Raw genomic sequence first — 1,136,420 nt, forward strand, 5'->3', positions numbered from 1 at the left:
ACTCTCATCACTTCTGTTCATCACCATAAAGCAATAAGGCAAGAAAAAGAAAAGTTTAGAAATCAAGCAGGATTTTTATTGGTATTGACAGAATTGTATACATTAAAAAAATCCATGTACCAATTAATCCATAAACTTTGAATAAATAATTGATTTATAAATGTCAGTGGATATAAGATCAGTGTACAAAAATATTTCAAGTCTATGTGCTAGTCAAAAAATAGAAAAATGAATAAAAATGTTTACAAAGGTAAAACATACTGCTTACATAGAATTAAAACTATAAGATAACATTAAGGGAAAGTGAAGATGATCAGCATAAACAGGCAATTACATCAGTTCATCAACTGGCAGACTAAGTCATATAAGTGTCAATTTTGTTAAGTTTATTCTCTGACATCAATGCAGTCCTCAGTATAATCCCAGAAGATTCATTTGTAAAAACTGTTAAGGGGAAGATTCTAAGCTTAATATGGAAAATGAAGAATTAAAAAGTTGGAAGGTTCTCACTACAAATTTTCCCAGAAAAATCTACAAGGCAACAATGAAGATTGAGATGACATCTTCAGCAATCTAAAGCAAATGAACAGATGGCATCTAACCTACCTGAATGTCTTGAATTACTTAGACCAGGCTAGGTTCCAGAATTCATAGTTCCCGCCCCTTATTAACCTAGACTGAAAACAAAGTGCTAACTGGTGATATTAGAGCTATTTCTAGATCACAACTGCCCGTCGCTGCTTCTCCCACACACACATCACAACTACCAGGACACGCAGACACTTCGCTGGTCCCTGAATGAGCAGGGTAAATATTTTCTCTGGCCACAGCAATTCATAATGGTTAGCAAGTGAGTCAAAGAGACTCAACTGTCATAATCACATGGAACTTTTGATAAAGATACTCACTCTCTTTCTGAGACTTCAACCAAGAAAGTGGCCTGGGTTCTCTCAGGCCCACTATGGAGAGAAATAGCCTGTCAGGAAGAATAACTAGTGTAGGAAATACATAGTCAAGAGGAAACATCCAGCTAACATGTTTTTAGCTCCAGTATCCAGCCAGACCTTAATCTAGTTATACTAAGGAATTTCTCAATCAAGCCAATAAATTCCCTTCACGGCTTACAAAAATAAAAGAATGAAAAGCCAAGCCAGAGATGGGAAAATTAATCTGAATACATATGCATACACATGCCATAATTCATGTATATATAATATATAATGTTTTATATATACATGTATATGTAATTAGGTATGGCAATACACATACTACAATTAAAAGCAAGCAGCCAAAAGAAAACTCTGCAAATAAATAAGGACTCAAAAGTGGGTGAAATGCTTGAACAGGTGTCCTCATAAGATATCTTAATACTGAACAAACATGGCCTCCCTGGTGGCACAAGGGGTTAAGCACCACACTATCAAGCAATCCGCAGCCTCTGCAGCACAAGTTTGATCCCCAGCCGGCCAAGGAGCAGCCCACGTGGCACAGCAGACCTCTCCTGTCTCTCCGCTGCTCCCCTCAGCAGTGGATTTCAATCAGTCTGCCTGCTCTGTTCCCCACTCTGTCTCTGGTCAATCCCTCACCCCCCATATCTCTGGCCTGTACCCCAGCTCTTATATGCATAAATAAATAAATCTTTAAAGAAACTACTGAGCAAACATAGGAAGTATTCAAAATTATTAAATACCAGGTAAATGAAAATTAAAAACAAAATATTATCAACACATACCCTGATGAACAGCTAAAATTAGAAAGTGTTGACCATGTGTGTAGAACAACTGGGATGTTCCTGCACTGTGTCTAGGCTTATAGGTTAATCAACCTTTTTGAAAAACTGAAATACCTGCCACATCTAAACAAAGTCTATCCTATGAATCAGTAATCTTTTTCCTAGAAACAATCATACACCAAGACAAATATGTGCCAAGGGTAATTAAAAGGCAAACTATGCAAGCTGAGAAAAGCCAAATTCATAACTATATATGCACAAATACTGTATTTCCGCATGTGTACATCAGTCAAGAGCAAGCAAACCCAATAAATTGTAACAAAAGTAAAAACTATGGTTGCCTAAAGCAATTACTGAAAAAAGTAAGTTAACTTCCTCAAATACTAGACTTTTTTTACTCTTTCCCAATTATTTAGTGATAAATGAGGTCAAAAGCAAACCATTACAGGAAAAGGGAATGTTCTACATTTACCGGGATGTATACATACATGTGAAATTTCATCAAATGATACACTTAAAGCTTAATGCACACTTAATGCATGTAAGAATATAAAAGCCTTAACAGATGTAGAGTCTCTTCTTTCAAAACCCTTGCACTTATTAATTTCTGCCAAAATTACTTACGAGGAAAGTTCTTAATAACTGATAACCTCAAAAACCTCAAAAACCATAGGTTCTCGTACTAAAAAAAAAAAAAAGAGGGAAAATATCGGGAAGGCAAGTTCCAGCATCTGCCAAGCTAGATGAAAATAAAATCATCAACTACAAAAGAAAATACAAACACCAGTGTGTCCATACCATAACGACTGCACACTAACGAGATCAATGGGTTAGTAAGAATATAAATAGAAGCTAATAAAAAAAAGTACCCCAGCCTCCACTTGAAAATACACTTCGAATCCCAATTGGATCCCAAAGACTGTAATGCAACTAAAATTTACATCTGAACCAAAATAAAAGCACTTCAAAGTAAAGCATGTGTTAGAGCTAAAAAGGTATTCAAGGGAAATTAATCACCTTAAATAGTCACACCAGAAAATAAAATCTGGAAATCAATGAGTCAGCAGTCCACTTTCCAGGTGAGGCTTTGCTTCTGGTATGACTTTTATTATGCACAATTAGTGAGGTCCATGGTTTGCATACACAGCATTGAGCTGTGAGATCTCAAACACCTCAAAAAAATGAAGCTTTCTACTTTTTTACATTCATAAGGTGACTTCATGGAGACAGCATAGGTTAATATTAGAAAAATTCTTGCAGGCATTCTTATAGTTCTTACTTTAATATTTTAATTTTCTCTGGTGTGAGTTTTCACATGTCTTCGAAAGTAGGCTGGGCAAACAAAGGCCTTCCCACACTCCTTACATTCATATGGTTTCTCTCCAGTGTGGCTTCTAACATGTCTTCGAAAGGATGAGGGGCAACTGAAAGCTTTCCCACATTCCAGACATTCAAAGGGTTTCTCTCCAGTGTGCATCCGGGCATGCACAGTAAGGTATGAGGAATGGCGGAAGGCTTTCCCACACTCTTTACACTCATAGGGCTTCTCTCCAGTATGTGTTCTCATGTGGATCCTAAGAGCTGAGGGATAAATAAAGGCTTTTCCACATTTCTTACATTCATACGGTTTCTCTCCAGTGTGAGTTCTGACATGCACTGTAAGGTGGGAGGAACTAATAAAGGTTTTCCCACACTCCTTGCATTCATAAGGCTTCTCTCCGCTGTGCGTTCTGAGGTGTTCAGTGAGGGATGAGGAGCGACTGAAGGTCTTCCCACACTCCTTACATTCATACTGTATTTTTCCTGTGTGGCCTCTCACATGTGCTCTGAAGGAGGAAGGACAGCTAAAGGCTTTCCCACATTCCTTACATTCATGGGGTTTCTCCCTACTTTGATTTTTCACATGTGTGTTAAGGGAAGTGGGAAGATAGAAGGCTTTTCCACATTCTAGACATTCGTAGGGTTTCTCTCCAGTGTGTTTCCTCATATGGATACTTAAGGAGGAGGGGCAATTGTAGGCTTTCCCACATTCCTTGCATTTATACGGCTTCTCTCCAGTATGTGTTCTCACGTGTACAGTGAGTTTTGAGGACTCACTGAAGGCCTTTCCGCACTCCTTGCATTCATAGGGCTTCTCTCCAGTGTGAATTCTTATATGTATTATAAGATGAGAGGAGGAACTAAAGGCTTTCCCACACTCCTTACATTGGTAAGGCTTGTCACCGCTGTGGATTCGTTTGTGTTTGGAGAGTGAGGAGGAGCAACTGAAAGCTTTCCCACAGTCCTTACATTCATAAGGCTTGTCACCGCTGTGGATTCTTTTGTGTTCTGTGAGGGACGAAGAGCAGCTAAAGGTTTTCCCACAGTCCTTACATTCATAGTTCGTCTTTCCGGTGTGAATCTTCATGTGTGCCCTAAAGAATGAAGAACAGCTGAAGGCTTTGGTACATTCCTTACATTCATAGGGTTTCTCTTCGGTTGGGGTTTTCACATGCTTCTTAAAACAAGCAAGAAAATGAAAAGCTTTCCCGCATTCCTTGCACTGATATGGTTTGCATCCAGTGTGAGACTTGATGTGATTCTTAAGGGACAAGTGATCAGTGAAAGCTTTTTTACACTCATGGCATTCATAGGATTTCACTTCAGTAGTTCTCTTGAGTTTGCAAAGATTTGGAATTTGGCTGAAGGTTTGTCCACCTTGACTGTTTTCATTATATTCACAGCTATTCTCCACCACAGGACCTCTTTTAAAAATAAAAATATACATTATTAGTGATAAATTTTTACCATTTTCAATTAATATGTTTTCTGTCATGTCAAAGTATAAACTGAAGGTTCTCACAGAGGACTCTGTAACAGCCAATGAGTTTTTTACTTTTGGAATTTCCTCATAATTACTCACAATTGAATGATTTGCCAAACATCAAGTATCTCAGTCTTGTTTGTGGAAAAAACAATCTTGTAAAAATTCTTTAGGAAATTCCAGTTTTTGATCTAGGCTTATATCCAGGTTTTTAAAATTTCATGGCATTTTACGTTTCTCTTTTAAGGCATTACTTTGTTTAGATGAATGACACTCACCTCAAGTATTTCTCATGGTTTTTGTTCTGATGATCAGTACAGTGGTATTCCCAGTTTTTGTGTGGAATGGATGGCAAAGCATCATTCCTTTTGAATGTTACTATTTTCTGCTCATTGGGTATTTTTTCTCCATAAAGATCTTGCAAAACAACTAATTCAATAGTTTCAAGTTGGGTCTCAGAACCTGAAACAAAAAAGGTACCTGTAAGCAAGGAACTTTCAGCATTGTGACCATTTCAGGACTTTGGAAATAGGTACAAGAGTTAAGCTAGCAAGCAACAGACTAAAAATAATCTCCATGAAGGCTGACACTGATGGTAACAAGACAGGGTATTAAGAGAAGCGAAACAGAAAGAAATGGGATGAAATGCACATGACCAAGGACTAATGTACAAAGAGAATATAGGGAAGGGCTTTCCCAAGAGCAAAGAAAGTATGAGAAGGTTGATTTTAAAAAGTCGAAATAGTAATCTATTGGAAGACTGGCTTCCTCGGTCAAAAGGAAGTTATGTTTTTCATTTATTTGACTTTTTCAAATATAGTGTCCCCCAACTAGGACAGTTTCTGCCATGGGTTCTTGCCTTTCTGATGCTCCCCCTGAAGAGGTGTTTGCTTCTCTCTGTCCAGGTTTTCCTCTTGTCTCCACCGGGAGATGAGAGAGGGTGTGCGCGGAAGATACCCTGTTCATGCAGAAAGGGGTAGCGATCGTGAGGGCAAACGAGGAGTAAAATACAAACATTGCCATGACACAGAGCCAACATTTTCATCTCCTCATACTCTATAAGTGTGTGTGTGTGAGTTAAACTGCAACAAAATGCTTGTCAAAATTTATTTAAGGAGGGCCTCCCCAGTGGCGCAGCGGTTGAGTGCTGGGTTGCGAAGCTGCCCGCAGCCTCTGCAGCGCTGGTTCGATTCCTGGCTGCTCCCCAGCCACCAGAGGAGCGTCCCACATGGTGCACAGACCTCTGCTGCCGCCCGCTGCTCCCCTCAGCAGTTTGCTTTGGTCCTTCTACCTGCTCTGCTCCCTGCTCTCGCTCTGGTGAATTCTCTCACCCTCCCATGCTTCTGACTATACCCAGTGCTTGTATAAATAAATAAATAAATCTTAAAAAAAATTTTATTTAAGGAAAATAAGCAGGGAAGGAAAAGGACAGTCTGTGATGTCTAGAACTGTCTGGCATGTATATCTAAGCCTCAGTATTGTTAGAAGCTTGTCAGATACCTTGTTATCCTGTTGGCCATAAATTATCTCACATGTACCAGACCTAGACAAGGGTACTCAAGACTGTGATAAAATGAAACAAAACAAGGTCACATCATAATTTTGTCTAAGGATGGACACAGTGACCCTGAAGTCCATCCCCACCCTTTCAACACCTCAGACGCCTCGCGGCTCTCCACCACAAGAGAGAAAGAAGATCAGTTCAATACCCAGATGTTTATTTTCATGGCGAGGCCACTAAGCTGTAAGGGTACTGAGTCAATGTCCATCTCTGTCTTCTCCACCAATGCATTCCAATTCCTCAGCCCAAATCCAAGGTCCTTTCATAAAATGCTATTTGTCTTTTAAACAACTAAATGAAGGGATCTTGCCATCCTTACCCAGTGAGGCCAGGTTCTGGAAGGTCTCCCGCATCACATCTCTGTAGAGGTTTCTCTGAGCCAGATTCAGCAGAGCCCACTCCTCCTGGGTGAAGTCCACAGCCACATCCTCAAAAATCACCAAGTCCTAAAACATCCCAGATAGTCTATGAGAAAGGCATCCCCCAGTATTTGTAGGAGGCTGAATGAGGCAGAAAATACTGGGAAATGGAGAATCAACTCACAGAAGGTCCAGCAGACCCCATGGTCTCCCCAAATCCACCCCAGGACCAGTCACCAGACCCCTTTCTCTTTCTCCCTAAACTTCCTCATCGAATCCTGTCTCACAGATTTAACAACACTTCTTTCTACAAGTCTGGAAACCACAGTTTGATGATGACCAATTCATCTTTTAATTATCCAGAAAGTCCAGAGCACTAGGAACAATGAGAGAAATGATCTAGAAGTGCAGTAGTTTACACAATGACACCAACAATTTCCCTGCCTCCTATCATGGCAATTAGCATGGCACAAAACACTGGGCAAAATCTAGATGAGATTTTAAAGCATGAAAACACTGAAGGACAGAGCTTTCCTTTTTATCACAAGCTTGACAGGCCCAGGAGCCAGCAGAGGCACACACTTCAGCCCAGGGTCAGAGCTGGCCATGTTATCTTGTCCTAGGGCCAGGCTCGGCAACTACTGCCACTGGACTGTGTCCACCTCCTAGCTGTCTCTCTAAATTTTACCTGAACGCAATAAAACATTTATTTATGCACTATCTATGGCTGCTTTTATACTGAATTGGCAGCATTTAAGTGCTCAGACTTTAATTGAAACTCGCTGGCCTTCAGAGCCTAAAATGCTACATAGCTAGGCCTCCCTGGTGACACAGAGGTTAAAGACACAGTGCGGGCCTCCCTGGTGGTGCAGCATGTTGAGTGCAGTGCTGAGAAGCTGTCCACAGCCTCTGCAGTACGGGTTTGATTCCCGGCCCGCCAGAGAGCTACCCACATTGCACAACAGACCGCTCCTGTCTTGCCTGCTGCTCCCCTCAGCAGTGTTTTTGGTCGCCTGCCTGTTCTATTCCCTGTTCTGTCTCTGGTGAATTCTCTTACCCTCCCATGCCTCTAGCCTGTACCCCAGTTCTTCTATAAATAAATAAAAATCTTAAAAAAAAAAATAAAGACACAGCACTATCAAAGTATTGCAGGCCGATCCCCGGCTGACCCACAGGGTGCAGCAGACCTTTCCTGTCTCCCCGCTGCTCCCCTCGGCAGTGTATTTCAGTGGATCCACCTGTTCTGCTCCCCACTCTGTCTTTGGTGAATCCTCTCACTGTCCCTCCAGTTCTTGTATGCATAAATAAAATTAAATCTTAAAAAAATAATAAAATGCTGCATTTCTCAGTGAATAATAAACAGGCTATTGATCCCTACTTTAAACACGCAGATCAATGACAAGGCAGAACAGCAATATTCTTCTGGAGAATTAGTAGCTTTTACATACCGGTGTCATATGGTTCCATGTCTCAGTGGTTGCTCTTTCCTCCTCCATGTTCCCTTCATGAGGAAAGGCAGAACGCTGAGAAGTTCAAGTTGAGGCAGGAGGAAGACATGAAAATCCAGATCTCACCACAGCCCCACACTGTCACCTGCAACACAGCCACTATAAGTGACCATTCCCGGCACACACATGCACAGCCCCAGGCCCTCGGCTCCCGTAAGGAGACAGTGCAACCTTATCTCCTCTAGAGAACAGTGTTCTGGGTCTTGCTGATGATGAAGAAAAAGAGTTAAGTTAGATAAGTTCACTTACGTCAAAATGATTTTAGTTATTGATTTGAACATGACAGTGAAAAATAGAAAGCCGTCTCAGAATACCTCCAAACGTGAGAATGTCCGGTCTGCCTCAAGGCCGTGACAGCACTACCTTGCCTTAGCAGGCTCCAGTGGGCTCCCCTGCAAATATTTCTTTCTTCTGCACCCCTAAGCAGGCTAACTAGCCATCAGTTCTCAGTCCCTGACCAGTGGACAGCCCCCTCCCGGCCCCCAGTGTCCGGAGCCGCCTGGAGCATGCGCCGTGTTGCGCAACACACGTGCCATTAATTAGTTTTCGCTTTACCGTTTTGCCTGCTGAGAAACCACAGGTGTTTCCTATTAATCAAATGAGACTGGGAGGGACGATGGGAGGAGCTACCAGGATAGAAGAGGAGAACCACGAGACGGTCAGGAGGTTATTGCGAGAGGAGGTCATTGCGAGAGAGGTTATTGCGAGAGGAGCAGAGAGAAGGTCAGGGAAGGTAGAAAGACAGGGAAAAGGAAAAGAAAGGAAAAGGAAAAATAAAGAAGCAAACGCTAGCGTCAAGTTGTCTCAAGCCCCTCATTTCAATCCTCAGCCCTTCTCTTTTCGTGCCTACGAGTCCCGCGGGTCGGGACACCCAGGACCTACAGTCCCTGAAACCTGGTTTTTGAGAAGGAGCCTCAGCTGAGTTTCTCATGCAGGAGCAGAGACGGCTGCGTGGTGAGCCCCGTGGACACTGGCCCGCGCAGCACTGCAGCCGCAGACCGAGAAGACTTGAAGGGAAGAGATGTAAGTAGTGACTACTTTCTAAGTATTTTCGGCGGGGCCGAGCAATGTCAGATGATGAAAGTGCAAGCTGTTTCTCTGAGGAGGATCAAGTGCGTGTTGTGAAGTCATTAGCAGCGGTATGTTCTTGCCCGTGTTATTAACACGCGCTGGCTGAGCAGCCCCTTGGGGAGGACAGTGTCAACGATACAGCCAATCCTCCGCAAGGAGGTTACTTCTCAGGGAGTCGCTAGAAACCAGATGTCTTCCAGCGAGTTTGCAGTTGCAGGATCTCAGGGCCAGCCACGCCAAGTGGCTCAGCTGCTGCTCTGACTCCCTCGTGCTGCCCGGCTCTGGTTGGTAATAACCCCACCGGGCACTCTGAGAGCAAAGTAAGTTTTCAATTCAAATGTTCTGTCTCTGAGCTCCTTCCGCTGACTCAGCCCTATATTTTGGACAGAGTCTCTCCTCAAGACCCTTACCCCCTGCTCCTGGTGTCATAGTTATTCGGTGACGTCACCCTGCTCTCACCACAGGCAGCCAGAGGTGTGGGACTGAAACAAATATCCAGAAGCGCCTGGATGTTCCTTCTCTTGTAAAGAATCAATCTAGTCCATCAAGCGTGCTGAGTTAGGCGGGGGAATCGTGGGCGGGCACAGGCCCGGCCAGTCATGAGCCATGCCGGAGGGCCGTGGGGCTGGGAAGACGAGGGACACCAGAGGGACTGCGTCCGCCCGTAGTCTGTGGTGCCCCCTCTGCTCGGACTCATGCCATGTCCACTTGGGCACCGCATGCCCACGGGCAGTTACCCTCTTCCGGGCATCTGGGGCCATCCCTGTGGTGTACAAGCAATGCTGACAACCGGGGAACCCCCAAGGAGGGGAAAGATAAACAGGCCTGGCCTGCCCGGGAGGACTCAGGTGGCTCTAGGAGGGAGGTAAGAGCTTTGAAAACTGCTTCAGAACTGGGCTCCCCTTCGACAGTCAGCCCAGGGGCCTGTCCTCAGTGCTGCTTCCCCCGTGCTCAGACCTTGCCTGGTAGAATCACAGCGCGCTCTGGTGAACAATCAAAGGGCCCACTCTCTGGCTGGGTCCTGTAACAGAGACACAAGCTATGTAAAAACACATCACCAGTAGGTGTGAGCATATAGCAGGTAGTCTAGAAACTCCCCTAGCTCGCCAGCTGCCTGACCCCCGCCACCCGAATAGGTTTGCGATCCATGCCCTGTGCACAGGCTTGAAGTCAGAACAGTGAAGCAGCCTGTGCAGAAACCTGCTGTGATCATAAGGGAAAGGCAAGCCAGTCTTTGAACCCCCACTAGCAAACAAGGAGCCAAAGAAGATTTAAAAATGGGTCCCTCCCCCCCTAAGCTTCTAAGCCTTTTTAGTAATCAGGAAAGTGATTAAGCGCCAGCTTTCGCCTCCTCTGTGCAGAGGTAGCGTCAGCCTGTTAGGTTCGTTTAGGAAACCAAAAGACCGAGGTCTAAAACACAGACAGAAGCCTCTCCTCCTCCCAGTGACCCTTTACTTTATGCCCGGGACTCACTGTTCCAGCTGTACCAACTAAGCTCAAACTCATGATTGCTGAACAGTTCTCACAGAGTTACACTGTTGGACTGTTTTCCTGGGTTCTGACCCTCACTTTGATTATTTAATAAATTTTGTCTATTATTGAGATTTTTATTTCAGTCAGCACAGGGATTAGGAGAGACTCACATGTATTTATCTTAGCAAGCCAGAGCTGGTTAGTGGCAGAATAGAAGCAGAAAATTAGACTAACTTTCAGAAAACACTGAAAATCCACAGTTGCTGTGGTGTGTGTGTAGAAATATGGCAAACTCCCCGAGGTGGAAAAAAAAAATCAGTATTAGCAGGTTAACTTGACTTAGAAGGTGGGAAATAGAACATCATAAATATTTAGAACAAAAACTGAAAACAGTGCAAAATTAACATTTTTTTTAAAAAACCATACACAGAATCAGAAGCTAACACAGTATTCTGAGAGAACTAATGAAGTCAACAACCCTAAGCAATTTTAAGAGCCAAAGAGCACAGATAAAATTATGAATGAGTCATAATTACAAATATGGCAGTGACAATATAAACTAAGGGGATAGGAAAACACACAGGTCATGAATGAATCTCTAGAGCGAAGTACAACCTTCCATGAATGATCTAAAATAAATACACAACCTGACTCCGTTCAGCCATTAGGAGAAACATCAGCCGTTTAAAATACATCCACAGGGAAGATGCGTTACACAGTTTTACTGGAAAACTCAGCAAAAAGCTGGGCCTGTGTGAGGGCGGGAGTGGGGTGACACGGCTCCGAAGAGGAGGCGCCCGCGCGCCCGCAACGCAGCGCAACGCCAGCCCAGCCCGGGGGATGCGCGCGGGGTCGTCACGATCCAGGCTCGTCCCCGCTGGGCCTCCAGGGCCGTCAAAAACTCAATATTCCGTTAGCGTCACCCCGCACAGCAGCAGGAGAAGGCGACGTGGTGGAGGCTCAGGGGAGAAAATTGAGGACGGCGCCTCGCAGGGGCGGACTCGGGGGGGCGGGGGGGGGCGCCATGACGCGCACCTGCCGGGGCCGGGCGCGGACGCTGAGGGGACCCCCGGCGCCTACGCGTCACCAGGCCGCGCCCGCGCCCGCCTGGGTGACGGCGGCTCCACACAGCAGGCCCGGCCCCGGCGGGCGCGCCACGGCACCCCCGCGCCCCGCGCCCGGGGAGGGGGCGGCCGGCTCGGGGCGGCGCCGGGGCCCACGCGGGGCCGCCCCCTCCCGCCCCCAGGCGCGCAGCCCGGCCTCCAGGACCCGTCCCCGCGGGGAGGGGCGCCCCGGCTCCCGCCCGCCGCCCGCCGCCTACTCACCGCGGCGGGGGCCCTCGGGCCTGGCGGCGGGGCCGGCGCTCCCGGGCGAGGGACAGGCGCGTTTCCTTAGAAAGACACTTAACGCGCCCGGGCCCGAGGCGGGTGTGCGGGACGCGCGTCCGGCGAGCGCGGGGCTTCGGCGAGGGCCGGGGAGGGAGCAGCCCCGGGACGGCCCCGCACCCCGCGCCCGCACCCGGGTGGGGGGCGGGCGGGGCACCGCGGTCTCCCCGCCCCGGAGGGCGGGCTGCGGGGCCGCGCGTCACCCGCCCGCCGAAGGGCGCCGCCCTGCCTGTCGGGGCGGGCCCGGGTGCCCGGAGGCCGCCCGGTCGCGGGGGGGCGCCCAGGCCGGCCGAGGCTCCGCGATCGGGGACGGCGCTCCCGGCCCGGCCCGGCCCGGCCCGGCCTCCCCCGCGCGGCCCGAGGCGCCGGCTCCCGCGGGGGGCGGGGGCTCCGCGGGGGGCGGGGGCTCCCGCGGGGGCGGGGCCTCCGGCGCGCAGGCGCAGAGGCGCGTCTGCTTCCGCCTCCCCGACGCGGCGGCGCGCGGGGCCCGGGGACGCCGTCACAGCGCCGGGAGCGTCTGCGGAGGCGGCCGGGCCGGCGGGCGCCGTCCCTAGACGGTGCCTGGCGGCGAGGGGAGCCGCTCGGCCGTCGGCGCGTCCGCGGGAATGTCACCCCAGGAACGGGCGGCCCAGCGCTGCCGGAACCCTCGCCCCGCGGCGGCTGCCCCTTGCGAGGCAGGGAGGGGGGCGCCCCTTTACTTGGGGGGTTCAGTTACCACGGCTCGTAGGCGCCGGTTGTTCTGGACGCCCCGTCTAGAGGAGACTTTCCGCGCGCGCTTCCTTTGCTCTGATGCTGACTCCGTAACGGCCTTTGGGCCAGGCCGCCGCGCGCTGGGCGTCAGAAACGATCCGCGCTGTCGTCATCCTCCGTCGTCGTCGCGGGATGCCCGGGTTCCCCGTCAGCCGTGGGCGCCGACCCGGGCAGCGTCAGCCCTGCGCTAGCGGACGGACCTGCTGCCTCGGCCTGGCGTCCCGGCCACCAAGATTAAGTCACTGCGTGGCGTGCCGCGGCTGGCATGGCGTCACGTCAGCCCCAGCTCAGCGTTTTAAAAAGAAGTGAACGGGCAAACCAATAGCTGACACTGGCTATGGGGACATTTAATATATTGTAATCTAAGTTATCAAATGTCCATGCCTCTGTTGAATTGATAGCCATTTGGCTGCTTTGCAACAACAGCTCTTAGTTACTTAACTTTCTAAAAACATCTGGCTGTCTATTCTGCAATGTTTTTTTTTCCCTTATGTCATTGTTGATTTTTGGACAGTATTGGATTCCTCCCCTCCAGTGTACTCCCCGGAGTTCTCCCACTGCCGCAGCCCGCTGATTCATCTCTCAGCCCTTGTGCTCTGCTAGCTCCTATTTTGAAGCCTCCCCGGCCTCCATTCTGTGCGCCCCAGATCTGTGGTCTGCTGGCAAGTTTTGTCTTTTTCCTACCCCTTTGCTTGGTCTCTCTAGATTTTGCATATAACTGAAACCACCTGATATTTATCTTTTTCCTTCTGACTTATTTGGCTGAGCACAGTCCCCTCCAGCTTCATCCATGTTGTCGCAAATGGAATGAGTTTGTCTTTTTTGCTAGCTGAGTAGCAGCCCATGGTGTCTATAGACCACATCTTCTTGATCCACTCATCTGTTTTGGGGTATTTAGGTAGTTTCCATATCTTGTCTGTTGTGAAGAGTGCTGCAATAAACATAGGGGTACAGGTTTCTTTATGACAGGGTGTTTTGTGTTCTTTGGGTAGATTCCTAGGAGTGGGCTCTCTGGGTCATAAGGTAGCTCCATTTTCAGTAGGAACCTCCACACATACAAGGAAGCTCCACATAGCTTCCATAGTGGCTGGGCCACTTTGTATTCCCACCAGCAGTGTAAGACTGTTCCTTTTTCTCCACACCTTGGCCAGTACTTGTTTTTTCTGTGTTTTTGTTTTTTGTTTTTTAATATAGGCCATTCTCAGAGGTATGAAGTGGTATCTCATTGTGGTTTTGATTTGCATTTCCCTGATAAGTGATGTTGAACATGTTTTCATCTACTTGATCATATGCCTTGTTTCATACACCTCGTGTCCCTTATTACCTTGCTCTAAAGATATGTTTATGCTATTGTTGCTCAGAGGAGGGCAAGGCTGGTGTCACTTCTGTGATTTCTAAAAAAATAGAAAGTGACAAGTGGTCACCCGCAGGTGAGATGGGGGTGGGAATGAACTGCAAATGGCACAAGGGTCTATCTGAGGGGACAGAAGTTTCTTCAGATGGGGTTGTGATGGTGCTTGCATAACGCTAAAGATGACTGGAATCATTGAATGTATATTATGAAAGAGTTAGTTTCATTTATGTTAGTCATGCCTTAATCTGATTTTTAAACCATTAAGTTTACATGCATTTTTCTTGGGGTTATTCAATGTAAGCTGAAAGCATTTGCCTTTCTTTTCAACAGTATCAGTACTAAATGCCAATATTGGTAGGCTCACTATATGCGCTCTGGATTAAATTTAAAAGAAACAAAGTGAAATGAGGCCACATCAAAAGTCTTTAGTTTACAACAAATTAAGGTTTTTGAGTGATTCACACAGTCCTTACTCTGTCTTAATCAGTTCCTTTCTAAGTCTAATTCCTTTCATGATATTTTCTTAATAGACATTAGTCTTAACCATCTGTTATTCTTTTTGGTTCCCATCAAAGCAGACGCTTTGCCAAGGATTCATGTACAAGTAATTTATTGAAAGGAACAAAGAACATTGTTGAGAGAGAGGAACGGATACAGCAAAGAATATATATCCATAAAGCTTGCATATTAAGTCAGCAAACACGGTAATTGAACATTTTTCATCCTTTGGAGAAATTTTAGAAAATGGTACACAATATCCAAACCTCATAATTATCCCAATTAAAGGGTGAAAGGCACGCTGTATACCACATATCGCCAGCAAGAGCTGTCTCTGACGGGGATACTTCCTTATAACATCTGCCACCAGGCACTGAACATTTTAAGTTCCGCGTGGCATTGGATGATAGCAGTCATGCAGTGGACATGGGAGGAATGTTGACAGCATTTACTACTCCATCAACTGCAGACTCACTTCTATCCATATTTTTCTTAAAAAGCGAGCTAAGTTCTATGCACATTCCAGTGTGTGCCTACCATGCCTCTATAGAGTCACAGAAGAAAATCAAATAAGAGCACAACTTTTATGCCATAGAATTCACCACTCCATATTGTAGGGTCTTGGCAGGTATATCTTTAATGTGCAGAGATGAGAAATAAAGATCAAGTAAAATAATGACATAAAAGAAAGAAAGAAATCAGGAAGGAATAAAGCAGCAAAATTAATGAAATAACTTCTCAGTGTTTTTCTTTGTGGCATATTACCATGAATCACATACACAAACTGCCTTTCAAAGCTAAATTGCTGTTTTGAAGTAGGAACCAACATCACGATTCTTATGAAATGTCAGATCGCAAAGTGAATGTCAGTTAGATGGGTTAGATTCAAATATAAATTAAAAGAAAAAACCTCTGTTTCTTCTTTTGAAGTGGGGGGGGGTGAATTAGAGAAAACACCAGAAAGAAATATTTCCAAATTGAAAAACCTGTGCAGAACAAACACTGTCGTGATGTGGCCACTGTGTGGTTTTCATCTTATGTCTCCTGGAAAGACAATGCACAAGCAAATGACGGTAAAGAATCAAACACTGGAAAGGTTATTCACTGGGGGAAGGATGTCAGCACCTGGTATAATAAGTGCTTTGAATCTCAAGTTAGAAAACTTTAGAACGGCTGCAAGAAGCTGAACAATGATGGGAAATTATGAATAGTATATGGGGAAGAAAAGTCAATGAGATCCTTGAAGGTGTTTAAGAGAATCTAATACAAAACCAATTAAGAGCAGACATATGTGTTTGGGGAATAGTAAAATAAAACATGACTTTAGGGGCAAAAAAAAATCAGTATATTAAAATATGCATTATTTACCTTTGGGGGGGTCACAGTGCCCTCCTGGCTCTGAGGTCAGGGATCCGTCAGTGACAAGAGGTCGCTCTGCTGAGCAGCCCCGCCAGGGCCCCCTTCACATCCTTGTTCCTCAGGCTGTAGATGAAGGGGTTTAGCATGGGGGTGACCGCTGTGTACATCACTGAAGCAATTAAGCTTCTTTGGGAAGTATGGGTCACAGCAGAAGAGAGGTAGACCCCCAGGGCTGTCCCGTAGAACAGGGAGACCACACAGACATGAGACCCGCAGGTGGAGAAGGCTTTGTACTTGCCACCAGTTGAGGACATCCTTATTAAAGAGGCGACAATTTGAGAATAAGAAAAGAGAATCCCGGTGAAAGGGAACATGCCCAGCAGGGCGGTGGCCACATACAAGCAGATGTTATTGATGAAGGTGTCTGAACAGGCCACCTTGAGAATCTGAGCTAAATCACAAAAGAAATTTGGAATTTCTGTGTCTATGCAGAATGTCAGTCGCATTACCAACAGAACATGAAACATGGAGATCCATAAAATGATGCACCAGCACACCAAAACCAGGAGGCCACAGAGGCGCGTGTTCATGATGACCAAGTAGTGCAGGGGGTGACAGATGGCCACAAACCGGTCATAGGCCATCACGGTCAGGAGGAAGTTGTCCAGTCCAGCAAATAGCAAAAAGAAATACATCTGAGTTAGGCATCCTGTATAGGAGATGTCTTTGCTCTGTGCCTGGATGTTCACTAGTATCTTCGGGATGATAGTGGTGGTGAAGCAGATGTCAACAAAGGACAGGTTGGAGAGGAAGAAGTACATGGGGGTGTGCAGGTGGGGGTCCGTGACGATGGCCAGGATGATGAGCAGGTTCCCAAGCACAGTGACCAGGTACATGGACAGGAACAGCCCAAAGAGGAGGGGCTGCAGGGCAGGGTCATCAGAGAAACTCAGGAGCAGGAATTGTGAGGTTTTTGTGTGGTTTCCTGTTTCCATGTAGTTCCTGTGATTTCTGAGGAGAGAGGCAAAAGCATGTTCAATCAACAGTCAGTTGGCTCCTTAGCTAATCACATCTTTGGTCTTCACTCAGTTATTGCCAGCCATTTAAATTTATATAATTTGGGCTTTTTACGATTTAGCAGACAACACTCTCTCTTTTCATTAACTGCCCATTGATTATGCTCACTGGTTATAATTCTCCCATATGAGTCTATGTACCTCAACCATTTACTTCTTTTCTATAACCCTTCTGAAATCATGCAAACCGTTGAGGTCTTTTCCATGATCATCTCTGTGAGTCCATCATTCAGTAACTCTGTCATATGGTTTAGACCTGGGTTTTCAACCCCAAGAACCTTAATTATATGACTTGATGATTCCTATTCATGTGAGTGCTGTCTCTTGTAACTTATTATCTTCCTGAAGATGTGGTTTTCTCTTTTTGAAATTAAAAAATGCCTCCATGTACAGTAGGAAATCAGTATGTAGTAACACTTACCATTACTATAACTGTTATGCTATTATTATTAATCTAATTGTTATCATTTTATGACAATTACTTTTGATATGTAACTCTCCTAAAGTCTAGCATAAAGTATGATTTAGCAAATGTGAGCTTGAGTCTGACTTCTGGGAATAGAATGTCAGTCTACTAACTATCTCTGTGCCCTGAAGAAAGTTATTTAACCTCACTTCACTGCAGCCACATCACCTCCATCATACCCTACATTGTAAGACGAATGAATGAGTTGAGATGATCCATGTGGTTTTCCTGGCATGGTTCCTATGCCATAGAGTGAACTCTTGATTGATGTGAGCCTCTGTTGTTAACACCACAGTTAACTCTGTCCTGTGTGGCTATCCCGTGTCAATATTCTATCGTGTGGAGCAGCCATTATGGAAGACACAAAACAGGTGTGTTACCTGCTTGAAAGCCATGAAATTCTAATAATTCCTCTTTGGAGACTTCAGACAGGTGGATTCTTCCAAAACAAAGGGAAAAGTATCTGAACCACATAAATAAGAGAAGGAAACACAACCATTAAAGTAAAACACAGCATCTTGAGAGTCTGTGCTTGAGGCTCCATCTTCCTGAGTGTGAATACTCTGTATCAAAGTCACTGGAGCTAAATGGAAAAAATTATGAATCAATAAAATATTCAAAATTTCATAAATCAAAAAATCATCCTAAAAATTCAAAGGCCAATATAGGAATAGAAAATAAACGTTCACATCATGCATAATAGAAAATGGGTATGATAGTGTTAGTGTTTGTAGAATTATAATAAATAGAGAAAAATCAGTGAGGACTAATTTATTCCTGATGAGCTGGGCCAAAATTGGCTTCTGAGAAATATGATTATCTTCACTGTGAAAAGGTTGAATAATTGTTTTTCAGAGTAAATAAGAAAAAGGTGAATATTTTAGACTGAGATAGCATAATTTGTCTTTGTCCTGTGCACTGTGGACTTGATTTGAGAGGCCAGTAATAGAAAGTAAAATTAAATAAAATGCATATGTATCTATTTTAAGAGAATAATACATCATGACCAAGAAATAACCATTCTAGCAACAGGAAGCTGTTTTAATATTACAACATGTGTTAGCACAGCTCATCAGAAAAGTAGATCAATTAGGAGAAACACTAACCAATAGTAAAATGCATCTGACAAAATATAGTCCATCAATGGTGGTTAGCAGTCAGGAGGGAACTTCTCAACAGATGAGGAAGCTTAAAGACAGCTTCTAAACCCAGTAAAGAATGGTTGGTTTAAACTTGCAGTCAACAGCATAACATACCTTAAAACACTGAAATATGTGCACTAAGTGTATAAATAATCCAAGGCACACTGCACTACCTTTAACCATTTAATGTATTGAAAGAGATTGGTAGAATAGGAAAAGAAAATTGTCCTGGGTACCAAACATCTGGAAAAAGCCATAATAAAGATGAGATTATGAATACAAAGGTGAATGAGCAACACCTCATCAAGACAGAACAGTTACACACTCAGCAGGTCAAGTCTGGAAAAATTAGTCAGAGAATAGAATAGAATAGAATAATGCCACCACAGTAGGAATGCACCAGAAAACCTCATCCGTGGCGTTTCACTGCTGAATGATTGGCTGGGCGTAGGGAACCTGGTAGGAGCCTACAGTTATGAGAAGGGGCAGAGAACAGGTGAATACTTTTTGGAAAATCGCTCTTCATGGTGAGGTACTCTAGGGTCCAGGTAAAGAAGAAAACAACAAGAGCTAGAAAAGGCTGATTTCAATAGAAAGTGAGCACAGATACCCCTTTGTAGACTAAACAAATATGGAGCTGCCCCGAAGTCACCCTCTGGAGGTCAAGTCCAGCATCTACTTTCTTTCCCCACTTACTTCTCGTTACCCCTCCCGGAGGCATCCTCACCCAGTGCCGGCTAATCCAGCAGCATCTGTCCTCAGTCCTATGCTTCTGGAAGCTCAACTGTGCTTCCATCTGGTTGGAATCAGACTTTAAATTGGGGTGAAAGGAACACATTTAAATTTTTCAGTCTCAAGGGTTGGATTTTTCAGAACTCTTAATTAAATAAATTGCCCCATTGTCTTTCTACCCTCTAAATAATTCTCCTCCCTTGGGTTCAAAATAGAAAGGACTGGAAAACTTTCAGCCAATGTCATGCCTGTGCAAGCAGCCACAGGGGGAAATAAATTTATTTCCTTTAAGGAGAAATTTTTCTTTCTTGGATTTGACTCAAATGTTAGAAAGTGTCCAAAAAGTTACAAGGCATTGCCATAGGGAAAGCTCAATTTCTACAGGAACCAAACCCACATCAACTTCCTGTTACATTCTTCTCTTGAAGTCTTTTGGAAACTTTATAGCAATTGTCCACCAAGTAGAGGGAAGAGGGTCTACTTGAATAAAAGCAGAGATGTTGCTAGTTTTCATTTTCAAAGGATTCCCAAAATGAGGCCAGAGAGCTCTTGATACTTGCTGGCGATATGGATGCATTTGTTGTTAAGGGTGGGGGGGGGTCCTCTAAAGGAGTAGGGGCATAAATAATCCAGGTACAGTGGGTGGAAGGGTGAGTATTGGAGAACTGTAGGTGGCAAATATAAACCACCTGTAAAGTATCTCAGGGAAGGGAGAAGAGAGCAAAAGTATAGTATAAAGGGAAGATGAACTACAGAAGAGTTTTTAAAAATCAGTAATTGAATATATGGGAACAGAAATAATTTCAAAAAGAATGATAGTATTTAGCGTGGGCATTTGAATATACAAAAAATGTCTACCTAATTTATACCATGACGCGTGCACTCTGAATCAGTAACAATCAATTGCCTATATTTCCAATTCATGGGCTCTGCGGGTTCATCAATCAAGGGTTAGAAGCAGAAGCGGAGCCAGCTTATATGGCTCCCAGTGAACCACTGGGGGAGCTTGTGCTTCCAGGCCCTGTGACTCTGGTCTCTGTGCTTTTAGAAATCTTCACTCCTAAAGAGAGAGCTCTTCTGGAGATGGGACAAACCCCACTGACCTTTAAGCTCTGCTGGGGCCTGGCACTTAAAGTTCCTCATGCCAAGCTGAGGCACCACCATCCTGGTCAAGATAACTGACCCTGATCATAAATGCCACCGTGCCCCCCGGCCATGGGCATGCACTGATACCCACCGTGCTCAAGTCTGTGACCGCGAGCAGCCCAAGGGCCTCCGGGGCAGCACCGTGCTGGGAAGGGGTCACTGACTGCCAGTTGTGCTGCCCATAGCAAGAAATATGCGTGCCCTGCTCCCTGCCCCTGGAATAAACTCTTAATTCTGAAGGAGAATTTGGACGATGAAGCTCAGCATTCATACAGTCCATCCATTGAGTTATTTGGATCAACACTAAAAATGTTGAGATAGAATTGACATTTACCTTATTAGTTTCAGTGTGCAACAAGCTGGCTTGATATATGTATCTGATGGGAAACAATCAGCACAGTAAATCTAGTTTATATCCATTACAACATATGGCTACTTTTTTTTTTCTTATAGTGAGAAATATATATTTTTATATATGTATACACATTTATATATTTCCATCATTGTTCATTTTGTGCAATGTTTGATTTCGTCTCTCAGGTGTAGTCCCCATAAAATTATCTCCTCCAAGACACCTGTGACCATCACCACAGGTGTGCTCTTCCCTCCCCTGTTCTGATGCCTCTCCCTCCCCCTCCCCTGCTGAATGTCTCCAGTTTATAGTTTGCCTGCTGGTTTTGTCTTTTTTTTTTTTCCTGATACTTTGTTTGGTTTCCCCATATTTCCCCTATAAGTGAAACCATCTAATATTTTTCTCTTACCTTCTGACTTATTTCACCGAGCATAATCCCTTTCAGCGCCATCCACATTACTGCAAATGGCATGAGCTTATCTTTCTTGATTGCTGAATAGTGTTCCGTGTCTGCACATCATGATCTCCAACATATGCCTAGTTTCGTCCACCACTATACAGTTGCCCCCTCACCCGATCTGCTCACCACTATCCACCTTCTGCTATGGTGGCTGCCATTTTGTTTCCTTAATCTACAACTTTGCTTTTGTTTTCTGTAAGTCTCAGGTGTACACCTTTATTTTCCAACACCTGTATAGGCTGCTTTTGGTTACTAGTGAAAGTCTAGTCTTCATTCAAAACCCAAACTGTGTATTATGTTCTGCTTTGTACTAACTACTTAAATTTAGACATATTCCAAAGACTTGCATTTTTGCTTCCAACATATTTTTTGTCTCATTTTACATCTTCATCTTATGTGTTTCATTTAACAAATTCTTATGGTTTTTGTTAATTTTACATTTGTATTTTAATATATATGCTTCCTTTGTAAGTTATAGATCCAATACTTTTACTATATATTTATCTTTTTGCAGCTTTCAAGGAGATACCTAGAGGGGAATCACTGGATGATATATCTATTTCCAAATCATTGAGAAACCTCTGTACTGGTTTTTTTATTGTGACTGAAGCAGTCTACATTACCACAAACAATGCACAAGTATATTTTTTTACTCCATATCCTCACCAACACGTGTTCTGGCCTATTTGATATGGGTAATTTTCAAAGGTGTGGGATGGTATCTCACTGTGATTTTGATAAGTTATAATGAGCAATATATTTCAGAAGTCTGTTGCCTATTTGTGTTATCTCTTCCTCATTTTTTTAAGTTGGGTTATTTATTTTCTCTTTGATGAGTTGTTTGATTTCTTTGTAGATCTAAACTATGTATGGTGAGCAAATATTTTCTCCCACTTAGGAGGGTGTTTTTATTTTTGTTTTCACTGTACAGAAACCTTTTAGTTAGATGTAGTCCTATTTGTATATTTTTGCTTTTGTTTCCCTTGCCATTGCAATCAAGTCCCCAAAGATATCACTGAAAACAACACTGTGGAGAATTTATTCTTTGTATTTTAAATCTTTGTATTTTATGGCTTCCTTCTATGTATTTTATCATTTCAAGTCCTACCTTCAAGGCTTTAATCATTATTGAGATAATTTTTAAATGTGATGTTAGTTAATGGTTTGTTTCATTCTCTTGCATGTAGCTGTCTAGTTTCCCAATGCTGTTGAGGAGATTTTCTTTTCTCCGTTTGCTTATTTGTCATAAATTAAGTGTCCATATAAGTTATGGGTTTGCTTCTAGCTCTCACTTCCATTCTGACAGTTAGTGTGTCGGTTTTCATTCCAATACCATACTATTTTGATTACTATAGCTTTGTAGTATAATCCAAAGTCTGGGAGGGTGGTACCTTCATTTTTCTTTTCCTTATGTCAGGATTGCTTTGACTATTTGGGGTCTTTTGTGTTTCCAAGTGAATTTCAGTTATATTGTCTCTATTTGAAGTATGTCATTGAAACTTTGATGGGAATTGCATTGAATCTGTATATTACTTTGCATGAGATGATCATTTTGACAATGTTAATTCTTCCAACCATGAGAAAGTGATGCCTTTCCATTTCTTTATGTCTTCTTGCATTTCTTTCAGTATGTCTTATAATTTTAATTGTAGAGGTCTCTCATCTCCTTTGTTAATTCCAGATATTTAATTGTTTTGGATGCAATTATGAATGGGATTGCTTTCTTGATTTTTTTTCATCATCTCAGTTGTTTGCATGTAAAAATGAAATAGATTTTTATACATTGATTTTTGTAACTGACACTGCTGTAGTGAAAACAAAATTTATTTTGTTTTTAATAGTACTTTTAGTGAAGTCTTTAGGGTTTTCTATGTACATTATAATATCATCTGCAAGTAATGATGGTTTTACTTCTTTCCCAATCTTTATTCCTTTTATATCTTTCTCTTGCCTAATGGCTCTAGTTAGAACTGCCAATTCTATCTTAAATAGTAGTGATGAAAGTGGACATTATTATCTTGGACCTGATCTTAGAGGAAAAGTTTACTGCTTTTCACCATTGAGTATGATTTTAGCTGTGGTATTCTCATATATAGCCATTATTATGTTGAGATATGCTTCTTCTGTCCCCATTTTTAAAGAGTTTTTATCATCAGTGGATGATGAATTTTGTCAAATACTTCTTGCATGCATTAATATGATCATATGATTTTTTTTTCCTTCTGTTGTGTGGTAAGTTACATTGATCTGTTTGATGATGTTGAACCATAAATTGTTCATAGTCCATCAAGGTCAGAAGAACATTGTCTAGTCCCGCAAAATATTAAAAAGTACACCTAAGTGAGATAGTCTAGATAAGAGGTATTTTTACTCCATGCCTAGATGTATTCTACATCTTAGTGAGGGTGGTGGAAGTGAAACAGATGTCTACAAAGGAGAAAATAAAGGGATGGAAGAAGGACCTAGACAGTCTCTCCTAAAATGTACATAAGAGTTGGGTGGGAGCTAGAAATGATCATGAGGGTGAGGATCAGCTTCCTGAGCAGTTTGACCAGGTATAAAGAGAGAAACACTCCAAAGAGGAGAGACTTTGGCTCTTAGGGGTGGGTTACAAAAGATTGTTTGGTTTCTGTCTCCCAGATGGCTGTGTGTCTGCTGAGAAAGGGGATATGAACACAGCATTGTTAATAGTCAACTATGGTCCCTAATGCAGAATTATTTTGTCCAAGATTTTTTTTTAATTTTTTTAAAGATTTATTTATTTATTTATATGAGCACTGGGTACAGTCAGAAGCACAGGAGGGTGAGAGAATTCACCAGAGCCAGAGTGGGGAGCAGAATAGGCATACTGGAGAAATACACTGCTGAGGGGAGCAGCGGGCGCGGCAGGAGAGGTCTGTCGCGCCATGTGGGGCCCTTGCCGGTGGCCGGGGATTGAACCGGCACTTCAGAGGCTGCGGGCAGCTTCACAGCCCAGTGCTCAATGCTGCATCACCAGGGGAGGCCCAATTTTGTCCAAGATTTTAACCCAAGTAATTTATGTCCTACTTTGGTCTTATAATCAAAATTTATTTTCTCTGAGCAAAATGGTAAATTTCCTTCATCTTTATCTGTGACAGTTACTTCATAGAAAATTGAGTTTTTGAGACTAAATCCCCTATTATGTAGGCATCTCCTTTACAATGTCATTCACATTCTCCCAGTTGGCCCTTTCAAATTTATACTCATGCAAATTCCCTAGCACTCTCATAAATCTTAAGCTTCATTTATCATTTTGATTTTCAGAACTACAAAATACCTGGTTCTTTCTTTTTAAGAAAAAAATATATTTTTATAATTGTGATAAAAACATATACTTTAAAATTTACCATTCTATCCATTTTTGAATGTGCAGTTTAGTGGCATTAATTACATGATCTTATCCTATGAATTTTAAATGCTTTAATTTTAGGAAATATATTTATATTTCTTTATTGCATAGCTATCTCAAAATAAAAAATGGTGAGTTCAATAATAAGAAAAATTCATCTGATAATTTTTAAGTTATTGATGCAAATGGTGGTTTGTACATATTTATGTGGGAGGAATGTATCTTTAAAGTAATAAATAGTGTCTTTTCAAAGTGATGTAGTGATCAACTGAAAATGATACCATTAAGAAATACCAACTAATGAACTAACAAGGATTGCTACTATGAACCATAATTATTTAATATTATTCTGATAATTCAAACAAATACATCAGGTGAAATACGGAAAGAGGCATAGCAATGTAAATTAAAATAAAAGACACTATTATTTGTAGATTAAATGCTGCAGATTGAAAGCCCTCAAACCTCAGAAGACACAATCTTGAAAGAGTCCTTCATCATAAATGTCGAGAAATCCCCTAGGGCAGTTGTTTTAAATTTTAAAAAATGCTTAAGTTTAACCTGGGTGGCTTGTTAAACTCAAATAGCTATGCCTGACCCTGAAGTTTCTGGTCTACAAGATCTGGGATGAAAGCCAAGAATTTACAAGGTTAACAAGATCCCTGGAGATGTAGATGTTGCAGATGTGGAGCCTACACTTTCAGAAATACTGCTTTTGTGTCCCTAGTATCCTACCTAATCACAGTAGTCTAATTATCCGCCCCCATCCCTTCACCACCACCATCATTACAAGGAGACACGGGCTTCTTCAGATGTCATCATGAAAGTCCTTGGTGCCTGGAGCTCTCTCCTTCAGTGACTTTCCCTCAGAAAGTACAAGGGAAATGCTCCAGTGAGGATTTCATAATCTGTAGTTCTTAGAGACCCATGTTTGTTTGCTTTGGATACACTGAGTGTTGTTTAAAGTTTTCAGTACCTGAAGCCTAAATTGTCAGCATGCCTCATTAAGTAAATTGTTCTGTTTTCATTGTGCTCTTTAATCAATTAGGCATCCTGGAGTAGGAAGAGAATAATAGAAACAAAACTAATGCCACTTACTGTTTCCCTGAAGACAGACACAGAGAGAGGCAAATTTCTTTCAGTTATTCCTTCTTTATCTGGTAATTTCAAACATTTATAGTCAAAAAGTCATTTTCATTAGGATTAATAAATTCCTTTATCTCACTGAAGGAAGTATTCCAGAACTTCTTAAGATGATGTCCTAATTGTAATTATAATTATAGAATAACAGTTTTATTTAAAAGTTTTTAATAGTTTCTCCCTGAGGGATATGCTAATGTTACAAACAGATGATAGCACTGACCCTCAGAATCCCATTGTAAGGAAATTACATGCATGAGAAAGGTCACTGTTTTAAGAAAGGGAAAGCTTGCATTATTGACATTGCTACTGAAGAATCAAGGATTTTGGAGGATGTAAATATCTCCTGGAATTTACTGAAAATTTCAGTTTACTCAGATATGAGGAAAAACAATTGTAATGGTGGTAGAAAAACTTCTGATGAGTTGATTAAAGAGAGTGAGAGTGTGGAAACAGGAGTAGCAAGGATAGACCAAATCTTTAAAAGTTTGGTATGGATCTTTGGGTAAGTTTCATTTTAATTCAAAGATTTGGAAATGTTCCAAATTCCCATGATGTTGGAAATTATAATATTTCATACAAGTAGTGGAATATACATGATGAAGAAAGGAAAGTAGTATAGATATCCCCAGAAGTTAAAAAGGACAGAGTCAAAGTTAAACTGGAGGTTTTCAAGAGGCAGTCACTAATACAATAATTATACAAATAATTTTTCAGTTATAAGTGTGGCTAATGTGATGGATGGCTTACTGTCCAATGAGAGCATAATCAGATATTACATTCCTGGAAAGGTTTGAAACTGCAATTAATTTAGGTATTATATCTGATTTTGTTTACATGGGGTTTAGCACAAGTGACTCCATTTTGGGCCTGTTTCCTCTTATTTAGCAATCCCCCTATTTTCATTGGACTGCTCTGGAAAAGCACTGCAGGCAAGAAGAAACTGGAATAACATATTCAAAAAAAAAACTCCAATTAAAAAAAAAATGCCAGCCAAGAATATTTTGTCCTGCAAAGCTCTCCTTTCTTTATGAGGGAAAAAATAAGAACCTTCTCAGAAAAACAAAATCAGAAGTTTGCTAACAGTAAACCCCCACTCCAAGAAATACAACAAGAAGCTTTAACATCTAAACCAACAGAGGGTAAACATGAACAACTAAACAAGGCATTGAATAGAACCACGAAAGATGAATAAAATGTCAATAGCAGACTTTCACATATCAATAATTACCCTAGATGTTAATGGACTAAACTCACCAATAAGAAGACACAGAATAGTATATTGGATGAGAAAACAATATCCAACCCCCTGCTGCCTCCAGGAAATACTCTCAGTTCCAGAGATAAACATAGATTGAAAGTAAAGGGTTGGGAAATAATTCTATAAGCAATTGATGCCAAAAGAAGGCAGGGGCAGCCATATTTATATCAGATAAAATAGACTTCAGTCTAAAAGAGGTGACAAGAAGCATAGATGGGCACATGTAATGATCAGGGGACATGCATGTACTTCAGCTACATGTGAGATGGTAGGGTAAGGTGGCAAACACACACAAGTAATGAGGGAAGGGCAGATAAATGGGACAGCCTGTGGGCAATCTGGTAAATGCAGATGCCCTGGTCATCAAACAGCAATCCTGAGGATATTAAATATATTTTTAGTAAACTTCATCATCTGTAGAATCATGAGAACAGAAGTACTTAAGCTGAGAAGGTGGTTGAAATGAGATAATGAAAAGTACTTATCAGAATAGATTTTAGGGCTTATTAATGGATCAACAATGTACACTACACATTCACCACATTAATAAGCCAGGTCAGTGTTTCTACTGATGAACTTTTCATACAGAAAAATAGACTTTCAGCATTAACTTCACTAAATGACAATGTTCACATAGTGTATCATTTTAAAACTCATGCATTTATTTATTTGTTATTAATAGAGTACCATTATTTTACAACTTTGTTAATATTTTGACATTATAGGATTTCTCTCTTTGGTGTGGTCATCATAGCTCTCCCACCACTAAAGCACACATAGTCCTCCACCACAGCCCACTGTTCTCTGACCCCATTCTTATCCCCCTCCCCTATTGAATGCCTCAGATCTATAGTCAGTTTTCAAAGGTTGGTTTTAATGCTTCTCTTTAGTTGATCCTTTGTTTGGTTTCTCTATATTCCACATGTAAGTTACACCATCTGGTATTTATTTTTCTCCTCTGGCTTATTTCACTTAGCATAATCCCTCCCAGCTCCATCCATCTTGCCACAAAAGGTAAGAGTTTATCTTTTTGATGACTTAGTAGTATTCCATTGTGTCTATATACCACATCTTGATTGACTCATCTGTTTTAGGGCGTTTAGGTTGTTTCCATATATTGGCTGTTGTAAATAGTGCTGCAGTAAACATAGGAGTGCAGGATTCCTTTTGGATTAGATGTTTCTGTTCTTTGGGTAGATACCTAGGAGTGGAATTGCTGAATCATATGGAAGATCGATTTTCAGCCTTTTGAGGAATCTCCACACTGTTTTCCATAGGGGCTGGGCCAGTCTGCACACCCACCTATAATGCCAGAGGGTTCCTTTTTCCCCACACCCTGGCCAGTATTTCTTGTTTCTTTCTTTTTCTTCTTTTTTTTTTTTTTTCTAATATGGGCCATTCTCACCAGTATGAGGTGGTATCCCATTGTTGTTTTGATCTGCATTTCCTTGATGATGTGCCCTTTGGCACATGTACCCTTTGGAGAAGTGCCTCGTTAGCTTTTCTGCCCATTTTTTCATTGGGTTGTTCGTTTTCTTTTTGTTGAATTGTATGAGCTCTTTGTCGATTTTCGATATCCACCACTTATCAGGTGTAAGGTGTGCAAATATTGCTCCTACTCAGTTGGGTACATCTTCATTTTGGCTACTATCTCTTTCACTTACAGAAGCTTCTCAGTTTGATGTCGTTCCAGTTGTTTATATTCTCATTTGTTTTCCTTGCTGCTGGAGATGAATCCACAAAAATATTTCTGAAGTTTATGTCGTGGGGTATTTTCCATAGGTTTTCTTCTATGTACTTTATAGTATGTGGTCTTACAGCCATGTCTGGAGGAGGGGCGAAGGAGGAAGGAGGGAGGGAAGGAAGAGGGAGGGACAAGGGAGGGAAGGGAGGAGGAGGGAGGGAAGCTGGTAGAAGACCTGGAGGAGGCACATGGCTGTAAAGAAGAAGCTGCACTTGCTTCTCAGCCTTGGTCTTGTGCCAGGGACTTGGGGGGCATGGGAGGAGACCCTTGAAAGAGACGGAGATGTTGGGAGAGAGCCCTGGGAGGCTGACAGTGGCAGACTTTGTCTTGACTTGAATTTTGATTTTGCTCCTTTCCTTCCAGACCTGCTGCCCCTTTCCTGTGGTTCCCACCATATAACTTGTGGCAGCTCTCAGGCCTCAGCTGTCCACTCTGGCCAGCCCCGTATGGCTGGGCATTGACCCACGAGGGGGTGGGAACTTAGGGGTTTGATTGGGAGACTATTTTAACTATATTCTTTCTCTGCTTCTCTCCATTGCACGCTAACTGTATTAGAATTCTGTTCTACTGAAGGTCTTATGCTCTTTATGTGGTGGATGGTAGAACCCATTTGGAGTAGATAGGTTTCGGGGTTCCAAAGTACCCCTCATTCTGGCTGCTGAGTGACTTGGTATAAAAAAGGGGAGTTGCTGATGTGTTGCTGCTGCAGATGTGGGAGGTGTAAACATAAAGTGAGCAGGAAAGGAGCTGTACAGCTCTGCTTTCTGTACTTAAACTGACTAAAGGAGTAAACCACATAAGTTCCAGAGTGTTCATTGTTTCTGGGATTTTAGTTCTGTGCGATACTGAAAATATACAGATATTATGCTGGATTTTTAACATCTAATCCTAAATTTCTGATATGTTGATAAGATTCTGGCATAAGAATGGATTTGAAGACATAGCGTAGTAGTGCGGCCTCAGGAAAGGTCAGCTAGTACATGCGAAAAGCACATTTGGTGCTAACAGCAAGGTTCTTTTGCTAAGCTTCCAAATGGTTTGATCACAACCCAAATACAGAGGTGGCAATGCTGTCAAGCTTGTGGCCGAGTAAAACTTCTTTTCTACATAGACTCACTAAGGCAACAGGTTGGCTAATTGTAAGACAAATTAGTCCCTGTCTCAAGTTCCTTTCTTCAGGCAATGGCATTAGTGCCCCAGATTTACTGAGTACAAGAGTGTCTCCAAGAACATTGAAAGCTTTGACACACAATTGCATTTTATGCCATTAGTGCTCAAATATGAAACTTGCTTGCCATGAAAATTTCCTTTCGTCTTCTGAACTCTACTGCATCGTAATACTTCATTCCACCTTCAATTAATGCTAAGGCCAGTACTGGGCTCTCCCAGGCCTGCAACACAATGAGCAACAGGACAATAACCGGGTTCTTCATAAAACTAGTTTTACAAGGGGCCTCTCTGGTGGCACAGATGTTAAAACGTGGCCTGTGGGCCTCCCCTGGTGGCACAGGCGGTTGAGCACAGCGCTGTGGGACTGACCACAACCTCTGCAGCGCCAGTTCAATCCCGGCCAGCCAGCGAGGGTCCCACATGGTGCACAGACCTCTCCTGTCTCGCCGGCTGCTCCCCTCAGCAGCGTATTTTGTCAGTCTGCCTGTTCTGTTCCCCGCTCTGTCTCTGGTGAATCCTCTCACCCTCCAACGCATCTGGCCTGTGCCCCAGTTCTTATATAAATTAACTAATTAATTTTTTTTAAAAAAAGACGCAGCCTGTGAAGCAGTCTGTAGCCGCTGCAGCACAACTTCGATCCCCAGCCAGGCAGCTGACCCACATGGCGCAGCAGACCTCTCCTGACTTGACTGCTGCTCCCCTCAGCAGTGGATTTCAGTCAATCTGCCTGTTCTGCTCCCCACTCTGTCTCTGGTGAATCCGCTCAACCCCCGCACCTCTGGCCTGTACCCCAGTTCTTGTATGCATAAATAAATAAATCTTAAAAAAATAAATAAATAGGGCCTCCCCTGTGTCACAGCGGTTGAGCGCAGGGTTGCAAAGCTGCCCGCGGCCTCTGCAGCGCCGGTTGGATCCCCGGCTGCTCCCCGGCCACCAGAGGAGGGTCCCACATGGCGCGCAGACCTCTCCTGCCGCCCGCTGCTCCCCTCAGCAGTGTACTTCGGTCCTTCTGCCTGCTCTGCTCCCCGCTCTGGCTCTGGTGAATTCTCTCACCCTCCCGCGCTTCTGACTGTACCCAGTGCTTGTATAAATAAATAAAAATAAATCTTTAAAATAATAATAATAAATAGTTTTACAATACCAAGCCAACAGTCCAGTTGCATGTTGGCACCATCATTCAAAGGCAAATCCAGAACATGCCTGCCCTCTATTCCCTAAAGAGTGACGTCATAAGTTCCTTAGCTTACAGGCCTCCCCTGGTGGCACAGGCGATTGAGTGCCACACTGTGAAGCTGTTCCCAGCCTCTGCGGCGGTTGGATCCCGGCCGCCCTGCAAGAATCCCACACGGCGGGCAGACCTCTCCTGCCGCGTCTGCTGCTCCCCTCAGCAGTGTATTTCGTCGGTCTGCCTGTTCTGTTCCCCGCTCTATCTCTGGTGAATCCTCTCACCCTCCTGCGCATCTGGACTGTACCCCGGTTCTTATATTGAATAAATAAATAAATCTAAAAAAAAAAAAGTTGCTTAGATTACTCTTAATGTCGTGGCAACTTCCTACTTCTCACATTCCTTTATAAACTTGCTTAAGGTCGCACAGGTTGGGCTGTGAGTAATAAGTACTCTCATGGTCTGTATGTAACTTCCACAGGAGCTGGAGGGTTCCTTAGAGCTGTGTTAAGTTAGTGGAAAACACTCATTGCAGTGAAGAAAAAAAAAAAAACTGAATACATGAAGAAACTGAGTCCTCGTCAGTGTTCTCCAATTAAATTCTCAGTGCTTTGAGGAATGAAGCTGGGGTCATGGAAATGAGATGACCCTTCTAAGAAGCAGCAACTCTTCACTCCAGTAATGCTGAGAAAATAGATTGAAAACACTGACTTTTACCCCATCCAGGTCAGACTCTTATAAAGTCCTGTTTGGATTCAATTCAACCCTCTGTGTCCAGGTTAACCGCTCTCCTATGGGCTTCTTGAAACGGTAATAAATTCTGCAGTCCACCTGTCTGGTCCTGCTGTGCCTGGCAGTCACCTCCATTGCCCTCAGGAATGCCATCAATGTGTGACCAGGACACACAGAACTGATTTTCTAGAGTGTTCTTTTGGTGCAGATTTGGTTATTGGAGGAAAGTCCTACATCTGGCTCCATTGTCAGCTCTCCAAGTGGATCCCAGCGTGTTGATTTGATACATTGCAAAGAGATGCCACGAAGAGTTAGTCCCTCATGTCACATAACCACTATTTCTGTGTTTGTGGTGAGAGCATGTACGATACACTCTTGTAGAAATTTACAGATACAGAATATAGTATCATTACCTACATGACCAGGCTGCTCATTGGAAACACAGGATTTGCTCACGATCTTAGTGGAACAGCTCTTCCTTTCTCCCCCTTGTGGGTTCCCTGTGGTTTGTCATATCTGGTATTTATTATGTTGCCATATGTTCCATTAGCCCCCAGGTTTTGAGTTTGCATCACAATGGATGTTGACTCTTCTCAAACACTTTCTCAGCATCAATTAATATGATCATATGGCTGCATCTTACCTTTTACGTACACTGAATTACATAGCTTGATTTTCAAACCATCCTTGACTCCCTGGTATAAACCCCACATGGCTGTGGTGTAAGGTGGTGCATGATCTTTTCAACACATTATTTAATTGGATTTACTAAGATTTTGTTGAGGACTTTTGCATCTATGTTCATTAGGGAGATTAGTCTGTAGTTTTCATATGCGGGGTGTCATCGTTTTTGGCACTGTGGTGATGATGGCCTCATCGAATGTTTGGTAGTCTTCCCTCTTTCTCAAATTTTTGAAAGAATTTGAGCCAGATAGGTATTAGCTCATCTTGGAAGGCTTGGGAGAACCCACTCCTGAAGCCATTTGGTCCTAGACTTCTGTTTCTTGGGAATCTAGATTACTGTTTCAATTTCCTTGCTTGTAATTTTTCTGTTCAGTTTTCAATTTCTTTCCTATTTAGTCTTAGATGTCTGTATATTTTTTTAGGACTTTGTCCATGTCATCTAGGTTATTGAACTAACTGGCTTAGAAGTGTTCATAGTGATCTCGTATAATTCTGTGAATACCTGAGAAGTCGGTTGCAATTTCTTCACTTTATTTTCTGAATGTATTTATTTGAGTTTTCTCCCTTCTTTTCTTAGAGATTCTAGCTAACAGTTTGTCTATTGTCTTCATTTTTTCCAAGAACCAGGTTTTAGTTGGATTAAGTTTCTGGACTGTCTCACTATTTCATTTTTTTTTTTCTGCTTTAATTTTTATCATTGTGTTCCTTCTGCTTTTGATTTGATGTCATTTTTTAAGAAAATTCTTTTTTTAAATAAAAAGTGTAACAGTTTTGACTGTTTAGGTTTTACATTCCTTGGTGGTTTTTTTCCCTCATGTTTCTTCAGGTATTTTGTGTTCATGGAACATTTACAGGATGCAAAACACTGTAGTTATTAACCTTTCAGTCCACTTGTATACAGAGTTTTCTGTCTACACAGTGTGTACATTGCTGGATTACAGGACGAGGTAACAGCTCTAAGAAGCATCTGCTAGATTGTATCCTGTTATTTAATATTGATTTGAATTGAACTTGTGAAATGTTGGTATAATAACTGTGATAGTTTGATGTTTATTGAAATAACATTTTCTTAATGTATTTTTGCTCTTAAATATGTCTTATTTTTTATTAAAGTTTTTCTTACATCACTGTAGTCCCCATAGGTCTCTTAAATATATATTTATACTGATTCCTCATTCTTGAAATAAGATATAAAATAGTTAAAATCAAATATATCCTAAGTCAGTGTGGAAAATCAAGAACTTTTTTGGCCTTTTAATTATTTTTTTTTAATTTTTACATCATTGTTCATTTTTAAACAATATTTGCTTCCCCCCACCCCCTCAGGTGAAGTCCCCATAGAGTTTCCTTCCCCAATGTACCCGTGCACCATCACCTCAGTCCTCTGTGCTCCTCCCTCCCTCCCTCTGATCCCACTCCCTCCTCCTCCCCTGCAGTATGTCTCTGATTTATAATTGTCCATTTTTGCTTTGTTGTGTTTTGTACTGTTATTATTTTTTTTACACTGATGTCTTATTTGCTTCCCCTATATTCCTGCTATAAGTGGAACCATCCGATATTTTTGTTTTTCCTTCTGACTTATTTCCCTGAGCATCATTTCTTCTAGCTCCATCCACGTTGCACGAATGATATGAGTATATCTTTTTGGATTGCTAAGTAATAGTCCATTGTGCATATAGACCACATCTTCTTGACCCAGTCATGTATTTTTGGGCATTTGGGTTGTTTCCAGGTTTTCCTATTGTGAATAGTGCTGCAATGAACATAGGGGTACAGGTGTTCTTTTGAATCAGTGTTTTTGTGTCCTTTGGGTAGATCCCTAGGAGTGGAATTGCGGGTCATAGGGTAGCTCCATCTTTAGCAGGTTGAGGAATTTCCACACAGCTCTCCATAGTGGTTGGCCCAGTTAGCACTCCCACCAACAGTGCAGGAGAGTTCCTTTTTCACCACATCCTCGCCACATCCTCTTGTTGCTTGTTTTTTGCTTTTTAAAGATTTATTTATACAAGCACTGGGTACAGTCAGAAGCTGGGAGGGTGAGAGAATTCACCAGAGCCAGAGCAGAGAGCAGAACAGGCAGACTGATGAAGAAGTACACTGCTGAGGGGAGCTGCGGGCAGCAGGAGAGGTATGCGTGCCATGTGGAACCCTCGCCGGTGGCCGGGGATTGAACCAGCTCTGCAGAGGCTGGGGCAGCTTCTCAAACCAGGGCTCAACTGCTGCGCCACCAGGGAGGCACACTTTTTTTTTGATATCTGCTGTTCTTACTGGTGTAAGGTGGTATCTCAATGTGGTTTTGATGTGCATTTCCCTGAAAATCAAGAATGTTTTTAACCCTCTACCACACCGCCTGCTGTGCCCCCTTCTGCCTCTCTCTCCACCCTGTCCTCCATGCCCACCTGTCCCCCTTGGTAAACATTATATTCTTTTTGGCTGAGTTCAGGATTTAGACTATTCTTTGTGTATGAATGCATTTTATATTTATAGTCCAGGAAACCATCTTATATCTCTCACTTTTTGACTTAATTTCACTAAAGATAATCACGTCAGGTTCCATCCACTTTGACCCAAATACCACTATTTCATCTTCACATCTGTGCAGCCCCCACTGAGTCTATAATCCACAACTTTCCTGTCCCTTTGTCCGTTGAAGGATCCTTGGGGAGGTGGAGGGAATTTTTAAAATAAGGACAGAGGGCATGATGGGCGTGCACCAGATGCAAAAGAAGCCCAAAGGCGGGTGGCCACGAAGGAGGGCAGGAAGCATGGCTACAAGGGAGAGTCCTCGTGAGGCTTTCGGTGGTGAGAGGAAAGACCTGCCCTGCACTGCAGACACGGGGCTTTGCTGTCACTGAGGAATGAGAAGGACAAGGTGATTTACTCACAACCCTGGGGTGACTCACGGGGCCAGAGCCACAATAAGAACGCAAGTACCTGACCATGGCTCCACAGCTCACACCCCCTGTGAAGCCAGAACAGGGCAGACAGCGGCAGCCACACACGCGGGCACTTCCTCCTGCAGGCCCTCCTGGCAGCACTAATTCAATTCCTAGACTCTCTCAGTACAGCCAACCAAGGAAGAAAAGCACACTTGATGCAGTGACTACAACTTGTAGGGTAGATAAGGACACAGGTTAGATCAACAGGTATTGAAAGATAAAGGGCATGAAGTCACTGTGGTGGCGGCACCTGAGGGAACAGCAGAAGGAAGAGGGTGGCGTGGCGGCAGGGCAGCATGTGGGGAGCAGTCCTGAAGACCCTGAAAACAGGTCAAGTGGCAGCCACCATGGCAGCAGGGGCCGCCTGGCCTGTCCACAGCAGCGTGACATGCAGGGGAGCGAAACTGGAGCAGAGAGACAGCATCTGCAACACCAGCGAATGATCCCCGCCGGTGTGGAGGGACGGGGTGCATGGGCAGTAAGGCTGAAGACTGCGTGGTCTCACGGGGTGATGATAAGGCGCCTCTTTCATGTCTTCTCCTTATGTGCTCTGAGCTCTCTGGATCTTCAGGAGTTCCTCACAGAGGCAAAACACCCAAGACATACAGTCATATTTGAACGGAAGGCCTGGCAAAATTCAAGTTCCACTGTGGCTCCCCGTTAACCCAGCGTGGGGTGAAGCACAACTTCTCAAGGCTCATTTCACCCTCCAGTAGGAGCAGGACTTCCTCTGACCTCGGTATCTGCCATAAGGAGTTTAAGGCCATTCAGAGGCGTCCTGGGTGGGTCTAGTCTGAGGCCACGGCAGGTGTCCTACCTCACGGCAATTGTCCTGCCACACGGCATTTTTCAGTGAGGTTTGATCAGCGCCCAAGTATCCTGAAAACACACGCCGACGCTGATGTGCCGAGTTATAGACAGAGAGGAGGCAGGTGCTGAGATTAGGCTTTTCTGCTGAGAAGCCTCTGCAAGGCCGTCTTGATATCCCTGTTCCTCAGGCTGTAGATGAAGGGGTTCAGCATGGGGACCACCACGTTATACACCACAGAGGCCACCACCCCCTGCCCAGGAGAACGGGAGACAGCTGAGCCAAGGTACACCCCAAAACCTGTCCCATAAAATAGACAAACAACTGACAGGTGAGAGCCACAAGTGGAGAAAATTTTGAACCTCCCACCTACCGATGGGACCCTCAACACTGAGGAGACAATCTGTATATAAGAGAAAAGGATCCCTGAGACAGGGACACCGCCAAAAATAGCCCCCAAGAAATACATGACTATGATGTGGAGGGAGGTGTCCTCACAGGCAAGCTTGATCAGTTGCGGGGGGTCGCAGAAGAAATGGGGAACATCGACGTGTGTGCAAAATGAGAGCTGTGAGATCAGCAAGAAGTGCACCTGGGAGTCCAGAAGGCAGCCGCAAAGAGACGCCAGCACCAGCAGGCCACAGAGGCGCGGGTTCATGGTGGTCAGATAGTGCAGCGGGTGGCAGATGGCCACAAAGCGGTCATAGGCCATAACGGCCAGCAGTGCACTGTCCAGACAGCCAAAAAAATACAAAAGGGACAACTGAATGAGGCAGCCCATGTGGGAGAGGGCTCTGCTGTGAGTCTGAATGCCTGAAATCATCTTCGGGACAGTGACAGAGGTAAAACCAATGTCAGCCACAGACAAGATGCACAGGAAAAAGTACATGGGGGTGTGCAGGTGGGGGTCAGAGGCGATGGCCAGGATGATGAGCAGGTTCCCCATCACGGCGACCAGGTACATGGACAGGAACACCCAGAATATCAGCGGCTGGAGTTCGGTGTCATCTGAGAGCCCCAGGAGGAAGAATTCCACGACACCTGTGTGATTGCGTGGCTCCCCCAGGCAGAGACAACTTTTGGAAACATAAATGGCAGTGGACAAAAGGGTCATCAGTGTGTGTACACTTTGGCCTCAGCTACCGTGAACACAGGTGAGGACTACACACATTTCAGTGTTTCTTGCTTGTGGCTAACCAGTTCCTAGACTCATTTCTTTGTCTTGCTCCCATTCACCTGTTGCTATGTGAGACTACTTTGGAAAGAATGGGCTAAGGAAATTAGAGAAACAGGTGATGTGGAGTTATTAAAAAAAAACCCAACGTCACCCTGAGAAATCTGTGCACCCCTTTAAAGGAAACAGACAGAGCAGAATACCAGGTTATCCCTTTAAATTGCCTCTTCTAACCACAGGGCACTAAATGCGATACAAATAATTTATTTTATGCAAATGCAAAGCAGTTAATTCTCTTGATTTAGACTATTTATGAGCACCCTAAGATCTCTGGAACCAAGCAACTGGCTCTACTTTCTTCTATGGGATGTTTGGCTGGTACAGGATTTAAGTCAGACCATTCCCTGTTCCCCTCAACCCAACAGCTGGGCTACATGTGAAGCTGCATCTTACAGCTGTGAAACAAGGCATGCAGAGGTGCCCACAGCTGGTGATGACAGCTAATACTGTGCTGCACATTTGGAAGTTGTTCATTGAAGCTTAGGCTGTATAAACCCTGTGTGTTAAAAATTAATTCCTATGGATGCTGATTTTAGCTTTACTGAAGGAAACGATATAAAATTGAACAACATGGAAATAACCTCCTTTAAATTGTGTCCAGGCATAGAAATGAATATATAAAGAAGGGTACAAAAAGGAAACGGGGACTTGGGTGAGGAAATGAAATGAAAAGAGGCCACAATGGGACCCACCTGGGGCTCCAGATTGACAGAGGAATTTCCAGAACACAGACGACAGGCTCCTGAGCATAACGGGGCGCCCGCACCCCACTCACCTTCCCGCGGGGACACCCCAGAGCCCCTCTCCTCGGACCAGGGATGGGCCTGGCGCCCTGGCCCGGAGTGACCTGCCTCGCTGTGCCCTCAGACCTCCTGTTGGGCCTCAGGAGCTGCTGCAAAAACCCCTTCACTTGGGACGTTTCTGGCAGCCAAGGCAGGGAGTGTCCCCGCCCCGGCCGCTCTGACCCGGCCTGGACACGCGCTGGCCGCGGCACTGGACGGTGGTCAGCACAGCAGGCCCCGGACGGGGGTGACGCCCCGCCCCAGACCAGAGCCCCAAGTAGCCGGTCCCCAGTTGCCCTCAACTTCTGTCCAACTTGGGGCGAACCAGAAGCCCCCACCAGCCCTCGTCCAGGATAGATGAGCTGGGACCCTGCAAAGGCCCCTTGAGGGCGCTGATACCCCCCCAACACGCGGGTCCCGGCCCCACCTGCCCCCCCCCAAGAAGCTCCCTGGGGCGCAGGTTTCTGTGCAGCCACCTCAGGTGCAGCCACCAGGGGCTCCTGACATGGAGATGGACAGGGAGCTGGGAAACCTGAGGTCTGCAAGAGCCTTCCCCTGCCTGAGCCCATGCCCTGTGCCTCCCCCGCGCCCAGGAGCAGTACCTCACCTGCTCCCCCAGACATCAGCAGGGGCAGCCTGCCCTGGTGGACACAGGCGGGGCGCGCCCCCGCAGGGCCCCCACAAGGAGCCCAGGTCCGCGGGGCGGGCGCAGCTGTCCTCACCCCTGCGCAGTGTCCCTGGTTCTCCACATTCGGGGCGCAGGGAGGCTTGGCGCATCCATCCCCCTCCCTGGACTGGCCCCTGGGCTGATGGCATGGGTGGGGCGCCCCCCGACGCTGAGTCCACACCCTGGGCAGGACAGAGCCTGGCTCCCTAGAGCCCACACAGCCCTGGCTGACGCCCCCTGTAAGCCTCGCGCCAGGGGCACAGCTTGAGGAGCCGCCCCAGCCATCCCTGCCTGGGCACTCACTGGTCTGCACCTGGCCCCTGCAGCTCCCTGGCCGGCTGCAGTGCCCTGGTCCCTCCCGGCGGGGGCGGGACAAGCACGGAGGCTCCTGACAGAGGGGAGCCAGCCTCAGGCATCCTCCCTGGCAGGCAGGGGTGGGGGGCGGGTCCTGGGTGAGTCTGCCTTGCTCTGCCCTGGAGCCCTGGCCTGGCTAGTTATCGCCCCCAGTGGCCGCAAGAGACCGATGATGTGGCATGTCGTGAGCCCGGCTGTCCCTGGGCACCTGCGCCCTGGAGACACCCTGGCGGTGCAGGGGGGGGGGGGGCGGGTGCCCGAGAAGGGCCGGGCACTGCTGTCCCCCAGGAGTTGACCCCGCACCAGCTTCTGACTCCCCGCGTCAGAGATTTCATCAAAACACCCTCTATTTTTAATGGAATTCGTGATCTTTTGGCTCAGACATCTGGAAATTCACTGTGTTCCTCATGGAAAAGTTTTAAAACAGGTTATTTTACAGTAAGAGTCTGAAAAGAATTCCATTTTTTCACTTAATGTTAGTCTTGACGAGTTTATTTAAGTGACAGCCGACTCCAATGTCGTCCTGTCATCAAGGAGTGGTGTGTCTTTTGGGTAATTTCTTTTTGTGGGTTTGGTTTCCCTCTTTCTGGTGATAAGCGATCTCGAGCATATTCCATGTACCTGCGGCCTCTCTCATGCCACATTTACTCTCTAAGTAGCAAAGCATCTGCTGCCCAATCTGGGGACGCTGAGATAGGAAAATGTTGTTACTCATCTGGGGTCCTCTGACCTGGGAGGGCCACGTGGCTAGGAGGGGACAGGTTGCGAACAACCCTAACTTTGATAGCTCAAAGCTGGGAAAGACAGGACAAAAGCAAAGTAATTGGGCCGTCTCTACCCATAAGTCAGGGCCTCTGCAGGGACATGTTGCTGAGAACATAGCAGTTTGGTGGGTTGTGGACCAAGTTGGGAAATAGGGGTTCATCTTTCCAGCACCTGTGATGCTTCCAGGTGTTCTAACACGGTGAATCCTGCCAAGCGGGCCACTCGGTGTGCTCACCATGGCCTTCAACCTCCTCTCCCCCTGCCATGGAGACCCCGCTCCTGGCTGTGCCCAGACCTAGGGGTCTCTCCACCCATAAAAGCTCAGGAAAACAATGATTCTTCTGAAGTTAGGGGTTGAAAAAACCTGAGACTTCATTCTTCTTGTCCCTTGCGGACGCAGGAAGAAGTGCAGCAAACCTCATTTCTACGTGTCCCCTGTGCTGTTGAGTGGGGACAACCACATGTGTCCACTTGACCATGAGAGTCCGCGTGGCAAGGAATGGAGGATGCTCTGGCTGGACAAGCGAATGAGCTGTGTCCTTCCCCCGCGCCTGAGGGCGCAGGCAGGCTCTGACCAGAGCTTGCAGCCGCTGCCCGAGCCGCAGCCTCACTGGGGTCATGTGAACGCTCTGGCTCCCTGGGAAACATAGGAAGCTCGAAATGGGGGTGTCAGGGCAGATATCTTCCTCATCCACAACTTCAGTGACAGAGCACGGCAGTAGAGGTGGCTGTCGTTTAAATAAACACCTTGACACAAATTTTAAATGAAAAGGTGGAATTTGTTTCAGATTCTCACTGTAAAATACTTTATTTTAACATTTTTACATGAGTGGACCTCCCCGGTGGTGCAACAGGTTGAGCACAGCGCTGTGAAGCTGTCCACAGCCTCTGCAGCGAGGGTTCGATTCCTGGCTGGCCAGGGAGATTCCCACATAGCAGGGCAGACCTCTCCTGTCTCGCCCGCTGCTCCCCTCAGCAGTGTCTTTGGTCTGTCTGCCTGTTCTGCTCCCCACTCTGTCTCTAGTCAATATTCTCACCCTCCCACAGATCTGGCCTGTACCCCAGCTCTTGCATGAAAATAAATAATCTTTATTTTTATTTTTTTAAATAAATTTTATTTTTATATTCCCCATATAATTGCAACCCCTTATTTTGACGCCAATCCCTCCGCTCCCCGCCCCCCAACCCACATAGAGTGTCTCAGGTTCATAGTTGTTTGTTGATTTTGATTTTTTCTTTCTTATAGTTATTCTTTTTCCTGGTCCCTTATTTAAGTTTTCTAGATTCCTGCTATGAGTGAGACCATCCGGTATTTTTCTTTTTCTTTTTGGCTTATTTCACTGAGCATGATCCCTTCCAGCGCCATCCATATTGCTGCAAATTGCATGAGTTTATCTTTTTTGATGGCTGAGTAATATTCCATGGTATATATGTACCACATCTTCTTGATCCAGTCATCTATTTTGGGGCATTTGGGCTGTTTCCAAAGCTTAGCTATTGTAAACAGGGCTGCTATAAACATAGGGGTGCAGGTGTTCTTTGGAATTGATGTTTCTGTGTCCTTTGGGTAAATACCTAGGAGTGGAATTGCTGGATCCTGTGGAAGCTCTATGTTTAGTAGGTCCAGCAATCTCCACACGGCTCTCCATCGTGGTTGGACCAGTTTGCACTCCCACCAGCAGTGCAGGAGAGTTCCTTTTTCTCCACAACCTCGCCAACATTTGTTGTTGCTAGTTTTTTTAATATGTGCCATTCTCACTGGTGTAAGATGGTATCTCATGGTCGTTTTGATTTGCATTTCCCTGATGACAAGTGATGCTGAACATTTTTTCATATGTCTGTTGGCCATTTGCATTTCCTCTTCAGAGAAGTTTCTTTTTAGCTCTTCTGCCCATTTTTTGACTGGATTATTTTCATTGTTGTTGCTGAGTCTCATCAGCTCTTTGCAGAGTTTTGTGATCAGTCCTTTATCATTAGTGTTGGGTGCAAAAATGTTCTCCCAGTTGGTGGGGTTTCTCTTTGTTTTTGTTATTGTCTCTTTTGCTGTGCAGAAGCTCTTTAATCTGATGTAGTCCCAGATGTTTATCTTTGCCTTCACTATCACTGCTTTGGGTGATGTGTCTGTAAAGATGTCTTTGATGTGCAAATCACATAGTGTTTCGCCTAATTTACTTCTATGTAAAAAAATAAATAATCTTTAAAAAATAAAGTATGTTCTTGCTTTGGCAGCACATATACTAAAAAAAAAGTAAAATAAATTTTTTACATGAGGAACACAGTGATATTCCAGATGTCTGAGCCAAAAGACCATGAATTCCATTAAAAATAGAGGGTGTTTTGCTGAAATCTCTGACAGGGGAGTCAGAAGCCAGTGCGGGGTCAGCTCCTGGGGGACAGCAGCGCCCCGGCCCTTCTCGGGCACCCGCCGCCCCCTCTCTGCATGGCCAGGGTGACTCCAGGGCGCGGGCACCCAGGGACAGCCGGGCTCAGGGCGCGCCTCGTCCTCGGTCCCTCGCGGGCCACCAGGGGCGATAACCAGCCAGGCCCGGGCTCCAGGCAGCGCGAGGCGGACTCAGCCCGGACCGGCCGCCCCGCCCGCCAGGGAGGATGCCCGAGGCCGGCTCCCCGCCGCCCGCAGCCTCCGCGCTCAGCCCGCCCCCGCCGGGAGGGGCCCTGGAGCCACAGCCCGCCAGGGGGCCGCCAGGGCCCGGTGCAGACCAGTGAGTGGCCCAGGCTGGGCAGGGAAGGCTGGGGCGGCTCCTCAGGCTGTGCCCGGGCGCAAGGCAGACAGGGGGCGTCAGCCAGGGCTGTGTGGGCTCCGGGGCGCGGGGCTCTGTCCTGCCCAGGGTGTGAGACTCCATGTTGGGGCGGCGCCCACCAGAGCTCTCAGCCCAGGGGCCTGTCCAGGGAGGGGCATGGATGCGCCAAGTTTCGCCTCGCCCCGAAAGTGGAGACCAGGGGGGTACTGCGCAGGGGTGAGGATAGCTGCGCTGCCCCTTGGATCTGGGCTCCTCCTGGGGGCCCTGTGGGCGGGCGCGCCCCGCCTGTGTCCACCCAGGGCAGGCCACCCCTGCTGGTGTCTGGGGGAGCAGGTGCTGTGCTCCGGGGCATGGGGGAGGCGCAGGGCCTGGGCTCAGAGTTCCTGGTTCCCCTAGGGTCTCCGGGGGCAGGTCCTCAGGGACACCAGCATTTCCACCTTGCTCAGGTGCACATGGCAGCTGCACCTGAGGTGGCTGCACCTCAGGCCCTTCCGGCCCTTCCAAGCGCCTCCACCGGCCCTTTCTCCCGGGGGGCAGGCATTTTGGGACCAGCTCCCCTGAGCGCCCTCAGGGCGCTCGTGCAGGGTCCCAGCTCATCCATCCCTAAGGAGGGCTGGCGGGGCTTCTGGTTGGCCCCAAGTTGGACAGAAAATGAGGGCAACTGGGGACCCATTACTTGGGGCTCAGGTCTGGGGCGGGGTGCCCCCCCACCCGCACCTGCTGTGCTGACCACCGTCCAGCGCCGCGGCCAGCGCGTGTCCAGGCCGGGTCAGAGCAGCCGGGGCGGGGACACTCCCTGCCTTGGCCGCCAGAAACGTCCCAAGTGAAGGGGTTTCTGCAGCAGCTCGTGAGGCCCAACAGGAGGTCCGAGGCACAGCCAGGCAGGTCACTCCGGGCCAGGGCGCCAGGCCCATCCCTGGTCCGAGGAGAGGGGCTCTGGGGTGTGCCCGCGGGAAGGTGAGTGGGGTGCGGGCGCCCCTTTATGCTCAGGAGCCTGTCGTCTGTGTTCTGGAAATTCCTCTGTCAATCTGGAGCCCCAGGTGGGTCCCATTGTGGCCTCTTTTCATTTCATTTCCTCACCCAAGTCCCCGTTTCCTTTTTGTACCCTTCTTTATATATTCATTTCTATGCCTGGACACAATTTAAGGGAGGTATTTTCCAGGTTGTTCAATTTCATTTTTCCTCCAGTGAAATTAAATCAGAATCAGCTGCCCTGGTGGCACAAGGGCTCAAGGGTCACCTCCAGGAAGCTCTCCAGGCCCTGCCACCAGCTCCATCCCAGCCAGGGAGCTCCCCACAGGGCATAGCAGACCCCTCCTGTCTCCCTGCTGCTCCCCTCAGCATGTGTTTCTGTCAGTCTGCCTGCCCTGCTCCCCACTCTGTCTGGGGTTCATCCTCTCATGCCCGTACCCCTGACCCCCTCCCAGGGCTTGTTGCTCAAATAAATAAAGCTAATTTTTTTAAAAAGGAAAGCAAGTCAGTCATCATGATAATGTGCTTTTCACATCTGTGGATTATGCAGCCTCTGCTTAAATTAGTTCACATGCACCCTTTTCCTTGCACCAGTGTTTGTTCCTGTAACCCCATCTTTCTGGATTTTCCTTGTGAAAAGGCACCAGCAGCTGCAGCAGAGGGGGAGGAGGTCTTGCTCTGGCTCAGTGTCAGTGCAGGCACAGGTGCATGCTCACTGCTGCTTTCCTTGCCTCTCCTTGTCTTGTCTCCTCCTTCCTCTTTCATCTCTCTTGCATCTTGCATGCTCTCCCCTCCCCCCGCCATCCCCAGTTGTGTGTGTGAACATGAATATATATAAGATATATTACGTCTACGCATGACCCAGCAGAAATGGGAGCAAGACAAAGAGACATGAGTTCTAGGAACTGGTTTGCACAAGCAAGAAACACTGAAATGTGTGTAGTTCTCGCCTAGGCTCACGGTAGCTGAGGCCAAAGTGTACACACAATGACGGCACTTTGGTCCACTGTCATTTATGTTTCCAAAAGTTGTGTCTGCCTGGGGGAGCCACGCAATCACACAGGTGTCTTGGAATTCTTCCTCCTGGGGCTCTCAGAGGACCCCGAACTCCAGCCGCTGATATTCTGGGTGTTCCTGTCCACGTACCTGGTCACCGTGACTGGGATCCTGCTCATCATCCTGGCCATCGCCTCTGACCCCCACCTGCACACCCCCATGTACTTTTTCCTGTGCATCTTGTCTGTGGCTGACATCGGTTTTACCTCTGCCACTGTCCCGAAGATGATTTCAGGCATTCAGACTCACAGCAGAGCCCTCTCCCACATGGGCTGCCTCATTCAGTTATCCCTTTTGTATTTTTTTGGCTGTCTGGACAACATGCTGCTGGCCGTTATGGCCTATGACCGCTTTGTGGCCATCTGCCACCCACTGCACTACCTGACCACCATGAACCCGCGCCTCTGTGGCCTGCTGGTGCTGGCGTCTCTTTGGGTCAGCCTTCTGGACTCCCAGGTGAACTCCTTGCTGATCTCACAGCTCACGTTTTGCACACACGTCGACGTTCCTCATTTCTTTTGCGAACCCCCTCAACTGATCAAGCTTGCCTGTGAGGACACCTCCCTCCACACCATAGTCATGTATTTCTTGGGGGCTATTTTTGGCGGTGTCCCTGTCTCAGGGATCCTTTTCTCTTACACACAGATTGTCTCTTCAGTGTTGAGGGTCCCGTCGACCGGTGGCAAGTACATAGCCTTCTCCACTTGTGGCTCTCACCTGTCAGTTGTTTGTCTATTTTATGGGACAGGTATTGGGGTATACCTCAGCTCAACTGTCCCCCGATCTCCTGTGCAGGGGATGGTGGCTGCTGGGGTGTACACTGTGGTCGTCCCCATGCTGAACCCCTTCATCTACAGCCTGAGGAACGGGGATATCAAGACGTCCTTGCAGAGGCTTCTCAGCAGAAAAACCTATTCTCAGCATCTGCCTCCTTTTTGTCTATGATGCCAGTACTTCTAGTGTGCATGTGTGTTTTCAGAAATCACCTCAAGATTCATCCATTTGACCTAAATATGACTGTTACATCTTCTTCACAGCTGTATAATATTCCATTGAACATGTGGTCCATGGTTTCTCTATTAGTTCACCTGTTGGTGAAACTAGGGTTGGTTCCATTATTTGGCAATTGTTGGTAGTGCTGCTGTGTGCATAGGTGTACACAGATCTTTTCATTTAGACTTTTCGTGGTGTTTTTTTGTTTGAATACCTAATGGTGCTATTGCTGCATCATATGAATTCCAGTATCAGTTTCTTGGGAAATCTCTGTACCATTTTCCACAGGGTCTGTCTCACTTTGGATTCCCAGCAGGAGTGGATGAGTGTTCCTTTTTCCCTGCAAACTTGCCACATTTATTTATTCTGTTCTTTTTTCCTATGGGCCAGTCTATCTCTTGTAATAGGCAATGTGGAACTTTCTCTCATTTGTCTGTAGGTCATGTGAATGTCTTCTTTAGAGAAGTACCTGTTGAATTCCTTTGCCCATTTTTAATTGGATCATTTGAGTCTTTGTTGTATCATTTTATATGTACTTGGTAAATTTCAGAAGTTAACCTTTTATCAGATGTATGGTATGCAAAAAATATTGCATATGGTATTATTACCTATAAACATTGTGTGAAACAGCTCGTCTTTACAACTTATCCATCTAGCATAACTGATTCTTTATAATGAAATACAAATGCACAAAAGGACTTATGGATATATGTGATGTATAATTTCATTTCAGAATTTCTTTTGTGCATGTTCATTTCTCTGTATTTCTCAGTCCAATCAAAACAAGGTAACACAGATACTGATACTAGGGTGTTTTGCTATAATCCTCCTCCATGCCCTCTTGATGCCTATGATTCTAGGACTTTAATTGAAAGGGTCTACTGTGCCTATAGTATTGCATGTCACATGTAAGTGATGCCGATAAACACACATAACCCCAAGTCTTTTTCCATAAAATGAGTTAGCAACTAAGAAGTAAGAAACACAATTAGAAAATATTCTTATGTTCCACCCATGTTGGGACTGTCTTAGTGGAGGAAACAAATTGAGTATAAGAGTAGTGGATCCCTGGGCCTCCCCTGGTGGCGCAGTGGTTGAGCGCTGGGCTGTGAAGCTGCCTGTAGCCTCTGCAGTGCTGGTTCGATAGATTTCCCGCCACCAGCGAGGGTCCCACATGGCAGCGCCCGCTTCTCCCCTCAGCGTGTATTTCGTCAGTCTGCCTGTTGTGTTCCCTGCCCTGGCTCTGGTGAATTCTCTCACCCTCGTGCTTCTGAATATACCCAGTGCTTATATGAATAAATAAATCTTTTAAAAAAGAAAAAGAGCAGTGGATCCCTGTGAATGGAATTCCTCCAAAGATGACATCAGAAAAATAAATTACTCTTTTGAGGAGATATCAGAATAAGTAAGGTAAAGTTGAGTAACATGACAAAAGAAATGAGGAATCCCTCACATTTATGCAGGAAGTTACGCTATAAAATCACTAAGCAGTGAAACTGAGACTCAAAAAGACAGATGAAAAATTGGCATCATCTCTTATTACGCATGAAAATAAAACGGACAAATTGAAGAATCACCTCACACCTGTGACAATTGCATTTATCCAACAAACAAAATAAAGCAAGTGTTGGGTAGGAAATGGAGAAAAGGGAATTCTTGCACAATGTTGTTAGGAGGAGATTCCTCAAAAAATCAAAAATAAGGCCTCCCTCCCTGGTGGTGCAAGTCGTTGAGACGCAACCTGTGAAACTATCACAGCCACTGCAGCATGAGTTCGAGCTCCAACCAGGGAGCTACCAACCTGGTGCAGCAGACCTCTCCTGTCTCCCTGCTGCTCCCCTCAGCAGTGTATTTTAGTCAGTCTGCCTGTTCTGCTCCCCACTCTGTCTGTGGTGATCCTCTCACCCCCCACTCCTCTGGCCTGTACCCCAGTTCTTGTATGCATAAATAAATAAATCTTTAAAAAAAAAAAAAAAAAACAACTAGTTGTAAAGACCGAACAAGCAGTCTGGTTGCACGGTGGCACCATCATCCAAAGGCAAATCCAGAAAATGCCTGCCCTCTTTGCCCAAAGAAGTGACTTCATAAGTTGCTTCGATTACTCTTGATGTTGTGGTAACTTCATACTTCTCACATTCCTTTATAAACTTGCTTAAGGTCACACAGGTTGGGCTGTGAGTAATAAGTACTCTCATGGTCTGTATGTAACTTCCACAGGAGCTGGAGGGTTCCTTAGAGCTGTGTTAAGTTAGTGGAAAACACTCATTGCAGTGATGAAAAAAAAAAAAAACTGAATACATGAAGAAACTGAGTCCTCGTCAGTGTTCTCCAATTAAATTCTCAGTGCTTTGAGTAATGAAGTTGGGATCATGGAAATGAGATGACCCTTCTAAGAAGCAGCAACTCTTCACTCCAGTAATGCTGAGAAAATAGATTGAAAACACTGACTTTTACCCCATCCAGGTCAGACTCTTATAAAGTCCTGTTTGGATTCAATTCAACCCTCTGTGTCCAGGTTAACCGCTCTCCTGTGGGCTTCTTGGAATGGTAATAAATTCTGCAGTCCACCTGTCTGGTCCTGCTGTGCCTGGCAGTCACCTCCATTGCCCTCACGACTGCCATCAATGTGTGACCAGGACACACAGAACTGATTTTCTAGAGTGTTCTTTTGGTGCAGATTTGGTTATTGGAGGAAAGTCCTACATCTGGCTCCATTGTCAGCTCTCCAAGTGGATCCCAGCGTGTTGATTTGATACATTGCAAAGAGATGCCACGAAGAGTTAGTCCCTCATGTCACATAACCACTATTTCTGTGTTTGTGGTGAGAGCATGTACGATACACTCTTGTAGAAATTTTCAGATACAGAATACAGTATCATTAGCTACATGACCAGGCTGCTCATTGGAAACACAGGATTTGCTCACGATCTTAGTGGAAAAGCTCTTCCTTTCTCCCCCTTGTGGGTTCCCTGTGCTTTGTCATATCTGGTATTTATTATGTTGCCATATGTTCCATTAGCCCCCAGTTTTTGAGTTTCCATCACAATGGATGTTGACTCCTCTCAAATACTTTCTCAGCATCAATTAATATGATCATATGGCTGCATCTTACCTTTTACATACACTGAGTTACAAAGCTTGATTTTCAAACCATCCTTGACTCCCTGGTATAAATCCCACATGGCTGTGATGTAAGGTGGTGCATGATCTTTTCAACACATTATTTAATTGGATTTACTAAGATTTTGTTGAGGACTTTTGCATCTATGTTCATTAGGGAGATTAGTCTGTAGTTTTCATATGCGGGGTGTCATCGTTTTTGGCATTGTGGTGATGATGGCCTCATCGAATGTTTGGTAGTCTTCCCTCTTTCTCAAATTTTTGAAAGAATTTGAGCAAGATAGGTATTAGCTCATCTTGGGAGGCTTGGGAGAACCCACTCCTGAAGCCATTTGGTCCTAGACTTCTGTTTCTTGGGAGTCTAGATTACTGTTTCAATTTCCTTGCTTGTAATTTTTCTGTTCAGTTTTCAATTTCTTTCCTACTTAGTCTTAGATGGCTGTATATTTTTTTAGGAATTTGTCCATGTCATCTAGGGTATTGAACTAACTGGCTTAGGAGTGTTCATAGTGATCTCGTATAATTCTGTGAATACCTGAGATGTCGGTTGCAATTTCTTCTCTTTATTTTCTGAATCTATTTATTTGAGTTTTCTCCCTTCTTTTCTTAATGATTCTAGCTAACAGTTTGTCTATTGTCTTTATTTTTTCCAAGAACCAGGTTTTAGTTGGATTAAGTTTCTGGACTGTCTCACTATTTCATTTTTTTTCTGCTTTAATTTTTATCATTGTGTTCCTTCTACTGCTTTTGATTTTATGTCATTTTTTAAGAAAATTCTTTTTTTTAATAAAAAATGTAACAGTTTTGACGGTTTAGGTTTTACATTCCTTGGTGTTTTTTTTCCCTCATGTTTCTTCAGGTATTTTGTGTTCATGGAACATTTACAGGATGCAAAACACTGTAGTTATTAACCTTTCAGTCCACTTGTATACAGAGTTTTCTGTCTACACAGTGTGTACATTGCTGGATTACAGGACGAGGTAACAGCTCTAAGAAGCATCTGCTAGATTGTATCCTGTTGTTTAATATTGATTTGAATTGAACTTGTGAAATGTTGGTATAATAACTGTGATAGTTTGATGTTTATTGAAATAACATGTTCTTAATGTATTTTTGCTCTTAAATATGTCTTATTTTTTATTAAATTTTTCTTACATCACTGTAGTCCCCATAGGTCTCTTAAATATATCTTTATACTGATTCCTCATTCTTGAAATAAGATATAAAATAGTCAAAATCAAATATATCCTAAGTCAGTGTGGAAAATCAAGAACTTTTTTGGCCTTTTAATTATTTTTTTTAATTTTTACATCATTGTTCATTTTTAAACAATATTTGCTTCCCCCCACCCCCTCAGGTGAAGTCCCCATAGAGTTTCCTTCCCCAATGTACCCGTGCACCATCACCTCAGTCCTCTGTGCTCCTCCCTCCCTCCCTCTGATCCCACTCCCTCCTCCTCCCCTGCAGTATGTCTCTGATTTATAATTGTCCATTTTTGCTTTGTTGTGTTTTGTACTGTTATTATTTTTTTACACTGATGTCTTATTTGCTTCCCCTATATTCCTGCTATAAGTGGAACCATCCGATATTTTTGTTTTTCCTTCTGACTTATTTCCCTGAGCATCATTTCTTCTAGCTCCGTCCATGTTGCGCGAATGATATGAGTATATCTTTTTGGATTGCTGAGTAATAGTCCATTGTGCATATAGACCACATCTTCTTGACCCAGTCATGTATTTTTGGGCATTTGGGTTGTTTCCAGGTTTTCCTATTGTGAATAGTGCTGCAATGAACATAGGGGTACAGGTGTTCTTTTGAATCAGTGTTTTTGTGTCCTTTGGGTAGATCCCTGGGAGTGGAATTGCAGGTCATAGGGTAGCTCCATCTTTAGCAGGTTGAGGAATCTCCACACAGCTCTCCATAGTGGTTGGCCCAGTTTGCACTCCCACCAACAGTGCAGGAGAGTTCCTTTTTCACCACATCCTCGCCACATCCTCTTGTTGCTTGTTTTTTGCTTTTTAAAGATTTATTTATACAAGCACTGGGTACAGTCAGAAGCTGGGAGGGTGAGAGAATTCACCAGAGCCAGAGTGGAGAGCAGAACAGGAAGACTGATGAAGAAGTACACTGCTGAGGGGAGCTGCGTGCGGCAGGAGAGGTCTGCGTGCCATGTGGAACCCTCGCCGGTGGCCGGGGATTGAACCAGCTCTGCAGAGGCTGGGGCAGCTTCGCAACCCAGGGCTCAACTGCTGCACCACCAGGGAGGCACGCTTTTTTTTTTGATATCTGCTGTTCTTACTGGTGTAAGGTGGTATCTCAATGTGGTTTTGATGTGCATTTCCCTGAAAATCAAGAATGTTTTTAACCCTCCACCACACCGCCTGCGGTGCCCCCTTCTGCCTCTCTCTCCACCCTGTCCTCCATGCCCACCTGCCCCCCTTGGTAACCATTATATTCTTTGGCTGAGTTCAGGATTTAGACTATTCTTTGTGTATGAATGCGTTTTATATTTATAGTCTAGGAAACCATCTTATATCTCTCACTTTTTGACTTAATTTCACTAAAGATAATCACGTCAAGTTCCATCCACTTTGACCCAAATACCACTATTTCATCTTCACATCTGTGCAGCCCCCACTGAGTCTACAATCCACAACTTTCCTGTCCCTTTGTCCGTGGAAGGGTACCTGGGGGGGTGGAGGGGAATTTTATAATAAGGACAGAGGGCATGATGGGCGTGCACCAGGATGCAAAAGAAGCCCAAAGGCAGGTGGCCACGAAGGAGGGCAGGAAGCATGGCTACAAGGGAGAGTCCTCATGAGGCTTTCGGTGGTGAGAGGAAAGACCTGCCCTGCACTGCAGACACGGGGCTTTGCTGTCACTGAGGAATGAGAAGGACAAGGTGATTTACTCACAACCCTGGGGTGACTCACGGGGCCAGAGCCACAATAAGAACGCAAGTACCTGACCATGGCTCCGCCGCAAACACCCCCTGTGAAGCCAGAACAGGGCAGACAGCGGCAGCCACACATGCGGGCACTTCCTCCTGCAGGCCCTCCTGGCAGCACTAATTCAATTCCTAGACTCTCTCAGTACAGCCAACCAAGGAAGAAAAGCACACTTGATGCAGTGACTACAACTTGTAGGGTAGATAAGGACACAGGTTAGATCAACCGGTATTGAAAGATAAAGGGCATGAAGTCACTGTGGTGGTGGCACCTGAGGGAACAGCAGAAAGAAGAGGGGGGCGAGGCGGCAGGGCAGCGTGTGGGGAGCAGTCCTGAAGACTTTGAAAACAGGTCAAGTGGCAGCCACCCCGGAGGCAGAGGCCGCCCGGCCTGTCCACAGCAGCGTGACATGCAGGGGAGCGAAACTGGAGCAGAGAGACAGCATCTGCAACACCAGCGAGTGATCCCCGCCGGTGTGGAAGGACAGGGTGCGTGAGCAGTAAGGCTGAAGACTGCGTGGTCTCACGGGGCGATGATAAGGCGCCTCTTTCACGTCTTCTCCTTATGTGCTCTGAGCTCTCTGGATCTTCAGGAGTTCCTCACAGATGCAAAACACCCAAGACATAGTCATATTTGAACGGAAGGCCTGGCAAAATTCAAGTTCCACTGTGGCTCCCCGTTAGCCCGGCGTGGGGTGAAGCACAACTTCTCAAGGCTCATTGCACCCTCCAGTAGGAGCAGGACTTCCTCTGACCTCAGTATCTGCCATAAGGAGTTTAAGGCCATTCAGAGGCATCCTGGGTGGGTCTAGTCTGAGGCCACGGCAGGTGTCCTACCTCACGGCATTCGTCCTGCCACACGGCATTTGTCAGTGAGGTTTGATCAGCGCCAAAGTATCCTGAAAACACACGCCGACGCTGATGTGCCGAGTTATAGACAGAGAGGAGGCAGGTGCTGAGATTAGGCTTTTCTGCTGAGAAGCCTCTGCAAGGCCGTCTTGATGTCCCTGTTCCTCAGGCTGTAGATGAAGGGGTTCAGCATGGGGACCACCACATTATACACCACAGAGGCCACCACACCCTGCCCAGGAGAATGGGAGACAGCTGAACCGAGGTACGCCACAAAAGCTGTCCCATAAAATAGACAAACAACTGACAGGTGAGAGCCACAAGTAGAGAAAGCTTTGTACCTGCCACTGGTTGACGGGACCCTCAACACTGAGGAGACAATCTGTGTGTAAGAGAAAAGGATCCCAGAGACAGGGACACCACCATAAATAGCCCCAATAAAATACATGACTATGATGTGGAGGGAACTGTCCTCACAGGAAAGCTTGATTAGTTGGGAGGTGTCGCAGAAGATATGGGGAATGTCTACGTGTGTGCAAAACGTGAGCTGTAAAGTCAGCAAGCAGTGCACCTGGGAGTCCAGAAGGCTGACCGAAAGAGACGCCAGCACCAGCAGACCACAGAAGCGCGGGTTCATGGTGGTCAGGTAGTGCAGCGGGTGGCAGATGGCCACAAAGCGGTCATAGGCCATAACGGCCAGCAGTGCACTGTCCAGACAGCCAAAAAAATACAAAAGGGATAACTGAATGAGGCAGTCCATGTGGGAGAGGGCTCTGCTGTGAGTCTGAATGCCTGAAATCATCTTTGGGACAGTGGCTGAGGTAAAACCGATGTCAGCCACAGACAAGATGGACAGGAAAAAGTACATGGGGGTGTGCAGGTGGGGGTCAGAGGCGATGGCCAGGATGATGAGCAGGTTCCCCGTCACGGTGACCAGGTACATGGACAGGAACACGCAGAATATCAGCGGCTGGAGTGCGGGGTCCTCTGAGAGCCCCAGGAGGAAGAATTCCACGACACCTGTGTGATTGCGTGGCTCCCCAAGGCAGAGACAACTTTTGGAAACACAAATGACAGTGGACCAAAGTGCCGTCAGTGTGTGTACACTTTGGCCTCAGCTGCCGTGAGCACAGGCGAGAATTACAAACATTTCAGTGTTTCTTGCTTGTGGCGAACCAGTTCCTAGACTCATTTCTCTTTGTCTTGCTCCCATCCACCTGTTGCTATATGAGACTACTTTGGAAAGAATGGACTAAGGAAATTAGAGAACAGGATGTGTGGAGTTATAAAAAAAAAAACCCAAAGTCACCCTGAGTTATCTGCGCACCCCTTTAAAGGAAACAGACAGAGCAGAATCTACCAGGGTATCCCTTTAAATTGCCTCTTCTAACCACAGGGCACTAAAAGGCCATCCAAATAATTTATTTTATGCAAATGCAAAGCAGTTAATTCTCTTGATTTAGACTATTTATGAGCACCCTAAGATCTCTGGAACCAAGCAACTGGCTCTACTTTCTTCTATGGGATGTTTGGCTGGTACAGGATTTAAGTCAGACCATTTCCTGTTCCCCTCAACCCAACAGCTGGGCTACATGTGAAGCTGCATCTTACAGCTGTGAAACAAGGCATGCAGAGGTGCCCACAGCTGGTGATGACAGCTAATGCTGTGCATTTGGAAGTTGTTCATTGAAGCTTAGGCTGTATAAACCCTGTGTGTTAAAAATTAATTCCTATGGATGCTGATTTTAGCTTTACTGAAGGAAAAGATATAAAATTGAACAACATGGAAATAACCTCCCGTAAATGGTGTCCAGGGATGGAAATGAAAATATAAAGAAGGGTACAAAAAGGAAACCGGGACTTGGGGGAGGAAATGAAATGAAAAGAGGCCACAATGGGACCCACCTGGGCCTCCAGATTGACAGAGGAATTTCCAGAACACAGACGACAGGCTCCTGAGCATAACGGGGCGCCCGCACCCCACTCACCTTCCCGCGGGGACACCCCAGAGCCCCTCTCCTCGGGCCAGGGATGGGCCTGGCCCCTTGGCCTGGAGTGACCTGCCCACTGTGCCCTCGGACCTCCTGTTGGGCCTCAGGAGCTGCTGCAGAAACCCCTTCACTTGGGACGTTTCTGGCGGCCAAGGCAGGGAGTGTCCCCGCCCCGGCCGCTCTGACCCGGCCCGGACTCGCGCTGGCCGCGGCGCAGGACGGTGGTCAGCACAGCAGGCGCGGGTGGCGGGGGGCTCCCCTGACCTGAGCCCCAAGTAAACGGTCCCCAGTTGCCCTCAACTTCTGTCCAACTTGGGGAGAAACAGAAGCCACCGCCAGCCCTAGTCCAGGATGCATGAACCGGGACCCTGCAAAGACCCTTTAAGGGCGCTGACCCCCCTCGCTGTTGGAGAAAAGCCCGCAGGCACAGGATTCTGTGCAGCCCCCTCAGAATCCTCCAGGGGCGCCTGAAAGCAAGATGGACAGGGAACTGGGAACCCTGAGGTCTGCAAGTGCCTTGGCTGCCCAAGCCGAAGGCCTGAGCCTCCCCGACGCCCCAGAGCACAGCACCTGCTCCCCAGACGCCAGCAGGGCGGCCTGCCCGGGGTGGACACAGGCGGGGCGCGCCCGCCCGCAGGGCCCCCAGAGGAGCCCATGTCCGCGGGGCGGGCGCAGCTCTCCTCACCCCTGCGCAGTGTCCCCCTCATCTCCACATTCAGGCCCGGGGAGGCTTGGAGCATCCATCCCCCTCCCTGGACAGGCCCCTGGGCTGAGGGCTCTGGTGGGCGCCGCCCCAAAATGGAGTCCCACACCCTGGGCAGGACAGAGTCCCACGCGCCCTGGAGCCCACACCGCCCTGGCTGACGCCCCCTGTCTGCCTCACGCCCAGGGCCCAGCCTGAGGACCCGCCCCGCCGCCCCTGCCCGGCCACTCACTGGTCTGCGCCCGGCCCCTGCGGCCCCCTGGCGGGCTGTGGCGCCCGGGCCCCTCCCGGCGGGCGCGGGCCGAGCGCGGAGGCTGCGGGCGGCGGGGAGCCGGCCTCGGGCATCCTCCTGGCAGGCGGGGCGGCCGGTCCGGGTGAGTCTGCCTCTGGCTGCCCGGAGCCCGGGCCTGACTAGTTATCGCCCCCGGTGGCCGCGAGGGACCAAGGACTTGGCGCATCGTGAGCCCGGCTGTCCCTGGGTGCCCGCGCCCTGGAGACACCCTGGCGGTGCAGAGGGGGGGCGCGTTTGCCCGAGAAGGGCCGGGGCTCTGCTGTCCCCCAGGAGCCGACCCCCCGCACTGGCTCAGGAATGCCATAAATGTGTGACCAGGACACACAGAACTGATTTTCTAGAGTGTTCTTTTGGTGCAGATTTGGTTATTGGAGGAAAGTCCTACATCTGGCTCCATTGTCAGCTCTCCAAGTGGATCCCAGCGTGTTGATTTGATACATTGCAAAGAGATGCCACGAAGAGTTAGTCCCTCATGTCACATAACCACTATTTCTGTGTTTGTGGTGAGAGCATGTACGATACACTCTTGTAGAAATTTTCAGATACAGAATACAGTATCGTTAGCTACATGACCAGGATCCTCACTGGAAACACAGGATTTGCTCATGATCTTAGTGGAAAAGCTTTTACTTTCTCCCCCTTGTGGGTTCCCTGTGGTTTGTCATATCTGGTCTTTATTATGTTGCCATATGTTCCATTAGCCCCCAGGTTTTGAGTTTGCATCACAATGGAGGTTGACTCTTCTCAAATACTTTCTCAGCATCAATTAATATGATCATATGGCTGCATCTTACCTTTTACGTACACTGAATTATATAGCTTGATTTTCAAAACATCCTTATCTCCCTGGTATAAAACCCACATGGCCGTGGTGTATGATCCTTTCAACACATTGTTTAATTGGATTTACTAAGATTTTGTTGAGGACTTTTGCATCTATGTTCATTAGGGAGATTAGTCTGTAGTTTTCATATGGGGGGGTGTCATCTTTTTGGCATTGTGGTGATGATGGCCTCATCAAATGTTTGGTAGTCTTCCCTCTTTCTCAAATTTTTGAAAGAATTTGAGCCAGATAGGTATTAGCTCATCTTGGAAGGCTTGGGAGAACCCACTCCTGAAGCCATTTGGTCCTAGACTTCTGTTTCTTGGGAGTCTAGATTACTGTTTCAATTTCCTTGCTTGTAATTTTTCTGTTCATTTTTCAATTTATTTCCTACTTAGTCTTAGATGCCTGTATATTTTTTTAGGACTTTGTCCATGTCATCTAGGTTATTGAACTAACTGGCTTAGGAATGTTCATAATAATCTCATATAATCCTGTGAATACCTGAGATGTCTGTTGCAATTTCTTCTCTTTATTTTCTGATTCTATTTATTTGAGTTTCTCCCTTCTTTTCTTAGTGATTCTAGCTAACAGTTTGTCTATTGTCTTTATTTTTTCCAAGAACCAGGTTTTAGTTTGATTAAGTTTCCGGACTGTCTTTTACAACTATTTCAATTTTTTTTCTGCTCTAATTTTTATCATTGTGTTCCTTCTCCTGCTTTTGATTTTATTTGTCTTTGATGGAGAAGGTTCATTTTTTAATAAAAAAATCACAGTTTTAACTGTTTAGTTTCTAAATTCCTTGTTGGTTATTTTCCCCTCATGTTTCTTAGGTATTTTGTGTTCATGGAGCATTTACAGGATGCAAAACACTGAAGTTATTAACCTTTCAGTCCACTTGTATACAGAGATTTCTGTCTACACAGTGTGTACATTGCTGGATTACAGGACGAGGTAACAGCTCTAAGAAGCATCTGCTAGATTGTATCCTGTTGTTTAATATTGATTTGAACTGAACTTGTGAAATGTTGGTATAATAACTGTGATAGTTTGACGTTTATTGAAATAACATGTACTTAATGTATTTTTTCTCTTAACTATATCATTCTTTTCTTCCTTTTTTCTTAATTTTTTCCTTATATCACTATAGTCCCCATAGGTCTCTTACATGTATCTTTATACTGATTCCTCATTCTTGAAATAAGATATAAAATAGATAAATTCAAATATATCCTAAGTCAGTGTGGAAAAATCAAGAAGTTTTTTGCCTTTTAATTATTTTTTTATTTTTTACATCAATGTTCATTTTTAAACAATATTTGCTTCCCCCCACCCCCTCAGGTGTAGTCCCCATAGAGTTTCCTTCCCCAAGGCACCCGAGCACCATCACCTCAGTCCCCTGTGCTCCTCCCTCCCTTTCTGATCCCTCTCCATCCTCCTCCCCTGCAGGATGTCTCTGGTTTATAATTGTTCGTTTTTGCTTTGTTGTGTTTTGTATGTTACTTTTTTTTACACTGATGTCTTATTTGCTTCCCCTATATTCCTGCTATAAGTGAAACTATCTGATATTTTTCTTTTTCTTTCTGGATTTTTTCAATGAGCATAATTCCTTATTTCCATCCACATTGCTGTGAATGGCATCAGTTTCTCTTTATTGAATGCTGAGTAATATCCCATTGTGTATATATACCACATCTTCTTGATCCAGTCATCTACTTTTTTGGCATTTAGGTTGTTTCCGATTTTGCCTATTGTAAATAGTGCTGCAATAAACATTGGGGTACAGGTGGTCTTTGAATCACTGTTTTTGTGTCCTTTGGGTAGATCCCAAGCAATGGAAGGGCTGGGTCATATGGTAGCTCCATTTTTAGTAGGCTGAAGAGCCTCCGGACAGCTTTCTGTAGTGGTTGGACGACTTAGCACTCCCACCAGCAGTGCAAGAGAGTTCATTTTTCACCACATCCAACATTTGTTGTTGCTAGTTTTTTTCATATGTGCCATTCTAACTGGTGTAAGGTGGCATCTCAATGTGGTTTTCATGTGCATTTCCCGGAAAATCAAGAGATTTTTTAACCCTCCACCACCCCGCCTGCTGTGCCCCCATCTGCCTCTCCTCCCCCTCCCATCCTCTGTCCCCACTGTCCCCCTTGGTAACCATTATATTCTTTTTGCTGAGTTCAGGATTTACACTATTCTTTGTGACTATTCTTTGTGTATGTGAATGCTTTTTGTATATATAGTCCAGGAAACCATCTTATATCTTTCACTTTTTGACTAAATTTCACTAAAGATAATCACATCAAGTTCCATCCACTTTGACCCAAATACCACTATTTCATCTTCACATCTGTGCAGCCCCCACTGAGTCTATAATCCACAACTTTCCTGTCCCTTTGTCCGTTGAAGGATCCTTGGGGAGGTGGAGGGAATTTTTAAAATAAGGACAGAGGGCATGATGGGAGTGTACCAGGATGCAAAAGAAGCCCCAAGGCAGGTGGCCAGGAAGGAGGGCAGGAAGCATGGCTACAAGGGAAAGTCCTCATGAGGCTTTTGGCGGTGAGAGGAAAGACCAGCCCTGCACTGCAGACACGGGGCTTTGCTATCACTGAGGACTGAGAAGGACAAGGTGATTTTCTCACAACCATGGGGTGACTCATGGGGCCAGAGCCACAATTAGACCGCAAGTACCTGACCATGGCTCCACCACACCCACCCCCTGTGAAGCCAGAGCAGGACAGACAGTGGCAGCTGCATACGCGGGCACTTCCTCCTGCAGGCCCTCACGGCAGCACTAATTCCCTTCTTAGATCTCTCAGTACAGCCAACCAAGGAAGAAAAGCACACTTGATGCAGTGACGACAACTCGTAGGGTAGATAAGGACACAGGTTAGATCAACAGGTATTGAAAGATAAAGGGCATGAAGTCACTGTGGTGGCGACACCTGAGGGAACAGCAGAAGGAAGAGGGGGCGTGGCGGCAGGGCAGCATGTGGGGAGCAGTCCTGAAGACCCTGAAAACTGGTCAAGTGGCAGCCACCCCGGAGGCAGGGGCCGCCCAGCCACAGCAGCTTGACATGCAGGGGAGTGAATCTGGAGCAGAAAGGAGCATCTGCAACACCAGCGAGTGATCCCCGCCGAGTGTGGAGGGACGGGTGCGTGGGCTGTAAGGCTGAAGACTGCGTGGTCTCACGGGTTGTGGATGAGGCGCCTCTTTCACATCTTCTCCTTATGCGCTCTGAGCTCTCTGCATCTTTAGGAGTCCCTCACAGCAGCCAAAGACCCAAGACATACAGTCATCTTTGAACAAAAGGCCTGGCAAAATTCATGTCTCCACCTTGGCTCCACGTTGGCCCGGTGGGGGCGCTGCATGACTTCTCAAGGCTCATTTCACCCTCCAGTAGGAGCAGGACTTCCTCTGACCTCGGTATAGGCCATAAGGAGTTTAAGGCCATTCAGAGGCATCCTGGCTGGGTCTAGTCTGAGGCCACGGCAGGTTTCCTGCCACACGGCATTTGTCAGTAGGTTTGATCAGAGCCAAAGTTTCCTGAAAACACATGCTGATGCTGATGTGCTGAGTTATAGACAGAAAGGAGGCAGGTGCTGAGATTAGGCTTTTCTGCTGAGAAGCCTCTGCAAGGCCGTCTTGATGTCCCTGTTCCTCAGGCTGTAGATGAAGGGGTTCAGCATGGGGACGACCATGGTATACACCACAGAGGCCACCACCCCCTGCCCAGGAGAACAGGAGACAGCTGAGCCAAGGTACACCCCAAAACCTGTCCCATAAAATAGACAAACAACTGACAGGTGAGAGCCACAAGTGGAGAAAGCTTTGTACCTTCTGCCTGCCGACGGTACCCTCAACACTGAGGAGACAATCTGTGTGTAAGAGAAAAGGATCCCAGAGACAGGGACACCGGCAAAAATAGCCCCCATGAAATACATGACTATGATGTGAAGGGAGGTGTCGTCACAGGCAAGCTTGATCAGTTGGGGGGGGTCACAAATGAAATGGGGAACATTGACGTGTGTGCAAAATGTGAGCTGTGAGATCAGCAAGCAGTGCACCAGGGAGGCCAGAAGGCTGACCCAAAGAGACGCCAGCACCAGCAGGCCACAGAGGCGCGGGTTCTGGGGGTCAGGTAGTGCAGTGGGTGGCAGATGGCCACAAAGCGGTCATAGGCCATAACGGCCAGCAGCATGTTGTCCAGACACAAAAAAAAAATACAAAAGGGACAACTGAATGAGGCAGTCCATGTGGGAGAGGGCTCTGCTGTGAGTCTGAATGCCTGAAATCATCTTCGGGACAGTGGCAGAAGTAAAACCGATGTCAGCCACAGACAAGATGGACAGGAAAAAGTACATGGGGGTGTGCAGGTGGGGGTCAGAGGCGATGGCCAGGATGATGAGCAGGTTCCCCGTCACGGTGACCAGGTACATGGACAGGAACACCCAAAATATCAGCGGCTGGAGTTCGGGGCCCTCTGAGAGCCCCAGGAGGAAGAATTCCACGACACCTGTGTGATTGCGTGGTTCCCCAAGGCAGAGACAACTTTTGGAAACATAAATGACAGTGGACCAAAGTGCCGTCAGTGTGTGTACACTTTGGCCTCAGCTGCCGTGAGCACAGGCGAGAACTACACACATTTCAGTGTTTCCTGCCTGTGGCTAACCAGTTCCTAGAACTCATTTCTTTGTCTTGCTCCCATCCACCTGTTGCTATATGAATACACTTTGGAGAGAATGGGCTAGGAAATTAGAGAAACAAGGAGATGTGGAGTTTAAAAAAACCCAAAGTCACCCTAAGTTATCTGCGCACCCCTTTAAAGGAAACAGACAGAGCAGGATCTATCCAGGGTGTCCCTTTAAAAATACCGCTTCTAACCACAGGGCACTAAAAGGCCATCCAAATAATTTATTTTATGCAAATGCAAAGCAGTTAATTCTCTTGATTTAGACTATTTATGAGCACCCTAAGATCTCTGGAACCAAGCAACTGGCTCTACTTTCTTCTATGGGATGTTTGGCTGGTACAGGTTTTTAGTCAGACCATTTCCTGTTCCCCTCAACCCAACAGCTGGGCTACATGTGAAGCTGCATCTTACAGCTGTGAAACAAGGCATGCAGAGGTGCCCACAGCTGGTGATGACAGCTAATTCTGTGCTGCACATTTGGAAGTTGTTCATTGAAGCTTAGGCTGTATAAACCCTGTGTGTTAAAAATTAATTCCTATGGATGCTGATTTTAGCTTTACTGAAGGAAAAGATATAAAATTGAACAACCTGGAAATAACCTCCCGTAAATGGTGTCCAGGGATAGAAATGAATATACAAAGAAGGGTACAAAAAGGAAACCGGGACTTGGGTGAGGAAATAAATGAAAAGAGGCCACAATAGCACCCACCTGGGCTCCAGATTGACAGAGGAATTTCCAGAACACAGACGACAGGCTCCTGAGCATAACGGGCACACGCACCCCACTCACCTTCCCGCGGGGACACCCCAGAGCCCTCTCCTCCAACCAGGGAGGGGCCTGGCCCCTTGGCCTGGAGTGACCTGCCCACTGTGCCCTCGGACCTCCTGTTGCGCCTCACTAGCTGCTGCAGAAACCGAAACCCCTTCACTTGGGACATTTCTGACGGCCAAGGCAGGGAGTGTCCCCGCCCCGGCCGCTATGTCCCGGCCCGGACACGCGCTGGCCGCGGCGCTGGACGGTGGTCAGCACAGCTGGCCCGGAACATGGGGGGACGCCACGCCCCAGACCTGAGCCCCAAGTAGCCGGTCCCTAGTGGCCCTCATGGTCTGTCCAACTTGGGGCGAACCAGAAGCCCCGCCAGCCCTTGTCGGGGATGGATGAGCCTGGACCTGCACAGGACCCCTGAGGGCGCTGACCCCCCCCACCCCCGCTGGTCCCGGCCCCGCCCGCCCCCCTGAGAAGCGCCCCTCGGGCTCTGGTTTCTGTGCAGCCACCTCAGGTGCACCCGCCACAGGTGCCTGACAGCGAGATGGACACGCGGGTGTCCTGCGGACCCGCCGCTGGCGACCTGAGGGGAACAGGGAACCCTGAGGCCAGCGAGCACCCTAGGCTGCCTGAGCCCACGCCCTGCGCCTCCCCCGCGCCCTGGAGCACCGCACCTGCTCCCCCAGACACTAGCAGGGGCGGCCTGCCCGGGGTGGACACAGGCGGGGCGCGCCCGGCCCCAGGGCCCCCACGAGGAGCCCCGGTGCACAGGGCAGGCGCAGCTGTCCTCACCCCTGCGCAGTGCCCCCCTGGTCTCCACATTCGGGGCGCGGGGAGGCTCCGCGCATCCAACCCCCTCCCTGGACAGGCCCCTGGGCTGAGGGCACTGGTGGGCGCCGCCCCGACCCGGAGTCCACACCCTGGGCAGGACAGAGCCCCGCGCCCCGGAGCCCACACAGCCCTGGCTGACCCCCCTGTCTGCCTTGCGCCAGGGCACAGCCTGAGGACCCGCCCCGCCGCCCCTGCCCGGCCACTCACTGGTCTGCGCCCGGCCCCTGCGGCCCCCTGGCGGGCTGTGGCGCCCGGGCCCCTCCCAGCGGGGGCGGGCCGAGCTCGGAGACTGCGGGCGGCGGGGAGCCGGCCTCGGGCATCCTCCCTGGCGGGCGGGGCGGCCGGTCCGGGCTGAGTCTGCCTCGCACTGCCCGGAGCCCGGGCCTGGCTGGTTATCGCCCCCGGTGGCCGCGAGGGACCAAGGACGAGGCGTGCCCTGAGCCCGGCTGTCCCTGGGTGCCCGCGCCCTGGAGACACCCTGGTGGTGCAGAGGGGGCGGCGAGTGCCCAAGAAGGGGCTGGGCACTGCTGTCCCCCAGGAGCTGACCGCGCGCCGGCTTCCGACTCCCTGCGTCAGGGATTTCTGCAAAACACCCTCTATTTTTTTAAAATAAATTTTATTTATATATTCCCCATAAAATTGCAACCCCCTTATTTTGACCTCAATCCCTCCCCTCCCCGCCCCCCGCCCTCCATAGTGTGTCTCTAGTTCATAGTTGTTTGTTGATTTTGATTTTCACTTTCTTACAGTTATTCATTTTCCTGGTCCCTTATTTAATTTTTCTAGATTCCTGCTACGAATAAGACCATCCGGTATTTTTCTTTTTCTTTCTGGCTTATTTCGCTGAGCATGATCCCTTCCAGCACCATCCATGTTGCTGCAAACTGCATGTGTTTATCTTTTTTGAATGCTGAGTAATATTCCATGGTATATATGTACCACATCTTCTTGATCCAGTCATCTATTTTTGGGCATTTGGGTTGTTTCCAAAGCTTAGCTATTGTAAACAGTGCTGCTATAACATAGGGGTGCAGGTGCCCTTTGGAATGGATGTTTCTGTGTCCTTTGGGTAAATACCTAGGAGTGGAACTGCTGGATCTTATGGAAGCTCTATGTTTAGTAGGTCCAGAAATCTCCACACAGCTCTCCACAGTGGTTGGACCAGTTTGCACTCCCACCAGCCGTGCAGGAGAGTTCCTTTTTCTCCACACCCTCGCCAACATTTGTTGTTGCTAGTTTTTTTAATATGTGCCATTCTCACTGGTGTAAGATGGTATCTCATGGTAGTTTTGATTTGCATTTCCCTGATGACAAGTGATGTTGAACATTTTTTCATATGCCTGTTGGCCATTTGCATTTCCTCTTCAGAGAAGTTTCTTTTTAGCTCTTCTGCCCATTTTTTGACTGGATTATTTTCTTTGTTGTTGTTCAGTCTCATCAGCTCTTTGCAGATTTTTGTGATCAGTCCATTATCATTAGTGTCCGGTGCAAAAATGTTCTCCCAGTCGGTGGGGTGTCTCTTTGCTTTTGTTATTGAAAACACCTTCTATTTTTAATGGAATTCGTGATCTTTTGGCTCAGACATCTGGAAATTCACTGTGTTCCTCATGGAAGAGTTTTAAAACAGGTTATTTTACAGTAAGAGTCTGAAAAGAATTCCATTTTTTCACTTAATGTTAGTCTTGACGAGTTTATTTAAGTGACAGCCGACTCCAATGTCGTCCTGTCATCAAGGAGTGGTGTGTCTTTTGGGTTATTTCTTTTTGTGGGTTTGGTTTCCCGCTTTCTGGTGATAAGCGATCTCGAGCATATTCCATGTACCTGCCGCCTCTCTCATGCCAGATTTACTCTCAGAGTAGTAAAGCATCTGCCGCCCCGTGTGGGGACATTGAGATACGAAAATGTTGTTACTCATCTGGGGTCCTCTGACTTAGGAAGGCCACATGGCTACGAAGGGACAGGCTGCGAACAACCCTAATTTTGAGAACTCAAAGCTGGGAAAGACAGGTCAAAAGCAAAGAAATGGAGACTTCAGGATCTGTAAACACGAAATAATCTAAAGAAAAAACATCTGGAACAAGAGCGGCTCTTCATGAAAAACAGAGATCAGAAGTCCCGGGAGCTTCCTGACACTTGGGCGCAGACCGGCTCCCCCGACACGGTCAGGACAGGCGGGTCCAGTGGCGGGAGCAGGCGGGCCTGCTCCTGCCTGCGTGTCAGAAGGCAAAGTGCTGCGAACCAAGAAGAACCAAATCCGGGGCGTTTCTACCCATAACTCAGTGCCTCCACAGGGACATGTTGCTGAGAACATAGCAGTTTGGTGGGTTGTGGACCACGTTGGGAAATAGGGGTTCATCTTTCCAGCATCTGTGATGCTTCCAGGTGTTCTAACACGGTGGATCCTCCCAAGCGGGCCACTTGGTGTGCTCATCATGCCCTTCAACCTCCTCTCCCCCTGCCATGGATACCCCGCTCCTGGCTGTGCCCAGACCTAGGGGTCTCTCCACCCATAAAAGCTCAGGAAAATGATGATTCTTCTGAAATTAGGGGTTGAAAAATCCTGAGACTTCATTCTTCTTGTCTCTTGCGGACGCAGGACGAAGTGCAGCAAACCTTATTTCTACCTGTCCCCTGTGCTGTTGAGTGGGGACAACCACATGTGTCCACTTGACCATGAGTGTCCCTGTGGCAAAGAATGGAGGATGCTCTGGCTGGCCCAGCAAATGAGCCCTGTCCTTCCCCCACACCTGAGGGCGCAGGCAGGCTCTGACCAGAGCTTGCAGCCGCTGCCCAACTGCAGCCTCTCTGCGGTCGTGTGAACGCTCTGGCTCCCCGGGAAACATAGGAAGCTCGAAATGGGGGTGTCAGAGCAGATATCTTCCTCATCCACAACTTCAGTGACAGAGCACGGCAGTAGAGGTGGCTGTCGTTTCAATAAACACGTTGACCCCAATTTTAAATGAAAAGGTGGAATTTGTTTCAGATTCTCACTGTAAAATACTTTAACATTTTTACATGAGTGGACCTCCCGGGTGGGCAGCGGGTTGAGCGCAGCGCTGTGAAGCTGTCCGTAGCCTCTGCAGCGCGGGGTTCGATTCCTGGCTGGCCAGGGAGATTCCCACATGGCGGGGCGGACCTCTCCTGTCTCATCCGCTGCTCCCCTCAGCAGTGTCTTTGGTCTGTCTGCCTGTTCTGCTCCCGAATCTGTCTCTAGTCAATATTCTCACCCTCCCAGGTATCTGGCCTGTACCCCAGCTCTTGTATAAAAATAAATCATCTTTAAAAAATAAAATATGTGCTTGCTTTGGCAGCACATATACTAAAAAAAAAAAAAAAAGTAAATAAAATTTTTACATGAGGAACACAGTGATATTCCAGATGTCTTTGTCAAAAGACCATAAATTCCATTAAAAATAGACGGTGTTTTGCAGAAATCTCTTATGCGGGGAGTCAGACCCGGTGAGGTTCAGCTCCTGGGGGACAGCAGCGCCCCAGCCCTTCTCGTGCACCCGCCACCCCCGCTCTGATCCGCCAGGGTGTCTCCAGGGCGCGGGTCCCCAGGGACAGCCGGGCTCACCCTGCGCCGTGTCCTCGGTCCCTCGGGGCCACCGGGGCAATAACCAGGCAGGCCCGGGCTCCGGGCAGCGCGAGGCAGACTCAGCCCGGACCGGCCGTCCTGCCTGCCAGGGAGGATGCCCGAGGCCAGCTCCCCGCCGCCTGCAGCCTCCGTGCTCAGCCCGCCCCCGCCAGGAGGGGCCCAGGTGCCTCAGCCCGCCAGGGGGCCACAGGGGCCTGGCACAGACCAGTGAGTGCGGGTAGGGGTGGCTGGGGCGGCTCCTCAGGCTGGGCCCTGGGCGCTAGGCAGACAGGGGGCTTCAGCCAGGGCTGTGTGGGCTCCGGGGCGCTGAGCTCTGTCCTGACCTGGGTGTGGGACTCCGCATCAGGGGAAGTGGGGCTCCCCCCAGTGCCCTCAACCCAGGGGCCTGTCCAGGGAGTGGGATGGATGCCCCAAGCCTCTCCGCACCCCGAATGTGGAGACCAGGGGGGCACTGCGCAGGGGTGAGGACTGCTGCACCCACCCTGTGGACCATGGCTCCTTGTGGGGTCCCTGCAGGCAGGTGCGCCCTAGCTGTGTCCACCCCTGGGCAGGCTGCCCCTGCTGGCTTCTGGGGGAGCAGGTGCAGCGCTCCCAGGTGCAGGGAAGGAGCAGAACTTGGGCTTCAGCAGCCTTGGGTGCTTGTGGGCCTCAGGGCTCCCAGTTCCCCTGGGGTCGCCGGGGGCAGGTCTGCAGGGACACCCGCGTGTCCATCTCCCTGTCAAGCACCAGTGGAGGCTGCACCTGAGGCGGCTGCACAGAAACCCGCGTCTCTTAGGGCGCTTCTCGGGGGGACAGGCATGCTGGGACCCGCCTCCCCTGAGCGCCCTCAGGGTTCTGTGCAGGGTCCTGGCTCATCCATCCCCGACAAGGGATGGCGCTGCTTCTGGTTCGCCCAAAGTTGGACAGAAGTTGAGGGCAACTGGGGACCAGCCACTTGGGGCTCAGGTCTGGGGCAGGGCGTCCCCCCATGTTCCGGGCCAGCTGTGCTGACCAACCGTCCAGCGCCGTGGCCAGCTTGTGTCCGGCCGGGTCAGAGTGGCCAGAGCGGGGACACTCCCTGCCTTGGCCGCCAGAAATGTCACAAGTTTCTGCAGCAGCCAGTGAGGCCCAACAGGAGGTCCGAGGCACAGAAGGGCAGGTCACTCCAGGCCAGGGCGCCAGGCCCCTCCCTGGTCCGAGGAGAGGGGCTCTGGGGTGTCCCCATGGGAAGGTGAGTGGGGTGTGGGCGCCCCATTATGCTCAGGAGCCTGTCGTCTGTGTTCTGGAAATTCCTCTGTAAATCTGGAGGCCCAGGTGGGTCCCATTGTGGCCTCTTTTCATTTCATTTCCTCACCCAAGTCCCAGTTTCCTTTTTGTATCCTTCTGAGTATATTCATTACTATCCCTGGACACCATTTACGGGAGGTTTTTTCCTGTTGTTTGTTTTCATATTTTTCCTCCAGTCAAATGAAATCAGAATCAGCTGCCCTGGAGGCACAAGGGCTCAAGTGTCAGCTCTAGGAAGCTCTCTCCAGCCCCTGCCACCCAGCTCAACCCCAGCCAGGGAGCTCCCCACAGGGCACAGCAGACCCCTCCTGTCTGCCCTCTGCTCCCCTCAGCATGTGTTTCTGTCAGTCTGCCTGTTCTGCTCCCCACTCTGTCTCTGGTGAGTCCTCTCACCCCCATACCCCTGCCCTCCCCACCAAGGCTTGTGTGCACAAATAAATAAAGCTGAATTTTTAAAAAGGAAAGCAAGTCAGTCATCATGATAATGTGCTTTTCACATCTGTGGATTATGCAGCCTCTGCTGAAATTAGTTCACATGCACCCTTTTTCTTGCATGGGTGTTTGTTCCTGTAACCCCATCTTTCTGGATTCTCCTTGTGAAAAGGCAGCAGCAGCTGCAGCAGAGGGGGAGGAGGTCTTGCTCTCTCTAGTGTCAGTGCAGCGAGGTACCTGCTCCCTGCTGCTTTCCTTGCCTCTCAGTGTCTTGTCTCCTCCTTCCTCTCTCCTTCCCCCCCCTATATATATATACATATGTGTGTGTGTATAAATGGGAATATGTATATGTAAGATATATTACGTCCATGCATGACCCAGCAGAGATGGGAGCAAGACAAAGGGAAATAAGTTCCAGGAACTTGTTTGCCACAAGCAAGAAATACTGAAATGTGTGTAATTCTCGCCTGTGCTCACGGCAGCTGAGGCCAAAGTGTACACACACTGACGGCACTTTGGTCCACTGTCATTTATGTTTCCAAAAGTTGTCTCTGCCTTGGGGAACCACGCAATCACACAGGTGTCGTGGAATTCTTCCTCCTGGGGCTCTCAGATGACCCCCAACTCCAGCCGCTGATATTCTGCGTGTTCCTGTCCACATACCTGGTCACCGTGACGGGGAACCTGCTCATCATCCTGGCCATCGCCTCTGACCCCCACCTGCACACCCCCATGTACTTTTTCCTGTCCATCTTGTCTGTGGCTGACATCGGTTTTACCTCTGCCACTGTCCCGAAGATGATTTCAGGCATTCAGACTCACAGCAGAGCCCTCTCCCACATGGGCTGCCTCATTCAGTTATCCCTTTTGTATTTTTTTTTGTGTCTGGACAGTGCACTGCTGGCCGTTATGGCCTATGACCGCTTTGTGGCCATCTGCCACCCGCTGCACTACCCGGCCACCATGAACCCGCGCCTCTGTGGCCTGCTGGTGCTGGCGTCTCTTTGGGTCAGCCTTCTGGACTCCCAGGTGCACTGCTTGATGATCTCACAGCTCACGTTTTGCACACACGTCGATGTTCATAATTTCTTTTGCGACCCCCCACAACTGATCGAGCTTGCTTGTGAGGACACCTCCCTCCACACCATAGTCATGTATTTCTTGGGGGCTATTTTTGGCGGTGTCCCTGTCTCTGGGATCCTTTTCTCTTACACACAGATTGTCTCCTCAGTGTTGAGGATCCCGTCGACCGTTGGCAGGTACAAAGCTTTCTCCACTTGTGGCTCTCACCTGTCAGTTGTTTGTCTATTTTATGGGACAGGTATTGGGGTGTACCTCAGCTCAGGTGTCTCCCGTTCTCCTATGCAGGGGATGGTGGCCTCTGTGGTGTACACCGTGGTCATCCCCATGCTGAACCCCTTCATCTACAGCCTGAGGAACAGGGATATCAAGACGGCCTTGCAGAGGTTTCTCAGCAGAAAAGCCTAATCTCAGCTCTTGCCTCCTTTTGTCTATGAAGCCAGTACTTCTAGTGTGCATGTTTGTTTTCAGAAATCACCTCAAGATTCATCCATTTGACCTAAGTACGACTGTTACATCTTCTTCACAGCTGTATAATATTCCACTGAATATATGGTCCATGGTTTCTCTATTCATTCACCTGTTGGTGAAACTTAGGTTGGTTCCATTCTTTGGCAATGGTTGTTCGTGCTGCTGTGTGCATAGGTGTACGTAGATCTTTTCATTTAGACTTTTCGTGGTGTTGTTTGTATGAATACCTAATGGTGCTATTGCTGCGTCATGTGTATTCCAGTATCAGTTTCTTGGGAAATCTCTGTACCATTTTCCACAGGGTCTGTCTCAGTTTGGATTCCCAGCAGGAGTGCATGAGTGTTCCTTTTTCCCTGCAAACTTGACACATTTATTTATTCCGTTCGTTTTTACTATGGGTCAGTCTATCTCTTGTAATAGGTAATGTGGAACTTTTTCTCATATGTCTGTAGGTCATGTGAATGTCTTCTTTAGAGAAGTACCTGTTGAATTCCTTTGCCCATTTTTAATTGGATCATTTGAGTCTTTGTTGTATCATTTTATATGTACTTGGTAAATTTCAGAAGTTAACCTTTTATCAGATGTATGGTGTGCAAAAAATATTGCATATGGTATTATTACCTATAAACATTGTGTGAAACAGCTCGTCTTTACAACTTATCCATCTAGCATAACTGATTCTTTATAATGAAATACAAATGCACAAAAGAACTTACAGAATATATGTTATGTGTAATTTCATTTCAGAATTTCTTTTGTGCATGTTCATTTTTCTGTATTGCTCAGTCCAATCAAAACAAGGTAACACAGATACTGATACTAGGGTGTTTTGCTATAATCCTCCTCCATGCCCTCTTGATGCCTCTGACTCTAGGACTTTAAATGAAAGGGTCTAGTGTGCCTATAGTATTGCATGTCACATGTAAGTGATGCAGATAAACACACATAAGCCCCAAGTCTTTCTCCATAAAATGTGTTAGCAACTAAGAAGTAGGAAACACAATTAGAAAATATTCTTATGTTCCACCCATGTTGGGACTGTCTTAATGGAGGAAACAAATTGAGTATAAGAGTAGTGGATCCCTGGGCCTCCCCTGGTGGCGCAGCAGTTGAGCGCTGGGCTGTGAAGCTGCCCGCAGCCTCTGCAGCGCTGGTTCGATAGATATCCCTCCACCAGTGAGGGCCCCACAAGGCAGCGCCCGCTGCTCCCCTCAGAGTATACTTCATCAGTCTGCCTGTTCTCTTCCCTTCTCTGGCTCTGGTGAATTCTCTCATCCTCATGCTTCTGACTGTACCCAGTGCTTGTAGAAATAAATAAATCTTTGAAAAAAGAAAAAGAGCAGTGGATCCCTGTGAATGGAATTCCTCCAAAGATGACATCAGAAAAATAAATCACTCTTTTGAGGCGTATCAGAATAAGTAAGGTAAAGTTGAATAACATCACAAAAGAAATGAGGAATCCCTCACATTCATGCAGGAAGTTACAATATAAAACCACTAAGCAGTGAAACTGAGACTCAAAAAGACAGATGAAAAATTGGCATCATCTCTTATTACTCAGGAAAATAAAATTGACAAAACGAAGAATCACCTCATACCTGTGACAACTGCATTTATCCAACAGACAAAATAAAGCAAGTGTTGGGTAGGAAATGGAGAAAAGGGAATTCTTGCACAATGTTGTTAGGAGGAGAGTCCTCAGAAAATTAAAAATTAGGCCTCCCTCGCTGGTGGTGCAAGGGGTTGGGACGCAACCTGTGAAACTATCACAGCCACTGCAGCATGAGTTCGAGCTCCAGCCAGGGAGCTACCCACCTGGTGCAGCAGACCTCTCCCGTCTCCCTGCTGCTCCCCTCAGCAGTGTGTTTCAGTCAGTCTGCCTGTTCTGCTCCCCACTCTGTCTGTGGTGATCCTCTCACCCCCCACTCCTCTGGCCTGTACCCCAGTTCTTGTATGCGTAAATAAATAAATCTTTAAAAAAAAAAAAAAACAACTAGTTGTAAAGACCGAACAAGCAGTCTGGTTGCACGGTGGCACCATCATCCAAAGGCAAATCCAGAAAATGCCTGCCCTCTTTGCCCAAAGGAGAGACGTCATAAGTTGCTTCGATTACTCTTGATGTTGTGGCAACTCATACTTCTCACATTCCTTTATAAACTTGCTTAAGGTCACACAGGTTGGGCTGTGAGTAATAAGTACTCTCATGGTCTGTATGTAACTTCCACAGGAGCTGGAGGGTTCCTTAGAGCTGTGTTTAGTTAGTGGAAAACACTCATTGCAGTGAAGAAAAAAAAAAAAACTGAATACATGAAGAAACTGAGTCCTCGTCAGTGTTCTCCAATTAAATTCTCAGTGCTTTGAGGAATGAAGCTGGGGTCATGGAAATGAGATGACCCTTCTAAGAAGCAGCAACTCTTCACTCCAGTAATGCTGAGAAAATAGATTGAAAACACTGACTTTTACCCCATCCAGGTCAGACTCTTATAAAGTCCTGTTTGGATTCAGTTCAACCCTCTGTGTCCAGGTTAACCGCTCTCCTATGCGCTTCTTGGAATGGTAATAAATTCTGCAGTCCACCTGTCTGGTCCTGCTGTGCCTGGCAGTCACCTCCATTGCCCTCAGGAATGCCATCAATGTGTGACCAGGACACACAGAACTGATTTTCTAGAGTGTTCTATTGGTGCAGATTTGGTTATTGGAGGAAAGTCCTACATCTGGCTCCATTGTCAGCTCTCCAAGTGGATCCCAGCGTGTTGATTTGATACATTGCAAAGAGATGCCACGAAGAGTTAGTCCCTCATGTCACATAACCACTATTTCTGTGTTTGTGGTGAGAGCATGTACGATACACTCTTGTAGAAATTTTCAGATACAGAATACAGTATCATTAACTACATTACCAGGCTGCTCATTGGAAACACAGGATTTGCTCATGATCTTAGTGGAAAAGCTCTTACTTTCTCCCCCTTGTGGGTTCCCTGTGGTTTGTCAGATCTGGTCTTTATTATGTTGCCATATGTTCCATTAGCCCCCAGGTTTTGAGTTTCCATCACAATGGATGTTGAATCCTCTTAAATACTTTCTCAGCATCAATTAATATGATCATATGGCTGCATCTTACCTTTTACGTACACCGAATTATATAGCTTGATTTTCAAACCATCCTTGTCTCCCTGGTATAAACCCCACATGGCTGTGGTGTAAGGTGGTGCATGATCTTTTCAACACATTATTTAATTGGATTTACTAAGATTTTGTTGAGGACTTTTGCATCTATGTTCATTAGGGAGATTAGTCTGTAGTTTTCATATGGGTTGGGGGTGTCATTGTTTTTGGCATTGTGGCAATGATGGCCTCATCAAATGTTTGGTAGTCTTCCCTCTTTCTCAAACCTTTGAAAGAATTTGAGGCAGATAGGTATTAGCTCATCTGGGAAGGCTTGGGAGAACCCACTCATGAAGCCATTTGGCCCTAAACTTCTGTTTCTTGGGAGTCTAGATTACTGTTTTAGATTCCTTGCTTGTAATTTTTCTGTTCAGTTTTCAATAGCTTTCCTATTTAGTCTTAGATGGCTGTATATTGTTTTAGGACTTTGTCCATGTCATCTAGGTTATTGAAATAACTAGCTTAGGAGTGTTCATACTAATCTCGTATAATTCTGTGAATACCTGAGGTGTCTGTTGCAATTTCTTCTCTTTATTTTCTGAATCTATTTATTTGAATGTTCTCCCTTCTTTTCTTAGTGATTCTAGATAACGGTTTGTCTATTGTCTTTATTTTTTCCAAGAACCAGGTTTTAGTTGGATTAAGTTTCTGGACTGTCTCGCTTTCATTTTTTTTCTGCTTTAATTTTTATCATTGTGTTCCTTCTACTGCTTTTGATTTGATGTCATTTTTTTAGAAAATTCTTTTTTTTTAATAAAAATGTAACAGTTTTGACAGTTTAGGTTCTACATTCCTTGGTGGTTATTTTCCCCTCATGTTTATTCAGGTATTTTGTGTTCATTGAGCATTTACAGGATGCAAAACACTCTAGTGATTAACCTTTCAGTCCACTTGTATACAGAGTTTCTGTCTACAAAGTGCGTACATTGCTAGATTTCAGGGCGAGGTAACAGCTCTAAGAAGCATCTGCTAGATTGTGTCCTGTTATTTAATATTGATTTGAATTGAACCTGTGAAATGTTGGTATATTAACTGTGATAGTTTGATGTTTATTGAAATAGCATGTTCTCAATGTATTTTTGCTCTTAAATATGTCTTCTTTTTTTTTCTCTTAAATATATTTTTTTGCTGTTAAATATAATTTGCTTTTTTGCTCTTTAATATATTTCTCACATCATTTTAGTCCCCATAGGTCTCTTAAATATATCTTTATACTGATTCCTCATTCTTAAATTAAGATATAAAATAGCTGAATTCCAATATATCCTAAGTCAGTGTTGAAAATCAAGAACATTTTTTGCCTTTTAGTTATTTTTTAAACTATACATCAATGTTCATTTTTGAACAATATTAACTTCCCCCACCCCCTCAGGTGTAGTCCCCATAGAGTTTCCTTCCCCAAGGTGTCCGTGCACCATCACCTCAGTCCCCTGTGCTCCACCCTCCCTCCCTCTGATCCCTCTCCTGCCTCCTCCCCTGCAGCATGTCTTTGGTTTATAATTTGTCTGTTTTTGATTTGTTGTGTTTTGTAATGTTATTCTTTTTTTACACTGATGTCTTATTTGCTTCCCCTGTATTCCTGCTGTAAGTGGAACCCTCCGATATTTTTCCTTTTCCTTCTGACTTATTTCCCTGCATCATTCCTTCTAGCTCCATCCACGTTGCTGGGAATGACATGAGTTTATCTTTTTTGGATTGCTGAGTAATAGTCCATTGTGCATATAGACCACATCTTCTTGACCCAGTCATGTATTTTTGGGCATTTGGGTTGTTTCCAGGTTTTCCTATTGTCAATAGTGCTGCAATGAACTTAGGGGTACAGGTGTTCTTTTGAATCCGTGTTTTTGTGTCCTTTGGGTAGATCCCTGGGAGTGGAATTGCGGGTCATAGGGTAGCTCCATCTTTAGCAGGTTGAGGAAACTCCACACAGCTCTCCATAGTGGTTGGCCCAGTTAGCACTCCCACCAGCAGTGCAGGAGAGTTCCTTTTTCACCACATCTTTGCCAATATTTCTTGTTGCTTGTTTTTTCTTTTTAAAGATTTATTTATACAAGCACTGGGTACAGTCAGAAGCTGGGAGGGTGAGAGAATTCACCAGAGCCAGAGCGGAGAGAAAAACAGGCAGACTGATGAAGAAGTACACTGCTGAGGGGAGCAGCGGGCAGCAGGAGAGGTCTGCGCGCCATGTGGAACCCTCGCCAGTGGCCAGGGATTGAACCTGCGCTGCAGACGCTGGGGCAGCTTCTCAACCCAGCACTCAACTGCTGCACCACCAGGGGGGCATGCTTTTTTTTTTTTTGATATCTGCTGTTCTTACTGGTGTAAGGTGGTATCTCAATGTGGTTTTCATGTGCATTTCCCTGAAAATCAAGAGTGTTTTTAAACCTCCACCACCCCGCGTGCTGTGCCCCACTCTGCCTCTCCTCCCCACCCGGTCCTCCATGCCCACCTGTCCCCCTTGAAAACCATTATATACTTTTTGCTGAGTTCAGGATGTAGACTATTCTTTATGTATGAATGCGTTTTGTATTTATAGTCCAGGAAACCATCTTATATCTGTCTTTCACTTTTTGACTTAATTTCACGAAAGATAATCACGTCAGGTTCCATCCACTTTGACCCAAATACCACTATTTCATCTTCACATCTGTGCAGCCCCCACTGAGTCTGTAATCCACAACTTTCCTGTCCCTTTGTCTGTTGAAGGGTACCTGGGGGGGGGGGGTGGAGGGAATTTTCAAAATAAGGACAGAGGGCATGATGGGCGTGCACCAGATGCAAAAGAAGCCCAAAGGCGGGTGGCCACGAAGGAGGGCAGGAAGCATGGCTACAAGGGAGAGTCCTCGTGAGGCTTTCGGTGGTGAGAGGAAAGACCTGCCCTGCACTGCAGACACGGGGCTTTGCTGTCACTGAGGAATGAGAAGGACAAGGTGATTTACTCACAACCATGGGGTGACTCACGGGGCCAGAGCCACAATAAGACCGCAAGTACCTGACCATGGCTCCGCCGCTCCCACCCCCCGTGAAGCCAGAGCAGGACAGACAGTGGCAGCCGCACACACGGGCACTTCCTCCTGCAGGCCCTCCCGGCAGCGCTCATTCCCTTCCTAGTCTCTCTCGGTCACAGCCAACCAAGGAAGAAAAGCACACCTGATGCAGTGACTGTCCTCGTAGGGTAGATAAGGACACAGGTTAAATCAACAGGTATTGAAAGATAAAGGGCATGAAGTCACTGTGGTAGCAGCACCTGCGGGAACAGCAGAAGGAAGAGGGTGGCGTGGCGGCAGGGCAGCGTGTGGGGAGCGGTCCCTGAGGACCCTGAAAACAGGTCAAGTGGCAGCCACCATGGCAGCAGGGGTCGCCCGGCCTGTCCACAGCAGCGTGACATGCAGGGGAGCGCATCTGGAGCAGAGAGACAGCATCTGCAACACCAGCGAGAGATCCCCGCCAAGTGTGGAGGGACGGGTGCATGGGCTGTAAGGCTGAAGACTGCGTGGTCTCACGGGGCGTGGATAAGGCGCCTCTTTCACGTCTTCTCCTTATGCACTCTGAGCTCTCTGGGTCTTCAGGAGTCCCTCACAGCAGCCAAAGACCCAAGACATACAGTCATCTTTGAACGGAAGGCCTGGCAAAATTCAAGTTCCACTGGGGCTCCCCGTTAACCCGGCGGGGGCAAAGCACAACTTCTCAAGGCTCATTTTACCCTCCAGTAGGAGCAGGACTTCCTCTGACGTCGGTATCGGCCATAAGGAGTTTAAGTCCATTCAGAGGCGTCCTGGGTGGGTCTACTCTGAGGCCACGGCAGGTTCCTGCCACACAGCATTTGTCAGTAGGTTTGATCAGCCCCAAAGTTTCCTGAAAACACACCCCGACGCTGATGTGCCAAGTTATAGACAGAAAGGAGGCAGGTGCTGAGATTAGGCTTTTCTGTTGAGAAGCCTCTGCAAGGCTGTCTTGATGTCCCTGTTCCTCAGGCTGTAGATGAAGGGGTTCAGCATGGGGACGACCACGGTATACACCACAGAGGCCACCACCCCCTGCCCAGGAGAACGGGAGACAGCTGAACCGAGGTACGCCCCAAAACCTGTCCCATAAAATAGACAAACAACTGACAGGTGAGAGCCACAAGTGGAGAAAGATTTGAACCTGCCACTGGTTGATGAGACCTTCAACACTGAGGAGACAATCTGTGTGTAAGAGAAAAGGATCCCTGAGGCAGGGACACCGCCAAAAATAGCCCCCAAGAAATACATGACTATGATATGGAGGGAGGTGTCCTCACAGGCAAGCTTGATCAGTTGGGGGGGGTCGCAGAAGAAATGGGGAATGTCTACATGTGTGCAAAACGTGAGCTGTGAGATCAGCAAGCAGTGCACCTGGGAGTCCAGAAGGCTGACCCAAAGCGACGCCAGCACCAGCAGGCCACAGAGGCGCGGGTTCATGGTGGCCGGGTAGTGCAGCGGGTGGCAGATGGCCACAAAGCGGTCATAGGCCATAACGGCCAGCAGTGCACTGTCCAGACACAAAAAAAAATACAAAAGGGACAACTGAATGAGGCATTCCATGTGGGAGAGGGCTCTGCTGTGAGTCTGAATGCCTGAAATCATCTTCGGGACAGTGACAGAGGTAAAACCGATGTCAGCCACAGACAAGATGGACAGGAAAAAGTACATGGGGGTGTGCAGGTGGGGGTCAGAGGCGATGGCCAGGATGATGAGCAGGTTCCCCGTCACGGTGACCAGGTACATGGACAGGAACACCCAAAATATCAGCGGCTGGAGTTGGGGGTCATCGGAGAGCCCCAGGAGGAAGAATTCCACGACACCTGTGTGATTGCGTGGCTCCCCAAGGCAGAGACAACTTTTGGAAACATAAATGACAGTGGACCAAAGTGCCGTCAGTGTGTGTACACTTTGGCCTCAGCTGCCATGAGCTCAGGCAAGAACTACACACATTTCAGTGTTTCTTGCTTGTGGCTAACCAGTTCCTAGAACTCATTTCTTTGTCTTGCTCCCATCCACCTGTTGCTATATGAATCCACATTGCAGAGAATGGACTAAGGAAATTAGAGAAACAAGGAGATGTGGAGTTATAAAAAAAAAACCCAGTCACCCTGAGAAATGTGTGCACCCCTTTAAAGGAAACAGAGCAGAATCTACCGGGGTATCCCTTTAAAATTGCCTCTTCTAACCACAGGGCACTGAAAGTGATCCAAATAATTTATTTTATGCAAATGCAAGACAGTTAATTCTCTTGATTTGGATTATTTATGAGCACCCTAAGATTCTGGAATGAAGCAACTGGCTCTACTTTCTTCTATGGGATGTTTGGCTGGTACAGGATTTAAGTCAGACCATTTCCTGTTCCCCTCAACCCAACAGCTGGGCTACATGTGAAGCTGCATCTTACAGCTGTGAAACAAGGCATGCAGAGGTGCCCACAGCTGGTGATGACAGCTAATTCTGTGCTGCACATTTGGAAGTTGTTCATTGAAGCTTAGGCTGTATAAACCCTGTGTGTTAAAAATTAATTCCTATGGATGCTGATTTTAGCTTTACTGAAGGAAAAGATATAAAACTGAACAACATGGAAAAAACCTCCCGTAAATGGTGTCCAGGGAGAGAAATGAAAATATAAAGAAGGATACAAAAAGGAAACCGGGACTTGGGGGAGGGAATGAAATGAAAAGAGGCCACAATGGGACCCACCTGGGGCTCCAGATTGACAGAGGAATTTCCAGAACACAGACGACAGGCTCCTGAGCATAACGGGGCGCCCGCACCCCACTCACCTTCCTGCGGGGACACCCCAGAGCCCCTCTCCTCGGGCCAGGGATGGGCCTGGCGCCCTGGCCCGGAGTGACCTGCTGGGCTGTGCCCTCGGACCTCCTGTTGGGCCTCACGAGCTGCTGCAGAAACCCCTTCACTGGAACGTTTCTGGCGGCCAAGACAGGGAGTGTCCCCGCCCCAGCCGCTCTGATCCCCCCGGACACGCGCTGGCCGCGGCGCTGGACGGTGGTCAGCACAGCAGGGCCCAGAAGGGGGGTGGCGCCCCGCCCCAGACCTGAGCCCCAAGTAACCGGTCCAAGTTGCCCTCAACTTCTGTTCAACTTGGGGCGAACCAGAAGCCCCCACCAGCCCTCGTCCAGGATGGATGAGCTGGGACCCTGCAAAGGCCCCTTCAGGGCTCTGACTCCCTGCGCTTTTGGGAAAAGCACCCCCAGGCACAGGTTTCTGTGCAGCAGCCTCAGGTGCAGCCTCCAGGGGCGCCTGACAGGGAGATGGACAGGGAACTGGGAAGCTGAGGTCTGCAAGTGACCTTGGCTGTGGAGCCCACGCCCTGAGTCTCCCCCGCCCCCCAGAGCTCCTCACCTGCTCCCCCAGACGCCAGCAGGGCTGCCTGCCAGGGGTGGACACAGGCGGGGCGCCCGCCCGCAGGGCCTCCACGAGGAGCCCCGGTCCACGGGGCAGGCGCAGCTGTCCTCACCCCTGCGCAGTGCCCCCCTGGTCTCCACATTCAGGGCGCGGGGAGGCTCAGCGCATCCATCCCCCTCCCTGGACAGGCCCCTGGGCTGAGGGCTCTGGTGGGCGCCGCCCCGACGCGGAGTCCACACCCTGGGCAGGACAGAGCCAGGCGCACAGGAGCCCACACAGCCCTGGCTGACCCCCCTGTCCGCCTCGCACCCGCGACGCAGCCTGAGAAGCCGCCCCAGCCGCCCCCGCCCGGCCACTCACTGGTCTGTGCCCGGCCCCTGCGGCCCCCTGGCGGGCTGTGGCTCCAGGGCCCCTCCTGGCTGGGGCGGGCCTAGCATGGAGGCTGCAGGCTGCAGGGAGCCGGCCTCGGGCATCCTCCCTGGCGGGCGGGGCGGCCGGTCCGGGCTGAGTCTGCCTCGCGCTGCCAGGAGCCCGGGCCTGGCTGGTTATCGCCCCCGGTGGCCGCGAGGGACCGAGGACGCGGCACGGCGTGAGCCCGGCTGTCCCTGGGGACCCGCGCCCTGGAGACACCCTGGCGGTGCAGAGGGGGCGGCGGGTGCCCAAGAAGGGCCCCAGCGCTGCTGTCCCCCAGGAGCCGACCCCCCACCCCCGCCGTGCCGCACAGGCTTCTGAATCCCCATGTCAGAGATTTCAGCAAAACACCCTCTATTTTTTTTAAATAAATTTTATTTTTATATTCCCCATACAATTGCAACCCCCTTATTTTGACCCCAATCCCTCCCCTCCCCGCCCCCCGCCCTCCATAGTGTGTCTCTGGTTCATAGTTGTTTCTTGATTTTGATTTTCACTTTCTTACAGTTATTCATTTTCCTGGTCCCTTATTTAGGTTTTCTAGATTCCTGCTATGAGTGAGACCATCCGGTATTTTTCTTTTTCTTTCTGGCTTATTTCGCTGAGCATGATCCCTTCCAGCGCCATCCATGTTGCTGCAAACTGCATGAGTTTATCTTTTTTGAATGCTGAGTAATATTCCATGGTGTATATGGACCACATCTTCTTGATCCAGTCATCTATTTTTGGGCATTTGGGCTGTTTCCAAAGCTTAGCTATTGTAAACAGTGCTGCTATAAACATAGGGGTGCAGGTGCTCTTTGGAATTGATGTTTCTGTGTCCTTTGGGTAAATACCTAGGAGTGGAATTGCTGGATCCTATGGAAGCTCTATGTTTAGTAGGTCCAGAAATCTCCACACAGCTCTCCACAGTGGTTGGACCAGTTTGCACTCCCACCAGCCGTGCAGGAGAGTTCCTTTTTCTCCACACCCTCACCAACATTTGTTGTTGCTAGTTTTTTTAATATGTGCCATTCTCACTGGTGTGAGATGGTATCTCATGGTAGTTTTGATTTGCATTTCCCTGATGACAAGTGATGTTGAACATTTTTTCATATGCCTGTTGGCCATTTGCATTTCCTCTTCAGAGAAGTTTCTTTTTAGCTCTTCTGCCATTTTTTGACTGGATTATTTTCTTTGTTGATGTTCAGTCTCATCAGCTCTTTGCAGATTTTTGTGATCACTCCATTATCATTAGTGTTATGTGCAAAAATGTTCTCCCAGTTGGTGGGTTGTGTCTGTTTTTGTTATTGAAAACACCCTCTATTTTTAATGGAATTCGTGATCTTTTGGCTCAGACATCTGGAAATTCACTGTGTTTCTCATGGAAAAGTTTTAAAACAGGTTATTTTACAGTAAGAGTCTGAAATGAATTCCATTTTTTCACTTAATGTTAGTCTTGACGAGTTTATTTAAGTGACAGCCGACTCCAATGTCGTCCTGTCATCAAGGATTGGTGTATCTTTTGGGTTATTTCTTTTTGTGGGTTTGGTTTCGATCCTTCTGGTGATAAGTGATCTCGAGCATATTGCATGTACCTGTGGCCTCTCTCATGCCAGATTTACTCTCTGAGTAGCAAAGCATCTGCCGCCCAGTCTGGGGAAACTGAGATAGGAAAATGTTGTTACTCATCTGGGGACCTCTGACCTAGGAGGGCCACGTAGCTAGGACCAGACAGGCTGCGAACAAGCCTAATTTTGATAGCTCAAAGCTGGGAAAGACAGGTCAAAAGCAAAGTAATTGAGACTTTAGGATCTGTAAACACAAAACAATCTAAAGAGAAAGCATCTGGAACAAGAGCGGCTCTTCATGAAAAACAGAGATCAGAAGTCCCGGGAGCTTCCTGACACTTGGGCGCACACCGCACCCCCCGGAGCGGCCAGGACAGGCGGGTCCAGTGGCGGGAACATGCGGGCCTGCTCCTGCCTGCGTGTCAGAACACAAAGTGCTGCGAACCTAGAAGAACCAAATCCAGGCGTCTCTACCCATCAGTCAGGGCCTCCGCAGGGACATGTTGCTGAGAACGTAGCAGTTTGGTGGGTTGTGGACCACGTTGGAAAATAGGGGTTCATCTTTCCAGCACCTGTGATGCTTCCAGATGTTCTAACACGGTGGATCCTGCCAAGCGGGCCACTCGGTGTGCTCACCATGGCCTGCCTCCTCTCCCCTTCCCATGGAGACCCCGCTCCTGGCTGTGCCCAGACCTAGGGGTCTCTCCACCCATAAAAGCTCAGGAAAACAATGATTCTTCTGAAATTGGGGTTGAAAAAACCTGACACTTCATCTTCTTGTCCCTTGCGGACGCCGGAAGAAGTGCAGCAAACCTCATTTCTACGTGTCCCCTGTGCTGTTGAGTGGGGACAACCACATGTGTCCACTTGACCATGAGAGTCCGTGTGGCAAGGAATGGAGGATGCTCTGGCTGGACAAGCGAATGAGCTGTGTCCTCCCCCCGCACCTGAGGGCGCGGGCAGGCTCTGACCAGAGCTTGCAGCCGCTGCCCGAACCTCAGCCTCACTGCGGTCGTGTGAACGCTCTGGCTCCCTGGGAAACATAGGAAGCTCGAAATGGGGGTGTCAGGGCAGATATCTTCCTCATCCACAACTTCAGTGACAGAGCAGGGCAGTAGAGGTGGCTGTCGTTTAAATAAACACGTTGACACCAATTTTAAATGAAAAGGTGGAATTTGTTTCAGATTCTCACTGTAAAATACTTTAACATTTTTACATGAGTGGACCTCCCGGGTGGGCAGCGGGTTGAGCACAGCGCTGTGAAGCTGTCCGCAGCCTCTGCAGCGAGGGTTCGATTCCTGGCTGGCCAGGGAGATTCCCACATAGCAGTGCAGACCTCTCCTGTCTCGCCCGCTGCTCCCCTCAGCAGTGTCTTTGGTCTGTCTGCCTGTTCTGCTCCTGATTCTGTCTCTGGTGAATATTCTCACCCTCCCACTGATCTGGCCTGTACACCAGCTCTTGTATAAAAATAAATAATCTTTATTTTTATTTTTGTTAATTTTATTTTTATATTCCCCATAAAATTGCAACCCCCTTATTTTGACCCCAATCCCTCCCCTCCCTGCCCCCCACCCCCCATAGAGTTTCTCTGGTTCATAGCTTTTTGTTGATTTTGATTTTCACTTTCTTATAGTTATTCTTTTTCCTGGTCCCTTATTTAAGTTTTCTAGATTCCTGCTATGAGTGAGACCATCCGGTATTTTTCTTTTTCTTTCTGGCTTATTTCGCTCACCATGATCCCTTCAAGCGCCATCCAGGTTGCTGCAAATTGCGTGTGTTTATCTTTTTTGAATGCTGAGTAATATTCCATGGTGTATATGTACCACATCTTCTTGATCCAGTCATCTATTTTTGGGCATTTGGGTTGTTTCCAAAGCTTAGCTATTGTAAACAGTGCTGCTATAAACATAGGGGTGCAGGTGCCCTTTGGAATTACTGTTTCTGTGTCCTTTGGGTAAATACCTAGGAGTGGGATTGCTGGATCCTGTGGAAGCTCTATGTTTAGTAGGTCCAGAAATCTCCACACAGCTCTCCATAGTGGTTGGACCAGTTTGCACTCCCACCAGCAGTGCAGGAGAGTTCCTTTTTCTCCACACCCTCACCAACATTTGTTGTTGCTAGTTTTTTTAATATGTGCCATTCTCACTGGTGTGAGATGGTATCTCATGGTCGTTTTGATTTGCATTTCCCTGATGACAAGTGATGTTGAACATTTTTTCATGTGCCTGTTGGCCATTTGCATTTCCTTTTCAGAGAAGTTTCTTTTTAGCTCTTCTGCCCATTTTTTGACAGGATTATTTTCTTTGTTTGTGTTGAGTCTCATCAGCTCTTTGCAGATTTTTGTGATCAGTCCTTTATCATGAGTGTTGTGTGGAAAAAGGTTCTCCCAGTTGGTGGGGATTCTCTTTGTTTTGGTTATTGTCTCTTTTGCTGTGCAGAAGCTCTTTAATTTGATGGAGTCCCAGATGTTTATCTTTGCCTTCACTATCACTGCTTTGGGTGATGTGTCTGTAAAGATGTCTTTGATGTGAGTATCACGTAGTGTTTCGTCTGTATTTCCTTCTATGTAAAAAATAAATAATCTTTAAAAAATAAAATTGTGTTTCTCTTGTCTTATTGCTCTGGCTAGGACTTCCAGTATTATATTGAAAAGCAGTGGTGAGAGTGGACATCCTTGTCTTGTTCCAGATCTTAATGGAAATGCTTTCAGCTTTTCACCATTGAGAATGATACTGGCTGTTGGCTTCTCATAGATGGCCTTTATGATGTTGAGGTACATTCCTTGTATCCCAAGAATTTCAAGGGCTTTTATCATGAATGGGTATTGCACTTTGTCAAAAGCTTTCTCAGCATCTATTGATATTATCATATGGTTTTTATATTTCTTTTTGTTGATGTGTTGGATAACGTTGATTGATTTTCGGATGTTAAACCATCCTTGTGTCCCTGGAATGAATCCTACTTGGTCGTGGTGAATTACCTTATGGATACACTGTTGGATTCTGATAGCTAAAATTTTATTGAGGATTTTTGCATCAGTGTTCATTAGGGAGATTGGCCTGTAGTTTTCTTTTTTTGTGTTGTCCTTGTTCGGTTTTGGTATTAGTGTAATGTTGGCTTCATAGAACGTGTTAGGTATTATACCTTCCTTCTCAATTTTTTGGAAGAGTTTGTGAAGGATAGGTACCAATTCGTCTCTGAATGTTTGGTAGAATTAATTTGTAAATCCATCAGGTCCTGGGCTTTTGTTTTTGGGGAGGTTTTTGATTACCATTTCAATTTCGCTAATTGTAATTGGTCTGTTTAGGTGTTCTATTTCTTCTTTATCTAGCTTTGGGTGATTGTAGAGTTGTAGGAATTTGCCCATCTCCTAAAGAGGTAAAGGACCTATACAAAGAAAACTATAAAACACTGTTAAAAGAAATAGAAGAAGACACAAAGAAATGGAAAGACATCCCCTGCTCATGGATTGGGAGAATAAACATTATTAAAATGGCCATCCTACCAAAAGCAATATACAGATTCAATGCTATTCCAATCAAAATTTCAATGTCATTCTTCAAAGAAATAGAACAATTATTGATGAAATTCATATGGAATCACAAAAAACCCCGAATAGCCAAAGCTCTCCTGAAAAAAAAAGAAGGGAATGGAGGCATCACACTCCCAGACTTCAAACTCTACTACAAAGCCATAATCATCAAAACTGCATGGTATTGGAACAAGAACAGACATACAGACCAATGGAATCGAATAGAAAATCCAGAAATAAACCCACAGATTTATGGTCAACTAATCTTTGACAAAGGAGCAAAGACTATGCATTGGAGCAAAGAAAGTTTGTTCAATAAATGGTGCTGGGAAAACTGGGTCGCTACATGCAAAAGAATGAAGCTTGACCACTACCTCACACCATATACAAAAATCAACTCAAAATGGATTAAAGAACTAGACATAAGACCTGAAACCATAAAATACATAGAAGGAAATATAGGCGAAACACTACGTGATTTGCACATCAAAGACATCTTTACAGACACATCACCCAAAGCAGTGATAGTGAAGGCAAAGATAAACAGCTGGGACTACATCAAATTAAAGAGCTTCTGCACAGCAAAAGAGACAATAACAAAAACAAAGAGAAACCCCACCAACTGGGAGAACATTTTTGCACCCAACACTAATGATAAAGGACTGATCACAAAAATCTGCAAAGAGCTGATGAGACTCAACAACAACAAAGAAAATAATCCAGTCAAAAAAATGGGCAGAAGACCTTAAAAGAAACTTCTCTGAAGAGGAAATGCGAATGGCCAACAGGCATATGAAAAAATGTTCAACATCACTTGCAATCAGGGAAATGCAAATCAAAACTACCATGAGATACCATCTCACACCAGTGAGAATGGCACATATTAAAAAAACTAGCAACAACAAATGTTGGCGAGGGTGTGGAGAAAAAGGAACTCTCCTGCACTGTTGGTGGGAGTGCAAACTGGTCCAACCACTATGGAGAGCTGTGTGGAGATTTCTGGACCTACTAAACATAGAGCTTCCACAGGATCCAGCAATCCCACTCCTAGGTATTTACCCAAAGGACACAGAAACATCAATTCCAAAGAGCACCTGCACCCCTATGTTTACAGCAGCACTGTTTACAATAGCTAAGCTTTGGAAACAACCCAAATGCCCAAAAATAGATGACTGGATCAAGAAGATGTGGTACATATATACCATGGAATATTACTCAGCATTCACAAAAGATAAACACATGCAATTTGCAGCAACATGGATGACGCTGGAAGGGATCCTGCTCAGTGAAATAAGCCAGAAAGAAAAAGAAAAATACCGGATGGTCTCACTCATAGCAGGAATCTAGAAAACTTAAATAAGGGACCAGGAAAATGAATAACTATAAGAAAGTGAAAATCAAAATCAACAAAAAACTATGAACCAGAGACACTTTTTGGGGGGTGGGGGGCGGGAGGGGAGGGATTGGGGTCAGAATGGGGGGATTGCAATTGTATGGGGAATATAAAAATAAAATTTATTAATTAAAAAAAAAAAGAAGTTAGCTCCATAGGTAAAAATAAATAAATAAATAAAATTGTGAATGCCCTGGCAGCACATGTACTAAAAAAAAGTAAAATAAAACTTTTCCATGAGGAACACAGTGAATTTCCAGATGTCTGAGCCAAAAGATCACGAATTCCATTAAAAATAGAGGGTGTTTTGCAGCAATCTCTGACGCGGGGAGTCAGAAGCCAGCGCGGGGTCAGCTCCTGGGGGACAGCAGCGCCCCGGCCCTTCTCGGGCACCTGCCGCCCCCCCTCTGCACCGCCAGGGTGTCTCCAGGGCGCGGGCACCCAGGGACAGCCGGGCTCAGGATGCGCCGCGTCCTGGGTCCCTCGCGGCCACCGGGGGCGATAACCAGCCAGGCCCGGGCTCTGGGCAGCGTGAGGCCGACTCAGCCAGACCCGGCGCCCCGCCTGCCCACGAGGATGCCCGAGGCCGGCTCCCCGCCGCCCGCAGCCTCCGCGCTCGGCCCGCCCCCGCCGGGAGGGGCCCGGGCGCCACAGCCCGCCAGGGGGCCGCAGGGGCCGGGCGCACACCAGTGAGTGGCCGGGGCGGGGGCGGCGGGGCGGGTCCTCAGGCTGTGCCCTGGGCGCAAGGCAGACAGGGGGGTCAGCCAGGTCTGTGCGGGCTCCTGTGAGCCTGGCTCTGTCCTGCCCAGGGTGTGGGACTCCGCGTCGGGGCGGCGCCCACCAGCGCCCTCAGCCCAGGGGCCTGTCCAGGGAGGGGGATGGATGCGCCCAGCCTCCCTGCGCCCTGAATGTGGAGACCAGGGGGGCACTGCGCAGGGGTGAGGAGAGCTGAGCCCAACCCGCGGACCTGGGCTCCTCTGGGGGCCCTGCGGGCGGGCGGGCCCCGCCTGTGTCCACCCCTGGCAGGCTGCCCTGCTGGCATCTGGGGGAGCAGGTGAGGTGCTCCGGGGCGCAGGGGAGGCGCAGGGCATGGGTTTGGGCAGCCTAGGGCGCTCACTGGCCTCAGGGTATCCTGTTCCCCTCAGGTCTCCGGGGCGGGTCCACAGGGACACCCGTGTGTCCATCTCTCTGTCAGGCACCCGTGGAGGCTGCACCTGAGGCGGCTGCACAGAAACCAGCGCCCGCGGGCGCTTCTCTGGGGGCAGGCGGTGCTGGGACACCGCGGGGGGGGGGGGGGTATCAGCGCCCTGAGGGGGTCTGTGCAGGGTCCCAGCTCATCCATCCAGGACTAGGGCTGGCGGGGCTTCTGATTCGCCCCAAGTTGGACAGAAGTTGAGGGCAACTGGGGACCGGCTACTTGGGCTCAGGTATGGGGCGTGGCGTCCCCCCATGTTCCGGGCCTGCTATGCTGTCCACCCGTCCAGCGCCGAGGCCAGCACGTGTCCAGGCCGGATCAGGGCGGCCGGGGCGGGGACACTCCCTGCCTTGGCCGCCAGAAACGTCCCAAGTGAAGGGGTTTCTGCAGCAGCTCCTGAGGCCCAGCGGGAGGTCCGAGGGCACAGCCAGGCAGGTCACTCCAGGCCAGGGCGCCAGGCCCCTCCCTGGTTGGAGGAGAGGGGCACTGGGGTGTCCCAGCTGGAAGGTGAGTGGGGTGCGTGTGCCCGTTATGCTCAGGAGCTGTCGTCTGTGTTCTGGAAATTCCTCTGTAAATCTGGAGGCCCAGGTGGGTCCCATTGTGGCCTCTTTTCATTTCATTTCCTCCCCCAAGTCCCGGTTTCCTTTTTGTCTCCTTCTTTATATATTTATTTCTCTCCCTGGACACCATTTACGGGAGGTTATTTCCATGTTGTTCATTTTCATATTTTCCCCAGTCCAATTAAATAAGAATCAGCCGCCCTGGTGGCACAAGGGCTCAGGGGTCACCTCCAGGAAGCTCTCCAGCCCCTGCTACCCAGCTACAGCCCAGCCAGGGAGCTCCCCACAGGGCACAGCAGACCCCACCTGTCTCCCTGCTGCTCCCCTCAGCATGTGTTTCTGTCAGTCTGCCTGCCCTGCTCCCCACTCTGTCTTTGGTGAGTCCTCTCACCCCCGCACCCCTGCCCTCCATCCCAGCCTTGTATGTACAAGTAAATAAAGCTGAATTTTTAAAAGGAAAGCAAGTCAGTCATCATGATAATGTGCTTTTCAAATATGTGGATTATGCAGCCTCTGATTAAAGTAGTTTACATGCACCCTTTTCCTTGCATGGGTGTTTGCTCCTGTAACCCCATCTTTCTGGATTTTCCATGTGAAAAGGCAGCAGCAGCTGCAGCAGAGGGGGAGGAGGTCTTGCTTTCTCTTAATGTCAGTGCAGGCACAGGTCCCTGCATGCTGCTGCTTTCCTCACCTCTCCTTGTCTTGTCTCCTCCTTCCTCTTGCTCTCCCCCCCCCCCGTTGTGTGTGTGTAAACATGAATATACATAAGATATATTATGTCCACGCATGACCCAGCAGAGATGGGAGCAAGACAAAGAGAAATGAGTTCCAGGAACTGGTTAGCCACAAGCAAGAAACACTGAAATGTGTGTAGTTCCCGCCTGTGCTCACGGTAGCTGAGGCCAAAGTGTACACACACTGACGGCACTTTGGTCCACTGTCATTTATGTTTCCAAAAGTTGTCTCTGCCTTGGGGAACCACGCAATCACACAGGTGTCGTGGAATTCTTCCTCCTGGGGCTCTCAGATGACCCCCAACTCCAGCCGCTGATATTCTGCGTGTTCCTGTCCACGTACCTGGTCACCGTGACGGGGAACCTGCTCATCATCCTGGCCATCGCCTCTGACCCCCACCTGCACACCCCCATGTACTTTTTCCTGTCCATCTTGTCTGTGGCTGACATCGGTTTTACCTCTGCCACTGTCCCGAAGATGATTTCCGACATTCAGACTCACAGCAGAGCCCTCTCCCACATGGACTGCCTCATTCAGTTGTCCCTTTTTTATTTTTTTGGCTGTCTGGACAGTGCACTTCTGGCCGTTATGGCCTATGACCGCTTTGTGGCCATCTGCCACCCGCTGCACTACCCGGCCACCATGAACCCACCCCTCTGTGGCCTGCTGGTGCTGGTATCTCTTTGGGTCAGCCTTCTGGACTCCCAGGTGAACTGCTTGATGATCTCACAGCTCACGTTTTGCACACACGTAGACGTTCCTCATTTCTTCTGCGACCCCCCTCAACTGATCAAGCTTGCCTGTGAGGACACCTCCCTCTATACCATATTTATGTATATCATTGGGGCTATTTTTGGTGGTGTCCCTGTCTCAGGGATCCTTTTCTCTTACAAACAGATTGTCTCCTCAGTGTTGAGGGTCCCATCGGCAGGTGGGAGGTTTAAAGCTTTCTCTACTTGTGGCTCTCACCTGTCAGTAGTTTGTCTATTTTATGGGACTGGTATGGGGGCATACCTCAGCTCAGCTGTCTCCCGTTCTCCTATGCAGGGGATGGTGGCTTCCATGGTGTATACTGTGGTTGTCCCTATGCTGAACCCCTTCATCTACAGCCTGAGGAACAGGGATATCAAGACGGCCTTGCAGAGGCTTCTTAGTAAAAAGTCTAATCTCAGCACCTGCCTCCTTTTTGTCCGTAATGCCAGTACTTCCAGTGTCTAGAAATCACCTCCAGATTCATTTATGTGCCCCAAGTATGGCTATTACTTCTTCTTCACGACTGTGTAATGTTCCACTGAATATGTGGTCCATGCTTTCTCTATTCATTCACCTGTTGGTGAAACTTAGGTTGGTTCCATTATTTGGCAATTGTTGGTAGTGCTGCTGTGTGCATAGGTGTACACAGATCTTTTCATTTACACTTTTAGTGATGTTGTTTGTATGAATACCTATTGGTATTCATAGGAATTCATTGGTATTCATAGGAATTCCAGTATCAGTTTCTTGGGAAATCTCTGTACCATTTTCCACAGGGTCTGTCTCAGTTTGGATTCCCAGCAGGAGTGCATGAGTGTTCCTTTTTCCCTGCAAACTTGCCACATTTATTTATTCCGTTCGTTTTTACTATGGGTCAGTCTATCTCTTGTAATAGGTAATGTGGAACTTTCTCTCATATGTCTGTAGGTCATGTGAATGTCTTCTTTAGAGAAGTACCTGTTGAATTCCTTTGCCCATTTTTAATTGGAGCATTTGCGTCTTTGTTATTTCATTTTATATGTACTTTGTAAATTTCAGAAGTTAACCTTTTATCAGATGTATGGTGTGCAAAAAATATGGCATTTGGTATTATTACCTATAAACATTGTGTGAAACAGCTCGTCTTTACAACTTATCCATCTAGCGTAACTGATTCTTTCTAATGAAATACAAATGCACAAAAGGACTTATGGATATATGTGCTGTGTAATTTCAGATTCAGAATTTGTTTTGTGCTGTTCATTTTTCCGTATTTCTCAGTCCAATCAAAACAAGGTAACACAGATACTGATACTAGGGTGTTTTGCTATAATCCTCCTCCATGCCCTCTTGATGCCTCTGATTCTAGCACTTTCATTGAAAGGGTCTAGTGTGCCTATAGTACTGTATGTCACATGTAAGTGATGCAGATAAACACACATAAGCCCCAAGTCTTTTTCCATAAAATGTGTTAGCAACTAAGAAGTAAGAAAAACAATTAGAAAATATTCTTATGCTCCACCAATGTTGGGACTGTCCTAATAGAGAAAACATATTGAGTGTAAGAGTAGTGGATCCCTGAGCCTCCCCTGGTGGTGCAGCGGTTGAGCGCTGGGCTGTGAAGCTGCCCACAGCCTCTGCAGTGCTGGTTCCATATCCTGCCACTGGCCAGAGGATCCCACATGGCGCACAGGCCTCTCCCGCAGCTTCCATTGCTCCCCTCAGCAGTGTACTTGTCAGTCTGCCTGTTCTGTTCCCTGCTGTGGCTCTGGTGAATTCTCTCAACCCTGTGCTTCTGACTGTACCCAGTGCTTATGTAAATAAAGAAATCTTTAAAAAAAGAAAAAGAGTAGTGGATCCCTGTGAATGGAATTCCTCCAAAGATGACATCAGAGAAATAAATTACTCCTTTTGAGGAGATATCAGAATAAGTAAAGTAAAGTTGAGTAACATCACAAAAGAAATGAGGAATCCCTCACATTTATGCATAAGTTACGCTATAAAACCACTAATCAGTGAAACTGAGACTCAAAAAGACAGATGAAAAATGGGCATCATCTCTTATTACTCATAAAAATAAAGTGGTCAAAATGAAGAATCACCTCACACCTGTGACAATTGCATTTATCCTACAAACAAAATAAAGCAAGTGTTGGGTAGGAAATGCAGAAAAGGGAATTCTTGCACAATGTTGTTAGGAGGAGATTCCTCAAAAAATTAAAAATAAGGCCTCCCTCCCTGGTGGTGCAAGTCGTTGAGACGCAACCTGTGAAACTATCACAGCCACTGCAACATGAGTTCGAGCTCCAGCCAGGGAGCCACCCACCCAGTGCAGCAGACCTCTCCTGTCTCCCTGCTGCTCCCCTCAGCAGTGTGTTTCAGTCAGTCTGCCTGTTCTGTTCCCCACTCTGTCTCTGGTGAATACTCTCACCCCTGCATCTCTGGCCTCTACCCCAGTTTATTTACCCAGTTGTATGCGTAAATAAATAAATCTTTAAAAAAAAAAACTAGTTGAAAAGACCGAACAAGCAGTCTGGTTGCACGGTGGCACCATCATCCAAAGGCAAATCCAGAAAATGCCTGCCCTCTTTGCCCAAAGGAGTGACTTCATAAGTTGCTTCGATTACTCTTGATGTTGTGGTAACTTCATACTTCTCACATTCCTTTATAAACTTGCTTAAGGTCACACAGGTTGGGCTGTGAGTAATAAGTACTCTCATGGTCTGTATGTAACTTCCACAGGAGCTGGAGGGTTCCTTAGAGCTGTGTTAAGTTAGTGGAAAACACTCATTGCAGTGAAGAAAAAAAATTGAATACATGAAGAAACTGAGTCCTCGTCAGTGTTCTCCAATTAAATTCTCAGTGCTTTGAGGAATGAAGCTGGGGTCATGGAAATGAGATGACCCTTCCAAGAAGCAGCAACTCTTCACTCCAGTAATGCTGAGAAAATAGATTGAAAACACTGACTTTTACCCCATCCAGGTCAGACTCTTATAAAGTCCTGTTTGGATTCAATTCAACCCTCTGTGTCCAGGTTAACCGCTCTCCTATGCGCTTCTTGAAACGGTAATAAATTCTGCAGTCCACCTGTCTGGTCCTGCTGTGCCTGGCAGTCACCTCCATTGCCCTCACGACTGCCATCAATGTGTGACCAGGACACACAGAACTGATTTTCTAGAGTGTTCTTTTGGTGCAGATTTGATTACTGGAGGAAAGTCCTACATCTGGCTCCATTGTCAGCTCTCCAAGTGGATCCCAGCGTGTTGATTTGATACATTGCAAAGAGATGCCACGAAGAGTTAGTCCCTCATGTCACATAACCACTATTTCTGTGTTTGTGGTGAGAGCATGTACGATACACTCTTGTAGAAATTTTCAGATACAGAATACAGTATCATTAGCCACATTACCAGGCTGCTCATTGGAAACACAGGATTTGCTCACGATCTTACTGGAAAAGCTCTTACTTTCTCCCCCTTGTGGGTTCCCTGTGGTTTGTCATATCTGGTCTTTATTATGTTGCCATATGTTCCATTAGCCCCCAGGTTTTGAGTTTCCATCACAATGGAGGTTGACTCTTCTCAAATACTTTCTCAGCATCAATTAATATTATCATATGGCTGCATTTACCTTTTACGTACACCGAATTATATAGCTTGATTTTCAAACCATCCTTGTCTCCCTGGTATAAACCCCACATGGCTGTGATGCATGATCTTTTCAACACATTGTTTAATTGGATTTACTAAGATTTTGTTGAGGACTTTTGCATCTATGTTCATTAGGGAGATTAGTCTGTAGTTTTCATATGGGTGGGGGGTGTCATTGTTTTTGGCATTGTGGTGATGATGGCCTCATCAAATGTTTGGTAGTCTTCCCTCTTTCTCAAATTTTTGAAAGAATTTGATCCAGATAGGAATTAGCTCATCTTGGAAGGCTTGGGAGAACCCACTCATGAAGCTATTTGGTCCTAGACTTCTGTTTCTTGGGAGTCTAGATTACTGTTTCAGTTTCCTTGCTTGTAATTTTTCTGTTCAGTTTTCGATTTCTTTCCTATTTAGTCTTAGATGGCTGTATATTTTTTTAGGAATTTGTCCATGTCATCTAGGTTATTGAACTAACTAGCTTAGGAATGTTTATAATAATCTCATATAATCCTGTGAATACCTGAGATGTCTGTTGCAATTTCTTCTCTTTAATTTCTGAATCTATTTATTTGAGTTTTCTTCCTTCTCTTTTTTAGTGATTCTAGCTAATAGTTTGTCTATTGTCTTTATTTTTTCCAAGAACCAGGTTTTAGTTTGATTAAGTTTCCGGACTGACTTTTACAACTATTTCAATTTTCTCTCTGCTCTAATTTTTATCATTGTGTTCCTTCTACTGCTTTTGATTTTATTTGTCCTTTTTTGAGAAGGTTCATTTTTAATAAAAAATATCACAGTTTTGACTGTTTAGTTTCTAAATTCTTTGTTGGTTATTTTTCCCTCATGTTTCTTCAGGTATTTTGTGTTCATGGAGCATTTACAGGATGCAAAACACTGAAGTTATTAACCTTTCCGTCCACTTGTATGCAGAGTTTTCTGTCTACACAGTGTGTACATTGCTGGATTAAAGGGCGAGGTAACAGCTCTAAGAAGCATCTGCTAGATTGTGTCCTGTTATTTAATATTGATTTGAACTGAACTTGTGAAATGTTGGTATAATAACTGTGATAGTTTGACGTTTATTGAAATAACATGTTCTCAATGTATTTTTGCTCTTAACTATATCATTCTTTTCTTCCTTTTTTCTTATTTTTTTTCCTTATATCACTCTTGTCCCCATAGGTCTCTTACATGTATCTTTATATTGATTCCTCATTCTTGAAATAAGATATAAAATAGATAAATCCAATTATATCCTAAGTCAGTGTGGAAAATCAAGAAAAATTTTTTTGCCTTTTAATTAATTTTTTATTTTTAACATCAATATTCATTTTTAAACAGTATTTGCTTCCCCCCACCCCCTCAGGTGTAGTCCCCATAGTTTCCTTCCCTAGTGCACCCCTGCACCATCACCTCAGACCCCTGTGCTACTCCCTCCCTCCCTTTGATCCCTCTCCCTCCTCCTCCCCTGCAGGATGTCTCTGGTTTATAATTGTTCGTTTTTGTTCTGTTGTGTTTTGTACTGTTACTTTTTTTTTACACTGATGTCTTATTTGCTTCCCCTATGTTCCTGCTGTAAGTGAAACCATCTGATATTTTTCTTTTTCCTTCTGGATTTTTTCACTGAGCGTAATTCCTTCTAGCTCCATCCACATTGCTGTGAATGGCATCAGTTTCTCTTTATTGAATGCTGAGTAATATCCCATTGTGTATATGTACAACATCTTCTTGATCCAGTCATCTGCTTTTCAGCATTTGGCTTGTTTCCAGGTTTTGCCTGTTGTAAATAGTGCTGCAATAACCATAAGGGTACCGGTGGTCTTTGAATCAATGTTTTTGTGTCCTTTGGATAGATCCCAAGGAATGGAATGGCTGGGTCATATGGTAGCTCCATTTTTATTTGTTGTTGCTAGTTTTTTTGATATGCGCCATTCTCACTGGTGTAAGGTGGTATCTCAGTGTGGTTTTGATGTGCATTTCCCTGAAAATCAAGAGATTTTTTAACCCTCCACCACCCCGCCTGCTGTGCCCCCGTCTGCCTCTCCTCCCCATCCCATCCTCCGTGCCCACCGGTCCCCTTGGTAACCATTATATTATTTTTGCTGAGTTCAGGATTTAGACTATTCTTTGTGTATGAATGCGTTTTGTATTTATAGTCCAGGAAACCATCTTATATCTTTCACTTTTTGACTTGATTTCACTAAAGATAATCGCATCAAGTTCCATCTGCTTTGACCCAAATACCACTATTTCATCTTCACATCTGTGCGGCCCCCACTGAGTCTATAATCCACAACTTTCCTGTCTGTTTGTCTGTTGAAGGGTACCTGGGGAGGTGGAGGAAATTTTTAAAATAAGGACAGAGGGCATGATGGGCGTGCACCAGGATGCAAAAGAAGCCCAAAGGCGGGTGGCCACGAAGGAGGGCAGGAAGCATGGCTACATGGGAGAGTCCTCGTGAGGCTTTCGCTGGTGAGAGGAAAGACCTGCCCTGCACTGCAGACAGGGGGCTTTGCTGTCACTGAGGAATGAGAAGGACAAGGTGATTTACTCACAACCATGGGGTGACTCATGGGGCCAGAGCCACAATTAGACCGCAAGCACCTGAACATGGCTCCGCCGCTCCCACGCCCTGTGAAGCCAGAGCAGGACAGACAGTGGCAGCCGCACACGCGGGCACTTCCTCCTGCAGGTTCTCATGGCAGTGCTAATTCCCTTCCTAGACTATCTCAGTCACAGCCAACCAAGGAAGAAAAGCACACCTGATGCAGTGACTGTCCTCGTAGGGTAGATAAGGACACAGGTTAAATCAACAGGTATTGAAAGATAAAGAGCATGGAGTCACTGTGGTGGCGGCACCTGAGGGAACAGCAGAAGGAAGAGGGTGACATGGCGGCAGGACAGCGTGTGGGGAGCTGTCCTGAAGACCCTGAAAACTGGTCAAATGGCAGCCACCAAGGCAGCAGGGGCCGCCTGGCCTTTCCACAGCAGCATGACATGCAGGGGAGCAAATCTGGAGCAGAGAGACAGCATCTGCAACACCAGCGAGTGATCCTCGCCGAGTATGGAAGGATGGGGTGTGTGGGCAGTAAGGCTGAAGACTGCGTGGTCTCACAGGGCGTGGATAGGCACCTCTTTCACGTCTTCTCCTTATGCGCTCTGAGCTCTGGATCTTCAGGAGTCCCTCACAGCAGCCAAAGACCCAAGACATACAGTCATCTTTGAACAAAAGGCCTGGCAAAATTCATGTCTCACCTTGGCTCCACGTTGGCCCGGCGGGGGCGCTGCATGACTTCTCAAGGCTCACTTCACCCTCCAGTAGGAGCAGGACTTCCTCTGACCTCAGTAGAGGCCATAAGGAGTTTAAGGCCATTCAGAGGCGTCCTGGGTGGGTCTAGACTGAGGCCACGGCAGGTGTCCTGCCTCATGGCATTCGTCCTCCCAAACGGCATTTGTCAGTAGGTTTGATCAGTGCCAAAGTTTCCTGAAAACACCCGCCGACGCAGATGTGTTGAGTTATAGACAGAAAGGAGGAAGGTGCTGAGATTAGGCTTTTCTGCTGAGAAGCCTCTGCAAGGCTGTCTTGATGTCCCTGTTCCTCAGGCTGTAGATGAAGGGGTTCAGCATGGGGACGACCACGGTATACACCACAGAGGCCACCACCCCGTGCCCAGGAGAACGGGAGACAGCTGAACCGAGGTACGCCCCAAAAGCTGTCCCATAAAATAGACAAACATCTGACAGGTGAGAGCCACAAGTGGAGAAAGCTTTTACCTTCTGCCTGCCGATGGGACCCTCAACACTGAGGAGACAATCTGTGTGTAAGAGAAAAGGATCCCTGAGACAGAGACGCCCCCCAAAATAGCTCCCATGAAATACATGACTATGGTGTGGAGGGAGGTGTCCTCACAGGCAAGCTTGATCAGTTGGGGGGGGTCACAGAAGAAATGGGGAACATCAACGTGTGTGCAAAACATGAGCTGTGAGATCATCAAGCAGTGCACCTGGGAGTCCAGAACGCTGACCCAAAGAGATGCCAGCACAAGCAGGCCACAGAGGCGCGGGTTCATGGTGGTCAGGTAGTGCAGCGGGTGGCAGATGGCCACAAAGCGGTCATAGGCCATAACGGCCAGCAGTGCACTGTCCAGACAGCCAAAAAAGTACAAAAGGGATAACTGAATGAGGCAGTCCTGGTGGGAGAGGGCTCTGCTGTGAGTCTGAATGCCTGAAATCATCTTCGGGACAGTGGCAGAGGTAAAACCGATGTCAGCCACAGACAAGATGGACAGGAAAAAGTACATGGGGGTGTGCAGGTGGGGGTCAGAGGCGATGGCCAGGATGATGAGCAGGATCCCCGTCACGGTGACCAGGTACGTGGACAGGAACACGCAGAATATCAGCGGCTGGAGTTCGGGGTCCTCTGAGAGCCCCAGGAGGAAGAATTCCACGACACCTGTGTGATTGCGTGGCTCCCCCAGGCAGAGACAACTTTGGGAAACATAAATGACAGTGGACCAAAGTGCCGTCAGTGTGTGTATACCTGGGCCTCAGCTACAGTGAGCACAGGCGGGAACTACACACATTTCAGTGTTTCTTGCTTGTGGCTAAGCAGTTCCTAGAACTCATTTCTCTTTGTCTTGCTCCCATCCACCTGTTGCTATATGAATCCAATGGAAAGAATGGACTAGGGACTGGGCCTCCCCCGGTAGCACAGTGGTTGAGCACTGGGCTACGAGGCTCCCTGCAGCCTCTGCAGTGTCGGTTAAATCCCCAGCCAACGGAGAGGGTCCCACATGGCGCAGCAGACCTCTCCTGCCGCCCGCTGCTCCCCTCAGCAGTGTATTTCGGTCCATCTGCCTGTCTGTTCCCCGCTCTGGCTCTGGTGAATTCTCTCACCCTCCCGTGCTTCTGACTGTACCCAGTGCTTGTATAAATAAATAAATAAATCTTTTAAAAAGAGAGAGAGAGAGAGAGAATGGGCTAAGGAAATCAGAGAAACAAGGAGATGTGGAGTTTTAAAAAAATCCAAAGTCACCCTGAGAAATATGCGCACCCCTTTGAAGGAAACAGACAGAGCAGGATGTATCCAGGGTATGCCTTTGAAATTGCCTCTTCTAACCACAGGGCACTAAAAGTGATCCAAATAATTTATTTTATAAATGCAAGGCAGTTAATTCTCTTGATTTAGACTATTTATGAGCACCCTAAGATCTCTGGAACCAAGCAACTGGCTCTACTTTCTTCTATGGGATGTTTGGCTGGTACAGGTTTTAAGTCCTACCATTTCCTGTTCCCCTCAACCCAACAGCTGGGCTACATGTGAAGCTGCATCTTACAGCTGTGAAACAAGGCATGCGGAGGTGCCCACAGCTGGTGATGACAGCTAATACTGTGCTGCACATTTGGAAGTTGTTCATTGAAGCTTAGGCTGTATAAACCCTGTGTGTTAAAAATTAATTCCTATGGATGCTGATTTTAGCTTTACTGAAGGAAAAGATATAAAATTGAACAACATGGAAATAACCTCCCGTAAATGGTGTCCAGGGATAGAAATGAATATACAAAGAAGGGTACAAAAAGGAAACCGGGACTTGGGTGAGGAAATAAATGAAAAGAGGCCACAATGGGACCCACCTGGGCTCCAGATTTACAGAGGAATTTCCAGAACACAGATGACAGGCTCCTGAGCATAACGGGGCGCCCGCACCCCACTCACCTTCCCGCTGGGACACCCCAGACCCCTCTTCTCGGATCAGGGATGGGCCTGGCGCCCTGGCCCGGAGTGACCTGCCTGCTGTGCCTCGGACCTCCTGTTGGGCCTCACTAGTTGCTGCAGAAACCCCTTCACTTGGGACGTTTCTGGCGGCCAAGGCAGGGAGTGTCCCCGCCCCAGCTGCTCTGACCCAGCCTGGACACGTGCTGGCCGCGGTGCTGGACAGGTGGTCAGCACAGCAGGTGCGGGGTGGGGGGGCGCCCCGCCCGAGACCTGAGCCCCAAGTAGCCGGTCCCCAGTTGCCCTCAACTTCTGTCCACCTTGGGGCGAACCATAAGCCCCGCAGCCCTAGTCATGGAAGGATGTGGCAGGACCCAGGCACAGACCCCTTGAGGGCACTGACACCCCCCCACTGGCCCCCCACCGAGCCCTGGCCCCGGGCCCCACCCAGTCCTGGCCCCCTCCCGCCCCCCCACCCGGAAGCACCCACAGAGGCTCTGCTTTCTGTGCAGCTGCCTCCTGTGCAGACTCCAGGGGCACTTACAGCAGATTGGACAGGCAGGTGTCCCTGCTGATCAGCCCCAGGCTACCACAGGGGAACAGGGAAACCTGAGGCCCAGGAGCACCCTAGGCTGCCTGAGCCCGAGCCCTGCCCCTCCCCCACGCCCCTGAGCACCACACCTGCTCCCCCAGACACCAGCAGGGGCAGCCTGCCCAGGGGTGGACACAGGCGCCCGCAGGGCCCCCAGGAGGAGCCCCGGTCCACTGGGCAGGCGCAGCTGTCCTCACCCCTGCACAGTGTCCCCCTGGTCTCCACATTCGGGGCGCGGGGAGGCTTGGTGCATCCAACCCCCTCCCTGGACAGGCACCTGGGCTGAGGGCGCTGGTGGGCGCCGCCCCAACACAGAGTCCCACACCCTGGGCAGGACAGAGCCAGGCGCCCCTGAGCCCACACAGCCCTGGCTGACGCCCCCTGTCTGCCTCACACCAGGGCACAGCCTGAGGACCCGCCCCAGCCGCCCCCGCCTGGCCACTCACTGGTCTGCGCCCGGCCCCTGCGGCCCCCTGGCGGGCTGTGGCTCCCAGGCCCCTCCCGGCTGTGGCGGCCTAGCACGGAGGCTGCGGGCGGCGGGGAGCCAGCCTCGGGCATCCTCCCTGGCGGGCAGGGCGGCCTGTCCAGGCTGAGTCTGCCTCGTGCTGCCCGAAGCCCAGGCCTGGCTGGTTATCGCCCCCGGTGGCCGCGAGGGACCGAGGACGCTGCGCGCCCTGAGCCCGGCTGTCCCTGGGTGCCCGCGCCCTGGAGACACCCTGGCGCGTGCAGAGGGGGGCAGCAGGTGCCCGAGAAGGGCCGGGGCGCTGCTGTCCCCCAGGAGCTGACCCCGCGCTGGCTTCTGACTCCCCGGGTCAGAGATTTCAGCAAAACACTGTCTGTTTTTAATGGAATTCGTGATCTTTTGGCTCAGACATCTGGAAATTCACTGTGCTCCTCCTGGAAAAGTTTTAAAACAGGTTATTTTACAGTAAGAGTCTGAATGAATTCCATATTTTCCCTAAACGTTAGTCTTGACGTGTTTATTTGAATGACAGCCGACCCCATGTCGTCCTGTCATCAAGGAGTGGTGTGTCTTCTGGGTTATTTCTTTTTGTGGGTTTGGTTTCCATCTTTCTGGTGATAAGCGATCTCGAGCATAGTCCATGTCCCTGCGGCCTCTCTCATGCCAGATTTACTCTCTGAGTAGCAAAGCATCTGCCGCCCCGTCTGGGGACACTGAGATAGGAAAATGTTGTTACTCAGCTGGGTCCTCTGACCTAGGAGGGCCACGTGGCTAGGACGGGACAGGCTGGAACAACCCTAATGTTGATAGCTCAAAGCTGGGAGAGACAGGTCAAAAGCAAAGAAATTGAGACTTTAGGATCTGTAAACACAAAGTAATCTAAAGAAAAAACATCTGGAACAAGAGCGGCTCTTCATGAAAAGCAGAGATCAGAAGTCCCCGGAGCTTCCTGACACTTGGGTGCAGACCGGCTCCCCCTGCACGGCCAGGACAGGCGGGTCCAGTGGCGGGAACACGCGGGCCTGCTCCTGCCTGCGTGTCAGAAGGCAAAGTGCTGCGAACCCAGAAGAACCAAATCCGGGGCCATCTGTACCCATAAGTCAGGGCCTCCGCAGGGACATGTTGCTGAGAACGTAGCAGTTTGGTGGGTTGTGGACCACGTTGGAAAATAGGGGTTCATCTTTCCAGCACCTGTGATGCTTCCAGATGTTCTAACACGGTGAATCCTGCCAAGCGGGCCACTCGGTGTGCTCACCATGGCCTTCAACCTCCTCTCCCCCTGCCATGGAGACCCCGCTCCTGGCCATGCCCAGACCTAGGGGTCTCTCCACCCATAAAAGCTCAGGAAAACAATGATTCTTCTGAAATTAGGGGTTAAAAAACCTGAGACTTCATTCTTCTTGTCCCCTGCGGATGCAGGACGAAGTGCAGCAAACCTTATTTCTACGTGTCCCCTGTGCTGTTGAGTGGGGACAACCACATGTGTCCACTTGACCATGAGAGTCCGCGTGGCAAGGAATGGAGGATGCTCTGGCTGGACAAGCAAATGAGCTGTGTCCTTCCCTCACCTGAGGGCGCAGGCAGGCTCTGACCAGAGCTTGCAGCCACTGGCCAAGCTGCAGCCTCTCTGCGGTCATGTGCACGCTCTGGCCCTCTCCGAATCATAGGAAGCTCGAAATGGGGGTGTCAGGGCAGATATCTTCCTCATCCACAACTTCAGTGACAGAGCACGGCAGTAGAGGTGGCTGTCGTTTAAATAAACACGTTGACCCCAATTTTAAATGAAAAGGTGGAATTTGTTTCAGATTCTCACTGTAAAATACTTTATTTTAAAATTTTTACTTGAGTGGACCTCCCCAGTGGTGCAGCGGGTTGAGCACAGCGCTGTGAAGCTGTCCGAAGCCTCTGCAGCGCGGGTTCGATCCTGGCTGGCCAGGGAGATTCCCACATAGCAGGGCAGACCTCTCCTGTCTCGCCCGCTGCTCCCCTCAGCAGTGTCTTTGTTCTGTCTGCCTGTTCGGCTCCCCGCTCTGTCTCTAGTCAGTATTCTCACCATCCCACAGATCTGGCCTGTACCCCAGCTCTTGTATTAAAATAAATAATCTTTATTTTTATTTTTTTAATAAATTTTATTTTTATATTCCCCATATAATTGCAACCCCTTATTTTGATGCCAATCCCTCCCATCCCTGCCCCCCACCCACCATAGAGTATCTCTGGTTCATAGTTGCTTATGGATTTTGATTTTTTCTTTCTTATACTTATTCTTTTTCCTGGTTCCTTATTTAAGTTTTCTAGATTCCTGCTATGAGTGAGACCATCCGGTATTTTCCTTTTTCTTTCTGGCTTATTTCGCTGAGCATGATCCCTTCCAGCACCATCCATGTTGCTGCAAATGGCTTGTGTTTATCTTTTTTGATGGCTGAGTAATATTCCATGGTGTATATGGACCACATCTTCTTGATCCAGTCATCTATTTTTGGGCATTTGGGCTGTTTCCAAAGCTTAGCTATTGTAAACAGTGCTGCTATAAACATAGGGGTGCAGGTGTTCTTTGGAATGGATGTTTCTGTGTCCTTTGGGTAAATACCTAGGAGTGGAATTGCTGGGTCATATGGAAGCTCTATGTTTAGTAGGTCCAGAAATCTCCACACAGCTCTCCACAGTGGTTGGACCAGTTTGCACTCCCACCAACAGTGCAGGAGAGTTCCTTTTTCTCCACACCCTCGCCAACATTTGTTGTTGCTAGTTTTTTTAAAATGTGCCATTCTCACTGGTGTAAGATGGTATCTCATGGTCGTTTTGATTTGCATTTCCCTGATGACAAGTGATGTTGAACATTTTTTCATATGCCTGTTGGCCATTTGCATTTCCTCTTCAGAGAAGTTTCTTTTTAGCTCTTCTGCCCATTTTTTGACTGGATTATTTTCATTGTTGTTGCTGAGTCTCATCAGCTCTTTGCAGATTTTTGTGATCAGTCCCTTATCATGAGTGTTGGGTGCAAAACTGTTGTCCCAGTTGGTGGGGTGTCTCTTTGTTTTTGTTATTGTCTCTTTTGCTGTGCAGAAGCTCTTTAATCTGAGGTAGTCCCAGCTGTTTATCTTTGCCTTCACTATCACTGCTTTGGGTGATGTGTCTGTAAAGATGTCTTTGATGTGCATGCCACATAGTGTTTCCCCTAATTTACTTCTATGTAAAAAACAAATAATCTTTAAAAAATAAAGTATGTGCTTGCTTTGGCAGCACATATACTAAAAAAAAAAGTAAAATAAAATGTTTCCATGCGGAACACAGTGATATTCCAGATGTCTGAGCCAAAAGACCATGAATTCCATTAAAAACAGACAGTGTTTTGCTGAAATCTCTGACAGGGGAGTCAGAAGCCTGCCCGGATCAGCTCCTGGGGGACAGCAGCTCCCCGGCCCTTCTCCGGCACCCGCCGCCTCCCTCTGCACGCACCAGGGTGTCTCCAGGGCGCGGGTCCCCAGGGACAGCCGGGCTCAGGGCGCGCAGCGTCCTCGGTCCCTCGCGGCCACCGGGGGCGATAACCAGCCAGGCCGGGGCTCCGGGCAGCGCGAGGCAGACTCAGCCCGGACCGGCCGCCCCGCCCGCCAGGGAGGATGCCCGAGGCCGGCTCCCCGCCGCCCGCAGCCTCCGTGCTCGGCCCGCGCCCGCCGGGAGGGGCCCGGGAGCCACAGCCCGCCAGGGGGCCGCAGGGGCCGGGCGCAGACCAGTGAGTGGCCAGGCAGGGGCGGCTGGGGCGGGTCCTCAGGCTGCCCCCCGGGCGCAAGGCAGACAGGGGGCGTCAGCCAGGGCTGTGTGGGCTCCGGGGCGCCAGGCTCTGTCCTGCCCAGGGTGTGGGACTCCGCGTGGGGCGGCGCCCACCAGCGCCCTCAGCCCAGGGGCCTGTCCAGGGAGGGGGATGGATGCACCAAGTCTCGCCGCGCCCTGAATGTGGAGACCAGGGGGACACTGCGCAGGGGTGAGAAGAGCTGTGCCAGCCCTGTGGACCGGGGCTCCTCCTGGGGGCCCTGTGGGCGGCCCGCCCCGCCTGTGTCCACCCCTGGCAGGCCACCCCTGCTGGCTTCTGGGGGAGCAGGTGCTGTGCTCTGGGGCATGAGGGAGGCGCAGGGCATGGGCTCAGGGTTCCTGGTTCCCCTAGGGTTGCCGGGGGCTGGTCCTCAGGGACACCAGTGTTCCACCTTCCTCAGGTGCACCTGGCAGCTGCACTTGAGGTGGCTGCACAAAACCTACACCTCCACAGGAGCTTTCCGTGGGGGGGTGGGGGTGGGGAGGGGGAGGCAGGCGTTTTGGGACCAGCTCCCCTGAGCGCCCTCAGGGAGCCTGTGCAGGGTACCAGCTCATCCATCACCAAGGAGGGCTGGCAGGGCTTCTGGTTCACCCCAAGTTGGACAGAAGTTGAGGGCAACTGGAGACCTGTTACTTGGGGCTCAGGTCTGGGGCGGGGTGCCCCCCCCACCCCGCACCTGCTGTGCTGACCACCTGTCCAGCGCCACGGCCAGCACGTGTCCAGGCCCGGTCAGAGCAGCCAGGGCGAGGACACTCCCTGCCTTGGCCGCCAGAAACATCCCAAGTGAAGGGGTTTCTGCAGCAGCTAGTGAGGTCCAACAGGAGGTCTGAGGGCACAGCCCAGCAGGTCACTCCGGGCCAGGGCGCCAGGCCCTTCCCAGGTCCGAGGAGAGGGGCTCTGGGGTGTCCCCGCGGGAAGGTGAGTGGGGTGCGGGCGCCCCTTTATGCTCAGGAGCCTGTCGTCTGTGTTCCGGAAATTCCTCTGTCAATCTGGTGCCCCAGGTGGGTCCAATTGTGGCCTCTTTTCATTTCAACTCCTCACCCAAGTCCCGGTTTCCTTTTTGCATCCTTCCTTATATATTCATTTCTATGCCTGGACACCATTTAAGGGAGTTATTTTCCAGGTTGTTCAATTTCATATTTTTCCTCTAGTCCAATTAAATCAGAATCAGCCGCCCTGGTGGCACAAGGGGTCAAGTGTCAGCTCTAGGAAGCTCTCTCCAGCCCCTGCCACCCAGCTCAACCCCAGCCAGGGAGCTCCCCACAGGGCACAGCAGACCCCTCCTGTCTGCCCTCTGCTCCCCTCAGCATGTGTTTCTGTCAGTCTGCCTGCTCTGCTCCCTGCTCTGTCTCTGGTGAGTCCTCTCACCCCCGCACCCCTGCCCTCCATCCCAGCCTTGTATGCACAAGTAAATAAAGCTGAATTTTTAAAAGGAAAGCAAGTCAGTCATCATGATAATGTGCTTTTCAAATATGTGGATTATGCAGCCTCTGCTTAAAGTAGTTCACATGCACCCTTTTCTTTGCATGGGTGTTTGTTCCTGTAACCCCATCTTTCTGGATTTTCCATGTGAAAAGGCAGCAGCAGCTGCAGCAGAGGGGGAGGAGGTCTTGCTCTGGCTCAGTGTCAGTGCAGGCACAGGTGCATGCTGGCTGCTGCTTTCCTTGCCTCTCCTTGTCTTGTCTCCTCCTTCCTCTCTCATCTCTCTTGCATCTTGCATGCTCTCCCCCACCCCCCGCCATCCCCAGTTGTGTGTGTTTGTAAACATTAATATATATAAGATATATTATGTCTACGCATGACCCAGCAGAGATGGGAGCAAGACAAAGAGAAATGAGTTCCAGGAACTGGTTTGCACAAGCAAGAAACACTGAAATGTGTGTAGTTCCCGCCTGTGCTCACGGCAGCTGAGGCCAAAGTGTACACACACTGACGGCACTTTGGTCCACTGTCATTTATGTTTCCAAAAGTTGTCTCTGCCTGGGGGAGCCACGCAATCACACAGGTGTCGTGGAATTCTTCCTCCTGGGGCTCTCCGATGACCCCACACTCCAGCCGCTGATATTCTGCGTGTTCCTGTCCATGTACCTGGTCACCGTGACGGGGAACCTGCTCATCATCCTGGCCATCGCCTCTGACCCCCACCTGCACACCCCCATGTACTTTTTCCTGTCCATCTTGTCTGTGGCTGACATCGGTTTTACCTCTACCACTGTCCCGAAGATGATTTCAGGCATTCAGACTCACAGCAGAGCCCTCTCCCACATGGGCTGCCTCATTCAGTTATCCCTTTTGTATTTTTTTGGCTGTCTGGACAACATGCTGCTGGCCGTTATGGCCTATGACCGCTTTGTGGCCATCTGCCACCCGCTGCACTACCTGACCACCATGAACCCGCACCTCTGTGGCCTGCTGGTGCTGGCGTCTCTTTGGGTCAGCCTTCTGGACTCCCAGGTGCACTGCTTGCTGATCTCACAGCTCACGTTTTGCACACACGTCGACGTTCCTCATTTCTTTTGTGAACCCCCTCAATTGATCAAGCTTGCCTGTGAGGACACCTCTCTCCACAACATAGTCATATATATCATGGGGGCTATTTTTGGCGGTGTCCCTGTCTCTGGGATCCTTTTCTCTTACACACAGATTGTCTCCTCAGTGTTGAGGGTCCCGTCGACCGGTGGCAGGTACAAAGCTTTCTCCACTTGTGGCTCTCACCTGTCAGTTGTTTGTCTATTTTATGGGACAGGTATTGGGGTATACCTCAGCTCAACTGTCCCCCGATCTCCTGTGCAGGGGATGGTGGCCGCTGTGGTATACACCGTGGTCGTCCCCATGCTGAACCCCTTCATCTACAGCCTGAGAAACGGGGATATCAAGATGGCCTTGCAGAGGTTTCTCAGCAGAAAAGCCTAATCTCAGCACCTGCCTCCTTTTTGTCTATGATGCCAGCACTTCTAGTGTGCATGTGTGTTTTCAGAAATCACCTCAAGATTCATCATTTTGACCTAAGTACGACTGTTACATCTTCTTCACAGTTTATAATATTCCATTGAACATGTGGTCCATGGTTTCTCTATTCGTTCACCTGTTGGTGAAACTAGGGTTGGTTCCATTATTTGGCAATTGTGGTAGTGCTGCTGTGTGCATAGGTGTACACAGATCTTTTCATTTAGACTTTTCGTGATGTTGTTTTTATGAATACCTAATGGTGCTATTGCTGCATCATATGAATTCCAGTATCAGTTTCTTGGGAAATCACTGTACTATTTTCCACAGGGTCTGTCTCACTTTGGATTCCCAGCAGGAGTGGATGAGTGTTCCTTTTTCCCTGCAAACTTGCCACATTTATTTATTCTGTTCTTTTTTCCTATGGGCCAGTCTATCTCTTGTAATAGGCAATGTGGAACTTTCTCTCGTTTGTCTGTAGGTCATGTGAATGTCTTCTTTAGAGAAGTACCTGTTGAATTCCTTTGCCCATTTTTAATTGGATCATTTGCTTCTTTGTTGTATCATTTTATATGTCCTTTGTAAATTTCAGAAGTTAACCTTTTATCAGATGTATGGTGTGCAAAAAATTTGAATATGGTATTATTACCTATAAACATTGTGTGAAACAGCTCGTCTTTACAACTTATCCATCTAGCATAACTGATTCTTTGTAATGAAATACAAATGCACAAAAGGACTTACAAATATATGTGATGTGTAATTTCAGATTCAGAATTTCTTTTGTGCATGTTCATTTTTCTGTATTTCCCAGTCCAATCAAAACAAGGTAACACAGATACTGATACTAGGGTGTTTTGCTATAATCCTCCTCCATGCCCTCTTGATGCCTCTGACTCTAGGACTTTGTTTGAAAAAGTCTAGTGTGCCTATAGTATTGCATGTCACATGTAAGTGATGCAGATAAACACACATAACCCCAAGTCTTTTTTTCCATAAAATGAGTTAGCAACTAAGAAGTAAGAAACACAATTAGAAAATATTCTTATGTTCCACCAAAGTTGGGACTGTCCTAATGGAGGAAACAAATTGAGTATAAGAGTAGTTGATCCCTGGCCCTCCCCTGGTGGCTCAGTGGTTGAGCTCTGGGCTGTGAAGCTGTCTGCAGCCTCTGGAGCGCCGGTTCGATAGATATCCCGCCACCAGCGAGGGTCCCACACTGCAGCGCCCACTGCTCCCCTCAGCGTGTATTTCGTCAGTCTGCCTGTCTGTTCCCCACTCTGGCTCTGGTGAATTCTCTCACCCTCGGGCTTCTGACTGTACCCAGTGCTTATATGAATAAATAAATCTTTTAAAAAAGAAAAAGAGTAGGGGATTCCTGTGAATGGAATTGCTCCAAAGATGACATCAGAAAAATAAATTACTTTTTGGAGGAGATATCAGAATAAGTAAGGTAAAGTTGAGTAACATCACAAAAGAAATGAGGAATCCCTCACATTTATGCAGGAAGTTACACTGTAAAACCACTAAGCAGTGAAACTGAGACTCAAAGAGACAGATGAAAAATGGGCATCATCTCTTATTACGCATGAAAATATAATGGACAAATTGAAGAATCACCTCACATCTGTGACGATTGCATTTATCCAACAAGCAAAATAAAGCAAGTGTTGGGTAGGAAATGGAGAAAAGGGAATTCTTGCATAATGTTGTTAGGAGGAGTTTCCTCAAAAAATTGAAAATAAGGCCTCCCTCCCTGGTGGTGCAAGCAGTTGAGAAGCAACCTGTGAAACTATCACAGCCACTGGAGCATGAGTTCAAGCTCCAGCCAGGGAGCTACCCACCCGGTGCAACAGACCTCTCCCGTCTCCCTGCTGCTCCCCTCAGCAGTGTGTTTCAGTCAGTCTGCCTGTTCTGTTCCCCTCTCTCTGTCTGGTGAATCCTGTCACCCCCCACAACTCTGGTCTGTACCCCAGTTCTTGTATGCGTAAATAAATAAATCTTTAAAAAAAAAAAAAACTGGTTGAAAAGACCGAACAAGCAGTCTGGTTGCACAGTGGCACCATCATCCAAAGGCAAATCCAGAAAATGCCTGCCCTCTTTGCCCAAAGGAGTGACTTCATAAGTTGCTTCGATTACTCTTGATGTTGTGGTAACTCATACTTCTCACATTCCTTTATAAACTTGCTTAAGGTCACACAGGTTGGGCTGTGAGTAATAAGTACTCTCATGGTCTGTATGTAACTTCCACAGGAGCTGGAGGGTTCCTTAGAGCTGTGTTAAGTTAGTGGAAAACACTCATTGCAGTGAAGAAAAAAAAAAACTGAATGCATAAAGTTACTGAGTCCTCGTCAGTGTTCTCCAATTAAATTCTCAGTGCTTTGAGGAATGAAGCTGGGGTCATGGAAATGAGATGACCCTTCTAAGAAGCAGCAACTCTTCACTCCAGTAATGCTGAGAAAATAGATTGAAAACACTGACTTTTACCCCATCCAGGTCAGACTCTTATAAAGTCCTGTTTGGATTCAATTCAACCCTCTGTGTCCAGGTTAACCGCTCTCCTGTGGGCTTCTTGGAATGGTAATAAATTCTGCAGTCCACCTGTCTGGTCCTGCTGTGCCTGGCAGTCACCTCCATTGCCCTCAGGAATGCCATCAATGTGTGACCAGGACACACAGAACTGATTTTCTAGAGTGTTCTTTTGGTGCATACTTGGTTACTGGAGGAAAGTCCTGCATCTGCCTCCATTGTCAGCTCTCCAAGTGGATCCCAGCGTGTTGATTTGATACATTGCAAAGAGATGCCACGAAGAGTTAGTCCGTCATGTCACATAACCACTATTTCTGTGTTTGTGGTGAGAGCATGTAAGATACAGTCTTTTAGAAATTTTCAGATACAGAATATAGTATGATTAGCTACATTACCAGGCTGCTCATTGGAAACACAGGATTTGCTCATGATCTTAGTGGAACAGCTCTTCCTTTCTCCCCCTTGTGGGTTCCCTGTGGTTTGTCATATCTGGTCTTTATTATGTTGCCATATGTTCCATTAGCCCCCAGGTTTTGAGTTTGCATCACAATGGAGGTTGACTCTTCTCAAATAGTTTCTCAGCATCAATTAATATGATCATATGGCTGCATCTTACCTTTTACGTACACCGAATTATATAGCTTGATTTTCAAACCATCCTTGTCTCCCTGGTATAAACCCCACATGGCTGTGGTGTATGATCCTTTCAACACATTGTTTAATTGGATTTACTAAGATTTTGTTGAGGACTTTTGCATCTATGTTCATTAGGGATATTAGTCTGTAGTTTTCATATCGGGGGGGGGTGTCATCGTTTTTGGCACTGTGGTGATGATGGCCTCATCGAATGTTTGGTAGTCTTCCCTCTTTCTCAAATTTTTGAAAGAATTTGAGCCAGATAGGTATTAGCTCATCTTGGAAGGCTTGGGAGAACCCACTCCTGAAGCCATTTGGTCCTAGACTTCTGTTTCTTGGGAGTCTAGATTACTGTTTCAATTTCCTTGCTTGTAATTTTTCTGTTCAGTTTTCAATTTCTTTCCTACTTAGTCTTAGATGGCTATATATTTTTTTAGGACTTTGTCCATGTCATCTAGGGTATTGAACTAACTAGCTTGGGAGTGTTCATAGTAATCTCGTATAATTCTGTGAATACCTGAGATGTCGGTTGCAATTTCTTCTCTTTATTTTCTGTATCTATTTATTTGAGTTTTCTCCCTTCTTTTCTTAGTGATTCTAGCTAACAGTTTGTCTATTGTCTTTATTTTTTCCAAGAACCAGGTTTTAGTTGGATTAAGTTTCCGGACTGACTTTTACAACTATTTCAATTTTCTTTCTGCTCTAATTTTTATCACTGTGTTCCTTCTACTGCTTTTGATTTTGTCTTTTGTAGAGAAGGTTCGTTTTTTAATAAAAAATATCACAGTTTTGACTGTTTAGTTTCTAAATTCCTTGTTGGTTATTTTCCCCTCATGTTTCTTCAGGTATTTTGTGTTCATCAAGCATTTACAGGATGCAAAACACTGAAGTTATTAACCTTTCAGTCCATTTGTATACAGAGTTTTCTGTCTACAGAGTGTGTACATTGCTGGATTACAAGGCGAGGTAACAGCTCTAAGAAGCATCTGCTAGATTGTGTCCTGTTATTTAATATTGATTTGAATTAAACTTGTGAAATGTTGGTATAAGAACTGTGATAGTTTGACGTTTATTGAAATAACAGGTACTTAGTGTATTTTTGCTCTTAACTATATCATTCTTTTCTTCCTTTTTTATTAATTTTTTTCTTATATCACTGTAGTCCCCATAGGTCTCTTACATGTATCTTTATACTGATTCCTCATTCTTGCAATAAGACATAAATTAGTTAAAATCAAATATATCCTAAGTCAGTGTGGAAAATCAAGAAATTTTTTTGCTTTTTAATTATTTTTTTATTTTTTGCATCAATGTTCATTTTTAAACAATATTTGCTTCCCCCATCCCCTCAGGTGTAGTCCCCATAGTTTCCTTCCCCAAGGCACCCGTGCACCATCACCTCAGTCCCCTGTGGTCCTTCCTCCCTCTCTCTGATCCCTCTCCTGCCTCCTTCCCTGCAGGATGTCTCTGGTTTGTAATTGTCTGTTTTTGCTTTGTTTTGCTTTGTGTTTTGTACTGTTACTCTTTTTTTACACTGATGTCTTAGTTGCTTCCCCTATGTTCCTGCTATAAGTGAAACCATCTGATATTTTTCTTTTTCCTTCTGGATTTTTTCACTGAGCATCATTCCTTCTAGCTCCATCCACGTTGCTGTGAATGGCATTGGTTTCTCTTTATTGATTGTTGAGTAATATTCCATTGTGTATATGTACCACATCTACTTGATCCAGTCATCTGCTTTTCGGCATTTGGGTGGTTTCCAGGTTTTGCCTATTTTAAATAGTGCTGCATAAACATAGGGGTACAGGTGCTCTTTTGAATCACTGTTTTTGTGTCCTTTGGGTAGATCCCAAGGAATGGAATGGCTAGGTCATATGGTAGCTCCATTTTTAGTAGACTAAGGAGCCTCTGGACAGCTTTACGTAGTGGTTGGACCAGTTAGCACTCCCACCAGCAGTGCAGGAGAGTTCTTTTTTCACCACATCCAACATTTGTTCTTGCTAGTTTTTTTTTTTTGATATGTGCCATTCTACCTGGTGTAAGGTGTAATCTCAATGTGGTTTTCATGTGCATTTCCCTGAAAATCAAGAGTTTTTTTTAACCCTCCATCACACCGCCTGCTGTGCCCCCTTATGCCATTCCTCCACATCCGATCCTCTGTGCCCACCTGTCCCCATTGGTTACCATTATATTCTTTTTTCTGAGTTGAGGATTTAGACTATTCTTTGTGTATGAATGCTTTTTGTATTTATAGTCCACAGAAACCATCTTATATCTGTCTTTCACTTTCTGACTTAATTTCACTAAAGATAATCACGTCAAGTTCCATCTACTTTGACCCAAATACCACTATTTCATCTTCACATCAGTGCAGGCCCCACTGGGTCTATAATCCACAACTTTCCTGACCCTTTGTCCATTGAAGGGTACTTGGGGGGGTGGAGGGAATTTTCAAAATAAGGACAGAGGGCATGATGGCTGTGTACTAGGATGCAAAAGAAGCCCAAAGGCAGGTGGCCACGAAGGAGGGCAGGAAGCATGGCTACAATGGAGAGTCCTCGTGAGGCTTTCAGTGGTGAGAGGAAAGACCTGCCCTGTCCTGCAGACACGGGGCTTTGCTTTCACTGAGGAATAGGAAGGACAAGGTGATTTACTCACAACCATGGGGTGACTCACGGGGCCAGAGCCACAATTAGAACGCAAGTACCTGAACATGGCTCCGCCGCTCCCACGACCTGTGAAGCAGGAGCAGGACAGACAGCGGCAGGCACACACATGGGTTCTTCCTCCTGCAGGTCCTCACAGCAGTGCTAATGCCCTTCTTAGACTCCCTCAGTCACAGCCAACCAAGGGAAGAAAAGCACACTTGATGCAGTGACGACAACTTGTAGGGTAGATAAGGACACAGGTTAGATCAACAGGTATTGAAAGATAAAGGGCATGAAGTCACTGTGGTGGCGGCACCTGAGGGAACAGCAGAAGGAAGAGGGTGGCGTGGCGGCAGGGCAGCATGTGGGGAGCGGTCCCTGAGGACCCTAAAAACAGGTCAAGTAGCAGCCACCATGGCAGCAGGGGCTGCCCGGCCTGTCCACAGCAGCATGACATGCAGGGGAGTGAATCTGGAGCAGGGAGACAGCATCTGCAACACCAGCGAGTGATCCCCACCGAGTGTGGAGGGACGGGGTGCGTGGGCAGTAAGGCTGAAGACTGCGTGGTCTCAAGGGGCATCAATAAGGCGCCTCTTTCATGTCTTCTCCTTATGCGCTCTGAGCTCTCTGCATCTTCAGGAGTCCCTCACAGCAGCAAAACACCCAAGACATACAGTCATCTTTGAACGAAAGGCCTGGCAAAATTCACATCTCCACCTTGGCCCAGCGGGAGCACTGCATAACTTCTCAAGGCTCACTTCACCCTCCAGTAGGAGCAGGACTTCCTCTGACCTAGGTATCAGCCATAAGGAGTTTAAGGCCATTCACAGGCATCCTGGGAGGGTCTAGTCTGAGGCCACAGCAGGTGTCCTGCCACATGGCATTTGTCAGTAGGTTTGATCAGCCCCAAAGATTCCTGAAAACACATGTGGACACTGATGTGCTGAGTTATAGACAAAAAGGAGGCAGGTGCTGAGATTAGGTATTTCTGTTGAGAAGCCTCTGCAAGGCCGTCTTGATGTCCCTGTTCCTCAGGCTGTAGATGAAGGGGTTCAGCATGGGGACGACCATGGTATACACCACAGAGGCCACCACCCCCTGCCCAGGAGAACGGGAGACAGCTGAACCGAGGTATGCCCCAAAACCTGTCCCATAAAATAGACAAACAACTGACAGGTGAGAGCCACAAGTGGAGAAAGATTTGAACCTGCCACTGGTTGATGAGACCTTCAACACTGAGGAGACAATCTGTGTGTAAGAGAAAAGGATCCCTGAGGCAGGGACACCGCCAAAAATAGCCCCCAAGAAATACATGACTATGATATGGAGGGAGGTGTCCTCACAGGCAAGCTTGATCAGTTGGGGGGGGTCGCAGAAGAAATGGGGAATGTCTACATGTGTGCAAAACGTGAGCTGGGAGATCAGCAAGCAGTGCACCTGGGAGTCCAGAAGGCTGACCCAAAGAGACGCCAGCACCAGCAGGCCACAGAGGCGCGGGTTCATGGTGGCCGGGTAGTGCAGTGGGTGGCAGATGGCCACAAAGCGGTCATAGGCCATAACGGCCAGCAGTGCACTGTCCAGACAGCCAAAAAAATACAAAAGGGACAACTGAATGAGGCAGTCCATGTGGGAGAGGATTCTGCTGTGAGTCTGAATGCCTGAAATCATCTTCGGGACAGTGGCAGAGGTAAAACCGATGTCAGCCACAGACAAGATTGACAGGAAAAAGTACATGGGGGTGTGCAGGTGGGGGTCAGAGGCGATGGCCAGGATGATGAGCAGGTTCCCCGTCACGGTGACCAGGTACATGGACAGGAACACCCAGAATATCAGCGGCTGGAGTTCGGGGTCATCTGAGAGCCCCAGGAGAAAGAATTCCACGACACCTGTGTGATTGCGTGGCTCCCCCAGGCAGAGACAACTTTGGGAAACATAAATGACAATGGACAAAAGTGTTGTCAGTGTGTGTACACTTTGGCCTCAACTACTGTGAGCACAGGCGGGAACTACACACATTTCAGTGTTTCTTGCTTGTGGCTAACCAGTTCCTAGAACTCATTTCTTTGTCTTGCTCCCATCCACCTGTTGCTATGTGAATCCACTTTTGAAAGAATGGGCTAAGGAAATTAGAGAAACAGGATATGTGGAGTTATAAAAAAACCCAAAGTCGCCCTGAGAAATCTGCGCACCCCTTTAAAGGAAACAGACAGAGCAGGATCTATCCAGGGTATGCCTTTATAACTACCGCTTCTAACCACAGGGCACTAAAAGTGATCCAAATAATTTATTTTATGCAAATGCAAGGCAGTTAATTCTCTTGTTTAGACAATTAATGAGCACCCTAAGATCTCTGGAATCAAGCAACAGGCTCTACTTTTTTCTATGTGATGTTTGGGCTGGTCCTGGGTTTAATCATACCATTTCCTGTTCCCCTCAACCCAACAACTGGGCTACATGTGAAACTGCATCTTAGAGCTATAAAATAAGTCATGCAGAGGTGCCCACAGCTGGTGATGACAGCTAATACTGTGCTGCATATTTGGAAGTTGTACATTGAAGCTTAGGCTGTATAAACCCTGTATGTTAAAAATAAATTCCTATGGATGCTGATATAAAATTGAACAACATGGAAATAACCTCCTTTAAATGGTTTCCAGGGATAGAAATGAATATACAAGGAAGGATACAAAAAGGAAACCGGGACTTGGGGGAGGAAATGAAATGAAAAGAAGCCACAATTGGACCCACCTGGGGCACCAGATTTACAGAGGAATTTCCAGAACACAGACGACAGGCTCCTGAGCATAAAGGGCGCCCGCACCCCACGCACCTTCCGGCTGGGACACCCCAGACCCTTCTCCTCGGACCAGGGATGGGCCTGGCGCCCTGGCCCAGAGTGACCTGCCTGGCTATGACCTTGGACCTCCTGTTGGGCCTCACTGGCTGCTCCAGAAATCCCTTCACTTGTGACATTTCTGGCAACCAAGGCAGGGAGTGTCCCCGCCCCGGCCACTGTGACCCGGCCTGGTCACGCACTGGCCTCGGCGCTGGACTGTGGTCAGCACAGCAGGTGCGGGGGATGGAGCCCCCGCCCAACCTGAGCCCCAAGTAAGGGGTACCCAGTTGCCCTCAACTTCTGTCCAACTTGGGGACAACCAGAAGCCCCACCAGCCCTTGTCCAGGATGGATGAGCTGGGACCCTGCAAAGGCCCCTTGAAGGCGCTGACCCCCGCTGGTTTCAGCCCAGCCTGCCCCCCAGAGAAGCGCCCACAGGCACAGGTTTCTGTGCAGCCGCCTCAGGTGCACTGGTCACTGGTGCCTGACAGCGAGATGGAAACTGAATGGGGAACCCTGAGGTTGTAAGCTCCCACAGCTGCCCGGGCCCACGCCCTGCCCCTCCAAGGCGCCCCAGAGCACCGCACCTGCTCCCCCAGACTCCAGCAGGGTGGCCTGCCCTTGGGTGGACACAGGCGAGGCACGCCCGCCCACAGGGCCCCCAGGAGGAGCCCCGGTCCACGGGGCAGGCGCAGCTCTCCTCACCCCTGCGCATTGTCCCCAGGTCTCCACATTCGGGGGGCGGGGAGGCTTGGCGCCTCCATCCCCCTCCCTGGACAGGCCCCTGGGCTGAGGGTGCTGGTGGGCGCCGCCCCGACGCGGAGTCCACACCCTGGGCAGGACAGACCCAGACCCGGCTCCGCGGAGCTCACACAGCCCTGGCTGACACCCCCTGTCTGCCTCACGCCCGGGCACAGCCTGAGGACCCGCCCCGCCGCCCCCGCCCGGCCACTCACTGGTCTGCGCCCGGCCCCTGCGGCCCCCTGGCGGGCTGTGGCTCCCGGGCCCCTCCCGGCGGGGGCGGGCCGAGCGCGGAGGCTGCGGGCGGCGGGGAGCCGGCCTCGGGCATCCTCCCTGGCGGGCGGGGCGGCCGGTCCGGGCTGAGTCTGCCTCGCGCTGCCCGGAGCCCCGGCCTGGCTGGTTATCGCCCCGGGTGGCCGCGAGGGACCAAGGACGAGGCGCGCCCTGAGCCCGGCTGTCCCTGGGGACCCGCGCCCTGGAGACACCCTGGCGGTGCAGAGGGAGGCGGCGGGTGCCCGAGAAGGGCCGGGGCGCTCTGTCCCCCAGGAGCTGACCCCGCGCTGGCTTATGACTCCCCGCGTCAGAGATTTCAGCAAAACACTGTCTGTTTTTAATGGAATTCGTGATCTTTAGGCTCAGACATCTGGAAATTCACTGTGCTCCTCCTGGAAAAGTTTTAAAACAGGTTATTTTACAGTAATGTCTGAAATGAATTCCATTTTTTCACTCAATGTTAGTCTTGACAAGTTTATTTACAGCCGACCCCAATGTCGTCCTGTCATCAAGGAGTGGTGTATCTTCTGGGTTATTTCTGAAAGGTTCGGCGCAATAAAGAAAAGGAGAGCCAGGCTACATTTCTCAAAGGGAGGGAAAGTTTATTGCACCCCGGACCTCAGGCACCCAAGATGGGAGTCAGTGAAGCTGGGCATGTTGTCAGGGGGAAGCAGGGTTTTATAGGGTAAGGAGGGGTCAGGTGGGAAGTTGGGCTCCTGGGGGGGGGGGGGGAGGAGTTTGTAGGGCGTGAAAAGGTAGAGGTTCTTAGTCTGAGAAGAGACTCATAGGGGGAGGGGGGGAGGCTCACTGCCTGAGTCCTCCAGGCAGGTATCCTCATTCCTGCCCCCCAGGTGGGCTTCTGGGTAGGCTTTTGCATTCTGGCCTGCTGCATGGACCTTTCATACAGCCTTTTGTTGATAGGAAAAGGGAAGATGGTTCTTTCTTTGGCTACTTCCTGCTGAAAAGGGGCAAAGACCAAGGGGGTGGCTCAGGCCTGGTTATGAGGGTCTTCTGCAGGGATGGGAGAATATGGGTGGAGAAGGAGTTGGTTAAAGGTGGTAGGAGACATTTCCCGAATGCGAGCCTGTATGAATTTTAGGAGGCAAGGAGGAAAAAAGAAAAAAATAAGGTTATTATTAATATTGGCCCTAAGAGTGGGAGTGTTATAGGACAGGGAGAGGGGCAGCCTAAACCCAGCAAACCTGCCTATTCTAAATGGGTTCTGCCATCCGCCGCATCAACACAAAACATAGGAGACTTTAATGGGAAGGAACTTTAATAAAACTAGGAAACAATACAGGAAAGGCAAAGAGTCTAGTTTCTAAATGAAGCACCCAAAGTGACCCGTCCCCTCATGGGTAAAAGTCCATCCAAATGGGATTGGCCCAGAGCAAAGCCCCAAAGCCTGCCCCAAGTCTAAAGCACCTTCCAGTGGGGACCCACAGCAAAGGGTCAGAAACAACCAGACAAGCCCGGAAGGAAAAGAGCAAAATCAACATCAAGATAAAAGCTGCCATGGTCACCTCCCCTTGGGTCTCACCCACATCTGTGTCACCCCGTCCCCGACCAAAAGACAAGCGCAGTTTCTTCACGTGTCTCTAGGCTCCATGCGCCTCCTCCAGGTCTCCTGGCTCCATCCTGCTTCCTTCCTCAGTCTCTTCTGCAGCTTCTCCTCTTCCTGCTCAGCTCCACCCTCCCTTGGGTGGGGCAGGGAACCCCCTTTTCTGGGGACCACCCTGTTACAGGAGGAGCCATGACACTATAGGATTTTGAAACCTTGTCAGCGGAGAATTGGAGTCCCCGGTTTTACTAGTAATAACATTCTTCCCTGAGAAACAGTGAGAAACAGGCAGGTACCCCCTTTATTAGCTGTTAAAAAGTCCAGAGCCCGCCGGTTTTGGAGAGTGACCTGTGCCAGGAAGGGAAGCTGTCTTTGTAAAGATGCTAAAGACACATAGGTTTTTTCTAAGGAGGTATCTATTCTTTCATGAAATTCCTGGGCAGTAATTAGGCTGTGTCCCAGGGCCCCACCTGCCATACTTGCAGCTGCTATCGATGATGCCAGGCTGATTCCAACCATGATTGAAAGAAAGGCTGCCCGCTTAGTCTGATGTGGTGAGAATAACCAGCCTAGCTCAGACCATCTGTACAGAGCTGACTGTGGGACCTCGAGGACTTGGTTACATGGGCCTGGAGTAGCAGAATTAATACACCGAGAAAGAGAGCCATTGCACCAAAAAAATTTTCCTTTGCTGTTGTTTGGAGCACAGAAGTAACTGAAATGTAAGAAGTACAGGAATGAAAGCTGACAAGGGCATCAGTTTGATAGCAGGGGTAGCTGCGATTGGAGTCCCATAGGGGGACTGAGAGTTGGGAAGTCTGGCAAGCAGCATCTGCTATTTTGGTGGTAGTGGTATTGAGATTGATTGGAACTGCCACCAGTAGGGGTCTCTGCAGGGAAGCGCAGAGGACAAGAGGAGGTATTAGTCCTGAGAGAGTCATTTAGGAAGGCTATAGCATTTTGGATTATATGAATCCAGGTTGAGGGTGTCTCGGTCTTTTCTGATGATGTTAGCTAATTTTATAGGATTTGTTCTGAATGGAGGATGTCCTGGGAGACTTGGACTGTGGCATTTTGTGTCGGGATATATTCCCTTGAGATGGACAGTGTTGCCACTGGAATACTGGAATGCCAGCCAGTGCACACCGCGGCTTGGACTCCCTGTACCCAACGTTGGTCCCAAGGATCTGAAATAGCAGAGCTAACTTGATTCATATTGAAGCCCGTATTATGACGGACCAGAGAGAACATTTGGCCTTTGTCTGGAAGGTGCACTGTGCATGACTGGTAAGGGCACCCCCCATATTCTCTATAGGTATTTTTGCAGTGATCTAAGGTTTGATGGTAAAGAAACAAAACAAGGTGTTCATAGGGTTAGTAATCGATGAAAGAGTTAGGGTGAGAGTGATGGGTGCTGTGCATCTGGCCTGTGGGCACCCCGCAGTACCCACCTAGTGGGTGGTCTCAGTGGATCCTGAGACAAAGGTCTCCCTAACTTTGAATTTCCATACACAGGACACTGAGCTAGGGGAGATTTTGACAAAAAATGCACATCCTAGTAGGACCCAGGTTATAACATACATACTGTTTGTCTTCAGGGGCACATTTGACCCGTGATAGATGGTGCCAGGAGGGGTGTCCCATAAGTTTTACCGCTGTAGGCGTGAGAATGACCGTGTGTGGGCCGGTCCACCGAGGCTGCAGTGGCTTTGGCTGAAGTGATTTGAGCAGGCCTTGGTCTCCTGGATGCAGTGGTGGGGAAGGTTGGTTGAGGAGGTCGAGATCCGAGGCAGGACTGGGTAAGTACTGGTCTGCATGTTCCTGGAGCAGTTGCCTGAGTAGGGAGAAGTCAATGCTGTCTGGGTAGGTGTCCACGCAGTTGGTGAGCTGCAAAAGAAGAAGGTGGGCGAACCCCCCCTTGAGGTGACACGTGAGCACAGGTTTGAGGACGGGAACATATTTGTCAGACTTTTGTACTCAAGGAGGGGTGGAAGAAGAGCAGACTCAGGAATTGGCGCTCATTAGCTCCTAAGTCGGAGTGATGGAGGGGACTGATAGAGAATAGGGGAAAGGTCTGCAGCAGAGTCAGTTGTGAGAGCGAAAACCCTTGCATCCGCCTTGTTATTCCCTGTGGTAACCTAAGAATTGTCAGTTGGTGTCCTTTCAGTGGAAAATGGCGACTTCAGTTGGAAGCTGCAAGGCTATTAAGGATAAGTTTAGCGTTCATGATGGGGGCCCCTTGGTGGAAAGGAACCCCCTTTCCTGCCAAATCGCAGCATGACTGTGAGCAATAAGGCAGGCATATTTTGAATTTATATAGATGTTGACTTTCTTATGTTTGCTGAGGGTAAGGTCCCTGGTTAAGTGCTATGAGTTTTGTCTTTTGGGAGGTGGTTCTTCTGGGCAGTTTTTCTGTGTCGATTACCTGATCAATGGTAACAGTGGCCTAGGCAGCCCTCCGCTGACCTCGCGCACCTTTTCAAGAGCTGCCAGTCTACAAACACAGGAGGCATCTGACAAAGGAGAGTCAGTCTGGAGGTTTGCATTTCTTCCAGGATTTTAGGACATGAATGAATGGCAGAAGGTGGCCAGAGACAGGCAGGAGAGTGGCTGGGTTGAGAGAATTAGACTGAGTGAGACTCACTAGAGGGTTTTTTGATAAAAAAATATATGGAAATTTTGTAAGCAGGAAGTAGTTAGAGTGGAAAGCGAGTGGCGAGACAGGAGGTCCTGAAGGCGGTGCGGGGAATGTACTTGGGTGGGTCTTTTTAGAGTAAGTTTGAGGGATTTTCGGGTGAGTAGAGCTGTCGCTGCCAGGGCTCTAAGGCAGGGTTGCCAGACCCTGACAGTGGAATCCATCTGCTTGGAGAGATAAGCGACAGGACGCAGAGCTGGGCCCAGAGGCTGGGAAAGGACACCTGCCTCCATACCCCGACGTGCGGCTGTGAACAGGAGCAAAGGCTTTTCTGGATCAGGAAGGGTAAGGACAGGTGCCTTCAGAAGGATATGTGTGAGTAAAAGGAAGGTCCTGCAGACTCCCCAGGGGATTGGAGACGTCCTTCAGGGAGACTCTTGCTGCATTTTATAGTGGCTTGGCTAAGGAAGCAAAATTAGGGATTCAGTGTCGGAAGAATCCAACCAAACCTAGGAAAGAAAGGATTTGTTTTGTCGATTTAGGGGAGGGAAGGTCCCGGATGGCCTGTTTGTGGTCCACCTTCAGCTGTTTGGAGGAAGGAGTTAGTGGAAGACCCAGATAGACGACTGTGGGAACTGAAAGTTGAGCTTTGGATGGGGAGACAGTATCCTTTGGAGCACAGGAAGCTGAGGAGTTGTGCAGTGTGTTGCTGAGACAGTGGCAGAGAAGGACGGCAGAGGAGGAGTCAGCAACACACTGGAGGAGAGTGCTGGGTTGAACATTACATGACGAGAGGTCACTAGCTCATGCCTGACCAAACAGATGAGAGCTGTCCTGGGAACCCTAAGGCAGGACTGTCCAGGCCAGTTGTTGGGAGGTGTGTGACTGGATTTTTCCAAGTAAAAGCAAATAGTAAGTAACATTGAGGATTTAGAGGGATGGTAAAAAAAAATACCTTTGAGGTGAAGTACAGAGAAGTGTGTGGTAGAAGACGGTATATGAAATAGAAGGGTGTAGGAGTTTGGCACTACGGGATGGATAGGCACCACCACTTCGTTAATGAGGCGAAGGTCTGGAACTAGGCGATAAGAACCATCAGGCTTTTCAATGGAGAGAATGGGAGTATTACAGGGCGAGTTGATAGGAGTAAGGAGTCCCTTTCCCAGGAGTCGTTGGCTGATGGGTTTGAGACCCTGACGGTGAGTGAGGGAAATTGGAAACTGGGGGTGAGAGGGAAAAGAAGAGGGATCCTTGAGGCGAATGAGGACTGGGGCACGATGGGTGGCGACAATCAGGATAGAGATATTCCAGAACATGGGGTTGACAGTGGAGGGAGACAGTGGGTAGTCCTGAGAAGGATTAGGAGATGTTTGGAGTCGTGGGAGGATGAGAGCAGCACTAGGGTGTTGGAACCATGAGAGAGTAGCCCTGAGTTTGGTCAGAAGATCGTGACCCAGGAGTGGTGTGGGGCAAGAAGGCATGACTAGGAAAGAGCGGACCAGTGGTCCTGGGCTGAGAAGGAAGGCCATCAACTCCCGTAACTGAGGCCTGAGAAGGATAAACTTGACCGGAATAGGAGGGGCAGACAGAGAAGGTGGCCCCCGTGTCAGCCAGAAAGGAGATGGACTTACCTGCTACCTTGACCGTTACCCTGGGCTCCTCAAAGTTTATTGGAGTTGATGAGTCCGGGCCTCTTCAGTCCTCAGCCGCCGAACCCAAGACCGCCGGTGGCAAGAGTTGCAGGGGCTGGAAGGACTGGCCCACCACAGCCAGGCAGGGAGGGACAGTCACTTTTCCAGTGACCCTGGCCGTTGCAGATGAGGCACGGTCCTGGCGGAGGGCGGGGGTTGGGGCACTGTCTGGACCAGTGGCCTTCTCGGCCACATTTGAAGCAGGCTCCCGGCAGCAGTCGGTTGGGGCCCATGGGGCCCATTGTCGTCCTGTCGGGCAGCAGGCGCTGTGGTCATTGGAGGAGCAGGGCCTGGCGGTCTCAAGGCAGCTACTGGGGCCTGAGCTTGAAGCTCAGCCTTCTGGCGACTACGGAGTTCCCTCTCTGCCCTGTTCCGTTCTCCCGGTTGTTAAATACCATAAAGGCCATGTTCAGCAGGTCCCGGATAGGGGTTTGAGTACCGTCCTCAGCCTTTGGAAGTCAGGAGGGTTTTTTGAGGAAGACTGGGTAATCTCTCTGAGCTTATGAAAGTTTATAGGTTTAGGCGCTGCCGGTTGGAGACCAGCTAGGGGACAGGTCAGAGGTCAGGGTGGAAGAGAAAATAACATGTAATTATGACATGTATGGTCATAGGCTTGGATACGATAAGGAAATTTTTTTTGGTGTAGGTAGTGGGATCGTTTGTGAAAGAGCCAAGACAAGACACTTTTCAAGTTGGGAGAGATCAGACAGAGAAAGGAACATGGACTCTAACTCCTCCTTCAGTTCCCACCCACTTCCCTGCAGGGAGGGAGAAGACAATAAGCATGAGAGAGGGTGTGGCAGCTGGGAGGTGAAAAGAAAGGAGGGAGGGGCTGGATTGGGGAGCTGGAGGAGGTGAAGACTGAGAATCTAGAGGATTAGAGAATGCAGAAGAGGGGTCTGGAGAGGGCGAAGAGTGAGAGGAGTCTGGAGACTTAGAAAGTACGGCAGGTTTTCAGGAGGGAGGGAAGGGGCGGAGCGCAAGAGAAAGACAGCCTGGCCCTAAGGATCTCTGACCATTTTGCATTGCGGGGACAGAATTGTTTAGGTCTGTAAGGACCGAGAAGTCAAAAGTGTCATGTTCGGGCCAGTGGGAGCCATTGTCCAATTGATACTGAGGCCGTGCAGTGTTGCAGTAAAAGACGAGACGCTTAGGGCGTTATCTGGCCTAAGTCCCAACAGACCAAGGTTTGAGAGAAGGCATCCCAGTGGTGTGGCCAGGCTTGGCTTGGAATTTGCAGACCCCATGACTAAATCGGCTCCTTTTCCCAACCGACAGGGGGCACAGTGTCAGAAACGCAGCATCCCACGAGCCTGACCTGGCCTACACGGGGCACAGCCCCTGATGGCAGCGTCCCCCGGTCCGGTTCTAGCCAACAGGCAGGGGACAAACAAGCGAGGGGGACGTCTCCACCGCTCGGTTGTTGCCTAGACAGGGCATCTAGTCTGGACGGGCGTCCCCAAATCCAGGCCTAGGTGTAACGGGGCGGCTGACGTGGGCCCACGGTTTACAGGACAGCCGACCAAAACAGGAGGTTAGGAAAGGAGCCGAATAGCCAGAGGTGAGGGCCTCCCAGGAAGGAGGGTCAGGCAGGTGACTTACCCCAAGGATTAAGGCCAGTGGGGGGTGTGAGGTGTCTGCAATGGAGAGGAGAGGTCCCAGGGACGAGAAGGCTGCCCGGCGCCAGGGGACACGGCCTTCCCGGGTTTGCGGCACCAAGATGAAAGGTTCGGCGCCATAAAGAAAAGGAGAGCCAGGCTACATTTCGCAAAGGGAGGGAAAGTTTATTGCGCCCCTGGCGGACCTCACACACCCAAGGTGGGGTCAGTGAAGCCCCACACATTGTCAGGGGGAAGCAGGGTTTTATAGGGTAAGGAGGGGTCAGGTGGGAAGTTGGGCTCCTACTGCAGGAAAAGTTTGTAGGGCATGAAAAGGTTCCTGGGGCAGGTAGAGGTTCTTTGTCTGAGAAGAGACTCATAGGGGGAGGGGTAAGGCTCACTGCCTGAATCCTCCAGGCAGGTATCCACATTCCTGCCCCCCAGGTGGGCTTCCAGGTAGGCTTTTGCATTCCAGCCAGCTACATGGACCTTTCAATTTCTTTTCCTGGGTTTGGTTTCCATCTTTCTGGTGATAAGTGATCTCGAGCATAGTCCATGTCTCTGTGGCCTCTCTCATGCCAGATTTACTCTCTGAGTAGCAAAGCATCTGCCTCCCAGTCTGGGGACACTGAGATAGGAAAATGTGGTTACTCATCTGGGGTCCTCTGACCTAGGAGGGCCACGTAGCTAAGAGGGGACAGGCTGCGAACAACCCTAATATTGATAGCTCAAAGCTGGGAAAGAGGTCAAAAGCAAAGCAATTGAGACTTTGTAAGCACAAAATAATCTAAAGAAAAAACATCTAGAACAAGAGCGGCTCTTCATAAAAAGCAGAGATCAGAAGTCCCAGGAGCTTCCTGACACTTGGGCGCAGACCGGCTCCCCCGACACGGCCAGGACAGGCGGGTCCAGTGGCGGGAACACGCGGGCCTGCTCCTGCCTGCGTGTCAGAAGGCAAAGTGCTGCGAACCCAGAAGAACCAAATCCGGGGCCGTCTCTACCCATAAGTCAGGGCCTCGGCAGGGACATGTTGCTGAGAACATAACAGTCTGATGGGTTGTGGACCACGTTGGGAAATAGGGGTTCATCTTTCCAGCACCTGTGATGCTTCCAGATGTTCTAACACGGTGGATCCTGCCAAGCGGGCCACTCGGTGTGCTCACCAAGGCCTACCTCCTCTACCCCAGCCATGGAGACCCCGCTCCTGGCTGTGCCCAGGCCTAGGGGTCTTTCCACCCATAAAAGCTCAGGAAAACTATGATTCTTCTGAAATTAGGGGTTGAAAAAACCTGAGATTTTATTCTTCTTGTCCCCTGCGGACGCAGGAAGAAGTGCAGCAAACCTGATTTCTACCCGTGGGGACAACCACATGTGTCCACTTGACCATGAGAGTGCGTGTGGCCAAGAATGGAGGATGCTCTGGCTGGACAAGCAAATGAGCTGTGTCCTCCCCTGCACCTGAGGGCGTAGGCAGGCTCTGACCAGAGCTTGCAGCCACTGCCCAACTGCAGCCTCTCTGCGGTCATGTGAACCCTCTGGCTCCCCGGGAAACATAGGAAGCTCGAAATGGGGGTGTCAGGGCAGATATCTTCCTCATCCACAACTTCAGTGACAGAGCACGGCAGTAGAGGTGGCTGTCGTTTAAATAAACACGTTGACCCCAATTGTAAATGAAAAGGTGGAATTTGTTTCAGATTCTCACTGTAAAATACTTTATTCTAACATTTTTACATGACTGGACCTCCCCGGTAGTGCAGCGGATTGAGCACAGGGCTGTGAAGCTGTCCACAGCCTTGGCAGCTCGGGTTCTGTAACAGGGTGGTCCCCAGGAAAGGGGGAGGTTCCCTGCCCCACCCAAGGGAGGGTGGAGCTGAGCAGGAAGAGGAGAAGCTGCAGAAGAGACTGAGGAAGGAAGCAGGATGGAGCCAGGAGACCTGGAGGAGGCGCATGGAGCCTAGAGACACGTGAAGAAACTGCGCTTGTCTTTTGGTCGTGGACTGGGTGACACAGATGTGGGGGAGACCCATGGGGAGGTGACCATGGCAGTTTTTATCTTGATGTTGATTTTGCTCTTTTCCTTCCGGGCTTGTCCGGTTGTTTGTGACCCTTTTCTGTGGGTCCCCACTGGAAGATGTTTTAGACTTGTGGCAGGCTTTGGGGCCTTGCTCCGGGCGGATCCCATTTGGATGGACTTTTACCCACGAGGGGACGGGTCACTTTGGGTGCTTCACTTAGAAACTAGACTCTTTGCCTTACCTGTATTGTTTCCTAGTTTTATTAAAGTTCCTTCCCATTAAAGTCTCCTATGTTTTGTGTTGATGCGGCGGATGGCAGAACCCATGTAGAATAGGCAGGTTTGCGGGGTTTGGGCTGCCCCTCTCCATGTCCTATAACAGTTCGATTCTGGGCCAGCCAGGGAGATTCCCACATGGCGGGGCAGACCTCTCCTGTCTCGCCCGCTGTTCCCCTCAGCAGTGTCTTCGGTCAGTCTGCCTGTTCTGCTCCCCACTCTGTCTCTGGTGAGTCCTCTCACCTTCCCGTGACTCTGGCCTGTACCCACCTCTTGTATAAAAATAAATAAAACTTTAAAACAATAAAGTAAAATAAATAAAACTTTTCCATGAGGAGCACAGTGAATCTCCAGATGTCTGAGCCAAAAGATCACGAATTCCATTGAAAACAGACAGTGTTTTGCTGAAATCTCTGACGCGGGGAGTCAGAAGCCCGCGCGGGGTCAGCTCCTGGGGGACAGAGCGCCCCGGCCCTTCTCTGGCACCCGCCACCCCCTCTGCACCGCCAGGGTGTCTCCAGGGCGCGGGTCCCCAGGGACAGCCGGGCTCACCCCGCGCCGCGTCCTCGGTCCCTCGCGGCCACCCGGGGCGATAACCAGCCAGGCCGGGGCTCCGGGCAGCGCGAGGCTGACTCAGCCCGGACCGGCCGCCCCGCCCGCCAGGGAGGATGCCCGAGGCCGGCTCCCCGCCGCCCGCAGCCTCCGCGCTCGGCCCGCCCCCGCCGGGAGGGGCCCGGGAGCCACAGCCCGCCAGGGGGCCGCAGGGGCCGGGCGCAGACCAGTGAGTGGCCGGGCGGGGGCGGCGGGGCGGGTCCTCAGGCTGCGCCCGGGCGCGAGGCAGACAGGGGGGTCAGCCAGGGCTGTGTGGGCTCCGGGGCGCCGGGCTCTGTCCTGCCCAGGGTGTGGACTCCGGGTCGGGGCGGCGCCCCGCCAGCGCCCTCAGCCCAGGGTCCTGTCCAGGGAGGGGGATGGATGCTCCAAGCCTCCCCGCGCCCCGAATGTGGAGACCAGGGGGGACACTGCACAGGGTGAGGACAGCTGCGCCTGCCCCGTGGACCGGGGCTCCTCGTGGGGGCCCTGCGGGCGGGCGCGCCCCGCCTGTGTCCACCCTGGGCAGGCCGCCCCTGCTGGCGTCTGGGGGAGCAGGCGGGGTGCTCAGGGGCGCCGAGGAGGCACAAAAATGGGCTTGGGCAGCCTTGGGCACTAGCAGGCCTCAGGATTCCCCTTCCCCTAGGGTCACCAGGGGCAGTTCTGCAGAGACCCCTGGAGGCTGCACCTGAGGCAGCTGCACAGAAACCAGCTCCTCCGCGGGGCGCTTCTCTGGGGGGCAGGCAGGGCTGGGACCCTCGGGGGTCAGCGCCCTCAGGGGTCCTGTGCAGAGTCCTGCCTCATCAGTCCCCAACAAGGGCTGGCAGGGGCTTCTGGTTCGCCCAAGGTGGACAGAAGTTGAGGGCAACTGGGGACCTGCTACTTGGGGCTCAGGTCTGGGGCGCCCCCCGCCCCCTCGCACCTGCTGTGCTGACCACCCTCCAGCACCGCGGCCAGCGTGAGTCCGGGCCGGGTCAGAGCGGCCGGGGCGGGGACACTCCCTGCCTTGGCCGCCAGAAACCTCACAAGTGAAGGGGTTTCTGCAGCAGCTCCTGAGGCCCAACAGGAGGTCCAAGGCACAGCCAGGCAGGTCACTCCTGGCCAGGGCGCCAGGCCCCTCCCCAGTCCAAGGAGAGGGGCTCTGGGGTGTCCCCGCGGGAAGGTGAGTGGGGTGCGGGCGCCCCGTTATGCTCAGGAGCCTGTCATCTGTGTTCTGGAAATTCCTCTGTCAATCTGGAGCCCCAGGTGGGTCCAATTGTGGCCTCTTTTCATTTCATTTCCTCCCCCAAGTCCCGGTTTCCTTTTTGTACCCTTCTTTGTATATTCATTTCTATGCCTGGACACAATTTAAAGGAGGTTATTTCCATGTTGTTCGTTTTCATATTTTTCCTCCAATCAGATTAAATCAGAATCAGCTGCCCTAGTGGCACAAGGGCTCCAGTGTCATCTCCAGGAAGCTCCCTCCAGCCCCTGCCAGCAGCTCCATCCCAGCCAGGGAGCTCCCCACAGGGCCTAGCAGTCCCCTCCTGTCTCCCAGCTGCTCCCTCAGCATGTGTTTCTGTCAGTCTGCCAGCTCTGCTCCCTGCTCTGTCTCTGGCAAGTCCTCTCACCCCCGCACCCCTCCCCTCCACCCCAGGGCTTGTTGCACAAATAAATAAAGCTAAATTTTTAAAAGGAAAGCAAGTCAGTCATCATGATAATGTGCTTTTCATATCTGTGGATTAGGCAGCCTCGGCTTAAATTAGTTCACATGCACCCTTTTTCTTGCCTGGGTGTTTCTTCCTGTAACCCCATCTTTCTGGATTTTCCTTGTGAGAAGACATGGGCAGCTGCAGCAGAGGGGGAGGAGGTCTTGCTCTCTCTAGTGTAAGTGCAGCCAAGTCCCTGCTAGCTGCCCAGTTCCTTGCCTCTCCTTGTCTTGTCTCCTCCTTCCTCTCTCTCTGGCTCTCTCTCAAAATATATATGTGTGTATGTGTGTGTGTGTGTATAAATAGGAATATGTATATATAAGATATATTATGTTCCCACATGACCCAGCAGAGATGGGAGCAAGACAAAGAGAAATGAGTTCTAGGAACTTGTTTGCCACAAGCAAGAAACACTGAAATGTGTGTAGTTCTTGCCTGAGCTCACGGTAGCTGAGGCCAAAGTGTACACACACTGACGGCACTTTGGTCCACTGTCATTTGTGTTTCCAAAAGTTGTCTCTGCCTGGGGGAGCCACGCAATCACACAGGTGTCGTGGAATTCTTCCTCCTGGGGCTCTCAGAGGACCCCGCACTCCAGCCGCTGATAGTCTGCGTGTTCCTGTCCACGTACCTGGTCACCGTGATGGGGAACCTGCTCATCATCCTGGCCATCGCCTCTGACCCCCACCTGCACACCCCCATGTACTTTTTCCTGTCCATCTTGTCTGTGGCTGACATCGGTTTTACCTCTGCCACTGTCCCGAAGATGATATCCGACATTCAGACTCACAGCAGAGCCCTCTCCCACATGGACTGCCTCATTCAGTTATCCCTTTTGTATTTTTTTTTGTGTCTGGACAGCGCACTGCTGGCTGTTATGGCCTATGACCGCTTTGTGGCCATCTGCCACCCGCTGCACTACCTGACCACCATGAACCCACGCCTCTGTGGCCTGCTGGTGCTGGCGTCTCTCTGGGTCAGCCTTCTGGACTCCCAGGTGAACTGCTTGATGATCTCACAGCTCACGTTTTGCACACATGTAGACGTTCCTCATTTCTTCTGCGACCCCCCTCTACTGATCAAGCTTGCCTGTGTGGACACCTCTCTCTATACCATATTCATGTATATCATTGGGGCTATTTTTGGCGGTGTCCCTGTCTCAGGGATCCTTTTCTCTTACACACAGATTGTCTCCTCAGTGTTGAGGATCCCGTCGGCAGGCGGGAGGTTCAAAGCTTTCTCCACCTGTGGCTCTCACCTGTCAGTAGTTTGTCTATTTTATGGGACAGGTATTGGGGCATACCTCAGCTCAGCTGTCTCCCGTTCTCCTGTGCACGGGATGGTGGCCTCTGTGGTGTATACTATGGTTGTCCCCATGCTGAACCCCTTCATCTACAGCCTGAGGAACAGGGACATCAAGACAGCCTTACAGAGGCTTCTTAGTAAAAAAGTCTAATCTCAGCACCTGCCTCCTTTTTGTCTGTAATGCCAGTACTTCCAGTGTCTAGAAATCACCTCAGGATTCATTTATGTGATCCAAGTATGGCTATTACTTCTTCTTCATGGCTGTATAATATTCCACTGAATATGTGGTCCATGCTTTCTCTATTCATTCACCTGTTGGTGAAACTTGCTTGGTTCCATTATCTGTCAATGGTTGGTAGAGCTGCTGTGTGCATAGGTGTACACAGATCTTTTCATACAGACTTTTCATGATGTTATTTGTATGAATACCTAGTAGTGCTATTGCTCCCTCATACAAATTCTACTATCATTTTCTGGGAAATCTCTGTACCATTTTCCACAGGGTCTGTCTCAGTTTGGATTCCCAGCAGGAGTGGATGAGTGTTCCTTTTTCCCTGCAAACTTGACACATTTATTTATTCTGGTTTTTTTTTTCCTACGGGCCAGTCTATATCAGCATCATTTTAATTTGCATTTCTCTTGTGCTAGGTAATGTTGAACTTTCTCTCATATGTCTGTAGGTCATGTGAATGTCTTCTTTAGAGAAGTACCTGTTGATTTCCTTTGCCCATTTTTATTGGATCATTTGCTTCTTTGTTGTATCATTTTATATGTACTTTGTAAATTTCAGAGTTTAAGCTTTTTTCAGATGTATGGTGTGCAAAAAATATTGAAGATTATAAACATTGTGTCAAACATTGTGTGAAACAGCTCGTCTTTACAACTTATCCATCTAGCGTAACTGATTCTTTATAATGAAATACAAATGCACAAAAGGACTTACGGATATATGTAATGTGCAATTCACATTCAGAATTTCTTTTGTGCATGTTCATTTTTCTGTATTTCTCAGTCCATTCAAAACAAGGTAACACAGATAATGATACTAGGGTGTTTTGCTATAATCCTCCTCCATGCCCTCTTGATGACTCTGATTCTAGGACTTTAATTGAAAAGGTCTAGTGTGCCTATAGTACTGTATGTCGCATGTAAGTGATGCAGATAAACACACATAACCCCAAGTCTTTTTCCATAAAATGAGTTAGCAACTAAGAAGTAAGAAACACAATTAGGAAATATTCTTATGTTCAACCATTCTTGGGACTGTCCTAATGGAGGAAACAAATTGAGTACAAGAGTAGTGGATGCCTGTGCCTCCCCTGGTGGCGCAGTGGTTGAGCGCTGGGCTGTGACGCTGCCTGCAGCCTCTGCAGTGCTGGTTTGATATCCCATAACCAGCGAGGGTCCCACATGGCAGCGCCCGCTGCTCCCCTCAGTAGTGTATTTTGTCAGTCTGCCTATTCTGTTCCCTGCTCTGGCTCTGGTGAATTTTGTCACCCTTGCGCTTCTGACTGTACCCACTGCTTATGTAAATAAATAAATCTTTAAAAAAAGAAAAAGAGTAGTGGATCCCTGTGAATGGAATTCCTCCAAAGATGACATCAGAGAAATAAATTACTCCTTTTGAGGAGGTGTCAGAATAAGTAAGGTAAAGTTGAGTAACATCACAAAAGAAATGAGGAATCCCTCACATTTATGCAGGAAGTTATGCTATAAAACCACTAAGCAGTGAAACTGAGTCTCAAAAAGACAGATGAAAATTGGGCATCATCTCTTATTACTCATGAAAATAAAATTGACAAAATGAAGAATCACCTCACACCTGTGACGATTGCATTTATCCAACAGACAAAATAAAGCAAGCGTTGGGTAGGAAATGGAGAAAAGGGAATTCTTGCACAATGTTGTTAGGAGGAGATTCCTCAAAAAATTAAAAATAAGGCCTCCCTCCCTGGTGGGGCAAGTGGTTGAGATGCGACATGTGAAACTATCACAGCCACTGCAGCATGAGTTCGAGCTCCAGCCAGGGAGCTACCCACCCGGTGGGCAGACCTCTCCTGTCTCCATGCTTCTCCCCTCAGCAGTGTGTTTCAGTCAGTCTGCCTGTTCTGTTCCCCGCTCTGTCTCTGGTGAATCCTCTCACCCCCCACAACTCTGGTCTGTACCCCAGTTCTTGTATGCGTAAATAAATAAATCTTTAAAAAAAAAAAAACTATTTGAAATGACTGAACAAGCAGTCTGGTTGCACGGTGGCACCATCATCCAAAGGCAAATCCAGAAAATGCCTGCCCTCTTTGCCCAAAGGAGTGACTTCATAAGTTGCTTCGATTACTCTTGATGTTGTGGCAACTCATACTTCTCACATTCCTTTATAAACTTGCTTAAGGTCACAGAGGTTGGGCTGTGAGTAATAAGTACTCTCATGGTCTGTATGTAACTTCCACAGGAGCTGGAGGGTTGCTTAGAGCTGTGTTAAGTTAGTGGAAAACACTCATTGCAGTGATGAAAAAAAAAAAAACTGAATACATGAAGAAACTGAGTCCTCGTCAGTGTTCTCCAATTAAATTCTCAGTGCTTTGAGGAATGAAGCTGGGGTCATGGAAATGAGATGACCCTTCTAAGAAGCAGCACTCTTCACTCCAGTAATGCTGAGAAAATAGATTGAAAACACTGACTTTTACCCCATCCAGGTCAGACTCTTATAAAGTCCTGTTTGGATTCAATTCAACCCTCTGTGTCCAGGTTAACCGCTCTCCTGTGGGCTTCTTGGAATGGTAATAAATTCGCAGTCCACCTGTCTGGTCCTGCTGTGCCTGGCAGTCACCTCCATTGCCCTCAGGAATGCCATCAATGTGTGACCAGGACACACAGAACAGATTTTCTAGAGTGTTCTTTTGGTGCATATTTGGTTACTGGAGGAAAGTCCTGCATCTGCCTCCATTGTCAGCTCTCCAAGTGGATCCCAGCGTGTTGATTTGATACATTGCAAAGAGATGCCATGAAGAGTTAATCCATCGTGTCACATAACCACTATTTCTGTGTTTGTGGTGAGAGCATGTACGATACACTCTTGTAGAAATTTTCAGATACAGAATACAGTATCATTAGCCACATTACCAGGCTGCTCATTGGAAACACAGGATTTGCTCACGATCTTACTGGAAAAGCTCTTACTTTCTCCCCCTTGTGGGTTCCCTGTGGTTTGTCAGATCTGGTCTTTATTATGTTGCCATATGTTCCATTAGCCCCCAGGTTTTGAGTTTGCATCACAATGGAGGTTGACTCTTCTCAAATAGTTTCTCAGCATCAATTAATATGATCATATGGCTGCATCTTACCTTTTACGTACACCGAATTATATAGCTTGATTTTCAAACCATCCTTGTCTCCCTGGTATAAACCCCACATGGCTGTGGTGTGTGGTGGTGCATGATCTTTTCAACACATTGTTTAATTGGATTTACTAAGATTTTGTTGAGGACTTTTGCATCTATGTTCATTAGGGAGATTAGTCTGTAGTTTTCATATGGGTGGGGGGTGTCATTGTTTTTGGCACTGTGGTGATGATGGCCTCATCAAATGTTTGGTAGTCTTCCCTCTTTCTCAAACTTTTGAAAGAATTTGAGGCAGATAGGTATTAGCTCATCTTGGAAGGCTTGGGAGAATCCACTCCTGAAGCCATTTGGTCCTAGACTTCTGTTTCTTGGGAGTCTAGATTACTGTTTCAGTTTCCTTGCTTGTAATTTTTCTGTTCAGTTTTCAATTTCTTTCCTACTTAGTCTTAGATGGCTGTATATTTTTTTTAGGACTTTGTCCATGTCATCTAGGGTATTGAACTAACCGGCTTAGGAGTGTTCGTAGTAATCTCGTATAATTCTGTGAATACCTGAGATGTCTGTTGCAATTTCTTCTCTTTATTTTCTGAATCTATTTGAGTTTTCTCCCTTCTTTTCTTAGTGATTCTACCTAACGGTTTGTCTATTGTCTTTATTTTTTCCAAGAACCAGGTTTTAGATGGATTAAGTTTCTGGACTGTCTCACTATTTCATTTTTTTTTTCTGCTTTAATTTTTATCATTGTGTTCCTTCTACTGCTTTTGATTGATGTCATTTTTTAAGAAAATTCTTTTTTTAATAAAAATGTAATAGTTTTGACTGTTTAGGTTCTACATTCCCCGGTGGTTATTTTCCCCTCATGTTTCTTCAGGTATTTTGTGTTCATCAAGCATTTACAGGATGCAAAACACTGTAGTGATTAACCTTTCAGTCCACTTGTATACAGAGTTTTCTGTCTACACAGTGTGTACATTGCTGGATTACAGGGCAAGGTAACAGCTCTAAGAAGCATCTGCTAGATTGTGTCCTGTTATTTAATATTGATTTGAACTGAACTTGTGAAATGTTGTATAATAACTGTGATAGTTTGATGTTTATTGAAATAACATGTTCTTAATGTATTTTTGCTCTTAAATATGTCTTCTTTTTCATTAAATTTTTTCTTACATCACTGTAGTCCCCATAGGTCTCTTAAATATATCTTTATACTGATTCCTCATTCTTGAAATAAGATATAAAATAGATAAAATGAAATATATCTTAAGTCAGTGTGGAAAATCAAGAACTTTTCTGGCCTTTTGATTATTTTTTTTAATTTTTGCATCAATGTTCATTTTTAAACAATATTTGCTTCCCCCTACCCCCTCAGGTGTAGACCCCATAGAGTTTCCTTCCCCAAGGCACTCGTGCACCCATGAGTCCTCTGTGCTCCCCCCTCATTCCCTCTGATCCCTCTCCCTCCTCCTCTCCTGCAACATGTCTCTGGTTTATAATGTCTGTGTTTATCTTTTTTGAATGCTGAGTAATATTCCATGGTGTATATGGACCACGTCTTCTTGATCCAGTCATCTATTTTTGGGCATTTGGGCTGTTTCCAAAGCTTAGCTATTGTAAATAGTGCTGCTGTAAACATAGGGTTGCAGAGGCTCTTTGGAATGGATGTTTCTGTGTCCTTTGGGTAAATACCTAGGTGTGGAATTGCTGGATCCTGTGGAAGCTCTATGTTTAGTAGGTCCAGAAATCTCCACACAGCTCTCCATCGTGGTTGGACCAGTTTGCACTCCCACCAGCAGTGCAGGAGAGTTCCTTTTTCTCGACACCCTCGCCAACATTTGTTGTTGCTAGTTTGTTTAATATGTGCCATTCTCACTGGTGTAAGATGGTATCTCATGGTCGTTTTGATTTGCATTTCCCTGATTGCAAGTGTTGTTGAACATTTTTTCATATGCCTGTTGGCCATTTGCATTTCCTCTTCAGAGAAGTTTCTTTTTAGCTCTTCTGCCCATTTTTTGACTGGATTATTTTCTTTGTTGATGTTCAGTCTCATCAGCTCTTTGCAGATTATTGTGATCAGTCCTTTATCATTAGTGTTGTGTGCAAAACTGTTCTCCCAGTGGGTGGGGTGTCTCTTTGTTTTGGTTATTGAAAACACCCTCTATTTTTAATGGAATTAGTAATCTTTTGGCTAAGACATCTGGAAATTCACTGTGTTCCTCATGGAAAAGTTTTAAACAGGTTATTTTACAATGAGTCTGAAATGAATTCCATATTTTCACTTAATGTTAGTCTTGACGTGTTTATTTGAATGACAGCCTACCCCAATGTCGTCCTGTCATCAAGGAGTGGGGTATCTTCTAGGTTATTTCTTTTTGTGGGTTTGGTTTCCATCTCTCTGGTGATATGCGATCTTGAGCATATTCCATGTACCAGTGGCCTCTCTCATGTCAGATTTACTGAGTAGCAAAGCATCTGCCGCCCAGTCTGGGGAAACAGAGATAGGAAAATGTTGTTACTCATGTGGGGTCCTCTGACCTAGGAGGCCACGTAGCTAGGATGGGACAGGCTGTGAACAACCCTAATTTTGGTAGCTCAAAGCTGGGAAAGACAGGTCAAAAGCAAAGAAATGGAGACTTCAGGATCTGTAAACACAAAATAATCTAAAGAAAAAACATCTGGAACAAGAGCGGCTCTTCATGAAAAGCAGAGATCAGAAGTCCGGGAAGCTTCCTGACACTTGGGCGCAGACCGGCTCCCCCGGCGCGGCCAGGATAGGCCGGTGCAGTGGCGGGAATGCGGTGCCTACTCCTGCCTGCGTGTCAGAACGCAAAGTGCTGCGAACCCAGAAGAACCAAATCCGGGGAGTCTCTACCCATCAGTCAGGGCCTGCGCAGGTACATGTTGCTGAGAACATAGTGGTTTGGTAGGTTGTGGACCAAGTTGGGAAATAGGGGTTCATCTTTCCAGCACCTGTGATGCTTCCAGGTGTTCTAACACGGGGAATCCTGCCAAGCGGGCCACTCGGTGTGCTCACCATGGCCTTCTACCTCCTCTCCCCCTGCCATGGAGACCCCGCTCCTGGCCGTGCCCAGGCCTAGGGGTCTCTCCACCCATAAAAGCTCAGGAAAACAATGATTCTTCTGAAATTAGGGGTTAAAAAACCTGAGACTTCATTCTTCTTGTCCCTTGCGGACGCAGGACGAAGTGCAGCAAACCTCATTTCTACGTGTCCCCTGTGCTGTTGAGTGGGGACAACCACATGTGTCCACTTGACCATGAGAGTCCGCGTGGCAAGGAATGGAGGATGCTCTGGCTGGACAAGCAAATGAGCTGTGTCCTTCCCTCACCTGAGGGCACAGGCAGGCTCTGACCAGAGCTTGCAGCCGCTGCCTGAGCCACAGCCTCACTGCGGTCATGGGAACACTCTGGCTCCCTGGGAAACATAGGAAGCTCCAAATGGGGGTGTCAGAGCAGATATCTTCCTCATCCACAACTTCAGTGACAGAGCACGGCAGTAGAGGTGGCTGTCGTTTAAATAAACACGTTGACACCAATTTTAAATGAAAAGGTGGAATTTGTTTCAGATTCTCACTGTAAAATACTTTAACATTTTCACATGAGTGGACCTCCCGGGTGGGCAGCGGGTTGAGCACAGCGCTGTGAAGCTGTCCGCAGCCTCTGCAGGGTGGGTTTGATCCTGACTGACCAGGGAGATTCCCACGTGGCGGGGCAGACCTCTCGTGCCTCCCCCGCTGCTCCCCTCAGCAGTGTCTTTGGTCTGTCTGCCTGTTGTGCTCCCGCCTCTGTCTCTAGTCAATATTCTCACCCTCCCAGGTATCTGGCCTGTACCCCAGCTCTTGTATAAAAATAAATAATCTTTAAAAAATAAAATATGTTCTTGCTTTGGCAGCACATATACTAAAAAAAAAAAAGTAAAATAAAATTTTTCCATGAGGAACACAGTGATGTTCCAGACGTCTTAGTCAAAAGACCATAAATTCCACTTAAAACAGAGGGTGTTTTGCTGAAATCTCTGACTCAGGAATTCAGAAGCCTCCCTGGGGTCAGCTCCTGGGGGACAGCAGCGCCCCGGCCCTTCTCGGGCACCCGCCGCCCCCCCTCTGCACCACCAGGATGTCTCCAGGGTGCGGGCACCCAGGGACAGCCGGGCTCACGCCTCACTGCGTCCTCGGTCCCTCGTGGCCACCGGGGGCGATAACCAGCCAGGCCCGGGCTCCGGGCAGCGCGAGGCTGACTCAGCCCGGACCGGCCGCCCCGCCCGCCAGGGAGGATGCCCGAGGCCGGCTCCCAGCCACCCGGAGCCTCCTTGCTCAGCCCGCCTGCACCAGGAGGGGCCTGGGAGCCACAGCCCGCCAGGGAGCTGCCGGGGCCTGGTGCAGACCAGTGAGTGCCTGGAGGGGATGGGTGGGGCAGCTCCTCAGGCTGTGCCCCGGGCCCGAGGCAGACAGGGGGCATCAGCCAGGGCCGTTTGGGCTCTGGGGAGCCGGGCTCTGTCCTGCCCAGGGTGTGGGACTCCAGTGAGGGGGTGCCCCACCAGCACTCTCAGCCCAGGGGCCTGTCCAGGGAGGGGGATGGAAGTGCCAAGCCTCCCCGCGCCACGAATGTGGAGACCAGGGGGACACTGCGCAGGGGTGAGGAGAGCTGCGCCCGCCCCGAGGACCGAGGTTCCTCGTGGGGGCCCTGCAGGCAGGTGCGCCCCACCTGTGTCCACTCTGGGGCAGGCTGCCCCTGCTGGTGCTGGGGGAGCAGGTGAGGTGCTCAGGGGTGCGGGGGAAGCGCAGGGCATAGGCTCAGGCAGCTTTGGGCACTTGCAGGTCTCAGGATTCCCTGTTCCCCTCAGGTCACCAGGGGCAGGTCCGCAAGACACCTGCTTGTCCATCTCAGTCAGGCGCCCCTGGAGGCTGCACCTGAGGCAGCTGCACAGAAACCAGTGCCTGCAGGCGCTTCTCCGGTGGGCGCACTGGGCCGGGACCCGCCTCATCCATCCAGGACTAGGGCTGGCAGGGGCTTCTGGTTCTCCCCAAGTTGGACAGAAGTTGAGGGCAACTGGGGACCGGCTACTCGGGGCTCAGGTCTGGGGCGGGGCGCCCCACCCCCCGGGCCCTGCTGTGCTGACCACCGTCCAGCACCGAGGCCAGCGCCTGTCCGGGCGGGTCAGAGCGGCCGGGGCGAGGACACTCCCTGCCTTGGCCGCCAGAAACGTCCCAAGTGAAGGGGTTTCTGCAGCAGCTCGTGAGGCCCAACAGGAGGTCCGAGGCACAGCCAGGCAGGTCACTCCGGGCCAGGGCGCCAGGCCCATCCCTGGTCCGAGGAGAGGGCATCTGGGGTGTCCCCGCGGGAAGGTGAGTGGGGTGCGGGCGCCCCGTTATGCTCAGGAACCTGTCCTCTGTGTTCTGGAAATTCCTCTGTCAATCTGGAGCCCCAGGTGGGTCCCATTGTGGCCTCTTTTCATTTCATTCCCTCACCCAACTCCCGGTTTCCTTCTTGTATCCTTCTTTACATATTCATTTCTATCCCTGGCACAATTAAGGGAGGTTATTTCCATGTTGTTCATTTTCATATTTTCCTACAGTCAAATAAAATCAGAATCAACCGCCCTGGTGGCACAAGGGCTCAAGGGTCAGCTCTAGGAAGCTCTCCAGGCCCTGCCACCCAGCTCCAGCCCAGCCAGAGAGCTCCCCACAGGGCACAGCAGACCCCTCCTGTCTCCCTGCTGCTCCCCTCAGCATGTGTTTCTGTCAGTCTGCCTGCCCTGCTCCCCACTCTTTTGGGGTTAATCCTCTCACCCCGCACCCCTGCCCTCCATCCCAGCCCTGTGTGCACAAATAAATAAAGCTAATTTTTTAAAAAGGAAAGCAAGTCAGTCATCATGATAATGTGCTTTTCACATCTATGGATTATGAAGCCTCTGCTTAAAGTAGTTCACATGCACCCTTTTCCTTGCATGGGTGTTTGTTCCTGTAACCCCATCTTTCTGGATTTTCCATGTGAAAAGGCAGCAGCAGCTGCAGCAGAGGGGGAGGAGGTCTTGCTCTCTCTAGTGTCAGTGCAGCCACAGGTTGCTGCTCTCTGCCACTTTCCTCGCCTCTCCTTGTCTTGTCTCCTCCTTCCTCTTACTCGCTCTTGCTCTCTCCCCCGTCCCCCATTGTGTGTGTGTGTAAACATTAATATACATGAGATATATTAAGGCCACGCATGACCCAGCAGAGATGGGAGCAAGACAAAGAGAAATGAGTTCCAAGAACTGGTTCGCCACAAGCAGGAAACACTGAAATGTGTGTAGTTCTCGCCTGAGCTCACGGCAGCTGAGGCCAAAGTGTACACACACTGACGGCACTTTGGTCCACTGTCATTTGTATTTCCAAGTTGTCTCTGCCTTGGGGAGCCACGCAATCACACAGGTGTCGTGGAATTCTTCCTCCTGGGACTCTCCGATGACCCCTCACTCCAGCCGCTGATATTCTGCGTGTTCCTGTCCATGTACCTGGTCACTGTGACGGGGAACCTGCTCATCATCCTGGCCATCGCCTCTGACCCCCACCTGCACACCCCCATGTACTTTTTCCTGTGCATCTTGTCTGTGGCTGACATCGGTTTTACCTCTGCCACTGTCCCGAAGATGATTTCAGGCATTCAGACTCACAGCAGAGCCCTCTCCCACATGGACTGTCTCATTCAGTTATCCCTTTTGTATTTTTTTGGCTGTATGGACAGTGCACTACTGGCCATTATGGCCTATGACCGCTTTGTGGCCATCTGCCACCCGCTGCACTACCTGACCACCATGAACCCGCGCCTCTGTGGCCTGCTGGTGCTGGCGTCTCTTTGGATCAGCCTTCTGGAGTCCCAGGTGCACTGCTTGCTGATCTCACAGCTCACATTTTGCACACACGTAGATGTTCCTCATTTCTTCTGCGACCCCCCTCAACTGATCAAGCTTGCTTGTGAGGACACCTCCCTCCACACCATAGTCATGTATTTCTTGGGGGCTATTTTTGGCGGTGTCCCTGTCTCTGGGATCCTTTTCTCTTACACACAGATTGTCTCCTCAGTCTTGAACGTCCCGTCGACCGTTGGCAGATACAAAGCTTTCTCCACTTGTGGCTCTCACCTGTCAGTTGTTTGTCTATTTTATGGGACAGGTATTGGGGTGTACCTCAGCTCATCTGTCTCCCATTCACCTATGCAGGGGGTGGTGGCCTCTGTGGTGTACACTGTGGTCGTCCCCATGCTGAACCCCTTCATCTACAGCCTGAGGAACAGGGATATCAAGACGGCCTTGCAGAGGTTTCTCAGCAGAAAAGCCTAATCTCAGCACTTGCCTCCTTTTGTCTATAATGCCAGTACTTCTAGTGTGCATGTGTGTTTTCAGAAATCACCTCAATATTCATCCATTTGACTAAGTATGACTGTTATATCTTCTTCACAGCTGTATAATATTCCACTGAACATGTGGTCCATGGTTTCTACATTCATTCACCTGTTGATGAAACTTAGGTTATTTCCATTATTTGGCAATTGTTCGTAGTGCCGCTGTGTGCATAGGTGTACACAGATCTTTTCATTTAGACTTTTCGTGATGTTGTTTGTATGAATATCTAATGGTGCTATTGCTGCATCATGTGTATTCCAGTATCAGTTTCTTGGGAAATCTCTGTACCATTTTCCACAGGGTCTGTCTCTTTTTGGATTCCCAGCAGGAGTGGATGAGTGTTCCTTTTTCCCTGCAAACTTGCCACATTTATTTATTCTGTTCTTTTTTCCTATGGGCCAGTCTATCTCTTATAATAGGTAATGTGGAACTTTTTCTCATATGTCTGTAGGTCATGTGAATGTCTTCTTTAGAGAAGTACCTGTTGAATTCCTTTGCCCATGTTTAATTGGATCATTTGCATCTTTGTTGTATCATTTTATATGTCCTTTGTAAATTTCAGAAGTTAACCTTTTATCAGATGTATGGTGTGCAAAAAATATTGCATATGGTGTTATTACCTATAAACATTGTGTGAAATAGCTCGTCTTTACAACTTATCCATCTAGCATAACTGATTCTTTATAATGAAATACAAATGCACAAAAGGACTTATGGATATATGTGCTGTGTAATTTCAGATTCAGAATTTCTTTTGTGCATGTTCATTTTTCTGTATTTCCCAGTCCAATCAAAACAAGGTAACACAGATACTGATACTAGGGTGTTTTGCTATAATCCTCCTCCATGCCCTCTTGATGCCTCTGATTCTAGGGCTTTAATTGAAAGGGTCTACTGTGCCTATAGTATTGCATGTCACATGTAAGTGATGCCGAGAAACACACATAAGCCCCAAGTCTTTTTCCATAAAATGAGTTAGCAACTAAGAAGTAAGAAACACAATTAGAAAATATTCTTATGGTCCACCCATGTTGGGACTGTCCTAATGGAGGAAACAAATTGAGTATAAGAGTAGTGGATCCCTGGGCCTCCCCTGGTGGTGCAACGGTTGAGCGCTGGGTTGTGAAGCTGTCCGCAGCCTCTACAGCACTGGTTCGATCCCCGCCGGCCATGGAGATACTCACAGGGCGCTGCAGACCTCTCCTGTCTCACCCGTTGCTCCCCTCAGCAGTGTATTTCGTCAGTCTGCCTGTTCTGTTCCCTGCTCTGGCTCTGGTGAATTCTCTCACCCTTGCGCTTCTGACTGTAACCAGTGCTTATATAAATAAATAAATCTTTAGAAAAAGAAAAAAAGTAGTGGATCCCTGTGAATGGAATTCCTCCAAAGATGACATCAGAAAAATAAATTACTATTTTTGAAGAGATATCAGTATAAGTAAGGTAAAGTTGAGTAACATCACAAAAGAAATGAGGAATCCCTCACATTTATGCAGGAAGTTGCGCTATAAAACCACTAAGCAGTGAAACTGGGACTCAAAAAAAAACATGAAAAATGGGCATCATCTGTTATTACTCATGAAAATAAAATTGACAAAATGAACAATCACCTCACACCTGTGACGACTGCATTTATCCAACAGACAAAATAAAGCAAGTGCCTGTAGGAAATGGAGAAAAGGGAATTCTTGCACAATGTTGTTAGGAGGAGATTCCTCAAAAAATTAAAAATAAGGCCTCCCTCCCTGGTGGGGCAAGGGGTTGAGACGCGACATGTGAAACTATCACAGCCACTGCAGCATGAGTTCGATCCCCAACCAGGGAGTTAACCGCATCGTGCAGCAGACCTCTCCTGTCTCCATGCTGCTCCCCTCAGCAGTGTGTTTCAGTCAGTCTGTCTGTTCTGTTCCCCGCTCTGTCTCTGGTGAATCCTCTCACCCCCCACAATTCTGGCCTGTACCCCAGTTCTTGTATGCATAAATAAATAAATCTTAAAAAAAAATACTAGTTGAAAAAAACCGAACAAGCAGTCTGGTTGCACAGTGGCACCATCATCCAAAGGCAAATCCAGAAATTGCCCGATGTCTTTGCCCAAAGGAGAGACGTCATAAGTTGCTTCGATTACTCTTGATGTCATGGTAACTTCATACTTCTCACATTCCTTTATAAACTTGCTTAAGATCACACAGGTTGGGCTGTGAGTAATAAGTACTCTCATGGTCTGTATGTAACTTCCACAGGAGCTGGAGGGTTCCTTAGAGCTGTGTTAAGTTAGTTGAAAATGCTCATTGCAGTGATGAAAAAAAAACTGAATACATAAAGAAACTGAGTCCTCGTCAGTGTTCTCCAATTAAATTCTCAGTGCTTTGAGTAAAGAAGTTGGGGGTCATGGAAATGAGATGACCCTTCTAAGAAGCAGCAACTCTTCACTCCAGTAATGCTGAGAAAATAGATTGAAAACACTGACTTTTACCCCATCCAGGTCAGACTCTTATAAAGTCCTGTTTGGATTCAGTTCAACCCTCTGTGTCCAGGTTAACGGCTCTCCTATGCGCTTCTTGAAACGGTAATATATTCTGCAGTCCACCTGTCTGGTCCTGCTGTGCCTGGCAGTCACCTCCATTGCCCTCAGGAACGTCCTGGTGTGACCAGGACACACAGAACTGATTTTCTAGAGTGTTCTATTGGTGCAGATTTGGTTATTGGAGGAAAGTCCTACATCTGGCTCCATTGTCAGCTCTCCAAGTGGATCCCAGCGTGTTGATTTGATACATTGCAAAGAGATGCCACGAAGAGTTAGTCCATCATGTCACATAACCACTATTTCTGTGTTTGTGGTGAGAGCATGTAAGATACACTCTTGTAGAAATTTTCAGATACAGAATACAGTATCGTTAGCCACATTACCAGGCTGCTCATTGGAAACACAGGATTTGCTCACGATCTTAGTGGAACAGCTCTTCCTTTCTCCCCCTTGTGGGTTCCCTGTGGTTTGTCATATCTGGTCTTTATTATGTTGCCATATGTTCCATTAGCCCCCAGGTTTTGAGTTTCTATCACAATGGATGTTGACTCTTCTCAAATACTTTCTCAGCATCAATTAATATGATCATATGGCTGCATTTACCTTTTACGTACACCGAATTATATAGCTTGATTTTCAAACCATCATTGTCTCCCTGGTATAAACCCCACATGGCTGTGGTGTGTGGTGGTGCATGATCTTTTCAACACATTGTTTAATAGGATTTACTAAGATTTTGTTGAGGACTTTTGCATCTATGTTCATTGGGGAGATTAGTCTGTAGTTTTCATATGGCTGGGTGGTGTCATGTTTTTGGCATTGTGGTGATGATGGCCTCATCAAATGTTTGGTAGTCTTCCCTCTTTCTCAAATTTTTGAAAGAATTTGAGGCAGATAGGTATTAGCTCATCTTGGAAGGCTTGGGAGAACCACTCATGAAGCCATTGGTCCTAGACTTCTGTTTCTTGGGAGTCTAGATTACTGTTTCAGTTTCCTTGCTTGTAATTTTTCTGTTCAGTTTTCAATTTCTTTCCTACTTAGTCTTAGATGGCTGTATATTTTTTTAGGGCTTTGTCCATGTCATCTAGGTTATTGAACTAACCGGCTTAGGAGTGTTCGTAGTAATCTCGTATAATTCTGTGAATACCTGAGATGTCTGTTGCAATTTCTTCTCTTTATTTTCTGAATCTGTTTATTTGAGTTTTCTCCCTTCTTTTCTTAGTGATTCTAGCTAACAGTTTGTCTATTGTCTTTATTTTTTCCAAGAACCAGGTTTTAGTTGGATTAAGTTTCGGGACTGTCTTTTACAACTATTTCAATTTTTTTTCTGCTCTAATTTTTATCATTGTGTTCCTTCTCCTGCTTTTGATTTTATTTGTCTTTTTTTGAGAAGGTTCATTTTTTAATAAAAAATATCACAGTTTTGACTGTTTAGTTTCTAAATTCTTTGTTGGTTATTTTCCCCTCATGTTTCTTCAGGTATTTTGTGTTCATTGAGCATTTACAGGATGCAAAACCCTGAAGTTATTAACCTTTCAGTCCACTTGTATACAGAGTTTTCTGTCTACACAGTGTGTACATTGCTGGATTACAGGGCGAGGTAACAGCTCTAAGAAGCATCTGCTAGATTGTGTCCTGTTATTTAATATTGATTTGAACTGAACTTGTGAAATGTTGGTATAATAACTGTGATAGTTTGACGTTTATTGAAATAACATGTTCTCAATGTATTTTTGCTCTTAACTATATCATTCTTTTCTTCATTTTTTTCTTATTTTTTTTCCTTATATCACTGTAGTCCCCATAGGTCTCTTACATGTGTCTTTATACTGATTCCTTCTTGAAATAAGATATAAAATAGATAAATCCAATTATATCCTAAGTCAGTGTGGAAAATCAAGAAAATTTTTTTTGCCTTTTAATTAATTTTTATATTTTACATCAATGTTCCTTTTTAAACAATATTTGCTTCCCTCCACCCCCTCAGGTTCAGTCCCCATAGTTTCCTTCCCCACTGCACTGGAGCACCATCACCTCAGTCCCCTGTGCTCCTCCCTCCCTCCCTTTGATCCCTCTCCCTCCTCCTTCCCTGCAGGATGTCTCTGGTTTATAATTGTTCGTTTTTGCTTTGTTGTGTTTTGTACTGTTACTTTTTTTTTAAACTGATGTCTTATTTGCTTCCCCTATGTTCCTGCTATAAGTGAAACCATCTGATAGTTTTCTTTTTCCTTCTGGATTTTTTCACTGAGCGTAATTCCTTCTAGCTCCATCCACATTGCTGTGAATGGCATCAGTTTCTCTTTATTGAATGCTGAGTAATATCCCATTGTGTATATATACCACATCTTCTTGATCCAGTCATCTACTTTTCGGCATTTGGGTTGTTTCCAGGTTTTGCCTATTGTAAATAGTGCTGCAATAACCATAAGGGTACCGGTGGTCTTTGAATCACTGTTTTTGTGTCCTTTGGGTAGATCCCAAGGAATGGAATGGCTGGGTCATATGGTAGCTCCATTTTTAGTAGACTGAGGAGCCTCCGGACAGTTTTCTGTAGTGGTTGGCCCAGTTTGCACTCCCACCAGCAGTGCAGGAGAGTTCCTTTTTCACCCCATACACATCCAACATTTGTTGTTGCTAGTTTTTTTGATATGCGCCATTCTCACTGGTGTAAGGTGGTATCTCAATGTGGTTTTCATGTGCATTTCCCTGAAAATCAAGAGATTTTTTTAACCCTCCACCACCCCGCCTGTTGTGCCCCCGTCTGCCCCTCTTCCCCATCCCATCCTCCGTGCCCACCTGTCCCCTTGGTAACCATTATATTCTTTTTGCTGAGTTCAGGATTCAGACTATTCTTTGTGTATGAATGCGTTTTGTATTTATAGTCCAGAAAACAATCTTATATCTTTCACTTTTTGACTTAATTTCACTAAAGATAATCGCATCAAGTTCCATCTGCTTTGACCCAAATACCACTATTTCATCTTCACATCTGTGCAGCCCCCACTGAGTCTATAATTCACAACTTTCCTGTCTGTTTGTCTGTTGAAGGGTACCTGGGGAGGTGGAGGAAATTTTTTAAATAATGACAGAGGGCATGATGGGCGTGCACCAGGATGCAAAAGAAGCCCAAAGGCAGGTGGCCACGAAGGAGGGCAGAAAGCATGGGAGAGTCCTCGTGAGGCTTTCGGTGGTGAGAGAAAAGACCTGTCCTGCACTGCAGACATGGGGCTTTGCTGTCACTGAGGAATGAGAAGGACAAGGTGATTTCCTCACAACCATGGGGTGACTCATGGGGCCAGAGGCACAATTAGACCACAAGCACCTGAACATGGCTCCGCCGATCCCACCCCCTGTGAAGCCACAGCAGGACAGACAGCTGCAGCTGCACACGCGGGCACTTCCTCCTGCAGGTCCTCACGGCAGCACTAATTCAATTCCTAGACTCTCTCGGTCACAGCCAACCAAGGAAGAAAAGCACACCTGATGCAGTGACTGTCCTCGTAGGGTAGATAAGGACACAGGTTAAATCAACAGGTATTGAAAGATAAAGAGCATGAAGTCACTGTGGTGGCGACACCTGAGGGAACAGCAGAAGGAAGAGGGGGGCGTGATGGCAGGGCAGTGTGTGGGGAGCAGTCCTGAAGACCCTGAAAACAGGTCAAATGGAGCCACCATGGCAGCAGGGGCCTCCCGGCCTGTCCAAAGCTGCATGACATGCAGGGGAGCAAATCTGGAGCAGAGAGACAGCATCTGCAACACCAGCGAGTGATCCTCGCCGAGTGTGGAGGGACGGGGTGCGTGGGCAGTAAGGCTGAAGACTGCGTGGTCTCACGGGGCGTGGATAGGCTCCTCTTTCACATCTTCTCCTTATGCGCTCTGAGCTCTATGGGTCTTCAGGAGTCCCTCACAGCAGCCAAAGACCCAAGACATACAGTCATCTTTGAACGGAAGGCCTGGCAAAATCCACGTCTCCACCTTGACGCCACGTTGGCCCGGCGGGGGCCTGCATGACTTCTCAAGGCTCATTTTACCCTCTGGTAGGAGCAGGACTTCCTCTGACCTTGGTATCGGCCATAAGGAGTTTAAGGCAATTCAGAGGCATCCTGGGTGGGTCTAGTCTGAGACCACGGTAGGTGTCCTGCCTCATGGCATTCGTCCTCCCACACAGCATTTGTCAGTGAGTTTTGATCAGTGCCAAATTTTCGTAAAAACACACACCGATGTTGAAGTGCTGAGATATAGACAGAAAGGAGGCAGGTGCTGAGATTAGGCTTTTCTGCTGAGAAGTCTCTGCAAGGCCGTCTTGATGTCACTGTTCCTCAGGCTGTAGATGAAGGGGTTCAGCATGGGGACCACCACGGTATACACCACAGAGGCCACCACCCCCTGCCCAGGAGAACGGGAGACAGCTGAACCGAGGTACGCCACAAAAGCTGTCCCATAAAATAGACAAACAACTGACAGGTGAGAGCCACAAGTGGAGAAAGCTTTGTACCTTCTGCCTGCCGATGGGACCCTCAACACTGAGGAGACAATCTGTGTGTAAGAGAAAAGGATCCCTGAGACAGAGACGCCTCCCAAAATAGCTCCCATGAAATACATGACTATGGTGTGGAGGGAGGTGTCCTCACAGGCAAGCTTGATCAGTTGAGGGGGGTCGCAAAAGAAATGAGGAACGTCAACGTGTGTGCAAAACGTGAGCTGTGAGATCAGCAAGCAGTGCACCTGGGAGTCCAGAACGCTGACCCAAAGAGACGCCAGCACCAGCAGGCCACAGAGGCGCGGGTTCATGGTGGTCAGGTAGTGCAGCGGGTGGCAGATGGCCACAAAGCGGTCATAGGCCATAACGGCCAGCAGTGCACTGTCCAGACAGCCAAAAAAATACAAAAGGGACAACTGAATGAGGCAGCCCATGTGGGAGAGGGCTCTGCTGTGAGTCTGAATGCCTGAAATCATCTTCGGGACAGTGGCAGAGGTAAAACCGATGTCAGCCACAGACAAGATGGACAGGAAAAAGTACATGGGGGTGTGCAGGTGGGGGTCAGAGGCGATGGCCAGGATGATGAGCAGGTTCCCCGTCACGGTGACCAGGTACGTGGACAGGAACACGCAGAATATCAGCGGCTGGAGTTGGGGGTCATCTGAGAGCCCCAGGAGGAAGAATTCCACGACACCTGTGTGATTGCGTGGCTCCCCCAGGCAGAGACAACTTTTGGAAACATAAATGACAGTGGACCAAAGTGCCGTCAGTGTGTGTACACTTTGGCCTCAGCTGCCATGAGCTCAGGCAAGAACTACACACATTTCAGTGTTTCTTGCTTGTGGCTAACCGGTTCCTAGAACTCATTTCTCTTTGTCTTGCTCCCATCCACCTGTTGCTATATGAATCCAATGGAAAGAATGGACTAGGGACTGGGCCTCCCCTGGTAGCGCAGTGGTTTAGCACTGGACTATGAGGCTCCCCGCAGCCTCTGCAGTGCCGGGTAAATCCCCGGCCACTGGAGAGGGTACCCCATGGCGCAGCAGACCTCTCCTGCCGCCCGCTGCTCCCCTCAGCAGTGTACTTCGGTCCTTCTGCCTGCTCTGCTCCACGCTCTGGCTCTGGTGAATTCTCTCACCCTTCCGTGCTTCTGACTGTCCCCAGAGCTTCTATAAATAAATAAATAAATCTTTTAAAAAAAGAGAGAGAGAATGGGCTAAGGAAATCAGAGAAACAAGGAGATGTGGAGTTTTAAAAAAAAATCCAAAGTCACTCTGAGAAATATGTGCACCCCTTTGAAGGAAACAAACAGAGCAGGATCTATCCAGGGTATCCCCTTAAAATTGCCTCTTCTAACCACAGGGCACTAAAAGGCCATCCAAATAATTTATTTTATGCAAATGCAAAGCAGTTAATTCTCTTGATTTAGACTATTTATGAGCACCCTAAGATCTCTGGAACCAAGCAACTGGCCCTACTTTCTTCTATGGGATGTTTGGCTGGTACAGGTTTTTAGTCAGACCATTTCCTGTTCCCCTCAACCCAACAGCTGGGCTACATGTGAAGCTGCATCTTACAGCTGTGAAACAAGGCATGCAGAGGTGCCCACAGCTGGTGATGACAGCTAATTCTGTGCTGCACATTTGGAAGTTGTTCATTGAAGCTTAGGCTGTATAAACCCTGTGTGTTAAAAATTAATTCCTATGGATGCTGATTTTAGCTTTACTGAAGGAAAAGATATAAAACTGAACAACATGGAAAAAACCTCCCATAAATGGTGTCCAGGGATAGAAATGAATATACAAAGAAGGGTACAAAAAGGAAACCGGGACTTGGGTGAGGAAATGAAATGAAAAGAAGCCACACTGGGACCCACCTGGGGCTCCAGATTGACAGAGGAATTTCCAGAACACAGACGACAGGCTCCTGAGCATAACGGGGTGCACGAACCCCACTCACCTTCCTGCTAGACACCCCAGAGCCCCTCTCCTCGGGCCAGGGATGGGCCTGGCGCCCTGGCCCGGAGTGACCTGCCCACTGTGCCCTCGGACCTCCTGTTGGGCCTCACGAGCTGCTGCAGAAACCCCTTCACTTGGGACGTTTCTGGCGGCCAAGGCAGGGAGTGTCCCCGCCCCGGCCGCTCTGACCCGGCCCGGACACGCGCTGGCCTCGGTGCTGGACGGTGGTCAACACAGCAGGCCCAGCCCCGGACCTGAGCCCCAAGTAGCCGGTCTCCAGTTGCCCTCAAGTTCTGTCCAACTTGAGGCAAACCAGAAGCCCTGCCAGCGTTAGTCCTGAATGGATGTGGCAGGAACCAGGCACAGACCTTTTGAGGGCGCTGCCCTCCCCATGCCACCACCCCCCCCCCCCCCCCCCGCCCCACGCAATCCTGACCCGCCCGCCCCCCGCCCCAGAAGCACCACAGAGGCTCCGCTTTCTGTGCAGACGCCTCCTGTGCAGCCTCCAGGAGCACCTGACAGCGAGATGGACACGCGGGTGTCCCTGCTGACCAGCGCCCAGCGACCTGAGGGGAACAGGGAACCCTGAGGCCCAGGAGCGCCCGCGGCTGCCAGAGCCCAAGCCCTGCGCCTCCCCTGCGCCCAGGAGCACCTCACCTGCTCCCCCAGACGCCAGCAGGGCGGCCTGCCCGGGGTGGACACAGGTGGGGCGCGCCCGCCCGCAGGGCCCCCACGAGGAGCCCCAGTCCGTGGGGCGTGCGCAGCTGTCCTCACCCCTGCTCATTGTCCCCAGGTCTCCACATTCGGGGCGCGGGGAGGCTTGGCGCCTCCATCCCCTTCCCTGGACAGGGCGCTGGGCTGAGGGCGCTGGTGGGCGCCGCCCCGACGCGGAGTCCACACCCTGGGCAGGACAGAGGCCGGCTCCACGGAGCCCACACAGCCCTGGCTGACACCCCCTGTTTGCCTCTTGCCCAGGGCACAGCCTGAGGACCCGCCCCAGCCGTCCCGCCCCGGCCACTCACTGGTCTGCGCCCGGCCCCTGCGGCCCCCTGGCGGGCTGTGGCTCCCGGGCCCCTCCCGGCGGGGGCGGGCCGAGCGCGGAGGCTGCGGGCGGCGGGGAGCCGGCCTCGGGCATCCTCCCTGGCGGGCGGGGCGGCCGGTCCGGGCTGAGTCTGCCTCGCGCTGCCCGGAGCCCGGGCCTGGCTGGTTATCGCCCCCGGTGGCCGCGAGGGACCAAGGACGCGGCGCGGGGTGAGCCCGGCTGTCCCTGGGTGCCCGCGCCCTGGAGACACCCTGGCGCGTGCAGAGGGAGGCGGCGGGTGCCCGAGAAGGGCCGGGGCGCTGCTGTCCCCCAGGAGCTGACCCCGCGCTGGCTTCTGACTCCCCGTGTCAGAGATTTCTGCAAAACACCCTCTATTTTCTTTTAATTAAATTTATTTTTATATTCCCCATACAATGGCAACCCCCTTATTTTGACCCCAATCATTCCCCTCCCCGCCCCCCACCCCCCATAGAGTGTCTCTGGTTCATAGTTGTTTATTGATTTTGATTTTCACTTTCTTACAGTTATTCATTTTCCTGGTCCCTTATTTAGGTTTTCTAGATTCCTGCTATGAGTGAGACCATCCAGTATTTTTCTTTTTCTTTTTGGCTTATTTCGCTGAGCATGATCCCTTCCAGCACCATCCATGTTGCTGCAAATTGCATGTGTTTATCTTTTTTGAATGCTGAGTAATATTCCATGGTGTATATGGACCACATCTTCTTGATCCAGTCATCTATTTTTGGGCATTTGGGCTGTTTCCAAAGCTTAGCTATTGTCAACAGTGCTGCTATAAACATAGGGGTGCAGGTGTTCTTTGGAATTGATGTTTCTGTGTCCTTTGGGTAAATACCTAGGAGTGCAATTGCTGGATCCTATGGAAGCTCTATGTTTAGTAGGTCCAGAAATCTCCACACAGCTCTCCACAGTGGTTGGACCAGTTTGCACTCCCACCAACAGTGCAGGAGAGTTCCTTTTTCTCCACACCCTCGCCAACATTTGTTGTTGCTAGTTTTTTTAATATGTGCCATTCTCACTGGTGTGAGATGGTATCTCATGGTAGTTTTGATTTGCATTTCCCTGATGACAAGGGATGTTGAACATTTTTTCATATGCCTGTTGGCCATTTGCATTTCCTCTTCAGAGAAGTTTCTTTTTAGCTCTTCTGCCCATTCTTTGACTGGATTATTTTCTTTGTTGTTGTTGAGTCTCATCAGCTCTTTGCAGATTTTTGTGATCAGTCCTTTATCATTAGTGTTGTGTGCAAAACTGTTCTCCCAGTCGGTGGGGTGTCTCTTTGTTTTTGTTATTGAAAACACCCTCTATTTTTAATGGAATTCGTGATCTTTTGTCTAAGACATCTGGAAATTCACGGTGTTCCTCATGGAAAAGTTTTAAAACAGGTTATTTTAAAGTAAGAGTCTGAAATGAATTCCATATTTTCACTTAATGTTAGTCTTGACGAGTTTATTTAAGTGACAGCCGACTCCAATGTCGTCCTGTCATCAAGGAGTGGTGTGGCTTTTGGTTTATTTCTTTTTCTTGGGTTTGGTTTCCATCTTTCTGGTGATAAGCGATCTCGAGCATATTCCATGTACCTGCGGCCTCCCTCATGCCAGATTTACTCTCTGAGTAGCAAAGTATCTGCCGCCCCATCTGGAGACATTAAGATACGAAAATGTTGTTACTCATCTGGGGTCCTCTGACCTAGGAGGCCACGTAGCTAGGACGGGACAGGCTGTGAACAACCCTAATGTTGATAGCTCAAAGCTGGGGAAGACAGGTCAAAAGCAAAGTAATTGAGATTAGGATCTGTAAGCACCAAATAATCTAAAGAAAAACATCTGGAACAAGAGCGGCTCTTCATGAAAAGCAGAGATCAGAAGTCCCGGGAGATTCCTGACACTTGGGCACAGACCAGCTCCCCCGGCTGGGCCAGGACAGGCGGGTGCAGTGGCGGGAACAGGCATGCCTCTCCTGCCTGCGTGTCAGAACGCAAAGTGCTGCGAACCCAGAAGAACCATATCTGGGGCATCTCTACCCATCAGTCAGGGCCTCCGCAGGGACATGTTGCTGAGAACATAGTGGTTTGATGGGTTGTGGATCGAGTTGGGAAATAGGGGTTCATCTTTCCAGCACCTGTGATGCTTCCAGATGTTCTAACACGGTGAATCCTGCCAAGCGGGCCACTCGGTGTGCTCACCATGGCCTGCCTCCTCTCCCCTTCCCATGGAGACCCCGCTCCTGGCCGTGCCCAGGCCTAGGGGTCTCTCCACCCATAAAAGCTCAGGAAAACGATGATTCTTCTGAAATTAGGGGTTAAAAAACCTGAGACTTCATTCTTCTTGTCCCTTGCGGACGCAGGAAGAAGTGCAGCAAACCTCATTTCTACGTGTCCCCTGTGCTGTTGAGTGGGGACAACCACATGTGTCCACTTGACCATGAGAGTCCGCGTGGCAAAGAATGGAGGATGCTCTGGCTGGACAAGCGAATGAGCCGTGTCCTTCCCCCACACCTGAGGGCGCAGGCAGGCTCTGACCAGAGCTTGCAGCCGCTGCCCGAGCCGCAGCCTCACTAGGGTCATGTGCACCCTCTGGCCCTCTCGGAATCATAGGAAGCTCGAAATGGGGGTGTCAGGGCAGATATCTTCCTCATCCACAACTTCAGTGACAGAGCACGGCAGTAGAGGTGGCTGTCGTTTAAATAAACACCTTGACACCAATTTTAAATGAAAAGGTGGAACTTGTTTCAGATTCTCACTGTAAAATACTTTAACATTTTCACATGAGTGGACCTCCCGGGTGGGCAGCGGGTTGAGCACAGCGCTGTGAAGCTGTCCGCAGCCTCTGCAGGGTGGATTTGATCCTGACTGACCAGGGAGATTCCCACGTGGCGGGGCAGACCTCTCGTGCCTCCCCCGCTGTCCCCTCAGCAGTGTCTTTGGTCTGTCTGCGTGTTGTGCTCCCGCCTCTGTCTCTAGTCAATATTCTCACCCTCCCAGGTATCTGGCCTGTACCCCAGCTCTTGTATAAAAATAAATAATCTTTAAAAAATAAAAAAAGTTCTTGCTTTGGCAGCACATATACTAAAAAAAAAAGTAAAATAAAATTTTTCCATGAGGAACACAGTGATGTTCCAGACGTCTTAGTGAAAAGACCATAAATTCCACTTAAAACAGAGGGTGTTTTGCTGAAATCTCTGACGCGGGGAGTCATAAGCCAGCGCGGGGTCAGCTCCTGGGGGACAGAGCGCCCCGGCCCTTCTCGGGCACCCGTCGCCTCCCTCTGCACCGCCAGGGTGTCTCCAGGGCGCGGGTCCCCAGGGACAGCCGGGCTCAGGGCGCGCCGCGTCCTCAGTCCCTCGCGGCCACCGGGGGCGATAACCAGCCAGGCCCGGGCTCCGGGCAGCGCGAGGCAGACTCAGCCCGGACCGGCCGCCCCGCCCGCCAGGGAGGATGCCCGAGGCCGGCTCCCCGCCGCCCGCAGCCTCCGTGCTCGGCCCGCGCCCGCCGGGAGGGGCCCGGGAGCCACAGCCCGCCAGGGGGCCGCAGGGGCCGGGCGCAGACCAGTGAGTGGCCGGGGCGGGACGGCTGGGGCGGGTCCTCAGGCTGCGCCCGGGCGCGAGGCAGACAGGGGCCTTCGGCCAGGGCTGTGTGGGCTCCGGGGCGCCCGGTCTGTCCTGTCCAGGGTGTGGGACTCCGCGTCGGGGCAGCGCCCACCAATGCCCCCAGCCCAAGGACCTCTCCAGGGAGGGGGATGGATGCGCCAAGCCTCCCTGCGCCCCGAATGTGGAGACCCGGGGACACTGCTCAGGGTGAGGACAGCTGCGCCCGCCCCGCGGACCGGGGCTCCTCGTGGGGGCCCTGGGGGCGGGCGCGCCCCGCCTGTGTCCACCCCGGGCAGGCCGCCCTGCTGGCGTCTGGGGGAGCAGGTGAGGCGCTCCGGGGCGCGGGGGAGGCGCAGGGCGTGGGCTCAGGCAGCCATGGGCGCTTGATGGCCCCAGCGTTCCCTGTTCCCCTCAGGTCGCGGGGGTCGGGTCCACAGGGACACCCGCGTGTCCATCTCGCTGTCAGGCGCCCGTGGAGGCTGCACCTGAGGCGGCTGCACAGAAACCTGCGCCCGCGGGCGCTTCTCCTAAGGGCGGGCGGGGCTGGGACTCCTTGCGGGTCAGCGCCCTCAGGGGTCCTGTGCAGGGTCCAGGCTCATCATCCCCGACAAGGGCTAGCGCGGCTTCCGGTTCGCCCCAAGTTGGATAGAAGTTGAGGGCACTGGGGACCTGCTACTTGGGGCTCAGGTCTGGGGCGCCCCCCACCCCCGCACCTGCTGTGCTGACCACCGTCCAGCGCCGCGGCCAGCGCGAGTCCAGGCCGGGTCAGAGCGGCCGGGGCGGGGACACTCCCTGCCTTGGTCGCCAGAAACGTCCCAAGTGAAGGGGTTTCTGCAGCAGCTCGTGAGGCCCAACAGGAGGTCCGAGGCACAGCGGGGCAGGTCACTCCGGGCCAGGGCGCCAGGCCCCTCCCTGGTCCGAGGAGAGGGGCTCTGGGGTGTCCCCGCGGGAAGGTGAGTGGGGTGCGGGCACCCCTTTATGTTCAGGAACCTGTCCTCTGTGTTCTGGAAATTCCTCTGTCAATCTGGAGCCCCAGGTGGGTCCCATTGTGGCCTCTTTTCATTTCATTCCCTCACCCAACTCCCGGTTTCCTTCTTGTATCCTTCTTTACATATTCATTTCTATCCCTGGCACAATTAAGGGAGGTTATTTCCATGTTGTTCATTTTCATATTTTCCTACAGTCAAATAAAATCAGAATCAGCCGCCCTGGTGGCACAAGGGCTCAAGGGTCAGCTCTAGGAAGCTCTCCAGGCCCTGCCACCCAGCTCCAGCCCAGCCAGGGAGCTCCCCACAGGGCACAGCAGACCCCTCCTGTCTCCCTGCTGCTCCCCTCAGCATGTGTTTCTGTCAGTCTGCCTGCCCTGCTCCCCACTCTTTCGGGGTTAATCCTCTCACTCCGCACCCCTGCCCTCCATCCCAGCCCTGTGTGCACAAATAAATAAAGCTAAATTTTTAAAAGGAAAGCAAGTCAGTCATCATGATAATGTGCTTTTCACATCTGTGGATTATGCAGCCTCTGCTTAAAGTAGTTCACATGCACCCTTTTCCTTGCATGGGTGTTTGTTCCTGTAACCCCATCTTTCTGGATTTTGCTTGTTAAAAGGCAGCTGCAGCAGAGGGGGAGGAGGTCTTGCTCTCTCTAGCATCAGTGCAGCCACAGGTACCTGCTCGCTGCCACTTTCCTCCCCTCTCTGTGTCTTGTCTCCTCCTTCCTCTCTCCCTCTCTCTCTCCCCTCCCCACCGTGTGTGTGTGTGTGTGTGTGTGTGTAAACATGAATATACATAAGATTTATTATGTCCACGCATCACCCAGCAGAGATGGGAGCAAGACAAAGAGAAATGAGTCTAGGAACTGGTTAGCCACAAGCAAGAAACACTGAAATGTGTGTAGTTCTCGCCTGAGCTCACGGTAGCTGAGGCCAAAGTGTACACACACTGACGGCACTTTGGTCCACTGTCATTTGTGTTTCCAAAAGTTGTCTCTGCCTTGGGGAACCACGCAATCACACAGGTGTCGTGGAATTCTTCCTCCTGGGGCTCTCCGATGACCCCCAACTCCAGCCACTGATATTCTGGGTGTTCCTGTCCATGTACCTGGTCACCGTGACGGGGAACCTGCTCATCATCCTGGCCATCGCCTCTGACCCCCACCTGCACACCCCCATGTACTTTTTCCTGTCCATCTTGTCTGTGGCTGACATCGGTTTTACCTCTACCACTGTCCCGAAGATGATTTCAGGCATTCAGACTCACAGCAGAGCCCTCTCCCACATGGGCTGCCTCATTCAGTTATCCCTTTTTTATCTTTTTGGCTGTCTGGACAACATGCTGCTGGCTGTTATGGCCTATGACCGCTTTGTGGCCATCTGCCACCCGCTGCACTACCTGACCACCATGAACCCGCGCCTCTGTGGCCTGCTAGTGCTGGCGTCTCTTTGGGTCAGACTTCTGGACTCCCAGGTGCACTGCTTGCTGATCTCAAAGCTCACGTTTTGCACACACGTCGACGTTCCTCATTTCTTTTGCGAACCCCCTCAACTGATCAAGCTTGCCTGTGAGGACACCTCCCTCCACACCACAGTCATGTATTTCTTGGGGGCTATTATTGGTGGTGTCCCTGTCTCAGGGATCCTTTTCTCTTACACACAGATTGTCTCCTCAGTGTTGAGGGTCCCGTCAACCAGTGGCAGGTACAAAGCTTTCTCCACTTGTGGCTCTCACCTGTCAGTTGTTTGTCTATTTTATGGGACAGGTATTGGGGTGTACCTCAGCTCAGCTGTCCCCCGTTCTCCTGGGCAGGGTGTGGTGGCCTCTGTGGTGTACACCGTGGTCATCCCCATGCTGAACCCCTTCATCTACAGCCTGAGGAACAGGGATATCAAGACGGCCTTGCAGAGGCTTCTCAGCAGAAAAGTCTAATCTCAGCACCTGCCTCCTTTTTGTCTATGATGCCAGTACTTCTAGTGTCCATGTGTGTTTTCAGAAATCACCTCAGCATTCATCCATTTGACCTATGTACGGCTGTTACATCTTCTTCACAGCTGTATATTATTCCACTGAATATGTATTCCATGGTTTCTCTATTCATTCACCTGTTCTCTATTCATTCAACCTGTTAGGTTGGTTCCATTATTTGGCAATTGTTGGTAGTGCTGCTGTTTGCATAGGTGTACACAGATCTTTTCATTTACACTTTTCGTGATGTTTTTTGTATAAATACCTAATAGTGCTATTGCTGCATCATACGAATTCCAGTATCAATTTCTTGGGAAATCTCTGTACCATTTTCCACAGGGTCTGTCTCTTTTTGGATTCCCAGCAGGAGTGGATATGTGTTCCTTTTTCCCTGCAAACTTGCCACATTTATTTATTCTGTTCTTTTTTCCTATGGGCCAGTCTATCTCTTGTAATAGATAATGTTGAACTTTTTCTCATATGTCTGTACGTCATGTGAGTATCTTCTTTAGAGAAGTACCTGTTGAATTCCTTTGCCCATATTTAATTGGATCATTTGCTTCTTTGTTGTATCATTTTATATGTACTTTGTAAATTTCAGAAGTTAACCTTTTATCAGATGTATAGTATGCAAAAAATATTGCATATGGTGTTATTACCTATAAACATTGTGTGAAACAGCTCGTCTTTACAACTTATCCATCTAGCAGAACTGATTCTTTATAATGAAATACAAATGCACAAAAGAACTTACAGAATATATGTTATGTGTAATTTCATTTCAGAATTTCTTTTGTGCATGTTCATTTTTCTGTATTGCTCAGTCCAATCAAAACAAGGTAACACAGATACTGATACTAGGGTGTTTGCTATAATCCTCCTCCATGCCCTCTTGATGCCTCTGACTCTAGGACTTTAAATGAAAGGGTCTAGTGTGCCTATAGTATTGCATGTCACATGTAAGTGATGCAGATAAACACACATAACCCCAAGTCTTTTTCCATAAAATGAGTTAGCATCTAAGATGTAAGAAACACAATTAGAAAATATTTTTATGTTCCACCAATGTTGGAACTGTCCTAATGTAGGAAACAAATTGAGTATAAGAGTAGTAGATCCCTGGGCCTCCCCTGGTGGTGCAGTGGTTGAGTGTTGGAATACGAAGCTGCCCACAGCCTTTGCAACACCAATTCGATCCCCAGCCACTGGCGAGGGTCCCACATGGTGGGCAGACCTCTCCTGCAGTGCCCACTGCTCCCCTCAGCAGTGTATTTCATCCGTCTGTATGTTGTGTTCCCTGCTCTGGCTCTGGTGAATTCTCTCACCCTCTCGCGTTTCTGACTGTACCCAGTGCTTGTATAAATAAATAAATAAATCTTTTTTTTTTAAACAAAAAAGAAGTAGAGTAGTGGATCCCTGTGAATGGAATTCCTACAAAGTTGATTATAGCAGCACTATTTACAATAGCTAAGCTTTGGAAACAACCCAAATGCCCAAAAGTAGATGACTGGATCAAGAAGATGTGGTCCATATACACCATGGAATATTACTCAGCATTCAAAAAAGATAAACACATGCAATTTGCAGCAACATGGATGGAGCTGGAAGGGATCATGCTCAGCAAAATAAGCCAGAAAGAAAAAGAAAAATACCGGCTGGTCTCACTTATAGCAGGAATCTAGAAAACCTAAATAAGGGTCCAGGAAAAAGAATAACTATAAGATAGAAAAAATCAAAATCAACAAACAGCTGTGAACCAGAGACACACTATGGGGGGGGGGGGCAGGGAAAGGAGGGGCTGGGGTCAAAATAAGAGGTTGCAATTATATGGGGAATATAAAAATAAAATTTAAAAGAAGTAAAAATAAGTTACTCTTTTTGAGGAGATATCAGAATAAGTAAGGTAAAGAAGTTGAGTAACATCACAAAAGAAATGAATCCCTCACATTTATGCAGGAAGTTACGCTATAAAACTACTAAGCAGTGAAACTGGAACTCAAAAAGACAGGTGAAAAATGGGCATCATCTCTTATTACTCATGAAAATAAAATTGACAAAATGAAGAATCACCTCACACCTGTGACAATTGCATTTATCCAACAGACAAAATAAAGCAAGTGTTGGGTAAGAAATGGAGAAAAGGGAATTCTTGCACAATGTTGTTAGGAGGAAATTCCTCAAAAAATTAAAAATAAGGCCTCCCTGGTGGCGCAAGGGGTTGAGACGTAACCCATGAAACTATTGCAGCCACTGCAGCATGAATTCGATCCCCAACCAGGGAGTTACCTGCATCGTGCAACAGACCTCTCCTGTCTCCATGCTGCTCCCCTCAGCAGTGTGTTTCAGTCAGTCTGCCTGTTCTGTTCCCCACTGTCTCTGGTGAATATTCTCACACACACCCACATTTCTGGCCTGTACCCCAGTTCCTGTATGCATAAGTAAATAAATCTTTAAAAAAATGAAAATAGACATTCCATATCATTCATTTATTCCCCTCACAGGTTTTTCCCTGAAAAGACATTAAAACACTAATTTGAAGAGATTTGTGCACCAACAGCCAAGATTTGGAAACCTAAATGCAAATTGACAGATGATTGGATACAGTAGATGTGCTATCTATGATCTACAATGGAATAGTATTCAGCTATAAAACTTCTAAAATCCTGCCATAATTGTACTTGAGATGATTGCTATAATAGCCTGCATTTTTAATGTTGTTATCCATGAGAACACATGCATGAAGTATTTTTAAAAAACTGTCAATTTAGGAAAAAATATATGAAAACAAATTGTTGGATGTACAGGTGTCAGTTCTATAGAATAATTAGAACCTGGGATGTCATTCAAAGTGGCAAAAATATCCATCTCCAGTGATAAAATATATCTCCCGGACAGAGATGCACACCATGAAACAAGGGTATAAGGAACTTCTTGGAGACATATGTCTTAACTGAGAATGTATTTTTTTATGTTATTTTGTGTTCCAAGATTCTGGAGTTCAGGTATGTGTGCTTTTTGCTGTCTTTGTTTCTAGTTTAAAAAAGTGAATTATAGGGAAATTATGGTTCTTTGCAACTTTTCATATCTGCTTGTGTGTTCCTCCTTGGTCAGAATTCCCTGAATATGGAACTCAGAGTTTTTGTCATTAACTGATATCAAGGAAATTTGACATCACCAAGATGATGAGGTAGGAGACCTCACATGCTGCCCCTCCCACAAAGATACAAAACAAGGTAGCTACTCAAGAATAATAACAGCTCCTGATGCCCCCAGGAGTGCACATGAGAAATGTTAGCAATACACTGAGGAAAAGAACACAGTTGAGAGTAATTTCACAAAAAGGGAAGAATGAACAACTTCATGTTGACTTTATTATCCCACCCTTCAGGGGAGCTCTGTTAGCAGCCAGAGGGAACTCAACAGCTAGATTTTCCCACAGAGGTAAAGGAAGAAGGAGCTTGTTACTTGTTTCTCTGGCCTTTCAGTATACTGCAAGAAGAACTCAGTTCAGTCTCAGTCCAGCAAGGATGGCAAACAGCCATGTAGACATGGCTAGTAACAAGGAAGAAGACCAGGACTACCAATACCAGCCATGAGAAGAAGCAACTTTGACCACAAGTCACCACCTCTGCAAAGGAGATCTTACTACTGAGATAAGCAATAGTCACAAAGACCCTCTGCAGAGTCACAGCATTTCCCCCCATGTGGTACCACTTCCCAGATGCCAACTGCCTTGGGGACATGTCAACAACCAGCTCTGACTTCTGTAGCTGTGCAAATGCAAGATACCGGCTGAGGCTTCACAGGCTTGTTCCTAATGCCATGCATAAGATCAAGCAAATTTTTATTTCTTCTATTTGTGTGTAATTGTTTTGGGGGTATTTATATTCCACAGATAAGTGAGGCCATCCTACATCTGTCATCCACTGATTTCACTTGACGTTATCACCTCAAGATTCATCCATTTGTCCTAAATGCCACTGTTTCATCTTTCTTCACAGCTGTGTAATATTCCATTGAATGTGTGATCCACAGTCCCTCTATCTATTCACCAGTTGAAGGGCACTTGGCTTGGTTCCATGATTTGGCCATTGTAAACAGTGCTGCTTGTAGGTGTAGGTATTCCCCACTTGATCATGATATATGAAACTTTTACTGCATTGTTGAATTAAATGTGCTAAGTTTTTGTTGAGTATTTTGACATCTATGTTTACCAGGGATATTGGTTTGAAATTTTCTCTTATTTGTGTGATGTTTTGTCTTTGAAATTAGAAATTCCTATTGCAAAGGAATTCTTTGTGGTGGGTGGGGCAAGTGCTGTAGATATTCAGCCTGGTGTGGGGGTGGCAGGTGATTGGATGTCTCAGCCTGGGCTGGGGTGGCAGGCACTTCAGATATCTCAGCCTGGACTTGGTAGTAGCCTTTTCTACAAAGGAGTCTGTGTGATCCGAACTGGTTCAGGACATAGCTGTCGTGAGTTATGAGTCTCAGCTGTGAGCCAGTGGTCCTCACTGTGTCCTAAACACTGTAGCCCTCCTGCCATGCACCCTCCATTCTGGGTGTCTGCTTGTGTACCCTCTTATCCAGCAGTGTCGGTATTAGAAGCTCTGATATTTGTATGTGCCCAACCCTATAGCTGCAGAGGGCTCTGTACCCTGTCACTCCTCCCTCTTGTCGCCTGAACTACTCCATTTATTACTTTAAACAAGATTCATGTAGCATTTGTCTTTCCCCTCTCAGTTGGGCTGATGCTCCTATTGTATATGCTAATAATTAGTTTTTCCCTCGGGTGTTTTTTTTTTTTTTTTGCATCAGTTTTGTTGGGTTTGTTTTGTTGGAGGTGAGTCTGGTGTCTTCAATCTGTGGCCTTCTTGCCAGACCCCTCTCCCTTATAACATTTTGAATTATTCATTATCTTGCAGGTGAAAGGCATTTCACATTGATACATCTAGTATTTCCTTTCTTTCCAGAACCACTGGACTTTTGACATATTTCTGTATAGAGTCTTGAGTGAATATATGGCTTGCACTTATTATAATGAAAATTCAGCAGGACCTATTTTAACAAGTAAGTTTATTTACTGACTTTTAATATATACGTACACACACACAGAGAGGGAGGATTCAGATTCTTCCAAATACGCTCACTTTTCACTTTTCCTCTTTCATTAATACTATGAAGCCCTCTGAGATTGTGATAACAGGGACCAATTTCATTAATTACGACCTCTGTGCATTGAGCTCTTACGGCCATACTGCTGTAAATAACCAGGCTGTGCAGCCAACAGTGCAGGTCCTGCTCCCAGTGCCGCAGGTTGCAGTTGTGTTTTCTCCAAGAAGAAGAGTCACATCCACCTCAGTAGTCAGTGATGCTCTCATACTCCTGCCAGGCCTGAGAACAGATTCTGAAGCCGCGCTGCTTGCCGGGCAGGTGAGTTAGGACCTTGCTCTCTGTCGTGCTCCAGCAGAGAAACAGGGCAGCCCTGTGAGTATGGTGGAGAGATTGGTTGGAGAACAGACTGTCAAGTGCTTTGTTTCTAGACGAATAGGAGAGTTGGACTGAACCGATAGGAAAGTACTGATAAGCAAAATTTAGCTTAGAACAGCCCTATGGTTTAATTCTTGGTTCCCAAAACTCTCATCCAGGAGCCTGCTTTTTGTTTACACTGGTTATAACACCAAAGGTATCTCCACCAGGAAACAAGAGATGAGTCTTTGTTCCTGAACATGAAAAACAGATCAGGAAGGTGGTGATGGTTATAACACTGGAAATATCCCAGTCGCACAATGTTACAAACCTTCCCCTGCACATTCCAGGTGCAGAAGCTTCTTATTCATCATGCACCTTGTTAACTTTTATTGGTGTTATTTCCCCCCAGGAAATAAACATGTATTTTCATGTGGCAGCTGAAGGGGGGTGTCAAAATTTTCATGTAATATTAGTTCCCAGATCCTGGGTCAACAGCAGGCGGAAGTCAGCTTGAACACAGGTGCTGTCTCTTCCAGTCCCAGGGCTCCTGGGTGGGCTCCTCTGTCCATTCCTCTGTGGCCCAAACTGACATCCCCACACCATGGTGCTCTTCCCTTGGGTTAGTGCACCCACCGTGGCCAGCGGGCTCTTCCTGCATCAGGGGTCAGCAGGTTGAGATCATAGGCAGGAGTCACAGAAATTGCTGACACACGATGATTCAGGGGGCATTTCCTCATTCTTGACTTGCCTTCAGCTACTCCACTTCCTCGTTAGTTCTTGTCATCTATCGTCTCGGTCTAAGGGAGTGCTAGGTTCACAGTATTAGTTTCCAGTCTTTCTTTCAGAAAACAGATAAATAGTAGACATGAGCAAGTTTGTAATAGACTTCTGGGTGTGTTTGAGCCCTTATTGCTAAACAGTGAAAAATTTCAGTGCATGGTCCTCAGAGGCCTACAGGTTTTTCCATATTTAAATCTTTGGTCCATTCAGAATTCGTCTGTCTCCTTTTAATTTAATTGTTAATTGGTTTGTGCGCTGTGTGTGATTGACAGGGTCATGCCTTTAAGGTATCACCACACCCTGATGTCACCACACCCTTGGTGAAGAGACCTCCACCCGTGGAGGCACCAAGGCACTGTGGCCCCCACTTAATCTTGCATCTTCTTGTTCTATTTGTTATCTGTGTGACTCTGAGCACGTTGTTCTGTCTCTCAGCCTCAACATTGACATGTGAGTTGATGTGCAGCCGGGACAATGGCACAAGAATGTAGCTTGGTGGGGACTGAGCCCGTGGCTACACGTGTGGTGGGTGCATGGAGTAATGGGAAATCTCAGGTATTGATACTATAATTATCACCTAGGTTATAATGTGAGTCGCAACTTTGTTCCCTCTGGAGACTAAGAAAGCATTTATTTTTGCTCTCATATGAACTGTTTTTATTGATTTACCATTGGTTTACAAAACAATATCTTCCAGCACCATTCACACCTCCAGTCACCCCCTTCCTCTCTGTTAACCTCATTTTTTAAAAAATATTTATTTATTTATTTACAAAATAGCCAGGGTACAGGCCAGATGCATGGGAGGGTGAGAGGATTCACCAGAGACAGAGTGGAGAACAGAACAGGCAGACTGATGAAATACACTGCTAAGCAGAGCAGCGGGCGCGACAGGAGAGGTCTCTGTGCCATGTGGGACCCTCGCCAGGTGGTGGGGATCGAATCAGCCTGCAGCGGCTGAGGACAGATTCACAGCGCGGTGCTCAAACACCTGCGCCACCAGGGGAGGCCCCTAACCACATTTTTGTAGTCAGGGTCTAACAGCGCTTTCTGTTGAGCTGTGTGCCTGGTGTGCTTTCGTTCTTTAAATTCGTCATGTGATTAAAACTGTGTAATATTTGCCTTTCTCTTTTTGATTTAATTCACTTGGGGTTGTTATCTCAAAGTCCCACATATGCTGTGGCAAAAGGCAAGGTTTCATCTTTTTAAATAACTGCGTAGTTTCCATTGTCTTATTTATTTCTGGTTCCAAGAGCATATATTATGTTTGGCACAGAATAGGTTAGAAAAAAAATCCTTTAAAGAAATAGATTGTTCCTTGATTCACAGAAAGAGAGTGTTATCGGTGTGCCTTATCAACACTCAGTCGTCCTACCTGTAATTTCATGCCTTTCAAGGGATATTCTGGAGGACTAGACAAAAATGAATCAGTTCTTTGTGTATCTAATGTCACAGCTCTTCTAAAGGACCCACCATGTTCCATTGAACAGAATCTACAATATTTAATTTTAAAGAATTGTGGCAACAAAGTGTGTCTGTGTGAGAGAGAAGGGGGGGGGAGAGAGAAAGAGAGAGAGAAATGAAAGGGTAAAATAAGCACACAATAAGATGTTTAACATCACAGATCATTAATGAAATACAAATTAAAGCCACAATGAAATGCAACTAAATGCCCTTTAGGAAAACAAAATGAAGCAAAACTTAGATTGTGATTGGATTTGAGGTTTCAAATGACAGTTGCCTCAGCAGCAAAAACAAATAATAACTTAAAATGACCATAGTTAAGAAGACCAGGGTAGGGAATATGACAAAATAATCAATAAGAAAACCCGGGCATTTCTGTGACATACAACATTTCGAGGTAATAAACGAGATTATTAATGACAACACACATAGTAAAGACATTATGAAATTACTATGGACTTTACACAGCCTCTGAAATATAATAATAGCATATATTTATAAAAATGTATTTTATATGAAACATTACCTTCTATTTGCAAATATTTTACCTGTAATATAACACATTCAGAAGTGTAATTTTTTGCAAGATGAGAGAACAGATTCTTTGAGATTTTTCAGAAGTTCTCTGGTAAATCCTAAGTCAACTTGAGATCAAAAAATTTCTGTTGACAAATTTATCATGGGACACTGTTACAAATATCCAAAGTTTAAAACTCTTGACCAAATAAATGGGCAGGTCACTATGAAGAATACCCCTCCATTTACCAATGTTACAATATATTTTATTTTATTTTTTTTAAAGATTTATTTATTTATTTATTTATACAAGCACTGGGTACAGTCAGAAGCGCCGGAGGGTGAGAGAATTCACCAGAGCCAGAGCGGGGAGCAGAGCAGGCAGAAGGACCGAAGGACACTGCTGAGGGGAGCAGCGGGCGGCAGGAGAGGTCTGCGCGCCATGCGGGACCCTCCTCCGGTGGCCGGGGTGCAGCCGGGGATCGAACCAGTGCTGCAGAGGCTGCGGGCAGCTTTGTAACCCAGCGCTCAACCGCTGCGCCACTGGGGAGGCCCAGTTACAATATATTTTAAAGACAGGTACAGGAAGTAATAAACTTGAGAAAATAAAATATTATAGTTCTTTTAATAATGAGAAGACTTGGTTTTGTTAGGTAATCATAGACACGATAAAGAAAACATGACATCCAAAAATTATTTTGATGAGACACAGAATCAGACACAGGTGAACCACATAACATTTAGGAAAAAAATAGTTTACAGTGATGCAAGAATCTCCTTTAAATATAGGAAGAAAATGAATTTCTAGTTTGATAGGGACACTATTGATATAAAAATCTCAAATGTTGAACCTTATAATTAATGAGTAAATCATTTAATTTTAGCCAGCTTGACTACACTAAAAAGATTCTCTTTTCCTCATGATAATATTATCCAAAAATTGGTAGAGAAGGTCATATTTTAAAAAAATTGATACAGGAAAACTGGATTGGATAAAAATCTCTCTCTCTCTTTCTCTTTCTCTCTCTCTCTCTCTCTCTCTCTCTCTCTCTCTCTCTCTCTCTCTCTCTCAAATATCTTTTTGTTCTCAATTTCCTTTTAGCTCAATAATTATGCCAAAGTGGCCTGTTTTGGGTGATATATTCTGGGACCGTTCAGTAGGTTCAATTAATCTACTCATTTAGTTATGAGAAAAATACCCAGGTGTTTATTCTTCCTTGCTTCTCATTTTTCCTTTTTAATTTTTCCAAAGCTCAATAATGTTTTTACCCATCAGACAGTGAAGGCCTGTTGAAATTAGGGAGCTAAATATAAAAGAATTCAATTCCCCTATGAGAAAATACTGACTTGAAAATTCTTTTTTTTAATTTTAATTAATTTACTTTTTCTAATAATTCCCTTAAGACTTCCATTTGGTTACTTCACAATTACCAAATAGTTCAAGATGGTATTGAAAGTATCTATTTTCCAAAAAACACTGCGTCAGGCATTCTGTTATGCTTTTTCTTTCATCCTTCACCCAACCCAACCGTCCTTCCTCATACCCATCTTCTTCCCTCCCCCACCCTTTCCTCTCTCACCCCGTTCCCTGGGGCGATTGTGTTGAGTGTCATAAGTCAGAAAGTAAAGCAGAGATATTGGATGGTTTCACTCATGTGTGGACTGTAAATAAAATAAAACCTTTCATATGCAAAGAGTAGTAGGAATAAATCTTGAACTCAGCAAAAAGACACCTTAAGATGTCTTAAGCCACCTTAAGGAACAATGAAAGTTTTTAAATCCGGCTTTGGGATATCCAAGCTAACACATTCTTTAAATAAAATTGAGAAGTTAGGCTTGATAAAAAAAAAATTACTTTGCCAATATTTATAATTAAAATATATTTAGGCAGTTGTGAGCAAGAGAGCAAATAATTTACATGTAATATAACACAAATATTTTACTGTATAAGCTCAATCTCAGAGGTTTCCCTGGGATTGTGTTATAATTGAAGATAACACTGAAAAACATTTAAAATGATAGCATTCAAAATGCAATTACTGCTTTATCATCAGTGCATTATAAATTAACCTTCAGAATAGGTAATGCTGTGTGATTCAATGTATTGAGTAAAAATATATCTATTGAGTAAACATGCCAAGTTAACCAGGGTTAATCATTTATATATTTGTGATTATTTGAAAATACTTCCCTGACAACACAAGCATTTTTGAATGAACACTTAGCTCCCTGGAATGTTGATGTATAAAACCACACATTCTTGAAAACCCATTATTGTCATTGAAAACAATGACTGTTTTTCTCTCCCAGCTACCAGTAATTGTACACATTTCCTTTAAAAGTACAAAACTGGTATTTCACTGTATTCTTGGAATTGTTACCTTAACACATCCTTGTCACACTAATAATCTGTGCCTCAGATGATCTAACATGACTGCATAGAAACAAGTGATGTCGCAGGCATCAGTCTAGGAACAATGAATTTCCCACAATTGAGAAATATTGCTAAATGCTTATGTTCCTCAAAAAATATTTTTGAATTTGTTTATAAAAAATACACATGTGTAGCTGTGTGCCTCCATACTTATTTAGTTTATTCCAACACTCTATTTCTTTAAAAATAAGGGCTTTCAACTATATGGAACTACAGAATCAAACACATTTCTCTGAGCTCTTCCTCCTGGGACTCTCAGAAGATCTGGAACTACAGCCCCTCATCTTTGGGCTGTTCCTCTTCATGTACCTCGTCACCATGTGTGGGAACCTGCTTATCATCCTAGCAGTTGTCACTGACCCTCACCTGCACACCCCCATGTACTTCTTCCTCTCCCACCTGTCCTTGGCTGACATCGGCTTCAGCACCACCACCGTCCCCAAGATGCTGGCTAACATCCAGACCAATAGCAAATCCATCTCCTACGTGGGCTGCCTGACTCAGGTGTCTTTTTTCTTCCTTTTTGGGTGTCTGGACAGTCTCCTCCTGGCCGTGATGGCCTATGACCGGCTGGTGGCCATCTGCCACCCCCTGCACTACCGGGTCATCATGAACCCCCGCCTCTGTGGCTTATTGGTCTTGGTGTCATTTTTGATCAGCCTTCTGGACTCCCAGATTCATTGTTGGATGGTGTCACAACTTAACTTCTGCACAAATGTGGAAATCCCTCATTTCTTTTGTGATGTTCCTCAACTTTTCAACCTCGCCTGTTCTGATACTTCCACCAACAACATTGTCATTTTCCTTGTCGGGACGATCTCTGGCTTTATTCCTATTGCAGGAATCATTTTTTCTTACTCTAAGATTGTTTCCTCCATTCTGAGGGTCTCATCCTCAGGTGGGAAGTACAAAGCCTTCTCCACCTGTGGCTCTCACCTGTCCGTTGTTTGCTTATTTTACGGAACAGGCCTTGGGGTGTACCTCAGTTCAGCTGTCTCATCTTCCCCGAGGAAGGACGCAGTGGTCTCTGTGATGTACACTGTGGTCACCCCCATGCTGAACCCCTTTATCTACAGTCTGAGGAACAAAGACATCAAGAGCGCCCTGGGGAAGGTTGTCAGCAGAATAACCTGAGATCACTAGCTGTGCCGTCTTTCTGGATTAGCCACTGAGAAGGGCAGTGACAGAAAACATTGGAAACAAAATTCCCGAACCTGCAGTCACCTGGTATAACCCACAGGACTCTGATGTTTGTGTACATATTTATTTATCTTAGCATAGTTCTAACAGAATTCTTCATTCTGGACTCCCCATTATGACAAAGTCACATAGTATGTTTTCTCATTATTTTCGTCCACTACCCACCTATCTTAATAATGATCAGTCTTATTTATATAATTAGAAATAACAATACCTTTCCCTTTCTTACTAGTCATTGTTTCCATATTGTTCATAGTATTTTAAACATATTTACTAGAAAGTTATAAACACTATCTTTAGCAACACTCAATCTACTAATTTCTTGTCTTTCAATAACCATGAGTAGATTCAGAACAGGTAGGGTTACTATTTAATCTTTTGGTCGAAATGCTTTTTTAAAATTTTAAAAAGGGGTGTTATTATGCTTGGTTTGAATAAAGTTATTAAATGTGACTTTCCTACAAAAATATCTACGTAGATGGGGGGAAAGACCAGCGTGACTCTGGAGCTGTGATCCTCAGGAACACTGCAGACAGGCACCAGAGGGACAGGCACGTCTGATACAGCGCTGGGAAAAGAGAACCAGCACAACAGCAAGGATGAAAGCCAGAGACAACTGGAAAGGGAAGGAGAAACTGAGAGCAGAGAGACCGCAGTGGGGACAGTTCACTGGAAGGGCTCTCAGCTCTGTGCCCAGCAATCCCCCAGGATTCCCCTCCAACCTGAAAGGAGAGAGCATAATTCTCTGTGACAGTGCACCTGTGCCACTGTACAACAAGGGGCACCCAGGGGATCAGAGACAGCGTTCGGCAGGGGAGAGAGGCATAGTTCTTTTTTTTCCATAAATAGTTTCTTTTCCTGGATCCTTTTTCCTTCCCTAATATTGTCTTGAACAGGCTCCATCCTCTGTGATAGTCTTGGTCAACACAAAAAGCAGAGGCAAAGTTCAAATGCAAGCATTTTATTGAAAGGAGAAAGAAACACAAATGGGAAAGAGGAAAGAAAGACCTTAAGGAAAGCTTTTATGTGGGATACAGTAGACAATGAGCCAGGTTTTGTCCTCTTGGGAGATCTGGAAAATGATAAGAATGGAAACCTCGGCATCATCCCATATTAGGGACTGAAGAATTGGTCCACCCCAAATCTCTTTCCAAAGTCTGTCTCTGAGGGGATGTACTTCCTGTCACTCCTGCCACCATGTGTCGGGTAAACGAAGTTCCAGCTGGTGCTAAACATGGGCCCTTATGTAACAACTGAGAGAAGATCTTGGGGATTGTAGATGTGCTGGCATTTATTACTCCAAATAGTTACGACTGCAGACTTCACTGCACACTCAATCCTATCAACAGTCTTCTCAAAAACTGAACTAATTGATGAACAATTGCTGCAAATGTGTATGTGCCCCTTCTGCGGGTATCTTCGGAGAACCATAGAAATGAAAAAAACAACTGAAAGACACATTATTGCTTTATTCTGTTGCATGTTATCAGAGCTTAGTTGTTGTACCGTACAAATGCAATAAGAAATAACACTTAAAAAACATGTGGGGTGGGGAAGGAGGAAAAAAGGAAAGTGGCTAGAGCTAAGCAATTCTCAAGGGTTCTCCCCATTGGGGGAGACTATAAAACATATGAACAAACCATCTCTCAAACCTACATTCCTACTTTGAGATTGAAATCAGACCAGTCTCCTCCGGGAATGGCGCACAAAGAGTTTCAGATGCCAAGTTCTGGTCAAGCTAGTCCCAGTCTCTTCTGAAAAGGCTAGTGCAAAAGAGAAAACATACCAAGAAACATTTACCAGAAGTAATTATCTTCAGTTAAATGCAACACCCACGTCTGTAGGCGGCAGCCCCGGGGAGTCCTTACTAAAAGAGGAACTCAAGCACAATTTCATTAAGCACCGGGAAAGGTGATTCTAACGCTGAGCCAGCAGCTCGGATTGTGAGAAAACACTAAAATAGTCGCATTCCATTCATGAATAGCCCAAGATGGTCCGCTGCCATTGGAATTTTCAAGAATGCTTAAACATTGCTATGATTTTGGGATGATATTTGTATTATTTGCGTTTGCTTTCTTCATGGAAAAAATGTACAACCAAGGTAGGGTCAACAATTCAACAAATGAGGACAGGTATTAAGGATAGCATATCAGCACTCTGTACCCGTGCTAAAGCTAAGGTTGGAATCCTTTTTTTTCATATATTTTATTTTAGGGCCTCCCCTAGTGGCGCAGCGGTTGAGCACTGGGCTGCAAGGCTGCCCTCAGCCTCTGCAGCGTAGGTTCGTTCCCCGGCCACCAGCGAGGGTCCCACAAAATATATATATATTTTTTTTATTTAATATAGTTCTTACATCATATTTCATTTTTGCACAATGTATGCATTTTCATTTTGGTTATATTCCCCATACGATTGCACCCCCTTATTTTGACCCACCTCCCTCCTCTCCTCCCCACCGCCATAGTGTGACTCTGGTTTGTAGTTGCTTGTTGATTTTGATTTTTACTTTATTATAATTAGTCTTTTTCCTGGTCCCTTATTTAGGTTTTCTAAATTCCTGCTATGTGTGAAACCATCCGGTTTCTGGCTTATTTCTTTCTGGCTTATATCGCTGAGCATGATCCCTTCCAGCTCCATCCATGTTGCTGCAAATTGCATGAGTTTATCTTTTTTGATTGCTGAGTAATATTCCGTTGTGTATATATACCATATCTTCTTGATCCAGTAATTTATTTCTGGGCATTTGGATTGTTTCTTTTTTAAAAAGATTTATTTATTTATGCATACAAGAACTAGGGTACAGGCCAGAGGTGTGGAAGTGAGAGGATTCCCCAGAGACAGAGTGGGGAGCAGTCAGGCAGATCTACTGAAATACACTGCTGAGGGGAGCAGCGGGCAGACAGGAGAAATCTGCTGTGCCATGTGGGTCAGCTCCCTGGCTGGGGATTGAACTCATGCTGCAGTGGCTGCAGATAGCTTCATAGCGCTGTGACTTAACCCCTTCTGCCACCAGGGAGGCCCCAAAGTTGGAAATATTAATTGTGTAGGAGTGTACCAAAAATAGAACTTGCCAGCTGTAAAAAGATAAAACAAAAAACACTGAGTGAGTCACAGGAGTAACTAATAGAAATGGAAATGCATATATATAATTATGTTATCAAAATGCAATAAATTAAAATATTTAAGAGGATTCAGTATACTGAAACTGCAGCAACTACCTTCTGGACCCAAATGATCACAAACTACTGAGCCCAGAGACCCACAGTGGACAAGAGACTCCTCTGTTGACCAGCTTTCTGAGGGCCCCCTTCACATCCTTGTTCCTCATGCTGTAGATGAAGGGGTTCAGCATGGGGGTGACCACCGTGTACATCACTGAAGCAACTGAGCTTTTCTCTGAAGAACGGGTCACAGCAGAACTGAGGTAGACCCCCAGGCCTGTCCCATAGAAGAGGGAAACCACACAGAGGTGAGACCCGCAGGTGGAGAAGGCTTTATACTTGCTGGTGGAGGAGGACATCTTCATTAAGGAGGAGACAATTTGAGAGTAAGAGTAGAGGATTCCACTGATAGGAAACAAACCCAGCAGGGCAGAAGTCACATACAAGTAGATGTTAATGATGAGGGTGTCAGAGCAGGTTACTTTCAGAATCTTAGTCAACTCACAGAAGAAATGTGGGATTTCAGTGACTGTAGAGAATTTCATCTGCATAATCAGAAGAACATGAACCAGGGCAACCCAGAAAATGATGCACCAGCACATCAAAACCAGAAGGACACAGAGGCGGGGGTTCATGATGACCATGTAGTGCAGAGGGTGACAGATGGCCACAAACCGGTCATAGGCCATCAGGGTCAGGAGGAAATGGTCCAGTCCAATAAAAATCATTACAAAATACACCTGAGTGAGGCATCCTGTGTAGGAGATGCCTTTGCTCTGTGCCTCGACGTTCACCAGCATCTTGGGGATGGTTGTGGAGATGACACAGATGTCAACAAAGGACAAGCTGGAAAGAAAAAAGTACATGGGGGTGTGCAGGTGGGGGTCAGAGCTGACGGCCAGGATGATGAGCAGGTTCCCAAGCACAGTGACCAGGTACATGGATAGGAACAGCCCAAAGAGGAGGGGCTGCAGTTCAGGGTCATCAGAGAGCCCCCGGAGGAGGAACTGAGATGCTCCTGAATGATTTCCTGTTCCCATGTAGTTGGGGTGTCTGCAGCGAGAGAAGGAGCAGAGTTTGATGATCAACCAGCGGAAACTAAACCAAATGTTCTAGGAATGGAGATCTGATTTCTCTCTATAATGAATGTTAACACAATTATTCACTAATATACGTCAATGAGGAGGCATCAGTGACAACCCAAGTAATTAATTTCAGTTAATGCAACACCCATTTCCGGAGTTAGCAGCCTGATTGGTTCATAAGCATCGTGGCAGATCCTGTGTGTTGTGGACACCCGCACCCCACTCTGCTCTGTGGCGGGAACAGCACCAGATGCTACTCTTGGTGGATCAGGCAGTGATTCTGGCCCAACCAGGCCCAACAGTTTCTCCCCTGGGAAAGTGGAAATGACACTGAGATTGTGGATAATGATCTGAGGAGTAGACCTTGATGGGAAGCATCAGTCACAGCTCCGGGATGAGGAAACACCTTCCCTAGGACTGTGAAGTAGCCCCTAAGCCAATGACTAACCATCAAGCCAGGTGAGGCAATAAGGACCCTGGTCAAAGGATGGACATAGAGTCTGACTACTTGGCCTCAAGTCCTAGGTCTACATCCCCTTGGTCTTGAACAATATAACCTATGAACGCCTTGGTTTCTTGGTTGTGAAATAAGGTTATTAATTGCACTACTGTGTGACACTTCTGAGAAAGTTTTAAAGAACAAGTGTGCACACTAAAGGGCGCCAGCTTTCAAGTAAAACAAAATAAATTGTGTCAACCTACTGCATGCGTGGGGATCACAGCCAACACCACTGTACCATACACTTCAGAGGTGCTAGGAAACCAGATCTCAAATATTGTCACTTTAAGAGAATTGACCACTCTGAACTGGAGTGGTTTTAGCTAATGCTAGAGTAGGAATTGCTGTAATATATAAATTTAAAAATTTATATCAATAAATATAAAATTCATTAGCTTCTACAGTGTTAATTCTCAACTTTATAACCATTTGAAAATGATTATAATATTATGACTCAGTGAATATTATAAGCTGGGGAATGTAGTCTGCAAAGATGGAGAGAGTGAGGTAGACACTTAAACTTGGGTATCAGTGAGTGCTTGGTGTGTTTCCATGTAGAACAGAGAAACTCAGAGAGATGATGATGATGGATTTGAGGTTTTTAAACGTGGGGATCAGCACTGAAGTCTGCTGGTCTAAGTTATTGTGGTTATCATTTCCCAACAGATTAAGTCAAATCCTTTGCTACTAGTCTTCATCTTAGGTCACGCTGACGTTAGTGACAGCTGCACAGACAGAAAGAAAGGATCGTGCACTAAATGGTGCAGACTTGCAGTAGAACAAAGACGTCTTCTGGTCACCAATTCCCTTTGCTTTGCTTTATATTCCTCTAAATTTTTCTTATAATCTTACCCTTTCTCTAGGGATGACATTACTGATTTCTACAACTTGTATGCAAGAGATGTTGACCAAATACTGTTCTCTTTAGAGAAGCAAACAAATGGTCAGATAAAGTCAAACCAGTAATGAACCCCACAATTCTGACTGTAGAACTGAGGCTACCACGGGGGAGGAGAAGGGAGTAGGGAGGGAGCACCATGGGCTGTGGTCACAGGCTATGGAGGCTTTGGGGCTGGGTGTGGTGTGGTGACAACACCTGAAGGGGAGAGCCTATAATCATAAAGGATGCCGTAAACATATTTTGCATCAATAAAAATGTGGGTTTTCAGAAACATCATCTTCAATCAGTTGACAATGTAACCCTCGAGGTAGTTATTTTATTCTTTCAGAGTGGCGGGAAGACAGTATTTTGTCTCATCCAGATCATGGACCTAAATTTGTTGTTGTTTTTATAAGATATATATTTTACATCTTTTTTCCTTTTTGTACAACATAAGCTTTCTCCTCTCAGGTGTAGTGCCCGCGACATTCCCATCACCAATTCACTCATGCACATCACCATAGTCCCTGTGTGAGAACACATTCCCGCCCCTGTTCTGATCCAATGGACCTAAATTTGAACCCACCCCTTCTTAGCTTTGTGACTGTGGGCACATGCCCCTCTCTGAGGCATCAGTATGGGTGATGCTAAAGACACAGCCACATGAATGTAAAGAACCTGAGACTATTAACTCCTCGGCCCACTTTTTTCTTCTTTAAGAAGAACCTGACAAAATCCTGTGTGTTCAGAACAAGACTGTTGAATACCAACATCACCCCACCCCGGGGAGGGTGGCTCACGACAAAACGCTGTTGCCATGTTTGTAAATTCTGTGAGCACGACTTACCACACTGTCATCCTCACATGCTTTGTACCAAGGTCTCCAATTAGACCGTGAGATCTCTCATTAAGGAGGATAATAAGAATTAGAAACATCTGCAAGTTAAGTGGTATGCACGAAGAATGGGGAATGAGGTCAACTGCATGATTGAAAATAGAACTAATACCAACTTTTAGGGGTGAATTTAATATGAATATAATATGCAGGGGTGATTATAAATAAGCACACCTGAAAGTTAGATACAGCGTTACTTCCATAAAAAAACTTAAAAGTTACAAAGACACAAACCTAAACTTTTTAATAATTGCAATGAGCTCCTTGTCCCCAGCACCGTGTCCCTGTCCCTGGGCCACTGCTGGCAGAATCCCGTCACACGCACGCGGACACACGCTCCTCTGCCAAACACTTACCAAGTCCAAACGCAGCTCCAGACCGCAGCAGGGAGAAGGAGCTGCCGGCGCTTGGGGGGTGGGATGATAGAGGGTGGGGGGGGGGGGTCCCAGAAAAGGCACAGAAATGACTCTAGTTATGAGTTATGGAGGGAAATAGACCAGGCTCAGTAACATTATTTTTTTGGTCTTGGGTCAGTCAGCTTGGGGCGGAGGGCTGGGACAGGAGCATTTATCTTTCCAGGGACATGCAGTTTGAATTCTCAAAGCTCCCAATTATAAAAGCATCCTATTGTTACCTCCTATTGTTACTCTAGTTTTGAACATTTAGCCCTTAGGGAGATAGAGCGAGAATCATAACAGAGAGAAGACTGTGCTCTCTGTCCCCACGCAGGGAATAGAGGCCTGTTTTCTTTACACTGGGAATTCCTCTCGTAGGTATGCTCTTACTGTGAGAATCTTTACAGAATTTCCCCCTAGAGTGTGAGCTACCTAGTGCTTGTGAATCAAAATATTTTGATAACAATCTGTCAGGGCCTCTGAGTCTCTACAGCATCCTAAGCAGACCTGTCCTGTCAGACGTGACGGTGACCACAGAACATGTCGCATTGCTAAGAAATATGTGAGCACCACAGCCTGGGTCATGTTAGCTCACTGCTGTGCACAGACACTCCTCACATGATCTTATTTCCAATTTTAAAATGAGTAACTTAGTAAACAGAAACAGAAATTTACTAAGAGCATGTGTTCTAAATAGCAGTTTGAATTGGACCAGGGCTGAATCAGACCACAACGAAAAACATATCACAAGTTGAAAGTAAAAAGGGATCATTTATAAGCCACAGGGAATGGAGGAAGGTTTTTTGAGAAATAATTAGTCTCTACTTCCTACTGAAGAAAAATAAATCATAAGAGGAGTAAATTCAAAATTTATAAATACATATTTGAGCTTTTGGTGAAATCTGTAAAATGTTTTTATTTCAAATAAAGGCAATGATTATAATTATGGTGATAAAATTACAGGTGCTATTTTTAACTTTGCGTCAAATTATGTGACAACTTAGACCTTATATGTAAAAGATAAACCACAAAGGCAAAAAAGACATTGAAATGTATATGCCAAAGAATAATTGTATAAAATAAAATGAGCAAAGCTGACACTCTGAAATTATAAGTAAGATAAGTAAACATCAGGACCTCATTTAGAATTTGGAGATATTACCATGATGGAATCTTAGGGAGAGAAACACACACGGTCAATGACACAAGAAGCCTGGGCTGGAAGATGACACAGCAGGGCTTGCCGCTGCTTCCCAAGGCAAGAGAGAGGCTTCTGTGACTCAGAAGGACATAAAAATCTCTCTAAAGCTGTTGGGCTTTCATTTAAAGGATTTATAACGTAGACACACTCTACCTACCACACTGCCTGTGCAGTGCGTGTATTAAAGAGAAAAGTGAACGGAGGAAAATACTTCTGGATGTTCATATAGTTTTTTTTATGGCAAGTTGGAGTGTGCATACTTGCTGTATTACTCTGTTTTTTTCATATTAAAATATCTCAAAATAATAAAAGGGAAAAAAATCTACTCAAGATAAGAAATGTTGTCATTGTACACAATAGTAAAATCTACTCTTTATGTATTTACTTAATTTCCTTATGGAGGTAACATCGGGTTGCATTACTGCTGGTGTCTCAGAGGTTGGACTCCCCCTCAGGTCAGCACAGTCTTGCACCCAGCACCAAACCACCCAGAGTCCACTGCACAGTCATGTACTCCCTTCACTCTGTCCTCACCCCTCCCCCTCCCACCGCCAGATGTTTCTCCTCTGTATAGTCAGCTTTTTTTTTTGTAATTATTATTATTTTTTATTATTTTTTATTTTTTACATCATTGTTCATTTTTGCACAATGTATGCATTTAGAGTTAATATTGATACGTTGGCATCTGTAATTGCCATTTTGTTTGTCTTTTTTGTGATTTTATCCCTCAATTTAGTCTTCTTCTTGATCATTCCTCTGTTGGTTTTGGCTTTAGGACTTGTAAAATTTTTTGGAGTGGGGGTTTAGTTGTAATGAATTTCTGGAGTCTCTGTCTGAGAAGGTCCATATTTTTTCTTCATAGAGGAAGGAGAGCTTTGCAGGGTAAAGTTCTTGGCTGGCATATGCTGTCTTGAAGTTTGTTGAATATGCTACTCCATTCTCTTCTTGCCCGTAGTATTTCTTTGGACAAGTCTGAGGTTAACGTGATTGATTTTCCCTTACAAGTTATCTGTTTCTTCCCCCTTGCCAGTTTCATTATTTTTATTTTGTCTTGGACTCTTGCAAGCTTTACTACTATGTGTGTTGCTGTAGTTTTCCTTTTATTGTGGTAATTGGGTGTTCTTCTCGCCTCTTATATGTCTATATTTGTCTCCTTTTTCATGCTTGGGAAGTTTTCTTCAGTTATCTCCTTGAATAATTTCTCAGATCCCTTGTCTCTCTCCTCACCTTCTGGAATGCCTACAACTCTTACATTTCCTCTCTTCATGGAGTCTGATAATTGTCTAAGGGTATTCTCATTCTTCCTGAGCACTTCTCTCTCTCTTTCTCTTTTGGTTCTTTTTATTTTTGTATCTTCAAGAGCACCGATGCATTCTTCCATTTCCTTGGTTCTGTTTTCATTGCTTTTCCAAGAGCTCTTTGTCTCCTCCAGTAATCTTTTAGTCTCCTCCATTTCTTTTATTTCCTTTCTTAAGGTCTCATTTTTGTTCTTCAGTTCATTGATTATTTGTCTTCATCTCATTATACTTTTTAATTATGATGATTATTAATTCTCTATCTGACAAACCGAGAAGTTCTTCCATGTCATCGTTGTTGAGTTCTGGTGACTGATTTTCTTTTTGTGGTGTGTTCTTCTCCTGCAGGCTTGCTGGGTTATTTGTATTTTTCCTTCTCCCTGCTGTTTGCTTTCTAATTTGTTCTATGGGTTGGGACGTTGTGCCGCTGGTGTTTGTAGGCATCTCTTTGGATTGCTCCTTCAGGGGTGTCGGAAACTGTTAACTAGACTGAGACCAGCACTGGTAGACCAAAACTCCACCAGGGTGTTGATGCTGTGGCTGTGTTGCTGGGCACTGTCTCTTACAGTTCCCTCCCTCTGTATTTACTCAGTTCCAGCAGGAAATCAGTTAGTTGGTGATTTTGCTCTGGTCACTAGGTGGAGCTAGAGACCTGTACTTACTGACCTGTGCTTTTCCCTGCAGTTCTTTGAGAAACCCAGGGAGGGAGGGGAGCACCTTGACACAGGGGCTAGTGCTCACGCTGGGTGCTGTGTCTACCCAGTGTTCACCGGTGCTTTGCCCACAGCTGTGTGGATCCAGTGCCCTGAATTCTGCGCTCTAGTTCTCAATCTCAGGGTCTCAGATCCAAAATGCTGGCTGTCACCCTGTGCAGTGCCCACTGTTATGGCGTGTCCCACACCCGGAATCCTATGCCTAGCTCTAGTTCCAGAATGGGGTCTTGCTCCACACCTTGTTTCCCTTCTTAGCCCCATTTGCGTGGCCCACCCCCTCTCAGAGCCTGAGGGTGGTTTTGGAAACCCTGACTTCCAACTATTAGGAAGTTGGTGATTTTGTTCTGATCATTAGTTGGCACCAGAGAGCTTTCCTAGATCCTTCCAGAGCTGTGCTTTTTCCCGGTGGGTCTCAGGGAACTGAGCGGGGATGGTGTGGAATGGCTCAAGGCATGGGGTGCTGTGTCTGCCCTGTGCCATGTGTCATGGGGATCCCACGCCCCAAATTTCAGGCCCCAGGTCTCAGTTCCAAAGCCCTCAGATCCGGGACACAGGGAGAGCCCAGTTCAGTATCCACAGAAATGGTGCCTTTTGCATCCCGTTCCCATGCCCAAGCACCTGGTTTTTGATTACTCAGTGAGGGTCATTCACTTCAGTGGCGGTTCCCACGTGTCTCCCCAGGAGGCTAGGCTGTAGGCACGGGGACCTGGGCAGCCGCGACCCCCGTTTGCTTTCCAAACTCACGTGCTTTTCCACACAAGCTTACCAGCTGGCCTTGGGCTATTCGTAGGTCTCTCTTCGAGTCTTTATCTTCCTCTAATGGCTGGGGCCCAGAGCTGTTTGCTCACTTCCATGGCGATACCCTCACGGTTCTCCACAGTTCCCGTTCATGGGGTGCGGTGCCTGCAGTAGTTCCTTTCTGTTCCCAGTCCCGCTTGATCTGTAGTTTGTTCTCGTTGTTGTTGTTTTTTTCCTTTCTGTTGGTAGGAGTGTGCTGGCTTTTATGGCAACTTTTATGGCAACTTTCCTCCTCAGGCAGTTTGCTATAGTCACCCGTTTATTTTTCATGTCCTGATTTTTGCAGAGACCTGCCACTTTTTCTCCCTGTTAACTTTTTTTTTTTTTTTTTTTTAACGGGAGGACTTACTCGCAGTGTTTCCCCCGCCGCCATGTTGATCTCTCCAAGATTCTCTATAATCAGCTTTAAGGGTTTGTTTTCATATATGGCTTTTATTATGTTCAGATACATTCAATTTACTCTGACTTTTCTGGGGTTTTCATCATAATGTATGATGAATCTTATCAAGTGCTTTCTCAGAATCTGTTCATATGATCACATGATTTTTCCTTTCTTTAATTGATGTGAATTATATTGATCAAGAAGTTGAACCATCCGTGTATTACTGTTATAAATCCCACTTGGTCATGGTAGATGCTCTCTTCAATTCATTGTTGCATTGGGTTTCCTTTGATTTTATTGAGGATTTTTGTGTCTTTGTTAACTAGGGAGGTTGGTCTGTAGTTTGCCTTCTTTATGTTATCTTTTTTTATAAAAATGTCTTTGTTATTATAATAATGACGACCTCATAAAATGTATTTGGGAGAATTCCTTCTTTCTTTATATTTTGAAATTGTCCGAGCAGGGTAAATATTACTTCATCTCTAAAGGTTAATTAGATTCACTTGTGAAACCATAAAGTAATGGACTTTTGTTTTGGGGGGTTGGAGAGAGTTTTGATTATTTTCAATTTCCTTGCTTATGATCTTTTTTCAGATTTTCTGTTTCTTTCCTATTTGGTGTTGGATGAATGGATCATTCTAATGATCTGTCCATCTCATCTAGGTTGTCGAATTTGTTTGTATATAAATTTTCTTGGTAATTTCTTACTAGCCTCTGAATTTCTGTAGTGCCTCTTGTAACTTTTCCTATTTCATTATTGATTCTGTATTTGAATTTTCTCCCTCTGTTTCTTTGGGAGCCTAGTTAGAAGTGTCTATTTTTATTCTTTCAACTAACCAACTTTTGTTGTCATTGATCTTTTGGACTGCATTTTCTATATCTGTCTCATTTATTTCACCTGTTATTATTTCCTTCTTCCTAATGAATTTTGGATATTTTTGTTCCTTTTTCCCCCTAGTTCCTTGATCTAAGAACCAGTGTTGTTTGTTTGGTTTCTTCACACTTTCTTTTTAGGGCTACATTGCTATATTCTTCTCTCTTAAAACTGCTTTTGCAGTTTTTTGTTTGTTTTGGGACCAGTATGTGTTTAAACTGGAAGATGATACATATGCACATGAGAAAAATGTATATTTATCCCTAGAAATGTCTAAGAAACCCAGAACCTCTTGTTCTTTGTCTGTGGTTCAACTCTCCATTGGTGAATGTGGTTGTTGAAGCCTCTAACCACATATACATGTTCTCCCATGTCTGTTTTCACACTTGATAAAAAATGACTAACATGTTTTGTTGCCCCTTCATTTAGTAAGTATGTAATGATGAGTGTTATATCTTCCTGTAATGAAACATTAGATAGACATAACACTCATCAAAATACTGTCTCTTGTTACCTTTTTATGCTAGAAGTCTATTTTTTCTGATGTAAGTACAGCTGTTCCTGCCTTTCTTATGCAGAGAATGTGAGAATCAGTTTCGCAGCAAAATGAGAGCCAGAAACATTCAAAAGGGTGCCGGGGACCAGCCTCCGGCAAAACGTCTTGCCAGGGGTTCCTGAAAGGATGAGACGGCCTAGGCGAAAACGAAAGGGCTGAAACTTAGGGGCTGAGGGGAAAGGGATGAGGTAGAATGAGGAGACACTGACACTTGGTGAGGTGTTAGTATCTTCTGCCGAGAGACTCAGCAGGTCTTTTTTTTATTCATTATTAGTAATAATAATAAGGAAATACATTATCATGTGTAAAGCAAAAACAATTAGTATATTATGTTTCCCATAGACTACTGGCCCCTACAGGTCTCAGCTAGACAGCAGCTTTCAAGGTTAACAGATAATAAACCAAACCTAACATTAAAGCTACTTATTTTTTCATTTAGACAATTATTTAAAACAGTGAATAACTGCCAGTGCATCCCTATCAGCTAAAGCCTAAGCATCAAAGGACTATTCTATTCACATGACCTTCAGCCGGAGACCAGCTGCAGTTCAGCTATCAGAACTTTTTCTACCTAGAAATTCCTTAACTCAAATAGCTTCATATTAAAAACTTTCCCAAGAAACTTCAAGAGAAAACAAAATAGAAGGACCTACTATGATTATTGTATTGTAATGCTTGTCAGGCATGCTCAATAAGTTGTCTTCCATTGTCAAGTAGGCCAAATTGTTTAATAATTAGTTTTTAATTTTCCATGCCGTTTATTTGCAATATACTGATGCATATAATATAGTGCCTAATGTACTTTTTTGGGAAATTTTTTTCTTATTTATGACCAAGAACACAAAGTGAAGGAATGTTAGATCTTCATCCTCACGGTGTGAGGCACAAGGAATCTTCAGCCCCACGGTGTGAGGCCCTTTAGCTTCGGCCCCACGGTGTGAGGCCCTTTGGGCTTCGCTGCTTGCCAGTGTCTTATCTGGCTGGGGCATCAAGGCCTCCTGCAGCAAAAGGGGAAGACTAAAAAATAGTCAGTAAAGAATGGGTCCAGTTCACTGGAAAGGCTATCACTTACTGGAGGTAATACTACTATTCTGAGCTGGGAATTTGCTAATAATTATACGACTATAAAATTTACTAAAATCATTGAATTGATATTATTAATGAGCAAATTTCATGGTAGGTAAGTTATATATAAAGAAACTTTAAAAATTAATTTTAATGAATTTTCCATGAAATTATGCAAGGTTTGTTGAAAATAGCTTTACTTTTTCATGGAATCTACTAACAAACCATATTATGCTCATCAATCTGTATTGTAATCACGTTACCTTCCTGGTCCCCTTCTCAGGTTCAATAATGTAGAAATAAATATACATTGGGATAAATGTAATTAAATTGAAGTGAACTAAAATCACAGCAAATAAATCTATAATGCCTAAGAAATTATAAATTGGGTGTAAATTGGAAATCTGCATTTATTTCCAGTACATAGTTTCTTTTTCCACTGAATCCTTTTCCTTTCTTGATATTGTCTTGACACCACTCCCAGTCTTTAAGTTGGGGTTTAGTATTGATCCCACAGAAAGCTGAGGCAAAGTTCATGTGCAAATATTTTATTGGAAGGAAAAGAAACACAATGGGAGAGAGGAGAAAAGGATATAGGGGTGTAAGTACACTAAATAAAGCTTTTATGTGAGATAAAGTAGCCAATGAACAAGGTTTTGTGCTCTAGGGAAATATGGAAAAATGACACAAAATGGAAATTTAAACATCATCCAATCTATGGGACCGAAGAATTGGTCCACACTGAATCTCTTCCCAAAGTGTCTCTGAGGGGATGTACCTTTCTGTCATTTCTGCCACCATGTGTTGGGTAAAATAAGTTTCAGCTGGTGCTAACCATTGACAATTATGTGATTAATGTGAGAAGATCTTAGGAATTGTCAATGGGCTGACGATTACTACTCTGCACAGTTACTACTGCAGATTTCACTGCACATTCAGTCCTATCAATTCTTCTCAAAAACTGAACAAACTGATGAACGATTGCCACAAATGTGTACCTGCCACTTCTGGTGGTAGCTTCAGAATCATGAAAACAAATAAAACAACAAAAAAACCAGACCTTACTATGTTTTATATTGTTGCATGTTACCAGATCTTAGTTGTTGTACCATATAAGTGTAATAATAAGAAATAACAGTAAAATCAAAGGTGGGGTGAGGAAGGAGGAAAATATAGAAAATGGAAGGGAAGAATGTGAGAAAAGAATGATCTCCAAGAATAAGCTATTCTCAAGAGCTCTCCCAGTTGGAATATACTATAGGACATATAAACAACCCATCTTTCAGATCTAGATTCCTACTTTGAGGTTCATTTCAATTCATTTTTCACATGAAGTTTAGTACAAAGATAAGTTGAAGGTTCAGTTTCAGATTGCCAGCTAATTACCCATCCAGTCTTAGACTCTTCTGAAGAGAGGTGAGTGAAGAAAACATATCAAAGAACTTGTTCAGGAGATTTGAATACATGTGAAGAAATGGTAAACAGTTTATTAGAATTTTGGGTTATTTTTATTTGTTTTATTCATGGAAAAATGTGCTATTAAGTAGGGCCAAAAATTTCAGCATTTGAAGATAGTTATTAAAGAAACCATACCAGCAATCTATATCAGTGCTTCAAATCAGAGGTTGTAAATCTCATAAGAAAGTTGAGTAAAAGTAAACCTACTGGCTCTATAAAGGGAAAGAAAACAAACAAAAAACAAGGAGTGAGTCAATGAGGAGTAACTAATAAAAAATACATATGTAAAAGAAATAATATTTTCAAAATGAAATAAACATCTATTTTAGGGGTTGGGTACCAGCATATTGAGATTTGCATAAATATTCTCTGGACCCACAATGTTCAAACTTCACTAACTTCTGAGCCCAGAGACCCACAGTGGACAAGAGGCTGCTCTGCTGAGAAGCTTTCCGAGGGCCCCTTTCACATCCTTGTTCCTCATGCTGTAGATGAAGGGGTTCAGCATGGGGGTGACCACCGTGTACATCACTGAAGCAACTGTACTTCTTTCTGAAGAATGGGTCACAGCAGAAGTGAGGTAGACCCCCAGGACTGTCCCATAGAACAGGGAGACCACACAGAGGTGAGACCCGCAGGTGGAGAAGGCTTTGTACTTGCTGGTGGCGGAGGACATCTTCATTAAGGAGGAGACAATTTGAGAATAAGAGTAGAGGATCCCAGTGAAGGGAAGCACACCCAACAGGGCAGTAGACATGTACATGCAGATAGTAACAATGAGGGTGTCAGAACAGGCTACTTTTAGAATCTGAGCCAGCTCACAGAAGAAATGTGGGATTTCAGTGCCTGCACAGAATGTCAGCTGTGCAACCAAAAGAACATGAAGCAGGGCATCCCAGAAAATGATGAACCAACACATAAAAACCAGGAGGACACAGATGCGGGGGTTCATGATGACCGTGTAGTGCAGGGGGTGACAGATGGCCACAAACCTGTCATAGGCCATCACAGTCAGGAGGAAATTGTCCAGTCCAACAAAAATCATAAAAAAATACACCTGAGCGAGGCATCCTATGTAGGAGATGTCTTTGCTCTGTGCCTGGACGTTCACCAGCAACTTGGGGACGGTGGTAGAGGTGAAACAGATGTCAGCAAAGGACAGGTTGGAGAGGAAGAAGTACATGGGGGTGTGCAGGTGGGGGTCTGAGATGACGGCCAAGATGATGAGCAGGTTCCCAAGCACAGTGACCAGGTACATGGACAGGAACAGCCCAAAGAGGAGGGGCTGCAGGGCAGGGTCATTGGAGAGGCCCTGGAGGAGGAACTGAGGTGCTCCAGAATGATTTCCTGTTTCCATGTAGTTGGGGTGTCTGCTGTGAGAGAAGGAGCAGAGTTTGATGATCAACCCGCTGGAAACTAAACAAGTCATCTACCTTGAGGTTTCAGGGCTCATGTCCCTGTTTGGGCACCACTGCTGCAGACAGGACAGCCGATGACATTAATGAAGACTCAGAATCTAAATGAATTTGTAATAGGGGAAGCTGGGGAGAGAGCCATCGAGAGCAGCTCTGCCTTTCACTCTCCCAGTCCAAGCTTTTATTGAAGATATGAACAAGGAGCAAGAAAATAGCACTCAGTTGTATTTTTGCTTATACAGATTAATAAGTTACTTCTGAAAACAAGTTTTCCTGGTTAGTAGGGAACATGCCCAGAAGCCAGTACATCCTCAGAGAACAGGAGTCAATTCTGGGAAGAAGTTTTATTTGCAGAACTTCTAACGTCCTGGAGCTCCATCTGCAGAGTAAACAGGTGCTCTCCAAAAACTCCAGCTCCGTTTAGGGCAGCAGGCTCCCAAAAGTCATCACCTGTGCTTCCTTCTTTCTATGAACATCTTCACCCTCTTTTGAGTCTGCCATGACCATGATCCCCTCAGTCAGGTGGTAGCACATTTCCATTTCAAATGTATGTGATTATTGAAATTTTTTTCTTTCAGCAGAAATCTCTTTTTCTTTGCTCACTGATTCTAATTCTCCTATTAAAATCAATGAACATCAATCAGTTTGTCCTTGATTAAACATTGAAGACATTTGTTATTGTTAAGATATTTATTAGATTTTCCTACATAATGTCGACACTCCTTGAATCTAACAATTGTATAGTAGTGATTTATTCTTAGGATTTCAGTTGCACAACCTTAATTCTGTGACTGAAACTGGAATATTTGTGTATATAGGAGACAGTAAACTTTGTGGTTTCATTTTTTTCAAAATATGATTGAAATATTAACATTCTGGTGAGCTTAATAATGTCTGTGCACAGGATGATGTCAAGTCATTGTTGCTGGTATTAATATTTTCTATTTGTTTTGATGACTCATGTATGTGTATAAATATGTGTAAGGAACATGTAATTACTCAGGCATTTTACTGCCTTACAGACCTCCAGGGAAGACAGGTAGCTCGTAACTTTGAAAGAGCCCCACACACACACGTGATGTATCAGCTATGTGACCCTGAGCACAGATTGGCCCTGGGCTGGCTCTCCCTCATATGGCATAAAAGGGAGTAGCCCCACCTTGTGGGCTGGGATGTTGGCCACTTGTGGTTGCCTGCCTGCCTCCCTGCCTGCTGGCCACCTGTGTCCTCATCACCTGCTTCAGCATTAAAGCACGTCAGATACAAAAAGGCCCAATATTCTTTTTCCTTTTGCCCAAATCAACAGTAAACCTGCCCAGCCACGGTGATGAAGGAGATGTTGAGCCAGTCTCCCCAATCAGGAGTGTTGGACCAACAACATACTACTTTCTGGTCTTGAAAATGTCAAACTCTCACCCTGAGTTGTACTTAAGGAGTATTAACTATATCCTAACCTGCAAGGTGACAAATTAATTTCCAAACAGTGCTCTGGTCCAAAACTGCCCACCTGTCTCTAAGCAGGTGCCTCTGATTTTTATTTTCACCTTTTACTAATGAACATGCCTTTTTAAGATGAAAAAAAAAAAAGGGATGGGATGATAGTCAATCATTCTGTGTTATTCTTATAGCATAGAGCAGGTTGTATTAAATGTAAGCTTCTGTTTGTGTGTTTTGCAAACCCTGCATTTATCAACACGGCCCTACCCCAGGGCAGCATCAAGGACACGCTTCTGATCATGATACACACAGCTGGTCTCTCACCTCTTCAGGCCTCCACGCCAAGCTCCACCATACATGCTCCCCAGGACCCTTTCCGAGAGAGCTGCCTGGTGGTGTTTCTAGAAGACATTAGAGGGCAGCATGAGAAACACAAGATAAAAGTGTCCAGTATGGTGTGATGAGGACGGTTGCTCAGGGCCAGTCTCCCTTGAGGGAGAAGGGCTGTGTTAAAATCTGTGGCCCATGAAAGATGGTCCTCGCCTCTGGCTGTTGGGAATTTCATACACAACAATAACATGTCACTGTACCTGTGCAATGGCTCTTATCTAAAGACAAGAGAAGAATTGCTGGAGAGAAGGGAATCCATGTGCACTGCTGATGTGGGTGTGTATTGCTGTAGGTGTGATGGCGCAGCGGAGACCGTGAGGGTCAGCACATGGTGTGACGGTCACTGTGGGGTGTGGGCTGTGCCGACCGAGGGAGAAGGAGCAAGTGTGGGGGTTCTCAGAAGACTAACATGATCTGCCATATGACCCAGCACTGCCACTCCTAGTATCTACCCAAAATGGCAAAACTATTAATTCAAAAGGAAACTACACCCCATGTTTATAGCAGCATTATCTGTAGCCCCAGGATGGAGACAAAGCGCCCTGAAAGCTCGGAGCTGCCGGCTGGTCACACACAGAACCCACATCCGCAACCCAACCCGGCGGGGCTTCCCCCGGGGCAACATCTGGGTGCAGACAATGGAGGGATGAGGGAGGATGGGGCTGTTCTTCATACCCACCCCGCCCCCTCCCCACAGCAGCCCCAGCCCCCAGGAGGCTACCCTCTGCGCGGGGCCTGCCAGTGTGAGCCGAGTCACCCCTCCTGGGTCTGGGCTTCAGGACCGAGGCAGGCGCTCACCTCCCGCTCGAGGTGGTCCAGGCACAGCCCCGGAGGAGGAGGGGCACGGGCTTCCCATAACCCATAAAATACATGCTACTTAATTAAAACAGATACCACAGCTTTCCACAATTTAAAATCAGTGGTCATTAAACAGAGCTTCCAAAGGACAAGCATTTGAAACGATTATGGCTGGAGGGACATTTAAAGAATTATGATCCCAGTATTACCTCAATTTAAAAATTATGTAAATGATAACAATAAAATAAAAAATAAGAAATTAAAGTAAGTGCATAAGAGTCTGTGTTCCTGGATGATGAGAGGCAAAAGGGGCTCCATGGTATGGACAAGGACAGACGCTGCCCTATGGGGTCTACACAGATGTTGGCCTCTGTGTAATGCCGTGTGCCTAGACCCCATGTAATGGTGCGGGGCACTGTTCACTCCATATTTATTTATTTAAGCGTAGAATGTCTATCTCGAACTAATGGGCGATCTCAACCATGCATTGAAACACAGCCAGTTCCAATGAAAGTCATGCATGAGATAAGCAAGCCTGTTGACATCATGTTTAATTTTCTCCTCACCCCGATATCCCCTTCTAAATCATAAACCTTCCAGACAGGGAGGGAAAGAGGGTGGATAAATCAGGGGAACAGGTCAACTGTATGATGACGGATAGAACCAGACTTTTAGGGGTGAACTTAAAGTCGTACATGCAGATGTGGATTATAATGAAGCACGCCTGAAACATAGACTATTTATAATTCAATGTTACTTCCATAAAAAAACTTGAAAGTTAATAACAAAGTCACGAACCTAAACTTTTCAACAGTTTCAATGAGCTTCTTGTCGCCACTACCGTGTCCTTGTTGCTGGGCCACTGCTGGCAGAATCCTGTCACACGCACGCGGACACACGCTCCTCTGCCAAACACTTACCAAGTCCAAACGCAGCTCCAGACCGCAGCAGGGAGAAGGAGCTGCCAGCACTGGGGGGTGGGATGCTGGAGGGTGCGGGGGGGTTCCAAAAAGGGCACAGAAATGACTCTAGTTATGGAGGGAAATAGACCAGCCTCAGTAACATTGTTGTTTTTCCTGGTCTTAGGTCAGTCAGCTTGGGGCGGAGGGCTGGGACAGGAGCATTTATCTTTCCAGGGACATGCAGTTAGAATTCTCAAAGCTCCTAATTAAAGCCAGTCCTACTGTTGACCTAGTTCTGAACAGCTCAGCCCTCAGTGAGACAGAGAATCATAAGTGGATACTGCTTCGCCACTCTATTCCCACATGGCAAATTTTAGCTCAGGCCTGTTATTTACACTGGGAACTCTCCTCTCCTAGGTGTGATCTGACTATAAGGTTCTTTACAGAATTTCCCACTAGAGTGTGAGCTACCTAGTGCTTGTGAATCAAAATATTTCTATAACAATCTGTCAGGATCTCTGAGTCTCTACAGCATCCTAAGCAGACCTGTCCTGTCAACCGAGACTGTGATCACAGAACATGTCACGTTGCTAAGAAATACCATGTGAGCACCACAGCCTGTGTCATGTTAGCTCACTGCTGTGCACAGACACTCCTCACATGATCTTATTTCCCTTTCATAATAACTTATAGAAACTTTCATAACTTATTAGAAAATGGAGAACTTTACTGAATATGTGTTGTAAGTGGCAGTTGGAATCGGGCCAGGATGTGACTTCAGAGCACACGGAAATTGTTGCTTCATACTTTGAAGCAAAAAAAGGATTTTTCATAAGTCACTAAGAATGGAGGAAATACAGCATTAGGAAAAGTTGCCTTTCATGTAGAAATAGTAAGTTTCTACTTCCCACTGAAGAAAAATAAATCAGAAGAGGCGTACATTCAAAAATTTTCAAAACATATTTCAGCTATTAGAAGACACTATTCAAATGTCTGTATTTGAAATTAAGACAAAAATTTTCATTACATTTTAATTATGGTGGTGGTGAAATCACAAGCATAAAGATTTCTAACTCTGAATGCATAAAATTGTGTGACAAAAACAGACCTTATATTTAAAAGAAAAGCCACAAAAAATGACATTGAAATATACAAACGAAAAAAGTATTGTCTGGAATATTTAAAATCTGATCATCTGAAACTGATAACTCAACATGGAAAACTCAATGACAATCTGGGAGATATGACGATGATGGAATCTCATAGCGAGAAGCACACATGGTCAATGACACAAGAAGCCTGGGCTGGAAGACGACACCGCAGGGCTTGCTGCTGCTTCCCAAGGCAAGAGAGAGGCTCCTGTGGCTCAAAGGGACATAAAAATCTCTCTGAAGCTGCTGGGCTTTATTTAAAGGATTTATAACGTAGACACACTCTACCTACCACACTGCCTGTGCAGTGCGTGTATTAAAGAGAAAAGTGAACGGAGGAAAATACTTCTGGATGTTCATATAGTTTTTTTTATGGCAAGTTGGAGTGTGCATACTTGCTGTATTACTCTGTATTTTTCATATTAAAATATCTCAAAATAATAAAAGGGAAAAAAATCTACTCAAGATAAGAAATGTTGTCATTGTACACAATAGTAAAATCTACTCTTTATGTATTTACTTAATTTCCTTATGGAGGTAACATCGGGTTGCATTACTGCTGGTGTCTCAGAGGTCGGACTCCCCTTCAGGTCAGCACAGTCTTGCACCCAGCACCAAACCACCCAGAGTCCACTGCACAGTCATGTGCTCCCTTCACTCTGTCCTCACCCCTCCCCCTCCCACCGCCAGATGTTTCCCCTCTATAGTCAGCTGTAAGGGTTTGTTTTCATATATGGCTTTTATTATGTTCAGATACATTCAACTTACTCTGACTTTTCCAGGGATTTCATCATAAATGTATGATGAATCTTATCAAGTGCTTTCTCAGAATCTATTCATATGATCATATGTATTTTTGTTTTTTTAATTAATGTGAATTCTATTAGTCAAGAAGTTGAACAATCCTAGTATTCCTGTTATAAATCCTAGTTGGTCATGGCATATGCGCTCTTTAATCCACTGTTGCATTGGGTTTGCTATGATTTTATTGAGGATTTTTGTGTCATTGTTCACTAGGGAGGTTGATTGTAGTTTGCCTTCTTTGTGTTGTCTTTTTTTATGAATTGTTTTGTTATTAGAATAATGTTGCCCTTATAAAATGCGTTTGGGAGAATTCCTTCATTCTTGATTTTTTGAAAGTGTCTGAGCAGGATAATATTACTTCATCTCTGAAGGTTTGGTAAAATTCCCTGGTGAAACCGTATGGTAATGGACTTTTGTTTTGGGGGTTGGGAGGAGTTTTGATTACTTTCAATTTCCTTGCTTATGAGTGGTCTTCTGGATTTTGTCTCTTTCCTATTTGGTCTTGGATGAATGGATCATTCTAATGATCTGTCCATTCATCTAGGTTGTTGAATTTGTTTGCGTTAAATGTTCTCAGTAATCTCTTCTTATCCTCTGAATTTCTGCAGTGTCTTTTTATAACTTCTTCTCTTTCATGTTTGATCCTATGTTTGAGCTTTCTCATTCTTTTTCTTTGGGAGCCAAGGTAGTCGTGTCTATTTTTGTTTTTTCAAAGATCCAACTTTTGTTGTCATTGATCTTTTGCACTGCCATATATATATATATATATATATATATATATATATATATTTGATCTCTAATTTTTATTATTTCCCTCCTTCTACTGGATATTGGATTTTTTTTATTCTTTTCTTTTCCTAGTTCCTTGAGATGAGAAACAATATTGTTTTCTTGGGCTCTTTCCAGTTTCTTAATTTGGCCTGTGTTGCTGTATACTTCCCTCTACAATTGCTTTTGCTGTGTCCCACATATACTGAAAGATTTTGTCTTCATCATTTGTCTTGAGGTATTTTTTTTATTTCTTCATTAACCCGGCAGTCACAGTAGGCTGCTGTTCAGTTCTCGAAGGATAACAATATTTCCTGGTTTTCTTTTTGTATTTGATTTGTAATTAAGTATGTTGATGAACAGAAAAGATATTTGGTATGATTTCAATTGTCATGAATTTGCTGATGTTTGTCTTGTGACCAGTATGTGTTTAAACTAGAGGATGACCCATGTGCAGTTGAAAAAAAAAAAGTATATCATCCTTATAGATATATATGAGATGCATACCCTCTAGTTCTTTGTTTAAGGTGATTATGTCCTTATTTTTACCTGTGGTTGAACCCAAAACTTCTACATTTGGTGACAATTATTAAGGAAACCGAATCAAGAGTGTGTATCAGCGCTTCATATCTGAGGTTGTAAATCTCATAAGAAAGCAGTCCAGAAGAAAATAACTGACTGCATAAATGGCATAAAACAAACAAAAAAACACTGAGTGAGACAATGGGTAGAAGCTTATATAAATACACACACACACACACACACATAAATATGATGAACAGAACATTTTTTCAAAACAAAACAAAACTATATATATATATAGTTAAATATATATATATATATATATATATATATATATATATATATATATATTTGAACGGGGGTATTAGGATATTACTATTTGCAATAATACCACCTGGACCCACAATGTTCACTAACTTCTGAGGCCAGAGGCCAATAAAACACATGAGGCTGCTCTGCTGAGAAGCTTTCCGAGAGCCCCTTTCACATCCTTGTTCCTCATGCTGTAGATGAAGGGGTTCAGCATGGGGGTGACCACTGTGTACATCACTGAAGCAACTGACCTTTCCTCTGAAGAACGGGTCACATCAGAACTGAGGTAGACCCCCAGGCCTGTCCCGTAGAACAAGGAGACCACAGAGAGGTGAGACCCACAAGTGGAGAAAGCTTTATGTTTGCTGATAGAGGAGGACATTTTCATTAAGGAGGAGACAATTTGAGAGTAAGAATAGAGGATTCCAGTAGCAGGAAAAAAACCAAACAGGGCATAAGTCACATACAAGTAGATGTTATTGATGAAGGTGTCAGAACAGGCTACTTTTAGAATCTGATCCAGCTCACATAAGAAATGTGGGATTTCAGTAATTGTGTAGAATGTCAGCTGTGCAATCAAAAGAACATGAACCAGGGAAACCCATAAAATGACGAGCCAACACATCAAAGCCAGGAGGACACAGAGGCGAGGATTCATGATGACCATGTAGTGCAGGGGGTGACAGATGGCCACAAACCGGTCATAGGCCATCACGGTCAGGAGCAAAGTATCCAGTCCAGCAAAAACATTAAAAAAATACACCTGAGTGAGACATCCTATGTAAGAGATGTCTTTGCTCTGTGCCTGGATGTTCACCAGCATCTTGGGGATGGTCGTGGATGTGAAACAGATGTCCGCAAAGGACAAGTTGGAAAGAAAAAAGTACATGGGGGTGTGTAGGTGGGGGTCGGAGCTGACAGCCAGGATGATGAGCAGGTTCCCTGTCACGGTGACCAGGTACATGGAAAGGAACAGCCCAAAGAGGAGGGGCTGCAGCGCAGGGTCGTCAGAGAGGCCCCGGAGGAGGAACTGAGATGCTCCTGAATGATTTCCTGTTCCCATGTAGTTGGGGTGTCTACTACAAGAGAAGGAGCAGAGTTTGATGATCAACCAGTGGAAACTAAACCAAATGTTCTGGGAAAGGAGATCTGCTTTCATGCTGTGATGGATGTTAACACAATTATGCACAAATATAGTGCAATGAGGAGGCATCCAATGATAACACCAATAGTAATTAGCTTCAGTTAATGCAACACCCACTTCTTTGGCAGCAGCCTGATTGGGTCTTTAGCATTTGGCAGGACTTGTGTGTTGTGGACACCCCAACGCCACTCTGCTCCGTGGCAGGAACAGCACCAGGAGCCACTCCTGGTGGATCAGGCAGTGGTTCTGGCCCAACTGGCCCAACAGTTTCTCCCCTGGCAATGTGGAAATGGCACAGAGATTCTGCATAATTATCCCATCAAAGGCTAATCCTTGTTGGTAAACATCAGTCTAGGATCTGGAATGAGGAAACACCTTCCCTAGGATTGTAGTGACCCCTAAGCCAGTGACTAACCCCCTCTGAGGCATGACCCCTAAGCCAGTGACAGACCCCCTCTGAGGCATTAGTATAGGTAATGGTAATGACACAATATACACATGAATGTAAAGAACTTGAAACAATAACTCCTCAGCCCACCTTTTTCTTCTGTAAAAGAACCTGACAAAATCCTGTGTGTTCAGAAAGAGACTATTGAATACCAACCTCAGCCCACCCCGTGAGGGTGGCCCATGTTGCAGTGCTGTCACTGTGTTTGTGTATTCTGTGTGTATGACTTACCACATTGTTATCATTACATGCTTTGTAACAAGGTCTCCAATTAGACTGTGAGATCTGTCATTAAGGAGGATAATAAGAATTAGAACCACTGATAAGTTTATGCACCCAGAAGAATTTAAAAGTAATACTGCTATGACTGATGAGCTTATTCTAAAGACATAGTGTTCATTTCAGCCCATATTTCAACATTAATTCCATTTTCTTGATACCCCTCTCACTGAGGAGCCTATAATGGCTCTAGTGAAACGTGTCTCATCTCAGCCTTAAACATGAATGGGCCTCCCCCGCCTGATTTCCACGTGGAGTGTCCCTCAGGGGGGCTGGCTGGGGTGACCTGAGTCTTATCGTTCCTGCCTGTCCTGTCCTTTGGCAAAAACTCGGTACAACCACTCACAGAAGTTGAGCTTCTTTAATTATGCCATGTTTCTCACCGAGGAACATAAATAAAATGCCATTATTGTCAAAATCTCACGGTGTGGGAATACTGAGTGCTCTTCTTTAAACAAGAGATATGGAAAGGAAGTTAAAGCAAATTCAAACTTCTATTCTGTGTGTGCAGTGAGATTTTTTTCTTCATTGTGATCACACTGGCTTACAACACACTGTGTGATGCAGAGATACAGGGTCATACCCCACACGCACTACTGAGACACACGTATCCTCCACCAGATCCCAATATCACCTCTTCCTAGAGTGTTCTCCATGTTGCTGATATATTTCAAATACTCCACTCCATGGTCTGATATAGGCTATTAAAACTCAATAATTTTCATGTAAAATTTAACAATACAGTACAATAAATAAATAAAGTAAATTGGCCTCCTTGGTGGCACAGCGGGTTGAGCACAGTGCTGTGGAGCTGTCCGCAGCCTCTGCAGTGTGAGTTCAATTCCCAGCCGGCCAGAGAGATACCCACATGGCACAGCAGACCTCTCCTGATTCACCCACTGCTCCCCTCAGCAGTATTTTCGGTCCGTCTGCTTGTTCTGCTCCCCGCTCTGTCTCGGGTGAATAGTCTCACCCTCCCGTGCCTCTGGCCTGTACCCCAGCTCTTGTATAAAAATAAGTAAATCTTAAAAATAAATAAATAAATAAATAAAGTAAATAAGTAAGTAAGTGAGTATGTTAAGAAACAACTGTGTTCTTAAATGATAAAAGATCAGTTTCAGGCAATACTAGATGGATAAAGATAGAAATTACGGGCCTCCCCGGTGGCGCAGCGGTTGAGTGCTGGGTTGCGAAGCTGCCCGCAGCCTCTGCAGCACTGGTTCGATCCCCGGCCACTCCCCGGCCACTGGAGGAGGGTCCCACATGGCGTGCAGACCTCTCCTGCCGCCCGCTGCTCCCCTCAGCAGTGTACTTCGGTCCTTCTGCCTGCTCAGCTCCCCGCTCTGGCTCTGGTGAATTCTCTCACCCTCTCGTGCTTCTGACTGTACCCAGTGCTTGTATAAATAAATGAATGAATGAATGAATGAATGAATGAATCTTAAAAAAAAAAAAAGATAGAAATTACACTGTTGGTGTTTTATACAGATCTTGAATTATAGTGTTGTACTCCAGAAACTTAGGTAATGTTATAACCCAATGTTTTTTTTGTTTTTTTATATATTTTTACATAATTTTTGCACACTGTATGAGATTTTTTTCTTCATTGTGATCACACTGGCTTACAACACACTGCGTGATGCAGAGATACAGGGTCACACCCCACACACATCACAAAGGCACCCGTATCCTCCACCAGATCCCAATATCCCCCTCTTCCCAGGGGATGTATTTCATCTTGGTTATAGTCTCCATACAGTTCCCACCTCCCTTATTTTGACCCTCATCCCTCCTCTCCACCCTCGTTTGTGTGTCTCTGGTTTATAGTTGCTTGTTGATTGTGATCCAATATTTATCAATATATTTATGTAAATATATAATGTCCATCCCAAACTAAGAGGCAATATCATACCACATTGCAATGACAGTCACATCACCATAAAAGGTACAGTAAGAGAAGCAAGTCTGTTGACAGCATCGTGTTGAATTGTTTGATTTTCTCTCCAGTCTGCCATCCCCTTCAAAGTCACAACCCTCTCCAGAAGGGGAGGGGAAGAGCAGTGCTTAAACAAGGAGAATGGGGCCAACTGCATGATTGGAGATAGAACTAAGATCAACTTTTAGGGGTGAACTTTGTGTAGTATATGCAGGTGTGGATTATAATGGAACTTAGATTATTTATATTCAATGTTACTTCCATAAAAAATTAAAAGTGAAAAGCAAAATCATAAAGTAAATGTTTTATTAATATTTATTAGCTTCTTGTCACCACCACCCATGTCCTTGTTCCTGGGCCACTGCTGGCAGAATCCTATCACACGCACGCGGTCACACACTCCTCTGCCCAAACACTTACTAAGTCCAAATGCAGCTTCAGACCGCAGCAGGGAGAAGGAGCTGCTGGTGCTGAGGGACAGGATGATGGAGGATGAGAGGGTCCCAGAAAAGGCACAGAAATGATTCTAGTTATGGAGAGAAATAGACCAGGCTCAGTAACATTATTGTTTTTCTGGTCTTAGGTCAGTCAGCTTGGGGCAGAGGAGCAAAAAAAGGAGTATTTATCTTTTCAGGGAAATACAGGTTTGAATTCTCAAAGCTTTCAATTAAAAAAAAAGGCCTCTATTTCTGAACAATTTAGCCCTTAGGGAGATAGAGCAAGAATCATAACAAAGGGAAGAATACTCTCTATTCCCACGTGGCAAATTTTAGCTCAGGCCTGTTTTCTTTACATTGGGAACTCTCCTCTCCTAGGTGTGATCTGACTGTAAGGATCTTTACAAAATTTCCCACTAGAGTGTGAACTACCTAGTGCTTGTGAATCAAAACATTTAGATAACAATTTGGCAGAGTCTCTGAGTCTCTGCAGCATCCTAAGCAGACCTGTCCTATAAGATGAGACTGGAATAAAAGAACCTGTCACATTACTAAGAAATACAATGTGAGCACTATAACGTGTGTCATTACTGCCTTACTGATGTGCACAGACACTCCTGACATGATATTACTTCTAATTTTAAGATGAGTAACTTAGTAAACAGAAACAGAAATTTCCTGAGAGCATGTGTTGTAAATGGCAGTTGGCACTGGACCAGTTCTTGATTTCATAGTCCATAGAAACTTGTTGCAACACAATTTGAAAGAAATAAAGAGATAATTTATAAGCCACTGGGAATGGAAGGAATATAGCAATAGAAAAGGTATGGTTTTTTTTTGGAGAAATAATTAGTTGCTACTTCCTACTGAAGAAAAATAAATCATAGAGGAGTAAATTCAGAAATTGTAAATACATATTTGAACTTTTGGTGAAAGCTGTTAAAATTTTTTATTTCCAATAAAGATAATGATTATAATTATGGTGATAAAATTATAAGTGATAAAGATTTTTAACTTTGAGTTCATCAAATTGTGTGACAAAAAAATAGACCTTACATTTAAAAGATATACCAAAAAAGAAAAAAATGACATTGAAATATACATGCCAGACAAAGAATAATTGCATACAATGTTTAGCAAAGCTGATAGTCTGAAATTATAAGTAAATATCAGAAACTCATTTAGAATTTTGAGATATGAGGGTGATGGAATCTTAGAGAGAGAAACACACATGGTCAATGACACAAGAAGCCTGGACTGGAAGATGAAACAGCAGAGTTTGCTGCTGCTTCCCAGGACAAGAGTGAGGTTCCTGTGTCTCAAAGGGAAGTTCGTTTTCTCTCTAAAGCTGTTGGGCTTTATTTAAAGGATTCATAATGTAGACGCACTCTACTGTCACACTACCTGTGCAGTGAGTCTGTGAAAGAGAAAAGTGACTAAAGGAAAATACTTCTAGATGTTAATATAGCTTTTGATGGGAGTTGGAATGTGTGTACTTACTATATTACTCATATTTCTCACATTAAATAATGAAAGGGAAAAAATCTACTCAGGGTAACAAATTTTTTCATTGTATAAAATAATAAAACCTACTTTTTATGTATTTATTTAATTTCTTTATTGAGGTAACATTGGGTTTCATTATTGCTGGTGTCTCAGAGTTTAGACTCCCCTTCAGGTCATGACCCAGCACTAAACCACCCAGAGTCCACAACACAGACACGTGTTCCTTTCCTGCTCTGTCCTCACCTCTTCCCCCCTCCCTCTCTGGATGTTGCACTTCTGTAGTCAGCTTTAAGGGTTTATTTTCATATGTGGCTTTTATTATGTTAGATACATTCAACTTACTCTGATTTTTCCAGGATTTTTATAATAAATGTCAATGAATCTTATCAAGGGCTTTCTCAGAATCTATTCATATGTTCATATGTATTTTTTCTTTAATTGATGTGAATTATATTGAAGTTGAACCATCCTTGTATCCCTTTTATAAATCACACTTGTTTATGGTATATACTCTCTTTAATCCATCGTTGTATTCGGTTTGCTATGATTTTAGTGAGGACTTTTGTGTTTTGTTAACTATGGAGGTTGGACTGTATTTTTCCTTCTTTGTGTTGTCTTTTTTTTAATGGTTTTGTTATTAGAATATTTCTGCCCTCATAAAATGTATTTGGGAGAATTCCTTCATTCTTGATTTTTTTAAAAGTGTCTGAACAGGGAGTTTTGATTATTTTGATTATTTTCAATTTACTTGCTTATGATTGGTTTTCAGGTTTTCTGTTTCTTTCCTATTTTGTCTTGGATGACTGGATCCATCTCATCTAAGTTGTTGAATTTGTTTGCATTTAAATGTTCTTTGTAATCACTTCTTATCCACTGAATTTCCACAGTGTCCGTAACTTCTCCTCTTTCATTACTGAGCCTGTATTTGAGTTCTCTCCCTCTTTTGCTTGTGAGCCTAGGTCGAGGTGTCTATTTTGTTTTTTCAAAGACCAACTTTTGGTGTCATTGATCTTTTGGATTGCATTTTCTATATCTAGTTCATTTATTTCTCCTCTAATCATTATTATTTCCTTCCTCCTGCTGGATTTTTTGGGATTCTTTGGTTCTTTTTTTCCTAGTTCCTTGAGTTGAGAAGCAATGTTGTTTGTTTGGACTCTTTCCAGTTGCTTTTGGGGGGCTGTATGCTATCTACTTCCCTCTTAGAACTGCTTTTGCAGTTTTTGTTTGTTTTGTGACCAGTATGTGTTTAAACTGGAAGAAGTTAAATCTAAGATGGGGTGAGGAAGGAGGAAAAAAGGAAATGGAAGAGAAGAATGAAAAAAAATGGATGAAAAGAACCATATCCAAGAATGAAGCTATTTTCTCAAGAGCTCTCCCAGTTGGAATACACTATGGGACATATAAACAACCCATCTTTCAAATCTGGATTCCTACTTTGAGGTTCATTTCAATTCACTGTTCACATGAAGATTAGAACAAAGGTAGGTTGAAGGCTCAGTTTTAAATGGCTAGTTTATTATGCATTAACTTAGACTCTTCTGAAAAGAGAAGTTAGTAAAGAAAATACGTCAAAGATCTTGTTCAGAAAATTTGAATACACGTGAAGAAGTAAACCTACTGGATCCATCCAGTAGTAAACCTACTGGATCCATAAAGGGAAAAAACAAACAAACAAACAAAAACAATGAATGAGTCAATGAGGAGTAACTGATAAAAAAGAAAAAATATATGTAAGAGAAAAAATATTTTCAAAATGAAATAAACATCTATTTTAGGGGGTGGGCCATCAACATATTGAGATTTGCAATATATACCTTTAAGACCCACAATGTTCAGTAACTTCTGAGCCCAGACACCCACAAAAGACAAGGGGATACTCTGCTGAGAAGCTTTCTGAGGGCCCCCTTCACATCCTTGTTTCTCATGCTGTAGATGAAGGGGTTCAGCAAGGGGGTGACCACTGTGTACATCACTGAAGCAACTGAACTTTTCTCTGAAGAATGAGTCACAGCAGAACTGAGGTAGACCCCCAGGCCTGTCCCATAGAACAGGGAGACCACACAGAGGTGAGACCCACAGGTAGAGAAGGCTTTCCGCTTGCTGGTGGAGGAGGACATCTTCATTAAGGAGGAGACAATTTGAGAGTAAGAGTAGAGGATCCCAGCAGCAGGAAACACAACCAATAAGGCAGTAAGCACATACATGAGGATGTTATTGATGAGCGTGTCAGAACAAGCTACTTTTAGAATTTGAGCTAGTTCGCAGAAGAAATGTGGGATTTCAGTGCCTGCACAGAATTTCATCTGCATAATCAGAAGAATATGAACCAGAGCAACCCAGAAAATGACAAGCCAACACATCAAAACCAGAAGGACACAGATGCGGGGGTTCATGATGACCATGTAGTGCAGGGGGTGACAGATGGCCACAAACCTGTCATAGGCCATCACGGTCAGGAGGAAGTTGTCCATTCCAGCAAAAATCATAAAAAGATATACTTGAGCGAGGCATCCTGTGTAGGAGATGTCTTTGCTCTGTGCCTGGATGTTCACCAGCATCTTGGGGACGGTGGTGGAGGTGAAACAGATGTCAACAAAGGACAGGTTGGAGAGGAAGAAGTACATGGGGGTGTGCAGGTGGGGGTCAGAGCTGATGGCCAGAATGATGAGCAGGTTCCCTGTCACGGTGACCAGGTACATGGACAGGAACAGTCCAAAGAGGAGGGGCTGCAGGGAAGGATTGTCGGAGAGGCCCCGGAGGAGGAACTTAGATGCTCCTGAATGATTTCCTGTTTCCATGTAGTTGGGGTGTCTACTGTGAGAGAAGGAGCAGAGTTTGATGAACAACCAGTGGAAACTAAACCAAATGTTCTAGGAATGGGGATCTGATTTCGTTCTATTATAGATATTAACACACTCATTCATAAATAAAGGTCAATAAAGAGACTTCATAATGACAATCACAATAGCGTTACATTCGGTTTATGCAACACCCATTTCTGTAGTTAACATCCTGATAGGAGTCATTACTAAAAGAGGAAACCAAAGGCAGTTTCATCAAACATTGTTAATGGTGATTATAACACAGAGTCAAAAGGTCATATTATGTGAAAACACTAAAAGGTGTGTCACATTCATGAATAACCTACGGCAATCCGCTGCAATTTATATTTCAGGAGTCTCCTGAATGCTTAAAGAGAATGCTAGATGTGAAGAGAAAATGGGTGAGTTTTACTGAGTATCTGAAATATTCTCAATATTTTTCCATGAAACTACTGACACGAGATCAAACAACAAACCAGTCAAAACAACTATTAACTGATGAGTATATAATATAGTGGGATATAATCAAAAAGTACAGTCATTAGGAAGAAACCTTTAATGCCCTGTGCATTAGACAAAGTGCTGTCCGATTCTACTTTCTGCCTTACTAGTGATTAAATACTCATTGTCACCACCAGTCAGTCACCAATAAATGACAGGACACAGACAATCTAAGGAGAGTCTACAGCTATGGAAAAGAATATAATAGAAGTGCGGATTCCCCACAAAATAATTCCTGTGGAGGGAGGTTTGAGATTCTAAAATGAGAGAGAACAAGTCACTAAGAATTGGAGAAGATGTTCTTTAGAAGAAACTTTAGAATCTGAACTTACTAATAATAGTCATTCTCTAAAAGAGGTTTCAGATGTCACTACCATGTACAATGAGCATTTTAGGGAAAACAAATTTCCTCTGACCTTTATCACAAATTGGTCATTGCTCCCAGATCTATTTGCTAAACCATCAACCTCCGTGGTGTCCAGTTGAGAATCACTCCATGTCAGGACCTAGATGAAAGTTTCCTTTTATGAGGATAATATTTGCCTCCTGGGTAATACTGCTCCCCACACCCTACACTTTAGCATTTGGCAGATCCTGTGTGTTGCAGACACCCAGACCATACTCTGCTCTGTGGTGGGAATAGCACCAGGTGCCACTCCCAGTGGATCAGGCAGTGGTTCTGGCCCAACCAGGCCCAACAGTTTTTCCCCTGGGAAAGTGGAAATGACACTGAGATTCTGGATAATGATCTCAGGGGTAATCCTTGATGGGAAACATCAGTCACAGATCCGGGATGAGGAAACACCCCTAGGATTTTGAAGCGGCCCCTAAGCTAGTCACTAACCATCAAGCCAAGTGTGGCAATAAGGACCCTGGTCAAAGGATTCACATAGAGTCTGACTACTTGGCTTCGAGTCCTATGTCTACATCACCTTGGTCTTGAATGACATAATCCATGAATGCCTTTGTTTCCTGGTTGTGAAATAAGGTTATTAATTGCACTATTGCATAACACTTCTGAGAATATTAAATGTGTTAATGTTTTAAAGAATAATGTGTGCATATTAAAGGGCGCCAACTGGCAAGTAGAACCAAATAAATCCTGGAGACCTCCTGCACGCATGGGGATCACAGCCAACCCCATGACCATGCATTTCAAAGGTGCTGGGAAACCAGGTCTCAAAGGTTGTCACTATAAGAAATGACAGCTCTGTAAACTGATGGAAATGTCAGCTACTCAACATGAAGAATTGCTGTATTTTATAAAGTTAAATATATATTTATACCCATAAATATATAAATTCATTAGCTTCTACAATGTTATTTCTCAACTTTATAGCCATTTGAAAATCATTAATCTATAATATTATGGTTCAATAAATTTGATAACCAGGGAAATAATCTGCAAAGGTGGGGAGAGTGAGGTTGGCACTTAGACTTGGGTATCAGACAGTGCTGGCTGTGATTCAATGTAGAACAGACAGGAACAGAAAGATGATGATGATGATGATGATGATGATGATGATGATGATGATGATGAAAGATTTCAGGTTTTGGGGATCAGTCGCTGAAGCCTGCTGGTCTAGAGTCATTCTGGTGACCATTTCCCAGCAGATGAAGTCAAATCCTTACACTAGGCACCTTAATCTTACATGGCCCTCTACGGCAGGTTAGAGCTGCACAGAACTGAAGAAAGGAACCTTGAACTGTAAAGAAAGACTCTGCTCACCATTTTCCCTGGCTTTGTCACATATTCCTCCTATAACTTACCTTTTTTATGAGGGTGGCATTACTGACTTCTATAATTTGTATTCAAGAAATTATTGACTAAAGGTGAGCCTATATAGAGAAGCAAAACAATGTTCAGTTAAAGTCAAAGCAGTAACAACCCACAATTCTGACTGTAGAACTGAGGCTACCGCAGGGGAGGGGAGAGGGTGGAGATTGGCTGTGGGGAGGGAGCCCCATGGGCTGTGGTCAGGGACTGTGGGAGCTCTGGTCCTGGGTGTGGTATGTTGAGAACACCTGAAGGGGAGATCCTGTAATCTAATCAAAAAGGATGCTCTAAATGATTTTTGCTTCAATTAAAAAATGTGGGTCTCCAGAAATATCCTTGACCAGTTGACATTGCATCTTTTAGAGGTAGTTATTTTAACATATTCTTTCACAGGGACAGGAAGACTGTATTTTGTCTCATCCAGACAATGGACCTAAATGTGAACCCACCACTTCTTAGATTTATGACCTTGGAAGTTATATCCTCTCTGAGGCATTAGTATAGGTAATGATAATGACACAATATACACATGAATGTAAAGAGATTGAAACAGTAACTCCTCAACCCACTTTTTTCTTCTTTAAAAGAAACCTGATAAAATCCTGTGCGTTCAGGAGGAAACTGTTGAATACCAGCCTTACCCCACCCAGGGAGCTGGCTCACGTCACAACGCTGTCACTGTGTTTGTATGTTCTGTGTGTGTACGACTTACCACATCATTATCATTACATGCTTTGTACCAAGGTCTCCAATTAGACTGTGAGATCTGTCACAGGAAGTCTTGAGTCTTGAGGAAGATAGTGAGAATTAGAAACATCTACAAGTTAAGTGTTATGCACAAAGAAAAATCAAAAACTAAAACTACTGATTGATACTGCTTATTTCAAAGAGATATTGTTAAAAATTCAGCCCATATTTCAGTTAATTCCGTTTTTTTGATACCCCTCTTACTGAGGAGCCCATGATGGCCATAGTGAAACGCGTCTCATCTCAGCCTTAGACACATGAACAGGCACCCCCGACCCTGATATCCATGTGGAGTGTCCCGCAGTGGGGCAGGCTGTGGTGACCCACATCTCAGCGTTCTTGCTTGTCCATTGGTAAAAACTCAGTACAACCACTCACAGCAGTTGCGCTTCTTCAGTTATGCCATGTTTCTCACCTAGGAACATAAGTAAAATGACATTATTGTCAGAATCTCATGTTGTGGGGATAAAATGTTCTCCTCTCTAACCAAGATATATGTAAAAGGAAATTAGGGCAAATTCAAACCACTGCTCTTTGTGTGTGCAATGAGATTTTTCTTCATTGAGATCACACTGGCTTACACACATTGCATGATGCGGAGATAGAGGGTCATATCCCCACCACCACCACCGATTCACCTCTATCAGCTGCCAGAGTACAGTATCCCCATCAAGTGTTCTCCATGTTACTGAGATATTTAAAATACTCCACTCTATGGTCTGACACAGGCTATTTACAGTCAATAATTTATCACATAAAATTTAACAATAAAATAAATAAATAGATAAAGTAAAGTAAGTACATTAATAAACAATATGTTCTTAAATGATAAAAGATCAATTGCAGTCAATGGTATGGATAAGGATAGAAACGACACTGTTGGTGTTTCGTACAGATCTTGAATTATAATGTTGTACTCCAAAAACTTATGTGCTTATGTGATGTTTTCATCCAATATTTACTCAATATATATTTACTTAAATATAGAATGTCCATGTTTGTCTAATAAGCAATATCATGCCAAGCAATGAAATGACAGTCACATCACCATTAAAGTTATCAGTAAGATAGCAAATCTGTTGGCATCATCATGTTGAATTTTCTCTTCATGTGTAGTCCCTTTCAACATCATAAACCTATCCAGAAGGGAAGGGGAAGTCAGGCCAATAAATCAGGGGAACGAGATCATTGCACCATATAAGATAGAACTAAGATCACCTTTTAGTGGTGAAGTTAAGATAGCATATACAGGTATGGTTTATAATGATGTACACTTGAACCTTACATAATTTATAATTGTTACTTCCACACAAAAGTTAATAAAAGTCGTGAACCTAAACTTTTTACTAGTTTTAATTAGATTTTTGGAGCCACCACCCATGTCCTTGTACCTGGGCCACTGCTGGCAGAATCCTGTCACACACACGCGGACACACACTCCTCTGCCAAACACTTACTGAGTCCAAACACAGCTCCAGACCGCAGCAGGGAGAAGGAGCCCCAGCGTTGATGGGTGGGATAACAGAGGGTGCGGGGGATCCCAGAAAAGGCACAGAAATGACTCTAGTTATGGAGGGAAATAGACCAGGCTCAGTAACATTGTTGTTTTTCTTGGTCTTAGGTCAGTCAGTTTAGGGTGAAGGGGTAGGAAAGGAGCATTTATCTTTTCAGGGACATCCAGGTATGAATTCCAAACCTCCCAATTAAAGATAAATTATTTTGTTAATCTATTTCTGCATAACTTAACCCCTAGGGAGATTGAGTGAGAATCATAACAAAGTGAAAACTGTACTCTTATTCCTATGTGGGAAATTTAAGCTCAGGTATGTTTTCTTTACATTGGGAGCTCTACCTTCCCTAGGTATGATCTAACTGTACCATTCTTTCCAAAAATTTACCACTAGAGCATGAGCTACCTAGTGCTTATAAATCAAAATATCTGGTTAACAATTTTGCAGGGTCTGCTCCGTCTCATCCCATTAGCTGTGACTGGAACAACAGAACACTGTGGCATAACTAAGAAATATAATGTGAGCACCACTACCTGTACATTTTTAGCTTACTGATGTGCACAGATACTCCTGAGGTGTTATTATTTCCATTCTCGAGATGATTAATAGAGTAAACAGAAACTGAGAGGTTTACTGAGAACACGTGTTGTAAATGGAAGTTGGAATTGGACCAGGTCTTGAATTCAGAGCATATGGAAAATTATTATATCCCAATTTGAAAGAAAAATGGGATCATTTATAAGCCAATGAGAATGGAAGGAAAATAGCATTAGAAAAAGTAGTTTTGGGGAGGAATAGTCACTACATCCTACTGAAGAAAAATCATAAAAGGAGTAAATTCAAAAACTGTTAATACATAATTGAATTTTTGGAGTAAACTGTAGAAAAGTTTTTATTTTCAAAATAAGACAATGATTATAATTATAGGACAAAATTACAGGTGATGAAGATATTTCATTTTGTTTTGTTTTTAATTTTTTTTATTTTTTACATCACTGTTCATTTTTCAACACTATTTGCTTCCCCCCACCCCCTCAGGTGTAGTCCCCATAGACTTTCCTTCCCCAATGCGCCCGTGCACCATCACCACAGTCCCCTGTGCTCCTCCCTCCCTCCCTCTGATCCCTCTCCCACCTCCTCCCCTGCAGGATGTCTCTGATTTATAATTGTCTGTTTTTGCTTTGTTGTGTTTTGTACTGTTATATTTTTTACAGTGATGTCTTACTTGGTTCCCCCATATTCCTGCTATAAGTGAAGGCATCTGATATTTTTCTTTTACCTTCTGGCTTATTTCATTGAGCATAATTCCTTCTAGCTCCAACTACGTTGCTGCGAATGGCGTGAGTTTCTCCTTTTTAATTGCTGAATAGTATTCCATTGTGTATATATACCACAAAAGATGTTTAATTTTGAATACATCAAATTGTGTGACAAAAATAGACCTTACATTGAAAAGATAATCCACAAAAGAAAAAAAACAAAGTAAAATGTATATGCTAGGCAGAGAATAATTGTCCAGAATATTTAGCAAAGGTGATAGTCTGAAATTATAAATATCAGCATCTCAGTTAGAATTTGGAGATGTTATAATGATGGAATTCTTAGAGAGAGAAACACACATGGTCAATGAAATAAGAATATTGAACTTCAGACAAGACAGCAGATCATGATGCTGCTCCCCAAGGCAATAGTGAGGTTTTTGTGAATCAAAGGGGCTTTAATTTTCTCTCTAAAAGTTGTAGTGCTTTCTATATTTAAAAAAAAACTAGCAACAACAAATGTTGGCGAGGATGTGGAGAAAAAGGAACTCTCCTGCACTGCCGGTGGGAGTGCAAACTGGTCCAACCACTATGGAGAGCTGTATGGAGGTTCCTCAATGTGCTAAAGATGGAGCTTCCATGTGATCCAGCAATCCCATGCCTAGGTATTTACCCAAAGGACACAGAAACCTTAATTCAGAAGGGCACCTGCACACCTATGTTTATAGCAGCACTATTTACAATAGCTAAGCTATGGAAACTACACAAATGCCCAAAAATAGATGATTGGATCAAGAAGATGTGGTACATATACACAATGGAATATTACTTGGCAATCAAAAAAGATAAATTCATGTAATTTGCAGCAACATAGATGGAACTGGAATGGATCATGCTCAGTGAAATAATCCAGAAAGAAAAAGAAAAATACTGGATGGTCTCACTCATAGCAGGAATTTAGAAAACCTAAATAAGAGACCAGGAAAAAGACTATTTATAATAAAGTAAAAATCAAAATCAACAAGCAACTATAAACCAGGGATACACTACGGGGGTGGGGAGGAGAGAAGGGAGTAGGATCAAAACAAGGGTGGTGGAAGTTGTATGGGGACTATAACCAAGATGAAAATGCATATATTGTGCAACAATGAAAAATGGTGTAAGAAATATATAAAATAAAAAGTTATAGTGCTTTCTTCTAAAGGATATAAAATGTAGATACAATATACCTATCACACTGTGTAGTGAATGTGTAAGTAAGACAAGTGATTTGGAAGAATATATCTTCTAGATGTTAATACAGTTTTTTGTCCTCACCCCTCCCCACCCCTCTCTCTCTGGATGTTTCACCTCCCTAGTCAGCTTCAAGCATTTGTTTCCACATATGGATTTGATTATGTTCTAGAGTTTTCATCATAAATGTATGATGAATCGTATCACTTACTTTCTCAGCATCCACAGATATGATCATATTTTTTTCATTTAGTTGATGTGAATTAAGTTATTAAGTTGATGTGATTTTAAGAAGTTGAACCATCCTTGTATTCCTATTATAAATCCCACTTGTTCATAGTATACAATCTTTTTAATCCATTGTTGCATTTGGTTTGCTATGATTTTATTGAGGATTTTTGTGTCTTTGTTAATTAGGGAGGTTGGTCTGTAGTTTTCCTTCTTTGTGTTTTTTTTAATGGTTTTGTTGTTAGAATAACGTTGCCCCCATAAAATGTATTTGAGAGAATTCCTTCCTTCTTGACTTTTTTTCAATATTCTGAGCAGGCTAGGTATTACTTCAAATTTGAAGGTTAAGTAGAATTCACTTGTGAAACCATATGGTAATGGACTTTAGTTTTGGGGTTTGGAGGGAGGTTTGATTACTGTTTCAATTTTCTTGTTTATAGTTAGTTTTTCAGGATTTCTATTTCTTTCCTATTCAGTCTTGGATGATTGTATCCATCTCATCTAGGTTGTTGACTTTGTTTGCATCTAAATGTTCTTAGTAATGTCTTCTATCCTCTGAATTTCTGCATTCTGTTGTAACTTCTCCTCTTTCATGTTTGAACCTATATTTGATTCTTCTCCCTCTTTTTCTTTGTGAGTCTAGAGAGAGGTGTCTATTCGGTTTATTTTTTCAAAGATACAACTTTTGTTGTCATTGATCTTTTGCACTGCCTTTCATATATCTATTTCATCTCTAATTTTTATTATTTCCTTTCTCCTACTGGGTATTGGATTTGGGGGGTTCTTTTATTCTCTAGTTCCTTGAGATGAGAAACAATATTGTTTTGGCTCTTTCCAGTTTATTTTGGAGGTCTGTATTGCTGTATACTGCCCTCTTAAAACTGCATTTGCTATCTCCTCTAAGCTCTGCAAGTGGTGTCCTCATCATATTTTTTTTTTTATTTCTGCATTAACCCAACTGTCACTCAGTGGAGTACTGTTCAGTATCGAAGGATGAAAATATTTCCTTGTTTTCTTTTTCTAGTTGATTTGTAATTCAGTATGTTGATGAACAAAGAAGATATTTGATATGATTTCACTCTTCATAAATTCATTGATGCTGGTCTTGTGATCACTATCCTGGGGAATGCCCCATGTGCGCTTGAGAAAAATATGTATTTTGCCATACATGTATCTATTATACCCATGCCCTTTAGTTCATTGTTTAGGGTGATAATGTCCTTATTTTTATCCGTGGTTGAACTGCCCATTGGTGAATATGGGGTGTTGAAGTCTCTAAACACATTGCATTGTTGTCCAATGTCTATTATCATACTTAATAATAATTGACTAAGGGCCTCCCTGGTGGTACAAAGGGGTTAAGACACAACCTATGAAGCTATCCGCAGCCACTGCAGCACGAATTCAATCCCCAGCCAGGGAGCTAATATTATATCTTAGCGCAGCAGACCTCTCCTGACTTGCCCGCTGCTCCCCACAGCAGTTTACAGGCCCACACCTCTGGCCTGTATCCCAGTTCTTGTATGCATAAATAAATAAATCTTAAAAAATAATAATAATAATTGACTAACATGTTTTGTTGCTTCTTAATTTCCTAAGTATATAGTGATAAGTGTTATGGTTTCCTGTAATGGAACATGAAGAGAAAAAGATGTAACACTCATCAGAATACTGTCTCTTGTTACCATCTTATGCTAGAAGTGTATTTTTTCTGATGTAAGTACAGCTGTTACTGCCTTTCTTATGCAGAGGATGTGAGAATCAGTTTCCCAGCAAAATGAGAGCCAGAAACATTGGAAAGGGAAGGAGAGAGTGAAAAACAGTCAGTAAAGAATGGAGCCGGTTCACTAGAAAGGCTATCACTTACTGAAGGTGATACTACTATTCTGAACTGGGAATTTGCTAATAAGTACACAACTATAAAATTTACTAAAATCATTGAATTTATGTTTTTTTTTATGATGGGCAAATTTCATAATAGGTAAATTATAGTTAAAGAAACTTTGAAAATTAATTTTAAAGAGTTTTTCCATAAAACTATGCAAGGTTTGTTGAAAACAGCTTTTACTTTTCCATAGACTCTACTATTAAACCATATTATGCTCATCGGTCTGTATTGTAATCAGGATACATGTCTGGCTCCTCCTTAGGTTCAAAAATGTAGAAATAAATTTAAATTGGGGTAAACGTAATTGAGTTGAAGTGAACTGAAGCCACATCAAATAAATCTATACTGCTTAACACATTTGTTTCCAATAAATACTTTTTTTCTCTGATTCCTTTTTCCTTTCTTGACATTGTCTTGATACAACTCTCAGTCTTTATCCTCTGGTTAGTTTTGATCCTACAAAGAGCTGAGCCATAGTTCATGTGCAAACATTTTACTGAAAGGAGCAACACAGTAGGAGAGAGGAGAAAAGAAAATAGGGGTGTAAATACCCAAAATAAGACTTTTATGTGAGAAAAATAGACAATGATCAAGGTTTTATCCTCTAGGGAAATCTAGAAAATGACACAAAATGGAAACTGCAACATCATCCAACTATGGGACTGAAGAATTGGTCCACCTCAAATCTCTTCCCAAAGTCTGTCTCTGAGGGGATGTACTTTCCTGTCACTTCTGCCACCATGTGTTGGTTAAAATAGGGTGCAGCTGATGCTAAACATTGGCACTTGGTAACAACTAAGAGAAGATCTTGCGAATTGTAAGAGATGTGCTGACATTTATTACTCTAAATAGTTATCACTGCAGACTTTACTGCACACTCAATCCTATCAACATTCTTCTCAAAAATTGAACTAATTTATGAATAATTGCTGGATATGTGTATATGCCATCTATGATGAAACTTTAGAGAACCATGGATATGAATAAAATGATTGAAAGAACAGAAATTGTTGCAGGTATTCAGATTAATTGATGTATCGTACAAATGCAATGATAAGAAATAACAATTAGATAGAAGGTATGATGGAGAAGGAGGAAAGAAGGGAAATGGAAGTAAAGAATGAAAAAAAAAGTAGAAGAGAATGATCACAAAGAATTAAGCAATTCTCAAGAGCTCTCCCAGTTGGTATACACTATGGGACATAGTGTAAAGCAAACATATAAACAAATCATCTTTCAAATCTAGATTCCTACTTTGAGGTTCAAATCAAATCACTGTTCACATGAAATTTAATACAAAGATAGGTTTGAAGGCTCGGTTTCATTGCCAGGTGATTATCTATCTAGTCTTAGGTTCTTCTGAAAGAGAGGGGAGTAAAGAAAACATATCAAAGAATATGCTCAAGAAGAAATAAATACATGTGAAGAAATGACCAACAGTTTGTGATGATTTTAGTGTTTCCATGATGAAACAACATTTACAATTAAGTAGGGCCAAAAACTTCAACATTTGTGGACAATTATTAAGGAAGCCTCATCAGCACTCTGTATCAGTGCTTCAAATTTGAGGCTGTAAATCTCAGTAATGGTGAAAGAAATCTGACCAGAAGTAAACCTACTGGCTTCTTGAAGGGGATAAAACAAACAAAAAACTGAGTGAGTCACTGAGGAGTAATTGATATAAAAGGAAAAATATATAAAAGAAATAATGTTTTCAAAATGAAATATATATATGTATTTTAGGCAGGGTATAGGATATTGAGTTTTACAATATATACCATCTGGATCCACAATGTTCACTAACTTCTGAGCCCAGAGACCCGCAGTGGACACGAGGCTGCTCTGCTGAGAAGCTTTCCGAGGGCCCCCTTCACATCCTTGTTTCTCATGCTGTAGATGAAGGGGTTCAGCATGGGGGTGACCACCGTGTACATCACTGAAGCAACTGAACTTTTCTCTGAGGAACGGGTCACAGCAGAACTGAGGTAGACCCCCAGGCCTGTCCCGTAGAACAGGGAGACCACACAGAGGTGAGACCCGCAGGTGGAAAAAGCTTTATACTTGCTGGTAGAGGAAGACATCTTCATTAAGGAGGAGGCAATTTGAGAGTAAGAGTAGATGATTCCAGCAGCAGGAAACACACCCAACATGGCAGAAGTCACATACAAATAGATGTTATTGATGAAGGTGTCAGAACAGGCTACTTTTAGAATATAATCCAGCTCACAGAAGAAATGTGGGATTTCTGTGCCTGCACAGAATTTCAGGTGGGCAATCAGAAGAACATGAACCAGGGCATCCCAGAAAATGAAAAACCAGCACATCAAAACCAGGAGGAAACAGAGGCGAGGGTTCATGATGACCATGTAGTGCAGGGGGTGACAGATGGCCACAAACCTGTCATAGGCCATCACAGTCAGGAGCAAAGTATCCAGTCCAGCAAAAATAATAAAAAGATACACCTGAGTGAGGCATCCTACATAGGAGATGCCTTTGTTCTGTGCCTGGATGTTCGCCAGCATCTTGGGGATGGTCGTGGAGGTAAAACAGATGTCAGCAAAGGACAGGTTGGAAAGAAAAAAGTACATGGGGGTGTGCAGGTGGGGGTCAGAGCTGACGGCCACGATGATGAGCAGGTTCCCAAGCACAGTGACCAAGTACATGGACAGGAACAGTGCAAAGAGGAGGGGCTGCAGGGCAGGGTCGTCTGAGAGGCCCCGGAGGAAGAACTGAGGTGCTCCGGAATGGTTTCCTGTTTCCATGTAGTTGGGCTGTCTACTGCGAGAGAAGGAGCAAACTTGATGACCAGCTGGAAACTAAACCAAATGTTCTAGAGAAGGGGATCTGATTTCATATTATGATGGATGTTAACACAATTATTCACAAACATAGTTCAATGAAGAGACGTCATAGTGACAATCCTAATAGTAATTAACTTCTGCCAGTGCAATACCCACTCTCTAGTTAGCCTGATTGGTGTCATTGCAAGGACATTGCTTCAGCAAATTCAAAGTTGAAAAGACAGAAAAACAGAAAGAGAGATGATGTGATGATGATGATAGTTGAGCCTTTCCTATCTGGGGATCAGGCACTATAGACTGTGGGTCTAAAGATCTTGTGGTATCATTTCCAACTGCTGTAAGTCAAATCCTTATGCTGTGCACCTTAATCTTATATAGTGCTCTACGTCAGTTGTAGCTGCACAGAACTGACAAGTGGACACTTCAACTGTATAAAAAGACTTCTTACCATTTGCCGTTGTTTTGATACATATTCATTTATTTTTCTTATAATCTTGCCTGTTCTATAGACCTGGCTTCACTCGGTTTCTATAACTTGTATTCAAGTGAACACTGACCAATTGTGGGTCTATACAGAGAGGCGAAACAAGTGGTCAGATAAAGTCAAACCAACAACAAACCCCACAATTCTGACTATGGAACTGAGGCGATCAGAGGGGAGTGGAAGAGGGGAGAGAGGCAGTGGGGAGGGAGCCCCATGGGCTGTGCTCAAGGACTATGGAGGCTTCGAAGCTGGGTGTGGTGTGGTGAGAACACCTGAAGGGGAGACCCTATAATCTAGTCATAAAGGATGCTGCAAACCTGTTTTGCCTCAATAAAATATGTGGGTCTTCAGAAATATCATCTTTAACCAGTTGACACTGTAACCCTCAAGGTAGTTTTTATTCTTTCAGAGAGGTGGGAAGACAGTATTTTGTCTCATCCAGATTATGGACCTAAATTTGAACCCACTCCTTCTTAGCTTTGTGACTGTAGGCGCGTGTCCCTCTCTGAGGCATCAGTGTGGGTGATGATAGTGACACAACCACATGAATGTAAAGAACCTGGAACTATAACTCCTAGGCCCATGACTTTCTTCTCTGAGAAGAAACATGACAAAACCCTGTGTGTTCAGGTAGAGACTGTTGAATACCAATGTCACCCCATGCTGGGGAGTGTAGCTCACATTATCACTGCTGTTACTCTATCTGTATATATTCCATATGTACAACTTACCAAATTATTATTGTTACATTCTTTGTAATGATAATTATAACTATAAAGTCTCCAATTATATTTTGAGATCTATTATTAAGGAAGATCATAAGAATTAGAAATATCTGTAAGTTCAATGTTATGTGCTGAGAAAAATTAAAAACTAAATTTACTATGATTGATATGCTTATTCAAAGACATAATGTTAAAATTTCAGCCCAGATTTCAAAGTTTATTCAATGCCTTTTCTTGATACCCACCTTACTTTGAGGGACCCAACAATGACTATAGTGGAGCAATCTGATCTCAGCCTTAGACACCAGAAGGGCAAAATCCCTTGTTGTAGAGATAAATCAGTGCTCTATCTTACCAAGATATATTTAAAAGGAAATTAAGGTACTTTCAAACCTCCACTCTGTGTGTGAGCAATGAGATTTTTCTTTATTGAGATAACGCTGGTTTACAACACTCTACATGAGGCAGAGGAATAGCATCACCCCTCTTCAAATGCATGTGAACCCCCATAGCTTCCACTGAGGCACCCATATCCTCCACCAGAGTCATTGCTGCCAACCTTGATGGTTCTCTGCATTACAGACATCTCAAACACTCCACACTTTGTGGCCTGATACAGGCTTTTAACACTCAGTTATGTTCATCTAAAACTTACCAATAAAAGAAATAAATAAACAAACAAACAAATAAATAAATAAATAAATAAATAAAAGTACGTTAAGACAGAACTGTGTTCTTAAAAGATCCAATGCAGGCAACTATATGGATAAGAATAGAAACTACATTGTTGATGTTTTGTCCATATGTTGGATTATAATGTTGCACTCCAAAAACTTAGTAATCAATGTTTACTCATATATATTTATTTTAATATAGAATGTCTGTCTCAGACTAATGAGCAATATCATCCCAAGCGTTGAAATGACAGCCTTTGATTAAAATTATCAATAAGAGAAGCAAGTCTGTTGACATCATCATGTTGAATTGTTTAATATTCTCTTCCAGAGGGGGAGAGACAGTGGATAAATCAGGCAAAAGAGGTCAATTGTGTGATGAAAGATAGAATTAGACTTTTACTGAACTTAATATAGTATATACAGGTATGGATTATAGTGAAACACACCTCAAACTTAGATTATTTATAATTCAATGTTATTTACTTAAAAATCAATAACAAAGTCACGAACCTAAGCTCTTAAATAATTTCAATGAGCTACTTGTCACCACCACCGTGTCCTTGTTCCTGGGCCACTGCTGGCAGAATCCCGTCACATGCACGCGGACACACGCTCCTCTGCCCAAACACTTACCAAGTCCAAACGCAGCTCCAGACCGCACCAGGGAGAAGGAGCTGCCGGCGCTGAAGGGTGGGATGATAGAGGGTCAGGGAGTCCAGAAAAGGCACAGAAATGACTCTAGTTATGGAGGGAAATAGACCAGGCTCAGTAACATTATTTTTCTTGGTCTTAGGTCAGTCAGCTTGGGGCGGAGGACTGGGACAGGAGCGTTTATCTTTCCAGGTTAGAATTCTCAGAGCTCCCAATTAACAAAATTCCTATGTAATCTGTCTCTGAAAAACTCAGCCCCTAGGGAGACAGAGAATCATAACAAAGTGAAAACTGTATTCTCTATTCCCAGGTGGGAAATTTGAGGTCAGGCCTGTTTTCTTTACACTGGGAACTCTCCTCTCCTCCTGTGATCTGACTGTGAGGATCTTTACAAAATTTCCCACTAGAGTGTGAGCAACCTAGCGCTTGTGAATCAAAATATTTCAATAACACTTTTGCAGGGTCTCTGAGTCTCTACAGCATCCTAAGCCGACCTGTCCCATCAGACATGACATCACAGAACATGTCACATTGCTAAGAAATATCATATGAGCACCACAGCCTGTGTCATGTTAGCTCACGGCTGTGCACAGACACTCCTCACATGATCTTATTTCCCTTTTAGAGATGAGTAACTCAGTCAACAGAAACTGACATATTTACTGAGAACATGTATTGTAAGTGGCAGTTAGAATCGGGCCAAGTCTTCACTTCAGATCACACAGGACTGGTTGCATCACAGCTTGAAAGAAAAAATGATCGTGTATAAGCTACTGGGAATGGAAGGGACATAGCATTAGTTTACCATGGAGAAATAATTAGTCGCTCCTTCCTACTGAAGAAAAATCATAGGAGAAGTAAATTCAAAAGTCGTAAATACATATTTGAACTATTGGAGGAAACTGTTGAAATATCCTATTTTCAAATAAAGACCATTTTAACTACAGTGGTAAAGTCACATGATAAAATTTCTTAACTCTGGATGCGTGAAATTGTGGGACAAAAACAGACCTTACAATTGAAAGATAAACTCACAACAAAAGAAAAGATACTGAAATAGACACAGCAGACAAAGAATAAGGGCCCGGAATATTTAGAAAATCTGGTCGTCTGAAATTATAAGTAAACATCAAAAACTCAATGACTATCTGGGAGATATGACAGTGATGGACTGATAAGGAGAGAAGCACACACGGTCAATGACACAAGACCCTGGGCTCGAAGACGACACCGCAGGGCTTGCCGCTGCTTCCCAAGGCAAGAGTCAGACTCCTGTGGCTCAAAGGGAAGTTCATGTTCTCTCTAAAGCTGTCAGGCTTTGTTTTAAGGGTTTGTAATGTAGACCCACTATCCCTGTCACACTCCCTGTGCAGTGACTGTGTAAGTAAAAAAAAAAGTGACTGGAGGAAAATACCTTCTAGATGTTAACACAGTCTTTTTATGGGAAACTGGAGTGTGCAAACGGCTGTGTGACTCTATGTCTCCTATTTAAAAAAAACCTCAAAATAATAAAGTGAAAAAAATCTAATCAGGATAAATAACTTTTTTCGTTGTACAAAATATTTGAATCTACTTTTTATTCCTAATTTATTTCTTTATTCGGGTCACTTTGAGTTGAATTATCATCGGTGTTTCAGAGGTTAGAATCCCCATCAGGTCAGCACAGTCGTGGCCCCGCACCAAGCCACCCAGCTCCACTGCACAGCCATGTGCTCCCTTCGCTCTGTCCTCACCCCGTCCGCCCTCCCTCTCCGGATGGCTCACCTCTGTCGTCAGCTTCAAGGGTTAGTTTTCACATCTGGTTTTTATTATGTTCAGATTCGTTTTATTTATACCCAATTTTTCAAGGATTTTCATCACTAGTGGATGCTGAATTTGATCAAGAGCTCTCTCGGCACCTTGATATGATTGTGTGTGGTTTTGGGGTTTTTTATTCTTTCCTTTCCATTAATGTGAATTACACTGGACTGTCTTTGGATTACTTTTATTTCTGCCATCATTGTTATTATTTCCTTCCTTCTACTGGATTTTGGGTTTTGTTGGTCCTTTTTTCCTAGTTCCTTGAGAGAGAGACAAGATGGGCTTTTTGGAGGCTCTTTCTAGTTTCTTTATTGCTATATACTTCCCTCTCAGAACTTCTTTTGCTGTGTCTATGTTATCTGGAAGGTCATGTCCTCATCACTTGGCTCAAGGTATTATTTCATTTCTTCATTAACCCAGTGGTCATTCAGTAATGTTCAGTCTCCACGGATGGAAAAACCTCTTTGTTTACTTTTTGTAGTTGATCTGTGTCACTACATTTATGAACAGAGAAGATAGTTGCTATGATTTCAGTCTTCATGAGTTTGTTGATGTTTGTCTTGTGACCCAGCATGTGGTCGATCCTGGAGAATGACCCATGTGCACTTGATAAAAATGTATATTTGTTCCCATAAATGTCTCTTAGACCCATACAGTCTATTTTTTGTTTAGCATAATTATACCTTATTTATTTTCTGTCACAATTGATCTGTCTATTTGAGAAAGTGGGGTGTAGAATCCCTAATCACATATATGTGTTCTCCGATGTCTATTTTCAGACGTGGTAATAATTATCTAACATATTTGAGAAGTCTATTTTTTTCTGATAAAAGTACGCCTGGTCCTGCCTTCCTTGTGCCATTTGCTTGCATGGTGGTTTCCATCCCTTTTTTCAATATTACTTTCAGTGATAACCAATATACTGGGTCATGAGGTATGTTTCCTAGAGGCAGCAGAACTTTGGATTCTGTTTCCTAATCCAACTAGATACTCTGTTTCTTTTTCTTGGTGAGTTCAGTCCATTGATGTTTAGAGTGATCATTTATATATAAAGTTATTATATGCAATTTTCTCCTAGCTTTGTCATTTATTTAATTCCTTATTCTTTGTGTTTGTCCCTCTCTTTGGTGTGAATCCTGAAGCAGCTTCTAATATTCCTTGGAGGGAGAGTTTTTTAGGTGCGACCACCTTATTTCTGAAAGGTCCTTATTTCTCTCCTATTGAATGGAGAACTTTGCAGGATAGAGTACGCTTGGCTGGATTTTTTTTTTCTTGGAACATATTTAATATGTCACTCCATTCTCTTCTTGCCTGTCGTGTTTCCTCAGAGAAGTCTAATGTTAGCCTAATCAGTGTTTCTTTATAGGTTATCTGCTTCTTCCCCTCAACAGCTTCTTTGTTTTTTCTCTGTCTTTTACTCTTGGAGGTTTTGCTATTATGGGTCTTGCTTCAGTTTTCCTTTTATCTAGCCTTGGTTATCTTCTTGTTTCATATATTTCTATATTCATTTTCCTCTGTGAGTTTGGTATGTTTTCTTCCATTATTTCTTTACTTTTTCAAGTCCCTTCTCTCTCTTTCTTCTGGGACTTTACTGTACTCTCTTAGAATTATTTTCTTAAAACTTCCTCATCACTCTAATTGTCTTTATCCTAGATTATCTAATGTGAATGCATACACACAAGTAGATGTCACAGACACCAATGAAGAATTCTAGGAAAAATGAATTTCAGACAATTGAGAAACATTCGTGTTCCTCAAAAAATGCTATATATTTAATTTGTTCACAAAAAATATACACATGTAGCTGCATGCCTCTATACTTGTTTTGTATTTTCCAACACTCTTGTTTAAAAAAAGTTCCTCAATATGTGGAGCTACAGAATCAAACACATTACTCTGAACTCTTCCTCCTGGGACTCACGGAAGATCTGGAATGATAGCCTCATCTTTGGACTGCTCTTCTCCATGTACCTCATCACCATGTGCAGAAACTGCTTCTCATCCTAGCTGTTCTCGCTGACTCCCACAATCACACTCCTGTGTACTTCTTCCTCTCCCACCTGTCCATGGCAAACATGGGTTTCAGCACTACCATAGTTCAAAAAGGGACACCCAGGTGATCAGAGAAGGGAAAGAGTCGCAACATGAACTTCTGTCCTCTCAGAAGGATTGTGACCATCCCGGGGAGCCCAGGAAATCACTGACTCTTCCCCCAATCCATGCAACCTCCTGAGGAGAACACAGCACCATCAGTCTGTTTGGTGACTTGTTTAGTATGGCCATGGGGCATATATTGTACCTAGACATTTGTGCAGTTGGCTTCTAGACAATACGCTTCCCAGAGCCTGAGGACAAGCCCACCCCATATCCCAGCCTGAGCCTGGCCCAGCTCATGCATAGATTCTTTCACAGGGCTTCTCCACCACAGGTGCACTGACCCTCGGGACACATCCCCTGCTTCCCCTCCCGCCCACACATGGCAAATGGGCTGTGTTCAAAAAGAGAATGCAAGAAAAAGAGCCTGTTTCACCCGAGGGTAAGGCAAGAGCAGTCACGCCACCTACTTACACTTTTCTTTCATAATGTATTCTCTGGGGTTCTTTATCAAATAAAGTGCCTAACAAATTATGAATTTGGGGTAAATTTAAAAACTGCATTTGTTTCTAGTACGTAATTTCTTTTTTCTCCACATCCTTTTTCCTTTCTTGATATTGTCTTGATGCCACTCTCAGTCTTTTTCTTCTGGGCTAGTTTTGGTTGCCACAGAAAGCTGGGTGGAAGATTCATATGCAAACATTTGATTGGAAGGAGAAGGAAACACAGTGGAGAGAGAAGGAAAAGATACAAGGGTGTAAAGACCTTCAGTAAAGCTTTTGTGTGAGATGCAATAGGCAATGAGCAAGGTTTTATCTTCCAGAAAGATCTGGAAAATGATATAAATGGAAATCTCAGAATTATCCCATGTAAAGGACTGAAGACTTGGTCCACCCCAAATCTCCTCTAAAGTCAGTCTCCAAGGGGATGTACTTTCCTATCACTTCTGCCACCATGTGTTGGTTAAGATAGGGTGCAGGTGTGTGTGCTAACAATTGGCACATAAGTGATAACTGTAGGAGAACCTTAGAAATTGTAGATGTAGATGAGCTAACATTTACGACTCCAAAGAGTTACTACTGCAAATGTCACTGCACACTCAATACTATCAACATTCTTGACAAAAATTTAACTAATTTATGAGCAATTGCTGCAAACATGTACCTTCCACTTCTGATGGTATCTTCAGAGAACCATGGGGAAAAATAAAAAGAATCATTGAAAAAGCAGATCTAATGTTTGATATTGTTGCATGTTATCAGATCTTAGTTGTTGTAGTATACAAATGCAGTGATAAGAAATAACGGTTAAATAAAAACTAAAAATGGAATATTATTCAGCAATCAAAAGATATTAACTCATGCCGATCACAGCAAATTGGATGGAGCCAGAAGGAATGATGCTCAGTGAAATAAGCCAGAAGGAAAAGGAAAAAATATCGGATGGTTTCACTTATAGTAGGAATACAGGGGAACCCAATAAGACATCCGTGTAAAAATAACAATACAAAACACAACAAAGCAAAAATGGGCAATTATAAATCAGAGACATACTGTAGAAGATGAGGAGGGAGAGGGATCCGAGGGAGAGAGGGAGGAGCACAGGGGGCTGAGGTGATGGTGACGTGCGCATTGGGGAAGGAAACTGTATATGGACACACCTGAGGGGGTGGGAGGAAGCAAATATTCTTTAAAAATGAACAATGATGTAAAAAAATTAAATATATTTATAATAATTAAATAAAGAAATAGAAGGTAAGAAAAGAGGAAAGAAAGAAATTGGAAGGGAAGAACGAAAGAAAGAAAGAAAAGAATGGTCACAAAGAACTGAGTAATTTTAAGAGCTCTCCCAGTTGGTATATACTTTGAAACATATAAACAAACCATCTTTCAAATCTAGATTCCTACATTGAGATTAAAATCAAATCACTGTTCTCATGAAATGTAAACAGAGATAGGATGCAGCCCATTTCAGATGCCAGGTTACTTTACATCCAGTCTCAGCCTCTTCTGAGAAGTGGGATGAGGAAGAGAAAACACACCTAGGAACGTGTTCCTAAAAAAATGAACACATATGAAGAAATGGTCAACAGTTATCTATGTTTTTTGTATCATTTTTATTTCCTTTCTTCATGTAAAAAATATTCAACAAAAGTAAGATTCAAACTTCAACATTAATGACAATTATTAAGGAAACCATATGGACACTATATAATAGTGCTTCAGATCTAACCTTGGAAATCTCACTAATGGTGAAAAGAGCTGACCATAAATTGGATGTAGGGGCTTCATAATGGGGATAAAAAAAAAAAGCACTGAATGAGCCATTGAGGAATAAATAATATGAAAGGATATAAATAAATATATATGTAATCATATTTTCAAACTTCAATAAATAAAACATTTTAGGGGTATCTGCATATTGAAATTTGCAATAATTACCATCTGAACCCACAAAATGATTAACTTTTGAGGAAAGAGACCTACATTGGACATGAGGTTGCTCTGCTGAGAAGCTTTCCGAGGGCCCCCTTCACATCCTTGTTCCTCATGCTGTAGATGAAGGGGTTCAGCATGGGGGTGACCACCGTGTACATCACTGAAGCAACTGAACTTTTCTCTGAAGAACGGGTCACAGCAGAACTTAGGTAGACCCCCAGACCTGTCCCATAGAACAGGGAGACCACACAGAGGTGAGACCCGCAGGTGGAGAAGGCTTTCTGCTTGCTGGTGGAAGAGGACATCTTCATTAAGGAGGAGAGGATTTGAGAGTAAGAGTAGAGGATCCCAGCAGCAGGAAACAAAACCAATAAGGTGGTAAACACATACATGCAGATGTTAAAGATGAGGGTGTCAGAACAGGCTACTTTCACAATCTGAGCCAGCTCACAGAAGAAATGTGGGATTTCAGTGCCTGCACAGAATGTCAGCTGTGCAATCAGAAGAACATGAAGCAGGGCAACCCAGAAAATGATGAGCCAACACATCAAAACCAGAAGGACACAGGCGCGGGGGTTCATGATGACCATGTAGTGCAGGGGGTGACAGATGGCCACAAACCGGTCATAGGCCATCACGGTCAGGAGGAAATTGTCCAGTCCAACAAAAATCATAAAAAAATACACCTGAGCGAGGCATTCTATGTAGGAGATGTCTTTGCTCTGTGCCTGGATGTTCACCAGCATCTTGGGGACGGTGGTGGAGGTGAAACAGATGTCAACAAAGGACAGGTTGGAAAGAAAAAAGTACATGGGGGTGTGCAGGTGTGGGTCGGAGCTGACAGCCAAGATGATGAGCAGGTTCCCTGTCATGGTGACCAAGTACATGGAAAGGAAAAGCCCAAAGAGGAGGGGCTGCAGGGCAGGGTCATCGGAGAGCCTCCGGAGGAGGAACTGAGATGCTCCTGAATGATTTCCTGTTTCCATGGAGTTGGGGTGTCTGCTGCGAGAGAAGGAGCAGAGTTTGATGATCAACCAGCAGAAACTAAATAGTCATCACCTGTGTATTCCTTCTTTCTATGAACATCTTCACCCTCTCTTGAGTGTGTCCATGACCCTCAGCCCCTCGGTCAGGTGGTAGCACATTTCCATTTCTAACGTATGTGATGATTGAAACTTTCTTTCTGTTAGCAAAAATCTTTCTATTTTTGTTAATTGCTCACTGATTTAATTATCCTATTAAAATCACTGGATATAAATCAGTTTCTCATTTGATTAAACATTGAAGGCGTTTGTTATTATTAAAGACACTTATTATATATTCCTTGATAATATCGACACTCCTTGAATCTAACAATTCTATGGTAGTGATTTACCCTTAGGATTTCACTGGCAACAACCTCAATTCTGTGATTGAAATGTGAATGTTGGAATGTATATGAGAGTTAACTTTCTGTGTTTATTGTTTCTTTACTTTCCCAAATGTGGTTAAAAATGCATACTTGTGTGCTTAAAATAGCTCTATGCACAGGAGGATCTCAAGTTATTGTTATTATTACTATTCTGTTTCTTGATTAATGATATATATTTTTACATGTGTACCCAAATTACTGTATAGAGGTGTGTAAGGACCATGGAGTAACCTGCCTTCTGGATATCCAGCAAACAACAGATATCCCTATCTTGAAAGTGCCCCTCATGCACAACAATGCAGCAGTTATGTAACCATGAGCACAGCTGGCTGTGCCAGTCTGTATCACACACTATAAGAGGGAGTAGAACCCCTTACAGGTATTGGGGTTGGGGAGTAGGCTCCGAGGCTTGCTTCTTGCCTGCCTCCCTGCCTGATATCAGGTCACCTGCTTCAGCATTAAAGGCAGGTCAGATATAACTAAGCCTCCAATATTGTTTTTCGTTTTGCCCAAATCTACTGAACCTGCACAGCCAGGGTTGGCTGGATAACAGGTAATATTCTGAAAAGGAGATGTTGAGTCAGTCTTTATTGGACCAACAACTTACTAAACTCTTAGCCTCGGTGGTACACAGGGAGTATTAAATAAATCCTAACTTCCAAGGTGACAAGGGAAATTCCAAATAGAGCTCTGGTCCCAAGACTGCCCACTGGCAGGTGCCTCTAATTTTTACTTTCACCTTTTACTAATAAACCTGCCCTTCTGAAGTGAAAAACAATGGGTGACAAGCAATCGTTCTGTGTGGTCCCTGTAACATACAGCCGCCTTACATCACATGTAAGATTCTCTCTGTGTGTCTTGCAAATCCAGTCCTTATCAACACTCCCCTACCCCAGGGCAGCCATCAAGGACGTGCTTCTGATCATGATAAACACAGCCAGTCTCTCACCTCTTTCAGCTTCCACGCCACACGCTACTATACATGCTCCCCGGGAACCCTTTCATAGAGAGCTGCGTGGTGGTGTGTCTAGAAGATCCGAGGGCAGCGTGAGAAACACAGGATGAAAGTGTCCTGAGTGGTGTGATGAGGGCAGGTTCTCAGGGTCAGTCTCCCTTGAGAGGGGCTGTGTTCAAATCTGTGGCCCATGAAAGATGCCCTCATCTCTGACTGTCAGGAATTTCATACACAGCAATATTGAGGATGGAGATGGATTTGAGGCTTTCCTCCTGGGGATCAGTCGCTGAAGCCTGCTGGTCTAAAGTCATTCTGGGGCCTCCCTGGTGGTGCAAGGGGTAAAAATGCAGCACTATGAAGCTATCCCAGCCTCTGCAGCACGAGTTCAATCCCGGCCAGCCACTGAGGAGACCTACATGGCGCAGCTGACCTTCCTGTCTCCCCGCTGCTCCCCTCAGCAGTGGATTTCAGTCAATACACCTGTTCTGCTCCCCACTCTGCCTCTGGTGAATCCTCTCACCCCCCCACACCTCTGGCCTATACCCCAGTTCTTGTATGCATAAATAATATTTAAAAAAAGAGGCATTCTGGTGACCACTTCCCAGCAGATGAAGTCAAATCCTTACAGTAGGCACCTTAATCTTACATGGCCCTCTGCGGCAGGTAGAGCTGCACGGAACTGAAGAAAGGAACCTTGAACTGTAAAGAAAGACTCTGCTCACAGTTTTCCCTGGCTTTGTCATACATTCTTATATTTTTCTTATAGTCTTACCTTTTCTATGAAAGCTGGCTTTACTAGGTTTTTATGATTTATGTTCAAGAGAACACTGGGTGCTGGGTGTGGTGTGGTGACAACACCTGAAGGGGAGACCCTATAATCTAAGCATAAATGATGCTGTAAATGATTTTGCTTCAATTAAAAAATGTGGGTCTCCAGAAATATCATCCTTGACCAGTTGACATTGCATCTTTTAGAGGTAGTTATTTTAACATATTCTTTCACAGGGGTAGCAAGACAGTATAATGTGTCATCCAGATATTGCATCTAAATTTAACTCACCACTTGGCTTTGTGACTGTGGGCATTTTATTCCTGTCTGAGTTATTAGTATAGATTACTGTTTGACACAAAATACACATGAAGGTGAAGAACCTGAAACAATAACTCCTAGGCCCACCTTCTTCTTCTCCGAGAAGAAACCTGGCAAAATCCTGTATGTTCAGGAAAACACTGTTGAATACCAGCCTCAGCCCCACTCCGGGGTGTTGTCAACGCTCTTACTGTATTTGTATATTCTGTGTGTACCACTCACCACATTGTCATTTCATGCTTTGTACCAACATCTCCAATTACATTGGGAGACCTGCTATTAAGGAAGATAAAAAGAATTAGAACCACCATCGGTGTTATACATCAAGAAAAATTAAAATCTAAAAATAATATCATTGATATGCTTATTCTAATGACACGTATTTTTTTTGTATTTTTTTTAAAGATTTATTTTATTTATTTATTATATAAGCACTGGGTACAGTCAGAAGCCCGGGAGGGTGAGAGAATTCACCAGAGCCAGAGCGGGGAGCAGAGCAGGCAGAAGGACCGAAGTCCACTGCTGAGGGGAGCAGCGGGCGGCAGGAGAGGTCTGCGCGCCATGTGGGACCCTCCTCCCGTGGCCGGGGAGCAGCCGGGGATCGAACCGGCACTGCAGAGGCTGCGGGCAGCTTCGCAACCCAGCGTTCAACCGCTGCGCCACCGGGGAGGCCCTACGTATTTATTTTTTTCTCTTGATATCCCTCTTATTTTTACTGACCCAACAATGACTACAGTGGAACAATCTCATCTCAGCATTAGACACCGGAAAGGCCACCTCCCGCCCTTATTTGCACGTGGAGTTTCCCTCAGCCAGACGCTTGTGGGACTCTCTCCAGCTGTTCCTGCCTGCTCACTGCAAACCTTGGTACAGCCCCTCCCAGCAGCTGAGGGCTGTGATTTTGCTGTGTTCTTACTGATAAGCTTAAATAAAATGACATTATTGTCACAGTACCTTGTTGTTGAGATAAACCGTGCTCTTATCTAACAGCAATATATGTAAAAGGAAATAAGGGCAATTTCAAATACTCCACAGCCTCCACTGAGCTGCCCACAGTCCTCCACCAGAGCCCACTCCCGGCCCACCCCGAGTATTCTCCCTGCTGCAGGCATATTTCAGATACTCCACTCTTCATGGTCTGACGCAGATTGAACAGCCAGTGCTTCCTCATGGAAACTTGGACTCAGTGTGTGCTCATCCACGCGCCCTAGCATTACTAGTGAAACCAGGTACACACTATTAACCGTTAGGCCCACCTTTTCTTCTTTAGAAGACAGTCACAAGCTACAAAAGCGTCCGGTCTCCAGTCGCTCTTTGGTTCCTGAAAATTGCTCATGAAATTCTCCCAAATTTGTCTTTGTGTGTATTAGATGGCGCATCGTTCCGCTGTCCCAGTGGTCCAAAGTGGTGTCAAGATTTACTGAAAGGATGACATCGGGACATCTCATTTGGTAGAACCACCTGGACACTCTCTGCTGGCCACGCAGACCCGTAAAAGAGTGAGTTGTGGTTTCCTTTGAGTTTACTGTCATAACTTACTATTCGCCTCCTTCAGTTTTCTGACATCCTTAAAAATTAGTTTTAATTCATCAAGCTCTTAAAGTGTTAGGAGATATTTATGTATTAGAAAAATGATGAACACAACCTAGTTAAAAAAAAAAAAGCAGGGAGTAAATATTTAAAGTTTAAAAATAACTCAATGAATCAAGTATTGAACTTGAGAAAATGCTCATATGGATTGACCTCGCCTAGTCTTTTATAAACAACAGAAAAAGTCAAAATTCTGTCAACTCAAATTTTAAAATTGAAAACTCAGACACACAAAACGGCAATGTGGGTTATAAAATCACAGAAAATGAAAGTCAAAAGACCTTATCGCGTAAAAATCTATTCAAATTGTTTAAAACCTCAAAAACTAATTTTTTAAGAAAAATAAAATTTTAAAATGCACTAAGTGAAAGAAAAAATTGCAAAGTAGAAAAATATTAGCAGAGAGACAAAATAATGTTCTTGGGTCACAGGCCTTTATCACTACTCTGGACACTGCGTCACCATCTCTACATGGATTTCCCGTTTTAAAGACAGGCCCGAGGTCACACACACAAAAAAAATCATTAAAATTAACCTCTGTGTTTCCAAGTAGGATTAACCTTCAGTGATAAGGACTACTTATGATTTAGAATATAGTATAGAATAATAAATGTATAACTCACAAAAATGTGTGATACTTAGTGAAAAAATGTATCCTAATTTTGCATAATTTAAAATCCCTTATAATTTAACATTTCTTCCAAAGCATAAAAATTTGAAATGAACAGGGAACGATTAGAGGGACATTTAAAGTAAGTACGATCCCAGCGTTACAATTGAAAAATATGTAAATATAACAATAAAATACATAAATAGGTGCAGGAAGGACATAAAGAGGCTGTGTTTCTAAATGAAAAATGGCAAAGGGAGTTAATAGTATGGAGGACAGAAACTACATGTCGGTGTTTTATACAGATGTTGACCTGTGATGCTGTACACCTAAACCTTATGTAATGTTGCAATGCACCATTTGCTCAATTTATATTTATTTAAATATGGACTGTCTATCTCAAACGAAAGGGCAATATAAACAAAGCCTGGAAATCACAGGCACATTACAATTTAAGTAATTTATGAGTTCGGTTAATAAAGTTAATAAGATCAAGTTAATAAGATAAGCAAGTCTGTTGACATCATCCTGTTTGTTCAGTTTCCTCTTCAAACTGCCCTTCCCTTCAAAGTCATTACCCTACCCAGAAAGGAAGAGGAAGAGGCGTGGGTAAATCAGGGGTACAGGGTCAATTGTATGATGGGTAGAACAGGACTTTTAGGGGTGAATGCAGTGTGGTGTATACAGGTGTGGATTATAATGATGTACACCTGAAACTCAGATTATTTATCATTCAGTGTTACTTCCATAAAAAAACTTAAACGTTAATACAATCTCGAAACTAAACTTTTTATTAATTTCAATGAGCTTCTTGTCACCACCACCGTGTCCTTGTTCCTGGGCCACTGCTGGCAGAATCCCGTCACACGCACGGGGACACACGCTCCTCTGCCAAACACTTACCAAGTCCAAACGCAGCTCCAGACCGCAGCAGGGAGAAGGAGCTGCCGGCGCTGGGGGGTGGGATGATGGAGGGTCAGGGAGTCCAGAAAAGGCAGAGAAATGACTCTAGTTATGGAGGGAAATAGACCAGGCTCAGTAACATAATTTTTCTGGTTTTGGGTCAGTCAGCTTGGGGCGGAGGGCTAGGAAAGAAGCATTTATGTTTTTAGGGACGTGCAGTTAGAATTCTCAAAGCTCCCAATTAAAGCCAGTCCTATTGTTGACCTAGTTCTGAACAACTTAGCCCTCAGTGAGAGAATCATAACGAAGTAGAACCTCCTCGCCACTCTATTCCCATGTGGCAAATTAGAGGTCAGGCCTGTATTCTTTTCACTGGGAAGTCTCCTCTCCTGGTGTGATCTGACTGTAAGGATATTTACAGAATTTCCCACTAGAGTGTGAGCTACCTAGCGCTCGTGAATCAAAATATTTCAATAACACTTTTGCAGGGTCTCTGAGTCTCTACAGCATCCTAAGCAGACCTGTCCCATCAGACATGACATCACAGAACATGTCACATTGCTAAGAAATATCATATGAGCACCACAGCCTGTGTCATGTTAGCTCACTGCTGTGCACAGACACTCCTCACATGATCTTATTTCCCTTTTAGAGATGAGTAACTCAGTCAACAGAAACTGACATATTTACTGAGAACATGTATTGTAAGTGGCAGTTAGAATCGGGCCAAGTCTTCACTTCAGATCACACAGGACTGGTTGCATCACAGCTTGAAAGAAAAAATGATCGTGTATAAGCTACTGGGAATGGAAGGGACATAGCATTAGTTTTCCATGGAGAAATAATTAGTCGCTCCTTCCTACTGAAGAAAAATCAGAAGAGAAGTAAATTCAAAAGTTGTAAATACATATTTGAACTATTGGAGGAAACTGTTGAAATATCCTATTTTCAAATAAAGACCATTTTAACTACAGTGGTAAAGTCACATGATAAAGATTCTTAACTCTGAATGCATGAAATTGTGGGACAAAAACAGACCTTACAATTAAAAGATGAACTCACAACAAAAGAAAAGACATTGAAATAGACACAGCAGGCAAAGAATAAAGGCCCGGAATATTTAGAAAATCTGCTCGTCTGAAATTATAAGTAAACATCAAAAACTCAATGACTATCTGGGAGATATGACAGTGATGGACTGATAGGGAGAGAAGCACACACGGTCAATGACACGAGAAGCCTGGGCTGGAAGACGACACAGAAGGCTTGCCGCTGCTTCCCAAGGCAAGAGTCAGGCTCCTGTGGCTCAAAGGGAAGTTCATGTTCTCTCTAAAGCTGTCGGGCTTTGTTTTAAGGTCTGTAAGGTAGACACACTATCCCTGTCACACTCCCTGTGCAGTGAGTGTTTAAGTAAAAAAAAAGTGACTGGAGGAAAATACCTTCTAGATGTTAACACAGTCTTTTTATGGGAAACTGGAGTGTGCAAACTGCTGTGTTACTCTAGGTCTCCTATTTAAAAAACCTCAAAGTAATAAAGTGAAAAAAATCTAATCATAATAAATAACTTTTTTCATTGTACAAAATATTTGAATCTACTTTTTATTCCTAATTTATTTCTTTATTCGGGTCACTTTGAGTTGAATTATCATCGGTGTTTCAGAGGTTAGAATCCCCATCAGGTCAGCACAGTCGTGGCCCCGCACCAAGCCACCCAGCTCCACTGCACAGCCATGTGCTCCCTTCCCTCTGTCCTCACCCCGTCCGCCCTCCCTCTCCGGATGGCTCACCTCTGTCGTCAGCTTCAAGGGTTAGTTTTCACATGTGGTTTTTATTATGTTCAGATACGTTTTATTTATACCCAATTTTTCAAGGATTTTCATCACTAGTGGATGCTGAATTTGATCAAGAGCTCTCTCGGCACCTTGATATGATTGTGTGTGGTTTTGGGGTTTTTTATTCTTTCCTTTCCATTAATGTGAATTACACTGGACTGTCTTTGGATTACTTTTATTTCTGCCATCACTGTTATTATTTCCTTCCTTCTACTGGATTTTGGGTTTTGTTGGTCCTTTTTTCCTAGTTCCTTGAGAGAGAGACAAGATGGGCTTTTTGGAGGCTCTTTCTAGTTTCTTTATTGCTATATACTTCCCTCTCAGAACTTCTTTTGCTGTGTCTATGTTATCTGGAAGGTCATGTCCTCATCACTTGTCTCAAGGTATTTTTTCATTTCTTCATTAACCCAGTGGTCATTCAGTAATGTTCAGTCTCCACGGATGGAAAAACCTCTTTGTTTACTTTTTGTAGTTGATCTGTATCAGTGCATTTATGAACAGAGAAGATAGTTGCTATGATTTCAGTCTTCATGAGTTTGTTGATGTTTGTCTTGTGACCCAGCATGTGGTCAATCCTGGAGAATGACCCATGTGCACTTGATAAAAATGTATATTTGTTCCCATAAATGTCTCTTAGACCCATACAGTCTATTTTTTTGTTTAGCATAATTATAACCTTATTTATTTTCTGTCACATTGATCTGTCTATTTGAGAAAGTGGGGTGTAGAATCTCTAACCACTATTTATGTTCTCCAATGTCTACTTTCAGATGTGGTAAAAATTATCTAACATATTTGAGAAGTCTATTTTTTTCAGATAAAAGTACGCCTGGTCCTGCCTTCCTTGTGCCATTTGCTTACATGGTGGTTTCTATCCCTTTACTTTCAATATTACTTTCAGTGATAACCAATATACTTGGTCATGAGGTGTGTTTCCTAGAGGCCACAGAACTTTGGATTCAGTTTCCTAATCCAACTAGATACTCTGTTTCTTTTTTCTTGGTGAGTTCAGTCCATTGATGTTTAGAGTGATCATTTATGAATAAAGTTATTATATGCAATTTTATTCCTAGCTTTGTCATTTATCTAATTCCTTATTCTTTGTGTTTGTCCCTCTCTTTGGTGTGAATCCTGAAGCAGTTTCTAATATTCCTTGGAGGGAGAGTTTTTTAGGTGCGAACATCTTACTGCCTAAAGGTCCTTATTTCTCTCCTATTGAATGGAGAACTTTGCAGGATAGAGTACTCTTGGCTGGATTTTTTTTTTCTTGAAACATATTGAATATGTCACTCCATTCTCTTCTTGCCTGCCGTGTTTCCTCAGAGAAGTCTAATGTTAGCCTAATCAGTGTTCCTTTATAGGTTATCTGCTTCTTCCCTTCAACAGCTTCTTTGTTTTTGCTTTGTCTCTTACTCTTGGAGGTTTTCCTATTATGTGTCTTGCTTCAGTTTTCCATTTATCTAGGCTTGGTTATCTTCTTGTTTCATATATTTCTATATTTATTTCCCTCTGTGAGTTTGGTATGTTTTCTTCCATTATTTCTTTAGTTTTTCTTTAGTTTTAGTCCCTTCTCTCTCTTTCTTCCAGGACTTTACTGTACTCTCTTAGAATTATTTTCTTAGAACTTCCTCATCACTCTAATTGTCTTTATCCTAGATTATCTAATGTGAATGCATACAGACAAGTAGATGTCACAGACACCAATAAAGAATTCTAGGAAAAATGAATTTCAGACAATTAAGAAACATTCGTGTTCCTCAAAACTTGCTATATTTTTAATTTGTTCACAAAAAAATATACACATGTAGCTGCATGCCTCTGTACTTGTTTTCTATTTTGCAACACTCTTGTTTAAAAAAAGGTCCTCAATATGTGGAGCTACATGGGCCTTCCGGTGGCGCAGCGGTTGAGCGCTGGGTTGCGAAGCTGCCCACAGCCTCTGCAGCGCCGGTTTGATCCCTGGTTGCTCCCAGTCCACCTGAGGAGGGTCCCGCATGGTGCGCAGACCTCTCCTGCCACCCGCTGCTCCCCTCAGGAGTGTGCTTCAGTCCTTCTGCCTGCTCTGCTCCCCGCTCTGGCTCTGGTGAATTCTCTCACCCTCCCGCTCTTCTGACTGTACCCAGTGCTTGTATAAATAAATAGATAGATAGATAGATAGATAGATAGATAGATAGATAGATAGATAGATAGATAAATAAATCTTCAATAAATAAATAAATTCTTTTAAAAAAAAACTATGTGGAGCTACAGAATCAAACACATTTCTCTGAATTCTTCCTCCTGGGACTCAAGGAAGATCTGGAATGATAGCCTCTTCTTTGGACTGCTCTTCTCCATGTACCTCATCACCATGTGCAGAAACTGCTTCTCATACTAGCTGTTCTCGCTGACTCCCACAATCACACTCCTGTGTACTACTTCCTCTCTCACCTGTCCTTGGCAAACATGGGTTTCAGTACTACCATAGTTAAAAAAAGTGACACCCAGGTGATCAGAGACTGGGTTCAGAAGGGAAAGAGTCGCAACATGAACCTCTGTCCTCTCAGAAGGATTGTGACCATCCCGGGGAGCCCAGGAAGTCACTGACTCCTCCCCCAATCCAAGCAACCTCCTGAGGAGAACACAGCACAATCAGTCTGTTTGGTGACTTATTTAGTATGGCCATGGGGCATATATTGTACCTAGACATTTGTGCAGTTGGCTTCTAGACAATACGCTTCCCAGAGCCTGAGGACAAGCCCACCCCATATCCCAGCCTGAGCCTGGCCCAGCTCACGCATAGGCTCTTTCACAGGGCTTCTCCACCACAGGTGCACTGACCCTCGGGACACATCCCCTGCTTCCCCTCCCGCCCACACATGGCAAATGGGCTGTGTTCAAAAAGAGAATGCAAGAAAAAGAGCCTGTTTCACCCGAGGGTAAGGCAAGAGCAGTCACGCCACCTACTTACACTTTTCTTTCATAATGTATTCTCTGGGGTTCTTTATCAAATAAAGTGCCTAACAAATTATGAATTTGGGGTAAATTTGAAAACTGCATTTGTTTCTAGTACGTAATTTCTTTTTTCTCCACATCCTTTTTCCTTTCTTGATATTGTCTTGATGCCACTCTCAGTCTTTTTCTTCTGGGTTAGTTTTGGTTGCCACAGAAAGCTGGGTGGAAGATTCATATGCAAACATTTGATTGGAAGGAGAAGGAAACACAGTGGGAGAGAGGAGGAAAGGATACAAGGGTGTAAACACCTTCAATAAAGCTTTAGTGCGAGATACAATAGGCAATGAGCAAGGTTTTATCCTCCAGCGAGATCTGGAAAATGATAAAAATGGAAACCTCATCATTATCCCATGTAATGGGATAATGGACTGAAGACTTGGTCCACCCCAAATCTCCTCTAAAGTCAACCTCCGGGGGGATGTACTTTCCTATCACTTCTGCCACCATGTGTTGGTTAAGATAGGGTGCAGGTGTGTGTGCTAACAATTGGCACATAAGTGATAACTGTAGGAGAACCTTAGAATTGTAGATGAGCTGACATTTATGACTCCAAAGAGCTACTACTGCAAATATCACTGCACACTCAATACTATCAACATTCTTGACAAAAATATAGCTAATTTATGAACAATTGCTGCAAACATGTACCTGCCACTTCTATTGGTAGCTTCAGAGAACCATGGGAAAAAATAAAAAGAATCATTGAAAAAGCAGATCTTCTGTTTGATATTGTTGCATGTTATCGGATCTTAGTTGTTGTAGTATACAAATGCAATGATAAGAAATAACGGTTAAATAAAAGCTAACAATGGAATAATATTCAGCAATCAAAAAATATAAACTCATGCCATTCACAGGAACATGAATGGAGCAGAAGGAATGATGCTCAGTGAAATAAGCCGGAAAGAAAAGGAAAAATATCGGATGGTTTCATTTATAGCAGGAATACAGGGGAACCCAATAAGACATCCATGTAAAAATAACAATATAAAACACAGCAAAGCAAAAATGGGCAATTATAAATCAGAGACATACTATAGGGGATGAGGAGGGAGAGGGATCAGAGGGAGGGAGGGAGGAGCACAGGGGACTGAGGTGATGGTGACTTGCGCATTGGGGAAGGAAACTGTAGGGGGACACAGTTGGGGGGTGGAAGGAAGCAAATATTTTTTAAAAATGAACAATGATGTAAAATAATTAAATATATATATAATAATTAAATAAATAAAAGGTAAGAAAAGAGGAAAGAAATTGGGAGAGAAGAACGAAAGAAAGGAAGAAAAGAATGGTCACAAAGAACTGAGTAATTTTAAGAGCTCTCCCAGTCGGTATATACTATGAAACATATAAAAAAAAAACATCTTTCAAATCTAGATTCCTACATTGAGATTAAAATCAAATCACTGTTCTCATGAAATGTAAGCAGAGATAGGATGCAGCCCAGTTTCAGATGCCAGGTTACTTTACATCCAGTCTCAGTCTCTTCTGAGAAGTGGGATGAGGAAGAGAAAACACACCTAGGAACGTGTTCCGGAAGAAATGAACACATATGAAGAAATGGTCAAGAGTTATCTATGTTTTTTTTGTATTATTTTTATTTCCTTTCTTCATGTAAAAAATATTCAACAAAAGTAAAATTCCAACTTCAACATTAATGACAATTTTTAAGGAAACCATATCAACACTATATATCAGTGCTTCAGATCTAAGGTTGGAAATCTCAATAATGGTGAAAAGAGCTGACCATAAATAGGATGTAGGGGCTTCATAATGGGGATAAAACAAAAGCACTGAATGAGCCATTGAGGAATAAATATTATAAATGGATATAAATAAATATATAATCATATTTTCAAACTTCAATAAATAAAACATTTTAAGGAGTATCTGGATATTGAAATTTGCAACAATTACCATCTGAACCCACAAAATGATTAACTTTTGAGGAAAGAGACCTACATTGGACACGAGGCTGCTCTGCTGAGAAGCTTTCTGAGAGCCCCCTTCACATCCTTGTTCCTCATGCTGTAAATGAAGGGGTTCAGCATGGGGGTGACCACCGTGTACATCACTGAAGCAACTGAACTTTTCTCTGAAGAACGGGAAACAGCAGAAGTAAGGTAGACCCCCAGGCCTGTCCCATAGAACAGGGAGACCACGCAGAGGTGAGACCCACAGGTGGAGAAGGCTTTCTGCTTGCTGGTGGAAGAGGACATCTTCATTAAGGAGGAGATGATTTGAGAGTAAGAGTAGAGGATCCCGGCAGCAGGAAACAAAACCAATAAGGTGGTAAACACATACATGCAGATGTTAAAGATGAGGGTGTCAGAACAGGCTACTTTCACAATCTGAGCCAGCTCACAGAAGAAATGTGGGATTTCAGTGCCTGCACAAAATGTCAACTGCGCAACCAGAAGAACATGAAGCAGGGCATCCCAGAATATGATGAACCAACACATCAAAACCAGGAGGACACAGACGCGGGGGTTCATAATGACCATGTAGTGTAGGGGGTGACAGATGGCCACAAAACGGTCATAGGCCATCACGGTCAGGAGAAAATTGTCCAGTCCAGCAAAAATCATAAAAAAATACACCTGAGTGAGGCATCCTATGTAGGAGATGTCTTTGCTCTGTGTCTGGATGTTCACCAGCATCTTGGGGATGGTTGTGGAGGTGAAACAGATGTCAGCAAAGGACAGGTTGGAAAGAAAAAAGTACATGGGGGTGTGCAGGTGGGGGTCGGCGCTGACAGCCAGCATGATGAGCAGATTCCCTGTCACGGTGACCAGGTACATGGACAGGAATAGCCCAAAGAGGAGGGGCTGCAGGGTAGGGTCATCGGAGAGCCCCCGGAGGAGGAACTGAGATGCTCCTGAATGATTTCCTGTTTCCATGTAGTTGGGGTGTCCGCTGCGAGAGAAGGAGCAGAGTTTGATGATCAACCAGCAGAAACTAAATAGTCATCACCTGTGTATTCCTTCTTTCTATGAACATCTTCACCCTCTCTTGAGTGTGTCCATGACCTTGCGCCCCTCGGTCACAGGTGGTAGCACATTTCCATTTCTAATGTATGTGATGATTGAAACTTTCTTTCTGTTAGCAAAAATCTTCCTATTTTTGTTAACTGCTCACTGATTTAATTATCCCATTAAAATCACTGGATATAAATCAGTTTCTCCTTTGATTAATCATGAAGGCATTTGTTGTTATTGTAGACACTTAATATATATTCCTTGATAATGTCAACACTTCTGAATCTAACAATTCTATGGTAGTGATTTAGCCTTAGGATTTCATTGGCAACAACCTCAATTCTGTGATTGAAAGTGAATGTTGGAATGTATATCAGAGTTAACTTTCTGTGTTTATTGTTTCTTTACTTTCCCAAATGTGGTTAAAAATGCATACTTGTGTGCTTAAAATAGCTCTATGCACAGGAGGATCTCAAGTTATTGTTATTATTACTATTCTGTTTCTTGATGAACGATATATATTTATACATGTATACCAAAATTACTGTATAGAGGTGTGTAAGGACCATGGAGTAACTCAGGCTCTTACCCCCATTCTGGATATCCAGCAAACAACAGATATCCCTAATCTTGAAAGTGCCCCTCATGCACAACAATGCAGCATTATGTAACCATGAGCACAGCTGGCTGTGCCGGTCTGTCTCACACAGTGTAAGAGGGAGTAGAACCCCTTACAGGTATTGGGGGTGGGGAGTAGGCTCCGAGGCTAGCTTCTTGCCTGCCTCCCTGCCTGATATCAGGTCAACTGCTTCAGCATTAAAGGCAGGTCAGATACAACTAAGCCTCCAATATTCTTTTTCCTTTTGCCCAAATCTACTGAACCTGCACAGCCAGGGTTGGCTGGATAACAGGTAATATTCTGAAAAGGAGATGTTGAGTCAGTCTTTATTGGACCAACAACTTACTAAACTCTTAGCCTCGGTGGTACACAGGGAGTATTAAATAAATCCTAACTTCCAAGGTGACAAGGGAATTTCCAAATAGAGCTCTGGTCCCAAGACTGCCCACTGGCAGGTGCCTCTAATTTTTACCTTCACCTTTTACTAATAAACCTGCCCTTCCAAAGTGAAAAACAATGGGTGACAAGCAATTGTTGTGTGTGGTCCCTGTAACATACAGCAGACTTACATCACATGTAAGCCTCTCTCTGTGTGTCTTGCAAATCCAGTGCTTATCAACACTCCCCTCCCCCAGGGCAGCCATCAAGGACGTGTTCTGATCATGATAAACACAGCCAGTCTCTCACCTCTTTCAGCTTCCACGCCACACGCTACTATACATGCTCCCCGGGAACCCTTTCATAGAGAGCTGCGTGGTGGTGTGTCTAGAAGATCCGAGGGCAGCGTGAGAAACACAGGATGAAAGTGTCCTGAGTGGTGTGATGAGGGCAGGTTTTCAGGGTCAGTCTCCCTTGAGAGGGGCTGTGTTCAAATCTGTGGCCCGTGAAAGATGCCCTCATCTCTGACTGTCAGGAATTTCATACACAGCAATATTGAGGCTGGTGATGGATTTGAGGCTTTCCTCCTGGGGATCAGTCTCTGAAGCCTGCTGTTCTAAAGTCATTCTGGGGCCTCCCTGGTGGCACAAGGGGTTAAGACGCAGCACTATGAAGCTATCCCAGCCTCTGCAGCATGAGTTCAATCCCCAGCCAGCCAGTGAGTAGACCCACATGGCGCAGCAGACCGCTCCTGTCTCCCCGCTTCTCCCCTCAGCAGTGGATTTCAGTCGATACACCTGTTCTGCTCCCCACTCTGTCTCTGGGAAATCCTCTCACGCCACGCACCTCAAGCCTGTACCCCAGTTCTTGTATGCATAAATAATATTTTAAAAAAATAAAGGCATTCTGGTGACCATTTCCCAGCAGATGAAGTCAAATCCTTACACTAGGCACCTTAATCTTACATGGCCCTCTACGGCAGGTAGAGCTGCACGGAACTGAAGAAAGGAACCTTAAACTGTAAAGAAAGACTCTGCTCCCCATTTTCCCTGGCTTTGTCATACATTCTTATATTTTTTCTTATAGTCTTAACTTTTCTATGAAAGCTGGCTTTACTAGGTTTTTATGATTTATATTCAAGAGAACACTGACTAAAGTGGGTCTATATAGAGAAACAAAACAGTCTGATAAAGTCAAACCAGCAACGAATTCCACAGTCCTACTGTAGAACTGAGACTCCCACAGGGCGGGGAGCAGAGGGGAGAGAGGCAGTGGGGAGGGAGCCCCATGGGCTGTGGTCAGGGACTGTGGAGCCTTGGGTGCTGGGTGTGGTGTGGTGACAACACCTGAAGGGGAGACCCTATAATCTAAGCATAAATGATGCTGTAAATGATTTTGCTTCAATTAAAAAATGTGGGTCTCCAGAAATATCATCCTTGACCAGTTGACCATTGCATCTTTAAAGGTAGTTATTTCAACATAATCTTTCACAGAGGTAGCAAGACAATATAATGTGTCATCCAGATATTGCATCTAAATTTAACTCACCACTTCTTAGCTTTGTGACTGTGGGCATTGTATTCCTGTCTGAGTTATTAGTATAGATTATTTTAATGACACAAAATACACATGAAGGTAAAGAACCTGAAACAATAACTCCGAGGCCCACCTTCTTCTTCTCTGAGAAGAAACCTGACAAAATCCTGTATGTTCAGGAAAAGATTGTTGAATACCAGCCTCAGCACCACTCCGGGGTGTTGTCAACGCTCTTACTGTATTTGTATATTCTGTGTGTACCACTCACCACATTGTCATTTCATGCTTTGTACCAAGGTCTCCAATTACATTGGGAGACCTGCTATTAAGGAAGATAAAAAGAATTAGAACCACCCATAGGTGTTATACATCAAGAAAAATTAAAATCTAAAATAGTGTCATTGATATGCTTATTCTAATGACACGTATTTATTTTTTTCTCTTGATGCCCCTCTTATTTTTACTGACCGAACAATGACTACAGTGGAACAATCTCATCTCAGCATTAGACACCAGAAAGGCCACCTCCCGCCCTGATTTGCACCTGGAGTTTGCCTCAGCGAGACGCTTGTGGGACTCTCTCCAGCTGTTCCTGCCTGCTCACTGCAAAACTTGGTACTGCCCCTCCCAGCAGCTGAGGGCTGTGATTTTGCGATGTTCTTACTGATAAGCTTAAATAAAATGACATTATTGTCACAATACCTTGTTGTTGAGATAAACCGTGCTCTTATCTAACAGCAATATATGTAAAAGGAAATAAGGGCAATTTCAAATACTCCACAGCCTCCACTGAGCTGCCCACAGTCCTCCACCAGAGCCCACTCCCCGCTCACCCCGAGTATTCTCCCTGCTGCAGGCATATTTCAGATACTCCACTCTTCATGGCTGAAGCAGATTGAACAGCCAGTGCTTCCTCATGGAAACTTGGACTCACGTGTGTGCTCATCCATGCGCCCTAGCATTACTAGTGAAACCAGGTACACACTATTAACCGTTAGGCCCACCTTTTCTTCTTTAGAAGACAGTCACAAGCTACAAAAGCATCCGTTCTCCAGTCGCTCTTTGGTCCCTGAAAATTGCTCATGAAATTCTCCCAAATTTGCCTTTGTGTGTATTAGATGGCGCATCGTTCCGCTGTCCCAGTGGTCCAAAGTGGTGTCAAGAATTACTGAAAGGATGACATCGGGACATCTCATTTGGTAGAACCACCTGGACACTCTCTGCTGGCCACACAGACCCGTAAAAGAGTGAGTTGTGGTTTCCTTTGAGTTTACTGTCATAACTTACTATTCGCCTCCCTCAGTTTCTAACATCCTTAAAAATTATGTTTTAATCCATCAAGCTCTTAAAGTGTTAGAAGATATTTATGTATTAGAAAAATGGCAAAGACAACCTCGTAAAAAAAAAAAAAAGCAGGGAGTAAATATTTAAAGTTTAAAAATAACTCAATGAATCAAGTATTGAACTTGAGAAAATGCTCATATGGATTGACCTCGCCTAGTCTTTTATAAACAACAGAAAAAGTCAAAATTCTGTCAACTCAAATTTTAAAATTGAAAACTCTGACACACAAAACGGCAGTGTGGGTTATAAAATCACAGAAAATGAAAGTCAAAAGACCTTATCGCGTAAAAATCTATTCAAATTGTTAAAATCTCAAAAAAAATTTTTTTAAGAAAAATAAAATTTTAAAATGCACTAAGTGAAAGAAAAAATTACCAAGTAGAAAAATATTAGCAGAGAGACAAAATAATGTCCTCGGGTCACAGGCCTTTATCACTACTCTGGACACTGCGTCACCATCTCTATATGGATTTCCCGTTTTAAAGACAGGCCCGAGGTCACACACACAAAAAAAATCATTAAAATTAACTTCTCTGTTTCCAAGTAGCATTACCGTTCAGTGATAAGGACTACTTATGATGAAGAATATAATGTAGAATAATAAATTTATAACTCACAAAAATGCGTGATACTTAGTGAAAAAATGTATCCTAATTTTCCATAATTTAAAATGCCTTATAATTTAACATTTCATCCAAAGCATAAAAATTTGAAGTGAACAGAGAACCATTAGAGGGACATTTAAAGTAAGTATGATCCCTGCTCAGTGAAATAAGCCAAAAAGAAAAAGAAAAATACCGGATGGTCTCACTCATAGCAGGAATCTAGAAAACTTAAATAAGGGACCAGGAAAATGAATAACTATAAGAAAGTGAAAATCAAAATCAACAAAAAACTATGAACCAGAGACACTTTTAGGGGGGCGGGGGCGGGAGGGGAGGGATTGGGGTCAGAATGGGGGGGCTGCAATTGTATGGGGAATATAACAATAAAATTTATTATCTAAAAAAAAAAAAAGAAAACAATCAAAAAAAATAAAAAAATAAAATATATCCAGAAAAACTAAAAAAAAAAATAAATAAATAAAGTAAGTATGAGCCCAGCATTACAATTGAAAAATATGTAAATATAACAATAAACTACATAAATAGGTGCAGGAAGGACATAAAGAGGCTGTGTTTCTAAATGAAAAATGGCAAAGGGAGTCAATAGTATGGAGGACAGAAACTACACTGTCGGTGTTTCATACAGATGTTGACCTGTGATGCTGTACACCTTAACCTTTTGTAGTGTTGCAATGCACCGTTTGCTCAATATATATTTATTTAAATATGGAATGTCTATCTCAAACGAAAGGGCAATATAAACAAAGCCTGGAAATCACAGGCACATTACAATTTAAGTTATTGATGAGTTCGGTTAATAAAGTTAATCAGATCAAGTTAATAAGATAAGCAAGTCTGTTGACATCATCCTGTTTGTTTAGTTTCCTCTTCAAACTGCCCTTCCCTTCAAAGTCATTACCCTACCCAGAAAGGAAGAGGAAGAAGCGTGGGTAAATCAGGGGTACAATGTCAATTGTATGATGGATAGAACCGGACTTTTAGGGGTGAACTCAGTGTGGTGTATATAGGCGTGGATTATGATGATGTACACCTGAAACTCAGATTATTTATCATTCAGTGTTACTTCCATAAAAAACTTAAAAGTTAATAACAAAGTCACGAACCTAAACTTTTCAACAGTTTCAATGAGCTTCTTGTCGCCACTACCGTGTCCTTGTTCCTGGGCCACTGCTGGCAGAATCCCGTCACACGCACGCGGAACACGCTCCTCTGCCAAACACTTACCAAGTCCAAACGCAGCTCCAGACCGCAGCAGGGAGAAGGAGCTGCTGGCGCTGGGGGGTGGGATGATGGAGGGTCAGGGAGTCCAGAAAAGGCACAGAAATGACTCTAGTTATGGAGGGAAATAGACCAGGCTCAGTAACATTATTTTTCTTGGTCTTAGGTCAGTCAGCTTGGGGTGGAGGGCTGGGACAGGAGCATTTATCTTTCCAGGTTAGAATTCTCAGAGCTCCCAATTAAAAAAATTCCTATCTTCATCTGTCTCTGAAAAACTCAGCCCCTAGCGAGACAGAGAATCATAACAAAGTGAAAACTGTATTCTCTATTCCCAGGTGGGAAATTTGAGGTCAGGCCTGTTTTCTTTACACTGGGAACTCTCCTCTCCTCCTGTGATCTGACTGTGAGGATCTTTACAAATTTCCCACTAGAGTGTGAGCTACCTAGCGCTCGTGAATCAAAATATTTCAATAACACTTTTGCAGAGTCTCTGAGTCTCTACAGCGTCCTAAGCAGACCTGTCCCATCAGACATGACATCACAGAACATGTCACATTGCTAAGAAATATCATATGAGCACCACAGCCTGTGTCATGTTAGCTCACTGCTGTGCACAGACACTCCTCACATGATCTTATTTCCCTTTTAGAGATGAGTAACTCAGTCAACAGAAACTGACCTATTTACTGAGAACATGTATTGTAAGTGGCAGTTAGAATCGGGCCAAGTCTTCACTTCAGATCACACAGGACTGGTTGCATCACAGCTTGAAAGAAAAAATGATCGTGTATAAGCTACTGGGAATGGAAGGGACATAGCATTAGTTTTCCATGGAGAAATAATTAGTCGCTCCTTCCTACTGAAGAAAAATCAGAAGAGAAGTAAATTCAAAAGTTGTAAATACATATTTGAACTATTGGAGGAAACTGTTGAAATATCCTATTTTCAAATAAATATCATTTTAACGACAGTGGTAAAGTCACATGATAAAATTTCTTAACTCTGGATGCGTGAAATTGTGGGACAAAAACAGACCTTACAATTAAAAGATGAACTCACAACAAAAGAAAAGACATTGAAATAGACACAGCAGACAAAGAATAAGGGCCCGGAATATTTAGAAAATCTGGTCGTCTGAAATTATAAGTAAACATCAAAAACTCAATGACTATCGCGGAGATATGACGATGATGGAATCTTAGGGAGAGAAGCACACACGGTCAATGACACAAGAAGCCTGGGCTGGAAGAGGACACAGCAGGGCTTGCCGCTGCTTCCCAAGGCAAGAGTCAGGCTCCTGTGGCTCAAAGGGAAGTTCATGTTCTCTCTAAAGCTGTCAGGCTTTCTTTTAAGGGTCTGTAATGTAGACGCACTATCCCTGTGCAGTGACTGTGTAAGTAAAAAAAAAAAGTGACTGGAGGAAAATACCTTCTAGATGTTAACACAGTCTTTTTATGGGAAACTGGAGTGTGCAAACGGCTGTGTGACTCTAGGTCTCCTATTTAAAAAACCTCAAAGTAGCTCGCCCCGCCCCACAGCGGGCGGAAGGGCGCGCCCCGCTCTGCTGACCCGCATGGCGGGGGCTCGGGACGCGCACCCCCGGGGCCCCCGGGCCGGGGAGCTGCTGCTGCCGCCGCGCGCGCCCCGCGGAGCCTCGGCCAAGTGGCGGGCGCCGGGCCCGGATCCCCGGGGGCTGCTGCCCGCGCCTGCTGCGGAGGACGGTGCAGGCCCATCCGTATGTCAAACTGTTACTTGACGCCATGAAGCACTCTGGTTGCGCTGTTAACAGAGAAAGACACTTCTCTTGTGAAGGTTGTAGTGGAAATGTCAGTGGCGGTTTTGATGCCTCAACCTCTCAGATTGTCTTGTGCCAGAATAACATCAGCAGCCAGGCCCACATGAACCGCGTGGTCACCCATGAGCTCATCCACACGTTTGACCATTGTCGAGCTCATGTCAACTGGTTCACCGATGTCAAACATCTGGCCTGCCCAGAGGTGCGAGCTGCTAACCTCATATATATCTTTGTAGCTCTCCATTTGGTAAATAAGGCAAATAAATGACATTTTTTTGTAAAAAAAAATAAAAAAATAAAAAATAAATAAAAAACCTCAAAGTAACAAAGTGAAAAAAATCTAATCAGGATGAATGACTTTTTTCATTGTACAAAATATGTGAATCTACTTTTTATTCCTATTTTATTTCTTTATTCGGGTCACTTTGAGTTGAATTATCATCGGTGTTTCAGAGGTTAGAATCCCCGTCAGGTCAGCACAGTCGTGGCCCCGCACCAAGCCACCCAGCTCCACTGCACAGCCATGTGCTCCCTTCGCTCTGTCCTCACCCCGTCCGCCCTCCCTCTCCGGATGGCTCACCTCTGTCGTCAGCATCAAGGGTTAGTTTTCACATCTGGTTTTTATTATGTTCAGATACGTTTTATTTATACCCAATTTTTCAAGGATTTTCATCACTAGTGGATGCTGAATTTGATCAAGAGCTCTCTCGGCACCTTGATATGATTGTGTGTGGTTTGGGATTTTTTTTTTTTCTTTCCTTTTCATTAATGTGAATTACACTGGACTGTCTTTGCATTTCTTTTATTTCTGCCATCACTGTTATTATTTCCTTCCTTCGACTGGATTTTGGTTTTTGTTGGTCCTTTTTTCCTAGTTCCTTGAGAGAGAGACAAGACGGGCTTTTTGGAGGCTCTTTCTAGTTTCTTTATTGCTATATACTTCCCTCTCAGAACTTCTTTTGCTGTGTCTATGTTATCTGGAAGGTCATGTCCTCATCACTTGTCTCAAGGTATTTTTTCATTTCTTCATTAACCCAGTGGTCATTCAGTAATGTTCAGTCTCCACGGATGGAAAAACCTCTTTGTTTACTTTTTGTAGTTGATCTGTATCAGTGCATTTATGAACAGAGAAGATAGTTGCTATGATTTCAGTCTTCATGAGTTTGTTGATGTTTGTCTTGTGACCCAGCATGTGGTCGATCCTGGAGAATGACCCATGTGCACTTGATAAAAATGTATATTTGTTCCCATAAATGTCTCTTAGACCCATACAGTCTATTTTTTTGTTTAGCATAATTATACCCTTATTTATTTTCTGTCACATTGATCTGTCTATTTGAGAAAGTGGGGTGTAGAACCTCTAACCACTATTTATGTTCTCCAATATCTACTTTCAGATGTGGTAAAAATTATCTAACATATTTGAGAAGTCTATTTTTTTCTGATAAAAGTACGCCTGGTCCTGCCTTCCTTGTGCCATTTGCTTGCATGGTGGTTTCTATCCCTTTACTTTCAATATTACTTTCAGTGACAACCAATATACTGGGTCATGAGGTGTGTTTCCTAGAGGCCGCAAAACTTTGGATTCAGTTTCCTAATCCAACTAGATACTCTGTTTCTTTTTCTTGGTGAGTTCAGTCCATTGATGTTTAGAGTGATCCTTTATATATAAAGTTATTATATGCAATTTTGTTCCTAGCTTTGTCATTTATTTAATTCCTTATTATTTGTGTTGGTCCCTCTCTTTGGTGTGAATCCTGAAGCAGTTTCTAATATTCCTTGGAGGGAGAGTTTTTTAGGTGCGAACATCTTACTGCTTAAAGGTCCTTATTTCTCTCCTATTGAATGGAGAACTTTGCAGGATAGAGTACTCTTGGCTGGATTTTTTTTTTTCTTGCAACATATTGAATATGTCACTCCATTCTCTTCTTGCCTGTCGTGTTTCCTCAGAGAAGTCTAATGTTAGCCTAATCAGTGTTCCTTTATAGGTTATCTGCTTCTTCCCTTCAACAGCCTCTTTGTTTTTTCTTTGTCTTCTACTCTTGGAGGTTTTGCTATTATGTGTCTTGCTTCAGTTTTCCTTTTATCTAGGCTTGGTTATCTTCTTGTTTCATATATTTCTATATTCATTTCCCTCTGTGAGTTTGGTATGTTTTCTTCCATTATTTCTTTACTTTTTCAAGTCCCTTCTCTCTCTTTCTTCCAGGAATTTACTGTACACTCTTAGAATTATTTTCTTAAATCTTCCTCATCACTCTAATTGTCTTTATCCCAGATTATCTAATGTGAATGCATACACACAAGTAGATGTCACAGACACCAATGAAGAATTCTAGGAAAAATGAATTTCAGACAATTGAGAAACATTCGTGTTCCTCAAAAAATGCTATATTTTTAATTTGTTCACAAAAAAATATACACATGCAGCTGCAGGCCTCTATACTTGTTTTGTATTTTCCAACAACTTGTTTAAAAAAGTTCCTCAATATGTGGAGCTACAGAATCAAACACATTTCTCTGAATTCTTCCTTCTGGGACTCACGGAAGATCTGGAATGATAGCCTCATCTTTGGACTGCTCTTCTCCATGTACCTCATCACCATGTGCAGAAACTGCTTCTCATCCTAGCTGTTCTCGCTGACTCCCACAATCACACTCCTGTGTACTTCTTCCTCTCCCACCTGTCCATGGCAAACATGGGTTTCAGCACTACCATAGTTCAAAAAGGGACACCCAGGTGATCAGAGAAGGGAAAGAGTCGCAACATGAACTTCTGTCCTCTCAGACGGATTGTGACCATCCCGGGGAGCCCAGGAAGTCACTGACTCCTCCCCCAATCCAAGCAACCTCCTGAGGAGAACACAGCACAATCAGTCTGTTTGGTGACTTATTTAGTATGGCCATGGGGCATATATTGTACCTAGACATTTGTGCAGTTGGCTTCTAGACAATACGCTTCCCAGAGCCTGAGGACAAGCCCACCCAATATCCCAGCCTGAGCCTGGCCCAGCTCACACATAGACTCTCACACAGGGCTTCTCTACCACAGGTGCACAGACCCTCGGGACACATCCCCTGCTTCCCCTCCTGCCCACACATGGCAAATGGGCTGTGTTCAAAAAGAGAGAATGCAAGAAAAAGAGCCTGTTTCACCCAAGGGTAGGGCAAGAGCAGTCACGCCACCTACTTACACTTTTCTTTCATAATGTATTCTCTGGGGTTCTTTATCAAATAAAGTGCCTAACAAATTATGAATTTGGGGTAAATTTGAAAACTGCATTGGTTTCTAGTATGTAATTTCTTTTTTCTCCGCATCCTTTTTCCTTTCTTGATATTGTCTTGATGCCACTCTCAGTCTTTTTCTTCTGGGTTAGTTTTGGTTGCCACAGAAAGCTGGGTCAAAGATTCATATGCAAACATTTTATTGGAAGGAGAAGGAAACACAGTGGGAGAGAGGAGGAAAGGATACAAGGGTGTAAACACCTTCAGTAAAGCTTTTGTGCAAGATACAATAGGCAATGAGCAAGGTTTTATCCTCCAGCAAGATCTGGAAAATGATAAAAATGGAAACCTCAGAATTATCCCATGTAATGGGATAATGGACTGAAGACTTGGTCCACCCCAAATCTCCTCTAAAGTCAACCTCCGGGGGGATGTACTTTCCTATCACTTCTGCCACCATGTGTTGGTTAAGATAGGGTGCAGGTGTGTGTGCTAACAATTGGCACATAAGTGATAACTGTAGGAGAACCTTAGAATTGTAGATGAGCTGACATTTATGACTCCAAAGAGCTACTACTGCAAATATCACTGCACACTCAATACTATCAACATTCTTGACAAAAATTTAACTAATTTATGAACAATTGCTGCAAACATGTACCTGCCACTTCTGATGGTAGCTTCAGAGAACCATGGGAAAAAATAAAAAGAATCATTGAAAAAGCAGATCTTATGTTTGATATTGTTGCATGTTATGGGATCTTAGTGTTATAGTATACAAATGCAATGATAAGAAATAACGGTTAAATAAAAGCTAACAATGGATTATTATTCAGCAATCAAAAATATAAACTCATGCCATTCACAGCAACATGAATGGAGCCAGAAGGAATGATGCTCAGTGAAATAAGCCAGAAGGAAAAAGAAAAATATCGGATGGTTTCACTTATAGCAGGAATATAGGGGAACCCAATAAGACAGCCATGTAAAAATAACAATACAAAACACAACAAACCAGAAAATGGGCAATTATAAATCAGAGACATACTGTAGGGGATGAGGAGGGAGAGGGATCAGAGGGAGGGAGGCAGGGGGAAGCACAGGGGGCTGAGGTGATGGTGACGTTCCATTGGGGATGGAAACTGTATGGGGACACACCTGAGGGGGTGGGAGGAAGCAAATATTCTTTAAAAATGAACAATGATGTAAAAAAATTAAATATATATATTATAATTAAATAAATAAATAAAAGGTAAGAAAAGAGGGAAGAAAGAAATGGAAGGAAAGAACGAAAGAAAGGAAGAAAAGATGGTCACAAAGAACTGAGCAATTTTAAGAGCTCTCCCAGTTGGTATATACTATGAAACATATAAACAAACCATCTTTCAAATCTAGATTCCTACATTGAGATTAAAATCAAATCACTGTTCTCATGAAATGTAAACAGAGATAGGATGCAGCCCAGTTTCAGATGCCAGGTTACTTTACATCCAGTTCAGTCTCTTCTGAGAAGTGGGATGAGGAAGAGAAAACACACCTAGGAACGTGTTCCGGAAGAAATGAACACATATGAAGAAATGGTCAGTAGTTAGCTATGTTTTTTTGTATTATTTTTATTTCCTTTCTTCAAATAAAAAATATTCAACAAAAGAAAGATCCAAAATTCCACATTAATGACAACTATTAAGGAAACCATATCGACACTATATATCAGTGCTTCAGATCTAAGGTTGGAAATCTCAATAATGGTGAAAAGAGCTGACCATAAATAGGATGTAGGGGCTTTTTAATGGGGATAAAACAAAAAGCACTGAATGACCCATTGAGGAATAAATAATATAAAAGGATATAAATAAATATATATAATCATATTTTCTTTTTTTTTTAAAAGATTTATTTATTTATTTATACAAGCACTGTGTACAGTCAGAAGCGTGGGAGGGTGAGAGGATTCACCAGAGCCAGAGCTGGGAACAGAACAGGCAGAGTGATGAAATACACTGCTGAGGGGAGCAGTGGGCGAGACAGGAGAGGTCTGCACGCCATGTGGGACCCTCGCCGGTGGCCGGGGATGGAACCGGGGCTGCAGAGGCTGTGGGCGGCTTCGCAATCCAGTGCTCCACCGCTGCACCACCAGGGGAGGCCCTAGTCATATTTTCAAACTTCAATAAATAAAACATTTTAAGGGGTATCTGGATATTGAAATTTGCAACAATTACCATCTGAACCCACAAAATGATTAACTTTCGAGGAAAGAGACCTACATTGGACATGAGACTGCTCTGCTGAGAAGCTTTCCGAGGGCCCCCTTCACATCCTTGTTCCTCATGCTGTAGATGAAGGGGTTCAACATGGGGGTGACCACCGTGTACATCACTGAAGCAACTGTACTTTTCTCTAAAGAATGGGTCACAGCAGAACTGAGGTAGACCCCCAGGGATGTCCCATAGAACAGGGAGACCACACAGAGGTGAGACCCGCAGGTGGAGAAGGCTTTCTGCTTGCTGGTGGAAGAGGACATCTTCATTAAGGAAGAGATGATATGAGAATAAGAGTAGAGGATCCCGGTGAGGGGAATCACACCCAACGGGGCAACAATCACATACATACAGATAGTCATGAAAAGGGTGTCAGAACAGGCTACTTTTACAATCTGAGCCAGCTCACAGAAGAAATGTGGGATTTCAGTGCCTGCACAGAATGTCAGCTGCGCAACCAGAAGAACATGAAGCAGGGCAAACCCGAAAATGATGAGCCAACACATCAAAACCAGATGGACACAAGTGCGGGGGTTCATGATGACCATGTAGTGCAGGGGGTGACAGATGGCCACAAACCTGTCATAGGCCATCACGGTCAGGAGGAAATTGTCCACTCCAACAAAAATCATAAAAAAAAACATCTGAGTGAGGCATCCTGTGTAGGAGATGTCTTTGCTCTGTGCCTGGATGTTCACCAACATCTTGGGGACGGTGGTGGAGGTGAAACATATGTCAACAAAGGACAGGTTGGAAAGAAAAAAGTACATGGGCGTGTGCAGGTGGGGGTCGGCGCTGACAGCCAGCATGATGAGCAGGTTCCCTGTCAGGGTGACCAAGTACATGGACAGGAAAAGCCCAAAGAGGAGGGGCTGCAGGGCAGGGTCATCAGAGAGCCCCCGGAGGAGGAACTGAGATGCTCCTGAATGATTTCCTGTTTCCATGTAGTTGGGGTGTCCGCTGCGAGAGAAGGAGCAGAGTTTGATGATCAACCAGCAGAAACTAAATAGTCATCACCTGTGTATTCCTTCTTTCTATGAACATCTTCACCCTCTCTTGAGTGTGTCCATGACCCTCAGCCCCCCGGTCAGGTGGTAGCACATTTCCATTTCTAATGTATGTGATGATTGAAACTTTCTTTCTGTTAGCAAAAATCTTTCTATTTTTGTTAACTGCTCACTGATATAACTATCCTATTAAAATCACTGGATATAAATCAATTTCTTCTTTGATTAAACATTGAAGGCGTTTGTTATTATCGAAGATACTTATTATATATTCCTTGATAATGTCGACACTCCTTGAATCCAACAATTCTATGGTAGTGATTTACTCTTTGGATTTCATTGGCAACAACCTTAATTCTGTGATTGAAAGTGAATGTTGGAATGTATATGAGAGTTAACTTTCTGTGTTTATTGTTTCTTTACTTTCCCAAATGTGGTTAAAAATACATACTTGTGTGCTTAAAATAGCTCTATGCACAGGAGGATCTCAAGTTATTATTATTATTACTATTCTGCTTTTTGATGAACGATATATATTTTTACATGTATACCCAAGTCACTGTATAGAGGTGTGTAAGGACCATGGAGTAACTCAGGCTCTTACCTGCCTTCTGGATATCCAGCAAACAACAGATATCCGTAATCTTGAAAGTGCCCCTCATGCACAACAATGCAGCAGTTATGTAACCATGAGCACAGCTGGCTGTGCCGGTCTGTCTCACACAGTGTAAGAGGGAGTAGAACACCTAACAGGTATTGGGGGTGGGGAGTAGTCTCCGAGGCTAGCTTCTTGCCTGCCCCCCTGCCTGATATCAGGTCACCTGCTTCAGCATGAAAGGCAGTTCAGATACAACGAAGCCTCCAATATTCTTTTTCCTTTTGCCCAAATCTACAGTGAACCTGCACAGCCAGGGTTGGCTGGATAACAGGTAATATTCTGAAAAGGAGATGTTGAGTCAGTCTTTATTGGACCAACAACTTACTAAACTCTTAGCCTCGGTGGTACACAGGAAGTATTAAATAAATCCTAACTTCCAAGGTGACAAGGGAATTTCCAAATAGAGCTCTGGTCCCAAGACTGCCCACTGGCAGGTGCCTCTAATTTTTACTTTCACCTTTTACTAATAAACCTGCCCTTCTGAAGTGAAAAACAATGGGTGACAAGCAATCGTTCTGTGTGGTCCCTGTAACATACAGCCGCCTTACATCACATGTAAGATTCTCTCTGTGTGTCTTGCAAATCCAGTCCTTATCAACACTCCCCTACCCCAGGGCAGCCATCAAGGACGTGCTTCTGATCATGATAAACACAGCCAGTCTCTCACCTCTTTCAGCTTCCACGCCACACGCTACTATACATGCTCCCCGGGAACCCTTTCATAGAGAGCTGCCTGGTGGTGTGTCTAGAAGATCCGAGGGCAGCATGAGAAACACAGGATGAAAGTGTCCTGAGTGGTGTGATGAGGGCAGGTGCTCAGGGTCAGTCTCCCTTGAGAGGGGCTGTGTTAAAATCTGTGGCCCGTGAAAGATGCCCTCATCTCTGACTGTCAGGAATTTCATACACAGCAATATTGAGGATGGTGATGGATTTGAGGCTTTCCTCCTGGGGATCAGTCGCTGAAGCCTGCTGGTCAAAATTCATTCTGGGGCCACCTTGGTGGTGCAAGGGGTTAAAATGCAGCACTATGAAGTTATCCCAGCCTCTGCAGCATGAGTTCAAATCCGGCCAGCCAGTGAGGAGACCCACATGGCACAGCAGACCTCTCCTTTCTCCCCGCTGCTCCCCTCAGCATTGGAGTTCAGTCATACACCTGTTCTGCTCCCCACTGTCTCTGGTCAGTCCTCTCACCCCCCACACCTCTGGCCTGTACCCCAGTTCTTGTATGCATAAATAATATTTAAAAAAAAATAAAGGCATTCTGGTGACCATTTCCCAGCAGATGAAGTCAAATCCTTACACTAGGCATCTTAATCTTACATGGCCCTCTACGGCAGGTAGAGCTGCACGGAACTGAAGAAAGGAACCTTAAACTGTAAGGTTTAAGAACCTTAAACTGTAAGAACCTTAAACTGTAAGAAAGACTCTGCTCCCCAATTTTCCCTGGCTTTGTCATACTTCTTATATTTTTTCTTATAGTCTTACCTTTTCTATGAAAGCTGGCTTTACTAGGTTTTTATGATTTATATTCAAGAGAACACTGACTAATGTGGGTCTATATAGACAAAATAAACTGTCTGATAAAGTCAAACCAGTAACGAACTCCACAATTCTGACTGTAGAACTGAGACTCCCACAAGGGAGGGGAGCGGAGGGGAGAGAGGCAGAGGGGAGGGAGCCCCATGGGCTGTGGTCAGGGACCGAGGAGCCTCTGGTGCTGGGTGTGGTGTGGTGATAACACCTGAAGGGGAGACCCCATAAGCTAAGCATAAATGATGCTGCAAATGATTTTGCTTCAATTAAAAAATGGGGGTCTCCAAAAATAACATCTTGACCAGCTGACATTGCGTCTTTAAAGGTAGTTATTTCAACATATTCTTTCACAGGGGCAGCAAGACAGTATAATGTGTCATCCAGATATTGCATCTAAATTTAACTCACCACTTCTTAGCTTTGTGACTGTGGGCCTTGTATTCCTGTCTGAGTTATTAGTATAGATTATTGTAATGTCACAAAATATGCATGAAGGTGAAGAACCTAAAACAATAACTCCTAGGCCCACCTTCTTCTTCTCCGAGAAGAAACCTGGCAAAATCCTGTATGTTCAGGAAAACACTGTTGAATACCAGCCTCAGCCCCACTCCGGGGTGTTGTCAACGCTCTTACTGTATTTGTATATTCTGTGTGTACCACTCACCACATTGTCATTTCATGCTTTGTACCACGGTCTCCAATTACATTGTGAGACCTGCTATTAAGGACGATAAAAAGAATTAGAACCACCCACAGGTGTTATACATCAAGAAAAATTAAAATCTAAAAATAGTGTCATTGATATGCTTATTCTAATGACACGTATTTATTTTTTTCTCTTGATGCCCCTCTTGTTTTTACTGACCCAACAATGACTACAGTGGAACAATCTCATCTCAGCATTAGACACCAGAAAGGCCACCTCCCGCCATGATTTGCACCTGGAGTTTGCCTCAGCGAGAAGCTTGTGGGACTCTCTCCAGCTGTTCCTGCCTGCTCACTGCAAAACTTGGTACTGCCCCTCCCAGCAGCTGAGGGCTGTGATTTTGCTGTGTTCTTACTGATAAGCTTAAATAAAATGACATTATTGTCACAATACCTTGTTGTTGAGATAAACCGTGCTCTTATCTAACAGCAATAAATGTAAAAGAAAATTAGGGCAATTTCAAATACTCCACAGCCTCCACTGAGCTGCCCACAGTCCTCCACCAGAGCCCACTCCCCGCTCACCCCGAGTATTCTCCCTGCTGCAGGCATATTTCAGATACTCCACTCTTCATGGTCTGACGCAGATTGAACAGCCAGTGCTTCCTCATGGAAACTTGGACTCACGTGTGTGCTCATCCACGCGCCCTCGCGTTAGTAGTGAAACCCGGTAAACACTATTAACCGTTAGGCCCACCTTTTCTTCTTTAGAAGACACTCACAAGCTACAAAAGCGTCCAGCCTCCAGTCGCTCTTTGGTTCCTGAAAATTGCTCAGGAAATTCTCCCAAATTTGTCTTTGTGTGTATTAGATGGCGCATCGTTCCGCTGTCCCAGTGGTCCAAAGTGGTGTCAAGATTTACTGAAAGGATGACATCGGGACATCTCATTTGGTAGAACCACCTGGACACTCTCTGCTGGCCACACAGACCCGTAAATGAGTGAGTTGTGGTTTCCTTTGAGTTTACTGTCATAACTTACTATTCGCCTCCTTCAGTTTCTAACATCCTTAAATTTTATGTTTTAATTCATCAAGCTCCTAGTGTTAGAATATATTTATGTATTAGAAAAATGGCAAAGACAACCTTGTAAAAAAAAAAAAAGCAGGGAGTAAATATTTAAAGTTAAAAAATAACTCAATGAATCAAGTATTGAACTTGAGAAAATGCTCATATGGATTGACCTCGCCTAGTCTTTTATAAACAACAGAAAAAGTCAAAATTCTGTCAACTCAAATTTTAAAATAGAAAACTCAGACACGCAAAACGGCAATGTGGGTTATAAAATCACAGAAAATGAAAGTCAAAAGACCTTATCGCGTAAAAATCTATTCAAATTGTTAAAATCTCAAAAAAAAAATTTTTTAAGAAAAATAAAATTTTAAAATGCACTAAGTGAAAGAAAAAATTACCAAGTAGAAAAATATTAGCAGAGAGACAAAATAATGTCCTCGGGTCACAGGCCTTTATCACTACTCTGGACACTGCGTCACCATCTCTATATGGATTTCCCGTTTTAAAGACAGGCCTGAGGTCACACACACAAAAAAAATAATTAGTAAAATTAACTTCTGTGTGACCAAGAAGCATTACCCTTCAGTGATAAGGACTAATTATGATTAAGTATATAATGTAGAATAATAAACTTATAACTCACAAAAATGCATGATACTTAGTGAAAAAATGTATCCTAATTTTTCATAATTTAAAATGCCTTATAATTTAACATTTCTTCCGAAGCATAAAAATTTGAAATGAACAGAGAACGATTAGAGGGACATTTAAAGTAAGTATGATCCCAGTGTTACAATTGAAAAATATGTAAATATAACAATGAAATACATAAATAGGTGCAAGAAGGGCATAAAGAGGCTGTGTTTCTAAATGAAAAATGGCAAAGAGAGTCAATTGTATGGAGGACAGAAACTACACAGTCGGTGTTTAATACAGATGTTGACCTGTGATGCTGTACACCTAAACCTTTTGTAGTGTTGCAATGCACCGTTTGCTCAATATATATTTATTTAAATATGGACTGTCTATCTCAAACGAAAGGGCAATATAAACAAGGCCTGGAAATCACAGGCACATTACAATTTAAGTTATTTATGAGTTCACTTAATAAAGTTAATAAGATAAGCAAGTCTGTTGACATCATCCTGTTTGTTTAGTTTCCTCTTCAATGTGCCCTCCCCTTCAAAGTCATTACCCTACCCAGAAAGGAAGAGGAAGAGGCGTGGATAAATCAGGGTACAGGGTCAATTGTATGATGGATAGAACCGGACCTTTAGGGGTGAACTCAGTGTGGTGTATATAGGCGTGGATTATGATGATGTACACCTGAAACTCAGATTATTTATCATTCAGTGTAACTTCCATAAAAAACTTAAAATTTAATAACAAAGTCTCGAAACTAAACTTTTTATTAATTTCAATGAGCTTCTTGTCGCCCCACCCATGTCCTTGTTCCTGGGCCACTGCTGGCAGAATCCCGTCACACGCATGTGGACACACGCTCCTCTGCCAAACACTTACCAAGTCCAAACGCAGCTCCAGACCGCAGCAGGGAGAAGGAGCTGCCGGCGCTGGGGGGTGGGATGATGGAGGATGTGGGGGGTCCCAGAAAAGGCACAGAAATGACTCTAGTTATGGAGGGAAATAGACCAGGCTCAGTAACATTATTTTTCTTGGTCTTAGGTCAGTGAGCTTGGGGCGGAGGGCTGGGACAGGAGCATTTATCTTTCCAGGTTAGAATTCTCAAAGCTCCCAATTAAAAAAATTCCTATGTTCATCTGTCTCTGAAAAACTCAGCCCCTAGCGAGACAGAGAATCATAACAAAGTGAAAACTGTATTCTCTATTCCCACGTGGGAAATTTGAAGTCAGGCCTGTTTTCTTTACACTGGGAACTCTCCTCTCCTCGTGTGATCTGACTGTAAGGATCTTTACAAAATTTCCCACTAGAGTGTGAGCTACCTAGCGCTCGTGAATCAAAATATTTCGCTAACACTTTTGCAGGGTCTCTGAGTCTCTACAGCATCCTAAGCAGACCTGTCCCATCAGACATGACATCACAGAACATGTCACATTGCTAAGAAATATCATATGAGCACCACAGCCTGTGTCATGTTAGCTCACTGCTGTGCACAGACACTCCTCACATGATCTTATTTCCCTTTTAGAGATGAGTAACTCAGTCAACAGAAACTGGCATATTTACTGAGAACATGTATTGAAAGTGGCAGTTAGAATCGGGCCAAGTCTTCACTTCAGATCACACAGGACTTGTTGCATCACAGCTTGAAAGAAAAAATGATCGTGTATAAGCTACTGGGAATGGAAGGGACATAGCATTAGTTTTCCATGGAGAAATAATTAGTCGCTCCTTCCTACTGAAGAAAAATCATAGGAGAAGTAAATTCAAAAGTTGTAAATACATATTTGAACTATTGGAGGAAACTGTTGAAATATCCTATTTTCAAATAAAGACCATTTTAACGACAGTGGTAAAGTCACATGATAAAGATTCTTAACTCTGAATGCATGAAATTGTGGGACAAAAACAGACCTTACAATTAAAAGATAAACTCACAACAAAAGAAAAGACACTGAAATAGACACAGCAGACAAAGAATAAGGGCCCGGAATATTTAGAAAATCTGGTCGTCTGAAATTATAAGTAAACATCAAAAACTCAATGACAATCTGGGAGATATGACAGTGATGGACTAATAGGGAGAGAAGCACACACGGTCAATGACACAAGACCCTGGGCTCGAAGACGACACCGCAGGGCTTGCCGCTGCTTCCCAAGGCAAGAGTGAAACTCCTGTAGCTCAAAGGGAAGTTCATGTTCTCTCTAAAGCTGTCAGGCTTTGTTTTAAGGGTTTATAATATAGACACACTATCCCTGTGCAGAGAGTGTGTAAGTAAAAAAAAAAGTGACTGGACGAAAATACCTTCTAGATGTTAACACAGTCTTTTAATGAGAAACTGGAGTGTGCAAACGGCTGTGTTACTCTATGTCTCCTATTTAAAAAAAAAACCTCAAAATAATAAGGTGAAAAAAATCTAATCAGGATAAATAACTTTTTTCATTGTACAAAATATTTGAATCTACTTTTTATTCCTAATTTATTTCTTTATTCGGGTCACTTTGAGTTGAATTATCATTGGTGTTTCAGAGGTTAGAATCCCCATCAGGTCAGCACAGTCCTGGCCCCGCACCAAGCCACCCAGCTCCACTGCACAGCCATGTGCTCCCTTCGCTCTGTCCTCACCCCGTCCGCCCTCCCTCTCTGGATGGCTCACCTCTGTCGTCAGCTTCAAGGGTTAGTTTTCACATGTGGTTTTTATTATGTTCAGATTCGTTTTATTTATACCCAATTTTTCAAGGATTTTCATCATTAGTGGATGCTGAATTTGATCAAGAGCTCTCTCCGCATCTTGATATGATTGTGTGTGGTTTTTGGGGGTTTTATTTCTTTCCTTTCCATTAATGTGAATTACACTGGACTGTCTTTGGATTTCTTTTATTTCTGCCATCATTGTTATTATTTCCTTCCTTCTACTGGATTTTGGGTTTTGTTGGTCCTTTTTTCCTAGTTCCTTGAGATGAGAGACAAGACGGGCTTTTTGGAGGCTCTTACTAGTTTCTTTATTGCTATATACTTCCCTCTCAGAACTTCTTTTGCTGTGTCCCATGTGTTCTGGAAGGTCATGTCCTCATCATTTGTCTCAAGGTATTATTTCATTTCTTCATTAACCCAGTGGTCATTCAGTAATGTTCAGTCTCCACGGATGGAAAAACCTTTCTTGACTTTTTGTAGTTGATCTGTATCAGTACATTTATGAACAGAGAAGATAGTTGCTATGATTTCAGTCTTCATGAGTGGGTTGATGTTTGTCTTGTGACCCAGCATGTGGTCGATCCTGGAGAATGACCCATGTGCACTTGATAAAAATGTATATTTGTTCCCATAAATGGCTCTTAGACCCATACAGTCTATTTTTTGTTTAGCATAATTATACCTTATTTATTTTCTGTCACAATTGATCTGTCTATTTGAGAAAGTGGGGTGTAGAATCCCTAATCACATATATGTGTTCTCCAATGTCTATTTTCAGACGTGGTAATAATTATCTAACATATTTGAGAAGTCTATTTTTTTCTGATAAAAGTACGCCTGTTCCTGCCTTCCTTGTGCCATTTGCTTGCATGGTGGTTTCTATCCCTTTACTTTCAATATTACTTTCAGTGATAACCAATATGCTGGGTCATGAGGTGTGTTTCCTAGAGGCCGCAAAACTTTGGATTCAGTTTCCTAATCCAACTAGATACTCTGTTTCTTTTTCTTGGTGAGTTCAGTCCATTGATGTTTAGAGTGGTCATTTATATATAAAGTTATTATATGCAATTTTGTTCCTAGCTTTGTCATTTATTTAATTCCTTATTCTTTGTGTTTGTCCCTCTCTTTGGTGTGAATCCTGAAGCACTTTCTAATATTCCTTGGAGGGAGAGTTTTTCAGGTGTGAACATCTTATTGCTTAAAGGTCCTTATTTTTCTCCTATTGAATGGAGAATTTTGCAGGATAGAGTACTCTTGGCTGGATTTTTCTTTTTTTCTTGGATCATATTGAATATGTCACTCCATTCTCTTCTTGCCTGTTGTGTTTCCTCCGAGAAGTCTAATGTTAGCCTAATCAGTGTTCCTTTATAGGTTATCTGCTTCTTCCCTTCAACTGCTTCTTTGTTTTTTCTCTGTCTTTTACTCTTGGAGGTTTTGCTATTATGTGTCTTGCTTCAGTTTTCCTTTTATCTAGGCTTGGTTATCTTCTTGTTTCATATATTTCTATATTCATTTCCCTCTGTGAGTTTGGTATGTTTTCTTCCATTATTTCTTTAGTTTTTCAATTCTCTTCTCTCTCTTTCTTCTAGGACTTTACTGTACTCTCTTAGAATTATTTTCTTAAAACTTCCTCATCACTCTAATTGTCTTTATCCCAGATTATCTAATGTGAATGCATACAGACAAGTAGATGTCACAGACACCAATGAAGAATTCTAGGAAAAATGAATTTCAGACAATTGAGAAACATTCGTGTTCCCCAAGAAATGCTATATTTTTAATTTGTTCACAAAAAATATACACATGTAGCTGCATGCCTCTATACTTGTTTTGTATTTTCCAACACTCTTGTTTAAAAAAAGTTCCTCAATATGTGGAGCTACATGGGCCTCCCTGGTGGCGCAGCGGTTGAGCACTGGGTTGCGAAGCTGCCTGCAGCCTCTGCAGAGCCAGTTACATCCCCGGGAACTGTGCGAGGGTCCCACATGGTGCCTAGACCTCTCCCGCCACCTGCTGCTCCCCTCAGCAGTGTACTTCGGTCATTCTGCCTGCTCTGCTCCCCGCTCTGGCTCTGGTGAATTCTCTCGCCCTCCCACGCTTCTGACTGTACCCAGTGCTTGTATAAATAAATAAATAAATAAATAAATAAATAAATAAATAAATAAATAAATCTTCGAGAAATGAATAAATCTTTAAAAAAAAATATGTAGAGCTACAGAATCAAACACATTTCTCTGAATTCTTCCTCCTGGGACTCACGGAAGATCTGGAATGATAGCCTCATCTTTGGACTGCTCTTCTCCATGTACCTCATCACCATGTGCAGAAACTGCTTCTCATCCTAGCTATTCTCGCTGGCTCCCACAATCACACTCCTGTGTACTTCTTCCTCTCTCACCTGTCCTTGGCAAGCATGGGTTTCAGCACTACCATAGTCCAAAAAGGGACACCCAGGTGATCAGAGACTGGGTTCAGAAAGGAAAGAGTTGCAACATGAACCTCTGTCCTCTCAGAAGGATTGTGACCATCCCGGGGAGCCCAGGAAGTCACTGACTCCTCCTCAATCCATGCAACCTCCTGAGGAGAACACAGCACAATCAGTCTGCTTGGTGAATTATTTAGTATGGCCATGGGGCATATATTGTACCTAGACATTTGTGCAGTTGGCTTCTAGACAATACGCTTCCCAGAGCCTGAGGACAAGCCCACCCAATATCCCAGCCTGAGCCTGGCCCACCTCACACATAGACTCTTTCATAGGGCTTCTCGACCACAGGTGCACAGACCCTCGGGACACATCCCCTGCTTCCCCTCCTGCCCACACATGGCAAATGGGCTGTGTTCAAAAAGAGAGAATGCAAGAAAAAGAGCCTGTTTCACCCGAGGTAGGGCAAGAGCAGTCACGCCACCAACTTACACTTTTCTTTCATACTGTATTCTCTGGGGTTCTTTATCAAATAAAGTGCCTAACAAATTATGAATTTGGGGTAAATTTGAAAACTGCATTTGTTCTAGTACATAATTTCTTTTTTCTCCACATCCTTTTTCCTTGCTTGATATTGTCTTGATGCCACTCTCAGTCTTTTTCTTCTGGGTTAGTTTTGGTTGCCACCGAAAGCTGGGTCAAAGATTCATATGCAAACATTTGATTGGAAGGAGAAGGAAACACAGTGGGAGAGAGGAGGAAAGGATACAAGGGTGTAAACACCTTCAATAAAGCTTTAGTGCGAGATACAATAGGCAATGAGCAAGGTTTTATCCTCCAGCAAGATCTAGAAAATGATAAAAATGGAAACCTCATCATTATCCCATGTAATGGGATAATGGACTGAAGACTTGGTCCACCCCAAATCTCCTCTAAAGTCAGTCTCCGAGGGGATGTACTTTCCTATCACTTCTGCCACCATGTGTTGGTTAAGATAGGGTGCAGGTGTGTGTGCTAACAATTGGCACATAAGTGATAACTGTAGGAGAACCTTAGAAATTGTAGATGAGCTGACATTTACAACTCCAAAGAGCTACTACTGCAAATATCACTGCACACTCAATACTATCAACATTCTTGACAAAAATTTAACTAATTTATGAACAATTGCTGCAAACATGTACCTGCCACTTCTGATGGTAGCTTCAGAGAACCATGGGAAAAAAATAAAAAGAATCATTGAAAAAGCAGATCTTCTGTTTGATATTGTTGCATGTTATCGGATCTTAGTTGTTGTAGTATACAAATGCAATGATAAGAAATAATGGTTAAATAAAAGCTAACAATGGAATATTATTCAGCAATCAAAAAATATAAACTCATGCCATTCACAGCAACATGAATGGAGCCAGAATGAATGATGCTCAGTGAAATAAGCCAGAAGGAAAAGGAAATATATCGGATTGTTTCACTTATAGCAGAAATATAGGGGAACCCAATAAGACATCCGTGTAAAAATGATAATACAAAACACAACAAAGCAAAATTGGACAATTATAAATCAGAGACATACTGTAGGGGAGGAGGAGGGAGAGGGATCACAGGGAGGGAGGGAGGAGCACAGGGGGCTGAGGTGAAGGTGACGTGTGCATTGGGGAAGGAAACTGTATGGGGACACACCTGAGGGGGTGGGAGGAAGCAAATATTCTTTAAAAATGAACAATGATGTAAAAAAAATAAATATATACATATAATAAATAAATAAATAATTCAAAGTTAAGAAAAGAGGAAAGAAAGAAATTGGAAGGGAAGAATGAAAGAAAGGAAGAAAAGAATGGTCACAAAGAACTGAGTAATTTTAAGATCTCTCCCAGTTGGTATATACTATGAAACATATAAACAAACCATCTTTCAAATTTAGATTCCTACATTGAGATTAAAATCAAATCACTGAGGAGACGCTGTGAGTAAGATCTCCCATTAAAAAACGTTTATAGGGAGGAAAAGCGGCAGGTCCCAGTGAGAACTGGGACAGGGAATATAAACGGGTGACTCCAGCAAACTGCCCTAAGAAGAAAGTTGCCACAAAAGAGGACCAGAAGGGAGGAACGCGCAGAACCCTGCTCCCCTCCCCCGCCCACAGAGTCGACACTCTCCGACCGGCAGAGAGGAGGAAACAACAAACTAAAACGACCAACAAGAACAAACTACGCAGCAAGCAGGACTGGGAGTGGAAAGGAACTATTTCAGCCACCACACCCTGTGAACGGGAGCTGTGGAGAACCCTGCAGGATTCGCAGCAGCGGTGAGCGAACGGCTCTGGGCGCCATTAGAGAACAAGAAAGACCCCGGGAGACCCGCACACAGCCCCGGGGCCGCCGGTAAGCTTGCGCAGAAAAGCAGCGCACTTGGCGCGCTTGAAAAGCAAACGCGGATCGGGATCGCGGCTGCCCAGGTCCCCGCCCCTGCGACCTAGGCTTGCGGGGAGAGGCGCGGAGGCCCTCACGGGGGTGAAAGTCCCTCACTGAGTGAGCAGGAACCAGGCGCCCAGGCACGGGAGCGGGGTGCAAAAGGCACCATTCCCGCGCCACTGAACTGGGCTACAGCCCGCGTCCTGGACCTGAGGGCTTTGGAACTGAGACCCGGGGCACAAAATTCGGGGCGTGGGTTCTCCACGACGGTGGGGCACAAGGCAAACACAGCACCCCAAAGCCGTTGAGGTTTACCCTACCATTCTCGCTCTGCTCCCTGTCCCACGGGGAGGGGGTCGAAAAACAGCCCCCCAAGGACAATAGGAGAGATCTCTGGCGCCACCTAGCGACCAGAAAAAAAAGTCACTAACACCCCATAAAACAGGGAAACTTCTTAAGAAAAGACTTCTTGAAAAGGGCAGAAGTCTCCTGGAGGACCCAGTGGCCAGCTGGGAAGTTAGCCCATGCCAGGCCGCTTCCGACCAGCAGTCTGAGCCCACAGAGGGAGCAGGCACCCACGTCCGGGGCAGACAGGGTGCACAGAAGAGTGTGCCTGAGACCGGAGGCGCAGGGACTGCATCCCACTTCGCCATTTTAGAACAGGGACATTTCTTCAGTAAAGACTGCCTAAAACCAGCAGAAAGCTCCCCCAAAAGCCAGAGACGGCTCCTGGAGGAGCCAGAGGGGAGCGGAGAAGTTCACCCAAGATGCCAGCCAGTCCGAGCAACACAGTGTCCAAATGCATACGACAAATTAGAAAACAGACAGTAGGGAGTAGAAGAACCACACGCAACCTAACAACTCCTCGGGAAAGAAGCACACCCAAAAAGAAAACCGCTCCCCAGATTGCAATGACAGCAACTTGGAAGAACTTCTGAGCCTTCCAGAAAGAGAATTTAAAATTGCCATGATTAAAAAAGTGATAGAAGTCATAAAGGAAAACAATGATCAGAAGAAGGAAATTGAGTCCCTAAAGAGGGAAAACAATGGTCAGAAGAATGAAATTGAGTCCCTAAAGAGGGAAGTAAAAGAAATGCAGGAGATCAAAGAATTAATGGAGGAACTAAAGAACTCTGGGAAAAGCAATGAAAGCAGAATAGATGAAATGGAAGAATGAATAAGTACTCTTGAAGACAAAGAAATAAAAAGAACCAAAACAGAAAACGAAAGAGAAGTACGAAGAAAAAAGAATGAAGAAAGACTTCGGGAACTATCTGACTCCATGAGGAAAGGAAATATAAGAGTTATAGGAATTCCACAAGGAGAGGAGCGAGATGTAGGAGCAGAGAAAATATTCCAGGAGATAATTGAAGAGAACTTCCCAAATGCGAAGAAGGAGCTGAAAATTGATATACAAGAAGCAAGAAGAACACCAAACTTCCACGACGAAAGGAAAAAATACAGCAAGACACATAATAGTAAAGCTCCCAAGAATCCAGGACAAGGAAAAAATAATGAAGCTGACAAGAGGGAAGAAACAGATAACATTCAAAGGAAAACCAATCAGGCTGACATCAGACTTCTCTGAAGAAACACTACGGGCAAGGAGAGAGTGGAGGGACATAGTCAACAGACTCCAAGAAAACAGATGCCAACCAAGAATACTCTATCCCGCAAAGCTCTCCTTCCTCTATGAAGAAAGAATAAGGATCTTCCCAGACAAACAGAAACTCCGGAATTTCATTACGACTAAACCCCCACTCCAAAAAATACTACAAGGAATCCTAAAGCCAGAACCTCAGAGGGACGAATAACAACGAAAGAAGACCAAAAAAAAAAAGTTATTAAAAGAATAAATAAATAAAATCTCAGGAAAGACAAACACAATGGCAAATACAGATGCTAACATATCAATATTAACTCTAAATGTAAATGGACTAAACTCTTCAATAAAAAGACACAGAATTGCAGCCTGGATTAAGAAACAAAACCCAACCTTTTGCTGTCTCCAGGAAACACATCTAGCTACAAAAGATAAAAATAGGCTCAAAGTTAAAGGATGGAAAACAATCCTACAAGCAAATGGACCAAAAAAGAAAGCAGGAACAGCTATACTTATATCACATAAAACAGACTTCAAACTCAAAAAAATAAAAAGAGACCCCAATGGTCACTACATTATGATCAAGGGGACAATACTTCAAGAAGAAATAACTCTCATTAACATATACTCACCAAACGAAGGAGCACCAAAATATATCAGACAACTGTTGTCCTCTCTGAAAACAGACATCAGAGAAAACACATACGTAGTGGGAGACTTCAACACACCACTATCAACAACGGATAGATCAACAAGACAAAAAATAAGTAAAGAAACTAAAGCTCTAAATAAGGACCTAGAGCATTTGGGCTTAACAGACATCTATAGAACACTAAACACAAAAAAAATGGAATACACATTTTTCTCAAGCGCACACGGATCATTCTCCAGGATCGATCACATACTGGAGCACAAGACAAAAATCAACAGATACACCAAGATTGAAATCATACCAACCATCTTTTCTGACCACGAAGGCATCAAACTAGAAATAAACCATAAAAAGAAGGCAAGGAACTATCCTACCTCATGGAGATTAAAAACCACACTACTGGAAGACCACTGGACTAACGAGGAGATCAAAGAAGAAATTAAAAAATTCTTTGAATTGAATGACAAGGACACCAATATCCTAAATGTATGGGATGCAGCAAAAGCAGTAATAAGAGGAAAATATATAGCAATAGAAGCTCACATCAAGAAACAAGAAAGAACTCAAAGAAACAACCTAATCTCGAAGCTCAAAGATCTAGAAAAAGAACAACAAAAAAAACCCAAAACCAGTTAAGAAAAGAAATAATAAAAACCAAAGCAGAAATAAATGAAATTGAAACTAAAAAAACAATCCAAAAGATCAATGAAACCAAGAGCTGGTTCTTTGAAAAAATCAATAAAATAGACAAACCCCTAGCCAGGCTCACAAAGGAAAAAAGGGAGAAAGCACAAATAAACAGGATCATCAATGAAAGAGGAGAAATCACAACGGACACAGCAGAAATCAAAAGAATAATCAGTAACTACTATGAACAGTTATATGGAAACAAGTTCAACAATCTAGAGGAGATGGACAAATTCCTACAACTCTACAATCACCCAAAGCTAGATAAAGAAGAAATAGAACACCTAAACAGACCAATTACAAGCAGTGAAATTGAAATGGTAATCAAAAACCTCCCCAAAAACAAAAGCCCAGGACCTGATGGATTTACAAATGAATTCTACCAAACATTCAGAGCCGAATTAGTGCCTATCCTTCACAAACTCTTCCAAAAAATTGAGAAGGAAGGGACAATACCAAACACGTTCTATGAAGCCAATATTACACTAATACCAAAACCGAACAAGGACAACACAAAAAAGGAAAACTACAGGCCAATCTCCCTAATGAACACTGATGCAAAAATCCTCAATAAAATTTTAGCTATCAGAATCCAACAATGTATCCATAAGATAATTCACCACGACCAAGTAGGATTCATTCCAGGGACACAAGGATGGTTTAACATCCGAAAATCAATCAACGTTATCCAACACATCAACAAAAAGAAGTATAAAAACCATATGATAATATCAATAGATGCTGAGAAAGCTTTCGACAAAGTGCAACGCCCATTCATGATAAAAGCCCTTGAAATTCTTGGGATACAAGGAACATACCTCAACATCATAAAGGCCATCTATGACAAGCCAACAGCCAGTATCATTCTCAATGGCGAAAAGCTGAAAGCAATTCCATTAAGATCTGGAACAAGACAAGGATGTCCACTCTCACCACTGCTTTTCAATATAATACTGGAAGTCCTAGCCAGAGCAATAAGACAAGAGAAAGACATACAAGGAATCCAAATAGGAAAAGAAGAAGTCAAACTATCACTATTTGCAGATGATATGATAATATACATAGAGAACCCCAAAAACTCCACAGAACAACTAATTCAACTCATCAATCAATTCAGTAAAGTGGCAGGTTACAAAATCAACACGCAAAAGTCAGTAGCCTTCCTATACACAAACAATAAATCTGAAGAAGAAGAAATCAAAAAAACCATCCCTTTTATTATCGAAACAGAAAAAATCAAATATTTGGGAATAAATCTAACAAAAGAGGTAAAGGACCTATACAAAGAAAACTATAAAACACTGTTAAAAGAAATAGAAGAAGACACAAAGAAATGGAAAGACATCCCCTGCTCATGGATTGGAAGAATAAACATTATTAAAATGGCCATCCTACCAAAAGCAATATACAGATTCAATGCTATTCCAATCAAAATTTCAATGTCATTCTTCAAAGAAATAGAACAATTATTGATGAAATTCATATGGAATCACCAAAAACCCCGAATAGCCAAAGCTCTACTGAAAAAAAAAGAAGGAAATGGAGGCATCACACTCCCAGACTTCAAACTATACTACAAAGCCATAATCATCAAAACTGCATGGTATTGGAACAAGAACAGACATACAGACCAATGGAATTGAAAATCCAGAAATAAACCCACAGATTTATGGTCAACTAATCTTTGACAAAAGAGCAAAGACTATGCATTGGAGCAAAGAAAGTTTGTTCAATAAATGGTGCTGGGAAAACTGGGTCGCTACATGCAAAAGAATGAACGTTGACCACTACCTCACACCATACACAAAAATCAACTCAAAATGGATTAAAGAACTAGACATAAGACCTGAAACCATAAAATATATAGAAGGAAATATAGGCGAAATACTACGTGATTTGCACATCAAAGACATCTTTACAGACACATCACCCAAAGCAGTGATAGTGAAGGCAAAGATAAACAGCTGGGACTACATCAAATTAAAGAGCTTTTGCACAGCAAAAGAGACAATAATAAAAACAAAGAGAAACCCCACCAACTGGGAGAACATTTTTGCACCCAACACTAATGATAAAGGACTGATCACAAAACTCTGCAAAGAGCTGATGAGACTCAGCAACAACAAAGAAAATAATCCAGTCAAAAAATGGGCAGAAGAGCTAAAAAGAAACTTCTCTGAAGAGGAAATGCAAATGGCCAACAGACATATGAAAAAATGTTCAACATCACTTGTAATCAGGGAAATGCAAATCAAAACTACCATGAGATACCATCTTACACCAGTGAGAATAGCACATATTAAAAAAACTAGCAACAACAAATGTTGGCGAGGATGTGGAGAAAAAGGAACTCTCCTGCACTGTTGGTGGGAGTGCAAACTGGTCCAACCACTATGGAGAGCTGTGTGGAGATTTCTGGACCTACTAAACATAGAGCTTCCATATGATCCAGCAATTCCACTCCTAGGTATTTACCCAAAGTACACAGAAACATCAATTCCAAAGAACACCTGCACCCCTATGTTTATAGCAGCACTGTTTACAATAGCTAAGCTTTGGAAACAGCCCAAAGGCCCAAAAATAGATGACTGGATCAAGAAGATGTGGTACATATACACCATGGAATATTACTCAGCATTCAAAAAAGATAAACACATGCAATTTGCAGCAACATGGATGGCGTTGGAAGGGATCATGCTCAGCGAAATAAGCCAAAAAGAAAAAGAAAAATACCGGATGGTCTCACTCATAGCAGGAATCTAGAAAACTTACATAAGGGACCAGGAAAATGAATATAAGAAAGTGAAAATCAAAATCAACAAAAAACTATGAACCAGAGACACTTTTTGGGGGGTGGGGGCGGGAGGGGATGGATTGGGGTCAGAATGGGGGGTTTGCAATTGTATGGGGGAATATAAAAATAAAATTTATTATTTAAAAAAAAATAAAAAATAAATAAAAAATAAATAAAATCACTGTTCTCATGAAATGTAAACAGAGATAGGATGCAGCCCAGTTTCAGATGCCAGGTTACTTTACATCCAGTCTCAGTCTCTTCTGAGAAGTGGGATGAGGAAGAGAAAACACCTAGGAACGAGTTCCGGAAGAAATGAACACATTTGAAGAAATGGTCAAGAGTTACCTATGTTTTTTGTATTGTTTTTATTTCCTTTCTTCATGTAAAAAATATTCAACAAAAGTAAGATACAAAATTCCACATTAATGACAATTATTAAGGAAACCATATCAACACTATATATCAGTGCTTCACATCTAAGGTTGGAAATCTCAATAATGGTGAAAAGAGCTGACCATAAATAGGATGTAGGGGCTTTGTAATGGGGATAAAACAAAAAGCACTGAATGAGCCATTGAGGAATAAATAATAGAAAAAGGATTTAAATAAATATATATAATCATATTTTCTTTTTTTTTTAAAGATTTATTTATTTATTTATACAAGCACTGTGTACAGTCAGAAGCGTGGGAGGGTGAGAGGATTCACCAGAGCCAGAGCTGGGAACAGAACAGGCAGAGTGATGAAATACACCGCTGAGGGGAGCAGCAGGCGAGACAGGAGAGGTCTGCACGCCATGTGGGACACTCGCCGGTGGCCGGGGATGGAACCGGGGCTGCAGAGGCTGTGGGCGGCTTCGCAATCCAGTGCTCCACCGCTGCACCACCAGGGGAGGCCCTAGTCATATTTTCAAACTTCAATAAATAAAACATTTTAAGGGGTATCTGGATATTGAAATTTGCAACAATTACCATCTGAACCCACAAAATGATTAACTTTCGAGGAAAGAGACCTACATTGGACATGAGACTGCTCTGCTGAGCTTTCCGAGGGCCCCCTTCACATCCTTGTTCCTCATGCTGTAGATGAAGGGGTTCAGCATGGGGGTGACCACCGTGTACATCACTGAAGCAACTGTACTTTTCTCTGAAGAACGGGTCACAGCAGAACTGAGGTAGACCCCCAGGGATGTCCCATAGAACAGGGAGACCACACAGATATGAGACCCACAGGTGGAGAAGGCTTTCTGCTTGCTGGTGGAAGAGGACATCTTCATTAAGGAGGAGACGATTTGAGAGTAAGAGTAGAGGATCCCGGTGAGGGGAAACACACCCAATAGGGCAGAAGTCACATACATGCAGATAGTCATGAAGAGGGTGTCAGAACAGGCTACTTTTACAATCTGAGCCAGCTCACAGAAGAAATGTGGGATTTCAGTGCCTGCACAGAATGTCAGCTGCGCAACCAGAAGAACATGAAGCAGGGCAAACCCGAAAATGATGAGCCAACACATCAAAACCAGATGGACACAAGTGCGGGGGTTCATGATGACCATGTAGTGCAGGGGGTGACAGATGGCCACAAACCTGTCATAGGCCATCACGGTCAGGAGTAAATTGTCCACTCCAACAAAAATCATAAAAAAAAAACATCTGAGTGAGGCATCTTGTGTAGGAGATGTCTTTGCTCTGTGCCTGGATGTTCACCAGCATCTTGGGGATGGTCGTGGAGGTGAAACAGATGTCAACAAAGGACAGGTTGGAAAGAAAAAAGTACATTGGGGTGTGCAGGTGGGGGTCGGCGCTGACAGCCAGAATGATGAGCAGGTTCCCTGTCATGGTGACCAAGTACATGGACAGGAACAAACCAAAGAGGAGGGGCTGCAGGGCAGGGTCATCGGAGAGCCCCCGGAGGAGGAACTGAGATGCTCCTGAATGATTTCCTGTTTCCATGTAGTTGGGGTGTCCGCTGCGAGAGAAGGAGCAGAGTTTGATGATCAAACAGCAGAAACTAAATAGTCATCACCTGTGTATTCCTTCTTTCTATGAACATCTTCACCCTCTCTTGAGTGTGTCCATGACCGTGAGCCCCTTGGTCAGGTGGTAGCACATTTCCATTTCTAATGTATGTGATGATTGAAACTTTCTTTCTGTTAGCAAAAATCTTCCTATTTTTGTTAACTGCTCACTGATGTAACTATCCTATTAAAATCACTGGATATAAATCAGTTTCTCCTTTGATTAAACATTGAAGGCGTTTGTTATTATCGAAGATACTTATATATTCCTTGATAATGTCGACACTCCTTGAATCCAACAATTCTATGGTAGTGATTTACTCTTTGGATTTCATTGGCAACAACCTTAATTCTGTGATTGAAAGTGAATGTTGGAATGTATATGAGAGTTAACTTTCTGTGTTTATTGTTTCTTTACTTTCCCAAATGTGGTTAAAAATACATACTTGTGTGCTTAAAATAGCTTTGTGCACAGGAGGATCTCAAGTTATTATTATTATTACTATTCTGCTTTTTGATGAACGATATATATTTTTACATGTGTATCCAAATTACTGTATAGAGGTGTGTAAGGACCATGGAGTAACCTGCCTTCTGGATATCCAGCAAACAACAGATATCCCTATCTTGAAAGTGCCCCTCATGCACAACAATGCAGCAATTATGTAACCATGAGCACAGCTGGCTGTGCCGGTCTGTCTCACACAGTGTAAGAGGGAGTAGAACCCCTAACAGGTATTGGGGGTGGGGAGTAGGCTCCGAGGCTCGCTTCTTGCCTGCCCCCCTGCCTGATATCAGGTCACCTGCTTCAGCATGAAAGGCAGGTCAGATACAACGAAGCCTCCAATATTCTTTTTCCTTTTCTCCAAATCTACAGTGAACCTGCACAGCCAGGGTTGGCTGGATAACAGGTGATATTTAGAAAAGGAGATGTTGAGTCAGTCTTTATTGGACCAACAACTTACTAAACTCTTAGCCTCGGTGGTACACAGGGAGTATTAAATAAATCCTAACTTCCAAGGTGACAAGGGAATTTCCAAATAGAGCTCTGGTCCCAAGACTGCCCACTGGCAGGTGCCTCTAATTTTTACTTTCACCTTTTACTAATAAACCTGCCCTTCTGAAGTGAAAAACAATGGGTGACAAGCAATCGTTCTGTGTGGTCCCTGTAACATACAGCAGACTTACATCACATGTAAGCTTCTCTCTGTGTGTCTTGCAAATCCAGTGCTTATCAACACTCCTCTACCCCAGGGCAGCCATCAAGGACGTGCTTCTGATCATGATAAACACAGCCAGTCTCTCACCTCTTTCAGCGTCCACGCCACACGCTACTATACATGCTCCCCGGGAACCCTTTCATAGAGAGCTGCCTGGTGGTGTGTCTAGAAGATCGAGGGCAGCATGAGAAACACAGAATGAATGTGTCCTGAGTGGTGTGATGAGGGCAGGTTTTCAGGGTCAGTCTCCCTTGAGAGGGGCTGTGTTAAAATCTGTGGCCCGTGAAAGATGCCCTCATCTCTGACTGTCAGGAATTTCATACACAGCAATATTGAGGATGGAGATGGATTTGAGGCTTTCCTCCTGGGGATCAGTTGCTGAAGCCTGCTGGTCTAAAGTCATTCTGGGAACTCCCTGGTGGTGCAAGGGGTTAAGACGCAGCACTATGAAGCTATCCCAGCCTCTGCAGCACGAGTTCAATCCCCAGCCAGCCAGTGAGGAGACCCACATGGCGCAGCAGAACTCTCCTGTCTCCCCGCTGCTCCCCTCAGCAGTGGATTTCAGTCGATACACCTGTTCTGCTCCCCACTCTGTCTCTGGTGAATTCTTTTACCCCCCCACACCTCTGGCCTGTACCCCAGTTCTTGTATGCATAAATATCTTTTAAAAAAAATAAAGGCATTCTGGTGACCATTTCCCAGCAGATGAAGTCAAATCCTTACACTAGGCACCTTAATCTTACATGGCCCTCTACGGCAGGTAGAGCTGCACGGAACTAAAGAAAGGAACCTTAAACTGTAAAGAAAGACTCTGCTCCCCATTTTCCCTGGCTTTGTCATACATTCTTATATTTTTTCTTATAGTCTTATCTTTTCTATGAAAGCTGGCTTTACTAGGGTTTTAGATTTATATTCAAGAGAACACTGACTAATGTGGGTCTATATAGAGAAACAAAACTGTCTGATAAAGTCAAACCAGTAACAAACTCCACAGTCCTACTGTAGAACTGAGACTCCCACAGGGCGGGGAGCAGAGGGGAGAGAGGCAGTGGGGAGGGAGCCCCATGGGCTGTGGTCAGGGACTGTGGAGCCTCGGGTGCTGGGTGTCGTGTGGTGACAACACCTGAAGGGGAGACCCTATAATCTAAGCATAAATGATGCTGTAAATGATTTTGCTTCAATTTAAAAATGTGGGTCTCCAGAAATATCATCCTTGACCAGCTGACATTGCGTCTTTAAAGGTAGTTATTTCAACATATTCTTTCACAGGGGCAGCAAGACAGTATAATGTGTCATCCAGATATTGCATCTAATTTAACTCACCACTTCTTAGCTTTGTGACTGTGGGCCTTGTATTCCTGTCTGAGTTATTAGTATAGATTATTGTAATGACACAAAATACACATGAAGATAAAGAACCTGAAACAATAACTCCTAGGCCCACCTTTTTCTTCTCCGAGAAGAAACCTGACAAAATCCTGTATGTTCTGGAAAAGACTGTTGAATACCAGCCTCAGCCCCATTCCGGGGTGTTGTCAACGCTCTTACTGTATTTGTATATTCTGTGTGTACCACTCACCACATTGTCATTTCATGCTTTGTACCAAGGTCTACAATTACATTGTGAGACCTGCTATTAAGGAAGATAAAAAGATTTAGAACCACCCATAGGTGTTATACATCAAGAAAAATTAAAATCTAAAAATAATATCATTGATATGCTTATTCTAATCACACATATTTATTTTTTTCTCTTGATGCCCCTCTTATTTTTACTGACCCAACAATGACTACAGTGGAACAATCTCATCTCAGCATTAGACACGAGAAAGGCCATCTCCTGCCCTGATTTGCACGTGGAGTTTCCCTCAGCAAGATGCTTGTGGGACTCTCTCCAGCTGTTCCTGCCTGCTCACTGCAAAACTTGGTACAGCCCCTCCCAGCAGCTGAGGGCTGTGATTTTGCTTGTTCTTACTGAAAAGCTTAAATAAAAGGACATTATTGTCACAATACCTTGTTGTTGAGATAAACCGTGCTCTTATCTAACAGCAATATATGTAAAAGGAAATTAGGGCAATTTCAAATACTCCACAGCCTCCACTGAGCTGCCCACAGTCCTCCACCAGAGCCCACTCCCAGCCCACCCCGAGTATTCTCCCTGCTGCAGGCATATTTCAGATACTCCACTCTTCATGGTCTGACGCAGATTGAACAGCCAGTGCTTCCTCATGGAAACTTGGACTCACGTGTGTGCTCATCCACGCGCCCTTGCGTTACTAGTGAAACCAGGTACACACTATTAACCGTTAGGCCCACCTTTTCTTCTTTAGAAGACACTCACAAGCTACAAAAGCGTCCGGTCTCCAGTCGCTCTTTGGTTCCTGAAAATTGCTCAGGAAATTCTCCCAAATTTGCCTTTGTGTGTATTAGATGGCGCATCGTTCCGCTGTCCCAGTGGTCCAAAGTGGTGTCAAGAATTACTGAAAGGATGACATCGGGACATCTCATTTGGTAGAACCACCTGGACACTCTCTGCTGGCCACGCAGACCCGTAAAAGAGTGAGTTGTGGTTTCCTTTGAGTTTACTGTCATAACTTACTATTCGCCTCCCTCAGTTTCTAACATACTTAAAAATTATGTTTTAATTCATCAGGCTCTTAAAGTGTTAGAAGATATTTATGTATTAGAAAAATGGCAAAGACAACCTCATAAAAAAAAAGCAGGGAGTAAATAGTTAAAGTTTAAAAATAACTCAATGAATCAAGTATTGAACTTGAGAAAATGCTCATATGGATTGACCTCGCCTAGTCTTTTATAAACAACAGAAAAAGTCAAAATTCTGTCAACTCAAATTTTAAAATTGAAAACTGAGACACACAAAACAGCAATGTGGGTTATAAAATCACAGAAAATGAAAGTCAAAAGACCTTATCGCATAAAAATCTATTCAAATTGTTAAAATCTCAAAAAATAATTTTTTAAGAAAAATAAAATTTTGAAATGCACTAGTTGAAAGGAAAAATTACCAAGTAGAAAAATATTAGCAGAGAGACAAAATAATGTCCTCGGGTCACAGGCCTTTATCACTACTCTGGACACTGCGTCACCATCTCTACATGGATTTCCCATTTTAAAGACAGGCCCGAGGTCACACACACAAAAAAAATAATCATTAAAATTAACTTCTTGTGACCAAGTAGCATTACCGTTCAGTGATAAGGACTACTTATGATGAAGAATATAATGTAGAATAATAATAAATTTATAACTCACAAAAATGCATGATACTTAATGAAAAAAATGTATCCTAATTTTCCATAATTTAAAATGCCTTATAATTTAACATTTCTTCCAAAGCATAAAAATTTGAAATGAACAGAGAACGATTAGAGGGACATTTAAAGTAAGTATGATCCCAGCGTTACAATTGAAAAATATGTAAATATAACAATAAAATACATAAATAGGTGCAGGAAGGACATAAAGAGGCTGTGTTTCTAAATGAAAAATGGCAAAGGGAGTCAATAGTATGGAGGACAGAAACTACACTGTCGGTGTTTCATACAGATGTTGACCTGTGATGCTGTACACCTTAACCTTATGTAATGTTGCAATGCACCATTTTCTCAATATATATTTATTTAAATATGGACTGTCTATCTCAAATGAAAGGGCAATATAAACAAAGCCTGGAAATCACAGGCACATTACAATTTAAGTTATTTATGAGTTCGGTTAATAAAGTTAATCAGATCAAGTTAATAAGATAAGCAAGTCTGTTGACATCATCCTGTTTGTTTAGTTTCCTCTTCAATGTGCCCTCCCCTTCAAAGTCATTACCCTACCCAGAAAGGAAGAGGAAGAGGAGTGGGTAAATCAGGGGTACAGGGTCAATTGTAAGATGGATAGAACCGGACTTTTAGGGGTAAACTCAGTGTGGTGTATATAGGCGTGGATTATGATGATGTACACCTGAAACTCAGATTATTTATCGTTCAGTGTTACTTCCATAAAAAACTTAACAGTTGGGCCTCCCCAGTGGCGCAGCGGTTGAGCGCTGGGTTGCGAAGCTGCCTGCAGCCTCTGCAGCGCCGGTTCGATCCCCGGCTGCTCCCCAGCCACCGGAGGAGGGTCCCACATGGCGCGTAGACCTCTCCTGCCGCCCGCTGCTCCCCTCAGCAGTGTACTTCAGTCCTTCTGCCTGCTCTGCTCCCTGATCTGGCTCTGGTGAATTCTCTCACCCTCCCGCGCTTCTGACTGTACCCAGTGCATGTATGAACAAACAAACAAATAAATAAATAAATAAATAAAACATGCCTCTATTAAAAAAAAAAAAAAAACTTAACAGTTAATAACAAAGTCTTGAAACTAAACTTTTTATTAATTTCAATGAGCTTCTTGTCACCCCACCCATGTCCTTGTTCCTGGGCCACTGCTGGCAGAATCCTGTCACACGCACGGGGACACACGCTCCTCTGCCAAACACTTACCAAGTCCAAACACAGCTCCAGACCGCAGCAGGGAGAAGGAGCTGCCGGTGCTGGGAAGAGGGATGACGGAGAGTGTGGGGGATCCTAGAAGAGGCACAGAAATGACTCTAGTTATGGAGGGAAATAGACCAGGCTTAGTAACATTATTTTTCTGGTCTTGGGTCAGTCAGCTTGGGGCGAAGGGCTGGGACAGGAGTATTTATCTTTTCAGGGACATGCAGTTAGAATTCTCAAAGCTCCCAATTAAAGCCAGTCCTATTGTTGACCTAGTTCTGAACAACTCAGCCCTCAGTGAGAGAGAGAATCATAACGATGTAGAAATCCCTTGCCACTCTATTCCCATGTGGCAAATTTGAGGTCAGGCCTGTTTTTTTTACACTGGGAACTTCCCTTTCCTGGTATGATCTTACTGTAAGGATTTTTCCAAAAATTTCCCACTAGAGTGTGAGCTACGTAGTGCTTGTGAATCAAAATATTTGAATACAATTTTGTAGGATCTCTGATTCTAGCATCCTAAGCAGACCTGTCCTATCAGCCATGACTGTGATCACAGAACATGTCACATTGCTAAGAAATATCATGTGAGCACCACAGCCTGTCATATTAGTTCACTGATTGGCTTGCTGGCATGATATTATTGCCCTTTTAGAGATAAATAGCTTAAAAGGGAAACTGAGAACTTGTGTTGTAAGTGGCAGTTGGAATCGGGCCAGGTCCTGGCTTCAGAGCACACAGAACTTGTTGCACCACTGTTTGAAACAAAAAGGGATTTTTCATAAATCACTGAGAATGGAAGGAAATACAGCAACAGGAAAGTCGCCTTTCGTGTGGAAACAATAATTAGCTACTTCATGCTGAAGAAAAATAAATCATGAGAGGAGTAATTCAAAAAATTTCAATACATATTTCAGCTATTAGAAGAAACTATTCAAATGTTTTTTATTTCAAATTAAGACAACTTTAATTACAATGGTATAAAATCACAAGTGATAAAGATTTTGAATTCTGAATGCATACAATTGTGTGACAAAAACAGATTTTATATGTAAAAGATAAGCCACAAAGAATAAAGACATTGAAATGGATATACCAGACAAAGTAGTGTCCAGAGTATTTACACAAGCTGATCACCTGAAACATGGAAAATCCAGTGACAACCTGGGAGATATGACGACGATGGAATCTTAGGGAGAGAAGCACACATGGTCAATGACACAAGAAACCTGGACTGGAAGACGACACAGTAGGGCTTGCTGCTGCTTCCCAAGGCAAGAGTGAGACTTCTGTGGCTCAGGGGGACCTTAATTTTCTCTCTAAAGCTGTCGGGCTTTCTTTCAAAGGATTCATAACGTGGACGTACTCTACCTGTCACACTGCCTGTGCAGTGAGTGTGTAAAGAAGAAAAGTGACTGGAGGAAAATTCTTTCTAGACATTAATACAGTTTTTTATGAGACTGGCATGTGCATACTTGCTGTATTCCTCTATTTCTCATATTTAAAAAATCTCAAAATATTAAAGTAATAAAATCTAGTCAGAATAAATGTTTTCATTGCAATAATAATAAAATATTACTTTGTATTAATTATTTCACTGAGGTAACATTGGGTTGCATTATCGCGGGTATTGCAGAGGGTAAAATCCCCTGTCAGGTCAGTACAGCAGTGACCACATCGCCCAGAGTCCACTCACAGTCATGTGCTCCCTTTCCGCATTGTCCTCACCACCCTTGTCTCCCCTCCATTTCTGGAATTTTCACCTCTATAGTCAGCTTCAAGGGTTAATTTTCATTCATGGCTTTTATTAGGTTTAAATGTGTGCCATTTATGCCCTGTTTTCCCAGGGTCTTCATCATAAATGGGTGATGAATCTATCAAAATCTTTCTCAGTATCTGCTGATATGATCATGTGCTTTTTTCTTTCCTTCTATTTGAGGTGAATTATATTGATTTGTTTTAGGATGTTGAACTATCCTGTAATCCTGATATAAATCCCGCTTGGTCGTGGTGTATAATCTTTTTATTCCATGTTTAGATTTGGCTTGGTGAGGTTTTATGATGGTTTTTGTGCCATGTTTATTAGAAAGGAAGGTCTGTAATTTTATCTCTTTGTGTTGTCTTATATTTTTGGTTTTGGTATTAAAGAAATGTTACCCTCATAAAACATGTTTGGGAGAATTCCCTCTTTCTCCTGGGACTCACAAGAGATCTGGAACTACAGCCCCACGCCGTTGGGCTATTCCTCCTCATGTACCTCATCACCACCTGAGGAAACCTGCTTCTCAGCCTGGCTGTTCTCACTCCCTCCTCCACACCCCCATGTGCTTCCTCCTCTCCAACCTGTCTTGGCTGACCTAGGATCCAGCACTACCATAGTTCAGCAAGTCGCACTGAGGTGATAAGAGAATTGATTCAGAGGTGAACGAATCACAAGGTCAACCCCAGGTAGACTTTGGACTCTCAGATGTATCTGTGACCACCCTAGGGAGACCTGGAAATCACTTACTCCTCCCCCTAACACATGCAACCTCCCGACTTACTGGGAGGCTGCAGGAGACCACAGCAAATTTGGTCTGCTTGGTGGCTGGTTTAGGACTGCCACAGACAGGTAGTGCACACAGACATCTCTACAGTTGGCTTCTAGACAATATGCTTCCCAGAGCCTGAGGACAAGTCCACCCTATATCCCAGCCTGAGCCTAGCCAAGCTCAGCACATACACAGACTCCTTCACAGGGGTTTCTAGACCACAGCTTGCACAGACCCTAGGAACATCCCACTGCTTCCCCTCCTGCCCATATATGACATGTGGACTATGTTCAAAAGAGAATGCAAGAAAAAGAGCCTGTTTCACCCAAGGTTAGGGGAAAGAGCAGTCATGCCACCTATTTACACACCTTTCCTTCTGTAATGCATTCTCTTGGGTGCTCTGCCACAGATAAACTGTCTGCAAACTGTCCATAAATGTGTGGGTTTGTCTCTTGGCTCTAAAGTCTATTCCATTTCTCTGTGTGTCTAACATACTGTCTTTTTATTACTATAGCTTTGTAGTCTAGTTTGATATGTGAGTGTGATAAAATCAGTTAACCTTTATCACACCCCCCAAAGTTAAATCATTTGAAAAGTTAATGCCATTTTAATTTCACTAGTATTTTGTGTTTAGCATCGATTCATTTTGTTTTATAAATTTGGCGTTCTTCTTTCCCACATGATGTTTCACACTCATCTATTCTAAATTGAACAACACACAATTTATTCTTAGAAAATAAACCATTAAATCTAAAATCAACATATTTTATCAAGCAGAATATTCTCAAATGTAAAAAAAAGAAACAAAATTTTGAATCTCAAAAACATGTGCTCTGTGAAAGAGACAAGACACAAAGACCATATAGTGTGTGATTCCATTTATATGCAATATGTAGAAAAGACAAATTAAAGACAAAAAAGCAGATTAGTGCTTGCCTTTGACTTGAGTGAGCATGGTGATTAACTGTGGATGTGCAGAAAGGCATTACTGGAGGTGATAAATATGCTAAACATGGATTTTACTAATGAGTAAAAATCTGTGTAAGTTTACCAAAATCACTGGATTTACATTTCTGGTAGGTAAAGTTCATGGTACATAAGTTATATTTAAAGAAATTTAAAAATGTATATATAGAATAGTTTTTCTGTGGAATTATGCAAGATTAGTTGAAGCATCTTTTACTTTTCAATGGAAGCTACTACCAAGCCAGTGTTAGCTCATCAGTCTGTATTATAATCATATTTCCCAACTGTCCCCTCCTCAGTATCAAAATGTAGAAATACATTGGAATAATCTTAGTTGAATCAAAGTGAATTGAAGCCACGTCAAATAAATCTATACTGCCTAAAAAATTAAGAACAGGGTAGATCTAAATCCACATTTATTTCCAATAAATATTTTCTTTTTTCCCGAATCTTTTTTCCTATCTTGACATGATCTTGATGCCACTTTCAGGCCTTATAATCTGTGTTAGTTTTGGTCACTACAGAAAATTGAGCCAAAGATTCACATGCAAGCATTTGCTTGTCAGGAGAAACACAGTGGAGATAGGAGAAGGGGGTGTAAATACCTTAAATAAAGCTTGTAAGTGAGATTCAATAGCCAATGAGCAAGGTTTGATCCTCTTAGGAAATGTGGAAAATGATAAACATGGAAACCTCAGCATCATCCCATCCCATATATATATATATATTTACATCAAATATTTTCATCAAAGTCAGTCTCGAGGGGGTGTACTTTCCTGTCACTTTTGACACCATTTATTGGTTAAAATAAGCTCCAGTTGGTGCATTCACAATTCTGTAATAACTGTGAGATCTTAGGAATTGTAGATATGCTGACATTTATTACTCCAAACAGTGACTACTGCACGCTTCACTGCACACTCAGTCCTATCAACATTCTTCTCAAAACTTGAATTAATTGATGAACAATTGCTGCAAATGTGTAGCTGCCATTGTGTCTGCCATAGCTTCAGAGAACCATGGAAAAGAATTAAAAAAAAATTGAAAGAACAGATCTTATTATATTTTATATTGTTGCATGTTACCAGACCATAGTCGTTTTGCCATACAAATGTAATAAGAAATAACCGTTAAATAAAAGGTGAGATGGGGAAAGAGGAAGAAGGAAAAATGGAAAATGGAAAGGAAGAATGAAAGAAGACGGACAAAAAGAATGATCACAGAGAATTAAGCCATTCACAAAGCCCTCCGAGTTGGTATATGCTATGGGACACTCAAACAAACCATCTTTCAAAACCAGATTCCCACTTGGAGGTTGAAATCAAATGACTGTTCTCTGACATGTAACCCAAAGTAGATGAAGGCTCCATTTCAGATGCCAGGTTATTTTACATCCAGTGTCAGTCTCTTCTGAAAAGGAAGTGATAAAAGAAAACACATCGGGCCTCCCTGGTGGCGCAGCGGTTGAGCGCTGGGTTGCGAAGCTGCCTGCAGCCTCTGCAGTGCCGGTTCAATCCCCGGCTGCTCCCCGGCCACCGGAGGAGGGTCCCACATGGCGCGCAGACCTCTCCTGCTGCCCACTGCTCCCCTCAGCAGTGTGCTTCGGTCCTTCTGCCTGCTCTGCTCCCTGCTCTGGCTCTGGTGAATTCTCTCACCCTCCCGCGCTTCTGACTGTACCCAGTGCATGTATAAACAAACAAACAAAACAAACTGACAAATAAATAAATAAATAAAAAACAAAAAAAAAAAAAAGAAAACACATCAAGGAGTGTTTTTAAGAGGAAGTGAATACATGTGAAGAAATGGTAAACAGTTATCATTTTTGTGTTGTTTTCATATCCTTTCTTCATGGAAAAGTTGCACAACCAAAGTAAGGTCCAATCTTCTCCATTTGAAACAATTAATAAAAACACAACATATAGCACTATATATCAGTGCTTCGAATCTAAGCCTGGAAATCTCAGGAATGGTGTGCAAAAGGTCATGAGGAATAGAACTCAGGGACAGCATAAAGGGAATAAAGCAAACAAAAAAATTAAACACCGATTGAGACACTGTGGAGTAACTAATACAAATGGAAATACACACACACACACACACACATATATAATCATGTCTCAAGGTTCAATACATTAAGATATTTAGGGATATCAGGAAATTGAAATTTTCAATAACTACCCTCTGGACTCACAATGTTCACTAACTTGTGAGCCCAGAGACCAACAGTGGACACGAGGCTGCCCTGCAGAGCACTTTTCCGAGGGCCCCCTTCACATCCTTGTTCCTCATGCTGTAGATGAAGGGGTTCAGCATGGGGGTGACCACCGTGTACATCACTGAAGCAACTGAGCTTTTCTCTGAAGAACGGGTCACAGCAGAACTGAGGTAGACCCCCAGGGCTGTCCCATAGAACAGGGAGACCACACAGAGGTGAGACCCGCAGGTAGAGAAGGCTTTCTGCTTGCTGGTGGAGGACGACATCTTCATTAAGGAGGAGACAATTTGAGAATAAGAGTAGAGGATTCCAGTGAGGGGAAACACACCCAACAGGGTCGTAATCACATACATGCAGATAGTAATGAAGAGGGTGTCAGAACAGGCTACTTTTACAATCTGAGCCAGCTCACAGAAGAAATGTGGGATTTCAGTGCCTGCACAGAATGTCAGCTGCGCAACCAGAAGAACATATAGCAGGGCAACCCAGAAAATGATGAGCCAACAAACCAAAACCAGGAGGACACAGATGCGGGGGTTCATGATGACCGTGTAGTGCAGGGGGTGACAGATGGCCACAAACCGGTCATAGGCCATTACGGTCAGGAGGAAATTGTCTACACCGGCAAAAATCATAAAAAAATACACCTGAGTGAGGCATCCTACATAGGAGATGTCTTTGCTCTCTGTCTGGACGTTCACCAGCATCTTGGGGACGGTGGTGGAGGTGAAACAGATGTCGGCAAAGGACAGGTTGGAGAGGAAGAAGTACATGGGAGTGTGCAGGTGGGGGTCAGAGCTGATGGCCAGGATGATGAGCAGGTTCCCAAGCACAGTGACCAGGTACATGGACAGGAACAGCCCAAAGAGGAGGGGCTGCAGGGCAGGGTCGTCTGAGAGGCCCCTGAGGAGGAACTGAGATGCTCCTGAATGATTTCCTGTTCCCATGTAGTTGGGGTGTCTACTGCGAGAGAAGGAGCAGAGTTTGATGATCAACCAGCAGAAAATAAATAGCCATCACCTGTGGGTCCTTTTTTCTATGAACATCTTCACCCTCTCTTGAGTGTGTCCATGACCGTGAGGTTGTAGCACATTTCCATTTCTAATGTGTGTGATGATTGAAACTTTCTTTCTGTTAGCAAAAATCTTTCTATTTTTTTAACTGCTCACTGATTTAACTATCCTATTAAAATCACTGGACATAAATCAATTTCTCCTTTGATTGAATATTGAAGACATTTGTTATTATTAACGACACTTATCATATATTCCTTGATAATGTCGACACTCCTTGAATCTAACAGCTCTATAGTAGGGATTTACTCTGAGGATATCAGTCCCACAACCTTAATTCTGTGACCTAAACTTGAACCTGGTACATATGAGACAGTAAACTTTGTGTTTATTATTTTATTTTTTCTAAATATGATTAAAAATATTAACATTCTGGTGAACTTAATAATGTCTTGCACAGGATGATGTCAAGTCATTGTTGTTGGTATTAATATTTTTATTTGTTTTTGATAACTCATGGATGTGTATAAATATGTGTAAGGAACATGTAATTACTCAGGCATTTTACTGCCTTACAGACATTCAGGGATGACAGGTAGCCCGTAACTTTGAAAGAGCCCCAAACACACACGTGATGTATCAGCTATGTGACCCTGAGCACAGAGTGGTCCTGGGCTGGCTCTGCCTCATACAAGTATAAAAGGGAGCAGCCCCCCTTTGTGTGCTGGGGTATAGGACGCTCGGTTATTGCCTGCCTGCCTCCCTGCAACAGTGAACCTGCCCGGCCACAGTTATGAAGGAGATGTTGAGTCAGTCTCCCCAACATGGAATGTCGGATCAGCAACTTACTACTTTATATAGCCTTGAAAATATCAAATTCTTACCCTCAGTTGTCCTTAGGGAGTGTTAACTCTATCCTAACCTGCAAGGTGACAAAGGAATGTCTAAACAGAGCTCTGGTCCAAGACTGCCCACCTGCCTCTATGCAGGTACCTCTAATTTTTATTTTCACCTTTATTAATAAACATGCCCTTTTAAAATGAAAATTAAAAGGATGATATTCCATTGTTTTGTGTGGTTCTGGTAACATGCAGTAGACTTGAATTAAATGTAAGCTTCTGTTCGTGTGTTTTGCAAACCCAGCATTTATCAACACTCCCCTACCCCAGGGCAGCATCAAGGACGCGTTTCTGATCATGATACACACAGCCAGTCTCTCACCTCTTCCAGCCTCCACGCCCTAAAAAATAAGTAACTAAAGTAAGTGCATAAGAGTCTCTGTTCCTGGGTGATAAGTGGCAAAAGGGTCAGTTGTTAGGACAAGGACAGACACTGCACCGTGGGGTCTTACACAGACATTGACCTCTGTGTAATGCTGTGTGCCTAGACCTCATGTAATGCTCCTGTGCACTGTCCACTCCATATTTGTTTACTTAAATGTAGAATGTCTATCTCGAACTAATGGGCGATCTCAACCATGCATTGAAACACAGCCAGTTCCCATGAAAGTCATACATGAGCTAAGTCTGTTGACATCATCATGTTGAACTTTCTCCTCACCCTGGTGTCCCCTTCTAAGTCATAAACCTTCCAGACAGAGAGGGTAGGAGGGGTGGATTAATCAGGGGAACAGGTCAACTCTATGATGACGGATAGAACCAGACTTTTAGGGGTAAACTTAATGTCGTATATGCAGGTGTGGATTATAATGAAGCACGCCTGAAACTTAGATTATTTATAATTCATTGTTACTTGCATAAAAAACTTAAAAAGTTACAAAGTCACGAGCCTAAACTTTTCAATAATTTCAATGAGCTTCTTGTCGCCACCACCGTGTCCTGCTGGCAGAATCTGCTGGCAGAATCCCGTCACACGCACGGGGACACATGCTCCTCTGCCCAAACACTTACCAAGTCCAAACACGGCTCCAGACCGCAGCAGGGAGAAGGAGCTGCCGGCGCTGGGGGGTGGGATGATGGAGGGTCAGGGAGTCCAGAAAAGGCACAAAAATGACTCTAGTTATGGAGGGAAATAGACCAGGCTCAGTAACATTGTTGTTTTTTCTGGTCTTAGGTCAGTGAGCTTGGGGCGGAGGGCTGGGACAGGAGCATTTATCTTTCCAGGGACATGCACTTAGAATTCTCAAAGCTCCCAATTAAAGCCAGTCCTACTGTTGACCTAGTTCTGAACAGCTTAGCCCTCAGTGAGAGAGACACTCAGAAAGAAGTGGAAACTCCTCCCCACTCTATTCCCACGTGGCAAATTTGAGGCCAGGCCTGTTCTCCTTACACTGGGAACTCTCCTCTCCTCGTGTGATCCTAGGGTAAGGTTCTTTCCAAAATTTCCCAGCAGAGTCTGGGCTGCCTCTTTCTTGTGAATCAAAATATTTAGTTGACAATTTTGCGCATTGCTCATTGCGCCCAGGGACCCCTGTCAAGGAACAGTCCCAGTCAAGGCAAGGAGCAATGTTCTGCCAGGGTTGCCAGCATGCTCTGACCCTTCCTGGGCTCCGGTGCTCTCTGGAAGTACAGGCTGCTTCTCGCCTCAGTGGTTGCTCCAGCCAGTCCTGGCTGCTCTTCTAGCATCTTGGCCTTTGGGCAACCTGCCACAGCCTCTCTTCCTTACAATATGCACATGGTTTCCACACTGTGCACACATTGGGAAGCCCAACTACCTATTTTGTTGAAAACCCCTCTCTTCCCCCAGGCTCTGTGAGGGCGGTGATCAAGACGGGCCTGCTGTTCCATCTCGCCCAGCTCCTGTATTTCATCTGTTATTACAGACCTTAGACCTTCCTGCTACTGGAGTAATCAACATGCCAAGACTATCTTGTGCAACTTCTTTCTGAGGTCAGGAGCACACTCACCAGGAAACATCACAGTTACCATTGTTGCATTTCAGGAGCATCTGGATCGATATCAGCATATTTTCTGGAAGCATAGTAAATTTGTTCCACATACTCAGAGGGATGGGTCAGGCCAGGAAATTTGGATGTGCTCTCAACAACATGTTGCTTCTCCTGAGAAAAGGGTGGACAATCCACACAGACTTAAAAGTAAATACGTTTGGTGAAACGATGTAAATGTAAGTTTAGTCTGAACCTAGCACAATTTTTCAGTGTCGGCTCCACTGGTTTGTACTAGTCTTCATCATAACATGAGCAGAAATGAAAATTAGGAGCACAGAGCAATGTGTATAAAAAACACACTGAGTCATTAAACTAAAATTAAGCAATAGTTTTGATCATTTTTAATATTATAACCCTCATTACGAAGATCTTATCATTTGATTAGTATCATCAAGTTTCAGGATTTTTTATTATTGTAACTATCATACTTTGAGGGTTACATTCCGCCCCTCCTTGCCGACTCTCCACCCTGTTGGGGGGAAGACAGCTGGTCCAGCCTCTCTGGAAAATGCTATGGAGACTTCTTAAGAAAATAAAAATGGAAATTGTGGGGACCTCCCTGTGGCGCAGCGGTTAAGTCTCAGCACGATGAAGCTATCTGCAGCGGCCTGAGTTCGATCCCAGGCCAGGGAGCTGACCCACAGGGCACAGCAGACCTCTCCTGTCTCCCCGCTGTTCCCCTCAGCAGTGTATGTCAGTCAATCTGCCTGTTCTGCTCCCCACTCTGTCTCTGGTGAGTCCTCTCACCCCCCGCACCTCTGGCCTGTACCCCGGCTCTTGTATGCATAAATAAATAAAATAAATCTTTTTAAAAAATAGAAATTGCATATGATCCAGCCATCCCTCTGCTAAATAGTCACCCAAAGAATGTGAAAACTCTGATGTAAATGACTCGTGTGCTCTTGTATTCACAGCAGCATGGCCCACACTTGCAGGTCTAGGACCCAACCTGGGTGCCCACTGACAGACCAATGATAAGAAATTGTGGACTATATATGTGGGGGGTTGTGGGGCTAAAACAACTTAGTCTCTTCCTTGCCTTGCAGATGAGGATGGGGTTAAACAGAGAAGGGGCGCTGAAATGTTGCCATGGGAACCTGGCTACGAAAACCTCAACCAGACTCCAGGACCAAAAGTTATCCCTGGAACCGAGCATCAGTCCCACCTGTGGCCATTACGGGCTAATCATCAATTCTAAAGAAATACAGGGACTAATCTTGGCCTGACACCCTGAAAGATGACAGCCAGCACAGACCCGTGTCCCCAATCTTAGAGATACCTCACAAGTTCGCAGTGTAAGTGCTTCATCTGCCGCTGGAGCCAGGGTGAGTTCTCCCTTGCCCCCTGCAGTCCAGTGCAGGGACACTCAACAGCCCACCTCTCCTACTCTCCATGCTGCCTCTGGTGTGTTCTTCCACCCCACATCCCCAGCCTTTCCTTCTCTGGGCATTTCTTTTTTGTCACACAATAATGAAATATTATACAGCTATACAGCTATTTAAAATGATGAAAGAATGCCCCCTGGGACAAATGGATGAACTTGAGCTGAGTATGTTAAGTGCAATAGTTGAGAAAGCAAAGATAGATATTGGATGGTTTCACTTAACTGTTGAATATAAATCACTCAAAGGCATACTCGGGCAAAACGAAGCAAAAAATAAATTGGATTTAGTGAAAATAAATTGCTGGTTCCAGAGGGCACGGGGGAGGAGGCAGGGATTGAAGAGGGGAGTAGGGCGCCGGCCAGGAGCTTTGATGGAATGTGAGTGGAACACAGACCATACGGAGGAGTGAAAATGTAGCCCTCAAAGTATGATAGTTACAATAACAAAATAGCCTAAAACTTGATGATACCAATCAGATGACTACAGATTCACTAGAATCACTGCACTGGGAAATATCATGGTAAGTTATGCCTTAGTGAAACTTTGAAATTTTTATTTTAAGAGTTTTCCCTGAAATTATGAGAGTTGAAAATGTGTGTCTGTCAGAAACTCAGGACTTACTACCCCCTAGTATTATTATGCTGATCACCTCTATGCAATTGATTACCCTCTCTGTCCTAGGCCTCAATTTGTATGTCAACATTAAGGTCACATTGCAGTAAACGTAATTGAACCAAAGTGAATTGAGGGCACTTCAATAAACCTGTATTGTCTAACAAATGATAGCCTTTTAGTAAATTTTGCAGTCCTTACCATATTCCCAATAATTAATTCCTCTTTTTCTCCAAATATCTACTTTTTTTCATGGTATTGCCTTGTCACCCCTGACAGTTTTTATCACCTCTGTTAGTTTTGTCATGCACAGAAAGCTGAGCCCAGCACTCATATGCAATCCTTTTATTGGTGGGAGAAAGAAACACACACGGGAGAGAGGAGGAAAGGACACAAGCATGTGAATGCATCGAAGAAAGCTTTCTTGTGACATATGACTGTGGAGCACAGTGTTTTCATTCTCTAGGGAAATCTAGACAATGGTGCAAAATCCAACCTCAGCGTTAAATCTCATCTAAAAGATAAAGACAGAGCAGACGCCACAGCTCAGCACCAGGCCTATCTCTGGTGGAACATGGGCCCCTTGTCACGTCTGCCACCTGGTATTGGGCAGAGCGGTTCCAGTTTGTGTGGCTGGGGCGAGGCAGTGGTGAGCTCAGGTGCCAGGAGAAACGCTACACCATTTGCCACTCTGTCCTGCACCGCACATTCATTTCTATCAGCATTCTTCCCAGAAAGTGAAATAAGTTCTCAATGATTCCACAAATATGTAACTATCATTCTTGATGGCAGCTACAGAGAATCACAGGAAAGGAATAAAACAACTCAGAAGAACAACTCTGATTCTGTTTCATACATTATTCTCCCCACATCTTGGAGGTTCTATCTTGCAAATGCACGACGGGAAATCAAAGTCTAATAAAATATGGGTTGATGGAAGGAATAAAAGAAGGAAGAAAGAAGGGAGGAGAGAAGGAAGGAGAAACAGAGAGGAGAGATGGATAACAAAGAATAAAGCAAAATGCAAGTGCTTTCCTAGTTGGTATATTAATATGAATCATATAAGCAAACCACCTTTCAAATCTAGATTATTCTAGATTTCAAATCTAGATTATTAATGTCAACATTGATGTTGATCTCAAATAACTGTTCTTATGAAATGTAGGTAGGCAAAAAAAAAGTAACAAGTCATCTAAGTGACAACTTCCCAAGTTACAGTTCAAATTACTGTTTCTTCTTCTGAAAACTGGGGCGAAAGAGAAAATACCTCAAAGAAATGTTTTTAAGAATACATTCATACATGAGAAGAAAGTAGAGTCTTTGTTATACTCACTGCCTACTTTCCATCAGGAAAAACAAATATACAACCAAATTATAGGCAATAGGTATGAGACTGAAGGATGATCATTAAGGAAAACATCAGATCTGATATAAATGCTTCAAATCTAAGTTTGGAGTACTCAGAAATGGTTGCAAAAATGCTGACCAGAGAAAGAACTTTATGGACTAAAATAGGAAATGAAGGGAAAAAATACTGAAAGATGGTAAAGAGGTAACTAACATAAGGATGAATGGACAGAATAAAAAGAAACACATAACTTTTCAAAATAGAAGGAAGGAAGCATGTCTTTGAGGGGAGAAAAAGACCAGATATTAAACTTGGCAACATTGGCCTCTGGGACCCCAAAAGTCTACTAAGTTTTGAAGCCAGGGGCCCATAATGGACTAGAGGCTCCTCGGCTGAACAGCCTCCCCAGGGCCCCCTTCACATCCTTGTTCCTCAGGCTGTAGATGAAGGGGTTCAGCATGGGGGTGACCACCGTGTACATCACTGAAGCGACTGAAATTCCCTCTGAAGAATGGGTCACAGCAGAACTGAGGTAGACCCCCAGGCCTGTCCCGTAGAACAGGGAGACCACAGACAGGTGAGACCCGCATGTGGAGAAGGCCTTATACTTGCTGGTGGAGGAAGACATCTTCATTAAGGAGGAGACGATTTGAGAGTAAGAAAAGAGGATCCCGGTGAGGGGAAACACACCCAGCAGGGCAGTAGACATGTACAAGCAGATGTTATTGATGAGCGTGTCAGAGCAGGCCACCTTGAGAATTTCTGTTAGCTCACAGAAGAAATGTGGGATTTCAGTTCCGATACAGAAGGTCAACTGCATGGTCAATAGAATATGAAGCAGGGCCACCCAGAACATGATGGCCCAAGAAGTCAGAAGCAGAAACACGCAGAGGCGAGGGTTCATGATGACCATGTAGTGCAGGGGGTGGCAGATGGCCACGAACCGGTCATAGGCCATCACGGTCAGGAGGAGATTGTCTACGCCGACAAAAATCAGAAAACAGTACACTTGAGTGAGGCAGCCTATGTAGGAGATGTCTTTGCTCTGCATCTGGATGTTCAGCAGCATCTTGGGGACGGTGGTGGAGGTGAAGCAGATGTCGGCAAAGGACAGGTTGGAGAGGAAGAAGTACATGGGGGTGTGCAGGTGGGGGTCGGAGACAATGGCTGTGATGATGAGCAGGTTCCCAACAACTGTGGCCAGGTACATGGACAGAAACAGCCCAAAGAGGAGGGGTTGCAGTGCAGGGTCACTGGAGAGGCCCAGGAGGAGGAAACGGGGCATTTCTGTGTAGTTTCCTGCTTCCATGGAGATGGTATGTTCCCTGGGAAAAGAAGTAGCAAGATGGTCAGGGAGCAGCCAGCTGCCCCGAAGCCAGTCACCATGTTTGCTCACACCTTTGCCTGTATATCTGCACCTCACTCAATTGGGCTGTTCATTTCCACTTTCAGTGTATGTAATTATACAACAGAACAATTTAATTCAGAATAAACCTCTCTGTCTCTCTGTCTCTGTCCCTCTCTCTGTGTCACCCAGTCACTGTTTTAATTCTCCTGATCAAATCTCTAGACAAACCAATTTCTTCTCTGGTAAAACCCTTAACAACAACAACAAAAAAAAAAAAACTGAAGACATTTAGGGTCTTTTCTTGCATGATCTTCATCCTTACTTCATTCTAGAAACAGTTTCATAGAGATTTGGATGTGGAACGTCAACCCCAATAACCTTAATCCTATTATTTGATGCTTCTGATACGGTGGTTACATCTCACATCTCACATAGAAAGAAAATAATTTTTCTTTCTATAAGAAAAAATTATAGCCATTACCTTTGTCATGAGCATAAAAAAAAACCCTGCATGCACAATAGGAAGCTAAAAAATGAGATTTCTTATTTTTAATCATTATTCATCTATTTCTTTTGTGACAACTGTGTATCTATAACTCTCCCCAAATAAGGAAGGTGTGATTTAGAAAAGGGAATATCGCATCAGACTGAGAGAGCACTTCAGTCCACCAGGTGAGAGTGACTCTGACAACGTGCCTCCATCTCTCAGCTGCGGACGCCTTCCCTCTGCAACGGGCCCAGTAAACGCACCCACCCTGCAAGATCATAACTGAACTTATTCGGGTGCCCATGTCATTGTGACGTGGGGTTCCCGGGCCAGGGCACACGCTGGACCAACACGGCCCGCGCGCGTCACCCCCGGGAGTGTCCGCGCGTCTGTCCCGCGCCCGCCGCGGCCTCAGCATCTGAAACACACGCGGGTCTGCACCTCGTTGGCCTCCCACGGCCCCTCGGGGACCCCCGCCGGGCCCCGCTCTCTCCGGGACGTCCGCTGCCGGGTGCTTCTGAGAGGAGAGGCGGCACAAGGCCTCCGGAGGACGGGGCAGAAAAGCGCCCGCCCGTTCCCGGGCTGCGCGACCCGCCCGTCCCGCCGGCCGCGGAGCCCGTGAGGGGGCGCTGCGCCGCCCTCCCGCTCCCGCCGGGAGAAAACGGCCGAAAGGCGGGAAAGCGATCGCCGCGGCCCCTTTGACCCTGAACGCCCGTCCCGGGGCGCTTCCACGGCCAGCGCGACCGCGCGGGGCGAGCCGCCGGGTGCGGAGCGCGTCCGGCATGTACTGCCCGTTCCTCCTCCGTCTCCGGGGCCCTGCGCCGCCCGGAGCCCGCTCGCCCCACTCGTGGTGACGCGGCGCGTGTCCGCCCGTCCCGTCCCGTCCGGGCGCGTCCTCGCGGGGACGCTCCACCCGCGGGACGCACGTCCCCCCCCACTCCACCCCCCAGCCCCGGGCGTCTCTGCGCGTCCCGCGGGCCCAGCTCTGGCCCGGCCCCTCCCGGTCCCTCTCGGCCGCCCGCGCTCGGGTCAGGGCGCTCGGGCCGGGACCCACGGGCCGGTCCCCGCAGCCGCGGAGCCGGGGGAGTCCGGGAGCCTCCGCCCCGCGCGCCCCGGACCGTCCCCGGGTGCCCCGCGGCGGGGACTCGAGGCCCGGCACAGGGGGGAGCCAAGTCCTGCGGCCAAAAGCGCCCCCAGAACGCTCAGCGCTGCGGCCCCGCCAGCACTCCGGGCAGAGCAGCGTCGGGGGGAAAAGGGCCCCCCAGCAGCCCTTCTGCTTCCCCGGAACGTCTCCCCCAAGATGCTGCGGGGCGCCCCACCACCCCTCCGCCTCCCCCTCCCGCCTCCCCCCGCGGCGACCGGGCAGCCCCCGCCCCTCGCCCCGCTCTCCAGACGCGCGGACTCCGTGTTGCGGCGGCGGCCACGGGTGACCTGCGGGGCGCAGGGGCGTTTGCCCCCCGCGTCCCCCACTCGGCCGCCCCCCAGCCGCAGAGCCGGCCGCGGGGAGCCCGGACACCACCCCCTGTCCCCCACCACAGGCCGCGCCCGCAGCGGGGTGCAGAGCGGCGGCCAGAGCTTGGACACCCCAGCGCCGGGATCGAGCGTTCTGCGGTTTCACTAAAAGTAACAAAACTCACTTCCCCGTGTCAACTCTGCAAGCGCCACGAGCTAAAAACAGAAGAATAATCAAAAGTGCTGCCGGCTGCAGACGGCCTTTCCGACCCAGTCACATCTGAAAGGTCTGAGCCAGGAAACCAGGTTTTGAAAGCAAACTCCTAAGCGCGGGTGTGGGGGGACATCAGCAGGTGCCTCAGAACGTTGGTTGCAGTTTCCTTGGGATTTAGTATCCTAACTGTTATTTGCATTTTCCAAGTTTTATAACATCGGTATAAATGCTTTTTTAACTTTAAAGCACTGAAAGTATTAGCAGAATCTTAAATGTTGAGTAAATGACTAAGAAAATTAATTTTATAATAGAAGCAGCCAATATTTTACATAAAATATAATTCAATGAATTTTTTTAATTCAGAAAATGTCCCTATTGACTAACGATCTTTTGCAACAATATATAGTCAAAATTAGTTCTAATCCAATTATAAAATGAGAAATCAATACACAAACTAAAGAAATGGGGTTATAAATCAGATAGAGAGAACATTGTAAAAATTATAAGACCTTTTCACCTAAAACTCTTCATTGAATTCACAAAAATCTCAAAAAGGGACTTATTTTTAAAAGATGTATAAAGTACCAGACTGCATTTAGAAATGCAGAAAAATATGTCAATTAGCAAAAGATGAGCAGAATTACAAAATAGTTGCATCACAAGGCCTTCAAAACTCTTCTGGACACAGAAACACTTTGAATTAAATTAATGATGCTATTAATTAATAATAGGAAGTGGTGCCGTAGGTATACAAAAAACTAAAAGGATCTCTGATTTTCAGAGAGCACTGATTCTCAGAGTTATGGACTGCTTGAAGAACAAGAAATATAGTGTAGGTTTAATAAATGTAGATTTCAAAATAACGCATGATGCTTCATGAAAAAAAGATTAACTGTTTTTCAAAATTTTAAATCATTTGTAATTTAGCAGTCTGCCAAGAGGCAGGCATTTACTTCTAAAACAGAGAGAAATAAAAGCTTACAAACAAGTTAAAAAAAGGCTATTTTCCTGGATGATAAATGGGCAAAGCAGATCACTTATATTCCAATGTGCCTCAATCAATACTTATTTAAGAAAAAGAATTTCTCCCTCAAAACAATAGCAACTATCATGCCAAGCACAGGTACGAGGAATGGTAGCCGGATTCTGTTCAGGCCATAGACGAGACCAGCAGTCTCCAGCAGCGTTCCTGAATTTGCTCTGCCCCAGAAGAGCCGGGGACAGGGCCTGGCCAGGTGCCGTGGCGGGGTCACCTGCACAGGCAGGTGGAGCTGGACGTTGCTGGTCACGAGTGTGTTCCGTGCACCGGCGGGTTTACAGCGTGCACCCCCGGAATGGACCTGCTAATTCCGTGCTGCCTCAATATATTTAAGCAGCAAAACTTCATGAAAAACAAAGTCACAAACTTAAATTCTTTAGCAATTTTAATCAGCCTCTTGCAGCCCGTGCCCTATTCCTGGATGTTTGCGAGCAGAGGGCGGCTGCGCGCACCCCAGCACCAGCTCCCTCCGGGACACTCACCGGGGCGCAGGACCCGGGCCGCGGGGCAGGACCCGCCGCCGGGAGCGCGGGGCGGGGGCGCCCGGGGCCGGCGGAGCAACGCGGCGCGCAGCTCGGAGGAGGCGGCCTGGTCTCCCCGCGCCGGCCCCGACGGGCCTGGACGGGGCCTTTAAGCTCCCAGGCCGGGCGGAGCTGAACGCCCAGCGCTGCCAATTAAGGCGGCCCCGTTGCCCGTCTCTCCTCACACCCCAGCGGCGGCCGGAGGGCGTCTCCCGCGGGACCTGGGCCGCTGCTCCCGCGGGGTGCGGGCCGCGGGCTCCCCTCCGGGCGTGGTGTCAGGCTGGGACCCGTCCCCATCTTACAAACCCGTGAAAGCCCCCACGACAGGCTGGGCTGACGCCTCCTCGCCATTGCAGATGCTTTGCCAGAGACGACGGCGCGGCCCCCGGCCCGACGGCGCTGGGCCCGGCCGTCCCGCGAGGCCCGACGCCTGCGGTAAGTAACCAAGAGCGCGGGCGGCAGATGTTTGCGCCTCGTTCATTGTATTTGTTTTATTAAACAGCGTGGTTCCAAAAAGCCTGAAACATTTTACTGAAAACCTCACACACACAGTGAGCCCCGACCCCTGAGGGGGGACCCCGCGAGGTCTCGGGCACCGCTCAGCGCGCTTTGGGGCTGGGTTGGGGGCCCCCCGGGCCGGAGTCCACACGCGACCTCCCACCCGCGAACTCGCGGCCAGGAACGCCCGCCATCTTGGCGAGCCCCGGCGGCCAGTCCCCGGAGATGGCGGCGGCTCTGCCAGGCTCTCGGCCTGTGGGCCGCGGTCACGAGAGCCTTCCCACCCGAGGGCTGCAGCCCGGCACGCCTGACCGTGGGCGGTCACGTGGCCCCGGCGCTCGGCACACGTGACCAGTCATGGGGGACCCACACCTGGTACGCGTGACAGTAGCAGTCACGTGGCTCCCACACCCGGACACATGATTGGTCACATGGTTCACGTGCCCAGTACACGAGACAAGGAAGGTCACATGGCTCACGCACCTGGTACACTGGACAGTGGCAGTCACATGGCTCCTGCGCCCAGCACAGTACATGTGACAAGAGAGGTCATGTGGTGAGAGGTCATGTGGTTCCCACGTCCAGTACATGTGACTGGTCACGTGTCCCCCACGCAGGGTTGCAGTCACATGTCCTCTGTGCCCTGTACAAGTGACTGCTGCCCGCAACCAGGCTGGTTCCAGGGGGGCTGTCAGGGCAGTGTCCGTTGTGGGGCCTCTAAGCTATAGAACACTGTACCCCCCAAAAATCTGAGGACACATTTTTCTCAAGTGCACAGGAATCATTAGCCATGATTGATCACATACTGGGATAATATCCACAGATACTCTAAGATCAAAATAAACCAACTATCTTCACTGACCATGAAGGCATCAAACTAGAAATAGGGCCTCCCTATGGCACAAGGGGTTGAGTGTGAGCACTGTGAAGCTGTCTGCAGCTGCTGTAGCACAAGTTTGATCCCCAGCCAGGGAGGGGACCCACGAGGTGCAGCAGACCTCGCCTGTCTTGCCTGCTGCCCCCCTCGGCAGTGCATTTTGGTCAGTCTGCCTGTTCTGCTCCCCACTCTATCTATGGTGAGTCCTCTCACCACCCACCCTACATCTCTGGGCTGTACCCCAGCACTTGTATGCATAAATAAATACATCTTAAGAAAAAAAATTAGAAATAAACCATGAAAAGAAAGCAAGGAACCCTCCTACCTCATGGAGATTGAAACCCACGTGACTGGAAGACCATTGGGTCAATGAGGAGATCAAAGAAGTAATTACAAAATACCTTGAGATGAATAATAGTGAGGACACAACCCTCCAGAACATATGGGACACAGCAAGAGCACTTATAAAAGGAAAATATATAGCAATACAGGCTTACATCAAGAAACAAGAAAGAACTTGAATCCGAGGGCAAGTTAGGGAGAATTCGGCAGCCTCAAGGACAGTGCAGGTGGGGACCTCGGGAGAATTCAGGAAGGCTTCAGAGATAAGGGCAGCAAGAGGAATGTGTTAATGCTGGCCTTGGTTTCCTTCAGGTGATAAAGGGAGGTGGAGTTGGGGAAACGGAGAGTGGTTTAATTAGGACAGCTGACTCATTTATGCAACGGGGACATGAGAAGGGGTCAGCACTGAGACCCGTGGGCACCAGCCTGTTTTTTCTTCAATAGCTGATGTTTGACTTTCTCTTCCCTAACATGCAGGGGTGCTCATTTGGGAGACTGGGTCATAAAGATAAATCTATCAAACAAGGGGAAGATGCAACAAATGGGGAAAGAAAAACCTGTTAGATAAGGAATATGAAGATCCCCCATTCAGTAGCAGATGAAGTGAGACAGCCGAGAACTAACCAATCACAGAGAGACGGGTGGAGCTTCAGAACATGAGGGAAAGAAGGTCTATGTTCCCTGAGACACGACTCCACTTTGGCTCCCTAGCCCCTCCCTGGCCTGGTTTCATGGCCTGGGAGTCCCGCTTTATTTCTGTTCCTTTTCTCCTCAATAAACTTTTTCTTTCTCTAAACAAAACTGCCACTTCTCGTTTGCTTGCCTGAGCGTCTGTGAAGTTCCTGCTGCGGCTTCATGAGACACCAACCCGTGGTGGTCTAGTGGCTGGGGCTCAGCGCTGCCCCTGCAGCCTGGGATCTGTTTCTGGCTGGGAGACTAGGCCTGGCAGTTCTGGTATCAAACGCAAAGGAACAACCTAACTTCCCACCTTAAAGAACTGGAAAAAGAATGACAAAAAAAAAGCCAGTAGAAAAGGAAACAATAAAAAAGCAGAAATAAATGAAAAAAAAGTTAAGAAAACAATCCAAAAAAATCAATGAAATCAAAAGTTGTTTCCTCAAAAAAAAAAAATAATAGAGAAAAACATGAGAAAGCACAAATAAATAAGATTATAAATGAAAGAGGAAACATCAGAAGACACAGCAAAAATTAAAAACAATAATTAGATTACTATGAACAGTTATATGCAAACAAATTCAACAATCTAGAAGAAATGCACAAATTCCTACAACTTTACAATAGCTGAGCAGAGCAATTACAAGCAGTGAAGTTGAAACAGTAATCAAAACCCTCCCCCAAAACAAAAGCCCAGGGCCTCCCCCGTGGTGCAGCGGTTGAGCACTGGGCTGCAAAGCTGCCCGCAGCCTCTGTAACACCGCTTCGATTCCCGGCTGCTGGCAAGGGTCCCACATAGGGCGCAGACCTCTCCTGCCGCACCCACTGCTCCCCTCAGCAGTGTGCTTCGTCAGTCTGCCTGTTCTGCTCCCCGCTCTGGCTCTGGTAAATTCTCTCACCCTCCCACACTTCTGACTACCCAGTGCTTGAATAAATAAATAAATCTTTTTTTTAAAAAAAAGCCCAGGTCCAGCTGGATTTGCAAATGAATTCTACCAAACATTCAGAAACGAACTAGTGCCTATCCTACACAAACTATTTCAAAAAATTGAAAAGGAAGTGATAATACCAAACACGTTTTATGAAGCCAACATTACACTAATGCCTAAACCGAACAAGGACATCACAAAAAAAGAAACCTACAGGCCAATCTCTCTAATGAACACTGATGCAAAAATCCTCAATAAAATCCTAGCCAACAGAATCCAACAATGCATCAATAAGATAATTCACCAGGACCAAGTAGGACTTATTCCAGGGACACAAAGATGGTTCAACATCCAAAAATCAATTAGTGTAATCAAACACATCAACAAAAAGAAAAATAAAAACCATATGATCATATCACCTGATGCTGAGAAAGCATTCAACAAAGTTCACCATCCATTTATGATAAAGGCCCTTGAAATTCTCAGGATAGAAAGAACATACCTTAATAAAGGCCGCATATGACAAGCCCACAGCCAATATCATTCTCAATGGTAAAAAGCTGAAAGCCTTTCCCTTCAGATCTGGAACAAGACAAGGGTGTCCACTCTCACCACTGCTTTTTAATATAATTCTGGAAGCCTAGCCAGAGCAATAAGACAAGAGAAAGACATACAAGGAATCCAAATAGGGAAAGAGGAAGCAAAACTACCACTATTTGCAGATGATATGATGATATACATAGAGAACCCCAAAATCCCTACAGAAAAACTAATCAAAATAATCAACCAGTTTAGTAAAGTAGCGGGATACAAAATCAACACGCAAAAATCAGTAGCTTTCCTATGTGCAAACAATAAATCTGAAGAAGGAGAAATCAAGAAAACCGTACCTTTTACAACTGAAACAACAAAAATTAAATTCTTGGGAATAAGCCTAACAAAAGAGGCAAAGGGCCGATACAAAGAAAATTATAAAACATTGTTAAAAGAAATAAAAGAAAAGACACAAAGAAATGGAAAGACATCACCTGCTCATGGATTGGAAGAATTCACATTATCAAAATATCCATCCTACCGAGGGCAGTTTACAGAGTCAATGCTATTCCAATAAAAATTTTGATGGCATTCTTCAAAAAAATAGAACAAATATTGATGAAATTCAAATGGAGCCACAAAAAACCCAAATAGCCAGAGTTCTACTGACTAAAAGGGAAGGGAATGGAGGCATCACACTCCTAGTCTTCAAACTGATACAGTTAACAAGTTTGTCTTTCCCCCATTTTTTGCAATTCCCCTGATCTAGCATTAACAGGATTGATGACTTGTCTTTCCCATTTGTTGCAGCTCCCCCTCCCCTTGGGAAGAAAAAAAAAAAAAAAAGCTGGCGCCCACCGGTTTCCCTGTAGACCCTTCCCCCTCGCCCGAAGGAAAACAAGTTGGCGATCACCTGTCTCTGTGCCTTGACACCTTCCCCTTCCCTTAAGATGAATGAGCTGACACCTCTCCATCTCCCTGTTGAGCTGGCGCCCACTTGTCTCTGTGCGGACCCCTCCCCCCTCCCCTTTGCGGATGCCTACCCATCTCCCCCTGTATAAATACCCCTGCCCGCTGCCAAAGAGGAGGACGGTGGTTTTTCGGACATGAGTCTGCCTCCCTCCTCATTTGTCGACAAATAAAACCGCTTTCCTTTTCCTCAAACTTAGTTTCCTTTTATTGGCTGAGGGAAACTGAGGCCGGCGTTCAGTAACAAAACTACAAAGCCATAATAAACAAAACTGCATGTACTGGAACAAGAACAGGCACACAGACCAATGGAATCAAATAGAAAACCCAGAAATAAACCCACAGATTTACGGACAACTAATCTTTGACAAAGGAGCAAAGAATATGCAATGGAATAAAGAAAGTCTGTTCAATAAATGGTGCTGGGAAAACTGGACTGCTACATGAGAAAAAATGAAGCTTGACTACTACCTCACGCCGTGCACAAAAACCAACTCAAAATAGATTAAAGAACTAGACATAAGACCTGAAACTATAAAATATATAGAAGAAAAAATAGGTGAAACCCTACATGATGTACACTTCTGTAACAAGTTTAAAAAAAACACCACCCAAAGCAAAGACAGTAAAAGAAAGGATAAACAGCTGGGACTACATCACATTAAAGAGCTTCTGTACTGCCAAGAGTCATTAACCAAACAAAGAGACATCTCACTGATTGGGAGAAAATTTTTGCACACAATACTAATGATAAGGGACTAATCACAAAGATCTACAAAATGCAGATAAGTCTCAACAAAAACAAAGTAAATAACCCGGTCAACAAATGGGCAGAAAAGCTAAAAAGTCACTTCTCCAAAAAGGAAATGCCAATGGCCAACAGGCATGTGAAAAAATGTTCAGTATCACTCTTAATCAGGGAAATGCAAATCAAAACCACAATGAGATACCATCTCACACCAGTGAGAATGGCACACACAGTGATCTGAATAACACGCTGTAGGGTAAGGTAAAAAGTATCAGGCTTTTCTGCCCTCCCACCATTAGGATAGATGAGGGAAACCTGTGCTCCTGAATGCACGCCTGATGGCGGCACCTGAAGTGGGTACACCTGGGCTGAGAGACTGAGTTTATAAGGGCGGCATCATGGGGACGCCAGCAGAAGCCAAGAATGAACAGAAGCAGGAGAGCAGAGAAGCAGGGAGAACACTAGAGAAGGCCAGAGAGCCCAGATAGAGTGAAGACTTGCTTGGGGCTGGGAGGCCTGCCAGACTCCAGGCCCCCCAGCACCCCTACCTGCCATGTACCTGGTAAATCCCAATAAAAGCCCGAAAACCCACCAAGGTCTCCAGGACTCTCTCCTCCTTTACCTGGTCTGCTGGATCATAGAAAACCTTCCCTGTGTTGTTCCTGTCCCTACACACGTTCTTTGTAATTTTTGCTTATTTAATATGCAAAGCAACCCCTGACATGTGTATTGTTTCTCTTTTAGAAACGAGTAGCAGAAGTATAATTTACTGAAGACATATACTGTAAACGGTGGGCTGAAATCACAGAGAACAAACATGTGCATCCAGAGGGCATAGAAAACCACTGAATGGTAAGTTGAAAAGAAAATGGAAAATGTTGCCTTTTGTAAGTAAATACGAGAAGGAAAAGATAGTATTAGAAAGAACAGTACTTTCTCATGTAGAAAGAATAGATCTTTAAATCCTGAATCATAAGGAAATAATAATGATGACAGCAAATGCAAATTAAATCAACACTTGTATTTTGATGCATTTACTTTTGTGTACAGATCCATGTGCATTTATGCATTTATATTCAAAACTGGGGCCTCCCTGATGGCACCGGGGTTAAGTCTCAGTGCTATTACCCCCATGGTCTGAGTTCCATCCCTGGCCAGGGAGCTGACCACATGGCACAGCAGACCCCTCCTGTCTCGCCCACTGCTCCCCTCGGCAGGGTATTTCAGTCAAACCACCTGTTCTGCTCCCCACTCTGTCTCTGGTGAATCCTCTCACCACTCCCCCAACCTCTGGCCTGCACCCCAGCTCTTCTAAGAAATAAAAAAACATTTTATATTCAAAACATGATTTGACCTCTTGTAACAGGGGGCTGAAGCCAAAGGCTGCTACAGGGGGGCGCAGGTGAGGAGATGCAGTTTGAGTAAGGGTGGAGACTCTGATAGGTAATACAGGGACAGCAGAAGCAGCCCCCAGGATTCAGTGTTCGGGATTTCAGTGTTTTCAGATCTTCAGCAATTGCAGGGCAGCCGTTCCCACCCCTGCCTCACCAATCTTCCAGAAGGATCTTCCAGAAGGCTGCTGCTGGCCTCTGAAGGACTTGGAGAGGCTTCCAGCAGCCAACCTCAGAGAGGAAAGGTTTAGAGGCTTTGCAGGTGGCCGAGAGCGATTGAAACTGTTCCCAGCTTTGCCTCTGTTACAGCCTGGAGGACATGGTGAGGCGACTTGCTGGCTGCATGACCCCAGGGGCTTTTTGGATGCCACTGCAGCTGCGGTTTCCAGTGTCTGGTCTGGTGCTGCGTAAGGTGGGGCATCTCGGTGGCTCGGGGAGTGGCTGCTGTGCAGTCCTCTGCTGTGTTCGTGAGTAGGAACCTGGCCTATGTCTGGCTGCCGCCTGCTCCAGGCCTCAGTGGCGGGAAGATGCTATCTTGGGAGCCTTTTGTTTCGGACTTGAAAACACTGGACACGGCTTCTGGTGAGGTCAGTGGCCACTTGTGGCCTCAGTGACTCTTTTTTCCCCTCATTTGTTAAATAAATCCCATTACTGTTGTTCTCTGAGCCTGAGCAGTCTTGTAGTTGTGTGCGTGGGGGAGAACTCAGTGACCAGTAAAGTATTTGGACACTATCCTTAGCCAGTTTCAGTGCCCCTTGCTGCCCTGGGTCACTCCTGAGGCTTAAGCTAGTTTAAAATGTTATCTTGCACCAAATTTCAACACTTCTGATCACTGTTGTGGTGTTTACTACTTTTCTTTCAGAGGAATTACAGTTCTGTTTCGTTCACTATTGTTTTTAGTGAAATTGCACAAAGTTCCATACTGGCTAAACTTTGGAATGTCCATTTTCAGGGACTGCAAGCCAGTGCTGGGCTCCCAGCCCCCTTCTGCATCTCACTGGGTGAGTGACTTCAGACAAGGCAACTGACCTTGTGTTTCACTTTTGAAATGAAGGCCCTAATCCCGCCCACCACCTGGAGCTGGGGTGTGAAGTAAATCAGCCAACACCAATAAGATGCATAATATACTTCCTGTAACTCACATTTTGGATAGCTGATTTGTTAATAAGAAGCAAAGTTGCCTGCTATTTAGAGACTGGAAGTGGTGAGTTGCCAGAGCACATTGGTAGGAACTTGAAGGCAGAGTCTACGATGTTAGAGGTGGGGTGATAATCCCAGCATCCTCAGGGAAGCTTCAGGGGCTGCTCCTGGATACCAGCTCTGCCCAGGAAATGCAGCCCCAAGAGCTCTTTCTCTCCCCCCACCCCCAGGATGGTGGCTGGGGCAGAAGCACTGAGGGGCGTTGCTAGGTGCTTTCTGCCTTGGGAAGTAGGATCCCTGCTGTTCTCACCCTACCAGTCACTTGTTGAACCTGAGAATCTGGACATGCAGGCACCAACATGGTGGTCTGGGATTGATGTGGTGGATTACAAGATACCATATTGCAAAACTAAGAAAGTGTGTGATATTCAAATAAGTTAACAGACTGAGATGGGCACAGGGTTATCGATATTCTTGAGCCTTCTAATGATTGTCCTGTATTTTCTGGATTATTGGGAGAAAAGCTAGGGCAGCTGGCACAGGAACACCTGAAGGATACCTGGCAGGTGCTGTCTGCCCAAAACAACAGAAGTGTTTGTTGGCCATTTTCATTTCTCCTTTGCAGAAGTGTCTTTTTAACTCTCCTGCTCATTTTTTGATTGGGTTGTTTGTTTTGCTTTTGCTGAGTTGTGTAAGTTCTTTATAGATCTTTGGTATCGGCTCCCTACCCATTGTATGGTGTGCGACTATTTCCCCCATTCAGGAGGAAGTCTCTTTGTTTTGGTTGCTGTCTCTTTCGCTGTTTGTATTCTTTTTTGTTTTCCTTGTTTCTGGAGCGGAGTCCTCAAAGATGTTTCTGAAGTTTATGTTATACAGTGTTTTCTTGTTTTCTTCTACATATTTTATGGTTTCAGGTCTTACACCCCAGTCTTTTATCTTAAGTTGATGCTTGTGTATGGCGTGAGGTAGTGATCTAGTTTCATTCTTTTGCACGTGGCAGTCCAAGTTTTTCTAGCACCATTTATAGGAGACTATCCTTGTTGCAGGGTTTATTTTTTGCTCCTTTGTCATAAATTAGTTGACCATTATGTGCGGTTTTATTTCTGGACACTCAATTCTATTCCATTGGTCTGTGTCTGTTTTTGTCCCAGTACCACACTGCTTTATTATTTTGACTTCGTGTTGTAGTTTGAAGTCTGGGAGTGCAGTGCCTCTCTGCTTCCCCTTTTTCAGTCAATAGACCTTTGGCTATTTGGTTTCTTTTGTGATTCCATATGAATTTCAGCAGCTTTTGTTGCATTTCCTTGAAGAATGCCATTGAGATTTTTATTGGCATTCTACTGAATCTATAAATTGTTTTGGAGAGGATGGCCATTTTAACAATGTTGATTCTTCTGATCCATGAGCAGGGAATGTCTCTCCTTCTCTTTCTGTTTTCTATTCCTTTTAACATTTTGTAATTTTCCTCCTTTGTTAGAAACGAGGGGTGCTCTGGCAGTATTCTTAGGGGAAAATCATTCCTATGTGGAATTTTATCACTTCGGGGTCTGGTTGGGTTGATTCTCTGTATCAGATAATACTTTCTGACCCCTGCCCCATGCCCATTAAATCACTATGGAATTTATTGATTTAGAGTCAGTTTGGGTTGGTTTTCTGTAACTAATAATCCTTTCTGCCACTACCCCAGATTTCTGGAAACATTCATTGCTGGTTTAACAACTGGTCACATATCCCTAGCACCACCTATGGTTCTTGTCCTTGTTAGATCTTCTATCTACATTATTCTACCCCAGGCTTCCATCACCAAGATGCAATAAGGGAGGAAACTCTCAGGCCATTGTTTACCTTTCTGCTAGTGATCCTGGACTTCTCCTTATCACAGGTTTCTTCCTGATTTCCAAGGTTTAAACCCTTTCTAACATGTCAGAATTCATGAACTTGGAATCAATTCTCTTATCTGGCTAACATCCCCAAGTGCACAGAAAATTGCATACACAGCCTGTACAAACAAAGTTACACAAGACAAAGGGAGCCACAATAAAAACAACTGTAGAATCTAAAGTTTCTTTACTTTTACCATGATTGCCCCCTCTCCTTTTACACTTCAAGATAAATCAGAATATGTGACTAAAGCAATAACAACCCAATAAAAATTCTTAAGATTCTTAGGTGAAAATTATTATAGCTCTTGATAATCATTTACTTAAAAAGAAGGTGTCTGTGCTGTGACCAATTCCATTTGCTAGACCTGGATTAGCACTGCAGGGAAATTTGAATCTCAGCTACATAATATAACTGAGTAAGTCACTTGGTTTAAAAAAAAAAATCCTTTATAGAGTCTTTTTGATGGATCCTTGGACAGAGAAGATAGGGTGTAGATCTTCTGGATTATCTTCTCCATCACATGTCACATGACCCAATTATAAAAAATAAAGTTAAAAATCCAAATATTCACAACAACATGAATAAACCCAGGAAGTATATAAGTGAAATAAATCAGGTGAAGACGAAAAACATGATTTCACTCATTTGTAGAAGATATAGAAACTAGACAAAAGAATCATCAACAAAACAAACTCTTAGATTATAAACACAAAATAGCAGTTGCCGAAAGGAAATGGGAAGGCAATAGATACATCAGCGAAAATGTGGGGATTTTATGGTGTTGGACAGAAATTAGGCATTGGTTGGTCATCATAATGGAGTATCTACAGACCTGGGATTATGTGATGGTGCAGCTAAAACCTATGACCTTATACACCAATGTTACTTAAAAATATATAGGAAAAAAAAAGAAATATATAGGAAGATGCAACTGTGAATACCACACAGAGCGTCTGCAGACGGACACTGTGAGAACTTCAGAGAACTGCCTTGGGGTGGTCCTAATGCCTGCTTCTCAGGTCCCTTTCTCAGGCAACATGAGTGTGACGAGTAGGCTAAATTGCTAAATAAGAGATAACACTGAATTGCTAAATAAAAGATAACACTACAAAATGGATCCATTGTGCTAAGTTCCAGGCACTCAAACCAACACTTAGTACCTGATTTATGTGCAGTTCCAACCCCTTTCATCTGTAAAAGCTTCCCATTTGGTACAAACCTGAAGAACTCCCTCTACTTATTAGATGAGCTGTTACCAAATTAAGTTTTTTCAATAGAGCAAATTAGAGATTCAAATGTAAGTAGTTGTTTTTTTAGTACCACAATCATTTAGTTCTTAGTTACAAACCCTCATTTGATTTACACTCTCATCAAACATGATCCCATCGACCACACGAGCCACCATTGCAATGCAATAGTATTTGCATAATTATTTTTGAGAGGGCTTACACTGTGATCTATTTCTTATCCTGCTTATCCCAATATCTGGATGTGTTGTTTTAATTTCCAATGCCCTTTCTTGCAATGAAATTAAACTGATAGGTTCATGTCCTCCTTTGGTATTGCTCCAAACTGTTGGGGAACGGGTCCTACTTGCCACTTCATTGCCACGCTGCCCACTCCCTCTTCAACCACTCATCCAAAGTCTGTCTACGTTACTCACAATTACTTTCCCATATGTCCCCAGTGATATCACATCCTCAGTAAATTCTAAGAGATCCTTCAAAATGCTTGATTTCCAGCAGCAGTGTCAGCATTGTCTATAATCTCTTTCTGGAAACTGGAACTTTTCCCTAATGCATTTAATTTTGTTATAGTAATATGCTGACTTCAAAGCTCCTGGGAACTTTATCACATTAACACCTACTTCAGGGAGAAACTCCTGACTTGAAAATCAGATTCAATGAAGGTGAGGCAAGACTTGATTTCTTAAGGAGTCCTGGGAAATTTCTTTGAAGGAGGACAAAGAACAATTTTTTTAATCTTTGGAGAATATTCTTGTTGACTGCAAAGGTTTCAATTAACCAGATCAGTCAGGAATAATTGGAAGAAGGAAATTTGTCTCTCTCCACAGGCATCTTCAGGGAAAAAGGCAGCAGAATGTTTTATTTCTATTATTCGCCTTCTACCCTAAACAAACTTAATTGTTTCAAGAGTGGAGTTCCAATAAAACAATATTTAATGAGGTGCTCTGATAATTCAGCCTCCAAGGTCTGGGTAATTTTAAACAAGTTCCCAAGCCACCAAGGAGAGCCAGCTCACACCTACCAAATCTGGGTTCCTTCCCTGGAGAGCCCCTGTGTACGTATTAGGGAAAAGTCATTGAAGGAAAAGAGGCAGGGCAGCCAGAATTTTCTAAGAGAGTCAGTGTTTCCTGCCAACTACTGGGGTGAAGCAGGGGAGAGGTAATAGGGAATGGAGACCTTTCATCAGCCCACAGTGCTGGGACCCCACAGGAGCACAGGTCCTCTGTGTCTTCTCCAGCTCTGCAGCCTCTGCACTCCCTAAGCTGTCAGATCCTTGGCCTTCTTCCCAGATCTGCTAAATCAGAAACCCCACAGCTAAGCACTGTCCTTTTTGTTTAATAAGCCATGTAGGTGGTTTTAATGCACAAATGCAATTTGGAAGCACTTGTACTAGGGGATTTGTTTCAAGGGTAGTGAACGTCCCCCAGGACTGCATCTAGGACTGCATCCAGGCTCACCTGCTCCAGTCTCGTCTACAAACAGTGATACATGTGGCTTTCCTTTACGACTCCACACTCTTTTCTGTTTTCATCTTACACAGGTTTTCAGAGTTTCAAAATATTAGTTATTGTCCAGACAGGAATCCCTGCTAGTTCCTCAATGACAAGTCCTTGTTTCAGTGTACAAAGTCATAATTATTTATTGCTTTAAAAATATACCCATATTTTTGTAGCTTGAGGGGCTGCCTTCCCCTCTCCCCAGCTCACCTAAAACCACATTTGCAGCAATGGCTGTTAAAACTTATCAAACACATTTTTCTTCCTATTACATTTGCCATCCTTTGTCTTGATATATTCATGCATAAATTAATATAAAGAGACTCCCTCAAACTGAGTGTATCTAAATCCCTAGGATAATTATTGCATTCTTTTTAAAAAATATTTTTTTTATTTTTTACAGATCTTGTTAGTGTTTTGACAGTATAGGATTCCCACTCAGGGAATAGCGCACCAAAACCCCCGAGTCCCTCACCACAGTCCATGGTGCTCTCCCAGCCTCACCTCTACCTTCCCTCTCCACTCTCCGCCCCGCGGGACCCTCCTCTGGGCCTGCAGCGCCCACTCCTGTGTCCTGTCACGGCAAGGAAGCCTGTGTCTGCCTCACCTCCGCTGACTCCCCGTGAATCTCTCCTGCGGGGAAGTCAGAACCTCGGGGTCCCTCCGCACCCTGGGCCCCAACAATATCAAGGGCAGAGTAAGCATAAGGAACAATGTATCGGCCCCTAAAGGGCTTCGCTTAGAAGACACACTCTCCTCACTCCCGGCCTGCAGCTCAAACCACATCGCCGAGTCTGACTTTACAGGACACGGGAGGTGGGATTCTCCAGGGTGCCCAGCAACAGGGCACGAGGCACATCCTGAATCAGCAGTAACAGCGACTGCAGACGTGTGCACAAAATCAAACCCTGGTCAAGCCCCGCAGCTGTGGTCAGAAGGCGGGTGGCAGCTGAGGGAGGCCTGTTCCTGCCCCGCCTACTGCAGGGCGGAGCTGAGCTCAGCAGGCCTGGAAGAGGCTTCTGGGGAAGCCCTGGGGGAGGCAGCTGGGAGGAGAGACAGTGAGGAAGCCGCGCCTGCTCCTCAGCCTGGGGCTGTACCAGGTACTTGGGGGACACGGTCAGAAAGAGACGTGGGCAAGAGGCCCGTGGGGCCCTCCCGGCCCCTCTGCCCCTTCCCAGGGCCCCCCCAGAGGATGCTTCAGACTCGTGAGGCTTCCGGGCCTCAGCGGCCCTGCCCTGGGTGAGCCCTGCTGGCCGGGCCTCGCCCGTGCGGGGCTGGAACTCTGGGAGCCGCATCTGGAAACTCTTCCTTCTCCTCTGTCCGCCACACACTCGCTGTGCGATGGTTCCTTTCCCCTGAAGGCCTCATGCGCCAGCGTCTGCTTTGTCTTCGTGGGGGGGTGGGGGTGGCAGAACCCGTTTAGGGCGGGCAGGGGTGGGGTCCTGGGGTGCCCCTCATTCTGCCCACTAACAAGAACATGGATTGTGGGTCAGGGTTTGAATCCCGTTTTGCCACTTGTTTCCGCTGCAACTTTAGAAAGGTTTTTGGCCTTTAGGGCCTCCGTTTCCTCACTTGGAGAATGGAGAGAGTGATTGCTCCTCTCAGGACGACCACACGGGCGTGGAGCGCAGGGAGCGCAGCTCACCCGCTCCTCACACAGCAGCTGTGTTTTCATGCACGTTCCAACCCCCTCTAGCCAGGACAAAGAAACCACCGTCCATGATCCAACCACATGCACGCAAGCAGCACAAACCCACACCAAACACACAGCCCTGGTTCGGGGAACCATCCGTTATCTACAGAGCCGTAGCGGATGCTCCAAGTCCCCGGGTGGAACTCACAGTGCGGACAGAAGAAAACCCGAGCACAGCTTCTGGACCACAGAGAGAGCAGAAAAGTCATCACAGAGAGCCTGGGGCTGTTCGTTGTTTAAAAGGATTGAAAAGTGGGAGCGAGACAAGGCGGAGATCGAGGCAGGGAGAACAAAATGGCTTGACTGTTCCGGGAGTAAGACCTTCAGGCTAAAGCATGTCCCAGGAGCAGCCACCCTCGTTTCGTCCGGGGCCCGCGGCTCCGTCACAGACAGGAGGCTGCTCTGCTGCGGAGCCTCCCCAGGGCCCCCTTCACATCCTTGTTCCTCAGGCTGTAGATGAAGGGGTTCAGCATGGGGGTGACCACCGCGTACATCACAGAGGCCACCGAGATGCTCCCGGGGGAGTGAGAGACGGCGGAAGTGAAGTGCACCCCAACCCCTGTCCCGTAGAATAAGGAGACCACCGACAGGTGAGACCCACAGGTAGAAAGTGCCTTTTGCTTCCCTGCAGACGAGGTGATCTTCCTTAATGAGGACGCGATTCTCGAGTAGGAAAAGAGGATCACGACGAGGGGCAGGACACCCAGCAGAGCCGTCATAAAGTAAATCAGCGCGTCGTTCAGGCCGGTGTCTGCGCAGGCGAGCCTGAGGATGTGCGTCAGCTCACAGAAGAAATGAGGCACTTCGAGGGCGCCACAGAAGTCCAGGGGCATCATCAGAGAGAGGTGAAGGAAGGCGGTCATGATGCCCACGAGCCAGGTAACAAAGACCAGGAGGCCACAGACGCGGGGGTTCATGATGACCATGTAGTGCAGGGGGCGGCAGATGGCCACAAAGCGGTCATAGGCCATGATGGTCAGGAGCAGCGTGTCCAGGACAGGGAAAAACATGGAAAAATAGACCTGTATGAGGCAGCCCCTGCGGGAGATGGCTTTGTTCTCTGTGTGGATGCTCACCAGCATCTGGGGGACTATGGTGGTGCTAAAGCAGATGTCCACAAAGGACAGGTTGGACAGGAAGAAGTACATGGGGGTGTGCAGGTGGGGGTCGGAGCCGATGGCCAGGATGATGAGCAGATTCCCAAGCACAGTGACCAGGTACATGGCCAGGAACAGCCCAAATAGGAGGGGCTGCAGTTCTGCGTCCCCAGAGAACCCGAGGAGGATGAATCCTAAAAGTCTGCTTTGGTTTTGCGCGTCCATGGAGCTGCCGTACCTGTGAAGGAAGAGAGGACCCAGCGTGAGCTGTCAGGGAACCGGCTCCATCCGGACAGCGAGAGAGCTGGCCGAGCTCGTCCTGCGGGTTGTCTGGGAAGTTAGCCATTTGGTCTAAGAGTCGGTTCTCCTTTCAGTCATAAGTTAAATCCTAAAAAAAGTGAATTATCTCATCCCAACCCCCAATTGTAAGAACCGATTTTACGACAAAATCAAAATGCAATTCCACACAACGGAGCTCTAGCATCCGGGCTGCCTGCCTAAAGCGCCCACCCATCTCCTGACAACGCTGTGGAGTGTTCTGGGAGCCTATAAATGGGGCAGATCCGCATGCTGTGCCCCGGCTGGGGGCGTGAAGAAGGACAGAACTTCCCTGCTGAGGGAGGCCTTCAAAAGATGCAGGACTTCCACGCGGCCGCCAGGGGGCACCAGAACGACGCAAATGGAAGGACGTTGTGTTGCCACAGCCCTGGGCCCTGAGAAACGCCAGCGCCGGTTACTGAGGGTGTTCCGGATGAACCCAGGCTAAAGAGACGAGTCAACCGAAGGTAACGCATAATCTTCGGTTTCTTTTGCTTTAGATGAATCGTTAGGATAATTGTCTAAGGACGAGTTCTGTAAATTTGATCATGACGTAGCATCAGTGTTAATTCCCTGATTTTGGTCATTGTGTGTGGTTATGTGAGACAATGGCCTTGTTCTGGGGGATACTAGAGATGTAGAGGCAGAGTTCCCATGTCTGCAACACAACTTACTCTCAAATGATTCAAAAAAATCACTCACACACACAGGAAAGGGAGAGAGAAAAGTGCATAAAGAAAAATTTTAGTACAATAAAATGTTAACACTTGGGATGTCCGTTAAAGGATACCTAAGGAAACTGTTTAGTGTTCTTTCAACTTTTCAGTAAATCTGAAATGACATCCAAATAAACAAAATTTAAGTAGCACTTTCAGATCATGTCACAGTACAAAGAAGAGAAAAGGAAGAAAATCTGTGGGTGAAATATTGTGAGAAAACCCACACAGCACCACAGCTGAGGTCCCCCCAGTGACACTCACCTGCAAACCCCAAGTCACTGGAATTCAGTCTAAAGTGGTCCTGGGTGAAGCGCACACTGGCTCCCGGGCAAGCCCAGATCTTCTCTGGAAGGTGCTTTCATCTGAGGACTTTGGCTCAGTGTCCATAAGGGCAATTAGTCTGTGGCTTTCTCTCCTTAAACACCTGTGCACGCTGGTTACTCCCAACCTGCGCTCTTACTAAGCACCTCATCCATCTTTCACTTCTGGAGTGCCAACCCCTTTAAGTTCATAAGAATTCTAAAAATGCGATTTTTAGATTTTCCTCTGCCATGCCTGGGCAGGTACCGCCCTCCCTGTCATTAAGAATAAAAGGAAGTAGAATTAGAAGTGAACTTTTCTAATTCTAAGTAGAATTAGAAATGAACTTTTAACAAACATCTCTGATATACAGAGGATCATAAGAGGCTACTATGAATATCTTTATGCCAATGTATTAGATAACCTAGAAAAAATAAACAAGTTAGAACCATACAAACTTCCAAGATTGAATAAGGAAGAACAAGAAAACCTGAATAAACCAATTACAAGCAAGAAATTGCAACAATAATCAAGTCTCCCCCAAAAGTAAAAGCCCAGAAACAGTTTCCCCAGTGACTTCTACCAAACCCTTAAAGATGAACTATTACCTAATCTTATACTCAGTGACTTCCCAGAAATTGAAGAAGAGGGAATGCTTCCAAATCTATTTTATGAGGCCAGGATCACCCTGATGCCAAAAGCGGATAAAGGTCTGCTTTTACCCTGATGCCGAGTCACACACCATGACCGAGTGGATTTATTCCAAGGATATAGAAATGGCTCAACATAAACAAATGAATTAATGTCATCCACTGCATCAGCAAAAGTCATGACAAAACCATATGATCCTCTCAATAGGTGTGGAGGAAGCATTTGACAAGCGCCAACATCCATTTATGATAAAATTCTGCGCAAAATGAGGATAGGACTATCCCTCAATTTAATGAAGGCCACATATGCCAGACCCAAGGTAACATAATACTCACTGGTGAAAACCAAGAGTTTCCTCTAAGATCAGGCACAAGAAAAGGATGTCCTTTCTCACCCCTATTGTTGAGCATAATATTGGAAATCTTAGTCTTATTAGGCAAGAAAAATATATGAAAGGAATCCAAATTGGAAAAAAAAATAAAGCATCACTGTGTTCAGATACCATGATAATATACATTAAAAACCCTAAAGACCCAATAAAAACTATTGGAAAAAATAAGTACAGTAAAATGGCAGGCTACAAAATAAAAACAATGTATGTTGTGTTCCTATATGCAAACAGACTAGAGGAAAAAGAAATCAAGAAAACAGTCTCTTTACAATCACTGCAAAATTAAATACCTTGGAATAAACCTAGCAAGGCAAGTGAAAGACCTATATGATTAAAAAAAAAAAAACAACTGTGAGGTTTTATTAAAAGAAATGGAAGACCCGAGCAATGGAGAGATAGCCCTTGCTTATGGACTGGAAGTAATAATGTTAAAATGCCAATACAGATTCAACGCAAGTCAGTTAAAATTTTCATGGCATTCTTCAAAGAAATAGAGCAAACATTTCTCAAATTTATATGGCAACCCAAAAGACCCTGGTCAGCCACAACAACCCTAACAAAAAAGAAGCTGGATACCACATTCCCACACGTCAAACAGCAGTGCAAAGCAGTAGTAATCAAAACACTATGGCATTGGAATAAAAACAGGCCCCCAGAGCAATGGAATAGAACTGAGCCAGAAATACAGTGTTGCTGCAATAAAAAAGTGATACAATTGAAAAATGGTCACTATCAGTTGCTCTTAAGATTGTCTGTTTACAAAACTAAGGAAAGTCAACCTTAGACACAATTATACTAACATCATCAGCTTTCTATGTCCCTGCAAACCGTCAGTAGGGTAGTTTAGAGGGTAAAAAAGGTCCATTCTCAATGGTACTGGAAAAGCACAGCACTCCAGGCAGAGTGCTCATCCAGTCCTTATCTGTGGACTCAAAAGGTATCTACAACCTCTAGAAATATACAATGTATAGAAATCGAACCACAGTTGGGAGTGGAGGAGAAGCAGGTGTTTTTCTGGAACAGACTGTTGGGCCCACCCCCAGAGTTTCTGGCAGCGGACATTGGTGGGGTTTGAGAAGTGGGTTTCTAACAAGCTCCCAGGGCGCACGGGTCGTCTGCTCCAGAGGCCCACCTCGAGAACTGTGCCCTGGAGAACCAGGAAGGTGCTGGCAGTGGTCTGGAAAGCCTGAAGAAAACTGTATACCTGTGCTCACGGCAATTCCCAGTGATAGGTCACTGGTTTCGCGAAAAGGTCACTGGTTTCCTGAAGAGAGAAGGTGCTCCTGCCTCCCCCACTGCTTTCCATCCTTCTGCAGCAGGGCAGTCACTCCGGGAGCCGACTCACTGGGCTGTCACTGCTCCAGGAGCGGCACTGCCCTGCCCTGGGCACTGCAGACAGGCCATCGGGAAGGCACAGGGCATCACAAAGTCACGTCTGTGGGAGCTCAGGTGTGGGCTCCTGGCAGCGGTCAGTAAGTGATGGGGAGGTGTCTAGGCAGGTATTTATGGCTTATCAAGCCCAGCAGAACCATTTCTCACTGTTCCTCATCACATAAATTGCTCCTCTGACACGCTCCCTCGGGCAAAGGACCACCTGCAGAACACCGCCTGTGTGCCAATTCTCTCTGCAGGAAGGCAGCCCTGGGCACCGAAGCTCCACCCCCACAAACCTCCTCCTTCTTGGGAACGCTTTTATCTCTATTGATTTGGCCTTGAGGGAAATGCAGCACCTTTGTGAATGTGTCTCTGATGCAAAGCCTCATCTCCCCATGACCACCGTTCTCTGGGGCCCAGAGTGACACAGACATGTTCTCTGTGGACGAATCCCTGGTGGCTGCATCGTGACTCTCTACGCTTCAGGTTGGAAGATGCCATGGAGCTAAGTCAAGTCCTGCTTCAGGAGAGGAAGAGTCAACCTGCAAAATGTCCCTGCGCTGAGGACGAGCAGGCTCCTGGTTATGGACCCTCGGGAGCCAAGGTTAGAGCAGCCTGAGGGGGCAGAGGCGCACTGCACCCACACCCTTCAGTGGGGCCTGGTGTGGCGATACAGGGGGCCTGCTGTGGGTTGGCACGGGTCTGGGTGGCCGCAGGGAAGGCCAGGCCTCAGACCTGCCGCAGCGGCCCAGGGGGCAACAGGCCTTCCTCCAAGGCCTTAGTTGCTACAGGGCTCCCTCAGCAGGGCCTGACACTCCTCCTAAGACACAGGGCTGGGGGCTGCCTCACTGCCAGAGCGCTGGGCTGGCCTGCTCTGAGGCGGGGACCCCTGCCAGGGCTGCTGAGGCCGCCAGGCCACCACACGCCACGCTCAGGCCTGTGGGTGCTGCTTTGGCCCTGGAGTGTGTTCTCTGTGTCCAGCACACGTGTCCTCTCACCACACCCGTGATCAAGCGTCCCGGCAGCGTCCACCACCAACCGATCATCACGTCTGCCCACCCCCAGCCCCCCACCAGCCGTCACTCTGTCGTTGGAGTCTGAGGGTTTGTTACTGATTTGTTCCTTTTTTCCCTTTGCTTGATAGTTCACAAGCGAGTGGACTCACAGCACGTCCCTCTGCGGGCTCATCTCACTCAGCATCACCGCCTCTAGGCCCATCCGTGTGGTGAATGGTTTGTATTTTTATTTTTTATCACAGTTGTCTTTATTTTATTTTTTTAATGGCGATACCATCTAGTATGCACTTACGTCACACGTCCATGACTCAGGGGAAGACTCACACCCCCCACGGCCCGTCACCCCACCCTCCCCCACCGCAGCGCCCAGGTCTTTCACCGTGAACCAGCCGACCCCCCTTAGCCCCACCAGCGCCCTCCCCCTGACTGGCAGCACTGTTTCCGGGCTCGCCAGGCTGGCACTGGCTCTTCTGGGCCTTTTGTGGCACCACATGAGCATCAGGTACGATTGTTCTGTGAAGAATGTCACGAGCGTTTTTCTTGGGACCGCAGTGACTCCGTAGGTTGCTCCGGGTAGGAGGCCGTTCGGCGGCCACTGTCCTTCCAGCCCGTCGGGTCTCGGGTTAGCCACGTCTGCAGTTCTGTGTCCAGGGCCTCCCCTCCTTTTGCGGGTTCACTCCTGGAGTTTCACTTGTTGCTGTGATTGTAAATGGATCATTTCCTTCACCTCTTCCTCCGCTCACTGTTAGCGCGCGGGAAGCGCCTGGTTTCTGTGCAGGGACTTTGTGAGCGGCCACTCTGCCGAACCGGCTCTTTTGTTTCAATTATTCTGCAGTGTCTCTCTAGGCTTCTCCGCGGATCCTGTCATGTTATCTAACTAGTGGCCGCTGCTGCTTTTCCAATTTGGATTGTGTTTCTCGCTTTTCCTTGCCTGCCTGCTCTAGCCGGGCCTGCCGGTGCTCCCTTTGTTGAATACTAGCGGAGGAAGAGACCTGACTGTCTTGGACAAGCTGCCAGGGGAAAGCTTGCAGTTTTCACCATGGAGAGTGATGTGGGTCGTGGGCTTGTCATACGTAATTTTTATTATGTTCCTTTTAGCCCCAGTTTTGGAGGGTTTTCGTAACTAATGGATGTTGAATCTGATCAGATGCTTTCTTGGCAGCTATTGATATAATCATATAGCTTTTATCTTCCTTTCTGTTGAGGGGGTGAACTATTTCTTTTTTAAAGATTTATTTTATTTATGCTTATAAGAGCTGGGGTACAGGCCAGAGGTGTGGGGGAGAGGATCCACCAGAGACAGTGGGGAACAGAACAGGCAGACTGACTGAAATCCACTGCTGAGGGGAGCAGCGGGGAGACAGGAGGGGTCTGCTACGCCATGTGGGGAGCTCCCTGGCTGGGGATCGAACTCGTGCTGCAGTGGCTGGTGATAGCTTGATAATGCTGAGACTAAACCTCTGTGCCACCAGGGAGGCCCGGTGGCGAACTATTTTTAGACTCCAACTGTGGTGGCACCAGCTCTGTCTGCTCAAGTGTCTGGCCTAGCTGAAGCTTTTCAGTGCAGTGAGAATCTCAGGCCCCTGCACCCCATGCCCAGCACAGCTGCAGGGCCCAGGGCCATGTGAGAACCCATTGGTGGGATCTGAACAGCAGGCCAGGGGTTCACTTTTGAACACCATGCTGGAATTAGAAACATACCAATCAGGCTGGCGCGCCCCTGTGCCATCTCTGGCACATCGGTGGCACCTAAGGAAAGATTTGGACTCAAGAAAGATTTGGTCATTGTTTATTAGTAAAGAATATGAATCATCATTTGGCAGAATTTTTGAGGACTCCAGTCCCAACCTCTTGTCTAAGTGCACTGGCGCGTGGAATGCTTTACAATCCTGAAATGCGTCTCGGTGCGTGTAACACACGTGGACTTGCTACCTGTGTCCTTTCTTCTTGAAGCACAGACAGCAGTGCCCCAGGGTCATTTTGGCTACCTTTAGCGCATCCAAGAAATCCCTGTGCCTGCCCTGCCTGGAGTCCAGAGTCTCCAGGGTCCACGAGCCTGGGGTAGCCCGGGGAATGTCTACTCCTGGGGGGAGCTCTGTCTGCAGGACGGGCTGGAAGCTGCAGGAACACCTGGGCCTGTTCCCAGCTAGCCGGGGTGGTCCTGTGACAGCACATCTCGCCACCTGCCGGGTCCAGAGGCCTCTGCACGGACCCCCTGCTGTGGGACAGCCGCCTCCGCGGTGCCGGCCTCTCATCCATCAAGTCACAGCCGCCCGGTCACTCCCTCGTGGCCGAGCCTCCGGGGAAGGATTTGAATGTGAAACTCGCTGGCACCAGAGCAGATCTGCAGCCGCAGGGCCGGGGCTGCCCCGGGAGGACACTCTCGGCGTCCGCCTTGGTCTGATGGCGACCGTGGGTCACCCCCTTAGTTCACGCAGCCGCAGCGCACAGGGAGGCGCCCTCGTGCTCACGACAGCGGCTGCCTCCCCGCGGGGCGAAGCTCTGTTCACCTGCGGGCAAACCCCAGGGCGGAGGCCGGAGCAGGGGAGGGCGAGGGGTCAAAGCAGGGGAGGGAAGAGCACCAGGGACTGTGGCGACGCTCATGGGGCTGTGGTGGGGGCGGAATTACGGGGCCTGCACCTGAGGGGGCTCAGATGCTCTACCACGGGGAACCACGGTGCAGAAAACACAAATAGATAAACAGCACAGCGGAGGGGCTCCGTGGCGTCTTCCGTCACCTGCTGCTAATTCTACGAGACGGAAAGCAGAACAGAGAAAACAGAACAGCAGAGAAGAGAGATTTTAGAAACGAGCATTTGAGAGCGTTGACATCGTGGAAGCAGCCCGGGCCCCAATTGTGTTGCCAACAGGCTGCAGCTGCCGCGCGGGCCGGCCTGGGGGATACCTGGGGGCTGCCTGGGGCTGCCTGGGGGCTGCCTGGGGGATACCTGGGGGCTGCCTGGGGCCTGCCTGGGGCCTGCCTGGGCCTGCCTGGGGGATACCTGGGGGCTGCCTGGGGCTGCCTGGGGGATACCTGGGGGCTGCGGGGCTGCGCGGCTGTGGCCGGGGCGCTCGGGTCCTTCCTCAGCGCGAGGCCCGGAGACTCTGTGCCTCCCAAGGGGCCGTCGGGAGACAAGGGCGGCCCCAGGACGGGAGGAGGGTCTGCACCCCAGCTCTGGCCCGGGCGCCCCGCAAGGACGCAGCGGGAAACCAGCGCCGCCAGGTGAGACGCGGCGGGAAACGAGGGGCCGCACCAGGTCATGGGGGACCGGGGCCCCCCAGCGTGGGCCTCCCGCCTGCCAGGGGAGCCCCGCCCGGAGCCCCTTCTGGCTCCCCCACCTCTCTGCCGCCTGCCCAGTCTCCCCTCGGGGCCGCCGCGCCCCCAGGCCTGGCACGTGAGGCCGGGGTGCAGCCCCAGAGACCCGCCCCGCGGGATGGGGAGTCGCGTCCAGGCTGTTGCGCGCGGGGCGGGGGTCCGGGGCGGGGGTCCGGGGCGCGCAGGCTCCAGCCCGCGGGGTCTTCCCGCCTCCCCGGGCTCTCCGCGTCCCCAACCCCCCGCGGGCCCTGTCCTGTGGCGTCGGCGTCCTCGCAGCCGCCCCCGGGGCTCCCCCAGCTCCCCCCGGCTCCCCCGGCCGGAGACGCCCCTTGTAGGCCCGGCCCCCCGCGGGCGCCTGCGGGGGGGGGGGGGAGGCCCGGGTGGTGGCCGCAGAGGCCGAGGGCGGAGCCCGGGGGCTCCCTTCGCCCCTGACGGGGACGGCGGATCCGGGGGGGCCGGTGCTGCTGAAGCTCCTCGGCGTCTCGTCTTCCCGGGAGACCCCGAGACGCGACTCCCCGCACAGCCAGCGCCGAGGCGCAGACGCCCCGCCCCCGCCCCGCCCCGCCCCCGCCCCGCCCCCGCCCGCCCCGCCCCGCCCCGCCCCCGCCCCGCCCCCGCCCCGCCCCCGCCCCGCCCCCGCGCGTCTGTCCGGCCGGGACTCCCCCGCGGGCCGCGCCGCCACGTTCCCGTTCGCGCTTGGCCAGAAGGTCCCCGGCCCGCCGGCCCCCCGGGAGCGTCGCGTCGGCTCCCCTGTGAGGCCCCGCCCGGCCCGCGGCCGCCGCTGCCGCGCCGGCTCCTGGGTCGTTGTCTTCCCGCCGCGGCCGCGCTCGGTGAGGCCGAGGCCGAGACTGTCCCTCCCGGTCCCCGTCCCCGCGCCGGGTCTGTCTGCCTCCCCCTCGGGCGTCCGGCCCGCACTTCTTATTTGTTTGTTTAGTCGCCGGCAGGCCCAGTTTCCTCGGACCTGGAGGCGGATCCTCCCGCAACCATGACAGACACAGGCCGGGGTTTCAGCGTCAACCCCCCTCCGCCCCCCACGGGTCCCGTTAACGTTGCTCAAAAGAACACGCATTGTCAGAGTCGGGCCTTCGCGGTTCACTCCGCGCGCAGCGCCCGCTGTGTCACCCCCTTCAGGTCGTGTCCAATAACCCCCCTCAGGCCCCCAGGTCACGCTGTGACAGCACCTCTGTACCCTCAAGCTGTTTTCCAGAACTTCCTTCATCACACCCGTTAGTCCCTGACATTTTCCCCTTTGGCCCGTCCTCTCTCCCCTTCCCTTGTACCCTCAGCCGCCTCGCTTGCTTCTCAGAGTCCAGCACTTTTTACAAGAACATTCCTTTGTTTTCTCACCCGCTATGGAAACAGATATTTGTCTTTGTCATTCTGCAGGTGTTACAGAGCATGGTGAGGGCGCCCCAGAAACCCCCAAACCTGCCTCTTCTAAATAGGTTCTGCCACCCACCTCATCAAGACAAAACTCTCTAGCAGGTAAGACCTTTCATGGAAAGGAATTTTCGTGCACAGCAAAGAAAAGGGGAAGAAGGAAGTTTCCAAATCCAGCACCCGAAGTCCCCCCCCATCACGCGTGAATGCCCAGCCCAACAGGGTTGGCCCAAAGCAGGGCCACTGAGGCCTGAAAGCCTCCCCCAGTCTAACGCTTCTCCTGCAGAGGAGCCATAGAAAAGGATCAGAAAAAGCCAGACTAGTCTGGAAGGAGGTGAAGCTGCCTGCGCGCCAGGACAGGCATCTGCAGGATGGGAGAGGAAGGGCAGGGCGACCCCGCTTTCTTTAAAAGCAGGACAAGCGGACCCCGCTCTCCGTGGTTTGGGTCCTGCCTCATGTGCTCACTAGCCAGGGTCTGTTTCTCCCCGAGGCGGGGCCATGGCTGCTCGCCTTTGTGGATGTGGGACACTCTTCCCCCCTGCAGGACCGCTGCAGCGAGCCCCCGCCTCTCACCTTCGTCTATTTGGCTTAATTTTTGTGTTAGTGTTTCAGGTTGCTTTCCTGAGCCGCCTCACGTCGTGCTGTCTCTACCCTCTCCAGACACAACTGCTCCACCACTTCCCTTCTGTGATTTGGCCAATGACGGCTCTCACCTTTGGAGATGTTGGCCTTTACTTGTGAAATGGTCAGGCCTGTCGTGCACGTTTCCATTACATTATATTCCACAGGCATTTTACACACTTACCTTTTATTCCTTCTGAAAAAAATCTATCTCAGCACGAATGTTAAATACAAAAAAACAAAAACTGTCAAGGAAACAAAGGACTCAGCAGCAATCCCTGGGATTTAGTTGCTGTCACTGTCTTTCTCCCCTTGGGTGTTTAAGAAACGCAAACAATGTCGGTCCCTGGTTATCAGTGTCACACAGTAACATGTTCTGTTGATAAGAAAATTGTGTATTCTGTTACTTTTAATGTCTGTGGACCTGTGCCTGTGCGTGTCTGTGGGTAAGAGGCCAACGTTGTTGACCTCACTGTGTTCTCCTTGGCGTGTTCCCATTATTTTCTCCATTACAGGACGAGCCAGGAGCAGAAAGCATTTGCTTCGCGTCTAAGTCATGCCTCGGGCGTTTACAAACACTGATTTGTTCTCCTTTAGCCTCTCCCAGAAAGCCATTCTCCAGGCCAGTCGGAGGGAGAACAGCCAACATTTATGCTCATCAAGCGTTTCTTCCTTTATGCATTTCTCATTTGATGATTGGGGAAAGGAAGACCGATTTAATTGCTCCATGTCCTTCGTGTCTACCCCGTAATCATTTGGGGGGGGGGGTGTCATTTCCAGTGTTTCCAGACAGTGTTACTGTGAAGAAAGGGCTGGTGAACATTTTCAGACGTCAAGATTTATGTTTCAAAGCATTTCCTTAGGTCATCTCCCAAAAACAGAACCGCTCTATTTAGAGAAAATAAAAACATTTTGAATTCTGAAGGGTGGTAGGAACGATTTTCTCGATTTTCTCGGGAGCGGGTGCGCGGCCGCGTTTGGCCTCGTCCTCGCCGACATGTCCCTCCCCCTGTCCCCGGAGCTGAACACACAGGCCCCGCCCGCGCCCTCGGCCGCCCCGTCCCTGCGCGGGGCCGGAGTCTTAACTCTCCGCTGCTGCCGCGCTGCTGCTTCTGGCCGCGGGTGCCACGCCCCGTTCCCGCCACGATCCCCCCCGACCCCCACGACCCCCCAAGTCAGCGCTGGGCTCGGCTGTCCTGGGCCCGTTCCTTTCCCCACGCTTCTGTGCGTTGCTCGTCCTTGCCACGGGGGGGGGGGGGGGGGGGGGGGGGGGGGGAGGGGAGGTGCCCTGCAGCGTTTTTCTGTGCATCGGCGCTCGGGCTCTTTCACTCCCCCGCGGGCCTCAGTCCCTCTCGGCGTTTCAGGCCCCGGGGCAGCACCAGCCACTACCTGCGCTCAGCCGCTGCCCCCCCACCCTGTGCCCTGATGCGCCTCACGACGCGCTCTGCACGCAGTCCCGGTCCCGCGTTCTCCCTCCGGGCCACAGGACGGCGACGTCCGTTCCTGCCCGTCTGCTTTTGCCGCAAGAGCCTCCCCTTCCTCCCACCACTTCCTAGTCAGCCTGTTCCGCCGGCCGCGATTTTCCCACGTTACCACCCCAGTCCACAAGAGGGCGCTCTCCGTCTATACGCGACATATTTGGCCCCTAGAGCCTCTCCTTCCTCCCGCCACTTCCGTGTCAGCTTGCGCCAAGGACCGCGATTTTCCCACGATACCACCCCAGTCCACAAGAGGGCGCTCGCCGATTTCGCCCACTCTCATTTCGGTCAGGGAGCCTCTCCTTCCTCCCGCTACTTCGGGGGGGGGCATCGCGGCCAGTAGAGCAGGCTGCCACGGAAGTAGCGGGAGGAAGGAGAGGCTCCAGGGGCAAAGGGAAGCGTATATTGACGGAGCGCGCCCTCTTGTGGACTGGGGTGGTATTGTGGGAAAATCGCAGTCAGCGAGGCGCGCTGACATGGAAGTGGCGGGAGGAAGGAGCGACTCCTGGGGCAGAAGCAGGCGGCAGGAGTGGCCGGCGCCGTCCTGTGGCCCGGGGTGGGGGTGACGCAGGGAGGACGCGGTCGGGGCGGGGCGCGCTGCTCTGAGTGAGGCGCGGGAGGGGCGGGGCGGGGGAAGGGGCCGAGCACAGAATGATGAGGGCGGGGCCGCCGGGGAAGAGACGCGGGGCGGGGCTGAGGGCCGAGGGGGGAGCGCCAGGGGGCGAGAGCGCGCAGGGGCGGGGGCGCCGCCTGGCGGCGAGGGCGAGCAACGCGCCCAGACGGGAGACTCGCGGGACCGCCCCGAGGGGCGCCGCGCAGGCGCAGGCGGAGGCGGAGGCGGGTGGCTGGCGTGGGGCCCTTCGGCCGGCAGCTGGGGAGGAAACGCTGGGAGGAAACGCTGGGAGGACGGGCCGGGACGCGTCCTCCGCGCCTTGGTTCCTGAGAAGATGAATTCTCCCTCACACCGCCGTTCCGCAGAGAAGTTTGAACTTAAATTTTTTTATTTTGAATAGGAATAGGCACTCTGTATTTCGGAAATGACCTAGGAAATGCTTTGAAAAACAGATAAAATATATGTAAACATGTTCAGCAGCACTTTCTTTTTAGTAATAAATGGAAAAAATCCAAATAAAAGCTCCATGGAATGGTGACTTACAGCTATACATAAATGAAATGTAGCAGTTAGCTACAATAATTATTAAGTTTTTAATGTCGCAGGAAAATACTTACAAAGTTAAATGATGAAAGGAGAATATAAACCCTCAGAGATAATATAATTCCACCATAGAAGAAAAATATTAATGAAATACGCTCTCTCCAATCCTTGTGTGTATGAAGACTAGAATGGAATAATTATTACTTTGCATCAGGTAACATTATAAACACTGAAATTAGGCTCTTCCTGCATCCAATGTGGATTAATCTTGCCTACATATTGTTGAACGTGCCAAGGTAGAAAATAAACATAATGTGATTTATTTAAATGTTAAATACAAAAAATAATAAATAAATGTTAAATACTAGACAAAATTAAAATCATGTTTTAATTATACATTTCATGACACATCCTTTGGTGATATAATGAAGAGCAAGGGAAATAATTTTGATGGAGGATGATTATGACGTGTTGTGATTTTATGTTTCTTGACCTGGTCAGCAGGAGGGAGTTCATTTTGTAATTCTCAAACTCTACATCATTATTGCCCTTACACACAATTAACAATATGGGAAAAGACCAGGAAGAGAGTAAGCTAACTCAAACAAATATGTGCGCTTTGATGGAAAAATCATAGTTCAAAATATTGTTCATTATATTACTTTTCAAAATTTCCATGATGTGCACACTCCCTTTCATTATCAGAACCAGTCATCTGAAGCTAATGAAAACAATCACTGCTGAAATTGCCTCCCTGCTCCGTGGCAGGTGAGCAGTAACTGGTATATATATTTTTAAGTCTTCAGAATTTCAATGCAGTGATAGAAAAACATTTCAGGGTGAAAATATGGGCTCCTGCTGGTCAAGCAGGCGTGGGCAGAGCAGCCGCATTTGGAGTGTTAATGCCAAGGTCACCTCATTTATCTTAGTGAGGGGGTTTGGGTTTCTAGCCTGAACCACGCTCCTGCTAGTTTTCAAATCCAAATAACACATTTTATCTGTTTTATTCATTTTTAAATTTAGAAAATTATTCTGTTTAATCCAGGGCTTTGGCTAGCTTTAGTTTAAAAGAAACACAAACAGTGAAACAAGACAGGAATTCAAAGTCTGGGCCCCTTCAAGCTTTCCAAATACAAGCGCTCTGTAAGGCGGATATGCCTATGGGGAGAAGACAACAAAATTATGAATGGAGCCATGACATTTCATCAAACATAATGTTATATAACTGAAAGAGACTTCCTGGGGGTAGTGAATTTCCTTCACAATAAAAAGCAAACAACAGAAAAGTTCCTGTGTTCCAAATCAACTTGTCGCACATCAGAATAAATCAGTGTCCTGGCAAACGACTTGCTTTCATTTTCATCTCACCCTACAGCTCAAATCCTGATTCATTTCAGCAGAGACTCCACAGGCAATAGGAAAGACTATGGAAGTAAAACACTCCTTTACACACTTTTGTGGTATTTCCACATGAGTCTATATTCTGGGCAGGCCTGCACACCATACAGCTCAGAAGCACCATAACCCTCATGTTTGCTAAGACTCAAATAGGAAAATGGAAGAGGAAAAAAATGAAAAATTCTCTCTGGGAATAGCCAGGGGCATTAAAAGGAGCCATAAGAACGCAAAAAGCATTTAAACCCCCCTTTTTTAAAGAGGGGAATTTTTTTTTTTTTTTTGGCTTTAAGTATTTCACTCTAAAGGAATTTGTCAGCTGTCAATCACAGAATGTCACTACCACACTGGAGACACCTTGACAACGTCTATCCACATCCTCCTTTTTAACATGGTGAATTTCAACCTAACAATTATCACAACAAATTCACAGTCTAAAGCTCAACACATTTCAGGAACTTTGAAACTGAACTGGATACAAACCAAATAAAATTTACATCACAAACATTACCACCTTAGGCTGTGTGGACACTGGAGTCGTCCGTGTTGCTCTCACTGTTTTGAGGTTGACTCTCTTTGGGAGAGGCTGGGGGATTTGCCTCCACTAGTTCCCTCGCTGAGAGTCCATCCTTGCCCGTGCTCCCTGGGGTGGGGGACACGGACAAGAGGTCTTGCTGCTGGGCAGGACCCAGCAGGAGGTGCCACCTGTGGTTGATCTGGGGACCTCCTTGAGCCATGGAAAGATGAAGTGAACCCCAAAGGGACGGGAAGGTGGGGCTCACCTCCCTGTGGGTGGCTGAGGGGGAGCAGTTGGAGGGGGACCGCTGAGGGGGAGCAGTTGGAGGACCCAGCGCAGGAGGAGCTGGATGTGGAGGCTGGCAGGGAAGGGCCTGTTGGGGTTCATTTACATGCTTGGGGGAACACTTCCAACTGATGTAAGTCAAATCCTTGTGCTGTGCACCTTAATCTTAAAACAGTGCTCCACGTCAGTTACAGCTGCACAGAACTGACAAGCGGACACTTCAACTGTATAAAAAGACTTCTTACCATTCACCTTTGCTTTGATATATACGTTTATTTTTCTTATAATCTTACCTGTTCTATGGACCTGGCTTCACTCGGTTTCTATAACTTGTATTCAAGTGAACACTGACCAAATCTGGGTCTACATAGAGAGGCGAAATAAATGGTCAGATAAAAGTCAAACCAACAACAAACCCCACAATTCTGACTAGAACTGAGGCGATCAGAGGGAGGTGGAAGGAGTGGAGAGAGATAGTGGGGAGGGAGCCCCATGGGCTGTGCTCGAGGACTGTGGAGCCTTTGGAGCTGGGCATGGTGTGGTGAGAACACCTGAAGTGGAGACCCTATAATCTAGTCATAAAGGATGCTGCAAACCTGCTTTGCCTCAATAAAATACGTGGGTCTTCAGAAATATCATCTTTAACCAGTTGACACTGTAACCGTCAAGGTAGTTATTCTTTTAGAGAGGCGGGAAGACTATTTTCTCATCCAGATCATGGACCTAAATTTGAACCCACCCCTTCTTAGCTTAGTGACTGTGGGCGCGTGTCCCTCTATGAGGCATCAGTGTGGGCAATGACAGTGACACAACCACAGGAATGTAAAGAACCTGAAACTATAATTCTAGGCCCATGACTTTCTTCTCTGAGAAGAAATGTGACAAAATCCAGTGTGTTCAGGAAGAGACTGCCAAATACCAACGTCACCCCACTCTGGGGAGTGTAGCTCACATTATCACTGCTTCGAATAAAAATTGTCAGCACTTCAGAGCCCTGTCCTCGCCCCATGCTGCCACCCATCCCAGCGCGCAGAGCACCCATAATTCGAGGGGCGGCAAAACAGTGGTTACGAGGACTCTGGGTTCACATTTGTCTTTGTCACTTACTAATGGCGTGTACTGTGCACATGACTGACGCTGCTGTGCCTGCGTCCTCACCTGCTAGGATGACAACACACAGCCTGAGAGTTGTGGTGTGGGGTGAATGTTACACATGAGAGCTCACAAGTTTCTGGCATAAGCACTCAATAATCATTAGCCATCCCCCAAGGCCCACGAGAGTCATCAGGGTGGGCACAAAAGTGCTGGTGGTTTGGGGTAGTGTATTATGCAGCAGGGACAGGCCACCTTCATTTCATCACACTCAAGGGTGTGGGTTGCTTTTCGAAACTGCAAATCACATCAAACATCAATTAATTTCCATCAACTTCTAATTAACATCGATGCTGATATAGAAGGTGCTAATGCAACTGTGTCAGTACTATGTCATCTCTCAGTGCTACCCCTCGAGCTCTATATCCTACATCAAATAGTAGGATTCTCCTCTAATATGGCAATGGGATTTTTTTTTCCTGTACCTTTGCATTCAGGATTGGCAAGAGTTTTCAATTCTGATCCTGACCACCAGAAACAAGGCCCCACTTCGCTTGCATCACTTCAGTATGGCTTGCATCGATTGTTCCAAGTTGAACATCACCTCCTTGGGGATGGCCATACTAGCCATCTTATTGTTTGAATTTGTCTTTCCTTCCAGACTTTAATTTCTTTAGGGACAACATCACATCTTACTATCTTTTTTCCCAAACCTAGTTCAGTATAAGGCACTTAATTGTTATTTATTGATTTCCTAAATTAGGGGAAAAATTCCATAGTGGATTGGAGTTACCCAAATATTGCATAAGCTAGAGCTAGTTCCTGCAGGAGATGCTCTAAAAATTGAAAGCCACAGGGAGACAGAGACAGTGTAGAGCACAATTAGACTCCTCCAGAGATTCTCTAAGGCATGTCCTGAGGATTGGCAAGTAAGCACAAGGAGATACAAGAGCTCTGAGACCCGCAGGTCTAGTGGGGGAGTTTGGTTCTTCTGCCCTGATAATTGTTGTGAGGAGGAATGGGCAGGAGGAGCTGTCTGTGCTGGACTCCCAAGGGCCCTAATTAAAGCAGCCTTGCTCTACTCAGCAGGCGGCCTCCCCTTAGGCCTGGCCTCTAGGGCCCCTTCCCAAAACTAGGCCAAAGCTTGCTAGTTCTTCACTAATTAGCTTAGGAAAACTTTTGACAGGAGAACATGCAACACCTTCACTGATGATGTAGAGCTGCCTCATCAGTCGCCGGAAGACCTGCCAACAGAAGGGGCAGGAATTTCAGTCAGGTAAAAAACAGACAAAGCTCTGCGACTGCACACCCCTCCCATTTGGCACCATGATGTCCAACTGCTCTGTCAGTTGGTGGAGACCTGAGAGGCGGGCGCTGCCATCAAGGGGATGTGACAGGGTAAACACTCAACAAATGGTCTCCAAATGATAAACTGACTCATTTACCCTGTATCTGCTGCAGATGAATGACTACCTTATGATGGTGTTTGGAATACTGAAGCTAACCTATGTAAAATATTCAGAGATGCCATTTTCTTGGGTAAAGGACCTTCTTTTTTTAAGTTACTTTTTAATTTTTTTAATTAAATTTAAATTTTTTAAGTTATTTAAATAAATTTAAATTTATTAAATTATTTTTTATTTTATTTAAAAACAATTTTTAATTAATATAAGTCAAAACAATCATCCAAAGCCTGAGTTTGGAATTTGCCTTTAGGAAGATTTATCTATCTATTTATTTATTTTCCCAAGGAGTTACTGTATAGGTTTTCTAAAAATCTACTTTTATTTGTATTCAAGAAAGTAGCAGTGATCTAAAGATAAATATAAAGGAGCTTATGTGTAGCTTTAACTGAAAAGATTTTCTTGGGGGACAAAAAAATTTTCAGGGAATAAAATGTGCATAATTTCTAGTCTTTGGCTCTATTCAAATAATCTTGAAAAGAACTTAAAACAGGAAAAACAAAAAAAAAAGTATATTGGAGAAAATCTTTTAGCTTCTGATACAATAGCTATAAAAGTCAGTAAATACTGGCTAACTTATAGCCAAAAAAGTCATAAAACACACTAAGGGCCTATCTATTACTCTTCCTTTTAGCAATCATGCCAAGCTTTCAACAAAAAGAACTGCAAGGCATGTTAAAAGGCAAGAAAAACAGTGTAAAACAATAAAGCAAGCCTTCAGAAACAAGTTCAGCTATAGCAATGATTTTAGAATTATAAGAATAGGAACTTCAATTAACTATGGTTAATAAGTTGAAGACTATAATGGGAAGAGGAAATCGGTAATGTAAGCTGAGAAATGGGAATGTTGGAAAAGGATCAAAAGAAACTGCAAAAAATCAGAAATACAGGAATAGCAGTGAAGAACACCTTTCCTGGACTCATTATAGCAGACAAGGCAGAAAAATGAGTCAGTTAATTGACGATATATTAATAAAAACCTCCAAAAGTGAAATGGAAAGAGACTAAAAACAGATGAGCAGTATATCTAAGACTTGTCAAACAATTAAAAAAGGTATAACGAGAATGCCAGAAAAGAAGGAGACCAAGGAACAGAATATTTGAAATAAACAGTTGGTGAGAATGTTCCACCAAATGACAGACATGTCACAGATTCAGGAAATTAAAGAACATCAACCAGGATGAATACAATATAACCTAAGTATATTCTATTCAAATTTCATAAATATGAGTATACAATAAACCTAGAATTTAACAAAAACAAAAAAAATTAAACTTATCTAGAAATTCAAAATCTCATATTAACTCATGAAAGGAGAAAATACAAATTGAAATCACAAATTTTAAAAAGAATGATAATCAAGACTACATTTCAGAATCTAGGGATGCACTTGAAGCAGTGATAGAGGACAACCCACTATGTGAAATATGTGTCAACAAAACGAAAGATCTAGAAAAATTTTTTTAAAAAGCTAGAGAAAGTAAAGTAAGTCAAAACAAGCCTAAGAGTTAAAAGTAGCAACTACTAAAGAAACAGAAAACAATAGCTACAAGTAGACAAAATTCAATTTAAAAAAAAAAAAAACACCACTAGCTCATTTGACCAAGGGAAACAGAACACAGATAGTGACAAACAGACACAGTGATGACCACAGAATCAGAAAACATTTTAAAAATCCTGAGATACCTTTGCTGACCTCTATATTAGGCAACAGGCATCATTTCTTAGGAAAATGCAGGTCACCAACACTGATTCCATTCACACCAGAAATCTTAAAATCACATAGTTCAAATGGTGTATACATTATTCCATCACTTGAAATGGAAGGGAAAATTTCTAATTTCTCTATGAAACAAGTATAATAACCTGAGAGAGTACTAAGAAAACTGTGGGCCAGATGAAATTCAATGTAAAAGTCCAAATGAAATTCTAGAAGAGAGAACCCAACACCATGTTAAAAAAAAAAAACAAAAAAAAAACAATACACCATACACAAGTGAGATTCATTCCAGGAATGCAGGATTATTTGAATATTGAGAAATTTATTAATATCACAGATTATATTAAATCAGAGGAAAAGAATCATGATGCTCCTCATCATAGATGCTCAGAAAAAAAAAACAAATTCGACACCCATTCATAAAAAATATTCAATATATTCCTTTCTTGATATGATAAAATATATACCTTGGTCCTAAAAGACAGTATCTTAATTAATGGAAAAACAATGGGGGCATCTCTGCTACGAGACACTCTCTACCTCGGCTACTGTTTAAGTTGTACTAGGGGCATCCGACAACGCAACTTGACAAGCAAAAACAGAGTCATAAGAATTGGTAAACAAGCAAAGTTTTACCACTTTGCAGATAATATACAGTATATTTGGCAAATCCAAGAAAAGCAACAATAAAACTAAATATTCCATTAAGTAGAAAATTTGAACACAAGACTGGTAATTGTAAGATACAGAAACAGTGAACAGAGGGTGAAATGGCAGAAACCATCTCCTCTATTATAAGAAATGAAATAGTTAGGGAAAATTTAACAAGAAATGTACAAAACCTGTATAAGCAGATTTTTTTAACACTCCTGACAAACGCGGAAGTAGAGTTAAACAAATGGGGAGTCATCCCCTGCTCGGGGATAACGACTTCACATTATAGAGATGTTATGTTAGTTCTCCCAAGTTAACTTATAAATTCAAGGCGATCCCAATAAAAATACCAGCTTAGTTTTATGGAGGTGGACAATAGGAAAGTCCATTAAAAAAAACAATACTTAGGAAAACACTGATAAAGAAAACTCACAAGGCAGAACTACACATTCCAGATATTACAACTTATTACAAAGTCCACTGTAGCGCCAACACTGTGGCACGGGACATGAACAAACTGCCCAGAACAAAGTCCAGCACTGGAGCAACTACATATGGAATTCAGTACATGACGAAAACGACACCTGAAATCACTGTGGTAAAGATGTACTTTTTTAAATAAATGAGGCGGGGTCAATTCAGAAAAATAAATAATCCTACCTCACACAACACCAAAAAATCCATTCTATCATTTTTAGAAAAATGAGCATAGTAAAACAGTGAGACTTATAGAAGAAAATGTAGAATATCTTCTTGCTTTCAGGAGAGGCAAGTATTTTTTATACAGGAAGAGGTGTGCGGTCCATAAAGATCAGACATTAATAAAGATCAGACAACATGGAATCAAAAACACAAAAAGGGCAAGCCACAGAGTGGGGGAAATGCCTTAATTCATAAGGCTCACATCGGAATATATAAATCAATGAGAGAAAGACAGGTAACTTTAGATCATCTTGTCTAACTACATTTGCTGGAAAACAAATCTGCACAACCACCACTTTGGAAAATGGGCGTCATCTATGAAAACAAACGTGGGTCCCACACGGCCCAGTGACTGCAGTCTAAGGTCGCCGGGAAACGTGCATTTGTGCATGTTCACAAATATTAAAATATGCTCTTAGCAGCATTTTTCACAATAGCCCAAAGTTAAAAGTAAAATGTCTACCAACATACACTATTGTCTACCAAATAGTGAAACATTCAAATACTGAAACACAATAGCTAGAGCTGTAACAATACAATATGGACCAAGGTCAGAAAACTGGGCGAATTCAGACAGACACGAAAGAACCTACACTGCACGGTTCCCTCTGCACAGCACAGAACAAAAAGCCCGGGACGTGCTGCCAAGAGCCAGAATATCGGTTTCTGTGGAAAGCAGGAAGCGTGAACCCTTTGCACGCAGCAAGACGCATCAGGGCCAGGAGTCGTGCTGCTTCTGGCCTGACTGCATGTGTGTGAGAACTGAGCCGTATTTTCATGAACTAAGCACTTTTCTGTATTTCAGTAAAACCTGTTTTAAATGTTAACACACAGAAAAAGGAACTATTACATAACCAGTGCAGAAATTACTTTGGCATTTAAGCTGCACAGATCTTGGAACCCCACAATGTTACAACTCTGGAAAAATTCACCAATTGCCAAAACACACAATTTCTTAATGCAACACCATTCAATAACAGGGAAAAATGAAAACTGCACACCCGCAGAAGAAAGGGTAACCAAAGTGAGGTAATAATACAAAGGATCACCGGCTAGAAGTGAAAAGGAATCAACCATACTTTTCAATGGGCTAAATCTCAAGCCGCCCCCTAATAACCTGGCCACAGCTGTATCTAACTTGAAAGCTGCAGTGGTTTTCTAACCAGGTTTCTACCACCTGGTCCATCTTTAGCCTATCACCCCACAAGTCACTGATTCCTTCAAACAAAAGTTGGATAGCTGCGACGCCTCTGTTCAAAACCCTCCAGTGACTTCCCGCCACACTGAGAATGAGGCAAAATCCTTCCAGTTACCCCGCCCCTGCCCTCATGATCTGGACCTCCACAGCTCTGACCTCATAACCTCATGCAGCTCCCAGGCTTGCCCCACTTCCGTCACTAGCCCCTCTGCTGGCCACTGGCTGTCCCAGACACATTTCTTTTGATGACCTTTCAATTGCCAAGGGTAACGGCTCCCCACATTGTAACATGGCACATTTGCAGTTCATAGACAATCTACTTGAATGTCCCCTGCAGGCAAAGCTTCCCTGCCTACTCAACAGTCCTAGAGAACCCCCACATTCCCTCTCATCACCCCCACACTTACATAATGACAGATATATAAACTCCAGAGACAAATATCAGGGTCAAATAAAAGTACTACTAGCAGCTAACAGGACCTCAGACGAGGAACCCAAATTTCCTTGCCTCAGACCCCCCCCCATATGCAAAAGACACTGACCGTGCCCACTTTTGAGGGCTTTTGTAAAAATTAGTATACTTCTGTCAACAAACAAGTGAACAGAATATTTAAGTACATCAAAGATTTGAAAACAATTTAGAAACTTGGCTTAAAGAATTTTAAAACTCATATCCAACAATTAAAAATATAAGCAGATTATACTCACAAACGTAGCATTATAAAACCTTACTGATGACTGGAGCTGTGGGTTACAACAGCATTCTGCCAGGTGTGCTAGATCCCTCTCTCCACCTATAAACACACTGTGAAGCAGAGAAACAATGAGATATCCACAGCAGCTTAAACCAGTGATTGGTTTTATTTTTTTCTCATGAATCTGAGGTGTGGAAATAATAAATCCAGGGCTGGTGCAGACACGCAAAGCAACTGGGAAAGGCAGGACAGGCGTGACTCCAGCAGCATTCTCCTTCCCTGTGGCTTGCATCCTCATGGCCACAGGACAGGCCATTTAACAGCAGGTACTGGATCTCCTTCCAAGATGAGGAGATTCATATATATATGAATCTAAGGAAGAACCACCCTTTTTCAAGAGCTTTGTCAGCCCACACAGTGACAGCTGCCTCCTTGCCAATGGCCAGGCTGTGGAACATGGACTATGCTAGTGGTAAGAAAACCTCTAAGATATTTTAAAAATTAGCACACTTTTGGGCCTCCCTGGCAGCACAATGGGTTTAGCACCACACTATGAAGCAATCCACAACCTCTGCAGCATAAGTTTGATCCCCGGCTGGCCAGGGAGCTACCCACATGGCACAGCAGACCTCTCCTATCTCACCCGCTGCTCCCCTCAGCTGTGTATTTCAGTCAGTCTGCCTGTACTGTTCCCCACTGTCTCTGGTGATTCCTCTCACCCTCCACATCTCTGGCCTATACCCTGGTTCTTGTATGCATAAATAAATAAATCTCTAAAAAAAAAAAATTACCACACTTTTCTAATCTGACAAATCTTGGATTTTCTTCATAGAGATGATGGTAAAACGTCAGGGAAGCAACTAGAAGTATTTGCCACTCTGCCAGACAGGAGGTTGAAAACATTCTAAAATGTTTCTGTTGAAGACATGCTCTGCAGTCACAATACATCTGAACTGGTTACTGTTACAAACAGGTATTTAAAACAACCAAGTTACACACAACACATGATTCACATAGTCCACTGGTCAAGTCGGTTACAAAAAGGAAATGAGCATGTAAGAGTAAAATTATAGTAAGAAATACCACATACAAACCTTTCGTGATGAGACATAAGGATCAGAGGAGCATAACCTTAAAAACAAAGGCTAAAAGTTAACAAGCTGGGGGCCGTTTTCATGATGAAGACTGACAAATGCAATTCCATATTCACTAGAAGATTCCATTGGGATGTGAATTCTCGAAAGTGCAAGTAAGGGGGCTGTGGCTGAAATCATCGCCACACAGAACTGTCTACTGAGTTGAGTTCCCATGTTATTTACTTAAATTATGTTGATTATTATAAGTTTTAAGTAGCTAATTGTAATGAATCCCTATTTCATAAAAATTGAGATTGTTTTAGGTCTAGGTTCCTTAACTCACCTATACTGACACTTTGGGGCACATAATTCTTGGTTGCGGGGTGGGGGGTGGGGGGGGATGTCCTGCACACTGTAGGATATTTAGCAGCATGCCTGATGTTTTCCAATCACGTCAGTAGCACCCCCTGTAACCCCATTTCAATGCCTAAATATGTCTCAACAGATATTGATAAATGTCCCCTGAGGAGCAAAATCACCCCATTTGGAACCATCAAATGGGTAGACCAAAGTTGGGCAAAGCTTTTCTGCAAAGGATCGGACAGCAAGTATTTTAGGTTTTTGGGAACACGTGGTCTCGTTACATTTTTCTTCAAAAATATTAAAAACTACTCTTATTTGAGAGTCATAGACAAAAACAAACAGCTGGCCAGTTTGCTGACCCATTTACACCGCTTCCCACATACCTACTTACAGTTCTCTTTAGACTTCTCTCATCAGGAATATACTGAGACAGAGAAGTTTTGCTCAGATCATGAATTTACAAATATTCTCCCTAGTGTGGTATCGCATGTGCCCGGAAGGTACAAGGTGGTATTAGCACCATGTCAACATTAAATATCAAGCGGAGGGTTTCTCCCACAACCTCTTAAGTTTGTTAAGATCAGAACGTAGACTGCTGCCTTCACCATGTTATCAACAGATTTTCTTCCCCAGTGTGAGTCTCACAAATCTCCACAGTAATGAGAAAAAGCTCGAGTCTTTCCCTAATATCAAACATGTTTTCCCAAGTGACATGTATACTTTTGGGCCCCAGGAGTTAACAAAGGCTTCCTGCCTTCTTTCCATCTATGGTTTAAACCTTCCAATCTGAGCTTGCGTGTTTCTTATAGAAAATGTGTCAGTGGAGCCTTTTCCACACTGACGAAACATAAAGCTTTTCTCCACGGTGAGTTTTCACATGACTCCTGAGGGAGGAATGATCACTGAAGGCTTTCCCGCAGGCCAGGCATTCATAGGGTTTCTCTCCAGTGTGTATCCTCCTGTGCACATTAAGGTTTGAGCCTATGCTGAAGGCTTTCCCACAGTGATCACACTCATACGGCTTCTCGCCTGTGTGACTTCTCATGTGCGTCTTAAGGGTTGACTGATTGCGGAAGGCCTTCCCACACTGTCTACATTCAACACGTTTCTTTACCAGATGAATGCTCATGTGCCTCCTCCGAGATAAATAATCACCAAAGACTTTCCCACAGGCAGCACATTCATAGCGTCTCTCTTGAGTGTGTATTTTCCTGTGTGCAGTCAGGTTAGAGCTGGCGCTGAAGGCTTTCCCACACAGATCACACCCGTAAGGTTTCTCCCCTGTGTGAGAATTCATGTGTGTCTTAAGGATGGACTGATTTCTGAAGGCTTTCCCACACTGCCTACACTCAACAGGCTTCTTCACAATATGAACCCGCATGTGTTTTCTCCGTGATAAAAGATCCCCAAAGGATTTCCCACATTCTTTACATTCATAGGTTTTCTCTACCATGTGATTCTTCTTGTGCAAATTAAAGTTAGATTTCCATCGGAAGGCTTTTCCACACTGAGTGCATTCATAAGGTTTCTCTCCAGTGTGATTCCTGACGTGCTCTTTGAGATGTGAGGGGTGCTGGAAAGCTTTCCCACAGTCGTGACATTCATAGGGTCTCTCGCCAGTGTGTGTTCTTCGGTGTGCAATGAGGTGGCAGCTCCTGCCATACGCCTTCCCACACTGATCACACTTGTAAGGCCTCTCGCCCGTGTGAACTCTCATGTGTATCTTCAGGGAGGAGAGGGTTCGAAATGCATTTCCACACTGACTGCAATCAAAGGGCTTCTCTGTAAGGTGAGTTCTTGCATGACTCCTGAGGGCGGAGGGATCATTGAACGCTTTCCCACAGTCACTGCACTCATAAGGTTTCTCCCCGGTGTGTATTCTCCTGTGCCGTGTAAGGGAAGCACTTGTGGTGAAGGCTTTTTGGCACTGATGACATTCATGCATCTTTCTCCCATTGTAAATGCTCACATGTTGCGTTAGGTGTGACCTGTTCTTAAAAGCAACCCCATAATCCCGGCGGTGATAAGGTCTCTTGCCTGTATGCTTTCCCATTTGCTGAGCAAGATGAGCACCTGTACTGAAGGTGTCAAACAGGTGAGTATATTCAGTGGATTTCTCTCCAAGACCAGTTCTTTCCTGTAGATTAAGAGATAGTGCTGCTAAGGCAATCCCCACATTCATTATATCCCTAAGCCGCACCCCACATACACTGACGGATACAGGACACATCATTATGAGTAAGGGTTTCACAATATGCACTGCAAAAATACTGTTTCTGCCCCAATTCGGCTCTGTCAAAGAGAACAAGAAATTGCTATGCCCCAAGAAGACTCTTTATGGATTACCTGTACAAAGCTTTTTGGATATAATTTGTTAGCTTTTTAAAACTGAACTGAGCCCCAAAAGTCACTATCTGAACATAGATACAGAAATATTTACTCGCTGGACTATAAGCGAAGCTTCCACGTCATCAACTATTTGGAGAATGCCACTAGCCTCACGCTTCCGCTTCCTTTCTAACTCCGCTGCCCAGTCCTCTTACAAGATAGAAGTTCTGCAATTGTCCAAGGAAATCTTACCATTGTCACACCACTGGATACTTCCTTCCCAAAAATATCTTCCATAAGGATTGACCATTTGATTTTAGATGGAGTATCCCAGTCTGAAATAAATTGGGCAAATATAACTTGCTGGAAAAAAAAAAATGATATAGCAAGCAGATGCCCTTGCAAGCACTAACCCTTTGGAAGGAACACACAAATGAGTAAGAACACACAAATGAGTAAGAACACACTGAAAATTTTGCTGTGTGACATGTGGCAAAGACAGAGATAAGTCGATTCACTAAGAAGTAAATCTTCAAATACTGACACTGATAATGACGGGAAATTATGATCAAGAGTGTCAAGCATAACAGGAGGACAAAGAGCCGTGTGAACATGTCAAAATGAAAGACGACGGGACACGGAGGACAAAGGGCTTGCGAGAGAATGTAGGGACACTGAAAGATAAAGAACATTTTCAAATTCCCCTGTGGGACATTTGCTGCCGCATCCGCCCCGCCTGAAAAGAGCTGTATTGAGAGGCGCTTCCATCTGCCTGGTGCTTACCGGGACACGTGCCTGGCTGAATACCCCTCTCCTCCGTCCTCGACTCCTCTTCTTGCTCCAAGTGGGAGATGAGGCTGGGTTTGCCAACCTGGTACCCTACGCGCAAGGGAAACACATGGTGAGGGAGGACTTTGCACATGACAACACCTTCCCTTAGTCTGGGGTCGGGGATCTGGTCTTCAGGATTCTGAAGATGGCCAAGTCTGACTTAGGAGCAGCAAAATGATGGTGCCAATTGCTAAGGCGCACCGTGAAAGGCTTTTGTAAAGCACAAAACCACAAATACATGTTATGTCCTTTAAAGAACAAGAATTTCTTAACTCAGAAACCTACGCTCAAGCCCAGACACACCTGACAACCTCTCAGGTCAAAACAATGAACAGGTCTCTCTGCTCCTGGGAAGGTGACATAAGTGTGGACACCAGGTCAGTTTATTCACAATCATGTTCCAAATCCCCACACAATTCCTGGTCACAGCCAGGGCTTAAAGCAGCATCTGATTCAGAAAGAAGAACGAAGAAACGATGGAGGCCTTACCCACTGAGGCGAGGTTGTTGTAATTCTCCAACATTACGTCTTTGTACAGTTTTCTCTGAGAGGAATCCAGCAAGGGCCATTCCTTCTCAGTAAAGTCCACAGCCACATCCTGGAAAGTCACCGATTCCTGAAACATCACATACTCTGGGTCAGGATAAACATGTCTGCGTGCTCACAGAGGACCGGCGCTGAAGACTAAGCACAAGAAACTCCAAACAAAAGATTTTCAGATGGGGCCAAGGGAGTCTGAGTATTTACTTTAGACGTCAATCCCCAGACTCATCCCTGAGGTAATCTCATCATCTTGTGTCATCCGACTCTGATGAAATGGAACCCAATCTCTCTCCACTTCTAACCTACCCTGACTTTTTACTCTATTTTGAGAAAAACATCTGGCATACAAGCCATTCCCCCTAGCATCTCCAACACTAACACCAGGGAAGCCTCAAACACTCTATGGTTCTTTCTCTTGCTTCCCGATAACACTCAGGTCAGCCTCAAGTTCTCAAAATCTAACACGTGATGTCGGGAGCATTGTTGGAAAGTGCCTCTTCTGCCATGAGGGCCCTGACATTCTGGTGTACCTGGGAACCAATGTTGGTGAGCAGGTGAGTTTCCAGCTCATTACACACAAACAGGTCCAAATCCTGGGGATAGGAACGGTCTTTTGAAGGATGAGGAATTTCTAACTCCTGGATATAGGCAGGCTCCTGAGTGGACAAAGCTAGAGAAGAGAGGATCCATGAAAATTAAAACCTACTCAATATTCTATTCACAAATCAGAAAATTGCCCACACTAGACGTATGAAGTACACATCCCCAATGAACACACATACGATTCCATAATAAGTCAGTGTAGCCCTGATACACTCAGTGACAGAAAACAGATGACAGGCTTATAAACCCATAAAGAAAGTGACATATATTCTAAATTTGTGAGTAAAATAAAACTCTAGGAGGTGGAGCTGTTTTGCTCAGAATTACAAAATAATAAAATAGTGCAAATTACCAATTATTGTACTGTTCCTTCCTCATCAACTACACATGCTCCCTGCCCAACTCACCAAGACCCTGAACTGTAAACAGTCAACTGGGGGGCTCCCAGCGCTCCCATCCATGTCCATTGTATTTCATCCATCAGCAGCCCTCCCATGAGTGTGCGCCCCTGACCTCACAGAAGTGGTAGAGGTCACTGAGGTCATTTCTGAGGGTGCTCACCAACGCAATAACTTACCAAATGTGGGAGACAAACCAAGAGCTGTCATTCTGTGAGAAATCGTAGTAAATTTGCCTGAACCACGGCACTGGTGCCAGGAAGCTACTGTCCTGCTCCCACAGACCTCTTAAGTAGTTATCTGTAACAAAGGAGAAAATAATCACAAAGAGTAATTAAAGTATTTGTCTCTCCAGCTTTAGGGATAACTCTTTGTTTTTTCAGAATTTCCTTTTGAGCCACAAGTTGCCTTACATAAAGCTCCAGGCGATGGGATGGCAGTCCTGCCAGACCACAGTAAGATTCCAATTCTCTTCCAACTCTGCTAAACCTCCTCACTTGAACAGATTTTCTCTCATCAAGGCTCACCATGGATTAGGACATTTGGTAACCATGAGGATGGTTCATTTAGGGCCACGTGTTCTGGTCTCCCATGTGTTGGCCCCAGAGACCACCCCATGAGACACATCCGGAGGCCATCTCACAGGCTGTCATCATTAGACTAAGCTTCACCCTGGGGACAATGATTTAGAAATGTGCTCTCAGGACAAAACCTCCTAAACTAGTCTTGTGAGAGGATGTCTCTTTTCCCACCTGGCCAGCTGCTTCATCATTTCTACAATTTACTTGTCCAAATTCCTCTATTCCTCTGCTATTATATCCATAATGAACAGAAGACCATCCCTAGAAGATTTTAAACATCTGCCTCCTCCACAAAGGTACCTGGTAAGGCCAACTAGTCGGTGGCTTGTTACCCACAGAAAAAAAAGGGAATCCTAAAAGACACATTGCAGAGAAGTAATGAAGAACCAAAGAGAAAAGTGCAAGAACAAAAGAGGGTGGGTATAATGAAACTAAAAACAAATGACTGCCTATTATAATCATCATCATCATCATCTCTTCTCAGGTTTAGAAAAAGATAAAATTAAAATGCTTAACTAAATCAGGAGTGTAATATCAAAATCAAACTGAGCATGCAGGAGTAAGAATTCTTCAGAAAAGCACTAAAATAATAGACATAAGTAAATTCATCCAATATGAAAAAATATAAAAATAAAATTAAAAATATTGAAAGGAATAAAAGTGAGGGGGAAGGAAAAATAGAAAAAGAGAATTTAACAACCAAATGTATTAATACCTAAGATGATAATGGTGACACACTGTTCAGAGATGTCTACAACAGACTGATATAATGAGAGCAGAAATAAAAATAAAATGATGCTTTAAAAAAGAAAGTGTCCAAGAGAATAAAGCAAAGACACACAGAAAAAAATGAAATATCACACAATGATGTACAATTCAAGAAAAAGCGATATATGTAAATACATAGCCTAAAAATTTTGAAGAAAAAAAGATACAACTCTAAACAGAATGGGGAAAGCCAGCAGCAGAGCCCTCACCGAGTCAGTACCAGCAGACAACTCACTGATGACATGTAGAGTGAACACGATGAGAAAGCATTTCTTAACTAAAAACCCCACTACCAGGGCATACTGTGTTTCAGAAAAAGGTATCTCTGCCCACTGGGCAGTGAAGTTAACAAGTTACAGGAGATAACCAGAAAAAATGTGAAAGGATTGAAAATTAAAACAAAAAAATTCCTAAACAATGTACATGTAGGAACAGAAAACCACCAGACCACCTTATAGATGTAGCAAGCCCGAGAAATATGAGATATAAGAGCACTGTGCATATTAACGACGTTGATGATACAAAGTCAAATCCTTATAGACAATCAATAAACCCTTAAAAGAAATTTTATTATAATGAAGTAGAGAATGTGCATGTCCTATGACTGTGACCTTAAAGGATCTAAAATGATAGCTTTAAAAATCTCGCATCCCCGGTGGTGCAAGGGGTTAAGCACTATGACACTATCACCAGCCAGTGCAGCACAGTGCAATCCCTGGCCAGCCAGGGAGCGACCCACATGACTCAGCAGACTTCTCTGATCTCACCCGCAACTCCCCTCAGCAATGTGTTTCAGTAGATCTGCCTGTTCTGCTCCCCACTCACCATTCCGCCCCTGTGGCCTACACCCCAACTCTTGCATGCATAAACAAATAAATCTTTAAAAATAAATAAATAAAAATCCCCATGAATGGGCCTCCCCTGGTGGCGCAGCAGTTGAGTGCTGGGCTGCGAAGTTGCCCTCAGCCTCAGCAGTCCAGGTTAGATCCCTGCTGCTCACCTCAGCAGTGTACTTCATCGGTCTGCCTGTTCTGTTCCCCACTCTGGCTCTGGTGAATTCTCTTACCCTCCCATGCTTCTGACTGTACCCAGTGCTTGTACAAGTAAATAAATCTTTAAAAAAAATTTTTTTTTTAATTAAAAAAAAAATCCCCATGAAGAAAACTCCAGTCCCAAATGGTTTTTCCAGTACAGCTCAAGTGATACTTTTCTAAGGCAAAATACTCCACAATATGGAAAAAAAGAGGAAATGCTTTCACCTCATTTTATGAAGCTGGGATAAATCAAAAAACAGGCAAGGAAAATTTACAAGCCAGTTTTATTCAAACTGATCCAAATCACCAAACAACATATCAACAAACTGAAGCCAAAAAGTGATAACATAGGATGTATTCTTTTAAGCTATTTTACCAATGCAAATGTAATGCAACATGGGAAAATCAACTTAATTTACCACACTATGAAACAACTAAGAAAAATCAGTTTTCATTAATCCATTCAATGCACTAACAGTACTTAGCACATATCAAAGGCAACATATCTTTCAAGGTACTCAGAACGTATCAATGAACGGTAGCATAACAGACACTGAAAAAAAAATTACTTGTTGAGAGCTTCCACCTCTGCATGACAAAAAACACAAACTAAAAAAAGGAAACTACCTTTACCTGATACTCTCTTTAAAAAAAAAGCTTCCAACAAACCCCCTCAAGGTCAGAAAGGAAACCATGCCTCAAGTTTGCCTCCCAAACTCCATTCAAAATCCCCGAGCCAGTCAAGATTTATAACAATGTCAATATTCTCGAAATTCCCATATTGATTCAACACAAGATGAACACAAAATCCCACTGTGCAGACCTCTGTAAATTGACTCTGCAATTTAAGCCATAATGTACAGAATGGATGGGTGGTCATATTTTACCTACAAGATAGTCAGAAATTTCTAAATTAGAATGTGGTTTTTTTTTTGTATCCATATGGAAAAAAAGGATGATACTTACCAAACCAGGACCTACATTTTTGGGTAAACATAAACAATAAAATCCATAAAGAAAATCATGGGGTAAAGGCAGAAGATGCAATTTAGAAGCAGCACACAGATTTCTGAGGTTTCACTATCTCTTGCTAGGCCTAGTTTGGGGATTCACTTTATGGTTATTCTTTCGATTGTTAGTGTGTGTTTTCATATTTCTTTTGCATGTATGTCCTATATTCCGATTTAAAAAAACTGTGAACGTCAACGGATAAAGAGCACAAAATCAGATGGGAAAAACCAATGCAAAATATTGGTCATCGCAGTTAAGTATTAATGCACGAACACAAGTTAAATAACAGAATGTTGAAGCGAATCTTGAAATCTAGGTGTGGGCGACTGACATGAAGTCAGCTCAGTCACTACAACAGGTAAGTGCACCCCAAAGTTTAATTATAAAAGGCATCCAACACAAATGCTGAGAAAAGAAAATCCGAGTGCGTCGATGAGCATCTGAGGAAACTGACTACAAAGCAACACAGAAGCTAGTTTATCCGCGCGGCTCCCCATTCCTGACCCCCCAAAACGCCCTCCCTCCCCACCCCACGGCGCCCACTTTCAGGACCGAACACCAGCGCCGTCCCCGCTTCATGTGGCGCAGGGGGTGCCTTTCGGTCGTCTCTTCGCCAACGTTTCAGTCGCTGACCACAGGGCCTGAAACACGCCGCCCCCCGCTCGGCTTCCGGGCCCGAGGCCCGCGTACCCCCAGATCCCTCCCTGCGGCCGCTGGGGCCTCGGGACAGCGAGGGAGGGTCTGAGGCGGAAAGCGGGGCTTACACGGCTGAGGGAACACTCGGGGCAAGCAGAGGTCACGGAAACTGCCGCAGACAGGAAGAGAGATTTACGCGGGCGATCCAGTCAGCCCCGGGGGAACGGGGGGTCCCCAAAAGCTGGAGGAGGCCACCACGGCCTTCCCGAGCGTCCATGTGTGCAGCCGTAAACGCCTCCCGGGGATAATGGCTTCCGCCTCACTTCCGCCTTCTGAGCGCCGCGGAGCTACGGGCGGCCTGTAGCCGGGAAGCGCGGGGCGCAAGGGATCCTGGGAAATGTAGTTTGCAAGCTTAGGGGGACATAGTGGCCGTTGCACTGGGCTGAGCACCTTCTAATTGTTCCGGGGCTCCAGGACCAAGTTCCGAGGCTTGTTCTCTCTCATCTCCAGTCATTCCTTCTGTGGTCGCAGAATCTCGTCGCTTTAAGTATCGCTTATAAACGCAGGACTCACCTGTCCATCACAGTGCCACGCCTCTGCCCTGAATTCCACACAGAAGGAGCTGTTCTCTTCCCACTGGGATATTTTATAAACACTTAAATGTCACAAAACAAACTCCTGATTCCTCAAGATCAACATCAAATTCCTCAACATCAATATCCGATAATAACAAACTCATTTTTCCACATAGCCGTTGTGAACATCTTTCCAGCCTCTTGTTTGTCCCATAATCCGTCAGGGTGTTGGAGCAGGACTGGGCAGCTAAACTCTGGGCTGCTGTGGCTTTGGTGCAACAAAAAAAAAAGGAAAAATAATTTGTCTCCAACAGAACAGAGGAAGAGGGAGCTTAGAAATGAGCATCTTAATGATTTAAACCCTAAAATGTCTTGTGGAGTTAGTCTTTATACATAGAATCTGTAAAATAACCATAACACCACAGATGAGGGAATTTGTCAGTGAAGATAGACATCAGGTGCGGCTTTCCAGAGTATGAAAACCAGCAGTTAATTCATCTTGTGTCAGAATATAGACGAAGCTTGGGAATTAGGACTCTAATGACTCTTCCTCAATCAGCAAACAGCCTATCTATGTTAAAGTTCCTTTTCTCTGTCCTGTTGTCCCTGAACATCTTTTAAACACTCTAGCCTCCAGGGAATGGCAGAATCTTCATGTTTCCTACATTTTTCAAAAGTGAGTAACTCTCAGTTCGCCAGTCAATTTGGTCCCAGAAGTCATTTAACTATTACATAAACCCCATGACATGAGACTGATAAACACCACGCAAAATTTTTACTCTCTTTTCCAGACAAAAGGACTGGAAGCAGAATCTGTTATGCTGCATTCCTTCGCAGTTTGACAGGCAATTTCAGGTGTTTGACCTACTTTTACAACTTTCTGGAGTCCTGCATCTGAAATCTGAGGGGCTAGAAGTACTAATTTACTTCTCTTTTTAGTAAATTCAGAAACACCACTAGTTTGAAGAATAGCTGATGGTAAATCAGATTCCTTTTTCCTTTTCAAATGCTGCTTGTCTTTTTCTATCTCTTCCTTCTTGATCAGATCTTAGCTCTCCATCAATGTCCTGTTGTCTTAATTTTCTGAAATCTGCATCAAGAAACTGGTAGTTTTCCTCAGAAGTATCATAGAAACTAAGAGCAGGTTTTTTTCTTTTTTATAAGATTTTAATTATTTATGCATATAAAAACTGGGGTTACAGGCCAGAGGTGTGGGGTTGAGGGGAGCGGGGAGGTGAGAGGATTCACCAGAGACAAAGTGAGGAGCAGAACAGGCAGATCTACTGAACTACACTGCTGAGGGGAGCAGGGGGCAAGCCAGGAGAGGTCTGCTGTGCCAGGTGGGCAGCTCCCTGGCCAGCCAGGGATTGAACTCCTGTTGCAGAGGCTGAGGATAGCCACCAGGGAGGCCCTTTATTCCATTCAAATGGAATTTCAGCATTATAATCAACACCTCTTTTCCTTTTTCTTTTCTTCTGAATTTCTATGCCAACTGCTCAAAGGTCTCATCTCTTTTGGAGGACAGCAAGATGCCTCCCTTTTCCAACTGTTTCTCTCTTGCTTTCCTCTGTCTCCCCCCTAAGTATTAGCCAGGTGAACTCTGGCTTCAGAAAGCATCTCAAGGTCACCCTTATCCGTATCAATTGGATGAGGCTGGTTTTGTTTTTGGATTTGGATCTATTTCTCCAGGTTAGGTTTTTCTGGGATCATCCGTTGCTTCCTCTCTGTTGTCTCTCTGGGCAGCTTTATCCAAAGGAAATAGGAGAAAGTGCTCCAAGCACTGAGCATCATCCTTCCAAGGATGGGATCAGTGGTCCTCCACTAATTGGGATCAACATGGCCAAATGCAAAAGCTTTTCCTCTTCTTCTTTGGACCATTCTGTCTTCTTAATCCTTGGGTCCAGCTGCTCATACCATCTGGCTTTGCACTGCATTCTGATTTTCCATGCACAAGTGAGGCAACCCTAAACTGCTGGTTTTTCCCATAGTCATTACCACTGCGTTCAGAATTTCATCCTGGGTTTTCCTCCATATGCCCCCCTTGGTCATAATTCATGGCATCCTGGTGGCAAGACGTCTCAGCAAGTGAGTAAGAGGAGTTTCAGACAGGTAGTGTTGGCGCTGCAGCCATGGGAGGGAAGCTGGCATTTCCTCTGAGCCTGGCCTTCTGCTTTCAAGGAGTCTGCGCCCTCCATTTTTTAAAAAAAAAATGTTTGTATCATGGCTAATACTCAGGGGGGAGACAGAGGAAAGCAATGTTGATCTCTTTAACTTATAGGAAGAAAAGATCTGAGATGTCTTTGTTTTTGAATTCCAGAGAGCTTTTCTCTCCTTGTGGTGACATTTTCCCTTGAGGGCTCAAGATGTCCTCTGTAGTATTTTTCATTCTGCCAATTTTGCTGCTTAGAACTTTTCTTAGAACAACTTCTAACTTGTCCTTAGCAATAACTGAGATGTTGTAGAATCTGAGATGTTCCAGCCAATGGTGCTTTGCTTTTTTAGCTTCTCCTGGCTTGAAAGGATTTCAGTTGTTTGCCAGGTGGGGACTTCTGTACCTGTCTGGGAGTACTGGTTTAAGTTGCCCAGTCAGGGGGAGTTAGGGACTGGAGGAGGCCAGTTGCTGATAAGTGTTGCTGGCGTCTCGCTCCTTTCTAAGGCACTGCTGGTATTCTCCTTGCTGTGTCCCTGCCATAGGTATGCTTAGCGTTACTCTGACTTATTGGCTGCTTCTCCACCTGAGCGTGCAGGATTCCCCCTCAGGTTTTCAATCACTAATCACACTGATGTCTTGCCTTGATGTAAGTACTCTATGGAATCCTGTGCATTTTAATGGCTTTAATGAGATCTGATTTACACACTATACAGGTCATCCATTTAAGGTATAAAATTCAATGTTTTTTTTTTTTAATACAAGGGACTAGGGTGATGGTTCATGGGTGAATTGGTGGTGGGAATTTTACAGGGAAGACACAAGGATATAAAAGATATAAATAAAAAAAGAATAAATTAATAAAATAAAATATACTTAAGAGTTCTATGCACTCTTATGCATATGTTATCTTTTGTGCCTGGTTTCTTCTACTCAACATATTTTTGAGATTAGTCTATGTTATTCCATTTAGAAGGAATTTATTCTTATTACTGCATAGTGTCACACTGTATGAATAGGCACAAATTATTCATTCAACTATCTTGGACATTTAGATTGCTTATAGATTGGATATTTCACAAATACTTCTGCTATGAATATTCTTGTACATGTTTTTGTTGTTCACAGTTGTACATATTTTTGTTATATATATCTGCATATATATATAATTTCAGAATCATAGGAAATACATTGGTTACATTTAGTTGGTGTTATCAAGTCATTTTCTGAAGTAGCTGCACCAATATGCATTATGGCTTCTTGCCAAAATTTTATTGCCTAAGCTTTCATGTTGCCATTTTGATGAGTATGTTGTAGTATCACATTTTGATTTGTAATCTTTTTAATTTCATTTTGAGCTTTTAGAGATACAGAAAAGTTGAAAAAAGAAACAGTATGGAGATTTCCTGTGTATTTCTTACAGTTTCCTAATGTTAATGCAATCAATTTTTCACTTGTTTTCTTTATGTTTAGTGCTTTTTTGTGTTCTCCTTATAACTGTTGGTTTTGATGCCTACTTCTCATACAACTTCTAAAAGATTGTTCAAGTAACCATTAACTTGATTTCGTTGCCAACTCTTTGCATAGTGTTATTAACCTCATTCATGAAGGGAGTCTAGTGAAAGATAAAATTTTCATACTGTGGAAATAATCCCAGGATTCATTCTTTGCATCCCTGAGTCTTGGCCCTGTGGAAGCTTTTACCATCCTGAACTCCAGCCCTTAGAGACCATGTCTGATTCAGAGAAAACTGGTCCTTGGTCTAGAGATAAACCTACTATTTCCTTTAAAGTCAGACCCATGGGTCCAAGAACAAGATTCCCTGGGGATGGCATGAAACATGTAAGCAGAGAATGGCCTCCACCTTCCCCCTCCAGGTCGGGGAGTCAGCCATCAAGAAGATCCCTCCTTCTGTGAGCTGTGGTCCTTATGGGTTTGCACTGCCCTGGGGAAAGAGTGGGGCTAATGAGCAGCTTTGGAAATTGAACGCTAGGGCCACCGAGACCACAAAATGTCTACCTGTGGCAACATTAGTAAACGTCATTGTTCAGGTCAGGAAACAGCACATCTGGTCTCCTTCCTGAGATAATCTATTTTGCCAGGAGCTTGTGGCCTTTCTTGGTCCATCTGTTCTTCCTGGGAACAGGTTTTCGTCTTCAGTTGTCAACATCCACGGGAAAGGTGAACTGCTTATTGATGATTTTAGAGCAATCCGAAGTACTCTAGTAAATGCTATGAGAAATTCATCATGTTCTTCTTTAAGCTTGCTTATTTGGAAGCCATCCAAAGGGTAGGAGGATGTATGGTGGGATTTTAAGTTATAATGGTGGGATTTTAAGTTATAAGAGATATTATTTTCCCTGTATCATCTAATTTGTAATTCGTTTTCATTATTTCCATCTCTCATGCTGCCTCCTAGATCCCAGGGAGTACTTCTGCACCTGAGCATGCACTAGTCCCTTCAGAAATTGAACAAGTGTCTCTAGCTTTCTTCGTTTTGTGGGGGGTGGGGGGAATGTGGGTGGGGTTGATTCTCAATTTTCCCATCCCTGGTCCATGCCTCATCAATACCTTTTCAGTTTTTCTTTTTAAAATCCCTCCCAAAAATATTATAAAATATATTAAACTAAGCACAATAAAATAAATTCTGGAATTTCACCTTCCAGAATTAATGCTGACATTTTGCCATATTAGCTTTAGCCACATTTTTAAATAATAAGTATTGCACATACACATGGAATCTTCTTTTTGATTGTCATTTTTAACTGGTTTTAGACATCCATCTAAAGACATCTAGTCTTTAGACACAGAAAGGTCTTCCTCTTACTTCAGAAAGGACAGCTTTACATCATCATGGAAAAGTTCCATTTACTATTGTTTCTTTTCCTCCATCTCTCCCAGGGTTTACCACTCTATGGAATTTGGTGGCTATTTGCCAATCTGCGTTTAACACTCAGTACATGTGAATATGTTTCCACAAATGCTTACTGTAGAAAAAAATCATAACAAATTCAAATGCTCACTGATGTAAGAGTGTATGTTAAAATTAATGAACCAGAAATGCTTATGTCAATCTTCATAACTATAGGACACACTGGTAAGCCAAAACATGTTGCTAAAGCAAATATAATATCATATATAATACATATGAACATGTAATATACAGAGTCACATAGACATAGAGTGTTTGTGAATACATGTCCTCCAGGAGAAGATACATACAAAGCTTCTATCATGGTTACCCTGAGGCAGGGGACGTCAGCCCTGTGACTGGGCAGGAACACACTGGGATTTTAAGGAAATCTGTATGGTTTTATTTACTTTTTAAAATGAAGTAATTTTAAAATTAATTAAAATTAAGTCATTTTACAATTAAGGCACAGTATTTGAATTTGATCTTAGTGACCAGTAGGCCTAAGTCCTCACTGTCACTCTTTCTACTTTTCAGTATGCTTCAAATGTAACCCATAAAAATAAACAAAGGTTAATTATTTTAAAGGGTATTTATGTTGACATTAATTTCACCATGCTATGGCTGCTGTAGAAATTGCTTTTCTCCTTTAATAATTTTCAGTTTATTTTTTATATATCTAGAATGAGTGTAAATATTTTTATTTTGAATATTTAAAAAATGATATAATCGACATTAAAATTTAGCATGACAAAAGAGCATTAAGATGATATAAAACAGGGCCTCCCCGGTGGCGCAGCGGTTGAGCGCTGGGTTGCAAAGCTGCCCGCGGCCTCTGCGGCGCTGGTTCTATCCCTGGCTGCTCCCCGGCCATCGGAGGAGGGTCCCGCATGGCGCGCAGACCTCTCCTGCCGCCCGCTGCTCCCCTCAGCAGTGTACTTCGGTCCCTCTGCCTGCTCTGCTCCCCGCTCTGGCTCTGGTGAATTCTCTCACCCTCCCGCGCTTCTGACTGTACCCAGTGCTTGTATAAACAAAACAAACAAATAAATAAAACATGCCTCTATAAAAAAAAATTTTTTTAAATTTAAAGATGATATAAAACAGTATTAAAAGAGCCTGGCATAGCATGGCAGGGCCATCACGAGTGCACAGCTCCTTTCTCAGTTTACTTTTTCCATGACTTTATTTCACTGAGAGGGTTTCCAGAGGGCACTGAGCTCATGTCTCCTTTCTCAGTCCTGAGAAGTCCTCTTTCACCCTCTGTCTCAGACAAGAACCATTAAGGACTTGTCTCCATATAAACAGACAAAGACAACAGGAAAGGTCACCGGAGGGCGAGGGCGCCCACACTGAGACGGGGCTCTGCCCTTTTTATCTAGTCATTATTTCATCCCTGAAACTTCCCTGGATGCTTTTTACAGTTTTCTGTAAAAGTTTTCTCCTTCCTTCCTTCCTCACTCCCTTCTTTCCTTCCTTCCTTCTCTGTTTTTTTTCTTTACATCCATTCATGTGTTTAAAGACCATTTATTTTGGAAATTACTGGTAAGGAAGTGGTCAGGAACTTGCAAAACTTAGTATCATATTTCTCTCTCAAACATAAGAATTCTTAGGTAAAAGTAACCAAGTTTGACTATTTACATGTAGTTTATCAAATATTTTTCATATATTAAATGCCATCATTACTCTGAAAGTATAATTATCCAGGCACATTGCTTGCATTTTTCTTATGTATCTTTACCAATCATTCTGGGCATTTAACTGCTAATTGACCCAGCTTTAGGGGTAGCTAATTAAGAGACACTTTCTCTCCAGAATTCTGAGGATGACACACTTAAAATTGTTGTTTTGTTTTGTTTTGTTGTTGTTGTTGTTGTTGTTTGCTAAAGGCCCTTACATATCATTCTCTCTCCCACTTTTAAGCTACCAAAAATAAAGTTTCATTTTGATTTTAGAAAAGGATGTTCCAAGCTTTAAAGAGAAAATTGCAATAACACATTTCTCCAGATTACTTATCTTTCTCTCTCTCTTAAAGGAAAGTACCAAAGGATGTGTGGAATCTTCTCATTGTACCAGATTCATGACTAAAAAGACCACATGTTACAAATGATACAAATACAAGACTGGTTCCCTGAGTGACTTTATGGGGTAGAATCCCTGTATACAACATCTGTTAAAATCAGCCAGGTATTTGCATTTGTCTGACCTGTAGTAGATTTATACAAGTCTCCATTAATTAGGTAACATTTTTTTTAAAGATTTATTTATTTATTAATACAAGCACTGGGTGCAGTCAGAAGCACAGGAGGGTGAGAGAATTCACCAGAGCCAGAGTGGGGAACAGAACAGGCAGACCAATGAAATACACTGCTGAGGGGAGCAGCAGGCACAACAGGATTGGTCTGCACACCATGTGGGACACTCACTGGTGGCAGGGAATCGAACCGGCCCTGCAGAGGCTGTGGGCAGCTTCGCAGCCCAGCACTCAACCGCTGCACCACCAGGGGAGGCCCAATTAAGTAGCATTTTTTAATCTTGATCTTGGGTTATATAAACGTGTCCTGATTGGTATCAGCCAAGGCACACTCTGTGGGATCCTGGGAGACTGAAGACCAAGGAACTAGTTGGGATTGTTTTATGAATTAGGAAGACATTTAAGTTTTCCAAAGGGAAATGACGGAACCTGAGTAATTTCATAGGAGACTGAATTCTGGAGTTGGAAGTAGCAGCACTTAACAATTAAGCATGCCATTGCTGGTTTGACTTCTTGAATTAGATTCTTGATTCTGCTACTCATTAGCTGTTCATTTGTGCATCTCTTGCCTGTTTGCCTTGAGTCTAAGTGGCTGAGAATGATACCCAATTTTTAGGTTTTAGGGAAGAACTAATTGAACCAATTATTTTAAAATATTATTTTATGACTTCCCACTAAAATGAGCTTAAAACAATGACCAATCCAGAAGCATTAAAAACCCTTTAGTTACCAGACTGTGGCCATCAGATAATACCTATTACTAAAAAGAACCAGGGCTCCCTAGAGAAATGACTAGTTTATGTCTGAGACAGAAAATGTATTTCATTCCAAAGAGTAAGGGAGATATGAGACTCGTAGCTTCATTTCATAAAGATTCAGAAGACAAGGAGAATCTGTGGATTTCACTGGCCAAAGACTGGACAATTTGAGAATCAGTATAGATAATAACTGCAATGAATTGAGACCTATAAAATATTTTTATAGGAGGTTTATGATGATATAGTATTAATCTAGGAGTTTATGATGATACAATGTTCATTATTATCCAAAAAGTAATGAAGACAATAATAGAGATATATTTTCTCTTTCTTATAAGAACTCTTCCTCAGAGTAACTACCTAGTTGATTAGGGAAAGCTTCTCTGTGAAATTGTTTAGCCAATAAAAAGAGAAAGAATTACAATGTCAACATTTTGTAACTCCGATCCATTTATGAATCCAGGCAATAATTATTATAAGTAGGAAGACGAACAGTAATGTGCTTCTTTCTGAAAATATTTAAGAATGTTTCCGCAAATTTAAACTGATGATAATCAAGCATCTAGATAAGAGATAAGGAACTTTTTCAGTGAAAAGGCAGATAGTAAGTAAATATTTAGGTTTTCTGAGCCATAGGGACTTTATCACAAATACTCAACTTAGGGGGCCTCCTTGGTGGTGCAGGGGTTGAGACGCAACCTGTGAAGCTGTCGCAAACACTGCAGCACAAGTTCAATCCCCTGCCAGGAAGCTGACCCACATGGTTCTGCAGACCTCTCTTGCCTTGCCCGCTGCTGCCATCAGCAGTGTATTTCAGTCAGTCTGCCTGTTCTGCTCCCCACTCTGTCTCTGGTGAATCCTCTCACCCCCCACACCTCTGGCCTATACCCCAGTTCTTATATGCATAAATAAATAAATCTTTTAAAAAAAAAAAACAAATACTCAACTGAGATATAGTAGAAAACCAGTCACGGACAATATGTAAATGAATAACTGTGTCCCGGCAAAGCTTTATTTACAAAAATAAGCACAAGCAGGATTTTTCCATAGGTTATATTTTCTCAAACTGTGTTCTGTCAGCTTTAATGATTTTATTCTAGAATTATTTCCTTAGAGGTAGCTTAAGCTTAAGAGGACAATGTTTCACTATTTTCTTCTAACTACCCCTCTTGACAAAGAAGAGATGGAAAACAAAAATTGGGGATAATAGATGGTAGGAGAGAAGTTTTGTGAGACAATAAGGCATGAAAAGGAGAGGAAATAGAGGAGGGGGGAGGAAAGCAGGAGAAAAGATCTGTAACTCATTTGGTTTCAAACTATAGACACAATTAAAGGAGCTTCTCTCAATGTTTTCTCGTCACCTCTGTTTTTTCTGTCAGACCCATCAACAGCATGATCTCAGGAAACCTCTCACATCCTGCAGAATTCCTCCTCCTGGGACTGTCAGAGGATGAGGAGCTGCAGCCCCTCCTGTTCTGCCTGTTCCTGGCCATGTACCTTGTCACTGTGCTTGGGAACCTGCTCATCATCCTTGCCATCATCTTTGACTCCCACTTGCACACCCCTATGTACTTCTTCCTCTCCAACCTGTCTTTTGTTGACATCTGTTTTACCTCCACGACCATCCCCAAGATGCTGCTGAACATCCAGACTCAGAACAGATCTATCAGTTACACAGGCTGCCTTACCCAAATCAGCTTTGCCCTGACTTTTGTTGGATTAGAAAATGAAATTCTAGTAATGATGGTGTTTGATAGATTTGTGGCCATCTGCCACCCACTGAGGTACAATGTTATCATGAACCCTCGACTCTGTGGCCTGCTGCTTCTGCTGTCCTTTCTCATCAGTGTCCTGGATGCCCTGCTCCACACCTTGATGACCCTGTGCTTATCTTTCTGCACAGACCTGAGGATCCCCCACTTCTTCTGTGAACTAGCCCACATTCTCAAACTCGCCTGCTCTGATATCCTCCTCAATAACATCTTCATGTATCTAGTGACCAGTCTGTTTGGTGTTATTCCCATCTCTGGGATAATTTTTTCCTATGTTCAGATTGTCTCTTCTGTCCTCAAAATCCCATCCACTGGTGGAAAGTATAAGGCATTTTCCATCTGTGGGTCACACTTAATAGTTGTTTCCTTGTTCTATGGGACAGGTTTTGGGGTGTACCTTAGTTCTGCATCTACTCATGCCTCCAGGAGCAGTGCAATAGCATCAGTGATGTACACTGTTGTCACCCCTATGATGAACCCCTTTATCTATAGTCTGAGGAACAAGGACATGATGGGAGCCTTCAGGAAATTCATCTCAAGAATATCATCATTCCATTGATACATCATCTGTTTTGGGTTTATGCTGCAGGAAATCTGGTAGTGAGAAATAACAAGTGATTCAGAAAGCCCAGCCAATCTCTTTGAACACATGAGACCAGAGATCAAATGGCTAGGGTCAGGATTTGAATAAGAAATTTTGAAAGAGAGAACTGTCTTTCACAGGGCCTATTATTAACTGGAGATCTATTTATAATAGATATTTTCCATGGTACAATCCATAAGATGTCATCTCCAATCTCATCACTGAAAATAAGATCATATGCCATCTATGTATCTAATTCCTTGTTTGAGGAAAATCATTGCATGAAAACCTCAGATTTGCTATCTGTAGTGCATTACTGCTGAGAAATCAATCCTCATAAAAATGATAAACACAGAAAGCACACAATAAAATCAAACCGCTATGATTGTGATCTTTATCTTCCCTAGATTCTTAATACTTGTAATCCTAATGGTTTCATGTATTTTCACTAGTCTATTCATCAATCAAATATGTTTGTTTTCATTGCTGTGCATATCAGCTCTATACAGCTGGCTTTAGTAATACAATAAAATAAGAAGTAGGCAGACAAAGGTTGGTAATCTTCCTCTGTCGGACTTTGATGCTTTGAAGTCTTACTGAATTACTCCCCTGTAGATTCTTGATCTGTCTTGGGATTACAATGGCAATAAATTGTTCTGCTAATGAAGACCTTTGGAAATTGAGTCTCTAAGGACACAGTGTGTGCAACTTACCTCTGGCCACCTCAGTGAAAGAACCTTCTCAGAGAAGAAGCAACACCTCCGAGTCTCCTCTCACAGTCGACCCTTCCAGAGTACGAGTTTGGTTCCTCGTTCAGACCCTTTGCTCTTTCTAAGGACAGATCTTTGATATGGTCACAAAGATGGCTAGTGTCATTCCACAGTGGTGACACCAAGGTAACCAAATGTCCCTTAGTCAGGGTTTGCAAACGTTTAGCTACTTGTTCATCAGAGAGAGGCTGTGAAGACAGTATATACATATCCTTAGAAAGAGCAAAGGATTATGAAACATTTGCTCTTGATCACACAGGAAATCTTTGTTCCCACTCAGAGAAAGTGACCATGACTAATGCAAGTGTTAGAGTTATATTCTTGACAAGGATCAGAGGGAGATTATTCATTTAATTCTCCAGGGAGTGGATTTCTCTTGACTTGGTCCACTCCATGGACCCAGTTTTCTGCAAAGATACAGGCATTTTATCCAAATATCATGTCCGAGACAGAATTCTGTCCTCTCTGGGTCTATTGTTACCAGATATTGCATGGAATCATCTAGAATGTGATGCTATTCTGTACTAAAATCACGTCATATTCCATCTGTTTAATTTAACTGTTGGTGTGGGGAAATGATTGCTATGAAAATCACAGAGTGACTGTATGGAGTATCATACCTTCTAGAAAGTATGCCTGGATAACCACTACAAGTACTTAGGACAATGGCCAGAACTTAGTAAGTACTCAATATATTTAGCCACTATCATAAGCTCCATACCTTCCCTATATTCTTAAATCTTATAATCCCATTGGTCTTACATATTTTGCCACTTATTTCAGATTAGAATTTTTTGTTACATTTCATAGTCGATTTTTCTAATTTAACTGACACATAAAATGAATAATTATTCAGTAGGTATAAAAATGTTGGCAATCTTTTGCAGCTTATTAGATTTGAACCTTTTAAATGGCTTATTTATAAGAATGCATTTACCCTGAGTGATGTTTGGGATACATCCCCAATGTCTAGGGAAACAAAGGAAAAAGTAAACAGATGAGACTGCATCAAGTGGAAAGCCTCTGAACAGTTAAATAAACCATTGGTAAAATAAAAAGGCTACATACTAAGTTGAAAAATTATTTGGAAATCATTTATCTGATAAATGAGAGAAATTCATAGAGTTCAACAATAATCCCAAACAGAAAATATTCTCCAAAGAAAACTAAGAAATGGCCAATAGGTGCATAAAAAGATGTTGAACACCCCTTCTTATCAGTGAAATGCAAATCAAGCCCACAGTTATGGCATCTCATGCCTGTGAGAAAACTATTATCAAAAAGACAAGAAACAACAGTGTTGGAGAGGATTCCAAGAAAAGGGCGCCTTTATGCACTTGATGGGACTATAAATTGGTGTAGCTGTTATGGAAAACAATATGTAGATTCCTAAACAAATTTAAGAACAGAAATATTACACGATCTAGCTAGTCACTGAAGGATATTTATCCAAGCAATAGGAAAATACTAATTTGCGGAGATATACAGTCCCTTTTTTACTGCAACACTATTCACAGCGCAATGGAATATTCATAGTGCAATGGAATATTAGTCAACCATAAAAAGATAAAACCATGCCATTGGCAACAACATGTATGGACCTAGAAGGTGAAATAATGAAATAGATCAGATAAAGATAAACACTGCAGGATTTCGTACATATGCTGTAGATAAAGAAACACAAAACAACAAATGAAAAATCTAAAACCAAACAAACACTTAGACCAAAAGAGCAAAATGGTGGTTACCACAAGGCAAGGTGGGGGGAGATAGGTAAGTAAATTAGACAAAAGTGGTCAATTGCATAGTAATGCTTGAAACCTACGTAATGTTTTAAACGTGTTACTTCAATAAAAAAAAAGTATGAATTTTCACATTTGTCCTTACTCATTTTATATCGCTGTTTGTTACACATCTATGTGGATTACACACAGAGAAATTTAATTGAATAAACTTAATTGTATCACTGATGTCATAGAGGTTTGCAGCCTTAGGACTTTAATCAAAACTTATTAATATGCCTTTATGAGGGGGCCTCCCCGGTGGTGCAGCGGTAGAGCCCTGGGTTGCGAAGCTGCCCGCGGCCTCTGCGGCGCTGGTTCAATCCCCGGCTGCTCCCCAGCCACCGGAGGAGGGTCCCACATGGCGCGCAGACCTCTCCTGCCGCCCGCTGCTCCCCTCAGCAGTGTACTTCGGTCCTTCTGCCTGCTCTACTCCCTGCTCTGGCTCTGGTGAATTCTCTCACCCTCCTGCGCTTCTGACTGTGCCCAGTGCATGTATAAACAAAACAAACAAACAAATAAATAAATAAATAAAAACATGCCTCTATAAAAAAAAATATGCCTTTATGAGGAAAGGTACACTATGAAGAAGCATTTCCTCTAACAAAGAGAAGTTGAAAATAAGACAGCACAAAAAAGGATGTTGTCAAGATGAGGGGCAATCTTGGTTCCCTCCTTGCATCACCATCTCCCACTCCAGGAGCAAACTCTATTCTAAATGATGGATTTATTTTCTTTGAAGTTCTTTTGGGTTGAATTATATGAAATTGCCAGTATTTACTCATATTTGCCATATGAAACTAGCAAAAAGATTAGATGTCATTGTCTTATCACCCCAGAATATACTCCTGTCTAATTTTTAAATTTGCTTACTTACAAATTTGCTAAAGTTTTAATGTCACCTGGGAAGTTTTCACCTGGTTGGTTTTCTTCTCATTATTGCATTTTTGAGATGTAATCATGTTATGGGACACAGCAGCCACTAAGTTATTTCCAGTTCTATCTGCTGTGATTTTACATTATCTGTGCTGATTTTTCAAAGTAGATTCCCTGTGCTATATTAATGGAAATTTTTCTTGTAAGTAGCTTGCTGCTATTATGAATCAGCCTGTTTGAATATTCTTTTTCTTGGTGAAAATTATAGACAACTTTATACTTGCAATGAAATATTGCATATAAATCTGGATTCTCCTTTGAGTTGTTCCAAAGAGTTCTAGTAAGTGATTATTACACTTATACCCATAGTATAAAACCCTGGTACTTTTTATCATTGTCAATACATTTTCAAGTATATTGATAATCCAGTGGGTGTAAAATTATTTCATTGACAAATCTCATTAATATGTGGTTGAGAGTAGTTTAACATATTAACGCACATATTAACTCCCCTCTCTTTTACTTTTCTTCCAAATCATGTCTTTTGAGGAGAAGTATTTTTACATCTTGCATCTGCTCTGAGGGATACAGATTCAAACCTCCATAAATGTATGTTTTCCCACCTTGACTAGCACCAGTGCCCCCTACCCTCCACCATGTTCTATTGGATGTCCCTCTAGTTTAAATAAGATTGTGGTTTCTATAAACTGTTTTTCTCCTATTAATTCATATGATTAACTCAAGTTCATAATTTCAACCTTCAGTCCCTAAAGTGAACAAAATGTACATTAAAACTATTGTGAAAAGATTCAAAACAGCAATCACCAAAATCTTAAAAGGCAATAAGAGTTATATCTGTGTTGATTGGAAACAAAATTATCAGAGGAAAAAAAAAAAGGCTCTCCGGTATAAATATACATGGTGAAGATGAATTCTCAGGAGCTATTAATGACTTGTAGAGAGAAAACTCCTGAGTTTCCAAATTTTACTAACTTTTATCTATTTTAAACATATATATATAATAGATTTTTCAACTAAGATTGTGTTCAGTCTCCCTGAGAATGTTCGTCTGATAGAGGTCCCTTCGCTGTGTCTAGTAAAAGAAGACTAGAGTGCAGTTTTAGAGAAGGAGAGTGACCATTTGTAACAAATTTGAGAAAGAGATAAACAGACACAGAGGCAGAAATGGAGGTGGGAGTTGGCCTCGGAGGGTCAGCCAGGCACCCATACTTAATTCTGCCTTCTAGAATCTTGTTCTTTATGGAGTTGTACTTCCTTGGGATCTCAGTGATAATAAGAATATTGTTTGGGTAATGAGAAGCTTTGGAAATTGAACCTCTAGGGAGACAATGAATGCAACCTGCCTTATTCAGCAACTCTTCCTGAGAAAAAGTCACACACCTTAGCCTCCTCCAGAGCCGATCCTCTTGCACAGGACCCCATGTTTCACCCAGTCCCCCTGTCCTTCCTGAGGACAGATCACCTGCGTCAGGTAACCCTCATCCTTTGGTTACTATTTGGAAATGAAGGAGGGTGACTTAGTACCAGTTCACTCAGGGAGGGCAGTGAACGCAGCACATACCACAGCTTATCAGAGCCAAGTCACGCATGCACTTCCTGCCACCTCTCATTTTTTCACAAGTTTCTTGGCACCTTTGCACCAATATGCAAACACCTCTCATTTACTGATCTTGATGTCATTCTACTAAGACCAGGGTCATTGTCTTCCTTAGCAGACACTGATTTTTTTCTAAAACAGAGCAACTTATAAAATTCTGACGTTTACTTGCAATCTTGCAGTGGCAGTGGCAGGAAATATGGTGAAGTTCACCTTCCCTTAGCATTCCTGGCTCTTGGCATACCCTTGCAGAATCTCAGATCCTGACTGGGAGGTCTCTAAACTCCACACAGAATTCTCAGTTGCCTTTTCAATCTGCTACTTTTACAAAATTAGTAAATGTTTTAAATAGTCAGGGCAGTATATATAGTGCAGCATAAAAAAATGACCACCCATAGCCCTTGCAGAAATGAACAACTGATGGATTTTGCTGTATCCGCTTCAGGTGTATTTTCTGTCACAGAATAGTATGTGTACCAAGGAAACCCACTCTTTCTCCCATGTGAGCCTCCATCCCTCCCTGAGTTAGTGTTTCCCTAGGTGCTGCTGCTTCTTCGGGTCTGGAAAACCCCATCTGATGGTGCTGACGGTTCATCTTTCCTACCAAGTTAATTGAGATGGGACCCAGAAACAAAACAGGTGTTCCAGAATTCCTCCTTCTGGAAGTGACAGAGGATCCAGAACTGCAGCCTCTCCTTTTCATGGTGTTTCTGTCCGTGTACACGGTCACCATCCTGGGAAACCTCCTCATCATCCTGACTGTCGCCTCTGACTCCCAGCTGCACAACCCCATGTACTTCTTACTTTCCAATCTGTCCTTTGCTGACATTTGCTTAAGCACAACCACCATCCCGAAGATGCTAGTGAACATTCGAGCACAGAGTCAGGGCATCACTTATGCAGGCTGTCTCACGCAGGTCTATTTCATCTTGGTTTTTGCCAGTTTGGAAAGCTTTCTTCTTGCAATCATGGCCTACGACCGCTACGTAGCCATCTGTCACCCACTCAGGTACAACGTCATCATGAGCCCCTGCTTCTGCGGCCTGCTGGTCCTGGGCTCCCTGAGCCTGAGCATCACCGACGCCCTCCTCCACAGCCTGCTGGTGCTGCCACTGGCCTTCTGTGCACGCGTGGAAATCCCCCTTTTCTTCTGCGAAGTGGTTCAGGTCATCAAACTCGCCTGTTCTGACACCCTTATCAACAACATCCTAATCTATCTTGCAACTGGCGTATTTGGGGGTATTCCTCTGTGCGGGATTGTTTTTTCTTATACTCAAATAGTGTCCTCTGTTCTGAGGATCCCGTCAGCGGATGGAAAGTATAAAGTTTTTTCCACCTGCGGGTCTCACCTCTCGGTGGTGTCCCTGTTCTATGGGACAGGCCTGGGGGTCTACATTAGTTCTGCCCTGACTAATTCTTCCAGAAACACGGCAGTGGCTTCCATGATCTACACTGTCATCCCCCAAATGATGAACCCTTTCATCTACAGCCTGAGGAACAGGGACATGAAAGGAGCCTTGAGAAAACTGGTCAATAAGAAGCTATTGGATTTTCAGGAGGGTGTTTAACTGCCACATCTTTGAATACTTTCCAGTTGTCCTCAGTGATTGCCAGGTTCACATGCTGTGGTCAGAAAGCCCCTTTCCATGACTTCCATCTTTCTAAATGCATTGGAATGTTCTTGGTGGCTGTGGTCCGCCTGGAAAATTTTCCATGTGCACTGGAGAAGGCATCTTTTGCTGCTGTAGAAAGGCGTGTTTGTATGTCTGTAGGTTCTATGTGTTTATATTGTCTTTCAAATTATCTTTGATTTAGCCAAGGGTACCATCTATTGTTAAAAGTTGTGATAAATGTCTTTAGACAATATTTTAGAGAACATGTATTTCTCCCTTCACTTCTGTCATGCTTGCTTTAGGTATTTTAAGGCCCTGTTGTTTGATATCTACATGTTTGCAATTGTCCTAACACCTTGATTATTGCCCCTTTTATTTCTATTTCTATCTACCTGTCTGTTTTCTATCTGTCGTTCTTCATCTATTTTCATGGTTTTGATGTGAAGTCAATTTTTTTCTGATATTAACTCTCCCTTGGTGTCTATTTCTCTGGAATATATTTTCCATTCTTTCATTTCCAATCCATCTGGGTTTGTAAATCTCTACTGAGTCTCTCACAGCATATATGCACATCAAGTTTCTTTTCTCTTCCACTCTCTCTTATTTGGAGAGCTTAATCCACTTACTTTAAAAGTGCTGACTTTAAGGAGATAATTAGCTCCTCCATTTAAAATTTATTTCATCTATACCCAGTATAATTTTTTGTTTATTTCTTCGATTGCTAGCCTACTTTCTGTCTAGTATTTTGTTGTTTTTTAAATTTTCTTTTTTTGGTAGGGACAGTTTGTACTCCTTTTTCATTATCTCTTTGGAATATATTTAGATAACTTGGTTGTTACTGTAGGCAGCACATCGAACATGCTAAATTTATAGCAGTCTCATTGAATTCCTGCCATTTTTCCTTCACAAGCATAGAAAACCTCTGCTTTCCTATCATTCTGTCCTTTTTCCTTAATGTCATTGCCACAAATCAAACACTGTGGCCAATAGCACAGATTTGATTTTTTCATGTATCTTTTTAATCCAGTAGGAAAAAAAAGTGGAGCTATAAACCAAACTGGATGAAGGAATATGTAACTTGCTGACACATTTATCTTTACCAGAAACATTTATTTTTCAGACAGTCTTGTGTTGCTAATGGCTGTCTTCATTTCAAGCTGCAGGAATCCCTTAGATATGTTCATGGAGAAGGCTTAGTGGGAATGAGATATTTCAATTTTATCTGATAATGGTTTATATCTCCCTCATTTTGGAAGGATGTTTTTGGTCACATATCAGATTCTTGGTTGATAGTTCTATTGTTTCTGTTGGTACTTCAACTGTGTTATTCTAGCGTCCTCTGGCCTCCTGGGTTCTGACGAGATATTCGCTGTCAGTGATGCGTTGGTTTCCTCTTACATCTTGGCGATGAGCAGCTTTCAAGGTCTTGTGTCTCTATGGGCACGGTCAGCTTGATGCCATGTATCTTTGTGTTGATCTCGTTGATGGGACCTTCTTGGCCTTCATGGACTTCTTGGATTCGTAGGTTCATGTACACCATCGTCTTTAGGGAGGTTTTGACAATTATTTCTTCGAATATTCTTGACAGCATTTTCTCTTTCTCTCCTCTTTCTGGGACTCCCTCAGTGCATTTTTTCACTTGATAGTATCCCAAAGGTTCCTTGGGGTTTTCTCACTTCATTCTTTTTTGTTTGTTTGTTTGTTTCAGCTCTTCTGCCTCAATATTATAACATAATAGTTGTAGATATTAGAATCTTCCAGAGTCTGATTTTTTCCTAATTGTTGGAAACAGTAGTAGCATCTTTGTTTGGTGACTTTCCCATAGATATTTGCAAAGACTGTAATTTGTGCTGTGTGTGATCATTCAAATCTATATCCCTTACCTTTTTACTGTTAATGTTTTGAGGAATTTTCTTGAATGTCTGGAGTAATACAAACAACAACAAAAAAAAACATGGTTCTTTCCATCTTTATAGACTAGACATAACAACACAGTATGTTTTCAACAGTTAACCTCCTGGTTTGTACTGAGCCGAAAGACCAATGTGGAAGCTTAGAATCCTTCTGTTCCTTTCTCTCAATCTGACCTTCCCTGACATCAGACTTGCAAGTCAGCAGAGGCTTCATGCCTCAGGGAGGTTCCTAATATCACACACAAACAACAGACTTTTAAGCTCTGCAGAAACATTGAACGAGTCACACTATCTATTAGCACTTTATAAGATTCTGTTGCACTTTGGAGTTTTAAAAGTATATTTAATGTTAGAAATCTATAGGGAATGTATTTTTGATCTGGAATAAAAAGACCTTTCCTAAATTTCTTTTGTTTGAATATGCAAAGCAGTGTGTAAAATGTATCTATAGTTCCGAAAGAATGTTAACAGAATGAAACATACAAGACTATCACCTGGGTAAGGAAATAAAGCTATACCAGCACAAGAGAGTACATGTGAGTGTGTTCTAGTCACCTCACTTTTCCTCTCCCTGGTGCAAATACTACATTTAATCTGCATTTCTAATTTTGTTTAATGTTCTTCTAAAAGGTAAAAGCCTATAAAACTGTCAGTATTTCATGCTATTTGCCCTCAGAAATGATAAGATTCAATGTTATTATTAATCACCCCATCTATATCCTTATCTGATTTTATATTATGTTTATTCAATTAAGTTTGAATTAAAATTAAAGTGCTTTACATCATTGCATCTGCTTTGGGGATTATAGGCTTAAAGTTCTACAAGTGTATATTTTCACACCCCACCCACCACCAGTACCCCAATAATCCTCCTTATCTAGCTTTAAATTGTTTCATTTTGAAAAAGTTAAGCCCTAAGGGATGCATTTTTTATTTGTTTTATTTTTCTGTCTTTGGCTTAAAGGTATTTAAAGTGTATCTCTTAAAAAAACATGTATATAGTTGGGTTTTAGCTTGTTTTGTCTTTTTATTTATTGATTGACCCAACCTGGTCATCTTTATAAGAGATACACTTTGAATACAAAGATACAAAAAGTTTGAAAGCAAAGGAATGGAAAAGATATGTTACATAAATGTAACAGGCAGTGAAAACTAGCAATGTTAACAGTCAGACAACAGGATGCATCCAACAGGAATACATGGCAATCTTAGATTTATATGCATCAAACACTGGATGTATTACAGAAAACACAATTGGAATTCAATATTAAAATGTTATCATTTGTAAGTACAAATGCCAAGGGATAAATTTAATGGAATATTTGAAAATCTTTTACACTATAAACTTCTATACTCTAAACAATGTAGCAAACATGATTAAGCACAATTTTAATAAGCCCTAAATAAATAAATATACCATGTTAATTGATAAGAAGGTATACTATTGTAAAAATATCACTTATTCTTCCAAATGAATCTCTAGATTTTCTCAAAGTTCAATATTCTAACAATTACTCCAAAAAGCCAAGACAATCTCATACTAAAAGAACAAATCTGGAGAACTATCTTACAAAATATCAATCTCAGAGGAAGTTATATTAATTTAAACAATGTGGTACAAATGTTAAAAGCTAAACAAATCAACCAACAAAACAAATTAGTAATATAGAAACTGCTGACTACACATGTGTTGTCATGAGATTTAAGCCAAACAGTAGAGAAAAGGATTGTCTTTCCAATGAATTCTGCATAGTCAAATGACTGGGGGAGGACATAGTAGAGGTTTTGGGATACTGTGAATGTATCTTCTATGGCCAGGGTCTGAATTATTTGAATGTGTACAGATGTAAAATCTTGTCCAGTCAGCCAGTTAAGATTTGTGCTTTCAGGGGCCTCTCTGGTGGCGCAAGGGGTTGAGCACCACACTGTGAGGCAATCTGCAGCCTCTGCAGCATGAGTTCCATCCCTGGCCGGCTGCAGAGCAGCCCACAAGGCGAAGCAGACCTCTCCTAACTCGCCCGCTGCTCCCCTCAGCAGTGTACTTGGGTCAATCTGCCTGTTCTGTTCCCCACTCTGTCTCTGGTGAATCATCTCACCCCCCACGATCTCTGGTCTGTACCCCAACTCTTATATGCATAAATAAATAAATAAATATTTTAAAAAAGGAAAAAAAAAGATTTGTGCTTTCATATAATAAAAGAAGGAAACTGTGCAACAAATATTGTTGATTTTAGCACTCATTAATTTTAAATGCTCTCTTCTTCTATATTACAAGATAGGTATATTTGTGAAAGATATTTTAGTTTGTAGGGCTTTTTTGTATTTATGAATAAATCATTTAAAATATTGTTTTAAATATTTCCTGGTGAGAAAAAGAATATTTTATACTTGGATTAGAATTATTAGTTATATGGCAGTATCTATTTTTTGGAAAATTTCAAAAATTTGTTCCTCAGTGATTGAACCACTGTGCATTCCCACTAGTATGTCCTTGTCACCAACAGCACACTCTCAGAGACAATGCGCATAAAAACAAATTGGTTTTGGACCTCCCTGGTGGCGCAAGGGGTTAAGCACTGCACTATGAAGCAATCCACAGCCTCTGCTGCATGAGTTTTATCCCCAGTCGGCCAGAGAGCAACTCACATGGCACAGGAGACCTTTCCTGTCTCCCCTCTGCTCCCCTCAGCAGTGTATTTCAACCAGTCTACCTGTTCTGTTCCCCACTCTGTCTGTGGTGAATCTTCCCACCCCCCTGCATCTCTGGCCTGTACCCCAGGGGCTCTAGTATGCATAAATAAATAAATTTTTTTAAAAATTTGGTTTCTGGTATTTTTCTTATTATTAACAAGATTGGGCATCTTTTCACATATTTATAAGCAATTCATTTTTATTCTCTTAGTAGGTGTTCATGGATTTTTTACCGAGTTTTAAAAATTAATTCCAAATGATTGTTTTTATTACCAGGATATTAAAACTTGTCAGTAGTGTGCATTGCCAATTTCTTCTTATTTGTATTTTTATAGTGTTTTATGATTGAACACAAGGGCCATTGTAATATATAGTTGAATGTGTAAATACTTTCCATATGCCTGTGGGGTTTTTTGTTTGGTTGGTTTGTTTTTTGTGTAGAAGAACTGGGGTGTAGGCCAGAGGTGCGGGGGTGGGGGTGGGGATGAGAGTACTCACCAGAGACAGAGTGGGGAGCAGAACAGGAACATCCACTGAAATCCACTGCTAAGGGGAGCAGCGGGGAGACAGGAGAGGTCTGCTGCTCCCTGTGGTTCAGCTCCCTGGTCGGGGGTCGAACTCAGGCTGTGGTGGTGCCAGCATTTTTGGGCATTTCTGCATGCAGCTGTTGTGACAGTTTCCCTGGGGTGGGTGACTCCAAAGTTCAGATCATCAGGGTGCCCCTGGCTTGCAGGGTGTCTGGGCCACATGGGGGACAACCAGGCAAAGAAAGCCAAGTACGAAATTCTTACCAACTGGGACTCTCAGGGACAAGAGGTGTTCCCTGTGAATGGACAATGTCACCTACATACTTTCTGTCAGATGGTGCCTACGTGTATCCACCTTCGTCCACAGGGGGTTCCGTGCACCTGGCCGTCACATGTAGGTGTCACCCCAGCAGATAATAGTGACGTGGTGATGTGAACATGTGGATGTTCACAGTTCTGCACATTGTAGTCATGTTAGTATAGGACTGAAAGTTTACCGGGGGACCCCAAACTATTAAGGGGTGTATGCTTTAAAATGGAGCCCCAGGGCCTTCCCTGGTGGCGCAGCGGTTGAGCGCTGGGCTGCAAGACTGCCCGCAGCCTCTGCAGTGCGGGTTCATTCCCCGGCCACTGGCAAGGGTCCCACAAAAAAATAATTAATTAATTAATTAATTAATTTAATGGAGCCCCATATCCACTGATAGAGGCAAAGGCAGACTCTTAGTGTGATGGGTCTATCATAGAATTAGTGTGCGTAGAGAGGGCAGAAGAAAGGATAGTCCTAAAAAAATCCTGAAAATTACCCATCCCTTGTGGGCAAATGCCCAGGCACACTGGGTTGGCCTGAAACGATTGGGGCGGGCGGGGGGGGGGATCTACTGAGACACAGATGCTGGCCACAAATCTAGGACACCCTTGGTTAGGGAACCACAAGAAGGTGGCAAAAGGGGTGGGCAAGCCTGAGATAAAAGGAGTCAAGTAAAAGCACAAATCCAGGTACCAGCTGCCTTTGTCAGTCTGCCCACGCATCTCTTCCCAGTGTCTCTATGTCTCTCCTTTACCTTTCTCCTCCACTTCTCCTTCCTAGCAGTTCCAGGGTGCAAGCCCCACCACAGAAGCGGGAGGGCCTCAGCCCACCAGCCCTTTGTGTCAGGGTCCACCCAGCTCCAGCCTCTTTCCCAGCATGCCCCTCCACAAGCTGCATGCGAGTCTCACTGCACGCGATGCTCCACCCCTTGGATGGAGACTCCTCTGTAATCCTCTGATGCACGGGTGTCTAGTAGAACAGCATTCTCTTCCCAGGCCAAAAAAAAAAAAAAAGTGATGTGTACAAGTAGAATGATGTCAGATTAGACAGACCGAGGCCTTCATCATCTTTCCCTTTCTAAATACCAACAGGTAACATTAAGGCTGTCAACCATAGAAAATTCCCCCAAAAAACTATCTCCCATTTTGACATAAATGGGATAAAAAAGAGTTCCCGTTTTGGTTATGCCTTTTCACTTTTTGTTTTGGAATAATTTAAACTCACATAAAGATTGTAAAAATGGCACCAACATTCCCAGTTGGTGGGAATATGGCACTACATTCCCTAAAGCTTCCTTTAATGGGAATATCCTCTTCCATAGCCAATATATCACCAAAACCAAGAAACAGACATTAGAACAATACTATAAACTATACAGCTTATTGGGATTTAATCACAGAGTCACCTGTAGAGGAAGCACAGAAAAGATTAACTTTATAATTCACTTTGGATCAGATGGCACCTTTTGCCTAAACAAAACCTAATTTCATTAAAAGGAGAAATGGTTGCACTTGGAGATAAAAACAATTTATCTCTTCCCAATCATGATCATGTTAAACAGACACTGAAAATATCAACTCTCTATATATCTACAAATAGTGTTTCTCATAAAAGATAGTCACAGAGACTTAATTTATTTCTTAAAAAAAAAAAAGTCACTCTGGGACATTACTTTCCAGGCTAACCCACATGTATACAAGCATATCTTTTCTTCCTCAATTCAATGAAAGTGAAGTTCTATGTCCTGGCTCTACATTAAACCTCCTATGTTACTTTTGAAAATCCCAATGCAGGAGACTCATACTAGACCAATTAAATGCAAATCTCTGGTGGTCAGATCCAGGTAGAAGCACTTTTTACGTTTCCCCAATAATTCCAATCTGCAGTTAAGGCTGGAATCAGCTCTAAAAGCTTCTGCAGTTAAAAAGAAGAAGACTCAAGTTGATGTAAGCACAAGCTAACAATGAGCAGCAATGGGGAAGTAATCCCCATTGAGTTTCAAATCTAGGTTATTTTTAATTTGTGCAGCTCAGAGCTGAAGGTGTCTGCTTTCAATTGTCATGCAATATTTCTCTGAAGTGCTGTCAAAGAAACTATAAGAACCCAGAAAAAGAAAAGACAATCAGAGGGCACTTGCAAGACAACAGGCAAGATAACCATCTGTTGGTGGGAATATCAACTGGTGCAGCAACTATGGAAAATGGTATAGAAAACACTCAAAACAATACAAGGTGAAATACAATGCAATCCAGCAATGTTTTCCTACAAACTGTGAAAACACTAATAAAAAGATTTGGGTCCTCCCTAGTGACACAAGGGGTTAAGTCTCAGCACTATCAAGTTATCACCAGCCACTGCAGCATGAGTTTGATCCCCAACTAGGAGCTGACCCACATGGCACAGCAGACCTCTCTTGTTTCACCCTCTGCTCCCCTCAGCAGTGTATTTCAGTAGATCTACCTGTTCTGCTCCCCAATCTGTCTCTGATGAATCCTCTCATCCCCTGCACCTCAGGCCTACACCCCTGTTCTTGTATGCATAAATAAAAATAAATCTTTAAAAAAAATTTATGCACTTCTATGTTAACAACAGCATTATTCACAATAGCTAAGATATGAAACCAACAGAATTAATCACTGACAGAAAACTGAATAAAGAAATTGTGGAATATATACACTATATTCCATTATATGGTACACTATATTCCTGTGGTGGCTCCTGAGAGCAATGTGACTATTGCCACAATTTCTCATTAAAACAGAGTGGCTGTGCTGTTATGGTACATAAGTCCCTCTTCCCCTGTGTGCTGGACTGGACAGTCAATGATGGGTACGATCAGAAAGGAGCTTCTGACAACCTAAGACAGACGCAGTCCCCAAGGGGATTTTAATGGTTCCCACCTTTCACTTATGGAAAATAACTAGGAAAACAGGCCTGGAAGATGTTGAGGCACAACCAAGTCATGTTGTTAATCATTACTAGGCAGTAGTTTCACAATAAAGGAATGCAATCATGGCCAAGGAAACTGGTTCTATTGTTTTCAGTAAACGTGTAACCAAGTAGAATTATAGGAATAATAAGTAGAAATGGGAGCTATAAAAGTAAGATTATGATAGGTATATATAATCATAACAGTGAATCGCAAGACCTAGAACAGACCTCCACTGAGGGGGGTAATATATGAAATGTTCTTGATTTGTTCCTGATTTCTTGGTAAATAATAAACAAGATGTTATGTTGTTCATGTTTCACTGCATTTACGAACAATCTGATAAATGATTAACCACATACTGTGAAAAACATAATGAAGTAATCACTGTGAAAATGTATAAAAAGAGATGGCTGATCCTAATAAATTGCACTCAGATTTTCACTCTCCCTTGAGTGTGTCTGTGTGTCATTCTTGTCCCTCGCCCTAATTCCTTCGACCACCCTTTGCTCATTCTCGCTCAAACCCTGAGATTGTCTCAATCTCCCGCCGCCGCTGGGCCGGTCCGCGGCAATATTCCACTATAAGAGACAATACACAGATATTTTAAAAGATGAAATAATGCCTTTTGGGACAAAATGGATAGATCTTGAGATAATTAATGCTAAGTGCAATATGCCAGAAAGTGAGAGTCACCCGGTGGTTCTACTCATTTATGAAATATAAATAGGCAAAGTAAACAGGAAACACACAAGAAAAGTAACTTTGAGTCCATGAAAATATTGTGGCTACCAGAGAGGATGGGCAGGTAGTAGGGGATTGAAAGGAGTGTGATCAGGTATGGATATGGGAGTTTTGGTGAAGCATGATGTACATATGGAAGTGTCAAATTTATACCCAAAATTAAATATTTATGTATTTGGAAAATCAATAAAATTTGAGAAAAACAATCTGAGACATAGAGAAAGACCGCCATCTTGTTGCTCACAACAGTGGAGTATTGACCAACACAATATCCCATTAACATATTCAATATGCCTCAGCCTGGCATTGGAGATTCGCCTTTTGTCAATGTTTATGGTTTTGCATAACTGAAGGTCTTTCTAAACTGGCACTAAATCTATCAGTCAATTCAATGGATGTTTACTGAGTGGACAGATGAGTCCATAATCTGTGACCTCATAAAAGTTAATTTCTTAAAATGCCAAGGGAGAGATACCCAGGAATGCCAATGGGGGCCAACACGCAGAGCAAGGGTTTGGCTGCAGGGTCACTCATCCAAGGTCATTTTTTTTAAAGATTTATTTATTTTATGCATACAAGAGCTGGGGTACATTCCAGAGGCATGGAGGGTGAGAGGATTCACCAAAGACAGAGTGGGGAACAGAACAGACAGATTGACCGAAGTACACTGCTGAGGGGAGCAGCAGGTGAGCCAGGAGAGGGCTGCTGCACCATGTGGGTAGCTCCTTGGCCAGGGATTGAACTCGTGCTGCAATGGCTGCGGACAGCTTCATAGGCTGTGTCTCAACCCCTTGCACCACCAGGGAGGCCCTTGGGGTCATTTTTGTCATGTCAGATTCTACATCCTCCATGAACTCGAAGGACATCATTGTATCTTTACATAGTTGTCCTTTTTCACTTAAGTGGGGTTGGAAGCAGCGTTTTTTTTTTTTTCCTATGTGACATCATTGGGTGAATGTAGGGAAATAATTGGATTATTTCATGGGTCTTTAAGTGATAAGAAACACTGGATTAAAAAAAAAAATGGAAACTTCCTCCCTGAGTAGCCTTGGATTTCAGGAAGACAGAGTTTAGGAGACTAAGAGAGTTTGTTCCTGGACAAGAGGGTGTAGAAGAAGTTGGGGAACATTCAAGTTGCTGCAGGATTTGTCCTGAAGACCTTAAACAGTCAATTCAGTCTCCCGACTGCCATGTCACTGCCCCCACAGGAAACAGAGGTACTCGGGGAATAGAGGGGAAATCGTCAGACAATTTATCTAACAAGGAGTCTTGGGAATTGACTTCTTATTGGCTCAGAAATTGTAAATATTCCCTCAGTTCCTTCAATTTACCCTCCAACTCATCTTTTCTTCTTTGGGCCAAGAGAACACCTACCTGTGCCTCTATGAGGAATCCTCTGTCTCCAAATCCAACTTCATTCTCTTGTCTTTTCTGGAAGCAGGATCAGCAACATTGTTGTTCAATATCAAGAAGGGACTGAGGTCAAGTCATACTTCAGTGATTATATCAAGCCTAGTAAGTGGACTCGGAAAACATGAGGGTGGGAGAAAAAGGGGTGGGTGAGAAGAGGGAATGAGAGAATATGGAGGCAGAAAAGGAGAAAGGTCAGCCTCAGAGGCACTGGGAGATTCTACCTGGCTCAATTCAGCATTCAGTCATCAGACCTGACTCCAATGACCATTCATTGGTTTCAGGTTATCAAACCTTTTCCAGACTTTGTGATTTATAACACAGTTATTGTCTGAACATGTTTTGCCAGCCCACTTGAATATCTCAGAGAAGAGAGGTGTTTCTATCAAACTTCTGTAGGTGTGTTTCAGTTACTGCCATCATTAGGTTCTGAAGCTCTGGGGAATTCCGATCTTTCCAGGTAGAGAGACTCTGGACACCCATTCTAGGGTTCTATGGGATAGGAGGTCTGCTTCTGGACAAAGTCTCACCAAGATCTTCAAGAGAACACACGAGTCTCTGAGTTTTGGAGACTTAAATTATTCCCAAGAGTTGTGACAGAATAGGAACTAACCAAAAACTGCCATGTAGTTTTGGTGCACAGGACAGGAGACTGTCAGAAAACCACACAGATTCAGTTAGAAATTTAATCAATGAGGTGCTCGCTAACCCTTCCTGAATCTTTTAGTCAAGTCAAGTCAAGTCAAGTCAAGTCAAGTCAAGTCTGAATCTTTTAGTCAAGTAAAAGGTCATGGTGCCACAGAATGGTGTCATCTCTCACATGATGCCAACAAATGGAGCACAAAACCACCTTTGATGGGGTACTTTGTAGAGATATATAGAATTTACTGGAGGGTGGTAAGGGCACCAATGGACTTCAGGAAGAGAAAGTACAGAAGGTAGGACTGGCTCATTAGAAAGACTTATCTTTGGACTCTGGACAGGCATCTGGAACCATGGTCACTACTTAATAGCTGTAGATCCCGGACGCCCTGTCTCTTCTTTGAGACTCAGCTACCTCATGTATAAAATGAGAACTGAAATCCCTGCCTCCCAGTTTGCTGTTAGGATGTGTCATATATAGATAAGTATCTGTTGTAATGCTTGACAAACAGGAATTCATTCAATGATATGAAATGTGAAGAAGCGAGGAGACAGGAGATGAAAGGGAGGAAAGTAGGGTGAGGGAGATAGGCATATTATCCACAAAAAGCTGGTATAAAACTGAATTTTAGAGGGCTAGTAGTAATAAAGTATAAGGTATGGATCTCTAGGAGGCTCAGATTTTTCTAATGTGAAGGAAAACATTTGGATTTTTGAATTCTTCACCAGAGACCATAGATCTGCATTACTTTGGGGTCAGTGACTGGAGAATAATTGTATACCTTTGTTGGTTCTTGTTTCCTTAAATTTTCTTAGTCCCTGAAATTGTGCCTCCATTCCTGTCTTCACCCTTGAAGAACCTGTCCCTTTCTCCATTCTTTATTGACTGGCCTTGGGAGAGAAATACATTTTTTCTGCCTTCAGGGGATTCTGGAACTTAATTAAAAATTATTTAATCCTTGTGGTAGAAATCAAAGGCTGAGGGTGTTTTCTAGAAATTGAGGTGTGTTGTCTTAGGGGCGGGGGAGTGTGGCTAAAATGAGACTGTGCTTACTCTCTTCAAATTGTCTAATGTTGGGTTTTTGTTGGTTTTGTTTTTGTTTTGCTCCAGTATTCTAGAAATTCTCCCCCACAAGCACTCTCATCCACGTGTGATTGTTAAACTTGATGTTCTCTGGAGGAAGATGGTAATGTATTCCCATTTTGCCATCTTGCTGATATTACCAGTATCTATTCACTAAATGAAAACAGGATAAAGAAATCACAGAGTATGATCATTAAAATGTGCAATTATTTAGTATTCTCTTGTAACTTTTAAATAGTTTTGTTAGTCAAGCTTTCTTTTCTAAACTGTGTTTTTAATAATATGGAATTACCTGTTACTATTGCTTTAGTTACATTTCCCTTAATAGGTGTGCTTTTAAAATATCATGAATATTTCCTGATTTCAAGTATTATATCTTTATTAATGCATATTAAGTGTGCTTTTTAATAAATTCAAACATAAAGGAAGAGACTGATTACCTTTTTTAGGGATTTCTAGTTTTTCTTACATATTGTAAGCTTTTTTTCTGGTAAATTATTCTCTGTATTATTATAATGACATTATTTCCTTTTTACTGTCTTTCATCTCAAGTATGTTTTATTTGATGTTAACAAACTATCTTTATTTTGGTTAGTACTTCTTGGTATATCTATAGCATTTGTTTATGGTCAAACATGCTGTGTCATTGTGATTTAGGTATTTCTCTTTTATACCAGGGGTAAGAGGATTTTGTTCCTTTCTCTTACCTTAGTGTCTCTTTTTAATGCTTAAAGTCATTTAAACATTTCCTGTGATTGCTCATATAGTTTGACATATTTTCATTTGTTTCTTTGTATCTTCTTTTCTGAATTTTGTATAAAAATATATTTCTGTACTACTCCCATTATCAATTCAGAAGTGACATATTCTATATACATTATTTCAGTGCTTCACACCTAAACTTAATCATGAATACTATGTTATAGAAAGTCAAAAACACGTGACATGCTTTTCTCATGCAACTCAATGCAAGAAGCTCAAATCATTGTATTCTAATTCCTTTTCTTTTATATCATTTTGCCCAGTATTTCAGTCCATCTTGTGAACATGTATAAAATCAAAATCATTAAGCAATTTAAAACCCAGTGTTTGGGTTCTATTTTGTCTAATATAAACGAATTACTTGCTTGACCATTGTTTCTTGGATATCACTACTGTCTGTATTGATTTTTCTTTATTCTGGAGAAAACATTCCGCAGATATTTTTTAAACAATTTTGTGCATGGCACATTGTCTCCATGTTTGCCTGATATGGAAATATTAAGGGGAACATCCTGAAACCAAGCCTCAATTTATGAGCTGCTTTAAAATTTTATTGACTCAAGATGCAGTCCATATGCCAAATTGTGTGACAATAACTCAGAGGGAAAATTGGTTGTGATCTCATCTAATCTTCCAGAACATTCTTCATTGCATTCACAGAACTTCCCCTTTTTAATACTTTAAGAGGAATTATATCTATGGAACCACGGAACCAAACCAACGCATTAGAATTCATCCTCCTTGGACTTACAGAAAATCCAGACCAAGAAACTCTCCTCTTTGTTATGTTCCTCCTCATGTACATGGTCACGGTGGTGGGGAACCTGCTGATCATCCTGGCCATCAGCTCAGACGCCCACCTTCACACCCCCATGTACTTCTTCTTGGCCAATCTCTCCTTGGTGGATTTCTGCCTGGCCACCAACACCGTCCCCAAGATGCTGGTAAACATCCAAATTGGGAGCAAGTCCATCTCCTACCCTTGCTGTCTGACCCAAATGTACTTCTTCCACTTCTTTGGCATCATGGACAGCGTCCTGATCGCCGTGATGGCCTACGACAGGTTCGTGGCCATCTGCCACCCCCTCCACTACAGCACCATCATGAGCCCGCGCCTGTGCAGCCTGCTGGTCGGCGGCCCCTGGGTGTTCTCCTGCTTCATCTCCCTCACCCACATCCTCCTGATGGCCCGGCTAGTCTTTTGTGGCAGCAACGTGCTCCCGCACTACTTCTGTGACCTCACGCCCCTGCTCAGGCTGTCCTGCACAGACACCACCGTGAACCAGGTCTTCGTGCTGGTGGTGGCCGGCCTGGTGATCGCCACGCCCTTCGTCTGCATCTTGGCCTCCTACGCCCGCATCATCGTGACCATCATGCAGGTCCCCTCTGCGGGCGGCAGGAAGAAAGCCTTCTCCACCTGCAGCTCCCACCTGTCCGTGGTCGCCCTGTTCTTTGGGACCACCATCGGGGTCTACCTGTGTCCGTCGTCTGTCCGCACCGCCGTCAAGGAGAAAGCCTCTGCTGTGATGTACACGGCCGTCACCCCCATGCTGAACCCCTTCATCTACAGCCTGAGGAACAGAGACCTGAAGGGGGCCCTCAGGAAGCTTGTCAGCAGGAAAGTCACTGCATCGTCCTGATGGCCAGGACACCAGCGAGTTTCCAGGGAGGAGCTGGAAGCATCTGGGTTCCTGGGAAAAACTCTGACCTGGCCTAGGAGGGTGGGTGCTTGGAACTCTGAACTGAAGAAGTTTAGGAGGAAATATCAAGGTGGACATGGATCTATTCCTTCAATTAGTGTGACCATTGAGCATCCTTTTGGGTATGTCTCCTACTGTCTTCTAGAAAGATCAGTGTAGCCCTGCCCGATTGCCTTTACCATGGTGCAGAATCCACTTAACAACACTCAATAATTGTTCATTGAATAACTGTCCTGAGTTTGATGTTAGGTCCTGGCTATAGAGTGGTGAGCAAGAGAGAGAAATCCCTGACATTTGGGTTTGGGAGAAGATAATGGACAGTTCAGCCAAAGCAACCGGTATATGAATATGAGAGAAAAGACAGCATATAATAGGGGCATCTGGCAGAGTCTGGAAAGGAGAGTCAAAAGGTTACCTAGGAGACATGACGCAAAAGATAGGGTGCTATTGTTGAGGCAACATAGGAGGAGGAATATAAAGATGAAGAGAACTAGAGAGAAGGATACATTTGAGAAGTGAAAAAATCCAATGACCAGGGAATGCCAGGTCACAGAGTGCTGCATAAACAACCCAAGATGTACTCAAAAAAATTGTTCTGCATCCTGATTTCAGAGCATAACTCTGAAGGGGCAAAAAAAAAAAAGCAGTAATACTGTATTTTGCCAAATTTCACAAGTCTATATATGGGATAGCTATATGCCTTAGTTAATTTGACTTCCGGGGCCCAGGATGCATATCCTTTCTGTGGTGCTCCTGCCATACCTTCTGGGAGGCAGGGTGGAGTGTGCTAGGGAAAGCTTATGAAGACTCAAGGGAGAAAGAGATTCAGACCACACACTGCAAGAATGAGGAGCCCCTGTACGAGAACATTTACCTTCATAATCAAATAGAAAAATACCAAAGGAGACTCCCTGGCAATGCAGGGGTTAAGTCTCAGCACTATGAAGCTATTGCCAGCCACTGCAGCACGAGTTCAATACCCGGCCAGCCAGGGAGCTACCCACATGGCTCAGCAGACCTCTCCTATCTCCCTGCTGCTCCCCTCAGCAGTGGATTTCAGTGCATCCACCTGTTTCGTTCCCCACTCTGTCTCTGGAGAATCCTCTCACCGCCCCTGCCCCCCCCACCCCACACCGCTGGCTTACAGCCAGTTCTTGCATGCATGAATAAACAAATAAATAATCTTTAAATAAAAGAAAAATGTCAAAGGAACCGTGAATCTCTAAACCAGAAGGAAGCTTGGCCTCTCTCAGCTGCCAGGTTGTGGAAAGCAGAGTAGTAGTACTGCTTGTACTGGAAATGGGAGGTATTTGCTGTGTGTTTTCCTGCGTCGTTTTATATATTTCTTTGCAGTGAATCTTTCCATCGTTTAAAATCTCTTTGAAGGCCATGAAGGCTGCATATGCCCACTATGGAGTAACAGCATTGTTCAGGTGGAGATTAACAACTAAAATGAAAATAGCAGGCCAAAAATTTTCAAATGGTGCTGAGGACCTGACATCATCTTAACCACAGTGACTTTGAACAGTCATTTATTTGCTTTTGCTGTTTTCCTTCCAAGAGAATTAAACTGTGTTGTCTAAGTCGAACGAAAAGATCTGCCGCTGCATCTTAGAGAGATGATAAAAATGTAGTTGCTAGTGGATAATAGAACCCAAAATTTAAGAACATTGGAGTTTGTTCTGGGTTTGTTTTGAGTCTGGTTGTGATTTTTTTGGAATAATCAAAAAGCATGTACAAATCGCTCTACTAGGAAGTGTCCTCTGTTCTCCTGCCACATTTGAGCAAGTTGTCACAGTGCTGGCAGAGCAAGGTGGAGTTCTCGGAGACCTGAGGAACTATTAGAAGTTGGGTGCTCATCAAATTTTTAGAAATCTCATTCTATACATTCACCCCAATGAATGAAGCATTTATTTAGTACCTTCCCCGCTTTGTGCAATGAAAAATACCTCACAACAATAAAAATGTCTTAAGATTTTGTCAGCCAAACTATTTTTGTCTTGTTTTATATGAAGAAATTAGGGCCTCCCCGGTGGCACAGCGGTTGAGCGCTGGGCTGCAAGGCTGCCCGCAACCTCTGCAGTGCCGGTTCGTTCCCCGGACGCCGGCGAGGGTCCCACAAAAAAAAAAAAAAAAAAAAAAAAAGAAAGAAAGAAAGAAAAGAGAAAAGAGAAAAGAAAAAAGAAATTAAGTCCACTGACCCAGGAAAGATTTATCCTGGTAGCTTCTGCAATGTCAACTCCATTTCTGTCATCAACATGTTTTATTCATTCATTTATTCATTCATTCAACAGACATTTACCGAGTGCTCCCTCTATGCCAATTATTGTTTTAAACATTGAGAATAAAATAGTAAGGAAGGCACATTTGCAGCAACATAGATGGAGCTAGAAGGGATTATGCACAGTGAAAGAGGTCAGAAGGAAAAAGAGAAATATTAGATGGATTCACTCATATGTGGAATATAAAGAAACCAAACAAAGAGTCCGGAAAAAGACAAAATTTGCAAGTTGACCATAGGTCTGAGGTATACAGCAGGGGAGGATAGGAAGAGGGGTCAAAACAATTATGAGTCATCAACTTTGGATTCAGCTTCATTCCTGTTTTCCACACTGAGTTGCCTGAAATGTGCCCACCTTCATATGCCCTTCACTCCCCCTCAACCATGGCACTGTAGCTTTACTTTTGGGGTTTTTCATGTTTCTTCAAGATGAGCAGAAGAAGGGCCTCCCTGGTGGCATTGAAGTCTCAGCACTATCAAGCTATCACCAGCCACTGCAGCCTGAGTTCAATCCCGTGCCACGGAGCTACCCACATGGTGCAGCAGACCTCACCTGTCTCCCTGCTGCTCCCCTCAGCAGTGTATCTCAGTCAGTCTCTCTGTTCTGCTCCCCACTCTATCTCTGGGGAATCCTCTCACCCCCTCACCTCTGGCTTACACCCAACACTTGTATGCATAAATGAATAAAATAAATCTTAAAAAGGAACGGTGGGTGGAGGAAATACGGGGTGGATGGGAAACCAGGCCTCTCCTGTGAGTGCTCATAGTCTTGGGTGAGGAGGGAACAACAGTTCTGGGAAGACAATGTCCTGATTCTGTCTCTGCAACCAGGCAAAACTCTTCCCCACGCCTGAAGCCCACTTCCTAGTCGCTCATCTCAGTATCACAGGACTGCAGTTTGTAGCAAATTTTCCTCCGGCCTCAGGAGAAAATGTTGAGGGGGGCGGGGGGGCTCTTGTTCTGCTACTGCTTGCGTGATAACCAGACCAACACTCTGGGGCTCAATTGTGTGGTCCAGGGATCAGCCAGGAAGCAACATATCATCGGATATGTTGGTCTCCTGTGCCAGCCAGGGGCACTGGAGCTTCTGCCCTCCCCAGGTCTGTTTGTCTATCAGGAATGAACCACCATGTTCAAAGCTGCCCTCCCTCTCCTGGCTAAAACATTGTTAAGGAAAAGATCACCCTCAGGGTGAGAAACATGGGTGACCCTGCAGTGCGGAGAGTGGCCTGATGGGAGGGAGCAGGCCAGGCTTGTTCATTCAGTTGTGCTTGGAGGAGAGTTTGCCAGTGGAGAGCTGCTCTGCCATGTCTGGCTTTGCCCCAATCCAATTAGTAGAACTGAAAATGAATCCTGACAGCATTAACTAGGTTTTGTGTTGAAACAAAACTGGAGAGATCAGAGGCACTACTCAAAGTTCTTCAGGTAAACAAAACACCAGGGACTGAGCTCTTTGCTGAGCAAAGACAGCAGTTTCTTTACATACGGGATTCTCCGCAGGAGGGGGGAGAGAGAAAGAGACAAAACTTCAGAGCGGGGTTGGTGGGATAGGAACACGTTACCAATGCAGTAGACATTTGTCTTTATCACCTAATATCAGCAGTGCCATGTCATTACTCTGCCAATTTCCATTTGCTGGGAGAGCCACATGTCTAGCCCTGAATTAAAAGGAGAAAATTACACAGAATTAAATTGCAGCTGGAAAGGGCCTTTGGATAGAAGCCACTTCCGAGGTTCCTGACATGACAGCCTTCTCCTCGCTGTCACCTTCTCACATGGCTTGGCCACATTGTCCCCAGGGGTGGAGGACATTTGCCAGGCTGGACAGCGCACTGGTCTGGACACGTTCGTGAAGACTGGGCTCTGGATTGGTGTGTTTCCAAGTATAGACACTCTTTGGCAGAAGACACACAGTATTTGGACATCTCATGTCCCTGGATGCCTTTAAAGTGCAGTTTCCAGAGGACTTTTGTAAAATCTTAGTTCTTAGTCCCTCCCAAACCTCAGCCCACTCACCACAGCAGAGCCAGGGGCACAGCCCAAGGGCTTCACTAGTTGGGACAAACCGATTTGATTTCACATCTTCTTACTGTATTGTTTATATCAACGCCTGCTAGAATGTTGGTTCCTGGAGGCCAGTTCACCAATGACTCCATTGTATTCCTAGAACAAAGAGTTGACAGGAATAACACAACCACTCTGAACACTACCTCTCCATGCTCACCTCCTCCAAATGCTGCCTTGGTCCCTACCTGTCCCAAGGTCACCTCTGGCCTTGAGACTATAAATGTTTGGGGTTGTTTTATTTTTCATCATGAGTGCAGGGCCTACCTGGTGGCGCAAGGGGTTAAGCACCGCACGATGAAGCAATCCGCAGCCTCTGCAGCACAAGTTCGATCCCTGGATGGCCAGAGAGAAACCCACATGGTGCAGCAAACCTCTCCTGACTCGCCCCTGCTCCCCTCAGCAGTGTATTTCAGTAGATCTGCCTGTTCTGCTCCCCACTCTGTCTCTGGTGAATTCTCTCACCCCCCCACCCCGCATCTCTGGCCTGTATCCCAGCTCTTGTATGCATAAATAAATAAATCTTTTTAAAAAATCATGAGTGCAATATCTTTTTTTCTACACCCTGCCCTTTCATCCCTCTGTCCCTACCTCTGAGGGAATAATTGTAACGGGGGTCCTCAGAAAAGGGGGAGGTCCCAGGTTCCCTGCCCCACCCAAAAGGAGTGTGGAGCTGAGCAGGGAGAGAAGAAGCTGCAGAGGAGACTGAGGAAGGAAGGAAGCAGGAAGGAGCTAGAGGGAGGCCTGGAGGTGGCACATGGAGCCAAGAGACACATGAAGAAACTGCACCTGCCTTTTGGTCGTGGACGGGGTGACACAGATGTGGGTGCGACCCGTGGGGAGGTAACAATGGCGGTTTTTATTTTGATTTCGATTTTTCTCTTTTCCTTCCAAACTGGTTGTTTCTGATCCTTTTCTGTGGGTCCCCACTGGAAGATGGTTTAGACTGTGGCAGGCTTTGGGGCCTTGCTCTGGGCCAATCCCATTTGGATGGACTTTTACGCACAAGGGGGTGGGTAACTTTGGGTGCTTGATTTAGAAAAGATATTCTTTGCCTTTCCTGTATTGTTTCCTAATTATATTAAACTTCCTTCCCATTTAAGTCTCATATGTTTTGTGTTGATGCATCGGATGGCAGAACCTATTTAGAGCAGGCAGGTTTGCGGGGTCCGGGGTGCCCCTCTCCTTGCCCTGTAACATAATGACACAGTGGACTTTGCCCCTGCAGACCCCAGAAAGTCCTCATTGGAGACACCTTTCATGTGTCTTCCTCATCTTGCCAACCTCTGAGTACTGGGGGTTTCGTCTGGAGATTCCGCCCTTCTTCTTCTGTGTTCTAACTCTCTCTCTCTTTGGCAATAGCATTCAGATTTGTGACTTAAAGACTATTTAAATGCTAGGGACATCCACATTTATGTGTACAGGGAGCTCTCCCCTGTATTCCAGAAGAGCTATTCAAGTGTGCACTTGACATTAGCCATTAGCTAAATATTTCTAGAAACCAAAACGCTGATGTTAATCCCCAAATATGGACACAATCTTTCTTACCACAGTTGTTAGCAACACTGTTCTTGCATGTGCCTAAGAGTTTCCTCTCACTTACCATGGTCTTTTATTCCTTTCATTCTCTTGCATCCTATCACCAGTGTTTCAGGAGCCCCTGTTGTCTATACCATCAAAATACATGCAGCTAAGCTCCAGCACCAGCACCATTTCTGCCATGACACAAGGCAACATCAATTTAGAATTATTCAAATACCCCCAAACCTGGACAACCTTGCTTTTGTCTTTGTGTAGGAATATGTTGATCTAATATGCATGACACTACTTACTTGATATTTTCTTTTTTTAAAGATTTATTTATTTATGCATACAAGAGCTGGGGTGCAGACCAGAGGTGTGTGTTGGGCACAGGGAGAGGACTCACCAGAGACAGAGTGGGGAGCAGAACAGGTCGATCTACTGAAACACACTGCTGAGGGGAGCAGCAGGGAGACAGGAGAGGTCTGCTGCGCCATGAGGGTCAGCTCCCTGGCCAGGGATTGAACTCGTGCTTCAGTGGCTGCAGTTTAGTTTCACAGTGCTGAGACTTAACCCCTGGCACCGCCAGGGAAGTCCCTGATATTTTCTTTACTATCCTTCCACTTCATCTCTTTTCTCTTTCAGTCCTGTTGGACCCTTTGTAGATTCCTTATGAATGATGTAGATATTCTCTCCCTGAGCCTCTGCATCTTTCTCTCTCTCTCTCTCTCTCTCTCTCTCTCTCTCTCTCTCTCTGTGTGTGTGTGTGTGTGTCTCTGTCTCTCTCTCTCTTTCTTTCTCTCTCTCTCTCTTCCCCCTCCCATCACTCTTTCTTGTCTAGCAGATTCACAATTCCCCTCACCATCACTAGTCCTCTATTTCAAATTCAGTTTCCTGACTCCTGTGCTCTGTGATATTGAAAATATTAGGTAGCCAACCACCAAACCAACCCTTCACTTGTTAACACTCTCCTAACAGACTTCTTCAGCACTCACAGGTGTTCTAAGTTCATGAGTCCAGGCTGAGTGAAACTCCTATGGTCACCCATATTCCTCAAGGAAACTCTGCCTTTGCCTCTGGTTTCAAGTGCCTAATCTCCTTCTAGCACATTTAGTCATGATTAACTGGAAAGAGTAAGCACATCCTTGCTTATGAATGACAGTTCATAGACACCCACTCACTGGTTATGTCTGAGTTATTTTGATGTTACCTGCTGTGGCACCGCCATCTCATACCAGGTAGGTTCATCACCGAGTCAAGCAGCTGTGTTGGTGTTTCTATGCTCTCCGTTGTTCGTCGCCAGATTCCTCCACACTCCACTGCACTCCTGGGTCCTCGGCACCACGCCATGCCACGCACGCCATGCCACACCGTTTGGCCGAGTGCACATGTGCGGTAGGAGGGCAGTAAAGCCTGAAGCTTTTCCATTTTACTTATCCCACACCTGCAAACTTTATCATTTTTCTAATGTGTATTTCTCTTCATGGTTTGTGGAAAAACTTGTAAACAAGTTGCGCCAACTTGACCCCAACTATATCTTTGGCTACAATTCTTACTGGTCAACTTTTTAAGTGAGTGTGGTTAAGAGGTTAAGAATGACATTAAAATGTCTTGTAAGTTGACTTTCAAATATATCTTAAAAACCTTAGATTCACAAAGTTTATATGGAGAGAGCTAACATGTTGCAAAATAAACTTGTAAACACAATTAAAATATTAGTCATCAAAGGTTTTACATCTTTAAGTAAGCATTAAATGGACACTACCTTCACCCTTCATGCTGTGGTTGAAATATAATGGAATTTACTAAGAGTATGAACAACCCTACACACTATCGCCTTTCAGTAACTTGCCACAGCTAAATTAAAAATGCAAAGCCATAATGTTAGTGGATAGTCCCCCAATATGAAGGAAATAACATTAAAAGTGTTGGACAAAATTGGAAATGGTGTTTATAAAACTATAGAAAGGGAGTAACTGGTCTGTCTGCTTTGATGGCAATCAGAATCTGGGAATAGTGTAGAATCTGTGTTGTGAAATAGAGTGGATAAAAATTAAGATTAAGAAAACATGATGATACTTACCTCTCAGGGGGATACCATGATCACAAAGGTGGTTTTCCCAGGGCTAGGCTTATCCATTGCACTCCAGATGTGCTGACCCCTGCGATTTCCCCAAATGTGGGAAACTCGACTGCATAATTTGTGGTAGTGGGGGACTGCATTCGCGCTCGCCCCTGAAAAAAAAAAGAAAACATATGATGATTTTTGGGGCCTCCCTGGTGGCACAGGGGTTGGAGGCACAGTGCTACTGAGCTATCTGCAGCCACCACAACATGTAGTTTGATCCCCGGCCAGGGAGCTACCCACATGGCACAGCAGACCTCTCCTGTCTCCCCGCTGCTCCCCTCAGCAGTGTATCTCAGTAGATCTGCCTACTGGGAAGTAGTTCTGCTTCCCATTTTGTCTCTGGTGAATCTTCTCACCCCCCCCCCACACCTCTGACCTATACCCCAGTTCTTGTATGCATAAAAAAATAAATCTTTTAAAAAAATTTGATGACTTTTAATAAGAAAGACCCCTGACTTTGTATTCTCACAATACCGTAAGTAAGTTTATATTACCTGGACAACCTGCTGAGGGGAACATCAGGGAGTCAGTATTCTAGAGCATTAATTAGAGATGCATTTGTTTGCAACTTAAAAAAAAAAAAACAGAAGCCTGGAATTAATTAGAAAAGTGTGTGCATGACGCAAAGCATGCGAAAGGGAAGTGGTCAAAATGAGGTGTGGAGAGCTGCATGGCATCCTAGGGTTGGGGATCAGCCAACACCAGTTCCTATCTATAGTCTTTGTCTTGGAGGATTTGCACTGCCTAGGGATCAGCATGGAAAATTGCCTGTATAATGAGGAACTTTGGATATTGCATCCCCAGGGAGGGATAGAGAGATGGTAAAGAGGAGGCTGTGGCCACCTCACCCGAGCTCCTGCCCAGCCAGGAAGCATCACACTTGAAGCTGTTGTCAGACATGATCCTCCTCGCTTGCCTCAGTCTGGCCGCGCGCACCTAGGAGACATCTGCTGCCGTCAAAATCCAGGTGAGATGCTAGGCCTCACTCTCCGGTGATGCCAGCCGGGAAACCAAAATCGCCCAGATTATACCTTGTGAATAATGGCAGGTGGTTGGCTACAGCATCATTGGGTGATTCAGTGAGAATGCAGGCGTGAGATGACCGTGGCCAAGCCCTCCACGGAAGTCCTAATGGCCCGTCCTCCTCTTGGCGTGTCCTGTGTATGTCCGTCCCGGTGACCCAGCTCTCACTGTGCTGCGCTCCTGCTTTCTCTGTGCAAGGGCATATCATTCTCCCTCCAGAGCAGACACCTGCCCCTCCTCAAACATGCTGAGTGTTAGGATGTTTTCTGATGTTTCCTTGGTGAAGGTGAGCAAGGGGCTTGATGTCTCCACCTATCATTCCCATCACCTATTGTTTCTAGACACCCCATAGTGTAGAAGATGCCTGCATTATGCCCGCAGCCACCCTGGAAAGACTTTGAGACAGGAAGTAGAGAGCCAGAGAGACCCAGTGAGCTGCATTTCTTGCGTATCTATTTCTCTTGGTGGAGCTGCAGGACAGTAGCAGTGAAGATAACGCAAGTAGCAGTGAAGATAATGCACCTCACATCCTTAGATAAGTAATAAAAGTGAACATTGTGCCACATGAACCCTGGGTCATTTTTACAAAATAGTAGAATAATATCCATAGAGAAGGCACCTCTTCTGTATTTCCCCTCCATTCCTCTCCCCCCTCCCAGATGCAGACCACTTTGAATGTCAGAGTAGCTGCCACACATGACATTTTATTGTAACTGCATTCATAAAAGTGTGTGTGTGTGCATCTGTGAGAGAGAGAGAGAGAGAGAGAGACAATAAAAACAGGCAACAACATAATATCCATCAGTTAGAATATGGAGAAATAAATTGGGATGCAGGAATATAGTAGAATCCTTTCTTGTAGCTAAAATTAATGGGGCAGAGTAAAAATATATCAACTATAATAAGAGAATTAAGTGAGACATTTAATTGTGAAAGGCATGTAGTGTTTGGCTCTGTTAATATAAGACTTTAAAATGCACTTTTTATGGAATAATAATTGTACTAAACCTACAAGAGGAATGATCAAGTTAGTAGAGTGGTTTCTCCAGGAAGAGAATCATGATGTACAAACACATGTAGTGTTTTCAGTATCCCTTTGTTAATTATTGCAATAAAAAAACTCTGAGTGAGATTGGTGAAATGGATGAATGTCATACTGTGGAATGATGGTAACTAGCCCTTTGTTACTCTCTGTACTTTCAGATGTTTGAATAATCCAAAATGAAAGTAACATACTTCATAGGTTTAAAAAATATTTAAAATATTCTCATGCTATATACATATTGTCATGCAAAATTTGCCCTCTTGGTGCAAGAGAATAGTTGTATTGATTGTATAATTTCATATACGGGAGTCATATATCTGATTCATTTTATTACTTATGTGATTTATTATTTGTGTTGATTCAAACATCTAATTTATTTTATGTATTATTCATACATTAATTTATTTTATTAATTCATTTAATTGCTATAAATGTGATCATATATTCTTGCCTGATGAATACTCGCCTCCTTGATATTTCCTTTCTTCCTTCTGCACATGATCAAGAGTCTGAGCAGGGGTTTCAGCACATAAATGGTCTCTGAAAATGCACTTATGAGACTAGGGACTATATAGCACTTTCATACTTTCTACCTCAACTTGCCGCATACCTATCATCACCATCCTAGGAGTGAAACAGATCAGATGCTATTATTTATGGCAGAAAAAAATAACCCACATTCTGGGGTTCTGTATGGAAAGCATTACAGTGACTCCCTTTATTTCATTATTAGAACATCCCCATAAGATTTTATGGGGTTCCTCACACAAATGAAGACATCAGTCTCCTCACTATAACTGAAGAATTTCTCCCATTCACTGGAGCCTGAATTAAATTCAGAGCACAAATGTACACCAAGGCACAGCCACTTCTGCCACCCCCAAAGACAGGGTCTGGTCGGCAGGGACACTGGTGGTAGGACCTGATGGTGATGGTGTCTTAGAAATCTCTGTCTTCCAAGGAGTAACACATTCTTGACATTCACCATCTGTTTCCATAAGAACCTATGCATTTTCATTCTTTCTCATTACTTGTTTTATTTTTAACATATGCCACCTATCACCTTAGGGCAAGAACTGGTGATGAAAAAGACTTCATAAGTTCATTCTGGTCTTTCGGGAGTTTGAAGGCGTGGAATCATCGTGAAGGAATCAAATCTTTATTTTATTCCAACACTTAGTGCGAGGTCTGAGACAGGGAGCAAGGTCTGAGACAGGGTCCATGCTCTATAGAAATTGGAGCTAAGTGATTAGAGGAAGGAGAACAGGGAAGAGAAGAAGGATAGAAGGAGATAGAAGCAGAGGGGAAGATTTCAATATTTGCATAGATTTACAAAATAAATGAGAATGACGTTTGGTTCTTCTTTCCCCCTAGAACACGGGTTCTCAAATTATCAGTATCAGAATCAGGAAGGAAATTTGCAAAACACACATCGCTGATCTTCATGCCCCAACTTCATCACCACCAAGTCTGGAGTGGGGCCCGGATTCTGTGTTTCTTTTTACACTTAAAAAGGAAGGTTTATTAGGGAAAAGGGAGAAAGAGGTGCCTGCGTACTCACAGCTGGGCAGGAAAGCTGCTGCTCCTGCTTTGCCCAGATTTGGTGTTTCCAACAAGTTAGTTCCCTGATGGTCCAGCAGCTGCCTATGCACAACATGGACCTCAGAAGCCAAAGAGGGGGCTCAGGATTTATTCTCAGAGATTTACAGAAGCTCCAGAACAGAATCCTTCCTTTACAGCCTGTCCATGTGCCTGGCCCTGCCTGGGGAACCTGCTCGTCCCCTGCCTGCCATCTTGCTGTTGCTAAAACCACCCTGTCTGTCTCCCTCTCTGTGTTGGCCTTCCCTGGTGTGTGTTTCAGCCCCATAGTAACTAAGAGGCTTGTGAACATCAAGACAGGGCAAATCCGTTGGCTCAACAGTCTGTAATACAAATTGTTGCCCATTTTTTTTCTTGTATTAAAAATTTGGCAACATTTCTCCAGCCAGCAATGGCTTATGACCTCTGTGGGGCCATCTGTGACCAAGTGAAGTGGCTCAATTGTCTTGAGCACCCAGTCTGGGGTCTGCTCTCCCTGCTCTTTAACTCCCGCCTTCTCCATAGTCGAGGGCATTGCAGCTGCCTGCTCGAACAAGAGACACCCCAATTCTCATGTAAACTTCTCAGGGCATTGAGCTGGTCTTCTCTGACACCCTCACCAATAACATCCTGACATTTTGTTATTAGCCTATTTTGGAGTGTCCCTCTCTCAAATGGTCTCCTTTGTCTTGAGAATACCAAGGGGGAGTTTTTAAAGCTCTTTCCACCTTGAGGTTCGCCTATTAGTTTGTTGCCTTGTTCTATGGAGTAGTTAGTTGTTGGAGTTTTATGTGAGTTTTCAGTGACTGACTCTCCCAAGAAGAGTGTGGTGGCTTTAGTGATGCACGTTGTGGTTTGATGGACCCCTTTATCTATAGTCTAAGAAACAGGGACATAAATAAGCTAATTGTCAGGATGCATTATCTACTGTGGCAGCATCATCTGTTTCAGACTGGGGTTTCTAGAATGACTCAAAGTGACAGAATCCTGGGTGAGTTGAAATGCCTGCTTTTTCCATCTTCAAGTTCTTAAGCATGCAGACAAGACAACATAATGGCTAAGAACATTTCACCTTCTCCTTGGATCGTGCCTCGGCTTCCGTCTAGTTCTGTGATGTTTAACAAAGGATTTCAATTCTCTAAACTCAATTGCTTTGCTCAGATTCCCTAGAAGCAGCCACTGCCACAAGAATTTTAGTTTTATTAATATTTCTGCGTATCATTTTCAGTAGAAGGAAAGTTATAGAGGCAGAGAGGACATGCAAAGGACTTAAGCAAGACTGTGGTTGAATGTCGGTGCTCGAAATGAAATGTTCACTCCCTAATCCCTGAAACTGGTGAGTATGAATGAAAGGATTATTGTACTGCTTTGGAAAAAGACATTGGCAAAGGAGGAGTTTATTCAATATTATCTAGGTTTGGGGGGGAGTAAGTAGAAACACATGTATACTTTTAAGATAGATAGTGGAGAATAGACCAAGAAGAGGAGGAGGCAACGTAGCTGTGGAATCAGAAGTTGAGTTGATTCGATCAGTATTTGATCATTCTGGTTTTACAAGGCTGTCACTGTTTTAAGATGCATCTTTTCATAAAGTCCGGGACATATCTATATACAAGTTATCAGATAAATTAGTTTCCTTTTCACCTCGTTAAAGTTTGAAGTCAATAAATTATTTATCCTGTTTGCTATTCTCATTGAGCCTCTGAGATTAAATCATGTCAGGTTTGTCTCTGACGTATTTATTTTCAATGTTCTCTATTTTTATATGATATATGGTAATATTAGAAAATAGGAAACTTTTGAAGTTTTATTTTTTTAAGATTGATTGATTGATTTATACAAGCACTGGGTACAGTCAGAAGCGCGGGAGGGTGAGAGAATTCACCAGAGCCAGAGCGGGGAGCAGAGCAGGCAGAAGGACGGAAGTACACTGCTGAGGGGAGCAGCGGGCGGCAGGAGAGGTCTGCGCGCCATATGGGACCCTCTTCCGTTGGCCGGGGAGCAGCCGGGGATCGAACCGGCACTGCAGAGGCTGCGGGCAGCTTCACAACCCAGCGCTCAACCGCTGTGCCACCGGGGAGGCCCACTTTTGAAGCTTTAAAAAATATTTTCATTGTTTTTCCGGCTTTATTATGGTATGATGACACATAAAATTATATATTTAATGTGTAAGATGTACTGATTTGACATATATATTTATATATATCCATTGTGAGATGATTATCATAATCAAATTAATTAACTGGAGGGGATTATACCAAGCAAAATAAGTCAGAAAGAGAAAGACAAATACTGGATGATTATACTCATTCGTGAAATATAGAGAACTAAACATAGGGATGGTTAAAACTCAAAACAAATCAAAGCAAATCTAGAATTCTGACCATAGAATTAAGCTACCAGAGGAGGAGGTGGGGTAGAGGCAGAGGGAGGAGAGGTTCAGTAGTCTACAGCAGAGGGTCACAGGTATCCTGGTGGTAGGCGTGGTGGCACACTGAAGAGGTACAAATCTGTACCTCTAAGTCATGTCCAATGTTGCAAACCATTAACTCCATAAAAAATAATACATTGGGGGCCTCCCTGGTGGTGCAAGGGATTAAGCACCGCACTATGAAGCAATCCACAGCCTCTGTTTGCATGAGTTCTATCCCTGGCCAGCCAGGGAGCAACCCACATGGAGCAGCAGACTTCTCCTGACTCATCCACTGCTCCCCTCAGCAGCGTATTTCAGTCAGTCTGCCTGTTCTGTTCCCCATTCTGTCACTGGTGAATCCTCTCACCCTCCTACCCCACATCTCTGGCCTGTACCCCAGCTCTTGCATGTATAAATAAATCTTTAAAATAATAATAATAATAATAATACATTAAGAAATAATTGTACACTGACAAAAATGTGAAAACTAACACATCAATCCTATAGTACTTTTTTTATTTTAATTAGAACACTTAGATACAATCTCGTCACAGATTTCAAGTATAAATAGGATTATTATCAAGCATAATCATGTTTTCCCCCAAAAACTATCAGTCTGGTTCCACTTAGCATAATGTCACCCATGTTCACTCATGTCGTCATGAAAGGCAGAATTTGCTTCCTTTTTACGTGCATGTGTGTGTACCAAACCCTGTTTATCCATTTATCCTTCAGTGGTCACTTCACTTGTTTCTATTGTGAAGGATGTGGGAATAAGAATGCAACTGTGGATAACGCTTTAGGATACTGATTTGGTTTCCTTTACATCAGCACTCATACATACCTCACACCTAGAACTTGTGCTTTTATGTGAGGGGATTCGTAACATAAACTCCTGGCAGGGATTTTCTAGGTCAAAAAGTATGCATGGTTCCCATTTTGGTGGGTTCTGTTTTGCAAAAAGCTGTGCCCATGTAAACTCTCACCAACCACACACAGAAGTGCCTTTTCTTCCTAGTCAACACCAACCAAGGATTGTTCCAGGTTAAAATAGTATTTGTCCGTTCAGAGGCAAGTAAGTTAACCCATTGTTTTATTTTGCAGTTCTTTGTTATTAGTATAAGAGGATAGCATTTCATATATTTCTCAGCAATTTGTCTTCTGACAAATGCCTCATCCAGTCTCTACCTCCTTTGCCTAGATTTCAAATTCCATCTGACAGACGGACTTCTAGCCTCACCCGTGGAACGTGAAGGGGAAATAATAAGTCCCGTCTTACAGACTGTAGGGTGAGAACAAATTTGCTTTTGTTTGTTGTGGGAATAAAGGGGGAATTTAACACCAAGGGTAGAGACACATGTCTTAGGTTTCGTTCCTGTAAAAAGCAGTCTGCGCCTGCCACGCTGTCAAGTGGGAGTCCCTGTCCTTGGAAGTTTTCAGACAGGAACGAGATCTCCTGGCCAATTGCCAGAGACGCCCGAGGCTGTGGAGGGGCAAGGATGCCCTGTAGCATCCGCCATACTCAGGGCGAGGAGTCTGGCCAGGCTCAACTTGACGTTACCAACAATTTAATGAAAAGTTTCCTGAAATGCAATGCTTTGCTCTCACGGCTCAGTATGAACTCGCTGGGCACAGCAGGTCAGGGGTCCCTGCTGGGGTGACTGGTTGGCCAAGATGAGTTCTGACTCCATCCGGCCCTTTCCTCCCCAAACACAAATAATTTTCAAGCTCTGGCTTGAAAGCATCTCCAGAGAGATGTGCAGAGTGGAGGGTGGGCCCTCGGCCCAGGAGGTCAGTTCCACCAGTTCCACCTTCACACCTTGCTGTGGATTAGATTCCCCGAAAATTTTTCATCTATAACCAAAATTTTTGTTGCAAGAAAGTTTCTCCATCCCATAGCTACTGTATTCTCTGTTTCAGAGTTTAACATTTTATTTAATTCCATGTATAAGTGAGGCCATACAATGTGGGTATCTATTTTTTTTCTTTATTTCTACACTTTTATTAGTTCAAGCATGTTATATAAATGGAGTCATACATTATGCAACCTTTAGGGACCAGCTTTTTTCTCTCTGCATTATTCTCTGGAGATTCATCCAAGTTGTTACATATATCAATAATTCATTCATCCTTATTGCAGGGTAGTATTTCACCATGACGTGATTGTGCCACACTTTGTTGAACCGTTACCCATTGATGGATCACTAGGTTGTTTCCAGCTTTTGACTGGAAACATCGTAGCGACTGTGAACATTCGTGCAGAGCTTCCATGGGAATACAAATTTCATCTCTCTGGGATAATTGCAGATAACATTTATCTCTGGGATAAACAACTTCTGTGTTGTTTGATGGTTGTATGTCTGGTTTCATGAAACTTACTTTGGGCTTCTATGTCTGACTTACTGTGCTTGGCATGGTGTCCTCCAGGTGCTTCCATGATGTGCAAATGGTTGGATTTTCTTCTTTTTCATGGCTCTATAATATTCCATGTCATATCTATCTGTCTATCTTTACATATATGTGTGTGTGTATATATATATATATATATATTATATATTTATCTCACAATTTCTCTATCTGTTCCCCATTTATAGACAACTTAGGTTGCTTCTATAGCTACCTATTGTAAAAAATACTGTAGTGAATGTGGAAAGTCAGATGTTTGAGATACTGAGTTCATTTTCCTCAGATATATACCCAGATGTTGGATTTCTGAATCACATAGTAGGATTTTCTATATTTTTTATTTTTTTTTAGTTTTTATTTTTTTTTAGATTTATTTATTTATTTATTATTTATACAAGCACTGGGTACAGTCAGAAGCGTGGGAGGGTGAGAGAATTCACCAGAGCCAGAGTGGGGAGCAGAGCAGGCAGAAGGACCAAAGTACACTGCTGAGGGGAGCAGCGGGTGGCAGGAGAGGTCTGTGCGCCATGTGGGACCCTCCTCCGGTGGCCGGGGAGCAGCCGGGGATCAAACTGGCACTGCAGAGGCTGCGGACAGCTTTGCAACCCAGCGCTCAACTGCTGCGCCACCAGGGAGGCCCTTTTTATTTTTTTAATTACTTAATGTTTTCCTTCATGACATCTGTAATTATTCATGTTAAGTTGTCATTTTTGTTTCCTCTTTATATCTTCTTTGATTTGAGCAAAATTTCTTTATTTCTGCATTACTTCTATTACCAGTTTAGAGGTTACACATCTATATACATTATTTTAATGGTCACAACTAATCTGGTGTAATCATGTGGCTAATTACATAGAACTCCAACACACTCAATATTTTTTATTCTGCAATTAAACACTAGAGACAACACATTTAGTGTAATTTCCCATCTTTGCAGCTGTTGCTTTGTGTTTCAGCCTTTCTACACAGTCTCATTATTATTACTATGCATTTTAAACTCAGTAATTTGTTTGTATTTTTTCCACATCTACACCAATTTGTAGGAGAGCTGTTGCTACTTGGCTGTCCCTCCTATGTGTATGTAATCTGCTTTACCTTTGATTAAATATTTAGTAGATTTACAGAAATAGCTTAAAAATAGAGATGTATAATCTCTCGATGATCGTTTGGTGAGAGGACAAAAGAAGCTCCACTATTTAACCATGACATGTGTTATTATAAACATCTTACCTATGGTTCAACATGCATCACATAAAATGACATCACAATCAGCTCAGGTGGGGAATTGGTTGTAATATCATCTGATCTTCCTGAATATTCTGCACTGTGTTCATAGAACTCCTTTTTATTAATTCCAGAGGAACCATGCCCATGGAACCGCAGAACCAAACCAACGCATTAGAATTCATCCTCCTGGGACTTACGGAAAATCCAGACCAGGAGACTCTGCTCTACATTCTGTTCCTCCTCATGTACATGGTCACAGTGGTGGGGAACCTGCTGATCATCGTGGTCATCAGCTTAGACGCCCACCTCCACACCCCCATGTACTTCTTCCTGGCCAATCTCTCCTTGGTGGATTTCTGCCTGGCCACCAACACCGTCCCCAAGATGCTGGTAAACATCCAAATTGGGAGCAAGTCCATCTCCTACCCTTGCTGTCTGACCCAAATGTACTTCTTCCACTTCTTTGGCATCATGGACAGCGTCCTGATCGCCGTGATGGCCTACGACAGGTTCGTGGCCATCTGCCACCCCCTCCACTACAGCACCATCATGAGCCCGCGCCTGTGCAGCCTGCTGGTCGGCGGCCCCTGGGTGTTCTCCTGCTTCATCTCCCTCACCCACATCCTCCTGATGGCCCGGCTGGTCTTTTGTGGCAACAACGTGCTCCCGCACTACTTCTGTGACCTCACGCCCCTGCTCAGGCTGTCCTGTACAGACACCACCGTGAACCAGGTCTTCGTGCTGGTGGTGGCCGGCCTGGTGATCGCCACGCCCTTCGTCTGCATCTTGGCCTCCTACGCCCGCATCATCGTGGCCATCATGCAGGTCCCCTCTGCGGGCGGCAGGAAGAAAGCCTTCTCCACCTGCAGCTCCCACCTGTCCGTGGTTGCCCTGTTCTTTGGGACCACCATCGGGGTCTACCTGTGTCCGTCGTCTGTCCGCACCGCCGTCAAGGAGAAAGCCTCTGCTGTGATGTACACGGCCGTCACCCCCATGCTGAACCCCTTCATCTACAGCCTGAGGAACAGAGACCTGAAGGGGGCCCTCAGGAAGCTTGTCAGCAGGAAAGTCACTGCATCGTCCTGATGGCCAGGACACCAGCGAGTTTCCAGGGAGGAGCTGGAAGCATCTGGGTTCCTGGGAAAAACTCTGACCTGGCCTAGGAGGGTGGGTGCTTGGAACTCTGAACTGAAGAAGTTTAGGAGGAAATATCAAGGTGGACATGGATCTATTTCTTCAATTAGTATGACCATTGAGCATCCTTTTGGGTATGTCTCCTACTGTCTTCTAGAAAGATCAGTGTAGCCCTGCCTGATTGCATTTACCCTGGTGCAGAATCCACTTAGCTCTGTACAAACACTTTTGCTAGACTTGGTAGTAGGTAGTGGCCATAGCCTGGTAAGCAAGAGAGACAAGATTCTAATAGTTTGGAGTTTGGAGTTGAATACAAGAGAAAACAATGGACACTTAATCATATTAGAGCTGAATAGGAACACGGGGAAGGGGAAGGTTCAATAGGAACACTTGACAGTGTGTGGAAGCAAGAACAGGCAAGGAAGATGTCTTGAGAGGTGTGGCGCAAAGAATAAGATGCCAAGGTTGTGATATGAGGGCAAAGAGGACAGAGTGTCCGTCTCAAACAAAGAAATTAGCATGTATGAAGGTGAGAGATCAAGATTTTTTAAAAGGATGCATTTGTGAAGTGAGAATTCCAGTGGGTGACAGGGAGCATGCCAGGTCAAGAAGAGCTTTAGGACCAACCCAAGTATGTGGCTTTTCCTTAAAGAACCAGGCAGTTAATTTGACCTCTGGGGGCCAAAGTCAGGAGCCATGTGGATGACATGCATGATTCCAACCCTGCCCTGTCTCCTGGGGAGATGGGTGGTTAGGGGCATGTTATAGAAGGTACAAGGGTGGAAGAGTCAGACCCTACAGTACAGGGGCGGAGAAGCCACCGCCTGATGGCACGTGTCTTGATGGGTCTCTACACTAGAAGGAGGCTGATCCTGTCTCGTCACCATCTGGGCCTAGGAATGCACTCAAGCAGTGACACTGCTCATAACAAAAAAGAGGAACAAGTGATCGTGGCTTTTCTTGTGTCATCTTATTATGTTGCTTTGATTGTCTCATTTCATCATTTAAAGTCCTGATGAAGAGCTCTCATGACCACACTGGTGTCTCTTTTTCTTCCCCTTTTCCTAATAAACATGTCCTTTTAAAATGTGAAAAAATAAATAAAAATAAAGTCCTCGTGGAAGCAATAAATTAAACATATGCCTACTGCAGGGGAACCCTGATGTTCACATGGGGATGGACAGTGAAAATGAAATGAATTGTGACTCTGAAGAGGCCAAAGATTTTCAAAAGGTGCTGAGGAGCTGATGTCATCTCAAGCCGAATGGCTCTGAATAATTACATGTAGTTTGCTTTTGTTACTTTCATTCCAAGAGAATAAATTAGATGTTCTCAGCTAAACAAAGATGCTTCCAGATTTGACCCTTTTCATGTTAGTAGGCTGATGGTGGCTAATGTGATGAATAAAATGCAGAATTTAAAAATTTTGGTGAATAATCTGATTAATAAACTGTTGGAGTTTCCTGTGGTGCTGGTTGGGGATTTGAAGGAATAAGCAAAACTCAGGTGAATGGAGAACCACAAATCCCTCTTCTCAAGGTGCCATCCAATCTTCTCTAGGATACACGCAAGTAGTCACAGTGCTTGTTGGAGAGAGTTGGAATTTCTGAATTTGGGACTTATCAGAACTTGGCAACTCTGAGAATTTCGTGAAAACTGTTTTCGGTATCCAGTGTGAGCTAAAGAACTGAGTTAGCTGCCCGCCTATCCTCTGCAACGAGAGATACCTCACAGCAATAAAAATCTCTTAAAATTCTGTCAGTGCTTCTCTGTCTTATTTTGTGTTGAATTAAGGTGGCATGGCCTCCCTGGTGGTGCAGGGGTTAAAGTCTCAGTGCTATCAAGCTAACGCCAACCACTGAGGCATGAGTTTGATCCCCGGGCAGGGAGCTACCCACATGGCATGGCAGACCTTTCCTGTCTCCCCACTGCTCCCCTCAGCAGTGTATTTCAGTCAGTCTGCCTGTTCTGTTCCCCACTCTGTCTCTGGTGAATCCTCTAACCCCTGCATCTCTCACCTATGCCCTAGTTCTTGTATGCATAATTAAATAAATCTTTAAAAAAAAAAAAAGAAAGAAATTAAGGTTACAACTCCAGGGGGAATTGGTTCAGGTAGCCCTTGTAATATCAACTTCTGACACTTGTTGTACCAGAACTATGGAACATTCATTCATTCACTCAACACATATTTACCAAGTCCCTACTCTGCCAGTTTTTACTCTAAGCATTAAGAATAGAGAAGTAAACAAGAGAGAAAATAGCTCTTCCTTGTGATTACAAAGGTCTAAAATGAGGAAATTTTTGGCAGGTTAAACTTTCAGGTTTTTTTTTTTTTTTATTGACTTATAACCTGTGTATGACTCAGAATCGTGGGGCCACAGGGACATCATGGGGCCATAGGGACATCATGGGGCCATAGAACAGCGCCACCAAGGCACCATGGTCCTCCCCACGGCCCCCTGGCCTTCTCCCCACTTCACTATTTTACAGTTATATTTCTAGGGTTTATTTTTGGCTTGGTTTTGTCTAATAGTTTGTTTCTCTACATTCCACATTTGAGTGGAACCAACCAGTATTTGTCTTTCTCCTTCTAACTAATTTCACTTAGCACAATCCCCTCCAGTTTCATTCCTGTTGTTGAAAATGGCAGGAGTTCGTGTTTATATAAATAAAACTAGCTATTGTGTGTAGATCACGTCTCCTTAGCCCACTCTGGTGTTGGGCACTTGGGCTGTTTCTGTAACTTGCAAACTTGGCCACTGTAACGGGTGTGGTGAACATGAGTCCACAGATCCCTTCAAGTTCATGGTTTTGCCTCTTCAGAGAAGTATCTAGGACTGGAATTGCTGGTCATATGGTAGATCTATTACGAGAAACCTCATACTGCTTGCCATGGAGGCTGGACCAGTCTGAGTTTGAGAGTGGAACTTTCTGTATCGCGATATCCAACCAGTCCCTCACATAGCAGCATAGTGAGTAACAGAGCCTTTCCTGGAGATGAGGAAGACCTGGGCACAGTTAAGCAAAGCACATGGTGCCAGGGAACTCAGGGACAAGCGGAGCCGGAGTCTGTCCTGGGAGGGGACTGTGTCGCCAGTGAAGGGCAGAACTGGGCCTTGGAAAGTAACACTGACACTGCAATGGCCTGGAAGGCCCCCGGTGGGGGGGGGGGTGCTAGAATCCCAGAAACATAGGTCAGCTGACGAGGCCTGCTTCCCGACCGTGCCATCACCCAGGGACACGCAGGTCTCAGGCACCATTCATGAGTCACTTAATGATTTGGTCAATGATGGCCGATTGCCTCGCTGAGCTGAAGTTCCAGCAGTCAGTCCTGCTCGTTTCTGTGTCCCCAGTGCCCAGAAAGCCTGGAGAAGGGTCAGGCTCACTCTCCACAGCTTTGTCTAGGGTTTTTCATCTCCTCTTTCGATCTTTTTATAACCTGCATCGCCATTATTCTCTAATTTAAAGCTTCAGTTTTGATCGCATCAGTATTTTTATTTCCCAGGACATTCATGTGCTTTTCCAAGTTTCCTTGTATATCTTTGATCTGCTTTTCTTGTTTTCTCCCATTTCTTTGAATGTTTTTATCATGGCAGTTTTGAACTCTGTCTCTGACGGGAAGAACAGACCTTCCGTGTCCTTAGTACTGGGACCTGGGAATGTGTCCTGTCTCTGTGATGTAGCACTTCCCCGAGGACTAAGGTTGGCATTTGTTGTGTTTTTTCATCTCCCCAGTATTTGTTTCTAAAAATTAAGAGTGTGGGGCCTCCCTGGTGGCGCAGGTGGTGGAGGGCCACACTGTGAAGCTGTCCGCAGCCTCTGCAGTGCCGGTTCGATCCTGGCCGGCCAGCGAGAATCCCACATGGTGTGGCAGACCTCTCCTGTCTCGCCCACTGCTCCCCTTAGCAGTGTATTTCAGTCCTTCTGACTGTTCTGCTTCCTGCTCTATCTCGGAATCCTCACCCTCCCGTGCCTCTGGCCTGTATCCTGTTCTTGTATAAAAATAAATAAATCTTAAAAAAAAAAAAAAATTAAGAGTGTGAAACTTCTGCTTTTCCAGTAGATGGTGCTGCATGTCAGAAAAAACTGGTGTACAGCTGGGTCTCAGGTGAGTTCAGGGAGGTCCTTTGCAGGCCTCCCTGGAGGCCTGATGTCCACTGGGTGTTTGTTGCTCTGAGTCTGCCCTGTGGCCATTCAGGGAGCTTCCCAAGGCTGTACTGCTCTTGGTAGGGCCTCTGCTGGACATGACTCTGCCCCCCACATTTGTAGGGGACCAGCACTGCTGCTTTTGGAGGGACTTCTGCTGGGGTGATAATATTTTTTGATAGGTTGACTTCAGTGGAATATGTTATTTATTATCTGTTTCTTTTTATTTTTCAAAGTGTGGCCACTAGAAAACTCAAAATAGTCTATGTGAGTCCCATTCATTTCCATTGGACAGAACTGGCCTAGGGTGTTTCGATTGGAGAAGCAATCGTGTGTTCTAAAGGGGTTAGTTCGTCACAGCCATATTAAATGTACCACTGACCAGGATCAATACTTTCTTTTTTTTTAAGATTTACTTTATTTATTTATGCATACAAGTACTGTAGGCCAGAGGTGCGGGGGTGAGAGGATTCACCAGAGACAGAGTGAGTTACAGAACAGGCAAATTCACTGAAATACACTGTTGAGGGTGAGCAGCTGGTTGAGACAGGAGAGATCTGCTGCACTATGTGGGTAGCTCCCTTGCCGGGGATAAAACTCATGGCACAGTGGAAGATGATAGTGCTGAGACTTTAACCCCTGAGTCACCAGGGAGGCCCGATCAGTACTTCATTTATTAATAATAGTAATGAGAATATGCCTGGAGGAGTTAATGACTGTATTCTGGCCCAGGTCTTCTCTATCTCAGCACTCTTGACCTTTGAGGTCTTCTAGCTCTTTGTGGGGACCTGTTCTGTGCATTGCAGGGTGTGACTAGAGCTGCATTCCTGATCTCTACCCATTATGTGCCAGTAACACCTCCCCGAGTTGCGCCAACTAGAAATGTGGTTGTGTTACAGGGCAGGGAGAGGGGCAGTCCAGACACCGCAAAACTGCCTGCTCTAAATGGGTTCTGCCATCCGCCGCATCAACACAAAACATAGGAGACTTTAATGGGAAGGAACTTTAGTACAACTAGGAAACAATACAGGAAAGGCAAAGAATCTAGTTTCTAAATCAAGCACCCAAAGTTACCCGTCCCCTCGTGGGTAAAAGTCCACCCAAGCAGGATTGCCCAGAACAAGGCCCCAAAGCCTGCCGCAAGTCTAAAGCATCTTCCAGTGGGGACCCACAGAAAAGGATCAGAAACAACCAGACAAATGTGGAAGGAAAAGAGCAAAATCAAAATCAAGACAAAAACCGCCATTGTCACCTCCCCACGGGTCTCTCACCCACATCTGTGTCACCCAGTCCACGACCAAAAGGCAGGTGCAGCTTCTTCACACATCTCTTGGCTACACGTGTGCCCTTCAGGTCTCCTCCTGGCTCCATCTTGCTTCCTTCCTCCCTCAGTCTCCTCTACAGCTTTTTCTCTCTCTGCTCAGCTCCACCCTCCTTTTGTGAGGAGCAGGAAACCTGAAACCTTCCCCTTTCCTGGGGACCACCCTGTGACAGTTGCTCACCAGATATTCCATCCAAATATTGCTAAAAACCTCCCTCTTTCTCTTCCGCCCCCAGCACACACACACACACACACTTTGGGGACCACTGCTCTAAACAGGGGCATCATTGTAAGATCACTGCTCGTAAAACTCTTGACTTCTATGGCAGGAATTGTTTCCACCTTGAAGATGAGAAGCTGAGGCTCAGAGGGGTAAAGGGCTTGCCCAAGGTCACACAGCAAGATGGAAACCCAGGTCCACAGCCCTGTACTATGCTTTGGATAGGGCAGCTCCAAAGTGAGCGGCAGACACTGCGATCCCACTGGGCGCCCGGCCTCACTCTCTGAAGCACCAGCACTCGCCAACCCAGTGCCTGTGAGCACGGAGTCTGTTTTCTTCATGTGCAAGATGTCCCTGTACTAGTCCTGTTATAGAGCAACCCCGATATTAAACGGGTTCCTGGCTGTGGGTCCTCAGGTCCTCACCCTCGCGCTTTAAAGGGACTTATGAATACTCTACTACAGACACACACAAAAGGGTTAATAAAAGGTTTATTTACAAGAGAAAAGGAAATAAGGAAAATGTACAACTCAGGGAGAAAATAGGGAAATAAAGTCTTTCATGCGTCCTACCCGATCCGACGACGACCTGGAAACCCAAAGTCACTCTCCACCAGCTGCGAGCTGGTGGAGAGCCAAAATGGGGGGTCCCCAAAGCCCACGTGTCTGCCTTTTGTATCCACCTGGCTGCTGAACCCCACCCTCAGGTCCCAGCCACCTTCCCTTTGGTGGTGATGGGATTTGGAGTTCCCAGTGTCTTTGGCTTTGACCTGGGGTGGGGGTGGAGTCCACAAAGCCTATATGGAATTTGCTTTGGGACAGCCTTTTCCCCCTAACAGTCCCTGCCTTCCCTATGATATGATAAGAATCTAATTGCATTCCCAGGAATAAAGACAGAAAGGCAGGGTTCATGGTTTCTCATTTCCTACCACTTAGACTTACTAAAACACATTCACAGAGCAGTCCTCATTGCACACCAGTTTGTCCCAACTGCTTTATCCAGCTGTCCTGTGAAGTAGTTTCTCTCTTATCCCCACTGGCCAGGGAGAAGACTGAGGTTCAGAGAGGCTACGTAACATGTTACAGGTCACACAGCTAACAGGTGGCCAACTCAGCCTGAAGAATCCACACTGTTAAGCCCAGGCCTCACTTGAGTGCTCACTGGAGGGCTAATGTGCACGTCAGATACATCAGCCATGGTGGAGACAGCCCCACCCAAACGCTGGGTACCCGCCTCCCTTAGCCTGACTTGGGGGTCCTGGCTTTGTTGGACACAGACCCAGGCTGTTGTAGGATAATTGAACAGGACTAGTCCCTTCCCCCGCCCTCCTGTGTATTTCCCTGGGTCACACGGAAGGAAACAATGGAACTGCAGCTTAAGGACAATGGGCCAGCTCAGTTACTAACGCCCCTTCTGGGCAGAATTCCTGCATTCCCCTGGAGCGAGGACCCACGCCTCCCCATAGGCACAAAGTGGGGGAGCCCAGAAACCAGAAAACTGCTCCCATCTTCTGGGCTCTGGCTCTGAGGCTGGTGCCTCACTGTCCTAAGAGGTACCAGTCTCCCCGCCCTGGGGTTAGAGCCTCCTGGATTTCTCCCTCTCACATCAACTCCATTTGTACTGAGTATTTTTATTCACTCATTCATTCATTCATGTATTCATTTATTTAATGAGCATTTTCTAGATTTCTAGGAGTTGAAGAGAGGCGATAGAGCAAAGCCTCTTAGCTCCCCCTTCCCCTATTACTTGCAGCCACACTGGCCTGGGGGTTCCCACTGCAGCATCTCTGCATTTGCCCTTGTTTTTTTGACTTTGTCCCTTGAATGTGGCCTGTGCTCAGCTGCCTTCCCTGACCTCCCGGTCTGAGCTGTCCCCTGCACTGTCTCTCCCCCGTCTCTCCCCCCCTCCTAATAGTTATTGATACTTAGTGGCTTTGGTTGCATTTCTCTGCTTTTGGGTCTCTGACCCCCTCACCTCCCCCGCCCCCCCCCCACCCGCCCACAGGCAGAGAGATGCAGGACTGGGTGTCTTCTCCTTTGGTGGTTGTGAGCTTTGTATCTTGAGCACCGCTCCACCCCAGGTGGGGGGAGGGTGGGTCACACAGGCTGGAAAGAGTGAGTGGGAACACATAAAGCAAAGCAACCTAGCTAGCTGGTCAGAGGAGAGAGGCCAGGAGGCGCTAACAGGGGACAATAGGGACGGCTTGAGTGGGTCAAGGGCGGGCCATAGGGTCTTGTAAGTTGAACTGCCATTTGCCAAGAGGGTGGAGGGAACAGCATGTCCTACAGAAGGAATAGAAGGGATCAGCATGTTGGGGATAACCAAGTATATAGCAAAGTATGGTGAGAGACAGAGAGAGAGAGAGAGAGAGAGAGAGAGCACACAGGGAGGGGGATGCTGGAGTAGCAGAGAAAACCTCTTGCAGACAAGACCAGCTACAAAAGAAATCAGGGACCCTTCTTCAAAAATGATGAAGAATTATAATACACGACAGCAGAACAATGCACTCTGTGCTCGGCCGTGCCTGCCTGCAAGGCTATATTTGCCAGGCAAGAAACAGATCCATGCCGGGGTCATGAGAAACCATAGTTTTAAGTTGAGCAAAATGAACTGACAGAAGCCGCGCGGGGCGGGGCGGGCCAGGAGAAGCACAGGCCGGCAGGACCCCCTCTATCTGCCCAAGACCCTTTCTGATCCCCCTTTTGAGATATGTTCCCTTCCTCTGTGGCCCCACTGCGAGCTTGTTCAAATGCAGACCCTGAAACTGCTGGATTCAGCTCCCCATGTGCACAAAAACAAAAATAAAAATAAGAAAGATGGGAGGCGGGCCTCCCTGCTGGAGCAGCGTTGAGCGCTGGGTTGCTAAGCTGCCCGCAGCCTCTGCAGCGCGGGTTTGATCCCCGGCTGCCTAGTGAGGGTCCCACATGGGGCGCAGACCTCTCCTGCTGCCCGCTGCTCCCCTCAGCAGTGCATTTCGTCAGTCTGCCTGTTCTGTTCCCCACTCTGGCCCTCGTGAATTCTCTCACCCTCCCGCGCTTCTAACTGTACCCAGTGCTTGTAGAAATAAATAAATCTTTAAAAAAAAAAAAAAAAAAGATGGGAGGGCAGCCTACACACAGGGTCTGCAGGTTGAAGGAGGACATCGTGTGGGAGTCTGTCACAGGGCCCGGGATGGCCAGAGCTCAGGCCCTGACTGGGATGCCCTGACGGCTCCTTCTGCGGCCACGTCCGTGACTGAGGACCAGCCACGCTTCTGGACACAGAGGGGGAAACTCTGGGTGTTGAACAAATTCCTCCTATAGTGTCACTATAGCAGCATGAGCTATGCTAAAACTTCTAGAAAGTCCTCACTGCAGCTCTAGGAGGCAGAACCTATAACTATCTTCATTCTGTTGGGGAAAGAAGGTTTCAGAAGCTTGAGCTGCTAAAAGCACAGAGCGCTCTGATGCCCGACTGCTCTCTTTGTTAGGGGGAAAAGGCTGTCCTAAAGCTAATTCCATACAGGCTTTGTGGACGCCACCCCCACCCCAGGCCAAAGCCAAAGACACTGGGAGAGACAAATCCCATCACCACCCAAGGGAAGGTGGCTGGGACCTGAGGGTGGGGTGAAGCAGCCAGGTTGATATAAAAGGCAGACACGTGGGCTTTGGGGGGTTCCCCATTTTGGCTCTCCGCCAGCTCGCAGAGTCCGGCCAGCTCGGAGAGTGCCTTTGGGTTTCCAGGTCGTCGGATCGGGTAGGACGCATGAAAGACTTTATTTCCCTATTTTCTCCCTGAGTTGTCCATTTTCCTTATTTCCTTTCCCCTTGTCAATAAACCTTTTATTAACCTTTTTGTGTGTGTCTGTAGTGGAGTATTCATAAGTCCCTTGTAAGCGCGCGGGTGAGGACCCACAGCCAGGAACCCGTTCAATATCAGGGCTGCTCTATAACAGCTTCTGGCCGCAAAGTTTCCCCCAACGTGGTGATGAAGTTCAAGTTTGTGATACTCGACAGATCGGTGTTCAAATTGCCTGTGTTGTTACGGAGCAGGCTGAGGGGAGCCCAGGAGCCCCAAACCTCCCTGCTCAAAATGGGTTCTGCTATCAGACGCATCAAGATGAGTCATACTCCAGAGCGAAAGACCTTCAGTGGGACAGAACTGTAATACAATGAGTGTTCGACAGAGAAGAGAAGGAAAAAAAATAGATAAATAGATCTTACACGAAACACCCTAAGTTCCCATTCCCTCGTGCATCAATGTCCAGCCAAGCAGGGCTGGCCCAAAGCAGGACTGCAGAGGCCAGAAAACTTCCCACAAGTCAAGGCACCTTCTGGGGGGACCCACAGGAAAGGGGTGGAAGGGGCCAGGCAGGTCTGGAAGGAAAGGAGCAAAATCGAAATCAAGGTAAAGGCCGCCATTGTCAGCCCCACACACACACCTGCCCCAGGTCTCTCCCCACATCTCCCTTTCAAGTGTCTCCTTCTCTGTCCCCATGTCCCTGGTACCAGCCCAAGGCCGAGAAGCAGGCGCAGCTTCTTCCCGTCTCTGCTCCACGTGCCTCCTCCAGGGCTCCTTTTTGCCCCCATCCTGCTTCCTTCCTTCTCTCTTCCTCTCTTCAGCGTCTTCTCCTCCCTGCTCAGCTCCACCTTTCCTTGCATGGAGCAGGGAACCCAGAAACTTTCCTTTCCTGGGGGACCACCCTGTTACTGTGTGACTTTAGCAACTCACTCAGCCTCTCTGTTCTTGAAGAGGCCCTTGCTCAATCAGTTTCGTGCTGGATTTAATGGGCTCACTAATCTGCGAGCTTTTAATGTACATTCTGGAACACTGAGAAGAGGCCACAGACTTTCTCAAAGGTAATTTTACCCCTTTCTTTCTTCCAAGGACGCATTCCTCAGGGTCCAGAGCCCGGGTAGGGTCAACCCACCTGCAGGCTCACAGGATGTTCTCACTTCTTTTAGGATCAGAAGAGAAAAATAAATAAATATATGGCTTTTCCCCTCTATCCAAAAGTAGAGCGTTCCCATGAAACCTTTCCCGAGATGAACATGGTGTCACAGGAAGCAGCTGAATGCTGTTTTTGCTTTTTGCCTTTTATCACAAAAGCAAAATTCCTCTTCAAATTCCTTCTGGTTAGGGAAACCAGGCACTGACAAGGGTCTTTCATTAAATTAAAGTGGTTTAACGGGAACTTTTAAAACAGGGGGGGGGGGGTGATATCTATGCTCCCCTATGAATTAATTTCCCTTTATATGGAAGCGGTTGTGAAATATAATTTAAAAATTTTAATGGAGGAGGTGGCCTGGGAGGTCTCAGTCATCCATGGAAATGGAAAAGTGGCCCTGGGCCTGGGGAGACAGCCCACTGGACGCCCTCCCCACAGGCCCCGAGCCTGCACCTGCGCCCCCTTCTCGGGTCCCTGCCTTCCTGGGACCGGGCAGGCTGAACCAAGGGCCCGGAAGCCAATCAGGGCCTGGGAACGGGTGAGGGGATTCTTCCCAGCCCCACCCAGCCTCTGAGGGATTAGGCCTGTGAGCACATTTGATATGCAGGGCCTCAGCCACCTGCTGCCTGGCCCAGGGAGGGGTGCTGGACATGTCTGCGGGCTCCAGAGGGCTGCACCCAGGCCAAGCAAGGAGTGGCCCCGAAATCTTCCTGATGCCTTGAATGGCCGGCCCATGGCAGCACCCCCTCAGAGGCCAGAGGTGGCTCCTGGTGCTGCTGGCACTGAGATACCTGCTGCCCACAGGTAAGAGTTTCCTAGTGTCCTGAGCCTCCAGGAGGAGGGTATGTGGGTGCCCAAGGACCCAGGCTCTTCTTGAATGGCCTGTCCAGCTTCATCTCACCCAACTGTTACCTTCTCCTTGTCCCAAGCGCCTTGCCAGCAGCCCAGTGGCCATCTCCCCTCTCGTTTCCCCCCGCCCCGACTCTCCTTGTCAGCTGAGGGTACAATCCGCAGTTACTTGTCACTCGGCTGTCCAGCTCATCCCCTCACGTGAGGATTCCGGGAGGGCAGACACTGTCGGGCCCACCCAGGCGTCCCCAGTGCCCGTCACCGTGCTTGGCAACTGGCTTGGCCCCTGTGACATTTGTCTTGTAGCCTAGGTCTGATTTGCCGGCTTTGAAGGGGCAGGAAGCACAGTGGCTGAAGGCTTGAGTTTGGGGCTTGACCCGCGTCCACCACGTACCACCTCTGACCCCGGGGCCACCTGACAGGCTTTCTCAGTCTCAGTTTTCCCTTTTCCAAAATGAACCTGACTTGACAGTAGCCTCAGCCCTTGGGGCACTCTGAGAAGGTGCTGTAGGGGTGGGAGGTGATGCCTGGCCTGGGAAGGACAGCGGACAATGGTGTGACTGTTCGGAGGGGTGGGGGGAGTGAATGGCATGGCAGGGAGGCATTTTCTGGGTGCCCATCTGGGGAAACTGTTATAGAGCAGCCCCGATATTAAACGGGTTCCTGGCTGTGGGTCCTCACCCGCGCGCTTTAAAGAGACTTATGAATACTCTACTACAGACACACACAAAAGGGTTAATAAAAGGTTTATTTACAAGAGAAAAAGAAATAAGGAAAATGTACAACTCAGGGAGAAAATAGGGAAATAAAGTCTTTAATGCGTCCTACCCGATCCGCCGACCTGGAAACCCAAAGTCACTCTCAGAGCTGACCGGACGCTGCAAGCTGGCCGAGAGCCCAAAATGGAGAGCGAGCCCCCCAAAGCCCACGTGTCTGCCTTTTGTATCCACCTGGCTGCTGAACCCCACCCTCAGGTCCCAGCCACCTTCCCTTGGGTGGTGATGGGATTTGGAGTTCCCAGTGTCTTTGGCTTTGACCTGGGGTGGGGGTGGAGTCCACAAAGCCTATATGGAATTTGCTTTGGGACATCCTTTTCCCCCTAACAATTCCACACTCTTCTATGCAGCTGGAGGGGAGGCAGTGTGAGAGAGTCATGGTAATGTGTGCTTCAGAGATACCCACTTCTCAGATGACTCCATTTTACTCAGGGGAAAACTGAGGTTCAAAGGGGGTCGGTGTGCCCAGGGCCACACACACAAGACAGGGAGGGCTAGGCACCAGGCCCCCTCTTTTCTCTCCACCCTATGCTCCTTCCAACTCCTCTTAGAGGGTCACTGAGTGGTTGTTTACTGAGGCCCTTCAGCTCCCACAGTGGAAAGCGGAGGTGCAGGTGTCCACTTTCCTTGGGGGCCCCCTGACTTGGTGTGGCAGGCTGGGATTGGGGGGTCTGGATGGACACCCCTGACTCACCCTCACTGTGCTGTTCCAGTGCAGCCCTATCCCCTCCTGCCCCCGGGCTCCCTCACCTGGCCCCAGGGCAGTTGGCTGCCCGATGATCCCCACCGGGTGTGGGGCCGCAGGGCCTCCCTACGTGGGGTTTTGTTTTGTTTAGCCATGGTGAGTGTGTGCAGCGCTGCTTGACATCCCTTTATATGATGTGTCTGTGCGATTGTGTTAAGCCTCTGAACTTCCGGGGCACCCCTCTGACCCTTGCAGTGCCCCCCAGTATGAGTTAACGGGGGGAGAGGGGAGTATGGGGGGCTGTGTCTTCCTCTACCCTCCTGGGGCCCTGGCTGAAACCAGGTTTGGGGGTTTATTTTTATTTATTTGGGGCCCTCTTCACTAGGTGCCGTGTACTTTCCTGCAATCCTAGAAAACTTCCAAAGTAATAGTTCAGTTCCTGCCACGTTATAAACACTAAATCTTACCCCGGCTTGAGAACGGGGCCATGGCTCCTTGGTGTTAATATGGGGACTGACATGGCGCTAACCCAGAGCGAGCCTCCTAAGAGCTTGTAGCTGTCATCAGCAGCTAAAGTTGTTTGCTTCTTGTCTGAATCTGCGCTAAGCACTTTGCCCCATTCTCCCTCTCCTTCCCTCCCGCCGTCCCTCTGTGTCTCTCTCCTTCCCTCTCCACCTCTGGCTGCACTGGCCTCTGCTGGCTCTGGATCTTTCCAGCTGGCTCGGCCACAGTGCCTTTGCACTCACTCTGCTGAGGATTCTCTCTGCAAGACCTAAGCCTGGCTCCTACTCATCCTTCCAGCTGGGACCAGCCCCTCTCAGAAAAGTTGTTATAGGGTAGCCCCGATACATTTCCCCCTAACAAAGTAACACGGGAGATGCCCCCTATTGAATAATCTTCACTGATGTCATTGTGATGAGATGTGGGGTCCTTGGGGTACCTCTGAGAAAAGTTTTGTGCCCTTTCAGCAGCACAGGGCTAGTTTACTCAGGAGATGAAGACACGAAGATGTCTGTACGGACACAAGGGGGCGAACAGGCTTACTAGGAAGAGAGAGAGGCGGCAGGAGATCTTTGTCTGCCCAGGGTGGAAATTGCCCTGAGGGTCTTTTCTTCTTTGTGGAGGGTTCATTCCTTTGTAGGATTGTTATTCATTACTAAGTACTTCTAGGGTGTGGCTAGGTTGATTTTCTAGGGCCTGGGGTTCTCCACAATGGCCCCCATCTCCATACCCCACCTCTGGTCTGCACCTCTGGATATTTCCTGCAGCCTCTGACAACTGCTACAGCTGCTGGGCCTCAGGGTTTCTCATTCTAGAGCTGGTTTACAGCTGTGTTCATCATTCTACCCCCAACTCCAGTTTCTGGTCTTGTGATGCCTCCATCCTGAATGTTCTACTCTTAGTGATAGTTACATTAGTTTCCATCATTCCTGACACTTGAAGACTGACTCACCTTGCTTGTTGACTGGTTATGCCCCCACTAGGTGACATGCTTCCAGCAGGCTGGGCAGGTAGCTCAGACCTGAGTCCTGCTCAGCAGGGGCCTCACTGAGCTGTTTCCTTCTCTATAAAATGGGAGAAATAAAAGACGTTCAGTAAGGATTAAAAAAAAAAAACAATTCCTAGAGGGCTTCCTTGGTGGTGCAAGGGGTTAAATCTCAACACTATGAAGCTATCTCCAGCCACTGCAGCACAAGTTCAATCCCTAGCCAGGGAGCTACCCACAGGGCACAGCAGACCTCTCCTATCTCCCCACTGCTCCCTCAGCAGTGTATTTCAGTAGATCCACCTGTTCTGCTCCCCATCTGTCTCTGGTGAATCCTCTCACCCCAACACCTCTGGCCTGTACCCCAGCTCTTGTATGCATAAATAAATCTTTGTTTTTATTTTTTATTAATTTTTAAATTTTTTTACATCGCTGTTCATCTTTAAACACTATTTGCTTCCCCCACCCCCTCAGGTGTAGTCCCCATGGAATTTCCTTACCCAATGCACCCATGTACCATCACCTCAGTCCCCTGTGCTCCTCCCTCCCTCTGATCCCTCTCCCTCCTCCTCCCCTGCAGGATGTCTCTGATTTATAATTGTCTGTTTTTGCTTTGTTGTGTTTTGTACTGTTATTATTTTTCACATTGATGTCTTATTTGGGTCCCCTATATTCCTGCTATAAGTGAAACCATCCAATATTTTTCTTTTTTCTTCTGGCTTATTTCACTGAGCATCATTCCTTCTAGCACCATCCACTTTGCTGTGAATGGCGTGAGTTTATCTTTTTTGATTGCTGAATAATATTCCACTGTGTATATATACCACATCTTCTTGATCCAGTCATCTATTTTTGGGCATTTGAGTTGTTTCCAGGTTTTGCTTATTGCTGCAATAAACATAGGGGTGCAGGTGTTCTTTTGAAAAAAATCCTAGAGCACGTTGGGAATGCAGAATGGGTACTACATGTGGATAGTCCCAGTTTATTGTTAGGATTATTATTATCACATATCCCTAACACATCCTGACATATCATTAGAGATGAATCATAGTAATGCAATCCTCATTTTCTGTCATAGACTCCAGCTTTTGTTAGTCACCCAGCACATGCCTATTGACGAATGGCAGGTTTCTGAGCACAAAAGCAGGGTGTCAAGCCCCCATGAGCTCTGGACCCTGCTTGTGATGCCGGAATTGTCAGGCCTAGTCTCCCAGCCAGGAACAGATTCCAGGCTGCAGGGCAGTGCTGAGCCCCAGCCACTAGACCCCCCACGGGTTGGTGTCTCACGTAGCCGCAGCAGGAACTTCGCAGACGCTCAGGCAAGCAAGCGAGAAGAGGCAGGGCAGGTTTGTTTAGAAAAAGTTTATTGAGAAGAAAAGGAACAGAAATAAAGTGGGTCTCCCAGGCCAGGGAACCAGGCCTGGGAGGGGCAAGGAAGCCAAAGTGGAGCCGTGTCTCAGGGAATATAGACCTTTTTTTCCCTCATTATTCTAAAGTTCCACCAGTCTCTTTGTGATTGGTCAGTTTTCGGCTGTCTTACTTAATTTGCTACTGAGTGAGAGATCTTCACATTCCTTACCTAACAGGTTTGCCTTTCCCCATTTGTTACACCTTTATCTTTACGGTCTAGCCCTCCAGGTGAGCATCTTATCATCTGAAGAAAACCAGGACCATCCTTAACAAGATTATCTGTGGTGCTAGGATGTTTGTTTTTCCCAGTGGAATTGGTTTCATTTCCTTGCTCGTCCTTATCTCTGAAGCCTTCCTGAATTCTTCAGAGGTCCCCCCCTAGCTTGCCCTGTTTCACTTGTATCAAAACCTCTGAGCAGGCTGGGGAGCGAGGCACAGACCTGTCCCCCAGGTCTTCAGCCTACACACCCTGCTTCTGAGCTCACATGGCAGATGCAACAGCAGAGAAAAGATGTAAGTGAAGGAGGAGTCGGAATCTTGAAAACCCAGTTTCTTTTTGAAAGAGCAAGAGCAGGCCTTACTCAGTTCTCAGGAGGTGGGGGAGAGCCTGGAGCTGGCCCCACGCCAAGACACGATCACCTTAAAACCTCCAATCATTCCAGCCCAAATATTTGCTTCACTTGTTTTATTAAAAGAAAAAAAATGTTCCCTACGGTGCAGCCCGGACTCCCCACCCTGTCCGCACAGTTTCCCTATTTTTCCCCCAGGGCTGCCTTGGAGGGGTTGCAAAGGAAATCATCCAGCACCTCCCCAGTTCTGCAAGCCTTGTGACCGGGCCTGTTTGTGGAGGATTAGAGGGTGTCGGCTGCTGGGGCCTCCTGGCCTGGGCAAGGCCTGCCAAGAGGTGATTTAGGAGCCTCAGGCCTCACAGTGGGCGTGCTCGGGGCTCAGTCCTCCATGAAATGTAGGGAGAGGAAGGGAGTAAATCAGGGCCTTGGGGCCTCCCACCCCCTCTCTCTCTTTGAGCGACAGTTGAAAAGAGTGGCAGAGAAGGGGGTGGGAGGCAGGAATGAGCCTTCAATGGGGAAAGGGAAAAAGGGAAAGAAACAAGAGGGACAGAGACAAGGAAAGATATTGGGGGAGGAGAGAGAAATAAAATGAGGAGAGAGTTATTAGGTTTGGGGGTTCCTGGATTTGGGGGGGTTCTTTGTGGTATTGCTTGTCCTTTTTAGGGGAACTGCCTGATTATCCCAAAACTGGCCAATTTCAAGGACTTGCCTCCCTCTGGCCGCTTCTTGCTCTCTTTGGCCTGCACCCCCTGCCTGTAGGGGGCTGCCTTCGCCCCCTGGGGGTTTCTTGGCCCTTCCAGGGCTTTGTCAGCTCTTGTAAGTGTTTTCAGGGGTCCTAGGGGGAGCTGGCCATTTACTTTTCTTTAGCCATTGCCCTCCTTGCCCTAGAAGTCTAGCAGGAGAGAGAAGAGGAGAGAGGAGAGAGAAAACATGAGAGAGAAGGAGGTAACACATAGCGACGTGAGCTGTTTTCCTGCATTTCTATCCCATTTACCCGTGAGCACTTGGTGTTGCTCTCAAATATGTGCCCTGGACACACAAATGTGTGTTGTGAAGCTGGCGTGTGCTGTTGAGTTCTCAGACTTTTTAGATAAGTAAGCAGAGAGAAGCAAACTTTATTCAAGAAAGTAAGGAAAAGTTTATTTAGAGCAAAAAGAACAATAGCAGAGTCTCCAAAGCAGGGTTGCCAAGGAGGGGCGAAGATGTTGTGATGGTCTGTGTCTAGGGGATAGCAAAACCCATTCTTTCTCTGTTCTAAAGTCTCATCCTCCTATTGTGTGACTGACTCCACCTCTGAGTGGCTCCACTCCTCTGGGCAGACGTGCCCATTTCCCCAGCTCTTATCTTAGAGTTTCTATTTTTACCTCCCCTATCTAAGGTCTCCTAAAGTTTACTGTCCCAATTAGCCTCAAATTATAGCCTTAAAATTTACTGCCCTCATTAGCCCTCCTGAATGTCTCTGCCCTTTTCTTAGGAGCTTCTTTGGACTCTTCCAAAGTCCCTGCCTCTGCTGTCCCCAAAACTGCCTAATTAATCCTAAGTTGCCCTGGGACTCAGTTGGCCACAGTGTCCACATATTCTCAGGCCTGGCTGCATGTCTGAATGCCTCGGCAGTTTTCAAAACAATCACGGACCTCCCTGGCATCCTACGGGTTAGGTCTCAGCACTATCACCCCCAAGGCCTGATCCCCGGCAAAGAGCCAATCACAAAATAGGATGATGAGGTTTTAGAACAGAGAAAAAAAGGGTTTAAATATCCCCTAGACTCTGGCCCATAACAGCATCCTTTGCCCCTTGATCCCCGGCCAGGGAGCTACCCACAGGGCACAGCAGACCTCTCCTGTCTCCCCTCTGCTCCCCTCAGCAGTGGATTTCAGTGGATCTGCCTGTTCTGCTCCCCACTCTGTCTCTGGTGAGTCCTCTCACCTCCCCCCCACCGTACCTCTGACCCATATCTCTATGCAAAAATAAATAAATAAATAAATAAAATCCTGTGGTTCAAAAGGTTCCAGGCTTCCAATTTCTTTTAAAAGCTTGAGTTCTCAGCCACCCCAAGCATGGCTCCCAGGGAAGCAGAGCACCAGCCGTCCCTTCAGACGGGCAGAAGCCCTTCTATCTACTACAGTTCCCAGGGATGTCGGTCTGGAGCTGGGCCTGGGTGGGTACCACTGAGAAAAGTCTCATCGGAGCTCCCCTGTCAGCGGCTCAGCGAGTTCCCCCACCCCCCAGGCAGAGACCTTTAGTTACATTCCAGCGCAGGCTGACTGTGAAAGGGGAGGGAGGGTAAGGGACGCTTGCACAGGCACAAGGCGGCAGAAGGAGCTTCCCTGAGAGGGATGGGCTTGCCAGGAGAGAGGCCTGCAGCGTCCCCAGGGGTCCTGGAGGAGCGGCCTCTGAGGCTCTGCGAAGGGAGAGGCCAGTGAGGAGAAGCCCACATGGGCTCCGAGGTAGGAGGCTGCCCCAGAGGGACAGGTCTGTTGGAGGCCTGCACGGTCCCGGGACCAGGAGGGCTGCTGCTCGCCAGGGCAGAGATGGTGCGAAGACAACATCAAAATTAGTTCTTTGGTCCCAGTGGCCACATCTCCAGTGCTCAGCGGCTGTGCAGGGTCAGTGGACCCACTGCGGCGGGGTGCCCAGCGGGCCAGTGGACAGCACCGCTCTACAGTGAGACCTCTGGGGTTCTGCCGCACCCCAGTGACCAGCAGGTGACTCCACATCTCCCTACCTTGATGTCTTCATCTGTGAAATGGGTTTGATACCGGAATTGTCAGGTCTAGTCTCCCAGCCAGGAATGGATCCCAGGCTGCAGGGCAGCGCTGAGTCCCAGCCACTAGACCCCCCAGGGTTGGTGTCTCACGAAGCCGCAGCAGGAACTTCGCAGACGCTCAGGCAAGCCAGCGAGAAGAGGCAGGTTCGTTCATAGAAAGAAAAAGTTTATTGAGGAGAAAAAGAACAGAAATAAAGTGGGACTCCCAGGCCAGGGAACCAGGCCAGGGAGGGGCAAGGAAGCCAAAGTAGAGTCGTGTCTCAGGGAATATAGACCTTCTTTCCCTCATTATTCTAAAACTTCACCAGTCTCTTTGTGATTGGTTAGTTCTCGGCTGTCTTACTTAATTTGCTACTGAGTGCAGGATCTTCACATTCCTTATCTAACAGCTTTCTCTTTCCCCATTTGTTGCATCTTTAAATTTATGGCCCAGTCTTCTGGATGGGCATCCCTGCACTGAAGTTAAACAGCTGCCCTTCTAATGTGTCCATAAATTAAACCACTCTCCATTTCTCCAATCTCCGCCTCCCTTTACCACCTGAAGGAAACCAGGACCAGCGTTAACAATGTTGTCCTTGGTCCTGGCATGTTTGTTTTTCCTAATGGAATGGGTTACTTTCCCTTGCTTGTCCTTATTTCTGAAGCCTCCCTAAATTTTTCAGAGGTCCCCTCCTGCACTATCCCTAAAACTGCCTAATAACCCTAGCTTGCCCTGTCTCAGGTTGACTTAACAACAGTATTGACATCAAAGGACTCTTGGGATAATCCCATACTTCATAGACGTAGTGCACTAAAAACAGTGCCTGACACACGGTAAAACGGTACTTATTAACATTAAAATAAGCACTTAATATTTACATAATAATACATAATAATAAATTTTCTATATTATTCATATTAGTTACATTTTGTTAACATTATTATACACTCTTATAATGGTATTCTATATCTCAGTATATTATATGGTTATATTATTACATCTAATTATACATCATTACTAAGCATTCAGATAATTATATTTATTATTATGTATTAGATATAATTTGGATACCACATATTAATTATATAATGTAATATAACATCAATTAATATATACTATTAATATTACTATTATTTATTTTATGCTAATAATTATTTTATGCTTTTAGTTATTTATATTTTTGCTGTAGTTATCAGGGCATTAAGCCCCAGAGTGCAGCCAGAAAGGAGAATTTAATATATGCATGAACTGGGGTGCAGGCCAGAGGTGGGGGGGTGAGAGGACTCTCCAGAGACAGAGTGGGGAGCAAAACAGGTGGAGCCACTGAAATCCATTACTGAGGGGAGCAGAGGGGAGACAGGAGAGGTCTGCCGCGCCATGTGGGATTCTCGCCGCCCGGCCGGGATCAAACCTGCACTGCAGAGGCTGCGGACAGCTTCACAATGAGGCACTCAACTGCCTGCACCACCAGGGAGGCCCCACATGTACTTATATATAATAATAATATTATATTATTATGGATTTACTCCATTACTGTTGATGTTAACTAGGACCACCTGATATTAAGATGACGTCCGCCAGATTTTTCCACAGCAAATGTACTGTTTTCTTCCTTGTAATGAATGTTATTCATGGGGACATTCTTTGAGATCTATAAATGTGACTTACATGTAAACGAAAATTCTTTGAGACATGTAAATGTTCTGTACCTCATTAAACCTTTACTCACTGGTCTTCATTTCTGCATTAGTCAGTGTTTTCCAGAAAAAGAGAACTAAGATGTTGATCTGCATATCTCCATATTGATACATATTCTTTATTTACATATATATCCATATCTGTTGTTTCTGTATCTCCATTTTCATCTATTTGGAGAGAAATTGGCTCATTGTGCTATTGTGGTTTATAATAAGAAATGTATATTTGGTCTTCATCTCAATTACTGGCACAGTTAAATGCCACTGAATTTCCTAAGTATTGGGGGGTGGGGGGGTAAAAGATGTCTTTTGTGATAATAACAAGGCAACTTTTGGAAAGTTCCTAGGCTGGTTGCTAGGAGAACCAACCTGAAATTGAAGGGTTGCAGCTTTTGATCCCACCCCTCATCTCAGGGGAGGTTAAATCTGTGGGCAGGTTTGCAGTTCAGCTGAGAGGAACTAGAAGTGGCTTCATTGCCAATGGCCAGAGGCTTAATCAGCTGTACCTGTGGTTCTCAGCCTCTGAGAACCCCCAAATGCCAAAAGGTAGAAAATCTTCTAGTTGGGGCCCATGTGGAGGTGCTGGAGAGTAGCACCCCCGGAAAGGACCCTACCTGCACACTTCTTCCATCAGGCCACTCCTGGGCCACATCCTTTCAGAGGAAACTGGTAATACAGTAAGTAAAATGTTTCTCTGAGTTCTGTGAGTTGCTATAGCAAAGTAATTGAACCTGAAAAGTGCTTCAGGGCGTGGGAGATATATTTTGTAGAGCTGAGCTCTTGACCTATGGAATCCGACACTGTCAGTTTGTGTCCACACCGAGTTGGGGTGCTTTACAGGACAGCGCTCTGGTGTCCCGAGCATTGCTTGTTGCTGGGAATACCTGATACACATATTGAAAATCGGGGCCTGGGAACCCAAAAGTCCTCATGCAATTATTAAAGCTGGCAAGTCCCAAGATTTGTAGGATGAGTTAGGAAGCTGGGGGTCCAAGAAAGCTGATAGTGTCCTTCTAACAGGAAGACCCAGAAGAGCCAAGGTTTTAGTTTGATTCTGAAGGCAGGAAATAGTGAATGTCGCAGTTCAGACAGTGAGGCTGCATGAATTATCTCACTTGGGGGAGAATCAGCCTTTTTGTTCTATTTAGGTCTTCAACTGATCGGACACAGCCCACCCACAATCTACTTAGCCTACGGATTCAAATGTTATTGTCATCCAAAAACACCTGCTTAGAATCACCCAGAATAATGTTTGACTAAATATCTAGGCACCCAATATATCAGTGACATTGACACATACAATTAATCATCCCAGCATCCATCGATGATTCCTGTTCAATTAATTAACCCTGTGATGGTTGAAATATGTTGACTTTCTAGCTCTATCATTCCTTCATTTATTTATTATTCCTATAAGGAAAACTTGCTTTTCTCCCTCATTTAGTTATTTATCCATTGTTTACTTATATCAGCATAAACTCTTGATTCTTACTGCATTGGCTAAGTATCTTTGGTTACTATCTGGGTTTGTAAAGATGATTAAATAACCCCAGCCTTGGCCAGCGGGGCCCCTTTCTGGCTTGGCTTCTCTGTCCCATTAACATATCTCTGTTACCTCCTGCTACAAGATATTTCAGGTTCTTTATATGCCTCCCAAGACCGGACTCTGTTTTGTTCACTGTTTAGAACAGTGCCTAACACAGTTGCACTCGATAGGTGTTGAATAAATGACTCTAAGAGTAAGCGAGTGAATGAAAGAGTTGCTGGGTGGGGCTTGAGATGTGTCGGAACATTCCCTACATGTCTGCTAGACCTCTAGTCTCTGTGTATGTTTCCTCACTAAGATCTAGATGTATCTGCAGGTGGTTAAGGGTGTGTGTGTATGTCCATAAATTGGGGTGTTGACAACACATTTCTTTGTGTCTTTGTGGTTAAACCTGTGGACAGGTGAGTGGGGTGAGTGACACTGTTTGCCTGAAGAACATTCAGTATTTGGGGGTGAGTTCCTGATGCTGCCTGTTTGTGCCTGTGCATTCGGAGAGCTGTGAACACCAGGGGAGGGGATCTGAGGGAAAAGTGCAGAGTCTGAGTGAGGTGAAAGTGCGTATATTTAAGAGTAAGGAATTGTTTACTTTTGCTTGTTAACATCATTACTGTTAGGTATTGCTTTGTAAAAAGAAACCCAAGTAAACAAAAAAACAACCCTGACTATCTCAATAAAATCTGGTTGCACTACATGATTTAAGTTTTAGCTTGCTCTTTATAGTAATGAACAAATAGAGGATTAAGGGCTTTTAGGCTGAGGCTCATAAATTCCCCAGAGGGGCATAAGTGAGCTCAGAGCATCAGTAATCATCCCGAAAATTTATGAAGTGGATTTGGGATCTTAGACTCTCCCCCTCAACCCCAGAAAATTAATAGATTTCATCAAATTCTCAAATGGATCCTTGACCCCCCCCCCCCCAAATGCCCTTGCTCTAAGTAGTATAAATACGATTTTGGGATAAACGCGATCATTAGAAGGCAGCTGGTGCCCCTCATTGGGGGGCCCACTGGTATTCAGTGACTCTAAACTAGATTTGACCCCCAAGAGATATTTGGCAATGTCTGGAGATATTTGAGGTTATCATACTGGAAAGGTGGAGGATGCTCTGGCCTCTGCTGAGGAGGGGCCACAGACTCTGCTCTAAACAGCCCCTGGAGAGCATGGCAGCCCCCCACAGCCCGAGCTTGTCCTGTCAAAATATTAACATCTCAGGGGAACTACTGTGTGAGAATCTGCATTTCAAAAAGTGGTTTCAATGTGCGTTCAAGCCTAAGTAGCTCAATTGTTCTATTTCCAGCACTGACTGAGCTGTCAGGAGGGTGGGGAGGCTTGGCTGGTGCCAGGCAAATTCTGGTGATGTGACAGACGGTAGTTGTACTGTTTTCATGCCAATTAGTGCAGTTTCCAGAACGGGGTTGCTGGAGGACAACGGCGGCTGTTCCTTTGCCAGGATCGTGTCATTGCGGGTATTTACTGTTCAGGGCTTGTGTATAGAGGAATGCCTCTTCTCACTCCATTGGTGCTGCTGATTCTTCTGAATTACTGAAGAGCTAACACTGGTCCTTGCTCCTTTCTCTCTTCCCTCCAGGGGCGATTTCTCACCTGGACACCAGCGCGCTGCTCAGCCTGCATGCAACCACAGGAATTGTGGGCGATCACCATGTGCCCGCTGCTCAGCCTTCTGCAACGGGGCTGTGCCCAGGGGTGCCCTTCTCCCCTGGGAAGCCCTCAGGGACTTCCTCACCTCCCAGCCTCAGGAACTTGAGCAATTCTTCAGAGGATGTCAGGAGGTGGTTGAACAATAGAAAGATGCTGCGAAGGGCAGCAGTGTCCTCAGGGCCGCCTGTGAAGTCAGAGGGGCTTCAGAGCACGCAGAGGCCCAGCAGCAGAGACCAGGGATGGGACTCTGGAGGCCCCGGGGCCCCCCTGTGGCCATCGCCCACTGCCCAGCAGGACCCTCCACGCTCAGCACTGAGGCCACAGTCAGATTCCCACTCCAGGACCAGAAATAGCAGTAAGTCCTTGTTATTTAATCTTCCAAGTGGACATTTCATTACTTGTTTAAGTGATTTATTGTCTTTGGTTCTGCGCTCATTGGTTTGCCTGATGCTGGGGGTCAAATGTTGCCACGGTCAGGTCCATCCAGGCTTTCACAGTCAGTGAGTGAAGGCAAACTTCAAACAAGTTGCCATGATACATGGGTCATCTGGAGGAGAGGGGCACATTGGCCTGGCCTCTGATGGGTAGACCTCAACTCAGAATGGTTTTTACACGTTTGCAGGGATGGGGATGGGGGTGGGAAACAAGCCAAAAGTCACACCAAGCAAAAACCCACAAAGCAAAGAGGAACATTCAGCAGAGGCCACGTCCCCACAGACCTTACTCCAGCCTAAACTTTGTCCAGCACTGAGATGCATGATTCAGCTTGTTTTTCGCTTATTCTTTTTGCTTTTGTTGTGTGTGAGCACTGGGAAATTTTACATTGCACTAGATTTTAAGTTGCGTTGTGATCGTGCCAGAAGGTTCCTGGCCTCTGCTCAGAGGGGCACATCTCCCCCTCAGGCCTTGCTCATCACTGCCTCTCAGCGCCATCCTATGAGCTCAGGGCAAGAGTCCTGTGGTTCTTCTTGCTGGTCTTTGATCTTGGATTTTCTGGGTTTGGAGTCCAGCCCTCTGCTCCTTGCTCGATGCAGACATCCCAGGCATCCCACCTGGTAAAGCATGGCGAAGAGAGAGCAGCCTCTCCTTGGATCGACCTGAGTATTTAATACCGGGGATAACACGCGGGGGCACGTAGCACAGTGCTGGGGAAGCATTAGGAGGAAGTTCCTTTAATCAGTTTGCTGGGGACCCCCCAAGTCACCAACTCCTGGAACACAAGGTGTTCTTTGTGCATTTCCAGAGCACCTTGGCCTGAGCTCTTTGTCTGGCCCCACTTCAGCGCTTCCTCACAGCCCTTTCAAGCCACCTCTGTGGACACTTGGGATTAACAGTGGATAGGGTGTGCCGCTGGCACCCACAGTTGTGGTGGGGAGACCATGAAGACCAGTAGGGCATGAAGGTTGCCAGAACAATGGGGCCGTGGAGGGAGGTCTCCTGGCAACAGCTGAGGGACTCAGGGCCTCTGGAGGATGGAGGAAGTACAGGCCAACACCTGCATAGCTGGCCAGCCAGCCAGCGTTGGGCAGGGTGTTGGTGCCGGATATTTGGGGCTACATGTGGTGCCAGTTCCTGCCCCCTCTTTGTTTTCCAGCACAAAACATCAAGTTGCTACGTCTGCTTGACCCCAGATTCACTTGCTCACTCATTCAGCAAATATTTACTGGGTGCCTGCTTTGGGCCATGCTTGTGCCAAGCTTGAAAGACTCACAGCAGCAGTGTGCTCCCAGCCCCACTGCTCACGCAGGCAGAAACTCAAGAGCGTAAAAGCTGTCCAAAGGAAAACAGAGCTGGGGGCGCGGAGGGCCAGGGTGACTTCAGACAAAGTGCTCTTGGGAGAGATGATATTTGAGCTGAGCCTGGACTGTGAGGGGTTCTGCCAGGAGGGCATTTCAGGCAGCTGGCACAGCCCACCCAGAGGTCCTAAGAGGGGACAGTGCCTGGCGTGTCAGGGGACTTCAGCAGGCCAGAGTGGCTGCTGGCCGAGAAGGTGTCCTGTGAAATGAGGCCCTTGCGTGGAGAGGAGCTGCCTGGGGTGGGGCTTTGTATCAGTCATCAGTGGCTGCTTAACAAATTACACCGAAGTTCAAAACAATATTGGAACTTGACAGATCTGGTCCCAGGGTCCCAGGAAGTTGGTGACTCAGAGAGTCCCCAGCGAATGGCTTCCAGGAGCCATCCTCCTAACCTCATCCCCAGTTGTGTGGGTCAGGAATCTGGGTGCAACCCCTGGGTCCTCTGTCACGAGGTCTCCCACAGATACCATCTAGGTGACCCTCAGGACTGTTGCCATCTCAAGGCTCAACTAGGAAAGGATTTGCCACCCTGAGGACCATAGGCAAGATTCAGCTCCTGGTGGCTGTTGAATGCAAGACCCTCAGTCTCTTACCAGCGCGTGGTCAGAGACCACCTCACCTCCTGCCATGGGGACGGTCCTCTGGTCAGAGACCACCTCACCTCCTGCCACGTGGTCCTCTCTCCCGAGGTCACTGGCTGTATGGAAACATGCAAGTCAGCGTCACAGTTGTCCAGAGAGCCCAAGATTAAGATGGAAGTCTTTTGTAACCTAGTCACAAAGGCAACACACCATTGCTTTTGCCAGAGTCTATTCATTTAACTGATTCATTCACTCTCACCTACATCCAGGGAAGGTGACTCCAGGTGGCCAGCAGTGAGGCCACCGCTGATGCTTGCCAACAGCATCTCCTGGGCTGGAGCGCGGTGTGGGGCTCCACCAGAGTACAGAGAAGCAAACAGGTGCTCACGTGTGTTATTCTGCTGAGCTGCCTCCAGCAAGAGAGAAAGTCAAGGGAGACTATTCTGGTACTGAAGGATGCAAGGAGACAGTGCAGCACCAGAGGACAGGTCCATAGAGGGAGCTCAAGTGAGCTCATGAACCCCTCATCACAGGAGTGTGCAGGTGGCAGCTGCCCGGCCCTTGCTGGGGGCTGGTGGAGCAGGGCCTCACAGGCAGGGCAATCATGGGATAACATCTGCCTGTGGTACCATTGCAGATACCACTCTGGGGAGACTTCCCCTTGAAAGAAACAAAATCTTTAATCCCAGAGTGATCCATTGAGAGACTCAGCCTAGGACGTGGACCCATCTCCCTACCACTGACTGCCAGGGCTAAGGACTGGGAAACAACCCTCCTTAGAAATGGCTGCCGGCTCCTTGGAGGAGGCCCCCGGGAAGGTCAGCCACAGGACTGTGGACACCTTTGCTGGTCCATTCACCTATTTAATGAATGTGTGTGACTTAGGGGCCCTGGGCCCTCTAGAGCGTGGCAAGCAGGCTCCTGACTAGCCCCTGCCTGGTTCAAACCCTGCCTCTGCCTCCCCTTCACGAACCATCGAGCAGTCAGAGGGCTTCTCTGAGCCATGGTTTCCACAACTGTGAAAAAGGGGCAATAGTGAGTGACTCTTAGGTGTGTTGTGAGGCTGAAGCCAACAAACAAGGCCCAGCTGGGCACTTCCTTAACATGCCTCAGGGCTTGGAGAAGATCATGGTGGTGGCTGTGGGTGCTGGCCGTTTGCTGAGTCATCTATTCACATAGTCATTCAGCAAACGTTTATTGGTGCCTGGGCATCCACAGTCTCTGTGCTGCCTGCCAGTGGGTGTCTATGAGGAGTTAGGTCCCCTTGAGCTGCCTCCCAACTGGTCCCCTGGGGTGTGGGTCTCCTGTGGCTGCTGGAACAAATCACAAGCAAAAGCAATTTGGTACCTCAATGTGCTGGGGATCGGAAGTCTAAAAATGGGTGTCATTGGACTCAAATCAAGGTGTTGGTAATGCTGCAATCCTTCAGAGATGTAGGGGAGGGTCTGTTCCTTGCTTTTTCCAGCTTTTAGAAAGTCATCCACGTTCTGTAGCTCATGCTCCTTCCTCCATCTTCAGAACCTGTAGAGGAGCATCTAGTGTTCTCTCTCTGACTCTGACCTCCTCTGCCCTCACCATACCGCCCCTGGCCCTGGCCCCCCCACTCCCTCTTAGGGGAACCTCATCCACCTGTATAATCCAGATGTTCTCTCCATTTCGAGGCCTTTCACTGTGTCACATCTGCAAAGTCTCTGCCATATGCCATCACGTTCACGGGACTTGAGGATTAGGACAGGGACAGCTTTGGGGGGTCATTCTGCCAGTCACACTGGGGTGTCCCACCTCTGAACCCCACTGCCTGTCTCCAGATTCTCACTGCATAGTTCTCCCATCAGTGAAACTTCTGCCCAGGTCACTCTGGTCTCTTTGCTGTGGCATGCATCCCAGCTGTCCAGTGTTGCTGGTCCCCACCCTTTGGGTGTCTGCCCCACCCCTGTTTCACCAGGCCTCGGGATGACATTAATCCCCACCTTGTCGGTCTCCTGCCATCAGAGATGCAAGCGTGTTATCTCATCCCACACCTTCGCAGCCAGAGGTCTGGCTGCAGGACCGTCAGCTTAGTTCCCAGCTGCGTCCTCATACCCAGCACATCCCCCAGCATAACTGGAGTCGTTGCCCCGCCTCCCGCCTCACGGTTTCCTGTTGCTATGTACAGGATGTATTCGTTTCCTAGGGGTGCCCTAACAAAATACTCCAAGCTGGGAGGCTCTGACAGAACAGGTGTGTTCCCGCACAGCCCTGAAGGCTCAGAGTTCACCATTGCTGTGATGACTGTTGACTCCTGCGGAGGACTGGGGGGGGGGGGGTGGAGAACCTAGTTCCCCACCTGGTTCTGGGGTGGGGGTTGCTGAAAATCTTGGCGTTGCTTGACTTGCAGATGCATATCAGTTTAAAATAAATCTTTTTTTTTAAAAAAAGAAGTACAATATCAGCTCCCTGGAAATGATACAGAATATTATTCTAAGTGATACAGAATAGTATGGTTTAAACTTCGTAAGGTCCACAGATATTAAGTGTACACTGCAGTGAGTTTTTATAATAGTCATAAACAATGATTTTGTTTAAAGATTTATTTATTTATGCATACAAGAGCTGGGGTACAGGCCAGAGGTGTGGGGGGTGAGAGGATTCACCAGAGAGAGTGGGGAACAGAACAGGCAGATCGACTGAAGTACAGTGCTGAGGGGAGCAGCAGGCGAGTCAGGAGAGGTCTGCTGTGCCATATGGGTGGCTCTCTGGCCAGCCAGGGATCAAACTTGTGCTGCAAAGTCTTCAGACAGCTTCATAGGTTGAGCCTTAACTCCTTGTGCCACCAGGGAGGCCCAAGCAATGCTTTTTTTTTTTTGTGGGACCCCCGCCGGTGGCTGGGGAATGAACCGGCACTGCAGAGGCTGTGGGCAGCCTCGCAGCCCAGAGCTCAACTGCTGAGCCACCAGGGGAGGCCCAAGCAATGCTTTTTTTAAGTGCCATCATAGACTGCAGTTAGAGCCACTTTTCTGGACAACTGGATTTTGTCCAGGTTAGAATCTTTGGTATGGATGTAGATCAGCGGTGTCATTAAGAGTGATCTTGCTCCCAAAAACAGTTGGCAATACCTAGAGATATTTTTGATGGGCAGGCAGTGGGAGCTGCTACTGGCATCTTGTGGGTAGAGGTCAGAGGTAATGCTAAACACCCTGCAATGCACAGAACGTTTCTCAACAGCAAAGGCTTATCTGCCCCTAAAAGCCAATGGGGCCCCGGGGAGAAACCCTGGTATTATCTTTGTGTTCCCTGACTTGCAGAGGCCTTACCCAGCTTTTGACCTCTGCCTTCATGGTCATAAGTCATTCTCCCTGGCTATGTCTGTCTGTATCCGAATTCCCCCCTTTCAAAATGAGATAGTCATACAGGAATAGGGTCTATACTAAGTACCTCATTTTAACTCGATTGTCTGCAGAGACCCTATTTCCAAATAAGGCTTCATAACCCTCTATCAGTGATCTCAAATTCTCCATCCACCTGTGCATCCTCCAGAATTTACCAGATGTGTCTAGATTTGGAGTCGAGTTGGCTTGATCCCCCCATTAGGGAGTCCTGCCCTCCATGCACACAGAACACCCCTACCACAACAACAGTGCACCAGAGGGCACATAGCACACAGAGGGGTGCACAGGCAGGTAGAGACCTACTCTTCAGTCATGCATCTCATTCCTCTCTATCCCTCCGCACTTGGGGCCCGATGAGAGGTTAAGGGAGTGGATGCATCGGTCGGCTGCCTTTTTTTTGTTGTTGTTGCTTTGTTTTGTTTTTGCACATTCTGCATTTCAGTTACCTTGTGCGGCCTTCACGAGTGTAAGGAGTCCAAGAAGTGAAAACATGGAGATCACGCAGCCAGGCACTGCTGTAGTGGAGCACAGGGCGTGCTGGAAACAGGAAAAGGAGTTCACAGTTTATCTTAGGCAGGTGGGGGAGTTTCTCATACCAGGCAGGGGCCATATAAGCAGAGTCTTCCAAGGAATGTGCCAGGTGGAGAGAAGGGAGGGCTGTCCTGGCTGGCGGAAGATTCAGGTAAAGACGTGGAGGGGCGAAGCTGCAGCAAATGCTGCTGAGGGTGGGTTGGTTAGGCTGGGTTCGTTAGCATGGTGGAAACACCAGTTTAAGGGGGAGAGTGATGGGGCTAATGGGCCATTAAGCCCAGCCAAGATGGGACTTAAGAACCAGGCTGGAATGGTCAGGCTTGATGCTGACGTGATGAGAAACCACAGAAGAATTCTGCCTGGGGTGGGGCGGGTCAGTGCTGCATTTTTGAAAGGTCACTCTGTGGGGTGGTGGAGGGAAACTCCTGCGGGGTGGAATAGGAAACAGAAAATGAGTAAATACTTCAAAAAGTCAAGATGTGAGGGCCGGAACTAAGGACGGGTCATGAGCAGAGAGTGAGGAATGACTTAGAAGGTGGTGATGATGGAAAGGAGGGATTCAGGATGGAGGCTGGTCCCTAAGTTGCTTTGACCCCCAAAAGGTAAATTAAATAAAGCAGGCTTCCCTTATCAGCTCTATTTAGGGAGTCCTAGGACTTTATTTTTGTTCAACAAATATTTGAGGGCATACTCTATGTCACTCATGAGGGGAGGAGCCATGACTAAGGTAGACCCACTAAGGAGACAAGACAGTAGATAAGTGAACCAATGGATGATAAAGTTTAGAAAACGATCATGTGTTGGGGGCAAATAAAGAGGATGATGAGGTGACAAGCACTGGAAAATCAGGGCAGTGGGAGAGGGGTGAAGCAGACCTTTCTGAGGAGGTACAATTGAGTAGAGTCTTGAAAGGTGGGAAAGAGACAGTTCTGTAGAGTCCCAGGCAGAGGAAGAGCATGTGCCAAGGTCCTGAGGTGAGCAACACAGGCATGTGTGCCCGTTTCAGAAAGGAGACCAGTGTGGGAGAACGGAGAGAGGCGTGAAGGCGGGGGCAGAAGAAAACTGAGAGGTGGCTGGAGCCAGACCTGAGGGCCTTGAAGGTCATGGTGGAAAATTTGGATTTTTCTCAAGCTACAGTGTGAGGGCTTTGGAGGGCTTTGAAGAGGTGAACTGTAGAAAATGACTTGGAGCAGAGCTGGCAGGGAGGCGGTGAGTCCAGTGATGCAGGTGTTGTCTTTGGTTAAGTGCAAAAAACATTATATCCACAGATAGACTGTTGTGCAATAATATTTCATAAATTTCAAGTTGTTTAGAAAAAAGCAGGTATCAGAGTGTAATACGCACCCAGTGATGCGCCCAAAGTCTGCTCATCTTAACTGTATGACAATGAATTTTTCACATGTGTAACCTCCACACAACTCAAGGTATAGCACGTCCTCTCCCCTGGGCAGGGCTCTCGGCCTGTTGACATTTGGGGTGGGACAATTGGCCCCTGTCCACTCGATGCAGGTAACCTGGACACTTCTCGCGTTTCTATTTTTCTTTTGACCTCCTTCACCCATTTCCCCAGCAACCCCCACTCCCTGCCTCTGGTAACCACCAATTTGCTCTCTGCAAATAAAGTACGATTTTTTAAGATTCCACATGTGAGATCACACAGCATTTGTCTCTCTGTCTGACATATCTGTAACCTAGCACGACACCCTCACGGTCCATGTCTTTGTTGCAGGGATAGGATTTCTTTCTTTTTTACGGCTGCATAATATCCCATATGTCTATTGACTACATCTTTATCCATTCATTTGTCTGTGGACACTTGGGTTGCTTTGATGCCTTGGCTATTGTAAAAAACTATGTCTTCACTTTTGCAATGACATTGCTGGATCATGCAGTAGTTCTATGTTTAATTTTTTCAGGGATCTCCACACTGCTTACCATAGTGGCTGCAGTGATTTACAGAGTCACCAGGTCTTCCATTCCCGTATGGCTGGTGACACTGAGTTTCTTTCATGAAGGCGTATGTCCGTCCCTATGTCCTATTTGATAATTCTTGCAGTTTTTTTTTAAAAGATTTATTTATTTATGCATACAAGAACTGGGGTACAGGGCAAAGGTGGTGGGGATGAGAGGATTCCCCAGAGACAAAGTGGGGAGCAGAACAGGCAGACTGACTGAAATACACTGCTGAGGGGAGACAGGAGAGGTCTGCACACCATATGGGTTGCTGTGTGGCTGGGGACTGCGCTGAAACTTAACCCTTGCACCACCAGGGAGGTCCAATACTTGCAGTTCTGACATCTAAAAATGTTTGTAGGGATGATCAATTGTCCCCACTATTTGGGGTGGGGGCACAATGGACCCTGATTGAGAACTGCTCCTCTAGAAGTTTCCCTCCTGCACCTTTTGCACCCACAGAACATTATTTTGACTTTCATCCCACCCCTTAGTCCTGCCTGTTCTTGCACATATCATGAAGGGAAACATACAGTGCCTCCCCGTGTGGCCTCATGTGAGTCATGTGTGATGAATGTCACGTCTCATAGGGAAGCCATGAGAATCAAACAAATCACAAAGGTCTGTGGAGGGCAACCTGGAATGAGGCTGCCTGTTGGTGCTATGACTTAATGGCCGTGCCCTCAGCTCCTGGAGCCCTTTTCCCCGCCACCCAGATGCCCAGCATGGGACACGTGCTCAGTGGACATTGCTAGGATGGTCCCCGTCACTGCTGGCCTGTGCACAGGTTTGGATTCAGAATCCCTCCAGCCCTGGTCTCATTCCCCCTGCACCTCTGAGTCTGTGACGCGCCTCGCCCCTGCACAGAACCCGCCTTTCGGGACACCCTCTCCTTCCCTTCCTCCACCTCTGCCCCTTTCCAAGTAACATTTGCTCTCACTTCTCCATGCACCCCACTCTCCCCCGGGTGTTGGTGACACTGCGGGTGTCCGCCACCTTGCCCTCTGGCCCTGCTGCTCCTTCTCCCCCTCTGTCGGCTCAGCCCCAGCGTTGCTTCTCCAGCATCCCCATTCTCTGCCTGCACCCAGCAGGGCAGGCAGGTTTCTGAGAGGGGAGCCCCTAGCGCTCTCTGGGAACCCCAATTCCAGAGCACCAGCAGCAGAGAGGGGAGCATGGATTCCATGCCATCCCTGTCCCCAGACTTGGAGAGACAGACTGGAGAGAGGCAAAGGTAGCTGTCATTAAGATTACTGCAATTAGGGCCTCCCTGGCAGCGCAGGGGTCAAGTCTCAGCACTATGAAGCTACCCGCAGCCATGGTGGCATGAGTTCAATCCCCAGCCAGGGAGCTGACCCACATGGCGCAGCAGACCTCTCCTGACTCCCTGCTGCTCACCTCAGTATTTCAGTGGATCTGCCTGCTCTGTTCCCCACTGTGTCTCTGGTGAATCCTCTCACCCCCCCCCCACACTTCTGCCCTGTGCCCCAGTTCTTGTATGCATAAGTAAATAAATCTTTAAAGAAATTATTGTGATTAAACAGTAACATATCTTAAATGATGTTATTTACAACGTGAAATACTCAGATCCCAAACCAGCATTACCTAATAAAATGAGACCCCAAGTCACATATGTAATAGATTTTTTATTAGCTGTTAAGAGTAAAAAAATCTGGGGCAGTTAATTTTAATCATTTTTTATTATTATATTTATTACATGATTAACTCGTTATAGTCAACTATTTATTATTTCCATAAGTAATCCATATAAAATTCCTAAGGAGACAATTTACATTCTTTTCCTTGTATCTTCTAAGTCCAGTGTGCATCTTAAGTGTCATAGCACCACCCAATCTGGGCGCCAGCTGCCTGAGCTCCACTTAGCCCTCAGCTGAAAAAGTACATCCTCAGTCATTCCAAACCTGCTCTCAAGGTTTCTAATCACAGACCCAAAGATTGATTCTTTTTAATTAAGATTACAGAAAATTAAAATTGGAGTCCACAGTCACATCAGCCGTTTCCCCAGTGTTCCGTGGCCAAATGTGGGCCTGTTGGGGCGCAGAGAGGGAGCGTGTCTGCGTCCCAGAAGTCTGGCCAGTCGGCGGGCCAGGCTTGCCTGTCTCTGGCACTGGTGACGCTGGGGCGGGGACCTCAGCGTCACAGCGGGCGTGCCCTGCTCGGTGGACCTCTGCAGCACCCTGTCCAGATGCTGACAGCAGCCCATCGTGACCATGAACATGGCCCCCGAGATGGTCAGGTGTCCTCTGGGAGAGAAAACTACCCCTGGGGGCTCAGCATTCTAGATCTGAGCTGAGCTTGAATCTTAGCTCTGCTCTGCAGGGGTGTGGGGCACACGCCGTGGGCCATGTGGGGGGCTGTGAGGAGGCCAGCTGCCACTTCACGTGTGCGTTGTAGGCAAGCGCTTAGTAGGTCTTCAACACACAGTGGCCGGGCTTGCCCTTCAGGAGCTTAAGCCCATTAGCCCTGTATGCCACGCAGAGGAACAGGGCAACACCTAAGCCCGGACCCCACGGAGGCTACTTGTTGTGAAGTCCTAGAGAATCAAGGATTTGAACTGCTGAAGCAGGAAGAGTTTGGGGACCCCTGGGGCCTGGGGGCTGATCTTTCAGATTCTGATGCTTTTCTGGGGCCACATTTGTCCCTCTGGGCAGTGGGAGGAGTTGAATGTAGGGGGTCCCCCACAGGACCCAACAGCCTGGGCTGTGTTTCTCTGTGATTATTTTCTTAAGAAAGGGAGGTGCTGCCCCCAGCCTTTGCGATGCTGTGTCTTTGTCCCAGAACACTCGCTTTACCTCTCCCCATTTTCTCTGGCCCTGCTGACTCCAACTCATCCTTCAGATCTTGGGGTACCTGACACCTCCTTCAGGAAGCCTTCCGTGATCCCTGCCTCTCTCAGTCTGGGTCTGGCGTCTCCCACTAACCTCTGGGCTTCAGCCACCCCAGCCCCACCACCTGCACTTGTCCATGTGTCTGTCTTGACCAGCTTCTGTCTGTCTTGAGCGTGAATGAAAGGGACGGTGGCAAGCAGAGAGAGAAAGAGGCCAGCAGAAAGTTGTGTTGCGCATGGAAGGACTGGGGGTTTCTGTCACGACTGCAGGTCCATCGAGTCACTCCAGGTATAAGGCACAGGAGAGGTGGGAGGCCCCGGGATGTCCCCTGCCTGCCGCCCTCACACTAGTGGGGCACTGCGTGTGCCTCCCTGGGCAGAAAGACAAGCCTCAGTGTCAGCACTGGAGGCCTGGGTGGGCGCCAGGGAAGGTGGGGTTGAGAGCCTGGAGATTGATCATGGGGTGGGGAGGGGTTGCCCCGTGATCTCTGCTGGCTGAGGGCAGGGCAGAGGCATTTCCATGGCAGTTGTAACAGCCCCATCTGGCGTGGCCAGGCTGGGGTGCCGTGTGGCTGCCGAGAAGAGGGAGAGTCCCCTGTCCCTGCTGGCACCCAGCACTCACACGCTCTGGGGGCAGCTGAGGAGCTTGGTCAGGGAGCCAGAGGCTGCAGCAGCCCCTGGAGTGAACTTGTGGGGGCATAGAGGTGGTGGGTGGCTCTGGGGGCTCCTGGAAGCTACGGCAGGCGGTGCCCCACTTGTCTGGCAGCCAGAGTTGCCCTCTGGAAGCAGCCTCGCTCCCACACATTCCAAAACCCTCGGAGTCAGCTGTGCCTGCCCAGGGAGGGCCCACCCGCTCCTGTCTGGCAGTGCCAGCCCCCAGCGGGAAGGTGTCAGGTAGAAACGGGTGTCTTCAAAGAACAGGAAAACCAGACAAGCCTACAGTGTCCCTCGCTTCAGCCAGAACACCAGAGCCGGGCGGTGCCTAGTGGGTGGGGACACCCTCAAGGCCTCCCCACAGAGGGGATCCGTGCAGGTGTTGGTCACTGCCCGGGCGCTGAACAATGCCAGCTGACCTTTGGGAGAGGTGGCACCGCTGTTTCCCCCAGGGCAGGCCCTGCCCCTCTTAGGAAGCTCAGCAAGGCGTGTCCTCACCCCTTCCCAGAGCCAGAGCCTGCGGGCTGGGCTCAGTTGCCAGGGCTCACTGAGGGGTGAGGAGCAGGAGGATGGGCTGGGAGGGCCCCGGGCACCCGGGGCCCCGGTGGAAGCACCTGCTGGCTCTGGCTGCCAGTCTCCTCCTCACCTGTGAGCCAGGTAAGCAGAGCGAGCTGGGGTCAGCTGAGCAGTGACACAGATGGCTGGAGAGGGGCAGAGGCAACAGGTGCCTCGGGCTTTGGCCGCCGTCGGTGGGGTTGCGAGGTATTTGCTTTCTGGCAAAGACCTGCTTCATGTGGGTTGTATCTTTCATCCGGCTTGGGTGAGTTCACACAACCCCTTCGCTGTGAACCAGATGTGGGCCGGGCTCAATGAGGAGACCCAGGTACCACTGGTCACTCACATTCGTTCCCGGGGGTTACTCAGCCTCTGCTCTAGCACCTGTGCCCAGGTGGGTGTGGGTGAGTCTATCCTGGGCTCCAGGGGCTCCGGGCTGGCAGGCAAGGTGGGGGGGGGGGTGCCAGTCGCACAGGGTGCAAGGCTGAGCTGTCTTGGGGGTGCTGAATAAAGAGGTGTTTGCTTAAGCTACAGAGTGGCCTGGGGGTTCGCAGGGATGTCTACAGACAGGATGGGTGTAGAGGGTAGGGGCACTCTTGGCAGGGAGAAGAGGGAGGGCTAAGGTGGTGGCAGGGACTGCAGGTGCCTTTGGGGACTTGTGTGATGAGAGCACACTGAGCTGCAAGGCAGGGGCGCAGGGGGCAGGGCGGGGAGCAGAACCACACCTGTGGGTGTCAGTGGAGGTCTATGGAGGTATATTCTTGGGCCCAAAGGGGAACTGCAGATCTTTTGGTCATCTGTAGGTCAGTTTAGGCCTTGCTGCCCAGAGCAGGCCCCGGGGAGACAGAACCCAGCTCGGTGTGTCTGTGCTAGGGGCAGGGCCAGGCTCAGCACGCAAGAAGCTGAGGTTCTCCAAGTGCGGCCAGGGCTGTTTCACCCCCGCTGCCTCCTTGAGCAGGCCGTCAGGGCTTCTCAGCCACACACCTCTGGTGCCCAGGACAAACCGAGGCATGTAGGAGAGGCATGTAGGATGTACCAGGTGCCGGAGTATCTGTTCACTCACCCCTCCTGCGGGAAAGGCTAGCTGCCTTGCTGCTCCCTGCCCCAGCGGGGTGTGCCCCCAGAGCAGGGGAGAGCATGCCCGGCCCTGAGTCTCTGAGCTGGCATGGGCCCCCAGTGTGGGGCGGGGGAGCAGGTAGCTCTGCGGTTAGAAGCCATTGTGAGGCTCCACAAACTGCTTGAATGGTGGGCGGGTTTGCACAGCCCTGGCCTACCACCTCAGAGGGGCGTGTCCCCTGAGTTAGCCCCAAAGTTCCTCGAAGCAGACTGTTTAAACATCTTTCCCCAGACTCACTCAGGGTCAGGTGCTGGAGGTTGTTCTCACCCAGCAGACCCTTGCTTCCACCCAGGGTGAGCGAGGTGACACCCTCTCCACTGCCTCAAGCCATCACTCAGGCCAGGGATTCCTCTGGAACCAGCCACACACCCTGCAGGGTCTTTTTAAATTTTTTTTAAAGATTTATTTATTTATGTATATAAGAACTGGGGTACAGGCCAGAGGTATGGAGGGCGAGAGGATTCACCAGAGACAGAGTGGGGAGCAGAACAGGCAGACTGACTGAAATCCACTGCCGAGGGGAGCAGGGGGAGACAGGAGAGGTCTGCTGCACCACGTGGGTGGCTCCCCAGTGGGGGATCGAATACCTGCTGCAGAGGCTGCAGAGAGCCTCACAGGTTGAGTCTTAACCCCTTGTGCCACCAGGGAGGCCCCTGAAGGGTCTTTGACACACAGTGCTGGAGAGGCCCTCACTTCCTAAGCAGAGCTGAAAAGGATTCTCAGTGCTTTGCTGACAGGCTGTGTCCTTGGGCCGGACACGCCCCTCTCTGAGTCTCCCTGTCCCCACAGAGCAATAAAAAACAGGTCCAGAGCCGGGGAGCCACCCCTACTCCACGCCCCCTGCCCACTTCCCTGCTCCCCCCCTCCTTGCCCCAGGGGCCCAGACATTCCAAGACTCTAAATGACTTCAGTGCCATCACTCTGTGGATTTTTAACTTTTTCAGTGTGTTACAATAAATTGTTGTCCTTATTCTTTCTGATGATCAGAATGTCCCCAACTGGCCTCCGAGGGCCCCTGCGTGACGTGACAGCATCTCTGCCCTCTCGTCATCGGATGCCCAGCGAGGGTTGGGTGGAGGATGTCAGGGTTGATGCAGCGTGACCTCTGCTCATGAGGATTTTATATAATGTAATATAATTAATATCGTGTCATGTAATATAATATAACATAATCTATCATTGACATATAATAATGCACTGGCTTCAGGTGTACAACAGAATGATTCAATATTTTTATGCTGGTGATCATTACAAAATGATCACCACGATAAGTAGTTACCAGTTGTCACCGTAGAAACTTACAGAACTTTCTTCTTGGGAAGACAAATTTCAAGATTTATTTTCTGGGAAACTTTCAAATAGGCAGTGCAATGTTACTGGCTACCCACTGTACCATGTATTGTGCTTTTATGTCTGTTACACCCTCTGGTTAGACTTGAGCGCTTCCTTGCTTTCAGGCAGAATTATCTTTTGAAAATATCAACTGGCCACAACCTTGCCCTTGGCTTCAAACACTCCCGTGACCACCCATTGCCCTTAGAGAACATCTACCGTTTCTCACCTCGCCGTGGTCCCAGACCACCCGGCGGGTCTCACTTCATTCTTCAGTCCTGACGGCTCACCCATGGCCATGCCGGCTCCGTGCAGCCCTGAGTGGGTCAAGTTTATCCTAGCCTCGGGGCCAAGAGTCTTTGCATCTGTTGTTCCTTCTGCCGTGAACAAGATTTCCTTCTGAGCAGAAACTCCTCAGCCCCCAGGTCCTTCCTAGAAGTCTTCCTGTTCGCGCACTGAAAACGGCATTTCTGTCCCATTGTTGGGGTTAATTCCAAGTCCTCTTCACTCCTTGCTAGGACGCTGGCTTCTGAGCGCCCTTCTCTGGAAGATGACTGACCTATCACCTCAGCCATCAGTATTTATGAAACGAACACCTTCACATCAGGGACCTGGCGATTTTTCCTGCATGTGCTATTTTCCTGCTATTTGCCTCCACCGTGTCCTGTTAGGGTATCTGATTTCCAGTCACCTACGCGGTCATCTGCATCACTTAAATCCCGCTGTGACGAGTCCACTCTCTGTGGACTAGACCAGAACTTTAATGCCTGGTCACCTCCAGACACTATGTAGGTTCTGTTAAAGCTGGGGTTAAAGAGAGACAAGGGGGCCTCCCCGGTAGCACAGCGGTTAAGCGCTGGGTTGCAAAGCTGCCCGCAGCCTCTGCAGCACTGGTTCGATCCCCGGCCACCAGCGAGGGTCCCACATGGCGCTCAGACCTCTCCTGCCGCCCGCTGCTCCCCTCAGCAGTGTACTTCGTCAGTCTGCCTGCTCTGCTCCCTGCTCTGGCTCTGGTGAATTCTCTCACCCTCCCACGCTTCTGACTGTACCCAGTGCTTGTATAAATAAATAAATAAATCTTTAAAAAAAAAAAAAAAGACACAAGGGTCCCTTCCTGCCTGTGGATACCTCATTTTCCCACGCTTATTCACGGCTCGGTTCCTGAGCAAGTCGGAGCTCAAATCATCTGCAGCCTGCCTGCTCCTGTCTCCAGCCTTTGAATAGCTCCTCCTTGTAAATAAGTGTCTTTGTTTCAAAACTGTGTCCATGTTGATGCACCCCATGGCTGTCTGCTAAATTGATCAATCAATCAGTATCAGTCCAATCCATCCGTCTCATCTGCAGGTACCGATGCAACTGTGGTGCCCCCTAAGCTCCCCGCATCTGGAAGCCCCCCATGGCTGAACAGTGACCTGCCAACCCCTATGACGGTGTCTGCAGGTATGTCCACTTCACCCCACTGTCTCCTGAGCTTGTCTCTGTAGGAATCTTGTCTTCTGATCACTGCTAAATTATCCCTTTGCTGGAATAGCCTGAGAAGTTGGGACACATGGATCTCTCATAAAATGTCGGTCTCTCTGCCCTGTTTCTTCAGTATTAGAACTCAGTATCTGCAAGAACATAGAAACCATCCCATATTCAGGAAATTTTCAGTAATAGATAGTTCTTAATGATGACTGAGATAAGAATTCATGAAGAGTAGTCGCTGGTTCTTGGAATGGTCCTTGGCTGGGAGAGAGTAACCATCTTGCAGGGTGTGATATCGGGGGAAAGTTAAATTAACTCTGTCCCAGAGGCTCTTCCGTAAAGAGAGCTATTCTCTCTTAGAGACTGACCCACCTTCCTATAACCTGATTTTCCTTGACCTTAGCTTCTCTCTCAAGGTCAAACAGGAACCTCCAAAATGGGAAATATAAAAAGAGGATTTTTTAATTTTAGAAATTATATCCAAAGGCCACTGTTTTCAGATGAGGGAGGAGGAGCCAGGGGTACTTGGTAAATAGGGACAGGGAGGGAGAAGGAGCAGGGAACATGGCGGGGGCTCCTGTTTGGGTTGAGATCAGCATATATTAAATGTGATCTTGCACACAGAAACATGAACCTGCTAAACCCAGACACCTCATTGTAGTCATCATACTTTCTAAAATAATAAATACAATTTTAGCAGATGGAAGACTGAGCTGAGTCACAGTGCGATTACACTCTGATTTTCTCAGGAGGGGAAGGACTTACCTCTCCATCCAGAGACAAACAGGAACTCCAGTTCCACTTCCTGCTTCCATTTTCCAAACAACCAGGCAATCCTGTCACAGACCTGTCCAGCAGCATCCACAGACAATAAGGACCTCTGCTCTAGCCATTACCCAAGGTCCAGGGAGCAGACCAGTAGCCAGTGGGCAGAGTTACTGAAGAAGGAACAGCGATTGCCCTCAGAGCCTACACCCCATGTCCTCCCTCCGCCCACCCCCTGCTGAACTGCTTTGTTGTTTTAATTAGTTCTTCAGTGGAGTCTTTAGAGTTCTCTCTCTCTCTCTCTCTCTGTGTGTGTGTGTGTGTATCTCTGTCTCTCTCTCTCTTGCTCTCTCGCTGTCTCTCACCATGTCATCTTCAAATCATGATAGCTTTACTTCTTCCTTCCCAGTTTGGGTTCCTTTTATAGCTTTCCCTTGTTTAATTGCTCCAGCTGGGACTTCTAATACTGTGGTGAGGTGGCCTCCTTGTCCTGTAGCAGATCTTAATGGAAAGGCTTTCAATCCTTCACCACTGAGATCCCAGCTGTGGCCAATTTTTCAAGGGTTTTCATCATACATAGATACGGAATTTTATCAAATGCTTTCTTGGCACCTATTGATATGGTTTTTTGTCTTTTTTGTCGATGTGGTGAATGACACTGATTGGTTTTCAAATATGGAACCATCCTGTGTCCCCATAAATCCCACTTGGTTGTGACATATAATCCCCTTAATGCATTGTTGGATTTGGTTTGCTGAGACTTTATTGAGTACTTTTTGCATCTGTATTCACTGGGGTAATTAGTACATAGTTTTCTTTTTGTGTGTTTGATACTGGCATGTTGGCCTCATGCACTGTATTTGAGGTATTCCTTCTTTCTTGATTTTCTGAAAGACTTGAGTAGGGTAGGTGTTGGTTCGTGTTAGAAAGTTTGCTAGAACTTGCTACACATAGGTGTTTAATCAGTTGCCAGATTCCTCAATAATTGCAATAATTTGATATATTAAATCATTTTGAATATGAATATTTCAAAATGCATAAAAATAAAATAGTGAGGAATATTTTCCTGGTGCTGTGTAGACTGTGGTTATCTGAATATCATGTGCTCATGGTTGACTAAGCCGGCGGACCCCACGATCAGCAAGCACCTTTCCTGCTATTGTGACTATTCTGAGGGTTTGAGTTAATGTTTAAAAGGCAGTTATTCCTTATAGGAGGAATATAGGGGAACCAAATAAGACATCAGGGGGAAAATAATAACAATATAAAACAAAACAAAAACAGACAGTTATAAACCAGAGACATCCTGCACGGGAGGAGGAGGGAGAGGGATCAGAGGGAGGGAGGGAGGAGCACAGGGGACTGAGGTGATGGTGCATGGGTGCAGTGGGGAAGGAAACTCTATGGGGACTACACCTGAGGGAGTGGGGGGGAAACAAACATTGTTTTAAAATGAACAATGATGTAAAATATATGTAAATTTAAAAAAAATTAAAAGGCAGTTATTCTTTACATTTTTTCGCAGAGACAAATGAGGAAATTGTAAACCAGTGTCTGCTGAGAATTTTCCTCAACCCGTATTCTGAGCAGATGCGAGGATAAGGCCTCCTTCTCCTTCTCTTTCAGGGCCTGACGTGTCTGCGGCAGCCAGCACCATGGAGCCAAGTCACGGAGAACACAGAACCACCACGTGGTCAACCAGTAGCCCCAGATCTGTTGTGGTTCTGACCAGTTTGGGTAAGTGTGAGCTTTATGGGCCTATTCTGCTTGTCTCTGGGTCAAAAGCTGGATTACCTAAAAAAAGCAAAATGACTAGGTTTGAGGTAGGTTTTTTGACTTCTTGGCACTCTTCTCTGAGGATGTTAATTATTTTTTCCTAGAGCTTTTATTGACTGAACATGTTTGTTCCTCAACTTCATCATTTATATGATTATCAGACAATCAATTCTACAGACAAAAGTGCCATAGAGACAGTTGCATCCCTACCTCCCATAACCCAGGGTGAAGGATCTTTCCACATCAGAGACCATCTCTGAGACTTGTATTGGGATAGAGGCACAGGCAAGACTTGAGATGATATAAGATTCTTTGCTACAGCAGAAGGAGGGATCATCATCCTCGGCTAAGCCAAGTTGGTGAGAAGATATGAAAATGTGACCCCCAAGAAGACTCCCCTGGAGGGTCTAGCTTTCCTGATCCCAGCGGCACTTAGAAGTTCTTTTCCTCAAGGACAGAGAATGGGTTCAGAGAGGGAGGTGTATTTGAAAGATGATGAAGGTAAAAGAAGAATAATAATCTCACCCCCCTTCTACTCTTTCTACACTTCTTTACTCCTAAGTGACTTTGCAGTGATTCTTTGCTCACAAGACTTGGGGGGTCTAGAGTAGATTGGAAGTTATAAGCTGAAACTGGTTCCATAAGGGCAGGCTCCAAGAAGAAAAGTGAAGACAGGGTAAGGAAAGAAAGCCTCCTGCACGGGTCAGGCCCAGGTTGATCACGTTCCCTCTTGCACAAAGAGCCCTTTTTACAGGCTTGGAGAGACTGAACTCCCAGGGACAATTTCTCCTGAGCAGACAAGATGGGTCAAACCTCTCACCTCAGAGTGTCCCTGGGGCTGGCTAATGTGTTTCTTGGTGTCCAGAGGCTTGAAATGCCATGTGGAAGAGTTAACATTTTCCTTTCTGGGGAAGAAGGAAATAGTTTAAGTCAAAACCCCATACTGTCAGCCAGAAGGAATCCCCTTCTCTGCCATTTGCATATCTTCTACCAACTCAATTTTTAATCACAGGCCTGCCCACAAGAAGCTCAGAAATGGACACAGCTCTCACACTCATGAGCTCCAAGGAGCCCAGCACCAACCCCGAGTCCAGGCACACTGTGAGATACTCTTGGGAGACTCCAACCGCAACTGTCCCCATGAAGACCACTGTGGCGCCGGCTTCCCTTCAGGCCACGGTCACGGGGAGCGGCAGCCTCCCATACCTGTCCCCAGGAGGGTCAGCACCAGTCGCACCAGAGAAGACAGCAGCCACAGAGAGGACCTCAGGCTTTCTCCCGGAGGCTCAGGCCAGCCCCTATTCTGGGACTGCAGAAAGGACCACCGAGTCCTCAGGTGTGGTGTCCTCTGTCTTCCTAGAGATTACTCCTAAAGGTGCCACAGGGACTGGTCAGGAAAGCAGCTCAGCTGTGATTCCAGAAACAACCGGAATAAGTTTCTCCACGTGGCTTGGCTCTACCAGAGGGGCTACAGTGGACACACAGGTTTCTTTGAGTACAGCTTCCACTGGCACTGCTGACACTGCGACCATTCCAGAGCCTGTGGCAATTCGGAAGGAAGCCACGCGGTCCATGGCAGATAAATCTGAACTCATGGCTGAGCTGCCGGCCAGCCCCACAGTCATCCTGTCCACTGTCCCAGATGAAAAAGCAATGGCAATTGAACAACAGGGCCAGGCTTTCTCATCTGCTGGCCCCAGGTCAGAGCAAGGAGCTGGGAGTGACCTGACACTAGAGGCCTCCCATGTGGCCACAGAAACATTGAGTGTAACCTCCAGAGAACAAACCACATCAGCACCTCTGACCTCTAAAAGTCAAGCCACACTCAGCCTCGACGATGGTCTGGGAAGAAAAACGAGCACTTTCCCACCTATTACATCCCTGTCAGAGGAGTCTGAGAGTTTGGGGGGTGTCACAGATGTGACCAGGGGTGCTGCCTCTGCTCCCGGGCAGCTATCTTGGGCTTCAGCTGCTGCAGAGGTAGGAATTGCACATGTAACCACCGTCTCCACTCCTGGCGTCATCAGCTCCACCAGCTCCGAGGGAATCAGCTCAGTCCCAGCATCTGTGCCCAAGCCAGCAAGGGGTGTGTCTGCCCCAGTGCACCCTCCCCCCTTGTCACCCACAGCTGTCCCTGCCCCAACCTGGAACCCCGGGACTAGCACAGATGAGGCTGCAATCTTGGAGGTCACAGGTTCCCCTGCAGCCGTCTCTGCAGTGGGCACAACTGCAGCCTTGGCACCGAGCACTGAGCCCGGCTCTCTCTCTGTGCCCCAAGGCATCACAGCTGCCATGGGAAGCAGCCTGGCCAGGTCACGCTCACGCGCTTCCGCTGAGGAGATGACAGACAGCACAAGGGTGAGAACGCCGAGCCCTTCAGCCACGGCTGCACCTTTGCCTTCCTCCAGGACTCACTCTCCTGGCATCAGGGGGACGAGCGCCACCGGCCCTGACATTTTAAGTGGAAGTCAGACTTCCAGCAGACGAGACGCGGAAGCCACGCCTGTTCCAACCTCTTCTACTCACACTCCACCTGCAGAGCCTGGCCCAAACGGCTCCCCACCCTCTCCTCTGTATGACGCTCTGTCCAGTCCTCACCGGGGCACCGGGGGACCTGTGTCATTCCCCCCCACCACTACCTCAGCTCCTCAGGGGGACACAACTCCTCAAAAGCTCCCCATGGAGAACAAAATCAGTCTGGCTACCTCACAACCGCCGTTATCCATGGGGGACGTCGCAAGTGGGGTCACGTCTGCCGCAGCGGTAAGTAGCTCTACAGTGACTTTATCAGGGAAGCCAGATCTTGGCAGCACAGAAGCGGGGCAGAGCTCTCCCCAGCTTCCCACCCCAACGTCTGCAGAGCCAGGGGACATGTCTGGGCCAGAAGCAGCAACTCTGGGTGTGAGCCCGCACGGAGGAAGAAGCCCAGAGCCAGCGGCCCAGGAGCAAGGGCCGAGGACTCCCTCAACACAGGCGGGAGCCGCTTCTGGTTCCTGGACTGCAGAGCAAGAGTCGGCCTCAGGCACCTCCCTGTACACGCTAAGGGTGCCGTCTGCTTCAGGAGAGCCCAGTCGGGCTGCCCGGCCCCCAGGTACAGACGTAGAATCTGGGACAACTTTATCTTCAAGTCGGGAAAACAGCACCCACCAGGGAGGAGGCACCACCAAGCCCACCACAGAAAAAGGGGCGACTCCTTCTTCTAGAAACAGAGCAGGGACCACACCATGGGTGAGAGCTTCTGAACGCAAGCCTCTCCCAGCCCACGTGGGGCCATTCGGGGCCACATCGCCTGTGACTACCAACTCCACCATCGTGACAACTGTTTCCACATCAACGACCGTGTGGCCAGAATCCACAGGGACCAGGACAGAGCTTTCTTCTCCCCTGAGCACTGACCTGAGGGAGTCCAGCAGTTCCATAAATTCTGACTCAACCACAGAGACCAGCATCGTCCCATCCCCAGGCTCTGCTGCTATTACTGAGGGTCCCGGGACAGAAGCCACCACCTCCAACAGACTCTCCAGACTAGACCCTGCTCAGGCCACAAGGTCATCAGACATGACCACGGAAGAATCTGGAGGAATTAACATACACAGGCGAACAGGCCCTCCTGGGGCACCATCACTGCGTCCACTTACCTTGGACACCTCAGCCACGTCCCCCTTGGCAGGGACTCACTCAGCTGGGACTCAGGAATTTCCACACTCAGAGATGGACCTTGTTGTGAGTGAAAGGCCTGAGGACGTGCCCCGGACAAGCCCTTCCTCTGTGGGAGAAGCCCCTGCTCCCTCTTCCCTGGCGCCTACCTCGACCGCACCCTCGCCTTCGCAAGCTTTGTTGACGTTACAAGGACAGCATCCCTCCTCCCATGTGTTGAGCACAAGCTTGGTACCTGGGACCAGCTCACCCCCAACTTTGAGCAATACCACAAGTGAGAGAGGAGCTACCGACAGCACCTCCACAAGTGCAGGAGTTTACCCTTCCACAGACACCTATCAGGACAACAGCTCAGGGGCACAGAGTGTTACCCATTCCAGTGTGCCCCTGGCTGATGCCACGGATGTCTCCAGCACAGAGGGTCCCTTTTTTGATAAGACAATTGTGTCAGCCCTTACTCAGTCAGCAAGATCCCCAGATGTTTTCTCAGAAACCAACAATAAACCCTCTGCTTCTGCTCCTTGGACGATACTAACACATACAAGCTTTACTACGCACATCGGTCTTTCTGGAACAACAAAACTGAATGCACTTACCTTGGGCACATCAGCCCCAACCACTCAAGCAGAGACACAGGGTTTAACCCACTTGAAAAGGACCACACATGTGAGCAGTGGTTTCAAGGAGGTGTCGTGGGCAAGTCTTCCCTCTGTGGAAGAAACCAGCTTTCCCTACTCACCACCACCTGGCACTGCCCCCGCCTCTCCTCCTATGACTTCTGCACAAGGGCACAGAACCCCCTCTCCTGAACCCACAACCCCAGTTCTCACTGCTGGGCTGATGAACACCACAGACACGATGGGTCCAAGCTTGGAAACTGGGACTAGTTTGTCTCAAAGATGGAACCTCACCTCGGGGGAGATACCAACAGCTTCTGAAGTCACCGTAGGCAAAGAGAAAAAGTATCCTTTCTCAAAAATAGCAGTAACCCACGTGGGGACCACCCATTCAGGACACGAATCACCTCACCTTCTCCCAGCAGAGGCAGAAACTGGCCAAGCCACATCTTCCATGACAACTGTCTCCCCCGTGAGGGCAGACTCTGCTTCCACAGTGTCTACCTTATCTGAGGCTGCAAGGACTGAGGCTGGGACTTTTTTCTCCTTAAAACCTCAAATGAGTGAGACCATTATCTCCAAGGAGACCAGCTCCCCCACAGCATCCAGCATTGATATGAACACTGGTGTCACCGCTACGGTCTCCTGGACAGAAGTCACTTCTCCGGGGTCTGTTCCTTCCACAGCATCATCCCTGGTCTCCACAGACACCATTCCCAGGCCGTCAACTTCCCAAATCACAACAGAATTGGAAGAATCAACTATCACTGCCCAAACAAATCGTTCTGAAGTTACATCACAGGCTAAGATGGATTTGGGTGCAAAATCCACAACATCCTGGCTAGGGACCGACTCGCCTGTGAATCGGGAATTTCTGCAGACAGGAACGACCACACCCAGGGTCTTCCCCTTTGTGGAGGGAACCAGCACGCCGTCTTCCCTGCTGCCTTTACTGACAAAATCTTTATCACCCACGGTTTCCTCCATGTTACTAGGAAGTAACTTCCCCTCTCCATCGGTGACTTCACTCCTCACCTCAGGCCTCCTGAAGACCACAGATGCTTTGGACACCAGCCTAGAAATTGGATCTAGTTTACCACCCAACTGGAGCAGTCCATCAGGCAAGATACAGGCCACAGCTGAAGACACCACAAGCACAGAGGAAGAACACTCTTCAGTTGACACAGCCCTGACCCACGCAGGGGACACAGAAACAGGGCGTAGATCCCATTACAGCACACCAGTCACTTCAAAGTCATCCAAAGCCACCTCTGAGAAAACAGAGATGGAGATAGAACAAATATTCTCCTTGACACCTGGACTGAGGGAAAGTAGCACCTATGAGGAGGACAGCTCAAGGAGAGAAACAAGTACTGTCATCTCCGACGTGTTCTCGGGGGATTCAGATGAGGTCTCCAGGACACTGTTTCCCTTCTCAGTTAAAATATCTCCACCACTCCCTACTCAGTCAGAAAGAACACTGGACAATTCCTTAGAAACAGGCAGGAGCACTGGAACTTCCCTACCCTCGCCAGTATCAAGCACTGTGACCTTCAGGACTGAGACACACCCCAGCGGGACTAACAACCCGAGTGCACCTGTCATGGACACAAAAACCACAGATATTGGACACAAGAACCAAGCCGGGACAAAGACCAAATCAGCATTGACTCAGGCATTTCTGAGCAAAGAGATGACAACACATTCTGAAGAGCCGCTGGGCACTAGCAGTAAGACACCCGGGCAAGAGGACAGCTCCTCGAGCAGGACAGCCATCGATGACTCTGCTCAGTCTGTGAGCTCAACAAATATTGCCACCAGCATCAAAAACACACTTTCCATAACCAGCATGGAGGTTACACCTGAAGCAGTGACCATCACAAAAGAAACAAGACCCATGGTTAGCATGTGGGAGGACGCAGTAGATCTGGATGTATCCATAGATGCCCGCGGTGCAGGGCTTCTATCAGGAGTGACTCAGAGGCCTGCACATTCAGAGCTGACCACCACCAAAACAACAGGTCCTGATGCTTTGTCCAGGACTGACCCTCCCACATTGAGAGAGACAAATGAGTCAACCATCTCTGAGAGTGACCATCATGCGAACACACCATTCCCAGGTTCCACCAATGTCCCATGGAGGGACACTTCGTTCCCAACTGCCGTGACCCCAGTTACCACTCCCGGCTCTGTGAAGATCTCAGGCATGCTCAGCACAAGTTCACACACTACAACTAGTTCACCCCCAATTTTGAGCAGCACCACAGTGGACACAGGGACTACTTCTGAGGCCTCCACAAATACAGTGGCAACTAACCTCTTCCTAAGCACAGTGGAGACCAATGTGGGTCTCTCCACCCCTGGACAGGAGACCCTTCCCTCTCTTCCAGCTGAATTGGAGTCTTCACCATCTATTGCAATGGTGACTTCCTTCTCCAATAGGGACCCAAAAATTTTCACATCAATGTCTGCCTCTCCTAATAATGCAATGATTGACACACGGTCAGCATCTTCCCTGAGTAGCACAGAGGAGACCAGAAGCTCACAGAAAGCCCAGTCAGTAACTGATGAGATGACCATAACTTCTGATGTTAAAACTGGTACTAATAATGATATACTCAGTACAAAAGATCTCTCAACAAACAATCCATCCTTCCCTGACTGGTTTCAATCCACAATGTCAGCAGACATATCTACAGTAGTAACCAACAGACATTCGACCTCTGCCATTATGGTGGATCCTGAAGAAAAGGCCATCACTCATCAAACAGGTTCCCCTGAGGCTACATCACAGTCTACAGGAGACATGGACACATCAGCCACAGTCTCCAGTGCAGGGACTCACTCAGCTGTGACTCAGAGTTTTTCTCTTCCTGGGGTGACCACACTCAGGAGCATGGCTCCTGATGACGTATCCTGGACCAACCCTTCCTCTGTGGAAGACACCAATACTCTATCCTTCGCTAGGGCTTCTTCCATTATAACGTCATCTTTTCCAGTTTCCACATCACCAGAAAGTGACACTTCCTTCCCTACTGCTGTGACCTCAGTTCTCACTCCCAGTCCTGTCAAGACCACAGGCATGATCAGCACAAGCTTCCGCACTACAACCAGTTCACCTGCACATTTCAGCAGCAGCACAGTGCCAAGACTGACCACTGCTGAAGCCTCCACACATACAGAGGCAACTCACCTCTCCAAAAACACAGCTGAGACCAGTGTGGAGATCTCCAACTCTGTACATGAAACACATTCAGAGCCGGTGACTGGTACTCCTGCCATGGTGACTTATTTCAACAATAAGGATATGAGAGTTTCCACATTAATGACCGACTCTCTGGAAACTGCAAATATTGAGTCACAGTCAACATCTTCCTTGAGTAGAGTGGAGGAGACCAGCAGCTCCCAGCAGACCAGAACAATCACAGAGCAGAGTACAGTCCTTTCAGAAGTGCCCACTTGGGCTCCTGGTGAGACGGTCAGGACAGAAGTCATCACCACTGTGGACTCCACTCAGTCCATAATGTCACCAGACATCCCCACAGGAATCAATACCAGCTTATTCACCACGCCCACAGTAGAAAAACCAGGAGATAACACCACAATTGCCCAAGAACATTCCTCTTTGTCTACATCACAGGCTACACTAGACATGGACACATTAACCACAGCCTACCATGAAGGGACTCACTCAGCTGAGACTAAGAGTTTTCCACTCTCGCTGGTGACCACGTTCACAAGCACAGCTCCTGATAATGTGTTCTGGACCAAGCATTCCGTTATGGAAGACACCAATTCTCCATCCTTCCCTGGGACTAGATCCACCATGACATCACCTTTTCTAGTTCCTACCACATCACCACAGAGTTACATTTCCAACCCGACTGCTGTGACCTCAGTTCTCACTCCCAGATCTTTGAAGACTACAGACATGATCAGCACAAGCGCACACACGGCACCTAGTTCACTCCCACATTTGGTCAGCACAACAGTGGACACAGAGACCACTTTTGAGGCCTTCAGAAATACAGAGTCAACTCACCTTTCCCTAAACACACCTGACACCAATGTTGGGACCTCTAACCCTGTGCATGAAACTCATTCCTCATTCCCTGCTGAATCAGAGTCTTTATCCACTACATCTACAATGGGGACTTCATTCACCAATAAGGATATGACAATTTTCATATCAACCTCTGCTTCTCCAGAAGGTGCAGTGATTGAAACACAGCCAGCATCTACCTTGAGTAGCACTGAAGAGACCAGCAGTTCCAAGAAGACGGAGGCAATCACCAACAAGACCACAGTACCTTCTGATGTTACAACTGGTACTAATAATCATATGCTTGTGACAGAAGATCTCTCCTCTAACAGTCCATCCTTCCCTGGCCCTCTTCAATCCACAGTGTCATCAAACATCCCTACAGTAGTCAGCACCAGAAGTTCTATCTCTACCATTATGTTGGCAACTGCAGAAAAGACCTTCACTCACCAAACAGTTTCCCATGAGGCTACATCACAGGCTACACTAGAAATGGACACATCAACCTCAGCCTCCAGTGAAGGGTCTCACTCAGCTGCAACTCAGAGTTTTACACTCTCAGAGAAGAATACTAACAAGAGCACAGGACCTGACATGTCCTTGACCAAGCCATCCTCTGTAGAAAACACCAGTACTCCATCTTTCCTTGAACCTACATCCACCATGTCTTCACCTTTTCCGGTTTCCACCACATCACCAGAGAGTAACACTTCCTTCCCTACTGCTGTGACCTCAGTTCTCACTCCCAGTCCTGAGAAGACCACAGGCATGATCAGCACAAGCATACTCCCTACAAGTAGTTCACCTCCACATTTCAGCAGCAGCACGGTGCCGAGACTGACCACTGCTGAGGCCTCCACACATACAGAGGCAACTCACCTCTCCAAAAATACAGCTGAGACCGATGTGGGAATCTCCAGCCTTGGACATGACACCCTTTCCTCTGGTCCAGCTCATTTGCAGCCAGTGACCAATACTCCTGCAATGGTGATTTCTATAACAAAAAAGGACATGACAATTTCCACATCAATGTCTGACTTTCCAGAAACTGCTAAGATTGAGACACAGTCCACAGTTTCCTTGAATAGCACGGAGTTGACCAGTAACTATGAGCAGACCAGATCAACCACAGGGCAGAGTACAGTCCATTCAGAAGTGCCCACTGGGACTCCTGGTGAGAAGGTCAAGACAGAAGTCATCACCACTGGCAATATCATGGACTCGACTCTGTCTACCATGTCACAAGACATCCCCACAGGAATCATCACCACACTATCCACCTACTCCAATGAGGAAAAATCAGGAGATATTACCACAACTGCTCATTTAGGTTCCCCTTTGGCTACATCAGAGGCTACACTAGACATGGACATATCAACCAAAGCCTCCCATGAAGGTACTCCTTCAGCTGAGACCCAGAATTTTACACTCTCAATGGTCACAGCACTCACAAACACAGCTCCTGATGATGTGGCCTGGACCAAAATTTCAACTGTGGAAGACACCAAAACTCCATCCTTGCCTGGGGACATTTCCACCATGACAGCAACTTTCAGAGTTCCCACAACATTACCAGAGAGAGAAACTTCCTCCCTTGATGCTGTGACCACAGTTCTCAGTCCCAGTACTGTGAACACGACAGGCATGATGAGCACAGGCTCACACCCTATAACCAGTTCACTTCCACAGCTCAGCAACAGCACAGTGCAGAGACTAACTACTAATGAGGCCTCCACAAATACAGTGACAACTCACCTTTCCCTAAACACAGCTGAGACCAATGTGGAGATCTCCACCCCTGGACATGAAACCCTTTCCTTGCTCCCAGAAGCATCAGAGTCTTCACCCTCTATTCCTGCAATGGTGACTTCTTTCATCAACACGGATTTGACAACTTTCACATCAACTTCTACCTCCCCTGGAAGTACAATGATTGACACACAGTCAGTATCTCCCTTGAGTAGCACAGAGGAGACCAGCAGCTCCCAGAAGACCCAGTCACTCACCCACGGGACCACTGTACTTTCTGAACTTACAACTGGAAGTAAAGATATGTTCAGTACAGATCTCTCCTCTAATAGTCCATCCTCCCCTGGCCCTCTTCAACCCACAATGTCATCCGACATCCCTACAGTAGACACCATCAGACAGTCTACCTCTACCATTATGTCGGAAACTGCAGAGAAGGCCAGCACTCATCAAACAGGTTCCCCTGAGGCTGCATCACAGGCTACACTAGAAATGGACACATTGACCACAGCCTCCAGTACAGTGAGTCACCCAGCTGAGACTCAGAGTTTTACACTCTCAGAGATGAATACTCACAGGAGCAACGAACCTGCTGATGTGTCTTCAACTAAGTCTTCCTCTATTGAAGGCACCAATACCCCATCCTTCCATGAGCCTACATCCACCACGACTTCCACCACATCATCAGAGAGTGACACTTCCTTCCCTACTGCTGTGACCTCAATTCTCACTCCCAGTCCTGAGAAGACCACAGGCATGATCAGCACAAGCATACTCCCTACAAGTAGTTCACCTCCACATTTCAGCAGCAGCACAGTGCGGAGACTGACTACCAATGAGGCCTCCACAAATACACAGGCACCTCAGCTCTCTAAAAACACAGCTGAGACCAGTGTGGGGATCTCCAGTCCTGGACATGACACTCTTTCTTCTGCTCCAGCTTATTCAGAGCCAGTTACTGGTACTCCTGGGATGGTAACGTCTTTCAACAGTAGGGATTCAACAGTTTCCATATTAATATCTGATTCTCAGGGAACTTCAAAGAATGAGGCACAGTCAACAGCCTCCTTGAGTAGCACGGAGACCAGCAGCTCCCAGAAGACCAGTGCAACCACAGAACAGAGTACAGTCCTTTCAGAAGAGCCCACTGGGACTCTTAGTGAAAAATTAAGAATAGAAATCATCACCACTGGCAACATCATGGACTCCACTCATTACACAATGTCACCAGATATGCCCACAAGAATCGTCACCAGACTATCCACCTCTCACACTGTTGGACCACCAGGAGGTATGACCACTACTACCCAACCTGGTTCCCCTTTGTCTACATCACAGGCTACGCTAGACATGGACACATCAACCACAGCCTCCTATGAAGATACTCACTCAGCTGAGACTCAGAGTTTAATACTCTCAGTGATGACCACACACCTGAACACAGCTCCTGATGATGTGTCCTGGAGCAAATATTCCTCTGTGGAAGACACAAATACGCCATCCTTGTCTGGGGACATTTCCACCACGACAGCACCTTTTAGAGTTCCAAACACATTACCAGAGAAAGGTACTTCCTCCCTTGGTGCTGTGACCACAGTTCTCAGTTCCAGTACTGTGAACACGACAGGCATGATGAGCACCAGTTCACCTCCACGTTTCATCAATAGCACAGTGAAGATGCTGACTGCTACTGAGGCCTCCGCAAAAACAGTGGCAACTCACCTTTCCCTAAACACAGCTGAGACCAATGTGGAGATCTCCACCCCTGGACATGAAACCCACTCCTCGCTCCCAGAAGCATCAGAGTCTTCACCCTCTATTCCTGCAATGGTGACTTCTTTCATCAACACGGATTTGACAACTTTCACATCAACTTCTACCTTCCCTGGAAGTACAATGATTGACACACAGTCAGCATCTCCCTTGAGTAGCACAGAGGAGACCAGCAGCTCCCAGAAGACCCAGTCACTCACCCACGGGACCACTGTACTTTCTGAACTTACAACTGGAAGTAAAGATATGTTCAGTACAGATCTCTCCTCTAACAGTCCATCCTCCCCTGGCCCTCTTCAACCCACAATGTCATCCGACATCCCTACAGTAGACACCATCAGACAGTCTACCTCTACCATTATGTCGGAAACTGCAGAGAAGGCCAGCACTCAGCAGACAAGTTCCCTTGAGGCTGCATCACAGGCTACATTAGAAACAGACACATTGACCACAGCCTCCAGTACAGTGAGTCACCCAGCTGAGACTCAGAGTTTTACACTCTCAGAGATGAATACTCACAGGAGCAATGAACCTGCTGATGTGTCCTCAGCTAAGCCTTCTGCTGCTAAAGACATGAGTACTCCATCCTTCCTCGAGCCTACATATTCCATGTCCTCAGCTTTTTCATTTTCCACCACATCACCAGATAATGACACTTCCTTCCCTACTGTTGCAACCGCAATTCTTACTCCAAGTCCTGAGAAGACCACAGGCATGATCAAAACAAGTGTACACACTACATCAAGTTCACCTCCACATTTCAGCAGTAGCACAGTACAGAGACTAACTACTACTGAGGCCTCCACAAATACAGTGACAACTCACCTTTCCGTAAACACAGCTGAGACCAATGTGGAGATCTCCACCCCTGGACATGAAACCCATTCCTCGCTCCCAGAAGCATCAGAGTCTTCACCCTCTATTCCTGCAATGGTGACTTCTTTCATCAACACGGATTTGACAACTTTCACATCAACTTCTACCTCCCCTGGAAGTACAATGATTGACACACAGTCAGCATCTCCCTTGAGTAGCACAAAGGAGACCAGAAGCTCCCAGAAGACCCAGTCAGTCACCCACGGGACCACTGTACTTTCTGAACTTACAACTGGAAGTAAAGATATGTTCAGTACAGATCTCTCCTCTAATAGTCCATCCTCCCCTGGCCCTCTTCAACCCACAATGTCATCCGACATCCCTACAGTAGACACCATCAGACAGTCTACCTCTACCATTATGTCGGAAACTGCAGAGAAGGCCAGCACTCATCAAACAGGTTCCCCTGAGGCTGCATCACAGGCTACACTAGAAATGGACACATTGACCACAGCCTCCAGTACAGTGAGTCACCCAGCTGAGACTCAGAGTTTTACACTCTCAGAGATGAATACTCACAGGAGCAACGAACCTGCTGATGTGTCTTCAACTAAGTCTTCCTCTATTGAAGGCACCAATACCCCATCCTTCCATGAGCCTACATCCACCACGACTTCACCTTTTCCAGTTTCCACCACATCATCAGAGAGTGACACTTCCTTCCCTACTGCTGTGACCTCAGTTCTCACTCCTACTCCTGAGAAGACCACAGGCATGAACTACACAAGCATACTCTCTACAAGTAGTTCACCTCCACATTTCAGCAGCAGCACAGTGCAGAGGCTGACTACTACTGACGCCTCCACAAATACACAGGTGACTCACTTCTCCAAAAACTCAGCTGAGACCAATGTGGGTATCACCAACCCTGGACATGACACCCTTTCCTCTGCTCCAGCTCATTCAGAAGCAGTCACTGGTACTCCTGAAATGGTGACTTCTATAACCAATAAGGATATGACAATTTCCACATCAGTGTCTGACTTTTCAGAAACAGCAAAGGTTGAGACACAGTCAACATCATCCTTGAGTAGCATGGAGGAAACCAGCAGCTCCCAGCAGACCAGATCTATCACAGAGCAGAGGACAGGCCTTTCAGAAGTGCCCACTGCTACTCCTGGTGAGAAATTCAGGACAGAAATCATCTCCACTGGCAACATCATGGCCTTTACTCAGTCCACAATGTCACCAGACATCCCCACAGGAATTGTCTCCACACTACCCACCTCTCACAGTGTTGAATCACCGGGAGGTATTACCACAACTGCCCAAGAAGGTTCCCCTTTTCCTACATCAAAGGCGACACTGGACATGGACATATCAACCACAGCCTCCAATGCAGTGACTCTCTCAGCTGCCACTCCAAGTTTTACACTCTTAGAGATAAATACTCACAGGAGCAATGAACCTGTTGATATGTCCTCAACTAAGTCTTCCTCTTTCAAAGACACCAATACTCCATCCTTCGGTGAGCCTACAGCCCCAACCTCAACTTTTTCCGTTTCTACCACATCACCAGAGAGTGACACTTCCTTCCCTACTGCTGTGACCTCAATTCTCACTCCCAGTCCTGAGAAGACCACAGGCATGATCAACACAAGCATACTCCCTATAAGTAGTTCACTTCCACATTTCAGCAGCAGCACAGTGCAGAGACTGACTACTACTGACGCCTCCACAAATACACAGGCACCTCAGCTCTCTAAAAATACAGCTGAGACCAATGTAGGGATCTCCACTCCTGGACATGACACTCTTTCTTCTGCCTCAGCTCATTTTGAGCCAGTGACTGGTACTCTTGCAATGGCAACATCTTTCAATAGTAGGGATGGTACAGTTCCCATATTAATGTCTGACTCTCCAGAAACCGCAAAGATTGAGACACAGTCAACATCTTCCTTGGGTAGCGTGGAGGAGACCAGCAGCTCCAAGCAGACCAGATCAACCACACAGCAGAGTACAGACCTTTCAGAAGTGCCCACTGGGACTCCTAGTGAGAAGGTCAGGACAGAAATCATCACCACCGGCAATGTTATGGACTCCACGCAGTCCACAATGTCACCAGCCATCCCTACAGGAATTGTCACCAGACTATCCACCTCTCACAGTGTGGAATCACCAGGAGATCTTACCACTACTTCCCCAGCAGGTTCCCCTCTGTCTATATCACAGGCTAAACTGGACATGGACACATTGACCACAGCTGCCCATGAAGGTACTCACTTAGCTGAGACAGAGAGTTTTCCACTCTCAGAGATGACCCCTCACACGAGTAGTGGTCTTCATGTTTTCTCATGGACAACCCCTGTTTCTTTTGAGGAAACTACTTCCTCTGTCCTTTTATCTCCGGGTACTACACATTCTTCTGTTTCTCCAACAACATCAAATGATAGCCCTTTCTTCTCATCTCCAGAAACCTCGTTTATCACCTCTGGCCTTGGGAAGCTCTCAGACGTGTTGGGTACAAGTTTGGGAACTGGTTCCAGTTTATCTCCAGATATGAGCATCTCCACTGTTAAGAGTCTGATTTCATCTGAAGCTTCCACAAGTACAGGGAGTGTTCATATTCCCACGTTCCCAGCTGTAGCCTCTGTGGAAACCACCAGTTCTGGATATGAACAACTTTCCTTTGCCCCATACCCAATAGGCACTGCCTCTTCAGTGGAGGTGACCACTGTTTCCACATCAATACCTGCCTCCCTTGAGACCACAACTCTTGAGACAGAGTCACTTTCTTATCTGACTCTTGAACCAAGGGAAACAAGCGTAAATCTGGACTCCAGCTTATCCACCTCCACAAACGCACCTTCGTCTCCTCTGTCCACTTATCTTTTCCAACGCCTTAAGACTGATGCCACCTCTTCTGGGAAAATATTAGTATCAGACCAGCCTTCTTCTTCACAGAATACTGAAATTTCTCTGGAAACCCACTTTTATGTTTCTCATTCGGTAACAGAGTCTGGTCTTGCAACCCCCTTTTCAAAACCTGAGCATTCGGTGCCTGTACCAGAAAGTACTCATAGCCCGAGCAAAGTCATTCTGTCTTCACCTGGACCTACTTTAGTTGACACATTGAACACTGCTCTGTCAGAGGCCGTGAGTTCCTTGGCTACTACTGGCATTTCAGGTGCCAGTTCAGCTACATTCTCGGATAGTCCATTTTCCAGCACAGAATCAGGATCTGGGGAAACTATCATTTCAGAAATCCTACCTTCATCAGGTTCAACATCATTCTCCTCATCAACCTTCAGTAGTATTGACTCTTCAGCTGTCCCAGCCCTCCGTGAGACTTCTTCACCAAGTACTCCACTTATAATGGATACCAACCTTGAGGCAGAGACCATTACTACTGGAAGACCCTCAGTTACAGTCTCTACTTTGGAGACTTTGACCAAGCCATTCAGGACACACTTATCAACCGTTATGGATACTGGAATGACGGAGAGTATTGACGTGGGAACAGTGACAATTGTTTCTCAAGTTCTTCCAAACTCAACACAGATGACAAGTAAGGACTCACAGCTCCTATACTTCCATTATTTGAGGCTTATAGAAAATACCCTTTTTTCCTAAGAGGTGGAAAGGAGTTAGTTAGGACATTATAACACACCAGAAGTTCTTTTAGCAAACATTGATATATCCTCAGTTTGAGGCTGATATTGGGGAAACAAATATAAATAGGCAAGTGTCTGAATAACTATAGTACCATGATAGATGTTCTAGAAGTACTATTAATGCTGATGATAATAATAATAACAATGATGTGTATATAGCATTTTTTCTGTTAACCAGAGTTCTATTAAATTTTTAATCCTCATTGAGATACAATTTCAAGAAGGGTCTATTATAAGTCCATTATACAGAAAATAAACTCACGCACAGAGAGGTTAAGTAATTTCTCAAGATCACAAAGATGGTAAGTGATAAGAACCAAGATTATGCAGCACCTGGAATCTACACTTTTAGCAAGTAGCCTAGGTAGGAATGATCAGAGATGTAGAAGGAAAAACAAAAGATTCCGGCATCATGGAAGTCGCAATGGAGAGAGTTTTAGGAAGGAAGGCGAGGTCAGTTCTGTCATCTTCGAAAGGATAGCCAAACTGAAATGAGGTGAGAAGTTCTTTGACAACATGTAGGTCCCTGGGAATTCTTGGACATCCATGAGTTAGAGAAAACTGGAACTGCAGCTAAAGTAATACATAACTACAAGGGAGGAATTCCTCTTTGAGTGAGCATGTTTATATGTTAAAGAACAGAGTTAAAGCAAGTGAAAGATGAAATAAATAGGTGAGTAATTGAAAATTGAGAGAACAGTGTAACTCTGGAACAGTGTAACTTCTAGGCCAGGGCCTAGAAGGAGAAACACCATTTCCAAAAGTTAAGTTAATGAAGGAGAGAAACTCTTAGGGACTCAGTTACTCTGAAAACGTTAATTTGGGTTTACCTTTTGTTCTGGACATGAGTTTAAGGAGGCCCTCTAAATACTCTGTAGTGCACTGTATAGGAAGATGACTTGATTACCTGTAAAACTTGTTTTAGCAATTCACAGTAAAGTTAGACATGCTGGTGACCGTTGACCGATGTCTTAAATATGGCTCAGTGGTTTGGTCATAGGTGTTCTGTAAGCAAGGGATATGTGGAATGGTAAGAATATGAAAGTGTGGTTGGAAGGATGCAAGGGTATAGAAAGAATGGAGAGACAGAAAAAAAATGAAAGAAGAAAGGTTGGATGTTAAGAAGGAAGGAAAAATGAATAATGGATGAATGGAAGGAAGGGAAACTAGAAAGGGATTGAAGAAAGTAAAGATTAAAGGAAAGAATGATGAAATGTTGAAAGGAAATAAAAAAGGATGCATGGCAGAAAGAAAGCTTAGAAAGATGAGTAGAAGGATGGAAAAATAAAGTGGTAGGTGTAAGGATGGAAGGAAGGAAAAATGGTTGAATCTTTGGGTAGATGGGTGCATCACTCATGACCCACAGCCCTGACTTCATACTGGTGGAGTTGAGCTGCACATTCAAGTAGGTGGCTCCACTTAGACAGTGCTCGCTTTCTGGATGGGATAAGTTACCCCAGGTTCCTTCCTTACCCTCACCTGCAGGAACTGATGGCGTCACTGAGCACTTCACAGAGTCACCTAATGAAGCAGCACATGGAGGCACCACAGAACCATCTCATGTCCTGGAATCCACATCATCGGCTAGTCTTAGAGGTAGGTTCAACTTTGCTTACTTTCTAGTAATCCCTCTGGTGGCGTTTCATGTTCCAATGAGATGAAATATTTGTTTCTTTAAAATAAGAGTTCTGTGGGGTTGCTGTGGGCTTACATGTCTTAATCTGGATCTTTGTCAAGTGGTTTCCAAGTCGATGTTATCACTTTTCTTTCCTTCATAACTTTCAGCATGAGTTTAGTTCAGCTTGGATCTGTCAAATTCACAAATTCACAAATTCACAAACCCAGATAAATATATTTCTGAAAATTTTATGTATTTGTTAATATCTTATGTGTGTTAGAGACTAGTGACAAATGGAAGATTACAGATTAAGATACTTAGGCATTGTGGTTATCAAATTCTCAGTCCAGTAGGAGAGAGAGAGTGAAGGAATAGAATAAAGTTTTCCCAGCACCGTTTATTGAAGATACTTTCTACATTATATTTTTGACTCCTGTCTAATAAATTAGTTGCCCATATATGGATGGTCTTATTTCTGGGCTCTCAATTCTATTTCATTGATATTTGTGTCTTTTTATCCTGATACCATACTGTTTTGATTATTGTAACCTTGTACTATAATTTGAAGTCAAGGAGCAAAATACTGCCATTTTTATTCTTGTTTCTCAATATTTTTTGGCTATTTGAGGTCTTTATGATTCCATACAAACTTTTAGTGGTTTTGTTCTATTTCTGTAAAGAATGCCATTGAGATCTTAATAGAGATTGCAATGAATCTATATATTGCTTTAGGTAGAATGGCCATCTTGACAATATTGATATTTCCAATCCATCAGCATAAAATTCCTTTCCATTTCCTTGTGTCTTCAATTTCTTTTAACAATGTCTTACAGCTTTCTATATACAGGTCCCTCATCTCCTCAGTTAAGTTTATTCCCAGGCATTTTACACTTTTTACCGCAATGCAAGGAACTTGTTTACCTTCATTTAATCAGGGGCTTACACAATAGTTCACTGCATAACCTTTTCCTCTGAAAGGCACCCTAACTTTTCACAGAATCATTACTCTGCCTGAGAGCACGTATAAATAGCAGGGGATCTTCTTCACTGTATGGCTAAAAGAGAAAGTTCTCCATATTCATTCTGTTATTTCCAAGACTTTTAGAGATCAGGCTATTTTCCAATACATTTTAGAGGCTTTTTTCAACATCTAGGTTTTGAACAGTGATCCCCAATCACTTTGTTAGTTCTGTCCAGGTGCATTCATGAACAGGTGGGAAACAGAGTATAAATCCCTCTGGGAACCTCTGGGAGACAGCATAGAACCCCTCAAAAAGCAAAGTGGCTGGGGTATGCATCATGTAACTCCCTTCATCGTTGTCGGTGGGTTACTTGCTTCTAGAGATGATAGTACTCAGCACTTCTGGCCTGCCCCATGCACACTTAGGGGTGGTGTCCTAGAGACTGCCTTAGGGCCCCATTGGTGCTGCAGCAACAGTGAGTGCTGAAGGAGATATTAATGGGACATTGACATGGTTGGCTCTATCAGGTCACAAAGAAATGGGTCGCTGGACTTCAGGTGATAAACAATATTTCTATGGCAAACTTTGTGAGGCATAGCCAATAGTATTCACTGACTCTTTTCAATACAGAACAGAATTTTCAACCTTAGCACTTTTGACATTTTGGGGCAGGCAATTATTTGTGCATTGTAGGATCCCCAGTAACATTCCTGGCCTCTCTTTACTAGATGCCTGTAGCACCTTCCATATGTACATTGTTGTGACAATCAAAACTACCTCCTGACAGTTCCCAACGTCCCCTGTGAACAAAGCTGTCCCAGGTTGAGAACTACTGAGCTAGAGAATCCTCGTTAAGACTCCCAGAAGGACATTTTCTCCTTATATCTTTCCCGTTTCATCCTGGCCCCATCGAGATCCTGAAATTAATTAGGAAATTAATATATTCTATTAGTTACTAATGAAGCTTTAGGATTCCACCCATGTATTCATTTATCAATTCATTCTTACATCATTAAATTATATTCAACAAATATTTGTTGAGTACCTACTCTATGCCAAGCAGCCAGACATTACTAGACATTACCAAGTATTCTGTGAGGGGTTGTACAATATATGATAAGGAAATTTGAGAATTCAGAAATGAATTCTGACATGGATTTGTAAAGGTAGATTTGAGCTAGGGTTGAAGAAAAGTAGAATAAAAGGAAATAATGAGAAATAAGCACGGCGGGCTGAGAAGACAATTTGAACAAATGTTCAGGGCCTGGAGAACACATTTGGGGATAAAGGGTGGTCAAGAATTAATGAAAAATTTCAGCTCAAGATGAGACAAGAAAGGTAGGGGAAAACCTATCATACTTTCTTTCCCTTTCCAGAAGCAACCCAAGCATGTTCTAGGCAGCAATAACAGATATTTCTCTCCCTTTCCTCATAGGAGGAAAAAAATAAGCTATCGCCAGTCCAGTAAGAGGCCATCATTGTGTCTAAATTGTATGCCTGTCTGCAATTCACAGGACTACCTACAGGAGGGACAGAGAGGGTAGAAACCACGGTCACAGCCCTGGAAACCACCTCCACAGCAACCGCTGCTTCCTCTCCCGGGACGCTGACCCTCCTGGGAACATCAGATCATACAGCCGGCATGAGTCCACCAGGAATGGTCATCACCACCACAAGTGCTTCCCTTGATGGTCAAGATATGGCTACTGAACCTAGTGTAGGAACTAGCACAGCAGGTGCCGGGACAACCCCATTTGTCTCCAGTCGAGGACCAGAGACCACACCCTCACCGGTCTCCGCTTCTGAGACAGAGACCAGTGCCGCTGTCCGCGCTCCCACTGTTTCCTTTGGAGAGCCCAAAGCTTCGACCTCCGGGGTCACCCATGCTACAGGGACAGCCCTCACTGCTTCTAGGGCAACCCCGAATGTTTCCCATGGTGAATCAGGCAGCACATTCCCAACAGAGGTTGCCACTAGGGGAAAGGCCACTTCAGCGGTTTCAATTCCAACAGTTTCCCCTGGTCTGCCAGGGACAGAGAACTCACGGGTTCCCAGTCTTGGAGCAGAGACAAGTTCAGTTACTCCAACACTGACCGATGCCCTGGGTCAGCCAGAGACCTCGGCCCCACAGGTTCCCTTTCCTGGTCCACAGAGTAGCTCGTCCATTCCATCTCCAGCTGCTTCCCCTGGTGTCCTAGGACTGGTCACTTCCCCGGATACCAGACAGAGGGCAGAGACTAGCCCAGCTGTTCAAACACTGACTTTTTCATCTGGTATATCAGGGGTGGACATATCACTGGTCACCGGTTCTGGGGCAGAGAAGACCAGTTCAACTCTCGTGACTCTGACCGAGTCCCCAAGTGAGTCAGATACAACAGCCTCATGGGTATATTCTGCAAAGCCCAGCACTCCTGTTTCCAGAACAATCCCAAGTGTTTCCAGTACCAAATTGGACACCACATCTTCAGTAGCCACCAGTCCTGGAGAGGAAGCCAGTTCCACCAGCGTGCCAGCAGTGGTGACCTCAGTGGTCCCTAGTTATGGGACGGATTCCAGCAACCCTCTGTCAGCTCTGACTGAGTCCCTGCATGAATCAGAGACAACAGCTTCCTTGCACACTCGTCCTGCAGAGTCTAGCCCCACAGTCCCTGGGACAAACCCTGACTTGTTCCATCATGAAGCAGAGAGCTCACCCTCAGCAGTCACCAGCCTCGGGACGGAAGCTAGCTCAGCTATTCTGACCACGCCTGTCTCCCCCGGTGTGCCTGCCATGGTGACTTCGCAGGCCGTGAGCCCTGGGGCAGACACCAGCACAGTGGTGCCAACCCTGACTCTTTCTCCTGGAGAACCAGCAGCCACAGCCACGTGGCTCACCCATTCTGAGGTTCAGCCCAGCTCGGCCACCCCCACACTAACGGGCTCCCCCACTGTGCCAGGCGTGTCACCCATCACCAGTTCTAGGGCAGAGACCACTTCAAGTTTTCCAACTCTGACTGTGTCCTCACACAAACCAGAGCCAACAACCCCAGGGGTGGGCCATTCTGGGACAGAAGTCAGTCACAGTGTCCCGACTCCGACTGCCTCCTCAGGGGAGCCAGACACAACAGCTTCGTGGGCCACCCGTTCTACAGAGACCAGCCCAATGGTTCCCGGGACAAACCCCAGTGCCTCCCACAGTGAGTCAGGAAGCACCCCCTTGACAGTCACCCACCCTGGGGTGGAAGCCAGGTCTGCTCTTCCTACTCTGACTGTTCCCCCCGTTTTACCAGATACAGTAACCTCACAGGTCACTAGCTCTGAGACAGTTGTCAGTACGGCTGTGCCAACTCTCCCTCTTGCTCCTGGAAAACCAGCAACCACAGCCTTAGTGGCTCCGCATCCTGGGGTGCAGCTCAGCTCAACCATTTCAACTCTAGCTGTGTCCTCGACCATGCAAGGACTGGGGACCTCCCTGCTCACCAGTTCTGGGGCAGAGAACAGCACAAACTTCCCAACTCTGACTGCCTTGTCACGTGAACCTGAGACCACAGCATCATGGGTCACCCATTCTGGAACAGAAATTAGTTTTTCTGTTTTAGCTCCAACTATGTCCACAGCTGAGCCAGATACAGCAGTCTCATGGGTCACCCGTTCTGCAGAGACCAGCACACCTGTTTCTAAAACAACTTGGAATTTTTCTCCTGGGGAATCAGAAACCACATTCTCAACAGCCACCAGTTTGGGGGCAGAAGTCACTTCAGCCATTCCAAGTACAGCTGTCATCCCTCGTGTGACCTCACTGGTCATTAGCACCTCACCAGTCACTGGCACCTCACCGATCACTACCACCTCACCAGTCAGTAGCACCTCACTGGTCACTGGTGCCTCACCAGTCACTGGCACCTCACCGGTCACTAGCACGTCACCAGTCACTGGCACCTCACCGGTCACTAGCACGTCACCAGTCACTGGCATCTCACCAGTCACTGGCACCTCACTGGTCACTAGTGCCCCAGAGGTCATTAGCACCTCACTGGTCACTACCACCTCACCAGTCCCTGGCACCTCACCAGTCACTACTGCCTCACTGGTCACTGGCACCTCACCAGTCCCTACCACCTCACTGGTCACTAGTGCCACAGTGGTCACTAGCACCTCTCTGGTCACTACCAGCTCACTGGTCACTGGCACCTCACCGGTCCCTACCATCTCACCTGTCACTAGCACTTCGCCAGTCACTAGCACCTCCCTGGTCACTACCACCTCACCGGTCACTGGCACCCCACCAGTCATTACCACCTCACCAATCACTAGCACCTTACCAGTCACTACCAACTCACCAGTCTCTAGTGCCACAGTGGTCACTAGCACATCACCAGTCACTGGCACCTCACCAGTCACTGCCACCTCACCAGTCACTGGCACCTCACCAGTCACTACCACCTCACTGGTCACTGGCATCTCACCGGTCACTACCACCTCACCGGTAACGAGCACTTTGCCGATCACTAACACCTCACTGGTCACTACCACCTCACCAGTCACTGGCACCTCACTGGTCATTACCACCTCTCCAGGCACTAGTGCCACAGTGGTCACTAGCACCTCGCCTGTCACTAGCACCTTGCCGGTCACTACCATATCACCAGTCACTAGCACTTCGCCGGTCACTACCACCTCGCTGGTCACTACCACCTCACCAGTCATTACCACCTTGCCAGTCACTAGTGCCACAGTGGTCACTAGCACCTCGCCGGTCACTACCACCTCACCAGTCACTGGTGCCTCACTGGTCACTAGTGCCACAGCAGTCACTACCACCTCACCGGTCACTAGCGCCACAGCAGTCACTAGCACCTCGCTAGTCACTAGCACTTCGCCAGGCACTACCACCTCGCCAGTCACTAGCACCACAGCAGAGACCAACACGTCTTTTCCAGCTCTGAGCAATTCCTCCTATGCTCTAGAGACCACAGCCTCGTGGGCTGCCCATCCCGAGACAGAAGCAACTTCAGCTGTTCCAATGCTGGTCACTTCCTCTGGAGTGCCAGGTCCAGCAGTTTCCTGGGCCACCACCCCTGCAGAGTCTAGACCAACACCCGGTGGTCCCCAGAGTGAATCAGAGACCTCGGCCCCAGTGACCACCAGCCTTGGGGCAGCAGCCGTGTCAGCTGGCACACCACATGCGGCCACCTCGCTGGCCGCTGGTCCTTGGACGCAGGCCAGTGCCACGGTGACAGTGTGGACCCTCTCTTCTGCTGGACCAGAGACCACAGGCTTGTTGACCACCCCCTCCAGTGCAGAGACAGGCACATCCTCTCCTGCCTCCACGGCTGTTCCTTACTTACCGGAGACCACAACCTCGCTGTCCGCCTGGCCCATGTCGGAGGCTCGGACAGCACTTCCAACTCCGACTGTCTCCTTTGGTGAGCCAGAAACAACGGCCTCTCTCATCCCCACGCTTGTGACTGAGACCAGCAGAGCCAGCATAAGCCCGGCGGTCTCGGCTGGCCGTCCTGCAGAAGCGGCCCCTCTCTCCCCACAGCCTGGGACAGAGGTCAGCTCAGCGATTTCAACTCCAACCCTTTCTCCGGGTTCAGCAGAGGCCAGCACAAGCCAAGCGATTCTGACCACTCCCCCTGGGGTGCTCACACCGGCTGGCACCCCCATAACAGCCAGCGCACCTCGTACTGGAACTTCCCAGGGTGCAGAAACCTCACCCCCCGGGAGCTCAGTTGGGCCTCCAGAGTTTTCCACGACAGTTGAGGGGCACACTGTGGCCTTGACAGCATCAGAGACCCCAACACCTCCAAAAACCAGTCACGGAGGAGGGCCGAATCCAACCACCCTGCTGAAAGCCACAACTCTCGAGACCACTAATGTGGCTACCGTGGGGTCAGGCTCCACCACGGCCAGGACCACAAGCACCTCCAGTGCCCTGCCTGGAAGGCCTCTCGCCCCCCTGGCCACTCCAGAGACCTCGACCCTGGCCTCTGTGAGTGTGACTTCAGGAACAAGTAAGAATAACTCTCTCTATACACACACAGAGAGGCGAGGCGGGGGAGGGAGGGAGGGAGGGAGGGAGGGAGACAGGCATAGGGATAGATATTACGTGCATATGATACATGTATATTTTTATTTTAAGTGTGCAGCTCAGCAGCACTCATTCCATCCACACTGTGGGGTACCTGTTGCCACTCTCTGCTCCCACAGCATTTTTATCCCCCCAAGCAAGACCTGTGTCTCCATGACAGAGGCGATCACCCCTCTCCCGCCCTCCGGGCCCCGCTAAGCTCTGCTCCGCCCCTGGCTCCGTCAGCGTGCCGATTATAGATATTTCATGCACGTGGACTCCTAAGCATTTATCCTTCCGTGTCTGGCTTATTCCACTTAGCGTAGCGTCGCCAAGGTCTGCCCGCGCTGGCCGTGCGCCGGCCCTGCTCTGCCGCATGGGCGAGGGGCCCCGCCCTGCAGGACAGGCCGCGTGCCACCTGTCCCTGAGCCCTGGGGCTGTTTCCACCTTTTGATTATTCTGAATAATGCTGCGGTGAACAGGGTGCACAAGTGTCTGTCTGCGTCCCCTTCTTCACAGGCACTTGTGTGGACACCTAGACCAGGAATTGCTGCCTTATTTAGCTTATTGGTTTGCCAGGGCCGCCGAAGTCCCACAGGCCGGTGACCACAGAAACAATGGAAATGTGTCATCTCGTGATCTCACAGGCTGGAGGGGACCCCCAGAGGATGCTTAAGCACACACCTTGGGGGCCTTCCATCTGGGGGTGGGGGGAGCTGGGGTATTAATCCACTAAATTCCATCAATCATTGCTCTCTGGCCTGTTAACTTCCCTAAGACAGAGTTGCAGGAACTGCCGCGTGCCACAGTGCAAGAATAATTGTTATTTACCGATAACCTCAGAGAAGGCACTTAGGAAGGCTGTGCGCTGGTTCCACCCCCAGCCCTTTCTTAACCTCCTCCCTACCCCACTACCCCCCACCTCTAGCAGTGAGTAATGACACCCAGATGTCCCTAGCCCTTGGAACTCTTCCTCACTAAGTATGTCCCCAAGAAGGACAGCACCCTCATCCCCAAGGTTCTCAGTCCCAGAGCACCCCAGAATGCCCGAAGTCTCCATCTAAGCCGAGTTAGACTCAAGTGCCCATTAACGCTGAATCTTCACACTTAGCATTAATGAACAACATCTGCTCGTGCTGTTTTCTTTTAGCTCTGGTGACCCCCACCTCTGCTCCAGGACCCTCAGCATCGCTGACCACCCCCAGCTCTACAGGTAGGAACTAATCTCTAAATCTCTAACTCTTAACCTCCAAGTCCCTCCTGTGACTGATGAATTCCTCAGGGCCTGGGTCCTGATGCCCACCCGACCCAAACTGCCCCTCGCTTGTCTTTGCTCCCTAGTCTCTGGCCACACCAACCTTGTTCACCGTTTCCAGGACCCAAACACACTTTCAACCCCAGGGCCTTTGCACTTACCACTCTCCGAACTCAGCCGAGCCTGGTTCTTTCTTGTCCGAATTTCAGCTCAACATGCTCTTATCCAGGCAACCTCCGGAGACTAACATTCCCCACATCCCACAAATAACCAATCGCTATTCTAGCTCCATCATCATTTCCTTCAGGAAAATTATTGCTATTTGGGTTTCTTGACGGCTCGAGTATTTGTGTCCCGAGTCTGAACAAAAAAGTTCTTGGTCTCTCTTCTTCCCACCAAAATGTCCACAACCTGTCAGACTTCGGCCACTCCAAGCTGAAAGGGCTTTGAAGGTTCCCTTTGGAACTGCAGTCACAATCTACTGCAGAGGACTCTTCTCCTCTGGCCAGCTGAGGAGGGAGGACACCCCAGTCGGTCTGTCCCAAATTTCACTGCTCCACCCTGGCCGTGGCCTCCCGCACACGCGCACTGCAAACTGGAGACTGCGATGACCTCTCGCCCTCTCTCCCCCCACCTCCCAGCTGCAGGTGCTGGCCCAGCTCTGGTTCCATTTACACTCAACTTCACCATCACCAACCTGCTCTGTACCGCAGACATGGAGCACCCAGGCTCTGCAAAGTTCAACTCCACCGAGAAGACCCTCAATCTCCTGGTGAGAGCCCGTGGACGCCTATCCCTATGCCTTGTCCTCGCCCCCAGCCCCTCCGCTCACCGCCCTCTCCCTCCCACAGCTCGGGCCCTTGTTCAAGAACACCAGCGTGGGTCCCCTGGACTCTGGCTGCAGACTGTCCCGCCTCAGGTGAGGCTTCCTTTCCTTACAACACAAAGAGGTTCCCTGCCACCCCCAGCTCTCAGAGGGGGCTCTAGGTGACAGCTGGAAACAAGTCGTAGGTTACTGGACACTTGTAGGAATTCAGAAGCAGAAGGAGGCTGCCCTGGCTGAGCACGCCAGGCGGCTTCCTGGAGGGGGTGTCTGTCCACAACCTTAAGTGATCTGGACGAGCAGAGCTGTAGACTCTTCGTGCCGCCAGCTGGAAAGGCCGGCTTTGACACATTAGGGATGTGAAGTGAAGCCTGGCCACACCTGTGATGGGAGTGAGGCCCTGAGAGGACCAGTCTTGGGCCCTCCCTCCAGCTGCCTCAGCGTAGAGGGCAGCGGGCCCTGTGTCAGCACAAGCCCCTGACACAATGAGAGAGCGCTGTCCCGAGCCCACAGGAGCGGGGAGAGCGGCGCTGTCTGGAGAGGGGGTGTCGGCCTCATTCTGACAGTCGCATGTGCGTGAGCCACAGGAGCGTTGGCAAGAGCGTGTCAGGGCACGGGGTCTTCTTTTTCTTTGTCTGTGTGTTGAGGGAACATTAGCTGGCAGCACTGTGCAGGCTCCGGGCTCATGCTCCCTCACTCAGTGTCCACCTCATTCCACCCGCCACCGTGCCAGCCTCCATCCACCAGGTGGCACATCGAAGTCGGGAACAGAGGAAACAGCCCAAGAACGCAAGGGAAGTTCTTTGTAAGAGTGACAGTTGAAGGAATCAATGAATGAAAGAAAAAATAAAGAGGGCTGGAGAGAGGAAAGCAGGAAGGAAGGAACCGAGGGGAGACAATGGGGGAGGGAGGGGGATGAACTGGAGAACTGCTTCAGTGTGGGAGGGTGCACAGTAGGGTGTTTGCATGGGAGACACAGTAGGGTGTTTGCATGGAAGGCAGATGAATGGAATAGTGATGTCATCCGTGGTTCATGCTGGAGTCGGTGACTAAGGCCACACTGAGGAGTCTTCATAGGGTTTTGCACGACAAAACTTAAAAATCCCAGTGTCAAAATTCATGAAATCACATCCTGTCTTTGTCACTTGCTATGTGATGTTTGGGAAGTTCTTTACCATCTAAGTGATTTGTTTCCTCGGCTGGGTGGGGATTCTGCCAGCACCTGTCGTGCAGAGTTGCTGAAAAGGTAACGAAAGAGCCAAAGTGAAAGAGACCCCTGGTACACGTGGTAGATGCTCCATAAATATTAATTATGTAATCATAATTACAGAATAATTACAGAATAATTTCTGCGCTGCAGGGAAACCCTGGAGTTGGAACCAGACCCTGGTAGTCTGTGATTTGTTCTGAGTAGGGCTCCAATAAATGGGGGGATGGAAAGTTTGAAGTAATGGGGAGACCAGCAAGAGGTTGGCCTAGACCGGAATATTGCTTGACTGGGGGAGAAAGAAAGGCAGAGTGTCCATGTGGCCTCCTTCTTTTTCTGCTTTGACACGTGACATGGGAGAAGCATGGGTTCTGTGTTTTCAGGGGAGAGACAAGCTTATTTGAGGTACATGGAGGACATCCCTCAGGCTGCTGGTTATGTGGCCGAAGCTCACGAGAGAGGCCTTGGATTTCGTAATAATAAAATCAGTGGTTGAAACAAAGAACAAGAAGCAAGTGGCCCAGGAAGAAAAGAGGACAAAAGAATAGAAGCTGAGGTTGAGGGCTGGAGGTCACCAGTTCGTGGGCTGGGAAGGGCCCTGGGTGCGAGCGTGACTGAGGAAGCAGGTGACACGCAGTGAAAGAAATGTCACAGAAGAGAGGGGCGGTTGACCTGAAGAAGGGCCTCAAGAAGTATAGAGAAAGCAGCCATGTGTCCTGGATTGCGTGCCCATATCCCTGCCTCCTCAGGCCTGAGAAGGACGGGGCAGCGACAGGGGTGGACGCCATCTGCTCCTACCACACTGACCCCACGCTCCCGGGACTGGATCGAGAAGAGCTGTATGAGGAGCTGAGCCAGTTGACCCACGGCGTCACCCAGCTGGGCACCTACACCCTGGACAGGGACAGTCTCTGTGTCGATGGTGAGTGTGCACGGCGCAGCCGGGGCCCCTTGTCTCTGTACCTACACTTCTCAGCTGAGAGCGCTTTTCCAGCCCAGGGGACATTGGGCGATGCCCCGAGACAGTTTTCATGTCCTAAAGGGAGGGATGCGAGTGACATCTAGCGGCTAGAGGCCAGGGCAGCTGCTCAGCATTGCACAGGGCACGGCAGACCGTCCCCACGGGAGCCAATTGTCAGTGAAACTGCTTGAGACGGACTCGTGGCTCAAATACAAGCCCAGTGTTTCCTCGAGGGCTCATTTGGAAATTCCTTGAGGGCTCATTTGGAAATTCTTAGCACACCACGGGAGGTGTGTCGCCCCTTTCTCCATTCCCCTCTTATCTCCTGGATGAAATGCCTCCCGCTGATTCCCTCTGTTCTCACAGAAGCCCAGCTAGAGCGTGGGCCCTCTAGAGAGAGAAGCAGGTGGCTAAGTCCTGCATGATAGACTTTGGTGTCATGGTTCTACCTCGATTCCATTCCATTTCCCCCTTCATGACAGCCTAAGGCAATTTTCTAGGTTTCCAACAGGCCAGCCAGACCACACCTACCACAGGAGGCAGCACCACTTAGCACACACCCCTGGGTGAGCGCTGGGCAGCGCCCCCTGCTGGCAGTGCCCTGACAGCCATGCTACCACCTAGAGTAACCACGGTTACGGGGCTGATTCTGATCATCAAGGCCTTAGGTGCCAGGAAGGTCTTTATTTGCATTATTTTGTATTAATCTTACCCCAAATCCTGGGAGCTATGACATTCGTCATTAGAGAGAGACCTCGTCCTTTCAGACAGGAAGACATTTGCCCACAATGATCCAGTTGTCACATATGTTGGAATCAAGACTCAAAACCCAAACTGAGTCTAGACCCCAGAACCGCCAGGTAACACTCTGACCAGCCACCTCGAGAAAACCTCAGTTCTCAGCACAGGAAGGGGCACTAAAGACCTTTAATCTAACAGTCTCAGTTAGTCATTTCCCCGCTACATCACCTTGGAAATACCTTTACATTCCTAGGCTTAAATATAGCTTTTTTATTAGTAATAGCACATCCTGTGCTTTGTCCGTGGAAAGCATGATTCCGGGATTGGGACTAGCGGAAAGCAGTGGTCACTAGTTTAGATTAACGTAAAGCGGTGAGTGACCGCTCTCCGTGCTGTGTGTGGACAAGCCACGTGACCCTGCTGAGCTTTGTTGCCATCTCTGTAGAATAGGGGGCACAGATCAACACACAGGGTTGTCCTGATAACCCAGTGAGGTCACTCAGGAAAAGCCCACATCAGTCATGGACTCCTCTCGGTCAATCCTCCCGCATCTCTCAGGGGGCATCACAGAGGCGTGATCCATGACCCAGGGAGGCATCTGGGAAGAGTTCTCTCTCCCCCAACCCTTTCAGGCTCATACTCTTCATCTGACCTCCAAGTCCCTTCTTTTCCACAATCCCGCCACGTTTCCAGCTGTCACCAATATTCCAAACCAGATTCCCTTTCTTCCACCTCACCGCACTTACACCTGCATCTACCTGCCACAACTCTTTCCCTCGAGGACTCCAGGATCCCTAGAGGCCCTCGAGTTCCGAAACTCCTCTCTTCTCTTCACAGACTGCAGCCCAGGGCTGGGGTTTGTATACTTGTCTGAGGCACCAAAGCCTTTCTCCAAGGAGACTAGAGAGACCCCCCCCCCGGCTGGAGACAATGAGGCCTCAGTTGCTCCATCAAATTCATCTTTCCCTCTGCCCACATCTCAAAGTCCCCCTAGACCCTCAAAAGAACAGTTTGCAAATCCATGATCCAGAAATATTGCTGCGCTTATCTTCCCAAATCAGTGACAAGCCCACGGAGACAGTGACTAAAGCTTTGATTTCCCAGTATTTTAGAGACAAGGCAGAGTCACCTCTACATCATAACTATTAAACTGTGTGAGCTTGAAACTTCAATTTGGGGCTGGGGGCTAATGGTCCTTGGGCTGGGTCATGCACGTCCCTTCCCTTCCTGCACCCCAATTCCGTGTCCTCTCCTCATTCCAGGTTACACCCGCCGGACTTCAACCTCCACCCCCAGCCGTGAGTACCCAGGGGTCTGATGTCCCCACGCCCCAGGCCCCCTACGGCAAAGCAGTCCCTGAACCCTAGGACCCAGGGAAAAAGGCAAAGGACCTCGTGGTCTGACCCTCCCCGTTGCTCTCGGTGGCTGGCACTGCACAGCAAAGAGGCATCGGTGGCATTCCCAACCCACTCAGAATCCTCAGCTTCACTTTGGCCCATTTCTTTTCAGCTACTGTGACCTCCACCCTCCTCCCAGGGACATCCGTGGTCCCAACTCATTTTCCCAGCTCCACAGGTAGGTGCTGGTGTGCTCTAGCTCCTTCTAAAAAGCTAAGCTCTTTGGCTTCAAAGCTAGGGCCTGAGAACCTCCCTGGTGGCCTAGGGGTTAAGTCTCAGGCTGTCACCCCACGGCCTGGGTTTGAGCCCCAGCCAGGGAGCTACCCACATGGTGCAGCAGACCTCTCCTGTCTCCCCGCTGCTCCCCTCAGCAGTGGATTTCAGTGGATCTGCCTGTTCTGCTCCCCACTCTGTCTCTGGTGAATCCTCTTACCCCCCTGCACCCCTGGCCAATTCTTCATGTGTGGTGGTGGGGGGGTGTGGATGTGGAAGGGGTCGTATGGATTTTATCATGTAGGCAGATAGCTGTAACCACTCCTGCAACCAATGACAAGATCGTTCTGGCACCACAGATTATTATTTTGTGATAATAAAATAAAGTTATTTTTACTTTCAGAAAGTTCTATCAGTGGAACCGCACAACAACCACACAACACGCAGCTCCGGGGGCAGCTGTGGTGGTTGTTCCCTCAGTGTGTGCTCTTGAAAGCTGCTGGCTTGTAACGGTCCCATCACCTGAGGTCGAATAGGTCAGAAGTGGCCACCTTGCGGCCTGGGGTCACCTGTGTCGAAGGCAGGCCTCCGCTCAGAACCAATACACTGCTGGGTAGCCCTAGATCTTCACTTTAGAAAAGAAGAATTTAACTGAAGAAGAATTTAACTAAATTGAATTTAACTAAACTGACTTTAACTAAAAAAGAATTAACTGTTGAATGGAATTGGATTAACTTCTCCCCTTTCTTATACTCCAAGCCACGAGCTCGCCCCACCCTGTTCCTTTTAGCTTCTTCATGAGAGCCCCTCAGGGTCTGGACTCCTGCGGGGCCCAAGACCTGAGCCCCCGGCCTCGGGCCTGGGCGTGCACCTGCCTGCCTCTAGCCTCCATGCACAGCTCAACAGCACCCGCTTTTTTTCTTGCCCAGTTTTGTGCGCAGTCTAAGGAACCTCCCACTGCTCCCGCAGACCTGGGGCTCTCGGCCTCTGTCCCTGTACATTGCCCTGCCGGGTCTGGCGGGGTCACTGCCTCCTCTCTCTCTCCCCCCCTCTGCCAGCCGTCCCCTTCCTGGTGCCTTTTACCCTCAACTTCACCATCACCAACCTGCGGTTCGAGGAGGACATGAGGCTCCTGGGCTCCGGGAAATTCAACAACACAGAGAGGATCCTCCAGAGCCTGGTGAGAGCCCCCCACGGTCCCCGCCCTCCTCCCGGGGCCAGCCTCGCCCACATGGCCTGCTCCCGGAGCCAGCCTGGCTCCTTCACCCCGCCAGGGCCCAGCCTCTCCTCAGGGCCCTCCTCACCTCCTCTCCCTCCCACAGTTCCAGCTCTTGTTCGAGGGCAGCAGTCTGGGGGTTCTCTATGCAGGCTGCAGACTGGCCTCGCTCAGGTAAGGTGCCCCCAGGAACACAGCTGACCAGGCCCTGGGCCCTGCCCTGAGGCTCTCTGACCATCCACACTCAGAGCATCTCCCTCCCATGGACACTGGGCATCAGCAGTAACGGGGCAGCTCCAGCTCCTGGGGACCCAGATCCGAGCCCCCAAGTGGCACTGCCTCCTCTGACTCCATTATGACCGTGCGGGGCAGGGAAAATAGCCCCCCCCCCTCTGGAGAGCTCACCCAGAGCATCCAGGGAGAGGGTGAAGGAAAGGGTGCCCCTCACCGGTCAGACACAGCTGAGGGGCTGATCTGCCGGGGGCTGGAGGCCGGGAGGACATCTCTCCTGGGGTGCTGAGAAGGGCGTCTGCACATGGAGGGACTGGTTGGCACCTCACCTCCCATGCCTCTCACACAGTCTCCTGATCTGGTCTCCCATTTTGTCAGAGGAATTTGTTTCCAGCTCTCCGTCCCTCGGGGGAGGTGGGCAGGTGGGCCCAGCTCAGTGCCGCGGTGGGCTCAGAGCTCAGGTCCAGCCCTGCCGCTCACTGCGCCCTCTGAGAATCCATCGCATGCTCAGCGCCTTCAATGATGGCAGCAGCTTCCTCAGGAAGTTCACCAGGATGTCTGCCTTAAGGGCTGACAAAGAGAAAGAGGGGCGGGTGAAAAGGTGGAGCAATGGTTGGAGCAACCGTGGGGGGTTCTTCTCCAGGCCTGAGAACGACAGGGCAGCCACCGGAGTGGACGCTGTCTGCACCCGCCGCCCTGACCCCGCGGGCCCCGGGCCGGGCCGGGAGCAGCTGTTCGGGGAGCTGAGCCAGATGACGCAGGGTGCCACCCAGCTGGGCCCCTTCACGCTGGCCCCGGACAGCCTCTGCGTGGATGGTGAGCAGCAGCCCCTGTACTGTGCTGTCATGGAGCCCACACGGCACCCGCAGGCCCCCCTTACGCCCTCCCACTCCAGCTCCGCTTCCCTCTGCCTCCTCTCTCTGCAGGCTACTGCGGCCAGACTTCAGAAGCCACCCCCGGCAGTGAGTGCTCCATGATCCTCAGACGCTCCCTGGGAAAGGGAGGGACAGTGCCCGGCCCTGCACCAGCTGAGGGGCAGGTGTCATGGGCACCGGCCTGGAGTCATCATGATAGGACTCTCTGTGAATCAGCCGTGGGGCTGGTCAGGCAACAACAGGCCTACTGTGTGTCAGTGGGTGGGTGGATTCAGGACAGTAAGTGCATCACCGGAATAATAAGAACGGCAGGCTGGACTTAGGCTCAGCTGAGGCTCTGGAGCTTCGAGAACAGCCTCCTCCTCCCCAACGGCACGTGGTTATCTCACGCTGTCCGCACGTTGAGTCTGGTATCAGGCCCAGGACACTCGGTCGTCCATGTGGGCTCCGGCGGGACGGCCGCGGGCTCGGCCCCATCCTCCCGGGCCTGACCCGCTGCGGCCTCCCTGCTCTGTCTCTGCTCCAGCCACGGGGCCACCCCTGGTCCATGTGACTGTCAACTTCACCATCACCAACCTCCGCTACGCAGAGGACATGCGGCTGCCAGGTTCCCTGATTTTCAACGCCACTGAGAAGCTCCTGCAGAGCCTAGTAAGAGTCTGCCCCAGCCCCTGCTGCCATCACCCCCACCTACCGATGCCAGCCCCTCCGTCTGAGCTCTGCCCACCTCGCCCTGCCCCACCTGGGGGATCAGCCCCACCTCACTGCCAGCACCCCCCGTGGCCGCCTGCCTGCTCCCGCCTGCCCGCTGGCACCGGCCCCCCGACTCTTGCCCCTGCCGCTTAGCCCCGTTGTCCACCGCCCTTGCTCCCGCACAGCTTGGACCCCTGTTCGGGAACACCAGCGTGGGCCCCCTGTTCTCCGGCTGCAGACTGGCCCTGCTCAGGTGAGACCTCGGAACAGCCTGCCAGGGCTGCTTCGGTGTCCGAGCCCAGGTCAGGTTCCCTGCTTCCCGCCTCCCGCCCCTGTCCTCAGCAGGAGTACACCCAGGGCACTGGCGCCACCCTGAGTACCCTCGGATTCTGCAGAGGCTGCCCACAGGACTGCCCCCTCAGCTGGTCATCTGAGCCTCCTCCTCCCACTCTGGCTCCTTCTCTCCCAAGATTTCTGTCAAGACACACACCTCTGCTCGCGCCCCAAACCCCAGCTCTTCGCCGGCCTCAAGCGCGGGCTCTGCTGGGCACATGCCGGGGACTGCGGCCGGGCATTTTAACAGAGATTCTTCCACAAGTTGCCTGTGTGCAGCCCAGCCAGGCCAGCCTGCAGCAGGGCCTCTTCCCGCATTTGTGCCAGCCTCGGGCCGTCAGCACCAGCAGCGGGGGCGGGTGGGTCCCCGTGCTCTGATTCTGGCTGTGCAAGCCCCTTAGTAACAGTCACAGGAGTGGGTGGCAGAGGGGCTTGTGGCCTACGAGGCCTGGAGCTCACACACGACCCTAGAGAAAATAGAGTGGGGTCGCAGGCGGGGAGTCCTGGGGCCAAGGGTGACTGCCTCGGGGGTTGTGGGTTCGCTCTTTGTTGGTGAATTTAAAAGGAGAGGGAATTGAAAGCTCCGGGAGAGAAAGACAACGGAAAAAATACACAAATGGCCCCAAAATGGGTTTTCTAAGTGACCCAGGACCTGCTTGGGGGGGACGGCGGCCTGGCTGCCTAGTCTGGAGCAGGCCGCGCCCCTCTGGACGCCTGGGTGTTGCAACTTAAGTTGGGCGCTTGCATTCCAGAAGGCCATCAGTGGCCTCTCAGCTCCCTGCTGACCTCATTTCCTCTGGCCCTTGCTGACCCACCTCCAGGGGTCTCAGGACCCTCCCTAAGGACTGTGTATTCAATGTCACCTCCTTCCCAGGCCTGAGAAGGACGGGGCAGCCACCGGAGTGGATGCCATCTGCACCCGCCACCCAAATCCCGCAGGCCCCGGGCCAGGCCGGGAGCAGCTGTATGGGGAGCTGAGCCAGCTGACCCAGGGTGCCACCTGGCTGGGCCCCTACAGGCTAGACCCAGACAGCTTCTGTGTCGATGGTGAGAGCCTGCCATCTTTACTTGCCTTTCAACAGGCCTTACCACCTTCCTGTCCACTCCCTCCTTCCCTCATCTCACCCCAACTCATCCTGTCTCTCTGCCCATGCAGGATACAGCCAACAGGCCACCACCTCCAGCAGTGAGTATGCAAGTCCCAGCCCTGGGGACAGGGCCAGGGCAAGAGCTGCCCGCCTCCGCCCCATGCCCCCCACCTCTGGAAAACAGACCCAATACCTGTCAGAGCCCACGTGTGGAGTCCTCTTCCAGGGCTCTTTGGAGTGTCCCCCATCTTTTCTGATGATGGGGAGCTCTTCTGCTCCCAGCTGAGTGGGCAGCAGGTTCTGCTCCGGGCTCAGATGCCCACTGGGGCCCACAGCTCGGAGCCCCTTGTGGGGGCCTCTGGGGCCTCCAGGGTGGGTATGCGGTCACCGTCTCCCCCAAGATCTTCTTAAAGGTCTCTCCCTTCCCCCTTCCTCACTGTCTCTCTCCCTTTGCAGACCACACCCCTCTGGCCTCGGTCACCGCCCCCAGCAGTGAGTATGGCCTGTGTGACTGTGTGACTGGGTGAATGTGGCCGCTGCCCGTCCACTCACATGGGGCCGCTCCGCCGGCCAGCGCGTGCCTCCTCGTAACTGCCCTTGGGCGAGGAGGAGCTGAGGGACAAACAGTAAAATGTCACAGGAGTCATCGCCTCTCCCCTCCCCCACATGAGCAGCGATGGCTCCAGGCCGAGGGGTGCAGAGAGGCCCCGTGTGGTGACTGGAGCGGCCACAGCCCCCAGGCCCTGCGGGGGGACCCTGACCTGCTGCTTTTCTCCCTCGTGCTGTGGCCTCCGCACATTCTCGGTGTCCTCTCTGACGTTCTCGGGGGACCCCCTGCAGATGCCCGCAGGCGGGGAGGCCCTTGCTGGTGCCCAGGTCATGTCTGCACGATCACTTCTCCCTTCCTTGCTCACTCGCCTGCTCTGAGGGAGCCACCTGCTGCTACCATCAGGGGCATTTATCTGCTCGAGTCCAGCCCCCTCTCCTCCCAAAGCAGCTCCAGACCCCTGGCCCAGCCCCGAGACATCCAGACCACCCAGCCCTTGTTCTCGGCCCTGAACTTATCCTCCCGCAAAGCTGCTCCTTCCTCCCGTCACCAGAGGCGAGGCCGTGGGCGCCGTCCCGGCCTCCTCCCGCCTCCCAGGCCTGTCCTTCTCCAAACACCTCATCCACTTCTGGCCCCTGAGTCTTCCTCTAGCTGCCTCGCTCACCTTTACCCAGGCCCCAGCGTCCGTCATTGTTGGGGCGGCCCTGTAGCCCCCCTCCAGCTGCCTCCGGCCTCTGCACCCACGCAGCACCCCCGCTGAGCGCCTGTGGTCACAGTCCCCATCCTAACCATCTGGTGTGCAAACTGAGTCCCTAGTCACGGCTCCCCTGCCTGCTGAGAGGCCCCTCAAGTCTCGCGTCTGTGACTCCTCACAGCCACAGGAGAAGCCTCATGTTCCTTGTCCCTGTCCCCTGGCTGTTACTCCTGGCTTTGGTCACTCCTGAAATGGCCCTTCCTCTGGTCACTGAGTGGGTACCCTCCTAGAGTGCACAAATCCCCCTCCCCGAGGGTGACCATCTCGTCCCTCTCCTGGCCTTGCCTGGGGTCATGTCCCACTGCACAGAGCCGCCATGTTGGGGTTCAGTCGGCAGCCGCTCGATAAACGAGCAAGGCCGCCCGCTGCCTCCGGAGCCCCAGAGTGTTCTGGCTCCTGCAGTCTGAGACTGTGCCTGGCCCACCGCTGGGCCCCACGTTAAGCCTCAGGCCACCTTTTTGTTACAATGGTCCAAACGGCCGGCCTTCCTCTCCCTCTCCCACTGCAGCCGCAGGCCCTTTCTTGGTGCCCGTCACTCTGAACTTCACCGTCACCAACTTGCACTACACGCAGGCCATGGGGCGCCCGGGATCCTTGAAGTTCAACTCCACTGATGGCATCCTGCAGTCCCGGGTGAGGGCCCCTGGCCTCTGCCAGCCTCACCTCACACCTGCCCCGTCCCTCCGGGCCTCTGCTCATGGTCCTCTCTGCCCACAGCTCAGGCCCCTGCTCAATCAGACCTCCGCTGGCCCCCTGTGTGCCGGCTGCAGACTGGACTCGCTCAGGTGAGAGCCGGGCGGGCGGCCCCGCGGGGGAGGGGCCCTGGACCCACCAGGACGCCCTCACGCCTTCTGCACGCCCACGTGGCAGCAATGCTCAGAGCTTGGAAATGAGTCTTCTCCTCTTAAAAGAACCACGAATCTTGTCCAAATATTCTGTTTTCTGTCCTTATACGTGGGGACGGATTGTCTCAGTTGAATGGCGCTCGGGGGACCCCCTGCAGATGCCAGAGCAGCTCCTCCAACGCCCTCAGTCTCCTCCCTTCCACACCCAGAAGGCCCCCTCCAGAAGGCCATGCACACGCCCCGGCCCTTTCTTCCTCAGGCTGGAGAAAGATGGAACAGCCACTGGGGTGGACATTGTCTGTGACTTCCGAGCTGACCCCGTGGGCCCCGGGCCGGACCGAGAGCAGCTGTACTGGGAGCTGAGCCGGCTCACCCATGGTGTCAACTGGCTGGGCCCCCTCACCCTGGACCAGGACAGCCTCTACGTCAATGGTGAGGGCCTGTTACGGCTGTGGTCCCCGCTTCGGAGCTTGGGTGCCTCCTTTTCTCTGGGGGTTGGTTGTTTCCTACTGCTGAGCTGGATTTGTCCTTCACTGTGACGAAATAACCACACGGTCCAGCTACTTCAACACCCTGCTTGGCTGCGCTCCCCTTGAACCTCCCTCTCCTGCCAGCTCCTCTCTGCTTTCCCCCAAGGGTCCCTAAATCTTCCTTTTTCTAAGCCAGCTCTCGCTCAGTCCTCCTGCCTTCTGTCTGCAGGTTACACTTACAGAGCCACGGCGCCCTTCTCCGCCAGTGAGTATATCTGGCCTATTCCCTAGGCCCGCCCCTCCCCACTTTAAGCTTGGGGACCCATTGTTCTTACTTCCTGCCCTAAGTGAGTGGAACATCTAAAGGGGCCCCCAGCTCACCCCTTCTGGCTCTCCTCGGTCCAGGAGGGGAATCTCAAGCCAGGGCATGGAGATCTCAGCCACAGTGACCCTCAGATGTCTGTCCTTTAATTCTCCTGGAATCCTGCCCTTCCTGCTACTTTCTCACCCTTGTTTCATATCCCTGCCACTGTTCTGAGCGCTTCCCGGGGTCAGTGCAGCTTTTAATGCTGATGTACTGAAACCGGGCTCTGTGGTGTGTTAGTTCGCTAGGGAGGTTAGACTACTGTGGACTGAGTAGCTCAAAAACAAACTGTTTATTTCACCATCCTGAAGCTTAGAAGCTCAAGTCAAGGTCGCAGAAAGGTTGCTTTCTCCAGAGGCCTCTCCCCTGGGCTTGATACTGGCGGCCCTCTTGCTACCCCGCCATGTGGCCGCCCCGGCACGTGCATTCCTGGTGTCCCTCCCCCCGTGTCCTAATGGATGGACGGATGGACAGACGGGCAGGTGGATGGATGGATGGATGGACGGATGGCAGACGGACAGGTGGATGGATGAGTGGGTGGCTGAATAGACGGATGGACAGATGGATGGATGGACGGATGGGTAGACAAATGGTCAGATGGATGGGTGGAAAGACGAAAGAAGGAAGGATAGAAAGTAGACTGTAGGAAGAAAGCTTGGAAGGAGTGATGACTAGAAGGCAGGGAGGGAAGAGGGGAGATAACTTTTCTCCCAGAGTGTTGTCTCACATGCCGGCCTGTGCACGGCTCGTTCACGCTGGAGTCACGTCACCAGCCCGCTGGGCTCCCTGGCATGGCATGTGCCTTTGTCTCACCTCCCACCGAGTCCTGCACAGGTCACAGCTGCTGGCTCTGTGCACCTGCATGTGTCTGAGCAAGGGCGTAGCAGGAGAGGCCATGAGCTAGGAGGCTGGAGTTGGGGGACCTGGATCCAACCCAGACTCTCCTCCACTCCGCCAGGTGGCCCTGGGCAGACAGGCCTCTCTGTACCTTGGTTCAGGTTGTGTTTAATTCCGCAAAAAATGCGTACACACAGAGTAAACATCATGCAAGTATTTATTACACAAGACAAATAAGAAAATGCTTTCCGACCTCTCACTGTAGAGGGTGAAGGAGGGAGAGAGGAGAGCGTGCCGGTCCCTGCAGCTAAGTATGCCCGTCTTCCACACATTTATTTGAAACGCCAGCGATCCTCTCAGATGTGCGTAGACAGATAGAGATGTAAAGGTGTAGACTCTTTGTATGGCCCTATTGACAGACAGAGGTAGAGGCAGGGATGAGGGAATCTGGATGAAAATGCCCAGGGTCTGCAGTCCCCAGCAGCGCGCCAGCCCCCAGCCCTTTCTCTGGGAAAGCACAACGCCCCCAGAGCTTCACAGAGCCGACCGCCCCTGCCTGGGTGGGAGCGCCTCTCCACCCCGCTGACCGCCAAGCCTGCCCTTACTCCCCGTGGGGTGTGACCACTCACAAGGAACCTTCAGACTGGTCTGGAGGACCAGACCCCCGTAGGAGCCCCCACTATGCTGAGTCCTCCTGCTAACCGCGCTCTCCGCACCCGCGCAGCTGAGGTCCGCGTGCTCACGGTGAACTTCACCATCGACAACCTGCGCTACTCGGCGGACATGGGCCGCCGGGGCTCGGTCAAGTTCAACATCACAGACAACGTCATGCGGCACCTGGTGAGGGGCTACTCCCCCCATCCTCTGCGGGCCCCAGGGGCCTGCTCCGCCCCTGACTCCCACCACCGCCCTTCTTCCCCAGGTTGGCCCGCTGTTCCGGAGGAGCTTCCTGGGCACCCGCTTCTTGGACTGCAGCGTTACCACGCTCAGGTGAGACACCTGCTTCCCCAAGGCCCGCGGCTCACCGACTATGGGGACTGTCCTTGGGGGTCCTCTTCTGCACCCACTTTTTAATACTGTGTTATTAATTTTTTTGAAATTGTGATGAATACATAGAGACATAAATTAGCCATTTGCAGCATGCAGCCCAGGCTGTCTGGACTGAGCAAAAACTGGCCGATGGTAGTTGCTCCTGGTCTTCGGGGCCGCTTGCACGCTGCTGCCATGTCCAGATGTGCATTGATGACCTCCTGCAGGGACGGCACATCCCCCTGAGGAGGGTCTGGGCACCCCCCAACAGGCGCTGCTTACGCCGTCCCCTAGTGGAGAAAACAGACAGCACAAATAAATGTCTGGAATGGTTTCGAGGGCAGGAAGCGTGCGCAGTGTGTGTATGGACCAACCCCCAGAACACGCAGAACTGAAACTGTGCAGAGAGCATGCTGGGCTTCCTTGTCCCCCACCCATTGTGGGCACCATCTTGCTATTTCTGTCTCTGAGACTCTGCTTCGCGGGCCTCATCTGGAGACCTGCTACTGCGCTGACCTTTTTGTGCCTGACTTAGTTCACTTAGGCCCCTGTTCGCAAGGCTCAGCATGTGTGGGTCAGAGGTGTCTTCCTTTCTAAGGGGAAATGAGATTCCGTTGTGTGCACATTAGTCATCACAGCTTTGGCTTTTACGTGGACGGGCAGTGTGCTAGGGGCTTAGCAGGGCAACACTGAGCTAGACTGGCCCATCCTGTACTCACACGGAGGCCGTGGGGACCAGTAAGGTACTGAGACAGCAACCAGGATGCGAGGGGAAAGGCAAGACATCAAGGGCCCAGACGCAGCCCTGGCCCAGCCTGGGAGGGTTCTTAGAGGTGGAAGAGCAGCTGAAGTTGGGAAAGATGACTGGGCTATCACCAAGACAAGGGGAAAGGCACCCACCAGGAGCCACTGCGCCAGGTGGTGTGGCCAGGCGCACAGACTGGATGGCACAGCAAGACTGGATCTGGGACCCCAGGTGCGCAGTGACTGCGGGCAGATGGCAGCCAAGCGGTGGCACCCTTGAGACTAGTCCGTCCTTCCCAGGTCTGTGGAGAATGGTGCCAAGACAGGAGTGGACATCCTCTGCAAGTACCTGCAGCCACCCCGGGCCCCAAGCCTACCTGTCAAGCAGGTGTTCTATGAGCTGAGCTGGCAGACCCGGGGCATCACCCGGCTGGGTCTCTATTCCCTGGATAAGAACAGTCTCTACCTCAACAGTGAGTAGTTCCCAGCCCGCCGAGCCCACAAGTTCTAGCGGGGTCTCTATTTATCATAAGGGAAAGCTCGAGACAAACCTGGGGGGAGCCCCACAGAACCCCCACAACCACGCTGCAAGACTGTCCTTGATTCAACCCATTTTACAGATGAGGAAACTGATGCTCTGAAATGTTAAGTCCTTTTTCTAAGTTGGGTCGTTTGAGCCCAACTGTCAGCCTCCGACACTGCACCCCACTCCACAGTTAACTCCCAGAAGCCTTAGGGAAGGAGGATCCCACAGCTTCTCCCTTTTCTGCTTACTTCTCCTTGGTGATGGGCATGCTTCTGTGTGGGGTCCCTATGAACAGGCCCTCTGAATACCAAGGGGGCCCAAGTTGGGGTGCAATGGGCATCAGCTGAGCTCCTGGGGAGGGGAACACTGGCGGGTGCCCTTTGTCTGGGGCTCTGATATTCAGAACCTGGCCCTGGTGAAGTTAGGTGCAGTAACCCACTCCACACCCCACGTCCCCACCCTGGGGATGGTGTTTGGCGGCTCACATCTGTCATCACGGGGGCAGGGGACAGGCGGGTGCTCTGTGGCTCCTGTTTAAACCAAGGGGGATGGAGGGACGGAGAAGGGAGGAACCCCCTCTCACACGCAGCGTTTGCGGCCAGTCTGGGTGCTGATGTTCCGAAGTCACCGTTTCCTTCATCTTGGCCATGGCAGGGCCAGCTCAGGACCCTGGGAAGCTGCACCGTTTGTGCTGCGTCGTGCTGTCTGTTCGCTGAGTGCACACCAGCGTCAGCACTAAGCCAGGCTTTCCGCCTGGAGCCAGGGGCAGAAGAGGCTCTGGGGGCAGCTTTCCTGATGGGCGCTCCAACAGGACAGGGCGTCTCCAGCACCACGCGTCCCAAATGTGGGCGGACCCCGGCATATCATAAGCCCTCAGTGGCATTGCTGGAGGGAGAGACGGGTTGGAGAGAGGGTAGAAGGGAAGACGGTGGCGTGGACGGAATTAGGGGGGATAATCCCGGGGCGGGAGCCCTGCGTAGGCTGCAGAATGGAACAGCTGCCTGCCGCCTCCCCCTCACGCGGCCGTTCATTTTCAGATCACCACGAACCTGGTCCAGAGGAGCCTCCTACGAGTATGTATCTTCCTGTCCGATGCCCTCCGCAAACTCTGGGGGTCTTGAGCCAAGTTTCTGTCCTCCCTGGCAAAGGGGCTCGCCTCCCACCAAGGCAGAGGGTGGGGCCAGGTCTCCGTGGGAGGAAGGACGCCGCGTCCTTGGCATCTTTTTGGACCCTCGTCTATGGTCTTGACTTGGTGAATTTCCTCCGCCCTTCTGGGCCAAAGGAAGAAACTTGAGCAAGAATTCCCTGCAGGGGCAGGGGCTGAAGGCAGAGGATCTTGTAGCCCAGGCCTCCTGATGGCAAAGCTGCCGTGGGCGCGGCAGGAAATGCTCAGAGGCCATGCGGGCTGGAGGCTCCACCGGGGTGGCCGGATTTCGCCTTCCCTTACCCCGTGGCCCCTGGGTCTAGCTTTCTGGCCATCCGTTGCTCGGTGCTCCCGCTGACAACCGCCAGGCTCTCAGACGCCTCCCGCCCTCCCTCCCTCCTTCTCTCCCCTTCCCTCTCCTTCCTTCTTTCTCTCCGTCCTTCCACCTGACCAACCAGCCTCATGTCTGTTTTGCGTTGCTTCCCCCCTTCCATCACCTCCAGGTTCTCTGCCGTATTCTCACCAGACTTTCCCTCCGAGCACAGCACCGACCCTTGCAGCCACCCCAGCCCTGTCCTTCCGTTCTTTCCTCCCCTCCCTCCGTCGCTTCTCTGCATCTCGTCTTCTCTTTGACCACCTCCCGGCCCATCCCGCTCTGTCCGCACGTGCATGTGTCCATCAGCCCATTTTCCCGCCGCCATCTCTGCCTCCTGTGCTCAGTCTCTCTTGCCGGCCCTCTCCTATCCTCTTCGGTGTATTTCGGTCACACACTTTGTCACCCTCTGCTCACAAACTCACTCCTTGGCAAACTGTGAATCGTTGTCCTGGGCTGGGCCACTGCTGGGGTCACTGGGGGTGCTTCACCCTCTTTGTGGGGGACTCCGTCCCTCTCTGATGTCTACCCTTTTCACAGCTCCTGAGCCAATCACCTTTCTGCCTACGTCATCACCACCTGCACAAACAGAAGCCACCACAGGTACCTGGGGGTGGGGGTGACCCTTTGCCTTCCCAAAAGAAGCTCTGCGGCCCCCAGCTCCCACCAGTCAGAGGCTGCGCAGAAGCTAAACATGCCAGGGTGTTCCAAGTCTGGTGTCAGGGCAGGATCCTGACCATAATGATCACACAGACAATGCCAACAGCTGCCTTGCCCCGTAGAACCCTGAGTTTTGTGCAAGTAACAGGTCGTTATAACACAATGTGGATGTCTGGGGAAGAGGCACTGGCGTAATTTGGAGGTAGAAGGGCTTTATGGAGAAAACCTCACCCAAACTGAGTCTTTAACCATAGGTAGGCGGGTTCTGAGGGCACAGGGCATGGCACAGGTCCCTGGCGGAGGGGATTCTGTGAGCACGGGTCCCGCAGACAGAAACAGAACACTGTATGGTGAGGATGCAGAGGAATTTGGTTTACCTGAAGCATAAAGCCTCACTCAGTGTGGATGGATAACTGAGGTTGAGGCGTCCCTGGAGCCCTATTAGGAAGGGACTTGAGTCCAGGTGAAGGAGTTGAGCTCAGTGCTGAAGGCGCAGGAAGCCAGGGGTCACACTAGTGAGCTTCCCATCCTCATGTTCAATGTGAAGCAGGTCCTTTAGACAGGGCATCCAGGGAGCCTGGTGTGTGCTGGTCCAGGGGAGCGAAGACAAGGCCTGAGGTAGGACGGAGACGGAGAAACACGTGCCTGAAGTGGAGGTGGGAGGAGGAGCCGAGGAGCGACCCCAGGTTTTGAGTCAGTCAATGGGGTAGACAGGGTAGATGGGGTAGATGGGGGTGGGAGGGAAGCCGGCAGACTCTAATGTCTGCTGGACGCCTTCCTCCCTCTTTTCCTGCAGCTCTTGTGCAAAAGCTGAAGACGTTCACACTCAACTTCACCATTTCCAACCTCCCGTATTCAGCAGCCATGACCCAGGACTCAGCCATGTTCAACTCCACTGACAGGATCCTGCAGCACCTGGTGGGCCCGTTACCTGAACCCCTGAGCCTCTCCCCAGCCCTCGTCCCCCACTCACTCTCTGTCTCCTTCTCTTCCAGCTGGGACCCTTGTTCCAGAAGAGCAGCCTGGGCCCCATCTATTCCGGTTGCAGACTCGTCGCCCTCAGGTGTGACCCTTTCTCGAGTGCAAGTCACGGCCACACTTTCCTCAGGGTGCCCCAGACACCTGCTTGCTCCTTCCTCCTTCTGGTCCCCAACCTGAGTGGTTTCAGGACCTTTCTGGAGCCCCGTGTCCCTCTCTCCCCAGGCCAGAGACGGATGGAGCCGCCACCCGCGTGGACATCATCTGTACTTACGCCTCTGTGGGCTCTGACCTGGACAGAGAGCGGCTTTACTGGGAGTTGAATCAGCTGACGCATGGCATCACCCAGATGGGCCGCTACGGCCTTGCCAGGGACAGCCTCTTCGTCGATGGTATTGGCATGCCGAGCTTGAATTTGCGCTGCCTGCGTGCTTCCTCTTTACCAAGCTAGCCTGAGCTTCGGTTGGGGGGCCACGCTTTCCAGATCCCCAGAGGAGGGCCCTCCTATTATTTCAGGTCAATAGCATGCAATTCTTGGGCCAAATTAGTGTAATATGTTTTAATTCAAAACCCAAATGTCTGGCCCAAAGGATCTCTTAGGACAGGATCACAGGTTCTCCAACAGGCAGCTCCTCTACGTGAGATTCCTCTTTGTCAGTGGCTCTGATCCAGAAGGTTCTCATCCTCCCAGGAGACACTTGGCAATACATGGAGACATTTTTGATTGTCACAGCTGGGGACGGGCACCACTGGCATCCGGTGGAGAGAAACCAGGTGTCATTAATATCCTCCAATGCAAACGAGACCCTGAGATACCCCAGAAGAATCGCACAGTCCCACACCTCAGTAGTTCTAAGGGTGTCAGACCCTGATGCCCATGGTCCCAGCACTTCTAGAGATGGAAACCAGATCAATGTTTATTGCACTTTACTGCAATTTCTTGTTTAATTATCCAACTCCCCTGTCCAGCTGTGAGCTCTTTGACATTGGGGTCTGTCTAGCAAAGCATTGTGTCCTCAGTTCTTAATATGAGTGAGTAAATGAACAAATGAGAGATGAGTATCTCAGTCCCTTATATTGGGAATTCACAGTTCACATTTATTCACTCAGCAAACATACATGTGACCATTCTGTCCCAAGTCATGTGTTATGTGTGGAGATAGAAAACAGAGTTTTTATTCCTGCAAAGCTAGCAGTCAAGTGAACTGAAGATTACTTAGGGGCACAGTAATGGCAGAGACACACATATTGCCAGGGTACAGTGGGAAGGTCAAGGAAAGCAGATCAAGGAAGGCTGCCTGAAGGAGGAGAGATGCATCCAGCACTGTGCTGGGCTCTGGGGCATAGTGGTGAACAAGATAGTCAGGTTTCTGTTCTCCTGGAGTTCTACAGCATTGGGCTCCCGAAGCATGAATAGGAGTTTTCCAGGAAAAGAAAAGGGTGGAAGAATATTCCAGGAGGTAGTACTTTGCATAAGGACAAGCAAAATCTCAGCTTAGGAGATGACTTATGAAGTTCCAGTTTTTCTCTTTTGGGGGGTGACTGACCATTTAGAAGCCCTCAGCATAGGGATCTAATGTTGGATGATTCTAATAGGCAGGACCCCGAAGGCCACTCATCTGCTAAAAGCTAAGCGTCTCCACCTGTTTTTCTTCTCTGGGTGGCTCCAGGCTACGCACCCCAGGATACATCCATCCAGCACGAGTACCAGATCAATTTCCGCATCATCAACCATAACGTCAGCAACCCAGACCCTGCGGCCTCAGAGTACCTGGCCCTGATATGGGACATCCAGGACAAGGTGGGGGCTCTCGGCCCTCCGCCCTCCCTCCCTGGGCGTCCCTCTCACGCCTCTGCTTACATCTGTTGAGCTGTTGTTCCACGCCACCTACTTGTTCTGGATTCTCTGTTTCCAGAGGCGGAGCGCTCATTGCCTTCCCCACCTCTCAGATGGGCACAGGAAGGCTCAAAGGGGGAGGGGCTGGGGGGAGCGTGCCTGAGGGCGAGTTAGGGGCAAAGCCAAGATTTGAACTTTGGTCTCCTCTGCTCTGAGGCCTGTGCTCTTCCACTGACTCAAGCGGCCCCTGTGACCCCAAAAGTCTCACTGTCCTGTCTCCCCGTACCCAGGTCACTGCGCTCTACTCGCACAGCCAGCTACGCGACGTCTTCCGCTCCTGCTTGGCCACCAACTTGATGTAAGTTGAGGACTCGGGAGACCGTGGCTCTGAGCTGCCGTTGCCACATCCGAGCTGGCATCTCATGGTGCTCTCCTCAGTGCCCCCTTCCCCAGATGCAGGAAAGGATTCGCCTGGCAGGTCCTGACCTCCACATCTGCCTGCCGCCTTCTCCTCTCGCCCCTTCTGGCTAATCCCAGCCCACAGTAGCGCTCGCCGGGTCCAGCTCCCCACTGGGCATTCCATGCACCATCACCTCATTTAATTCTCTGAACCTAGTGCTGGGGAGAGGGAGGGAGCAGGCTGTACACTACAGGAGATGAGACCGTGATGGGGTTTGACTCTGGATATTTGCTAGCTCCAGGTCCCTCGTTGCCAGTGTGGGATGTTGCTGTGCTCTCCACCAGTTATGGTTTGGTGGTGTAGACGTCACCGCTTAGAGGTGTGATCTGCATGTTTATCATTGGTACTGTGATCGCTTCTATGCCCAATTCCTGGAGTTCTTCCCCTTTTGGTCAAAGTCTCTCTTCTACCTTGGGGGAAAGGCCTCCAGATGTTTCCTGACTTCCTGTGCTTAGGTCTTCGCTCTGTAAAGCGGATCACCAGTGACACTGCTGGTGTCGGTGCTGACCAGTCTCTGTCCCCAGGGTGGACTCCATGTTGGTTACCATCAAGGCCCTGTTCTCCTCCAATGTGGACCCTGGCGTGGTGAAGAAAATCTTTCTGGCCAAGACTCTGAATGCTTCGTCCCAGTGGCTGGGTGCCACCTACCAGCTGGCGGACGTGCATGTGACAGGTGGGACATGGGGGCTGGTTTCATGGCTTGTAGAGATGGGGCAGTGAGGAGGGATGGGTAGCTACCCTGTAGAGAGATCTGGGCTACCTGGAGGTCCCTGCCAATGACCACGGCAGTAGGTCATCCACAGAGGCTGAAAGAAAACATGCAGCCAGACCCCCCCAAGGGAGTGGTCGTATTTATATGGAAATTTTTCCAGTTCAAAATCTGGAAGATCCTGAGTTTCTGTCTTAGGTCCTCTAGTTAAGAATCATACATTTGATTGATGAATTGGTTCATTCATTCATTTAATCATTCATTCAACAAATACTTAATGAAAACAGCCACTGATGAGACATTGTAGTAATTACTATAATCAGGAATTTTGAGAACCTATAGAAACCTCAAGGAGGGACACAACCTTGTCTTGGAAAGTTTTCTGGAAGAAGTGATGAAGAAACTGTGTCCTGGTGGAGAACAGGACCACGCCAGAGGGAAGGGCTGGGAGTTGCGCTGGGGTCTCTATAACCTTGGAGACAGAAAGGAAGTGGCAGGAAGTTTGCTGTGACTTGGGCATACACTTGACATGAGAGAGGCGGCAGCTGAGGCCAAAGACATGGGCAGGGAACTTCTTGGGTACTGGAATGGCTTGTGGAGGGACTGATACCATCAGAGTTCTACCTTAGGAAATGTGTCCTCTGGGAGCTGTGTGGAGAATGGATTAGGCTGGGGGATGAAGGCCAGCGATAGGAGGACCTTCTAGGAACACAGGTCAGCAGCGGGGTGTTAGCACCTGCCCTGACCTACGAGGTCCCAGCGATAGGCAGTCTCCTCTTCCCTGATCCTAGTGACCCTCGCAATGCTCGGTGGAGGGTGGATAGGTAGGAAAAGTAATGACCTCCAGGTGGACAGGCAGGTGTGGGGGGTATTATGTAACCTACTTTAGAAAGCCCAGTTTAAGGCTCACTGCCAGGAATAAGTGCACAGGCTGGAATGACCTCTCAGTTGAAACCTTCCCTTGATAGGGGTTTTCATATTTTCTTTTCATCCTAGGAGTAGAAGTCTCAGATAATCTATCTACAGCAAAACCAACAAGTGTCCCCAACTCCCAGCACTTCCAGCTCAACTTCACCGTCACCAACCTCCTGTATTCCCAGGACATGGCCCAGCCCGGCACCCACGAGCACCAGCGAAGCAAGAGGAATATTGAGGACGCGGTAATGACGGGTCGTGTGTCCGTTCTGGTCCCTGCAGACACGTGCATGGACGCTGGGGAGTCAGAGTGCGATTTCTTCGCAATGATTCATAAAGACAGGCTCTTAGTCTCTCTTTACAAGTTAGTAAGCAGACCAGAGAGCTTCCGCCGCTAGCCCAGGTCACACAGCTAAGTCACTCCCTTTGGTGCACACCCTGAGCTGGTGTTGACCGGGACAGTTCCAGTCGACGGGGAAGTGTGCTCAGTGGCTGAAAATTCCAAAGCCTGAGATTCTGACCTCGGACATCTTGTCCTGTCTTTCAGCTCAACCAGCTCTTCCAAAACAGCAGCATCAAGAATTACTTTTCAGGCTGTGAAGTTTTAGCATTCAGGTGAGTTCTAACCCAGAACCTAATGGCTCTAGAAACTTCTCTTTTAAGTAACAGTGTCCCAGTGCCACCATCTCTCAGTTCCTAGCTGCTAAGGAATACAGAACTTTTACCTAATATCAGCTTCTTCCTAAACTACAGAGCCCAGCTGGCTTAGAAACTCCAGAGAACTTGTGTCACCTCAGTAGACACAGAGATCCTGGTGTGGAGACGTGGGGTATGGGCAGAAGCATCCAGGGCTTAACCAGCCAGCAGCTTAGGTCAAGATCCAAGGGGCTAGGGGCTAGAACCAGGTGACTTAGAATTCAGCCACTAACCACATGAAGCAATTAAATTTTTTGTAAAAGTATCAGGATGTGATTCACTTCCCACCGTGCCCTTTTGAGCTGTACAATTTAGCTGTATATTCATAGAGGAATAAGCCCACCCTACAATTTCATTGTGGAACAGTTTGTCACACCAGAGACAAAGCCTTGCCTGGCTCAACTGCGACAAGAGGTTGCTGGTGAATTCTTCCCCTAGAGGGCAAAGGACCCACTCTGTTGGGCAGCACCCTGTAACAAGTCTTCCCGTTGCCCCAGCACCAGGGAAACGAGGCTGTTCTTTTCCAGTTGGTTGGCTCTCCTGCTGAAAACTGTTTGTGTTTGCATTAGTTTGTTTATTGATTCTAAATTCTACTCCGCTGATTTGTATGTCTTCTGCCAGGGCACGCTGTTTCAATGCTGCGACTGTATACACTTTGAAGTTGGAAAATGGTATCTCGAGCTTTCTCTTGGGCAGGACCCAGGAGCATGGAAACGAGAATGCCGGAGACTCCTGCTCACCCCTTTTGTTTTCCAGGCCTGCCCCTCCCAGCAACCACACAGGCGTGGACTCGCTGTGCGACTTCTCACCGCTGGCGCGGAGACTGGACAGAATCGCCATCTATGAGGAATTCCTGAGACTCACCCAGAACGGCACCCACTTGCGGAATTTTACCCTGGACAGAAACAGCGTCCTTGTCGATGGTAAGCCTCTGTGTTCCTGGAGGCTAGCCTGGGGGTCCGACTTCCACAGCGGAGCTTTTCCTGGGGGCTCTTTCTCTGAAGCAAGAGATAGCAAGTATGTTCGATTTTGAAGGCCACACAAACCTGTGTCACAAGTTTGTATTCTTCTGGTTGTATAAATTTTAGAAAGTAAAAACCACTGTGGGCTCACAGGATCTATAAAAATAGACAATGGCCCTACTTGTCCCCTGGGTTATAGTTTGCCAAGTTCTGTTCTAGATTTGCACCAGCCAATAGAGCTTCTTAGAAAAAACACAAATGTCCTATATCTGTGTTGTCCAGTACAATAGCCATATATGCCTCCTGAATAGTTGAAGTGAGGCTAATATGGCAAATTTTTATTACTTATGTTTAATGTTACTGAGGGACCACATTTTAATATTATTTAGTGAAAATTAATGTCACTTTAAAAGTCACCTGTGGTTCCTTACATATTGGACAGCATATCTTTAAGAAGCTAGCTGGGAAGAAGTTGTAGGGTAACACTCCTAGGACTCCCCACCCCAGCTCAGTGGGTGCTGTGTCCCTACCCTCGTGGGATTTATTTGGTAGTTGGGAATAACAAGAATAGGCCAGTGACACATATAAATTATTTGATTTGACCCAACCCAAACTCGGAAATGGTAGTCAGAGGCAGCTTCCTAGAGAAAATTCTGGAAAATGAGTCTAAAACCAGTTCAGTAAAGGAGAAAGGGGTGAATGTGTTTCTAGGCATAGAAAAAACTGCTTGGGGATTTACAGATTCATGTGGGCTTGCTAACTGCAATAAGCCGTTCTACCCAATTGTCATAAAATAGCTCAGTCCAACATCAGTCCTCATTCCCAGATCTATCACACTCCTGTAGTGTGACAATGGCCTTGTGAATGTGTAACAAGCAGTGCAATGTGCCTATTAACAGCTCAGTGAAAATAATGGCTGAAGCAAGGGTGGCATGTTAATTTATACATTAGGTGGCACAGTTTAATTGAATGAAATACACTGTTATATCTGGGAGGTGGATATTTCTGATAGTTTATTCTATTTTTCTGTATGTTTAATAACTTGTATTAAGAATTTCATTCACTTCCAGGGTATTCTGCCACCAAAAATGACACCTTGACGGAGCGTTCTGGTAAGCCCCCAAGGATCCCCATTCCAGGGTGGGGAGAGAATGTCTGGGTACTGTACCCCATCAAAAGGAACAGTGCACACAGGTGTCGGATAAGAAAGTTGACCGACCCCACCAAGGACGGTTGAGGCAGAGTCCGAGGGAACAGCAGGAACCCAGTGAGAGTGTTGGGGGCCGGGGGGGGGGGCTCACTTCAGCACTTGTCTCCTCAGGCATCCCCTTCTGGGCCATCATCCTCATCTGCTTGGCAGGACTCCTGGTTCTCATTGTGTGCATGATATGCTGCTTCCTGGTAAGTAAGGGAGTGTGACCTCTTATTCCTTGGTTGTAAGAGTCACTTACATATTACAAACACATATCCCTTGCTGTTAAGGATATGTCCTGCCCATATTTTCTCCCAGTCTGGTGTGACTTACATTTTTATTTTCTTGATAAAAGTAGTCATTAGGAAATGTAAAGTCACAGTGACATACCACTCCATCTGAGAATGGCTAAAATTTAAAAGACTGACTATAAGAAGTGTTGAAGATATGGAGCAATTGGAACTCATAGAGTTAGCCTGGATGCATCTTTAAAAGTTACATACCCAAAAATTCCACTCCCAGGGTTTATCTAAGAGAAATAAAAACATGTTTATACAAACACTTGTTCACAAATGCTTGTAATAGCATTATTCAATACCAGCTCAAAATAGAAAATAACCCGAGTGTGGATCAACAGGTATAAATGGATAAACATCCATGCCGTGAAATACTATTCAGCGGTGAAAAAGAGTGATTTTTAATACATTCATAGACATGCATACATCTCAAATTAATTATGCTGAGTGAAAGAAGCCAGATAAAAAGATTACTTAATACATGAGTCCATTTATAAAGAAATTCTAGAAAATACAAGCTATCTTTGGCTGCCTGGGAGTGAAACTATATTTGCAAATGGCAGAGAAGAAACAATTACAAAGACATATGAAAAAACTTTTTGGGATGAGGATTATCACCTTGATTTCAATAAGCCATAATCAAATTTATCAAGTCATTCACTTTAAATGTATAAGTTTTATTGCCTGTCAAGTATACTTCCATTAAGGTAGAGGACATGAGAGAGACCAACAGAGAGGGAGAAATGAAGGAAGTATCAGAGCAAACATGATGAAAACTGAGAGTGACCAGAGCAAAAATGATGAAAATTGAAAGTGAAAGGGGAGAGAAAATAGAAAAGAAAAAAGTGAAAAGAACTGAGAGAGAAAATTAAGTGGAAAAGGAAGGAGAGAGACAGGAAGCGTTAGGTCTCTATGGCTTTTTCATGTTCTGTTAGATTGCTCTGTGCTGGAGCAGGTGACCAGGCCATTCTGATGTCCTCTCACTCTCACAGTTCACCATCTGCCTGAGGAAAAAGGAGGGCACTTATGAGGTTCAGCGACGGCGCCTGGGCTATTATCTGCCACACCTGGACCTGCGGAAGCTGCCGTGATGAGATCAGGCCGAGGCCCCGTCCCCAACCAGGCTCTACCGAAGCTTGACTGGAACAGAAATAAACCACACGGGTCAGACATAATCTCTGAACCCTTCTTGACTTCTCCTGTCTGGTTCACAGGGAACTAAGATGAAAAGTCTGCTATCGCATCAAGGGCCAAAGGCACTTGCAATTCTGCCTATGGTTGCATACTGTTTTATCACTGAGGGACAGAACTGGTGGAGCTGGTACAAAAACTGCTATCATATAAAATCAACCCCTGCTTCAATGTGAGGTTCCTATTCCTAAGAAACCCTGGAACACACCTCTCTCTGACTCCTGTGTCAGCCATCCCACCCACCCGGGTTCTTCCATAGCCCCCCAAACTCCCTCCCACCACAGCCCATGTCCTGGATTCTCCAGTCCCCCCTACACTATGTCATTCTCTGAAACTCAGATCCACCACAGATCAATCAAAATCGGTCACGCCCCTCTCCCTCATGGGTCTTCCAAGGTGGGAAATAGGCCAAAAAGGAGTGGCAGTGGGGGGAGGGGGAAGCAGTGACTCTGCAGTTGGTCTTCAGACGTAGAAGCTAAAATGATTTGGTGTCTGGGAAGATGAATCCCTGACTAACTCCTAGTACACAATAAATAATGCTTAGTCTGCTTTGGATGGAAAGATAAGTAAAACCTGGAGGAAACCTGAGGATGGAGCACCATTGTTTTACATCTTTTTTCACAAGGTAGGATTTCTCCCCTGAGGTGTGGCCACTGTAGCTCTCCCGCCCCCAAAGCACCCAGAGTCCTCTACGTAGTCCACTGTGCTCCCCTCCCTCACCACTCTCCTCCCTGCCTCCCTCTTCCCCTCCCCACTTGGATGCCTAAAATCTACACTCAGTTTTCATGAGTTGGTTTTAGTTTTGTCTTTCTTTGATGCTTTCTTTGGCTTCTCTCACCCATGTTCTCTGCCTCTTTCAAGATTCGCCTTCCATGTCCCCCCAGTTCCTGGTGCAAGTCCAAGGCTGAGAAGCAACTGTGGCTTCTTCACGTGTCTCTCTGCTCCACATGCCTCTGCCAGGGCTTCTTCCTTCCTCTCCCTTCCAGCATATTCCTCTCTGCCCATCTCTCTCCAATTCTTCTCTTTCCTCCTCCTCTGCTTCTTCCACTTCTTCCTCTCTAGCATTTCTCTCAGTCTTTTCTAACTTCCAGTACCTGCCCTTCCTTAGGGTGAGGCAGGGAACCTGGAACGTCCCCTTTCTCTGGAGAGTGTCTGTTACAATTACACAAGCTTTTACCACTTTATGACATGAATCTTATCCAGAGATAGTCTATATAGGATATTTTGAATACATTATATTTATCACTCTTTCTTTTGATCTCTTAAATGTCTCTTTGTTTTCTTATCAACCCATCCCTAATTCATCCCCCTTTTCGGTAGATCCAGATGCATGAAACAATTTAGCAGTTTCAGTTGCTGCTTGGGAAAATCTCTCTTGGGTTTGTACATACACATACGTGGACAAATACACATTATATCAAGAAGAATGAAAAAAAATAATGCTTATCTTTGGTCAAAAGAAGCAGGAGACAGTACCAGAGTGAGAACATTTCACTGACTTTGTCCCTGTTTTTGAAGTTTCCCTATGTCAATGTATGACATAACCTCCCGCCCCCAACAAATCTTAAAATAGCATCCCAGCCTTCTGGATTGGGACAGCAAATTGAAAAGAAACGATACCTTTGCTAAATGAAATTAAGAATAGCAAACATGCACCAAATAAGGACGTGTTCTTCTCTCGGGGTGTGCAACGCTGTGCGATCCAACCACCACTCGATCCAAGGACCAGCAAGGCCCCGCCCCCGAGCCAAGCTCCTCCCAGGGCCCCGCCCCCTAGCCAAGCTCCTCCCAGGGCCCCGCCCCCTAGCCAAGCTCCTCCCAGGGACACGCCCCCGAGCCAAGCCCCTCCCAGGGACACGCCCCCGAGCCAAGCTCCTCCCAGGGCCCCGCCCCCAGCCCCGCCCCGGAACTGTCTCGTTCGGCGCGGCCCCCCCTCAGCCCCTCCCGTGATTGGTCCCCGCGCCCAGAGCCCGCCCCCCGGGGAGGTGCCGCGCGGGCCCGGCCCCGCCCCCAGAGCGGGTCCCCGTCCCTGGTGCTGACCCGGCGCGGCGACCGGCCCCGGACTCGCCCGCTGAGCCGGCGCTTCCCGCGCGGGGGGCCCGCGCCGCCCCGGCCCCGCTCTCCCGGACGGCGCGCCCGCACCGGAAATGGCGCGCGGGGGCCGGAAGCGGAAGGGCGGGCGGCGCTGCGGGAGCGGCCGCGGGCGGCGGGCGGCCCGGCGCGCACGGGCCTCGCGTGGCCGGGATTCCCGCGGTACGTACGCCGTCCGCGCGCGGGGGGCCGCCCGGCGGGGCCGGGGGTGCGGGAGCCGCGAACCGCCTGCCCCGCTGTCGGGGGCCCGGCCCGGCCCTCGGCGCGCGCACGCGGTGCTTGCAGCAGCCCTGGCACCGCCGGCCCTTCCTCGGGGCGCCGCCCGGACCCCGGGCCCCGCGCGCCCCTGGGCCGGCGGCGGTCTCTGGAGGCGTTGTTTCAGGTGTCAATGGGGGGCCCTTGGTACCCCGTGGTGGGCGGGGGGAGGGCGCCGGGGATGCTGCTGGTTTCTAAATACTCTTCGACGGCTGAACAGCCCCCCACAACAAAGCTTTCCCCGGAGCGCCGCGCGTGGGAAATCCCTAATCTTAGGGCCTTAACGGCTCTGAGCCCTGAATCAACTGGAAATCGCTAAAAAGTTAGCTGAGTCACGTGGGCTCCCAGACGACACCGTGTTTGCATTGCTGGGAATCGCTCCCCAAGCCCTGTCTACACGCCCGCATCGCTGGGCCGGTTCTCCCGAGCAGAGGGCTGCATGGACATGGGGTAAATCCAGTGGCCGCCCACGGGGCACGGTCAGTCGGTGCATCCAAAAGAAAAAAGATGGTGAGGGGGATGCGCTTACTGTTCAGCAGCTATACCACCCCCTACAGAAGGCCTCAAAGCAGCCTCTGTGCCTCTTTTCCCCCACAGACAAGCAAGGCACCTCTGAAGCTCAAGTTTGTGTTGAAACCAGCTTCGCCTGTTCCCACTGACCCGGATTACCGGGGGATCAGGTGAGCTCCCTGGGGAACTGACCACAGCCGGCTCCAGCAGCCTTCCCTGTGCAGATTCCCTGCTGGTGGCCCTTCTTGAGTTCAATTTGTAAACACAAGGAGCCAAGACTAGGGAGGGTCTCATAAGAAAAGTTATTTTTACTGCACTGATTATATTCAAGGGGAAAAGACCAGTGTGTATGGTTATATAGTGTAAACAAGTACATTAAGCAAACCACTAAGTATGTGTAACAGAGAAATGAAATTTCCTTGCATTCTAAGTAGCAAAATTTCGGGACTTTACCCACTCGAGACTAGCAGGGCTTCTCAGGAACATTTCTCAGGCCCATGAGATTTGGCTTCTAAAGCCTTTCAAATTCTCCATTAAGATTCAAAATACAGGGACAGCAGGGGAAGAGTGACTTGAACTGCTTTATCCTAGTAACAGAAATTTTAAATTGAATTGGCCATTCAGATATGTTTTGAACAAGTGAATTTTTTTCCCTAATGGGATTTAAAATCCTTTGGAGGAATATTCAACGGCTTGAAGGATAAGGCACCAGTTCCCAAAATAATTGTTCTCTATACTGTATCTTCTAATAGAAATGAACTTTGCTCCTTAAAACTTCTCTGAAATAATAGTCTGGTGACTTATATTGCAGAAAATCACATTAAATAGTTTTATATTTATTTAATCATTTGGGTTCAATAAATTGTGTGTGTGTGCCTTTTTCATTCTAGCTTTCCTGTAATATTCTTAAGGAGAATGTTTGCTTGTCATGCAAACATAGATTATTCTTGGAGTGTACATCTCATGGTTTACCAGCTGCCCTCACCTATTTAAGACCTAAACCACTTGTCGCCATTTCAGATGAATAAATGAAAAGCATAATTGGAGATTTGTCTTCTCAGCTGCTCTAGCCACATCCTAGAGCTCGTCACCAGGTGTGGCTGGCAGGTCCTGTACTGGACAGAGCGGAATTACAAGTGTTCCTGGCACCTCTGAGAGTTCTAAATGGACAACACTTGAAGGAAGAGGCTCAGAACAGTTAGGCAATGACAGAACCTGGAGTGGCCTGGGGACGTGTGTGCCCAGTGTAGCATGGGGGCGCAGGGCCTAGAGTTGAAAAACTCACACTGCTCCTCCTCCTGGCCTCTGATGTGTCTGGGTGTGGAGAGCCTGGAGGCTAAAAGAACGGCAGGAGCCAGGTGCCACCGCCCCCAGGGATGTGGCAGGGACTGTGACTGTGACATCCCTGAGGCAGGGAAAAATGTGCTTGGCGAACAATGAGACTGAGGGGATCAGGTGGGCTGGAGCAGTGATGTCCCTTGTAATCGTCCATGCAGGGGCAGGTGGGATTTGCCAAGTGTAGCCCCGAGTTTATCGCCAATAAAGCAGAACAGAAGGCCGGGGTCAAAAACACTGTATTTTGCTGGAGGGCACGGTAGGCTGAGGTAGCCTTGTCCTCTTAGAGAGGCCGTGGAAACTTCCTGTTGTTCCATTTCTTCCAGAGCCCTGTGCAGCGTGCACCAGGAGGAAGAGGAGTGACCCGGTCCTCACACTGTTGTTCAGGAAAACCTGCTCCCCCTCACAGGATGGCAGCTGTTGTTCTGTCCCCCGCTTACGGTCAGTTGCGGGGCCCTCTATGTCCAGACTTTCAGGGCTTTTGCTGTGCAGAGTGGGTCAGGGCAGGGAACTGAGCAGGCGGGACAGGAGAGGAATCGCCTATGAGGGGCGTGTACACGGGTGTTCGGGGTGTGCCTCTAACAAGTCCCAAAAAATTGATGAAGAAGATAATAGTCTTAGAGAAAGGTGTACAACTTTTAGTGTTTTATAAGGGACTAGAATATTCCCAAACTAAATAGAATGTTGAAGACTCTGAAAAAAATAAACTTAACACTTGTACTTCATTTTGTAAAGTTGTTACAATAATAATAATTCCCTCAAATTTCAGCTTCTTCATCTAAAGTGGGACTAGTAAGCTCTTCCTTGAGAGCAGGGAGCCCCATTTTCTAGCCCGCAGAGAAACAGGGCTCTCCTCTGGCTTCCCGTGCAAGCCGCGGGGGCCGGGCCCGGGTATTTGTGTGTGAGGTATGGCCCGTCGCGAGTGGGTGGGGAAACTCAGATCTGTGGGTGCTGGAACAGAGCACCCCAGGGTTCTTACAACTCTTGTGTTCTCCAGCTCAGTCTTCCCTTTACCCATCCTCTCGAGATGGATGCCCAGAGGAGGAGGGGGCTGGTGGCTTCCTGACAAGCTGGGTACAGGTGAGTTGGCTCCATTATCTTCTGTGACCTGGAGCCTTGCAGCTAAACCCGGTCTTTGGGCATCGGGGTGGGGCGAGGGGCTGCCCAGAGAGTGGCACAGTGTGTGACATTACCCACATCTGCAAGCTTCCTCCAGAGCCTTCGTTGACATGTGTTCTGCTGAGGGTTTTCGGGGGACGATAAGAAAAACGTGACTGTGTCCCAGACTCCATTTTTGTTGGCCGTTGGGAAGTCGTTAATGTACCAGATGCTGCTCTGATTTCAACAGTGCCCAGCACTGCTCGGTCTTGGCGGCGGGGGAATTTCTTGGTGGCAAGAAAACCACCTGTGTGGTAGCGGTGCCTCTAGCCTTCCGAGGGGCACAGTAGGCCAGAGGTGAGCTCTGAGGGCCGAGCCCAGAGCGCTGCCTGGACGCCCTGAGCTCTAGGTTCAGCACCCCTTCTTTGGCCGTCAGTCCCGTTTCCTCCCAGCGTGGGCGGGGGTGGGGGTGGCCCCTGGCTGAGTCACGATGTCGGCCACGGTTTAGGGCCTGGTGACCTTCGAGGATGTGGCTGTGGAGTTCACCCAGGAGGAGTGGGCACTGCTGGCCCCATCTCAGAGGATGCTGTACAGAGACGTGATGCTGGAGACCTGCCGGCACCTGGCCTCGCTCGGTAAGCCTGCCCGCGCCTGTGCGCCTGTGGCGGCCGGAAACCAAGCGTTTTCTTTTTCGTGTCACCGAGGTAGTGTTCACATGACACAAATGCACCCTTTTAAAGAGTACAATTAAGTGACTTTTGATATATTCACCATGTTGTACAACCATCAACACTTCTTTCTGAATATTGTCATCACCTCTAAAAAAAACCCACTGAGGGCTCAATACCCCTCGCTGCCTCGCGCGCCGCCCCCCAGATACCCTTTCGGTCTCCATGGGTTTCCCTGTTCAGAACATCCCAAGTCCGTGCGATCATAAAACTCCAGTGGGCTCGTTTGTGTCCGCCTGCTCTCCGGCCACATACTGTTTTAAAGGTTTAGCCATGTTGTCGCGTGTACCAGTGCGTGTCCACGACTGAATGTATTCCACTGCGCGGATATATCTCATTTTGTTTATCTGCTCATTGGCTGACAAACATTTGGATGGTTTCCACTTAGAGGTGATTTTTAAAAATGCCGCTGTGAGTATTTGTGTACAGGGTTAAATAACTGTTTTCAATTCTGTGTATATATCTAGGAGTAGAATGCTAGGTCACGTGATATTTCCATGTTTAAATTTTTGAGAAACTGCCAGACTGTTTTCCATATCAGCTAAACCATTTCACACCTGTCACCAGTGTATGAGGGGTCCAGTTACTTCTCTTCTTCCGCCAGCTTTTGTTTCTTGACAGTTTTCATCCTCGTAGGTACTAAATGGCATCTCGCTTTGATTTGAGTTTCCCGAGTGACCCTGAGCATTTTTCATGTGCTTGATGAGTATCTGTGCGTCTTTTGTAGAGTATCTAGTCCTTTGACCTTTTTTAATTGGTCTATCTTTTTGTTCATGGGTTGTAAAAATTCCTTACATATTCTGAGTACAAGACTCTTACCCAAAATATGATTGTGAATAATTCCTCTCCTTCTGTGGTATTGCATAAGGCTTGGAGTCCGGGCTCCAGACCCCAAGTGGGATCTTAGTTCCTGTCTTGGCAAGGAAAGGACTCAGCGTCGAGACCAGAGTTAGGCAGAAAAGCAAGAGATTTGTTGTCAGAGCAGAAGGACAGGAAAGCTCTCTGACTAGAGAGGGGTCCCGAGTACATAACCGCTGAGGGGCAAGAAGCAGGTGTTTATATGGGTGTAGGAAGCAGGCAAGGAGTGGGGGGGGTCCAGCTTAGGGTGTCCCGGTATTGTGTCTTTTGCTGGTTGGTTGAGGCCCATGGGGCCTCCCAGGGGACCAAGGCCCACCAAGTCCCCCAGGCTGCTGGACTCGTATTCCTGGAACATGCTTGGTCCACTGCTTTGGCATCATGTTGCCGTGTTAGGGTTCTGAACACGCGAGCCTTTCCCAGGTTTGGGGGCACCCTGACTCCAGCTGTTTCTCATTCAGTTTGATAAGTGGTCTTGGGGCGGGCAAACGGGCTTGGGGCACCCTGGTCCTAATGGCCTGCCCACCGCCATGTCCTCACCTCCCCAGTGTCTTGTCAGTGTCTGGCTGTGCCCACTGAGACACCGAGGTTTTAATTTTTGTGAATTCCAGTTTCTCTATTATTTATCTTGTTTTGTTTGCTTTTACCTGATACTTTGATAGGTTCTTATGATCCTGTGTATTTCTGTAAGTATCCATTGTAATTTCACCTCATTCATTTCCATTCTGTTAACTTGGGTTTTCTCTTTTCTTTGTGGCCATATCCAATGGCTTGTCAGTTTTATTTTTCAATCAATTTTTGGTTTCACTGATCTTTTGGACTGTCTTTTGGTTTTCTATCTAATTCATTTCACATCTGATTTTTCTTCTATTTCCTCTAAGTGTAAGTTCAGATTGGTATTTGAGATTTTTGTTATTTCTTGAGGTAGACTAATGTTGTTGTAAACTTACCTCTTGGTACTGCTCCTGTTGTGTGCCACAAATTCTAGTTATTTTCATTTTCTCCATATGTTGTTTTTTTTTTAATTTCTCCTTTGATTTCCATGTTGACCTGATGTTTTTTAATAGCATGTTGTTTAGTGTCCACATATTTCTAAAATTTTTTTCTAGCTTTCTGTGGTTGGTTTCCAGATTCTGCCTAAACTTGTGATCAAAAAAGATGCCTGATATGATTTCAATCTATAGATTTATTGTGACTTGTCCCAATATATAGGGTTTAGTCTTGAGAAAGTTCCATGTGCAATTGAGAGGAATGGGTACTGTGGAGGGTTTTTGTTTTGTTTTGTTACTAAAATGCTCTGTATATATGGAGGCCTTCAGAACTCTTTCATAAGCACTTCTGTTCCTGATCTGTGCTGGGTTTAGTCAGACAGTGATAAATGAGATAGGCATGTCTATCCTCATGGATGTTTTATCTGTTGCCTTCCCAATGAAATGATTGTCTTTTCTTTACCTCAGCTTTGTATTCTCCATGGTTAAAGCTTTAGGACTTCTGAAGTACGTGTTTAAACTTGGCCATGGGACTTGAAACTCTTTATGCCCTGTCACCTGGATGTTTTGTGAGGATACTTGTGTTTTTTGTTCTTTGAGAATGAGTATGTCCACTAAAATCTAGGTGTAGTTATTCCACAGCTGTAAAAATCATACTTCCCCATCTGCAGAATTGTTGGCTCCAGTTTAATGCAGTTGCTGGTCACCTGCACGACTGCACCAAACATATGTCTTTTCTCCATGAATTAGGGTGTCGCGTTGATAAACCCAGTCTGCTCTCCCAGTGGGAACAGGAGGGCAAGATGCCGGCAGAGGAGCGAGAAGCTCTTCCAGGCGCACATCCAGGTGAGCACTGCAGCCACAGTCCATGTGAGGACTGACTGCTGCCAGCGAGTCCTGGTGCTGGAGAGTGTTACTGAGGAAAGGTGGATTGGGCAAAAATGTCCCTTTTTTTACACAGATGGCCAAGAACATTTGGTATGAACTTAAGTCCTGCATATGCTGTGCTCTTTGTCCAGTTCAACTTTGCATTCCTGTTAGTTCTTTTGTAAACCTCTGATCAATGTTAATTGTCTCAGGGTCGTTTTATAGTACCTACATGTGTGTATTGAGCTTCTTTGCATTGCAAAGTTCCTCCTAAAAAAACCTAATCCCTCAGAGTCTTGCCTTTACTCATGTGTGCACTTCACTATATTTTTCTCCATCCACTTACATTTACTTTCAATTTGTTTCAGATTTGGACACTGTAATTAAAGCCCAATGGCTGACTCCTAAGAAGCATGTTTTGAGAAAAGAACACTCTAATGGTGTGAAAGCGGTAAGACTCAACTGGGTGATTTCTGGGTTTTCACAGTAGGAAAATTCCTTAAGTTAGAAAAGCCACAAAGTAATCAAGATATACATTAAAGAGAAGTGTCATTTGCACATGAGAAAATAGTGTTTCTGGAGAGATACTGTGAAACTACTGTAAATTTGGAGGAAAAATAGACATTAAAGGTGTGTTTCCACAAGTAAATATTTCCTTAGATGTGACTCAGATATTGAGTTTATGTTTGAAACATAAAGTGATTTTAAATGTTTCAGAAAATGCTCTGTGACTATGATAAGGACTTGTGGCAAAGCGTCTTTTATCTTTTTAAATTTATAAGTGATCAAACTGAGTAGAAAGCATGCACAGGTACTGAAAATAATCAAGGCATCAATTATAATAATGGAACAGAATTCTGGTAGAGAATGTATGAGATAGCTTTAAATGTTAAAATTTTACAAATTATAGTTATATTGCTTTCTTAATCAACAGGAAAGGAATCACCTTGGAGTGAAACTCAATGAATGTAATCAGTGTTTTAAAGTCTTCAGCACAAAATCTAACCTTACTCAGCACAAGAGAATTCACACTGGAGAAAAACCCTATGACTGTAACCAGTGTGGAAAGTCCTTCAGCAGTAGGTCTTACCTGACGATCCATAAGAGAATACATAATGGGGAGAAACCCTATGAATGCAACGACTGTGGGAAAGCCTTCAACGACCCCTCCTCTCTGCGACTGCATGTGAGAATTCACACTGGGGAAAAGCCTTACGAATGTAACCAGTGTTTTCACGTCTTCCGCACTAGTTGTAACCTCAAAAGCCACAAGAGAATTCATACACGAGAGAATCACCACGAATGTAATCAGTGTGGGAAGGCCTTCAGCACGAGGTCCTCCCTGACTGGACACAATAGCATTCACACAGGAGAGAAACCTTACGAATGCCCCGATTGTGGAAAGACCTTTAGGAAGAGCTCATATCTGACTCAGCATATGAGAACTCACACTGGAGAAAAACCCTACGAGTGTAATCAGTGCGGAAAATCCTTTAGCAGTAGCTTTTCTCTCACTGTGCACAAGAGAATTCATACTGGAGAGAAACCCTATGAGTGCAGTAATTGTGGGAAGGCTTTTAATAATCTCTCAGCTGTTAAGAAACATGTGAGAACACACACTGGAGAAAAACCCTATGAATGTAATCAGTGTGGAAAATCATTCACCACTAACTCTTACCTTTCAGTGCACAAGAGAATACATAATAGGTGGATATGAATATAGTCACTGGGATAGCACTCACTGACTTCTTATTTCCAGACCGCTTGTAACTCACCATTGATGTGTGAACTCTGTTGCTGCGTAATAAATTTTCCTCCAAAACATTGTTTCATCAAACAACAGCATTCATTGATATTATCTCACAACTTATCTAAGTCAGGAATTTGGAAACATCTGTGTAGTTCTGGCTCAGGATATCTCATGAGGATGCATTCAAGATGTCACAGGAGCTACAATCTGAGTTTTTACTGCAGAAGAGTCTACTTCCAGAATTGTTCACTGGGGTCTCTTAGTCCCAATTGTTGGCAAGGAACCTTCATTTCTTCACCAGGTGGAACTCTCCATAGGCCTAAGTAGCTGTATGACACAGCAGCAGGTTCCCACAAAATCATTTGGTGTGAGGGAGAGCTAATATGTCAGGAAGACTTGCTGTCACTTATGCCATACTTACTGGTCTCACAGACCTATCTTGATAAAATGTGGGGGAGCCTGCACAGATTATGTGTACACAAAGAGATCACTGGAAACCACAGGACGCTTGCCGTGGAATTATAAAAGACCTTTGGTGTATTCAGAGTGAAGTGGCATCAGAAACGCATCTGAATCCACTCTGGAGAAAAACCTCGTGAGAACAATCTGGTAAGCTTTCAGCTCGAGCTCGCCCAGATGTGCAGCGCAGGTTGTATATTGTGAGAAACATGGGGAACATGGTGGCTGTAGGAAAATGTCAGTGACCTCTCTAGGGAGTCATGTGACAACACGCTAAGGGGAAAACGGACTATCATCAGAATGCAAAAGCTTTTAGGGACACTCAGCCCTTAGAAAACACATGAGGAAGCCACTCCGGAGGAAGCCTGAGGAACGCAGGAAACCCTACAGCATCAAGCATTTATATTCCTGAGCGGAAGATGGTGAGAAACTCTGAAGGTCATCACTGTGGGAAAACCTTGGATGTTTCCTCAAATTTCAAGAGCTGGGAAGATTTATTCTGGAGGAAAAATCCCCATTAGTTGTGATCAGTATTGGAAAGATTTCCATTTTTCCACATTCTTGGGAGCCTGTGAGTACTCACTGCGAAGAAATGCGTGACTATAAAGAAAGAAGAATGCCTCGAGGGATACCTCTTAACACTAGGGAAATAGATTCTCCCTGGCTGCACGACCTGTCAGTGCATTCTCACTGGGAAGTCCCAGTGATTCCTGTATTTGTTGAAATGTGAGGACTCACACAAGGGGAGCCCTAGGGATGGAATCACTGTGGCGATTCCTCAGCTCTTCGTTGCGTGGCCACCAAGTCCTATAGAGTCTAAAGTGTTCTGAGTGGGGGTTCCGTTTGTCACTGTCTCATCCCTTGGCTGGGCCACTCCTGAATTTTAAGTCTTTTTGTTTTAGTATAAGCATTTATATCTATAACTGTACACTAAAATAAACCATAAATTATGTCCCATGGTTTTGTATATATTGTCATTTACCCTAAAATATTAATATGTATAGTAAAAAAATGTATTTCTGAACCTTCTGAGTTGATTTAGTCTCATGGTGGAAATTAGACTTTATTTGCTGTATGCCTTTTTCTTTTTTTTATTAAAGAGTTATTTTTATTTATGCATATAAGAACTGGGGTGTAGGCCAGAGGTCCAGGGGGTAAGAGGATTCACCAGAGACAGAGTGGGGAGCAGAACAGGCAGATCTACTGAAATACACTGCTGAGGAGAGCAGCCGGTAAAACAGGAGAAGTCTGCTGTGCCTTGTGGGTCAGCTCCCTGGTAGGGGATCGAACTCAGGCCACTATGGGGGTAGCACTGAGACTTAACCTGTAGGCCACCAGGGAGGCCCCACTACATACCTTTTTTCTAATATAATGGCATTTTTGTCAAGTAAATGGACTTTATGATGTTGTTTATCTCTCCTGCAGTGGCAGTTATTTTTAGTTTCTTTCCCAATGTCCATTCTCCCGTTTATTTACTAAAAGGAAAAAATGTTCATGTTGTCAGAGAGCAATACTGAAAATAATCTGTGAGATTGGCCTGAAACCCCGAGATGTCCGACTTTGCTGGTCATCACTGGAGGAAACGCCATCTGGCTTGCCTCCTTTGACTGCATCCTGTTCATCTTGCCCATTCTTTTTATTGGAAGTATACTGTGCCTAATTTGGAAGAGCTATCTTTTGATGGTGATAAAACCACAGTGTAACTGCCGACCACCACCATGATACAGGCACTCCAAAAGCCTCTGACTGGCAGTGCTGGCTCTGGTCTGCTGAGCCTTTGATTTCTCTTTTGGATTTAAGAGTAACCGCTGGTTGAAGCCAAAATTGTTAAATTTTGGGTGGTTTTGAGGTGATGCTCTGTAAATGTCCAGCTGAATGTGAAATGTAGGCTGCTGATTTTAGTAGGTCAAGTTTAACAAATGCTTCATGCCCATTCTCTGGGACTCCCTGGTGGCGCAGCGGACTGAGCGCAGCACTGTGAAGCTGTCCATGGCTTCTGCAGCGCAGGTTCGATTCCCGGCTGGCCAGGGAGATTCCCACATGGCGAGGCAGACCTCTCCTGTCTCGCCCGTTGCTCCCCTCAGCAGTGTATTTCAGTCCTTCTGCCTGTTGTGCACCCTGCTCTGTCTCTGGTGAATCCTCTCACCCTCCCGCACCTCTGGCCTGTACCCCAGCTCTTGTGTAAATAAATAAATCTTTTTTTTTTTAAAGTTTAAAAAATGTATTCTCTAATTTTTGGATATAATGTGCCCATAAACTTAAGCAAAAGCAGGAATTGACTGAGAAGGGACATGAAGGAACTTGATGGGGTGTGGAAATGTTCTATACACTGAAAGAAGTGTAGATCACATAGGTGTGTACATTTGTCAGAATGCACTAGCTGTCTCCTTAGATGTGTGTGCTGCACTGTAAGTTATCTCAATTTGAAACATTTTGTTACAGAAAGGAGAGGGAAAAAATGCCATTTATTGCCTGATTCTATTGTATGACATTCTGCAAAAGGCAAAACTAGGGAAGAACAGCAAATGGATGGTTTTTAGGGAAAAGGAGAAAGAAAGACAACTACACCGAGGCAGCACAAAAGAATCTGGGACTGATGGAATTGTTCTATCAAGGTTGTTGATGGGTTGATGGATATACAACTCTAACCTTGCAGAAATCTATAGAACTGTATGCCAAAGGCGTGAATATTACTGGAGGCTAAATAGAAATTAATCAGGTAGCAGAGGAAATACAAGATGGGATGCAAGCTTTAGCAAGGGAACCTAACTGTTATATATGAGTAACATAGCCTCAATGGAGGAAACCAGTGTACTTTGGAAAACTGTTTTGGTCAGATACTATAAGGCCCAACACAAAAAGAACTGTCCGTGAATCCTTTATTCTAGGTCAAACTACTGTTTCTCATAATGGTATGGATTAGCAATTCTGATAGATGTATGCTAGGGCCGAGAAGTATATATAGTATCAATATTGAGTACCAGTTTCTCACTGTCAAAGAGATATTATAAACAAGAGAAGTCTAGAATGAACACTGGTGTTGGGTTGGAATTGGAGTTATCGGAATGAATTGATGCTCTTTGATGGCCGGATGCATGTAGGGATCGATGGGGGCGGGGGGCGGGGGTTGGTATGCACAGGGTAGTGCACATTAGTGTATTTCCAAGACCTGTCAGCTCAGGAGGCTTAGGAGCTGGGACTTTGCAGTAGCATAGAGAATACCTGTCACCCAGGTCTTGTTTCTAAAAGACTATCCTAAAAGGATGAAAAAGGCTTTTTGGGTAAATAGTTGATTTCTGGGCTCCGTAGAGAAAAGACATCCTGCCCCTGAAAAATCTCCAGAGGATCTTCTAATAGAAAATAAGGATTGACAAGTAGCCCCCCAAATCTGCTTTAAAGTTCTCAGATCCCTAAAAAGCACCTCAGCTGTGCTTAGAATAGCTCCTGCAAGCTGAGGAGCTGGGCAGAAATTTCAGAGATTGGTTTTTGGGCTCTCCTGAAGTGGAGTGACCTTGTTTATATATATATATATATATATATATATATATATATATATATATATATATATATATATATATATATATATATATATATAACAGCTAGGCTCCTATTCAAACCCTAGAAAGTCAAGCCCTGAGAGCAAATACAGAATACTAAGAATAAGGACTACATCTAGAGTACAAAACTGAGAGATCTGCTCCTCACAGAATCTAAAATCTAGCCCTCGTAGGATGGAAGTGTTATATATTGGTACATATATTTGTTGTACTCAAGGTATATATTCTATTCATTAATTTTATAACTGCCTGCCATAACAACCAAAGATTCAGAGGAAGGTGACATAGTTCAGAACCTCCGTAAGGATTAACGAGATTCAGCACACAAGATAAAAAGAGCTAGACAGGAAAGTGTTCTCTGCTCTGACCACGTAGGTCAATAGGAGTGGGCCCAGGGACTCTGGATATTGGAATTAGCAAACAAGAACCTCAGAGAAGTTAGGAATATGTTAAAGGAAATGGAGGATGTGTGCACAAACTGTAAAAAATGAAAGACACTGCAAGGCTTCAGAGCAACCAAAGAAAAAGGACAATTGCTTTCAAAGGAGCAACGTGATACTAGGAACTTTTTGAAAGAAACTATGGAAGGAAGAAGACAATATCTCTAGAGAGTTTCATGAAAAAAAACAATCTGGCAGCCCAAAATTCTATGAAAAACAGCAACAAAAATTCCTTGAAATGCAGAAAGTATTCTGACAGGATTTAAAAAAAAAAAAAAAAAAAACTGAAAAAAAATCAATCCAGAACTATACTTCAAGAAAAACGAAGGATAATTTTCAGGCTGAGGGAAACTGACCCATTGCCACATGAAGACACATGAATGAAGATCATGAGGAGACAAAAATGAAGGAATGAAGGAATGAAGATCATGAGGACACAAAATTTAAGTAAATATAAATGAATATTGACTGTACAGTTTTGCAACCTGGATACAGTTTTGCAACCCTGGATAGTTTTACACTTTCATGTAAGTCAAAATTTTTTCAAAATAAAATGCTTTTAAAATTAATTTGATCTTCAGAATTAGAGCTCTCCCAACTCACCCCACAAGGCAGGTGACATAGAAGCCCTGGCAAGTCATGCACACAATTTTTAGAATTTTTAGAAGCTGACTAAATAGCACACTTTGAGTGGAGCATGTGGAGGGCAGCCGGCAAAACAGTAAGTTTCTGGGATATCCGATTTTCAAAGAGCTTCGGAAAGCAAGTAGCTTCCTGGACCTGGAGTACACGATGCTCTTAAGAGACCGACAGGCCATTCGCGAGGGCCCAGCGCCAGGGGGTGGGCAGGGAGTCCTGCCGTCAACGCGGGGCAAAGGCGAGTTGCAGGCGGCCTGTTTGCCAACCTTCACCTCCCTCCCCCGAATCATTCCCCTTTGGGCAGGCGCAGAACCCACACGAGAGGCCAGCAGCCCCGACGACTGCAGTCCTGTGTCCCCGAAACCGCCTCTCCGGCCCCGCAGAGCAGGGGTCCGCCCAAACCCCGCCCCGAAGTTGCCAGCGACTGGCCCGGGCCCGCGAGATACGAGTGGCACGACCTGTGTCCAGGTTGGACGGTCGCAGACCAGCCAGAGTCCCAGCACCTCTCGCAGGTCCCCCGGCCCCCACCGGGCCCTGCCCTACAGCCACGCCCCCGCCGCCGAAGCCACGCCCCGTCACGGCACGCCACGCCCCCCACAGCCACGCCCCCATCACGGCATGGCACGCCCCCGTCGCCGCACGCCACGCCCCCGTCGCCGCACGCCACGCCCCCGTCACGGCACGCCACGCCCCCGTCACGGCACGCCACGCCCCCATCACGCCACGCCACGCCCAGCGTCCGCTCTGAGGGCACGCCTCCTGGGGGGCCTGCGGGTGCGGGGACCCCCGGCTGCAGGCGCAGAGGGCTCGGCCGTTGCTCCGTGGAACGCTCGCCGGGTGCGCGGGCCTGGAAAGCGTGAACTTACCGGTTAAAACGGAAGCGCGGCCGCAAGCCCGCTCCGGGCCCCCCCTTCGGGCCGCCGGGGGCGCCTCCGGACCCTCCGGGCCCCGCGCCCCTGGGCTGGGGGCGCCGCCCCTCGCCGGCCTCGCGCTGCCGCCCGCTGTGAGCACGGAGAGAGGCAGCGCCGCGGGAGGCCGCGCCGGCCGGGCAGGCGGCCGCGGGTCGGGGCCTGCGCGCGTCGGGGGCGCCGGCCGCCCCCCCCCCGCCCGTGCACCCCGCGGCCCCGCCGCCTGCGCCCGCCTCGCCGCGGGAGCCCAGCCCCAGCCCCCGCCGCCGCCGCGCCGCCCCCCGGGTCTCCAGCGCGGTTCGCATGAAGGTCAGGGTTAAGTTCTCTCAGTCTTTTAGCTGCTTTCGAAAGAAATGATGTCACTGAGCCCCTCCTCGAGACACGCCCGCCCCGCGCGCCCCCGCCCCGCGGCGGAGCCCGCCCGCGGCTGCCGCCCCCCTGGGCCTCCGGCCTCCCCAGCCCAGGCCGCGCCTCGTCCCCAGCCCTCAGGGGCCGCAGAGGCGCCTTCGGGCTGCGCTTTCCCTGGACTGCGCCCCTTTGTCATTGTCGGTTGCTTACACATTGTGTGTGAATTTGGGGGTCCGCCGTCACGCCTGTACGTGCACAAGCGTCACACTCACCACTACAACCCCCGCGGCAGGGACATTCCCCCTTTCCAGCAGCCCCTTCTCTTTCCTCGCTGTCCCTCTGCGACCAGCGTTGTTTCCAGGGTCCGAGCATTGCTCTCTGTGCTTCGGTTACTCACACTCCGCATGGAGGCCAAGCCATCTGTTACTTGTCTTTCTGACATTTCTTGCAGCATAATCAACTCAAGATCATCTATTTTGTCCCAAAAGGCAAAATTTCATCTTTTTAAATAACTGAGCATCCAATTGAACAAATTCCATAATTTCTTTCTGCAGTCATCTGCTGCTGGGCACTTACGTTGCTGTGGATAATGCTGCTATGAACAAAGGTGTGCATAAATCTTTCATCCGTGTTTTCATATTTTGGGGGTAAAAATCTAGCATCGATTTTCATGGATTGTGTGTGGCTTTTCCATTTTTACTTAAGTTATCTCCGTACTGAGCCACCAGGGAGGCCCTCAGGTCACAAGATTTTGACATGAGGCAGGAGAAGAATGGAGGAGCATCCCGCTGGACCCCCCTCTCCAGTCCAGATCCGGAAGCTCTCCTGCACCAGGGGAGCCAGGGAGATGGCAGAGGGCGGGGCTCCTGCTGGCGGTCACCACCAGCTCTGCCAGCCTGCAGGCCCTGCTGGGCATCCCCATCTGCTCACAGTTTGTTTGTGGCTGAAAGGAGGTGAAATGGCACGGAGAGGCCTTGGCCTGTAGGAAGCGCTGCTGCTACCTGCTGGCGCTGCTGTCACTGTGGGAGCCGGTGGAAAGCGGTAGCGCTCCCGTGTTCTCTAGAACTGCCCAGCGCTCACCTCCTACAAGCCGGCATTCAAAGCAACTCAGAAAATACAGTTAAGTCGTTCCCTTTAAGTTTTGTTTCCTTCTGTGTTTATTTCTCCAGGGCCAGCCCCCCTCCCTGACAGAAATGGAAGACGAAGAGAGACGAGCAGCGGGGGAGAAAGGACCCTCTCCGGAGCTTCGTCCAGCTCCCGGCAGCTCCTGACCTCCTTTGCCTCACCCGTCACTGAATGCCACAGAGGTGCTGGGTGCCCCCTTGATTTGAATCCCATGCAGAGACCCCTCAGCCGTCTGCGCGTCTGTCCTGCCCGGGACACAGCCCCGGGCCACCGGGCCGCCACGTGCCACACAGCCTGTTCCGGCTGAGCCCGCCTGGGGCTGCTTGGGCCCAGCCCGGGTGATCTCCTGCATCGTGTGCTTGGCCCTTCGGGCTCAGACTCTTCCTGTTCTCCTTTCAAAATGACCTCCCCACAGTCTTTGATTTTACCCCTGCCCAGCTGTCCACCTTGTGAGCTGTCATTAGCGTCACCCATTCCTGAGCACCTGCTGCTCTTGCAAAGTTGAGGAGCCGCCCCCGCCCTACCAGTCCTGGCTGTTGCCAGAGAAAGAGGCTGGGGTCACACCACTGATTTCCCAGCACAGAGGGCAACTCCTTTGCAGGGCACACCCTGGGGGGGGGCAGCTGTTCCTCTGTGGGCTCCAGCACCGATGGGGAAGCTGTGCTCAGAGGAGGCCCCGAGGCCACGTTTGAGGCTCTGCCAGGGGCTGTCCCTGTCTCCAGGCCGGGGACCTCAAGGGCATATTGGCTGTGCTGCTGGCCTTCTACCTGACTCTCGGTCCTCTCCTGGCCTCTGACTTTCTGGCTTGCAAAACACAGCGAAGACTGGAATGGTCAGCTCAATGAAACCCTCTTTAGTGGACAAGATTCCAGGCCGAGCTGTGGAGGCTGGGGAAGGACCCACGGTCGGCGGCATCAGCGGAAGGGGTGCTTTATGGTGCCGGGTCAGCCTCCGCCATGGGTCTCCTGCAGCCCGGGTCAGGGGTTACGCTACTTCCAGCCCATCAGTGGATCCCGGATCTGGTCCCACCCGTAGCCCATGGATAACATCCCCTCTGCGCCAGGGGGTCTCGTAGTCAGGGGGAGTCTCAATGTAAGGCCTGAATTCTCTTCATGCCGCTCAGCCTTGCGACCTTACCTGCTGGGGCCGAGGGCTGTGGCACGTTCTGCTCAGCACCCACCTGGCAGTTCTAGGCCGGCTCCTCCACTGAGAGGCGCAGGTGTGGGCGTCCTGCAGAGGGTGCCCCACCCCCAGCCTCCACACACTCAGCTCGGGGCCACTGTGCTTTGGGTCCTGGTGAGTTTGGGTTGGCAGAAGAGGCTGCCCCAGAGGGCTTCAGCTTGTGGCCCATGGTGGACTCGTTGCTGAAGCCAAAGTCTGCAACCCTGATGTTCAGGTCAGTTTCCAAAAGCAGGTTGTCTGGCTGTAGGTCCCTGAGGACGCGGTCGGCCAGTCGCCCTGGGCCACCTCTTCCGGGTGGCCGTGGCCCGGCAGGTGATCAAACGTGTCTCTCCTGCTGGGGCCCCCTGACCTGGTGGTGTTTCCATGGTGTCAGTCACCTTTCATAGTTCTGCCGTGGGGGGGATTCGCGCACAAGTCCCCCCGCGGCCCTCGGAGCGTCGCCCGACTGCCGAGGCTCGGCGGTCCTTGCCTGCCTTCACAGCACGTGCCGCGCCAGCTGCCCTGGCGGCGACCTCGGGGGTCAGTCGTGGTCCTCGGGGCTGGCCACAAGGCCCCCAACATGATCACTTGCTGATAATAGTAACTAAAAAAAGAGCCAACTGGATACTAGCTGGGGAAAAAAGTGAGAAAGACGGAACACATGAGGCGAAGCTCCCAAAGAGCAAACGGCCACAATCTCTCAGGTCATCGAATACCAGTTTCTTGGGGTAGAAGGTCCAGAATCCCGGACCCAACAAGGAACTGCCCAGGGGCTCGGCCGCCTCACCGGCCCCTGCAGGCCAGACCAGGGCCTGTAATGAGATAACTCACAGCCACTTCCCCACTTTTGGTCTCGCAGACCCTTTAGTGTCTTGACGTGGGATATAGTCTCTGACAGGAGTCGGAAGGCTGCTTCCTGGCCTTGCTAGTTTGAAAATCCAGTCATTGCTTGGCTTTTATGCCACTCGACTTTAATGACATCCTCGAGGCTGATCCTCTGCCATTCTCTGGCCTGCATCCTCCAGTTTCGGCGAAAGTCTTTCTGAGTCTTTTAGAGCGACCCCTGCGCCCTGAGATCTAACCACATCCCTCCTCGGCCGTGCGATCAGTTTGACAAGAGGAAATACACGCTGCTCTCAGCCCTTGGCTCTTGGGCAGGGCCCGGGAACCTTTGTTGGTTTCCTGAGTGAGGAGCTCGCCGGGGGCGTGTGTGCTGGTGAGGTGGCGCGGGCCGGCGGCAAGCTGACCCCAGTGGGGACTGGCCGCCAGAAAGACAGTTGTTACAGTTATGAGATTTTTCAGCTCCACTCTCCACCCTCCAGAGATGCGAGAAGGGCTGGAAACTGAGTCAATGATTGGCCATACCTGCCTGAGGAGGCCCCCACTGTGTGGGACTTGGAGGACTTGCGGGTGCCATGGGGACGGAAACTCCTGTGTGGAACCCTCCAGACCTGTGTGCCTCCCCACGGGCCATTCACCTGTGCCATTTACCCTGTTCTTCAATAAACCAGTGAGCAGAAGTCTTCCTCTGAGCTCTGTTAGTCACTCCAGCAAATGATCAAATTCAAGGCGGGGCTTCTTGGGATCGGCAGCTCTTAGCCGTGGAATCGGTGCTGTCTCTGGCAAGTGTCCCGGCTGCATTGCAGGGCACCGGGCTGGTGTCAGGATTGCTTGAGGGGGTGAGGGGGTGCACGCATCTGATGAGTGGGAGTGAAATGTTTTGCATAACTAGTGAAGGGGACGCGGGAAAGACGGTGTTGGGTAAAAGTAAAATATCAGGCTTTTCTGCCCTCTGCCATCAGCGTTGATGATGGAACCCTGTGGTCCTGAATGCATGCCTGAAATGCACCTGGCATAGGGTGTGGGCCTACATAGGTGGGTAAACCTGGGCTGAGACTGGGCTTATGGGAGCAGCGTCGCGGGGATGCCGGGAGAGGACCAGAACCACCAGCAGAGAACAAGCGGGAACAGCAGACCAGAAGAGCAGCACCAGCAGAGAGGCAGAGACCACGAGAAGGCCGGGGAGCCCAGGAAGAGAGAGGACTCACTGGGGGCTGGGAAGCCTGCCAGCCTCCCGGCCCCGCAGCACCCCTGCCTGCCTTGCGCCAGGTAAATCCCAAATAAAGCCTGAAAAGCCACCGAGGGCTCCAAGGCTCCTCCTTCACCCCGTCTGCTCGGGTCTTAGAGAACCAGCTCGGTGCCTTCCGGGCACTACAGACGGGTGACAGGTGAAGGGTTACGTTTCTCACATGTGTAGTATGTGACCCGCCCCCCACCTGTCCTCAGCAGGATCCTCTTAGGTCTGTTTAACCAGAACCCACCTGCCCACGTTTCCGCAGTGATTTTCATCCACAGCCCCAGACTCTGACCTTGACCAGCCACCCCCACTTCACACTGTGTTGGGAGCGGAACCCAGTGCTAGGCAGACCCTCTCCTCTTGCAGTAGCTCCTGAATAAAAACCTTCCCACTGACACTTTCACAACTCCCGGCTGTTTCTTCTCTAGCACTGTAAGAAGAGATTCTGTTGCCTGAAACACATTAACTTGGGGTAGGGAGGACGACCTGGAGAGAATGAGAAGGCTGTTACCTCGCTTGATCCTCACTATGGTCCTGCCGAGCAGGGTCTATTGTCTTCAGTGAAAGGAGGATGAAGTGAGATGTTGTAGAGTAAATGAAAAAGCATCAGGCTTTTCTGCCCTCCCGCCATCAGGATGGATGATGGATCCCTGCGGTCCTGAACGCATGCCTGATGGCGGCACCTGGAGTGGGGTGTGGGCATGCGTAAGCAGGTACACCTGGGCTGAGAGACTGAGCTCATAAGGGCGGCATCACGGGGACGGGACGCCAGCAGAACCACAAGAGAAGCCGAGAGAACGCAACAGCAGGCCGGAGAGCCCAGAAAGAGTGCAGTCTTGCCAGGGGCTGGGAGGCCTGCCAGCCTCCTGGCCCCCCAGTACCTCTGCCTGCCGTGTACCCAGTAAAATCCCAATAAAGCCTGAAAAACCACTGAGGATTCCAGGACTCTCTCCTTCACCCATCTGCTTGGGTCATAAAGATCCTGCCCCGTGCCCATTCCTGCCGATACCAACATGTAGGCAATTCTTGCAGGACTGACTCCCACCTCCTGTACCCAAGCTCTCAGGCAGCCCCCAATGCTGGGTCTGTCCACGTGACCTACTGACAAGCAGATGTGTGTTTGACACCACACAGCGGATGTTTGGAAAACACTGGTACCTCGAGCTTGCTCTCTCTCCCCGCTGGGTCTGCCGCACCCACTGCCCCCTGAGCAGCCCCCACCAGCCCCCCGGAGGGCGGAGGGCCCCAAGACCCAGCAGAGGTCTCTCACAGTGTGGGCCGTGGCCTGCGCTCCCACCCAGCCACCACACAGGACTGCAAGAAAGAAATGTTTGCTATTTTAAGCCACACGGTCTGGGGGCTTTTGTTCTACAGCAAAACAAGGCTGCGAAGTCCCGTGACTTGCTCAAAGTCACACGGGGAGCTGGTGGGGCCCTGTTTCCTTACCACCCCCGGCCTCCGGACAAGGAAGGCCCTTCACAGTCTTCCTTCAAACCGTTGTCCCCTGGCTGGTTGGCTGCCTGCCAGGTCAGGTTAGCACTCCCAGGAGGACATTAAAAATATTTAGTGTGTAAAGAGAGCAGGGCCTTGCAGGCCCCCCAGGATCTCACGGGGAGACTGAGGTGAATCCTGGGGTGCTTGGGGGTGTCAGTTATCAAATGATATGGAAATATTGGGTTGTCAGAAAAGTCTGGATGTATTCTTTGTTTTTCAAGCAAAAATGATTTATGACTTTGCTGACAGCCCAATAGTTCATTGAAGTGGAAGGTCCACCCACATGGGCCTGTAGCAAGGAATGTCAGCCCTGGGGGTAGGGGCAGTCCTCCCCTGCTTCGTGGTCTGGAAGCATCTGCATGTTTGCTTCTCTCAAATAGCTGCTCACAGCTTCCGGAGGTTTCCTTCCACGCAGCCCAAGCTGTAGCCACAACCCGCACTTCACAGGTCCTCTCCTGACACCACACAAAACCAAGATATTCTCAGATAATTTATTCAGAATTTTAATATAAACAGATAATTATCCCATATTATACATGCAAAGTGATTCTGATATTCAAAAGAAAGGCATATTCTGTACATGGCACTACTTGGCTCTTGTAGGAAAACACAGACAAAAAATAACTGAGCTTTTGGTGGGTTTCAGAAAAGAGTTGTTTTCCACACAAGCCACGGCACATGTGAGGGCACAAAGCTGAGGGGCGGGAGGTGTCCGCTGGGGCAGGGTGAGGCCCCAGGCACAGCCGGAGCTGCCTCCCCGACCTGTGCTCCGCGCCCTCGTGCAGGCCGCTCCTTCCGTCTCCAGGGGACCAAGGGCTCCGCTCAAGATGCGATTTTGACCAAGGATTTTTAGGGCCTGCACCCAAATAAAAATGTGCCCCATGGCTGGTTCTGTACCTTGAACGGTATGAGAGCGCAACCGTGAGCTCACAAATTCATTGCTCCCCTCTTTCTAGGGGACCGGAAAGAAACATTCACTTTCAGTTGCAGCCCCTAGAACCCTTTACATTATTCCCATGTTTGAAAGAACAAAGGCTGGGAAGTTCTCCGCACTCCCAACCTCACCTCTGGTGTCAATTAATATTCTGAAGAACATTCTGGAAGATTTTCTGAAGGCATTTCCTCCCTCCCCAGCCCCCAACAAAGCCCTAATTTCTAAATAGCCTCAGGTGTCACGACTCACCAAGGAGCATCCAAAAGACATTCAACCCCAAACTTCCACCCACCACAGAGCAGAGCAATGATTGCCATTGGGACTGCGGTGCTCGCCCGATGGCCGGCGTGGGCATCCGGGGCGGTGCGCCCGTGGCCGGAGCAAACCACCCCACTGCACACTCACGCGCCATGGGGGACAATGCGGGGAGCTAGGGGTGGTCCCCAGTTGCGGGGCAGTGCCTTGCACCCATTTGTGCATTTTCTTTCAGTTGTGCTCAACGTCTGCTGGAGAGCGGCATCCTCTCTCCTTCCTGCTCGCTTGAAACAGGACAGCACCCAGGACAGTCCCAAGGCCAAACAATGCCACGCAGGTCGCTCCCCGGTTCAGGGAGCAAGTGGGGATTCTCCGGGGATGCAAACACCACCCAAAGCCACATCAAGGAAAAGGGTTTCGTGATAGTGAGACAGCGTCAAACACAAGTACTCAAGCCGGCTTTTTTTTTTTTTTTTGTAACTCATCACAACAAATCCCCTGGACAGCCAGGCCTTTCCAGAACATTCTGGTGGTAGTCAACAATATCTGCTGCGGAAGGAGGCAGAACTGTGACCCAACGCTGCTTGCTTTACTGCAGCAACCAAGGCCGCTGAGCGCGGCGAAGCCTTGATTACAAGACTCTGCCCGGGTCTGCACACAAGGTCTCAAGGGCCCACCAGGCCAGAAGGGATTGGCTTGCAATCAACCAGACCCCAAAACAGAGGGACATGGTTCTGATAACTGTATCGGGCATGCTGGTGGGTTTGGGATCAGAATTTCTCAACATGCTCCCCCCCCCACCCTTTTGGAAAATAAAAGGAGACACTGTGTTGGGTGTTTGTGTGTGGAGTGCCACGAGTGTGATGTTTTTCACCCCAAAACGGATCTCAACCTGAAAGGAGAGGGAAGAAGGCACAGAGAGAGCCCAGGGCTTGGGGGTGCCCACTTGGGGGAACACAGTGGGACAGTGGGGTGCTGGCCCTGAACTGGAGACTGTCTTTACCCCAGTAAAGACATCTGCTCCCCAATAAAGGCAGGAGGCTGAGGCCTGGGGCCTCACACATCACAGGCACGCTAATGCCTTGTTTGATGAGGGCTTGTCTGGGGAGCTTGGTGTCAACTGATGGATTATAATAAAGGAAGTTAAATTCAGAGAAGAATTTTCTCGGCCAGGAAAAGGATCTGTGCTCACACAAAAACCACACTTTGTCTATCTAAACTCCCTCCCTCGAGATTCTTCCTAGTCTCTGGCATTCCAGAATCAGCTAATATAGATTTCCCCGATTCAGATGAGATCCAGGCAGGATTCGAAAGTCTCAAAGATGTCCATTGTTAAAGCACATCCTAATGATACACTGAGGTAGACTGTGCTGGAAAGAAAATCATTACCCCACATTCACCTGTTTATTTTTCTTGGATAAAAATTTACATGCGCTCCATTTTTTTTTTTTTATGAAAGTGATTTTTACAGTGATTTTTATATATTAAAATAAATAATTTCCCCTAATATAAGAAAACCTTTCTTAATTAGAAAAATGTGAAAACTGCTGCTACTGTGGCACACAGCCACTACAAATTGACTACGGAAAACAACAAAATACCTAGATCTACGTTTTTCTAATTGACATCCAGACCCTCTAATATGTACAAAACAAATTTGGCGAAAATAACTTCTGTATACTTGCTTCTTGTACCCAATCACTGAGGCGCCCCAGAAATATTTTACATGCTATAATTTCTCAAATCATATAAATAAAATCGCAGTAGGCAACTGGGATTCGTGTCTACCTGTGTGCTTAAGAAGTGAGGAAGCTGAGGTCACCATTGCCTCTGTCCTGTTCTCAAGCCCACAGCTCTTCAGAGAAGGAAACAATCAAAAGCTTGAGCGAAAATGCACGCAGGAATAACCTGTGGAGGATGATGTGGATGAACCAAAGTAATGACTTCACTGTGTCCTTTATTTGAGCAGCTGTGGTTCCCCCCCCCCCCCGAAAGGGAAGAAACGGTGGATTCACGCGTTAGGGAAGTCCCGGTGCGTGAAGGTCCTTAGCGGTTTCTCCTCCAGACTCTACTCTCTTAGGAATCGCGACGTCGTCAGCACCTGAGGGTTCTTCTCCAGCCCCACACCTGACACAGCTCAGGTCGCTGGCGCAGAGCAGCTTCTGCGAGGCCGGTTCTGAGGCTGGTGGGTCGCCTGGGGGCCCAGCATCTGCATGTATTGCTTAGTGTTCTGAAGTCCGTCCCTCTTCATCTGACTCTGTGGTTTGCCCAAAAGCTGTAGGCGGTGCACACCCAGCTGAGGAAGCGAGCAAGGCACACACAGGGGACAGAAGCTCCGAGCCACACTGGGTCTGGCCGGACTCACCTGTAGGCTGCTGCCAGCTCATCCAAGCAGAAGCCAAATCATCCACCAAGCCCCGCACCCCCGCCCTCAGCATGGCCTACAACGTCCGCCAGGGTTAGCAGCTAACGTGGCTTTATTCCCAGAAAGAGGGATGCTTTTAAGACCAAACAAAGAGGTCACCGTGTCTCCTCCCACTCCCCATCCCAAGACCCTCTCCCCCCAGTCCCAGGAAACTGTCAATAACTTACGAGGTTGACACTGGAGACTTTTAAAAAATTAAATATGTCACAAATATATTCTCAAAACTCTGTCACCTCTGTACTTTCTTTTTCCTGTCCTTTTCTTCTGTCCTGGCTTTGTTTGGTCTTTAAAAGACCCACTATCACCCCAAACTAAACGCTACTTACTCCTCAGCTCCCGAAAAACATTTTTCACCCAAGTTAAGGGAGAAAAGACTCCTGAGGCTAGACGTGGGACACAAGGATATGTTGAGGGTAAAGTCTCCCAGCAGATGAGGAGGAGGAAGGAGAAACGGGGGGATCAGGAGCTCCTTCGTGTCCACCCAGCACAAATGCTGTGCAAGCAGGTGCGCGTCTGTGCACACCCCACACACGCCCGCACACACACCACCAGCCGTGTCTCGCCTAGACACACACACGCGAGTGGCGTGCTGGGACTGCAATCCTTATCAAAAGTATGAAAGCAGCAGCTATTGGTCAATTTGAGGAACTGATTTTGTGAAGGGAAAAAAAATCCTTCAGCCTGTTTGAGAGGGACTCGCCGGCAGCTCATCCCCTCAAGCCTGGGTTTCCACGGGGGCATTTTTTTTTTCTTTCAAATATTTGTTCCACAAACAAGCTCTACACTGTAGTTCAGACACCAGCACACACGCACACAAATCTTTGTAAAAACAGGCGCTTTCTTTCAATCTACTAGGAAAAAAAAAAAAAGAGCATCCTGGCTTGACACCAGACGGCCGAAAGGACAGCAGCTGTGGAAACCCCTCCCCTGTGTTCACAGTTAAACACTCTGACGACTCGTCAGGCTGTAATCAATGTTTTCAGTCGTAAGAGGAACAGAAATGTAATGATCTCTGAGCTCCGTCTGACACTGTGGCAGAGTCGTGTGGGAATCCTGAGTTTTCTAGAGGCCTTCGAATCCAGAGGAAAGTGAAGACAGGAACCCAGCCCCCCACAGGCACCGTTAGGAAGGACTGGACCGAGGCAGAGTCAGAATCCGGCCGTTCTTCTTGCCCCCGTTCATGTGGGTGTAGGGGATGTGCTCCTCGTAGTTCCGCTTGAGGCCCAGCGCGGACCCGCCGTCCCGGCCCCCGGCCTCCTCTCTCTGGGAGTGCGAGGAGCGGTCCAGGGGGACACTCTCCATGTCCTCAAACTCCATCTCCAGTTCCTCGCTCTCGGGCGCCTTGTTCTCCTCGCTGTGGAAGAAAGAAACTTCCGGGAAGCTGGGGTGCAGGTCATCCTTGAGCAGGTCCACGATCTCCAGGAAGGTCGGCCGCATCTTGGGGTTGAACTGCCAGCACATGCGCATCAGGTCGGTGCTACGGGAGAGAGGGACACGGGATGAGGGGGGGCCCGGCCACGAAGCCCCGTCCCCTGCCCTGGCGTCCCACAGACGCCAGAGACCAGGCTCCCAGCAGCGAGGACCCACAAGTGCCGACAATGTTAAGGCAGAAACAGCTACTGTGTTGCTGAAAGGTGGTCTGGAGGAGCGCCCAAGGGAGCGGCCTCATTCCAGCCAGGTCAAGAAGGGCCTCTCCTGACGCTGCCACATGATGAGCATCGTTCACCATTTTACTTATGACTGCACGTCGCGGTGCAGCTGTGTGGCCGGAACCGAGAGGCCAGCTCTGAGCGGCCATCTTGCAGCTTAGCCCACCCGCTCACAGAGGGGCTATGACTTGATTCAGCCAAGAAAACACCAGACAGCAGCAGGGAGCATGGTTTTCATTTATCTCTTCCTTTCCCCCCGTAACTTCTTCTAGGGTAGGAGGCTGTAGACTTTCAGCCCATGTACCAAATGTGGCCCTCTGTATGTTTTTGTTAATAAAGTTTTATTAACACACTCAGACCCATTCATTTATGTGTTTATCTGGCTGCCTTCCAGTCTCACAACAAAATCAAGGGGCTACCAGAGAGCCATGAGGACTACAAGGTTTAAAATATTTACAGTATGACTCTTTACAGAAAGTTTGTGGGAGTCTACCTTAGGGCCTATTTAATTTCTCTGGTCCTAGAATAAGAGCCAGCTGTTAAGTGGCATGACCAGAAAAGAAACTTCAGGAGGCAATGTTTAGAAATACTTTTCTCAGAGATCCTGCTTCATAGTTGTTTTTATATGATGTTTGCTAATTGATGTCTTACTTTGGGGGTAATAAAGTATTAAAAGTCTGGCTCCATGGATTTTTCAGGAGAGCAAGATTATTTCTTAATAAACACTGATAAGGAAATTTATGTGTAATAAATGCAGAAAGTTAAAAAACACCCAAAGATGTAGAGAAAACACAGCTGACATACAACTATCCTTCAAAATAACCTCTTTTCTATTTGGAGACATTTGCTACATACATACTGTTTCCATAAGCATCATTAGAAATTTCCATTGCTACCGCCTATTAATCTATCAACTTATTGACAATTCTCCTATTCCTGGAAATTTACATCATTTCAATTTTTTGTGCATGTTTAATGGAGTGCACATGTGTTTTGTCCATTTGGTCTTATAGCTAAAATTTAAAACAATTAGGAGGACTATCTAACACACATCCCTGACAAAATATTTTGAATGCTTATGCTTAGTGATTAATTTTTCTATTTTTATTGAGATATAATTGACATATAGCATCATATCCGTTTCCTCACAAAATGTTAGGTGTATAAAGAGTAGACAGTTTCGCGTAAGTGCCCCACTCCAGTCCCCGGCCCCCTCCCAGGGTAGCTGCTTCCAGGTTCCTTATGTGACCTTCCAAAGATATGTAATACAGCAACATGTACAGTGAAGACAGTGTATGTAGACACAAGCTGGTGTGTACTCATGATAGGTAAACACACATGTGCATGCAGAAATACAATGTGCAAGCACCACGTGCATGTGAGCATGACGTGCAAATACAGGATACATGTAGAGATATGATTGCAAGCACAGCATGCATGAGAAGACACGACACGCAAACACCAGCACGCGTGCAGACACGGCATGCAATACCAGCACACGTGTGGACGTGACATGCAAACACAAGCATACAAAGGACAAAGTCTTTTTAATAAACACTCCCCACTCTGACCCCCTTCCACACTTACACTCTCTCTGGACAATTGTCGGGTTGATCCAGAAACCCTCCATCCATGACAAACTTCAACACCTGCTCATTAGACAGGCCTTGGTAAGGTTGTTCTGCCAAGCTGGTGATTTCCCAAAGGACCACGCCAAAGGACCTGCCAATGACAGTCAAGAGCAGAGCCAAGAAACCATCAAAACACACAACCATCATGTCTTTGTTAACTAGACCTGCTCGACCAGTTCATTAAATGATTTATGCTGCCGTTCAGAAATACTAATAGGATTAGCCTCAACCAGAACACGATGGCAGCCTTGTACCGATCCCAGGGGGACGTCCCTTCATCTCGATGGGGAGGCCATGAGGAAGGCCAGTGTTAAGTGTCCTCTCTAGCCAGTCACACCAGCAAAGCAGCCTGGAATTCTGGCCCAGGGTTCTGTCTGCCAGTCCACGCACAACTCACCACATATCGGAAGAAGTGGTAAAAACCCCATCTTTCAGGGATTCCGGTGCCATCCAGCGCACGGGGAGCAGGCCCTTGCCCCCTTTCCGGTAATAATCCGTTTCGTAGATGTCTCTGGTCATTCCAAAGTCTAACAACAGACAATTCACATGTTCTTAACCTTCAGCCTACTGCCCGGTGCCCACCACCCTCACCACCCCCCTCCTGTAGAGCCTCGAGGAGACTTACCTGCCCCAGAGGTGTGCCCACCTGGGTGGTGGCTAAACCCAGTGAGAATGAATTCTAAATGTATTCATGCAGGGAGCGGGGGCGGCCACGATTTACAAGGGAAGGAAAAGGAATCCCCAAGTAGCAGAGGCGACATTCGGCCTACAGCTCAGGAGCCGCATTCCCAGCAGTCCCTTCCCACCCACGGCTGCACGGGCTTCCCAGACTGAGCTTCTGACTCTCTGCGGCCAGCCTGCTGCTCCTTGTTGCAAGCGGCCCCACCGGTCAGCCAGGTACCCTGCCAGAAACCCATGTCTAGGGACTTCACTGGCCACCCACTTTCCTCATACCCCATGTCCAAGGCAGCAAGGAGTCCTGCCCACCCACCGTGACGTGACGCCCCCTCGAATCCATCCTGTTCTCCTCCTCACTCTGGCCACCCAGGCCCACCACACCTCCAGTCACAGGACCCTCCCTCCATCCTGACCCCGACACCCACTGTCCAGGAGAAACTGAACAGGGCCATGTCCCCTCTTGCTTGCCACCTTCCTACGGCAGGATAAGGTCTTTGGGGAATACAGGGCGTCACTTCCTCTTCCCTGCTGACGTGAGAGCACGTCTTTCTGATGATTAAACAGAACCCTGGTGCATCCGGCTTCCCCGGCTGTGTGGGGAGACCATCTGGACGACTCGCCGCATCCTGCAAGACCCGCCTGGGGCTGGCAACCACCTCTCTCCGCCCAGACTTCCTGTCTCGCGCTCCTCTCTGCACGCATCTCATTCACATCACGTCCACTGTCCTCCAGCCCCCAGCCTTGGCGTGCACCGCAGCGCCCGCCACATGCACCCCCACACTGTGATGCTGTCACTTAGGTCAACTGCTAACTCTTCGATGCTCGGTATCCTTACAGAGAAAGGATTTCTTCTCTAGCACGGAACTCCTTACTTCCGTCAGCACTGTCTTCCCAGTCTTCATTGTCTTGTTCACAGGAGCAGTGACTGCTCTATTGTTCATCTGGAACAGCTTTGTCCAGCAGAACCCTCTGTCTGTGAACATGTCCAGTATGGCAGCCACTGGCCCAAGGCAGCTACTGAACGCCTGAAATGTGTCCAGTGCAAATGACAGACTCGATATTTTATTTTACTTAATTCAAATTAATTTGAACATGAATGAGCACACGCAGCCCGTGGCTACTGCGCCAAGACTCCAAGCCATAGGCAGGCAGGAGAATCCTGGCGACTTGGTCATCACTGCGCCCAAGGTCCCCCCTTGGTGACCTGCATGTTCGGGGGTCACAAATAATATTCAAAGAATGAGTGAATAAATGAATGCAATTAAAATTAGTTGGAAAACAGGTCCCCAACCCAAACACTGCTCCTTTACATCATCCAAAAAGATTATAGAAAACTCCTGAAATGAAAATCAGCGTGGGGGCCTTCCTGGTGGCGCAAGGGTTCAAGTCTCAGCACTATGAAGCTGTCCGCAGCCTCTGCAGGCTGAGTTTGATCTCAGCCAGGGAGCTACCCACATGGCGCAGCAGACCTCTCCTGTCTCCCGGCTGCTGCCCTCAGCAGTGGATTTCAGTGGATCCCCCTGTTTTGCTCCCCACTCTGTCTCTTGTGAATCCTCTCACCACCCCCTGCATCTCTGGCCTGCATCCCAGTTCTTGCATGCATGCATAAATAAATCTTTACAAAAAAACCAAAAACCAAACCAGCGTGGGGCATTCTCAAGCTAGGACGGCAGACCAACCTCCGATTTTGACGGTGAAGTCGTGGGCGACCATGCAGTTCCGCGCTGCGAGGTCGCGGTGCACGAACTTCTTGGCGTTCAGGTAGGCCATTCCATCTGCGATCTCCGCTGCCATCTGGATCATCTCTTGCAGGGTGGGCGGGGGGCGGCCGGGGTTATTCTGAAGTCAGAACAGGGCTGTGCTCAGCGCCCCTGGGGCCTGCGCAGTTGTGGGCCCCGCGGGAGCCGGGAAGACGCTCACCTCAGCCTCCGGCCGCAGGGAACGCAGGTAGCTCTTCAGGTCCCCGTGCGCCATCAGCTCCATCACCACCAAGGTCGGCTGGCCTTTGGACACCACCCCCAGGAGGCGCACCTGTAGGGGAGCGCGGGGAGGGACTGAATGAGGGGCCACAGAAGACTGTCGCTCACCCAGGCCTCCCCGCCTGTCACACACAGCACCCTGGTCGTGGGGGAATGTGGTGACCCCGTGTTCCTGGTCTGCCCCGCTCAAAGCCCAGCGTGGACACCTTGCTGGGGGCAGGGGAGGAAGGGGTGATGTCCCTGAGCTCACGAGGCCGACCCCCTCCAGGCCTCTGCACGGCTGTTGACTGACCCCTCACATGCCCACACAGCTCACTTCCTACATCCGTAAGATGCCCGGGCCCCGTCCTCTGAGCCCACCTCCTCTCCCAGCTCCCGGTGACATCTCCCAGGGCAGAGGCGGCAGTAGCCTGCTGGGTTACATCTGTTCTGCCTGCTGTGCTGGAGGCCCCGCGAGAGAGGATCTGCTGGTCACGAGACCAGCGCGGGGTCCAAGCACAGAGTGGTGGCCCCTAAATATGCCTGAGGCAAAGGTGGAAGGCTGGGAGGCCCCGAGAGATGCTCAGGGAGCGCTGTGAGCAGAAGGGCAGGAAGAGCCTGTGCTGACTTGAGGGGATGGGCTGAGGGGAGCTGGGGTGGTGAGCGAACCACCATGATTTCAGGGTTATGAAGGAGGCAGGAAGAGGACAGCCATGGAAGGTTCCGGAAAGTAATGGGGCAGCGAAGAACCCGCTCCAGGCGGGGTGGTGGAGGTAGGACCGGAGAAGGGGCGGCGCGGCCGCCCGCCACACTCACCACGTGGTGGCAGGTGAAGCCCTTCATGACCGAGGCCTCGTTGAGGAACTCGATCCGCTCCCGAAGACTGGCGGACTCGTTGACCGTCTTCACCGCCACGCGCGTCTCCGCCTCGCCCTTGATGATGTCCCTGGCGTTGCCCTCGTACACCATGCCGAAGGAGCCCTGGCCCAGCTCCCGCAGCAGCGCGATCTTCTCCCGCGGCACCTCCCACTCGTCCGGCACATACACAGAACACGGGAACACTGCTCCTCACTCATCTACACGCCCACCCCACTGGGTTCCGGAGCCCCAGCCCCCCCCCCCGCCCCCAACACCCGGACCCCACAAACATTCATTAGGTGACTGCGATCCAGGAGCCCTGCCAGTTACTGGACCAAGACCAGGACAGTACGTGTCCCTGTCCTCGCGGGGGCACAGCAGAAGCAGGAGAGGGGCCCCTCATGGTCTAGGCTCCGGCCGAGCCTGCAAGCCCGTCCTTTCTGTCCGGTTTGGAGCCCTCAATACAAAAGGACGCAGGCGATGCTCCCTCCCATCTGAAGCTGTTTGTGCATTTGCCAAGGGGGTGGGCACAGGTGAAAATTAAACCAGCCACAACGCCCACAGCCCCACCCTGTATAAGGGGGAGTCTAGGCCATCACCCCTGCACCTGTCGACATGAGCAAGTGTCTGACTGCTCCCGGGGCAGGGGCAGGGGGTGCAAGCTCCATGAGACTCCAGGGCTCAGCTGGGTGTCCCGGATGCTGACCCCTGCTTTCACTTGAGGGTGGTGACAGAGGGACCCACACAGCAGGGCCCTGGCACCCTGGGGAGGATGGAACTCACCATCGCTGGCACTGAGGTACTCGGGGTTTGAAGATGCATACAGGGGTCCCAGTGGCCCATCCGGCTGCCTGGAAGAGTGAAATGGAGCCGTGTCAGCAGGGGATCCTCAGAGACCACCCTGGGCCACCAGCAGGAGGCCTTCTAAGGGGACCAGCCACCCCACTGGCATCCACATGGTCCTGGACACAGCGAGGGGGCCAGGGACACACTGATGCTTTGAGTGAAGCCCGTCAGAGGTTCACTTAAGACTCAGCCTGCAAATTGTAATCTCTGGTCATCACGTAATACCTAATGGCCTCCCAGCCTGCCCTCTGCGGCCCTCACTCACGCCAATTCCCAAGAAACAGCTTTTCATTTTCAGGACATTTGCAAGCAAGTTGGTGAATACAACCATCATGCAAAATTAAATTATAGAGCCTTATAATTCATCACCTCCTAATTATTGTGCTTTATTTGACTATAATAGAGCCCTTGAGGCTCTCACATGGCCCGTTTATCTCTGCTTTGGGGTCTGTCTGGTGCAACAGTGGACAACGGTGAGCGACCTGCCTCTTCCTGACCCCGCAGTCACCCACGGCCAGGCTTGAGATTGGCTATAACAGGGATATTCTCACCACAGGAAGAGGGGGCAGAAAACCAAGACTGGACTGATCTGTTGTTTTGCAGGCTTGAGGAAGTGATAGAAAAAAGCATTTAGGGTCCTCCCCGGTGGTGCAGGGGGTTAAGATGCAACCTATGAAGCTGTCCGCAGCCTCTGCAGCACGAGTTCGATCCCCCTCCGGCCAGGGAGCTACCCACATGGCACGGCAGACCTCTCCTGTCTCGCCCGCTGCTCCCCTCAGCAGTGTATTTCAGTCCATCTACCTGTTCTGTTCCCCACTCTGTCTCGGGTGAATCCACTCACCCCCGACACCTCTGGCCCGTACCCCAGCTCTTGTATGCATAAATAAATAAATCTTAAAAAAAAAGTGTTTAAAGCACAGATGACGTGTGTCATCTCTGTAGCTGTGACAATGGGAAGGGCACCCATAAACCGAGACAGTGTCCTCCAGAATTTAAGAATCACTCTTCGACTCAGCAAAGGCACTTCTATCACCGACGAACCTCTGTATCTTATTCCACTTCTGTCTTTAGTGTCAACAAAACACCAATCACCGTTCAACCTGGGACTACACTTGCTCATCAACTGGATCCTTAGGCCGGACATAGATTCAACGATTCAGAGGGAAAATTCGCATAAACATTTGGTGAAAATCAATGGCTAGAGGAGGGGCATTTGTGATTAAAAAATCTATTTTATGTTATTCTTATAATAATTTTCTATAAATTGCAGGTGATGCATCCTTTACATCAATAAAATTTACAACGAACTCAGAGGCATCCCCACCTATGTCTAGGATACAGCTTTCTAGAGAGACTGTTGCTACCACCTTCCCGCTCACCTCTTCCTCAGGAACAGATAAATGCTTCCAATCACAAGACTGAAGAGAAACACAAAGATGAGGGGGCCGATGATAATTTTTGCAATATTGGACGGGACATCTACTGAAATAGAGTGAGAGACAGTTCGCATCAAAATGTGTTCACATCATAAATCAAGCTACGCCAGCCCTGGAGAGCCCCCCGCCCCTGCCCCCTTCTCTCATGCCCTTGCTCTGGGCTCCTCAGACCTTCTGGGCCCTCGTCCCCTTGTCTCTGGCTCCGGGGGCCTACTGGGCCCTTGTCCCTGCATCTCCGAGCCTGCGGGCCGCCTGGGCCCTTACTTCCCAATATCCTGAAATACCACTTAGCTCCATGGCGTGGAGGTGGCCCCAGAGACCTGTGTTCACACCTTTGTCCCCAGACCGCCCCCCACTGTCCCAGCCTCCTTTCTCCAGCCAGGACTGTCCACTGGCCTGCCCTCGAGGGCCCCCCTGAGAAGGGCGACCTCTAGTGGACGTTCCGCTGGAAAGTCAGTGACTTAAAGCCCCGCCCCTGCATTTTCATCTTGTGTCTAAACAGCCTCTCTCAACACCACTGTACTTCTGGCAAATGAAAAATTCCCCAGGAGGTGGCCCGTGTGTGCCAGGGAATCCTGCCCCTGCTCGCTGAACAGCTGGCACGTTAAACTGAGCACAATCTGGTTGCCAGAAAGAACCAGGCAAAATAAAGGCAAGTGCGCTCCCCACCCCACCCGGAAAAAACCCTTTGACACTGGCCGCAGCGATGGAGTGAAAACCAGACACAAACAAAGCTCTCCCAATGTGGTGAATTCTATCTTGCTTTAATTTGCATTTTCTGGTATGGCTTTGAGAGCAGTTGGACATTTCTCCTCATGTTTTCTGGTTTTTAATATTTCTTTTTCAATTGCCTACATATGTTCCTTTTTTATTATTGTGTTAGGACAGATGCCTTTGACTCATGATATTTTTGTAGTAAGGATTCTGTAATAAGGCTAGTAACTTAAATTATGTTATAAATATTTTGCCCATGTTGACATTTCCCTTGGGATTTTATTCATGGTGTTCCCAGTTCTTAAGAGGGAGACTCCACAGCCTCTGGGCCTCCTTTGTTGCTGATGCGCCCGTGGAACACACCTGAGTCTATGCTTAGAGACCGGACAACCCAGGCAGGGCTGTCCAGATGGGCCGGCCTGGGGTCAGAAGCTCTGGCCTCCACAGCGGGAGGGGCTGGAATGGAGCTCAAGCGCATGGTCACTGGTTTAACCAGTCACGCCTGTGTAATGACACCCCAGTAAAAACTCTGGGGACCACGCTCAGAGCAGCTCCCTGCCGGTGGCATGGTTGTGGGGGAGGGCGGCCGTCCACAGGGAGACAGCGCAGGGCTCCAGGGTGGAGAGCCTCCCGCCTTCGCCCCGCAGGTCTTCCCGCTCAGCTGGTCCCAATTTACAGCGTCGACAACGAGGCCGTCCTCTCCAGCCAGTGCCTTCCTGCGTCTGAGTCGCGGGCCTATTCTTAGAAGGTTGTGGGAATCTCCAAATTCATAGCCAGTTGGCCAGGGTGCAAGTGGTCTGGAGAGCCCCCAAACTTGCATCTGAAGTGAAAGCAGCCTTATCCCTGTTCCCCTGGTCTAGAACGCACCCCTCCTTCCCAGGCATTTGTTTGCTGACTCATCCAAGTGCCTGGTTTCCCATCAGGTGTTGGGCCAAGTCATCACCACCTCCAGGAAGCATTCCCAGGCAGTTCATCCTCCCCCAGCTCTCCCCGCTCTGCTGTTCACAGTGTGTCCAGCTCCCCCAGCTGCAGCACCCACGGCCTGCATATCAAGGGCACCCCCAAGACTGGGGGGTCGGCTCCTGCCGGCTCCACTGGAGATCAAGACAACCGCCGCAGGAGCTAGCGGGTCAGCGGATGGCCCCGCACCAGGTGCCAGACAGTCACGCTATCACTGAAACCTGCACCCCAGGGACCGGTTCTGTTACTGTCCCCATGGATGGACGAGGACGTGCAGGCTCAGAGAGGGTAGGTGCCTTTTCCCAGCTGCACACAGTCGTGCCCAGGGCCATGCCCCTCGTCTCCTCGCCTCCCCAACCAGCCTCTGAAATGCCAGCGCCCGCCCAGACCCACCGAGTCCAAGCCGCAGACTTACAATAGTCCGCCACATAAAAGTGGGTGGCTTCTGTCCAGGAGCCGTTGCCCGCCAGAGAGGTGGCCCGGACCCGCACGCTGTAGTTGCCGGGGGGCAGCCCGCGCAGCCTGCACCCCCGCTCCAGAGCAAAGTGCCTGCGGGAGACACAGAGGTGCAGTTCCTGGAAGACAGGGGGAGAGGAGGCGGTGGGGTGTGCTGCTTGCCCTGGGGAACCACCCCCCCCAGGAGTGACGGCGGCAGCAGTGCACAGTCTGGGTCCAGAGACTTCCGGCGCCCTGCAGTTTGGGAGCCTCCACTGTGTGGCTGAGGTTCTCGATATCAGTGATGCCCCACCCGACCCCCCAGCCACAGACCAAGCAGGCAGCCGAATCGAATTCTTTCCTTTTGTTCTTACACCGCCGCCCCCGCACCCTCCCCCCCAACCCGGGACAGAGGCAGGACGGAGGTGGGCAGACCTGTGCGGGGAGGGACTGACAGCCCTGCTCCCGGCTCCTAGTCACTGCCACCGACTCGCCCCGCAGGGCAGTGTGGAGCAGCCCCAGAGGCCCAGAACCCCAACAGGATGGGGCGTGAGCCAGTGCAATGCCCTGGGCGCTGAACGGCCTCCGGTTTTCATAGCATGAGATGCTGTTCTTCTTCCGTCTGTTTGTCCCCCGGGCCATACAAAAACAGCACATGAAAACAGGTTGGCTGAGGAGATGAGAGGGCTCGCTGGAGATGAGTCGGCGAGAGGCAGGGCCAGCAGCCCTGGCTCGAGTTCCTCCTCCACGCCGCTGTGGGGCAGTCTCGCCAGGCCCCCAGAAAGCGCAGTGGGACAGAGGGACTCGCGCCACCTGAGTGGCATAGCAGGCTTTCCCCACACCCCCGGCCTCTGCGCCCCAAGAACAGACACACACGGACTGATGTCTCAAGGACAGATAAAAACTTCCTCTTTCCCATGCTACAGACTTTTGACTTGGTTTTACTTCTTTCACCACCATTAAGGATCTACTTGAAAGCCTGACCTGAGGAGGGGAGATCACGAGTACGCCGTCTGCGGTGAAAGAGAGCGAAACCCCGGTTTATTAGGACAAACATGAGGCTCTGTGGAAAACCGCCACGGAGCCTGCAAGCGTCAGCCAAGTTTTGAAAACTGTCTGAAACAGCTCCAAGCTCATTGTGCATGCAGAGAACTGGCCTGGAAAATTTCAGGGGGGAGAATTGAGAGAAAGAAATGCAAACACTCCCGTGCTCACCATGTGACCATAACAGCAAGAAAATACATCTGGGTGACGGCAGGGTGGGGAGTCTAGTCCAAAGGTTCTTCCCAGTAGGATGAGTCACCAGGCCGAGGGGCACAAATAAGCAAATATAGAAACCAAACGTAGCTGCTATCCGGGACAAAGGGGAACGCATCCTCCAATGACCTGCCCGGCCACCTCAAGGGGTGGGGACCAGGAAGGGCAGAAACTGACACAGAGTTCTCCTTAGACACCAGAACACAACAACAGGCAGCCCGGCCTGACTGAGATTAAGAAGCCAATTACGTAAAAGTTTGTGCAATCAGGGACAAGAGCCCAAAACTGCACGGGAGGGTAAGTCAAGGATCTGAGCTCCCGGAAATGGAAACTCATGCTCCTCCCGGGAAGGGGGGGTTCTCAGGGGGCAGGGTGACCCCACGTAAGGACACCAAGATTTTAATGCAAGATTCAAGGAAAGAGAAATTCTAAATTCTTGCAACTAGAGTTGATTTGGGGTATTCACTTATCAAATAAGAAAAAATTAAAAAAAGTCCTCCCTTCAAATGCTTGTGGAATTTTTTAGGCAAAATCATACCCCAACAGTATAAATGGGGTGAAAAGAAAGTCTTAATGTTACTTTTTACTTCATCAAAGCCATGAGAAGGAATTAAGGAAAATGCTGGCTATAACTGACCAATCTCGGCCACTGAAAGAGTTTTCTGAAGTTGACTGTGAACTTCTCACTCTCTCATTTCCCCTACCTCTCTGTTTCCCTGGACTGTATGCCAGGGACACGGGACTGGGCTGTGTGGGGCAGAGGCTGTCCGGATTGGTGGTGACCACACTGGAGACCCTTGGATTCCCGGGACAGGCCCACAAAGGCAGCCTGGGTTGGGTCTAAGGCGAACAGAGTAATCAACTGCCCGAGACCAGGATGGGAGACTTCAATGCCTGCGCCTGGGGAATTTCAAGCAAATGGGAACCAGCTGGTCACACAGTAGCAGAAATAACATGATGGAGGTCAGCAGTGGAAACAGGTTGTTCACTGTACAGAATCACCATGGTCTTCTTTGCTACCAGTAACATCCTGCACTTTCTTTGGAAGCTGTACTTCCCCTATGCGTTGCTCTGAAGCCCACCCTCAACCCTAGTAGGGCTGACCCGACTGCCTGAAGTCCCAGAGGTCAGGGAAGGGCACAAACACACACCAGATGAGTCATCACATAAATGCAAATGGAGACCACAGACGTGACTATGATCACAAAGATGGACCAGAACAAGTCCTGGCTGTGATGGAGAGAAACGGCAGCCCGCATGCCCTGCTGGTGGAAACATAAAATGGTGCGGCTGTTTTGGAAAATACAGGGTCACCATATGACCCAGAAATTCACTCCTAGTTATGCACCCAAGAGAACTGAAAACATACACCCCCACAAAAACTTGTACATGAATGTTTAGAGCAACATTATCCAAAAAGCCAAGGATAGAAAACACCCAAATGTGCCCTTCTAGCCTGGGCAAGCCCACTGAGTGATGAAAGCACGCCCAGAGGGAGGCCAGGAGGTGTGAATGAGGTTATCTACTCCCCCCATGGAACTGGCCTGGGGCAGAAGCAGCAGCCAGGGAACCCACATAATCAGGAGAAATAATAAAAGGGTATTGTTTCAAGCAGTATTCTTAGGGGTGCTTTGTTACGCAGCAAAAGCTGACCAAGGCCATAGCTACAGCTCGTACTACAAAGAGCTTAATTGCTTTCCAAATGATATTAGTATTACCTAGCACAGAGGCAACCAGGTATCTTTAAACAGAGACATTAGCGAGCAAATGATGATGCAATCGCGGATTAGATCCTTTGGAGAGGTGATAAATGATAATTCTGAGGGCTATGTGGGCAGAGGCATGACTACATGAGAGAAAGCACAAGAGAACGGATGAGGTGTACACGCAAATTTATGGAAGCATAAACCTAGCCAAACTCGGTATGATAAGAACTTTATTTTTAAAATGGATGCTAAGAAAAAAGCAAATTAAGTCATGCACCTGGCAAACTGGACCCCCAGACTGACAAAGAATAACAATTTCAGTATGGGCATTTATATTATCTAAAATTTGCTGTTGGTTCTTGTCTCTTTCCACAACTCTCTGCAGGCTGTATGAAAGCACACTGCAGGCTGGGGTGGGCCACAGGTCACAGTTTGCTGATTCATCTTCCAAATCATCTCAAAGCTAAATATTTGCACACCAAGAGCTGCTGTGGTCCCAGGTGGGGGGGGGGAGGGGTCAACAGAAGGAGTCCCACCTATCCCCCTCTGTGCCCACCTGGTAGGAGGATGACTATACCTTAAAGTTTAAGGTAATCTGGCTGTTTTGCTATAACTTCTGTGAGGTGTTGGCAAACTATGGCTACAGGCTAAATCTAGCCCACTGTTTGTTTTTGTAAATAAAGTTTTATCAGCACACTGTCACCCCCATTCATATACATAGTAGCTGTGGCTGCATTGGGGCTATACTGGCAGAGTTGAGCAACTGCTCTGGAGACTGTATGGTCCTAAGGCTGGAAATATTGCCTCTCTAGTCCTTTATAGAAAAATGACCTATGTGATCACCTTCAAAGGTAGATGGTAAGCACCTGAGCCCAACAGTCAGGTTTGAGTACTGGGAATGTGGCCCTGAGCAGGTTTACTCAGCTCCCCAAATTTCTACCTTTCTTTCATAGTCACTTATTAAGGTTTTCAGGGATCTTTCTAAAACTCAGATAGTTCCCTAAAGTGAAATGAGACCCTTGTCATGTCAGGAAAGACACAAATGCAGGCAGCCATCACCCAGCCTGTATGTAGGACAGAGCTTTAAAGCAATACAAGAAACCAGAGAAACACGTTTATAGGTGGCCAGCTCTGACCCAGCTCCCCAGAATGATATGAGTCAAGCATCAAGTCCTCACCATAAAGCACCTAACAAGGGAATCATTTGGGCCAGAATTTAGGAAGAGGACAGAAGTACCAACCACCGCCTTGAAGGTGCACAGCCGAGAGTCGGGGCCTTACCTCATCGCCATAGCGCCGATAACTCACTTCGTACAGCACGATCAGCCCGTTGGGCTCCTTCGGCTCCTGCCACATCAAGTGAACTACATTATTCTCGAAGATCTCGTGGGTCACTGGGCCGACGATATCATCTGCCTTGGCTGTAAGGAGCAGTGGTTAGAGGCAGAGACCTGACTTCTGGATCAAATCCTAACTCTACCATTACCAGCCCAGCAACCTTGAGCCGGTTACATAACTTTGCTGTGTTCCATTTGCCCCCTGGGAGAATGGACAAACAAAACTCACTTCACAGGATTGCTAAGAAGATTAAAAGTGTTATTTTCTTTTTGTACTTTTTATGCTGAACTCCTTTAAGATTCCCAAGATGTTGCAAAATTAGCACAGAGAGCTCCTGTGTTGGCCCATTTCCCCAGTGAAAACACCCCACATAAGTGCAGAATAAACATTTCTGAAACTGGGAGATTAGCCCTGGTCCCTGCTACTAAGTACTCTGCAGACCAGAGTGGATTTGGGTTTAAATGAATTGTTATATGGAAAGTGCCCTGAAGATAGGTACTCGCTAGGAAGTGCTCAAGAAATAATCATAGTTTTTATTATTGTTGGAGGAAAACATCCACAAAGATAGGATTACTACATTAGGGATTTTCGGATCCAGCACTCCGTATCTGTGCTAGGAGTAAATGTTACTGAGGTAATTTCCTACATGCTTAAAATCTGAGTAATTTATTAAATATCATTATAATTCAATCCTCACTTCTATGTGGAATCTAAGTGTCAAATTCGCAGAAGCAGATAAAAGGATGGTTCCAGGGCCCGAGGTGGGAGATGTTGGGTCAAGAATACAAAGTTCCGGCCAGAAGATGAAAATGTTCTGGGGATCTTGAAGGTTCACCCCATAATGGCAGCTTTATGTCCTTCTAAGATGTTCTTGCCACAAAAAACGTAAAGGTCATTGTGTGCGATGATAGAAGTGCTACCAAATTGCGAGGGTGGGGGGAGTTGCTCATTTTGCAATATATAAATTGCATCAAATCAACACACCTTAAATTCACCCAATGTCATATGTGTTCTATGTCCATTATATCTCAGCAAAAAATAAAAGCACAAGTGCACACACAACACCCAAGCCCATTGGGTGCCTGCAGGAGGCACCAGGGCCACACCACCCACCTTCGGGCATGGTCCTGGCACTGACATAGGCCGCCACGCTGCACCGCTCTTCGGGGGCGTCCTTGTTGCAGGCCTGCAGCTCGATGCGGTACCCTGTGAAGTGGCGCAGGCCGGAGATGACCAGAGACTCCTTGTTCACCACCTTCTCAAATGGCCTGTGCTCCTCGGAGCTGGTGGGCGCGCTGGTGGAAGAGGTGTTGGGGAAGCCGGGGGCCGTGGGCACGGCTGCCGTGGCGTTGGCGACCTCACTGAGGGCCCGGCGCTTCCTGGACGGTCTGCAACGACAGGGACATGCAGTCACACGCCCGCCGACTCCTTCACCATCATGCTGGAGAAGCAGACTTAAAACGCGGGGCTGGGATGCGAGGAGGTACATAGATTAAAACACAGATTTCCAGAAATGGCAGCCCAGTGCGGTTTTCAAGATGTCCTCAGAAACTTGGTAAATGTCAGGATGGACCCTCCAGAGCAGAAGCGGGAGGCCCAGGCCCATCAGTAGCAGACACCCCTGATGTTTGCCTTCAGCATGCTTGATTTCAGTGTTCATTTTGCAAATTAACAGGCCTCCCAGAATCAGTGTTGAGTAAAATGCAAACCTCCAGCATTTCCAGAAGCCCTGCCCAGGGCCTTTGCCTGCGGCCCAAGCTACTGATCTATATCACCATGTGGATAGAAAAAAATACACCTTCTAATTCTTATGACCAGCAGGAGCACCTGCATAAACTGAGTGATTTAACTGCAATTCTTGGTTAAAAAAAAATTCTTATTTAGGCTGGTAAGGATAATTCCAAAAAATACCTATGCAACTGGTATACTTCCTCTCGACCTTAAAAGATGCGCTAAGAAATAAATGTGGACAGTCTAAAAATTAATACATCCCAAAGAGTATAAAGAAAATCTAATAACTGTCCATTTCATTGTCTGCTGTTTCCTGTGGGCAATTTTTTTCTATAAATTTCTCCCACACATATGAGGAAGGATCAAGCCAGTTTTGTAATCCACTTTTTAAACCTGATTTGAAAGCCTGGTCAAACATCCTCCTTTACACATAATGTCTTAAGCAGACAGAATTTAAGGTTTTTTTTTTTTTTTTTCCAATGTTAAGGTTTTCCCTTCTCATTAAGATGGTTGCTCAAAACTTGGAAGGCATTTCATGGCTGTAAAACATCCCCTTTACCTCCCTTTGTTGTGTGAGTGTAAGTGCTCCCATGTTCTTTCTGCCGTGATAAATATTGCTTTGACTATTGTATGGCTGTTCCTAAAAGTAGATTTTTAATGAGCGACTTAAAAAAAAAAAAAAAAAAAAAAAAGCAATCACTGGGCTGGGTTAAACCCCTGAATAGGGAGGGTTATGCTGCTGTCTGCAGCCTCAGGCAGCCTGAGTATTGACTGCGGTCTCAGCAGGAACCTTGAAACTGCACCTCTGGGTAACCTCAGCCACCCTGGGGCAGAAGAGGTGGTTTTCGGGTTTTCTCTGTGTTTGTTTTTTTTCTTTCCGATTTTCTATCTGAAAGGTATTTTTAGGGCATGGTCCACTGCCTGACTTGTATTTCTTTGTACTGCTGAGTCTGAACACTTTTATTGCTTCTTCTGTGTTTCTCTAGAAAATGGCCCATTTTTATCCTTTGCCTATTTTTCCATGAAGTCCTAGAGATTGCTTCAGTCCTACATCTGTGTTGTTTATTCACAAAGGACATTGATCCTTTTATCGATTGTACGTGCGATTTACCCTGCTTTGCTCTTTGCAAGGGAGCTTGATTGAAATGGATTTGAGTCTTTCACATTTATCTGTCAAACTTTATATCTCAGCAAATGTTTGCAGGTAATTCTAGATGGAGTTACAAAGGTCTAATGGCCATTAGGAGAGGGATCTTTTCCTGTGTTGCATGCTAATCGTTGCTAGTGTATCTCCTGGTTTTTTGTTTATTTACATTATACCTACTTTCTCTGCCTTAGTCTAGGAGTTGATTTTCAAAGACCTTACTAGAAAAGGGTCAGAATATTTCATGGGACACGCATCTTTGTCACGACCTCTTTATTACAAAAACTTTCGACGACTGTCAGGCCATTGTAGCTTGCAAGCAGCCATGGACAATATGTACAAGTGGGTAGGCTGACATTCCAATAGTGTCATAGGCAAAAAGCAGGCAGCACACTCAGGACCAGATTCAATCTGCCCTTGCACGAGGCTCTCTGCAAATATCAATGAACTGATTATTTCCACGATCCATTCTTTTCAATTTTGATATTGGTTTTGTGTCTCAGTGCAGTGACTAGATACCTAAAGAAACATCAGTAATTATGACATGGACTCCTTCCAACATTAACAGGAATAGTTTTAAGAATGGTGTTAGCTTTATATAAAGAACAGAGCTTAAGTTTTTGTTTTTTTAAATGATGTTAGTATGTTGGTTTCACCTAGACAATGTCTATCTTGTTGCAGAAGTATTCTACTCCGAGTGTTATAAAAGCTCTAATCTCCCACCCCCTTCCTGGGAATTAGGAGTTTTTAATTAACCTTACTGAAAGAGAGGATTGTGATTCCCCTTGCTGGACCTCTGGATGAACGAGATTATAGTATCAGAACTCCTGATCTTAAGCCCTCCTTGAACTTCTGAGATAAGTGAGTCTGCCAGCACAGAGTTTTATTTAGGACACTTGGATCTAATCCCACATTAGCTGAGGTTTTCTTTCAATGTCCCATCTTTGCCAGGTCCTCTAGGGGGATTAGATCAGTTTTCATAAAATGAAGTGGGAAGAATTCCATATCTGGCTATGCTCTTTAAAGGTTTCCATATTACAAGAAATAGTTCTTTCAGAGTTTGAAAGAATTTACCTGTAAATTCTTTGGGCCCAGAGCCTTATGGGGAAATTAGTGGGCATATGTACTTCAAAAACTATTTTACCAAAGGTACAAGAATTTGTAGCTTTTCTATTGCTTTTTGAATTGAATTGGCTACACGTTAAAATTTCCCACCTTACTCAAAAATTTCAACTTGAACAGCACACAGTTGTCCAGAAAATTGAACTAAAATATTCAGACTCTGGTTTTATCTCATATTCTTTAATTCCAATTATTTGCACTTTTTCCCCTTTGGTTACATTCACCACGCATTTAGCTACATCAATTTCTCCTTCTCCCCAATACATTTATACTTTTATGGTTTTTTTGTCCAGTAAAACTTGATTAGTTTATTTTTCCCTTTAATTTTACATTAACCTTTTTTCTTAATTTATGAGACCATGATAAGTGTAACTTCATCAAAGCCAGCTTTGGCAATATTCTACAAGTTAAGCCATGTAACAGCCATGTTTCCATTACTTTTCAAATGGACCACCATGAAAGTTTCCATTTCTGCTTTGATCCAGTAGATAATTTGTTGTTGTTTTGTTAAAGTAACATCGCCAGAGTTTCCTATTGGAGCTTTCCAAGTTAACCTTTAGTTTCATAAGTTCTATAGTCAGAAAACAAGCCCTCCTTGGCAGATGCTTGCTAAGGTTTTCTTTGTTGTCATTTTTATATTAGAAGACCAATCGCACCCTTAGATAGACACCAAACCAAAAACACCTGCTACAGTAGCAAAATTCAGAACATTCCTCTACAGGCACACACAGTAGGTCTTCATTCACATATAGTAGGTCTTCCAAAATGACCAAAACACCTCGTGAGCTACTAAGAAACTGGTGTCTGAACACCTGGAAGTGGTGGAGAGTCTCATCGAACAGGCCAAAGACATATACACCAAAAGGCTTCGATCCAAAGAGATCACAAAATGGTCAAAAAGGATCCCCGAGGAAATGTCCACAGAATCTTCCTGCATGCACACCTCATTATCTCACAACTTCACCCGAGACCACCGGCTCTCAGCCAGGAGAGCCTGCCCAGCCCCTGGCCCAACGCTGGCGCCTGTCCTGTCGGGGGCATCTTTGGTGGCCACTGCTGAAGGGACAAGTGTGGGCAGAGACCACAGATGCTCCCTAGCACCCTGTGATACACAGAACCCAGAACTGGAGATTATCCAGTGCGGAACCAAAACGCACAGAGTTGAGGCTGAGAAACCCTGGTCTGGCCAATGCCCCAGATTTCTAGGCCCTTCTCTACTACAGACTGTGTAGTAACCTGCATGGCCACTAGAGGTCAGACCAGGGCCACAAATGCCTAAAAATAAACCAACTTTAGAAAATCCCTTCCCAAGACCCCATGGGCCATTCCAGTCCGGCCTTGTGACCTCAGCTCTCTCTGCCCTGGGGGCAACCCCTTTCATTCTTTAAAACCAAGTCGAAGGGAGCAGTGCTGACTGACTTATCTGGGTGGCATCTTTGCTCAAGTCTGAGTTCTTGCCCCTGTCACCCCAAATAACAATTTCCGGTCCCCAGATCACTTTCCCCTCCCTGCGCTGCGTGATGACACCCCAGGCACCAGGCACACACAGCAGCTGCTGGCAAATGTTTAGTGGGTGAACACGGGTGGGATGGGGCAGTGTGTGGCACACACCAGGGGCACCACCCTCAACACAATGTTTGAGTGCAAGTGTGTTAGTTGAGATTTTCCCCATATTTGTGCCCAGATCCCACTTCAAGGTCAGGCATTCAATGTGACAGTGAAGTGTTCGGTCGCGGAAGACCTGACACATGCACCAAGCCACTGTACCCTGGGGTGAAAGGACACGCATGCTCCCACCGCCTGGCTGTGGCCTGCCCTGGGCCTGACACCCAGCGGGCGAGTCCTACCTACTGTCCTTGGCACCAGGGCTTGGAGAGGATTTTCTGTGAAAACAAAACCAACCACTTTGAGGACAGATGGACCTTTGGACAGACCTCTGGCCCCTGATGCCGGGAAGCCACATTCCATCAAGTAGCCGAGTGCAGGCCCCTCCGCCCCAGTGCCAGAGTCCCACATTCCCGGCAGGTGTGACGAGCACAGCAGGAAGGGAGGGGAAAGTCAGCAAGCCGGTGTGACCCCCAAACACCTGGCCAGCGGGGTTCCCTAATGTCAGACTCAACTGCATCGAAGTCTCACAACCTACTCAAGCATTTCCCTGGCAGGCATTTTGCTTTTAGCAGGAAGACAGTGCTGTTTAGCATTTCCAGACTCAGGGTCATAGAGAAAAAGTGCGGAAAAAAAAAGAAGGAACACTGCCTATTGGGGGTCTTGGGGAAACATCTACTGAATGAGGAGCAGTGGCGGCCCTTGAAAAATCACATCTCAGAATCTTGTTGGAGCCCAAGGTAAGGCTTCTGCAGTTTCCACCAAATGGCCAGGGGTTGCCGGGTCTTTGCAGTGGCGCCTGCCTTAGTTGGGAATCTGTGATTCACGTAAACTCAGAATCCTGGCAGATCAGAACTATTTTTGATTTCTTTTTCTTTTTTTTTTTTTTGGTGAGACCTTCGCCGGTGGCCAGGGATCGAACTGGCGCTGCAGAGGCTGCGGGCAACCTCGCAACCCAGCACTCAACCGCTGCGCCACCAGGGGAGGCCCCAGATCAGAACTATTTTTATCCCCACTTTGCAAATGGTGAACTGAGCACTGAGCGAGAGGAAGTAACCTGTGATCCACAAATACTGTCCTTTCCCCGAAGCATCTCTGCCAGCAGGAAGGGCAATTTCTACTGCAAGCTCCCTCGGCTGACAAGATGCAGGGTGGCCAGGTTCTTGGCCATGAAAGGACACTCAACATATTTAAATACAAATCTTGGTTTTGATGTTGCTGTGGAAGGTTCTAGAAGGTTATTCAGAGAGACCGCACTGAGCTGGAGATGCAGCAGTAAGTCAATGTGGGCCTGGCAGGCGATGCTAGGATGCGCCTCCGTCGCCCAGGGCCCCGCGCCCCCGCTGGTCTCCCACTTCCTCCTGTTTCCTAAGTGCTGACCCAACAGCAGCTCCCAAAGGGCCTGACCTGGGGACGAAGACCACGTTGTGCAGGTAGTCCTCGAAGGTCTTCCTGAACGAGGATTCCTCCAGCTCCTTCAGGATCTGGGAGTCGGTCTTGGGGCAGGAGCAGCACTCACCAGCCGCCTCCTCGTACTCGCTCTGGTTGTGCTTCTGGGCACCCTCGGACTCGAATGGGGGAGACCAGGTCCTGGAGGGCAGCTTCAGCCCTGGGGAGCAGAATAGGCAGCTCAGGGCTCAGCGATGCCGAGGGTGGAGAGAAGGGGCCAGGTGGGCAGAAGTTGGGGTCGGGTTTGGGTTCAAGTTCTGGTGGGAAAATAAAGACCCCCCCAGAAGGCCTGCGGGGGTCCGTGTCCACGCACCGGACGCTGCTGGCCACCATGACCATGGCTGCGACTGTTGGGGCCAGGCCAGCCCTGCCTCTAGGAACCACACGGCTCAGTGTTGGGGCGAAAAGACAGAGTCTGGGGACATCTCAGAGATTTGGCCCCAATGATGAGCAGCCCCCGACTCAGTAAAGGAGTGAGCCGTGGCCTGTCTCGATGTAAAGTGGTTCAGACGTGGCAGAAAGAGGGAGCAAAGCCCCGAGGTGGGAATATCCTGTGACACAGGGGGAGCCGGGGTGGTGGCAGAAGAGAGTCAGACAAGACTGGGGGGCCAGCACCGCCCAGCGACACCAGCCAACCACGGAGAGCAGGGGCAGAGCCTAGAGGGTCCCGCAGGCCCGGCTCCCGGCCCGCTGGTTGCGTGGACAGTCACCTCCACAGCGCAAAGAACCCACGGCCTACCAGGCATCGCAGGTCAGGCTGGAGCCACGGCTCTGCCCAGCAGGGTGATTCTGAGCCAACACCCCGCTGGGCAGTGTCTGGGACGTGTCGGGCGTCTCAAGGGGCTGGGGGGATGTGCCCAGTCATTGGAGCCATGTCATCCCTGCTGGGGCAGAGGAGCCGGGGCTGGAGACAGCGCCCACTGCCCAGGGTCGGAGTGCACACGGGACGCCCCATGCTCTCCGTGGGCTAAACCATGACAGTCCCGGATCCATCTCTCCTGCCGCCAGCCCCGGGCCTAGCATGCTCCTCCAGTGTCCACCAAGCAAAAGAAGGTCCACATTTGATGGCTCCAGCAAACAAAGTTCCCCAAGGGCCTCCTGTGAGCGGCGCGAGTCCGCTTGGAAGCTCAAGTACTTACACAGCTTTGAAAGCCTGCAGGGGACTCTTAAAAATACTCCTCACGCTTATTAACAGACACGCAGTGACCTGTCCGGCTGTTAGGGGCTAGCGGTGGTGTGGTGGGCGAGGGACAGCCGGAAGCTTCCCTTCCCATGACAGCAGAGCGGCGGTCCTTCTGGGTGGCCAGGCAAGGACAGGGGCTCCTGGTGCTGTTCTGGGGAGGCTGCACCTTTGAGCTGCACAAGCTTCGCTCCTCCACCCGCCGCCTTGCTGGCGCCCACTGCCTGGAACTCGGGACCCCAGGGTTTCCCATGGCCGTAGAGCAAAGCAGAGGGAGGCCTCGGGGACAGATCAACTCAGAGCCGGCAGGGAGAAGGTGGGCGCCAGGGCAGGGAGAAGGGGGTTTCACCAGGGACAGAGTTCAGTTTGGAAAGATGGGAAAGTTCTGGAGATGGAGGGGTGGGTTACCATGTGACTGTGCTGGAAGCCACTGAGCTGTGCACTGAAAAGTAGTGAAGAATGTGAACTTTGTGTATATTTTACCACGACTAAAAAACACAGAGTGGGTAACTCTGAATTGTGTCACTGAAATATGCCAAAAGCAGACCCTCAGCATCCTCACAAAGTGATAAAAAAAAAAAAAAGACAAGCCTGTGTGATGCTTATCACTTGTGTACACGCATCTCAAATCAGCACGATGTGCACTTTAAATTTGGTTTTCTTTGCCAATTATACCTCAGTGAAGCTGAGGAGGAAGAAACTGTGGTGGTACAGGAAGCTGCTGGTCACAGTGAGTTCAGCGTTTGTGCTTGATTTTTTTTTAAGATTTATTTCTTAATAAATAAATAAATATTAATTTATTTATTTATGCATACAAGAACTGGGGCACAGGCCAGAGGTGCGGGGGGTGAGAGGATCCACCAGAGACAGAGTGGGGAACAGAACAGGCAGACTGACTGAAATACACTGCTGAGGGGAGCAGTGGGCAAGTCAGAAGAAGTCTGCTGCGCCGTGTGGGTAGCTCCCTGGCCAAGAATCGAACTCGTGCTGCAGTGGCTGCAGATAGCTTCACAGGTTGCATCTTAACCCTCTGCGCCACCAGGGAGGCCCATTGATTTTTTTTTTATGGTGGTAAAATACGTATCATACAAAATTTACCACCTTCACCACTTTTAAATGTAGTTTAAAAGTGTTGGCATCAAGCACATTCACATTGTTGGGGACCCCTCTCTCCAGATGCCTCCCATCTTCCCCGCTGAAGCGATGTTCCCACTAAACACTGGCTCACCCTTCCCAGCCCCCGGCTCCCACCTTCTCCCTCCTGGCCCTGGATGTGGCATCTCTGGGACCTCCTGTGAGTGGATAGCACAGGATCTGTCCTTAGTAAGTTTGTTTTTATTTACATAAACTTTGTGATCATTACAAATAAAACCATATGTATAACCACACTGCAGCTATGGAACTAGACTTCCACGATCAAAGTCATTGCTCCCTGGGAAAATAAAAAGGGAAGCATCGCTGCCTGGCGGGTGGCAGGTCTCGCTGGTTACTCGAATGCCAGGCCAGCAGCTCAGAGCCCAGCAGATGACCGGGCTGGCACTCGAGTTACATAAAGCATCTGAGTAGATAAATCACGTTTGCAGCCCTCGGCCGGGCGGAGAATGAGGTCACAGGGACACATATAGCGATGATCTTAGAGCTTGGACAGCTCCTGGGTCCTCTGGCCTCCCGCCCCTTCTCCCAAAAAGGAGGCAAACAGCGCGGAGCTCGGCGACTTGTCCGAAGCCTTACAGCGGCCGGGGTGCAGCTGAGACAGCCAGGCTCCTGCCTCCACCCCCCCGGCAGCCGCTCCCCGTGAGGCTCTGAGCACATGGTGAGCTGCAGAAAGCTAAAGAAAAGCATGTCCAATGACAAACCAAAACAGCAGAAATGACTTCTGTTTCTCCGGTTTGATGGAATTTTTAAGACCCAATTTTAAAATAATCTTAAAGTGATTTATACAAACTAGTTTGAGGCTTCAAATAGTTTTCCATATTCCTGCCAGGGGATGGAAGCCTGGCAAGCAAGTAAGATCCACGGCTGGGAGAAGCACGGCGGGCGCACAGTCCCAGAGGACGCGCAGGAAGGAGTGGATGGTCGCTCCTGGCGTCTCCCAGCCTCACAGCGAAAGGGTCTAAATGTAGAGCCTGGATGCTTCCCTGACTTTGTCAATAACCTCTTGGTACATGGGGCCACCGTTTCCACACCAGCACAGACGTCTCCAGTGGGTTACACGGCGAGTCCCCACGAGTGGGGAAGGGGGCGACTGGGACAAAGAAGGGAGGGGAGGGAGAGGCAGGGAAATCCCAGAGGGAAACGCGCCAAGACATGAGAGGAACAGGTCTCGACGCCAGTCATCAGAGTGTGGACTTGTGTCATGGTTAACGGGGAGTGCGGGGTACACCTGTGCAAAGCCTGGGACTTCCCACCTGCACACCCACCTGTGCCCACCTACGCCACTGCACTCACCTGCACCCACCTGCGCTCATGCCCACCCCACCCACCTTTGAGGCAGTAGTCCAGCTCGAACAGCTCGCTGTCTTCTGCCTGCCTCTCCCAGAACACCAGGTAGTGCGTGATGTTGCCGTTGGGGTCAGAGGGAGGCTTCCACTTCAGAATGATCTGGGATGAGGAATTGGAGACAGAGATGGGGTCCAACGGCACGGAAGGGTCTGCAAAGGAGAAAAGAACAGGCCCGCCATGAGGAGGGGCACAGCGCTGGGTGGGCGGGAGGGAACATGCGGGGTGAAGAAGCCACAGCGTGTCTGCTGCGGGCCGCCTGATGTTGGAAACCCAGGAGACAGGAGACCGCTCAGCCATGAGGGCACAGGCACGAGACCAGATTCTGCAGGTGGCACGGCCACCCATTCACCCGTCTATACACAGACGGTAACTGAGCTCCAGCGCGCGCCATGTGTTCTCTGTTCTGGGCACTGGAAAGACGGAAGGGGCGGAGGGGCGGCGGGAAGAAACAGACTTACGTGTCCCCTGGCCCTCCACCTCAAGCTGGGCCCGCACAGGGCAGCTCTGGCAGCTGAATGCCAGCCCACCCTCCACACAGTGGCGGCTCATGGAACATTCCCGGCAACACGCTGCCTTTGAGCTCAGGCCTTCCCCTTAAGGACGGAGGTGGCTGAGGGAGTTGTGGGAGGTGGAGTGGGAACAGGGGGGCTTCAAGACACGGGACACAATGTGTGCAAAGGCCTGAAGCTAGAGGTTTCCAGAAACTCCAAGTCTGCTGGACTGTTGGCACATCCCACATGAGAGGGCAAAGCCAGGGCCGGGGCTGAGCCCTCAGTCCTCAACCCCGGGGACATCTGGGGCCGGGCAGTCTCTGTCATGGGGCTGCTGTCTGTGCCCTGGAGGGTGTGAGGTGACATCCCTGTCCCCCCTACTGCATGCCAGTAGCTCCACTTCCCCGTCACGACAATCAAAAATGTCTCCAGACGCTGGCAATGCACCCGGCTGGGGTGGGGGTTGGGGGGTGCTGCTTCAGGACTCAGGCTTTATAAAAAGTATATAACCAAACTGTTATGAACTACTTCAGCACCCCCAAAAGTAGGGAGGTGGGAGGAGCACAGAGATGAAACAAAAATGGCAAGATGCTGATAATTGCTGTAGCTAAAAATTTTCCATCATGGGAAGAAACACGTTCCCTCTTGTGTTAAAGCCGCATCTTCTGAAGAGATGACCCTGGGCCCGGCTCTCAGAAGCCAAGACCAGAGAGAGCATGCCGAGCGCCCTCACCGTGTCGGCCGTCCAAGACCGCCCCACTGGTGCAAAAGTTCACACTGACAGGAAGACTTACTGGTGGCTTCTGTCTGCACATAGATGATGTCGCTCTTGGCACCGTATGTTCGGCGTTCGTCAGAAAAGGTGACCAAGGTCTTGACGAAGATGGCGTACTGAGTCCAGGGCTTGAGGCCCCGCATCAGCCACCCAGGCTGGTTCTGCGACTTGGGGTCATTGGACCTCAGAGGCGGGTCGATGTCCACCACCGTCCAGCTGTTGGAGCCGCAGGCGTCCTGCCCGTCGAACTCCGTCACATTCTGGTAGGGGCTTTCGAGACAGAAGGGGAGAAGGTGAGCATTTCCCGGCTCTCCCATGAGGACGCACACCTGCCTCCGGGGGCAGTTCCCCGCGGGAGCTTCTCACCAACAAGGAGAAATGACAGGGAACAGCCCAAGAACAGGGACCCCTTCCCAACACCCCAGTTCCCCGATCTTAATAACCCCGGTGGTGATGGCACTAACCACACCTCATGGGGTACAGATTAGGTCACATGAGAGCATGTGGCAACTCGGGGCACAGTCTGACACATCACAAATCCTGTTATTAGCAGTGTTACCAGCACCGCCTTCGGCACAGAGATACAGTCCAAGCTGGGTGTTGTTTCCTAGGGACAAAGTTTCACTTGGAGATGACGAAAAATGCTGGAGGCAGGCAGTAGCATAAGGCCACTGAACTATGCACGGGGAAGTAGTTAAAATGGTCAATTCGATGTCATGTGTGTTCTGTCGAAACTTTGCAAACATTGCAAAAATAAAAGGTAGATCCAAAAAATATATTAAAAAAACCCGAGTAGACTGAGGGACAGCTGGTTGAGGATGTGTGGTGAGACGTGCAGGGAGGAGGCGGCCTGGAATATTCTATAGGAAATGGGCCTGATGCTCCCAAAGAAACCCGTCTGCTTCTATTTCTGACTCTCGACAAATCCTGGAACTTCCTGCCCCATCAGCTGGTGAGGCTGTAAAATGTAACCTGTGGCATTTATCCCACTAGGAGGGGGGATAGCGCCCTGGAGGGGGCCTCGGCACACCCACAAGCAGCACAGAGCTCGGGGCCCCTTCCCTCCCTGCTTTTCCACTTACGCCTCTTTATAGAAGAGCATGAACCCCAGGAGGTCTCGAAAGTCAGGGGGCCAGTATGGCTCCCACTTCAGCAAGATCTTGTCGAAAGACGTCCGGATGTAAGAAAATTTCAGTAACTCATTTTCACCTAGAAAAGGTTAAAAATATATCATTATTCATTTGTTTTGGCCCAAAGCAGGCAACCCAGGCTTTCATCAGCGGCCTGGACAGGAGATGCCAATCTCCCGTGACAGCCTCTCCTCCTGGGAGCGGGTGGGGTGCCCGAGGCAGGAGCCAGTCAGCAGCCCTGCCCACCCCCCCCCAACCCACCCCACCCCCCGCAGATCGGTCACGTGGCTGGCTGACCGAGTAACACCAGTCGGGCATCAAGGTGAGAAGGACAATTGGCCAGTGGTTTCTGGGAACAGGGATTCTCAAGAACAACACTCGGCCTCGCCTATGGAGTTGCAAGCCTGGACTGTCAGAAAACAGAGCTCCACGCAAACGGCCCAGCCTGGAGGGTTTCGAGCACGCAGCTCCCGTGGAGAGACTGAGAAGGGAAAGAGCAAGTCCCTCTTCCCGGAACGTAAGCCCTTCCCTCAGCTCGCCCAGGTTCCCCAGCCCCTCCCTGAAATCCCACAGCTTGGACGCATTCTGGAGCAGGAAGCAGCTCCCCAGAAGGGCAGATGGCGGCTCGATGCTCAGACATTCCTTCTAGAAAAAACCTGTCTGGGGCATGCGGTCGGAGGACAGACTCTGGTTGAAGCCATCACGGGACTTGCACAACATTCAAGCCAAAGCCACTCACGCACTCACTCACACACTCATCCATTCACTCTCACTCACACTCACTCATCCACTCACTCACTCACTTTCACACTCACACTCACATTCACTCACTCATCCACTCACACTCACTTACACACTCATCCACACACACTCACTCACACGCTCAATCATTCACTCAGTCACTCACCTACTCACTCATTCATTCAACGCTCGTGTGGCACCTTCCAGCACCAGGCGCTGTATCTGGCGAGCAGCACAAAGAGCAAGTACCACACTGTCCCGCGTGCTCCAGAAAGCCCATGAACACACAGTTGCTTCAGCTCGCCAGGGGCCAGGGGACATGGCGTGCCCTGGGGGCCAGTGTGGAGCGAAAGGGCAGGTCCACGACCAGGAGAAGCGTGCGTCGCCACTTACAGGATGCCTGGTCCCCGTTGGTCTTCAGGGCGATGTCGTTCCTCTCCTGGCGCCCCTTGGTTCCCGAAATTTTTTCCATCTTATGTATTTCCGACAAGCAGAGCTTGGGATTATAGTGGAAGAAGAGTTTCCCCTGAGTGATAGTGAGGTTGTGCTTGCTCCAGTCCCACAGCTGCCTTAGATTCTGGTTGTCCAGAGCATAGAAAGAGTAGTTCCTAGGGAGACACACACTCCTGGTCATTCAGTGGTCTGTGGTCTCCATGCCGAGTGCCAGAGTTAGAGCCAAACTGGTTCAACACCAACCCCAGCCTCGCTGCCTGCTTGGCATGTGCTCAGTGCGTGCTGAGTGAGGAGGTAGGAGAGATGAGGGAGGTGAGGAACTCTTCATGCCAGGGAGGGGCTACACTCACTACTGTGGGCAGGAAGGGAAGACTGATAGATTGAGATCTGGGGTTCCTAGAGCGGGCTGGGTCAACAGGAGGGGACATTGGGGAACTGCAAGGGGCCAAACCCTTTAGAACAAGACCAAGAGTGGTGCTGGGAAAACTGGGTCGCTACATGCAAAAGAATGAAGCTTGACCACTACCTCACACCATACACAAAAATCAACTCAAAATGGATTAAAGAACTAGACATAAGACCTGAAACCATAAAATATATAGAAGGAAATATAGGCGAAACACTACGTGATCTGCACATCAAAGACATCTTTACAGACACATCACCCAAAGCAGTGATAGTGAAGGCGAAGATAAACAGCTGGGACTACATCAAATTAAAGAGCTTCTGCACAGCAAAAGAGACAATAACAAAAACAAAGAGAAACCCCACCAACCGGGAGAACATTTTTGCACCCAACACTAATGATAAAGGACTGATCACAAAACTCTGCAAAGAGCTGATGAGACTCAACAACAACAAAGAAAATAATCCAGTCAAAAAATGGGCAGAAGAGCTAAAAAGAAACTTCTCGGAAGAGGAAATGCAAATGGCCAACAGGCATATGAAAAAATGTTCAACATCACTTGTCATCAGGGAAATGCAAATCAAAACTACCATGAGATACCATCTCACACCAGTGAGAATGGCACATATTAAAAAAACTAGCACCAACAAATGTTGGCGAGGGTGTGGAGAAAAAGGAACTCTCCTGCACTGCTGGTGGGAGTGCAAACTGGTCCAACCACTGTGGAAAGCTGTGTGGAGATTTCTGGACCTACTAAACATAGAGCTTCCATATGATCCAGCAATTCCACTCCTAGGTATTTACCCAAAGGACACAGAAACATCCATTCCAAAGAACACCTGCACCCCTATGTTTATAGCAGCACTGTTTACAATAGCTAAGCTTTGGAAACAACCCAAATGCCCAAAAATAGATGACTGGATCAAGAAGATGTGGTACATATATACCATGGAATATTACTCAGCATTCAAAAAAGGTAAACACATGCAATTTGCAGCAACGTGGATGGCGCTGGAAGGGATCATGCTCAGCGAAATAAGCCAAAAAGAAAAAGAAAAATACCGGATGGTCTCACTCATAGCAGGAATCTAGAAAACTTAAATAAGGGACCAGGAAAATGAATAACTATAAGAAAGTGAAAATCAAAATCAACAAAAAACTATGAACCAGAGACACTTTTAGGGGGGCGGGGGCGGGAGGGGAGGGATTGGGGTCAGAATGGGGGGGCTGCAATTGTATGGGGAATATAACAATAAAATTTATTATCTAAAAAATAAATAAATAAATAAATAAATAAATAAATAAATAAAAAATAAAGATATAGAACACGAAAAAAAAAAAAAGAACAAGACCAAGAGCACGGACCTCCCTGAGGAAGCAGCGAGGAGCCACTGCAGGTGTCACAGCAGCTGGTCCAGGCCTGGGCCTTAGAACTACTCGTGGGCCACCAGCATACGGTGACAGGAGGGGGGCATCGAGACCTGTGCTGTCCAGGTCACAACCACTGCCCTTTCTGGCTACAGGCACCTGACATGCAGCCATTCTGAACTGTGCTCCAAGTGAAAAACAAATTTGGAAGACTGTGTGTGCAAAAAAAAAAGTAAAATACCCTCTTTATCATTTTCTCAGGCAACTCCATGTTGCGCTGACATTTTAGATACAAAGGGGTAAGCTGGATGCAATATTAATATTCTATCTTACTTAATTCTTTTAAAATTTTAAAAATGTGGCAACTGGAACACCTAAAATTACACTCATGACTTGTACCGTATTTCTCAGGCTGTTTGCACATCGTGGCAAAAAAATCCTACGATTTTCTAATTCTCGCACCTCCTGGGGAACACTCCCACCGCAGACACAGAATAGGGCCCACCTACCCGATCTCCAAGGTCTCTCCTCGAATCAGGCGTAACTTCCGGAAGAAGGAAAGCGACACCAGGGCGTAGGACCGGCGGATTTTTAGATACCCTGAAATTTCTTCAATGAGGCCAAGGTTGGCCTCCAGCTCAGCCGCCAGGTTGTCTAAAGGGACGAGGATAGCCAATGAGTCTACAGAAACGTCTGCATCTTCCGTCATCCCTTGGCCTCCTGTCCAGAGACCACTGGCCCCTCCCCAGGTGCCCCTTGCACAGGACAGGCGTATGCTGAGCCTGAGGACCTGGGCACCAACTGCTTCCTCTGCCCAAAACATTGTTCTCCCATAAATCTGCTTGGTTTGCTCCACTGAGAACTATAAGCATCCCTCTTTATACCAGAAATTTCTAAAATAGCAACTCTGTTTATTCTCTATTTTGGAGGGGGCAGACACCAGGCTGCTTTTAAATAAAATCCAACCTGCTTTTAAATAAAGTTTTATTGGTAAAGGGCCACTACCAGTTGTTCACATATGATCACGGCTGCTTTAATCCACCACAGCAGAGCTGAGCAGTCATGCAGAGACTGTGTGGCCTGCAGAGCTATGGGTATTTATTATGTGGCCCTCTGGAAAGACGGGTCACCCACATCCACTCGGCCTGTCACTCTGCTGTCCTCCTTCACAGCGTGGGGTTCACTTTGCACCCGGCTTGCTTACTTGTAAGGCCCGTCCCTCAGGGGCCTGCCTTGTTTCTTGTGAGTATTTGATAAAATTTGCTAAATACATACACAAAGGGATGCCTGTTTGCCTGAGACAGTATTTCTGGAAACTAAGACCTGCAGTAGGGCATGTGGCCTGCTCACTGAAATGCAAATTCATGATACCCCCCACTCCTAGAATACCCCAACTCTGGAAAATCAGAATCTAAGGGGGTCAGGGTCAGAACTGAGCTGTGACTTGCAGGTTTGGCAGCAAACTCTTTGAGGAACTTTACTGGCTGGGGAGACCACCTCAGGGTGTGGGTGGCATCCGGGCTGTTTGCCTCTGCACTGGCAGGGAAGGAGAGTCAGCAGTGCCCCAGTACTCACTGCCCCCCCGGATATTGATGATGAGGCTCCCGTTGATGACAGTGCAGCCACGCAGCTCCTGGGCAGAGGTCACCGAGTCGATGGTCTTCTCACCCTCCAGGATGTGGCAGACTTTGGGGCAGGGGCCCAGGCATGGGGTGCACATCAGGCTGAGGGAAGGGCAGAGAAAGAGGGTCAGGACCCCACATGGGAGGACACCAACGGGCACCCAAAGATGTGGTGTTTCACTGCGGCCAGCGAACTCTCCACTGAGGGGGCGATCCCAAGAGGGCATCCAAAAGCACCCTTGGGACCCATCCACTCAATACCAGGAGCACCACCCCCAAGCAAGATGCCCAAAAATATCTCCCAGTGGCATCTCCTGGGGGGAACTGTCCCAAGTGAGAGTCACTGTGCTCAGTAACAAACATACGCTGCTACTTCGGGGTGGTGGGGCCACAGCATCACCCCAAGTCAGAGGTCTCATTACCCCGAAATGCCATGGAGACGGGAAGTAGCTGAGCTGATGGGCCTGGCAGGGGACTCAATTTGCCATTATGCCAAAGTGGAGAACTCGCAGGTGGCAGGAATCAAGCTGCTACTCCATGGAGACTGGACACTTGGCATGCTGTGTGGGGTCTGGTGGGGCCATGTATAATAGGACCTCACACTTGGTACTGAGTGACTGGGGCAGCCCTGGCCCTGCCTGCCTATGCACTGATGTCTTCAATTTACAACCTCCAGGAGGCCTCTGAAAATAAGTCCTCCTCCACCCAGGATCTCTGAGGTCAGTTCTTGGCCGACACAGTCCTCCTAGGTCCAGCAGGACACAGGATCTGGTCAGGCTGGGTGCCACCTTCCATCCTCCTGGGGTTTCAGAGATGGGCACACACCCAAGTCAGTCCAGTTGGTGTTTTGCTAGAACTTCCTGGAAGGAGAAATTATTTTCCTTCTGGGGTAGCTGAGAGCTCATTACTACATAGCTAGTATGGGGCAAAGAATGGAGAAGAGGCTGTCTGAGAACAAAACCAACGTAGGGGATGGAAAGTCAAGGTGGAAAGAAGCTGATGATGAACTTGAGCACCTGGATGCAGCTGTGCCTGAAGCCATTCCTAAACTTTTGCAAGACAGACAGCAACAAACATTAACCTTGCCTAAGTCAGTTCAAGGTTGGGTTCCATGGCATGAAATCCCAACATTCCCATCGCACAGGCTCAGTTTCCTCCTTTATGAAATGGAGATAATAACAGTACTACTCCCAACAGGCTGTAATAAGAACTAAATGGCATCTACCACATAAAGCACCCGACACACAGAAGACAGAAATTGTTGGTTGTTGTCATGACGATCCCTTTTTATTAGAAGTATTGTCGTTGGACTGCCGTTCCTGCGGTCCTGAACAGCCTGTTCTTCAGAACGACCTTCACGGTGGTCACGTGTGATACAGACGCCATCTGATCTCTATCGGGCCCTGGGCTTCGAGACCCTTGGCTTTTCCTGGCTGTTGGAGTGCCCATGTTATGCTGATGCGGTGACTGTGAGGTCCCTGCACAGTGTCCAGGTGGGTGGTGGTCAGCAGGAATACACTGGGCAAGGGAGTGACCCCCAGGAAAGGGAAGGGGCTGAAGGTTGGAGCCCAAGGGCTCAACCCCCATTTAACAAAACCCCAATAAAAACTCTGATCGCCAACCAGTGAGGTTTCCTGACTGGCGAATATACCGACATGCTAAGGGGGGGCCTCTTCTTCCACAGATGCACAGCAAGTCTGGCCAAGGCTCCAAGCTGTAGCTGTGAAGACACGCAGAGCACAGGCCCCATGCTGTGCTCCCACGCATAGGTGCCATCTGGAAATTCGCCCATCCTGACGGCCGAGTCTCCAGCCATGAGGCACAGCAGGAGTGAAACAACTGGGTGAAGATGTCGGCACCCCCGCCCATGAAGTTCACTCTTTGAGAAAGCTTTGAAAACCCTCTTCTCTTGTCCCACACCCCAAGCCCCACTCTTGTTCTTTAAATGAGCCAGTGAAGACTGATTTCATGAAACCCCAGTCGCCCCACTTACTGGACCCTAATAAATACATTAAGAAGGCAGAGCCCTAGGCCTGTCCATCCCTCTCTCCTTCCCTCTCTCCCTCTCTCTCTCTCTCCCCACACCTCACCGTGTGGCCTCCAGGTGGTCCACAGGTGTGCTGAGCACTCTGAGGAGAAACCCAGGTGCCTGGTGCTTTCTTGCCAAAGCGCATCCTGCAATTCTAAGAACCACGAAAGCCGGTCCAGCCACAGCACTGGTCCCGGGGGGAAGCATCTGGGAGGCCCAGATGTGTGCCCAGGTGAGCACAGCAGGTAGTCCTAAGAGGGGGTGCCACCATCAACAGGCTTGGGGACAATTTGGGTCCCCAAGTTGTAGCAAATCGTTATACCCAAAGGATTTGTGTGAAGCCCCCAATGTACAGCCAGATGATCACAAGAGCAGGTGGCCCTGGGGTACCCCAGACGTGGCTGGCACCTGAGGGGAGAGCAGTCTGGTGGGCGATGAGACTTTACCTTGGGGACCTCGAGGCACTGACGCGCAGTGTTTAGCGCGATGCTGACTGCAGCACGCCCAGAGGAGCCAGAGCGGCTGCGGTGTAAACAGAAAATGACCAAATGTTTGGGTTCTTTGTCGTTTATCCAAACAGTCACTGCGCACTTACTGTGTGACAGGTGACATTCCAAGGTGGAGGCCAGCAGTGATGGCCCACGGCCGAGCCCAGCCACCACCTGGCCCGTGAAGGCAACGGCTGGGCCGAGCACGCCCAGCGGCTCTCGGCTCTGAGGGCAGAGTTGAGCAGCTGCGACCGAGACCATATGGTCCTCAGTCGAAAATATTTACTATCTGGCTCTTTGCCAACGCCTGCTTGAAGCCACAGGCTCACATGCGTGGACGCAGCAACCCACTTCATCTGCGCTGTGGGAGAGCAGCGTGTCCCGAGTTCTCTCCAGCCTTCCCGGCGAGAGGCGCGGGCGCTCACTCACTGGGCCTGGGCTTGCAGAGGAAGTGCCGGGGGCAGCGTGGCATTAGCAGACAGGCACTCCCGGGCATGCCCTCCCCACAGAGACCCATCCCAAGCCCGGCTCACATCTCAGGGGCTACCCCCCACCATGCCACCACATCTGACCCAGCCCAGGCCAGACAGACCCACGCTCAGCCCACGAAATCGTCAGAGATCACCAGTGGGTTCCGCTTAAGCCACAGAGCGGGGTGGTCTGTCAGCTCCGGTAGAGCTGACGGACACTGGCACGGGGTGAGCGGTCTAGGCGGGGAGAATGGAAACATTCACAATTAAAAGTTAGCTCGGGGTAAATGCCGGGGAAAGATTTAAAACTGAGCAGTGTGCCCAGGGCCAGGAGATAGCCAGCTCGGGCGGGCAGGGAGTCTCGGGGAGGATGACTTCTAAGCTGTGGCCTGAATGATCAGAGGAAGCCAGCCGTGCAGAAACCAGGGGGGAGAGTGACCCGGCAGGAGGGGCAGCGGGTGCAGAGCAAGGAGTGGACTGAGCAGGCTGAAGAAGACACTGGCGTGACCACCCCGACGAGCATGGAGGGTGGCGAGAGCAGGAATAAAATGAAAACTTAGAGTCTGCAGGGGAGGCGTTTAGATTTCGTGTCCATGTCTTGGTGGGATGGGGTGGGGCGGGGGGAGGGCTACCGGGGCGGGGTTTACACAGGGATGTGGCATCCGATTGCCAAAGCTCCCCTTAGTTAGGGTAGCTGTGGGGGCAGGGGGGTGAGCAGGGAGACACTAGAGCTGATGAGTGATGCTGGCAGATAGGGGTGGGGGGCGGACGGAGCTGAGACCGCAGCAACAAGCACGAGAGGGCAAGAAGGATGAAGGGAACCTCCTAGATTTGGGGTCCTCTCCCTCTCCCCAAGGGAGCCCTGTCCCCATCACAGGCTTAACCTTCACCCCAATAGCTAGCCCCCCTCATCTCTAGAAAGAGCACCCTGTCGCCCCCTCCCCCTCCCCAGAGCCCGTGGCGTGACTACAGATGGCGAAGCCGGGGATGAGCGCACGTAGGCTTCCGGCCCCGAAAAACCCCACAACTCCTGCCCAGATAAGCCGCAAGAATGGAAGAAAACATATTTGGCCCCAGCTGATATCAAACCGCATTAGAAAATGAAACAGCACTAAAGTCTTTCCTAAAACAAAAGCTTCAGAAGGAAAATCTTTTTCTTGGTAAAATAAAAAAATGTCCACCCTACAAAGTAAAACACTGTGAAGACAGCCTGCAGCGAGCCGCGAAGACCCCGGCAGCCCCGGAGCAGGCTGGCGATGTCCTGGCGTTCCGATTCGAGGGGCCACCGCACCACCCACAGGAACATTAAGGAGGTCGCTCTACTTCTCGGGGCTTAGTTCTAATGAGGGAAAAATACCTTTAATTTAAAGCCAGTATCTTTTAGACAAACATCCCACCGGAAAACGTTGCTATCCACGCTTTATTTCAAACATTTTTAAGAAAATGAATCAAATGGGAATACGTCAATTTTCCCAAGCTCACTGATCAACTGCCTTCCCTCCAAAAAAGGGGGGGGGAAATAGCTCTGTGTGGCATGCAAAGGTGCTTTTAAAAGGCCTATTTTTGGTCCACAAAGTCACTCGATAGGTTTTATCAAATCGAGTAACAAAACATAGTGTACTTGCAGGTTTCACAAACACTAGGAGAGCGACTCACAAGACTGGTTTCCTTCCCACCCTCCCCAGCCAGGGACATAAAATTTCCCACCAGAACACGCTCTCTTGGCTGATTCTCAAGTCTGGAGAGGAAGATTTTTACGTAAGCAGGTCAGCTCAAGGCCTCTCAACGTGCGTCTGTTTCTGGTTTGTTTTGGTGTTGTTTTATTGTGTTTTTTTCCAAGCCCTCCACACAAAAACCAGGAAACAGATTTCTTTAAGCTTGGTGACGGCCCTTAGACCCCGAAATAGCTTTTTCTGGGCAGCTGAAAATACGAGCATAGTCTGCGAGAGCCTAAGAAACCTGACTCACCACCAGGGAGGCAAACCCTGCCGTTTCTCACCCAAGCAGTAGGAAGTGGTTTGACGGCACGGTCCTTCAAAGCACAGCATGGCCCTGAGAACCATCTAGAATTGAGCCTCTTCCTTCTTGGACCTGGGTTGATGCCAGTGCCCGCTTTGGCTCCAGATGAGAGAATGTGAGACGCCTCCTGGGCTCTGGCCCCCGCCAGCCGGCAGCCGTGTCAGCCGGCACAGCAGGCCCACGCGGAGACCCCACAAGAAGCCAGGCCTCTCCCCTGTGCCTCCTGTCCCCCAAGTGAAGTGCACTGAACCCTGGAAATGCTGTGCAAGGTACCCCAAATACTCACTTTCTGGCACTTTACAGAAAAATTCTGACTCCCGTTTCAAAGGCCAGGACCAGGGCCTCCCTGGTGGGCACAAGGGGTTAAGCACAGCACTGTGAGGCTATCCACAGCCTCTGTGGCAAGAGTTCTATCCCCGGCCGGCCAGGAAGCTACCCACATGGCGCAGCAGACCTCTCCTGTCTCCCCACTGCTCCCCTCAGAAGTGTATTTCAGTAGATTAGTCTGTTCTGCTCCCCATTCTGTCTCTGGTGAATCCTCTCACCCCCCGCACCTCTGGCCTGTACCCCAGTTTTTGTATGCATAAATAAATAAATCTTAAAAAAAAAACAAAAAACAAAGGCCAGGACCAAACAGGAACCAGAGCAAAATAGGGGTATCAGAGACCCCCACACTTGCTAAGCAGCAGCAGTTCCCTCATTCCTGCCATGAACCCTGGCTTTTCACAGGCAGCCTATCACCATCCCCATGCCCCCCCGACCACCCGGGCTTCCCCAGGACTCACTTGCTGGAATTCATGGTGTATCCGGAGGGACACTCGGGGACGCACTTGTTGTCATGCACCACATACTGGTGGCAGCCCGGCCGCCGTGAGTTCTTGCACTTGTTGTGCAGGTCCTGGCAGAAGCTGAAGTTCACGCAGCGCCAGTCCTGGAAGTGGTAGTAGGGAGGTGGGCAGGTCTCCACGCACCTGCCGTCCAGGTAGAAGTTGCGGCAGGCCACGCACTTGGTGGGGTCGTCCGGCTCGGAGCAGTTGCCCAGGCACTCGCTGTGACAGCAGAGCCCCTCGGCCGTGCAGCCCTGAGACTTGCAGATGGTCGGACACACTGTGGAAGGAAGGCAGCTGTGTTAGCTCTGCCAGGCCCCTGTGCGTGCAACTCTGGGCTCCCCAGAGCAGCAAGCAACACTTGGCAGCCCTCTCCCCATGGGAACACGTCCCAAGACCCCCAGGGATACCTGGAAGTCCAGGTAGTGGGAAGCCCTGTCACTGTTTCTTCATAGACGTGCTATAGAGCTAGGCACCTCATATGCGGCATATGTAAACTAGAAGAGTCAGATTAATGGTAATAACAGAACAATTAAAATGATAAACTATAATAAAAGTTATGTTAGTGTCCTCTCTCTCTCTCTCTCTCTCTCTCTCTCTCTCTCTCTCTCTCAAAATATCTTACTGTTCTCAGTATTTTCAGACCACGATCACCTCAAGTGACAGGCACAGAAAGTCTCAGATAAGGGACAACTGCCATAGTGACAACCCACTTCGATGGCACTTGCCAGACACAACTATTAATTTATTTCAGCCTCACAACTGGCCGTGTGCTCATAAATGTTTAACAACCAGGCTCATAATTGTTTAACAACTGCTTCAAGGAGCACAGAGAAGTTCTGACTTATACCATTTGGCAGTTCCCATGGTGTGAACGCTCCATCGTGGGCCCTTTCAAGCTGCCAACAAAAAGCTACCAAGCACGGAGCAGGCAGGGACACACGGGGCGGGCAGGGGCGCATGAAACCAGCAGCAAGGGATGCCCAGGGCGGGCAGGGACGCACAGAACGGCATGTCCACCACAAGCGCGACAGCAGCAACTCATCCTGAAAGTAACCTTCTAGGAAAACATGGTGAGATCATTAGGAAGTGGTGAGTTTTAAGGGTTAATTAACAATGCAAACATAATTAACGGTGAGGTTATATCACTTAGATATTAATAACAGCTTATTTCACAAGCGTTTCACAAGCTTTCTGAAAATGTCACCATTGGCTCAGGGGTGCAGCCGCTGGAATAAACAACCTATTATCTCCGCTTTTCAAACGAGGAAAGCAAGGCACAGGGAGGTCAAGCACCTTCCCCAACGGCCATTTATTATTTCAACAGACATTTGCTGGCCCTGATCTGGGCATCACAGCCGCCGCAGGGCCACACACCCCGGAGGAGGCGGAATGGTTACCCAAACACATAAATGTGTGACTGCATATGCAACCAGGACCACGCACCAAGCAACAAATTCTACAGCAGCGAAGGCAGTGACGAGCAGGGAGGAAGGAGAAGGCGCTGCAGTGGGGGCAGAGGCTGAGGCTGGTGAGGGTTCCCAGTCAGTGCACCTGGACTCGGTCACTAGAAGTGCTGGACTCTGCCCTGGCCTGTTCCCGCAGCCTAACCGCAGCCCCTCTGTGTCTCACCCTCCTCGTGGCTTCCATTCACCCGGGATGCTGATCCCTAGGCATCTGGCCTGTGCCTGGATCGCCAGCCCTCCTTTCCAAGCTGTTGGCAAACCTGGCCCTGAACAGTTGGTCTCCCTGGGGCTGCAGAGGTCTTGGCTACAGCATAGTCTGTCTCCAGGGCTCTCTCTCCACTCACTCCCTGCATGGCTTGAAAAATAGTTTAGAACCCGGAGGGTGTTTTCACTTCAAATCCTCAGGCTCTTTGTTGCAGCGAATGTTCCTAGCACCCGTGGGAGCCAGGGGACAGAAGTGACTGCTGAGGTTGCATTAACCTCTGAATGGCACTGTCTTTCTGCAAAGACAGGAATGTTCTCAGCCTGAGCTATCCAACATGGTAGCAACTTCACCCTGTGGTTATTGATTGTGATCCGGATGACTAAAGAACAGGTTTATTTTAAGTAGCAAAATACATTAGTATACGCTGAGTCTTAACCCCTTGCTCCACATATGCATAAATAAATAAATCTTTAAAAAAATACATTAGTATAAAATTCATCATATTGGGGCCTCCCTGGTGGCGCAAAGGGTTAAGCACCACACTATGAAGCAATCCGCAGTCTCTGCAGCACAAGTTCGATCCCTGGCCGGCCAGGGAACAACTCACATGGCGCAGCAGATCTCCTGGCTCGCCTGCTGCTCCTCTCAGCAGTGTATTTCAGTCAGTCTGCCTGTTCTGTTCCCCGCTCTGTCTCTGGTGAACCCTCTCACCCCCCCACCCCCATCTCTGGCCTGTACCCCAGTTCTTGTATGCATAAGTAAATATTTAAAAAAAAATTCACTGTATTAACCATTTTTAAGAGGCCTTAAGGACACATACACTGTTGTGCAGCCATCACCACCACCCATCTCAGAACTTATCTCTCCAAACTGAAAGTCTATCCCCATTAAACACTAACTCTCCATTCCCCTCCCCCAGACCCTGGCGCCACCGTCCTACTTTGTGCCTCTCTGGATGTGACTCCTCCAGGGACCTCATACATGAAGTCAGACAGGGTCTGCCCTTTAGTGACAGGCTTTCTCACTGAGCATCATGTCCTCGAGGGCCATCCACATACAACATGTTTCAGAACTGCCTTCTTCTTAATAGGGATAGAAGGGCCACAGCTAACATACTCAATGGTGAGAAACTGAAAGCTTTTCCTTCTAAGATCATGTACACAACTAGGATGTCCATTCTTACCACTGCTATTCAACATCGTACTGGAAGTTCTACCTACAGCAATTAGGCAAGAGAAAGATAGCAAAGGAATACAAGTTGGGAAAAAAGAAGTAAAACTTTTTGCAGGGGACATAATTTTACATATATAAAAAGCTCTAGAGAATCTCCTAAAAAAAACTATTAGAAACAATAAATCGATATTGTAGGGTGGCTAGCTACCAAGTCAATATACAAAAGTCTGTGGCATTCCTATATGCAAATAATGAACCAGAAAAAGAAGAACTCAAGAAAAAATTCCATTTACATTAGCACCAAAAAGTATTAAATACCTAGAAATAGACTTAACAAAGGAAGGCCCATTCAATGAAAACTATAAGTCATTACTAAAAGAAATAGAAGACACAGGAAATGGAAAGATATTTCATGCTCCTGGATTGGAAGGATTAATATAGCCAAAATGTCCATCTTACCCAATGCAATTTACAGATTCAGTGCAACTCCTAACGCAATTCCAGTGAACTTCTTCAAAGAAATAAAGCAAACACTATTGAAATTTATGTGGAGCCAACTAAGACCCTGAATAGCCAAAGCAATTTTGTCGGAAAAGAAGGCGGAGGGAGGTACCACATTTCCAGACTTAAAACTATCGTACAAAGCTACAGTAATCCAAACATATGGTATGGGGGGGAAACAGATACACAGTCCAATGTTAAAATTGATAGCCCAGAAATAAACCCACATCTATACGGACAGTTAATCTACAACAAAGGAACCAAGAGTATACAATGGAGAAAGGAGTCTCTTCGACAAATGGTGTTGGGGAAACTGGATAGTCATATGAAAAAGATGAAACTAGACCACTCTCATTCATAAAAATGAACTTCAATGGATTAATGACTTGAATATATGACAAGAATCCATTAAAAACATGAAGAAAATACAGGTAAAACATTCTACAACACCAGCTTCGGGGACCTTCTGGAACATGACTGAACAGCAAGGAAAATAAAATAAAAAATAAACAACTGGGACTACATCAAACTAAAAAGCTCCTGCACAATCAAAGAAACCATCAGTAAAACAAAAAGACACTCTACTAACTAAAATATTTGCACATCGTACATATCACAAGAGGCTAATAGCCAAGATCTACAAAGAACTCATACAACTTAATAAAAAGAGAACAAAGAACCCAGTCAAAAAATGGGCAGAGGATCTAAAAAGATGCTTTTCCAACGAAGACATACAGGTGGTCATCGGGCACATGAACAAATGCTCACCATCGTTATCAAGGAAAAGCAAATCAAAGGCACAATGCCATGCCACCTCACACCAGGGAGAACGGCCCAGGTCCAAAAGGCAAGAAGCAACAATCACAGGGCGCTGGCGAGGGTGTGGAGAAAGGAGCCCTGGGCGCTGCCAGCGGGAAGGCAGCCTGGTCCAGCCTGATGGGAAGCTGTGTGGAGGGTCCTCAAGAAACCACAGATGGATCCAGCAATCCCACTTCCAGGTATCTACCCCCCAAATACAAAACCACTAATGGACTCCTATGTTCGCTGCAGCACTGTTGACAGTAGCCAAGCCGTGGAAACAAGCTAAGGGCCCAGGGACAGAAGAGTGAGCCGGGAAGATGTGGTGTATACACACAATGGACTACTACTCAGCCATCAAGAGTGATAAATCATGCCACCTGCAGCAACGCGGTGGGCTGGGGGGGTGCACACACGTGAAGTCAGCCAGAGGAGAGGATCAGCACTGGATGGTGTCACTTGATACGGAAGAAAGGGAAACCCAGCAGAGGGTCCGACAAAGACAAGCTTTAAGACGAGCCCTTGAAAACTGACCGCAGGTGTTGAGTTTTCGGCGGGAGAGGGGTAAAAAAGGGGGCTGTAGGGAGAGGACCCATGGGCTCTGGTGGCAGCTACAGGGACTGCCCTGAAGGGGAACATCCTATAGTGTCAAGACACCAGCAAGGATGTAAAATAATTTAATAAATTAAAAAGGTAAAAACTTAAAAAAAATAGAATCTCTAACCCACTACTGTCCTGCAGGGTTTTGAGGGCTTTTATGTCACCCATTAAGATTTCATTTAATTCTCATGAGCCCTGGCCAGGAGGAACTGAGCGTGTCCATTGCACGTGGGGCAAGAAAAGGCCCAGGGCCAAGCTGGGCTCCGACACCCCAGGCCTAAGTGCCATATGGCCACCCGGGGCCCATGGAGTCTGCTCATCTTTGGCGACACTGTCCCCACAGGCGCACCACAAAGCTCTCTTTAAAAACCAGCAGCAGCCTTGGTTTCCTTGTCCATAGTAACAGAGACGCTGGCAAACAGTCCCTCATTCCTTCCCTGACTACACGGAATGATGTGGGCAAAACTTCGAGTTCTTTGATGGAGAAATTGTAGGTTAGATACGAGTTAGCTACTGTGGATATTACCACTATCATTATCACCGTAATTAACGATCTGTCTGCTGGGACCAAGGGCTGGAACTGCAAGGCAGGAAGCAATATATAAAGCAGAACAATTATCTCGGACCTGCAAAGGCCCCGCCCTTGGGAAGGCACATGTGGGCAGGAAGGGGCCTATTTCCTGGGCTGGGGCTGCATTTGAGGATCAACCCTGAAGTTCAAAAGAGGCGTCAGCAAAGGCCTAACAAAAACTTCCCAAACGTATAAGCCTTCCGGCTGAGACAATGCGCAGATAAGCTATCCGACACTTGCAGACGAGGTCAGAGGGTGACGCCGCCACTTTCCAGTCTGAAGCTGGCAGCCTGGGTAAAAGACCCACCTGAGAGTGAGTTAAGTTACCAGCCCAGAAGTCAGCAGACTTTTCTACAAGTCACAAAGCAAATCTTTGGGCCAGACAGTCCCCGTTGGGCTCTGCAGCTATGCTCTGCAGATGCCACAGGTACAGGCACGCTGTGCCCAAGCCAACGTCATTTACAAAAGCAGGGGACTGGCCGGGTAGTTCTCCAACCCCTACTCCAGAGACCCAGACCTGTGACGGAGCCACTATTCCTCTTAGGGCAGAGACTGTGGGGCGTGTGAGGGTGTGTTGGATCTAGGCGTACCCAGCAGAGATGAGAACTGCGTTGCCCCATAGGCTACAAAGGCGCCCTGCATCTAAACCTGCCATCTTATTTCAGCGACCAGAAATACTTTGACTTTACAACCTGCTGTTCCCTCAATCAAGGTGAGGGATTGCGTTGCTGTGTTCTGTAGCTCTTTTGCATGAGAGTCCAGTTTTTAACTTGTGAAGACGAGAACGATAAGTACAAGCCAGTCCCAAAGTCTCCCCTTCTGTTTCCATGTACTTTATCTTAGTTACTAGAAAAGCCACTGGGGCACCCTTCCCCGGGCCAGGCTAGAGGATGAAAACCCCCTAAGGTGTCAGATGCAGAGGGAGGAGGGGCTGGCTTTCCTCTCTCTGTGCCCTTCACTTAAAAAAAATAGAATCTCTAACCCACTATTGTCCTGCAGGGTTTTGCCCATTAAAATTTCACTTAATTCTCACAAGTCCTGGCTGGGAGGAAATGAGCGTGTCCATTGCATGGGGGCAAGAAGAGGCCCAGGTGAGGGGCTACATCTCTCGGAACCAGAGAGATGTAGTGCCCAAAAGCTTAGTGCCCAAGAGCCAAAACCCCCAGGCTGTTTCTGCCCAGAGACGTCAGTCTTTCAGGAGACTTGGGAGATCTGGGAGGCATGAACCTGCCCAGAACAGGTGCATTTGGTATGTGGGGGTGCACTACCCGCCCCTCCCCGCAAGCCTCAACCCCCACCAAGCACAAATTCCAAGGCCTCCCTGTTCCGCCCTAAACTGCCTTGATCCCAATTTCTCCGAATTCTGTTTCCAAAAGGCCCCAGCGTCCACGTCCACATGCCAAAGCAGCTACGCTCTTCCTGAAACCCTCATCTCGAGGGTTTTTTTCCCTGCACCCCACTGAGACTGCAGAGTGGACTTAGCTGTGTCAGCTTGGATGTAGCTTGGACCCTTGAAGTGAGTGCAACATGCCCTTCTCCACAGCGGCACTGTCTGGAGAGAGAAATCTACAGACGTGCCACCTGACCAAGGGAGGTGGCTCAAAGCAAAAGCAACAAGTGCACTGTGACACAGTTTCTCTACTTCCAGGCACTGCCCCTGGGACAAGAAAGCATAACCATGTACAGACACCAGGCAAGGCTGTTTTCCAGCTGCAAGACGTTCATCTGAAAGAGACACACACAGTGGGAGTGCAAAACGGGGCAAGCATTTTGGAAAACAGTTTGGCAGTTTCTCAGCAACTTCCATATACACTCCTCACCCTTACCACATAGCCTAGGGTCGGCCAGGTGGAATAAAGACATGTTCACACAAGACCCGTATGCGAATGTTTTGCAGCCGCTACATCTGTAATAATCAAAACAGAACCAACCCAAATGTCCCCCAATTGACTCGTGGACAGACATGTAGGAGCATCTAAAGAACACTCTCCACCAATCAAAAAAGAATGATGTGCCCACAGCAACAGGTACGGATTTCACACGTGTTGTACTGAGGGTGACGTCTGTCTCAAGAGCTACACACGGCATGAGTCCATTTACATGACCCCGTGCGAAAGCAACTCCAGGCCACGTCAGGGGTCACCAGCGGCTGGAACTGGAGAAGAGCTGACTGCAAAGACAGCAGGAAATTTGGGGAGCTCTGGACCCTTTCTGTGTCTGGACTTTGATGGCAGTTACATGGCTGCATAGATCAGTCAAGACTCACAGAACTTTACGCCAAAAGGGGAGAATTTTGCTTCATGTAAATTATATCTGGAAGAAGGGAAAGAAAAGGACAGCTGGGACAGAGCTCCCTTTGGAAGGGGGTCATGAAATGCACCCAATGATGGCCTTGGGGAGAGGACCAGTGATGAGGGCGGATAGGCAGCAACCTCCTTAGTATCAGCACAATTCGGTTTTTATTTTTCACTGCGAATGTGTAGTCCCTCCAAAAACTGACACCTTCCTGAAAATGCATTCTTAAAGCCTCTTCTAGACAATAAAAATTATGGATCAAATACATAATTCTACCCCCAAATATTCCAATAGCGGCTGTGTGAGAACAGCTGATCTGCTTTGCGTTAATTATCCCTCAGGATAATTTAGTCTTATCACAAAATCAACAGTCAAGGCAACTGAATACCAAGTAGGATCCTAGAAACAGGAAAAAACACTGACAATGGAGATTTACATAGGACTGTGGATGTTAATTTTCTGATTTTGCTCATGTCGCTGTGGTGCTGTGAGAGAGAATTTTCTTAGAATTTACCCACAGAAAAACACACCTGAATTTGACTCTCCAATGGTTCAGAAAAATATCACTATGTTTATACCGTGTATACACAAATACATTGGCCACAATAAAAACAAACAGAGTAAAATGGGAACAGTAAGTGAACCCAGGTACAACACTTGCTACTCTTCCATCTTAAAATTACATCAAAACAAAAATCAACAATTTATACCAAACAAGGTCAAAACCTGGAATAGTGCCAGAGACCAACACAGCGCCCCTTGTAATGGATAGGCATACAAAAACAGAACCTCTTTTCTTTCTTTACCTTTTTAAGTTCAAATACAAAAATACCTTTCAGTTTGATTTTTCTTAATGAAGAAACTTGTAGACAGACAAAACCAAACCCTCAAAAAAAAATAACATCAAATATTTCCAAGCAGGACATACGTTAATAACATTGTGTTGCATTTCTTTCCAAAGTCCTTAGCTTGGTTTAAAAAAAAAAAAAAAAAAAAAAAAAAAACCTCAAGATTTATTATTCCGAAATTACTGCTTTCCAGAAATTTCCAAAGGGAACAATTACGTCATGGGCCTGCCTTCACCGCAGGGCCCCGCGGCTCTCCCTGAAAGTGTGAATTTTATAAACTCCTTAAAGTAATTTACTTCATTCTCACTCAGACTTTCTCTCCCACGCCCACTCCGGACCCCGAGGGTAGAAGTTAGGGCGCCGGGAGGCCCGGGACGCTGGGGTGGCGGTGTCTTAGCGGGAACCCCCCTCCCCCCGCCCGCCGAAGCTCCCGAAAGGCGTAACGGGTGGGGGGGGGGGCAATGAACGCCTGACAGCAGAGCGTCACCCGAAGCCCGTCAAGCCTGCGACTCCCCGGGAGCTCACGTCCCCGTTTCCCTCCCTGACAACGGCCCCCTCAACCCCAGCGCCGGCAGATCCGCTTTCTGGACGCGTTTGGATTCAAACCGCGGCGCTCCTCGAGGAAATACGGCGGCCGGGCGCCCCCCTCAGTCCCCTCCCGCCAAGGCCACCTCAAAATTTGTTGATTCCAGATGTGTGTGTGTGTGTCTTTGACGTGCGTGTGTCTTTGACGTGTGCGTGTGTGCGTGTGTGAGAGAGAGCGCGCGAGCGCGCGCGCGAGGGACGTGTGCGCGCGCGCGCGCCCCAGCCCCGAGGCCCCGCCCCCCGAGCCGGCGGCGTCGGCGCCCCAGGCCCGCGGCGGCTCCGCTCCGAGGGTCCGCGCCGGGCGCCGGCCGCAGCCCCAGCGCCGCCCTCACGCTCAGCCAATGGGCGGGCGAGCTGAGGCGCGGGCCCCGCCCCCGGCCGCGCAGGGGCCGTGGCCGCCGCGGGAAGGCGCGGGGCGGGCGGCGGCGCCTCCCGAGGGTGCGGACCCCGCCGGGCGCCTGGAGAAGCGAGCGAGCGGGAGAAACTGAGCGCGCGGGGCACCGGGCAGCCCCGGGCTGGGGCGGGGCGGGTCCCCGCGCGGTCGACGGGCGACCCGGGCCGCGCGCGGGAGGGCACGGAGCTGGGCAGCGGCTCGCGGGGCCCACGGCGGAGCCCCCTAAATTGGGGCGTGGGGGAAGGAGTGGCAAAGGCGTGAGGGCGCCCTCGGACCCCCGATGCTTCCACCCGCCACTCGCCCAGAAACCCCGGAACGCGCACTCGCACTAGCAACATCGGCGGGTGCCCTCCGCGGGCGCCGTCCGTGCGCCCCGGCACCTGGCGCGTTAGACGAGCAGCCGTGGGTCCCCAGGCCCGGAACCCCAGGCCGTGCCGGGCCGGGCCGATCTCTGCCGTAAACGCCGCCCTCCGCCCGGGACACACCCCGGAGTCTGTATTCCGTGGGCGGAAGAGCACGTTCAATCCGGTATCAGTCAATAAGCTCGCGCCAGCCCGAGTTTTCCAGCCATCTCCATTACAGCTGGGGAAACTGAGGCACACAAGAGCCACTTTGCTGGGGCCAGCTCAGCTAGCAAGCAGCAGGGCCAAGACTCACACGCAGGCCTCAGAAACTCTGGCACGGGTGTGGGGCTGGGCGTTACACTGTGGGGTTTACTCACCTGTTCCCCACCCTGACTCACCTGGATCCCGTCCCACCTGGGCACGGCACTGGGAGACAGAAATGGACAAATACACTGTCTCTGCTCTCCCGGATGCACCAAAGAGACAGGTAAGCCCTGTGAAGGGTCACACCCCTTATAAATACATCCCTCAGCCATGCACACAGTAGGTGTGCAATAAAGTGCATAGAAGAAAAAAAAAAAAAGGTGGAGGGATTAGGTGACTGGCTTTATCCCAACAGGAGAGGGACAGTGAGTACGAGCAAGTGCAAAGGCGTGAATCATCAGGGCTGCCTTCAGGGAACTATAAACAGTTCAGGGTTGATGCAGGGCAAAGTACATGGGGAGAGGAGTAGGACATCAGGCCCCACAGGAAGGACCCGCAGCTGAGGGGCCTGGACTTTAAGCTGGGGGAGGAGCCAAAGACAGGCATCAAGAAGACAGGTCCCCACCAGACCTGTTTGGGGGCGCATCTCCTGACCCTCCAGCAAGGAAGGCAGGGGAGAGGGGAAGTGAGGGAGAGGGTGGCATCTGAGACCATCAGGGAGGTGGGGCCATCAGGACTTATCACCTGGATAACTCCCAAGTTTCCACTGTGGGCAGCTGGTCGCCACTCACGGGAGGAGCCACACCAAGGAAGCTCAGCGCCCGGCTGTGAGCAATCTGGCTTGGAGACTGAGCAGGGATGTCAGGCTTGTGCACACACCTGACTGGGGCTAAGACCTGCCTCACCCAGCCTGCTGCTGGGACACACTCTGTAGATGTGGGGCCCAGTTAGTTGTGGACCTCTTAAAAATTCTGGATCACTTATGTATGTATGACCTACACATTTTAGGCAATTAATTCTAACAGTAACTTTTTTAAAGCTGTTGAACTTCAGCTTACCCAGGCTGTCGGCTCCTTGAGCCAATGGAAATTTTACAGGCTTTTTAGAAATTCATGATGGCAAGAGAATGAGACTTAGAAGAGACAGGTAGAGCTGTTCTTGGGAGACATTCAGGGCCTTAATTTCTTGCAGAATATAATAATGACTGTAAATAAACACTTACATGGGTTTGTTTTCATAATATTTCCAAAATTATGTCCCAAACTCTAACTTTTTATGAGCTTTAACTTACATCTCCATTTTCATTCTTAATTTTATGTACAATTTTGTTTCCCACCCTCTACATTTTTCCTTAGTTACACTACTTTAAAATTCTTCCCTGCAAAACGTCCCTGTCCAATGAAATTTCTGCATTGGCAGGGAAGGCTGTGTCTGTGCTGTCCAGGTGGATGGCCCCTAGCACAGGCAGCCACTGAGTACCTGCACAGGTAGCTGCCAAGTTTAGCTGATGTGACTGAGACACTGAATTAGTTTTCCTGCGGCCAGCAGCTTACCCTATCATCTCTAAAAGATCCAGTCCTTGAATGTCAGTTCTTCTTGTTTTTGAATCAGTTAATTCCCACAAATTTATTATTTTCTTCCCCCTCTGCAAATTTGTTTCATCATCACTATGTTGTTTTGAGGAATTCTCTTTGTAATCGTGTAAGGCTCTTGTATTTGCCTCTGCAGCCACATCCTCACTGTCTTCGTGACCAAAGTGAAGCATTTGCTTTTAATTATCACCCGGTAGAAGTTGGTCTTGCATGCCTGTTTGGTTAAGTTTTTAAAAATTAATTTCAAGATACATTTACTTGCTGTCAGAGATTAGATGACTCTAATCTAATCAATGTCTGCGTTTTTGGAATTTATTGGGTTGCTTTTTTTTTTTTTTTTGAGATTTGACAGATGATTAATTTTTCTTAAATATTTCAGGAGCACTTTTAAATGTGTACAAAGTTCAGTCCCTGTCTGTACCAGGATCTTACTAACCGTATTATTCAAATGCCATGTTGCCTAATTAAGGCTTATCTAACATAATCAAGGCTGTATGAGTCTTCTCAAAGGTTTCTTAATTGTCCTTGTATTTCCTACAATTAGCTCTCTAAAGTCTGTTCTATGCTAGCTGACCCTCCTTCAGAACTGCCCCTTCAAACAATGCAAAACCTTTCTCCCTTTCTCCCTAATAATGCCTTTTGCCTTATTTATTCTTTGCTTGTTATTCATATTCATGCTTGCCTGCCTTTTCTGTGTCATATTTGGGATTAGGTGCAACCATTTTTTAGCAGTGAGGACACACACAGCTGCAGCCTTCACAGGCTCAAGCACAGGGAGCAGCGACCGTCAGGGCTTGAAGTCTGTCGCCGGGAGGTCCACACTGCAAGAGGGTTTCCCTCGGGACAGTCTCAGCTATAAAAAGAACAGCCCACGTGACCGATGGCTTTTCAATCACAAGTCCGAGGTAGCCTTGAGTGTGTACAGGTCACAGAAGACGGTTTCCCGGAGCTGCTACACCAGGAGCTACAGTGTCAGAGACTGGTGGAGACCCCTTCAGCTCCTAGAGGCAGATGCCGACCGCAGAATGCACTGAATCTCTCGAGTGGCCATGACCCAGAATCAGAAGTCAGGATGAAGTGACACCTATTTCCAACTCCACTGTGACCAAAGGAATACAACCTCTGCCTGTTTCCTTACAGGGCTGGTTCCTCCGGGACACTCTGGCTGCTTTATTTCCATGTAGAAGCAATCAGACACTCCACGTGTCACTGTCACCTCCATGCCAGGTGCCCGGTGGCTGTTCTGGGGACACTCCTAGGCGTACACTCCTGATGCTGCTGTTCTGTCCCAAGAGGGAATTCTCTGATTGGGAGGAGAACCTGTCTCCCACCCTTGTTTATTTCAACTAGAGGAAAGAAGGAGCTGCCCCTGGCTGCTGTGTGCTCGCCTGCGTGCTCGCCTGCCTGGCTCCGCAGTCCCTTCCCTTCGCAGCTCTCCATCCACCTAAGCAAGCAGCACACACCGTGGGACCTCCGGGTTCCACCTCTGTTTGCGCTGCCAAACCCGCACCCACTTGGGAAAAATGCATTAAAGAAAATGAAGTCCCTCAAATGTTTCCCCTTCAGACTCGATATCCTGGGAATCGTCTAAGAAGAGTGGGTAGGCCTTCAACACCCACACCTATCACCTGACTGGGGAAGTTTCTGGAGAAAGCCTCTCTCACCAGGGCACCCCAACAAGGAGGGGATCGCGCTTCCCCACGGGGGTCAACACTGGCCACACCCTTATTCTCCAGTCGTTATTTATTCACCGTCGTTATTTACTCACCTGTGGCTTGTTTTCTGCACCAGGAGCCCCTTCACCTTGCGCAGACAGCTCTGACTGCACACTCCTAAGTGAAGTGGCCAGGCAGTGAACACCTGCTGGCGCCCAGCACTGTCTTCCTCTGGTGCCCTCCACCAACAGACCATGCTCCTGCTGCGTGAAGGCGGGCCTGAGGTCTGGGCCCAGCTGGGGATGGACCAAGAGCCGTTCCACCACCTCCTGGGGCAACAGACAGAGCCCAGTGCAGGGGCTCGAGGACACTGGGTCACGAGTCAGGAGCCCTTAGTTACAGACCAAGCGGCGAGAGGGCTAGACGGCCGCAGCACCCCAGCTGTCCATGTCCTCTGAGCTTATTCTGTAAAAGCAGAAGCATTTCTTTCTTGCACTGAACAGCCAGAGAGCCAAAGCCATTTTCTGCGTTGCCAAACCGGCCCCTGCGCTCGCCTCAGCCCCCACTCCCTGCTCCTTCTGCCACACGATCAGCTAATGGGCAGCGTCCCTGCTGGCTCGGAGAAACCAAATGTCCACATCTGTTCTCTGGGGCTCCCCCTCTGGGCCTGGAATCCAGTGCCCAGTGGCCCGAGTGTGGAGCAGGGGACTATGGGGCCAGGCAGACCAGGTCGGAAATGGGCAGATGCGCTTTCTGGTGTGACTGCCCTCTGTGCCTTTGTTTCCCCAGAAGCATGCACGGGGCCCCTCGGTAGCCCTGGGGAGCAGCTGGAGTAGGGCATGAAGCTGCTCAGGGCAGCCTCAGCCCCCCGAGGAGCCCAACACAGGGTCTGAGGTGTCACAGCAGCAGCAGTAGAAGTTTTGGGAGCTTCTCTCAGCCTCAGACTCTGCCACAAAATGGCAGAACCCCCTGCTACCTCCTGCAGTGGTGGGGAGAGGTGAGAATTTAAAGCATGCCCCAGGGAGCTTTAGTTTTCTTCCCCTTGATCCATCTTGGGGGAACTGTGTGACCCCTATTATTGCGCATTCCACCTCACAGTAATGGGGGGAGAAGTGGCAGGAGCCTTGGCCTCACTGGTGACCCTAAAGAGGTGGCTGGTCCTGGGGGCTGCGCTCAGTTCAATCCAGCAAATGCCAATGCAAAGCCCAAAGGTCCCAACCATGCACCTGAGTGTCTACTCGGCCCGAGCCCACAGCCTCTGCAGCGCCATCAGCCTGGTGCTCACCTCTCCCCCCAAAGCAAACAACCTGAAAGAATTGTTCGGGGATCTAAATAAAACACACAGCATGCTCTTTTCAAAGCCCAGACGTGTCATAAAATAACCGCACTTCCCAACGATGCCTAAATGGCCTTTGAAACCACTTGGAAGGTTCTAGAAGAGCTTGCCCACAGGAGCAGAACTCTGGAGACTGGGCGGGAAAACACGAGATGCCTAATTTTCCTCTCAGAAATCAAGATTTACTAGACTCCTAAGGAAACCCTAATTGGAGGGCTTCTGGGCGCGTTCGCCCCAGCTGTGGTTAGGGAGCTCAGGAAAGGCTGGGGCGTGGGCCTTGAGGGACTTCGGGCTCAAACTAAAATAAGGCCCAAAACAAAAGGTGTAGCCGAATCCACTGATAGCCACAAGACACTAAGAGGAGATGAGGCAAGGCTCAAAGAGATGAGAAAGCGAAATTCTCACGCCGAGAAATAAAGCTATGGTCTCAGCTGAACGAGTCAGCTGCAGCCCAGCTGGGACAGAGGGAGGAGGGCCACAGGCTGGCCTTGGCCGAGGAAGGACTTACGGTGAAGACCTGCCCCCCTTCCTTTCCTGCCCTTGTACCCCCAAACCAACCTCCGCTTCTTGGAACTGGTCTAAAGACGACCACCACTGGTCTAAAGACCCCTCCACCCCAGAGGTCACTGCCCTTGCACCTGCGACCCTTAAGTGGCCGCCAGGAGGAACTGCGAGTTGGCCTTTCCTGAGTATATTCCTCACCCATCCTGCATCACCTTGCATTTTCCGAAATCCAAAGATCAAAGATATGTCTTGGAGCTAACCCCCGCCCGAATTTCCTTCCTATCTGTTTTCTTGGCAACCATCACCACCATCGGTTTCCCAAAGAGTTGCACAGGATGCAGAGATGAAATTTAATGCACTTTCCTTAGCAACAACAACGAAAAATTTCCTTGGGAAATTTAACAGCAAATACCCAAATAGAAACTTTGCTTCAGAAAAATGAAAGATGCCCCTCGCCCCCCCTTCCCGTCCCCCTACACATGTGCCTTGTAACCGTGACCAGCTGCAGAGAACAGGCTCACATATATGAGAAACCAACCATCAGAGCTCTGTGGAAACGGGTGGAGAGTGACTGAGGTCACCAAGGGGTGGGGACCAAGTAAACAGGGGTGGGGAGTGAGCAAGGTAACTGGCCACCGGGCCAAAGCAGGAGGAAGCTTCGGTACCCAGAGATAGCAAGCACCCACAGCAAAAGCCCTGCGCATCTCCAGTCTGGGGACTTCTAGCTGATTCGCCATCTACAACAAAGGGAGGGACATACCTACCGATGGCAGATTGGATAAATACATCACAAATGAACGTGGCCACAAAAGAAAAAGATTCAGACAACTTCCAAGTAATGTTCCTGAGAAAGCCAGCCAGACCCAGTGAAGGCAAGAAAGTACATTTGTGCAAAAGGGGGTAAACAGATGTGTACGGTATTCACGCACATGAACCCACACACCTCTCCGGGGTGAAGAAGGAACTCAAAACTCAAGACCAAAAGTCCCTGGGGTACAAAATCACAAAGTCTGAAATAAAACCAGATCCAACAAGGTTGAGACCAGGCGGAGGTGAGCAGGATCTGATCCCGGCTTTAACAGAACTTTTAAACACTGTTCATCCCGGATGTTCTGACCTTAATGTTGACCTTTAAAAATTGTGTGAGGTACTGTGCTATCCCCCTGCCCCTTAAATTGGTACCTGAGGGCCCCATATAGAGATCTCAGTCAAAGTGTCCTTGGATACAGCCAGGTCATTCTAGAAAAATATGTCACCTTGGGATCCAGCTGTTGGTTCATTTAGCAAAAAGCTGAATTCCATTTGCAGGAGGTGGTCCCATCACTGAAGTGTCAGCCCTTCTGCTCCAGGGACAAAGTTTACTCCATTCTCTGCTTTTTCCAAAGTCGGCCTTTGAAAAGGATGGACGTTCGCTGAGTTACCTCAATGACCTAGTGCTTCGGGGCCACATAAATTCCAGATCTTATCATTAGTAACAAATTAAATTGATTCACAACAAAAGGAAAGCGGAACCCCAGTGACCGTCTGAGCCGGCGGGCACAGCAGCTGCCCATGTCCCACAGACGGAGAGCTGTGGGCCCTGGCCTTGGAGCGGGACGCTGCCACATCGATGCTGTCTGGAACAATCCACGAAGCTTATCAAGGGAAATACCATACGCAAGAGGCAAAAAACACACACTTTTGCCAGGCCCAGCTTTGGAGGAAACACTGGGCTGTCCGGGGCAAGGCAGGCTTCCCTGCCAGCCCCCCTTTCCTCCCATCCTTGCCAACTGCACACCTGGCAACTCCGGGGCGCGTTCCCAAGTCACAGGCTCAGGGCAGTGAAAACCTGGCTGATCACTCCACCAGTGCTGCTGTCTGGGGGTGGGGGGTGGTCCTCGATCTCAGCGCTGGTGACATCCGGGGTCATGTCCTCAGGGGTGAGGACCATGCCGTGCCTCGTAGGGCACTGAGCAGCATCCTTGGTTTCCACCCACGTGCATGGCCCGTGCCGCTCTCCAAGTTGTGACAAGCAAAAATATCCCCAGACATTGCCAGCATCACCCTCAGCTGGAAACCACTACCTTGGATTGGAGCTTATGGTGAAGACATGGAAATCGTGACCGTCAATGGGCTGAAATGGCCGAATCTGCCTGTCCATCCAACCCTGATCGGAGGCTCCAGCTCCCCATACCCAAGGGCTTCCCCCCACCCCACAGCCAATGTCAATTGACCCCACAAGTCTGACGACTCCAATTCGGTGCCCAGCTTAAGCACAGCTAAAATCCCCACACCCTCATCTGTCGGCCAGTGCCGGGCCGTGGGTGCCCTGCAGACATCACCCTGGTGATGCTGCCAGTCTAGCAAGCAGGCAGAGTCAGAGAGAAGTTTCTGTTTGCTGTGTGCCGCCTTCTGCCAGCCCCCATCAGCCCCAGCCCCGCAGTGCTCTCCTGCAGCATGGGGGGGAAGGGAGGCAGGGAGCAGGCCAGCTGGGGTGGGGGAAGCCCCATGTTTAACATGAAATCAGGAACAACCACTGAGGGTGCCTTGAACAGCCCAGGGCACCCTCAATGAAGTGTGCAAAAAGTCATTCTTACGCATCCATTTCCCCTTAGCTTCTTTCACAGGGGACTGCTCAGGACCAGTCCTCCCTGTGGGTCCTTAATTTATCAAAACAACATTGCAGAGAGGAAGACTTCAGAAGCCAAGGTTGCAAGCTATGTGCTCACCTTTAATCTAGAACAACCCACAGTGCATGCACTGCTACATGTATGAAGAAAAGCGACACCAACAACCCAAACCCAGCAGGAAAAAGCCTCAGAAGGGAAAAGTCACATAGTAAGGCGGACAGTCAGAAGCACAGTGAAAGGAAGGACGGGGGCCTCCAAGGTCTGCGTCTCGGGCATTTCTGGAGCAATTGCACTGCCTTGTTTCATCCCATTCCCCACGGCCATCTACGAATCAGGCTAAGTTTTCTCATTTCTCAAAGAGAGACTTGACTGAGGACGCCGCAGCCAAGAGACAGAAAAGCAGGGCTCCCTACTGTGCACGCTCGTGGTGGGAAATCCGTGCATGGCCTCAGGTCTGGCCGTGCGCATGCAAGCTGCAGCCTGCAGCTGAACCTTAAAACCCAAGATGCGCCATGCACAGATGCATGGACCCCACGTCGTGGAAGGCCCGGGAGAATCCCATGCACTTTTAAAGAGAAAGAAAATCTGACACACAAGACAACGTGGATGAACCTGGCACATAACATTCAAGGAAATAAACCAGACCCAAATGGACAGACACTGCGTGATTTCACTTCATGAGGTGAAATTCACAGAGACAGAACGGTGGGTGCAGGGGCTGGGGCGGGGCAGGGGCGGGGGTGGGAACTGGTGTTTAATGGGTACAGTTTCAGTCTGGAAAGATGGGCAAGTTCTGGAGACGATGGTGGAGATGGTTACACAACAGTGTGAGTGTGTTTAATGCACTGAGCTGTGCACTTAGCTATGGTCAAAACAGTAAAACTTGCATTATGTTTTATTTTACCACAAGAATTAAATAATAACCCCAGGAGCAGCACTGGCTGCCAGCCACATGCCGGACACTGACTGAAAGGATCTGCATCCACTAACCACATCAGGTACCAAATTATCCTTATTTTGTACTTGAGGAAACAGGATGTTCATAATTTGCTCAGTCACATATCCAAGACACAGGAGCAGGAGCCTGGATTTGCACCCAAGTCTGGCTCCAGTGTCAGAACTTTCACTGCCTGTACCGTGGAGTCTTCAGTTCAGGCTTCCCAATTCTTCTGCCAGCACACCCTGCCTTCTAGTAAATTCCTTCCACCTTCCTGTGCTAACAGCTGCCTTTCTGCCGAGAAACAGCATGTGGGATTGTGACAATCACAGGCTCCCTGGCCAGACCTTACCCACTTCTCGAGTTCAGGGGCCTCAGAACCCAGGGGAGGGGCGCAGAAGTGATGTCCATGGGGCTCAGACAGACCCAAGTTCAATGACCACTCCTGCTGTCTGTGACACCAGGCAAGTGAGCCCACATCCTGAGGCTCAGTTTCCCCATTTCTAAAACAGGATTCCAACAAAGCAACTGGTTAGAAAATTAAACATGCTAAAGCATGAAAAGCAACTAGTCCAGGACAAGGGAAATTAGAAACCCTCAGCAGCCAGAAGATGCTGCTGTTGTCTATCACGTTACAACATTAAAAACCTCTGAGAATCCAAGCTGCACCAGCAAGATGTACAGGAAAAACCAGGAGCTAAAACCAAGAGTTTAGAGACCGGATTCTGTACATCTGAAAAGCGGCACATGTGACCATGGGTCTTTAAGGAAACCATAGCTGATGCATCCGGGACAAACACCTTGACTTCCTAAGCCCCAGCCGGTCGGCTGCTCACCGCCTGGTGGAACGTTAAGTGAATTAGCTCCTTTTAAGGATGGCGACCAAACAGGGGTGTCTCCCCTCTTAGTTACTATGTACTCATCCAAAGGGGAACATTCAGTTGACGAAGGAACCACAACCACGCAGGAGAGGAACCACCTCCCCGGGGAGAGAGGCGGTGACCTCCTCCCCGCTTCAGCCCCGGCCCAGAGCCTTTTCGCTCGGTCGGTTTACTAGCACCTCCACCGAGGCGCCGGCGAGAGCAGGGCCTGGGTCATGTTTCCCCCGCGCCCGCCCTCCATCCGTGTTCACTGCACAAATAAACCAATGAGTCGGAGGCAGCAGAAGGCTCAAGATGCCGGGGTCACAGTCGCCTGACCAGAGGGAGCCAGTCATCAACGCTCCAGTTAAAAGTTAAAAACTTCCCCAAGGTCAGGAAGCCAGGTCTCTCCAACCTGGCCTAAGGTCTTCACTCCACTCCCAGTGTGTTTACACAGGCTGGGAAACGCACGCTGGCACAGTGGACACAAGCGTGGGGGGTCTCAACCCAGCCCGGCGAGGGCCCAGGGCCAGTTCGGCCGGCCACGCAGTGCAGGGCACCTAGCCCGGGGGCCATGGGTCAGGCTCGGGGACGCCACCCAGGGAGCGAGGTGGGGGGCATGGCCATCCCGATTTCATCATCGAGGAAGCAGAGAGCCTGGGTGCCCGCCCAAGAGGCCGAGGAGGACGGGAGGCAGGACTGGGGTCCACCCGCACTGGTGACGCCAACGCCGCTCCGCCGCTCGGCCACTCCGCGTCTCTCCCGGGTGTCAGATGCTTCAAGTGAGGACACGGAAGGGCACGGGTCCTCGTGCTTGTCCCCTGTGTCAGTGTCTAAATCTAGTGGAAAGTATCCCCACCAGAGCTCACAATGACCTCCCACACCCTCCGATGCTCAGGACAGCGGCTGCTCGATGACAGCTCTCCCTGCTGCCCGGACGGATGATCAAGGAGAGATCCCAGCACGACGCTCTGCCCACATGTTCAACCCATGACACCCAGCCAGGCTGGAAAATCCTGATGAGAACTGTTCGGTGCCTGAGTTCCGCGGCCTCATGTGAGAGAAAAATGGTGAACAAGTGTGAGCAGCACACACAGTAAGCACCTGTTAGAGTCACTACTGTCTTTTCTTGCAGAACACCAACCGGGGGCGGCTGCATCTAATCCAGGGCAGACGGAAGGTGGGGGGGGGGGGCCTGGGAATCCAGTCCTCAGGGCCAACAGAAAAGGACGAGGCTGCAGTGCCTGCAGGAAAAGGGACAGGGCCAGCACTTGGCCTAGCCAGACACTTAGGGCTGCGCCCTGCACTCAGCTCCCTGACCTCTGATGACCTCGCGCTGGCCTGGCCTTGAACCCCAACCCTGATCCTGTTTCCTTTGTACCCTACTAAAGCTGGACACCTGACTAGGCCACACCCTCCACCCACACTGCCTGGCGTCCGTGTGCGGTCATTATGCTCGCCCCCCACTTTGAGGGGAGGCAGCGTCGTCCTTGGGAAGGGCCAGGATGGAGGGATTATGTTCCTGGTTCACTCCAGGGCTAGGGGTGCTGGCCCAGGTACAGAAAGGGCAGCGAGCAGGCAACGTGCAGCAACAGCTAAAACTCAAGGACCCGCCAGGTGCCAGGAGCCCGGCTGAGCTGGACATGGCACGGATTTCCTTGTTGAATTCTCCCCCAAACCAAGAAATGGGAGGATGGTAGTGGAAGTAAGGAAAAGGGGGTTCAACAGTCCTCCGGGTGCCAGAGGATTTCACAAATCCTGCTGCTGTGTAAAACCCAGGGTGACAATGACTGGCTCTGGACTGACGGGCCCCCAGGAGGCAGGGCTCAAGAGTTGAGCTATGGAAGTCCTGGGCACAGCAAGGTCCTGGCCCCTAGAAACTGCCCTCTGGTCAATCCTAGGAGGAGCACACAGGACGAGTTTCGTGTTCATGGAACTTCTATTCACCCTGCAAGCCCCTGTGCAAAAGGCCCCGACCTCCAGGAACAGCTGAGACTCTGGAGTGAGACTCTAGATTCAAATCCTGGCTCCCCTTCATCATATACCTGGTAGGCGGCTCTTAACAAATAATGCTTGTGGGTGTCCCCAAGTGCTTCGGATCTACTCATCTGCCATATCTGGACCCAAAGTTCCCCCATCTTCCCTTCTTTGCTCTGAACCACCAAAACACAATTAAAAAAAAAAGAAAGAAAAGAAAAGAAAAGATAAACTCTTGCAACATGCACTAACCAGTTAATGCAAATCTCCACTCCAGCCTTTCTCCGCCACCTCGAGCGCCAGCTCCAAGCAGGGCTGTTTTCCACTTGGCTTTCCCTCTCCCAGCGATTTCACAAGAGCCCACAATGAGGCGTGCAGTGGAGTAAACAAGGCAAGCTCTGAACAGCCACTCACGGCAGCCGGGTGTGCGGCTGCGTCCCTGGCTGCGGGCACAAGGAGCCCCCACGAAGCCGCGGAGACCCGCCGGCAGGCCCCACTCCAGGCCAGCAAGCCGCATCGCCACCAGGGGAACAGAATGCACAAAGCAAGACACTGTCCCCTGGAGGACAAGGTCGGGCTGCACTGCGGAGGCCGAGAGGCCCTGGCCTGCAGTGGGGGGGGATGTGCTGCGGTTAAACGGTTAAATCCAGTGGAGCGGGTTTTTATGGAACTCGCATCTGAGAAAGTGGGATTGATGTGATTACTTGTGCAATAAGCCGGGGTCTCTCTCACAGAGCCGATGGGCTGTGCGTAATCCAGAGGTTACACAGGTTGCCGGTGCTGGCTAGGGAGGCCTCCAGCCGCGCTGCATCAGAGCAGGCGGGAGAAGAAGAGCAGCACGGGTGGGGGGCGAGGGCGGTGTGGGGAGGTCACAGCTGACAGAGGAAAGAAACAGTAGAGAGGTGAGCACCCCATCAAGGCAGCAAAGGAGGAAGGAGTCCCCGCCCCCAGCTGCCTGGGGCTTAGATGGGGCTCTCCGGATTAGTAACCATTGACTGCTCCCAACAACTCTCAGTGCCGCTGTTACCCCCACTTTACAGATGAGAAAATCAAGCCACAGAGAGTGGCTGGGCACAGCGACAGTGTCGCCCCGTCAGCGCCATTGCGGATCTAAGATGACTCCTTTTCACTCTGCCCTGCTGTGCCCCACCCTGAAAGTCCCTTCTCTGACTCTTCCTCCGGCTCGGCTCTGGGCGCCCGGGCTCTGAGCCTCAGCCACAACCCAATAAACCAGAGCTGCACCCCGCTCTTCTCGCCCAGTGTTGCCCCTGGGGTGTCTAATGGGCGGCATGGGGCCACCTGTCTGTTTTTCTCCCCATGCTTTGTCCTCATTGTCCCAGGCCTGCTGGGCTCCTGGGACAGCCACAAAGCCACCCACCTTGCACCAGAGCAGAGAGAGCTGCACGTGCCTCCCTCCCCAGACCACACCCTTGGAGTCTGGAGTCCACGCATGGTGAGGGGGGGTGAGGGGGGGTAGCTGCGCCACAGGGGACGCTGACGTTATCTGGAGATGTGGCTTCAGTGACTGGGGGTGCTCCCGGCCTTGAGTGGGTGGGGCCCGAGGGGCCACTCCACACCCCACAACGCTCGGGGTGGTCCTAGCCATAGAGTTAAATGGTCTTAAATGCCCGAAGTAGAGAAATTCTGTCCCAGAGTGAGCTGACCCCACCCACCGCCACCTCATCAATGTCAAGCCCAAGACTGCGTCGCCGAAAACACACACGGAAGGGGACAGCCCCACCTTGCAAACATCTGGCTGTCACACCAGAAAGAGAAACGGCCCAAAGAGCCATTTCTTTGGCAGATCCTAGAAGTCAGTTTCACCTCCACACACCTCCACATACAACCCCAAGTGGGTTCCCACATTGCAGCAACACCGGGAACCCCCGCGAAGCTGACATGGCTCGCTCCCCCCACCCACATTGAGCAACACCCAGCAGCTCCACTTGGACACGGGAAATGTATGCCAGAGGAGACGTGTTACGCTAATTTCCCTTAGTAAACAGTTCACATCTTCCCTTGGAAACGAATGGACCAAGCCAAGCTTGGAACCCAAGGACCTGTGGAGCCCTCTCAACACCCCCATCGGCGCCCTGTGGCTTGGCTCCCGAGGTAGCAAACGTGCAATTGGTAAAAGGACTTGGCTTTCACGGCCTGTGTTTTTTCATCAGACTTTCATTTATTTATTTCAATAGCCAGTTGTGAAAGATTAGGCAACCAGGAGAGAAGAAACAGAATAACAGAAAATTAACAAGCACAAAGAGAGCTACTTGTTGAGTAACCACCTCACACCAGGTGAGCGCTGGCGCCCTTGCCTGAAGATCACCTGCACGTTCAAAAGCCTGCGAGGGTTTCTGTGTCGATCCTACCCAGCTCAAACTATCCCTGCCATCCACCCCCTCACGGGGAGGACAGCACGGACTGCACACTAGCTTGCACGCCCCGCAGCCATTTCTCCATGTCACCCACACAGCCCCCGGGATGACTGCTACAGCAGCTACAATTGCTTGGGGTTTGGTTTTGTTTCCTGGAAAAAGTGACATCAGTATCACCAGTTACAAGTGTTATATCCTGAAAGGTGTTTCTGTGTCTTCACACACCTAGAACAAGGTCACCCGAGACCTGCTCCTTCATCCTAAGGTCTGTTTCCACACAGAGACTAGGGGGGCATCACCTAAAAAAAAACTCTGGCAAACCTGGACTGGACTTTCCTGCTCACACTGGCAGCTTTTCTCCAGCCAGCTGTGAGGACAGCGCTGAAGTCTGCCCTCACTTCAGTGAAGATGCGGGGTCCCCAGCCCTGAAAGTCCATCAGAACCCCCATGGGAAAGCTGTTCCAGGATCAGTGTGGCCATTTGGTAGGAAGCAACATACCAACATTCCACGCTGCTCAAAAATGGGGGTGGGAGTTTAAAGGCTATTTTAACAGCTTAACAGCTTCACACATTGAATCTGCTGTCCTTATAAATGGACAAATGCCATTTGTATCTCTTGGATATGTGAGACAGTCAAGAGCTCATGATCACACCCCATTTACTAAGTGAGGATGAAAACAGGAAGGTCAAGAGTCTTAACAATTATATAATTATCCTCTGCAGTCAAATAATTGAAGTGGAATCCACACACCAGTCAGAAGTGAGTCTAGCTGAGCACATGCAATGCTCGTTTCAACTGTCCTGCTGCAGCGCGGCTAATAGCAGGGGCTGGCATTGCCTGGGTGAGGGCTGCAAACTGCCCTCATCAGCAGGTGCTACGATTAGAACTGAAAAATTGAAGGGAACCAACTGAATAGTAAGCATTTAATAAGGTTGCGGTGAACACACAATCCCTGTCAACTATTCTGGAAAAATGCCACTTTTAATGCTTTTTATTTTTTAATTTTATTTTACTTTTAATGCTTTTTAAAAGTCACTCTCCACTGGATGGATGGATGGATGGATGGATGGATGGATGGATGGATGGATGGATGGATGGATGGATGGATGGACGGACGAGTGTGTGGGCAGGTGAATGAATGGATGGGTGGAAAGTCAGCTAATCTAAGAACAATGCTCATAAGAATTAGATTCTTCCTAGCCATTTCCCGACCAGATTAGATTAGTTGATTTTCCCTTAGAAAAAAATCATAAAACATTTCTAAGAATAGAAGAGAACCCTTGGGAAAAGGCAGTAAATATTGTCAAGACGTCACTTCTCTCCAGATCAGTTTATGGGCTGCACATACCACACTAAGACCCACAAAGAACCTCCAGGTCTGTTTTTTTCATTTTCTTTCTTAGAACTCAGTGACATTTTTGACATTAAAAGAATAAACAAAGCGAGTGTGCTTTCAAACAATGGGAAATAAGAATTACCTGGAAGATATTTTTTATGATCATTTTACCATCACATTAATTATGACATGAAGGTAGAAAGAAATGCAAAGATTGGTGGTTTAAAATAAGCAGCTTTAAAGCAGAGCTGCTACAGAAGAACACAAACACAAATAATAATAATAATAATAGCGGTGATGTAACCCACAAGGAGAGCCATTTACCCACAATGCCATGTAAATGGGATTATGTCACATTCTAACCTCCCAGCAAATTCTAGTAAGCCCCAGGCGTGTGTGAAAAGCATAGACCTGGTTTGCAATGATGGAATCACAACTTGGAGGGCTCACAGCAGCACAGGTCCAAACTGAAGAGATTTAGGAGTGTAAACTCCAGACCCCAACCACCTGAACCCAACCCTTAGGCCCACTTCCTTCAAGATGGCTCCCCGTACTCACCTGCTAGGGCTCCTGTAACAAAGTCCCAGACTGAGTGATTAAAACACCAGAAGTTTTGCTTCATGGTTCTGGGGGCAGGAAACCTGAAATCAAGGTGTGGGTAGGGCTGGTTCCTCCTGAAGACTGTGAGGAAGGGTCTACCTGGCCTCGCTCTCAGTGGCTGACCTCTGTCCTCTGACTTTTATCTTCACATCATCTTCCCTCGTGAGTGTCTGTCTCAGGACCCACATTTCTCCTTAAAAGAACACCAGTCACGCTGGCTTGGAGCCCACCCCAAAGACCTCAGCGTACTTGATCACCTCCATAAAGAAGCTATTTCCAAATCAGGTCACATTCTGAGGCCCTGGAGGTTGGGATTTCACATATTTGGGGGGTATACAATCCACCCCATAACAGAGTCCATGGGGGAACAACACTGGGGAGGGTCCCAGGAGGTGCAGATGCCTGCTCTGGCCCACAGCAAGCCCACCAGTGGCAGAACACAAGAACTCACCCTTCCCTCCTGCACTTCACTATCTCAGAGAGTACCCCTTGCCACTGAACAGTGCCCTCTTCCCCCAGCAGACCCCAGTTCCTCAGCCGTCCATCCACTGAGTATCGCTGGTGCCTGCCAGGCTGAAGACACAGCGGATGAAACACCACACAGCTCTCCAAGTGGAACAAGATGCTTCCAAGTCAGCCAAGTGCTTCCCAACACACTGGAGTGAAATCCCAGCCTCTTCCAGAGCCTACAGCTTATTTTCTTCTTTTCATTGATTTTTAAATTGATAAGACATAGGTAACAAAATTCGCTGTCTTGATTATTGTTAAGGGCCCAGCTCTTTGGCATTAAGGACATTCACATTGTTGTGCAAGCATCACCACCCAGCCCCAGAACTTTTTCATCTTCCCAGACTGAGCCCTCCATACACACCCCTCTCAGCCCCTGGCACCCACCATTCTACTGTGTGTTTCTATGAACTTGACTTCTCTAGGGCTCTCATATGAGTGTCATCATATAATACCTGCCTTTGATAAGCTTATTTCATTAGCATAATGCTTCAAGCTTCATCCATGTTGTAGTGTATATCAGAACTTTCTACTTTTTCAAGACTGAATAATATTCCACTGTGTGAATAGACCACATTGTGTTTATCCATTCATCTGCTGGGGGATATTTGGAATGGGTATCTGAATTGTTCTGCCGTGAACATAGGTGTACAAACACCCTCTTCAACTCTCTGCCTTCAATTCTTTTGGGTAAATACCCCAAAGAGCTGGATCAGATGGTAATCTATGTTTAATTTTTGGGGTAACTATCAGATTATTCTCCACAGTGATAGCACCATGTCATATTCCCACCAGCAATGCACAAATTTTCTGTTCTTCCACATCCTCACCAACACTTGTCACTGCCTGTTTGGGGACAACAGTCCTCCAGTAGTGTGAGGTGACATGGCACAGGCTATAGCTTATTAACAGCATCCATCCCTTCCCCAGAGGGATGTCAGCCCCATGAGATCTTTTCTCGGCCAAGTACTTGGAGCCTAGAACAGTGCCTGGTATGTAGTAGGTGAACTGAAAGCAAAATCCAAATAACTAGCAGCTTGGGCAGGGAAGAAAGACCTGACAAGGGAAGACACTCCTTTAAGGAGCTGAAGGACCAGGTGACTGGGTGGGCAGAGGGAAGAGAGAGAGAGGTTTCCGGCTCCAGGTCAAACTATGAACAGAGTAGAAGCTGCAACCCATCTTGGTGGCCACTGGGTCCCCTGGGGCAGGCACTGATTTTCCTGTCCACCTCACAGGGTCTCCGAAGAGTGGATGAGATAATCTGTGTGTGTGCAAAGCATCCAGCGTGCAGCATGACATCCCACCTGCCATAAATGTTATCCCACAGTCTCCCCTAAGAGAGAGTAAATCCTCACACAGCGAGGCCTCCAGCATGCCTGAGAAACCCGGGCCTGTGCAGAAGAGAAACTATCTAGGGAATGTGTTTTTCAACCAACTGGACGCCAACGGAACACGTGTCTAATAGCCACAGCTATTGGCCTTCAAAAGCGTCCAGCTTCCCAGGCTGGCTCCAGCACGAGGAAGCTGGCTCCCCTGGCTGGTCTGAGACCCCGGCCGCCCGGGGAGACGGAGCCAGGAGCCGCAGCCACGCCGAGGCGCTGACCTGCGGGAAGGCTGCACCGCACCGCCTTTGTGCCGAAAACGCTGGAAAGCAGGGGAGCAACATGGGACATTCTGGGTATTCAGCCAAGAGGAAAAAAAACGCTCCTGATCCTGAACTTGCTTCTACAAACATTGTTTTGGTTCAAACGCTTTGTATTATCTTGATAAAGTTCAAACCTCTGCTGTCCAGGTTGCCGCCGGGGCCGCCAAATCCTAGGTCTCTAGTCCTAGGCTTGTGGCATTAAATCTCGCCTCCCATAACCTACAACCTCCCTTAAACTTTTCCGACCAAACTTTTCTTAGGCCGTGTCTCGGCTCAGCCGTGCATTTTTTCATGAAAAGCATGAGAGGCCTAAGTGACAAGAATTCCTAGGCGGGCCCACCCTCCTCCCCGCCCCTCCGCTGCTGACTACTCTTCTGGAAAAATAAACTGAACAACAGTAATCGCCAGCAGTCATCTTAATACGCCCAGGAGGAGGGGGGCTAATTGGAAAGGGCGCAGGGACACTTCCCCGGGAGACAGCAAAGCTCTCAATCTGGTTTTCAGTGGTAGATGCACCAGGGTATACATTTGTCAAACTTGAGAAGGAAACACTTAAGAGCAGTGCACGTTAGAGTCTGTTAAATGTCTCCATTGTTAACCCTGATTAAAAGGAGTAACACATAGCAACACTGACCACATTTATAACTACACTATAACCACGTTAGCAGCAACAGCGTAACTAGAATGGCCTTCACCCTGCATTGTCTCATTTTATCCTTACACCCTCAGGATGTATTTTTATCCCCATTTGCAAATCACGCGTTTGAGGGTCCTTGGAAAATTCCAGTAACTTACCCAGGTGCCACAGCTAGTGAGCTGAAAATGGACAGCTGGGGATATAGTGAATAGCACTAGAGCGCATATTCGAAAGTGGCTTAGAGAGTAGATCTTAAAAGTTCTGGTCACAAGAAAAAAAAAAAAAGGTGCGATGATTGGTGGGGCGGGGTGTTAGGGAGCCTCGCCTGGCCCATCATCTCAGCTTGCCGTATACCTGGAGCAAGGGGCTACCTGCAGAATGTTTAATGTGCAGCATCTTACAACTCCACTAAGACACTGGGTCTTATCTGACCTCTCATGCATGCGAAAGCAGAATCCCCAAGGGGCGAGTGACTGTCCCAGAGCTGCCACCAACGGCTGCCATGAACGGCAGGTAGAGACTTAAGCCCATCTTGGCCCCCCTCGACGGCAAGGTGCTTCCCTGAATGTGGTCACCAAGCTGTTTTGCTTCTAATCTTTAATTTTGATAATTTGATATTTGGGGCCACAACTCTATTGATGGAAAATTCTGAATGCCCTTGAGAAATAGAGGCCTCTGCTCGCCTTTATCAGCACGCACTACCTTCCTTCTTTGCTGGGGGTTTCCCTGGGACTCAGCTCAGGCACCCTTTTCCTGGGAGTGCACGCTTTGTGTTTGAGACATGATGTCAAGTCACCGCCAACGTGGGGTCCTCCAAAAGCCAAGTACCTAACAGCCCAGGGAACAGGCCTGTGGGGCTTCCAAGTGCTGGAGTGTAAGCAGGGAGTGCTGACCCACTCCAAGGGCATGCGGCCTGCGCGCAGGTCAACACCTAGCTGTGAGAAACAAAGCCTGGGCAAACGCTGACGTTTAGAAATACCCAGAGAAAGGGAGGGATGGAAAGAAACGTGGGGGGACCTTCCAGGGAGCCCGGAATGTCCCACTGCCAGACCAGAATTGGACTCGATAACTACTTGCCAAACTGTACAAAGGCTGCGCGCACCTCCCCAGAGACACGCCTCGTGATACGACACCATCAAGAGGAAGAGGGAAAGTCGGCAGTTGGGAGCTCTGGAACCCGAGTCCAGGAGCTGTTGACTCACGTTCAAAATCAGCCCCAAGGAGAAAGACAAGTGCCGGGTGGAGTCACTTACACTGGAATATGGAGAAAGCAGAGAGGGTCAGATGGAGTCAGACCAAAGCACTGACCCGTGAAAGCTACTGTGGCGGGTGGAGGAGGGAAGGAGGAGGAGGGAGAGAGGGAGGAGGAGCAGGGGGAGGAGGGAGAGAGGGAACAGGGCGAGAGGGGGAAGGAGGAGGCAGAGAGAGAGGAGGGAGGGGGGAAGGAGGAGGGAAAGGGGAGGGAGGAGGGAGGGGGAGGAGGGAGAGAGCAAGGGAGGAGGGAGGGGGAAGAGGGAGAGGAGGAAGGTGGGGGAGGGAAGGGGGAGGGAGAGGGGGAGGAGGGAGGAGGAGGGAGAGGGGAGGGGGGAGGAGGGGGAGGAGGGAGGAGGAGGGAGAGGGGATTGGGGAGGAGGGGGCGAGGGGAGGGGGAGGAGGGGGAGGAGAGAGAGGGGAGGGGAGGAGGAAAAGGAGGGAGATAGGAGGAGGGAGAGGAGGAGGGATGAGAATAGAGCGGGGAGGAGCACAGGCCCGTGGGGTGGGCTGTGGGTGCCTGGGTGAGGGGGCACCGTGGCAAGCGGCCTGACGGGGGTCCTCCATTCTGCAGTGGAAAACAACAGTGTAAACTAATATTAACTCAATGAAACAAAATCTCTAAAACTCACTTTCGTACCCTCAAACCATGGAAACGGTCTCATCAACACCGTCTCCGAACTTTGTCTGGACCGAGATTCTCACCCCCGTCGGTGACACCACGCGCCAGGCTGGGGCCACCGCTCTCCCTCGGTCACTGAGCTCCCGAGTCCCCCGCCAGCCCTGGCCCCGTGTGACAGTCTGAGCCCAGGGAAGACACAACCACAGCCTGAAAGACCCCGGAAGGCCGGGACGGCCATTATGCCCCCACGGCCCCAGAGCGTCTGGCCCGCTCAGCTCGGCCCCTGTGCTTGGTGATGAAAAGCTGCCCCAAAGCCTTTGCTCCCAACTCTCACACCAAGAAGAACTCTAGTGCTCTAAAGACTGAACTTCGGGGAGGGGGGGGCGGGGGGGTGCAGACAGTGGGGCACGGGGCGCGTCTGGGAGTGGGGCTGCTGCGCTGGGCTCCGTGGTGTCCACACAGACGTGCCGTCAGAGCCGGAGGACGGGGACTCGAGTCTGATGGACGCCGGCTCGTCACTCAACGCACTTCACACACTCAGGAAAGAGCAGCCGGGGCCTGCTGGGAGGCAAGGGCTATTTTCCACTTTCTGCGCCGTGTCTCTGGAAGCCTCAAACTTGTCTAAAACACAGTCTGTACACACACCACAAAGGAAAACCTGCAAACCTGTGCCTAGGGCTAGAGCTTCTGGAAGAGTCTCAGAGTTACAGCTCGGGAGCTAATTAAAATAATAACACCCTGTGAACAAGCAGCTGCTCTTTCAGAGACACTGTTAAGAAAGTAAAGGAGCCAAGTCCCCATTGAGAAAACATCCACAATTCCTCGCAGAGTGACGCCCCTCTAAAATGAAGAAAGACAGGCCAAGGGTTTTCACATTCAGTCCACAAAGCACACTCGGAGCGGCCGTGCTCACAAGATGAACATGTCATGGGAAAGACGGGGCCGTGGGTGTGTGCTCGGCGAGCTAAGGCAGGAGACACCCTGGTCAGCACTGTGCAGTATGGGTGACGCCCCCCGCTTCCTGCTCTGCTGCTGCTGGCCAGGCCCGACCACTCAGGACAAGGGCCTGGAGGTTAAGTCATAAACCTATTGCTCCCCGATGCGTATTCAAGAGGAAGGCCTGTGTCCACCCAACACCTCAACCCAAGGTTGCAGAAGGTCGTGCCTAGTGGCCAAAAACCAAAACAACCCAAATATCCTCCAACAGGTAAGGGAGAAGCAAAACGTCGTGCGTCCACCCCATGGAACGGTCCTCGCTGCTTCTGAAAGAGACGAGCCGCCAGCAGAGGCAGCCACACGCAGGAGCAGGAGGAGCCGGCTTGAGAGCGTACTGGGCTGAAGGTCCAGGGAGACAGACTTAGCTACGGTGACAGAGACAAAGAAGGGGCGTCTGAAGGCACCGTGGAGGGGAGGTGACCCCCAGGAGCACAAGTGAGCGTGGAGCATGTGATGGGAATGTTCTAGGTCTTTACTGCGGTCACCCGGGCATGCAAGCCCATCCAAGCTTATCCAGATGGCCGCTTTGTGTGTGCATGTGTGTGTGTGTGCACAGCTGCCCCTTGAACAGCCTGAGGGCTTCGAGGGCGCAGCAAGGAGGCAGCCGGCGGGCCCCCACCAGGCCCCATACCTGCCCGCAACTGCTCTTGCACTTTCCACCCCCAGAGCGGAGACCTGCGTCCTGCTGGTGAGGTCCGCGGCCGGGGGCATTTGTTACAGCAGCCCCCGCGGACTGAGACACCAGCCAGGGTCATCCGCTCGCGTGGACAATCTCCCACTGTTTTGCCCAAAAGCCGCCCCAGGAGAACTGCAGCCACATTCCTGCTGCTCTGAATTTTCTCCACGGTGACCCCAGGACACGAGGCCACAGGGCACACGCGTGCAGGGTCACCTCGGGCAGGCCAGGCTCAGAGAGCCCATCCAGGTGCCCCGGGCCATGAGGACTGGAGTAAGGTGGCCCCCCTGCCCCCGTGACACCCCGAAGTGCTGTGGTGCGGGGCCTGCAGCATCGGTGCCTGCCCCCGGCCTGGCCGCACGCACTGCACTCGCCTCAGGCTCTGCCGCCTCCGGCCCGCAAGGGTTGTGCAAACTGTACTTTGTTCTATCAGGAAGAAAACAAAATAAGCTAGAACAGGAGCCCCGCTGGCTCCTGCCCAGGGTGCACAGGGCTCCACGGGGCTGAGCAAACAGCCTGCACGCCCCTCCACTGGCCAGCAACAACATCCAGGCCGGCGGGGTGTCGGCCACAGGCTGGGGGGCGGGGGGGGGGGCGCCGGTGGGGACACCGAGGAAGGGGATGCCCAGACTCAGGGCTGGCGCAGCACCCCAGGTGCTGTGTGGTAGATGCACAGAGGGAGTCCAAAATGGTGCCATCGGGAGGCCACCCTCTCCAGCCTCAGTTTCCCCGCCTATGAGATGAGACACTAAAATCTTTTACCTGGAGGGCTGTTGTGAGAAATGTGCTTATTAGTGCGCGAGCAAATAAATGGTAGAGTTTTGAGCCTGTTACTTCGTATTCTCCTTCGGACGTCAAGTACTACATAAATTCTTCAAATCCCAAAAGTCCCGATAATCACAGAACACTCACGTGAAACAGAAGGAAATAAAGCAAACCTGTTACGTTACCTTCCCGGAGGTGACAGGGCCACCTACGTCTGGCCGCCCTTCCCGGCCCCCCGGGGTGGGGAAGGTAGTTTCCAGTGCATTTCAACACTCCTGGGGCAGCCAGGAAGTGCCCAGTCCCAAATTGGGCTGGGGGTGAGGGGTTACAGAATAGAACCAGACCCCAGTTCAAACTGGTTCAGGGGGCGACCACCAAGAATTACCCCTAAAGATGGAAATTGACATTCAAATCAGAAATACTCAAGGACAGTCTAAGGTGGCTGAGGGGCTAGTCTCACTGCTGTCATCGCCACAGCCTGAGTTCGATCCCCGACCAGGGAGCTGACCCACATGGCGCAGCAGACCTCTCCTGTCTCCCCGCTGCTCCCCTCAGCAGTGGATTTCAGTGGATCTGCCTGTTCTGTTCCCCACTCTGTCTCTGGTGAACCCTCTCACTCCCCGCACCTCTGGCCTGCACACCTGTTCTTGAATGTAGAAATAAATACATAAATCTTTTGAGAGAGAGAGAGAGAGAGAGCACGCAAGCGGACGGGGGGACAGAGTCCAGGCAGAAGCTGAGAAGCTGAGGGGAGCTGGTGGAGGTGGAGCTGTCAGGAGGTATGATGCTTCAAGACAGAGAAAAGGGGTTAGTGAGCAGCTGGGCATCACTCCCACTACAACTGACCTGAACTACAGACGCCCAGGGTAGTGCTGCGCATGCAGACACAGGGAAACGAGGGCTCACGGGTACTCGCCCAAGAGCTCAGAGATGTGAGAACCAGGTAAGAAGGAGGCGCAGGTGCCGGCCACACGGGCCCGGCGGCTGCTGGTCTCCATGTGCTCTGTTCCCCCCTCGGTAGAGCCCAAGGGGTGAGCACAGGGAGTCGCGGTGCCAGACACGGCCAATCTCCTTTTGTGCTGTGTACAGGTGTCAAAAATCATGTTGTCCACCCAAAACCAACATAATAGTCTAAGTCAATTATGTGTCAATAAAAAACATCTAAGCGTCGTGGCTTGGCAGGGCAGGAGGGCTGCAGCTGACGAGCCCTGGCGGAGAAAGACAGAAGATGACGTGAGTGTGGCAATAAATACAGGGAAACAGGAGGGACTTTGTCAGGGACGGAGAAGACGCACCAGGAGGCCGCAGCACTCCACTGGCCTCCACTGTCACCCAAGCAGGAGCGACTGACGTGATCAGTTGGGGGGAAAGGTGTGGGGGAAAATGGTGACTTTTATTCACTACTGATATGAGTAAAAATGAAGAATTTTTCCCCTGCCGATCACCTTAGTAAAGACATAGTCCGCTTGTGTTCTCTCTCTGTGCTCACGATTTAATTTAAAAAAATTTTGAACTTGTTTCTGAGTCCGTGTTAACTAAGACAACGTTTATGATGTAAAATTGTGTGACAATGAAATAGCTGCACACTGTGTATTGCAGAAGCTATTAAAGTAAGAGAGTTTTATCTTTAAAAGGGAGCCCTCCAGGGTTCACACCCATGCTATATGTGCATCCAAGACAGAGAAAATGAGGTTCGGGGTAATGGAACGGATGCTTCAGGCAGATGTTACCATTATCACCAAACCCACCCCTCCCCACACCGTGCTTAGTCATGAACAATTAAAAGTGCAAGGGACACAGACTCCAGATGGCAGATTAAAAGCTTTATTAGATTTCAAACAAAAACTCCTACTGTAATGCTTCTAACGTGATAGAACCCTGTAAAAATAAAGATGAATCACGGGCCAATTGAAAGGAGAGGTTTGACTTCCTGATGTCACAGCAAGTCACACTGACTTCCAGCACCCCCACACTGAGACACGGCCCAGAAATAGACCGGAGGCCAAATGGCAGGGCAGCCCCAGCCCAGCCCTCGCTCCCCCTAGCCAGGATCACAAAACCGTAAGCATATGATGTGGGGAGGAAAGAGAAAGTACATTTGCAAAAACCAATTCCAGCTGTCTTCGGAAACAGAACAGCTGGGATAACTGAGCCAACGTGGAGTAAGAACTCTCCAGAAACAACTCCTCACTGGGTAGGACAGAGATGCCGTGCCAGCCAAGTTAAGCCTTTACTTTCACACACCACGTGCATGTTGTCCCAGGGGGATTTTCCGCTGGGATGCTGTAGATTCTGAGCCCTATTCTTCCAGTTTCCATGTATTTACAGAAGTGGATCCGTCACTCAGCTACCAAGAACCCACAAGCAACTTTAAAATGCAAAACCTCTACAAGTCACAAGTTTATTTTTTTAAACTCCACCAACTGAAGAGTGAAACAACCCATTAAAATAAAAAGTTAATTTTTTTTAAAGCCCTAACAACTAGTGATTAAAACTCACTCAACTGGAGAGGCAGTGTAGCAGAGTCAAAAGGCACATGGTTTAGAATCAAAACAGATCATGGACTAAATTCCAGTCTTACCCCACCCCCATGCCATTATCTGCCTGACCTTGGGCAAGTCACTTAACCTCTGCAAGCTGGATTTCATTTGCTGTTACAACAGGCTACAAAACAAGAATAATTCCTAGGGCGGCTAGGAAGATTAAATGTGGTAATTGATGGTAAGTGATTGAAAGATAGGCACTCAATGGCAGCACTCATGATGATGATTATCAAAAATAATAAATCAAACTTATCTTCTCAGACTGTTTAGAAAACAATGAAAACAAGAATGTTAGACAGCCATCCTGGGAGCCCAGCCAAAGCCATCTTTAGGGGTAAATTCATGGCCTTAAGAGCTTCAATTGTATTAAAGGAGTAAGGTTAAATTCTTTATTCATCCATTCATTCATTTCTCCCAAATTATGCCAGAAAGGACTTGGGTGTTTGATGAGAAATCCAGGTATTTCACACCATAACAGGTAGGAGGCAAAAGCATGGCTCAGAATAATCTAAAAGTGAAAAAAAATTGAGATAACAGTAACAAGCAAATGATGGGAAAAGAATTGATAAATCTGACATTTGCTTTTCACACACACACACACACACACACACACACAAAGCAGAACTGGCAAATCTAAACAGGGGCAAAAAAGAGTATAAAAATAAGCTTATAGCAAGCAGTCCAGAGAGCTATTAAATGTAAAAATCTCAATGAAATAATTGCTACAGCTGGAGTCTGCTCTACCGCAAACCCTGAAGTTGACTCAAAAAGAGCCTTGGGGCCTCCCTGGTGGCACAAGGGGTTAAGTCTCAGCACTACAAGCTATCCACAGCACTGCGGCAAAGTTCAATCCCTGGCCAGGGCGCTGACCCACAGTGGATCCACCTGTACTGCTCCCCACTCTGTCTCTGGTGAATCCTCTCACCTCCACCTGCACCTCTGGCTTACACCCCAGTTATTGTATGCATAAATAAATAAAATAAATCTTTAAAAAGAGCCTACCAGAAAATTTAAAAATTCTTATGTTAAATTCCCTACAGCCTACCATACAATTTTTCTAAGTTATCAAAGAATTACTTCTTCAAAAGGTTATAGAACTCTGATTTCTCCAACAATCAGTTTTTCAAAGAAATGTTAATCCTATACTATAATCCTAAAATATTTTCTTTTTTTTAAAGATTTATTTATTTATGCATACAAGAGCTGTGGTACAGGTCAGAGGTGCGGAGGGTGAGAGGACCCACCAGAGACAGAGTGGGGAAAACAGGCAGGTCTACTGAAATACACTGCTGATGGGAGCAGCGGGCGAGTCAGGAGAGGTCTGACTCACCATGTGGGTATCTCCCTGGCCGGCCAGGGATCGAACTCGTGCTGCAGAGGCTGTGGATTGCTTCATAGTGTGGTGCTTAGCCAGCTTGTGCCACCAGGGAGGACCTCCCAAAATATTTGAAATGGAAGCTTGTCTAGTTAGTTTTATGGAGCTAGAATATCAGGCAATAAACCCTGATGAAGAGATTGCAAAATGAAACAGACCAAAAACCTAGCAGAGTTGCACTTATGGACACAGTTGACAAAAAATTAAAAAAAAAAAAAAAGCAAACCTAGCAAATCAAATTCAACATTATGCTAGAAGAATAATTCATCACCACCAAGCAGGGTTTACCGCCGGAAAGCAAGGATGATTTTCTATTAGGAAATCGATTAAATATGGATGTAACATAATACCATATCTAAATATTTAATATTAGCTTTGAAGTCCTAGGCAAAAGAGTAAGATTTAAAGCTGATATGAGAGGTATGGTGGGCAGACAGGATATTTTTTTAATGACCAAAATTTCTAGAGGCTAAAACTGAACACAGTGAGCAGAAAAATGTGTTTAACTTATTAATCACTTGCACCAAAAATCTGGATTCAGGATTATTCAAAGAAGCAACAACTGAAAACAAACTCCCCAATACAAAATGCAAGAAATCATCACAGCAAGAAATATACAGGATAAACATTCTTAAAAGAACAGTATGAAAAGATTAGGACAAATGAAAAAAATAATCACATATCTGCATGGGAAGGAAAAATATTAAGGTATTGATTTCTCCAATTAATTTATATATAATGAAAATTTTAAATCAAAATCTCAATGGGTTTTATGTACGTGGGAGGAGGTATGTTTGGAGATTCTTTAGTTCAACTGAAACAATGAACACTTTGGAGAAGTGCATCAGGAAAAAATTGGATCTACTACTAATAAAACATGTTCTAAATCTATGGTAATTAAGTCAGTATAGCATAAGGGCAAGAAAAGACACAGATGAATGAAATAGAACTGATATCCCAGAAGCACTCAGTGGGTTTGGGTGGAATTTAATAAGGAAAGAAAACATCAAGGGCCATTGAGAAAAGAGTATATATTCCTCGATAACTAGATTTCAGGAAATGAAATAACTACTCAGAAATATTTTTGGTTCTCAGTTACACCATGTACAATCTTGGTGTTTCTCTGAGCTCTAAGTCCTGGCTAAAATGTTTCATGTTTCCTACTTTGTTCCCCGCCCTGGGGTTGCGTGGTAGATGGCAAGAATGGCTACAGATTCTTCTTCAACCTATCAAACAGGTAGAAGCCATATTCCCCTCTCTGCTTCCAGCTTGCCTTGATCATGTGACTTGCTTTGACCAATGAGACATTAGCACACATAGTGCCAACAGATCTGGGCTCTGGAGCGTGATCTCTCACTGCTCTTGGAAACTCAAGATCATCATGTGGTCCAAGTGCAAGTTGGCCTACTGGAGGGTGAGAAGGAAAACGGAAGCATCTCAGCTGACAACCAGCACTGACGCCTGCCATATTGTGAGGCCATGTTGGATCACCCAGCCCCCTGATGCACCCACACCCCATTCGTGCCCCCACCATCCCACCCGCTGATCACTGGTGAGAGAATCCAGTCTGTCTTCAGGCAGCTAATCCACAACCATCATTAATTTCGTGAGCAAAGCAAATGTTGGTTGTGTAAAGACATGACATCTCAGGGGGTCTGTTACACAGCAAATGCTAGCTGACACAAACTCCAAGCATGCACCTTCTGTCCTCCTAGCAAACCTCACCGCTGCGGTGTCAGTGAGTCTGAGTGGGTTCCCATGACTGGCAACCCTGAGCTGACCACGACACTCAACGCTGAGCCGGACATTCAGGCGGAGTTTGCCCCTCGGTCCCTTCCCCATCCTGAGTCTACTTCCTCTCTACCCACACCCCTATTCTGCTCAGGCTGAAAAGCATGTTGTTCCCTTTTTCCCAGAGAGAGCGAGCGAGAGGAGGTCAGCGCAAAGCAGACACATTCCTCACTCTTGGCCGCCTGCAGTCGAGATGACACTCTCGGTCCAGTCAACACACCTGCCCTTCCTTGTTCCTCTTCTTGCTCAGATGTATCTACAATAGCTTCATTGTTGTGTTCACCTTTCCCAAGTCACTCCTTCCTCTATGCAGGGACTCTCAAGGGGGTACAGAGATTGAAAAAACTCCAGTGTCACATTTTATATTTAAGGGAAGAAAGAAACTCACGGTAGAGAGAAGGATGGGATTTTCACTTTTATCAAAGGAGAGGACATCAGTTAAAAGGAAGAAAAAATCTTTTGACGCCTGTTCCTTTACCATTTTCTCACAGTAGTTGAAGAAAATAGAAGCTTAGAGAGCTAGCCAGCTGGTCCATGGCACACAACAGACACAGGACTCAGACCCAGGTCTGTCAGACTCCAGAACTCTCCACAACCATGACTTGGAATGCCCCAGGGCAGTGCTGCACAGAGCGTTAGAATGATGGAAATGCTCTTCATCCATGCTGTCTAAATGCCGTGTGTGTGAGTGAGGAGCAGATGCTGGACTTTTATCCAACTTTAACTCACTTAAACCTAAATAGCCACATGTGGGGCTACCTTATTGGGCAGCCCAGCTCTGGAATCCCAGCCGGTTGGCTCCACACTGTCACTAAAGGTAGGACCCCCGACACCCTCACCTCCTTGAATCCACCCACGCACGCAGGAGAAGAGCAATTCAGCGACAGAAGATGTTAAGAGGGAACAGGGTGAGGAAAACTGGGTCACAACCAGACCTAGGAAAAGCCATCTATAAATACTCTAAGTTTACCTCTAAGGTAAAATAAACAAAACTCCCAGGCGGTTTATACTTATTCAGTCAGCAAGAACAGATCCTGAAGAACCACTGCCGGGGACCCTTCCTGGCCAGCTAAAACCTTTTCAAGATCTCCGTCCCCCGGTGGGGAAAAGCGGAGACATGTTTGTTGGGGGCAGCATTTGCCATGTGGGTCAAGGGGAAAGCCACGCATGTCATTTTGCGACGTCTTTGATTCTGAATTCAGAACTCTTATGACCTGGCTCTACCTTAGCTTCCTTTAGCCCTCCTCCCAAGGCCTCGGTGTCAACTTGTCCTTCACCTTCCAACTCCTCTCACAGCTTCCAACTCCTACTTTTCAATTACCGAATTTCCACTGCTGATATGTGCGATTCCCATCAACAGACGCTTGTGAATGCTCCCAATGAGCAAAAATCAATGTCCCAAAATGAAGTCACGCAGTGACAAGGCTTGTGCTCTCTCTCAAAGGCCTCCTTTCAGAACTGCGAAGAACGTCTGAGAAGAATGGAAGGTTCTCCCATTGCAGGGCTCAGCCAAAGCCTCTCTGACCACGTGGAGGTCCCCTGAACACCTGGCCACATTTTGTCTTCACCAAACTCATCCCCACTTGGGAGCTCAGCTCTGGTTTGGATTCCTCTGACCTCATCCTGATGCATGTCTCCTCCTGCCCATCCTGTTTTCTATACAACCAAGAATCCTAAGGTCAGCTTCTTGGTTTTTTTCCTGCCCTTGTAAAATTCCTTTGCAAATGACCCTCATACTTCACTCACTTATAAAATCATTTTCTTAGCAAAACTTGCCTTTGTAAAGAACACAAAGGTTCACGACGAAGTTCAATCCACACCTTGTTTATCATAAACCAAAAAGGGAGGTCAGCGAGTACTGTTTGCCTACATAATTAAACTTTCAGATTTCAAAAAATAAAAACAGAACAAAGAGTACACTACTTACCCACAGCCATGCTCAAGGGGTGAGAGGCCAGAGTGACCCCCTTTGACAACGACTGGCTGTGAAGGGTGCTGGGGTGGGGGTGGGACCAGAGGGTCAGAAGCAGAGCCTGACCCTGCTCCCTGTCCAAAGGACGGAGGCCACGCTGAACTGCGCCAGACGGGGCAGGGAGAGTGTACAGGAGAAGGATGTAGAATAAATCTGTAGACAAGTCTCTCAGTTGTGCAGCCATTTGGAACTGGGTAATTCTTGGTGGTCAAGGCTTTGCCTGCATTACAGGGTGCTGGTCGCCACCCACCAGATTCCAGGAGTAGCTCCCCAACTTGTAACCACCAAGAATCTCCAGATATTGCCAAATGCCAACTGCAAATCACACCCAAATGGGAACCACTGCCATAGACCCAGAGAGACATGTCAATCTTTTTTAACGGGCAAGATGAAAATACATTGTTTTGTGATTCTCACAAATTTTATAGTGATAAAATTATACCGAGACACAGATTGGCCTCCACAAGACAGGAGAGGGGGAGGGGGACAGTGTTGCCCACAAAGTGTGATTTCTCAGCCCAGGTAGGGATTATAAGGATGTTCACCTTAGAACAATCCATGAGGCTACTCATTTGTTTTGTGTGGTTTTCGGAATCTGCGTTTTCATTGATACTAACATGGCTTCTTTAAAAATATAACCAAAAGTGAAAACAAATAAGAATAAAAGAAACCTTAATCAATAAGTTAAACATACAATTGCCAAGTGACTGAGCAATCCCACTCCTAGCTATATTCCCAAGAAAGTTGAAAAGAGGAATTCCAATGAAAACTCACACACAAGTGTCTGTAGCTGCGCTATTCACAATAATATAGAGGTAGAAACAACGCAAATGTTCATCAGCAGGTACAGGAATAAACATGACATAACAGACAATGGAGTACTACTCAGCAATCAAAAAGGAATGAAGTCCTGATACAAGCTATAACTTGCATGAAGCTCAAAATCATGTGTAGTGAAAAAAGCGAGACCTAACAGTCACACATTGCTTCCATTTATATGCAATGTCCAGAATAGGTAAATCCAGAGACGGAAAGCGGATTAACGGTTACTGGAGGGTAGCGGGAGGGAGGAGTGTGGTGTGACTGGCAAAGAGTTTCTTTGTGAGGTGATGAAACATTCTGGAATCAGTGGTGATGGTTGCACAGCACGGCCACTGTCTGAACTCACTAATGGCGAGTCTCGTGTGTACTTTACCAGGATAAGAAGCATTTTGCTAAAGAAGGGAGAGCTTGACTGCTTTGGATCAAGCCGTCTTGCTTTGTGGGTCTCCTGCTCTGATGTCCAGTTTCTCTGCAAATGTGAAAACCCACTATTGAGGTGGCTGGCGGAGGAGCCCAGGCCCGTGTGCCTACGGACAGCACTTCAGGGGGTCAACAAACTCACCTTGGTGTCAGCACTTGGAATCCTGTCCTTATCAGAACTCCAAGTGAGAAGTTCCCTTCCACAGAACACCTGGAAACACTCCACAGATAAAGCCTATTCTGGACATTTCATATAAATGGAATCAATGTGTGATTGTTATATCTCGCTTTTTTCACTACACATGACTTGAAGTTTGATGCACACTGCAGCTTGCATCAGGACTCATTCCTTTTTAATTGCTAAGTAGTACTCCACAGATCTCCAAGTGAGACATTTCCTTCCACAGAGCACCTGGAAACACTCCACAGACAAAGCTCTCTTTCTTGATGGCAGACATTATTTGTTGGGACAAAAAGATGCAAGGAAACGTCTATAATAAAAACTCAAATTACATCCACCCAAAGCCTGAGGGCACGTGAGGTTGTAAGCTCATCTGCCAGGTACTCTGCAGTGCCAATTTGATGGTCATGCTCCTTTCCCTGCCTTGAGCCCTACAGCTCCGAGCAGTGTGGCGGACCTCAGTCCACTTGCCAACCTGGAATGGAAGGAGGTGGCCCGATCTGCTGCTCCTTATATGCCCACCTATGCCAGGCAGTGGGGGTCAGAGGAAAGCGATTCTTACTTGTTTGTTTCCATCCTTGACATTATTTACCTTCTGGTGTGGGCGGACACTTGCCTGAGTTAGCACAACGTGAGCCTGAGACGGAGAAAGAGGGGAGGGAGATGGGAAGGAGGGAAGAGGGGGAGAAGGGGGATAGGTGGCATGGACAGAGGAGAGGGAGGGAGAGACAGGAGAGAAGAGACAGACCAGACGGGAGAGGAGATACGGGAGGCAACGAGGAGCCCTCAGCTCCCCATCGGGTGTATTTGCTGGGAAAGGGTAGGTTCTCTCAGGCGTAGGGGCAGAGAGACGACTGAGAACCTTGGGTCCCCAGTCTGATGGGAGCTGAGGTCCCGGGCCCCCCTGGGGCATTTCAGGCGTTCAGTCACAAGGAACAGATTTTAATTCTGACAAAGGGTCTGGTGACACAGGGGGAAATAACTGGTCAATGAATTTCACCGAGAGGGAGGGAGAAAAAGAAAAACTCGTCAGACCAGTTACCAAGTTACCATACAGCCAACAGGAGACACCTTCCCGTAATACGTATTTAACTCTACCCCACCTTCTTCCGGAGGATCCGAGGATCCGGCCAGTTTATTTCTCTAGACAAAAAGGGGGTTAAATTGACTAAATAAACATGATTTTGAATTATTCATATCACCTCTCTACTCCATTATTTGGATGATCTTTACACTGATTTATATACCATTCTGACTTCCTGTCTTCGTGTTCCCTAGACCCCTTTTGAACACAGGCCCAACAAACTCCTCTCTTGTCAATACCCAGCTCAGTCCTGCCCTCCTGTGCCTTTCCAGCCTCATTTTTCCTACAAACCCCCAACCAGAGATCCATCCAACCTGCACCTTCTCTGTACCTCTGTTATAGTACTGCTTATAATGAACTAGAGAGAAAAAAAAAAAAAAAAAAAGGGGGTTAAATTGGTGTCTCCAAGCACCTCCAGGACCTGGGCATTTATTAGAACCATAGGTCTGTGTCTTCACTACCAACCCTCTCTCTGGTGGTGCCGTCCTCAGGACGCCCGCGCCCGCACAGCCAACTGGTCTACCTCTCTCTAGCGCCTCACGAACCTACCAGAAATGCTTTCTGTTTACCCGGTTTATACCCTAGAGTTATTTCCTTGACTTTCTCTCCAGTTCAGAAAGGACTTTGGGGTTCAGCAACACACCTGGCACAGCACAGCTGTCCACTCTATGTAGGTGGAAACAGCCCACCCTGAACATGCCCAGCAGCCTCGCCCCCCACCTCCCCGCCAGCAGCGGAAGGGCCTCCCTTCAGAGCACACCAGGGTCCCACCTGCCTTTAACTCGAGAAGCAGCCTCCTTACTCTTGCCCACCAGCGGCCTCTGTGCTCTGCTGTTCCTCCCCTCTAGAAAACCCTTCCCTCCACTCTTTTCCTAAGCATCACTTGCCACCCAAACTAAACCACATCTTTTGGCTCCATTCTAATCAGAAACCCTCTCTCTCCAGGTGTCAATGCCAAAGGCAGCCACCACCAACCCCGGGAGGGCCGGGGGCTTGGAAACATGTGAGCTGTGCATGGCCAATACCTCCAAAATGACAGGTTCATTTAAAAAATTCCAATTATCTCGGTGATGACAAAAGCACAAAGGCAGCAGAATGTCCTCAGTATGATGCTTTCATTCTCCCCTAGTCTTTAAAAACAACTTTGGGGGAAAAAAAATAATAAATATAAGCAAAAAGCTCAAACAGCTCATGGTACCAGTTTCTCCTCTTTTATTTCTATTCAATCCCCCCATGCACATGTTAGAATTTTCCATTTTCTGAAGAAACTCCAGTGACATAGGCACAAAGGAATTTAATGTATCCATATTCTGCTGTGTTATCTAGAGAACATCATGATTTCCAGGTGCTCCAGCTCGGAACGTGTCTAGAACCACCGATGGGATGACTCACCTAGTGGGGGGGCCTGCCTTGTGACATCTGCTGGCTGGGCTGTCTTGAATGGATGATTTGCTCCTGCCTCTTAACTCCCCAGCCAAGCCAAGAGCTTCTCAGGGGCAAGAATGGTGTCCCAGACTTTGCCAAGGAGAGGACTGGATTGACCCGATGCTAGGTGGCCCAAATTTCCATGAAACCAACCTCTATGCCCCCCTCAGGTTTACAGGGTGCACAGCCAAGGATAGAGGTCAGATATTTTTTTCTCTGTAAGAGCCACAGAGTCTCTTTCGCAATTACTCCCAGCACGAAAGCAGCCACGGGCAACACGTGAGTGCATGAGGCTGACTGTCATGCATGAGGCGAAACTCAAAGCAGAGGAGCTGAAATGTCCATTGCCTACCATTTCACCTCTCAAAAAACATTATTTAGATTTTTTGACCAAATCATCTTAAAATATAATGGACCATTCAAAAACCACCGGGGTCTGGCATGGGCCCGAGGGCTATGGCCGGCTCCCCTGGGGCGCAGGGTCTTCCATGAGACAAGCCTGAGGTCAAACTATTTTCCAGCAACATCTACTAGAGTAAGTTTCTTAGTGACCACCCAGGCCCCAGTGTCCTCTTCTGTCAAATGGGAGTGACACACCCTCACGGGCTGGGGCAAGGCTTCTGGGAGGCGGCGCTTGTCCAGTTCTCAGCACATAATGAGTGCTCAATAAACGCTGGTGCTGATGAATGGCTGATGGGGTCACTGTCACGCTACAGGACAGGTGCTGGGACACAGCAAGGACTGCCTCAGCCCTGTTTTCCAGAGAATGTGGTCTCATGGAAGAGGAAGCTGCTACAGGTGGAGAAGGCTGTGGCCTTAATGACCCCTCAAGCAGGGTGTCGTCAAGGGACAGACCTCAGCCCGCTTCCTCCCAGAGGTGGGGTGGAACTTGTAACCTGCCCCACACCCCGACGCACTCAGCCACAGAGTCAGTGTCCACATCTGCCGCTCGTCGGTCTGCCTGGAGGAGGCAGGGCTGCTCCCTCCCTGGGCCTACGAGGCGAGAGGTCGTCACCCCCCACCCCAGCCCACCCTGCCCATGCACACAGCCGTGCCCCCTGCCCATCCCGGGCTCTTGGGGTTTTGCTTCTTCTGGCATCTGTATCCCAAATCCACAGACAAGCTGATGGGATGAAGCATCTCAAGTCACACACCGTAATTTCCCCCCTTTATCTACCATTAACTACTGAGGACCTTCCTTTACTCTGCAAAAGCATCATTGTTTGGGGGGTGAGGGGAGGAGGGACTTGTAGAGACTCTCGCACTGGTTGCTCTGAGGACATCCCAAAGGTGATCCCACACGCTGATGTCCTGGGAGGAATCAAATCTGCAGAGATGGGAAGCAGAGCAGGAGGTGCCACTGGCTGGGGCGCTGGGGGCGCAGGGGCGCAGGGGGCGCAGGCAGGGAGTTAGTGTTTAATGGGAGAGAGTTTCCATTTGGGAAGGTGAGAAAGTTCTGGAGGTGGACTGCAGTGACACTGGACAGTGCTGAGAGCATACATAGTGCCTCTGAGGGTCTCTTAAGATGAAGGTGGTAACTTTTATGTTATGTGTATTTTGACCTTTAACCAACGTAAAAGAAAATTAAAAAAAAAAAAAAAAAACCAGAGCTGAGTTGTAGTCAACACGGGGACACCAGTTCAAAGAACAATCATTTCTTAGCATCTGTTACCGGGAAGGACAAGGGGACCCCGCCACGACAACAAGCCAGGAGAGTGACATCAATGCTGGACGCCGGGACCCCAGAACCTGGCGGGTGGAGGTCTCAGCCAAACATGCAGAGCTCTGCCCCCCCACCCCGGGGTCGGCTCCCACAGCTGGAAAAACAAGCCCCACTCTCCAGAGCAAGAGATTAAAAAAAAAAAAATCTGCTCGAAACATCGGGGACATTTTTACAGATGATATCCCTCTGGATACTGTGATGAAACCAATATAGGACTAGAGGCACAGAGCAACAACGTCATACAGCCCCAGATTCCCGAGCCTGGACATCTCAAACGAGCACCTAAACTTGGAGAACTCAGCACCGGAACAAGAAAGGGTTGATTGTTTTCCCGATCCCCAGTAGAAGCAGCTTGCCCCCCTGCTCCCCCCACCCCAAACGCAGCACACATGCTTTTATGGTGCCTCAGACTTGGTGCAAATCCCAGCCGTCTTTTATTAAGCCAGGCGGACCTCGAGTCAGCTATGACGGGGCAGATGCCTGCATTGTGAGGCCCTATGTGGTTACTTGGGGTAACGGACATCCCTTTGAATCACACACGCAAATAGACCCCAAACGCCTTGAAAGAATGCTTTTTAAAAATGAAAGTCATCAAAATCAAAATAGAAAATATGAGAGAAACATTCATTTTATGAACAGAGAGGGCTCCCGAAGTGTGAAATAAGATAGGAGACATGTGAAGATCCCACTATGCGCCCCACAAAGCTTCCAAGCACCTCTGGCAACTGAGCCTTTTCACCCCTGAACAGACACGTCTGAGGACACCACTGGCAGGGGGCAGCAGCCTCCATCTATGAAAACCATACAGAGATTAATATTTCACAAGTCACTAAGGCACTAAACGATAAATGGACAAGGCAGGAGAACAGGAAGAGAAAACCCAAATGATGAACGTGTTTTAAAAGGTTCAACGCTGACAGCAACGAGAGACAAAAAAAGAAGCAGGGACAACACACAAGCAGCCCCCAAGGAAAGTACCAAATGCTTCTCAAATAATACTCCATCCTGGCCAGGGCGTCCACAGCCCCGCAGAGCCCCTTGACAATTGCTATCAAGAATCTGGGCCCAGACATTTCACTTCTGGAAAGTAAAACCTAAAGAAACAGACGTTCCATAAAGCTTTGACCCCAAAATGTTCACCCTCCTGTGAAAACTGGAAATAATCAAAATACCCAACCATGGAGAAGTCCAGTAATGAAGGCCCTGCAGAGCCACTAACTGGAAGCAGGCTCAATAAACGGCTCTCAGCAGTGGACACTGCGGGTTAAGGATGCCATCTTGCTTCTCCTCTACACAAGTCTTTTTCCAAAGACTCACCACGAGCAATCTTACTTGTATAACCAGATAAGAAATGCACCTGTTTTTCTACAGGAAATGAATTTGTTTTTCTACAACAAAGTCCATGTCTTCCACTACCATGCCTGGACACAGCAAAAGGACAGTTAAGTCCAGCACCGGAGCTGGCAAAGCCCAGGCCACCCTGGGTTTTGTCAATAAAGCTTTATTGGAAACATGGCCCCGCCCACTCGCTCTGTGATGCTGGTGGCTGCTCTCCTGTCCTATTGGCCGTGTGGCCGCCAAGTCTGCGCTATTAACACTGAATGTGTGCAGGGAGGCCACCCCAGCGCAGTGACCTCCAGCTTCTCACTAATGAACAAGCTTTCGGAACAAGGCGTGAGAACCAGCTTAGAACCCTGCACGCGGGTTTACCTTTTTGGCAATGGCTGTGTGTCCAGCACCGCTCCACGAACTGCCCGTTGATGACGGTGGCAGGGCAGTTGGTCTTGCCCTTCGCAGTGCCTGGGCAGATGTCGCCACACTCCTCGTTGTCGTCTTTGTTGAGCACAATGTAATTATCCTCCACGGAGTCCAGGATGCGGGACCAGTCGATGGTGGCCAGGTAGCAGAGCTCATTGTTCTTCTCTATTCGGACGGAGCCCCGGGTGATGTTCATGAGGTTGTACAGGCCAAGCTCCTTGAGGTGGACCATCTCGAAGACGACCAGCGCGTAGTTGAAGAAGAGGCGCGAGCCCCGGATGACAGTGAGGTTCGGGAACAGGTCCTTCAGGCTCTCCAGCCCATAGACCCGGAAGAGCAGCAGGTAATCAGTGATCATGATGAGTTTGGGGAAACTGAGGTCTCGGAAATCCTCGGGCTTCGTTTTGAACATCAACAGTATCTGCAAATGTCCTTCAATGACAGAGCAGTTTGCCAGCTCGTGAAGTCTCGTGAGGTTGTTCCGAATATCCATGCCGGGACACACTGGGGGAGACAGCAGAAAGCGGGACGGGTGAGAAGCACGACATGGAAGGGGCAGGGAATTGCTGCAGGGACAGGTCCAGGGGTGCGACACACATCCCACCCTCGAAGGGCCCTGTCCGTGGCATCATTCTCTTTTATTCACCCTGAAATCCTTAATCGTTTTTGAGAATGGGGCCCCCCGTTTTCACTCGGCACTTGGCTCCATAAATTCTACAGCCAGCCCTGATTAGTGCCATTCTCTGTAAAATGTCTGTGCCTAAGTAATTACTTTCAAAAGGCAAAGAAAATAATTCCTTTGGCAGTACCTATTAGAAGCCTTAAAATCATCACATCAGATATGACGCAATGGAGACAGTGGGATTACAGGGGGTTGAGTCATGCGGCAGGTGCAGCGAGGAGGGGGCACTGCCCGTGAGGAGGCAACACTGGAGAGCTCCAGGAAATGGATTTAGGAGGATAGAGGTGCCCACAGCAGAAATGTGGTGAGGACTGCTGGATGGGTTTTGTCGGGTCTCCCACCTCGGGTCCCCTCTTCCTGCCTCGAGCCCCTTCCAGGCAGTCAGCCAAAGCTCAATTACCTTTACCGGGTGTGGCAAGGCTTTCCCAGAGAGCTGGCACCAACACCCCCACATGCCCATTCTCCCAAAGGTGGACCTTCCACACTCCAAACCCCCCGCCCCGGGCTCCCTACCATCCTGCACCTCCCTCAGGGTTCTACCCTAAGTCAGCCTGCCACTCCCTACAATGGGACCCAGCAAGGGTGAGTGACATCAGGCAGACACTTTAGCCACGCCCAGCAGTGTGTACACAGGTAAAGTTATCTATTTTGTTGTTGCTTATTTCTCCCAAACGTGTCACAGTCATCTCCAGACTCTGTGCCTCAGCTCCCTAGACTGGGCAGGGGTGCAAAGGCATGCTTTATAAGAACTCAGGTAGTCAATACTCTCAGCCTGGTGGTCAGTCTCCCGAGTCTGCACTCTGCTGCCGTGGCTGGAGAGCAGCAGAGACAATGGTGCATCAGTGCACGGAGCTGTGTCCCAATAAAACTTTATTTACAAAAGTAGCCTTAGGGGCCTCCCTGGTGAATGCAAGGGGTTAATTAAGCACAGCACTATGAAGCTGTCCACAGCCTCTGTAGCATGAGTTTGGTTCCCAGCCAGGGAGCTGACCCACATGGCGCAGCAGACCTCTCCTGTCTCGCCTGCTGCTCCCCTCAGCAGTGTATTTCATCAGTCTGCCTCTTCTGTTCCCTGCTCTGTCTCTGGTAAATCCGCTCACCCTCCCGCGCCTCTGGCTTATACCCTGGTTCTTGTATAAATAAAATAAATCTTAAAAAAAAAAAAAAGTAGCAGTGGACCAGCATCCTGCCCTCAGGCTGTGTAGCTTGGCGACACTTGACCTCGTGCAAGGCTGCCCCACAGTATTCCCCATGATGATGGGAATGTTCTAGATTTGTGCTGTCCACTCTGGAGACCACCAGCCACATGTGGCTCTCAAGCTCTTGCGAAGTGGCTAAGACTGAGGAACTGAATCTTTCCTCTTACTCTGGTTCGTGGTGAGTGGAAACAGGTACACACGGCACGTGGCAGGGGACAGGGTGGCACTAGCCCCAGTGACTGCAAACCTCTGTCTTAGCTCCCCATTTCTAAACCCAGCTCCTCATACTTCAAGTCCCCGGCCAGAGGGGTGGGGAGGAGTCAATACAAAATGGGGGAGCACTGTGGATGGTGGTGGGCCAGGGGTGCTTTGGTGGCAGGAGCACTATGGGAACAATGATGTCAACCAACATAACCTCAATATAAGTAGATTAATTAAGTAATTAATCAATGGTACCATTTTAAAAAATCCAGTTTAGATCCAGGCTGCCTCTAGGCAAACTTCTCTTGTCTCCTTTCGTCCATAAACCTATTTGGACCTTTATCTTCTCCTGTGCCCCTTACGCTCAAGTTGACATTCATTGGAATCGAACTGTTTAGACAGTTTCTTCCCATCGACACACACACACACACACACACACACACACATCCCTCAGCATCTGGAAGAGGAGGCTCAGTATACAGCCCCTACTTCTTTTATTCTAAGACATGAAACCAATATCTCGGAGGCAAACAGACTGGGCTAAAGAATAGTAGTAAATCCTCTTAAAAATCCACCCTGAGAACTACCTGCTAACGACTCACAAATTAGGAAAAAACCAGAAAGCAAACAAATGGTGGAAAAGCCATCGGCCGTGTTCCTACATATACGGGCTGAACATCTCTGATGAAAAGCTAGCATCTGAGACATGAAGGAGTGAATGGTAAAACTGTCACTTTCCCGTCCCGCCTGGAATGGCACCATTGCTGCAGGTGACGGGGGTGTGTGGGGTCTGGGGCAGCACTATCCAATAAAATAGAATATCACCCCTATATAGCATCTTTTTTTTTTTTTCTTAAATAGAGGCATGTTTTATTTATTTATTTATTTGTTTGTTTTATGCATGCACTGGGTACAGTCAGAAGCGCGGGAGGGTGAGAGAATTCACCAGAGCCAGAGCGGGGAGCAGAGCAGGCAGAAGGACCGAAGGACACTGCTGAGGGGAGCAGCGGGCGGCAGGAGAGGTCTGCGCGCCATGTGGGACCCTCCTCTGGTGGCCGGGGAGCAGCCGGGGATCGAACCGGCGCCGCAGAGGCCGCGGGCAGCTTCGCAACCCAGCGCTCAACCACTGCGCCACAGGGGAGGCCCCCCTATATAGCATCTTAATTTTTCTTTAACAAAGGGGAAAAGAAGGGGAAAAAAGAAACAAGTGAAATCAAGTCTATTTTATTTAATCCAGCATATCCCAAAACTTCATTTGAGAACATAAGCAATACTGAAAAAGATACTCTACAGGAATTTTTTCACACTGTGCCTCCAAAACGTGGTTTCACACTTAGGGCATGACTGAGAGGCTAACTTTTCATCAGAAATATTCAGCCTGTAGATGTAGCGCTCGTGAAATGTACCCCTGAAACTTTATCGATGAAACTTGACTAGAAAAGAAATGATTCCAGACATACCAAAGGGTTTTCCAGCAACAGAAAGGAGTCTTCTTTTCTGTACATCTAAAAGAGCTAAGTAAAAAGCTGTACATCTGCACCTAAATGAGTTAAAGTTAAATGAAAGTAAAAGTTCAGTCACCCTGGCCACAATTTGACAAGCCCCCTGGAGACAACAGGTGCTACGCAGGCCAGCACAGGTAACAGGATGCTTCTGGCAAAGCAGAATGTTCTGTCAGACAAGTGCTGGTCCAGACTTTCCTGCCCAGCCAGTGGAATCTGAGAATGTTCATGGCGAGGAGAATGATGGCAGACCTCCTCGCCAAGAGTCCCGACCCCTGGTTTTCTCTCCAAGGGGCACCGACAGGAAGTCTGGGCACACGGGACATTCTTTCCGCTTCCAGTGACGAGTGTCCCCGTTCCTAATCGCAACATTCTTCAAATACACCCTGATGACCTGCTTTGGGGACCACATGCTCCCCTCTGCATTTTTTCCAGGTTAAGCACTACTTCCTCCTAAATCCAGAGGTCCTGTGCCAACAAGGGGTCAGGGGCCTGACCGTCACCTATCCCAGCTTTAGGGAGGACTAGAAACCTGCCCCAGCACCCACGCCTGCCACTGGGAACCCTGGGCCACGTCCTCAGTCTCTGTGCACCTGCTTCCTCACTTGTAATCGGGCATCACGTGGCCCGAGCTCCAAAGCACAGGTAGCCGGGGTCTGGCCACCACATCAGCACTTCACGCTGACGACCATGGAACCCCTTCCTTCAGATTTACTACCTTCAGAAATGACAACTTACTCACTCCGGGTAACCGGACACCATTAAGGTTCTCCATGGCTGGAAAAGCTGTGGAAGACAGCAGCAGATCTGGGCCCTAACTCAACCTCTGGAGCCAAAGAGTCAGCCTTGTGAAAATGACTACTTTCAATCCATGTCTGCTGGGCACACCAGTGTGCCAGGCACCATGCTGGGTAAGGGAAGTATCAGGACAGATAAGGGAGATGTTACTGCAACAGAGGGGACAGACATGCCGACTGGTTGCTGTGTGACTTCAAGCAAATGACTTCACCTCTTTGGACTTGCACTTGGTGGGTGTCGCCGGGGTGGGAGAGCAGGTGCACAGGTGGCGATGGTAGTAAGGATGAATGTCACGGGGAAGCCATCTCTGAGGAGATCTGAGGGCCTTCAGGAGGCCCCGGAGGCCTGTGCAGACTGTGTGGGGTTGGAGGGTAAGACACGAAACCACCACGGAGAAGGACAAGGGGCAGTTTCACAAATGCAGCTCCCTTGGACCTGAGGGGCCTAGTCTGCAGTAGGTTGGCACATGCGCTGTGAATGCGTGGTCATTCAACCCAGCACTGTCCACACAGCCCAGACCTGAGCCAACAGAGTTGTGCAGCAGAGGGGCTGGCTCAGTGGATCATGGCCTGGCTGCACGATGCCACGGGTCTCAAGCCCGGACACATGTGATGTGTGAGATGCTCAGGCTCCCCCAGGCTCCAGATCAGAAGTTCTGGGTGCAGGGCCCAGGAATCTGCATTTTACCACATCCTCCAGGTGATCGGATACATTCTCCAGCAGGGGTTAGAAAACTGCTACAGCCAGATAGTAAATATTTTCCATTTGTGAATGATATAGTCTGGGTCTCAACTACTCAGCTCTATCTTTGTAGCACTAAAACCATGACAACTGGCATAGTCGTGCGCCAATAAAACCTTATTTAGAGACACTCAAATTCAAATTTCATCTAATTTTCCTCTGTCGTGAAGTGACGGTAGTTTTTGCTCAACCATTTTAAGATGTAAACACCATTCTCAGCTCAGGAACCACACAAATGCTGGTGTCCTGCCAGATTGGACCCCCTAGTCTGCCAATCTCTGATGGGATGGAACAGTATGCAACTGTGAAAAGGAGCGAGAAAGCTCCTTACAGATGATATGGAAAGCTATCTGGGATATTCTGTTAAGGACAGAGCAAGGAGAAGACCAGACTGTGTGATATACTATCACTTAGGTAAAAACGGGGGGTGAGGGGGAGGGAATAGATATACCTATTATCTTCTATAGGCAAACACTGTTTTCCAGGAAGGTAAACACACACACACATAAATTATCACACCGGTTGTTTTCAGTGAGTAGAAATAGGCAGCCAGGGGTCAAGAAGGGAAAAACAATTTCACTACCAGTGCCCCTCACACCTGTGAATTTTGGCTCTGAGACTTGATCTTATAATCAAAAAGTCATCCATAAATTAAATGGGAATAAAAATGAATAAAAAGCAAGGAAGTGAGGCTTGAACAAACCAAGCACTGGCAAGGAGCCATGGGAGATGTGGAAATCAAAGAAAATCCTGGGAAAGATGTAACTGAAGATGCTTCCAATAGCTTCTGTCTGCTTGGGTGGGGATGTCTTACCCCTTGGTGTCCAAATGCCACCTTTTCCCACACGTCTAGCAGATGCAGTTTTGGAAAGTACCTGCTTTGCACGGAGGCACTGGAGAGCCCAAGGCAGGGCTGCTGCATCAACCAGGTGAGGCACAGCAGCAGAAAGCCGAAAGAAAACTCAAACATGAAATCAGACCATAATTCTCACCAGTTTACCTGGGACTCATGTCCAGTCTACATTTTGAAACACAGAACAGCAAATCATGCTCAGCTGGAAATTCTGAAGCTCAAATTCTGAGAGTCACTCTCAGCACCAACAGAACACGGGGGCCCCCTCTGTGAAACTCCAGCCAGGCCCCCTGCCGTGTCCTGGACTTTCCCAGGGGTAACAGATGAAAACAGCCCAAAGGGATACGTGCCAACAAGGGATTGTACATGGGCACCAATAAGCCAAATCCACACATTTCAGACCACGGTGATAGGAAACCACCCACAGACACTTCTAATTATTTTCAGTAACCATGTCCTGCAAATTCCCCTGGAACACCGACTTAGCAAGACCTGGGGCACGCAGGGTGGGTTCCTGCAAACCGCTGGCCACAGCGCTTCCATCCATCCATCAGTACATCATTTTGCTTTGTCACGTTTCTCTGAGAGATCACCCTCTGCAATGTAGCTTGTTTCATTCACGGTGAGCCAGTCAACAGCACCCAGCACCCAGTCCACACTGGGCAGCACTGGCCCAACTCCTGCGTGTTCTCTGCGAGGCCTGGTGCAGCCTCCTTGCTCTCAGGCCTGGCGTGCGCCAGAGCAGCACTTCGCACTGGGAGAGGGGTCGTTTTAAACAGCAAAGTCAAAAAGAAAAAAATGCAAAAAAAAAATAAATAAAACAAAACACAGCACCAAATATAACCACAAAAAGGACACTTGTTTAGTCCCTCCAGGGCTGTGTGAATCCACAGTGGGGGTGCGGAGTCAAAAAGGCTGGGATGGGGGCGGAAGGGAAAGGTGATTGAGATTGTTCTCTGCTCTGGGCATGTGTGGAAATGACCACCTTTGTGTATTTGGGGGTTCCAATAACCTCTCGCAACTAGGGAAATTCAGAAATATGGGATCTGTAAATACTGGGGATCTAATGAGTACTTAAGTTTAAATGTTCGATATGAAGAATATTAATCCAATTATAAGATATCTAAAGTCTAGAGAAAGCTACAGAGATGGAGAACAGTTGGGGGGGGTGGGGACGGTATAAAGATAAAGGGGTCCTTGGAGTGTCTGCAGGATGGAAGGGACTGTCCTGTATCTTCAGTGTGTGGGTGGGCACACATCCCTGTGCATGGGTCAAAACTGGACCCCCAAAAGTGAATTTCGCTGTGTAATTTTTTAATGTAAAAATTTAAAGAAATACAGGCCAAACTGACAGCGCAGTCGCCTCCCAGAACAGAGAGGGCAGGGCTTTTGAGACAAAGTATTGAAGGAGGACTTTGTTTCTCCTCTAAACGTTTGTAACTTTTTTTGTGATGGGAATATATTACTTGTTATTTTAACTTAAAAACCATAAATACGGTCCAATTAAAAAGCATCAACCAAGCCAGCCCCGCTGTATTCTCAACAGAAATTAACACAAGGGGTATCGAGAGGAAATCTCACAGCCGTCACTCTTTTTTGGGGTTCTAGAGTTAGAGCCAGTGGCATGGATCCTCATTCACTGCCGAGACGGCTGTTAACGTAAGTGAATGCTAAGATGGCCCACACGCAGCTAATGAGGGAGTGTCACTGGTATTTTCCCACCACTGGAACCCACCTATTCGGTGCAGCAAATGGTGTAAAGTGTCTTTCATACAGTTTCTCTGTCAAGGGGAACTTGCAGCACCCCTGGGTGCTTCACTTAACCGGACTCATGCACATTATACCACGGGCCACACAGCTATTGGGCATGTCACCGCGCTGCTCCAGGAGTTTGTCTAAGTCAGGAGCCAGCAAACTTTCCCTGTCAAGGACCAAAGTGTAAATATTTTTGTGAGCCCTGGGATCACAAGGCTCGACTCTGCCCTGACAGCACAAAGGCAGCCGCAGATGATGCGTAAACAAATGAGAGTGACCCGTGCCAATAAAACTTTATTTACAAAAGCAGGTGCCATTTGCCCTCAAGGTGAGGTTTTCTGGCCCTTGTTCTAGATGAAGGAGTTTGACTATATGTAAATTAAAGTGGGCAGAGAAAGGCCTGGAGCAGGGATTGGTCCTCCGTGAAGAAAGGGCTGGTATTACAGCACACAGGAAGGCCAGGTGCAGGTGAAACCTGGCTGGAAGACTTGCTTCCCAGTGGGAGGGAGCGGGCAGTGGCAAGCCCCAGAGGTCAGCTGGGGAAAGGCTGCAGGAGACACGCTGCGAGGTGAAGGAGCACCTCTGAGCCGTCACAAGACAAACGCTGTGGGCAGGGCAGTGGGTGAAAGGTGTCTGCCAGGGGAGGCTTGATGGAAGCAGGCCTGAGGTGGGTGGTGGGCGACAGCTTCAGGGGTGGGCTTCAGGGGAGTAGTATGCATTCACCGGCAGAAAAGGGAAAAGCTCTTGGGTGGATGGAGGTCCCCAAACAAAGTGCGGAGAGAGCAGGGACACAGATGGGGCCCATAGACTTTTTAGGTTGCCATGGAGAGGGGGGTGCTACTGGCATCTAGTGGGTAGAGACCAGGGGTGCTGCTCACACAACTCAAAATTCACAGGACAGGCCCCCCCCAACCCAATACTTATCCAAGCCCCAGTGTCAAGAGAGCTGACGTTGAGAGGCTCCGCTCTGACCAATTTAAGAGTGGAAGTCTTAAATGATGGGGTGTGGCGAGGTGGGCCCCCCAAGACTTCTGCAAGTGAGTGGGGCAGGGACCGGGGCCGCAGGGGAGAAGCAAAGATCAGGAGTATCCTGGGGAGATATGGAGCAGGCAGGAGTTCTGCTCTGAGGACCACAGTATACACCAGAACCCCCCAACACACACACATACACACACACACACACACGCACGCGAGAAGTTTCTCACGCTGCCCCCAAGAACCCGGGGAACACAGAAGCAAGCAGTGCACACTTCAATTAGTGACTGACTGGACTCCCCCAAGGCGCTGTGGGTTTTCACTTTAATTACTCCCACATCACCTTCATTCTGACTCTGCAGTGCCCACGGGTGATCCCTGGCCAGGCCAGCCGGCGCGGGGTGCAGGAGCTGGCCTTGCCCAGCTCTGGGAAGTGGCAACAGGCAATGAGCCGGAGAATGAATTGGGGTAGTGCACCCCACCTGACACTTCCTAGAAAGAGCCCCCTATTCCCTAACAATATCACGGACTTCCCTCCACCGCCCCAACCCATGCCACAATAATGTGTGAAAAGGCCTGCTCCTCCCCAACCCTGCCCTATCTATTTGACAGGCTCCTGTTTCCCATCCTCAGGGCAGGGGTGGGAGGCTCAGGGTCTAGCCAGCACACTGAAGTCAGGGTCGCGGAAATCCTCAGCTCCAAAACCAAGTCCCATTTTCTCACCTGCAACAACGGGCTGTAACGCCCGCCAGGGCCGTGGTGAGGACTGCCTGAGACGCACACAGAGCACAGGGAGCAGCGCTCGCCTCACATTTGCTCTTGTTATTGTTCGTCAGGTATTAGCTGGGGATAACAAAGCCGTGTCTGGAGTGGGAAACGCATATTTACCAAGCACCCACTGTCTACCAGGCATTGTTCTAGGCTCTGAAAATGCAGCCGTGAGTGGATGAAACAGAAGCCTCTGCCCTCGTGGAGACTAAACATGTGGCGCCCAAACATGTAAAAAGGGTAAAACCACCTACTGGCCCCAGAAAGCCCAGGCAGCGTCCACAACCACCAAAGCCACGAGGAGAAGAGAGGGGAGCCACAAGTGCCCCCCACATGCACGGCTGGCCTCGGTCTAACACTTGTTTTGGATTTTCCTAACAAGAACCTTCAGTGAGCGCCCACTGTATACTAGGCACTAGGGGTCTTCAAGGCACTGCCCGATTCGAGAGTCCCTCAGCAAACTGGGCTTGTCAACTCCAGAGCCTGTGTGTCTGCCCCGTCCCCCTCCGTCCCCCTCCGGCCCCCTCCTCATAGTAACTGACTTCCTTTTATGGAGAAATCTGAAGTAACTCGAGATATTTTTAAGGCAAGGCCTCAGACATCTTGGTGGGAAACGCCTGCTGTATTCTCTTAGAGGGTCTTCAGTCCTTGTCCCAACCGGGGAGCCGGCTCCCAAGCCCTGGAAGGCCCCACGGTTGGGGTTGTGCCTGTCTGAGACCCAGGCGGGAGGGTCCGCCTCTAGGAGCCTCTCCCGCAGGCCCGGGGCTGCCAGGTAAACAGGGCCCAGAGCAGACGGGTGGGAGCGGCGGGGAGAGGGAGCCTGTGCGGAGACAGAGGACAGGGACGGCCACCAGGAGCCCGGGGCAGAAACCACAGCTTCCCGCCGTGCCCGGCCCGCGGCAGGGAGCTACGCCTCGCCCGCCGTGGCTGTTCCCACTCCTCGGAGCAGGAGAGGAAGAACCGTATCAGCCTCCAGGGGCCACTGTGAGGGTCCAGAGAGATAAGGGGGGGCCCGTCCGTGGCGCCCAGTGACACTAACGACAACAGTCGTGATAAAAACTACCAGCACTTGTGCTACTACAGCGCGCGGTTGCCAGGGCGCCAGAGTTGGCCTCCGGACGTCTGGAAACAGAACCCAAAAGCGTAAACATGGAACCTGGAGTCCAGGGTAGCCAAGGGCCCGGGACGGGGTAGGGAACGTGGAGTGGCCGGTTCCACAATCCCCCTCGGCCGGCCGGCAGCGTCACCTCCCTGCAGGGACCCCAGGAGGCCCCCAATCCGTCACCCTAGGCTCCGGTTCCAGCCCGCGCGTCCCGGGGCATCGGGTGGCCGCGGGCCCCGGTGACCCCAGTTCTCGAAGGCGACCGGGGAGCGCGCGAGCCCCGGCGCGCGGGGCCGGAGGGGGCCGGCGGGGTCCGCGGCGCGGGGCGGGCACTGGGGCAAGGTTCCCGGCCGCGCCGGCACGCGGGGCGCGGAGCCGCGCGCCCAGGCGGGCAAAGGCCAAGGTCAGCGGCTGCCGCCCCCCACGCGGCCGGGCCAGGGCCGCGGCCCCCGACCCGCGCCCGCGCGCCCCCGGGGAGGCGCTCGGCGCCCCGGGGCTCCCCTCGGGCCGGCGCCCGCGCCCGCCCGCCCGCCCGCCCGCCCCGGGCCCCACTCACCCTCTCCGGGGTACAGGTGGCCCGCGGCGCCCACCAGCAGCGCGGCCACCGCCAGCACCAGCGGCGCCGCCGCCCCCCGCCCGCCCCGGGCGCCCATGGCCGCGGAGCGCGGGGCCGCGGCGATCAGAGCGCGCGGCGCCGGCCCGCCAGGCTCATGCTCGGGCGGCCCCGCGGGCCGGGCGCGTCCTCTGCTCCGGCCGGCCGGGGCCGCAGCCCCCCCGGGCGCCCCGCGCCCGCCCCGCGCGCTCGGCCTCCGCCGCGGCAGATGGCGCGGGCGGCGCGCCCCGGGCCCGGCCGGCCGCCCGGTCTCGGCCGAGCCCCTCGCTGCGCCGGCTCCCGCTCCCGGGGCGCCGCGATCCGCGGCCGCCGGACAGACGGACGCGGGACGGACGCGCGGCCGCGCGGGCACCTGGGCGGCGCGGCGGCGGGCGCGGGTGCTCGGCCGTAAACAACGCGGCCGTCAGCTGGGCCGCGGGCCGCGGGAAGAGGCGGCGCGGATCCGCCGCGGACGGGACTCGGCGCCGGGGCCGCGGGAGGCGCGGCCCCGCCCCGCCCCGCCCCGCCCGGCCCGGCCCGGCCCGGCCCGGCCCGCGACGGGGGCCCGCGACAGGGGCCCGGTCCCGACCCCGCGGGGCTCCGCGACAGCCCCGCGACCCCCCCCGCGGAGCCCGGGGGCTCCCCGATGCCCGGCCCGGAGACGACCGGTCTTTCCCCTTTCATGCGCGGTGGACGGGGGCGTCATTGTGTTTCAGGCTGCGTTCGCCGGTTATTGATCTTGATACTTGGATGTTCGGTGCGCCCCGAAACGTGCCCTCGCCTCCCCTCGTCCTCCCCGGCAGCCCGGGCGCCCCAGATGCCCTGGCCCTGCGCACCCCGCCAGGCCCAGGGGACGGCCGCGTGCTCGCGCTCGCCCCGTGCGCTCCGGGCGACCCGGCCCGGCCTCAGCGCGGCTCGGTCAGAGGAGTGACCCCTGGGGCAAGTGCGGCCCTGACGCCCGAGACCCTGCGCGCCGGGCAGGTGGACAAACCCGATGTTGTCCAAGCGGACCCCAAGTCCCTAAGGGCTGAGCGCCTAGCGAATGGAGGGTGGCCATGGTCGACTCGCCTGACTGAAGTGGGGTGAGCTCCCCTCACTTCCTGTGTGACCTTCGACTAGTGACCTTGCCTCTCTGGGTCTGCCTCACCTGCGCAATGGACAGGACAGGCCTGCTGGACAGACAAGGGCAGGCGCCGGTGGCACAGCTCTAGGCCCAGGCATCCCGCCCTTCTCTCCTTTATTAGACAAATGTTAGTTAGTTAGCCAGGAGCTGGGCCAAAGCTACTGCAGCCTCCAGGCCTTCACCCTGGCGGTTCCCCCAGCCGGGAAGCTTCCGGTAGGCTCTCCAAAGCCTGGCTCCACCTCTCGGCTCCAATAATCCTTCCCTTTGCAAATGCCCCCTCCCCTCCTCTCTCTGTTGCCTTCCCTGCTATTTTTACAGCACCAGCGTCTGTCTCCACCTGAAGTTCTCAGTTCCTTTCTGGTTATCTTCAGCCCCATATAAAGGGAGGGATCATGTCAATCTTGTCCAGTATTTTACACCCAGTACCTGACATAGCTGTTGTTTCATAAATATTTGTTGAATGAAAGAATCAACATGCAGCAAGTAGTGGGAATTTAGTGAACAAATAAACATAGTCCTCTTCCTTGTGAAACTTCCCCATCTAGTCCAGGAAGGGCCACTAATTAAATAATCCTATGTGTTATGAGGGCAGGTGAGGGGGTAGGGCATGATCCCTTAAAAAAGTGACTTGGAGCTGAAATCTGCAGGGGAGGATGTCAGCTTAGGGGAGCATCAGGGAAGTGGTCCAGGTAGAGGGAACAGCATGTGCTAAGTTGTGTTCTTAAAACAGAACCAGGCACAGTAGCTGAAGCACAGAAAGAGAAGTTGGACTGATGGATGAAACTCCAAGGGGCAGAACCTCAGATACATGTTGTTAAGTCACCCCCAGCCCCATCTTTCTTTATCCTAAAACAAACGGGGAGGCCTTAGAGGGTTTACACAGCAAGGTTGATACAGTCAGATTTTCTCTCCAATAACATCTCATTGTCCACAGGGAGAACAAAAAAGAGGCAGCTACGGTCCCAGCGTATCAAGAACAGTGGGTTTAATAAATATCAGCCCCTTCTTCTTGTGCAAATCTGTCCACAGTAGTAGACTTCCTTCTCACCCATGGGCGCGCCAAAGTCCACGTCAACTCCAGGTGGGCAGCCTGTGCTGCAAAAAGCATGAAAGGAAGCAGGTTGTCTTCTGGAAACTTCCGGATGCAAAGCTTCCAGGATGAACATAAAGCCAGAGGATCATTTCACCACCACTTCCCAAAAACACTTATTACTCCTTTTGTAAATCCCCTCCCCCAAAACCATGCAAAAACAGAAAATCTACTTCTACCTTTTATTAAGATTTAAGAATAGAAGTAGGAAATCGCCATTTGGCCATGTCCAAGTTTACTGATGCAGGCGAATCATCCTGGAATGGACAGTGGGGTGGTGGCACGATATTCTGAATGTATTCAGTTGCATGGTTAAAATGGTAGATCTTATGTATATTTTATCACAATTTTTAAAAAAGGAACACAAAAGACACAGGGGAAATTTAAATGCTTATCACTAAGTCACAGAATCCAGTATAAAAAGACCACGTAGCTTCTACTACATGATACTCTGCAAAAGGCAAAATTACAGAGACAGTAAAAGATCAGAGACGCCAAAGGTTGTCGGGGAGGAGGGGCAGAAGTAGGAGGAGCTCGTGGACATTTTAGAGAAAGGGCATGGAGAAGGAAGCCTCGTTCCTGCCTCTGACATGTTCCAGGTTTTCTAGTTCTGAGCTTGAATTCCACCCCCCTCACCCCCCTCACCTCCAGTGTTAAGGGGCTGTCCTGACCCAGACACCCCCTGCTGGCTCATCCCTGCTCCTAGTACCTTTCCGCACCTGTCACTTAAGGTTGACCACGTGGTCTCCAGTTCTGAGCCCCGAGGGTGCCTCTGATCACTCATTTCACAAACGTTTACTGGGCATTTACTAGATGCCAAGTTGAATGTATGTGTTTCCTGTCGCTGCTGTAACAAAATACACAAACTTGGGAGCTAAAACAACACATTTATCATCTTACAGTCCTGGAGGTCAGAAGGATATTGGAGGTATCTTTAGGGCTGCATTCCTTCTGGAGGTTCTGGGAGAAAATCTCTCCTTTGCCTTGTCCAATACTAGGGGCCACCAGTCATCTCCCCTATTTCGAAGCCACCAGGATCAGACCAAGTCTTTCTTATGCTGACATTTCTGTATTTCCCTCTCTCACGCCTCCCTCTTCCACACTTAAAGATCCTTGTGATTCCACTGGGCTCACCCAGATAATCCACACTCATCGCCTCATCTCAAGGTCAGCTGACTAGCAGTGTAAATCCCCCTTTGCCATGTAACCTAAGACATTCACAGATTCAGGGATTAGGACACAGAGGAGTCATTATTCTGCCTAACGCATTGCTGATGTAACCTTAATTAAATCAAACAAGATCTCTGCCCTTGTAGAACTGAAAACAAGTCATAAAGACATGCAGAAGGGAAGCAATAAGAAAGACAATTGCAGATAGCAGTGAGGGCTGAGGACAAAATAAAACAAGATCTGATAAGAGGTAATGCAAATACAACTGGCTGGAGGGTCAAGGGAGAACTGGGGAACACACCCTGGGGTGGGGTGACTGCATACTCAAGAGGGATGAATCTGAGTCCTCCTGTTCCCCACTTTACTGTCATGCTGACACCACTGGTTTGGAAAGAGAAAACACGAAGACTTATAAAAGTGAAACCTTTGATGTATCACTGCTGCCACCATCTCTTATTATAAAGTAGCTCAATGAGAATTAAATCAATAAACATCCTGGAGAAAGGAGATCAGCATCAAGGTAGATGTCCTGGTTATTTTCCAGACAGTCTAACAGGACAGATGTAAGAGCCACAGGTCATTAGTGAAAAGCAGGCATTACAAATTCCACCACCAGTGGTCCGCTCAGATATGAACACAATCAGCCACTAAAGGACAGCCACGGACAAGGAGGTGTTTCCCCAGCTGTTAATAACGCACCCACTCGGGCACTCTGGCAGCTGTTCCAAATGCTGGTGAGTGTGTGGCAGGAAATCTAGAACTTTTAAGGGAACATCTCAAATCTGTCTGGCACTTTTTACCTCCTCGAATTCTTGTAAACCAATTACTATCCAGGAGATTTATAACCTCCCACTGAAGAGCACAGGTAAGTAAGTAGAAGGGTGAGCAAACACTGATTTCTAGAAACTGTATCTAATTTAAAACACACAGTTAATTATCAAAAAGGCAAGAGATACAAGTTTTGATGAAGCTGTGGAGAACAGGGGCACTGGTGCCCTGTTGGGGGAAATGGAAATTAGTGCAGCCACTGTGGAAAACTGTATGGAGGTTCCTTAAAAAATTAATAGTTGGGGCTTCCCCTGTGGCGCAGCGGGTTGAGCACCGCTCTGTGAAGCTATCCGCAGCACCGGCTCAATTTCCAGCCAGCCAGGGAGATTCCCACATGGTGTGGCAGACCTCTCCCATCTCCCCGCTGCTCCCCTCAGCAGTGTATTTTGGTCCTTCTGCCTGTTCTGTTCCCCATTCTGTCTCTGGTGAATCCTCTCACCGTCACCCCCCACCCCTAACACCTCTGGCCTGTACCCAGCTCTTGTATGCATAAATAAATAAATCTTTAAAAAAATCAATAGTTGAGCTAACATATAACACAGCAATTTCATATCTGTGTAACTAGCTAAAGGAAATCTCTCAAAGAGATATCTACATCCTGATGTTCATAGCAGCGTTTTCTACATGGAAGCTATCTGATTGTCCATGGGCAGATGAATGAATGAATATGTTTGTATACATACACATGTAGAACATTTCCTTTTCTCCTGTATATTCACATTTATTATATACCTCTGTGATGGAATACTACACAGCCATTAAAAAGACAAAAACCATCTGTGACGTGAATGGGTGTTGAGGACCTTATGACGAGTGAAATAAGTCAGAGAAAGATGAGCATGGTATGATTTTACTTGTACATGTTCTATAAAGAAACCAAGCAAACAGGTGAGCTAAATAAAACAAAATAAATTTCGTTCTGTAAGACCAATTAATGGTTCCCAGAAGAGCAGAGGAAAAGTGAGTAGTTTAATCCGGAAAAGGGGGAGGCACTGGTGAAGGATAGATCTGGACCTTTACAGTGACCTGACTGTAGTATACGCAGGTTGATTTTTCAACGACGAACACTGTAGTAATTCAAAGTCACTTCCATTCTAAAAGTGGTTAATTTTGTTATGCGAACTTCAACTCAATTTTAAAAATACACACACTGTGTTTGTAGCTATAGCTACATGAATGTTCACCACTTCTTTTTAAGCACTGGTAGCATTTCGTAAATCTTCCTCCATGTGGCTCCAAGCTTCCAGGTCACAGGACCCCCAACACCAACACCCCATTAATCTCCCTCTCAGTCTCCTACCCCAGAATCCAACCTAGGCCATCACACTGCCTTGGGTGCTCCCTCCCAGGACTGCGCAGGCGCCGATGCAGCACATCAGGTGACAGTGGCAGCATTTGCCCAGGTCTGCTCTCTGCCCAAGGTCCACAGTTTATCAAGGTTGACATTCAGGTAGAAGCTCTGATTCCTCCGGAAGTGGTGATGCCGCATACCACCCTTCCCCAAGTAACCTGAGTGGCATTTGCCAAAGTTGATCTCGTGGTGACTGCCAGCCTCCTGGAGGGCGGTGCTCCCCACAGAGCTCAGTACCTCAACCTGCAGGGCCCCTTGGGGCGAGCCCGAAGGCCACATTTGAAGAAGCATCCAAGACCCTGGGTCTTGTAAGTCCATCCACATGGTGGCGCGTGGCGGGTTTCACCTTTTTTATGTAACTGAACAGCACTGTGTATCTAGACCTCCTCTTCTGTACCAACTCATCAGTCAGCACCCGCTTGGGTTGTTTCCAGTTCTTGGCCATTGTAAATAGGGTGGAACAAAAACACAGGGCGCACCTACTGCTTCACATTCGTGTTTTTGTATCTTCAGGTAAGTACCTGGAAGTGGGATGGCTGGATCCTGTTGAATTTCTATTTTTAATTTTTTTTAAAGATTTATTTATTTATTTATACAAGCACTGGGTACAGTCAGAAGTGCGGGAGGGTGAGAGAATTCACCAGAGCCAGAGGCGGGAGCAGAGCAGGCAGAAGGACCAAAGTACACTGCTGAGGGGAGCAGCGGGCAGCAGGAGAGGTCTGCGCGCCATGTGGGACCCTCAACGGCAGCCGGGGATCGAACTGGCGCTGCAGAGGCTGCGGGCAGCTTCGCAGCCCAGCGCTCAACCGCTGCGCCACCAGGGGAGGCCCTCTATTTTTAATTTTTGAGGGTTCCCCATACTGCCTTCAGTCATGGCTGTGCTGATTTAGACTCCCACCACCAACAACAAACAAGGGTCCCCTTCTCTCCAACACTTGTTTCTTGTCTTTTGGATACAGCCATCCTCACCGGTGTAAGGAGATAGCTCATCCCCGCTGCTTTCACTTGCATTTTTCTGGCAAGAAAAGATGAGGCGCACCTTTCCATGCATCTGGGGCGTCTGCAAGTCTTCTCTGGAGGAGTGTGGACTCAGATTCTCTGTCTACTTCTAATTGGAGATTTTTAAACTTGAGTTAATTAACAAGTTAATTGAATAATTAATAAGTTGATTGAATAATTATAGTTAATTAAGTTAATTATAAGCATTTGGGTTTGATGTCATCCACTTGTTTATTTTTGTTTCCCTTTGCATCAGAATCAAGTCAACAAACATATCTATAACTATAAGGCCGATGTCAGAGTGTATCACCTATGTTTTGTTCTATATATTTTATGATTTCATGTCTTATAACCCAGTCTTTAATCCATTTTGAATTAATTTTTGTGTGTGGTGTTAAATAGTGGCTAGTTTCATTCTTTTGCAGGTGGCTGTCCAGTTTTTCCAACCCTGTTTACTGAAGAGAATTTTTCTTTGCTTCATTGTGGGCTCTTGATTCCGTTGGCATCTGTGTATTTCTGGGATCTCAGATTTCTTCTATTGATCTGTGTGTCTGTTTTCATTATAATACCACACTGGTTTAAGTATTATCACTTTATAGTATTATTTGAATTCCGGGAGATTAATGCCTCCATTTTTGTTTTTTCTCAGGAGTGTTTTTTTTCTTTGGGATCTTTGTTCTTCAAACAAATGTCATGATTTTGTTCTATTTCTGTGAAGAATGCCATTAGGATTTTCATAAGGATCACATTGAATCTGTATGCTGTTTTGGGCAATATACGCATTTTAATATTTCATATAACAAAAACTTCACCATTTTAAAATAGACAACTCAGTGGTGTTTAACACAGTCACAAGGTTGTACGGCCTCCACTTCCATCTATCTAGTTCCAGAACATTCACATTACCCCTATAAGGAAAACCATGTGCATTAAGCAGTGGCTCCCTAGTGCCCTCTCCTTGACTTTCTGTATCATTGGATTTACTGTTCTGGATGTTTGCTGGAAACGGAATCACACCACACGTGACCTTCATGCCAGGCTCACTTCACTAAGCATATGTGACCAGGTCACCGCATGGCACGTTGCATCCTTCTCCTGGTGGGAAGATAGTGCAGTGCAAGGCGCACACCACCTCTTACTTATCCACTCCTACCCTTTGGCTATTGTGAACAGACACGTAGAGCTTTGCACTTTTTTGGGGTATCTACCTGAAAGTAGAATTGCTGCATTACAGGTAATTCTCTGCTTATCTTTTCGAGAAACACCACTTTGTTTTCCGGTGTCGGCACCGTCTTACACTCCCACCACAATGCACGCCTCCTGAGGCTGATAGGGAGGATTTAGGCTAAATCCTAAGTGTGCTGGGAAGTGGAGCCTGATGCCGCCATGGCCAGCGGGCCCCTCCAGCTCTCCCATCTCTGCCAATGGAGGTGCCGCCTCTGCTGCTGCACTGGCCCAAGGATTGATGGCAGTCACCTTGTTGTTCACATACAGCCCTTCAGCAGATCCTGCGGGTTCTTGCTGCAACACCCACACGCAGCTACTCACTGGCTCCTCAGCCTCCAGCTCCCATGGCCTCTCCCCTGGGTACAGTCACTGCCCTGCTCTCTTGGCTCCAGCCCCACCTCCCTGTCTGCGCCAGCAGAGGGAGCCTGTGAGCACCTGGGTCTGGTGCAGTCCCTCAGCCAGGGGTCCTACCTCCCCACTGGCTCAGGATCCTTTTACCTCTCCCCACAGCACTTGCCTCTTTGCCTCTGGTCACCCCAGCTCTTTGCAGGGTGAATGGGATATGTTCCAGCCACTGTATGTGCTGCTTCTTCTGTCTACAAAGCTCTCTCCTTCAAGCCAATTTATTGGTCTGTTAATGCCTACCTCTTGTAAGAAGGTTCCCTCACCACCGAGGGCAGGAGCTGCACAGATGCCTGTCTCTCTGTCCTTGCAGTGCTCCGGGCTCCCCGATGTTCCAGGTATTGTTGCTGGCGCTTGGCACCTTCATGAGCATCTCTGCGGGGTGCGTGAGCCTGGACGGGCATGTGTGTTTATTAAGCCTCTATCAGCTGCACGCGTGAGAAACCCCAACTGGAAGTGGCTTAAACCTTAAGAGATAAATCCTGTATAATCTGACATATCTGTGGGATCGTAAAAAGCCCAGCATGTAAAAACAAATGGTACAATGGTGGTTATCAGAAACTGGGGTGGGGGGTGGGGAGATGTCTAAGGATCCAAGCTTGCAATTCGGATCAAATAACTTGTGGGGCTCACACACAGCATCGCAGTTGTATTCACAACCCCGCATTATAAACTTCAAAGTTGCCGAGAGACTGAATCGTAATTGTTCCCCCTACAAAAAAAGAAGTAGTGATTCTGTAAGGTGATAGAGGTGTTAGCGGACACTCCAGTGGTAATCACGTTGCAAGATATAAACGTATCAAATCTGGGGCTTCCCTGGTGGCGCAGCGGGTTGAGGGCAGTGCTGTGAAGCTGTCCGCAGCCTCTGCAGCATGGGTTCAATTCCCGGCCGGCCAGGGAGATACGAACATGGCGTGGCAGACCTCTCCTGTCGCACCCACTGCTCCCCTCAGCCGTGTATTTCAGTCCTTCTGCCTGTTCTGCTCCCCGCTCTGTCTCTGGTGAATCCTCTCACCCTCCCGCGCCTCTGGCCTGTACCCCAGCTCTTGTATAAAAATAAATAAATCTTTAAAAAAACATATCAAATCAACATGATGTGTACCTTAAACTTACACAATTACATTTCATTTATTAAATAAAACTTAATTGGAACTTACTACCTCACTGAACAAGGAGTCTCGAGGTTGGGAGCTCCCGAGTCTCCTAAAATCAGAATCAGAATCCAGATCATCGTCCATGGCTCTGCCCTTGCCTTCACAGCATGTCACATGACTGGAGATGCTGACCAGGTGGGGACGTGCTGCATCTGGGGCCTCATGAATCAGGGGGGATGTCCCTGAGGCAGCCAGACACTAGAGCTTAGAGAGATTGGGCAGCCATCGCGCACCCGAGAGAGGCTGCGCTGAGCTGAGAGGGTATGTGGGGTGGGCAGTGGGCCAGCAGCTCAGGCATGCACCCATACACCTGCACTCAGGAAGTGCCTACTGTATACTCTGCACGAGCTGGCCCCGGGAGCCAGTGGTCGGTCACACAGGTTGGGTTCTTGCAGGCGACCCTAAGAGGAAGATTTGGAGGCCAGGATTTATTAAAAGGGAGTCCCCAGGAGAAGTCAGGAATGGACTGCAAGAGGCAGGGTGAAGAAAAGAAAGGGAAAGAAAGGCATGGACCCCCAGGGGAGCCCCGGCCTGGCCTGCGGGGAGCTCTGTGGGGCCCACATTGCAGAGCGTGTTCAGTCTCTGTGGAAGAAGTGAGGTTTGGAGTCACTGCAGAGCCCAGGGCAGAGCTGACGGCCATGGGGTGAGCACTGAATGTACAGCGAAGCCACAGAGCCTCACAGAGTGGGAGCAGGGACGTGGGGGGCACAGCTCACGTTCAGAGCCACTGTGCCTCGTACATGGGCATGACCCCAGGAAATCCTTCCTCTGGACCTCAGTAGTACAAGCACCACATCCTCAAGAGAGCATGGACCTGGTACCCTCAGTCCGCAAATATCATTAAGCACCTACTATGTGCTCTGACCGTGGATCTAGAGGTAAACAGAGCAGCTAAAACTCCCCTTCTCACACAGCTCTGAAAACACACAGTAAAAAATACGCACAAAATAAACACAAAGACATATACCATCTATCAGACAGGGGTGTGCGCCATGAAGGACAGTGACACATGATAGAAGTGACCAGTTAGTGGACAAGGGTGAGATTTTAAACAGGGAAACCTCAAATATGGCGACAGTTGAACAGAAGGGAGTGTGGGAGGAAGCCAGGTGGGAACTGGAGGAAGCGCGTTCTAGGAAGCAGGAAGCGCAGTGCAAAGGCCCTAAGGCAGAATGATGCCTGAGGTGCTGGGGGCCAAGCTGGGGGCTGCTGAGGCTGAAGCAGACGGAGAGAATGAGAGGAGACAAGATGGAGGCTCACACACCACCGGGCTGGCCAGCCCAGCCCAAGGACTTCAGATCCAGCTCTCAGGTCTGTCGTGAGGAAACATGAGGTGACACAGGTCATGCAGTTCACACAGGCATGGCGTAGAGCAAATGTTCATCTAACTACCAGGGATCATTTTTCAAGACCATCAACAGAAAGGAAAACAAAGCCTTCTATAAATGGCTTTGAAAATGAATCACCACCAACAGGCCCAGTAATAAAATAATCATCTCCCAGCATCTCCACCAAATCATGAACAGCCAACAAACCTCGATTCCGCACGCGCCTCCCAGCCTCTCGTTCTTGGCCTGACCTCTGACTCCAAGAAGAGGGTCTGAGGACTTGAGGCACGTTCCCAAACCAGGAGAGCCCCGAAGGTCAGTTCTGAAGTCACATCCTCCGTCCACCCATCAGTCAAGGCCAAAACAAGCAGGAGCTGATAAGCCAACTCTATTCTGAGTAGGCTCCCACGCCCGGCCCGCCCGGCCCGCCCGGCCCTAAGTGGAAAGAGATTTCTCCCTCCTTGGCTAAGAAACGTGCGTGAGCTCAAAGCACAGGGGAAAATAAAGTGACTTCAAGTGGGGGGTTTGTGGGCTTATTGACATCGTGGGCTGTGTGTCCGGCTGTCCTGCATCCTATTTAGCGGCATCTCCGGCCTCTACCTGCCAGACGCCAGAAGCACCTTCCTCACCAGCTGTGCCTGTCAGCTGTGTCCCCTGGGAGGCAAAATGACTACCAGTTGAGAACCCTTTCACTAGGATAGTGCTGGCCACTCTAACTAACAGCCCCCAGTGACCTCACTTAGGTGAGAGTCTCTATCTAGAAGGCCTCAATTTCCAGACCTGCAAAATGGGTGTTGGGGGTTGAAGGGTGATTCAGTGTCACATTCCCCCGTTTGACTGGTGCCTCTGGCATGCCTGGGATCTGCCAGAGGGAGGTGGGAAAACAAACAAACCAACAAAACAAAATAAACCAAGCAGGCAACGAGGTAAATAAACACTAAAAAGCATCCAAGCCATGGACAAGGATCTGATTTTGGGGGAAAAAAAAAAGTTTTATTTGCAGGTGGCCACGCCCACTCACTGACCCATCGCCTGTGGCTGCTTCTGTGGTACAACAGCAGAGCTGAGTAGTGACACAGAGACATCAGCTGAGACTAAATATTTGCTCTCTGGCCCTCTCTGAAAAAGTTTGCCACGTCCTGCTTTGGACTAGCACACCATCCTTGCAAACAGTGTGCTAAATCTTGATTTCTAGGTAATAACATGGAAAGATGAACGAGATCTATTGTTTTACTGTTTTTAAGTTGCAGAAAGTTATGCATAGTATGATCCCATTGTGGCAAAATGTGTGGGTGTTATCTACTGGTTTGAGTGTAGATAGGAAGGTAAGAAGATACCTGTACAGGTGTACGCGTGTGCCGACAGGGTTCTGGGAGTTACAAATGTTCACATGGCTGAGGTGGTAGCAGGGAACTTCAGCATTCTGCATTTTTCTGTTCTTTCTTTTTTCTTTTACAAGATATATTGTTTTTTTCCAATTCAGCAATTTTGAAAAATTTTTTCATTATTATAAAATGCCCATGACATGACATTTTCCATCTTGACCATCTTGAAATGCACACTTCAGTGGCACTAAACACATTCACCCCATTGCAAAACCATCACCATCATCCCACCCCAGAGCTCATCTTGCAAAACTGACCCTCCCTGTCCCTGTCCCCCAGAGCCCCTGACCGCCCCTGTTCTATTTCTGACCCGATGAATTGAGTATTCCAGGAAGTCACACAATATTTGTATTTTTGTGACTGGCTTGTTTTTGGGTTCAGCCATGTTGTAGAATAACAGGGTGGTCCCCAGGGAAAGGGGAGGTTCCAGGTTCCCAACCCCACCCAAGGAAGGGTGGAGCTGAGCAGGGCGGGGAAGCTGGAGAAGACCCGGCTGGGAGAAAGGGAGAGAGACAGAGCACACATGGTGTGACTCCAGTTATGCAGAATATTAGGAAATGCACGGTAGTCTATAGCGACGGCAAACATACCGTTGGGTTTTATTGTATTGGTAAGAGGTGGGGGTGGATTGACAGGGAGGAAAGATAGGAAGGAAAGATTACCAAGGAGCAGTGGGGAGCGGGGAGGCTGGTGGATATGTTCATTATCTTAATTGTGACGGTGTTTTACAGGTGTGCGCGTAAGCCCAAACTCATCCAATGTTTTATTTTTAAATATTTATTTATTTATGCATATAAGAGCTGGGGTACAGGCCAGAAGTATTGGGGGTGAGAGGATTCACCAGAGACAGAGTGGGGAACAGAATAGGCAGATTCACTGAAATACCCTGCCGAGGGAAGCAGCGGGGAGACAGGAGAGGTCTGCTGCACCATGTGGGTTGCTCCCTGGCTGTCCAGGGATCGAACTCGTGCTGCAGAGACTGCAGACAGCTTCATAGGTTGCGTCTCAGCCTGTTGTGCCACCAGGGAGGTCCCAATATTTTATTTTTAAATACGTGTAATTTATTATATGTCAACTATATCTCAACAAAGCCACTGAAAATTAAAAAAAAGTAATAGGGTCCCATTTAGTCCAAAGTAGTCCTGCTACACAAAAAAGACCAAACAAGTTCTTCTCTGGGCATCTGGCTCCTACCTGACCAGCGGCCACCTCCCTGACGGCTTAGTGTCCACTCCTGCCCCCTAGAGTCCACTCTTGGCACTGCTGTCGTGGGGGTTTCCTTTATGTTATTTTATCTTCAACTTCATTAAACAAAGGGCAATGACGCGCCATCTCTAGAACATAACCAATTTTGTGGAATCCCTCCCTCGTAAATGTGACCCCTTCCTCCACTGGGCTACTGTGAGAATTAATTAACCACTGAAACTTTCAGCTCCACAAGTCAGAAAGAGAGAAATAAAACAAGCTGTAGATTTTGGATGATTAAAAAAAAAAAATAAGAAGCTGTAGAAAGAATTTGATATGAGTGACATAAGTAGCTAGAACACATAAAAACATTAGAATCAAGAAAGGAATTTGGGAACAGCCATATCCCTACCCAGTTGCTCAAGAACTGTAGATAGCAAATGCAATTATCTAAAACTAGAAATAGAAAAGTTTTATTTTTATAAAGTTATAGATATAGTGTTTTATTACTAAAGTAGGAGGTACAACCCTATGTTAAAATTTTTTAAATCTCAGTGAAACTGACCTTTCTACAACTATAGAAATGACCAACATTAACCCAAGGAGAAATACAACACCCTAATGAATAGATAAATAATGATGGAAAAACTAAAGATATTGTCAAAAGTAACCTCTCCAAAAAAGGCCAATCCTAAGTGGCCGTGTCATTGTTTAACTTTCAAAAGTTCAAGAAATAGGTAAAGAGTTCCAAAATAGATGGAAAATTTCCTAACCATTCTAAAAACAGCCCAACCCTGATATAAAAGATGAGAAGCTAGAAAAACATTTTAAGTCAAAGTTCACCAAGGGGAAAAAAAAAAGAGCAAAAGTACTAATTAAAACCCAAGTTCACAAACTCTTCTCCATAATTCTGAAAACCAAAGGCTCTGCCAACTGAATTTTGAGGGGTAGGTTTGACACCAAAAGTTGACAGCCAACTTGACCCTAAGTGATGTGAGCCTGTATCCCAGTTCTTGTATGCATAATTAAATAAATATTTTTTAAAAAACAGAATGCAAATGGCTATTTATTCAATAAGTAGACCTGAGACATTTGGGGAAAAAATTAAGTTTGACCTTCACTTCAACCCACACCACCAAATCAATTCCAGCTGGATACAAATGTTAAATGTAAAAAAAAAAAAAAACCTGTAATAATACATCAATAGAGGAAAATACAAGAGGAATATTTTCCAAAGATATAAATAATAAAAGAAAAGACCGACAAATTTGACTAAAAGATCCAACCCTCTAATCACCCAGTTAGTTCCCCCGCAACCATCCCCAATCTGAGGCCGCCAAGTAGCATTCCAAAAGTCACCTCATCAAAATAAAAGACACCATTATCACTCTACTATTTAGGAAATCCCCAGGGTTTTAGGAGCTCTGTGCTAGGAACAGGATGAAGACCAAATAGACAGTTGGTGCCTGTCACAACGATATGCCGCACCAAGCTGGTCAAGGCGCAGCCTCCTCCAGGAAGCCTCCCCTGGTGCCAGTGTTCCTCCCACTGATGGCAGGTTGAAGCGCCTGTTAGCATTTTTGAGCTGAGCTCAGACCTTCCTCAGAGACCATCACGGCCTCTTGCGCTGTCTACTTCCCACCCCACTCTGTCCATACACCAAACCATCTTCCTAAGCTCACCCAAACTCCAGATCAGGGAATTTCAGTTTTGCCACCATTCCTGGCCGAGGTGAACTGCTCATCCTAAGAGACACAGGAAGGTGGAAGGGAGCCCAGCAAAGCTGAGACACCGGGCGCAGCCCAGAATGAGAGGTGTCACGGACGCTGCCTAGAGCAAGCAGACCCCAGAACCTGGGTCCGAAACCCTCCTCACTCTATTTCCTTTTGTCTCTAGTTCTGACAAAATACACATAACAAAAATGTTAAATCTTTTACCAAGATTTGTAAAAGAAGAAGAGAATGTAGTTTGACACAGTCAAAATAGGCAACAGGTGGAAACAACCCCAGTGTCCACTGATGGACAAATGGATAAGCAAAATGTGGTCTAATGAGACAGTGGACTATCACTGAGCCTTGAAGAGGGAGGAAAAACTGACCCACGCTCCAACGTGGATGAACCCCACTTCCTTACGCTCAGTGAAATCAGCCAGTCACAAAAGGGCAAATCTGGTGTGATCCTACTCACAGGAGGACCCAAGAGGAGTCAGATTCCTGGGGATGGAAAGTAGGGGGGCGGGCAGGGACATGGGAAGTCAGGACACAGTTTCATTGGGAATTTGGGAAAGTTAATGATAGATTAGTGATAGTGTCAATTTCAATGATGACAGACAAGCCATGTAACCACTTTTTTTTAAAAAAAGATTTATTTATTTATGCTGGGGTACAGGCTAGAGGTGTAGGGGATGAGAGGATTCACCAGAGACAGAGTGGGGAACAGACCACTCTGAAATTTACTGCTGAGGGGAGCAGCGGGCGAGCCAGGAGAGGTCTCCTCGCCATGTGGGTAGCTCCCTGGCCGGCCGGTGATCGAACTCATTCTGCAGAGGCTGCAGATTGCTTCATAGTGTGGTGCTTAACCCCTTGCACCACCAGGGAGGCCCCACATAGCCACTTTTAATGTCCAGTTCCATGGCATTCATCACTTTCACACAGGTGTCCAAACACCCCACCCCCAACACCAGAACTTTCCCAAATTCCCAATGAAACTGTGTCCTGACTTCCCATGTCCCTGCCTGCCCCCCTACTTTCCATCTCCAGGAATCTGACTCCTCTTGGGTCCTCCTGTGAGTAGGACCACACCAGATTTGCCCTTTTGTGACTGGCTGATTTCACTGAGTGTAAGGAAGCGGGGTTCATCCACGTTGGAGCGTGGGTCAGTTTTTCCTCCCTCTTCAAGGCTCAGTGATAGTCCACTGTCTCTATCGACCACATTTTGCTTATCCATTTGTCCATCAGTGGACACTGGGGTTGTTTCCACCTGTTGCCTATTTTGACTGTGTCAAACTACATTCTCTTCTTCTTTTACAAATCTTGGTTGTCACGGGAGAGTGGTCACATGGAGAAGAACCCACCTACAGACTCTAGGTGATTCTCCAACCTTCTCTGAGCCTCAGTCCCCTCACCTGGAAAGTGAAAATATCTCCTGAGGGGGAATAGCAATTAAATGAGACCTGGCATTTGGCACGTGCTAGCAAATCCTCATTGGCGTCAGTATCATTATTTTTTCATTTCAGTCTCTCTGGTGTGAACTTGCCAGTGCCTGTCTTTTGTAGCTGACACACAGCACATTCTCAACAAAGTTTTGTTGAATAAATGATCTTTGAACTAACAGAGTTACAAGTCCAAGGACTCTTCTGACCAACTATGAAGGTTTTTTTTTTTTTAAAAAAAAAAGATTTATTTATTTATTTATACCAGCACTGGATACAGTCAGAAGCACGGGAGGGTGAGAGAATTTACCAGAGCCAGAGCAGGGAACAGAACAGACAGACTGACGAAATACACTGCTGAGGGGCGCAGCGGGCGCGGCAGGAGAGGTCTGTGCGCCATGTGGGACCCTCGCTGGCAGCCGGGGATCGAACTGGCGCTGCAGAGGCTGCGGGCAGCTTTGCAGCCCAGCGCTCAACTGCTCTGCCACTGGGGAGGCCCTGAAGGCTTTTTTTAGCACTTAGTAATCACAGCGATTAACATCTGAACACACTTGCCGCAGACACCACATTCTGAGTACTTTACAAGGGTTTACTCTAAATTAAGAATCCCTAGCATACCCATTTTATAGACCAGAAAAACGAGGCACAGAGATGTTAAGTATATGTCCAGAGGGTGTTAAGGAGTGGTTGGGACTCAGCTGGAAATAAGCCACATGGGTCCTCGTCACATAACACTGCCATGCCAACTGCAGAGAGATTAAGCCCAGTAGCAAAGGGAAAAACTCCAAAAGTGTCATAAATGTAATAGAGACAGAGTTGAGAGATGTTATGGGGAGTGATGGGGTGGAGTGTCTCCACTTTACGAGGAAGGTATGCAGGGAAGCCACTCTGAGGAGGTAACTAGACATGAGGTCTGGAGAATAAAAAGGGGCCAATGTAACACTCTAGGAGGGCAAGAGCCTCAGGGAGTAGCCACAGCAGGCACGAAGGCACAGAGGCTACAGATGTCTGTCCAGGAACACAGAAAAAGCGCATGGCAGATGGCTCCAGGGCACTGAGCAGGGGCAAGGGGTCCAATTTGTTGGGAGGATGATATAAAACAGGGTTTATAGCATCCTCGCCTGGCCTGGCACACAGTCAGGGCTCAATAAAATTAACAATTGTTATGATGCATTCAGAGAGGCTGCAGCCGCCTTCGCCGCCCTGGAGGCTGAGCTTCAGATGTGGCCAAAGCACAAGCATCTGCCCGGGAAGCCTTGGGGGCTGGCGCAGAAAGACCAGAGAGGAGGGAGGGCCCGGCTGTGGGGGTGGTGTCCTTCCTCGGGTCCTCCAACTCGACCTTCAGTCACCCACACCCACTGCTGGGAACAGGTGACTCACTCCTTTTGAACACAATAGCAGTGCCCAGGAAAGGAACAATTCTATCCACCCCAAAAAAGAAAAAGACTGTTCACAACTCATTTTATTCCAATAAATGGTATAAATGTAATGATACACAAATATTTTCACTCAAAACATTTTCAAGGATCAACTGCATTTAAAATACACAGCTCTGATGGCCACCAGTCACTGGCATCTGGATGAAGGTTTGTGCCCCCCAGAGTAGGACATCCTGAGCCTGGCATTTGAACTCAGCTCCTCCTGCAGTGGGCCCCACTCCCCCTGTGCTGAAATCTGGGCCAGCCGAGCGACCCCATGACTCAGTTGGACCAGTAGAAGGTAGTACTGTGTGGTGGACAAGCCTAGGAGACGGGATGGATGGGTAGGCATGTAGGTAGGTAGGAGGTAGACAGCTGAGTGACAGATAAAATCAATATATGGCTACAGATATTTATATGTGGTTATGTATATAAATCTATAGGTACATAGCTATAGTTGTATCCCAACATATCTAGGTAGATGACTGTATAAATCTGTATCTCATGCCCAAATATACTGTGTATTTGCCTATGTATCTGGATGAGGATATAGGTGTAGGGTGTGGATATGGTATATGTAGCCGTAAGTGCCTATAGACATAGATGTGTAGGTATCTAAGTATCTGGAAATGTGTTCAGCGTGTGCAGGTATAAGCAGGTGTCTCATAGATAGATGCATGATGCAGCTATACCGGTGCAATAGTCCCACAGATCTCCGTTCCTTGGCTGTACCTATCTAGACACACAGATGGAAATAGACACCTGTATCAACACACACACACGTGGGGAGAGGTGAAGTCTGTGCATCCTCAGTTCTGCCTCCCCATGCAGCCCCCACCACCCTGGGATCAGCTCGACTGCTCCCCCTTGAATCCTAGGCTGGAGCTGCCTCAGTGCTGCTGCCTCTGAAGTTCCTTTCATTGTCGTGTGTTTTCTGCGTATCCCATCACCTGTTAAAAGACATTCACCTGTTAAAAGACATTCGTGGACTATAATGGGAAAGGTTACTGCAAATATTTGTATGCCTTCCTCTGCATGACACATTGTTTTCAATTCTCTTCCACATGTTCATGGCGGAATCTCTGGGTCCTAGGGTGAGTCCATGTTTCATTTACTTCTGGAAACTGCCAAGTTTTTCCAGAGTGGCTGTGCATCTAGCATTCCCCCAGCCATGGCGAAGAGCGCCAGTCGCTCCCTGACTTTGCCAACACTTCGTATCAGGCACTTCCCCCCGGCCCTTGCGCGGGTGGAGCCCACGGCGTGGCGGGCTCGCTTCTGCTTTCCTGACCACCGACACCACTGAGCGCCTTTTCTGACCTTTCCTCCGTCTTTGTTCTGAAGCATCTGCCAAGACCCTTGCACTCAACAAACCTCTTCTCTCTGAGTTCAGGCCACGCCTCAGGATCCTGCGTGGCTGCACCGTCCTTGGCTATGGGGTAGGGGCAGGGGAGCATCCACTGTCTGGGAGGGTGTGTGGCAGCACCCCTGGCCCCACCCACTAACCACTAACGGACCGTCACCCACTGATCACCCTCCCTGCGGCAGGGGTAACGACGGAAAACCTCTCCAGACATTGACAACTGTCTGCTGAGGGAGAAGCAGCTAAATCACCCCCCACTTCTGAACTACCTGCTCAGAGCCAGGCTGGGCTCAGATCCTGCCCCTCCAGGTCGCTTACCTCCAAAATGGGGATGCCATGGGCACTGCCCTCTGAGTGGCTGGGGATGTGCTGCCATAACCGGGTACACCACCCAGGAGCCCCCACTGCCCAGGAAGCTGCACCTGTTTGTCGCCACCGTGTCAACCAGCCCGTGTCTGAATCCATCGCCATCCCAGCTCAGCCCCCGGGGGTCAGGGCCCCAGAAGGCCTGTTTCCACTCCTCACAGCTCCAGAGCCCTCCACAGGAATGGCCAGGGGGATTTCCTCCCCGGCCTCCTGGTTCTTTGAAGGTATGTTCATTTGGAGAGAGGCCAGAAGCTTGGGGGGGGGGTGTTTGTCAAGGCAGAGGGGGAGGGGCAGGCTCAGTCCTGCCTCCTCTCTGGGTGTGAGATAAGGCAGGGCTGGGGGTCCCTCTGGGGCCCCTGGGCTCAGACCCCGCCAGCTCTGCAGGCACACGGGCACCACACCGTCGTCCATGTGCCGAGACACACCCACGGGGTGCACACGCAGTTGTGTCGGAGACACATGTGTTCGTGTGTGTGCATGCAAGGGCATGCTCAAGCACACACTCCTTCATCCGTGTGCACAAGCACAAAAAACATGCTCAAATGCACACAGGGATGTGCTTGTTTGCATGCGGACACCAGGTGACTGCACGCTCAGAGACGCGCACCAGGAGGGCGCGCGTGCCAGGAGGGTGCGGTGCACGCGTCCATCGAGCAGGTGTGCACGGTCCACCGGGGTGGGTGGTGCAGAGACATGCCAGAACGCACAGGGGCCCCTGAGGGCATGCGCACAGACCCAGCCTCAGGTACATGTGTGGACACACTCAGACCCACTCACAGAAGAGGGCCACAAGCCTGCACACCCGCGCCTCTCTCCCCAGTGCCTGCTTCAGCAGGTGCGCATCGCAGATTCCTGTCCAGCCTATGCACACTCGAGCTCAGAGGATCTGGGAGGCTAAAAAATAAACCGCACAGGTCTTGACCCCCATGAATGTACAAACCAGAGGGGAGCCTGGAACCTCAAGCCTGTCCACACAGACCCCAGTGGCCATACACGCCCAGGGGACACTTCCCTTTTTATCTAACTTCCCCTTTGTAAATAACCCGCTGCTGTTGTGTCTGAGCTGAGTCGTGTCTTGCAGTTGTAAGCACATGGTGAGGACCCACAGGCTGTGATACTCCCAAGTTTGCACAGTTTCACCTCCACAGGCTCAGCCCTCAAGAGATAACCACAATCCAGCCAATCTCCCTTCTCCCGCCGCCTCCCCCTGGCCCGCCCAGCATCACCCGCCTGAGCCGGCGCTGGCACCTGCACTCTGGCAGGGCCCCCACCGTCCACCCGCAGGTCCTCCCCCACCACACACACTGTCTGTCCTCCCCACTGTGGCTCTCGGAGGGCACCTGCGAGCACCTGGGTCAGGGGCTCTGCCTCCTCTGTCTGCAGCCCTCCAGGGCTCCCACCTCCCTCACGGTGGAAGTTCAAGGGCTCCCTGTGGCCCGCCAGGCTCCGCACAGCCTGCCCCATCCCCCCCCCTTGCCTGCGCAGCCTCCCTCTCTAACCCTGGCTCGCTCTGCTCCCGCCACACAGGCCTCCGGGCTGTGTTTCCAAAATGCCAGGCACAGCCCTGCCCCAGGACCTTTGCACTGGCTGTTCCCTCTATCCAGAACACTCTTTTCCCCGGCATTCCCACATCCCACTCCCTTGCCTCCTTCAGGATTTTGCTCAAGCATCTCTGTGACCCCTTTCCTCTCCGCTCTACCTGGGAGATGCCGGCCCCTGCAAGCCCTGGTACCCCGGCACCTGCCCCCTCTACCTCCCTCCCGGCATTCCTGTCCACAGAGCTCCTCTTCACTTTTATTCTCTACCTCCTGCCCCTTGAAAAGGTCACTCAAGCAAGAGTGTCTGTGGGCTTCATTTTCTGGTGGAGCCCCAGTTTCAAATGGTGCAGTGCACAGCAGGTATTCCAAAAACATTCCTTCAATGGTGAGTAAATGTCAGACATTACTCTTGCGGCTGCTGTTCACCTCTCTAATGTCTCTGTGTCTCGCCATGCGGCCTCCTTGGAGACAGAAGCTGTCTCCTTTCTTCAACAAATGTTTATTGAGCACTTACTGTGTGCCTACCAGGCAAAGCAGATAGACAAAAATCCCTGTCCCTCAAAAACACCTTGCATTCCAAGGCAGGAGGCATAGCAACATGCGCACCCCAAGTAATGATTTCAGACCGTGGCAAGAAACACAGAAAAGAGGGGCCAGTGGAGAGAGGCGGCAGCAGCAGAAGCAGAGTAGGCAGCCCAGGAGGCGCTGTTTCAGCAGAGACGGTGAAGGACTGTAGCTTGGTCCCTGCGCCCCAGCTGGAACAGGTCAGTGAAGGCAGGAAGGTGCTTGGAGGCAGACTTGTGCTGCCACAGGCAAGACGCCCAGGACGCTGCACACGCCTGTGTCCCGATGACCTAAGACCAAGTGCCCCGGTCCCCACCAAAGACCAGCTTCCTGACCTCCAGTCCGCGAGGGCACGGGAAGAGAGGTCCTGGGCTGATCACCCTGCCCTTCCTCCGGGGTCCCAGATGCCCTGGCACAGGCCCCTCGTAGGAAAAGGAAGAGCGTCAGCCCGGGACGGCCTCTGCTTCGCAGGCCAGCTGCTGGGGTGGGGGCGCCTTCCCATGGTCTCCCTTCCAGGGGGGCCAGAAGGACCGCTGGGAACTTCCAGGCGCAGCACGGGAGCCAGGCACGTGGGGGAGCGAAGGTGCCACGCCAGAGATTGGCAGGAGCTGCAAGCGCGGGTCCAAGTGCTAGTCCTGGTGCCGGGGACCCGCCTCCGGCAAAATGTCGTGTCAGGGGTTCCTGAAAGGATGAGACGGCCTCGGCGGCCTGCACGGGGCTGAAGGGAAGGGGATTGAGGAGACACTGACACTGGATGGGGTGCAAGTATCTTCTGCCGAGGGACTCAGCAGGTCTTTATTTATTCATTTTTAGTCAGCAGAAAAATTACAGCATCATGTGCAAAGCGGAAACAATCAGTGTATTTTACTCCCATGGACTACTGGCTCCTGCGGGTCTCAGCTAGACGGTAGCCTCCAAGGTTAATAGATAAAAAACCAGACCTAACACTAAAACTGATTATTTCAGCTAGACAGTTACCTAAGACAGTGGAGAGCCGCCAGGACATCCCTATCAGCTAAAGCCTCAGCATCAAAAGACTCTTCTGTTCACCTGGCCTCAGCCGGAGACCAGCTGCTGCTCAGCTCTCAGAACTATTTCTACCTACAAACTTCTTAACACAGTTAACTTCATTTAAAAACTTTCCTAAGAAACTTCTAAATAAAAAGGAAACTTCTAAAAAAGCAAAAGAAGGAATTACTATCATTGTTGTGCTGGATTGCTTGTCAGATATGGACAATAAATTGTCTCCCATTGTCAAGCGGGCCAAATTGTTTAATAACTAATTTTCTAAACAGAGAATTTTCCACGCCATTTACTTACAGTCTGCTGATATATGTAATTTATTGCCTAATGTACTTTTTGGGAAATTTTTCTCTTTTTATGACCAAGAACAAAAAATAAAGGGATGTTAGATCTTCAGCCCCAAGGTGTGAGGCCCTTTAGCTTCGCTGCTTGCCAGTGTCTTATCTGGCTGGGGCAACAAGACCCCCTGCAGCATCCTGGAGTGCCCAGGCCTTGTCTCTGGCGCTCTGGCACCGAGCTCCCCTTGTCTGCGGAAGGCCAGCTCACTTTTACCTCCTAAGCCCCCCACAGCAAGCTTCATCCTGCCTAGACTAAGCCACGTCCCCCCAACCAGTGTCAACATCAGGATCGCACCCCTGTCCACTCTCCCCACACCCAGCTTGGGGGGGGTCTTTCGAACAGAAGCCCCAAGTGTTGCCAACCTGTCCATACAGGCCCCCAAGACCCCAGCACCCTGCCGCGTGTCCCCAGCACCGGCACACAGTGGCGTCTGTCCCTAGCTTCCCTCACCACGGTCGCTGGTCCCCGGGGCTCCCTCGCTGCAGACTGAATCTCCTTCTGTTCTCCCTTTCCCCCTGTGCTTGCCTCGGGGACCCCCAGCCTCACGCCTCAGGTCATCCTGCCAGACATCACTCCCTGAGGAGGACTCTGGGACAACGAGGCCAGGCCACATGGCTCTGCACAACCCTCCCCCCGCAGGCCCAGCGTGTCTGGTCCAAGGCAGATGCCCAGCAGCTAGCGAGGGGCGGGGAGGGAGGGTTGGGGGGTTCTGGGGGGAGCCTAGTGGGGAGGAGGCTCTGGAGCTGAGACAAACCTTAGCAGGCTGCTCCATCCCATGTGCTGTCCCATGTCACGGGCTCCCGTGACAGGCGCCACTAATGTCCTCTGGCCCCCCATTGCAGCTGGACCAGCTGAGCCGCCCCCTGCTGTCAGCCAAAAAAATCTTCATGGGTCCAAGATGTAACCTGGGGGAGCCCGGGGCTGCGTTCAGGACTAAAAGTCCAAGCCTCCCCTCATGCCTCTAGCATTGGGGTCACCCTGCCCCTCATTACTGGAGGACCCTGAGGGTGCAAAGGCGGGTGTGGCGCCTCTGTGCACACCCCCGGCAGTGGAGGAGGACCCATGTCCTGCCTCGGACAGACCGAGAGGGATCCTTGGCCAGGGAAGATGCCACAGCCCCGGGCGAGACTGACGAGGGACGACCGTGCCTCGTGCCTTCCGAGAGGCTGGAGGCTGAACTGAGGCACCTGGGAGGGGGGCACCAGGCTAGGCGCCATGACCCCAGCACCCCAGTGAGTGCACTGGGGGGGGTGGGCAGGGGCTGCCCAGTTTCCTGGCAAAGGCAGCATAGTAGATATAGAGCCTAGGAGAGCCTTCTATGGCCGTGACCAGCGGCTGCCCCGCTCACAGGTTCTTCACTAGACACATGTTCTGGGGGTTTCTGCACCCCACATCTTCTGGGGAGCAGAGTATCTCACCGAGCCTCAGCTTTCTCATCTGCAAAATGGGCCCAAAGGGACCCGCCTTCTGGCAGGACCAAGAGGCTTAAGTGAGATCGAACAAGCCACACAGATGGTGCCCAGAGGGCGGGACCCTGCTTTTGTGACCCATCACCAGCGCTGGGGCCACTTGGGCGCACATCTCCTGACTGGGGGCACGCAGGAAAACAGCATATGTCTCGTTATGAGAACGTTGGGTTCTCGGGCTATATTAAGATGTGGTTTTCCTGTTGCAGGCTCAGAAGTCCCCTGTGGTTTCTTTAGGGGTTCAGCAGCAGGGAAGGGTGGGTCCTCAGCAAGGAGATAGCAGGAGAAGGGGCCAGCCTTCCCACCTCGACTTGCCGTCTGGACTTGGGAAACTAGCCCCAAGGCTGGGGTCACCACAAAGGGCCATACGCAGGGTCACTGCAATTAGCAAATAAAAACACAGCCAGCCAAGGCCCTGGTTTTATCCAGTAGCTCTGGTAGCTCTGAGTCCACAAGTAAAGAGGGGTGCCCTCCAGGCAAAATCAGTAACTCTCCAGCAGACAGGAAGGTGGAGTTTTAACTGATGGCTTTAAAATACAAATGATCTAAGTCATTCATTAACTATCTTAGCTTTTGCACAAGCACGTGCACATACATACACACAGCTGTGTGGTTCAAGGGGACCGGAAGAAGATCTCACAGAGAGGCTGCAAGCGCACAAGGTCTTAGGCTAGAAAACAGCTGAGGAGAAAACATGAGAAAACGTCGCTGCCCCTGTGCTGTGCCAGCTCCTGCCCCAGGCTTCACCTGCATCTTGTTGTCTAACCCTGTGCCTGGAAATCCTGTCACATTTCAGAGACAGGAGCTTTGGCACAAACAGGCCTAGCTCCTGCCCTACCTCTTAGCCCCTGCAGACCCTATCACCTCAGTTCTCTGTCTCTAAAGTCTCAGAAGCAGCCATTCAGTTTTCTGCTGCTACAGGGGCCCTAGCACAATACAAATAAACAGGAAAGGCTAAAATTAGCAAATGACAATACTAAGTATTGAAAAAGAAGTGGAGTGACCAAGACTTTCGAATATTGCTAGTGCGAATGCAAACATGGTGCCCTTTTTTTTTTTTTAAAGATTTATTTATTTATTTATTTATTTATTTATTTATTTATTTATACAAGCACTGGGTACAGTCAGAAGCGCGGGAGGGTGAGAGAATTCACCAGAGCCAGAGCGGAGAGCAGAACAGGCAGACTGACGAAGTACACTGCTGAGGGGAGCAGTGGGTGGCAGGAGAGGTCTGCGCACCATGTGGGACCCTCACCGGCTGCCGGGGATCGAAACGGCACTGCAGAGGTTGCAGGCAGCTTCACAACCCAGCGCTCAACTACTGCGCCACCGGGGAGGCCCCATCGTGCCTTTTTAACACCATTGTGGAAAACAGTTTAAATATTTCTTATAAAGTTAAGCACACATTTACCACAGGACCCAGCAACACTGCTCAATGTTTTCCCAAGAGAAATGAGAACTTATGTTCACACAGAAACCTCAACACGAATGTTTACAGTGGAATTATCCAAAATACCAACAGCTGACTGGCTACCATCTAAATGATCTTCTGTGGGCAAATGGCTACAGTGACGTGCCACCAGATGGAATACTATGCAGCAAGAAAGAGGAAATCACCACCAGTGCATACAACAGCTTCCAGGTGTATCAGGCTAACCAGAAGGTAAACTTAGAGGCTAAAAACACTATGATTCCATTTATATGAAAAGTCAAAATGATCGGGACAGAGAAGAAACTGGTGAATTGCAGGGGCAGGCAAAGAAAATGGCTACAAAGGGCTGGAAGGAATTGTGGGTGGGGGGCAATGGAATTGTTTTCTTCCTTGATCGTGGCTTTGGATAAATGACTATGGATTAGTCAAAACTCACAGCACTACCCACTAAAAGGGTTAAATTTTGTAATATGCAAATCATATCTCAAATCTTAAACATCAAGAAGGGGAGGAGCTGGCTCATCTTCCCTGTGTCTTATGTGAAATCGGATGGAAAATGGCCATCAAGGCCCAGCAAGGGGGCTCCACCCCCAAAATAAGGGGACCCGGGGAAGTTTCTCATAACAGACAATGTGGTCTCTGCAGCTTTTTTTTTTTTTTTTTGGTGGGACCCTCGCCGGCAGCCGGGGAACGAACCAGAGCTGCAAAGGCTGTGGGCAGCCTCGCAGCCCAGCGCTCAACCACTGCGCCACCAGGGGAGGCCCGGTCTCTGCGGCTCTTCCAGCAGTAGATAGTGTCACCTTTGTGTCATTTGTCATTTTTTTACGTATTTTCTCATGATTGCTTGAACACCTCTGCTCGGTTTTAGAAAATATGGGCAATCACAAAGGAAGCCTGTAGAATTGCACAAACTTTCTGATTTCCGCTGCAATCTCAGCAGCAATAGGATACTAGTCAGCGGTCACTTGTCTTTGCTGCCGTGTTCCCTCTGGGGGGAGAAACTGGTTCTTGCTCATGTCCACCTTCTCCGGGTCCTCAGGTGCCCCTGGTGCTGAGAAGGCCTGTCCATGGCCTCAATTTTCCCTTTATGTTGCTTGTCTTGGATAACAAATTGATCTTTACCTACTGGTTTTATTTACAATATTATTTCCCTAGATGTTGGTAGTTTATCATAATCAGATACTTTTGTTTTTCACTCATGATGTCTATTTCCTGTCTTAGCAAGACAAACAAAAACAAAACAGGCTTTCAACCCTAAGTGGAAAAAGAGCCTAGTAAATTCCTTCTAAGGCTTTTGCTTTTTTTTGTTTTACATTTTATTTTGAACCCACTGTAAATTATTTTGCTTTTATTCTGCCCAGCATAGTTCACTCAGCCACACTTCTAACAGAGATGGAGAAGGCGGGCAGGGAGAGCCTGTGTGTCCTCAGCCCTGGTCCCCTCACTCCGGCCCTGGCCTCTCCCTCTAGGACCTCAGGTCGCTCCCCCTTTTCTGGGGCTCCCCCATGCTCTAAGCAACGTGGGAGAGAAAAGCCCCAAGAAAGCACTGCCCTCTAGTGGCCATTGCAGACATGGTAGCTGTGATCTGAACTTAAAACCATCCCTGGGCCTCCCAGGTGGGGCAGAGCTTAAAGACAGCCCTACCAAGCAATGGCCAGCCACTGCAGCACAATCCCCTGTCCGCCACTGTGAAGCTATCTGCAGCCTTTGTAGCACAAGTTCGATCCCCAGCCAGGGATCTACCCACATGGCACAGCAGACCTCTCCTCTCTCACCCACTGCTCCCCTTAACAGTGTATTTCAGTAGATCTGCCTGTTCTGCTCCCCACTCTGTCTCTGGTGGATCCTCTGGTAGATCTGCCTGTACCCCAGCTCTTATATGCATAAATAAATGAATCTTTTAAAAAAAATCCCTTAAAGAAAAAACAAAATAACTCGGCAGACCCTCAGGCAGTACGCACCCCAGAGAACTGAAAGCAGGGCCTCTAGCAAGGTCTGTGCACAGCCACGTTCACAGCAGCATGATCCACAGCAGACAGAAGGAGGACAAGACTCAAATGTCTGTCCCTGGACAGATGTCCCCAAACAGCCGAGTGACATCCCTTTAGAGGGGCTGTATCAGCCTGGAAGGGGAGGGAACCTGCCACGGGCTGCGTGGATGACCCTGGAGGACATTATGCTCACTGATATGCCAGACACAAAAGTGCAGAGACAAAATAGGGCTGTGGGTGGGTGCCAGGGCCGGGGGGGTGGGGTGTGTAGTGGGGACAGAGTTGCAGTTTGAGAGGACGAGGTGGTTCTGGGAACGGGGGGTGTGGTGGCTCTAAAGGCATTCTGAGCTGCACACTGGAAAACCACTAGAGGGTGCATCTTGCAGTATGTATAGCTCACCGTCAATAAAAGCAAAAAGGCAACACCGGGACAGGGGTCCTCCCTGGAGGTGAGGTAGGATGGTGGAGGGACAAGAGGGGACATGAGGACACAGCATACAGGGAGCCTGCAGGGACCCCAGTCATTGGCGGGTGGGGCAGTGGGTGGGCACGGCGCCAGGCAGAGAGGAGGAGGCCCAAGGTGTAGACAGCTGCCCCAGCAGGCTGAGGAGGCGTGGAGCTGGGCAGAGGCCTAAAAGGGTTTCCATCCCGGCGGGGTGACCCAGAAGAGAGGCAGGGAGAAGCGGAAGGTCGAAGGGGGAAATAAAAGCCAAGAAAGAGAGACAAAGAGACTGAGAGATAAAGATGAATCAAGACAGAGAGAGAGACAGAGAGAGAGAGAGAGAGAAAGAGAGAGAACAGCCCTTTTGCCCAGCTCTGCCCTGTGATGCTGCTGGTGCAGGTCTCTGGGGCTCTGCACCCTCTGAGCCATCTTGATCCCCCAAACCCCTCCCGTGGCACCACTCAGCCACACTTAGGGTCTGGACCCCCAGAATATGCAAAGCTAAGCTGTGCTGGTCTCATCTCCGGTTACTGCCCCCTGGCCCCGGCTTCACGGCAGCTACACTGGCCTCCTGTTCCTCAGACATGCCCGTCTCAGCCCTGCCTCCTAATCTCTGTCCATGACTCCTGCACCCAGAATGCCTGCAGCCCAGAGACTCAATTACATGCCTGGATCCTTTGGGCATTCAGGCCTCAGTCCCCACGGCCTTCCCCATCCACCTCCACCCCAGCCACCGCTGACGCCCAGTCTCTGTTCCCTTCTTTGCAAGCAGTTGCCACCGTGTGAGATGACCTAGTGGTGGGCCCCGGTTTCTGGTCTGCCTTCCACTCTGCAACATGAGCTCCCCCAGAGCAGGCAGTTGTGTCTTATGAAAACAGTGCCACGGTGGGGAACAGCTCACTGCTTGGGGGTTCTCACCCTGGTTCACAACTGCAGCACAACTCAGGCTCAGGGTGCAGCAATGGGGGTTCTTAACAAAGAGGAAGTGGGGAGAAAGGAAAGCCTTCTAGGCCACAGGTGGCCCAGAGCGTGTCGCAGTGTCCAGTCATCCAAAACAAAGGCTGCTCATGCAAGATGATGCTGTCCCTTTGATGAGAGTCTGGAGCTGGTGGCACACAGTAAGCAGTGGACCTAACTCACAGTGGCGGCTGGAGGTGATCACGGTGGGGGGTTTTTGAGGTGACACCACAACGGCCAACAGCAGCAGTCGAAGGCCAAGCTGGACAGCACCGGACCACAATGCCCAACACCACAGCACCAGGAGCAGCACCAAAGGATCAGAGGCAGTGCACAGCTCTGAGGGGGCCTGACATGGGTCAGCAGTGTTGGTCAGCACTGGTTAGCAGGTGGTGGCGCCTGAGAACAGGCACTAGTGTTGCAGCTCTTTGAGGTACTGGGGTAAGCCAACAGCAAACAGCTCTTTTAGAGACAACAGCACGGGCCAGCATGGGCCCTTTGCTGGCAATGTTACAGGCAGGCCAAGGGCAGGTGCAGCAGTCAGTTCTCTGAGAAGTTCTCTGCAAGGATCTCTGCTGATCTTGAAGTCTGCAGAGGCCTCTGTCCCGACAAATCTTCCAGACAATTCTATCAGCAAAGGTCTTTCCAGGAGTCTGGATAAATCTGAAGGCATCTCATGAATGGGCTCAAGCTGGCTACTCCTCTGGCCTTCAAGCCTGAATGACTTATTTACCACATCAGCTGTTTGGTGCCCTTTGAGTGCCCATCAGATTGGTCTGTTTACAACCCTGAATGGTCTCAACAGCCTTGAACAGCACTGGTAAGAGCTCGAACCTAATTGGTTCGTTAGGAGCTCAAATCTGATTGGTTCATTTACAATCCTGATACTATTCAAAAGTGAAACCCCAGCTACACGTCCACACGTCCACGCATTCCACGCTGAGGTCAGGTAAGCTCTGGTGAGAGGTGGACTCAGGAGCAGCAGCTGAGCTGGCTGTGCGGCCCTGAGCCTGGAGCGCTGGAGCTGGGGCTGCAGCTGACAGAGCCGAGCTGCAGGAGCTTGGGATGGGTCTCGGGCTGCGCATGCCCCGGCCTCTCCTTCTCCATGGCTCCTGGCAAGACTGGCTCTTGCACCCGCTGGCAGGGGAGTGGGTGCGCAAACCCCGCTGCGGAGGCTGCCTCAGCCAAGCCAAAGGGGCAGCCCCAGAGCCTGCAGCAGGGCCGGGGCCCCGCTTCATTATTCACTCTCAGGAGATCCACACGACAAATCTGGCACTTCTGTGTCTCCTTGTGTCCTGCGTGTCTTGCATCTGTTTCTGTGGACAGTTCTGGACTCGTCCCTGAGGACAGGTGTGGAGCTCTGCGTCTGCCAGGGCTTGTGACTGAGCACGATTATGACTTTGTGGGGCACAGGCCAGTGGCATGTTTCCACGAGTATCGTCATGGCGCTGAGTCTGCCCTGTGAGTGTGCGTGTGTGCATATGTGTGTGTTCGTGTGTGTGCACGTGCACATCCATGGTGTTCAGTGAGCACATGACTTCATGTCCATTCTCTGTGTCCACACATCACGAATGCTTACCTGTGGCTGTGTGCCTACGATTTGCCTCTTTGCACACCTGTCTGGATGTGTCCTACAGGTTCATGTTTCTGGGGTGCTCGGGCCTGCATGTGTCTCAGGTGTCCAGGGCTCCCACATGGCTCCTGTGTCAGGGTCCACCATGTGTGTGGTGCACACGCACCTGCATGAAGTGGGTGCTGACAAGCGATTAAGAACCAGCTCCCGGGTGAACAACACCAATTTGTAGCATGTTCTAATTGCTGGGGTGTAAATACACTCCCTGTGGGTGATTTCAAAGCACCGGCATGAGGTCACTGACCGTGGACTTGGGCAGACGCAGCGTGGCGTACACTCAGCTGGACAGCCAGAGCACAGGACCTCTGCGTGGACAGGCTGGTCAGCACATGGAGAAATCTACATAGACAGAAAACGACACATGAAGCCATCACGTAGCCGCTCCACCAAGTAGGTTCACTAGGCAGACGGAACTCAAGGGCACAAACAAATGAAAAAGTACAGCAAAATAATTGGTCAGTGATTCATATCTTTTTTATTTGGTTGTGGGAAAACACGCACAACCTAAAATTTAAACTTTTCAAGTGTACAGATCGGTAGCAGTAAGTACGTGGTGCTGGATTCGAGCAGTTTGCTCGTGTTCTTAAAATAATTGATTTAACTGTGAGTGTGCAGAGCTGTCGTGAACGTGCGCCGTTAGAGGCTCGCGCTCAACAACCAGCTGGCAGAATTCCTGAGCATTCAGCAAGTGGGCTCCCGCGAGCTGGGCCAGCTGGCTGCCCCGGCTCTGCCCCCTCGCCCGCCTCGGAGCCTGGCCGTGTGCGCCCCGTGTCTGCGTCTTTCCACGCGCGACTACGCCTCGTGCCGGCGCACCCACCTGCCTGGGCGCAGAGGACCTGGCGGCCCCCACCCCACCTCCGTGACGTCCTGACTCAGTGTCCGCCCGCCGTGTGCGAGGGCCGTGTCTCCGTGTGAACCCACGTGCCCGAGCAGAGACCCCAGGTTGGGTGCAAGTCAGTCGTGACGGGTATGTTCACACCACAGATCTGCAGAGCCGCAGCAGCGCCCTCCCCTCCCCTCCCCCTTCCCCACCCCACCCTACCCCTCCCCCTCCTTCCCCACCCCTCCCCACCTCTCCCCCGCCCCCCCACCCTCCCCCTCCCTCCTTCCCCTTTCCCCCATCTCTCCCTCCTCTTCCCCTCCCTCCTTCCCCTTTTCCCTCACCTCCCCCCTCCTCCTCCTCCCCTACTGTTCTCCCCCCTCCCTCCTCCCCCTCCTCCCCTACCCTTCCTCTCCCTCCTCCCCCCTCCTCCCCCTACACTTACTCTCCCTCCTCCCCTCCCTCCTCCCCTACTCTTCCTCTCCCCCCTCCTCCCCCTACCCTTCCTCTCCCCCCTCCTTTTCTCGCCAGAGAGGGCCTTGCTCGGTACTCACCAGCACACCACAGGGGTCCAGTGCCTCTGTGTGTCCCGTATGACCACGTGCGTCTGTCCCCCGGCGCACATGTGCCAGGTGTGCCTGATGCCCGTGACCTTGTGCCCGAGCATCTCCGCCCGTGGACCCATGTGTCAGGTAAGACCCAGACACCCATTTCTCTTCAGCAGTTGGTTCTGCAGGAAGCAGTTGGGGTGGGGTTCTGAGGTCCCTCCCTTCCCCACCCCACCCCAGCTCCGCTAGACACCTGTGTGCCCACGGCGGGGGCTGGGGGAGGGCGCCTGCTGCCAGAGCCCAGTCCATGAGGCGCTCAGACCCTGCGGCGGCCCCAGCCCGGGACGGAGGGGCCGAGCTGGTGGGCGGGCAGTCAGGGAAGAGGAAGTCAGGGCAGTGTTGGGTCACCCTGCTGTTACCCCAGCTCCAGTGTGCTGATGGCCCCCTGAGCTGACTAGAAGCGCCAGCCATGGGGTGGAGAGGCTGCGGGCGCTGGTAGCTGGCTGGATACCACCACACCGAGGACAAGGCTGCACCCGGTGAGTGACCCCCGGGGAGCAGAGGGGCCCACGGACAGGGTGGCAGCGGGGGCTGGGGCTGCCCGGCGGGCAGAGACCGCCCACAGTTTCCCTCCTCCTGAGCGGTAGGAGAGGCTGCAGACTCCACTGGTCTGCAGAGGCCTGTGGTTCTAAGAGGCCGCCCCAGGGGCTGGGGGCCCGGGGGTGACAAGGAGAGACAGGAGGAGGGGGCGCCTTGTCTGTCAGACTGCATGGGGGGCAGGGGCCAGTGGGGGGAAGGCTTAGGAGCCCTTGACAGTCACCAGGTATGCTTTGCTTCTCAAACTGGAGATCCCAGGGGCCCCCCAGGCCTCCCCAATACAGAATCTGAAGGGTGGGGCAGGGGAGTCTGACTTTCAAAGCCAATGCCCACTTCAGGCTGCGGGCTGAGAGCCAGCCCCAGGGAGCACCTCTCCGGCCTTCTGTGTCCATCCAAGGAGGGAGACCCCCCCACACGGCCGGCCCTCAGCCAGGGCCCTCCTAGGGGGAGGGGCTTCCCTGCCTCCCACCACGGCCAACCTCTGGGAACCTCATGCATTGGCGCCTGGGGTGGGGTGAGGTACAGGAAGACTGCGGTTTGCAGTCTGTTGCTTCGTCCCAGCCCCCAGCGCCACGTGACTGAGGCAGACACAGACACTCTGGGGTCTGGGAGGGTGGAGTGGGCAATGCGGCCTGGGAAGATGGAGATGGGGAAATAGGCCGGGGCCCCCAGGGAAGCCCACCCTCAGGTGATCCCCGTGACGTTCTGCCGGCCCCTCCTCCCAAAGTTCCGAGGAAAGGGCCAGGACAAGGGAGCGTTGCCCCTGCCAGCAGGAACCTCTGACTCCCCTCTGTGACCCCCCACCTGGGAGAGCTGCCGGGCAGAGGCCACGCTTCACCCTGCAGCGCCAGCGGCCGGTCACCTGCAAGTGCGTAGGTGTGCTTGGTCTGGGCCTCTCTCCAGGAGCTCCCCTGGCTCCTGCCCGCGGCACAGGTGCTCGTGGCTGCAGCAGATAGAGCGGCTAGTTGGTCAGCTGCCAGCTGTGTGTCCAGACCCAGCCCCTGCCTCTGTGTGCCGCGGGGCAAGCAACTTGACCGTCCTGGCCTCCTGTTCACCCGTCCATAAAGCGGTATCGTAGGCCTTACATGTAAAACGTTAGCTCAGTTCTCGACACACAGTAGGCACTCAGAAAACATAGTCAGCCTTGCCTGTCCCCTTCCTGTGTCAAAGCCTTGCTCCCCAAGCTGTCTCCTTCCCTGCACCGTGTGTGTCTTTGGAAATTCTCTGTCAAGTAAGCAGGGCGCGTTCTCAGAAGAGTGCTCAGCGGAGATGCAGCCGCCCCTGGGGCCCTGTGTGAAGTTGGTCTTTCCTCAAGTGGGTGGGTTTGAGCAGCACAGAGGCTCAGGACGCAGCACTGGGGCTCTTGCCCAAGACCCCGCGGTCCTCAAGTGGACTCAAGGGGAGAGACTGCGGGGAGCAGGGGAGAACTCACAGGGTGATGTGACGGGTCAGGTTAGGGCAAAGCACATACAGATGGAATTGGAGGATGGGGAACAAGTCCTGGGGACCCTTTGGTGGATCTAGGGGGCCAAAGGGGAGTCTGGGACAAGGTGCTAATTTCAGTTTGAGTGATGAGGTGCAAATCGGGGTGGGTGGGGTTCATTGATTTGAGGGAAGTCTGAGGTGTTTGTTACTTAACCTCCCATCTGTGCCATGGCGTGAAGACCCTCCACCATCACCCCTCCCTGGTGTGGTTGTGATGACCCTAGGAGCTGTTGACATCAAATGTTTGGACCAGTGCCTGGCACGCTAGTTCTCATCAGTACTAGGTTGTGCTGCAGCCACTTACTTCACTCCTGGCCTTTAGCTTGGCGTGACCCACACCTGACCTCCCAGTTGGCATCCTTTCCATTGCTCAGGTCTTGCTGGCACCCAGACCTGCCCACCTGGACTCCAGGCCCTCACATTCTTCCAAAATCTTGCCTCTCCCCACAAAGAAGTAGAGTCCCTCCCCCCTGGACCTGGGCCAACCTTCATAATCTCTTCAACTACTAAAGGCTGACAGAAGGGAAGCTAGATCTTAAAAGACAAGGTGCCTGGATATTTGCTCCCTCTTAGGACATAAACCTTTGGGGCCTCCCTGGTGGCCAAGGGGTTAAGTCTCAGTGCTATCACCGCCACAGCCTGAGTTCAATCCCCGGCCAGGGAGCTGACCCACATGTTGCCACAGAATTCTGTCTCCCTGCTCCTCCCCTCAACAGTGTATTTCAGTAGATCTGCCTGTTCTGCCCCCCATTCTGTCTCTGGTGAGTCCTCTAACCCCCCACACCTCTGGCCTGCACCCCAGTTCTACACATGCACCAAAAAAAATACACCCTTTGAGCCCTGAGCCTCAGGTGAGAAGTTGCACCTCCCTGAGGGCTCTGTCTGGGAGAGAAAAGACCATGTAGAGATGCCCAAGGAACCCCCATTGTTTGAGTCTCCCCAGCCAGTGGGCAAAGATCCCTTCCAGATGATCCAGCCCCACCCGTGTCTGTTTAGACTCTTACGAGAACCCCAAGCAAAGCCCCGAGTCACGCAACTTCTGAATTCCTATTATGCAGAAATCTTGAGAAGCAGTAAATGATTGTTTCTTTAATTTGCTACACTTAGAGATGATCTGTTATGCAGCAACAGAAAACCAGAGCACCCTGCCTTGCCCCACATTGTGCTCCAAAACTTAGTCGCTCACAATGATGGCCACTGGCTTAGCACATGACGTCTTGGGTCAAGTGAACGGTTCTTTGAGTCTTGGCCAACCGCCCACACACGCCATACACACCCCACACAAAGGTGAATGCCGAGATTTCAACAACCATGAAGTTATACTATTTGGCCATAATAGAAGAAGGAAGCCATGCTACTTGCATCCACACGGTGGACTTGAGGGCGTCGTGCTAGTGACGGAAGTCAGCAGGGAAAGACAAACATGCCGCCATGATGCTTGTGCGTGGAATCTAAAATAAACAACACATGCATGGAATAGAGATCGGATTTGTGGGGACCAGTGAGGGGCAGGAGAGGAATGAAGGAAGGGGGCCAAAAGGGAGACATCTCCGGTGACCAGATGAGTAAGGGCTCAGGGTGTGACGTGTGCAGCACAAGGATCACGGGAGCTCGGCTGTTCAGTGTATTTGAAAACTGTTCAGAGAGCAAATCCCGAGAGAGTTCTCATCAGGAGGAAAATCCTTTTATTCCCGTGTCTGTGTGTGTGTGTGTGTGTGTGAGTGTGAGTGTGTGCATGCGTGTGTGTGTGATGGATCTTAATCCCTCTTTCTTTCCTAATCACTTCATAGCACGTGTAACTCAATTCATTGTGCTCTTTACCTCAACACTTGCACACTCACAGGCCTGAACATACACCTACACACCATCAAAACAGACCATGGTACACACACAACACACTCAGACACCCACACGCCCAGGCTCACCCCAGAACCCAGCCTATACTTGTTTCCCGAGGACCCCCAATGTCAGGGCCCCTCATACTGCTCTCGCTAACGCCTTCTGAGATGTCTTTGTTCTTGGGGTGAGAGGCCTGCAGGGCTGGGGGGTGGGTGGGGTGCTAAGGACTTGGCCTGTTCCCTGGCTAGAGGCCCCAGGTCCCCCAGAGAGAACCCCGCCATCCCGTGTCCCAGCCAGAGCTCCCCTCAGCTGATGCGTCTGGCAGGCCCCTGGGTGTCAGTCCCCGCCCTCCTGCTCAGAGGCCGGGCTGGCTCCAGCTCCAGCTCCCCGGCGGGATCCCAGCCCAGCTCAGCTCACTCCACTCTCCCGCGGCCCCCATGGCTAACTCTGCGCTCAATCACTCCTGGCCGGCCCTCTCCAAGCTGTGGCTGAAGCGGTGGGCCTTCAAGAGAGGTAAGGGGACAGCCGCCAGCCGCGGGCGCCCTCCCTGCAGGCCTGGGGGCTGCCACTGGGCTGACCTTGCCACCAACAGCCTGAAGGGACTCGACTGCACCAGCCCCAAACTCCATGACCCCTGCCCCCCTGGGCCTCGCAGAACATCGCAGGCTGTGGGGTCCCTCTTGTGTCAGAGAAAACGCCTCCCCCGGCCTGGCCAGGAACTTGTCTCAGGAGGTAAACTGCAGAAGCTGCTCCATACGCCCTCCCCTGGGGGCCCCCTGGGAGCCTCCTGGGGCTGCTGGGGTCAGCAAAAGGGGGAGTGAGTTTGAGACTCCCAGGGGCACTGCTGATAGACCCTCAAACACATACACTTGGCCAGCACCCCCCAACCTAAGTCCTGAGGCCTTGTTTGACTTCCGAGGGCGAGGAGGCCCTTAGGTTAAGTCTCCCAAGGTCTGAGTTTGCAAAAAGACACTTCTTCAACTTCAGGAGTTTAGTTCTTGAAGATAACCAGATGCTGTCTGGGGTCGTGGCATGTGGGGGGCATGTGATAGCAGCCTCCTGGACGTCCTAACTCCCTTGCCCCCTGACTTTACAGGACCCCAGTCGGACCGGCCCCTCTGGCCAGCCCCCACAAGCCCCCGCCACCACCACTGCGTGAGCCAAGTGCTCACTCAGCGTGGCAGTGAGTGTTCACGTGGGAGGGGGCTCAGGTGCGCCCCATCCTCACCCCAGACCTCCATTGAGTGTCTGTTGTGTACCAGGCACCACCCTGGGGTGGGAGGAGGTGGGAATGCCAGGGGTCTGGAGTCAGAGCTGAGAGAGGGTGGCCTGGGACCAGGTGCCGAAGAAGCGTAGCCGTGATGTTGGAAGCTCTGCCGGGTGTGAGCCCTTGCGACACGGGGCTCAGAGAAGCTGAGTGACTTGCTCAGGACACACAGCAAGTGCACACGGGAGGAACCAGGGCTTGAAAGCATCTCTGTTCCTAGACTGCTTCTGTGGTATGTTCTGAGCAGTGAGCCCAGCGCCAGAGGGGAGAGTGGAGGTCTGGGGCGGCCTCTGAATCCCGTGCACAGTGAGGTGCGAGGATTAGTGCCCCAGCCACGGCTACCACGGCCACCACGGCTCCGTGGCCTGGGTCCCTGTGAATGTTGCTCGTGCCAGCCCGGCCCACCCCCTCTCCCTGCCCAGGCAGGCTGGCAGGTGGAAGTGAGCTGGGGGCATGTGGCCACTCTCACACCGTTGTGGCTGGTGCTGGGGGTGCTGGTGGCAAAGCTGCTGGGACCCACCCCCACATCTGGCTCTTCTCCTCCTTGCTGCCTGCTTGTTTTGTTCCAGCGTTTCCCTGAGTCATAGATGCTGCTCAGCTTCAGGATGGGCAGCCAGAGACACAGACATAACAAGGGCAGCAGAGCAGCCCCCGGTCAGCCCAGGAGGGTAGGGGAAGCAGAGCTGGCGCTGGCACCGCACCCAGCTACCTTGAAGCAAATGGAGCTGAACCCAAAGGCAAAGCTCCCCAAGGCTACTATTTTCAAGAACAGCTTCATTGTTACTAAATGATAACACACACCTCCAAAGTGCCCATTTCAAGCCCAGGACTCCATAGTTTTTAGTGTGTTCCAGCAACATTCAGCGCGTTTGCAAGGTGAACCTGTTCTGCATTCCTTACCTACCAGCTCACACCACCCCCCACTCCTCCCCAGCCTTGGGCTGTCCTTATCTATTTTTGTCTGTCCCTGCACACTCACCTATTCTGGACAACTCAGACGGGGTCACATAACACGTGATCATTGCTGACCATAAGGTTTGCAAGGTCCATCTGTGCCACGGCAGGTGTCAGGACATCCTTGCTTTGTCAGGGCTAAATAATATTCCACTGCCCAGATGGGGCACATTCTGTGTGTCCCACATCTGTCAATAGCTACTTGGGTTGTCTCCACCTCTTGGCTGTTGTGACTCGTGCTTCCTTGAGCGCCCCTAGACAGCATCGATGTGCATGTACGTTTGCATTTCTCTTGGGCAGCTACCTAGGAGTGGAAAGCCTGGCTCACATGCTAACTCTATACTTAACCTTTAGAGGAACTGCCACACTGTTTTCCAAACTCCTTGATTTTTTTTTCCTGCACACATTTGCATATGAGACAGCTTTTCATTCTACTGTTTATATAATGTGTTTCCTCCAGACTTGGTTATTTTCTGCTGTTCTTATTTCCTCCCAAAAACCCCAGTATTCCTTTTCTTAAAAAGGCTCTCCCAAATTGCATAAGCTTCAGGACCCAGAAACTTGGAACCATGTTTGTACATGATGTACTTGAGAAGAGGGAACATATTGGGTGCAGCCTACTCTACCCCCTTTCTCTCTGCTTACCCCTCATGGGGTAGAGAGGGGAATCAGCGCCCCCTTCCCACCTCCTAGTAACAATGATGATAGGGGTGGTGGCTGCAAAATACATCACCCAACCCGCAGTCTCTGGAGAGTAAAGCGGGTGCTGTCAATAACTACCACAGCTCTGCAGCATGGACCCAGGGCCCCCCAACCTGGAGCCCAAGCTATAGCATGAAAAGGGACTTGACCCTGCACCCTCAAAGGTGTCCTCCATCCCAGTGCCCCCACCCATCTCTGCCAGGCCTCAGGCAGCTGCTGCTCTTGCTGCAAACTTGCTGGCTGGTCCGTCCAGCATGTCCTGCCATTGGCCGGCTTTCTTCCACCTTCAACCACCTCCTCTAGCCTCTCCCCTCACCTCCCTGGTTCCAGCAGCTTGGCCCCGACTGTGGTTGGAGGGAGGATGCAGGGTGCAGGGTGTCTAGATGTCCACATAATGCCGTCAAATGAAATTCATGCTCAGGGAGTTACAGGGGCCGAAGAAAAGTTGTGTGTGTGTGTGGGGGGAAGGTTCTGGAGACAGTGGGGTGAGGGCTCCATGCTGGGGCCTGAGGGCAGGAATGCAAGGGGGATGGTGTCAGGCTGCCAGGGCAAGGGCAAGGTACAGAACGAAGAGCCTCAGCGGCTGGGTCAACAGATCTGTCCTTCTTGCATGGAGGGATTCTGCAGGGTAGGCGTGACGTGGTCCAGCTGAGTGGCAGAGGGCAGAGAGAGAGGGAATGAGGCTCCCCTCCTCCCACAGCAAGGGGCTCTGCCCCAAACCCAAGTCCAGCTGTAGCGCCCTTATGACCTGGAGGGCACCACAGGGGCCAAGCCTGGCCAAGCCCCCCGGGAGAGTGAAGGACACACCCTGGGACCCTCCATCCCCCCCAAATCCCTGGAAGGTGCCGTTGCCCTTCCACCTTCTGGAAGAGGAAGCCAAGTCTCCCAGACGTGCGGCTGTCAGGGCCAGGTCCAGGCAAGGTGGACCCAAAGCCCTTGATGTCTCCTCTATGGCATGGGGCCGGACACGAAGTCACTCAGGCAGAGGCAGCCTGGGGCTCCACCTTCCAAATGCGGACCGTGGCCACCGCACTGGCTCTTAAGCACCCAAGCTGTGCAGTGAGGGCTGTTCCCCTAGGGCAAGCGCGACACCCCAATTCCAGCTGGTGAGCCAGCTTTAGCTGGTGGGAGCTGGAGGCCAAGGGGCATGGGGGGAATTCCAAGGGGGTTGTCAGGCTCAGCAGGAGGCTGTCGCCACTGAGCAGCAATGTCTGTCCCCAGATGACCAGCGTGGCCTTAACTGTCATCAAGCTCACCCGCCCCTCTTAACCCACTTTATCAATGAAAAACCCAAGTCTGGGGAGTAGTGGCGGGTGCAGGACTCAGATGCTGCCTGCGGGCTCTCCCCCCAGGCCCCCCTGCACCCCACTCAGCCTTGTCCACCCCTTCTCTGCAGGCTCGGAGACTAAGCCATGCCTTCACGCCTTTGACTCTGCGGCTGCCTCATCGGCCACCAGGAGCAGCAGCGGACTCTGGGGGGCTGAGCGCCCCGACCTCTTCTCCACCATGGGGGATGAGCAGGCAGGTGTCTGGCAGGGAAGGGCGGGGGCTGGTGACGCCAGGGCTGCTGTTGCTCTGCTCGGTGCCCGCGGTTTATCGGGCACTTTATCTCAGGAAAGCCTCGTTAGCAAAGTTGTCATCACATCACTTTATAGATGAGGACACTGGACTCTTTTCTGAATGAGAAGAGGGCGGGAAGGGGAGAGTGAGGGAGGGAGGAAAGGCTGGACGGACGGACGGATGGATGGATGGACGGACGGACGGACAGACGGAAGGAAGGACAGAAGACATGGACAGAAGGAAGCTTCGCAGATGGGGCGGGGAGACACATGAAAGAAATGGCTGGACAGAAGGAAGGAGGGAGGGAGGCAGGGAAGTCAGCCTTGTGATTTTGGATTTGCTCGCATCGACTGCTCTCACTAGAGACGTGTGTTAAAATAGATGTTCCCTGAAATAACGCAGCGTTCCCAGTGTGCTTGGAGACTGCGATTACCCTTCACGCTGCTGTCCACCTGTGCGAAGGCTACTGAACCACTTATTGTGGCAGACTAATGAAACTCATTAAACACATTTTATGTCAGAATAAATCGAACTAAATCTGAAGTATTTGCAGAATGTCCTAAAATCACAGGACATTAAGGGCCAATAATATCCAAGCCAGAGATTTACTGTGATTAGCTGGGAGGAGCAATTCTAACAACAAATAGCAGTCTGGCTTTTTCACACTTGCTGCTTTCAAGCAAGTCCCCCCAGAGCTGGAGGGAGGAATCCTCCTGGCGTGGTCACCACGCTGGACATGCACCGACCCCTTTTAAGATGACGGCTTCACGTCATGTTGATTAACCCAGCAATGCCTATACTTCCTGGACAGGAAAGTTCCAGAAACTTAAGAGAAAATAAAGTTCCAGAAACTTAAGAGAAAACCCAAGGAGCACATGGTGCTGAATACTCTTTGCTAAAGCCACAATGTCATTGTCCTAGTCAAAATAGGATTATGAAGCAATTATTTAAAAACCTTCTTTTATTAGCAACCTCAAACTGAAATTGGACTAAAAGTTTATTTTCTATCAAAAAAAAAAAAAAAAGAGTCAGCCCAAGCACAGGGCAGGGCCAGGTAAGGGAAGAGAGGGCTGGGAGTCAAGCGCTGTCTCCTCATGGGCCCCTGGACCTCTTGTAGGTCCAGTGGGGTGCAGGCAGCAGGCAGAGGAGCCGGGGATGGAGAAGTTGGGAGCCCTGGAGAAGCAGGGAGCCCCCCAGCATGTGCAAGGCTCCACCCCCCACCACCAAGCCCCTGCCTTCCTGTCATCATCGGCCACTTGGCTGCCAGAGCTGGGGGCAGTGGAGAACGTGACCCCTGCTCCTCCCTTCACCCTCCACCACCTAGCCTGTGACCCCTGCACCTGGAGCAGGTCACCCAGTGGCTCCTCGGGTGACCCATGCTCAGGCCCCATGCTCTAGACCCCGCTCGTTTGAGGCCCCTTAAGTGTTACCCTGGACCCCACCCCAGCTTGGCTCTGCATGTCAAATGATCTGTCAGAAAGCACGGTGCGGCCCCCCAGCCTCACTACCACCACTGTGTGCAACTTGGAGACCAGATCCCTGCATGGCCCCAGCAGGCTGCCCTCTTCTCTGCATCCCCCACCCCTCCACTTCCCCCCATCCCCCCCTCCACCTACAGATGTGACAGGCACCCTGAGTGCTCAAGACAAAGGCTTCTGCATGTTCTGTTCTTTCACTGCCTGGAAGGCCTTCACCCTCGGCTTCAACTCAGCCAACTCCTACTCATTCCTCAAGGCTTCACTCTCTGTCACTTCCTCCAGGAAGCCCACCCCCTGCGATTTTTATTTTATTTTATTTTACATTTATAGGACTTTTTTAATTGAAAGTCAGTGAACTGGTAAGATAGAGATCATTTTATTTGAAAGACAAGAAACTTGACCAAATATGGCCAAGTCAAGAAATACAGCCAAGTCACATGGAGAACAGTGTATGTGCTTAGAAATGGGCTTTTTTTGTTGTTTTGTTTCTTGATTTGGGCTGTGGAAGCTGACTAATGATTGTCTAACTTTTCCTAAGTGAAAGTAGGTTTTTCACTCCAAAGATTACCTTTGCTCCTGTACTTTTTCTTTTTAAAGATCATTTATTTATGCATATGAGAACTGGGATACAGGCCAGAGGTGTGGGAGTGTGAGTGGACTCACCAGAGACAGAGTGGAGAGCAGAATAGGTGGTTCTACTGGAATCCACTGCTGAGGGGAGCAGCGGGGAGACAGGAGAGCTCTGCTGCGCCCTGTGGGTAGCTCCCTGGCCGGGGATGGAACTCGTGCTGCAGTAGCTGCGGATAGCTTCATAGTGCTGATGCTTAACCCCTTGGGAGGTTCTGCTCCTATACTTTTTTTTTTTTTAATTTTTTTTTTAATAGAGGCATGTTTTATTTATTTATTTGTTGGTTTGTTTGTTTATACAAGCACTGGGTACAGTCAGAAGCATGGGAGAGTGAGAGAATTCACCAGAGCCAGAGCGGGGAGCAGAGCAGGCAGAAGGACCGAAGGACACTGCTGAGGGGAGCAGCGGGCGGCAGGAGAGGTCTGCGCGCCATGTGGGACCCTCCTCCGGTGGCCGGGGAGCAGCCGGGGATCGAACCGGCACCGCAGAGGCCACGGGCAGCTTCGCAACCCAGCGCTCAACCGCTGCGCCACCGGGGAGGCCCTGCTCCTATACTTTTTAAAAAGAGAATTCAGTGAGGAAAATTCCAAGCCAGAATTCCTGTCCCTTGAGACAGGGTGAGCTGTGGCCCCGCAGTTCTCTCCAGTCCCCTCCTTGGCTCATCCAATCATTGCCTATCTTAATTATAATTGTGGAGTCTCCATCAGTCTTCTCCAATTAGCCCCACAGGGCAGGGACTGACTCTGTCTGGGGCAGTCATAGCATGTTTGGAGGAAGACCCCAGCTCCTGAAATATAAGAATCTGAAATAGGGGAAAAAACAACCATAATACTTGCATTCAGGGCCTGCAATGTACAAACTTCATCTCATTTTATCTGCACTGCAAGCCTGAAAAATGTGACATTATGCCCACTTTAGAGATAAGGAAACTGAGGCCCAAGAGGTTTAGACCGTAGGTCACACTGAACTAATAAAAGTCGTACCAAGGATGCAAATATTTACTAAGTTCTTTCTATCATTCCAGTCATTCAAGAACAATCTACCCCCTACATATTTATGTCCTAATTTGTTTGAAATCAGTTACCTTTTTTTTACATGATGAAACAGAACTAGGGAAGCAATATGTGTGAAATTGCATTGGTGTGCCTTATTTTTCTAATATACAATGAAATAAATAACTATTTACCTTTTTAAGTTATCCACGGACTATCTAGCTCTGCACACTTCAGCACACAGAAGAGTGGGAATTCCTGGGACATCCCACTGAGTCTGTCCAGGGGACCCCATCTCCTAAGGCTCCCCATAGTCCAGGGGGCCTGGATTTATTACATGTTCTCTGAGGGTCAGGGCTAGAATACAATGTTTGGTTAAATGTTTGGAAAGGCCCCCGTTGGGTCTGTTCCCATCTCTCTCCTGTCCGGAGGATTGTCTGCTCCCATCCCTTGTTGTATCCGCTGCTGGGAGCTAAGACAGCCCATGTGTAGCTACATACCACCCCTTCCCACCCCAGCTTGGGCCAAGTTCCCACTTCTGCCTCCAATGAGGGAGGCCAGATGCAGGAGAGCGAAAGGAGGCCAACCCGGGCCAAGAGGCTGTCCTGGCGTGTTTATATTTATAGGAGGATGAAAACCAGAGACACGAGGAAACATTTCAGGCAGTAGCAGAGGATACAGGAGTCAGTAGAGGTTGTCCAGGCACCAGGGATGGGATTGAAGTGATTTGGGGGGGAAGGGTAAATTAGAAAGGAGGCAGCTGCTGAAGTCACACGAGGGCCAAGAGAACTTGGGCTGGCGTGAGTCGAGGTGCAGGAATTTGGACAGAGACCAAGAAGAGGGCCCTGATCTAAGGAAGGGAGGAGGAGGAGGCAGAGAAGGAGCAGCCAGGGAGGAAACAAGATTAATAGGCACCAAGGAGAGATTCAAGAAGCAGAAAACAGACCGGCGGGTCCTCCAAAAGTCAAGCATAGAATCACCATATGATCCAGCAATTTCACTTCTGGGTGCATATCCCCCAAAATTGAAAGCCAGGACTCAGACATTGGCACCCCCCATGTTCCAGTATTACCCACAACAACCCAAGCGTCCACCAACAAGTGGCTGGATAAACAAATGTGGTTTTGCTTATATCCATACAATGGCGTGTAACTCAACCTTAAAAAGGAAAGAAATTCTGACACACTCTAGAATGAGGATGAATCTGGAAAAGACTCAGTGAACTAAGCCAGTCACAAAAGGCCCAATACTGTATGATCTCTCTTATAGGACATCCGTGGAGGCATCACATTCATAGACAGGAAATAGACAGTGGGTGCCAAGGGAGGGAAACAGAGAGTTGGTGTTTCACAGAGACAGAGGCCTGGAAAGGGACAATCCTCGTCCTACAGACCCTGACACCTTATTAACCTCAAGTTGTCAGGAAGGCTGTCTGGAGGGCATGCCAGGCTGGGTTTTGAAAGATGAATAGGAGTTTTCCAGGCTGACACTGAGTGTGCTGGGAAAAGAAGTTTTCCAAGAAGAAAAACCAAGTTCTGTGGGTGAAAAAAAGATATGACAGGGCCTCCCCGGTGGCGCAGCGGTTGTGCGCTGGGTTGCGAAACTGCGCGCGGCCTCTGCGGCACCGGTTCGATCCCCGGCTGCTCCCCGGCCACCGGAGGAGGGTCCCACATGGCGCGCAGACCTCTCCTGCCGCCCGCTGCTCCCCTCAGCAGTGTACTTCGGTCCTTCTGCCTGCTCTGCTCCCCGCTCTGGCTCTGGTGAATTCTCTCCCTCCCGCACTTCTGACTGTACCCAGTGCATGTATAAACAAAACAAACAAACAAACCAGCAAACAAATAAATAAAGCATGCCTCTATAAAAAAAAAAAAAAAAGATATGACAATCGAGTGGGAGGGAGGGAGAGCAAAGGTGAGAAAGGAGGCTGCAGAAGGCCAGGAGCTCAGGCCTCCATGTGTTGGGCAAAGGAGGGAACCCAGAGCTCATGAGTCTCAGACTTCACCGGGCAGAGGCAGCAGGGCCCAGTGCTGTTCCTAGTGAGCTCTGAGAGCTTCTTGAGTTTTTAAATGTTGCCTTAAAATATTACCTTGATTCCTGAATTTTGGGCACCCCTTCAACTTTGTGCCCAAGACCAATACCTCACTCTATTCCTAGCCTAGAAGAGAGACTAAGGGCCCAGGGGACTCCCAATGAGACACCCCAGGCAGCACAGGGACAAGTCGAGGAGCCCTGGCATCATCTGACATCCCACCACCGCATCAGGGGTAACTTACCTCTGCGAGGTAGACGAAATGTCACGTGAGCCTCAAAACAAGCCCAGCGCACAGGACCGACAGAGGTTATTTCGTCCATTTCATATGATGATCGGACAGCAACTCAGGGAGGGGTGTGGAGTCTGGCCTTGACTTCCTTTGGGGAGAAGGTCTTGAAAGCCCAGGTCGGACAGAGTGCTCGGGGGAACTGCCCCCCATCCCACCCCATCTGGCCCGAGATAGGTGAAGAGCTCAGGTTGGATGGAGAAGGGAGGCTGGGGTCTGGGACTGGGGCTCTTTTGCCCGTAGTGATTCCCCTTCTCCCCACGGCCCACAGGAGGATACCTTCCCGGGATGCCTGGGCGGGAGCTCAGAGCACCTGGGCCTGGACTTGGAGGCGCTGCAGGGGAGCAAGTACCTCCAGGACCTTGGCCTTGAGTCTCCTCCCCACAACAAAGCTGGGGAAGCCAACGGCCACTGCAGCCCCAGGAAAGAAGCTGGAGGAGAGTCCATTTTCTGCAGGTCTACCAGGTCCCACAGCCTGCTTCGGAGACGCAGCTGGGAGAGGTCAAGGAGCTGCTCTGAGAGCTGGCGAAGGTCAGAACCCCCTACGGCTGCCCCGTAACCCACCCTAGGGCAGGGCGGGGTCCCAGAGGCCGGAACCCCTGCCCCCCTGCATGCATCTGCTCAGGGGCCACCAGGGCTCAGAGGCAGCCCAAGGCCCTCTGCCACGTCGCACAGCTGCACACAGGCCCAACTGGAGGCTGCGCAGGGAACACTAACTCAAATGTGCACACTCGCCCGGACACACCTTGGTTTGCACACTCATCCTGCTCACCCCACACATCCCTCTAGACATGCAACTTGCACACATGAGTGCACAGATGCACGTGTGATCAAAACACAGACGCATGCTAGACTCCCCTCAGCCCGCCGTGGCAGCCCCAGACCTTAGAGGGGTGCTTTAGCCACCCCACTCATCTCTCTCAGACCCCCTAAGCTTCCTGAATAGGAGTCTAGTCTGAAAATGGCGGCTCTGTGATGCAAATGTAGGTGCCCTGAATCCCTCAGCCAGGTTCCCCCAAAAACACTTCTGCTATTGGAAGATCTGGGCACCTCTCTGTGCCCTGCTCGCACCTCCCTGCCTCAGAGTGCCCTGCAGGTCTCTCCCAAGCTCCCTGATGCAGCCGTGAGTAGTGGGGGGGAGTCTTGTGGAAGCCCCAACTCTCCCCTTTGCCCCCAGGCTCAGCCTCGATGCCTCTGCTGTGAGCGAGGGGCCCTGTCTCCCTCGGACGCTGGCGAGCCTTGCTCTGAACCTGCCAGAAGTGGGCCCGCAGACCTGGACCCAAGGGTTTCCTTCTTGGGAAGGGACCCCAGCAGATCACCCAAGCAAGGTGGGTACAAGCACGGCCACCCCTGCCATAACGCACCCCTGGGGCCAGAAGCCAGTGCTGTGGATGGAGAGGCTGGGGTCCTGTGGCGGGAGTCTGAGTCCCTGAGGCCTGAAGTTTCTTCACTGCGGGGCGGGGGGGGGGGGTCCACAGCAGGGGGCCCTGGCCCACTAGTGCCCCCAGGGGCCAGGGTCCTAGGGAAGCTCGGCATCTCCGCAGCTGGAGGGCCCGTGTGTGCTCAGACCCTGCACCTCGGGGGCTTGTCCCAAGCCCGAGATTCTAGTCTCGGCTGGGGAGCGCACGCTCGGGCTTCGAGCCTGTGCCTGGCGCATCTCTGCCCAAACCACGACCTACGGGGACATTCCTGACCATCCAGAAACCCGTGGCTCAGAGCTGGGGTTCGAGCCTCCAGTTTGGGTGATGTGTGAGGTGGGGGTCCGCAGCAGGACTGCAGCCAGTGGCTGGGGGAGACGTGACTCCAAGCCTCAGCTGCGCACAGATCCATGCCTGCGCTTGTGCCCTGCAGCCGGGGGTGGGCCCTGGCCTGCGGGGAGCTGGACCTGGGCCCGGGCTTAGGGCAACCACCTGCTGTCCAGGCCGCTCCCCCACTGACTGACATGCTTGCTCCCTGCAGGAATGGGTCAACCCTGAGAAAAGAGCGAGGTCGCGGTCGGTTCCCACGTCCTTTGATGAGATCAGCCCCTCGGAAATCTCCCTGGCTGGGGAGGTGTCCCCACCAGTTGTCCAAGGTAGCCTGAGCTCAGAGTTTGCCTCGCTCAAAGAAGGGGTCAGGGTTTCAGCTAGAGGGTCCCCTGTGGGACTCCATCTGTGCTCCAGAGACGGAAAAGGAGCTGGTGGTTGTGGGCATTTGGGGTCCCCTGGGCAGGGAATCCTGCAGGGGGATGGGCAGAGAGGGGAAGGGCTTCCCAGCACCGCCTGGGTGGACTACAGTGTCACAATGTCCTGGCCCCCGGGGGTCTCTCCTCTCTGTGACCCTGTCTCTTCCTTTAACCCCCGCTTTGTCTCTGAATCTCTATCCCTAGAGCTTGCGTCGCTGCTGTCAGACAGGCCTGTGGGCTAAACCCTAACCTACCCTTTCGAACAAGTGTCCAAGCCGCCCTAGCTTTCTCTGTAAGGAGCGCGCGTCTCCTCAGGCCTGCCCAGAGCTTCCTTGAGCGCAAGCGTGCAAAGCACCTAGCGCATCTTAAGTGGACATGAAAGGCTGGAGCGCCCCCATTCCAGGCTCTCGGCCTCCCCCAGGGGAGCAAGCCCTGTCCTGGCAGCCCAGCTCTGCAGGCTCAGGGCGGGTAAGGGCTGGTGCAGGACCGGTCCAGGCCCAGAGCCCTCATGTCTGCGCCCCGGGGAGCTGCTTTCAGGCCTGGAGCCCCCGGAGCTGGAGAGCTTGGAGAAGGACCACGTGGAGCCGGACCGTGTGTGAGTGATCCTGTGGCCGCGGGTCCCAGCGCACGGCTTGGGGCAGAGGGACGCTGGCAGTGAGTGACTGAGGTCCCCCTCATCCTCCACTCCCAAGACCTCGGTCTTCCCTTCCACACCATCCTTCCCCCAAGAGCGAGATTCAGGCCCCTCAGAGAGGTTCTTGGCATCAGGACACGGCAGCAGAGGTTGGGGGTCCCCGCTCGGGTCTGCGCCGGGACCTGGGGCAAGCGCAGCTTGGGGAACATCTGTGACGCGGGCAACTTCAGGCCGTCTTTACCCCCGCCCTAGGCTCATTGTCCAGCAGGTGCTTCAGGAGCTTCGACAGTTCCATGGGTAAGTGGGGAGGGGAGGGGCAGGCAGGAGGGAACGGGGTGGAGACAAGGAGGGAGGACGCAGGGGGACATGGAGAGGAGTGGACAGGTGTGGGCACAGGTGTGGAGAAAAGAGGGAGAAACAGAAGGAAAGGGAGGCGGGAGGGGGGAGAAGGGGACGAGAGGTGGGGACAGACGGGGGGGGGGGGGTGTGTGCCGGCGGGGGGGGGGGGCTGTGGCTGGAGAGGAGCAGGCGCCTAGCCCTCCAGGTGCCTCTGCACAAGGGAGGAGAGGGGCCCTCCTGCCTTTGGTCTACCAAGATGCGCTACCGCCCTCTGCTGGAGAGCAGAGCACACGCAGCCCAGGGGCCCGCCCAGCCTCCCAGGGCGCTGGGCACACCAGGGGAAGCCCTGGGCCCGGAGCAGGAGAGGAGGGCAGCTGGGAAGCGAGGACAAGCTGCTCACCAGGCGTCCGCCCCTCTGGTCCTGCAGGGCCCGGCAGAGGGCTCATTTGTCCACCAACGCTGAAGGAACCCACTCGAACATCACGTGGTTCGAATTCCTGTCCGAGTGAGTACTCAGAGCTGCCAGCGGTGGGGGCTTCCTGGGCGGGGAGGGGGGCTCAGCATTGGATTTGCATCAGCACCTGCCAGTGGCCCTCCATGGCAGGACCTGAGCTGGGCCTCCCTTCCTCTCACTAGAACCAGCAGGTCGACAGTGGGGATGTTAAAATCTCCTTGTACACCCCAGGAAGGCAAAGGAAGACTTCCTGGAGGAGGCAGCAGCCTAAGCTGGAACTGAGGAAGCGTAGGAGTCGGCCAGTGTACAGAGATGAGGGTGGGGAGAGAAAGCTTTGTCTTCGGAGGGAACTGCAAGGCCTGAGGGTGGTGTCAGGGCAGGGCTGCCAGGAGAGAAGTTGGGGGAGTCAGCAGTGGGGAGATCACCTCCGTAAAATGAGGAGCAAATCCTTTATCTGAAAAGGTGACTGGCCTCAGGCATATCCGCTCCCTGACTGTGGGCAGGCGGTGATGAGCACAGGTAGGCGCGAGCCAGAGGGCCAGATGGGCACAGACGGAAGACGTGGAATCTGTCTCCAGGGACTAGATTCTGCCAGGCTGGAACTATATCTGGCACGTTTGTTGCTGATTTAACAAATATTTGTGAAAGGAGGGTGTGCTGGGAGTCCAGGAGAGCCGGATGGGACCTGGGACAGGACAGAGGGACCCAGGAGCATCTTGCAGGAAGAATTGGCAGGATGGATGAGCCAATTAGATACTGGGGAGGGGGTGAGTCAGAGAGAAGAGGTGGAGGGGGACAGGGCCAAGATTTCTGGGCCCAACCCACTCCGGGACCCCAAGCTTGAGTCCACGCTCCTCCTGTCTGCACCCAGCCGCGGCTGCATTCCTGGAACTTTGTAAACATCATAAACATTTGCTCACCACGTGAATGAGCACGTGAAAGGAGGGGCGTGGGCCAGGGACCCCAGAAGGGGTGAAACAGGGCAAGGACACCACAGGTGGGGCCCAGGAGCCCCCCGGAGCCGCCTCATCCGTCTCCCCAACCCTCAGGAGTGAAGACGGCGCCGGCAAGAGTGAGCGTGGCAGCGACAGGGGAGCCGGGGTGAAGCGCAAACTTAGCTGCCTCCGCAGCCGGGTCACCAGGCAGAAGGAGAAGGTCAGGGGCTGCGGGGAGGGGCGTGTGCTCCCCGGCTCCTCAGGGGGCCCTGGCTCCAGAGCCCTTGCATGGGCAGGGCCAGAAGCGTGGAGCGAGCGTTCTGAGGCTGCTTCCCTCCCGTGCAGGGGAAGAGCCCGGCGCCTGGGAGGGACAAGGCCCAGGAGGCCCGAGAGAGGAAGGAGTGTGCCGGTGGGCACCAGCTGGTACGAGGAAGCTCCCCTGGCCACTCCAGCTGCCCCCTGTGCGGCAAGTCCTTCCAGAATTCTGGTAAGTCTGCGGCCTAGAATGACCCCTGGGCCGCAGCCTCTTATTCTCCCTCGCGGCCTTGAAATTGCTCCTGTAGCCCCTCTTGCTCTTCAACCCCTGTTCCTTGTCCCTGGCCAAGCACAGGACGGAACCAGGGGGTGGTGCCCAAGGGCAGGGGCCACGTGGTTCTTTCGGGACCAGCAGACCCCTCTTGGAGCCCGCACTTTGGTCGCTGCGAGGACCCTCCTGCACGATCTAGATTCAGGTGTCTCAGGCGGGCAGGGCTGCTGGAGGGAAGCCCCACAGACTGCTGGCTTACACGGCAGAAACAGGCTGCGCCGTTCTAGATAAGTCTGAGGTCCAGGTTTGACAGGGCAGGGTCCCTCCGAAGGCACTGGGGAAGGGTCTGTTGTACGGGGTCTGTCCTGGCTTTGGGCAGCTCCTTGGTCTATGGCTGCAGAACCACATCCTCACAGCACTGTCCCTGTGCACGGTGTGTGCAGCTGTCCCCTTCCACAGGACACTGGATACATCGCACCAGGGACCCTGCCACAGTGTATCTCCCCTGACATTTACATCAGCAACAGCCCTATTTCCAATAAGGCCACACCCCAAGGTACTGGGGGCTACGTCGACAGCATACAAATTGGGTGGGGAGTAGACATCATTCATTCATAAGCGGCAGCTTCCTGCCTGCCAGGGCTGTCCAGGGAACTCAGCAAGGCTCTCCCTCAGGAAAGGCACTGGAGGAGGACTGGGCTCAAGGCACTTTCAAAGGGGATTGGTCGTTTCTGACATTTAGAATGTTGTCTTTTTGAAAATGAGCCCCACTCTGCAGGGAGCAGAGGTGAGGCACTAGCAGCTGCATGTCAGGAGAGATTTGAGTGTGGTTTGTGGCATGAATCAGACTGACCGCTGCCTCAGGCAGCTCAGGCTAGTGCCGGGTTTCTTGAGAAGATTCTAAGACCAACCACAACGTGTGGGTTTCCCCCCCCCCACCCCCTAACCAGTTCTCCAATGCCTATTGGGTGTTGTATAATGCGACTCAATTTTGACTCGACCCAGAGTTGGTATCAGATCCTATAGGTTAAGGGCTCAGTCCCCACCTGAAGGCCAATAGCAAGTCCAGCTGAGCTTCTGACCCGCCAGCTGCACACCAGAGGCTCCTTGGAAACTCCTTCTAGTCCCTTGTTTTGCTAGAGTAGTTCACGCAACTCAGAAACATTTTACTTGCTAGGTCATTGGTCTTTATAAAAGGACGAAACTCACCATCAGTCAGAGGAAGCGATGCGGGGAGCAGGTATGGACAGGCACAGATGCTCTCTGAGTGCCATCCTTTGGGGTTCTACACAGGCTTCCTTACCCAAGCAGTGTTTAATGCCTTGGCCACTGGGGATGGATTCAACGTCCAGCTCCATCTCCTCCAAGTAGCCACAGGCTGGGGGCACTGGAAGTTCCAACCTCTAATTCTATGGCTGGTTCCCCTGGAAACCAGCCCCATCCTTAGGTCACGTAGGGACTTTCCAAAAGTCACCTCATCGACATAACAAAAAACACCTCTATCCCTCTTATCACTTCGGAAATTTCCAGTATTTTAGAAGTGCTGTGCCCAGCACAGAGACAGAAAGACCAAATATGCATTTATCGTCATATGCAAACATGCATATGGTCACCTATCACACTCCACCTTGGCACTACAGCTGAGGTCAGGTAATCTGCAGGTTGTTGAACAGCACGCACTGCTCCTGGGAGCACCCCTCCCGTGAATCACAACAACCAAAAGTGGCTCAGACAGGGGTGCATTGAGAGTTACACCCCCGCCCAGGCAGCAAGTACCCCTTGGGACCTAAGCTGCGGGTTTTGCTTTTCTTCTCTTACTGGCTCCACTTGTGAGCGTTTTCCTTCGTCTCATCCCTCCCTGTGCCCAGCAGGCATGCGTGCAGGTACCATGCTGCTATTCAAGGAGGCGCTACCGTGTGCTCAGTGCTTGATCTCACTAAATCTGAACATCTTCTTAACCCCATTTCTCCCCTCAAAATTATTTACTGAGCACTCGTGGGCTATCTGGCACTGCTCCCGAACAAGGGTCCAGCAGTGGAGAGAAAAACCCCTGCCCCAGGGGAGATTACTCCCAGCGAGAGAAAGCAAACAAATAATGGGAAGATGAGGGTGACAAGAAGTGCTGTGAAGAAAAAGGAAGCAGGGCAAGGGGACAGAAAGTGATGGAGAGCTTGCCTGCCTGAGCCCTGCTAGTTGAGACTGGCTACCAAGCATCCTTCCAGTTATAATGACCAAGTGTCCCCCTTGGGAGAGGGGGTCAAAGTGGGAGTCACCCCAGCTGAGGAGCACTGCTCTTCCTCAGTGGATCGGGAAAGCCCCTCTGAAGAGCTGATGTTTGAGTGGAGACAGTTAACAAAAAGAGACGATGCATGAGAAAGTGTTTCAGGTGCTAGAAGCAAAAGCCCCAGGCCAGGAAATCCCTTGCCACAAGAGGCGGCACAGAGGCCTTGAAGGCCAGGGTTCCGATTTCCTGAACATCCTTTACAATCACAGAAGACGTGGCACAGACAGGAAGGATAACGGGCAGCCTTCCTGCTCGGAGCACTTAGGTATCCCAGGTGCTCTACACAGATTTCCTCATCACCCCGACCACTCTCTAAGACAGATGCCAGTATCACCCTGTCCACAGGTGAGGAAACCGAGGCCCAGAGTAAAGTGCTGTCCAAGGTCGCACAGCCAGGAAGGAACCTGGAGCCTGAGCCCCTGGTCACCAGCCTGTGGCACATCATGCCATGTGGCTTTCTGACTTTTCATTTTATACTTTACAAAGGCAAAATTTCCTATTTTGAAAGAAAACTAAAAGACAGATGTACGGAGAGTGTCATATAACAAAGACACCTCCTTGTGTTGCATTTAAATGTCAACAGCTGAGGGATCACCATTCCTGACAGTCCTGTTCTGCATTTAACCTTGGAGCCCTGGGTGGTCTGACCCCACCTACCCCTCCATCCGGTTTCCCACTGCTCAGTCATCCAGACTCCACCACCCAGCACCCTGAGGTCTCCTGAGCAAGGCTGCTCATCTAGTGCTGTTCCTGGAACACCCTCTGCCACCTAACTCCTACTCACCCTTCCAAAGTAGAGGCTCGCCTACCCGGGGCAGCCTGCCCTAGGCGACACTGTGTCCTGATGAACTTGTCTCTTAGGTCGGTTGCCCTTCCAAGAGCTATTTTACCCCCTCAGGTATGTCTGGAGACATTTTTGGTTGTCAAGAGTAGGGGTGCTACTTGGCATTTTTATTACCTGCAGTGTTGTTCAACACCCTCAAAGGCACAGAACAGGCCCTAGAGAATTAGCCAATCCCAACTGCCAGTAGTGCAGAAAATGAGAAACCCGAATCAGTGAGTCTCCTTAGCTTTCAGCAGAGTCACTAGCCTGTCATGAGGACTCAATATGTACAGAATGGTTGCATGGTAAGAGAAAGACAAGGGTTACCTCTCCTTCCTGCCAGGTTCCTTGAGAAAGTTGGCTTCTGTATTTGGGGGAGAACTGTGTCTACCTGAAGGTATTTCTATAATCAAGGTGGCCATAGAATAAGAATCATGCCACCTTGGTAGTTCCCACTGTCTTTGGAATAAAGGCCAGTCGCCATAGCAATTCAGAGGTTTGCAGATTTACTGATCCATTGAGATCCCAAAATTACCTGTTTCTGGGCTTATGACCTGAGATGGAGTGGGGTGTCTCCTGAAGCATGTCTTGCACTTCCGGAATCTCCATTCCCTGGACATGCTCTCTCTTCTGACCATGAAGACTGGACTCAGACTGAAGGCAGTCACTTGGGGACGCCACCCCCGTTTCTGAGCTAAGGGTCCTCAACCATAGACAGTGTGTCTTTCGAAGTGAGTTTGGTTTGTGGAGATCTTGGGCTGGTGGAATGTTCAGTGTGAAGGGCTCAGCTCCTCCCCTGGTTATGTGTGGGACTAGACTGGACAAGCAGCCTTGGGGTGGGGGTATCTGATGGCACCTGAGGGGGTGCTGGCTTGGGGGAAGCATCTGCAATGCCTACAGGTATTTAAGAACCCCTCATGGGGACATGTTCAGGTGTCAGGGCCCTGAAATGTTTCTGGGTCTGAAAACTGTTGGGGTATCTGGTGGCTCTGCTGAAGGTGTCTGGTACTTTGAGGTATCTGGCATGGTTTTAGATTCTGAATGTTAATAGTTTTGGGGTATTCAACTGAGCTAGGCAGGGTGCCTGACCATTTTTCGGGGACATGCTCTGGTGTTGCGGCCCTGATATGTTTCTGGGTCTTAAAACTGTTGGGGTATCTGGTGGCTCTGGTGAAGGTGTCTGGTACTTTGAGGTATCTGGCATGGTTTTAGATTCTGAATGTTATTAGTTTTGGGGTATTCAACTGAGCTAGGCAGGGTGTCTGATCATTTTTGGGGGGCCTGAACCATGTTTGGGGTAGCTGATGCACCTGTCTGAGCATCTGGTGTGTGTCTGGGGCATCTGGTGGTACCTACATTGACGCCAACCTCTGGAACCACCTGAGCCGGTGTAATCCATGTTGCTACTTCTTCGCAGGGGGCAGAACTGTTCTCTCCACTGCTCTCCTCTCTCAGACTCTTGCCCCCAGACTTACCCACTCAGATGCCCCCAACCCTGCCAAAGCCCCCAAGCACTTGCAGATAACCACCTTCCAAGGTCCTTTGATCCCTCCAACGCGCTCCCCAGCCCCACCGGCCTCCCAGCCAAAAATACCCCCCCTCGGGCTCAGGCCGACTCCCCGAAATGCCTCCCTACACTGCTGATCTCCCTCCAGGGTCCCCTCCTCGGGCGCCCCCAGCCCCACTGATACCCCGGCCCTCTCTGGCACCGCCTCCCTAACTGTGTCCTAACCGGTCCTTCAGAGTCGCCTGCACCCACATCGCCAGCAGCTTCTCGCTCCGAGGCCCGCGCCCCCGCCCTGGCCCGCGGGCGGACACCAGACCCGCAGCGCCAGGCTTGGCCGGAAGCGCAGTCCAGGGGCCACTAAGCCCCGCCCTCCCTTTTTGCCCCGCCCCTCGCCCCGCCCCGGGGCGGGGCCGCGCACGCGCGTCGGGCCCAGCCGGCTCCCGCTTCCGGCTCGGCGCGGCGGGCCGCTGTGCGGCGGGGAGGCCGGGCGGCGGCGCGGAGACCGTGCGAGCGGCGGGCGGCGAGCGGCCTGCGGGGGACCGGGCGGAGGTGAGGGCGGCGAGGCGGGCCGAGGAGAACGGGGCTCAGGAGGGGGGCTCGGGCCCCGGCCCGGGCGCGGGACCCCGGCCGCCTCGGCCTCCAGCTGGGCCCCCGGGGGCCCCCCGAGCTGGCGGCGGCCCCGCGCCCGGCCGGCGAGCGGGCGCTGTCTGGCGGGCGCGGGGTGCAGGCGGCGCCCGCCCGCCCCGTCGGAACCCCGGCGGGGGTGCGCCCCTCCTCCTCTGGAGGGGAAGGTCACCGGCCCCGGGGCACGGCCGGGAAGGTGGCGAGGACCCGCACCGAGGCCGGCGCGGGGCACCTGGGGCCTGCGCGCGCAGCCTCGCCCCCTGCAGCCGACTCCCCCGGAGCGTCCGGGGAGCGAACCCCGCAAAGTTATGCGCTCTGCGTCTTCCTCGCTGCTCTCTCCGGGTGCTTTCTCGTGGAGGACACGATGGTGGGGGGCAGCGAGCAGACACCCTGGGCCCTCCCGCCATGTCTTGTAGCTGTCTGCCCCTTACCTTTACCTGTTGCTCTGTTGGCGGTGGAAGCTGTCAGGGAGATGGCCGGCCAGAGGGGGAACGTTTCTTGAACAACTTCACCACGGAAGTGAAGAACAAGGTTCCCTCTTTGCCTCTTTCGTGGAGAGTGGAACTCCAGCCGGAGCGCTGAAGGGGCGTCCCCTCTTGTTGACTAGAGGGAGTTGGGGGACACCTAAACAACCCCATGGCCAAGGGCGATTTGGGAATGATATTGCAGGTGTCTGGGTGAATGATTAATCGTGGGACTGTGTAGAGAAATGTCAAAAGCCCAGGCTGGGTGTCAGATCCTTGCTAAGCCTCAATGTCCCCGTCTCCAGAAAGGGAATAAGGATCCGTTGGGGATTTGATGAGATGGTGTGTTTCAAGTGCATACAGTTGAAAGTGTAAAGTGCATGGCAAATGCTCAAAGGTGTAATGTGTTCTGTGCGTGCCTGTGTGCGTGACGCCAGGCCTGTATTTGTAAGTGGACATTCCAAATAATAAAGAATCTGGAAAGAGCATCTCAATTGTGGTCGCTTGAACTGTGTCTATCAGAATTTGCCTTTTGTCAATACTTTGCTATTCTGTGGGTCAGGCCCTTTGGAGAAAAGAGCTGTTCTAAGATAAGTGTACAGCTGGAAGGCATAATAAATGGAATTCTTGTGTGTGTAACTTGTTTTGGTTTTGTGTAGCTTATTTCCCTTTTAAATGGCCTCCCATAGAGAAATGCAGTTCTCCTAGGCTCACTGGAGAATGCTCCCACTTTGCAAGTTGAAGTAGCAGGTGGGTTGTTTCTGCATAAACTGGTATAATTTTCATTCTTGTCACACAGTAGCAATTACTTCTGGCTGCAGGGCCGTTGCCCTTGTCACCAGCTCTGGGACTTGGGCTGTGGTCACCAGCTGTGCCTCCCTAGGTGTTTACCTACTGCATGTTTAGCATTTTTCTGATCCTGATGTCAAGGTCTCCTTCATTCTTCCTCACTCACTCTGAGCCTTGTTTCCATTTCTTCAGATTCCATCTCTGAGTTACATTTTCATCTCCCTGCTATTAAATAATTTAAAGCCCAGCTACCTGTATCAAGTCCAGCCAATCATTGTTACTTGTTGAACTTTTACGTTTCCCCAGAAAGTGGCAAAGAGCTGCTGTGTTTTAAAAACCTTTCCACGTGTAAAACAATTCCAGTCGCACTCTGGAGTAGCCTGTAGGAGTTTTTTGGAGGAGGAATGTGCCTGAGGAGGAGGGGACAAACTGATTAAAAGAATGTCCTCAGGAGGTCCCAGTGAAAGGACCCCTGCAGCTGTGTGCCCCTTTTGTTGTTAACATTGAGTTGAGTGTGAACTAAAATCTGCTTGTTTGTTTCTCTGCTTTTGTTCTTAGTTTCAACTGAGTACAAAGTTGCAGTTGGTTGTGTTCAAAGTAGAGAATACACAGATTTACTATCTTGAATCTTGGAGGAAAAAAAAATTGTAAAGTTTAATTAAGAGTATGTATGCGGTGGTTACATTTTAAAGTCAAGTCACTTTTAAATATATATTCATGGATACATAGTAGCTTTATTGCAATGAAATTCATGTACCTTAAAATTCACCCTTTTAAAGAGTACCAGTCACAGATTTTAGTATGTTCCCAAAGTTATGCAACTGTCACCACTATCTAATTCCAGAACATTGTATCAGCTCGTAACAGGTGGGTTCAGGAGAATAAGGAGGAGGAGGAGGGGTGTAGGCTAAACAAGCACCGGCTCCTCTGCCACAAGGGCCAGTGGGTGTGGGCTAGAAGGCCGGAGGTGTGAGAGAATGGTCCCCAGGAAAAGGGGAAAACCCTGGTTCCCTGCCCCGCCCAAGGGAGGGTGGAGCTGAGCAGGGGAAAGAAGCTGGTGAGGAGCCTGGAGAAGGGAGGAGGAAGGATGGAGAGTCAGGAGACCTGGAGGAGGCACATGGATCAGGGAGACATGTGAAGAAGCTGCCCTTGCTTCTCGGTCCCGGACTGGGTGACACAGATGTGGGTGAGAGACCCTTGGGGAGGTTAATAATGGCAGTGTAGATCTTGATTTTGATTTTGCTCTTTTCCTTCCAGACTTGTCTGGCTGTTTCTGACCCTTGTCTGTGAAGTCTCAAAAAGGGGGAATAACTTATCTACATGGATGGCATGTGGCTGGATTGTTCACATTAATAGATTCTTTTAATGCATTTTTATTGAGGTAGTCTTGGTTTGTAATGTATGTTTCAGGTGTAAACATTATAAATGGACAGCTATAGTACAACTCAGTCTCCTCAGTGCCGGGCATTGTGCCCAAGTCGTGGCAATAAAGTCGATTACACAGTCCCTGCCAGGTGAGAGATGGTTACAGAGTCCTTTGTGCTGTGCCTTGGGACAGGTTGAGGCAGAGATGCAGGCTTAGGGTTTCAATGGGAATGTGCCCCATGTGTGGGCAGGCAAGCCCTTTCTCTTTCAAGGGGTGGTGATTGGCAGCTATTGGCAGAGGAGGAACAGCATGTGCAAAGGCTCAGAGTCCAGAAACAGTGTACTGTTAATGGCACAGAACTGAAACAAGCATTTTACAGACCAGGTGTTACGGCAGGGGACTTTATGGCTACTTCCATCAGTGGGTGGAGAATGACAGGGAAAGGGCAGAGGCTGGAACAGGGAAGCCCATTGGGGAAACAACCTAAGCCCGGGTGAGGACAGAGTCAATGAGAGCAAACTTCCAATCTCTCAAAGACACCTGAGCCGGGGGTTAGTTGATAATGTGCGGTAGTCAGGTGGATAGTGGGTGCCAAGGTCATCAACTAGCAGACCTCTTCCTTACTTGGCCTGGTCACCCTGCAACTTACAGGTGGCTGATAGTCATTGGTGTGACAGTTGGGACCCCTCTCAAGTATATCTTGCATTGGAAAGGGGAAAAGCTGTGTTCTCTGCCCTTGGATCAAGGATCTCTTCCCCCATCTCCAGCCTGTCCTGAGGCCTTTCAAGGTTCAAGGACAGTAAGAAGTAGTTCTTCATAGATGATCAGAGATCCTGAGAGAGTGGTACTTTGGGATGGATGGGGGCAAAAGAGGAGTCTCTGCCTGCTAGAGGTTGGGTTGGTGGTGGAGCAAGGAAGGAGACGTACAGAGGACCTAGCCCCTTGGGGAGGCAAGAGCCATCAGAAATAAAAATGAAGTCAATCTGACAGTAGAGCAGTGATCTGGTTAATGAGCTTATATAATCAAAAGTGGAAGCCTCAGGAGTCATTCTGGATGCTGTAAGTCCATGTCCTTGAAGTTCTGGGACTTTCCTGTCCATCCCTAGTAAATATAAGCCACCTTTGCCCCCCTCAACACCACTACCACAGTGAGTTATACAAGGAGAGTCGTGGCTTCAACCACCCTCTCCTACACCACTGGTCTTGGTTGTGGTAGGCAAAAAAAAAACACCCCCCCCAAGTCCTAGCCCCTAAGAACTGCAAATACATTGCTTTACAGGTGAAAGAGTATGGTTAAGGCTCTAGGATGAGGGATTATCATGGATTATCCATGTCGGTCCCACATCATCACGAGAGTGCTTATGAAGAGAGGCAGGAGGGCCAGTGAGCTTAGAAGGGGCTGTGCTGCTGACTGAAGGTGGAGGAAGGAGCCATGAGCCAAGGGGTGCCAGCCCAGCTGGCAAAGGCAGGGAAGGGGATTCCCCCTTCAAGCCTCTAAGAAGGAGCTCAGTCCTGCTGAGACACTTTAGACTGTTACTAACAGGACTGTGTGTAAAATAAATTTGCATTGTTTTCAGCCACCATCTTTATTCATTTGTTACAGCAGCAACAGGTAAGATGACTGAAGGGAGCTCAGGTCTGCTTTTGTGGTGTTAGAGAAGCTACTTAAACTCTAATCCTCAGTTTCCTGTCTATAAAATTAGAAGCATAATATCACTCCTTAATTCACAGGGTTATGATTGTGGAGTTCTCAGCAGGTCAGGTGTCTCTGTTCACTCACTCATTTATTCACTCATTCACTCATTCACCAGGTTATCGCCAGGTGCCTGCTGTGCACTAGGTTGCAACAGCAAGCACTTACTGAACTTAGCGCTTTTTTTTAATTTTAAAAAATAAATCCATTCAAAATGAGGGGCAAAGTATATATAAATAAATAAAAGTAATTTTTAAGAAAGGTCTGCCCCAGGGATTTGAGGGCTAGTAATAATTCGCATCCCGCAAATTAGTACTTTTCAGTGTGTTGTTAACTGGGTTATTATGGGGAAGCTAAAACCTTCTCCTCGGTATTTCCCGTCTTCTAGAATGTGGATCTTCCGGAAGCTGTGGTCAAAGAGGGATGCCCTCCAGCTTCCCCAATTCCTGGGAAGAGCACCACTGTCCACAGGCTTGGTCATCCTGCGGCTGTGGTGGGTTTTATTCCCCCAAATGGGGATTTTATAATTTGCATACCACAACAGTCACCCTCATAAAGTGTAAATATCAGTGGTTTTGAATATATTAAAAGTTGTGCAATCATCACCACTGTTTCCTCCCATAATATTTTCACCGCCCTGCGGCCACTCCTCATTGCTCGTACCCAGGCTGCCGGCAGCCATGACTCACCACCCAGCTCCATGCATTTGCCTATTCGGGGCATTTCCTATAAATGGAATACTACGATATATGGCCTTTTGCATCCGGTTTATTTTACGTAGCATCATGTAATCCAGGTCATCTACATTGTCACATGAATTTGCAGGTTTATAATCTGTCATGACATGAGCATTAGTGGAGCGCTGACGTGGCCCTGGTGGCGGTGACGGTGACCTGACTGAGGGCCTCTCACTGGTTGATGAGCTTCCTGTCCCTTTTCTGCTGGGATGGGCTCCTAGCTCGAGGGGCTTCTTGGCCTGTCTACACTGTTGCGTAAATACTTACTGAGCTGGACAACTAATATAAATAAAAATAAGGTGAAACCCAAAGGCCTTCCGGTAGTAAAACCAACTGAACACTGACATTTCTGTCCCTGGATATTTTGAAAGGTAGAGTCGCTCTCCCTTGACCTGGAATGTTCTCCTTGTAGTTGGGGCCCTCTGGGGCACCATTGTGCACTTGGTTTTGACCATGGTCTTAATGAAAGCTCAGCAGCCCTGTAAGTGGATGCACGCGCACGTGCACATAATGGAATCCAGTGTTCTGTCAGACCATACCCAACTTTGTCATTCATGACAGACTGGTGTCTTTTGTTTCACTGTGAGACGCTTTCCCAACTCACCACTGGGTCACAATCCACAATGTCAGAATACCAGCTCGGGAGTCTAATGAATCATGCGGCGGGAAAATATTTAGAAAAGAAACGCCTGGTGATACAAGGAATAGCTTTGACTTTGGAGGAACTGTATTCGTTTCCTCGGGCTGCTGTAACAAATCAGCATGAACTGGGGAGCTTCAAATAACACGTAATTCTCACAGTTCTCGGGGACAGCTAGAAATTTGAAATCAAGGTGTCAGGTGGCCACACTCCCACAGGAAGAGCCCTTCCTTGCCCTTCCTGCTTCTAGAAGGCGGCCTAAGTGTTGGCTGGCATGTGGCTGTATCTCTCTAGTCTGTCTCTGTGTCCAGATTCCCTTCTCCTTTTATAGAGGAACCAGCCACTGGGTTTAGGGCCACCCTAACGCCGCATGATTTCATGTTGAGATCTTTAACTATATCTGCAAGAACCTGTTTCCAACTTAGGTCTTATTCTGAAGCTCTGGGTGGTCGTGAATTTCAGGAAGGGCCCTTTTCAACCCACCACAGGAACCTTCTATTTCTAGTGACTTCTGAATGAGAACAAGTTTACAAGTTATTAGTACTCCTTTCTGAAATTCTTCACAGCACATATTTATTTTCAGATATTTTAGAGTTGAAATGGTGTTAGCCTCTGCTCACTTTTGGGGATAAGAGAGGAAAGGAGAGATTTTTTGGTTTTCTTTTTTCTTGCATTGTTGTTTGCTTTTGTACAGTGAATGGTTTCTCCCCTCCGGTGTAGTCACTATAGTTCTCCCACCTCCATAGCACCCCTCATCCATCACCTCCCCTCTATTGACCCCTCTACTTCCCCCTCCTTTGCTGGATGCCTCAGGTCTATATGGTCAGCCTGCAAGGTTTGTATTTCCCTTGACCTTTTGTTCGGTTTCTCTATAGTCCACATTTAAGTGACACCATCCGGTATTTATCTTTTTCCTTCTGATTCATTTCCCTGAGCATAGTCCCTTCCAGCTCCATCCATGTTGCCTCAATGGCATGAGTTTGTAAAGTGGGAGATGTTAGGGAGAACTACTTTCTTTCCTGAAAAGCTTCTAAATTTGAATCCTCTGTGATTATATTTTGCTCTAAAGTACAGATAGATGTCTGATATTACAATCTGCCAAATGCTTCGCTATTAGTATATACCATATATTATGTAATCTAGTCCTTCCCTGGACAATAAAATACCACTTTTGCCAAATACAAAGGTTTTGTAGATCTAGAGACAGGGAAAACCATGCTCTGTCCGCCTAGCCAGGCACCTAGCTTAAGTAAATACATGCAATTATTTTCTTCCTGCCCTTGAGCCTTGAGATATATTAAAATATATTCAAGCTCACACCATTCCTGTTCTAAAAGGAATCCTAGCAAAGGTCTTTGCAAGGTTCTGTAATTTTCCCAACGTAAGAGCTGGTTGCTGGCTTATATTAATAGCAGCTATAACTGGCATACTTAGCATTGTAAGGATCTTGAGATGCTCAGAAACCAGTTTCATACCTGTTTGCCGCCAGAATAGGCTGTTTCGGGGCTCTGGAATCCAGTAATGACTTTACTAGTTAATCCACTTGGCTGCTTCCTTCCCCCCATTCCCTTCTGCAGGTCAGGGATTAAAACTGGGAGCTCTCTGTGCCAAATGAGTCCTGCTGGGTACATCTTGATTGCTGGGGATAGGCCCTCCTTTCTAGAACAAACAAATTAGATATGGTAGACCAGGTATCAGCAGAGCTACACAATAAATATTTGAGACTTGACAGACTGCAAAGCTCTCATAGTGTACTCAGGAACACAGCCACAGCCCAAGTGGTGATGTTCCAATAAAACTTTATTCACAAGCGCAGTGGCCCCAAGCCACTGTTTGCCAACCCTGCAGAAGGTCATGGTTTTTACCTTCCAGTCTCTAGGACCTGATCTTGTGAGTCTGAGGAAGGAGTGAAGAGGATCGGAGTTCCTCTGGGGCATGAGCCAACTGGGTGCCGCCTGTGGAGGACCCCTAAGCCTCCCTGTTCCTGACACCATTCCGTTGTCTTTTGCAGACACAGGACCCTTGAATAATGTCCAAGGCCAATGAAAGCAAACAGGTTTCCTCTGGCATTGGATGTGCATGTTTTTCTGTCCTGCCTTCCGCCTCTTAACAGAATGCTTTTTATGGGCTGAAAGAGAAACCCACTGGACTGTCGAGTGTTTGATTTCCTCTGCCCTCCTTACAGCCATCTCTGCTCACATTTGGGTTTTATTTCCCACATTCATTTTGAAATAACAATAATAATACCAACTGGGGTTTTCTGGAGGATTTCAGATGTGTAGGAACTCTACCTGAATTAATCTTTTCAAAGTCATTTGTTTTCATTAAAATGCTTTTCATTCACATCATTTTGATTTCTTTGCAGCTGATTGAATTAACACAATTGTTTAAAATGTGCCAGAGAGGAAGGCTGCTGCCCTTCCTGGCTGAGCCTTGGGGCCCGATGCTTTGCTGGTGTCTGGCTTTGTACCCGGGGTCGCCAGAGGGCCTTACAGTGCATGTGCCTGTGTGGCATCTGAAACACCCGTGGGTGGTGTTGCAGGAGGCACTGCTTCCTGACTTCAGAAAATAGTGTAAAATTGGGCAAAAAGGAGGGACTTATCTCTCGAACAAGCCCGGGCAGCACAGGGGCATCTGCTGGGTCTTTCCCACACCCTTTCTCCGGTCTGATATGAACGGAAAGCAGGACTTCTGGCTTCTCTTTTTCCTCAGTCACCTTATAGTCCTGAGGTCACAGCTTCTCCCTTCCAGCCAGATTGACCCCCTCCAGCCAGATGTTGAAAGGCCTTGTGCTGTAGATGTCACCCTCTAGGGATGGTTTCTTGCCCCTTCACCCTTGGCAGAAGTTTCCAGGGACATTGCACCTGGTCCCTTGTGAAGTCATTAAACTTGTTCATCGGAAGAACTCAGCCACGTTCATCCTTGTTAACGGCCAGCGATATAGTCAGAACTGCTGAACCATGTGCTCATTCTGTGTTTAACTTTTTTGAGAAACGACCAGACTTCCCCAGGGCTGCACCACTTCATACTACCACCAACAATGGACAGGGTTCCCGTGTCTCCATGGCTTCATCGACACTTGTTATTTTCTATGATTTTAAATGATGCCATCCTGGTGGGTATGACCTGGTGTCTCACAGTGGTTTTGATTTGCATTTCCCTAGTGATTAGTGATGTGGGAACCTCTTTTCTTGTGCTTACTGGCCATTTCTGTATCTTCTTTGGAGAAATAGCTACTCAAGCCCTGGTTTTTTGATGGTTGAGTTGTTCTCTACACGAGTTGCCTTTGACAAGATCTTGCAAGGGCTTAAAAAAAGCCACTCTCGAAGACCCACACCTATGACATCTCAAAGCAGAACCACCCAACAACTGGTATCTGCTCAGTGTTCCCTGACCTAGGAAGAAAGCAGAATTGACTTGGGGTGGTCTCCCCAACTAGACACTAGCCAACCTGCCACATCACCCCAAAACCTGGGCTTATTGATGCAGCAGACTGCAGTCATAAGCCTTAAAGTGAGCACGAATCACACACAGAAGTTGTATCACATCGACCTCGTCCTCTTCCAGCAGGCAGATGTCTCGTCTGCTGGACCAGGGCAGCGGGAGGATGTGTGGACGCAGGGCCGAGCGCCAGGCGGTGCACAGCCCCGGGGCCGGATGAGAGGCACTCAGGCAGTTCTGAGCTAACCAGCCTTTAGCCAAGCTCTTAATTAGCTAGATGGACGTTCCCAGGGGATGTTAATGCCAGTGTCAACTTAGGAGGCGCCTGGGACCGTCCTCTGCTCTGGCTCTGTCGTGACTTAGTTTACTGTGTCATTGAGAAAACGATGTGGAAAGTTTGCTTACAAAAGCTGCAAGTGACAACCAGAGGGGTGGCCTTAATCTCAGCATCACACAGTCAAGACCCAAATATCTCAGTGACTGAAACAATTGGTTGAGGCCAGCATGGTGACCTTCAGGGCAATGGATCTCATCGTCACTGGTCAAAATCAATGTTCGCACCCTCGGCACAGAGGACCTGCGGGACCAGGTCACTCTCCGTGGTGGGGGTCGCCCTGCAGTTGTAAGGTGTCGAGCAATGTTTCTGGTAGTGACCCGCTTGATGCCAGGGGCACCCCCTACAATCAAAGATGTTTCCAGACATTGCCAGATGTCCCCGACAGAACCCCTGATCCAAATAAGCAGCTACCTAAATACAGGATGGGCACCTGGGTCCTAATGACAGCCTGTGAGCAGACAACGTGGAGATTTCAGCCGATGACTGATAATAGTTCATAGTAATAGAAATAGTGATAGTAAGGAGCCAGTGGTTGTGTACAGCAGTCACACCCCATCTCCCCCCACAAAACGAATGCAGTTAGGCTGTATCCTGGAGCTAAGACTCCTCGCAGCAAGAGAGACGCAGCCACGTCTCATCCCTTCAGTCCCACAGCTCTAAGAGTCATCTTCCTGTCCCCGGGCTCTTGTCCACCCTTGGCTGCGGGACTGCCACCCCTCACCTAGACCTCTCCTGAGCGCCACACTCCCGTGTCCTGCTGCCACCTGCCACCACCGTGAGTCCTCACCGGCAGCTTAGGTGGTGTCAGTCTAAAGGGAACTCACTGCCTGTCCTCCCTCCCAGCCCCAAGTATGCCCTTTCTCAGCCACCTAGGTTAGCTCTTGGCACGCTGCACCCCCAAGTCTTCCTCTATCTCCCTAAGTCCACCTGCAGCCCCTTCCATTCTGCTCCCAACACAGTTGCTTCCAGAGGCAAATCCAACCTAACTCCCTGTGCATAAACTTTTCTGTGACTTTACCTTCAAGAGTAAAGTGTAAACTCTCAGACCCACGCGGAACCTTCCTGCACTTCCTTTCTCCTCAGACATACCCCAGACCAGCTACCTCCCGAAGAACGTTGCCTCCCTCTGTCCTTCCTTCAGCAAATATTTGCCGAGCATCCACCCCGCGCCAGGCGCCATGCCAGCAGTGAGCAATAGAGGTCCCCGCCCCGCGAGCTTCCACTCTAAGAAAACTTGAGTACAGTCAGTCCTTATTGTCACCTGTGGATTCCATATTAACGAATTCACCAACTGGCTGAAATCAGTACTCACCGGGCTTTCTCGACGCACCCAAATTCATCAAGTGGGCACACGCACGTCAGCTGTGACTCACGGCGCCCACTGAGACCAGACACAGCGGCCTGCTTTCTTGTTTCAGCCTGTGCTGCAGATGAGGACCCATACGATCCTTTCTGCTGTGTATTTATGCTGCTTTTTGTGTCTCTGTGCCTTCTGTTGACAATTTCGCTGGTAAACATGGCCCCTGGGTGTGAGCTGATGTGCTCTCTGGGTTCCCGGCACGGGCCGGCTGCCGCGGGCCAGGGGAGGAAATCAGGCCGGACAGGAGCGACTCCTGCTGTGGGCTGTGAGCTGGGTGCTAATGAATCAGCAAGACATTAAATTGGGCATCTTTCACCAGGAACATGCCGAAAACAAGCTTGTGTGTTGATGGGTCAAGGAAAATAGGGCCAGAAGCTCATAGAAACCTAACCCTGGATTTGCCCTAGAAACTAGCTCAGTGTTCACTAATTTCAGTGTTTGTGGCAACTTGACAGACATTACTGTGGCAAATAGTGAGAACCAACCGTGCGTAACACGCCCGCTGGGGGTGGGCGCTAGGAGCAAGGGAGAGGGGTCCGCGTGGTGGTCTCAGTGAAGGTCCTGGGGCCCACTGAGAGGCGACCTGCAGGAGAGGGGCCAGCAGAAGGTGCAGGGCCTGCAGGGCTCTGGAGGGAGATGGCCTGGGCCAGGAGCATGAGGAAGCCTGGGGCTGTGTGAGAACGGGGATGGCGGCATAGGGCGGCAGGCCAAGGTTCTCCGCGGTGTCCTACAAGGCCTCTTCATGCTGTAGACTTTGGGAGCCTCTTACGGTCTCTGTCACATGATGTATTTTTTAAAAAACCTTTTAAAGATGTAAAACCCATCCGCGGCTCTCAGACTATGTAAAAACAATGCTGGGGTCGGCCCCAGGGGGCATCGTTTGTCAGCCTCCTTACAGGCCGCTGCAAGGCAGGGGTTCACAGAGGGTATGTCTGGCTCTGGGGACAGGGGTATCATCCCCATGACTGTGGAAGGGGTGCCCAGCAATGTAAAACACGGCTCAACACTAACTTTTACTACACTGCTTTCAACACTGCTCTAGAATGTTCTCCATCACAGCCACCCTCTGAAGAGTGCTCCCTGTTGACAGATGGGAAAATGAGGTGGGGAACGGTAAAGCCACTCGCTCAGGGTCCGGAGGGGGGACCTGGCTTCAGCACCTGTTCCTGATGCCCTGAGCTGCCTTTCCATCAAGGCAGAGTCAGCAAGACGACAAAGTGAAGACTGAGCAGGTCTAAAAGCCTGTGGGAAAGAGAGGGAGGAGGGGACGCGGCGACAGCGGGGACGGGAGATGCTTATTTCCTAGTCCAAGCCAGGTGTCAGTCGCCCTGGTCTCCCCCGCTCACCCCCATATTTAACAGAGTGCCCTCAGCCTGCCTCCAGCCTGCTACTGTGCTCCCACCCTCTGCCCTCATGGGGAACACCCTCGCCTGGCTCCCTGCCCCAGTGTCATCTCTGTCCCACTCCGTCTGCCATCACTGTCTGCTGCAGCAGGTCTAATCACACGTCTCCGTCCCCTAACGTCGGTCTGGCTCCCTATCAGGGAGTAAGATTGCCTTAGGGTGGCGCCTGCAAAGCCACTGGCTCCCAGCCTGCCCAGCCGCCTTTTGATCCCTGCCCTGGTCTCGGGCGCTCCAACCAGCTGCCCCCAGTACGCCCTCGTAGCTCTGGGTTGCCTTTGCCCACCCGCCCCTGAGGGGCCTCGCCTCTTCGTCCTTTCCTGGTGGCCCCCTCAGTCTCCATCCTTCCAGACCCAGTGCGAGCGGCCCCCCATCACCCCCCCCCCACCTTCCTCCCGGACACTCTGGGCTCCCACTGCTGGGGATCCCGTGATTACTTGATAAGCCACCACCCTTTGCTCATCGGGGCCTCGGGGCTGGGGATCCATCTCAGGCGCCGTTCTCCTGTGTCAGGTATTCTAAATAGCGTTGGAGGCTTTCAAGAATTATTATTATTTGGGGAGATGCAGGGTCCTTTCAGCAGCCGTGACTCCCCAGACAGCGCCGGGTCAGCCGGGCAGAGCCAGGCGGGCTCCTCACCCCGAGCTCCTCGAGGGTTTCGCACACTCTTTTGGTTGTTTGAGAAGTTGCAGCTTATGCTGCGGTGGTTTTCTCTTTGTTTTCCCAATGTCCTTGGTATCGTGTCTGTTTTCTGTTTTACCCTCTGAGAAAAAGCATCTCAAGGTTTCTGGGGTTTGAATTGGTAATTTATAGCTAAAGGGATGTTTAAACCTGTTAGGTTTTGGGTTTTATTTTTTTGTATATTCACATCACTTTTTTATTCTTTTGCCCATCGCCCCCCTTCTATCTCCTTAGTCCTTCCCCACAACCCCTTCTCTTAACCCAGAGCCTTCAGCATTTACAGATCTACTAGCTCCTTTACGTATTTCACTTTGTCAAACCGGCTGCTGTTTATTTTTGTCATCCTGACTTGCTTTACTGTGCGTTCCCTGGAGCTCACAGCTCCCTGTGGACAGCATGTTCCTCTTTCCCTGAGGCCGGGGAGTGCCCCCGTGTGGGGAGAGCGGGCTTCTAGATCCCAGGGTGGTCGCGGGCGTGTCGGCTGCCGCTCCATCCTCGCCGTCATGAGCAGGGTCGCCACAGGCGTTGCAGAGCTCCTGGATTTTGCACTGATGGCGTCATGTTCCTTGGGTGGCTGCCAAGAGTGGGATCGCATTTTTAAGATGAATCCAAATCACTTCCCACAAAGGCTGCACCCATTCATGTTCCCGCCAGCTGTGGACTGTGGCCTCTCCGGTGCTTATGGGTGGGATCTTGGAGCATGTGCCTGACTCACGGGAGTGAGGCGGCATCTGTCTAGGGTTTAACCTGCATCTCTCCTCTTGGAAATGATGTCCATGTATCTGCTGTCCTTCAGGATGTCCTCTTTGATGAACTGTCTGGTCAGATCTGCTGCCCACTTATTGATTGCACCTTCACGTTATTCTATTCAGCCCCTTCCCAAAGGCCTTTAGGGAAATGCTGTCCGTCTTTCTCTAGTTAGGTGCCAGAGGCAGGTATAAGGAGCTACCAGTTTGCCCCTTGCTCCACTTCTTTGACTCTTTACATTTATTTCCTATTTGATCCTCCCAAAAGCCTTCTAAGGTAAATGTCATTTATTGTTCTGCGCAGATGGCTAATTAGACTATCTCAGGAGGACTGAGTCATTGGCCAAGATCAGAGAGCTGGTAATAGCGCAGTTCAGAATCAAGGTTGCAACCCTCACTGGAATCCTCTATTTTGGAAGAGAAAGACTGATCCTATACCAAAATGTCCCCAGTTCTGCAACCCTACATGTGGGAAAAGACACTGAAGTAGCGGGTCTTTTAATACAGTGTTGATATATGGGGGGTGCATAATGGTTGTCGTTCACTTTTTTTTTTAAGATTTATTTGTTTATATAAGCACTGGGGCACAGGCCAGAGGTGCAGGAGGGTGAGAGAACTCACCAGAGACAAAGCAGGGAGAAGAACAGGCAGAAGGACCGAAGTACACTGCTGAGGGGAGCAGCGAGCGAGGCAGGAGAGGTCTTTCACGCCATGTGGGAATCTCCCTGGCCGGCTGGGAATCGAATCCGTGCTGCAGAGGCTGCGGACAGCCGCGCTCAACCCGTTGCGCCACCGGGGAGGCCGTGGTTGTCATTCTCTTTAAGCTTTCTTAACTTTAATTTGAGACATACATAAAGGATGGTGAGGGTATTGTTTCATTTTCATTTTATTTTAATTTTCCCCTTTTCTACATCTTAAGTTTAAATTCAGGTAACAGAGACATAGGTGACATTTTTTCATGCAGCCATATCAGTGTTTCTTATCAGCCAGGAATCTTTGCAGGTAAAGAGTTTGTACCACGTCTCGTACTTCAGAACCATCGCATGCAGCCAGCTGGTTTTATGCCCAAGAATGTTCAGCTTTGTTCTTTCTTTTCCCTCTAAGATGACTCACCTATAGCAGTTTGCCTTAGTTAGTCCTTATCTTTATTAAACAAGGATAACTAAAGGTCTTGGTGCTAGACATGACTTTAGACATTCATTTGGAGAAATGACATCTTAACATCAACAGAAATTCCTTATTCATCAAGGAATATTTGAGCCAGCAGCCTCCCCCCTGCAAAAAAAAAAAAAAATCTTTAAAGCGAAGGTTTATTAATAATGATTAAACTTCTCTCACAGGCAGTGTGCGAGCTCCTTCACCCATGCCCGGGGACTGGGCCCTTGCCTGGGTCTCTGCCTGCCTCCCCAACCTCAACTTCACTTTCCCTTTATGCAGAACCAGAGTGATCTTTTTCTCCACATCATGCCCCAGAGGGGGAACTAGACAGCCTGATGGGGCGCTGGGGCGCTGGGCAGTCTCCATGGCCACTGCCCACCAGCCGCATGTGTGTTTCAAGCCACCAAGCATCTTTGACTCAGACTTTTCAGAAGCAAAAGTAACTTCAAATGCCCTTTGTGGTGATCTAGGGTTTCTCGCTATGGGCTAAAGTCTTAGTGTGTGATCAAGATATTTTTTATCATAGGTCATCTAGCAGTGTCAAAAGGTTCTGAAGAGTTTTCTGAACCCCAAAGAAAGGAAAAACAGAGAATTCTGGGGCCAGAGGAGCCTGAGGGAGACAGGAGCTACTCCCCAGACTTAGAAAGGGGAATACACACGGCCCTGCCCTCCCGTACCCCCAACACGCTAGGAGGCCTGTAGCCCTGATTCCACGGGAGTAATAAGTAGGACAGTCCCATGTGATCTTCCTGTGGACATGGCACATTCAGCCCACACACTTAGTCAGGTGCACATGTCTGAGTCCAGGTCCCAGAGACAGCTACCTGGGGGCATCACAGGAGGGGGCTGTCCTGATAACACCCCGGCTAGCAAGACTGTTCTGGAGACCCAAGAAGAAGGGCGGGCTGGGAGACATCAGCTTTCAGGGCACACAAGAGAGTGGTTAGTTCTGTTGGGAGGGGACCTAGCTCAGTAGATGGCATATCTGGGGGTAAAGAAGTGCATGAAGTTCTTGCAGGTGGGGTGCTCCCTAAGACATGAGTCATGTGGGGTGACAACTTCCCTTCCTGACCATTTCCTTCTAGCAAAACCGTGACCACACAGCCTGGGCCTCACCTGTGCTGTGGATACATTTTTCAATCCCACCAAACATAAGGCAGGAGAAAAGTAAAGCAGCCAAAGACGGGCTTGCACCAGGCCCCTCAGGTCTCCACTCTGGGTGCCCCTGCCCTTCCTGCCACCATCTCCCACTGCAAGGACGAGGTTGGTATACCCAGGCGTGAGCAGGCTGACCAAGCACTTAGCTCAACAGCGATGCAGCTCCCGGATACGAGTGACACTTGACGCTCGCCCTTGGGAGAGGTCAAAGTGCGATGAGGCGGTGTGATTAAAGCCACAGTCACCGGCCGCGTACAGGGATCAGAGGTAAAAGACAGGCACGGCCTAGGCCATGAAGACAATGAGCAGGGTGCAGGGTGGCCCGGAGGGACTCTGGCCCTCAAGTGTGATTGGGGTCCAGGGTGCAAATGCTGACAAGAGGTGAGGCTGGGAGGGCTGCGCCCTGGAGTGTCTGGCATGACCAGGCCAGGGAGTCAGGACTTTATACCAAAGTCATGGGGATGCTAATCAGGTGCCACTCGGTGGCCACCCAAGGCAGTCAGGGCCTCGGATAAGTGATCAGGGCTTGCACCTGCACAGGGGGAGGGTCTACACAGATGGGAGGAGGTTTCAGAGAGCGGAGAGAATGGAGTGGCCCCAGGGCTGACTGCTGTGGGGAGTGTCAAGTCCAAATTCGCTGGCTGCAGGGCCAGGTGTTTCCAGCTCCATGGCACCAGGTGGAGTCTGCCAAATGGATGCCAAGAGATCTGAGCATCCAGGCCTGCGGTCCCACCTGCAGAGCGCGCCCCAGACCCTGGGGTGCGGTGCTCAGCCAGATAGGATGCTCCCAGCTGGCAGGGAACACAGACAACCGGGCTCGTGACTCGGGAAACCTGGGGGCCCAGCCACTAACAGAGCTTGTGTCAAGGAACTGTCCGGCCTGATGAAGATCTTATGCAGGCTCCCGTCCCCGCTGCATGCATGATGTGTGGGACATTGGAAGCACCCCAGGAGCACGTATCGAAGGAGTGCACCTGTCTAGTAAGTGGTTCCACAGCCATTCCAAAAGATTTCTATGAAAAAGAAATTGTAAAAAAAAAAAAAAAATTCTGAAATATCTTTTACAATATGGTAAAATTTTGTGATATAATCACAAGCAGAAAGGGAGGATGCAAATTGTCGTATTTTGTAGGTTAGAAATGATCAGGAACAGCTTGACCAATTTAAAATACTAAAGGAGAGAAACTTGCTCAGTGGGAGTCATGGTTCTTTGTGGCTTGTGGGAAGGGCAGTGGCTGCCTCTTTCTTAATTAAAACTAGAAACTCCTCATCTGCAGTAATGTCGCCCTTTGCACCGGGGAGCCCAGGAAAGCCTGCTTCTTGCCCACTCAGCCCGTGCCAGCCTTTCCCTGGGGCCTGGCCCCCTCTGAGCCCTGCCCATCTCCGCCCTGCCCTTCAGGTCACAGCTAGGCTCTCTCCTGTGTCAGCCTCGGGGCACGCTCCCTTGGGGCCCCTGGCCCGCCTGTTCCGACCCTCGGTGGTAGGTCAGAGCCCAGCTTCCCACTGCTGCTCTCAGGCCGGTCATGAAGCCCCGTCCACTCCCTGACCTTGGCCCAAAGCTGAGAGCAGCTCCAGGCAGGCTAGGCCGGCCGGCAGCCTGGCCCTCTGGCTCTTAGCATTGCCCTAACGTCAAAGGCACTGAGAGGACCCAACCCCTACAGACAAACTGTGGGCTTACTGGACCTGCCGGCAGGCCCCCAACAACCTCTCACCCAGATGCCATCCCAGGCGAGGCTGAGCTCCCCGTGGCGTACACTGGGGACCCTTCCTGCTTGAAATCAGCAAGTTCTTAAAGTTACCGGCCTGCATTCATCTGGTCTCTTCCTTCCTTGTCTGGTCCTTTTTTCTCCCTCAAATTTACAAGCATGTCTTGAGGGTCAGTCAGCACAGCGGGTGTCCCAGGCCCTGCATCCTCTCCATTGCCTCACTGTGCCCAGAGCCCCCCAGACAGTGGCCTCCTCTCTGGGGCCACAAGGCAGATCTCTGCACAGAGTTAGTCTTGGTTTGTTGAAGGAAACGTTTTGAACAGCGTCCTACCTTTATCTTCCTCAATTTTGTTCGTTGATTTTCTGTAAATGGAAAACTCTTCCTCCAAAAAGGCACCTCTTTTTATACCTGTCACAGTCTTATTTGTCTCCCCAAATTAAGGTACAGTGCCCACACTTACCTGTGATTTCAATTAGCCACAGTCAACCAAGGTCTAAAAATATGACATAAAATATTTTCAGACAGAGAACGAGCATATTTACATAATTTGGGGGGAATTAGGAAACCATTCTATTTTTTACTCATAAATTCATTAATCTAAACAACAAGAGCAGATGTACAGAGCTGTGTCAGGAGCTCCACGGACGGGGCTTCCACCCTTTCAGACACGTCCCAAATGTTTGGGGGACACACACCGGGTGACAAAAACACAGCGAAGCTGGCAGCACCAGATGTCAGCTCATTCCTGCATGTTCTCAATAAGTTCTTCCTGCTGTTTGCCTTTCGCTTTTCCAACTTGCTATGATTTGGCTTCAGGTCCCGGAATTCTTTTCCTATCACTGCCCGCCTTCAGCCTGGTGGTTACCAGCCCCCCCACGAGGACAGTCGAGCCTCAGCCTTCCCGGCCATACCCGGCCCACATGGACAGCACGTCTCCCTGGGCGCCCCAGCTGCTGGCAAGCTTGCTGTCTGGTGCCCCGTAACCGCTAGGACCCAGGGTTCCTGGCACCTGAACGTGGAGCTGCCACTGGTGCCCTGTGGTCCTTGAGGGGGCCTCTTGGTGTGTGTTCCCCCGCCCCCCACCACAGCACATGTGGGCAGTGAAGTGGTCTCCACTGCAGTCCATGAGGACCTGGCGGGGCTGGCTTCTCATGGCCATAGTCTGTCCACAGTGTGTTGTCGTTCTATTTTATTATCAGTTCCATAGTTGAGCTACTATGGGCCTAATTTATAAACAAAACTCTCCAGGGATACCTGGGAGAAAACGCAATTCCCCTGGGGTCAGGTGAGCTGGCGCTCAGACATCCACTGGGGTCTTGGGCCATCCCCCAGGTCCCCAGCATAAGGGGACACTACTGTTGTTTGCCGTAAGGTCCTTGGACATTTTTAATGGCTGTCTGGATTTGATGTGATGGGGTAGGGAGGAAGAATCACGGCTCTTTCTGGCTCACAGCTGCACACCAGGCTGTGGTCTAAGCCCCACGTACCTGTTTTTGTCCTTTGTCCCCTGAAGCAATAGTTCAGTTTTTCCTTTATTTCATTTGTCTTCTTATATTTTTACTCTTTTTTTATAGTCTTGCTTGTGTAACATCAAAATGAAGCAGGCAAAGAAATCAATGAGTTGTCTTGGCATCGATCCAGTCTATTCTCAGGTGGCTGAAAAGCCCAGAACTGTGAACTGAAGACTTCATTTTGTATCAGATTTTCTTAATTGTCTCCCGAACACTTGCTGGTGCTTGCTAGAACTCTCTAGAGAGAGGTGGCACTCTCAGCCTGAAAGACAGGTATTTGCTGGAACAAAGAATGGGGGCAGGTGGAGGGGGGGGGGCTGATATGAGAACAGGAGCAGCAGCTTCAAGCCCAGGCCTTGGAAACTGCTGCACCACTGGGAAGGAGGCTCCCAGCTGCTCTACTTGCACGGCCTTTTGCAGAAAACGGTGGGGAACTCTGTGCTGTGCTTTCAAAAGGTGTTTCTACTTGCTTTACCACTGAGCAACAGCAGAAATCTGCCATGTAAAATATAAAATTATTGCTTGAAAGTTGATCTCTCTAGAAGCCAGTGAGCTTCTAGAAAACGTGATTCAGATGGCACTTAAAGTGTCCTATTGCGCTTCCTTGAAAATGATTTTCAAGAGGTTTCTAAGTGAAGTCTTGTTAATGGAGTTTCCTTGTGGGGCCTTATGATCCCTGCAAAAGCTGAATAGGTGTGTTTGTTCATTGGGGGAAAGTCCATCCTGTCAAGGGCTTAGAACAGACGGAGGGTCACATGGCAGCCCGAGGACACTAGAAAATAGCCCCGGTTACCTGAACCCCGTACAGTAGCATCCTTTGGGGAGCAAAGTCACGGAGACCAGATCACGATGTCTGTCCCACAAGCCTAGCCCCCTGACTCACTCCCAGACCACTTGTTTCCTCAAGAAACCAAGATAAGACAGATATTTTAAAAACCATCTTGAGAACAGACTGCTGTCTGTGTGTGGCTGAGAACCAGGTTTTTCCCTCCAGGCAAAGAACCTTTTCCATTTTCACTCTTCACTTCTTATTTTCGTCCCTGCCCTTCCCCAGGCCCCCAGCAGGAACAGCTCTGCAGTAAGCAGCCGCCGCAGCTGGCAGGGGTGCGCAGATCGATGGCCCTCGCAGCAGAGGGCAGATGGTGCTAATTAGGCTCCAGGGTGGCCTCGATGGGGTGCAGACAGTGCTAGGCAGCAGCGCTCCCGAACCCCGCTCTGCAGGCCGGGCCCAGCGCACCCCTGCTGTCCTTCCCCCCCGGCTGTCTGGCTTAGGAAGATGCAGTGGTAGAGGATATGTATTCGTGTCTCTCTCCAAATGCCCCAAAAGAAACGCTTTGAGCTGTCACCCTCCAGCCCCCTCCCAGTCCCGGCACCTAGGAATCTCCTTTCTGTTTATGGATTTGTCTATTCTGGACGTTTCATAGAGATGGGAGCCTATAAATGGGTGGCCTTTTACATTTAACTTCTTTTGCTTAGCATCTTGGTCCCCAGGTTCATCCCATCATATTAGTACTTCATTCCTTTTTATGGCTGCATAATATTCCACTGTGTGGATGAAGCACGTTGTATTTATGTGTTTGTAGGTGGGCATTTGGGTCGCTTCCACTCTTTGCCTGTTGTGAATGGTTCTGCTGTGGACATTCATGTCGGTGTAGGTGTAAGCTTGACCCCTTCTTAGGCAGATACCCAGGAGTGGAGTTGCGGGATCCTATGGTGACTTCACGTTCACCTCTTGACTAAGGGACCGCCGGACTGGGATGCGCCATTTAGATTCCTGCCAGTAGCCCCATAGTTTTGTGTATGACGCCGTCCGTCTAGAAGTAAGAAAACTGACAAGGAGGTCTGAGGCTTCCCCGGCCCTGGCAGGCAGACCTCTGGGCTCCTGGCCACTGGTGCCCAGGGTGTGTTTCAAACTTGTGATTTTCTAGATAAGACAGGCAGACACAGAAACGACTGTCCTGAGGAAGAAGTTCTCATCCACAGTGCCCCAGGAGGAGCAGGAGGGCCTGGCCGTGGTGGGGGTGTCAGAGTGGGGAGCAGGAAAACAGGGCAGGCACCTTCCTCTGGTTTCCTCTGGGGGAATGGGCCAGGAGAGGATTGGCTCACTTGAATCATCTTAGTTGTCTGGTGCCTGACCCTAGGGTGATTAGGACCGGAGGGGACAGTGGCCCAGAACTACCTTCAGTGGCATGAGGGAGGCAGACTCCTCCGGGGACAGAGGCATTTATCTCAGCAGTCACACTATGTGTCATTAAGCTTTCTTGTGAAAGGTCCCACCACCGCCACCCGAAACAGAAACATCTCGGATCCTTTTTTGGCAGCAGTGTAGTGTTAGAAAGATGTTAGATCACATGTATTCTAAGGAGATATGCTGTACTTGAGCAAATGAGGATGTTCTAGAATACAACTTCTCACTCAGTGACTTTTTTCTGTGTAGTCCTCATTTGTCAGCAATTATGTATTTGCAGATCACCCACTAAAAGGTATTTGTAACCCTAAATCAACATTTGTGGGATTTTGTTGTCTTTCTCAGACTTGCAGAACAACAAAAGTTGGAGTAACCCACGGTGGATGTCACCAGCTGAAGTTGAATTAAATGGCACTCTGCCTTCTTTTAGCTCAGACTGTTAAAAAATAAAAGTCACTTCCCCCCCCCCCTTTTGCTGGTGATTTGGCTATTTAAATCAGTCCCCAAGCAGAGGCCAGGAGGCTGTGATGCGCCTGCTGGAGAAAACACTTGTGTTAGAGATGCATCCCTCAGGCGCGAGTTACAGTCCCGAGGGCCATCAGTTCAGTATTAGTGCATCTGCTGTGTATATTTAATAAGATGTCTTTCAAGTGAAACGCCCACAACACAAAACTGTATTGACTGGTTGATGAAAATATAGGCGGAAGCTCACAGGAACCTAACTTGTCTTTCCCTAAGAACACCGGTTGGGGATTTGCTAATTCAGTGTCCACTGGGACCTTCTAGAACACCACTCTCGTAAATAATGAGAATCAGCTGCAACTTCATATTTTGAAATAAGTTTAAGACCCACAAGAAGTTGCAAGACCAGCTCCGAGTTCCTAGGCACCCTCAGCCGCCAGCCGCCAGCCGCCAGGCATTGGCGCCTCCCTCGGCCTCGGCGCGTGGGTGGGTATAGCTACATCCGTGTCACCAAAGCCACAGCCGGGGTGCAGAGCTGTTCCGTCACCCAAAGAAAAATCATGCTTTTTCATAACATCACAGTGGACTATTTTAACCCTTAATTTTAGCCCTTAAGACTAAAATCCTATGGCGTTCAGCCCACTCACACCGCTGTGCAGCCTGCCCCACTCTCCGGCTCCAGAACTCGCTCATCTTCCTAAACTGGAACCTGTCCCCACTGAACACCAGCCTCCCCCAGGCCCCCTTCCTCCCCCAGCTCCCCTTCTTCCCCCATCCCTCCTCCTCCCCACAGTCCTCTTCCTCCTCCCTCACCTCCCCCAGCTCCCCGCTCCTCCCCAGCTCCTGGCCTCTGCCACCCGCCAGTGCTTTCTCTGGTGCTCTCACATTCGCCTGCTTGTGGCTGACTGGCCTCACTCAGCCAACGTCCTCAAGGCTCATCCACGTCGTGTTAGAATTTCCTTCCTTTTTGTGGCTGAATAAAATTCCGTGAAACTCATTTCTTGGCACTGCTCAGTGGGAGGCACTGTCCCCATTCTAGCAGGGAGATGATGATCAAGATAAATCCGTAGGGCCTCCCCGGTGGCGCAGCGGGTTGAGCGCGGCACTGTGAAGCTGTGCGCAGCCTCCACAGCGCAGGTTCGATTCCCAGCCAGCTAGGGAGATTCCCACATGGCGCGCAGACCTCTTCTGCCTCGCCCGCTGCTCCCCTCAGCAGTGTACCTCACCCCTTCTGCCTGTTCTGCTCCCCGCTCTGGCTCTGGTGAATTCTCTCACCCTCCCGCGCTTCTGACTGTACCCAGTGCTTGTATAAATAAATAAATAAATCTTAAAAAAAATTTTATTTTATTTATGCACACAAGAACTGAGGTGTAGGTCAGAGGTGCAGGGGTGAGAAGATCCACCAGAGACAGAGTGGGGAGCAGAACTGGCAGATCTATTGAAATCCACTGCTGAAGGAAGCAGCAGGGAGACAGGAGAGGTCTGCTGCGCCATGTGGGTAGTTCCCTGGCCGGGGATCGAACTCATGCTGCAGTGGCTGCCGATAGCTTGATAGCGCTGAGACTTAACCCCTGTGCCACCAGGAGGCCCAAATGTATTTTTTTAATGCCACTGGTGTCATTGACTAAAACAGAGTTTTCCGGTGCAGCTAAGCAATCTGTTTCCACTAGGTTTGCCGTAAATGATCACCGGGTCAAATAGGAGGGGCAGATTAGCCTAATTGACAATATAGCTTGATAGGGAGTTTCTGCAGTTTGATAGGGAATCAGGGAGCCCCGCGCCTCCTCCTATCTCAGCTCTTAGGTCAGCCTGAACAACCTGCTTACAAAATTTACTGCATAAAACCAGAACCGCCCATCTGCTTTGGTGGTCAAATTCTATCACCGCGACTGTGAACAGCAGCTGTGGCTAAACAGCCTGCCCGGTGGCCTCTGGGTCTCAGTCACCCCAACATCCCCCTCAGATTAATTACAATGGTGCGCGGGGCCGGCCCTGGCCTGCCGGGCACCGAGCTCCTGTGTGGGCTCAGACTCATCAGGGTGAATGTAAACTGCTCTCTGCTTCCCCACCCCCTCCCGGACTGAAGGGTGTCAGGGTTTTTTTTTTCTGTTGTTGTTATTATACCAAAGGAGAAAATACTGTGTGATTTCCACACTAAATGGTCTCAGTGGGGACCAATTTCCTGCCCTACAACCTGCTGCTTCAGCCAATACAGTCGGCGAAGACGCAGCCTTGCATTTCTAGAAGGATCGCACAGAGGTATAAGAGGCACAGCCCGGCCACGCCTGGCCGTGCCCCTGCCGTGGACATGGGGAACACACATTCCAAAGGCGGAGACAGAAGCGGGGCTCTCCACGGCCGCCCCGAGCTGTCTTTCTATGGCTCTTTTCCTAGGAAATGGAGCGAGAATGTCTTTTTAGATAACGAGCTGCTGACCTCCAAGATCCTGTCTGTGCTGCGGCCGCAGTCGGAGCGGGGCCACCTCCGCTTCCCCGCCCACTTCCTCAGCACCAACTCTGTCTTTGCCTCTGTCGCAGCGTCCCTGAAGGAGCACCCAAGGGCCACCCTCTTGTCCGAAGGCAGCCCGGCCCTGCCCAGGAATGTCGGCATGACCGTGTCCCAGAAGGGGGGTCCGCAGACAGCTCCCAGCCCGGCAGGAACAGGGACTCGATCCGGGTAAGCAGGGGTCAGCTCTGTCAGCTGGAGGGAGGGAGTGGGGTACGGCATTGGCAGCCTCTGAAAGGAGACCCCCCCCCCCAGGTCCGTGTGAATCTGCTCTGGATCCCCAGCCAGGCAGGGAAATGCCCGTCAGCACTTGCCCTGGAGAGTCTTCCCTTCTCCTGTCTCAGAAGAAGTGCTCTGCGTGTGTCTGACCCCGGGGGCCAGTTTGCCTGGATCCCTCCCAGGACCTGTAGATGGGGCTCTGTGCTGGGATGATGCTGGGAGTCCCTGGGGGGTGGCCTGGTGGAGGTGTCTGTGGTTTACACCTTTGCCTGGCTTCAAGGGCTCCTGGCGGTGTCGGGTAGCAAGCCCGCTGCCTGAATAAGACATGGCTCCCGAGGTCCTTGTGCAAGTCGGGGGCGGGGGGAGAAACCGATTCCCTGTCCTCCGAAGGGTCTCCCTCTACCCTCTGCTGTGAGGCTGCGTCTGTCTGACTCTTGCTAGAAAAGCCCAGTGGGCTCCAGTGGCCAGTAAAGGAGGCGGGTAATTAACTGCCCCTGGAATGCTCATGAGCGTTTAGTGAAAGTGAATCATGGTGCAGGAGTCCTGGCGTCACATGGACAAGTCACCTCCTGGTCCTCAAACATCATCTGTGACAGAGCAAAGGCTTATGTTGAAATCTGGAAAGTCCTAAAAGAGCATCTGATCAGCTGGAGTGACAATCTAGAATGAGAGAGAGAGAGAGAGTGTGTGTGTGTGTTTGATTCAGTTTTGGAGATAATTGTTTCTTTTTATTTAGACCAGCCACGGGAGAGATGGATGAAGTCGATTCTGCTTTTCTGAAATTCAAACAGGCAGCTGATGATGCTCTCTGGCTGACATCTTCAAGTGCTGAGTCCATTTATGTGGAAGGTACAGTCCCCTGGATTTCCCCTTCCCCAGGAGTCCCCAGGGCGCCACCCACACCTGGAAGGGCCGGGACCCCATTGGCGTGTCCTCAGGAGTGACCAGAGCCCACCCGGCTCCAGGCCCAAGCAGCCGCCTTTTATTCTCCCCAGATCCCTACACCGCCTCGCTGAGGAGCGAGATTGAGTCTGACGCCCACGAGTTCGAGGCCGAGTCCTGGAGCCTCTCCGTGGACTCAGAATACGCAAGGACACACAAGAGGGAGATGGTGAAGAGACAGGATGTGCTTTATGGTGAGGCGCCCCCACCGCCACGCTGCCCTCCACTCCCTGCTTTCCTTCCTCTCCTCTCTGGGACTCAGCCGCCCACATGCCCTTGACCGTGTTGCCTGCCCCCGCGGCCTCCCCAGGGCCACTCTGCCCTCAGTGCCAGGACAAGGTGGCTGGAGGGTGCTTGGGGAGCACCTGTCCCTAGGGACGCGGTGCCTGCATGCCCAGGCCTCACCCCTTACCTCGTTGAGAGAGAAGATGGCCCAGGACCCGTACCGGCTGCGCTGGGTAACCACAGCCAGGCCTGGCGTGGCTGCGAACAGGAGGTCCTGGAGACACGCCCCTCTCTGTGTGTGCTTCCCCTCAGCTGCAGGCCAGCCACTGTCTTTTTTTTTTTTTTTTTTAAATACAAGCACTGGGTACAGAAGCGCAGGAGGGTAAGAGAATTCACCAGAGGCAGAGCGTGGAACAGAACAGGCAGACGGACGAAGTACACTGTTGAGAGCAGTGGGCGGCAGGAGAGGTCTGCGCACCATGTGGGACCCTTGCTGGCGGCCAGGGATCGAACCGGTGCTGCAGAGGCTGCGGGCAGCTTCGCAGCCCAGCGCTCAACTGCTGCGCCACCGCAGAGGCCCCCAGCCACTGTCTTGATGCTGGTTGCGGGGGTTGCCAGACACAGCACAGAGTCTCTCCTCATGCCAGGCGCCCCACGTAGGTCCCTCCAGGAACTGACCCCAGATCAAAGCAAGAGAGGTTTCCCCAAAGCAGCCACACTGGGGCCTGAGACCTTTCTTTCCCCACGGCCCTCACTTGTTTTTCTTATGCTACAGGGGGTCCTCCCTCCCTGGGAATTGTCCCCCACTGCTGGGGTTGTGTTTTCTGGAGACATGTCTTCACTCTTCACCCAGGTGCTCAGGCATGCCCACTGGGCTGGCTTCCTCCCGCTTTTGCCCGCAGACCTCTCTGCTGGGGCCGGAGTAGGGTGGGGTGCGATAGGGAGGAGAACCCAGTGGTGTTCCCCAGGCCCCAATGGTCCTGCAGAAACAGTGATGGCCAGGCCGGACGCTGCTGTGCTGGCAGCCCTGGGCCCTGCTGTTGAGCTCAAAGAGCTCTCAACACTGGTAGCCCTGTCCTCTGCCCCCCCAACCCCCCCGCTCTGCCCCTCTCCAGGCACACAGTGTCCCCTCCCTCCTCCGAACGCCTTTCCCTCTGGCCTCTGGCATCATCACCCACATGTCTAAGCAGCCTGGCACTAGCGCAGCACCTTGTCTTAGGCTTGCAGGGCAGTGTGCATGGTGCCTGTGGCCCACCCCAGGTCCATGCCAGCTGGCAGAGCCCGTGGGGGCACATGCAGTGAGCCTGGGCGCCAGGCATCCTGCCCGCAGGGTGAGTGCTATCTGTGTGTCCCTGCAGAGCTGATGCAGACAGAGGCGCACCACGTGCGGACCCTCAAGATCATGCTGAAGGTCTACTCCAGGGCGCTGCAGGAGGAGCTGCAGTTCAGCAAGAAGGACATAGGCCTGCTTTTCCCCTGCGCCGACGACCTGCTGGAAGTGCACAGCCTCTTCCTGGCCCGGCTGAAGGCGCGCCGCCAGGAGTCCCTGGAGGAGGGCAGCAACCGGAATTACACCATCCAGAAAATCGGGGACCTCCTGGTGCAGCAGGTGGGCGCGGCGTGAGGGCACCCTGCTGTCGAGAGCCTGCTCCCCAGAGCAGCGGTCTAGAGCCCCAGGCCCCTGCAGAGGTGTTTGCCCAGACACCCCTGAGTTGTGTTCCGGCTCTTGGTGGACTTTTAGTTTTTGCTTTTGACCTCGGTGTATCTAGCTGTCAGACACCTGCCTGTGGACAAGTCTGAACCGTGGGTTGAGTTGTAGTCAGCACCTGAGCCTGGGCCGAGATTGACGCGGGTGACTGGCCTCCTGAGTGCACGGAGTATCCTGGATCACTGAGTGCATTTGATTCGAATATCCCTTGGCATTTTTTTTTTTTTTCAGATTTATTTTTTTTTTTTATTTATACAAGAGCTGGGGTATAGGCCAGAGTCACGGGAGGGTGAGAGGATTTACCAGAGACAGAGTGGGGAGCAGAAAAGGCAGGCGGACCGAAAACACTGCTGAGGGGAGCAGCGGGCAAGACGGGAGAGGTCTGCCACGCCATGTGGGATTCTCCCTGGCTGTCCAGGAATCGAACTGGCGCTGTGGAGGCTGCGGACAGCCTGCTGCACTCAACCCGCTGTGCTACCGGGGAGGCCCGGCTTTTACATTTTTAAACTTCAGCTGAAGTTTATTCTTCCTCCCTGGACTTGGGAAACGGCCACGGCACCTGTGACGGGAGTCCCTCAGCGCCCACTCACTCTGCCTGTCTCGTGCCGGGTGAGGAGGCGCCTGCCCGAGGCATTTTTCTGACTGAAAAGCATGAAGCAAAATCGCCGGCGTCCAAACCTGCATCTTAGCACAGTCAGATGAGCTGGAGGATTCCCTGGTAGGTTTTTCTGTGTCTAATTTCAACATTTCTTTTTTCTTTCTTCAGTTTTCTGGTGAAAATGGAGAGAGGATGAAGGAAAAGTACGGCAACTTTTGCAGCAGCCACAATGAAGCTGTCAGCCACTACAAGTTGCTGCTGCAGCAAAACAAGAAATTTCACAGTTTGATCAAGGTGAAAATAATTTTTTTTAAATCAAAAATGTATCCTCTTTGCAGTAGTTTTTTCCCCAGAGAACTATAAGCCTTTGGAGCTCTTGGGATTAAGGCCACCTGACATCATGAGCCAAAGACACCTAGAAAGGGTTTTGGTGAGAAGGAAAGAGAGAGAGAGCTTTGCCTCCAGAACCTCACAGCTCCCCATGGGTGGTCCCCTGACCCTCCCTGGCAGCAGCTGTTGGCGGTGGCCAGTGTTCCAGAAACATGGTGGCCGGGAGTACGGAGGGAGAGCAGGACAGCAGAATGGAGAACAAAGCTGCCCTTGGCCTGCCAAGAAATAGGGGACCCCTTCTTGGGTCCTTAGCCAGAGGAGTGCCTCAGGGAGCCATTCAGAAGGCACAGACATGGTCTCATTCCAGAGGGTCCCGACAGCCCCGCCAGGATTGGGGTGAGTGTGAGAGCATGTGTTCTGGCTTCTCTCTCCGTGGCTGGTGCACAGGCCCTTGTTAAGAACAGGCGAGGTGGTGTGGGTGGCTTCTCTACGCAGCAGGTGCTCCCTGCTTTCAAGGACCCACTGAAGCAGCCAGAAAAGCACCCATGAGCCAACCGAGCAGGCGCCCTGCCTCAGCAGCAGCACTGACTGGCGTGGCAGGACCCAAGAAGGCAGTATGACGTGGTTTTGTTCTCCATTTCCCAGAAAATCGGCAACTCCTCCATCGTGCGACGGCTGGGCGTGCAGGAGTGTATTCTCCTGGTTACTCAGCGCATAACCAAGTACCCCGTGCTGGTAGAGCGCATCATCCAGAACACGGAAGGTGAGGCCCCAGGGGGGTCCACCCTCACTCCCCATTTTAGCAGGTAGAAGAGATCCCTGTGCCCTATCCCTCAAGCAGCTGGGCTCTGCAGCCACTTACAGGCCACCACTGAGTGGGGCCCACTGAGCCAGGGCTGGGGTTCCAGTGCCAGGTGCCTGAGCTCACTTGCTGTCATCCCCCAGCCCTAGCACCCTAGTCAGGGTCAAAGTAGGTCCTCAGTCCTGTGGCCCAGACAGGCTCGGCAGGGACCCACCTCCATGTCACATGACCAGGGCATGCGGGGGGGGGGGGGGGGTTGCATAAAGGGAGGGGGGTAGGGCACGCAGCACAGCTGGAGGCTCCCAGAGGCCAAGGCAGCACGGGCCATGCCTTCCACTCCTCCAGGCACTGGCCCCCACTGGGAAAGCCTTGTCCTGAGCTGGGGAGGAGCCAGCTCCGGGGATGCCAGGTGCTGGGAGAGTCTTCGTGACGCACTCAAGGACACAAGTTGTTTACCACAGAGGGGCGGGAAACTATGCAGGGCAGCCCTGGCCACCTGGATGGCCCCTTGGCCTCTGTGTCCAGCAGTTCCGTCTCGGCAAAAACCAAATGCTGGGCTGCAGTGTTGACTTTGGAAAAGCACTTGCATCTCAGGGGACTCTAGCTGGAAGGTGGTTCCCGAGGGTCCTCTGAGCAGTGGCCTTGGAGAGCTCACAGAACCCCGCGCTTGTCCACGCCTCTGTGGTCATGAGTAAGCACTGAGGCCAGCACCCCCTGCTGTGTGTGGCAGCTGGCTCTGAGGACTACGGAGACCTGACCCAGGCACTGGGCCTCATCAAAGACATCATCTCACAAGTGGACGCCAGGGTCAGTGAGTGCGAGAGGGAGCAGCGCCTCAAGGAGATTGTGGCCAAGATGGACCTGAAGTCCTCCAGCAAGCTCAAGAATGGACTGACCTTCCCCAAGGAGTACATGCTGCAACGGCAGCTGCACTTTGAGGGGTCGCTGTGCTGGAAGACCACATCGGGGCGCCTGAAAGGTAAGATTCACGGCCACCCATGGGGCCGCCCTGGGGGGGTGACACCACCCGGTGGCTGGCTACTTCGTGGCCGAGGGGTGTCGTGCTCCGTGAGATGAGAGCAGGTGGCCAGGGTGGGGCAAGAAGGCAGCAGTTGGGCCAGCACTGCCTTCCTGTGCTGCAGGATGGTGTGGTCCATTCCAGGGGGCAGTAAGTGGACAGTGCGTGGAGTGACTGGCTTCTGTGCAGAAGCATGGGGCTTGAGGAGGCCCAGACACACGGAAGGGCCCGGAGGGGACAGGAAACCCTGCGAGGACTGCTCACTGAGAGGCCTCCTTCCAGAATCCTGGTGTGATCCCAGACCAGAGTGCTTTCGGGCCACTGCACTGAGGGTCCTGTCCTATTCTGGACCCCGCCCGGCCACTGGCATCAGCATCATTAGAGACTGGTGGGGGGTGCTCAGGGACGGAGGGTGTTAGTGGCACTTTGTGTGACGTGCAGCCAAGATACAGCTGAGTGTCTCCGGGTGCCTATCCCCAACCTGGGTGGCTGGAGGCCTGGCCTCGGGCTGTAGAAGGACAGGGACAAGCACCAACACAAGCAGTTCAGCGTGTGATATGCGCTATAAAGGCAGCCAGCAGGTCTAGTGCAACACGTCACACGAAGAGGGTATTTGATGAAGCAGGGGAGCCCCAGGAAGATGCTGGTCACGCCTCCTGCAGCAGGAGGGCTCCTGTGGAGTGTCAGGACTGCACGTGGCTGTAGGGTTCAGCACACAGGTCGCCGTCCATGGGGACCCGCACCCGCTGCTGCCCGAAGCCCGGGGTGAGGGCCCAAGCGTGCCATGGCGGTCGGAGCAGGATGCAGGCACGTGGCTCAGGTCCAGGTGACTCGAAGCCAAGAGAAGAGAGAGGGAGTCCACGTTTGGACAGTCAGGAGGCTCTCAAAGACGCAGAGACCCGGCGGGCGGCGTGGCAGCAGAGGGTGCAGGGTGCAGGGGCTATCAGGGCACAGGGCCTATATATAACACAGCCCCTGCTGCCAGAGACAGTATCTGCTTTGAATTTTTTGAAAGTCAGCGGGGTGACTGACCCCCACCTCAGGGTCGTGACTGCAGAGCTGCCTGGGCTCCGGGGAGCGGAGGAGAACCCGACCACTCACTGTTGCCGCTCATCAGAGCCCAGAGAGCCAGGCCTCCTGGGACGGGGAGCCCCCCGGAGCCCACTCAGCCACTGCCCTTGGGCCAGGAGCCCCAGGAGCCTGCTCACCTGCTGCCCTCGGGGCTGTGCACATGCAGTCCTTGAAGACTTTGCTTCTGTGCTTTCTCTGCAGACATCTTTGCCGTCCTGCTGACCGACGTGCTCTTGCTGCTCCAGGAAAAGGACCAGAAATATGTCTTTGCTTCTGTGGTACGTACCCCACTCCTGGGGGCAGACCCCACACCGGGCCTCAGGCCCCTCTAGGCATCTCTCAGCAGGTGGCAGAGTGGAGGGGGCAGCAAGGCCATCTCAACGACAGAATATGAGGCCAGCAGAGGGCAGGGGCCTCGACGACAGAATATGAGGCCAGCAGAGGGCAGGGGCCTTGAGAGCCCATCCACAGGGGCCCTTGGCCCAGCCCCCAAAGGCCAGCAGGCTCCAGCAAGGCCAGAGTAGAATTTTCCCAAAATGAGGGTCCTATCTTGCTACCTGACAGAGGCTTCGGGGCTCCTCCCAGAACCCCTCAAGTCTCTGTCATGTTCCCACACTCGCTCAGCAGCTCCTGGCCCGTCCTTGCTGGCTTAGCACTGCGGATGAGTCCAGGTGGCTGCTGCGTGTAAACTGTGCCCCTGTGCTCCATGCGTGCTGGCCCGGAACAGCCTGGCCCCGAACCAAGCCTGCTGTACACTGGCCTCCCACACAGCCTCGTGCATAGGTGTCACCTTCTCCCGTGTCCCTCCCCACGTGGCTGGGTCTGCTCCACTCACACAGGGACACTAGTCACGCTGGGTTAAGGCCCATCTCGGTGGCCTCATTTCAACATTCATCTCCGTACCGGCCTTGCCTCCAAATAACCCCGTCAGGGGTGCAGAAGGGCTAGGGGGAGGTTGGGGCTTCAACATAGGGATTTGGGGGACAGTCAGCAGCCACTCAAAACATGGGTTTCACTGATGTGGGATGTTACCCCCTGTTGGGTCACGGGGGTGGGAATACCAGTGCCTCTGGGTGCCTGGGCCAGGGTCGGGAAGCTTGCGTGGTGACAGACAACCTTCCCTGTCTTTTGAATTCCGTACAGTGTCCATGTGTTACTGGTTATGAAACACATTTTTTTTTTTTTAATTTTAAGATTTATTTGTTTATTTATTTATACAAGCACTGGGTATAGTAAGAAGCGCGGGAGGGTGAGAGAATTCACCAGAGCCAGAGCGGGGAGCAGAGCAGGCAGAAGGACCGAAGTACACTGCTGAGGGGAGCAGCGGGCGGCAGGAGAGGTCTGCGCGCCATGGGGGACCCTCCTCCGGTGGCCGGGGAGCAGCCGGGGATCGAACCGGCGCTGCAGAGGCTGCGGGCAGCTTCGCAACCCAGCGCTCAACCACTGTGCCACCGGGGAGGCCCGAAACACATTTTTTAAGCACGTTAAGTGAACGTGTTGAAAGGATGCAAGGATGTCATTGTGATAGTATCTCTTTTGGCCCAGTTGGCAAAGTACCTCTGTTTCGAATTGTTCAAAAATGAGTGGGGCCTGTGCCCCCTCCTCAGTCCCCTTCCCCACAGACTCAGGATCCCACAGCTGTTTGGCGATGAGAGGACACAAAGTGACCACTGTGCACCCCCCGCAGGACTCCAAGCATCCCATCATCTCCCTGCAAAAGCTCATCGTGCGGGAGGTGGCCATCGAGGAGAGGGCCATGTTTCTGATCAGCGCGTCCATGCAAGGGCCGGAGATGTACCACATGTGCACCAGCTCCAAGGAGGAGAGGGACGCGTGGGTGGACCACATCCGGAGGGCCGTGGAGAGGTGAGGGAGCCGGGGCCGGGCAGCGGCATGGGTGACCCTGCATCTTGCTTTCTGCCTCGCTCCACCTTGCTGCATTGTGCAGCCCCTCATCAGAGGGGGCCGAGGGCGCCATTCCCTCAACTGCTCCACCTGCTGAATGCTACAAATGCCCAGATGTCTCTGGCCAGGGGGGTTCAACCTGCTGTTTGGTGGGATGTTCCCCTGACACAGAGGGCCCCCAGTCTGGGGCCAGGACTGTCAGAGCAGGCCACGGTGTCCTGTCCTTCCTCCACAGGCCTGGGGACCCCTCAGGACCCCAGCCCCCAGGCCCCTCCAGCCTCTGCTCCCTCTTTACACCTGGAAACTTCCCAGAAGCTTAGCTGCTCAGAGCTCCCTGGAGACTCAGCTTCGGCTCCCTGTGCTCACGGCCGGTGTTGGCCAACTCCAGAAGTGTCTCCCCCTGCGGGTTACATGGGTGGTGAAGGCCCGAGGACAGTTGCATCCGACACCTCGAGCCTGACCGTGCTGAGGCTTTATCCCCTCCCCCGCCCCCCCCCCACACACACACACACTTCTGCACTAACAAGCCAGGGCACGCCCCAAATGAGACTGCCTTAGCGTTTGGTCCCTGCACCCTGGGCGCCCACTCCAGCCAGCCTGGGGGGCATTGCTGCCCGCGTGCCCTCTCCCTGCAGCTGTCCAGATGAGGCGGAGGCGCCCTTCGGCGATGCTGAAGAGGAGAGGAAGATGCCCTGCAACCTGAGGCTGAGGGACTTCCAAGGTAGGGGAGGCCCCGCCCACCACGTGTCCCTCGTACAGTGACGGCCTCACCCCGCCCCGGGCGGCGGGCCCTGGTCCATCAGTGGCATCTCTGTTCTGGCCCTTCTGGAACAGAGCGGAGTCACCGCCTGAGCAGCCTGGCGCTTTGCTGTGGGCTGGTGGTGTCCGCCAGCTCTGCAGGACATTTGGGTTGGACTTTGTCATGGGTAGTGCCTTCCCGAGGGGGGCGAGAAGGGGAGCTCTCAGCCCAGGGTCTCTTTCAGCAGCCCCCTCGCCCTGTCCTTGTCCAGGGAGGAGCCTCCATGGGCCACATATGCAAGGACCGCACGGGACCCCTTAGCCTCCTCTGGGGCCAGGCTGACCCAGCCCAGCCCTGGCTTTGTGACCAGGGCCCTCCTCTCTCCCCCATTTTGTTTGGGGTTTTTTTAACGGCTTTACCGAGGTGCAACTCCCACACCGTACAGCTCGTCCACTGGCCTGCCGTGCAGCAGCTTTTCCTTGTGTCCCAGGGCTGTGTGACCTTTGCCTTTAAGCCGTCCTCATCACCCCAAGGAGAAACCCCATCTCCACTAACATCCCCCTGTCCTGCCTGGTAACCACTACTTTCGGGGTCTGGCCATGTGCCTCTTCTGGACGCCTCACATTAGCGGGGTCACTCAGTGTTTGTCCTCCCAGGTCTGGTGGGTTTCACAGAATGTGAGATTTTCAAGGTTCACCTGTTTCACAGAACATGTCAGCACCCCCTTCCTTTTTAGGACTGAAGACCCTTCCCTTGTAGGGTGCACCCCCTTATGTTTATCACCCCTCCCCATCTTAGGTCTTTTTAAGAGCTCCTTGCCAAGAACAGTTCCTAGTACCTTGTGGCCTCAGTCAACCTCCCTTTATTATTTTTATTTGTTTTTAAGTCAGATAACACTTAAACAATAAGTACATAAAATGAGGTCATATATATTTCATTTCTCTTTGTGGGGCAAGGTGCACTTTTTGGGGTATTCATAATACCCACTGAGCTGCAGCATAGCAATGACTTAGGTCATTTCACCCCCTTCTAACTCTGTTTCTGCTGGACGGGGATAAAACGCACCCCAGTCACGCAGCAGTGTCTGTTCACCACTCACTCCCAGCAAGATTCTTAATGAATTCGAAATAAAAAGATATTTTCTTGGCCAAGCTGTTCTTCCTCATCGTTGATCAAAAGGATCTCTCCCCCTTCACACTGAAATGCCAGGGCCACGCCTCTCAAAATCAGGAGGCAGGCAGGGCTGGCCACGTTGGGGTTATCAGCTTCGTCCCAAGGGGTCCAGCCAGGACAAGAAAGGGAGTACTTTCTGCCTGGGATGTGACCATGTGCCTAGAACATCCAACAGATTCAACTAGAAAACCATCGGCACTGCTAAGAGAGTTAATAATTTGGCCGAACGTGATACAGGTATAGGGATACCAGCAGTCGCCACCGAGGACATCTACTAAAGCAAGTCACAGTCGTGGCAGCAAAAAATAGTATAAAACCTGGAGACTTGGAAGGAGTTTGACCTAAATGCCTGGAGGAAGATCTTTGAGATTAGGAAAATACGCCTCCCAGGACTCCATTGTGTCCCCTAACTAATAAGTCAGCCCCAAAGGTCCCGCTGTGTTTGATTTGTATAGTTCGGGCAGAGACAGGGCTGCTCCCTCTCGGCCCCATGGTGAGGCTGAGCAGAGGGGAGCGCTGCCAGGACGGGGTGTGGTGTTGGCAGGGTCCCCAGGGTCCAGGTCCCCCACCCCGGCGGCTGACCGCCCCTCCCTCCGCGTGCCTTCCCAGAGCGGCTGAGCGCCAAGGACCAGCAGATCGCGCAGATCCTCAGTGAGAAGCAGCAGGTCTACCTGGAGATGGCCGAGATGAGTGGGCCGGACGACCCCTCACAGCCGCGCCTCCTCTTCCGCGGCGGGGACCCCTCGGAGAACTTGCAGGGGCAGCGGATTCTCAAGTCGGCCATGCGCGAGCGTGAGTACTCTCCCCGAGCAGGGCACGCGGCGTGGTGGCCGCACCCCTGGCCGGGGCAAGTAGCTGCAGGGCAGACTTGCAGAAAGAGCAGCTGACCCCACCTGGTGGGGCTGGACGTCCTCGGACACATCGGCTGTGCCCCCCACAGACTTGGATCACCCGCCTCCCATTCAGCTGATGCTCCCGGGGCCTGGCACGGCCAAGGACCCGCCGGGCCCCCCGGGGAGCGAGGTTGACCAGAATAGGTCCCCCACGCTAGAGGGTTCCCCTTCTTGCTAATACAAGAGCCACTGACCACATCCCCAGAAAGAATGCACACACAGGCCTTCAGTGGGCCATTTCAGAGGGCTCCTGGACCCAGCAGTCCCCCGAGGAGGTGGCTCTGGGCCAGAAACCCCACATCGGGCAGGAAGAGGCTTCTCAGCGCCAGTGGCCATGGGGTTTACAGGCCCTGGGCAGCCTGCCCCCCTGCTTCACAGCACGGTCAGGACCCTGGGGGCTCCCTGGCAGCTTCGCACCCTGCTGGGCCCCATGTGGGCCTGGAGGGTGTCAGAGCAGGCAGCCAGTGCTCACCAAGGCATTCCGGACAGCTCGCTGCTCTCTGAATGGCAACGAGATGGCCGCCACCTTCCAGGCTCCCCTTCAGAGGGAGAGAGCAGAGACCAGATGGGGCGGCACGTACCAGCCAAGCACTGTCCTCCCTCACACTTCTCCAGGGGCCACTGCTATCCGCCCAAAGCCCCTTCACCAGCCATGCCTGTGTGTCCCAGACACTTGTGTGACCTTGGTTGTTGCCACACAGCGGCCACCTGACCGAGTGCATCCCTGGCCCCCAGCACACCCCCCTCTTGCTCTCCTGTGCACTGGGGTGGCCTGTTCTGGTTGCAGCATCTGAAGTTAGGGGGTGTGCTGCGTCTGGCCCCAGGCAGCTGGGAAGGCATGGGCACGCCCCTGTTACTCAGCATGGCCCTGCCACCCTCAGCCTGGCTCCACCCCATACCCAACACCCTCAACGTGGCCCCACCAGGTGACTTGTTCCTCCCCTGCAGTCGAGGACATCCAGAGCCTGATCTGCAGACGACTGGGCAGCACCAACGGCCAGGTGGACGATGGAGGCTGTGTGGCAGCCCTGCCCCGCAGAGCAGAGACCTTTGGGGGCTACGACAGTGTGAGCAGCCCTGGCAAGAGTGAGTGGTGGCATGGGGGATGGGAGGCCCCTTCTCGGGGCCCTCGGGGAAGCATCCATGGCAGGGGCTGTGTTGTTTCTTGGAGTGTCTCCCTCACATGGTGTCCTTGACAAAGTCCAGGCATCTGTTATCTCTGCTGCTGCCTCCCCTCAACCATCTAGAAGCTCTCTGTGGCCAGGGTTCTAGAAGCTTCTGAAGCAGCACCCAGACAGGCCATCCTGCTCCTGGGGCCCAAGGGTAGCAGCGCCCTCACACTCCCTGCTGGGCTTTCAGATGGCAGCTTTAAGAAGAAGAACTACAGCGCAGACTCCCGGCCCCAAGATAGGCAACGCCCGGTGAGCAGCCCAGACCCTAAGCTTGGTGACACCCCAGGGGCCTCCGAGGAAAGTCCGCAGGTAGGTATCTCCCCCACTGGGGCTTGTTCGCTTAGTGCCGTGGGCCCAGCCCTTGGTCACCACCAACACACGCGGTCAGCCTGCACCTGGGGCGCTGCATTTCCCACCACACAGCCAATGGCGACAGGCGCCATCTTGTTTCATGGTTGAGTCGTCCACATTCACATGCAGTGGCAGAGGACCCTCCTTGCTTCCTCCTGAGGACCCCAGTAATGAGAAGTGGGGTGTGCAGGCTCGGGGCAGAAGCGGTGGCCTTGTCAACAGCAAGACACAGCTCTGAGGGACCGTGAGCTTTCCGTGGGGCCCCAGTCACACTGGCCACTCCCTCCCCTTCCTCCAGAGACCCTCCCTTGCCAGGCGCTGGGCCAGAGCAGCGTCAGATGGGGGAGCAGAGTCTGGGTCGCTGCCTCTGGCTGACTTTGACAACGGACCTCCCAGGCCAGTGCCCGGGCCTCACCTGAGCTCTGTGAGCTGCCCACACCAGGGCCAGCACCAACCTCTGCTCCTGGGTCCATCTGCGCCTGTGTCTACCAGACACCTAGACGTGACTAGGCAGGGCATGGCCCTCATAGGGGGTATCTTGTCCATGTAAGCAGGTTTGACTCACGCTGCACTGGTCTTTAGAAACTGCCTTGATGCAATTATCTTATAGGTGGAGGCCCTGGGTGCAGAATGCGGCAGCCCCCTGCCCGCCGTCCTGGAGTCAGAGGTGGGTAAAGGCACGTGGCCTCAGGGGTGGGCAAGCTCACCCCACACCACTTGGCAACAGCTACTCTCTCTCCCTCTCCCTGCAGCTTGTCCAGCGGATCCAGACGCTGTCCCAAATGCTTCTCAGTCTCCAGGTACAGGGTCTTCCTGGAGAGCGAAAAGCTGCACATGGTCTCCCCATCGGGGCTGTGGTCAGGGGAAGGGCGTGGCCCTCCCTGAAGTCAGCCGGACCATCTCGGGGGTCCCCTCCTACAGGCCATCATCGCCCAGCAGGACAGCTACGTGGAGATGCAGAGGACCACCCTCCAGGAGTGGGAGAAGCAGTTCCGGCTGCAGTCCACGCGGGGGAATGTGCTGCTGGAGCAGGAGCGCCAGCGGAACTTCGAGAAGCAGCGGGAGGAGCTGGCGGGAATGCAGAAGCTGCAGGGCCAGCTGCGGCGCCAGCAGCAGGAGCTGGACCTGGCCTCCGCCCGGCTGCTGGAGCGCGAGACCGAGGCACTGCAGCTGCAGGACCGGCTGAGCCAAGAGCGCGGGGAGCTGGAGCAGCAGCGGCAGGCCTACCAGCACGACCTGGAGCGGCTGCGCGAGGCCCAGCGCGCCTTGGAGCGGGATCGGGAGCGGCTGGAGGTGCTGCGCAGGTTCAAGAAGCAGAACACGGCGCCTGGGGCGCTGCCTCCCGAGGCCCAGGCAGAGGTGGGTGCACGGGGTGTAGTGGGGTACATGTGCGCTGTGAAAGGGGCGTGAGTGCGAGTGTTTCGTGCATGTGTGGGCTGTGTGTGCATGCGCATGAGCGTGTGCATGCAAAAGTGTGCATGAGAATTACGTGCACATGAGCATTTCTCTGAGATCACACGGCTGAGTGTAAGCATGAGTGTGCACATGTGAGTGTGCAGACCCATGTCCGTTTCAAAGGCAGGAAGGGCGGCCTGGCACCAGCTCTGCCCCCAGGAGACCCGCCCAGCTCAGGAGGCAGGTGGGTGGGTAGGGTCTGTGCCGCTCCTTGACCCTGGGCAGCAGGCAGGCAAGGCTGGCACGTGGCACCGCACACATCCCAGGAGACAGTGGTGTTGAATGTGTCTTTTCCCACTCTCAGGGCCAGCCCGCAAGCCACCCACCCAGCTTCAATGGGGAGGGGCCCGAGGGGCCCACAGCCTTGGGCAGAGTGCCGGGGACCCGGGGAAGCACCCTGCTGTCGGGTGCAGGGCCTGAGCACCCCGAGCGCCCAGAGGTGGCTCGCCGGGACAGTGCCCCTGCCGAGAGCCGGCCAGCCAAGAACGATGTGCCCATCCACCTGCTCAGCACCACCAACCAGATCCAGAGGCAGGCGGCCGTGCAGCAGCAGATCCCCACCAAGCTGGCCGCCTCCACCAAGGGTGGCAAGGACAAGAACAAGAGTCGGGGCTCCCAGCGCTGGGAGAGCTCAGGTGAGCCCTGTGGGGTAACCCCTCCCTGCCCCTCCCGGTCTGGTCCAGGAGGATTCATGGCACCAGAGAAGCTCATAGTGGAGGGGGAAGAGCACCAGGCCATCCTGCGTGGGGCGTCGGCAGAGACCCGAGGCACAGCTGGGGCTGTGGTAGGCCCCCTCCGCACAGGGCGCTCATCTCCAGAAGCACAACTGAAGTGGCCCTGAGCTGGGGTCCAGGACCCAGGGCCATCTTGGCACTTCAGGGAGGAGGGGCTTTTGACAGTCGTGGGACATGGTCACCTAGGCCCAGCGAGGCGGCCAGTGCTGCACTCGCCCCGCTCCAGCCCCTGCTCTGCCAGTACCGGGGACTCTGACCACGTCCAGAGGGGACCCCGCAGCAGTGGTTCCCCAGCGAAGAAAGCACGGGCCCCTCGGGTGCTGCGGGGTACAGGCCACAGCAGGGCAGCCCATCCTGGAGCCTCCCCTAAGGAGCAGAGCCTGTCACAGGGCTCTAGTCTGAGTTCTCCGGGGCCCTTCTGGGGCCAGGCAGGGCTGCTCCTGTTCATCGCCTGATTGGGGCCTTCACAGCTGACCGTGTCTGTTCCTAGACGGGTCCCTGGGTCCTCCCGGGCTGTTTATGGGGAGTGCTAGAGTCGGGAGACCCGGCTGAGGCCAGAGCCACTGGGCCCCTCGTGTGCTTAGATCAAGGCCTGAGCACCCCAAGCTGTGCCTCTTCCCTCTGTAGCTTCTTTTGACCTGAAGCAGCAGCCGCTTCTCAACAAGCTCATGGGCAAGGACGAGAGCGTCTTGCGGAACCGCCGGTCGCTGAGCCCCGTCCTGCCAGGCAGCCCCAGCCCCTCCGCCCCCCCAGGTGAGCCCAGTCCCTGACCACGGGGCGCCCTTGGTGCCTGGCCCAGCTGAACCCAGAACCCCCTCTCTTCCAGACTTGAGCTTCCCCGCCCCAAGCCCCACCCCGGCAGACGCCCCCTCCGAGGGCTTCTCCGTGAAGACTGGGGCGCCTCCCTTCCCGCCCGTGCCACAGCCGCCGGCCACGCCGCTGGCCACGCAGGAAGCCAGCAAGGAAGACGTCATCTTCTTCTGAGGGGCGCGTGCTGAGGCACAGATGCCTCCCTGTCCTGCCCGCCCCGCGCGCTCTGGGCCCCCGCCCAGCTGTCCTTGTCCCCTTCCTGAGCAAACCACCACAAGTGACCCCTGGCAGGGTGAGGGCAGGCCAGCCTGTTGTCTTGAGGCGCTTCAGCAGGACTAACAGTGGTGCCTGGGTAACTTTCTCAACTGTTTATATAAATATATATTCAAAAAGGAAAGTTTTTAATCGAAGGTTGAACCAGAGCTAACCCAAGGAGCTATTTTAAATCCTTGCACCCCTGTGGGTAAGCGAGAGCTGCTCCCAGCCACTTCTCCCAAGGCAGTGATGGGTGATGGTGTTCCTGAGGCCCGAGGACAGGCCGGACCCCGGCCTCAGGAGGAGGTGCTGGCCCCAGGTGAGGCCCTGCCTGCAGCCACTCTGAGGTGCCGGGGTGTCGCTGGCGCCCCAGAAGGGGCCGGTGGTGTTTGCTCACAGAATTGGGCAGAACTGCCTTCCAAAGTAGAGGCCGACAGGGTTCGTGGTGACCGCAGGCGCACAGCCCGCTGAGGGGCAGGGCCCCCTGGGCAGGGTGCTGGGAGGGTGGCCCCGGCCCTGGGTAGGTTCTGTAGGGTCAGAAGCTCATCCTAGAAGAAACTGCTCATAACTCATTCTAATCTGGCAGTTTTTAAACCTGCTATTGTCCAGACTTGGTGCTTTCCCAAGGCGCTCCACCCAGGTGGCATGCTCCGTGGGCCTGACAGCACCAGCCACTGCTCAGACCTGGGCCTGTCCAGCAGCCGGGGCACAGGCGGCCTGGAAGCTGCTGCCAGCAAGTGGGCAGATGGCTACCTCATGGACGCTGCACGTCCAGAGAGCAGCGGGAGCCATGGCCACCCTCCCCTGGAGGCGGGGAAGGGCCGCAGGACTAGCGGAAGGCCCAACGCCTTGAGGATAGTGTCAGATGTCCGGCCTTAGCCCAGGGTGGCAGTGGGGTCAGATCTGGGGTCCAGCTCTGGCCAATCTCAAGCTGGGATGCCAGGGCAGGAAGAGGAGACATTCATTCACCTTTTCTGTACCCCGGGCTTCCCCCTGAACTCAGCACCTCGCAGTGTTGGTGGGCCGCAGGCTGACCCAGAGAAGGGGTGGCACAGGGCCACGGTGACACAGCCCGTCAGTGACATAGAACTGAGAGCAGCAGTGAATGACTTAGTGTCCCTGTCCTTGTCCACACCCCCTTGAGCCTCTTCCCCTCCCTCAGCGCCCCCTTGACTTTGCCCTCAGGGCCTGAAGCATCAGCCAGGGGCAGAGAAAAGCGCCCCCTCGGCTGTGACACAGCAGAGCCGTCTGTGCCATGTCTGTCAGTGTTTCGTGTTTTTGTACTGAGAAGTCTTGTGCACTTTAGAAGAGCGGACCTTGAGTTCCGTTCTGTTGTGAGAACATTCCTGGGCCTTCGCTGGTGACTCGCAGCCACGCCTGCCCCAGCAGGGGGTCCCGCCACGCCACCCACGCCTGGTGACCCTCCAGACGCCACGGCCCTGACATGAGTTCAAGGCCTTTCCACTTGGCCAGGTGGTGGGAACCAGGGCTCCCTGCCAGCAGCTGGGGGGGCTCTCAGCTGTGCCACCCAGCAGGCGGCACCCCTGGGAGGCCTCACCGGTACCCCCAGGTCATTCCTAGGTAGAGCCTGATTTTACTTGTAAAGTTGGTGGTTGAACAAATGTCATTTCTGTGGGTTCTGTGCACATCTTTGTTCATTGTGATCATGATCTTAATGTACCCGACAATTATTTTTTAATAATTGCAGCATTTTCTCACTGCAAGGTATTCAGAACCGCCCTAGAACTTCAGGCCTGACTCCTAGCAATAAAGTGTCTCAGATGAGTTGCAGCAGCCGTCCTTCAGGGTTTGGTGTGGAGATCGTCTGCCTGAGTGTCTGTGCTGTCGTGGTGGGCTCCACTGGGGGCTCCCCTGGCTCCTGCACCCATCGCACTAGGCAGGGCCCCACTGACCCCTCAACAGCGCCTGTGTGGACCTGGGAGAGCCGGGAGGCTCCAGGGCCTGCCTGACAACCAGCTGTGACATCCCAGCCCTCGCGGGTGGACCCAGGCACTGAGCACCCTGGGCTGCTGCCCCTCTCCTGCTGGGTGCAGGCCTCAGACCCAGCGGACAGTGACCGCACTGAGCGCCCTGGGCTGCTGCCCCTCTCCTGCTGGGTGCAGGCCTCAGACCCAGCGGACAGTGACCGCCACACGGCAGCCAGGGTGGGAAGCGCAGGACTCCAGGCAAGCACTGACCAGACCTGCCAAGAGACCGGACAGGGGAGCCGGGTCAACTAGCCTGTGCCTGTTAACTCTGAGGGAACCCCCCACAGTGATCGTGTCTGCACGTTCAAAGTCAGAGGCCCTGGCAGTGCCAAGGTGGCTGCAGGGACCTCCCAGAAGCAGACCCTAGATAATCTGGGAGTGGGGGTGCTGCCAAGCCCTCCTTGCCCCGCTGACTCCTCCCCACTGAGGCCTGTCCCTGTAGCCCCGGAGTGTCAGCTCCTTAGCAAGGTGCTGTCGCCCCACAGTGGTGGCCTGCGGCCTGCGGCCTTCAGGTGTGCCCAGCACTGTCAGCCCCTGCTCTCAAGGCGTCCCTCTTACCACTCAGAAACCCCTTTTCACTCCAGTCCCCATGGATTGACTTGCTTCAGCCCAACCTGGAGAGGCTGAGCTGCCCGCCCAGGGAAGGGCGCCGGGCCTGGGGTGGGGCCATCTCAGCAGTGTCCCTGGTGCTGTCGCCCTGCCAGCCCTGACGGCTGGGAGTGGCAGGCCAAGCCCTGGCATCTGGCTCTGCCCAGACCTGCAGGGGTGCCGGGCTCCTGGGCCCTGCTGAGGACCCCACCCAGCCACCCCCAGACATGCCCCCTTGGGCCTGCATGCCTCTGGGCTCACCATCACCTTCACTCCAGTGCCCCCATCTTCCTCAGCATAGCCGTGGGCCCCCAGGAGTGCCCCCAACGGCCTGCATGGGCATGTTCTGCAGGGCGCCCGTGGTTGACACTGGAGCCTTAGGGGGATTCCACCCAGTCTAGAAGTGGCTGAGAACTCCTGCACCAGATGGGCAGATCGAGACACAGATCAGAGCGGCGCTGGCAGCTGGAGGGGGCGGGCTGGGCACAACGAGCTGGGCCAGGGCAGCTAAGTAGTGTGAGGTGTCCTTCTGGAGAGCTGAAGCTGGCGTGACCCGAGGGCAGGTGTTCACACGGTTTCCACACAAAGAATCTCTGCTGAGAGCCTTACAGGCATCACTCACTGAGCCTCCAAGCCGCAGGCGCTGCTATGACCCCCACCCTAATTCTGCTGATGCCCCGGGTGCTGGGAAGGCAGCCTCTGCTAAGGGTGCCTTCTCCTTTGCAAAGAGAGAAGGGCTGACCCAGCCTGGTCCTCAACAGTGGGGCCCTGGGTGGAGGGAGCCCCTGAGAAGGACTAAGGAGGCCCCAGCCGGGGTCAAGTGGGGTCTCCAGCCTCCATCTTACCCAAAGCAGCCCTCAGCACCCCAGCTGTTCCCAGCCTTTTACCTTCTTCGTAAATGGACAAATGTTGATGCCAGTGAGGCTCGGGCTGGGAGCAAGGCCATTCTGTTGGATTTTCCCAGCAGAGCCCCTCTGCTTCCTGGGGGACTTGGAGGAGGCAGGTTGGGACGGCAGAGCGCTGGGGCAGGACCACCCTTGCCACTCCAGCATCAGACTGATGACAAATGCGCCCCGTTTGCCAGCCCCGCTGGGTAGAGGTGGAGCCTCAGCCTCTTCAGAGACAGCATTGCGTGGCCTCGGCCTGGAGCCCACAAAACTCCCAGCCCAGCCCCGAATGGACAACGGGGGTCCTGGGTCTGCTCTGAGGCTGGTGTGAGATGCCCCAGCCACCCCTGAGCAGAAAGAGGATGGTTGTGGCCCAGAGAGGTCAGGAGGGGGCAGCACACCAGGCCTGGTGCCTGCGATTTTGGGGGCGGAAACTGCCCTCAGTTGCCTGCTGAGGTCAGCAGGCTGTACTCACATGTCAGAAAGGACCCAGCAGGCCAAGCATGTTCCAGAAGGCGCACAGGGGAAGCGCGGCTCCTGACCACTCAGTCCCAAGAGAAGCTGAACCCAGCACACCACCACCTCTCCCCTCCCGCTCCTAAAACTAGGCCCAGGTGCTGGCCCTGGGGAGCCAGGGCGGTGTGTGCAGGAGCCGCATGTTCAGAACAACTCCGCACACCAGGCAGCTGCACCACAATATTTAATTGATTCCCATTATCTGAAGCCCATCCTGGAGCACGACGGTGGCCTCACAGGCTTGCTGGGGGGGTTGAGCCGGAGCTTCTGAGGTCCCCAAAGCCTTTCCTTGCGCTCGAGGGTCCCAGGGTCCTTCCCTCTGGCCCTGAGAGAAGTCTGAAGAGGCTGGGACGGCAAGGCCTGGCCTCCAGCACCTGGGGGAGGGTCTCACCTGTACCCCCTACCGCTAACCCTGATTTGCCCAATTAAAGACCCAGCCCAGGCTCCAGTGATTTCAGCTTGGTCAGAAGGGACCCCACTGGGGTTCAGGCTGGATCCGTGCTTCTCAGGTGGTGTCAGAGGGTGGCGACGTCGGCCTGGCCCTTGGCCTGAGTGGCCTGGTACACGCTGAGGAGAGAGGAGATGGTGCCCAGGAGGCCCACCAGCCAGGGCGGGAAGCGGCCAGCCCATAGGACGCCGGGCGGCAGCCAGTGCACGGCGTTGGCCAGGTCGGCCAGGTTGCTGAGGAGAGTCAGCAGCTCCGACCGCACCTGGGCCTCCAGGGCCCACCGCTTGCTCCGTGGTAGTTGGCTGTGGAAGCGAGGAGGAAAGGCGTGTGGGAGGCCGGCGCTGCGCCCGCACACAGACCGGCTTCCAGGTGAGGAGGACGGGTCCCTGGCCCTCCGCAGGGATGGTATCCGGTCACACCCCCAGAGGGAACCCAGGGTGCAGACAGACCCGTGTGGATAGTCTCAAACCCACACCTTCATCCTCAGGGCTCCTGGAGACAGCAGGGAGGTTGGGGCGGGGCTGGCCAGTGGGCAGGTGCCTATGCCTGGCACAGCTTTACCCCAAGTTCTTTGTCAGGGTAAATATGACAAGGCACGGCCCTCTGGAAACTGTCCCCGATCCCGCCCCTGTGGAGGTGCGGCCATGAGGGCTCGGGTCGGGGCCCTGGCTCTGCTGCTTGCTGTGGGGGGCTGCAGTCAGGCCTTGGCTTCTCCACCTACACCACCCGCCCAGAGACTGCTGGGAGGCCCCAGCACAGAGCTGGCACTGGGCACAGACTGATAACAGGTGGTGACTGAGCGCTTCTCTGGCGGGGGAAGCGCAGGGGCCCTGGCCTACGGGAGGAAGACAGCCTCTCTTCTGGGCAAAACCCCATACCTGGTGAAGGCCTCTGTGGGGCTTCTCAGCCTCTGTCTCAGCTTCAGGACCATCCACAGGGATCTGCAGCACCAGAGAGAAGGTCCCAGAGAAGGGGCAAGACAAGCAAGATGGGTCAGCTCCCAGCACCTGCCTGGGGTTCGGGGGTGAGAGAGACTTTCCCACCTGTCACTACAGCCATAGGATCCCTGTCAGGTTTGTCCAACTCTTCAGTATGCGCTTCCAACTGTCCTGCACCCTTCCAGATCCTTCCAGAGCCCCAGATGTGGCCAGGCCTGGGGACTCATCCCTGATTCAGGCCCCTGAATTCCCAGATTCGGGAGCACCCAATGCTCTGGATGTGGCCAAGCAACCCCAGCTAGGCCACTGCAAGTCACCAGCCAGTGCCAAAGGCACGTCATGCCACATGGGTGTCCGCAGCTCAGCGGGGGAGCTGTCCCTCTGGAGATGAGGGCACGAGGCTGGAGTGGCCAGAGCAGCTGTCTCCCCCTGAGTGCCCTGGCTCATTTGGTAACAGAAGAAACAAGATCTGATACAAAGCAAAAAGGTGTCCACAAAGCATCAGCTTGGGCAGCAGGAACCACCGAGTATAAGGACCACTGGACCTGGCCTCGCGGGGGTGACTGAATCTTCCACTCTGGGGGTTGTTCATTCCCAGGCCACTGACAATAAGCATGTAACTACGGCATCTGAAACGGCGGGTACTGGAGGTCATGGCTGCACCCAAGGACAAGAGAGAGGACCACCCCACCCGAGTTGCCCGGTTGGCCCCGGGGGGAGAGCCCCTGCCTCCCGCCAGGAATGTAAGACCTTCGGGGCCACTGAACTCAGATACGGCAGTCCTGCTCTGCCTGGCTTTTCTGGGACAGAGGATTCTGAACAAACCCACCCATTGAGGAGGAAGCCATTATTTTAAAATTCTAGAAACCATATAGGTTGAGTGTGCAGGGCCAGCCAGGGGCTACTGGCTGTTTAATCGGGGAGTGTTTGCCGATGAGCACACAGGCAGGCTCAGGGACCCCGGCAAAGGTGGCTTCCTGGCCACCGTCCAGGCCCCAGAGTCGGTTCTCCCTGGGCCTGGCGGGCACAGTCACGGCCCCAACAGACGTCCATGTGGGCATGTCCCCTTGCGTGGCAGAGGAGCACTGCATGTGTGACTGTGAGGCTCTGGAGACGAGACAATCCCAGTGACATCACAGGGGCCTCACAAGAGGCGGCAGGAGGGCAGAGGCAGAGAGACACGGAGGTCAGACATGCTCTGGGCGTGAAGAAGGGGTCTGGAGTGGAAGGGGCCTGAACTCAGCCTCCCCTAGAAGCTGGGTAAAGCAAGAAAAGCCTCTCCCTACAGCCTCCAGAAGGAACACAGCTCTGCCAAGAACTTGCTTTTAGCCAGTGAGACCCATTTGGAATGCCAACCTCCAGATAACTTGTTTCGTAAAAGTCACCAAGTTGATGACAATCTGCTACAGTGACCACCGGCTACGGGCTGAGGTGAAGGCCCACCTGGGGATCTCCAGCGCTCCCTCCAGCATGCTGGTAGGCAGCCCCCCCCGCCCCCCCGGCCCCGCTTACCTGGCTATCCCCAGGAGCAGGGAGAGACCCCAGAAGGTTGTGCTCAGCGTCCACCAGCGGGCAGAGTCCACGTGCAGGATCTTGGCATCAGCAGCCCAGGCAACATGTTCACAGGGGTAGTAGAGCTGGTCAGCAAGGTTGCCCAGGACAGACACACAGCGGACAAAAATGTCCTCCTCCTGCAGGACCAGGAATGGGGTGTATGGGATGGGCTTGGGGCCCAGGCCGTGCCAGAGAGGTCGCAGGGCAAGCAGGCTGCCCACGCTGACACTGCAGCAGGTCCTGCCTCCTGCCCTCAGCCGTCTGGTTGTCACTGCCCACGGGTCTCAGCTCGGCTGCACAGCAGCCCTCGGGGACGCTCGAGCTCCCCAGCCAGCGCCCAGCCCAGGGATGTGCCTCCCCAGGTGTGCGGTGGGGTCCACCTGGGATTTTTATTTTAAGTTCCCGGGTGATTCCCACATAGGGCAACTCAGATACCCACATTTCGGCCTTCCTGTCCTGAGGGCTTCCAGCCCTACACACAACCTCCAGGTCAGGCTCTCCCTGAGGGGAGCCTTGCAGGCATCAGTACAGAAAACCCTGACCAGGCGGAGGGGGTGGGGCCACCAGGGCCTCCTGGGCACCTGGGCACTGAGCTGCAAGGCTGGACTCACATCCCTCCAGAGAGGGTCACCATCCCCACCAACAGGCAAACAGAAGCAGTTAGGGTACCTGCCTGCTCCATCTCGGATGGGGTGAAGTGGCAAAACATGGGGGCTCTCTGGCCCATATGGACTCATGCCCTCCAAAGGGACCGCTGATGCCCAGAAGTCTGTTCCTGGGGCTGCATTTCTGGGCTCCACCCCCAAGTCTGCTCGGCCCCCAGTCTCCTGCTGCCCAGCTCCTTCCTAATGGCCAATTGTAGCCCTGCCTCAGTGGGGTTCAAAGCCCCACTCCATCTCCCCCATTTTGCCTAGGACCTTCTGATATGATTTGGCACATTTCACCCCATAAAGACGGCCCCCCACTTCTGTCCCAAAGTGCTCATCCCACTGCCATCTCCTGGAAAGCAGCAAGGTCCCCACCCTGCCCAGGGCGGGGATGCTCTCAGGGGCAGGGGGGGAAAACAGACACATAAATGCAAGAGCCAACACAAGGGGTCCTTGCTCCAGCCAAGGGACACCCAAGGTGCAGCATCGCCGCCCCTCCCCCTGCCTGCTGCGGACCCAGCAGAGACGCTGGGCACCTGCCCTAGTCAGAGACCATGCAGAGCTGGTGTCAAGGTTAGGACACAGTCTAGAGAAAGGCTGGAGCATTGAGTGATCATCTCACGGGCAGGGGGTGGAGTGGCAGCGCGTCTAGGGGGACTGTCGCCTGGAGGGACAAGATGGACCGCAGGTGAGAGATAGCACCCCAGATCTCTGGCACACATGCGGGATGGCACGGCACTTCTGTAACTGCAAATAATAAATAACCTACATGGCCAACAAGAGAAGGTGGGTCAGGTAAGTCACCAGCCTGCTACGAGGTGGAGAATGAAGTGTGTGGCCACGGGCAAGGAAGAAGCTGGTTGTGGAGCTAAGGAATGACCTCCAAGTTGTGCTGTTTAGTGAAAAGAGCCAGGAGTGGGGCAGGTGAGAGGCACACAACTATTTCTGTAAACACTGTAGTCCCCGGAGTACAGAGCCCACGAAGGAGATGCAAGCAGCTGACAAATTTGCCTCTAAGGAGGAAAACCGGGGGTTGAGAGTGTCTGGAAGATTTTATTTTTAATGATTCAATCTTTTGAAATATGCAAGTGTATTAGCTATTTTTTAATGTAACTTAAAATAAGAACATCTAACTTCTTAAAAAGTGAAATTTTGCAAAATCATAAACTACCCACGAATTTTTAAAAGTCATGTGGGCTTTAGACAAGCCATAAAACACCAGCTTTCCAGGGTCTGCACCCCCTCCCGACACCCACACCCCATTACCTCTGCCCCCAGGCCGTAGTGCTTAGTGTAGACAAACATGGCCAGGTCATCAAAGAGTCGCAGGACGGTCCTGCAGTGACTGAGTTGGGAGGACAGCACCAACAGGCGGGTTCCCACTTCTGACCTGGCCGGACATTTTTCAACCAGGACCCCGCCAACCAGCTGACAGCAGTACCCTAGCGTTCGGATCTGTGGGGAACCAGAAGTAGTCAGCATGGCCCTGCTACCACACAGAGCTGATCACCCCCGCCTGTCTATGGGCCCTGCGTGATCAAACAGGCAGAAGAGTCTAAATCAACAAGATTTTAATAAAAGCTAAGGGAAGTTTAAAAACAAACCGGTAGGTGGGACAAAAGGCACCGTGGGCCTGCCAGTGTGCTGGCTCTGTCATGCAGGGCACAGCCTCAGGAAACAGGTGTAACAGCAACAAGGGCATGAAACCCCCATTTCCTTCTTGTTGGATCCTCCTTTTCCCAGCAGGCAGGGCTGGGCGGAAACGTACACTTCTATGTACCTGACTGGAGCAAAGCCCTAGGCTGGGCTAGGGAGTGGGAAGGCGATCAGGTCTCAAGCCAGTGGACCAACAGGCACATTGGCTTGAATTACTTTCATGAGAGGGAGCCACTCAGTGAGTGGCGGGGGGCGCTGCACATTGGGTCAGGGTCGACACCCTTGTACCTTTATTTCACCTGCCTTTCAGAAATTACTTTTTCCTGGTGTTTTGTATATTACTTTCACTGAGATTGCTTTTCAGCTCCTTTGCAACGGCAGAACACCGCAATGTGAACTTCCAATTTGGGGGGATTTGTTAAAACCTGAGTAGGGGTTTTGGCTGGAACCCAGATGCTCACCCACAGGAATATTCCCTGGTGCAACCTAATTGCCTAGTTAGAGAGACACTGGTCGGGACAAGCTGAGAGTCCGACCTCAGAGGTCTCAGTGAAACAACCTAAATGCTCAGGCGTAGGGGATGTGGTCAGAATCTAAGCTCCCAGCGACGGGAGAAGCCCCGTAAAATCCTAAGTCCCACGTGAGGTTGCTGGGGACAACCAGGGACCGACTGCAGTGGCCTCGTCAAATCCTAAATGTCCGAACACGGCTCTTCGCCTGGAAGCGTGCAGTCAGGTTAAGTTGGCCGCAAGTGTGGGTGTTTGCTGGGGACGTAATACCCAGCCACGGGTGGAGCCCGCGGCGTCCTGAAGTCTCGTGGGAGCTGGGCCGGGGCGGCCCGGCGACCCCTCCGGCAGTGTGGTCGGATCCCGAGAGTTCAAACGTGAGGACCGGGTGGATCCCGCAAAAGTCCCGTCACGGGGGTCGGCCAGAAGCCCCCCACCGCCGGGGGACGGGGCAGGGGCCGACTCGGACAGGCGCGGATTCGGGGGTCCCGAGCGAGCCCGCCCCTCTCTGGCCTCAGTCTCCCGGACTGCGCTCTGGCCCCACTCGGGGCCGCCAGGCCGCGCTCCGCCCCAGCCTCACCAGGCGGTCCCGACCCCGGTAGGATTCCAGCGCCGACGCCAGGCCGCTCACGGACGCCATGGCAACTTCGCCGTGACGTCACCGCGACGTCGGCGCGCGGCGCCGGGGGCGGGCCCGAGCGGGGCGCCCGGGCACGTTCTGCGCAGGCGCAGCCCCGACCCTTTGTCCCTGAGCGCGTCCTTTGTCCTGCGCCCGCGGGGTCGCGTTCGCCGCCGGGGTCAGCGCCGCGCCGTCCGCGCCCAGCGCCGCGGGCCGCCCCGGAGGTCGCGGCTGCCTGCCCCGCGGCGGCTGGGCCTCCGGTGGTCCCCCAGCTGCCCAGAGGGCTTCTCTCTTCGATGCCTTCGCCCCTTCCGCGGTGTCTCGTCTGTGACGAGCACGCGGCCTGCTGCGGTAGCAAGCAGGGCGTTTGGGAAAGTTACGGAAACGCCTAGGATCGTTCTGGAAGAACAGATAAGCATCTGGTGGCCAGAGTAGCTCCAGAAGGGTAACCGGGAAGAGATCGAATGTTCGTCTTTGAGGAACGTGTTGTAGCTGTTGAATTTTGTGCAATATGCGAATATTACCGTCAGTTTTTTTTTTTATTTAAAAGTTAACATGACCCATTGCCTTTTTTAAAAAATCAAGGTAAAATTCACGTAACACAAAATTCACCATGTGCAGCTTGGTGTGTTTAGCACATGCACACGTTCAACATCACCCCTTTGTACTTTCAAAACATTTTCATCGATCTCAGTCACTCCCTCCCCCACCTCCCTGCGACCCCTGTTTCCGCTCTACCTATTCTGGATATTTCATTTTCATGGAATCATGCAGTATGTCACCAAACATGTTACTCAACATGTTTTTGAGGCTCATCCTCGTGTTGTACAGTAACAGGGTGGTCCCCAGGAAAGGGGGAGGTTCCCTGCCCCACCCAAGGGAGGGTGGAGCTGAGCAGGAAGAGGGGAAGCTGCAGAAGAGACTGAGGAAGGAAGCAGGATGGAGCCAGGAGACCTGGAGGAGGCACATGGAGCCTAGAGACACATGAAGAAACTGCGCTTGTCTTTTGGTCGTGGACGGGGTGACACAGATGTGGGTGAGACCCTTGGGGAGGTGACAATGGCAGCTTTTATCTTGATGTTGATTTTGCTCTTTTCCTTCCGGGCTTGTCTGGTTGTTTCTGACCCTTTTCTGTGGGTCCCCACTGGAAGGTGCTTTAGACTCATGGCAGGCTTTGGGGCCTTGCTCTGGGCCAATCCCATTTGGATGGACTTTTACCCACGAGGGGACGGGTCACTTTGGGTTGTTGATTTAGAAACTAGAGTCTTTGCCTTACCTGCATTGTTTCCTAGTTTTATTAAAGTTCCTTCCCATTAAAGTCTCCTATGTTTTGTGTTGATGCGGCGGATGGCAGAACCCATTTAGAATAGGCAGGTTTGCGGGGTTTGGGCTGCCCCTCTCCCTGTCCTATAACAGTACCAGCGCTTCCTTCCTTTCATGACTACGTAATAGCCCTTCGGACATACCATTTTGTTTATCTGTTCATCAGTTTTTCTGCCTTTTGGCTACTGTGACTAATGCTATGAACTTAGTGTACTTGTACTTGTTTGAGTCCCTGCTTTCAACTCCTGGGGAGATACATACACTTGGGAGTGGAATTGCAGGGTCAAACAGTCACTCCAGGTTTGACTTTTCCACAGCGACTGCACCATTTTACATTCCCACCAGCAATGTGTAAGGTCCTAACTTCTCCACAATTCAGCATTTACTTTCCTTAAGTAGCCATCCTGCTGGATGTGGGGTGGGTAGCTCACAATTTTGTTTTGCGTTTCCCTAGTGACTAATGATGTTGATGATGACGATACCTTTTGCAAAGTATCTCCTCTTGATTTCAGCTCTCATTATTCTTCCTGCCTCCTCACTCCTTTCCATTCACGTTGCCTTTCTCCTGTTCCCTGGAGTTGCTGCACATTCGGTCTCAGAACCTATGTGTTGGTTGTCATCTGTCTGGAATGCTCGCTTCCCAGATACCTGCACAGCTCCCTCCCTCATCTCTTCGAACATCATCTTCTCAAGTTACCTCCCTGTCACACTCTCCTGGGCACTTTATACCCACAGTTTCTGCTGCTTTTGCACCTTGCCTTATAACACTAAGTTGACGATGTGTCTCATGTATCTAGTTATCTGTCTAGTTATCTTTCCTCAACAGAAAATAAACTCCACCAGGGTAGGGATTTTGGTCTGTCTCATTCAGTTTTAGCCCCACAGCTGATACAAAATAGGTTCTTTGTATAACAAGTGTAAGAGCTTAGCTCCCTCTCTAGGACTCACTGTCCATGCTCTATCCGCACTGCCCCAGGAGACTTGTCCACTCCCATGACTTCTGTAGCCATCTCTTTGCTGGCCTCTCCCCCATCGCTCTCCTGTCTTCAACTTCCCCCTGGACATTTCCCCTGTACATCCCACAGGCCCCCTGGCACTCAGCAAGTCCCACATCATCCCTAGACACCTTGCTCTACCATGCCCCCACCTAGAACACAGCTTGCCAGCTACCTGCTGCGCGCCTGGACATCATCATGCTCATCTCTTTCCCGCCACACATAGCACCACCCACGTCACACCAGTCACCAGAATATCCCTTGAATTCATCCACTACTTCCATCTCAGCCCCCTCCACAGGCAGTCCCCATCCTCTCTTACATGCACCCCGGGGCACTGCCTCCCCACGCCTGCCTTCCACGTAACATCTCAAGAGACTCTTATCCTCATGTCCGACCACAGCCATCCTTGCTGGAGATTTGGGTTCAGGCAGCTTGTGTGCCCCACTCCCAGTTAAAGATACTTTCTGTAGCAGGAAAAATCCTAGCCAAGTCCAAAGTCTGCAAAGAGCCGGGCCTCGGGCTGGAGAGTGCTGCTGCATGAACCTGCACTGTCCCCACTGCCCTGACAAGCTACCAAAGGCATGTCTCGGAGCATCTGCTGTGTGCTAGACCCTGTTCTAGGTACCAAGGATACAACAGTGAGCCTGGCAGGCAGTGCCCAGCCCTCCCAGTGTCCTCCAGCACCTGGTTAGGGCTGGGTGTGACCTTTAAGAAAGAGATGAGAGCCGGCCCGGCATTCACAGTTGGCATCAGTGTTGCTAGCAGCTGGCTGGTAGTCTCAGCCTGGTGTTTTCCTGCTGGATGTAAATAAGATCGCAGAATGCCAACATCTGACAAGGCCATTCTGTGACCATGGTGAAGCAGACAAAATATGTCCACTCCTGTAATCATGTCTGAATCCAGGCAAAACATGAGCATTGTCCAAATCACAACAGTGACTAGATGTTTCACTTTCCCTGACTCAGATGAGTCACTGCTGCTCCTGTAATCAATCAAAGGATTAGACTTAGTTCATTCCTTAGATGTCTTTTTTTTTTTTACATTTCAAATGGACATTTATTAGGAAAAGGAGAAATAAAAAGAGAGGCACCTGCACAATCAAAGGCAGGCAGGAGAGTTGTGTCCTTCAACATCTTGATAAAAATAATTAAGATCCTTGATAATAGAATTATCTCTCCCCCTACTATCTGATGGCACCCAGGATCAACCTCAAGGGCCCCCCTTTTCCCAGCAGATAGGAGGATTAGGCTGAAATGTATATTTGTATCTACCTGTCTGGACCAAAGTCACTGGGGTAGGGGTGGGTATCAGAGCTGAGGGGCAGGGACTGGAATCTCAACCTAGTGGACATAACAATTTACTCAAATGTAGTGAATCCTAGAAATCTAAATACAGGGGTTACAGATAACAAACTATGTTATAAACATTAACTTAGCTAAGAGGCCAGATGTTAATTATTCCAAATTATTAGAATAAATGATAAAATTGAAGACAATAAAATGCAAAAAAAGCAAAAGAAAAAAGAAAACAAATTTTAATTTAAAAATGTGAAAGAAAAAACTAGAGGAATGCTATTATGTCATGCAACAGTTTATGTTACAATGGCCATCACATAGTAATACAATGTATCAAAGCAATATGTTATACCCTTAAACTGACACAATGTTATTGATTATATTTCAATTAAAAAAAAAAGATGGCAGGTGACTTGGAGTATCCTGAATTGAGACAGCTCAACACTCTTATGTATTTATTTCATCTGTTGTTTTTGCAAGTTGCTTTTTCCTTTTAAAAAAGTTTGAAGGAAGGGCCTCCCCTGGTGGCGCAGGGGTTGAGCGCTGGGTTGCGAGGCTGCCCGCAGCCTCTGCAGGGCAGCCTCTGCAGGGCCGGTTCATTCCCCAGCCGCCATCGAGGGTCCCACAAAAAAAAAAAAAAAAAAGTTTGAAGAAAACATACATAATGTATTTACCATCTTAACCACGTTCAATGTCCAGTTCAGGAGCATCGAGCACATTCACATGTTGCACAGCCATTCCCACCCTCCATCCCTGGAATGTTTTCACCTTGCCCAACTGAAACTGTCCCCATAAAACACTAACTCCCTCCTTTATGGTTGTTTTATATATAACTAGTCAGACCATCTCAAGAGAGATGATCTCAGGAGGTCCCTCCTGCAGTGCTGGAGGCCCGGATTTTTCCAGCTACAAGTATGTTCCTGATAGCATTTGGGCTAACATCTTTAAGAGTGCTGTGGTTGTCCATGAGCCCTTGGGTGACACTGAAGGTGCAGTGACTCAGAGAGGTTGGCACGTCCTGCATGGACAGTGTTTGGATGCAGATGAGCAGGAAAAATTTGGAAAAAAGCTAACAGTAGATGCCTGCAGCCCACTGCATCAAATCCCACTGCTGCTTTCTGAAGCAGACTCACTCGCAGTCCATTTTTCTCTATGACAAAGCAGACGTGAGAAGTCAAGTCGGGCTCCCTCCAGCTCTCAGGAGGCAGATCCACTGACATTGCTCCTGTCTTTTCTCCCGGCTACCCCGAGTTGCTGGGGGACCATTGTGACTGCGCTGTCCGGGGAAGGTATTTGAGTCACAGTGCGCAGGGCGGGACCACACTTGGATGCAGCCTTGGAAGGAACATGTGAGCATCCTCTGGGAGCCCAGGAACAGAAGTCTGGAGGGTCTGGCCCATGCCAAGCACAGTTCCTAAGACTCATTAGCCCCATGGCATCCCTCGAGGTAGGCATGCCACCCTCGTCACTGATGAGGGAACTGAAGCTCATGGGAGCTTGGTTGCTTATTCCGGGGTAACCTGGCTAACCTCACCTGTCAGATTTTCCCATAAGATATTTGGAGTCTCCACTCTCAATATTTTAATGGCAAGTGGCCCTCAAAAAGCATCAAACTTAGGCATTGAAAAAATGTAGTTTTGTTAAAACTTTTGATGCATGTTTTCTAAAGAGGGTAACATGGGCAAGTAGTTGTGAGCTGGTGTGGGAAGGGCTTCCGGCAGGAAGTGAGACTGAGCCAAAAATGCTGGTGACCAGCATTTATGAGGGGACAGAGTAGAGGTTGGGGGAGACCAAGTGGGGAGAAACCCACTCGGCAGGATGCTGAGAGCCCAGAGCTGAAGGTCAGAAAATTGAGTGGGAGGTGTGTAAACCTCAGAGGGTTTGAAGACAGGAAGAGACCCAGGAGACTAGTCAGGGCCCAGGACAACTGCAAAAGGCAGAAAGACAAGTGAGGAGAGGTGTGGCGTAGAGAGGATAGCAGTTAGGGTTGGGCAGAGGGACAGAAGGGGGTTCCCAGACACGGAAGGGAGAGCCATGACCTTGAGGATCCACAGAGGGCAAGGAGAGGGGGTTCCATTATCAGAATGCAGAGGTTAAATTCTGCCACTCTCCAGCTTGCTTGTTGCACTGACCACAGGGCCTTTGCACCTGCTGTTCCTTCTGCCTGAAATGCTATTCCCCCAAGTATCCAATGCTCTTTTCCCAACTTTTTTAGGTTTTTGCTCAACTACTATCTCATGATGCCTTCCACGACCCCACTATTTAAAACTGCAGCCCTCCCTCCCTAAGCCCCATCACTGTATTTTCTGTGACTTATTCTGTAATTTATGTTATAGTTATTCACTGTTGCTTGTCACCTCCAAGACCCATTAACTCACCAATGCAGGGCTCTTGGTAAGTTTTGTTAGTGATGGGCCCCCTCCACGGGCCTGGAACTGTGCCTCGCCACCTACTGTTACTAACGCCAAGTGAATGATTATTTATGACTCTACTGTTCCCCAGGAACAGTTCGCACAGGGGCTGCCCCTGTTTCTTACGAGGTCTTAGGCGCAGGCTCAGTCCTCTGTTTCGGCCTCTCCGCAGGTGCTGCCCTGTCAGGGGAGGGCCACGGGCGCCCTCCTGCCCAGCCCGACGTTGGGAATGGACTTCCTCAAGGCCTCTCACTTCGCGTTGGGGCCCGACCCGCGACTGCACTTGGGTGCCATGTGCTCCACCTCGCACCGGGACTTCCCCAGCCACCCGGTGGCCGCCCGCAAGCTGCGAGGCCGGCCGCCGCGCTCGCCCCTCTTCCAACAGGACCGGTCCTGGGCGGGCGGGGAGCAGGTGTCCGAGGCGCATCGAGCATTCACGCCCCCAGGCGAGACCGGGCGGGAGCGGGAACCGGCGCCGGCGCCCGCGCAGGACAAGCAGATCAGCCACCTGCACATCCGCGCGGACGCGCGCGCCCGCACCAGCCTCCCGACCGTGCGCGCCGACTACGGCTGGGTGGAGCTGCCGCCGCGCGCCAGAGAGCGGATTCGCGGCGCGCGCCTCATCTTCGACCGCGACTCGGTGCCACCGGGCGACCCCGCCAAGCTGCGCATCCCACTCACTACGTACCAGGAGTTCTTCCCGCCCCACGACTCCTGCCCACATCTTTGCACCCACCTGGGTGAGCGCGCGCCCGGGGGGCGGGGGGGGGCTATGGGGGCTATAGCAAGTCTCAAGGCCTTTGGGGATACTTCGTCCTCCCCACCGCCCACTCCCCCACCTCCGCAGGTGGCAACTTCTACAGGCCATTCTGGTTGTCGTGGCTTAGGGAGGAGGTGGTACTGGCAGCGTGTGGATGGTGGTCAGGGATACTGTATATCCTACCACACCCAAGGACAACGCCCCACAACAAAGAATTCTCCAGTCCCAAATGCCCATAGTGCTGAGGCCAAGAAACCCTGGAATCTTTTTGAGCTTCCATTTCTGCAACCACAGAATGAAAATAGCTCCTGAATCGCTCCAGGATGCGGTGGGCAGAAGTCATGAATGCTGGTTTGGGGTCAGACAGATCTGCTAAGTAGCCCCAACCCAACCATCTTAGTAATTAGCATCAAGTGGACCTCTCCGGCCCCAGTTTCCTCATCTGTGAAATGGGCACAATCATAGGGTCCCACTTTAGAGGAGTTAGTGAAGCAGAAAGAGCCAAAGAACATGATGTGCATGTGATATAGTGAGTGGTGGAGAAAAGGTAGGTACCATCTGTGTGATTTTCCAGTTCTGCGGCTCCAGTGGCCGCTGGTGGACTTCATGGACAGAGTCCCTCCCACCTGGTCTCAGGGATAATCAGGCCTGGATGGGAGTTGAGTCCTGGTTCTGAAATTTCTGGGCTTTCTGGCAAGTTCTCACTTCTTCAATCCGCATTGAGACTGTAAAATAGTGGTGGTAGGGGGATAATACCAGCCCCCAGAGTGAGCTACCTGGTCCAAAACTCGGAAGCTGTTCTTGTTCCTGTTATTTTTACTGCTGGTGTTTTCTAGGCAGTCCCCAGGCGAGGCCAGTCAGGATACCCTCCCCTTCTTCAGGCAAAGAATCCCATTCCAGGGCCTCCCTGGTGGCGCAGAGGTTAAACTCTCAGTGCTATCAAGCTATTGCCAGCCACTGTGGCATGAGTTCATTGCCTGAGTTCGATCCCTGGCCAGGGAGCTACCCACATGGAGCAGCAGGCCTCTCCTGTCTCCCCGCTGCTCCCCTCAGCAGTGTATTTCAGTGGATCCACCTGTTCTGCGCCCTACTCTGTCTCTAGTGAATCCTCACCCCCACACCTCTGGCCTACACCCCAGCTCTTGTATGCATAAATAAATAAAATAAATCTTAAAAAAAAAAAAAAAAGAATCCCATCCCACTGGACCCGAGGCTGCAGGGAATCAATCCCTCTCTCCTTTTGACCATCCTCAGAGGGCCCAAATCCCCTCAAGTGGGACCAAAGGAAACAGGACAATGAGACCTCCTACCAAAGACAGTTCCAGGCTCTGCCAAGTCCACCTGCCTTGATGTGTAAGAGGGTAAATCAAGGCTGGGCTGGGAAGGGCAGTGATGGGGACTGGGTGGCCTTGCCTTCCCCACCCTTCTCCTCCCACAGGCCTCCTCCAGTGTGAAGATGGGAGACGTCAGGAATGGCTCTGGGCCCATGTGTTCTGAGCAGAGGCAAGCCTATGGGCCTCAGGGTCTGCCCCCAGACAGGTACACAGGACCATATCCCTACACCAAGGCAAGTCAAAGGCTCCCACTTATCCGTGTGCCATCTAAGGTCCTAGGGCCATATTGCGCCTCGCAGCTCCCCATCAGTCACAGGCAAGGCCCACTGTTGTCCTCCCATCATCTTCACTCCACAGCTTGGCCATTGGGAAGCCTGCCCCCCACCCTTTTCGTGGGAGACTCAGATCAGCTGCCTCCCCATATCTGTAGGTATGACAAGGCCCAGGCATCGGCCCGCATCCACCGTGTAAATATTCGGCCTGGGGATGGCCTTTTCCGTGGCCAGACCAGCAAGGACGAGCACTTCTACGCCCGGGAGCCAGGTGCGAGCCTGCTGCCTGCCCTACCCCTCACCTCCCGGGCAGGCTCCCAGAGCAGCTCAGAACCTACTCTACCATTGGCAGAGCCTTTCGTTGCTCACCGCGACCAGACTCCACAGTCACACATCCTGGAAGGAAATGGGTGTCCCGGCCCAGGCAGCCTGGCCACGTTCATGCACTTCTTCTACGGCCAGGTCAGCAGCAAGTGAGAGCAAGTGGCGCCCCTCCACAGGGTAAAGGGCCTCGGGGCAGAGTGGGGCAAAGGCCCTGAAGTGGGAGTGAGCCTGACATTAATGCAAGGATCTCTTCCTGGCTCTCCTGCCGAGAACAGGTCCCTGAACCACTCACATTCCCAGTGGCTCTACCTGTACCATGAGACCAGAGCAAAAACTCCCAGGGTCCTCAGTTGGGGTCCCAGAGGGCCCCTAATCCTAACCCTAAGCCCTAGCGGGCCTCCTCCCTCCAACCTGGCCTCGGACATCCCGCACACGGGAACTTCTAAGATGCCACGTGGTCCTACAGCCACCACCCGCGACCAAGCCGCCCAGCCGCCACCAGCCTCAGGAGACACTGCAGACTCACGTGGTCCTAGGCGAGTCGGCGCTGCTCAACCAGTTCTTCCAGACCTCAACCGGCAGGGATTACTGCCCCCCCAGGACACAACGGCTGGTCAAAGCTCCCAGCCTACACTTGCAGCCCAGCAACCTGCCCGAGGGCACCGGTGGTGAGCGCGACCCCACCCGCCCCAGAAGGCCTGGCCCGGCCCCGTTGGCCCGGCCCCGCCCACTGCCCTGCCTCTGTGGGTCCCACAGCATGTTCGAAGACATCCACTCCGCCCGTGCACAGCCTCGCTAGTGGTCATGGCTGCCCAGGCGCCGGGCCTTCCTCCAGGCCCCGCCTTCTGCGTGACTCCGCCCACTGGCCATCATAGCCCCGCCCCTTCCCCGCCCCCTCGCCGGCCTCTAACCCCGCCTCCTCCCTCAGGCCCCGCCCACCAGCGCCCGCGCTGCAGGCCGGTCCCCACCCCGCCAACCTCGCCGCCTCTGGCTTCCTCAGGCCCCACCCGGACTCCTCCTCATCCACCCTGCTCGGGGCTGGCCCACTCTTTGACACCCTGAACCCTTCTTTAGTCTCTGACACCCTTGCCCCGCACCCCGCGGCCCTGCTTCTCCTCCCTCAACCCTCCACTCAGCCATCCCCAACCCAAATCTCCAGAACCAGATTTTTTAACGATGAACCAGAAGATGCTGAAGCCACACAGAGCAGCTCCAGCCTCCATGACTGAGGAGATGCTACAGCGGGTGAGGGGGTGGGGACCTCCCTGACCAGGTAACCGCCAAAACACGGTAGAGTTATCTTAGGATGATCACATCACCTCACACTCGAACTTAGTCCACTCAGGGACACTGGGGTCACCACAGGCTCAGGGTCATGTCACCCCAGCCTCAAGAGCATCCCTCGCTTATTCCCAGGGTCATGTCAGGGTTAGTTAGGAACATCTTCATGTCACCGGAGGTTGGCTCAGAGCACCCGCCATGACTCATTCCATTCTCATCTAGTTCAAGGGTCAGATGAGACTGGAGCCCCTCTTGTCCACCTCTCCAGGCTCCAGTTAACCAATCTTGTCTGAGCCTTTCCCTGCCCTTTCATGCTTCCGGGGTGGTGTGGGGACCATGGGTGCCAGGGTGAGCTCACCACGCTCCAGCCTTCTCTCTCCACCCTGATTCCACAGTGCAAATATAGCCACATAGAGCCCCCGCTGGGCAGACAGCGTTTCTTCTCAACTCATCACAACGATGACTTTAACTTCAAATACCAGGGCCCAGCAGTGCTGAGAATGGACAACTCCCAGGAAAGCTACGTGCCACTGGGCACCTTTCGCCAGTGGGGCTGTAGGGCTAGGAAGGTAGACCCACAGGCCCCCCAGACCCCTTTCTACCCATGCCCTAGCCAGCAATAAACACTGCCTTGGCAAAATCGCTCCCCTCTCCATAAGTCAGCTATGAAGGTGGATGTTTGGAGGTGTGTGGTCTGTACAGGAGAGATGACGCCATCAAGAAGACCCTGAACAGACACTTCGGTGGACCCTGGAAGTCACCCCAATCTGGGCAGGGAAACTACACCAGCTTGCGCAGACTTGACAAAGCTGGTGTAGGGTGTTCAGGTATGTAGATGAGCTCTGGATGCTGTGGAGAGGATGGAGTGGCCAGGAGTTGAGCATACAGGCTTCTGGGGCCAAATGGACAGAGTGCACATCCTGACTCCTCCACATCCTGGGTGATAGTCTAGGACCAGTCATTTACTCTTCTGAGGTTCAGATACCTTATCTGTAAAATGGAGATAAATAGTAGCTTTCTTATGTTGTTATAAATGAGAAATGTACACACTTGTCAATGTGTGTATGGCTGGCACGTCTAGGAGGGAGAGCTTCCTTCCTGAAGATGATGAGGAAGCGGGAGGAAGATGAAGATGTGGGACAGCACTTTCATGGAGAGACTGTAAGACTTGGAGGGAGGGTGGAGGGGTGGGCACCTGAGAATAGCTCAGCAAGTCCCTCCATTGTGGGTGGACACTGGGACTGAATGGTCCTCTGGCTGATTGGGCTTCTGGTCTCCAGGCCAGAGCTGGGTCCAGAAGCAAACTGATGAAATTAATCAGGACATGATGAGGCCAAATGGGTAGGTTTAAAACCAGGGACAAAATGAAAAGAGCAAAAAAGGAGAAGGATGGGGTGGGGCTCTAATGTCAGTGAGTGACAGAGCTGAGCAAGCATGTCAATAACTGGTACCTTGGACAGCGACCCCCCACCCCCGCCCTCCATCTTGAAGGTTTGGAATCTAAGAAGCCAACTTAACCTGAGATAAGACGAATCTTGGTGGCCATGTGTTGGCAGCCTGCTGCCCTAAAGGGAGCTGGAATTCTCTGAGAGCACCTGTTTACTCTGCACATGCAGTTCCAGGAGGTTAGAAGTTCTGCAAACAGAACTTCCCAGAATTGACTCCTGTTCTCTGAGGACATTCTGGTTTGTGCACATGTTCCCTTCTAACTAGAAAAACTTGTTCCAGCAGTAACTTATTAATTTGTATACACATAAACACAACTGCATGCTATTTGCTTGTTCCTTTGTTCATATCTTTAATAAAAGCCTGAGCTGGGAGAGTGAAACACAGAGTTGCTCTCAATGGCTCTCTCCCCAGTCTCCCCCATTCCAAATTCATTTAGACTCTGAGTCTTTGTTAATAGCTGAGAGCTTCATCAGCTGTCCACAGCAGCCATGCTTGAGACTTGCCTCTGTAGATTGTTAAAAATTCAGTTTTAAGGCATTTGCACCACTTCCAAACCTTGTAGTGAGACCTTCAAAGACTAAGGCCATCAATCCAAAGAGTCACTAAGAGCCTAACCTGAAGCCTGGCCAGAAGCCCTTTCCCTGGGGCAGTAAAGGACAGAAAAGACAAGGGTTTAGCTTTGGGTTCTATTGGAACAAGGTAGCCATTAGCTACACTCATTGGGTCCACATTGACCATCAGAGGATCCACTAGCGCGGACATCTCTTCTACATGCTTCCACTGGTGACATGCATGCCACACTTCTGAATGACCTCATGATAAAGCCCAAATCCTTTTTGATAAGATAATTCTTTATTGTCAAGACCCATGGATTGTTGGATGTGTACCATTATCCGTAACTTCAAATCACTGTATGCCAGTAGCACATTCCCCCCTCCTACTGAGTTGTGACAACCAAAATATCTCCAGACACTGTCAATATTTCCTACAGGGAATTTTTGCCCCTGGTTGAGAAATCACTGCAATATACCCTCTTAAAAGGATTTCCAGGACGAAATCATGGTCTTCTGATGAAAATGTCTGCCTGTTGACTAGACTAGATCAAAAAGGCTTTCACTTATTGCATTGCCTACCAGACAGCTCAGAACAGTTTACTTTGGTGTTCAGTTCCATGGGGTACCTGTGGCAGAATCATTTATGCTCCTTCCTGGTTCCAGGAATGGCTTAAAGCAACCCAGATACCAGAGCAGAAACAATGGGTAGGTGTTACAAGGAGGCAGATTTCAGCACAGCCTGAAGCATCTTACAATATAACTGACCAGCCCTGCAGTGAGTTGCTAGGAAAGAAGAGAAATAAGAGACTTTATGGGAAATTTTAATCAGTATGAAATGACACTGTGTTATGCTGATTCTGGCTGTATTTGGTATATTTGTATCTATTCCTCCTATATCTCACCCCCTAAAAAAATAGTATATTTGAACCACAAAAAAATGTGTATGACATAAGATGAGTAAAATAGGATTGAACATGGGAAAACAGATTAATTTTTGAAGCAAAATGCTATGTCAATGCTAAGCATCACTGGGCAGCAGAATTCACACTTGCCACTTGTCTTTCTGCCCTTGGGGAGGGTGATGTCATGCTTTGCCCCTCCCTTTATTCACAAACTGAGCATGGCAATACTTCTTCCTTCATAGAGTGGTTACAGGGATTATATAAACATATATAACATGTGTAAGGGGTCATTAGGGTCTAGCAGATGGCTGCAGTTCAATGACTAGGACCTAAATTTTGTTATTCTTAGGTAATTTTTGTTCCAAGTGACAGAAATCCAGCTCTATTGAGGTCTTGAAACAAACACTCTGGAATTAGGTGTTCCAGGCTTGCCGGTTCATCATCAGGACTCAGTCTCCCTCCAGGTGGTGGTAAAGTAGAATTCTGGTAGCCCAAATCCTTTTGATTCAAGCCCCAAGGGAAGAAGAGGGTCTTGCTCACAACTTCTCATATTGGAATTTAAGGAACACTCTGATCGGCCCATTTAACCCATGCCCAGTATGAAGCAGTAACTGTGCCCAGAGGAATGGAGGACTGTGATTGGATGGTTCAGCCCACTAGCCCACCCCTGGGTGATTTCAATCTCCAAACCTCAACAATATCTTTCAGTCTGGAGCTCAGCCATGCAGGGAGTCTGTCTCCTAGCAACAGACAAGTGCTTGCCCATGCTCTTAACCTCTGTCTTGCTAAGATTACAATCCAGAGGATGGAAAGGCTCAGCTAATAGGCCCTTCCCAAAGAGGGTAACTGTTATTTATGAACAAGAAGTGTTCAGTGTTAGAGTGACCAAATGCCCCCCAGTTCTCTGATAATCCCAATCTTATCTCCCACTTCATTATTAGCTTTTATAGCTTGGGGCAGAGAATTCAGCTCTGGCAGTCTGACAGAATCCAGCAGATGCTGGTTTTTGCTTTAGGAAGAGCACATAGAGGAGGCTCATGTCTGTTGAGAAGACCTTGCTGAAGGCTTCATGAAGGCTCCCACATCCTGTTTCAACATCCTGATATTTTCCCCAAAACCCCACATGTCATGGTCTCAGAAGACATGTGATTAGAGTCCCAAGAGAAAACAGACAATTCTTTAGTCAGCTTTTTTTCTTCCACATAACAGATTTCTAGTTTCCAGAGGAGGGCTCTTCTGCAGCGCTGCCACATGCATCCTGGCAGGTTGTGCACCACACAAATCTTGGGAACCCTGTTCACGGATATGATAGACAATGATGGTGACTGGTCCTCCAGCTCACTTTTGTTCAGTGAACTTCACATTTAAAGTTATTTCCTTCAGGGCCTCCCCGGTGGCACAGCGGTTGAGCACTGGGTTGTGAAGCTGCCCACAGCCTCTGCAGCGCCGGTTCGATCCCCGGCTGCTCCCCGGCCACCGGAGGAGGGTCCCATATGGCGCACAGACCTCTCCTGCCGCCCGCTGCTCCCCTCAGCAGTGTACTTCGGTCCTTCTGCCTGCTCTGCTCCCCGCTCTGGCTCTGGTGAATTCTCTCACCTTCCCACGCTTCTGACTGTACCCAGTGCATGTATAAAAATAAATAAATAAATAAATAAATCTTTAAAAAAAATAAAGTTATTTCCTTCAATGGTCTTCCCTTTCCAGGCACTGATTTCTATATTAGTCAAGACTGTGATGGATGCAAGGGACATACATCCACAAAAAATAGCCTGAAATTTGTTGGTTCATGGTACTGCAAAGAATGAGGGCTCTGGCTTCAGGTATGGGTATATCCAGGAGCTCAATCAATGTAGCCAGAGCTGAATTTCTGACTCTCACATTTATATCTTGGTATAGACTGACTTAAGTCTATAGACTTTATCCAGACAACGGGGGAAGGTGACTGCAGGCAGACTGAAGCCCTATATACAGCTATTGATCCCAGTGGATGAGATTCTTCAACATCATGTTCTTACTACAGACTAATGATTGTGGCCAGGGAATGGGGTTCTCTGGTAAGTTTAGATTGCTTGGTACTGGGGACTGTGTTAGACACTGGACTATCTGGAATGGAATCCACAAAGGGAAAGTAAGGTGCTGGTAGAGGAGCTGGGCAGACAGAAACAACAGCTGTCACTACAAGTGTTATTTGTAATGGGATCATCCAGAAGGTGGCAGGATGAGGAACCAGAGACATAATCCAATTGTGGTCTCAAATCTCTCAGATATGTTGTGGGCCGCAGAAAAACGAAAAGCAGTTCTCAGGCCGTAAGTCCAACAGAGATCTGGAAGGTTCAGGAAGGAAGAGAAGAGACTCCTGGAAGCCTGATTTTCTCAAGGCTGTACTCAAGGGTAGGTGCGATCAAAACTCACCAGTCAAATACTCTCAGAAACGCGTTTCTAGAATGTATTTTTTAAAAGACTTTTTAGCTTGTTCTGGCAAGAAAGGCCACATACGGGGGAGCCACAGAGCATCCCTGTAAGTGAGAACTGGGGGCAGAAGGGCATCTTTAGGATTTAGATTCATGCGAAGTAGTTTTAAGGAGAGGTGAAGTGAGGAAAGCAATTCTAGGTTGCTGCTGTCAGGAAGCAGGGAGCAGATTGGTGACTGGGTATTTGGGTGATTTTTTTCTCTCAGGTGGGAAGATGGAAGTGGAGCTGTCATCGGCAAGAAGTGGCAGTCATTTCTGTTAGTTGAGAGGGGGCCGTGTACTCCCCTCTGTGACTGCAGAATGTCCTTGTCTCTATCTTGGTGCAGACACAGTCACAGTGGCCTTGTCTGATCATTGTTTGTATTCGGTGACTGTTGTTTATGTTGTGAAGAACATCACAGCCCAGCTGCCAGCTGCTGGGATTGTTTTCACTCCCTCTTCCAGGCATCTGTGTCTCCAGGTAAAGTTTACCCAGAGCCCTTCCAGGCTCGCCCAGCTTCTCCAGAGCTCACCACCCCCAGCATCGGTCACAGGGCGCCTCCCAGGGACAGCAGAGAGTGACCCGCCGCTGGGCGGGCGGAGGAAGGCGCTCCAGGACAGCACCCCAACTCTCTTCCTTAGGGGGTCGTGAAGGGGCAGGTAAAGCAAAGATGAGCAAGTCTGGAAATCGCAGCTTATGATCAGTGCGAGTCTGAGAGAGATGGGGTGTCTGGGGACAAAAGTGGAATTGGAGCCGGGCGGGAGGCAGAGACGGGGCCGGACGCGCGGGACAGAGATGGAGGCGCCGCGGCGGAGCGCGGGCCGCGAGCCAGAGCCCGGGCTGGGGGCGGCGGGGCCGGACGCCGCGGAGGGAGACGCCGCGGCCGGGGCCGACGGCGCGGGCCGGGCCGGGCCGGGCCGGGCCGGGCCGGGCCGGCGACGGGCCGCGGGAGGCGGGGCGCGGCGGGCGCGCGGGAGACAAAGGCGCGGCGGCGCGGGCGGCCGGGCCGGGACAAAGGCCGGCCGGGGGGCGGGGGCAGCGATGGCGACGGCCGCGGCGGGCCGGGCGAACTACAAGTCCCAGCAGCTCCCGCTGCGGCCCTCGGCCGGCCCCTCTCGCTCCCGGGAGCGCCTGGCGGGGCCCTGGGCCGAGGGGCCGCCGGCGGGGCTGGCGGGCGGGGGGCTTCCTGAGGGCCCGGGGGCGCCGGCGGCCGGCGCGGGCGCGGCGGGCCGGGCAGGGGCGAGGGGCGCCGGGTGAGTGTCCCCGCGAGCGGGCCGGGCGGGCGGGGGCCGGGGCGGGGCCGGGCGGGGGGCCCGCGCGGGGCGCGGCCCGGGGCGACCTCTGTGCGCCCCCGCCCCGCGCGTCGCCGGCCCCGGCCCGGGAGCTGCCTCCGGGCGCCACGGAGGGCGGCGCGGCCTCGGGCCTAGCGCGTCGGTTCCGCCGCCGCGTCCCCAGGGGAGGGCCCGGCGGGAGCTGGATGCCTCCGCTGGGGAGACGAGGGGGCACCCGCAGCTGTGAGGTTGGGGGTTCAGAAGGCTCCTCCCCTGGAGGTGAGCCAGACTCCCCTCCCCCCAGGGCCCCAGGAGGGCCCCCAGGCTTTGTTCTCCCCACCCTCCAGCCTGGAGTCTGGACTTCGGGAGGCCTTCTTCTGGAAGGGGACCCCCAGGTTCTGTCTGTCCGCCCCCCCAGTGCCCCAGTTATTGTTCTCTTCACACTCAGGTCTTGGGATTCTGCAAGTCCAGGAGTCCACCTGCTCCAGGAACTCAGGAAAGACCCTCCCCCCAAAAAAGATGGGAATTCTGGAGGCAATTTAAGTCTCCCTGCCCTTCAGGAATTTAGGAGCAGGCATTGTTCCCCACACCTCCAAATCTGGGGTCTGGGTTGAAGAGGTGATCTGGGGCCTCGGCCCACTCCCTGCTATGGGGTTATGGCTCAGGATGCTTCTCCCCAGAAGGGGCCCCAGAGGTTCCCTTGTCTTCCCCGGAAAAGATCTATTTGTCATTCCCCACCCGCAGTGTCCAGCCCTGGGGTGGGTGGCCCGAGGCATGGCCTCCCCATCAGGTAATCCTGAGCGCCTCCTGCTTCCCAAAGGCCTCCCAGCTACTGTTTCTCCAGCCCTCTCCCGGCCTCGCACCATGGGGCTGGAACTCAGGATCTTCCCTCCAGGAGGGAACAGAAGCATCCGACACCTATCCTCATACCTCATACATGGGCTCAGTGGCTCAGGAGTCTCCCTTCTGAGGAGATGGTCCAGGGGTGCCCAGTAACCCAGCAGGGTCCCTGGGTATTATTTTCACCCACTTTCAGTCAGGGGTAAAAATTCAGGATCTTCTGTCCTCGGTGAAACAGACATAATGGTGCTCGTCGCCACCCTCCTGGCTATGGAGGCCATGGGTCTCCCTGCACCCCCTCACCACCGGCCCCCACAAATTATTTCCCCACTCTTCCTCTCTAGCTTTAAGAACTGGCATTTGGGAACACAGATGTTAAAACAGTTATTCCAACCCATGAACTGTGCGCTCTGGCATTTGGGCCGTCTCTTCCCCAGGAAGCAAGCCAGGGGACTGTCTCTGCTCCGCAGGACCCCTGTTTTCCACAGAGGAGGAGCCCAGCATGGAAAAAGGGGCAGAACCATGGAGTTGGGTACTGGAGACTTCTAGTGCTGGGTCCCCTGACTTCCATCCAGGTGTGGGGCTGAGAAGGGAGGGTCTCCCCATGTCCCACCAGGGCCCCTCTTCTCCCTGCCCTGGCTGGCGTGACTCAGAAGTCTCTTCGTGTGTTCCAAGACAAATAAAGGGTCCACATGCGTGTTCAAGGGTGGGTTCTGGCACATGGTCTGGCCTCCTCTCCCACCCCTGCCTAGATTCCCTTTGGTCCCCAGAACCTACCTGCACCTACTCTCTGTCCTCACCTTGCAGATCCTGCCCCGGAAGCAGCTGGCACTTCCACACCCGGGATGCGGCGCTCAGTCCTGGTAAGAAACCCAGGCCACAAAGGCCTGAGGCCCACCTATGAAGAACTTGACTCTGACTCAGAAGACCTGGACCCCAATCCTGAAGAGGTGGACCCAGTTTCTGAAGATCTAGAGCCTGAGCCAGAAGACCTCAACACTGTCTCTGAAGATGTGGACCCCAGTTATGAAGATCTGGATCCTGTTTCTGAGGATCTGGACCCAGATGCAGGAGCTCCAGGCTCCATCTCGGGGACCCGTGACTCGGATCCCCAAGATCTCGACCCCATGTCATCGAGTTTTGACCTAGATCCAGATGTCATCGGTCCTGTCCCCCTGGTTCTCGACCCCAACAGTGACACCCTCAGCCCCGACACTGCCCCAGATCTGGACCCCCTCTCATCTGATCTCACTGCCACCCCTGAGGTCCTGGCCACCAGCCCCCCCGTGCTTCCTGCTCCCGCCAGCCCTCCCCGACCCTTCTCCTGCCCTGATTGTGGGCGCGCTTTCCGCCGCAGCTCGGGGCTGAGCCAGCACCGACGCACCCACAGCGGCGAGAAGCCATACCGCTGCCCCGATTGCGGCAAGTCCTTCAGCCACGGGGCCACGCTGGCCCAGCACCGCGGCATCCACACAGGTGCGCGACCCTATCAGTGCGCGGCCTGTGGCAAGGCCTTCGGCTGGCGCTCCACGCTGCTGAAGCACCGCAGCAGCCACAGCGGCGAGAAGCCGCACCACTGCCCGGTGTGCGGCAAGGCCTTTGGGCACGGCTCCCTGTTGGCGCAGCATCTGCGCACGCATGGCGGCCCACGGCCGCACAAGTGCCCGGTATGCGCCAAGGGCTTTGGGCAGGGCTCAGCGCTGCTGAAGCATCTGCGCACACACACCGGTGAGCGGCCCTACCCGTGCCCACAGTGCGGTAAGGCCTTTGGGCAGAGCTCGGCGCTGCTGCAGCACCAGCGCACACACACCGCCGAGCGCCCCTACCGCTGCCCCCACTGCGGCAAGGCCTTTGGCCAGAGCTCCAACTTACAGCACCACCTGCGCATCCACACTGGCGAGCGACCCTACGCCTGCCCCCACTGCTCTAAGGCCTTTGGGCAGAGCTCAGCGCTGCTGCAGCACCTGCACGTGCATTCCGGGGAGCGCCCCTATCGCTGCCAGCTGTGCGGCAAGGCCTTCGGCCAAGCCTCCAGCCTCACCAAGCACAAGCGGGTGCATGAAGGTGCAGCTGCTGCCGCGGCTGCAGCCGCTGCAGCTGCAGCCGGCCTGGGCCTCAGCCCTGCCTCAATGCTGAGGCCAGGGCAGGTCTCCCTCCTGGGTCCTGATGCGACATCTGTGCTTGGCTCTGGCCTGGCCCACAGCCCTGGCTCTAGCTCTGGCCTTGGTTCTGACCCCAGCTCTGTTCTGGGCTCCCACCCCAATGTCAGCCTCAAACCTACCCCTGGCTCTGGGTCTGCCCCTACCCCTCAGGCTCTCAAGTCCTCTGACCCTGTGCCTGGTGGTGATACCAGTGCTGACCTTGAGACCAGCCCGGTCCATGGATCTAGCCCCAGCCCTGATGCAAATCCTGTGCCCAGCCCGGACCCCAACCCTAAGTCCTGCCCTGACCCCGGTTCTCCCACCCATGACACTGTCAGACCAGCCCTCCCTACTGGCGAGAGTCCCAAGTGGGTGCAGCAGCAAGGGGCACTCCTAGGGCCTGATGGCTGAAGGGGACTCTGGCACCCGTGGGGGTCTGGGGAAGTTGTGTGTTGTGCAGTTAGTAAAATCTTCCCACTGCCTCCTGGTTCTGTGTTGTGGTTCACCTGTTTCTCTTTCTCCCTCAACGCACAGCCTGCGCCACTCATACACCTGGTACCTCAGTATCCTCACTTCCACTCGCAGGATCTCGCAGGATGCCCTCCAGGCCTCCCCCTGCTCCAGGGTTCACAATGGTCCATCCTGGTAGTCATCACTCCCTGCTCCCCACTCCTAGCGACCTCCTCAGGCATGACCACTGTAGTCAGGCAACCTTCCCCGCAGGTGGTCTGAGCAGGATTCCATGGTGAAATTCTGGCATCTTGACAGAGGAGCTGATAACGAGACCATATGGGTGCCCCTGTCTGTTCCCCTAACTTGCCCTTAGCTCTTCGAAGCCCATGTAAGTATATCACTAGACAAAGGAGTTTGCTCATTATGCATTCAACAGACCTGTTGATTGCCATTGTTTAAGCAGAGCTCAAATTCAGAAATACCAAATTCAGAAATATTGTAAAAAGTAATTACAGGGTATTTTTAGTGCATTCTAGAAGCAGCATATAAGACATCTGATTTAAATGGCAGACAGTTTACCACAAGGGAGGATTTTATAATCACAATAACCACTTATTTAAAAATCAGTACTTCTTGCCCAATGTTGCACTATGCTGCTGCATTTTCTCATTTAATTCTCTGAACAGTTCCACAAGGCAGGTAACAGTGCTTCAGAAGACTCTTAAAATGTGCAAACTGAGGAGTTTGAAGGGATTCTTTGGAAGATGTAGAATGGTGGCTGGCAGCACCTGAATTGTCTGCCCTCCAGAGTCTGCAGCTCTTAGCCACAAGTCTCCAGAGCAGGAATGCAGGAGGCCCTGGGGCCACTGAGAGATGAGCCGGGGATGGAGGGGGCAGACTGAAGAGCCTCAGTAGGCTGCAGTGGGGAGGTTCCTCATCACACCAGCACAATGGGAAGTTACTGGCAGGTTCTGGCAAAGGCCTGATGGGAATCATGCTCTGAAGATGCTTCTGGCTGCTGGGTTGGAAGTGGGAGTTTAAGATCAGGGAGCTGTTTGCTTCAGCGATCCAGGCCTGGAATGTTGGACCACGGGTTCTGATCCTGCCTCAGTTCTTTTTCCCAGAGTGGGGGACAAGTGGTCCTATTTGGGATAGAATAGGAGATGAAATAGGATTTGGTGATAGTTCAGATGAGAGGCAGAACGGGAGAGAGCTGAGAGTAAGCCCCAGGTTTCTAGGAGGATGGAGTTGGGCGATGGATCAACACTGGCCACTGCGGAGGGTAAGGGGTCAAGTACCAGCCAAGGAAGTCAAGCGGTTGGCACCGGACGCGGGTATGACAGAGAGCCAGGAGGGAGCCAGCTCCACACTGGCACGCTCGGCCAGGCCAGCCCAGCCCGCCCAGCCCAGCCCTCCCGCCGGCGGCGCTAGGACCTCGAGAGCGCCCTCCGCCCAGGCGCCCCGCAGAGCCCGCATGCGCGCTGCTCCCGGGGGCGGGCTCGGCGCAGGGGCGGGAGCGGATCCGGTCACGTGCTCCAGCACGCTCTGGTCACGTGACAGGGGCCCTGTCAGCTGACGCCGCAAGGTTTGAAGAGGCACCGGGAGGGACTGAGGCCGCAGTGACAGCAGCGGGGGCTCGGACCCGGCTTGCCCTGCCGCGCGAGCCGGCGCCGGCGCTCGCGGCCCGGGCATGGCGGCCACCATGGGCCCGCACGGCTCAGGTGAGGGGACGCGAGGGCCCGCGGGTGGCTGGCCGGTAGCCCGCTTCTCCGCCCCGGGGCGGTTTTCCTTCTTAAATTCCAGGGCTGATCGCTCAGCTTCGCCGTGGTGGCAATATGGGCAGGCGGCTCCTGGAAGCCGGGCGGCCCGTGGGTGTTAGTCCCTCCAGCCCCCGAGCGGCAGATTCCCGAATGCCCTTTCGAAGCCAGACCCTGCTCCCAGCTCCGGAGCTCAGGCAGCGGGCGGGCTGCCCGCTCCTTGGACTCCGGGCGGCGGGTTCTCAGGATTCCCATGCTGAGCCTAGGTTAGGATGGCAGCTTTTGCTGTCATCCAGACAGCGGGCACCAGCTTCGCCAACCCGCACGTGGAATTCCCAGGCTTGCAATCCAGGGGGAAATGCTCGACTTCTCTCGGCTCAAGAGGAGGGCCGGAGGGATTGCCTTCTTGAACCTCCACACCCAACGCAATTTCCGATCTCCAAACCCAGGGAAAGCTCAACTCTCCTGAGCTCCTGGGTGGGTGCCTAACCCCCAGTGTTGCCAGTCTCCCCCTCTCATGAGAGGATGTGGAGGAAGACCCTTGTGTTGCCTGAAAGGTGTCCCGGCTGGTAGAGTGTGAGTGGTTTAACTGTGACCCACCTAAGGAGTCAGGACTTGTCCTCTGGCTTCCATCCCGGTGTCTTGTAAACAACCACAACAGCATCCAGTTCCAAGGCTACAGCTCAAGAGGGAGCCTGCTCCTCCCTGCAGGACAGGTTCTGACAGTGTCCATACTCATCCTGGTGGCCTTGTCAGGAAGGATCTAGCCAGGCCTTGGAAAGGTTCTCCCAGTGGGGTTCTGGGCTGTTGTGGCCAGATATGACCCCAGCAGTTGCTAAACCGCAGATCTTCCTCTCAGGCGGCCTAGGGTTGAAGGTAATGAGAAGTGCTTTAAATAACTTCTGCTGAACAGTTATGGATGCAGGGGCCCAGCTGCTTTCTCAGTTAATTCTCAGAGAACTTTCAGAATCTCAGCCTTGGGAAGACTTTTCATTCTACTTTTCAGATGAAGAGATGGGACGGGACTTAGAGTTGCCAAAGTCTGTCCAGAAAGTGGTCCCCCGGTGTGGTCCCCCGGAGTTGATGTCCGTAATGAAAATGCCATGTTAGCATGTCAGCTAACAGTGTTATAACATCTGCTGGTGCTCCATGAGCCTTGCACGAGTGTGTTTTCTTATCACTGTTGTCCATCTCCCCTTCTCCAGGCCTGTGACTTGTGAGTGTCAGCAGGACAGACAGGTCATGCTAAGGGAGAGGGCTAGCTTTGGAATGTTTGTCAAAAACAAGAACAAACTAGAACGTGGCTGGTTTGAATGACACTAGAATTAAGATGAGCCTGGAAGCCTTGAGAGCCCTGTAAGAAGCCAGTGGAAGCAATTCATTCTCCCCCACAAATCAACAACAGGAATAATAATGGAGTGTCCTGACATTCTTACCAGGAACCAGCCCCTTCGATAAATGCTGTACATGCAGCAAATCCTCAGCTTTCCAGTGAGAGATAGTTATTGCTGCATTTTGCTGAGGAGGAAGCTGAGTGCTCACCAGAGCTGGCAAACAGCAGAGGGAGGAATCCTCTCAGGCCCTGTAGACCCAGCCCCCAACTTGTAACCTCTGAGCACACTGTTGCAAATGCCCAGAAAATATTGCAGAGTTTTCCTTTTTCTTAAATCTCTTCGAGTTCTTTTTTTGGCTGGAGCATGGGGCCACAAGGTCAGGCCAGAAGCTGTCTTCCCTGTTGGCATATGCACCTGCCCGGGCTTGGACCCACTGCCCTCTTCCATGTCCACAGAGACGGAGCGTCTCCTGACCCCTAGTCCTGGGTACGGGACCCAGGAGGGGGCCTCCACGGCTCCGCTCACTCCACCGGAAGAGGAAGACCTCCGCCGCCGTCTCAAGTACTTCTTCATGAGTCCCTGTGACAAATTCCGGGCCAAGGGCCGCAAGCCCTTCAAGCTGATGCTGCAAGTGGTGAAGATCTTGGTGGTCACCGTGCAGGTGAGACCTGGGGATGCCAGGATGCCACCTGTGGCTGCTGATCATGAAGGAGAGTCTTGGAGTCAGCCTCAGCCTGGCCTGGGAGACCCTCGGGTTTGTGTGCAAGCAGCTCCTTTACCTCACAAATGCCCTCTGAGGCCCTGGAAACGACTCTTGCCCCTATTTTATAAATGAGGCAACTGAGGTTCAGCGAGGTTAAGGGACTTGTCAAAAACCAACCAGTGAACGATCATCGGAGCTGGCACATTGAACCCAGCAACCTGAGATACCTTGACTCTCAAGGAGAACTGACTAAGTGGCTAAACAGATAGTTCCCCTCCACCCCTGCCAGGCACTAAGCTATGGGGACCCTAAACCCTGCCCTAAAGGACTTCTGGTCTATTGCTGGGACTTTGGCACATTATCTAATTTCCCTTGGTAAAAGGGCCAGCGGTATTCTCCTGCAGGCCTGGGGCTAACACCTGTTCTGACACCTGGTGGTGCTGAGTGAGCACTAGCCACTGCAGCAGGTGCAGGAGCACTGCGGGGTAGGCGGGGATATGTGCCACACAGGGCAGCCCCCCACCCCCTCCTTCCTCCGCGTGTGCATGCACTGAGGGAGGCTCCATTCCAGCAGTGCTGACGCCCCCGTCCCTCCTCCAGCTCATCCTGTTCGGGCTCAGCAACCAGCTGGTAGTCACTTTCGGGGAGGAGAACACCATTGCCTTCCGGCACCTCTTCCTGCTGGGCTACTCGGACGGGGCAGACGACACCTTGGCAGCCTACACTCGGGAGCAACTCTACCAGGCCATCTTCCACGCCGTGGACCAGGTGCAGTGGCCAGGGCAGGGGCAGGGGCACCCCTGAGGAGAGTGGTGGGACTGATGGGCCCTTCTCTTCTGCCCATAGTACCTGATGCTCCCTGACGTGTCCCTGGGCCGGTATGCATACGTGCAGGGTGGGGGCGGCCCCTGGGCCAACGGCTCGGCCCTGGCACTCTGCCAGCACTACTACCAACATGGCCATGTGGACCCAGCTAACGACACCTTCGACATCGACCCGATGGTTGTTACTGGTGAGTGGACAGGGTGGAGCTCGCCTGCTGGGAGCCCCAGCTGCCGTGATTAAAAGCTCATTTCTGCCTCTTGCTCCTCTGGAAGACGGGGGAGGGGGCAGTCACATAATCATGAATAACTCAGGGTATGCAATGTGCTTAGTGAAATGATTGCCATGCAGAAAGATCTGGGTGTTATATTTTAATATCATTAACTCATTTGGGGGCCCCTGAGCTTTAGGCTCTGACATCCGTGTGGGAATTAGACAGGCTGGGACCTGCTCGGGGGAGACACGGGGAGCAAACAAGTGTGTAAGTCTAAAGGGAGAAATGAATCTGTGAGGGGCAGGGAGACCTCTGGGCCTTCGCCGCCCCCAGTGCTCCTTCCTTAATTTCCTGTCCTCAGACTGCATCCACGTGGACCCGCCAGAGAGGCTCCCTCTACCCCCCGGTGATCTCTCCCTCTCAGACAGCAGCGACAGCTACAGGAACCTCACACTCAAATTCCACAAGTACAGCAGTCCAGGGCGGGCACAGAGTGGCCACTTCCCCATGGGCTGGGGTGCGGGGAGCCGTGCTGATGGTGCGTGAGCACCAACTCTGTCAGCTGCAGGGTCAGCGTGGGCAGCAGTCCTGGCACTCCAGGCGGGAAGGACGGCACAGCCCCTCACGCTCACCCTCACCCCCCGACAGGCTGATCAATGTCACCATCCACTTCCAGCTGAAGACCATCAACCTCCAGAGTCTGATCAACAACGAGACCCCAGACTGCTACACCTTCAGTGTCCTGGTGAGCGCGTGAGGGAGGGCCCGCCGCGGACCTGGCAGCAGCCACAAACAGGGCTGCCTCCTCTGGGCGGGGCCTGTCAGAGGGCATCTGTGGGCCCTGGGATGAGGGCAGCACATGTGGTGGGGGACCGGGCCTGGTTATGGTTCTATGGATCTGGGAGCCCCCTTCTGTCCCACTGTACCCCTGCAGATCACGTTTGACAATAAGGCGCATAGTGGGCGTGTCCCCATCAGACTGGAGACCCAGGTCCACATCCAGGAGTGTAAGCACTACAAAGTCCTCAGGCACGGTGAGCCCCAGAGCCCAGCACAATAGCACTGACCAGGGACCCTGACCTGTCTAGGCGTCCCCAAGCCCAGACCAGCCCAGGTCAGCCCAGATCATGGATTAGGGACCCTGGCTGACCACAGCTCCCCAAAGTACCAGACCAGTGTCCACCAATCTCCTTACTCACCCAGCTATCCCAGGAGTCCACTGACCAGCCCAAACCAGCCCCGCAATCCCTGGGGCCCACCCAGTCACCCATTCCTGGGCCTCCCCTGTCCCCCCTCCCCACAGGAGACAACAGCTTCCAGCTCCTGTTTGACGTGGTGGTGATCCTCACCTGCACTTTGTCCTTCCTGCTGTGTGCCCGCTCGCTGCTCCGCGGCTTCCTGCTACAGAGTGTGAGCCCTGATCCCACAGCCTCCCAGCTCCCAAGGGCATGGGGGTGGGAGCTCCCATGAGGGTCTGCACCCGGGGCCCATCACCCTGCCTGCCTCCCACAGGAGTTTGTTAGATTCATGTGGCGGCACCAGGGACGTGTCATCAGCCTGTGGAAACGGCTAGAATTTGTCAACGGCTGGTACATCCTCCTGGTCACCAGCGATGTGCTCACCATCTCAGGCACCATCATAAAGATGGGCATCGAGCACAAGGTAGGTTCTGCCCACCTACACCCTGCCCAGCCCAGAGCCCCCGATCCTGCCTGTTTCCAGGTTCTGTTCTCACCGATGCCTGCCTGAGGACAGATTCCCTGGAGGAGTCTGGCCGGGGGGGTTAACCCTGCTCCCACCCCCAGAACCTGGCGAGTTATGACGTCTGCAGCATCCTCCTGGGCACCTCCACGCTGCTCGTCTGGGTCGGTGTGATCCGCTACTTGACCTTCTTCCATAAGTACAATGTAAGTCTCGTAGGCGCAGGCCAGGCCTTTTGGGTGGTGGCAAGGTGCTCCCCAACTCCCCCCGCCCCCAAGTAAGTTCATGCACACGCCACAGATGGCCCATTAGGAGCCTCTGCCCCGTGAATGTGCCTGTCGTGGATGACGCCTGTTGCCCCAGACCCCACCCATCCCAGGTGTCACTATACCTGGGCAGGGCTGAGTGAGCCTGCCCTTCACACCCACCCAGCTGCGTCCAGCCAAGGGTGCCCTCAGGTCCCCTCCACCCAACCCAGCCCCATCTAAGCCACCGCCATCTTCTGTGGTCACCCCGCTTGCCCTGGGCCTGACCTGTTTCACCCTCTCCTGCATGCCCACGACCATCCCTTGCGGGCCGGCCACACCGTCACCGTGAGCCCCCACCTGCCTGCAGATCCTCATCGCGACCCTGCGGGTGGCCCTGCCCAGCGTCATACGCTTCTGCTGCTGCGTGGCCGTTATCTACTTGGGCTACTGCTTCTGTGGCTGGATCGTGCTGGGGCCTTACCATGCGAAGGTAAGGTGGGGCGAGTGCTTGGGACCCACAGATGAGGGGTCCCTGGCTTTCTTCCCCAAGTCCCCTTCCTAAGCTGTGTGACACCTGTTGTGCAGCTGCTGATACTGAGTGACCTGCCTTGACCCGATACCTTAGCAGCAGGTCTGCGGCAGCCCCGTGCTCTGCCCCCCAACACCCGGCCCTGCTGTTGCCCCATGGCTTTGTCATTGTGCGGTGAACTCCAGGTGGCCCCGTTACATCTACCTGTTCTCTGTCCACTGTCCCCCGTGGCCTCCATGACTGCCCTATCCCAACCCCCAGCCATGTCCATGGCGCCCTCTGCCCCCACAAACCCTCTGGTTTGCTGTCTGGTGCCAGTTCCGCTCTCTGTCCATGGTGTCGGAGTGCCTGTTTTCACTCATCAACGGAGACGACATGTTCGTGACTTTCGCCGCGATGCAGGCGCAGCAGAGCCGCAGCTACCTTGTCTGGCTCTTCTCCCAGCTTTACCTCTACTCCTTCATCAGCCTGTTCATCTACATGGTGCTCAGCCTCTTCATCGCCCTCATCACGGGCGCCTACGACACCATCAAGGTCAGCGTGCAGCCCCCCACCCCCGGCCTCCATTCTCGTGGATCCCTCGAGTCGGCCATAGTGGGTCTTGGGCACACGCTGGGTAAGGAGAGAAGCCCCCAGGGGAGACTACAAAGCCAGAGGAGAGGGTACTTCGGAATCGGGGGCCCCCCCCATATCCCTGGTAGGTTCCTGCCTCTGCTTTTGCCAACAGGAAAGCAAGTCACGGTAACTTGCCTAGAGACAGACTCAATCCAGCACTGTCTGTTTCTGGAAACCCCACTCCTGAGTGCAGTGTCTGGTGGTAGGGGCTGTTTGGGTCCTGGGAAAGGTAGTTATCCTGCAGGCTGTAGGGGTCAGGAGAGGATGGAGTCAGAGCAGAATGTAGAGGTGGCAGGTGGACAAGATTCTTGTAGCAAACGTGTCTGAGGACCTGTTGTGGGCCAAGCCCTGAGTTGGGTGCCAGGTATCTGGTTATCAGGCGTCTGTCCAAGGCTGGCGGGCAAGATGGCTAACGTGACTGGAAGTGTGAAGATGGCTGTGAGAGGTATGAGGGAAGTATGAAAGGTTACAGAGGGACCCCCCTCTAATCTAAAGGTATAGGGGTGAGTCCAGGAAAGTGTCTAGAGTGTGCTAATTCTAGACTCTAGTGATGGGACGATTTAAATTTTTATTTTAATGGAAATGAAATACAGTATCAAACACAAGTCCTCATTCACAGCACCCACACATCGAGTGCCAACAAGCCTCTGTGACTTCAGTGGCTACCAGATTGGACAGCAAAGATACAAAACATTTCTGTCCTCTCAGAAAGTTCTAGATTGAAGAGAGGGAACCCACAGGGAATGAACATCTGAAGCAAACGCTTAGTAACCAGAAAGGGGATGATGCCTTGAGGAAGAGATGGGGGCTCCCCAAGCTTGGAAGGGGTTTTGCTGAAAACCAGAACATGAACTGGGCTGGGATGCAGACGTGGATACTGTCCCCGGGGCTGGAGGCGTCCAAACATCACATACACCTATCAGCTTGAGCACAAGCCCAGACCTTGGCCCCCAACTCAGTAGGTTATCAGACACCCAGATTTTGTCTGTGGAGGCTGCAGACGGGCGCAGAGGGCACCAGCTGACAAGATGTGTGGTGCGCATGCACTTAGGGGTCAGGAGAGATCTGTGGAAAGGAACCACGAGGAACAAGAAATAAGAGGAACAATAAATAGGCAGAGGGCACAGCGGGTATAAAGGCCCAGAGGTGGGACCCTGCTGGTCAAAGAGGGACTGCGCGGAGATCCAGATCCAGGGGAGAGCAGCCCTCCAGAAACGTGGGAGTCAGCCACTCATGCAGGGCCCCGGCCTCTCCCCCCAGCACCCGGGCAGTGCCGGCGCAGAGAAGAGCGAGCTCCAGGCCTACATCGCGCAGTGCCACGACAGCCCCACGTCTGGCAAGTTCCGCAGGGGCAGCGGCTCAGCCTGCAGCCTGCTCTGCTGCTGTGGCAGGTTCGAGTCCGGATAGGGGGCCGGGGGAGGGGCGCCCGCGCGGGGGAGCTGACGGCGGCCGCCCGGGCTGACACTGACGCGCCTCCAGGGACTCCCCGGAGGACCGCTCGTTGCTGGTGAACTGACTCCGACCACGACGGCCACTGGACAGCAGCCCCGGACTGTGAGGAATCGTGCTTATTTATTTTTAAGAGTTTGCCCTAAAAGACCGGCTCCCTGCTGCGCCCTTTGAGGGCCCGGGCGGGCCGGGTCGGACACGGGGGTGGGTGTTCAATAAACGGGAAAATCAGCTCGTCCTCGTGTCCAGCGGGCGGGGCGGGGCGTCCCTGCCGCGGGCCGCGCCGGCCTCTTTAAGGCCTCGCCACGCTCGGCGCGGCGGGCTGCGCGCGACCTTCCCACCGCGCGGGGCGGGGCTGCGGCGCGCCCTGCGGCGAATAATTTAAAGGGGCCGCGCCCGCCGCGCCGGGCGGAACGCTAGCGGCGTCGGTGCGGGCTGGACCCCGGCGGCAGCCCCTGGGTGAGTCCGAGTTCCCGCCGGCCGGCAGGGGTGTCCCTTCGAGGATCGTCAGCGAGCCCCCGGCTTTCCCAAGATCCGTCCTCCGCCGATTCTTGGTAGTCCCAGACTTTCTGATCCTCCCAACCCCCACTTCCCGGCAGGTGTTTCCGCGCCGGTAGCCAGGTGCGCCCCGGGGTGGCCGGGGACTGGTCCCCCTTGAATTTTCCAGGTAGTGTCTCCAGGGCCCGTGACCCGCCCAGATTTCCTTTAATACTCCAGTAGCGCGGAAACACCCTGCGCCGCCCGGCAAAGTCCCGGGAATCTAGCGATCCTTAGACTCGGGAACTTTCCAGCGCCCCCGGCCATTCCGGCGCCTCCGGTTACGGCTCCCGGCAATGGCGCCAGCGTCGTCCCCGCAGCCCCAGCGCTGCTCCGCGCCGCCGGAGACCCCGTGACGCCGCTGTTGCGGGACAGCGAGTCTCCAGCATCAACCGAGTAACGTCTTGCGAGCGCATCCCACTCAGAGCATCCCAGAACCTCCCACGACCTCGGCATCAGCCCAGGACCCCCGTGTGGTCGCTCCCGACCCCTGGGTGTCCCCGGCGCAGGTTTTGGGCGGCAGCCAGGCGTCTCCCGGCCCCCGTGGCTTTCGGGGCCCTGTGTCCCTGGGGCCCCCAGTGGTCGCGGGGCGGGGGGCGTGCGTTGCAAGGGACTGCGGCCGAGGGGTCGGTGGGTCAGGACTGATCAATCCCGCCAGGCAGAGGCCGGAGAAGGGGCCACCGGTGGGAGGGAGCAGTGTCCTCCGGGGACTCGAGCGCTGGCTACTGACAGCGGTGCCCGGCCGGCCGCCCTTCGGCCCTAGGGTGAGGCCGCACTGGTGGGGCGTCAGGCCGCCCGATGAGTAGGTGAAGGGAGGCAGGCTGGGGCACGCCGCACGCCTATCCCGAACCCCGAGGTCAGCTTGCCCCACCCATCTGCGCGCGGCGACTCTAGCTGCACCCCGGGCCCCTGAAGGGCCGTCCAGGCGGCGGGTGCGAAGTGGGCAGGGCTTGGGCTAAGGGGGAGCGGCTGGCTACAGGGAAGGGGCGGGTCCGGAGTGACGACCTGCACCGGTTCCTCCTGCTTCAAATTCCTCAGGACTCCGGACTACCAAGCCGCCGCCCAGCCCGAAGTGATGGAGGCCCCGCTGCAAACCGGAATGGTAAGGGTTGGGCTGGTGCGGCGCCGCGGGGACTACAACTCCCGACGTGCTCGGCGCGCAGCATCGCGTCCCGCGAGACCTGGCTACGTCAGTTCAGGCCGAACTACGTTTCCCGGCGTGCACCGCGGACAGCGGGGCCGCGGGGAAGTGCTGCGCCCCCGGGGAGGGCGCCGCGCTGGCCCATCCTGCAGATGGGGACGTCGAGGCCCGAGCTGGCTGAGACCTCCTCGGGGGCGGAGGTGGCGGAGTGCGACGGGGCTCCGGAGGGCTCGGCGGGGCGAGTATGCGACGTGCAACCAGTGCCGTTCGTCCCGCAGGTGCTGGGCGTGATGATCGGGGCCGGAGTGGCGATCCTGGTCACGGCTGTGCTCATCCTCCTGCTGGTGCGGAGGCTGCGAGTGCCGAGTGAGGACCCGGGGGCCCCCTGGGAGGCCGCGGGGTGGGGAGCTGAAATGCCGGGCTCCCTGAGCCGCAGAGATGGCATTTGCTGGAATCTGCACGCCGCGGGCCGTGTGGAGCCTGTTCAGAGCCTTGAGCGTTCCTGTCCCCACTTACCCCAGAAACCCCAGCCCCGGACGGCCCGCGGTACCGATTCCGGAAGAGAGACAAAGTGCTTTTCTATGGCCGGAAGATTATGCGGAAGGTGAGTGCAGGGGCCCCCCGGGGGTGCCCGCTGACCACACAGAAGCCCTGCCCTCTCCCTAGTTACACCTCTTACCGAGCCCGCCCTCCTCTTTTAAGGACCTCTGGGAATGCCCCAGCCTTCCCTAGAAGCTAAACCCGTTGACCGATTTACCAGCCCAGCCCCCCACCTTTGATCCCCCCAGGTATCACAGTCCACTTCCTCCCTGGTGGACAGCTCCGTCTCCACCACTTCCCGGCCACGCATGAAGAAGAAACTTAAGATGCTCAACATTGCCAAAAAGTAAGGCTGTGCTGAGTGTCCCTGGTGCTGGGGGCTATGTCTGGGGCCTTCTGAGGGATCAGCCCACACCAAAGTGTGTGTCCAAAGGTGCTTTGAACCCTTTGAACTGTCTTGGGAGCTTACTCAGAGCTCTCCAGCACCAGACAGGCAGTGTCTGGGATCTCTGTCTCATGGGGCTAGCTCAGTAGCTCCCTGCTACAGGGTGACTGAGCTCTTTGGACTCATCGGTATCTTAGATACCTTATCCTGTATTTAGGGGCCTCCACTTGGAGTGTCCACATGGGCCATTTCATGGGTTCCCCTCACATCCCCTCAGTGTGGGTGTGTCTGACCTGCTGGAGGAGCTATCTCTGGTTTCTGTTCTCCTGAAGTTACATCACCAATCTCTACATCAGAAAGCACCTCTCTGTGCCACCTACCAGGGAGTTGTTCCCACACTAGGGAGGCTCCTCAGGGGATTTTTTTTTAAAGATTTATTTATTTATGCATACAAGAGCTGGGGTGCAGGCCAGAGGTACAGGGGGTAAGAGGAGTCACCTGAGAGAGTGAGGAACAGAACAGGCAGATCTACTGAAAAACACTGCTGAGGGGAGCAGCAGGGAGACAGGAGAGGTCTGCTGTGCCATGTGGGTCCGCTTAGGGGCTGGCGATAGTGCTGAGACTTTAACCCCTGTGCCACCAGGAAGGTCCTGCTCAGGGGATTCTGTTCCCTAGAAGTTACTGCAAGCTTGTGTATTTCAATCAATCCACCTGTTCTGTTTCTCACTCTGTCTCTGATGAATTCTCTCGCCCCCACACCTCTGGGCTGTACCCCAGTTCTTGTATGCGTAAATAAATAAATCTTTAATAAAAATAGTCACTGTAAGCTTCTTGCACTAGCAACATAGGAAGGATGGCTCAAGGTTCATCATCAGCTAGGGCAATCTCTGGTATCTGAGAAAGGCTGTCCAGGGAGCTTTGTAAGTTGGGGACTCGTCAGAGGGCCTACTTGAAAATCTGTTTCAAGGGTTTCTTTACACCAAAGGGTCATCCCATACTGCTGTCGTGGGCTTTCTGTGACTGGGGCCACGGCTGTCTCTGGATTCTCTGTGATCAGTTGCAGGGGGTATTTCAAGCCTCCCCACATCATGGGGGCTGTCTAAGTGCCTGCACACCTTGAGCTCCGCTGATGTCTTCATGGTCATCAGAGTGATGTCTCAGTTCTGTGTAGCCTGCAGAGGACATAGTTGCGCCTCCCTGATCAGAAGAGGGGTTGTACCTGGATTCCTCTGTATCATGGAGTTTAACTTAGGGGTCTGCTCACGTGGAGACCAGCTCAGGAGTCTCGTGACCACTGGAGGGATCATCTCAGTCGTCACCATGACATGCAGGGCAGTGCTGACCCCGGTCAGCAGCGGGGCGATATCTAGGGTCTCCGTATGTAGTAAGGGCTGTCAAAGGACCTGTGACTGTCACGGGGGCCACCTCAGTCCTCTCTGTAACCTGCGCAGTCTCAGGATTCTTTACAAAGAGCCAAGAGTCTGTGTCTGGGTGTCCTCGTGCAACAGAAGCTGCCCCAGAGGTCTGCCAGTTGAGTGAAGCTTCCTCACAACTGGAGAGACTCTCAGGGGTCCATGATATAGAGATGCTATTCAGGGGTCTGCCCATGACGTGGCAGCTGTGCCAGGGCTGAGATTCATCTCAGACGGCCTGTGACTGGTGGAGGAGGGATCTCAGGGTTTCACATCAGCGGTCAGCAAACTTTTTCTGTAAATGGCCACTTAGTAAATATCATAGGCATTGAAGGCACCATGAAACTCTTGCAACTGCTCGATTCCGATGTGGCATGAACGACAATACCCAAACAGGTGAAGAGGGCTACGTACCGCTAAAATTTTATTTACAAAAACAAGTGGGGGCTGACTTGGGTGGGCAGGTGCCTGCTCTATGTAATGTGAGGGAAGAGCTGTGAGGGGTCTCATGGCTGTCTGGGCCTTCTGCCTGTCCCTACCCCACATCTCCCCCTCCCCGCCAGGATTCTGCGCATCCAGAAAGAGGCCCCCACACTGCAGCGGAAGGAGCCCCCGCCCTCGGTGCTGGAGGCTGACCTGACGGAGGGCGACCTGGCCAACTCCCACCTGCCCTCCGAGGTGCTCTACATGCTCAAGAACGTCCGGTCAGTGCCCGGCGTTGGGGGTGGAGTGTGGGGCTCAGAGCTAGGGCTAAGCTGACCTGCATCCCTGCTCCCGCCCAACAGGGTTTTGGGCCACTTCGAGAAGCCGCTCTTTCTAGAACTCTGCCGGCACATGGTCTTCCAGCGACTCAGCCAGGGCGACTATGTCTTCCGGCCAGGCCAGCCGGATGCCAGCATCTACGTGGTGCAGGATGGACTGCTAGAGCTCTGTCTGCCAGGCCCTGTAAGTGGCCACCCCTCAGGGGCACCCCAGGGAGCCGGGCAGTGAGGAGGGGCAGGGGGCCATGGCCATGGGCAGACGTGGCTGTTGGTTGTAGGGTTGGTGGGGTTTTGAGATGTGGGCAGGAGTCAGGAAGGGACGCCCTAGGGTGTGGGGCGTGGTTACAGTTAGTGACGGCCAGCCAAGGGGTGCTGGCTGGAAGTTCCGAGGGGTTCAGGGGCTGGGCTGGCTGGTCACTGCGGGGGTGGGACAGCCCCGCTCAGCAGCCGCCTGTCTCAGGATGGAAAGGAGTGTGTGGTGAAGGAGGTGGTTCCTGGGGACAGCGTCAACAGCCTTCTGAGCATCCTGGATGTCATCACAGTGAGTGACGGGGGCGGGGGGGGGGGCAGAGGGGATGCAGGGGCCGGGGCGGCAGGACACCACCAGTGGGCGTGTTTGGAGAGTGGCCTGGGACTCCGGTCTGTGATAGGGCCCTGATGCTGACGTTGCTCCCTTAAGGCCCCGGTGTCCCGAAGGGTCAGAGAGTAGTGAGGAGACTCAGAGCCCTTGATCTTGATGCTTTTATACCCCCACCCTTGACCCAGGGTCACCAGCACCCCCAGCGGACCGTGTCTGCCAGGGCGGCCCGCGACTCTACTGTGCTGCGGCTGCCAGTGGAGGCCTTCTCTGCTGTCTTCACCAAGTACCCGGAGAGCCTGGTGCGGGTGGTGCAGGTCGGTGGCCTCCCTCCACCCTCCCTGCCCACCCAGGCACCTGTGGGCTGGGACCCGCAACCAGCAGGCGCTCAAGCTGTGCTTATCAGCCCTGAGCAGCCAGTCCTCCCTGCCCTACCCTCCCATCAACCGCCTGGGGGTGGGTCCTCACGCCAGGCATTCAGCCTGATTGTGTTTTCCCTCTCAAGACCCACCCAGTCGCCCTTGCCCCCCATTCTCCCACCTCGACCTTGGCCTTGGCCTTGGTGCTGCCACCTGCTTTGCTCTTGCAAGACCCATTCTCTCAATGCTTGGTCCCAGCTTTCTCCTGGGGCCACCCCCAGCCTCTGGCCTGCCCCTCTTGACCACCCCCTCTGGGTCACGCCCCGCGGCCCCTGCAGATCATCATGGTGAGGCTGCAGCGGGTCACTTTCCTGGCTCTTCACAACTACCTGGGTCTGACTAACGAGCTCTTCAGCCACGTGAGTCCTGCGGAGAGGACAGGGAGGGGGATGGCAGCGGCTCTCGCCTCTCAGTACATGCCACAAGGCTGCTGTCTGCCCCCAGGAGATCCAGCCCCTGCGCCTCTTCCCCAGCCCCGGCCTGCAAGCCCGGACCAGCCCTGTGCGTGGCTCCAAGCGTATGGTCACCACTTCAGCTACGGAGGAGCCGAGGGAGGCCCCTGGCAGGCCACCTGACCCCACCCCGCTGCCTGGGCCTGCAGGTACTGAGGTGATCCCTGCCTGGTCCCTGGCACCAGAGGCTGGCCCAGCCCCGTCTCCCAGAAGCCCAGCGACTGCCCAGCCCCTTGCTCAGTTCCTCAGAAACGACTGCCTGCCTTCCCAGCTGCCCCTTCGCTGGGTTCCTGCTCTGACTCTGTCTGGCCCCCATGGCCTCAGCCCCATGTACCCATTGGCATCACTTTCTAGCCCTACCAAGGGCTCTGGGGGGACCCCTCCCAGGCCCCTCCCAATTTCCCGCCCCTAAGTCCTAGTTCTGGACCAGGTGGCTCTGAGGGCAAGAGCCTGAACACACGTCTCCCCCAGGGGACCCGGTGAAGCCCACCTCCCTGGAAGCCCCCTCCGCGCCCCTGCTAAGTCGCTGCATCTCGATGCCAGTAGACATCTCAGGTTTGAGGCGCTGGGGAGGGGTGGGGGGCCATCGAGCTTCTGGTTTGGGGCAAGGGATTAGGTTTGGATGCAAGCCCGCCAGGCCTTCCTTTCTTATGGACAAAACGGGCACACAGCGCCTTCTAGACTTCCGTGGGAGTGCGTGAGGTGCTGCCTTCCCACCAGGGTCAGGATGCTGAGGGGTGTGGTGATCAGCGGTGCCTGCGTGGACGTGGCATCTGGATGTAGCTTGTGGTTGTGTAGGTTGCAGCTGCGGTTACTCTTATACGCTTATGCTTCTTGTTCATGTCCCCCCCACCCCCCTCCGCCGCAGGTTTGCAGGGCGGCCCGCGCTCAGACTTTGACATGGCCTATGAGCGAGGTCGGATCTCTGTGTCACTACAGGAAGAGGCCTCAGGGGGCCCCCAGGCAGCCCCCGCTAGGGTAAGGCCCAGCCCTCTCCCCACCCCACTTCCCTCCCAGTGGTTGGCCAGTGGTGGCATTCCGGGAGGAGGGAGCCAGGAGGTCACTGGCCCTGCCCCGTCAGACCCCCACTCAGGAGCCCCGGGAGCAGCCAGCCGGTGCCTGCGAGTACAGCTACTGTGAGGACGAGTCCGCCACCGGCGGCTGCCCCTTTGGGCCCTACCAGGGCCGCCAGACAAGCACCATCTTTGAGGCGGCGAAGCGGGAGCTGGCCAAGCTGATGCAGATTGAGGTGGGTGCTGGCCAAGGGGGAGCAAGGTGGGGAGAGAGGTGGGGGGTGCCCAGCAGGTTGGCCTCACTCCTCCTTCCTCCTCAGGACCCCTCCCTCTTGAACAGCCGAGTGTTGCTGCATCATGCCAAAGCGGGCACCATCATTGCCCGCCAGGGAGACCAGGTAAGGCTGACCTCTGACTTTAGGCCACGCACCTCTGATCCGCGGTCTCTCTCCCTCTAACTGCTGACCCTTGCCATTCGGTCATATGTGTGGACCTCTCAGTCAATGATTTCTTTTAAAAAAAAAAAAAGATTTATCTATTTATGCATACAAGAACTGGGGTACAGGCCAGAGGTGGGGTGTGTGTGAGAGGATTCACCAGAGACAGAGTGGGGCAGATCTACTGCTGAGGGGAGCAGCGGGGAGACAGGAGAGGTCTGCTGCGCCATATGGATAGCTCCCTGGCCGAGGATCGAAGTTGTGCTGCAGTGGCTGCAGATAGCTTGATAGCTCTGAGACTTAACCCCTGCACCACCAGGGAGGCCCTTCAGTCTGTGATTTCTAACTCTGACTCTCATGTTCTGAGTCCCACCCCATGTATTCTGGACCTTTTTCCTTATCAACATTTTACCCCTAACCCCTGAGTCTTTTACCCTGGAACCCCAGCCCCTGGATTTCTCACCCACCCTGACCTTTCCCATGACCTCGATTTCTTGCCCTTTCAGTTTCACAGTATACTCTGAAGCTTGGCTGCCTCTGGTCCTGGACCCTGCTGGGCAGGCAATAATGTGTACAAACTGGAATCCAGACCCAGAGCTCTGATCCAACTCTAGACGCTGGGGCTCAGGGCCTCCTGGTGGCACACATGTCAGCAACGCCGAGGCCTAGAAACCCCACTTTACACAAGCATTTTCCAAAGTGTGTTTCATGGGATACAAATCACAAGGCAGGGATCCGTGGTCAAATGAGTCTGGGGAGTACCGGCTGTTCTGTCCTCCTTGGGAGCTTGCGGTGCACATTGCCAGTGTGTGCAGGGCTCTGACGAGTCCTGCAGTGAAGAAACAGGCCTCCCGATCTGATGACAAATGGCAGCCTGGTTTCACTAACTCCATTCACGCCCCAAAGAGTTGGAATTTCTTAGAAGCTTCCAGTATGACTTTCTGTCTCCTGGGAGGTGCCTCTCCCAGGGCTCCCAGTTGTGTTCTGGCCTCACTGAGGCTTTGTTGCGTGCCAAGAGGCTCGGTGTGGTGGTTGAGGAAGGAACCTTTCCTTCCGTCTGCAGTTTCAGTTCCTGGTTTAGAAAGAGGTAGAACAGGGAGGCGTCTGCTTGGGGAGGGCTGTTCTCTGCTCTGCTGAGTCTGACTTAGGTAAGGCAGCGCCTTGGAGAAAGTGACCTCCAGCTAAAGAGGGAGAGTGGGGTGGAGTAATTGGGTACAAAGGCAGCAGGAGCAGCTCATGCAAATATCCTGTGGTGGGAAGCCAAAGGAAGTCATCAGGACTGGAATGGACATAGAGAATGGGGGCAAAGGGGAATTTTTTTATAATAGTTTATCCAGATATGATTCACATACTATGTGCCCCATTTATTTTTTTCAGAATTTTTATTTATGCATACAAGAGCTGGGGTGCAGGCCAGAGGTGCAGGAGTGGGAGGATTCACCAGTGACAGAGTGGGGAGCAGAACAGGTGATCTACTAAAATCCACTGCTGAGGGAAGCAGTGGGCAAATCAGGAGAAGTCTGCTGCGCCATGTGGGTAGCTCCCTGGCCAGGGGTCAAACTTATGCCGCAGTGGCTGCAGATAGCTTGATAGCTCTGAGACTTAACCCCTTACGCCACCAGGGATGGCCTGCGTGCCCCATTTAAAGAGTACAACTCACTGGTTTTTATTATAGTCAGAGTTGTGCAACCATCACTACTGTCAATTTTATTTATTTATTTATTTATTAAACTTTTTTTTATTATTATTTTTTTTATAGAGGCATGTTTTTATTTATTTATTTATTTGTTTGTTTGTTTGTTTTGTTTATACAAGCACTGGGTATAGTCAGAAGCGCGGGAGGGTGAGAGGATTCACCAGAGCCAGAGCGGGGAGCAGAGCAGGCAGAAGGACTGAGGACACTGCTGAGGGGAGCAGCGGGCGGCAGGAGAGGTCTGCGCGCCATGTGGGACCCTCCTCTGGTGGCCGGGGAGCAGCTGGGGATCGAACCGGCGCCGCAGAGGCTGCGGGCAGCTTCGCAACCCAGCGCTTAACTGCTGCACCACCAGGGAGGCCCACTACTGTCAATTTTAAAACCTTTCATCTTCACTTGAAAGAAACCCCACTCCTTTGGCTATCAGCCTCCTAACTCATGTCCCCCTCTAGCCCTAAGCAACTACTAACCAGCTGGCTCTGGACATTTGATGTGAAGAGAACAGCCTGTGACCTGCTGTGTTGGACTTTCACTAACCGTAATGCTGTCAGGGGTCACCTACGTTGCAGTGTCAGCGCCTCACCCCCGTGCAGCTGGGGCATATGCTAGCGTGTGGACAGGCCATGCTGTTCATGTTCATTCACCTGTGGTGGACCCTTGGGTGCTTCCGCCCTTTGGCTGCGGCTCCCACTGCCGCTGTGAACAGTATGAATGCGTGTGGACCCATGAGCCCACGTGTATAGGCAGCTACGTGCCCGGTCACTTCTGTCGGGCGTGTCCCTGGGAGTTGAATTGTCAGGACACGTGGCAGCTCGCTTTCTCTCTGACTCTTTGAAGACTGTTTTTAGCTTTGGCCAGGCTGTTTTCCAAGTGGCTGCACCACTTTACACTCCCATCAGCCGTGTGCAAGGAGTCTCATTTCCTCACATCCTCTCTAGCAGTTGTTGATTCTTGCCATCCTGGTGGGTAGGATATGGTATCTCGTTGTGGTTTTCATTTGCATTTTCCTAATGATTCAGGATTTTGAGCATCATGGGTCTTGGCGGTTGGCCATCAGAAGTGTCCTCAGAGCTTTTGCCCATTGAAAAAATTGGGCTGTGTTTTTATTCCTGAGTTCAGATACTTTATCTGTTGTGGCTACACCAGTCCTATCAGTATATGATCTGCAAGTGTTTTCTCCCGGGCTCTGGGTTGTCCTTCAATGTGCAGTTTTTAAGTTTTGATCAAGTTCAGTTTATCTGTTTTTTATTTTGTTGCTTGTTGCATTGGCATATCTGTGAATATTTGCATATCTGTGTCAAATTCAAGGTCACAAAGATTGACCCGTGTATTTTCTTCTAAAAATTTTATAGTGTTAGCTCTTAAATTTATGAACTGATGCATTTTGACATGACTAAAGGTAAAGATCCAACTTTATTCTCTCACTCGTGGCTGTCCATTCTCCCAGCCCCAGCAAGGGGGACTTCCGCTCCGCTGGGCCCTGTGAGGCCAGGCCTCCCAGCCTCTTGCTGGCTGTGCCGAGAAGGAATTGCACACCTGGATCTGGGCTGAGCTCGGTGATCCATTCGTGGTGTCTACCCTGGCTGCCAAATTGGAATATAAATAAATCCATGCTGTCCACTCAGAGCTCACCAAAGCCTGCTTTCTCATCAACCTTTCCTTCCCTCGCCTTTCCTCTGGAGTGCGTTGACCCGACCTGGGGAGGGAGAGTCACCCCGTGCCCGCCCCTGCCCCTGCCCGCAGGACGTTAGCCTGCACTTCGTGCTCTGGGGCTGCCTGCACGTCTACCAGCGCATGATTGACAAGGCAGAGGACGTGTGCCTGTTCGTGGCCCAGCCAGGGGAGCTCGTGGGGCAGCTAGCGGTGCTCACGGGCGAGCCCCTCATCTTCACGCTGCGTGCCCAGCGCGACTGCACCTTCCTACGGATCTCCAAGTCCGACTTCTATGAGTATGACCGGGCTCTATGTCAGGATGGGTAGAACTTGGAACTCCCTGGCCCAGCTCCATTTAGCCCCTGGAGAGGGCACCCCTCTGGATGTCCACTGCCTTTCCAGGGCAGATTCGAGCCCTCCCCCCCCACCTTCAGGCCTCCCTCTCCCCTTCCTGAGGGCTTTCCAGGGTGCCCCGGCCCACGCACACCCGCCCTTGCCTGCAGGATCATGCGTGCACAGCCCAGCGTGGTGCTGAGCGCCGCGCACACCGTGGCCGCGAGGATGTCGTCCTTTGTGCGCCAGATGGACTTTGCCATCGACTGGACAGCAGTGGAAGCGGGCCGTGCGCTTTACAGGTGTGGCCTCCACTCCCGCCCGAGGCTCAGGCCCTGCCGCAGCAGGCCCAGCCGCTCACCTTCCTCCTCCCCCAGGCAGGGTGACCGCTCGGACTGTACCTACATCGTGCTCAATGGGCGACTGCGCAGCGTCATCCAGCGGGGCAGTGGCAAGAAGGAGCTGGTGGGGGAGTATGGCCGTGGGGACCTCGTGGGCGTGGTGAGCCCCCACCCACTGTCCTCGGCCCTCTCCCAGTCTGCTTTTCCCTCCTTCCCTGGGGGTGCGGAGCACAAAGGGCAGTCTCCTAGGGGTGGGGAATCTGCTCTGACTTGGCCCTCAGATCTTTCTCCATCAAAAGGGGGGGGGCTTCTGCCCAGCATGGATCCCTGTCCTCACCCTCCACCCAGAATTGTTTCCCCGACCCCATTTTGGGGAACTCTCTGGGTATAGAGGCAGTACCTCTGCACCTCGCCGTCTTCCTCTCCCCTCCCCTGACCCAAGCAGCCCTGGTCACGCACGCCGCCCCTAGGTGGAGGCGCTCACGCGGCAGTCACGTGCTACCACAGTGCATGCAGTGCGCGACACAGAGCTGGCCAAGCTCCCCGAGGGCACCCTGGGCCACATCAAGCGCCGCTACCCACAGGTGCCTCCACATGGTGTGGGCTGAACTCCTGGTGGGGGTAGAACCAGAGGGGCCAGGGACCAGTGTGAGGGTGGGGGCCTGAGTACAGGTGGAGCTCCAAGGGAGGAGGCAGAGTCGCCAGGTGAAGGTGGGCACTTGGTGTGGGGCCCAGATAATGAGGGTCCAGGTGCCCCAGTAGAGGGAAAGGTGGGGGTCAAACAGTTGCCCTTCCAGCCTCACTGGACCTCCTGCCTCCAATTCCCCAGGTCGTGACTCGCCTCATCCACCTGCTGAGCCAGAAAATCCTGGGGGATTTGCAGCAGCTGCAAGGACCCTTCCCCGGTGAGGGCCAGTTGACTCCAGGGAGTGCTGGGGGATGTAGTCCAATGCCTGGAATGTGCTGGAAGAGGAACCCTGAATCCAGGACATGTTGGGAAACGGAGTCCAGCATGTAAATTGTGCTCTGGGTGGAATTTGAAGCAAGAAATGAGACCCAGCTTCCAGGGCATGCTGGGAAGCAAAGGCATAAACCAGGACCTGCTTGGTGGTGGAGTCTAGCGTGGCTGTCCTGCTGAGGGACGGGGCCTGGGGGGACTTAGTTCTGGAGTCAGGTCAGTGGGCGTGAACTCCACATCCTGCCACACTGGGAGAGGGGTCCTGATCAGAGCATGCTGGGAAGGGAGTTCATGGGCGGGTGTTTTGTGCCCTGGACTGGTTGGGAAGGGGGTTCCTGGGAGGCATGGTCTCTGGCCCAGGGCATGCTGGGAGGCTCGGTGTCTGTGAGCTCAGGCACCCAGGGACATCAAATCTGATGTGTACTGCAATGTAAGCCTGTGGGTCTGCGTCTAAGCAGCCCTGCCCTCCACCAGCCCTGCACCCCAGAACTTCCTCAGACCCAGGGTCTTCCCCAGATATCCCCCCACCCAGTCTCACATACGAAAGCTTGCTCACACCCACCTGGCATCCCTCCACAGCTGGGGCGGCTGTGGAGCAGGGCGTTAAGGTCTCTGACCCTGAGAGCCTGTTGACTCTGCTATAAAGGAATTTTCCACTGAGCGTCCAGTTTGTTCTACGCACTGAGCCCCAACCCCTTGGGCGAGTAGGACATGGCAGACTGGGCCTGCCTGGCACAGCTCATCCTTTGGGGTCCACAGGTTCGGGGCTAGGCATGCCCCCTCACTCGGAGCTCACCAATCCGGCCAGCAACCTGGCGACAGTGGCCATCCTGCCCGTGTGCGCCGAGGTGCCCATGGTGGCGTTCACGCTGGAGCTGCAGCATGCGTTGCAGGCAATCGGTCAGTCTGGGGAGGGGCCTGCGTGACAGCCCCGGCCTGTGGGGGACACATGTGGTGGACGTAGGCCGTGAGTGGAGATGCCTGGTGGCCAGCGGGGGTGCGGAACAGCTGTGGGAGGAGAGAGGGGTATTTTCTCATGGAAGAGGCCCCCAGCGCTGTTGAACTTGCTTCCTGACCTCCCTGCCCATCCTCAGGCCCCACCCTCCTCCTCAACAGCGACATCATCCGGGCCCGCCTAGGAGCCTCTGCGCTGGACAGGTGTGTGCTGGGGGCTGGTGGGGGGTCGGCTTGACGTCTGGGGGTCTTTCATATCACAGGCTGGTTTGAGTCCAGCCTGTGAACCAAGGGGCATGCTTCCTCCCGTCTGGTCAGTGGGGTACAGTGGGACGAATCCAGAATGCATCCCTTGAGGGCACAGATGTGTTGTGGGGGCCTGGGTGTCCGAGCTGAGTGCTCACAGCAGTGGGCCACATGGTTCTGGGGGGCGGGAGCGCCCAGGCCAGCCCGAGCTGACCCCCGCACCCCCGCCAGCATCCAGGAGTTCCGGCTGTCAGGGTGGCTGGCGCAGCAGGAGGACGCCCACCGCATCGTGCTCTACCAGACCGACATGTCTCTGACCCCCTGGACTGTGCGCTGCCTGCGCCAGGCCGACTGCATCCTCATCGTGGGCCTGGGTGACCAGGACCCCACGCTCGGCCAGGTCTGCAGACCGTCACAGCCCCACCGGTCTCTGGGCTCCCGTGCGGCTCACTTGAGCCCTCGCCCTGGGCTAGGTGACCAAGGGCCCAGGCTTGGCGGGGTGGGGGAGCGGGAGGAAGGGGCCAGCGGTCGTGACGTCCGCCCCCTGCTCCCCGCAGCTGGAGCAGATGCTGGAGAACACGGCGGTCCGTGCCCTCAAGCAGCTGGTGCTGCTGCACCGGGAGGAGGGCGCAGGCCCCACGCGCACGGTCGAGTGGCTGAACATGCGCAGCTGGTGCTCGGGGCACCTGCACCTGCGCTGCCCGCGCCGCCTCTTCTCACGCCGCAGCCCCGCCAAGCTGGTGAGCGGCGGGGCCGGTCCCTTTGTACTTTCCAGGGGTGGGTCCTGGAGACCCTGGGGGTGGTGCTGGGGCCCTGCTGGGGGTTCAGATGCTGCCTCCTGCACCCCACCCCACGGGCCCTCTCCTCCCCGTGTCCAGCACGAGCTCTACGAGAAGGTGTTCTCGAGGCGCGCCGACAGGCACAGCGACTTCTCCCGCCTGGCGCGGGTGCTCACAGGAAACACCATCGCCCTGGTGCTGGGTGGCGGCGGGGCCAGGTGAGCCGTGGGGCCAGCTCGGCCAGGAGGGTCGGGGTGCCTGAGGGTGAGACTCCCAACGGGGCAGGCCTGTACCCTGTTCATTGACTGGGGGGTGGGGTGAAGGGGACCTCCTGGGGGCGGAGCCTAGGAGAGCCCCAGCCTAACACTGGTCCCTTCCCCCCTGCAGGGGCTGCTCACACATCGGGGTACTGAAGGCATTGGAGGAGGCAGGCGTCCCGGTTGACCTGGTGGGCGGAACATCCATCGGCTCCTTCATCGGGGCCCTGTATGCCGAGGAGCGAAGTGCCAGCCGCACCAAGCAGCGGGCCCGGGAGTGGGCCAAGGTGCATGCTCCCCCATACCTGGGCCCTGTGGGGTGCCCCCAGGGCCCCCCATGACCCCTCTATGACTTGTGGCCCAGCGCCCAACCCCAGCTCAGCCAGCAGCTCTGGCGATGACCTTGAGAGACCACACTGCATCGCTGAATTTTCCTTGCTCGCTCTCAACTTGTGGCCCCTCTGTGACCCCTGTGGCTCCTGCCTGACCCCAGCTGACCCCTTCTCCTAGAGTATGACCTCGGTGCTAGAGCCCGTGCTGGACCTCACCTACCCCGTCACCTCCATGTTCACGGGCTCCGCCTTCAACCGCAGCATCCACCGTGTCTTCCAGGACAAGCAGATTGAGGTGCGCCACCCCCCCCACGTCCACACTGCCCCTCCCCACGAATCCCCACTCCAACCCACCTCAGTCTCCTCCCGCAGGACCTGTGGCTGCCGTACTTCAATGTGACCACAGACATCACTGCCTCAGCCATGCGTGTCCACAAGGATGGTAAGTGTCCCGCTGACCCACAGCCCACTGACCGAGTGGGAGAGGGCACAGGTGGGAGGGGGCAGCCGAGCACCAGGGACATTAACACGCGTGACCATCTGCCCTGGCCTGATTGCTGACCACTAACCATCACCCACTAATGCCCAGAGGCCCCAGGTATGTCTGTCCTCAGGGCGGGAGCCAGGAGGCCCGCTAGGCACCTCACCCCTCACGCCGTCCCTGCAGGCTGCGTGTGGCGCTATGTCCGGGCCAGTGCCTCCTACTGCCCCTACCTGCCCCCGCTCTGCGACCCCAAGGACGGGCACCTGCTGGTGGACGGGTGCTACGTCAACAACGTGCCAGGTCAGCGAACCCACCAGGCTGGCCGGGCCCCGAGCGTGCCTGAGCGTGTCTGTGCGTGTCTGTGTCTGTGTGTCCCGCTGGGCAGGCTCCCTGTGGCGATACGTGCGTGCCAGCATGACGCTCTCGGGCTACCTGCCCCCGCTGTGCGACCCCAAGGACGGGCACCTGCTCATGGACGGCGGCTACATCAACAACCTGCCAGGCAAGTGGCTGCCCGCTCGCACACACCGCCAGCACCAGACACGCGGGCAGAGGGTCGGTGAGACAGAGGGAGGTCAGAGACCCACATGGGCAGACACGCACACTGCCTAGCAGGCCACATGTGCCCAAGACAGGCATACGTGCTGGTGTGCCTGTGTGTGTCAGCCCCAAGTGCACACATGTTGACATGTGTGCCCGGCCGCAGCATGTGGGTAGACAGGAGCCCCTCCAGGCGGGCACACCGTTGCTCTCCGGGTGGGAGGGGTCCCCGTACCTAGTCAGACCCGGGAACGCCTGCACCGGCAGGATAGGCCAGACCCTCATGTGCCCATCTGCCCACGCTTGCCCTGCACACCCCTCACACGCGTGCTCCTGTCCTCACACACAAGGGAGCGCCTGCCTGACCCAGTTCAGTTTTCTTTCACACCCACTGGCTGGAACCATGTAGATGAGCGGTGGGGTGAGGTGTGCACAAGTACACATAGGCTAGTTACACACACACACTCTCACACTCACACACTGGTGGGGTTAGAGGCTGGGAGTGGGCCAACTACACCCCATGGGCCAAATCAGACCCCAGCCTGGTTTTGCAAATACAGTTTTATCAGCACATGGCCTGCCCAGACGTTCCTGCATGGCCTATGCCCTCTATGCACGTGGCAGGGCCAAGCGGTGAGGTGGACGGCCCGCAAAGCAGACATCATTTTCTTTGTGGCCCTTTACAGAAAGCCCGTTGGCCCCTCCCTGTGATGCTCCATAGAGGTGTATTCACTCACAGGGCTCCAGGGGCACATGCAACACAGGCGTGCATGGTGGGCACTTACAGGAAACACACGCTGGCCTTGAGCTAGGCATGCGTGGACTGAAATGAGTTTGCAGGCCCCGGTGTGACAGAGATGCAGGCAGACCCAGAGGTCGGTGTGTTCACAAACACACAGACAGGCGCACGCAGGTGATGGGGGTGCATGCAGGCTCATGCAGGGGCACAGATGTGGGCACGTGTCCCCTTCCCCACACACACGCACATGCTCATGCAGTGCACAGGTGACCCTTTATGGGGACTGTGTCTTTGGGGGCTGTCCCCACCCCTCAGGGGCCTCACTGGGGCACACAGACCATGTACCCATGGACACGCCACGTCCTCGTGGGGCCACCACCCCAGCCTCACCTCTGCCCAGGGCTTCCCTGAATTCCCTGTGTCCCTGCCCTTTGCTGTCTCTCGCTCCACCCCACATCCCTCTCCCCACCCAGATTCAAAGCTCCTGATGTCTTCACTCTCAGGTCTCTCTGCATCTCTCACCTCTGTCTTCCTATCTCTGATGCATACATCTTTGCCCCTGGGATCCTTATAACTGTACATGTCACTCTCCTTCCACACCGCTGTCCCCTTCCACATGACCTTGTGTCTTTTCCTAGGGACTTTGCCCCTCTCTCTCCATCTCCTCCATCTGTTTTAGGTCTGGTTCCCCAGACCTAAAATTCCAGCAGCCTCCATGCCCCGCCCCAACCTCATTGACATCTATTTCCATGCCGTTTGCATGCCAGCATGTTGTCTGCATGGGTTTTTCTGTATGACCATTTGCATGAGGGTGTTTGTGGGACTGGGTTGAACTTCCCTGCCCTGGGCCCTGATGGAGAGCAGCCTGCTGACCCCCTGGCCCCACAGCGGACATCGCTCGCAGCATGGGTGCCAAGACGGTCATTGCCATCGACGTCGGGAGCCAGGATGAGACAGACCTCAGCACCTATGGGGACAGCCTGTCTGGCTGGTGGCTGCTGTGGAAGCGGCTGAACCCCTGGGCAGACAAGATCAAGGTTCCAGACATGGCCGAGATCCAGTCTCGCCTGGCCTACGTGTCCTGTGTGCGGCAGCTGGAGGTTGTCAAGTCTAGTTCCTACTGCGAGTACCTTCGCCCGCCCATTGACTGCTTCAAGACCATGGACTTCGGGAAGTTCGACCAGATCTATGTGAGCGGGTGGGAGTGGCACGGTGCCAGCGTGGTGACCTTGCAAAACTTTACCACTTAAAGCCCAGAGCAACACGAGGGGAAGGATTCCAGGGCTCCATTCCCAACTGAAATCTGTGGAAAGCAGAGTAGCGATTCACTAGTGACGTCTGCAAGGGCAAGGGTGTGGCAAGGGGTCTGTGCTTGCATGTGCTATGTGTGAATTGAGTTTTTTGTCAGCTGCACTGCCTAAAGCTGTGTGTAGAGATTTCTACCTAACATAGCTTCTGCATTTGTGGTCAATTAATGATGACCGCAAGTCTGGGAGAGCAATGGAGGAATGTGTGTGTCACATACCACTGACCCTATTCATATCCATTCCAACTGAAACTGATTAGTAGCTGCCTCCCAGCGCCCTGACTGAAAACATCTGGTGCCCTTTCAGCCTCACTGGGACAGCATCAGTAATGGATTAGTGATGTCTGTTACGGGCATGAGAGATGGCGATGTCCATGCGTTCACTGCATATTTGCAGACCTTGAATTAAGTTTGCACACCACCATCTCATGACATTTAGCACCTGGCATGCTGCATGGGGCTGATTGGGAAAGAATGTGAAAAGATTGATTGGTAATGTCTGGCAAGGACACAGTATGAAAGATCTAGGGTGAATGTGCTACATGTGGCTGACTAGGTTTAGTTTCAAATGTTAGCCACCCCCAGAGATCAGACTTTTGAGGGTCCAGAGAAGGGGCAGGTAGAATGGGGACAAGCAGAGAGGACAAGGTGCAGCACATCTGGGGGATTGCAGGCATAGCCCCAGCCCCCTTGCTTCCTGCAGGATGTGGGCTACCAGTATGGAAAGGCCGTGTTTGGCGGCTGGACCCGGGGCGACATCATTGAAAAGATGCTCACTGACCGGCGGTCTGCCGACCTTAATGAGAGCCGCCGCGCAGATGTAAGCTCATGACCTCCCCTGGGGGGTGATTCTAACAGGAGTTCATCCAGCCCTTCCGAGTCTACCCCAAATCCCAGGTGAATCCAGACCTCTCTGGGTTTCACAAAGCCCCTTAGACCATAGAGCTCTCCCCCGGGACCTCTGAACCCTCAAAACTCCACTGACCAGACCCCTCAGACCCTGCCTGTGCTGCCCTGTAGGTGCTCACCTTCCCTACCTCTGGCTTCACCGACTTGGCCGAGATTGTTTCCCGAATTGAGCCACCCACAAGCTATGTGTCTGACGGCTGTGCCGATGGTGAGGGGCCGAGGGCACCCTGGGAGGTGGGGCGTGATGGAGGTGTTAGGCTCCTCATGTCCCTTCACTGGCTCCCACTCCGATTACAGGGGAGGAATCTGACTGCCTGACGGAGTATGAGGAGGACGCGGGCCCTGACTGCTCACGGGACGAGGGGGGCTCCCCTGAGGGTGCGAGCCCCAGCACCGCCTCGGAGATGGTGAGAGTGGGCAGCCTGGGGCCCCAGGGGATGGAGGGGTGACATGCCTGACACGTGCTGGGTGACGTGTCCTGTATATGTGCCCCAATGTGTGTGCCCTCCTGTCCTTACAGGAGGAAGATAAGTCGGTTCTGCGGCACCGGCGCTGCCTGCCCCAGGACCCCCCCGGCTCAGCTACCGAGGCCTGAGCACCTCCGGAGGGGTGGCCCATCGCCGGGCTGGGTAGGCCCCGTGGGGGCAGCTCACCTCCCCTCTGCCTGCTGCTATGCCTGTACCTCCCTGGGTCTCCTTGACTCCTGGTCCCAGGACCCACACACTGGACTGCCCGCCCCATGGGGGTGGAAAGCACTGCACTGATGATGACCTTTGATGCCCCCAATAAACCTTCCCCTCTTGAAAGTGACCTCATGTTGTATTGGGGGGGGTGCTTACCCAAGCAACAGCATGGGTCCTCAAGTCAGGGAAGCCCAGTCTCCTCCCCTGTGAGTGCTATTGCAATTCACCTGTAGTCCTACTAGGTGCTGGATCCAGACCGAGGAGTCTGAATGTCATGCATATGCCTGGATCACATGCTGCTGGCGCCTGTGCTAGCACCCCTCTTCCCTGCTAGGTTTCCATAGACTCTGCCCCTTGGGGGCAGAGTGCCCTACTGTGCACAGGTGCTGTGTGAGTGCCTGGGATCTAGCCAGCACTGCTGAAGCCAGTTGACACACAGGCAGGGTCTTAAGGACCTGACTCTCAGGGGCTCCCTAGCATTGCCCCACTGTGTGCTCAACTGAGTTCACACGGAATGAATTGCCCTACTCTGTGCTGAGCCCTGTCCCCAGCGGCCCTTGCTCACTGGCCTGGCATGTTGATTAAGAGCTTAGACTAGAGCCCAACTGCCAGGTGTGAATCCCCAGCTTTTCCCTTCCCCGTGGCCTTCACCCCTCCCTTAGCCTCAGCCTCAGCCGCCTCCCCGTGGAGTGGGGAAGCTGTCAGTACACGCCTCCACATCAGCAGGAACACTGGGCTCCAGCCTGGGCCGGGGGTCCCCTGACGCTCACAGCTCATGTGCCTACTGTGTGCTGTAGGCTTAGTGTGGCATCAGGCACTGCCCCCACTACATGCTGAACCCAGAGTGGAAAGAGCAGGCTCATTCACAAGATTATCTTGAGGGCAACAGGGAACCCTGGAAGTTTTGTGTGTGCGCTTTATTATATTATACTTAACAAAATTTTAATTAACCATTTTGAAGTGCGCAGCTCTTCGGCGTCACAGTCACAGTATTGGGCACCGTCATGACCATCCACCTCCAGAACTTCTGCATCTCCCAACTCAGAAGCTCTGTTCCCATTAAACTCTAACTGCCCACCCCCTGCAGTTGCTGGCACCCACCATTCCACCTCCTGTATCTGGGTGCGGCTACTCTCGGATCCTCGTGTGGAGGGTCACACAGTGTGTGTCTTCTTGTGTCTGGCTCATTCACCCAGCCCAGCCCAGTGTCCTCAAGGTCCACCCATGTCCAGTGTGTGTCAGGAATCACACCCCACTGTCTGGCTGGACCACGTCTCGCCCGTCCATCCACCTGGTGACGGAACCTCAGGGACCTTCCACCTCTTGACTTCTGTGAACAGTGCCGCTGTGAACACAGAGGGTGCACATACACATTTCAGACCCTACTTCAGCATCTTTGGGCATATTCCCAGGAGTGCAGCTGCCAGGGCATATGGAATTCTGGGTTCAACTTTTGGAGGAACCTCCAAACTTTCCACAGCAGCTGCACCACTTTCCTCTCCCACCTGGGCAGTGGCCCAGGAATGTTTTTGAGCAGAGAAAATAGTTCTGTTTCTGGAAGCAAGTGGGTCGTTTGGGTCGTGGCTGGAGTCTAGAGGCCAGGAGTGAAGTGGAGGCCTGAGTTAGGGCAGACACAGACTCGGGGAGGAGGAAGGGTGTCCAGGAGGGACCCCAATACCCAAGCACAATGGAAAGGGGGGCAGGAGATGCCAGCAAGAACCAGGGGGCCTTGGTGTAGGTGACTAGGGAGGGGGCATCTTCACTGAGTCAGAGGAGCAGGGGGAGATCCTGGCCTCCATTTTTTACCATGTTGAGTTTGAGGAGCAGGAGGGGACCTCAGGGGCAGGAGGCTCCCTCTGGGCACGCACTTTGGACTTCTGGCATGGGGATTCAGGAGAGAGATTTGCCCTAGGAACAAGTCTAGAGGCCGCAGGACACCAATGGACTCTGACATGGAGGGGCTGGGTGAAGTCACCCAGAGAACACAGGGTCATCCAGACAGGACCCCACGGCCAGTCTCTGGATTCTCCTCTGAAGCTCCCCTTGAAATAGGCCCTAGACTTGAATCAGCTAGGTTAGGTCGGATTTCCAGATTCTGGGGTGCTCACGTTAAGTTGGAGGGGAACTGGAGCTTTCCAGGACCCCAATGGGTGTTGGTTTGTAAGGGTTGTGATAACAAAATACAACAGGAATCTGTTCACCTACAGTTCTGGAGGCTGGAACTTCAAGGTCAAGGGTCAACAGGAGTGGTCCCTTGTGTCCCTCCTTGTAGATGGCCACCTCCCTGTGCCTCACATGGTCTCCCCCTGGGCATGCCCATGTCCTAATCTATTTATAAGAACATCAGACATTGGGATTAGGGTCCACTCTGATGACCTCATTTTACCTTAATTACTTCTTTAAAGACCCAAGAACTTGTTGGTCTGTTTTCTTCACCCTCTGGAGACCCCCTCATTCCTTGGATCACAGCCCTTCCCTCCTTCAAAGCCAGCAATGGCTGGATGAATCTGCCTCATTTCATCACTCTGAGCTCTGCTTCCATCATGCATGTCCTTCTACTCTGGTCCTCCTGCCTCCCCTTGAAAGGATCGTTGTGATAACATTGAGTGCACCCAGATAATCCGGGATAATCTCCCACTCCAGATCCTCACTTTAATCACATCTGTAAAGCCCTTTCTGCCCCAGAGGGTGACATACTCAGAAGTTCCGGGAATTGGACGTCTCGGGGAGCGACATCATTTCGCATATCACGGCTCCCTCTGGGCATGTGGGTTGGATTAATAGGAGCCTCAATAAATTCCAGCTGTTGCTAGGATGATCGGTTGGTCACTGTTGACATGTTGACTGGTCATATCTGGAACACTAGCGGCTGGAGGATAGGAACCATGTCTCCCATCTGTGAATCAATGGCTTTTCCCTCTGGGGAACTGAGCCTGGCGTGTCAGCACCACGGACAGCGAAACGCTCTCCGCGGTGCTATGAGGCCCCTCTTCCTTCTCCCACACGCCAACATCCCTGGTCCCTCCAGATCTCTAGGTCTTGAGGGGCACATTAGGGTGGAAATTCAACCCAAGCTAACTTTTCCCCCGCCCCACCCCCATGGACTCCTCCATCCTAATCCCCATCTATGCTGCTCCTGTGGCAGTATCGTTCTCTCTAGTCTGCAAGCTCCTGTAGATTCCTGCCTTAAAGTTCTTTGCTCTTTACTCTGTATCTGAGTAAACGTTTCTTCTTGGATTGTCTGATACTACTGCCCCAGTAGTTTCCTGCCCCTAGGTGGCCCCCATTTCCTTGCCTTTAAATCACACCCACTTGCCACAGTCCTTTTACTTTTTTATTTACCTGCTTAGCATTGGTCTCCATGGTTTGTGCCCAAATATAACTTTCACCACTGGAGAAACCTTGTGTAGAAGAGCTCCTAGCTTGTGGAAGGCCTTCAATAAATATTTGCTGACTGTGATTAAGCTCTGAAGATAAAGCAAAGATGCTTGAGATGTCTCCCACTCCTTAGGCATCTTGAAACCACATAGTTTCTCCTTTCCTTTTTTTTTTTAGATTTATTTATTTATTTATTTATTTATTTATTTATTTATTTATTTATTTATACAAGCACTGGGTACAGTCAGAAGCCCGGGAGGGCGAGAGAATTCACCAGAGCCAGAGCGGGGAGCAGAGCAGGCAGAAGGACCGAAGTACACTGCTGAGGGGAGCAGCGGGCGGCAGGAGAGGTCTGCGCGCCATGTGGGACCCTCCTCCGGTGGCCGGGGAGCAGCCGGGGATCGAACCGGCGCCTCAGAGGCTGCGGACAGCTTCGCAACCCAGCGCTCAACTGCTGCGCCACCAGGGAGGCCCTCTCCTTTCCTTTTAACAGACATAAACTGCCACCAGTGATAGCAAAAATAGTTGATTTATGGAGAAATTGCCATATATCACATCTTGTGCTGACACATGCATATTCTTTCTTTGAATTCTCATAACAGGTCTATGGAAAAAAAATATTATTATATCGTTTCATGGAAGAGAAAAGTGAGGCTCAGAGGAATGGTTAAGTTACGTATTTGTCAAGAGCCAGATCCACATTCATAGCCTTGCCACCTTCCTCTGCTCTTTCCCCAGGAAGTGGCTATGTTGAGGTTTCCACGCAAGGTTGCAGTCCGTGGACAGCACTTCAAGCTCAGGAAAGAAGTCTTCCATGGACTTAGGAGTCCCTGGTCACTGGACCCTACCCCTAAGTGCCTCAAATCTTGCTATCTTAGGTTGGCATCAACCCCTCTTATTTTCTCTTTACCCCTAGACATGTGATTAGAAACAGGGAGTTGAATTTTTTGCAGAGCAACTCAGTACCTTGACATCTGAAGGACTCAGATTTCTCACCTGTATCTTTTACGTAATTTTAGTCATCAACTCAAAGGGCTACTTTGTGCTGTAAGTAAATCACAAAGGTGGCCACATGCACGCACATGCATGCACACACACACACACACACACACACACACACACACACACGCTTTCCTGAATCAGCTTCTCACTCTCTGCCACCAGGAGGCGATCCTGTTGTGATGTTTGGGTGTCTGGTCCCAGTAGAGATTTCAGGGGTGAGCTTCCTCTGCCAATTGGGCAGGGGAGCAGTTAGCTACCTCCTTGCTTGTTTTGTCCTTTGGGTAAACAACATCTATGGCTAGCAGGAACTTTCTCTCATTAAAATATTATCAGTGGTGTGCTTAAAGTAAAATTTAAAAATGAAAGTAATATGTGTTCACCTGGAAATATATATCCACAATATATATTCATTAGAACATCTGGAAAACACAGTATAAAAAAAGGAAAATGAGTGATCTCAGCCCCACCACCCAGACGTAGCCTCTGTTAATATCTTCTCTTTTCCCAGTTTCTTACTTAACTTTCAGCTGAAATGTCCATATTATGTTTTTGAAATCCATGAAAGAAATGATTGACAGATTAGAAGACATGAGAACACGATGAACAAAAGCAAAATACTGATAGAGTAATAGCCTGGAAAGAAATATTTGCAAAATAAGTTATAGGCAAAAGGCTGATAATTTCATAATGTGTACTAAATTCTTACGGTGTTATGGGCACTATTCCAGGGCTGTACATGTACAAAGAGATTTAATCCTCAACCCATTTATTATTATTTATTTATTTATACAAGAACTGGGGTACAGGTCAGAGGTGCGGGAGCGTGAGAAGATCTACCAGAGACAGAGCGGGGAGCAGAACAGGCAGACAGACTGAAGACACTGCTGAGGGGAGCAGCAGGAGAGGCAGGAGAGGTCAGCTGCACCATGTGGGTATCTCCCTGGCTGGCCGGGAATCGAACCCGTGCTCCAGAGGCTGCAGACAGCTTCACAACGTGGCACTCAACCCACTGCATCACCGCCACCAGGGAGGCCCCTCCTCAACCCATTTTACATGTGAAAGTCTAAGATAAAGAGTGATTAAGCACCTGGACCAAGATCACAGAGCCAGAAAACAACAGAGTTTGAATCAAAGCCGGCCCCTGGGGCCATATTCCTAACTCTTATATCATTATGTCCCTTGACTATGTAAACAGGCAGAAACATAAATAACAAAATATAAAACAACAACATGCTTAGTTTCATGTTGTTCAGAACTTTCTTCCTAAAGTTGGCAAATGTTCAAAATACTGAAAATGTCAATAGTCACAGAAACTCATGTAAGTAATAATCATTGTCACATGGTTGGGTGGAGAAGTATAAATTAGGAAATTCTTTTGGAAGAGAATTTGATTGAGGTGGAAACATTTCATGGAGACTCTATATCGAACAATTGATCCCATTAACAGATGTTTCTGAAGATGTGTTCTCATCACCACCTCCCTGGTAATGAGGACTCATAAAAGGGGAGAGTGGAAAACAGCCGGACGGCTGACAATAGGGGCATAGTTAGACAAACGAGGGCAGGAGGGCAGGCATGCTGCGGGAATGCACAGGACGTCCCTCTCCGCACCAGCATGGAAAAATCCCATACACCACGGGGAAAGCTGCATAACACTGTGTACAGTTACGATTGCATTTATGTTAAGAATGTGAATGATACACATGTATCTACATGCACAACACACCCTAGAAGTCAATTCCAAACAGTCAGCCGCACTGTGGTTTTGTCTTGGAAAGGAAGGACAGGGCAAGAGTTGAAGGGAGAATTTACATATTTTCATTTTCCTATGGTTTGATCCTTACAATAAAAATGTATTATTTTGATAATTTTAAAAGTCCCAGAAAATACCTTGTTGTTAAAAATCCCTTTGAAACATGGTCTCCCCTTCTCCCCAGCCCATGTGACTGACTACGTAATTATCTAACGAGCTCTTTCCTGCTGGCCATTGGAGAGTACCCGACTTTACAGTGTGTAATTGATATTGGGAGGAATATCAGAGCAATTGATTTTCAAATGCTGAACGAAGCTCGCATTCCCGGGGGAAAACCCAGTGATCATCACATGATTCCTCTGCATGTAATGTTGGGTTCTATTCTTAATAAAATGGGGGGGGGTTAAAAGATTTTATTTATTTTCTTGTTGAAGAATTGGGGTGTAGGCCAGAGGTGCAGGGGTGAGAGGATTCACCAGAGACAGAGTGGGGAGCAGAACAGGTGGATCTGCTGAAATACCCTGCTGAGGGGAGCAGCGGGGAGACAGGAGAGGTCTGCTGTGCCCTGTGGGTCAGCTCCCTGGTCAGGGATCGAACTCAGGCTGTAGTGGTGATAGCCTAAGACTTAACCCCGGGAGGCCCCTATTGCTAACTTTTTTTTTTTAAGATTTATTTTATTTATACAAGTGCCAGGGTACAGACCAGAGGCGCGGGAGGGTGAGAGGATCCACCAGAGACAGAGCGGGGAACAGAACAAGCAGACAGACCAAAATACTCTGCTGAGGGGAGCAGCGGGCGAGACAGGAGAGGTCTGCTGCACCATGTGGGATTCTCACTGGCTGGCCGGGATCAAACTGGCACAGCAGTGGCTGTGGACAGCTTCACAGCGCTGCGCTCAACCACCTGTGCCACCAGGGAGGCCCTTGATAACATATTTTTAAGGGTTGTTTGTGTCCATGGCCATGAGGGTTGCTGGTGTGTGTTTTCTTCTCCAGCAATGTCCTTATCTGGTCATTCATCTGAGAATGAATTGGGAAATCTGCCCTCATCTCTATTTTCTAGAAGAGTTGATGTAGCACCACTATTATTTCTTTCTTTTTTTTAAAGATTTATTTATTTATTTATACAAGCACTGGGTACAGTCAGAAGCACGGGAGGGTGAGAGAATTCACCAGAGCCAGAGCGGGGAGCAGAACAGGCAGACTGACGCAATACACTGCTGAGGAGAGCAGCGGGCGGCAGGAGAGGTCTGCGCGCCATGTGGGACCCTCACCCATGGCCAGGGTTCGAACCGGCGCTGCAGAGGCTTCGGGCAGCCTCGCAACCCAGCGCTCAACCACTGTGCCACCGGGGAAGCCCGCACCACTATTATTTCTTTGTGATGTTTTTGTCAGATTCACCAGTGAAGGCATGTGGGCATGGAATATTCTTTGCGAAAATTTCAATCACAAATTCCTTTTTTGGATCGACATGGGCCTGTTGAGGCTATTTCTTCTTACCTAGCATTGGTAGTTTTACAGTTTAAACTATGCTATGCCATGGGAAGTGTCAAACTCCCTCACTCTCCTCTTACTGTCTGGGAGACCGACCATCAAGCCCCTGCTTTTACTTGCACGTGCAAGTGCTTTCCAAGCCTCTGCTTCTGCCACAACTATTGTCTCGTTGCCCCAAATAAGCCACACGTCCAAGCCCTGAGTACCGTGGGAGGGGAGTCTCCAAATAGGTGGAAACAGGCAGTTATGAGCGAATTAGGACAACAGAGTGAAAAATCACTCCGACAACCTACAACACGCAGCCCCCCTCCATGCGGTGCCTCTCTGTCCCCGAGCGACAGGTCTGTCCCCACTGCTTGCTCAGTGTCTCTGTGTCACTGGGTTCTTGGCATCAGCATGTCAAGAGCACAGAATGAGCATGAAGACCTCCCGTGTGGCCTGTCTACCCTCCTCCCTGCGCCTCCTCCTCCCAGACCATTCGCCACGACTGTAAAAATGCCACGGTAAGATTTTCCCCTCAGACAGGAACCTCAGGAGGTCAGAGGCTGTATCTTCGCATCCCCAACAAGAAGCATACCAGGCACTCTTTCAATGAGTGTATTCTGTCTTTTTAAAGATTTATTTATTTATGCATACAACAACTGGGGTACAGGCCAGAGGTGCGAGGGGTGAGAGGATTCACCAGAGACAGATTGGGGAGCAGAACTGACATACACTGCTGAGGGGAGCAGTGGGGAGACAGGAGAGGTCTGCTGTGCCATGTGGGTAGCTCCCTGGCCAGGGATCGAACTCAGGCTGCAATGGAGACAGCACTGAGACTTAACCCCTAGGCCACCCGGGAGACCTCTCCTCATTTTTTAATCTGACTCCCTTCCTGGTGCCTGCACACACAGGTGCCTTTGAGACTTGCTCTCCAAGGTCACCGCTAAATGCTGTGTCCCCACATCTGCTGTGAGCACTCACCCGCATCTAACTGACCCTCCAGCCCAGCCCAGGGTGCCCCAGACGCTGCCCCTCCCAGCAGCCCGCACCCCCTGGCCTTGATTCTTGAGGGTCTCCTGTGCCATGGGGTCTCAGCAGATGGCGGCATTGAGAGAGCCCAGAGCTTGTATGTGATTTTTTTTTTCTAGGGTATCCCTTTGCTGTGCCCTCAGGCTTGGGAAGAGCTGGTGGGCAGAGCAGGGAGCTCAGAGGATGATCAAGAACTTTCCAATGTGTTGGGTCCTCCCAGACATCGCTGGTATCGGCAGGACAACTGGAGCCTCCCACCCGCCACCCTTTGTCCCCCCAGCTACCCTGATCTTCATTCGTGTCTGGAAGCTGGGTTAGCTTAAGTCCTTTGCGTGTCCTTGAAGGGAAGAACTTGCTGTCCCCTCGTCCCTGTCTTGCCTTCTCCCCCCGTGGTAGGAGATCTTTGGGTGGACAGGAGTGCCACAGGGGCATTAGGCAAGACAGGGACGAGGAGTACAGCCAGTTCTTCCCTTGAAGGACACGCAAAGGACTTGAGATAACCCGATTGGGACAACCCGCTTGCGTCCACGTGTGCGAGTGTGGGGTATTGTTGGGCATATCTGCAGATGCCAAGGACACTTACAGATGTTTATTTATTGAGTTTGACTATTTTTTAGAGCAGTTTTAGGTTCACAGTGAAATTGAGCAGAAACACAAAGTTCCCACATACACCCCGCCCACACGCGCCTCCCACACACCAGCACCCCCGCCCGAGCGGGGCGCTGGCCGCGACTGGTGAGCCAGCACACGCTGCTCACCCGAGGGTGCACTCCCGGGCCCTGCACCCCAGAGGCTGGGCCCGTGCGTCCTGGCTGTGGCCGCCAGTGGTGTGTCACCCAGAACAGTTTCAGCATCCTGGAAATCTGTGTGTCCCCCAAACCCTGGCAGCCACTGTCTCCAGTTTTCCAGAACGCCGCACAGCCTCAGCCCTACAGAGGGGCTTCCAGGCTGGCTTCTCTCGCTCAGTCACAGGCGTGTAACTCTCCCCCACGTCTTTTCATCACTTGACGGCTTATTTCATTTCAGTTATGAATATTGCATTGTCTGGCTGTCCCTCGATTTCTCTCCTGAAGGACATGCTGCTGGTTTCAGTTCCCACTGTGGTGTTGTGAGGGTTGGAAGGGGCCAGGCTGCCTCTTCGGGAACCCTGTAATTTCCTGAGACACAGAGAGGTCACGTCAAGACGTGGGACGCCTCGCGAGCTCCTGATCCCCGTCCTGTCCCTTGGGGCCCTGAAACTCCAGCCGTCCAAAGTGAAACTCATCGTCCCCCCACCCTCACCCCGCCTGGCCCCTCATCTCGTGTCCCCACCTCTGCACAGGACACTGCCATGCGCTCAGTTGTGAAAGGTGGAGATGGGCATCTCCCAGCTCCTCCCGCGCTCCCCGCCCCTGCCCTCCCCACCCCCGCGGGCACGGCCGTCCAGGCCCTCTCCAAACACATCCTGGCCCCCGTGTTCTCTCCAGCTCCAAGGCCACATCTTGGAGCCACAGCTCCAAGGCTTGGCATCTGGAGCGAAGCTTCCACGGTCCACCAGGGACCAGCACGGGGTCTAACCAGCCCCTCCAGGTTCACGCGGTTCTTTCTGGACCAAGTTTCCAGATTTGACTGGTCAGCAGGAGAGTGGTCCAGCCTTCAGGGCAGCGGCAGTGCCTGGAGACAGTTTTGGTTCTCACGATCGGCATCTGGAGGGCAGGGGGGCTGCAGTGCACAGTGCAGGCCCCTGTTCTAGGGTCACTCAGTGACCCACACGCTGGGGCTGCTCTGGGCTCCTGATGGCCTGGCCGGAGGAGAGCACAGAAAACAGTCCATGTTAGAAACTTCACAGTAACTTGACATAGTGATTTTATGATGACTGGGCTTTGGCTTTTATAGTCTTTTTTTTTTCATGAATAGGCTTTTAAAGGACGGTTTTACATTTACAGGACTGAGCAGACAGCACAGTTCCCTCCCCGTCCCTTGGCCAGAGCACACAGGAGCTCCCCTCTGGGTAACGTGGGCCTCCACAGGAGACATTTGTTGCAATTAATGAATCGACACTGACACATTCTTACTAACTAAAGCCCAAGCTTTGCTCCCACTCATTTCCCCAGCCGCCCTCTTCTGCCCACCACCCCAGGCCATGCTCAGTCCTCAGGTGTCCGTAGTCTCCTCTTGGCTGGGGCTGTTTCTGGAATTTTCCTTGTCCGTGACCTTGGCAGTTTGGAGGAGTGTCAGCCAGGGCCCCTGCAGGATGTCTCTCTCTTGGAAATTTCTGATATTTTCCTCAAGATTAGACTGGGGTGATGGCTTGGGGGAGGAACGTCACGGAGGCAAAGTGCCACTGTGGCCACAGCGTGCCAAGACTGTGCTACCAGCCGCTGTGGCTGCTGGCGCTGACCGGGCTCGCCTGGCCGGGCCAAGTCCTCGGTTTCTTCCACTGTGGAGTCCCTTTTCCCCTCTCTCCCTGGGGTCCTTTGGGGAAGGAATCCCCGGGGCACCCCCAGCTCTCCTCGAGGGAGGAGTCTCTGCACACAAGGTCTGGAATTCTTCTGCGTATCGGGTGTCTCTGCTCCTTTGTTAACATGTATATTCACTCATCTGCATTCACATGGACTCGTGAGTCAGTATTTTATTCCTTGGGTTACACGCCAGGACCATGTTAACACGGTTGTTCAAATGGCTCCAAGGGGAGCCGCTGGGGGCTCCTCCGTGGCTCTCACTCTTCGACACCCCCATCACGGGGGGTCTTGCTGGCTTGTCAGTGTTCATTGCATCCTGCCACCATGGACATCTTTCTAAGTTTTATTTTCCTGGAAACTAATTTCACTGTACCTCATGGATTGAGGGGGGAAGTGGTTCTTCCCTGAAAGACGCTGAGAAGCACCTCCAAGACCTCAGCCTTTCCCTCTGTGAGCATCACAGCACCCTGCTCCAGAACCCCCCGGAGCCCCAGCTCCCCTGCTCCAGGCCTGGCGCCTCTCTCTGCCTGAAATGCCTTTCCTACCCCACCTCCCCCAGCACCCAGATACAGCGGCCCCCAGCCTGCTTTGTCTTGTTACCTCCCAATATTTTGTTCCTTGCTGAAGTGACCTCTCTGACGTATGTGTGTTGCCTGTAAACACGAGTGTCATGAGGAAAGGAGCGGCCCTCGGCATGCACAATAGTGGGGTTTTTTTATTATTTTGAAATATTTCAGATACAGGTCCCCAAGCTCCCTTGGGACTCTGATAATGATCTCCTGTACTGACGCCAAACCTCAGAGAGGCCAGCGTGGGACTGTGTGGGCCAAGGCCTCCTGCCTGCCATTCTTGCTGCTTTCGGGAGGTAGCGAGGGCCCCAGCCTTCCTCTGCACCAACATCCCCACAGCTACACCCTCACCCACTCCATTTGAGGGTCACAGCTGTTTAGAGGAGGCAGCCCCATCTTAGAATGCAAGGTGGGCATTGCCGTTCGGCCGGCGGCCTGGGTCCTGGGGACTTATACCCAAAGCCTCCGTCCACTGTCCTCCTTGCCATGTGACTTCAGGTTGATTGGGCTCAACCTTTCCATCAGTAAAATGGGCATGATGCTCATTATGCCTCAGCTGTGAGGGGTACAGGAAATTGTGCTTGGCAGAGAATGCCCTCCCCAGATTGTCACCTGCTAACATGATCTCTGAAGTGCACATGCATGAAGAATTGTGCGGATGGCTATTTGTGGTTCATACACTCCCCCAAACCCAGTATTGAACCCTTGACCTACAAATCCTCTAAGTCATCCCCACCCTCAGCTTAATAACCAGGCCTGGCTAATGAGTTAGGAGGCGTGAGAGCCAAAGGAGGCCCCAGTTAAGGGGAGGAGGCGGGAGGCAGAGACTGGAGGGCTGGAGGGGGCCTGCAGGGAGGGGCTCCTCAGCACACAGGGGAGCCAGTGTGTCTGGAGTTGCCTGGGTCCCTGGAAAAGGGCCCCGGGGGCAGGTGGGACCTCAATTCCAGCCGGCCAAGCGTGGGTGGGGCGGTCTGGCTCAGCCAGGTGTTCCAGTTGGCCCGGTATGGGGGCTGGGCCCCAGGAGGCCCCTGGTGCCTGAGGGGTGCAGTGCTCCCAGCCCCTGCTCTACCATGGCCCAGCCCAGAGCCCCAGGCCCTCTGGCCCAGGGCCCCGAGGGTGCGGCCCCCTCCCAGGTAAGCGCTGCCCGTGCAGTCCCGGGAGCGTGTGCCCGTGAGCAGCGGCGCTGCCTTCACCTCCACCGTCCTCAGGGTCCGCAGAGGTCGTGGGAACGTCCCCAGGGAAAGCAAACACTCGTGTGAGCTGGTAGAAGAGCCACGCTTACCGGAGGGGCAGGCATGACCACACACCCCTCCCTGCCAGGGCACACCCCAGTCCCAGAGCCCCGCGTCCCCGGCAGAGTCACAGATGGCGAAACCAAGGCCCACTGGGAAAGGGACCGTGGCCAGGCGTTCCCGGGTACTGGGACAGGAGCCGGCGCGTGCCCCACACACACCACACGTGCTCGGGCACATCCACGCAGGCACCCCGGCCCCTCTGCGTACCCACACCCATTCCTGCATGGGCACATCCAGGCAGGAGGGCCCACGCCCCAGTTCCGTTCCTGGGCACACCCACCCCTGCCAGTCGCACACTCTGGCCCTGGAGACTGAGGGGACTGCGGACTTCCACAAAGGGGAGGTCGGGAGCACCGTCCTGGGTCGGGGGTCTCGGGAACTGCATTTTCATCTCGTAGAGTTTACAGAGTCACAAAAATACAAATCTGCGTGTGTGTGTGGAGACTGTGGCCCTCTCCAGCTGTGAAGTCACGCGCACACTTATCTTAGACAGAAGCCACCCACCCGGTCTCACATATGGCACACAAGTGCACCTACTGCACACACATACCCTCACACACCCAAGCCATTCAAAGCACAACTGCTTACACATCCACAACTACACACACAGCCATACAGTCTCAGCCTGGCACAGCCAGACACAGCGACTGCACACACGTGAGAGATACACCCAGATACTCAACTCACAGAGACACACTTAGACACGTGCACCTTGCCAGTCATGCTCACACACAGATCCACAAATATACACGGATGCGAAGACTGGCTTCACACACACACACACACACACAGAAAATGATACATGTCAACATGGACACAAAATAAAATGCAGACTTGAGCTTGCATGGACACATTGTACACACACACACCTCCCAGAGGCACACGCTTGGGCGTGCAGCACCACAAGAATCTACACTCACAAACACAAACACTCATGTATTCACAATCACAAACAGCAGAGAGGCACGCGGAAGATATTTTGACACAAACACAATTGAAGCACACAAAGAAATAGGGGTTCATTTGGGAACAGACCCAGTGAAACCCAGATAACCCCATTCATTTACACACATATACACTCACGCACACATTCACAAATATAGCTCCATACTGACCACACCATCACCGGTACCACACACATATCTACACAAATATGCTGTGTTAGATAAATGTGCACACTCGCACAAATGCATACAGAAATGGACATTCTCACACAATTGTATCCACTTCCACAGTTGACATACACTGTCCCACGAGGCTCACACCCTATACTCAAATGCAGACACCACAAAAATCACTCATATAAATACACACATATGCACAAAAATACATTCTGAAACTGCCTCCCACCTATACACACCCGTGTACACACAACTACATGTAAATACTCATATACACACAACTACACCCATATATTCATATACAAATGAACTTGGACACAAATACAGCCACACCGACACAGAGTCCTCCCTGCAACAAATTCTACAAATACTCCCAATACACACACAGAAATTTGCAAATATACCCAATAACAACCACACAAACACACTCATAGATACAAGCAGTCATGCTCCAGAAAATACACCCACGCTCGGTTTCTCACATACGCCTTCATGGCATTGATCACACGAACAGAAGCACCTTTAGATGCTCACAAATATGCACACTCACAAGCCCACAGATAAACACACACACACACACTCACTCACCATTCCTATGTCCTCAGGATACAGACAACTATGGTATAGCAGATCCTGTACATACAACACACATGAAAAACAGAAACACACATATGTGCACTGTCGCGCTCACACCCAGACATGCACATGCAGACACGTTCAAGCACATTCGTCACCACCCAAGTACATTTGGGGACACCTACACAGATACAATTCAGAGGCACTCTCGTAGCACGCAGTGCACAATCAGAAACAGGTGCACCCACGCACACGCTGCCTCCCGGCCAGGAGTGACAAGCCGGCACTGATGTTCACACTCACACCTAAGGAGACACACTTGGACCAGCACAATTATCCCTCGACAGAGGGTCCTTTATCCTCTCCAGCACGCGCGCGCGCGCACGTACACACACACGCGCGCGCACTCACACACACACACACGCGCGCGCACACACACATACACGCGCGCGCGCACCGACCCCTGCGCAGAGCCTCGCAGCCGTGGCCGCAGCCCCGCGCGCCCCCGGAGACCGCCCGGGCGAGGGGCGGGCGGGCGGGGCGGCGCGGGCCCAGGTCGGGGCCGGGCGGGCGGGGCGCACCTGGGCTCCGCCCCGGGGCGGGCCCGACGCTGCGTCGCGAGCGCGAGCGGCCGCACCTGGCTCGGCGGCGGCGGGCCGGGCCCGGGGACGAGCGCGGCGCTGCCCAGGCGGAGCGAGCGCGGAGCCGGCACCGCAGCCCCGGTGCCGCCATGGTGGAGGCGGCGCCCCCGGGGCCCGGGCCGCTGCGGAGAACCTTCCTGGTGCCGGAGATCAAGTCGCTGGACCAGTACGACTTCTCGCGGGCCAAGGCGGCGGCCAGCCTGGCGTGGGTGCTGCGGGCCGCGTTCGGGGGCGCAGGTACCGGGCGGGGGGCGGCAGGTGCGGGGGGCGGGGCGCGGGCCGGAGGCCGGGCCGCGGGAACAATGGCGCGGCCGCCCGAGCCCGGGCTGGGTCTCCGCGGCGCCGGGCCTCCGGGCTTCCTGCTCGGCCGGCCGCGGACTTTGGCCGCCGGGCTGCGGGCGCGCGGTGGGGGTGGGGCCGGCGGCCCGGCGCCGCGGCGGGACCCGGCCGCCCCGCCCCCAGGTGAGCGGGCCGGGTCTGCGGACCGGCCGGGGTTCCCGGAGGGCCGCCTCCCGCCCCCCAGGCCCGCTCCCCGCACGCCCTCCCCCCTTACACACTCACATCACGCGCCGCGAGGACCCCTCCCCCCGCCGGACGCACGCCCGGGGTGGCTCTGCCTGTGCTGCGGGCGACGACCGGAGCCCTGCGAACCCCTCTTTCGCGTCCCTGGCCCGGCCGGCGCCCGGCAGCTGTGACATGTCGCCCCATTTTGCCCAGGAGGCGGGCGGTCCCTGGAGCAGGCAAATGGCTCGGGTCACCCGGGCGGGGGTCCAGGTGCGGGCTTCCCCCAAGGAGGCAGAGTCTCCACTTCCCCCCTGGCCCACATGTGACAAGAAGGCAGGCCACCCCAAGGGGAGAGGGTGCGGGTGGGTCCCCAGGATTGGAGGCCCTGGGCATGGCCAGTCAGGGCCCCAGGGAGAGCTGGGAGCCAGGCCCTGGCTGCGGGGAAGAGCTGGTTAATTAAGGTCTGAGTCTCGCTTCCCTCTGGTCCAGCCCAGTGGTTTGGCACCAACTGGGCACAGCACATGCCCTCCTCCCCCCAGATCAACCAGTTCTGGGTGTGGGTCCCTGTGACAGTTGTCCACACTTGGTTCTGCCTGAACCTGTCTCTTTCTCCTTTTATGCTGAGCCCACTCTGGGGACACCTCGGTGGATCTGCTTGAGAAAAGTAGGGGGCTGGGACTCAAGTGTGCCCTAGCCTCTTGCACCCCAGGTTTTGAAGCCGTGAGGACACAGGGGCTTGACTGTGGGAATTGGTGTGACCCCCACCTGCACCAGAATGTGGACTGATTCCCAATCCTTTAAGCTTTAGTGTTTCCCCCTCTGTAAGGTATTCATTCATCAGCTCATTTATCTATTGCACACTGTCTGGTGATGGGGACCCAACACCTTCCTCATGGGCTTCTGGGAGGTGGGAGAGAGAGACTCGCTACAGAACCCCTCAAACTGCCCGGCACACATTATTGCATGCTGTGCTGTGATCAGTGGCTGCTTTTTTATTAATAATGTTAATATTATTCGTCATCCCCTGGCCAGGAGACAGGCCTGAAATTATAGTCCCATTTTACAGATAGGAAAGTGAGGGCCTCTGAGAAGCCCTGACTCACCTGTTCTCGCCAGCCCTGCGCAGCCAGGGTCACCTTCCAGTGACTGCTGCTACCTGAGGGTCAAGTTCAGTCTGTCCCCACTCACCTGCTTTAAACAAGGGGGCTAAGGAGGGTGGGACACCAGACCCCAGAAGGGAAGTGGGAACCCAACTCCGCATCATTCATGAACTCTGGGACCCCACCAACGCTGGCAGGGCGGGGCGCGATGGAGAGGGGAGGAGGGGGTGGGCAGGGGAAAGGGGCGGGACATGAGCCTGACTTCGCTGCTGGAGTGACAAGGGCTGTGATGCCAAGGTGTGCAGTGGGCCAGGCGGGGGGCACGGGAGGGCCCCACAGAAGGGAGGGCTGGAACCCCAACGGCTATGTAGGAGTTTGCCAAGGGAGGAACCCTAGGGGCAGAGGCCTGGGGTGTGGACCGACAGTGTTGTCAGAGAAGGCATGGTGGTGGCCAGAGGAGGTGGGAGATGAGGGGACCTAGGAAAACGGAGGGCCTCTCAGGCCTTAGGTGGGGAACTGAGGGCCGTGGGGCCCCATGGAAGGTGTTTGGAACTGCCCAGGTGAGGTCAGAGGCACAGTGGTGCCCGGGGAAGGAGGTGGTCCTGGCACTCCTGGGTGTGGGTGTGAGGAGGCGGGGTGGGAATGCAGGTGGGCTGCACAGAGGCCATCCTCTGGCAAGTTTGGGGACCACCACGTGCTGCCCCTTTTGCCTTAGGAATATCGCGGTGCCGCCCAGGGTGTCGGGGCTCCTGTCGGCTGGGCCCGTAGCTGTGAGGTCTGGAGCAAAAGTTGCCGCTGCTCCCTGGGCCTTGGTTTTCTCTTCTGTACAGCGGGGATGAGGGAAGGCGAATGCATGAGGGGGCACAGCGGGAAGAGGCCCAGCCAGGCGTTGGGGCTGCGCTGGTACTGGAGCCACAGCCGCAGTGCTGGGGGGTACCCAGTGCTGCAGACGGGAAACACGTGGATACAAGGCCTGGTCCGGGAGGGAGTGTGAGCTGTCTCACTAGTGCTGCGTGGATATATGTTGGGTGCCTAAGGACTGCATTCGTGCACTGGCTACTTCCTTTTCGTGTGGCTGCTAGAAAGTGTAAAGCCATGTGCCTTGCGCCGTCTCCATTGGACAGCTCTGCTCTCCCTTCGGCGCTCCGCGGCGGAGCGATGGTCTCAACCGGCGTTGCCTCTTAGGAGACAGTGGGCAGTGTCTGCAGATGTGGCTGGTGGCCGCTGTTTAGGAAGAGGGTGCTGGTGGCATGAGTGTGTAGAGCCCAGGGATTCTGCTCAACATCTTACAATGTCCAGGACAGTCCCGCCGCCCTCCCTGCTGAACACAAAGAATTATTCAGCCCCAGATGCCAATGCCAAGGGGAAGAGACGCTGGGGAGGAAGTGCTTGATTAATACTTGCTTCTGTAGCTCCAGCTAGGTTTTGTTTTTTGTTTTTTATTTTTTTTTTTTATCATGAAGGCCCTGACGATTCCTGCAGGAAAGAAACTTGCTTAATTTTGCTGATGGGAACAGGAAATAACCAGGGGCTGGGGAGATAGGGAGGAGGGTTTGGGGAGTGTCGGGAGATGCCACAGGACAGATTGGATGTTGGAGAGCGAGCAAGGAGAGGTGCTTTCTCCCTGGGGTGGGGCTAGAGAAAAGGAGCAAGTTTGGAGCAGATGCCCACAGGCTTGGGGCATGGCCTGGGCCCAGTGAGTGGCAGTGCTAGTGTGCATGGAAGCCACCCTGGGGTGGGGGTGTCCGTTCACTGGGCCCCTCAGAGTCATGAGTAGCCCAGCGTCGAGGGCCATGTGCAGGGGAGGCCAGGCTTGAGTGGTGGGAGACAGAGAAGTGGAAACTGGGAGGCCCGTAGGGAGGCTTCCGGAAGGAGGAGGTGCTGGGCGCTGAGCCCAGGCGAGATACAGGCCTGCAATGTGTGCTGGATGGCCGCCGCTGGCCTGGGGAGGCGGGAGAGGTCGGCGGGCGCTGGGAGGGAGTGGGACCTGGAGGGCTCTTCTTTCAAGGAGCAGAGCCGAGAGGCACAGGTGACACAGGCAGGGCGTGAATGGGAAGGTGGGTATAGTTTAGGGTGTGAGGGGGCAGGGAGGGACCGAGGCCAGGACGCCTGGCCCCTGTGGGTGCGGGCAGGATGTCTCTGGCAGGAGGGACAGCTGAGCAAGGCTGTTTTTGAGGAAGAGAATTCCTGCCCCTTTCATTCTTTCAAGTACACAAAACCCCAATGTACAAAACCATTGCTCTGACTAGAATAGAGTGGGGGTCTCCTTGGAAGGCCCCTATGAGGGTAGGTCCCCATGTTGGCCTCCGTCGCCTCTTCCTTGACCCCGCCTTATCTTTCTGGTGGCTTATTCTGCTCTTTCTCCTTCCCGCCCTCTGGTCCCACCTGGGACACTGCCACCCCCCTTCCACATGGGGCTTCCTCAAGCCTCCTCTTCCCCTGCCCGGCTCCTTCTCACTCTGGGTTTTCATGGCTGCCTCCGTGACAGGCTCTCACTGTCCTCCTGAACCCCGGCCCCACGCTCAGCCGCTGCCCCTCACCTGCTGCCTCTCCTCTACCCCCATTGGTCACCACCCTCTTCCCCATCTTCCTCCTCCTTTCCCCAAGTTCTGACCACTCCCAGCCACTCAGAGGGGCTGCAGCTGTCCGCCTTGCCCGCGCCTTGCTCTGGAGCCCCCACGTCACTCCCCACTCCGCAGCGCCTCCAGCCCCAGGGGAGGGTAGAGTCAGGTCTGGCCTCCAATCTCAGCGCTAGCATTGAGCTGTGTGGCCCGGGGCTGGTTACTTTCCTTTCTGTGCCTGGGTTTCCTCACCTGTGAAGTGCAATTGCCAGCTGTGCAGGCCGCTCCTCCTGGGGCTATTGGGAGGCTTCAGGCCCCAGAGAGATCAGATAAGTGATGATGTTGTCACTGACCTTCTCTGGGGTTGGGTGACGCTCCCCCTAAGCATCCAGCCCTGCAGTCCTGGGAGCAGCAGCAAGTCCTAGGCTTGCCACCTCCACCCCGGTGCTGCCAGGTTCCCTGGGCAGGCTGCCCGTGGAGCCCCCGTCCCTTCCCGGCCACTCCTCACCTGCCCTCTGTCTCAACCAGGGCCTTCGGCGTCCTCCCTTGCCCAGACACCCCCCCTTAATCAGAGCCATGTCATCGTATGTGCATGTGGGGGTGCGGCCCGCTGGTCCTGACCAACCCCCGCCCCCGCCCTTCCAGAGCACGTGCCCTCGGAGCTGTGGGAGCCCTTCTACACCGACCAGTACGCGCAGGAGCATGTGAAGCCCCCCGTGACGCGGCTGCTGCTCTCGGCCGAGCTCTACTGCCGGGCCTGGCGGCAGGCCCTGCCGCAGCTCGAGACACCCCCCAGTCCCTCCGCGCTGCTGGCCCTGCTGGCCCGGAGGGGCACGGTGCCCGCGCTGCCCGAGCGCCCGGTGCAGGAGGCCGACCTGCGGCACCAGCCGATCCTCATGGTAGGCCCCGCCCCATCCACAGGCCCCGCCCCACAGGCCACGCCCCATCCACAGGCCACGCCCACCAGGCCTGACCGCCCCCCCCACCCCAAGCACCTCTCTTCTGGCCGCCTGGCACTGTCTCAAAGTTCTTCCTGATGGGACTGGCTCATCCCAGAGGGCAGCACGCTGCCCCCCTGACCACAGGGCATCTCCCCTGTCCCCGGGAGAAGTGGCTCTTCCAGGCCGCTGGCCCCACACCTTCCCTGAGGCCCCAGCCACTGGCCCTCCCCGCCTCAAGCTCCCTCCACCGCCAACGCTCTCTCTGGAGCCTCCGCCCAAGCCCTGAGCTCACCCTTCGGCCCTTGGCCCACAGGGAGCTCACTTGGCGGTCATTGACGCCCTCATGGTTGCCTTCGCCTTTGAGTGGACAAAGACGCTGCCCGGTCCCTTGGCCCTGGCCAGCTTGGAGCACAAGCTCCTCTTCTGGGTGGACACGGTAGGTTGGGTTGGGCAGGAAAGGGCTGGGGGCCTGAGTGGCCCAGTGCCAGGGAACTGAGCTCTTCCTGCCCCCAGACCATCCGTCGGCTGCAGGAAAAGACCGAGCAGGAAGCTGCCCAGAGAGCGTCCCCCTCGGCGCCCGCAGATGGGGTGGCCCCGGTACAGCCCTCGGTGAGACTAGGGCAGTGGGCAGATGGGGGGCAGATAATCGGAGGGCGGGGTGGTCGGGTGGCCGTTACCGTGGTGGGGGGCTGGAGTGACTCTCTCTCTCTCTGCCTGCCCTCCCCACTGTGCCCACTCCTGCTGCTCCTCTCTCTGCCTCTCTGGCATCAGTGCCCCACACGCTGGTACTGGAAGCTGGTTCCTGTAAGTGGGGCTGTCTCTCTGCCTCATCTGCCTGCCCGCTTGTTGCTTTGTCTGTCTGTGTCTGTTCCGCCTGCCTGTCTGCTCTCTCTTCCCCTCCCCAGCTGTGAGCAAAGTAGGTGCAACCTGGCCCAGGGTGAACCCAGAGAGGGAATCTCCACTGTTATGAGAGGGGCGACCCCTCCCCAGTTAACCAGCGGGGGATGAACCTCCCCTGCTGTTAGTCAAGAGGGGCAGAATCCCCTCAGCCCTTAGCTCAGGTGGGGAGACCTGAGTTCATGAGACATCTGGGCAGGATACATGGAGGAGCCCCCCCCACACACACCAGGAGAAGGATCTCAAGTCCAGAAGAGGGTCAGAGGACCTTTCTGAGACCCCAGCTTCCCTAAGGCAAATCCCAGCTGTGGGGGGGAGGGCACCCATCCTTGATGCACGAAATGGGGACAGTGACCTCTGCAAGTTGGGGAGGCTTTGGGCTAGATGGGGTCTACCTTTGCTCACTCTGGGGCCTCCTCTCCACCCTGGGGCCTGGGTTGGGGGGGTTCTGGCCTGCCTGCCTGCTTCCACATCCCCTCCCCAAGCTGGGTCTTTTGTGGGAGGATTCCTTGCATGGGAGGCTGTGGGGTCCCTCTGGGCTGGGAGGAGCTGGGGCCCCCAAAGCCGGCCAGAGCACAGTCAGGGTGCTGGACAGCCAGGGCTCAGGGCTTCCCTCTCCGCTGGAGGTGTGCTTGGGGGCCCAGCAAGTCAGCACCCCTCCCACCCTGCTGACGGCTGCTCCTCTCCCCCCAGCACGCAATTGCCTTCTGTTTGAAGGAGTCGGGGAGCAAACCCCCCATGGTAATGTATCCCCCACCCTGGGGTCCCAGGAGTCCCTGCCCCCGGCCCCCGCTGCTGGCCTGGCTGCTCGCAGACATCGCCACTGCCTCTTGCTGCTGCCCTTCCCCTGCTCCAGGCTGGCCCCCCACTCTGGCTCTGGGACCCCCGGCTTCACGCCCCCTCCTGATGGGAACCCCAGGCATCCCGACCGGGCCTGCATGACCACTGATCTGGAGGCAGCCCGACCGCTGACCTGACTTGGTTCCCACCCACAGATCCGGTACCGAAAGGACCGCGCCGTTGCCCGCCGTGCCCCCTGCTTTCCGGCTGTGACTGGCCTCCAGGACCTGGCAAGTGGGGCCGCGCTGGCGACCACGATCCACTGCTACTGTCCCCAGTTGTTGCGACTTGAGGGTGAGTGAATGGGCCTGGGCCAGACGCCATCCTCAAGAGCCAGGTGTCCGCAGACCCAGCTTTGCCCGAGTGGTGCCACGCCGTGCATGCCCTGGCATATTGAACCGCTCTCCTCCTGACAGCTGTGTGACCGTCAAGGTGGCTAAGCCTCTCTGCACTTCATAGAAGTCATTCTTGCCGCAGACACGTACAGAGTGCACACTGTGCGCCTGGCCGGCGAGAATAGTAGCCATTTCCCCGACCTTGGGCGGCTCACGTTCTAGTTGGAAGAGGAATAATTTCAAGAACTTTCTGGATGTTAGACACCTTGACGACTGGTTAGAGTCGCTTTTTGAGTTCAGTTCTTGGAGGACTAATGCTCTAGGCAGTGGGAATAGCAGAGGCCTGAGCAACAGCTGGCGACGGTCCCCACGTGTGAAGGGCACTCAGCAGCAGCCCTGGCCCTCAGCTGGTTCTGGCTTCCCCGGGGCTCTGCCCCACCCCGCAGAGCCAGGAACCCAGGCGTTTTGTCCTTGCAGAGATATGTCTCAAGGACCCCATGTCTGTGGCGGACAGCCTGTACAACCTCCAGCTGGTGCAGGACTTCTGTGCTTCCCGCCTCCCCCGGGGCTGCCCGCTGTCCCTTGAGGACCTGCTTTATGTCCCACCGCCCCTTAAGGTAAGGCCCCCTGAGGGTCACGGAGGCCCGGGCGGGTGTCCGGTGCTGTGGGCGTCTGTTGGCTGACCCTGCCTTCCGCTTCCAGATCAACCTGGTGGTGCTGCTCGCTGAGATGTTCATGTGCTTTGAGGTGCTGAAACCTGACTTTGTGCAGGCCAAGGACCTGCCTGACGGACACGGTGAGGCCCAGCCTGGGCCCTGGGGCAGGGGCGGGGGGTGAGGGCCAGACCCTGCCTGACTCTCCCCTGTGCTGCAGCTGCCTCCCCCCGGGCCGCAGAGACCTCCACCCCCCAGAACAGCAGCGGCAGCAGGTACGATTCCCGTTGGCTGAGTCTCCACCAATGGATGGGCGTCTCCTCCTCGTGGGGTGCCGGGGTGGGGCTGGGGGACACTGCTCCACCCCTGGGAGAGGCAGGGGAGGGGTCCTGTAGCCACTGTGCATCTCTTGGCAGCTCTCCTGTCTTCAACTTCCGCCATCCACTCCTGTCACCTGGTGGCCCCCAGTCCCCACTCCGTGGATCTACAGGTGAAGGCGGGTGATGTCTGGTCGCTACCTGGGACCACAGAAGACTACCCCAGCTGACCCCTCCACTGGGTCCCTCTGGCCCCTCAGTGGCGGCATTCTCTGGCCCCCACAGTGCCCTCCCAGTGGCTCAATAGGACCCCTTCGTGACCCTGAATGGCTCCAGCCCTCTGTCCACATAATGACCCATCAGTGACTCGCCCAGTGACATGCCCTGGCTCACCCCAGAGTCCCCAGTGACCCCAAGGTGAGCCGTGAGTGACCACTGTGACTCCTCCCCAGGCTCCTTGAAGTCCTCCCCATCGATGTCCCACATGGAGGCCCTCGGCAAGGCCTGGAACCGGCAGCTCAGGTGAGTGCATCTCACGGGCCCAGCCAGGGAGCAGGCTGGACCGGGGCGGGGGGCCGAGGCGTGTCCCAGGGGCTGACCCCTCCCTCCGGCCGCCCAGCCGTCCCCTCTCCCAGGCTGTGTCGTTCAGCACTCCCTTTGGCCTGGACAGCGACGTGGACGTCGTCATGGGAGACCCCGTGCTCCTCCGCTCTGTCAGCTCCGACAGCCTGGGCCCTCCACGCCCTGCACCAGCCCGGACCCCCGCCCAGCCAGCCCCGGAGCCTGGCGACCTGCCCACCATTGAGGAGGCCCTGCAGATCATCCACAGTGCTGAGCCCCGGCTGCTGCCCGACGGGGCTGCCGACGGCAGCTTCTACCTCCACTCCCCTGAGGGGCCCTCCAAACTGCCACTGGCCTCCCCGTACCCACCTGAGGGGGCCTCCAAACCGCTGCCCGATGGGCCCACCAAAGCACCCACCTACTTGCCCCACCCTGAGGTCCCCTTGAAACCACCTTCCTGCCCAGCCGGGGAGGTATCGAAGCCCCTGGCCCCATCTGAGGGGTCCCCGAAGGCCGTTGCTTTGTCCCCAGCAGCCAACAGTTCTGAAGTGAAGATGACCAGCTTCGCCGAGCGCAAGAAGCAGCTGGTAAAGGCTGAGACTGAGGCCGGGGTGGGGTCCCCGGAGGCCGTCCCGGCGGCCCCTGAGGCCCTGAGCTCGGAAATGAGTGAGCTTGGTGCCCGGCTGGAGGAGAAACGGCGGGCCATAGAGGCTCAGAAGCGCCGGATTGAGGCCATCTTTGCCAAGCACCGCCAGCGCCTGGGCAAGAGCGCTTTCCTGCAGGTGCAGCCACGGGAGGCTGGAGGGGAGGTGGAGGCAGAGGTGGAAACTGGTCTGGCCCCTGGTGGGGAACGACCGTCAGGCGAGGGCCAGGGCGAGCCATCCCCGCGGCCCAAGGTGGTGACCTTCTCACCTGAACTCGGCCCAGTGCCCCCGGAGGGGCTGGGGGACTACAACCGCGCCGTCAGCAAGCTGAGTGCGGCGCTGAGCTCGCTGCAACGGGACATGCAGAGGCTCACGGACCAGCAGCAGCGGCTCCTGGCCCCCCAGGAGACCCCTGCGCCCGCCCCGCCACCTGCTGCATGGGTCATCCCCGGCCCCACGACTGGCCCCAAAGTGGCATCCCCGAGCCCTGCCCGGCGCGCCCCAGCTGCCCGGCGCAGCCCCGGGCCGGGCCCCAGCCCGACGCCTCGCAGCCCAAAACACGCACGGCCCGTGGAGCTGCGGCTGGCGCCCCTGACGAGGGTGCTCACCCCCCCCAACGATGTTGACAGCCTCCCCCACCTGCGGAAGTTCTCCCCGAGCCAGGTGCCTGTGCAGACGCGCTCCTCCATCCTCCTGGCGGAGGGCCCATCTCCCGAGGAGCCTGCGGCCCGGCCCGGCCTCATCGAGATCCCTCTGGGGAGCCTGGAAGAGCCCTCGGCTGAGGACGAGGGGGAAGGGAGCCCCCCCGGTGCTGAGGATTCCTTGGAGGAAGAGGCCTCCTCCGAGGGGGAGCCCCGCGCTGGACTGGGGTTCTTCTATAAGGTGAGTGTGGCCTGAGGTGGGGGAGAAGGGCCAGGCGGCTGGCTGGGTAGTCACGGAGCTGGGGGGGCGCGGATGGATAGGGCGTTTCCAATAGCTGGGCAGGTGCGTGGCCGGGTGGGTGAACGAGAGCGGCTGACAGATTGACAAAGGGGGTGGGTGGCTAGAGGTAGAGGAATGGCTGGATGGGGTGAGTGGACGGTCCAGGGCACCCCCACCCCTCCTGGCTTTAGGGTTCCCCTTCCCCGCTCCTCTGTCTCATCGCTCACCCCCATCATTGCGGCTGCCCAGCGGGGCTGCCTGGATACCTGCAGTTCCATCCTGACTAGCCTCTCCCCCGCCCCCAATCCCTGGCCAAGTGAGCATTTTTGAAAACTGCAAACTGGACCTTGTCCCCCTCGTCCCCTTCTGTGGTTTGGGAGTCCACCCCACAGCCTGGGCTCTGGCCACCCCGAACTCATCCTGGCCGCGGGACGCTTGTGCTGCTCTTTTCTCTGCCTGGGAGGCTCTCCTTTCCCTTACCCCTACCCATTCTCTGTAGTTGCTTCCTCCAGGAAGCCCCACTTGATGCCTCCCGGCTGGGATAGGCTCCTGTCCACGTGGCAGCAGCTGCTTCTGCTGGTGGTCGCTGCTGGGCTGTGTGAGCGGCGCCCAGGCCGGCCAGACCCGGGTGGGGGTGCGCAGCGCAGGCCCCGAGTGCCTTCAGATCAGTTACAGAAAAGGAAGGGCCGTGAGCAGCAGGCAGGCCGCGTTGCTGGGGCCAGACTAGAGAAGGGATGGCAGCTGGCCTCGGTCCTGCCCCCAGGATGAAGACAAGCCGGAGGATGAGATGGCCCAAAAGCGGGCCAGCCTGCTGGAGCGGCAGCAGCGGCGGGCGGAGGAGGCGCGGCGGCGGAAGCAGTGGCAGGAGGCCGAGAAGGAGCAGCGGAGGGAGGAGGCTGCCCGGTGAGCCTGGGCCCGACCCCGGACCCTTGCCCCAGCGACCCCGTGATGCACCTGACTGCCTGACTCCCCTTGATTTTCAGGCTGGCCCAGGAAGAGGCGGTCCTTGGCGCCCCAGCGCCCCCAGGTCCTGCCGCCCCTGCTGCTCGGGCCCCCGCCGAGGAGGAGGTGGGCCCCAGGCGGGGGGAGTTCACCAGGCTTGAGTACGAGCGGCGGGCCCAGCTGAAGCTGATGGATGACCTGGATAAGGTGCTGCGGCCGCGGGCCTCAGGGTCCGGGGGGCCAGGTCGGGGCGGGCGGAGGGCCCCCCGGCCACGCTCCGGTTGTTGTGATGACTCCGCCCTGGCGCGCAGCCCAGCCCGAGGCCTACTGGGTGAGCCACTCCCTCCCCCCAGCCCAAGTACATGGGGAGCGGGAGGCTATACATGCAGGGGTAGAGTGGGGCTAGGCGTATGGGGTGCTAGGGGCCTTACGGTCCCCTGCCTGCCTGGTAAGCACCTGAGAAGGCTGTGGGGTGTGCAGTGGGGTTAGGCGTGACGGGCACAGCTGTTTTCTCCATGGATTAATGGATGAAGGTCCCTGGGCTGTTTGTTTTTTTTTTTTTTTTTTTTGCAGGGGTTGGGGGGATAGATTCCCAGTGGGAGCTGCATGGGGTGAGGTTCTTGGCCCAGGCTGAGCCCGTGTTCCCTCCACAGCCTGCCAGGTTAAGGCCCCTTGGGCATTTGCGGAGGTTAGGGGTGTTCGGGTGGGGCCTGACCCAATACCCTCTGCTCCCAGGCTCTCGACTCAGCAAGGTCTATTCACAGTCCACCCTGTCGCTGTCAACCGTGGCCAACGAGGCCCCCAATAACCTAGGTGTGAAGAGGCCCACGTCTCGGTGAGTTTGCCCTGGGTAGGTGCTTCTGACTGCTGTGGTCAGCCTGCCTTGCCAGCGGGAGGACACGTGTGCGCGTGTGCAACTGGAGCCATGTGCTCCTCTGCGCCCAGCGCGCCTGTCTCACTGAGGACGGGGCTGCACAAGGGCTGTGTGGGTCAGGAGCATGGAGTGCCCGTGCCTGTGCAGCTCCTGCTCGGCAGGGTGTCTGGCTTAACTCCCCCCACCCCTGACCACATTCCTACCCGCTCCCCCCAGGGCTCCCTCCCCATCTGGCCTCATGTCCCCCAGCCGCCTACCCGGCAGCCGCGAGCGCGACTGGGAGAATGGCAGCAACGCCTCCTCCCCTGCATCAGTGCCTGAGTACACAGGTAGGTGGGACTTCGGGGGTGACCCCTGGGCTGCCCAGTTCCCCAGCTGTGCCGGCTGACAGCCCCGCCCCTCAGGCCCACGGCTGTACAAAGAGCCCAGCGCCAAGTCCAACAAGTTCATCATCCACAACGCCCTGTCACATTGCTGCCTGGCGGGCAAGGTGAACGAGCCCCAGAAAAACCGCATCCTTGAGGTAAGCCCACCCGGCGAGGGGGGCTGGCGGGACCCGGTGGCCCGCCGCCTGGCTGACCGTTTCTGCCCACCAGGAAATTGAGAAGAGCAAGGCCAACCACTTCCTGATCCTCTTCCGGGACTCAAGCTGCCAGTTCCGGGCCCTCTACACGCTGTCAGGGGAGACGGAGGAGCTATCCCGGCTGACAGGCTACGGCCCGCGCACGGTCACGCCCGCCATGGTCGAGGGCATCTACAAGTACAACTCGGACCGCAAGCGCTTCACTCAGATCCCTGCCAAGACCATGTCCATGAGCGTGGATGCCTTCACTATCCAGGGACACCTCTGGCAGAGCAAGAAACCCACGACTCCCAAGAAGGGTGGCAACACCCCCAAATAGCTCCGTCCTGGGTGGTCCGCAGGCCGGGCCCCGCGTGCTCCGGCCCTCGCCCTCCTGGAGGACAGTTGGTATTCCTGGGTCCTGTCTGTCCCCAACTTTGTCTGGGTGGGGCTGGAGACCCCGCCCCTTAATTTTTGTCCTGTCCTGCTGTGGGGGCTGAGCTGGGAGGTTCAGGGACTCAGGGCTCAGCTCAGTCCCCTGTCTGTCCTCCTGCCTTCTTGAATAAAATAATTTAAAGAGAGCTCGAGCGCTGTCAGCTCCGGGGGCGGGCTGGGTCGCGCGACCTCGCTGCTTCCGGGTTTCCGCACCCACTGGCTACGTCTCTGTTCTCTGCTGAACCCCTCCAGTCTCTCTTCCACCTCCCCTCCAGGGCCCCGATACCACTTCTGCCAAGGTCTGGCACGACGTCCCTGCCAGTGCCCCGTGACTGCTACTCAGCTGCCCCTAAGCCACACGAGGCCGCAGGCCAGCCCCCACTTGCCTCACTTCCCTCCCCGCTCCGGGGTGGCTGCTGGCCTTCCTGGTCCGGGCCCTGGGCCAACGCTACACTCGCGCGCTCTAGTCGCCCGCCCTGTTTCTGGGCTCAGTGACCGTGTCTGGACAGGGATCCCCACTGTGTCTCCTCTAGGCTCCACATCTGAGGGTCCGGCTTCCTCCTTGGCAGAAAACACTGGACATCTCAGGTAGGACCTACGCCACCGGCTCTCCCGGTGGCTGAGGTGTGCTAGGCACGGGACGAGCTCCCCCGACGCCACCAACACTGCGCAAGCCCTCTTCCAGCTCACGTCCCTCTGCCCCCCTGACCACCCCAGCCGGCGATCTAGGCCTCCCCACATCAATCCTCCACGGCAGCCTGCGTGACCTGATCAGGGCACAAATCTGATTATGCCCTTCAACGCTTAAAATTCCTTAATAGCTCAGAGCCTGATCGTGGCTTCCCAGAGCTTAAGACCGAGGCCACACCCGGGCTGAGGCCCACAGCTGGTCTAGCTCCTGGCCACAGCCCAGGGGTAGAAAGTAGGGCCTGCCTCCAAAGCGCTCTGGCCTGTCTTCTCCCACTGGGAGATGGGTCCTTTTGACCAGGGAGAAAGGGTGTTTAGAGGGGAAAATGGGTAGACAGGGTGGACTGGCCTTAGGGGCGAAAGTTAGTGAGAACTGGGCAATTGGGGGCAAGGCACACCCCCCAAACATGAACTTGGGGCTCAAGGAGTACTCAAAACAGCAGAAACTGGCCTCGGAGTCCAGAACTGGCTTGACGGGTGAGGGTGGGGCATACGCCTTGGCCTGGAGCCCAGATGCCCCACCTCCCACACCAGCCAATCTGGGGGCAGGGGTGGCGGTCTGGCCCAGGGCCATGGCATTACTGAGCTAGCAATCCCTATGGGCACCTGGGCAGCAGAAAGGGTAGGCAGGAAGGAAGGAGGCTCAGACCATGACGTAAAAATGAAGGCTTCATTGGGGGGTGGAGGGTGGGGGGGAGTCAGTCTTCCTTTAGGCTCCCAAACACAGCGGCTGGCACACTCTGCTGCTCCAGCCGCACCTCTGTGGGCAGGCAGGAAAACACGGTCACGCTCCAGGATGGGTTCCTGGCCCTGCCCCGCCCCCACACACTGTCGTGCTGGGTGGCCCCCTCACCATTAGGCTCCAGGTCCATCTCGTCCTCATCCTCATCCTCACCCAGCTCGATCTCCTCTGGGTTGGCTTGCTGTGCCAGCTCAGCCAGCTCCTCCCGTGAAGCATCGCTCCTGGGGAGGGAGAGGGCCACCGCTCAGGACTGTCTCCCTAGCACCTCCCTTCCTGACAAAGAGCTGGCTCCCTGCCCAGGCCTGCCAGCCCCGCCCTCACCTCACAAACAGGATCTTGCTCTGGGCCCTCGGGGGTTGGTCCCGTTCGGCCTCCGCTGCCAGCTGCTCTGCCCGCTGCTCCAGCAGCTTCATATCATCCATACCACTCTGCCCAGGGGCGAGGTCAGACACTGATGGGGGCACAGGGATCAGACGTTATGGATGGGTCCTCTCGACACCCACCCGGCCCTGTCCACCCTTGGGCCCCCCACCATCAAAGAGCTCCTAGCCTGAAGTGGGGGTGGCACAACTGCACCTCCAGGCTCCCACACCCAAGAGGTCAAGGTGGTGCCCAGGGCCGAGGCAGGGTGACAGGCCCTGAAGACTGGGACCGAGTCACCTCAGGGTAGGCCCAGCCGGGGCCCGGGCTGACCCGAAGCTCTCACCAGTGCCTGTGGCGCTGCCCGACACCTTGAGCATCTGTGAGGCCATGAAGTTGACCTGCGTGTTGTAGGTGGCCTGCACGCTGCGGCGGATCCGCAGCATCTCCCGGATGGTGTCCTCGTTGCCATGCCGGACCTCAAAGTCCTTCCACGTTTGCCAGAAAGCCCCAGTCGTCTGCAGGGAGCGGTGACATGAGCTGGCCTGTGGGGCCAAGCCTCCCAGTACCCACCCACCCGTCTGGGGATCCAGTCCTACCCGGGGGTCACAGATTTGGGAGCAGAAGCTGTAGATGGCCCGGGCACGGTCGATCTCCCCCAGCTTACACTCCATGTCTGCAAACCGCAGGCACATCTCCCGGGCATGCTCATCCGATAGCACCTGCGGACGCGGGGCATAGAGGGCTGGCTGAGCGCTCGGGTGGCGTCCACCTATCAGGGTGGCCCTGGGCCCCCACATGCCCCCTCTTGGCCCCACACGCAGGCACGCTCAGATGTCCCAGCTGTGGGCACCTCGATGGCCTTCTGGTAGATGCTGCGGGTGTGGGTGACGCCGTAGATCTCAGCTGCCCGCTTGATGTAGATGTTGAACATGTCGTACTGCTGCGCGGGCTCCACGGCGCGGGTGGCGCGCTCATATACGGCCATGGCGTGCCGGGCCAGGCCCCACTCCTCCTCCAGCTGCGCGTACAGCAGGTACAGGGCTACACGGGACGGGGGGCAGGGGGTCAGCAGGCGGCGGCTGGGCCCACACTGCCTCCCCACCCCCTCCCCGGAGCCCGCCCAGCCTCCTCACTCTTGGCGTATTTGGGAGGGCAGCCGTCCAGGGCCTGTTCAAAGAGGTCCCGCGCCCGCTCCAGCTTCCGGCCCCCATAGCGGGCGATGAATTTGGTCAGGTAGGTGCTCCAGATGTCAGACACGTTGGGCCACTTGAACAGCGAGATGCCTCGCTCATACGCCTGTCCGAGAGGCAGCTGTGAGTCCACAAGGTGCGACCACCCGGCACCCGACCTGCCAGGACACTCTTCCTGTCTCTTATGGGGCTCAGCAAATGGATCCCGTCTCTGTCGGTCCCCCAACTAGCTCCCTGTACCTCCTGCCTCACGGCAGTCAAGAGGGAATGTATGCTGCCAGCTCAACTTCAAGGATGATGCCGGCCTAGAACTCATGTCTGCAGCTGGTGCAAGGGTGGACTCAGCGCTGCAGGTACTGGACGCCGGGCCGAGGGAGGGGAGCCTGGACTTCAGGTAGGGGCAGCGCACGTGCACGTGTAAAGTGCCACAGCCAACGGGGCAGGGTCTCGCCGCACACACGTGAATACTCCACATACCTGTGATGTGTTGCTGAGTGGTAAGCAGGACACCTGCACACACCAACACCCCCCCCACACACACACGAGGGACTACGTGCCTACCATGGGCTGCACTTGCATCCCCCCAAATTCATGCTGACGCTTCGCCCCAGTACCTCAGACTGTGACTATTCGGAGGTAGGTTCTTTAGGGCGGACCCTATTCCAATACCACTGGCGTCCTTATAATGAGAGATTTGTACACACGGAGATGCCAGAACGAGCACAGACAGAGACAGCCGTGCGAGGGCAGTGAGGTGTCTGTCTACAAGCCAAGAGAGAGCCTCAGAAGAAACCAACCGTGCCAACGCCCTGACCTCAGGGCGCCCAACTTCCACCACTGCAAGAAGATGCACCCCTGCTGTTCAAGCAGCCCCGCCCAGGTCTGTCTTACTTGTGACAGCCGCCCCAGCTCCCTAACACTGCGGGCGAGGAGCATGGGCAGGGCGCCACCATCCACATGGCCCCGCTCACCTTGAAGCTCTCCTCGAAGTACTTGTGCTCCTCCAGGAACATGGCGTAGTTGATGACGATCTGGGGGGTGGCGATGCGCAGGTCCAGGATGCGGTCATACACGGCCTTGGTGGACTGCGGGCGGGGGCAGGTCGGCATGTGGCCTGGGGCTGAGTGGGTGGACCAACCCCTCCAACACGGCAGGGCCACCCCCCACAGCCCACCTGGAAGGTGCCCAGGCTCTCCTCCAGGTCGGCGAGCATGGACCACACCTTCAGCGACTTGTACACTCGGTTCTGAACGGGCTCCGAGCCATCAAAATACTCAGCACGGCGGGCAGGCAGTGCTGTCGCCTTCTATGAGGAGACAGTGGCAGGGGGGTGCTTGGGGAGCGTCCCTGGCCCTGGCGGCGCCCACAGTCCCCCCCACCCCCTGCCCCAGCCCGGGCTGGTACTTACCCGTAGCAGGCGCAGAGCCTGGTCATAGTTTTCGTGCCGGAGCTCCAGTTCGCCACACTCACACCAGACACTCGCCAGGTCGTCCACCTGCTTGAAGCTCACCTTGGTGGCCTTCTCCAGGATGACGCGTGCCTGCCAGGCGGGCAGGGTCAGGCTGACACCCCTGCTCCCACGAGGCCACGCACACTTACACAAACATGAGCATGTCCGTGCCTCCCGGGCCCTCTGACCACAGACACATCTGTACTCACAACACATGACGCACACACAGATGCACACAGCGGGGCACTCACATCATCCAACTGCCCGTTGTCTTCGTAAAACTTGGCAAATGCAACCCACAAGGTATGGGGCTTGCCCGTCGCCTTGAAGGGGTCCACGGTCTGCACGGCCTCCGTGAAGGTGTTGATGATCTGGGCAGGAAGGGCTAATCAGGCTCGATGTTCGGGCCTTGGCCACAAGGGTGGGGTAGGTGAGGTGGCGGGCACATCACGCACCTCCCGGGGGCGACCCTGGTGGAGGGCCACGCGCTTGTGCCACTCGTGCACATGGTGTGGATTCTGGCGCAGCAAGACACTGTTCAGGAGCAGGGGCCGCCGGCTGATGAGCTGTTCGAAGCGGGCCAGGCGCAGCTCCAGGTCGACGTCGTCTGGGGCCCACAATGAGGACAGGGAGTAGGGAGAGGACTCCAGTCACCTCTGTCTCCAGTCCTCTCCCTTCTGGTCTCCAGTCCAGGGCTCTGGGCCTGACGGGACTTGCTGCGTTCCCTCCCTGCTGGCCCCATCCTTTGCTGCCCAGGCCCATCCTGATCTTAGTCTGGCCCCAGGACCACCTACCCCAGCCACTCATTTCTGCCCCACCCCTCAGACCACCCAGCCCTCTGTCCCCACCAGTCCTGGGACTTACCCTCCTCCTCCCGCCCCAGCTCTGAGGTGGTCTCCATCTTAGCCGCAATCATGCTCTCCTCGAACTGGGCGTAGCTGTCAAACACCTGGGTGAAGTCCCGCACCGTCATCACAGTGCGGATGGCCTCCTCATACACATCCCGAGCCTGCGGAGAGGTAAGAGGGAGTCTGGTGGGGGAGGTGTGCGCACCCACTGCACGGCCACGGGGCACCTGGCAGCACCGTCCTTAGCACCGGCCCCAAAACACAACCCCTGTGGGGCCTTCCCCTGTGCACTCCCTTCCTCTCCCTGCCGGAGGGATCTTGGAGCCTCGACTCTCCCTCAGTAAACTGAGTGACAGCGCAGGTCACCTTGAGGCATGGGTGAGCAGTGTACAGCTCCTGACACCCAGGAAGCCCACAGGTGATCAGCCACCAGCCTCCCCTAGATCCACCCTGCAGATCCACTCTGCAGCTTGGCCAGAGGGCTCCCTGGTGGCTGCAAAGCAGCCCTAATGCTGGCCTGCTCCCCTTCTCCAGCTCACATGCTTCCAGTCTCCCCTAATCCCCAAGTTTGGGTCTCATTTCTCCACCCATCCCTGACTGGCCCTGCTCCTGCCTCCGCCTGGCCTCTGGCACCAGCAGCCTCCTGGTTGGTCTGTCAACAGCTTTGGCCTATGCATTCTGCTCTAAGCAGGGCCCGCGGGGCCTTGTGAAATGCACACCTGCTCATGCCCAGCTGGCAGCACAGCCGCCCCTCCTTGGCCTGCAAAGCTCCCTAGTTCCCCAACCCTTCAGTCCCACCAGCTCCCTCACTCCACTCCAGCACCACCTCCCTTTCCCAGCCTCTGCTCCTGTGTTCCCCAAGGTCTCTTGTATAGCCCCAGCCAGCTTCTGAGACCTCTCAGAGCCCCCATACCCCACCACCCAAGCCTGCCACATGACTGCCGTATGATGAAAGCAAGCCAATGCAGACACTGACGGTAACCCCAACAACTCAGGAGTGACCCTCACAACAGGCACCTGCTTGACGCCTGATTCCTAGCAGATGAGGGAGACACTGTCATCCCTATTTTGTGAATGAAGACACCCAGGCTTAGTGAGTCCAGGGCTGTAGAGCCAGGGAAAACTCACGGCTGACTGACCGCACAGTGGGCGTACCTGTCCCACCTCGCCTCACCCCAGCAGACCTAAACTGCAGGTACATATGAGTGCAGGGCCTGCACACTGCATGTATTTTCTGCTCACACATCTACATGCATCCCCTCACCCCTACCCAGCACCCCGTATGCCCACCAACCTTCTCAAAGTGGCCACTGCGGATGTAGTAGTCAGCCAGAGAGCACCAGAGCTTGCCCAGCTGGTCAGTGAAGCGAGTGAGGCCCCCTCGGATGATGGCATCCACATTGAGTGACTGCACTTTGTCTGGGTTCTGGGAGATGAGGTCACACAGTTCGTGCCAGAGCTGCAGGAGTCAAGGAAGGAGCCTCAGCCAAGGTCCCCAAAGGGGGATGGGGCACACATGAGTCCTCCTGCCCCCCGCAGGCCCACCTGGTAGTTGGATTTGCCGGCCTTGGACACGAAGCGCTCATCATTTACCACGGTGGCCAGGCGCTGCGCGGCCTCATCCAGCCGGTCACTCGACTTCAGGTACTCAATGTATTCCTCTGCGCTCTCAGGGCTGAGCTGGGGACCAGCCAACCCCACCAGCCATCAGTGGGGTTGCAGGGGCACACCACCATGTTCCCCTCCCCACTCCGTGGCTCCAGGCCTGCAGTCATCCACTCACCCTATTGTGGCCAAGCCAGCAGTACTGACCCAGTCTTAGCCACATCTGTCCAGCCCGGGCCCCAGTGGCCCATCCAGCCTGGCCCACATGTTCAGCATCAATCATTAATAGGTCCAGCCTTGACCACATGGTCTGATCCACATGCCCACTGCTCCATCCCCACCCCTTCCTGGTCTGGCTTAAGTTCGGATGACTGAGGCTGCACAGCTCAGCCCTGCTTTCAACACCTGTCCTCCACCCAGGCAGTACCATGGTAAAGGGTTCACAGCCTGTTACAGACATTGCAAGTTTGAGAAATCTGCACACACCTCCCCGTATTTGCACTTCAATTTTCAACTCTGCCTGTTACACATTCCTTAGTCACCCATGGTTGCAGTTTTACTCTGGTTTATGTGGTCAGCTCACACACAGTTGCCACCCAATTACACTAAAAGTTCATGCAGGCGGAGAATGCCTTAGTCACCCTAACCATGGCACCTGCCTGAATACTGATGTGGAGCAGGAGAACAGACAAATCACAAACAAAAATTTATCTCAAAGGGCTTTTCTCCATACCCTGTCTCTTAGGTGATGTTCTATATAGGGCTAGTGTCTCAACAAGTTGGTTTCTGGAAACTCTTAATCTGTGGAATAAGGCACCTGCTTCAGTCTGGCCCTGCCTCGCCCACCTGATGGACTTACCTTGAGGAAGCGCCGGTAGCCTCTCACGGCTGTCTCAGGCAGTGGGTGTGAGCGCAGAAAGCGCAGGTACAGGGGCCAAATACGAGAGTGCTGTGTGATAGGCAGCGCCCGGAGGGCGCGGTCAAAAGTGCGGCGGGTATGGGTGACGCGTCCTTGGTCCATCAGGAACTGGCAATAATCTAGCCAGAGTCGTGGCATCTGAAGGTGTGGGGAGAGGCAGGCAGGTCTGAGGGGCTGACACATGGCCTTGCCACAAAGACATCAGCTGTCCTACGGCCAAGAATGCAGCCAGACACAGAACCCCTTTCCTCCAGGCCTAAGTCTAATTCAACCTTGAGTGGACAGAGGTACCAGGACTCCAACCCCCTGCTTCTCCATCTCCTGGACTCTGAGCCCCAACTCCTCATCCCCTGCCCAGCTCCCCACCTTGTGCATGAACACAAAGGCCCTCTCATGGCAGTTGTTGACATCTTCGTAGGCAGCATCAGTCACACAGCGGTGCTTCACTTGTGCCCGACGTGCCTTCAGGTAGCGGTACCAGAGTTTGTAGCTGGGGAATGGGAGGGAGGGCAGACAGTGGTTGGCCAACCCTACCAAGCCCTAGCGCCCTTCCTCTGTCCCAGGAGGCAACAGTTAGGAAGGGGGACCCACGAATGGATCACAAATCTCAGCCATGGGGAGATGGACTGGGACGTCAGGAGAGATATGCTAACCTATCAGGGGATGCTTACTTGGTGACAGGATACAACAGCTATCACCTGGGGCCTATTTGCCAGCTTTGCTATGACTGCTCAAGGGGGATATGGGGTGAGGCAGGCAGGGCAGATGGAGCAGTTCCCACCTGCAGGGCAGCAGCTTCAGTGCCCGCTCATACAACTGATTGAGTCTGGGCTTCGGGGCACCCTGTTTGAACTCAATATAGCGGAGCCAGCACTTGACAGAGAACTGGTTCCGCATGATTTCCTCCTCATAGGGGAGATCCTCTTCCTCCTGTTGGAGTCGGGAATGGGGAGAAGAGACCTCAGAGCCCCAGCACAGCACCACTCCAAACCCAGGACCCAGATCCTACTACCCACCACTGCAGCCAAGTTACCAAATGCCCAAAACTAGATTTTTAAGCCTCAGAATTCTACAGCTCACACCCTGATCCTGACCATCAGTCACAGAGTTCTAGGTTGCACATGAGACTGTCAGTTGGACATCTGCCTTTTGGCCCTCTGAATCCCACTACTGACTGTGGGCCAGGTTCACCATACGTCTTAGATACCAGGGTCCTAGCTCAGGCACTAGAGCTCTGTCCTGGGCACCAAACTTTACCTTCTCACAACACGCCTCTTCCCAAACACCAAGTCTTTGACCCGCAGGCTCTGATTAGCCAGAGGTTAGTTCAATTCTGCCCCAAAACTGACAAGCTAGACTTTCATGGACCAGATCAAGTCTTTCCACCTAGATGTCAAGAATCTAGTGAAGGTGCCAGTCATCTAAAACAGACACAAGGCCTTGAGTCTTCAGAACCTACCGGCCATCACCTGACCAGCTCCACAGACAGGACCTTTATTTCTTCGCCATACACCTAGTCTTTACCCCAGAAGCTGTAATGCTCAGGACCACACCTGGGTAGCTACCCAGCACACCAACACTTTACCATAAAAACTGGAGTCCTGACCGGGTCGCAAAGATTTTAATGCAGCTATCAGGCATCTCAATATTTACATTTGAGAATCTCTCTTCCCTCCGCGCACGCTCTCATTTCCGCCCCAGGACCGGGACGTCAAACCCTTAACTTGACAACAATTTTTCACGCAGGAAACCACGGCGTCGGTTCACGCACCGGGCCTTTACTCCTGGCCAGCCTGGTCCGGCCATCACAAGCCGGCCTCGGGCCCGTCAGGCCTCAGGCAGACAGAGCTTTAGCCTAGATCTCCCGAGAGGCCAGACCCGATACCCTTCTGCATCCGTGCCCCGATGCCCCCGAAGTGGGCACCACCGCCCTGCCGCGGACTTACGAAGACGAGGTCCGACCGCTCGGACCGAGAGAGCCGCGCCATCACCACCATTTTCCTGGCGCTTCCAGTGTGAGCTCGCGTCGCCTTCTAGTGACGTTGGCGCTGAAGCCCCCCCCCCCCCGAGATGCCCCATTCCCCATTGGCTAAGCCCTGCAGACGCGCGGGCCGCCTTATTGCCGTTCAATTGCGCTACACCGGCGACCGGAAGCCCAGGAACGGCTCCCGGTGATGACGTTGTATTGGAGCGCCCCAACCAATCAACTTAGGTAGCGGCGGAATCCCAATGAGCTGCTGTCCAGCTGGGGGTTGCCTGTGAGCGGAAACGACTTTGTTGCCTCGAAGGAGCGAAATGGGAGTGAAGCTGGAGGTGTTTCGGGTCAGTGAGCACCGGAGTCGCGTCGCACTGAGGGGTCTTCCTGGATCTAAGGACGAGGGTTGGGAAAGGAGGGACTCCAAAGAGAGGGCGCCCTGCGGAACAAGCTCCTGAGATTTGAGAGGGGCTTTTATGGTTGGAGACACAGAGGAGGGGACCTAGGGTTAGCGGCACTCTGGGAGGGTCGGTGTGAGGAAGGCCTCTCAGAAGGGTGATCTGGGGAGAAGCTCTGAAAAAGGCTTCAGGCTCTGTGGGAGCGCTTGGGCTCAGGGTGGGTGGGTGCCTCTGGTAGGGAGACCCCTGGCCTTAGAGAGTGGAACCAAGTGTGAGGTCCCCTGAACTTGGGGTACCTCCAGGATCTGATTTGGGGAGCAGGCAGTAAGATCCCAAAGAGGTCTTTGATTGTAGTAGGAGCGCTTATGCTCCTTGGCCGATGTGTTCGCCTGTGTCTGTCTGTCTGTCTGTCTTCTTCTTTTTTAAAAGATTTATTTATATATTTATACAAGCAGTGGGTACAGTCAGTAGCGCGGGAGGGTAAGAGAATTCACCAGAGCCAGAGCGGGGAACAGAACAGGCAGATTGACTAAATACACTGCTGCCGGGAGCAGTGGGCGAGACAGGAGAGGTCTGTCCGGCCACGTGGGACCCTCGCCGGTGGCCAGGGATTGAACCGGCGCAGCAGAGGCTGCGGGCAGCTTCGCAGCCCAGCACTCAACCGCTGCGCCACCAGGGGAGGCCCTTTGTCTGTCTTCTTTTGAGAGGGAGTCTGCGAGACTTGGAGGGGGCTTTCAGGAATAAGGTGATTTGGATTAGGGGAACTATAATTTAAGGTGTGTGGCTTGATGGGAGTTCAGAGGAGGAGCTCCCAGGCTTTGCAGGAGGATGGTCCCATTGGCTCTGGCAACACGTGCACAGTGGGGAGGATGGTAACCCTGGCTCGGCTCATGCCCTACCTGCCCTTCCAGATGACTCTCTATCTCACGTTTCCTGTGGCTATGTTCTGGGTTGCCAATCAGGCCGAGTGGTTTGAGGACTATGTCATACAGCGCAAGGTGGGCACGGGGTGTGTTCATGGGCTCATTCTAGCGGGTGGAGAGGGGCACCAACCTGCTGGGGACCCATGTCTGCCTCCCATGCACTGACCTGCCCTGGGTTTGGGGCTATGGAGGCTTCTAAGTCAGGTCTCTAGCTGTAACTTTGTCCCCACAGAGGGAGCTATGGCCACCTGAGAAGGAGGACCAGGTAAGTGACCTGTTCTTCCTCCCATCTTCCTCAGCTTTGGCAGTAGAGCCCACTGCTGGGAACAGATGAACAGAGGGGCCTGGATGGGTTCAAATGAAAATGACATCCCCCACCATGAACAGGGAACTAAGTGCAGAGGAACATGTGGCTTCCTTATTACCCTCTCCCTGAAGCATGAAGCTGACCCCACTCAGACTCTGGTTGAAACTGGCATAGGGCTTCCAGTGTAGATGCTCATCTCTGAAGCCATGACCTGGAGATGTCGAAGGGCAGGGTGGTGGGTGAAGGGTCCAGGCCCTGAGGTGTGTGTGCCCCTCCTTCCTTCCCATCCCACTTCCCACCTCACCCCTAGCGCCAAGAGCTAGAAGAATTCAAAGAGAGGATACGGAAGCAACGGGAGGAGAAACTGCTACGAGCTGCCCAGCAGAGGTCCTGAGGCCTCTGAGTCTTAACCCCCCTACCTGTGAAATAATACACACTCAGTTCCTTGTTGCGTGTGGGAGTGTTTTATTGTCTGCTTTCAGGGGCCACACAGGACCCAGGATGGCTCAGGCCCTCAGGGCGCTTGTGTCTGGGGCTGGGGACTACTGTTCCGACGGAAGCTGAGAGCAGCCGGGTCCTGCGGGGTGAGGAGGGGCTGAGGGCTGAGGGTTCCAGGTCGTTTCTGCGCTCCATCCTGTGGATGAAGAAGAGTCAGCCAGAGGGCAGGGTCAAGGGCAGTTTCCTGGCAGAGGTGACACGAACACTGGAGGGGAGGGTGCAGTCGGCCGCCCACATCTGGCCCCCTGTCATCTGCCCATGCCAGCCCCACATTTCTTTATGCCTTAGCTACTGCGCATGTACAGTGGTGTTTGGGCATGTGGTGGTGGGTCTTGGGGATCGGCTGAAGAGTTAATCAGAATCCAAGCTATACGTGTAACACAGACACACACATGTAAGTGTACGTGTGTCTGCATGCAGTCACGTGCTCCCCTCCTTGGGGTGTCTTCCCAGGAAGGACGTCTGTTCTCTCTAGCCTCCCTCAGCAATCCTCTCTTTGCAAACCCTCAGATGTGGGAGCAAGAGCTGTGAGTTCCAGTCACGGCTCTGACAGTAACACGACCTTGCACTCTTCTCAGCCCTCTCTGGACCTTTGTCTTACCATCTGAGGTTGGGGATTGGATTGACCAGGGTCCTATGACTGATAGAGACACAGGGTGGGCTCTCATGCCAGCTTCTCACCCCCCTGGGGCAGATAAAGCAGAGGTTGGTGTGGGTTCCTATTCACTCCTGGCCAGGGTGGGAGACAGGGTTAGCTGATTCAGCCTGGCTGTTCTCTCCCCAGCCCCAACAGAACATCACCTACCTTGGGGCCCACAGGCTGGAAGCCAGGCATGGTGCTGACTGTCACACGCTGGTCATCCATGCGGCGGCCCTGGGTGCTGGCCAGCATGTCCATGAAGCTGTCCATCTCGGGTGCAGGGCCACTCTCTGTGTGGAGCAAAGGCGCGTGGGGATGAACACATACAGATTCCAGGGGCACAGCCTAGCTGGCTTCCTCAGCCCTCCCTTCTCTCCAGGATGCTTATTTCTTCCTCTCTGCCCCTCCACTGGCCACTCACTCTGTACCCGTATACCCTGCCCCCTTCACCCCCACTTCTCAGACAGCATACCCACTCCCATGCCCCGCCCCTGCCCACTCTTACGGCTCTCGGAGGCCTGGCCCGGCTCCGCCTGCAGCAAGCAGCGCTGCTCCTCCATCCGGCCGCCCTGCACGTGGCTCAGCAGGTTGAAGAAGCCCTCCTGGTCTGGGGAGCCTGCCTGGAGAGACACACTTGGTCCAGGCAGCCCCTCAGCTCAGGGACCTCTTGCTTTCTTGGCCCACCGGCTCCCACCTTCACCCCAGGGCTGCACTCCCTTCCTCCTCAGCTCTTACCATAGTCTCCACCAATGTACCCTGCAGAGCTGCTCCAAATGAGGCACAGGCTCCTCCCCAACCCCAGCCCCCACCCCAGGGGCCCAGCCCGAAGTGCCTGCTCACGTGGTGCCACCTCAAGGGAGTGGCTGCCAGTACCAGCCTCGTGCCAGCCTAGATTGGGGCCTGACTGGAGGGGCCTGGGGGCTGGGACACAATCCAGGGAAACAGACCACCCCCAAACCCTAGCGTGTCCCCCACCTCTGGAGGTGAGCCCTGACCTCTGTCCTGGAGCTGGGACCAAGCGCTTGGACCCCATTTCACGCCAGCACCTCCTTGAGCTGCAACTGGGCCGGAGGTCCCAGGAGACTCGCCCGCTAACTAGGTGGCCTAAAAACTAATTAGTCTCGTCATTCACAGGCTATTGAGGATTTGGGTAGGGGGAGGCTGAGGGAGCGGGGCCCGCTTACCTTAATGTGGGGGGCCAAGCCCCCATCCTCCACCTTTTCTTCCTGCTCTGTCATTGTCCCTGCTCCCTTTCCCAGGCCCCGTCCACGTCTCTGCTGGTCTCTGCCCAGCCCTGTGCCAGAGAAGGCTTTCTAAAAGACTGGGACGTTTGTGTGGTAGGGGATTTGGGAGGTGGGCGGGCAGAATACCCTCCCCAGCTCCAAATCCCCAGCTCACGCCCCATCTGCTCCCACCCAAGCTTAAGCCCCATAAAGATGATCCAGATCATTGTTTTTGCAGCACGATGCCTGTTCGTCACGAGGGTAGGAGGTAGGCTGAGTCACGGGGCCCCAAGAACTCTCAGGTAGGGTACAGCAGCAGGCCAGAGCAGCACCACACAGTGGAGAGGGGGCTGACTGAGCCCATCAGGAGAGGACAGGCCAACAGGGCAACACAGGTAGAGCCTGCCACTCCCATGCCAAAAGTCACCCAGCTGCCCCCACCCCACCCCCCCGCCATGCCTGCTGGAAAGGCATTTGCTGTCTGTGGGGGAAGGGGAAGGGGGATCACCGAGGTCCCAGCAGCCAGCCTAGCTCCATCACTGTCTCCCAGCAGCCTCTGCTCACTGTCCCTGTGCCCTGCATGGACCCAGGACATGGTCTCGCATCTCCTGTCTCCCCGCCACACTGCCCAGTCTCGTCTGTCACCCCAGCCCTGCCTGAGAACTGGAAGTTGGACCCTAGTGAGAGAGAAGGAGGAAAGCCTCTGCTCCCCCTCCAAGCAGCTCTCCCTCAGTACCTTGGGAGAGGCGGCCCCTAGGGGGGCCCAACTCACACCCCAAGATGCCTTTCTGGAAGCAGTTAAAGTTTCCTCTTGGGCCAAGTGGACTGCACTGTTACCATCCTTGTCTAAGTGCAAAGCTCAGTCTCCCCACACAGGCCTCCCCCATCTGGGGGTCACATTCACACCCTCTCCATGGCCCCAAGTCCTGGATGCCAATATGATTCCCTGCTCCTTCCTGCATGGATGGTTCATTTCCCAGGATTGCCTTTACAAAGAAACAAACTGCATTGCACAGAGGAATAGAAATTTATTTTCGTAAATTTTTCTGGAGGCCAGAGTCTGAAATCAAGTTGTCAGGGCCACGCTCCCTCTGAAACCCGTAGGGGAGGATCCTTCTTCCTGCCTCTCCCTGACTTCTGTTGCCGGCAGTCCTTGGTGTTCCGTGATTTGTAGCTACGGTACTTCAGTTTCTGCCTCTGTCACAGCATGACATTCCCCTGGTAACCTTGTCTTCACATGGCCGTCAGCTGTGGACACCAGACACACACACGACACACTCTAGTCTGAACTCGCTCCATCTGCAACAACCCTGTTTCCAAATAAGATCAAATTCTGAGCTGCTGGGGATTAGGACTTCATCATCCAAGGTAGGAGTTGGGGTGGGGGGTTTGTGTGCACAGAGGGGTACAGAGTGGGTAGCACTTCAGCTCATGACAGTTGAAGCCCCTACTCACCCCCGGCCCAGGAGAGTGGGGAGTGGCCAGCTCTGTACACTTTCACCACCAGGGGTCAGGCTGGGAAAACGCTGGTGGTTCCAACTTGCCTAAACCTTCCTCAAGGTCTCCCAGCCACATACACCCTTTTGCCCCAGTGTTCAGCCCTTCCCCCAAGAGCTACAGGGGCCTCCTTTCCTAGCTCAGTGGTCTCCCTATTCTCAAGAAAACACACCTGGGGTTAAGAGAAATGTAAAATTGACATGGGTGCCCAATTCCGCTAGGATGGCATTGTCGCCAGTGGGCGAACTGTACGGTAGATGAGCTGCTTCTCGGTAGAGCTGTCAAAGAGAAAGGAAGGAAGAAGGGAGGGGAAACATGGAAAATAAAGGATAACTCAAGCTCTTCCCTATGATCACCCGCCACCTTGGTTGGCCCAGGACAGTCCCAGTTTTACTACTGAAAGCCCTGCGCCCCAGGAACTTCTCGGCCCCAGGCAAATCCGGAGGGTCTAGCCCTGCCGTTCCACAGAAGTCTGGCCTCTGAGCCCTCCACTCTCGCCTCCTGCCCTGCTCCCCTCGTTCCCTCCACTCCTCCAAGCTTATCTCCTTGCTCCTCTCTGCCTGGCTGCTCCTTGGTGCTGTTCAAGGTTAAGTCTAAGACCACTCTCTCAGGGAGCCCCTCTGGCGCTACCTGCAACAAAGCACCTGGGGTGGCGCTTGCTACACACCGCAGTTTATTTTCCCTGGGGCAGAATTGATCATTTCCCATCACCCCCACCACACACACACACACACACACACACACACACACATACACACACACTCATCCACTTTAAGTGCCACATGGCAGGCCTTCTATTCATTGTCATCTTACCCAAGTAAGTGACAGGGGCCTGGCACCTGGCTGACTTTTAATAGAGCCAAATGAAGAAATCAAGACTGAGGTATTTCGGGACTATGCATTTGCACACATGCATCACCCTTTAGATCTGGGACCGCAGCTGTAGGGTGCTGTTGGACTGTGCCCGGCAGGAGATGGTACCTCAGCAAAAGCAAACTCTGACATTTCAAGTCCAGTATGGACTGAGGGGCATGGGTGTGGAGGTGTGTGTGCAAACAGCTGCGCGTGACACTCCCCCTATGTGTGTATCGACATGCAAATGGGATCACCGGGCCATGCCAACGTGTTTACACCCATAAACACGGGCTGTGACAAGTATTCTTCCTGGGACAAACTCCTGTTTCAATCCTAGTGCGCTCAGTTTTCACTTGGCCTTGGACAGAGGGTCCGCGAGCCTGGGATTCGCCAGCCCGGGAGTGGCAGAAAGGGCACTCCCTGCCAGCCTCTGGGAGGGCGGAGTCAGGACCCGGCCCGCAGCAAGTGCTGGCTTACCGCCAGGCCTGCTCTGGGGTTGATGGAATGTTTCCCAAGCCTGCTGCTGCGGCTGAACGCCGAGGTGCAGGTGTACAGGGGCGTCACGGGATCGGGCCTCGCGGGGCGTCCAGTGTCCCCCGGACACGGGGCTGTGCCTGGGGAGGACTGAGGAGCCCCTGCCCTGCGGCCCGCTCGCCGCACACGAGAAAGGGCGGGTCCGCGCCCCGGCCGCGCGCCCCGGCCGCGCCCAGCGACCACCGCGGGGAGGCGACGGCGGGGGGCCAGGTGCGCAGGGGCGGGGCCGGCCGCGGGGCGGGGCGGGGCCCACGTGGAGGCGCCCTGGGCCCCGCCCCCACCTTGGGCCGACCCGGAAGCGGCGGCGGCGCCCCTGGGGAAGATGGCGCCCTCCGGGCTGAAGGCGGTGGTGGGGGAAAGTGAGTGCCCCCCGAGCTGGGAGCTCGCGTCCCCTGGGCGCGCGGGCCGGGGCGCGCGGGCGCGGAGGCCCCGGCCACGGGAGCGGGGCCGGGCTGGGCCTCTTCGCAGGGAACTCCCGGGGCGAGGGGGTCGGTCACCTGATCCTCGAGGGGACGAGCTGGGACCTGGGCCCGCGGGGCGTCCCTGCTCTCTCCGCCGGAGCGACACGACCCGGGAGGCTGGGCCGGCGACCCAGGGGGTCAGACTGGGTGGCGGAGGCGGGCGGCGGGAAGGGGCTCGCGGACGCCTGGGGTGCCGGCGCGGGGCTGGGGTGTGACAGCGCGGCGGGACGCCCAGAAGCGCTGCTCCCTGAGCCCGGCAGTGGCCGGGAGGGCTGGGCTCGGGCCCCCGTGGGAGGGCTGGGTGCGCTCGGCCGCGTGTTCAGGGGGTGGGGACGCCGTCCTCCCAGCCAGGTACCCAAGAATCCCGTGCGTCGTGAGCACCCCCAAGTGTAGGCGTGAGGTCCGGGTACTTGGGGGAGGGGTGGAGGTCGCCTCTTCCCCCACCCCAGCAGTTCCGGCCTCAGAGGCTCCTTCCGCCCTGGCTGTCCGGATAAGACTGGACATGACACTTTGGGAGGCGGGGCCACCTCGTCCCGCACTCCCTTTCACACTCCTCCCTCCTCTGGGCAGAGTGTGGCCCAAAGCCTTGGCATCCCAGCTGAAAAAGCCCCTGACACCAGGGGTTATCAGGGAGACGGGGAAAGACACTTCATTTTCCAGATAAGGAAACTGAGGCTGGAGCCAGGCAACCTCAGAGTGGATCCAGGGGCTCTGTATTCTAGCACAGGGGAAACAGGTGGAGGTGGAGTAGGGGTTGTCAGTGAAACTCCCAGGCAGAACTGGAATTCCCCGCCCCACACCTGCGAGCTGTCCCTGGCTTTCCACTGGCTCCTTCGCGGTCCAGCTAAAGCACATTTACGCGGCGCTGACTTACACTCAGAGCGCTTGACCAGTTAGGTGCTTGGGCTGCTCATCTGTCCTCTCTGAGCCCGAGTTCCCCTGACTGTCAACTGTGGGTGGCATCAGGACTCACAGGATTGGGGGGAGGTATAAATGTGAGTGGAGTGAGCCCAGCACACAGGCCAAGAAGGCAGGGAGTGAGTGATGAGGCCTGAGGACCAGCATCCTGAGCCCACCCCTCCCTTCCCTGCAGAAATTCTGAGCGGAGTCATTCGGAGCGTCAAAAAGGATGGGGAGTGGAAGGTAGGAGAGGCAGATGCTTTGCTCCAAACCCCTGTTGGGGACCCTGAATGTGGGACCCCTGAGAACTCAGAGGAGATCCACTGGTGGATGGGGTGGGATGGGGATGGTATCCTGGGGCCTCCCATCTTGCTGGTTCCTGAGGCTCTCAGGAGGGGCTGCCCCCCCAACCCCCCAGGGGCAACTGCAGCCTCTCAGCCTACCTGTCTATACACTGTCTATACTGCCTGTCTATACACCCACCCGTCAGGTGCTCATCATGGACCACCCCAGCATGCGCATCTTGTCATCCTGCTGCAAGATGTCGGACATCCTGGCCGAGGGCATCACCAGTAAGCGGACACGCTACCCCACATTGCCCACATCAGACTGAGTATAGGATCCCCCTAAATTTTTCAGAACTCCCAAGTATACATGTCCCTGCACAGACACCCCTGAATGCATGACCCTCCCCAATACATTCCCCAAACACAACTAAACGTAGCAGTCCGTGATATGTAGACCACCCCCCCCAGGCTCGCCTAAGGGGTCACCTTTCTTGACTGTGCAACTCCTATGTGTGGAACCCCAGGGTGAATTCAGTGTGGGGTCCTCAGGGGAGACCCACAGACCCCTCCCTGAACATGACCCCTGCCCACATAGCTCTTGACTATGTGGCCCGTGGGAGTGCATTGGACTTGCAGGGAGTGCAGCCCCCTGGGGTTAAACTCATGTCCTTCTTTGTGCCTCCTAGTTGTCGAGGACCTCAACAAGCGGCGGGAACCCATCCCCAGCCTGGAGGCCATTTATTTGCTGAGCCCCACGGAGAAGGTGCCCATGTGAATGAGTGTGTGTGTGGGGGGGGGAGGGTGCACATGTGTGCATGCCTCTGTGCATGTATTGGGGGGACAGGAGGTGAATGGGGTGAGGCAGAGAATGGATGGGTCTAGTGGTGCAAGGCCGGACTTGAAGAGTGGTCTGCATCCCCAGTCAGTGCAGGCCCTGATTGCAGACTTCCGGGGGACTCCTACCTTCACCTACAAAGCAGCACATGTCTTCTTCACCGACAGTGAGTGCGGAGAGCTGGGAGAAGGGGGGCTTGCTTGAGGGGTCGTGGGGGCTGCTCTGGCCTGATGCCCCTTCTTGCCCACCCCAGCCTGCCCTGAGCCCCTGTTCAGTGAGCTGGGCCGCTCCCGACTGGCAAAGGTAGTGAAGACGCTGAAAGAGATCCATCTTGCCTTCCTCCCCTACGAGTCCCAGGTACAGCCGGCCTGGCCCCAGGCAGGCACCCGCAGAGATAGGCAATGAGACAAGTAAAGGTTCCCCCTGGCAGCTGCAGGGGGCAGCCTGGAGCACACCTGAATGTGTCCTGCCCTCGGGGTGGGGGCTGGGGTGTTCTCCAACTGCTCCTCCAGGCCCTGCTTGGGGGCTGCCCTGGTACTAGCTCAGGGGTGGGAAAGCTAGCTCTGGGCACCCCAGATTCTGGCGGCTGGAGCCCGGACAGTGTGCACTGACAGCGGCTGCTCTGTACTGTGCCCGCCCAGGTCTTCTCCCTGGACGCCCCCCACAGCACCTACAACCTCTACTGCCCCTTCCGGGCCGGGGAGCGGACACGGCAGCTCGAGGCACTGGCCCAGCAGATCGCCACACTGTGTGCCACACTTCAGGAGTACCCAGCCATCCGCTACCGCAAGTGGGGATCCCGTCCAGATGCTGCCCCCTGACCTTGACCCCATCCTGCAGCCAATCTCTCTTCTCACCCCCATCCCATCCTCAGCCTTACTCCCAGCCCTAATCCCTTCCTGACCCCCAGCCTGCGCCTGGCCCGACCGCATGCCCTGAGGCCTGCCTGTATCTGACCACCCCAGGGGTCCAGAAGACACCGCCCAGCTGGCCCATGCCGTCCTGGCCAAGCTGAATGCCTTCAAAGCAGACACCCCTACTCTGGGCGAGGTGAGGGGGCGTGTTGGGGAGCTGGGTGTGAGGCCCCAGCCACTGTTAGGCTTGGTGGTCTCATCTTTGCCCCCCACCCACCCCGCCTCCTCCAGGGCCCTGAGAAAACTCGCTCCCAGCTGCTGATCATGGACCGGGCGGCCGACCCCGTGTCTCCACTGCTGCACGAGCTCACGTTCCAGGCTATGGCCTATGACCTGCTGGACATCGAGCAGGACACATACAAGTGGGCAGCCCCCGGGACCTATCCCCAGCCGTCACGGCACACCTGGCCCCTGGCCCGCAGCTCGGGCCCCAGCCCTGACACCTCCCGTCACCCAGGTACGAGACCACGGGGCTGAGCGAGGCCCGGGAGAAGGCTGTGCTGCTGGACGAGGACGACGATCTGTGGGTGGAGCTGCGGCACATGCACATCGCCGACGTGTCCAGGTGCACGCCGGCAGGGGAGGGGTGGGCCCTCTCAGCCCTCGCACTCCCGTCGTGGGCTGGGCATGTGACCTTTGGCTCTGAGCGAACACCCCTGAGCCAGACTCCCTGGTGTGTCCCCAGTATGGGCTCACACACATCCTGGCTCCCCGCCCCTGGCTGTGCAGCCCCCATACTACAGTAAAACCACAGAGCCCCCAACCTCACCCCTGCCCCCCTCAATGCTAGGAAAGTCACGGAGCTCCTGAAAACCTTCTGTGAGAGCAAGCGGCTCACCACTGACAAGGTAGAGGTGACTGGGTCCTGGGGGCCACAGGGAAGAAGGCTCCCCACCTACACCTTGGGGGGTGGGCTGGACGCCCCTAGAGTGGAGTGTTGGGGATGTGGGAGCTGACCTCATGCCTGCCCTGTCCCCAGGCCAACATCAAAGACCTGTCCCACATCCTGAAAAAGATGCCACAGTACCAGAAGGAGCTGAACAAAGTAGGTGTAGTGGGGATGACCCCCCTCCCCACCTGTCTGTGCCTTAACTCAGTCTGCGTTACCCCAGCTCTCACCCTCACCCCACAGTATTCTACTCACCTGCATTTGGCAGACGACTGCATGAAGCGCTTCAAGGGCACGGTGGAGAAGCTGTGCGGCGTGGAACAGGTGTGGGACCAGCGCTGGGGTCTGACCTTGGGGGCGGAGCCTGTGGAGGGGGAGCCCGTAGAAGAGGTCCGGGGCGAGAGTGTGGCCCCTGTGAGGGGTGTCCTTTGTGGGTGGGAGGGGCAGGAACTGTCCACAGGTAGGGTGGGGCCTTCTGAGACTGGGTACCAGGATGAAGTGGCCCCCAAAGTTCTTTCCAAGGATCCCAGGGATATCCGAGCCCCCTTCCCCCACGTAGAGGCGGACGGCAAAGCTGACTCCTGTGCCCCTAGGACCTGGCCATGGGCTCTGACGCAGAAGGCGAGAAGATCAAGGACGCCATGAAGCTGATCGTGCCGGTGCTGCTGGACGCGGCGGTGCCGGCCTACGACAAGATCCGCATCTTGTTGCTCTACATCCTTCTCCGGAACGGTGGGTGGGGCCTCGGGCGCCCTGACCCCCAGGGTTTCCTGTGATCCGGGGACCCTCACTCCACTGCTCCCCTGTCTTTGGGATGCCCTCACCCAGCATGCCTCCGGACTCTGGGGCCTCCCTCCACCGGGCCTGGCCCTTTTGGCTCGGGCCTTGCTCACGTAGTTCTTCCAAGCTTGGTTCCTTCAACTGATTGCAGAGGGTCCCCCCGTCTACCCCCTCTGGGGTCCCCATGTGAGGTTGCCCCTTGCCCTGACCCCAGTGACTCCCGCAGTCTGAAGACCTCCCCATGGCAGGGTGCCCCCATCACAGGTAGCCCTCATGCTTCTCACACCCCTCTGAGCCCAGGAATCCATGTGGCTACCTTCCATCCCCTCCTCCCTGCCCCCCTGCACCCCCACTCCCCCTTCAGGTGTAAGTGAGGAGAATCTGGCCAAGCTGATCCAGCACGCCAACGTGCAGGCCCACAGCAGCCTCATCCGGAACCTGGAGCAGCTGGGAGGCACTGTCACCAACCCCGGGGTACGCTGGGAGCAGGCCACAGCGGGCAGAGACCGGAGGGAAGACAGATGTGGGGATGGCCTTGGGAGGGAGGGGGCACAGAGCCAGCCTCCCCTGTCTGGGTGCACAGCGTGTGGCGGGATTCTTGTGGGACAGAGAGCCCCTGTGGGGCCTGGCGTGGGGATCAGAGAGCCCGGGCCACCCCACGGGTCATACCGTGAGCAGGGGGAGGGCAGAGAGCGCCTGGCCCAGTGGTGGTGGTCCAGGGTGGCGCCTGGGGTCTGAATCCTGGGGAAAGCAGCTTCTCCAGCAGGGGGCAGGGAGGTTGAGCCTCGTCCCCTCGACCCCACCATCACCCAGCAGCAACCTCTGCTCGGTCTTTCCTCTCTGGCCTGCCAAGTTGGCCTCCCGGGCCCTATCCTCTCTGCCCCGCACTGTTACTCTATTTCCCTGTTTTTCCCTCTCTCCTAATTTCTCTCTGTCTCCTCTTTCTCTTCACCCACATCTCTCCTCCCCTCCCGCTTCCTCTCCTGTCTCCCCGTCCACTCTGGTTCTCTTCCATTTCTCCAGCTTTGCACCCCCCAAGCCAGATGAGCCCCCAGCCTCAGCTGTGACCCACGCCCTCCCCAATTCCCCCACTGGCCCCTTCATGCCCCACCTCAGGGCCCTGGGACCTCAAGCCGGCTGGAGCGGAGGGAACGCCTGGAGCCCACCTATCAGCTGTCCCGCTGGACCCCCGTCGTCAAGGACGTGATGGAGGTGCGCGGGGGCCGGGGCGGGAGGGCACCGGCCTGACATCCTCCAGCTCCCACCACCTCCGCCTTGGTCTAGTCAGGCCTCGGCCCCCTCCGTGCTCAGTGCTCATGGGGCTTAACACGAAATCCCTCGTTGCGGGCACCCCTGTGTGGGCTCTGCCTGCCGGGAGTCTCCCACGCCTGCACTCTAGGAATGGGGCCCTCTGAGGGGGAGCCTCAGCTCCTAGTCACCCCCATCCTCTTCTGTCCCTCTCCATTTTCTCCCCTTACCCCTAAGAAAATCCCCGTGGTCCTCCTTCGCTCTCCTGCCACCTCTCCTCTTGCCCCCCCTCTTCTGGGAGCCAAAAATAGGAACAGCCAAAGGACCAGGCCGGGAGGCTGGCTCTGCGACATCCTTCCTGGCATCCCTGGGAGCCCAGCAACCTCGGCCTGCGTCCCTGGGGGCCGTGCATGTTTGGCCTCCTGGGTCCTTGGGGGCTCTCTGTCCCCAGGGAGAACAGAGTCCTTAGGGGGCTAGGGACCCAGGTTCCTAGGGTCTAGGGGACTAGATGGTGGATCCTAGGGACTAGATGGGACTAAGGGACTAGATGGTGGATCCTAGGTCTCCAAGGGGTTGGGGGCCATCAATCTGGGTTCCCAAGAGACTGGAGATGCAGTTGGTGGCTCCCGTCTGCCAGGATCTTGACCCCTTGACACACAGTGAGGGGGGGGACTCCGGACCTTGGGCCCAGTGGCCAGGGGCTTCTCTCCTGAGCCGCCTTGTCATCAACAGGATGCCGTGGAAGACAGGCTGGACCGAAAGCTGTGGCCCTTCGTGTCTGACCCCGCCCCCACCCCTAGCTCCCAGGCTGCAGTCAGGTGAGGGCCCCAGGACACCCCGCCCACGCCAGGCTGGTGTCACGTGAAGGCAGTGGTAGTGGGTGTTCCTCTGCCTGAACTAACCTCTGCCACCCTCCCTGAGCAGTGCCCGCTTTGGCCACTGGCATAAGAGCAAGGCCAGCGTGGAGGCGAGAGCAGGGCCCCGGCTCATCGTGTACGTCATGGGCGGCGTGGCGATGTCAGAGATGAGGGCCGCCTATGAGGTGACCAAGGCCACTGAGGGAAAGTGGGAGGTGCTCATTGGTGAGTAGCCAGGAGCGGGACTTTGGGCCAGGGTGCTGGGAGCCGGCACCCCCACGCCTCAGCGCCTGGGGCGGGGCTGGACTCCTGGGTGCTGGAGGGATGGGGACTGACATCCAAACTCCGTCTCGGGTCTGGGGCTCCGAGTGGGGCGTGGCTGCTTGGGCTTCTCAGAGGCTTGGTCTTCAGCCCTCAGGGAGGAGGTTAGTGGGGTGGACCCTTGTGTTTCTGTGGGGTCTAGATTCCTTCATGTCAAGAGCTGCAGAAGGAACCAGTTAATGTTGGAGATGAGGTGTTTATGGCTGGGGGGCATGAGGGGCCGAGGCAGGGCCCCCACCTCTCATCACTGCCCTCCTACCCAGGCTCCTCGCACATCCTCACCCCAACCCGCTTCCTGGATGACCTCAAGATGTTGGACCAGAAGCTGGAGGATATTTCTTTGCCCTGACCACCACCCCCTCCATGCCACACACCCCTTCCTTTCAGAGAAATAAATTCCTGCCTTCCCTCTAGCCAGCCAGCACCCACCTCACTTTATTCCCGAGGGAAAGAACTAGGCTTCTCCTGTGGGGCCCCTTCCCTGGCCATGCTGCAGACCCCACCAGTCTCTATCGTTCTGCCGAAGGGTAGTATCATAAGCTTGTGTACAAGTTCAGAGCTTGGGCTATGGTTTGGATATTGACTAAGATCTATGGTCAGGCCTTGGCCTATTTGCTGGTTTGCCCATCCACAAAATGGTCACTGATGGCAGCCATTTGGCAGAGGATGTGTGATGGCACTGAAATCTGATGATGGGAGTGGTCCTCCCTGTGACTGGAGCATCGGCTGTTGCTCTGGAACTGTTGGTGCTGAAGCACAGCGGGCCCTGCACCTGGCCCCTGTGAGCTGGCCCTACCAGGCCTGGAGCCACAGGAGACCAGGGACCCCTCCATCTCCTGGGGTCAGGGTCTGCATCTGTGTGAGGAGGCAGAGAGCAGCCATTCAGTCCTCACCCGGAGTTAGAGCTCTCTTGTCTCTCCTCTTCCCCCTGAGGGTGTTCACAGAGGTTGTTCAGCTGCAGGGCTTATCAGGGCCTTGACTGGGAACATCAAGTCAAGGACTTGCTAGGACTGCTGCGACAGCCCACAGGCTCCATGACTTACATTCCTCAGAGTCCCAGAGGCCTGAAGCCCTCTGGTCTGGAGAGAGCCGTCATCTCCCTGTGTCCTCACATAGTCTCTGCTTGTCTGTGTCCTGATTTCCTTTTCTTGTAAGGACCCCAATCAAATTGGATTAGGGCCTATCCTCATGACCTACTTTAACTTAATTATCTTTTAAAGACTATCTCCAAATATAAGTCACCTGAGGTACTGAAAGTTAGGGCTTCAACATGAATTTGGGGGCACATAGTTCAGCCCCTAACATTTGACTGAGATGAAATGTTGATCTTAGTGCAGATTGGACATGTGAGGACCATTCTCTCAGGGGCACAGACACGGCCACCCAGTGATGTGTGGCGGGAGGACTGGGAGGCCAGAGGACACTAATCCATCCAGTCCGGGCAGTCAGGGAAGGCTTCCTAGAGGAGGTGAAGTTTGAATTGAGAATGAAAATGAAGTCAGGGAAGGGAAGGTGGCGCAGTGGAAACAGAGACGAGAGAGTGGAATGGCATCTGCGTGTTCAGGGGCGACATGATCTGCCGGCCATGGCCTTGAAGGTCACTGTGGATCTGGGCTCCTGCTGGAGCAATGGGAAACTGCAGAAGGAACCAGTTAATGTTGGAGATGAGGTGCTCCGGGGGGGGGGGGGGTTCCAGGGAGGGGCCTGGGTGGCAGGTACATGAGTAGGTTGGGCATAAGCCCCAGCCCCCTCCACAGAGCACTGTTTTCCATTCTGTCCCCTCCTGGGGTAGAACCCATTCAAGGCTGGGACCACAAGACTGTGGGCAAAGATGACTCCCGGAATCTTACTGAGCCCACTACTGCCGTCTTAGCCCTGACTGGAGGTCATTTATCCTCTTGAGAGTTCAGGGAAATCTAAGGACACTCGGTCAGGAAAAATTGTACATACATTTTCGCAGGCATGGGCACTTGTGAGTCAGCACTTGCACTTCGAGGGTTTAGGTGAGACTCCTACCAGGGCAGAGACACGTGCAAGGTGCCCAGAGCAAGTGGGTCAGCCAGACCCTGTGACGGCGCGCCCTGGACGCACTGTTTGCCTGCCCAGCCTGGACAAGAAATTAGTTTAACTATTGGGAGACAGAGGGAACGGGTGGGAGATGGTTTTGAAGTTTAATATTTAAACTCTAGAGAAACCAGTTTTCCTCCAGGATCCCCTCATGTGGGGAGGGGCTGTGGGCACCAGGGGGCGCTGTGGCTCAATTCAGTTTCTTTGGTTTACTGCGTCTGTAACCAAGCTTGGGTGACCCTAATTAGAGACCACAGGGAAGTAGGTCACCGGTCATTCAGTAGTTCTGTTGCAACAAAACTGTTCCTTAAACTGCCGCCACCTCTCCCCCCTCAGTATAGCTAGATGATGCTGTCATGTGTCCGGTATATGGACCTTCTGATTCTACAGATATTTCCAGGACCCTTGAGGGGGTGTTATCAAGCTCTGTGTCGGGGCTTCATGGGCATTAAGCAGATGTCTCAAAACCCTCCTGTGAGAATGAGCCAGTCTTCCTCTCTCTGTCCTGTGCAGTCCCTCCCCCAGCTCCACTTCCCTCTGGCTTCTTCAGCCACTGCTGCTCATGGACAAAACTGCAGACTTGCTCCTGTTTCTCAAACATTCCACACTGTTCCTGCCTCAGGACCTTTGCATCTGCTGTCTTTGCCTGCAATATTCTTCATGCCCCTCTGTCTTTCCCATCTTAGCTCAAAGGTCACCACCACCTTCGCAAGGACTCTGCTTTACATCCTTGGGGCATTTTGCATTTTTCATGACTTGGTGTGTTTTTTTTTTTGTTTTTTTAAAGATTTATTTACTTATGCATACAAGAACTGGGGTGTAGGCCAGAGATGCGGGAGTGAGAGGATTCACCAGAGACAGAATGAGGAGCAGAACAGGCGGATTGACTGAAATCCATTGCTGAGGGGAGCAGCAGGGAGACAGGAGAAGTTTGCTGCACCCTGTGGGTTTCTCCCTTCCAGGGATTGAACTCAGGCCACAGTGGCTGGTGATAGCTTAATAGCACTGAGACTTGAACCCCAACTTGGTGTGTTTTATTTTGGGTTCTCTTCCTTTCGCAGGGGAATGGATTGGTGCTTCCTTGTGACCTCATAGAGCTTGGTCCTCAGCATCTCTGCTTCCCACTCCCACCCTGCGCTTCTCTGCAGACAGGTGGTTAGTGCCACAGCCTGGATCCGTTAGGGGGAAAGGATGTCCTGAGCTAATTCTAGTAAGTCCCCTTTAAGCACGCGGGTGAGGACCCACTGTCAGGCAACCGGTTTTATATTGGAGCTGCCCTGTAACAGAACCATTGCTGGTCCTGCCATCCACGGGTGGGACTGGGTGCTTTGTGTTGCAGCTGCTCAGGGACCCTGTGATGTGAAGTGATTGGTAGGTTGGGGGAGATGTCCTCTGGTCACCCCCCCTCCAACTCTTGCATAAAATGTGAGCAGCCATTGATTTCTACCACCTGGATCCATTTGTTTCTTGAGGATTATTTCCAACCACATCGTTCCATCTGGCTGGGGGCCTTCTTGGAAGAACTGCCCCTTAGCAGCTAGTTGGTTTGTACAGGAAGCAACCTGACCTATTTTCTTATGTCTATTTGTGGGGTTTCCCAGGAGGCAGCTGGACACGTGAGCTCTGCAGAGAGACCTGGGGTATAGACAGACCCTGGGGTCACCGGTGGTTACAGTATAAGCTCAGAGGAAGCACCCACGAATCACCAGCTGCAGTGATAATAATAATAATTTTGTTGTAATAGCTATATTATTATTATTCTATAATATCCACATAATATTAGTGTATATTATAATAATATGCTATTGTGTAATATTATTTAACACTAACAGAGTCCAACCTTGGTCTCACTGTGTGCTCAAGAGGGTCTCACAAGGTGAGACTCAGTGCTCTCAAGTTCTGAGGGCACTTCTGACACGCGAGAGCACCATGTTTTTTAGGCCAGGAGCCTCACAGGAAGTGATGGGAAGCAGGTTGGTGTCCTTGAGCTGCCTGCCTGCAGGAGGGTGGGGGTGAAAGACCTGCTGGGCAGCCAGTGGGTAGAGAAGTGAAAGCCAAGGAAGAACTGGAGGAAGAAGTGCCCCAGGCAGGAAGAGGAAGTGACTGATGCAATGAGGAATCCAGACATTGAGGGAGCAGGGGAACTTCCCTTTTCTAAATTTCTTGTAAAGTTGCTTAAAGTCTTAAACACAAGTTAGCCAACAGTTGCTGAAAAGAACATTGTGAAAATGTGTCCAGGCGAGGAAACTGCCCTTGGTGGGGCGGGGAGTGGGGGGAAGGTGCTGCTCCTGGGGGCTCAGAGATGGGGTCCCCTGGCTGGGGCAGGCAGCAGGACAGGAAGGGGAATTCCTGGACCGGGGCCACCAAGGTCCCTTCGTGGCCACTCTGTCTCAATCCCCATCGGTGGCCAGGGAGATTCTGGAACAACAGTCCAAGGCAACATTGCTGAAGTATTTGCCTTGGTGCCGTGCCCGCTCTGAGAGGCCTGCACAGGCTCAATGAGGGACACGCCTGGTGGAATAAATAAGACAGCCAGATACTGTGTGACCTCACACTTGGGATCTGTTCACCCCCAGCTTTATCGACATATAATTGACATATGACAATGTGTACTTTGAAGGTTGTACAACAGCATAATTTCATAATTGTGTATATTGGAAAATGGCGGCATGAGAAGGGTTGTTAACACATCCGTCTCCTCACACAGTTAGAGGGGTTTGTGCTGGGAGAAGGGCGTGAGAACTGAAAAAATGACTTTCTTAGCAACTTTCTAATACACAATACAGTATTGTCAGGCAGTCACTGTGCTGTAAACGTGGGATCGAAAAGTGTGAGACTCGCAGAAGCAGATAAAAGGGTGCTGCCCAGGGCCCGGGGTGAGGGTGGGGAGATGTCACGCCAAGAATATAAAGTTCTGTCCAAAAGATGAACATGTTCTGGGGACCTGGAGTGCACCCCATAATGAAAGTTTAACAATATTGTATTATGTCCTTGAAAGGTGCTAAACAGTTCTTGCCATAAAAAAACCCACCTGTAATTATGTGAGGTGCAGGAGGTGCTGACTAACTTCATGCGGTAAGTGACGTGGTCCTTTCATAACCTATGCATGTATCACATCATCACTACACCTCACATTTAAGCGTGTTACATGCCAATCACACCTCTGTGCAGCTGGGGGAGACCCTTCATCATCGCTGAGGCCCTGTGAGCTCATTACTAAGAACACTCCCATTTTATAGATGGGAAAACTGAGGCCCAGAGGTGTGTAGCTGCTTGCTCAAGGCACACAGGTGCTGCAGGACCCCTAAACCTTCTCGAAGGTCTACCTTTGTTGCTGGGAAGAAAGGTAGGAAGAGGCAGGGAGACAGCCATCCTGGGTGGCAGGGCCCCAAGAGTCGTGTTGGGCAGGGGTGAAGGGGTGTTCCACAAAACTTTCTGCCCCCCCTTACTTTGCCCTCCATGTGTCCCTCCCATCCGTGTAACCCCCACCCCATGGTGCGGGTAGGAGAAAGTCTTGGTTAAAAGGACTTTAACTTGGGAGCAGAAGTTTTCCTTCTCAAAAGAGACTCAACCTCACCCAGCATCAGTTTCCTCATTTCTGAAACTGCATGGGGCTATTATAAAGTTATAATAATATAATTAAGTTATTATAAGTTATTATATTAAGTTATTATAATATAATTTGGGGGCTGGGGGCACTAGGCATGTGGCAGATGATGGAGTTTTGTAGAGCGCAGGGTCCTTGGGTTCACCCTGGGAAAGCTTCGCCCAGAGATCCTGTTTCAGCGGCACATGGCGAGTTTCCCGGGCAAGTTTCTCCACAAGACACAGACGTTATATATAAAGAGCAGGTTTATGAGGGAAAAGGAAAGGGACAGGTTTGCTGAGAGAGGCCTGCATGGTTGCAGACGGGCGGCCTTGAGAACTGCCTCCGCAGAGGGAGGTCGGTGAAGAGAAGACCCAGCAGGTGCAGGTCACAGGCAGGCAGGAGGCTGCTGCCCTGCCGAGGGAGAGAGTTGGTGAAAAGAAGCACCTCCATAGTCACAGGAGGGCAGACGGAGGGCTGCCCATTGTGGGGGCTGTTAGGGTTTATCATCTTCAGGGAGGGGCTCACCTTTGTGGGTGGATGGTTTGTGCCCCTGACACTCCTTATAGCAGTCTGATAGTTTCTGGGTGTTGCACCTCCTGATCTGGGCGTTGATGCCTAAGGGTCTTGGCTTCTATTAATGGCTTATGCTAATCCCTTCTACCCCCACCTCCTTGTGTGAGTTAGATTCTTGACCTTGTATCTCCTTTCCAGTTTTTCTGTTCTTATCCTCCATCAGTGGAGACTGACGAGTTGGGGGTACAACTCAGTGTTATCCCAGGATGCTGTGGTCAGACACTCCCTCCTTCGACTCCCACCACCATCCCCTTTTATTCAGTTCCTCGATTTTTGGAGGACAAGGGTATGGGCTACTGCAGAACCACCCCTCCCGTTTTCTCATTACTCCAGTAATGAGAATATTTTATTTCTGTTATTTTTTGTAAAAGAAAAAGGCTGAGAATATTCTCAGAGAGCATTGCTTTTTTAAAACAGGAAAAGCAAAGGGGGGACAGCAGATGTGGCCATCCAGGGGTCCAGGGAGAACCCACCCCCAACCTACACATGTCAGGGGGAAAGGATGTCCTGAGCTAATTCCACACAGGCTTTGTGGACGCCACCCCCGCTCCAGACCAAAGCCATTAAGACACTGGGAGAGACAAATCCCATCACCACCAAAGGGAAGATGGCTGGGACCTGAGGGTGAAGTTAATCAGCCAGGTTTGCTATAAGGCCCACCAGACACGTGGGCCTTGGGGTCGCTCTCACCTCCTGGCTTCATTGCTCTTGGCTCACCGCCAGCTCTCAGAGTGCCTTTTGGGATTCCAGGTCGGCAGATTGGGTAGGACACGTTTAAGACTTTATCTCCCACTTCTCTCCCTGAGCTGTACATTTCCTCATTTCCCCTTCCCTTGTGAATTAACCTTCTGTGTGCGCCTGCAGCAGGGTATTAAGTCCCTTTTAAGCGTGCCGGTGAGGACCCACCGTCAGGCAACCTGTTTTATATCGGGGCTGCCCTGTATCACACACACACACACACACACACACTTCTTGGGCTGAAATGTATGGGTCCTGGAGCCAGTCCACCTGGGTTCAGATCCCAGCTCTTCTACCCACCTGTTCTGTGGCCCTGGGCAAGTCACTTGTGCTCTCTGGGCCTCAGGCTGTCCTTTTGGGAACTGGAGATAATAATCATCTCTTTCTGATTGGGTGGTGGTGATTAAATGAGTCATGTGCGAACTGAATTGCTGAATCCAGGGTTAAGCATTCAGCAGTAGTAGATGGGGTCATTTTAGAACTCACCATGGAGCCCAGAGTGAAAGATTTATCTTATCGTATTTGCTAAGGAGGCAAGAGGCTCTAGGAGCCAGGGGAATATTGAGAGCTGGGAGTAAGTCTCTGCAAAAGAAACTTTGGGGGACTTTTCACACCCACCCTCAGGCTCTGGCTGCTCTCCCCCCAGTGGGCCCTGCCAGAGCCACCCGCCAGTCGCCTCTGCGAGAGGGGCTGCCAGCAGCTCTGACTTCTGCTCTGCGAAGGGGCAGGGACGTCTCGGCGAGGGTCTGGCTCTCCAGCTCTTTGCCAAAGAAAGCCAGCAGGGTTCCAGGGCTTTTACTTTTATCTCCTGTCACTCCTGTGAGGCCCGAAACAAGGGCCGATGGGTCTTTTCTGATTTGGCGGAGCCCTCTGTCCTCACCCTGTCACCAGGTCAGGGAATCATCCTCCGGCAGGGCCACCAGCCAAGTGCAGGCAGCCTCGGGGGACAGTCTCCCACTGCAGACATTCATGTAGGAACAGCTTCTATCTTCCTAGGGACACTGGCCCCCTTGTTAAAGTAACCCCTCAAGGACAGGCATGATTAACAGAGAACAACCTGGTGCAGTCAGGCTTGGTCTCCAGGCCACAGTGCCCAGGAAAGGCAGCCTTGGGGGTGTAACTGGGTGGTCCCCAGGAAAAGGGGATGTTCCAGGTTCCTTGCTCCACCCAAAGGAGGGTGGAACTGAGCAGGGAGGAGATGAAGCTGGAGGGGAGATTGAAGAGGGAAGGAAGCAAGATGGAGAGCCAGAAGGAGACCTGGAGGACGCGGGTGAAGTGGAGAGACATGTGGAGAAGCTGCGCTTGCTTCTTGGTCCTGGACGGGTTGAAACAGATGTGGGTGAGAGACCCGTGGGGAGGGTAACGATGGCAGCATAGATCTGGATTTTAATTTTGCTCTTTTCCTCCCAGACTTGTCTGGCTGTTTCTGACCCTTCACTATGGGTCCGTCCCCCTCCCCCCGCCCCGCCCCCACTCCCGGAAAGTGCCTTAGACTTGAGGCAGGCTCTCCGGCCTTGCTTTGGGCCAACCCTGTTTGGCTGGACACTTACCCATGAGGAGATGGGCAACTTTGGGTGCTAGATTTGGAAATTATCTTCTTTGTCTTTTCTATATCACACACTAATTTTATTAAAGTTCCTTTCTATTAAAGGTCTTATATGTTTTGTCTTGATGCGGCAGATGGCAGAACCTATCTAGAGCGGTCAGGTTTGGGGGTTCTGGGGCGCCCTTCTCCCTGCCCTGTAACAGGGGGAGGGCGATCCCCAGGTGACTTCAGGCTGCAGGGAGGCCACTTCCTTCAGATCTTTGGGAAACTCCTTTTTTTCCTGGTTATGATTAATTTTTTTTAAGTCTATGGCCACACAACTATGCATTTATAGAAACTCAGAACTAGGGTGAATTTTACTCTATGCAAATTACACCTGACTTAAAGAAAATGGTTCTGGGTAGGGGGAAGAGCTGGTGCAGCAGGCAGGAAGACACTTTTCTCATACTGCATCCAGCCGAACACTTGAGACAGACACATTGTGTTGTACAGAAATTGTACTTCAGTAAAATGGGTTATAAAATTCTTAAGTATCTGGTTGTTATCTTGGACCCAGCCTTGGCATTTTAAAAAAAGATAGATTTATTTATGCATACAAGAACTGGGGTGTAGGCCAGAGATGTGGGGGGTTAGAGGACTCACCAGAGATAGGATGGGAAGCAAAACAGGCAGATCCAGTGAAATACACTGCTGAGGGGAGCAGCAGGTGAGGCAGGAGAGGTCTGCTGCACCATGTGGATCAGCAACCTGGCTGGGGATTGAACTCAGGACACAGTGGCTGGCAGCAGGTTGATAGTGGTGAGACTTAGCCCCTGTGCCACCAGAGAGGCCCAGCCTTTGGATTTTATTAGCTAACATTAGAGCCATAAAATTGAGACCAGCAGAGTTTGGTTTTACTGGTAAAAATCAGGGAGAATAGGAGGATTTTATTATTTTCTTAAAGAGAATTAAGGGGTAGACAGCCCTTTCCTTCTACTGAGCCGAGGATTTCAAACTGAGTTCCCAGGGAATCCTAAGGGTTCCACTCACCCCTGCTTGTCACCCAACCTGTGGTCAGGGCTGCCGATTTCTTCTGCATCCTTCAGAAGTATTTATCTGAAAAGTTAAAATTAAATGGTGTGAGAAATAAGAGCTGGCAATAAATTATTTTTGCAGTTCCCAAGCTACCCTGTGCCCCCAGCATCTGTTACTTCAAGGAAGGGTGACTTGGGGTGTAGGTTGGGGAGAGCCCATGAGATTTGTTTATCCCAACCAGGCTCTGTCTTCCTGCCTGACTAGTCTTTCAGTCCTTCAACGCCAGTGCACTCTCCTACCCGAGGCCCTGAGGCACACAGTTTCCTCCACCCAGGGCACCCTCCGCCCGCCCCCCCCCCCCCCGTTCTCATGGCTAACTCTTGCTCATCCTCCAACTTCTACTCACCCCCAAACCTTCCTGGATTCACCCACTTGCATCCAGATTCTCACAGAATCAGGTTTCTCTCCTTCAGGGCCCAAATGACAAGCAGACTTGGAGGCTGAGCTTTCAGATACTGGATTTTAAACTTTGCATGATTTTCATATGTCACTAAATACTGAAACTTTCCCCAGGAATTTATACATATAAAAACTGGCAGTTTCTCAAAAAAGTTAAACACAGGATTGCCACATGAGCCAGCAATTCCACTCCTGGAACATGTTACCCTAGAAAATGCAAAATAGGTGCTCAGAGATGTTCGTAGACGCATCATTCACATAGCCAAGAGGTGGAAACAAACTGCCCATGAATAGGTAAGTTGATTCACAAAATGGGGTATAAACATAAAATAGAATATTAAACTTAAAAAGGATTGTTATGCGACAGGGAGAGGGGCACCCCAAAACCCCCAACCCTGTCTGCTCTAAACAGGTTCTGCCATCCGCCACATCAAGACAAAACATACCCCAGTGCATAAGACTTTCAATGGAAAGGAACTTCAATACAATTAGTGTGCGACGCAGAAAAGGGGAAGAATATAGTTTCCAAATCAAGCACCCGGAGTTCCCCCTCCCCACGTGGGTCCAGCCAAATAAGTTCAGCCCAAAGCAGGCCCACTGAGGCCCTCCTCCTCCCTGCCCTGGGGCTGCCACTGTGTACAGGCCAGTGCTTTGTGGATGATGCCAGTCAGCAGAAGATCCAGGATGGCACTAGCTCCCTAATTGAGGACCCCCACATCCAACCCTGGCAGGAGCCTCAGAGCCCCCTCTGAGTCTTGGCATGGGTGAACATCAGGCCGGATGCAGACCCTACCCCTAGCAGGAAGAAATCTGAACCCCAGCCCCAACCAAACCTCAACCTCAACCCCAAACTAACCCTAGCCCAGCCCCAAACGAACCTCAGCCTCACGTCTCACTCGATCATGACTTTCACCCTGACCACATCCTGATCTCAGGCAGCTCCTTTGCTTCTAACAGCTCCAAACCCTCCTTGCTCCAAAACACCCACTGCAAGAGGCTTCGCGGAGGTGGTCAGCTCCCATCACCTGGGCTCTTCCTCCACCAGGGCCTGGACCCCCTGGGCCTTCTTCAGGGGAGTCTCTCATGCCCTGCATTGGATACTGCACTGGGGGCAGTGGCCCCACGGTCCCATGAAGTAGGCCACTGAGCTGGCGGGGGGTGGGGGGTGCCAACCCGGCCTCTGAGCCCCCTGGGGGAGAGGGGACTGGGCTGCAAACAAACCCCAGGGAGACGCCAGAGAGGTGGTTACTCTGCGCTCTTTTGCGAATTTGGTGTGCTTGTGGGGCTGGTGCTGGGGGGTGGCTTTTCTGGTGGCTCCACAAAATTGGGGCACATAGACAAGGCAGGGGACCACAACTTTCTTCTGCCCCACCTGCCTTCCCCTTGCATTGTCCTCCCCCTCTGCCTCTGAGAATGGAGTGTAGCTTCCTCTAAGGATACCCACACCCAAGGCTCCTGGCCTCCTTCATGAGTGGAAGTGAGTCTTGCCTCGAGGCCGCCTCAGATCCCTGGAAGCTACCAGGTTATTCTCCTTGCCCTCCCGCCACCCCTCCCCCAGTTTTCTTCCAAGGTCTGGATCCATGTAGGACAGGGACTGTGCCCCCAACCTGCTCACCCTCCAGAACCCAAGCCCCCCCAACCTCAGGTCAGGTCAGGGTGGAGCTCTGAGTCAGCTCCCAGCCCAGAGTGCGGAGTCCCTACCTTTCACATCCCCTCCCTGCTCATAAAGGACCCCCCAAGGCCCATACGAAGCCAGGTGGAGGGCAGGTAGGGGTCTTCCACAGGTGCCTGCTGCGGTCACAGACCACACATGGCGTCTTCACACGTGCAGGTGCAGTCCCAGTACTGTGACTGTGGGCGGACCGGGGCGGGGTGGGGGGGGTGCACACCCTTGGGAATGCTGGGATCAGAGAACACAGGGCAGGGCCATGTTTGTTCTTTGGGGTATTCCTAGCTCTCAGGAGAGAGCATGTACACACACATGCTATATGTACACCGTCACACATGGCCACACGCACACATACACAATCCTGTTACCACAGTCACAGACACAGTGTCCCATAGGCACAGTGTACACAGCAGAGCATCTTGAAGCACTAAGGCATGCCCAGGAGGAGGGTGGACACAGGGGCACTTAGATGCCCCACTCTTATGCTTCCAATGTCAAATCCTCACCCCAACTGGGATGACACTGGTCCAAGTCTGGACTCAAAGGCCTAGAAGGCAACCCCAGCATCCTGTACCCCCCTTCCATGGGGACACAAGTCTAGGTCATTCAGGATCCAGTTCCCTGGGAGTCATAAAACCCACCCATAAGAGATGCAGACACAGGCTCGGTGTCCAGTCTTGAAAGGCACCCCCGACTCAAATATCACAGCCCCCAGCAGCACTCCTGGGGCTGGGGAATGGGTGATGGGGTGGGGTCCTAGTTTTCAGGATGTTTGGACTCTCTTCCCACTGCCACCTCCCCCTCCCCCACTGTCACCACTCCCTGATAGCTCAGCTCTGTCTGTATAAGTACCGCGCGCTATAACCGATTGCGCCACTGGAGCTCCGATGATAGCTCAGCTCTGTCTGATCTTGAGCCATGTGCTCAGGTCAAGAGCACTCCGGGTGCACATGGAACCCACCCAGATCCCAATCCAGGGATTCCCCTTCCAGATTCTCCTCCTAGCCCTCTGTGGCCTTTGGGTTGGTGTGGGCTACTGAGTCAGAGTGTGTCCAGGACTACAGAGGGTGAGTCTAGTACCTTGCCCGACCCATTCCATGTCTGATGTGGGGCAGGGGGAGCACTCATTCCAAGATCCTGACACAATTATCCCCCTGTATCTGTACCCCAAGATAGGGCCCTTCAGAGCTTTCAATTCACATGCAATCATCTGCCTGCCCCAAAAGGCAGACTTGTACTGGCAAGCCTTCTTCTGCAGCTTCTGTTTCTTCACATGCCAACAGTCCAGCCCCTTGTGATGGCCAAGCTGCAAGACCTCACTTCAAGCCGGCTTGAGCAAACGTAAAAGGAAGTTCCTGGCTCGTTAAACCAAGAGTCCTAGTGTTGTAAGGACAGGTTCAGCTATGGCTGGATCCAGGATCTCAAATGAAGTCTCCTGGACTTGACTTCTTCCCTAGTCTGCTCTTCTCAGAGTTAGCTTCACCATCAAGCAGATTCTCCCCTGTGGAACTTCCAGTTTAGATTCTCCCTATCTGGCAGCCACATCAGAGGAGACACAAGGAAAAGGGAAGTCCAGTCCCCCCTAGCCCTCACTGCGTTAATACAAAAGTCCCAGAGCCCAGTTTCATTGGCTTGTCTGCCACATATGCCCACTCCCTGTGCCAAATCTTAGGTTCTAATTGGTAGGATGTGGATCACATGCCCTTTTTAACCCAATCCCTGCTTAGGACCTCCTTCTTCCTTAAAAGAAAATTGAGACTTGTCATTCCATGAAAGGGACTGATCAGGCAACCCCACCGAGCTTTCTCAGGCCACCAGGATGCAGGCACACTGCTGTTTTTTAATAAATCCAAACATTGGCGGTAGAGCTTAGCCCCATCTGAGCCAGGAAAATATTCAAAGCTGTGCCCCACCCCCTGCTTCTGTCCATTAGAGCAGGACCTGCTTCCTCCTGGTTGGGGTCTTGTGGCTGTTACTTAGATGGGGATTGGTGGCCCAGCTGCTGGCTTTTTGCTGAGGCTGGAGAGGAGTGTCTCTCATCACTCCAAAACCCATCTTCCTTGAGTGGACAAGCATGGCAAGGGTTTAGGAACAGAAAATCACCTCACCTAATCTTGACAGTCCATTCCAAAGTTATCTCAAACTTAATCACATAGTTTAAAAGCTGAGCACACTCACTTCCTGAACACAATCAGAAAGCCTTTCACATTTTTCCAAAGGGGAGAAAACAGTAACAACGACTAGACCCTAGCTGGCTGGTACAGCAGCCATCCAGCACTTGACATGTGGCCAGTGCGAACTGCCCTGGGCCTGGAGTGTAAATACACATTTGATTTAAGTTAAATATCTCAATTATTTATAAATACCATCTACATGCTGAAGTGACCATGTTTCGGGTATGTTAAATAAAATAGGCAATAAAAATTAATTTAGCCTGTCTCTTTTTATCTCTTTAATGTGCCTGCTAGAAAATTGTTCATTAGACATGTGGTTTACATTAGATTTCCCTTGGAAGGCACTGCTTTAGACTTTGTCTCTTTTTTATCCTATTTTTTTAACTTTTTTTTTTAATTTTTTTTTATAGAGGCATGTTTTATTTATTTATTTGTTTGTTTGTTTTTGTTTATACAAGCACTGGGTACAGTCAGAAGCGCGGGAGGGTGAGAGAATTCACCAGAGCCAGAGCGGGGAGCAGAGCAGGCAGAAGGACCGAAGGACACTGCTGAGGGGAGCAGCGGGCGGCAGGAGAGGTCTGCGCGCCATGTGGGACCCTCCTCTGGTGGCCGGGGAGCAGCCGGGGATCAAACCGGCGCCGCAGAGGCCGCAGGCAGCTTCGCAACCCAGCGCTCAACCGCTGCGCCACTGGGGAGGCCCTATCCTATTTTCAAATACAGACAAAGTGAACTTTAGGCCCCTGTGAATGCATGAACATGCATTTTTCTCTGGGTAACCTTGGGTAGAAGTACACAGTTGATCTCCTGATATGTGTGTGGGCAGATTTGTAGATAAGGGTCTCCTGGAGAGTGCAAATATGGGAATGTGAGTCTGGGTAGGAGAGCAGATATGTGGATGAGAGTTGGTGTTTCCAAATATTTCTCCATCTGGGGTTCCAGGCTGAGTGGAGACTGCATTTCCAAAGTTAAGTGAAATCAGGGGATGGGCCACAGAGTCATCCCGGCCCAGATGTGGGTGTGTGTTAGGCCATTGCCTCACATCTGTTCCTTCCCTCCATGGGGACTTGAAAAAAATAGAGCTTCTTGGGTGGAGCTGAGATGGGAAACTGGGGTAGGGGAGAAAGCTGTGGGGGACCTGCCTCCAAGCCTGGCTACCCCTACCTAAGAGGCAGGGCTCTGAGATGCCACGACAGCTCACCTTGGTGAGCTTCATGCAAGCACACACACTGCAAGGTTCCTGGCCTTTTTAAAAATTGTTTATTTTTATTGAACATAATTGACAGAGAACATTGTGTAAGCTTAAGGTATAAAATATGCTGATTTGATCCATTTATATGTAAATACGAGTACCACCTAGCTCACGCCCCTGTTACAGGCTCCTGACCCTTCCAGTCTGCCCCCAGGTCTAGGCCCCTCTTCTTGGCCCTCCCTGGGACTTCTGCTCTCCTAAGACCCTCTTGATCCAGGGGGAGAGGGAGGATATCTCAGGGTGCAAGGTCCTGGATCCCTGAAAAGAGGACTCTGATCCCTCCTTCCCCTCTACCCCCAAGATTTCTTCATCTGCCTCGACACACCTTCTGGTGGGCGGGGATGTGTGGACAAACTGGCTGGCTGGGGACCATGGTGGCTGGGGAAATCCACATGAACCAGGAAGTCAAGATGCAGGCGGCAGCCTCCAAAGACAAGAGACCGGGGGTCCCGGAAAACAAAGATGGTTAGGCACCTGCGGGTGGGAGGGGATAGGTGAAGTAGGGAGGTTGGGATAGGAGAGGTAAAGGGCTGAATATGGAGGCCAGAGGGCACCACCCCCTGCCCAAAAACTGTGTGTGTGTGTGTGTGTGTGTGTGTGACTGAATGCTCATATACAGACCCTCTCCCCAAGTAGCAGATCTTAGTTCCTTATTTCTTACCCCCAGAAATTTGAGTTTGGTGAACCAAGAACTCTGAGCCCCCATCCTTACTCAGAGCTCTGGGCATGTTTCCACAACCCCACCCACAGTTGCAGATGACCCCGCTTATGAGAATATCACCTTGACCTTCAGAAAGCAAGACAAGTCAAAAGGCAGTGATGTGCTACCCAAGAATCAAGGTAAGCAGCACCCTGCCAGGGGGTGGGGTGGGGCGAGGGGATAGACTCAATGGCAGAGTGTGCTGTCAGGCTGGTGTGGGACCGTGGTGGGGGCTGTGGAGTTGGTGATGGTGGTGTTGACTACGCTGCTGGAAGTGGTGGTGAAAGTATGGGTGACAGTACTCTGTGACTGGGGGGATTGGGAGGAACAGGGGACAGTGTTGAGGGTGCTGATGAGCCCTGGTGATGGGGACAATCAAGGGCGTGGGTGTAAGTGGGAGTTGGCGACTATTCGGACAATCGCTGGCTGTGCTGTTGGTGGTCGAGGTGGCCAACAGCACTGGGAGCGGGTGTAGGTGCTATTGACAGAGCTGTTGGTGGTGTTAAGAGTCAGTGCTAATGGCCTGACCTGGCCTCTGCCCCAGTCCCAGGCAGATCCAGATCACCCCCTGATGGGGCCAAGGTACCCCCCTGGCTGTACAGAGCTATCCTGAGCTTGTATGTTTTCCTGGCGCTGACTTTCACCTTCTGCATCATCCTCTTGGCCTTGGTCCTGGTGAAGAGTGAGTGGGCGAGTTTTGCTGTTTTATTTTTGATGGCAGGGGAGAGGTCTGGGACAGTGGCGGGGGGGGGGGTCCTCAGGAGCTGTTGTCACCTGCTTTCCTTCCCTGACTCCCTCTGCCCTTCCCCACCTTGCTCCAGTGCTGCAGAATTGAGGTGCTTCAAGGGTTTTCCTATCTCCCCCTCCCGACACTGAACAGGTGATAAGCTGTCAGGGCAGCTGCAGAACTTGGAGAGGGAGCTTCAGAATGGTGAGGAGGGGCCTGAGGGTGGCCCAAGGGGCCCGGGTGGGGGCAGGGAAAGTGATGACGCCACAACTCCCATCCCCCTCACCCCCTCAGCCTCCAGCTCCATGCAAAACTACCAGGCAAGGCAGCAGCAAACCTGGAGCAAGGTCCAGGAGAGGCTCTATGAGACCAAGAAGGACATCGCCATGGTTCTCAGCAACGTCGGGAGTGGGAATGAGAAACTGAAGTTGCTGTCAACAGGTGTCTGGGCAGACCTCACGCGGGTGCCGGGCTGGGTTCTGGGGAACAGAGGCTGAGGAACGGCCAGGGCCCCACCCTCCTAAAGCTCAGGGTCTGGAGAGGTGGTGGGCACTGCCCTCTGAGTCCTTCAGGGGATATATAAATCCTGCTGGGCACCCCAAGTTGGGGTTGGGCAGAGAGGGGCTTCCAATGAAAATGAGGACCTGTCTGAGCACCGCCCCCAAACTTCCTCCTGTCTCACCCTGCCTCCCAGATATAAATCAGATCAAGAATAAATTAGAGAGTATCTCCAATTCGCTGCAGAAGTCACAGTCAGGTAAGTTGAGGCTGGTTGGGGGTGGGGAGGAGTCCCGAATTGGCCCCAGCTTCTCTCCCAGAGGTGGGAGGTGCCTAACCCCAGGTGTCCACCCCACCAGGGTCCACAACTCAATAAATGAAGACATCCCACGCCAGGCTGCAGCTTGGAGGGTGGGGTTGCACCTCCAGTAAAGACTGAACACGAGCCCCAGCCTGGCCTGACCCTGTTCTTCATCCACAGACAGAAAACCGCTGTGGTGGTGTGAGTGCGGTGGGTGTGTCCTGGCGGTGCATGCGTGTGCGCAGCAGCAGAGGGGGCGTCCCGGAGCTCCTCAGGAGGGCTGGGGGGGGGCGCGGGACGTGGGCGCCACGGGCGTCCGCTGCGTCACTGCACGCGTGTGCCCGGCCCTGGGCTGATGCGCGCCTCGGGGGTGCCGCGCGTGAGCGAGGGGCCGCCTCCCTGCCGTGTCGCCTGTGACTGTGCTGTGCACGTGTGAGTGTCGTGTGTGAATACGCGGGCAGCGCAGGCCTGGCTCGCTGGGACTTGGGGGGGGCGCCCTGGCACTACCCGTGCCCACAGGTGTGTGTCCATGTGACTGCGCCTGATGATGTCGCCAGCCGAGTTCGGAGCACGTGCACACGCCCGGCCCTTTGTGTCTGCACCCACGTTTTGTGATTCATGAAGATAAAAGCCCCGGGAAAACAATGCGTCTTTCAGATCTGCTACTGGGTGACGGGGGTACTTCGCAAAGTGGTGGGGGCGGTCTAGAAACGTTAGGACTTGGGGGAACGGGGAAGTCATCCTGTGAACATGGGGCATGATGCTAAGGGACCTGGAATGGAAACCCCGGCGGGTCCCTGTGTGTCCAGGAAGGCGGGCCCAGAGAGTGACCGAGTTCCCGCCGCCCCCAGTGTGTGCCCAGGAGGGTTCAGGGCTTGTGGTGTGAGATGCACAAAGTCTGCCTGTGTATCCACGGGGCTATGGACACGGATAAGCGCCTCAGTATGCACCCATGTACCCGCGGGCACACCTGTGCCGGTGAGCTGACCTGGGCCGCGGGGCAGGTGTCCACGCGTGCGCGTGCTAAGCGTACCCAGCCCGCGGCTCAAGGCTGTACGTCCCCAAGAGAATGTGCGTCCAGGGACCGAGGTGCGCCCATCGTCCAATGTGTGCCCCCCCAGCAGGTGACCACACGCGCCACTGACCCCCGAACCTGAGCAAACCACAGCGGGCACGGCCACAGGGCGCGGGCCTCACCCCGTGGCGGCGCCCACGGACGCGCGCGCCCCCGCGCGGCCACTCCCGGGCCTCGCCGCGCGCCCCGCCCACACGCCCCGCCCACACGCCCCGCCCACACGCCCCGCCCACACGCATGCGCGCGCAGGTCCTTTACGACGCCGTAAAGCTGCTCGGCCGGGCCGCCAACGCAGTTCCGGGTGAGACCCCCGCTCGCGCCCGGCTCGTCCGCCCCGGCCCCTCCCCCGGCCCGGCGCCTCGGCCCGGGGCTCGGCGCCCGCTGTCCCTGGGCCGCCGCCTCGGGCCGCCCGGGGAGCCAGGGGAGGGCGGGCTCCTCCCGGCCCCGCTCCTCGATCCACGCCGCGCCGGGGCTCCGGGCCCGGGCCGTCCCGAGGCGCAGCGCGCCGACCCGCTCGGGCCGGGTGGCGGGGCTCGGCGCGGCCCCTCCGCCTCGGCCCCCCGCCCCCGGCCTGCCCGCCCCGGTCGGCGCCGCCGCGGCTCCGGGCTTGCGTGGTGCGGCGCCGGCCCCGCGCCCCCCGGCGGCGGCTCGCGCTGAGCGGGCGAGGGGGGCGGAGCTTTCTCTGCGCGCTCGGGATGCCCGGTGGGGTCCCCGCGCCCCTCGGGTTCCTTCCCACGCCCTTTACTGCTCTGCCGACGCGGACAGCAGTGCCTGGGTTCCCGGGGAAGGAGCACCCCGGCGCCCCCTGCAGCCTCTCCCTGGCCCCCAGCCGGGTTGTGACACTGCCCCGCTCTCGCTTCCCGCTGCCCAGCTGCCTCTGCGGGGCGCCCCCACGCCTTCTCGGCCGCCCCCTCCGGTCTGCTGATCGCGGGGATCCACGACGCAGGGAGGTGCGCTCAGGGCAGTGCAGACCCGCGCTCGCCAAGGGCGCGAGCTTGGAGGGCTTCCCGGCGCCCCCTCGGGCTTGCTCCAGGTATGGCACGCGCCCCCCAAGCTCCCCGGCCCTCTTAGCAGGTGGTCCGGACGCACCCCTGCCCGCCCCTTTCTTACTCTGCAGGGGAGAAGGGAGGTTCTCTTAACCCGCGGCGGGCAGTGGGACAGCCCGTGTCCCCTCCCTTGCCCTAGGCCTGGTGCCAACCTTCCAAATTTCTGGGCTTCACACCTGAACGGGCAAGGGTGGGGCTCCCACAGATGGCGGCAGGGTCACGAAGGTGCTTTTCAGGCACCAGGAATTGTCTGGAACTTGAGGATCAGGGTGGTTTGCAGCCTCCTCAGCTCGCTCTTCCCTCCCCCCCCACGCCCTCTTCTGTACGAGAGCCGGGGTGCAGGCTTTTCCTTTGCCCTTGTCTTGTGCTGTTGGGGTGTAGCGGAGGGGTGTATCATGGACGCCCACTTGCCTTCCAGTCATTTCTTTCGACGGAGGGAAGTCCGCGGTGGGCACCCAGCGGGCTGGGGCGGGGCCCGTTGGGACCCGGGCTTGCCCTGCGCGGACACCCTGGCACCTTGTCCCCCGCAGGCGGCGGTATGGAGGCGCGCTTCACGCGGGGGAAGTCGGCGCTGCTGGAGCGCGCGCTGGCCCGGCCGCGCACCGAGGTGAGCCTGAGCGCCTTCGCCCTGCTCTTCTCCGAGCTGGTGCAGCACTGCCAGAGCCGCGTGTTCTCGGTGGCCGAGCTGCAGGCGCGCCTGGCCGCGCTGGGCCGCCAGGTGGGCGCCCGCGTTCTGGATGCCCTGGTGGCCCGTGAAAAGGGTGCCCGGCGCGAGACCAAGGTGCTGGGGGCACTGCTCTTCGTCAAGGGCGCCGTGTGGAAGGCGCTCTTCGGCAAGGAGGCCGACAAGCTGGAGCAGGCCAACGACGACGCGCGCACCTTCTACATCATCGAGCGCGAGCCGCTCATCAACACCTACATCTCTGTGCCCAAGGAGAACAGCACACTCAACTGCGCCAGCTTCACTGCCGGCATCGTGGAGGCTGTGCTCACGCACAGCGGCTTCCCCGCCAAGGTCACGGCGCACTGGCACAAGGGCACCACGCTCATGATCAAGTTCGAGGAGGCGGTCATTGCGCGTGACCGGGCCCTGGAGGGCCGCTGACCCCTCTGGAGATAAAGGATGAGGAGCGCCCCTCTCCCACGTGTGTTGTGTCTTGTGTGGGGGCCTCAGATTACCCCCACACCTGGGCCTGGCCTGTGCCTCAGTCTGGTGAGGGAGGCCAAGGCCCAAGGCGTTCCCAATGCCCGTGGGGGCAGGGTTGGACCCTGCATGAGCTTTCAGATAGGGTGGGGGGCCAGCAGGGGTGAAGTTACACCAGGCGGAAGGACTGGCCCCATTGGGAGGGGTCTGCTGGTGCTTCTGGAGTCCCAGGCAGTGTGCAGGCTGAGCAGGTGGAGGGGTGGTGACCGGTGGAGGGACCAGGCTGGGAGAGGTGCCTGCGGGCCAGAGGCCAGCACACTCTCTGTGCAGGGCTGAGCAGTGGCTCCTGTGTGTCCTGCGCCCTGGCTACTCTACTCCTGTGTGCCCAGAAAACAGGCGGTGTCTCATTGACCCCTGCTTTCGACCTTTGCTGCTCAGAGTGGCCTGGGCATGGGTGGCAGCAGGTCTCCCCAGAGCTGTGAGATGTGCGGAGCCTCAGCCGCCCCCGCCTGCCCACTCCAGTCTGCACCTGAGCCCGATCCCCAGGGCACTCCTGTGCACCTTAGTTTGAGAAACGGGACTCTAGGGCACAGAATATTAAAGCTCAGGCCCTGCCCAGCTCTGGGGCCAACCCAGGGATGTGCATTTCTGGCAGGTTTCCAGGAGCAGCAGTTGCTCCAGGGACTGAACATTGAGAACTGCCCCAGAGTGGTTCTCCAAGGGGGTCAGGCAGTCTCACTTCAGAATCGTCTGGATGCTTAAAATATTTTGAAGTTGATTTCTGAGTACACGGCTGGCTCACGAGCCCCTGGTGCTGGTTAAAAGTGCTACGCTTTGGGCAGCCTTCCCGGGTGCCCATCGTCCTCGGTCCCGATCACTCCTCCCAAGGTGAGTCCTGACAGACACTTTGGGGGAAATTTGTTCAAATCTGTTTCTCCCGCACCCCCCATCTGTTTAGAAAGGCATCTCAGGGGCTTTTACCTGGGGGTCCCTCACTGCTTGCCAGGTTTAAAGGGGAGGTAGGTGTCAGTTTCCAATTGGCTGCTTGAAACGCTCCATCTGGCTGCATCATGGTGAGGTGGGCTTGGCCATGGGGAGCATCACTCATTCCAGCCAGGGGCGATAGTGGGGTGGGCACATTGTGAAGAAGGCAGTGTGCCTCAGAGGGTGAATAAAATTGAGCACCTACTATGTGTAGCTCTGATGATCAGCAAAGAGTTGTTGGTGGGGGAAGGGGCCCAAGGGAGCTGGGAGAGGAGGTGGTCAGGGCGACAGCCTCTGTCTGAACTGAGGGGCAGCGTCTAGGAGGCCAGCAGGGATTCGGGCCTTGGAGTCCAGGAGGGAAGTGTGGGGTAAGTCTACATGGGGACGCCGCAGGCCAGAGGAGGGAGAGCCAGGGGCATGGTGCCCGGGGGGCCAGCTTCAGAGGGTTCTGCAGGAGTTGTCAGGGACCCCGGTGAGAGCGACTGCTTGGGGGGAGGGGGGGACAGGAAGCAGAAGGCCAGCTCTGTCCAGGGGCCCCTTGGTGAGGGATGCTCTGGAAGGGCCCAGGGTCTGTTTGTCCTTGCTGAGGGTGAGGAGGCGTCTTGGGGGAAGAAAGAAGTTTATTTTTTTTTAAAGATTTATTTATCTATGCATACAAGAGCTGGGGTGCAGGCCAAAGGTGCGGAGGGTGAGAGGATTCACCGGAGACAGAGTGGGGCGCAGAACAGGCAGATCTACTGAAATCCACCGCTGAGGGGAGCAGCCGGGAGACAGGAGAGGTCTGCTGTGCCGTGTGGGTAGCTCCCTGGCTGGGGATTGAACTCAAGCAGCATTGGCTGGTGATAGCTTGATAGTTTAAACAACTGTAGGATTTGGGGCTTGGGCCTGGGCTTGGGGGTGAGGTGGGTGAGCCTGAGGGAGGAACTGCTCGAGGCTAGTGTGGGTGGGGCCGGGGAGACAGATCCTGCTGAGGAGGTGAGGTGTGTGGGGTGGTGCTGCGACCCCAGAGGAACCCATAGGACTTTGACATTTGTCTGAACTGGAAGAAAACTTCTAGAAGGTTTAGGGGCAGTGAAGAGGGAGGCCAAGGTGGTCATGTTTGGGGCTAAACCAAGGCAGAGGCAGCAGGAAGGAAAAGTGGCTGGCTTCTGAAATGCAACTTGTTACGCAGATCCCCTGTCTTGCTTTATGAGTGTGGAAGGGCAGTGAGGGAAAGAGGTGGCAAGGATGTCCCCAGCGTGGGCCCGGGTGACTGACAGAGCAGAGCAGACGGTAGGTGCTCACTCACTGGCTTGGATTTCTGAGGAGGAAGCAGGTCCTCAGACTTCTGGGGGAGACAGATCTGTGCGTGGGTAGTTGGTAGAGAAACCTGGTGGCCTGGGGTCCCGACCTGCATTCTCTCCAAGGGGCCATGTCTAGCCCTACTTTGTGCTGGAGGACCCCCATGTCCCAGGACAGTACCCTCCCCAGCCCTCTGGGGCGTTGGGGCCAGGGCTGGGCCTGGCAGGCAGGAAAGAATGTCTCAGGCCCTTGGCCACAGTGGAAGCATCGGGGCTTTTTTGGGGGGGGTTCTTCAGGCTCCTGTTCTGGGCTTGGCTGTTCCTGAGTTCAAGCTAGGGTGGGCAGTCAGGGTCCATGTCTCAGTGTGTCCCGGGGGGTTCGGGAGGGGGCGAGGAGGCAGTCAGCACGTGGCCAGGCGGTCGCACACCCAGTTGTCCAGCAAGCTGCGGCAGTAGGCGTCATTCCACTGGCCCGAGCCCTGCATCATCACGCAGTTCTCGCCCTGGCCCCCGTTGTTGGGCTCCCCCGGCCTCCAGTTGCTGGAACAGAAGACTTCGGTTCAGAGGGTGGGTAGGAAGGGCTGGGGACCTGTTGCCTTCAGCCTAGGCGCATCCTTTAAACCTGGGTCCTTCCCTCCTCATCCCTGGATTCCCACCCCAACTCCCTGCACCCCAGGGACATCCTTCCTCTCTCCTCCCCCTAGTCTGGACCTGCACCCCAACCCTGGACATCACCCTCAGGTGCAATCCAGAAACTTCTCCACATCTGGACCAGGCGCTCAGGCCCCAGTTTCCTGCCGTCTCATCAGACTTGCGCCTTCTCGGAGTCTGCGCTGCTCCCGCCCAGAGCGCCGTCCTCACCTGTAGTCCGGGGTGGTCCCGTCCATCCAGACAAACTCCCCCTCCACGTCCAGGTCCCGAAGTCCGATCCAGGACTCCTTCCTGCTGGCGTGTTTGGTCAGGAAGTCCTGGGGAGCAGGGTAGAGCCGGAGGCTGGGGAGGTAGGCCTGGGCCCCCGCCCTAGAAGAGGTTGGGGTGGGCACCCGCTGCCCCGCCCCCGCATGCAGAGCCAGGCCCACCTGCTCCTCCTGGCTGTGGATGCTGACCAGCTGCCCTTGCAGATTGCGGCACTCGATCCGGGCCTGGAACCACCTCTTGGCGCCCTCGCCGAAGTAGTAGCACTTCCGCTGGAAGTAGACCCAGCGCTCGGGGCAGGAGTCGCACAGAGAACCTGAGGACGTGGGGGGTGCTGTGGTCCGCTCGGCGGGCGCAGTGACCGCCGGCGTCACTCCCGTGACCTGGGCTGGAGGCACAGTCACCCTGGAGCCTAGCGGGGGGTCCCGGAGCGCCGGCTCTGTGTGCGAGACCAGCGCCTGAGCAGGAGCACCGCGGCCCAGCCTCCGCCACGCCTGCCGCCAGGGTGCCGCCGCCAGGGTGCCGCCGCCAGGGTGCCGCCACCAGCCCCTGATGCGGTCACCACCGAGCTGCCACCGTGGCCAGAAGCACGCCTGTGGCCATCACCTCATGCCGGCCTCCCCTCACGCCAGCCTCCCCTCACGCCGGCATCACCTCAGTGCCACGATGTGGCCAGCAGCTCCTCAGCCACCACTGTCCTCACACCCCACTTTACGGAGCGCCTTCATCACCACCGTCCTCACGGCAGGTGCCACTGTTCCCACAGCACCATCCCCTCCAGCCGAGTCTTAACTGCCAGGGTGACGGCGCTGCCGAGGCCAGGGTTGCCTCCTGCTCTCCGTGCTCCCACGTCCCCCTCCAGCTAGCAGGGCTGCTGTGCTTGCAGAAGTGGCCCCCTGGGCCCCTTTGTGGGAAATTGGGGTGCATTTCTTCTCATTGAGCAGGAGAGGCTGTGCGTGGGGGTGTGGGGGTGCGGCGGAGGCCTGGGTCCCCATGGCCTCGAGGCAGGGCCAGCCTGGGTGAGGGGCTGCTCGTTCGTCTCCACCCCAAGGGAACAGGCGCTGCCGCCGCCACCAGTGCTTCAGGAGGAGGCTGCGCCCCGGGGCCTCCCTCTTGGTTTGAGCTGGGTGTCCTGAGTGGTGTGCAGGCAGGCTCCGAAACTTCCGTGCAGTTTTTCTAGGGGACTCTGGGCCCACAGGGCTCTCACAGCCCCGGGGAGGAGAGAGGAGACAGCTGGCCGTGCTTCTCACATGGGGGTCCTACCGGCACAGCCCTCTGGGGGTGCGGCCTTAAAACCGAGAGAACACCTCTGGGTCCCGCAGGAGAAGTGTGGGGAGTCACCTGGATGTGTCACGTCCCCCAGAGCCCTCCCTGGAGCTGGGCTCAGCTCCCTGCCCCCAGGAGAGATCAGAAGGTGACCCCTCGTGGTGGGGGGGCCAGAACCCCTTCCCACGCTCCCCACAAGATCACGAGGGGGTTTCTTGCTGGGATCCCCACAGCCACACCATGCCCCAGGGGACAGCATGACCTTCCACCAAGCAGAGATCCTTCCTCTTCTCTCGCCTAGTTGGGGCAGCTGGGGCTTCCCAAGGTGGGAGCCCAGAGAGCAAGTGGGGGACTGGGCAGGTCACCTGCCTAAATGGCTCTTTTCCTCAACCTGCTGCCCTCCTGGGCCCAGCCCCCTGCCCCCCCCTCAACTGCCAGCAACCCTGGGAAGAAGCTACTGTCAGCCCCGCTGCAGAGGTGACCCACCCCGAGCCCCCCTGCTGGCCAGAGTGCACCCTGGTGAGTTCTGGCCCTGACGCCCAGCGACAAGTGGGGCTGCTCCCCTGCGGGGGAGCCATCCCAGCCCAGGTCGGGGGAGGGTACCCCAAAAGAGCCTTCTGAGCCCCCCAGACCCTGCTGTGCACAGACACACCCCTCCGCCGACATGGCCACGCCATGGCACAGACACTCACCGCTGGACACGCGCAGCTCCACCCACAGCTTCTCCACCTCCACCTGCAGCCTTTCTAGGGACGCGAAGGCCCTCTGCCTCTCATTCAGGCCTAGGGCCATTGGGGGTGCGGCGTCAGCGCCAAACTTGCATGGCTCCCCCACATCTCCTGCCCCCCTCAACACTCACCCAGGGACTTGAGGTTGCTCAGGGTCTCTACAATTATGTCCAGGTTGCGGGAGAGCTCAGTGTCTGGCCAGGGAAGGGGAGTGTCAGGGGTAACGCCTCTGGGCCAGGAGTACCTGCGTCTTGCCCCCCACCTCATGGTCCCCCATGGCTCTAGGACCTGCCCCCCTCCCTGAACGCTTACCCTGAGATTTCATTCTCCTCAGCTCAGCTCTGATTTCCTCCATGTTCTGTGATATCTGGGTAGCTGTTTGCAGGGGCGGGCTGATGATCAGCAAGTCGCCAGAACACCCCCATCTCCCCACCAGCCCCCTTGGCCTCTTAACTGGGGTCTTTAGGGCCCCAGCTTTGTAGTTCACAGGTGGGGGCCTGGTGGGTGTACAGCACTGTGTTTACATGTCCACCTGGGCCCCCCAAACCTCCCCCAAGACCCCCACCTGAGTTCACTCACCCTGGGATTTCTGGGCCATCTGGTCACCCTGGTGTTGTTTCAAGGCCTTGGAGACCTGAGAGACTGGGGGGTGAGAGGGAAGACGGTGAGTGTGCCCAAGCAGGAGCAGAAGGACAGGTCCTCCTGGCCTCGGGTGAGCCCTCATGTAGTCACTGGGATCCGCCGCTGCTTTCTGTTTTGAATGCTGGGGTGCGAGCGCTCAGGAAAGTGCTGCGAGGGGCGCGTGTGCATTGTGCTGCCCCGAATTAAACGCAGGGCGGTGTTTCTTTGTGGGGAGCCCGCTGCGGGCGCGGTCCCTGTGCTTGTCCCGAGTCTCAGCCTGTCCCTCCCTGGAGCCCTAACATGCCGCCCCCTTACAGGTGAGGGCCCTGAGGCACAGAGCTGCCCCCACCTTCCAGTCACTTCTCAGAGCCTCCCGCCCCGGAGCCCTTGGGCTTCCACCCTGGGGAGGACGCTGGAGCCCGGTCCTCTCACAGCCCACTGGGCAGCGCCAGGAGCAGAACGCGAGCCCGGCCCTCACCCCCAGCGCCCCCATACCGTTCTGGGCAGCAGCGTCCTTCAGCTGCTTCAGACTCTGCACCGTGTCCCAGTCTGAGGAGGGGAAGGGGGATGGGAGGGGCAGGAGGGACTTTCAGTCCCCCGCACCCCACACCCACCTGCCAGCGGGTGGAGGCCTCAGGTACACTGTGTGGGAGGTCCAGAAAGGGGGGCGGGGGGGTGCTGGGCAGGGAGAGGGCCTGGAGGGTGCTGGAGGGGCTGCTGGGGACAAGGTGGAAGGCATGATAGGGAAATTGGGCTCCAAGGGGGTCTGGTCTGGGAGGGACCCCGAGAAGGGCCCATGTGGGGTGTCCTCACGCCACAGGAGAAGCAGGCTCAGCAGCCCGGCCCACAGCGTGGCCGCCGCCAGCCCCAGCAGCACCAGCCTCACTCCCTGCCCGCAGCACCGCCGCCGCCTCCAGGGGAACTCCACCGGGACCTCTGGGGGGCGAGGGGCCAGGGCGAGGGTGAGGAGGATCTCTGGTCTCCCCATGCCGGAGCCCCAAAGTCCTGAGGGCCCTCCAGAGCTCACACTGGAGCAGAAGGGTGCAGCGGCCCCCAGCATTCTCTCCCCACGCCCTGCACTCGGCTGCCTGTGCCCTTCACCTCCGCCCTCGGGGCACCTCTGCCGGCCTCTGACTCTGTCCCTCTGCGCATCCAGCCCGGCGTCCCCTGCTCCTTCCGCCCTCACTCCAGCATCAGGGAGCCTGACTCGGCCAGAGGCCGCCTGGCCCCTCAGGGGGCCGCCCCCGCAGTCGCACCTGTCCAGTTCCTCCCTTTTATGTCCCCCCCACACCCTAAGTCACCAGCAGGCTGGGACCTCCTCCCCCTCTGACCCCAGCTCTCGCTCTGAGGCCAGCCCCAGCCCCAGCCGTGTCCCTAAACACAGGGAGACCCCCCCACCTTGGTGTCCCACCACCGGCGTGGCCCCCCTGGGCTCCCCCTGGCCGTGAGGACCCTCCATGCTGAGTCCCCGGGATCCGAGCCCCGTTCAGCCGGCCCCACCGCGCTCTGGCGCCAGGGCCGGGCTGGAGCCGCTTTTTGTGGGGAGGGCGTGGAGCGCGAGAAGGGAGGGCCGAGGCTCCGCTGGGGGCTCCTCTGGGAAGGCGGTCAGGCTCCTGTCCCCGCCCCTCCCTGCCTGCCGGCCTGTCCCAGGGATGTCTCTTCTTCCCCGAGAGGCCCCGAGGCCTCGGCTCCCGGCGCAGGGGTCAGTTCTCGGGGCGCGCTAGCCCCAGCGCCGCTCACCCGAGTACGAGGCGTCCTCCATGGCGCCGCGCTGTCCTCTGCCCTCAGGGCGCTGCGCCTGCCTGGGTGTCCACGGACGGTGGGTCTGGCGAGGGTGAGAGTGGACCCGGGTCAAGACCGCTGGGACGGAGCGGCGCGGCGACCCCAGGCAGGTGGGGTCGTGGGTGACCGGGAGCGGCGCGGCGTCCATGCGGGCGCAGCTGGTTGGAGGGTTGTGGGCCGAGGCTGGAGGGCTGCCCCCGAGCTTACCGGGTGCACCTGGGCCCCGGTCACCGGCCGCCCCCCTGCTCTGTGGCTGCCGGCAAGTTCTTCCCCTCCCTGAACGCCAGGGACACCGAGGTGTGGGGTACTCGGCTCCGCTCAGTAGCCGCTCACGCTGGCCCTGGAGGCCCCAGATGTGAGCGTCCTGCGGCCGTGACTGCAGGGAGGGGGTCAGGACAAGGCCGAGTCCAAGCTGGGCCGGACCCGGGGCTGTCCTCACGCCCGGGCAAGCTGCTGGGGTCGCTCTGCGGGGGTGAAGCAGCGCTGACTCCCTCGTGCAGCACGTGGGGCCTGGCCCGGAGCAGGTGCTCAGCCAACCTGCCGCAGGGGTGCCGGGCAGCACCTCGCTCTGCCTCCCCATTCCAGTAGAACTGGGGCTGCAGGGGTGAGTGCTCTGTCCTCAGCACGCCATGCGGGACCTGGGGCAGAACCCAGGATGTGTGACCTTGCAGCCTATTTGCTCGACCGCTGGGACAGGACCTCCTGGTGGGCGCCTGGGTGGCGGGTCCCGACACCCGGCTGTCCCAGCAGCAGAGCTCCGGCCCCTGCCGACCTCCCCCCGGCTCCCAGAGCCGCCACCATCACCCCCAGTGTGACCATCAAGCTCATCTTTTCTGCTCGGTCATGCCAGCCGCTGCCACTCGCCCAAGCCAGGGGTCCACACGCCAGGCAGTTCTCCCCGGGCGGCCCCCACCCGCAGCCCAGCTCTGCCTGCTCAGCCCGAACCCGGGCCTGAGCCCAGGGCGCCTCTACCGCCCACCCCGTCCACACCGGCCCCCGGCCCCGGGTGCGCACCCCACCCGCGCCTTCACACACAGGCACGCTCGGCCACACACGTCACCCACTCACAGCTTCAGAGGGTCGGCGTCCTTCTGAGTGTGCCGGGCCACTGGAGAGGCAGCGGGGCTGTGACCTGGGGAGGACTTTCCCCAGGAGAGACGCTTTCTGCCGAAATGCTGACCCACCCACACTTCTCCTTTCACAGCTAATTATGGGCTGGTGACCCGGACAACTGCGTGATACGCCTGATGGCCCGGTGCCCCCACGGCCACGCTATTATTAGCCCCATGTCTCAGGTGAGCAAACTGAGGTACGTCCATGCTCCCCGGTGCTCCCGAAGGGCGGAGGGAGGTGAGGGCCAGAGTCCGGATGTGAACCCAGAGACGGAGTGTGTGAGAGTCACACTGTGTGGCCGGAGTGGGAGGTCCAGGGAGGGAGGGGAGGACGGAAAGGGAGGCGAGAAAGGAGGGAGAGGACAGAGCAGGAGATGAGCAAGCCCGCGAGGGAGCACGGGGGCCTTCTGCTCCGCGTGGACGATTGCACTTGATTCAGCCTCAGCCCGCGCCGCACGCTTTTCAGAGGCGTTGACAACTTAGGTCACGGCCACCTTAAGAGGAACGTGCGTTTGCGGTCGCACTGCCTGTGGGCGCAGGATGCCTTCCCAGAGCGGGGGGACGGGGTGCCCACCCAGGGACCCCTCAAAACCCGGCCCCCGCAGTCCCGGCCTGGCCTCACAGCGGCATCTTGACCCAGCAACTCTCTACTCTCCCTCCCTAGGACGTGTCCCCTGATCCTGAGCTCTCTCCCCACTCAGAGCCGGGACACACCCATGGCAAGCCCCACTTATGCCCCCAGGACCAGGGATGGCAGCTGAGCAGGTGGGGAGGGACGTGGCCGGGGTTTCCCCTGACTGTGCTCTTGAGGACGGCAGGGACAGCGCTGCCTCGTCCTGGCGCCTGCGCGGGGACAGGGGCCATGTCTGTTGAACAGGGGACTCTGGTGGCCAGGCTGTCCACTCTGGGTCCCCAAATGCACCCTTGAACCTTGATCTGGGTCAGCTGGGAGCGTGGCCCCCACATGTAGTTCGCTAGGTGACAGGATAAATGTTGGAAGTAGGAGAGAGAGCTGTCAGGTGGGATCAGAGCGAGGTCACTGAGAGTTCCTGGGGGCACACGGGAGAGTGGGCGATTGTGGGGGTAGGGGTCATGGGAGGGCTGCCAGGGAGCTTGTGGGGGGCAATGGGTCAGCTTGGAGGTCCTGCAGAGAAGGGACCCTGAGGGTGTTGTTGCCCGAGGCCCGGGCAGTGCCGTGGGGACTGGAGGGAAGCGGGAGGGTTGGAGAGCAGGACCCTGGGGGGCGGGGGTCTGGTGCTCCGAGCAGCTGTGGGTGACCGGGGTGAGCAGGGGTGTCTGCTGGATCATGGGTCTGTGCCAACGAGGTGGACACAGGACGGACAAGGAGGGCGCGTGCACACACGGCGTGCTGAGGAGCAGGGCTGGCTGGAAGGGTCCGCCCTGTGAGGCCTGTGGGCGCTCCTGCCCGCTCCGCCGTCCTCCCCGCGGGCCCACTCCGTGCTGGCCCTGCTGAGCCCGTAGACCAGAGGATGCCTCGACAGTGAAGTGTGCAGCCCTGGCTCTGGGGCCTGTGGGGACCCTGCCAGGTGGTGTCCCCTCCCTCTTCCCCTCTGCGGTCTCAGCCCGGGTCTCTTGCTCACTTTAGGGGAAAAACAGGAAACCGTGCGGATGTGGGCTCCAATCTGAGGGTGACGGTTCTGCTTTCAGGTGTGGGGTCCTAGCCTTGGGTCCCGCCTGCGTGTGGCCAGTCCTGGACCCCAACTTGCTAGTGGGGGGTCTGCTGTGAGCATAAGTGCTGCCCAGGCAGGATCCCACCCGAGTGAAACCCGACCACCTCCAAAGCTGCCCTGATGCCCACCCCAAACCTGTGCCATGTGTAGCAAGGAGCTGCATCCACCACACTAAACACAAACCCTCAGCACCTGGACAGGGGCCCCTTGCGCACTGCAAATGCCTCCCTGATCCCCAGCCCACGCCAACCCCTGACTCCCCCACCTGTCAGCCTCTCCTGGTGCTGTGATGGGAAGAAGGGAAGGGTGTGTGTGTTGGTGCAGGAGGGCAGCAGGTGTGTCAAATCCAGAAGGGCTTCCAGGAGGAGGTGGAAGGATCCCTGGCCTCTTCTTGCTGGTTTCCCATATCATCTTCCCTCTTTCCCATGTCCACCGAGTCACAACAGGCAAAAACACCTCCAGACACTGTCAAACCCCCGGGGGCAAGAATCAGCCCCAGTTAGAACCAGTACACAGAAGCATGATTTATAGCCAAGGTAAGGTGTCAGCTTCAGGCTCCACACTCTAACGTCTCTCTTTCCCCTCTCCCCCTTGCTGTTGACAAGCCACCGCTTTCATTCACTCAACAGCCATTAATTGAGCACCTACTGTGTGCCAGGATCTGGGAACAAGACTAACTCCCAGTTCTCATGAGGGAGGAACACTAAGATTTCTGGGCTTAGTTGTGGTCAGATGCACCTTTTTATTATTTTCCATAGCAGCAGCACTCTCATTGTCGGGCACCGCCCCAGCAGCCACCCAAGGACTTTCTCATCTCCCCAAACCAAAGCCCCCTTCCCCCACCCCAGCACCAGCCACCCCAACCTTTGCTGACACCCCACGTCCCTAGCTGCAGCGCAGCCTGGCTCCCGTGCCGTGAGGCGTGTTCCCGCGCTCAGCCGCCTACCGCCGGCCGCTCGCTCAGACAGGCCCAGGAGGGCGGCCCTGCTGTGGGCGCTGCGGCCTCTGCCTTGGACCTGACACTGTAGCCGGGGAGACAGACAGAAGTCAGATGTGAGTGATCAGGGAAGGCTCTCTGAGATGGGGGTGTTTGTGGGGGACCCCGAGGGCAGGAAGGGTCCAGCCTTGCACATTGGAGGAAGGGTAGTCGCTGCGGAGGGAACCGCCTGCCAGTGTGTGGCTGCCTCCCCCCTTCTGGGGCTCCTCTCTGGTAGTGCTGGGGACCCCAGTGTGGGGACCCCTGGGGCTGCATCGTGCCTAGTATGAGGAACATAGAGCTCAGGTGCCCCAGGCTGCACCCAGCATTGCCCACCACCTCCTTCCCTGCCCCAAGCCGGCCTTCCGCCCTGCCCCTCCCCGCCCCACGTTCCTCCTCCATGACTGACTGTCCTCTCCCCAGGACTCCAGCCCTGGCCGCTGTCCTCGCTCCTGGCCTCCCCGCTGCTCCTTCCCGGCGTCCCTCGCAGCAGCCATGCGGCTGCATCTCCTCTGTCACCTGCCACCTGCCATGGCGCCCTCAGCTGTGGGCCCCAAATCTCAGCTCCCCCCAATGGTGTTCAAGAGCCTCACCTGCTCTGGCCTCTGCAGCACACCCCTCATGGCCCGTGGGGCTCCCCGGGCCCCAGAGCAGTGCAGAACTGGGTCCCGCCTGCTTCCTCTACCTGTGGGCCTTTGCACTGTCTGTTCCCGTGATGGAATGCTGCCTGGCCTGAGTGACACTTTGCACGGCGCCTCCTGGCCATAGAAGTCAGGCCCCAGGCCTCCCCTGAGCCCACGACCCTCGGGCCCCCTCTACCCCAGCCCTGAACTCAGCACTACCTGGGCCTGTCCAGGGGCTGGAGCCCCTGAGGGAAGGTCTCAGCCCCCTTCTCGGAGGGGCCAGAGTGGCAGCCCCGTGCTCACAGTCACACAGCCCAGCACTTCAGCCCTGGCCGCACCCCCGACCCCCACCCGAAGGCAGCAGATGGGCAGAAAGAGGGCCGTGCAGGGGAAGAGAACGCCTCAGCACTTGCGCCTCCCTGGAGCCTCAGGGTCTGGAGCCTGCTGGTTTCAACATTGTGTGTTGTTGGGGGTGGGGAGAGGCTTGAGGGGGCTCAGGATGAGGGGGACACAGAAGTTGGCTTCTCCACATCCTTCCTTCTGGAGGGCCGCTGGGGTCCCTGCCCATCCCCCAACCCTTGACCCAGTGCCCCACGAGGAGCTGAGTCAGTCACCTGGGAATCCTGGGAGCAGGCAGGGCCTGCGGGGCGGCCCAGGCTCCTCTCTGAGAATGTGGACACTCACTACGGGACACGTGGGGGGTGGCTCCCCGCCCCAGAGGCCCGCAGCCCAGCCCTCCTCCACTGCAAGGGGCAGGCACTCACTCCTGGAGGCCCATGCGTGCACATCCCGGCTCACCCTGGGGAAACAGGGGCATCAGGAAATCCAGAGACCCAGGACCCTAGTCTGCCCGCAGGGACCCCAGCAGCCAGACTCCTGGAGACCCCGGGGCCCTTCAGTGCTTTGGGATGAGCCTGTGTCTCTTCTGCTCCATCCAGGTGCTTCTGAGAGCGGGTTTTCCAGGTTGGCCAGGGAAGTGGGGGTACTGCCCCTGCTGGACACATCTGGTCCCTGCCTCCCACCGGATGACACCCCCCCATCCCAACTGGGTGGTAAGGAGAGTCCCCCACCCCTCAGCCTCCAGCTGGCCTCACCCTCTCCGGCCTGTTCCTGTCTGGAAGTGGGGAGAGGCACTGGGCTCGCTCGAGGCTGCCACATGCACGAAGCCCCCTCACTCGGTGAGGTGCAGAAGAGCCCTGGACTCTGGAACGAGTGTCTCCTTTTCTCTTTCAGCGCCTGGCCCCCCATTCCTAGGCTGAGCCCCTCCTCGGCGTCAAGGTCTGCAGCGTCTTCAAACATCTCTTGGCCTCAGCTTTTCCTGTCCCTTCCCCTCCCTGCCTCTGCCCCGCCCCCCTTCCTCTTCCAAGGGCCTCTGTGAGGACATCACGTGCACCCAGGCACCCCGGAGCCCCCCCTCAATCCGTCACCCTATCCACTTGCAACACCCCTCTCATGCAGGGTCACCCGTGTGAGCTCCGGGGGTGGGGTGGGTGCTTACACCATGAGCACGACACTTGGGGTTCCTATTCCCACTTGGTAGAGGCAGAAGCTGGGGCTCCGAGGGGCAGTCACGTGCCAGGGGCACCCTTTGAAGAAGTGGTAGCCTCAGGTTTCCAGCTCCGGGCTTCCCACCATGTCTGCCAGGTCTCCCACCCCAGACATGCGGGCGCCTGAGAAGGGCAAAATGGGGGGCAGGAGATGGTGGCGGCTTCCAGGGGCTGAGGGGCGTGTCCTGTCCCACCCTGTGTGTCCCCCAGACGCCTCAGCCAGTCTGGGCTACAAGGGGGTTTCCTGGGGCTGGGAGGGCACAGGGAAGGCTGAAAGAACAGGACACTGTCCTGGGCGATTTCCTAGGAAGCGGGTGATGGACGGGCCAGTCCAGCAGCATACCCCGCCTGGTCGCCAAGGTCACCCCTGATGTGTTGACTCAGCCCCAGAGATGAGTTCACGGGGTCACTCAGGGGCATGGAGGGGCTGACACCACCTGGGGGAGGGCACAAGGTAGGCAGAAGGGGCTCCTCCCTGCCCCCACCCCATTTCCTTTCTGCCTCACCCTTCAGGCCAGAAGTGTGGGGCGGGGGTGGGGTGTCCACCCTGGGAACATAGCATGTGCAGAATGAGGGCCCACAGGACTGTGGGGGCCGCAAATATGGGGCCAGGTAAAGGGGTCACCCCCTCCAGCCCTGGGATGACGCAGGTGGATGCCTGGGTCCGTCCTGAGCCAGGGCCACCCTGGCCTGGGGCCCCAAGCACAGTGCCCTGGAGAGTGGGTGCCTTCCAGGACCCAGACGTGTTAGGTAAATTTCCTGGGACAAGAGTCCCCAAGTGAAAGCCCTGGGCTCTGAATCCAGGTCCCGCTGGCTCTGGGCTGTGGTCTCTCCTGTATCCACTGCCAGGGCTCCTGCCTGGCTGTTTTCCCTTCCCCATCAAACCCCAAACCCTGAGCAAAGAGGCACCCATGGGTGCCCCTGAGGCAGTCCCATTGCTCATATCTTCAGGACCTCCTGGAGCCCGCTGCCCACTGCGGTACTGAGCCCGCTGCCCACTGCCAGTGTCCATGGTAAGCAGGAGCCTCTCCTGGCACAGCTACAAATGACCCCCTCCCGCCTCCGCACCTCCCGCCCTTGCTTCTTCCCGCCTCTTGCCTCTCATCTCCGGTGCCGGGAACCCAGGGACCAGTCCCTGTGCAGGGCTGTTTCTAGGCTGAGCTGGGGCGAGGGTGGTGTGGGGCAGGAGGAGAGATCTGGAGGATGGAAAAGGGGTAGTGAGCGGAGGGGCGGAGGGCGGCGTGAACTAGAGAGAGGCGGTTCCAGCCTTCCTGGCCTGGCCGTTGTAGTAACACCTGGGGCTGGGGCTTTGCTCTGGAGCTCAGTTCCCCCCTCTTCTTTTCATTGTTTCTTATTTGAACGTTTATTTTGAGATCATTGCACAGTTCCATTACATGCAGTTGTAAGAAATAATACAGAGCTCCCTGACTTCCTTCCCCGGGGGCGATGGCACCAGATAATGCTAGAGCTGGAGCCGAGCTGCCTGTCGCTGTCAGAAGCCAATTGAACAGAGACAAGAATTGAATCTGTAACCTGCACTTTATTACCAGAAAGCCGGCGATCTGAGAGGTGGGGGTGTTTTACCCTAAAAGCCTGTTCTAACATCTCATCTCAAGCTGGCCTTTTTCTAGTGAACTAAACAAAGACAGTTAACCATAAGCTACCCCCCCCCCATAAATTGTGGGTGCCCTGGTCTCGTCACATCCCCAGAGTTTGTTGTCCTTGGTCATCTTGCTCCAGGTGCACCCTGATTTCCTGGGCCTGGGAAGACATCTTTGTTCTCTTGCGGGCGTTCGTGTCCAGCGCTCCTTCAGGTGTCACAGGGCAGGACTTTCAGTTCAAAACAAGAGCTTCAGTTCGAGGAAATCAGCTCACGAGTCACATGGTGTTTGCACGTGACCTGTGCTCTGTGTGTCCGTGCAGATCCCTCCTCCCGAGGCCCTCTCAGAACCACATTTGCACTCACGGTAGCCAGTGCCACAGGGAAACCAACCTTCCCCACAGGGCTCACTAAACATGGAGCGCTTGCATCCCTTCCAAACCTGTTAGCGGGCAGAATGAGGAGCACTACAGGGCCCCCAAACCCGCCTGCTATAAAAGGCTTCTGCCACCTGCTGCGTAAACACAAAACAGACTCTTAGCCCTTAAGTCCTTCAGTAGAAAAGAACTTTAATACAATCAGTGTGCAACAGAGAGAAGAAAAAGAATAAAGTTAAAACAGTTTACCCAAGAAGCACCCGCAGGTCCCCATCCCCACCCTACTTCTGTTGTTCTTGAGGACAGCAGTACTCACAAGGGGTGGGATTTTAGTGGAAGGAAGCTGAAAAACCACACAAGGATTGCTCAATCTCAGAATATGAACTTGGAAATGCCCGGACACACAGGGTTGGCCCCAAATGGGGCCACTGAGGCCTGAAAGCTGCCACAAGGCACCTTCTGGCAGGGAACCTTAAGAAAGGGCCAAACAAGTCAGGAAGGAAAAGAGCAAAATCAAACTATAAGTCAAGATAAAGGCTGCCATTGTTGGGGGTCTTCCCGGGGGTCTCGCGCCACGCCTCTGTCTGTTTCAAGTGCCTCCTTCCCGGTCCCCCAAGTCCCTGACACAGGTCCATGGTTGGGAAGCAGACGCGGTTTCTTCACATGTCTCTGCTCCAAGTGCCTCCTCCAGGGTCTCTCTCCTTCCCTCCCTCCCTCGCACCCACCTGCCCTTCCTTCCTTCCCCCGCCTCCTTTCTCCCAGTCTTTTCTAGCTTCTCCTGGCTGCTGAGCTCCACCCTTCCTTAGGTGGGGCAGGGACCCTGGAAGCCCCCTTCCTGTGGATATCACCCTGTGACAGTATGGAGAAGGAAGCAAGGTCCGGCACTAAAAGTCAGCAATGTTCAGAGAACAACGCAGAACTGCAGGAGGTTGTTTTTTGTTTGTTTGTTTGCTTCCTTCTTAGCGGAGGTCCTGTTTCTCTTCCTAGACATTCTCTTGTTCCAAGACACACGACCCATCTCGCCTTGACATCAGAAATGGAGCTTGGGTCCAGAGGGGCTGGCAATTGGTTTAGCAGCAGGACTACTATGGGGCAGAACTTTCTGGAAGGGCACACCCTACTTCTGTTGTTCTTGAGGACAGCAGTACTCACAAGGGGTGGGATTTTAGTGGAAGGAAGCTGAAAAAACCACACAAGGATTGCTCAATCTCAGAATATGTACTTGGAAAAGATGGATGAAATTGATTTGTCAGAACTTATGGAAGATAATTCTTTCGGGGCATCAGAGGAGGCTTCCTGAAAGAGGTAGTCCTGGGTCTGGCCCTTCATGGACATGTACTCTGTTGGTAGAAAGAGAAAGGTTCCACTCAGGCAGTCACACAACCAAGGTAAAGTCGAGGCAGGAAGGAGGTTATCTCTTGCATATGCCTGAGGCTGAAGCTGCTGCCGTGTGGAGGAGGGGTGGGGAGGTATCCAAGGTGGGGAGTAACCAGAAGGCTGCCTTCACTGGCCTGTGCCCAGAATTTGCCACAGGGGAAAGAAAGGGGGAAGGCATGAGGCTGACCATAAAGTTTTAACCTTTAGCCTTGGCCATGAAAAAAGGAAGTGAGACCCTTTGGGGGGAGGGATAGATGGGATCAAATGCAGGTTATGGGGAACATGTAACCATGGGAATTTAAAACAATATGATGAATCTGGAAAGCATAGGGCACTATGAGAACCACTGGAGGCATCTGACTTATCCTGGAGAATCCAGGAGGGTATCCTGGAGATGATAGCTGGAGAAAAAGAATTATTCTGAGAAGATGGTGGAATGAGAATATTCCTAATGTGGTATTAGCCCATGCACAGATTGAGGGGCAGGGAGAGGAACTGGGATGCTTCAGAGAAGCTGAGAGTAATCCAGGAGCCATAGTCTCAGGATGGGGTATCATACAAGGACTTTAGGATCTGGGATAAAGGGTTTGGGCTAATGTGGGAAGAAGGATTCAGTTCTGAAGCCAAGACCATTCTGAGAGGTATATTCATTCAACATTCATTCTTCGTTAAAAAAGGAATACGGGGGGCCTCCCTGGTGGCGCCGGCAGTTGAGTGCCGCACTGTGAAGCTGTCCGCAGCCTCGGCAGCGCAGGTTCGATCCCGGCCATCCAGTGAGAATCCCACATGGCATGGCAGACCTCTCCTGTCTCGCCCGCTGCTCCCCTCAGCAGTGTATTTCATCAGTCTGCCTGTTCTGTTCCCCTCTCTGTCTCTGGTGAATCCTCTCAACCTCCCATGCATCTGGTCTGTACCCTGGATCTTGTATAAATAAATAAATAAATAAATAAATCTTTTAAAAAAAGAAGGAATACGGGTCATAAAAATGCTTCAGATACAAAGCAACGAGACAAAATTTCCTTCAGATACAAAGCAACGAGACAAACACCAATTTCCAGGAACCCACAGAAATGTCTTCCTTAATAGTGAAGTATGGGAATTTTTTTTTTGTAAAATCAAGAATAAAATACAGATATTCATCTTACTATTTGGTGCAATAAGAAAATAAAAAGAAATAAGACTTATAAACATTGGAAAGGAAAAATAAAAAATGTGACTATTTTGGAACCATGACCATCTATTTAGAAAACCATAAGGTCTTGGCCCCTCTTTGTCTTCTCTGCAACAGGAGCAGCTCTCCTGCTACATCCGCGCATCCCCTGAAAATACCTGCCTGTGCCAAGCTCACCCCACCCCTCCCTGATCAGAAGCTCCTCTCAGCTGCTGGCTGGGTCACTACTGCGGTACTGAAACCCCTGGACATGCTGACAGGGGAAGCCTGTCGACGGAGCCCCAAGTCCGCTGAACTCACTCATTCCTGCTGCAGCTTCCAAACCGGAACGATTTCCAGCAACATCGACACAACAGCCAAGTTCACTGGAGTGGCCAGCTCTGGGGCTGGAATTGGGACTGTTTGGGAGGTTCAGCATTGCTTATGCCAGGAACCCTTCTTGGAAGCAGGAGCTCTGTCCTCTCCATTCTAGGCTCGGCCTCTCAGAGACCAGGGGATCTTCTGTAGGATGGTGGTCTTCCTCATACTCCCCATCACATGAAAGAGCCATTTCCACATCTCATCATTCTTTCTCCCATGTCTCGTCTGCCCTGTACTTTTCCCTGTACCTCCCCAGGCAGCCAGGGGGAAGTGGTTGGCACAAGGAAGAGAAATATATACTGTATTAATAAGAAGGTCAGTGCCTTCATTTCCAGATGAATGAAGGAATAAACAAGATAAACGGGAGCAGCTGGGCCTCCCTGGTGGCGAAAGGGGTTAAGATACAACCCATGAGGCTATCCGCAGCCACTGCAGCATGAGTTCAATCCCCAGTCAGGGGGCTACTCACATTGTGCAGCAGACCTCTCCTATCTCCGCGCTGCTCCCCTAAGCAGTGTATTTCAGTGGATCCACCTGTTCTGTTCCCCACTCTGTCTCTGGTGAATCCTCTCACCCCCCACACCTCTGGTTTATACTCCAGTTGGGAGGACGGTTGTATGCATAAATAAACCTTTAAAAAAAAGGGCGGGGGGAGCAGCCTTCTTGTGTTCCAGCAACGAGCATTTGGAAATGAAAGAGGAGACAGCTCATCCTCCCAGGAGAAGGCAAACTCCTGAATATGAAGAGTGGTCATAACAAGAATATGAATAAAACAAATAAAGACATGTAGTGTGTCCCCAAGAAAACTCAAAAATGTAGTCCAGTTCTACTAAAATGGATCTATGAATTCAATGCCATCCCAATAAAAGTTCTGGAGTTGTTTTATTATAGCAAAATATACTTAAAATAAATATATATCATTTTAACCATTTCTAAACACACATTTCAGTGGCAATAAGTACATTCACAGAGTGCAGTATAACCCCATCCCTCTTCAGGACTTTTCCATCCCCCCGAACTGAAACACCCCCACTCTCATAGAACCTGGCCCTTGCCATTCCACTTTCTGTCTCTGTGAACTGGACTCTCCATATATCTCATATAAATGGATCCTAAATAGGTTATTGAGTATTTTTCAAATTTATTATATTGAAATAATTTTATATTTAAAAATGAGTGGCAATGATGGTACAGAGTTCTGCATACCCTTCCCTCAGCTTTCTCTAATGTTAACATGTTCTATTACCATCATCCTTTTATCCAAAGGCAGACATTTATATTGGCACAACACTATCACTCAAGTACATCTTTCTTTCATTTGCACTTTGATCCGCAGCGTCCCTTTCTTGTTACAGGGCCCCATGTTGCATCCATCACTGTATTTGCTTGCTAGGGCTGCTGTAACAAAGACCACAGACAGGGAGGCTTAAAAACAGAAACAACATTGTTTGTCTCCTCTCAAATACCTGATGTGTGGAGAACCCCGTTGCTAGGTAATAGGATCGTACACCATGATCAAGTGGAATTTATTCCAGGGGTGCAAGGTTGGTTCAACATATGCAGATCAGTCAATACAAATCTCCACATCAATGAAAAAAAGAATAAAACTGTATAACCATCTCAACAGACATGGAAAAAACATTTGACAAGATCCAACACCCATGTATGATAAAACTAAATAAAATGGGCATAGAAGGAAAGTATCACAATATAGTAAAGGCCATAGATGACTAACCCACAGTTCATGTTTATATTTAACAATGAAAAACTGAAAGCTTTTCCTGTAAGACAGGGAATAAGACAAAAATGCCCACTATTGTCACTCCTACTCAACATACTATTAAAAGTTCTAAAGCTATCAGATATGAAAAATAAGTAAAAGTCATCCAAATAGAAAAGGAAGAAGTAAAGTTGTTGATATTCACAGAGAGACGCCATGAAAAACCTACAATACACAGATAAATATAAAAAACAGTAAAAATGTATATTTTGTGTGTAACTCCTTTATTTTCCTCTCTGATTTAACAGACAATTATGTTGCACAATGCAATAGATATAGTTAATTAATACAGCACAATAATTAGAAATCTAATTGGATGCCTATACATGTATAAAGATGTAATGTGTGATCATAGCAGCATAAAAGGTGGACAAAGAAACTATATGGAGCAAAGTTTTGTATACTTTTGAAATTAAGTTGGAATTTATTAGAATTTGGATTGTTATAAATTAACATGTTAATCATAAAGGCAGCCACTCACAAGGGATTAAGCGTCAGCACTATGAAGTAATCCACAGCAACTGCAGCACGAGTTCGATCCCCAGCCAGGGAGCAATCCACATGGCACAGCAGACCTCTCCTGACTCACCCGCTGCTCCCCTCAGCACTGTATTTCAGTCAGTCTGCCTGTTCTGTTCCCCACTCTGTCTCTGGGGAATCCTCTCACTCCCCCACATCTTAGGCCTGTACCCCAGTGCTTGTATGCATAAATAAATCAATCTTAAAAAAAAAGAAAGAAAAACAGCTCAGTGTAGTGGTTATAGAAGGGACACAGGGGTCAGCTTCCTGGGTCCAGCTCCCAGCACCACTACTTATCAGCTGTGGGTCTTCAGGCAGTTGCTTACCCTCTCTGTTTCTCAATTTCCTCCCCTATAAAGTAGGATAGAAACTGTACCATTATCACAGGCCTATTGTGAGAATTGTCAGTACCCCCCAGACCAAGACCACCAGATCCACACCAGTAACTGATCAAATTCAGATTTAGCACAGGGTGCAGCCTGGGAGAACACACCCCATGGGGAAGTGTGGGGCCCATGCTAGGGGCTATCACGACTGCGGATCGATCCGTCTATGTCTGTTTCTATCACCTGTATTAGATCTCACGGGAATAGTATAAAGCAGGGCAATTTCTCACAGCTGAGGAAACTGAGGCTTCAATTAGGTGAAATTCTCAGGACTGAGTAGAGGCAAAACAGGGCCTTCTAGATGCCCCACCCTCCCAGCTGTGTCGGCATTTCAGGTCTCCCCCAACTTTTCTGGGAGGAAGTGGAGTCCACATCCAGTTCCCTGTTCTTTCCAAGCTGAAGAGCAAGGATCTGCGGAGCAGCTGAGAGGGCAACGCCCGGGGCTATCGATACCAAAGCCCGGAGAGGAGGCACCGGGCAGGGAGGGCAGGGAGCAGGGAGGATGGCTGAGATGTACAAAGCCATGGAGCTGGGCGACCAAGGTGAGGCTGGGTGGCGGTTGGGAGGACGGTCCCCAGGGTCCTGGGCTGTCCAGGGCTGGCCTCCAACCCGCAGTCCCGAGAGCTGGGCTCGGCAGGTGTCACAGCTCAGCTGAGCGTGTTTACTCCTTCTAGAGAACATGCTTGGGGCCCAGAGGTCTGCTGGTCCGCTTGGCTACTTGAGAAGACTGGCAGGTGCGAGGGCGGAGGCTGAGGATGGGCGGGAGGCTGGATGCCCTCTGCAGCTCGGGCAGTGGGCAGGGTCTGTCCTGAGCTCTCAGCTCTCTCTGTCCCGGGTCCCTCAGGGTATCTGACGCGGGGCTCCCTTTCTCTGGTGCTGCTTCTGGCCTCTGTGGGCCTCTTCCTGTTCCTGGTGACCATCCTGGTTCAAGGCGAGTCAGGGGCTGGGCGTGGGGTCCCGGGTCCCTTTGGGTTTCCCTCTGGCACGGCCTTTGCCCTCCCACGGTCCTCGGAGGCACGGAGGCTGCCGTGTCGGGCTCGTGTCCCTCCGGTGTGATCGTGGCGGGTACTGCCCCTCCGGGCCTGGGTGTGAAACGCCGCTCATGCCGCGTGGGAGGCTCAGCCGGGAGACACGTGGGCACCGGAGGGCCCAGGCCCTGCTGTCCGGCGCGCGCGAAGGGGGCTTCTCTGCTCCGTTGCAGTGTCCAGGGTGCAGCAGTCCCTGCAGAGGGAGGCCGGGGGCCGCCGGAGGAGCCTCAGTGCGGGTAAAGGGCTGGGCCGTGTCTGGGGCGCAGCGGAGGAGGCTCTGCGGCTGCGGGCCGGGCAGGCTCGGGCTCAGGGGCGGCGGGAGGCGGGGAGCGTGAGGGGAGCAGGTGGAGTCCGGCCCGTCCCTCAGAGCCTCGGCTCTCGTGTGGAAGGGTTCTGGCGTCAGGGGGAGAGTCAACTAACGTTCTTCCGGACAGTCCACCCCGAGCAAATAGTGGGCGCTTAAAAATTGAGCCCTTTCCTTCCAGTGGCCGTTTCCCAAGAGCAGATACGGGCAGACCTGGCGACGCTCCGCCAGCAGCTGGCCTGGATGAACGCCAGCCTAGGTGAGGTCAGACGCCCCGGCGGGGGCAGCTGGGGGCAGCGGGGGGCTGTGGCCACCGTCTAGGCTGCCCAGTGTGAGGAGGGCAGGCGGAGCTGGGAGCCTCCTCTTGGGCCCTGGGGACAGAGCTAGCAGGGCCAGGCTGGGGGTACCCAGATGCAGGGCCAGGGGGCGCGGGAGCCAAGTGACCTGTCTGACCCAGTGCACCCTCCTCCCCAGTCAGCTTGTGCCGGCCCTGCCCCTGGCACTGGGAGCTCTTCCAGGGAAGCTGCTACCTCTTCTCCCGGTCCCAGCGCACCTGGGAATCTTCCGTGTCCGCCTGTGAGGACATGAGCGCCCAGCTGGTGGTGGTCAACACTGCTGACGAGCAGGTGCGCAGGTCCCGCCTGGGGCTGGGCCTCTGGTCAACACGCTGTTTCTGCACCTTCTCTACCCCTCAACAGTGGAGGCCCTGTGGGTAGTTGGTGGTGGGGCGAGACGCAGTCAGAGAAGGCTTCCTGTAAGAAGTGCCACGGTGGACTTGAGAAGCCCTTGAGCCCTCTTTCAGATGAGAAGGGACGACACAGGAAGGCTAGAGAGCAGAGAGTACCCCCGTAGGAGGCTTGCTACCAGCTGGTGGTGTTCAGGGGCCTTTCTCCTGTACCCCCGCCCCCGCATCTCCCCTCAGAAGTTCCTACAGTCTTGGGAAATAAGAAATGAGAAGCGCACCTGGATCGGCCTCAGTGACCGCCACACTGAGGGATCGTGGCAATGGGTGGACGGCACACCTGTGGGTCTCAGGTAACCGCCCTCCCCCAGGCCGTGGCCCGAGAGGGGTGAGCAGGGAAACGTCCTACACCCCACCCCAGGGCTGCTCAGACTCTGGGCTGGAAAGAGTCACCCGAGGGGCTGGTGGAAATGCAGGGCTGGCTCCTCCCCCGGTGGGAGTGTGAGCTCTGACTCAGGCTCGGCTTCAGGGAATCCCAGCACTGACGGAGCCTGAGCTGAGTCTGCCGTGAGGAAAAGCCTGCCTCTGAGTCCCCCACCTGCCTGGGGCTGGACTTGCAATTTTGCAGCCAAGTGGCAGCAAGTGTGGCCCCAGGGTGCTGCCCAAGGGTGCAGGGACAGTGGCTGGGGGGCGGGGCTCACAGCTCTCATGGTGGTCACAGCTTCTGGAAACAAGGAGAACCCAACAACCACGGAGACGAGGACTGCGTGGAGCTGTACAATGACGGCTGGAACGACAGCTTATGTCATTTAGAAAAAGCCTGGATCTGCGAGATGCCCTCATCTCCCTGCCCTGTCCCCTGAGGGACACTGTCCCTGCAGCCCCCCCTCCTGCCCCCTCCAGCTGTGATTAGGCAACTTGGGCTTGTCCTGCCTGCTGCTCTGGGCCCCACCTTCTTCTGTTTCCTCTTCCTAAACTGAGATCTTTAGGGCCTCCCCGGTGGCACAGCAGTTGAGCGCCAGGTTGAGAAGCTGCCTGCAGCCTCTGCAGTGCTGGTTCATTCCCGGCCACAGGCGAGGGTCCCACGTGGCACGCAGACCTCTCCTGCCGTGCCCGCTGCTCCCCTCAGCAGTGTATTTCGTCATTCTGCCTGTTCTGTTCCCCGCTCTGGCTCTGGTGAGTTCTCTCACCCTCCCCCACCTCTGATTGTACCCAGTGCTTGTAAAAATAAAAAAATTAAAAAATAAAATAAAAATAAAATAAACTGAGATCTTTAGGTCCTGAAAGACCCTGAGACACGCCTCCTCCTGCTCCATGCCTACCCCACACAGGCTAGAGACACCCCTCTCCTTACTGTGGGCTCAGCCTCCTCAGGCCCGACCCCTCCCTTAAATAAAGTCCCCATTGCATGTGTGTCCCGCTGGGCTTCCTGTCACTCCTTGGGTGCCGCTTCAGTTTCTGTAGTTTGATAGTGTGTTTGATGCGCGCTAGGACGTTGTTTTTGCTCGGTGTTTTTCTCTACTACCATGTATTTTATTTCCCACACACAATTTTCGATCAATTTGTTATTTTTGGTGGGAATAGACATAGTCATATATGTTTGTGCATGTTTGTACGTATGTTCTGTTCATTAATGAGCCAGTGTCCTTCAGTAAGGCTTGATGATTTTCTTCCCAAATTGCATGAAGCCAATGGAACCACGCGCAAAGATTAGAAGGAACATCTCAGGCTCACGAGGACTGGGTGGTCTGAAGCCCACCATCATGGCCCTGGAACATGAGCAAGAAATCGCTTCTGTTGCTCTGATCTGCATGGGGCTGTCGTTCCTGCGGCACCGTGTGGCCTAAGCTGACAGATACAGGCAACATGTCTGGTGAGATGCCCCCACGTCCAGCGGTAGCCCCTGAATGTCAGTGGAGCCTCCCTGCTCACATGCAGGGTGGCCAGGATGTCAGAGAATGATGACCCCCCACGGCCCCAGAGCAGCCCTTTCAATGACTGGTGTGAATGAGCGGCTCAAGCCCCCGCTGGCCCTTGGGGAAGCAGGACTGGGCCTGCAGACCCGCAAAGCTGGCTTGCTTGTGAACACACCCTTCTGTGTTCCCTTCCCTTCCGCCTCACTTCCCCCTGCCTCGGACCTCCTCCCAAGGGGAGCACACTGCGCCCCCAGCCCGGTGTCAGCAGAGGGAGCACACGCTAAAACACAGACTAAATATAAACTGCCCTCCGTCATAAAAAGTTATGAGTTTGGGCCTCCCCTGGTGGCGCAGCAGTTGAGCACTGGGCTGCGAGGCTGCCCGCAGCCTCTGCAGCGCCGGTGTGTTCCCCGGCCGCCAGCAAGGGTCCCACACACACACACAAAAAGTTATGAGTTAGAGGAGCAGGTACTTCTTTTACTTTGTACTTTGAAATAATTTTAGACTTCCAGAAAAGTTGGAAAAATAGTCCCAGAGCTTCCATACACTCTTTTTTTTTTAAGATTTATTTATTTATACAAGCACTGGGCACAGTCAGAAGCGCGGGAGGGTGAGAGAATCCACCAGAGCCAGAGCGGGGAGCAGAGCAGGCAGAAGGACCGAAGTACACGCTGAGGGGAGCAGCGGGCGGCAGGAGAGGTCTGCGCGCCTTCCATACACTCTTCAGCCAACTTCCTCCCCTGTGGACTCAAGAAGCACAGTATCTTGTCAAAACCAGGAAGCGCTGAGATGTAATGAGTAACTCAACGACAGACCTGGGGCCTCCCCTGGTGGCGCAGCAGGTTGAGCGCAGCGCTGTGAAGCTGTCCTGGACGCAGCCTGTGCAGCTCAGGTTCGATCCTGGCCTGCCGGCGAGAATCCCACTGGCGCAGCAGACCTCTCCTGTCTCCCTGCTGCTCCCCTCAGCAGTGGATTTCGGTCAGTCTGCCCGTTCTGTTCCCCGCTCTGTCTCTGGTGAGTCCTCTCACCCTCCCGCGGATCTGGCCTGTACCCTGGTTCTTGTATACATGAATAAATAAATCTTTAAAAATAAATAAATAAACTACAGCCCTGACTTGGTCCTTTTTTGGCTCCAGATGCTGCAGAGCGTTTCCTTGTCATGTCTCCTTATTCTCCCTGCTCTGTGACTGTCTTTTCTGTCTTTGGTGCCCTAGACTTTTTTTTTAATTAATCCCCATCAATTAGTCTATTGACTGTCTCTCAATTTCAATCATCTGGGTTTTTTCCATGATTAGATTGAAATTATCCTTTTTTCAAAAAGGGACCCACACAGGGATGCTGTGAATGACCCATCTAGGACATGTATGCAGGCATGTTTATCACCCCTCTGCTGCCGACAGTGGTTACTTTCACCTTCTGATCATTATCAGGGATGCTGCCGAGAGCGTGAGCGAGGGTGTGTTGTACACGCAGATGCTCAGCACGTGTGTGGCAGCGCAGGGATGGGAGTAGAGGCTCTGCTCTGGCGCAGGGCCCTGGGAGCGAGTGCGGCCACGCCCGTGTGCAGGGAACATGATGTATGATGGTCGTGATTTTGCTGTGAACCTAAAGCTTCTCTGGGCTGCAAAGCCTACTGGAACCATCAATTTGGCCTTCCTCATAGAATGATCTCAATGAACAACTGTAGGAGGAATGAAGGAAATGGGGAAGTACCAGGGTTACATGCTAATCATTACTGCAGCCAGCAGCCAAGGATGGAGGCCACAAAAAGGGTAAGATTTCGGAGAAGTGGAAGATTTTCGTCACCTCAGAGTATGTCCTGCCCCAGGATATTTACTTATAACCACGGTCCCTTTAACACACGGTCACATATGATTTACTCGCCTGCCTCTGGAAGGAAGAGCTCAGTTCCCCTCACGCTGAGAGCAGCTGACTTAGCGGCTCACCTCACAGCCCCTGAGGGAGCGCACGGGCAGTGGTGGGTGGAGCCCCCTGGCCTGTCCGCTCTCCACTTCCTCCAAGATGGTGACCGCCATACCGGCGGGGCGCGAGAGCCCCGCGCCCCTGAGCAAGGTCCAGGGCGCCCAGTGGATGGACAGACCCGCTCAGCTGCCAGTGACGGAAGGACTTGGGGAGCGGGACAGGTCGGCACCCTGGGCACGCGCTTTGGGCAGATCGGGGTGAGCCGGCTAACCCAGGCCTGGCTGAGGGTTGGATTCCGGGGCTTACAGGGCACATGCCAGACCCGTGCTCCGTTTGGACCCGGGGTGTGTCCAGGTTAGACTCGGGCAATAAACACGCACGACCCTGAGGACAGAGGGTGTTTGGGGGTGTTAATACAACAGAACCCACTGGGGCCTTTGGTGCAGCCTGGCTTTATCCATAGGGACTTTTGATGTGAATTCACCCTGCACTCCCCAAGTTTCCCGCTCCTATCCTGGAGGCCTGGGGCTCTCCCAGAATTTCCAGCAGAGACGGAGGGGAGTGGTGGGGCAGCTGAGCGAGTCCAGAGCCACGGACTGCGGGGCCCGGGCCGCCTTGCTGAGAGCATCACCGAGCAGGAAGAGGGAGTGGCCACCAAGCTCCTGGTCTGACGGCTCGTCTAGCTCCTTAGCCAGACAGCCTCGGCTTCCCAGGCAGCTCCTGCTGCGGCTAGAGCTGGTGCCCCAGGCCCGGGGGCCGCCTGAGTCCAGGACAGATGAAGATCTGCTGGACTGCCGGGTCCGTGCAGGCAGCGCGGAGAAGGGGAGGCCTCCTGCTGCGAGGCCTTCCCTCTGACTGGGCTGCTGGGACCAACGCACACTTACCCTCCCCGTCTGGAGTCAGAAGTGACCCCAGCAAGGGGTCACCAGCGCCAGAGCTGCCCTGCAGCTCCAGGGGGGGATGTGTGGCCTCGTTTTCTCCATCTTCAAGAGCTGCCTGCTCCCCTCCTGGCTCACGGCCGGTGCTCTGTCTCCCAGGCCAGGGGGCGGCCTCTGGCCTCGTGGCCAAACTGTCCTGCTCTGTAAGTCCCTCTCCGCCCACTCTACAGGGCAACTGCGGTTGCTCTGAGGCCCAGCCAGGCCCCCTGAGACGGGCTCCCGCAGCACTGCAGGCAGCTGTGGGGTGACGGCCCCGTGGGGCGGTGCGGGCAGACAGAGGCTCAGCTCCCAGCAAGGCTGCCTGATGGACTCCCACAGGCCCAGGTCCCCTAGATGGACTGCCCAGCCTCTGACCAACCGACTACAAACTCGGGGGGTTCTCATGAAGCCTCTGGCTCCATAATTCACTAGAATGACCCACAGCACTCAGGAAAGTGTCCTGGAGACAGTTTTATTCTAAAGGACACAAATCTGGACGAGTCAATAGAGCAGACCCCAAGGTGAGGGCCAAGAGGGGATCAAAGACAGCACCCCCGGGTGGCTCCCCACAGACAGGGTGACATGCCCACCCCTGGGAAGCCCTTCTGAGGTGGGGTTTCAGGATGTCTGTGGAGGTTCGCCACCAAGGACTGAGGGCTCAGGTCCCTGGCCACATGGGGCAGCTTCATCCTGACCCCCTGCCCTGGAGGTCAGGCAGCTGAGGGCCCCACCCTCTCGGTTGGTCTTTGAGGTGTGTGCACCCCCCCCAGCCATCTCCCAGGGCAAATTTGGGTAGGGTCAGAGGTAACAAAGCTTCTGCTATCACTGGGGTCCCTGAGAGTCAGGGCGCGGAGTCCAAGCACACACCTGGGGCCCAGAGCTTGGTGGGGGTTAATGCTGGCCTGGGGACTCTTGGTCCTAGTCCAGCTCCCTGGAACCAGTGGAGACATCAGCGGGCTGAGGGCAGCAGAGACAGGCTGACAACCCCTGCCGGTGTCGTGAGCGATGGCCAGCACCACAGGGGCAGAGAGGACCCTGCCCTTCCCTGGGATGGCGCTGAGCGAGCACTGGCTGCAACTAGGGGGAAGGAACAGACCCCAGGATTAATCCAGAGCCATCCTGGGACTTTCCAAAGGCCTGCCTAGCAGGAGCAGACCCTTGGAGCCCGGGACCCCAGGACAGGCCCCAGGCCCTAGGGGTCTCGGAGCAGGGCCATAGAGAGCAAGGGAACTGGCCTGGAGACCCCGTCCTGGCACACGACTCCTGGTCCCTCCACAGGCCCTGCCTCCCACCGCCTGCCTCCAACCCGTCAGCCCTGAGCAAGTTCATGAAGACCCCAAATGACACGGTCAGGGTCAAGCCTCCCTCCTGGCCTCCTGTTCCCGGGCCCTTCCTGTTCCAAATATTACCTGCCTGGGAAGAAGGAGTCCCTGGGGCCTAATCCTGACCCCAGAACAGGCCATGGGGGGCGGTTCTGGGGGCTGTTCACCAGGGGCTTCCACGGTATCACGTGCCTGATATGCTGTGCTTTCGTGGGACAACAGCATGGGGCTGGGAGCAGGACGGGAGGGTCTCTGGTCCAGACAGGAGACGAATAGAAGGGCCGACGGCCGCACCACAAGCAGGGGGTCTTAGAGATGACAAGAGATGGAGCTTCAGCTGACCAAGGATGGTGGCAAGAGAAGCTGGAGAGAGGGAGGGACCTGGGCCAGGAGAACAGGCAGCCGTTCACCCACCCACCCGTGTAATCACTTCCTCCCCGGTGCTTCTCACACACCAGGCGCTGGGCTCCAGCGGAAAACCAGAGATCAGCGTCACCGGACATGAAGAAATCGGAAAAGCTTTACACAGGTGGAAGCGACCATCCTCAAAAGTGCATCGATTCCCTAGAACTTACATGAAATTCTAGAACAGGGGAGACTATTCTAGCATGAAGAGAAAACGGGAGCAACGACTCCCTGGGAGCAGAGGCAGGATCGCCCGGGAAGGGTGCTGAAGGCACTTTCTGGAGCAGTTGAAAGTGCTGTTACCCCGCGAGGGCCCCACTTCACACAGGTGAGTGTGTCAAAGCTCCAAGAAAACGCACCTGGGGTCTTGTGTTTCATTCTGTCATTTTACTCAAAAGAAAACGGTAAGTAGACCGGCAAGCAGTGGCGCCCCTAATTAATGTTCCTCAGGCTGCAGCAACCAGGAAGAAGGGGCCAGATGTTGCCACTTTATGTGGCGCATGAAGAGCAAGCTGGACAGGGCTGCGTGGGTGAGCTGGTTTGTGATAAGGCAAGTAGAGCCGATACCACGGGCAGACTCTGAGGATAGCGTCTTCATTCTAGAACCCAGCCTTCCTCCGCACTTGAGGCTTAAGGCCGTCCTCAGGAAGCCTGGCTCCAGGCCATTGTTGCTGCCTCCTGGGGTCCCAGTGTGCAGGGGCTGGGGGCAGTTCAAAGAAATGTGCCTGGGACAGCCAGTGGCCAGCAGAGGGGCCAGTGACGGAAGTGGGGCAAGCCTGGGAGCTGCATTAGGTTATGAGGTCAGAGCTGTGGAGGTCCAGATCATGAGGGCAGGGGCGGGGTAACTGGAAGGATTTTGCCTCATTCCAGTGTGGCGGGAAGTCAGTGGAGGGTTTCGAACAGAGGCGTCGCAGCTATCCAACTTTTGTTTGAAGGAATCAGTGACTTGTGGGGTGATCGGCTAAAGATGGACAAGGTGGTAGAAACCTGGTTAGAAAACCACTGCAGCTTTCAAGTTAGATACAGCTGTGGCCAGGTTATTAGGGGGCGGCTTGAGATTTAGCCCATTGAAAAGTATGGTTGATTCCTTTTCACTTCTAGCCGGTGATCCTTTGTATTTTTTTTAAAGATTTATTTATTCATACAAGAGCTGGGGTACAGGCCAGAGGTGTGGGAGGTGAGAGGATTCACCAAAGACAGAGTGGGGAACAGAACAGGCAGACTGAAATACACTGCTGAGGGGAGCAGTGGGTGAGTCAGGAGAGGTCTGCTGCACCAGGTGGGTAGCTCTCTGGCCGGCTGGGGATCAAACTCATGCTGCAGAGGCTGTGGATAGCTTCATAGGTTGCATCTTACCCCTAGTACCACCAGGGAGGCCCCAGATCCTTTGTATTATTACCTCAATTTGGTTACCCTTTCTACTGCAGGTGTGCAGTTTTCATTTTTCCCTGTTTTGAACAGTGTTGCATTAAGAAAATTTGTGTTTTGGCAATTGGCGAATTTTTCCAGAATTGTAACATTGTGGGGTTCCAAGATCTGTGCATGTTCAGCTTAAATGGGGTCATTTAAGTCGTTTCCACACTGGTTATATAATAGTACCTTTTTCTGTATGTTAGCATTTAAAACAGGTTTTAGGGGCCTCCCTTGTGGTGCAGGCAGTTGAGCGCAGCGCTGAGAAGCTGTCCACAGCCTCTGCAGCGATCCCTGCTGGCCTCAGAGCAACCCACATGGTGAGCTGACCTCTCCTATCTTGCCCACTGCTCCCCTCAGCAGTCTATTTCAGTCAATCTGCCTGTTCTACCTCCTGCTCCGCCTCTGGTGAATCCTCTTACCCTCCTGCACATCTGGCCTGTACCCTGGCTCTTGTATAAGTAAAATAAATCTTTAAAAAAAAAAAACAGGTTTTACTGAAATACAGGAAAGTGCTTAGTTCATGAAAATACGGCTCAGTTCTCACACACATGCAGTCAGGCCAGAAGCAGCACGACTCCTGGCCCTGATGCGTCTTGCTGCGTGCAAAGGGTTCACGCTTCCTGCTTTCCACAGAAACCGATATTCTGGCTCTTGGCAGCACGTCCCGGGCTTTTTGTTCTGTGCTGTGCAGAGGGAACCGTGCAGTGTAGGTTCTTTCGTGTCTGTCTGAATTCGCCCAGTTTTCTGACCTTGGTCCATATTGTATTGTTACAGCTCTAGCTATTGTGTTTCAGTATTTGAATGTTTCACTATTTGGTAGACAATAGTGTATGTTGGTAGACATTTTACTTTTAACTTTGGGCTATTGTGAAAAATGCTTCTATGAGCATATTTTAATATTTGTGAACATGCACAAATGCATGTTTCCCGGCGACCTTAGACTGCAGTCACTGGGCCGTGTGGGACTCACATTTGTTTTCATAGATGACGCCCGTTTTCCAAAGTGGTGGTTGTGCAGATTTGTTTTCCAGCAAATGTAGTTAGACAAGATGATCTAAAGTTACCTGTCTTTCTCTCATTGATTTATATATTCCGATGTGAGCCTTATGAATTAAGGCATTTCCCCCACTCTGTGGCTTGCCCTTTTTGTGTTTTTGATTCCATGTTGTCTGATCTTTATTAATGTCTGATCTTTATGGACCGCACACCTCTTCCTGTATAAAAAATACTTGCCTCTCCTGAAAGCAAGAAGATATTCTACATTTTTTTCTATAAGTCTCACTGTTTTAATATGTTCATTTTTCTAAAAATGATAGAATGGATTTTTTGGTGTTGTGTGAGGTAGGATTATTTATTTTTCCGAATTGACCCCGCCTCATTTATTTAAAAAAGTACATCTTTACCACAGTGATTTCAGGTGTCGCTTTCGTCATATACTGAATTCCATATGTGGTTGCTCCAATGCTGGACTTTGTTCTGGTCAGTTTGTTCATGTCCCGTGCCACAGTGTTGGAGCTACAGTGGACTTTGTAATAAGTTGTAATATCTGGAATGTCTAGTTCTACCTTGTGAGTTTTCTTTATCAGTGTTTTCCTAAGTATTCTTGCTTTTTTTTTATAGAGGCATGTTTTATTTATTTTATTAGTTTGTTTTGTTTATACATGCACTGGGTACAGTCAGAAGTGCAGGAGGGTGAGAGAATTCACCAGATCCAGAGCGGGGAGCAGAGCAGGCAGAAGGACCGAAGGACACTGCTGAGGGGAGCAGCGGGCGGCAGGAGAGGTCTGCGCGCCATGTGGGACCCTCCTCCTGTGGCCTGGGAGCAGCCGGGGATCGAACCGGCGCCGCAGAGGCCGCGGGCAGCTTCGCAACCTAGCGCTCAACCACTGCGCCACCGGGGAGGCCCCAGTATTCTTGCTTTTTTTAAATGGACTTTCCCATTGTCCACCTCCATAAAACTAACACGGTATTTTTATTGGAATTGCCTTGAATTTATAAGTTAACTTGGGAGAACTAACATCTCTAAAATGTTAAGTCATTATCCACGAGCAGGGGATGACTTCCTATTTGGTTTAACTTTATTTCATGTTTTTCAGGAGTGTTAAAAAAACCTGTTTATACAGGTTTTGTACATTTCTTGTTAAATTTTCCCTAAGTATTTCATCTCTTATTATAGAGTAGGTGGTTTCTACCATTTTACCTTCTGGTCACTGTTTCTGTATCTTAAAGTTACCAGTCTTGTGTTTTAATTTTCTACTTAATGGAATTTTTAGTTTTATTATTACTTTTCTTGTAAGGCCATCCCCAAGGAGGTGATGTTCAACTTGGAACAATCAATGAAAGCTGTCCTGAAGTGATGCAAGCGAAGTGGGGGCTTGTTTCTGGTGGTCAGGAGCAGATTTGAAAACTATTGCAAATCCTGAATGCAAAGGCACAGGAAAAAAATCCCATTGCCATATTAGAGGAGAATCCTCTATCTGATGTAGGATAGAAAGCTGGAGGGGTAGCACTGAGCGATGACATAGTACTGACACAGCTGCATTAGCACCTTCTATATCAGCCTCAGATGTTAATTAGAAGTTGATGGAAATTAATTGATGTTTGATGTGATTTGCAGTTTAGAAAAGCAACCCACACCCTTGAGTGTGATGAAATGAAGGTGACCTGTCCCTGCTGCATAATACACTACCCCAAACCACCAGGACTTTTGTGCCCACCCTGATGGCCCTCGTGGGCCTTGGGCATGGCTAATGATTATTGAGTGCTTATGCCAGAAATTTGTGAGCTCTCATGTGTAACATTCACCCCACACCACAACTCTCAGGCTGTGTGTTGTCATCCTAGCAGGTGAGGACACAGGCACAGCAGCTCAGTGATGTGCATAGTACATGCCATTAGTAAGTGGCAAAGACAAATGTGAACCCAGAGTCCTCATAACCACTGTTTTGCCGCCCCTCGAATTATGGGTGCTCTGCACGCTGGGATGGGTGGCAGCATGGGGTGAGGACAGGGCTCTGAAATGCTGACAATTTTTATTCAAAGCAGTGATAATGTGAGCTACACTCCCCAGCATGGGGTAACATTGGTATTCGGCAGTCTCTTCCTGAACACACAGGGTTTTGTCATGTTTCTTCTCAGAGAAGAAGATCATGGGCCTAGGATTATAGTTTCAGGTTCTTTACATTCCTGTGGTGTGTCACTGTCATCGCCCATACTGATGCCTCAGAGAGGGACATGCGCCCACAGTCATTAAGCTAAGAAGGGGTGGGTTCAAATTTAGGCCCATGATCTGAATGAGACAAAATATTGTCTTCCTGCCCCTCTGAAAGAATAAATAACAGCCTTGAGGGTTACAGTGTCAGCTGGTTAAAGGTGATATTTCTGAAGACCCACATATTTTATTGAGGCAAAACAGGTTTGCAGCATCCTTTATGACTAGATTATAGGGTCTCCCCTTTGGGTGTTCTCAACACACCATACCCAGCTCCAAAGGCTCCACAGTCTTTGACCACAGCCCACGGTGCTCCCTCCCCACTGCCTGCTTGACCAGCAGGAGCCCATATTTTCATCCTGAAATGTTTTTCTATAACCACATTGAAATTCTGAAAACTAAAAAATATATATACCAGTTACTGCTCACCTGCCACAGAACAGGGAGGCAATTTCAGCAATGATTTTTTTCATTAGCTTCAGTTGACTGGTTCTGATAATAAAAGGGAGTGTGCACATCATAGAAATTTTAAAAAGTAAAATACAATGAACAATATTGTCAACTCTGATTTTTCCATCAAAGCACACATATTTGTATGAGTTAGCTTACTCTCTTCCTGGTCTTTTCCAGTATTGTTATTTGTGTGTAAGGGCAGTAATGAACTCCCTCCTGCTGACCAGGTCAAGAAACATAAAATCACAACACATCATAATCTTCTTCCTCCATCAAAATTATTTCCCTTGCTCTTCATTGCATCACCAAAGGATGTGTCATGAAATGTATAATTAAAACATGATTTTAATTTTGTCTAGTATTTAATATTTATTTATTATTTTGTATTTAACATTTAAATAAATCACATTATGTTTATTTTCTATCTTGGCACTTTCAACAATATGTAGGCAAGATTAATCCACATTGGATGCAGCAAGAGCCTAATTTCAGTGTTTATAATGTTCCCTGATGCAAAGTAATAATTTTTCCATTCTAGTCTTCATACACACAAGGATTGGAGAGAGCGTATTTCATTAATATTTTTCTTCTATGGTGGAATTATATTATCTCTGAGGGTTTATATTCTCCTTTCATCATTTAACTTTGTAACTATTTTCCTGCGACATTAAAAACTTAATAATTATTGTAGCTAACTGCTACATTTCATTTATGTATAGCTGTAAGTCACCATTCCATGGAGCTTTTATTTGGATTTTTTCCATTTATTACTAAAAAGAAAGTGCTGCTGAACATGTTTACATATATTTTATCTGTTTTTCAAAGCATTTCCTAGGTCATTTCCGAAATATAGAATGCCGATTCCTATTCAAAAATAAAAAAATTTAAGTTCAAACTTCTCTGCGGAACGGCGGTGTGAGGGAGAATTCATCTTCTCAGGAACGAAGGCGCGGAGGACGCGTCCCGGCCCGTCCTCCCAGCGTTTCCTCCCAGCGTTTCCTCCCCAGCTGCCGGCCGAAGAGCCCCACGCCAGCCACCCGCCTCCGCCTCCGCCTGCGCCTGCGCGGCGCCCCTCGGGGCGGTCCCGCGAGTCTCCGTCTGGGCGCGTTTCTCGCCCTCGCCGCCAGGCGGCGCCCCCGCCCCTGCGCGCTCTCGCCCCCTGGCGCTCCCCCCTCGGCCCTCAGCCCCGCCCCGCGTCTCTTCCCCGGCGGCCGCGCCCTCATCATCCTGTGCTCGGCCCCTTCCCCCGCCCCGCCCCTCCCGCGCCTCACAGCGCAGCGCGCCCCGCCCCGACCGCGTCCTCCCTGCGTCACCCCCACCCCCGGGCCACAGGACGGCGCCGGCCATTCCTGCCGCCTGCTTCTGCCCCAAGTCGCTCCTTCCTCCCGCCACTTCCATGTCAGCGCGCCTCGCCAACTGCGATTTTCCCACAATACCACCCCAGTCCACAAGAGGGCGCGCTCCGTCAATATACGCTTCCCTTTGCCCCTGGAGCCTCTCCTTCCTCCCGCCACTTGCGTGTCAGCTTGTGCTGCAGACCGCGATTTTCCCACGATACCACCCCAGTACACAAGAGGGCGTTCGCCGATTTCATCCACCCTCACTTTGGTCAGGGAGCCTCTCCTTCCTCCCGCCACTTCCGTGTCAGCTCCATTCAAGGACCGCGATTTTCCCACGATACCACCCCAGTCCACTAGACGGAGCTCTCCGTTTCACCTGCCCTCCCTTTGCCCCATGTGCCTTTCTTTTTCACCCCTTAGTAACAGGCCAGAAATTACGTCAAATACTGCTACGAATCTGAAAAAGCCGAGGAAAGAAAATTGCTGGAGAAAACAAAGCTAGGAAGAGATGCACAGCGCCGTCCTGCTGACACAGAAGTGGCGGGAGGAAGGAGAGGCTCCCTGACCAAAGTGAGGGTGGGTGGAATCGGCGAGCGCCCTCTTGTGGACTGGGGTGGTAACGTGGGAAAATCGCGACTAGTGGAATGGGCTAACACGGAAGTAGCGGGAGGAAGGGGAGTCTCCTGCGGCAAAAGCAGACGGGCAGGAACGGACGTCGCCGTCCTGTGGCCCGGAGGGAGAACGCGGGACCGGGACTGCGTGCAGAGCGCGTTGTGAGGCACGGCAGGGGACGGGGCGGGAGGGGCAGCGGCTGAGCGCAGGTAGTGGCTGGCGCAGCCCCGGGTCCTAAAACACCGAGAGGGATTGAGGCCCGCAGGGGAGCGAAAGGGCCCGAGCGCCGAAGCGCAGAAAAACGCCGGAGGGCGCCCCCCGTGGCAAGGACGAGCAACGCACAGAAGCGCGGGGACAGGAACGGCCCAGAACGGCCAAGCCCAGCACCGCCTTGGGGGGATCGTGGCGGGGACAGAGTGCGGGGCCCGAGGCCAGAAGCAGCAGCGCTGCCGCAGCAGAGATGAAGACGCAGCCCTGCACAGGGACAGGGCGGCCGAGAGTGCAGGCGGGGCCTGTGTGTTCAGCTCCGGGGACAGGGGGAGGGACATGTCGGCGAGGACGAGGCCAAACGCGGCCGCGCACCCGCTCCCGAGAAAATCGTTCCTACCACCCTTCAGAATTCAAAATGTTTTTATTTTCTCTAAATAGAAAGAGCGGTTCTGTTTTTGGGAGATGACCCAAGGAAATGCTTTGAAACATAAAAATCTTGACGTGTTAAAATGTTCACCAGCCCTTTCTTCACAGTAACACTGGTTGGAAACACTGGAAATGACCCCCCCCCCATGGTTAAATGATTACGGGGTAGACACGAAGGACATGGAGCAATTAAATCGATCTTCCTTTCCCCAATCATCAAATGAGAAAGACATAAAGGAAGAAACGCTTGATGAGCATAAATGTTGGCTGTTCTCCCTCCGACTGGCCTGGAGACTGAAGGCAAATGCTTTCCGGGAGAGGCTAAAGGAGAACAAATCAGTGTTTGTAAACGCCCGAGGCATGACTTAGATGCCAAGAAAATGCTTTCCGCTCCTGGCTCGTCCTGTAATGGAGAAAATAATGGGAACACGCCAAGGAGAACACAGTGAGGTCAACAACGTTGGCCTCTTACCCACAGACACGCACAGGCACAGGTCCACAGACATTAAAAGTAACAGAATACACAATTTTCTTATCAACAGAACATGTTACTGTGTGACACTGATAACCAGGGACTGACATTGTTTGCGTTTCTTAAACACACCAAGGGGATAAACACAGTGACAGCAATTAAATCCGAGGGATTGCTGCTGAGTCCTTTGTTTCCTCGACAGTTTTTGTTTTTGTTTTTGTATTTAGCATTCATGCTAAGATAGATTTTTTTCAGAAGGAATAAAGGTAAGTGTGTAAAATGCCTGTGAAATATAATGTAATGGAAACTTGCACAACAGGCCTGACCATTTCACAAGTAAAGGCCAACATGTCCAAAGGTGGGAGCCGTCATTGGCTAAATCACAGAAGGGAAGTGGTGGAGCAGTTGTGTCTGGAGAGGGTAGAGACAGCACGACGTGAGGCGGCTCAGGAAAGCAACCTGAAACACTAACACAAAAATTAAGCCAAATAGATGAAGGTGAGAGGCGGGGGCTCGCTTCAGCGGTCCTGCAGGGGGGAAGAGTGTCCCACATCCACAAAGGCGACGCAGCCATGGCCCCGCCTCAGGGAGAAACAGACCCTGGCTAGTGAGCGCACGAGGCAGGACCCAAATCACGGAGAGCGGAGTCCGCTTGTCCTGCTTTTAAAGAAAGCGGGGTCACCCTGCCCTTCCTCTCCCATCCTGCAGATGCCTGTCCTAGCGTGCAGGCAGCTTCACCTCCTTCCAGACTAGTCTGGCTTTTTCTGATCCTTTTCTATGGCTCCTCTGCAGGAGAAGTGTTAGACTGGGGGAGGCTTTCAGGCCTCAGTGGCCCTGCTTTGGGCCATCCCTGTTGGGCTGGGCATTCACGCGTGATGGGGGGACTTCGGGTGCTGGATTTGGAAACTTCCTTCCCCTTTTCTTTGCTGTGCACGAAAATTCCTTTCCATGAAAGGTCTTACCTGCTAGAGAGTTTTGTCTTGATGAGGTGGGTGGCAGAACCTATTTAGAAGAGGCGGGTGTGGGGGTTTCTGGGGCGCCCTCACCATGCTCTGTAACACCTGCAGAATGACAAAGGCAAATATCTGTTTCCATAGCGGGTGAGAAAACAAAGGAATGTTCTTGTAAAAACTGCTGGACTCTGAGAAGCAAGCGAGGCGGCTGAGGGTACAAGGGAAGGGGAGAGAGGACGGGCCAAAGGGGAAAATGTCAGGGACTAATGGGTGTGATGACGGAAAGTTCTAGAAAATAGCTTGAGGGTACAAAGGTGCTGTTACAGCGTGACCTGGGGGTCTGAGGAGGGTTATTAGACGACGACCTGAAGGGGGTGACACAGCGGGCGCTGCGAGCGGAGTGAACCACGAAGGCCCGACTCTGAAAATGTGTGTTCTTTTGAGCAACGTTAACGGGACCCATGGGAGGGTGGAGGGGGGGTTGACGCTGAAACCCCAGCCTGTGTTTGTCATGGTTGTGGGAGGATCCGCCTCTAGGTCTGAGGAAACTGTGCCTGCTGGGAAGTGGGCGAGGGAGGCGGCGACTAAACAAACAAATAAAAACTGCGGGGCCGGAACGCCTGAGGGAGAGTCAGACAGAAAGACCCGCAGGGCAGGTGCATGCTTGGCCAACACGGTGGGGACCAGGAGGAACAGTCTTAGCCACGGCTTCAAAGAGAAAAGTCGTGGATGGAATAAAATGATCCCACACAGCTAGAGCAGGCGGTGACTGCCGTGGGCCCGGGGCGGGGAGTCTCACAGGGGAGCCGAGATGATGCTCTCTGGGGTGCTGGCGGGTACCTGGAATATTCTGGTTAAATATGAACTGGAACCTTGTGATGCAAATGCACAGGCTGTTTCATTATTAAGTTAAATACACAGTGATCAAATACTAGTATTTTTAAAATCTCTCTTCTCTGCTGTTCTGTTTTCTCTGTTCTGCTTTCCATCTCTTAGAATTAGCAGCAGGTGACGGAAGACGCCACGGAGCCCCTCCGCTGTGCTGTGTATCTATTTGTGTTTTCTGCACCATGGTTCCCCGTGGTAGAGCATCTGAGCCCCCTCAGGTGCAGGCCCCATAAGTCTGCCCCCACCACAGCCCCATGAGTGTCGCCACAGTCCCTGGTGGCCTTCCCTCCCCTGTTTTGACTCCTCGCCCTCCACCACTCCGGGCCTCTGCCCTGGGGTTTGCCCGCAGGTGAACAGAGCGTCGCCCCGTGGGGGAGGCAGCCGCTGTCGTGAGCACGAGGGCGCCTCCCTGTGCGCTGCAGCTGCGTGAACTAAGGGGGCCACCCAGGGTCGCCATCAGACCAAGGCGGACGCCGAGAGTGTCCTCCCAGGGCAGCCCCGGCCCTGCGGCTGCAGATCTGCTCTGGTGCCGGCGAGTTTCACATTCAAATCCTTCCCCGGAGGCTCAGCCACGAGGGAGTGACCGGGCGGCTGTGACTTGATGGCCGAGAGGCCGGCACCGCTGAGGCAGCTGTCCCACAGCAGGGGGTCCGTCCAGAGGCCTCTGGACCCAGCAGGTGGCAAGATGTGCTGTCACAGGACCACCCCGGCTAGCTGGGAACAGGCCCAGGTGTTCCTGCAGCTTCCAGCCCGTCCTGCAGACAGAGCTCCCCCCAGGAGTAGACATTCCCCGGGCTACCCCAGGCTCGTGGACCCTGGAGACTCTGGACTCCAGGCAGGGCAGGCACAGGGATTTCTTGGATGCGCTAAAGGTAGCCAAAATGACCCTGGGGCACTGCTGTCTGTGCTTCAAGAAGAAAGGACACAGGTAGCAAGTCCACGTGTGTTACACGCACCGAGACGCATTTCAGGATTATAAAGCATTCCACGCGCCAGTGCGCTTAGACAAGAGGTTGGGACTGGAGTCCTCAAAAATTCTGCCAAATGATGATTCATATTCTTTACTAATAAACAATGACCAAATCTTTCTTGAGTCCAAATCTTTCCTTAGGTGCCACCGATGTGCCAGAGATGGCACAGGGGCACGCCAGCCTGATTGGTATGTTTCTAATTCCAGCATGGTGTTCAAAAGTGAACCCCTGGCCTGCTGTTCAGATCCCACCAATGGGTTCTCACATGGCCCTGGGCCCTGCAGCTGTGCTGGGCATGGGGTGCAGGGGCCTGAGATTCTCACTGCACCTAAAAGGCTTCAACCAGGCCAGACGCTCAAGCAGACAGAGCAGTTGCTACCATAGTTGGAGTCTAAAAATAGTTCGCCACCGGGCCTCCCTGGTAGCACAGAGGTTTAGTCTCAGTACTATCAAGCTATCACCAGCCACTGCAGCACGAGTTCGATCCCCAGCCAGGGAGTTACTCACATGGAGCAGCAGACCCCTCCTGTCTCCCCACTGCTCCCCTCAGCAGTGGAATTCACTCAGTCTGCCTGTTCTGCTCCCCACTCTGTCTCTGTTGGATCCTCTGGCCTCTACCCAGCTCTTATAAGCATAAATAAATAAAATAAATCTTTAAAAAAGAAATAGTTCACCCCCTCAACAGAAAGGAAGATAAAAGCTATATGATTATATCAATAGCTGCCAAGAAAGCATCTGATCAGATTCAACATCCATTAGTTACGAAAACCCTCCAAAACTGGGGCTAAATGGAACATAATAAAAATTACGTGTGACAAGCCCACGACCCACATCACTCTCCATGGTGAAAACTGCAAGCTTTCCCCTGGCAGCTTGTCCAAGACAGTCAGGTCTCTTCCTCCGCTAGTATTCAACAAAGGGAGCACCGGCAGGCCCGGCTAGAGCAGGCAGGCAAGGAAAAGCGAGAAACACAATCCAAATTGGAAAAGCAGCAGCGGCCACTAGTTAGATAACATGACAGGATCCGCGGAGAAGCCTAGAGAGACACTGCAGAATAATTGAAACAAAAGAGCCGGTTCGGCAGAGTGGCCGCTCACAAAGTCCCTGCACAGAAACCAGGCGCTTCCCGCGCGCTAACAGCGAGCGGAGGAAGAGGTGAAGGAAATGATCCATTTACAACCACAGCAACAAGTGAAACTCCAGGAGTGAACCCGCAAAAGGAGGGGAGGCCCTGGACACAGAACTGCAGACGTGGCTAACCCGAGACCCGACGGGCTGGAAGGACAGTGGCCGCCGAACGGCCTCCTACCCGGAGCAACCTACGGAGTCACCGCGGTCCCAAGAAAAACGCTCGTGACATTCTTCACAGAACAGAACAATCGTTCCTGACGCTCATGTGGTGCCACAAAAGGCCCAGAAGAGCCAGTGCCAGCCTGGCGAGCCCGGAAACAGTGCTGCCAGTCAGGGGGAGGGCGCTGGTGGGGCTAAGGGGGGTCGGCTGGTTCACGGTGAAAGACCTGGGCGCTGCGGTGGGGGAGGGTGGGGTGACGGGCCGTGGGGGGTGTGAGTCTTCCCCTGAGTCATGGACGTGTGAAGTAAGTGCATACTAGATGGTATCGCCATTAAAAAAATAAAATAAAGACAACTGTGATAAAAAATAAAAATACAAACCATTCACCACACGGATGGGCCTAGAGGCGGTGATGCTGAGTGAGATGAGCCCGCAGAGGGACGTGCTGTGAGTCCACTCGCTTGTGAACTATCAAGCAAAGGGAAAAAAGGAACAAATCAGTAACAAACCCTCAGACTCCAACGACAGAGTGACGGCTGGTGGGGGGCTGGGGGTGGGCAGACGTGATGATCGGTTGGTGGTGGACGCTGCCGGGACGCTTGATCACGGGTGTGGTGAGAGGACACGTGTGCTGGACACAGAGAACACACTCCAGGGCCGAAGCAGCACCCACAGGCCTGAGCGTGGGGTGAGGTGGCCTGGCGGCCTCAGCAGCCCTGGCAGGCGTCCCCACCTCAGAGCAGGCCAGCCCAGCGCTCTGGCAGTGAGGCAGCCCCCAGCCCCGCGTCTCCTGGTTCCGGGCTGTTGGGAGCAGTGTCAGGCCCTGCTGAGGGAGCCCTGTAGCAACTGAGGCCTGGGAGGAAGGCCTGTGGCCCCCTGGGCTGCTGCGGCAGGTCTGAGGCCTGGCCTTCCCTGCAGCCACCCAGACCCGTGCCAGCCCACAGCAGGCCCCCTGTATCGCCACACTAGGCCCCACTGAAGGGTGTGGGTGCAGTGCGCCTCTGCCCCCTCAGGCTGCTCTAACCTCTGCTCCCCCGGGCCTATGACCAGAAGCCGGCCCATCCTCAGCGCAGGGACATTTTCCAGGTTGACTCTCCCTCTCTTGAAACAAGACTTGACTTAGCTCCATGGTATCTTCCAACCATGAAGTGTAGAGAGTCACGATGCAGCCACCAGGGATTCGTCCACAGAGAACATGTCTGTGTCACTCTGAGCCCCAGAGAACCGTGGTCATGGGGAGATGAGGCTTTGCTTCCGAGACACATTCACAAAGGTGCTGCATTTCCCTCAAGGCCAAATCAATAGAGATAAAAGTGCTCCCAAGAAGGAGGAGGTTTGTGGGGGGGGGGGGGGCGGAGCCTTGGTGCCCCTGGCTGCCTTCCTGCAGAGAGAATCCGCACACAGGCGGTGTTCTGCAGGTGGTCCTTTGCCCGAGTGGGCTGCATGTCAGAGGAGCAATTTATGTGATGAGGAACAATAAGAAATGGTTCTGCTGGGCTTGATAAGCCATAAATACCTGCCTAGACGCCTCCCCATCACTTACTGACCGCTGCCAGGAGCCCACACCTGAGCTCCCACAGACGTGACTTTGTGATGCCCTGTGCCTTCCCGATGGCCTGTCTGCAGTGCCCAGGGCAGGGCAGTGCCGCTCCTGGAGCAGTGACAGCCCAGTGAGTCGGCTCCCGGAGTGACTGCCCTGCTGCAGAAGGATGGAAAGCAGTGGGGGAGGCAGGAGCACCTTCTCTCTTCAGGAAACCAGTGACCTTTTTGCGAAACCAGTGACCTTTTCGCTATTACTGGGAATTGCCGTGAGCACAGGTATGTGGTTTTCTTCAGGCTTTCCAGACCACTGCCAGCACCTCCTCGTTCTCCAGGGCACAGTTCTCGAGGTGGGCCTCTGGAGCAGACCACCCGTGCGCCCTGGGAGCTTGTCAGAAACCCACTTCTCAACCCCGACCAATGTCCGCTGCCAGAAACTCTGGGGGTGGGCCCAACAGTCTGTTCCAGAAAAACACCTGCTTCTCCTCCACTCCCAACTGTGGTTCGATTTCTATACATTGTATATTTCTAGAGGTTGTAGATACCTTTTGAGTCCACAGATAAGGACTGGATGAGCACTCTGCCAGGAGTGCTGTGCTTTTCCAGTACCATTGAGAATGGACCTTTTTTACCCTCTAAACTACCCTACTGACGGTTTGCAGGGACATAGAAAGCTGATGATGTTAGTATAATTGTGTCTCAGGTTGACTTTCCTTAGTTTTGTAAACAGACAATCTTAAGAGCAACTGATAGTGACCATTTTTCAATTGTATCACTTTTTTATTGCAGCAACACTGTATTTCTGGCTCAGTTCTATTCCATTGCTCTGGGGGCCTGTTTTTATTCCAATGCCATAGTGTTTTGATTACTACTGCTTTGCACTGCTGTTTGACGTGTGGGAATGTGGTATCCAGCTTCTTTTTTGTTAGGGTTGTTGTGGCTGACCAGGGTCTTTTGTGTTGCCATATAAATTTGAGAAATGTTTGCTCTATTTTCTTTGAAGAATGCCATGAAAATTTTAACTGACTTGCGTTGAATCTGTATTGGCATTTTAACATTGTTACTTCCAGTCCATAAGCAAGGGCTATCTCTCCATTGCTCGGGTCTTCCATTTCTTTTAATAAAACCTCACAGTTGTTTTTTTTTTTTTAAATCATATAGGTCTTTCACTTGCCTTGCTAGGTTTATTCCAAGGTATTTAATTTTGCAGTGATTGTAAAGAGACTGTTTTCTTGATTTCTTTTTCCTCTAGTCTGTTTGCATACAGGAACACAACATACATTGTTTTTATTTTGTAGCCTGCCATTTTACTGTACTTATTTTTTCCAATAGTTTTTATTGGGTCTTTAGGGTTTTTAATGTATATTATCATGGTATCTGAACACAGTGATGCTTTATTTTTTTTTCCAATTTGGATTCCTTTCATATATTTTTCTTGCCTAATAAGACTAAGATTTCTAATACTATGCTCAACAATAGGGGTGAGAATGGGTATCCTTTTCTTGTGCCTGATCTTAGAGGAAACGCTTGGTTTTCACCAGTGAGTATTATCCTCATTTTGTGCAGAATTTTACCATAAATGGATGTTGGTGCTTGTCAAATGCTTCCTCCACACCTATTGAGAGGATCATATGGTTTTGTCATGACTTTTGCTGATGCAGTGGATGACATTAATTCATTTGTTTATGCTGAGCCATTTCTATATCCTTGGAATAAATCCACTGGGTCATGGTGTGTGACTTTTGGCATTAGGGTAAAAACAGACCTTTGTCCACTTTTGGCATCAGGGTGATCCTGGCCTCATAAAATGGATTTGGAAGCATTTCCTCTTCTTCAATTTCTGGGAAGTCACTGAGTATAAGATTAGGTAATAGCTCATCTTTAAGGGTTTGGTAGAAGTCACTGGGAAACTATTTCTGGGTTTTTACTTTTGGGGGAGACTTGATTATTGTTGCAATTTCTTGCTTATAATTGGTTTATTCAGGTTTTCTTGTTCTTCCTGATTCAATCCTGGAAGTTTGTATAGTTCTAACATGTTTATTTTTTCTAGGTTATCTAATATATTGGCATAAAGATATTCATAGTAGCCTCTATTGATCCTCTGTATATCAGAGATGTCTGTTAAAAGTTCATTTCTAATTCTACTTATTGGAATTTTCTTCCCTTTATCCTTAATGACAGGGAGGGCAGTACCTGCCCAGGCATGGCAGGGAAAAATCTAAAAATCGCATTTTTAGAATTCTAATGAACTTAAAGGGGTTGGCACTCCAGAAGTGAAAGATGGATGAGGTGCTTAGTAAGAGCGCAGGTTGGGCATGTAACCAGCGTGCATAGGTGTTTAAGGAGAGAAAGCCACAGACTAATTGCCCTTATGGACACTGAGCCAAAGTCCTCAGATGAAAGCACCTTCCAGAGCAGATCTGGGCTTGCCCGGGAGCCAGTGTGCGCTTCACCCAGGACCACTTTAGACTGAATTCCAGTGACTTGGGGTTTGCAGGTGAGTGTCACTGGGGGGGACCTCAGCTGCCGTGCTGTGTGGGTTTTCTCACAATATTTCACCCACAGATTTTCTTCCTTTTCTCTTTCTTATACTGTGACATGATCTGAAAGTGCTACTTAAATTTTGTTTATTTGGATGTCATTTCAGATTTACTGAAAAGTTGAAAGAACACTAAACAGTTTCCTTAGGTATCCTTTAACGGACATCCCAAGTGTTAACATTTTATTGTACTAAAATTTTTCTTTATGCACTTTTCTCTCTCCCTTTCCTGTGTGTGTGAGTGATTTTTTTGAATCATTTGAGAGTAAGTTGTGTTGCAGACATGGGAACTCTGCCTCTACATCTCTAGTATCCCCCAGAACAAGGCCATTGTCTCACATAACCACACACAATGACCAAAATCAGGGAATTAACACTGATGCTACGTCATGATCAAATTTACAGAACTCGTCCTTAGACAATTATCCTAACGATTCATCTAAAGCAAAAGAAACCGAAGATTATGTGTTACCTTCGGTTGACTCGTCTCTTTAGCCTGGGTTCATCCGGAACACCCTCAGTAACCGGCGCTGGCGTTTCTCAGGGCCCAGGGCTGTGGCAACACAACGTCCTTCCATTTTCGTCCTTCTGGTGCCCCCTGGGGCCGCGTGGAAGTCCTGCATCTTTTGAAGGCCTCCCTCAGCAGGGAAGTTCTGTCCTTCTTCACGCCCCCAGCCGGGGCACAGCATGCGGATCTGCCCCATTTATAGGCTCCCAGAACACTCCACAGGGTTGTCAGGAGATGGGTGGGCGCTTTAGGCAGGCAGCCCGGATGCTAGAGCTTCGTTGTGTGGAATTGCATTTTGATTTTGTCGTAAAATCGGTTCTTACAATTGGGGGTTGGGATGAGATAATTCACTTTTTTTAGGATTTAACTTATGACTGAAAGGAGAACTGACTCTTAGACCAAATGGCTAACTTCCCAGACAACCCGCAGGACGAGCAGGGCCAGCTCTCTTGCTGGCGGGATGGAGCCGGTTCCCTGACAGCTCACGCTGGGTCCTCTCTTCCTTCACAGGTACAGCAGCTCCATGGACGTGCGAAACCAAAGCAGACTTTTAGGATTCATCCTCCTCAGGTTCTCTGGGGACGCAGAACTGCAGCCCCTCCTATTTGGGCTGCTCCTGGCCATGTACCTGGTCACTGTGCTTGGGAACCTGCTCATCATCCTGGCCATTGGCTCCGACCCCCACCTGCACACCCCCATGTACTTCTTCCTGTCCAACCTGTCCTTTGTGGACATCTGCTTTAGCACCACCATAGTCCCCCAGATGCTGGCGAGCATCCACGCGGAGAACAAAGCCATCTCCCGCAGGGGCTGCCTCACGCAGGTCTATTTTTCCATGTTTTTCCCTGTCCTGGACACGCTGCTCCTGACCATCATGGCCTATGACCGGTTCGTGGCCATCTGCCACCCCCTGCACTACATGGTCATCATGAACCCCCGCGTCTGTGGCCTCCTGGTCTTTGTTACCTGGCTCGTGGGCATCATGACCGCCTTCCTTCACCTCTCTCTGATGATGCCCCTGGACTTCTGTGGCGCCCTCGAAGTGCCTCATTTCTTCTGTGAGCTGACGCACATCCTCAGGCTCGCCTGCGCAGACACCGGCCTGAACGACGCGCTGATTTACTTTATGACGGCTCTGCTGGGTGTCCTGCCCCTCGTCGTGATCCTCTTTTCCTACTCGAGAATCGCGTCCTCATTAAGGAAGATCACCTCGTCTGCAGGGAAGCAAAAGGCACTTTCTACCTGTGGGTCTCACCTGTCGGTGGTCTCCTTATTCTACGGGACAGGGGTTGGGGTGCACTTCACTTCCGCCGTCTCTCACTCCCCCGGGAGCATCTCGGTGGCCTCCGTGATGTACGCGGTGGTCACCCCCATGCTGAACCCCTTCATCTACAGCCTGAGGAACAAGGATGTGAAGGGGGCCCTGGGGAGGCTCCGCAGCAGAGCAACCTCCTGTCTGTGACGGAGCCGCGGGCCCCGGACGAAACGAGGGTGGCTGCTCCTGGGACATGCGTTAGCCTGAAGGTCTTACTCCCGGAATAGTCAAGCCATTTTGTTCTCCCTGCCTCCATCTCCGCCTTGTCTGGCTCCCACTTTTCAATCCTTTTAAACAACGAACAGCCCCAGGCTCTCTGTGATGACTTTTCTGCTCTCTCTGTGGTCCAGAAGCTGTGCTCGGGTTTTCTTCTGTCCGCACTGTGAGTTCCACCCGGGGGCTTGGAGCATCCGCTACGGCTCTGTAGATAACGGATGGTTCCCCGAACCAGGGCTGTGTGTTTGGTGTGGGTTTGTGCTGCTTGCGTGCATGTGGTTGGATCATGGACGGTGGCTTGTTTGTCCTGGCTAGAGGGGGTTGGAACGTGCATGAAAACACAGCTGCTGTGTGAGGAGCGGGTGAGCTGCGCTCCCTGCGCTCCACGCCCGTGTGGTCGTCCTGAGAGGAGCAATCACTCTCTCCATTCTCCAAGTGAGGAAACGGAGGCCCTAAAGGCCAAAAACCTTTCTAAAGTTGCAGCGGAAACAAGTGGCAAAACGGAATTCAAACCCTGACCCACAATCCATGTTCTTGTTAGTGGGCAGAATGAGGGGCACCCCAGGACCCCACCCCTGCCCGCCCTAAACGGGTTCTGCCACCCCCACCCCCCCACGAAGACAAAGCAGACGCTGGCGCATGAGGCCTTCAGGGGAAAGGAACCATCGCACAACGAGTGTGTGGCGGACAGAGGAGAAGGAAGAGTTTCCAGATGCGGCTCCCAAAGTTCCAGCCCCGCACGGGCGAGGCCCGGCCAGCAGGGCTCACCCAGGGCAGGGCCGCTGAGGCCCGGAAGCCTCACGAGTCTGAAGCATCCTCTGGGGGGGCCCTGGGAAGGGGCGGAGGGGCCGGGCGAGTCTGGAGGAAAGGCACAGAGAGTCCAAGCCAACCAAGGCAAAGGCCGCCACATCAGCCGCCCCACGGGCCTCTCGCCCACGTCTCTTTCCGTGTCCCCCAAGTACCTGGTACAGCCCCGGGCTGAGAAGCAGGCGCGGCTTCCTCACTGTCTCTCCTCCCAGCTGCCTCCCCCAGGGCTTCCCCAGAAGCCTCTTCCAGCAGTAGGCGGGGCAGGAACAGGCCTTCCTCAGCTGCCACCCGCCTTCTGACCACAGCTGCGGGGCTTGACCAGGGTTTTGATTTTGTGCACACGTCTGCAGTCGCTGTTACTGCTGATTCAGGATGTGTCTCGTCCCCTGTTGCTGGGCACCCTGGAGAATCCCACCTCCCGTGTCCTGTAAAGTCAGACTCAGCGATGTGGTTTGAGCTGCAGGCCGGGAGTGAGGAGAGTGTGTCTTCTAAGCAAAGCCCTTTAGGGGCCGATACATTGTTCCTTATGCTTACTCTGCCCTTGATATTGTTGGGGCCCAGGGTGCCGAGCGACCCTGAGGTTCTGACTTCCCCGCAGGAGAGATTCACGGGGAGTCAGCGGAGGTGAGGCAGACACAGGCTTCCTTGCCGTGACAGGACACAGGAGTGGGCGCTCCAGGCCCAGAGGAGGGTCCCGCGGGGCTTGAGGCTGCTGCTAAGAATACGTGCTTCGTTTGAGGGGGACAGGCTCACAGGTGGGACCCTGAAAGGGTTTGGACCACTTTTGTTTCACAAAAGGGGCAGGAATTTACAGGCTGGGTTGATGAGGTTTGGCCAATTCTGTTTATCAGAAGCATCCGACCCCTGACCTGTTAGATAAGAGAGAAGTTTTAAACTAGTGGCACCTGGTGCATGTTCTGGAACATGCACTGCTGTTTTTCAGAAATACTGAATGGGTATAGTGAGGCTGCTGCCATTGTGCTAATTCCTGCTCTATCTCAGCGTGGCTGTCATGGAAGGCTGATTTCGCAAGGTCAAATAGTTTAGAAAGCTGGTAAATAAGTTCAAATAAGTAGAGCATTTCATGAGAGAGAGATAAAATTTTGATTCTATTTATTTAGTGTAGAAGAATGGGGGTGTAGGCCAGAGGTACAGGGGTGAGAGGATTCACCAGAGACAGTGGGGAGCAGAACAGGCAGGCTGACTGAAATCCACTGCTGAGGGGAGCAGAGGGGAGACAGGAGAGGTCTGCTGCGCCCTGTCGGTAGCTCCCTGACCAAGGATTGAACTCAGGCCATAGAGGTGACAGTGCTGAGCCCCCTAGGCCACCAGGGAGGCCCAAAATTTTGATTCTTTTAATCAGTAACATTTTAACATTATACTGTTTCATGAGTTAAAGAAGACACATTACTGAACAGATGGTGTCACTAATAGGTGGAATACCGACCAAGGGTTAGAAAAGAAAAGCCTGACAACCAGCCCTTAGACTCTGACTATAGACCTGCAGCCCCTGAGGGGGGGAGGGGAGGAGAGAGGAAGAGCACCAAGAAGTGGGAGCACTGGGCCCAGGTGCTGGAATGGGGTGATGTGGTGGAGGGAGCACATTGGTGGCGACCCCTGATGGGGGTACCCTAATAGGACCTCAGCTAAAAATAGAACACAAAGGAACACAACTAGAAGCAACACTCTCCTGGAGTTAATATTCATTATTTCTTGACAATAGGGAGACACCTTCTTACTCTATTACTCTATTCTGTTTTTATTTTTTTTTAAAAAAAAATACTTTTTTTTATTTGTTTATTTATTTATATAAGCACTGGGTACAGTCAGAAGCGCGGAGGGGGGGTGGGTGAGAGAATTCACCAGAGCCAGAGCGGGGAGCAGAGCAGGCAGAAGGACCGAAGGACACTGCTGAGGGGAGCAGAGGGCGGCAGGAGAGTCTGCGCGCCATGTGGGACCCTTCTCCGGTGGCCGGGGAGCAGCCGGGGATTGAACCGGCAGTGCAGAGACTGTGGGCAGCTTCACAACCCAGCGCTCAACCACTGCACCACCGGGGAGGCCCCCTATTCTGTTTTTAAAACATTTTCAAAATAACAAAATTACACAGGAGCAAAAGTTTTCTAATATATAGAAGACGAATGAAGTCAAATAAAATGATGCCAATTATAACAAAAGATCTGTGGCTACTATACTCTTGTTCTACTTGTGTCAGTGCATTTAATATGATATTGTCTCATTTTGAATGTAAAAATAAAGGTACGAAGTTTTTTAAAAATTGAACATACATGAAAAGAAAATACTTCCTTGTTCATGGTTACATATTTGTGATAATAGAATTAATCATAAATGTTTTCTATATTTCTATGAAAGACCATTCTGAAATATTTATTTCCTTCAAAAGGAGACATAAAAATACCAGATGGTGTCATTTATTTGTGGAATTCAGAAAAACCAAGCAGAGCCAGACAGACAAACTTAAAAACCAGCCATTGACACTGACCATAGATCTGCTTGGGGGCGAGGGAGAGAATGGAGGAGGGAAGGGTGTGGGCCTTAATTCTGGGCAGTCAGAGATGGTCCAGGTTAGGTGGACTTGCTGCACTGGAGAGTGGAGACGGACTGGTGGAGTTTAAGGAAGTGGGGGAGAAGCCAAAGCCCTCTTCTCCAGGCTGCTGGGCACAGAGTGGGCCCCACGCACCCCTGGGGGCAGCTGCCCAGCAGCAGGAGGGAGCCCGCGCCCACGGGCACACCGAGCCTGGGAAGGTGGGATGGCATAGGCACTGGAGGCTGCTCCACGGTGCAGGGGAAAAGCTTAGGAAGAGACCAGGTAAATCTGAGGGACAGGGACACATTTCTGTGATTTTCAGGAAGGGAAGTTGGGAGGCAGCCAGGGAACTATCAAGAAGAGGAAGGATATCTGCAAGATCTTGAAGAGGAAAAAACAGATAACAAAAGAAAGGATTGGCAAAAATTCAGTTAGGCCCATTGAGATTATTGAGTGTGAACAGCAGCAGCAAAAGCAGTGAAGAAAAATTAATGGAACCTCAGGCACTTGTGCAAATCAAATAAACTCAGGAGATCTACACCTAGACACGCATGACCACCATGAAAACAGAGAATCTTGAGAGATGGGGAGCAACGGGGAGACAGGAGAGATCTGCTGTGCCATGTGGGTCGGCTCCCTGGCCGACTGGGAATCAAACTGGTGCTGCAGAGGCTGTGGACAGCTTCACAGTGCTGTGCTTAACCCCCTGCACCACCAGGGAGGCCCCATTCCTGGGTTTCTATCTTTGAGCTCACTGATTTTTTCCCCTTAAGACTATCCTATCCCCATAGCTCTCTATAGTGCTTTTTAAAAAATATTTATTTATGCATACGAGATCTGGGGTACAAGCCAGAGGTGTGAGGGGTGAGAGGATTTACCAGAGACAGAATGGGGAGCAGAACAGGTGGATCTACTGAAATACACTGCTGAGGGGAGCAACAGGGAGACAGGAGAGGTCTGCTGCGCCATGTGGGTCAGCTCCCTGGCCTGGGATCGAACTCATGCTGTAGAGGCTGCGGACACCTTCACAGTGCTGTGCTTAACACCTTGCACCACCAGGGTGGCCCTCTATGGCACTTCTGATCTCTTTTATTGAGTTCCTCACATCCTGAATTTATGTTAGTTTTTTATTTACAGCTTCAGTCTTTTCTTCTGCTTATAAATTTTATTCCTGTGCTCGTTGCTTCTCTGACTTCGCTCGCGTTGAGTTTCTTTCTGATGGTTATTTTGAATTCTCTGTCTGGTAGATCCAGTTTGTGTTCTGGAGAGTTATCATCCTCTTTTTTGATGTCATATCATGCAGCTTCATGCCACTTGGAGGTATATTCCTCTGTCTTCACATGTGGAGCGTCTACCTTCTTTTGGGGGCTGTTGTCAGACTTCTCTGAGTTAATTTTAATTCAGCAGCTTTGTAATAACCTGCACTTCCTTTTCTTCCCAGAAGGTGGTGCTGTGACTTTAGTTTTTGTTCACCTCCTTGGAGGTGGCGGTCAGCTGCTGTGCTCTGGTTCCACCACTGCCTGAGTGGGGACGGTTGAGGGGGGTGTCCTGTTGCTGCTGTGGGCAGGAGCCAGGGGACTGACTCACCTGCTGCAGTGGCAAGAGTGCTGTGCCACCTCTTCTTTGGACTCCTGGCCTTGTGTGTTATTCCTTTTTTTTTTTTCACTGTTCTTGGATTCCCTGGGGCTGAGGGTGTGGGCCTCAATTCTGTCTCTACCTGCCCCCCTTTCCAAAGCTTGGGGTCAGCTGATCATTCAGCAGCCTCTGTTACTCCCTGGATCTCTAGTCGTGGGAGAAAGGCAAAGCAAAGCTGCAGCAAAGTATCACATCACACCCATTAGAAGCGTCCCGTCAAACAAAACAGAAAATAATCAGTGTTGGCGAGGACGTTAAGAAATTGAAACCCTTGGGCACTGCTGGCAGCAGTGTAAATGGTGCAGCCTCTGTGAAAAGCCATCTGCTCACTCAAAGCATAAAATGCAGATTTACCCTGTGGGCCCGCAGTTCCACTTGTAGGTGTATATCCCCCTAAATTTTTTTTAAAGATTTATTTATTTATTTATTTATTTATTTATTTATTTATTTATTTATACAAGCACTGGGTACAGTCAGAAGCGCGGGAGGGTGAGAGAATTCACCAGAGCCAGAGCAGGGAGCAGAGCAGGCAGAAGGACCGAAGTCCACTGCTGAGGGGAGCAGCGGGCGGCTGGAGAGGTCTGCGCACTATGCAGGACTCTCCTCTGGTGGCCGGGGAGCAGGTGGGAGTCGAACCGGTGCTGCAGAGGCTTCGGGCAGCTTCACAACCCAGCACTCAACCGCTGTGCCACTGGGGAAGCCCTATCCCCCTAAATTTGAAAGCAGGGCCTCAAACAGATATGACAGCAACATTCACAATAGCCAAAAAATGGAAATCACCCAAATGTCCAAAATCCAGCCAATGGATAAACAAAACTCAGCCCACCCACACGAGGGAAGCTTCTCAGCCTCACAGAAGAGCTTGGTCCTGACTCAGGGACCACGCGGATGAGCCTTGAAGACGTCCAAGGTCAGTGACAGAAGTCAGGCACCAAAGCGCAGCTGCTGCGTGACTCCACTCCTAGGAGGTCCCTGGAGGCGGCGAATCCATAGACACAGGAGTAGATGGTGGCTGCAGGGTGGGGAGCTGGTGTTCAGTGGGGCTAGACAATGCTACACAAAAGTGGTTCCAACGGTCAATTCCAGGTTTGTTTTCATGCAATAAAATGGCTTTGACTGCATGTCGCTGAGTCTGCGCACGTCAGCAGGTAAACTATCTGGACGTTTTGAGAATTGGTTTCCACGTAGGAAAAAGTAATAAAAACTGTGCTCATTTGAAGTCTACAAATATGCTACCGACACTCAACCGCAGCTGACGGGCAGGGATGCTAAGTGGTGACAAAAATTGTTCGGGAATTACATCATGACGACATAATCCTCCTGCACACCCAAACCACTGCTTGTACACGTCGGAGGGTGAGTTTTATGCTAAATGATTAACATCTCAATCCATGAAGACACCATAGCAATAACAACGACTGTTTAGAATTTCACCCAGTGAACAATTCTGGGGCTGGGGGTGCGGGGGAGGAAGGAGTGTCACGTCTCTGACGTTGCTCAGAATTGCCAGGCGTGCAAATGAAAAGCAGCAAACTGGATTCGGGTCTGTGTTGTTATCCTTTAAAATGCTCTGAGGATGACAGTTGCTGGCACCTGGGGTGCTCCTACCACCTGCCTCGAGTGATGACACCTCAGCAGTGAACCCTGGACGTTGAAGGGCAAACTGGGGCACGGGGAGCACCCTATCTCCATAGCACTTGCCTCTTCCTCTAGGAAGTGCAAATTTTAGTTCATACATAAAACATCTCACTGATTTGAATAATTTCCTTAAAATAAAAAGCACTCTTGTGTTCCAAGGACATGATCGGCTTTATCTCTTTTAACCCTCCCATGCTCGCCTAGGGGAGATGCCGGTTTCATTTCAATTTACAGATGACAAGCTCGGCTCTGAGAGGTTGAGGGGTGATTCAGGGTCACACAGAGCCTGAGGGAAGAGCTGGAGTGAGACCCAGGCGGTGAGGCCAGTGGTGCTTCCCCTTTATGGTGGGGTGAAGGCTCCCCCAAAGCAGAGGCTTGGCCCCACCTCGCTCCCACCTCCAGGACGTCAGTCAGTGACTCCAGGAGCTCAGGATTAAATCTACCCTTTGCCCTGGTCGCTGCCCCAGCCTGACTCCCAGCAGCCTCCCTCCACACCCAAGTGTTGGAGATGAGAGCGGTGGAAAGGGGCGACGGCGCAGGAGGAAGGAACAGCTCCTGTGTGCAATCAGAGGCAGCCCTCCAAGCATGCCCGGACTCTCTCTGCCCAGCACAACCTCTTCCCAAAGGCGTCTCCAAGTGGGGGTGGAGTTGGAGCAGACGTGAGGGAGCTTGTCCTGTGTTCTGAGGTGCCCAGGGTCTGTCCCGGTCACTCTCCCTCAGGGTATCTGGGTCAGGGCTGGGTCTCCGGTGCTGCTGCTTCTTTCTGTCACTGGTCATTCCTGCTGGAAACAGCCTGGGGCCCCAGGTCCTGGAGGGAGGTGGGATGAAGGACCCCAGTGCCTCTGTGGGTGGCCTTGGGGCAGCCCCTCCCCCCTCTGGGCAAGGAAGGAGGGAGAGGGCAGCGGGCGGGCGCCAGTGGAGGCTGTGCCCGAACTCCTGGCTCCCACCTCCAGCTAGCCCTCGCCAAGGTCCTCATCCTACAACGTGAACACCCGACAGCAGAAGCCATGTCGTCCCCAGGGAGGGTGGACTCCGGCCTCCGCGGAGCTGTTAATTCCTGTCCTTTCCTCCACACGCCTCCCAGTTCCCGGCTACTTCCTGGGCGAGGCTGGTGCCAGGGCCTAGAGGGTAGGGCCCAGGGCCGGGCTTGGGGTAAAGAGAGACAAAAGGATTTCGGTGCCCAGGCCTGGTTAGCAGCCTCAGCCCCTCCCGCTCCCTCCCATGCCAGCTCTGCTGCTGGACAGAAGCCCTTCCCCAGCAGCCGCTGCTTCCTGGGGAGTAAACCTGGCATCAATTCAGAGGCCGGAAGAGGCCAGAAGTCAGGCTGGTGTTTGTGGACTTGGAGAAAGAGGAGGTGCACTGGGGTGGGGGGACCTGTGGGCCTGGGGTGTGCACGTGGCCAATCACCGTGCCAGAAGGAGATTCTGGGAGGGGAAGGGAGCCGGGATAAATGTGAGGTCACCCAGTGTGTCGAGTGACCCACAATGCAGGGACCCACATAGAATGAAGACTCACTGAGACACACACGGAGACAAGGTTTCCTGGGAGGGGAGGACCCCAGGAGGCCACAGGAGGGGAGAGGAGCAAGGCCACTGTGAGCGCCTGGACCTCTGTCCTGCTGGGCAGGCCTCCAGGAGGCTCCGGCAGGCCCTGGGCCTGGGCCTCCCAGGAGAGAGGGACACAGGACTATCCCCCACTCTCCCGCCTCCCATCCCATCTGGCCTGCTGTGGGCTGAGGGTGCTCCAGAGACCCCCATGGGGCGTGGTGAGGCGCAGGCAGGGAGCAGGTGGGGCAAAAAAAAACGGAAGCCAAATCAATGAATTGCTGAAGTCATAATTAGTAAAATCTGTGTGCACATGCCAGAAAGTCGGGGTGCCAAGCAGGGGCCCTCGAATTAAACCTGGAGTGAGGCTCAGGCGTGTCGCTGGGAAGCAGCTTGCACAGTGATTCGGTCACAGCACAGAACATTCTTAAATGATTGGGAATCGGCCAGTGGTGACCTGGTGTCCACCTCGGCAACGGCTCAGGTTCTGTTTATGATTCCCAGGAGCATAAACACAACCCAGGTCAAGGGAGTCTCACAAAATAAGCTCAATTTAGCTCTGCTTGTACGACTGAACCAGTTTTATCTGCTCAGGGAGTTTTCAAGGCTGTTCCCATTTGGTTTTGATTTTAACGAAAAGCTCAGATTGTCAGTGTTGTCAGCTTTCAGTCTCTCTCGCAGCTGTTCCACTCTGCTGTCATATGGCTGTGGTGTGGGCCTGGGTCTTCATTTCTCTGGGCTAGATACCTACGGGGGATCTGCTGGATCCTGTGACAATTTTCTCTCTTAGGATCTGCCAGGCTGTTTACCAAAGTGGCCGCAGCATCTTGCATCCCATCAGCCTGTGGCCATGACACCGTGATCATTTACTCATTCTATGGGCTTTAGCAGGGGATAGGAGTGACAGGTCATGAGTGGCACTTATTAAAAGTGCAAATTCCTGGGGCCTCCCTGGTGGCTCAGGGGTTAAGTCTCAGCACTATGAAGCTATCTGCAGCCACTGCAACATGAGTTCAATCTCAGGCCAGGGAGCTACCCACATGGCACAGCAGACCTCTCCTGTCTTCCTGCTGCTCCCCTCAGCAGTGTATTTCAGTAGATCCACCTGTTCTGCTCCCCACTCTGTCTCTGGTGAGTCCTCTCACCCTCCGCACCTCTAGTCTACACCCTAGTTCTTGTATGCATAAATAAATAAAATAAAATCTTTTTTAAAAAAATAAGTGCAGATTCCTAACCCACTTCCAAGAGTATCCAACTGATACTCTGATAATTAGGTTTAACTTGGCACCCAGCCCCTAACTCCTCCTGGTGACACATTTCATCACAACCGAACACATACAAGCCTTTCCATTGGGGTGCAGCTGAGACCGTGTCAGGCAGAGGTGACCAGACTTGCGATCCAGCATCCCGGAGTGGAAGGTTCATGCGAAACGGGAGTCCCAGGTCCCCAGACCACCATCAGCTCCCTGGTGCACACCAGTCTGCATGGCTTCTCTCTGCCTTCCTGCTAGCCTGACACAGCCCCTCACGGCTGGTAGGGATGACACTGGCGGTGAGCCCGGAACATGCAGAGAATTTTAAATCCCTGCTTCAAGGAACAGGCTGAGAGGCATGTGTCTTAGCTCGGGCTACTATTTAAAATCTATATATACCATAGACTGAGCCACTTCAAAAACAGACCTTTGTTTTCACAGTTCTGGAGGCTGGAAGTTCAAGATCAGATGCGGGCAGAGGCGATCCCTGCTGAGAGCACCTCCTGCCGGTGATGGCCGCCTTCTTGCTGTGTCTTCCCGCCAGAGAAGCGGGAACTCTGCTCTGTCTCTTCCTTTTCTTTTAAGGACACTAGTGCCGTCACGAGCACTCCACCATCCTGACCTCATCTAAACCAAAACACCTCCCAGAAGGTATGAGGAGGCATACCACCCCCTTGGGGTTAGGCCTTCAACATATGATTTGGGGGGCAGAGGGCAAGCATTCTGTCCACAGCAGCATGTGAATGAGAGTCATGGGGGAATTTAGTTGGGAATAAGTGCCAAAGCCCAAGAAGCAGGCCTCTGCCCATGAGGGTCTAGAAACTGCCATCTGATTTTGACCAAAAAGGATAAAGGCAGGATTGCCATAAAGAGGAGAAATCTCCCAAGTAACAAGTTGGTAAATAATGTCCCTAACTGGTCATTCAAGAAGCATTTATCACTGAGAAGCACAACACTGGTTGGGCACCAGGTCACCCATACAGCCATGGAGGTGGACCAGAATGGCCTCCCAGTGTCCACAGTGGTAGGAGCGTGACTGATGGACTCAATTATGGAGGATTGCCTGAACCTCAAGTTGGTTAATAAACTGGGCAAAGGTGTGGCCAGCTTCTGCCCGGGGCGTGCTGACAACCACATCTTGCGTGTCAGGCTCACTTCCAAGCCAGCACCTAAAGCTGGAGCACTGGCTGCAGTGGTCAAGGACCAGGGGCTGGAGGTAATGGCCTGATGGAGGCACCCCCATAAGGTCTAAAAGGTGGTGTGGGAGGCCGACCTGCCTGCCTACCTGGAGAATTCCTTGTGGAGCTGCACCGGAGCAGCTGCCAGAGGCCCTCCGGGACTCAGGAGAGCTGGAATCTGGCTCCGACACAAGCTTAGGAACTCAGCTCCATATGCAGTAGCCACCAAGGACCTGGGATCTAGGGAGGGAGGGAGGAAAGGAGAATGTTTTCTCTCCAGGGCCTGGACCTGATAGATGATAACAGAGTAAAAGGTGAAAGATATGCAATAAGAATGAATACATAAGTAAATATATTTAAAATGAGAAGAAGGTAATCTCTTAGAGATTCCATAGAGAATTTGATTAATAAAAGTAGAATATTGAGAACAGTAGAAAAAAATCACTGGACCTCCCTGGTGGCTCAGAGGGTTGAGTGCAGCGCTGTGAGGTCTGCAACCTCTGTAACAACAGTTCAATTCCTGGCCGGCCAGGGAAATACCCACATGGCACAACAGACCTCTCCTGGCTCGCCCGCTGCTCCCCTCAGCAGTGTTTTCGATCCATCTGCCTGTTCTATTCCCCGCACTATCTCTCGTGAATCCTCTCACCCTCCCACACCTCTGCCCTGTACCCCAGCTCTTGTATAAATAAATAAATCTTTAAAAAAAAAAAAGAGAGAAGAAAAAAATCACCACTAAAAATAATAATAGTAATGGACACAGGCAGGGTCCATTGATGGGATCTGGAATCCAGAGATGAGAAATTAAATATTTTCTAAGTCTCAGAGTATCTCCTCACAAGATATTTACCCCTTACCAAGAGGGAAGTAATAACTTCACAAGAATGTAACTCTCGCGGGCACCACCGTCACCCAGTATCGAGGCTAACAACACCAAAAATAAGACACAGCGCCACTATGTAAATCGAGGCATGTCAAAGCATCCCAGTGTGGGCCCCTTTTTTCAAAAAAAGGATATTTTCACTATAATCATAAAAAAACAGATAACTGAAATTGAGGGACCACTGACAGACGAATGGGTCCGTATTTATAAAAAACTGTCAAGGGCACCAAAGACAGAAAAGACTGATGGTCACAGAGCAGGAAGACTAAGGAGACATGACCAGGAAAACTGCAGCATCCCGAGCCAAAAAGACCAAGTCAGTTGAGTTACTCATTACATCTCAGCGCTTCCTGGTTTTGACAAGATACTGTGCTTCTTGAGCCCACAGGGGAGGAAGTTGGCTGAAGAGTGTATAGAAGCTCTGGGACTATTTTTCCAACTTTTCTGGAAGTCTAAACTTATTTCAAAGCACGAAGTAAAAGAAGTACCTGCTCCTCTAACTCATAACTTTTTATGACGGAGGGCGGTTTATATTTAGTCTGTGTTTTAGTGTGTTCTCCCTCTGCTGACACCGGGCTGGGGGCGCAGTGTGCTCCCCTTGGGAGGAGGTCCGAGGCAGGGGGAAGTGAGGCGGAAGGGAAGGGAACACAGAAGGGTGTGTTCACAAGCAAGCCAGCTTTGCGGGTCTGCAGGCCCAGTCCTGCTTCCCCAAGGGCCAGCGGGGGCTTGAGCCGCGCATTCACACCAGTCATTGAAAGGGCTGCTCTGGGGCCGTGGGGGGTCATCATTCTCTGACATCCTGGCCACCTTGCATGTGAGCAGGGAGGCTCCACTGACATTCAGGGGCTACCGCTGGACGTGGGGGCATCTCACCAGACATGTTGCCTGTATCTGTCAGCTTAGGCCACACGGTGCCGCAGGAACGACAGCCCCATGCAGATCAGAGCAACAGAAGCGATTTCTTGCTCATGTTCCAGGGCCATGATGGTGGGCTTCAGACCACCCAGTCCTCGTGAGCCTGAGATGTTCCTTCTAATCTTTGCGCGTGGTTCCATTGGCTTCATGCAATTTGGGAAGAAAATCATCAAGCCTTACTGAAGGACATTGGCTCATTAATGAACAGAACATACGTACAAACATGCACAAACATATATGACTATGTCTATTCCCACCAAAAATTACAAATTGATCGAAAATTGTATGTGGGAAATAAAATACACGGTAGTAGAGAAAAACACCGAGCAAAAACAACGTCCTAGCGCGCATCAAACACACTATCAAACTACAGAAACTGAAGCGGCACCCAAGGAGTGACAGGAAGCCCAGCGGGACACACATGCAATGGGGACTTTATTTAAGGGAGGGGTCGGGCCTGGAGATAAGAGGAGGAGGCTGAGCCCACAGTAAGGAGAGGGGTGTCTCTAGCCTGTGTGGGGTGGGCATGGAGCAGGAGGAGGCGTGTCTCAGGGTCTTTCAGGACCTAAAGATCTCAGTTTAGGAAGAGGAAACAGAAGAAGGTGGGGCCCAGAGCAGCAGGCAGGACAAGCCCAAGTTGCCTAATCACAGCTGGAGGGGGCAGGAGGGGGGGCTGCAGGGACAGTGTCCCTCAGGGGACAGGGCAGGGAGATGAGGGCATCTCGCAGATCCAGGCTTTTTCTAAATGACATAAGCCGTCGTTCCAGCCGTCATTGTACAGCTCCACGCAGTCCTCGTCTCCGTGGTTGTTGGGTTCTCCTTGTTTCCAGAAGCTGTGACCACCATGAGAGCTGTGAGCCCCGCCCCCCAGCCACTGTCCCTGCACCCTTGGGCAGCACCCTGGGGCCACACTTGCTGCCACTTGGCTGCAAAATTGCAAGTCCAGCCCCAGGCAGGTGGGGGACTCAGAGGCAGGCTTTTCCTCACGGCAGACTCAGCTCAGGCGCCGCAGTCAGTGCTGGGATTCCCTGAAGCCGAGCCTGAGTCAGAGCTCACACTCCCGCCGGGGGAGGAGCCAGCCCTGCATTTCCACCAGCCCCTCGGGTGACTCTTTCCAGCCCAGAGTCTGAGCAGCCCTGGGGTGGGGTGTAGGACGTTTCCCTGCTCACCCCTCTCGGGCCACGGCCTGGGGGAGGGCGGTTACCTGAGACCCACAGGTGTGCCGTCCACCCATTGCCACGATCCCTCAGTGTGGCGGTCACTGAGGCCGATCCAGGTGCGCTTCTCATTTCTTATTTCCCAAGACTGTAGGAACTTCTGAGGGGAGATGCGGGGGCGGGGGTACAGGAGAAAGGCCCCTGAACACCACCAGCTGGTAGCAAGCCTCCTAGGGGGTACTCTCTGCTCTCTAGCCTTCCTGTGTCGTCCCTTCTCATCTGAAAGAGGGCTCAAGGGCTTCTCAAGTCCACCGTGGCACTTCTTACAGGAAGCCTTCTCTGACTGCGTCTCGCCCCACCGCCAACTACCCACAGGGCCTCCACTGTTGAGGGGTAGAGAAGGTGCAGAAACAGCGTGTTGACCAGAGGCCCAGCCCCAGGCGGGACCTGCGCACCTGCTCGTCAGCAGTGTTGACCACCACCAGCTGGGCGCTCATGTCCTCACAGGCGGACACGGAAGATTCCCAGGTGCGCTGGGACCGGGAGAAGAGGTAGCAGCTTCCCTGGAAGAGCTCCCAGTGCCAGGGGCAGGGCCGGCACAAGCTGACTGGGGAGGAGGGTGCACTGGGTCAGACAGGTCACTTGGCTCCCGCGCCCCCTGGCCCTGCATCTGGGTACCCCCAGCCTGGCCCTGCTAGCTCTGTCCCCAGGGCCCAAGAGGAGGCTCCCAGCTCCGCCTGCCCTCCTCACACTGGGCAGCCTAGACGGTGGCCACAGCCCCCCGCTGCCCCCAGCTGCCCCCGCCGGGGCGTCTGACCTCACCTAGGCTGGCGTTCATCCAGGCCAGCTGCTGGCGGAGCGTCGCCAGGTCTGCCCGTATCTGCTCTTGGGAAACGGCCACTGGAAGGAAAGGGCTCAATTTTTAAGCGCCCACTATTTGCTCGGGGTGGACTGTCCGGAAGAACGTTAGTTGACTCTCCCCCTGACGCCAGAACCCTTCCACACGAGAGCCGAGGCTCTGAGGGACGGGCCGGACTCCACCTGCTCCCCTCACGCTCCCCGCCTCCCGCCGCCCCTGAGCCCGAGCCTGCCCGGCCCGCAGCCGCAGAGCCTCCTCCGCTGCGCCCCAGACACGGCCCAGCCCTTTACCCGCACTGAGGCTCCTCCGGCGGCCCCCGGCCTCCCTCTGCAGGGACTGCTGCACCCTGGACACTGCAACGGAGCAGAGAAGCCCCCTTCGCGCGCGCCGGACAGCAGGGCCTGGGCCCTCCGGTGCCCACGTGTCTCCCGGCTGAGCCTCCCACGCGGCATGAGCGGCGTTTCACACCCAGGCCCGGAGGGGCAGTACCCGCCACGATCACACCGGAGGGACACGAGCCCGACACGGCAGCCTCCGTGCCTCCGAGGACCGTGGGAGGGCAAAGGCCGTGCCAGAGGGAAACCCAAAGGGACCCGGGACCCCACGCCCAGCCCCTGACTCGCCTTGAACCAGGATGGTCACCAGGAACAGGAAGAGGCCCACAGAGGCCAGAAGCAGCACCAGAGAAAGGGAGCCCCGCGTCAGATACCCTGAGGGACCCGGGACAGAGAGAGCTGAGAGCTCAGGACAGACCCTGCCCACTGCCCGAGCTGCAGAGGGCATCCAGCCTCCCGCCCATCCTCAGCCTCCGCCCTCGCACCTGCCAGTCTTCTCAAGTAGCCAAGCGGACCAGCAGACCTCTGGGCCCCAAGCATGTTCTCTAGAAGGAGTAAACACCCTCAGCTGAGCTGTGACACCTGCCGAGCCCAGCTCTCGGGACTGCGGGTTGGAGGCCAGCCCTGGACAGCCCAGGACCCTGGGGACCGTCCTCCCAACCGCCACCCAGCCTCACCTTGGTCGCCCAGCTCCATGGCTTTGTACATCTCAGCCATCCTCCCTGCTCCCTGCCCTGTCTGGTGCCTCCTCTCTGGGCTTTGGTATTGATAGCCCCGGGCGTTGCCCTCTCAGCTGCTCGGCAGATCCTTGCTCTTCAACTTAGAAAGAACAGGGAACTGGATGTGGACTCCACTTCCTCCCAAAAAGTTGGGGGAGACCTGAAATGCCGACACAGCTGGGAGGGTGGGGCATCTAGAAGGCCCTGTTTTGCCTCTACTCAGTCCTGAGAATTTCACCTAATTGAAGCCTCAGTTTCCTCAGCTGTGAGAAATTGCCCTGCTTTATACTATTTCCGTGAGGTCTAATACAGGTGATAGAAACAGACATAGACGGATCGATCCGCAGTCGTGATAGCCCCTAGCATGGGCCCCACACTTTTCCCCACGGGGAAGTGTCAATTAGGGGATACTGGCAATTCTCACAATAGGCCTGTGATAAGGCTTTAGTTACTATCCTACTTTATAGTGGAGGAAATTGAGAAACAGAGAGGGCAACAACTGCCTGGGACACACAGCTGATAAGTAGTGGTGCTGGAAGCTGGAGCCAGGCAAGCTGACCCCTGTGTCCCTTCTATAACCACTACACCGCGCTATTTTCTTTTCTCTTTGTAATTACTCAGTATTTTGTACAGTCAGTTTGGAAATTATGTACATCCAACTTTCAATTTATGTATGAAATCCCCATTTTCCATCTGATTCAATTATTTATATGTTACTATTTTTTAATCTAAAGTGAGTATCTTGTGGACAGAAATTAATTGCACCGCCATTTTTCTTCATTGTGTCCATCTCTTTTTTTTTTTTAAAGATTTATTTATTTACACAAGCACTGGGGTACAGGACAGAGGCATGGGAGGGCGAGAGAACTCACCAGAGCCAGAGCAGGAAACAGAACAGGCAGAAGGACCAAAGTACACTGCTGAAGGGAGCAGCAGACAAGACAGGAGAGGTCTGCCTCGCCATGTGGGAATCTCCCTAGCCAGCCAGGAATTTGAACCAGTGCTGCGGAGGCTGCAGACAGCCTCCCAGCACTGTGCTCAACCTGCTGCACCATTGGGGAGGCCCTCCATCTCTGTCTTTTAATGAGAGTTTAACCTCTCTATATTTAGTGTAATTGCAAATAAGATAGGGTTTAATATGCCATCTTGTTCTATGTTTTTGTATGCCTTATATCTTTTTGTAACCTTAATTCCACCATTACTTTATTCTTTTACATTTAATAGATGTTGTCTAGTGGATCATTTTAATTCTCTTTTTTCTCTTACTGTATATTTTTGAATTATTAGTGGTTGACTTTATGATTACTGTTAACATGTTAATTTATAACACTCTAATTCTAATAAATTCCAACTTAATTTTAAAAGTATACAAAACTTTGTTTCATATCATTCCTATATCCTCCCTTTATGCTGCTATGATCACACGTTATATCTTTATACATGTATGGCCATCCAATTAGATTTCTAATTACTGTGCTACGTTAACAAATTATAACTATTGTATTGTATGATGTAGTTGTGTTAAATCAGAGAGGAAAATAAGGAGTTAAAACAAAATATACATTTTTACTGTTTTTTATATTTATCTATGTATTTATCTTTATTTGGTGCTCTTTTGTCTCTGTGTGCATTTGAGTTCCTCTCTCGTGATCTTCTATTTCATCCCAAATGACCCCTTCATTTATATTATTGTTCTAAATGTTATGTTAATAAAATAAAATGTTGGGCCTTCCTAGTGGCACAAGGGGATAAGCCTCAGGACTATGAAGCTATCCACAGCTACTGCAGCACAGCACGAGTTCAATCCCCAGCCAGGGAACTGACCCACACAGTGCAGCAGACCTCTTCTGTCTCACCCACTGCTCCCTTTAGCAGTTTATTTCAGTAGATCTGCCTTTTCTGCTCCCCACTCTGTCTCTTGTGAATCCTCTCACTCTTCTGGTCCTCTGGCCTACACCCCAGCTCTTGCATGCATAAATAAATAAATATTTTTAAAAATAAAATAAAATGTTATTTTATTGTACTAAAAGTTCTAAGTGTAGAATATTTAGATGTTCTACATCTAAATCTATGTATATTCATAAAATCTACCATTTTAACTGTACAACTCAGCATCATTGAGTACAATCACAATGTTGTGAATGTTGTACAGTCACCACCTTTCTATCATTTCCAGACATTTTCTTTTTTTTTTTTAAGTGAAACTTTTTTTTTAAAGATTTATTTTATTTTATTTATTTATTTATACAAGCACCGGGTACAGTCAGAAGCGCGGGAGGGTGAGAGTATCCACCAGAGCCAGAGCAGGGAGCAGCGCAGGCAGAAGGACTGAAGTACACTGCTGGGGGGAGCAATGGGCAGCAGGGGAGGTCTGTGCGCCATGCGGGACCCTCCTCCGTTGGCCGGGGAGCAGCCAGGGATCAAACCGGCGCTGCAGAGGCTGCGGGCAGCTTCGCAACCCAGCGCTCAACTGCTGCGCCACCGGGGAGGCCCTTTTTCTGGACATTTTCATTGTTCGAAAAGGAAACCTGGTAATTCTTAAGCAGTCACTCCCAATTCCCATATCCACCAGGCCCAGAAACCACTAATTTTCTCTCTGTATTTATGGATTAGCTTATTGTATATATTTACTGTAAAAAAGATTCATACAACACCCTTTTGTTTCTGACTTCTTTATTTAACATCTTCAGTGTTCATCCATGTTGTGGCATATGGCAGTCCTTTATTCCTCTCTAAGGTTGAATCATATCGTTGTGCTGATATGAAATTTGTGGTTGACAGGTTTGGGTTTTTTTTTTTTTCCAGCATTTGGAATAATTCATCGCACTGCTTTCTGGTCTCCATGGCTTCTGATAAGAAAAAAGTTAATTTCATTGAGGATGAAATGAAATACATGATGAGACATTTCTCTCCTACAGCAATCAAGATTCTCTGTTTTGTCTTTGTCTTTTAACAGTTGGTTATGTGTCTAAGTGTTGAATTCTTAAGTTTATCCTATTGGAAGTTCATTGAATTTGTGTATGGATAGCCTAACTCTCCTCATTAAATTTTCAAAGTTTCAATGTCATTATTCTTCAAATATTCTTTCTGCCCCAATCTGTCCTTACTCTCCTTCTGACACTCCCATGATTCATATGTTGGCATGTTAGAGGCACCCCAAATTATCGGAGGCACTGTTAATTTTTCTTCACTCTTTTCTTCTTACTCACCACACTGGAAAATCTCAATGGGCCTAACTGAATTTTTGCCAGTCCTTTCTTTTACTTGTCCATTCTGCTATTGGGCCCTCTAGTAAAATTTCATTGCACTTATTTTATGATTCAGCTGCAGCATTTCCATATGGTTCTTTTTGATAATTTAGTTTTTATATTATATTCTCTATTTGGTGGTGTATTGTTCTTATACTTTTCTGTAGATTTGAGATGTGTATTCCTTTAGTTTTTCTTAAACATATTAAAAGTAATAAGATTTAAAGTCTTTGTCTAGTAAAGCCAACATCTGAGCCTTCTAAGGGATAGTTTCTATCCCCTGTTCCCTCCATGTCTGGGTAATGTGTCCTGATTTCTCTATAGGTCTCCTAATTTTGGTCGCAAACTAGATATTTCACATAATAAACAGCAACTATGGAAATAAGTCACCCTCTTCCAAAGATTTGCTGCTACTGCTGTTGTAATTGTTGATTTTTGTTTATTAAATGAGTTTTTTGAACTACTTCCCTGAAGTCTATATTCGCTGTCATGTGTGGCCACAAAAAACTCAGCTAGCTTGGTAGTTAGCAGATGACTGGAAAGAGATTTCCTTGAATGCCTGAAAGGAAAATTCTCCTAGCCTTTGCCGAGAGTCTCTGTGTGTTCAAACACACATTCAACCCTCACCCAGGAAGTGTGCATGTGAGGCTTATTCCATGGAGCCTCAAAGCCAGCCAGCCACAGAACTTGGGGCCGCCTCCCACAGCCTGCACATGCACATGACCTTCCACATTCCAGGGATGTGCCAAACCTTTCAAAGTCCCTGATGACATCTCATTCTTTAGAATTTTCTTTGTAAGATATTTGATTAGGCTATTTATTTGCCTCTATGGTCATCCATGGCCATGTGCATTGGAGGAGGTCCTGAAGAGGCCATGACCCAGAATTGACCAGGGTGAATGGCCCCAGGCAGTCAGAGGCAGCTCACCCTTCCCCCCACCCACAATCTGTTCTACCCACCATTGCCGCAGTGGGGGACTGTGTTCAAAAACAGTCTTGCAAGAACAACAATTGGCTGAAACCATCCAGATGGTTTAGAGAGCTGAGGCCTCGCGAGAAACTCCAGAGATTCTGGTGGGCACATACGAACATCTACTCACCCTGAAGCACATCCACACAGGGACAAGTGTGCCCCCTTGCTTATTAAAATTGCCTCCTACCAATCTGATATGATCTACCTCCTCCTTTGGCCTCTCCTTACCCACTGTATTTGGGGGGCAATTGATGGACCAACCTCAGCCAAAGGTCATTAAAAACATTTCTCCTGAGCCCTGAAGCTAATGCCCTTGGGCACAGAGTCACTTTGAACAAGTGCCCTATGAGGAGAGGCTTCAGCCCTGGAAAGTTCAAGTGAGGACAAGCCTTTTGGATGGGGTCTCCCAGGTAACCAGCAGACAGGGCAAATAGTGACCTTTCCTGAGGAATGGGGAGTTCTTCTCCCTCCTGGACCAAGAATGTAAATGTTCATTGTCAAGGATACATCTGAAGCTGGGGAGAGGGAAATGGATCCAGGGTAACTAAATATCCTCAAAGCTCAGTTTGCTGAGATTCTGCTTTTTATTGAAAAAGTGTTCTCTGAATTACTGGAAGCCTTTGGTTGATTTCCAGAGTTCTAAAAATGTTGATTCTGACAGATTTTGCAATATTTCCATTGTCTTTATGGAAAGACAAATTTTCCTCTGCCATTTTTGCTGATGTTCTCTTTATTTTTGGTGTCTAACTTCTCTTTGATGTGGCCAGTGGAACCCTTTCATGCTGGCTGTCTTGTCTCTTTGACACATGCCTATCAGTTTTCCTTCTTTCCCTTGCCCACCTAGAAGTTCTGGGCTTTCCCTGTGACAACTCCAGAACCAGTCATTTTTCCAAAGAAATGTGGTTGCTTCTAAGTAAAGATGGGATTCTGAAACCAGGATCTGGGTTTTAGCATGCTTTTGCTGGGGAATACAGGTCTCTCATCCTTTCAGTATACAAGTGAGAACACACACATATGCTCGTTTTTTTCTCTCCATATTTTAAATACCATGAGATCATACCAACACCTCCAACTAAATACTAATTTATTCTAGTACTGTCTATTAATCTTTGCTAACTCCATTCTCTGATGGTGGGAAATCCCATTTGTTCCCATTATTTTAGTTTTTTTTCATATTTAATTATTTATTTTATATATTTTTACATCATTTTCCATTTTTGCACAATGTATGCATTTTCATCTTGCTTATAGTCCCCATATAATTCCCACCCCCCTTTATTATATTGACCCTAATCCCTCCTCTCCTCCCCTCACCGGCCCCCCTGTAGTATATCTCTTGTTTATAGTTGCTTGTTGATTTTGATTTTTACTTTATTGTAATTAGTCTTTTTCCTGGTCCCTTATTTAGGTTTTCTAAATTCCTGCTATCAGTGAAACCATCCGGTATTTTTCTTTTTCTTCTGGCGTATTTCGCTGACCATGATCCCTTCCAGCTCCATCCATGGTGCTGCATATTGCATGAGTTTATCTTTTTTGATTGCTGAGTAATATTCCATTGTGTGTATGTACCACATCTTCTTGATCCAGTCATCTATTTTTGGGCATTTGGGTCGTTTCCATAGCTTAGCTATTGTAAATAGTGCTGCTATAAACATAGGGGTGCAGGTGCCCTTTTGAATTTATGTTTCTGTGTCCTTTGGGTAAATACCTAGGAGTGAAATTGCTGGATCATTTCTTTTTTTTTTTTTAATAATTGGCTTGAGGTTTCATAATTTTTTTTAAAGATTTATTTATTTATTTATACAAGCACTGGGTACAGTCAGAAGCGCAGGAGGGTGAGAGAATTCACCAAAGTCAGAGCGGAGAGCAGAGCAGGCAGACTAACGAAATACACTGCTGAGGGGAGCAGCAGGCAGCAGGAGAGGTCTATGCGCCATGTGGGACCCTCACCCGGTAGCCGGGGATCGAACCGGCACTGCAGAGGCTGCAGGCAGCTTTGCAACCCATTGCTCAACCGCTGCGCCACCGAGGAGGCCCTGCTGGATCATTCTTTTAATATATTTTTTAATTCCTTCAATCCACCTAAATGTAACCAAGCTCCCTTTTCTGCCACAATCCCCTGTCCTTATGGATGGCCTCCTCAAGGACACCCACCACCTCCCAACAGGCCAACAGATTTCTATGCTGTCCTTCTTAGCTCACTTGGACTCTGCCTTCCCAACACAAGCCACTCTCCCCAGGGATGCTCTCCTCACCAGGTTTGGACTCCAGAGCTCTAGTGGCCACCATTTTGAATACTGACTCTTGTCCTCCAAGGACTGACTGGCTCATTTACTCTCTCCCCTAAGAGTCTTGCATCCCTGCCAGCATCCCAACACACGAGGCCACCTGAGCTGGCATGGAAGCCATCACTGCTCTTGCCTCACCTGCGAAGGCTCCTTTTGTCTCTGAAATCCAGCTCATGAAGGCCCCTAGTACTCATCACTCTAAACTAGCTCTATTGTAAAGCTGTAATTTCCTTGGGTTTTTCTAGCTATCACCATGGAAACAAAGGTCTTTGGGGGCCTTCTGCAACCTAGCCAGAAGTCGGAGTCCTGCCAACGTTGCTTGAACACTTTATGTTAAATGCTTTTGGGAATGAGCTCAGTTAATCCCATAACACACTGTTGTTCCCATTTTACCTGTGAGTCAACAGAGTCAGACATTTCTTAACCTTCCCATCATGACCCATCAGCCTATAAACACTGGAGTGGCGGATCAAGCCATGAAAGGACAATATTTTTATTTGCCTCTGTGCCCCAGTTTAAACCAGCTCTCCCACTCAAGAAAGGGGTGGTTTGGGAGTGTTGCCTCCAGTCATTAAGAAGCCCATTGGAGAGCCCAGAGGGCCAGATTTCAGGCCCAGTTGTTTATCTGTCTATGATTTGTTTCCCCCAGAGTATAAACCTCCAGATCAAGGGTTGACCAACATTTTCAGAAAAGGGCCAGACAACAAATGTTTTTGGAACATGAAGGTCATACAGTCTCTGTTACAACTACTGAAGGCTGCCCCTGTGGCACGGGAGCAGTGAGTGGGTGGGGCTGGGTTCACTACACTAGTCACAAAATAGCTATTTAGAGATCAGTTGTCCAGCAGGCAGGGACTGGGTCTATTTTGTTTAATGCTCTCTCCCCAATTTCAAGAACTGTGCAGCACATAGAAGGTGCTCCATCAATGTTGGTAATATGAATCAGGGTCAATGTCCATGAGATTCACTTCAGCTTCACATTCTGCAAATCCAAAGTCACCTAAGGACTTTGCAGGACTATGAAATGTTCAGCACATAAGCTGACTTTAAAGGGAGGTAGGTAACAGAAAGAACTGCTGGCAAAGGAGGAAAAAACAAATCCATCATAGAGAATGTGACAGACTTGGATAATTTGGGCTGATGAGAAAGTACATATCCTTGGCTCCTTTCAAAACATCATGATGGGGAGAACTACCATTTGAAATAGTACTAAACAGAGCTAAAGACACTTAAAACAGTGCTACAATGGAGTCAAAGACAGTGCCAGGATGGGGGGTAGGTCACAGTTAGTGGGTTATCACCCAGGCACACAATCGCTCAGGGTCCAAAAACAGGGTTAATTGAACAAACAGGAGATTGGGGGGGAAGGAAAGTTTCTACGGTCACAAGTGGTTGGCTGCCTCACCCCAGAGAGTGTCCACAGTGTCCAGGAATCCCAAACAAAGACCACTCCTGAAAGACAAGGTGATGCCAACGCAGCCCATAGCAGCAGTCTGAAGCCTGGGCCTGACACTGGACTAGACCGCAGCAGATTCAACAGCAGCAGGAGCTGGAGCCGGAGAAGCAGAAGCTGTGGTCAGCTCTGGGTGGAGCTGACACCGGGTGGAGCCCAGCAGTGCTACTTGCTGCTGATGCCAGAGGCAGGTGCCACAGCTGAGTCTGCCAAGTCCACAAAGGCCTGGAGTCTACTGAATCCCTCTGAGGTCGTCTACTGATGCTTCTCTCTCTTCAGAGGCTGGGAGCAGAATCTTTTTTCTTTGAAGCTTGTCCAATGAATGCTTTCTCTTTGAAGGCCAACAGCAGATTCCTTCTTCTTTCTTTTGAGGCTGGCTGCTAGCTCCCCTTCTTCTTCGAAGATGGTCTGATGAATGCTTCCTCTTCCAGGGCCAAGAGCAGGATGATTCAAACTGACTCTTGTTCTGTCTTAAATGCTCTCCAGGGTCCCCGACTACACACCTGATTGGGCTGTTTTCAATCCTAAGTGCCTAATTGGACCGTTTAGCACTAGTCAGCTCATTTTCCAATTTCAATTTGAATAATTAATAAAGTGAGTTTGAACCTGATTGGTCCTTTTAGAATCCTAGAGCCAGATATAAAAAGGGAAAAAAACAGCCCTGCCTCACTCAGGTCAGGGCAGGCTCTGGGGCCTGTTGGCTTCAGGGAGCCAAGGCTGGAGTTGGCCCCACTGGGTCTGGAGCAAGGGGAATGCCTGCAGGTGTTGGGCTAAGGCCACATGCCTCAACCCCAACAAAACTGCCTTGCCCTGGGGCCTCTGGGCACTGCACAAATCCAGTAACAACTTTATCCTGGGAAATCCTCCATCAAAGGTTAACAGCAACATTCAAGCTGTGACTTGCAGAACAGCAAATGGACTCTGATTGCAAATCAGAGAATTTTTATCTGGTCTTTGGACTTAGAGAAAAACACCTTTATCCTCTGCAAGTGGTCACAGGAAACCATGTACGGAAATTTTAGTAACTTTAAACCTAGGTCCCTTCTTCCATTCTCAACCAGAAACATAAAAAAAAGGAAAGGTTTGCTAGTTTTCACACTCAATTCTCAGTTTGAGAATAATTTAAATATCACAATGTGTTATCCTTATTATACTTACACATTACGCATAATTTACCACTTTTTTCATTTTAAATCACCTGTATCAGATTTGCCCAGTTTTATAATTCGTTTGGAAGGAGACTTCTGGTTTAAATAGTTCTATATGAATCTATGTTTGTAAACATAGATTTGTAAACATATCTTTTCTATGAATGATAATTAAAGAATTATCTTAGGGGGAAAAACACACAGATAAAGATAAAAACAGGAGAAGGGGATATGGCATGTATTTATTTTCGCCACCTAAGTTTTTAGAAATATTTCTTGGGGCTTTTCTCACATTTTTAATAGATACAATATAGATAACAAGATGGGGCTAGGGGAAGGGAAGGCATGCAGAAGCAGAAAGAGGGTATAGACGGTAGCAGAGAGAGTGTAGACAGGTACAGAGCACAGGCAGGGGGCAGAAAAAAACGCAGACAGGGGCAAAATGTAGACGGGTCAGAGTATGAACAGATCAGAGAGAGAGACGGTTATTTCTTCCAAAGCCAGACAGAACCCCCTTCTGTTTAGAAGGTTGAGATCGCAAATCTTGGAAGGTTCTGGCGTCCCCCACTTTAGATCCCAGCCCTGTTGTTTCAATTTCTGCTCCCCATTTTCAGTCCCCATTCTGAACCGGGGATGTCACCCTCCCTTCTGTCACAGGCCCCTCCCCTGCGCCCCTCCAGGGCCCATCCCTGCTTCGTGGGAGTGGAGGAAATAAGTCCTTTAGGTGAATTTTGCCCTGACAGTGACAACGCCTACATGATCTTCCCCAGCCTGAATGACGTTTCCCTTTCCTATCGAAAGAGTCTTGGGTCCACCATTGATTCACTAAACATTTGCGAGCGCCCCGCCGTCTGTCGGTCGGGGTGGAGGCCGAAGCCTCGCGTCAACACTGAGCCATCAGAGATCCGACTGGGGCCTGAGTCCCTGCGTGCCCCCCACCCCCAGCCACCTCGCCCCGAACACAGGGATCCGCCAAAGAAGAGGGGACCCGCCACCCCGCCCTCAGCCTTAGGGCTTCCTGGCCCGGCTCTTCAGCCCGTCTCGCCTGACCACGCCTCATCGTGGGCCTAGGCCACGCCCACTCCCAGCCCCGCCCCCATTTCATTCACTGAGGGCCTTTAGCCCCGCCTCCCGACAGGCCGACCGCACCACCCCATTGATCAGAGTAGCATTTCCCCGCCCTCCCTCGCTGTCATTGGCTGCCTAGGTGTCAATCTTCTTTAGAGTACCAACAGTTGCCATGGCCGGGGTTTGCGGGCAGATAATAATGGACGTCTCAGGGCGTCTCGTAATTGGGCGGAAAGCCCGACTCTGGGCGGGGCTTAGTGCCACAAGCCTGGCTGGCTCTGTCTGGGGCTCCTCTCGGCCGCCACCTTCCCTCATAGACACACCCCTCTTTCCTCGCTATTGGCCCCACCAGGTGCTGATCAACAGGACTTCACACTCCAACAGGTGAACCTGCCCGTCCTTCACTGCGTCCCCAGTTTCAATTTGCTTCTCTCCTCCGAGGAGGCAACCTTCTGGCCGTAGCTAGGGCGGCCCTCTCGGAGTGGCCACAGATTGGCCAGACGCCCCGTCACTCCTGAATAATGGGCGGGGCCAGGGGGCCAGGGGGCGGTGAATTGGCTGGCCGGGCCTCGGGGGCGGGGCAGCGGCTCCTGTCAGCGGGTGAAATGGCAGCGGCGGAGCCGGCGGCGGCCGCGGTCCCGGGGGAAGGCTGAGGGGGCCGGGCCGGGGCTGCGGGGCGAGCGGCGCGGCGAGGATCCGGCGGCGCGGCCCGGGACAGCCAGGCTCGGCGCGGCAAGGCTCGGCACGGCGATGGCGGCGCTCTCCGCGCAGGTAGGGAGGCGGCGCGGGCCGGGCCTCCCGGGCGCCTTCTCAGGCCGGCTGCTCCGCGCTGCGGCCCTCTGGGGTCGCGGCAGAACCCGGACTCGGGCCGCGTCGCCCCGAAACCCACGCTGGGAGCCCTCGGCACTCCCAGCGCAGTCCCTGACCGTCACAGCCTCAGGCCCAGACCCCCCGCCGACCCCCGCTGAGGATGCCTCCCGACCCCTCCGGGCCTTTCCCCGGCTCCCCTCTCCCCACGCAGCCCCTTGGGGGGGCCCTCAGGCCCCCTGCCTGCCCTTTTCACTGATCCTCAGGACCCCTTCCAGACCCCCACCCCGCAGATCTGATCCCCACAAGCGCCCTCCACAGGCCAAGGACCCCCCCCATCCTATGTCTAGATCCAGGACCCCTCCCATCGGCAGACCCCTTTTCATCCTCTCCCTCCCCTCCTTAGGATCCTATCTCTAGGCCCAAACCTGTCCCCACACCCCCAAGATACCAGCCTCAGAGCCCTACCCTTCCCTTCAGACCCCTCCCATAGCTTCTGTAAATCAGATTCTTACCCACACGCCTCACCTCAGTCCGATGGCCCATCTCCCACCCTCACCCCTACCCCACCCCCACTTCCTGCTGCCCCGTACCCAAGGACACAAAAATCCCTTCTCAGTGTCACCCCAGCACACTCCATTAGGGCTGACACACACCCCTGACCCGTCTTGATCCCCGCTTCCTGGAAATCCTCCTCACCTCATTCTTAGTACCACACCCCCCAAAAGATAGCCTGAGCCCCTTCCACCCTGCACGCACACACATCTTTGTGAGAGCCATGCACACACATCTGGGAGCCAACAGTTCTCACACAGATACACACAGACCCACAATTCATACCGACAGTCTGGTCCTGACACAGGAGCCCCTGACGTGCATGGGCTCATGCAGACACAAGTCAGACACTTGGCTCCCCAACAGAGAACTAGGCAACCCCTGCCCGCTCCCCCACACAGACACATACACACCCCTTCTTACGCAGTTAACTTCAACACTTCCACATGCTTCCTAGGATTCCATTAGCCCGTGACAGGCAGATGGTAAACTGCCTGTCCTGCCTGGACAGCCCCTGCCCAGGCACACCAGCCTTCCCGAGCCAACGCCCCCCTTGGAGCCTGAAGAGTGCAAGATGACCCAGAATCTCCCAGCACCTCTGCAAACACCTGTCCCAGCCTGTTCTGCTCTATCTATTGCTCTCTTCTTTGCCCTTCTTCAGAGGGAAGGACATTCATATGCTTTCCTATACCAAGGTGTCCCAAAAGGCACACTCCCTAACCCGTGGTTTATGCCACCCCCTGGTGGGGAGGGAGGGGTTCACACTGCTCCTGGGCCCAGTCCTAAAGTCTGACCTGCCTGGTCAGCAGTCCCAGTGATGTAGGCCCAGCACTTGACCCCATCAAGCCCACTGACTTCAGATGGCAGGGCCAGCACTGCTGCCAGGGCAGCCTCTGACAGCCCACGTGAGTTCTTTTACCCACAACCAGAGATGCCTTCTCTCCTGACATTTGGGACCCAGTGGAGCTGGGCTTGGGCCTGCCAGAAGCAGACAGCTCTTTGTTAAGGAATATTTTCAGAAGGGAAAAATGTGCTGAAGAAGCTCTGGTAGAATGTGAGTGAACAGTCAGCGTGGTTTGTTCCTTCAACCAGGCTGTGATCTAACTGGGGACCCAAGTCCAAGCATCTTTGGGGGTTGTATCGGCTCTTCCTGAACTGCTACCCCATAGCCCTGGCCCTCAGGTCCAAAGTGTGGGTTATCCCGGCTTCTGTGGTTGACTGCAAGTGGTTTGAAAGGAACTGCAGTTGACTTGGCCCTGGCACAGGAATGAGACAGGGTAGAAGAGAGCAGATCACAGCACTGGCAAGATGGTGCAGCCAGGACTGCAGGGAGCAAGAGGGAGCCCCAGACTCCACCCATGTGCCCTCCAGCTCAGCCTGGCCCTTCTTGTCTGTGATCCTTCAGACAACGTAAGCGTGCCTGGAAAACCCCAGAGAGACAAACCCTGGCTTCTTTGTGCATATTCACTTGTAGATTCTGGACAGCCCGGGAAAAAAAGCACATCTTGGCTCAGGGCCTCAACTTCTCCAACTGGAAAATGGGAGATAAATCCTTAGATTAGTACTTGATGTTAGAGCCCCAGGTGGATGGGGTCAGTGGGGCAGTCCCAGCTCCTTCCTGGTTGTAGTTAGTTAGTTGATGCCTCGCTGGGTGATGACCTGCCCTCAGTGGCCTAGTTGTCTCTGAAGAATCTGACCTGAATCAGGCCTGAAAGATGGTCTGTGGTGGGATTTGTGGTTATCCAGGGGCCTCCTGAGAGAACAGAGGGCAGTCAGGGCCTGCTTGCTGGCCCTGCATCGACCTCTGATCCTGGGTGGGAAGAGGCTTGTTCTGCCCACTTGCTGAAAAAGAAGTGAGTGAAAAACTCCTGAAGGTCACAAGGCACACCAGAAACAAACCCCACAGTCACCTCATGGTGAGACTTGGTGCAAATGCTGCGAGGTCAGATGCTCCCTGGGATAGATAGACCGTGAAAACACAAGAAGTTTCCCGGTGAGGTCTCGTGAACAACAGCAGTGCACTTTTACCCTAGTCTGGGGGTGTGGGTCTGTGTCTTCGTGTGTGTGCGCCGTGGTGGGTGGGCGAGCAGGAGGAATATGATCTCAGTTTCCTCGTGCAGAATACAGATGCTGTTTGTTCCCGGCGAAGCCCCACCACGTACCAGGGATGGAGTCAGGTGCTAGGGTACGAAGGAATGTCAGATGTGCTCCCTGCCCTGCATCTAAAGAGCCTCTCGACATCATGAGACCAGAGCTGGAACCTGCAGTGCATGCTGATCAGGCCCTCGCCACGTGAAGGCCCTGCGCCAACACCACGTACTGATTATCTCACTTAATTCTCCAGCCAACCTGGAGGAACCGGCCTTCCAGGGCCACGCCCCAAACATCTTGTCCTGCTGTTGCTGTGTGGAGGCGTGAGACAGAATTGTGTTCTGTGTGGTATGGGAGCCTAGAAAGGGGCCTGGAGCATCCTGGGGCGACAGGAAGGCAGAGCGGGAAGAATTAGGGCCTGGTCCAGGAGGAAGAGAGGCGCTCATGGGCAGGCATGGTGAAGAAGGGCGCACCAGGTGGCTCAAGTACTTGGACAGTGGCCCGGAGGCAGAAGCAAGCTGGGTACCTTCAGCGAGCGTGCCATGTTTGATGGGTTTTGTCCTCGAGGTCTTCTGTCCCACGGGGGATCCACAAGGCATATGCCCTGCAAAAGGATTCATAATTGGACTTGAACTTGGAAAGGCCGCACCCCCACCCTGCCCGGGGAAGTCCGTAGCATGAGTGCTCTAGAAGCCAAATGGAGGCAGCAGAAAGAGGGAGGCTGGTCCGAACTAACTCGCCAGCACCAGGGAAGAGACTGATGTCCCTTCTAGGAGATGACACGCCTGCCCGTGGGTCAGTGTGCGTGACCAGTCTCCAAGGTGGCTTCTAGGAGGCCTGTCCCTCACACCAGCCTCTGAGTCCCGCAGGGCAGGTAATGCGGTGGTATGTTGCCCTCAAGTGCAGGAGAGTATAGGGCCACATAGCAGTTGCTCAGCAAATACTTGGTTGGTTTTAGGAGCTGACTGCTCACCCGACTCTGAAAGAGGGCATGGACTGTACCACAGGAAGAGGTCGAAGGCAGGGCAACCCCACTCATGCCTTCTCCCGGTTCTGCAGCTGACACTGACAGTAGAAAAAAATAGCACGTTGGCCTTGAGGAGCCAAGCACCTTTGCAGGATGCCGCGTCACGAATTCACCTGTCCCTGGAAAGCCTTGTGAGGGCTTGAATTTTTGTCCCTTGTCATCCTAGTTGGGGGATGTGGGTCTGCCTTTCCTCAGGGAAACTAAATATAGAGAAATGAGGGATGTGCCAGGAATGGACCCTGTTACACTGGCAGAAAGTAAGCCGGTGACAGTACAGGCTCGTAAACATGTTTTGGGTCAGAAGGTCCACTTCTCAGATTTTAGCCTGAGGGATTTGCTGCAGCTGCTATTATTACTGATAAGGATGGTTATAGTTTTACTATGTTTAATTTTTAATCAGGGCCACCAAGTAAATGGTGGGCCTGCTGAGGAGGGGGGATTTATTTATTCATCCACAAGATTGTGTACCCGGCAGCGTGCGACACTGGGGATCCAGTAGCAAGCTCGACAGCCCTCGCCCCAGTGCTCTTGGAACTTTCCATCCTACAGGAAGTAAATATTATGGGTCCACTCCTGTCCTAAGCACTTGAAAAGTTTAGCTCATGTATTGCTCCCAACAAACCTGTGAGAGACGTACATCATTATCCCTCCTTCCAGCTGAGGAAAGTGAGGTGCTGTGCATTGTACCCATGATCACAGAGATGGAAAGTGGTAGAGGAGGGATTTGAACCCAGACTGCCGGCTCTGAAACCCTCATGGAAAGCTAAGAGATTGGGAACCTGTTACCAACACATACAGGATGGAAGAAGCTATGTGGAAACTTCTAGAGTTGCATGGAGAAGGAGATGGAAACGAGGGCCAGAGGAGAGTAGGTAGTGACCCCCAAATCCAAGGGGCAGCCCACCAGTTGGTTACCCAACCCTCACCAGGGAAAGGATCAGGCCTTTCCTCAGGATCTGTAGCCAGCCAGGGCGTGGGGGGGCCCTGGCTCAAACCAACAGTCTATCAGGCTGGGCAGGGCTCACTGGGCCTCTGTGAAGGCTTCATGTTCAGCAGCAATTCTGTGTCCACCGTCATCACTGGAGGTGAGGATGAGAAGCCAGGGCTGGGGAAACGTGGGGGACCAAAGCTGAACAGAAACTGGCATCTTTACTGCTTCCCCTGGAAATGCCATTTTGGAGGATAACTCGCTCACTCCCTCCCTTGAAAAAGAATGCCTGCGTCTGCCGAGCGCCTATGGCACGTGGTGTTTTACTCACTATGTTATTTCTAAAGTAGAAGAATGAAGAGAGGCAGGTGGACTTAGGGTGCAGACTCTGGAGTCAGAGTCCAAGTTCAAGTCCTTCCCCGCCATCCTTTTGGAGAGACTCAGCGCGTGAGCCAGGGCTTGCTCGGTGTTCTTGCTGTCAGTTACTTTTCTGTCTATTCTGGTACAGAAACTCTTAGTTTTTTAAATGGACTGTATTTTTTAGAACAGCTTTAGATTTACAGAAAAGTTGAGGAGCTAGTACAGATTGCCCCTGCGCACGCCACTCCCGGTTCGCCCTCCTGGTAACAGTTCAGGTCAGCGTGGGCACCTGTTATGAGCTGACCGATACTGGTACATTATTAACCAAAGTCTATGCTTTATGCAGGTTCCTTGTTTCCTTAGTTTTCCCCTAATGGCCTTTTTCTCTCCCAGAATGCCACCCAGGGTTCCCCTGACATTGCGTTGTCACATCTCCTTGGCTTGGACAGTTTCTCAGATTTTCCTTGTTTTGGTGACTTTGGCAGTTTTAAGGAAGATAGGGCAGGAATTTTCTAAAATGGCTTTTTTTTTTTTCCTAGGTTTGTCAGATGCTGTTCTCATCGTTAGAGGTTTTTCTTACGGTTCAGTGGGGGGAAAGACCCAAGTGAAGTGCCCATCTCTTCAGAGCAAGGGCACATGTCTCAATATGACTAATCACTGTTGACCTTGACTTTGGCCCCCTGGCTGAGCAGTATGGAAATGCGTTTCTCCGTTTAGTCAGTAAAATGGTATTGAGTACCTACTACACGCCAGATGCTGTGTTAGGGGCTTGGAGTACAAAGTTAAGATCAAACCTTGCCCTGGAGCAGGTGGGTGTGTGTAGAAATAATTGCCACAGAACTTGTCTTAGAAAGTGGATCTTGAGACAGAAAAAGGCTATGAGGGGAAAGCAGAAAATCTGAATAAAGCATAGACTGTAGTTAGTAATAATGCATCAGTAATAATAACCGGGGGTGTTTTCAAAAAGAGAGAAGTGAGCCAGGATGCTAGAGTTGGGGGGTTGGCAGGACAGATTTCACAGGGGAAAAGCAAAACCTCAAAGCAGGTCTTGGAGAATGCCTTTCCAGTCAGAGGGAATAGCATGTGCAAAGCTCCAGGCAGGTTGGAAGCAGGTGTTTCTGCGTAACTGAGTGTGGTGGTGCCTGGTACGACAGAGGTGGAGGTGGGCAGGGCTGTGTGCACCATACAGAAATGTTTGGGCTCCATCCTGTAGTAGAGGGTTTGGGGCGAGCACCAGGGCTGGCCTGAGTGGGCGGAGGGCTGTCCAGTTGACCAGGCAGGCCTACTGCTACAGGAGAAGCCAGCTCCAGTCAGGAGAGCTTGGGGAGTGTCTCCATGGAGGGGTGGGGCGGTGGCAGGAGCAGGCCAGTAGGCTCTTCCTAAACCGCAAGTCTTGTCAGATTCCTGCCTCAATCCACAAGGCCCTGTGGGGGTTGACCCCAAAGAACCCTCCAGTCTCTTCTGGAGCAGCACCGTCCCCTCGCTTCTGCACACGTTCCTCTGCCAGCCTATCTCATTCCTTACCTTCTTATAAACTGAGATCACATTCACATAACATAAAACCCACCTTTTGAAATCGAGTGATCTGGTGGGTTTTATTTAGTATATTCATAAAGTTCTGTAACACTCACCACTGTCTAGCTCCAGAACATTTCATTACCCCAAAGAGAAACCCCATACACATTTTCTGCCCGTTCCTCCCAGCCCCAGGCCCAGTCTCCATGGACTTGCCTGTTCAGACTTTGCATGGAAGTGTCACTTGGGGGCTGTTGTCTCACGTCTGTCACTGCAGTGTCTGCAAGCCTCGTCCGTGCTGTAGCGCATATCAGAACAGAACAGAGCAGAGCAGAGTCACGTTTTGTGACGGAGTGACAGCCCTTTACGTAAATGCATCGTATTTTGTTCATCCATTTATCCATCGGTGGCCACTGGGGTTATTTCCACTTTGGGGCTGTTACGGACAGTGCTGTGCGGCGTGTGTCTCCCGTTCTCTTGGGGAGATCCCTGGGACTAGAATTGCTGGGTTGTGTATCACGCTGGGCAACTCTTTTGAGGAATTCCCCGTTTTCCTTTCTACCTTAACTTTTGCTCCAAGCATTTCTCTCAATCTGTAATAGAAAGCCGGAGTGATGGCGTCTCGGTTTCTTCCCCTGTGTGTCCTCCAGGCGGGCACGGGCCACATCCTTCTGTCCAGCGTGGTGCCCTGCACCTGGCAGGAGCGCAGTAAATATTGGTGGTTGGCCGGCAAGGGCCAAGCCCTCGACTGTGTCCTGACCCTTTCGCTGTACCAGGCTCAGCGCTGGGCACTGCAATGTCGGGAACCAAACAGTGGCTGTCTCAGCCGGCACGAAGGAGCAAGGAAAAGCTAGGAGGAGGGTGTCGTGGTCGCCAACATGTTTGACTATTTAAGCCCTGAGAGTTGATCGCGAGGGTGTGTCGGGATGAGGGTCTCGGCAGGGCCTGTGGAGGAGGGAGCACCGTGTGGGAGACTGAGGCCCTCTGGAGAGGATGCCAAGGAGGAAGCATGACATGTTCCCTGTGGAGGCACGGCAGGGGGCGGCGCCACAAGGGATAAGGGTGAGGAATAGGGCCCCACTTTCCAGGGACCAGGACCCCCCTTCAGTAGCTGGGGAGCAGAGGCAAAGGGCATTGAAGCTGAGACATGGAGATGCTGGGAACCCAGACTGAGAGGGCCTGTGCATGGGTCTCAGAGGCTGGTGGCTCCCCAGTTCTCTACCTGTCTCTGCATCTCTGTGCCTGCAGGAGGGGTGACTGCGAGCCCAGCAGAGGTGGAGTCTCACCCTCCTCCTCCCACGCCACATCCCCATGCCTAGAACAGTGCGTGACCCTCGGAACTAGGGGAGCAGCAGGCCGGTGTCCATCCCTAACCCACTCGGCTCCGAGGATGAGGTGGTCTGGCCAGTGCAGGCCCCACGCACGTGTGCACACCAGAGTGTGTAAAGATGCGTGGGTGAGGGGTTGTGAGTGTGTGTGTGAGCGCGTGTGTCCTAGTGAGCATGAGTGTGTGTACTCAGGAGGACGGCTTCCAGGCCCAGCTCTGTTTAGTCTGAGGATGAGTCAAGAAAAGCTCCTAGGGGATCAGCAGGTTCTGCCTCACACTGCAAATTTCAGCCCCGTGTATTGAATCCGCTCTGGCGCTGTGTGAAATACATATTAACATGCCATAAATAGCTGAACAAACTCTGCTCGTGGATGGCCTCTGGCTTTTTGTTTATTTGTTTTTTTTTTACCAGAAACCCCGAGCTGAGTCACTCTCTTGGGCTCTTTAGGGCTTAGGAGGCTGGAGGCAGCACGCCCAAGGCCTGGGTGCCTCCCGGCGAGGTGAGAGTGACCCCAAGCCACAGTGGTCTCTCACTCGGCCCCACACCTCCCCTAATTCAGCTGTGCCCACGAGGCTTCCTTCACCGCCTCCACCGCCACCCCAGTTTCCCAACTGAAGTCTGGAAACCTGCACTGCGCCTTCGGCTCCCCACTGCCCAGAGCGAAGCTCTCACTCAGCACTTGTTGCCCTCGACCCATCTCTGCCCCCACAGACTCTGGCGCTGCAGGAGGCCCCAGGCAGCCCGCACTGTCCCCCTGAGGAATGATTAACTCCAGGCCAGGCAGTGCACTGGCGGGCGGGCAGCGTGGCCTTTGGGGCGGTGGAGTCCTGGCCCGCGGGGCAATAGGAGGAGAGATCTGGTTCTGCCGAGAGCCGCTGCCTCGGGTCTGTGCCCCTCACTAAGCCAGAGCCCACTATGCCAGCAACTGGAGGCACCCTGGGGGTGAAAGGAAAAACCGGTGGCCCTGAGGAGCCACAGGATCCCAGGGAAGGAGGGTTTTGGGGCCCCCCAAAAGTGAAAGACGTTACTCCCCACTCCACAGGGCAGACCAGCACTGGGGAAAGAGGGTTGGAATCAGCGCATAGTCAGAGCCTATTCCAGCCCACCCTGGGCCCTCGGGGGGCCTGGGGACTGAGCTTGGGGTGCAGGGAGGTACCCAGTGGCCGGGACTGGCCAGGCCGGGGCGAACTGGCCAGCATCATCCTGTCACTCTCTACTTGCTGCCAGGCCAGGTGGGTCCATGGGCGCACAGTGACCTCATTCAGAGCGTGCACAGAGTGGGCAGACTTGAAAGGGCCAACCAAAGTGGCGGGGGGCGGGCGCAGGCTTTCTTCCTGCTTCCATGACCCTAGTGGTTGCCCAGGCTTACCAGGAGAAAGCATGACAAAGCAGAAAGTGCCTTGTCCCAAGATCCTTGAGGCCTTCTCTCCCCAAGCCAATCCCCACCCCTGGGACCTCCCACCTGGGTGATGCCATAGCCCAACACTGGCAGTGCCACACTGGGGCTAGCAGAGCCCTGGGGCCCTGGCTCACAACCAGACCTTGCCCCGGCCCCAGGGTGGATGATAATGGCCAACATGTGTGGAGCGATCACTAAGAATCAGGCACTGTTTTCACATGTGTGTAGCGTGCTTGGTTGTCACGGCTACACTCAGAGGTGTGATCCTCAGTCTGAGGAGACTCGGACAGTTGGTCGAGGGGCAGTGACGCTTTAGGCGCAGGTTCACTTGAGTTCAGAACCTTTGTGTTCAGCAAGGTGCTGGGCTGCCTCGCACGAGGCCAGTGTCCTGGAAGCCCTGAGGCGGGTGGGGCTGGGTCACCCCGGGAAGAGAAGGAGAGATGGACCCCAGCACCAGCCCCGGACACAGCACGCAGGGTCAGGACACCCATCCGGCCTGAGCCCGAGCCCTGCGCCTGGTGGGACACAGATTCCCAGTACTTTGACGCGTCCCTGCGTTCCCAGCCCAAGGGGAGTTGACTCCTCTGGCTGCCAGTCGTGCCAGACAATTAACAGTACAGAATAATTGCTCTGGCTGTGCCAGCAGCCCACTTTGGTTGATGAGCCGGGCACGGTCAGATGCTGAGGTGGGGCTCCCAGGGCAGGCCGCAGCAGGGGACGACAGACTGAGGCTGGCAGGAGGGGCTGCCTAGACAGGGTTCCTGCATCCCCAAGATCCAGGCCAGAGTGGCAGGGAGCCTCAGCCCCTGGCCCTGCTAACTCAGGGGCGTCAAGACTCGGTCTTCACGCCCAGGGGCAGCAGAACAGCTAGGCCCAGGCTGTGAACTTCCTATTTCTGTTCTGGCGTCTGGACTGCACAGGCAGGGATCCCAGTAGCTGTCATGGGAAGCAGAAGGAGCCAGCGCAGAGTCAGTAGGGCTGGGATGTGTGGGCAAGGAGCAGACAGACCAGAAATGGGAACCCCACTGTGAGGAAAGGTTGCTAGAGGGAGCAACTGGCTCAGAGCCGCAGGACCGGGTGGGCACCGCACCCAGTGCTGACTGTATCTCCATCCCCCAGACAGGACTGTGACTCCTCCCTGCTCGCAGCTTACACACCTGCCCGCCATGGCAAGCCCCACTCTGAGCCCCGACTCCTCGTCCCAGGAGGCCCTGTCGGCCCCCACCTGCTCCCCCACCTCTGACTCTGAGAACCTCAGCCCTGATGAGCTGGAGCTGCTGGCCAAGCTCGAAGAACAGAACCGGTGAGTTGGGACCTGGCACTGGGGAGGGGGTTTGGGGGCGTGGCCCAGTCCCCAAACAGAAGTTCCTGGCGCTGCTGCATACTCAGAGTTGGGCCTGACCCTAGAGAAATTAACATCCACCTGTAAGGCAGGGCGGGGACAGATCCTGTCATCCTCCCGGTTGGGTGAATAGATCAGCGCACCCCCCACACCGCCCCCCGCCAGTTCAGAAGTGGAGTCCATAGTTCAAGAGGCTGAGAATCTGATGGAGGCTTCTGGAACCTTGTAGGAAAGAGACTAAACCTCAGACTGTAGCATTGGGCTTTCCCACCTTGCTCCTCTAGCCCTGCCCATGTTTTAAAATGTAGGTTTTATTATTCAACTTTGGCAAAGCCAGCAGGTCTTGAGCTGACCGCCTCTGACAGGAGTGCTTGTTACGCAGATCCTGAGAGGAGGGGCCGTGGTATGCCACGTAGGCCACTTGGGGAGCGCCAGCGCCTGTCGGGAAGCAGGGGGAGCCAGGAAGCAAGGCACAGCCTTTATTGTGGTTTCTGCAAAAAGGAGCGGCCAGGCAGGGTAGGCAGGCTTGGCACTGGCTGGCGTGAACAATGTTGCAGGCTCTAGCTGTCTGCTACTTGGCCAGACCAGCACTTGGGGAGGTGAGGACTTGTGGCTCTAAGTGGGAAAACCTGATAATGGAGGTGGTTGGTTTGTGGCTTTTGGTTTAGTGGATTTGCACATGAAAGACATCTGGCAGGGAGTCCTATGCTGCCTCAGGGCAGGTCCCAGCTCTCAGTCAAGCCCAGTAGGGCTGAGTGCCCCACCAGTTGGCTCATCCTCTACGGCCTCCTCTGTAGAGTGTAGATGTCTTTTCTCTTCTGATTGTTTACAGAGTAGAATTGGCTCATAAGATTATATAGTTTCAGGTGCACGGCATTATGAACCTACACTTATAGAAACCATGTTATTTGTTCACCGCCGTCTAGTTTCCGCCCTTCACGATACACTGGACCCCTTCAGCCCAATTCACCCATCTCCCCACTCCCTTCCCTCTGGTAACCTCTACTTTGTTCTTAGAGTCTAAGCGTTTACTTGTTTAGTTCTGTCCTATGTGCTCATTAGTTGTGTTTCTCTCCCACACGTGAGCGGAACCATCCAGTCTTTTTTTTTTTTTTTTTTTGTAGTTTGGTATTTCATTTTTTTTAAAATAATAAATTTTATTTTTCTATTCCCCATATAATTGCAAACGCCCCATTCTGACCCCAATCCTTCCCCTCCCGCCCCCCACCCCCCAAAAAGTGTCTCTGGTTCATAGTTTTTTGTTGATTTTGATTTTCACTTTCTTATATTCATTTTCCTGGTCCCTTATTTAAGTTTTCTAGATTCCTGCTATGAGTGAGACCATCCGGTATTTTTCTTTTTCTTTTTGGCTTATTTCGCTGAGCATGATCCCTTCCAGCGCCATCCATGTTGCTGCAAATTGCATGTGTTTATCTTTTTTGAATGCTGAGTAATATTCCACGGTATATATGTACCACATCTTCTTGATCCAGTCATCTATTTTTGGGCATTTGGGTTGTTTCCAAAGCTTAGCTATTGTAAACAGTGCTGCTATAAACATAGGGGTGCAGGTGCTCTTTGGAATTGATGTTTCTGTGTCTTTTGGGTAAATACCTAGGAGTGGAATTGCTGGATCCTATGGAAGCTCTATGTTTAGTAGGTCCAGAAATCTCCACACAGCTCTCCATAGTGGTTGGACCAGTTTGCACTCCCACCAACAGTGCAGAAGAGTTCCTTTTTCTCCACACCCTCGCCAACATTTGTTGTTGCTAGTTTTTTTAATATGTGCCATTCTCACTGGTGTGAGATGGTATCTCATGGTAGTTTTGATTTGCATTTCCCTGATGACAAGTGATGTTGAACATTTTTTCATATGCCTGTTGGCCATTCGCATTTCCTCTTCAGAGAAGTTTCTTTTTAGCTCTTCTGCCCATTTTTTGACTGGATTATTTTCTTTGCTGTTGTTGAGTCTCATCAGCTCTTTGCAGATTTTTGTGATCAGTCCTTTATCATTAGTGTTGTGTGCAAAACTGTTCTCCCAGTTGGTGGGGTTTCTCTTTGTTTTTGTTATTGTCTCTTTTGCTGTGCAGAAGCTCTTTAATTTGATGTAGTCCCAGCTGTTTATCTTCGCCTTCACTATCACTGCTTTGGGTGATGTGTCTGTAAAGATGTCTTTGATGTGCAAATCCCGTAGTGTTTCGCCTATATTTCCTTCTATGTATTTTATGGTTTCAGGTCTTATGTCTAGTTCTTTAGGAACCATCCAGTCTTTGTCTCACTTTCTGATTAATCTCAGCATAATTCACTCAAGGTCCGTCCACGTTGTTGCAAAAGGCGGGATTTCATCTTTTTCTGGAGCTGAGCAGTGTTCCACAGTGTTTAAACCACATCTTAATCTGCTCGCTGTCCTTGGGCGCTGAGGTGGTTTCTGACTCCCGATACCGTGACTAGGGCTGTGATAAGCATGGGGATGCCTGGAGCTCTTTGAGTTAGGATTTTCACATTCTTGAGATAAATACCCAGAAGTGGGATAACTGGATCCTATGAAATTTCTATTTGTAATTTCTTGAGAGATCTCTGTACTGTGCTCCATCGTGGCAGCGCCCACTTACCTCCCCACCAAGAACGCACGAAGGGTCCACTCTCCCCCTCCAACACTTGTTGTTTCTGGTCTTTTATATCATAGCCCCTCAGTGTGAGGGGCTCTCGTTGTGGTTTTGATTTGCGCTTCTCTGACTGATGAGCAAGGAGGAACATCTTTCCCGGGCCTGTTGGCCATCTGTGTGTCTCAGGAGGAATGTCTGAAGTGTAGATCTTAACAAAACCTGCCCTGTAGGGTTGTGTGAGACTAAGTGAGCTGATCCACATGGTCTCGGCCCAGCTCTGGGCACAGAATGGAACACACAAGTGGAAGAAGCCTCTCCAGGCCAGGGGACAAGGGCGTGGCTCAGGGAAGCTAGGGCGCTGGCCAAGCAGCACCACCCCTCAGCCAGAACAACTGAAACCCAGACCCTGGTGGCCTCTGCCACTCCTTGGAGGGGCGGCCGAGCTCCCCAGCAGACCCCCATCCCCAGAGTCACTGGAGCCCAGGGGATGGTGTAGGAGGGGCCCACTCCCCAGGCGCATACCCATCTCCCCTCCTGCCCAGGCTCCTGGAAGCCGACTCCAAGTCCATGCGCTCCATGAACGGCTCCCGGAGAAACAGCGGCTCCTCACTGGTGTCCAGCTCCTCAGCCTCCTCTAACCTGAGCCACCTGGAGGAAGACACATGGATCCTGTGGGGCCGGATCGCCAATGAGTGGGAGGAGTGGCGGCGCAGGAAGGAGAAGCTTCTCAAGGTGGCAGGGGCAGCGGGACGGCTGGGCGGTGGGGCGTGTAGGCAGGGACAGACGCCAGGCAACCGGCCCAGTCACTTGGCCACCAGGCGTCAGTGCCAGGGCCTGCCAAGCCCCAGCCTGGCCAAGGGGCAGAAGTAGAAATGTGCGGGCACTTTGAAGGCACCATGCTGGGCTGAGGGAGGAGGGAATGTGGCTGGGGCTGGCCCAGCAAGCGGCTGTTGCACTGACATCTCGTTCGTTTTCTGTCCCGCGATGTTCCATGAAGACTCGGGGGCTGCACGTTAAGCGTGGTGACTCAGCTGAGGCATGGGCAAGCTCCTGCTCAGAGGCTAGACTGGGTGGTCGGGGAGAGGCTGCCCTGGTTTGGGCTCCAGCCCAGCCTCCCACCCCCGCCCCATCCCGTTGCCAGGAGCTGATCCGCAAGGGAATCCCGCACCACTTCCGGGCCATCGTGTGGCAGCTCCTGTGCAGCGCCACAGACATGCCCGTCAAGAACCAGTACTCAGAGCTGCTCAAAATGTCCTCGCCGTGCGAGAAGCTGATCCGCAGGGACATCGCCCGAACCTACCCGGAGCATGAGTTCTTCAAGGGCCAGGACAGCCTGGGCCAGGAGGTCCTCTTCAACGTCATGAAGGTGGGGCCCAGGACTTCTGGCCCTGCGTGAGGAACTCTTCCCACATGGGCGTGCTGCCTCTGGACCAGGGAGGAGCCCTCCCTGACGCACTGTGTTCTCTTGCAGGCGTACTCTCTGGTGGACCGGGAAGTGGGCTACTGTCAGGGCAGTGCCTTCATCGTGGGCCTGCTCCTCATGCAGGTAGGTGGCCGGGAGCAGCCTGCCAGGCTCTGAGCCCAAGAGGACAAAAGCAGTGGTCCCTCTATCCCAAGCCTTCCTCGCCATTCACCTAGGACACCTTGGACAGTTCCGGGGCCAAGCCCCCTGCCGCCACCTGCCCTGTGCCCTGCCCTGCCCTGCCCATGACAGTCAGGGGCTGGAGGGGAGGCCATCCTACTGGTTACGCCCAGGGTTGGATGAGGAACTTGGGTGTGGCTCAGGCGAGAGAATGCCGTGATGGTATTTGTGGGGCTGGTGGTGAACAGAGACACAGGGGGTGAACTGGGGGGTGTCTCAGACAGGGGCTCTGGAGGTGGCCATACCTGGGGTGCAAGCTCCAGCTCCTCTGGTTCCTGCCAGGTCACCTTAGGCCCAGGGAGATTTTCCGTCAGTAAATCGGGTCTGCCATGTGCCAATGCTCTTGCGAGAGTCTGGGCAGCCCAGCACAGTTTATGTTCAATAAAACAAAAAAACAGGGAGCACAGTGCAGCAGGGCCCGAAGATGAGGAGTGAGTGTCCCTGGCACCTGCCAGGCTCACAGTTCCCTCCTACCTGCTTATCCCACAAGATGCCCGAGGAGGAGGCCTTCTGCGTTTTCGTGCGGCTGATGCAGGAGTACCGCCTGCGGGAGCTCTTCAAGCCCAGCATGGCTGAGCTGGGCCTCTGCATCTATCAGTTCGAGTACATGCTGCAGGTGAGGGGCCTTGCGCCCACCCTCCCCAAGCGGCACCCCAAGCACCCGGGGGCCTCTGTGACTGAACATGCCAGGACTGAGCAGTCACATCCGAATGTCCCAGCTGAGAAGGGGGCTCCTGTCCCTGTGGGCCTCTGTTACTGCCCCGAGGATGCTTCGAGGGATGGGGAAGAGGCTGGTGACTAGTGGTGAGGGTCCCCCCAGAGCAGGGAGCTCTCATCAGACACACCTACCACCCGCCCCAGCCCGCCCTGGGTATGGTGGAAGGAAGCAGGGAAAGTGCTGTTTGCCTGCCTTTGCTGATCCTAGAGGAGAGCTGCAGACGGTTCTGTTTATAAATAGCAGCCCCCGCAGGGCCCGCTCCTGGCTGGCAGACCAAGCCAGCGTGCGCACACGCACACGTCCGGCCCAGGTGGGGCTGAGCAGCTGGGGGCAGGATGCTGGGAGGCAGGAACCTTGACCTCCACACTGCAGCCCAGGCACACATCTGGACGTGAGCATGAGAGCCTCCTGCTGGGGACTGGAGGACAAGAAGGTCTGTTGCTGAGGGAACGTGGTTGTTTGGGCAGGTGGCCCCAGGCGCACAGAAAAGTGACCCCAGCCCAGGCTGGGTAGCTGAGACCTCCCACAGCAAAGCAGATGGATGGCACCAGAGAGCCCGGGGTTGAGGCGACGCCTGGGTCAAGTGGGGGTCAGTCTGAGAACCTATTCTCACAGGAGAGTGCTAACGCCTTCTACAGCCTCAGTTTCCCCAGATTGTGTTACTTTTCAGGAGCCTGAAGTTGAAATTCCCCTGAGCACTCTGCGGGGGGCTGTGGGGGACACAGCACCTGGCACATCATTAAATGTGGGCTGAGCAGCAGTGGACTCATGCCATACCCCACTTCTCTCTCTCCAGGTGAACCTGGGGAGTTTGTGAACCAGCCTGAGCCTCAAAAGCTCCCTCTCAGGAGCCTTTGAGGACCCATGAGCAGTTGTACTGGCGCATTCCTAGCACTAGCCTCTGCCACCCCTGCCACCCCTGCCCGTGTCCCCACCGCATTCTGCTCAGAGCCTCAGGGCCCTTCGCCTCACCCAGACTCAGTGCCAGCAGTAGCTTGAGGGTCAGAACCAAGTCCTGAGGCAGGTCAGGGAAGGCCCCCTAGAGAAAAGAGCACCCAGGCCCAGCACTCGGGTTGGGGGGAGCTTGTGGGCCCAGAGAGTACCGCCCTGCCCCTCACTGTGCAGCCCCTTCCCCACCCACAGGAGCAGCTCCCGGACCTGAACACCCACTTCCGCTCCCAGAGCTTCCACACTTCCATGTACGCCTCATCCTGGTTCCTCACGCTCTTCCTGACCACCTTCCCACTGCCTGTGGCCACCCGTGTCTTTGACATCTTCATGTATGAGGTAAGAAGCCCATGCCCCTCTGGAAGACACCGCACTGGAAATACTCCTAACTGGTCTTGGCAAGGGCCAGGGCTTGGGGAGGGGCCAGAGAGCTTCTGGGGGGAGCAGGAGCAGAGACCCACTGCCACCCCACCTCTGCAGGGCCTGGAGATTGTGTTCCGGGTGGGTCTCGCGCTGCTGCAGGTGAACCAGTCGGAGCTGATGCAGCTGGACATGGAGGGGATGTCCCAGGTAGGCCAGGAGGGCCAAGGCAAGTGGACTCCGCCCCCAAGAGGGGCACTGGGCAGCTGACGCCCTCCTGAGAGGCCAGGGAGAACCAGCTTTGAGGGGAAAGGCATTCCTGAACATCCCTGATCCTGGCCCATCACCTCTGTCCCCCAAGACCTCCCTGGAGAGCCAGGGCAGCCCTGGGGAATGCAGGCTTCAGCAGGCTCAGCCCAGGGCCAGCAGCCTGGCAGTGGGGAGAGGACCTCCTGCCTCCAGGTCCCCCAAGCCTAATGGGCTAAACACCCCCACAGGCAAACAGTAACACCCGCCAAACCATGAGGCTTTGGGTGCGGTTTTGTCCCTGCAACCTGGCCTGGCGAGGGCGCGGGAGGAAGTCAGGGACCTAAGGCAGCTTCACACCCTGCCCGGCCCCGCCCGGGCCCGTGTTCTGGCTGCACTGCCTGCCGCTAAAGAAATGGCTGCTTCTCGCTACCACATCCTGGCCACAGGGCCCTGCCCCCTCCCAGCATCCCCAGCTGGTGCTCTGGGGAAGAATGCACAAAGGCCACGGCTGTGCTCACGAACACGGGCAGCCATTGTCCACAGCTGCCAGGGGGGCCAGCTGGACTGGGGATCGGGAGCCATTCTGGCCCAAACTGCAGCAAGCTGTGTCCACTGGCGGCTTGTGCTTAACCCTTTGCAGAGGCTCCAGAGGACCCCGGGGATGGGCAGACCCCTGACAGGTCTTCCATTGGGGTTGCTCTTGTGCGTTGACTCTGAAACCTTTGGTCTTTTCTGGATCCCGACTGAATGGGTGGTGTGGAATCACTGCCTGGGGCAGCATCCTGCTCCCCCTGCCTCTACCCAGGTCCCCTCTGCTCAGACTTCACCCTCTGGGCTCTGGCAGCCAATGCCCCCTGCACACTGACCGCAGACAGCTCCTCTCCCCACCACGGTCACGTTCCACAGTGGCAGAAGGCCCACAGCAGCAGGCCTGTCACACTGAGACGCAGGATGCCCCAGGGAGACCACCTCTTCCCTGCTCCTGGCACACCCAGGGCCTCACCTGGGGAAGCGGCGCCACAGGGGCTCAGCAGCCCCCTGCACTTAGGGCCACGTGTCGACAACCACCTGTGTCCCCACAGTACTTCCAGAGGGTGATCCCCCACCAGTTCGACAGCTGTCCTGACAAGCTGATCCTCAAGGCTTACCAGGTCAAGTACAACCCCAAGAAAATGAAGAGGTCAGTACTGGGTGGTCGAGGTACTGGTGGAAAGGGGTTCCCCAAGACTGGAAAGGTGACCACATCGGCCCCTCTGCAGGCTGGAGAAGGAGTATGCGGCCATGAAGAGCAAGGAGATGGAGGAGCAGATTGAGATCAAAGTGAGTCCCTCGCATGGAGTGGCACGGACAGGACACCCTTCGGAGTGCCCCTCCCAGCTGGCAGGCCTAACTCAACCGCTAGGGGGCAGCCCTGCCCAGCACAAGCTGCACACCACACTCCACATCTCCGCAGGGCTGGGCCTCCTGCCCCGCCCCTTCATTCACCACCAGACAGGTGTGAGCAAGGGCTTCCCCTTGTAGTGGGAACTCCCTTGCAGTGGGGAGCTCATAGAGTAAGGCAGCTGCAGAATGCTCTAGACAAAGATGCACAGGCGAGGGACAGAGCTGGCCCAGGGCAATTGCTCTGGGCCCAGGGAGTCAGTACCCAAGGCCCGAGTAGCAGTGGACCTGGTGGGCTGGAGGAATATCGAGGACACCTTGCACCTCAGGGACAAGGGGGGAGAAACAAAGCAGAAGGGGCCAGTTGCAGGGAGAGATGCCTTCAATGGTCCCTGGTTCTGGTGACTAGCCCACCAGCCCTGCTAGGTTTAGGGGTTCCTGAGCATGCAGAACCTCTAAACTCAGACCCCCCACTCTCTTTTCCTCTGGTTTCACCCCTTCACAGGTGCTCTGTTATCGCGCAACACCTACTATGCATTAGTGTCGTGGCAGAGAATGAGGGCCTCCCAGTTCTGGGGGTGGGAACAGACATGAACACAAACCCCAGCATAGCCTGGCTCTGTCCTGTTCAGAGGCAGAGTCCCCCAAACCAGGGTTCATGTTCCAGCTCTGCCACGAACCAGCTGTGATCAGGAAGGTGACTTCACCTCTCTGAGTCTTGGTGTCCCCTTCTACAAAATGGGTATGATACTCAGTCTGCTGTTCCCATTGTTATCCTCATTATTATCACCACTGCTATTCCGGATGCTACCATCACCATCATCCCGCCTCTAGAAAGGCACAAATAGAACCTGGATTAGAATCCAGGTCACCTGCCACCCATGCCGGAGGGGGAAGCGTGCACCACTGTCTCTGTTCGGAGGTTTTCCAGGAACAGTGTGTCCTGAGTTGCGGCTATTTCAGGAATGACAGTTGACCATCACCAGTCCAAATGTGCGGGTCTGTCTTACCCACGTAGGCACAGGCCACTCCATCTGGTGACCCTGGGGGCCCAGCTGGAGGGAGGGACGCGGCAAACCAACACCACATGGAAATTCCCCACCTGAGTGCCCATAGGCTGTAAGGATTCAGCAGAGGCCTTCTCTCCAGGCCCTGCCCCTTGCTCTCTCGCCTTTGGCCTGCCCTAAATGTACCTGTGCTTGGTTTTGATCAGGTAGGGGGAAAGGACAGATACAGAGACAACTGCCTTTGAAAGAAGAACTTATTACAGTTCCCAGGAGGAGGAAGCGTGTCACACTGCGGGGACACACAAGATGCCAGGGCCAGGCAGGAGGCAGGGGTGACACGGGAAGCACGAGGGAGTCTGTTGTGATCGCCAGGGGAAGGCGTGGAGGAGGCAGGGCAGGCCAGAGTGAGCGAACTTAGAGTGTTTTTTTTAATCATTTTATAAACTCTGGGCTAGAGGAGTGATCTCCAGCGGTCGTGGCCCTGGGTTGATATAGGTCAGGGAAATGGCTTGGGGGGGGTTTGGGCTCTGGATTGGCTGGCATCCGTGAGAAGCCTAGCGTGGTTCGCTACCTGGGAGTCAGCTGGCCCTGAAGGGCCGTCTCTCCGGGATTAGCCAAGCCCCGGAAGTCAGCGCATCAGAAAATACAGAATAATTTAAAAATTAAATAAAACATGATTAGTACAAGGCCCCCCCACTCCTTGCCCGCTCTCTCTTACTTTGCCTCTAGAGTAAACAAGAGGGGCAAGTTTTGGGTCAGGCACATTCAACTCCTCCGAGACAGCTCTGCGCGTGCAGCCGTGGGCGGGGGCCAGAGACCCGCAAAGCCATCGGGAGCTGCGCTTGGGGTCGGGCCTCTGGTTCCAGGTGCCCGGAAGACAGAGATCTATGCCTGGCCTGGCCAGCCCGGGGCGTGACAAGACACTGCCTGCTGTCGCCCATCTCGCTCCCGAGACGCGTCCGTACCAGCAGTGCTGCCCGCCCAGCCTCACGCGGTGCCGTCAGCAAAGGGCTCACGTTAACTTTTCCTGAAGCAAAATGTGGTTCTTAAAAGAACGAACAGGCCACTCTGAAAGGGGACCTGGCCCAGAACGCAAGACCCGGCCCCTGCCTGCAGGTGGCCTAGGCCCAGGCAGCGCGTGCCCGCAGGGGGTGCAGGAGGCGGGCTCTGATGCCTTCTCCCCTCTCCCCCACAGAGGCTTCGGACAGAGAACCGGCTCCTGAAACAGCGGATTGAGACCCTGGAGAAGGTGAGGGTATTGGCCCCAGCCTGTGGCCCAGAACCCTCCGGGCCCAATCAGGACCCAGCAGCCACAGGGCCTGCCAAACGCCTGCCCTGGCCCGGGCCCACCCTGAGCCAGGGTGTCTAGGGGCACACGGGGAACCCCACAGCCCCACCCGAGCTCCCCTGAGCTCGGGGCTGTGGAGAAACTTCCCAGGGGGCGTGAGGCTGAGTTACAGTCTGGTTCACTGCAAACACTGTGATGGTTTTTGGGCCTGTCCTCCCGGGTCGCTATGGGGGGCAGGGGACAGAACCCCTACATTGACTAAGGTGCCCCTTAACTGGCCACAAAGCACCCCACCCTATAATTTGGAAGTCTAACTCTCAAAAGAAAGGAGATGGAGGAGGAGGGGGTAACCTTGAAGGGGTGCCTTGTCCTTGACCCTGGACCTCAACCTCTTTTTAAAGATGGGAGTAGAGGCAGAGCCCCTCACTTCGCCTCCCACGACCCTCCACTGGCCAGAGAGAGTAGGTCATTCCCAGGGCTTTATTGCCCTCACCCCAAAGCCTCTGTTCTTGTTCTATCCCTAAATCCACACCCTCCCAACCCGGCACCGCCACCCCAGCCCCTCCCCCTCTGGGGATGCCCCCCTCACTGATGTGTGAGGCCACAGCACCGGGCTCTCCCCGCCCACCCCAGCCTCCCCAGCCCCGAGGGGGGCCTGGCGGGGTACAGCCGTGGGCGGCCACCTTCCGCTCACACAGACCCCTCTCCAGAATGGAGCAGACTCTAGCTTTGGTCTTCCTTTGGGTCCTCTCCGCTGCTCTCTGGTTCTCGGTCTCACTCCGCTCTCCCGCTTCTAGAGGTAGTCCACTGCGTTAGTGACAAGTGGTTCTTTCTGTCTCTCCCTCCTGTCCCTGCACCTTCTGCTCTGCGTCCTCCCCTGCCGCTCGGAACCCCCCCGCCCGGTAGGAGAGCGCAGCTCTGGCTGATAGGTTAATCCAGGTACTGTAGCTTTTTGTCTGCTTCTCCCACGTCCTCGAGGGCCCCCGCACACACCAGCCAGTAACCGCCTCTTCCCTGGCCGCTGCCATCCTGGGGGCAAGAGGGGCAGGCCTGGCACAGCGCATGGGGGCGGCTGGGGGCCTCTTCTCAGGGAGTCAGAGGCTTCCCTGGGGAGGGGGGAAGCTGGCAAGCACCTGTGCGTGTGTCCGAGTGTAAGTACTTGCACATGAACACTGCTTCCTCCCTCCAAGGGACACAGGTGGGGGCCCAGGAGGGTTCGGAGTCCCTGGCATTTGCACCCCGCTGAGCCCCTCCTCCCTGCCATCCACACGTGCCCTCTGGCGCCCCTCTCTGCTCCTACCCAAAGGCCTGCCATCTTCTCTCACTCACCTGCTTTGCCGCTGCCTTGTCCTGAATGGCTTTATCTGGAAGCTTCTGCCCACTGCCTGGTGGCACCAAACCTGGAATGGGGCCCAAGATTGGGTGGGGTGAAGGAAAGATAACAGGGCGGGCAGTGTCTAACCCCAGGCAGGTGGGGGCCCCAAAGTCAAGCCTGGAGAAGGGGTACATTCCACCTCCCACACTGGGCTGCACCAATCCTGAGCCCAGGCCTCCATGGCCTCGGGCACCCACCCTCTCCAGCAGAGCCTGGCCTCTGGCTAAGGTCTTGTCTCCCCTCTCTTGACTCATTAAGGACAGTTCAAGAGAAGCAGGAGGGGAAGGGGCTGTCTGTATTGCAGCCCGGGCCACAGGCCTCACCTCCCCACCAGTCTGGGTCCTGTTCCCGGTCCCCTGGTGTCCTACTCCGGCCCACCCCATCCACACACGCAGGCCCTGTGGCCCCGTCCCAGGCTCTGACTGTGGGCAACCTCACTCCTCTCCCTCCTGCCCCCTCCGCCCTCGCGGGGCCTGGGTGAGCAGTCACAGAACCCCATCCTCGCTGTGCTCAGGGGCAGGTGACTCGGGCCCAGGAGGCTGAGGAGAACTACGTCATCAAGCGGGAGCTGGCAGTGGCGCGGCAGCAGTGCAGCTCGGCCGCCGAGGACCTGCAGAAGGCCCAGAGCACCATCCGGCAACTGCAGGAACAGCAGGTACTAGGCCCCTTGCCTGGCTGCCTTCAACCAATTGCCTGGCTGCCAGGGAGCAACTGAGATCTGCCCATCTCAGAGACACACACGCACACACGCACGCACGCGTGCCTTTCCTCGTGAGGCAGGCGAGGAGGGTGAGCCTAATGCCTAGCGCAGCACAGACCCCAAAATCCCCAGCGCCACCCTGCAGGGAGCATCCCCACAAGGGGAGCCGGGGGGGTGGGGGGGGGAGGCAGTTGTATCCTGCAATTTCTATTTCCCACCACCCTGTGGGGGGCTCTCCTGCCACACTGAACCAAGGCAGTCTGCCTCCCTGGCCTCCTTGGCACAGTGGGCTCCTGGAAACCAGGCTGTCCCTGCTTGGCCCCTATCTCTTGACTGACGGGATTCTGATTCTTTGAGGGAACCCTGGTGTCTCCCCAGAGCCTGATGGGCGAGTGGGCCTCCCCGTGGCAGGCCATGCAGGGGAGGAGCTGGGAGGAGCTCTCTCCCCCAGTGCCCAGGTCTTTGCCCTCAGAAGGTCGGGGCTGGGCCCACTGCTCTGAGCTGGCAGGGTAGGGGTGAGGGGCACACTCACATCTGATGTGTGGTCATGAGCCCGGGCCCAAGGGTGGGAGGGCTGAGCCCTGCACAAAGGTGGCGCTCTCCCGGAGGAAGCGTTCAGAGTTTTCTCCAGCTGCACCCAGGTCACCTTCCTTATCTGATAACCCAGAAGCAGTTGGAGGGGGCCCAAGCGCAGTGCACATGCCCATGCAGACACCCTGGAGAGGGACAGGAGATGCTATAGGCCCCCAGCCCACCCAGCCCTGCCCCGGGCAGAACCCGCAGGGCATAACAGTGAGGTGGGTTCCCTGACCTGGAGAAGCTACCCAGGGCTCAAGAAACAGTGGGTAGAAGAGTAATTTGTGGAGAAGGGTCTCCTCCTGCCCCCAGACCTGGAGACCTTGGCTCAGGAGATGATCTTTGCTCCTGGGGAGGCAGGCAGAGCTTCACCAAGTCTCCCCGTGTCCCCCTCCTGCCCCTCAGGAGCCAGAGTGTGTGGGGGTGCTGGTCCCTGCACGGCAGCCCTCAGCCTGCGGGTGCTGTAGCCCCACTTGACATCGAGTGGGAAACTGAGGGTGGGTCATCCCATCCATGACATGAAGCCTCTTCTCTGCCAATCACCTGCCATGCTGAGCTCTGGCCTTTAGGGAATGCTGAGGTGCTGAAGCAGGGAGGCGACTGCAGGCAGCAAGGACAGTGTGGTGACAGGCCCCTGAGTCTCTGGGGGAGGCTCATGGAGGAGGTGCAGCCCAGGAGGGCCTGGGCTCTGTGTTGGGCCCAGACCCCAGCGAGGGCCACTGGCACCCACTGAGCTCAGGCCACTGCAGCCGAGGGCAGCGAGCAGGCCTGGGCAGGCCGGTCCAGGAGGCCCCTCTGGGGAAGGAGGGGTGGCCAGGAGGCTTGGGGCAGCCTCCAAGAGAACTGCCCTGCCAGGCCACTGGGCAGCAAGATGGGAAGCTGATTCTGGCCCCAGGAGCTGCCTCAGCCATCAGCCGCATCTCCTGTATTGGGCCCAGATGGTACCCATCACCCCTGCTGGCCCACTAGGGTACCTCTGAGAAGCTCTGTGCACTCAACAAGAAAGGGATCCCAGCAACATACTCTCCTGTCACTGCCTTTTTCGAAATGGGGGAAGGAGGGTGAGAGGAGGCTGGCGGAGGAGGGACAGGATCTCCAAAGCCCTGAGCCCCAACCTACTCCCGCCCCACAGTGTTAGGCCACTGACCACCCAGCAGGAAGGATGTCTCAGAGAACCCATCCTCCATCCCCACCCCAGCCATCCCGGGCAGCAGTCATTGGCATCCCTCAGAGGGCATCATGAGGCCACGGAAGGTCCCCTTCAGAAGGTCCCCTGTGTGTGGCTTTTCCAGGAAGAAAGTGAGGTCAGTCCAGGGGGTGTCAGGTCCCTAGCACAGAGCACCAGGGCCCCACGATGAGACTCATCTCCCCCTGCCCACTGTCTGAGCCCATGTTAGCTCAGGGGCTCTGGGGAGGGAACAGGCCCGAGCCCACAGCCGGCTAGCAGGAAGGCTGCCCACCCTCCGGCCACGGCCTGGGCCCATGCAACCCTCTGCCTGCCCCCAGGATAACCCTCGCCTCACCGAGGACTTCGTGGCCCACCTGGAGACTGAGCTGGAGCAGTCACGGCTACGGGAGACGGAGACGCTGGGCGCCCTGCGGGAGATGCAGGACAAAGTTCTAGACATGGAGAAGGTTCGACCGGCCAGTGCTGGGGAAACTCTGGGGAAGGGGAGATGGAGGGACTGGGCACACTGGGGGTACAGGACCAGGCCCCAGCCAAGAATCAGGGGCAGCCAGCGGGACTGTGGGGCGCATCCTGGAGTCAGACCCCTCCACCACGGCCTTCCCCACCTCGAGCCCCTGGGGAACCCAGAGCATTCCCCAGCCCACGCGAGCCCTCTCCCTTCCCTGCGGCCTCCACGCCCTATCTGGGCAGGTGAGAAGTTGGGCCCCTCATCTCCACACCCTCCCAGCCCTGGCGATCCATGCATGCACGCATGAGCACACACACTCACACACGCACTGCACATACAAAGCAGCCTGCTTCGCAGGGCCAGGCTGCAGACCCCGCAGGCACAGGGCCAGCCGTGTGCTGGTATTCACAGGCTTCTGGACAGGGCGTCTGCCCCAGCCCCCAGGGTCCGGATGGCAGGAGGGAGAGGGGTCCAGGCCTGTCAGGGCTGCTTCTGCCACCCCATTTCAACCCATGGAGACACCACCAGGGGCAGACTGGAGGCCAGCCCCTCCTGCCTGCATCGCTGAAGGGGGCCCCGGGCCTCCTGGGCTCCTCTCCAGCTGCTTTAGGCTGAATCGGAAGTGACTCAACTCCCACACAGAATAGCGGGCCGAGGTGCCTGGCCACCCGAGGGCAGCAGGGCCCACTCACAGTGGCAGGGGCCATGCCCACCCCCACCCACACCATTTGGGGGGTGTGGCGGTGGGATGGCCATAGGGCAGGATCTCTACAATTCGAGCAGATGGGTGGAAGAGTCCTGGAGCCCTCAGTGGCTTTTCAGGCTTTTTTTGGGATTTTACCAGGTATGTGGCAGGCAGGGGTGCCAGGGGGCTGGCAGGCCTCCCAGCCCCCAGCAAGTCTTCACTTTTTCTGGGCTCTCCGGCGTTCTCTCATGGTCTCATTCTCTCTCTCCTACTGGTCTTCTGTTCCGCTCCTCTCGCTCTGCTGGCCGCCCTTATAAGCCCAGTCTCAGCCCAGGTGTATCCCCCCTACATATGCCCACACCTGACTCCAGGTGCCATGCATTCAGGCATGCATTCAGGACCTCAGGGATCCATCATCAATCTTAATGGCCGGAGGGCAGAAAAGCCTGACACCTTACTTACCCTACAGGTGCCATCCCAGTGTCTCTGCCAGTCGTAGGTGGGGTCATCAGCCTTTCAGTCCCCAACAGCCAGCTCAGAACTGGACTTCCAACGTGCCAGAGGGACTCCCTCCATGTCAGAGGGAGATGTGCACCCAGTAGGTCCCACTGCCCCGAGCCCCAGACCCAAACAAGGTCAGCCAGGGCCTCACACAGCCAGCGGGATTAAGTCCAAGAGACTCAGCATACACCCCCGTGCCTGGGCAGGACCAGCCCCGCACTAGCCTCAGCCCGTCCCCAGGAGGGGCTGTCCCTACCCTGCTGGGACAGGGGGCAGGCAGGTCATGGGCCCTGAGGGGTAGATTTAGATTCCCGGCTGCTCCTGCCCCAGCCTAGCCTGCCTGGTGTTGTCCGCAGTAGCATTTATGGGGCCCCTCATGCCCCTGCTGGCCCTGCCCAGGTCAGCCTTGTCAGGTGCTGTAATTACACCCATTTTTACAGACCAGGATCTTCGGCTGGAGCATGTAGGTGGGGGCTGAGTTTCTAGCATTTCCTGGGATCCAAGGTGCCAGATGCGCCCATCCCGGATCCCGGGAAGTGGAACGGAGGAAATGCGGGGTGGGGCTCTGCATCCTGCAGGTAGGAGCGCAGCTGGGCCTCCTCCCCACGCTCTGACCCCCTCCCCTCCCACAGAGGAACAGCTCCCTGCCTGATGAGAACAACGTGGCGAGGCTGCAGGAGGAGCTGAAGGCCCTCAAGGTCCGGGAGGGCGAGGCCGTGGCCTCAGTGCGGGAGCTGAAGCTGCAGCTGCAGGAGCTTTCCGACACCTGGCAGGTGAGGGCCGCGCCCCAGGCCCCTCAGGGATCCTCTGGAGTCCGCAGCCCCAAGGTGCCCCTGCCTGGGCTAACCTCGACTTCCCCCGGTAGGCCCACCTGTCCCGTGGTGGCCGCTGGAAGGAGTCCCCGCGGAAGCTGGTCCTCGGCGAACTGCAGGACGAGCTGATGAGCGTGCGTCTGCGCGAGGCCCAGGCTCTGGCCGACGGCCGGGAGCTCCGGCAGCGCGTGGTGGAGCTGGAAACGCAGGTGGGCGGCGGAGGCCTGCGGGGGCCCGACGCCAGCACCCAGGGCAGGGGCTCGTCCGGCGGCACCCGCTGGCTGTGACCCCCGCCCGCTTCCCCGCAGGACCACATTCACCGCAACTTGCTGAACCGCGTGGAGGCCGAGCGCGCGGCGCTGCAGGAGAAGCTGCAGTACTTGGCGGCGCAGAACAAGGGGCTGCAGACGCAGCTCAGCGAGAGCCGACGCAAGCAAGCCGAGGCCGAGTGCAAGGTGCCCCCCGCGGCCCCGCCCTTGCCCGGGGCTCCGCCCAGCGGCGCCAGCCTCACCCCTTGACTTGCCCTCTCCCCCTGACCCCCAGAGCAAGGAGGAGGTGATGGCGGTGCGCCTGCGGGAGGCGGACAGTATGGCCGCAGTGGCCGAGATGCGGCAGCGCATCGCCGAGCTGGAAATCCAGGTGAGCGGCGGGCCAGGGTGGGGTGAGCCTGGGGAGAAGCCCTGCCCCGCCCCGTGACCTGGCCGGGTCGCCCGCAGAGGGAAGAGGGCCGCATCCAAGGCCAGCTGAACCACTCCGACTCCTCGCAGTACATCCGCGAGCTCAAGGACCAGATCGAGGAGCTGAAGGCGGAGGTGAGCACAGGGTGGCCCCGGAGCTGCGTAGGAGCCCTGGGTGTCCTCGGCCAGTGCCAGGCGGGCTTAGAGCCTCGGACAGTGGGAGAAGAGGGTCTCAGGTGGCCCAACTCCACCCTCCAGCGCCCGGTCCCCCCCTAGGTGCGGCTGCTGAAGGGCCCGCCACCCTTCGAGGACCCATTAGCCTTTGACGGGCTCAGCCTGGCGCGGCACCTGGACGAGGACTCGCTGCCGTCTTCTGACGAGGAGCTGCTCGGCGTGGGTGTGGGCGCGGCGCTGCAGGACGCGCTTTACCCGCTGTCCCCTCAAGACGCCCGCTTCTTCCGGCGCCTGGAGCGGCCGGCCAAGGACAGTGAGGGCAGCTCAGACAGTGACGCTGACGAGCTGGCCACGCCCTTTAGCCAGGGCCTGGACAACTGAGCCCATGCCCCGAGTGGCCAGAGCCAGGGGGCCGCCACCAGGGGCACCGGGGGCCTTTGGTGGCCTGTACTTAAGGAACTCCACGTCCTCCACGGTTCGGCCCACAGCCCACCCTGAGGATTAGGTCCAGCGAGGCAGGGTTCAGAGGGTCGGGCTGGAGCCTGAGGATCCTCAGGGTCCCTGGCACACCCACCCTCCCAGCAGTGTTTACCCATCTCAGCCCAGGCCCTCCTGGTCTGGTCCCAGAGCTCTCTGTGCCAGTTACCTGGAGAGTCGTCCCCTCTTAACATCGAGGGCAAGGGATGACACAGAGGCCCCAGGACTCGCTGAGCAAGACGCTCCCTCCGCCCAGAAGCTTTCCTACTGGGACAAGGGCAGCCTGGCCAGGAAGGGCCCGGAGCTGCAGGAGACCCGAGGAAGACGGGGCCACGCTGGGTGGGTGTTTCCACCCCAGGAGCCCCTGGGGACGCCTGGCCACAGGGGACAGGTGACCAGACCGGGCTTTCCTGCCTGGTGCAGGCAGCGCTGCCCCTGCAGCAGAAACCAAAGTCCCCCCATACTGTGTGCAGATCCACCTGGGGTGTGCATGGCCAGAGGGAACCACCAGGCCTGGGCAGTGCCTGTCCTGGTTCTCAGGGGGCCTGAGCCATTTTGAGGAAGTGAAGAAACGCCCTCTCCTCAGTGCCCCCCCACCTCACATCTTCCTCTGTGAAACACTCCCATCACCCGTCTTGGCAGTGATGAGGGGCCCCCACCCAGGCTCGCCTGTTCTCCAGGGGGTCCCCAGCCTCCACTTCCCTGTGGTCCCAGCCCCACCCGCAGGCTAGGCCAGGCCCCAGGAGAGGACACTTCCCAGTGGGGGTGCCAGCCCTCGCCGCCTCCTGGTCCCTGCTGATTCAGAGCTGAGACTGGTGCCAAAGTCCAACAGTGTCCCCAGACCGCTTCTCTGGGCTCCACGACCTTCTGGGCTGACCCTCTCGGTGCTCCTGGAGCCGCAAGCAGTGGTGTCACAAGCAATTTCCTGTCACGTCCCGGGGTAGGGATCCATGCTCAGTACCCCCTTCCTGGTCACCCACTCCTCAGTGTTACAAAGCCTGGGGACCAGGGTGGGCATCCGAGGGGCTCTCCCACACTGCCCACCACCATTTTGCACACTGCCTGTTCACACTCCACATGTTGCCCAGGCGGGAAAGATGGAAAATAAAGTGTATTTACACAGTCGCAGACGAGGGACGCTGAATGAGGCCGGCCTAGGGGTAGCCAGCAGCCTGGTTCCCCAGTTCCTTGTCCCTCAAAGCAGTGCCAGGGGGAGCTCTTGCTCTTGGGAGCCTCCCAGGCAGGACAAAACCAGGGGTGGAGATGACAGCAGGCCACAGGGGCCAGAGAGGCTGCCCACGTTGAAGTCAGGAAGGGAAAGTAAAGCAGGGCGTGCACTGGCCCAGCATGAGCCGAAGTGTGGGAGCTGGGCCAAACAGGTCCATTAGGGGAAACAAATCAGAGAAACCCAGATATCTGATGAGCCCTTAGCACATGGAGTCTGGGAAAGAGTGGCTCAGGAGAGGCGTGGGTGAGGAGGGCTGGGGTGATTTCCCACCTGGGCAACTCAACTAGGCTTCTGTTGAGACACGTGTGTGTGTGTGTGTGTGTGTGGGGTGGGGGGGTTGTCTCAGGGCCTCAGGAAGATGCAGAATCTGGTGACATTTACTCAGCACATGCTCCCTGAGACCTTCTGAGTACCCCACCCTATGCCTGGCTCTGAGGGGCCCCCAAGTTTAGTGTAGAAAACAAACACCAGAATGGGGTGGGGGCTGAGTCTGCCTGCAAGTGTGTTAAGTGGCCATTAGATGAATGTGCAGGGAAATCAGGGAAGGCTATCTGGAGGAGGAGGTGGGTACAAGCAGTCTCCAACAGAGGCAGGAACCAGCAGGAGGTACATCACTGATGAAAGGATAGCGTGGGCAGATTCCTTTGTGGGGCTCCCCATGGAACTCGGGGGTTTCCTGAGGGGCACTTGGGAAGGAGGACCTGAGAAGGCTTAGCTTAAGGGACTACAGGGGCAGTGGGAGGAAGGGGGAGGAGCCTGATAGGTGGTGATGATGAAGACACTGGTTAGCTGTGGTGAGCGCCCTTGACTGGGGCACAGGCAAGGATGCCTGGCTGAAGGGGCTTGGGGAGAACAAGTTGGGGGAAGGTGATGCCCATGAGTTGAGAGGCACAAAGGGACATAGTGACGACGCCAGGAGAGAGGGGTGCTGCAACAGTCCCTCAGTCTCCCTCTCAACCTTGGAGAGCTGTGCCTTCCCCCAGGCCCTGGGCAGGTCAGGCGGGTCCACTGGAGGTTCTGCTGGGCTGTCTCTGAACCCAGAGCAGGGGCCCAAGGTGGGAGGCCCAAGAAAGAATCCAAATTGCCAAAGGTCCCTCCCTCTCTCCTGTCCCTCCCTCAGCCCAGAACCTGCAAGGTAAGGGGGATGTGCACTTTGAAGAGCGCCTTCAGGAATGCGTCCCTGCTCTCGCTCTGGGGTCAGAACTGGGCCTTGCTCACCTGTCTTCTCAGCCCCAGGAGCCTCGGTGCCCCCGGCCCAGGTGGGAGGAGCTCACGTTCACCCGTGAAGAGCAGGCACTGCTCAGACACGCGGCCGCGCGGCCCCACCTGGGCACCCACCGTTTCCTCCAGAAGTGTGCCGCGCTCGTGGGTGGGGCGCCCGGCCAGACCCTGGGGATCCGGCATTGTTGGGAGACATCCCAGGCCCTCGCGGCGCAGCCGGTCTCGTCTTCAGCAGAGGAGCCCAGGCGGCCTGAGCCCAACTCGCTCTCCCTCGCGCCGCGCCGCGTCCGCGCAGCCCGGGAGCGCGGGGAGCCCCCAGCCCGGCCCCGGCGGAGACCAGAGGGCGCACAGGCGCCAGAGTCCCGGCTTTATTGCAAACTCGGCTTCGCGCGGAGACAGTACGAGACACGGGGCGGGCCTCAGGGAGCGGGCGGGGCTGGAGAGAAGACGCGTCCAAAACTGTGGAGGGTCGCAAAGCCCGGCGAGACACCTGGGGCTCTGGGAAACTAACCGGGGCGCCAGAGCGGGGCTGGGGAGGGGCTGCCGGGGAGGGGAGAGCGCGAGGGCAGGGAGGGCGGGTCCTGAGGCAGGGCTGGGGGAGGGGCGGAGCGAGGCGCCGAGGAGCCGGCTCAGTGGAAGGTCTCCACCTCCACCACGGTCCAGTCTCCCTGCGGGGACGCCACGTCGTCCGGGGAGAAGCTGGTGACCGAGGTGATGCTGGCGCGGGACTCGTCCAAGGGGGACAACAGTTCGGCCCAGCGGCCCAGCTCGGCGTCGCTGAGCGCGGTGCGAACGCTCCCCGCCACGCCCGCACCCCCGACGTCCCCCGGGCCGCCGCCCGCGGCGCCCTCGGCCGCCGCCAGCAGCAGCGAGCGGCTCAGCAGGTGCTGCACGACGCTCGCCTGCAGCGCCCCCAGCGGCAGCTCGCCCAGGCGCGCCGGCTTCGCGCCCCGCGAGGCGGCGCCCGCCCCCGCGCCGGCCACCGCCTTCCCCCCGCCCGCGCCCGGCCCGGGCCCCGGATCCAGCGCGCCCGGGGTGGGGGTCGCCGCCTCGGGCCCTTCGGTCTCGTAGATGGTGCACAGCCCGTCGGCCGAGCCCGATCCGGTGGCAGGAGGCCAAGTCAGCGGCGCCCCTGCCGGGAGAGAAGCCACGCTGGGCACGGGGCAGGAGGCCCCGCCCCGCCGCGAGGCCACGCCCCTCCCCAAGCCGCGCCCGAGAACCCACTGCCCCGCCCTAGGCCACGCCCCTCCCTAAGCCCGCCCGAGCCTAGTGTCCCGCCCCGCCTCGAGGCCACGCCCCCCGATCCCCGCCCAGGAACCTACTGCGCCGCCCCGCCCCGCCCCGCCCGCGACCCCGTGGGGAGCGCCGCTTGCCTGGGGCGCCGCGGACAGCCAGCGGCGGAGCGGGGCCGCGGCTCCAGGCGGCCGGGTGGCAGGCGGCGAGCTCCGCGTCGGCGGGCGGGGAGGCCGCGGCGCCGCCCTCGGGCCCGCTGTCGTAGCCGCGCAGCTCCTCGGGGGTGCTCGTGGCGCTGCTGCTGTGGCCCGCCAGGTCCGGGCCGCTCAGCGTGCTGGACGGGCTGCGCGAGGGCGGCGGCGGCGGGGCGGGGGCCAGCGCCAGGGTCAGCCGCGGGCCGGGGAGGGGGGCATCGGGGCCCGGGGTCGGGGGGCGGCGTGGGGCCTGCGAGGGCGGGGAGGCGGGGGGGGAGGGCAGGGCCAGCGCAGGGGGCGGCGCCAGGGGCGGCAGCGCCCGCTGAGGGGGCGCGCGCGGGGGCGAGGGGGGGTCCCGAAGAGGGGGCGAGCCCGGGGGGCGCGGGGCCGGGGAGGGCGGAGACCGTGGGGCAGGCGGGGCCGGGAGAGGCGGGCCCCGCGGCGGCGGGGAGGCCGGAGGGGAGGGAGGGGCCTGCGGGGGCGGCGCGACGGGCGAGGACGGGGCCTGCGCGGGGGGCGGGGGCGTGGCCGGCGGGGGGGCGGCCGGGGGAGGCGGGGCCCGCGGCGGGGCGGGGGCCGGGGGCGCGGCCGCGGCGGGCGGAGGCGGGGAGGCCGAGGCGGGCCGCGAGCCTGGAGGCGGGGCCTGCGGGGAAAGTGCGGCCCGGGGCGAGGGAGCGGCCTGCGGAGGGGGTGTGGCCGGAGGAGGGTCCTGCGCGGGGGGCGCGCGGGGCGCGGACGGGGCAGGGCCGTCCCCTGACGGCGGCGAGGTCAGAGTGGGACGGGCCAGCGGAGGGGGCGAGGCCGGGGCGGGGGGCGGGCTCAGCGGAGCAGGCGCCTGGGAAAGAGGGGCTTGAGGAAGGGGCGAGTCTGGCGGGAGCCGACCCGACAAGGGGGGCGCGGCGAAGCGCGAGGGGAGAGTCGGGAGAGGGGGCAAAGCCCGGGCAGCCTGGGGGGGTGGGGCTGACGCGGGGAGTGGAGCCGGAGACGTGGCCGCGGCCGGGGGAGAACCAGCGCCCCCGGGCGAGGCGGGCCCCAGGGGGGCGGGGGGGGCGAGCGGGGGGGGCGTGGCCGGCGGGGAGGGGAGGGTCTGCACGGCCGGGGCCGCGGGCGGGGGCGCCGGGGCCAGCGGGGGGGGCGCGGCCAGAGCGCAGGGCAGGGCCTGGGCGGGGGGCGTCGTCGGCGGGGAGGGGGGGAGCGTGGCCGGCAGGGGCGTGGCCGCGACCCGGTGGGGCGGGGCGGGCGGGGCGGGCCGAGCAGGTGGAGGGGGTGTGGCCGGGGGGGGCGGGCCCGGCGCCGGGACTGCGCCCCTCCTCGGCGGTGTGGTCTGCGGGGGGCGCAAAGCCTGCAGCCCCTTCGACTTGGGCTGGGACGGGTGTCCCGGAGTGCGGGGTGTTCCACCGGGCGAGGGTCCGGAGCGAGCTGGGGAGGACTGAGGGGTCGCGCCGGAGCCCAGGGGGCGCGAGGCTGGCCTCTGAAGGCCCCCGCCGGCGCTGGGGCGCCTCCTGGCGGAGGGGCTCGGCTCCGGGGTGCTGCGCTCTGGGGCGCTGCTCACGAATTTCCTGGGGATTTCTGTCGGGGGCCGAGACCCGGCACTCGCAGCTGCCCGAGGGAGACCCGCCTCAGCACCCGCAGCCCGGGCCCGACGGGAGGTGGCTGAGGACGGGGCACCTGGGCTGGGCCCGGAAGAGTCTGGGGACAAACCAGAAGACAGAGGGTCACCAACACTTCTGGGCTGGCCCCCCTCACTACACAGGACCCCTGCTCCTCCCCGGTCACGTACCTCTCCGTGCCCCGGTGCTCAGAACACTCCGTTTCTGCGCTTCTGTGGCTTTTCCTTTGGCCACAGGTTCCTCAGCTGAGGACAAGACCCCCTTCTGCCCAACAGGGCCTTGCCTAGGGGGCAGGAGGGGCACGCTCAGGGCAGAGCTCCAGCCCCACGTTTGAGCTCCCAAGTCTACATTTTCCCCTCTGTGAAATGGGCCTATCTAGTCCTCTCTGAGGAGCAATAATGACTTTCGCCCAATTTTCGCTCAGTGATCTGCAAATGCACCCACCTCCCAGTTTACGTGTAAAATGAAAAGCTTCCAGAGAGTGACACTGGCCCTTGACCTGGGGAGAGGGGCATGTTACCTGGTGGCGCCACTGGCGCGCCCTGGGATAGAGCCCAGGCGGGGCGTCTTGACAGTGGCCCTCTCGCCTCTCCCGGCTACCGGGGGCCTGGAGGCTGCGGGAAGAAGACCCATTCAAAGTGGTGCCCAGGAAAGGAGGGGGGCCAGGGAGATGGGGTCGGGATGGGGAAGAGGCTTCTGGGTACCTGGGCTCTGGGGGGCTGTGCCAACGCTCCGCGGTGGTCGCACCCGGGAAGCAGCCTCCGGAACAGCAGCTCCCCTGGTGCCCACGGCCGCCTCGGCCAGGGGCCCTTTCCCCGCAGCTCTCGCTGCGCCCAGAACTCGGAGGGCCGCGCTGGTTACTGGGGGAAGGGGCCGAGGAGGCCCCGGGGGCCTGGGGCTCTGCAGGTTGGGTGGGCGGGAGGCCAGAGTCCGAGCAGCGGCCCCTGCCTTAGGCTTGTCCTTCTTGTCCATATCGCACCTGATGAGGACGCAGACGGATCAGCATCCCTGCTCTTGCATCGCGACGCGACGCTGTCCGCGGGGACGTGGGTCCCGACACCTCTCGGCCCCTTCCCAGCGTCACCGTGACCCATGAGCTCCCACACCTGGGCCCGATCCACTCCCACCCACCACCCGGCCACTCACCAGCCGGCTGCTCGAGCTGCCCCCAGTCCCGCCCCACGGCCGCCTCCGGGCCCTGCCTCCCCAGCGCAGCCCCCCACCCCCACCCCCGCCTCTGATTCCCTGCCGGACTGGAGATCGACGCCCCTGCCCGCGCGCTCTCGGGAGCCAGACGCCCAGCCCCGGGGACAGCGGGCTGCAGGAGGGGCCCGAGGAAGACCCCGGAGCACTCGCCGGGCCGCCCGCCAGCGCGCAGCGCGGCCCGAGCCTCCCCGAGGGATGCCGGCACCTGCCGCGCGGAGGAGCGGCCCTGGCCGCCCGCGAACCGGCTCCGGGAGACAAAGAGCCGCTGCGGAATCGGCCCCCTCCCCCGGCCCGGCCTCGGCCCCTTCCACCTGCTGGGGCCGCCTCACCTCCGGCTCCGGCCTCCCGCCGCTCCGCACGGGGTCGCCTGGGGTGGGGCTGGGTGTGAGCGCCGCGGGGCCGCGGGCGGCGGGAAGACGAGGGGAGGGGGATCCGCGCGGCGGCGCCGGGAGCCCGGCGGCCCCGCCTCTCGGCCGCGGGCGGGGAGGCGGGGGGCGCGCGCGCAATCCAGACCCGGGGAGCGGGCGCGCGCCGAGGGCTGGGGGAGAAGCTCGTTGGAATGGGAGGCGATTCTGCGCGGTCTGGGGGAGGCCTGGGTCTGCGGCCGCCCGAAAGGACCCCGGCCGCCCAGCGACAGGGGCTTCGGGGGAGCCCGTCAGGACCGCCCACCTGGTCACTTCGCCCAGTCCCCCCACGTACCTGCCCCGACCCCCATGCCAACCACCTGGCCGCCGAGGCCCGCCCAAACGCGGATAGGCTGGGCCCCGGCAACCAGGGGGTGGGAGCATCGCGCCGGAGCGTGACCGTCCAATCCAGTGTCTCGGCGTCCCTGGTCCTCGTCCTGGCCTTCGACGGAGGCCTGGCCTTGGGGAGGCCACCGGCCTCCAAGTCTCTCACATCCGAAAGCTTTTTCCGGAGCCCAGGAAACGCCCTGCCTGGTTGAGGAGGGAGACTGCTTGGACGATGCAGACCTGGCGATGAAAGGATTAAGCCCAGATTTGGGGGGCCTGAGGGAGAAGGGAGAGAGAGCAGAGGGGTGGCGCCAGAGCCCAGGGGTGCCAGGCGACCTAGCCTCTGCAGGACAGGGCTCCCCTCCTCAACACGCTCCTAGATCACAGTGTCATGGTCCAGTCAGCCAAGGTTCCCGGCAGAACTTTCATTTGGGGGCCAAAATTAAGAGGGACAGTACAAGGTTTCAAAAACCCTGCACGAGGGAGCAGAGCCTGTCCGAGGGTCCCAGCCCAGCAGCAGCGTCATTCTGGTGAGGTCACAGGGGCCTGGGTGCAGGCTTGGAGGGGGTGGGCCTCCAGGCACCACCTCACTTGCACTCGAGGCCGCGTGCCCCGAGCGCACCATGCTTTCTCACCTCCATGCAGCCCTCTCTCCAGAGGCCCCTGAGAACCAGCTCCTTCTGCCCACCCTTCCTCCATCCCATATGCACATGTCTACACAGAGCGCAGGGGGCTTCTGCACAGATGGGGAAGGTGGCACCTGGCTGTCCTGGGGCGTGAGGATGCGTGACCTAACGGATGTGGCTACAAGCAGGGTTGTGTGCTTTCTCACTTCAGGAGTGGAGCCCACAGTTGAGGGTCTGGGGATGGAAGAAAGATGACAGGCTCAGAACTGGAAAGCCCTGCTTTGGCCAATTTTCAGTACCCATTCCTTAAGCACCCCCTCCCCTATCTTGGAGATGTGCCCCTGCGCAGCCCCCAGGGCACTGCCCTCCAAGTTGGGTCATTCAGGGCCTCACCAACCGTCCATGGAGTCTCACACGTGGGAGTCCTTTCTGGAGACAGCAGCCTACACCCCCTGCCCACGCAGCCACCCCCAGCAGAGGCCTGCCCTATGCCATCTATGGTGGAGGTCACTCAAAGGCCGCACTGAACCCATCCTGCATGTCACTGGGGCTGGACTCTACCCTCTGGTAAAAACAGTCCTCAAAAGTCCAACCTGCAGGGGGATGGATGGCACAAGCTGAAGTACACCCTATAACTGAATACTACTCAGCAATAAAAACTAATAAGCAACGGGGCCTCCCTGGTGGCACAAGGGTTAAGATGCAATTTATGAAGATATCCACAGCCAGTGCAGCACAAGTTCGATCCCCAGCCAGGGAGCTACCCACATGGTGCAGCAGACCTCTCCTGTCTCGCCCGCTGCTCCCCTCAGCAGTGTATTTCAGTAGATCCTCCTGTTCTGCTCCCCACTCTGTCTCTGGTGAATCCTCTCACCCCCTGCATCTCTGGCCTGTACCCCAGTTCTTGTATGCATAGAGAAATAAATCTTTGGGGGGGGGAAACAAGCAACTAAGACACTCAAAGCAGGGACAAATCTCAAAAACACTCTGAACAAAAAAGAAACTACACAAACACACACATAATATACCAAATGATTCCATCTACATCACACTGCACAAATTGCCAGCTAACCTGTAGTGCTAGAAATCAAATCAGTGGTTGCTAGGGGCCAACCACTGTGGGAGGGGGGACAGTTGGATCACCCCCACTGTAGCCACTTTCAGATTTCTGACCTTCAGAAACCATGCGAGACAACAAATTCCTGCTGTTTGAAGTTATTCAGTTTCCAGGTGACTTGTTACGCAGCAATAGCTAACTACCTCAGGCTCACAGACTTAAAAAGGAAGTATTAAATAAAGAGTGTTGTGAGTATGTGGAGATTTGGAGCCTGTGTGTGCTTTTGGTGGGAATGAAAAATGATGCAGCTGTTGTATAACACAATATGGCGGTTCCTCAAAAATATAAGCTAAATTACCATCTAATCCAGCAATCCCACTTCTGGGAAAACACCCAAAAGAATTGAAGGAGTAATTTACATTGGTAGTTGCACACCCAAGTTCCTGGTAGTGTTTTCTACAGTGACCAAAAGGTGAAAACAAGCCAAATATTCATCACCAGATGAACGGATAAACAAAACATAGTGTGGAATATTATTTGGCCGTGAAAAGGAAGGAAATTCTGACATGCACATGGATGAACCTTATGACACATCACTAAGTGAAAAAAAAAAGTCTCAAAAACAAAATGTCTGATCCCCCTTATATGAGCAATCTAAAGGAGTCAAGTTCATAGAGAAAGTAGCATGGTGGGTGCCAGGGTCTGAGAGAGGGGAGGATGGGAGTTAGTGTTACATGAAGTAGGGTTTTGGCTTGAGAAGGATGGAAAGTTCTGGAGATGGAAGGGTGGTGGCTGCACAATGATAACTGTACTTAATGACACAGCTGTACACTTTAAGATGATTAAGACAGCAAACTGTTTAATTCTATGTTTGTGGGAAATATTACCACAACGTTTGGAAAAGGTGAATATAACATGTGGGGAACTCCAACACTACCAGTGGGTGCAGGAGAACAGCCGGGAAGCAAGGTTCGAGTATCTTCCCGTCCACACATCCATCATCTGTGCCCGGACAGGCCTGAGTCTCCGGCACTCACTGTCCCTCTGCGTGGGGCGTCAGGATGCCAGCGAGCTCAGCCCCCTCTCAGAGCAGCCTCCAGCCAGCACCGGTGGGGGCTGGAGCATTGGTCCTTCCGCTCCTTCACCTCTGGATGAGTGAGGCCACGTGGAGGTGAGTCCTTCACCACCACCCCATTGCTGATAGCTCCCCAGGAGAATGGACCCCCAGTTGCCCACAGGGGTAACCTGCTCCTTCACCCCATGAGCACACCTTCATTAATACTTACCTGCCTCCCACTACTAGGGCTCCCAAATAAATGTGCATCCAATTCTTTGTCTCTTGGTCTGCATCTGGAAGGACAAATACCTCAATCACCCACCCACCATTTCCTGAAGGCCCACTGTGTGCCACGTGCCATTCTAGTGCAGAGGACACAGCAGGGGGCAGAAGGGAGGAGTGTCCCAGGCTCCAGGGCTTCCACCCAGTGACCTCAGAGACCAGTTAGGGCCTTATTGGTTTGATGGGCCCACCACCATACTGGAAACAAGCCCCAGGGCAGGGATCCCCGGAGGCAGAGAGGCCAGAGGCAGAGAGGCCAGAGGCGTGGGCGTCACTGTCTTTAATGCCTCTCCCTGGGGCAGCCTGGCACCAGGCCCTTGCTTTCGCCTGCCTTCCTTACGTGGGCGATGGTCACAGCCTGGCACTATCAGCTCTGCATTGTTCTCAGGCTCACTTAAGACTCTCCTGCCCTCCCAGCAGGCCCAGAGGGTCCCGCTGATCCACAGACAGAATGAAGCTGGTCTTTGGGCTTCCTGTGGTGAAGCTCAGGAGGCCCCTTCTAGTGGGAAACAGAGGCTAGTGGGCCGCAGCCTGAAAGGTTTCAGGTCTCAGGCCCCGGGCTCTTTTCCCGAAGGGGGAGGGATTTCACACCCTCACCCTCGCCTTAGCCCTAGTTTTACATACAAAGCAGATCAAGATTTAGATGCCTCTGAGCTGAATCGGGAGTTTAACCTGGTAACACCCAGCCCTGCCTCCCGAAGAGGGGAGAGTGAAGGGGGTGGGAGGCAGAATGTTCCTTCGGAGAGGCCAGACCCCAGAGTGAACTCCAGCCCTGGCTGCCACGACCCTCTGGCCCCCCCAGAACAGGAAGCTGCTCCTTCCCACTCCCCTGTCCCCCCACACCCCCCAGAGTCAAGGGCCAGCCTTTAGTTGAACAAGGTCAGGCAGGTGAGCACCCCAACTCTGCTGGCTTCTCCTGCTGGGAGACCAGAGCAGGAAGGGGCAAGCCCCACCCCCTCCCCGGCCTCCAATCCTTGGTTGGGCCTCAAGGCCAGGTGGCCGCACCTGGGAGGAGGCCCTTCCACATGTCCCTGGCGACCCAGAAAGCCTGGGTCTGGGAGTCCCGGGCCCCCCTCAGCTCCCCCGACCAGGTCCGGCGGCAGTCTCCTCCTGCAGCCCCGCGCCCCTCGGGGAGCCGGGGAGGGCGGAACTAGCGAGGATCCCCCCCGCCGCTGCCGGGACCGGTGGTGCTAGGAAAGGGGTTCGCGATCTGGGAGAGCCGGAGGGAGGCGGGGCCCGGCCGGCTTTCGGGCGGGGCGGGGCGCGGCGGGGCGGGCCCGGGCTCCTGTCTGGCCCGCCCGCCCTGACTCACCCTGGCGGGCCGGGGAACTCTGCGGGAGTCCTGGTCGCTTCGCTCCCAGGGACCCAGGACTTGGCCCCAGCGTCTCGCCCGGATCTGTGAGTATCTCTCGGCCCCTGGAGTCGGCAGGCGGCCAGGAACCCCAGGTCTGGCCGGGGGGCCGGGCACCCAGGTGGGCAGGCACTGGGGCCTGAGCAGCAGAGCCCCATACAAGCAACTGGGAGGGGGTGGTGACACAGAGAGGCTTGGCCTTAGTCAGCCCAAGGGCGCCTGTCCAGGGAGCCGAGCAGGCCTGACCAGGGTCAGGGTGAAAATCGCTGGCTGGGGGTCACTTTGAGGGGTCTTGACCTTGTTCTGCTCAGTGCTGAGAAAGCAGCTCACCCTTGTGAGCCCCTCCATGCCCCAGAGCTCTACCTCTTGGGGGTCCTCACCACGCTCCCCCTCTGTGACTCTTGAAACTCAAGACTCCACAGACCCCCAAGTCCTGTCGGGGTGGCTTGGAAAAGTACTGGATTGGGAGTGTCGGGGCTTGGGGCCCGGCAGCGCTCCCCCATCCTGGGCCTCAGTTTCTCTCTGCATAAAAGACTCCAAGTCCCTTTCCAAGGGCCTTGCCCCTTAGAGTGGGTTGTGGGTGCGGAGGGCGGCTACACCAGGACGCCCACCACCACGTTTTTGGAGCTGGTACTTGGGTGGATATGGTGAGAGAGACCTCAATGAGGCTTGGATGAGTGAAGCTAAGGCTGGGTAAGGGGCATGAAAGGATCTTAGGCTGGCAAAGACCCCACCCCTCAATCTTTGCTGGAACCCCCTCTGAGGTGGTTTGTCTTTTTTTTGGTCCTGAGACGGAACATAGGCAATCCATCAGACAGAACTTGGGGGGGGGGGGTGCCCAAATGCCACTTGTAGCTATGAAACCTTGAGCAAGTTATTTCACTCCCTGAGTGTGGAAAAGGAGGATCTTGACAGCCACACTCAAGTTGGGCTAACATGAGGCATTGGCAGCACTGCTCTCACCAACCAACTCCGCGCAGACAAACGGGGGGTCAGCCTATGTCTGCTGAAGTTAATGGCCAGTCTGGACAACCAAGTTGAGTCATGGAAACAGATAATGATACCCCGTGTCTGCCTCTGCTGGTGTTGGATATGCACCTTGCTGCGTGGGCGCCACTGGGCCATCCCCCCGGGACCCCGCTGTCTCTGCCATCTTGCTTTCAACCGTGACCCAGGGTGGCCGCCGACAGCTTATGGCTGAGTCCCACAGAGGTGAGGGCTCCCCTGTGTGGCATTCCTGCCAGAGCCCCAGAGCTGTCTTCAGTTCAGCGTCCGAGTACTGACCCTGTCAGGGTCTGCGGGGCAGGTAATCAGGGCCAAGAGAGCAGTGGGTATCCAGAACGGGAGGATGGTGTATGACTCCCTGGCCCCCGTGGCCCTCCGCCCAGTGTGTGATTGCATTGTGCACCCACACACATCCCAGAGTGCCCCCGGGTGTCCCTTTTGATGGCTGCAACATACACTCAGCCCTGAGGGCTGTTGCACTGCCCTGGGCGTGTTTCTGTCAGATTCCCTGGTGAGTGAGGCTGACTGAAGCACTGGGGCGTCTGCTGGGGATGTGGTGTGTAACTGAGCGGGCGGGATGGGCCCTGGCCTGAAGGATCCCGTGCTCTCTGTGCACCCCCTGTGTGTGCCTAGTTCTGCGTGAGTCAGGGCCTGAGTCAGGGGGCCCATGAGTCTCAGTGTGGCAGGTGTGTCACTGCCCCTTGCTTGCCCATCTGGGTACCACCGTCAGAGCCTCCCTTGGGATTAAAGGGTGTGGCTGGCTGCCCCGCCCTCATCCTGAATCCCATCCGCCCCACCCTATCCTCCGGAGAGTCAGGCTGGGACCAAAAAGGGAGGCTTAGAGGTGTCAGAAAGACAGACAGACAGAGGTGGGACAGGGAGCAGGGGCGCCCAGGCCGTTCCCCAGGGGGTGGGTGGGAGGCTAGCGGACTGCCCAGCTGCCTCTCCCTTCCTTGCCCGGTCTGTGTCCAGGATATGAGATGAGAGGAGGCTCGCTGGCTCCAGGAAGCCTGCGTGACAAAACAGGGGTGTAGATGGGAGAGCCTGGGTGTTGGGGGGGGCAACTGGCCTAGGAGCCCTTCGGAGGCAAATGCAGGCTTTGCTGCCTCCCTTTCCTTTGGCCTCAGCCTCAAGCAGGGGCAGTAATGTCCCAGCGTGGGGCCCATGCCCCGCCTGCCCCTGCGCGGCCTGTGCCTGGCTGTCTGTATCTGGAGTAATGATACCTTGGTGTAAAATTAAAGCCAGGGACAGACAGAGTGGGCAGGCCGCCCGGGAGCCTGGCAGCCCTGCCCCATCCCAGTCGTAGGTGTCTCCCGGCCTTCTCCAGGGGAGTTGTCCATTTCCTCATCCTCAGCCCCTCAGCCGCCCTGGCACCCGCTGCCCCTTTCCCAGCACCCAGGTCTCTTTTCTGCCTCACCTCTGGGCAGAGCTGCTCTAGACACCCAGGTGTCCGAGGCCCAAGGTCCCCCGGCCCCGCAGGGCTGACCAGCCTTCCGCTTGGCCACTCCCCGCCCCTGGGGCCTGTAACCAGAGCCAGGCTCCAGCCGGCTTTTCCGGTTGGAGGTGGTGTCCAGAGCGCCCCTGAAGGGTGGGGGGCCCAAACCCCGGAAGTCCTGAGCCTCAGGACTCACTTATCCAGTAGCTGGCCAGCTGGACACCGGGTGCCCAGAGTCCAAGGGCAACAGGACCAGTGTCTTGGGCTCGGCGCCTTGGGTGGGAGGAGATGCCGGGGTTCGGCGAGAAGGCGCGATGGACCGTCCCTCCCCAGCCCGGGGAGAGCAAGGAGGGTCAAGGCAGGGCAGAGGTGCCCGAGGGCAGAAGTACTGAGAAAGGTAGTACTGGCGCCAGGAAGGAGGCCAGATCCGCGGGGGCGAGGGGTGGCCAGGCGAAGAGGAAGGGGGCACGCGCAGCTGGTGGGTTCTGCCGCGTGTGCGTGGGGTGGAGTAAGGGCTGGGAGCAGAGGCCTGTGACTGACTCCTCCGGGGAACCCCAGCAGGCCTCCCTCCCACGCTCTGTCTGCCCCCCATCCCCAGTCCCGCAGGCAGGATGATCCCGGTGGCCGAGTTCAAGCAGTTCACGGAGCAGCAGCCCGCCTTCAAGGTGCTCAAGCCCTGGTGGGACGTGCTGGCAGAGTACCTCACCGTGGCCATGCTCATGATCGGGGTCTTCGGCTGCACCCTCCAGGTAAGGGGCGGGACACAAAGGGGCGGAGAGACAGCATCGAAGCGCAGGCCTAAATGGGGGAGTCTGGGGCCTGGACTGGAGGGGTGTGGCCGGGGAATTCCCGAAGTCTCCCTGTTAGCCCAGGAGAGAAGCCAGAGGCCCAGGCTAGACCAGTTCTGACCCTTTCCTATTCTTGCCACCGCTGACAGAAGCACCAGAGTTCTCTGCGTGGCCAGGCAGTTCCTACTTCCCTAACCCTTGGTTCTGGCTCCGGGATCTAGAAAGGACGGCAGGGACACCACTCGTTTGCTATGGCGGCCAAAGCAAAGCAAAGTAGCACAAAGATGCATGCTCGGGGCCTTAGTGACTCCCAAAGTCACAGCTCGAGAAAGCCCGGGTGGGAACCTCACCCACAACGCCCCAGATCCTTCACCCCCTTCTGCCCTCCCTACATCCCCAGGTGACACAGGACAAGATCATCTGTCTGCCCAGTCATGAATCCCGAGAGAACCTGTCTGAGGCGCCGTGCCAGCACCTGCTGCCGCGGGCGGTCTCTGAGCAGATAGGGGGCCTCCGGGAGGTGAGTGGCCTCAAGAACAACCTGGACCTGCAGCAGTACAGCTTCATCAACCAGCTGTGCTACGAGACGGCCCTGCACTGGTATGCCAAGTACTTCCCGTACCTGGTTGTCATCCACACGCTCATCTTCATGGTCTGCACCAGCTTCTGGTTCAAGTTCCCTGGCACCAGCTCCAAAATCGAGCACTTCATCTCCATCCTGGGCAAGTGTTTCGACTCGCCGTGGACCACGAGGGCCCTGTCTGAGGTCTCTGGGGAGAACAATAAGGGCCCTGCTGTCGGAAGGGTGACCACCACCGTGGCGACGGTGGCAGGCGCAGGGAAGGCAGGCGAGGACGAGAAGGAGAAGGTGCTGGCGGAGCCTGAGAAGGTGGTCACGGAGCCGCCAGTTGTCACCCTGCTGGACAAGAAGGAAGGTGAGCAGGCCAAGGCCCTGTTTGAGAAGGTCAAGAAGTTCCGCGTGCACGTGGAAGAGGGCGACATCCTGTACACCATGTACATCCGGCAGACGGTGCTCAAGGTCTTCAAGTTCTTCGCCATCCTGGTCTACAACTTGGTCTACGTGGAGAAGATCAGCTTCCTCGTGGCCTGCCAGGTGGAGACCTTAGAGGTCACGGGCTACGGCAGCTTCTGCTGCAACCACACCAAGGCCCACCTCTTCTCCAAGCTGGCCTTCTGCTACATCTCCTTCGTCTGCGTCTACGGGCTCACCTGCCTCTACACGCTGTACTGGCTCTTCCACCGGCCCCTCAAGGAGTACTCCTTCCGTTCCGTGCGCGAGGAAACCGGCATGGGGGACATCCCCGACGTCAAGAACGACTTTGCCTTCATGCTGCACCTCATCGACCAGTACGACTCACTCTACTCCAAGCGCTTCGCCGTCTTCCTGTCGGAGGTCAGTGAGAGCCGCCTAAAGCAGCTCAACCTCAACCATGAGTGGACGCCCGAGAAGCTGCGACAGAAGCTGCAGCGCAACGCCCGGGGCCGGCTGGAGCTGGCCCTCTGCATGCTCCCGGGGCTGCCCGACACGGTCTTCGAGCTCAGTGAGGTGGAGGCGCTCCGGCTAGAGGCCATCTGTGACATCACCTTCCCCCCTGGCCTGTTGCAGCTGGTGCAACTGCAGGAGCTCAGCCTGCTTCACTCGCCCGCCCGGCTGCCCTTCTCCTCACAGATCTTCCTGAGGGACCGCCTCAAGGTGATCCGCATCAAGTGCGAGGAGCTCCGCGAGGTGCCCCTGTGGGTGTTCGGGCTGCGTGGCCTGGAAGAGCTGCACCTCGAGGGGCTCTTCCCCCCGGAACTGGCCCGGGCAGCCTCCCTCGAGAGCCTCCGTGAGCTAAAGCAGCTCAAGGTGCTGTCTCTGCGGAGTAACGCCGGGAAGGTGCCGGCCAGTGTGACCGACGTGGCCGGGCACCTGCAGCGGCTGAGCCTGCACAACGACGGCGCCCGCCTGCTGGCCCTCAACAGCCTCAAGAAGCTGGTGGTGCTGCGCGAGCTGGAGCTGGTGGCCTGCGGGCTGGAGCGCATCCCCCACGCCATCTTTAGCCTGGGCGCACTCCAAGAACTCGACCTCAAGGACAACCACCTGCGGTCCATTGAGGAGATCCTCAGTTTCCAGCACTGCCGCAAGCTGGTCACACTCAGGCTGTGGCACAACCAGATTGCCTATGTCCCTGAGCACGTGCGGAAGCTCCGCGGCCTGGAGCAGCTCTACCTCAGCCACAACAAGCTAGAGACTCTGCCCACACAGCTGGGCATGTGCTCCAGCCTCCGCGTGCTGGATGTCTCCCACAATGGGCTGCGAGCCGTGCCCCCTGAGCTGGGCCAGCTCCAGAACCTGCAGCACCTGGCTCTGTCCTACAACGTCCTGGAGGTCCTCCCGGATGACATCTTCTTCTGCCGCAAGCTGAGGACTCTGCTCCTGGGCTACAACCACCTGAGTCACCTCTCACCCCAGGTGGGGGCACTCCGAGCCCTCAGCCGCCTGGAGCTCAAGGGTAACCGATTGGAAGCATTGCCCGAAGAACTCGGCAGCTGTGGGGGGCTCAAGAAGGCAGGGCTGCTGGTGGAAGACACCCTTTATGAGGGCCTGCCCGCTGAAGTTCGGGACAAGATGGAGGAGGAGTGAAGCCAGGGCGGGGCAGGCTGAGGTCACAGCCTTCCAGATGTTTCCTCCCCAGGATCTCTACCATTGTCTTTCTTCAAGGGAGGTGGCCAGGTGGGCCCAGGCCAGGAGGGGAGGAGCAGACATGCCAGCTTTGGGCCCAGGCAAGATCCTGGGACTGGTTTGTCTGGAGAGCAGGAGGCTCTGGGCTGTGGACAGGGGCGGGGGCGAGGGGGTGGGGAGGAACATCATGGAGGGATTAACTCAGTCATAGGATTCTCAACCCAAACCACACCTGGGTCTCTGGCTGGCTGGCCTGCCCCAGCCCTGAACCAGAGCTGCTGCCCTCCCCTTGGATGTTCTAGCTTGATCCGTGCCACATATGGGGGGTGGGAGCACATCCCAATGGGATTTCAACCTTCACCCCCACACAAAACAGCTTACATCTGGGGTTCTCTCCCAAGGAGGGAACACAGACACAGGGACCAGCTCCACCTACCCTGCTAATCCCTTATTTATAAGTTGTTTGCCATGGGCTGCGTGAACTCAGAAACATGGTTCTCCTATTTGGCTATGCATCAAAATCAACATCCCCAAAAGAAAACACCCCAGGCTCCACCCCTGAATGACTGACTCAGGAGATTTGGCTGGAGGCCAGGAACTTGCCTGTAGATAAGCATCCCAGGTAATTCCGATGCAGGTGGTCCAAGACCTGTGCTGGGAAATGCTGTCCGACAGAATGGACACCTGGCTGATGAGAGCCACGATTCCGATGAAAGCCAGGGACCTCCTTCCTCAGAAAAATATTCACGTACACATGCATGCAAGAGTCTGTAAATAACTTCAGGCGATCAGTCAACAGATCCTCCCGAGAGCCACTCGTGGGCACCCTGAGGATGGTGGACCCCAGTTTGAGACCACATGCTGTGGAGGTACATTTTCCTGAGAACAGGAAGGGACTCTGTTTCCCCAGTGTAAAGGAGCAAGTGTCAGTGGGTGCTTAATAAATAATACAAATTATGAGAGTTGTAATTCTGACCTCGTGTCCATTCCTTTCATTGTCTACGTCTTCCCGGTCAACAGACCCATTACAGGCAAGTGGTGACAGTGGCTAGAATCAAGGGCCAGTCTCTGTCCTGGAGGCAGAAGCACAGAAGGGGTTCCGGAAGACAGAAGGTGGAGACCTTTGCTAACTGGAAGGAAAAATTAGGTAGGGGTCTTCCAGCTTTTTTTCTGTAGGTTTTTCCTCCACTTTGCTTTTCATCCTTTTGACTCCACACTTTTGTGTCTGCTTGACCCCTACATGGTCACCAGAGAAGTCCTGGAAAGTCTTTAAAGCCCCACACAGCATTGCCATGCTAGACCAGGAGCGAGGGCACTCGGGGCAGTCAGCCAGGCCTCTTTCTCTGGCCTGGAGACCCCCGGGTGTCTGCAAAATGCAACCGTCTTACTGGTACCCAAAAGCAGAAACAAGCTGCTGTGCTGGGGCCAGGATTCCAGATTCCAGCACCCTGCAGACCAGTTAAAGGAGGTGTTGGGGCTGCATGGGCGCCAGGCAGAGGGTGTCTTCCACACTGCCCAGGCGGGAGGGTCGCATTCCAGCAGAGGGACCGAGGACTTAAATGCGGGGGCTGACGTGAAACTCGGGCCGTGACCCTGGCCCATCGCCAACATCAGGGGTCACGGATGGATCCCCAGGACCCCGACAGCTGCCCCATCCTCCCCTGCCGCTCCTGCCTGTCCTTGGCTAACTGAACTTGCTGAAATGGAAAGGGCGCCCCACGGACGCCAATTATGGCGAGGAGGCAGCGACCAAGCATAACGGGGATCCTGTCGGGGACGACAGGATAACGGGGACGAAGCGCTGTCCAAGGCGAGAGAGGTAGTTCTGCGAGAGCGTGGGCGCCAGAGGGCAGGAGGATACACGGCGGCGACGGACACCCGTGACCACGGGGGCGTTCAGAGGCGGAGGTGCGCGTGCGCAGCACACGCCACGCGCGCGACAGCGTCTCCCCCGCGTACGCAAGCGCACCTTCCCCGCCGCCACGCCACAAAACTGTGCTGCGTGGAATTCCACGTTGTGCCTGGTGCGCCCGGGAGTTTGCGCATGCGTATCACGCTGGGGCGAGATTTGCCCGTCAGCCGCGAGCGCTAGGTGGCGTCCTCCGGCTGGGACGCAGCACGCACGCGCAGTGGTTAGCAAGCAGGAAGGGCGGGTGCACGCCACGGGCATGCGCCGTGAGGGGCTCGACGGTGGCTCGCCGAGGTCATTCCGGCGCAGGCGCAGTGCGGTGTTTGTCTGCCGGACTGACGGGCGGCCGGGAGGTGCGCGGCGGCGGCGGCGGCGGGGAAGATGGCGGCGTCCTCCCTGGAGCAGAAGCTGTCCCGCCTGGAGGCGAAGCTGAAGCAGGAGAACCGCGAGGCTCGGCGGAGGATCGACCTCAACCTGGATATCAGCCCCCAGCGGCCCAGGCCTAGTAAGCGCGGCGGCGTGGGGGAGGGGGCGGCGGGGCGGGGCGGGCGCGCCGGAGGCCCCGCCCCCGGAGGCCCCGCCCCCGCATCCGGGCCTCGCGCCTCTCCCGTCCGTCCCCCCAGCTGCCGGTGTGCGGGGCGAGGGTCACCGTGACCCGGGGGGGTGTGGGCCCGGCTGGGGTTGCCCACGCCCGGGGCTTGGGAGCCTCGTTCCCCGGGGCTCAGCGAGGCCCCCCACCTGACGACGCGCCCCCTCCCCGCGGCCGCGGAGCCCTGGGGCCTGCCCCGAACCCCGCTCCCCACACCCGCGACGGCGGCCGCAGCGGGGCCCCCCCGTCCGCACACAAGCCTTCGGCCGGACGATTCCGCTCCCGCCGCCTCAGCGACTGTCAGGCGGCCTCTTCTCGGGTCTCTGGGCGGGGGGACCTCTCGGGGTTAGCGGATGGGCCACTGGCACACGCGCCTGGCCGGGGACACCGCGGTCACTTGACCTTGTGCAATCCCACCGTCCCTTTGACCCGGTGATACGCCCACTCCTTCCACTGCTTTCTCCACACTCGACCTACATATGTCAGGTGCCCTCATGTACTTCTGACTAGTTCCACCGCCATCGTCTTGGAGGCTGTGCCTAGCTCCTTCCAAAACACAAATCCAGCCCTCACCTCACATAATCTCCCCTACCCCATACACCCACACCCACCCGTCCTGAGGACCCTGAGCCCAGTGTCTAGGACTCCCAGCACGCATGTGCCTCCTTTCTGATCCCACCACCTCAGCGTGGACCTCCCTGGCATCTGGAGCCAAGAGCTGCTCCCCACACATCCACATCTGGCCAGGGATCACCACAGCCAGATCTAGTCCCTTGTTAAGGTCTCACAAACCCCCTCCCCAACCTCTCGACTGACTCGAGTGAGTATCTCTTGACTGAGTGGATTGTCGTTTGCATTCTCTCTGAAATGATCCTCGTAGCTCATGTGGGTGCCTGTGGGTTCATCCTGACAAGGTGTAGACCTCCCACAACTGGGTACTACAGCCACTGCCTGCTCACCTAGCCTGGCCTTCACAGCCTACCCCAGTCCCACTCCCTCCCCCCACCCCCACGTAGGGTCCACTCTCCATGCCTCCCTCTTCTGACCTGGGTTGACATGCTTCCTCTCTGGGGGGCTAGGGAGGGGGGTCTCTTGAGGAACTAGAGAAAAACCCAGAGGCAGTGCTGGTGTTGGACACCAATTGGGGAAGAAACTGCCAGGACAGGGTTTTCACCGGCATGAGCATGGGTAAGACGGCCTGGATCCAGGGCCTGTGGCGTCCTGTGGGGTGGCTGTCTCCGATGCAGAGTGAGGCACAGCAAGGCCCAAGGCGGACAGGCCCCCGAGAAGCCCCCTCCAGGCATCTGTGTCTGTGTCAGCTCCATCCCATCCTCCCATCTCTCTCAGTTTCCACCCATCTCTGCAGTTTGGCACCTCCCCCTCCTCCTCGTTATGATTTGATTTCTTTTCTTTTGGACAAATCAGTTGTTTCTGTTGTGATTTATCGTGGTGTTGTTTTTTTTCTTCCTTCTCCCCATCCAGTTATTGTGATCACTCTAAGCCCTGCTCCTGCCCCGTCCCAACGAGCAGGTACCAGCCTTTTTATCATCGCCGCTTGGACAACTGCACCATTGACCTAACCGCTACCCTAGCCGCAGAATGCCATCCTCATGCTGTGTCTGCGTGTGCGCGCACGTGCGCGCACATCTTCTCTCACTTTCTCTCCTTCCACACCATCAACTTCCAGCCCTGCCTGGGCTCTCCCCTGTGTCCTCTCAACTGCTCCTCCTTCCTTTGGGGCTCAGGTCTGGCCTCCCCAGAGAGGGAATCGGACCCCCTCACTGGTTGGGAGTCCCGGCCAGCCCCACGGGTTCTGAGTGTGTGTGCGCGTGTGAGTAGGGGAAAATGGGGCCAGGGGATATTTTATTTTACCAATTCAGCCACCGTCTCGCTTCTCGGTGTGCTGTGCCTATCCCGGTGCCGGGGACACAGCAGTGAACACATCAGCCTGTTCCTGTTCCTGGTGTGGCTGCTGCACCACAGGGGGATGCCCGTAAACACTGAGGGCAAGTTGGGGGCCTTGATGCCTGGAGGGAAGACAGGGTAGAGCAGGGTTAAGGGTTTTACTGGGGACTGGGAGAACTCTGGAGAAGGAAGCAGGACCTTTGAGCAAGGTCCTGTGGGAGGTGGGGGCAGTCGGGGAAATAGCCTTCTACCCGGTGCTCTCCCCAGGCCTGAGTGCAGCAGGTCCGAGAGCAGGGATGTCAGGGATATGCCTTCAGGTGGGAGGGGGCGAGGGAGAGACATTGGGGTGGGGGCTTGGCCTTGTTGATCCTTGTGTGCACATGGGACTAGGCTGGGGGGGTGTAAGAATGGAGGGGACCTGGCTCTTTTGGTACTCTCACGTATCGCCTGCTTGTGTGTGTGTGTGTGTGTGCACGTGCACATTGGGCTGACAGCCTGGTACACCCGTGGCTCCTGTTAACCGTGTCCTCTTTTGTATGTTCTTTCTCTCTCTCTGTCTTTTGCTCACTCTGCTATCCTGACCTGCTGTGTCGCCCATCACCACCTCTGTGACCTCTGTCCTCAGGACCTGTATCTCCCCACAACCTTAGCACTGACTCTTCTCCACCCCATTCCCCACCTTGCTTCAGTTTGTGGAGCCAACTGGAAGCATCTGTCCCCTGTCACCTTTCTGCAGGCTGGGGGCAGCTCTCAGAAGCCCGAAGGATGGTGCACGGGAGGGGCCGAGGGGCACAGAGACGCATAGCGAGGGTAGGGCTGTGCTCCTTGCCCCAGAGCACTGCCAGTACAGGACAGGAAAGGGGCCCAGAAACCTCCCAAGGGACAAGAGCCTGGCAGTGTCCAGAGAGGCAAGGACACTGGCAGGTAGTGCAAGGTGGGGAGCAAAGGGGCTGCTCGGGAACCTCACAGGCTGTTAAGCCAGAGAGGGAGGGATTAGGATTCTGACCAGAGCAGAGCAGAGGTCCGGGGCTTACGAAGTGGGGCTTGGAGCAGCAGAGAGGGTGCTTAGGAGACGAGGTCTCCAGGTCTGTGGAAGGTTCTGGGCCCGGCCATGTCCCCTGGATCACCAGGGCTCTTCCTTTGCTACTGACCTAGCAGGACGGCCCCCTGCTAGTGCCTGGGTGGTACAGCTGACCCTCCCCTGCCCCTGCTCTGGCTGCAGTCAAGATTCCTGGCTGACAGGGAAAAAAAGTGCCCGGCTGCTAACCCCCCAGGCACATGTGTCTCTGCCCTTGGTGACCAGGGGGCCGCGGGGCCGGGGGAGGGGTCACGGACCATGGCAGGATTAGGGAGTGGGGCTTGTCAGCGAGCGGTGTGGGGAATGGTCGCCCCCAGGCCTCCTGGCCCATTTGCCTCGGACCCTGGTGAGCACTCACAGCCTCTGGCTGCCAGCTAGGAAGCCCTTTCTGGAATGCCAGAGCCCCTGGGGTTTGGGGGTTTGGGTGTTTCTCCAGGAACCACACTGGCCTGCACTTCCCCGCCCATTGCCCGCCCCACCCTCCAGGCTCCTGGTCCTCATGGGCCCTGCTCTCTTCTCCTGGGCACACGCCTGGCCTCGCTCTGCAGAGTCTCCTCCGGGTGGCAGGGCTCCAAATCTTGGCTCCCATTTCTGTTTCCTGCCCTCCTGTCCCCTAATACCGCCTGCCCGTCCTGGGGTGTTTGCTGCCTGCCCGCTGCCTGCCTGCCTGCCTGTAGCATGCCCAAGCTGTCCGCATGCAGGCTGCTGGAAAGAACCAAACCCCGCCATCTCCAGTCCCGTCAGCCCCTGGTGTGGCAGTGCTGCCCGAATCCCCTTACCCAAAAGACACAGGCCCAGCCTGCGGCCCTGCTCCTGTCCCTGCTGGCCCAGCTCTGCGGGTCAGGCTGGGAGGCTCAAAGGTCCGCCTGTTGGCTAAAGGTGGCCTTCCCTCACCCTGGGTCTGAATGCGGGGCTAGGCAGCCAGAAGGCTGGGCCCCTCATCCACCAGGCCCCCAGGGTGGTCTGGCTCACTCTTACTAGGCAGCCGGGTCCAGTGCTGCCAGCAGGGCCAGAGCCCAGGCTTAGGGGGCATTCCCTTGCCATGTGGCCAGATGAACACCTGACCGGGGCTGGCTTCCGGGGCAGCGGAGGGAAAGCAAGGGAGATGCCAGGAGGGCCTTCTGGCTAAGGGGTACCATCAGCTCCCAGCGCCTGGGCCTCTTCTCAGTCAGCACAGACTTGGGGATGAACCCTCAGCCTCTGGAAGAGACCCTCCCCTGACCAGCCCACTCGATCTCCTTCCAGGTCAGGGGGGTGGGAGAAGGCACCTTAAGAGTTGTACAGGGGTAGGGGAGAGATCCCAGTTCCTGTAGCCCTGGGGGTGGGGTGAGAGCTATACCAGCCTACCTGAGGGATTCCACAAGAGGGAGGATGTGGGTCCCGAGTCCCCAGAGTGTCAGCCCTAGAGCTGGGACCAGCTGGGTGCTAACCCCCTTCCCACCCCTGGTTCTCACCCCCCTAGCCCTGCAGCTCCCGCTGGCCAATGATGGGGGTAGCCGCTCACCGTCCTCAGAGAGCTCCCCGCAGCACCCAACACCCCCCGCCCGGCCCCGCAACATGCTGGGGCTTCCATCCACCTTGTTCACACCCCGCAGCATGGAGAGGTGAGCTGTTACAGTGGGCCAGTTGGCCAGCAGGGGTTGGGCATCAGCCTGGGCACTGGGTCAGGGGCCCTCAGGGAGGAGGGGGGCTCCATCTGTGGGAACCCCCGTGTGTTGGCAACTGGGGAGGTGGCATCAGGGTGGTCAGCACCCCTCTCCACCAGCACCCGCTCCCTGTCCCTCCAGCATTGAGATTGACCAGAAACTGCAGGAAATCATGAAGCAGACGGGCTACCTGACCATCGGGGGCCAGGTACTACCTTCCCTTAACGCCGGGAGCGGGTGGTGAGCCGCTCTCACAGTAGGGCCCAAGGGGGTGTGGGGGGCCAGAGACCTTGCCGGCCCTGCAGCCCTGGCTCTCCTCACCAGCGCTATCAGGCAGAAATCAACGACCTGGAGAACCTGGGGGAGATGGGCAGTGGCACCTGTGGCCAGGTGTGGAAGATGCGTTTCCGGAAGACGGGGCACGTCATTGCTGTTAAGGTCAGCCCCCACCCCGCCTGGGTGTGTCCCTCTCCCCTCTCCCCTCGCTGGGGCTAAGGTTCCGCCTGACCACCCTGTGCAGCAAATGCGGCGCTCGGGCAACAAGGAGGAGAACAAGCGGATCCTCATGGACCTGGACGTGGTGCTGAAGAGCCACGACTGCCCCTACATCGTGCAGTGCTTCGGGACCTTCATCACCAACGTGAGTGCCCTGCTGCCCTCCCGTGGCCACCCCGGAGCCCCTCCTCCCAGTCAGAGCAGCCCGTGCCCCAGGCCCCTCTCCCCTGGGACGAAAGCCCCATGCCCCCGCCTGCCGCCCACAGACAGACGTGTTCATCGCCATGGAGCTCATGGGCACGTGCGCTGAGAAGCTCAAGAAGCGGATGCAGGGCCCCATCCCTGAGCGCATCCTGGGCAAGATGACGGTGGCGGTGAGCCGTGGGCAGAGGCGCTGCCGGGTGGGGGGCCCCCAGCTCCATTCCCCGTCACACGGCCCCCTGTCCGTGCGCAGATCGTGAAGGCGCTCTACTACCTGAAGGAGAAGCACGGCGTGATCCACCGCGACGTCAAGCCCTCCAACATCCTGCTGGACGAGCGGGGCCAGATCAAGCTCTGCGACTTTGGCATCAGCGGCCGCCTCGTTGACTCCAAGGCCAAAACCCGGAGTGCCGGCTGTGCCGCCTACATGGCGGTGAGCGCGGGCCCTGGCCGGCGGGCTCCTGGGTGGCACAGCTGCCTTGGCCACAGCTACATCCTCCCTTTCTCCCACCGCAGCCCGAGCGCATCGACCCCCCAGACCCCACTAAACCTGACTACGACATCCGGGCCGACGTGTGGAGCCTGGGCATCTCATTGGTGAGTTGGGGCTCCTCTTTCCAAGGACTGGGGTGACTCCTCAGTGGAGAGGGGGAGGGAGCAAGAGAGGGCACTAACCATCCACGGCGTCCACGCGTCCGTGTGTCCCCAGGTGGAGCTGGCGACAGGACAGTTTCCCTACAAGAACTGCAAGACGGACTTTGAGGTCCTCACCAAAGTCCTGCAGGAAGAGCCCCCACTCCTTCCCGGTCACATGGACTTCTCAGGGGACTTCCAGTCCTTTGTCAAAGACTGGTGAGGAGCCCTGCGCCGGCCCTCTGCTCTGGGCAGCGGGGTGTGGCCCGGTGCCTCTGTCCTCCGCAGTTGGGGGGAGCGAGAGGGCAATGGGAAGGGGTGGGCGCAGCTGCGGGAAGAAGGGGGGTGCAGTGGAGGTGCAGGCGGGAGGCGGACCCTTACTCTGGGAGCCCTGAGTCGGGCTTGGACCCAGCCTGAGAGGAGAGCTGGCCCCGAGGGCTTGGCGGCGTGGCTCCGCGGCTTCGCCATGCGGCTGTGACCAGCAGGTGCCCCAGGGCGCTAAGTGTCCCGCACTGACCGGCAGGGTCGCACGTGCCACGTGTTCCCATGCCACCTCCCTCGGGCCCCCCACCCATCTTTCCCGTGGTAGCCTCAGCCATTCGGCCCCCATCGCAGACCGAATGCTGTGTGCAGACGCCTGGTTCTGAGCCGATGAGCCAGGCCTCCTGCACCCCGCCCGGAGACTTCTGGGCTGCACGGCCGGGCGGGTCCCAGCTGTCCCCGCAGGCATCGGGGACACGGCGACGTGGCTCGGGAGGGTGGCGAGCACCAGCTGCTCCCGCAGGCGCTCACTTCTCTCTCCGCCGCCTCCTCCTCTCCAGCCTTACTAAAGATCACAGGAAGAGACCAAAGTATAATAAGCTACTTGTGAGTACCGGCCCCTTCCCCGCCCTCCCTGCTTCCCGGCCGCGGAACACCTGTCGCTGAGCCGGAGGCCGGCAGGGAAGGTGTCCTCACCCTGAGCCCCACCCCTCGGGCCCCGCAGGAACACAGCTTCATCAAGCACTACGAGACGCTGGAGGTGGACGTGGCGTCCTGGTTCAAGGACATCATGGCGAAGACTGAGTCGCCGCGGACTAGTGGAGTCCTGAGCCAGCACCACCTGCCCTTCTTCAGGTAGCTGTGCGGTGGCGGCCAGCCCCGCCGGGGCCAGGGGTGTGGCCACAGGCCCTCCCTTCCCCACTCGGCCACCCAGCTGCCCGCAGGGGAGACCTGGGACCTGGACGGCCCCCGAGGGCTGAGGACAGAAAGTAGGGGCGCCGACCCACCCCCGACTCCCTGCCCATCAGCCGTGGACAGATGGGCCTACCAGACCCCAGCCCTCCCTGTCCCGGGTCAGCGGCCCTGCGCATCCCCTGACAGACACTGTGAATGGAAGACAGCAGGCCGCGAGCAGACTGGCTATTTATTCAGTGTAACCTCTGGGCTGGGGCAGCCCCAGGGGCCGGGAGCCACCAGTCCTGCTCCCACCAAGTGCTGTCCGCTCCACCTTACCCCACGCACGCTCCGTGTCGCCGCCTCCCCGTCACCTCCCTCGCTACCTCTCTGGCTCTCCCTGTCTCCCTCCCTACCTCTGCCTCTCTGGCCCCTGGCTCTGCCACCCCAGGCAGGACTCCTGCCTTTGGGCTTAGGTCCCCGGGGAGTGAGCCAGTGGGTTGGCGACATCGGCCCAAGAAGGTGGACTGGGCATGGTGGCTGCAGCCGACCGGGCAGGTCTCTCTCGCTTGCGCGCTCTTTGATCTCAGGGGGTCCTTTTTGGAGTTTATTGTATTTTATTGTACTTGGTGGGGTATTTGGGGGTGGGGGGCGAAGAGCTTGTTCTCATGGTATTTGTCGGTACCTTCAGAAACTTTTACCAAAGTCATGTTTAGCTGCTTTTGGTGGGGCCCCCAACTGTCTGTGGGCGCCGGGGGCCTGGGCCACGGAGCCTCGGCAGCCCTTGCCTGGGAGAGACAAGTCCCAAAGGTGGGCTCTAGGGGGGCTCCACCTCCCTTGGGACTGGAGACTGGCCACAGCTTGGCGGGTGAGTTGAGGACCTCAGGGGATGCAGAGGGAGCCCAGGGGCCATGGCCACACAGGATGGCCTTCAGGGAAGCTGGGTCGGGGTGCGGTGGAGAGCACCAGATGCTGTGTAGCAGGGAGGCATTAAGGGCGTTGATGACTTGGGGGGCTGTGAGGCCAGGGAGAGGATCCTCAGAGGCGGGATCGAGGGGCAGGAGTGGATGTGTGGGTTGGAGGACGTGTGGCAGGGATAGAGGTGGGACAGGCCAAGGGCTGGGCATGTGCTAACAGCCACGCTTGCATAGGGCCCCTGAGCGCCCCTGGACTCCCCCAGAGCTGGCCAGTCCCCAGCCTGCCTGGAGTCCTAGGCTGAGGTGCCTGCAGCCCTCTGAGGCCGCCAGAGCAGTGGGGGTTGTGTTTCCTTTTTGTTGGTGATGCATGCAAATTAAGTGGACGACAAAACGAAACAAAAAAAAACAAAAATAAGAAAACCCCATAAAAACCAACCAACACCAAAGGTTAGGAACCTCGCTGGATGTAGCTGAAGCAGTCTGTACGTAGGCACACTCTCCTCAATCACATTGACTATTATATTCACAAATGCCGCATGTTTAAAACGTACTAGAAGTCATTTTCTCTCTGCTCCCCCTCCGCCCTCTCCTCCACCACCCCCCCAACAGGGGTGGAGATGCCACCTTCTCTTGCCCTGAGTCCCCTTTGTGAGGGGATGTGAGCCCGGTGGGAGACCAACAGGCCTGGCCCCCACCCTCCCTCTGTGGGCGCAGCCACGGGGCTTTTGCAGGTGGCTGGAAGTTGCTTGGCTGGGCCCAGGACGGGTACAGACCCGAGGCTGGGCTGCCCAGTTTGTTTTTATTTAACTTTATTTCTTATCTTTGTGAGTGTGGGTCCACCTGCCTCTCCCGTGTCCCCCCTCTGTTACCTGTCACCAGCCATCCCTCCACCAGGCAGAGGGCGGTCTGGGCAGGGGCCTGGGGCAGCCCGCTGGCCCTTGATCTTCTCAGGCTGCCAGTATTGCCCCACCCCCACCCCAGTCCCTTTTTAAAACAAAATACCCTCCTTTGTAAATCCTTAGACTCTTGAGAATAAAACCCCTCCCTTTTCTTCCACTGAGTCTGTGGTGTGTCATCAGCCTGGTAGAGAGAGGGGAAGGGCCCATGAACCCTCAACGTGGTGGAATGAGGGTTTTGGGGGTGCGGTGCCATTTTGGTAACTGACTGCATAAAGGGGGGGCAGGCAGGATTGGGGCTGGTGTTTGTTGTGACTAGCCTCATATCAAATGGCTGGTGTGCAGGAAATTCTCCCCAATAACCACAGCTAGGGCTGGACAGGAGCCCTTAATCCCTGCAGGCCTTGGGTGCTGCCTCTGATGTGGGGCCTCCGCCCCCGCTCCCTGCTTCCCTGGTGACTGCCCAGCCAAGGACAGGGTCACCTGCCCACCTGTTGCGTCTGGGTGCTGCCCTGCTGGCACCTGTGTTGCTGGCCCCCACACACTTCAGCCGGTATGCTGGGTGCCACGCTTCTGATGCTGGCCTTGCTCCTGGGGACCTCCGCCTCGCCCAGTGGGCCACCTGGTATGTAGGGGCTGGGGACCCAGTCCATCACCGCCATCCTGTTGCTCTTCCCTAGCTCAGCCTTTCACCCAGCCTGCCTGAGGGGACAGTTGGGTGGGAAGTGGGGGCTGCCCCTGACCCCTTTCTAGGTTGTCTTGGATCCCCAGCTTCTCCAAAGACCCCAGCAGCCATGGCGAGGGCAAGGGCTGCGGAGGGAGCAATGTGCGAGCGCTGCCAGGAGATGCCACGCAGGAGCCCCTGCGCACCTTTTGGCAAGGACCCCAGCCTGGTGTCTCCTGAAAGCCCACACCTGCATGTCTGTGTGCACCACCTTGGGGCTCCCTGTACTGTCACTGCCCGCAGCCTGCAAGTGAGGCGGGATCTCCACAAACCTGGAGCGCCCTAGATTGGTGTTACCTCGGGGGTTGGGCTGGGGGGAGAGTAACAGCCCATCGACGGCATGCTCTGCTGGCTCCCCACCACCCCCTGAGAAGGCAAGGTGGTGCCTGAGGCCTGCGCTCAGGCTGTAGAGCGTGCTGAAGGACAGAACCCGTAGACCTCACCCCACCGGCGCCTCTACCACCAGGCCCTCCTCAAGGCCTCCCCCACCCCGGGAATTTCAGCCACAGCTGGTGGCGAAATCAAGGCACCTGCTCAGGGGCGCACAGCTTTGTTCTGGGCTGGGATGCCTTGGGATTTCCTGGGGGCACATCACGGCTGCTGTTTTGCCAGCGGTGACCTAGACCCAAGCCAAGCCCCGACACAGCGTCACTTTCATAAAGGAGGCCGCGCGGCTAGGAGCGCGGGGCATCTGCCCGCGTCCTCCCCTTGCGCCACCCTTTCTCTCCACCCTGCCCCCAGTGTCCGCCTTCCCGGTGGCGCCGGGGCCCTGGCTGCGCAGACCCCTTTTCAGTCTGGAGCTGTCGGACGCGGAGGACGCCTTCCCGCGCCGCGCGGGGCCGCTCGAGGTGCCCGCGGACAGCCGCGTGTTCGTGCAGGTGCTGACGCGGGCTCGCCGCGGGCGGGCGGGCGTGGTGAGGGCCGGGGAGCCTGACTGCGACCCACCCCCAGGCGGCCCTGGCCCGACCCTCCCCGCGCTGGGGCCTGGCCCTGCACCGATGCTCAGTGACACCGTCCTCGCGCCCGGCCCCGGGGCCTGCCTTGGCGTTGCTGCGCGAGGGCTGCCCCGCCGACCCTGCGGTCACCTTCCCGCCGCCGCCGCCGCGCCCGGGCGCTGCCCGCCCCGCGCGCTTCAGCTTCCGCCTGCGCCCGCTGTTCAACGCCTCGGTGCAGTTCCTGCACTGCCAGATGAGCCGCTGCCGCCGCCTCCGGGGCGCCCGCCCGGCGCCCGCGCCTCTGGCGCCGTCTCCGTCGCCCTCGCGGGTGCGCCCGCTGCCAGCGCAAGGCCTGGGACCTCCTCCGGGGCGGGCACGAGCGCCGCGGGCACCTGAGGGAGGGGCGGGAGCTTGGGGGCCTGGGGGTTGGGAGTTTTGGAACCTGGGGCAGGGGCTCCGCAGCGCTCGGGGAGCGGGCGCCGGGTTCCGCCGGGGCCGGGCGCGGGTGTTCCTTCCGCCGGGCCTGAGGTCCCTGCGGCCCGGGAGGCAGGTGCTCATGAAGCCCCGCATCTTGGGGCACTTGGTGTGGCCGGTTAGCGCAGCTGAGCGTCCTCTCATGGAGCCCGGGGGCGGGGGCTTGGCGGCTGACGTGTCTTAGGGCTTGGGCTCAGGGACCCCCAGGGGTCGGGAGTTCAGGGGTCGGATAACGAGGCTCCTGGTTGCAGCTCTTGGGTCTACACCGGGAACCTCCGACCGACGTCGTGACTCTCCCCTCCCCCCCCCAGTGCCTACCGCAGGACGAGGCGTGCGCGGGCTCGCGCGGGGGCAGCGGCGAGGGCCTGGGTGCGGACCGCCCGCACCTGCACACGCTGACGCAGCCCATCGTGGTCACCGTGCCGCGGCCGCCCCCCAGTGAGCCGCGGTCCTCTTTCGCGAGGGTCCCTGGGGCCTGGGAGGTGGGCTCGCGGCGACTCTGGGTCCGGGATCAGTCTCAGCGTTTTTCTCCCACAGGGCCACCCAAGGGTGTCCCCGGCAAAGTCGTGCGACCGGAGCCACCTGCTCTGGCCCCGGCGGCCCTGGAGCCGGCGCCGGTGGTGGCGCTCGTGTTGGCTGCTTTCGTGCTGGGCGCAGCGCTGGCTGCCGGGCTCGGCCTTGTCTGCGCGCATTCAGGTACCAACCGCCGGGACGTCCGTCGGGCGCTCGGCCTCGTCCCACGGGTCCGGACCCGAGTTCACGCGACCTCAGCCGACACCCCTAGACCGGCCGCTGCTCTGCCTGCGGCAACCCCCAGGGGGCACTCTTGCAAGGGGCCCCGCGCGCTGCAATCCCTACTGCTTCGCAGCCTGCCTCTTCCTTCCAGGGTCCCCGCCCCCCGGCCTGCCCCCAAGAGCACCGCCCAGTGGCCCCCAGCCCAGGAGGCACCAGTGAGACAGGTAGTGGGGTGTGTGTGTGTGTGTGTGTGTGTGTGTAGGAGTGTAATGTGCGCTGGTAGGAACACTGTAAGAAGGAGGTGCTGATAATGGCTCTTGACAGTGCTTTCTGTGCCAGGTAATGTTTTAAATGTCATATCCCTAGTAACTAATTTAACCTAAAGACAACTTTCAGGTTAGTGTTATAATCCCCGTTTTAGAGATGAGAAAAATGAGGCATTCTCTGAAGTTAAGCAACTTGTCAATGTGGTGGCGCTGGGATTGGAAGCAGCGGGTCACCTGTGGCCGACTGTGCTCTGTGTCCCAAGAGTGGCCCTCAAATCTCTGACAGCCTCTAAGCGAGAACATGGGAGTCAGACCCTTACCCTGACACACATACTGACGGAGGAGGCCTATGATGGACTGGGGAGGGGGTGGTCTGCCTAATATCCTCTCCTTTGCTCAACTGGGGTGCCCCTTCCCAGGTGTGATGTGCCCCCAGGAGGGTCTGGAGACAAATCAGCCACGGTCATGGGCCAGGCCTGTCAGTACTGGACCGGCCGCATCGCACTTCGGATCTGATGGTACCACAGTTCCTGTGCCCTGCCCTCTGCCCCCATGCTCCTACCTGGGCTCAAAATAAACCTCTGGTCTGACCTGCTTAGTTCTTAAGTCCATGTAGGATGGCTGTGCTGGACCAGGGGACAGGAAACGGAGGCCTGGGACTGGAGGGATTCAGGCGCAGGGTTTGGGGAGGGGGTTCACACGCCATACACGCATGTGCAGGTAGCGCCAGGGGAGACCAAAGAAAGGGTGCTGGAAAAGAGAGGAGCCACGAGTATCAGACTGGAACAGGCTTTATTTGACGAATGCCTGTGAGGGGCGATTCTCGGTGGCTGCAGAGTGAGAATCGCGACTCAAAATGGGAAGAGCTGGGCTTTATAGGGTTAGCCTTTGGCAGGAATATTTTTGGCGCGGGAGGGCGGAGGGGTGCGGGGTCTCTCCTGCGGGAGGGTCTGCTGGCGTTACTTACCCTGGGCCAGTTCTGCTGGCATCGTTTACGGTTGTCAGCTTTACCTCTGACTCTGCTCATCTCGGGTCCCCTGGTGCCTGGTCGTGCTGTTGTAGAGCAACCCCGATACAAAACGGGGTGCTCAGGACATCATTTCCCCCTGACAGTGCGGGTTTAGAGGGGGCCGTTGGTGCTCTCCAAAGCGTTGTCCCAACACAAAATGACACCCACCCCCACCAGCTCCAGTGTGAGATAAACTCCTCCGCCTCCCTCCACCCTTCTGCCCTCAGCAATATTCCCAAGACTAGGCCTTCTCGGACCTCTGGTCTCTGTGCGGTCTCCTCTCTCGTCTGGTTTTCTCCCTTCCCGCGTGTAGGCAAGGGCGGGACTGCTGGCTCCATATCCCAGGTGAGGCGCTGAGGCTCGGCAAGCCTAACCCGCTGCCTGCGGTCCCCAGCCCAGGCTCTCCGGCCAGGCACCACCCCTCTGCGGGAGGCGAGGCCGCACACGCAGGGGTTTCACAGAACTAGCCCAGGAGTAAGAGGCGGGCGCGCGATCGAAGGCCCCGGCTCCAGTTCACGAGCGAGCCGGCGGCCTAGCTCGCCCCGCTCGGGCCCCGACGGGAGCCCCGCGCCTCCCCGCGCGAGGCGGCTCCCTCCGGCTCGCTCCGACCGACGCGGACACGCCGTGCGCTTCCGCTTCCGCTTCCGCGAGGGCCTCTGGCCCCGGCGGCTTCCGTAGCCCCGCCCACCAGCGCGGCCCCCGGGAGCGCGGGCGCCGCGGCCACCGGCATGAAGCCCCCGCAGCGGCGGCGAGCGGCCCCGGCGCGCTACCTGGGCGAGGAGACCGGCCCCGCGGCCTGGAGCGCCCGCGAGAAGCGGCAGCTTCTGCGCCTCCTGCAGGCGCGGCGCGACCAGCCGGAGCCGGACGCCTGCGAACTGGCCCGGGAGTTGCCGGGCCGGAGCGAGGCCGAGGTGAGGGGCCCCGGGAAAAAAGCCAGACTAAAGTGGTGCCAAAGGCCGGCCCGTTCGGACGGCGGCCCAGGGGCTCGGAGGGCGGCGCGGGGGGCCCGAGGAGCACCCGCGACCGGGCGCGGTGTCGTGCGCGCGGCGGAGGGGCGGGGCGGCCTGGAGGAGCCACCTGAGCGGGCGGGGCGGGGCGAGAAGACGCCGCGGGGCGGGGTGGGCGTGGCCACGGAGGCGGGTGGGCGTGGCCACGGGAGGCCCGCGGGGCGGTGCCTCCGGGGAAGGCGGGGCGGGGGCGGGGCGAGCGGGAGGCCGTGCTTGCGAAAGGCGGGGGGCGGGGCCGCGCGCGTGCAGCCCGAGGAACCCGAGGAGGGCGGAATTGGTCCAGGCTGGGGCGGGGCGACCTTGGCCTTGAGGTTGGGGGCGTGGGCGGGGTGCGCGAGACGGAGGGGCGGGGCGAGCTCGGTTTAGGGAGCGGAGCCCGGGATTGGACGGGAACGGGCTTAAAGTGGGAGCCTGGAAATGGGATGGGGTGTTCGCAGTGGGGAGAGGAGTGGGGCGCTGCCCAGGTGCGCCCCTGGGCCGCAGTCCGAACGGGCCGGCCTTGCCTCTTCTCACACCTGCGGAGCTGGGCACAGGGACCCGGCCTCGGGCAGGTTGGGGCCTCTCCCGCTCCCTGGGCTTATTCCACACCCTCCTTACCCCTCCCCAGATCCGGGACTTCCTCCGGCAGCTCAAGGCCCGCGTGGCCCGGGAGGCCATTCAGAGGGTGCATGCGGGTGGCCCCCAGGGCCCAAGGCAACGAGGAACGCAGCCCCCAGCCCCCATTGAGGTGAGGCAGGCCAAAGTTTCCCAGGGCTGGTCATTAGGGGGTGGGGTGGTCCTTAGGGGGTAGAGTGTGAGTTGGGAGGGGGGGATAACCTGCTCAGGGGTGCCCCAGAACTTGGGATACCCCTGAAGGTTGATCCCTACCTAGGCTGATGTGTACTTCTGCCTGCCTCACCCAGGTATGGATGGATCTGGCTGAAAAGATAACAGGTCCTCTGGAGGAAGCGCTGACCGTGGCTTTTTCACAGGTACAGGCACCCCCTAGGCAGGTTGGAGGGTCTCCCAGGGGGCAGGGTTATATGTCCCCTTGTTAGCTCTGTGACCCAGCCTGCCACTGGACACCCTGAGCTCCAGTGTCTGTCCTGCCCGGGATGTCCTCAGGGTGATAGGAAAGATGTGGTGAGCAGGTTGGGATGGAGGGTGCATCTGCGTGGCAGGGGGTAGCAGATGGGAGGACTTCCCATTTCCTCCCTGCTCTCTCTGCCTACCAGGTGCTCACCATCGCAGCCACAGAACCCATCAGCCTCCTGCACTCCAAGCCCCCCAAACCCACACAGGCCCGTGGACAGCCACTGCTCCTCAGCACCCCTGGAGGGCAGGAGAATCAGAACCCTCAGACCCCAGGTCCTGCCCCCGAGACCCTTCAGCTTACCCCTGGTCCTGTCCCTGAGACCCTTCAATGCATCCCTGGTCCTGCCTCTGAGACCCTTCAGTGCACCCCTGGTCCTGCCCCCGAGACCCTTCAACCCACCCCTGGTCCTGCCCCCCGGACCCCTTGCCCTGCCCCTGTGCCACCATCCAAACCTCTGACGGGCTCCTCCACTATGGAGGATTTCGCTGTGGACTTCGAGAAGATCTACAAGTACCTGTCATCCATCTCCCGCAGCAGCCACGGCCCCGAGCTCTCTGCAGCTGGTGAGTAGGATGGGAAGGCCGGGCCTGTGTGCATGTGGGGGTGGGGAGGTGCTTCCTGGTCCAAGCCTGCCCTCCCTTCACCCCACCCATCTCCATCCAGAGTCAGCTGTGGTCCTTGACCTGCTCATGGCCCTTCCCGAGGAGCTGTCGCACCTGCCCTGCGGTGCCCTGGCCGAGCATATGCTGGACATGTATGTGCACCTGACTGCCCCCCAGGCCCACCCAGCTGGCGGGAGCCTGGGTCCCGAGGCTGAGGACTCTGGGGCAGGCTCCATGGGGCAGGAGGCAGCTTGCCAGGCCATCCCCCAGGCCCGTGAGGACGCCGGGCTCAGTGAACCAAGATCTGCCTGGCAAGCAGCCGGGGTCTGTCCCCTGAACCCCTTTCTGGTACCCCTGGAGCTTCTTGCCCGGGTGGCCACCCCTGCAATTTGAGGGTCCTGGGCAGAGGACACACCAGACACCTATGAGCTCCCTGACCATCCTATTCAGGCTGGCACTGGGCTGTCCAGCGCCACAGGTCACAGCTCATTACATGGTCCTTCGTGTGGAGTGGCCTTTAAGGTGCTTGGCACGGCGGGGGTCGGAAGTCACATCCTGTACTACAGGGTTTCAGCCACAAGACTGGGGGCGGGCAGCAGTGAGGCAGCTGGACCCCAGTCACCATCCACTGCTGCGCACACTCCCCCTGTGCCTGTGTCCTGCATCCTCTGTCCTTGACTGAATAAAGCTCTGGTCTGTCTGCCCCTGATTATTTTTCTTGTAGTTAAATTTGGGGGTGGGGGCCTGACGTGGCAAAGGAGAAGCAGGAGGAGGGAAGATGGAGCTCAGGATCCTGGGGACAGGTGGTGGGCAAGCAAGGGGAAGGGTGTGCTTGCTGGTCAGGGCTGCTGCCGCAGGCGCTTAGCCAGGAGTGGCCACAGTGATCGTGGGGGGCTGAGGCCAGAGTCTGGAGCTGACCAGTCCAGGGAAGGGTTGTTGGGCTGGGGCTAAGGCTTAGGGCTGGGCTGCCCAGTGTGGTAGATGAGAGAAAGGGTCCCTGAGGTGACCTTGGGGCTATGAGGGAGAAGAACAAGACCAGAGTCCTGGCCAGTGCCAAGGGCCCCAAGTTCCCGGTTCCTTCCTGCAGGGCCCCTGGGGCTCGGGGTTCAGGTGCTCGTTCTAGGGAGACTGGGGCGGGAACCAAGTGTCCTCCCACTGTGCTTCCTTCTCCATCTGAACAAGCCCTCCGAGAGCTTGTGGGGCTGGTGTGTTCACGCAGCCTTCCTTTTATAGAAACACTCAATTCTCCCCACACACGCTGCACACGGCTCCCTCAGGGCACACAACACATCTTTCCAGGCAGGCGGGAGAGCGAGCCAGCCCACTCCATGCTCACAGCCACATGGCACCAGACCCAGGCTTCCACAGTGCGCACGATGGCGGCTGGAGGTGTGGAGCTGGCTGCCAGGCTGCTTCCAGCGCCAGGAGGCCGTGCCAGTTCTTGGAGACAGGCGCCAGGACTGGCTGAGGGCACCCCATCTCCACTCCCCAGCAGGCTGAGCCATCCCGTGACCCCTAGAGTCTCCCCAGGTCCTGCAGAAATGGGGGCGGGGTCTTGGCCTTGCCTGGAGCTGGGGAAAGGGGTAGGTCACACATCAGACCCCCAAAGCTTGGGTCTGAGTGTCGAGGCACTGGCTGGTAAGAACAGGTGTCAGACCTCGATTCAGATTCCCACGCGGCTGGGCTAGAATCCAGCCACTTAGCACGGGAGTCACTCGCTGCCTGGCCCTCGGGCCCAGGGACCTGTGGAATGTGGGCGCCAGCAGGACGTGCGCAGGGTCCTGAGCAGGAGCCCCAGCTCCCACAGGAGGCCCCCAGCTCCCACAGGAGGCGCAGTAAGCGGTCAACAGCTTTTATTATCACCAGCGGCTCAGAGGCGGGGAGGTCTTAAAAGGCATGGGGAGGGCGCTGGGGGAGCGGGGCCCGCAGGGTGGAAGAGGGCCTGGGTCGCCCGGGGGCGGGGGGGGGGGGGCACCGCGCAATCTGGACACAGCAGCCCTGGGAGCTCTTCAGGAAGGTCTCCTGAGCGGGCTGCTCCCGCGCCCGGGTGTGCAGCGCCCACCGTGTGGGCCCAGGAGAGTGTGCCAGGCCAGCGGTGCCCAACACTGATGGAGGTGGGGTGCGAGGGGGGGGGTGAGGATGACCAGATCACAGAGGGGGGCGGCACGAGGGGCTCCCCGCCTTCAGGAAGCGGCATGACGCTCACGCTCGGCAGCACATCAGCTGAGACACCTGCACGCGGGCGCGGGGTCCCCTTCCCGCCTGCGCTTCGGAGGGGGCAGCCGCTGGATTACGGGGCGGGGACAGGGCCGGGAAAAGGCACAAAGTGGGGCCGGGAGCTGCAGGAGGGAAGATGGGAGGGGCCTGGGGGCGGGTCTGACTTCAAGGGCCCTCGGCCCCCGGACCGCGCGGGGGCCGGGATCCCGAGCGCAGCCCCAGCCTGCCGGCGCCGCGGGCGGGGCGGTCTCGGGGACGAGGCCCGGCCGGGGGCCCGCCCGCGGCGCCGCACCCCTCACACCAGCGCGTAGTCGAACTGCCCGCGCTCCAGTGCCTCCTTGTGGTCGGTCCAGGACGAGGCGGGCATGCGGCTGTAGGGGTCGAGCAGGATGCGCACGCAGCGCACCATCAGCAGCACGAGCACCACGAGCAGGCACAGCACGAAGGCGAACACCGTGCGCTGCTCCGCGTCCAGGCCCGCGCCCACCGGGGGCCCCGTCGACGGCGGCAGCGGCTCGGGCGACAGCGTCCACGCCGCGCTCATGGCTCACATCGCCGCGCGCCCTGCGGAGGGGGGTCCGGCTCAGGGCGCGGGGAGGAGGCGGCGCCCCCGCCCCTCGCCAGCGTCCCCCGCGCCGCCGCTCCCCGCCCGCGCCCGGCGGGCCCCGCCCGCGCCCCCGGCCCCCGGCCCGCCCCGCCCCGGCCCGCGGGCGCGCAGCCCCTGCCACGCGGGGACCAACTCCGGGCGTGCGCGCAGGTGGGGGCGCCGGGGCGAGGCGCAGCCCCGACCCGCCGGGTCCGCGCACAACAGGTGTGAACGCGCGGCCGCCGCCCGCTCCCTTTGTTCTCCGCGTCGCGGGGACCCCCTCCCCCGGGCCCCGCCCCGGCGCGCCCCTCACCCTGGCCTCGACCCGGACCGGGACGGACCGCCCGGCGGCCGTGTCTCCTCCGGGCCCGCGCCGGCTCTCGGCCCCTCGCTGGCGGCGGCGGCGGCGTCCGGGCTGCGCCCACCCTGCCCGCCCCTGGCGCGGCGGAGAGCGAGGCAGGCGGCGGGCGCGAGCCGGGCCGCCGCGGCTGTTCCCATGGCGACGGGGGGCGGGGCGCCGCGGGCGGGGGGGCGGAGGCTGCGCAGGGAGCGGCGCGGGCCCGCGACCCCGCCCCGGACTCGGGGAGCGCGGAGCCCACCGCCCCGCCGCGGGCGCCTGGGGAGGCCAGAACCCCTGCGGCCCGGGAGCCCCGAGGCCGTCGCCCCCCCCACCCCAGCGCGCCCCACGGACGCCCCCGGCCCTCCAGCCCCACGTCCACATTCCTTGCCCCCAAGCATCGCTCATTGGGCGCCCAGGCTCCCGGGCTCCGCGAATCCGACTCCAGCCAGGCCCCTGAAAAGCCTGGTTTCGTCACGGGCGACTTCCCCAGCTCCGCCCCACTCCCCGAAGGGTTCTGCCCCGCAAGGGGACCCCCTCTGAGGCTGCAGTGCGTGCAGTGATTTTGATTGACGTCCCACCACCCAACCGCCCCCCCCGCCCCTCCCCCCCGCAGTGACAGACATCTGGAGCCAACCAGGTTGCGTTCCTGTACTTGGTTTATTATTTCCAAATTCCAAGCATGTGCACAGGTACAGGAGCATGGTTTAAAAAAAAAGTGGAGCTAAAATGGCCTGGCCCACGCGGTCGCTCTGAGTGCCAGGCCCAGGCAGCCCTCCGCTGCCCCAGCGGGGACTCCGGGGCCTGGAGCTCTTGGCACTGTCTGCCCGGCAGAGAGGCCCCAAAGACCCGCAGCCCCTCCTCCTCCGACAGAGGCAGTGGGGAGCGCTGTACAGCCCCCCGGCAGAGCGGGCAGCACCCACAGTCCCGTCCCCCACGGTCTGCTGCAGCTGATGGACACGGGTCCCGTGTGTCTACTGTGGTGTCTTGCTCGGAGTCCCCGTCGGGGGTCTCGCTCAGAGGACCTGCTCTGTGCTGGAGGCGGAGATGTCCAGGAGCCGCCAGGCCGCGTAGGGGTTGAGCTCATCCTGGTCCCGGCAGAGCGCCCACACGTAGAGCATGCGCAGCACCTTGTCCTGCAGAAGCGGGCAGGGTGAGGGGAGGCAGGGCAAGACAAGGCTGTGGGGTCAGAAGGCGGGGAATGCTTGGCAGGATGGGGTAAAGGTGTCAGGCTGTCAGCCTGGCTCTGGGGTTCAGAGAAGAGTGGTCCACCGTACAGCTCGGGGGTGGTCAAACAGGACAGGTCCCTCACTCCCCCTCACTCAGCCCAACTGTGGCCCTACACGCTGAACAGCTATCAGACCAAGGTGGTCAGAGGCCGCGCCCACCCGTCACCTGGGTCCTCCCCTCTCACTCACCGGGTCACCTTCGACCACCTCGCCTTTGGGGTTCTTGATCACCATCACCAGCTGGGCCTGGAAGGTGACGATCAGCACCGGCCCCTGCTCCATCATCTTACCCATGGCTAGCTGCGGGGAGCCGACAAGGTGGCCTCAGAACACCCCAGGTCCCTCCCGCTGGAGGTGCAGACCCCCACCACCCTGTCTGCGCCATCAGTGCCCCATGGCCTGCACTCGCTGGCCTGCTTCCAGGCAGGGATTTCCCATGAGACTCTCCACGGAGACATTCAAACCCTGACTATGAAGGGAACTGAAACTGCTGAGGAGACCTGCAGGCTCCAGACGGCTCAGAGACTCCTCGGCCCGGACACTGGGGCCATCAGGGGCATGAAGCCCGTTGTGAGCAGGGCCCGCCCCACACATGGGGGGAGAGGGGGAAGCTAGTGCCAGGCTGCCTTCAGTTCCCACAGGGAGGAAATCAGGGCGCTGGTGGCAGAGCATACTATCTGGAGCCCACACTCTTGACAGCACCCCGGCCCTGCCCACTGAAGGCTCAGGGACAGCAGCACCGCCTTCAGGAGCCCAGGGAGACCCCCGTGCCCACCTTGTGGGCCCAAGAACATTTCAAACACGGGACTACAGGACCTGACTGAAAGGGAACCTCCAGGTTTACTCCAAGAGCCTTCCCACGCTGGGCCTCTCCCGGGGGCAGGGGCTCTCCTTGGGGGCACAACTCTGGTGAGTGACCTTCCCAGCTGCAGGAGGACCTGGCCGGGAGAACTACTCACATCAATGTTGTCGATGTCCAGGATGCGGGAGTGGAACTGGAGCCCCAGGGCGCGGGCCTGCTGGATGGGGTGGGCCAGCTGGCTGTAGGTCTGCAACAAGAACCACAGACCTGTGTAGCTGGCCCAGGGCGCGGCCACACCAGCCCTCACAAGTGGGTGGGTGCGGCCACAGGAGCCCAGAGCAGAGGCCACCCCCGGGCTGGGGCTGTGCCAGGAAGGACTCCTGCAGGTGGGCCCATGCTGCCTTTAGCTCTCTCACACCTTCCAGAAACAGCCCCGTGCCGGGTGTGCTACACCAGCAGTGGCAGATGCCGCAGGCGCAGCCGACACGTGTGGGTCTGAAGCACACGCTTCCCCCTTGCAGGAACAGCGCTGTGTCGACACCACACCCAAGAAGGAGGCGGTCCTTTTGTGTGATCGGAAGCACACTCCCGCGGTACATCAAGGCCTCTAGCTGATCCTGGACACTCTCACGTTCACCTCATTCTGAGTCCTGGCCTGGAATCAAGCACCTCTTCTAGGACAGGTTCTGGCCCCCAACCAGCCCTGTGGGGGGCTGCGGGCCACAGCAGCCTGCTCTTGCACGGTGATGCTGGGGTCCCGGGCATGCTCCCGGCCCTGGACGGTCCCAGGACCGGGCCACCAGGTCCGGGCTCAGCAGGCAACCATGATGGTAAACATTCCAGTGGCTTCTATTTTGTCATGGGAATAATGCATCAGCCAAGGAAGAAAAAACGGTGCCAGTCTGCCTGAGCAGTTGGAGGATGACATTTAAGAAAACACGCCTGTGTGAGCGGCTGCACCCTCAGCCGAGTTTCCAGGGGCACCGAGGAGTTCTCTGGCAAAGACATCAGTCTCATCCTACTGGTCCCAAAGGGGAAAAAAAAAACAAACAAAAAAACCCTCCTAAATGCCTGCCTGATTAGTCACCGTGCAGGGGAGTACTGAAAAAGCATCTGACATCTTCTCTGCTTCTTCCAAGTTGTGAGCTGGGGACAGGCAGAATCAGCCAACAAAGACTGAGCCTCTTAGCACAAAGGAGCAGGGGGGTAGCAGCCTCGTGGGCGACAGGTCAGAGAGTGAGAGGGTGATGTGAGGTGGCCGCCCAGGCTCAGCGCGGAGCCCGGCGCTGGGAGGCTGCCAGCCTCGGCAGACAGGGTGTGTTCCTGGGGACGCCTGGCCCGCCTCGGGCTGGACGGCCGGGGACCTAAGGCTGGACTCGGAGTAGCCAGGCCTCCCCAGGACACCAGGCTCCTCCCCGGGCGGGAAACCCATCAACGTCTGTTTTCGTCTGTGTTTCGGGATCTTGCAATGAGAACAGCTAATGACTCTGTCAAGGATGCCCTGGGCCGTGGCATCCGTGCTCCTCGGTGCCCTCCAGACCTGTGAGCTGGGTGCGGTGCACAGCTCCAGCCGGGGGCGGGGGGAGGTGGCCCAGGCACAAGAGGCTTCAAACGCCAAGCGCAGTCCAGGACCACGGTCACCACACAGGCGGAGGAACGGCCAATGTACCCCACTCATCAGTCGTCCCTTTCAACTCACTCCCCGACCCCTGGGCCCCCAGCCTGTATCCCGCCATCCTGGCCAGGGCGTCTGGATTCCCGTCACTCAGGCCACCGACAAAGCCCAGTCTACCCAATGGCGCGCGGCCCCTTCTGTGACCTCCTTAGCGATGATCCCTTCCAGATGGGGAAGGGCTCTGGACAACAAGGAGAGGCAACAGAAACGCCCCAAGCCCAGGCCATCCTTAGGCCAAGGCGGGGAGAGGCTCCTTCAGGACCTAGGAGTGCAGTGGGAAGGACCAGCCACTCACCAGACATGGGACCCCCAAAGGGCACGTGCTGAGACCAGAAGGCAGGGCCCGCTGTGCGCTCAGCCCAGCGAGCCCGTCAGCGCGAGGCCCCCTGACCAGACCTCCTGACCAACCCACCCGAGCGGACCTTCTTTAAACTTTCCTTTTCAGATCTAAATAGAAAAGGCACTCACGGCTTCATAGCACCAGTCTTTGAGAATGTCGAGCTCTCCAGAAATCATCGCCTACAGAGGGAAAGACAGCAGATGTGAGAGGAGAGGCAGGCGGGCCCTCAGTGCGTCTCCAGGCCCTTCCCTCTCCAGCGGGGCCCACCCTCCGGCTTCCACTATGGGAAGGGCGTCCTGTGTCAGGTCAAGGTCACGGCAATGGGCAGCAGGTCCCAGGAAGCCAAGCCCCTGCGTGCACCCCACGGGACTCCAGCCTTCTTGCTGGCCGTGGGGGCCCCGGAGGGGAAGGGAGGGGCCGCGCAGGGTGGGGAATGGGAAATCAGAGGTGGCAGGAAGAGGGGACAGGAACCCAAATGGGGGTAGAGGGGTTTTCTGTGGTCCCGCAAAAGGCCCTCTCAGGTCTGTCTTGCCTTCAACCACACCCTAGAGGGGACCTGGAGGGGCAGACATGACAGAAAGGCAGCCAGCTTCGGCAGAGGCCTCGCGGAGGGTGGGCTGTGATGGGGCTGAAATAAGCTGTGCCCTTTAAGAAAGAGGAGGGGCCTCCCTGGCGCAAGGGATTGAGTCTCAGCACTGTGGGGCTGCTGGTGGCCTCTGCAGCATGAGTCCCACCCCCCAGCCAGGGAGCTGACCCACAGGGCGCAGCAGACCTCTCTGGTTCCCCCGCTGCTCCCCTCAGCAGTGTATCTCAGTAGATCTACCTGTTCTGCTCCCCACTCTGTCTCGGGTGAGACTTCTCACCCCCTGCACCTCTGGCCTGTACCTCAGCTCTTGTATGCATAAATATTAAAAAAAAAAACAAACACAGGAGGTGCAAGAGGACTAGAAAGGAGATGGGTCAACGATTCCTACAGAGTGGAACCCCCCTGGCGGCTGGGGTGACCCTAGCTCTACCTCCTTGCCCGAGGGTCTGGCCTGAGCCCCACGCCCCCAGGCAGTCTGAGGGAGGAGCCTCAGGCCGAGAGCAGGAGGGAGCACCGGGAACTGCGGCGGCAGGGGGAACGTGCTCTAAGAGAGCGAGAGCAGACCCCGTCTGTGGTCCACGCAGGAACGCCGAGAGCTCCCACCTCCGGGACCGGTGGGGGCCACGGGCACCGCAGTGGCCTTCTTGGGTGCGAGACTGGGTACGAAGGGTTAGTCTGCTCAGAAACGCCCTCGACGCCCAGGTCCGAGGCACTCCCCCTGGGCCATGGCGTCTGCTGCCCTGCGCCCGGGCTGGGGTGGGGGGCAGGCCGAACTCCGGGCAGCCAGGCAGGCCTGTGAAGGCATGGAAGGGAACGGCGGGGTCAACACCCACCTCCAGGACATTGGGGATGATGTCGTTCTCACACTGCTGCAGGAAGCGGTCCTTGTCAAAGGTGGGGTCCACCCGGAGGATCTCCGTGAGCACCTCCGACATCTCTGTCTTCGAGAACAGTCCCCCTGGGGACAGCCCAGCCAGGAGTGGGTGAGGCCAAGGACCCCTCCCACGGCCGGCCTGGGTGGGCAGGGCGGGCCTGTGGTAATCCACTCACCTAGCAAATCCGTGACTCTGTCAGTCAGTGCCCGGGAGGCCCGGATAAAAGCATTATCGCTTTCGTCATACTTCATCTTCATCTCAAAGAACCCTGGGGGGGATGGGGTTGCAGGTCAGGGACCCTTCCAGAGACACCTCATGCCCTTTCAGAGGCTCCTTGTACCCTATGAGATCAGCTTTCCACGCGGTGGGTGAATTAGGGGGACTTGTCTGAGCCTGCTTCCCCACTTCTGCTCAGAGACCACTGCCTGCTGACCTCCATCTCGGAGCGACAGAGACCCCTCAGCTGTGGGCCTGGAGGTGCTATGTGAACTCTGAAGGATCACCCCCACTGGCCTTTGCTTTCCCTACAAAAGGCACAGGCAGGTCTCTAGGGAGCGCCGCAGGACAAGGGTGAGGCGTATGGTGCACTGTCAGCACCCTAAGTCCCATTTTTGACACCAGCAGAAAACGGCACCAGGGACTGGCCTCCTGGCTTCCCCAAAGTGGGAGCGTCGCTCCCAGAACCCGGAGCCGCCCATCACAGAGGCAGCTGAGCCAGGCGGGCTTGCAGCTGCAGCATCTCCAGCAAGGCAAGGGGGCCCGGCCCCGAAACCCTGCCCCGTGAGAGGTGCTGAGGGCTCCCAGGGCCTGCTCTGGCCAGGGCTCCACTGTGCACTCACTGGGACGCCCCGTGGCAATGATCCCGGTCTCCTGCTCTGGCAAGTGGGGGTCTGACTGTGCCCAGGGCACACTGGGTCACCAGCCTGCGGCCAGCCAAGCCTCTCACATCGCCACTCACGGTTAAACACCACATTGTTGTCCTTGAAGTCTTTCCACTGCTGGTACCACTTGGAGTCCTTGTGCAGCACGACCCCCAGGGCCTCCCTGCAGAGATGGGGACAGGGTGAGCAGTCGCCGGGCCCTGGGCCTGTTCCCCAGCCCTCCTTGCTATGGGGTGTCGGGTGGCTGCAGGATGGCTGTCTTTGACCTCCTGCCTTCTCTTTCCTTTCTTGCCACCTCACCTTCTCCCCCAAATTCATCAGGGAACCTCAAGCAGAAAAGAAACTGACTTGGGCAGGAAGCTTTAGTGGCCCCCAGAAACAGCAGTGCAGTGGGCAGCCTGGCCAGCCTGGTACTTACTCATTCGCCTCAAATATTTTCTCTTCCTTCAATTTCTCTCCTGCAAACTCTTTCCTTTTCCTGAGACGCTCAGGCCTCCGGTAGGGCCCGGTCTGCCCCAAGACGCTCTCATCAATCTCCTTCTTCACAGATTCTACCCCCTGGAGGAAAGCACAGCTGGGCACAAGGTGGGTTCTTGGGGACCTTCCCGACACCCCCAGACCACTGATACTAGCCTGTGCAGCAATGCCGAAGGTCAGGAGAGGGCTTGCTGTGAACCCTGGCCTCAGGTCTTAACGCTCCCCGGGGCCTCCCCTTCCCGAGGTCTGGAGGTCACTGTGGGTTCCTACCCGGCAAACATGCTGCTGAGCTAAGACTCCAGCTCTGCCCCGTTCCCCCCCCCCCAAAGCAGCAGACACAGTCTGACCCCCAACCCCAGACCACCCTCAGATTCAGACACTGATTCTGCCTGGAAACCATTTGTTCACCTGAACCAGAAAATGGAGGAGCAGCTTAAGCTCTTCCTCTGCTCCACCCCACCCCCCACCATTCGAGCAAACCCCTAGTCTGGATTACACCTCTCCAAATGGCAGGAATGCCTCTCCCCTCGCTGCCTGCTGTGCCTGGCCACCAAGCCTGTCTCCAGCCTCCTCCGTGCAGTTTCCAGAGTCCTCCCAGGCAGCTCCCCTCTCCCACACTCAGTATCCTTCAGCCCCTTATCACCTTCCTGGTGAAGGCCGCACATGCCTGCAGCTGGCAGCCCCACTTTCCCGCAGTTGCTCTGGCCACCCAAGCTGTACTCGCCTCTCCACATGGCCCATGCCCTCTGCCTGCTGTTCCCCAGGAGCCATCTGACCCTTCCCCAGGTCCCTTGGAGCAGGAGCCTGATGGCCAGAAGAGGGCCCAGCACATGATTAGCTTCCAGAGTTGTTTACAGAATGAGTGCAGGACCTTGATTCACCCCAAGTCTGACAGACCTCTGGGTCATGGACAAGAGCTGAAGGTACCAATGTTAGGAGTGGCCTGGAGGCTCTGGTTGTAGCATCTGTGACTCCCCAGAGGCCGTGACTTGTTCGAGGAGAAAGGCCCTGTCATCTTGAGCAGGGGCCCCGCCGGCCCTAGCGCCAGCTCACCTGGGACAGGGCTTTGAAGGCCGCAGTCTGGCCCAGCTTTTCCCCGCCCTTGGACACGGACTCAGCTGACTGCTTGGCGGTCTTGGCTGCTTCTTCCACGCCTTCCTTGAATTTCCGGCCAAGGTCACTTTTACTGACTTCATCGAGACTCTACTGAGACAAAGAGAGGGCGTAATCGTTGCAGCTCCGCTTGGGTGCCTGGCGCTTTCCTCCCCGCTGCAGCCAGAGCGGTCCTCCAGGGCCTGCGGCTCAGGCACACATGCTCCACAACACTGCAGACAATTTCTGGGGCGCTGGACTCTTAGGTTTGACATTGGACCAAATGGCCTCTCCCCAGAAGCCCTAGGCCTTCCCAGATTCCACAGGAGCGGCAGCCGGGGATTTAAGAAGGATGGTGGGGTTCTGCCCAACTCCAGTGGGCTGGCTTGGACTCCCAGACTGTGCAATACTCCGTCCCTTCTTCTGCCCAGGAAAACAGAAAACACAGTGGAAGCAACAAAAAGCAAGCCCCCTGCCCCACAAGAGGGTCTCCACCCAATCTCCACCCTCACCTGGGGACCAAGTGTCACTTTTTCTATTTCTAGGCAAGAAAAAATCCTTTTATCCCCATGTCTTCCCCAGCTGTGCGTGGGCTTCTAAATTACGTGAGCTTCTAAATTACGTGAACTGTCACCAGGCGAACACACTAGTCTTATGTTGCCTCCTTCTGTGTTTTCACTCCGGATGTCTTCCTGCCAGTGCCAATAACTGCCACCGAACAGGCTGGCTCTCCCTGGCTCGCCACCCACGTCCATCCATTCCCTGTGCCAAGTCACACCCTGCCCAGGCCCAGCGCTTCCTGCTGCTTCTCCTCTGGAGAGAGCAGGGCCCCAGAGACGATCACCTCCTTCACCGTGCCTGTGAGCTCCCCCAGCTTCTTCTTGATCACCTCGCTGGTCCGGACAGTCTCCGACTCAATGGTTTTCTACGGAAAAGGACATTGTTGCTTTCCGTTACAATACAGCAGTTACCTGACAGCCAGAGGTCTAAAGAAGCATTTTGTCAGTGGCCCTTCCCCCCTAAACATCTCCCATCCCTGCCACCCTGGCTACTTCCCCACCTCCAAGGCTGGGCACTGCCCATGGTCTGGCCTATGGGTATCAGCAGCCCAAGGCTGACAGGCTGGGATCCCCTGAGCATAAGAGCCCGGACCCCAAGTCTCCCTCTGAGTGGCAGGTATTCAAAGATGAGTCCTTGTGCTCCAGGCCCAGGTTCTCAGCGCTGTCTTGCCCTGCCTTGCCCCCCACTCAGCCGTGTGTCTCTCACACCCTGGCCACCCACCCCAACCTCGGCTTGCTCTGCCCTCAGACACTTCATCCCATTCCCTTTCCTGAATGAAAAGGGCAATCTTCCATCGAGTCGAGTCCCCTATAGGGAAGGGGTACTCAAGGGAGTGGATAGGGACACTCAGAGGGAACAAATCTCACCATGGCCTGGGGGGAGGGGCAGACAAACACAATGCTGAGGGGCCTTGGCAAAAGAACACACCTCTGAGGCCACCCTCCGGTCAGGGGGGCTGTGCCCGCCCCGCCAGGCCCTTATGTGCTGCACAACGGCGAAGGAGCCACCAGAGCTCAGGCACATGGGAAGAGCCAGCAGCAGTAAATGAACAATCACACCAGCACCACGGCCCACTTTCCCCCATTTTACCCGGAGCGCCCCAACCTGAAGGTGCTCAGGGGGGCGGTGCATCTCACGCCCTGAGCCCACCCGCTGTCTGACGCCTGAGTGTGGGGCCCGGGACTGGGGCAAGGGACTCACATATTTCCTCCTGGCTTCCTGGAGCGCGTCTGACTCTTCCAACTTTCTGGCTTCATCGCGGAATTTTTTTATACTTTCTTTCATTTCTTTGTTTTTGGCTAATTCTTGTTTGATATTATCTAGCAGGCCGGAGAGAAAGCCTTTTCTGTTCCCAGAAGAATAGGACTTAGACTAGAAAACATGTAAAAAATGAAGGATTTTTCCCCCTTTTTGTTGATAAAGATTTAATGACAAACAGCCACCTCTTTTACAACAACGACAAAGTTTAAAAAGCAGTAGGTGACCTGCCAGCAGATCCATACACTGAACTATCACTCAGCAATAGAAACAAATGCGATTCAGCCATGAAAACAACAGGACAACACATACGATGTAGATATAAATGTTTCCAGTGAAAAAGTACACGCATGGGTGAAGCACATCGTGGAAAGGACAGAGACTGCATGGCTCGGACCTAAGCCTCTGAGAGAGGCTAACTCTAGGGACAGTAAGTGGACCAGGGTTGTGGGGTGAGAGGGCGGCTCTGTGAGATGCAGAGGACCTTCCGGGCAGTGAGACTAGTCTGTGTGGCACTGTGAAAATGCACACACCTCAGGACCTATTTGTAACCCTGATGGAAAAGCTACTTTAGTTAGCAATGTATCCTTATTTACATCGGTTGTAACAAATATACTACCAAGATGTGAACCACAGGGGGCAACTGTGTCCAGTTGGGGGGAGGGGGGAGGCGAGAAGAGAGGAGGTATCTGGGAACTCTCTGTACTTTCCCTTCAAATTTTCTGTAAATCTAAAACTGTTTAAAACAAAGGAAAATTCAGGTGCCCTCTCCAAGGAAGGCAACGCTGGAGTGGAAACAAGTGCAGCTTGAGACCTTCATGGAGCCTCAAACACCTCCCCGTGGCAAAAGTCAACCCCAAGGAGGTCTTGGTCTCAGGACAGTTGAAAATGACTCCTCCCAAAGGAGCTGGCACAGGCACCGCTCTCTGGGCTTTTAGGACCTGGATAACTTCTTCTTTGGGGCAACTCCCCAAGTCCCCAGCTGGAACGCGCATGTTCCCCAAAGGCCTACGGACTAGCATAAATATTCCTTTTTCAGTTCACAGGACCATAATCACAGAGAGCCCATACTCAGGGGGGTTCCCAGGGGAAACCTGATACACCCAGACATCAGACCCCAAGGAGCTGAACAAGAACCCAAGGTCCAGCTCGAGTCCAGCTCAGGTCACAGGAGTTGGTGGAATGTGCTGCTCAAGACACAGGCTTTGGAGTCAGACACAGTCACATTCAGGCACCTGCTTTGCCATCTGTGGAATTAATCAAGAGTGGGCTCAGAAAAGAGAAACAGCTTAAAGAATTTCTCTGACAGTCAAGTCACTGGGGAGGGGTCGCATGTGGCCGGCTGGTTTACGTGGTTGTGCTGGGTGGTGGGTGTCACTGCAAATTTCAGGGATCACAGCCTCCCCGGCCCCATCACAGAAAGCTGTACCAGGTCTGAGACTAACAGGCTGCCTTCTCATGCAGACGTATCCTGGCTGGCCTTCAGGGACTGCACCACCTGGCAGCAGCCCTGCCACTTACTCTAAGGCTGTCAACTCTAAGGCTGGGTAGGAGTGAGTCTGGACAACTAAGGGGAAGCACCACAGGTCCTACCCTACACCCACAACAGCCCCAGAACACGATCAGGGAGATGAAACCTGTCAGGGGCAGATAGGGAAAGTGTTGAGATGAGACTCAAAGGGAAGGGAGGGTGTGGGCTATCCAACACATGGCTTTTGTGGGGGGTGCCAGGGCCCACTGTGGTGAGGCCCCAACAGAAGCAGTCGAAGAGGAATGACTGGAAGGGCACAAGTTCTAGAAAATGTTACCTATGAAGAACATAAATGGTGAAATGTAGCTGAGGGAAACTGAGTCCCAGGAGATAACAGGTGACTCTGCTCACACACCAAGGGCAGGAAAAGGGAGGGGCTCTACATGGCGAAGGACTGACAAGACAGTATTTAGCTCAGTACAGAGATGCCTTTCTACTCATTACAGTTGATATGTGTGACTCTGAAAGACAGAAACCCTATCGCTGACAAATTTCAAGCATTTCTCTGGATACAAAGAGGACCAGGGAGCCTGGGCGCATTAACTCGAAGACCTTGGATATAGAATGCTTGCCAATCAGATGCCCCTAGCAGAGGAGGCAACATCCTGCAGTCCTCTCTCCTGTTAACAAGATCTGATTTTCTAGACCTCTCCCAACCACCTGCTTGCTGTGTCCCGAGTCACTCACCAGGAGCAGGTCTCTACCTGGCTGGCAAATCTGATAGGTACCATGGGGTAGCAACACTAGGTTGTGACTGGAAAGAAGCTGGACTCCGCTGCCAAGGCATCTCTAATTGGGAGAGAAAAAGAGAACGATCCACTCAGTAAAGAGGTAGAGGAACACAAGCCACACACAAAAAGCAGGCAATGCCCATGAGTTTTGCTGATTTTCTTCTCATGGCTGTCATATGTTGGATGCTGCCATTTTCCCAAAGTCTGAGAAGCCAGTGGAATATGGTGGAAAGAAAAAACACTGGGCCTGCAACTCCAGGTCCCCTCACTTCTGAACCTGGGGGAAACCAGATGGGTTCCAGAAAATACCAACCTATGGGGAAGAAAGCTAAATGTGCCAGTCCGACTTAACTCTAGTATTACAACAGGCATCCTGAGCTTTGACACTGGTGGCAAGCAGTCTCCTCACAAGCCTGCCCCACTTATGTCGGCCTCAGAAGACCAGAAACCTGGGCTTTCAGAGGTAAGAACTGATATCCCCCCAGGGACAACCCTTGAATAAACTTAAAATATTCCGGTCTTGTGTTGGACCGCAAGCAGGGCAACTCGGCAGCTTTGGACAAAGGACCAGCTAATCTCATGTGAAAGGAATTTCTTCTACCAAACGATGAACTTCAGCTCTGTGAGGGAAGCACCTGTCCAGTTGAACACTGCACCCAGCACCGAGTGGCACACTGATGTCAATGAGCAGACAGAACATTCCCTGGGCCTTTCCCATTTCCGAGCTTCCTCTTTCCGGGAAGCCTCAGCAAACTCCCACAGTTATGTGAGAGCCACTCCTAAATAACTTGCTTTACTTCTCTATATGCCTCTCCACTGACCCCGAAGCCACTAATTTCAGCAACAGTCTGAAGCAGAAGTGGATGGCAAAGTTGTGACAGAAATCCCATAGGACCAAATCTGATTGGTCGGTTCACCATAGGTGAACCATAGGTCTTGCACCCCAATCCAAACATGGGTAAATTAAACCTCCAAATCCAGAGTCACAAGACAAGCAGACACACACACACACTTCTGAATTAAAGACACCTTCTTCCCCCATGCACTCACATTCCCATTAGGTATCTTCCTTCCTCCATAGTCAGAGACTCTAGCGTCAGACTGACCTGGGTTTTAGACCAGGTCAGCCACTCCACTAGCTCTAAGATTGTGGGCAGGTTGCTTAATCTGTCTTCCCAGTTTCCTAATCTATGAAACAGCGACAGCAGGAACATGAAGTACTTTTATTTCCCCTAAATGCGCTTTACACGCCTTGACTCCCAAGAGCCCAAGCTCTAGTCAAGGTGAGAACTACCTTCCACACCTTCACGTGGAAGATTACGACAGGCGACGCAGGAAATGCTCTAGGTAGAGGATCCGGCATATAAACGCAGACGGTGTCTGTCACGGTTTTTGTCTTTCCCCTCGCTACTTTTCTTCACTAGGCGCTGCAGCCACCATTCACTCCGCGCACACATGCGGTCTGCCCAGCAGGGCTCTGCCCCGCCGGAAGCCGAACGTCGCGACCAGGTTCGGGCGCGCATGGGCCCCACCCTCAGGCCTCGCTCCGGGCACGCTGCTCTGGCCCCGGCTGACCCAAAGACTCCACCCCAAGCCTCTCGGCAAGCCCAGGGAAGGACCGCGGGGACCTAGGGCCAGAGGAGGAGGGCGTGGAGGTAGCGGACCAGCAGCCCCGCGAGGCTCGCCCTCTCAGTCCCGCAAATCTGCTCACCCTCGGGCAGCGGCACCAGCCTCCTCGCAGGGCCGCCGCCGCCATGTTGAAACATTCCGTGTGACCTTCCTGCGGCGCGGCCCGATGGCGTCATCTGCCGCGTCAGCCTGGCGCGGCAAGGGCCTGGGAAAAGCTGGGCTGGGGGCGGAGCCTCGGAGAGAGCGAGGCCTCTGATTGGACAATGCTCCGAAGGTGAGCCCGGGCCGCAGAGCGCTGGGCCACAGGGGCGGGCGTGGTCGGGGGAGGGGAATTCCTGCAGAGCCGCGCGCTGATAGGACAGGGCCCCGGAAGCGCGAGGCGGCCCGCGGGGGCGGGGCTCCCGTGAGGCGGGGGGCGCCCTCTGGGTGAGACGGCTGAGGGCGCCGGGCCCGCCAGCGCGGGACCCACTCAGCACGATCCCGGCCGATGGACTGGAGGGTCAGCCCGATAGTGAGTGCCTCGGCTCTCGCTGGCCATGCCTGGCGGCGACGGAAAGTGTTTCTCCTCAAGCACGAATTAGCCCATTCTTGTGGGCCCAGAACTGGAAGGGAAAATTGGGAGCAGGCTGGCGGGGGCGGGGGACCCTCCTCCGTTGATTTCGTGTGAATTTACACACCTTGCCCGCAAGAAGCTCAGGCCTGTATCTTTTCAGCATCTAGATACTATTTTCCATTTAGAGAATGCCGCCACCAAGTGGCGGTACCGTGGCATGCCCACGCAATCTGAGGTTGTGGCGCGGGTATCGAGCTCTCCCTTGGGGTGGTCCGTGAATGCTGAGTTTGTCTATTTGAAGCCTTTTGCATTATTAAATTGTGATGAGGTCTGATCAATGTCCAATGCTCAGGGAGACATTGTCCACTTCTTGGCTTCAAGGTTGGTGCGATTGTGTTCTCTGGCCCTCAGAGGCTCCACCTCAAGGTGGAAGTAGGGGTGAGGATTTTCATGGGCTTTGCTGGACATGTCTTTACTCCAAGAGCAACAGACTAGTTAAGCAGTGGGGTCGGTCGCTGAAAAGGCTGGGGTTTCTTTATTGTTTGAAACAGGCACCCAGGAAGAGATGTCAAATGGGCATATCGATGGCCTAGAGGTAAAGTGGAGCTTCTTTTGGTCCCACATCTTAGTGGGTTGATGTGGTAGCTGCCACTCTCCCAGCTTCCCCATGCCACCCAAGGACAATAATAAGAGGAAAGATTCCAGAAAGTCACCCAAGAAAGACAGAGACCCAATGAATCTACCAGGGGGCGAGGCCAAAAAAGAAGTCATGGTCCAAAGGAAAATTCAGGACAAGCTCAATAACCTCGTTGTGTTTAACAAAGCCACGTATGACAAACTGTAAGACAGCTCCCAACTGTAAGCTTGTGACTCCAGCTGAAGGGGGTAGGCCCTGAGGCTGACAATTCATGATTCCTTCACCAGGGCAAAGACTTAATAAACTGATTTAAAAACACAGAACTCAAGAATTTACAGCAGAAACACCAAGGTTGGAGACTCTCCAACTGCAGTGAAGATGCATGAACAAGTCCTCCCAACTCTACAATTCTAAAAAAAAACTATATAAAATAAAAAGTGGAAGAAGAACTCTCAAAGAAGACTGTCTTCAACAATTTCTGAAGATGAAAAAGAATCACAAGACTGTGAATGAAAAGGAGAGTTCTGCTGTGCCATGTGGGTAGCCCCCTGGCCGGGGATGGAACTCGTGCTGCAGTGGCTGCTGATAGCTTCATAGTGCTAAGACTTAACCCCTTGGCCAGGGAGGCCCAGGACTTGATTGCTTTTGATGGGAGAGATAGGAGTGTGTCTACAGGCTGAGCAGCTGGACGCAAAGAGCTATAGCAGGGTGGAGTTGATGAGGCCCAAGGTGAGGAGACAGGGGAGAGCCTGAGGGAGCAGTGTCTGGGAAGACAGGTTAGCACTGCACCCAGGAAAAGAGGCCTCTCTCTCTGGGAGGTATGGGGGTAGTGGGAGCCAGAAGCTGGGAGGTCTGTTGCGGGGCCAGGAGGATGTAGGAGGGGTGTTGTCCCAGCCTCTGCAAAGCAGGTAGAGAATCCTACTCTTATTCCCCACCCTGGTCCCCAGTGGCAAGGGCGAGGGCATGGGGCTGGCACAGGCAAGAGGATGCTGTTTGGGCCTCCTCGGTGGCGCAGCGGTTGAGCGCTGGGTTGCGAAGCTGCCCGCGGCCTCTGCGGCGCCGGTTCGATCCCTGGCTGCTCCCCGGCCACCGAAGGAGGGTCCCACATGGCGCGCAGACCTCTCCTGCCGCCCGCTGCTCCCCTCAGCAGTGTCCTTCGGTCCTTCTGCCTGTTCTGCTCCCCGCTCTGGCTCTGGTGAATTCTCTCACCCTCCCGCGCTTCTGACTGTGCCCAGTGCATGTATAAACCAAGCAAACAAACAAACAAACAAACAAATAAATAAGACATGCCTCTAGAAAATTAAAAAAAAAAATTAAAAAAAAAAAAAAAGAGGATGCTGTTTGGGGAACCTCAGGCAATGACTTCAGAGATTTCCCTTCTCTCACCAGTGGGTAAGCCCCTTGGGAACTGAGACTTGGGCGCCCTGAGGCCTATTCCAGTATGGCACATAGTAGGTATTCAACATATCGACCAAAGGAATAAGGGGCCCTGGAAAGACGTCTGAAGAGTTCTGGAACTTAAAAGCCCTTATTTCTAGCCCAATTTTCCAGGCTGGTAATGAATTCCAGCTGGTTTTACCAGGTTGGAGGGTTGGCGGGGGGTCGGTCAGTGTTATTAGCACCTGCTAACACGGATTAGCACTGCCAGGTACCAGGAGTTGTGCTTAGTAAGTGCTTTTTGCTCCTGGTCTCATTTAAGTCTTCCACCGGTCTCTAGTTACAGTGGTATTTTCCTGTTTCTGCCTAACGAATCACAGACTGGGTGGCTTAAGGCAACACTCATTTATTATCTCGAATTTTTGTAGGCCCAACGTCTGGCCAGCTGCCTGCTTCAGCAGGTACTGGGACAGGAAGAATGATGAGACTGCAGGCCCCTGTGTGGGGTGACTCCCATATTCGTGGAGCAGGCCGCATTTTCACACAGGGCAGAGTTGACGAGTCTGAAAACTGGCTAAGAAGGTAGCTTTCATGTAATGTGGTTTTGCTGGGTTCAAGGCCAAAATCAAGATGTGGGCCGGAGGGGCTCTGGTCGGGGTGCTCTGGGAAGAAACCCTCTTCTCAGGTCTTTCACGTTGCTGACAGAAAGACAATTGCTTGCACTTGTTGAATTGACAGTTTCCTTACTGGTGGTTGGGCAGGGGCTGCCATCTGTTCCCACATGCTGCGGGGGTTCCCCAGTCCCCCCCACTGGCTCATGGGACCCCCTCCACAATGGCCCTTCCAACTTCAAGCCTGCAGTGGTATTCCCCATGTTGCTCATGCTGAGAATCTCTCTGACCCACTCCCTGTCATCAGCCAGAGAAAACTTGCTGCTTTTACAGCATTATTAATATTAGATTGAGCACCCCCAAATTCCCTTTCATGAGATAACATGCTCATGGGGGTGATACTGTGGTACTTACAGATTCTGGCCACTCTCAGAAGGGTGGGTCATACCAGGGTGAAGAGCGATCATTAGGTGTTATCTTAGACTTCTGCCTGTCACAGTCGGGGACGGCTAGTTGTGTTCTTGCACTACAGTTAAGGAAACTGGAGCACAGGGTGGTGAGGTAACTTGCTCAAGGTCACCTGGCTGCTGTGGGAGCTGGGGCTGGAACCCAGACTGCCATGTGTCAAAGCCTTAACTGCAGTTCCGTGTGGCCTCTTGTCCAGCAGTGGGTCGGCGTGTCTCACAAGGAGGGTGTCTTCGCCGTTGCTGAGGCTCTAACAAGACTGGGCGGCTTAGGGCCTCCCCCCGTGGCGCAGTGGTTGAGCACTGGGCTGCAAAGCTGCTGGCAGCCTCTGCAGTGCCGGTTCGACCCTGTCCCTCGGCGAGGGTCCCACATGGCACAGCAGACCTCTCCTGCCGCCTGCTGCTCCCCTCAGCAGTGTACTTCGTCAGTCTGTCTGTTCTGTTCCCCGCTCTGGCTCTGGTGAATCCTCTCACCCTCCCGTGCTTCTGACTGTACCCAGTGCTTGGATAAATCAATCAATCAATCAATCAATCAATCTTACAAAAAAAAAAATAGAGACCAGGTTTCTGTTCTGGAGGCCAGCAGTACCAGCGTGCTGGGGTTCCGGGGACACCCTCTTCCGAGCCACAGACTGCCTGCTTCGTGCCGTGTCCTCACATGACAGACGGGGCAGGAGGCTCTCGGAGCCTCTCTCCAGGGCACCGTCTCACTTAGGAAGCCTCGATCCTCATGTAATAATCCTCTTGCAATGGCCCCCTCTCCTGAGACAGTCACTTTGGGGGTATGGCTTTCAGTGTACACATTTGTGAGAGGACACAAACATTCCGTCTGCAGCAGCAGGTTTAACTCCACACCCCGGGAAGCTGAAGAAGTGGCACAGATGTGCTGGTTCACCACCACTTCAGAAGGCCATTCTGGAAGGCAGGGTGGCAGGGATGGCACAGCGACTCCCGCCTTGACTGGGTGGTGGTGTCACATGTGCACAGGTTTGCACATCACTTACACCACCATCAAGCTGCATGTCCTGCTGCGTGGAAGGGGCAGAGGCTGTCTCTGAAGCCCCTCTGATGAGGGTGTCCAGGCACAGAGTAAACATCCAGAGACCACAATGGCTGAAAACAAGTGTGTGCGCTGACAGTTTCAGTGCAAAGGAATCTGGGTGCAGCCCAGCAGGTTCTCTGGCTCAGGGTGGCTCACACATTTGCTGTTGTTGTTTTTTTTAAAGATGTATTTATTTATGCATACAAGAGCTGGGGTACAGGCCAGAGGTATCGGGGGGGGGAGAGGATTCACCAGAGACAGAGTGGGGAGCAGAACAGTGGGATCCACTGAAGTACATTGCTGAGGGGAGCAGCGGGTGAGACAGGAGAGGTCTGCTGTGCCATGTGGATAGCTCCCTGGCCGGGGATTGAACTCATGCTGCAGCAGCTGCCAACAGCTTCATAATGCTGCGATTTACCCCCTTGCACCACCAGGGAGGTTGTCATTTTTAAGATTATTCAGCCAAAATTTTAGGTTAAAAACTTGAAGAACCTGATACTATAATGATAAAATTACAAGTTGAAGACGTGGTGTTATTAAACCTCTATGCTTCATTGTGAGGACAAAGTGAGAACCAAATAATGTCAGCATAGGAGGGGACAGTCACTATAGATGGCACTCCCGCTGGCCAGGCAATGCCCCATCCTGGTCTACTGGGGCCATTTTGTTTGCAAGGAGCCTGCGTGAGGGAGACGAACACCTAAAGCAGGCACCTGGGCCTCGTGGGCGGAACCAATAGGCCGTCAGCCGCACTGAGGCTGGGTGGAGATGAAGGCACCTGCTGGCTGGAGACCGTGGCTCCCAGCCTCGAGCTCAGTCAGCTCAGTTTCTCCAGACAACCCACCGAGGCTGCTATGGGCTCAACGTGAGCCCCTCATCATGCCTTCGAGTTCTGACCCCCAGGGCCTCCGGGTGCAAGTACATTCAGATACGTGGCCTTTAAGAGATGATTAAGGTTAAGTGAGGTCACGGGCGCGGGCCCTGATCCAACCTGAGCAGGGACCTTCCAAGAGGGGAGACAGGACAGGCTCAGGAACAGAGGGAAGGCGCCGTGAGGACACGGGGAGGAGGCTCACGCCAGGGAGAGAGGCCCCAGAAGAAACCACCCCCCACCCCAACAGCCCCTCTGAGACATTGGAGCCCCAGGATTGTGAGAAGATGAAATGCACCACTGCAATCTGCCCAGCGGTGCGTTGTGAGGGCAGCCGCAGCGAATGCACACCACAGGCCCTCGGCTCGGAGTCTCCTGGCCACCCCCCCACCCCCCCTGCTGACTCCTCCGGCTCCTTCTCCTTCTGGGCTATAATAGTAGCACTGGCACTGGCGGCGCCGCCTCTGCTCCAGGAGAGTCCCGGGACGTGACGTCTTCTTAGCCGCCCCACGGCCCTCGGGTCGAGGCTCCCACAAGCGCTCTCAGCCAAAGTTTCTGGGGGGCAGAAGCTGCCCCGCCATGCGGAGAAGATAAAAAGAGACAGGCCGGCCCGGGGAGCGGGAGCCGCTGTCCCAGGTCAGGGCCCATCGACCGACCGCGCCAGAACAGGCTGGCGTGCGAGCAACGCGGGCGCTGACTTCCCTGGAACCTGGAAGCTGCAGTGCTAGTGCCGCTTTCCGGGCAAGGAAGAGAAGGCCGCGGCGGCCCAGCCACTCCTGAAGCATGATGGGGAGTCAAAGTGCCTCGGCAACTAGAGCCCTCTGCTCTGTTTTGTGGGCAGGTCCGGTGGAGGCAGTGAGGAGTCGCCGTGCTCACGAGGGAGACCTCAGTTTCCTGACGCGGGACTTGGCAGCTGGGCCTGCCGGGGGCAAGGCGGACACGGCCCGGGGACGGGCGGCAGGTGAACCTGCTTTGTCTGGTGCAGGGCGGACCGCGGGGCCCACCACTCAGCCACCTTGCTGCCTGCCCCCCACGCCCCCTGGGAGCAGAGCAGTGCCCCTCATCACGGCCCAGTTTCTGGCCCATGCAGGATACATGGGGGCGTGGGGGGGGCGGGCCGAGAGGGGCTCCCGGCTTCTCCTTGGCCCTTTGCTCCACGCTCCTTCGGGACGAGCTCCGAGCTCCGTGGCTCTCCTGGTGAGTGGGGCGCTCCCCCTTTGCAACTTCATCTCTCGAAACGACCCGGCTGACCAGAGCCCGACGCGCTGGTGGGTGAAGAGTCGGCGGCAGCAGCTGCAGGGCCTCGGGGAGCCAGGCCTGACCTCCCGGCTCTCGCGCCAGAGGCCCCTTGCAAGGGTTTCAGTTTCTTTTAAAAAGGAAAACCACCCACAGCCCGGCCTGCACGGCACTCACCTTTATGCCCACTCAGTTGTAAAATAGATTCACTTGTTTATTTTTCAGATTTTTATTGTTTTTGATGGAGGTGACCTTGATCTACAACACTGCTCGGTTTTCGGAGCACAGCTCCCCGCCGCTCCGGCGCCGCCACCACACCTCCCTCGAAGCCTGGAGGCCGCAGCTGGCAGGACGCGTCCGAGTGGGCGCCCTTCGTGTACGTGAAACCGCGTTACCGCGTGAACCGTGCCCTTCGCGGCCAGAGTCAGGAATCCCTGTGACGCCCAGAAGCCCACAAGATGACGGCCCCCCCCACAGCCCCCACTAAGAGGAGCCCCGAAGAGGAGCCCCTGCGGGGAAACACTGTTCTCCGGGGAGACGCGAGATGGAAGTTACGCTCTGAGAACAGAGTCAGGAGGTGCTCCCCGCTGCTGTGGCCTTGGGCGAAGCACACCTCTCCTCCTTTCTCAGCCTGCCCCCCAGAAAGCAGGCAGATTTGGCCCAGCTGCTTTGTTCTGCCCTGCCCCTGAAGTGGGGTGATGAGAGGACACCCCAAAGTGCTTTAAAACACAGGTTTATTACTAGGGGTGGCGTGGCCTGCAGGAGGGCGGCCGCTAGAAGAGGTGCCACCCTCACAGCGCCCAAAAGGAAGAGCCTCACACCCCAGGGCCTCACAGGGAGGCACAGGGTCTGTCAAGAGGCAGAGGGAGGGCAGACTGTGGGCAGAGCCTGTCTGTGCTTTCTGCAGGGAGGAATGGGCAAAGGCGGGCAGGCAGCTTGGGATGGACTAGTTTGAGCCATTTCAGTGGGTTGGAGGGTGAAGGGGCTGTCCCTGGTGTCGGCCCTGGGTGATCAGGTGGGGTCAGTAGCTTTGAGTCTCACAAAGGAGGCGGCGCTGGGGGTGGGCTGGGTCAGCTGGCTGGCACACGGAAGGTCTCTTGCCCTCTTTAGGAAGTGGCTGCCCTGGGCCCCTGCACCCGCTCACCTGTCAGGGCCGGGCCGCGCCCACCACACCTCCTGTCGTGGCCCCTCCAGCGCAACAAGGTCCTTTAGCAGTTGTCTAAGCCCTGGCCCCTCCCCCTCTCAGGAGGCAGTTGTAGGAACACAGGTGAGGCGGGTTTTGATTTTCCACACAAGTGCCCAAAAAACACAAAGGCAACTTGAAAGCCGGGTAGAGATGGTGACAGGCGGGCTGGGGGCACGAGGACTGACCCCGGGCGCCCGACGCAGAGCCCTGCCCGGTTAGCTCCACTGCTGCTGTCTTAAAACTCTTAATGCTTCTGAAACAAGGGGCCCTCCAAGTTCTGTCCCAGTTCCGAGGAGCCCTCCGCGCCCAGGGGCGCTGGCCGAGCTGCCCCTGCAGGGCCTCAGCCGGGCTGCCAGGCTCACTTGCTCTGATGGATGGAAAGACCGCGGGAAGAACCTGGGGTTGCGTCCAGGCCCCCCCCCCCCCGGCACGTGCCCTGGGGCGCTGAGCACCTCCATACCCGTGTGGCCGGGCAGAGCTGGCAGGAAGCATCACACGTCTGCTGTTCCCCGACTTCCCATCCCTGACCGAAACCCAAAATGGACAGTTGAGAGGCACAGAACGCAGGGCAGTCAAACCCAGGAGGCCCTCTATTAAATGGGTCTAAGCAAATTCCTAGCACCGAGGGGTGTGTTTTCCAACAGGCCGCACTTCGGAGTGTAAGGTGAGTGAGCAGACCCTGCAGTAACCCCTCCTGAACGGGCTAGCGCTGGCATGCCCACCCAGGGCAGCGAGGCCCCCTGAGGGGCATCCCCAAGGGCTGAGACAGCATCATCCCTCCCCCACCCCCCCCACCTCCTCGGAACTCCCTCCCGTGAGCTCACTGTGCAAATGCCACCCAAAGGCGCCCCTCGGCCCACCCAGCACTGCACACCATGTGTGCATGGGGATCCTCCGTGTTCTTTTGGACCCCTGGGTGGGATAAAATGGGCCCAGCACCAAGCCAAGCTAGGTGGGCAAAGCAAGTTGTTACCTGCAGGGCTTCCGTGTGGCTTCTGGAATTTGGGGCTACCCCTTGCCAGAGCTCACGACCCCGCTGTCCCACCATCTGCCCTGCTCCTAGTGAGCACCAGGCCCGGGCAGGGAACAGGGCTGGTGTACCGGCCCCCACTCCCATGTCACCACAAAGAACAGTTCTCCTGGACAAGGCTGATGTCTATGATTTTCTCCCTTTTCTTCCAGAAATCCTTTTAAACTGTTGAGGTTAAACAAACAGAAACCCCAGAGACAGAGGGGTGCAGGCAGCGGCCCGCAGCCCCTTCACCTTGAACGGAACGATGAAAACAGCCTGTACTGTGGATTCTGGCAGCAAGAGCTCCCCTGCTTCACAAGGTGTTCAGCCTCTCGGGATTCTAAATTCCAGGGTGAAGGGGAGTTGGAATCTATCCCAGGCAACAGAGGTGGAGAAGGGGGGGTGGGAAGACTTTATTAAAACACACCCCACTTACGGCAGCCTCTGAAGCCACCTGCTTCTTATTGTGGGTCCCTAGAGTACTGGCGTTGACTGGGAGCTCACGGGAAATGCAGATTCCAGGCCTCCCCGACTGAAGTCAAATCTACTGTCTACCAAGGCCCGGGAGGTGGATACACATTCCAGTAGGAGAAGCGCTGCTCTCCGAGGCAGAGGGAAACAGACCCTAGGCACCTCCACAGTGCACAGCAGTGTTTTAGACAGCCTGGGTCTGGGTAGTGGGGAAACCCTGAGTCGAGGAGCATCCCTGAGGTCCCAGGAGCCCTGCGGGAGGGCCCCCAGGCCTCTGAGCACAGGAGGTACATGCCTGGAGCCACCTCCTGCAGGAGGGAGCCCCTCTCCCTAGGTGCTGCAGGCCGCCTTCCTACGACTTACACGGGGTAGGTATTCTGAGGTCTCCCCAGAAGCTGTGGGGTCCTAGAACCACATCTGGAAAAGGGAGGTGAACACAAAATGAGATACACATGCACAAGAAAGAGAAAACCAGTGATTTCCGAAGAGGCTCTGCAGTGTGGGGTGGGCTGGCAGGGGCTGCAGGGGCTGGTGCGCTCTGGCACCCTGGGCTCAGGGTGACTGACTATGTGTGGTGTCTACTTGATCTGTTTTCCTTTGCACACAGCTCCTATGGAGTGGACGTTATGAGCCCATTTCAGAAGGGAAAGAAAGTGGAGTTCAGAGTGGGTGGCTTGTCCCGTGGCACACTGGACAGCAGGCGGAGCCAGGGCCCCAACCGAAGGCTGGCGCTGACCTGAGACCCTTGCACACTGTCCTGCCTCTGGGGGACTTACTCATTTTCTCATCACGAAAGATTAGTTCCATGACATTTGAAATGGCCACAGGGCTCAGAGGTGGGGAGCAGATGAATAGGAAACACCAGGGACAGCAGGAGACTCGAGGAACCTTTACACCTGGAGAGAGGGGTCTTTGGGCCTTCTGGGTGGGGGGCTGGCTTGTGAGTGCATCAGGGAGGGGCAACACTGGGACAGAGGCAGAAAGGCCGTGGAGAGGGTCTGGGTATCTTCCTCTCTACAGCCCAGCTGGGCTTTGCTGGGCTATTCCAGGGTGACCCCCACCCTCGTGAGTCAAGGCAGCTCTTGGGGAGCGCAGCCCATGCTGACTTAGAGGGGAGGCCGGCGGGCACTTGTACTCAGATCTGGCTGCTCACAAGTTATACACCATCAGCCCTACACCACCACATCTCAGTGATCCCACATTTATTACCAAAATATCACAGAATTCCAGTCATATTAACATACAGTGTTTAACACAAACCTGATACCTGTGAAAAGAACGAAGTATTCGGACAATTGAGTGGTTTGGAATCATAACACCCCAAACTATCACTCTGTACTTCAAAAATACGCTTTGAGAGCTTTGGAAACTGAATTAAAATGTCTACACGGCTATGAACAATTGTTTAATAAAACTTTTTCATGTTTCCATTACATGTAAATATATCAATTTGGCATCTCTATAAAAACTCTGAAAATGGTGCAAAAGTTTCATTCTCTTTGAGAAAGCCATTGACAAAAAATATTCACACTTCACTAAAATTTTGAAAAATGGTCTTCTTTCAAAGCTTCTTTATTAATCGGAAATCTTCTGGATTATCAAAATCTAGGGTTGCTTTTTCCTCCTAAAACACTAAAGAACATTTATTCACAAGATTAAAAAGGCAAATGGGGAGATGGAAAACTGAGAAGGTCTGTTTTTTTTTTTTTTTCCTGAAAATAATGTAAAAAAAGCTAGTTACATCAGCATCCTCCAAAGAACACAATGGGATTCATTTTATTGTTGACTTTTGGACAGCAGTGTCATACTTTATTGAAAACAAACCCATGTAAAAACAAAGTTAAAATGAAAAATGGTACCTGAAAAATAAATTATTTTATATAAAACAAATCAATAACTTAAAACACACTAATATACAAAATGTCTACCCGTCTACTGTACAACATGGGAACCGTTGGTAAATCGCCCCCCAGAGCAAGTCGCTGTAAACGGAACGTTACAAGGCAGAGAGATGGCCCCAACCGGCGGACAGGCCTGCTCTTCGGGTGGAAGAAAATACAGTTTTCTCAAAGTCACTGCTAGACCCGTGGTTAGCCTAACTCAGTCCCTGCGGTGACTTACGAGTGATTTTTTTATTCTAATGACCAAAAGGAAAACTGAATCATGTTACCAAAAGGCTGTGGAAAATAGATGGTACAATCACTGGGAGTCAGAGGCAAATGAGAAGGTTTGGAGACGGGCAACCCTGTCAGCCCGGGCCTCGGGCTCCACTGCTCCTGGAAGAGCGTGTCCGTCATCAGAGCCACTCAACAGAGAGCGCTCGTATCACTTCTTGGCCTTTTGGCTAAGATCAAGTGCAGAGAGCACGTGTGACTCAGCTGGGGCAGGCCTGGAATCTGATGACCAGCTGGGGGTATTTCCTGAGGAGCTGCCTCAGGTCCCAGAAGATGCCTTACATCCTGGGAAGAAGTAAAGTTTCAGGTGAAGGGCTGGGTTGGGAGGGGGAGGCCAGAAGAGGCCCTTGGCAGTTAATTCTTATTCTCTTTATCCAACCCAGGAAGGCTGCACAAAGCATAGACCAAAATCAGGCTGAATCAGACAGAAACGGATGGCGTCAACTTTGAATTTTAAGTCCAATGGTGAACTGGGGTAAATACCAAGACTTTTCAACACCTTCTAGGCAAACGACTCTCATTTGGAGGCAAACCAGGATAAGTTATTGCCAATAATTGTTTAGGACTCATCTATTTGTTTGATCCGGCAGGGACAACCCCCACCCCCTACCACCCCAGCTTGAAGAGCTGGTTCCCGAGAGCAGTGGGCTCAGCCCCTGGATGCGGGCTTGCCGGCACTGACACCAAGCGCAGGCTCTCTGAAGGTTAAGGCAGCTGCCCTTGGCAAGGGAAAGACTCACCTCAGGGAACAAGAAGGTGGAGCCCACCTGGCGCCATCTGCCAGGGGCTGAGGAAGCCCGCTTGTCAGCTCTTCTGGCAAGATGGAGCAGGGACATGTCAGTCACAGAACACGGGACTGGAAGCACAGCCAGAGCAGAGAACCAGGGCTGGGCATATCACACGGGAAAGCTGAAGGAGGGCAAGGCCAAGGGGGAAAAAAGGGGCAACTTGAACTGGAATCAGGTTCACAAATTTGGAGCTGCTTAGCGTACAACTACGAGAGGAAGTTACACAGGTCAGGAGAGAATTCAATCAAAGCCTCTTTGGTATACAGTTACCAAACCAAACTTTTGATAAATTAACATTATCTACTCTTAATTCTTTTTCATTAAAATTCCCAAATAAAAGGAGAGTACTCCTTTTGTGAAATACAGTATGATTAATCTATGTAAAAATTTTTTAAAAAATGTTTCTCTTGGATTGAACTTTAAAAAAACGGGATCTTCCTTTCACAAACAAGCCTAGAGAGGAGGGAATAAGCTTTGCGGCCACAGGGCCAGCATCCGATGCCTCAATGGGAGTGACGGCTAGCTGCTCTCGGATTAACATTTCAGAAGTTAAATCCTTCCACACTTGCAAATTAAAACTCCCAAAGACATGAATTGGGTTTGAGCTAGAAGGCTGTTCAGAGAGGAGACCATGTAAAATGAGAATTCTACTGAACCAAGAAACTTCAAAGGTAACTTTCAAAGGTCCCTAAGTATTTCCTATTTCATTCTCATCTGTGCCAGCATCAGAAGAATAACCATGGTACACATAAAAGGGAGGAGCGGAAGGAAGCTGTGGTGCCGGCTACAGCCCACGGTCGTGCTCACAGTTCATATTTAGGACAGACTTCTGTAAGAAATCGAATACTCGCAAAGGCCAGCAGGAATGTTTGCCAATGAGGAGATTTCGGAACAGTTTCAGAACTGGGAATCTCATCTTCACTCAGAAGACGTTGGCTCACGGCTACCACAACCTGAAAGGCCTACTTTGCAGCAAACATTCTGGTCCCAGGTGAAGAATGCTCTGGGGTGGAGAGAATGGGGACCGGCTTTGTGTTGAATCCAGGCAAACGGGCCTTGGTTCTAGGTTCTACAAGGAGGCACATATACAGGCTCTGACTTAGGATCTGGACATTTCTGAGGAAGGAAATAGCTCCTCCGTGGCACTTGGCCAACTTATAAGACAAGGCCTCAAAGTATGAACTTGGCCTTTTGTGGGAAAAGAATATGGCAACATCTTATGTTTGTGAGGATAACACAAACAGCTGGCAGTGCCTCGCTGAACCGGCAGGGAAATGGGGCAGAACGGGCAGCCTCAAGCGGTCCAGGAGCTTGTGGGGACACTGGCCTGCTCTGGAGAAGGCTGTGCCTATCAGTCAACACTTCCACTTAAATAAAGAATAAATAAATAAATAGATAAATAATGCCACAATTCCATGATATTGGTAACTAATAAACAGCCCATCATTACATATTTTAGCCTCACGTCAAGGTTAAAAACTGCTGTTGCTAAGTTATCCTGTTCTTGATTCTCTCAGGATACCAGTGTTTTATAAAAATCAGATCCTGGCCCCGAGGAGCTGCCCCGAGACGTGCCCCTGGCCTGCTCGGGCCTCTCCTGCTCATTTCCCCATTTTGAAAAAGCACCACCTGCAACCACACACTCCTGCGTCACACATCTGTACATGCTTTGTCTTGAGGCTAGTATTTATTTCTTAAGCTCTTATAAGTCCTCCCTGAATGCTGGGTCGTCTGTACCTTACCTAGCCAAAAAGAAAGAAAAGGTAAAATAAAAAACAAAACAAAATTCGAGCAAAACAAAATCAAATTTAATGGTCTTAAATGCAAAAGTAAAAACAAACAAAAAACACAAAAAAAGCAAAAGAAAATTAACAGAACAACCCAAAATGTCAAGGCAGTTATGAAGAGAACTTTGAGGGTTAATCTTTAAAACTACAAATCAAAGGTTTTTGTTAATAGATAACTGGCAAGAAGTTAAGTACTTTTCTGCTGAGTGTTCATACGAAAGCAAGGTTTCAAAACAAAATCCGACTAAAATCGAAAAAAGTCTAGCGCTTACGAGAAGGGATGCGAGAAACACAATGCTCAAATGTTTATGTGTTATTAAAAAATAGAGCTATTGTAGGCATTCAAGCTACGTCAAATGCTTTTGGGAACGGGAGAAATCATTGTGAACAACAGTATCCGATGTGGGGGCACTGCGCATGCAACGTGTGGACAGAAATTTGGGATGTCGGCGGAGCGACACGTCTTCAGGTGGGCCTGGAGCTTAGATCTGACTCTGGAATATACTGGAGTTTCCTGGAAACTCTTTGGTCCGTTCCAAGGGGTGCCTGGGCTGACGAAACACATCTGTGTCCTTCTCTGGAGGGCCCGGCCCGGGCGTGGCCCCCCTCCCAGGTGGCAGCCCACACTGGGCGGGCTGCTGCCACTGCCAGGGCCGCTCGGCAGAGCCCGGGGCTGAGTGAGCAGGAGGTGGCCATGGGGCCTGCTCGGAAGAGCAACTTCCTGTCAACCAAAGCGTAAATCGCTTAAAATGTTGAAGCGGTTGAGGAAACGCACACTCAGCATCTAAGAGCTTTAGTTTAAAAAACTAAAACTAAAAGATAATTTCTCTTTTTTATCCAGCTTGTGGCGACATCGCATGAAACGAGTGTTAGACGGTCTTAGACGTTAAAGCATGCTTCAGATTCACCACCATCCCGAGGGACTGGTTAGTCAATGCAGTCTACTTAGACTTCTGTTTAATATATATTTTAAAGGAAATAACTTAAGAAACTTAAAATTGGTCTAACATTGTGGGATTTCAAACATTTGAACATGTCGGTTGCATCCCAGAGTATAAAAACCTTTTCACTTCTCATTTAGACTAAGACAAACACTTGTGAAAATTGGCGCAAAATGAGTTGTACACTAACAAAAAGGGTTCACCTCTTCACTCTTAATTATCTATTCCGTACAAAAAAGCATGAGCGAGTTATTTGTGGGACTTGTTGGTTTTGAAGGAAACCTGCAAGATTTTGTCCCCCAGGCGGTAGCCATTCAGACTTGCGATGGCCATCGCAGCTTCTTCATAGTTTGTCATGGTCACAAAACCAAAGCCTTTGCACTTGTTGGTGTTGAAATCGCGAATCACTTTCACATTGGTAACTGCGCCAAAGGGGCCAAACATCTGCCAGAGGATTCCCTCATCGGCATCTTGACCAAGGTTGTAGATGAAGATGCACCAGCCCGAAGAAGCGTTGCCTGGGACATTGACACCAGAAAGCCCACTCATGTGATCTACACCCATAGGGGAGAACCTAGCAAACAGAGAGCACAGCATTCAGGTCAGGTTCAGGGCAGGCCGGCGCGCTGATCGGGGAGGGGGACGGCAGCAGCATGTGCCGCCAGCGTGGTGGGCAGGGTGTGAGTGCCCAAGGCTGGCACCCCCATGTGAGTCACAGGTAGGTTTTATTTGAACTGAGAGGAATTCAAAATCAGCCTGGGGGGCGGGTGGCTGGCTCACGGCTCTGAGGAGAGACATTTGTTGCCCGTCGAGGGTTGGCGACTCGACCCAGCTGCCCTCAGAGTGATGCTCTATCAGTGGCCTCCAGCCTGCTACCCCCTCCGCCCTCCTGTCGTGAGGGCAACCCGCTCAGTCACCCAGGGCTTCCCACATTTTAAATGGTAGGAGCTTGTCCATGTCCTCCCAACTGCTGTCCTGTTCCTGGCTCTCCCTAGAGGAAATGGTCCTCATGCTCTAGGTTTCTCTGCGTGTGGGGTGTGTGTGGGGGGCGGGGGGTAGGGTGGGGGCTGCATCTTTTTCTTTTTCCAAATTTTGGACCGTCCTCCTCCTCATGCCCCTCCCTCTCCAAGGGTTCAGTCAAGCAGTGTCTGGCTACAGCACAACCCTGTGGAGGGCCACTGCAGGGCACAAAGAAATTCCTTCCTGCGGTTCCAGGTGACCTCCTGTTGCTGGCTCCTAACAGCCCAGAAGGGTCAGGGACCAAACTGAAGACTGAACGTCGAGTTCACCAAACTTCACCAAGATGTGGGACACCTTTTCCTAAGTGACACATCAAAACTAGTGTTTCTGTCAAAACAAAGTCTTCCACAAACGCGTGCACGTTGTGATAAGGATTAAGGGAGATGATAAAATTGTTACTAAACATGTGGCCCTCTAGGTGGTCTATGATTTTAAAAAGTAACAGTGTTAGGGTTGATTTAAGAATATTTGAGGTTGATAACAGCATCTGTGAGGCCACACAGTGTAACAAGATTTACTGTCTCCAAAATAAAGTCAGTTTTGAGCTGTGGGGCTGATTTAGGGGCAAGTGGGGCGCCCTCAAGTGCCATTTAGCAGATTCACTTTCTCGACAGACATAAGAAACAGGCAAGCAGCCCCCAGGGACCCATTCACTGATACAAGGGTTATGTTCAAGGCAGATATGGAAAAACCAAGATGCGTTGGCCATGGTTTTAAAATCCTGAGAATGATTTGAAACAGCCCACGCCAGGTCTGAACTGACCTGATGACTCAGGTGGCCGGGAGAGGCCCTGAGTCTTTTTGGAACGACAGGGAGACCAAAGCATAGCCGAACGGGGGCGGGGAAGGCAGCTTGTCTGTGTGACATTAAGTCAAGCGGGTTTCCAAGGGCACGAGGGCCAGGCTTTTCTGAGGACCACGCTTCCTCAGGTTTCACAGGCTGCTGTCTTGAGCCTTCCTCCCTCTGTCCACCGCAACTACTTTCGAGGAAATCGCGTGTGGACATGAACTAGTATAACTGCTTTTATGTAGTCACTAGACTGCTGATAATCTGAGGTAATTTTTTTACTGTCTTTTATGAGAATGATTCTCATGCTTATCATAATTTTTGGGCAGCTTTTCTAACTGGAGGAGATTTCTTTCCTCTTGGCTGTTATGAAACTCCCGGCACCACTCTGGCTCTGACGGCACAAAAGAAGAACTGACCCTTCCTTTACTTGGGAGCTTTTCCTCCTGTGATAAAAACTGACTGTAAACCCTACCCCCTTCTGGATCCTTTTTATTCTTAGTATGCCTTTGGGTGTCGGATCTCTGCCTCCATCCCTCTCACTCCTGCACGCCCCTTCCGTCTCATTTGCTTCCTTCCCTTGTTCCTGTGACCAAGGCGCCCCTCTCCTCCTCCAGCCTTCCCTGGCTTTCCAGAGTCACCACGGAACACTGCTGTCCACACATCTTGCAAATCGGCAGTGATGCCCACTGAGCTCTCGACTTTTAGAGCGGGGCTTAGCTCTCTCTAGAGACACTTCCTTGCCCTTTGACTCTAAATTAGAAAGGCCAACTCTGGATTCGAGCCAAGCTGAGAGCCCTGGACTACTAGACTGCGACAATAATCCCTTGCAAAATGGCATCTGTGGAAACAGGCAGGGTCGACCCCACCTCACTGCTTAGAACAAAGGCAAGAAGCCTGAAAAGTCAGAGAGAAGACTCCTTAACATACCCGAGTAAACATCATGCCACTTCTTAGTCATAACAAAAACAAAACAGAAAAAGGGCCTACATCGGGAGCCTTGCTATCCCTGAGGCAACACACATCTGGTTGTGGAGTCCCAGTTACTAATCCTAACTGTCTGTTTCGCTAGGTGAGATTCATTTTCAACGAGGGACGACTAGGGGAAACTGTTCACCTCGAGGACAGAGCCTTCACACAGACAGCAAAGTGGCGCTGGAAGGAAGGTGCATAAAAAGGTTTGCTTAGGGCTGCTGATGAAACATTTAAGATCTGCCTGCAAGCTCTGGGAGCACAGCTCTCACCCGTGAGCACTCCCAGACTGCGTCTCTCCCTCCTGGATGCGGAGTCATCGTCTAAGCTCGCGGCCCCGTTCTGCTCTGACACACAAATGGAGGACTGACCCTTTCTTTATTGGGGCTAGAAACTGTACGATGGAGCCAGCACTAAGCACTCACTCTCTTGGCAGTGGGTGGCAGTAGGCACCGTGTTTTTTATTCCACCGAAGGTAATACTCAGATGTTAAGAAATGGCCTTCAGCTACCTTTCTGGTAGAGATGGGGACATGGAGATGTGAAAAAATTCTGAAGGCCAGTTCTGGACTTGAGCAGACTAGCAGCTCCTGTTTCATTGAGTCACCCAAGGAGCAGGCTCTGTGCGGCTTTAAGGAGCACAGCCGGGCATGGGGCAGGGCTGGGCAGTTGAGAGCTCTGGCCTCCCGACCCACCTGAATCTCTGCGCCTGGTGGTGAACGGGGCCTCCGAACCGTCTAGCAGGCGAGTGGTACAGCTGGGAGAGCAGCGCCACGTTTTTGTTCTGGTTGGGATTGGCTGCGAACTTCACTGTAATGGGCTCGGAGGAACCTGGGGGTTTATGACCATTGAAACTGGTAATTGCCTCTTCCGCTTCCGACCGTTTGTCAAACCGGATAAACGCAACCCCTCTGGACAAACCTTTTTAACAAACCAACAAAAATGGAGTTAGGGGGGGAGATGCGAGGATTTTTAAAACTGAAAAGCAAAAGTCAAGTCAGTCTGTGGTTCAGATTGGATGCTTGGTTAATGAAATAAAAAAAAAAACCTAAATATGAAAAACAAATGAAGAATTAAAAAAACAAACAATGACTAATAAAAGGTTATGATTTCAGACTTCGGGCTTAAGCAGAGATTCCACTGTTTGGGTGCCCACAGGTATCCTGGCGACACACATCCCAGATAGACACCCGGATCTTTTTTCTAAATGAAGCCATGCTAGAAGAGATTACACCCACCGTACCCCTTCTGACGCCAGGGGCCCAGCCAAGTATGGATGCAGAGACTCTCTAAGGAGCGGGTGGGTGGGTGGGTGACGGGTGAGCCTGCAGAATGCTCCATGCCAGAGCAGCAGCTGCTGCCTAGGAGGGCCGGCGTGACCAAAGATCGGCGCAGGGCTTGTGCCTGGACAAGCCTTCGTGGTCTGGCTCGGCCGGGCCCAACAGGTCACTGGTTGTTCGGCGTCCAGCTCAACCTTGCACCTTCTCCTTTATCCCCAGAGGACATAGTCCTAATAACCGTCTCTGCAGATAGCTCTTCCTGTTGGTGCCACCCCACTTACCTCTCGTTATGCCACTGTGAGGTCCTGGGACCTCCTGTGGACCCCAAAGTGCCCTCAGAATGAGGTGAAGTAACTGAACTCTCCCCAGGAAACTGCTCAGGCATACACAGTGGTGCTGATCCCCACGCACAGGCCCCTCCCAACAGGCTAAGAGTCCCTGCCTTGGGACACTCCAAACGTGGTCCCTTCCTGTGTGGAAAGGCCAGCCCCTCTCCTGCAGAGAAAAATAAGGGAGTCAAGTGTGAAGGTCAAAGAATACTGGAGACGTGCCAGCAGAGGGCCCCTCTGAGGGTGAGGTCACTGGGCAGAAGCCCTGGTGAGGGACTAATACAACCCAGCTGCCCTGGCGCCTGACTGCCAGTACATAGGCTGTCCTAAGTTTAATTTTCTCCTCTAGACAGGGTGAATGACAATGATCAAAGCAAGATGGTCCAGGGTCTCAGGCCACCAGCTAAGTAAGCACTCTGAACATCCCCCCGGTCAGCTTCCATGCCCCACAAACTTTCTTCACAGTTTCCCATAGGATCACCAACTGCCCCCACAGTGGGAAAAGGGTGTGGGTCTTCCCAGCTGGCCTGGAGGCTGAAGAGGGGCATGGAGGGACACAGGTGCACCAGGGGCCTAGAATCCCATGCCGAGGCTTGACTTAGATGCAACACTGCAGGCCCCCTTTCAAGCAAGTCAGCAACCCTGACTTGTTTTGTTCTAAAGCACACCCCCCCAACTCTCTCCTCTTGACGGTTCTCCCCACCCCTAGGCACCCAGCCCTGCCCAGCACAGCACACAGGGAGGCTACAGAGTAGCTCCCGACAGCCTCCAGGCTGCCCCCACATGAGTTCCACGATGGTTATTTAAACCATATATTAAAATTCACACTGCCAGAGACACTCTGAATTAGTGAGATCAGCTCTGGCAATTCACATGTGTGCCAGGAAAATTCTAGAGCCTGAGCTCATTTTAAAATTTCAGTTCAGAAGAAACACCTGAAAACATGTACTTGGCATACGCTGTTTTTATTTACTTTTAAAGGGCACGGACGACAGTGTAGACAGATGGAAACCTGCGTGAGAATCTGACTTAAGCACAGAGGCCTGAAGCTGCAGCTGTCTGACTCCTACAGAAAGCGCCTTCAGGGAGATGGCTTCACTGGGTTGTAAAGACCTTGTGATCAGGTAGAGAGAAAGGGTATGTGCAAGGGTGGCTCCCTGTTCGGTTTTGTAAATCACTTTCAAATGAAAATCGCTTAGTGGACTGAAGAAAACTCAAGAGAGAGGAGACTGTCCCCTGATGCACAGGGACATAAATTCACTGAGTGACTTGGTGACTGTGCACCTTCTGAAGGTGTCTCTGGTTTCCCCTCCCTCTGTTTTTTCAGAATTAAGAGCAGAGACCAATAAAAGCTGCAATCTTCAGATGAGTAAAGTGCAAGATTCACAATCAAAATGGATAAAGGAGGAATGAAATTTAAAAAAAAAAAAGTGATGTCAGTTCAGGAGGCTCAGGTCTCTTTAACGCTATAAAGTACAACTTCACAAAGGTCACATGGACAAGCAAGCTGCCTGCCTCACCACGCTCTGCCCTTGGCCCCTTTGGGTTCTGTGAGAAGGAGCACTGGGCCCCCAGGGGCTCACCCTTCTACTCCTCATTGTTGTGGGCAGGGCCCCCCCACCCTTTCCCTTTCTCTCAGCCTCTGTCCTCTCCTCCTCCAAGAAGGACAGAGATGAGGGCGGGGTCTTCAGTCCCTTTGCTGAGGCAACAGAGGCTGGCAGTGACATCTCAAAATTGGGGTCCCATGCACCACTCTTAAGTTCCCAGCTAACCGGGGGAACAACACTGAGGTGTCCCTGTCAGTCCAGGAGACACCCGCCTTGCAGAAGTAAGTGGGGTGAACCTCTCTGGAGGGAGCCAATGGGGAAAGCTAGGAGGGCTGGGGCTGGGTGGGGCTTCTAGGAAGTGGCAGATCCCAACTCAAGAGAGTAGGTGCTGAGCAGTGCTAGTGGCAGCCACTGGCAGAGGCACAGCAGTCCATGGGGATCTAGAAAAGGCAGGCCATGGAAGGACAATGTGGGCCAGCATGGTCACCCTTTGGGGCCCCCGAGCATCTATAGGGGTGACGCTGGGAACAAATATTTGTGTGCGCTGAGAAGCCTACTGGACTGTTCTCTCTCTCAACTGGCACTCAGAGATAAGTAAAAGGGGAACTTTAGGAGCCACAGGAAACTATCCTGGTGCAGACCAGGGCAGTTTATACCAAGTAAATGGCAGACTCACCTCACGTACCTCACCCCTCTATCCCCACCCCAGCCCTCGCCATCCACCCGGGGCAAAGGGGCAAATGCAGAAGATGGTTTGGGGCAGGCGTCCCTCTGCACAGCCTAAGTGTCTGAGTAGGTGTCTGTGCCAGGCTATGGCAGGCCACCTGGAGTGCCCACAGAATGCCAACGACCTGCTCCGGAAGCCCTTCTCCTCAGGCCCTGGGGGTATAAGCGCTGCTCAGCCCTCTCAAGCCCAAACCCGATTCTGGGTGGCAGGAGGCACTGGACTTCCACAGGTGGGACAGGACAGGGAGAGCAGGAGACAAGGCCACCAGACCCAAAGCACACAGCTCCCACAGCCACTCACAGGCCAGGAAGTCTGCATCGTCTGGGATGCTGTTGGTCTCAGAAGGGAGGTCACCTCGAAACTATGACTTTCCACTTACCCAGTGTTTGTTTCAATACCACACACGTGAGGCAGGTGAGCCACTGTGTTGGGTAAACACAAGCTCAGATAATTCCATGGGCTTCCCAGAGTTTCTGAACCAGAGTCCTCCTCTCTAGGTTGTCAGCAAATTCCCACGTCTGCTGGGACTAGAACCAAGGAGTCTGGAAGCAGGGGAGGCCCAAGCTCACAATCCCCAGATAGAGCCATGCACAGGTCTCGGCAGATGCCCTGACCCCACTTTCTAGGCAGCAGGGCAGGCGGGCCCCTCGGTCAGGTGGAGCCCAGCCCCGACGCACAGGGTTCAGCCAAGGGCGTGTGGGTTCGCTTGTCAGCTGTGTCTGACTGCTTCAAGCAAAACCCAGAGCCCACACCAAAGTCCTGAGCTGAGGTGGCCTGAAAGGGGTTGGGGTAGTGCTACTGCCTTTGAGCTCTGTGAGATCCTGCATCCAAATCATGGCCACAGAAGAAGAGCTCATCGGAAACAGTCACCCCTGTAGGGCTGACGAGGGGGGACAATGCTGGCAGAGCAGTGATGATCTCGGGGCACCATCTATGCCTGCACTAAGGCCAGCACTCCTGGGCCAGGCTGGGACATTTGGGTACCTGACAGAAGGTGCCAGAATTTCTTGGCATTTTCACCTTAAAATGTTAGCCTACTCTAGTCTTTGACGCCAATTTACCTTTTCAGTCCCATAAAACAAAAGCTGACGTCCTCTCATTTTGATTCTGTCCTCATTTGTGGTGTAGTCAGTGCCATTAAGCCAGCAGCAAAGCCTCGGGGACCTGGCCCCCCAGGGAAGGCTTGCTGCGTGGCCTGGCCCACCCGCCATACCTGTGGTCTGATCCACCAGGACCCGGGAGTTGATGATGCGCCCGAACCTCGAGAACATGTCCTCCACATCCTTCTGGGTCATGGTCCTTGGGAGCCCACTGATGTACAAGTTGGCATCTTTGATGACCTCTGAGCTTGGGCGTGCGTATGACACCTTGAAAACAAAACCACTTTCTGGGGTTAGGACAGGCGTGTGATCCAAGCGCTGAGGCATGGCATTACATTTCAGGAGGGAAAAAGCCAACGCTATGGTAAGAGAGCACCTGGTCCTCAGGTGCCCCCCGAAGAGGGACATTATTCCTTTCTTATAAAGCTGAGGACTGCGTACCCACGGCTGGTCGATGGCAGGGCCGGGCCCACATCCAGCTGCCCGTCCTCCTACCATAGCTTTACGCTCCTCAGGTGAGCTGAGATGGCCTGTGCTGGCAAAGGGACGTGGTGCTGCCTGTGAGGCTCCCAGGAGGTGGTGGACAAGAGCGCCAGGTGGTGTTGCAGGGAGTGTCATCTACCTGCCACCAGGCAAACTGGCTGGGAGAACCCAGACGGGGCCCGTACATGCTGGGGAAGCCAGAGTCCAACACTTGAGTGTCCAGTATTGAGTAACCCCCAGCCTTTTGAATTTAGGTTTTCAAAATCAAAGCAAGTCTGAAAGGAACTTTTGCACTGTCTCAGACAGATGATGTATGTGTGCAGCAGGGGTGCGTGGCGGCTGCAGGGGCTGATGGAAAGGAAAGGTCCTGGACGCCTTTCACGGGGGTGACAGCTGCGTGGACCTGTAGTCCAGGAGGAGGAATGGGACCAACGTCACCCCTGGGAGCCACGTGGGAGATGGGACTAAACCACACACTAGAGTTAGAACCAAATGAGGAGGCTGGGAGATGCAGGACGAGAAGGTGGGGAAATGTGTGCTCCGGAAGAGTAGGGACTTGGACCTGTGCGGAAGAATGTTCTCTCTGAGGGTCACAAAGGCAACCTTGCAGGTCCCAGGCCACCCAAGGGCACAGACCACGGGGGTGTTCTCACCACAGTGCTCAGGCCTGGCAGGGAGGGTGGGGTGCTGTTGTACACATTTGAATACACACACAGTCCTTTACTCATGTGCTCACAGCCTCTCAAACATTGGGGGGGAGGGGGCACCAATGACATTCCAGAAAAGACAACAGACAATGCCTTGGCCAGCAGAGCACAATGCAGTCCAGTGGATGAGAATGAGGCTGAAACGAGAAGGTGTGGGGTGTGGTCAGAGCCCAACTTGGCCTGCAGTGGAGGCGGGGCTTGTGGAGGTGAACATGAAAGGAGAGAGCGGAACAGAACCGATACTGACCGGGAGGCCGTCGGGGGTACCAGGTTTTGTTAGGGCCTGGTGGCCTCCAGGCACGCAGTGCTGTGCAAGTCTCATATTCTCTGGACACTTCCCTGTGCGGTGTCGAGTTCTGAGGCCCCTAGGTCAAGCCTAAAGCGCAGGAACTTCAGGGACACTTGAGGGTCATGCAACGGCTGGTTCAGAGCTGGGACAGGTGCAGCACCGGCCCTGAGAAAGGAGGCTGCCTAGGCCCACAGGGCCTCCCTCCAGCTCTCTACTCTCTTTCTCTGTGGCCATCCAGTCCAGTGGGGCTTAGTTATGCTCTTCAACTTCCAAAGGACACTGGCTCTCCCTCACTCACCAAGGTTTAAAAAATCCAGGTCTATGTCAACTAGGCCACAGAATACCCCACTTAAACACTTACCAGAGGGGGTCACCCCAATTCTTCACCACTTTTACCTGAAGCCCCAGAGAGAGGCATGTACCTTGGGTCTGACGGCTGCAGGAAGAAGGCCGAGATGTTTTGTGCTTTCCCAGGACCCAGCTGGGCCAACAGGGAGTGGCCTAGTCCCTTGCAGATATGTCTGAAAAGGGTTGCACCTGAGGTCTGTCCTTGACTTTTAATGAAGGGCACCGGGAGAAAGAGCATTCTGCAACTGTGAGCCCAACTGTGTGTGAACCTGTGAGGAGGTGGCACTAACTGTATTTATGACTGTCCCCAAGGAAGCCCCAAAGAAGAAACACCTTTTGGAGCCAAATGCCATTCTAGCCCTTCGAATATCAGGTGTCTTCAAGCACCAGGATAATGACTGCAGCTTGCCTCAGTCACTGTCAAGTTCAGAGTCCAATCAGAATCCAGAGACAGCACCAGAGCACCCAAACATGGCAGGTGTGGCCCCAACACCCAGAATCCTCTTTTCTAAGCTCAGTTATCACCTGTTCCTTTGTCTCAATCAGATCTTTTTCTAACTGTCCCATTCTCAAGAAACCTTCCTGTTAGGGGCTGAATCATGTCCCCCACAAAAGTCCCATGTTGCAACCTTAACCCCCAGGATTCAGAGTGTGACCATATTGGGAAAAAGAGGCCTCACATGTCCTTGTGACCATGAAGTCACACCATAATAGGATGGGCCCCCAACCCAGTATGACTGGCATCCTTGTGAAAGGGGCACCCCGGACACTGACATGCATAGAGGGATGCTGCCGCGGAAGGCAGAGATCACAGTGACGCTTCTACTGTCTGAGCCAAGAAACTCCACGGGTGGCCCGCAAGTGCTGTAAGCCAGGGTGGCGGCCGGAGAGGCTCCTCCCTCATAGCTCTAGAAGGATTCAGCCCTGCCCACACCTCTTCTCTGATTTGTAGCCTGTGAAAACAAATTTCTGTTGTCTCCCCTCTCCCAGCCTGAGGAAACTAACACTCTTCCTGACCACGGAACCCTCTCCAGCAAGCAGTGCCTACCCACCCATGTGCTTTTCTCTGGGGCATTTTCCATGACACTATATATTTTACTTAGCAGTGATGACGGCAAAACTTTTGCATTTGCTGCTGTAACACCAGTACCTAAACAGGTGTAGGTGAACAGCAGGTATCAGTAAACGATCACTAAACGAGTGACTAAAAACAGTAGCTTTATGAGTGATTGTGCCTATCGATCTATGCCGCAGTCTCCAGAGCTCCGGTTGGGGACTGCCAAGCACTGGGCAGCTGGGGCTAAGTGCCCAGAATCAGAATGTCCACTGCAAGCCCTAGCCTTGACTCTCCCTATCTCTGGGACCTCAGTGGACCTGTCACCACTCTAAACATCAGCTTCTTCAAGGTTAAATTGGGGATTAGGTCCTCTGTGCAGAAGTGAGGATAACAAAAGTAGGGTACAGAGGGCTTGGTCCATTGTAAGTCTTTGGTAAGTGTTGGCTTTGTGAATTTGAAGGGATTGTGCATGCAACAGGGCCACACATCTGCCCATCCACCCCCCCTCCCCCAGCCCCGAGCTGCTATAGAGAGGGGTGTGGGGGCGGTTCCTCACTCCCGACTCTGAGACCAGGGTACGGCATTCAGATCAATGAGCAGAGCAAAGGCTGCAAGAGCAAGGGCTTCAGGGAACCGAAGCCCAGAGACCAGGATACAGACAAGCCTCTGGTAAGGGCCTGCCTGCAGGGTGAGAAGTGGGGCCTTTACCTTGGGAACAACCTAAGTTTCCACAATATGCTCAGTCACCAAGGTCCCTCCAGTTCCTCCATCCTTTCCTCTGCCATGCCTCGGTGTGATTAATGCCTCCTCCTTTTCCAGATGTCAGCTCTCTGACTTTTGGGAAACCTCTGATGCTTCCTGAGTGGCTGAAGCTCACCATTACAGAACTTACCCCAGGTACAGGCAGAGCTAACCTGGGGATTAGCATCAAGCTGCCTGAGGCAGGCCATGGGCCACAGAACCACTGCACTGACCTTCAGATGTACTTGATATGGTGAAACAAGTTAATTCCTAAGAGATTGGGAGCTTTGGGTCAAAAATAAACCATCTAGGGCTGGTGGAGAGGAGCCAAAGCAGGCGAGCAGAGGACTGGCAGTGTGCATCTCAGCAGCAAGAGCTGAGCAGCCAGGGGCCTGTGGATGAAGGCTGATGGGCAGTGGCCACCAGGATGCCACAGGAAGCCCGGTCATAGTCTGGCCTGAGGCAGAGGGAGGAAGCATATTCTAAAGGAAGGCACAGCAGGAAGCAAAGATCTGGAAAGCACCAGACTTGTCCAAGATCATAGGAGCCTAAGACAGACACTGGGGGCCGGGAAGGGGAGGGATGGCGGTGTGGGGCTGGAGAAGACAGTCGAAGGGAGGAATTACAGGTGGTGGCAGAGTAGGCCCCCTGGTGAGACCGGAGGACCCGTCCCAGGAAGCCACCCCAGCCCTGGAGCTGGAGGAGACCTGCTGTCCTTTCTGCCTGAGGCTCTCCCCCAGGCTGCGGTGGGACTCGCCCTCCCCTTCCTCCACGCCGCCCGACACCCAAGGCCTCCCTACAGAACACGCCCCGGCCCGTGTGCGGGGTTCAGCACAGGTGACCGCGGGACGGGAAGAGAGCAGGCGGTGAGCACAGCTCGTTACCTTAATGGTTTTGGACTGGAGCCGCAGGCCATTCAGCGTGTTGATCGCTCTCTCCGCATCCTTCGCGGTCACGTAGTTCACAAAGCCGTAGCCCAAGCTGTGTCCTACGTGGAGAACAGGAGAGCAGCGGTGAGACGACGGGCAGCAGGAAGCCGGGAGGACGAGGGGACTATGTCTGCCTGGGGTCAAGAAGACGGAGCCGAGAAAGGGCGAGGCAGAAAAGAGGCGACACTAAGAGCCTGGCTGCGGAGGCCAGGTTAGAGGCGGAGGGTGACCACTTTCTGCGGAGAACAACTGCTACGTTTAAGAAAAAAGGTTATTAAAAAGCAAACAGGGCCTCCCCGGGGGCGCAAGGGGGAAAGTGCAGCACTATGAAGCTGTCCGCAGCCACTGCCGCATGAGTTTGACCCCGGCCGGCCAGCGAGCTACCCACAGGGCACAGCAGACCTCTCCTGCCTCCCCGCTGCTCCCCTCAGCAGTGGATTTCAGTCGATCCGCCTGTTCTGCTCCCCACTCTGTCTCTGGTGAGTCACCCCCCGCACCTCTGGCCTGCACCCCAGCTCTTGTATGCATAAATAAATCTTTTTTTAAAGATTTATTTATTTATTTATTTATTTATTTATTTATACATGCACTGGGTACAGTCAGAAGCACGGGAGGGTGAGAGAATTCACCAGAGCCAGAGCGGGGAGCAGAGCAGGCAGAAGGACCGAAGTACACTGCTGAGGGGAGCAGCAGGCGGCCGGAGAGGTCTGCGCGCCATGCGGGACCCTCCTCCGGTGGCCGGGGAGCAGCCGGGGATCGAACCGGCGCTGCAGAGGCTGCGGGCAGCTTTGCAACCCAGCACTCAACCGCTGCACCACCGGGAGGCCCCATAAATAAATCTTTTAAAAAAACAAAGAATAAAAAGCCAACAAACCGCTGCGTTGCCGGCTGCACGGCAGGAGCCCACCATCAAAGCCACGGGCAGACTGACCGGCGGTTGCCCCGCTCTGAGGGGGGCCTAGGCGGAGGGGAGGATGGTCACCCTAGGCAGGCAGGCAGGTTTGCTGGGCTCTGGTGCTACCCAGCCTCAGTCTCCCTTACTTCCCCAAAACCCCGAGACCCCGGGGAGCACAAGGAGAAGCCAGGGCAGAGAGGTCCCTGTCAACTGGTTCCTCTGGGCAGGAGGCACACAGTCAGGGACGGGACGAGGCAAGCAGGTCCTGTTCTCGTGACTTCAGCCCTAGGTGCCTCCTCTTGGCTCACGGGCACGGTCCCCATGCAGGACCCGGTGCTTACTGACTGCCGCATCACCCTCTCCATGACCACCCATGACCCTGGGTGCTGCCCTGGGGTCATGATGCAGTTCCTGGAGCTCTCCAGAGCACTGGGCACTTCCCTGCCTCTTGAAGCATCACCTCCAGGGAGTAAAAAAAATAGCAGGTTCTCCTATCGCCTTTCCTTCAGGCTGCTGCTCCTCTCCCACTGCATCAACATGGTGCCCCAGGTTCTGCCTGTGGGTGACATTCCTGACCACCCACGTGTCCACACTGACCAACATCACCTATGAACTTATCCCCAGTGATCACTGCCTCCTTCCCCTTTCTCTGTCCTGCTCCCCTTCCAGGTCTCACTGAGCCAACATGTATGAACTGAGCACCTCCTATGTGTTGTGCCAGCTGATCATGGTGTCCGACAATCACGAGCGAACAGTTCATGTGTTAATGACACATGTCCCAGTGGACAAGGCAAACACCAAGCCAGCGAGAAACAAGTATCCACGCTACCAGGCAGGTGCAACGAAGACAATCCCGTGCAATGACAGGAGGCGCCCCACAGACAGAGCAGTCAGATGTGCCCTCTGAGGAAGACGTCAGGATGGCTGGACTCAAACATTCCACACAGAAGTGTAAGCACCAACTCGCGGAGGCAGAGATGACATTGTGTTCAGGAACTGGAAGACGGCGAGTGTGGACAAACAGAACGAGCCAGGCTGGGCTTGCTTTCCCAAGTGGCTGCTGGGTGGAGCATGAACTCAGAGGGGCAGCTGCTGGGGCCGAGCCCTACAGGGAGCCTGGGGCTGGACCAGATGTGCTAAAAGGGCAACATGCCGCAAAGGTGGGAGCAGGGGAAGACCTACCAATGGGACCTGGAGAAGGGGCCACTCCCTAGGGAGGCAAGGCCCCTGGCATCATGCCCAGGCTGGACATTCTGGGGCTGGAGCCTAGTGGGAAGGGCTCTCTGAGCAACCTTGTTGTCCACTCAGGGTCTCGTCTGCCCTCTGTGACGGGCCTCCCGGTGCAACAGGTGGACAGCAGTGAGGCAGAAGGGAGCCCCTTCTCTTTACTCATTAGAGAAGGCAACAGACCAATGTGCTAAACACAGTGAGCGCCCACTTTCACCCCATTCTTCACCCCAAACTCTCAATTCTGACTGCTCAGCAGAATCACCAGGGCAACTTCTAAAAACTACCCAGTCCATTAAATCCTAGTGGAGGCAGGGCAAGAACGGGGCATGGTTGCTGTGGTTCTGACATTCCATTCAACGTCTACTCCATTGTCAGCTCAGGTCGAAAGCTGCTGCTGGGGCTCATGAGGAAGGCAGACACAGAGATGCCTGGGGGAGGCCCTCCCTTCCCAGAGTAGCCCCCCGAGTTACTGCTTTCCCAAGCAGGATTCACCAGCTCTTGCTTCCCTACATTACAGGAAGAGCACACCCCCCCGCCCCAACTCTGACACAAGCCAGAAGCTCTGGCTTTCTCACGTGCCTTGGCCCCAGTGAGCCCCCTCCGGGAGGGCTATGACGCAGGAGTTCAAACACTCCAACTTCAGCGGCTGACTCAGTAGGCATGGACAGGGCCCAGGCCTTGCATTGCTCAGTGCCCAGGTGCTGCTGCTGCTGAGGGCTGCCCGCCAGACCCTCCCCCAGAGCCACCGCCCTCAAGAAAACCCTGACTGTCCCTCTCTGGAGGGCTCTTCATGACCCTGGGAAAACTCACACAGATCAGGGTGCTCACACTGCCAAACACATTTCTCTTTCTCTTTAGACAAGGATTCAGACTAAGGGGCCCCCCTGTGGCACAAGGGGTTATGTCTCAGCACTATGAAGCTATCAACAGCCACTACAGTAGGAGTTCTCCCTGGCCAGAGAGCTGACCCACAGGGCACAGCAGACCTCTCCTGACTCGCCTGCTGCTCCCCTCAAAAGTGTATGTCAGTAGATCTGCCTGCTCTGCTCCCCACTCTGTCTCTGGTGAATCCTCTCACACACACACCCCGCCCTCCACTAGAACCAGGTGTGTCTGGGAAAGCTCAAGCAACTCAGTCAGGAGGGTAAGTGGGAGGAGTAATGGCTAGAGATGAGGGGGACAGACCCCCAGGAGGTAGGGGTGTGGGCTTTATCCTGACCAGAAGTGCATGGCAATGAGGCGGAAGCTGAATAAACAGGCTGGAGGCCGAGGATCAAGGGGCCGGCACGGCACACAGTGCAGGAGGTTGGGGGATGGTTCCTGGCTGCCACGGGTCATATGGCATCTGCAGAGGGACCAGACGCCAGGACCTACCAGAGCACAGGGCTGCACAGTGAGGCTAGCTCATGACTGTGGTTGGAAGAATTAATCAGTGCAGGACCCCAGCATGGAGGCCTGGCCAGTCGGAAACATTCCGAATGCGGAGGCCTGCACACCTTAGACTGCCGGCATCCCAGCCACACAGCAGCCCTCCTTTCTCCTGTCACCCGTGCCTGGTCGTGGCTGGCACTCAATAAATATTTGCTGAATGAACGAATGTCATTTGGCTCTCCCTTCTCCCCCAAGCTCTAGATTCATGGACTCATTAACTCATAAACGCTGACTGTGGCTATCTCGAGGGATAGAGAGATTATTAACAGGGTCCCCGCCTCCTGAAATATATGAACCTGTTGGACAAGAAAGTTCCAACTTCAGTGCAGGGTGAAAACCCATGTTGAGAAAAGTGGTAACACAGTGAGCTATTTGTGCAGTTTGAAAAGCTGCCAGTGAGAAAACGAGCTGAAACGCCAGCCCGCCTACTCCTCAGCCCTGCATGTCCCTTATCTTGCCCAAAGACAAGAAATACTTTATTTCTGACATAATTGACGTAAAACATTATCTAAGTATATGGTGAGCAACCTGCTGTTTTGCTACATTAATACAGTGAGACTTGTTCTCTTACACTCTTTGCAACAGCTCTGCGCCTTAGGTATTACAGTAGATTCGAAGAACTTGAGGATTTCAGGCTTGAGCTAACATCAAAGGTCCATAATGTGCAAGTAGTAAGTATTTTTGTTTTGGTTGCTGTGTGCTAAGAGTTATCTAACAAGAGAACCTGGTCAGCTACTTTGCACACACACACAAAAAAGTTTTACCGCTGAACAGAAATCATTTCTAAATTATACTTCTGCTTTCATCAGTTCTCAAAATTAGTTCTCTCTTGGGTTGATATCGCCAAATGGAGATGACCTCATTAACACAGCTCACACTCCTCTAAAAAACCACAATAAGCGAACAGACAAAGACGACAGGTATGGTGAAGATGTTTGTAAAACTGGACAGCAATGCTCAGGAATATTAATGGGGCTGAAAATTTCCTTCCACCAAAACATTAAAGAAGAAAGGCGAGACTTGTTAGCAGCACAGAACTCTAAAATCCCTCTGAACAAGGATTCTTATTCAAGATGGTCTCTTAAAGCAGGAGATAGTAGTTTCTAGAACGTTCTAACACTGTCCAATTTAGTATATGATCTAAAGTTTCTATTTATAAGATATTTATTAAATCACATGTTCAGAATTAGAAGGGCACTTAAAAGACTTTTAGTTCAATCCTCCTCCACCCCTCCCCCAATCCCATTAATTCCCATACAGCAGTCAGCTGGCCTCTTTAGGAGTGTCATCCAGGGGCAAGTGACATCACAATGCTGGCAAACGTAGGGAGTCAACAAAGCATGATAATGGGTACACAGGATTGAATATATTACACTATTTTTATGTAAGTGGAATAAAGCATTATTTTATTTCCATAATAAAATTGAGTTCTTACTTTTACTTTCCTGTGGAGGGAACCATAGTCTACAACCCAGGCAGTCCTCCCTCTTGGGAGGACAGCGGACAGAGAGGAGGAGGATGGTGAAGGGGAAGAAGAGGCAAGTGCTCCTCAAAACAATATTCCTACCTGGGGAGGTAGGTGCTTCATAGCACCTGGTCTTTCCAGATCTTTCTCGAATCTTTGAAACCATGCTCTCAGAACGGACGCTGCTCTAAGGAGGGCCCTAGGTACCAGGCCTTCTGCAGACCCTTATGAGGTGGGTGTCATGAAGAAAAAAGAGCCACTACTATGACTGCGTGGATGCAGACACTGAGGATGAGAGATCGGACTGTGAGGGAGGGGGCAAGCAGGGGGCACTGAAAGGGTCTGCCAACCCCACGACTGCCAGGTGATCTGCTGCCTATTTCTGCCCCCGGAGAGCTTGGGCTGTTTCAGATGGTCAAGTCAATGGCGCAACAGCAAAGAGTCATCTGGCCCACACCTAACGAAGGGCAGCCTCGAGGGACTGGGCTGCTGTGTTGTCTCGGCCCTGAGAGTGCGCAGAGGCCTGGAAGGAAAAGGATGGGGCATTTAGGCCTCCCCTGGGCAGGGTGCTGCCAAAGTCCTCCGCAGGTGGGGCCAAACCAGGCCAGGCTGTCATTTTCTGGTCCCTTCTAGCTGTCTGGGCATTCCCCATTTCTGGAGTCCCCTCAGGTTCCCTTCCCTCCCACTACCTCATCCTGTACATGCGCTCTGTCTGATGAGGGACTTTTCCCTTCTGGGATCTCGAGTTCACTGTGATATCAGGGCAGCAGCAAACAGAGTCTGAGATAGGAATAGAACATCACGGGCATCATTTCAAGGCTGTGACTCTCCCGCACTGAGGCACACTGCAGAGTCACAGGGCATGGCAGGAGAGCCCCAAGTACCCCTGTACAAATGTCTTGCTTCTTTACCTGCTACTTTATCCCGAATAAGTTTTGCAGATTCAACTTCACCAATACTGCTAAACAGACTTCGTAACTCATCCTGGGTCATATTCTGAGGGAGGTAGTTGACAATTAAATTCGTTCTCCCGATATCATCCCTGCAGTCTTCGGCCATGTGGTCTTCATAACCATTAGACATTGTATTTTTTTAATACTCTGCGGAGGAAAAAAAAAAAAATCAAGAAAATGTTCATATTGCAGAATATTAAGACAAAACTACTAAAGTTTTGCACATAAAGACATTTTTCTTTTTGACACTAAGTTCAACTTTGGTCTGCACAAAAATCTGCACCTGGATGTTTACAGCAGCTTTATTCAGAAGTGCCCCCAAGTAACCAAGATGTCCTTCGGTAGGCAAGTAAATCCCAATCATCTGATACATCCACATATAACCGAGTGCTAAAAAGAAATGAGGTATGAAGCTATGGAGCCAGAAAGACCTTAAATGTATATGCCAAGTGAAGGAGAGTGCTAAGGCTACACACTGTATGGCCCTCACTGCACAACAGTTGTGTGAAGGCAAAACTACCAAGAGAGACAGCAAAAAGATCAATAGTTACCAGGAGTGGGATGGAGGGCAGAGGAATAGGTGGAATACAGGATTTTTTAGGTCAGTGAAACAATTCTGTGTGACACTGTAATGGTGGCACGTTTGTCAAAACCCCAAGAATATGGAACAGCAAGAGCAAACCCTAAAGCAAACTATTGGCTTCAGTTAACATGTGCACACATTGGCCATTAGGTATCTATAACAAAACACCACATTAGTGGAAGATGCCAATGAAAAGGAAATCCTGTGTTGGGAAAGGAGTATATGTACTTCCTTCCCAGTCTTTTTGTGAACCAAAAATTGCTCTTAAAAAATAAAGACAAAGCAACTCTGAGTACAGCCATTTCCACTTACTAAGAGGGTTTTAAAAAGAAAACACAAACAATTCTAGCACCATAATTCAAGCTCCTGTAAAAAGTTCGGGGGGGGGGGGGCGCTCCCCTGGTGGTGCAGGCGGTTGAATGCAGCACTGTGAAGCTATCCACAGGCTCTGCAGCGCGGGTTCGATCCCGGCCAGCTGGTGAGGGTTCCACATGGCACAGTGGACATCTCGTGTCGCACCCGCTGCTCCCCTCAGCAGTGTATTTCATCAGTCTGCCTGTTCTGTTGCCCACGCTATCTCTGGTGAATCCTCTCACCGTCCCACAAATCTGGCCTCTACCCCAGTTCTTGTATCTATCAATCAATCAATCAATCAATCTTCAAAAAAAAAAGTTCTGGGGCTGTCTAGAGTGTCTGAAAATGTCTGATTGCTTTCTCTGGTCGCCCTTTGCACTGCTGATGCAGCTAGAGAGCTAGAGACTGAGGAACAGGGGCCCTGAGCACCCCAGCCCAGACATCCAATCTCTCTTCAAGAAGGCAGGCAATGGCTTTACAACCTTTTATCTCAAAGACCACAGCAACTGAGTCAGGAAGGAGGTTGGATTTCTCTACCAGTGGGAGGAGCTAGGACTTCAGTTTGCAGGCTTTGGAACACCTCAGCTGCCGCAGAAGTCTTTTTGGTTTCTGCAGAGATGGTTTCAGAGTGGAGTCCAGAGCAACGCAGCTAGAGTGCCAAGGCAGCGCTTCCGAAAGCTTTGCGGGCAGTGCCGCCTAAGCCAAGAGGGCACAAGTCCCAGCCTCTGAATATAATGGCACTCCCCCTCCCCCTCCACTGCCCTGAGGTTGAAGAGTTGTCCGTCCGTCCGTCCTTCCGTCCATCCGGGGAGAATGATTCCTTCTGCCCACTGGCCTGGCAGGCCTTTGGGGACAGCCTACCCATCTCTCCACATCCCTCCTGCCAGGCTCTGCTTTTATGCTTGAAAATCCAGTGCCTATCTTCAGGAGCCTTCAGTCTTCTTCAAAAACAGCCTCACCAGTGATTACATAAAAACCTGAACACACAGGGGTTTCCCACCCACTTGGAGAATCAACGATGAGAGGAAGTAAGTATGGTTCCTTGTTTCCTAGTGGAAACATTCATGTTTTTTCTCCCTTTCTACTCTCTTGTTACAGATCATACCCAATGTGCAGAATTCATCCAATTTCCCAGCGTTTCCCCTATTTTTTGGAAAATGTTTCATGCTTCCTGCCTCTTACATAAAGTGTCACCACCAAAACCATAAAAGGAAAGATTGGAAAGTTAGACTTCACAAGACTGAGAAGTTGTGTAAGGCAAAAGGCATCATAACCAGATAAGCAAGAGACTGGGAGAAGTACTTGCTACCTAGTCCACTAATTAGAGCAGCGGATCTTGTCCTGGGTGATTCTGTGTAGACACTCTGAGGGTCACGGCTTAGGGTGGAGGTGTGCTACTGGTATCTCGTGGGTGGAGGCCAGGGATGCTGTTCCCAGATTCCACACGACAGCGGGCAGCCCTCCACAACAGAGAATTACCTAGTCCAAAAAGGCCAAAACAGCTGAGGCTGCGAAAACTTGATTGGGAACATCTATAAGTTATTAAAAAACAACAACATACCTCTAGCATTAAAGTGGACAAATGGCAATTCAAATGGCAACTCCACCATGAGAAGACGCTATGCTTCACAAACACCAAGGAAAGTTCAGACTAAAGAGATGCTGCTTTCTACCTACCAGATGAAATACACCCCAGGGTGGGAGAAGTGGGGTGAGCAGAAGGGGGAAAAACACCCTTCTGCACCACTGATACAAGCGTGACATGGTACAACCTTTCTGCAGAATCTGGCAGTGCCCACCAAGATCTTCATGTGAATGCTGCCCTCCACTTAGAACATTAGGAATTGTTCTACAGAAATAATCACGCATGTGTTTCTGAGGAATATGGCTGTTTAACCTGTGGTTGGTCAAACAGTGCATATAATTTAAATAAGCATCGATGGGGGGTGGTTAAACAAACATCAATTTTCAGTACAAGTGTGGGACTGCCAATTTTAATGGGTTTAATCATGAAAACCTTCATGAATTTGTTAAACCATTTGTGGCAAGGACACCTGAAAATAGATCATTAGCTCAAAAACAAACACAAGCATTTGCTGAAACCTGAACCAAAGTGCAAGGGTTAACTCCACCCTGAAGTTTCCTCAAAATGTGACTTGAACTTTTCTCTTCTCCTTCCTCTTCACTTCCTCCCCCTCCTCCTCTCTCTTCTCCTGAGCTCCACATACACGCTCCTGCCCTCCCCCCAGCCTGCTTTCCCAGATGATAACCGGGATGATCATCTCTCCATTCTCACCACCTAGAATGAGGGGTCTTGCACGCCTGGCAAAAGTTAACTTTCTAAAGGTTGGCAAATCGTGACCGGTGGGTCAAATCTGGCCCACCACCCGATTTCATAAAGTTTTATTGGCATACAGCTAGTCTCGTTTGTTTATGTATGGTCTGTGGTTGCTTTTGCACTATGGTGACAGAGTTGAATAGTTGTGACAGAGACCATATGGCCCACCAAGCTGGAAATATTTACCATCTGGCTCTTTACGAGGAAAGTATGCCGACCTCTGCTCTAAAATGTAAAAACAGAATTTCCAGTAGAAAATCTTTGTGACACTGGGTGAGGCAAAGATGGCCAAGACACTTGACCTAAAGTCCCTTTTCAAAGAAATGGATAAATTTTGGTGATTTTTAATCATCAAACTTTAAAACTTTTGTTCTGTCAAAGTCCCAGTTAGGAAAATGATAATCCACAAAATGGAAGAACATATTTGCAGATCACCTTATCAGAAAAATAACTTGCACCCAGAATACATGTATATCTAAACTCTCAAAACTTAACAATAAGAAAAAAAACCAATTAATTGAAAAACAAAGGTTTGAATATTCACTGTACCAAAAAAGATAGGTGGGCCACAAATAAATACAGGAAAAGACAGGCGTTCAACACCATTATTGGGGAAGTGCAAATTAAAACCACACTGACATGCGAAAGCCCACTTAGAATGGCTACAACTTACAACGGAAAAAAAAAAAAATAAACAAGATCACCACCACCAGTATCAAGAGTGCCAGGATGAGGGAAAACCAGAACTTGTATGCATTGTTGGTAGAACTAAAATGCACAGTAACTTTGGAAGAGATTGGCAGCTTCTGATAGTCAAACACACACTGACCGTGAGCCAACAACCCTACTGCTAGTCTTCACACGTGAGAAATGAAAATTCCTGCTCACACAAAACCCTATGCACACATGTTCCTAGCACCCTCATTCATAATCATCAAAAACTGAAACGCCCCAAGTTTTTTGCCTTCAAGCTTTTATTGGATAAACCATGGTACACCATACAATGGAATACGACTCAGCAGTAAAATCTCTGCTATTCCTGCGACTTGTTTGAATCTCAAATATAGCAAGTCCTTGAATAATCACTTTATTATTAACACTGATGAGTAAAACCATTACCCCAGTGGGGTCACTGCCAGTATGGCGCTCGCACATTCTCCCCACCTGCGTGGCTTTTCCCTGGGTACTCTGGTCCCCTCCCACATTCCAAGGATGTGCATGTGAGGTTCACCAGTGTGTCTACACCGCCCCAGCTTGGGGGAGTGTGGGTGTGAGGGCAGGGCAGCCTCTGCAGGGTTAGTTCCTGCTTTGAGCCCTGAGCTGTCACCATGCCTTCGGCCACCTGCAATGCCTCACTGGAATCAGCAGGTTGGAAATGAACACAAACAACTGCTCGATGTGACATGTGTTTGGGGTCTCTATTTAGGAGTCTGTTGGTATTTCTGTGGCCAGAAACAATCAGTAAGATAAACTAACCTATGGTGAATTTGATTTCATTAAAGTTGCAGTTTCCAAAAAATCTATTGATGATGTTAAGTGAGAACTTACTGTACATTTTGCTAAAGGGAAAAAAGACCCAGAGGCTATGTGACTTGTATATGATTCCATTTATATGACATTCTGGAAAAGGCAAAATTCTAGGGACAGATCAGTAGTTGCCAGGGGTAGGCACACAGGAGGGGAAGGGCTGACTACTTAGGGGGAGCATGAGGGAATATTTTTGTGTCTTGGGTAATGGAACTTTCTGGTATCTTGACTGTGGTGGTAGTCACAAGACTCTAGCCATTAGTCAAAACTCAGAGATCTCCACAACTAAAAGAGTGAATTAAAAATTTAAGTTCAAAAGTTTTAATAAGTGACACTTCTGCATTGTGGCTCTGTCCCACAGCATGCTGGTTCCTCCTGACACACAAGGAGAGGCCAAGCAACCCCTGCAGCCCTGCCAGGCTTTGTTCTTGGTCAGCTAGTAAGAGTGGAGAAACCAAAACCTGAGAAGCAGCTTCTCGGCGCTCGAAGGCCACACCACCCTGCTCCCTGGGTCCCTGCCCCTGACCTTTTCCGAACCTCTGTTTCAGCGGCACCAATCACAACCAGGCCTTCATCACCACCCAACAACCAATGGCCCCCTGGGTAGGCCACCAGCAGGCACCCCTCAGCTTCCCAGCCGTCTCCTCTCACTCAGCCCATCTCTCCACGTGTTTAGTGCCATTGAGTCAGCTCTTCCCCTCCGGGTCTCGCCTGCCAGGGGTGTCATCACCGGCCATGGAGGCTCAGAGGCCACATCACTCTGCGCACAGGCAGGCCTCGCACTGTTAATGAGTGGCAGAGCCAGCCTCAAGCTGTCTCTGCAGAGCAGTCAACTAAGGACGCCACACAAGACTCTCCAGGATTGGGCCCCACTGTTCTCCACCCCTACTCCCCTCACATTAGCTTCTTCCCCGCATGCCACACACCTTCCCACTCGACATTTGCCTTCGTCACAGCTGTTCCTTCTGCAGGGATCATCCTCGCCGTCATCTCCCCCTTTATCTGTACAGAGCCCCCGGGACAACAGGTTGCTCTCGTTCTCGGTGCCCACACATCATTGGTAGCAACCGTTATTACCGCACATATCACCCTAACCTGGAATTATTTGCTTCTCGCCCATATCATCGCCAAGAGCCTTGAGGCCCAAGGCTACATTCACTGACACCCAAGGTCCCCAGGCAAACCCAGGGTGCTTTGCAAACTGTAGGCGCATCATGTCAGCACAGAGAGTAGGAAAGGGACAGACACTGGCTCTCAGGCTCACCTGGGAGTTGTATATTCGCTGCATTTCTTTTGTGTTAAGAAAGACAGTTGGAAATTAATACATTCTCATTTTTTTAGGGTCCTCAATAAGTACTACCCCATTCCAAAGAATCAGAGTCAACTGCAGGAAGCAAAAGGGAAATTTGTAGCAAAACCATGTCTGCTGATATGGACATGTTTATTGTAACTGGACACAGAGATCCTTTCTGGAAGATCTCGGAGCCGTTTCAGGCCCGATGCATCATTTTAAACAGTCCCAGTTGTCTGTGTGACTTCAGGGATGTTGTTTACATCTGTAGAACATCTAGCACACATATGGAGGGGAGGATTAAATATAAATGACATCAGATTAGCCATAGGTGGGACACATCCAAAGCGACAAGACTGGCTTCCACCAGGCACACATGAGATCTGGTCTCATTTTATAGTCACAGAAGCAGGCTTTCTAAATAGCTTGGGCCAGAACAAAACTAGAACAGTCAAATATATCCCCAGGCTCAACTCTGACACTTCACACATCAGATGTTGGGAATTGCACTCAATTACTTCCAAGGGCCTTTCCAGATGTAAAATTCTGAGTCCTTCACGGTAAAAGTCTTGTAAGGTCACCCAGGAAATGCTCTGGAGCCAGGAAAAAAAAAAATGAAACACACCAGCTGACCTAATTAGAACTGCTAGTCGAGGCGACGGCTCAGGAGGGCTAGGCACAAGTTTCCTTACTTTCCCTGACTGACCGCACACAGGGAAAAGCCGCCTGGCGAAGGCAGCTCCAGGGGTGCCGTGGTCCTTCCATCCAGGCTCAGGAGCAGATGGGGTGCAGCCAGGTGTCTGGACCAGCCCAAGTATTTCAAAGGCCTCAGGGACCCTGACCAGTTCCATAGCCTTGCCTCGAGTTCCATCTTCTCTCTGGCAGGTCAAGGCCACTCCGGGGCCTCACGCAGAAAGCGACATGGCATGTGAGGAAAAATCCATGGGTGGGCATGGGAATCTGAAAGATCTGACTCAAATGCGAACCTACTGCTAGTCAGCTGATCTACTGTGGCCACCTCACTTCCTTTCGCAGAGCTTCAGTTTCCTTGTCCAGAATATGGGGATATTACCTTACCACCTGCTTCACAACACCCCGTACAGTTCCTGACACACGATCTACTAAGACAAAAAAAAAATCTGAGCTTCTCTCGGGACCTTGGAAACGGCCCACACCTTTCGTGCTGTTCTAGTGGGCCTGAGAGGTCCCTGGAAGCCACAGCGTGGCCACCACCAGCACCCACCATCATCAAGGCACCCATCAGAAATTGGTCCCCGCTCAATCATCCATCCATCACACACATAATCTTGCACAGATTCTGTTATTCAAGTTCTGTCCCCTTAATCCTACTTCATTAACAAAGTCAAGGTTAATGTGCGTGCCTGTCTCCTCTTGTCCTGGTCCCTTCTTTACACCTCCCCCTGAATCACGCATATACAACTGTCTTCCAAGACACCACTCTCCTTCCCCCAAATCTATACAAGCAGCAAGTTCTGCCAGCTTTTCGGCTAAGGTGTCTTCCTCTCCCCAGCCTTGTTTAGGTCCCTGTTACTTCCTGCCTAGGCAGACTCACAAGTGGCTTCCCTGTTATTTCAAAATTGGCATCTCTTTTCTCTTCCAATCACTCCTTTCTGCCTCCCTCTTTCTGTTCACGGTGCTGTCAGTCTTGCTACCGGGCTGTCCTGCTCCCATTAATCTTTCTCTTGGCATAAAAGTCTCCTAGAAGCTAGGCGCCCCTTTCTAGCTCTTCATTCCCCAGTGCCAACCATGTGCCAGATGCAGAGCGAAGCACTAGGCATATGAGGTAAAGAAGTAGGCCCAGTCACAAGCCTCTATTTCAGGCAAATACCAGGCCCCCTCTTGACCAGTTCATCCATATTTGTCTCTACCCGAGAAAAACAGTCTTCTGAGGCCACCACTGACCCAGTGCCCACACCACTCTACCACTGACCCGGTCCTGGTAGACTTTTCTAGATTCATGCCCAAATTCACTTTTTTGACCCTCTGCCTGGCCAAGCCAGTCCACTCAGCCTTGGACCTCTTTGTGTTCTCCTCCCTCTCCTGAACTCGGGCTGTCGGCTGCACCTGGAAACTCCTGCCCATGCCTCTGCTCCCAGCAATCAATTTGGACATCAGTTCTTCCATCAAAAACAAAAACTGAGCAACAGACAATCATCCTTTCAACACTCTTGGTTACCACTTTCGGTTCCTGTGCTTCCCCGTCATCCAGGGCATGAAGATCACCACGCTCGGCAGAGAGAGCTGAAATAATCTACTCGCACATAATAATCACCACTGGCTCCCCAGAGCCCAGCACAGGGCCTGGGGCACGCGGCAGAGCAGGGAGAGCTGGCCAGAGGGAAGCAAGACTCCTTTCCCTCCGGCAGGCGGGTTTCCTCTGCTCTTCCCCACACCAAAGCCTCAGGTTGGCCTCCTTGTTTCACTAGTGCCACCTACAGGCAAGAGGTGCAACTGCACATCTCTTTCCAATTAGCATCTGATTTGATTCAATAAATGGAACAGGATGGGGACACAAACTAGGAAACAGTTGGTTCTGCTCGGTGGAAGCAGCGCGGCAGTCGGAGCAGGCTCCGTGGTGAGGGAGCCACAGGCTGGGCTAAGCAGCATGAGGAAGAGATCTGCATGTGGAGGGGAACAGCGCTCCAGACAGAGAGGGCAATGGGCAGAGTGTCAGAGTTTGGGGTCTATGTGCACAACTCACAAAGGAAGGAGAGCTAGCATGCGCAGGGCCCGGTGTCCCAAAGTTCAGCATTTAAGCCAAAGAGGTTAAAAAGATTCACATGTTTTTGCCTGCCAAGAGGCTTTTAGTCAGGAGTGACAGGATCAAATCTGTATTTTAGCAAGATAAATCTTGCTGTAACATAGAAAGAGAACACAGAGGAGCAGCAGGGAGGGAGAGGGACAATAAAATAGGCAACAGGGCCTTCCCGGTGGCCCAGCAGGTTGAGTGCCGCGCTGTGGAGCTGTCCGCAGCCTCTGCAGTGCCGGTTCAATCCCCGCCGGCCAGGGAGATACCCACATGGCGCGGCAGACCTCTCCTGACTTGCCTGCTGCTCCCCTCAGCAGTGTTTTCTGTCCATCTGACTGTTCTGCTCCCCACTCTGTCTCTGGTGAATCCTCTCACCCTCCCGCGCCTCTGGCCCGTACCCCAGCTCTTGTATAAATAAATAAAAATCTTAAAAAAATAAAATAAAATAGGCAACAGGAAGCCAGTATTCTCTCATTTTCCACTTGTTGCCCCACAACCTTAGATTCAAGGCATCAAACTGTCCCAGAAACCACCACTTCAATGTAAACATTAATTAGTTCCACATTTTGAGATGTTTCTGTATCTTGGCCTCTTCATGGGCCTTGAAGTTGCAAATTTTAGAAAAGATCCCAGCAAAAAACTGTGTATACAGAAGATGCTCAATGACAACAGAATGGAATTCCTCTCAGGATAGTAAAACCCAGGGATTAAGAGTAAGGACTTTGTGTCAGAAGGCCTGAGAGCTAGTTCTGACCCACTCCCTTCACTGTGAGACTGATCACATCAAGACCCAATCATGCCTGCTTCTTCATCCCTAAAGTGGAAATTACAACAGCTCTCTCAAGGGCTGGAGACAAACATCCGTGAAGTGTCGAGCACACAGTAAATTTTCATTAAATACTAGTGACTATAATATCACTTATTCAGTGCCTACCAGGCACAGGCCATGCACAATACAAGGAGCTTCATTAAATATATACACTATTCTTGTCAATTCCATTTTACAGCTAAGACAACTAAGGCTCCCACAGTTGAGTTTGTTCAAGTTAGAGCCTTGGATCCCAGGGTATCAGAGATGGGGCTGGAGCTTTTAGTAGATCATTTAGTCCAAAGGTAGTGCTCACACGTAGGACTGTGTGTGGGGTGTTCTGGCAAAGCCCAGATCCAGCTTTGGTTTTCACAACTGGGGGTAGGTGGGTGTGGACAGGGATGCTACTCAACATTCTACAATGCACAGGTCAGAACCGCCACCCCCAGGGATTAGACCAAAATTTCAGCAGTGCTAAGGCTGAGGTCCCCTTCTTTAGGCGAATCATCCTTCCCGTCTTCCCGCTTCTGGAGCACTGCTCATGCAAATCCCACATGAAATACTTTGGGCGAGGAGGGCTCGGTCCCTGAGGGGCAGGGCATCCCGAAGTTCTTCCCCATCTACCCTGAACGCAGCAGATACTGGAGCCCATTTTAAAACCCAGCAGCAGTGGTCACCGGAAAAGGAAGAGCATCCATCCCCCATTGTTCAAATGCGTGCTGCTTGTGTGTTCAACACACACACAAATTCTATGGATCCAAATACCCCAAGCCCCAAAACAGCTTCGTGACGAAATGGCGTTCAGAAATGCATGCATTTCCCCAGGACTTCCACGCGCGGGGAGGGCTTGCACACTCTGAGAGGGCTCCGTTTGGTGCAGTCCGCTGACAAGCACCACAAAAGAATCTGGAGGATTTCCTCGGGGAGCCGGCCCGTGGGCCGTGACCTCTGCGCGCTCCCGGCGCTCGCCCGCTCCCTCGCCCGCGGCTCCGCTCTCCCGCCCCCGGATCCCGGCTTCCGCGACTACCGGGACCCCGGCCGCCGAGCCCGGCCGCCGCGCGCGTGCCCACGCCGCGTCCCCTCGCCCGCCCCTCGCGGCGGCCGAGGAACCCGGCCCGGGCCCGCCGCCGGCGCCCACAGAGGCCGGCCCCCGCCCGCCCGCCGCCGCCCGCGCGCTCCCCGGGCCCGGGCGGCCTGGGCCTCGGCCGGTGCAGGCCCGCGGGCGCCCAGGGCCCGGCCGGGCGAGCTCAGGCCTGCCGCGGCCTACCTCGTCGGGCGCCGCCGAAGGGCGCCGCCGAAGGCCCCCGCCTCACCTGGACGCGGGCGGGCGGGCCCGGGGCTGCTCCGGGGCGGGCGGGCGGCGGCGGCGCGGCGCTAACGGCTCCGCTCGGCCTCGGTAGCGGTGGCGGCGGCGGCGGCGACGGCGGCGGCGGCTCCTCCTCAGCGCGCACGACCCGCTCCGGCCCGCGGCCCGGACACGCCCCCTCGGCGCGCGCGCCCATTGGCCAGCGTCCGCCACGGCGCGCTTCCCATTGGCCGGCGTGGCTGTCGCGGCGCCCCGGGGCGCGCGGCCGAGGCGGGACTTCCGGTCGTCGCGGAGACCCGAGCAGCCGACGCCGCGGAGGGGACCGGCCGGGCCCGGGCCAGCGAGAGCGCCTGAAGGCCGCGGCCGGGGGACCGCGCCCCGGGTCGGGCGCCCGCTGCGTGCTCCTCGCCCGTGCGTCTCGTCGCTGCCGCCCCGCAAGGTAGGAACGGCCAGCGCTCCGGGGTTACGGGCACAGAACCAGGTTCGAATCCCGACCCCGGCGTTTCGGCGCTGCGCGCGTTTGGGCCGGGGTTGACGTCACCTCGCCGCCCCCGGTTCATTTCCCGGGGTGGGGGGTGCGGGGGGCGTGCTCGTCGGCGCCGCGGGCGCGCGGCCTCCCGGCCTCCTAACTTCCATTCATTGAAATGTTGGCGCGCCGACCCCGTGCCAGCGCGTTGCGGGTCGTGAGCGGGCGAGGCAGGGCGCGTCTTCGCGGGCCAGCTCGGCCCAGGAGGCCGCGAGCGGACGGTGAACTTGTCCAGGCGGATATTCCAGACCAGTGAGAGCGCCCGCGGGCCGGAATTTAAGCGAGCCACGAGTGCCAGCGCATGCATAATTTAAGTCTTCTAGGAGGCATGCTTAAAAAACGTGAAAAGAAACAGATGAGGTTAATTTTAACAATGTTTTATTTATCCTCAGTTTACCCAAAATGTTATTCCTACATGTAGCCAATATTAAAAGTTATGAGGTTTTTTTTGCATTTTTTAACCCCCCAGGTGTCTTGGAAATCTGGTGTGTCTTTTATTCTCACAGCACATCTCGAGTTGCACTGACTACATTTCAAAAGCTCAACAGTTAACCCCTTGTCCGTGGCTGCTGCATCGGGTCTGCACTGTTGTGTGAAAACAGCAGGAAATAAATCAGTAGATTCTGCATCAAGTGGTAAGGAAAATGTAAATTGGGGAAAGGGGTAGGGAATGTGGGGGTTGAATTTGAAAGGAGGCACTCCCCCAGATATCTGAGTAGGAAGCCTGGGCTGGGACAGTGGCCCTCGCACCAGCTTCATTCTCCTTCATAAGCTACATCGCCACGCCTCAGTGTACTGGAACCTGCCACTCGGCCATCAGTTAAGCCCTGGATACAGCTGTCAATGTTGCAGAAGTCAGGACAAGGTACGAACGAAGCTAAGATGTTCCCGGAGTACAAGCTAAATCTCTAAGGATATTTGGCTGTCCCCTCGCCAAGGCCACTTAGGGACAGTGGCTGACTAAGCAGTGCATCGGAGGTGCTGTGTGCCTGTTTTCTGATAAAATAGACACAGCAAGGAACAAGAGCATACCCGGCCTTCTAGAACAAACTCTGATGGTGCTCTCTCACACATCTGGTGTGAGACCCCAGATGAACAGTCCCTGGGTCCTTCCTGTAGACAGTGTGGCTTGTGCAAGGGCGCAGGTATAAAGCCTGCCTAAAGAGCAGTGAGAGGAAGAGGTGTTCGCTTTGCGCTACCATGTTTGGCATCGCCTTCCTGAACATATCAGCAGGAGTTGCCGCAAGGTGTGCTGAAAGCGCTTTGTGCCAGCGCACGGTGCTGGAGGTGTAAGCCCACATGACCTTGCCTTACACTTACCCAGGGGTTGGTGTTATTGCCTGGGTGCAGCCAAGTTCTGTGAGACACAAAGTCTGTGAGACCTTGAGCCTATCTTCTGTTGGGCCCTTGGGCCCACACCTCGGCACCTTATTCACAGTCCTCTAGGGCAACAAGAACATTTTCTGACATGAAGAGGGTTAACACAGGTGTGAGAGAGAAATGCCGTATGGCTTGCTCACAGATATGTTCAGCTATTGTGGCTGTCTAGAGCGTCATCAGGGGAGTCAGCAGGCCTGTCTGCGTGTTCTTAGATAATGCCACTCCTCCCCTGGAGTGTTCCCTCGAGCTCCAGGACTGTGGGTTCAGTGTTAGCTGCGAGGAATTTCATGAAAGCAAGTTTAGAGCACTAAACTCAGTATAAACTTGGTTATAAACTTGATTCTGAAGGGTATTTGTTCCCAGGTAACAATTCATGGGGGGGGCAGGGGGAGCTTTATATAGAGACTGGATTCAATCTCAACACTTCCAATGCAACATTCCATTGCTGCTACCACAAACAAATGGAAAAAAGCTCTCCCAGGTGAACCCCTATCCTCCATGGGATCACACAGAGGCTTAAGGGCATTTTCTTTCTTTTCTTTTTTTTTTTTAAGATTTATTTATTCATGCATACAAGAACCAGGGTACAGGCCAGACGCGCAGGAGGGTGAGAGGACTCACCAGAGTCAGAGCAGGGAACAGAACAGGCAGACTGACTGAAATACACTGCTGAAGGGAGCAGCGGGCGCGACAGGAGAAGTCTGCTGCTTCATGTGGGCATCTCCCCAGCTGGCCGGGATCGAACTGGTGCTGCAGAGGCTGCGGACAGCTTCACAGCACTGCACTCAACCTGCGCCACCAGGGAGGCCTGTTGAGGGCATTTTCATGCCCAAAAATATCCCAGTTGAACACCTCCCTCTGCCCACTTGGGATGGGAGGGACAAGGGAGTGGCATCCCATAGTAGCGGGCAGGGTCCTGAGAAGCCGATACGAGCCGTGAGTGAGGTAACTAACAGCTGTACGTGGTCCTAGGGACAAGGAAGACACTCATTAGAGAGGCTCCAAAAACCATCAGAGACAACGTTTTTGGTCCCAGCGTGTTTTCTTTATTGAGGATATGTTACCACTTTATGTGGCGCGAGCTGGTGGTCACACTTGTGGATTATGTGGCCCCACTATCCAAAAACGGTAGTCAAGAGGGCACTGAGAAAGGTGGAGGAGGTGGCCTCTGCAGAAGGACCTGAAGGGATGAAGAACCCTGGACAACTACTTACAGCATTTCTTGGTTAGTGCAACATCTGTCCAGCAGAGCTTTCTGGGACAAGGGGCATGTTCTGTCAGATTTAATAACCACTAGCTCCAGGTGGCTTTGGGGCACTTGACATGTGACTGGTACCACTAAAGAACTGAATTTAAAATTAATTTTTATTTTAAATTTCACTTGTCACATAAAACGAGTGGATCCTTTTGTGTACTGCATAGATTTAGTGTACTGTGGTGGCTTTCACTAGTGTCATGCATTTGTTAGAATGAAAGGACCAGTGTTGATACAGTATCACTAAGTAAAGTTACAGTTTATTTACATTTCTTTGTTTTTACTTCATGTCCTTTTTCTCTTCCAGAGTGCCACCCAGGATACCATGTTACCTTTAGTTCTCTTCTCTTTGTCTTTTACTATGTAATTGATACAATGTAATAGCTTGGTCTGTGTGTGTATATATTGTGAAATAGTTTTGACTTAGAATAACATCCAGCACCACCCTTAGTTACAATATATTTTTTTCTTGTAATGAGAATTTTCCATCTACTCTCTTGGTTGTCCTTTCTCTTTAGTCTCTTCTTGGCTGCAACAGATTTTTACATCTTCAGATGGGGCAGGGGGGAGAAGAAAGGCATTCTGTGCCATGAGAAAATTAAATGAAAGGCAAATTTAGTGTCCAGCCAGCTTGACAGGAACACAGCGTGCCTGCTGTGTGTGCGTGGCTGCCGCTGCCTTCAAGCAACAGCAGCAGAGGGAGAGGCCAGCCCCTCAGGTCTGTGCAAGCTGCACACACACAAGCCCTGCTCTCCTGCCACCGTTCTGGAAATCTTCAGTCGATGGGGGCCTGCATTTTTATCTTGCACAGGGCTCTGAGAAATTATGCAGCCCCTGTAGGCAGCAGAGGCCACATGATCCCGAATGCCTAATGTATTTACTCTGGGTCCTTTTCAGGAAAAGTTTACTCTAGCGGGCAGAAGAGCAGCCCCCCAAAGCTGTCCACATTCAAATCCCCTGGAACCAGTGAATGTATTACCTCACCTGGCAAAGGTTCTCTGCAGTTGGGTTTAAGTTAAGGATCTGGAAGTGGGGGATTTTCCTGGATGATCCAGGTGGGACCAATGTAATCAGGTGTTCTGATAAGGGGGCAGGAGGGTTGGAATCAGAGGTGAGGTGACGGCTGGAAGCAATGACTAGTGATGCTTTACTCTGAAGATGGAGGAAGGAGCCAGGAGCGATGGGATGTGGGCAGCCTCTAGAAGCTAGAAAAAGCAAGGAAGCAGACTCGCAGCTGCACCTCCGGAAGGAATGCAGGCCTGCCCACACTTTGATTCTCGCTTCAGACTCACTTCAGGCTGCTCACCTCCAGGACTTTAAGGTGATAAACATGTGTTGCTTAAGTCAGAAAGATGTCACTGCTTTGTTACCACAGGCACTTGCCTACTAAGCCTGCCTCAGGCACTGGGCATCTGTGGGGCAAGAGAGAAAGTGTCGGGCTTTTCCGCCCTCCTGTCATTAGCATCAATGATGGATCCCTGCGGTCCTGCATGCATGCCTGATGGCGGGCACCTGGAGTGGGTGTGGGCATGCATAAGTGGGCACACCTGGGCTTTTAAGGGTGGCATCACAGGAACGGAACCAAGAGAAGAAGAGCAAGAGTAGCAGCACAGGCACGAGACAAGAACAGGAGCGCCAGAGGGCCCAGAAAGAGTGAAGATTCGCCAGGGGCCCCTGCCCGCCATGTACTTGGCAAAAGCTCAGTGAAAGCCTGAAAAGGCCGCCAAGGCCCCCAGGACTCTACCCGTCTGCTCGAGCATAGAGAGCCTGCTCTGTGCCTTCTGGGCACTATAGCATCTAATTAAATTTGCCTTTCACTCAAAGAGAAGATTAAATGTACTTTCTGCCCCGGGATACTGCCGAGTAGGCGCTGTGAGAGGCTGCATCCCGCTGTCCTCAGGCCTCAGCCGGTCTCCTGAGGAGCAGGACAGCTGCGGAAGCTCTTCGTTGGAGATTCCAGTTTTGAAGCAAGCAACGAGGCTGAGAAGCCGTTCTGAGCAGCGGGGATGCTCACAGACTGCCGTGAGAGCCGCGCACCCAGTGACCCAGAGGCCGCGGTATCACTGATGCCACTGCAGGAGGAGGCTGCCGCCACGAAGGCAGGGCCACGCGAGGTGGGCGGAGAGCCACGGAACCAATCAGGGCAGCTCGGGAGAAGAGTCGCCAAGACCCCACGCCCGCGTCACCGTGAGAAAGATTTTTGTTGGTGCCATCAATGAAATCACCAAAGAACATCACATAGGAGATGATTCTCTGCGCAATCGGGAAAACAGAAGTGATTGCCTGACAGAGGCCATGGCAGGAGGAGAGGCTTTGCCAGACTCAGAATGGCCACACTGTGCAGTCGGATCAGCCCCGCCCGCCCAGAGATGGCCAGCGCGCTTCCTGCCAGAGGGCGAGGTGGCTCTGAAAACAGGGAAGTCACGGAGGAGGCTTTGGTGGGAAGGATGACTTCGGTCGTCTGGAAACGTCAGTGGCTGAGGTGGCTTTGGTGGCAGCCGCGGTGGGGTGGATGTGGTGGCGGTGGGGCTGGCTGTCGGGGATCATGATGGAGACAGTTCTGGAGGTGGTGGAAGCTGCAGTGATTTTGGCAATTACAACACCAGTCTTCAACATTTGGGCCCGTGGAAGGAGGAAACTTTGGAGGCAGAAGGTGGAGGCTAAAACTGCCAAGCCACGAAACCAAGGTGATTGTGGTGGATCCAGCAGCAGTAGCTGTGGGCAGGGCCAGAAGGTTTTAATTAACTGCCAGGAACAAAGCTTAGCAGGAGAGGAGGGCCAGAGAAGTGACGGGGGAGCGACACGTCACAACGGATTTGTGAGCTCAGCCAAGCACGGCGGTGGCAGGGCCTCGCCGCTACAGAGAAGATGTGTTTCAGACGATACCCAGGTGTATGGGCAGAAAACGCCAGGACTGCATTGGTGGCCAGCGGCGTAACAGGTTATTTTAGTTTCTGTTCTGTGGAGAAGGTAAAGCATTCCAATAAAGGGTTTTATGTAGATTTTTTTTTTCCACCTGTGCTGTTGACTGCTAGTAGTCTGATCATGATGCTGAAAAAATGTGTCTTAAAAAAAAAGTAAAGTAGGGCCTCCCTGGTGGCGCAAGGGATTAAACACAGCACTATAAGCAATCCGCAGTCTCTGCAGCATGAGTTCAATCCCCCAGCTGGCCAGGGAGCTACCCACATGGTGCAGCAGCCCTCTCCTGTCTCCCCACTGCCCCCCTCAGCAGTGGATTTCAATCAGTCCGCCTGTTCTGCTCCCTGCTCTGTCTCTGGTGAATCCTCTCATCCCCGTACCTCTGGCCTGTACCCCAGTTTTTGTATGCATAAATTAAATCTTTAAAAAATAAATAAAAATAAATAAACTTTTAAATGTCTTATGTGAGTATTTGCTGATGGATGGATGGATGGATGGATGGCTGGAAAGGGAACTGGGGCAAGGGTGGCGTACGAATGTGAAAACAGGAAGATGTCATGGAGGGAGGCTGTTCCAGCTGCCCAGGGGAGAGAGCAGCGCAGAATAGAGCGAGGGTTCCAGATGTTGGAGAGGTGTGAGCGATGGGAATGGGTGACCAGTCACATGAAGAAGGCAGAGACCTGATTCATCAGATGTGATGTGGGGGAAGCCATGGCATGAACTACATATATGGGCGGGCATTGATTGAGGGACAAAAGCAGTGGACTTAGACATCCAGTGAGCCACGCATTGGTCAACATCCAGAGACCAGGCGTCAAGTGCAGCGTATGTCCTGTCAGAAAGCCTGGCAGGCCCGAGCAGGCCCAGGAGCCCTGGCCCTGGACTTCCGTGGGGCCAGCTTCATCGGATGCCATCCCAAGGGCTGAGTAGGGCATTGTGTAGGAAATTACAAAGCTTGCTTCTTCCTAAGCAGAGTTTATTTTTAGGTTGGCAAGTGTTTGGCGTTTGAAGCCCTGGTTAGCTGAGGATTGAGGCAAGTGCCCAGTGGCACTGTCTTCTGGGCTCAGATCACCTGGGATTTCTGCTTGTGCACATTTCCACCCCACAGAGAGCCTGGCCCTGGACTGGGCAGGAAAGTGCCAGCCTTTCCTTTGGGAATTGCCATGCCAACTTCTCTGAGCCTCGGTTTGCTTACTTGTGAAAGGCAGGGGGCACCACCACCTCAGAAACGTGTACAGCAGGCCTGAAACAAAGTATCTCAAGTCCTGGACCTGGGCAGGCCCATACAGAAAGTTCTATGATTATTGCTTTCTGAGAACAGGCAGGGCTGCTCCATGCTTGTCTTAGGCTCAGCGGCTTCTTCAATGCCATCGCGTGAGATACTCCAGGCCGCTGACCTGTGCAAGCGCTTTGTGAATCAGACTCATAACCCTCCTGAAACTCCGTATCTTTCTGGCGAGAACAGCAGTGGGCATTTTATCTCCCATCATGTCAAAGGTTAGAAAAGTTCTGATCCGAGGTCACGACCGGCCTGGCTCGCCTGTCATCCTGGGTTAGTCACGACGACCACTTTCACTTCCAGTTTTCTCACACACTCCCCTCCTCTCCCTGAGTCGTGACTCAGTAGTAGCCACTATCACTTTCTTTTTTTCACTTTTCAGCTGTGTTTTCAAATCCAATGGCTTTTTTTTTCCCAAGCTGCATGAGTTGTCTTACCTGCTTGGTCTGGAAATGTTTGACATGTACTTGTTGGACTTCAGAAATGTTCCTTTTAAAAGCTTTAAAACCCTTAAAAAGCTTTAAAAGTGAAAATTAGTGGTTTCTAGTATATTCACAGAGCTATGCAAATACCACCGCTGTTTCATTCTGGGACATTTTCATCACCCCGCAAAGACCCTCCACACAGTCTATCCACCTGCAGGCCCTTCCAGACCTGGCACCGCAAGTCCGCCTTCTGACGTGGCAGGCTGGCCTATTCCGATCATTTCATTTGAGTGCAGTCACACTCCATGTGGCATTTGTTTCCGGCTCCTTTCACTGAGCATACATCCCTCAGCATTCACCTGTGTCTTCAGGAATTAGCACCACGTGTCTCTTTATGGCTAAGCATTATCACGCTATCTGCATGGACTGCATGGAGCGAACCCACTTACCTGTCTGTTGACTCTTGGGTTGCTTCTACCTTTGGACTACTGTGGATAATGCTGCTCTGGACATTTGTGGGAAACGTTCGCTTTCACTCCCTCTGGTAGATACCTGGGAGCAGAACGTGGTTACTCCACGTTTAACTTCCTGCGGAACCAGCAGACTATTTTTCCCCATTCTTTATACATGAAGTAGAAGCTTTATTCATTTGTTCATTCAGTGGTTGACAGGCGGTTCATTTGCTGTGATAATTCCCCACCTTTGTTCCCATCCAGAACTACAGGAAGCAGGCAGGGCTCAGGGCTGGCCGGCCTGTCTACCAGGTGCCTCCCGCCTGCCCCCATGAGCTGGGATGTGGACAGGTGTTCCCATTATTGAGTCTGCACCACCCGGACAGCTCACACACTGCCCGAATCACACTCCCTTTCACTTCCCAGCTCCCCCAAAGAGTGCTTCAAAAGCACACAGCAGCGTTTCTGAGAGTCAGGCTCCGACAAGTGCTGTGCAGCTCAAGTTTCCCAAGATGAACAAGCCAGGCGTTATCAGCCTATTAAAAGCCCATGCCATTGATAAGGGCCAAAGGAGCAAAGATCAGAAACAGATAATTCACTGAAAGAGAAAGAGTCAGCAAACTTCAGAGTGACCGTTGGGGTGTCAGGGTTGCCCTCGGGCAAGGGCTGGTCAAGGTGAAGATCATTCCGGCATTTCGGGGAGCCCAGCACTGGCGTTGGGCATGGTGGCCATATTGATTGGAAAAATCCTCTGGGGGATGCCCCGCATGTTAAAGGGTCCTGCTGACCCTGTGCTTATGCCACTGAAAGTTAAGCCTCCAATCTCAGAGCTAGCCACAGACGACGGCTCTTTGTCTTTTATTTTTTTTTCCAAGAGTTATTTATGCATAGAAGAACTGGGGTGTAGGCCAGAGATACAGGGGATGGGGTGAGAGGATTCACCAGGGACAGAGTGGGGAGCAGAACAGGCAGATCGACTGAAATACACTGCTGAGGGGAGCAGCGGGGAGACAGGAGAGGTCTGCTGCGCCATGTGGGTTGCTCCCTGGCTGGCCGGGCATTGAACTCATGCTGCAGTGGCGGTGATAGCTTGATAGCACTGTCATTAACCCCTGTGCCACTAGGGAGGCCCTTGTTAGTCTTTAATGAGTTATGCCCAGCTGGTGGCAAGCCGGCTAGGGGAACGGCCTACCTGCTAGAATGAAGTCAAGTGGGCCGAATCACGTGGAATATCATGGCTCCCAGGCCCTGGGCCAGGCGCTGCACGAGTTGGATTCTGTGAGCCCCATTTTATAAAAGGATCAGTGGGCTGGGGTTGCATATTCTAGAACAGGGACAGAGAGGGGCCAGGACCAATGGACCTCAGAACTCACGCCTATGACCTTGGTGCTGAAATACTCGTGATGCAAGAGAAGAGGCAAGACATAAAACCACACCTTGCTCTGTCCAGCCCGCCTCCTGCTGTCAGGAGAGTGGGGGGAGGCCCAGAGGGAGGACGGGGCGCCGGCACTGAGCCCTTCACTGAAGGCCAGGATGGCATGCGGGCCGCTCCGGAGCAGGGCAACAGCTGATGCGAGGTCGATGGGGGTTGGGGAGAGAAGAGGGCCCAGAGGCGTTTGCAGGGGCCACTCTGGGGAAGGAGGCCCTAGCTAGGTGGGAGGTTGTGGGCTTGTGGTGGCATCTGTGGGGTGCTACTTCCATTCCCCCCCCAACCAGGGTCCAGCAGCTACAGATGCTTGAGTATGGAGGGAAGGGGGTGTCTTCTATAGCGCAGTTTAAGTTGTGGCTTCAGATCCACATGGGAGAAGAGGCCAGACCGTCTTCATTGTGCCGTCCCTCATCCCCAGGCTCTGATGTCCAGAGACCCCGGAGGTTGTCATCTCTTCCGGCACCATAACAAGTACCGCAGACCCATATCTTATAAACAGAAATCCATTTCCTCATAGTTTTGGAGGTGAAAAGTCCCCAAACAGGTGCTGGAGGGACTGGTTTCATTTTGAGGCTGCACCTGGCATCCCACGGCCGCCTCCTCGGGCCTGCAGAGCGTCTTTCCTCTGTGGCTCGCGCCTGGGTCCTAATTTCCCTTTGCACAAGGACACCAGTCAGATTGGATTGGCCTCATTTTAACTTAATCACCTTTACAAAGGCCCCTCCCCAAATGCAGGCACATTCTGAGTCCCTGGGGGTAAGGGCTTCAACTTGTGTGTTAGAGGCAGGGGGCCCTGGAGGGCACATGTCCTTCCACAGCCACTGGGGTGGCCAGGGTGGCCAGGGAGTGCCTGTGTCACCAGCAGGCGCTCTCCAGTCTTCCCAGTTCAAAGAGACAGCATTCTGGGGCGGGACACCCCTTTCTCTGGTGGATGGCTGATCTGGAGCCCCAGCAGGAGGCTCCCTCCATAGGGAAGGACCATGCCAAGCAGCTACAGAGGTGGGTGCAGGCGTCCAGGGAGAGGCCATCTCCCCATGCCAGCCCTCCCACCTCCAAGAGCGGGGTTTCCCTGCGTTCACCCCAGGGAAATCCAGCGGCTACGTGTGCCCCTCCCTCCTCTCTGGGCTGCCATACCTGGGGCCTTCTCTACCCAGACCCCACTGCCTTCCCTTCCCTTCCCTTGGCCAAACCCCCTCATCCATTGCCCCAGAAATGCTCGGCTCCCACCACACCTCAAGAGGTGAGAGCAGCATCTCCCAGGGCCCGGCTCTTGCAAGTCATTGGCCAACGTGAGGCCTGTCACCGTGAGCTCGGGCGGGAACAGCTGAGTCTCGTGGTCCCCACGCCAGCCTAACAACTGGCAACCATGGGTGTTGTCATTTGTGACCAAGTGAACAGGCAGTAAACCCTTCTCGCAAGGGTCAACAGCAGCAAGACACCAGCCCTGGTTGTCTTGTCTCAGCACAGCCACACCCCCTTAATCAGACCTCCCCAATGTGGGGCCCCTTCCATGTTGGGTGAGATGGCACCCCAGTTCCTGCCCACAATCCAAGGAGGACCCGTCGGGCCCAGGGACCAGTAGCTGCAGAGGGATGTCGCTCATGTCCCTCAGCACCGCAGGTGGTGGCGAGGCGACCCCACCCAGTTAGCCCTCTTCCGTTTGGGGAACCTGCGCCGCTGACCCGCACCCTGTGAACAAACTAGCTAATTCCCCACCCAGTGGCTGGCACGGTCTCCACAAGTGTCCTCAGGACACCATCTCTCCCCCTTCCAAGATCTGAGGGGCCGAGGCCAGAGCCTGGCCTTCACATTCCAGAGGTAGCACGTCCTCAGCCCACGCACTGGCTTCCATTTCTGGAGCAGGCCAAGGGTTACGAGCAACCAGAAAGCTCTTTCCCAAGGGAGGTAGGGCAGGGAAGAAAGACCAAGGGTCACCAGAGAGAAACTCACTCTGGGCCTGGAGAAGCAGGGCCCGCATATGGCTGTCAGCAGCCACTCCTCACCCCACCGGGGACTTTTGGCCAGAGGCTCCTCATGGTGTGGGCAGAACTGCACTTGAGTCATGGTTGGCAGCACCTGTGCCATCCTCTCAGCTGTGACTACCAGACATGGTCAGGTATCCCCTGGGGACAAAACCAGCCCCAGTGAGAACCACCACCTCACAGAACTGAGCCCGGATCATGCTGTTAAGGTCACATCCAGGCCAGGCGTTCAGGGGGCCGATGGTTTATATGCCCACCGTTCCTTCTGCTGGAATTCTCCAGCCTCCCAATCCCATCTCTACCGCTGTCTTCCACAATGGGGTCCACGTATCACTTCCCCCCGAGGGTGTTTCCCGAGCCCCCACCTTAGGAGTTGGACCTCCACGGATGCTGCAGGAGGCAGGATAATGCCCCCAGCCCCACCCCGCCAAGATGGTCACGTCCCAGTTGCCAGAACCTGGAAATACGGGCCTTACATGGCAAAGGGGACTTTGCAGGTGGGATTAATTTATGGCTCTGGGAATGAGAGATGACCCTGGATGACCAGGTGGGTCCACTGTAATCCTAAGGGTCCTTGTGAGAGAGGCGAGCGGGTGAGGGTCAGCGAAGCAGACGTGATGACAGAGCCGAGGTTGAAGAGAACGAGATTGGAAGGTAAGGAAGGGGATGTGGGTGCCTCTCGAAACTGAAACTGGAGAAGGCAGGGAAACAGATTCCCCAAAGTAACCAGCCCCGCCGGCCCCTCTGGAACTGTACAGTGAATAATTCTGTTGGTTTAAGCCACTAGGGTTGTTACAGCAGCCACCGGGAACACATGCAGGCGTCTACTCTGAATACCACAGGTAGAGAGAGTTGCTGGGTGCTCCGGCTGGTATCTGCCTCTTTGGCATCAGCTACCTTGCACGGCAGAGCCGCTGCCTGTCACACTAGGTGGGGATGACTCAACGCACAAAGTCCGGGCAGTCAGGGCCTGCATGGACCGGACATTCTCAGGCTAAAAATACTTTGGTGAGAAGTAGATCAAATGACAGCTCCCACCCCCCCTCCCACTTACCCCAAAAGTTACACACATAAAGACAAAAAGCCCCAACTTTTGCTTTATGTAACTGACTTTGAAAGGCTTTTCACATTCTTTAGCATGTCTTGGACCAATTCCTCGCCCCACAAACATCTTTGATTTCTACAGTTCACAGAAAAGGGAAAATGAAGCTTAAATTCATAGTTACGGTTCATAGTCAAATGGATAAGTAGCTCATGTGGCTATATCAGCAGCTAAAATACCAGCACAGGTTTGTGTAGCCTCAGCCTTCCGAGAGAGACCAGGGACGGGACCCTGGAGGTAGACAGGCTCTTGTCTCAGACGTGAGGAAAAAGAGGGGACAGGAATGAGCCTGTGATGTGAAAGAAGGTGACAGGCCTCGGGAAGGAATGGCCAGGAGCCTGAGGTTGAGGGGTGGCTGTTAGGTTTTAGGGGAGTCAGTATAGGAGTTCAGGAGTGGGGTGGGAGGCCTGAGGGGTGGTGAGTGTGACAGGTAGGGACAGACAGGAAGGGACCAGGATCAGCATTGTCCAGCTGTCAAAACATTAGAATAATAATTTAAGAAAACATGCTTGGAGTACAGGATTTTTAGGGTTGCAAAATACTCTGTGCACCATAATGATGGACACATGATGTCCATCATGACACATGATGTCATGATGCATTTGTGTAAAGCTATAGAATGTACAACCCCAAGAGTGAACCCTCATGCAAACTACTAGGCTTTGAAGGTGATGATGATGTGTTAACAGAGGTTCATCGATGTGACAAGTATACCTCTCTGAGGGGGGGAGATTACGAATACTCGGGGGCAGGGGCTATGTGGGAAATTGCTGTACCATCTTCCTGATTTGCTGAGAACTAAATCAAGTCTTAGCAAAAAATAAAGATACAAGGAAAACCAATCAGGCTGACATCAGACTTCTCTGAAGAAACACTACGGGCAAGGAGAGAGTGGAGGGACATAGTCAACAGACTCCAAGAAAACAGATGCCAACCAAGAATACTCTATCCCGCAAAGCTCTCTTTCCTCCATGAAGAAAGAATATGGACCTTCCCAGACAAAGAGAAACTCCGGAATTTCATTACGACTAAACCCCCACTCCAAAAAATACTATAAGGAATCCTAAAGCCAGAACCTCAGAGGGACGAATAACAACGAAAGAAGACCAAAAAAAAAAAAGTTATTAAAAGAATAAATAAATAAAATCTAAAATCAAAGGAAAGACAAACATAATGGCAAATACAGATGCTAACATATCAATATTAACTCTAAATGTAAATGGACTAAACTCTTCAATAAAAAGACACAGAGTTACAGCCTGGATTAAGAAACAAAACCCAACCTTTTGCTGTCTCCAGGAAACACATTTAGCTACAAAAGATAAAAATAGGCTCAAAGTCAAAGGATGGAAAACAATCCTACAAGCAAATGGGCCAAAAAAGAAAGCAGGAACAGCTATACTTATATCAGATAAAATAGACTTCAAACTCAAAAAAATAAAAAGAGACCCCAATGGTCACTACATTATGATTAAGGGGACAATACTTCAAGAAGAAATAACACTCATTAACATATACTCACCAAACGAAAGAGCACCAAACTATATCAGACAACTGTTGTCCTCTCTGAAAACAGACATCAGAGAAAACACATACGTAGTGGGAGACTTCAACACACCACTATCAACAATGGATAGATCAACAAGACAAAAAATAAGTAAAGAAACTAAAGCTCTAAATAAGGACCTAGAGCATTTGGGCTTAACAGACATCTATAGAACACTAAACCCAAAAAAAAAATGGAGTACACATTTTTCTCAAGCGCACACGGATCATTCTCCAGGATCAATCACATACTGGGGCACAAGATAAACATCAACAGATACACCAAGATTGAAATCATACCAACCATCTTTTCTGACCACGAAGGCATCAAACTAGAAAGAAATCATAAAAAGAAGGCAAGGAACTATCCTACCTCATGGAGATTAAAAGCCACACTACTGGAAGACCACTGGACTAACGAGGAGATCAAAGAAGAAATTAAAAAATTCTTTGAATTGAATGACAAGGACACCAATATCCTAAATGTATGGGATGCAGCAAAAGCAGTAATAAGAGGAAAATATATAGCAATAGAAGCTCACATCAAAAAACAAGAAAGAACTCAAAGAAACAACCTAATCTCGAAGCTCAAAGATCTAGAAAAAGAACAACAAAAAAACCCCAAAACCAGTAGAAGAAAAGAAATAATAAAAACCAAAGCAGAAATAAATGAAATTGAAACTAAAAAAAATCCAAAAGATCAATGAAACCAAGAGCTGGTTCTTTGAAAAAATAAATAAAATAGACAAACCCCTAGCCAGGCTCACAAAGGAAAAAAGGGAGAAAGCACAAATACACAGGATCATAAATGAAAGAGGAGAAATCACAACGGACACAGCAGAAATCAAAAGAATAATCAGTAACTACTATGAACAGTTATATGGAAACAAGTTCAACAATCTAGAGGAGATGGACAAATTCCTACAACTCTACAATCACCCAAAGCTAGATAAAGAAGAAATAGAACACCTAAACAGACCAATTACAAGCAGTGAAATTGAAATGGTAATCAAAAACCTCCCCAAAAACAAAAGCCCAGGACCTGATGGATTTACAAATGAATTCTACCAAACATTCAGAGACGAATTAGTGCCTATCCTTCACAAACTCTTCCAAAAAATTGAGAAGGAAGGGACAATACCAAACACGTTCTATGTAGCCAACATTACACTAATACCAAAACCGAATAAGGACAACACAAAAAAGGAAAACTATAGGCCAGTCTCCCTAATGAACACTGATGCAAAAATCCTCAATAAAATTTTAGCTATCAGAATCCAACAATGTATCCATAAGATAATTCACCACGACCAAGTTGGATTCATTCCAGGGGCACAAGGATGGTTTAACATCCGAAAATCAATCAACGTTATCCAACACATCAACAAAAAGAAATATAAAAAGCATATGATAATATCAATAGATGCTGAGAAAGCTTTCGACAAAGTGCAACACCCATTCATGATAAAAGCCCTTGAAATTCTTGGGATACAAGGAACATACCTCAACATCTTAAAGGCCATCTATGACAAGCCAACAGCCAGTATCATTCTCAATGGTGAAAAGCTGAAAGCAATTCCATTAAGATCTGGAACAAGACAAGGATGTCCACTCTCACCACTGCTTTTCAATATAATACTGGAAGTCCTAGCCAGAGCAATAAGACAAGAGAAAGACATCCAAGGAATCCAAATAGGAAAAGAAGAAGTCAAACTATCACTATTTGCAGACGATATGATATTATACATAGAGAACCCCAAAATCTCCACAGAAAAACTAATTCAACTCATCAATCAATTCAGTAAAGTGGCAGGATACAAAATCAACACGCAAAAGTCAGTAGCCTTCCTATACACAAACAATAAATCTGAAGAAGAAATCAAAAAAACCATCCCTTTTATTATCGAAACAAAAAAAATCAAATATTTGGGAATAAATCTAACAAAAGAGGTAAAGGACCTATACAAAGAAAACTATAAAACACTGTTAAAAGAAATAGAAGAAGACACAAAGAAATGGAAAGACATCCCCTGCTCATGGATTGGAAGAATAAACATTATTAAAATGGCCATCCTACCAAAAGCAATATACAGATTCAATGCTATTCCAATCAAAATCTCAATGGCATTCTTCAAAGAAATAGAACAATTATTGATGAAATTCATATGGAATCACCAAAAACCCCGAATAGCCAAAGCTCTACTGAAAAAAAAAGAAGGAAATGGAGGCATCACACTCCCAGACTTCAAACTATACTACAAAGCCATAATCATCAAAACTGCATGGTATTGGAACAAGAACAGACATACAGACCAATGGAATTGAATAGAAAATCCAGAAATAAACCCACAGATTTATGGTCAACTAATCTTTGACAAAGGAGCAAAGACTATGCATTGGAGCAAAGAAAGTTTGTTCAATAAATGGTGCTGGGAAAACTGGGTCGCTACATGCAAAAGAATGAAGCTTGACCACTAACTCACACCATACACAAAAATCAACTCAAAATGGATTAAAGAACTAGACATAAGACCTGAAACCATAAAATACATAGAAGGAAATATAGGCGAAACACTACGGGATTTGCACATCAAAGACATCTTTACAGACACATCACCCAAAGCAGTGATAGTGAAGGCGAAGATAAACAGCTGGGACTACATCAAATTAAAGAGCTTCTGCACAGCAAAAGAGACAATAACAAAAACAAAGAGAAACCCCACCAACTGGGAGAACATTTTTGCACCCAACACTAATGATAAAGGACTGATCACAAAAATCTGCAAAGAGCTGATGAGACTCAACAACAAAGAAAATAATCCAGTCAAAAAATGGGCAGAAGAGCTAAAAAGAAACTTCTCTGAAGAGGAAATGCAAATGGCCAACAGACATATGAAAAAATGTTCAACATCACTTGTAATCAGGGAAATGCAAATCAAAACTACCATGAGATACCATCTCACACCAGTGAGAATGGCACATATTAAAAAAACTAGCAACAACAAATGTTGGCGAGGGTGTGGAGAAAAAGGAACTCTTCTGAACTGTTGGTGGGAGTGCAAACTGGTCCAACCACTATGGAGAGCTGTGTGGAGATTTCTGGACCTACTAAACATAGAGCTTCCATATGATCCAGCAATTCCACTCCTAGGTATTTACCCAAAGGACACAGAAACATCAATTCCAAAGAGCACCTGCACCCCTATGTTTATAGCAGCACTGTTTACAATAGCTAAGCTTTGGAAACAACCCAAATGCCCAAAAATAGATGACTGGATCAAGAAGATGTGGTACATATATACCGTGGAATATTACTCAGCATTCAAAAAAGATAAACACATGCAATTTGCAGCAACATGGATGGCGCTGGAAGGGATCATGCTCAGCGAAATAAGCCAAAAAGAAAAAGAAAAATACCGGATGGTCTCACTCATAGCAGGAATCTAGAAAACTTAAATAAGGGACCAGGAAAATGAATATAAGAAAGTGAAAATCAAAATCAACAAAAAACTATGAACCAGAGACACTTTTTGGGGGGTGAGGGGCGGGAGGGGAAGGATTGGGGTCAGAATGGGGCGTTTGCAATTGTATGGGGGAATATAAAAATAAAATTTATTATTTATAAATAAATAAATAAATAAATAAAAATAAAAAAAAATAAAGATACAAAGAAACAACATAAATTGTAAGTTGACAATTACCTGTACCAGAACTGCATGTCTAATAAGGTGGAGAATATGAAATCTGCTCCAAGCATTCAATAAGCCATACTTTGTAGCTTGGCTATATAAAAAAGGGGAAAATGCTCCTTCGTTTTTATTTGATCGCATGATAAAATGATAAGAGTTCATATACATAGGGTCAAATAAAATACATTATTAAAAATGTAAGAGGCACGCTGAATACAGCATGGGATCAGTATACGTGGAATGAAAGCGTAGGCCTTGGGCTTGGCCAGGAATGTAACTCCTCGAGGCCTCAGTTCATGGTTTTGCCTCTGTGAAGTGGGATAACTATGAATCCTATCAGGTTATTTTTCACCCAAACTCACTTTCTTTAAAGGAACCCAGACTGTCCCAGCGTCCCCCCATCACACCAGGATTGGCAGCAGTGACCTCATCTCAAAGCACCTAACTTCTTTATTTGCTGCCTGTCTTGACTGCTCTGGACTGGAACCACCTGTCTCCTTCACTGCTTTTCCCTGACGCCCAGCCCAGAGACTGGCATACAGTAGGTGCTTGCTAAGTGCTTGCTGAATGAATGAGATAAACAAGTAGGTCCAAACAGGTATTCAGTGAAGACCAGGGACACTGCTGTCACCTCTCGTGGCTGAGACACATCTGCTGGCTCACTGCTGTCACCCTGGGCCCAGCAGGTGGCTGGGAGGGACACCCAGAGGGCCCGCATGGAAAAGGTGGAGGGACTGAGACCTGCGGGGCCCTCTCCTCTTGTAAAGAGACTCAATATGGAGCACCAGGGAGGGTCCTTGGACAGAAATAAATGGGAGCTAGCCGTGCTCAGGCCCCAGAGGAGCCGCTCCAGCTGGGGCAATGTGTGCTTCCTCCCACACGCCCACCACCTGCCTCATTCTGCAGTGGGTCATCTGTGTGCACCCACAGGGGCGCCCTCCCAGGACTGACCGTGCCTGTACCCCTGCCCAACACGTGAGCCCTGCAGCCAGCCCGCCGAAGGAAGCCCTTCTCGCCCCCCAAACTGCAGGCATGGTCAGTCCCTGTAACTGACTCAGCTACAGGTTCGAGACCACCCGCCTCCAGCAGCCCCGCGCCCCGGGGCCTCGCGCTGCTGGAGACCAGGAGGGGAGGTTCTGTTCCCTCCGCTCTGTGCTCACTTCACACATGCGGAGAAAGGGGTCCCCCAAGTCGTTTATCCTTAACACCTCCCGCAGTTATGGGAACCGAAGTGGCCTTCGCGCTCCGGGTTCAGCCCTGGCCACGGGGAGCTGACACTCGCGACGGCTGTCTCCAGGGCTCCGGCTTCCGAGACGCTGCCTCGCCTCCGGGAGCGCCGGGTTAGCTCGGGCCCGGCTTCCGCAGCCCCTGCCCCCGCTGAGGCCGCCGAGCGGGAGGGGGGGCCCACCCTGAGCCTGGGGAGGGGAGGAGGCTCCTGCGCCGGGTCTGGGTAAAGCCCGTCTTGGCCGCTGCCGCCGCCGGCCCGCCACGCCGCTTCCCCACGCCCGCAGCCACGCGGAGCCGCGTCCCAGCCCAGCCTCAGTCACCGGAGCGAGGAGGCGCGCCCGCCGCCCGCCGCCCGCCGCCCGCCGCCCGCCGCCCGCCGCGAGCAGCCCCGGCCTTCGCCTTCGCACCGCGGGGCGCGCAGGGCGGGCGGCTGCGAGCGCAGGTGGCGGCCCTGAGCCCCGCCCCGCCCACAAGCCCCGCCCACAACAAACCACGCCCACAACCCGCCCTGAGCCCCGCCCCGGGCACAAGCCCCGGGCACAAGCCCCGCCAGCCGGCCGCCCCCTCCCCCGCGCCCGCCTGGACCAAAGGCCGGGAGTGGCCACAGCGAAGGCGCGCACAGTGCACGGGAAGAGGGGGAGCCGCCAGCTGCGCGGGCCTCCGCGGGGCCCCCGGTCCCTACTTCCCCCGGCCCCTCTGCAGCTGGGCCACAGCCCAGGCGTCCCCCGAAACTGGCCCCCTCGGAGCGCAAGGTGGCAGCGCAGGGCAGGTGGCCGCTGTCGCGACTCAGGAAACTCACTGAGCCGCTTCCTCCTGGGCAGCTGCAAGATAAGCCGGTTTCTGCCCTTCCCCCACCCGCCCGTCTTAGGAGCTCAGCTCACGCACGGCAGGGTCTCAGCAGCACATTTTCTCTCTCTGGGCGCAGAAAGGCAAGAGGAACGTGCATTCCCGGGCTGCGAGGGTGGGGGCCAGGGCCTGTCATCGCCCGGAGGGCGCCCCCAGGTCAACGGGCAGGCCCCTTCCTCGGATTGCCTTCCTCGGCCTGGAGCTCGCAGGCTCCCTGGCCTGCGCGGGCAGCAAGGCTGGCACTTGAGGGGCTCACTTGGTGGCTGTCTGGCTCCGGGCAGTGCCGCAATGTCGTCTCGAGCTCCTGAGGCGTCCCCACGGTTCTGCTGCACTGAGGCGCTTGTTTCTTTTTCGCTCCTGTGTTTGTGACAAGATCATCTGTCTCTCCAGTTTTCGTGTTTATAGGTTGCAGTGGCAAGCGCTTTCAGATGCTGCCTTTGCACCTGGTCGGGCGGCTGGAGGACTGGCAGGGAGAGAGGAACAGGGGCAGCAGGACGACAGAGGGTCGCTTTCAGCACGGCCCCTGCGGAGTTCTGCCAGGCCTTTGTTGTGCGTGCTGCCGCCCAGGTGTCTCTGGGGCCTATTGACTTTGCTGTGCTGCAATTTACTTGTGACTGGATGGAAGAGGCGAGCCCAGCCATCTTGACTTTTCCCCTTAGCATCCCAAACACGCTCTGTAGCAAGCGCTCGGGACCCAGAGCAGCTGTGCTCCTCACCTTTGCAAAATGGCCCACTAAGATCTCTAGCCTCAGGCCTTCTGCAGCATCCTAGCCGCGGCTTCCACCTTGGCCAGGCATCCCTGGCCGCTCAGCGGTTCACAGCAGGGGCCAGACCGCCCAGGCCACATCCCTCTCTCCTGCTCGCCGGAGAGCACTCTGCCCAAGTTCCCACACCAGCGTATCAAAATGGCCGTTGCTGCCGGGACATCCAGATGTGGGCCGCGCGGCTCCCCTTCCCCAGCTAGAGCGCCCCGGCTGGCCCAGCGTCCAGCGCCTTTTTCCCGGGGCTCCTTTCTTCAGTCTCCTGCCGGCTCACAAACTGCTGGTCGCGCCAGGTGTTCTCTGAAACTGGCCCCGACATGGAGAGCAAGGAGACCAGGGAAAAGGCAGACCCCCAGACGGGTAAGTGGCCATTTTCAAAACTGAGAGAACTTGGAGGCTTCGTCCAGGGCAGCTACAAGATAAGCGGTTCCCTGTGCTCCCCCCCGCCAAAGCTTCTGTAGGGCTCTAGCTGGGTTTCGTCGCGTGCCCTGCGAGAGGGTCTTGGCAACACATTTCATCTGGGGGCCTGGGCAGCCTCTGGGAGCGGGAAGGTGAGAGGCCACTACTGCCCTGTCAGCGCCCAGGTCCACAGGTGGACACGCGCTCCCGACTGCCTTCTCCAGAACGCTGAGCGGAACAGGAAACATGCCTCCTGGCTGGGTCTGCTTTGGGGTGCCTGGGGATCCCACTTTTCTTCCCAAGCCAGAGCCTTTCTCTGCGGTAGTGGTTGTTAATAGCAGTTCTGTTGAGATGATTCTCAAGGTAGTTTTCAGAAAATAGCCACTCCCCACACCGCGCCTTAGGGAGGTGGACGATCCAGTGTGTGTGCTACGGAGGCGCCCCTTCCAGTCTCAGAACAAAAGGGACCCTCCCCTGCCACAGGATCCCCCTTCTCCCCTCCTCCCGGCCCATGGCACCACTCATTTTACTTTCTGTTTCTATAGATTTGCCTGCTCTCAAAACCAGGATATTTCTAGTAAGTCCCCCGCTGTGGAGAAGGAGAGATACGTGGGCAAAGTCAGGGTCCCCCAGGAAGACATGGCTCAGGAGTGGGCTGGGGACGAAGGCTCTTCCCAGGGCTCTAGGAGGCCTGAGCTGTCCTTGCAAGGCCCTGTCCACCAGCTGTCCAGCAGGCAGGGAGTGGGAGAAGGTGCAGAGGCCCTTCAGGGGGACAGCCGGGCCAGAGCCCTGGGGAGGGGGGAGCGTGAGGGGACAAAGGAGGAGGCACCGGGCTCATGAGACGGGCCCCAGTCAGGGCTCCGTCTGTCCATCTGTGTTCATTCACCCCCCACCCCCAAGGGACCCCCTCTCTGTCCCAGCAGTTAGCTGAGGGGGTTCTGTGTTTCCTGTTCGGCTCGATGATGTGGGGTCTTCAGCCCTTAGTTGTGCCTCTCTCCCTCCAGGCTCCCCTGCCAGTGGGGAGGAGCGAGAGGGAGAGCCGGGAGAGGAGGAGGGCAGGGCCGTGTGGAGGAGGCGGTGGGAGGCAGGAGGGTGGCGACAGGGCGGGGCTCCACGTATAAAGGGTGAAGCGGGCGGGCCTGGCAGGCAGGAGGGTTGGCGCCCGCCCAGCAGGACCCAGGAGGCTTTGGTGAGTCCTACCCCAGAGCAGGCGGCCTGGCCCCGCGCCCAGTGCCGCCTGCCTCTTTTGCAGAGGGTGTTCCCGCTGCATCCTGCTATCCATTTTGGGTCCTCTTCACCCCTCAACTTCCCGTTACCTTCAAGGTGCCCAAGTTAGAGAAGCAGCCGGAACCATGAATCTGTGGCTCCTTGGCCTGGTGGCCTGCTTTGTGAGTGCCTGGGCCCCTGCCGTCCACACGCAAGGTACCTACCAACCCCACCTTCCTAGAGACCCCTCAACCCCTCATCCTCCCTGCAACGCCCCCGGCCCCTCCCTTCCTCCGGGGACCCCTACGGCCCAGTCCCACACTGAGCTCTCTGGCGGACAACTGCCGCCTGCCTGGGTACGCGCCGCTCCGGCCCTCCTTCCCGTCAAGACCCGAAGCCTCCCGGCTGGACTCCACTGGCCAGGGACTGTGGGGGGCAGAGGGGACTCCCAGGTGTGTGCAGCTGTTCAGTGCCAGGGATACTGTAGTGATCCGGCCCTGCAGACCAGGAGCAGTGTTAGAAGGTGGAGCCCCAGAGACCAACAGGAGTGGGGGCCCTCCCCAGTTTCCCTCCGCCCCAGCTGCCCGTGTGCTCCAGCTGAGAAAGGATCTGCAGCCTTTGTGAGCCTCAGTTTCCTCATCTGCAAAATGGGGCTATTTGAACTCCCCTGCGGACATAGGACGGAGGCTCCGGTGGCTGACGCCTGCAGAACTCCCGGCCCAGGGCCAGCAGCAATACTAACCATCACTTTATTGATGGGGAAATCCCTTCCCTTTTCTCCCTAGATCTGGCCCTTGAGGATTTTGGTGACCAAAGGCCAATTCTGGTCAGGCAATGTCCCCCAGGAATCCTAGGTCTAAGAGGCCCTGGCCCTGCCCCCAGCAGACCTTAGCCTTTGCCCAGCATAGGAGGGGCCTGGGCTTTGTTCCCACTGTCCTGCTATCACAGGCCCAATCAGGGAGCCAGGCCCTGCCCCGGCCCTTTGATCCTGGGGAAAGGGTGCCCCTCCAGCCGGCGGAGCTGACGGTCTATCAGGGCAGCTCAGGGTCCATCCATATGATCCACTGCTCCTTGCCCTCTGGGGCCAAGGTTGGGGGTGCAGGGAAAGCTGGGGCCCTCTCCTCCCCACCTCACCGCCCCTTGGAGGCAAGGATCAGCACCGGGGTGGATCCAAGGGACCTCAGGTTCCCTGCACCATCTCCGACATTCATGCACCTTCCCCTCGTTCTACCTGCTCATCCCCCCAAGACCTGACTGGACCAGCACCTCCTCCTAAGGAGGCACCTCTCCCCCAATTCCAGGTCCCTGCATTTCCCCTCCAAGCACAGATCAACTCCCATGCCTCCCTAGGCCAGGAGATCCCTAATGGGTCTGTTCGTCTGGTTAGACACCCGGCACCAGTGCGAGCTCTTTAAATGCTTTTTTAGACCTCCCAGTTCTGCCCCGGTGTCTCAGAGTGGCCACTCTCATGGGCACAAAGAGAAAGGGGGACTGAGATTGTCCCAGGTGGAGAAGGGCCAGCCTGGAGCAAAAGTAGGGACACTAGGACCAGCTGACCAGTACACTCATTTCAGGAGGGGGCTAGGCGGGGTGGCCCCCAGCCCTCCTGGGGAGGAAACCCCCCTCTGCGGCTCTCTGCTCTGAGCAACAGTTGGAGTGGCCTAGGCCCCCCACTTATTTGGTGCACTGGGCACTGCCCAGCTGAGGCCCTCTCCACCTGCTCAGCTGTCCCTGTATCAAGGGCTGGGGGTGGGCCGGGAAGCTTCCGAGCCACCTGGGCTGTCCCTTGGTCCCCGCTGGGCACGGGGCATGGTATGGATGCCGCCGCCCCGGAGCATGCAAGCTCGCTGCAGCGGTGTGACCCTGGCGCGGCCTTGTGTGGCAGGCGTCTTCGAGGACTGCTGTCTGGCATATCAGCACCACGTTAGGCGGGGCCTGAGAAAATGTGTCCAGGATTACCAGATCCAGCATGTGAGCGGGAGCTGCAACCTGCCGGCCGTGATGTGAGTGGGACTTGGGGGTCAGGTGGGCATGAGCACCTTTGCTTCCTCTTACGTGAGCCTGAGCACCCTCTCCTTTGCCTGCCAGATTCTTCTTCGGTCAGAAAAAATGGACGGTGTGTGCGAACCCAAAGGCCAGGTGGGTACAAGACTGGGTTAAGTTCGTGGACAAGCGGAAGGATGCCCACCCAAAGCCCAGCTCTGGCAACCTCTCAGGTAGGTGAAACCCCAGCCCAGCCTTTCGGGGGCTGGATCTCCCTGCTGTGGGTCCCTGAGCTTCTAAACACCCAAAGTCCAGCATGCTCAGAGATGCCCTCGCCCAGATGCCAGCTGCTGGTGAGTGGGAGGCTGACTGAGTGGGGGACTCCCTGTCAAGACACTTCATTGCTGGACTTGGGAAACTGAAACAAGTGGCAACTCTTCTACTGAAATATCCAGCCAAAGATTTCAGGTTTGGCTGGACCCAGGCACTCAAAAGGTATTGGAGCTTTTATCTATTTCTCTTTGTATCTCTTGGACAGCTATTTGTGCCAGGCTACTGTCATCCAAGCCTAGCAATCCCTCCGTGTACAGAACAAGGACCTCCGTCCAGACAAGAGACAGTGCAAGTAAGGATTCTGGATCATGTACCCATCCCTTCACCCAAGTTGAGGCTCAGGAGCAGCCCTGATTGGCTCAGAAGATATGCCTCCAGGAACGAGGCCTAACTTTATGGTCAGCCTGAAGGTTCACATGAGCCACCCCAGATGGCTGGCTGTCCACACCCCTGACCCAACCCAGGGGTCTCCAGCAAAGCTTCAGCAAGAGATGAAATACCAGATGGGTGGGCCAGAGCTGCAGGGGTCCCACTCCACCCCAGATCACCTGCCAGCCTCTCCAATTCTTCCTGCAGGACAGTGAGCACAAACATCTCCAGGATGAGCCAGCCAGAGATCGGCGGGCCTTTCTGCCTGGAAACTGCAGCCTGCAGCCCCCGTTGTCCCAGACGCTCTGTCCTTCAGGCCAAATCTCAATACCTGTGCTTGCCACTGTGTTAGTTCCCTCCCTGTTACCCAATCACCCCAGTTCCTCAGGCAGCTAGAAGGAGGGAGCTGACCTTATTTCAAGTTCTTTGCCTGGCCCAGGCAACAGGTTTTTTTCCTTTTCCTTTTTTTTTTTTTTTTAGAGAATTAGGTTATGTCATCCACCCACAGCCTCTTGCCACCCACTCCAGACCACATCTGTCTGTGCCCCCCTGACAGCTGCTTACTGGAGGGCCACTCCTGTCCATTCCACAGTGTACTTTTGCTAACTTTCAAATAAATCTTTGGTGGAACATCACTGCTATCTGTCACATTTCCTTATATGTGCAAGTGACTGCCCAGCCTGGGGTGGATCCCACGATTGCCCCATGCCCCGAAGGCTGTGGTCTCAGCCTCTGCAGCAGATGGCTTGGGGCAGGGAGCACTGGGCATGCTGGCTGCAGTCCCCATGTGAGTCTAGTGCTGAGGGTCCCAGCTGATGACCTTGAGCAAACCATCTGCTCACCTCCTCACCTCTTTCCCCCTGTAAAATGGGGGCCACTGTGCTTGCTCTGTGCTGTGGGGAGACCAGTTATTGGAGGGCAAGCCCTCCAGAAGTTCAGATGGGTAACCAAAAGCTCCTGACCAATGAGGAAGGCCAGGCCCAGGCCAAGGACAGAGCTGGGGCCAGGCATGGTGCCCGTTGGCGGTGGAGGCAAGACTACAGATAAGGGCCTGGGGGCTCACCCAGACTCAGCTCAGTTCCCACCACAATAGAAAGCCTCTCAGGTGGAAATCTCTAGAGCACAAATTGCAGTTTGGGGCCAGGGCACAGACTTAGAGGAAGTTGGGTCACTTCCAGGCCCTGCCACGCTAGGGGGGCCCAGGTAGATTCCACAAACCCTCTAAGCCTAGGCCCCTCCCACCCCCAAGCCTTGGGGATAATTCTGTCTGCTTCATACAAGCTTGCTGGAGACTCGAAACACTATTTTTGTGACATGCCCAGTGCGTGCGCACGCACGCGCGCGCACACACACACACACACACTCGCTGATGGTCACCGAGCTCAGCCATTGGCTTCTGTTGATCTCTACGGGGACAGATGTTAATGAGACTAAATGTGATAATCATTTTACAATATATAAAAATATCGAATCATCATCATATCGCAAAAGAAATATCTTGGCAACCCCTCCATGAACAGAACAAGGACCTCCCTCCAGACAACAGACAGTGCAGGTAAGGATTCTGGATCAAGTACCCATGTAGATCTAGAACCAGCAGGATGGTGCAATGAATGGGACAAACCAGGCGGCTCTGCTTTGAACCCCACTCTGCTATCTGCAACTTGAGCCACCTCAGACAAGTTGCCTGACCTCTGAGTCTGGCCTCCAGGCTGTGAGAGGGGATGACAATAGTGGCATCTGTTCCCCAGCCACAGGGTCAGTGATTGTAAAACACGCAGCAGTGCCTGGTACGCCCACAGCACTGGTCAGGAGGCGTGAGCTGACATCTCAGGATGGTGAACCCACAGTGCCCCCCAGTGGTTGGCCTCCACAGTCGGCTTTGCGCCCAGTCCCTCAGGGGACTGAGGTTGGTGGAACCCACTGGGCCTGCATCCTGGGATCAGTCCCTGACCCTTAGGTGGAGGGTGGTCTTCACTCATCTCTCACTTGCATGCTCGTCCTTCTCAGAGCTGCCCTTTGGGGCCACAGGGATCTCTTAAATGTGAACCTGGCCTTTTTTTGTGGGCAATGTCTACTGATTGCCAGAACTTCCCCAGGGAGCAGACTTAACGCAAAATAACTTTATTGTCCTTGCTTCTCATATAAAAGCATCCTTGAACCCTTAGCCCAGCTCCTGGAAGCATGAACATGGCCATGAGTCACCCACTCTGGTAAAGGCCCTGTGGGCCCTTCTGCTCTGAGATGAGTCCCACCCCCACCCCACCCCAGTCACTGTTGCCCAGTCCTGCCAACACCCTGGGGCAGCCACGGCGCGGTGCATAAGTTCAAGCCTGAGACTGACCACACAGTGAAACAGGGTCCTCCTCGACCCTGGTTGTTGGAGGTGGTGGGTGCACACTGAAGCTTCCAGCTGTCTCCAGGAGAGGCCGCATACTGGGATCCCCCAGGCAGACCTGTCTGAGGTCATTGTGTAGCATTTTATTCTTCCTGAGTTTTGGGGTCCCACCTGGCAAGCCACTGCTGCTGGGGAGCAGTCCATCCCAGCTCCACAATCTCCCACCGCTGGGGAAGAGGATGGCATGGGGTCCTGGAGCCTGCTGAGGCCAGGGCTTGTCACCCCGGTGTGTACTACTTAGGGCATGTAGTAAGCAGGTCATCAGTCTCCCCAAAACCCCATGGAAAGAGACAGGGCCTGGCTGGGCCCATGCTGGAGCCTGGAGGGGGCATGGGAGGCACCTGAGGCTGGGCAGCAGGACGGGCTCCTCCCACTACAGCAGCTGTAGCTGTACCTTCAGTCGTAGGGCCCGGACACCTGGCCCTGTCTGCCCCTCTGACTGGGTTTTGGGGTTCCAGGACCCTACCACGCTCACCACCTCCAGCTGGTAAGTTCCAGGCCCTGGTCTCCGACGCCCCAACTGCAGGGAGCTGAGGCCGCGGAGGTGACGCATGCGGAAGAAACCTTGCTTGTTGCCGCGGGAGATGACATAGCGAACCCAGCCCCCAGTGTTCTCTAGGGCAGGCCGCAGCTCCAGGATGTGCTCTGCCTGGCCCAGGCACGACAGGTTCAGGCCCAAGGTCAGAGGGGCCTCTGAGTCAATGCCAGCTAGGTTCACCTGGGGAGAAAGACCAGGCGGATCATCAGGAGACAACTGAAATGTGGGGGGTAGAGGGCTATGGGCCCAAGGTGAAAAGGAGATTCCAGCCCATCTTTAAAGTGGAGAAAACCTGGAGCACTCTGCCCTTGACTTCCATCCAGGCCTCCATCCACAAGGCCAGGGGTCAGCCTAGGCTACAGACAAAAGCAGAGTTTGGTTCCCAAGTGGAATGCAAGAGGGTAATATAGGTGGCCACTTTTACACACAGACTCCAGATATGGAGTCTCAGCTGAGGGGGCTCAAATCCCTGTCTGATTGGGGGGAAGGCATTTGCCCTCAGACAGGGAGTCAGTCAGATGGTAGCAGGTCCCAGACCCTAAGGTCACTCAAAGAGGACATGGGCTGTCTGGAGTTATGACCAAGGATCACACACCCTCTAAGTCTTGGGGGAAAGGATGCTGAAGTCGATACAGTGTGGTAAAAATACAGGACCCACTTGGGCAGAGAGAGAGCCACCAGAGAGCTTTCCGGTTCCCGGAGGCTTGCTGCACTTCCTGCATCTGGGTTTTTTGAGAGCCCCTGTGTGCAGATAACAAACCTATCTTTATCTGAGTTCCTCTGAGTGAGTTGCCAGTCCTGGCAGCTAGACAGAACCCTGAATAAAACAGCACGCCTCTGTGGCAGGCTAACGGCCAGGGTGACAGACCAAGTTCTACAGGAGGATGAGTGTTTTCTCGTCCTTTACTCTGGGCAGTGCTGCCTTTGATCTGCTTAATTTATATGCCTATGGAATGTTTTGCTGCTGCATTAAAGTAAAAGCTATTCCTGTTTCCCTGTCTCCGTTGTGAAGCTTTCAACCCTTTCCGAGTGTTGCTCAGATATGCACTCTTACTGACACCTGCTGGCAGCCCATGGGTATTGCAAGCAAAGCCACAGGGTTTGTTCTTCCTCAGCCCAGATCTGCCAGTGCCCATCCCAGGAACCCCGACAACCCCTCCACTTGCTCTTACTGAGTACCAAAGACTGGAAAAACAGCAGCAAGCCTGACAGGATTGTACCCTTCTGACACTTAAGAGAAAATAATAGTAACAATGGGATAATACATATACTTAAGAAAAAATAACAGTAACGATCGGATAATACATACCATCATAGTTTCTTTCCCCAGCAAAGGGGGAACAAGCAGAGTAAAATACAAATAATTTAATACTGAAAGCCCCTCAGGCCCAGCATTCTAATCCCACTCTGCCTTCATTTCCCCCATCACATTTATCATGTATTATTATGTATCATGTGTTATAAAATATGATTTACTTATTTCCTGTTTGTCTCTATTAGAAAACCAGCCACATAGGGATGGGGACTTTTGCAAGGTTTTTTTTTTTTTTTCCTTTAATTCACTGATAACTATATTAAGTACACAACGCTTAGCAAAATATGTTGAGTAAGTTTGGGTCCAGATGTCTGCTGGAGGTGAGCTGCAGAGTAATGGCTTCTGTGCTCAATGATCTTATTTTTGAAAAAATGTAAATTAATGGCCTCAGAAGTTGATGACCCCAGAGGGATGCTTGACCGTGAAGGCCACAGCTGCCTGTAACAGAGGCTGAGTGACACAGTCATGGAATCCCTGCTCTGCCACGTTCAAGTTCTGTAACTTGGGCATGTAATCTAATCCCTCTGAGCTTCAGTTTTCCCATCTGTAAAATGGCATCACCACCTTCCAGGACTGCTAGCTTTCAGATTCCTTAAAGGATGGCAGCAAGAATGATCAATAGCTTCAGGGACTCTTTGGTGAAGGATGGACAGGCTGGATCTGTGGCAAACCATCCTCCCTGAACAACCTGGCGGGGTCAAGAACAGCCAGGGTAAGGAGGGACATAGACACAAGGACCATAGACACAAGAGGCGTGGGAGGCCTGAGCACAGCTCAGGACACAGGAAGAGGGGAAAGGGTATGGGCAGGTCTAAAGGGGGTTAATTAATGCAGGGGCTAAGTTGGCTTTCCAGGCCCCGACTGGTGCTAAATCCAAAGGAGCTCTAAGGGAGTGCTTTGCAGTCAAGGGTTGTGAGGTCACGAGTTCTGGGGTAGAGGCAGGGTTGGGGATCCCAGGGTATTTCTCCTGCATCCAACTGCTATGGAAGGCATCCCCGGAAAGCAGCCCACTCAGTGTGTGTGTGGGAAGTGCTTGACTCATTACCAGGAGTGAGATAGGTGCATGGAGGCCTGGGTCCCCAGAGAGCCCCCGCCATCTACCGCCAAGGATGGGGGGTAAGCTGGGACATGGGGTTCAGAGCCCCCACCACTGCTGTGTCCCATGCCCACCGCACCCCGAGGCACCTGGTAGTCCCCGCGTGCACTGCGCCGAGTCCGGTCTTGAGCAGGGAGACTGTTGATCTTGCATTCATAGCAGGCTTCCTGGGAGAGCGCCTCATCCGGGGTGTGCTGAGGGCTGGAGTTAAAGCCCAGGCCAGAGACACAGTGCCTGAACCAAGATGGTGGCCTTCAGAGGCAGGCCAGTGCAAGCTCCAGCACCCACCACCACCCACCACGCTTCAGCACAGCGCCCCTGTGAGCAAGGGCGGCGTGCCACTGTACTGGTAAGGACGTGGAGCAGGCAGGCTGAGTGCTAGGCTCTGCCAGCATACGTGCTGATGTGCCCAGCCCCAGGGCCACAGAGGGAGGAACAGCAGGAGACCTTAGCTAAGGACCGACCCCGAGGCGTCGCACACCTTCATGAGAGGTGTGCACACCTTCCTCGCCTGCTTAGGACTTACTGGCACAGGTGTGAACCGGCATGTGTGAACATTCCTGTGGGAACATACCTGAGTGTACCTAGGAGTGTGTGTAGGTGCAAGCCGCCGTGCACCCCAGGATGCTGCCGTGCATGTGCATACGAGCACAGCGAGACTAAGAGGGCACAAGTGTGCTGGCAAAGGCATGAGCCGTGCACACACTCATGTTTCACAGGGACGTGTGCACCTACCGCCCAGGACGTGCAAGCGTAAGGAGCTCAGTGAGGACAATGATGCCCCAGGGAGCGTGTGCACACGCCAGGTCTGCTGGCCTCTGGGGCCCACATGTGCTCAAGCTTGTGGGGTTCAAGTGTGTATGTCCATTTCGCTCCCAGAGCCTCACCCTTGTCCAGCCCGGAAGTAGCCTCGGGGGCAGCCACACAGGAAGCCACCGGGGGTGTTGGTGCAGCTGTAGCTGCAGGGGCCGCCCCGCGTGGCACACTCGTCCACGTCCTGGCAACCCCCCAGGGCTTGGTCGAAGTCGAAGCCGGAGGGGCAGACGCAGCGGAAGCCCCCCAGGGTGTTGTGGCAGGAGGCGCTGCCACAGGCCTCGGGCGACAGGACGCACTCATTTTCATCTGCGGGTGGGGGGGGAAGGGAGGACACGGTGGGGGCAGCAGACAGCCGTGGCATCCTCTCCCCACTCGGTTCCTCCTTCACAGCTGAGGCTGCTGTCACCGCCTCCCGTGTCCTCGGGCTTGGTCTGCACCCCCCTTACACGCCTTCACACTGCCCCACCCCTAGCCCTGAAATTCCTTCAAATAGTACTAAAATTTCCCCAAAGTCCTATATTGTGAGCTGATCTGGAACCAAGTTGCTCACCGACTGACACTGGAAACTGTCGTTTGTTGAGGGGGCTGTGCTGGCTCTGCACCCCCTAACTCCTCAGTCTCCCTGGCAGTAGAGGACTTGCTACCACGCAGGATAGCCCACTGACCTTTACACAGTGGTGCTCGTGACATATCCCTCAGGAAGTCGTTCCTAATTGCCTACTCTGGACAGATTTTAGTGGAGAACCGGGTTCCTCCCAGCCCCACCACTCACCCACACACTGGCCCCACTGGGAGTGCTGCGTGAAGCCCTGGGGGCAGCTGCAGCGGTAGCCCCCTAGTTCGTTCTGACAACCGTGCTGGCAGGGATGGGGCCCATTACATTCATCCACATCTGTGAGACAGAGGGAGGGGGCAGAGGGAGAGAATGGGCACATCAGAGGCCCTCAGCAACACCCCCGGGCTGAGCCCCACCCAAGGGCTGGAGCTACCTTCGCAGCCATGGCCGGAGCTGCCCAGGGTGAAGCCTTGGGAGCACTCACATCTGAAGCTGCCTGGGGTGTTGTGGCAGCGCCCGTGGGCACCACACAGGCCGGGCCGGGCCAAGCACTCGTCATTGTCTGCAGTGGACAGAGAGCAGTTAGGGAATTCGTGCTGGCACCGCAGTCGGGGCCCACCACCAGCTGATCCACAGTGTGGCTTACCTGCTCGTGCCTCAGTTTCCCCTCTGTGAAATGAGATCCAGAATGGTTCCCACCTCACAGAACTGCCTCTGGCATTTGAGATCTCTCTCTCTCTCTCTCTCTCTCTCTCTCTCTCTCTCACACACACACACACACACACACACACACACACACACGGCTTTGTGTGAATCTCATCTGTACCACCTTAGAGCTGCATGACCTGGAGCCACTTGCTCTCTCTGGGCCTCAGTTTCCTCAGTGGTAGCATGGAGATGATCAGACCCACTTCACTGTGGTTTTGTGAGAATTATTTAATTAATTAATTAACCTGATTGGGACCACTGTTCCCTGGACTCATCCCTTGAGGGAGATCCTGTTCCCCAGGCCAGAAGACCCAAGGGTGAATGTCCTACACCAAGATCAGAGGGACTCCTGAGGGTGGGCCTCCCAGGTCCTTAGGGAAAGGAGGGAGCCTGATGGCATCGGGACATGTGCAAACAAGGATCACCCTCGCGCCCGCACGCCCAGCACACACTGGGCACTGGCTACTCACTTGGTTCAGAAACAAATGAAGGCTGGGGTCACAAAAGAACCGCTGCTTGAAGGCGGGACTCACCGAGGCAGGCCTGGTGGCGCTGCGTGAAGCCAGGGGGACAGTGGCAGGTGAAGGCGCCGACGGTATTGACGCAGAAGAACTGGCAGTTGTGCTGCCTGGAGGCGCACTCATCCAGGTCTGCGGCACAGACGGCCCAGTGCGTTCAGAACAGGCCCGACCAGTGCCGGGGCCTCCTGGGAGTGACCTTAGAGATGGTGCCCACACATGCAGGGAGGAGGGGCAGCCTGGGGCAGCCTGGGGCGTGGGGACAGACCCTCATGGGGCATGATGGGGAGGGGTGCAGGCAGGGCGGGAGGGTGGCACCTCTGCAGGTCCTGCCGGGCTCCGCCAGTACATAGCCTCGGGGGCAGGCGCACAGGAAACTGCCCTCCGTGTTTTTGCACAGGAAGGCACATGGCTTGGGGGTCTGGCTGCACTCATCGACATCTAGAGGGGGCGATGGCACGCAGGGGGGTCAGACACACTCCTGGGGGCTCACCCAGGCCCTGCTGAGGCCTCCTTCTCAGACCCTAGGCATTCAGAATCTGTGACTTACATAAGGAACTGGCCCTTTTCTATAAAAAGCCAGAGAGTAAATATGTTTGGCTCTGCAGAACACATGATCTCAGTAACAAGTCTGACTCTGCCTTGGTAGCAGTAAAGCAATCACAGACAGTAAGGAACAAGCACGGCTGTGTGCCAATAAAACTTTATTAACACAATTACGCTCAGGCTCAGGTTCTACCTGTGTGAAGGAGTTTGCTGACCTCTGACCTAGATGCTGCACAATGTGACTAAAAATCTTCAGATAAACAAAACAGCTGGAGGAAAATGGCCCCAGTGGGGTTGAGGTGGGGGAAGGACCTCAGATGCTTTGCTACTATTTCCACGTTCTCAGCTTTCTTTATGGAATGGGCATCACTTTGTAAAGGGAAACAAGGTGTTGCAAACTGGAGGGCCCCACAGAAGTGTAGGTCAGTCACCATGTGCAAGGGCTGGGCTGGGTCAGAGGGCAGGGGGCAGGGGCCAGGGGCTCACCCAGGCAGGCTGTGGCAGCGGCGTCTGGCGCATACCCGGCCTGGCAGTGGCAGTGGAAGGCGCCGAGGCTGTTGATGCACTCCCCGTGGTGGCATAGCCCAGGGAGCATGTGACACTCGTCCACGTCTGGGGACAGACAATCAGGGGGCGGCTAGGGCAATGCAGGCAGTGGGGTGCCCCCTTTTGCCCATCAGCCTCCCCTGGAGCCCCTGCTTCCCCTCAATCCTGGGGGCCTCTGCCCTCGGCTAGCAGGACACACGGACAAAGCTGCCCAGCCTGGGCACTGAGGACAGCCTGGCAGACACGCGCCACCCCACAGCTTTGCCAGGACATCTCAGGACACTCACACACAGGGACACACTTGTGCTCCTGCAAAATCACACACAAGAGGCTCCTCTGTCCCCCAGGCACACCCTGGAAAAGGCACTTCCTTCCCAGCCCCACCTGTCATCACTGACCACCTGGGAAGGCCCCCTCGCCTCAACGATGTGCTCGTGCAGATACACTCACTCTTGCTCACAGACACACCCACAGCATGCAGACGGGCTCAGTCCACTCACTCACCCACGGGCTCGTGTGCCTCACCCAGCACCCAGCACCCAGTGAGCTGCTGTGCTCACCAGCACATGCCCCAGAGACTCACACACAAGGACGAGCACCCGCACGCTCACCGCCACGTGTTCATTAGCCGCTTGCACATGGGGAATGTGCACCAGCCCACACACTTGCACACGCTCATTAATGAGTCCGTGCACCCAAGTGCACCAAGGTCACACGCAGAGCAGCAGGGGTCCTGGTTCCTGCCCCCTCCACCCCAGGCGTGCGGCTCCTGACTGCGGGCAGATCCACCCACCTCGGCCCTCTGCCGTGTAGCCTGCGCCGTGGGGGCACAGCTTCCTGTAGGCGGCGGTGCTGGGCAGGGGACAGAGCTCACAGAGGGGGCCCCAGCCACGGCCGCCCCCACAGCAGCACTCCGCCCAGGTGACAGCCTCGCCGCCGCTGGCCTGGGCCTGGCACGCAGCCTGCAGCAGCTCAGAGAAGCAGGGCCCCTGGCGGATATCTGCGGAGAACGGGCAGGGCTGGGGGAGAAACGTGGCGTCCAGGCCCCCTGCCCCTGGGCCCTCCAGGCACTGCGGCACCCAGGTCCCACACGTCGCTGACATGCCTGTGCACATGCCAGGGCGGAATCGTAGTCACTGAGGACTAGCATGGTCAGACACCCCCTCTGGCTTGGGCCTGGGGTCACGGCAGAGGCTGCAGCCCCAAAGATCAAAGATACCTCTGGGCTACAGATGCCAGAAGCCTCCTAAAGGGCCAAAGGTGGTATCTGTCTGGCCATGGAGAGAATGACTGGTCAAGGGCCACACCGAGGTCGGAGACAGTGGGGAGGAAGCAAGGGTGGTGGCGTCCAGAACGGACAGTGGGGACAGAGCAGAGGGTGACGTCCAGGGGCTTGAGGCAAAGAATCTGAACTTGCTTTGGCGTCAACCATATGGGGGGTGGGCTTCTGGGAAAGCAGCTGGATACGCACATCTGGCCTGAAGCTGTGGGTGGGGCCGTGCTGGAGGCAGGGGAGAGTGAAGGGGAAGGGCGAGGACTCTGGGGACAGGGACAGACAAGTCACGGGGCAGACGGCACAAATTTAGCCCCAGCAAGCGGCGAACCTGAGGCGGGCCAGGCTGTGCCTGGGTGTGAGATGTGAGGGGGAGGAGAGAGCAGGGGAGGAGGGAGGTCTGCTCCCGGGGTGTCGGGCTGAAGAGCGGAGGTCTACGGTCGACCCATGTATCTGAATCGGCTGTTACCCCTCAGTGCCCCAGGCCCCATCCCCGCCTCAAGGAGCTCCCAGGCGGCAACGGGTGTCTGTACCCACCGCGCCTGGCCTGGCCCCACTCACCAAGGCACTCAGTGAGAGTGGGGCTGGGCCGGAAGCCCTCGTCACAGCTGCACCGGAAGTTGCCCACCGTGTTGACACAGTGGCCATTGGCGCAGAGGCCGGGCTGGGCTTGACACTCGTCGTCATCTGAGTGGGGAGGGTTGAGACAGGCTGGGGTGGGTGGGAAGAGTCCCCGAGCCAGCCTCCCACAGCTTGGAAGGCCCCCCTCCAGGTCTGCTCACACCTCTTGCTTTGACCTCTCCCCTCAGTGGGGATCCCTATACCCCCGGAGCACCCCCGTACCTATGCAGCCCTCCCCGGAGCCAGGCTGGGGCTTCAGGCCCGGGGGGCAGACGCAAGCGAAGGTGCCAATGAGGTTCTTGCACAGCATGCCCCGGGCGCGGCAGTCCTGCCGCCCGTCAGCGCACTCGTCCACATCTACGGCGGTCAGGGATGGTGGCGGCCAAGTCCAGGCCCCGCGGCCAGCTCTAGCCGTGGAGGCCTGGACCCCACCCCAGTGGCCTCAGTGGGGCTAGAGAGAGGTCCCTGCAGCTCCGCCCATCCCTCCTCCACCCAGGCCAGGCCTCCTGGAAAGCCAGAGGGGTCAGAAGCACCCCAAACACGGAGCTCCTGCCCACATTAGGGTCTGTGACCCTGCGTGGCCTTCGCCCATGCTCCATGGAGCACCGACTTGAAACAGCCCTGCAGGACCAAGTCCTGGCCCAGGGTTTCTCAGCGGCATCCCTGCCCCGACACGGGTAACAGTCCTCTCCCCCAGCTCGAACAACAACTAAATGTCTCCAGAAACCGCCACGTGGCTCTGGGAAACCAACTGCTTTCCCTGCTGTTCCACCCCGTTCAGGGCACGTCCGGCCCCCAGGGGAGAGATTTCCAGGTCACACCCACACTGTTAGACCTGGGCTCCCGGGGGCAGCTAGCACCCCATTTTCACACAGACAAGGCTGCCAGCAGACCAAGTGGCCACTGCCCACTCACCCAGCTCAGCCCTCCCTGTCACGATCGCCTGTTCCCACCCTCAGACGCACAGGCCCTTCTCGCAGGACCAAGAAGTGGAGAGCCCCAGGCCCTGCCTGTCCTTGCCCTACCTTGGCACATGGCCCCGTCCTCCCGCAGGGCGTAGCCGGCTGGGCAGGTGCACACATAGGAGCCCTCAGTGTTGTGGCAGCGGAAGGCGCAGAGCAGGGGGTTCTGGGCGCACTCGTCAATGTCTGGGGAGGCCGGTGGGGGTGCTGGTTAGCAGCAGGGCCTGGCGGCAGGCCCCTGCCCCCTGGCTCAGGGCACCCCCCACGTGCCCATCATACAGCCACGTCCTGGGCAGCCGGGTCCTACCCTCACAGGTCATCGTGGGGCCGGGCTCAAAGCCGTCAGCACAGGCACACTCGAAGCCTCCGATGACGTTGGTGCAGGTGCCCTCCCCGCAGGGATGCCCGACAGAGCACTCATCTGTGTCTGCAGCGGGGGGCGGGGAGTCAGCCCACAGCACCCCTGCCCCGGTCACCGCGCCTGCCTTCGCGGTGACTGCACGGGCCGGACCGCAGTCTGACCTGGCGCGCTTGCAGGCCGCCGCGGAGCAGGCGCGCCCCAGATCACTGTGCGTGGGGGGCAAGGGGATGGGTGGGTGGGCGGGAGGGTGAGTGAGTAAATGAGTGAACAAATGAATAAATGGTAAGTGAAGGAGAAAATGAATGAGCAAGAGAGTGCCTGAGTGAAGGAAGGAGTAACTGAGTGAGTGAACGCATGAACAAGTGAACAAACGAGTGTGTCAATGAATAGGAAAATGTGTGAGTGAGCGAGTGAGTAAACAAGGGACAGAAGAAATCAGAGGACATGGGGGTGACAGTGGCTGTGGACAGGATCCTGCCTCGGGGGTGTCTGCCTGCCCCCGCCTGCCCCATCCCTTCCCCGGGGGGGCTGGTCACTCACCCACACAGCGGCTGCCCGTGGAGTCCAGCTGGTAGCCCAAGGGACATTCACAGCGGAAGGAGCCGTCCGTGTTGACGCAAAGGCCGTTGTTACAGACACCGGGGTTTTCCTCACACTCGTTCACATCTGCGGGCAGAGGGGGTGACAGGCAAGGTCTCCGTCCTGCCTCAGTCAGAGTCGGGGTCACACTCTTCCTCCCTCCTGGGTGGCAGGGTCCGGTCTCATCCACGGAGGCAGTGCCCAGTCAGGCTGAGCAGGAAAGAACGGGTGGACGGCCGGGAGGGGCTGCCTGGCATTGGGCAAAGTGCTCACCTCTCCAAGAGTTGTCCAGGCCCGGGACTGCCCTGTGGCCAAAGGGGCAGAGCTCCTGAAAGGCAGCTGGACACACAGAGGGAAAGGGGTTACGTTCAGGGCCAAATGCAGTCCCCAGGAACCCCCTGAATGTGGGCAGGGGAGACGGGGCTGGGGAGTGGCGGGAAAGGAGAGTAGACGGGGTGGGGGGGGGTGTAAGCAGAATCAGAGGGGAGACGGGACAGCGGAGAGACCCCGCACCCCGGCCCCCTCCAGCTGCAGGGCGCTCACCACTGCCCTCTGGAGGACACAGCTCACAGGGGTGGCTCCAGCCCTGGCCGGGCCTCTTGCTGCAACAGCACTGGGCCTTGGTGGTATTGAAAGCTTTGGGCGCCAGACACTCGCCAGCCTCGAAATAGGTGAAGCAGAAACTCTGCCGTGTGTCTGTGGGATGATTCTCCAGAGAAATGCCAGAAGGGCCCTCGGCAGTGCCCACTTGCCTGGCAGCCTCCCCAGTCCTGGCGAAGGGGCAACTCCAGCCCTACTGCAGCCAATCAGAACACTCCGCCCCTGGCCGTAGTGATGGGTCAGGGATGGACATCTGCCCTCCACTGGGTCAGCCCTGGGTCAGCCCTGGGCCAGCCCGGGCTTTTGCTCGATGCCAGGGAATCTTCCAGCAAACCCACCTTCACTGCTATGGGGGTACCCACCCACGCCAGGTAAACAAATTCAGCCAATTATTCTTGGATCAGAATCCCCTTCCTGGAGGGGCAAAGTTACTGACTCCAGAGAGTCAGAGGAACCCAGAGGTCAGACCCCAACTTCTCGACGCTGACCCCCAAGTCCTTAGCTGCAGACTCCCTGTAGCCTAAGCAGTGCTCAGGTCAGGCTGGGGTCTGGCTCACCACGGGGACAACAGATACTGGTGGTGTTGTCCTGCCCTCCACATTGCTGGCCCTAGCCTGAGAGACGAGGCTGGCTCAAATTAGGTGAGGCTAGCCCGCACGGCACGAGGCTAGTCCAGCAGGGACGAAGCCAGCCCAGAGTGCTCCCAGCAGGCTCAGAATGAATGAAGCCTGCCCAGTAGGGCAACTGGGACCAAAACAGGAAGGCCAGCAGACCAGGCTAGCCCAGACTGGCCCAGGCCAGCCCTCTGCAGAAGTGGCCTCTCTGGCCAAGAGGCCCCTCTGCCTGGACAGAGCTCCTTGAAAGAAACTGCAGCCCCGCTCTGGGTGATCCACCTCTTCCCCACTCCGCCTCCCGACTCTTCCCTCACCCCTATGGCTCCTGGGCCACAGACTCACCAAAGCAACGGTACCCATTGTCAGAAAGGACAAAACCAGCTGGGCAGAGGCACCGGAAGCTGCCAGGGCTGTTGGTACAGGTGCCAAAGAGGCAGAGGTTGGGCTCCTGTGAACACTCGTCGACATCTGGAAGGGCAGACACAAGTGGGTGGGGGGCAAACAGGACCTCCTCCGAGGCGGAGGCTGTCAGGAAGGGCAGATGCATGGGGTGGAGGCCCATTCTGGGGAGTGAAGCAGGGCAGGAGTCTCCAGGGCCTGGTATGAGCTGGAGCACTCGGTGGGTAGAGGGAGGAGGGGGGGAATCTTCCCTAGAAGATATCTCCAGGGTGGGGGTCATAATCAGGAAAAGTTCACCTGTAGAGACTACATTTGAGCAAACCTAACTGAGACTAGATAAATTTAGAAGACACTGGGCAGAGTTAGCTCAGCTGCTCAGCTGGTATAAGGCTAGCCCAGATGGCACAGACCAGAGGAGGTCAGGCCAGACTAACCCAGGTTAGCCCAGAGGAAGCAGCTAGTCCCCCTGCTCAGGCAAGACCGGCCAGTTAGCCCAGACAAGGCTCGCGCAGGTGGATGAATGGAGCAGACGTGGTCAGGCAGAATGTTCCACGTTAGCCCATGATGTATGAGGCTAACCTGGCTACTCAGGCCAGACTGGACCCACTAGCTGACACTGTACAAAGTCACCCTAACCGGCGACTACAGCAGTGGAGCTCAAGCCAGACGGTCCTTGAACACACCACGCATGGAGTGGAGCGCCGCCTACATGGGGGTAATGCCAGGCCCACTATAGGGTTTGCAAGGCAGCCTCTGGGTCCCGGAGAGAGAAATCCCTGAGTTGGGAATCCAGAACTACCTTTTAAGCACAGTCACAGTGGACAGAGCTGTTTTGAGTGCTGGGATAAGTGCATTTCCACCCTCATCATGACCCCAGATGATATTTTCACTTCATAGATGGGGAAATAGAACCCCAGAAGCACCTCCCTGGCCTCAAAGCTAGGAGATGGGGCCAGACACTCACCCACACAATGGTCACTCTGCACCTGGAAGCCAGGGGGACAGATGCAGCGGAAGGAGCCCTCAAGGTTTTGGCAAGTGCCTGGCAAGCACGTTCCCACAAGGCTGAGACACTCGTTGGTGTCTGTGGAGAGAAGAGGTCCTAGCATTATGGCTGAAGACCCGAAACAAGCTCTCTCAGGGGAGATCCTGGACCCAGGAGCAGGGCTGAGCCTCACGACAATGGGGACAGCTAGATATGGATATTCTGGATCTCGGTGAAAGTCATGGGAGGAGCCAAGTGGTCTCTGGGGGGAGAAAGAGCAAGGCTCCTACTCTTGAGCCACCTGCAGACTCAAACCATTTCCAAGGCAGCCATTTTGAGCCTCTACTATATATTTCAAAAAACTTATATTTTCAGAACAGCCTCACGCTAAACAAGCCCTGTGGAAACAGTGACTTACTGGTTTTATTTCTTCTTTTTATACCTTAAAATAAATGCATGATTATGAAATAGAACTATTTTGATTCAGAAGTGCCCACTGCAGGTAAACTTGGACCAGGACATGGCTAAGAAGGCTTCCAGAAACGTGGCAAGACTCACCTATGCAGTTCTTCCCATCAGCTGTGAGCTCAAAGCCAGCCTGGCAGAGGCAGTGGAAGGAACCAGCTGTGTTGAGACACTGGGCAAATCGGCACACCTGCCCTGCCAGGGTGGTGCACTCATCTATGTCTGCAGAGAGGAGATGGGCAGGTGGGGTCACCCCACAGCATCTGAGGGCTGAGCCTCCCTTGCATTTCTGTCCCGAATAAAGGTAAGTTGATGGCAGTGACTTTGATTTATCGAGCACTCATGTGCCCAGGCTCTGTATATTAACTTTGCAACTATCCTCTGAAATAGATACCAATGTTGTCTAATAGGAGCATTTAATACTGCGAATTTGCCTCTAGGTACTTCTTTAGCTTCACCAGGCAAATTTTGTTGAGTTTTCATTTTCATTTAATTCAAAATATTTTCCAATTTCTCTTATGATTTCTTCCTTGACCTATGGATTCTTGTTTGGAAGCCTGGTCTGAAAGCAAAGTAGGTAGGCACTGCTATTAATCTCCGTTTCACAGATAAGGAAACTAAAGCAGAGAGTTAGAAGGGACTTGTCTAGAGTCACACAGGCGGCACAGCTGGGATTTGGACTCATACCACCTAATGTTGGAAACTGTAGTTTAGCCACTGCACTAAGTTGCCAGCACAACACTACCCGAGTCTTGCTTTCACCTTCTGCTCTACACTCCCCACTTGCCTCCCACTAACCTGAATGTGAGCTTGAGAGCACCTGGCAACCTGACAATCAAAGGGATATAGGGGACCCCTGGGGTTCTTTTTCTATAGGATCCCTGGGTGAGATACTTTATTTCAGAAGTGCCCTCAAGCCAAGGATGCAGCTTTCAGTTGGGGACACTGAGACCTGCTTGCCCCGCCTGCTCACCTACACAGTCCCCATCGTGTGCTGCCACGAAGCCGGGGAAGCAAAGGCAGCTGTAGGAGCCGACGACATTCTTGCAGGTCCCGTTTCCACATGGCTGCTGCTCACACTCATTCACGTCTGCCGGAGCCAATCCCCAGAGCCTGCCTTACCCATGGCTCTGGCAGTGAGGGCCTGGCCCCAGCCTGCGCCCCTGCGGCTAGCTCTGCCCAGGTGAATGGGCAGGAACCCCTGGGGGTGATGGCTGGGAAGGACCCTGGGTATTATTTGGTGCTCCCACTTTCCAAATGGAGAATGTGAAGTGTCAGGAGGCAGTTTTAACCAAGGTCTTAATTGCCAGGACTCAAACCTGGCAAACTCTGAATCAGGATGGACAGAAGCATCATTCCCACCCCACCCAGGGGTTCCCCTGCTCTTGGCAGCCTGGCCTGTGAAGCGGGAGTAGAATAGGACTCACCCACGCACAGGGCCTGGTCCACAGAGGCCTGGAAACCACGGTGACACAGGCACGTGTAGCTGCCCTCAGTGTCCACACAGTCGCCGTGGCCACACACATCTGGGATCTCCTGACACTCGTTCTGTCCTGAGAAGAAGGGGGGCAGGCAGGTGGGCTTGAGCTGCCCCCACTGTTTTATTGAGCCTGTGCATGCAGCAATGGGGGAGCCAGAACCTACCCGAAAGCCCCCCACTTAAGATACTGTCAGGGCCCCGAACTGCCAGCACCACGCTCAGCCTTCCCCATCCCCGCACACTCACACTAGCCTTTTGCACGCCCGCCCTGCATAGCCAGGACAAAGGCCCGCCAGTTGCACCTACCATGTCAGAGTGAAGAGAGCCTGGTTTTGTCCTGTACCCCACCCCTCATCCCCAAACTGTGTCCTTCGGGCCCCCTGCTTACCCACACAGGCCCCTCCCGGCGACAGCTTGTACCCGCGGGCACACGTGCAGTGGTAGCTGCCCGGGACGTTGACGCACTTGGCGCTGCGCGGGCAGGGGCTCTGCGCACTGGCACACTCGTCCACATCTGAGCGACAGGCCAGCGAGGGGGTTAGGGAGTAGCCCTTCCTGCCAGAGTCCACCCAAGCCCAGCCCTGGGCTTCAGAGCAGGTGGCCTCTCCGGAAGCCTCCAGAACCAGTCAGGCTGACGACGTGAGGGAGCCCCTGGGAAGGTGTCAGCCCCAGAACGGACAGGGAAGCCGAGTTTATAGATGAAGAACGTTCCAGGGAGCACGGGGGGTGGGGTGGGGGGGAGGAGCAGGGGGCCCCCAGGGCGAGCACCTGTGCAGGCCAGCAGCGAGCCACTGTAGCGGAAGCCGCCGGCGCACTCGCAGCGGAAGCTCCCGAACTGGTTGATGCAGACGCCGCGCGCACAGACGGCGGGGAGCTCCCCACACTCGTCGATGTCTGGGGAAAGGCAGCAACTGTCAGGACAGCCTGGCCCCTGGGGGGCTCCAGGGACCCTCAACGGAGGGACCACGCAGTCGGGGACATGTGAACACAAACCACATGCTCGGAAAATCCTGTTGCCAAACACATCCGCCGCGTGAGAGAGCCCGACGTCGGGGAGGGAAGGGACGAGAGGGTCCATGGGGGAGCATCTTTCTAGAAAATGCACATTTTCTGGGCCTAGCAGACCTGCTTCTCCTGGCCTGGTGGACTGAAGCCCCCGCGGTGAGAGCCGACCCCGGGGACACGGCGCCAGTGCGATAAGCAGGCACGTGCCATAAGCAGGCACGGAGGGACAGAGCCAGTGTGATTCCGCTCCGGGGAGCCCTCGAGGCATCGCCTGCTCAGGAGGCAGGAGGTGGGAGCCGGGGCTGGGGAGGGGAGGGGACTAGTGTTTCATGGGCCAGTTTCAGCTGAGCTGACGGTGGGGCTGGGGGCCTGACACCAAGAGCATTTAAAGCCAGAGCTGGACACCCACGAGCAGCGAGCCTGGGAAACGACATGTTCTGTGCATTTCATCAGAATTTTTAAAAAGTATAGCAACTTAATAAGAAACACTCTGTTGCTTCTGTAGTAGAGGGAAGTACTGTGGGGCAGGATGCCCCCTGCCGGGGAAGGCAGAAGGAAAAGAGAGGCCTCGCCTGGGCGATCAGGGGATAGGGGGTGACTTACCAAGCAGCATCCCTGTGTGGACGTCGGTGACGAAGCCTGGGTTCTGGTTTCCACACAGGACCTGGTAGTCCACTGGGCAGAGGACAGGGCGGGGATACCGGGGCTGCAGGCCAGGGCCCTGGGGGGACGTCTCTGCCACCCCTGCAGTCCAAACCTCCCTGGGCCCTCTTCCTCCCGCACTGAGCAGCACTGGGAGGGTTAAGGTCACCATGCATTGTGTGGTGCGATCTTCAACGTGGAGTTTTGAGTTCCACCCACCAGCCCCCTCTCCTCCCCGGAGAACGCCGGCTCTTCAGGTGAGGGCTCAGGACCTGCACCCCCTTTCTGCCGGCTGCGCTTATGGCTTTCCCATCACACTGATGCCGCTGCACACAGGGATGTGTGCGGCTCTGCATGCCCTGGGGCCCTTGCACGTGCTGGTCCCTGTGCTGCCCCCTGGGAGAGTCCACTTCTGCCTTGAGGACTCGGGGCAGCCACAGGCAAGCTCCCCGGAGCCCCCCCCAACCCAGGCAGCAGATGAGTGGGAAGTCCAAGGTCAAGGTGCTGGCAAACCTGCTGTCTGGTGGAGGCCTGCTTCCTGGCTTTTGCTATGGGCTCACTCAGCAAAGAGCATCTTGCTTGTGTCTCTTATAAGGGCACGAGTCCCATCCACGAGGGATCCCCCACATGGCCTAATTACCTCTCACCTGCCCACTTCCAAATACCATCACGTTGCGGTTATAGCTTCAATATATGAACTGAGTGCGGGTCGGGGGGCAGACACCCCGAGGCCACAGTCCTAACACAACTACAAGCCCCAGACACCTACTTCTAAACACTGTCCCAGTCTGAGGCTGTGTCTGACCCCTTGGCTGGCCCCCAGGTCACTCTGCCAGGATGGTTCCTGCTCAGTCCTGCCTCCGGGCCCTCGCTCACGCTGTTCCCTGACATTGCTTCTTCCTCGCGGACATCTCAGCAGTCAGCCCGAGCCTGCCCGAGTCTGCCCATCCCCAGCTCGTGAGGACCCAGTCCCTCGCATCAGTTCCCCTTTCTCCCTGACCCAAGGCACTCACCAGCCCCTGCCCCAGTTGTCTGCGAGTCTTCAAGGGCTTTTGCACAATGGCAAGCCCCACGGATTCTTTCTGAATCCCCTAAGTTTACAAAGTGGAAGGAGAGGCACCTCGCCCACCTAGAAGTGCTGATTCCATACATGAACTGGGACACAAGTGGAATTCTTCAGCTCACCCCAGAGCAACGGAGACTACCGGGGAGCTCTAAGGGGGGGCTATTCCTCCTTAGACAGGAGCCAGAGCCGAGCTGGAAGATGGTGGGGAGGGGCACTCACAGCTGGTGGGGGAGGGGCAGGCCTCGCAGGGTCTGTTCCAGGCTTGGCCGACGTGGTAGGAGCAGCAGCACGTTTTCCGGGTCACGCTGACGGCCAGCTCGTCCTCACACGCGCCGCCGTAGTGCCGGAAGCAGACGTTCCTTCTCATGTCTGTAAGTTGAGTTGGGGAGAGGCGGGCAGGGCAGGGAAACGTGAGCCAGCGGCAGACAGACCGAGCCACGGGAGCTCATTCACAGCCGTGTGAAAACAACGGGCTTGATCGCTCCCAGCACACTCGGGCCCCTGGCATTTTAGCCTTTGTTGGGCAGGGCACAGCCGGGACAAACTTCACGGCAGCCTGGCCCTGCGCGCTGACGGCCCTGCCCCACCACACCAACATCTCAGACACCCCCTCACCTTCTCGCCTCTCTCAGATGTGCCTCTCCACCCTCTTTGGAGGCTAACAGACTCCTCAAGTCCCTCCCCCACCCCCAGGTTGCTTCTTCAACTGCCAGTCCCCAGCCCTGGCACTTGTACCCAAGCAGCTGTGGCCACCGGTGCCAGGCAGGTACTCTGCGGGGCAGACACAGGTGTAGCTCCCCAGGGTGTTGTCACAGGTCCCTGGGCCACAGATGCCTGGGTGGGCGGAGCATTCATCGATGTCTGCAGGGGAGGGAGAGGCACCATCGGGAAGTGACAGGACAGTCCCCAACCCCCAGCCCAGGCGTCCTTCAGTGTGGACTGAGCTGGGTTCCAAGGTTGCTTTACAGCGTACAGCCCTCGTGGAGACGCGGAAAGACATGGTCCAGCATTCAGTTTTCAAAATAAAGGTACTACGATCCCACTTCTTTTAAGAGAAAACATGATTTGAGCCCAGGAAGTAATTCTAGCATCCCCAAGATGAGGCGAAGATCCTTCCGGATGTGACTCAGTGAGAAGAGGAGCTGCATGAGTAGTTTCGCTGAGAAAAGTAAGTGGACTCAGCCTGGTCAATTTTCTAGTGCAGGGGCAGCACGCACTCTCCGTGAAGGGTGGACAGCAAAGCCAGGTCATCTCTGAGCAGTGGGAGGTGAGCGGGAGGAGGTGGGGAGGGCCAGCACAGCAGGGGATGGACTACGAAGCTTCAGACCCTCCCCAGGGACCCAGGCAGCAAAGGAAAGAGGAGGTGCCTGGGAGCGCTTTGGGCCCCAGAATCTGAGCGGGAGGAGAGGCTGGGTGGGAGACGGGGCAGGAAGAAGGGTCTGTGCTCACCTGCACAGACGCGGGTGTTTCCGCTGAGGTGGTAACCAGGTGGGCACTCGCACTGGAAGCTGCCAAAGGTGTTGGCACAGTCGCCACCCTGGCACAGCCCCGGGAGCTCCTGGCACTCGTCGACATCTGCAGAAGGTGAGGAGGTCACGCTTGCAAGGTAAACCTGAACAGTGGCCTTGGGGGATACCTGCACCCTGCCCTAGGTACCCTAGGGCAGAGGTGCCCAGGGCTTCTTCAACAGTTCCAAGAGCCTTCCAGCATTTGCCTTGTTTTTTGTCCTATTTATTTTCTTTTTTTTTTTTTTTTATAGAGGCATGCTTTATTTATTTGTTTGCTGGTTTGTTTGTTTGTTTTGTTTATACATGCACTGGGTACAGTCAGAAGCACGGGAGGGTGGGAGAATTCACCAGAGCCAGAGCGGGGAGCAGAGCAGGCAGAAGGACCGAAGGACACTGCTGAGGGGAGCAGCGGGCGGCAGGAGAGGTCTGCGCGCCATGTGGGACCCTCCTCTGGTGGCCGGGGAGCAGCCGGGGATTGAACCGGCGCCGCAGAGGCCGCGCGCAGCTTCGCAACCCAGCACTCAACCGCTGCGCCACCGGGGAGGCCCTTGTCCTATTTATTTTCTATAAAGATCGTACGATAGGGAACAAAAATACCCAGGAGCTGTTAGATATCTGAGGGCTCAGGCAGGACCCACTATGGAGGCTGTACCCAAACTCTCTTGGGTCAGGGCCACCCTGAATTCATCCCCTTGGCCTCGCCCGTCTCCCCACCGCTCATCACATCTTCCCTCTGGATAGAATTCTCAGTCTCATCGTCCTCTGTGCACGGATGGACAGATGGACGGATGGGAATGGAGGAGGGACGGGTGGGTGGGGCATGTGGGTGAGTGGGTGGATGGACCGATGGCGGAAGGCACAGGGGAGGAGTGATAAACCAACAGGTGGAAGACGACGAGGCTGAACGCCTGGAAGTAGTCTGGTCTGGTCTTGCCCCACGCCGTCTGGCCTCTAGGTGGGGGGATCTGTCCCCCGCAAAACTGCCCAGCTCCACGCTGTGGTGAGGTGGGGGTGAGAAAGGGCAGCCAGTGGAAACTCACCTTCCAGAATGACAGTAGTGGGGTTGGGCCGGAAGCCCTCGCCGCCCGGGCACAGGGTTCTGTACTCAGCTGTGGGAGAGGCGGGCTCTCGTGAGGACTCGCAGGGAGAGTGGGGCAGAGCCCAGAGCAGGGGGCGGAGAAGTCCCCAAGAAGGGCTCAAGGGCGGGTCCTGCACCCCCTACTGCACCAACTACCTCCCTTCACCTCCTCAGCCTCCTGGGGCCAAGACACCTTGGCCAGTCCCGAGGGTCCAGTATCTGCAAATGCGTTTACACTCAACACCTGAGCAAATGAATCATATGGCAGTAGCTGGGGGAGGGGGTTTCTTCTGACCCCAAACCAGATGCTAGTGTGACCGTAATCTAACCCCCATTGAAACATCACACACCTGAAAAAGTGAGCAAATGCCGTCACGTTTCACACCTGAGACATGCTGTTCCCACTGTGTTGCACACCCTTCTCCTTACTTTGCCTGGAAAACTTCTATTCATCCTTCAAAGCCTCATTGAAGCCTCCTGCCCTGGGGAAGCCTTTACCTTACTCTGTCCCCTCCACAACTTTCTCCTGAGTCATCACTGTTCCTGAGACGAACCCTTCCGGAGCTCTGCGCTCACGGTCTGGGGACCCCTGGTCTACAGGCGAGGGGCAAGGTGCAGGGGTCCTCCTGTTCTGGGCCCCCAGCCCCTAGCACAGGACTCAGAGGAACTCTGTGTGTTGAATGACTGAGTGGGTGAGTAAACACAACACACGAGAAGAGTGTGCAGGAAGGGGCCTTGGAGAGAGGCTTAGACAACAGAGGCCTGGACCACAGTGCTCGCCCCTGCCCCAGCACTCACTGGTGTTGGCCATCGGGCACAGCTCACAGGGGTTGCCCCAGGCCCGGCCCAGGGAGCAACAGCAGGAGGCTCGGGTGACGCCAAACCCGATCTCAGCACCGCAGGAAACACCACCATCCCCTCGGCCATGTGTGTCCAAGAAACAGTTGCCGACCCGGGTGTCTGAACCGGCAGAAAGGGTCAGTCAGCAAGGGACAGAGGAGAACTGGTGTGTGTGAGTTTGCACCTGTATGTGTAACAGTGTGTGCAGCTAGGCACGCAACTGTGGGTGTGTGTGTGCCTGTGCACAGCTGTTATTCTGTGCATATGTGACTTTGTGTATGTCTGTGTGTGTGCGCGCGCGCCTAACAGGTGACAGGGGCCACCACTCTGACAGGGACCAGTAAAGGTTGCGTTTGTCAGGAGCAGGTGGATTTAAACAGGTGGACAAGCCAGGGCAATGCAGGCCCAGCCCCACCCACCATCCCTGACCCCGGCCCTCCCAGCCCCAGTTGGAGCCGAGTGCGTACTCACCCACACAGCCCACCCCGCTGGGGTTCAGCTCAAAATCCTGGGGGCAGTTGCAGAGGTAGCTGCCAGGAGTGTTGACGCACAGGCCGTTGATGCAGCTCACGGGGTCCATGCACTCATCGACGTCTGCAGGTGGAGGCTCCCTCAGCGGGGGTCCTCCTGACCCCCTCCCTCCCGCCTGCTGCTGGGAAGCTGCAGCCCTCAACGCTAGGGCCAGGCTGCAGGGTGAGGCCGCGCCCTCCTCTCGGCAGCCAGCCAGAGGGGACAGGGGCCTCCGGACCTGCCCCACCGGGCCTGCCCCACCGGGCCCCTCCCCTGCTCTGTTCTCATGGCACGGAGGTTTGCCCCTCGTCTCCCTGTTGCAGCATCCCCGCAGCCGACACACATCCAGCACCAACACCAAAACCTACATTTCGAACGTGCTGTCAGCCAGGGCCTGGCAAGCCCCGGGCCGGCTCTGGCCCCTGCCCGTCTGCACTCGGCACGGCTGCCCCAGCTACCCTGTCTGTCCACATCCATGTCCACCATGGGGCCACGCACAGCTGTGCCCACCTGACAGAGCCACCCGGCCACGGGCCAGAAACATTTACAACCATTCACTTCAGTCCCCGAGAAAGTCTCACGCCCGGCGGGGCACGCAGGCGTCACACAGGCGGGGCGCCCCAGCGGCAGGACACGCCCCCCCCCCGCCCCTGCACGCACTCGGGAGATGACACGCGTGACGGAGGCCAAAGGGAACAGGGATCAGCGGGGGCACGTTTGAAATGATGGGGCACCAGCCCCCACCGGAGCACACGGCTGAGAGAAGCACGGAGGGGTGGGCCGTGCCCCCTGCCCCCGACCCCCGCCGGCCCCTCACCCGTGCAGTTGGCGCCACCGCGGTCCAGCTCGTAGCCCTGACGGCAGGCGCAGCGGAAGGCCCCCGGCAGGTTCTCGCAGCTCCCGAACAGGCAGACGTCCCCGAGGACACACTCGTCCACGTCTGCGAGGACCCCGGGTCAGCGACCTGCCGAACGCCAAGCCGGGGTCCCGGGCCCTCGTTCTGGGCGCCACCCGAGCCCCCTACTCACCCCGGCAGGCCCGGAGGTCCTCTGTGCGGTCGAAGCCCATCTCGCACTCACAGCGGAACCCGCCGGGGACATTGACGCACTGGCCATGCTCGCAGAGGTCCATGTCCTCGGCACATTCGTCCCTGTCTGCGCGACCCCGAGAGGCAGAGGCTGGGCCGGCTGGCCACCCTCGGCCCTCAGACCCTTCGCTGTCCCCGGGGCTGAGGGGGCTCACAAGTAGCACTGGGAGCTCAGACCCTGACTGGGGGAGTCAGGACCAAGTAGAGCCAGTGAGGGGACAGGGGACCTGGCACTCAGGTTTCAAGGGTCTCCAGGAAGCAAACAAGCGCTCCTCCTCCCAGAGGGCCCCAGAGTCCAGGGTGGAAGGTGGCCCCAGACTCAGCCTGACCCACGCGCCACCAGGGCACGCCCTTCAGCACCCTAAAAGCAGAGGGGGGTCAGCACAAGTCGGAAGCCAGCTGATGGCCACAGCCGCCTCAGGATCAATCCCACTGGCTGTCCCCAGGACCCTTGCTGCCCTCCTACCCCTCCCAGCATCACCTTCGCAGGAGAATCCGTCTCCGAGGAAGCCCGGGCGGCAAGTGCAGCGGTAGGAGCCGGGGACATTGAGGCAGTCGGCTCTTGCACTGCACGGGTGCTTCTGGAAGGCACATTCATCCAGGTCTGCGGGAGACAGAGCCCCACACACCCCAGGAGTGCATGCTGGGGGCTGCAGGGAGGCAGACCCTCCAATCTCAGCTCGAAACGATCCTGGAGACACCCCTGGGCCCAGCCAACTCCACCAGCCCCCACTCACCTACCCCCACACCTCCTGCCTCCAGGACTCACCATGGCATTCGAAGCCATTCCCCTCCCAGCCTAGCTGGCACCTGCAGCTGAAACTCCCGGGGGTATTGAGGCAGGAGGCGTGCCCGTCACAGCCATGCCCACCAAGCTCACACTCATCCACATCTAGGAGGAGAAGGACCAGTCACAGGAGGGGCAGGAGGTGGAAGACAGCACCCCCTGAAGGCTGCACTGCTAGAAACAAGGCGGCAGGTGCAGGGTGGGCAAACTCAGAGCAGTAGCAGGGGACAGTGTGGAGACCCTCCCCGGGAAGGGGCCAGTGGCCCAGAAAGCACTTCCACCTCACCCAGAGCCCAAGAAGAAACCCCCAAATCCAAGGTGAGACAGCCAGCAGTCCTCAGGGGAAAAAAAAAAAAATCTCAAATGCAGCACGAAAGACTTAGGGTAGATGTTAAGAGTGACTGTCCCCGGCAGGATTTCCTTCTAAAGAGGCATTTCCAATCCTCAGCCAATTCTGCACCCCCCTTCCAACCCCTGCCACCCACACAGCACCTAAGTGAACTGCTATTTAGTATTTCTCTACAGTCCTCCTATTTTGACTTTCATGGAAGTTTTTTAAAAGAAAATTTGATATCAACACCAACAGTCTCAAAGAAATCATGGGTTTGATGCTCTGTTACATAATGTTTGATTCTAGCACATTTTCATTAATTAATTACAACTAAGAGTCATACTGCGTAGAATTGTGCCCTCCCCCCAAAGGTATGTTCAAGTCCTAACTTCCAAAATCTAGGAATGGACCTCATTAAGAAGCAGGGACTTTGCAGAGGTGACCAAGTTAAGACGAGGTCATCCTGGCTTAGAGGAACCCTAATTCAATGACGGGAGATTCGACACAGACACAAAGACCTGCAGGTGACAATGGGCACAGAAGAAGTGACACGTCCGTAAGCCAAGGAAAGTCAAGAACAGACGGGGCCACCACCAGAGACAAACGTGGGCTCACTCGCTGGCCGAGCCCCAGAAGGAACCCCTGCCTGGGTATCAGACTTCTGATACCCTCAAGGGTCAACCTCTGCGGTTCTAAGCCACCAGAGTTGGGGTCAATAGTGAGCAGGCCTGGGGAGCTAAGCCAAATGCTGGGATGTGGACACACTGGTCCTGGCATGGCCGGGCCTGCATGATTTGGAGACAATGCTGGGGACACTTGGGGCTCCAGGGATCCCTGCTCTGCCATTTAAGTGAAGCCCAGAGCACTTGATGCAGGGTCCCCAGTGGGAGTCTGGGGTGCTCTTCCCAGCGTCTGGGACACCCCCTCCCCCATGCCTGAGCTGCTGCAGCCGACCATCGGCCCTCTCACCCGCGCAGCCCGTGGCCGCCATGCTGACCGTGTAGCCCCGCTGGCAATGGCAGACAAAGGAACCCTTCGTGTTCTCACAGGCTCCATGGCGGCAGATGTGGGGGTTCAGGTCACACTCATTCACGTCTGTGGGGTGACAAGAACAGCGAGGGAGGCTGACTGCCATGCCACTCAGGTCCAGGTTGAGGGTCTCTGTCTCTCCCTGGGGGTGGGGGTCCCTCCGGTGGCACCGCAGGCCGCTGGGCCCTAACCCTGTGCTGGCTCACACCAGACACCGCAGGCAGCCGCTGCCTCCAGGCCGATAAACGCGTTCACGGCAACCAGATCCCTCTCCTGCGGGACTTCCAGGGGCCTTATGCCCGTGAGGAGCGTGGAGCAGGCTGTATCCCCTAGATTTCTTTGATTCCCCCAACGCCCTTAAGTGCTTCCTAAGCCTCCTGAGGTCTGAGCTCTACGCTGCACTGGGCGGGACACACATTCCCGGGACGGGGTTACACATTCGCTTCCAGGCTCTGGCCCCTGCCTGCCTTGCTGGGGCGCACAACACACATCTGCCCAGGGGCTCAGGACCCCCTGCAGCCAGGAGAGGTGAGACCACGGCTCTCAAGGCCCGGGCCCCCAAGCAGGCTCAGACAACACAGTTCTGAGTGTCCTCCCCTCTCCGGCTCACCCTCCTCTGCACAGGACGCCTTAGGCGGCGGGGTGTAGTGTGGACCCCCGAGCAGGCCCGGGGCTGATAAGCACTGGGCACACAAGAGCGGTTGGGGGACTGTCCCTCCGTGAACGAGCCCGCAGGTTGGGAGCCTGGGCCTGGGGCACCAGGAGCCACGAGCCAAGCCACGGCGAGGCCTCCCCCCAGCTCCTCACCAACACACGCCCTCATGTCCACGGAGGCCACGAAACCGTCAAAGCACAGGCAGCGGTGACCACCCAGCAGGTTGGTGCACTGCCCCCCATCACAGATGTCCCGGCTCTCCTCACACTCATCTACGTCTGGGGGAGCAAAGGGGCCGGGTGTGGAGACAGAGGGAAAGCCCCAGAAGACCCTGCCACAGGCTGGACCCTGCCAAGTCCGTCTGGCTTGGCTGGGCCAGGTCAGGCTGGGTCCAGCAAACACCTCCTCCCTCCCCCGGGGGCAGCAGGCTGGGCACCCCACCTGTGCAGGCCCTGCCATCCGCCATCAGGGTGTAGCCCTCTCTGCAGCTGCAGCGGTAGCTGCCCTCAGTGTTGGCGCAATGCCCGGCACAGCCGCCGTTACCCACATGGCATTCGTCAATGTCTGCCAAGGCGGGCGGGGGGGGGGAGGGGCAGGTCAAGCACAGGTGGACGTGGGCAGGAGGGGGCCTGGGGTGCTGTTGTGAGGGCTGAAGGGTGGCGCCCGTGGACAGCAGGAGGCCCAGTCTCACCCACGCAGCCCTGGCTGTCCGGGGTGCTCTGGAAGCCGGCGAGGCAGGAGCACTGGAAGGCACCCAGGAGGTTGGTACACCGGCCGTGGGGACATAGGCCCTGGCTCAGGGCACACTCATCCATGTCTGTGGGGAACACACAGCTGGTGGGGGGCTGAGTGGAGAGCGAGCTTGCACCCTACTTGCCATTCAAGAGACCCCGACACACTCAGACATATGCACGGCACGCTGACACACTCAGCTACCAGCATCTGCAGCCCCACTCACAAACACACTCACCGTGGTGATACACCCACCCACACCCAGAAACACACACCCACAAGCCCACTCACACAGACAAATGGCCTTTGTGTAAATACACAACTCATGCTCTCCCACATCATGTATACTCACCAACCACCTACATTCACACATGAACACACTCAGCAGATATATCTCCACCTAAGTATACACTCATTACCTCTGTACACTCTTAGACACACAAACAAGCACACCCTTCCATTCACTTGCGTGCACACATCTGATCCCTGGGTAAACACCCTTGCACACTCATGCAAACACACACACCAGAATGGTCACCCGTGTAGACACACACCTACACGCTCAGAGACTCATGAACACCCACATAAATTCTTTTACACACACCCCTGCATGCTCAGACATGACTCCATCTCACACCCGTGCAGTCACATGTCACACACACACTGACCTCACACAGGAGCTGTACCACTGACATATTCACATGCAAATACTCTCCCACCCCCTCACGCATGAACGCAGGAGCACTGGAAGGCACACAGGAGGTTGAATGTGCACGAGTACACACTCAGAGGCACACAGATATGCACACTCACTGCCTGACTCACACTGCTCACACTTGCCCGGGCATGCCCCTGCATGCTCACCCTCGCAGGCAGTGCCCCGGGAGGTCAGCATGTGTCCAGCGGGGCACCGACACTCGAAGCTCCCCTCCGTGTTGGTGCAGGCGCCTCCACGGCACAGCGACAGGTCCTGGGCACACTCGTCCACATCTGGGTGTGTGCAAAGAGGCCATGTGAAGGCGCCGACCGGGAGGCTTCTCCCTTGCAGCCCCACCCATCACCCCTGCTGGAGCCAAGCGAGCGGGGGGCCTGGGGCTTGGATGGCCCAAGGAGCAGAGTCTGAGCTGGAAGGAGCAGGGACAAGTCAGACAGGAGGGACGGAGTCTTGAGAGAATCAGGGCTGTGAGTCCAGCATCCTGGGGCCACTGAAGGAAGCCCACAGAGGTCCCCCCAGGACACCGCAGGGAAGCAGGCAGTCTCCTCGCCCATCTCACCATCTCCTCAAACCCCCATCTCGCATGTTTCTTCCAATACTTCGATCCACCCCAGGCCCTTTGCACATGCTATCCACCCCCAGCTCCCTCATTGCCGGGCCTGCCCTGGGCCTGTGCATGTGCCATTCTCTCCCCTGCACAGGGAAGCCTCCCAGCCTCAGGCCACTCGGGCCTCTGCACACACTGGTTTTGCTCCACACGGCTCTTGCGCCTTCCTCTACCCACTCACTCCACTCTCTCCAGCACCACCTCCAGCCCTGCAGGAAGGGACAAACCCAGGTCCACGTTCCTACCCCACTGTCCGGCCCTTTCGCGCTCTTTGCCAGCAGCTATTCTGCATTTCTCTGGGGCTTTATTAATTAATATCTGTCCCTCCACTAGATCATAAGCTCTGCTCCCCAACTCCCGTGGCTCCCCTCTGGGGGTGCTTCACCGGGTTTGGCTGGATCAGGCTGCTCCCCCCGGTGCCCTCCCCCACGTCCTCCACAGCAATGGCCCTGCCACCCCTCCCCTTCTTGGCCCACCAGCGCCCCCCACCTACCCACACAGGCCTTTATCAGCATGGAGCCTCTCTGGTAACCAGGGAGACACTCGCACTCGAAGCTGCCTGGCGTGTTGACACAGGCACCCCGGCCACAGAGGTCAGGGGATATACGGCACTCGTCGATGTCTGTGGAGAGAGGGGGCACAGGCCACCCCCCAACCCACAGTCACCTGGGCCCCTCAGAGCCCTGAGCTACTGAACTGAGCGGCAATGCTGCCTGCTGGGCAGGGATGGGGGTTCCTCCCTGCCTGGAGCCCCTGGGGGTCACCTCAGCCATCCCTTTTTTCTAGTCACAGGCCCCTGAGGTCCAGAGATGAAGATGTGTCCTCAGTTATGCAGCAGAGACATAAGGGGTGCCAAGAGGACAGGCCTGGGCTACATCTCCTAGAGGTCCTGGGGCTGCAGCAGCCGGGCGTGCGTGGGCAGTACCTGTGCAGCTCCTCTCCCGGGTGTCCAGGGCGAAGCCGCCTGCACAGGTGCAGCGGAAGCTGCCCACGGTGTTGTGGCAGGCGCCGTGAGCGCACAGGCCGGGGAACAGCGCACACTCGTTCAGGTCTGCGGGCGGAGCAGCCTGTCACCGCCGCCAAGGACCCCATTCCAGAGCCTCTAGCTGGGCGCCGTGTCCCTCCCGCCCGTCCCCACACACCTTTATAGAAGGGCTGGCCGGACAGGGGGTCTCGGCTGACAAAGCCCAGCCCCCAGGGGCACAGGCCGCTGAACGCCGGGGACTCGGGCTCCGGGCAAGGCTCGCACGCAGCTCCCCACGCGGCCCCCACGGAGCAGCAGCAGATGTCCCTGCCGTACTGGCCGGGGAGGACAGCCCCGCACTGGCCCTCGGCCCAGCTCAGGAAGCACGGCTCCTGGCGCACGTCTGCACAGGGGACAGTCAGCAGGCTCCACCCGCATGCCCGCCACGATATGGGGTCACCCGACGGCACCCCCAAAACATTCCCCATGCCCAGGAAGCGGGGGCGAGTCTTCACACTGAGTTTCAGTGTCATCCAACAGTTGGATAACAGCTCGCATCATTAGGACGTCTGCTGGGCGAGACGCTGTTCTAAGTTCATCCAATCATCTGATCCTCAAAACACCACAAGATGAAAAAACTATCATGCCCATTTTGCAGACAGGAAAACTGAGGCCCAGAAAGGTCAGGCAGCTTGTCAGAGGCCTCTTGGCCAGTAAAAGGTCGAGCAGGGTTCAAACCAGGCCATTCGGCTCCCGCGTTCACACGCTTAATGGAAACCCCTCAGAATAGACTCTCCTTAGAGGGCCTCCCTGGTGGTGCAGCGGTTGAGTGCTGGGCTGCGAAGCTCTGCAGTGCCGGTTCGATCCCCCGCTGCCGGGTGAGGGTCCCACATGGCGCACAGACCTCTTCTGCCGCCTGCTGCTCCCCTCAGCAGTGTCCTTCATCACTCCGCCTGCTCTGCTCTCCCCTCTGGCTCTGGTGAATTCTCTCACCCTCCCGCGCTTCTGACTGTACCCAGTGCTTGTATAAATATATAAATAAATCTTTCCAACAAAAACAAAAAAAACTACCTTTTAAAAAAAAAAAAAAAAGAATAGACTCTCCTTAGAGCCAGACACCGGGGGCACGATGGGCTGGCCGCCTGGGTCTGTAAACTAAGTGTTATTGGCCACAGCCCCCTCTGTCCCCGCAGTTCCCCGCGGCAGGGCTCAGTCAGCAGCCGCAGCAGAGACCACGAGGCCTGAAAGCCCACGCCGTCTCCTCTCGCCCCTGCGCCAATGAATGGCCCGAGTGAAGCTCGGGTGCCCTGCCACGCAGTGGCCCTGTCCTCCTGAGTCAGTAACTTCCTCCCGTGCTGACAATCTGGGGTGAGTGAGGAGACCCTCAATACACCTGAAACTCAGCCTAGCAGGGGATCACAGTTGAGAAGGTCATCGGGACTGCCTAGGGTCCGAGGCGCTACCAGGAGACTGCTGAGGGGTTCGTGGGACAGGGGGATGGGAGGACCTGATTGAACGCAGAGTTCTCCCTGCTGCCTGCAGACACTCCCGGCCAGACACGCCCCAAACGAGGTGCTACAGGGCAGTCTGTGAACCCTCGTCCGGGGGCAAAGTCAGAGCTGCCAGCGAACCTGAGGCTGGAGGAGGCCCGCAGGCCAGAGAGGCCTGTGCTCACCCCAGGCCGCACCAACCTTGTTTGGCGATGAGAAAAAATAAACCAAAGTTGCAGATGATATGTCTCAAGATCTTACCGTTTGCAGTGAGCCTCAGTTAAGTGAAGAGGCAACTCCAAAGACAAGCAGCTTTGGAAATGTGTCAGCAGGATGTGGGCGGGGCCGGAGGCCTGAGAACCCCTGGACCCTCCTGTTCCCAGAAGGGGTGTCCAGGCTCTGGGTGGGGCAGTGACGGAGGGCCGGCAGCCCTCGCCGGGACCACGACTCACCCACACAGAGCCGGCCGGTGGCATCCAGCACCGAGCCTTGGGGACACTCGCAGCAGAAGGAGCCGGGGGTGTTGAGGCAGCGCCCATTGGAGCAGACCCCGGGGAAGACCGCACACTCATCCACGTCTGCCGACAGAGGAGAGGCAAGGGCTGGAGGCTCCCGAGCCGCCTGGGGGCTCCAGATACTCCTTGAGGAGCTGGGAGGGCACAGAGCCAGCTGGGGAATTTCAAACCCCAGCCATAGAGGGGGACTCTCTCTCCAGAGCTCAAAAGACATCAGGGAGGGCTCAGGTGGAAAGCCGGGGAGGCAGGAAGTTACCTTCACACGTGAGCCCCTTCGTTTGGGCAAAGCCCCGGGCGCAGGCAGGGTCTGTGGCTGGGGAAAGTGGAGTGAGAAGGGGGTCACCCTCCATCCAGACTGGGGTTCCTGTCCCACACAGTCTCTCAAAGGACACCAGCAGGTACAGCGGCCACCCCTGGGAGGTCCCCCAGAGCCCACCAGGGGCCCCCAGGGCGTTACCTATCTCGCAGAGCTCGCAGGGGCTCCCCCAGGCAGCCCCCAGCGTGGCGCAGCACTCGGACCGCAGGGAGGTCCCCGGAAGGTTGGCCTCGCAGCGGCCGTCCCGGACCTGCAGCCAGCAGGTGCCCCGAGCGCTGTCTGGGGGGAGGCACGCCGGTGTCACCGCGGCCCACACTGCCCGCCCACCCAGAGGCCCAGCCCTCCTGGGACGGGAGACGGGGGGGGGGGGGGGGGGCGGCGGGGCAGCTGGAACTCAGTGCACCTGGGGCCTCTCACCTAGGCACATGGTGCCCGAGGGCTCCAGCCAGCTTCCGGGGGCACATTCGCAGGAGAAGGAGCCGGCCAGGTTCCGGCACACTCCGTTCACACACGGGCGGGACAGGCACTCGTCGACGTCTGCCAAGACAGAGCCGGCCTGAAGCTGTGGGGCGAGAACGCCACCAGCTCCCCCCTCCCTGCAGCTGGGGGTGTGCCCAGGTGCATGCCTAGCAACACATGCGCATGGCGGGTGTGCGCACGCGGGTAGGGCACACAGAATGCGCGTGTCTTCACTGAACTGTGCATCCCGCAAGCTGCTGTGCAGAGGACAGACGGGGAGGGACCCGGCCCTCAGGGGTCCCTCCATGAGGACAGAGGGGGAGGTGGGAGGGGCGCCCAAAGAGGACGAGTGTGAAAATGTGGGGGTCGGCCAGGGAGCAGGTGCAGGCGCAGGCTGTGCGGGTGAACAGGACAGCAAATAAGGGGGCTCTGGTGACCTCGGGGTGGGGTGGGGCGAGGAGACAGGGGTCAGACTCAATGCATGTGTGTGTGTGTGTGTGTGTGAGAGGCTGCACATGTCTATGAGCGTTGGGAGAATGGGGAATAGGCAAGAGCATTGCCAGTGTGGGAGACACTGGAGGGCATAGGTACTTCCACACGCTGTGTGTGTGTACACCAGACATATTCTATTGGGTGTGTAAGAGCATGTGAATGCAGATGTGTGAGCCTGTGTGTGGGAAAATGTGAGTGTGAATACGCACACCTTTGAGTGTGTGCACCTGAGTGTGACCACATACGAGAGTCTGCGAGTGTAAGTGTGGTGTGTATGTGTGTCCGAGTGAGTACCAGTGTGCAAGACCATCTGACTGTATGCACACATGTGAGAATGTACAAGTGTCTGAATGCATAAACTTCAAGGGTGAGCACAGATGTGTAAACCATGAGAAGAAAGAAGCGTGTGAATGTAGGTGCTTTTTGAGTGTGCACCCCTGGATAACTGTGGGAGTCCGAGTGTGACTGTGCAAGTGTGTGTCTTGGGGTATGTGTGAATGCAGATCTTTGACTCTGTCTGTGCATACACCACACGTGGTGGTGCACGTGTGTGCACCCCCGATGCAGCACGCCTGCGTCTCACAGCATGCACATGAGTAAGCGTCCGAGTGTGTGCGTGTGCACCTGCTCAAGCATGCCAGGCTGCACCGTCACAGGTCTCCATGTCCCGCCGGCAGCGGGAGCCCCAGGGCAGGAGCAGCTGTGGCTGCCAGGGCTGCTCTGGCACCGGCCACCGCCTCACAGGGGCGTCTGCAGCAGCGGGGCCACACCCCGCGGGCCCGCTCACCTGTACACTCCCTGCCGGCAGCGCCCGCCTCGTAGCCCAGGCCGCAGATGCAGCGGTAGCCACCCCGCAGGTCCTCGCACGCTCCATGGGCACAGATATTGGGGTCCAGGGCACATTCGTTGATGTCTGAGGCGGGGAGAGGGTGTCAGCTGCTGCCTGGGCTCTCAGCAAGCCAGGTCCTCTGGGGGCAGAGCTCCAGGCCCCCTGCCTCCTCTCCCCAACCCTGGGGTCCTCGACGTTGGCCCAGTGGGCATTAGGGACGGAGCCAAGTTCTGCCACGGGGCTGCCCTGTGCCTTATAGGATGCTGAGCCCTGTCCCCGCCTCTACCTGTGCGGTTTCAGGCACTCCCACCCCAGTATCTCCATCTTTGCTAAATGTCCCCTGCAGGGCAGAACCCAGTTTGGAACCCGTGGAACAGCAGCGACGTAATAAGGTACTAAACCAAAATCACTCTGATGCCATAGGGTGCCTGCCAGCCCACGCCGAGAACCTTCACTCACCGGAGCTTCACAACAGCCCCTGAAACCTCATTATCATCCCCACTTTATAGACTCAGAAACTGAGGCCCAAAGAGAGTCAGTGACTTGCAAGGGCAAGTTATTGTCTTCCCCTGACTTGTCCTTTTATTTCCACTTGGGCAAAAGGCTGTTTCAGGAAGGGACTCTGTGTGAATGTGTGTGTGTGCGTGCGTGCGCGCGCATGTGTGTGTGTATGTGCGTGTGTGTGTGCATGTGTGAGAGGGAGAGAGAGAGAGAGAGAGAGAGAGAGAGAGAGAGCACGCGCATGCGTAATCAGCAAAAAAAAAGAGACACCTGCCATCTGATTCAACTATGCAGATAAGGCACTTTGGGGGGAACTGCTGGCTGCAGCTCAGCCAGGGATCCTCTGGTGGGGCTGCCTGTTCCTGGGGGAACCAGAAGGGTCAAGGCTGCAGAGTGAACAGAACCAGAAGTGGGGCTCATCTGGAGGCAGGCTGGGGGAGGAAAGGAGGTGGGGGGAAGGGCAGTCTTACACACCCACTGTGTCTATCTGTTCCAGGCTGAACTACGTTCTCTCAAAATTCACACATTGAAGTCCTGACCCCAGGGTCTCAGCACGTGACCTTATTTGGAGATAAGGTCTTTGCAGAGGGGTGAGATTAAAATGAAGCCTTTAGGGTGGGTCCCCAATCCATGCCAATACGATGGTGTCCTCACAAAAGGGGGAGACTGGTACACAGACACCCACACCGGCACGCCATGTGAAGACGGAGGCAGACGAGGGCGCTGCTTCCACAACCCGGGAACACCAGGGGTCTCGAGCAACCACGGGGAGCTGCAGACGCCTGAGGCAGGTTCCCCTGCAACCGCTGTGCCCATGCCGTGCCCAGACTGCACCCGCAGGATCCCAGAGGTACGTTTGTTACTGGAGCTGCCCAGGCTGTGGTACTTTGCTGTGGCAGCCCCAGCATATCGCCACCCCGCCCGGCACAAGCTCTCCCCCTCCCGACGCCTGCCCCCGCTCACCTCTGCCGTCTGCAGTGATGCCCAGACCGTGGCGGCACAGAGCCTGGAACTCAGCTGGGGGGGACAAGGCGGCAGGAGTTACTGGCCATTGCTGACCCCAGGCCACACCGGGGACTGGGCCCTTAGTGCTGAGCCAGAGTCTAGGACTAAGATGCCCCGCAACTACTTCTTTTTCTTCTCCCCCTCCCTCCCTCCGTCCCTCTTTCTCTCTGAGTTCCAAGCCTACTGCATGAGTGCACCCTAACAACACCCTCGCCCCAAAGCCGGGGCACAGGTGGTCTCTGGGTGAGGACAGAGAACCAGGGTGGCCCCACAGTGCATGGGGACCCAACCCTCCTGGCAGCGGCCCCCACTCCAACTACAGCACGAGTAGTCTGCCTTTGGGGAGGCCCCAGAGAGAACACCCTCTCTCAGCTCACAACCAGAACCCCAAAATCATTCTCCAAAGAGGAGCAGGACCCTGGAGGACGCAGAGTCAGGGCTGTCCAGCCTCAGGCCCACACAGGTGCTGGGCTGGGGACACTGAAGCATGTCGGGAGCAAGCAGCCTCTGAGCCGAGCCCAGTCCAGGGGCCAGGGGAGGCTGCTGGCCGCAGGCGGGGAGGGGCCGCCACGGCCTGGACCCCATGAAAAGCTGTCTCTCAGCTACAGCTGCCTGGTGGTCACAGCTGGCGGCGTCTGCAACCAGGTACCCACAAATGCCCGTGTCCAGGGCACATGGGCACGCCGGAGGCCATGGGCTGGTGGACCTCGGCCTCCAGGCAGGCACACCTGGGAGAGCAAGGCCCCACCCCACGACCCATCACCTCCCACCCCAGGGTGGGGAACTGGCAGGGACAAAGGATCTGGGGTCGTGGGGATGGGGTGGGGCCAGGCAGCTGGACGCTCACCAGAGTTCTTGGCTGGACACAGCTGGCAGGGCTCCCCAAACCCGTGGTCCGGGTTAGCACAGCAGCACTCAGACTTGGTGACAGCGCCGGGGAAGGGGCGCACACAGGTCCCCCGTGTGAAGCCTCCGAAGCATGTGCTACGCAGGGAGTTCTCCACACAGACCCCATCAGGCCCTGGCACCAGCCCCCCAAGGCAGCGGCAGTGGTAGGAGCCCTCGGTGTTGGTGCAGGGGCCGTTCCCGCAGACTCCGGGCGTCTGGCACTCGTCCATGTCTGGAGGTCATGCGGGCACTGTGTTGGGGCCTCGCAGGCTCATATCCCTCCTCCCCCGGCTCCCCGGCCCCCCAACCTTCCCACCTCCTCCTCTCCCCCTCCCCCTCACCCCAGCCTCCAGCCTCACCCAGGCAGTGGCGGCCATCAGGAGCCAGCAGAAAGCCAGGTTTACAGAGACACGCGAAACCGCCATCCTCGTTGACACACACTCCGTTGGCACACACAGCGAAGCCCGCACATTTGTCGTGGTCTGGGGATACCCACAGAGGCTGGGTGCCAGCAAGTGAGGCCAGAGCCCACCTCTCCTGGCCAACCCCCCCAACAACTTCCCCAGGGCAGAGCGGAAGCTGAGCCCCCAGGGCCCCTGTCAGGGGTGTGGGTGTGTGAAAACCCCAGCCCAGCTCTGTGACTAGTTCGTGCTGTGTCTGTGCTGGAGCACGAGCTCCCCAGAACCCCCTGGGGCTGTCTGCTCACGTGTGCACCCCAGTTCTGGCACACAGTAGGGGCTCCATAAATACCTGTTCAGTTAATAAGTGAGATTGTGGTTGTACAACACTGTATTAAGTTCCCCCTAATGAGCCACTTAAAAATGGTTAAAAGGGTGTATTTTCTTTATGTATATTCTGCCATCATAAAAAAGTGCAAAAACCATGAATAAATGAGGTGGCAATCGCACAACACTGGGAATGGACTAAATGCCTCTGAGTTGTTCACTTTTAAATGATTAAATTCATCTTGCGTGAATCTCACCTTCATAAAATATAGGCAGAAAATAGTTCAGAAGAAAACAGTCTGATTTCAAGGAAGGTAGTAAGTATAGAAATTAGCTGATTACCAAAGTGTCAGTTCTGAGCAATAAATAACTGTTGAATGAAGAACTGAGACCAAGAGGAGAGAAAAATAGACCAGATGCCAAAACCTGGAAACGTGAACATCCACAGCAACATTATCCAAAAAGTGGAAACAAAGCAAATACCCACCAACCAGCAAAGGAAAGAGCCAAACGAGACCAGCACACACCAGGACGCTATCTGACAATGAAAGGAACTAAGTTCTAGCACCTGCTGCAACACGAGGGCCCTCAGAACATGCTAAGTGAGAGGCCCACTTCAAAGATGGCCAGGACAGGAAGTCCAGAGATGAGTGATCAGCCTGCATCCGGGGGAGGGGGGGTGGCGGGTGGCTGGGATCACGGATGACTGCCAATGGGGAAGGTGCTGACTTTCAGGGTGATAAAGATATGATAAAGATAACCTGAAGTTAGGTTGTGGTGATGCTTTCCAACTCCGCGAATAGACTAAACCACTCAATTGCAAAATGGCTACTTCCCTGGTGTGTGAATTATAGATCAATAAAGATGCTAAAAAGGTTTTATTTTACTAATGAATGCAGGGATCCGAAAACCCTTCTGCTGAAGGAAGGCTCTACCGCAGGCCTCTTGAGGCAGGATAAGAGAAGAGGATGAGGAGGCCCCCACTAGCTGCAGGAAGCCTGGGTGGCACACCCGCGCCCCACAGGGAGCCAGAGTGGGTGCTCTCCGTGGTGCTGATCCCACATCTGCCAGACGGGAGTGCGCTGGGGGGCAGGAGAGGGGCGGGGCTGCAGGCCCAGTGTGAAACAGCCCTAATGAATTCATTAAGTGATTCAGAAAGGAGGGACGGAAGGAGAGAGCTGGGAGCAGACAGAGCACAAAAGGGCTCTCAAGTAGCTTGGCTGGGCTCAGAGAGGTGAGCGGGGATACATCTCGGGGTAGAAGGTGGGTGATGGAGCAGGAACAGAGGCAAGGTGACCTTAAAGGGCAGCTACTGGACCCGAAGGCCCCTCCCCGGTCACCCACCCCCAGCTCACCCACACAGTTCTTGCCATCAGGACTGAGCTGAAAACCCACGTTGCAGGCGCACTGGAAGCCGCCCTCTGTGTTGACGCAGCGGCCATGACGGCAGAGACCACGGCTACCGGTGCACTCGTCCACGTCTGAAGAAGGGAGGCTCGAAATCAGGCACCACCGGCCCAGGCACTAACCCAGAGCACAGAGGCAGGCGTCACCGGCCCCCCACTCTGCAGAGGAAGCAGCAGAGAGCGTCGCCTGGACGCCCCCGTGGCACTGGCAGTGGCAGGAGCCAGGCATGTTGATGCAGTGTCTGTGGGGGCAGGGATGGCTGGCAATTCGTCCCAATCTGCGGGCAGAGGACCCTGAGCCCCAGCCTGCAGGGCCGCTCCCTGGGCCCTGCTGTGCTGCACACACACCCCCCCCCCCCCCCCCCGGCACTGCTGCCACTCACCGACGCACTGGCCCCGGGCATCCTGGGCGTAGCCGGGGTTACACTCGCAGCGGTAGCTGGAAGGGGTGGGCAGGCAGCGGCCATTGAGACACAGGCCGGTGAAGTGTCGGCAGATGTCGATGGTTTGGTTCAGGGTGGCTGTGCCTGTGGGAGAAGTTGGGGGGGGGGGGCGGCGCCTGAACTGGCTGACCCAGGCTGGCCCCACGTCTAGGCTTTGTTTCTGGGTTCAGACACCATTCTGAGGCTGGGACCCAAACCTCTCTGCCCAGATTCTCCCACTTCAGCCTAGACCTCTTTCCTGGATTCAGAATCCCACCTTGGTTGAGACCTAGGCCCAGAGAACCCCCAACCCAGCTCCAGTATCCTACCCGGGGCACACCCCCAAACTCAGATCCAAAGCAGCCCAGATCCTCCACCCGAGCCCTAGACCCCCCACTTCTGGGCCCTGACCCTCCCTCTGAAACAGGGGCCCCATGGCCTTCCCGGGCTCCCAGCCCTCACCAATGCTGGCGTCCCCGAGGCCCGGGCGGGGGGCCCCATGCGCACTGGCATCGTGAGGGCTGTGTCGAGCCTGCCCGAGGCCAGGGCCCATGCCGGCGGACCCAAAGTCGGGGAGGCTGGGGGAGGGGCCGGAATAGGAGGGCAGCAGCGGGAGCCCCTGGGCACACAGTCGCCGGAACTCATCTAGAGGACGAGAATTTGAGGCCAGGCCCTTAGTCATGCCCGGGGCCGCAGCTTGGTCAGAACCACAGGACGGAGGAGGGAGCGGCAAACCCCAGGCCACTCACCAGAACCCCGAGGAGGACACAGATCAGGAGCTGGGCCAGCTGCCCAGCACCTGCCCGTGTGACAGCAGCACTGCCTGTGGGTGTGGGCACCAGCCAGGTGTCCGGCACAGCGGCCCCCGATCAGCACCGAGAAGCAGGTGCCAGCCCGGTGATCTGCAGAGGGGGGTGAGGAGTCAGTGACTAGACTTAGCTCAAATCCCAGCCCCACAGCACTGACCGCAGGACAGGTCCCACGCCTCTCCGTGCCTCAGTTTCCCCACTCATGGGACGGGGATGCTCTGAGCACCCGCCCGACCTCAGGAGAGCTGTTGGGTGAGAGGACAGCGCGCCGGTGGTCGTGCACGGCCGAGCTCCACTGACCGCTGGTTTTGGTACCAAGACATTCAAGTTATTCCATGGAGATGGATCTGGTCTCAGACCAAGCAGGCACGTCTGGGCAACTAAGGCTGGCACTGGGCATCAGCTCCCTGTCGCTGCGGTGCTCAGCCGCACTAAGGAAGACACATGGGGAGGGGACCCCCTGGTGGGAGGTCAGGCTGGACGTTCAAGTGGGGAATGCCAGGTTCTATAGCTGTGTGTGCCACCTGCCAGTCTGGGCACTGGGGAGGCCCGGGAGGAGAGTGATTCGAGGAGGGGCCAGAGGAGCACCCCAGCGAACAGAAGACAGAGGCGCCCCAGGCCTGAGAACCAGGGACGCGCTCCCGCTTCCCGTGCCTGCAAGTCCCGAGCCCTTGCGTATGAGCTGCTGGCTCGGGCTTGGGCTCGGGCTCGGGCTCACGGTGCGGGTGTTTAGATTAAAACCCACAAGTCTCGGCTGGTGCCCGGGGGAGAAACTGCTCCCACCAGGAGGGCGGCTACCAGCCGCCCCTGCCTGCCCCGGTGGAGAAATCACGCAAACGTGTCCACCTGCTCCACCCACCCGTGCATCTGGGGGCCCCCCAGATGTGTGTGGGACGTGGGGCTCTGCACTCCCAGAACCTCGAGGGGGGCTGGGCCAGCAGACTTGCTCCAGGCCATGCAGGTGCTAAAAGGGGAGGGGAGAGGGAACCTAGACCCCCTGACCCCAAGTAGGGAAGACACACGAGGGGGGGGGGCTTGAACCAAAGCACCCGCCCTGCTCGGGCCCTGGAGAAATCACCCCATAGCTGTACTCGTCTCCTGACTCTGTGGCGCAGGGGTGACCTGACCCCACTGGACAGACGCGGCAGCTGAGGCACTGAGCGGGTAGCTGCTGTGTGTGCCCACCTTGCCTGAGATCAGTCTCTGAGTCGCTCAGCTGGCAGCCGGGGCCCAGGGCCGACTCTAAGGCAGAGGCGACCTGGCCTTGGCTCAAACCTGGGCTATGCTGTTTTGCAGCTGGAGAAGCCCTCCCGTTCGGGGCATGTGACCAGAGTCACCCCGCGCGCAGGCACGCTGGCCCCCAGAGTGGCCACAGCACACAGGCAGAGCCCCAAACAGCATCCCCGGCCCGGCCTGGCAGAGGCCCAGCCAGAGGGGCCCGGGAGGTGCCGGGGGGCACCAAAGCAGGGCTCTGCCTAGGCCCCACCCCAGGGTCCACATCCTGGCTGCCCTTGGACCAGCAGCTTCTAGAAGCTATCGATGCACCCCCAAGACAGCAGGAGAGGGAGGGGGGCCGAGGGGCCGGAGGTCTGGGGGTCAGGGGAGGGACGTCTCTTTGCTCTGGACTTGTGGACTTGACTCAGGCTGCTCCTCTCTGGGCCTCAGTGTCCCCATCTCCCACATGGGGTGTGAGGGGAGATATGCGGTCAGGGGGTCTAGGTTCCCCTCGCCTCTCCTGAAAGAGGTTTTGGGAGTGCAAAGACGGACAGAGGGATGGGGGTTCCAGGAGACAGATGGCAGAGGGGCCTGGAGGTGGAGGCTAGAGGGTCAGAGGGGCACAGAGGCAAAAGGAAGGTAGCCAGTGCACAGGGGTGGGGTGCAGCAGTTTGAGGGCCAGCAGGACATGGGAGGCAAGGGGAGCCAAGAGGCGATGCTAGGGGATCAGAGAACGAAAGGGCACAGAGCTGGAGAGTCAGTGAGGCCTGCAGGCCAGGTCTGGGGCACAAAGGCTGATGTGCAGGGAGCCCAAATGTTAGAGGGCACAGGGACTGGGAGGCTAGAGTCGGATCAGGGCCCCGGGGTGGCAGAGGTGAGTGACTGAGGAGATGGGGGTCTCTCCCGGCCACCTTCTGCCCCTCCAGCCCCCCAGCTCAGCTCACCCAGGCAGCGGGTGCCATCCTGGCTTCTGGCAAAACCGCGGGGACAGGTGCACACGTAGCCCCCGGGCGTGTTGGTGCAGCCGCCCCCGGAGCAGAGGCCCGGCATGTACAGACACTCGTCCACATCTGTGCAGAGATGCCCCGTCAGTGCAAGGAACCCCAGCTTGGCTCCTCCGCCCCCCCGCAGGCAACCTGAGGTGCCCAGAGCAAGGACACCCCGGGCACCCCGCCCATCGCCCACCTTCACAGCTGGCGCTGTTCTCGCTGAAGCGGTGTCCAGGCAGGCAGCGGCACTCAAAGGAGCCCACGGTGTTGACGCAGCTACCGCCCTGGCACAGCCCTGGCACGGCCTGGCACTCGTCCACGTCTACAGGAGAACACTCAGCAAAGAAGCGAGAGGCCTGTCAGGGAGCAGCCACAGCTTCCGAGGGCTCCCACCGGCCCCGATCCCACCTGCACACCCAACAGTCAGCTCACCTTGGCAGGCCCCGGTGTGGATATTGGGGATGAAGCCACGGCGGCAGGGGTGTGGCTGTGCAGGGCAGAGCTCACAGGGGAAGCCCCAGGCACGGCCCACAGTGGCACAGCAAAGTGCCTTGGTGCAGAGGAGGCCCGTGTGCTGGCGCTGGCACCCCTCCGTGCCCACCTGGCCAAAGCAGGGTCCTATCCGGTAGTCTGTGGGCGGACGGATACGGGCACTTGGTCTTGGGCTGCCCACATCCCAGAACTTTCTGCATTTCTAGCCCTGCAGTCCCAGCTCAGGCCTCTACCCCTCTCCCCTGGACCACTGCAGTAACTGCCTCCCAATCTCCCTTTACCAACAGACCGGGCTTTCCTAACCACAAGCCTTTACTCATGCTGTCCCCACCCCACATCTGAACTCCTATTCACCCTTCAAAACCCTTTCTCTCCAAAGCATTCCCCAAGCAACCTCCAAGAGAGAGGCCAGAACCTCCACAGCCACAAAGCCCAGGTCAAGTCTGGACGCCCCGCCTTCCCCCTAGGTCCAGCCTCCCTTCAGGTTTAGGCAGGAACCCACAGATGCCCAGTTGGAGATAATGTCTCATCACTGAGCACATGTGTGGCTCTGCTGACCCTCCTGGACTTTGGGAGGGGCGCGGCATCTGCCCACAACCTCGGGACCCACAACACTATAGCTGTGACCCCTGCACTCAGCCAAAAGTGGCCCAGTCAGTTCCCCGACTGCTGTGCAGAGGCCCAGATGTGACTTCCTGGCTCCATCCTCCAGATGGTTCCAATCACGGGGCTGGCGCTGGACCAAGGAAAGCCCGCCCAGGAGGAGATGCTGCAGCCAGCCTCCCAGGCCTCACGTGAAGGAGGGCGCAGAGACCCGAGGTCCTGCCGCCCTGAGCCAAACGGCATTCTCAGGATCTCACCCAACTCACCCAAGAAGTCGGAGCCTCCCTTGCCCCTCCCTGGACACACGGCTCCACCTCTTTCCGGGCCTTCACTGTCCACACCTACCCCAGCCTCTCCTCTCTCGCCCTCCCCACTGACCCTCACTCCCCCTCAGCCACCCCGAGCTGTGCCCCCTCGGTCAGCCCCAATTTCAATCCATTTCCTTGTCAACTTCAGTCTCCCCAAGCCCACCCATCAACTCCAGTACCCCCCACCCCACCCCCAGCTTCTTGCTCATCCCTGCACCCTCTCCAGACCGCCTGGCAGCTGCCCACCCCCAGCAGCACCACCCTCACGGGGTCAGCCCAGGGCCCTGCCCATCATCCCCACCCCGGGCTCCAGGCCACACCGTCTCCTCCTACAGCTCCCGCAGCAGAAAAACTTGAGTGTCCAGGCAACCCCAACACCACCGGATCTGTTTGCTTTCTGCTTCTCAGCCTCCTTGGGCTCCATCTTTTCCTGGCCACCCTAAGTGGCCCTCCCTGCTCCCCAAGAACCTCACCCATGGCCGGACCAGTCGCCTGGGTGACAGCTGCCTGCTGGATGACCCACCAGCCGCTCAGCCAGCGCTGAGCTCATACTCTTCCCTCCCTGCTCCCACCACCTACCCCCAGTTCCCAGATCAGAACTGGGGCTCACCCTTGACTCTGTCCCTCCCCTCCCGCCTCACAACCAACTTCTCACAAAACATCGTTTAGTTTCCACCGTCTGAGTTTTGGTAACAATTTCCCACCGGGAGACCCCACACAGCTCAGCCCACAGGATCAGGTTTGGAGTGGGGCGTGATAAGAGCGCACTTGTCTATCTGTCTCGTGAACATCCACCTATCCCTTCCTCCAGGAAGCCCTCCTGGCTCCCTCCCTGGAGCAGATGATTCCTCTGTCCCTTATACCAGAAAAGAGTCCAGCTGGACCCTGGCCACATCTCAAGGGCTGCTGGGAAGCTCTCCTGCCCTCCCTCCTTCCCTCCCTCGCTCCCTCCCTCCCCCCATAGTCTTTCCCCACCGCCAACGTGGTACCTCTCTCACACTGAGGCCCCATGAAGCCATACACACACGCACAGAGGTTTGGCCCAATGCAGCGGCCCCCGTTGTGGCAGCCTTGGTCACACACCGCTGTGAAGGAAGAGGGGAGGGGGGTGGACAGAGGTCCCCCAGCAGCTGAGGGGACCGTGGCCCCAACCAGCCCATCTTCACCCAGGAATCCCCATGATCTGGTCCAGACTCAAAGATAAAACTGACAATGAGCACGGCCCCCTAATCCCCGGCCCCAGAAGAGCAACCTGTGGGCGGCAGGCATGTGGCGACAGAGATCCCCCACCCGGGACCCCAGGCCCAGATGTGTGTGGGTTACTCACGCTGCCCACACACAGTGCCGGTGTAGCCCCTCTGGCATAGGCAGGACTCTCCTCGGCAGCTGCCCCCGTTCATGCAGCTCACACTGCACCCGGGCCCTGGGGACAGGAGGAAGGTCGTGCAGGGAGGTGGAGACGGCCCCGGCGTGCAGGTGCGAGGAGCTGGCAGGAGCAAGGAGCTGGCAGGAGCACGCCCACCCAGGCCCTGGCCCTTCAGCCAAGCCCACCTGGGCTCCCTCCAGGTGGCACCTCACAACTCTCACCTTCTCTCGCCTCTGGGTCCACCTCCCACTCACCTCGACTCAGCGCGCAGCTGGGCGCCAGCTCCCCGTTGGCACAGGCACACAGGTTGGGCCGGGAGCAGAAGCCCTCATGGCAGGTACGCCTGCAGACAGCTGGCAGGGACGGAGCAGGCAACCATCAGGGCCTGGGTCCCGACCCCGCGCCAGCCCCACCCCGCTGAGCCCGGGAAGAGGCTCCTGACTGCTGCTGGAGCCTTTGAAAGAGAGGCACGCGCTGGACCAGAGTCACTCAACAGCAAGGACGGAAGCTGCGGCACTGACCGAGATGGTGGTTTGAGAGAGAGGGAGAGAGGGGGCAATTGAAAGAGAGAGATGGATGGACCGACAGGCGGACAGACACGGGGAGGCTGTAAGACAAAGGAAATACATGTGCAGAGTGGCCGGGACCCCAAGGGCCACGAGGGCCATTCCAGGGGTCCAGCCAGACACCCCTGGCCTATCGGCCTGCTAACAAGGCTGGACTTGCAGGCAGGAAGCACCAACTGCCCCAGAGTACCCTGCCTGAGCGCCCCCAACTCCAAAAGGCAGCAGCACTCACGCACGACACACTGGTGCCCTCCAGGCAGCGTCCTCCAGCCGGGGCAGCAGTAGGCGTGGAAGTGGGAGCCACACACATTGGGCCTTGGGGAGAGCATGTCACAGCTGGTGAGCCCCTGCCTGGCTGGACACCCTTGGGCCTCATCCCCGCTCTGCCCACCCCAGCAAGACCGTCCAGCTCGGCCCGGCCCGCATCCCAGGATCTCGGCATCCCGGTACCACTCACCCCTGCAAGATGCCCGGGCTGCCCCACTGGCGCACACGTCTGGAACCCGCAGGCTCCAAGGCCCCATCCCAGCGGCCCTGGACACCCGCTGTGCACGCCAGGGCCGTCCAGACCAGCAGAAGCTGAGCCGGGGGGCTCCAGGCCATGGTGAGGGTGCCCATCCTGGCGAAGCACAGCCCCTCCAGGACCGTGACGTGTCCCTGAGACACTGCAGAGGAAGCAGAAGCCCTGGTCACGGGCTCCGGGGGGCCAGGAGCAGTGGCACGACTGCCAGGATGGGGAAGTCAGGTGAAGAGTCAGGGAAAGCTTCACGGAGCGGTGAAGTCTCCGGATGGAGGAGGCCAAGAGACGGGCGCTGGGCAATACGCTCAGCCAGCAGGGAGTAGGGGCATGGAGCACCCAGTGGGACAGGGGCCGGCTGCGATGGCACAAAACCACGTGACAGACTGTGCTTGCACGTCAAGGAGAAGGAGAGCCTTTGCAGGACCTGATGCGGGAGGAACTAGGGCAGGGGCAGGTCTTTGATGGGGTGAGGGAGGGCTGCCTGGGCCCACGGGAAGGGTGCGGGTGAGGCCAGACAGGGAAGCAGACGGACAGAGGAAAGGATTCTGGGGGTAACAAGGTGGTGGAATTAATAGGATTCCAAGACTATTAGAAAAGGGGTAGTGGGCCTCCCTGGTGGCGCAGGCAGTTGAGCGCCACACTGTGAGGCTGTCCGCAGCCTTTGCAGTGCGGGTTTGGGGTTTGATCCCGGCCGGCTGGCGAGAATCCCACATGGTGCGGCAGACCTCTCCTGTCTCGCCCGCTGCTCCCCTCAGCAGTGTATTTCGTCAGTCTGCCTGTTCTGTTCCCCACTCTGTCTCTGGTGAGTCCTCTCACCCTCCCGCGCATCTGGCCTATACCCTGGTTCTTGTATAAATAAATAAAATCTTGGGCCTCCCTGGTGGTGCAGCAGTTGAGAGCTGGGTTGCGAAGCTGCCCGCAGCCTCTGCAGTGCTGGTTCGATCCCTAGCCACCGGGTGAGGGTCCCACATGGTGCGCAGACCTCTCCTGCCGCCCGCTGCTCCCCTCAGCAGTGTACTTCGGTCCTTCTGCCTGCTCTGCTCCCCGCTCTGGCTCTGGTGAATTCTCTCGCCCTCCCATGCTTCTGACTGTACCCAGTGCTTGTATAAATAAATTAATTAATAAATCTTTTCTTAATTAAATAAATAAATAAAATCTTCAAAAAAAGAAAGAAAGAAAGAAAAGAGGTAGAAGACTTCGAGGATATTCCCAGAATTCTGGTTGTGAGGACCGGCAAAGGGAGGGATGAGAAGGTGAGGCCAGCTGGCAGGTGGCAGGGCATTCTGGGCACCCGGGAGAGGCCTGAGCTCCCCAATGTGGAACACCCCCCTCACCCAGCAGGGCAGAACAGTTTCTGTGTCCATTTCGCAGGTGAGAAAACTAAGACCATGACACAGTTAGTGAGGGCTGAGCAGGAACGGAAGTCCAGGTAGAGAGGAGAGAGGGGAAGAGGACCAGGGTGCCCCCACCGCCCCAGGAGGTGGCTGCTTCTCCCCTGGACCTGACAGGGTAAGAAGAGGGCCATTGCTGCGGAGCTAACCAAGCAAATGTTAGGACAGAAGCTGAGAACTCGGGGTACAAAAGGCAGTTCAAGTGGACTTTGCGCGGACCCCCTTCAAGTTCCACTTTCAGGACTAAGGAGAAGAACTGGCCGTTGGCGGGGAATGGGCAGAGCATGCTGTGTGGCCCTGGCCTCGGCCACCCTCTCTGGTCTCGGGACATGAGAGCCGCACCCTCGGGAAAGAGAGATCCTGCTCAACGCTGGCTGGGAGGCCAGGGTCAGTGGGCCCCGCTAGGGACCGGCACCCTCTTCTTGCTGGCAGGTCTCCGCCAGGCACCCTTGGGCCCGCGTGGCGTCCCTGCGCGCCCTGGCCGGCCTTAAAGGTCTCTGTCTTAGCCCAACCCGACCGGCTTGACGCCTCCGCGAGCTGCGCCCAGGCTGTCCAATGAAGGAGCGTGCCAGGCGCGCGCCGCGGGGCGAGGACCTGGGCCGGGAGGCTGGGGGCCTGGGTCTGCCCGACGAGGAGGGGGCGCCAGCGCCGGCGTCCGTCCCCTTCCCCAAGGGGTGGGGCAGGCGGCGCGGGCGCGCGAGCCGCGACCTCCCTGGGCCCCGCCCTCACCTGCGGGTGGGGGGGGAGCGCCCCGCGCGGTGTCGGCCCCCCGGCCGCCCACGCCCGCCCCGGGCCCCGCCCCGCCCTCCGACTGCGCCCCCGACGCCCCCCTCCCGCGCCGAGCCGCGCGCCCGAGGGGAGGGGGCTGGGCCAGGGGCTGCCGGCTGCAAACAAAGGAATCCCCTCCCCCCGCGCCCCTCTCCTCGCGCTCCCGCCTCCCCCGACGCGCGGCTTCCGCGCTCCCCGCCCGCCCCCCCCCCGCGCGGGGCCCCCGCACCTACCTGCCCGCCGGCGCGGGGCGGCGCGGACACGGGCGCGGGGAGCTCCGCGCGGGAGGACCGGCTCGGCGGGGCGCCAGGGCCCCGGGGCGGGAACTCGAAGCCGAGAGGCCGACCCGCCGCCTCTCCGGACCAGCGCTGCCGCGGGGGGCCGGGGGGCGCTGCAGGGAAGGGCTTGGGAGGGCGCGTTCGCACCTCGAAGTTCGCAGGGCGGGGGCCGGGGGCTGCGCTCCCGCGCTGTGGGAGGGGCTGGAGCTGGGGGAGGGCCTGGGACTTGGGCTCGAACTCCGAGGGGCTGGAGAAATGGGTGGTCGCAGAGCCGAGACCGGCTGGAACCCGGCGAGCGGGCGCAGTTCTCAGGCGCTGGGCGCGAGGACGGGGGGCGGGAGGGGGGGCGCGGCTTGGGATGGGAGTTGAGCTGGGGGTGGCGCTGAGGTGGGGCTCCGCGTGGGCCGCCTGGGAGAAAGCCAGGGTGGGGAGGTCCCGGGACTCACCTGGGAGGCCCTCCTACGCCCCCCCCCCCGCCCCCCAGCCGCCTCGCCTCCACCCCCCTTCGGTGAGAATTCCGAGGGAGAAGTTGGAAAGTCACCTCCTCGCACCTGGAACCTGGATTCTGAGCTCAGTTAGATCCGAAAGCCCCTAAATATGCAGGCAACGCTTTGGGAAGAAAAAAAATGCCTTTCTTGGAGAAAAGGTCTACATTTTTCATCTGACTCTCAAAAATGAAAAATTTAAGAATCCTAAAAGTCTAGATTCTGAGCCTCAATTTCTCTATCAGTCACGGAGGCCAACTTCAGAATTTCCACTCCCCATCGAGGGTCTGCAGGCCAAGTGAACACTTCCAGGCTTCATTACCATTTTCTCACTCTTGAAATCAAAAACCATCAGTTATCCTCAACTGGGGATCAGAAATTGTCGCATCTGAAGTTGTTATTGTACTTGGCAAACTCCTATGCATTTGGCAAAACCCAGTTCAAAAAATCCCTTCCCACACCAAACTGTCAATTTACCTTATTGAATTCCCAAAGTTGCTTGGGTTGACTGTGCTCCATCATGGCACTTCTGAAATGTAATTTTTATTGCTCACAAATAACAATTTGAGCTAATACGTATTCAGTGCTTATATGCCAGGTTTGGTGCTAAGAGTTTCACATCTAATTTCTTTCCCTCTCTCTCGCTCCTTCTCTCTAACACGCACACACACACACACACACACACACTATGAGGGAGAATCAGACTGGGACCCTGACACTTCCAGGCCAGAGAGGAACCCCAGGAATGGTAGAGAAAGGAACAGTCTAATCTGCCTGGGAAGGACCTGGAGACCACAGGGCATGGAATGTGCTGGAATTGGATACACCTGGAACCCTGGGGGAAGGCGGGAGGCTTGGGCTTGGAGCACCAGGAGCCCTCGGCACACTCTCCCCACGGCACACTCCCCACGGCACACTCCCCACGGCACCACCTCCCCCACTTCCGAGGGAGCCCCCCTGGGGCTGTACCTTGGGGTCTAGAACTGAGTGGACAGCAATGAGGGTCCCAGGGCTGGGCTGGGCTGGGAGGCGCGTGGACAGAGAGAACAAGACCCAGGCAGGGTTTCTGGAGTCTGAGAAGAGCCAGGAGGGCTGGATGGCATAGGAAGGAACCCCACAATCACGTTAGAACAGCAGTGACAGAGATGTGGGAGGGCCCAGGGGCTGTGGGGTAGGCCAGCTTCAGTGGGGGGGATGCCTCGATGGTGCTTTCCCGGCCTCCTCTGCCAAGGTCCACCCTGGGCTGCTCGTCAGCTCGCAGGTGTGTCTTCCGTGCACACTGGCACGGGCTCTAGGTTGTCCAGAGCTGTCTGGCGCCTGTGCAGAAGGTGGGGAGGGATAGTCCCATACCAGGGACATGACGTAGCCTGTGCTGTGATGCACCAGCAGGTGTCATCAGCAGAGTGGGTGCCCCTTGTCACTGCACCCCCCTCTACCTTCTCACCATCCTGCCTTCCGATGGCACCACTGCCTGGATCTGTTATCCTGCTGTCCATTACTGATGTGGTCAAACTAGAGTGTCACCTGTGTGGACACTCCATTGCACCCCACTGTCACAAAGGCCAGTAGGCTCTCCCCAACATCCCATCACCACCCCAGAACTGTCACAAGGGCAGCCCATGTCACAGGGTCTCCCCACCAGTATTGCATCTCCACCAAACCCATCACTGTCACCCGCCGCTCTCATCCTCATTGTCACCAGTCACCCAGACACCGCTCCACCTCCTGCTCACACTGATGCCTGTGATGTTTATGTTGTCTCCTGTCACTGTCATGCTTCAATTTTGCCCATTAACAATCGTGCTGTCACCAGAGTGTCAGGATTCTTAAGCTGCAAGCAACAGAAATCATCACTGGCTAGTCTCAGCAGAAAGGCACTTGGGGGCACACAAACTCCCCAGGAGACTGGAAAACCAAACTTGGGGTCTCTGCAGCCAGCAGAGTGGTCCCTAAATCACACACAGACCTGGTGCCACAAAGGCAGCACCCACCCCCTCTCTGCTCCCCTGAGCTCAGATGAGCTTGGTGGCCGTGCACACAGGAAGCTGCCAACCAGCTCAGCAGATCAGAGTGCCAGGGCCCACTGTGAGGCACCACCTGTCAAAGTTCAGGGTGGAGACACTTGGCTGGAGGGATGTGGGAAGGGGCTGCCTTACTGCATGAGGGGGCTGGAAAATGGGGAACCAGTGTCTTGAGGGTCTGTTGTGGGGCCTGCCACATGACGTGGGCATCCAGGCCTAGGGGCCGGCGCGGGCACCCAGGGGCTGAACAGGGCCGTGCCTGCCTGTCGTCAGCTGCTGCTTCTGTCTCACTGTCTCCATCGCTGTCACCGCCAGTCCTGCGGTCACCCCCGTTGTCGCCTGTCATTTTCACGTATTGTCCCTTTATTGTCCGTTGTCCTATTGTCCTTTGGCTCCCTACAGACGTTACAGCAATTATCACTTTCATATCACAGGGTCACCTGTTGCTGTCACTGTGTCTCATTACCATCTGCTGCTGTCACATTGTCTCCACTGTCACCCGCACCATTATGGGACCCTAAGCATCATCTCCTGTTTCTGTCATGCTGTTACAGTCCCTCTGAGTCCGTCCAGCGCCATCCGCCCCCCACGTGCTCCTCTGGATTTTCTGTGCAACCGGGAGACCCTCTCGCGGCAGGGCTCAGCTGTGTGTCCAGGGCTAGAGGACTCCAAAAGCCCACGGCACAGGCCTGGAGAAGGGGTGGGCACAGGGTAGACAGGGCAGGATCGTCTTGGGCACAGACACTGGGGAGGTGTGCCTGCAGTGGCGTGTGGGGCGTGCGGGGCCTGTCTCGCCCGCTGGGGTGGCCTGGGGACAGAGCTCTCTTTGTCTGAGCACAGGAAGCAGCTGGCGCAGGACAGATTGAGCACATGGGCGGGGAGTTTGGCTGAAAGCCTGGAAATGCAGCTGAGGGGGTGGAGGGTCATAGATGTCTCAGGAAGGCCCCAGAAGGTCAGGACAGGACCAGGAAGTGGCAAGGGTAGCAGCTGGGCCTCAAGGGCTTCCCCGTCCGGGGCTCAGGGGATGACAGGCCTCCCTGGTGTGGAATTTTCACTGTGTCCCAGGCTGGACCCCCCCCCACAGACCCCGAGGGCAGGCTCTGCTATCTTCCCTTATTGCACAGATGGGAAACTGAGACTCAGCTCCAAGCTGCTCATTGCAGTGACTAGCTAGTGAAGAGTGCAGGCAGATCTGAACCCCCCATGGCACAAAGCCTGAAACGTCCGGTCCCCTGCTTCTCACACACCCCCAAACCTGTCTCCAGGGCAGGAGCCAGGGGAAGTCAGGGGAGGGCCGGTGCATACCTGCGGAATTTTCTTTCTCCTTCATCAGGTAACACCAATATTAGAGCCTGTGCCCACTGTTCCTTCCTTGGCTTTTTCCCCCCTTTGCAAATTTATTTTACTTGTAAACTAGATCAGTCCTCCAAGTGGTTATCTTTTTTTTACTTTTTTTTAATGAAAGTGAAATCCACATAGCATAAGATTAACCATTTTAAAGTGTGCAAAAATCTTTTAAAATAAAGTGTGGGACCTCCCCGGGTTGAGCGCCGTGCTGTGAAGCTGTCTGCAGCCTCTGAAGCCGTGGGTTCGATTCCTGGCCGCCCAGGGAGCTACCCACATGGCACAGCAGACCTCTCCTGTCTCACCCCTGCTCCCCTCAGCAGTGTATTTCAGTAGATCTGCCTGTTCTGCTCCCCGCTCTGGCTCTGGTGAATTCTCTTACCCTCCCACGCCTCTGACTGTACCCCAGTTCTTGTATAAATAAATAAATCTTTAAAAAAAATAAAGTGTGCAAGTCGATGGCATTTTGTAGAAACACAGTGCTGTGCACCCTCTATCTGGTGCCAAGGTATTTTCATTGCCCCTTCAAACAAAACATGCACCCACACCGCCCCCAGCCCTGGCTCTCTGTCTCTCTGTCCACTCTGGATGTCACACATAAAGGGAATCGGACACTCTGCATGATGATTTCGAGGTTCATTCACATTGTGGCACCCATGGACACTTCGTTCTTCTTTGAGACTGAAGAAGGGTCCACTGTAGGACAGGCGCAGTGTGTCCAGGTGGACACTGGGTCACCACACCTTTGGGGTGGTTCCACCTCCAGCAACTGTGAATGGTGCTGCCATGAATGGACTTGGACCAAACCCAAATATATTAGACGAGGGAGCGGCCCTCGTCCTCCAGGGCTGTCGAGAGGAGGGGGTATGGGCAGTTGGTGTTCAAGATGACAAAGTTCTGGAGTCTCTAATTGCAGCTTCCTGCCCCCACCCCACCAAACTTGGAGGATGCTGTTAATTCATTCAGCATCTATTAGACACCTACTGTGTGCCAAGCACGTTATACTGCATTCCCCCAATAATCCTGTGAGGATTTTGTGGAGTCCACAGTCAACATGAAGGCCGAAGCCCAAGGGTATTGTTGGTTAAATGGAGACTGTTGGGCCCAGATACTCAAGCATCTCTGACTCTCACCAGGGGCCTGAGGGCCCTCGTGGACATTTGCTGAATGATTCAATGGATGAGTAAATAAATGGCGGACAAGTCCAACTGGCAGGAGAGTAGATGTTGGCTGTGGAGAGATGGGCAGGGCTTGGACTGAGAAGAGCCTTGACAGCCAAAGGTGGGGACCAGACTCTGACGTGGGGTAGTAGGGAGCCATGGAGTATTCTAAGCTGAGGGTCAGGCAGTCCCATTACGTCTGCCAGATCGTTGCCAAGAAGGGCGGTGCTAATTGACTCTGCCATTAGGGGGCGCTCAAGTCTTTCTTACAACTGTGGTCAGACCTGCATTGTGCAGGCGCTCGTGGACCTTGATTCCTTGGTCACAAGTGTTGGCCGGGCTTGGTGAGTCCAAGCACCATGTGGAGATGTGAGTGCAAAACACACACCGATTCCTAAGTCTTTGTAAAAGGAAAAAAATGTAACATGCCATATCCATGCTTTTAAAAACCTCAATGACAAAAATGATATTATTTTAGGCACATGGGGTTAAATATATTATTAGATTTCATCTCTTTCTTTTTTGTAACGTGGTAAAAATTGCGTACAGGGGTTGACTTTATCTTTTGGACAGTGCTGGTTTAGAGAGAGTCACTATTTTCAACAGTAGTTATTCTTTTTGTCTAATTTCTTCGTGTTTGGTTATCCTTCAAGTTAATCATCAACTATGTTTCTTACTAGATTGTTCTCCTTGCTCACTGAATAAAGGCAGATAAATAAGTATACCAAAAATAGAAGGCTGGGGTCACTGTTCTATAAATATGGAGTCATGTTGGAGCCACTTCTTACCCATAAAGTAAAAGACAATAACAGACCTAAGGTAACTTAGGGTACCTCAGGCCTGACTTAGCTCTTCCGAACTGCTTGGTAATCTGCCATGGTGTGGAGACCTGCACCCCCTGGCAGGTATTCACTGTTTCACAGGTTTCACCCCACCCCTCCACGCTCCCAAAAGGAAAAAAAAAAAATGGGCCTTTAATATTGATTGTGAGTGCTGATTATTTTATTTCTAAGGAAAAGATTTCTAGGCTTGACATTTCCAGGTGAAAAGTTTATGTGTTTTTAATTTTAATAAATTTTGTCAGGTTTTAGATATCAATGAATCGATTCCAAAGTATACACAGAAAGACAGAGACCTAACACTCAATATGAAGCTAAAAAAGTTGGAGAACTGGGCTTCCCTGGTGGCACAAGGGGTTAAGTCTTAGCACTATCCAGCTCTCTGCGGCCACTGCAGCACGAGTGGATCCCCAGCCAGGGAGGTGACCCGCAGCAGACCTCTCCTGTCTCGCCTGCTGCTCCCCTCAGCAGTGTATTTCAGTCAATCTGCTTGTTCTGCTCCCACTCTGGTGAATCCTCCCATCATCACCCCTGCACCTCTGACCTTCACCCCAGCTCTTGTATGCATAAATAAATAAATCTTTTTTAAAAAAAGTTGGCGGACTGACACTACTCAGTCAAGGCTTTCTATAAAGCTACAGTCATCAAGATAATGTGGTGGGGCAAAAGTACACACATAGGTCAATGAAGCAGACCTTGTTACAGGGCAGGGTGAGGGGCACCCTGGGACCCCAAACCTGCACGCTTTAAATGGGTTCGGCCATCCACTGCATAAAGACAAAACATACTCCAGTGTGTAATGCTGTGAATGGAAAGGAACTTAAATACAATTAGTGTGCCATAGACGAGAAAGAACATAGTTCAAAATAGTTTCCAATTAAGCATCCAACGTCACCCATCCCCTCATGGGTAAATGCCCAGCTTCACAGTGCTGAGACTTAACCCCTTGCACCACCAGGGCGGCCCCTCAACCCTGTTTGACTGGGCATTTGCCCATGAGGGGATGATGGCTAATTTGGAGGGGTTTACTGGGAACATATTATTGGAATATCCTTTCCTCTTTTCTCTTTATGCACACTAGTTCTTTTAAAGGTCTTTCAACCTAAAAGTCTCCTTCCTTTGCCTTTGGAGGGGGATGGCTGGGCCTCTCTCAGAGTGTGCTCCCCCTAACAGTTTAGGGCCCCTGGGTACCCCTCTGTCGTGTGCTAACAAATTCAAGGCACATTTCAGCAGAAACACAAGCAAGAGGCTGTGCAGCTCACAAAGTTCAAAATGTAGCGCCCAAGCCCAAGCCACCACAGGTCACGATGGGGCAGCCACGATCTCTGGGGAGGGAATTTGCCTCCTGCCAAAACACCAAAGCCAGAAAAGAAACAACCAGGAGATACGTCTGCCCGCGTGGCTTCCACCTCCCTGCCCTGCAACAGCATCCATCTTGTCCCCGTTCAACATGGCGCCCAGCACCTCCCTCCTTCCCAGCAGAGCCTCCTTGAGGGAGTCTGGTCCCAGCAGCCTGGGGGTAGCAGCGCGGAGGTCGGGAGGACATGGCGTCCAGGGCATCTGCTGGCCTGTGTCTTGGATACCGCAGGCTTCCTCTTTGTGTCTGTAGTTTTCTGTCCCACCATTTTATTTTGGAATTGAAGTCATGAAATGAAGTCAGAGATGTGCTAGGGGAGTTCTGTATTATTCTATGAAATATGTGTAATGATTTGGATTTTTTGTTTGTTTATAGTTTAGGAAAAACATGCAGGTGGTACTTGACTGGTCTTTCTAATTTCTCCTATGTCCTCTGGCAGTGACCTCGTCAGATGCCCACTCGGGTCAGTTATTAGAGGGGGGTGTTCTCTCAGAGATCCTTCACCTCCTCCGGCTTCCTCAGGACGGTGCCTAGAGCTGCGTGTGGAAGCTTCTGGCTTGCTGGTTACATCTGTGCTGGGGCCTTATCTCCTCACGGTCCCTGATTTTGTTTACTTTCCACTCCAACCTTGTCAGAGTCATCAGGCTTGTGATGGGTTATCTGTTTCATGGTCTTTTCAAATAATCTACTTCCTTACCCCATTTTCTCTCCTTTCCCCATTGGGTTCATTTCCATCTTTCATCTCTATCTGCTCCATCATGCAGCTTTTTCGTTCTTTTTCCAGTTTGACAAGTATGTGACTTCTGATTTTTGTTCCTATAATAATGGGGTGATTAAGACTGTGAACATCTCTCCAAATTTAGTTTTAGCAAATTCGAGGATTCCAAAGCGAGATGTCCTTTTCACTGTTTTCTGATTAGTTTACAAGTTCCCTCTTGGCTTCCCGGGTCTTTCAAGCCATTGTCCGGTTTGGCTGGTGGCCTGTTGGGGGTGGGTGAGAGGGTAATTGTGAGCTTTGAGAGGGGCTATGGGGGAACGTTTGCCATTTTCTTTATGATGTCATCCATTCAATTCCAGAACCCCAGCTATTCTAGAGAATTTGGTAGCTGTCTTTTCCTTTGTTTCTGATTGTGCAAGCTATCTATCATCCTGCTTGTGCGTTTCACTTATCCAAATAGTCCTCTGTTATCATTCCTCCTTCTTTCTTCCTCTATTGTTTTTTTTTATAAAAGATTTATTTATTTATACAAGCACTGGGTACAGTCAGAAGCGCGGGTGAGAGAATTCACCAGAGCCAGAGTGGGGAACAGAACAGGCAGAAGGACCGAAGTACACTGCTGAGGGGAGCAGCGGGCGGCAGGAGAGGTCTGCGCGCCATGTGGGACCCTCGCTGGCGGCCGGGGATCGAACCGGTGCTGCAGAGGCTGTGGGCAGCTTCGCAGCCCAGCGCTAAACTGCTGCGCCACCAGGGGAGGCCCACCTCTACTGTTTTATTTGAATCAGAATCTGCGTTTGGGGGAGATATCATCCACAGGCCATAAAACTCATCCCTAAAAGTGCACTGTTCAGTGGTTTTTACTACATTACATTTACATTTACTACATTTACAAGGTTGTGCAGCCATCACCACAATCTAATTCCAGAACACGTAGCAAATACAAATGTCTGGACTAACTACTGCCTTTTAGGCTTGTCCCTCATTCCCCTCCCTGGCCCCCACTGACCTGCTTGTTGTGGACACGCCACATAAAAGGACTACACAGTCTAAGATTTCTGTGTCTCAACATAATGCCCTCAAGTTTCACCTCGGTTGCTGGGTGTCAGTCCTGCACTGAAGCCAGGACCACATTTCATTATCCCTTTATCAGTTGATAGACTTTTGGGGTGTGAAACAGCAAACCTGGGGGAGCCAGGCTGACTCAGTCAATGGGTCCTCACCCACGCACATAAGAACAAAGGACATGACCCAAAAGCCAACACACAGGGAGAAACAACAAAAACAGGTTTATTTTCACAGGGAGTGAGAAAAGGGAGGGAGGGGGAGAGAGAGAGAGAGTGTTTGTAGACTGGCAAGGGGCCAGATATCTGTTCCACCCTAGAAAGGAAGCGTCTGCTAAGCAGGTTGAAGTCCAAGCTGAAGTGACCTGCCAAGCTGGCAGCTTCTCCAAAGACAAGCCCCACCCCCACCCCCCATCACCACCAGTGGTTTAACTACAGAAGCCCCAGCAGTTTAATTGCCAAAATTCCCAGCTCTGCCTCTTCCCATAAACCCCCTGGGGGGGGGGGGGAGTCTGGAAAGCTCCACCTGCTGTGACTGAGTTGGGTGTGAGGGGAAGCTGCTCCTCATTGTTCGTCTTAAATTTCCATTTTTTTTTGGCTATTTTGAGTCACTTGGTTAGGAAGATTTGTCCACAGTGTTTTGCACAAGCTGTGCATTCCCTCCGGCAGCCCACGTCTCCTGCCATGGACCTCAGACCCCAAACCCCCACCAGGCAAAACAATGATGCAATGAACTTGACTGCCCTTCTTTGTGATTTTTAAAACAGCATCCTGTTCTTGTGCTGTCTGTCTAATCAGTGAATCTTCTACTATTTCTCTGACAATAGCTATGAGGTTGTTAGTGTGTAACTGGGGGGCACCCAAGGGCCTCAAACTGTTAAGGGGTGCATGCTCTGTAAGGGATCGGCATCCGCATGCACAAAGACAAAAGAAGTAGACTCTTAGTGTGAAGGATCTTTGGTAGAATTAGTGTGCCTAGAGAGGGAGGAGAGGATATTCCTAATAAGTTTCCCAATAAAACCCCCAAATTACCCATCCCCTCATGCTTAGCCAACTAGGGTTGGTCCAAAGTGGGGCCGCTGAGGCCTGAAAACAGCCACAAGTCTAAGGCACCTTCTGATAGGGAGCATGGGATAGGAGTTAGGCAGGTTCCAAAGAGCTGGGACCAAAGGGGGGAGCCATAATTTCAAACTGTACCAAACAAGCCACCATGAAGTCAAGACAATGGCTGCCTTTGTCTCTGCCAAGGAGTAGGAGCAGCTTCCCCATGTGCCTCTCACCCATATCTCTTTCACGTCTCTACATGCCTCTCCTCCACACAGCTCTTCCAAGTCTCCTTCCCTGCAGCACCAGGGTGTCAGTCAGGCTGGAGAAGCAACAGAGCCTGAGCCCACAAACATGCAGTCATAGACAAAACATGGCGGCTTAACTCCATTCTGCCTTCCCTGCAATCCCCATTCAGCAACCCCCAGGGCATGCTGGGAGTCGTAGTCCTCTGCACCTCAGCATGGAGGTGGGGGTGGAATCTATAAAATGTCAGGAGGTGGAGTTCACTCAGGACATCATCCAGGGGCCCAGAGTTTTTCGTTACTTCCTTCAACAAGATTGTGTTGCCTTTGTTTTTTCCCTTTGCCATCAGTAACAAGTTTACTTGTTTTTTAAAAATCCAAACGCTGGCATTCTTGAGAAAAACTTAGCAAGTGTATTTATAGCTGTCATCAAGCTGAATTGCTGAAACTGTTCATGGTAACATTTAGATTTACATTAATGCTTTACATCCCTGCATTAATATTAAAAATTCACACACAAGTGAAAATGAAAAAATTGCCAATATTTGATTTCTGTTCCCCATCCATGTGCATTCATATACTTAGGTGCCTTTTGACTCCTTGGAGGGGAAATATCAAATGTTCACAGCCACCAATAACAGCAAGAAGAGGGAAAACATTTTTCTGAGAATGAGATGTTTCCCATCTTCGTGGAGTCTTCGGCAGGCTCCCCTTAGCGGTGCGCTAACTGGACGGGTTTCGTCATAGTTGTTCCATGTTTGGCATGGACAGCACAGAGTTTGGTGTCTTCAAAAAGTCCCACCAGAGAGGCCTCTACGCCTCCTGCAAAGCACCGAAGCTGCACTCAAAACGTGATCCGTTTTGAAGTCTTGAGCAAGTTCTCCCACCAGCTGCTGGAGGATAGTTTGTGAATCAGGTCAGTGTATTTGGGATAAGGGCTGCTTTCACCGGGCGCCTCAGGCTGGGCAGCAATGGTGAGATGTCTTCCTCTCCCCAGTAGAGGGCGAAAACGTGCGAGTGGCCTTGATGCTCTACAGAGTGTGTTTGCAGATGCCAGAGTGGAGAGAGGACCCACCTTCTTCTTCCAGGACTGAGCTCTGGGCTCTGCCAGCCCTGCTGGCGTTGCCAGGTGGCCTGGCAGCAACTGCAAACACGGTTCTGTGTCCCTTTTCTCCCCTCCTTTTGGACTGTATTGTTTTCCTGATTTTCCCCCTTTATTCTGGTCTCTGCTTATCATTCGGAGGTTCCCCTAAATTTTGTATTTAAACGTGAGGTACAGGGACTGAAATGACTGGGGGGGAAGGGTTCATGCCAATGGGGAGCATCAGAAAAGGTCATCTTTCCCAAGGGTCACCCTAAATATGCACCTTAGGAAGCACCTTTTTCACAATCTAAACAAAGAGGCCCTCCCTCGCCTTTGATGGGGAAGTTTAGCTACATTGTGGCTATTTATAATCATGACCATCAGTTCTTCTATGCCAAAATTCCACAGGTGCTGGTAAGGTGCAGCTTATGTGCTTGCAAAAGTGATGCCCTTTCTGGTCTTTGGGAACCTCCATCTGCTCTGGGTATGAGTCTTTCCACACTCCAGCCCACCTGCTTGCTTTGTGGTTTGTTTCCTGCAAAAACAAAAACAAAAACAACTCGTTACTCTGTTCAGGAAGCGTTGGTTGTTTGCTCTGTTCCCAGCTGGCCAGACACTAAGTTTTCTCCATCCTGGAGAATCTGCAGAGACAAGAGTGCCTGTGTTCTGGGCGCCAGGGGTTGCAAGAACTCAGATTTCTTTAAAGTTGGCCCATCAGTGCCCAGCCTCTGTGCAACAACGCCCTCGCTGATGCCCTGGTAGATATTGTCACTGACAAATATTGACTGATGCTCCCAGGGGTGGGACTGGTACTGGAACATGAAGAAGGGCAGGAGACAGGTCTTGGTAGGACTGGAGGGAATCAGTGACTCAGCTGGCAACCCCAGACGATCCTTGGTGCCCCCTACTGGCCCTCTGCACAGAGCAGGCCTGACCTTGCCCAGTTGAAGGGCTGCCCAAGTGCCACCTGGCCCCAGCTGGCATATCCAGTTCTTGCCACATCCCCTTTCTCTACCTGGGCTTAGCCCAAGCTGTGCCCTCCACCTGGATCACCCTCCCAGCCCATTTCTTGCTTCACTTCCTACTGTTATATTTTTCCATCTGGGAACTTGTCCTAACCTTCATTCCCCCGCCCGCATCTCAGCCCAGAACGAAGCAGGCCACCTCTCTCAGGCTCCCGGGGCCTCCCCTGCCCCACCTGCTCCCAGCCTCTGAGACGGACGGCCCGCCTCTGTCTCCCCCATAGCTCCTCCTTCTTGCTCTGCGCCCCTGGCCAGTCTGAATAGGTGACAGGCCCTGCTATTTAGGGTGACGGGACTGGGATCTGATCTGGTGCGCCCCTTTCAGGACTAGTAGCCAGGGGCACAGGTGGGTGGCCGATTTGTGCTCTATCCCTTAACCCTAGTAAGACAAGTGGGCGAAGCCCCTTCTCCTGGCAGACTGGCCGCTCTCTGGGGACGTGGGAGCCAGGTGAGGAGGGGACAAGCACTTCAGTGAAGCCACGCTGGTGGCGCTGGGCTGCGGGCACCTGTGACACTGCGCTTTATGGTAAGAAGCACAGATTTGGTTTTCGTCCCCACTCCAGGCACAGAGTCCTAAAACCTTTGAAATTTCCCAGGTGATAAGAAAAATAAAGATATTTTAGATATGTTAACGAGGCGATCTTTGGAAAGCAACTCGCAGCTAAGGTTGGCGGCTGGTTGCTTGGGAAACCAACCAAGTGACGTGGGGGTGGGACATTCAGTCCCACCGCTGGCCTTTGGAGACGGGAGAAAGGCTGAGGTGGCACAGCCACCAGCGGCGAGGATTTACCCAGCCATGCCAGTGGGCTGAAGCCTCAGGAAACCCCAAATGAAGGGGCAAGAGGGTTTCAGTTAGGGGTGCTGGGAGCATGGCCTCTGGAGGGGGCACGGAGCGCCACACCCTGCCCACACCCTGCCCGGTGTCTCTTCCGTGGGCTGTTCCCGGGCTGTACAGCCTTTTGTAATAAAACAGTCACTGAGTGATAAACTGACATCCGCAGCCACTGCAGCAAATGATTCAAACCCAAGGGAGGGCCGTGGGGACGCAGAAGCGCGGGTGACAGCTGGAAATTGGTGTCCGAAGCGAGGAGGGACAGTCTTGTGGCCTGAGCCCCTCCTGGCGGGCCTGCTGTTCCTCCGGTAGACGCCGTCATGCTCCGTGTCATATCCTGGTCAACGGTGGGCGGCGCGGCTGGCGTGGCCCGCAGGCTGTATGGCCGGGCCCTGGGGCAGAGAAGGCCGTCCCGTCCACACTGTGAAATCCCCACACCATGAAATCCCCTAAGGACGCCTCTGTCAGAACGTCTCCGCCTGGAGTGAGGGGGGACCGTCCTGTCAGCGCTGGCCGAGCCGCGGGACACCAGCTGGCCCCTGAGCGTTACTCGTGGTGGTAGGCGGAAACCCCACACCCCTGAATCGGTGTCAGGATCACATCAGCCATCCTCCCTGACCCACTTGGCCCTGGCTGATGTCCATCCCATGCCAGCTGGTTGAAGCACATGGCGCTCTGGGCCAGGCACCTTACAGGAACAGGTGGGCACAAGGCAGGCCTGAGGCCAGGAGGCTTGGCCAGTTCGCACATGGGGCGGTCAGAACAGAGACACGAGCAGCCAGGGTGGGGAGCAGGAAGAAGAGCGGGACTAAGGGGGAGCCCGGGGCAGTGGGGAAGCCAGCCAGGAAGACTTACTTCCTGGAGGAGGGGAGACGTTTACTGTAATGCAGTACATACCTATAAAAATGTTTTAATACAACAAGCACTTCAAAGTGAACATTAAATTGCCCCTGACCTCTGCTCTTCACCCAAAGGTTGCCAGTTTCTCTTTCTAGAAAACTGCCATTGTCGTTTTCCAGAAACACTGTATTTATACTGTGCGTGTGGGTGTGGGTGTGTGCTCACAAAATCCCGCAAACCTGTGTCTTGCGCGATCAACCCACCGTCCAGCTCCAAGACTCTTCTCATCCTATAAAACTGAAACTCTGTCCCCATTAGACACTCCTCTCCCTTCCTCCCCCCTGCCCTGGCACCCACCACCTCCCACCTGCCTCTATGCTGTGGCTCCCCTTGGGCCCTCCTGTGAGTGGGTCGCACAGGATGATGCATCCTTTGTGACTGGCCAATTTCACTGAGCATCACGTCCTCCAGGCTCAGCCCCGTGGCACCTGGTGGCAGGGCACAGGACACATTGAGGGAGCCTCTGTGGGGTGGCTGAGCTCAAGGGCTTGGAGTTGGAGTGTCCCCTGGCTGCCCCAGGGTTGGGTATGCAACAGCAGCCCCCAGCCGAGCGCCACCAGCCTGCAAAGCTACAGCAGCCATGCCCGGTGGCCGACCTGGAGCTGCCACGGCAGGTTTGGAGACACGCGGGTCAGGCTTGAACCTGGCCAGCGCCGTGCAGATTTGGCAGAACTCGCCTGCCGGCTGCTTCATGAGAGGTGCAGAGCATCTGGGGTACACTGCCAGGGTCTGGTTTTCAATCCTGAGCTGGTTTTGAGAAGGGGCCTGGTGGAGCTCCCGCTGGCACCAGCTAGATGGAAGCGCTCCAGCACCAGGGAGTCTCGGGACAGCTAGTCTGGAAAGTGGGCCGGATTTGAAAGGTGGGGACCCCGAAGGGGGATGTGAGCAGGGGCTTGACTCAGCCTTGTGCATGGACGGGGACGGTGCCTGTGAGAGAGGCTGCTCGGGAAGGCGTCTGCCCACTTGGGAGGAGGCGAAGCACGAGAAAGTTTGACTCACTTGGAGGAAGCTTGAGGAGGAGCCAGACCGCGGCTTCAGGAGAGCGGCTGCTGGGGTGCGGCCTGAGCAGCACCCATGACCACTGCAGCAGCCACAGGAGAGATGCGCCCTGGGCCACCGCTTCCACGTGTCTGCCAGTCATCAGAGGGACAACACCATCTTGCACGAGCAGCTTTTGGGGTGCGCTCCTGGGCCTGTGGATGCTCGGGACAGCTGCCTTTGTGGTCTTTGTGGCCTTTCCTCAGCTTCCCTTTTGCAAATAAACCCTGTTTCACCCTGAGACTGAGCAGTGTCTTGTAATTGTGAGCGCACAGGTGAAGGCTCCCTGGGAGACAAACCCCCTCCCGGCCCTCCCCTTCACTCACTTTCCGCTGCACCCACAAGACCGTCAGGGCTGGGCCCCAGCAGCCCCGCCCGCTGTTCCTCCACATGCTCTATTTGCCTATCTCGTACCAGAGAGGGTGATAAGGGGCCGTGGCCTTGAGGCAGACAGAGGAGATGCTGGTCTGTAGATCGGCCAGGATCTGCTGTGGGGAAGAGGCGGCAGCGCACAGGGGCTGGCCCTGCTTCCGTTGCGAGGGAGGGAGGAAGGAATCACCCGCAGGCCGGCGAGGCCCCTGTCCAGGGCTTGGTTCTCCCACCAAGAAGCTGGCGCTGTCCTGAGGGTGCAGCAAAGAAAGGGGAGTCTAAGCAGGGATAAGACATGCCACCCTGTCCGTTTCAGAGCCGCCCGGGCTGCTGGCAGGTGCACAGGTGGGCTGGCGAGGAGCGCCAGGCAGGAGCTGGGTCCTCTAGCTCTGGACCTGATCCCCAGGGACCTTGTTGTCTGGACCTGGAAGCACTGGGGTGGGAGACCAACCAGCTACGGTGAGGGGAAAGGTGCCTCTGGGGTGAGACTCAGGCCCTTCCCTGGAGTGAGGGACAGTGCTGAGGCGGGGTCACGTCTGGGAAATGGGGGACTCATTGGCCTGGGGCTGCACGAGAGGCCAGGGATGCCGACAGGAAGGAGACGCAACAGCGGGGCAGGTTCTGCAGAAGACCCGCTACGACATTGGGAGACCCAGCCTGACATGAAAACAAGTTTAAGAAAAAAACCCACAGACACTGGGAAACAAATTTCTCTCAACTCCTCATCATTTTCTAGTTCCCGTGTCATTATAAGTAACGAGGACTTAAAATGCTATATTCCTAATACGAATTTTACCAGTCATCTTCATATGGCCCAATGCCAGCTTGAAATGCCGATGGAAGTGCATCTGATTTGTTGGCGAGTCCCTACATGAGCCCATTTGGACTTCGGAGCTCATCTGGGGTCCTTCAGGGTTTGGGCTCGTGGGTGGTACCAGGTGGTGAGTCAGCCGCCCAGGCCTACGGGCAGCGCTGCCATCCATGCACTTCATACATAGAGTACAAGTTCACAGATAAAAGATGATGAATGTCCAGCTGGAGGCTAAGTGAAATACATCAAAGAAAGCAGAGATTATCTGATCTCACTGACATGCTTCGGAAACAGCCAGAATCGTGCTTACCAGGATGGAGGGAGGGAAATAAGATATTGGCCAAAGGGTACAAACCTTTGTTACAAGATTAACAACTTGGAGAGTTAGCAGGTATAGTTAGCCATGGACCATGTTACTGTATCATACGCTTGAATTTTGCTAAGAGAGTAGATCAAAAATGTTCTCACAGCAAAAAAAAAAAAAAAGAAAACAAAGTAGTTCTTATTGTGGTAATCTTTTGTCATGTAGCAAATTAATATACTGTATACTTTAAAGTTATACATGGTATATGTGTCAATTATATATCAACAAAACTGGAAGGGGAGGGGCCTCCCTGGTGGGGTTAAGTCGCAACACTATGAAGCTATCCGCAGCCACTGCAGCATGAGTTCGATCCCCAGCCAGGGAGCTACCCACATGGCACAGGAGACCTCTCCTGTCTCCCCGCTGCTCCCCTCAGCAGTGGATTTCGGTAGATCTGCCTGTTCTGCTCCCCACTCTGTCTCTGGGGAATCCTCTACCCCCCCCCCCACTTCTGGTCTGCAGCCCAGCTCTTGTATGCATAAATAAATAAATCTTAAACAACAATAATAAAAAAAACCTGGAAGGGGAAAAAGAAGAAATTTCCAGAAGGCAAGAGCAGGGCATGAAAGCAAGCGCCGGGCAGCTGAGCCCAGAACGCTCGGCTGTGCCGGTCACAAGCATGTCGAACCGGTTCTGCTCCTGCACTTAACATGTGATGAAACAAGAAAGCAATTTGCCTGAGCGTGCCCAGCTGGGGCACCACCACCTCATAAACTGCTCGAACTGCACCTCGGAGACAGGCGCCGGGTTCTGTGGAGCTATTGCGGCTCCAGGCCCTGCAGACACGTTCAGGAAGCCCAGTTTGTTCTGTGTGTGCCTCCTGCCTATCAATTGCCCCTTGGGCACTGATGGAGAGAAGGATGTTGGGGTAACCCAGAAGCTTCGGGCTCCTGTGGCTTCCCCCCAGCACTGCTATGATTAAAGGGAAAGTCTTAACAGTATACGAAAATCTTATTTTCCAAGAAAACACTGAAGGACGCCAAAAATGCTTTCCTTTGGGGAGAGCAGTAGCGGGTTCCAGGCCCTCTCTGACGGCTGGCCTCACGTCAGCCCCCGGCTGGGTCCTGACCCCAGAGGCACCCTGGGCTCAGTGTGAGCCCGGTGCTCTTGTCTTCCTCGGGGAACCTTTTCTTTGGAGCCACTTGGCTTCCTACAAGTGGGGCTGGTCTGGGGTGGGGGGTGAGAGGGTTGTCTTTTTGATATTCAACTCACTGTTGGCAAGGCTGGGAGTGGTGACAGCCGTATCCAATCGTGGATCTCCTCCTAGAGGGTGTTGCTCCCTCCAGAAAACCCCGGATCCTGGCTGTGAGTGAGGATATGACAGAGAAGACAGGATGACCGTCCAGCCTCGGCCACCCGCCCACCCTCGGCCCATCTTCCCTGCACGTGACAGCTAAAGCGTCCTGCGGGAGTGAACAGCTCAGAAAATAGTGGCAATTATACTCAGAGCTGTGTTGGTGTAAAAGGGAATATAATCCAGGCTGGATTTATTGTTACAGGTCTTTTTGATACACTCTGTTCTTCCGAGTTTAAAAGAAATCAAGTTTCAAGGCCTCCCCGGTGGCGCAGCGGTTGAGCGCTGGGTTGCGAGGCTGCCCGCAGCCTCTGCGGCGCCGGTTCGATCCCCGGCTGCTCCCCGGCCACCGGAGGCGGGTCCCACATGGCGCGCAGACCTCTCCTGCCGCCCGCTGCTCCCCTC

At 51.4% G+C, this 1,136,420-nt stretch overlaps 52 protein-coding genes and 3 pseudogenes across 82 annotated transcripts; 27 read left to right on the forward strand and 28 right to left on the reverse strand.

Moving 5' to 3' along the window:
- Window positions 1–15,747: 15,747 nt before the first annotated feature.
- Window positions 15,748–16,848, reverse strand: LOC311182541 (olfactory receptor 7D4-like; the record flags this gene model as incomplete). The annotated part of the gene is made up of 1 exon (XM_084251409.1): window positions 15,748–16,848. The coding sequence occupies one exon, from the start codon at window positions 16,846–16,848 to the stop codon at window positions 15,910–15,912; it is 939 nt and encodes a 312-aa protein (XP_084107535.1). The 3' UTR covers window positions 15,748–15,909.
- Window positions 16,849–36,327: 19,479 nt separating this feature from the next.
- LOC311182550 (olfactory receptor 7E178-like) lies at window positions 36,328–37,204 on the reverse strand (the record flags this gene model as incomplete). Its single annotated transcript, XM_084251420.1, has 1 exon — window positions 36,328–37,204. One exon carries the CDS (start codon window positions 37,202–37,204, stop codon window positions 36,374–36,376), a length of 831 nt encoding a protein of 276 aa, XP_084107546.1. The 3' UTR covers window positions 36,328–36,373.
- Window positions 37,205–44,760: 7,556 nt separating this feature from the next.
- LOC311180667 (olfactory receptor 7E24-like) lies at window positions 44,761–45,774 on the forward strand (the record flags this gene model as incomplete). Its single annotated transcript, XM_084248581.1, has 1 exon — window positions 44,761–45,774. One exon carries the CDS (start codon window positions 44,761–44,763, stop codon window positions 45,772–45,774), a length of 1,014 nt encoding a protein of 337 aa, XP_084104707.1.
- Window positions 45,775–52,850: 7,076 nt separating this feature from the next.
- On the reverse strand, window positions 52,851–53,866 carry LOC311182547 (olfactory receptor 7E24-like; the record flags this gene model as incomplete). The annotated part of the gene is made up of 1 exon (XM_084251417.1): window positions 52,851–53,866. The coding sequence occupies exon 1, from the start codon at window positions 53,679–53,681 to the stop codon at window positions 52,851–52,853; it is 831 nt and encodes a 276-aa protein (XP_084107543.1). The 5' UTR covers window positions 53,682–53,866.
- Window positions 53,867–60,153: 6,287 nt separating this feature from the next.
- LOC311180668 (olfactory receptor 7E178-like) lies at window positions 60,154–60,984 on the reverse strand (annotated as a pseudogene). Its single transcript has one exon. The product of its transcript is annotated as an olfactory receptor 7E178-like (transcript).
- A 5,543-nt stretch (window positions 60,985–66,527) lies between these two features.
- On the forward strand, window positions 66,528–69,619 carry LOC311180669 (olfactory receptor 7E178-like; the record flags this gene model as incomplete). The annotated part of the gene is made up of 2 exons (XM_084248582.1): window positions 66,528–66,640; window positions 68,677–69,619. The coding sequence occupies 2 exons, from the start codon at window positions 66,528–66,530 to the stop codon at window positions 69,617–69,619; spliced, it is 1,056 nt and encodes a 351-aa protein (XP_084104708.1).
- Window positions 69,620–76,764: 7,145 nt separating this feature from the next.
- LOC311182556 (olfactory receptor 7E178-like) lies at window positions 76,765–77,685 on the reverse strand (the record flags this gene model as incomplete). Its single annotated transcript, XM_084251426.1, has 1 exon — window positions 76,765–77,685. Exon 1 carries the CDS (start codon window positions 77,593–77,595, stop codon window positions 76,765–76,767), a length of 831 nt encoding a protein of 276 aa, XP_084107552.1. The 5' UTR covers window positions 77,596–77,685.
- An 8,884-nt stretch (window positions 77,686–86,569) lies between these two features.
- On the forward strand, window positions 86,570–89,815 carry LOC311180670 (olfactory receptor 7E178-like; the record flags this gene model as incomplete). Its single annotated transcript, XM_084248583.1, has 2 exons — window positions 86,570–86,796; window positions 88,822–89,815. 2 exons carry the CDS (start codon window positions 86,570–86,572, stop codon window positions 89,813–89,815), a joined length of 1,221 nt encoding a protein of 406 aa, XP_084104709.1.
- Window positions 89,816–96,519: 6,704 nt separating this feature from the next.
- LOC311180672 (olfactory receptor 7E178-like) lies at window positions 96,520–99,836 on the reverse strand (annotated as a pseudogene). Its single transcript has 2 exons — window positions 99,725–99,836; window positions 96,520–97,426 (listed from the first exon to the last, which is right to left on the reverse strand). The product of its transcript is annotated as an olfactory receptor 7E178-like (transcript).
- Window positions 99,837–105,481: 5,645 nt separating this feature from the next.
- Window positions 105,482–106,474, forward strand: LOC311182553 (olfactory receptor 7E178-like). The gene has a single exon (XM_084251423.1). The coding sequence runs from the start codon at window positions 105,635–105,637 to the stop codon at window positions 106,463–106,465; it is 831 nt and encodes a 276-aa protein (XP_084107549.1). The 5' UTR covers window positions 105,482–105,634; the 3' UTR covers window positions 106,466–106,474.
- A 6,815-nt stretch (window positions 106,475–113,289) lies between these two features.
- On the reverse strand, window positions 113,290–114,317 carry LOC311182549 (olfactory receptor 7E178-like; the record flags this gene model as incomplete). Its single annotated transcript, XM_084251419.1, has 1 exon — window positions 113,290–114,317. The coding sequence occupies exon 1, from the start codon at window positions 114,118–114,120 to the stop codon at window positions 113,290–113,292; it is 831 nt and encodes a 276-aa protein (XP_084107545.1). The 5' UTR covers window positions 114,121–114,317.
- Window positions 114,318–126,603: 12,286 nt separating this feature from the next.
- On the forward strand, window positions 126,604–129,667 carry LOC311180673 (olfactory receptor 7E178-like; the record flags this gene model as incomplete). The annotated part of the gene is made up of 2 exons (XM_084248585.1): window positions 126,604–126,716; window positions 128,725–129,667. 2 exons carry the CDS (start codon window positions 126,604–126,606, stop codon window positions 129,665–129,667), a joined length of 1,056 nt encoding a protein of 351 aa, XP_084104711.1.
- Window positions 129,668–139,332: 9,665 nt separating this feature from the next.
- LOC311182555 (olfactory receptor 7E178-like) lies at window positions 139,333–140,178 on the forward strand (the record flags this gene model as incomplete). The annotated part of the gene is made up of 1 exon (XM_084251425.1): window positions 139,333–140,178. Exon 1 carries the CDS (start codon window positions 139,348–139,350, stop codon window positions 140,176–140,178), a length of 831 nt encoding a protein of 276 aa, XP_084107551.1. The 5' UTR covers window positions 139,333–139,347.
- A 6,846-nt stretch (window positions 140,179–147,024) lies between these two features.
- On the reverse strand, window positions 147,025–172,885 carry LOC311182545 (olfactory receptor 7E178-like). The gene is made up of 2 exons (XM_084251415.1): window positions 172,570–172,885; window positions 147,025–147,658 (listed from the first exon to the last, which is right to left on the reverse strand). Exons 1-2 carry the CDS (start codon window positions 172,867–172,869, stop codon window positions 147,029–147,031), a joined length of 930 nt encoding a protein of 309 aa, XP_084107541.1. The 5' UTR covers window positions 172,870–172,885; the 3' UTR covers window positions 147,025–147,028.
- Window positions 155,849–156,769, forward strand: LOC311182554 (olfactory receptor 7E178-like; the record flags this gene model as incomplete). Its single annotated transcript, XM_084251424.1, has 1 exon — window positions 155,849–156,769. The coding sequence occupies exon 1, from the start codon at window positions 155,939–155,941 to the stop codon at window positions 156,767–156,769; it is 831 nt and encodes a 276-aa protein (XP_084107550.1). The 5' UTR covers window positions 155,849–155,938.
- Window positions 155,876–891,576, forward strand: LOC311182543 (olfactory receptor 7G3-like; the record flags this gene model as incomplete). 3 transcript variants are annotated; one of them, XM_084251413.1, is made up of 2 exons in its annotated part: window positions 155,876–155,911; window positions 351,990–352,856. In XM_084251413.1, one exon carries the CDS (start codon window positions 352,017–352,019, stop codon window positions 352,854–352,856), a length of 840 nt encoding a protein of 279 aa, XP_084107539.1. The 3 variants fall into 3 exon arrangements, with proteins under 3 accessions (XP_084107539.1, XP_084107538.1, XP_084107537.1); XM_084251412.1 differs by lacking the exon at window positions 155,876–155,911 and adding an exon at window positions 891,523–891,576 and having other exon boundaries at window positions 351,918–352,802; XM_084251411.1 differs by lacking the exons at window positions 155,876–155,911; window positions 351,990–352,856 and adding an exon at window positions 890,638–891,576.
- On the forward strand, window positions 167,673–168,602 carry LOC311182544 (olfactory receptor 7E178-like; the record flags this gene model as incomplete). The annotated part of the gene is made up of 1 exon (XM_084251414.1): window positions 167,673–168,602. One exon carries the CDS (start codon window positions 167,673–167,675, stop codon window positions 168,600–168,602), a length of 930 nt encoding a protein of 309 aa, XP_084107540.1.
- LOC311180674 (olfactory receptor 7D4-like) lies at window positions 184,320–185,282 on the reverse strand (the record flags this gene model as incomplete). The annotated part of the gene is made up of 1 exon (XM_084248586.1): window positions 184,320–185,282. The coding sequence occupies one exon, from the start codon at window positions 185,280–185,282 to the stop codon at window positions 184,320–184,322; it is 963 nt and encodes a 320-aa protein (XP_084104712.1).
- On the reverse strand, window positions 192,525–193,487 carry LOC311180675 (olfactory receptor 7D4-like; the record flags this gene model as incomplete). The annotated part of the gene is made up of 1 exon (XM_084248587.1): window positions 192,525–193,487. One exon carries the CDS (start codon window positions 193,485–193,487, stop codon window positions 192,525–192,527), a length of 963 nt encoding a protein of 320 aa, XP_084104713.1.
- LOC311180676 (olfactory receptor 7D4-like) lies at window positions 200,004–200,969 on the reverse strand (the record flags this gene model as incomplete). Its single annotated transcript, XM_084248588.1, has 1 exon — window positions 200,004–200,969. The coding sequence occupies one exon, from the start codon at window positions 200,967–200,969 to the stop codon at window positions 200,004–200,006; it is 966 nt and encodes a 321-aa protein (XP_084104714.1).
- On the reverse strand, window positions 211,937–222,793 carry LOC311180677 (uncharacterized protein; the record flags this gene model as incomplete). Its single annotated transcript, XM_084248589.1, has 2 exons — window positions 211,937–212,915; window positions 221,856–222,793. The coding sequence occupies 2 exons, from the start codon at window positions 222,791–222,793 to the stop codon at window positions 211,937–211,939; spliced, it is 1,917 nt and encodes a 638-aa protein (XP_084104715.1).
- LOC311180678 (olfactory receptor 7D4-like) lies at window positions 235,148–236,089 on the reverse strand (the record flags this gene model as incomplete). Its single annotated transcript, XM_084248590.1, has 1 exon — window positions 235,148–236,089. One exon carries the CDS (start codon window positions 236,087–236,089, stop codon window positions 235,148–235,150), a length of 942 nt encoding a protein of 313 aa, XP_084104716.1.
- Window positions 249,166–250,107, reverse strand: LOC311180679 (olfactory receptor 7D4-like; the record flags this gene model as incomplete). Its single annotated transcript, XM_084248591.1, has 1 exon — window positions 249,166–250,107. One exon carries the CDS (start codon window positions 250,105–250,107, stop codon window positions 249,166–249,168), a length of 942 nt encoding a protein of 313 aa, XP_084104717.1.
- On the reverse strand, window positions 269,000–269,939 carry LOC311180680 (olfactory receptor 7D4-like; annotated as a pseudogene). Its single transcript has one exon. The product of its transcript is annotated as an olfactory receptor 7D4-like (transcript).
- LOC311180681 (olfactory receptor 7D4-like) lies at window positions 281,405–282,367 on the reverse strand (the record flags this gene model as incomplete). Its single annotated transcript, XM_084248592.1, has 1 exon — window positions 281,405–282,367. The coding sequence occupies one exon, from the start codon at window positions 282,365–282,367 to the stop codon at window positions 281,405–281,407; it is 963 nt and encodes a 320-aa protein (XP_084104718.1).
- LOC311180683 (olfactory receptor 7D4-like) lies at window positions 289,033–290,425 on the reverse strand (the record flags this gene model as incomplete). The annotated part of the gene is made up of 1 exon (XM_084248594.1): window positions 289,033–290,425. The coding sequence occupies exon 1, from the start codon at window positions 289,993–289,995 to the stop codon at window positions 289,033–289,035; it is 963 nt and encodes a 320-aa protein (XP_084104720.1). The 5' UTR covers window positions 289,996–290,425.
- LOC311182542 (olfactory receptor 7D2-like) lies at window positions 308,554–309,492 on the reverse strand (the record flags this gene model as incomplete). The annotated part of the gene is made up of 1 exon (XM_084251410.1): window positions 308,554–309,492. The coding sequence occupies one exon, from the start codon at window positions 309,490–309,492 to the stop codon at window positions 308,554–308,556; it is 939 nt and encodes a 312-aa protein (XP_084107536.1).
- LOC311180558 (olfactory receptor 7G1-like) lies at window positions 358,543–359,493 on the forward strand (the record flags this gene model as incomplete). The annotated part of the gene is made up of 1 exon (XM_084248486.1): window positions 358,543–359,493. One exon carries the CDS (start codon window positions 358,543–358,545, stop codon window positions 359,491–359,493), a length of 951 nt encoding a protein of 316 aa, XP_084104612.1.
- On the forward strand, window positions 373,246–374,187 carry OR1M1 (olfactory receptor family 1 subfamily M member 1; the record flags this gene model as incomplete). The annotated part of the gene is made up of 1 exon (XM_084251408.1): window positions 373,246–374,187. The coding sequence occupies one exon, from the start codon at window positions 373,246–373,248 to the stop codon at window positions 374,185–374,187; it is 942 nt and encodes a 313-aa protein (XP_084107534.1).
- LOC311182539 (olfactory receptor 1M1-like) lies at window positions 392,072–393,019 on the forward strand (the record flags this gene model as incomplete). Its single annotated transcript, XM_084251407.1, has 1 exon — window positions 392,072–393,019. One exon carries the CDS (start codon window positions 392,072–392,074, stop codon window positions 393,017–393,019), a length of 948 nt encoding a protein of 315 aa, XP_084107533.1.
- MUC16 (mucin 16, cell surface associated) lies at window positions 462,664–489,267 on the forward strand (the record flags this gene model as incomplete). Its single annotated transcript, XM_084248487.1, has 31 exons — window positions 462,664–462,832; window positions 462,912–462,979; window positions 464,840–465,012; window positions 468,461–468,582; window positions 468,725–468,792; window positions 469,493–469,665; window positions 469,776–469,811; window positions 470,251–470,375; window positions 470,603–470,670; window positions 471,625–471,797; window positions 471,907–471,936; window positions 472,065–472,214; window positions 473,648–473,772; window positions 473,857–473,924; window positions 474,244–474,416; window positions 474,684–474,719; window positions 476,380–476,495; window positions 476,578–476,645; window positions 477,729–477,901; window positions 480,012–480,074; window positions 480,928–481,049; window positions 481,127–481,194; window positions 481,335–481,501; window positions 482,780–482,910; window positions 483,237–483,304; window positions 483,931–484,079; window positions 485,112–485,275; window positions 485,578–485,645; window positions 486,483–486,649; window positions 488,010–488,089; window positions 489,169–489,267. Exons 1-31 carry the CDS (start codon window positions 462,668–462,670, stop codon window positions 489,265–489,267), a joined length of 3,456 nt encoding a protein of 1,151 aa, XP_084104613.1. The 5' UTR covers window positions 462,664–462,667.
- INSR (insulin receptor) lies at window positions 516,723–613,873 on the reverse strand (the record flags this gene model as incomplete). 3 transcript variants are annotated; one of them, XM_084251377.1, is made up of 22 exons in its annotated part: window positions 516,723–517,144; window positions 518,904–519,038; window positions 519,345–519,474; window positions 521,305–521,464; window positions 521,546–521,656; window positions 522,400–522,644; window positions 523,225–523,292; window positions 524,667–524,769; window positions 526,813–526,972; window positions 531,077–531,216; window positions 532,247–532,521; window positions 536,978–537,013; window positions 538,143–538,344; window positions 541,848–542,015; window positions 543,152–543,402; window positions 544,215–544,341; window positions 545,397–545,611; window positions 547,740–547,884; window positions 548,806–548,954; window positions 554,644–554,965; window positions 602,597–603,148; window positions 613,777–613,873. In XM_084251377.1, 22 exons carry the CDS (start codon window positions 613,871–613,873, stop codon window positions 516,790–516,792), a joined length of 4,146 nt encoding a protein of 1,381 aa, XP_084107503.1. In that variant the 3' UTR covers window positions 516,723–516,789. The 3 variants fall into 3 exon arrangements, with proteins under 3 accessions (XP_084107503.1, XP_084107504.1, XP_084107502.1); XM_084251378.1 differs by lacking the exon at window positions 536,978–537,013; XM_084251376.1 differs by lacking the exon at window positions 536,978–537,013 and having other exon boundaries at window positions 538,116–538,344.
- Window positions 650,461–710,874, forward strand: ARHGEF18 (Rho/Rac guanine nucleotide exchange factor 18; the record flags this gene model as incomplete). Its single annotated transcript, XM_084248488.1, has 29 exons — window positions 650,461–650,536; window positions 654,343–654,467; window positions 660,194–660,453; window positions 661,100–661,250; window positions 661,882–661,996; window positions 662,624–662,681; window positions 662,973–663,017; window positions 663,487–663,564; window positions 664,563–664,668; window positions 664,794–664,935; window positions 694,588–694,726; window positions 695,511–695,623; window positions 695,770–695,910; window positions 697,300–697,550; window positions 698,416–698,541; window positions 699,223–699,340; window positions 700,110–700,358; window positions 701,670–701,746; window positions 703,156–703,334; window positions 704,009–704,094; window positions 705,895–706,077; window positions 707,127–707,264; window positions 707,538–707,659; window positions 708,312–708,368; window positions 708,454–708,501; window positions 708,623–709,060; window positions 709,461–709,791; window positions 710,518–710,643; window positions 710,717–710,874. The coding sequence occupies 29 exons, from the start codon at window positions 650,461–650,463 to the stop codon at window positions 710,872–710,874; spliced, it is 4,236 nt and encodes a 1,411-aa protein (XP_084104614.1).
- Window positions 715,450–721,323, reverse strand: PEX11G (peroxisomal biogenesis factor 11 gamma; the record flags this gene model as incomplete). Its single annotated transcript, XM_084248489.1, has 5 exons — window positions 715,450–715,684; window positions 716,261–716,323; window positions 717,833–718,011; window positions 719,788–719,976; window positions 721,264–721,323. 5 exons carry the CDS (start codon window positions 721,321–721,323, stop codon window positions 715,450–715,452), a joined length of 726 nt encoding a protein of 241 aa, XP_084104615.1.
- SAXO5 (stabilizer of axonemal microtubules 5) lies at window positions 727,384–731,923 on the forward strand (the record flags this gene model as incomplete). Its single annotated transcript, XM_084251405.1, has 8 exons — window positions 727,384–728,069; window positions 729,344–729,450; window positions 729,528–729,628; window positions 729,854–729,966; window positions 730,048–730,157; window positions 730,486–730,687; window positions 731,179–731,264; window positions 731,696–731,923. Exons 1-8 carry the CDS (start codon window positions 727,559–727,561, stop codon window positions 731,921–731,923), a joined length of 1,458 nt encoding a protein of 485 aa, XP_084107531.1. The 5' UTR covers window positions 727,384–727,558.
- MCOLN1 (mucolipin TRP cation channel 1) lies at window positions 743,052–750,930 on the forward strand (the record flags this gene model as incomplete). Its single annotated transcript, XM_084251404.1, has 14 exons — window positions 743,052–743,082; window positions 744,908–745,113; window positions 745,756–745,923; window positions 746,002–746,167; window positions 746,553–746,658; window positions 746,840–746,936; window positions 747,126–747,225; window positions 747,495–747,601; window positions 747,704–747,853; window positions 747,997–748,098; window positions 748,508–748,630; window positions 748,988–749,203; window positions 750,545–750,675; window positions 750,764–750,930. The coding sequence occupies 14 exons, from the start codon at window positions 743,052–743,054 to the stop codon at window positions 750,798–750,800; spliced, it is 1,740 nt and encodes a 579-aa protein (XP_084107530.1). The 3' UTR covers window positions 750,801–750,930.
- On the forward strand, window positions 752,346–770,723 carry PNPLA6 (patatin like domain 6, lysophospholipase; the record flags this gene model as incomplete). 10 transcript variants are annotated; one of them, XM_084251380.1, is made up of 33 exons in its annotated part: window positions 752,346–752,372; window positions 752,564–752,777; window positions 752,933–753,015; window positions 753,200–753,297; window positions 755,312–755,452; window positions 755,534–755,693; window positions 755,970–756,050; window positions 756,275–756,403; window positions 756,784–756,864; window positions 756,950–757,106; window positions 757,429–757,512; window positions 757,826–757,935; window positions 758,039–758,206; window positions 758,291–758,368; window positions 761,844–762,049; window positions 762,257–762,388; window positions 762,464–762,587; window positions 762,898–763,011; window positions 763,257–763,332; window positions 764,124–764,285; window positions 764,480–764,543; window positions 764,817–764,985; window positions 765,143–765,325; window positions 765,464–765,582; window positions 765,752–765,908; window positions 766,132–766,248; window positions 766,326–766,395; window positions 766,823–766,939; window positions 768,605–768,906; window positions 769,726–769,842; window positions 770,043–770,139; window positions 770,229–770,338; window positions 770,452–770,723. In XM_084251380.1, 33 exons carry the CDS (start codon window positions 752,346–752,348, stop codon window positions 770,524–770,526), a joined length of 4,122 nt encoding a protein of 1,373 aa, XP_084107506.1. In that variant the 3' UTR covers window positions 770,527–770,723. The 10 variants fall into 10 exon arrangements, with proteins under 10 accessions (XP_084107506.1, XP_084107511.1, XP_084107512.1 ...); XM_084251385.1 differs by having other exon boundaries at window positions 752,690–752,777; XM_084251386.1 differs by having other exon boundaries at window positions 752,690–752,777; window positions 764,145–764,285.
- On the forward strand, window positions 785,984–798,886 carry CAMSAP3 (calmodulin regulated spectrin associated protein family member 3; the record flags this gene model as incomplete). 8 transcript variants are annotated; one of them, XM_084251390.1, is made up of 19 exons in its annotated part: window positions 785,984–786,131; window positions 790,705–790,958; window positions 791,314–791,436; window positions 791,514–791,609; window positions 791,772–791,804; window positions 792,591–792,638; window positions 792,893–793,031; window positions 793,550–793,689; window positions 793,775–793,868; window positions 793,946–794,000; window positions 794,142–794,215; window positions 794,495–794,564; window positions 794,662–796,129; window positions 796,932–797,071; window positions 797,152–797,441; window positions 797,846–797,945; window positions 798,201–798,313; window positions 798,389–798,507; window positions 798,581–798,886. In XM_084251390.1, 19 exons carry the CDS (start codon window positions 785,984–785,986, stop codon window positions 798,884–798,886), a joined length of 3,810 nt encoding a protein of 1,269 aa, XP_084107516.1. The 8 variants fall into 8 exon arrangements, with proteins under 8 accessions (XP_084107516.1, XP_084107520.1, XP_084107518.1 ...); XM_084251394.1 differs by having other exon boundaries at window positions 795,907–796,129; XM_084251392.1 differs by lacking the exon at window positions 792,591–792,638.
- XAB2 (XPA binding protein 2) lies at window positions 800,367–808,782 on the reverse strand (the record flags this gene model as incomplete). Its single annotated transcript, XM_084251399.1, has 19 exons — window positions 800,367–800,428; window positions 800,522–800,631; window positions 800,732–800,861; window positions 801,117–801,288; window positions 801,370–801,492; window positions 801,624–801,814; window positions 801,907–802,069; window positions 802,935–803,048; window positions 803,138–803,269; window positions 803,372–803,503; window positions 803,665–803,784; window positions 803,869–804,020; window positions 804,278–804,422; window positions 805,556–805,720; window positions 805,807–805,941; window positions 806,726–806,923; window positions 807,152–807,275; window positions 807,567–807,715; window positions 808,732–808,782. The coding sequence occupies 19 exons, from the start codon at window positions 808,780–808,782 to the stop codon at window positions 800,367–800,369; spliced, it is 2,568 nt and encodes an 855-aa protein (XP_084107525.1).
- Window positions 808,887–810,823, forward strand: PET100 (PET100 cytochrome c oxidase chaperone). Its single transcript, XM_084251432.1, has 4 exons — window positions 808,887–809,107; window positions 810,070–810,156; window positions 810,314–810,346; window positions 810,699–810,823. The coding sequence occupies exons 1-4, from the start codon at window positions 809,081–809,083 to the stop codon at window positions 810,780–810,782; spliced, it is 231 nt and encodes a 76-aa protein (XP_084107558.1). The 5' UTR covers window positions 808,887–809,080; the 3' UTR covers window positions 810,783–810,823.
- On the reverse strand, window positions 810,903–812,140 carry PCP2 (Purkinje cell protein 2; the record flags this gene model as incomplete). The annotated part of the gene is made up of 3 exons (XM_084251434.1): window positions 812,032–812,140; window positions 811,692–811,816; window positions 810,903–811,022 (listed from the first exon to the last, which is right to left on the reverse strand). Exons 1-3 carry the CDS (start codon window positions 812,084–812,086, stop codon window positions 810,903–810,905), a joined length of 300 nt encoding a protein of 99 aa, XP_084107560.1. The 5' UTR covers window positions 812,087–812,140.
- On the forward strand, window positions 815,958–823,503 carry STXBP2 (syntaxin binding protein 2; the record flags this gene model as incomplete). Of its 4 annotated transcripts, none has more annotated exons than XM_084251400.1 (19): window positions 815,958–815,994; window positions 817,190–817,239; window positions 817,487–817,568; window positions 817,970–818,054; window positions 818,166–818,284; window positions 818,372–818,475; window positions 818,760–818,908; window positions 819,084–819,168; window positions 819,264–819,394; window positions 819,490–819,597; window positions 819,823–819,880; window positions 820,012–820,077; window positions 820,165–820,245; window positions 820,515–820,653; window positions 821,066–821,175; window positions 821,818–821,913; window positions 822,682–822,767; window positions 822,874–823,031; window positions 823,391–823,503. In XM_084251400.1, the coding sequence occupies 19 exons, from the start codon at window positions 815,958–815,960 to the stop codon at window positions 823,474–823,476; spliced, it is 1,830 nt and encodes a 609-aa protein (XP_084107526.1). In that variant the 3' UTR covers window positions 823,477–823,503. The 4 variants fall into 4 exon arrangements, with proteins under 4 accessions (XP_084107526.1, XP_084107529.1, XP_084107527.1 ...); XM_084251403.1 differs by having other exon boundaries at window positions 817,970–818,046; window positions 818,206–818,284; window positions 822,871–823,031; XM_084251401.1 differs by having other exon boundaries at window positions 817,970–818,046; window positions 818,206–818,284.
- On the forward strand, window positions 841,782–843,685 carry TRAPPC5 (trafficking protein particle complex subunit 5). Its single transcript, XM_084251433.1, has 3 exons — window positions 841,782–841,807; window positions 842,378–842,539; window positions 843,083–843,685. The coding sequence occupies exon 3, from the start codon at window positions 843,091–843,093 to the stop codon at window positions 843,655–843,657; it is 567 nt and encodes a 188-aa protein (XP_084107559.1). The 5' UTR covers window positions 841,782–841,807; window positions 842,378–842,539; window positions 843,083–843,090; the 3' UTR covers window positions 843,658–843,685.
- Window positions 846,362–851,252, reverse strand: FCER2 (Fc epsilon receptor II; the record flags this gene model as incomplete). The annotated part of the gene is made up of 10 exons (XM_084248490.1): window positions 846,362–846,500; window positions 846,822–846,928; window positions 847,040–847,191; window positions 848,834–848,923; window positions 849,001–849,063; window positions 849,182–849,244; window positions 849,449–849,511; window positions 849,986–850,039; window positions 850,304–850,426; window positions 851,231–851,252. 10 exons carry the CDS (start codon window positions 851,250–851,252, stop codon window positions 846,362–846,364), a joined length of 876 nt encoding a protein of 291 aa, XP_084104616.1.
- On the forward strand, window positions 865,294–867,668 carry LOC311180563 (CD209 antigen-like protein E; the record flags this gene model as incomplete). Its single annotated transcript, XM_084248491.1, has 7 exons — window positions 865,294–865,333; window positions 865,636–865,722; window positions 865,993–866,055; window positions 866,305–866,382; window positions 866,577–866,831; window positions 867,005–867,158; window positions 867,527–867,668. The coding sequence occupies 7 exons, from the start codon at window positions 865,294–865,296 to the stop codon at window positions 867,666–867,668; spliced, it is 819 nt and encodes a 272-aa protein (XP_084104617.1).
- A 13,158-nt stretch (window positions 891,577–904,734) lies between the features above and the next one.
- Window positions 904,735–907,111, reverse strand: LOC311180684 (CD209 antigen-like protein C; the record flags this gene model as incomplete). The annotated part of the gene is made up of 7 exons (XM_084248595.1): window positions 904,735–904,876; window positions 905,248–905,360; window positions 905,656–905,807; window positions 906,023–906,100; window positions 906,350–906,412; window positions 906,683–906,769; window positions 907,072–907,111. The coding sequence occupies 7 exons, from the start codon at window positions 907,109–907,111 to the stop codon at window positions 904,735–904,737; spliced, it is 675 nt and encodes a 224-aa protein (XP_084104721.1).
- A 21,353-nt stretch (window positions 907,112–928,464) lies between these two features.
- Window positions 928,465–946,447, forward strand: EVI5L (ecotropic viral integration site 5 like; the record flags this gene model as incomplete). 4 transcript variants are annotated; one of them, XM_084248661.1, is made up of 19 exons in its annotated part: window positions 928,465–928,604; window positions 931,792–931,981; window positions 932,391–932,615; window positions 932,721–932,795; window positions 933,382–933,507; window positions 934,753–934,896; window positions 935,038–935,127; window positions 936,249–936,346; window positions 936,426–936,486; window positions 938,749–938,802; window positions 939,748–939,780; window positions 940,731–940,871; window positions 942,999–943,127; window positions 944,948–945,088; window positions 945,181–945,336; window positions 945,436–945,582; window positions 945,671–945,766; window positions 945,844–945,939; window positions 946,081–946,447. In XM_084248661.1, 19 exons carry the CDS (start codon window positions 928,468–928,470, stop codon window positions 946,357–946,359), a joined length of 2,418 nt encoding a protein of 805 aa, XP_084104787.1. In that variant the 3' UTR covers window positions 946,360–946,447. The 4 variants fall into 4 exon arrangements, with proteins under 4 accessions (XP_084104787.1, XP_084104789.1, XP_084104786.1 ...); XM_084248660.1 differs by having other exon boundaries at window positions 928,468–928,604; window positions 945,844–945,966; XM_084248663.1 differs by lacking the exon at window positions 939,748–939,780.
- A 14,855-nt stretch (window positions 946,448–961,302) lies between these two features.
- Window positions 961,303–964,123, forward strand: LRRC8E (leucine rich repeat containing 8 VRAC subunit E; the record flags this gene model as incomplete). Its single annotated transcript, XM_084250937.1, has 2 exons — window positions 961,303–961,440; window positions 961,880–964,123. The coding sequence occupies 2 exons, from the start codon at window positions 961,303–961,305 to the stop codon at window positions 964,121–964,123; spliced, it is 2,382 nt and encodes a 793-aa protein (XP_084107063.1).
- A 2,329-nt stretch (window positions 964,124–966,452) lies between these two features.
- Window positions 966,453–973,738, forward strand: MAP2K7 (mitogen-activated protein kinase kinase 7; the record flags this gene model as incomplete). 2 transcript variants are annotated; one of them, XM_084251234.1, is made up of 12 exons in its annotated part: window positions 966,453–966,576; window positions 968,143–968,190; window positions 971,106–971,247; window positions 971,431–971,497; window positions 971,614–971,727; window positions 971,810–971,929; window positions 972,051–972,158; window positions 972,239–972,418; window positions 972,502–972,582; window positions 972,695–972,837; window positions 973,440–973,485; window positions 973,604–973,738. In XM_084251234.1, 12 exons carry the CDS (start codon window positions 966,453–966,455, stop codon window positions 973,736–973,738), a joined length of 1,308 nt encoding a protein of 435 aa, XP_084107360.1. The 2 variants fall into 2 exon arrangements, with proteins under 2 accessions (XP_084107360.1, XP_084107361.1); XM_084251235.1 differs by lacking the exon at window positions 968,143–968,190.
- Window positions 973,739–976,141: 2,403 nt separating this feature from the next.
- On the forward strand, window positions 976,142–979,270 carry TGFBR3L (transforming growth factor beta receptor 3 like; the record flags this gene model as incomplete). Its single annotated transcript, XM_084248800.1, has 7 exons — window positions 976,142–976,211; window positions 977,052–977,188; window positions 977,262–977,573; window positions 978,031–978,157; window positions 978,257–978,415; window positions 978,606–978,678; window positions 979,140–979,270. The coding sequence occupies 6 exons, from the start codon at window positions 976,142–976,144 to the stop codon at window positions 978,671–978,673; spliced, it is 873 nt and encodes a 290-aa protein (XP_084104926.1). The 3' UTR covers window positions 978,674–978,678; window positions 979,140–979,270.
- A 1,181-nt stretch (window positions 979,271–980,451) lies between these two features.
- On the forward strand, window positions 980,452–982,806 carry SNAPC2 (small nuclear RNA activating complex polypeptide 2; the record flags this gene model as incomplete). The annotated part of the gene is made up of 5 exons (XM_084248596.1): window positions 980,452–980,640; window positions 981,344–981,463; window positions 981,639–981,707; window positions 981,951–982,374; window positions 982,475–982,806. The coding sequence occupies exons 1-5, from the start codon at window positions 980,458–980,460 to the stop codon at window positions 982,804–982,806; spliced, it is 1,128 nt and encodes a 375-aa protein (XP_084104722.1). The 5' UTR covers window positions 980,452–980,457.
- Window positions 982,807–984,867: 2,061 nt separating this feature from the next.
- On the reverse strand, window positions 984,868–985,174 carry CTXN1 (cortexin 1; the record flags this gene model as incomplete). Its single annotated transcript, XM_084249390.1, has 1 exon — window positions 984,868–985,174. The coding sequence occupies one exon, from the start codon at window positions 985,172–985,174 to the stop codon at window positions 984,926–984,928; it is 249 nt and encodes an 82-aa protein (XP_084105516.1). The 3' UTR covers window positions 984,868–984,925.
- A 1,303-nt stretch (window positions 985,175–986,477) lies between these two features.
- On the reverse strand, window positions 986,478–999,361 carry TIMM44 (translocase of inner mitochondrial membrane 44). The gene is made up of 13 exons (XM_084250774.1): window positions 999,302–999,361; window positions 997,547–997,648; window positions 995,272–995,442; window positions 994,355–994,435; window positions 993,472–993,621; window positions 992,360–992,499; window positions 992,019–992,104; window positions 991,236–991,328; window positions 991,019–991,143; window positions 989,728–989,778; window positions 987,742–987,831; window positions 986,972–987,082; window positions 986,478–986,689 (listed from the first exon to the last, which is right to left on the reverse strand). Exons 1-13 carry the CDS (start codon window positions 999,344–999,346, stop codon window positions 986,570–986,572), a joined length of 1,365 nt encoding a protein of 454 aa, XP_084106900.1. The 5' UTR covers window positions 999,347–999,361; the 3' UTR covers window positions 986,478–986,569.
- A 15,257-nt stretch (window positions 999,362–1,014,618) lies between these two features.
- On the reverse strand, window positions 1,014,619–1,032,788 carry ELAVL1 (ELAV like RNA binding protein 1; the record flags this gene model as incomplete). Its single annotated transcript, XM_084250288.1, has 5 exons — window positions 1,014,619–1,014,943; window positions 1,017,843–1,018,068; window positions 1,022,244–1,022,397; window positions 1,026,640–1,026,743; window positions 1,032,617–1,032,788. 5 exons carry the CDS (start codon window positions 1,032,786–1,032,788, stop codon window positions 1,014,619–1,014,621), a joined length of 981 nt encoding a protein of 326 aa, XP_084106414.1.
- Window positions 1,032,789–1,071,513: 38,725 nt separating this feature from the next.
- FBN3 (fibrillin 3) lies at window positions 1,071,514–1,115,709 on the reverse strand (the record flags this gene model as incomplete). The annotated part of the gene is given in 64 exon segments (XM_084248597.1): window positions 1,071,514–1,071,858; window positions 1,074,179–1,074,323; window positions 1,074,977–1,075,211; window positions 1,075,678–1,075,797; window positions 1,075,895–1,076,023; window positions 1,076,703–1,076,819; window positions 1,077,006–1,077,128; window positions 1,077,720–1,077,845; window positions 1,078,573–1,078,779; window positions 1,079,614–1,079,739; window positions 1,079,896–1,080,030; window positions 1,080,699–1,080,821; window positions 1,080,943–1,081,062; window positions 1,081,537–1,081,662; window positions 1,081,849–1,081,914; window positions 1,082,119–1,082,271; window positions 1,083,132–1,083,257; window positions 1,084,153–1,084,272; window positions 1,084,732–1,084,860; window positions 1,085,612–1,085,728; window positions 1,086,066–1,086,191; window positions 1,086,507–1,086,632; window positions 1,086,887–1,087,012; window positions 1,087,727–1,087,798; window positions 1,089,051–1,089,200; window positions 1,089,567–1,089,692; window positions 1,090,281–1,090,406; window positions 1,091,380–1,091,448; window positions 1,092,216–1,092,377; window positions 1,092,729–1,092,851; window positions 1,093,585–1,093,707; window positions 1,093,796–1,093,921; window positions 1,094,336–1,094,458; window positions 1,094,624–1,094,746; window positions 1,095,942–1,096,067; window positions 1,096,809–1,096,934; window positions 1,097,098–1,097,220; window positions 1,097,348–1,097,473; window positions 1,098,253–1,098,378; window positions 1,099,204–1,099,332; window positions 1,099,636–1,099,761; window positions 1,099,853–1,100,077; window positions 1,101,617–1,101,742; window positions 1,101,936–1,101,986; window positions 1,102,137–1,102,274; window positions 1,102,413–1,102,532; window positions 1,103,595–1,103,633; window positions 1,103,636–1,103,681; window positions 1,103,684–1,103,859; window positions 1,105,240–1,105,293; window positions 1,106,129–1,106,401; window positions 1,106,529–1,106,651; window positions 1,108,250–1,108,375; window positions 1,108,684–1,108,827; window positions 1,109,185–1,109,367; window positions 1,109,472–1,109,624; window positions 1,111,691–1,111,816; window positions 1,111,932–1,112,057; window positions 1,112,168–1,112,365; window positions 1,114,128–1,114,223; window positions 1,114,466–1,114,561; window positions 1,114,759–1,114,857; window positions 1,115,303–1,115,385; window positions 1,115,528–1,115,709. Coding segments are annotated over 64 exon segments (8,433 nt in total). The 5' UTR covers window positions 1,115,689–1,115,709.
- Between the last annotated feature and the right edge of the window lie 20,711 nt (window positions 1,115,710–1,136,420).

Source organism: Talpa europaea (genome assembly GCF_964194135.1).
Source record: "Talpa europaea genome assembly, chromosome: 12".
In the NCBI taxonomy this organism is placed as follows: Eukaryota; Metazoa; Chordata; class Mammalia; order Eulipotyphla; family Talpidae; genus Talpa; species Talpa europaea.

What these genes read in the sequence shown, in the direction of transcription:
- TRAPPC5 (XM_084251433.1), top strand. Translation starts at nt 843,091, where the DNA reads ATGGAGGCGCGCTTCACGCGGGGGAAGTCGGCGCTGCTGGAGCGCGCG.
- PET100 (XM_084251432.1), top strand. Translation starts at nt 809,081, where the DNA reads ATGGGAGTGAAGCTGGAGGTGTTTCGG. An exon ending in ACTATGTCATACAGCGCAAG is followed by an intron (nt 810,157 to 810,313) that starts GTGGGCACGGGG and finishes TTGTCCCCACAG; the next exon opens with AGGGAGCTATGGCCACCTGA. An exon ending in CACCTGAGAAGGAGGACCAG is followed by an intron (nt 810,347 to 810,698) that starts GTAAGTGACCTG and finishes CCTCACCCCTAG; the next exon opens with CGCCAAGAGCTAGAAGAATT.
- TIMM44 (XM_084250774.1), bottom strand. Translation starts at nt 999,346, where the DNA reads ATGGCGGCGGCGGCCCTGCGAGGAGGCTGGTGCCGCTGCCCGAGG. An exon ending in CAGGTAGAGACCTGCTCCTG is followed by an intron (nt 995,443 to 997,546) that starts GTGAGTGACTCG and finishes CATGTTTTCTAG; the next exon opens with TCTAAGTCCTATTCTTCTGG. An exon ending in CAACAATGTGGTGTTTAACC is followed by an intron (nt 991,329 to 992,018) that starts GTGAGTGGCGAT and finishes CATCCCCCCCAG; the next exon opens with GGTTCTTTGAGATGAAGATG.
- LOC311182545 (XM_084251415.1), bottom strand. Translation starts at nt 172,869, where the DNA reads ATGGGAACAGGAAATCATTCAGGAGCATCTCAGTTCCTCCTCCGGGGG. An exon ending in ACACAGGATGCCTCACTCAG is followed by an intron (nt 147,659 to 172,569) that starts GTGTATTTTGTA and finishes TGCCTCATTCAG; the next exon opens with TTGTCCCTTTTGTATTTTTT.
- LOC311182553 (XM_084251423.1), top strand. Translation starts at nt 105,635, where the DNA reads ATGTACCTGGTCACCGTGACGGGGAACCTGCTCATCATCCTGGCCATC.